The 1,153,433-nt window shown below is 37.7% G+C and overlaps 13 protein-coding genes and 1 non-coding gene across 41 annotated transcripts; 6 read left to right on the top strand and 8 right to left on the bottom strand.

The window, feature by feature from the left end:
* Positions 1-266,854: 266,854 nt before the first annotated feature.
* On the bottom strand, positions 266,855-814,933 carry CTNNA3 (catenin alpha 3). 2 transcript variants are annotated; one of them, XM_072870046.1, is made up of 17 exons: positions 814,827-814,933; positions 807,390-807,582; positions 796,169-796,335; positions 779,481-779,600; positions 698,595-698,858; positions 691,227-691,430; positions 507,042-507,122; positions 501,002-501,154; positions 472,992-473,084; positions 440,525-440,681; positions 410,829-411,029; positions 373,830-373,981; positions 342,899-342,991; positions 332,549-332,730; positions 289,613-289,718; positions 281,961-282,095; positions 266,855-267,142 (listed from the first exon to the last, which is right to left on the bottom strand). In XM_072870046.1, the coding sequence occupies exons 1-17, from the start codon at positions 814,926-814,928 to the stop codon at positions 266,855-266,857; spliced, it is 2,691 nt and encodes an 896-aa protein (XP_072726147.1). In that variant the 5' UTR covers positions 814,929-814,933. The 2 variants fall into 2 exon arrangements, with proteins under 2 accessions (XP_072726147.1, XP_072726148.1); XM_072870047.1 differs by lacking the exon at positions 281,961-282,095 and having other exon boundaries at positions 814,827-814,928.
* LRRTM3 (leucine rich repeat transmembrane neuronal 3) lies at positions 571,420-660,935 on the top strand. The gene is made up of 2 exons (XM_072870048.1): positions 571,420-573,000; positions 660,726-660,935. The coding sequence occupies exons 1-2, from the start codon at positions 571,420-571,422 to the stop codon at positions 660,933-660,935; spliced, it is 1,791 nt and encodes a 596-aa protein (XP_072726149.1).
* Positions 814,934-844,941: 30,008 nt separating the features above from the next.
* On the top strand, positions 844,942-845,023 carry TRNAS-UGA (transfer RNA serine (anticodon UGA)). Its single transcript has one exon. It is a non-coding gene; the product is annotated as a tRNA-Ser (tRNA).
* Positions 845,024-851,184: 6,161 nt separating this feature from the next.
* On the bottom strand, positions 851,185-866,657 carry DNAJC12 (DnaJ heat shock protein family (Hsp40) member C12). 3 transcript variants are annotated; one of them, XM_072869595.1, is made up of 6 exons: positions 865,594-866,654; positions 861,682-864,515; positions 858,511-858,589; positions 855,882-856,021; positions 854,427-854,628; positions 851,185-852,318 (listed from the first exon to the last, which is right to left on the bottom strand). In XM_072869595.1, exons 2-6 carry the CDS (start codon positions 861,757-861,759, stop codon positions 852,224-852,226), a joined length of 594 nt encoding a protein of 197 aa, XP_072725696.1. In that variant the 5' UTR covers positions 861,760-864,515; positions 865,594-866,654; the 3' UTR covers positions 851,185-852,223. The 3 variants fall into 3 exon arrangements, with proteins under 3 accessions (XP_072725696.1, XP_072725697.1, XP_072725695.1); XM_072869596.1 differs by having other exon boundaries at positions 854,427-854,529; positions 861,682-866,657; XM_072869594.1 differs by having other exon boundaries at positions 861,682-866,654.
* Positions 866,658-866,738: 81 nt separating this feature from the next.
* SIRT1 (sirtuin 1) lies at positions 866,739-887,418 on the top strand. The gene is made up of 9 exons (XM_072869593.1): positions 866,739-867,257; positions 869,955-870,071; positions 871,485-871,726; positions 873,060-873,212; positions 875,978-876,125; positions 879,406-879,485; positions 883,705-883,891; positions 885,280-885,837; positions 886,788-887,418. The coding sequence occupies exons 1-9, from the start codon at positions 866,777-866,779 to the stop codon at positions 887,108-887,110; spliced, it is 2,289 nt and encodes a 762-aa protein (XP_072725694.1). The 5' UTR covers positions 866,739-866,776; the 3' UTR covers positions 887,111-887,418.
* A 9,511-nt stretch (positions 887,419-896,929) lies between these two features.
* Positions 896,930-934,515, bottom strand: HERC4 (HECT and RLD domain containing E3 ubiquitin protein ligase 4). 4 transcript variants are annotated; one of them, XM_072869603.1, is made up of 26 exons: positions 934,372-934,515; positions 933,161-933,326; positions 931,620-931,911; positions 928,667-928,826; positions 927,182-927,258; positions 924,619-924,840; positions 923,030-923,121; positions 919,528-919,658; positions 918,338-918,498; positions 917,869-917,945; positions 915,607-915,731; positions 915,015-915,074; positions 914,374-914,485; positions 913,833-914,022; positions 912,556-912,728; positions 910,507-910,623; positions 907,839-907,862; positions 907,247-907,345; positions 905,139-905,306; positions 904,871-905,014; positions 903,779-903,945; positions 902,874-902,940; positions 902,552-902,634; positions 899,985-900,168; positions 899,295-899,397; positions 896,930-898,289 (listed from the first exon to the last, which is right to left on the bottom strand). In XM_072869603.1, the coding sequence occupies exons 3-26, from the start codon at positions 931,843-931,845 to the stop codon at positions 898,081-898,083; spliced, it is 3,171 nt and encodes a 1,056-aa protein (XP_072725704.1). In that variant the 5' UTR covers positions 931,846-931,911; positions 933,161-933,326; positions 934,372-934,515; the 3' UTR covers positions 896,930-898,080. The 4 variants fall into 4 exon arrangements, with proteins under 4 accessions (XP_072725704.1, XP_072725705.1, XP_072725707.1 ...); XM_072869604.1 differs by having other exon boundaries at positions 933,221-933,326; XM_072869606.1 differs by lacking the exon at positions 907,839-907,862.
* Positions 934,516-963,902: 29,387 nt separating this feature from the next.
* MYPN (myopalladin) lies at positions 963,903-1,013,873 on the top strand. Its single transcript, XM_072870370.1, has 19 exons — positions 963,903-964,840; positions 975,194-975,369; positions 976,935-976,986; positions 979,141-979,288; positions 980,839-980,910; positions 981,124-981,265; positions 982,223-982,246; positions 984,282-984,398; positions 985,141-985,510; positions 987,616-988,203; positions 990,639-990,786; positions 1,003,436-1,003,657; positions 1,004,200-1,004,349; positions 1,005,278-1,005,357; positions 1,005,878-1,006,004; positions 1,007,543-1,007,750; positions 1,008,451-1,008,616; positions 1,011,479-1,011,612; positions 1,013,704-1,013,873. The coding sequence occupies exons 1-19, from the start codon at positions 963,903-963,905 to the stop codon at positions 1,013,871-1,013,873; spliced, it is 4,032 nt and encodes a 1,343-aa protein (XP_072726471.1).
* A 10,808-nt stretch (positions 1,013,874-1,024,681) lies between these two features.
* ATOH7 (atonal bHLH transcription factor 7) lies at positions 1,024,682-1,025,137 on the bottom strand. The gene has a single exon (XM_072870392.1). It carries the CDS (start codon positions 1,025,135-1,025,137, stop codon positions 1,024,682-1,024,684), a length of 456 nt encoding a protein of 151 aa, XP_072726493.1.
* Positions 1,025,138-1,041,334: 16,197 nt separating this feature from the next.
* Positions 1,041,335-1,061,548, bottom strand: PBLD (phenazine biosynthesis like protein domain containing). The gene is made up of 9 exons (XM_072871644.1): positions 1,060,801-1,061,548; positions 1,058,348-1,058,447; positions 1,054,705-1,054,803; positions 1,054,048-1,054,157; positions 1,053,869-1,053,898; positions 1,053,253-1,053,341; positions 1,051,912-1,052,090; positions 1,050,049-1,050,111; positions 1,041,335-1,043,689 (listed from the first exon to the last, which is right to left on the bottom strand). The coding sequence occupies exons 1-9, from the start codon at positions 1,060,882-1,060,884 to the stop codon at positions 1,043,577-1,043,579; spliced, it is 867 nt and encodes a 288-aa protein (XP_072727745.1). The 5' UTR covers positions 1,060,885-1,061,548; the 3' UTR covers positions 1,041,335-1,043,576.
* Positions 1,061,549-1,061,723: 175 nt separating this feature from the next.
* On the top strand, positions 1,061,724-1,068,370 carry HNRNPH3 (heterogeneous nuclear ribonucleoprotein H3). 4 transcript variants are annotated; one of them, XM_072871641.1, is made up of 10 exons: positions 1,061,724-1,061,862; positions 1,063,187-1,063,323; positions 1,063,855-1,063,993; positions 1,064,544-1,064,686; positions 1,065,144-1,065,230; positions 1,065,574-1,065,692; positions 1,067,104-1,067,239; positions 1,067,499-1,067,579; positions 1,067,664-1,067,750; positions 1,068,066-1,068,370. In XM_072871641.1, the coding sequence occupies exons 2-10, from the start codon at positions 1,063,206-1,063,208 to the stop codon at positions 1,068,140-1,068,142; spliced, it is 987 nt and encodes a 328-aa protein (XP_072727742.1). In that variant the 5' UTR covers positions 1,061,724-1,061,862; positions 1,063,187-1,063,205; the 3' UTR covers positions 1,068,143-1,068,370. The 4 variants fall into 4 exon arrangements, with proteins under 4 accessions (XP_072727742.1, XP_072727741.1, XP_072727743.1 ...); XM_072871640.1 differs by having other exon boundaries at positions 1,064,544-1,064,731; XM_072871642.1 differs by having other exon boundaries at positions 1,064,544-1,064,731; positions 1,068,031-1,068,370.
* RUFY2 (RUN and FYVE domain containing 2) lies at positions 1,067,253-1,099,615 on the bottom strand. Of its 9 annotated transcripts, XR_012044017.1 has the most exons (20): positions 1,099,487-1,099,615; positions 1,096,439-1,096,612; positions 1,095,843-1,095,960; positions 1,094,230-1,094,331; positions 1,092,769-1,092,892; positions 1,090,449-1,090,510; positions 1,089,768-1,089,833; positions 1,087,844-1,087,913; positions 1,085,972-1,086,073; positions 1,085,081-1,085,197; positions 1,084,308-1,084,475; positions 1,082,739-1,082,836; positions 1,078,600-1,078,719; positions 1,076,666-1,076,795; positions 1,075,988-1,076,082; positions 1,074,863-1,074,911; positions 1,073,832-1,073,909; positions 1,072,585-1,072,826; positions 1,069,869-1,070,118; positions 1,067,253-1,067,843 (listed from the first exon to the last, which is right to left on the bottom strand). XR_012044017.1 is itself a non-coding variant. In XM_072871636.1 (18 exons), exons 1-18 carry the CDS (start codon positions 1,099,488-1,099,490, stop codon positions 1,072,683-1,072,685), a joined length of 1,821 nt encoding a protein of 606 aa, XP_072727737.1. In that variant the 5' UTR covers positions 1,099,491-1,099,615; the 3' UTR covers positions 1,070,976-1,072,682. The 9 variants fall into 9 exon arrangements, 3 of the variants coding, with proteins under 3 accessions (XP_072727737.1, XP_072727738.1, XP_072727739.1); XR_012044016.1 differs by lacking the exon at positions 1,067,253-1,067,843 and having other exon boundaries at positions 1,068,811-1,070,118; XR_012044015.1 differs by lacking the exons at positions 1,067,253-1,067,843; positions 1,069,869-1,070,118 and adding an exon at positions 1,070,975-1,071,691.
* Positions 1,099,616-1,101,303: 1,688 nt separating this feature from the next.
* Positions 1,101,304-1,123,771, bottom strand: DNA2 (DNA replication helicase/nuclease 2). 5 transcript variants are annotated; one of them, XM_072871289.1, is made up of 21 exons: positions 1,123,636-1,123,771; positions 1,122,522-1,122,701; positions 1,121,308-1,121,491; positions 1,119,743-1,119,888; positions 1,118,348-1,118,473; positions 1,117,256-1,117,475; positions 1,116,623-1,116,740; positions 1,116,157-1,116,322; positions 1,114,701-1,114,895; positions 1,113,472-1,113,702; positions 1,112,866-1,112,982; positions 1,112,657-1,112,766; positions 1,111,236-1,111,345; positions 1,110,006-1,110,230; positions 1,108,653-1,108,846; positions 1,108,464-1,108,553; positions 1,108,179-1,108,371; positions 1,104,271-1,104,360; positions 1,103,483-1,103,665; positions 1,103,204-1,103,350; positions 1,101,304-1,102,561 (listed from the first exon to the last, which is right to left on the bottom strand). In XM_072871289.1, the coding sequence occupies exons 1-21, from the start codon at positions 1,123,644-1,123,646 to the stop codon at positions 1,102,505-1,102,507; spliced, it is 3,093 nt and encodes a 1,030-aa protein (XP_072727390.1). In that variant the 5' UTR covers positions 1,123,647-1,123,771; the 3' UTR covers positions 1,101,304-1,102,504. The 5 variants fall into 5 exon arrangements, with proteins under 5 accessions (XP_072727390.1, XP_072727392.1, XP_072727391.1 ...); XM_072871291.1 differs by lacking the exon at positions 1,123,636-1,123,771 and adding an exon at positions 1,123,397-1,123,554 and having other exon boundaries at positions 1,121,308-1,121,477; XM_072871290.1 differs by lacking the exon at positions 1,123,636-1,123,771 and adding an exon at positions 1,123,430-1,123,552.
* Positions 1,123,772-1,123,983: 212 nt separating this feature from the next.
* Positions 1,123,984-1,131,791, top strand: LOC140655571 (uncharacterized). 2 transcript variants are annotated; one of them, XR_012043803.1, is made up of 3 exons: positions 1,123,984-1,124,423; positions 1,124,517-1,124,619; positions 1,130,764-1,131,791. XR_012043803.1 is itself a non-coding variant. In XM_072870282.1 (2 exons), the coding sequence occupies exons 1-2, from the start codon at positions 1,128,658-1,128,660 to the stop codon at positions 1,130,895-1,130,897; spliced, it is 948 nt and encodes a 315-aa protein (XP_072726383.1). In that variant the 5' UTR covers positions 1,128,652-1,128,657; the 3' UTR covers positions 1,130,898-1,131,791. The 2 variants fall into 2 exon arrangements, 1 of the variants encoding a protein (XP_072726383.1); XM_072870282.1 differs by lacking the exons at positions 1,123,984-1,124,423; positions 1,124,517-1,124,619 and adding an exon at positions 1,128,652-1,129,471.
* A 2,740-nt stretch (positions 1,131,792-1,134,531) lies between these two features.
* SLC25A16 (solute carrier family 25 member 16) lies at positions 1,134,532-1,153,134 on the bottom strand. Of its 6 annotated transcripts, none has more exons than XM_072870094.1 (11): positions 1,152,882-1,153,134; positions 1,152,298-1,152,329; positions 1,151,751-1,151,843; positions 1,149,960-1,150,069; positions 1,149,325-1,149,458; positions 1,147,564-1,147,627; positions 1,140,507-1,140,628; positions 1,139,914-1,139,980; positions 1,138,945-1,139,107; positions 1,137,977-1,138,045; positions 1,134,532-1,136,126 (listed from the first exon to the last, which is right to left on the bottom strand). In XM_072870094.1, exons 5-11 carry the CDS (start codon positions 1,149,385-1,149,387, stop codon positions 1,135,970-1,135,972), a joined length of 705 nt encoding a protein of 234 aa, XP_072726195.1. In that variant the 5' UTR covers positions 1,149,388-1,149,458; positions 1,149,960-1,150,069; positions 1,151,751-1,151,843; positions 1,152,298-1,152,329; positions 1,152,882-1,153,134; the 3' UTR covers positions 1,134,532-1,135,969. The 6 variants fall into 6 exon arrangements, 5 of the variants coding, with proteins under 5 accessions (XP_072726195.1, XP_072726192.1, XP_072726194.1 ...); XM_072870091.1 differs by lacking the exon at positions 1,149,960-1,150,069 and adding an exon at positions 1,149,669-1,149,779; XM_072870093.1 differs by lacking the exon at positions 1,149,960-1,150,069.
* Between the last annotated feature and the right edge of the window lie 299 nt (positions 1,153,135-1,153,433).

Raw genomic sequence — 1,153,433 nt, 5'->3', positions numbered from 1 at the left:
TGTATTCCTCTATTTGTTGTAAATAAATCAGATGTTGGCTACATGAGCATCTTGTTTCATTTCTGTTATTTACAGCCCAGGCTGACAATTAACCTTTTAAAAACTTTCAATTAAAACCCAGCTGCAGAAATCTTTGCTTTCACCAGACTCTGAAAACGTCCAATTGTTGGGGTTGGGTTTTTTTATTTTTTTGTTTGTTTTGTTATTGGGTTTTTTTGTTGTTTTTTTGTTTGGTTGGTTTTGGGTTTTGCATAATGTATTGTATACCTCCCTGTGGTCTTTAAAGTACCTGGTCATCAAAAAGGCATTTACATTCCTGTTGAAATAAGTGCACTCAGCGATGCCAAGAGGAAGTTATGCATAAGGATATAGTTTATGTATGCAGGTTGCAATCTAATAAAATATTGGTCACTTCACATTCCTAGGTTTGTGATATTTATCATCATAAGCAGGTAGCAGATAGAGGCTGGGGTGAGGAAATGAGAGGGTAGGGGAGGATATCATTATAACAAATAGAAGACAAACCTCCTAAGTGAAAGCAGATTCTTGCAAAATCCCAGGTAAAAGCTGTTGACAGTTTGTGTCTCTAAGTGGCACTGACCTAAAACAGCCCCATAAATTAAGCTGCTCAAGAACAGTACATAACAGAACGGACATTCTGCCAGCTCCTCACTAGTGCCCAGGAGGATGCCATCATTTTCTATAAAAGTAGCTGGGTGAGCTAATTGTGTGGCTAAGGAAGCATCAGCAGGTTGCAAGAAATCATTAGTCACCTCTGCAATATACACAGTAAATTATTAGTACATTTAAGGAAAGATGTCTCTGTCAGTACTGTGGTGTAGCCTACAGACAGGTTCAAGGCTCTGTACATAATCAACAGACATGTCTGCCATTAGAGAACAGCCATCTCTTCCAGTACTAAGTCAATGCAGAAGAGCTGCAGGAGTGGCTGGAAGCAGGCTGCGCTTCCATTATTTTACTAGGCACCCGCAACATAACACACCAAGCTGATCTGGTGTGCAGCACATGATCCAGTTCTTTCAAATCACCCACTGTGTGGTATATGAAGCCTAAATGGGTTTTAAGTTTTCATGTCAACTGTAGAGCGGCAAATTGTATTGGGTCAAACGTAATGATACAATGGCAAGGTTGGATGAGGCACTACCTGGGAGAAATTCTATGGTAGAAAGCTAACTCTTCCAGGGGAAAAAAAAAGGTTATTACATTTGAACCACAGCATGAATTTATATTGAATCAGTATTTTGACTTATGCAGTGCGTTGCATATTTTTTCACCTGATGTTAGGAGCTCTAAAGCTGGTTCATTTATAGTTTTGAGTCATTGCTTGGATAAAGTAGATTGAAAAAGTGCTGCTATGTCAAGTGGAAAGTCTTCTGAATTAGTCTTGACTATTGTATGCTAGATAAACCTTTAGCATTACTCTTTTCAGCTCCATAAACAATCAGATGAATCCCTACTGCGATAGAAATAACACTTTGGTCACCTTTGCTCACACTGAGCAGTGCCTGACTCCACATGGATTTCCCTGGAAATCTGAATCTGCCCAAAGGGTAAGGCAGTGATTTCTGGCAGGCTTGATCCAGTGTGAAGAAATCTGCTGATTAGCTTTGGACAGGCAGTAAAGGGATATATGCACTGTTCTGCTATTGATGTTCAAGCTGTGTCTCTGAAGGGCAGCCTCAGTGTATCTCACTGGCATGTTTCATGCTTAAAAAAAAAAAAATTGCAAACAATACTTTTTTCTATGTTGTGAGTTATCAAGATCTGACTGAAGCCTGACATCAGAGTTTTGATCTTGTCCTCCAATTGCTTGAAGAAGGAAAAGGGAATATGAAATGAATCATGAGAAGGGACCAGAGTGGATGATGTTAGTTCTGGTTTCCTCCTCATGCCCTTCACATGGTATGGTAGGAAAGGAGAATTCACCAAATGTGACATGCTGAGAGCAGTAGCACCCATCAACGGCCAGAAAAAGCATGTTGCTGTTTTCACAGATTCATGCTCTCAGAGACTCTTGTATATGTCATCTTAGGTACATGTTTATGTTGTCAGACAAGCATCTAGGAATAGCTGTTGATTTTCAGAGCAATTTTCAAGGCTTGTTACATCCTGTGGAATCTGTCTGGTCCATCAGTCAGGCTGTGGGCAAGAGAATAGCGTTATGGAAAACAAGCATATCAGTTGTTGTCTGTCTCAGTCCATCCGGTGAAGCACCAAGTGCATAGGAGCACTTGGTCCAGGTAGAGTAGTTGGGGCAACGTGCTGCGGAAATTTAGAAAATCTGGGTAGTAAGTGTACACTCTGCCCATTTGACTGCCTGGTGAAAGCAAATTTTTACCCATGACCAGACTGTGCACAAGTGCTGTTTTATGAGACCTCTTACTGTTTTCCATGCTGGGTGGTCTAACTTCCAGTGTGCCTCTGCATAACCTCCTGTGGCAGCTACTACTTTTCACAGCTTGGTAATAGCTCTCAATAACTCCAGCAGCTGGCAGTCCTCTCTAGAAATGCAATGTCATTTATACTGCTTTATTGCAGTTTTGCCAAAGTTGGAAGATATCAGATCAAACAAGCCTTGAAACTTGGTGGAGGCAGGCATTGGAATTTTCAAAGCTAAGAGGTTCCCTCAGTATTAAGATGTTTTTATGTGGAAGTCGTCTGCTCCCTTCTTGCTAAATACATACACTAGAAATGTAGCAAGCATTCAAGTCTTACAAATTTTTTTTACTGCCTTAACAAGAAAGTTATCAGCATTTCTAGTTTGTTATATGGAAGCTACATAACGGAAATACTGGCAGTTTTCTGCACTTGCACCTAGAATGCAAGTATTATATGAAGCAGGTTTTAAATAGTATTAAATATTTTCTTGTAGAATTTGTAGAATCCAAACTTAATTATTGGCATAATATTCTAAACAATCAACTTCCACTCTAATTATCCAGTAGTTCTTCTGCAGTCATGCAGCTATGGTGTCACAGCCAAAGAAATAATTGAATGAAATACAGTGGATGTTAAAATATATATATATACACACACACTGTAAGTTGACAAATGAAAAAAAGCAACAATGTAAAAAACACTTTAACAAATCTTGTTATTTAATGTTCAATTTAACAATTAAGTGGTCATATATACATTGGATGTGCTGCCACAGTAAATACTATTTAATTTTAGTTCTTTATTCCTTTGGCCTCTTACGCAACAGTTGGCATCACATCTGTTTATGGAAGTATTGCAATTTCTAAACTCCCATGGTGCCTCCTTCTGGGAGTGCTTGGGAGTGCAGCAAACGGGTGCAGGGAGTTGATTCTTACATGATGCCAGTTTTTTCTCTTAGCTATATGACGAAGATACAAGATAGCACTCAAGGAACAGGCTGGCTGCTTGGTGATGGTGACGTGCTGTGGGGTGGGGTGATGTTTTTAGAGAGTAGTGGGCTGGTGGGGAGCACAGGGCTGGACCCTACCTGTAATCAAGGTCCTGTGTATAAAGGAACATATGCTTTTATTTTGGGACCTTCAGTAGAAGTAACTTGGAGAGCACACTGGCTCCCAGTCTTCCTGAAGTACCCGGTTCTGTGCAGCCAGCATGACTCTGAAACAGCCTGCCAGTTGCTTTTGCTGCCTCTGCCAATTACGTCTAGAGTACAACATCAATTTGCAATTACTCTCTCTTCTGCTTCTCCCATGTCCTTCATTACAGAGCACAGGCCCTAGCTATAGAAGCATCCATGTGGGTCTCCAGTATACAAAAGCAGAATTAACATTTTCTCTTCCTTTACAGAGCAAGGAGGTTCTTTATAGAAGAATCAGCTTGATTAGCTCACTGGTTTTCATGCGCTTATGTGTTTGCATGGTATGAAGGCTTTTTCTATGAATGGGAGGAATGTTTAGCATCTGATTTTACTGAACTGAAAAGATTTCCTGTCTGTATAATTAGCCTTATTTATATGATTAGAGTTTATACACTAATTGCTTGGGGTTTTTTTAGTTTGCCTTCCCTGTATGTAGAATATTCATCAGACAGCTCACGTCGGAAAGTCAGAGATTGAACAAGATTGTTGTTTTTCTGTTTTTCATGTCTCTACAAGGAATGCATTTGCCACTGAAGCACTGAGTTGTTGAACGTTATCTAAACACCACTTAATGTCAGCATATTTTCCTGAGTGACATGATGATGAATTATGGAGGAAAAAATGTCTTAGTGAAATTTCATCAAATAAATAATCTAGTGCAAAGAAGTCCCATAATGAACTCAAGACTTAACAGCTGCCAAATATACCGCTTAGCATTAGCCACTCTTCTTGAGGTATCAAAATAGTATACAATGAACACTGCAAAAACTGTTTTCTCTAGCACTTAATGTATCTTTTCTAAACCTAATTAATTGTGTGCAAATGGCACTGTCTTTTATAATAGTAGCATGTATTCATGCTTAACATTGTTCTTGTCTGTCTCTCTAGCATGATACTGTGGTGCATCCCATACGTCTTAGAACTTAATCATTCAGTTACCCAGTAAAAATAAAAGTATGTAAACATGCTGGTGAGAGAGAGCAATCGGACTCAGTTACAAAAAAAGAGCGTACAAACTTGAATGTCATCTAGATAATTTAGCAGGCTCAAAATGTGAAGTATTTAATAATGAACTGTGTCTTCTTTATAGAGATTTTAAAGATTGTATAGATTATCTAAGAATAGCAATGTAATTATGATTATTAGAAATATCAGAGAAGAGTAATTTCTTCTTAATCCATAAGCAGTCCTGTCAAGCAAAAATATTCACAAGGTTAGCCCAGTGTCATCTATTAAGCCAGTGGTTGTGTTGCTTTCTGCTCTCAGAGAAACCAGTTGTCTAAGGCTTCACCATGTGCTAGCCTTCAACACTTATAATGCTTTGTTGTATACCCTACAAGACCTGCATTGGAGAGGACTAAATAATTCTGGAAAAGGAGACAAGCTGAAAAGGCTGCTAAGAGTGCAGTGCAGCAGTGTGGTATCTGTGTGTCTGATCCTCTTGCTTGTCTGCATGTGGACACATGCTCATTTTCCAAAAATGACCTGCCAGGGCAGCAGAAGGGAATACATCATCGACTTGCTGCCAGGAAATGGCACATTCCTTTCAAGTTTAGCTCAGCTGCATCCTGACCCTACAGGGCTGTTTGCCCAGATGGGTAGAGTATTAAACAGTGTTAGGAGGCTGAATTCAGTGTAGTAGGTTCCTGGCTTGTTAAATAACAATAAACAAATCACTTCTCTGTTCCTTCTACCTGTAAAATGGAAATTACAGAGGAGCATTAAGAACTTTGGGTGAAAAAGTTCTGCTCAGTGATGTTATTTGTGATGATATAACACAGTAGCAGAGGCAGGATTAATGGTCAGGTAATTTAAAGACTTACAGAATTTTCCTAACTGAGGAGTGATAGAAGTAGTTTAGATGCAGTAACTAAAAATCAGTTATTGATACGGCTGTATAGTAATGGTAATAAACACTGTTATTATAGAATGCATAAATCATATTGCTTCTGTGTTGTAATTTGATTTGCATAGCTATAAACTCCCTCCCTTATTGCTCAAATAAAAGCATACCTACTTTTGTACACATACCCCTCTTTTTGTTTAACATGATGTAACAGAATTGATCTATCAATATCCTGACTTGTTTTCTACTTAGGTGGATATGACTGCTACCATCCATTACCAGTTTTTAAACACCTCTAGATTTGGGTTTTCCACTACTTTTTATAGCATCATGTGACAGAAGGTATTTCCTCATATTCAATGTTTTCATTTTGGAAAAGCCCAGATTGCGGTGCTGTCCCAGTTGTCGTTCTTTCTTGCTAATACTTTAGAGAAATTTTTAAGCTTTAGTAAAGTCATCCAATAGGATATGGTTGGCAACAGAGAAATATTTGACAAAAATTCTGATATTTCAGGCAATCTCATCAAAACTGTCAGAACTGTCATTAAATCATAACTCCCTCTGGAGTGTGTCTCTATTTCTTTTAGGGCCTCTGAGATCAGCCTTTCTGTTCTACTAGACCGAAACTTTTCTTTTACAGCAGACAGCTCCCGAGTGGCGTATCTAGCTGCAGCAATGTGTTTTTCTTTGTTAATGCCAGTAGTGTTAACAGCATTGGATTGAATTAAGCTTTACTAAGAGTGTAGCAGCTAGGGAGGATCTTCAAATGCCTTTCTCCAAAGTACTTCCTTATAAGAGAATAATTTGAAAAATTAAAAAAAAAAAAAGCCTAATGCTTAAGAACTCACACGAAGAACTTCATTGCTGTCACTGAATTAACTATCCACACATAGCACACAGATCTACGAAATAAGAAGGCATCAGTTTTTCCTCCAAGCTCTTTGAAAGCACAGGTGCCTTGAATAGATGCTCCAGATTTGGACAAGCTTAAGAGATGGATTTAAAGTTCTACAACTGGGGCTCAGATTCAAGTGACATTGTGAATAGCTTAATTGTAATTACCCTCTCCAGTCAGACTGGATTGTCATATAAAATGTTTTAAATCAAATGCAACACAGTATTTCAGTGAGAAGCGATTGTCCTTACCACTCTATCACACTCAGTATAAGTAGTGCTGTGGATAGCAGATTGCAAGAAAAGACTTGTTTCCCCATGATAAAACAGCCTTGGAGGGGATTACAGCAGCCAGGCTTGTGACCAGCAGATATGCAGCTAGACATGTTATTTCAGGTACCTATTACAAGAATATATTGAAGAAAATGTATTGTGAGGCTGAAGCATAAGCTAATAGAGCAGAAGGAGCTGTTTCTATGGGTGTAGTAACTAGCTGAGTGGTAGTGTTGTCATCCTGTGCTGCTGTAACTAGAGGAGTGCTTTGAGTGGTTTTATCCTGTTGGAGAATTTACTGTCTGTATAAGTTGCATGTGAATTAAACCTATGGCCAGCTGCGATTTATGCAGACTTTTACCAGGCTGTAGAAATTCCACAGCAGGACAAACTCCACTCCAAACTCCAGTTTCCAAATGGGGTATCACAGAAATAAGGATTATTTGAAAACCAAAACAGTTCTAAAATCAGCGATGACTTGAGCACAAATGATGCTGAGTTAAAGCTTTTAAAAAGGTAGTGATGCAAGTACAGCTTCTATATACGGCACACACCCAGTTGCCTTAGAGCGTTATTAGAGCAAATTAGATTCTTATGCTTATCTTTCAGGTAACCAGCTGCCACAGTCAGTTAAGTCAGTGAAATCCTAGTAGGACCTTTCCTTCATCTCCTTTTCCAGGGCAGTGTCTGCTGTCTTTACAGTTTCTCATTGCTGTTTGTCAAAACTAGAGAATTCTTCATTTCTTCCTGGCAGACATATACTGAAGTGCTTCATCTTGCCTCTGCCCATCAATAATTTCCATGACTGTTAAGTGCACTGCTTAGGGTGCTAGAATAGCTTGTTAAAACAAAGCAACTCTCTCTTCCCATCACTGCTGTGTTCAGGATGCCTTGAATTCATTGGTTTATTGCCAACATACTGCTAGCTTTCTAGTAGTGAAGAGTATTGATTTACATACCCAAGTAAATATCTTGTAGACATTTTTCCTTTTTTAATCATTGTTCAATAAACACAGCTGGTTGCAAATAAATTGACGTCATAGTTAAGGCCTCCTAACAGCTCCACTCACATCTCCTGGGGCCTTTCTGTAGCCTCTAGGATTTTTATAAAGATTTGTTTCCCTTAAAAATAATTACATGATAATCTAATTATTTGTTATAATTATTCTCATAATTAACTTAATTCTCATAATTCTCATAATTAACTTAAAACTAAAAGAAAGAAATGAGATAGAGCATACCACTATATTAATCTGAGAAGCATATCTTGTATTTCTTAAAATTACTTCTGATTTTTATTTTATTTTATTAGTCTTGTTGATATGATCAGTAAACATCTTCTCAGCCACTGCCAAATTAAAATAATACTTATGTGATTTTTATTGTAAATCAATAAAAACATGGATGTTGGATGAATAGCAAGAAGGAGTAGACACGTGGTTTTATGCTATTTTAAATGTGGGTGTGTTACTTCTAATTTGCTACCGTGAAACAAATATTGATAGGTCTGAAGTGTTTAGTGGAAAAAATGTGTACTGTAAATTCAGTTTCCTGGTTTAGTTTGTAGACTAGATACTTCCTTATCTATTTCCCTTATACTAATACAGAAGTTCTTGATTTCTATTTTTCTTTTTTTAAATTTCATTGTCATTTCAGACAGATATAGAACTGTTTTGCACTGGCAGAACTGCATGAAAATCTCTTTGGAATAGGTGCAGTTGAATTTATTATTCATCAGTGTTTTCTGCGTAGTCTTAGAAAGCAAATTCCTCAATAACGGTTTGTGAGCACTTCTGTTTGTCTTTCTATATCTTTGTGCTTGATGAGTGGGATGGGTCAACTGATGGACTTACATGAGTAAAGTTTCAGACAAGCAAACTCCATAAGGTACATGAAATATTGACTAAAACACATCTGCTTTTAATTCTCAGAAAGCACATTTTTTTAAAATTAATAACGTTTTGAGGATCAAAGAACATTATAAAGATAAATGATCTGAATACTTAGGATACTGCTACAAATAGCAGTAGAGAGATCCCACTGTGCTGGTGCTCAGAATGTATGAAAATGTCTTTTTTTGTATTTTTTTCTCCCATATATAGAGTGTCTCAAGGAAAAGCCAGAGCTGAGTATATGTCTTTTTGATGTGGGGATGAATATACTTTTTGAAAGAGAATAGAACTCAGTTAATTTCAATATTCCATATTCAGTATTTCAAATCTTTTGACGTTTTTATATAAGCTTGAGGTTTCAGGGGTTTTCTCCTGTTATTTTCATAATAGAAAATCTGTTACCTTAACTGAGGAACCCACCCTATTGTTTCAGATAATTTCTCATGAAATTTCAATGGAAAAAGCAGCATTCTGTCCCAATTCTTCATGCCCTTCTCGAGTGTGGTGACTGTGCGTAGTAGGAACAGTTAAATACCTACTTGAGCTGGGGTAATACTGATCTGCAAGAGAAGGTGGAAGCAGTTATTCCTTTTACAGCAGTAGCACTGGGAAGCACACTCTCCTTTTAGGGCCCACTGTATTTGACCTGACAGCAACCTAAAAATTTTTCAGAAGAGGCAGCTTAAGACTTTTCAACAACAGGGATTAAATTGAATTTTGCCAGTTCAGGGGCGGGGAGGGAAAATATAGCCTCGTTCATTCCCAGTGCTGTCAGCTACAAAGTTCAGTTTTATAGCAGAGGAGAGCCCGTGGAATGACACCAACCGTTCCTCCGCTATCTGGCCCAGCCTAATTGCAACGTGTGGGTGGCAAAGGCCATCAGAGCGGGCAATGTCTACGTCCTCTACCCTTTCCTGCACCTACTCAGGTTTTGCTCTGAGCACTGCCAGGAGACTGAAGAAGAGTCTGTGTTGGTCCGGCAGTTGCAGGGTATCTAAAATCTGGAGATATGCAAAGCACCGTTTTGATAATGAAAGAAAGGCTAATTGGGGTGGAGAAGGGATATGCAGAGGGAATAAGAAGAATCAAAAAAGGCTGGTTTTCCCCACTTAAGCTAACTCCTCTAAAAGCTGGTGTGACTATTAGCTGTGGAAGAACTGAAAGGTCATTCAGGCCTAAATATAGAGCATCTCTTTGTGGATGGAGTGCCTCTCTTCTTGATTTTAATAAAAATGCATAGGATAAAATTAAGATCACAGGATAAAATTAAGATCACAGTTGAACTGAAAGATAAACCCACTCTTTCTTTAGTATTTCAGGTTCCTCAAATCAAATATTTTAAACAGAAAATACCTGGCCAATCTTCATGGCAGAAAAATATATTTCCGAAAGTTTTTTTTGTCACTAGTCATCAGGTTTTTCAATCTTTACCTTTTGACAAAAAAATTATTTGATAAACGCCAACTCCATATACTTATATTCTGCCTTTGGAGATGAAAGGGAGCTCTCTGTACGGACGTATCTGTTCCCTCCTGAGAGCGTGCCCTGTGCACTGGGCACTGGACAGCTAAGTACAGAGGTCAGTCTGCCTGGGACCCTGAGGGTGATAAAAGCGAACCATGTCACCTCTCTGTCTCCATTTCCCTGCTAATCTGTTTTGCCTATTAAATCTCATCTGCCACCTTCATCACCTCCTTGCACTTTAAAAATTTGCTTCTCTTTACTGCTTTTTAACCATTTACTTATCCATTTGAAGACTTTCTTATTCTATACCAGCTGTTTCTTTAAGATCTTTTGGCTAAGGACTTGTCAAATGCCTTTGAGTGTATAAATATAGCCTGGATTTCTGTTGTCAGTGTACCTACTGATACCTTTAGAAAATATTTTTTGACCATAAGGCATGACTTCCTTCACAAAATCTGTTTCTCCCATTGCCAATAAATATATTTGTCTATAAGGCCACTCATTCTATTCTTTAAAACAGTTTCTACTAATTTGCCTGGCTTTACGGGTCTGTGATTGCCCAGATCTCCTTTGGTATCAAAGCAAATTTAAGCTAGAGGTTGAATAGCACCATTGGTAGTTAAGTCTTGAGTTTCTTTATGCTATTGGCAGTTATCATGTGGTTCTGCTGGTTTGTTACTGCTCATTTGCTCATCAGAAAACCTTTTTCAATGTCTTCTGTCATTAATTTTGATTTGAGATAGGGTCTCTCATATACCACTGTAGAGAGAGATTCCAGCATAGGAGTCTTTCCAATCTCCTCCACCAAAAACACATGCAAGGAATGCATTTATTATTTTCTGCTGTGGCTTTACCTTCTCTAAGCACTTCTTTTGTATCTTCATTGGGTTTTGACCCTACAGATTCTCAGCAAGATTCTTTCTCCTGTGATTTTTATGCCTTTTTAAAGTTGTTCCTCAAACACTTTTTTGTGGTGTGTCATATACATTATACCTGCCACAGTTTATGATCCTCTCTGGTTTCTTCATCTGGACATGAAACCTCTTACTCTGCTGTTTAGCAGCATCAGGTTCTTTTGGTTTCTCTTTTAAGTTTTTAGTAGGCACAATTTATTTGTGAACAAAGTTGTCTTTGAATACTCTTCATACTGCCTTTAAGAATTTTACTTGTCATTTAAAAAATAGAAAAGAAAATAAAAAAGGAAAACCTGGTCCAGCGCACTGCTTCCAACTAAGCCAAGAGTTGCTTCATCCTCTCTGAGTTTCCTGACTGCCCATGAAATTATTCCTGGCAACGTGTCCCAGTACATTTACCACTCTCCACTGGGTATAAATGAAGTTTTCCTGTCACTATTGTCATTGTATAGTTGATCATATAATGCTAATAGTGTATTTCTCCTCTTTGCCCAGAATATCAGTTCTGTGGGATCACATCTTACTAACCTGGCTAGAGGGCTTGGCTGATTAGTTTTAATCTACTTTTTAACATATGATGCTGCTTGGCACAGCTTACTCCATCTTTTATATATGCTTTGACTTTCACATTACACTGGTTCTGATCGTTGTCTTTTTGCTAGGCGTCCTGTATGCTTATTATGCCCATATTTGATATTGGCAGTTAAAAGTGTGTGGGGAAGCTAGTCAGCTAGGCAGTCTAGTTCCCTTCATATTGACTAGATGGCTGCAGAAAAACATGTGAAAGTTCTTCTTATTTTGTTTTTCTGTAGAACTGTTTCTCTTATGTTGCTCTTATGTTTCTCTTATGTTTCTCTTTCTGTTGCTATTCTTTGTTATTTTGTATTTGATTATTTCTAGCTTCCATCCTATCCCTTATATAAATTCTTTTAACTTCCCCCAGTGAGCTTTTCTGCACCCATCAGCATTCTTCCACTTTTCAGTTTCAGCAACTTTACACAAACCTGGCTGTGTTCCTGGGAGGTGAATTACCCAACACTAGCCTGCAACTTGTAACTAAGGTTCATGACCCAAGAGTGTATTTACTTCTTGTGAGGAGGATTTCTCAAGAACATCGTTTCCAACTTGGGTTCAGGACCTGCCTTCTATGCAACGGGGGCTGCTAGCCTGTAAGTGTTCACTGCTAAGAAGGGTCTTCATTGTGTTGGCATACACACAAGACCCCCGAGGAGCCGCTGATTGCTACATCAGTTGTACAGTGCAGCATATTCTTTGCACCTTCAGATTTTTTAGCTTCCTAGCTGGATGGGCTGCCTTTCTCAATTCATCCCATCAATGATAGCTAGTTGGCTGCCCCTTGTTTCCTTATTGTAGCTCAGACTGACCATGACAGCAAAGTTTGGGTTTTTTTTCATTTCTAGCGGTTGTTTTGCGGGCTAAAAACATGTATCTGCTAGATTCAGTTTCCACAAAGCACTGCCAATTCTCATGGCAGAATCTGGGCTGAAGAATCCTAGGCAGACCTCTCCACAAACACTGACATGTTTGATATATTCTTGGCATTGATAGTGTCTCTGGTAATCTGCCTTTTACCTAGAAGGGCACCTCAGCAAGTGGCTTTCCTGTGTCTACTCTTAAGTATGTTGTGGTGCTGAACAACTTATTTCTGAAACCCTTCTGATTGCGTAAGCCATGTGGTTCTGGGTATAACTACCTGATGTGAGGGAAGAGAGGCTGGATGTGTTGAATAGTGGTTATTGCTTGCATTTGAGTACATTTGTATTGAGGGTCACTCTACTGGAAGCAAAGCAAGCATGGAAGAGGGATTAATTCCAGAGTCCCAAAGACATTGTCCATAATAGGAGGTTTGCAGCTATCAGACAGAAAACATCAACTTTCTATTTTGAGAAGAAGTTCCTTTGGTCTTGACGAGAAATAATAAGATCCTGCAGAACATAGTTCATTAACATGTAGTTCAGTCTGGGATCACTGGTCAGGCTTACCACCTGCGTGTCCTCTTGTTTGCTCAAGTGGATTGTAGGTCGTAGAAATATGTCAGGAGACAGCTTACAGGGGCACCTGTTTCAATATGCAAGCTTGAACATCTGCCTCTCTTAATCTGTTACTCTCCCATTAAAAAAACATTTCTGACACCCAGTCAACCAAAAATATGCTGAGAACAGCCTGGTGGTTGATTCAGTAGGAGCTTGTGAGTGGAAAGAAACCAGCCTGATTTACACAAAATACCATTCAGTGATAATGCCTCACTTCCGTTGGTGGCTGGAACAAGTACAGGCATGTTCCACCTTCTCATGTTTCACACTTTAATTTGGCATTAAGGAGTTCTTACAAACATGCCCTCTGTGTTTATACAATCTTCTTTTTCTCATTTCTACCTATCTGTCAAAGACTACATTTGGGGTTTTGTGTTTGCTTTTTTCTTCTTTTTAAACATTGAGCAGCTAGCTAGGGCACATACAGTTGCATATGCATTTCTAAAATAATAACTGCTAGATGAATGCCTAGAAGTAATACCTCTACTCGCCTCAGATATTTCAGGTGTTACAGTTTGGTTAGATATACAATTCAGTCTGGTTTCCTTTTTCTGTCCTTTTGAATTTAACTTATTTAGACTTTCTTTATGAGAAAAATGACTGCTCTCACAGACGTTATAACGTACAAACTAAATTGTGAATGTAGAATTCTTGTCTTATGAGAAATATTGAAAAGTGTTGACCATTGTCTACAAAAATGGCTGCAGCAGGACCCTGTAACATGTCCTATGAGTCTTTCTAGAGTTTTAGGTTTGCTTTTGACTGCAATAATTGCACAGTTGCAAACTGCAATACTTGATCTGTTTTAAACTGGTGTCCAAAATAGTTGCACTTTTCAGTATTGCAAAAATGGCTTTAAAATTTCAGTGGTTGCATTTCATTGTCTGTTTCCTGATAGTCACAAATCTTCAAACGTTTTAGAGTCAGATTTCAGGTATTATTTTTGCAAGCTAACAATGTTGTATATTGGAAATAGGCAGATTTTTGAGAGAATAAAAAATAATAATTAAAAAAACCCCACAAAACAAGAAAAACCCCACCACCAAAACTTAAAATGGGTTTGTTTTCTCCCTATTTGATTTTTTGTTGTTGTTCACAACCTTACAAGCCAACACTCCCTATTCAGTCACAGGTTGGGCACAGCATAAACCATAACAGAAAAAACCCTAAATTCTTAGGTCTCAGGATTTATCTAGTGCCACTTAATTACACAGATTAACTTACTGTGGCCTCAGTAGCCAGGAGTTCTCACTACAGTCAGCAGCAGCATATTGAGGAAAATTATCATGTTGTTGCAATAGAAGAAGAACAGATATCCTCGCATGTTGCATAGGCTAAGGTACGCTATTTCTGCCCCATGTATTGGAGTCTATCAGAGAGCTAGTCGAGGCAAAATGAACTCTGCTACTGAACCTCTTTAGTTACACTGGACAGCTCAGCATGTGTAAATTAGGTGGGATTGCAATTTAAAGGATGCTGCTGATAATCAGAGATGAATGCTGGCTAAAATGTATTAGAAAGCTTGAACCCAGCCTTCTGTCCTTTCACAATGAAATATTTGTAATCCACCTGTTCAATGAGAACAATTCCCTCAAAATAAAAGTCAAATGCAGCAATATGAATAAATCCAGCAAACAGCTTAAGAAAATGAATTCCAACTAGATGAGTAGACGGGCAGTGTTCATGCTTTATTTACTTCAATAGATTTGTGAAGCTAAGTCCTATGCAGCTGTTTGAAAATTTATAGAATTCATTTCTAAAACAAACCACTTGGATGATAGACACAGCTATGACTTCTGTTGTGTCTGTGCCAGGAAAGCCTTTGTTTTTGTACTGCAAACACTCTTTAATAACAAATCTTGTGTGTTTAGCCTTTTGGCTTCTGAAAACAAATTACTCCCTTTTTGATATCCAGCTAGTTGTGACGCAACCTCATGATTTAGCTTTAAGTTCATATTTGTTACTTGATATCCATTCCTTTCATAACTATGCAGCTAGACCTGGCAATGGTATTGTACAGCTGAACCATATATTGTTAATGCAGCATAATGCTCACCAACTGCACCTCTGCTGCATTATCCAATGCACCTTTATGATAATACTGTTGATTTTGATTGCTTCTTGTACACAGATGTCCTTTTAAAATGCGCTTGAAACTCCCGATAGATTTCCAAATATTTCCCATTGACCAGCCTCCTTACAAATACCTGTTTCAGGGAATGTGAGCCAACATTTCCATAATCATGTTCGGTTGTTCACATAGCCATCGCATTTGAATATAATGAAGAAAACCGATCGTGCTAAAGCACAAGCATTAATTGGAAACAAATGCCAAAAAGATGTTTTCATAATGAATGCATCAATATTTAAGTAGTTTCCCGGCATTTTAATATCAAAAATGTGTTGGGATCTGCCAACTCACTTGGTAATCTTGCATAATACCAGGGAAGCTGCACATATTCTATGGCTTTAAGTAGCGCCGTTACTCAGCACACTTCTTGGGATTCTGTGCATTTTAGAAGCAATTACTTGCTGCCTTTCACAACCTTGGCAACAAGTGTCAGAACTACTGCAATTTTTGCCAAGAGAAAGTGCTATCCTATAATTCCAAGGAACACCTGAGGACACCACCCATGATAACAGAATAAGGACCTGCAACATTTTACTGGGCCCTGACTATGGACCCATTTACAGACCAGCTCAATAAAATCTGCCTGCCCTGTAGGATTCCTGTATAGAGTAGGATGTGTATTCAGGGTGTTTTCAGCACTTACACAATTAAAAGCCAAATGTGGACTTTATCGCATGGGGCTTTCACTGGTTAGTTTGCAATCCCCTAGACACACATTGTGCCATGGCACAGCAGTGTCTGAAACACAAAATAAAGCAAAGCAGGGCTGTAAAATCCACTTCCATCTGCACATTACAGTTCTAAAGTGGTTAAAAATAAAACACTAGCTAGTTACAAAGCAGAGCTACTGAGAATCCATTCAAGATTCTTTAAGTAATACAGTTCATATCTCATGGCAAGTCATGTGCAGTTCAATCAATCAATGTTTCATTTTCCATTATACTGTTGGCATGACAAAGCAGGGAAGTGTTGCCAGAGTTAATACTCCAACTCTCTTATCTATGTCTAGAAACTGGTTCATATTGGCCATGGGAGTGTTTTAGATAGTATTTCCATCTTGTGTTATTGTCCATTCCTGATTCCTTGGCAGACTGCCATATCTTATATATTTTCTGCAGGTTTTTTGCTTTCTCCCAAGGCTGTGCACAGTTTATCTTCCTTGCTTTTTAAGTGGATAATACTTTGTTCTTCCAGAGAGCTTGAGGATATTTCTTTCTCACATTTTTCTGTATTATTGTGTAATTTTCCTTCCTTGTGAGAGGAGGTATTGCTTGGAGAGTTCCCAGAAGCTATGGCTACCGTTTAAATTATGTATTGTTGTCATTCCTGCTGTGGGAGGTTTTAAAGGGTATTTGTTGGGAGGGAGGGAAAAGAATGAAGGAAAACTGATCTTATTTGGGGAACGGTTTCTCTGCGAGCATTCAAGGAAATAAATTATTCTCTGTTCAAGCATCCCACCAGGTCTTAATTGACACTATAAGTAAATATATGTCATGCTAAGGAAGCTTAATCATGCTCCTCTTTGAAAAAAAAGTTTGTAACCCCTAACATTATTAAAGTACACTACAGATTATTTTTCAATAAAAATATCTGTAGGTGACCAAATATGTAGCTTTTTTCTATTTCTCTCTGCCTTGTGTAGATGTATCATGATACTATAGTGTTGTAGTTGATGAAAATTAGGTATAGTACCTCTTCCTTCCTTACAATACATCTTCAGTCAGTGTTATCAACCGTTAGCTTATACGTAAGTTTCATGTGTGATCATCTAAGAGAAAATCTGGTGGCTAAATGCACAAATAGTTAGAAAATGCCTTAAGGTATAGAATTGTATTTGGATTTCCAAAAAGTTTAAGTGACGTCTCTCACTGAAAGCTTTTAGAAGAACTAAAAAGTCAAAGGATAAAAAGAAAACATAACTTGTAGATTAGTAAAAGACATAAAACCCCAAAAAAGGAAGAAATAGTTAATTTTCACTGAGGAGGGAGACTACTAGCATGTCCCAGAGAAATCTCATCCCCTATTCATAAGTAGTCTCAGGAAAGGGTGACCGTAGAGAGAAAGCATTTGCTGAATATTACATTATTTGTGGTAGTAAAAATTAAAGTGGCTGTGAAGAGGTGTACTAGGATCTCAAAATAACAAGTGATTAAGGGATCAAATGATAAATGAAGCCCAGTGTTGATAAATGCAAAGCACTGTACATTGGAGAAAGCAGTCCTAATCTGTACATGTAACATGAAGGGCGCAGAACTAGTGGTTATTACTTCTGAGCTATTTTGCGTAATTCTGTGACCATATCAGTTTGGTGCTCAGTGTCTACATCTTGACTGTTAGATACAGTTCTGCCACCTCTCCCCTCTCAGAAAGGTACATGAGGAGCCCAACAAGGCTTATTGCATATTTGAAGCTGTTCCATACAAGGAGTGACAAAGTAGACAAGAAGCCTTCATCTTGGAGGAGAGATAACTGAAGTGGTATGAAATAGGGAGTCTGTAAAATAGTAAGTAGAAAACAGACAGAGTAGGGAAGGATTATTAAATGTTTCTCCCAGTGGGGAGAATATTTGGAAGTGGATTTAAAACCAAAAAGAAATAGTCTTTTTTCCACAGTCCCATAAGTAAGCTGTGTGACTCACTGCTCAAAAATGTTGTGGATACAAAAATTTAGCTGGATTAAATACAGTATTAAAAAGGCAGGTTCATGAAAGAAAATTCCAGAAGAGGCTGTAAAATATGAAGGTACAACATATGGCTCAGGTAGTTTGAAGGGTTTGCCAGAGGAAAGATGAAATAGACTTGCTGTGGTTTTATATTCTTTGCCTAAACCGTCATTGTCAGAGATAATGTGCTGTGCTGCATGGACCTTTGGTCTGACCAAGGACAGCAGAGTCATGTCATCAGTAAAACATCAATACATTACAGCAGTGGCTGAAAAAACCCAAACTTTACTACTGTATACAGATTAAAATAGGAATTGTACGTGTGGTGTAGCCATTCACATAACTGGAGTATTTGGCTGAGTAGATGACAACAGAAGCAGTGCTGTTCTGAATTGCCCTGATGGCCTTTTATGGCCATATTTCTTTTTTAATTTTAAGGTGTAAGATTATTGCATTCCCTTTCTCTGAAGACTAGTGGCCTGTGAACCTGGTTACAGTTCAGGTTCCCCTGGAGACCTGGATTTTTAAGGCCTTCTGTATAGAATAACTATACTCCTTTCTGTCTTGCATCTAGTGAGTATTCTAACTACGGAAAGCTACATGACCTGTACTTGGCAGTCTGCACAATGTGGCTAAACAGCTAATGCCCTCACTCAAGCTCCTCCACCTCTGTTTGGAACCGTGCTGCTCTAGCAGAGATATTTCTGTCTGTAATGGAAATGGAAAGATTGTCCTTCTCCATAGAGCACATTTTAGTTTTGTGGAAATACTGCAATGAGCTTCCTGCCATTGCTTACACTCTTTTCTTTCACAAACACTCTAGCACATTGCAATGCTCTAACTACTAGGACAGAGATATTGATTTCACTGGAAGGCAGTGAGGTATGCAAAAGTGATGAGTTTCCACAGCCCCTGTTAGTGAGCAGATGGGCTGCTGCTTCTCATACTAATTGGACTACTTCAGTCAGCTGTGGCTTCATTCCTAAGTATTAATCCATCGACTTTGAGGCTGGAATTCACAAAGCGATGGCTTACCATGAGCAGGTGGTCTAGGCAAGTGCAGCTATTGAGGTGTTGAGTGGATTTTTTGTTTGTATATATCTTCCTGTTTGGATATCCAGTAGCCTCAAAGACTCCAGCTGGTGTCCAAAACTCCAGCTCATCCTAATCATCTTGCAGGTGTCCTAGACAGATGGAGATGTCATGGAAGTGCTTTTGAAGCACTCCTCCCTATCTAACTACCATCATTTCTACCTTCTCAATGTTCTGATACAGTAGCTGGGCTCCTGCCAGCACAGCCAGCCAGAGAAGCCTTGGGAAAGACAGGAGAGAGCCTAGTCTGTAACGGAGAGGGAACAAACACCTAAGTTTTGAGTGAATGTTTTCTGTTTGCCTGGAAGTCTGCTATCATGCCCCTCCCACTCAATAAGGAAACAAATATTCCAATTTTGTAGCAAAATTTCTAAAAGACAAATGATTAAGCTATTGGCCAGGTATTGCTGCATATCAAACCATCACTATTAAACACTAATATATCTTGGAAGGAGTATGAGGAATTCTGTTACACTGCATACAAAAATATCTTAACTCTAATAAAAGAAGAGATTAGCTGATAGGCAAGGTGGGGCACTTCTACCTCTGCTTTAAAACACGTCTGTAATGCCTTCTGCATGTAATGTAGTGCCATTTTTTTTCCATGCCATCGGTCTATTAAACTTCAGAAATAATCTGAAGTAGATTGAGAATCTATTTTTAGCACAAAAAATATCCAACCTGTTGAAACTATATTTTTCACATTCAAGTATTTCTTCTTCAAGAGTTTGCAGGAGACAAAGCTTCTGACATGGAATTTAAGGGCAATGTGAGAGTTGGATGCAAATGACCTTTTCCTGCACTCCTTAAGAATAGAGGAGCTAGCTGATGTGAGAGCATCCTCCAAGGAAGCAGAGAATTAACATCTATCATCTCAATTAGACAGAAGAATGTCATTAGTCCTTGTCTCCCACATCCCAGCAGCTGCCGGAGTACTGCACCATTGGGTATTTACTCTTTGTTGTTGTGGCTTTTACACAAACACTGAAATCTTAATGGGAAACGAAAATGACACAGTTGTGTGCTAGTGGAGACATAGGAAAGTGGGAAAGCCACCTGTTCATATGTAACTACTAATACAATGTAAGACTGCACTAGCAGTCGGTGGCTGATACCTACTCTGGGATAAACAGTTATTTCACTATTAGGGAATCACACAACTGCAAAATGGAGAACTGGTTTCGTGGTTTAACCCCAGCCAGCAACTAAGCACCACACAGCTGCTCGCTCACTCCCTGCTGGTGGGATGGGGGAGAAAATCGGAAAAGTAAAAGTGAGAAAACTCATGGGTTGAGATAAAGACAGTTTAATAAGTAAGGCAAAAGCCGTGCACGCAAGCAAAGCAAAGCAAGGAATTCATTTGCTACTTCCCATGGGCAGGCAGGTGTTCAGCCATCTCCAGGAAAGCAGGGCTCCATCACACGTAACAGTTACTTGGGAAGACAAACGCCATCACTCCAAACATCCCCCCCTTCCTCCTTCTTTCCCTAGCTTTATATGCTGAGCATGATGCCATATGTTGTGGGGTCAGTTGGGGTCAGCTGTCCCAGCCGTGTCCCCTCCCAGCTTCTTGTGCACCCCCAGCCTACTCGCTGGTGGGGTGGGGTGAGAAGCAGAAAAGGCCTTGACTCTGTGTGAGCACTGCTCAGCAATAACAAAAACATCCCTGTGTTATCAACACTGTTTTCAGCACAAATCCAAAACATAGCCCCATACTAGCTACTATGAAGAAAATTAACTCTATCCCAGCCAAAACCAGCACAACTGGTGATGCTAGGACTTGAACTGATTCCACCTTCACCATGCAAAGTACTCAGCTGTTCACAGTTATGAGACTCTGCTGCATTTTTATATATACATCTTGATCTTATTGTCTTCTGGAATGAGACTTTAAAAAAATCTGTTTACTCTTTACAGGATAGGAAAAAAGCTCTAGCAATTGGTCTGCCTCACATGTTAAGTTGCAGTTATACTGAATTCCAAGGAAGAAATCAAATCATCAGTCTGTGTCTAAAATTCTGGTTCTACCTTGTATTGAGTATAGCTATTACAATATCCTTTCTTACTTCTCTCATACACGGCAGGAGCTTTTTACAGTCCATTTCACCACAGCATCCTGGAGAAAGCTGACCTCCTGACCTTATTTAAACTGTGTTGTAATACTCTACTCATTTCGTTGTTAGATGAAATAAGCAGCAAGCTCCATACACAACCCACATCCTTATGGAAGAATTAGGATTGTGCCATATCCATGCACAGTCCTGGCAACTTTAGCTGATAAATGTACAATGACAGGACCATTTTAGGAACCTTTATTTTATACATTCCTGAAAGAAGTTGCAGCCATAAGAATCTGATGAGGAATTCTGATAGAACTGCCTGTGATGTAAATAACTTTGGACAGCATCCTACCTGTCAGACCCCTGGTGATGTGCCACCAAAGGAAGTTGTGCAAACACAACACTACCAGCATTGCTGGAACAATTGCAATAAGTCATTTGACAAGAAATGCATTTTTGTCATTAAGTTCCATTAATATAAATTCACTTCTCTTTTCAAATAGATGAATGAAAGACAGAATATTGAATAAAATGTTTCTCTCAGAGAAATGGGTTAATGGTCTTGTAGTATGCAGGAATACAATGAGCTTTACTTGTCCTGAAATAATTTCTTTGGATCATGGCAGGAAGGCTGGATACTCCAGGGGACAGTGTGATTTTGGTTCAAATATGCAGGTAGTGATGAACATAAACATGGATGTTGCCTCATGGTTACAACAGGGTCTGATTTTTCTGTGCTTCCAACACTCCTAATACGTTTAGGAAGCTTTTTTTTTTTTCCCCCCAGACTCAAGAAAAAGTAAATATGCTACCCCTCTTTGCTTTTTTCCTTTTTCCTTCTTTTCTATTTTGTAATCTTCACTGCTATTTGAATTGTTTTTCTGCCCAGACAGAAAAATTAGAGTTTTTGTCTAGACAGGAGATCTTTACTCTTTCTGAAGACAGTTATTTAAAGCAGAGTGTTAGAACAACATTTATCAATGTTATTTGCACTACATACCCAGTCTAGGCACAATCAGAACTCTGTTGTTCCTCACCCTTCACTTAGGACCAGAGTAAAATATGGTCCCTATCCATGAGTGCTTACAGTCTGATTTAAAATGTTGTTCACAGTAATGTTATAAAATGCATCTTTCTCTATGCAGCCTTAGGCTGCTGCCACCGTGCATAGACATGTCTTCAAATGCTCCTGATTTAAATTCTCCCCAGTGTATGCCAGCTGAGAACTACTGCCTCGATGCATGGAAAACCTCACTAGTACTGTGAATGACATTCTGACTCTGAGCACTCTCTCATGGTTAACTCATGCCAGTACTTAAAACAGAACCATTGCAAAGTTATATTTTGGGACTGGTTTGTAAAATAGGCCTATTTTGGAACATGAGGTATATATGGATTATTTTGTTTGAAGGAACCTAAGTGAGATGGATGGATATAGCCTGATGACTCTCTCAGTTGAATTTTATAGTGTTGAATTTTTTTGTTTACTTGAAAACAAACAAACTGCTCTTAATTATTGTTTTCTTAATGAGGGTAATGCAAGCAAAGTGGTTTAGATGTACAGTCTATCAAAGCAGCTGTTGAGAAAGCTCTGATGTGTAATAGCATGAGAAGGCAGGATGGCAAACAAAGCTGTTAGTCTTTCAATAGCATTAAAATTATTGTAGCAATAAGGGGAAAGAAGTTGAGAAGGGCGTTGGGAAACAGTGAATTGCAGTATCACTGTAAAGAATAGAAAGGTGTATTTTCAGAGGAAAAAATGCTATGGAGCTAGAAGAACTGAACATCTCAGGAATATTCTTCAAGAAAAGACAGATACTATCAGAGGGAAAGAGTTACAGAGTTTAGTTAATGGGGAAAAGCCAGCTATATTGGCATGTAATGAGAAACTTGCTTGTGAGCTACGTTGTGGGTTGATTTACATCCTGTGCAACTTACTGAAGTCACTAGGATTTCGTGGGATTTAAATTAGACCAAATTCCATCTCCTGATGTTACTGAGACAAATTAGTTGGGTTAGAGATTTGAAGGCTTTTATTGTACTTGCTGAGAACAGCAATAGGAAAAAGGGGGCTGATACCCTAAAGTGAGGATAGAGATGCTTTGAAGGTGCAAAGGGATGTTGAGTTAGTAGGACATAAATACTACAGTAAAAAAAGCTCAGTGTTGAGAGCCTTTTCTAGTGGCCAGATGAAGGCAAATGAGGCAGTCCTAAAGTCAAGAGTCATTAGAGTAGTAGCCAGAAACATAAGAGGAGTTTGCAATTTGCTGATGGTTATTTGGAGTAATAAAGTGTCTACTGATAAACTAGAAAAGACTTTAGCTTTTTTTCGTAGGTGCGTGCTGAAGGCAAGTAGAAGGGTTAACACATTTAGGCCAATCCATCACCTGCTGTAGATTTAGTTGAGATCAGCAGAATGTCACTGCTTCCAAGTAAGTTGTGCAGATTTACGCCAGTGCAGGTTTGGGGCTCAGCCTTTTCTCTATATATTTTTCTCAAATAAATAGTACATAGTTAGACAATGGACTTGAAAGGATAGTCAGGAAAACACACCAGAATACTAATGCCCTTGTAAGAATGATTTGTATTTTGCCTCTCAGAGAAATTTTGGAGGAAAATGCAGCAAATCAAAAAAGTAAAGTAATTACTATATTAATAAAAAACCAACCACCACTTCAAAACCTGGAACTGGATACCTACTAAAGATCAAAGGGGTTGTGGAGCTGAATCTGAAGCACTGAAAACTATTATGTAAACATAGGTGTAAATCTTAGTGCCAGTATAGGATGACGGTTTAGTCAATATCAGGTGAAAAATCAAAATGAAAGTGCTGTGAGCATCACAGTGGGGAAAAATAATAATATATATTTATCTAGCACTTAACATTTCCAAATTGTATGACCATTAAATAATGCAGAAAGTTGCATTGATCTTAGATGTGTGGAATTCTTTCCATAAAGCACATGCTGTATTTCTAGAGACACTATAGCTATAAGCAAGCTGTTATTAGAGTGGAGGACTACATTAGAGAAGCACTTGGACTAAGGAATTGTGGGTAATTTAAAATAAGTAAGAGGGTATGAGTGCTTTCTATCTGGATTTAATAAAAAATATCATCTACATAGATGTTAGATTGAGCAGCCCTTGGAAAACAAAGTAATTGGTATTTGAAACTGAAATTAACTGAAGTGTTTAAGAGAATAGATTGGCATACAACAGATTATGTCTTTCTGAAGGAAAAATTAACTGTGCTATTAAAAATTGTTTTAAATCATGTAAGGAAATACATTGGTAAAGAGCAACCATCATTCTAAGGTACCCAGTGTGTGTTTGGATACCAGCCCCTTCGTGCCAGGGCCCCCGTGACAGCCCCAGCACCCTCCTGCTCCATGGGAGGGCAGGAGAGCCGTGCACCCCGGAGCAGGCCTGCCAGCAGGCACAGAGCAAGCAGGGATGGGTCAAAACTTAGGCTTATCCTCAGCATTTATGGAAAAGCAGCTGAAAGCCATGGGTCAAAAAGGCCACCTTCTGCAGACCATATTATGCCTCATGTACTCACATACTGACTTGGTGATGATCTGTCCAAGTAATTAGGGATGTGACTGATCTCCCTGGGGCTAATTCTTTATATAAAGTTAAATGCATGCCTAGAGGGTTTCCTGGATACAGTCAGAAAGTTCATTCACTCTCAAACTTAAGAAATAAATCAGGGTAAAATCATAGTAATTGACAGCTCTTAGGTCTGACTTACTTTCTGACATTGCCAGTTGACTTCATTACAGGAACAGGGACTAAGGCACGACCCAAATTCTCAGAGAAGGGACTGTATTTAGAGTGCTGGGTTTTGTGGTGAATTTACACGTTTGTAGCCTTAGACGAATTTATTTTTGTAGTTGCCATATGTGAGGGCTTTTCATAATTGCCATCTGTGGAATGAAAGGCAATTCAGGCAAAAATGTGCACAGTTGCAAATATTAGAAAATATGGCTATTATAAAAATTCATAAGAACTTTATGCAAATGTTCCATCTACAATGGCAGGGCCAGATTCTAATATCACGCATGATGCACAGTAACAGATTTTTCTTAGGTATGCCGGGATGCCCACACTGTGTCTGAGATTAGAATCTGTCCCCAAAATGGATTATTGGGATATGAAAGAGCCAATGATGAGGAAAATCAAATTTTTACTGAGCTGTTTTTTCTCACCCTTACTATGTGAGATTTGGCTTTCAGCGTAGTTCTTGATCTTTGTAACTTATTAGGAAAATTTGGAATAAAAATAATGACAAAAAGTGAAAAATCTTTTTCCTCCTTTAAGAAATTATCATCATCAAGTTAGGACAAAGAATTGATCTCTCTATGCTCAGTTGCTCTGAGCAACTAGCAAATTTTGACTACATGAAGCATTACCTGAAGTAAACAACAGTGATTACATTACCAGGAGGATTCCCCTGAGGTGGTGTTATCAGGTATTGGTAGCAGTATAGTTCTGGTGTTGTGGAGGTTGCGTGCAGGTTAATTTACTCTGCAAGTCCTATAACCAGCGGCAGTATCTTCATTGAGTCATCATCCCTGGAGGTATTTAAAAGACGTGTAGATGTGGTGCTTAGAGACATGGTTTAGTGGTGGACTTGGCAGTGCTAGGTTAACGGTTGGACTTAATGATCTTAAAGGTCTTTTCCAACCTGAACGATTCTATGATTCTATGATTTATTTAAATCCTGAACTTTATTCTCTTTATTTTCCCCCATACCCAGATACTGTCTTTTGTTCTTGTATCTTTGGGGAGGAGGTAAATGAGATTTGGATACGAGCCATAATTATTCTGGGAAAATCACCCTGCGGCATTGATTTATGTGCAAAATCTTGCCCTGCAGCAGCTTGACAGCTACACAAGGCTAGGAAGGCGAGGCCTACAGAGCTTCTCTCCTTCTTAAATTATATATTTATGGCCCTTGTCTCTTGTGTTTAATTCACAGTGACCCAGGTTTAGCAAGAGAAGTTGGTACAGCTATCCCATTCTCATCTCCAGAGTAACCCAGCACCAGCCAGGTAAGAAACTCCCCTAGGATAGGGGAGATTTGATTTTCTAACATCATGGGAAACTGAGGGGTGGAGTGAACCCAAGCTCCTGTGCACCACCCAGGGGCAGAGCTGAAGAAGCCCTGGCAACACTCCACAGTTAGAAAACCCCTTATGACTTTAGACTTCTTCAGTATTGAATAGCAGCTGGAGTAGGGTTTCCATTATTTTGGATTAAGAGAAGTTTCTTCGAATGCTATTTAGAGTTCAAAGGGGTGGCTGATATTTTGAAGTGCAGAGTGTTCCTAATGACTTTCATGGAAATCACAATATCAATTGGTTCTGAAAATGAGGCCCCTTGTCTAAATGGCCAGGTACAAAGGAAAGGACCAAACCCTTCGAAGAATGAGAGTGTTTTGCTGGATCATTGTTATATACCCATTTTGCTATGTCTGAGCTGAACAGTTTTTCATTCAACACACAGGATTCTTATGTTATTGCAAACAAAGGGCTACTAATGCAGACAAATTCTAATAGGAGATTCAGTGTTTTTAGTGAAGGCTAAAAACACAGAAATGGTCACTGCCATTGTTTTTCTAATCTACAGCTTCTCAGTTTTTTCTGAGAGCAATACCCTTGTGTTAGTGATGCTTCTGAGACCCACTGAGAGAAGCTATAAATCTTTATAACTCACAAGTGAAACAATAAAATTTCAATGGCAAAATGTTTCTGTCTTCTGGAAAATGTGAAAAATATGCCACTGTGCAGGGACAGAGAACTTTTGCAGGAAATGTTCATTAAGATTGTGAATATTCAATAAACACCTGAAAGTCCATGTAGTTTTAAGATGTTATCTTTAATCAAGATTTTGCTTTTCAAATATTGCTTTTACTAACCATCTATCTTCAAATATTCTGAAAATAGAAGGGTTTCATTTATCATGTATAAGCTATATAAATGCTAGCCATATGCTCTTGAATGAGCTACTTTTTTAGGCATGCATATTAAGGTATTCCTTTTCACAAAAATGTTTGAGTATAAAAATTACATATCTGCTCATCTTTATATAATAATGTAAATTCCAAAATATCTTTTTCTTTTAAAACCATAGTAGTTTTTATCAGAAATATCATGGAATGTGTCTGCAGTTGTAGATTTTTAAGCTGCAGTGCCAACAAACAAATCAAGTTATACAGAATACTGCATCAAATAAAACTTGAATGCTGTGCATCACCAAAAAGTATGTTTCACATCTCACTGCCTCCTTTCCAGTTGCGTTCTAGTTTCACACAGGGACACTAAGACCCTAAAATATCTTACACGTGCAGATAATTAATATGCTGCCTTGTAACAAATACTGAGGACACTAAGGGGTCAGTCTGTACTGATACTTTGTTTTCATTCTTTTGCTGAAAGACTAAAATTAGCTGAAAGGTTATCGGTGTCAAGTCTCCAGTTCAAAATCTTTTATTATCTAGGCAGTTTTAGTAAGGGTTTGAAACTGTATGATATTGTTGCAGATACAGCAAAAGATTAGAATGAAAGATCTTGTTTGTATGATATTATGAACAATAATTGGACTTTGATGGTGGACATGAGGATCCCTGTATTTTCTTTGGTTTTTTTGTGACTTCTCTGACCCTTATGTGCTCTGCAGTCACACAAATCTCCATGTGTACAAGATAAATAAATTCCTTCATTGTCATAAAAGAAAATAAGAACAGGGGATTGGAAAATACTGTGTCATTAATTACAGTCCCCGGCTTCATCAGGACACCATCATGCAGTCACTTTTATGGAATTTATTCTACACAACTGTAAATAAAAGTAAATTTCTTGTTCCACTATCTCAGTTGAAAATGTGCCCTAGGAATATAATGGTGGAATAGCTAAAAACATTTTTTTCTTATATAGCCTTAATGTATGCATGATCAGTTCACACACATTTGTCCTTGGAATTATTTGTTCTCTGGTTCTGAGACAGCAGTGCTTCTCCCTCCCTCATGCTTATCGTAGTGTATTTATGGGCAGCAATATTTTCCTCTCTTAACTTTGTAAGTCTTGTAAAACTGGTAATGCACAGTAGCTACACTCCTCTTCTATCACTGGCTTTCTCTTCCCCAGCTATTCTGTCTTCCACTACACATTAATGCTTAGATTTATTTACCTTGAATGTGAGGACCAGAACTTTGCATATTCTTGCAGAATGTAGTTGGCAATCTTAATTTTGGGCCTCCCAAAATTTTCATTTTCTCCCTCTTTGTTGCCCTCCCCCCCCCCTTTTTTTTAACCATTGAGTTAATCTAAGATTGACTTGACTTTGTTTATTTTCTATTAATGTATCATTTTGCTATGTATATTTTAGTCTAAAATTAGGGAAAACTTTTTAAGAAAAACTGACCTGTATTTAGTCAAAATTCTTATAGAAAACTGAGTATTCAGCATAAATTGAACATAGAACATGTTTTGGTTTTCAGGTTTTCATTAAATCAAAAAGTATAATTAATAAATACAATTTCACAGCAGTATTCATTTCTCTTACATAGCGAATGCGTAAGTGTTTTCTAAAAATAAAGGTAATACATGAAAGAAAAAGACATAGCCTCTTTGGAAGTTTTGGCAATTTTGAAAGACAGCTGTGTGGGGTTTTTCCCATTTTCTAATCTTCTCTTCTTTTCTACTTTTGTGTGTGTGTTTCATTGGTGTTGATATGCACAGAGCATAGCCTAGCTTTGTATAGAGCATGGTAGTTAGAAGCTGCAATTGCTGTGTAAAGTAGTAGAAGATGGTTGAGGTCTTCATGTTAGACTGAAGGGGAGAGAACGCTGAGTCATAAAGATCTGCCCATTGCCATTGAGAGCTTCACTGCACAAGTGGTCTGTTGTCCACTTCTGTCTTGCTCTGAAAGTGTGATACAGTACTAGCCACCTGATACACCAGTACTAGTACCTGATACAGTACTAGCCACCACATGTGGAAAATTGACTTGAATGAGAGCCAAATTAAATCTTCATGTTTTCTTTTATTTCTCTAAAAGATGTGTTAAATCATGCAAATGTTATTCTTCTGTCTGAGTTATCTCTTTAAAATGTCACAAGGTCCTGTAGAAGTGATTGTACTTCAGAGCTGCAGAAGCTGTTGTGGGGCCCTGTTCCAATGCACAACAATTTCTGCTTTCATATTGGAGCCACTTCAGAGAAACTTAAATGAAACTAAATCTTGAGCTTCCTCCATGGTGAGAGCAAAATAGATTTTCTTTCAACGCTAGTTTTGTGCCGAATGCTGCCTACCAAATTTGTGGTATGAAATCAAAGGGAAATTGGGAGGAAAAAGGTTGATGTCAGATGGTACTTTTCTTAAGTTTACCACAGATAGAAAACATTTATATAGGAAAATATTTGCATGGGATTTTTGTGTCTGACAGTGAAGCAACCACCCATACCTTTTCTCTCCTGACATTCTGCTTGTTGCAAAGTTAGCTGTATATGTAATTTAGTCAGTGGGCTACAGCTGGACTTCTGTCTCTTTCTTACTCATTCCAATACAAGCAACGGCTTTCACTGAGTCAGAATTTCGTCTTTATTTTCACCTCACTAATCTCACATTTTTACCTGGTCATCTGATTTCAAGCTAGGACCACAGTCTAAGAGTAAAGAACACTCCTTACCCCATCATCGTCCCTTCAGCCGGGGCTTTTGGTACCTAGAGAGCTTCAAACAGAGCTTCCTATGGCAATATGGAAAAATGTGATTGTTACTGAAGCAGCCTAAAGGTAAGGCCTTCCAGCCACTACTAAAGACAGAAACTGCTTTTCTGTGGAGGTAATGTTGCTACATAATTCTCCTGTCAATTTCCAAATGCTTTGCCTTCAGCATTTCTCTAATTTCCCATGCCATTCAACCCTGGTATGTTGTGAAAAATAACTCATATTTAGTTTTGCCTGTGCAAGGCTGGACCCACACTTCCTCTTAGGGCTGACTTGAGCTGAAAACAACCAAGCTTCCTCTGGCAGTAGACTCCTAAAGCAGCAATTAAGTAATCCTCCTGATGATGGCTTTGCCATTGTGAACATTTTTGAAGCCAGAGTGACAACTTCTGTAGTTGATGGGGGAATGAGGCTGGAGCAGTCACTACTTCACTCACCCCTTCCAATCACCAGCATCAGGATCTTTTCCAGGACTAAGTTCCTCTTCTGCTGCTTCTGCCTCTCTCTGTGGGCCTGGTTTGCCTCTAATATTCAGAGCAGCAGAGCCTGGTTTTCGATGCACCAGTGGGAAGCATCCAGCTGGCACTGCCTCCTCTCTCCATACCTCGGCTCCTTCAGTGGCGGCCCTAAGTGCTCCTGAGGGCATGCAACCTCTCAGGTTGTGTGTGTGGTGCTGGAGCTAGGGAGTCTCCTGATGTGAGGCAACATTCCCCATCAGGTCTTGTAGCTTGATGCTGAAGCATGTTCATGGCAGATGGAATCTGTAGGGAGTTTAGATAACAAATTTCTATTTAAAAAAAAAAAAAAGTTTGCAGCTTGGTTAAAAGCTTCTCTCAGATTTGAGTAACTCAAGTATCTGGCCTGCCGTGCTTCAAGCTTTTCTTCTAGATTACAGTGATATTTGAATGTCACATAATTACAGGAATTAGATTATTTTTAACAAGAAAAAAAATTTTGTCTTAATTTTATACTTCAAACTGACTAAAACTTTTTTAAAATCTTCCATTAAATTCAGGTGTGGGATGTACTTGTGGTAATAAATAGCTAGACACAAGAGTTTTTAACAGGAAGCATTAGACCAACCTTATTTTATCTAGGGAAAGAAGTATTCTTTTTCACTTTAAAAGAAAAAATAAAAAAACAAACCACAAAGTGAATCCTGAGGACACTAAGTCATTAGTCAGGAAAAAATCCTATTGAAATCAAACTCTTATGGATTGGCCAAACACCAAAGTGCATACTCATATCTGTAGAAAAATTATTTCAAGCTAACACAAATTTATTGAAAACATCTGCTCCTCTAATTAGCATACTGAGTACTTCTCATCTTTACTTGTTCAAAATGCCAGGCTGTTTCATTACAGCAGGAGGTATTGTGATGTAGAAATGTTCAACCAGGACTAAAAAGCAGCTATCGCTATTGATTTTTTAAAATAAAATGTTAAATATAAATATAATTTTTTGTGTTCTATTGTAACAATAAAAAACAGTAGTATTAGTAGGTCATATATGTCATGAACAACCTCTGCCAAAACATGAAGTACAAATCTACAACAAAATTTTCATCTAATAATAAAATTTCAAACTCTTTCCTAATTGTAAATGTGCAAAAAGTATCCATTAACCCCTCCAATTCCTCTTTTAAAGGGGTAGTTTGAAAATGTTTTGTTTCATCCTGACAACGTTTTCTACGCTGCCTGCAAGATACAAGTTCCAGAACCCAGTCTGTTAATCAGCAGAATCCGTTTACCATGAAATAATGCCACAGTAATCTCTGCTTGCAGATAAACACCTTCTCTTGGAGAATTATCATTATTAACATAGCAGGTTCAACTAACATTTGTGGCAGCCACAGCAAGAGTATAGCTGGCTCAATCCCTCTTTTTCTTGCACCTTCATATTATTCTTTGTAATTGCTTCAAGCCCTAGGCTCTGGTTTTTCAGTGTGTCCTGGTTTCAGCTGGGATAGAGTTAATTTTCCTCCTAGTAGCTGGTATAGTGCTGTGTTTTGGATTTAGGATGAGAATAATGTGATAACACACTGATGTTTTAGTTGTTGCTGAGCAGCGCTTATACTAGTCAAAGACTTTTTAGCTTCCCATGCTCTGCCGGGTGCACAAGAAGCTGGTAGGGGGCACAGCCAGGACAGCTGACCCAAACTGGCCAAAGGGCTATTCCATACCATATGGCATCATGCTCAGTATAGAAACTGGGGGGAGTTGGCTGGGGGGCAGTGATCGCTGCTCGGGAACTGGCTGGGCATCAGTCGGTGGGTGGTGAATGGTTGCATCACTTGTTTTTCCTGAGTTTTGTTTCTCTCGCTCTCTTGTTGTTTTCCTTTTCTTTATTATTATTATTATTAATAATAATAATTTCAATCATTAAACTGTACTTATCTCAGGCCATGAGAGTTTTCTTACTTTTACCCTTCCGATTCTCTCCCCCTTCCCACCAGGCGGCAGGGAGGATGAGGGAGCGGCTGTGTGGTGCTTGGTCGCTGACTGGGGTTAAACCACAACACAGTGTTTCAGCTATTTGCTGCTCTTAAACGTTACCAAACATTGGATACTTTTGACTGAAGTTGAAAGCAACATTGAAAACAGAGATATGACATTCTACTATTTAGGGAGGCACACCACTTTCTCACTTAGGACAAGGAGGAATGAAACAATGGCTACAGATAGAAGAAAAATGTGGCTCTGCTGAACCCAAACCTCTGCCAGTGTGCTCACAAAAACCTCACCATGGACAAAGTGGGCTGAGCTAGGGAGTTGCTGAGATCTGTATCATCTCCACTGAGGATTCATTTTATATCTGTAGGCAAGTCAGTTAACTGTCTCTGGATCAAATTCTCCTTTGTTGTAAATCCACGAAGCTTCGTGCATTTCATTGTGCATATATCACCTGAGGAATTTACCCAAATTCTTTCTCTGGAATATGTCAAGCTAGTGAATGGACTCAGCATTACCACTCTAACATTAAAGGTTCATAAGACATTTTGGGCTTTAAAAGTAAAAAAACAGTTACCAGGCTGATAAAAAATGATTCCTTGACTCCCACCCTACTGCTTTTAAGAATAACACCAATTTCATTTTGAGTAGGGGTATGTCAGCCTGACCCTAAATGAGTGAAAATGAAAAAAATGTTGTTACCAGGAAGCACAAAGATATGTTCTGCCATTGTTTAACAGAAAGACAAGGTTGTGCTACATTTATGACTGTTTCCTTTCATAGCTCTGTCAGTCAGGGATATAATTTCAGAAACTTCCCATATGCTAGATGTTCAGTTGGTTTTTTTCTTTGTCTCTAGGCTTGCATAGATTTTAGACTACTTCCCTTAAAAGAAAAAACTCTTCAAAGTGAAATATTCCATTAGATTCAGTCACGTCTATTCTAATAAGAAAATCTGCACTTAATAGCTCCTCTTGTTTAATATCAGTTCTTTCAGCACAATGTGAATTTTTTCTTGAATTTCTTCAGTAATTTTGTTTATTGTGAATTATGTTATTCTAAATTATTGTTCTGTCAGTCAGAGGGAAGGGCTAAAAATAACTGTCAGTAAGAGAGAGGTGGACTGTGGTTCTCAGGCATTATATTGGTGTTGCATATGCACCTTTGCTAGGGCTGTGGGTGACACCATACAACTCTGAATGTTCTTGAACTATTATTGCTGTTGTGGTAGGTAATAAGGGTAGATACAAGGCTCTTCTGGGGTGAGGGAAATCTATTTCATTGTCTTTCCCAAAAGTTACTGCTTTTGGAAGTGGAGCTTAGGGTATGGTGGAGCCAGAAGGTTGCTTTATTCTTTGGTGATAGTATCAATTTTTAAAAAAGTCACATCCAAGCATAAAAAAATGCTTTGTGGTCAGTATATTACTTTAGTTCTTGGACAGTGTAACTGGTAGTGGAAGCACATTGCTAGGACTCCTTCTCTAAAACATACCCTCTGTGACTTGCAGATAAATCCCATGGCATGGGAAAGCAGAAAACTGAAGAAAGTGTCAGACTGCATTTATTTTAATTTTTTCCTCCATGCAATTCATGTGAGCTAATGAAAGGAGTGACTTCCCCAGCATCCCCTTCCAACTGCAGATTTCTTACTCCCAAAGGTGTCTCTGGAACACGAGGGAACAATGCAGCAGGAGTTGCTAAAAGCCGCTAATTAGGACTGTAATTAACGGATAAGGATACGTGAGGAATCGTCTCCTCATGTGGGATTCAAATACAGTATTTTAGCTATAGTTTCTGTCAGCGTTAGGTCCAGCATTAGCCTCCTTGGATTTTGCCTAGTAGAACAAATGTTCTCTGTAGAATTAACAGTAAAGCATTTTATGTGCAGCTGCATGGGAGCTTTACGGCAATTGGCTGATCAGACTCACCTCTGTCTGCTGGAGCTGTTTCTGCTGTTGGAGGAAATGAAAGTTCAGGGATCATATGGTAGAGCTATGCAATGGAGAAGGGCTTTTGATGGCAGGGAATTTTACCCTTCAGGGAGAATAACATTTGTAACAGGAGGAGGGCCTGAGTGGAAGTTCAGGGAGAGAAATTCTGGGTGGTTTGACATCATTTAGGGGAGGTAGCCTGTTTCTTCAGCAGCTCCCAGGCCCTTGAACAGAGTTTTAAGGGAATGAAGGCACTGATTCCAGCCCAAAGGAACTGGTAGCAGGAGGGCTGCACACTTTGAGATGTGAGCAATACCTTGAAGAGGTGCAACCCCTAGCAAGATGCAATACCTGGATTTGAGTATTCCTCCCAATTCTGGGAGGAGGAGATTGTGACTCTTAACTGGATGGTAGAGAATTCACTGAGAAATTCAGATAAGAAATAATAACATGCTGCGGGGGCGGGGCGAGGAATAAAATAAATGAGGCCATATGCTGTATAAGTCTTAGCTAAAGTGCTTCCACTGTAGGAAGAGAAAATGGAAGTTTTAGTTAACTTAATCCGTTACTAAAATGTGTAATTCATATTTTCATACATTGCTTTCTTCTTCTCAACATCCCCAAAAATGCCAATATTGGCAAGTTTAAAAAGATGATGAAATATTCACACAATATCTGTATATTCCTAATACTTCAGAATATTCACCTGACTGATATACTAGTGAATTCAGTCAAGACAACGATCAGAGTTGAATAAATGCAGCAATTGTGTGGTGTTTGGGACAGTTTGGCTAAAAATTGCCTTGGGAATCAATAACGATACCTCCCCTTTGAGTACCAACAAGCCCAAAGGCTCTGCAGTGAACGTGCTTGTGGTGCTCAAAGCAAGACCGCAGCCTAACAGGGCTGGAGGAGGGAAATGCCAAAAAGATTAGTGGAATGGCAAAAAACCATTTCTGCTACTGTGGCAAAGATTGTGTTAACTGTCCTGTATGCTACTGATTTGCCTTGGTGAGGGCTTCTTGCAGCACCAGGCAGTGCTCCTGCAATTCAGCAAGCAGTGCACCAGGTGGGAGACTGTAACCAACACAGGGGAACTATCAGCTGAGATAAGCAATCAAGCCCAAAGTGCCTTATTTTTAGCAGTGAAAACCAATCCTAATGATGTCTATTCCAGAAATGCTGCTGCCTTGAATTTTCTATTTATTTATTTATTTATTTTATTTCAGTGGGAAGAAACCCTGGCTTTTGTAATAATTCCTAGTGATGGTTCAAATACACAGTAAATGCAGCAGTGGGTTGAGCCTAATTTGTTCCAGTTCACAGCTGCAGCCCCTCTAGATTCAGAGGGTAACTTTCTTCCTATTTTAAGACCTCTGATTGTAACATTACATCTTTCCTTACTGCTGTCTAAAGATTTGGATCACTGCTTTGCTGGCCATGTAACAGTATAATCTTTGCAGACTGTAGGGGAGGTTTTGTTCTGTTGCATAAGGTTTTTTTTATTTTGTTTGTTTTATGGAGGCATGGTGCTGCCAGTGCCTTGATAAACATTTGCAAATACTAGAGAATTGATAGGTTAAATATTGCAGTGCTAAGACCTCCTCACTGTTACAGTTTAAATGGTTACTTACTTGTATTGTAACCAAAGCTAAAATTTCCACAATCTAATACTGCTAAATTCGGTCTGCTTGAGTCTACTGAAGCAGCAGAGCTTCAGTTCAACTAAACAAAGGTATTTCTTAGACTAAACATACTGTGTTGAACATCAGGAAGTCAAGTTATATCAGCTTAATATTAAATTAATGTTCTTTCAGAGAATCATAGAATCGTTTAGGTTGGAAAAGACCTTGAAGATCATCAAGTCCAACTATTAACCTAGCACTGCCAAGTCCACCACTAAACCATGTCCCTAAGCACCACATCTACATGTTTTCTAAATACCTCCAGGGATGGTGACTCCACCACTTCCCTGGGCAGCCTTGTTCCAATGCTTGACAACCCTTTTGGTGAAGAAATTCTTCCTAATATCCAGTCTAAACCTCCCCTGGTGCAACTTGAGGCCATTTCCTTGTCCTATGTCTTGCTACTTGGGAGAAGAGACTGACACCCACCTCGCTACAACCTCCTTTCAGGTAGTTGTAGAGCGCGTTAAGGTCTTCCCTGAGCCTTCTTTTCTCCAGGCTAAACAACCCCAGTTCCCTCAGCCACTCCTCATAAGACTTCTGCTCTAGACCCATCACCAGCTTTGTTGCCCTTCTTTGGACATGCTCCAGCAACTCAATGTCTTTCTTGTAGTGAGGGGCCCAAAACTGAACACAGTATTCGAGGTGTGGCCTCACCAGTGCCCAGTACAGGGGGACAATCACTTCCCTAGTCCTGCTGGCCATACTGTTTCTGATACAAACCAGGATGCTATTGGCCTTCTTGGCCACCTGGGCACACTGCTGGCTCATATTCAGCCGGCTGTCAACCAGCACCCCCAAGTTCTTTTCTGCCAGACAGCTTTCCAGCTACTCTTCCCCAAGCCTGTAGCATTGCATGGGGTTGTTGTGGCCCAACTGCAGGACCTTGTACTTAACCTTGTTGAACCTCATACAATTGACCTTGGCCCATCTATTCAGCCTGTCCAGGTCCCTCTGTAAAGCCTTCCTACCCTCGAGCAGACCAACACTCCTGCCCAACTTGGTGTTGCCTGCAAACTTACGGAGGGTGCACTCGATCACCTCATCCAGATCACTGATAAAGTTAATAAACAGAACTGGCCCCAGTACTGAGCCCTGGGGAACACCGCTTGTGACCAGTTGCCAGCTGGATTTAACTCCATTCACCGCAACTCTTTGGGCCTGGCCATCCAGCCAGTTTTTTACCCAGCGAAGTGTATGCCAAGTACATCATCATCTCCTACCATAAGCTGTGCAGCTGTTCATAAAATCTGCACCCAGTCTACAGCTTGTGACATATCTTGAACAGATATTTTATCAAAAAATCCACCATGTCTAACCCTGTAGTCATCAATTTAGAATTTCTTACATTTACCTGTTAATAAATGTATACCTTCCTATATATATGTATTCCAGCAGGGTCACGTATATGTCTTAATTACCCACATTTAATGCTCCCTCATGACCTTTATGCATGTAAGGAGCAATGAAAGTGCTCTTGGGACTTGCACATGTCATGGTCAAGTTTAATCTTTCATGATTGAAAGAAGCTGAGCATGTAAGATAGAAAATAGTGCATTAATTGCTTCTTATTCTGGAAAATACTGTGCTGGAAATATCTTCATTTAGTCCGCTATAGAGGACTATCTTCAGCCACATCATTGGAGGTACTGAGGTTCTTCCATCAAAGGAAGATGACCACAGTCCTAGAATTAGTAGCAATCCTCCTTGGGTTCCTGTATGCCTCTGCTTTTTCCAAATTATATGTACACCATTTTTTAAAGTTAAAATGTTGTCCTTTTGGTAGATTATTGGATGCAGTTCTCTGATAATGGAATTACTCTTGGCTGAGAAGTGGAGAGAAAACGACTGACAAAGATCTGCTAAATTTCCTAAAAAACCCTAGACACATGATTTTAAGCTGCACAGTTGGTTCTATACTGAAAACAGTATCTTTGAAAGCTTAAATGAAGATTAGACATATTCAGGTGTGATATGTGAATATGTGATAGCCGTTTTTTCCTAGCATGCCAAATCCAACAGGTTTTGAAAATTATACTATTCTTTGCCTGAAGACTTGATTACTCTGAAAAGTATACTTAAAGGCTATTTGGAATTCTTCCTCACTGACTGTGAATAGTGGCATTTTCTACCAGTAGTCTCATGTTTTCATGTCTCCAAGAGCTCTAAGGAAAAAGAACGGCAACATTCATTTGGAGAAATTGTTGTTTCCCCCCTCTTTGTGAATTAACTTCACTAGTTAGAAATGAGTTAAGAGTTTATTATCTGAAGTTCCTTCACTATTCAAAAGGCTTGTTTCTTTTTGCTTTTGGCTTCATTTATAGTAGAAGAATAGCAGAATGGAAAGTTCATTTTTAGGGATTATACTTCCTTTTTCTCCCTGACATGTCATAATTGCATAAGGGTTGAGACAGATTTTCTTCTTTCTATTCTCTGAATGGGATCAGCAGCAATATAACTGAGAATGAAATGGCATTGACTCTGGCTCTGGCATTAGGAGGACCTTTCTTATGAGAAGAAATGGTCATTTATTCAGGGGATGAGCCAGTACCAACTGCAGTGATGTATTTTTCTACATAGACAAATGAACTGTGAAGTAAAGGTTCATTAAGCAAAGGATATCAGGTATGCAGAAAACTGTAAAAGTTATTGAATACAAAGTAGACTAGCAGGAACTGAAAGGAGCTTTAGAGAAGTGATGGCATCATAGAACTGATAGCTTTTCAGAAACAAATATTTGTCAGAGCTTTAAAATTTCTTTTTTTCTTTTTTTGCCTTTCTTAAGTCTCCAAATATTTCTTAGTAACCTCTTACCTATTATAAATGCTTAGTTGCAGTGAAATTGTTGCAAGGTTGGCAAGTTTTAAGTGTAGCATCAGCCTGGTTCCCAGAGTGAGGCAGACACCTTTATATTGTCGAGACTTGGGCATTTCAATGGGACCTGCGAGGAAGGGTAATAACAAGTGGGAATAAGGATGGTGGAATTTGGCCCTAAATTAATGCCTGTTGTAGCCTTGAGGGTTTGTTTATATTGCCAGCCTAAGCTATTGCTTCTAAGGGCCTGTTTTGTATATCGATTTTGCAAAGATTTATTTTAAACACATCTCCTCTGATAGCCACTGTACATCACTGCTTTAACTTGTAATTATTGTCTATGCAACTGGTTTTATGAATTATATTCAATGTCACAAGTATTTTATTTTTTTCTGAATTCCAAAAAGCCACTTTTAAATACAGGGTGTCTCAGGTTCACTTGATCTGAGAAATAAGAAATCTGAGAGGATATGAGATAATTTAGCTTATGTTTTAGTGAGAGGGTGTCAGAGAGAGACTAAAATAAGAGAATGAAATATTTCAAGTTATGTGTGGACTGACACATTGACTTCAGACCATGGGCCACAATTTTTTCTTAATGTAATTTTTAACTCGTTTTATTTCTTCTCTTCTCAAGGAACACATTTTTGCAGGCAAAAAAAAGGAATGCTGTAGTGCTTTTACTGTGTAATATTAATTTGGTTCAATTAATATGGATTTTGAGTATATAAATTTGTATATTAAGAAAGTGAAAAGGTTGGGTTTTACATGTTTTTTCCTTAAGTCATTTACATTCTCTTCTAGTTATTACAAACTAGCCTTTGTAGTTAAGGTTTAAAGGTTAGCTAAAGGCTTTTTTAGAAAGTGGGGATGGTTTTGGGTCTAACACAGACATTAATGAAAACACAGATAAATTGTTAAAGGTGCATTTTTATGATATAGTATACAATTTTTTTTTCTTTCTCTTTGCTTTTTAAAAATCGAGCTAGGCTCAGCTAATAGGAACTGTTAAAGTACAAAATTTAACATACAAGAAACATTCCTTCCTGGGATAAAAATGAGGATTATGATTTGTAGCTTTTAGCATACTATAATAGTATATTGAAACAATCTGCATTTGGAGAGTTATGTGAGATAACATTACAAGCATTCTGGAATCACACTCTATGACAGTCCAGTGAACACAAATGGTCATTGCACGCAAAAGCACAGGCTGAATGGAATGAATCAGTTTGTAGATTTGCTACACTTTATATTCAAAAGCTCTATGCACACCGTTGCATGCAAAATTTTGTTATGGGCAAATAGGGAACATACCTTATATGCATAACAAAGAATTTATTGTTAATCTGATGAAAGGATGATCACTAATTGAGATCTACTTATTATAGGAAAAGAATAAAGAAAATAAAAGAATGAAATTTCAGGAAAATGTCCTAATAATGAAACAGTTGCAACTGTTGCATGCTCCTTAGTACCCACCATCTTCTCTCCAGTGTGTTACGCTTGCCTTTCCACCGCTCCCATGAATCCCAAGACTGGATACTTGCCTTCCTTAAGAAGGGGGAAGGCATTACATGAGCCATCTGCAGCCCCTGGTTCTTCATTAAGAGGAGAATTTTGACTTTGGGGGTTTCCTCTACCTTGCTCCTGCATCCACTAATTTAACTAATATGGGGGTCATTTGCTTTTTCTTTCTTTGTGGGTTCCAAATTTCACCTTAGGCACAATTCTTTATATATGTGTATGTGCTCTTTGTTCACGTTATTATCCGTAAGCCAGTTCTGTGGTCACATTCCTTTCCTGACAGTAATTAACTATTGGTGATTATATCTCTGGGGCCTCTAGTATAATCCTCTGCCTTTATTTGAAGGCCTCTGCCATCATCTCATGACTGTCAATAATTTTGACAGCAGTTTTGGATATCTTATGAGTGACCTGGGGATACTTAATCATAGCTTGATGTTAAAATTAGGGCATGGCCATAGCATTTAGCATATGTTTTTTTCCTTTACAGTTTGGTACCAATCCTGCCTTCTAGAGGCCATTTCATTTTTAACTCTGTCTTTTCTCTACCGAAATGAAATAAGTAATCCTCTCACCTCCAAAACCAGCTGAAACAATAAATCTAAAACTAATGGTATAATACTTGAATCAAATAGTGCAGAACAGCTGCAAAATTCCCTTATAATTGGTCCTGGGGATTCTCTTTCCTGGAGATTACCTACTTCACACATACAACATGCATGCATGTATCTCCATTGCTACTGCAGGTTCTTGGCAAGTCTGTTTTTCTGTATATCAAATTAATGGTCTGAGATTTATTTTGTAACAGTTATTCCAGTAATTTCCTCTTATCTGTAATTTTCATTCCCAGTAATTTATTGAACCAATGTTCGTATTCAAAGCTGTGGATGCAATAGAAGCAAAATATTGAGCAGCTCATGTTACCTTCAGTTGAAGTCCATGTTTACTCAAAACAACTCAAGAGAAACTTAGAGTAGTTGTCAGTAATCAAAATTGTCTACAACACAATGAGATAATGTTTTAATAAAATGGAATCTTTCCTTACTTCAGGATAGAAAATCAATTCTTAATGTTTGTTTCTTCTAAGGTAATATGTTGGATTGTGGTGGACAATTTTTAACTGGTATCTTTCTTACACCATGGGGAAAAAGTTAGAGAGGAAACAGCAAATCTGAGAAAATACTTATAAACTTTCATATATAAAAGGAACTGTCATGTATAAAATGCCTCATGTTTTAATAAAATGAAATGTCTACTTGGAAAAGTAATAATTTAAGAAACAAAGTGGAGTATAAAAAAATCCTCTTAATATTGGGGGTTGGGTTTAGAAAACACTTGTGTGCCCATCACATGGCAGACACTATTACAGAGCTGTAGTCTCAGGATTCTCTGAACTGCTGAAAGAGAGAATCATACTCATTTTAAATCCAGCTTTAAAAAAGCTTACTTCAATAAGATATTGAATTATGTCAGGAACCAGTGAAACTTTAAAGGACATATACTGGAATGGTATGATATGGTCTAACCTCAAATCTGTCCCTGTAATTGTTATTTCTTGCATCTGTACGGAGGGGAGAAAATTGTTAGATGAATGGATCCCCTTTGCCCCTGCCTGGGTACATGGTTTTATTTTAAATGTGTTCCAAGATTTTTCAGTAACTGTAATCAAAGTCCCACATGACTTACACAAAACTTCTGAAATTAATGCCATGGAATCTTTTACATCTTTTGGCCCTTTTGGTCAGTATATTCTAGTGAGTATTGAATAGCTATTCGTTTGAATAAGGTAATCAAATTCATGCTGATTGTGATACGATCAGAGATATAATTTTCCAGATGAAAATGAAATATGTAATTCTGCATGGCTCTGAAATTAATCATATCTATTGATGTAATTATGTCTTGCATAAAAATACTCCTTATAAGTAGTGAACAGTTATAGTAGTGGTTTTACTAGAAGATAAAAGAATATAACAGGTACAGCAACACTTAGAAAATTGATGAGTTGTGTATAAATAAGAACATTTATCCCTGTTCCCAGTAATGCTTTCTGTTAAGAAACAAATCAAATACTGGAATTCCCCTTTCCAAGCCCCAGTTAACTTTGCATTTCTTTTGGTTGGGTCTCCCTAACTGTACAGTTTATACAGTGACAGGAAAGCTACTAGAATGGTTGGTTGTCTTCTCATCGGTTGGTGATACTGTTCTTCCTTTTCCTGAAAGGGCATTTTTAAATCCCTATGTATTCTTATTCTTCAAATCTGTGTTTCTGGCCTGCTGAATGGCAATCACAGTTAATAGCTCCCTTCAGCAAACCGTACCTCCCTCTTTAACTTTGCCTTTGGAACAAATAGTCAATTTCAGTTTGTAATAAATGTGAGTTTTGAATTGGATTGTACAGTACTCTCCTAATGTGAAAGCTATGACTTTATAGCGGTCTTTATAAAGCATACCTCCATAACTCATCACGTGTTCTTGTTTCTCTATGTTCTGGGTATATGTATTCTATAAATCACTTTACCTTTTATAGTCTCTATACATGTCAAAATAAATTGAAACCTAAAATTGAACTACAAAAGTAATTTATTCCTGAAAAATCCATTGGTGTTTATGTTAGCCACTTGGCACTTCCCCTTTCTTTCCAGAACTCACTGTTTACACTACTATTCTCCTTGGTCTATTCTTCTAACTTAATATTTATGTGTCATTATTAAAGAGAGCAGTCTTCTTTCAGATGCTTTCCATAGCACCATCTATGCTCAGAATCTGAAGGAAAACTTAAGGAGTATTACAGGTAGTATACCTACTGCTTACATGCAGTATCTTAAGTTCCACATATTAAGAAATTGTTCAGATTTTCTTCATACAATCAAGGTCACTAGAGATGCTTTACCTTCCACGTATCTCGGTTGGAGAGATTGGGTTGTGTGTTTTCATTATTTAGTATCAGATGGAAAGATACTTCATTTTGGTATTTGCACCGCTTCCAGGCTGGGTAAGGAGCTTGTCTCCAGTAATTGGAATTTTTCTGTTTAGAAGTCCACTGAAGAAGGGGCCACACTGCAACTGTAACTGTGTGTTGTGTTCTGCATTACTAAGTTAAACTCTTCTGGGTGGCAGCTGGCTGTTTTTATATGGTCTGCCTGTTATATGCTTCCCTCTATCCAGCTGAGAACAACAGTCTTCTGCAAGTGGTTAGTTGTGATCTGACAGACTTGGTCAAACAGCTGGATCCTCTCATGAGTCGTAATCATTGGTTACATTTTACGATTATCTCATTCTTAACATGGTCATGCCAATTTACCACAAGCAGCTTGTTTCCAAGAGTAGCAGATTTTTGCCAAAGGCTGCCTTTTGAGAATCAGGGTTAATGTTACATATATCATGACCAAAACCATGGAAAACTTGCATATCATAAAAAACCTGAGCATTTTGTGTCCTGTAAGAGTTCATACCAGCTTCAGATAATTCAAACTGATTTGCATACCAGCTGTATTTCTCATGGTCTGTTCGGGAGCATTTTGCTGCCCCACAAGATGCAAGGTCATTCTTTGTGTTTAGGAGATCAGTGTGTCAGTGAACATCAGGGGCCCCCATGCAGTGTGCACTTACTGCAGGACTGTTGGGCCCTGGGACTTCGTATTCCACACTCTCAAGATTGATGAGGAGGGTGTGGAGTGAGGTTGACGCTCCCTCGCTGCTGGTAGTTGCTGTTCTGCAGTACTCATTAGCTTGCTGTTGACTGGGGTTTCACCTCTTTGTAATTGCTTTTCAGCAGGGTTAGTCATCTGGAAAGCCCATAGTGTATCCTAGCCCAATGTTTTTCTGAAATCAGGCTCATCCTCAGGCACCGGTTGCAGAAGTCATCAGAAAACCTTTTTGCCAACCTTGGAGTTAAATGTGGTTAGCCTCAGGCACAGGATTTATTACAGTGTTTCTCTGTCTCTTCAGATAGCAGAATAGAAATTTTCTTTTTCTGCATTTTGAATCTTCCAAAGAAAAACAAAATTTTGGCTCAGGCAAGATATTTCTGAAGTCCTCATAATACATCTTGGGATATTATCATCAGAATCAACTTCCTCACTTGCTGGTGATCTTTATAGATATCGCTGCATAGCATATGCATACATCAGTCTGTTCAGATCACTGCTTGCTATACTAGGCCATGCTGACATGCCATCAACTTCCAGACTTACCTTCTTCAGCATCTGATCAAAGGCAGTCTGCCTTTTCCACTGTGATTACACCTTTATTGTTACCCTGGCTAAGGTAGGTTGTAGTTTTCTGGGTTTACATCACTTCCTTGGCTTCTAGTCCACTGTCCAGCCATATTTATTCCCTACTCCACAAGACTGTCCCCCTTTTCTGAAAGTATCAAGATGTATTTTTCTTTTAGTACAGCACCTTAGGTAGTCCTTCCCAGTGATCTCCCCTTTTAATCTGAATGTGTTTCTCAGTTTGGAGACTCCCAGGAATTTTCTGGTGCTGCAGGAGTCTTCTGTCAGCTACTTAATAGCTGCTGGTCCATCTCCATGTGCCTGGCTGAAAATGACCTCTTTCTTTTGGCTTTCTGCTTTGACTGATCAGCAGAGTAAGCCTTCTGCTGTCTGTGCTTCCTAGCTGCCCTCTTGCTCCCCAGTACCTAGTACAAATGAAAAAACCCATTTTCAAAGCTCACGTAATTTCCTGTTTCAGGGGATCATACTTACCTTTCTCCTCATATTTCTTTTTTACTTCAGGCTATTCCTGGACATTGATTCTGGGTGGACTTCTCAGCAGCTCAAGTAGAGTTGCTCAAATGAAGCTTGGATATTACAGATGACAAGTTTGTGTAAGATGAACTACAGATTGAAGGCTCTGGCACTGAAGTGCTGCAATTGCAGCTAGTCTAACAGGACAACACCTATTGTGGTTTTGTGGGTATGATAGAGGCTTTGAGGGTGTTTCTAGGTCTTTTGATTTGTGCTGAAATTTCATACTGTGTACTTGGAGAATATGGGATCCTGCAAATGGTACCATTCATGTGTCACATAGATTTCCAGTGCTGTACCTGAATTTGTCTAACTTTGTTCCAGATTTTTTATCAACCATTGGACATCTGAATTTCACCAGCTGCTCACCTTTAGCTGGAGATGAAGCAAATCTTTTTTCAGTAGTTTTCCCTTAGAGCCATGAATGCTAGTCACTAGTAAGTGAGGAGAACTGAAACAGATGCCAGAAAATTAAAATAAATTGATTTTATGCATAACAGTAACAAGGCATTTTATCTTGGTGACAAACAGTGCTATCTTAAGTAAGCATTCATTTGACCTAGTGGCTTTGATATCAGTTGCTATTAATATCCATGTAGCACTCATTAACAAGCCTGCAGCTTTCAGGGATTTAGCTGAATAGTAAGTAAAACTAGATGTGAAAATAAACTGACCTATAAGCAACAATTTTTTTTAGGGAAAAAAAAGGAAAATATATTAAAGCTAGTCCAACATAATACAGGAGATTAAGAACCGTAGTCGTTTAATGAGTACTATCTTATAAATGGAAAATAGATATGAATGATGAGGAGTTTCTAAAATTAGAATGTTTCTCAGGTGAGATATTTAGAATAATTTTATGGAAGTCATGTTATGTGGGCATAGGAACAAATGAAACAATAAATGGACGACCAGCATAAATGCATAATTAATGCTGTGTGCCAAAATAAACTGTACCAAAGCAGCTTTCATGTTCCCAGAAAACTGAAGGAAGCTCTCTAAAAGCAACTAATTTGCAATACAGAGCTGATGAAATAACATTTGCGAATGTTTGTACTGAGTTGGAAGGCTGAAAGGATACTTATCAATTCCCCTGGATTACAAAGGAGGAATTTAAATTATTTCAATGCCTTCCCCCATTTCATAGCTGCATACCTAACCTGACCTAAGCCCATAAGCTATCTTTTAAAAAAAGTTTTAAAAGTTACTGCAAAACTCTTGTTTGATAGGTCCATATATCATATTCACAGCTGTATCAGAAACCTGAGTCAGTATTTATTTACATAACAGGACAGTTCTTTCTTCTTCTTGCAATATCTCTAGTTTAGCCTATAATTTTTTTTCTTAAACTACAGTAAACTTCAATAACTGGATCATCACCAGTTTATGTCAGGTAAACCTACAGTTCAACAGGTTTCTTCATTTTCATTCTTTAGCTTATTGTGATGGTACTAGTTGGACATGGAAAGTTTTAATAATTGATGCTGTGATCAAATCTGATGGTGCCAGGAAAAGCTAGAGCTTTATTTCTGTTCTTTGTGGTGTTCTATATGCAAGTAACTCAGCTATCAGGTGAGGAATCTGCATTAGAGCTCATTGGAGATCTCTGCAAGTAAACAGAAGCATTGATTTTTTTTTTGTTTTGTTTGGTTGGTTGGGGTTTTTTTGAGGGAATAGCATTAGGGAGGTTGAGATCCAACTATTGATTCATAGGTTAATCCTTTTAATGTATTAACAGTTAGTCTATGGAAAACTTGAAATTAAATGGAGCCATTCACACTTTTATTTAATGAACAGTAAAACAATATTGCATAAAAAGAACTGTGATTAACCTGACAGCTATTAATGTTGATGGCATGGTCCCTTCAAAGTAAGTGGCAGACTCCCTTCGGTCTGACTAGGGCAGGATTTTTCTGTTTGAAACAGAAAAAAGATTCAATGTTTTTCCAACCAGATTTGATCCAGCTCCATCAAAAGTCAATGTTTTTCAAATTCTGTTTAATCCAATTCCTATTCTGTAGCCAGTATTACACTAAAATGGCCATTCTAGTGGTGGCTTATAGGATAACATGAGTGGTCATTGACGTCGGTGGACTGAGATTTCTCTGAGGTTTCTCACCAGATAGTAGCTCTCCGAACAAACTCTCTGTTATGATATGAAATATTAAACATCAGAGTGGCAGGATTGCTGACAGCACTGTAATATTGAAGACATTTGTCTGATTCATAAATATATTATATTTGGTTTCACAAAAGCCAGAGAATGTCAGATCGTACAAGAATCAATTTAGATTGGAGAAGTTCAGCACAGTTTTAACTCCAGGGCATCATTATTTACATCACTTGGTGACATAAACATGATCTCTGATCACATCTTTGCTTTGAAGAAGCTGCATATGTTGGTTCTTCTTTGCAGAGTACATCACCAGAGACATACAAACTGAACCCTGCAGAATTTGCTCAAATTATCAGTTCCTCTTTATGTTTAGATTATAATAATGCTCAGAGTATTTCTGTGGTCTCTGCTTACGTTTCTGTGGCATTCATGTATGCACGTCAGTTATAGTGGAGGTTTGCCAGTTTCAGACAGTTGAAAAATATCTGTATCTCTTTCCACACCTTAATCTGACAGGCGTTCCTGCCTTACTTCATTTGAAAGAAACAGCAGAAGCATAAGACAAATTAGTGTCTGTTTAACTCATTACTGAGTGTGCTGGGCTTCCTTGCAGAAACAACTGTGTAATAAATCCTTTTTAGACCTCATCTTTTGTAAAAGCAACGCTATTTTCCTCTTTAGTGGCCATCATAATCTCATTGTGTTGCATCTCATCATGCAACTATCTCAAAATAACAAAAAAATATTTTTATAGGCCTGCTGACTGACGGTAGTTTAAATACGTGGGTGGTATTTTATAGGCAGGGCTACATACTTGGAAAGCGATTGATTCTAGACAAATTTAGGTCTGTTTTTGTTTTACAGGACATGGTATTCAATTGTAGAGCTCATATACAATATATGACCAAAGATGATAGTTAAAGTGCAGAGTGTAGACATTTAAAAAAAAAATAATAATAATTGAAAAATTACTGGATAATTACAGGTCAGAATATTTCCAAAATATACTTTTTTGACAATCCTGACATGGGAATTGGTCATTTTTTCCTATTTTTCTGTGAACAGTGGAGAAAAGGAAGAAGGGGAAGAGGCAAGGACAATTCCTATATTATAGTGCAAAGATTTGGGCTCTTAACATAGCTTTCATGCCAAGTTACACTTCCACCACAAGGAAAAAAAACACAGAAACTACCTTTTCACAGAGAAATGGAGGCCTTCAGTCTGGGGTTTTGTTATCATTTCAGAGAAAGCTTTCTAAAAGCTCTTCCTAGTCAGGACAGAAGAATTTCAAAATTACCATAAAGTGGATCTGTCAGCCTTCAATCTGCTTTAGGAGTCAGTTTGAGAAAGTAAAGTACTCCAGGAGATTTGTTACCTTGCATTCTAGCAGATATCGTGAGAAAATCCATCTAAAAACAGGAGTTGGAGGAAAGATTGTGTAGCTAATTTGTAGCCAGTGTAAATATCCCCAGGTGAAACAATGCTCTGGTTTATGGAGACGACTGGTTGACAGTCCCTCTTTAGTAATCATTCACTAGCTGTGTAGCCACATTTCTTTTCAGTGGCTTACTTCCAACTTCCTTACTTCCAACTTCCTTACTTCCTGGAATTAGCTTCTCTTCCTCAGCAGTTTGTTGTTTAATGAGATATAAATACTGAAATGTTTTCACTATGATAACATTCTTTTAAATTGCATGATTTTTCATGATGTTTTACATTAGGCTTGTGTGTCCTGCAGAGCACTGGGGGTGAATCAATGTCATGTGATGAGAAAGACTGGTGTTATCACCACTCCTGCCTAGACTACTGCAGAATCTGCACAGTGAGCAGAAGAGGAATTTCAGGAAGATAGAAAGCATAGTTTCATGGTTAAGGCAGTAGAAAGCTACCCCAGAGAAATGGACTCTCCCTATATACCATATCAACCTATGCCACAGCATTCATGTGTAATCTAAACAAGTAATCTGAGCTGTAATTTTCAGATTTTCCTGACTGCATGCTATTGACGTCTCAGGTGGCCACCTTTAAAGTCAGGGTTACACTTTTGGGAAGCACCAAGCAGAGAATGCATCAGATGGACAGTGCACCGCAGATACTGTCTGGGGCCAGTGCTGTGAAATATCTTCATTTATGACCTGGATGATGAGACAGAATGCCCCTTGGCAAGGTTGTAGACAGTACAGAACTGGGAGGACTGGGTGTGCTGTCATTCTGGGGGACCACAACAGGGTGGAGAAATGGGTCAACAGAAACCTCATAAAGTTCCACAAAAGGAAATATATTTACAAACAAGTGAAATATTGTGAAGTTGAGGAAACAAATCAATAAAAGACAGCATGAAAAACACTGCCAGTAGTGGGCAAGCCGCTACCATTTCTTTCAGAAGGGAAAGTCACTGCAACACCGGTGATTCCTTGAGACCTGTCTGAAAGTTGCACTGCAGTATGTATCCTTGCTTTTGATTCCCCAGGTTTTAGATCTCACCTTAGCATCCAATACCTAGAGGCTTTTTGTCCTATCTTTTCAGGTACATGTATGAATAATGGTCTTCATTTGATTTTTTTTTTTTATATTTCATTAGTTATTATTTTTTCAAGATGGACTGGAAAGTTTGCCTTTTCAGATTTCCAGTACCAATGGCAATAATCACATGTGAAATACCTGAGAAGGGGTTGTAGTGATAACAAGAGGCCATTGCAGTTCACCTCTCTTATAAGACTCTTGAAATGTATAGTAGTGACCTCCAGAAGAGGCAGACCGCAGAGGGGTTGCAAGGACTTTTTCCACTGAGTAGTTTTAAAGAACTAATCAAAAAGAACTCCTTGGATATGAGCTTTTTGTAGATTGTTTTCATCTAGAAGTAAAACAGTAGTGAGTCAGCAAGAAAAAAAATCTTCTACATGATCTAAAATGTTTACAATATTTTTCATATCTGCTTCTGGGCAAATAGTCCCACTATACTGGAGGAAAATTAATAGAAAACGGCCTATTAGTGTCTTTATTTATAGTTCAAGACTCAACAACTCAGTGATTTATATTTTCAATTTAATCACACCAACTGATGTAAGAAATAACTGGAAATGCAGGTATGACCTTGCTCAAGCAGACTATATAAAATTCAATGTAGCAAAGCTTGTATATTGAAAATTGTGCGGTAATAAAATGTTTTTTGCATTGTGCAGCTTGCCAACTATGTCAATACAAGATAATGGTTCAGGCAAATTACACGACTAAAGAATTAGAAATGTAACTGGAAAAAGAAAACATAATATTGGGTTTGTGGCAAGAACTCATTTTATATTATAAAACTAATTTTTAATTTGATCTTTAAAGCAGAACACAAAAAGAGTACTGAAGCACTTGAAATGCAAGGTCTATTATAGAATAAAGGAAGTGTGAAGACAAAGAAATAGTCTGACAGCAGCCTAGGCAAGGGCAAAGGAACTCTTATTGGGCATAGCTAAACATTGTATTCTTAAGAAAATGATTTGGTTATTTGAAATAAGGAGCTGATGAAGTTCATGGGAGGGAGAACAAGAAATAGTTTAAGACTACAAATTTCAGTTTTAGAAATTTCATATAATTGACTGTATTTTTATCTTCACTTAAATCTTTCTTAATATATTCAGGCAAGAGAGGAAAGTTAGTGAACTAGTGGAATGACAGAAACTCAGCTTAGAAAATACAGTTCCTTATTAAAGAGTTTCCCAGGCTCTGTGTGCTTATGCTGAAAAGAGAAACAAAGGAGTGTGAGCGACTTCGTGCAGTAACACAAGTCAGGAATGTGGGCCCTGAGAATACCCTCTCTGGAACAAACTTCCTGTCTCATGTGGAACATGTGCATGATCTTTGGTAGGGAAATGAGGCTTTGTTCTGCCTGTGCCCTCCACCAGCTCTGAGTGGGAAGTCATGCAAGTGCTTTAGGTACAGCCTTCTGATAACCAAGGTTCAGAACAGGCTTACGTCCAGCTGGCTTGGAGCCCAGGCAGGTTGTTCTTGTTTGCAAAATGCTGCATGGACATACCCCTGCAGTGCAAGGATGTTAGGTGTTTCCATTGCAGTTTCCTTCGTTTCTCTTTTTCCCTTCACGCTTAGCCTCCAACAGTATTAAGCAGAATAGCTTGGAGTGATGTTGTAGCTCTTTCTAGTGATCGTGAAGACTGGAGAAGTAGGTGAGGAGTGGAGCAGTTTCTGATATACTAGTCTATTGAATTATGTTCTCTGTTGGTGAAAGTGTAGCTGCTTTTGAGACCCAGCTTGTTGGCCCAGGATGTCTATATGAGGCTTTTGTCTCTTTAACACTTGATGAAAGGACTGCTGGTGGGACATTAAGCATTTTCCATTGAGTACAACTGAGTAAAATCTGTCCATTCCCTGGAACGTGTGAGGTATATAGTCATATCCAAATAACTAACTGAAAGGAAATTCTCTGACTAACCAAATATTTCCACTGATGCTCAGTACTCCATTAGAAAATTACCTTAGGGATCAAAGAAAGGTTGATTGCAATGGTTTGAAGTATTTCTTACTAGCAAAAGCGATTTTTTTTTTCGATCTTCCTCTCATTTATACCTCCATGTTAGGAAGAAGAGGACCTAAGCCATTCAGTGCAAACATCTTCCATACAAATTAGATATATTTTTTTCAAAGGATAATTCCTCTCCTTGTAAAAATATAAATTCATTAATTTGTTAAAATACCCTAATGGCCTGGCACAAGTGCAGAGGGTGTGATTATTCCTGAGTTATTAAGGGAAGGATCATTTAGAGGCAGAAGTTCACATTACTTCATTGAAAGACTGTGTAAAATGATTGTTGAGATAGGTTTTTGGTCTATTAGGCTCCTCACTAATCTTTTGGGGGAACTCATTAACATGCTTGAGTGATAAAAGGCATAAGGATAGCTTTCATCAAGTGAAATTTAGTGGTGCATATCATGCATGAGATGCATTATAAGTTGTGTTTATGATCTGCGAAACCTTGTAAGAGCATCTGATGCACTGCATAAATCATTGCATTCTTGGGACATGATAAATGCAGAGAAATTTGATTCTGGGACAGTTCTTAAACACAAGAAATAAACGGATTGTATAAAATTCCTCCCTTGTACTATTTTTTAACCTGCTGCTTATAATGTATGAATGATGTACTCCCTCCCCTTTTCCCATACTCTATAGATCTTTAATAGATCAAGCCCTTTATAGGGCTTGAGTGAAGAGCAGCAACACTGAAATGCTTTGGCCTGTGTCCTTTGAGTCAGGTAGAAATAGTTAATCACATGTCAGAAGCAAGCTTTGGGCTATGATTAATCCCACATGTTGAGAATTATCTTTCAAGAAATTGTTTAAGAGAGGGCATGAGTCTTTTGGAAAGAAAATGAGACAGCTTGCCAGAGAAGAGTATTTTAAACATCCTGTTTGTTGAATAGATAGATACCTGGTGAGAGAACTCATCTGAATATGTTTGAAAGAATTATTATTCAGCAAATGAAACCCTTTCAGATGACTGTTACCCAGTTTGAAATCCGACAACGTATCTTGGAAACATGAAGACCACTTGGGAGTGTTAAAAGTGTCAGGGAATATAGGACATCACAAATTTCTGTTCAAGCATATTTTTCTATGTTTACCGTATTTCACTTCTGCTTTTATAATGAGCTGACAATTTTATCAGATTTTTGCTTGTCAGTATTTATTTAGAATTAAATTGCTAAGGAGAAACATCTAATAGCAGAGTTCTCAAATTACTTTTTTTTTTTTTGCAGGCAAGTACATCTACAAACCCAGGGCCTGCTCTTACAGCCTTTTTTTACAGTTCTTATCAATCTAATGAGTAGTCCATGTGTAAGCTCAGCCATGAAATGCTCAGCCATGAAATGTCTGTAGGAGACACGTAGGAAGAGATCTACACAAGCTGCAGGAAAAAAAAAAAAAATTAATGAAATACCTGAGTTTGATAAAACAGTGCAATGTGCTGGACTCACCTGCTTGGGCAGAAGTACTCCATGTGTTTATTCAAGGACTTGCAACTGCTGAAACCTCTTTCATCTCAAAGATAAAACTGCTATTAAGTTTTATTAGCAGCATTCCCTGCAATTGGATGTTCAACACATAATTCTCATCTGATCTGGTATGTTCATTGATACAGAGAGATTATGTTACATTGTGAATTTACGTTGCCAAGATTTAGAAAGCAAGAGGCAACATATAAATGGAAATGCTCTGCTGCTGAAATAAGTAGGGAATGCATGCTTTCTAAGTTAAGAGTCTGAAGGGAATTTTTGCCTTAAACACAAATTTCCCCTATGTTGGGAAGTTCCTTTTTTTTCATATGAACAATAATTTTGGTGACTATCGATAACACTGTTCTGAAGAATGATCAAATGAAAGCAGGAAGTTAGGTTTGTATTATCCATGTGGGGATGATCTTACAAACAGGCACAAAGGTCTTCATCCCTAGGGAAAAGGCCATAGAGCAAGTAGGATAGTCCAGGACGAAAGGAGTTTGGGCAAAGTTTCCAATGGTTTCAGTAGTTCTAAAGCTTTTTCTCACGGGAAAAGTTCACAGAGTAGTTTATTTGAAATTATTTGTTATGCTTACAGATTGTACTGTTCTGGTTAGCACACTTTCATCCCACTTTTTCCTCAAGACTGGGACAGTTTTGTTCATTGTTCCATTCATTGAAGGGGACAAGATGTTTCTTAATTGCTTGTGATGCAATCAACAGGCATCTTTTGCTTATGTCGTGGGTAAAACTAAAGAAATTAAAATTTACTTATTTTCTCAGTGTGGCAATTACTGAAATTGTTCTGTGCTTGTTTTATAAATGGTGCTGGTTTGATTTTTTTAAAATGACTTTACAACCTTTTTCATTTTTTTTCTTTATCCACTATTTCTGGCCCACCAGGGTGTTTGAAACCAGTGTGTAAATAAGGTACAGTAGTTAATAATGAAACTTATGAAACTTTTACTACTGATAGTATAAAGCTTGCACAGGAGAAACCTGAAGCAGATGTTGCCTTTCTCTTTTAGCAATGACAAGGTCAAAACTACACTATAGCCTTTGAACTCTTGAAGTCCATCAAACTGTTTATGGTTTTACATTCCCAAAATAGAAAAGAGGCAAGCAGCAGGGAAGTGCAAAAACGACCTCCATCTTCAGTTCAGCACAAATGTAATTTACGGTCTCCTTTAGCAACTATTTAAAAAATAGCAAACCACATATTTAATTTATGTCAAAACAAAGCCAAGTAGTCTTGGTTCAGCATTTCACTTTGTAGATGGAGAAGGACAGATACTGAAATACCATGTCTGAGAATATGAGAGCCTTAAGAGTCTATTTACAGTACCTTCTTTTGACAACTCTTACCACTTTTACCCTTGTTTATTGTACATTTGCTATATCAGCTCACATCACATTGCTGATTTTCCCTTTATCATGTTGCTCTAAAAGCTCCCTAGCTTTATATCTCTCAATAGTTTGAAACAGAAGAAGGAAACGTGCTAAACTGAGGACAATTCCAGATAACTTATTGAAGTTCAGAAATATGACAGTATTGCCCTAATTTCAAGCTCTTTGGTCTCTTTTATATTATTAACATTAACTCTCAGAAATATTTTAATAGCTAAGGGGACCAAGTCTTTTGATCTCAAATTCATAAAGCTCAATTTATTCCAAGAATGGCAAATAGAACAAGGAATAATGTAAATGGTCATATGACTGTTACAGAAGGTGAATTGCAAGTTCAAATCCATCAATAAAATAGAGCAAATTGATATGAACATTAAAAGAAATTATAGATATATTACTAACAACAGCTGCACTATTAAAATGAATTCATGAAATTCTAAAGACTGGTCCCTGCTTCATATTGATCACTGGATGCATTCCATTACAATGTACAAAACTAGGAGGATTTATAATCACCAGTGTAATAAGGTAAAGCCTTAACATCTGAGTGCAGTGAATAAATGCTTTAATTAAAATGAATAAGAAGCAAGTCTTTCTTTGGTATGTTGCATATTTTATATTGTCAGAGTTTCAGATGTACTTAAGATACTCAGATATTTGTTCAAAGAGAGACAGTCCTTGCCTGAAGAGCATATTTGACTGGATAGATGAGAAAAATAATGCTTTTGTTGTGTAATGTTACTGGTGAGAAGTATGTGCTAGTTCTGACAGAAGTGGTACATTTCAGAACCCTATAGCATTAGATGCTTTTTTTTTTAAATTTAAAATTTACACTAGGAGCCAGAAGAACGTAAATATTTTGAAACAAAGAACGCGAATGCTCAAAACAAAGCAAAATCTGTGTTATTGAAAATAAAGAAATTGTATTATTTTTATTAGTGTTGAATTCAATTTAATTTATATAAATTCATATATATTGTTATTTTTATATATATTTATTTCTAAATATATATAATATATATGTATATATATTATACAGTTATATATACATTTATACAGTAATATATAAATTTATATATATATATATATAATACAGTTGCTGGCTATAGCTGAAGAGTTTTTGACAGAGGAGCTGTAGCAAGGTAGTTTCTCAATCACTTCCAGTGTCCTGAAGGCTGATCTAAGTAGCTTGTATGTACTGGAAGTAGCACAGAAAGATTACAATTTAAGTGAGGTAATTTTTTTTCTTTAATCCTTTTTCTGTGTGCTCTGTATCTTTTGGGGGAATAAATAATGCTTTGCTATTTGCTGGGTTTGGGCTGCAGTGATCCAGAGTTGTGACAGGATCCTGGGGAAAAGCTCTGGTAAAATCAAGTGCCTCAGTGTTAACCATTGAAGATTTAGGGATGCAGAGTCCCTGTTGAAGAGTGATGAGAGCAAATAGTTCCAGGTAGAGAGAGAAGACAAATCTGTTTCCAAAAGGTTAGGTCTAAGAGAAAAAATGTATACAGCACTGATAGCAGAACATCAAAAAACGTAGCTGTAGATTTTATGTTCTATATCGTAACCAGTGGCATCAATGGCATTATTGTTTGGCTGGGACATATATAGTCAAACCCAGGAATTTTATAGGTTACTACAGGTTAGGAAAATGCAGAAGACTACAGAGTATCTCCTTTAATATAAATTGTAAAAGAGTGCTTAGATTTTCTGTGGAATATATGATGATGAAACGTGACGCATGTGACTGTGTTCTGAGAGGGGCCTCTCATGTTTTTAGAGCTCTGTGGGACAACAGCCATTTTGTTTTCTGAGTTTCTAAGGTGTTAATAGGACACAAATATTTTGTGCTACATCCCAATGATCCTGCCTTTGTTCTGGTTCCTTTAAGCTAAAAGAAATCACTGTAGACTAAAGATGGTTTCCCATTGCTTATGACAATCACAGCTTGAAGAGAAACTTCTTAATAATCCTGTTGTTGTTGTTAACATTACTGTTCACAGTACTGAGTGGGAAAAAGGAATATATACAAGAAAACAAATGTAACCTCAAAAGTGCCTGGAAAGATTTTCTATCTGGCTGTTTTTCTCTTGTCTGAATTTCAGGTGTGAGTCTGGTTGGCTGGAGTAAGGTTCCTGTATATTAGCTTTTCTTAACCTGTCACATTAGGAAGATCAAGCCTTGTTAGAACCAGACGCTTCCACTTGACTTGGATGTGTTTCAGCTGAGCTCTGAGAGGCATTTGGAGAAATCCAGGTTTGATCTGAAAAAGTTGCTTCTTCTAACCTTTGTAATAGAGCTGCATCTGACAAGCAGTGGCATCCATTGGGAACACTATAATTTTGATTTTATATCTGTCTTGACATAGGTATCTCCTGGTTTTGCCAGGGGAAATATATTTATTTCATGATTGATATCAAAGTTTCCTCATGTGTTATCTGCCTGAGGCTGGTATGGTATTGTTCTTGGGCAGAGGCCTACATGCTAAGGCTGTAGGACTACTCTCTGGAGTTTCTTGACTTAGTGCCTGAAAATTGATTTACCCTGTGGTATTAGATGCCTCTCGTAGCATGTCAGCTTTGTCTTAAAGAACAGAAAAGATCAGACCCAGGAGCAATAGCAGTAGTAAAAGCACTGTCTGTTACTGTTATCAAGGGGCAGCAGACAGAGGGTCAAGACAGGGTCCTGTAACTTTCTTACTGTAAGGAACTATTAAAAGCAGCTACTCATAAAGCTTTAATTAACTTTGCAAACTAAACAAACTAGTCCCAACCTTCAGTGATTCCAGGTAGATCCCTCTTAAAATCTGTTGGAGCTATTGAAGATCTTGTTAAATACCAAGTATTTGATGAAACAGCAAATAAAAACGCCTGTGAGGTTTGGGTAGTCACCTAGGAGCGGGACCCATGCAGTTTAGGTTGGGATTTTTGTCAATATTTGTTCATGTATTCACAGTGAGTAGAAGTCAACCCTTCTCTGGCAGACTGGAGCTGGCAAATCACTGGCCTATGGCAGCATTCATCTGTCTAAGACCTAACTTAGGTTCCAATTGGACAATTTTTCATATGCAGTTCTCACTATTTTACAAAGCTGGTCCAGCAGCCTAAGTACTTTCTTAACTTGTCTCTGAGCACACTGTTACCATCATGTTAACATGTGTCAGGCAAGCAGGTTTAATTTTTTATGTTTATGCATTTTGACTGTTCAAAAAAACCCCAATTTTAACTGTGCCCTTTAGTTGTAACTTAGTTGTCATCTTTCCCCTTCCTCCTGAAAGAGCAATTAAGCTAAGCCTAACTACTTTGGATTTGATGTGTCTAAGAGCAGACACATGGCCAGTTATTACAGCTCGCTTGACACAGTAACTTTTTGCAGCACCTATGCTGGCCATTATTTTGAGTTTTCCCTCCCAGTAGGACTGTTCTAGGTCTTATTGGTCACTGGGCAATGAACAGTTCAGAGGAAGAAGAAAAATCCACATTTGTGTTAAGCAGTGTCTGACTGCTTCCTCAAACACAAGCTCACACACGTTTTATAAGTGCGAGTGCAATCACTGAAATGTATAATTCATTTTTAATCTCTTACTCTTCTCCTGCAATGAGTTGTCCTGGTTAATTTTATGTTGAATTAAAATACCCTGTTAATCAGTTTTTAATGTATTTAAATGTAGCCTTGTGATTTCATTAACTGTATCTCCTTCTTTGCATTATGAGAGACCACCTGATCTACCCTGCCTATACACTTCATTGGTTTGGGTTCTTTTGGCATATCCTAAATTAGTTAATCACTAATGTGAACTGCGTCAGTCTTTTTAATTTTTGTTCACATGGAACACACTGTTTCCCTAACAATGTTCATTGTATTCCTTAGACTCCTGCTGTTTCTGCTCTTACAGTTTTGGAAGAATACTTCTGGGTTTATAACATCATTATCATTATCTCTGTATTCTGTTCTAGTCTCTAGCATTTGTCTGCATTCTGAATAGCTTGGCACATGCATCATTGTTTTTGTAAGATTCTGTTATATTAATACAGCACTGCAAGTAAACTATTTTGCTTCACTTTTGCAGGGCAGTGGGTGTAGATCTGAATGCTGTCACAACATCGGTGATTGATTTCTATATTTAGTCTGTGGTTTAATCTCAAGTTTCCATAGTTACTTCATACATTATTTCATTGACTGGAATGGAAACTGAACTGAGCCTTTTAATGGAATTATTAGTAAGGATAAAGTAGTTCATACAAACAGCCTTGTTGAATTCATATTGTCTTGATTTATGATTAATAATCTAGTTTCAGTCATTTAGATGGATGTTTAAAAATATTTGGAGTTATTGACAAAGTTCTGAAAAACAGTCCTCTACACTGATAGAGACTTCTGAAAATAATGAAATAGTAATTGGTTTAAAAATACATTTTTTTAAACTATTGAGCAAATAATAGTAAGAGGATCAGTAGAAATTGCAGCAAAGAATTCTGTATTTCTTTTTTTGTCTGTGGAGTGTGTGGTGGTTCAGGCCAAAATACTGCTATTATTTAAAGATTCATGAACTTTAAAAACCATTGACCGTATGATATTATATGATAAATTCAGTCTAAATTATCTAAATTCTGAATGTATTAGAATTATGACAGTCCTATGCCAATCTAATAAAAGACATGAAACAAACACAGTGAAAATTGATTTTTTTAAAAAAAATAAAATATGAAAATCTCTCCCACTGTGCTGAGGAGAATTGAGGAAGGCAGTATTTTGTTCTAATATGTAGATAAATATGCAATATGTTAAATATGTAAGTAATAGTAATTATTTTGCTGCTGGATACTGGTTTTTTTGATTGTTCGCTAAATTAACAAATTTTTGTTATAAGTCAGTTAATGAACATTTAGAATCAGTTTGTCACTGCTTAAAGGCTGAGTGACATGGTCATGCACAAAAGAGATGGTGCCATGGAGATCGAGGAGGGCATAGAATTCTGGTGTAGCTTTTGCTTGAACTCTTGACAGCTGAGAGAGAAACTCATTGCACTTCAGCCCAGTTGCCAAGTATTTGGTATGGAACTGTGGTATTTAACAGCATCGCTTGTGCACCACAACTGATTGATTTTCACTCTTTTGGAGGAGGACATCCTCACAGAGGAAGAACAGCTGCAGAGCATCTCTGTGTCACAGCCCAAACTACGCCATTGCAGTTGTTTGCGCATGTCTGCAGCCAGACACTATGCTGCAAAGTTTCATCTTTCTTTCACAGTGTTTATGGCAGCTAACACTAGTGTTGGGAAATGGGATGTCCTCTGTATAAACCCCTGGAACACACTGATGGGGATAACAGATTTAGGTCCCAGACTTCTTTACCAGATGCCCACTCAACTTTGCGATCCTGGTTTCATTTGACCCCAGTGGTTTTGTCTGCAATTGGAAACGCTATTAGAAGTTATACTCCAGTGACATTGTAGAAAATGGGCTTTACTTGCAGGTTACTGTTTCCAAAACTCTTTGACTGTTTTCCCCTTCTTGTTACCTATTTCTGTCTTTCCCTGACAGCACATATGTTTTTCAGACAATTTTTCTGCTTTTTTTTCAGTTATTAGTGTTAACTCTTGTTTTTCTCTTACAGTTTTTCTGCACCATGTTCTTTACCACTTCCCCAGCTGAATCTCTTGGACAGAGAAATAATATGTTCCTGTGCCCCCTATAACGTGGCCCCGGGCAGCAGAAAGGTTCATACATCCCACATGGAGCTTTATGACTTCAGGTGAGAAAGAAGTAATTGAAGCAGATGAATTTTAAGACAGAACTGTTTATATGCAAATGTATTAGTGGAAGTCTGTGATTGAAATGTCTGTGGGCTAAATTATGGAAAAGGTGTTTCTCAGTTAAAAATTCATCGTAAAGAACATAAAATGAACTTTAAAATACATAATGAAATAAGAACTGGTAATATAAACCTCAAACTAGTGTAAAAGAGTTTGAAATATAACACTATATATTTTTCCTTATTATTATTGTTTCTAATTTTAATTATTGATTGATTTATATTAAGAAATTTTTTTTGTCTTCAGGTCAGTTGTTTTTAGTATCTCCCTCTTTAGCTTTTGCACAAGCTCTTCTAAGGTGTTTTTTAAAAAAATATCATAGGGTATTGCCATGTTTAATTACCAGGAGTTTCTACTGGATTGGCAATGGATGCAGTGTTTTGACTGCTCTGGCAGAGAGGTTACTTTTCCAATTTCCTCGTCTGGTCAAACAATTCAGACTGGACATTATTGATAAACTGAGATTACTATATTGCTGTAACGACCTATGTGGGCTGACTATTGAATAAAGCCACCTTGAGCTTATTTTACACAGTGGATATAATAATAATGAAAGATATCTATGTATTTTTCAAAAAATAAAGTATTTTAAATTAATACATCCCAGCCAACGTGCTTGTCCACTCTTCTTAAAGACTTGCCTCTAAAGGAAAAGGTACTTAGCTAATGAGTTCCAGTAATGATTCCTGACCTCCCTAGTTTGTTTGGGGATTTTTTGGTTTGTTTTTGGTTTTATTTTTTTAACCATGGAGCTTCACATCTTGAATATTAGCGCTGGTATTTTCCACAGTGGTTTTGAAAATTAGGTTAAATCTTCAGCTGATTACGTTGCAAAGGGTTTTTTAGATTTGTTTTTATCACTGCTGGAGAATTATCACAAAAAATATTTTTAGACAACTTGACATCTTTGTTTTTTCTTTATATACTGTAACACTTGGAAATAGTATTGCACATGGGAAGAGATTGGAATAATAGCAAGAACATAGTGTAAAAAATTTTGATGGGCAGCTCTTAAGATTTTGGTGAATCAGCGTGGTGTAAAAATTACATCATTTCCAAAGTCGTTCTTGTTCTGGGCAGTCCGTGTTACCCTTCTCCAGAGGTCTTATCATTGGTTTCAAAAGATGGGAATCTATATCTGCTCCAGTATCTCTCCCTCTCTCTCTGTGTATGTGTATGTATATATCTGTGTTTACCTGCTTTAGTTCAGCCTGCACCATTTTGTTCTAACTATACACAAATCTGCTTCCCAGCTTTGCCCAAAGTCATGTCTGTGTAGACTAGCTGTAGAGTTGTTTCTTCCACATGTGCCAGTCAGAAAATTCCCCAGTACTGAGGAGCTCCCAGCTGATTTGTGGTTAGCAGATGTTTTGCAAAATGCACTTATTTCTTCAGCTGTTGTCTGTAAGCCTTTCTTTGTGGGAACATCATGAAACCATATGCTTTTTGGGGCAAAGACTGCACAAGGGAAGTTCTTGACTAGCATTCGACAAGACACTGTGATACAATGAAATGATAAGAGACTGCAATTTAAGAAAAGAAGCCTAAAATATATGTATCGTATTTGTAGATACCACAGCGGATTGCTTTTGGTCCGTTCTGAATTCTGATTCAGTTCAAATAAAACCTGGAAGATACACTGGAATGCTTATAAGAAAGCTGGAAATGGACAGAAATAGAGAGTAATGACTTTAAAGGATGATGCTAATAAATTGTTATTGCAAATGTAGAACATCGTTGAATACTCTTCTCAACTATAAAGCAGAAAGCATTCAAACTTACCTGGTTACTTTTCAGTAAAAGTCCAATTGGAACAATGAGTTCACTTGTTTAGTATTTACTGCTGACATTCAATGTTTCCAGGAACTAAAGCCCCAAAGAACAACTCACTGAAATCAATGAAAATGTATTCATTAACTTTGAGGTTACAGATCAGTCTCTGAAACAGTTTTAACATGATTTGTCACGTATGCTCTATCAGTTATTCAAGAGTTACAAACTTCTGCAAGTTTTTGTGGTGTGACATCTGCCTCTACTGTTCTAGATTCACCCTGTCAGTGCAGTAGTGGATGGTGACAACTGTCACAATATTTCTAGATCCTTTTTAGGAAATGATTGATGTAATCTCTTAGAGGAGATAATATACCCCCTTAAGCAGCCACCAATGTTTCAAAACTTATTAAAGCCTTTTCTCTACACTTACCAGAAAAGCACAAAATACAAGTTTATCAGTTAAATCTAAGAAAGAATGAGGTGTGCACAATCCCAACAGGTAAAGCGCAGTTCTATGTAGACTTCAAAGGTCACTCTCCAAATCTGTTCTCATTGTTAAATCAGCTTTCACTGTTCTAAAGCCCAAATCAGCCTGAGTAGTATCCAGTAAACTGAATGCAATGACTTAATTTGACTTTTCTTGTATACAGTCTGAGTAGCAGGATCATCAGTCAACTGCTGACTGGTGCTAGTTCCTGGCAAACCAGGAGAGCAGCTGAAACTGCAGACTGACTTACATGTGAGTGCATGCCCCTTCTGTGGCGCTTAGGGGAATAAATTGTGTGTAAGGAAATTATTTTAAAAATTGCTCCTGAAGTTACATCATTCCATAAGTCACTGATGGAATCTTAAGATCCAGAGCTGATATGTCACCGCTGAACTCTTGATAGGAGCATTTTTAGAAGTGTGACAAGAACTTCACATTTTATCTTGATTGTCATGTGTGCCGAGTGAGATGGCTTCATTTGGTTCTGTGGTGGTTCTATGCATTTCAGTTCTATTTAACCCTGTAGCCTGACCACAATTCAGTAGCTTATTTGCTGTGAGGCATCTCATGCTTAGGGCATGCGGGAACACAGTAAAGCCAACATCAGAAATGTGTTTTGTAGAGGAGCGGGACATTTTAAAAATGCCAAAATTCAGTTTCATGGCAGTTCAGCATAAAAACTTTGAAATTCGTCTGTGAAAGAGAGTGAGGCTTCAGCACAGTCTTTGCTGCAGCAAATGAAACTAAAGATATGAAAAAGAGAATGAGAGTGCTGGGAAGAAATCCCGGCAAGGTGGATTGTAGCTGGGAGATGCTTCTTTTCAGAGAATTAGGTTGTTAACCCTGTTAAGGTGTGGAGCCACAGTTCTGAAGGACTCCTAAGAAGGGGCAGTCCTAGGGCTGATAACATATGTGCTCTTCCCAGGGGGTAGGCTGATAAGAAGATAATTTATAAACTCTTCCCTAAAGGCACAGGGGTAGGGTGGTGATGGCAGCTTGTGAGCTGTTAGAAATCTCTAGAGGCCAAGAAATTCAGTTTTCTGTTTTGAACATTAGCTACCAGGTCATAGAGAGACTCTTAACAATTCGGTAAAGAGAAATCTCTAAGAAGCAGCATTTTCTTGATTTTGACTTTGCTCTGAAAGCAGCTTTTTATTTTATTTATTCCTTGCCCTTACGCTTGGGACTCTTCCATAGTTTCATTACGGAGAATCTGTTTTCCCTTGAGAAATAAAACCCATAGAGGGATACTCTTTTTCTTCTCCCTGAGCAAATCGCTGTTTATGACTGTCTCAATTGCTATAAAAAATTTTAAAGATCACCAACTCCAGTCATACTTTCTCATTGAACATCTAATTTTAAAAAAACAACATCCTGAAAAACAAAACTCTTATGTGCGTAATTCCATCATTAAAAATAATGAGTTAAGCCCCATAAATCAAAGACCTGTCTGAAAATGTAAAAATAATGAATGTTGGGTTCTTTATACAAGTCTTTTTCTGGTTCTGTAACACAAGGTTACAAATTCTTTTCTTAACAGGATTTGATAGGTAGTTTTAGCAAGATCATCTTGGATGGCAAGTGTGCATGAAATCCAGCCAGGTGACCAGGAGAAGAGCAAGAAATACAGCATTTTCCACAGGAATGTTGGCTAGATATATAATATACCTAGGAAATTGAGATCTTGACAAAATGTATGCTTAGTCTTGAGCCATTTCGGTACCTCTGCCTTACAGTATGGTTTGGATGGTGTTTTTCAAGCATCTTATTTCTTCCCTCTTTCTGTTTCTGCATTTTGAAAAATTATGTTCTCGCTCTTACCAGAATAGTCTTCAACAACTAGATCTCTAAGAAGCAGCATATGTATAATTAAGCTTGTGGCATTGAACACTGAGATTTTACTATTGTTACCTTAATACATGCATACAGGTATGATCTTTTGAAAGGTCAAGGCTAACAAGCATATTTACATACTTGTGGATGCTAAAATTTTACATACATTAAAAACAGTATATGGATAAGTTAATGGAAGAAAAATTCACTGAGAGCAGTTAAAAAAATATATTACCTTATCTCGGAAAGTCTCTAACTGAAATCCACCAGAGAAGTCAGAGACTGGTAGGTTTGCCAGTGCCAAAGCATCCATGCCATTCATAGCCCACATTCGCGCTGTACTGTCCCAGCGAGCCGTCTAGGCTTGCTTCTGTAAGTAAGAAGGACTGCATGCAAGTGCTGCCAGTCTCCTGCACCCTGCATGTACTGACCATTTCTGTCTTAGTTTACTGAGTGCTCAGTTACCAGTTCTGTGTTTTAAGCTGGTAACAGGCAGGCAGTCTGCCTACATTGTTTTTGGTTTTCACAATGAACTAGGTATTTGCTATGAAGCTATTTGGAGGAGAGAGTTCTTCAGTAGTAGCCATTAAAAACATCTAAACTTCAAAAACATATTGTAATTGCTACCATGAAAATAAATACTAAATTTCTTGTAAATCAAAATTTCATGCAACACTATGATCAAAAACCCATCAATGGATATTAGATATAAAATGTAATGCAAATGGTAAACAACTATGTATCTAAAAATCAAGATGAAAATGCACAGTTAATATAAACTGCAACGCATGAAGGAGAATGACTCTGAAGATTATTACACTAGCTCTGTTTCATATTTTGAAATAATAACCTCTTGGGTAGTACATTACTGCTGTTCATAAAACAAAGATAAGTCACAAAATTGTTAGCAACCCCCTACTTGGAAATAAAAAAACCATTCAAAATACATTTCAGAAAGAGCACGGTGTGTATCTCTGGTCAAATTCTATTAGCAAAGTAGCGTATGAATTTCTAGGCAGTTCGTGTTCATCATCATCCTGGATAAGCAGGATAAAAGTAGCAATCTTAGTGTCCCTGGCTTCCCTTGACTAGTGATGATGGATGTGTTTTCTGGATGGGAAACATAGTTCCACCAGCTGTCAGCATCCTTCTAGATTTCTTCCATTAAGTATTAAATTGTATGCTTAGCATTTGAGATTGTGAAAAGACATGGGCTGCTTTCTATTCCAAAAGAATAAGTTTGAGAAGAGGGCAAAGGCAACAGAATTCTATGGATGTGTTTTAATGAATGGGATGTTATTATAAATACCACAAACAGATACCCTATGGAAGAAAGAAGGAAAGGGAGGGGAAAGGGAAGGAACAGAAAACTGAAGTGATCAGGAAAACTGCAAATCCCCAGCCCTTGAAATCTAAACAGAACTGGAAAAGAATGGTATAAGGTCAGGATTTTTGAATGAGTAGAACTGTATGTATGGCAAGTTTTCATATTAAAATATATTATTTCATTTAAAACAAATAAAATTATTTAAAGTAAAAAGAAAAAAAAAGGGGGGGGGAAGGGTGGAGGAACATTAAGACCATTTACCTAACAAAGATTTTTGAACTTTTGGAAGGAAAACTGAGCTGATGCTTTAAAATTATAGTGCCCATAATTTTAGTGTAATAACTCTTTTTGTAACAAAACTGGCTGGTTTGTCTTGTTTCCTGGCAAGGAATTTAGAAGTAATTTTCTATGAATATACTGGAATATGCTGGAACACAACAGGCATCAAAACAAAAGGAGTTTTAAATTAAGACCATATTTAAAGATACTATATTCCTAATACACTATATTATTAATATAGCAATATATTACTATGGAGGATATTGAAAAGGGGGAAAAAAAGGCTGATTATTGAATACAGTGCAGTATTTCATATGATGTTCAAGTCATATAATATCTGCCATTAAGTTATGAACTTTTGATTTCATCATCCCCCTATTTCTGGATGAGAATTGGGGCTTACTATAGGAAATATTTCATGAATCAGCATTTAGAAAGATACCTTTATCCTTGTTTATTACTTATTTACACTTTTTCAGGAGCAAAAGAAATGAACTGGGAAGCCTGAGCTTAAAAACAATAACAAAAAATAAAAAGTGTAAGGATTGATTGATGGGATAGGAGAAGAAAGCTAAGCTGTTAGTTTAATCATTGAGAGATGGCTGGGGCTGGGTTACCAACAAGGTGGTTAAGCATGTTCTAAACACCTTAAGAAAGTGAATGAGACTTTTCCGCAAACCTAATCACTTGCCTGTCCTATTCTTTCCTCATCTACATACTTCCACAAATACAGTGTGTATTGGCCATTAATAAAAGTTTCCCTTACTAAGTCTTAACACTGTGTTGCAGCCTTCTCTTGCAAAAGGCAAAGCGATTCACCTTTCCCCTGGTACTGCTGAACCAGGAACCCAGCTGTTAACCCCTGCATTGTAAGCAGAGAGTTTCCTGGAGGAGCTAAAACCTTTCAGCTTTCCGATTACTCCCTTTTGCAATTGCACGCTTGAAAGCTCAGGTCTAAATGTGAATGTATGGCCTGGATTAAAGTAGTTGCTGACAAAAGTAATCAACTGAAAGACTTTTTTTGGTGCAAATCTCTTATATTCAGGTTTCTTGCTATTAAGAAAAGGCAAGTAGAGTCTACAGCTGTACCCAATTAGATGGATAGTTAAACAGCTTCCAGGGATACTGAGTGGTGATCTTGTGATGCACAGTGAAGGAAATATCAAGGACTTAAACTGAGTCTGTGAAATTACCAACGTTGGACATTGCCGGTATCAAAAGCACTGTCCTTGAGGCTGACTAGTTGCTAATTTAAAATTCTGTCAGTGCTTCCTAAACAAACTGTTGAATCTGTAGATGTTTGCAGCTACAAAAGCCTGAGAAAAATTAAAGCTCTATGTGTGTGTGCGCACATGCACGTTTGTATCTAAGTATGGTTATGTCTGTAACGTACGTTTTATTCTGATGTCTCTCAAGTAAAAGTGCTATAAAAATTTTAAGCAGCTGCCCTTTCTGATAGCTGCTACCTTGGGGCTCATTCCAATGCTCATTGAAAGTCAATGACAAAGATCCCATTACCTTTAATCATGCAGGATCAGGGCCTTATATAGAATCATTTAGAATCATAGAATCATTTAGGTTGGAAAAGACCTTTAAGATCATTGAGTCCAACCGTTAACCTAGCACTGCCAAGTCCACCACTAAACCAGGTCCCTAAGCACCACATCTATACGTCTTCTAAATACCTCCAGGGATGGTGATTCAACCAGTTCCCTGGGCAGCCTGTTCCAATGCTTGACAATGCTTTCAGTGAAGAAATTCTTTCTAATATCCAATCTAAACCTCCCCTGGTGCAACTTGAGGCCATTTCCTCTTGTCCTATCTATCGCTTGTTACTTGGGAAAAGAGACCGACACCTGCCACCACCACCCCCCATATGACATGGTTAATCTTGCTGAGAATTTTTTCAATGAATATTCACTTGAATTAGACCATGATTATGCTTTTGACTGCACTAACTCATTTCTGTATTAGCTCTTTGTAAATATTCTGGTTCAGGCATGTTGGTAACCAGGGATGTCCATGGAAAAGAAGCAGTTGAGTAAACATTGCGACAGAGTCTCGAAAACAGGTTTTTAATTTATAAGTATGACTGTTCATATAAAAAATCTGCTGCAGAGGTACTACCTAGCAAATCAAAACCCAGAAGGGGGTCATGCAATTCATGGCTTCAGTGATAACCAGAAAAGTCTGAAGTTTAAATCCCAAATACTTCCAAATAATGAACTGCTCGCATGCAGGCCACAGACAGGGAATGATCTATCGATATTTTGGAACAAAATTAATTCAGTCAGGCTATTTGCTTACTTGTACTGTCCTGCCCTTTACAACAAATGGAAAAACAATACCTTTCTAAAAGATAACATCTCTACTTTCTAACTGTGAACATGTTTTTTTGGGGTACAGCATTTGTCCATGGAGGTGGCAGTCATGCTTTGTCTTAGTAGAGCTTGCTACTTTTTACTGATTTTGATGTTACCCTTCTTAAAACAGCTGAATTTATTCAGACCAAAATGCCTCTACAAGAATTCTACATATGTCACACATATTATGTTATTTCAGGAGGGAATAGGAAAGAAAAGAAAATCCTCAGCAGAATGGCTGCAGAAAACAATTTTTGTTCTTGGCTTTGTTCTTTTATCTCCTCTACTTCATTGTAGCAGTAGAACTGAATGCAAATGAGAAAAACAGACCAATCCCAAACAGCAATTTGTGGGATTTAATTTAGGAATTGAAACTCCAGCTTGAATTTTTTCTAGGCAATTTGCAAGTCAGATTATTTTAAAAATTCAGACAGTCTAAATTTTTTTCTTAGGTAGAGAGGCATTTTAGCTTTTTCTCATCTTTATTTTTTTTGCAGAAGCTGGTGATAAAAGGCCTCTTGCTTTTGGATTGCTTGTGTGGATGTGACATTATCTCTTTTTCTGTCTCCTCTGTGCTGCTGTCTCTCTAGGTTCTAGCTAAGTGCTTTAGAGGTCCAGGGACATGTCCTCTGCTCTTTTGATAACGCAGGTTTTCTCTTGTTTTCCTTCTCTTCCTTCTCTACCTTGGAAGAATCTGGCATACAAATATGTCAGTGCACAGATGAAGGGCATCTTTGGAAATCTGTGCCAATATTTGTACCTTTTGTAATCAACTTAAGAAAATAATGCTTTCTTTTAGGAGAACGTTTTTTCACCCCTCATCACTAACATTTTACACTTTAATCAAAAACAACAAAACCTTTTATAGGGAATTATTTTATACCGTTACCAGTGTTAGATCATTTCTTCAAGGTGATTGTCTGCATGAGTGTGCATATGCAGCTGTTTCATCTGAAGGGCCCATTAAAATCTTTGCTCATTTTTCAGCTCTGGGACTGGGTGAATTTTTATTCAGGTCTGCTGAGCTGGGAAAGCTTGGAGGAAGGTGTTTGCATTTTAAGTAACTTTCACTGGTGAAGTTAACATAGCACTGAGCTCTGAAAGTATAGAAAACAGAGATTATCTTCATTTTGTCTAAGTCATCTCCATCATCCAAGTTGATAGCCACTTTTCTTTGTAGCTATTTCTTTGTACTGGAAACTAGTTCCTGGGGTGTGAAAAGCCAGGCTTTCTCATCTGCTGTTTGACAGTAGGCCTGTTCCCAATTCCCATAGCCCTGCTCTTAATTCCCCATGCATTCCTCATTTATTTCTCTAGTTTGGTGTAAGAGCATAACTTTTCCCTCCAGCAATAATATGGGAACTTCTGCTTGATCCACACTCACTAGTTTTTGTAATTTTGTTACAGCACCCTCCAGCCAATAATTCATGCAAACATATAACATGCAAATTGGATTGGTTTTCACAGAAGAAAAAAGAATTATACTCTCCATTAAGTGTGAGATTACGATTATTAGAAGGTTACATGCTAGGAAAAGGTGTTAAGTTTTTCAGCAGGGATGAACAAGCACTGAAATAATCTGCCTCGAGTTGGGTGGATCCCATGGAAGCCTGTAAGAACAGGAGAGACAAACCCCTCTCGGGAGCAGTTATTCCCACCTTCCTGCACAGGGATGGACTAAGTGACCTCTGAAGGTCCCTGACAGCTCTAGGCTCTGTTTATTTGATGATGACTGTATTTTCATTCATCAACTTGTGGTTTTGTTTATAGGTAAAAGCAACGCACACTGAGGTAACACAAGCCTAGATTTCAGAGTTTCCCCCTTTGAACCAGAGCTAAGAGAGGGGATAAACCTCCCTCCCTCATCCCTCTCAGGATGACCTTTCTTTTCCCCATCCACACCTACCACTTGCACTAGCTATGCTCAGGACAGGACACCCTCTTTCCCTGTTTCTTACACATTTCATTCTTCGTGGGCTACCCCTGTATGTGAGCTTGTCCAATTCTGCCCTAAGAGTAAACAGGTCACTGCTGCACCTGCCCTGCTTGTTCCAGCCTCCTTTGCAGCCCTCACCTGCTGAGGCTTTTAATCTACTTCAAAAGAGGGAGTGGGTTTTTTCTGGACTGATGCTTCACGTGTCTTGTGCGCTCCCCTCAGCTGGCTTATATATAAATCCCATATGAAAGGTTGCTTATTCCACCCAGAGTACCTTCAAGAAAACAACCTATGTCTTAATATAAAGACATAGGTTGGCAAGTATCCTAAAAATACAGATGGAGTATTAAACATTGTCTTCTTTAGTCACCAAATGTTGAAATGTGCCCTATGGTTTTTTATTATTTCCAAACTTTTTTTAGGGTTAAGCTCTCTGTGATCATCACTTAGACTTTCTTTGCACCTCCCAGTGCTACACAAAGACTCCTCCTTTGGTTATTAAAGAATTTAGGGCATGGAGGAATGTCAGTGGGAGTCCATGGAAATAATTTCATTGACTTCAATTGGATTAGTATCAGTTTCTTATGAAATAATTGTAGGAAAGGACTGTGTAGGAACCGCTGCTGAAATGCGTAACTCATAGAAATATCAGACTGAAAGGAATAAATATCAAGGCCAGTTCCTTCCTATCAGAGACAGACAAGTTAGATACCTTCCACAAACTAATCAGGAAATACATCTTTTTTTAATACATTCATAAGATGTTTCACATATGCAATGTTAATGAAATTGATGTTAATTTGGAGCTTAGCTGTACTGAATCAGGACTTGGTAAGTTTATTTGGATTACGCAGATCTGCTGTCACACAGAAAACCCATCTGTTATTGCATTTGAGGTAGGAATTCACGTAATAATTTGCAGAAACTTTATAGCATTATGAGAAACAGGATTTAACGATAGAGTATCAGATTGTTTCCAGATGCATGAGCAAATATACTCTGTTGAATCTCTGAGAAAATGGTATCCCTCATATTAATAGTCCATATCTAAGCATCTGTCAAATTACTTAATGCTTAGGTATTCTTTAAAATTTCCCTTCTTTTCAAAGAAAAAGTGATTGATCCAGATTAAAGTAATACTTTTCCTGAAAAAAAAAGGTATGGCAGGTTTTTGAGAGATGGTATAATGACTGAATTAAATCTGATTCCATTTTTTTGTTTTCCATGTTCTATATTTATATGAATTACATTTATCACCAAAGGATTAAATTATCAATTGTTTGTTTCAACTGACACATCAGCAAATGCTTATGTCATGTAATTCAATATATACTAGATTGATTTCTATTATTTTTTGATCTCTGGTAGAAATATATACAATATTCCACCACTAAAAGTGTTTCTTATCATCCTTATTTCCTCCCTACCCCCACTGAGCTTACAAATAGGCACTAGGCAGTCCTCAGCTGAGGAAAAGATTGATTTCTAATAGCCAGGAAATATTTTTTATTTTCAACGGAAGAATATAGAGGTAACCATTTTTCAGGGACATTGCTTAACATTTCCATATAATAGAGCTTGAAAAACATTTAAAATATCTCCTGTAATTTTGAAACACTATTGGGACGAGAAGAAAACTCATCTAGAACTTGTTATAGAAGATGAAATGAAGGCTCATCTGTAGCTTTCTTTAGTAGTATATTAACTATACAATTAGGTCAAAGCAGATATTCATTTTCCTTTCCACTTGTTTCTTGGCAGAAAGGAACCTTCTGAAGTTGATGATAGCATTATGCAAAAGAATACATATCAGAATTCAAACCATTTTAGTTTAATGCACGTTTTAAAATATATTTGCATTTTTAATGTATTTTCCAATATTCTTTATGCAGCTTCATTGCTATTTTGAAAGTCCTAATGAAGACGATGATCATTCTTCCTTCACATGAATGACAAAGAACAGCTATCAGAAACATTTTGGTATTTGAGGCAAAGCTGGTCACAGAGAAAAAATGCATGTTTTTCAGCCAGCTCTTTCTATTTTCTCAATGTAAAAAGGAGCTACTATATTGTTAGCATAATTTCAGACAGTGAGGTGGCTTGGGGGAGAGGAAGTAATCAAAAGTCCTGGGGAACAAGTCATCACATTTTTTTTCTCTCTGCCATTCCTCGATGTTTGCCTCCCTCTGGACAGGTTCTTCCATCTCCGCGTAGAATCTGGTGGAACAAGGCCTCCAAGGAGAGGACATTCCCCCAGTTTCACAGAACCAATGCCCTCATCCTACAATATCTTCACCAGCTCAGAGCAAATTGTGTCTGTATGCTGAAGCATCATTTCAGTTAGAATCCTTCCGTCCTTATGGTCTGCTGAACCAATATAGAAATTTTCAAGAGTTTCTTGTAAAGCTCCTGCTTGGAAATACCCAGACTTTTCAGAAGGATCTGTTTTCTCGGATGTCGCAAAGTGACGCCATGTGCCCAATACTTGCGGAATTTGTGCAGTGGCCCCCAGTATCAGCTACCCGTGTGGCAAGACTTTACTGATTGCATAGCTGTTAATGAACCTTGCACTACGTTTCCCTGTTTGGATTTTAAGCAGTAAATTTCAGGCACAAGTAGAGGCCTGGGGTAGTACAATTTTGTAACAAGGTAAGCAGCAAGCTGTGTGTGTGATTATTTCATGTGTGCAATTCAATGTTGGTTTAAAACAATAAAAAAGGAGAATAAGGTTTTTGGGTTTTTTTGAGGGTTATAGCTAAACTTCATTAAGAGGTCAGGTTTCTTCAAGCCAAGTTCTATACTAAAAGCAAAGTTTAATCAATAATATAGCTTTGCACAGGTCTGATTGATTGATTCAGCCTTTCATGTACTCATGAGATGGATGAACAAAATAAAAATTGTTCCTTGGAATAAGCAGTGGGTGGTCCTTTAACGTAAATGGCTGTTCTTTCTCCTTGGGGCTAAGCCCCAGGATGCTTATTCATATCATGGTTTATTATTCTGCTGCACACTATATTGTCTCATAAGACAGGCTCTCACTTCCCTACATCATCCTAGTGATCATTCACTTCATCTGTTCCAACCTCAATTCCTCTATATTGAATAGGAGAAATCCAAATGACACCTTCTATTTTTAAGTGAGTTTTCCTCCAAGTCGTGGACAATGACCTGATCTTTACAAACAAAATCTCAACAACAAAGTTTTGAAGAGTTTCTACGCAGCAAAACTCTTGAAACTTGGGCAGGTGAAGTATCAACCCAGCCCTGGATACTGCTTCCTGTATCAGATAGAAGTCTTCTAAGATTAGCTTGAATTTTTCTACATGAAACTGAATTTAACTATGCTTATGCACCAAATTTATGCTGAAATGTATAAGTAAACACAGTACAGGGGAAAATACAGTTTTGAAGGGCTTTTGAAGATATCTATAAATTGGTAAGGACACCCTGAAGATGATATACATGTTATATAAAGGCAAACTAGTCTTCATAACTTTGTAAAAAAAGAAATGTTGTTAATGGTTCTACAATAATTTATTTACAGTGTATTATATAATGCTGTTTGAATTCTGGTGACAAAGACTTTTGTAAGTCCCATATATGCGCTAGGATGCAACTCACTTTGGTTCTTTTAATATTTATTGGGATTTCAGTTCTGCTCTCCTCTGCCAATAGTTAATTAAACACTTTCATAAGTCAGCTACCAATAAAGTAATGTAGCTCAATGGATACGAGTTCCACTTCTACAAAAGTTGTGATTTTTTATTCAGAATGCTCCCTTTCCCTTTTTTTCCTCCATGTAATATTGGTGACTATATTTTTACCTCTGTCAGCCTTAAACTTTCTGAATTTTATTTGATACGATAAGAATATTGCAAGATATTAAAAAAAAAAAAATCAATGAAAAACCAAGGAAGTGTGGCTTGCATGTGGAATTTAAGATTGGCAAATACATTTTTATTTTCTCATTCTGGGTATTCTGTTCTTATTACTTTTCCGTTCTTTTGAATGACCTCTTTTTTTTAGTTTAATATGATATATTAGGTACATTCAGTGATGCATAAAGTATTTGAGAGGTTTCTGAACATACTTTGGATTTTAATTAACTGGTTAGCTTTTCTGCCAATGTCAATATGTTTCTATATTCCTGGAGCTAGGTAACTATCTCTGGTGACTAATTCACTAAGAAGATTTTGGTTTTAGCTTTAAAATACAGTTATTAGAAAATGGCATTGCAAATAGAAATAGGTGTCTGAAGTTAAATTCATTTTAGCTAGTCTACATTAAAAATGTCAACTATATAAATCAGCATATCTGCTTAATTGGGTTTTATTTCAAATGAGAGAGTAATGTTTAAACAAAAAAATCTTTCACCAGTGCAGACCATTGACAAAACGCTAGTCAGGTTAATCAGAGAGTATTCTCAGAAACAGCCCAAACCAGAAATAAGTTAACCATGAAAATGCTGTATTTCACAAAGCAAAACTGGGACTAATTTGACTCCTGTTCTGGATTTCCTTCTTGGATGTATAGAGTTCTGTGTCTTAGGAAGAGGAGATACAGCTTCTACATTTTGTTTATCTTAACTAGAGAAATACCCCATCTTTTTTTTCTAAAATGTCATGATTGTGCCTGTGCTTGGCCTTGTTTGCACAGCAGATAAGTCCTCTGATTTGCCAACACTTCCCTGACAATGGGGAAAATTCAATGCAATTCCCAAGTGCCAACAGAGAGTCATTATTTGCACTGCCTACACCAAAACAAATCACGTCTGGTTGTAGCAGGTTGGCATGGAGCCTTGGGCAGGCACAGATTTCTCCTAAAGAGATTAATAATATCCTCGAAGTAACACACTTATTTAAAAGTCTTCATGGGGGTAAGACAATAAGTTTCTCTCAGAAAGGTAAGTTTATTTGCTAAACATTTCCTGAGTTATCACTGCATACCAAACATCTCGTGTTAATTGACAAAGCTGCATTTGTATATGTGTCAGAGATACTCTGTTACAGGAGAACTTTGATTCATATTCTTAAGGTTCAAAGATCTGATCAAGGACAAAAGTTACTTAGTTGGTGTTATAAGCCCAGGGATGCTTTCTGTCATCTTGTTCCTGGTTATTCATAGAACCTGCAGACATTTTTTTCATATGCCAAAGTTATTCTTTAATAATTTTCTCCTGTATGATAGTTTTTTGCAATCTCAAATGTCAGCTACAGATCATCAGGTTCATTTCTAAATTGAATTTTAACATCTAACTGTTCCTTCTCTTTCTATTTATAGTCTACTATCTCCAGCACAGAGCCTACAGATACAAGGTATTATACGAGTCCTACTTTTAATCTGTTTGTGTTTATGTTCATAGCGTCCGATAACATTAGGATACTCTACATGAGTTTAAAAATATGCTTTACACAGTCACTAAATATACTAAATTGTTTCTGGGACATTCTTAAACCTTTGCTTTTTAGAAGCAAATTCTCAAAAGAATGTAGAGAGGTTGATTATTTCAAATCAAGTTATAGACAAGACTGTGTACATATGTATACATACAATCACACATACTTCTTCCTATTGGAGTATATTCAGAACCCTTTGTCAAAGGGTTTAATGTTTTCAAGAAGACATGAAATTTCAGAAGGTGTCGGTTTGCCATATTCATGAAAATATCTGCCCCAATATGGCCAAATTATATTTACAAAAAACAGAGCTTTGTGTGTGTGTCAGGGCAGATGGAAAGCTCTGAGGACTCTGCCTTCGCTGATCATGCTCCATCCCTCCAGCGTTTGCAGTGCTGGCCAGCTTGTGTGCACTTAACCCACCAAGCAGCACAGCAAGTGTTGTCTTCTCATAACTCCTGGGTCTGACTAGATGGCACATATGCCATCGCCATGGAGTAAATCAAACTTTTCTTGTAATTGCTGTCCCCAGCTGCTCTCAAGTATGTCTTATATGCTTTCAGCAACAGCCATACTGGTAATCAAGCTGAGTGGATCTGAAGATGACATGTCTAATTTGAATGTAGAATAGCCTGGAGCCAGACCAAGGACAAAGAAGGAATACTTTGGAGTAACATTGGTGATACTAGAACTGAGGAGCAGGCAGGAGGTAGAAGAAACAGTGACTAGTTTGGCAAGCGAATTTGGCAACTTTAAGCTGGGGTTACAGGAGTGGCAGGCAAGGAAGCAGAGCTTTTTGCATGTTAGAGGAGCTTGAGATGTGGTAAGCAGTGAGACCATGGCTAATGACAAAAATCTGGGAGCCAGCGACATGTAGTGGGAACGCACACATTGAACATGACAGTGAGAGGCAACTTTAACTTGGTAAGCAACTTGTAAAGGCTAGAGATTAAGGTAAACAGATTAATGCAGACATGAGCTTGAGAGAGAGACTGTGATAAGGAGTTATTAAAAAAACAAACTGGGAGAAGGAGCCAGAGTAGAAGGAATGAGGTTGGCATTTTACAGGACCCAAGAACGGGGAGTGGGGACAGGCAGCTTTCCTCTTCTTCTGCTCTTAGCAACTTCTGCAGCTCACCAGTATGGCAGCTGCCCTGCCATCTGTCTGGGAATAGGGCAAAGAAGTTCTTCACTCTTTAGCCAGCCAGTCTTAATGCTGCTCAATACTGTGGCTTTGAAGTGGGGTTTTTTGCTTTACTTTTTAAAAATTTTTTTTAAACTCCAGCTTGGAATGCTTGGGTTTAATGTTTTTAATATCACATTCTGAAGAACAGAAAGTCAGAATCAGTCCAAGAAAGAGGTGAATCTATTGAGTAAAAAACAGTGTCAGATATTTAATGTAATAACTGATATGTTTGGGTAGTAGTAAAAGATAGCCACTCAATGCAAAATAATTATTTTCCTGTTTGTGTTAGCACAGCCTTGTACTCTCACAGTTGTAATTAATGTCGCCATTGAGGTGGAATTGTGAGAAGGCTGTGCCAGCCAATTAAAAAGGTAATATGACTTCAAGATCTGTTTGTGATCATATTGATTTCTTTAATGGAAAGCTTCTCTGTGACCTTTTCAAAGCACATACTGTACTTTTTACACTTTTATAGATTAATCTTGTAAAACATTATTTTAAATTGTCACACAGTAGGCTTGTAGAATTTTATAAATTGCCTAAAAGATGATAAAAACTACTGTGATTTTGTGATAAAGAGCATTAGAGCACTGCCAGCAGATCACGAAAAGTGCCTCTGAAAGTCTACTGGGAATCCCCCATGGCAGAATGAAAATTGCAGTAGAGCAATTAGGAAAAGGAAGATGTCTTTTATTAAGACACGGGTATTTGTTGTGGTGGAAAACTTGTTTTAAAAATGTAGTATAGCTATCAAAGAAAATTTAGAATGGGAACAATTTATAGTTCATAAAGTATGAAAGTGTGAGTAAAAAGATCTTTTTGCGATTTGGAAGAAAGCAAACACTACGGCTGAATCTCTTAAATCATAAAACATCAGGCATGGACTTCATTCCTCAGATATTCAGATGTGAGAGATGAACCTAAAGCAAAATTTCAAACCGGGGTCCAATGCCTCTCAAGCTTTACAAATCTGAACCTTCAAATAGAAGATAACCTTCACATGAGTAAGGTGTAATGGGATTTGAATTTTATGGAGGGAGAATACTTGGGGAAGGGATTGTGTGAATGGATTTTAATTGTGATGAAAAAAGGCTATTAAATCTCATAAGGACAGGAAATTAACATGCTGCCAACTTTACTGAATTGTAAGAGATTCCTTGGCCATTAAAAATAATGGGAAAATGTTATATCATACTGGACAATGGTTGATGATATTTAGAAATTATGTTTAATTCAGCCTGTTTCAACAGATAGTTTCCAAACATGTTTGTGTTAGTCTCCATATTACATGCCAAAATACTTGTGTAGGGTTAGTGTTATGCTGAACCTTGTCAGCTTATTAAAATGAGGAGCAACCAAAAATGGGCATTTATCTCACCATTCATTATTAGGGGTGAGCACTGGATCATATAAAATTTCTCAACTTATTCAGTATGTTTAGACTCCATACCTTTATAATCTTTTTGTGATTTACTCAAAAATCTGTATTGCTGTTGTTTGGAACTCTGTTTATATATGTGTGGTGTAGCATGTAACTTACAAGTGAGGTCAGCGGTTTTGTTGTGGTATGCACCAGCCACTGAGACCCTTGTTACTGGCTCTGAGAGGCCAAAGGAAGCCTAGAAATGGTGCTAACTTCTGCTTACAGACATAGAAGAGGGGTAAAAGCAGATGCAATGCTTATTGACTGACTTGACCCAGCCCTGCCCCTTTTGCAGAAAAAAAGAGGAATGTGCACTAATTCCTTAAGTCTTTCTTGATAGGTGATGTGCTTTGCCTTATGCTACTTACATGGTATCTAGGTCTCTTGGCCTTTAGACTACCCACACTGCTATGCATGCTCTTTAACTGTGATTCTCAGTCAGATCCTCGATGGTCCTCGAGACCAAACCAAGGTCATATCTTCTCTTCAGAGCTCCCTTAGCAGCTGTTTCTTGAAGCAGTTTTTGCCAGTACCTAAACACTGAGTGTCTCCTTCCCATCCCAGTGTCATGATCAGTCATCCTATCCTGGGTGGCATATGGGTAATATAACCCAAAGCTAAATTGTTCTGATCGAGGCCTATGGGTTTATATGTGTTTTATATTACTCATTCACTAGGATGTTTGCTAACTTGATTAAATTCTAAACTTTCTTAACCATCGCAGCCTGCTCAGCCTTTCCTTTTTATTTTTTCTTTGCATTGCCTTGTCTCCCTGATTATCTTCTTATCATCAGACTTCTTTATGTGAAAGACATTGATACTGTATCAATTAGAGCTAGACCTTCCAGTTCCCCACCTTATTGATTTTTCTTATGCTTTGAGTGTTTCTTTCATGCTGGAAGTGTTGCGCCTGCATGCAGGGGAATAAATGGATACCTCACTGGGCAGTATCTACTGTGAGATTTGTTCACCCTAGTGTTTCTGCTGTAGATGCATGTTGCGTGCTCAGTGGATGGCGATGTGAGCTGTAAGGTAGCTGGTTGTTATTTGGAAATGTACTCTGTGCATTGCTATACCATCAGTTGGAGTGGCTATGGGAGACTGATGGTAACAGAGGTGGCTCTTCCCTCTGCAGTACAGTTTTCTGTCATGCCCGAGTTGCACAGACACCAGGCATGTTTTCATACACATTTCATTTGCAGCGAGGGTGACAAAAACCTGACCAGAAGGCCTAAACTTTGTCTTGTTCCCCATGGTGAGTGTTTTTCTGGGGAGACCTCATCAGAGGCGACTGTTTCCTGTACTTTCCTCTTCCCATGCCAGGCAGAGGCAGATGAAGAAGCTGTGGTAGATACCAGACTCCTTTACCCATCCTCTCTCCTAAACAGTACTACACCCATCTGGTGCAGCATGGCATTGTGGAGGCACATTTTCTGTGTGAATGCCTGAAAGGTACACTCTTTGAGCTTTATAAATCTCAGCTGGCACTGTCAGGCAGCCTGTGGTGGCCTGCAGAGGCCACTATGCTTCCAGCCTAGCTCCTAACAGATAGAGATGGGAGTACACTGGTCTTCTCTGGTCTTGCTTTAAGATCCTATGGGCCTGCGTCAGTGCAGTGTGGAAGGTCAATTTAATTTGCTTTTTGGCATTCTAGTCCATCATGTAAAATAATGAGCATGCTGCTGTGCATCAGCAAGAGTGGTCTTATAGCTTTGTCAAGGTATGTTTCACTTGCTGGTGCAGGAAGATGTGTGTGGACATACAGGAACGCAGGGATTATTGGGATAGTGTTGGAGAGCTGTTCGGCATGGCAGGCACAGAGGTTTATCGCTACCACCCCCACATAAACAAATTGCTCTGTGGGTTTTGTTACAGACGGGACTGCGGGGAGTGTGGACGATGATAAGACCAGAGCCTGAGAGCAAAGGACTCGATGATCTTAAAGGTCTTTTCCAACTTACACGATTCTGTGATTCTGTGAATTAGCCAATATGGTAGGTACATCCAAATTTTGAAAAATTTCAGAAATATTGGTTCAGTCCAATGTAGATAAATCCCTTTTAATTACATATTCTGCTGGGCTACAAATCTTGCATTTTATTTTAGCTTTAAGTCAGACTTTTTGCTGAGAAGTTCACGATTTCCTGGTTGTATCAATTTCCCACAATAAATTGTCTGATTTATGTACAACTGTGCTAAAATTCTGGGGTTTGCAACCTTCATCTATGTAAATCTTGGATCTGATGACTCTGCCCTATTAAAGGTAGTATTAGTGAGTCCTTTCAAAGATGCCCTCAGATCCACCACTGAAGACTTTCTGCTTCTACTGCTTTCCACCTTCTACTGATCGATTCTAACTGCTTAAACACATAGGTAACATGCAGTGGCAACAGACAGTGCTTAGACACCCTTGCTTTGCATCCACATGGAAAGCCTGGGGAAAGCTAATGAGCTGCACATTATTCTCTAGCAGCTCTCCACCTGTTTGTATGCCCTCTTTATAGTTCTTTCTACATCAGTGGTCATGAATGATGGCCAGTTTACAGCAGGAATGAAGTACTCCAGAGTATCCTGAGTGGACAACTGGTGCATTTCCTGCGGGAGGTGTGGTGTGGGGTTTTTGACTTGGTGACTCATCATTTCCAGAGGCATGAGCTGATGCTCAGCTCACCAGATCTATTTGAGGATATCTGAAAGAATCTCTATTTAGGTCCATGCTACTGTTTTCTTGTATATGCAACTCATCACTGAAATTTTATGGTAACTTTGTGTAGTAACTGAAGCACAAGTTGGCCAGTCACCAGTCTGGTGAGCCACTCTGTCAGTCAAGTAGAACTCCATTAAACTATCAGCTTCTGTTTTGAGTATTCATATATGAAAACAGATTTTCTCTCCAATATTCACAGGTTTGACAGAGAGCAAAATATTTCCATTTCCCCCAGCAAACAGCTTGTCCTCATGTAATGACATTTTTCCATCTGCAAGAACTGCCATTTTGATACTACAAACCACCTGAGGTGAAAATGTAACTGACTTGCTTTTCTGTAAATCTGCCAGAAGTAAAATTATTTTGCCTGTAGCAAGAATTGTTTTCATGCCAGTGTATTCTCCAACTTTGCTAAAAGTTACATACTTCTGATTTTATCAGAACAGAAGAATAGCTGTAGTGTATCTCTTGGCAAATTAACCTATTCTGTTGTGAATCAAGACAGCAGTTTTATTTGTGAGTTCAGGTTTCATATTCACTGAAGAAAGCTGTGGTGTGTCAAATTATGCCTTGTCAGAACCTAAATTTGAGCTTCTAAATCACAGGTATGTGCCTGACTGAAAAGCAGACCCATTTCTGGAAATAAAGGGAACTGCAAATATGCATTTTCATCTCCTTTTGAAGTCAAGGTATTTTTGGTTAGATTTATAAACATAGATTTAAGTGCCTAACTTTATGCATTCATTTTGAAAATATTTTGACGTGAAGAATCGTATACTAATTACAAATGTTTCAATTAGAGAGAGAGAGAGATTTCCAGAGGAGGGAAAGGTGACATGGGAGGAAAAAAAAAAAAAAAATTATTTCTTTAGAGAAAAAATAAATCTGCATTGTAATGTTTTGGCTGACATCATCTTCTGACAGGCTCTGAGGCCAATCTCAATTATAATTATTTATTTTAAAATAATACAGTTTCATAATGTAATTAAAATTGACTTCTAACAGTGACTTATTTTTTCCACACACTATGATTGTCCTTATATTGACAGATATTTAATAAAAAACATTACTTGCCCTGACCTTGCCAGCATCCCAAAGGATCTGACAAGTTGTATCATGTCTTTAATCTAGTGCAGCAGAATTCTGAATCCTAAAGAAGTTATTCATTGTGTGTCTATGCTAACTTTGGATAGCAAGGGGACTCGTGGACTAGAGTACAGGCCACAGAAACCTGCAAGCTCCTTCCTACTATGTAACCTAAACTGATGGCACTGCTAGAGAGTTTTTCTTCCCAACGACTTGCAGTTTTTGGAATACATTGCTGTTAGACATAGCTTCTTCCTTACTGTGCATCCTATCTATGCAAAAATCTTTCTGCCATGATTCCTTTATGCCAAACAACCTTGCCTTTTTGTCCTGTTACCCATGACAGCATCTCAAATGCTTCTGCTTAGTTATGTTATTCCCCAGGAAGGCTATTCCCCCTTGCAAGGCAAAGAGCAATGGTTTTACCCTTTCTGCTGCTGCAATCCTGTCTGTGCACTTCTTAAGCATACTGAATCCAACTTTGTTTATGATGGGGAAGGTGAGAAGCACATTCTGTAGTCCTGCCTTTTTGGGTAGTCCCCAACCTCCTTCATGATTACAGAGGCATCGATAGGAGGAATGGACTTCAAAGAATATTTTACCTAGTTCTTTACTGCTGGAAGGATGGAGATTTTTTTAATGAAGCTTTATGCAGTGTGAAATATAAAGTGAGAAAAAAATGAATACAAGATACCCAAGTATTCATCACAGTTGCTTCCTAGGAGAAAAATGTTTGTCCCTGTGAAATTGATATCCATAGCAGTGTCTCTGTTGATTTTTGCAGGGCTGGGAAAAATTTCAACATGAAATAATAAACCTTGGCTGCCTATTTTGCTGGTTCTATTTGCATTTCATCAAGTAATGGAGTATCAGCTACAGCACATTAGAAAAGCCAATCTATAGTCTGACCAGCTATGGAATCAGTGATTTGATAGCTCTTTAAGTCAACATTATTTTAAAGTATTTTTAATCACAACAACATGAAAAATAGTGTGGATTATTACTTCACTAGCAAATTAATGTAAGAATGTATAAAAGTGGGAGACAGTAAAAAAAAAAATCACTGCTGGAAGAGACTCTCTTTAACAATATGCAATAAAGCTTAACACTTTGACAGTCTAAAAATTGACAGTTGAATCATCTTAAAATAGTAGAGTAAGAGCTGTCCAAATATAGTCCATCAACAATGGTTTAATGCCAAGAGACCTGGAAAAAGCATTGCAATAACCGAAGTTATAACAGGCATTCAGAATGTCAAGATAAATCAGTGCAGTAGTGTTTACATGATAAACATGTAGACCAATGTTAAATCATGTCTTAACTTCTATTGAACCCATTAAAATGTTCTCAAAATTAAAATATTTACAAGAGGATATTGTTTCACAAGAAATTAATTTAAAGAGACATATTCTACATATTGATGTGTATTATGTACATAAATCATCTTGAAAGTATTTTGAGTGCCACATTGGATATAAGCAAAGAGACATCGCGTTTTCTGTGTGAAAGAATTATTAGGCTGCAGCTCCAGATTGGGGCTGTGAATTTTTTGATTCTGACAGTAAATCATTTAAATAGAGATGGAATACAAAATGTTTCAAGCCAAACCTTTAGGGAAATGTATAGGCACTGTCATCATATCCTTAAATAATCTAGGAAAAAAAAATGAAAATTAAAAAATGAAAAGGTTCATCATGAAAAGGATAATCTCAATCTAGAATTTCTGCTGGAAATAAAATCACTAAGGTACTACTACCAAATTATAAAGTTCATAAGGTTTCTTTATTGGAGCTGTAGGTCTAAATGACAGAACAACAATAATGCTGCATTTGCCTTGGAAGCCAGCAATACATAGGAGAAGTTAGATGAAATAAATTTAGCATGAGGATCCTTAAAAATTCAGTTGTTTTAAACCAAATTAATTGATGCAGTTCATATCTCAGTACACAGCACTTACATCAATTACACCAGTTGCTTCTCTGCTTGCTCATTGTTGCCTTACAAAGGGTATGCTTGTTCCAGAATCAGAATTCAGAGGAAGATCTGTGTAGCTATCCCTGAGTCAAGGGGTGTGTGTGTATTTTCATAATAGCCCATTAAGACAACACAATAAGCCCCTGCTCTTTAAAATAAAATTTTAGTTTGTAGTAAGGGCACTATCAAAGTGGCACCTGTTTAGCATCACAAAGTCAAGTTGTAATACTTAGGTAGCAACAGAAATTTAATGCATTTATCACAGTTCCATTCCAGTCAATTCTTAATAATAAAAATTCTTCACAAATTGTTATAACACACAGTTCCAAATACACATAGCGGATCTATTGAGTAGCTTTCCAGCAATACTCAGTCAGTTTCGGAAGTGCCTTGTAGAGATATTCTAATCTGTAAATCCCCCTTAAAGTGTCAGCACTGCAGTTGTATAGTGAAAGTCCACTTGCTCAGTCTGTTTTCATTTCAGGCAAAATTACAAACTCATCCCTTATCTCCCTCCCTCTGGAAGCAGAAAACAATATGGTTTAAGTATTCATAAATGCACACCCTTCTGGGGGACAATCCCCAGCCTCTAAGGAGAGCTCTGGAGGAAGTTAGTGTTTGGAACCACGGATCATGTTCACAGACTCACGGCATCTTTTGAAACTCTAAATCCTGTTGCTTTCTGCTTTACCATTCTCTATCCATATATGCTGTTGCAAATCCTTAATTTCTTCAGCCACAGATTACATCAATACAGACTTTGTAACTCTGAGGTTTACTTGCACATAATATCTGAAAATTACACAGCGTTTTTGCTTTCTTATTACTATTCTGCAATTTGCAGGGTAAAGTATCAAGGATCAGAATCACTGTTATTTTGTCATTAAGAACTTTCCTATTTCAATCCTTTTCTAACTACAAGAGGTAGATTAGAAATAACGAGATCTATGTACTCCTATATCTAAACCCAGACTTTACTGCAGGCAGCCTGTGCTTCACTCTCTAGGCTCCACAGATGCAACGTCAGTTGTATCATGCTAGTAAAAATCAATTTTATCTTCATAATGTTTTGTTCAGCAGGGGTACCCTGTCAGTGTCAATGACCTGAGAACTGAAGTCTGTTATGGGTACGTAATTTTCTTGAGTCATTTAAAATAAATCAATGCCATGTTAGCTCAGGGGGATCTTTTTTGATCATCAGCACATGATAATTTGTTTCACTCGACCTCACTTTTATGGCATATACCACAAACCTAAAGAAATTTTTAGTATTATCTCTCCAGGATTTTTCAGTCCAAAAATGGTACTAATTTTTCTGCCTTATTCTCCCTATCTGCCTCCCCATAATGTCTTAAAAGCCCTTTTTTACTATAGCTAAATAAAAACCAAATTGGAACTGAATGCTTTCTCCCAAACTATTGAAAAAAACCCTAGAAAATTGCTGTTAGAAATACCTTCTTCACGTTTTGCAGATCTCATTCTGCATTATAGTTCTGGCAGTCACAGTTTACACTTTCATTTGCAGCCAATGAATTTTAGCATTCATGCAAACTATTGCTGTCATTACTGACCATAGCACTAGAAGGTTACATATCCTTGAAAGGTTCCTTTCACAGGTAGCTTCGTTTTGTGCTTGCTTTTCCTAGTATCTCAAGACCAGGTTCCTTTGATTAACTTCTTTTTTTTTCTCAGAACTTTTGATTCAAATATCTTTCCAGTATATCCTTACATAGGCAAAGTTTTTGGACTTCGCGTTCGTAAAGCTGACCTGGATCTGTTTTCCTGGGAACTAATTCATTTTTCCCCTGTAAATAACAATCAAATTAATCTCTCTTGTCTTGGGGATCCATGTTTATTTTTTTAACTTTTTCTCAGTGTCCACATCTTTTATTCCATCGCCTCAAAAGCTTGTATTTTCTGGTGACAGATACTCTTTCTGCCAAGACAACCTGACCCCATGGTTCTGGTGCTGATGAGTTCCTTCTGGTACCTTTCTTTTGCAGCTTCTCCATTCCTATTTTTCTTAGCTTCCTGTGTCTTGCCATAATTACCGTTCTGGCTGTCTCTGGATGACTTCAGAGGTAATTGCTTTTATCCCTTCTTGCTGCCTCATCTTCTCTCCTCTTTCCCCTGACCTCCTCATACTCCATTTTAATGAACTTATTCCTCAGTTCTTTTCTCCTGCATTAGCTTGTCTCTTTTTCTATTTTGTCCTTGTGTCCACATGCACATTCTGGCACGGATTGTGTGCTTTTTCTCAACTCATTCATGTTCTGTATTTGAAGGTGATGAATCCAGAACTTAAATATATACAGGATGAATCTAGAATCAATATGTCTTGTAGTGGTTCATGGTCTGGTAGAAGAGATCGTGAGAAGCAAAAAGCATGGTGAAGTCAGAGATGAAGCCTGCTGCTTTCATATCCTTTTGCTAGAACCAAGCTTGCTGGTTGGGCTCAATGAGGGCAAACTTTTACTGACTTCCGCTAGTCAGGACATCTTTTAATTTGAATAAAGTTAGGAGAATCTGCCTTTCATCCAGAAGGAAAAGTTGTGGTATCTCATTTGTGCCATTACTAGCTGTTCATGCTAGTTTACGTTTCTTGTGGTAACTATTGCATTTGGCTAACAGTTAGCTTCTAGGCATGACATGCTGCCTTACTGACTGGTTGTATTGCTAATCACTGAAGGAAATTATTGCAATCAAACTAATGGATTAGAGTTAATGAGTGTATCTATCTGCTTAGAAGAGTGTTGAGTTTTGCTTGCTTATTTGTTTTCTGTGATAGAATGAATGTGGACAAATGTTCATTTTAGCAATATTAATAAGTTCACTATCATATAATCAGTCTAATAAATTCTGGTTTTAAAAGTTTAATCTTAAAGAGCTGCAAATAGAAGATAATTAGCTATGTGGGGCTACAGCAATCACTTCTTAGTGGTAATTGACTGATTGAAAAAGTGGAAGGAGTTTTCAGAAGCAGTTTCAAAATGTTTAAGCAGTTATTAGAGTGAAAGCCTATCAGTGGCCTAAGAAATGTATTAAAGGTTATCAGATGGCTTTTACTGTCTCATTCTCATGTCAATTCCAACTGGGGATTTTTGCAGATACTAGAGTAACATTTTAGTCTTGCTGTTTTTCTTGTAATTAGCAGGTTGGTGTGGGAAGATGTCATTGGGATATAGTGATGTTTCCTGATGTGCAGGAGGTAATGTTTCTGAGTGTAATCAGCAGCTTTTTAAAATGGATTTTGCAGCCATGAGGTGACAAGATATCAAAGTAAAGCACTTCAGTAATTTCATGTAGTTTATTTCATGTAGCTTTCACATACTATAGAAGGATTATCCATTAACTGGATAGTCATTACAAGGGTTTAAAACAAAACAAAACCTTGTACATATTCAACCAAGTATGTATTCTTTTTACTTAGCATTGAAGAGTAGGTAAAGATTTTCCTACAGGCAAGTCAGCTTAATATCCCAATAAGTAAATTAATTTTATCTTAGTGAGTATATATCTTATAATTTCTGTATTGGACAAACTGCAAATATGTGGGGCCATCTTCTCAAATGGTATAAAAAAGTAAAATTTTATACCATTTTTATTTTATTTTTGGCAGGGAATTCACATCCATTAATTAGTATGTCTTAGCTGACTATCTGCCCATTCTCCCAGAAATCTCAATATCCAGATAAAAATACTTTCAACAATGTCAATTTGTGTACGTAACAGGGGACTGTCAGAAATGGAGTAATCATCTGCAAAAAGGCTGCCTAAATGTTTCAGGGCCAGGTTGAAGAAGAAGAGTAATAGGGAGTGTGAGTTCTCAGGAACCCTAAATATGAGGATCTATTTTCATCCTAATAAAACTGAAGCTCCAGAAGAGGCAATTGGAGAAACCTAATTATTAAATTATGATCTAATAAGGAAGAGCCTTCAAAGAAGGAATTCCACCAGTGATGGAGTGGGATGTTGTAACCGTAAGTCTTCAGACATTCTACAAAAAGAGCCAAACTCTCTCTTACTTGCAAGGTCTCTTCACCTTGATCTGTAGGCAGACGCTCAAGCCTTGTATAGTAGTGTATCTACCACTGTAATACTCAGACATCTCCCAGGCAATTTCCATTGTATTCATGGGTAAATGAATTTATCCAATATCCAGAACTGAAGTGGAAACATAGAGTATACTTGAGCACTCAGTTCTCGCTAAAAAAGTAAAAAGAAAAGATGACAAAAGGAAGAAAGGGTTGAGGGAAGACATAGACAGTCTGCAACCTGTACCATCATTTCAGAACTTTTCATCCCACAGGCACAAACTGGAAGATGTCTGGAGTATTCAAAAACATATGGTGAGGCTGCTGAGAAGGACAACGAAGATGCTTTATGACTCTCCTACTACAAGAAACTGAACAAGATGTGAACGAATAAAAGCCCCAAGATAGAAAACTGTACCACTAACAAGAAGACTGGAACAGCAGCTGTCTCAGGCAAGACAAAAAATGAGGTGTTAGGAGCAATGGTGATGGCATTGTGAGCTGGAGATGTCCCCAGTCCAAAAACTAATGAGAACCAGGGGGTGTGGTCTTGAAGTAGAGCCAAAGCACTGCACCAAAGGAATTCAGTGGAAACGGAAGTAGCAGCTGTCATCAGGCAGTAAGGAGAGCTTGATTTGTACGCTAATGAAAAGTTCAGGGAACTTGTTAATTTGACTAAAAAACTTTAAAAATGCTGACTGAATTGGAACAGACCCTGTAGTTCTAAAGGACATTAAGGTGTTTTATGGGGACAGGAGTCTTGAATTCTGGGCAGAGATAGCTTGCGTGGAATTTAAGCTTAAACTTGTGAGCAAAGTATCCATTTGTAGCAGGGTGGCCCTTTGAGGGCCAGTCTGTTCCCACTGCACGTGCTGACTGCTGGATTGAAGACAAAGAAGCTATCTAGGTACTAGATAATCTCATCAGGGTGCTAGAGAATCTCACCTAGGCTGTCTTTCCCACAAGAGGTTGGACCAGAGGATCTTTCGAGGTCCCTTCCAACCTGGGCTGTTCTGTGATTCTAAGCTGCGTAGCTGAGGTCCATGGAGGTGGAAAGAGGACGGAGATGGGATAGTCTCCCAGAACAGGCAGCATGCTGCAGCAAGAGCTGCCTGCAAATGGGAGCACCTATCAGACGAACCAAATCCAAGGGATGGTTGGGGACTGTGGCAGCAAGAGGGGATATGGCTACAAGGCCTTGCCAGCAGAGAAATATGGGAAACTTTAGGAAAGCTGCCACACAAGAAGCAGTAGAGGACTAAGAAAAAATGGCCTCGTGAACCACAGGCACAGTCAAAATTCATAGGCATGACTATAGACCCTCATTCCTTTACTAACCCCCAAGAAGGATGTCCTAAGAAAGAGGCTGGTTGGTGCTACCCTGAGAGGGAAGATGCTGCTAAAAAGCCATTTCCTGAGCTGGGTTCAGTAACCAAATTAGCAAACAGGACCTAGAAGGCAGCTGCCAGCTGTTCCCTGTGTATGCCAGTACACATATTCATTTCCATATGATCCAACGGTATTTTTTCCCTCCATTTAACACCTCTATACCTTTAATGAACAGCAATACATTAATAGACTTGTTTTTTTAGGATAGGTAACAAGCCCCAAAAACATAGATTAAGTCATACTTGTTATCAGTTCAGAAGCAGAAGAACTGAGGTTCTTTCTATGTCCTACGTCTTACAGGAATTCCTCCTGATTTTTGGCAGTTCAAAAAACCACCTCTTTGGCATTTTAATGTGCATGCATGTATGTGCCCTGCAAAGGAATTGAGATAATAGAGAAAAAAGCTGTGCTGCAATTCACACGGGGTCTTCGATGTGCTTTCACCCTACTCTTACCGCAGGACTCAAAGGGACTTCAGGAATATTCAGAGTATGATCCCCAATGCTATGAGATCATTTATATTTTCTTCATTACTTTAAGTGAAAATGTTTTTCTATAATGGTAGGAGTGATATATTTATGACCATAACAGTTCACATTTCATGGTGAACATATTTGGGGTGATGGCAAGTTCTACTAAATACAGATTTCCTGTAAAAAGGTTCAGCCTTGACTCTAGTCTGTTAAAAGAGAAAAAAGCATGTTACAGGAACAGATGGTGTAGCTTTCCCCCCCCCCCCCTCCTCTTGTTGCTTGAGTGGAAGGTTTCAAAACTATTTCTTTTTTGAAGAACTGTACTTTTGCTGGGAGTGCTAGGTAAGCTTGTGCTCTGTGCTTTGTTTTTAATACATGACACAGTATTGAAAAAATGGAGCTATTAGGTAAAATATCAAGTCCTTCAGGAGTCTGTCTTTTTATCTCATTTTTTTACTCTTTTTCTACAAAAAGAATAAGAAACAACTACTTATGATTATTTTCCTAAATATTTAACTGTTTCTCTCAAGTATACTTAGTATGATTTAATATGAATGTCAACGTCCTGGCCTATTTTTAGTATAGGTTGAATTATTGCTTGCTGCTTACGTTTTCTGGAAGGTACGATGTCATGTTCTGTATTAAATCAATAATAGGTGCTGTTTGTAGGAACTGCAAGAATCTACATGAAGTACTAAAAATCCATGTTATCAGGAGAAATAGCAGTGTCTTCTAAGAGAAAATAAATTGTTCTTTTAAGAAATAAATATGAAACACCTTAAATGAATCTCTGTGTGAAACACTGGGTGCATGCTTCCCTGTAGGAGTCAACTTCAGAGAAAGAGAAGGGATAATGGGACCCCACTTGAGCTGAAATATGCAGTGAGCACATGTATGTTCCTGAATTAGCAGATCTGTATGAATATTTGAATACTGTCGCTGAGTTGCAGGGCTGACATTAAGCTATGTTCCTGTGCTATTTAACCTGCTTGTTGGTTAGACTCAGCATACAGTTTGAATTGCTGTGTGCTCCAGTTTAGGAATGTTTATTATGCATGTTTTAAATCAGTCCTTGTTTAGGAGGTTTAAATCCCGTTCATTTCAGTGAGAATGAAGTGTGTGGTTCAGTATTCTTAAAGCCTACAGTTGTAATTATTGGAAATGGTTATTAAAGAAGGTTGCATTCCTTATGTTAACATTATCTTGTGCTGAAATATAATTATAGTCAAGAATTATTAGGATAAATTATTACACTTTGGTACTACAAGTGAAAGACATGGTGATGAGGGGTGTATTAGCTGAAATTACATGAGAAAAATGGTAAGTGGAAACAGCAAAGTATTTTCATTTTGAAATAGAATTATTCATAACAAAGTGTGTTTCTCTTATACTTGTTAGCTACCTGCTAACAAGGTAGCGGGTGGGGGGTGGGGATATTTTTTTAAATGGTTTTGTAGAGACAGGTAAAGCAACTCATTTTTTCTTCCAAGATTAGCTAGATGGTGTTTTAAGTAGGAAAACTTGATTTCTATCTCAGTTTTCAAAATTTTCTGTTGAAATAAAACTGCTTCAGAATAAGGTATTATTCTAAGCTAAGAAGGAAAAGTTGTGTTTTTTTTTAAATTAGTATTAATAACATATAAAATACAAGTAAAATGAAATAGATAATATGTGATAATTTGCAAAATGCAGTATTCTGTAGTAATTTGGTTTTCTGGAAAAGTATTTGGATCTAAGAAGAAGTTTTCCATGGCAGAGGGGCAGGAAGACTATTGTGCTGTTTCCTATCATTAACTGAGCAGCAAGGTGCATTTAAACACATACAGAGTGCTATTATTTCTCATGTCTAGATATTAAATCCAATTGAAAATATGTATATTTTAAAAAATGCATGCATTGGAAAAGTTTTCTCCTATACACATGCATCCAGTTTTAGGTTCTACTTCTTTCTTTATTGCTTTTAGTGAGTGCTATTCCATGAAAGAAATTCCAGGCACATTATAATTCAGTTATAAATTCTTGTTTTGATTTCATGGCTCAAATGTTTCCATACATAGTATGATAGCTTTGTTCTTCTACCCTAACTGCATGTATTCCATGACAGCAAAGCAGTCCTCAGAATGGATGGTGTTACATTGCTATTTCAGTGGAAGAAGTACTTTATTGCAAACTGGGTGTAATGTGGTATTTTTTACTGAGGTTTCAGTTAAATGGTAAATACAGGATGTTTCATTTATTCTTAATTATACTGATTTGACCCCTGTGTGTGAATGTCATGTACACACATGCAGTACAGGTCCAGAATAGAAGTAGTGCTTTGTTTTTTTCCAACAGTCTTCAGCTTTAACTGCTAATGGAATATTTAAATGATGTCCCATAACTATACATACAAAAAGAGGGGAAACTGTCTTTGTATTTTTAATGGCATTTTGGACAAGGAAAGAAAATAAACAGTAGGAATGTTTTTCACAGTCCATCTATCTTTTGTGGACATCCTGGTATACATGAAAAGTGGCACTCTGTATTTGAGAAAAAAAAAATCCCTTCTCACATTACTTCCCATGCCTTTTAACACTTATTCTGCCCGTTACCACTGAAGGAACATTCAGCAACCTTTCATGGCAGGTAGTGAACTAAAACTAGGGTTTCACTGAAATTTGTGTGCATGCTTGATTTGGGTCCCTCTGTATTTACATATTATGGTGAAGTTTCCTCCTATTTTCCCCAGTTAAAGCACAATTCCAAATCAAAGCTTTTTTTGCTGTAAACAAGGTAAACAAGTCCATTATAGACTGAAAATTTCAAAATGGAAAAAAAATTGTTAATTAACATTTTTTGGACACTTGACCAGTTGTCTTGAAATTTTACAGGAAATTTGTCCTTATTATTCAAAGAGAAGCTAGGGCTTTACAAATACAAAACCAGTCTAAAGGTAATGGAGGGAGAAAAATTGGAAATTAAAAAGTCAGATGCACTTAGCAATCTCTCCATAAGGAGTCCATTCTCTGATTAAATTCTGAGCAGTCAAAGCTTTGTGTGTTCAACATGCTTTTAGGCCAGATTTATGACACTATGAGAAAAAGACCTGCTTAAGAGCCAAACCTAAGATAGTTTTGTTAGCTGTATTTTAATTAGTATTTCTTTCTTGAAAGCCCTAAGATACTGCTAAGTGCTTAAATATTCTCAAGCCACTCTATATCTGTAAAACCGAGACACTGAAGAGAAAAACTAGGAACCTTTAATGGTCTTTAAAACATTATCTAAATCACCAAGCTCTTAACTGAGTGTGAAATATATTTAAGATGCTTGAAGTCTGATGCTGATATTTTAATAACAAAAGTGAGTGGCAATAACTATTTCAAGAGAGCTCTGGAGCACTGAGCAATCTGCAGTCACTTTGGTGTATAGGGTTGACTGACCCACAGTGAAGTTAGGAAGTTCTCATTTTTCTTGATTGCTCAGTATTTACAACCTGATTTTGGTTTTCCCAGTGATCTTTAATGGTTGATTAAAGGATAAGAAATGTGAATCATGATGTTAAACCGGATACATCTGAATAAAGGCCTCTTTCATGAATGCCAGGTAAAATCTTGTTCTGTGGTGGCTCCTCAATCCCATTCACTTCATTAAAGTGAACAGTGGATATTGCATAAGTGACAGAACTTTGTCAAAAAAACCTAACAAGACTTAAAGTTGAGGAAAATCAGTAAGAATTTTTTTTCCATTTGATTTGTGAAAGAAAAGATGAATAGATTACATTCCTTTTGGGTTTTTTTAACTTCCATACCATTGAATTGTGGTTTTACTTTTGCTTAGTTTTTCTTGTATATGCACTGCAGTTAAATTCTTATATTTCTAGCTGTGAGAAGAAAAAACAAAACAGGCTTTCTAATGGTATTTTTTTCTACCTGTTCTGTAAAAAAAATATTTTTGCATGTATACATCTTTGCTATTTCCACAGTGCTGTACTTGTAAATAAATTATGATCACCAAAAGAATATTTCCATTGCTAATAAGATTAGAAACACCTTCACTGTCAGATATAAATTATTCATTGCTTTTCATGTCATCTGCTCTTGAGCAGAGAAACTGGTGTCTTTTTGATTCTTATAATAACTAACAAAACTCCCTACATGTGAATTCTTTTCCTGTGAAATGTTTTCATCCACTGTTTAATTTTTTACTTTTTCCAATTTTTGAACTCCAGTTATTTTGGGGTTTGGGGTGTTGTTGGGTTTTGGGAGGTTTTTTTTGTTTTGTTTTTTTTTAAAAAGCAGCTGAACTCAGTATACGGTATTATATGTGATACTGCATAGCATCTGATTTGCTACAATATGTGTAGTAAAGACTAGCTTTCCACTATATGCTTCTGCTGCCTAATCTAACAAGGCCCTGAGACATCCAGAGCCACAGACATGATGGCAATAAAGCATAATAATATTAATAATAAGTTCTAAGAGAAAAGTGACAGTGTATCAAATATAAAATTGACATAAAATCACTAGGCTTACATAACAATGCCTATTGCTCTAAAATACTGCTCAAAGCTTTTCTAAACACCCATTTACTGCATTTACTAAGCATATAAGAATAGAAACCCATTAATCCACTGAAAACCAGAGATGGAGTTGACAAAGGCAAATGGCAGGTTGCACCAGCCCCATAATGAAATTATACTCCTTCTGCAGATAGGAAGAAGCATGTAATCAGTAATGTAGTAAGCATGTAATATAACGTAGTATTAAAAAAGTCACAAAGATAGGGAATCTATTTTCAGCATCCAATGTTTGCCACAGTTCCTTGACATATATTTTTTACTACTACTCTCCTTCCCCATAAAGTACCTTTCCCTTTTTTCTCCTTTTTCATAGAGCTGATTTTCAGCATTTTCTTGATGATGTACTTTCTGATTTTCTTAGTGGGAACTTCCACATTCTTTGAAATGTTTCTCAGACTTGCAAGACTTGAGTTGTATTTAGTTTATTTTCTTTCCTTTGTGTTTCAAATACTTCTGTAAAGTACCTGGGTATCAGTTTCTCAGTAGTCTCTGGTTTACCGTCATCAGATAACTAATGACTGTTTTGGCAGAGCATTGGGATATTGCGGTTCTTTAAGCATAGACACCACCTATTCTCCAAATTAATGGCCACCTATGTAGGTGCAACTGTTGGACAAGTATTTAATGGAATTGTTTAGATTTTGGCTTTTCATTTCTTAAAAAAAAAAAGAAAGAAAAAGCTATTGACTGCACAGACAAGGACTAATCTTAAAAATCTTACTAGTTTTGATAAACTAATATTCTCTAAAGTCTGATTTCACAAGCCTTTAGTTTTAGTGATGTTAAAACTGAAACAGAGACTTACTGGCTTGATCCAAATCTCTTAGAATAGAGCATAAATACATTGTATAGCATTCTCCTGTGACTCAGGGTAGAACAAATCTTTTGTGGATTATAATCTAATTCCAAGACCTTTATTCCTATAACACGACTAGTAGGCTGAATTATGTTTGCTTCCTTATGTTGAAGCTTATGATTTATTTCAGTTTCAACTTTGTGGAATAATAGAATTTCTCACTGGTGCTGCTTGTGTATAAATCTTTACAATCCAAAAGTTGTAATGGATACAGCTAGTGTTCATATTCATTCATATTCATTTTTGCAAACAACAAGACGGTATCAGACAGCATGTGCTAAACTAGTACAGAGGAAGGGGATTAAGTGATTACTGGGCTTTGGAAAATTGGACATGTATGGTTTAAAAGATCACTAGTGTTTAGAGGAATGTGTTTTGACTGCAGAGTACTTTGCTTCCAACTCTTCCTGCTGAGCCTCCCGTAAAATTCAAATATAGGAGCAATAAAGTGTATTGCAATAAAAACACTTCATACTTTCCCCTTTCTGTACAGTGGACGTGGATCACATTGACTGGACAATTGATTGCAGTGAATAAAAGCTGATCTGTAAAGCCCAAGCAAATAATTCAAAAGAGTTATTCATGCTGTCTAGCAGTTCGAAACTTGATTTCAGTAATACTTACTATATGCAGCTGCTAATTAATATTCTGAGAATCAAAAGAGATAAGCTTGTAGCATGAAGACACCATAGGGGGTCCTTTAAATCAGTTTATTAGAATCTTCACATAAATGAACGTAAAACATTTTGGTGTGAAATATAGCTAAAACAATATCCTATTGAAGTAAACATTGGCCAAATCAGCCTTCTGTTGCAGCCATTTGATCACTGATATTAGAACTGATAGCCATAAAACAGGCTCTTGGAACACATCGGGATTTGCTGACTTGCACTTTTTTTTCTCTTTCCTCCCAGTTTCTCCCTTTCTCTGCTTCGTACACTGCTTCTGTCAAGTGTCTCCATTTATGGGACTTCCTAAATGACTGTTACAGCTATGCCTGTACTGGCTAGATCTTCCTGAAATACTCTTTGCAAGTGAATCTCCAAAGGTAGTCCTTTTGCCTGTAAGTCAATTGTTTGTAAACAGATTCTGAATGCTACAAAGTATCAGCTATTAACAAATATTTGCCAGATAGTTTGCACAACCAAAACTGAGGTTGAAGTACACTGTATAATATGCATCTTATGCCTCATTTGTGAGAAGTCATCTAAGTTACGTAAGATGTTGAAAAAGCTTTGCTATGACTTACCCAATTTTTTTACATGATACAAACAGAAACTCTTTTCTGCAGTTATTCATACTGATTAGTAAGACTGACAAACATGACTGAACAAAACACTTGCTTAGTGTCTGCTTACTACTTTACGCACAAATACAGATATTTAGATGGCAAATCAGATACTCAAAAGATAGAAACTTCCATAATTGCAATAACACTTAAATTTTAGCCCATTCTCCATTTGCAGTCTGATACTACACTCAACCTCATAATCATACATTATTTTTGCACAAGGCGTGTGCCTCACTCATTGCTCAGGGAGATCAGTGCACTTTTGTCCTCTCCCAGCGGATGCTGTGCTGCATCTGTCTCTATTGCACTGTTCAAATTCTGCTCTGAAGACAGATGATTAATTTCCTCATAGACTTCTATGGTACCCATAACTACATTTTCAAAATTCTTCTTTTGTTGTAACTTTTCAAAATGCTCCTGCAAGATGAATGGCTGTTAGCCATGTTTTATGACAGAAAATACTGCAGAGATTTCATGATATGTAATCCCCAATAAGTGTGTAATCTTACATTGACTATGCTATTGTAATATATAAGATACAGATTTTAAAGGCAGCCTTAGTCTTAACAGTTCCTATTGGTTTAGAGTTTTATGTTGTAACTTTAATAACCTTTTTTTAACATATTTGATGGGTTTCTTACAACTTTTTCAAGAACAAACTGAAAAAATAACACCACACCAGAGTCAAACTTTCAGACCTTCGGGGTCCCAGCAGTGCACAGTGAGAACCTTTGACTCTCCCTTACAGGCCTGTGCTATCTGCATTGCTGAGATGTTGCTGTTGGGGATTACTCTGTACCTGCAGCAATTCCAGGAGGACTGAGGACATTTTAGTTTCACAGATAATTGCTGGCACAGAGGGTGGAAGTTGGGTTAAATTACAAGCTGTGAAGGGAATTTGTACAATGAATAGAGAATGCTCTGCCTGTGTCCTTCAACCTTTAGATTCCTTCTGCACCATCTTTCCATCCTGCCTCACGATGAATCCTTTTTGGCAGACTCCTCATACTAGTCCCTTTTTCCTCACAAGGAGTATGCAAGCCAGCCTGCTAAGGATTTTTAATGACACCCCTACTCTTCCTGCCTTTTAAACTGTAGCCTTCAGATAGTCTTCTGAGCTTTTTGTCCAGTCTGTATATTTGCTCTTCATTTTGTCCTAACAGAGATATGTTGACACTGTCCTATTCAAGGAGATGGAAAAAAGATGGCTGTGACAGAAAGGACAAGCTTCTTTCAAGTCTTTGTTCAACAACGTAAGAATAAGAAGGCATTTCATATAAAGTCAGCTTTTTTTTTTATCTTTGGGATGTGGGGGTGGAGGCAACCATTAATTTCCTCAGCTATGTTATAAATGCCTGAGTAATTTTGCCTGAGTTTTTAAAAAGTCAGTCTGGGACAGAGTTATGACTTAGAAAGGCTTTATGCAAAATCCTTACATTTTTGAGAAATGTTGAATAGTTATAAATGGATTCTAAATAATATAAAAATTGAAGAATTTTAGCATTAAAGGATGCTGTTACCTGCCCTTGCTTACAATGCTTTTGTAAGAGCTGGAATTCAGCTTGATGGAATACTCTTATTTGCATATTCATCACCTTTTATAATATATGTCATTTAATGTGTTTAGTATTTGTTATGCTAAAATTAACACTAATTATACAATAGCACTAATGTAAAACTTGTTTCTGTGATGTTATGGAATTTCTTGTGATGTGCAGTTCTGTCAACAGCCCCTGCCCAGATTAAGTGTACTACAGTACTGCAGTCCTCAGGTGTATCTTCATTTCCAGCATGTGACACAGTCATGGTCTGTCACATGCTGGGAGGTATATATGATGTATCAAGGCACATGATGGGAAAGAGCCACAGCACTATGCCAAAGCTGGGACACATGCTGCCATGCACAGTCTGTTAGGAGGCAAAATCGCTAGTGGTGGCATGTTATCCTGGCTCCCATCTGGCCACATCCAAATGTAACTAGTTTGTCAATCACTGTGGTTATGTCGTGAATCCAGGTAAAAAACCCAGATTATTTGTAGTTAAAATAATAACAAAAGAAGTCTTCCTAGCAAAACAAACCCCTGAGCTATGAGCATTTATAGAAAATGAAGCTTTATAGGTATATTATAATTACTAGTATTTCATTTACTTGAAGGGACATAATTACATTATAGCATAGTTATTTTGAAAAATGTCTTACAGGCTTCTTTAGATACGCTTTCAGTTCTTACATACAGAGTTTAATTTACTAATAACATTTTTGGCTTTAGTCTAAAGTTATTTTACTTAAATACTTATATCCTTATATAGTGCCAAAAAATATTTTTTTCCTCAATGCTTAGGCAGAATTTTCAAATCTGAAGCTGTATGTTATCGTGTTAAAACCTGCAATGTAAAAAAAAAAAAAAGTTATTAGCATTGACAATTACAGGACAAAAAGTTGTGACAAAGAGAGAAATGCACCAGAGAAGGTCTAGGATAAGTAGCCTGCGACATAATTTCATATAATTTAATCTGTTTTCTTTGTCCATGATTAACTAGATAAGAAGCAATCAGCTTGAATTTCAGAAACAAAAAAATTCAAGTTATTTATTAGAAATTATTTATAGCAGAAAGCATGAAAACGGGTTGCCTGGAAAAGCTGTACAATCTCTAGTACTGGAGATATTTAACACATTAGACACAGATGTGTCAGAATTACTTAAATAAATTTAGGCAGCTGCCAAAGGGATAGAATAAATAAACCCTGGTTTTTGTGACTGGAAACTATGAAGGCACTGAAGAAGTAAAATGAAATTATAGGTAATATTTTTAGTTTCACGTACAGAAATACAGGCAAAGATTTACACAACAGGTGATTGGGAATTTCTGTGCAGTTCCAAGGAGATTTTTGCTGAGCTGATTCCTCAATAATACTACAAGTTTACAGATTAATTTAGGGGGGGCTCAGTAATGAACAAGAACCGAGATAAATGGAAAAAATGTTAATGAAATGTGGGCTTTTCCTTTTCAAAATCGAAATCCACTTTTTACTCACTTAACTCTGCTAAACTCCATTGAAAATCTTAGTTTCCACCACTGTTTCATAACGGGCTTGTGTAACCTGTCTGACTACAGGGAAAGAAAAAAATAATATTACAGAATGGGTTTTCTTTTCTACTATTATTCACTTTAAAGGGTAACTAATTTGTTAAGAAGGAGTTAGGGTGACTGGTGGACTTCCACTTTGGTTAGATACCGTCTTTGTGGTACCTGTCCTATAAGCATCTATCATCTGCTGAAATCACCGCCCTTGACTGCAGAAGTTTGAAAACTGGGGAAAGACAGAAACAAGCTGAGAATTATTAAAGACATAACTTTTTACAATTGAGAATTGCAAAAGTGCCTCAAGGGACCTAGGCATCCATTTCCTGTTCAAATACTGTCTATAGATATGAGTGCCTGACATCTTTTGGCAGGTACACCCCAGAGGTTTAGGACTGCTCAGTAGTGGAATGGAAAAGGAACGTGTCCTATTCTCATACAGTTGGTGTAAGTTTAAATATTCCAAAAGCAAGTTAAACTGTAGTTTTCTTTGCTGGACAGCATCACAGTGCAGTTCAGATTCACAGGCTGCCCTCAGTCAAACCTTCTTACCACCTTCCCTCTGACAATGCCTCATAATGCCTTAAAACATAAAGCTCCATCCCAACAGTTCTGAGAGATTAAAGTTTATTAAAAGCACATGCTCATAACTCTATATCGGAATACACTTTTCCCTTAGGGACAGAAATGAAAGGGCTGTGAAATAAATGTGAATGTAGCAATCCATTTTCTTACCTTACTGTCTTGCTAGGAACTCTTTGTGGTTTTGTCCCCAAAATGTGTGCTTTAAATAACTAAGAAAGCTATTTCAGTTTTAAAGACAAAGTGCTGCTGGTGTTGACCTAAGAAAAGTAGAATATCTAATGCATAGTATTTGAAATAGAAATATTACCATTTATCGATGCTCATGTCTCAAACCAATTAATATGGTGCTTCTGGTATGGGTTTCTTGAGAACAAGCTGCTACCAACTGGAAATGATCTTGTAGTTAATTTTTACCCTCTCAGAACTGGAACATTTTTCCATACCAAGTAATGTGGTAAAGAAATTACTATATAACTGAAATATATGGTGCTTGGAGACTGTTAATTACATTTCTACTGGCTGCAGCAACTTCAGAGGTTGCTGTTTTGATGTTCTGCTGAGATTATCATCAGCATTTCAGCTCTTTGAAGATAAATCCTTGGACAATACAGCCACATCCACAGCTTTTTATTCTTAAGTTTGTCTAAGGCCTTTATGACATTAGTGAAAGTGTTGTTTGTTCATGAAAATGTTTGTCAGGACCATTATGCTCCTGAGAACTTCAGGGACCTTCTTTACCTGGAAAGGAACTTCCCTTTCCTGCTCTGTACCTTCCTTTTGCATAATGTCCCTGAAGGACCTCTGGAGGCAATGTCACCTACTTAAGAGTGTGGTTCTATGGCAGTTTTGGCCTGTAGATTCACGTTAACTTTAAGACACCATTTTCTTTGTGCATTAGGCAACATTTGTGTCTATTGCAAAGGCAGCAGTAATGACATGACTATTAAGCAAGGCTAAATGAGCCTGCAATATGCAGTGGCTTTCATTACATGATCACATAGCTGGCGGTCAGAATTCAGATGTGGAACATTTTGATGGAAAGAAATGTGGTCTATCCAGAGGGATGTTTTTTCCACCGCCTGTATTGTTATTACAGACGAATGAAAGGCAGATTTTACTTCAATACAAATTAAATTAGTTGTTATCATATTGATTTCAACTGGGCTAGTAGCAACAAGCAATTATAATAAGTGGGAATTTAAAAGGTGTACTACAGGCCATTTTAATTCACAAATGGCCTGGTTAAGAATTTCTTACACAGGAAAAGCTCCTGTTAGGCTTCAGAGGAAACTGTTCCTGAGCACCAGCACTTCAGCATGTAGCCAGAAGTGATAAAGCTTGGCAAACATATTCATATCCTGTGTTTTGGAGAAATGACAAATCTAAATGGAGATGTTTTGGGTAGGAGGTCTGTTATATGGCACATCAATGCAATGTCTACAGATATTTTAAAAACATCGGCATTAAGCTGACAGCAGAAATTACAGGAAGTGATTTGAGGAGGTATAAGTAATAGTAATGGGAAGAAGTTAATCAAAATGTAGTAGACGCTTGAGGGGGGGGAGTTACTTGCATTGGGATTGGGACACAGCAATAGGTTTTTCAGCCTGGTGTTTAGCACACTTACTTCATGGTCATAGTGAACATTTAAATTCCTTTAAGCGAGGTCCAAAGCAGAAAAGAAAAAAGCATGTGATAAAGGTTCCTATAGAGTTCATGCCAGAACTTTTATACATCCCATCTTCCCCCTGTATTCCAGAGCCCTGTCACCTCCCTGTTTCTTGCAAGACCCAAATCTCACACCCAGTTTACCCGATCTACTGCCAGCTTACCCAGTCGTTCAATCAAGCTGATATTTCTGCGGTCAGTTAACCTGGATAAAACAGCAAGAGTTGGTTGTGAAAATATTAATGAGGTATGGTTTCTGGCTGCAAAGGAAAAAGCTTGAACTGCCAGCTTGGCGGCAAGGTAGGTACCATGCAGAGTTAGTTTGTATACATTTACAAAAAAGGAACATCTGGTATTTTAAGAAAAGAAAATACAGCAAAAAGGTGAGGAAAGAGTTCTACAATAGCGTCTCAACCGATGTAAATATATATATATATATATGTGTATATATATATATATATATATAGTTTTGTTGAAGTTAAAAGACATGTTAATTTATTCCAGCGAAGGATCTGACCCTGTGTCTGGAGCTGTTTCCTGACATCGGTGTCCATTTCATTTCAAGGGTGTAAAAATCTGGTTTAGATCTCTAGGAGAGATTCAGACCTATAAAGCAATAGTAAAGGATGAGTGAGAAATGACTAATAAGATAATCTGTAGATATGAGGGAGTTTCTAAATTACATTTATGCAAGTTATACTTGTGTAAGTGCTTCAGCATGTTGCAGGTTCTGGGTCTCCCTCCTCACATTGTTAACCAGGAGAACAGCATATGCTACAGCATAACACTGTAGCCAGAACTAGGCTAAAAAGCCTGCCTTTCTCATTTCTGTTCTCTGTGCTGGGGTGATGTTCCTGGGGCTGGGACTGAAGGATAAGCAGGCTACTTTGCACAGCAGCAAAACAGACTGCCTGTATTTGGGGATTTTGCAGAACTGCTTGTTTTCCAGGTTTTCTTTTCAGTGTGTTGAAAATTTAAATCACAAAAGGTTTGTGTAAGTTATAAATTGTAATGCAGTCTGTTTAGATGTATCTTGTAATTGATATCATGTAATCAGAGATGATGATTCACTGAGCACTTTTATAATATTCATTCTCACATTCTTTAGAAAGTATCCCAGGAATTCAGGAAGCTGTCACTGCTCAGTTCTGCTGAGGAGATAGCACATTGCCAAACAGGTTTTGGCACTTAAGCACATTATTAGTGTATGGCTTGGTTGTTTACTTAGTATTACAAAAATATTTTTCATTCTATAGAGGATACCTGGAAATTATATCCTCTTCCATCTCCCTGTAAACCACCCAAACATCTAAACTTTGTGAACAGCAGAGGTTGTTTCTCTAATAAGAGAAAGAGAACAGTACTTGGCATGTGTAAATGATTCCAAAGTGATCCTCAGCAGTTGGTTATTTTATACATTTTTAATAATATCTAACAGTTTATTTTGATATAAAATTTCAAGACAGGTCAATTTTTTTTTTTAATTACCCCACAATGGTTCTTTAATATAAACAATAAGCAAGAAATTGCAGTTGAAATAAGATTTACTTGTCTTTTGCATTGATTTTTCTTACAGGTATAAAATTGTATTATTCTGTTTATGTGCTTGAGTTTGTTCTAAAGTGCACTATAAATTAGTATTCAGAGACCAAGAGTTGAACGTACATAAAATCATTTAGTCTGAGTCTTCCAAAGTAACCTTCATTTGTGTTTGCATTACTTTCTGCTCTTAAGGAATTTTTCCATGTTTTTGTACCTGTGGTTAGAAAGGAAATTCTGTGATGTGTGGAGTAGATAGTATTTTTTCCTGAAACGATAAAGCCTCTGAAAAAGATATTTGCCTCCTTTAGTACAAGAGTTTTGCACAGGAAGATAGGGCAGATAGATTAGGCTTAATGAACCAATACAGAGAATAATAAAGTTACTAGTAAGTAACGATCTCAATTGACAAGGAAAAGACATGAAGCATTTTCCCCTTTAGTTGTTTAGACAGTACATTTCCACAAGATAATACCTCTTCAGAAATGAAAGGAAAAGGAAAATGGAACTGCATCCTAAAATCAAACTGTTATCCTACAAGCGTGGGTCATTTACCTGGTGTGTGAGACGCCAATATACACACAGGGCAGAGGTATTTTATTTAATGTCTGCACAGAGATGGGTGCCAGGTGGTTATTCCACAAAGCTAGCACACCATACTAAAGAACTACCGCATATTTATCTTGTTACATGATTAGTAAAAACCTGCCAATAAATTTATGTTTATTGGTTAGTAATTACTACTCCATTTGTCTTTGGTTAGTTCTATGTAAATTAGCACACATACTCCCTGCAGGCGTGGGGGGGCAAGTCTTTTCAGTCTTGTATTGAGTCGGTGGTCACGATGTCCTCCTGCTGCCTTTACCTTTTCCCTAATTACCGCAGTTTTTTCCTGACTTCATGTTTCTTTGGCACTCCCCCAGTCTTCGGCACCTTCTAGGGCAGGATGTTCCCCTTTCATCAGTCTTTTAGTTCCTCTTCAAGGGCACAGTCGTTACCAAGGCATGCGTTGTTTATACAAAAAGTATCTTGTTTCACAAGGCCTTTATGGCCTTTTTATGGCCCTTACATCATTTTCCCCCTTTGAGACTATGAGACTTCTCTTCATAGTCCTCATATGTCTCATTATTAGTTCTCATTAAGAGTATTAATTTCTGGCAGTAGCTTGTACAATTAGTCATCTAACACATATTAAGGCACAACTAACAACAACACAGATTATTATCATGATGACTATGATTACAATCATCGTTTGAAGTAATCTTGCCAACCACCCAATCAGGGAGAATCCTTCCTTCCATAGAGGCCTGAATATCTCTACTTGATTTTGCCACTTGTTTTATTTTGACTATTTGTTGGTCCAAATGTTCAGTTATATTAGGGATGTGGATGCAACAACCTTTGTTTTTCAGATTTAGGTACCCACATAGCCCGTGCTCATATAATAATATTAAATCTAAGGCTAGCCTATTTCTACAACACCATTTTTGAAGTTTCCTGTAATTGAGTGTTTAAATCTTGTAATCCTGCTCTAGTTGCATTCACTAATGGTTCCACTTGTCCTGTCAGATTGTACAACCATATTTGATTCTGAAAGGAGGTAATTTGGGGACTGAAGATAGCTTTGGTTTAAATCCAAAGTTAGAATTCCCCATTCGAGGGGATCGGCTGCAGATTTAGGCAATGGTAAACAGGCCATTACACTGCTGGCGTTACAGATTCTTCCAAAGGACTGGATAAGTTTTAAGACTAGATTTCCGTTACAAAAAGTAAATGCTACGTTAATCAATGTCACAGATATAATTTGCATTCTAACCATGCTAAATTAACAACACTTTCCAAGAGTGTCCTAGGGGTAACTTCAACAGTGGTTTTCTAAAAGAAAAAACCTTGATACGATTTATCGACAGTCCCTGGTTAGTCCGAGTCTCAGTTCTCCAGCTGGCATAGAGGTCCACTCGTCTTGGTCTGGCACCATCTTTACTCTAGTATAATCAATCTAAGAGTCAATCCCATTCACCTTTACCACTGTATAAGTTTTTAGTAGCACTGTATAAGGTCCTTTCCACTTTTCTTTCAAGACTTCATCTTTCCAAGTTCGTACATAGACCATGTCTTCTGGTTGGAATGGTGTACTGGAGTGTCCAAGGGAATGGGAGTCCTCTGGTTTAGGTACCTATGCAGGGAGGATAAACTCTGTGAGAGAGAGATCAAATACTCTTTAATTACAGCCTGTCCCTTTATATGCCTTTGGTCTCCCTTTGTGGTTAAATGATTGGTTGGATATGGTTTCCCATAAAGGATCTCAAATGGACTGACACCTTCCCTAGCTCTGGGTGTAATTTGTACTCTCATTAATGCTATGGGTAGAATATCTACCCATAGCATTAATATGCTATGCATTAGCATATGCATTATAGCAACCTCCTTCGGTTGAAGGGACTGCCTGTAAGAGCTTCATTATTTCTATTCCATATTTGATCAGAGTCCTGTATGAACTTAATAGTCCTCTTCCTTTCCAAATTGCCCCATGTGCATGCACTACTCCAAATGCATAGTTAGAATCTGTGTAAATATTGACTCTTTTTCCCTGACTAAGCTCTAAAGCTCATGTTAGTGCAACCAATTCTGCCTTTTGAGCAGATGTATTACTAGGCAAAGATTTAGCTTCTAAGGCCTGAGTAGGTGTTACACTGCATATGCAGCTTTTCGTCTTCCTTCCAACATAAAGCTGCTCCCATCAGTAAATAAGTCCAGTTCTGCATTTGGTAGGGGTTCATCTTGCAGACCAGGCCTACTAGAATACACTTGTTCGATGGTGGTTAACTGTCATGATGCAATTCACCGAAGTGGGGAATCGGGAGCAGGGTAGCAGCATTTAGAGCAGAGGTCAGGGAGATTACAACATCATCTTGTTCCAACAGCACAGCTTGATATTTAGCTAACCTGCTTGGGGACATCCAATGATGCCCTTTATTCTCAAGGAGAGAAAACACAGCATGAGGTATGAGCACAGTAATCAGTTCGCCTAACATCAATTTCCAAGATTCTTCGATCAAAGTAGCAGTAGCCGCTACTGCCCCCAAACAAGCAGGCCAACCTTTACTGACCTCATCTAATTGCTTGGAAAAGTATCCCACCGGTCTTTTCCAGCTCCCTAATCTTTGTGTCAAAACTCCTAATGCCACTTGCTGTTGTTCATGTACATATAATTGGAAGAGTTTCCTCAAATTCGGGAGTTCCAAAGCAGGAGCCTCCATGAGTTTCCTTTTAATTTCATCAAAACTTTTCCTACATTCAGGTGTCCATTCGAGAACCCCCTCAGGTCCTTTCACAGAAGCCTACAGTGGTTTGGCAATTAGTCCAAAATTGGGAATCCGTAAGTGGCACCATCCAGCCATTCCCAGAAATACTCTTAATTGCTTCTTTGATGTAGGTACAGTGATTCTACAAATTGCCTCTTTTCTCTCAGTACTTAATTCTCTCTGTCCTTTGGTGATTTAAAACCCCATATATTGGACCTTTTTTTTCCCTCCCAGTCTGAGCCTTTTTCTTACAAACCTGATACCCTGCCAAGCCCAGAACGTTAAGCAAGCTGATGGGGGCTTCCAGACATGCCTCATAATTGTCAGAACCAATCGGGAAATCATCAACATATTGCAACAATGTTACAGCATCATGATCATTTTGCCATTGTTCCAATTCTTTGGCTAGTATGTTACCAAACAAGGTAGTGCTGTTCTTGAATCCTTGGGGAAGGACAGTCCAGCAGGGTTGTGTCTTTCGTCCTGTAGTTAGATTCTCCCATTCAAAGGCGAAGATGGTCTGGCTCTGCTTGTCTACAGGTATACAGAAGAAGGCATCCTTTAAATCTAATACCGTTAGGGATTGTAGTAAGGAGGGTATATGGATTTGGAACCACAGGGTGGATATCTTCTGTCCTTGCATTGATTTCTCGTAAGTCCTGTACCAGTCTATATTCAGAAGAATGGTGCTTCTTTACAGGTAGGATGGGAGTATTAAATTCCGACTGACAGTCCCGTAACAATCCATGTTCTAAAAAGGAGCTTATTATAGGTTCTAATCCTTTTCAGGCCTCTGGCTTAATGGGGTATTGTTTCTTTCTTACTGTTTGAGCTCCTGGTTTCAGTTGAATCTTTACCAGAGTCGCATTCCTCACTCATCTGGGTATCTTTGATGCCCACACCAGAGGTATGACCGTATTCAGTATTTTCTCTGGAATATTCGTTTCTTCATTAGGATCTTTCTCAGTTAACAAACATATCTGGGCTTTCCAGGCAGTCTCTGGGGGAATATGCAACTAAACAGAGTCTTCAGAAAAAGTTAGTTGTGCATTCAGTTTACAAAGTAAATCCCATCCAAGCAATGGTAGGGGGAATTCTGGCATATAAAGGAATTAATGAGTTAATTTAGTATTTCCAATTGAACATTCCATAGGTTGTAAAAACGGCCTTAAAGTCTTTTTCCCTGTTGCACCAACAACACTTATTTTAGTTCTACTTAAGGGTCCCCTACAACTAGTTACTACAGAATGTATGGCTCCACTATCAATTAAAAAAAATCTATTATTTCATTCCCCAGCTTGACTGGAACCAGAGGATCGGATGGGGAAACTTTAATAGATTACTCCGGTCCCCTTCAGTCCAACCCAATCTCTGTCATGACCCCAACGGCTTCTTCTGTCCTGATTATTAGAAAGGCATTGGACAATCTTTTTTTCAAATGGCCCTCTTGCCCATATGCACGCTGATTCGTTCCCAAAGGAATGTCATGACAATTTCCACTATAATTTCTATGGCCCCTTCCTTGGCCCCAAAATCCACCTTGCGTACTTCCTCTCCCTTTTTCTTGTCCTTCTGTCAAGGCAGCCAACAAAGAAGCTTGCAGCCTTGCTCGTCCCCGCCTCTTCTTCTCTTCCATTTCCTCCCAATTATTATACACCTTATATGCGATTGACAATAACTGTGAGATTGTGATGCCATCCACACCCTCTACCTTTTGCAATTTCTTTCTTGTATCTGCTGCCGCTTGACCAATAAACAGCATGTTAAATAACTTCAAATTGCTATCATCTTCCGGATCCAGATCTGTCAATTTTCGAGCTACTTCACACAATCTCTCATAGAAGGCTGACGGGGTTTCCTTATCCCCCTGCCTTACTTCATATAGTTTAGATAAATTCTTAGGCTTTTGTGTACTCCATGTTGAATCCCATATAAAATTAACTTTTGATATTCCTTTACTCTTTGTAATCCTCCACTTGTGTTCGGATCCCACTCTGGATCCTCTTTTGGGAGGTACATATCGGCATTAGACACACACACACATACACCCCCTGTTGTTGGACGAGTCCCTCTTCTAGCCTTCTCTAAAATCCTTTTCTTTTCCTCAGTGGTAAACAAATATTCTAGGAGAGCCTGTACATCTCCCCAGTTGGGATTATGAGTCATCATTACAGTTTTAACAGTACTATACATTCCTCCTGGATTGTTCCGATTCAATAAAACAAGATTTTTCCTTTTTCTCTTTTAGCACATATATTCCAATCTGATGTTTAGAATCCACTAAGCCACATTTCTTCCTAATATCCGAATCATTTCTCAACGCAGAAAACATATCCACATAAGGTATTTCATCCCATTTTTCAGTTCTCCGACAAAACAACCTTAATTGAAATATAGTGTTATATTTCAAGGATCCATTCTCAGGCTATTTTTCACCATTTTCCAATTGATATTGTGGCCACCATTGATTACAGTATCATTTTATCATTTTATTTTTAGTCAAGGGATCCCCCCCAAATTTATTCCAATTCTTCAGGTTGCATCCTAGAGGAAGAGCAAAGGGGTGCCTCCTGCAAAGCTGCAGCACCTATATTGCTACCGAAAAAGAATTTCCTAACCCAACCTTGCATACAGTAAACAAAACGAAGGATGTGTCCCTTTGTTACCCAAAACAAAGCGTGTAGAAACAAAATTATGCTACTTCTGCGCATCTTTCCTGATACATATTATGCAGAGCCCAAAATGAAACAAATGTTACCAAACGCTGCCTGCTTCCCAAGAGATCTTCCCCTATCCCCCTTTTCTCATATTCAAATAAAAATACCTCTTTTCAGTAGTGTTGCACAGTTGTGTCACTTATCGCCCGACTGCAGGAGAGGAGCTGAAGGAGTCCCCGATCAACAAGTCGGTGCGTGCTGGAATCCACTCAGTTCTCCCCATCAGATGTGGCAAGATGAACTGGGCACGGCTGTCAGCGCGGTCCCATCTGGGTCACCAAAACTGTTATCCCACAAGTGTGGGGTCGTTTACCTGGTGTGTGAGACGCCAATATACACACAGGGCAGAGGTATTTTATTTCATGTCTGCACAGAGATGGGTGCCAGGTGGTTATTCCACAAAGCTAGCACACTATACTAAAGAACTACCACATATTTATCTTGCTACATGATTAGTAAAAACCTGCCCAAATTTATGTTTATTGGTTAGTAATTACTACTCCATTTGTCTTTGGTTAGTTCTATGTAAACTAGCATGCATGCTCCTTGCAGGCGTGGGAGGGCAAGTCTTTTCAGTCTTGTATTGAGTCGGTGGTCGCGATCTCCCCCTGCCACCTTTACCTTTTCCCTAATTACCGCAATTTTTTTCTGACTTCATGTTTCTTTGGCACTCCCCCAGTCTTCGGCATCTTCTAGGGCAGGATGTTCCCCTTTCATCAGTCTTTTAGTTCCTCTTCAAGGGCACAGTCTTTAGCAAGGCATGCGTTGTTTATACAAAAAGTATGTTGTTTCACAAGGCTTTTATGGCCTTTTTATGGCCCTTACATCAAAACTGGGGTACTGTGATGTCTAAATTTTAGGCTCCTAGTCCTTGGAATACAAAACTCAGGATCCATACCACGCATTTCGATTCTCTCTGAAGAGGAGTACAATCTAGAACCACTCAGGAGCTGCACAGAAAGCTGCATAGGGTGAGCAGGCTTAATACGGAGCCGCTTGGACCTAGCCAAAATGGAAGTAGCTGAGGCTCAGGTGGTTTTAACCCTCCCTGTTAAGTGCCATAGTTCAGCCCACAAAAATAGATGTGTCTGCGAATCTTCTAGCACGAAGATGTGCAAACAAAATGCCCTTCCCCACGCTTTTTAAAGAGTAGAACAGTGCAAATGATGAAGAATTAGTCGTTATTGAACTCCTTTTTATATAGCTATGTAAGTAGTAAATCATTCAGCAAGGCTGAAAACAGATCTGCGTTTCCTTTCTCTGTGGGACAGTATATCAAGCCATGTGCTGGGGGAAGTGTGAACCATTGAGATGGAAGCTGGTTTGGAGTAAGAAAAAGTTTCTACACACTTTGCTGGAGCCAAAGAAAGTATCTGTTTATTTAAGTTGGTTTTGGCTAGTGTAAAAGCCTGAGAGCATTCAGGATTGCTCGTTAGAGAAGAAAAAGAACAGGGGTCAGTTCCTTGCTACAGGGACTGCTAATGCATAAACCCTCTGACCTCTGTTATTCATCCATAAAAGCAATGGTGGAATGCTCAACTCTCAAGATGTCGAAACTTCTGAGCATGGGTGGGAGCAGAACTGCGTGGGGAGCTTTTAATGCACGTGCAAAACCTTTAAAGTAAGAAAGCAACATTTGAATTTAGGCACCCCGAAGTCATGAGGCTGCTCATTTGGATTCGAGGGGAGGGGCAGGGGAAGAGGCAGTTAATGATTTCCCCTTTTGATCAGAAGAACCTTTGTAGCCCTTAAATCCTTTCTAAATCCTTGTAGGGATCTGGCCCATTCTCTTTCAGTTTTATTATGTGCTTGGTGGCCATGAAATATTGGAAGGAAATTGGATGTGATAAGTTCATAAAGAGTCTATAAATAGCATTACAATCTTCATTATGATTCCAGTTGGTCTGTAATTACCTGTGCTCCATGTTGAGCAGAGCATGAGTCAGATGAACAAGCTGCTGGGAGAGGAATTCGGGCACAGGGACGATGCAATCAGTGGCTACCTAGCTACTGTGTAATGTGAAACAAGTGTATGGGGCATCCATACATCATCACCACAGATATTTGCCGGTGCATTTCCAGAGGTAGTCACCCAACTAAAGCCCCATCATGTAAAAATGCATGAGTGGTATTCCTCACTGCACATTAGTATTCCTAATTGCAAACAGGATGAGAGAGCTGCCAGTACTTCACGAGGGGAGACTGTGTCCTGTTGCAAGTCAGCAGATACTTGGCCTTTAAGTTTCAGTGAGGCCAGAATTTCATTGTGTATCTAGGTTGGCAGGGTAATTTAGGTCTTATATTGACTCTACTATCCTGCCCATTCAAGGATTTAGGCATTTTCTTTTTTTCCAGCTGGAAGAATTAAATTTCAGTCATCTTTTTCAGTCTTTTTCTTTCTCTGTTCTACAGATATTTGTACTTGCAAATCTTCAGCGACTAAAAATTCCACATTTTGTTTCTGATTGTATCATCCAATATTTGGTCAAAACCATTATCTTAGCTTACCATCTCAGTGTAATTAGACAATCTACACAGTAAGATAGATGCTGGAATTTTTCTGCTTGGTTCTCCTAAGGCGCAGAGACAGCCCTTGTTGCAAGCTGTATGTATAGACCGGCCACGCATTCTGTACATTATGTATAGCTACATATAATACCCAATAGCTCTGGCAGGAGCCTGAGGGTTTGGGAACTACAGAAAGGGTGAGAGGCACTACAGAGATCATAAGCTATTGAAATCCCAAATTCTTTGGGATTTTTTAGGCTAAAATTTCAAACAGGGTAGGTTAAAATTTCAAATGGGAAAGGGATAGGTTAGAAAAAACCTACAGCTGCTACAGATAGCATTCAAATAGCTGTCCAGTTTTATACCAATGCTTAAAGAATGTAAGTAACTACAGGTATATGTAAATGTGAATTCTTTTTAAATAGTGTTCTAGGTCTTGCAAACTCCACATATTTTGAATCTGGAAGGTCAGTTAATCTGTTTAACCCATACAATGGTCTTAATAGTTTAACTGCATATTAGTCTACACTTTAGTTATGTTTTAGCAGTCTATGCATAGGAAGCGCTGTATTAGATGCAATAAGAAACACAAGCCAGCAGCTGAAAGTGGTTATATCATTCCCATCATATATTAAAAAAAACTGAACAAAGACTATTGTTGCTTCTCCACTGGCTTGTTATCAGCCCAGCCTTTGAAGCTACAAAGGACGTGAAAAACACTGGTGATGGCTGTGTTCCACAGAGTTATCTGTGACACCTTCAAGCACGCAGATGCCACCTCCATTTTCAGTGTGTAAGTCTTGCCCTATTGCCCACGCAGGGTTCCTCCACCGCTGGTACTGTGAAGCACCCCTGAGCAGAAACATCTTCCTTAATAAAGGATAGTAAATTTCAATAAACCCACAGCCCCCCCCTGCTGTTAACTTCCCACAGACAGCCCCCTTTATCAGCAGAGGGTGTGACGCGTAACCCTGCCACAGCTGTAGCAGGTTGTGGTCAGACCCCGGGCTTCCACCCAACACCGCTGGAGACAGAGGCACGACTGAACAGTAGCACAGAGCGCGGGGGGCGCTTCCCGCGCGCCCCGAGGGCCCGGGTGGGCACGTGACCCACCTACCTCGCCTCCTCTTTACATGGATTGTGTCACATGGTACTCCTGAACAGAAATTGGACATTGTGGTTTAATTCGCATGATACCCTTCCATTTTTGTGTACCGTTTAAGCACTTCAGGCATTTATCTTGTTTTCCCCTACCTTAAAAGCTGGCTGTGTTATCAGCTGAATATAATATTGAAAAATTTGTGTAAAGGCTTCTCTGTTTCAGGGGATGTAAGCTGTTGTTATAAAACAAATAGGATCGGATTGCTTATATGAGCTCTTATGTTATACAATCATTGTATTAGGGTATTTTGAATTGTAAATGTGGGGAGAAGGTCTGTTTTGGGGAAACTTACTCATTTTTAAACTGTTATGCAGAAATGTTTTTGTGTGTTTTTGAGATCTTTTTGAATTAGAGAATATAAGGGCTTCATAATCAGGTTCCATTTGTACGTCTAAGAGACTCGATGTGGTTGTCTGTTAGTTTTCACACCAGGACCAGGTGCATGATTCTTGGCATTAATGACCTAGGGTATAAAAATTCTTCCTTTCATCGCTGTTGTCTCACAAGTCATGTTTAGGTAACGCTCTTCCCCTGTTGCCCAGTACCAGAAACTAAGGGTATATGTAAGGAAAAGACTTTTTCAAAACTGCATTTCTCCCAAGGAAGAGGCAATAATCTTGAGATAATCAGGATAATCAGAATGATAAGCAGTGATTGCTGTAGTTCGGGTCACGCGTCCTTAACATTAAGTGTGTTTTTATGGTGATAAGAATATATTCTCAAACAGAAAAACACTTCAAGACTGAGAGATAAAACAGCTTATTGCATCAATAGCTCTGGTACTAACAGTGTTTTACTGCTTTAGCAGTCCTGTTCAAGGTTTACTTAATGGAACTGCTATTGGAATACTTAAGACGTAATACTGATTAGCCTGGTTGTATTGTCTGCTATACGTCCTGTATTTTTTTTTAGTGCAATATTAGAAGAATCATTCTGTCATGCCTCCTTTTTCTGTGTAGGGGTTTGTCACTGTCTCAGTACATGGAGTCATTCTTAAATCTATATAAATGCCTTCAACCTTTGAAACAGGAGGTAGGAGCTGAGGAAAAAAAAATAAATTCCATACTTAGAATTTCTGATTAACTATGGGATGCCTATACCACTGAAATCTCTTGTTTTTAGGGAAGTGGTATGCTACCAATTAGATTTCTTTCCTTTACTTAAACTTACTATGTGCTTACTACTCAGTAAGCATAGTGATAGGCTCTCTGTTGCGCTATGTTGTATTATATTCAGAAAAGCATAACATTACTGCTATATCTGCAGAATCTAGGACTTTATTTAAGATTATTTATACTATCTTTAACAACAGTGGAACCTATTGGACAAGTACAATAGGAATAATATTGGTTTTGGTTTCTTAATATACTCTGAAACTTTGATTTCTCTTTAGTAGGCTATTTTATCCTAATAGATTAATATAAGTAACGTTCTTATGATTTTTTAAACTATTTCTTTCCCACAAAACTTCTATTTTAGAACAAAAGAAATATTTAAATTTATTCACGATGAAATGTTTCCTTATTTCTGCTTTCTTTTTTTCTCTGTCCTAAAGTATTTAAGCTTTCATTTTTCTCCCATCTGAAATAGGAGTCAGCTGAATTATTTCTGTGGCTGAATTAAAAAAAAAAAGTTATTGATGCTTGGAATGATTTGATACAACTGGCTTGATATGATGTGAGATAATTTTGTATCACACCTGGAGAAAAAATTAAATTAAAATTAAGTAATAGTTACAAGTTCATTGACTATACATAACAACTGCCCCTTTAATGATGGTGGGTTTTACATATTCTAGCTTCTTCATGAGTTCATAGTCACTAAAGGTAGTATGAAATTAGTATGAACTTATCTGAAGTTGTCCAGGAGATAGCCATATTGAGTCCTTTTTTTTTTTTTTTTTTTCCACAGCGTTCCATACCGAATGCCGTTTATGAACAAGGTGCTTCCACTGCCTTTGGGCACTCCAAAAGTATTACACCTTTGGTAGTATGGTTCAAAAAGTTCTGCATAAAACAAGTCAGGAAGAAGGTTTTAATAACCATGCTTTTGGCTTTGATTTTATAAAATGTTACTCTGCTATCCTCAGCTCCTCTTAGATGTTTCTTAAAGCACTGCATTCGCTACAATTAGTGTGACAACACCCAAAATAATAATTTAATGATTATTTTTGTCTCACTAGAATTCATAGTGCTCCAAAAGGGTAGTTTTGTCTGGAAGTTTTCTGACAGTGGCTTTAAAGAGTGTTTGGATATTTTCTGTATCAGATCATTTGCATTAATTATTTAAAATTATTTGGATTTAGATTCTGTTGAATATGTATATTGCTATGTGCAAAATGGTCATCATGGTTTGCTCAATTTTCTGAAAGAAGAAAATTGAGTAAATTCTGTAATGAATACAACACAGTTTAGAAGCATTAAATGTTCATGTTTCATGTGTCAGAAGTTCATAGGTACTACCATTTTTTTTCTTTTTGTTTTGAAGGCCATTGTTTGTAGGATGACATTTTCTTTGTCTCAAAAACTAAATCTATTGCCTATTGCATTTTCCTTCTTGCTTTTTGGAAGGTCTGTTTTATTGATGATCTCCTGCAGTTTTGGAAATGTGTACAGCTTTAATACTTGTAAATCAGATTCTCGTGTCATCCACTGTCATTTCCAACAAAACTGAGTGCGAATGCGTATGTGGCTTTATGTGATTTGTATATCTCTTGCTTGTCCTTATCCTTAGGCAGATTGGGCATATGTACTCTGGCCTCAAGACTGTTTTGAATTGTGCTCTACAACTTAGCAGAGCAGAAGAAAAGTCCTTTTTTGTGCCTACTATATAACAAATTACTCCATCACATAAATCAGAGGCAGACGTGACTCAAGATGTCTTATACTTCATCTGTCTGCCCCAGGAGTGTCACACTTGGATTAAAATGTCAGTGTTGCGTAATATTGTGTAAATTGCCACGCATATCTTCTGCAGGGAGCCCTATGGAAACTGCTCGGGCAGTCTAAGCATGGATATATTCTGCAAGTGCTAGGTCCTGTGATCATTTCTAAATCAGTATTGCTGGAAATGGCAAAGGAACTGAAGACCTTGTGACTATTTAACTCTCTCCTTCTAGAGGGCTCTTGAAAACAGGAGTGTCTTAAGTCTTGGGATGTAAGAGTCCTTGACAGTCTTAAAAGTGCCGTTACCTCTTCTCCCACTTCTTGAACATGCAAAAAATCCCGACTGCCAGCGGAGCTCTAGAAGAGGCTGGCAGAAACACATGCTGTCTGAAAGCAGGTGTGTTATCTGGATTAGGGTTGTTCAAATCTTCTTGTAAATGTCATTAACTTATTCTCAGTGATCAGTCTCAGCCGGATGAGTATTACAGAGTTCTGACACTTTTAGAAAACCTAAAACTGGCTATGCTGTCTCAATAACATTTTCAAAAGGAACCATCTGTAATAAAGCATACGGATATATTGGAATAATTTTAAGATAATGTTTATCCTAATTATGAATAGTAAGATCTCAGCAAAAAATATTGCAATACATGATTTGTATCTTTACAACTCAGCAGCCTCAATGAAACTTTTCTGTGTCAAGCACTAGAAGAATACAAGTTCATATGATGAATTTTAAGGAAATAGAATGAATGCAACTTTGGAGCTGTCCTAAAAATCTGCCTTAAACTGTAAAGAGACCTTTTAACATTCCTTAGTTGTTGTCTTAAGACAAGTTCTCACAGTAATGCTGTGGTTAAATGGTGCAAATTTGCTGAAGTACTTAACATAGAGCACAATCGTCTGCCATGCTTTAATTTTTGCCCAGGAAGGCCTTGGCATGTGCACATATTTACTAAATGAGAACCAGAGAAGAGATGCTTTATACAATTGGGGTTTTGTTTATCATTGTGAGAAGACTGTTTCAGGTGCATCAGAGAAACTACCTATGCACCTATTGTTGCAGACAAGGTTCTCGACACCCAGGTGCACCTAAGGAAGTGGTTTGTAGGAGAGTGATGTGTACAAGGATTGAAAAGAGAAAATGCAGTCTAATTCCAGCCTGCCATAGGGGTGAGGCCAAAATTTAATCTCATTTTGCACTAATAAGAAATTGCAGAATATCTTAGCAGAATTTGGCTAGGCAGTTCACAGACCTTCCATGCACTTTGCCCAGGATCCACCAGTAATTCTTGCAGGATGACTGTGATGAAATGCATGCTTTCTACTCAGGAGCAGCTGAAGAGGCTTAATGTGGAACCTCATTATCTCCTCCAGCTGTGGCAAAGCAGCCAGTTAGAAACAGCTGCTTTGAGAGACAGTGTGGGCAGCAGGTAGAGTAGTTGTGTGACACAGGTGAGAGAAGCTTCAAAAAGAGGAAATATGTAGAGGAAAAACATGGGCAAATGCCAAAGGAAGGAAAAAATGGTCCTTGGTTATTGAACAAGAACAGAGAGGAGAGTCCAGAATTAAAGGTCCATTTCTTCTCTCTCATATGGAAGGGGAAGTGAGAACTGGAGAGCTGAGGGTCCAAGGATTCCTGTGTCTAAGATTGCAGAGAGTCGCTATGCAGTGCATATGACCCCTCTTATCTTTGGATTATGATTTTAAATACAACTTTTTTGCCCTCTGCTTTCAGGCCCATTCCCTCTGGATGGGAAGACAGGTGATCAAGTGACAACTACAGCAGGTCTAGCAGTTCTCATACCAAGGATTCTGTTGTGCTTGGTGCCTTATCCTTTCTCCATGATGTAAATAGAGAGTACACCAAGAAGAACTTTATACGGGTAAGTGATTTTGAGAAGGTGAGTCAGCCAACAAAACTTCGACGAACATTTCTATTTGGACAGTTGTATGGGAAGGTTACTGAACTAAATAGGCAGTTAGTGTGACCAGCTACTTCGATCTTGGCATCTTGGAGGACAGCTGAGAAGAAGCTACTAAACTTGTGATTTTGCAAACCTCATTTACTTACTCCAGCAAATAGGAAGCATTTGACGCATACTTCCTAGAGTCTCTGTTTCCCTGTAACATTTACTCTTTCAGAAAGCTTTGTTAGGCATGGGCTTTACACTGTTAAAGGTTACTCTTTCTTGAAAAACAAATCTGTTATTCAAAACAAGATCTTGCTAATTTCTGAGGCTGCAGGTGCAATATCATAGGGAGCAAGACTGACAGCAAAGCTATGCAGACTATAACATCATAAAGTCATGACACTTTTATTAAAGACTGGGGAAAAAGAGAAGGCAGTTCCCTTTAATTTTTCTCCCAAACCTGCTGGTGTCTGGGAATGCAGCTAGTACTAAGTATGCTTTCTGAAAGGATAGATGTGCTGGATTCATCCTCCAGTTTGGAAGAAGTGGTGGCAGTTCCTGTGACTTCAGTAAACAACATGAAAGGGATGGTATCTAACTCATAGGAAAGATGTGTAAGAAACTACCATGCTAAAAGATTTGGTTTATGTTTATAGTCTGCTCAGCATTTTGCCACTTGCTTTATGGCTATATTAAGTGTCTTAGTTTAATGTCATACACACCATCTTTATAATCTATGTCTGGATTTCATGTGTTATCTCTGTGCTACGCAATAAGTATGCATAATCACCTAATCATTTTTATGTAAATGGTAAATCACAAGATAAATGGTTTTAACAGTTTGAAAGAAAATGAAAAATATATAATTTATAAAGGAGATTCTTCTTCTACAGGAGATTATGGAGAGGCATAATACAAAATAAAGTTTTATCATTTCTGGGTATGAGGTTTTTAAACAGCCCCTTCTACAATAACTAGATTTTCATGTTCAGTTAGGGCACTGTAGTGTGCTGGTACCTTACCTGCACTCACATTTCTTTCCACTCCATATCAGCAAAAGTGAGGGGAGGCATTTTTGAGGAAAGTACTCAGGACAAAAGGATCCTAAAGAGCTGACAGATTTATGTATGTTACCTTTGCCATCATAGACATGTTCTTTAAAGCCCCGAAGTACAAGTAGCTGAATGTGAGCAGACTGTTCAGCCTCTAGAGAATCCCATTGCCTTCAGGAGTAATCGGCTTGAGCACAGCAATATGACCCTAAAGTGAACTTCTGAGCACAGGCATGGAAATATCACCATCTTTATTCCATTGTTTTGGTTCTAAGTGATGACTGTGAGAATGAGAAAAGCCAGAGTAAATTAAAGCAATCTAAACAATCACACCAGTGAAGTTTCCATTTATTTAACAAACTATTCTTCCACTGTATATCAATTCCTTTTTTACTCTTCTTGTCTTACTAAACCTAAGCTGAAAGATCAGAGAAAAAAAAAGAGAAGGGAGGGATCAAGTAAGTTTTATCTCACTAAAAAGAATGACAGAACTCCCATTGACTTCAGTGGCCGTGTCTCCTTTTCTGCTTTACTTTGAATCAGGAGTGTACTTTTGAACCAAATTTGATCATCACCACTTACTGTGCTTTGATTTGCATCATAAAGTGATTGTAGAGTTACAAACTGAGTTCATTTTGAATTAGACTGAACTTAAGGACACATTCCAGAAGTACACCTAGTGTGCTTTAACCTCAAACGAACATTCAGACCATTGGATGAGAGAAGGGCTAATCTGAAATAAAAATGCTGTCAAATGGATGTAATGCAGATGAGAAGTTCTACGCACCACTGTTTCATTTTGTAAGTCTTCTCCTGCTAGGCTACATTATTTGCAAATATAGACGTGACGAGTGAATCCAGGATTGGTCTATGTGTTCTTCGTTTTGAAAGGCACTGTACTCTTTGGTGCTTTAATAGCTTCCTTAAAAAATGTTGACTGTTGTGATGGCTTACAGAAATGGGGAGTAATTCAGATGAGATTTAATTTGAAATTATGAGAAGGAAAAAAATAACTGAAATTAATTTGAGACTGTGATTCATCTTCTGAGTTTAAAAATACTGTGGATTATAATTTAGAAGGCTCTTGTGTGGAATTGTTATTACCAAGTACTGTCAATGTGCTTGACTAGTTTAAAACATAAATGTCTTAGAGAAGAAGACATTTTCAGGATGCATGTCTGCAAAACCAGCTGATCACCAAAAATTAAATGCTCTGCTTAGGGTTAAATAGCTAGGCTGTATTTGCATTCTTTCTAATCCTGTAATCATATCTTGTGAAACTTCATTATTTAGTTTTTGAGGGATTTTGTAAACAAAAATTTGAAAGGAAAAATTGGACAGCTCTTGTGACAGGGAACGGGAACAGATACATGGTATGTGGGTTTGTGCATTATAGTAACTTTGTGCAGGCTTACAGCATATGACTTTAATTGTGACCACTTTAAAAATATATTATTAGTGATCTGAATTAATTAGAGATAATGTAAAAATCAAGGGCATAAAAAGACATGTCACACAGCATGTGCTTGCTCATTAGTTATGACAGTAACTCTGCAGGGGAAATTAATATTGATGCGTATATTGAAACAGAAATACACTGCAGAGGAAGAGAGGCTGAGCACTTCTCTTTGCCAGCATTAATAATGGGAAAATAAAACAGAATTTAATATTGACTACAACTTCTCATACACTAAGCATGTTCTGTTGCTGAGTAGGTTCCTCCCAGTACCATTTGATTTCCCTGAGACAATATTCCAGTAATATTGCTATGCTTCAGGCAAGGAAGACTCCATAACTGAGTCATTTTTCCTAGCTACCAATAAACTACAAAATTTGTGTGAAAACTTGCTGCCTATGCTACAACCTACACAGGTTTTGCAGTGTACATGAAAGCAGGAGCAGTCAGTATACATATTAAGCATTACACAAATTTCTCTACTCAATTTTCTGGCTCTATTTGTAGGGTAAGCAGGTCTGTGTCACTGTTGCTATTTGCTCTCTCTGGTAGCAAGCCAGCAGTTCTTGTTTAGTGGGAGTAGGGCAGTGGGCTGTTGTGCCAAATGTATACTTTTTTTGTTGTTTAGTTTTTAACTTAATGAATTTAGAGCTGTAGCAAGATGTATATTTGTTGCATTTCAGAAGTATTTGCAAACATTTTGACAAGCAGAAGTTTGTCTTTTAGCACTGTAGTTGGGTAAAGCCCTTCGGGGTTTTTTTTATAAAAAAAAAAAATGTTCAGTAGTTAGTAGTTAAATAGTTAAGAACATGAAGCATGTCATAAATCAGTGATGTGATGCTAATGTTGTCTGGTTACTGCCTATAAGAAGTGCCTCATCTCCTTTGGGATTCTCCAGTAGGACAGTAAATGGGACACGGTGTGCTGGTACAGTTTCCTATCAGTCTCCTCAGTTTCTTTCCTTTGTTGCTACTTCTGTCTTTCTGAAATGTGGATCAGATATAAGGAACTCCCACTACAAAAGTTCCCATAGTAACATCACTGAGGAATTGTGAACAAACTGCATGCCATCAGCAGATTCCTAGTTTAGATGCAGCTGTGCTGACTAGTGCCTTTGCTTGCTTAGTTTATGGTAGCCGGGAATTTATGACCTTCTGCTAGCTATACCACAGAAAAGGTCTTACGTATGTAGTATCTCCAGCAGAAGGGCCTGTTGCTTTAGCTATGCTACAATCCCTGTTAGGGATTAAAACTTGATGAGTGCATGAAGTCTTTAGGATTTTAAGTGCCTTGAAGTAAGGAAGATTTTTTTTTTCCCCTTTGTGTTTATATAGCATCCCTTAGTACCATGGGGGATCTGGCTTCTGTGCTTTGTGGTGATTTTCCTAATACATGCTGGTTACATGCAAAAAATACTATTTTAGTAGTGAATAGAAAGATAACCTTCTGACCTTTCTCCCCTGACCTGAGACCCAAAACGTCAGGGCAGTTGATCAGAGCCACTACCATTAAAGCAACAGTTTCCTGGATATGAGGATCTGAACAAAAATTTGCAAATGTCTTTATTCTCTCAGTGTAGAAAAGTCATTCTGAGCCCCAAATTATTTGCCAACAGGCTTCTCCAATTTTGCCTTTCAGGTTTGTTCCAAAGGATTGGAGAGAAGCTTAATACTTTCTCTAATGTTCATTCTTGCATTCTTCGGGTTGTTGGGTTTTTTTTCTTTATTAAAAACAGAAGCTGTATTCTTTGCCAGCCACTAGCAAGCAGAGCGCCTTATTCATGCTAAGCATAGACAAGGTTATTTGAATGTTGAAATAAAATCTGATTTCTCTTAATATTCTGTTTGAGCTTCTGAATGTTATGGCCAGGATGTTTTTTATTTCTGTTCAAGGCAAGAAAGTGGAAATTAAGTGATCAGCTGAAAATTTCTACAGTGCATGTGAGATACTTTAGCAGCATAACCAACTCTGTTACCTGTATTCTCTTCCTAGCACATTTGAAGGGGCATGCCTAGTCTTAATAGCAAAACCAGGTGTCATAGCCACAGTCCAATTCAACAAGTTCCTAATTTGTTGTAACTTATGCTACTGGAATAATAATGGAGTATGGTTTGTTATGAGCAAAGGGGTGTAGATTGCTGAGCTGGCTCAAAATTAGTTTCACAGAAATAGCAGGAGTGCTTAGTGTGTGAAAATATCTAGCGTCCTTGTGGGGTGGAATAGTGACTCGCTGCAATTACTGGCTTACTAATGGTAAATTTGAGACCCCTCTGATAATGCAATTGAATACTGAGATTTTTAATTTTTTTACCAGGAGTTACTTTTGGGGCTTATGGGTAAAGTCATGTGATTACTCAAATTCATGAAATATCTGAAATTGCCCTGTAAGCTCAGAAGGGTCAGCAGGCTCCTTACGAGTGCTGTTTGAGGACAGGCTGTACATTTTTGTACACTTGGAGAGGGAGAAAATTATTCAGTGTTTGTCTTTCTTCCTATTCATGTCTTTTTACAAATAGCTCTAATGATCCAACTTACATGTCTATCAATATCCTAATAAACTGGAGGAGTTGAAACTTTGCAAAACAGACTCTGATATCCTTTTAACAGAGAATGGAGGGAAGTTAAGGTAAATTTTGTTGTTGCTTATACCAGCAACAGTAGTTTTCTGTTTTGAGGATTACCATTGCTGGCTCACATCCTCAGTATTTGCAGAAGACAAAACAGGTGGTTCTGTCATTCTCAAAAGAAGCTGGGAACTCTAGGTCACTGTGGTCATTCTGCTGGCAATGAGAGAAGAAGCTATTGCTCAGCTGTGGAGAGCTGGTTTGGATCTGAATAGAGGGAAAGGTGTAGAGCTTTTTAGATGTCATAAATGTTTGGGATGCTGAATGACAGAATACAATGTGTAATAGATCTGTACAAACTTCTCAGTGGTGATTACTATAAAGTAGCTAAAGCCTGTGAAAGCAATTAGAATCAAGGATTGTCATGACAAAAAGGGAGCTATAATAGGAAAAATGTGTGTATGTGTGTACGTACAAGTGAGTGTGCATGCTCTAGTTACCTGAAAAATACACTACTTATGTAGTGTAGGTACTCTGTCAGCTTTGGTATAGCTGCAAGGACTATTTATTTATTCTATTGATTGCCAGTGTAGAGAGGCCTATGTATCACTGCCAAAAGTTATTTCAAAGCAAGAAGTATGCACTCTGCTTAGATGCTAGTGACCACTCCTTTGCTAGTGTTTAACCTCTCCAGATAAGCCTGGAATTAACAGAATTGTAGAAAAGACATTTTTTGAGACAACTTGAATTCAGAAGCAAATATTGGTATACAGGTACTGACCTGGAAGACAAGGAAAATACTATATTATTAGTGGTGAATACTGAATGCAATGTCCACCTTTGCTAATGAATGAAACCATAAACATGGCTTTCTCCTTCCATGCAGGAGGATGAGGTATAAATCATTTTGGATAGTGTTCCTAAAGTGAACACAGGAGTCTGCAACATTTTATGGAGGTAGTAAAAATTAAGGAGGCATTATATGTGATGCATATCAATCCATCAGCATCTAGCTGTGATATGATTGTGTGCATTTGACAACAACCCTTCCTACTGGGTTGCACTGATCAAGAAAAGACAATGATTTGGAGTCCCACAGCAGAGGATACATTTGTGCTGTATGAACATTATATCAGTTATCCAGTTTATGTTGGGAATTTAATTGTAAAAGTGTAGACTTTCAGAAGATAATGCATATACAAATCTTTCTAACAAGGGAGAGAAATTGATTTTAGTTACCGTGCTGAAATTCTCTAATGTTAAAAGTTGGTAAATGCAAATTGAGCTCTGTATTTTTCATTTTATTCCAATGCATGCTTATTATTTAATAGAATTTTCTTTATAGGCATGCTGCATATTTTATTACTAGACAGCAGGAGCATATACTGCATTTTGCAGTTCAAGTATCACAGACACTTAATTTTAGAGTAAGCAAGTAAATCCAGAAGTAAATATGGTCATACTATTTTTGTTGTATGGCACTTTAGCAAACCATTTTTTCTTAACCCTGAAAAATGGTTTATGATTTGATATATTGGCCTGTGGTAACCAGTGCTATTCATTTCAAAGGAAACAATGGCAAATGGAGAGGAAAACATACGCCAACATGCTGCAGTGCAGTTGCTACCTAATGTGTGTTCATAGATGTGTATAGCACTAATGCAAGCAAATAAAAACTGTAAGATAGCTAAGAGCAGAAGGTGGACAATAGCTAAATGATAAAATTGAGCAAGAAAGTCATCTATCCAGGAAAGCAATATGTTCTTCAAAATAGTAGAGCAGTCAGATTGGGGGCCAGGGCAGGGAGACATCAGAGCAATAATGGAAACGGTCGGTTAAGAATCTTGATGAGAACTGTAATAATGGGGTTATGAAGTTTCCTATCTCCATTTAGGTGAAGTCCTGAGGATCTCATCCAATCATTATGCACAAAAAATCTTTTAGCCAAATATCAAAGTCTTAAGATAATTTTGCTTCCACTTCTGAGTGGAGGAGCTTATGCTTGGATACCAGTCATTTGCCCTTGCACCCTGAGGCTCTAGCTCTGCATCCTTGATCACTGTGGATTTCAAATGCACAAAAGCATGGTTGGATCTGCCTGGCTGGGTTTTGTTCATTTTCCATAATTTTATTCATTTTGGTAAAATACCAAAGAAAGAGCTAATTATGACAGAACAAATGTGAAAACATAGAAAACATATTTTGGTCTAATTTGAAACATCCTTTTAAAAAAAGGAAGGTGAGTAGTGAACTGACTACCTACAGGGTGAATCCTTCTAGGCACAAGGAAGCAATACCATCGCAGGTACAAGACTGCTTAGCATAGGTAAGACTTCAACTGGGAAGTATTTATTGCATAAGTATGGTAGTCTTGACTGTGGAAGGTGTGAAAGCCTGCACAGCAGTGGAATGCTGAAGGAAGGACTACTTTAAGTGTGCTGCATTCCCTCCAAATTTCCTCCTTCCTGATTACTGCCTGGAGCCCCTTGAATCAAAATGTACATCAAAGCAGCCTAAGGTTGCTTCAAGTTCCCATGTGACCCAAAGAGGCATTCAGACTGTACTGTAATATATGGATCCATGATTGCTTTCTACTTTGTTTCAGTCAAGCACAGCTCTCAAAAAATAAAGCACCTACAACACAGTAACTTGTAATGGAATTCTGCCTGGGGATTTACCTTATGCTTCAGCTCTCACTTATTCAGCTTGAGAAATGGGTACTGGCTGTATATGTTTATCTAACATGCTTTATAAAAGAAAAATCTCTGAAGAGGAATTATAAAGTATAAGTAGATGGCTACTGTGTTGGAAACAATTTTCTAGATTCCGCTCTGTACCAGCGGAGGGCCATCATGAAGTATAAAGTGGAGTGTTTTGTCTCCAAGATGTATGTCAAAGCAGAAGCTACCCTTTTGAAAATGTGCCAAAAGTACCCCTTAAAGCTGGATTTTTGAAAGCGCTTGACCTCAACTCAATCCTAATGCTATTTAAGTTCATGGGAACAGGACCAGGCTAACAGTGAACTCTTCTGAAGGGTTATTCACCTCCACATCCCAAGCTTCTAGCATTGTGCTACAAACAGTCCTAAGAGGAATGTTAGGCAGCTGTTAGTTCTGATATATCCTGAGTTCTTTTTAGAGCTTTAATAATAGATAACTATAATCCACTACGAACTCTGCTGTTGTTCATAAACCATTCTCATATAGTCATAGAATAGTTTGGGATGGAAGGGACCTTTAAAGGTCATCTAGCCCAGCCTTCTGTAATGAGCAGGGACATCTTCAACTAGATCAGGTTGCTCAGAGCTCTGTCCAGCCTGACCTTGAATGTTTCCAGGGAGGGGGCACCTACCACCTCTCTGGGCAACCTGCTCCAGTGCCTCACCACCCTCATCATGAAAAATTTCTTCCTTATACCTAGTCTGAATCTACCCTCTTTTAGTTTAAAACCATTATCCCTTGTGCTATTGCAACAAGCCCTGCTAAAAAGTCTGTCCCCATCTTTCTTATAAGCCCCCTTTAAGTAATGAAAGGCCGCAGTAAGGTGTCCCTAGAGCTGTCTCTTTTCCAGGCTGAACAACCCCAACTCTCTCACCCTGTCTTCATAGGAGAGGTGCTCCATCCCTCTGATCATTTTTGTGGCCCTCCTCTGGACCCGCTCCAACAGGTCCATGTCTTTCCTGTGCTGAGGATTCCACAGCTGGATGCAGTACTCCAGGTTGGGGTCTTACCAGAGCAGAGTAGAGGGACAGAATCACCTCCCTTGACCTGCTGGCCATGCTTCTTTTGACGCAGCCCAGGATACAGTTAGCATTCTGGGCTGCAAGCACACATTGCTGGCTCATGTCCAGCTTTTCATCCACCAGTACCCCCAAGTCTTTCTTAGCAGGGCTGCTCTCAATCGCCTCATTCCCCAGCCTGTATTGATACCAGGGGTTGCCCCGACCCAGGTGCAGGACCTTGCACTTGGCCCTGTTGAACCTCATGAGGTTCACATGGGCCCACTTCTCCAGCTTGTCCAGGTCCCTCTGGATGGCATTCTGTCCTTCAGGCGTGTCAACTGCACCACTCAGCTTGGTGTCATCTGCAAACTTGCTAAGGGTTTGCAGACAATCCCACTGTCTATGTCATTGATGAAGATATTAAACAGTACTGGTCCCAACATGGACCCCTGAGGGACACCACTTGTCACTGATCTCCATCTGGACATTGAGCTGTTGACCACTACCCTCTGGATGCAACCATCCAACCAATTCTTTATCCACCAAACAGTCCATCCATCACATCCGTATCTCTCCAATTTAGAGAGAAGGATGTCATTGGGGGACTGTGTCAAAGGCCTTACAGAAGTCCAGATAGACAAGATCCCTGGCTCTTTCCTTGTCCACTGATACAGGTACTCCAGCATAGACGGCCACTAGGTTGGTCAGGCAGGACTTGCTCTTGGTGAAGCCATGCTGGCTGTCTCAAATCACCTCCCTGTCCTCCATGTGCCTTAGCATAGGTTCTAGGAGGATTTGTTCCATGATCTCCCAGGCACAGAGGTGGGGCTGACAGGTCGGTAGTTCCCAGGGTCCTGCTTTCTACCCTTTGTAAAAATGGGTGCAATGTTTCCTTTTTTCCAGTCACCAGGGACCTCACCTGACTGCTGTGGCTTTTTGAATAACATGGGGAGTGGCTTGGCAACTACATCAGCCCATTCCCTCAGGACTTGGGGATGCATCTCATCAGGTCCCATAGACATATATGTTCAGGTTCCTCAGGTGGTCACAAACCAGATCTTCTCTTACAGTGGGAGGGACTTTGCTCGCCCAGTCCCCATCTTGTGGTCCGTCCACACGAGAGGTGTGGGAAGAGAGGTTGCCAGTGAAGGCTAAGGCAAAAAAGTTGTTGAGTACCTCAGCCTTCTCCTCATCCATTGTGACCAGTTTGCCAGTCGTGTTCATCAGAGAGGGGTACGCTTTCTTTGACCTTCCTTTTCTGGCTGACGTACCTGTAGAAGCCCTTCTTATTATTCTTTGCATCCCTTGCCAAGTTCAGCTCCAGCTGTGCCTTGGCCTTCCTGACCCCATCCCTACACAAGTGGGCAGTGTCCCTATACTCTTCACAGGATACCTGTCCCTGCTTCCACTGCCTATGCATTTCCTTCTTGCTCTTTAGTTTGACCAGCAGGTCTTGACTCAGACATGCTGGTCTCTTGCCTTCTTTTCCTGATTTCTTACACCTGGGGATTGAGAGCTCTTGTGCTCTGTTTAAGCTGTGTGCTAAGAGTTTATGCCATTTCTGAACTCATACAGTGAATTACTACCTTTCTTCAGTTTGCAAGGTGGCTGGTAGCTAGTTTTTTTAGTCTATTTCATGGAATTTTATATTTAATAGGGTTTAAGTGGGTTTCTTTTACTAACTGGGGGAAGAAAACCAGCCCAACCCAAACTTCCAGAAACTTTATTGTCATTTGAATCTCCTGTAATCACTGTATAAACTTTTTTTTTCTTTCTTGTGTCACATAAGTTGAAAGAGGGAACAAAGTACTGTGGCAGAAATATTTAATTCCTAAGAGGAGAAATCAAAGAAGGGTAAGAAGAGATAGTTTCTAAAACCTTATGACAGTCTGCAGATCTTACAAGTGAACAACCGAATACCTTTTCTTCTTGAAGGCCAACTGGCTCTTGGCTAATCTCTTGTGCTTTTATATGGTCCTGTAATGGGGTCCCTTGTAAGTGATGTAGGGTCCAGCTCTTACTGTTTTTTTGACCAGGTTCATATATTGTGGCTTCTTTTTGTTCCAGCAGCTTTAACTGATCAGCTACCAAAATGTAAAGTAGTGCTAAACAAGAAAATCTTTTTGTCACTGTGATCACTCCCTCCACCACTCAACCTACCTTAGTATACTATCTATAGGATGAAACTTTAGTCAGTGTTTAAGAAATTTCTCCCATATTTTTCCTGTGCTAGTGCTCACTCACTCGTGCTCTCACACCTGCTCTCTCCCTCTCTCTCTTTCTGAATCCCATCTCCCACAGTGCTGTATGAAATCATAAAGGCAGTGAGGAGAGTTTAGATACCTAATTAATATTCTCTTCCTTTGCACATTCATCTTCTAAAACTCACTGGTTTTTTTTCTCCTTTAGCCCAGGTACCATTTTTAAAATGGTCAAAGCTTCCCAGTGAGTTGGTGGAAATTTCCTTGTTTAAGGACTAGTTTCTTGTCTCTGTCTTTAAATAAATTTTAAATAAACAAGACTTTTAAATTTACAATATTGCCATTTGTTTTTAATATGTAATATAGTGTGCTTTGTGAAGGAGAAAACTGCAGCTTTTAATTACTTAGTATTTGTTTAATTTCCTAGTAATCACTATGGCAAATTCTGATGGATCATAGCATATTTACTTTCATTTTTTACCTTATTTCCTATGTTTGAGTTAGAAGTGTATTATTTTGCCTTTTGCACTGTCATTCTGGAGTTCTCATCCATGTGGTGATCTTGGCAGGATTTTTGAATAACGAGTATTGTCTCTTAAGGAAAATAGACTTGTATTGTGTTCTGAAGTGTTATCATCACTTCTTAGGAAATATGTAAAATAATGGCATGGAATAAAGTTCTTTGGCACGGCCCTGTTGCACAGCTGTTACAAACGTGATCAAATGTGAACAAATGTGAAATGAGGACCTGCTATGATCAGAGTATATGTAAACTCAGTGCAAAGAGCAGTCTGGGAGCCAGTTTAAAAAATTCACACTCGGTCACTGAGCATGTTTAAAATAATGAATTCAAGGAAAAGGCATAAAACTCTAAAATTAAAAAAAAAAAAAAAAAACCAAAACAAAAACCAAAAACAAAAAACCAAACAAATAAAAAAAACAAAACAAAAACCAGCAAAACCAGAATGTAACAAACAAACCATCCAGAAACTGGGTATTTTTCATTATCTACTGTCAGATCTTTATATAGGAAAGCTTTGCAAGCTTTCATATAGATCAGATTGTCATAGTCTCATTAAAGATGCTGTGAATGGTGCATTTCAAGGAGAGCCTCATTGGTGTTGCCTTAGCTGCTTACGGAGTGCCATGATGTAGTTAGAAATTGAGCTCCGGGAAGATGCATGACTCAAATTATGTGTACTCAAGATTTATGCAGTCAGGAAAACACCCTCAACCTACACAGCAAGGCTTGCAGGTTGTATTTAATAAATTTAGGAAGAATACTGTATAATTTTACATACTGGTAGAGAAGATAACCTTCTTCTTATTGTCACTCTTTAGCTGCAGTACAGAAGAGGCTGGCAAGTGTAGGGAGCTATCCTTTAAAAATACATTATCGGAGACAGTAATATGAAAGCCTGGAATGAAAAAACTTTTGCTGAAACTCAGTGAAGTTCATAGTACTGTGGTGAGTACTGAATAGAATGTTACCAATAGGGAGAATGAGGAGGTTAGTTGAGCGATGCTCTACAACTAAAGGGCTGTGAAATGAGATGAAATAACAAGACACAAAACATATTTTCAAAGACTATATCAGTACAGTCCTCATGCAATAGTATAATGAAGATGGTGACCAAATACAGGTGAGAAGCTCATTGCTTGAAGGCACACATTTTACACCAGTTGTTTAAATGGCACCATAGAGACAAGTCCAGGGCTCTACATCGTCTTCTGATTTGAATTGTTTTAAATACCTCTTTCTCCTCAGGTTGAATACATACAACAATGCCCAAGCTTATGGTTGAGACAGAGACTCTTCAGAAAGTGAGTTAAATCATGTTAGAACAATATAGCTAATTGAATTGGTGTTAAAAAAAATGGAGACTATTTAGGCCTGTTAAAATATAGAGAGTTGCAGTTGTTTTACACTGGTCACAAATAAAGAGTTATTTGAATAAATGTCATTAGGATTACTGAGAGAAATGTAGGGAAAAATAATTAAAAAGCTTACTTGGTCGTAGAGATAAAATTTGTTCAAGGAAAAAATCACCTTAGCAAAGCAAAACAGGACCATCATTTTCAAATAATGTAGTTGTTTTGGAAAATTAATCTGACTTCAGTGAGATTTTATGAGATCTTTACCGGAAGATGCTTCCATCAAGCAGCAATCATGTATGTCAAGTCAATATTTGTGAACTATGAGACAGGGAGGTCTGAAAATGGGATCTGTCAATATGCTCTCTAAAAATTCCATGGGATCAGACCAAAAATTGTAATTAGCACAAGTCAGAGGCCATCATTTTTAAAGATGACATCAAAAGGGAACCAGAGTACCTACCATGGCAGTAGCTGACATTATCAGAGGAACCTGCAATTGTTAGCAATATAAATATGTAAATAAGATGAAGAAAACAAATCAATATGATGTCCAGGGAATTGACATATTTTCAAGAAAATGATTTACTGTTTTCCCAGTGGATATTAGTGGCTGTAAATCACAGTGGTATTCTGAGAAGCTGCACTTGACTTATGTGATCCTAACATAACCTAGAGAAGAGGAAGTAACATTTATTCCAAACCATAGGAAGAAGGGAAAGTTGTCCTGAGGATGAGATACTGCCCAGAAAGGTCTTAGGCAATCCACAGTCATGTAGTATGTGAATCTTAGGGTGTATCATGATAAAGCAAAAAAGTCATAGACCATTAAAGAGTGATTTGTTTGGTAATGACTGCTTGGAGAAAGTAATTATATTTGGAGAGTAGAAAAGACATTATTGTTCTGAACTTCTATTTTATGTTATGAAGTTATCTTGAAAATTTACAATGCTTGGTATCTGATACTTGTTAAGTATCACAGAGCTTATTTGGGGATTTGGCAAGACAAAATCCGAGTTTTAAGAAGTTAACTTGCAAATCAGCATGGAACTGTTATCATTGTAATATAGGGGGATTGAGATACTGCAGCAATAGGTAACAGAGGTCTAAAAGTCCACTCTAATACTGTTAGAAAAAGAGATATCTGGATTTCTGGCTAACAGAAGAACACTTCAGAAGCCATTACAGAGAAAAATAGCTGTGTCTGATTACTTAGAATCGAAAAGGAATTATGGTGATTTGAAAATACTATTAATGATAATTAAATTGCATTCCAGTTTCTGAAATTAAAGATAATCTGAGTTGGAGAAAATTAAGTGATTATAGAAGCAACTTTAGAAGATCTAAATAATTATAGTTTTCAAAAGCATGAAAGGGGAAGGCTACTTTCTTTTACTTGTTGGCAAAATGATACTTGCAAATTGAGACTTAATAGCAAACAGGAACAGCTACCTTCTTTATTACTACCTATCCCTAATAATTCTTATTAGAATCAGATTGTTTTTAAATTAATATCATACTCTCAGATCTTAATAGCTGCCTCTCTAAATTTAGCTGAGATACATGAATATGGCTTAGAAATAACTACACTAGCATTTGCTGTTAATGTCTGTTCATTTACTGAGAACAGTCTCTTTCAAATCTATGGTTTTTATGCCCTTTTTAAATATTTCCTTATTTCTGAGGAGGCATCATATTTTCAAAAACTTATTGTTTCATTTAGTTTTCTAATTTGGAAAACTTAATCAAGGTACTTTTATGAAATAAAAGATGGTTGTGGTGGCAGGTATGATAAATGAAACAGCAGTTGTTGAAGTAACAAAGCTAGTTAGTCATTCATGCTGTATGTGCCTTAGCCCCTCACATAGAGCTATAAAGGGATAATACATAGCAAGTGCTGTTAAATATTTGAGGTATAGAGGACAGTAGCTATTGTAGTGACAATCCAAATTTCACAACTTTGGGCTTCCGCCACAGACACAAATGCTGATCTCATAAAAGTGTGTGATGATAGAACTGCTAATTTAGTTGTTTCAGTCTTAGATGATTATTACAATGGTGATTAAAATTACTTGTATTAAAAACATGTATTAAAAATAACCGGTAAATTTGATTATTACAACAGTGATAAAAAAAGTCTTTTATTGCACTCCATATGGACTGAATTTCGGAACATTGAGGTTTACTGGAAGAAAAAAATTAAATGCTCAGTTGAAGGTTTTATTTGCTATGAGGAATGAAACTACTTGGTAGAAACAGTGTTTTGGAAATCAAATCTCTGTTCCTTGAGGAAACAGGGCTAAAGCTAAAGCTGGTTTAAACTTTATTTTGGTCCTCCTTGATTGTGAGCTAAAAGGTGTCCAGCACACCTTATGTGCCAGTTACACCAGCTACGGTAACTGAAAGGCTCATGCCTTGAGGACTGCTTTGCAGGCTTGCACTTTACACTCAGTATGAAACTTGCAGTATGCAACTTGGAGTGGAATCTGAGCTTGATGTGAATTAAGTGAAGCCAAATAAAAGGTTTGAGAATAAAAAACTTAAGCTATAGAATTATTTTTTAAAGTAGTTTACATGAGGTCTTAATTATATAATTGGTTATTTATAAGTTACTCCTTTAATCCCTTTTACTTAAAGATCTATTTCTTTCATCTTGTTGGTGTTGACTCTGAAATTCATGTGCAAAAATACAGCTGTGTCTAATGCTCTGCTGATTTCTTGGAATTAATATGTGATTCTTGTTCTTGCATTTTTGCAGAGAAATAGGCTTAAGGCAACCTACTGCTTGGAGGGAATGAACAATTATGCTACACTTGTGAGTTCACAAGTTTCACGTCAGTAAGTGGCAGCTCATTCTTAAAGTGCAGTTTCATGTTAATGTTGAGAAAAGGGAGAAAGTGGGTTTTTTCATCATGCTTTCCCAAAGTCACTTGTTTCTTTTGTATTTCTAATCCAGTTGTGATAGTAGATGGCTAATCGTGCAGGTGCTTTATGTTCATATGAAATATCATATAAGCAATCAGGTCGAAGTGGATGCAGTGTAGAAATTGTGAACTGAGTGTTTACAGGAAGTAGCAACCAGAATGGATATGAAAATCTGGGATATCATACAGGATTAAACTGCTTATCTTTGTTTAAGAATTGCAGATTGCTAATTGAGCATAAAGACAGGATTCTAAAGTGTGGGTGATAAAGAGTACTGATTCCCTTTATTGTGAATAACTCAGTCTCCCTGAACTGCTTATGAGAAGAAACTTCCACATGTACTATTTTGAGTGGCTGGATAAAATAAAATAAAGTTTGCTCATTGAATTAGCATATTTTTCCCAGAAGAAAAAAAAAAAAGTCCTATTGTGTAATTTACTTTCCCCTAATTTTTTTTAGTGTTTCTGTATCTTTCCTGTCTGCAAGGATGAAACCGGATATAATTAGATCTGCTTGTTATATGCCCTGTGCCTTGAGCCCTGCCCTTTGCAGAAAATTGTCAGTTCAGAATGTTTATAGGTATTATGTTTATTTGTGGTGTAAAATCCTGCAGTTTTCTGTCACAGTCAGAGGTGTGCCATTTGTCCAGTCATTAGGTCAAACATTTTTATAAAACTGTTTGTATCAGTTTATCATGCACCTAAGCAAACAGTAATTAGGTATTTGACCACTTAGTGACACCAGTAGTTTTGAATCCACCTAAACTACTTAGTCATCTGCAATAAGATTTTCTCTTGCCCTCATCCCACTTAGGAGTTTAACAATGTTTGCTGTCATGGTCAGTCTACTTCAATTTGGTCAGAATACGTGAAGATGGTCAAGCTGAGAAAATCAGAGATCTATTAAAAGTAACAGGCTCAGATGCATAGGATTTGATGTGTATACCACAGTCCTGCTGAGCCAGTATAGTACACTTGATTTGCGTGTACTCAGCAAATTCATAATCTGAGCACGTCAAGGTTCATACATCACTTGCACTTTCCATCCAGTATGTCCAGGCACCTATTACAGTCACTGCTTGAATGTTCTTCCTGAGTTTTGATTGTTCCATTAAAAAGAAATAGTACAAAATGTGAAATCTGGATCCCAGTCAAATTTTTGACAGCATGCTACATCTGGAGCTTTTTGTATTTAGAATTTTTCTTACTGTAAATGTAGGGATTATGCTTGTTTCTGACTTTGATTTGGATTCTGAACTCCCCCCAAACCACAAGTCCTTGCACGTCGCTGTTCTAAAATTTAAAAAATTGTTTTAATTGTGATTTTAATTGAAGTGGTCTTTGCTTACAAGGGTGGGATATTTACTGGAAGGGGTGGGCAGGAAGTAAATCACTAGGTACTAGAAGCATTCATGTCCTGTGAAGGTTATGAAACTGTTGCTAATTAAGCTAGTAAAATCTTACAGTCTCTTCCCTCCCTCTGTCCTTTTAATCTGTGTCTGTTCTTCATAATGCTTACTCTGTAAATATCCAAAATGTTTATTGATCACCACTGGCAAACTATTCTAATTAACAGTGCAATTCATTAAATAAGCACATGGGAAACAACTCCATCTGGCTGTAGAAAATGAAATTAATATTTGGTAGTTTGTGAGTTTGTGATTGCAGTGTAAAACCCACATGAATATAAACTGTTTTTAGAAACATTCGAATCTCATTAGCAAAGTGTAACTTTTTTATGGATTAAGGTTATCAAAATTTGTCATAAGGAAAATGAATCTTAAAAGTACTTATTTAGTTTGTAAGGAAGGTTAACGTAACATTGTTCTATAATCACCAAAGAGCAAGTATATTAGCTAGTAGATACAGACCTAGAAAAGTGAAGGGACAGGAAAATGGAGAAGGAATGAAAAACCTTACAGATACTCTGATCCTTGCAGGATCACATCATGTACAGTGAAGAAATATATAGAGATAGCAGGGAGGCTGATTAGCATAGAGAAAGGGCAAAAATCTAGGAAAAGGAATGTTCTTAGAGTGGAGGCAGGGGATGGCTTTTGACAGAGAGGAACAAAAACTAGAGCCAATAGAATGGCAGAAAATAAATTTTTTCTTCAAAGTCCTAAAAATACTTCTTTTGATAATGTTATACTTCTATTAAAAGTTTATTACACTTCAGCCTTTAAAACTCCTTTTTTAGGAGGGGTCCTCTATTTCACAGTCTAGACATACTTAGAAATACGAACTTTGAAGGTAACAGTGTATCTGTACTTAGCAGAACCTGTGCTAGGTACACAATTCTAATTCTCAAATGGGTAGTTGGACATAATGCATTTTGTAATGCAAGTCGGTAGTCAGGATTATCTCTTGTGTTCATTTGTTTAGATTTAATTCAAGGGTTCAGTCATAACCTATATTGGGGAGAGAAAGAGATCTTGTATTCTCTGCATTGTGCCACATGTAGTTAAAAGATCTGTACAAGGCTTGGTACCTAGCATTCTGTGTTTCAATGCAACTTTCGGAATTCCAAGAAACTGAGAAAATCATGTCTAGACAAAATAGAAATACAACAGTTACTAACAGGCATGAAAAGGCTTAAATCCAATACAGTCAGTGATTGCCACAGAGCTTTTATCTGGTGTAAGTTTATGTAAATATTCCCATTTTTCTCTAAGTTGAATTTGGTTAGAAAATGGTGTGCCACAGTAAGTGAATAAAGCAGACTGTCAGTGGTTAGTTACTTTAATTTAAAATTGCGATTTTAACATACTTCAGTCTTGTTCCAACATAATCTAAATTTAGCAGTGTAAGATACACAAGTCAAATTAGCAGAAGGGAGAGAATTCCTTTAATCTGATAAAATGTTCATGATCTGAGAAGGCCTCTAGTCAAATGCAGCATGTTACAGAAATCCTACATAAAGAATGATAACAAGAGCTTAAAACAGGCAACAGTACAATGTTTGTAAGGTTTCTCTGGCAAGTTATTTTCTCTTTCTACAGTTCTCTTGATGTTTTTCTTTAACATAAGGGACTCCTGCTACTGGAAAGAGAGTGGTAAAGAAATATAGCTGAAATGGAAAATGCTTTTCCTTAAGAACAACGACTAAGAGGTAATTGAATGGAATTAAAGAGTTCTTGAGGAGTGAGCCATGTGCTACATTAGCTTGAGTATATATTTTTTGTTAGGATAGATTTTATATTTCAAAGCTGCAGTAACATTAGTCATTGAGTTAAAGGTTCGGGCATAGCCTGGCTGAGGCTAATACAGTGCTTTTAATTCTGCCCTTTGATTAGTTCAGTATCCAGAAGGGTTCTTCATTCTAAAGCAATGTTTCCATACAATCATTGTATGGAATGTTAATCCATAATCAATGTTAATAATTGTTGGGACAGCTCAGTTAATTGATACTAGCATTAGTTTCTTCTGTTCTTGACATGCTTACAAGTTTTGTCCTATTTAGTATTTCTTGTTTTGAGTTCTTAGTTCCAATATTAGTCTTTTTTTCCCCCCAGCATTGACTCATTCCTTTGTTTCGACTTTCTATGTTCTTCTAGTCTTTCTTCACTCTGTTAGTCATAATCATAACTCTTTTTCTCTGAATCCATAAATGGCTCCAAGGGACAGGCATTTCTAATAGAGGACATTTCAGAAGTTCAGATTAATGATTCATGAGTGTGCAGGTGAATGCCAAATTGCCAGGTTGCGGCTCCAGCAATTCACTGCTCTGGTGGAATATAGATTTCAAACACATGGGCCCAATACTTCCAGCAAGATGACTTCATATGGCCATTTTATTAGTTTATCCATTCCTATTTCTGTAAAGTGGCAAAAGCAATATTATTCTTTGAAATTATTTCTGATTTTTTTAAACTGAGTAATTATTACTTAATGATTATCAATTAGTTTAGAAATAATTGTTTTTGAGAAAGGTCTACTTGCACAGTATTGCTAGTAAATGCCATAAATCTATAATGAAATACAAACACTGCTGGGTACAAGAAGTTATTGGAAAAAACAGAACTCTCATGGATTTCGAACAAATGTCTGCTATCTGAGATTTATAGCATGGGTGTGTACAGATTCTATGCAATTCGTTCTGAAAACCATTAGAGCTGTGGTAACTCTTAGTCTGTCATGGCATTTGGTGATAGTGAGAAAGAACTGAAGATGGAGGCCTGTCTTTCCATAACTCGTTAGAGGTTTTTATTGAACGCTGCCACAGAACAACTGTTCCCATTTTCTCTCCCTTAGAACTTGAAATCTTTCTTTATGTTAGGAGAAAAAACACAGAGGAACTCACAAAAGATAACAGGAGTAAAAACCAGCATGTTACATACAGCATGTTCTTAAGCAATATTCAGAAGCATATCTTCAGCATTCTATCATGTTCACTAGATGAAAGAGTATTTAATTTTAAAATCACCATTTTCTTTTTTATTTATCTACATCTATCTGTCACAATAAAGCTTCTCTGCCTTTTAACAACCGAAGGGCAGATTCCCATCAGCAGAAACTGAGCTAGTGATGTGAATGCACAAAGGCAGAGGATGCTATCCCTTATAGTAATGTCTCACAATTTTTAAGGGTAATTATTCATCTGAAGTTGTAACCAAGTGCATTAAAAATCCTAGTAAGGCACCTAGCTATATATTTAGGCATCTAAATACCTTCAGCTGGTAGCAATAGTAGACAGTTATTCTATGTGCATCATCTGGAGACAAAGTGGATGGTAAACAATATACTGTAACAATACAGTAAATTGTACACAAATGCAGTTATCAAAACCATATTTTCCCCTCTTAAGGTTCTTCAGTAAATAGTAGGGCAAAGAAATTAGAATTTCATGCCTCATGAAGACAAATTTTGAGCCAAACTGGTCAAAAATAAAGCAATTTTTCTAATGCTGAATTTAGACCGACATACACCACGAGAAAGTAGCACCACCTGAACTCTGTTGTGATTTACTCACCAATCAAAAGCTTTGCAAATACTGCTCCTATTATAGGTATTGACTGTTCTATAACACGCTCTGAATTTACATCGAGAAAACCAAGTTTTAAACATTGTTGAGAGAATCCACTTAAAATTAATACAAATGGGCTTTTGTTCCTTGTAGAGAAAACTATAGATCAGAGGTTGGGAAAAGTTTTGCCATGTAGATTGGTAGACCTTCTGCTGAGTTACAAGGCTTTCAAAATTGCATGCAATTTAATTCTTGTCTATTTTCCACAAAGCTATCCCTCTCAAATTATAGTATGGGTCAGCAGTGACCTGACAACGCTGAAGATAATATTCTGTGATATCCTGATATGTGCATATACCTTGAACGTTTCTGTAGCTACTTCTTAATTCAGCTGTAATTTTTATGTTAAAGTTTTGTACAGGAATCATGCTTGTAAGATTAATTCTTTCACATCTTCATTCTTGAGGAAGAATTTGGCAATTAGATGGTCAGATAAATTTCTAATGTTGAATGGAAAGTTGTATAGCTTGTGATTTGAGGAATTTCAAACAGTATTATCATGCATATTTATAAGGTTGCAAGTCATTTTCAGTGGGGCATTTCCTTACCTGGGAATCGTTACCTGTGTTAATATTAGTTAAGCTCCAGTTTGCTGATATAGTAGGTCCTGAATTTTAAGATTGCATTTAAGTGCTTGTGTGAATAAGAACAGAATGGATGAAGGCTCTCTCTTATGTTTTTGAGATGAGATACATTTTCTTCAAACTCAAATCCCTTAAACAAGAAAGTATACTCCTGACTTTACATAGCTGACTAATAAATGAAGCTACTCAAATTGGTGGACTCTACATGTAAGAACAGGCTCACCTGAAACTGAAGTATTACTGTTGGTGGTCTGGAAGGGAAAAAAGGAATGTTAGCTGGCGTGCTACATTTCAATAGGATCTTAATTTCACGTGCAAACTTACGTTTTTCCTGCTTTGTATTTCACATGTTTTACATTTTCGTCTGATGGTGGACTTCTAAGATGAAAGGGAGTAACAGCAGAAATTTTAGTCACTTCATTTGTTAGACAAGTTTTGTTTTCTGGAAAACCTCCTCTCTTTTTCATATAAGATATTTTTGCCCCTTCACTATTTGCTGCTTCCTGTTAACTTTTGCGGACTGCCAACTGCCCTCAGTGTCTCATACCTGTAATTCTCAGAAATTTGTGGTTGAATTATATTTTGTTATTTTGTTGGATTAGGACCAACTCATGCAATATATTGCCTTATTGATACCTTTTTTATTTAAGCTATTTTCACCAGTCCTTTGTTGTCATTTATGTTGGTAGTTGAAGACTTCTCTCTCTCTGTTGAGGGTTGACCCCCAGCTAAGAAACCACCACAAGACCACCCAGACACAATTGCAACGACCAAATCTGCTTTGTGCACCCAGGCTTTCTTCACAGCTATCTCAGTCACTTGGCCTACTTAGCTGACTTAGCTGTTCCTGGTGCTGTCCCTGAGCTCCTGCACTGCCCTTGAGCATACATGCTCACACACATGCCCTTGATATAGACAGTACTTTGGAAGATTTCCCCTTTGCATAAAATGTTAATGAAACTGAGAAACGGAAATGTTTATTTTTGTCTTGATTGATAAAATGTCAATTGCTGTGCCCGTTCCATTGGAAGTTGTTGACAAATTTAATTGTCTAACCAAATTTCTAGAACTTGGATAACTTTTAAGTCTTTCCCCTCATGTGTGCAATACCATGGTGTATTTTGTTTTACTTGATCCCTTTTGTTAAAACATTGTGAAATAAAACTCTTCTGCTCTCCATAAATTTCTTCTTTCGGGAATATACATGCGCAGATGTCATTATTTAAGCTTCCCATCAGTCAATCCTTTTAAAACTGTTACTTAGCTGCATTTCTTTATTTGGCACTGACATGCATCTAACCACTGTCTGTTTTAGAAGGAGTCACTGGGTAACACTGTTGAGAAATTAGAAAATTCTTAAAAATCTTAGTCAATCTTAGTTGATTTATACTTTTTGACTTAGTTTGACAAGATGTCTGTTAAGAGTTAATAGGCATTTACTTACTGAATGAGGTTTCAAAGTCTTTGAAAGTAGAAACAAGCCTACATAGCCATGGCAGTTAGATCTCAAGCTCATTTCTTTAAGCAAAATAAGTTTGCATTCAGACCATACTCATTAAACTATGCACACAACACATTTTTTTATTTTGAAATAAATGTAGGGTTTCACTGATATGCACAGTGCTGTTTAAGCCCAGCTAATCAATGCTGTTTCCACCAAGGAGCAGATGTTTTTTCAGCAGTCATACTTTACTAGGTTGTCTTGGCCACTTCAAGTTAATAGTTTTGGAAACTTTTGAATAAACAATCCTAGGTTGCATCTTTCCTACTTATTTATTGTTGCACAATTGTTGTGTTAATTTATTTTGTTGTGTTAATTTATTTTGTTGTGTTAATTTATTTTGTTGTGTTAATTTATTTTGTTGTGTTAATTTATTTTGTTGTGTTAATTTATTTTGTTGTGTTAATTTATTTTGTTGTGTTAATTTATTTTAATATGGAATTATTATAACATTTTGGTTTTGGAGGCCACTGATGAGACAGAGAATGCTGGCGCTGTAGCATGTTTAAGAAGAGGCTGGAGATGAAGTTCCCGATCTCAAACTTCAAGTGAACTAGAGCTTGGGTGTTTTGTAAAGTATGAGAAATTGTGGCTTTAGAAAGTGGGTTAACTGGTCTGTATACACATATCTAAAACAATATCTCTCGACTAAAATAAGAACTTCTCCCATAAAAATCTAATTTCCCTGTTTTAAATGTCACCTTAAAGGAAAACATGTTACATGTCCCTGAAAGAGCATTTCATCTTTTTGAGGGTTCATAATCATTCTTGTCTGGAGGTTGATGCTTCATGTAATAATCAAGTGTTTTGCTATGAAATGTACTTTAAATTTTTTTCTCATTGCCTTTTGTTCTTCTGTTCTGATAGTCTATATATCCATGTAGACTAAGGAGGATGAGAAGAGAGGACAGCACTGAGTTATGCTTTGGTAAGCTGTTTTTGTAATGACTTGATTCAGTTTCTCATTCTGAAACAGCTCACTGTCATCAGTTTCAAAGTAATTTAATGGCTCTGCTAGATCTAAATCAAAGGTGATGTTCATATTCTTACTTGGTAGTTGTACAAGTCTTGAGTCAGCATTGGTTGTGGATGAATGGACACATTATATATAGTGGCTTGAACCCACCTAGGAAATGGTTAACTGCTTTCACTTATGACAAAGAACAGCAGCTTTATTTTCCTCTGCCTGCTAGAGGCCAGTGAGGTGTCAGCATTTAACTGCTAGTTTGATTTTAGAATTTAGTATAGCATTTTGTAATCAGTAAAAGCATTCAGTAAAGCATTAAACATGCGCCTCTGTCAAAATGTATGATACTATGTATGCTGTCTGTATTATTCAATGAAAACAGACTATGGTCAGTAACTTGGGAAAAAAGGGTAAGATTCTGAAAGGAGAAGGCAGTGATGTGAAAGGTGAGGAAGTAAATACGGAAAGAAGAAAGAGCAGGGTAGCAGCTAGAGTAGTAGGCAAGTAACTTGAGGAAGTTACACTTCAAGCAAGGAGGTGAGGACAGCAAAAATAATGAAATAAGTAAAGGTGGTGCAGTGTTATGAAAGAGCGAATGGAAAAGAAAATGTAAAGGAAAAGCTTGATCATCAGCAAAACCTGAAAGGACGAAATTGGAGCCAAATGCCTCACCAAACTAAGTGAAAACAGTTTTGTTCTGTATTATGTGAAAGGAGTGGTGGGCCTGTGCCAGCTGAGTGCCCCTTCTCTGCTGTAATTTATATTAAGATGCTTCTTGCACTGATTTGGTCTCAGAAGCTGATAGACAGAATACAGAAAACAGGCCATTAGCAAGAAAAGTAGTGGCTTTCTGTGTCTGGAGGCAAGTGGAGTTCCTACTCAGCACCTTCGGGGGAGTCAGGAATTTCTTTCTGCTGCTCCTTTTCCCCTATTTCTCTCCCCCCCTCTATAGTCTTTGGGTTTTTTGACCTCGTGTGGAGCACAATGATCTGTGAGGAATTGGGAGTTAATAGCTGTCTAGCTTCAGGTCAAATTGCAACCTGAATTCAGTTTATTGGCTGATCCTGGACCCCCCTCTTTCCTGTCTGATTTTGCTAGGTCCATGCATTACGTCTATTCTTAAACTTAAGTTTGCTGTGTGTTTTTGTTGTTTTGGTTTTTTTTCCCCCCCTACTCTTTCTCTTCCCCTCTTACAGAGGTGTTGAAGGTTTACCCTTCAGTCTCGTTTCTGACACTATGTGGAGTTTATCAAAGATCAGTGCTGAGGTGATCTTATGTTAAGAACATACAAGAATGAAAAAAAGAGCAAATTGTTTAGATTTGCACATAATGAAAACAGGAGGCGAAATGGGACCCACAGCTGTCCAGAGGCTGGGCAAGTAATTTTTATGACTTTGATGTTTGAAATGGGAAGTAATGAGTCTGGTAGAGAATAATTATCTTTTATTATTGCTTTGTAAGTATTCACAACTGCACCACTCTGCTCCAAGGCTGGATTATGGTGGATAATCTAATCCTAAATTAAAGCACACAGGATTAAATTAAATTAGAGCACATGAAGTGTTGCACAGATCAGGAGGACACTTAATAAAGTGCTGAGAAGACTACCCCCAGACTTCTATTACATTGTCCGTTGAGAAATAAGGGAATGGTCTAGAAAGGAGGAATAAAGTTGATAAATCCTAAGTCTATTTTATTAGAAAAACAAGTTATGGGTAAGAGAAAGGAAGAATATTTGTACTTCTATGAAGGTACAAATGTATTTAAATTTCATTTAAAATAGTCACAATGGGGACAGAATGGGAAAGAAGGTATACTTAAGGTGTTTGATGATTTTAATATACACATTACTGATTATTGTGCTGAATAGACCTTAGTGACACATGAGGTCCTCGAGATAATTATTGAATTATTGGTTCAATGACTGCCCTTGAGCAGCTGTTAAAACTTGGTTTTATCTTCAGTTCAGCTTAAAAGTACTATAATCCTAGACTGATCTTGCAGATCTCACTGGAACTCCCTGGAGAGAAAGGTAGAGGAGAGTTACAGTAAGAATAAAGAGTCAGGTCACCTAGGATTTCAATCTTTTACACGTGCTGCCTTCTTTATTTTCTTAATAATGTGAAACCACTTCTTTATCTTAGATTGATATTATGAGGAGTATTTATTAATACTGATAGGTTTTAAACCATTCCATAGATACTGTTACCAGGCAAAAGTAGAATACTTGGGCATTTTGCAATTACTTGAACAATATATTATATCACAGTTCAGGTTGTGTTTTACTTCAGTGAATTTTTTCTTAATTCATGTTTGTATTAATCCTTTTTAATATACAGTACTTTTCATCTTCATCACTTATCTCTTGAGAGTGTACTTCTACTCATCTTTTCACTTGTGAGCTCTCCAATAACATTTTTAGATTAGGTAATGCAACATAAATCACTTGAAAATGCAAACAGATTAGACAATTCATTAATAACTTGGAAGGTAAAGAAAGAGGAAAAAACATTTTTTTTCTGTGACATGGCATTTCATTTTGAGTAATATTTTACAGTACCTTCTTACTGACGTTTTGGAAAAAAATTGCTGAACCAAAGTCAAATAAGGTGTCTTATGTTTTCATGTGGTTACAGTGCCATGATCACTTGAAGTAAATATACAGTGGGATTGCTGCCAAACAGGACTGTCCTAGCCTTTTTGCTGCCTCTCTCGTGCTGACACTTTTGTGATTGTGCAGTCAAGACAGTTCAGGGGACTGATTTGGCTTTAAATCATCATGCACCACAGATCCAGCCAAACAAACCTCTAGAGCACAATCAGAGTGGGAAGCTGAGAATAGGACTGCCTCATTTGGCAGCAGCCCAAATTTATGTTGGCTTAACAATATCATGAATCAGCCATCTGAGTTAGTTATTTAAGCCTTCAAATAATGTTTCATATGCTTTACTTTAGGTATATTTATAATCCTATTAAAAGAGATGAGCTTGTTTACATCTTGAGTTTACACACATGTAAGCGTTTGCAGCATGGAGGCTTTATTTTGATACATTTGGGAATTTTAATAAAGCTTATTGTTTTTCAGTTCCATTCAAAACTAAATGGATATCAATATTTGAAAGGTAACACAGGTCACTCAGAAGATAAAATATTGCTTTGATCTTATTTGGTTGCTGATGTATAGGTGGTTGTGTGTGCCAAATGCAGTTTTCCACAACTGAAAGAAAGTGCTCTTTAGACAAAGCTTAGACCAGTTGAATGTACATTCTTTAAATAATTTTCTCTTATTATGTAGTCCCATGTAAGCTGTTGAAGTTTTCCCAGAAAATGCTTGTGCTGTTTGCACAGTAGAAATCATAAGGTGTAGATATGACCATCTTTATAACTAATAAGTTAAGTATGGACAAAGCAGAAGTCTAATAGTTTTTTTTTTACTGCCTACTATTTTTTCTTAGCAAGAATAAGACAAATGACATCATAAGGTCTGAAGCTGTAGAAGCAGCCTTTTTTCTTAAACAAATACACCCTCAGACATGACCCTTTCTGTCTTCAGATTGCCCAACTGACATACAGATTTATAAGCTTCACACATCTGCCAGGTACACAACAATATATGTGGAATATCTTATTTTATTCATTTTGCACCCGTACTTGCCTCCCTTCCTTTATATTATTTTGAATTTAGTAAGCCTTTGATGTAATCTGATTTTTTTCTTTCTCACAATGGTCTTGGAAAAACTGTTGCAGAATTTATGCCAACCTGGCTGGATGCTCTGTTCACAGAGAGTAGTTCTCAATGATCTGCTACTGAATTGGAATTAGTCAGGTTTTCCAGGGCGACTGTCCGGAGGTTTGTACAGCTTAGTATCTTAATTAGTGGTTCAAATAATGGAGTAGAAAGTAGTATACTTGACAGTAGCATGCAGCTGGGAAGAACAGAACAGGTTGGAAGGCAAGTTTGTAACCAAAAAAAAGTAATGACAAATGGAAGAAAGGATCTAAAAATCAAAGACATAGTTCAGTCAGAAGTGTGCATTGCAGTTGGAATTTATCAAGCACATAAAGGTGTAGGTGGGATTAAGTAGGAAATCAATTATTTTTTTTTTGAAAGGATCTGATAGTTGAGGCTCCCAGGCTGAAGAGGGGTCAAAAATAGTGTGCTACTGTGGAAAAAAAAAAAGCAAATGCAGTACTGAATTATATACATAGTAGTAGCATTTGTAAGACATGAGATATATATATATACATATAATAAAATAATTGTTCCAACTCAGCTTAGATGGAATCATATTCACAGTTCGAGGGGAAAAAAAATCAGGATTGATGCAAACCATTGGGAGAGGGGGTCTAGAGGAGAGCATAAGAATAGTTCTCTTTCCCTGCATTTTGTATTATTCTTCAAAGATAGTTAATGGAGTTTCTTCAGCCTAAAGAATAAAGATATGAGAAGGTGGAGGAAAGTGTAGGAGGAGAACTTAAGTATCTTCAAGTATGTAAAAGAGTGTTTCTAGCTGAAAAGGCACTACCTGTTCCCACATATCTGTAGTGCTTACGTCAAGAAGCATGAACTTAAATCTGAGGAGTGAAGATTCAGGACAGATGCAGATTAAAGCTTTATCATGAGACGGTACAGAAGTCCTCAAATGGATTCAGTGGGGAAGGCAGTAGAGTATCCATAATAGGAGAGTTTTAAACAGTGAAGACAATGTCTGTCAATAATGACCGGGAACTGCTAAACCTGCCTTGAGTTCAGGAGATGGCCTAGCTAATAGGGTTCCTTCCTGCTTTATGACCCATATAATTTTAATGTCAAAATAGTTACTGTTTTTCCAAACATCAACTTTGCAAGTTATCTAAAATACTCATCCTGTCTTCATGAGTATCTTTTAGAACCATTAGATACTGGATCATGTAAATATTTCAGACCAACAGATGAATAAGTTAGGGTGACTTGTCTTTCTAATGAAGTTTGGATGTTATCCCTGTGAATCATGGATTGATCTCAGTGTCCTGGGAAATTTTTCGGACAGTGCTTTGTCCTGTACTTTCACCTGAATGGGATTTTCTCTGTATCTTTTCAAACTGTGAACCTAGGAACAGACAGATGTTCATGCTGTACTAGAAGACTAATTGCTCTTGTTACTGTAGTAATAAAACCAATAAATCATTATTCTGTTACAGTCAATGTTCCATGCTTATTTTTGTTCCACATCCCAATCCTACTTCTGTAATGGATCCTAGCTATGTTTAGGTAGGCATCTTAAAAGTATAAATGCCCATCTGTTTGTATACATCCATAGCCTTTTCTGTTTAAAAGCCCCCATTTGAGTAATGAGCGTCAATATCACCCAGCAAATACTTTTTTTGCATAGGTTTCCACACAACATGGTCCAAGAACCTACTTTTCAACAGCATGTAATGTAAAGGAATCAAAAAGCCACAGCAGTGATGGTGTTTTATAGGAATAGGGCAAAAAAGATCAAGGGTACTGTCAATATGCTAGATCCTGTTATTCTAATAGGGAATATATGTTTTTACTGTCAGAGCAACAAACTGAATAAACTGGTTTATGCAAATACAAATTGTAACAAAAGATACTAAAAAAGCCTGCATAAGTCAGATGCTGTCAATTTGTTATGGAACACTTGGACATCAAATTTAGGGATGAAAATTCAGCATATGAAATGCAATTGTATGCTGTTAATAAATGCAGAGCTGCATAATCCCATCTCATTAGCTGTGAGAGCAGATTTATAGGGATGTCAGTTCAGGAAACTGCACTGCAGTACAGTAGATTAGTCCATTACTGTGCAGACAGGCTGCCTTCTCACAGCAAAAGCCCTCACGAACCTCTGTGCGTTAACCACCTGGAAATAAGTTGATTTCTCTGAGTTAAAAAGCCTCTGACTTGGGAAGGAATATACTTATTCATTCCCACAGAAAGTGTAACAAATAAAATATTTCCAGCAAAAGAGATAAATGACCATCCGAGGATCACTTTGTGCAGAATCTCAAGGGAATACTTTTCAGGAAGCCATTTTAAGTTCTTTTAAAAACAAAGCAAAACAAAAAAAGCCCACATTACCTAACCTCTTCCAAATATAAAATGTTTGAAAAAGCAAAGACAGTCCCCAAGTTAACCTGTGTAGAAAAATTTTGGCTGCTTGCTTGTTTTCATAAAATGTCTTTATAGATAAGTTAGTGAATTTGAAGATTGTGTTTATGTAATGAGAAGCCTTTAGATCACAATTCTTGATAACATGGATATACAGGATTATGTCAGGGTTTTTTTTAAGATGTTTGCACAAATGCTTAGTTTTAAATTCTTAGGTTGATTTCAGTGGAGTTAGTTAAGCATGTGTTTGCTTTCTTTCCTCTGTGGGAACTGCTTTACAAAATCAGAAGCGTAGGTATTATGCCACCGATGAAAGGCAAATGTGCTCTTAATAAGAAGCATAGAAAGCTACCTGTTTACAAAGCAAGTTCTGACAGGCAGAAAGAACAAGATTATTACTTTCAAATGCTGTTCTGAAATAACTTTCAACAAGGGTAAAGCAGGAAGTTGGTTTCCCAAGATGTACTCTGGAGGCGAACAGTTCTTTGCAAACCATTTGCTACACTAGTTTAGCCTTTTATTTTGTTTGCAAACTGTTTTACAACAGACTTCAAATTTTACAGTTTTGTTCTCCTGAGTTATTCGGCAAATGCTTAATGAGGACACACTTCATCTTGTGGATTGTTTACTAATTGTGTCTTCCATATGTTTATATGTTCAGCTTTTCTGTTGAGGGATTTCATCGCTTTCATCACATGCTTGAGGACTGTTTTTTCCGGAAATGATTATATGTAGCATAGTGCTGGAAAAAAATCTGGAAGCACTAAAAATCTTTACTTTCTCTGTGATGGAATCTTTGAGACCTTGCATGCTAAGGATTCTACAGAACTTTGTTTCATATATATTTTGAAAAATATGTCTGTTTGCAGCTCTTCACTCTAAAAACTGTTGTTATTAAAACCAGCCTGATGGTGGTGGTAGCAGCTTTCATCTGTATGTGGAGCTTATGCTTTCTCAGATAAAAGCATTCATTTTCAAAAAATGATAGCCAACTACTGTGTCCACACACCAGGTACTCTAGTTTATGTTTTGGGTTTGGAGCAGACTTAGAGTTTTCAGATAGTACATATATAATCTTTGCCCTTTTACCTCCTGAGTTCAGTTCTCTTCTGTTTCTTTTTTGCACACTCAGATTTGCAGTCTTTCTACTTCTCTACCGACTTATGTTCCCTGAGACCATCTCAGCTTTTTCCCCACCCTTCTTCCAGTATTCACATAGCCAGCCATGGGGGTGGCCTGCCAGGGTTCAAGTGTTGGGTTTTTTTCAAGCTCTCTGTGTTATATTGTTTGTTAATATATTAAATCACCTGCTCGCAAACTAGAAAAGCTCACCTCCAGTCACTACCTGTCTCTTGGAAAAGTAATTGTAGAGGCATGGATGATTAGACCAACTCAGCATTTCAAGTAGGCAAACATGTTGGTGAATATTATTTCTTCCTATAGCTCTGTTTGGGTTTTGAATATGCCTAGGGTATCTTCTAGGAGACAGAGAAAAGATTGAATTATGCCTATCATTGAAGTGAAATGGGAATTTGAGGCTATTAAGGGGTTTGGAAGCATTACAGTTTCTGCACTGATGAAATCCACAAGTTCTTTATGAAATCAGTCTTACAGGATGCGCCTAAGCACTGTGAATGTTTAAAGTGTAATTCTTACTGATTTCAAAACACAACATGACATACGTTGTCTGACTCCTACTCTGTATTTATTTCTTTGTAATTTGGGAAAAAAGAAGAGGAGAAACAGCAGAACAGGACATGAGTCTACCAGTCTGTCACATAACATGTGAGCTCTTCTTTCCCAAATGAAGTCACTCACAAAAATCCATTCTCTTCCATATGAACAGAAATCAGCCTTTGTGCAAAAGGATGTTAAGGGAGGTCTGTCTCAAAGGATCTCACCAAAATTTTAAACAGGGCATCTTTTAAGTATGGAGTGTACTTCTAAACCAGTATTGTCTGGTCCTCTCTTGTAGTACAAAGAACATTAAAACATATAGGAACAGTTTCAATTAATATTATAACAAGAACAACTATAGGAAATTATTTTTTTTTTCTAGCATGGAAAAAGTATGATTACTTGAACCTGTCAGGTTGCATGTACTCAAGCTTTTTCTGTTCCAAAAATCTGATAAGATGCTTTGAAACTTTAAGCTATGTAAGTTCCATATATGAGAGACGCTGAGTGTAAGATCCTCCATAGGGAAGCAGGATGACTGTGCTGAGCAATACTTGAGCCCTGTATAAAGACACACTTAAATAGCTGAGAGTGACACTAGTAAGAGCACTTCATGTCAGCCCAGAATCTTTCTGCACAGGTGGAACTAGAATTTATCTTGGATTTCTGCGCAGAAAATCTAAGAAAAACTAAGGTCTGAGAGAACTGACTTATTAAAAAACTCAGAAAAGAGGCTGGTTTGGACTATTATCAGTGCATGTCTATTCTTTCTCAGGTGAAACAGATAATATTACTTATGTAGCTGTGATACATATATGAAAATAAAGATCGGATATCACCCTGGTTTTAATCTAAGCCTAGGAAAAAGCCTCTTGCTTAGTTAAAGAACTAGCATCTGCTCAAAGTACCATCTAAATGTCTGCCCCAATTTGATCCATGTAAATCAACAGAACGCAGCAAAGCTTCTGTAAGGCCCATAATAGATCAAGGAGCCAAAGACTGACTATGTATCTTTTATTAGCATCCATTGGTGAAACGTCTGACAGAAATGGCAGCCTCTGGAGAGAAGTCATTGATTACATTGTGTCCTTTTCTTCCTCTTCTTAATGACAGCCACCCACGCTAAGCTTACAGGAGCTTGGTAAAATTATAAGAAAGCATTTTGGTTAGAAATGTTTAAAATCAGTTTATCAACTTGCAGAGTATTTCAAAATTGTTTGGGGTTTTTTGTCCCAGTTTTTAGCACATGGTATTTTTAACACATTGAGTGTTTTTCCAGGATGGTAAACTTGACTTTCAGCTCTTCTTCCTTGCCTTGGCCATGTATAATCCACATAATTCTTTTTTTATAAGTGGGCTTTTTCTTTGTATTTTCTGTTCTAAATGAAAACTCAGAACTATGCTCCTTAATCATGGATTTCTATAAGCAAGAGGTTAAAACTCTTACCAGAAACTGCTTATTTGCAGGACCCACATTCTCTATAGTCAGTAGATTTAAGACTGACTGACTTCTGTGGCAATGCAAATGCAATGAAAAGACATAGTGCAGCAAATTAATGTAAAAATGAAAGCAGAAGGATTTTTTTATTGACCTAAATTATGAAAATGAAGATACAAACAGAATATAATATTTACATAACTTGTTTCATTACTACATTCAGTTTAGTTTATGCTTCCTTAAATTTTTGATGTGCTTCAGAGTTTTTAGCTGACAGTTATTGCTTTCATATAGAGACTATCTAGTGAGATCTGAGGTTTGGGAATTCGGTGAAAGAATAGTTTTGAGATTCAGCAGCCCAGCTCTGAGAGCGCTTGGGATTGTTGGAAGATGCTGCTGAAGGTTAAATATTAAAACTATTACGTGTCTGAGTTCAGATGACAAGAAAGGAAGCTCTCCGTATGGATCTAAGTTGCTGTACAGTGCTTTATTCCTGTTCTGGAAGATGATGTAACAATAATTTACATGTAATCTATCTGTCAGAATGTTTTCAAACATTTCACTTCATTGGAAGACTTATAAATCTCTCCAAATTTTCTGTGGATTTCAGGTTTCATGTGTGTTTATAAAGATACATACATGCAAACAAAATATAAATGCACTCACATGTGGACTTTCATGTTGAACTTAATACTTATGCGGCAAATTCTGTGGTTAGAGAATCATAGACTAAATGGGCTTCTTATGTTTATGCAGCTAAATAGTTCCAAAGACCTGTGGGAGAGTCTAGTTTCAATGTCAATAGCAAGCATTCACAAATACAAATATTAGCTGCTGTATATCACTACTTCCTCTTCTTTCTTACATATTTATTTCTTTAAAAATCTCTATGCTATGCTAGTGCAGATCTTATGATGTCAGGATTACAGAGGACATCACTTTGGCACCAGAGTGCCAAAAGACATGGTTGTATTGTCATTTGGTGACTGGCCTAAGTAGAGGAATTTGTATTGGTTCAGCAAGATACCTAAAATAAGTTGTCATCATATTTTATGTAACTTAGCTCCTCTAAGTGCAGTAAATTGCATTGTGTCTCAGGTCCCAAGCAGTGGGTCAAATGAATCCGTTTTGTTCAGCTTGTAAGGGTTTTAGATCAGCACCTACTAGGTGTCATATGTTAGTGAGGAATTTAGCCATTGACTCTGTGGAAATACTGGATGTCTTGGCAATGAGGAAGTGGCGGTCATCCTCCTCATTGCTTATATTATGTTTGATGTGATTAAGAGATAATTAAAAAAACCCTAGACAAACAGAACTGATAGGCACAAACTTGCTTCTTGAAAACAGACCTGACAGTAATCTGTTTCCTGTTCAGGGATATTGGGGTTTTTTGCACCTTGAAGGGACTAAGCCCAGCAATACAATCAATCATTTGGTTAATAAAACATTAATGCAAGTCATAAAATTAGCCTGTTAATCATAGTTGTAACCCTTTTAAGATTAAAGGGCAAATAAAATGTTGTGCCCTCTGTGCTACTATACCGGACATTAATTAATTTCTCTATCACTTAAACGGTCATGACAGGTGATGATGTGCTGGTTGTAAGCAGTTACAACTAAGGTTATTTTTAGGGAAAATATGGCAAGGAAGTAAAGCAACAGAGTTTACAACTGGCAAAAGCTGAAAAAAAAGGTTGTCTAGCATTTATTCATGATTTGTCAGACATTAAATCAAGAGCTACCAAATCAAAAAATACTATGGCAAAAGGAGAGATTGAGACAACTAGCCTTAAAATTACATCAAATAAAAGCAAAACAAGCAGATAGGACATTTAAAAACATGGAGGATCCACAAAAAGCTGCAATAGAGCATCAGGTGGTAAGAAGACCCGAATATACAAAGGTAAGCTTACACTGATAGCAACAGCAGCTTGCTCACTTTGTGGGTCACACAATTACACTATAGCCAAATGAACACATAAACAGAGAAAGGAAGGAAATGTACAGTGAGAACTACTTCTCAGCATTTTTCCAAATACAGTCAACCTCAGAATTCAACTTCCGTCACCGTTGAGGGATGGCCATGCTAAAAAAGCCAATTTCAGTGGTTTCAGTTTAGATCATCAAATAGAAAAGAAGCGAGGTCTGTGCAATACAACACAGACTAATGGATTTTATCTTCACTGGAAGCTTTATTGTGGCTCAGATGAAACAGCTTGATAATATTAAGGAAAAACAGGCTAAGTATGTCAAGCCATGCTGAAGTGTAGCTTTTCAACTGGCATCATATGACTTAGACAAGTAAGAGAAACATGTGAGTGAATTATTTTGTACCTATTCTTCACAATCTAATCTAACAATGTCAGAAGTATGGAAGCTGAGGAGCTGACTTAACCCAGAGGCTTCAAGACTGAATGACAAAATGCCAACTATCAGACAAAAGAAAATAATGACATTTGTCTTCCAAGACATTATGTAAGAATGAAAAGATTCTTTTCAGGAATGATTTGCAGGAAGAACTCTCTATTAGAATTTATATAGAATATATGGAGGAAAATACTAGGTGATATCAATGGGAGGGAAAAAAAACCACACACACACAGCCCCCAAAATCCCCCCCCAAAACCAAACCACCAGACGTAACAAAGACAGCTTTGTGAATATGGAATAAGGAAAGTCACTATAATTGCCGTGGTGTTGCGTTAAGAGTTACTGTTGCGTAGGAGACTGAGGAGTGGCTGGGGAGGGGAACCCTCCTGTTGAGTCATGAGGTTCAGACAGGACCCCCTTGCTTTCTGAACTCCTTCTCAGAGAGGAGTCTAGGTGCCGCGAGGTCCAGTCTTAGTCTCAGATTTGGTCAACGGTTTATTTTCTAAGGACTGTGTGTATAGCCACTTATCAGAACCAGAGCCCTTTCAGGGCTTTTGCTAAGGCGACAGCATTAATTTACAACGTTATAAGTCCGGTCATGTCCAGCGTACTGAACTTCATGATTACGGATTCACTAATAACGCGCTACACCCCCAGTCTAGTCGTGTTGCATGAACTATCATGGCCACACATAAAGAGTCTGGTTGTGTTCAATGAGAACTACCACGGCTAGATCAATGAAGAGTGCAGTTTATTAGAGCAACAGACACACAGATTATTTGGATTACCGGTGATAAATTCACTGTCTGCAAAGCACGTGCAAATACCAAGAGTATGAGTAACGCTGCTGGCTATAAACGTGTTAAAAGATAATAAAGCAACTCTATAGAGATTTCTAAGTTTCCCGAGGAGGCACTTGGTATAACCAAGTGTTTGACTCTTACCCAAAGGCGTCCCGATGGGGGGGAAGAGAGGCTCAGCCTGTCGACTGATCCCAGAAGTTAGAGTGGTACATGATGGTGTCTTCCATAACATTCTCTCTCTCTTAAGCCATTTTATACTATCTTTCACCTTTCAGGTGGAGCTTGAGTGACTCTAGTCATACATACCTTTGTTTAGGATTGGTGTAAAGTTTTCTCGCTTCTCTTTTAAAGGTATAAGCTAGAAAAATTCAGAGTGCAAGCTCAGTGAGGGGTGGTCGCACCTTGGAGGCGGGTAGCTTTTGGGATGGAGGTGTGTTTTGGTATTATAATGATGTTATAATGAGCAAAGTTCACCAAAAGGACAGCATTTTGTCAAAAACGTGGCAGGCTGTTGGCCCAGGGTAGCAAATATGCAGCTTATCAGTTCCATGATACCTTCAAGTTCCCATATTATTACAGAGCCTGGCTGCGGTATCTCCACACCGCTCCACCCTCCGAGCAGCACCTCTTAGAGTCAGCACGCCAAGTTCCCCTTGCATTACCAACATCTAAGGTTACAGGCCTAGGGAACTTCCATGGAATGGGTTCCTTGCATGTCAGCCGCACTCCACCCGGGAAGCTTCTTCAATGCTGTGCCTTACCTAAAAGTGTGAATATAAGTTCTAATTTCTAAGTCACCTCAGCAATTATCCCACACATGGTAAACCATTCTTCACAAAAAACCCCCTGTGCTCATCAGAAGATACTTCCAGTATAATCACTCTGAGAGAAAATATTTACCATAATGTCTATGTTACTTGTGCTGATCTTCCTAATATGTTCCTTGCCTGTCTTGTGATTAAGCCATAGGTCAGGTTCAAATCTCAGGTCAAGGAGAGATTTCTGGAGGGATGGTGTTTCTGGGATTTTTTTGAAAACTGAAGACTAAAACAAGACATTTAATGAAAATTGTGTCTATTGTTTAGCTTCCTAAAATTTAGGATGTTTCCCTCATTTTTTCTGCATACATAAACATCAAGGGGGGAAAAAAAAGGTGGAATTTCTAGGAGGAACAAACCAAATATTCAGATCGTGTTCTCAAAAACAAATAACATGATTAGGGTATGCTATAAGCTATGAGTTATAAACTCAGCTTTATTCTTAGTCTGTATAGGATGGATAGCTTCATGAAACAAAGGTGTTCTTAAAATTCAGTGTCCCATTTTGGCTTTGGCAATGTCATCTTGCTGAAAAATCTGTAGCACTGGCAACTTTTATCAGACAGTGTTGTCTTTCATTTGACTGTGTTAGGAAGATAATTTGGTGAACCCATCCAGAAAGAAATGTTGAAATTTATAGAGGTTTTTTGGGGAAGTTCTGCCAGATTTACAGGAGCTCTAGTTTTGGATTGGCTTATTTTATTTTTTACTATTTTTGACAAACTGAAGAAAGTGGGCTGAGCACTGAACTAGATGGTCTTTTGAGGATTTAGACTTGTTTATAGTCAGGTCACTGATGGGGTTAGGGTCAGACAAGAACTGGAGCTAGTGCAAGAAATTCAGAAGAAGAATTAGATGTATTCCTGGACACATGGACTCATCTCAGAAGTTTTGCTGTACAACTTGCCAAAAAAGCATTCAGAGATGCAAGATCCAAGAACTCTTCAAGCAGTGATGTTTCATAGGCTTTCTGAGATAGCTGTGATCACAGACTCCTAGCTGCTCTTCTAAGTTCAGAAAATCTTTAATTACAATGTAGAACATATTTTCAAATGATGTTTCAATTTCTAAATGCTTTTTTACCTTTGAAGAACCTTACCACAGCTGATAGACTTTATAGAGCCCCACAAGCCTGCTAAGATTAAATAAGCAGAATTGCTTGTAAAAACTGTTGTAGATGGGGTAATTATTTTTGCCATCAGAGAAAAATGCTGGAGAGACTTCAAAGAAGGAAACAAAAGATAGAGAAAAGAGCGAGCAAGATGAACAGAGAAAGGGAATTGGGGGCAGAGGGAGGGAAGCAGGTGTGATATCGAACCATATGATAACTAATTGCAGACTAAATTGTCCAAAAGAGACAGAATACGTTTTCACTTTATGGGTGCAGATCTGATGGCAGGGTAGCATAGAGATGTCTCCCAGTGTCTGTAACTGAGGTCAGCCAGGTATTAATTGTCCAAGCAATTATCAGTATGTCCTCTGTATACCTTCAGTGGCAAACAGGAACAAAACCAGTGACTCCTGCTTTGTTTGTAGTGTTGCCATCACAAGATTACTTGATTTCCTACAGTAATTGCCCAGCCCTATTCCAATACCATTCCAGCACTGAAATGCGGTTTCCTCACATGTTACAGCATTGAAGTGTTTCTGTGCAGAAGAGCCAAGGCACATGGAAAATGGTCAAACTCTTTTCTCACTCAAAAAAGCAAGCTCAGCATGCACATGCCCTTCCGTAAAGAGTTATGCTTGCTCTGTACTGAAGATGACAAGGAAAAGACAGCCTCAAGGGTTCTTTAAAAAGTGTATTAGATCTTAATAATTTAATAATATCAGAGGATTCATAGCCAAATGTCTTAAAAGCAGAGACTGAATTCCTGGTATGAGGCTTTTTCTGCCTTCTGTTGTCTCTTCTAGAGGGCTTTATGGGTGTGTTGTGTTTTCAGTCTTTTTATTTTCATTATTTGGTCTTTAGGAAAGACATAGACTATAGCATTTGATCACAATTGCTTTTTCATCAGGCAGGATTTGGTCTTATCTGTGAATACTTAGAGCCATTGTCCAGGGTGTTTAATTAGCTCTAATTAACAACTCTAAACGTACAGAGATGTTTAGATCTCATAAACTCGTATACCATATATATTAATTAATTACCACAAATGTGATATTACACATTAATAAAATCTTATTATAATATTATAGAATTAGATGGGTTAGATCTGATAAACATCTCTAAACATTCAGAGAGATAATTGGCAGTTAGAATCTGTGTGAAGGAAAAACAAAGTCTATTTGCATTGACCCTAGCAACAGTGGTTTTCAATCTGTACATTCTCCACTTTCATATAGCAATTTCTACTAAAAGCTCATCATAATTCTTCAGTAGAGAACAAGTTTTAAGCCATTTTTAACTTCCCCTTACATGATGTTCCCTAAGTTTTCTGTTATAGTAAGTTGGTTCCTTTACTAAATAATATATGCATTTCCCTACTGAAAATAAGCTCTCTTACAGTTCCTCCTCAGAACCCTGTATTTTTACAATAATTTATTTAGTGGAAATTAATTAGCTTGTTAAAACAGAATTGTATGAGATCTCGCTGAAATGTAGTCTGTAAACTCTAAATCAGAGTCATGTATCTAGTTTCTGCCTCATTTAATTAGACTCTTTGAAATTGCATCAGGCATTACAAAAAAGTGCTACTGGATATTTCAGGTCCCTAGATAAATGTGGGTTGTGTGTCGAATCTGGTCAGGAATTCTGGATAACGGCCTTTATCAGAAATTGTGATTCATTAATCCTTAAGCATTGTGTAAGAATACAGCTGTTACAGATGAAAGGTTTCTCAGCTGTTAAGGAGAGAGATGGACTCAGAAGATGTGTTTTTGGTGCTCGCCTGCCTGCAAACCATTGTTCAAATTCTTGCTCTAATTATTATTCAGCTTACACACTGGAACAGCTCCAACAGGAAAAATTGGGATAAGCCTGTCTCAAACTCATTCATAGGCTGGTTGCGTGGTGGCATTTATTAACATTGTGGGAGAGCCAAATTTTAAATCCCTGTTCTGCCAATAAATTATGTGGCTATGGAATTGCTATGTGTTACTTCTTAGCAGTTAGCATTTTTCTCTCTATTCTCAAGAGCCAAGTTTAAGGATTACGTTAAAACATAGTGCAGATTGAATGATGTAATTTCCACAGTCAATAACCAGAAGAGAAAGAAAGAGCTCATCAAGAGAAAGCACCAGAAAAGCATAAGTTGAAAGGCAGAGGATGGCCTCTTCTTATACTCTCTCATGTACTGTCTCTATAATACTTTGCAGCTGCTTCAGGCCAGCTGTTCTGCCTGCTCTAAGAAATTCCTGCTCCACTTGCTTTGCAGTGCCACTCCTGATTGTGCTGAAAAAATCTGTTTGTGGGACCAGTACAGGTTACATGTGTCAGCGAAGTTAAAGATATATAGGTAAATATATAATATTTAATATATATTTGGTTTAGCCTTATCAGTCCTTGCTCGGCACTTAGGAATTGACAGGAATGAGCATACGGGGCTGAGAACACTTCATGCCAGCAGTGGATGGCCCTTGATATACAGTACAACTAAGGCAATCTTATAATGCAAATAGTGCTCATTTAGGCACTGTAACTTCATGGCCTCACCAAATTTTGCTCTGCATGGTCAGGGACCAGAGTATCATTGTCTTCTTAATTATGCAGTGCATTATATATATGATAGCCACTCTTGCTCTCAGCCAGATGGCAGTCCTCATCAATATTCAAAACTGATAAAGCTGTTTTAAGGAGCTGCAAACAGTTGAATGCTGAGGTAACTTTTGCATCTCAACTTTCTCATTTAACGTAACCACTACTTTATTCAGCATTTGGAAAAAAAATAGCTGTGCTGTGTCTTTCTGTCATTGAATTACATAGGAACAGAGAGAGCAGGAAAAGGATATCAAGCAAATGAGGAAATGAGTACTGTGTGAGGAGTATGGTTTCATAGCATTTTAAGCCTGGATCTTAATCTGGGTTTGAGTTATAAATACTCCCGTATTAACACTGTTAAATCCTTATCCTCAGCTATAGCAATCCCTAACCTACATTTTGAGATGCTTTCAGGTCCTCAGTCACCTTAGAGGTGACTCCCTCCTGCAGTTTGAACAGCAAGTGCATTGTTGCTGAGAAGTGATGCCCCTAACCAACTGTTTGTTGTTGCTAGAGGCAGGTACTCTGGTCTGGTGAAGGGGGGTGCCAGTAGCTGGCAGCAGTCAGCTACAGCTTACTTTCCAAAGAAGAGGGAGGATCTCCTCAGCCCAGCTATGGTCCCAACTGAGGAATAGTGATCTCTGAGCTGAGAGCAGTGGACAGAGTGACAATGGGTCAAAGCGCTCAGCAGGCCAAAGTCTAGGCCTAAAACCATATGGTAGGTATATAGCCTTTAATATGTATAGGCAAAGGTAGTTCAGATACGTTATCCATAGAGGGAAGACCGTCAAAGGATAAATGTCACTTCCCTAAATGTGAAGTGATTCCATGGCACCTAACAGGGAATTCAGTGATCACTGAAAGCTTTATGCAGTCATAAATGAGTAAAAAAACTGGCTTAAAACATGGGGGAGAATTGCCCACTGCTGGAAGAAATTTTTTCACTTTTTTTTTTTTTTTTTTTCATTTAAAGCACCCATTAGCACTGTTTTCTTCTCGTTAACTTTCTGTCATGGAGACATTTGGTTATTCAAAGTTTGCTTAAAAACAAGAGTAAAAAATATTTACCCTGAGTTTGACTGTTTCTGCTTTTGAATTACAGGTAATATCAGACGTTATCAGAACATGAAACAAAATCCTACAAGCATGCTTGCCTTTCACTCTTCTATATTGCTACATTTCAATTAAAGTTTATTAGGCAAGTGTTGTTTTAGTTTAAATATTAATTGTTAATAATTACTAAAATATTACCCACGTATTACAAACAGTACTGTCAGATTTAGAAAACAAACAGTACAAACAGATTTAGAAAACCGGGACTGATAGTGAGTGTTGGGAGTGCATGATGTGCGCCCTTCTGGAGAGTTCTTTCTTCCCCAGTTGTATTTGCTCTTTTCTTCTACCACAGACACCTCTTGCTTTGCCCCAGGCATATGCTTCAAGCAATTTATCTCAATGTAGTCATACATCTTAGCAAAGCAGAAGTCCCTGGAAAGTAAAAAAGTTTCCTTTTCTGACCAAGACTGACAATTGTTGTTCTCCCTTTCCTAGTTCCCTAGGAAGTTCCTCACTGAAGTCTCCCCCAACGCTTCTCCACTTCTCTCCCACTCCAACCTGTGCTATGAAGGTACAAACCAGAACAGAGCTTGTCTGTCGACATCCCTGTTGCATTGTCATTTACTGAACTAATAGATCAAGCTGCCTTGATAGATCAAAGCAGTTGATGCTGACAGAGATCAGTATGGATGACTGGAAAGAATATACTCAATTCCAGTAAGATAAACTGGTGTTAGAGCAGTCAGAATCCTAAAGCCTCTTTTTTTTTTTTTTTTTTTTTTTAATGCATTAAACTCCTGTAGTATTTTGGACTATATTGTAATTAATTCCAAAGTGGTGGCCTAGAAGAATGGCCAGTATCACACAGAGAATCCATGATGGCCTTTCATGTAAGTCTCTGTTTGGGACAGACTAACCTGCATGTGAACCTCTTAGCTCACTGTACATTTCTTAGTTCCTTTTGGTCTTACTATTCTGGGTTTTCTTGGGATTAATTTTCAGGACTCAAAGTTGAGCAAGAACAGAATTTTACAGACCTCTTCAGAAAGAATGCAGAGAAAGAATTACAGTGAATAAGACAAGAAGGTCTGAAGAAAGGAGAAATATTGCAGAGGAAAGCAGGAGAGGAGCTTGGCTCTGGGGGAAGGGGATGTATGGGATATGGAATATCCAACTTTATTCTATGGAAGCTAAGGGTAGAGACAATTTTGATACAAATCTGTCTGAACAGAGTGTTAGGATAATTTCAGTAAAGCAGACCGTTGGCATTAACTTTATTTCAGATTGCCTACTGGTACTGCTTATCTATCATCTGTGGTGTGGGAGCACAAGTTCTTTTCTGCTTCTTTTCCTTTTTAGCCTCACACACCTGTGTAGGACTGAAATCAGTCTTGGTATGACCTGGTACAATTCCCACTGAAAGCTTATGCCAGGGAGAAGTAATTGATGTTGCAGGCTTTCACTGATTTATAAAGAAAAAATTAACCTAAATATTGATTTCAGTCCTCCATTAACTGTTGGAGTAAGCATTTCTTTGTAGGGCACTGGCACTTCAAGTTGTTATAACAGTTTGAGAAAATCTGAAAGCTTGTTTCAGTTGATACGATTTTGTGTTTATCTACTGTAAACCTGTGTGAAATTCAATTTATCAGTGAATGGATAAAAGCTATAGTCAAAGCAAGATAAATCAGTTCTATCTTTGTGTTAAAATGTATAACCTATCCATGGGAAGATCATGGCACAAATTAAATGAAAGTTAAGTCAGATACTCAGTAAAAGCTATATACCTGTCTGCTTTGAAATTTCGTTGTGCTTTAAGTACTTTTTAATTCGGTAAATGGCCTAGCCCAATCATGAAAGTGTATGCTTTCAAGGATACATTTATGATATGCTTGTTAATAGCCAAATGATCCGGTTGGTCCTAGTTAATATTCTTCGTTTCGCATTCTTGTCTGAAAAGAAAAAAAAAGGAAAATTATGAGCATTCAAATAAGAATATGAGTGGCTAAAGATTTTCCTTTCCAGCTCTGACTGAGCCACTGATTTCTCATGTTCTTAACTATAGCAGGAGATTTTAATAGCAAAATAACCAAAAAGCAGTGGCTAGAACTGGAAGCATTAAGTGCGTTGGAACCTTTGTATTTAGGTTTGTAAATTAAATTACAAGAATTTCAGATGTGATGGTTCACACACAAGTACCACTTGTGTTAATAGGAATCTCAAGATGCTAGCAACTGTGGCATGTTGCTAACTTTTCGAGTTTCTATTTTATTGGCTTCTGTGAGGAGTTACTTGTATAAAATAAAAACTTTATTTGTCACAATTCATGGAAGAGAAAGGATGAACTAGATAGGAACTTGATAGATCAATGTTCAGACACACTTGTAGGACTCCAGAAAAGATGTTAAATTTTGCTGTGCTTGAGTTGCCTGAAGCATTCTTCTGATGTAGTGAGAGCTTGTACAAATGTGCAACCAGTGCCTTGGGCCCTAAAAGGCAGCTCCTCATTATCTATGTGGGCTTACATGCTAATTCATCCAACACCTATCATTGTGCTTGATAGTGGCTGTTTAGATCACAGGCACTAGTATTATTTTGTTCACAGTGGCCTCATTGTGAGCAAACGGCTTTCTAGGGCCATAGGCACAGCTGTCTGTCCTGAGACATTTACCATCTCAGAAGAGGTGGCCAGTGCTTCTTCACCAGTGAGAGATTTTTTCACGTTAAGGAATTCTATAAACAGGATGATAGGAGGAGGATGCTAAGAAGGATTACAAAGTACAATGATAAGGCCTTTGTGTAGCATTTGACGGCCCTCAAAGACTGTATGTATTCTACTGCATCTTCATGAGGCTTCACAAACTTGCATAATTTGACTTTTCTTTCTTTTTCAAAATAATTGGATAATTGTTAATAGAGTCATGCTTTGGTTTACCACCTTGCACTAGTTCAATTTATAAAGTGATTTACTCTCTGAAACTATGAGTTTTTATTAGAATGTGAGGTATAAAATAATGGGGGAAATCAGTTTCTCCAGAGGCAGCCTTTGTAAACAACAAAGAAGCTCAATCTAATTGTTAACTTAATCTCACAATTTTACATGTAGGGTTTTGTATACATCATTACAGCACTCAAATACATGAACAAAATATTACTAATTGATAACCTGAAGGTTGCTTTTTCTGATTACAACTTAGGTTAATTAAAACCTCGTCAGCTATCACCTGCAGAAGACGACACAATTTTTCAGTGTATCTGTAACCATAACTGTATCCATTAATGAGATGCAGCAGAGAAAGAGCAAATTCTGGCTAAATAGCAGGAAAGTCTGTCCAATAGTGATAGGTTTAGAACATTGCAGAACAGTCTCCCAGAAGAAATGGCTGAATCTCTTTAAATCTCTGTTGTAATAAAAAATATGTCAAAGGGAATTATTCTGCAGCGAAAGACACTGAATTTGATAATTAATACATATTCATGAGCTCTGGCTCTTAAAATGGTGACTTGTGACTTATGTTCATAATGTTTACGTTAGGAGCCCATACTTCAGCTTGTACAAATGTGGAAGAGCACTCTGAAGCCTAGGGAGCCCTACTTCAGGCTCTGACTTGTTTATGTACCAAACGAATAGTGTCCGTGGCATGAGAGTAGCCATTCTCCCCAGTTCTGTCTTTGGTATGGCTCTCATTAGTTTCAATGTTAAACTGTGTTTCTTATCTCCATGAACACTGCCGAGTTTCACTTTCTCATCAGTTATATCACTATAATTTTTCAGTACTGTCCTGGTCTAGGATAAGATGAGAAATCTCCAAAACCCACTGCCTCAGTGCCTTCACTGTGATGGATGCATTTGACGTCTTAACCAAACTAGGAGTAGTTTGGCACAGGCTCCAAAGGAGGTTAAGGCCTGAGACGTAGCTGGGCCAAGAACTCTGGTTCTGATCCATTCTCTGCGAACCCACAAAGGAGCCGAGTGGCATGGAGAGCATTGATGCATATGAGCTTGGAACACCAGTCATGCGATTGACACGTGAATAGCAGGTGGCTTTTCCAAGACTCATCTATCAAGGAACAAAGAAAGTTGTGGGTACAAGGAGCCTCATGCATACTGTTTCTATCACGTGTAATTTGACTATGAGCCAACCCTTTATCCCATAAATATGACAGCCTAAGTGAGCCTTCTTTGAGCTCTCCCTGCTAGGCAGTGTGGCTGCATGGTGGTGATCTCCCCTTGAGCTGGGACACCTCTCAAGGTTGCTGCTCGAGGCAGAGAGACCTTTTACCAATGGCAGATCTTTGGTAAGTGACTGATATCGTGCATAACCTTGTAGTACAGTAACTTTGATTTTGTCTTGGTATCTTTGATTGCTTGCTGAACTGATAAATTTTGCATATATAATCCCTTAGACATAAACCATTGTCCAAGTCTGAGACTAAGATTGGACCTAGCTGCACCTAAGCTCCATCAGGAGTTTAGAAAGCAAGGGGGTCTACTCTGAACCTCATGACTCAACGGGAGGAGCCTCCTTACCCTTTTGCATCCCTAGTCTCTCTGTGAATCATTCTAACTCAAGGGTAACTCAATTTTCCTTTGTATGTTTCTTCCATGCAGTAATTAATAGAGTGAACCTTGCCATCAAACTTTGTTAAGTAGCACTTTTGCAACATCATATTAAAACCACTTTTGCTAATACCTTTGGTGGTGATTGCTTAAGTGATCTAAATCACTTATTCGCAACATTCACACAGCTACAAGTGAGAGCAGTGCTGAATGCATTTGAGTGTGGGTGCCATGAACACTTAAGTAATGCTAACGTATTCAAGTTAAATACTGAGCTCTTTTACTAAAATGATTTTTTTCAGCATTTAATATTTACTACTTAGGGGCATAAGAGAACTTCTTAATCAGGAAATGAAAGGCAAGGAAACTTTAGGGTCATTGTGAATTTTAAAGGGCCTAACAACAGCTGACAATAGCAAGAAATAGAAGAACATCATCTGAGTAAAACAAGATTGCACCCAGTATTGCACTCTAACTGAACTCATTTTTGTACATTGGAAAAAAACACAGGTTTTTTTACCTGCCCCAAGCCTTTCTACATAAGTCTATCTTAACTTTTTTTCTGGACCTGAAATTTCATGAGGTATGATATTTAAATTAAGTGAAAAAAATCCCCATGTTAATTCAACATTACTTTTGTACATTGCAGTAACTTAAGTAGGGTAATCTGAAAGTTAAGGCTGAATGTACAACCTCATATATGCTTTTAATGTAAGTGTATATGCTCTTACTCATATACATTATAATCAAGCAGGCAGTTATGTGACTGCCTCCTGTTCCTGAAATGTAATATGTTATTTCTTCAACCTGTAAGCATTTTCCCATGTTTTTTCCTCCTAAAAGTAGTCCTTGCACTTGTAACTAGTCTTACCAGAGACAATGGGAACCAGGATGTGAATAAGGTTTGTTAGATTTGGTCATTAAGCAAGAATATTTAATGTTCTGCAATAGGGAGAACAATGCAACAGATTTTCCTGATGTTAGTGGGTGTATGGGAACCTTTTGCCAGAGAAAATTCATTAATTTTTGTAGAAGAGACTATGATGACTAGTAGCCTTTCCTAATATGAACTAATGTGTCATAGTTTGTCAAAGGTTTTTTGTCGTCTTTTCTGGTTTGCTAGGTTACTCTTTGTTTGCTTGTTTCTTTTCAGACTAATTTAATGTCTACTAATTTACCCTTTTCGATTCAGTACAGACTCATTTACCCTTTTTCCTCTGGCCTAGCAACTTCAGAAGCTAATCACTCCTTGTAGGATTATATTCTGCAGATCATTGGCCTGAGAATGACATATAAATTAGGTTCTCTCCTACCAGCAGGATGCTCTTGTAGAAGCCTACCTTTTCTCTACAGCTTAGCTAAAACATCTTCCAATTTTTTCCTGAGAACTAGATGGCTGCCAAGATCTCATATTGCTGTACCGACTGGGAGACAGTTGATCAGTTAGTTACCAGTGGAGTGTTAAGATTCAACCAAAAGGATTAAACTAAGTCTGGCTAGCCCAGCATCCTCTCTTCAAGGGCATTGACCATGAAGAGATCTTGAGAAACAGCTTTGCTAAAATGTATTTATAGTTGGATTAGAACCGAACATTGTTATCTAACATTCCAAAAGTGAAAAGACTGTTTTCTTCTGATCTAGATAGATGAGGTATTATGAGAACAGTTAGTTAGTATGACAAGATTATCAATTCTTAATGTGCTAGAAATGCTGTAAAATTGCCCAACCTTACATATAATCCAATTTGAATAAGAACAATTTGGGGAATGTAATTCTACGAGCACTGGTTTATTGAGTTTGTCCCCAAACTCAACATTCAAAATGTGTGGTAAACATTAAATTTTTGAACCATATGTGAACATCAACACTTGGGCTCCACATCTCTAATGTTAAACTAGTTTGTGAAGGGGTATGAAACTTCTTTGATGCAAAAGGCATTGAGATTTTTCAATTGCATTTAAAATAGAATGCTATTGTCCTAGCCAGATTCACATCTTTGGAAAGCTAACTACTAGACAAATTAAAATAATTTTAGGAAAGAAGAAAGCTACTGAAGTGGGAGATATAAATTTGCACTTTTAAAGTTTTCTTAACATTTAAAAATTGCTGCTCAGTTTAGGAAGAATTGATTTGTGAAAAAAACCCACTAATTATGATTCATTGTCATGAAATAGTGCAAATTGTGTTGTTTAAGTATATACTTAGCAAGGAAGTAAAAGTGAAAGCATTAATGAATCTTCACATTTTAGCCCATATTTCTGGTGTGGTTGGTTGGGGAGACTGCTTAACATTCTTGAATACGAGGAATAAATTATCTTGGGCAATTTGCAGTAGGAGTAAAGAACAGCCTCTTAACTTTTGATCCATATGTATATTAATTCACCAGAGAAAAGAATATGTCTCTAAGAGAATATTGCTATACTGTACTACTTAGTACAGTGAATTGAGATATTTTCAGTCCAACTGCTTTATATAGCCCAGGCTGCAGTTTTATAGATTCTTGTCCTGAAACCAACAGCTAGCTGTCACATATACACTTTTTATGCTTCACTTCGTTAAAAGAGGATAATACAGTTCATTAAGGAGATACAAGGCAATAAAAATTTCTGAAGCTTAAATTCAATCCTTAAAATCAATAGCTTCCTCTTACTATAGCTTTTGTTTCTCTTGTAGGTAGTAATTTTTTAGCATATGGTTTTGGCTGGGATAGAGTTAATTTTCTTCATAGTAGCTAGTATGGGGCCATGTTGTGGATTTGTTGTTGGAAAAAATGTTGATAATACAGAGATATTTTAGTTATTGCCGAGCAGTGCTTACACAGAGTCAAGGCCTTTTCTGCTTCTCACACCACCCCACCAGCGAGTAAGCTGGGGGTGCACAAGAAGTTGGGAGGGGACATGGCTGGGACAGCTGACCCCAACTGACCAAAGGGATATTCCATACCATATGACATCATGCTCAGCATATAAAGCTGTTGGAAGAAGAAGGAAGGGGGGGATGTTCAAAATGATGGCATTTGTCTTCCCAAGTAACCGTTACGTGTGATGGAGCCCTGCTTTCCTGGAGATGGTTGAACACCTGCCTGCCCATGGGAAGTAGTGAATGAATTCCTTGTTTTGCTTTGCTTGCGTGTGCAGCTTTTGCTTTACCTATTAAACTGTCTTTACCTCAACCCACGAGTATTCTTGCTTTTACTCTTCTGATTTTCTCCCCCATCCCACCGGAGAGGAGTAGGCGAGCAGCTGTGTGGTGCTCAGTTGCCGGATGGAGTTAAACCACAACACATAGTAAGAATAAGAAGTTACTCCTTTCTTTTCTGAGTTCCGATAATTCACTTTCCTACATGAAGATACAACTTTTATTTCCTCAAGAAGCCTACAGACTGGTGTGGATGTCTTTGTAGTATCTCTTGCTTTTTAAAACCTTTTTTAAAAAATTGCCTGCATGAAGACAATGTTTGGAGAGAGTTTGAAAAACAGACTTCTTCCCTTAGGTAAGTACCTTTTCCAAAACGTTGGCTAAACCTCCAGAAGTAAAAGTTCTGAAGTTTCATTAAAGGGAAAACCTGCTTCATTTTCTCCTATCTCTAACAGAATGTCCTTTTGCTCACTAATCTCTCTTCTCCCCTTTGACTGCATTCTGAAATGTGCAGGAACAGGGGAGTCAGCCTGATAGTCAGTGACTTGCATTTGGCAGGTATGACTTTGTTGCTTCACTGCCTTTTGTAATTTCAATGTGTAAAGGCAGCAGTACCAGATAGCAAAATTCATAAAGAACTGGCAAAAGAGGTTTCAGAATTGTTGGCAGTCATCTTTTGGGGACTCATTAAGAACATTGGGAGGTAAAGAAGAATGTAAGAGGGCATATGTACAACAGACCAGTTTGATGCTCTGTTGCATACATGCAGAACTGCAGTCACAACTGTGTACAGATCATAAAATAAGTGGTTAATAAGATGATCCAGTTTTTCAAGATGGGAAAAAAAAGGGAGACCTCATAAATTACTGATAAACTGGAAATAAAAATATATTTGAGGAAGTGCTATGTAGCATTTACACCCCTCAGTGTTTGAGTATATGCTGATTGTGATATAACTCACTTGATGAAGTCTGCTTTTGTGCACCCCTACTGATCTGAATGTTTTCACATAACAAATGTAGTGAAAATAGGAAATCTAATACATACAGATTTAGCCAGTTACATGACTTTCATGAGGTACTGAAGCAATGTGTGCATTAGTTAAAAAATTTGGCAAGAAGATTGTCATGAGAAAATAAAGCAAATGAAGGAAACAATGAAGATTGCACCAGTCATATTTGCTGACAAAAATTAATCTAGGAGGGCTTGCTAACATTTGCGAAGTTGGACATAAAAGACTGGAGGAAGTAGAGCAGTTAACAGAAAGGCAGATGTTAGCAGAGTAAAATGTAATCAAATGAATACAAAGAGGTTCTCACTCAGTGTAAAAAACAACAGTGAAAAACATAAAATGTGGGAATGCTGACTAAGAAACAGTATTAGAGAAGCGGGATCTTGGGAGTGCTAAATTGAATGTAAGCATGCGGTATGGTGCTTCCTCAAAAATGTAAATATGGGGATATAACAGAAAGGGGACTTTTATTTTCTCTTTTTTTTGGACTGAGAATGAATAATAGTTTTCTTAGAGAACATTCTCTGACTGAAGCAGTATCACCAGAATCGTTATGGAAACTTTTGTGCTGGCTTACCGTGTCAAACTGACCCTAACCAGTTCCATTAAATAACCTTAGCAGCGCTCACTCTTCCTCTCTTCAGAACTGACTTTTCAAAAGGATTGCATTTGTACTCACAACTCCTAATTTTTAGCCAAAATTCTAGCCTCATTACAATACTTCCCTATGCTTGGCATTGGAGAAATTGGCCCTGATAGCCTTTGTTTCTGTCTTTGTCCTGCTTGCAGAACATTTGATTTACGCTACTCCTCTTCTGCAACCTAACAATGAAAATTTCTACTGCGTTGTTTGTTCTGTATAACCTGTTTGTCATTGTATCTCTTCATTGAGTTTTCAACCTCCTCCTCTTTAAGAGCATTCAAGAACAAGTATTTCTTCGAACAGTTGTTTTTCCAATTTTTCCCTGTGCTGCTACCATCTTCATCTGACCTTTTGTGCACAGTCTCTGCTGCTGAGGACTAAATATGCTACAAAGAATAGAGATGAGAACATTTTTTAAGACAAAGGTATTTGTGCTCTTCTTAGGCTAATCATCAACTTTTCAATTACTATTAAGTTAAAATAAGGCCAGTTATGGAAAGCTGTGTAAATTGGAATTCAAAGGAGAAAGAAGTTGAATATTTCTGCTTCTATTACAGTGATTTCTACTTCCAACAACTTTCATCTGACTCATGCTTTCTAAATGGTCTCTTGCAGAGATCTTTCAGTGCCTTCTTTGCTTAATTTCCTTTTTAGCATTCTGTTGATTTATTTCCTCAGTTGCCATCTGAATCTTACTTTATATGGCTTTTGAAAGATGCTTCTGTTTTTAACTTGCTGCAAGCTATGGCTGTTAGTTTTGTGTTGTACCTTTGCTCTGGTATTCCATATTCTGGATTGCACTTTCATATTATTCCTTTTTAGTCTGATACTACAAAGACATACGTAATTTTAGCTTCAGTGTTATTAACTAGATGCATAAAGCTCTTCACACACATAAACAATTGCTCTATTTGAAGTAGCAGCTGTTCCTCCTGTAAAGCTGTCTGAATGATAGCATACCTTCTCATGCTTCCAGACTGAATACCATGTATTTCATTGAACACTCTTCTTACAACTTTTAATACAGGTGACATATGACTTTTATGATAGACTGATGTTGTTATTGTTCAAAAGAAACAAAATTATTCTTTTACTGTCAGGGCCTTTCTAATTATTTTTAAAATGACAGCTGTATGCAATGCCATATGCAATTTTACTTTAATGTTGTCTAGGCTCTAGTAAGGTAAGATTTGTTTAGTTACCTGAAAAAGAATTTGGAAGTTCTCAGATATTCTGAAGTAATGAAAAATAGGTGAGGTTGTTTTTTCTCTTCAAATCCCTCAGACCTATGTAAGCTCCTGGGATAACAGCTGAAGTTAGATATAACTGCTGAGGAAAAAAGGGAAGATAAATCAGAAGTAACTGCCCTTACTGATAATAGCTGTTGGTGATGGAAATTAAGAAAGCTTTTTCAGAATGCTGGACTTGGAGACAAGAGGACCAAGGAGTCTCTCAGTGACAACAGATCTTGAACAGCTGACAGAGACGGCAGCACTCCTGCCAGATCACAATTCAGATCAAATATATTTTCCATGAATTGTGCAAGTAAATTTCCTGCTGTGGTGCATCTAGTTCTTGATGCTTGAGTTGAGAAAGGAAAATGGACAAGAAACACTGATAGGTTTGCCAAAGGGATGGAACAAGATTTCTACTCATGTAACAATTTAATTTTTTTCTATAAGAAAGCTATAAGGAACTTATCTCATTGGTTTTTGCAAATCATGTAGGTGAGGTGTGTTACAAGAACAATTAATTTTGTTGTATAGTGATGCTTGTCATGTGGAAGCTTAGCTGTAAAGGGGTTGTAATGAACAAAAGGACCCTTTCCTTATGGCCTTGGCCATATGAGTTATGGGTAGAGCTGCCTCTTCCATTAAACTGTAGTTCAGGTAGTTTTAACATGGAATCACCAAGAAATAACAAAAGATCAAGAAAGATATGATTTGGAAGAAAAAAAATATATATTTGCAATAGAGGAATTACCTTAGTTTGTAACAACAGGAATATTTGGAGCTTTTCATTTAATGATGACTCAACACAGAAAAGTCTGTAATCACACAGAGGTCACACAAAACAAAATGATAAAGATGCTTAGGCATGAAGTACACTGCATGCAGTGGTGGACTTGCCAGTGACTTCAGGGGAATTCAAATCCACACTTCTTTAGTGAAACCTATGAGTAGACGTTACAGTAATGGTCATAGAATATTAAAAAGGGCCTTGTTTTATGCTTTGTTTTGGCAGTGATCTGGTCTAAGACATTGGAGAATTTACTTCATAAACTTTTTTTAACCTTCATTTCAGGTTTAGGCTGTAAAGTGCTTGGGGCAGGGCTGTCTCCTACTGCGTGTCCCTACAGGATCTTTAAAATGGAGCTTTGATCATATGTAAGGCCACAAGGAACCAACTCACATTGTTACTGAATGCAGGTACACTGGATAGAAATCAATGGTATCAGTGCCCTCCTATAGTGAATCATGATTGCCTCTTGCTCTCAGCAGTTGAAGAGCAGAAGAATACCTCACTTCCAAGGATTTTTTACAAAAATTCCTAAATTAACTGGATTTAATGATTTGTAGTTAGCCTATTCAGTTCATTATTCTTTAAGCATGTGTTTCTATACTTGCATATCTTAGCAAAACATCAGTTTGTCTAGAAAAAGCAATGTAATCATGCAAAGCAAAGATCATGCTGGCAATTAACAGTTATTTACAGCCTAAATTCTACCTGCAATATGCTTTTACTGGATTGTACTTAAAAATCATTTACTCAATAGTAATGCAAAAAATGTATGTATATCTTGCAGTCCGATGTCTTCTTTTGTTAGTTTTTTATTTTTTTAATCCATTCTAATGCAGAAGGCTCCAAAAGTCTTGGAGAAAGGAAAAATGTACATAATGTATAATCATCCTGTTCTGTAATCTTATAAATTGCCATACCATGTTATTTTAAAATAATATTATTGGGCAGGAGTCTTCATTAAAACTGAATCCTTAAGAAAGAGGCATCAGTGCTTGTTTAAGCGTTGCAAAAAAGGGCTAATGGGAAGATAACAGTGGTAGTTGATGGAATGTGATTCTAATAAATACTCCATTATAATAAATAATCGCATAATAAGTAACCACTCTAAAAAGTAAGAGCTGGACCAAATTTGAAGTGGGTTGATTTGGTGTAGTAGTATTTTTGAACATAAACTAGTAGAAAGAATGTAAGATTTAGGCCACAAATCAGAACTAAAAAAAAATGTCAAGGTTTCAACCATAATTTGAAAATTGAAACAGGGCAAGGGGTAATGAGGAATTACATGTGGAACATTACTTTGCAAGTTACCGTTATACTAGCATGGTCCAGATCTTAGCAACAAATACTCAGTTGTAGTAGGAAGTAACTTAAAAACTTGAATTTATCTGTTAGCCCTTTGATGACTTTGATTATTCTAACTGAAAATGCATTTTGGACTATGGTTTTGTGGTGTTGATTTGCATTTTTTAAAGTTCAAAATTTGCAAGTTATCCTTAAAATTTAAATTTGTGTGTGGAGATAGTATCTTGTATTAGACTAACAAATATAGCTGAGAAAAATGAGGCATGCTTTCAGGAACACAAGGTCTTCTTTGAATCTGGAGAACCTGTATGTTTATATTTAAGACATTGTTATCCTAGTTCACATTTTTATAAGTATAGTGAAACAGTTCTTTGAGTGTAGGAACTGTCTTGCTTGTTAATGAGAACAAGCATATTAAAAATGCTTGCCCAAAGAGCTCACAATTGTCTCATGTTTTCTTAAGATTAAATTGACACCATCTAGCAAGATTGGCACTATCAAGAGCTTTCCAGCTCATTGCATATCCTCATTGCATATCCTCATATGCTCATTGCATAATCCTCCTGTTGCATCCAGAAGAATTGCGTCTGCTTGTTTGGGCCCTCATTTTGAGCTATTCCTTTTCACTTTCTGTGCTGTGTAACTGTATTCTCCATTCTCCATCATTTATGTTGATCTGCTTTGTAATCTGCCTTCTTGCTCAGAAGCACTCTTTTCTGAAGTCTGTCCTTTGATCCATATGAAGTGTTAAGATCTCACCGAATAGCTGCCTGACTCTACCTTTTCTCTTCTAGATCTTTGTGTTTTCTCTCACCAAGACTTAATTTTTTTCTCTTTGATCTCTTCTGGGCTTGTTTTTACTCTCTCTGGTCTAAACAAACTGCCCTAAAGGCAATTTTTCCTTCCTGCTCTGCACGATACATTTCCTGACTTTGGCATGCCCTTCTTTTTTGCTTTTTTAGAGGTATTGCCCTGTTATCTTTCCAGCCATTTTATTTTTCTTCTATACCACGGGTTTAATATATTTGAAATTGAATTGTGTGTTATGGTATTTTTGAAAATAGCATGGTCCAAACCAGTCTGGAAAGCTTCCTTCTCAGCTGTGTCCTCTTTCTCCTTATGTGCCATGTGTTTTCACTGTTTCTAGGCCTATTACTGTCAGGGGGGAACACAACAAAAAGCAAAGCCCTTTTTCTTTTATGGCCTCACTGTGGTCTTACCTGTGGCATAGTAGCTTAACGTTAACACTGTGAAAGTAACAGTCCAAGTTTCAGGTAGTTGGTTAGAATTTCCTTACAATTAGCAAGGGAAACGGACATTTCAATTGGATAATTCAGTACGTCTTCAAATGCATACAGATAGTTCAAGCAGGAGAGATTAATCTCTCCCTCCAGGTGTCTGTGACTGATGACTGTAGAGGGACCCTAGCACACTGTGTCTACTTGTTATCGATAAACTAGGCATCTACATTAGTTACCAGAAATGAATCGTCCTCATAATCTGCAGCCTATGTATGTGCAGCATAACTCCCACCAGAAGCTGTAAGAGAAGGTGGTATTAAGGGCATCAGTATTTGGATATGGGTAGATTTTCTTTCTTGTGTCCCTTCATGGAGGTCTCATGGATGATTCTTAACTATGAATGTGATTATGATTTGTACTCTGAAATGATAACCTAGTCTCACTTGCCCTACTGAAATCCATCTGAAATTGATTGCCTGTTTCTTTGCTTGTTTTAAATTTGAGTAAAATATCTCAAAGAAGGCATAAGACTTGCAAAATAAAGAGCTCAGTTATCTCAGAGTCATGAACTAAACACCAAATTTCAGTAGGAATCCATCTTCATGTGAACAGTAAATGTCTCTTAATTTATCTATTCTTTTTTAAGGGAGGAGGAAAGCAAAATGAAGGGAGGTATAGGACATAATGCTAGTAAATTAAGGACGCTTCATATTGAAGAAAAATGCCCTTACAAGTTAAATGCACAGAAATATCCTTTTGTGGGCCATTTATGTGCTTAACATACCATAGGTGACTAGCAAAATACTATAACTTTTGTGAGGTAAAGTCTTCTGTAATTACCAATACTATGCAATTAGTATTTTTTTATAAAAAGTATTACCATAATCTCATGAATCATTTATTTATAGCTAGAAAATAACAGAAAAAGGGCAATCTCCCTTCTGCTAAGAAAAACACAATATATTAATAAAGCACAGTGTAACAGCTCTAGTTGCCACAAAATTCTTAGATTCTGGAAGAACTGTGATTTTTTTGAGCTTGTGGAGATCAAGTCAGGGAGGAGTGCTGGATGAATCTTAGCCTTGTGAAATGGAGAAGGGGGGTGGGAATTAAATTAGTAGGTTTCTTTGCTGCTTAATGCATTCTGGTGTTTGCTTGTAAAACATTATAGTCGTCTTAAAAGGAGCTGCTTTCACATCAAGTGCGGAGATGATGCAGTAGTTGTGTGTGCCTGCAAGACACAACACTTGACAGAATAACGGAGTTAGAGATTGCCAGGGGAGAAAGCAGCAGTGTGACACTCTCCTACTGAATTATCTTTTGAACAATCCTTTCCTATACCCAAGTGCATCATTGTAGAGACCCAAAACTAGGCCTGGGCAAAGTGTCAGCTATGTTTTATGGGAATATTGCATTTATTTCAGAACCTGCAAATGTGGTGAAACAGAATTTTTGTTGTGAAATTATTGAATTTCAAGTTCTTCTTTCAGTCTCCATTTCTGTGAATGCTCACCAACAGCAGGTTTTATATGTTTAGGGCTAAGCTCAGTGGTGCGTGAGCTGTGTATCTTGAATTTGACCATCAGTGAGGTGGCTGGGAGAAGAAGGAGGGTTTGAAGTTATATTTTTACCTGTGCACTAAATGAGGTGATGTTTTTTATGGAACAGAATTAATGTATATGATATATCCTTGTTGCCTAGTGTTTCCTATTAATCACCATCTGCTCTCCATGTAGAATGCATATATGCTTACACACACAAAGCATTTTAAATTTGTTATCACAACACTGAGTTACTGTTGCAACTGTCTGGCCAGAGGTGTGTCATTTAGCAGTTGGATTGATGAAGACATCATCAGGTTCAAAGCAAGACAGGACTGCACGTGTTGAAACACAGTGTGTGTGAACAGAAAACAATAGGTGTTAAGACCATTGTAAGCAGACCAGAAGCTCTACCACCAGAGATCTGTCTTTCTCTCCGTCAGCTGGGAAGGAACAAAGTAAAATTTAGCCAAAAGAATAAAAGAAAATCTTCCAGATTTCCAGAAAATCCATCCCATATGGATAATTTATTATTTTGACTTAATTTTCCTGACATAACCAGGGCCTCAGTAGCTCACACTACTCTGCATTGTTGCAACAGTTGAATAGACATATCCAAATAATGAGTTCTTAAATTTATATATTAAATATATACTTAATAGTAACTAGAAGAAATAATACCACATTCTCATTTCAGTGTCAAAATTTTCCAGTGCTTTTACTAGCAGCTAAATTCATGAGCAATCTGTAGACTGGTATAAGTTCACTGGAAACTTTACAAATCAGTGCGGTAGATTAACAAACACTTGTAAATGTGGGTCTGTTTATGGACAAATTTTGTACATGACATAGGACTAAAGATACTAAAAAATTGTGTATCATTATCCTTGTTCTACTTAGTATACTAAATAAAGTAGAATTTGTGCTTAGCAATATGTTGGTATCTCTTAATAGATTTTTAAAAAACAGACCGTATAAAATAATGTATTATATGTGTTCTGGCACATAGGTTTATCAAAGCATACTTGTTAGGTAAACTCATTGTTACTGTCCCTCAAATGTAGGCCTTTATTGTTACATAATATGCTGTATACTTTCAGGAAATTGAGCCCCTGAAAATTTGCATTTTAGGATTTGGTTACAAAGGTCTTGTCAAAGCAATGCAGTTTGAGGCAAATCATTGGAGCAGATTGTTCTTCAGAGTATGTGATGGGGTTTTTTCTTGTACCACTAAAACAGGTTTTGATACATAAGTATCACAGGGATTTTCAGATTGGAGCAAAATAGTCTATTGAATTATTCTGACAAATAGGTTTTTTCTTAATATTTCTTAATTACATAAAGCACCTTTTCTCTTAGAGGTCATGTATTATAACCTGCATGCATTGATGATTGTGATATCAAATAATGTATTTTTTTAAGTTGCCAAGATGCCGAATAATCAGCATAGAGTTTATTCCATCAAAAGCAATTAGCTGTCATCTACAGAGAATGCAGTACCTTGTCATTAACATTGATGTGATAACACATGCACACTCTTTGAGTGTTTAAATCAGAAAATAGAAGCAGTCTCTTATTTTCATTAACAATAATTAATGCATGCTTTTTTTTGGTTGTATAACTCAAGTCATGGAGCTGTTAGTAAAATATGCTGTTAAAAACTTCCATATTTGTAAATATTTTGGGGAAAGTGCAGTCGTTGGAACTACATGCTAGTTATGATATTGGAACTACAACAAATAACTACAAAAATCCATAACTGCAGTGTTTTTACCGCTGGTGGTGTGCAGTGCTGTGACTCATACAGGAGTGTAAGACAACTGAGCAGTCCAGATGCTGTAAGGGCATCAAATGCACCAAAAAGGCTGAACTGAACAGAGGATGCAGGGAAGCCTCCTTCTGCCGCTGTGAAAATACTGGGTTAGCACTAGACAAATACAGCCATCAGTCTGACTGCAGAAATAAAGCTTTAGAACAAATTGTGTAACTGAGCAACTGACCTGCAAATGGAAGTTGGAATTTGCATCCTCCTTATCTAGGAGATATTCACTATCTTTTTAATATGCCTCTTGCTTGAGCTTATTAGATTATGGCCAGTCCTTTTAAAGTCATATGAAAGGAGGGGGAGAGCAATGACCGAATGCTTTCCTGTGGCAAAGGTCAGACACAATTTCCATTCATCCTGTGAAGATACTGACGTGTGCTGAAATGTAAGCTCTGAATATCCTGGTGATTTCCATGGAACTGCTGGCATGGCTTATAATTGAGAGCTTATGTATGTCCTCAGCATTAAGCTTGATATGCAACTAGGATAGTGGTTCTAGCTGTCTTAGAGACTGAGACTGTAAGACTTTTGAAGTTTTACTCATAATTTATGTCAAATATCAGAAGAGAGATTATGAAACACCTATGTATCAAGGTGCTTCTGAGTGATGCATGCATGCTGGAACTTTTTTTGCAAATTGTGTTGCATGATCAGTTCCAAAACCATTATTGGATTTAGACTTTTGTTAGAACAAACAAACAAAACCCTGCAATACGGATGTGTTGGGGACAGTACTAGAGACAGACTGCAATGGGCAGCTGAATACTTTTGACTGAACTGAATAGTGTAATAAGCACTTTTGACAGAGGGTCCCTTTCTTACTTGCTTTCTAGTTATGTTTGTATCTGACTTCTGCTCACTCCAGTTGGTTATCAAGTCTTGTGTGTATAGTGTGTATTCTGGAACTGTATGTTGGCAAGTCTAAGTGCATATATGGGATCATAGGATACCTCAGATTGGAAAGGACCTCAAGAGTTCTCCAGGCCAACCTCCTGCTCAAAGCAGGGTCAGCTGTGGGGGCAGACCAGGTGGCTCAGGGCAATATCCAGTCATGTCTTGGAAACCTCCCAGAAGGGAGACTGCACAACTTCTCTGGGCAACCTGAGCCACTGCTGGGCTGTCCTCCTGGGGATAAATGTTTTCCTTGTAGCCAGGCTGAACCTCTCTTGTTCTAGCTTACCCCGTTGTCTCTCACCCTCCCACCATGTGCCACTGTGCAGAGCCTGCCACCATCTTCTTGACGACCTTGTATTGGAGGGGCTGCTGTTAGGTGCCCCTGAAGCCACCTCTTCTCCAGGCACAAGCCCACTTCCTTCAGCCTCTCCTCGCAGGGCAAGTGCTCCATGACTTGATGGCTCTCTGCTGAACTTGCTTCAGTTGATCAATCCTTTCCTGTATTGGGGGGCCCAAAACTGGATACGTTGTCTAGATGTGGTCTAATGAGAGCCAAGCCCAGGGGGATAATCACTTCCCTCAGTCTGCTGACTCTGCCATGGTTCATATGGCCCAGGATACTCTTGGCCTTCTTTGCTGCCAGAGCACACTGCAGGCTCGTGCCCAGCTTCCTGTCTGCCAAGAGCCCCAGGTTCTTTTCAGCAGAGCTGCTCCCCAGCCAGGCAGCCCCCAGTCTGTGTTGTTTGTTGCAATGGGTTCTCCCTTCCCAGCTGCCAGCCTTTGCATTCATCTTTTTTTTTTAATTTCATAAGGTTTCTTACTGTTCTTTGTCCAGTCACTGAATACTCCTTGCATAGACTTGATACCTTCAGGAAGGAAGAACTCTCTTTGATCTTCCTGATCGCCACCTAGAGTGGGCAATATTTTTCCCTTAGATAAATATGAGTGACACATAGTCTCTTCATTAGGGATGATGACATTCATTGCTTCTGTTTTGAAATTTTGGCTGGTCCATCTAAGTGCAGGTCTTACAAGGTCCATGTTGCAAGAAAGCTTTAGTTTTTCTACTTTCTGACTTGTGACATCTGAAGAATAGAATAGGTCCTTTCTTCCCACAGATACATTTCAAGTTAGGTAGGACATGTCACTGGAGTGTATCATACCCATAACAAAGCAATTTCACCAGGAATAATGAATCTGATGAGGAGCTGAATAGCCTTCATCTGCCACCTGAGCTGCCTTCTGCTGTATGGGGTTTTTTTGCTGCAGCTGTAAGCTGTCAGGTTGTATGTGAGTTGTGACCTCTCACCCAATGGACACTAAGCTCAAAGTCATTCAGAAGCTTATGCCCAAAGTGTATCTGTCAAGGACATGAGTCAAAGAACAGTATGTTGTGTTCATAAGCAAAACTTAGCTGTTTGCTGCACACATTACCTTAAAGTTGATATTCCAATGAATTCTGAGTACTTCAAGTGCCTACGATAATAGCCTTTATTTGGCATGCATGCAAAAACTTCACATTCATTAACTCAGTGCAGCTATGCTAATCAGTCCTTGAAAAGGTAGCCTTCTGTTTCTCTCACCCATTTGCCTATCCAGTGCCAAGACTTATTTTTTATTGATATGATCTTTCCTGGTTTATTCAAAACCACTGCTAGTGGAAGGAGACTTAATTTTAGCATAGTATCTAGCAATATCAACGTTCTTTTCTCCTTAATAAAATTATAACATTAAGATAATCAAATGGCGTGGTTACAGTGGCTGTCCTGTCTCAGGAAGAAAATTCTGATGCAATTTTGAGGGTTGAAGCCAACCTGACATAGAGCTGTTTGCTTCTTGAATCAACAACATCTATAGGTGTGGTGAACAGGTGTGGTTTACTCGAAATATTAAACTCGTAAAACTAGGCACAAGCTTAACAAATACAAACTGTTTTCCCAAGCATTCTTCAGACACCTCTGGTTTGTTGTTTCAGTTTATTAAATTGCATTAATTCACTCATATTGCAAAATTTAATTAAAAAGTACAAGTTTTTCAGTCATTATTCCAACTGAGTAGTATTTACTCTAAACTGTATAATAAAATTATAGAATACTAAATTACGACTGTAATGTGGAGTATTTCACTGTAACTATTGGAGTAAGTGCTAGTCAGCATGAATAGCAGTTATATGTTTGTGCTCTAATTATTCCACTGAAAATATTTTCTACAAGTAATTAGTTCATTTTAAAAAGTATGATTTTTTAATTTATTTAGGTAAATATCTATTTTTTCTCCGAACCAGATATTTCTCTTAATAAAAGTACACGAGCCAGTAACATATACTTGTTTTGAAAACTGTCTTTTTAAAATCCTGTTTCCAATTAAAAAGTGCCAATTTTATGCAAAGTAATGAACTGTTCTGCATGCTGTAATTTATTACATTGATTTGGAGGTAGGCTCTATAACATGAACTTTCTTGAGAGAAAGCTAAGTTGAAGTGGAAAAGAAGTTTTACTGGATTTGGTATTATTATCTCCTTGGAAAGTAATGAACATGAGAAAGGTATAAGGATAGTAGATAAGAAGCTGTATATGGTTTGAAATGAATTTTTAATTGTAGGCCAAATGACACTCAACTGTCTTTTTTCTTTCATGTAATAGCACTGGAATAGGGCGTAGAAGTAGAGGGTTGTTTGGAACATAAAGGGGCTCTTCTTCCATAGAAAGAAACCTTCAATTGCAAAACCAAAGAAAACTCAGAAGTTTTTAAATCTCAATGCTGAGTCATAGAAATCAAATATCATTATTCAGAGTCTAACTGGACATCTGTTATCAGATTAAATGTTCTGTGGGACTGCTGTTTTGCCATCACTGGCAGACGTGCTAGAATCACAGAATCACAGAATCTTATAGGTTGGAAAAGACCTTTAAGATCATCGAGTCCAACCGTAAACCTAACTAACACTACCAAGACCACCACTATACGATGTCCCTAAGCACCTCATCCAAACGTCTTTTAAATACTTCCAGGGATGGTGACTCAACCACTTCACTGGGCAGCCTGTTCCAATGCTTGATAACCCTTTCAGTGAAGTAAAATTTCCTAATATCCAGTCTAAACCTCCCCTGGCGCAACTTGAGGCCATTTCCTCTCGTCCTATCACTTGTTACCTGGGAGAAGAGACCGACACCCACCTCTCTACAACCTCCTTTCAGATAGTTATAGAGAGCAAGAAGGTCTCCCCTGAGCCTCCTTTTCTCCAGGCTAAACAACCCCAGTTCCCTCAGCCGCTCCTCATAAGACTTCTGCTCTAGACCCTTCACTAGCTTCGTTGCCCTTCTCTGGACACACTCCAGCACCTCAATGTCTCTCTTGTATTTGTCTTGGAGAACAGAAGTTGTATTCTGATAATAGATAAGATGTTTCCAAAATCAAAGGGTTGTCAGGAAGTTTATCTCATGTTTTGAAATATTAAATGCCATTGATCCATTCCTGAAATAATGGACAAAGACAGTGGCAGTTGGGCGATCAGTTATATTGAGGGGGTTTTTTAACTATACATTAGATTGGTAATAGAAAATGTATATGAGAGAGCAGAGATGAGAGATCCACTTGTCAAAAGATCAATTTCTACTACAGTAGTTCAAAATCTGAAAACATGGCAGGAGAATGTGTCAGGTATGTCCATTTTGTGCTTAAGAACTTCATATTTGGAAAAGCATGACTCTTGTTTTAAATAGCCTTTCGGTGAGAGAAAAAGGCGGGGGGAACAAGGGGAAAAAATAAGGAAGAAAAGCCATGCATATCTAGAGATTTCCTTTTCTAATCTTTGTAATTAAATGCAAAACCATCTAGATAAGCATAGCCAATCAACAGACTTAAATAAAAACCAAATATGCTAGATTTGGAAGGACTGTGGTTTTTTAAATGTGATAAATTAATTTTCATGGCTTACAAAACACTGAGCATATTAATAGAACTCCCTAGGGAAAGTGTTACAGAAAGTTTTAAATATGTTTATGTTTAGGCCTTAAAGCTATGTTTTTACACATTTCTCTGGCATAATCTAGAGACATCAAAATTTATAACATGTTTTTAATCTCTATTCGATTACGTTGTTGTATGCTAAAGAAGCAGCGCAATCTGTCACACAGGATTGACATTGTTGCCTATGGGAATAATGGGGTTTATTCACTCTGTCCGTGGTACCAGTTAATTGCATGAAATCTCACAGAAACAGAGAAAACTAGCTGTCATTAAGGAAGATCTGTGTTTGTCCTAACATGACATCTATGCCAAAACTTTCCTTTTAATGTTTTTTAAAATAAAAAATTGTGATCTTTGTTCTCACCAGCAAGCCAGCTCCTGAGCAAGACTTCTCTATTAACATTTACAAATTTGGTTCCCCATGGTTCTGAGTCACTGTTTCATTTAAGTTCAACTCAAATTATCTCAGTGAAGAAGGCAGTCATAGAATCTTTTTTTAAACTACAAGTTAAATAATTGTTATAGATAACAATACTTCATTTGCCCATCACATTTAGAAGAATGCTGGAATTAAACCTTTGGTTTAGCAGCCCATCTCCATTGGACAGGTATGTGGGGGTTAGTTCTGCTTCTGTAAAATTCAGTATCAAAATATACATTGACTTTTATGGTACAGGATCATGTGCTTGTGTATTGTTGATAAGAGTAGTTAATTTATATTTGTTGATCACAGTATACTTTGATATACATTTATTAAATTTCCGCTTCTGAGTGTATGCAAGATGGTATATTATTATATAGCATATTTGCATACTATTTTTCCATGGGTTTTATGCTTTTTCATTGAACAGTGTGGACCTGCTTAAACGGACGAATCAAGGTTGTGTACTACAAGGTGTTTGGTATAATCCAAGCCCTATTTGTTGCAGATATTGTAAATTTTATAGTAGATCAAAGAGGAGAGAAAAGAAGGAGGACAATCTCAGAGGCTGATTTGAGAGGTTGCCCTACTCAACTGGTTTTCAGTTTTGTCCATTCAACAGAGCATCTGCATTCTGCAAATTAAGTCATTTGGACTAGACAACAGGAGGGATTACTAATGGTGTGTACTTCAGTTTTGTTCACCGAACCTGAGATCTGATTTTCAGAAGTTCTGTCCAAATGAGGTTACTTACCTTTCAGTGCTAAGATGATTTTCTCTCTTTTAATTCTTCTGTAAATTAGGGATAATAATTCAGTATCATCTTAGAGGGGTACATTGCAGATTAATCCATTACTTTTTTGTGAAGTGCTGAAATAATACAAGGATGAGAGACATGGAAAAGTTCATCCAGCATTAATCATTCCATCTTTAAGGGTTGAATAGCATGCAATAAATATTCTGACATGTTAACACACCTTATAAAGAACAATAAGGATTAAACAAAATAGTACCTGCTGGGTGCTTAATTGACCAGCATTCACTCTGAGCAGTAACTGAGGCTGGAGTTCTTTGGGGAAAAACAGTTGTGATCATGTAATGAAAGATAATTACAACTCACACACAAGGGAATGGACTATCTTTGCAGAGATACCAAATGCCAGAACTAAGATTATTTTTGCACCCGTAGCATCTGGTCCTATGGGAAAGAAAATTAGACTAAATAGACCCTTGATCCTGTACAATGACTGACTTATATTCTTATGAAATATTTTTAATCGGCAGATGTGGAATTCTTCCTCCCATGTGAAGAGAGATAATTTTTACATGGAGCATCTGCCAGTCACTTAAGCATCCAGGCCCACAGAATGCACATGAAAAGAAAGTCTCAGGAAATTTGACTTCTAGGATTGTAATGATAGATCTTAGACCCATCCTTCAAGACATCTTCTCAAGATCAGGGTCATCCAGAAATGGATCTCTGGCTCAGACAGCAACAAAAAGTACCAAATCATTTAACGCCTAGGAAGATTTACATCAGGCTCACAATCAGACCTCTTCTTATCTTTGGGTCAAGGTAATTTACAAGTTGTCTCGCATCTGTCTGCAATTTTAGTGTTGCACATGATGAGGTAGTCTTCTTCAAAGTTGATTCCACTGCCCTCAGGCCAAAATACTGTTGGATTGAGACTTCTTCCATGTCACAAAAACTCATAGGACTCAGCTGCCTTTGCTCTTGGACTTATTTTCTCACACCAGAGGAATATGCAGACCCTTCTTATCCCAGCTCTGTGGGATGATTAACTGCACTGTAAACAAAGGATTTGCAACCAGGCATTATTTTCTATTCCATTTTAATGTGACTGTGTCCTTAGAGTATACAATTTAAGTTTTACTTAATTAACAGTAGCCATTGCAGTTAGATAATTCCATGAAGAAAAGGGAAAACAAATGGCTTGCAATTAATCTATGTTCCATTTCAGCACCCTGAAAATGAAGGGTTGCCAGGAGAGAGGGAGGGAGGAGGAGGGAGAAACACTGGTTGAATACACACCATTTTTTCCCCCAAATGTCAATAACAGCTTATTCAAATTTATTGTCTAGATTTCCAGGGCATTAAAAGCTTTTGCACCTGCAGACAGTACTGTGGTTGTTGGTGAAAGATTTGCCAGAAGAGGTTCATGTATATACAGCTAGATGTGGAAAATTATAATAGAAGGAGATGGAAGGTACAGGCTGCAATTATGTAGTAGAAAAACACTCAGTCCAGAAGCTTGTTGAAATCTCTCCTTTTTTCCCAGGAATAATATCATGGTGAAAGTCGTTTTGTAGCATTGATGTGGCACTGCTGTCTTACAAAACATGGTTTTATTTTTAGTACTTTCTGAGAGATTGAGAAGCAAACTGTGTGATACTCACTATACAAAGTTACAGATTTTTAAAAATTCCTTTCCATAAACACGCTATGAGAAATAACCTCCTGAAGTCAACTGGTATTGTATGTACTGACAAAGGAGTTTTAGCCAATACTTTCATAAAACTTTGTGATGGAAACTGCCTTTTCACAGCCTTTGTAAAGAAAGGCAGATACAAAATGAAGTAGACAACTGTAAGATTGCTGGAGGAAAAGGGAATTGGCCTAAACAGTTGAACTTTGGTAAAGGAGGAAGTCCACAAGACATCACTGATATGATGCTGGGGTCTGTTAGGGAAATAGACTTTCAGGTTTCCTATGAAAAATACTTTGGTTTATTTATATTGACTCACAGTCAGCCTACAAAAACAACTGCCTTTCTAAAACGCTCACTTCATTCCTACATAGCATACAAGTCCAGAGCTAAGTACAGAAACAGTGGGCCATGCAAGTCAATAGAACTTAAGACATGTTTGAAGTGAGATGCACTGATTAAAACATGATGTAGAATCTGCCAAGGTAATAGGATATTTTATTCACAGTCTGGTACTCTGAGCTCTTTCATTGTTAAATCTCAAAAAAAAAAAAAATCATGTTTTGTTTAGTTTTGGTATTTTTTTTTAAGGGAAAAGTAAAATTTTCTTTAGCAAACTGCAGGTCCCAAGGTTGGAAAATACCGTGGGATATGGTGAGTTTTACAAGCAATGAGTAGTGTAAACTAGAAAGAACGTGCTCCTATAGTAGAAACTAAAACATGCACTGTTGTGTCTGGTGTGGAACAGGACTTTGCCTCCAGTCGAACACAGAAAACTGTCCTTCAGCTCAAGTAAATTGGCATCATTCCTCCCAAGCTGAGTGTTTTGTTAAGAGATTTATCATCTTTGATCATTGTGCTAACAGACTTTGATGTTATTGAGCCTGAATAACTGGTTTTACAGTGCCATGACTCCATTGTTTTCAATAGAGCTACATGATTTAAAACTAATACTAATAAAGATCTGAGTTATCTGCTTTATTTTTCCATTCCTAATGATACAGGAGGCAGGCCTTTTATTCACTTCATTTGGTCATGTATTAATATATAAAATCCTTGGAATAAAAGATGTTCTGGAGGACTGGAATGATGATTTATATTTCTAGTCTGCTCTATCGAACAGCAGAAGTTAGAAAAAGTTTCTTCAGTCTCAATCATCTTTGTTAGCTCCTGGAGCTGAAGGAATTAGGACTCTTTCAACTCAGTAAAGGTTCACCTAGTGGCCTTCTCTGCCATGGTCTTGAGATGAGTTGAACCTCCCTATTTTCAAACCCCATGCTTTCAAAACATACTCTCCTCATTATCTACTTCCGCACAATATTTGAACCTTGCACTCTTTAAGTTCTCTAGGACCAGCCCTTGTGCTTCTAGGTACATTATTCCCTTTTTATTCTTTGTACAGATGATCACTATGACATTTGATAAAGAGATGGGAGAGTTTTCAGCTCATAAGACTGGTCCCCAAACCTTCTGAAGAGTTTCTCCACACTCGCCCAAACTTCCTTTACATAGAAAGTTGTGTCAAGTCCCTCGTAACACCCTGTATTTGAAGACAGACTCTGTACTTCACATCTACTGAGTCTGCAGGACTCTCTTCATTTCTCCACAGATATAGGCTCTTTAGGAAGTCCCTCAGGCACACAGGCTGCTTTCATTTTAACTGTACAAAGATACTGCAGCAAAATCATAGCTTTGAGAGCACTGCCATCTTATTCATGAAGAAAGGCCTAGTAGGAAGAAAAGAGAAATATAAGTAATTTGATGGCTATCTTATCCTACAGGGAGCTGAGGAGGCATACACACATGTTCTGACAAGAATGTGGATTTGCTAACAGGTACTGGTTCAGACTGATTTTTTTTTTTTTAGTGTTGCTGTTAATGGGGGTTGTGTTTTGTTTGATTGTTTTGTTTATATGGATTGAGATCAACTAGGAAAAAAATCAACAAAGAGAGGAGAGCTAGAGCTTCTTTTCCTTTAGAGTTGAGCTTGTTACCTATTAAGTATTATCGCCAGCTAGTGATGAGGCAGAGTGCTGGAACCAAGAGAACTAAAGATACACTGCAAGCCAGAACTTAACTTTCAGACTGAAAATGCTATTATTGGGACTGTGTGAATATGAAGAAGATCTTGCATGTCAATACTAATTATTAAAATATAAAGTACAGTGAAGAAACTGGTAATATCATTATTTCTTTCACTGCAACTTGGTGGTGTACTTTGTAATTACTTCTTAAGTTTTAATGTCAGTGATATTTGAGTGTTTTAGATTACTCTTAATAATTGACCTTAAGTGACTCCAATGAACTGCTCAATTTCTAATCTGAACTTATGAAGTATTTAATAATACTGTGCTGAAAAGTAGTGATGAAAAGAAAAAGAGCATATACTTCTGATCTTCTAATAAAACGTTTTTCTGCACAGAAAAACGATTTTTTGGTAAGATTCAGTTCTTAATTAAACAATAAAAGAGAGAAGAGGCATTTTATGGGCACTACATTTACACAGTTGTCTCACATTATTGTTTTTCCTTAAATTAGCCTTCTGTCACCACCCACTTACCAGTTCCAGTGGTATTTTTGAAGGGAGATTTTCTCTGCAATGTCTTAATTAAAATCCAAGAAAGATTAATGTGCTTTTTTTTTGGTTTATTGTTTTGGTTATTTTTTAGGTGTTTTAATAAACGATCTAGCTGCAGCAAGTAGGAAACATTGGACATGGGAACACAGGTGAAATTTAAGCCATCTGAAAATGCAAGTGATGAGAACATTTGTCCTGATTATGTAGAGTTCTTTGCTGGAATGTCTGGAAGTATTCATTTCTAATGGCTTAGAGTGCTGTTCAAAATTTGAGAGATACATTATGTGACCTGTAAGCATTAACTCTGAACTGCACTGATGTTCCATGCCTCAGTTCTCCATCATTAAAATAAGCATAATATCTCCTTCCTTTTGCCCTTTTGTTTCTTTTGGTATATAGCTTAAATTTGGGGGTCTGGGACTCTCTCAACTGTGTATGCTTGATCAGCAAGGTGGAATCCTTGAGTACTACTGTTATACTGATCATCATAACAAATAATATCTGTTACTTCATCAGCTATCACATTTTCTGTTCAATGTTAAGAACGTGATCCTCTTCAATGCATTTTTAATAAAACCCCATAGACATTTTTTCGTTAGTATTCTGCTCGTTCTGAAAATCTGTTTCCTATACCTACTGCTTTGGGGTTTTATTTGAGTTAAAGCTTACATTAGCTGACAAGAGTTAGTAATTTCTTATGTAAATCAACCTGCAATTACTCACCTAGGTTTATTTTCTTCTGAATTATTCTAACCCTTTCCCCTCCCCCAAAATAGAAAGAATAGTGTGTTTCTGCACTGGCAAATGTATTACACTTTCTCAGGGGAATATTTAATGGTGTCAATTTTCAGAACCATAGAAACAAAAGATGCTTAGAGCTCCCATCATAAAGAATATACAAAGATGGTTTGTCATCAGCATGCATGCAGTCCTTAGACTGTCAATTATGAAAGTTCAGACATAGACGGTAATTTCTGACCTAACTTACTACTCATTCCTGATTTCTAGAAGGCAAATAATCAGTAAAATATTTAAAGATACAGAAAGAGTACCTGCATAAAGAAATAAAATGAATGCTAGTAGTGTGAAGTGAAAATTATTTGTTTATGCTCTTTCACAGTAAAATAGGTTTTAATTTTTTCAGCTGCATTGCTGCAGTGATTTGAAAGCCAGATCATGTTTACCAGGGGCATTATTACAAAACTGGAATTAAAGCTCAGCCTACTCAATCTATCTGTATTATAAAGCAGTCAAAAAAGTGCTGATGACAGTTGAACTATTGATAGTTTATCAACTTTTATGAACTAATTGAACGTAGATCTTAGTTAGAACGTAGTACTTGTGTTAATAATAATTTCATAATACTGTTTTTAAACAAAGACATGGATTAAAGAATGTCTGTTAAAGAATATATCCAGTAGTTCTCTAGAAAATATTTCTTCTTTTTTTTTTTTTTTTTTTTTTTACATTGAATTCAGAAGCTCTAAGAAATGCAGTTTACTTATTGAGAAAGAATGTGTCAATAAATGAGAATAGATTAGATCTATTTCAGTCTGGTTTAAATTTCAGAGGTAAATGTTGAAGCTTTATGTCGTATTTTGAAAAGATCCAGTGGTCACAGTTTTCTAACTTGTTTTTTTCCTTTGCCACCTTTAAAACTATACTTGCAAGCAAACTGGAGACATTGGATGGTTTTCATGATAAGCTGATGTGACGCTGTCATCCTAGTGAAACAGACCCTCTATATTCCAGGGCAGATTGCTGTGCTTTCTGCACTATGTGGTGCTCAAAGGTGCTCTCTAGCTTTGGGGAAGCCAGTACATTAACAAAGAACCATGTGCGGAAGCCAAATCTTGGTCTGTGAGGCATGGATAACTTAAAAGATGTCATATTTTTCAGTGGCTCAAGTGGGAGATCTGCATTATAAATGTATCCTAAAAAGGTATGGCCATTTGGTGTAGTAAAAAGAAAAGTTCTGTCATAGCTGTCCTAACTACCTTCATGCAAGTGAAGCTGAATACTCTAGTTTTGTCAACCAACCTTTAGGACAGGTTCCCAGAGCGGCTATGGAATCACTCCCCGTGGGCAAAGCGTTGGCCTGGTCTGACCCCACAGCTGACCCTCCTCTGAGTAGAATGTTGGACTGGAGCCCTCCTTAGGTCCCTTCCAGCCTGAGTTATTCTGTATGATATAGGAGTTATTTTGGGCAAAAAAGCTCAAAACCCCACGTTTGTGGACATATCCATGCATTTCCATTGGGGCTGTCTTGACGTAGCTGTAGTAGACAGATAGGAAGCTCCTGCCCAGCTCCTCCCCATCACAGTAAATGCAAGGATGTCTGAGTGTTTTGTCAATTGGTTCTTGAAACGCTGAGCAGTTGTGACAAGGAGCACTGACAGCAAAGATTGAAATCCAACTCTTCCCTCTCCAAGGGAGTTCTGAAGACTGACAAGGTTTTAGTAATATGGGATACGTGGGATAAATTACTTAAAAGATTTCTTGAGGGCATGGTTAGGAAGCCAGGTCTCCATTGCTTCCCCATGCTGAACTGTGAGATTAGTCACCTTTATTCCTTTGTTCTCTTTCTGGCTTTACTAAATCTTGATAAGTCCATGCAAAATGAACAAGTTTCATTGGTGAGTTTGCCATCCACCTGAGAATTGTCTATAACATGAATATTCTCAGATAACAGATGGAATAGAACCTATGTTTATTCCACACCGTATAAGCTTAATTTATTAGAAAACGGTGATGCTGCTACTTCAGGGACTGTGTTTGAGTTGTTAGGCCTGTTCTGGTCATGTCTAACAGATCATGTAATAGTAGTCAGAGGACTGCCAGGTTTTTGGATCCTGACAGAACTGAGGACAAAAATGATCAGCAATATCATGTCAGGCAGGTTGGAGCCTACCTGAAAACCAAATTTCATTATTAAAACCTGGAGTATCTAGAATTTTCAGAAACCATCAGAACAGACCAAACATGAGACACATGTCTTAGTTGATATCTGAAGTGAGCAGTATGTAGGGCTGAATCATTGAAATCCTTTCTTCTGTCTGTCACCTTATGTCTGACAGCTCTGAGTAGAGCATTGTTTAACTACTTACAAGTATAGGCTTATTAATAGTTCATAATAATCTGTTATTGTAATTTTACTGACACAAGGGAATTTGTTAGAACTTTCAAATCTCACAGCCGCGGTTTCTGATATGGCTAGTACCCTTTTTTTTTTGGCTAGGGAGGAAATGGTTTGTCATTTGGGTAAACAAACTTTCAGTGACACATAATTAAAATAACCTTAACTACAAACATTTTGCACCATTTGTCATTTGTTTTCTTTCTTCACTGAAAAGCAGTTTTTCACTATCAAATTTTACTTTAAATTTCCTGTCTACATTTGAGTTAACTTTATTGTGAAGTTCTTAGTAGTATGTGATTTTTTTTTCTATTAATAATCCTTTATTAGTGGATGCAGCTTCCAAGCATGTTAACCATACACTTCAAGATTATATCTACCTTTGGTACTTTAGAGGAAATAATAATACTAATGAGAATATTAGTAGTGTCTAGTTAATGCATAAGCAGTCAAGCACACAGTTTTTATGATTTGGAAAGTCATTATCAGTTTGTATAGTCCTATACAGTGTTGGCATGGGCTAATTTTACTCCTGTAGTGAAACATGCATGCACCTTGGCATTGAGATAAAGTATTTTTATGCAGAAGTAGGCTTCTAAAATTAATCTGAATTTAATTTAAGGATAAGCATATAGTTCATCAAATCCTAGCATGTTTGTCATGGGCAAAGCTGGCTTGACTCAAGGAATTTTACTTAATTTATTGGCAATTAACACAAACTTAATTACTGATTCATATATTGAGAAAAAAAGAAAATACAAACAATTTAACCCTTAGGGAAATACCCTTCCTCCCCATTCCCCAGGCTCAGCTTCAGCCAAACACCTTCTTACCTCCATTCCTACCCTTGTTTCTACCATGTGTTACACCATCCCTCTGAATTGGAGGGGCTGCTGTTAGGCACTATTAGGCTGAAGCCACCTCTTCTCCAGGCAGAACAAGCCCAGTTCTCTCAGCCTCCTCTTACAGGGCAAGTGCTCCAGCTCCTGACCATCTTGACGGCCCTCTGCTGAACTTGCTTCAGTTTATCAGATGCTTGCAGTTGTGGAGCATAGTGAAGTATAATGCTTAAGCACATACCAGACCTGTCGAGTTCAACTTTGCTGTTTATTTAAGAACATAAAATTGTTTTCTTTACCATATTAGCAAATACCTCCAGTTTCTCATTAGCAAATATGATGGCATCTTCTCTCAGGTGTGACCTGATGTTTACTGTTGCTTGTAGTTAATCTTTTGAGGTCAGCCAGAGAGTGTTGCTAGGGTATAAAGAGCTTTGCATTCCATTCACTGTTCTAATTTCTGGTGCTGTAAGGATAGGAGTACAGTGGAAGCAAAAAGATGAGAAAGAAATATGTTTTAAGTGATATTAACTGTTATTGTACTGAAATAGCTGAGCGTTATGAAAATCACCCTGTCTGCTTCCCTGTGATAATGGATACATCTTCTCTCTATAACTTCACAAGCTGTGGAATAGCTTTTTTTTCAGTATTTTAAACCCTTGGAGAAAGATAAATAAAAGGGGTCAACTGTAGCTATAAATTACATAAATAACAGGCTATTAAAGTTATATTAAATGGCAGTATCAATCAAGGGAAGAGATCCCCTCTTCTCATAATGTATGCATTTTGGATGTTTACTTCATTCTACATTTGTGTTTAGATTCCTATTCATCATCTCCTGCATAAGTCACAGGTCTGAGAACTGGACCCACATGGCAGAAAATGTCTTAATATTTTTCTTTCTTTTGTGTTGCTCACAGCTAGAGGAAGGAAATGAGAAATCAAATAGAAAACTGAGGCAGCCACAAGTAACCAAAAGTCATGATCCTTCAAAGATAGATGTTTTTACTGACTTCAAAGGATGCCTTGTGAGACTGATGATCAGCATGAGACTGATAGGTGATAGGTGATATTCCCTAGAAGATTTCCTTGTGCAAATATCTGAAAACTAAGCCTGAACTTACTTATTTGATATTTTGTGATTAGTTTAACTTGAAGTAAGTGAAGAGTCAGTCCTGCAAAAGTCATTAAGTGCATAAGCCTATCACTGAGACCTCCAAACACCACATTTTGGTGATGCATAATCTAGGAAGTCTCTAACTTTCTCTCTACAAGCTCCCTGGACAGTTTGGTGCCTGATTGCTGTCAGACACAGAGGTGCTTAAATCAATATTGCCAGCTCAGTTGATACCTGCTGGGATATTTAAACTAGGTTTTTGTCCTTGACTTTTTTAGACCCAACAGTAACAATTCTCATGGAACAGTTGGCTGTAAGGTGGTTTACTACTTCTTTATAGCCATTCTGCTCTACCCAGTATGATAAACATTTGAGAAAAGCATCTGGGGAGAATAGAGGCTGCTACATGTAGGAAAGGGTGCGGATAGAAGATGAAGGGGTCATATAGGTTGCTGGAGGCGAGTCCAGATAGAGGGTTGTAAGGGGGTTGGAGTGTAGTATCTGGAAGACATTTTTCCTTTTTGTTTATGTTTTGAATTGGTCTTCCTAGGTTAAGAATATGTTCTCAACCTGTCTGCATATGAAACCTGCAAAGGTCTTGTTTGTTTTATTATCTGTAGAGTAAGAGTTGTAAGGACTGGTTGTGGAAAGGGCATTAGAAACCAGGAGGTGGATGAATTTTCTCAAAGTGTCCTAGATGTCTTTCTTGTGTTAAAGAAAGCTGACTATTAGAAATCCTCAGTGAAATTGCACAAATCAGAATGATACATTGATTGAGAAGAATCTGAGGATTTCTGTAACTTAAAGGAGTGCCTTGCAGACCTTACTGGGTTCTGGCAAGCAGGGCAATGCTGCCTATTTGGATTCTAAGTTGCACAGCTTGAGCTGCTTGCCTATAGTAGCTCAATAACATTCCCTAACCTTTTATTCTCACCTCAAGCATTGTGTATTTGTTTATATTACACAGTAAAGTGACTGCACAAGTTATTTTCTTAGAAGTTTAGCTTTTCCATTCTGTACTGTATTTTTATTCTTTTATAAGTTTTTTGCCTTTAGTGTGATCTATGGACATGAATCGATGAAATGTAGATAACTCAGGACTTTATATGACTTCTGAGTTAACAGAACATGCTTATGGTTTATTGATGTAATTCACATAAGATGCTGAAGATCAATTTCTTATGGATTTATTTATATTGGCTAAGTGTTTATCCAGCAGTTAATCCCAACAAGTTCAATTTTGCCTTCACACCTGCTTGATGATAGGTACTTGCTTAAGATACTTAGCAGTAAACCTCTGTTAAGCAGTAGCACTGTTAAGCTATAGCAGAACCCACAGTGGCAAGTACTATAGTTATGCCAGTACATTAGGAAAATTCTGTTTATAATTGTAGCCCAAGAGCCTGAGGTCTTTCTGAGGATGCAGGTGTGTTGATCAGGGAGAAACTAGAATAAAGTAAGTAAAGAAAAACAGGCAAAAAAGATTCGTGAAAGGAAGAAGAGTTCCAGAGAAGGAAAATAAGCTTTGATCTCCTATTCTTCAGGTTTTAAAAAAGTGTAGCTTTAACATTTACTGTTACTGGGAAGCTGGTATATTAAAGGTAACATTAAAAAATGTGAACCAAGGAAAAAAGATAGAATAAGATATGAAAAAAACAACCTAGAAGTGATGGGAGTGTATTTAATGGAAGTTAACTGATGTGGTATTTGTACATTGATTAAGGTATAACATCCCATGGATCAGGCATATCTCAGAAGTTATATGCATCAATGCAAAGGATTTGAGGGTCATTTTTCTAATATTAAGGAATGAGACCTGGAAGGCTTTAAAGAACAACAACAAAGTCCCTAACTACCTACTTAGATGAGCTGCAAAGTTAAAATGTCTGGCTTAGAGCCACTATTGGTGCAAAATTGGGTTTTGTTAACTGTTATCTGTCTGCACCTACTGTCACGCATATCATCTGATGAATAATTGTATCTATCTTTTCTGTCATGCTTGTGTTCATTCTTATTAAAATAATGATCATCATACAGGACCGGACAGAATGAAGTGCTTTCTCTACAGATACTTGTTGCTGGGAAAGGCGTATATGTTCAGAAGATGCTAAGATGTGCTATTGCTTCTTGTTCTAGTGGGGGAAAATCTGTTTTGAAAAATCTTTCCTTCGTTATAGATGCCTAAATGGGAGAGAATTCTTGAAAACTTGGCCATATGAATAATATGTCATAAAAATGGCAGCACCTGGAGTCAGTGCATCTTTCAGCATTTTGTTCTTAGTTGGTATTTAACTGTCTGTGATCAGACAAAATGTGCTGACTTGTTACTGTTTCTTATAGTCAAAATGCTGTTGGTAAACGAGGAAACATTTCCCATGCTTGGGTTTTGGTTAGTTTGGAGAAAGGCAGGTTGTGCTACTCTGGATAATTTCAGTCATTAACAATTAATAAATAAATCAGGAATTTCCAAATATCCCAGAAAATGAGCTTTGAATTTTGCAAGGCACAAGTGCCTTCTGAATGTCTTTATGTTTGTGGAGATGTTTCTTAGTGGGAGGAAATGCCTCAAGAATTTTAATTTCCTTTCATTGGTATTAATGCAAATATTCTCTTCCTCTCTCTCTGCTTTGGGTTGTAAAGTCTTATTAAGCAGTGAACTATGTTTTCTAAAGGTCTTGCTAGCGCCATGGGTGCCAAGAGAGTTTCTAGGCCATTATCTCATATATATTGTGATCAATATATTAATACTTTCTGGGGTCTTCCAAACATGTGTAACTGAAGTGAATTTATTCCAAATGCAGTCTGATTCATATCATTCATCTTTACTCAGGTGATTTGTTTCAAAGGTGAGGATGCAGGTAAAGAAGGGTTTGCAAGGTTGACTTTTTTTTTGTGTATCTTTTATTTCTGCAAAGAAAACATAATTCAGAATCTCCAGAGAAAATACAATAAAAATCCTTTAGAAAATAATTTAACTAAAGATGTTTGCTATTCAATTATAGCTGTTTAAAAATAAGTAGCAAATCAAAAAAGCTCACTTTGTAGTGGAAAAAAAGTGTATTTTTTAAAGTAGTAACATATCTCTTTTAGGCAATTAATTTGGCAAATATAGCAGGATGCTATTTTATTTCTCTCTTTGAATTTATTATATTAACCATTTATTAAATGTAATTAAAATGTAATCAAGCTTTCTTATAGAACTTTCACTTTTATAATTGCATGATGAGGATGCCAGTGTTTATTAACTTGACTACATTTTTAAGAGGAAAAGGAGTAGAAACCTTGCTTTCATTAGTGTAAAATGTAGGACCCCTACTGTTTAATTTCTAGTAAGGGTAAGTCTATCTAACTTATGAGTAGTTGTGTATGTAAGAAGAATCCATAATTTATTGACTTCCTGAATAAAAGTCCCCTCATCTTCTATATCATTAAATAACAGACTTGATCAGGTGAAGAACTTATTTCCCAGAGTTGGTTTGGTTGATTAACTTATTTTCACTGAGTATAGGCAAATGTGATGAAGAACATTGTAAATGTTGAACCATATAGAAAGCAGGAAGTTATATAGCAAGCGCATTTCTTGTTATAAGAGCTCAAAAGGAGAGAAAGGACTGTAATGGGACACCAGAGAATGAGAATCTGCTCTCATAATACCAATCTGTTTAGAAGTTCTCTGTCAGGTTCTGATTTTCTCTTTATCTATAATCCTATACTTAAGTGACTTACTTGATCACTTTTTCAGATGCATGGCTCCACAAACAGCGTCATTTTTCATTATTTTATCTAGTGGGACCTTTGGGTTTCATGTTTTGATACTATGGAAAAAGTGGTGCTAGCAGAAAACAGAGGTTTCTTCTATGTTTGTTCATTATAAGAAGCTGCTCATGGGAGGACAAGACAAAACAAGCTTACTTCTACTTTAATTCCTTCAAAGACATGGCAAAATTTCAGCCTTTGAAATTGCGAATTATTTCCTGGTATCTGTACTGTACTGTAATTTTACTGCTGAACTGTAAAATCCAGTTTGACCTAATGAGCATGAGCATGAAGATGTCTCTTGCTCTGTTCTTACTCAGACCAATTGAATTAACTAGTAAAGTTGTTTGCAACAAGCTGCACTGTCAAAGTAGTGTAATAACAGCACGATAGACTCTGTGCTTGGGAAATCTATGAGAGAGTTAGCACGTTACTTCAGGGTCAGTGAAGCCCTGCACTTAAAACTCTTTGTGATTTATAGTGTCTCTATTGATAATTCCTTTAATATTCAGAAAAGTTAACTGTATTTATCCAAATTTTCATATATTCAGAAGAATTTAGTAACAAGCCACAGTATTTTTTTAGAGTTTTTGGAAAAGTCAGTAAGTAAATTACATGCTTATGTCTTTTTTTTAGTGTCTCTCAGTTGTTTGGCACTTGAGAAATTAATGGCAGGAATAATGAAATCTGTATACAGGAAATGCAGAAGTAAAGCAGTAAGGAGCCCACTTTTTGGAATTAGTTGCTTCACTGTATCAGCTGACAACTGTTAGTGTGGAGGATGACAGGATTATACAATTACCAGGACTTGGTAAGACTGAAGGCTCACAGAAACAACAGGGGGACAATTCTTATAAAATTGCTCAAATGGTGCATGAGTTGTCAGAGTTGTCTTGCTGCATATAACAACATCAAATCTTCAACTCTAAAAACTAGGCAAAATAATTCGTAAGGAAGCTTCTCTATTTGTTATTTGTATGTAACTGTTGCTATCTGTTGCCAGTGCTCTGAGTTATGTATTACTTAAAAGAATTGCTTTAGAGACCAAGTAATTAAGATATTTTCATTCATATACTGTGAATGCTCACAGTTGTCTTACTAATTTGTTCATATATACTTGTTCAAACTTACAGTCTATGGCAGTAAAACTGTCTTTTGGTACTGTGAGCTTACGCAGTACTCAGAGCTTCTGTTTGTTCTGTTTGTAAGTATAATAAATGTTTATTAATAAATAAAATCACAACTTGTTTTTACTTGTAGATTTCAGATCATTAGATCTGAATCCATTAGGAATCCTAATGGAATCCTGGAAAGTATGGGGTTTTTTGTCCTTCTGTGGATAAGGAAAATAAGGCATAAAGAGGTAACTTGGACCTGTTCAGCATCACTGAGCAGGTCACTAGCACAGCTGGCAGTACTATTGAGTCCTTTTTATTATCCAGCCAGTAGGCCATCTAGATGAGTAAGTATTGCTGTCAGATGCCGCAAAGACATAGGGTATTGACATCTTGCTCTGTCCCAAAAGAGTAATTCTGCTTATAGAGCAGGACTTCAGTCTGTCAAAAGAATCCATTACAATTTTCCCATGATCTGGTGACCCATTGTCATGGTTTAGCTTCAGTTGGCAACTAAGCACCACACAGCCACTTGCTCGCACACACACCCCCCTTGCCCCATGGTGGAATGGGGGAGAGAATCTGAAGAACAAAAATAAGAAAACTCGTGGGCTGAGATCAGAACAGTTTAATAATTGAAATACAATAAAATAATAATAACAATAATAATAATAATAATAAATAGTAATGAAAAGGAAAACAATGAGAGAGAGAAAGAGAGAGGAACAAAACCCAAGGAAAAACAACAAAAAAACAAGTGCTAGAACTGCTCACCACCTGCTAACCGATGCCCAGCCAGTCCCTGAGCAGCGATCACTGCCTCCCAGCCAACTCCCCCCAGTTTATATACTGAGCATGATGTCATATGGTATGGAATAGTCTGTTGGCCAGTTTGGGTCAGCTGTCCTAGCTGTGCCCCCTCCCAACTTCTTGTGCACCTGGCAGAGCATGGGAAGCTGAAAAGTCCTTGACTAGTATAAGCACTACTTAGCAACAATTAAAACATCAGTGTGTTATCAACATTATTCTCATCCTAAATCCAAAACACAGCACTATACCAGCTACTAGGAAGAAAATTAACTCTATCCCAGCTGAAACCAGGACAGTATCCACCCCTTATTCTGTACCACCTACGGCACAACCAGATCCTACCCTTTCCAATACATTACATTTAATCACCACCGCTTTTCCTGTCGTTTGAAACATACACACAGATATCATGCCCTTAGTCTATAGGCCATCCCTCTAAAATGTCCATTGAGTTCATTTAGTCCATGACTTTGGGCTCAGAATCACAGTTGGAAAAGACCTTTAAGATAATCAAGTCCAACCGTAAACCTAACACTACCAAGACCACCACTACACCATGACCCTAAGCACCTCATCCAAACATCTTTTAAATACCTCCAGGGATGGCAACTCAACCACTTCCCTGGGCAGCCTCTTCCAATGCTTAATAACCCTTTCAGTGAAGTAAAATTTCCTAATATGCGATCTAAACCTCCCCTGGCGCAACTAGAAGCCATTTCCTCTCGTCCTATCACTTGTTACCTGGGAGAAGAGACCGACCCCCACCTCTCTACAGCCTCCTTTCAGGTAGTTGTAGAGAGCAAGAAGGTCTCCCCTGAGCCTCCTTTTCTCCAGGCTAAAACAACCCCAGTTCCCTCAGCCACTCCTCATAAGACTTCTGCTCTAGACCCATCACCAGCTTCGTTGTCCTTCTTTGTACATGCTCCAGGACCTCAATGTCTTTCTGGTAGTGAGGGGCCCAAAACTGAACACAGTATTTGAGGCGCGGCCTCACCAGTGCCCAGTACAGGGGGACAATCACTTCCCTAGTCCTGCTGGCCACACTATTTTTGATATAAGCCCGGATGCCATTGGCTTTCTTGGCCACCTGGGCACACTGCCGGCTCATATTCAGCTGGCTGTCAACCAGCACCCCCAGGTCCTTTTCTGCCAGGCAGCTTTCCAGCCACTCTTCCCCAAGCCTGTAGCATGGGGTTGTTGTGGCCCAAGTGCAGGACCTTGCACTTTAGCCTTGTTGAACCTCATACAATTGGCCTCAGCCCATTGATCCAGCCTGTCCAGATCCCTCTGTAGAGCCTTCCTACCCTCAAGCAGACCAACACTCCTGCACAACTTGGTGTCATCTGCAAACTTACTGAGGGTGCACTCGATCCCTTCGTCCAGATCATTGATAAAGATATTAAACAGAACTGGCCCCAACACAGAGCCCTGGGGGACATCACTTGTGACCGGCCGCCAACTGGATTTAACTCCATTCACCACCACCCTTTGGGCCCAGCCATCCAGCCAGTTCTTTATCCAGCGAAGCGTACACCCATCCAAGCCATGAGCAGCCAGTTTCTCCAGGAGAATGCTGTGGGAAACAGTGTCAAAGGCTTTACTGAAGTCTAGGTAGACAACATCCACAGCCTTTCCCTCATCCACTAGGCGGGGCGCCTTGTCATAGAAGGAGATCAGGTTGGTCAAGCAGGACCTGCCTTTCATGAACCCATGCTAGCTGGGCTTGATCCCTTGGTTATCCTCCACATGCCGTATGATGGCACTCAGGATGATCTGCTCCATCAGCTTCCCTGGTACCGAGGTCAGGCTGACAGGCCTGTAGTTCCCCGGGTCCTCCTTCCAGCCCTTCTTGTAGATGGGTGTCACATTCACTAACCTCCAGTCAACTGGGACCTCCCTGGTTAGCCAGGACTGCTTGTAAATGATGGAAACGGGCTTGGTGAGCACATCTGCCAGGTCCTTCAGTACTCTCAGGTGGATCTCATCAGGCCCCATAGACTTGTGAGTGTCTAAGTGGTGTAGCAGGTCACTAACCATTTCCCCCTGGATTATGGGGGCTCCATTCTGGTCCCCGTCCCTATCTTCCGACTCAGGGGGCTGGGTAACCAGGGAAGAATTGGCCCTGCTATTAAAGACTGAGGCAAAGAAGGCATTAAGTACCTCAGCCTTTTCCCCATCCTTGGTCACTGTGTTCCCTCCCCCATCTACTAGGGGCTGGAGATTCTCCTTAGCTCTCCTTTTGTTGCAAATTTATTATTTGAAGAAGTATTTTTTGTTGTCTTTTACAGCAGCAGCCAGATTGAGCTCTAGCTCAGCTTTGTCCCTTCTAATTTTCTCCCTGCACAACCTCGCTACACCTTTGTAGTCCTCTTGACTTGTCTGCCCCTTCTTCCAGAGGTCATAGACTCCTCTCTTTTTCCTGAGTTGTAGCCAAAGCTCTCTATTCAGCCAGGCTGGTCTTCTTCGCCCCCCGGCTCATCTTTTAAGACCTGGGGACAGCCTGCTCTTGTGCCTTTAGGACTTCATCCTTTAAAGTATGTCCAGCCTTCCTGGACTCCTTTGCCCTTTAGGGCTGCCTCCCAGGGGACTCTGTCGACCAGTCTCCTAAATAGGCCAAAGTGTCCCCTCCAGAAGTCTAAGTTCTGCTGACCCCCCTCATCACTTCTCCAAGAATCAAAAACTCTACCATTTCATGATCACTGTGCCCAAGACGGCCTCCAACCATCACATGGCTCACAAGTCCTTCTCTTTGTGAACAAGAGGTCCAGCGGGGCACCTTCCCTAGTTGGCTCACTCACCAGCTGTGTCAGGAAGTTATCATCTGCCACACACTCCAGGAACTTCCTAGACTGTTTCCTCTCTGCTGTATTTTATTTCCATCTGTCCCCCATCATACAGTTCTCTTACAGTACTTTTACCAGTAAGATTCTCACGACAGTAAAACACAGGAGAGCTAGAACTTTAGGGAAAAGAAAGGACTGTTTGAAAACAAATCACTGACATTCTTGGGGAAAAAGGATCCTGAGTTTACAACAACCTAGGACAGTAAATATAAACAAAATTAGGGAAAAGGAGAAGAGGATGATAGGTGAATGCTTACTTCTACACCTAATAGACCTTGAGAAACATGCCTAGCTGTTCTAGTATAGTAGAGAGAATTCATTCATCCAGCTTTTAGCTCTACAAGTTCCTTTAAGGTAACATGAATAGAAGTGATAGCCCAATTTTAATAGAATGGAAAAAAACAATAGGTGACATTTTTAGATAAAGACCAATGTTTATTAGATATTAATTTCATTTTACTGCAGGTTTGCGTGGTCAGTGCAGTAGTTTACCCACTATACTCCCTACACAGCATTCCTATTTCAACTTTAACTCTTCCTGGCGGAATGGAGTGTATTGATAGCAAGCTTCCAATGGTGTGAACAAATCACACAGAAACAGCATTTGTCACACATCCAGGAAATATGGTACATGGATTAGAACATAATTTAAAATATTATAATAATAACTGAAGACTGCCCATTGGAATTTACTTCAGAGGCTTAACGGAAGATAAATGTTTCATATCACAGAGATCTGGCTCCCATTTTGCTGTCAGTTTATGTATGCAGCAATTCAGCTATGGGTAAGGGTGAGTTTGTTGGCATGGAGAAGGGGAGAGTAATTTAAGTTCTAAAAAATATTTTATGTTACTTAAAATATTTTGTTAGAGCAAACTAATTTCAAATAGATTTACAATCTGAAAATAATCTCTCACAGTAGGAATCTAATTTCAGTAGTATGTTGGGGAATTTTTATTGTACTCCTTGAGGCAAATTAAACACACATTTGTGCTTAAATATTAAAAAAAAAAATCTAATGAGCAATGCATTGGACAGAGTCCTACCACCATAAGTGGTTCTACAAGGAGTCTGCAAAGATGCATCATGAGCCAAGTCCTTATATACGCTTGCACTGGTAAGTGTCAGCATGGGGTGCCTCAGCCCAGCATCGGGTCCATCCCCCAATGCCAGCTCTGCTGCCCAAAGGTGGCCCCTGAGCACTGGCATTCCAGGATTTCTACAAGACAATGCCGTGGCTATTCCTTATCTCATCAGCAAGGGAAACTTCACTCCCTTACAGGGAGTCTGTCTCCGGCATTCCTGCTTCCAGCCAGTTCAACCCTTCTGCAGTTGGGCCTTCTTGCCCTCCATGCCAGATCATTTCTTTGGTCACCCAAAGATAACCATCTAGCTCAAAGATAACTACCTAGCTCAGGATTTGGGGCTTATGGATGCATGCCCTTTCTATGCTTTCTATAATTGGTAATGTTCACACTTTTTAAATATTAATTTCATTTTTATTGTGATGTTTAAGTTCTATCTGGACACATGCATTCAGGGTGTCTTGGGGAGGAAGGAAATTTGTTCAATTTTACTTCTAGTGCCTTTCATCAGGCTGCTTTTATTTGAATCTGCCTTTGCTCTGCATTTTGTGCTTATAGCAAGACACTTGTGAATCTTCATGTTTCTAGGGAAGACCTTGTTTGCCTTTGCAGCTGTGGATTGTGACATATATATCTCATATATATCTCATATATATCATCATATTCGTAAGTCTTGTCTGCTGGAAGCCTGTTTGCAGAAGGTAGGTGTTACAGAGTTGTCATTCTGGGAAACTAATGGTGATACATATAGGATCTCCAAAGTCAGAATGACATCACTGATTATTCCTGAAAACTAGGTCAGTTTCCTAGAAATTGAGACAACAGGCAACAGGGGTCAATGAAAAGGAGAAATAAGGATTATCAGTTGCATATCTGAAAATTAAAACTTCTGTCTTCCTTGTGACTTATCCCCTCAGATCTTGGAAACTACTTGGGTATTTTTTCCTTTTCTTTCTGCTCATTTCCAACATAATGGATTTCCTTGAAATCAGCCACATCTTCTCTTCCTCTTCATGATTAACTGTGGCAGATTCAGTCATGGCCCCTGGAGCTGCTTTCAAATCAACATGGAGCTGACAGTAGCATCTGGAATACGAGGAGAAAAAAAAATGGCAGCACTAGTAAGTCCTCTGCCGTACCACCCTGTGTAACTCTGTATGAGGTACCAGTAGTGACAAAGAGTAAATTTTTGAGCTGCAAAATCAGTTGCAGCTTTTAAGAGCTAAATATTTAACTACTAATAGCAACACAAAACTGCAGGTTTCCATTCAGTAGTGTAAGATGCACAAAAGCATTGTGGCCAAAAGCTTGTACAAAGCTCCTTTGTCAGGAGGTTTAGAACTTGAAGACTGAAGTTTTCCAAGTGTCATGGGCTAACCCCCATAGGAAGCTAAACGCCACACAGCCACTCCCTCACTCACTCCCAGTGGGATGGGGGAGAAAATTGGAAGGGTAAAAGTGAAAACACATGTGGGTTGAGATAAAGACAATTTAATAGATAAAGCAAAAGTTGCACATGCAGACAAAGCAAAATAAGGAATTCACTCACTACTTCCCATCAGCAGGCATTCAGACATTTTCACAGACAGACATTTCACATTCACAGACATTTTCAGGAAAGCAGGACTTCATCACTCGTAACAATTACTTGGGAAGACAAACACCATAACTCTGAATGTCCCCCCCTTCCTTCTTTTTCCTCCAGCTTTTATTGCTGGGTATGGGATATCCCTTTGGTCAGATGAGGTCAGCTGTCCTGGCTGTGTCCCCTCCCAACTTCTTGTGCACCCCCAGCCTACTCACTGGCAGGGCAGTGTGAGCAGCAGAAGAGGCCTTGATGCTGTATAAGCACAGTTCAGCAATAATTAAAACATGTTTTTTTTACCAACACTGTTTTCATCACAGATCCAAAACATAGCACCATACAAGCTGCTATGAAGAAAATTAACTCTGAGCCAAAACCAGTACACAAGGAAAGAAGGGACAAGAGCCAGTCTGAGTTATCTATTCAGAGGAAACATGCAGCAGGAAATTTTACTCACCAAATCCATGAGTTTTGCTTTGGATCTGCTTGTATTGTACTGCTATTTTCAACATTCTCTACATGCAGCTCCCAAATCAGTGCAGAAGACAGATCTGAGATTGGCTTGAAACCACAAGTATTCTCATCTTTTCCTATATCTTCTTTCTCCTCATAAATCCCTCACTCCTCTTAAAAGGGCATTCCTTCAGACTGTATTGTTTTAGTACTGACACACCACATGCTGTCTTGGCTGCAAGAGGGTGTTGTCAGAAAAGTCTTCCTGTAATTATCAGAAAGATTAGCAATGTCAGAGGATGTCCTCTGAAATAATTTCATTTTTTAATGAACATTATGTATTACCAGCCTGTGCCTGCTTGCATGTTCCGATAAAACATGGCATCTTGAGACTCCGCCTGTTAAAGTTTTGATAGGAATTATTGCCTCTGAGGGTATACAGGTTTTTTCTTCAGCTGTCCTAACTTCTTTATTAGTGTCAGCTTTTGTCACAGAAAGAAGCCAAGCCCAGTAGACCTTCTATTTATATCTACCAGCTAAAACTCTTTACTGTCTCCTACCACTTCCCACTTCTTCATCACTAATGTTTATGTTGGTCACCAATTTTTTTTTTAACTACAGGGGACCCCTTCAAGCCACATTCCAGCAGGAATAAGAAAGGTCCCCAGCATCAGACAACTCCACATACAGACTTCATGGTTATTCTTCAAAATAGCTATGCCTCCAAAATCACAGCAAGATCCACAGCTCCTGCTTTGAGGGGATAATTTTATCTCAAATTTCAGGCCTCATTTCAGATGGAGTACTGCCCCCCTTGAGGGGGAGAATTTTGTTCCCAAGCATTTGAGGCACTGCACTCTGCAGAGCATCCTGTACCTGTATTAAGACCATTAGGAATATTCCAAGACACTCCCAGGGAAGAATCCTCCCTACAGCCTTGCTTTCTTGCAAACTATTCTGTTTCTCTGCCCTAGCCCTGTCTTAGCATATGCTCCAGAAATCTTCCAGCAGTAAATAATGGTCTGCTGTCATTGGTCCTCAGAAGTGAGACAGCTCTGCCAGAAAGCTGAAAGCTGGTAATCCTACACACAGAACCACCACCCATAATTCCAGTCAAATGTCTTTTCAAGGATAGACTGACAGATTTAAATCCTAATGGCAGTCTATAAATTCTGCAAGACAGGCTTTTAATGTCCTAGTCTATGGCTATACTTTCTAATTCTTGAGAATACTTCAGTCTACTTCTCCTTCCCCATCCCCTTTCTAAGACACCATCACAGGATCTTGAAATCCTATCATCATTTTATCCAGGTGCTATAAAATTGATCCCCTATACATTTTGATGAAAATGAGTTTTTCAGAAACTTCTCCCCAGTTAAAAGAATGAAGGCTAGAAAATGTTTTGAATTTTTTGATCAAAAACTTCTCATTTAGAATGGTGCTGCTGTGGGCAGTGATTCTGTTGAAGGAGGAAGTAATTTTCATTTCTCAGACTGTAGGACATATACTTCTATATCTGCATCAGATCATTGCGTTAGTTCTCAGCAGGTAACAATCTGTATCAATCAGTTCAAAGCCCTGCTTTTCATTTTTCCTGTAACTCATTTATGAAGATTTTGCTTCCTGTTGATGCACACCTTGGATATCAGGTCGCATAAGGACCTTCTTTATGTGGACAATTGCTTTATAACAAAGCATTGTTTCTGCATTAGTGATGAACTCAGTATAATGTTAGGTGAAGTAAGAGCATTGGGCCTCTATATAAATATGCTAAAATTATACTTACTCTTACCTTAGCATCTGTAATTTATAGGAGTATTCACCTCAGTGTCATTTCTAGACCTTCCCAAAACTCATCAGGTAATTTTACCACCAAGCACAAATTAAAACTTATGGATTTACTGGGAAGTAGCATTCAACACACATACTAGATACTAGAGGAGATGCTTACTAGCATCCCCAACTGATCTGCTGATAGAATACTCATATTTCAGGCATGTGTCCTGCATTACACCTTCAATGGTGAAAAATTCCAGACATTGTCTACAAAGGCTGTCTTTTCTTTTTCTTCTTCTATCCAAACTGAAATCTCAGAAATATTGTTTGTAGGATAGAACACATTGTGTGTAGACTAGAATACCTTGTGCAGAGCCCAGCTGCATCTTCTTGAAGACCTCCTCATAGGTTTTGGAAGGGCTGCTAAGTGCCTCTGCAGCCACCTTTTCTCTGGGCAAAACAAGCCCACTTCCCTCAGCCTTTTCTCACAGGACACGTGCTCCAGCCCCTAACCATCTTGGTGGGCATCCACCAAGTGAGCCATCCAGGTGAGCTAGTCTGTCATTTAGTGTGGAGCCCACAATTGGACACAGTATCGAGATGTGGTCTACTGGGTGCCAAATAAAGGGGGATAATTACAGTTTCCTGGATGTTCTTCCTTCCCAGCTGCAGGACTTTGCATATGTCCTTCTTGAATTGCATAAGGTTACTCTCAGCCTATTGCACTGTTTACTACAAATGTATGAGCCTCCTATAATTGCTATACAGTGAAAATATCTGACCTTTATTTAGTGAGTTCTGAAGAACTCAGACACACCTCAGGAGTGTTCCAGTATAAAATCTAAATACTATTTATTTTGTTGTCCCACCTTGCTACCCTAAAATATATAGTTGTAAAATAAAATAAAAGGAAGCAAAATAAAAATTATTCTAAAAATGAGAGGAAAATAATGAAATAATTCTAGAATTTGCATTTTATGAAATTAGAAATTTTTTTCCTTAATTTACTTTTCCTTCCCAAACATTTTCTTGTCTAGCAGCATTGCCAGTTTACCATTAAATTGCTATTTTTAGCATTTACTGTTGTTCAACCACATCTAATTCTGCTAAACATTGTGCATATTAATAACATTTAAAATGTAAAATTACCAAGAGAAAATGTGAGATTATATTAGTCCTGATGAATTTCATTACAAAAATTAAAAAAAAAAAAGGGTGTGGGGGGAAATGGACTTTCACTTTCACAATCATAACCCTAACCCAAGTGAAGGCTGAGCTTTAAGCAAGTGTATCCCCCCGTCCCTGTGCCCCCACCATCAGTACATGTGAAAAAGCTCTCAGCCAAGTTCTCTTTGCAGTCTACCCTTTCCTTTGACAGCTTCTTTCCATCACCATTCCAAATGGACCTCTAGGCTTTCTCTTAATTCCAAATCTGACCCTCATCCCAATCCTGAGTGTAGGCTCATCTTTTGACCCTTTGCTGTGTAAAGACAGAAGCTAGGCAAGAAACTATAGCTGAAAATCTTCCCATGAGTTTCGTCATTCATCACTATCTAGCAGTGCTCTGCCTCTTTGCTTGCTATTGCAACATCAGTACTGAATCTCAAACCATCAGTGTATTAATTTCCCTCACTGCAAGGTACTTCTGCACCAATGTCCTAACAAGCTTCTTGTGATGCAAAAAGTTACTAAGTTTGCCTCTGCACTGAAAAGTTACTTTCGAAGTGGTGTTCCCATGTTTATTACCACTCAGCAACTACACACCAAATGAGTTTTGATTAGAAGTATGGTTTTGGTTTTGTTTTTCCAATCGTGCCAGCACTGGAAACTAAGTCTGGGATCTGCATATCAGTCAATGTTCTTCTAAACACCTGCAAAAACTACAGTTAAGATATTTTGCTCTGGATGCTTCAAAATGAAAGATTCCTCAATAAAGATTATATCTCCAGAATTTGTATAAGATGGAAACACATGACATAGCCTGCCATGCTCACATCAGCCCTCACAGAAAAGCACCAATTTCCTCCTTCTGTCAAAACAGAGACATTAGTTAGAATTAGCTGTGTGAAAAGTCTTAGGGAGCAAAGTCTTGGGCAAATAATTAAATTTATTTCTGTGAATATGCATTTGGATTTTTAAACTAATTAATGTTGACTGCTTTGAAATAATTCTGTATTTACTATTCATGTCTATCTGGGGAACCAATTTCTCTCATGCGAATTCTCACAAGTAGCCTGAGCAGGATCCAACTGTGAACTACAAAATGTGTATATCAAAATTCCCACTGCTCTTGTTATCTAAACTATTCAGTAAGGAACAGAATACAATTTCATTTCACAAATGATTGTAAAGAATCTAGTTTTCAAGATAATTTCTGGATTTCTTAAGCAAATTAATCTTGATTAATAAATCTATTCACTATATGTGAATTTCATCACATTTATGAAATTGTTCCTTTAAAATTCTAACATTTCCAGTAAGAATTGTGAATATACCAAGAAAATCTTGCTGCTAAGGCCATGGACTAGAACTCAGACCTCAGTCTTCCCTGTGTAAAATTGGTCTTACCTCACTGCAAGTTATGTCACAGGCTTCAGGTCAGGGCCAGTCTTTTATTCTGCATTTGTAAAGTGCATAACACAATGCCTCTGTCTTCCACATAATTCTTGTTATAACTTAAGAAAAAAACATTAAACAACAAAATACTAAAAAATGAATAAACTATTTTTCCAGAACTGGTAAAAACAATGTAGTTTATAGTAGATGCTTTTCCAAAGCATCTTCACATTCAAGAATGACAAATCCTATTAAAAAGTCAATGGGAATTTATATTACCAAACCTCTCAAAGAATTAAAAAAAGGGAAGTGGGCTTGTTCTGCCTGGAGAAGAGGGGCTTTAGGGGCACCTAACAGCAGCCCCTCCAAAACAAGATCGTCAAGAAGATGGTGGCAGGATCTGCACAGTGGCATGTGGTGGGAGGGTGAGAGACAACAGGGGTAAGCTAGAACAAGAGAGGTTCGGCCTAGCTACAAGGAAAACATTTATCCCCAGGAGGACAGCCCAGCAGTGGCTCAGGTTGCCCAGAGAAGTTGTGCAGTCTCCCTTCTGGGAGGTTTCCAAGACATGACTGGATATTGCCCTGAGCCACCTGGTCTGCCCCCACAGCTGACCCTGCTTTGAGCAGGAGGTTGGCCTGGAGAACTCTTGAGGTCCTTTCCAACCTGAGATATTCTATGATCCTAAGTCATCAATAGTTTCTGAACTCAAGAGACTTGTCATGGTTTTGCTGAAGCCATGTAATTACTTTTCAAACTTCCAGTGCACCAGAATGTCTGTAAATGACTATGATGCTATTGATATCAGTGTCAAAACACAGATATATTTTTTAGAATATTTAGCTGAGAGTTCTTCCTTTTTCCTTCTATCCCCTTTTAAATGTCTCTTTTACATTTTTTACACAAACCTGTTTATTCCATAGTTTTACGCTATGGAGTTTAATACCTCTTTTACTTTACATCACCATCTAGAGATATATTTTTATGTGCAGAAGCTAGGATATGTAAAAAAAGAACAACAAAAACTAACCCTCCAAATGTATTCCATTCTTTTTCTGACTGGTTAAAAGCACAGCAGGAAGAGTTAGCTGGCTGATAAGAGCAGCACCTGGCAATCATTACAGAATTTTCTTTAAGATTTTCATAAAGTTAAAGGCTTTTTTTGGATTAGAGTTTTCACTTAGAGAAGTCTATAATTTACCTATTCAAAATCAAATCAAAATTCAAAGGGAAATAAACAAACAGTTAAAAACATGCTCTTAAAACCTGATTTTTAGAACTCCTAATTTTACTACTGGTGCATCTATAAATTGAAAAAAAATAATTTCAAAGGGCTGATGTTTAAATATAAGTAGAGTTGTGGAGGCAGTGTGATAAATAGGCTTCTTGTCTGCATGTCAGACTGCCTTATGTTGTGTACTGTAGAAACTGCCTCATACAGCCTTACTCTTTTTTGCTAGAACAGCTTTGTTTCTTTGTTGGGCTGTTTTGTGTGCTTATTTATATATGTGCTAGTACTTTTCTGTTTATCATAGACTTGTTATTTAGCTTTCCGTTTGGTAGTTGAATATTCATACAGCTCTTGGTATTTGGTGTTACAGATAGAGTCTTATGGTAATTGATAAGTATGCAATTTTGCTTGTACTCATTGCTTTTTTCAAAAAATATATACTTATTCAGCAAAATTCTAAATTTGAAGGTGTCTTAGCTAGATCTCATGTTAAGAGTTGTCACATATTTTACTATTTTTGAACTTGTTTTCTGGTGATAATTACTGTTCTCAGAATTCTGTGATACATAAATAGAGATCTAATGTTTTTAATAACTGTTATAATGCAGCCGTAATTCTTTAAATCGAGGGTATCCTGGAAAATTTTAGAAGCCATTTGCTGATTGTGTTTTTCAACCCAAACATAGCAATTCCAACTTGGTTCCATGGAATTTTGGTTGTTCACAAATATGATTTGTCCTGTTGGGACACGTTACACATCTACTCACCAACTCACTGTTTATATGGGTCTTGCATATGCTTTCTCTAGCTCTCCTGTTTGATTTGACTGTTGATTGTTTTGTGATTTTTGAAACAGTGATTTGACTGTTCCAAGGTGCTCTTTGTCTATTTGTTTCAGTATTTTCCTTATCATTATTACACCTACAATTTTCAAGAGCGCTGCCAAGATCCCTGAAACCTCATTTTTCTTAGAAATACGAGTAGAGAGCATTGATCTTTTCCCTCCATTTTATAGTGCCGTTAGTTTTCATATTTAGTCATTGTTGTCTTCAGATCACCACAGATGCTTAAAGCTATAGTGTGTGATGCTTTTAACAGGTTTGTGTACATTTATTACTTGTTTGAGGTTAGTGGACTTGAATACTGCAAGTTTGATAATATACCCTTGAGAATGTGCTTCCCATTACCAAATGGTAATCTACTTTATTCAATTTATAGCCCATATTGAGCAAAGAACTACAGAGGTAAATAATAGCATAGTATCCATCATCTAGGAAATATATTCCAAATTGATGTGACAAAAAGTGATTTGACCAAGGCTATAGAATGTTTATGGCAGAGCAAGGCTTGCATCTGCTTCATTGTCTTGGTGACAGCATTATCTTTTTTTCTCCCAACTGTATGTATGAGATTGTAATCTCAGATTCTTCATATCAACTGGACTTTTATTTCATGAATCCCATCTTTACTACCAACCAATTGTATGATGTAAATCAGAGGAGAGGATGAAGCACATTTAGGATAGAGGTGGATGGGTAGACTTGTGTATAAAGTGCTTTTTCATGTGTCTAAGCAAACACATAGGATTGTCCCATCTCTTCACCAAATGAAGCAAATACAAAGATAACATGATTAAACTGTTAAGCCCCAGGTACTCCTAATATGACCTGGAAACAGTATGGAATCATGTTTTGTGAGATACTTGCCTATGAAAAAGGTTAGAATTACTGTTTCTTTGTCAGTGTTTCTATTTAAGTGCTAGCTGCTTTTTGAAATACTTTCAGAACACATACTCATACCTGCCAGACAAAGACTGCTGTACAACATTTAGGATTATTTGCTCACATTGACTTGGAGGATTATAACTTTCCATTGCAAAAAAGCTACTCCATTTTTGCTTGTAACTTTTTAGAAGTGCTGTCAGCAATTGCATTTTCTTTAGCTCTGAGATACTGTTAATGTTATCTAATACTGTTAACAAGAAAAAAATAAATAATTCCTCTCCATTTTAAGTGATCACAAAAATACTGTTAAAAACTGTATTTGTAAATTTTCAAAGAAACAGACATTATGCTCAGTACCTTTCAGTCTCCTCCTCCTTCATTCCTGTTTACTAGCCATGAGCAAAAAGCAAAAGTCTTGCAGAAGAATCATAAGCATCTGCTCAACACAGCTAAAGAGTTTCCTGAGACAAGCGAAGTGAGAACAGACAGAAGTCAAAAATTATTTACGAAATTATCTTAGCATTGACTAAGAGGCTGAGCAGCTTGCCACTGGAAAAGATACTTGAGGGAGGTTTATACTACTGCAGGCTAGGAAGAATACAGAATGGTCATAACAGATGGATAAAGGTATTTTAAGTTTATTTTGAAGTAATCTGGATATTAAGTCAGTTACTTTATTTTTATATGATTATTTTTGATATTTCGAGTTTTCTTTATGCAGGAAGAAAAAAAGCAGCATGAAAGGGAAGCTGAAAATACATGTTCATAGCGTTACCTTTATAGGAATGGTGGAGATGCCACACAGAGTATGCTCTCTACCTTTCTGTGTAACACAAACTTATGGAGAACCAAACTACAGGTAAGACTAGTAGAAACACAGCTAAAGTTTGTATGGTACCCCAAAGCAGAAACTTTAAAAGTCTTTCAGGACTCCCCTAAGGTGGAGGGTGGAAGATCCTACACCTTTGAGTACCTTTCCAGTGAACTGCTGTGATCCATCAGGCCAAGTGGACCTTGGGGCTGCTTCCTCATGAGCAGTCCTGGTAAACTGGTGCTACTAAACCAGGCATTCTGTCATGGCTGTGTGTGGATATTTGTTAAGCATTGTATTAGGAGTTTCAAGTGGAATATTTTAGGTACTTGTGATAAGATACATGTCCTTGCCAAAGCTGAATTGGATGCTGGCAAGGAATATGGGAATGTTCTCCCACACAGATTAAGTACTAAACACACATACATTCCCATCTGTCACTCAGTATTCCAGTTTCCATTTCTTCAGCAGTCTCTGAGGATTTAGTATGTGAGGGTGTGTGGCTGGCAGATGGAGATATCAAAGTAGAGGATACAGAGAGGGATATGCGCTTCATGAGAGACAAACAAATGTATTTAAGAGCTATCCTTTGATCACAGAGGAGTTTGAGGGCTGCAGGAATAACCCGAGTTCAAGGGTCTAGATGAGTATTCATAGTGTTTTGCCTTAGGATTGTCTAACCCTATCATCTGTGGTGATTAAAGACAATAAAGGCAAGGGGGAAAAGATGTGACTGCTATTTGCAGGAGACAGTACTCAAGCTATGACTAGTATGATGTGGTATGGTCTCAGTGCTTCTATCCTAATAGAAAGCAAGTTTTATGTAGAATTAGCTACTTGTAAAAATTTGGAAACAGCATAGAGGACCCTATGGCCACTGAGCCAGCCAGACACCAATCCCATTTCTCCTCTAGGTAACTTCATGGGTCAGTTCTCATTTTGTGTGAGTCTAGGTTGTATCAGGTGCTGTTAAGTCTCAGGAGTGGAGGTGAAAGTCCTTAAAAGCTTTCTATTGTAAACAGGAGCGTTTTGGCTTAGGCATGTGTTAAGTGTCACTGAAGGTAAACTACCCTGAATTAACTACAGATACTGTGACACAACATATAGAAAGTTTGGTCTAAAGCCATTCCAGAGCATATTGGTTACTTAAATACCTAAAACTGTATTTTCTTGGTCAGACTGACACCAAAAAACATGCTGTGAGGAAATTATTACTAGAAAATGCACAGATAAGACATGTAAAATTTAAGTTTGCCTCCAGTGTTAATTACCAATAAAGAACTATATTTTTATTAGGACCATTTAGTAAATCATTAATGCTACATGTTGAAGATTATATTGGTAATTAATTTGATAAATAGGACATTTCTTCCCATTTGTTTGCAATGTTTTATCAGTAAGCTTAATAATCTTTGATTCCAAACCAACTGAAAATAATTTTCTGATCATATAAAACAGTAACTACTTAATTTTTCCAATCTTATTCTCTCTTTAATAATGACTTCTATGGAGGGATGCATTTCATCATCTGGCTAGTGGCTCTAAGTAAAATTTCCTTTTTTTCTTGAATTGGAATTAAAGCAAAAGGATGACAAAAATAAGTTTTTGTCTTCTTGTAAGCTTTTATGTCATGTGAATTTTTTGCAGCAATACATTAACCTTTTCTTCATCCAGAATGCGTATCCAATTTTTTTGCAGTCATGGCAATTTATCCAAACTTTGTTAGATCTGAACTCAGCAGTTAAAGATAGGTAACAACATATCTGAATACTTTAGGAATCTTTTACTCTTTCCTTATGTGCATTCTGTCCAAACTATTAATATTTCCTAAATGTAGAAAGAAGTGTATCTAAAAGTTTTTTCTTTCCATTTAAGTAGATATTCTTAGATCTCTCATGCAAAGTAAAATGGTCAATTATTGTAAAAAATGGAGGATAAAGAATAAGCAAGGATTATTTAATAAAATCTTCAATGTCAAATATTTAATAGCAATAAGAATTTTTAGTTACTGGGAATTCTCATTCTTTTCTGGTGTTGGTCAGTGTTTTTCAAGATCATGCATTGTCGTGGTTTAGCCCCAGCCAGCAACTGAGCACCACGCAGCCGCTCGCTCACTCCCCCCTGGTGGGATGGGGGAGAGAATTGGAAGAGCAAAAGTAAGAAAACTCGAGGGTTGAGATAAAGACAGTTTAATAGGGAAAGCAAAAGCCATGCACGCAAGCAAAGCAAAGCAAGGAATTCCTTCACTACTTCCCATGGGCAGGCAGGTGTTCAGCCATCTCCAGGAAAGCAGGGCTCCATCACACCTAACGGTTACTTGGGAAGACAAATGCCATCACTCCGAATGTCCCCCCCTTCCTTCTTCTTCCCCAGCTTTATATACTGAGCATGATGTCATGTGGTATGGAATAGCCCTTTGGTCAGTTTGGATCAACTATCCTGGCTGTGTCCCCTCCCAGTTTCTTGTGCACCTGGCAGAGCAGGGGAAGCTGAAAAGTCCTTGACTAGTGCAGCAACAACTAAAACATCTCTATTATCAACACTGTTTTCAGCACAAATCCAAAACATAGCCCCATACCAGCCACTATAAAGAAAATTAACTCTATCTTAGCTGAAACCAGGACATGCATATTTTACTTTAAAACAAACCCACTTGAATTTCAATTCTGTTTTCTTTTAGTATGGCTTGTCACCCTGCCTTAATTCATTAATATTTCCAGTGAAGCAAGCAGATTTCACATAGTAACTTCACGCATATAAAGAGCAATTTTAGTGAAGGTGATGCTAGGGAACATGCAAATTTGAATTTGGTTGTTTGAGACAAACAGGAATTTGATTTGATTGCACTGGCATTCAAGATCCCTGTGGTACACATGTAGAGAAGTTGGAGCTGACTATGTCAAGCTGGCATTGCACTACAGTTAATAAGCCCTCATGAGAGGCAGGAGTTGTGAGCACAGACACAGCACATCACTAACATGTTAACAATGTTCTGTGCAGATGTACTAGTCAGCACTAGCCTGACCTCTCTGCACTACCACGTGCACTGCAGACATACATTCAGATTTGATTTGCTTTCTCAAAGTGAATTCCTAGTGGCTTTGGGTTACAAAGAGACTTCAAGAAATTGTGACTGAGACAGAGACATCTAAATCTGGAATAACAGCTTGAAGAGCTGTGACCTGCTTGTCCTTTTCATTTCAGAGTGGTGCTAGCTTAGCTCCAGTGACAAAGTCACTACAATATAGTCTCATTCCTGACAAAAGAAAATAATGTATGAAAGAATCACATGCTTGCATGATACTTGATTCTGGAACAATAGAGGACTCACAATAGCCTTACTGCTGACCCAGCTCAGACAAATCCTGACTGTGAGGTAAGGTTAGATGGAAGAGAGCTAATTTGACACTTCCATTCAGTCTAGTATCAGTGATGCTCCTGTATCAAGATATATCACAAATATTTCACATCTAAAATGCTCTGTACAAGCATGCTGGAGAACTAACAAGACTGGAATCAGGGAGACTATGAGCAGCTATTATACAAGAAATTTTCCAGATAATACTCATAACTGTAGTAGTATAAATGCCTGATCTATGTAATAAAAGTTTGGCAGAAAAGGTGGTGGGTGTAACAGTGAGAGAAGTACTAACAATACAAGCAGGTTTTGGATGTCAAAGGTTAGAAGTGTGTGGATGGGACAGGAATTAGCAAGAATCCTTAGTCTTTGGTGATTAAGACAGCTTTCTCAAGAGATCCTTTCAGCTCCTCGAAATGACTTCCTCAAAGGGGGCAGAGGGTGTGTCTTATGAATTAGCTCAACCAGAAGTTAGTTTTGATGCAGCAATATTGAGTGAAATTCTGTAGATGACTTGTGAAAAAGCTCAGGCTAAATATCTAGCCATCCATTTTCTATGTGAAACTATTAATAGCTGTTAAGGTTTGGTTACACACTGGATCATATCCACTGAATTTTCAGTAAGCTAATTAGAGTATGGTTATAAACTGTGTTGTAGAACACATAGCAGTACAGTATGGCTTGGGACTGAGAATTGTAAAGCTTGATCACTGTAATATAGCTTCTTAATCATAAATACTGTGGGTTTTTTTATTGAGTTATTAGAAACAACAATATAAAGCCAAGCTGTTTTAATAGATACACATCATAGAAACTGCTGTGAAATTGAGATGTTATTACTTATATGCTATAGTTAGAATAAATCATGTTGTGATGCTTAGCAAACTGCTATACCTACAATTCTGCAATCTTGTCATAAGTGATGACTATGCAATATGATAGCATAGCTGGTAAAAGCAAAGCTCATAGTAAGAACACATCACTTAGAGTTCTTTAGATCCTAGCTGATAGATTTTTTCTAGGAAAAGTTGTTGGATTAAAGTTTCTCAGAGAGTTGCTGACTGTTTTCAATATTAATCCATAACTCAATGAGAGTTTTTAGTACATGAAAATGTGTTCCATCAAAGAGTTATCAATAAACAAACTCTGAACAGACAGTTAAAGACTTCTTCAGAGAATCCTGTGAGCCATGTCCTCTACCTGTAAAAATAGTCTGGCTCCACTGAAGTTGCTGCAGTTTACCTCAGCACCTGACTGTCTCAAGTCTCACTTGACTGCAAGGGAAGGGAAGTTACTCTTTCCAGACCGGATGCTAGCCCACCTGCAGTAAACAAGTTTCTCCACTTCATCTACAGACAAATAAGTGCCTTCTCAGTCATTTCATATCAAGTTTCTGAATGTTAGAAATTAATATTGAACAAAAAATCCAAGCCAACATTGTTATTTATTGTAGAACTGACTTTTTGAAAGCAAATGGCTACATCACAGTATTTGAGATATCGGTTATTTTTCTGCATATTGCAAAACCTGCAGCACCTGAGATACCATCATGGGTAGCAGCCAATCCCGAGATACCTGTGAAAGGACAGGCAGCCTCCCTCCCCCCAAAGCCTAATGTGGCCTCATCACCTCTTCCACCTGTGCCTGAGTAGCAAACAGGAACCAGCTGTGTAACATGCACAGCCCACACAGCAGCAGGTGAGAGGCTGTCCTTGGGAACTTTTAGGTAAATTGTGATAGAAACAAAGAATAATCAAAGCACGCTTGGCATAGAGGGCAGGAAGAAGTGCAGGGAAAGCACTGAAGTAGACTCTGCCTTTGAAAGGCTGGTAGAGACCAGGATGGAGAGCCATGAGCACAGTGCTTGAAACTGCTGTTTGGACTGCCTGTAGCAGAAGTCAGTCACAGTGAGGAAAAGGAAGTAGCAACCCCTGTTGCAAATACAGGTATTCTGGACTGGGATCTGGAAAAGCAGGTGTAAGCCTATGGAAAACAAGGTAAGATAACCAGAAATAACATGACACAAACATAGGAGCACAAGAACATGGAATAGCCCCAAATTTTTTTGAACTTCTGTGAGGGCATGTTTGAAAGTTCCAGTGAGATACATGGGAGATTCTCCTTTACAGGTGTAGGATTATTCCTGGTCAGAGAGAAACAAGTAAGATCAGTAGAAACAGTTTGGTCACTATAACTATTTACAGTAAGGATTTTTGCTGATACTACTATGGCAGGAACATATCATGCCTCATTACACACCTGACCTAACAGGGTTAGCAAAAACTTAAAATATTGTTTTAGCTTTAGTAACTGTTGCCACCTGGCAAAGGATGGCAAACAACCCTTCCCTCTTTTAGAGTAAGCTCATTGTGAGTCAAAATGTGGAAATCTCTCATTTCTGCTGCACTGAAAAGAAATACCCTACAACAAGGAGTCTGGAATGTTGTGTGTCTACAGAGGACATTTGTATTTTGAACCAAATGAATGTAGCCATAGTTACCTGTGTGTGGTTTCTTCCATCCCCTCCAGCTGAGGCTATTCATCTTATTCACCTCTTGAATGAGTCTGCCCTATGAGTGCTCCTAATGTTAGTGTAGCACCAGTCACTTCTGTACAGCTCTGCTGTACAGAAAATGTCCCCCTTAAACTGTCTTGCATTTGCTCCCTGAAAGCCATGTTCTGTTGGAGAACGATTGGGACATTTCTGAATACAGCTTTGATCACTGAAACTATGCCTCTATCAAGGGTTTCTCCTGGCACAAAGTGCACCTTTGTTACAGACTTTTGGCACTGCACGAAAATGCAAGTCTATATAAGGGAAGGAGTGGATGGAGCCAGAAAGTTATGTAACATACAGCAATACTAAATATCACCTCATGTTCTACTGTGTGCTTATGTCTATATGTCCAACACATACCACCTGCTTTTCCTTTCACATATGCAAGGCCTAGGCTTGCAGATGGCCACCTGAGAGACTCAGAAGAATGGGTAAAACTATGAAAACAGATTCATGGATTAGTAATTAGACTTCACAAGGTGTGTGGATTGAAATAGTAAGTCACAGACTTGCATTCAAGTAACACTACAATCAGAAGCATGTCTTTACTTTCAAATAACTGTTTCTGCTGTAAAAACTACTGCTGTGTCTTGTCAAACTTCAAGTTTTCTAGCATTTTCTTTGTCTCTTTTATGTTTTAGGTATAGGTAGTTTGAAATGTTTATGTTTCTAAAACTGCCACTTAATGTAGAGCTCAAAAGCTAACCAGAATTATCTTAGACTATATTATGGGCACAATACATTTCAAAGTAATTTTCATATAGGTTAGCTCAATAAAAATGACTCTTACACTTTAAAAAGAAATGCATGTTCCACAATAACTCCTTATTTCTGTCAGGATTTAGTTATATCAGCCAGGTAAGGTAAAGCATTACCTCAAACTTTTGGAGACAGAAGTTTATCATAGTTTATATGGCTTTGTTGCATATGACAACTACTAAAATTTCCCAGGCTCATAATTAATAATGCTGGCACTGAGAGAGAAGTGATCAGGAGAAGGTAGCATTTTACTACATTGAAACCAACTAAGATTGGTAAGGAGAAAGGCTACTTGAGGAAGAGTCATTAAAAATGTGAGGCAGCATGGAGGAGACATTTTCATATTTTTCTCAATAAAAATGAAACTAGATGACAACAGCTGAGAATTGACCCATTAGAGCTAAGAAAAAGACTTGTCCCAGGAATGACTGGGGGGGAGGAAAGGAGGGGTAAGAGTCTTAACATCTTAGAATCAGTAAGTTAATATTTTATACAAACTTTTTTTCATAGCCTCAATTGCATTACAGGATTAAATCAAGACTTCTTGCCACAAATAAAGTATTTTGTAATTTTATTTATGATACCCTTAGCCTTTGTCACCATCTATGAAAGATATATGAGAGGTTTTACCTGTTTGTCTAAATTTAAGAGACAACAGGACATTATCATTTTGTAACTTGGTAACAATGTGTATGGGGAGGGTCTTTTGTTGTAAAGAAAAGGATTATTGGCTTACACTTTTTTTAAAAGAAACATTTGTTTCATTAACAGGTTGCCTTCATAGACTTTGTATTCCATCCAACTTTCTAGAACAGTGTTGAGAACTCTTAGTTCTATTTTGATAGGATTTCTAAAACACTGATTACTAGTACAGGTATGCTAGATTTTCAGTTATATTTTATTCTTCAAGATAACAAAAGAGTTGTCTACAGCTGCTTCAATAGGGTAAAACAGAGCAAACATCTGAAATATTAACAGGATACCATTTGTCAGTGTGCTATATTACAGTTCTTTCTCACTTTCTTTTGTACATGGCAGGATTACTAGAAAGTTTCTTTTACTGTCTTTCATGACTAGGTTACCAAAATACAATAAAGAACATTTAGTCCCTATCTAGAAATACCCATATATAGGGGGAAGGCTGTATTTCTTTTTAAACTATTTTACTGTAGAGAAAAAGGTGCCCGTGATCAAACATAGGCTATATAGCAACAACAGAGCATGTTATTCCCTTTACTCCTTCTACTGCAATTAAATCCAAGAAGAAACCAAATTACAGAGTGAGGGGCTAAATTCATGTCAGGGTAATAAGCAAGGATGTATAATATCAAAGTAGAACAGAAGCTTCCCTGATTTTTCAGATTTTTGTTTGTCTTTGTTTTTCAGAAGTAGAATAGGAGCTGGAAGATACACCCTTCTCTTGTAGCATTTATACAAGTACTAAAATACTCCAGTTGGCTGCTGGTTCATAGAAAGAACTCCTTCAGCTTTAGTCAGCCCAACTTAGGAGTCAATAATGAGTAGGAAAGAGGGGGGGGGGGGGGGGGGCAAAATCTCTTTAAAGTATTATGTCAAAGTTACCTTGCCTTTGAACTCACTCTGTCAGGATGGGATGAGAAGCAGTAGATGCTAAGGCTGGAGCCTGCAAATGATGTTAACAGTAGCTAAGGAAGGAGAGTCAACATTCCAGTTAAATACTTTCTTCCTAATAGGCAAAAGTATTCAGCTGATGAATAGTACCAACCTTCACACTTCTACCAAATTACTAATTAAATCTCCACCACACCCATAATTAATACAAAATTGCAGTCCAGAATCAGATTGATTCTATTAGTGCCTTCTAAATTACATCTAACAAAGAAAATACCCAGTGTATTAAAACAGCATTTACTGTACCTACCACTCACTCGTCTCGGTCATTTGTCATTAAGTTTTATTCTCAGTCTTTTCTGCTCTCATCCATTTTCTTATGTATTCCTAAAATCTGGTTTGTTAAAGCTGAACTTTGAAAGCTGGGAAGTATTCATGGTATATTTGGTTTATTCCATAACTTCAGCCATATGGCAATTTTAATTTCAGCTCATAGTACTGAAGACAAGCAAATTATAATTTGAGGGAGCAAATGTTTTCAGTGGTGTTTCAGTTATTTTTAATCTGTCAGATTCAGGGACTTCCTCATGGTTCCTGAATTAGAGAAATTTGAAGATACTGGCCTGTCACTATGGTTCCTGCCAAAAAGGCAGATGGAAAACTCAAGAGTTGTAGTAGCTGCAGTGATGAGCAGAGACAGTTGAGAAAAGCAGGCAACCTTGGAATGAATTGTTTATGAAACGTTCATTTTTTAGACACCAGTACTTCTCTCTTGTTTATAGATAAAAATAATTGTGTCTGCTATGGTCATGTTTTCTCCTCAAAGGTTATAGTCGCTCTTGTCTGTATGTTTTATTGCTAAAGTGCGTAACAACAAACAAGCCACTGGAGTTATAAATGGAAGACAATTAATAGTCTCCTCTTGAAAAGTATAAGGCTAGCTGTTAATCATAGAATCATAGAATGGTTTGGGTTGGAAGGGACCTTTAAAGGTCATCTAGTCCAACCCCACTGCAAGAGCAGGGACATCTTCAACTAGATCAGGTTGCTCAGAGCCCCGTCCAACCTGACCTTGAATGTTTACAGAGATGCAGTATCTACCACCTCTCTGGGCAACCTGTTCCAGAGTTTCAGGTATCAATAACAGGCTGGGGGATGAAGGGATTGTGAGCAGCCATGCCGAGAAGGACTTGGGGGTACTGGTGGATGAAAAGCTGGACATGAGCCAGCAACGTGCACTTGCAGCCCAGGTGGCCAACCATATCCTTGGCTGCATCAAAAGAAGCATGGCCAGTAGGTTGAGGGAGGTGATTCTGCCGCTCTACTCCACTCTGGTGAGACCCTACCTGGAGGATTGCATCCAGCTCTGGAGTCCTCAGCATAGGAAAGACATGGACCTGTTGGAGCAGGTCCAGAGGAGGGCCACAAAAATGATCAGAGGGATGGAACACCTCTCCTATGAGGAATGGCTAAGAAAGTTGGGGTTGTTCAGCCTGGAGAAGAGAAGGCTCCAGGGAGATCTTGTTATGTGGGCAGTTATGTTTTTACCTGATTCTTTTACATGTCACACTAAAGTCAGTGCAGTTACTGATACAATTTTAGGAATAGTGTCTTTTTCTGTCACTTGAAATGTTTCTTCCTGTTTAATTTTGATTTTGAAAAGTGTATTTTTTATGTGTTTTGGAAAATGTGGAAGTAGAAGGTGTATTAGCTTCAGTAAGAGATACATAGAACACTTTATGTGGGGGTGGGTGTAACAACATGTAGATTATTTCTGTGGATACACAGCACACTTCAGGGAAGATTTTTTTTTTTGGCTCCCTATTAACACCAATTATTAAAATTACACTCTTTTATTATGAAATTTATTTGGCTTGCAAATGCTGAGGGTAGAAGTTTTTTTCTGAATAAGCAGTTAAGTGATTTGAAACCATTTATACGGTATAGATGAGTAAGAGGAAAAAGCTTATATATTTATTTGCAAGGCTGCTAGTTAACATGTAAAACTTATTTTCAGACCAGTCTGTTCTGATTTCATCAATTGTTTACTGGGGAATTAATTATATAGGAGAATATTTCAAATGGAAATACAATGCCAGTCTTTATTGAGGCCTTTTGAAATCTTTTTTGTAAATCTCTATTTTCAGTTAAGGGATGTGTTACTCTGTAAAACTGACAAATTCACTATCGTTGAAGCTTAACAGATATTTTAAACTTGGCTAGGAACAGTATCTTTTACTGATGTGCATTGTTAAAGAACTGCTTATTACACAGAATTCTGAATATCTCTGTGTAGCTCTGAACCAGAATTCATAATATCTCTGACATTATGAATTCAAGGAAGTTGCCCTTCCAGAAAAGCTTTTTCCACACCATCAGCACAGTCTCTGTGACACCCCATATTACAGATAGCTACTGACATAGATGAGTGCTTTGCCTTAAATAGCATAAAAAGCACAGTTTTCTGTTTCGTACTTGAGGAACTGGCTAGTATGCTCGTCTCATTTATGTTTTATAAAATTGCACCAAAAGATCAATGCAGTTTGTTATTTTGCATGAAGGTGGCTCAAAGTTTTTCCACTAAATGATAAAAGAAACACTGAAGGACTTGCATCCTGTGTTTGGTCTGAATCCCTCTCTAAATCAAAGCTCCCAAATACATTAAGGAATGCAAATAGGCAGCTAGATCAAATAAATCATTAACAACTGTATTATAATTAGAAAAAATGGGTGAATTCTGTGATAAGCAACTCGGGTTTATTCATATTTCATCTGTCAGAAAGAAATCTGAAAAACAAAATCACCAGAGTAATGGGTCAAAAGTTAGTTATAAATGCATCAAATAATCAGGGCTTCTAATGAAGGAAGGGTCACTCCAAAGGGCTGTGAAAACAATGACTGTGCTAGGCTTATAGCATGTGACCAGCGGTGGTCTGTGCTGGCACTGAAGACTGTGGGGTAATTTAAATCACTGACACAGTGGTGGCTCATTTCCTTGAAGTACTAGAAAGTGAATTGCATATTCCTTTCTTTGGCTTCCTGAGTTACATAGTCAAGGGGCATATACTAAGATAATTTAATGGTGATTTGATGGAGATGCATAAAACCAAATGGAGAGAGTAAACTGGGATCAGTTGTTCACACTCTTATTTCAGTACAAGAATGAGGTGGATCAAGTGAAGGTGGTAAGAGCCAGTTTCAAAACAAAGAGAAGGGCAGGGTTCCCTATACAAGTAATTTTGCTGTGGACCCCCCCAGCAAAGAAGTTGTGGATGTTAAAAGTTTGGATGAATTCAAGAAATGAGTTAATGGAAGAGATGTCTTTGAAGGGTTGCTAAATTTATAGAAACATCATCCAAGTCAGGAAGTCCCTAGGCCAAAAACAGTTGACAGTTAGAAGAATTCTACTTAAAAAGCTAGATGAGTTAGAAGAGTTTTAACTTAAAAGCGCTCATTGCCACTCTTGGAGGTAGGATTTGGCTCTCATGACCTTTGTCTTATATAGTACTGTCTTTCTGATGTTAAAATTTTATTTTCAGTTTGCAGCTTGTACTGTCAGAGGAGTTTGGGTCACTTCTGTATCCCAGATTATGTAAGATTTATTATAAAAGCAAGTCCCTTAGGGGCCCCAGGGCTTGAAATACTTACCTGCCTAAGAAGAAGGAGGGAACTCACTATGATGTTTTTTAAACAGATGTGTTCTGATCTGGCTTATTTTCTAACCATGATTTGTTGGCATCTTGCAGCCTCATCCACTCAACTGACCTGCTAAAATACATACCGAATTTCTGTCAAACTGTATGAACTTGGAATATTTTGTCAGCAGTTTTAGAATTTACAGCATCTTTACACAGTTAAGTGGAAATTAGAATCTGGTTGTGCACTTTTGTTTAGGTGTTGCTTTCATTGCTTTATTTCCTCCCCTCTCCCCTTTTTTTTTAAGAGAAAAAAATAATTTATGAGACCAGCAAGTTATTCATAGGTGCTGTGATACCCAACAGATCTGAGTTTTTTGTTTCAAGAGTCACCTTGTTTTGGTTTGTGTCTTAATAAAAACTAGCTTTAGAAGTTGGAAGGCTTTGGTGGCATAAGCATGCTCACTTTCCTGGTGCATATTTATTTTAGAGGGTAAGCATTCAGGTCAGGGGCTTTGTTTTATGTGCCTATACAGAGCATTTCCTGCTTTTACATTGGGGGTTGTATAAATATGTAAGAATATAGCTTGTTCTCTATACAGGATGTTGGAGTGCTTTATGTAAAGGTTAATGAAGTCCTTCTCCTTACACATCTGAGAGTTGACATTAGCACTATTTTAAAGTTCTGAACCAGAGGACATGTAGGTTAAACAGCTCGCACAAAGTCGCACATTAATTCTGTGGCTGATCTAGGAGGTTTTGGCTCCCAAGATGAGCCAAAACCTCCTAGATCAGCCACAGAATTAATGTGCGAGCAGCTTGTACATGACTGTTAGTGAACGCAGTTAATACCTACATAAAACCGTTTTGATTAAAAATAGTAGATTTCCCAGTTAAATACTCCAAATGAGCCTATAGGGATAAGGTTTCTTAAACTCCAGAATAAAAAAGATTCTTTTGTCTACCTATTTTTATTTTAAAATTAATGCCATGAAGGAGAAAACATAGATGCTTTCCATTCACTCTAGTTTACTATCACTGAACATTGTAGATATGGGGTGCTGAAGGGCTTGAAGTCCTATAAAGTTCAGTTGTTCATTGGCCTAGCAATCCTGAGAAACTAGGGCTTAGATTCTGCTTTTATTTGAAGAAGCAAATTTAACTTTTGGAACAAACTGTAACAGGTAAATTATTTACATAGGCTCCATGCCTCTTACAGGCAACTCTGCACATCTGGTTGAATGAGTCCAAGGTTTATGGTAATGTCTGGGTATCTAGACATAGGAAGAGAAAGGATAGAAAGTCTGCATTTTTCCATAATGGCTGCAATTGGTAAATACACATTGTGTATGCTTATGCATGTATGTGGGTGCATGGGTAAGTGGATGGGCATAGGTCGATTTCCTCACAGAGGAACAAATGCTCTCCTGCTTTTGGTTCCCATGGAAACCAGCAGGAACATATGGATTCATCCTATGCATACCCTACATTCAGGCTCAAAGAGCCACAGGATCCAGAGCACAGGAATAATATCTGCCTGCTATCCCCAGATGTTCAAAATCATAATCCCCTGGGCAAAAGAACGGATGTCTATAACTTTTCTTAGTAACTAGAAAATCACCTGAGTAAGAGAGGTCCAGCCTTTGGGAATCAAGCTTTGGTCATTTTGTTATTGTTGTTTACACTGCCAAAAAATGCCTGTGTGTGTAGAGATGGATTTATTTGCATGGGAATTCATTCTGATTTTGCAAAATGTGATCAGCTGGAAAAACTGAGATAAAAAAAATAAGAGTGCATTGGCTCATTCCAGGCCCACTGTTCCAGAATGCGGGATTCTGGTACCTGGAGAACCTGTACCAATGCAAACTTTTAAGGACTTTAGGCAGCAACACCATAAGTGGTAGCTGGGCAAGTGTTCTAGGGATTTACATTTTGCATTTAAGCACCAATTAAGATGTATTTGCATGCCAAAATTCTCTACCAGATGGACAATATATGTGATATGACTAAGGCTAGCTTAATATTGAGGAGAAGCAAAGAAAAATATTGAAGAAATTGACTCAATCCAAATGCAACCATAGAATAGATTATTTTGTGGAGATGTTTTAAACAACTGCTGAGAGTAAATTGAAAGCCCAAGCCATCAGAAATACTGAGCTGCCCCAGGTGGACGTGAGAAAGATGAACATTTTTGTGGGTAAGACTTGGAATTTTGCTGATATCTGATAAGTCAATAAAGGAGGAGATGCAGCTTCTGCTTGTGTCATCTGAAGACATGTTTGCTGACTTTCTTTACTGTTTTCTTAACAGCTACAGCTCTTTCAGAGTTCAGTGAAGCATTCCAGCCCTAATGGAATTGCAGCTTGGAGCTAAAATATCTCATGAGAAAGTCTTTGAGTCTCATGGTCCCCTTCCTCTTCCTCTATGGTGAGATGAAGAAGAGCCACCTTCTTTGGTGGCTGTTGACTCTGCTAGATGAGCTAGAGATTCAAGTCATAACAACTCACCTTCTTTATCTGTTCTTTTTCTAGTATCCCCAGTTCATTTTTCAAACTATCACTCAATTGAATTTAAGTCAAAAAACTCTTCAGCTCACTGTATGCCTCCCTAAACTTTATGCCGTCTGAGTTTCAAAAAAATCAGTTCCCATTTTATGTTTGGTGGTGCTTTCCATTTCCATCTCTATAGGATAAAGCCATTTTGGGAGAGGCTTAACCTTTGTTCCCATGGCAGAAAGGCCATTAAGTTAACTAGACTCAGAGGCTGTTGCACTGAATAGGAGGACTATATTAAGCCTTTTCTGCAAAGGTCAAGCTGCATCCATGACCTGAACATTCTTAAGAGAATACAGGCAACCTTAGAGAATCTCTGATGAACGTCTGTTCCCAAGACTTGTCTGAAGTTTTGTACACACCTTTGCTAAGTAGTATGCTTTGTGGAAACTACAAGGCCTGATACCGCTCTCTGAAAGGTGACTTTCTAGTTACTCTGTTCTGCTAGGAAATCTTCATATTTGTAATCTATGCAGGTTAGGTTTATACTGGTAACAGTCACCCAGATGTGCATGTGAACAATCACTGTGAAAAAAGAGATAGGTTACTTTGACTTACCCTGACATTTTTTGAGAATGCCTATGCATTTTTTTAGTCCAGGTGTCTTTCTGTTTTACCTTGGAGTTCTACCAGGGTATAATCCACGGTCTGGGATTGAGCTCCACTCATATGAGAGTGTCCTTGTGGTAATAAGATACGGACACTGTTCAGACACTGCTAGGGCTAAAATGTCTCTAGCTTGTTTTGCTTGTGTGTGAATGTATTGACAAACTATGCATCCCAAAGAATCTCTTGATATTTTTGATAGCTGTAAAACTCTCAGTTGGCATTTTTATTTTCATTCTAGCAACTGCCACTTAGAAGACATATCATATCTACTGTATCCTTGGGAGATTGTTGCATGGAAATATATAAATATGAAGATAAGGGTCATTGGTCTTGTTAGAATATTTTTTCTTTAAATATATAAAATTTCTGAATTCTCAGAAGCAGGGATGTTTTGGTAAGAGAGATGAAGGCAAATTTATTTTAGAAGAATAGGTAAAAAAATATAAACAGTTCATACAGATTGTTACTATGACACATTTTTCCCTCATTCATTCTAAAAATGTACTAAAATCATCCTTCTCTCTTTCCTCAGTTTTGTTGCTTTTTCATTTATAGAACTTTTTTTTATCCTCCTGATTTTTGCTCTTTTGTCTCACACCTGCCTTGTCACATTTGCTCATTTTAATGTTAGGGGATGAAGAAGCTCTTTTTATTGTCTGCTTTCTTATCAGATTAGCTTCTTAGATTGTTGCTGCAGGATGGTTAAGGAATGTGGCTTTCATCTGAAATAATTGGCAGATTACATCAATTCCTGGTTGAGGGAGAGAGGAAGTTGCACTTGCATATTGCACATAAATTGCTTGTCATGTAAAATGTCTTTGCCTGTATACTTCTTGTTTTAGATATTTCTGTGTTATTATTTTGATACAGCTGTACTTCCTCGAATGTAATCAGGATCCACTAAAGCTTCACTCCCCATCCATGATTTGCTCACGTCGTTGAATGTCTTGCATTCAGCAGATAATAAAAGCGTTCTCAAAAAGTGTTGCAATTTCATAACCCTCTCTGTGCTGACTTCTTCACTTATCTACTTGTCTCTGGTCCCAAATCAAGAATATGTTTAAAATTACTAGTATGAGAGGAGGCCCACAGAACTTAATGAGGCTATTAACAAACTTGAATCTAGGTAATTGCTTAAATACATTCCTGAATGCAGAACTAACAAAATAAAAGGACTGTATTAATAGATCATTAAGAAGCAATTAACTTGGGGGTTTTTTTTCTGACCTTGAGACCTGTGATCGTGATAGTATGTGTTATTAATTCCTTATAGCTTAGCTTGAGACTCTTCCTATATGTGCTCTTTCCATATGATTCCATTGAAACATGTTATTGAAGGTATGATGAAAAATGTTTCCATTATATACATACTATAATTCATAAGAAACTGTAATGCTAAGAGAGGTCAGTAACTTTGGCATAGTTTATGGGCAAATTCCTGGCATACATTCTACTTTGTTACACTGGTATATAAAAAAGGGTAACTAATTTTGCATCATTGGAGCTGTTCCAGATACTGATGGAAATGAGGTTAGAACTTATTTGCCCAGTTAGAAATAAATTGAATAGCTATTCTAAGTGCAAAGAATGGCTAAAACTCAGCCAAATTAGTACTGTAATAAAAAGTTGTCCATAAACATTAAGAATTCTTTCAATCTGTCCATAGTACAGTTGGGACTGTGCTTGCTCCAAACACCTGACACAATTCTGATACAGCTGAACGTAATGAAGGAAAAGCAACCCTGGAAGTACCTTGGAAGTACCACTTGTAATAGAGGAAATATGAACTGCTTTGGACCCACTTATGATCACTATAAAACACTATTGATTTAATTGAATTAAATGTTATTTAGGATTTTGGTGGGTAAGCCTAAGTTGTGGAAACGGATTTCCTATAATGCAGTAATAAATTTATATATATATTATATGTATAAATTTTAAATATATATGGATGCATATATATATTTGCATCCATATATATGCAAATATATAGAATTTATACATGCATTAATGAATCTTTTTATGTGGGATATATCCATAGTCAAAGATAAAACTACTCTGTTCTGTGGATTTGAAAGAAAACCTGTGCATTGCAATTTTTGGTTGGTTTCTTTTACAAAGACTTGCACTCTGACATGGTTAAACACACAAGCCTCTTTAACTTTGTTGTCTTCTATATTTATATTCATGTTGAAAGCACTTTTTTTGTTACATTGATATGTTTAAATTTAAGTGTGAGACAGAATGGCTGTCTAGTGCTGTAACTGGAAAGAATGAAACTTTAATTAAATTATTTAACTGAGCTTTACAGTTAAAGGCAAAGTATAGTATGTGGAACATAATAAAAGTAATCTTTCCAATGAAATCATAGTGTTCAGCTAATCATTCTTCCACAACTTGTGGGATACTTAAAAATTTAAAGGATCATAAAATGTTGAGATCTAAAAAGTCTAATGATATGTAGTCCTAGCTGTAAGAGCAAGATTGGTTGAAGCTGAGTGGCAGGCTTTAGGATTTAACTACTCTCAGAAAACTCCCAATATCATTAGGCTGTTTCATTGCATGTACTATTTTCTGTATTTTAAAACTGATATTTGTCGATGTAAAGCTTACCAATATGATGAAGAACTGACAGGGAAAAGCTAGCTAAAAGATAAAGCCAAAAGCAGTGTCTGTAAAAGAGCACATCAAGAGAAAATTGGCAGAGAATTTTCCTGTCTGCACTGGTTTACTGGGTCTGCCAAGAAGCAAACTGCATTAACCCAAATAGGCCTCCATGCTGGCATTGCTTTCCTGCTGGGAGTGTCCATGACAGCACAGATATCTCTGCACAGCATTGAAGCCATGTAATCAGGTCAACTGGATGACCAGGTTATGTTGGGTTTTATATCTGATTAAGAAGATTAAAGAAGAAAAGATACTTCTTATTTAAGACCTTAGAATTTTGTGAGGCATCTGTGGGCACTTCTGCTTGAGGAATTTTCTTATCCATATGAATTCTCCTTAGTTTTATGTCATGATAAACCAGTTGTTTCCACACTTGTTTCTGTTTGTCAGTCTTTTTGCTTGATTGATTTGCAGTTAAATACAACAGTCTATATCTTTTATCCGTGCTCTTCTTCATCTTCCTCTCTTCTTCCTCTTTTCAATATATTCTTGAATGGTTATCTTCTTTGGGCTGTTGCTTTTTTCCCTCCTGATCACATGACCATATGTTGTAATTTCCTCTGTTAATCATATTGACAGAGTCTTTTGTCATACCACTCCTTTTTTAACATCCAGTTAGAAGATGATTGCTGAAACTGTAGTTACAGCAGCTCTGAAATCTGGGGTGGTTGTATTTGATCTAACTGACATTACTACCACCTCCCGCCCCAAATCTGTCTCTTTGCTGTTTTTCTGTAAAACAAGCAACATTCAGAATGCAATCTCTGAAGCACCCCTTTTTCTCAACCTCCAACTCTCATAGGTATATGTTGCTTTTTAGCAAGCTATTGTCTTAAAAAAGAAAAGCATGGATTTCTGTTTTTCGTGCTGACCCCTATTTTTTTCCAGATTGTTGATACATTTGTCTTTTTTGGTTCTGTAGTACTTAATTTTCTTCAAGTATTATTTTCATGGGAATTTTCTTGGTCAGTACTTCAGCCTAGATATAAAAACTCTTAAACCCACTGATGTTCTTTCTCATCCATTAGAACCACAGAATGATTTCTCCTTTACTTAAAGAGATTAACCGAGAATCTACTGTCCTAGTGTATATACCATGTTGACATGTTCTGTGGGTCCTCGGACCAGCTGGTAATCAATGTTATACAGTCTGCATGCCTAAAGTCACAGATGTCCTCTCAAATTTTTTTAATTTCCTCTGTGCTATCTCTGCTACAATGCCGGATAGGATGATACAACTCACCTTTCCCTGTATACCTTTATTGTTTGAGAGCCACTCTTACATTATTCTCACTTCTCGTACAGCGAACTTATGATTGTGGTAAGTTTTACACAGTAGCTTGCCTAAGTGTGATAGAAAACTCATTTCAAGCATCATCAGCCATAACCAATCATTTCCCACTGAGTCAAATGCTTTAGTGAAGTCAAGAAACAAGAGAGATGATTACTGAAATGTTTGAACATGACTGATCATGATCTTGAGGTTTGTCCCTTGTGCCTCTTCCAAGTGTATGTCATACCAATTCACATTGATATTCTGAGTTGTTTTTTAAATCTTTGAATCCTTTCCAGGACCTTGCTTCCATGCAGTATCAATGAGATTGATTTGTAGTCGTATGTTTCTTCCAGTACTCTTTCTTAGGTCCTGGAATGTATATTGATCTTTTCCAAGAATCTGGCTGCCCTCCAGTTTCCCATAGCTTCATGAGTATAGAAAGCAACTTTTCTACCGCCGCTGTTCAAGAAGCTTTATTGGTGCATCCTCCTGTCTTTGAACTTTTCCATTCTTCATTCTTTTAGCAGCATGTGCTGCTTTAGACTATAACGGTGATGGTTCTGTTTTACCTGCTCAATCGATATCATTCATCTGTTCCTTATCCTTACATAGTTTCTGACAGTATTCTTTCTGTCTGCGATTACTTGCTTTTCTTCTACCCAGATTGTCACCTTTGACTGAGTACATGTGATGGGACCTTTAAGCAACACTGTAGTGACAGTGCTACAAATATCTTATTTAAGTCAACTGTTGTGCCATCTTCTGATTTTTTGGTACACCTTTTGATCTCCTCATTGCAGTTTTTTAAAATTATTATTGAATTTGTATAAATTATTCTCTGCTTTTTTTTTTTCTATCCTAAATAACCCTTAGTAGTTTATCTAGGAACCCTTTTTCTTAGTAATATTCTATTCTCATATATTTCAAGAACATTAGTAATATTTGTTTTACTAAAATTTGGTCTGTTACTTTATGTTTGGATCTTGCTCTTCTTTCAGTTTCAACAGTGCTTAAAAACAGGTTTTAGTATCTCCAGGATGTGTTCCGTTACATACACAAAGTTGAAACTCAACAAATCAAGGTCTTCTCTTCCTTTTACCTTCTAACTCTCAAGTACAGCTAATGAATCACAAACTGTACCAGAATAAATTCTTCTTTCGTGCTGTAGTGGTCTCCATCTGACTGACTATGTGCAAGTGTCGTCCTGATTTCCTGACTGTAGGTTTGGCAATGTTAGGGTATACACTTTTTGCTTGGACAGACTTTCAATACAGAATTCCACTAGCTACTAGCCCTTCCTTTTACTTTTCTTTTTTTCTTGCCTATTTTTTTTTCTTAATTTTTCACAACTTTGGCATTCATTATGATAAAATAGAAGTACCTCCCCCTTTGAAAATATAACCGTTTAACTCTTGTATTCATTCATAATGCAGAAGTAGCCATGTAGGTTATGATTCCCCCCAGTGGTATAAAATACCACTGTCTTCTTTACTAATGTGTTTAAATTATTTTGACCTAACTCATGGCCACAATTCCCAGCATATCTGCTGTCTGTAATTGTAATTCTTTTGCAATTGATGCAATTACTGCAGTTGATGTTTAGAAGTGCCACCCATTAATTTGTTTTCTTCAATTTGGTTGATTCTGATTCTTGCACTCGATAGCCACAACAGCTGGATTTGGCCAGGTAACATCATAAAAGTGCTTTCTCAAAGTCTAACCCTTCTCTTCCATCACCAACCTGCTGATTTCATACTTTAATGAGAGGAGAGGATTGAGGGGAATCTCAGTGATTTCTGCTGTGATTTGAGTCTATCAGGTAAAGTAGTTCAGTCTGTCCCAATGGGAAATTAATTTCCTTCACATTGATAAGCTTATTGGAAAAGGCTAAGAACCCGCTTCTGTTGTGAAATCAGAAATTATTTCTCCTATTCATAGGTCTGTTTACAGCGTGTATTTTATACACCTCTAAACAGGATTTCTCCTCCATTAAGAGGATGTACCCATCACTGTTGTACTCCAGAACAGGGATGTTTTTTCAGATTTTATGAGTAAGCTCTGTTGTAAATACTTAAAAAGTGCAATTCTATCCATGATACCATAAGTCAAGCTATGGGGCTAACGGTCTCAGCAAAACTTATTGCACGTTCAGCATGGTACTTCTTTCAGTATCTTCTAGCTCTTATTTTCTCAGTTTAAAGCCAGGATACTCTACATGTAGGTTACAGAAATTGAAGTTCTAAACAGTAGCTTTTTAATAGCAGCAATGACAATAAAATTATGCCCTGAGTATATGAAAACGGAAAATACATTCTAAATATCTCAGATGTCTAAAAACCAGCTAAATGAAATCTCAAACATTCTGAGAAGAAATATTTTGGTTTGGGACCGTGTATATGAAAGATTAAGTTCAAAAGAAAATATTTTCAGACCATCTTTATGCAGAAGAGATGATGGAAAATATTTTAAAGCAGTATTGATAGCTTTGCTGGAATTAGTATATGTATATAGACATTAGTATATAGGCATTGACTTAAAAATCTTTTCTAGGCATTCTGCAATCTTACAGTCATAGGTAGTCCTGTTTTTCTCAAAGAAAATATTATTCAATTAATATAATTATTTTCTCTTTAAACATATTTATTTATCCTTTGAATGTGAGGGATGAAAGGTTTTAAGTACCAGAAATCCGGTCTTATTTTCATAGGTTTTATATTTCTGAATTACCACTCCTCTACATTAGCATTTCTGTAGCCTTCTGAGCAATACACTAGTGTGTGAAGCAGAGAACCAACATATGATTTGGCTTTCTCCAGGCACATCAGGGACACAAATGAGGAGAACTGAAAGAGCACAGAAGAGCAGAACATCCCATATCACTGGGGTTAGCATCATGGATTACAGCAGGTCAAATGAAAAGTGAAATTGTATGTCCTCAATGAATAACTACCATCTGGCTGACTTTGGATCCAGATGTCACATTTCTTTTTAGCCTGAGAATGCAACAACTGTTTCAAGGTTTACTTGGGGGGAAATGCAGCCTGTATGGAGGAGGCAGATGTGAAGTAGACATAAAGATTTGGAGAGTAATTAGAAAAGATTGGATATTCTGTTTTATACTCTTCAGAGATTTGTTCCACCTGGTTTACTGTTATTACAAATGTTGGGAATATCCTTGAAATGTCAAATAAGACAAAAATGTTTATGCCTCTTTACTATGTGTGCAAAGTGTTTGGATAAAAGCTCTTGAATACTATATTTTTTTAAATGCAGCAGTCTTTCTATAGAACTGAAAAAGCAATAGTTACTAAACCACTTACTCCAACAGCATGCTTTAATTTTAAAGAGTATTTACAACATAAATGTTCACTGAACCATTGATATCAATATAATACTTAATGTGACCAGGACTTAAAACCACAACTGGTATTACTCAAAGTCACCAAGAAATATTTTTCCTGGTGGGGGAGGAAGCCTCTATGAAACCACGTGATCATGCTGAATTCATGGCCCATCAGAATGTACTCTGCCCACAACAGAAAATGCCACTACACTGATTTGAAGTGTGGTTTATACTAATTTTTTTCCCTGCTTGTGTGTAGGACAGGGAATAGTGTTGATGATGATATATAAATGGATAACACAGACTTTGAAAAATAACGCTATCTAGCATTATACCTTCTTCTCTTCCAAGTATACATACCATGTGGTATCTGTTCTCTCTTACACTGAGAGCTTTGTGCTAAAAAGGCTGGGGGCAGCAGCTGTCTGAAAGAAGGAAGACTTCCTTCAAAAGAAGGGCCACAGACTCTGAGACCTGCAGACTAGATCACTGGCTCCAGATAGAATTTAACTTGGAGGGTTTTGAAATTTGAACCCAAATCCAACTTCTGACTTCCTAAGTCAGCTTGAGTCCATATTCAATTAGAAAGATGAAGAAATCTAGTTAAATATTTGCGCATTGAATATTTAAGTATCACTAACTGATGCTTTTTATCTGCCCCATGGTTCTGCTTCTTTTAGAGGAATCAAATTGGTACAGGATTCATACCAGCTTTTAAAGTCCAGATTAAATTAATTTCAGCAGTAGAGGGATTGTAGTGGCAATTCTGTAGCAGCATTGCAGTCTAGAGGGAAAGGCATGTATTCTCCTTCAGTCAGCCTGGGGCTAAACCAGGAGGTATCCCACCATTGCTGTGATTGCTTTCATAAATTCTCTTTCAAGTTCTTGTTTGTATGTACATGATGCTTTGGGAACATCTATGCAAGAACTGTTGATTGCAGATTTTTTTTACTTCACCTGGATGCACAGCACTGCTTTCCAAGCCTCCTCCCCTGTGCACCGTTTGTTCATTAAATGGGCAGAAAACATCACACGCTTTCATTTCAGCTGCTGACTGAGCAAGAGGTTCTCTTTTTTTTGCTCATTGCAGTTGAGTCTAATTGCTGAATTTTGCTTTCAGCTTTTATTGGTTTTAAGTCTTCTTTCAGTACCTTCAAGAGCCTGTATTAGTGGGCTTTATTCCTGTATGGGCCTAGGCCTTGGTTTCGTTTAGCATGCGTGCTCTCATGTATGATGGTAACCTCTCCCACTAGTCCCAAGATCTGTGTCTTGAAAGTATCTGATGGGCAAACATCCTGCCTGTGCTCTCTAGAGGGAAACATTGTAGCTATGTGATTTATCTCTTTAGCCTTCAAACCTAGGGCACCTCAGCACTGTGACAAAATTTGGAGATAAATTCTAGAGCTAAAAAAAATACAACTCTAATTCTTATTTCTATTTGTTGCTGTTTACAAACACATGTATTTTCAGGAATAGGCTGCTAATTTTTTTTTAATTGGATTTGGCAGCCTATAGTTTCAAAAAACAATTGGATTTTGCACACTTACTCCATAACTTTTTATACTTCTTCTATTATTAAAAATATACTGCTCCCAGCCCTCCTTTCAACTGCCTCTGAGCCTTCCCTTCTCCCTTTTAGGGAATGCTGTTGTGAGAGTCTCCTATAGGAGGCCCAGTGCTAAAACATTAAAGCCCTAAAACACAAAAGGGGCTTTTAGAAGTTTTCTGCATTCTAGCAAGAACAGACGATGGACAGCAATTCTGACTGAAAAACGTTTGAGTCATTGTTATGTGAAAACTGAAGTTTGGGGTAGCAGCTTTTGTCCACAATCCCTTTTTTCAAAAGTGAGATTGATTTGTCTCTCTCAGCCTGTAGGATGTTTACAACTGCACCTTGATCATCTCTTTACATCAGAAAAATCATTATTTCTAGATAAATCAGGATCACTAATAATTCAGAGTCCTGCCTTTTGGTCTGTCCATTGCTTCAACTAGCTCCAGTTCTTATATGCCTAAGATGACAGGGCTTAAAGACTTTTCCTTATGTAACATAACCAGCTCCTATAAGATAAGAATTCCTATAATTCGTAACTCCTTATTCCTACAAGACCACGTTAAGGTTGTTGCACAGTCTGTCATATTAGCTGGTACAACTGATGTAATTGTTGAGAGAATAAGTGACATTCATGAGTTACAGCTGGTAAATAGTGTGCTGCCTTTTTAAGAAGGGGAAAATTTATCGTGAAGTATGGATTTTTGTTCAGTTTCGGGTGCTAATCGTATGTATGAAAAATCTCTTTGTTTGTTTTTAGTGATTGCTTCTTGGTTTTTTTTTATCATGTAGTTTTAAAAATCTAATTGGTTTGCCCTGTGTCTTCTGAAACTTACTATCCTAGCAAGTTATTTACCTTTGGCTACATATGAATCCCAGAGCCCTGGTTTTACTACTCCATACTGACCAGTGTAGCCTAAACTGTCAAAATACTAGCTTCCTACAAAGGCTGTCTTGAACTCAAGACTCAGTTATACAGTAGCAGCTCAGACTAAGACATCAGAAGGAATGCAAAGGCTAATCAGAAACAGCAGTGATAGCATAAATTTAACTACTCACAGATAATGCTGCTGTCCGAAGATATGCAATTACTTATTGGCATAACCCCAGCCCAAGTGCAATCCTGATCCCACAGCCAGTTTCTCTGGTGGGTGGGAAAGAGGTTTGCTTCAGAAAGTGGAGAGCTAGACTAATCCTTTGCTGGAGCCCCATCTCAGCCTGTGGGTGCCAAGTGCCTTACTGACAGAGTCCTGGTCTTTGAAGTAGTTATGTAATCTCTCTTGTCTTGATTTGTGGAAACTAATCCAGTGGTTCCTCTATCTCTCCAACCTTCCCGTCTAATCTGCTCTTCTTCCATGAAACTCCAGAAAGGAACATCTTTGGTATGGTTTCTCTTCCCTCGCTCTAGTCTTCCTTCCATTGAATCTTATGCTATTGCTTCCCTAGGGACTCAAGAGTTGCAATACACACTTTTCTAGAAACATCATGTTCTTACATACTGTCCTAAAATCTATATGTTGACTTACTTAAGGACATTTTTGGCCATATCTCTCAACAGTATCATACCTAGAAAATTTAAAAGTGACTGCAAGATGTTTATATGGAATTAGGCACTGCATATTTATTTAGAAAATAATACATAAACCAATCCTTGCAGTGAAGATGTACTTAATGAAAAATAAAAGCAACGTACGAGCTCTCTATTTGGCAACTTCGGATATATAACAGGTATTGTTACACATACCCATGTAATTGTTTGCTTACGTTAATTTTGTGCCTGATGAAGAGACCCAAGTAAAATTATTTGGAGCACTTGACATGCTGAAGCCAGCAGATGTACAAAACCAACTTGTTGGAAGATTACCATATGGTCTGAATGTCCTTTGGCATGTTTTGTAGAAAGTTCAAATCGAGATCACATCATCAAACTAATAAAATATAGATTTCAAATAAATGCTTTCCTATTTTATAAATACATGTTGCTTTGATAGAGCAGTCGATGAAATATGGATAGCTTTCTGTGTAGAACTGCTAGAAAGAAGGGTGTGTGTGTTTATAATTGCATTATTTTTAAACTGACCTAAACCCCACAAAAATCTAGCCTCCTTGATCTGCTTGACCAGTCACTTGTATTTCACTCCTCACTGTCCTGTATCTATCCACAGTTTTCCTTACTATTATCACTTCTACATGTGATTGTATATTAGACTTCAATTTTCAGTTTTAGCATTTATTGTGTATTAAGATCATGGAAACACATAATCATGTTTTTACTTTTCTTCCTGTAAAAGTCTTTCAAATCATTTTTGTCTTTTGGAACTTACCAATCATTGATCTATAGTATGGTAAGGACAGTCACCCATCTGTTGAGAGAACATTGAGCTAGGACAACCTCAATGACTAAGCTTCAGAATCCAGTTCTGTTTTGTGAGCCTTGAAGTGCTGTCTTGGAATCCACCAAAAAATTAGTGAGTTAGAATGGTATACTTAATGTAATGAACACAGTTAGAGATATCAGATGAAACAGAGTTGTTTCACAGCCTGTATTTACTACTGGGTGTTAATTCCAGTATTGCGCCTTCCCCCCCGCCCCCAGTATCTCTAATGTATTTTTATAAAGACAGACAAAGCCACAGGATCATACTTTTGGCTTGGCTGAGCCTCAGTGATCAGTTTGAACTTCTATAAAGTTAATGCTGAAGCTCCCACTTCCTCTTGGGGGAGGTGGGAAGGTAGCTAATTATTAAAATATTAGTCCATTGTTGGTGGTTTTGTTTACATGAAACCTACAGATAAGCAAGACACAATTCAAACAGTATTTTAGTGCTACAGAAAAGAAACTAATGGTGTTTATTCTGTTCACACAGCTGCCAACTTCATATCACTAGTGAGTACTGCTTTAATTATTTGGTTTTTTCTTCTTCACTTGATGTGACATAAAGCAAAATAGCTCCCATTACATAAATACATGGTTAGGGGATTTTTAAAAGGCTCATTATGTACCATACATATGCATATTTTGCTACAACTGAATGCAGTCATGCCTTCAAAGCAGTAAGTCAATCCTTTCATAATCTCATTGACGACTTTTTAATCCAAAAAGTCTTGAATATGTAGTCTGCAGATGAGCAATACACTATAAAACAGAATTACTTTTTTCTAACAATGATGGCCTACAATGAAAGTATTTATGGCCTAGGTGGACTTATCTTAGTCTCTGGATTTCCTTACTGCTGTGAATTTTTCTCCCAGAGTGTAAACCACTGGAAACATAACTCCAAACTGTAGCAGCACTATTACAATATAGACCGCTGTCACAAGATTATTCTTATGAATGTTTTAAGTATAGTGTAATATGATTAATACTAATGTTAAATATTTGGCTTTGTGTCCTGGTTTTGGCTGGGATAGAGTTAATTTTCTTCCTAGTAGCTGGTATAGTGCTGTGTTTTGGATTTAGGATGAGAATAATGTTGATAACACACTAATGTTTTAGTTGTTGCTAAGCAGTGTTTACACTAAGTCAAGGACTTCTCAGCTTCCCATGCTCTGCCAGGTGCACAAGAAGCTGGGAGGGAGCACAGCCAGGACAGCTGACCCAAACTGGCCAAAGGGCTATTCCATACCATGTGACATCAAGCTCAGTATATAAGCTGGGGGGAGTTGGCCAGGGGGCAGTGACCGCTGCTTGGGGACTGGCTGGGATCGGTCAGCAGCTGGTGAGCAATTGTATAATTCATTGCTTGCTTTGTGTATTCTATTATTATTATTATTTTACTTTATTATTTCGATTATTAAACAGTTCTTATCTCAACCCACAAGTTTTCTCACTTTTACTCTTCCAATTCTCTCCCCCATTCCACCCGGGGAGGTGAGTGAGCGGCTGTGTGGTGCTTAGTTGCTGGCTGGGGTCAAACCATGACACTTTGAAATACTGTGATACAAGGTCTAATCCTCATAGTTTGGACTGAACAGAGCTTTTAGTAAGCTAATTGAAAATGATATTTTATTTTTTTGGATTTTGCTTTAAAATGGCAGTGACTGAAATAAGTAATTCTTATGGATGTCTCTAGTGGCTAGAGGATCCAAGATGGAACTTGCACCTCAGTTTCCATAATTTGACCCATTAAAATATTGTGTTACTTTTTTTTTCTAGTTTAATTATTATTTTTGTGTCAGCAATCAAACACATACACAGTTTTAGAGAAATAGAAATCTACTGTCAGGACTTAGCAGTGAAAGAAAAAATGAAGTCGTTTGGTCTGTATTTTCCATGTTATTTTCATTTTGATAGTTTTTTCAACAAGTAGTTGAAACCAGGACAAACAAGCACATGAACTATCCACCCTCCTATGTGTGACTCTGCCAAACATAACTGTAGGAAAGAAAGAGACACTAATCAATCTACTTTGTCTGAAGACAGCTCAGAAGTACAGCAGCCAATCCATTCACTAAGAAATATTTCCTTTATAAGACTTGACTGTACCAAGTTCCATGGCTCTAGAGTAGCATTTTACCAGATTTCCCTGAAGCCCTTGGCATCATTGAGAGCAAGTTAAACTGTGACAGCAAAAAAATTCCCTTGTTGCCTTCTGGAGTAGTGTAAAATCTTAAGGGAAACTGGTAAACTTCATAATCTCTCGAAACACAGCTGCCTTAGGTGGAAGTAGTTGTGACATTAAGAAATTTTCTGCGTATTTGACCTGTGTCCCTGCTTCTGGAAAAAACTTTGATTGGAAAGCTCTGTGCCAGGAGAATATGTTCTGTAGCCGTAGTTCATGCTCCCAGGCAAGAAGCCTGTGAGAGGTCAGTGGTTCAGGAAGAAGTTTCATACTGTTTCCATTTCATAGCTATTTTATTTAACTTCTTTAAAAATATAAGCAGTAAGAGAGAGAGAGTCTAGCCTTTTTCTAGTCTTCAGCTTTACTGTATGAAAAGCTGAAGACTTTAGTACTAGTGCTCATATGCACATAGCCATGTGCATATGAGCACTAGTACTTGAATACAGGGGAAAAAAGGAAAAAGCTCCAATTGAGTATGCGTCATAAAAGTTATCATTAGGGTATGTCCTACCATTAAAAGTCACAAAGGTTATAAGGTTTTTGCGTTTTAGGGACTCCTTTTAATATCTTTTTTGCTCCTGCTGGGGGAGGAAGAATGTGGGGCCGGAGAGAAAAGACTTAATTACATGAAAGGAGTGGATTTTGACATTGTGACTTAGACTTTGGTTTCAGTTTTAAGATATTTAATAAGTTCCTAAGTTGAGTTATGACCAACACAAATGAAATTCTTTAGCTGGGTTTATAACCAACCAACAGGTTAGCTTATTGTCACCTTTAGTGTTTATAAAGATTGATTAGTCATAGTATTAATCTTTTGATCTAATTTATTTAATTTAATTCAACCAACATTGAAGCTAACCTATTGATGTATTAATTTGACCTCTATTTGATTTTGATTTAAATGTTAAATTGTGTTATTCTTCATTACAGTGTGTTAGTATTACTCAAGTGACTCTGGGTGATATATTTTCATTTGTTCAATTTTTTGTTTAAATTTAAAAAAACAAAAGCCAAACCCACCAACCTTCTGCTTTCTTTTATAAAGTTCAATGGCTCCAGACCCTTTGAAAACCTGGTTAGAAACGTACCTGCCTCCTGGTGATTAGCCTTTGGCTCTTACACAGGATAACTCAAAACTAGGAGAGAGAGCTGAGGAAGAAAAAGTGTTACTAACTTTCTCCATGCAGGAAAAAGTCTCGAGAGCAATGAGTTTTAAGAATAAACTTAAGACTTTTCTCTGAGGAGATTATTTATTAAGATTTTAAAAAACTCAGTATAATTAACATTTACATACATTGCATGTAATTGCTTTCATGTGCATTTGCCTAAGAATAACTATGGTAGGTACTGTGTATTACAATAAATCCCTCCCTTTCTCCTCCCCTAGGAAAAAACCAAGACAAAGGAATCTGTAAACTGCAAAGAAAGATGTCTATTATTTGACTAATTATTGAACATAATCTCACAGCTGCAGTTTTTGACAGCTTGCATTAGCCCTTACTGAAATCCTTGAGCAAGACAGTGTTATGCAGTGCCTCTGAAACGAGTTACCAGTTTCTGCTTTATATAGGTTCAATATGAAGGTAACTCTTCAGTGTCACTGAGAACAAAGCATAGGTAAATATGAATAGTTATGTTACTTTAAGAACATGAAACATTACTCTTGATTATCAGAACTTTTTCAGCTATTGCAATTCCCTGTATCTATGCCTCCTGCAAGGACGGCTTAGCCTTACTGTAGTTGCTGGATGTTACTGTTTAATCATAAAAACTTCCATATTTAGTCAGACATAGAGGGTCATCTGGCTCATAGCTTGTGAAACTGTGCAGTAGCAAATTCAAAGGGAATTTGTGTAGGAGCAGGACGTGTATAATGGGATTCTATGCTGGAAATTGGGAAGGTATCCCTGAAAGAACTTAATTCTGAACCAGGGATTTGCCCACACGTTATGTTAACATCTATGAGGCAACCCATTCTCCATTAATATTTCTCCTTTTTAACCCGTTTATATTTTTAGTTTCCACAACATTTTGTGGCAGTAAATTCCAACATCATATGCTGAATAAAACCCCCTTCCTTTTGTTTGTTTTGAACCTGTCACTTGGCAATAATAAAATATTATTATAAATATTGTATCATTTATAATATGTGCTATAATTGAAAATGCAAGTAGAGATTTTCAAATAGAGATGTCCAAAGTTAGGTATCTAAATTCATCTTTGAAACTACTTGCATACCGCCTTATCATTTCTTTCAGAAGTGCCTACATTTATTTTGAAAGTGGCAAGTCAAGTGTTCATTTCTGTTTCTAAAACTACGTGTAACAAAACAAATGTAATCAAGTTTTATTCAGTGGAAAATTCATTTTCACTTTCTTCCTCACCAAAACAAAATATTATTTTTGAAGTTGGGTATGATCATTTCCTATGCATTAATTTTGATAGAAAAAAAACAAATGAAGCATTTAATTTAAATGATGCTTCATCTGTTAATGGTATTTCTGCCAATTTTCAATAGCTAATGCTAGTGTTAATGTAACTTGATTTCTGAGCAATTAAGCAACACATTTCATACTGGCAAAATGATTAATTGGGATCTTTTGTCGGGAAGCCAAAATAATGGCTGACACTCTGTGTGTGTTTGTGTGTGTATGTAAAATTCAAATGAAATACTGTAGTTTTATTAAATTCTCAGGCTGGACTCTAAATAGCTCAGGCGATTGATAATGAAATACAGTGCCTTTCACCTTTGGGTGAAAGATGTCATCATAGTCAGCGCTAAAAGCAATAGTGATGGTGATCACTAGGGACAGAGCTCAAGAACCTTACTGGATGAGAAGGTGAATGAACAGTTGCCTCATCCAGCAGCGATGGTTGCAGGCAGAGCAGCAGCACACTAGAGAGGAGGAACACAGACACTTTTTTTCCTATTGTTTGTGATCAAGCAGACTCCAACATTTTAAGGAACATCGAATTCACCATGAAGTTGAATAGTAAAATTATTGTTCCCTTGAAACCCTGTGGCTCCTTTTTTGTGTTAAATAACATTGGCATACATAATCAGTCTCCCTTGAAGGCAGTAGTCCATCCGGTCTCAATGTGGTTAGAAAAATCAAGTCAAGTATGCTCAGAAACTGTTTGTCAAGGCCTTGTTTTATCTATGGTGAATGATTGTCACTATCTTAAGTATAAAGGAAAAAGAAAGATTGACCAGCTATTGACCTTGGAACTTACTAAAATATCCTGGATTTGAAGCTTGTAGAGTATGTAGTGGGGGTAACATTTGAAAACATTAGTTTCCAGGGTTGTCTCACTGGATGAGGAGCAAGAGAGAATCAAAACAGTCTGGGAAAATTCATCTGGGAAGGGAAAATGAGTCACATCTGAGAAATAGAAAGAAATACAGGAAACAAATAGCATGTTGCTAATTAGGGGTGGTTAGAAAGGGAAAGTAAAGCAAGCAAAAAGAAAAGGAGGGGGAAATGGCAAAACACAGAAGCATTTAAAGAAAAGGTGGCTATGGGTGAGATCTATATTATCAGCTGAAAGATGAGCATGGTACAAAGAACATTTCTCAAAAATTTCATCTGTCAGTATCCCTTATTGCAAATGTTCTTCGGGATGCTGCTTTTCAGCTGAAATCCTCTGCTCCATTGCATTGTTGCTAATACAACTCCATGTCCTGAGACAGCAGGAAAGGACAATCACTTTTCTGTGATTTTCACTTCCATCAAAGAAGGTAAATAAGAACAGTATCCAAAGATGCATATCAGTACCTGCCATCTACAGATATTCAGTCTTGGATCCAATGTACTAACATGGATTTAAAGAGACATTGGATTTTATTGGGGGTGGGGTGAGGGGAAGAAGCAGTGAGGCATGAGAGAGAGAGAGAGAGATGTAGTTCCATTACAGAGGTATTTTTTCATGTATATTGAGCCTACAAGCTGAAAATTTGAATCAGCAATCTGCTCAGGGTAAACACTTGACTAATTGTTCCTTCTTGTTCCAGATACAAGTATTTTATTTTACCTTTTCAATTCCTTATATTCTTCTTCTTTTAAAGTGCTACTTTCCCTAAATGGAATGAGAAGAAATGTAATTCTTTTCCTGAATTGTCTCCCTAATGTTCCTCCTCAGTTACTCACTTTCCTACTTCGGTCTTTAGTCAATGGCCCAGAAGTCTGTCTGTCTGTCTTCTTTCTTTCTTAAGTGAATGCCTAATCTTTTTTGTCCAGTTCCTTTCCACTGTTGTCTCACTGTGGCTTCATGACTTAATGTACTTCTGCATGCCTTCCTGGGCAGCTGACCAGCTATTCCCTCCAGAGCTTCCTTACATCATTAGGTGTAGTCTTGAGCTTGTTTTAGGTCTTGAGTTTGTTGGTTGGTTTTTTGGGTTTTGGGTTTTTTTTTTTTTTGGGGGGGGAGTGTTTGGGTTTTTGTTTGTTTGTTTGATTTCCTCATGTTTCCCTTTTATTACCAAGTCTCAACAGTATGTTAATCAAGTTAATCAATGTATGTCCAATATATGTTTCAATATAGATTTTATGTCTAGAAATGACCAAACATCCAGTAGATTTGCTCAGATACAATGTTACCTGTTCTGAGGTACTGCTAGCTAGCACCTACACTTAGGAACAATACAGGTCCTTCCTTGTCCCTCTTAGTGGTAAGAGAAAAGATTGCCATTTGAGGTGTATTAACTTCTCTTAACAGTACAGAGACAAACTTTCAGAGTTATGTACTGGCAGACTTCGTTGGGATTCAGTAAAGCCAGTGGAGCAATAACTAACCAGTGAAGTTATTAACCAATAGTTACTTAGGTTATTACAAATGAATGAAACACAGGCAGCCTTTCTGTGTGCACAAGCTGTTCTGGGGCAGAATTTTCTTTGTACATCTTCCACTGCCTTTTTCATCCCTACTGTGCTTCACAGATGCTTCAGTCAATGTCCTGTGCACACAGAAACCCATGCTGGATTCCATGCTCAAATGTAGTAAGTTTTGTGAGGACTCTTCACACATAGGTTGCTCTTGGGGTTATGTGAGTTGTGTTTTTCACCTCATACCTTTGATTTCCATTTTTATTTCCAGTTAAAGTGTTTGAGGTACAGTGGATGTACTATGTTTAGTGGGTGGTGCTACCAGAATCTATTGAACTTTTAAAATGCCCAGCAGTGCACATGTAATACAGACTTAATATGCATTATTTCTAGCTTTCTGGAAATACATTTCTACATTTCTGCTTTGCTCTGTGGAACCAATTATTTAATAGACCATGAAATGTTGCAGGAAAACCTGATGCAAGCATTCTGTGACTTCATTGCTAATGTATTCATTCTGAGATATATTAATCTATTCTTCTACAAGCACTACAAGATTTCAGAGGTAATTTGGCTTTTAGATTTTTTTAAGTTTAAACATTTAAAAAAGGAAGTTTTCCCAATTAAGCTGTTCTGAATATACAGTAAGAGGCTCTGATTTATGTACTGCTTTACTGCCTTAAAAGAAATTTAAGTTACACCCATGGTTATGAGATTTTATCCTTTACTAGGGATAATACTAAAAATTCAGCAAAATCTTGGATATCTGCTTTTATGTATTATAAAGAACCTAGAAATCTTTCTCGTTTTGATGTCATTAATTAGCTGTCCATTCCAATTTATAATTACATAGGGTCATGGTAGAACATCAACAGTGCTGAAATATTCCACTGTGAGTACTGGTGAAGAAGTTGCTCTGCTAAGACTTGCTTTATTAAATAAATAAGTAGTATATGTAAGGATCTATATTCATGGAAGTATATAACCAGAAGCAAATTACTTAAATTTCCATTCTTTAACGATAACTCAGTCAAAGAGATGAGGTTGAAACTTGGCATTTGACCTGCTGAATTTCTTTCAATTAAATTTAAAGGGTAATTGATCAGGAAGATATAAAAAATCTGGTTTTATTTGGGCTATTTTTGAAGAGATGCTGATGAGTTAGGAGTCAACTCAGCAAGCCGTCTTAAATACTCATGCACAGGGAACATGCAGGGCTAGATTAGGGTTATGTTTTCTACTGGGTGCCAGGATGCGTGAGAGTTATGCTTTTTTTTTTGCCAAATCTGAAGTTAACCTTCTTATATTGATCGCCTTCGATTTTGGCAAACTCCATTTGTGCTGCTATTTTCTATGTTCAGTCTTTATTTTGATTCAATAGATAGTATAAAGAAGTTTTGAGTAGGGCATGCTTTTTAGCAGAAGGGTAGTTATAGAATAGTAATACCTTTCTCCTTTGAAAATCTCCTAAGTGTAGTCCATTTATAAACATTGCAAAAATCACTATTTTATAATCCATGCAACTTATTCTTTCATTGTCTGAGCTTTCCATCTGTTATGCCTATCTGTTGAAGCTGTTCCACTTTCCAGAGTAAATGTATATATTCACTGGCTCACAGAGGAAAAGAATTTGAATAAGAGCACACCCCAGAGATCTAAAGAATCAAAGTCATGCCCCTGTTACAGTGTTCAGTTTTGTTTGTTTATTTTAACACAATATGGAACAGCTTTGAGAAAACATAGTGTGGCCATCGGTCCAAACCAAGCAGAAGAGAGAGCTATGCCCTGTATTTTGGAGCCATGTTTGAATTGGTTGTGCTGCTTAGCTCACTGTGTGACATTGTTTCTTTTCCTTTGCCCACCAAAACAAGTCTTGCAGCTGAAGGAACACAACAAACAAGCCCCACCACTACAGCAACAACAACAAACAAACAGAAAGTTTTGAATCATCTTAAGGCTGAAGTTTCTTATACTTTAATGCAGTCATGTCATAGTTGTCATAGTCACGACAACGCATTCCTCGGAGCACTTATTTAGTCCTCTAGGGAACCCCTACTAGTGGAAAATTAGGCTTTTAGGAAACTTATATGTCTGTACAGTAGAGGCAACAGCAACATGCAAGTTCAGAATATCTGAAGTATGAGATTGTTAGATGTGTCAAACCTTTTATGTGTCCAGCTCTAAACTATTTAGTACTTTCAGTAATATGCCTAATAAATAGCATGGGCTTCAGCAGAAATTGTTCTATTGCTTTGATAATAGGAGGGATGCTCTCACCATTGTGTAGGTTATGCTAGGTTGCAAAGAGCTTAAGTTTTTGTGTAGTCAAGGAGAGAGAACCATCCACAGGATGGTTCGTAGCCCCTGAGATGGGTGATTTTAGGTAGATGCTGTGAAGACTCCTAGTATTACAGCATTACCCGTGGTCAGTTCTTTGCTGGAAATAGGGAACTAGATAAATTCTGGAAAAGATCAGCCTGGTGTGATTCATACCCATCTCTTATAATTCACACTGAGGTAAAGAGAACAGATTATTCTTTTATGTAAGACCAATATGAACAGAATTTGTAGTGTTGATTTCTATACTTGTTTAGAGTATTGGTTTACATTAGATTTCTCATTAAAATTCTATGCTTATAAAGACAGTTTGGAGTTAATTGTCTTGCACACTTCAATGTGTGAAATAGTGTAAGAAAAAATTCTCTTTCCTGTTTCATAATAGTTCAAAACATGCATATAAAGTTGCAATAGTCTGTTTTCTTTAATCATAGCTTCAACATACAAATTGCCTTATTAAATATTTCTCATAGTCTTAAAGTTTTGAAGAAGGGTTCTCAGCTGCAACTACTACATCAGTGCATGACGGAATAAATAAATACAGAAATATTTATCCAAAAAAGTAACACTAGTCTTTTTGCAGAGTTAAAAATCTGCCTTCTGTACTTTCTCCATTTTCTCTCATATGCACCACCAAAATTCAGCTTGTTAGGATCTAAAGGCATATGAAAGTTTTCCTTTACAAGACTCCCTTTCAGTGTTTTCTCTCCATAGAGGAGACTGGTATTTGATGACCTTCTGAACCAGCAATTCTGTTTTCTGAAGCAGAAAATTAAGTTTTCTCTTCTTTACTGTGAAGAAGCCAATGTGTATCTCATATTCACGCTAGACTGTCCTGACATACAAGCAGCAGAAAATGTGAAAATAGCGTGTCCAAGCAGCTAGGACAGCAGAACGCGGTTTTCCAGCAGAATCTATATCAGAAATATCTCACAGGTTCTGTTTCTTATTCATACTAAGATACCTTTAAATTGCTTTGGGAGTGCTAAGAGCTTTCCCATGGATGAAAGTGTAATTTATACTCTTTGCACTGCCAAGAGACCATAGTGTAAATAAGATCAGATTCCATATCTCTTCTCCCAAAACAATATGGTATCCCGATTTCAGCAAGGCATCTGAATTTTCAAGTAAGAACAAAGAAATGTCTAAGATACTTCAAGTAAGAAAATTAAAATGAAATCCGATGCTGATCCTGGATATTATATGCACAGATGCTTTAGGAAAAGCAGAAAAGGGAGGCAGTGACAAATTTTGTCCCAAAATGTCAGGTTGTGTATGATCACTGAAGTTGGTGAACAGATGTCTTCACTTGCATGGAGTTCAGATGTTCACCAGGGCAGCAGCTTACAAAGGCATCCTGGCAGAAGCACCCAGCCCTTTGTACTGGGATTCCCACCACTCAGAGGAAATACTTCATCTTCAGAATCCTGACAATTGGGTGCTTCAGGTTATGCTGCTCTGGATGATCAGCCTAACATTTTGTCTTAGTGCTATTGTTAGTGCTTGTCTAGATCCTGAATCTGTATGGGTAGATTCAGGATCATTTATTAAAACAGGATAAAATACTGGATCAACCCACAGTGATGTTTGTGTGGAATAGTCTTTTCTGAGATCCTTCCTATAGCTGTACTGTAAACCTACCCAATAATGTAATTTATTTCTCCCGCTGAACGTTATTCAGCTCCTTCTGTAATTTAGATTGGAATAACAGGCAGATAATAGTGTATTGGGCCCTGGAATATAGGCTTGCCACGTGCAGGTAGTACACCAGCTGTGTGTCTCAAGTGAGAGACATAGGGTTACCCATAACATTTATTCAAATGCACTGTGTCCCAGTTTGCTTCTCAGTAGGTCGCACAACCTTTCTTGTGTCTTTCTTAGCTGAAGTAAATAAAATAGTTTATGCTTAGATTAGGCTGAATTTTGAAAGAATATATAAGTTTGTACTTGCAGAAAATAGGAAAGTGAAAATATTACCTTTTTCCCATCCTGAACAGATATGGAAGGACAGCTAATCAAATGAGTGGAAACGGCACAGAAGAGCACTACACTCATATTAGAGATGGATTGAATCTTGTTATTCATGCTCTGTTGTTGGCAGATGGCTTAATGTATTAAAACGGACAAGAGAGCATTACAGACAGCATGGCATCATAGCTGTACAAATGGAGACAGTTCAGGCAGTAGCTCATTGCAGTTTGGGGAGTGACTGAGAGAAGAAAATGACTCTGTCAAGCTTAATTAGAAAAGTAGCAGTACAATTCAGAGACAAAGCCCAGCGACAAGTACTGTCCCTGCAGATCAAGCATTAGACACCTTGTACAGTCCGTAACAGTCCCTTTCGGCTCCTTAGCTTACTGACTGTATAGGTGGTATGACTTTTTACTGATCTGACAGTCATAAAGAGAAAACAGCTCTTTAAGCAAGCAAAGATCAGTCAAAAGGAGAATACACTGAAACTGGATGATTCCCTTCACTTCCTTCCTTCTTAGATAAATATAGGTCTGACTGCTGCTCTCACCTCCTGGATTTCTGTTTCAGTGCTTAAATAAAGACAATTTCTTTATTTCTGTGCATAACTGAATAGCAGAGCACCCTCCTGAGTCCTTTCATCAAATTTTTGCTTATTTTCAGTGCAAGCAGCATTTTTGGAATCTTATAGCTGCTAGGAAAAACAAGGGACTTCTTTTTTTTCCCCTAACTTTCAGAAAACAATTTCTCCTTCTTGGCAGTAAGCTTTTATCATATTCAGCAGTGATTTCCTCCTCTTTAGAGTGCAAGTAAATTAATAGGTTTGAGATGTCAGGGGCATTCTTTCAGGTATCTAAGGTGCAGTGACTATATTAATGGATTTTCAGTGTGCTGTGATCAGTTTTTGGTTCACACTCAGCATGAAGTGGCTTTGGGCCAGCTAGTGATTCCCAGCAGACAAATTCCCTTGTGCTGGCATCATTGTTGCATACATAACACTAGTGAGCATGGCGTGGTCCCCCCCTGCACTGTTTGCCCAGCCATATGCCATTGCAGGCAGGTTCCCAGGTGCAGCCAAGGGCAGCATTAGGGCAAGACAGACAGGCAGAGCCAAGCTCTGCTGCAGTCACCAGCAGCTCCCTTCCCAGCAACGTGTGTGTGTTGAACACAGGGAGACAAGCCCCCCCAGGTCTAAGACCTCAGCTAGGTAGGCTGGCTACGTGGTTAATCTACCTAGGCCCGCTCTATGGTCAGTGGAAAGAGATGACAGTGCTGCCACAGAGTAATTCAAAGCATGCCACTGTTGCAGGTGCTCTGAATTGCCCACAGGAGTTTAATTGCAAGTGGAGATTTAGTTAGTTTGTGTAGTTAGCTAATTTAGTAATTGTTCCAACAATTATTGTTGTTGGTGAACAATGTGAATACTTCCAAAGCTTCCCTGTCCTCTCTGAGACTCACCGAATCTTGAGGGATCATTCGCAGATGTAATCTTGGTGACTGCTGGATTCTGTAAGCTGTTGCTTCCATTGGCCAACAGTGCTTATGGTGACAGCACAGTATGTTATGCTCAGCACTCTACCTAAAATGGAAGACTTCCAGGCTACATATTGTCCTCCTACAGCAGTGTGTCATGTATCCTGCAGCAAAGGGGCTACACAGGCATGAAACTTGGAGTTTTATCTTAAAGGCTTTATTGACTAACTAATTTTATATGATTTGAAAACTTTTGTAATCCTGGAAAGCTTTGACCACAAATACAGTTTATCTAAACTTCACAGAAATTCTCCTTTGTTCTTCAGAAGCAGATCAATGTTAATTGTCCATTCCCCCTCTGCCATTTGCCCAGTTTATTCCCGTTCAAGCGTTCTACCTGCTGCTCCAGTTCATGGTCTTCCAGGAGGCTCCAGGCAGGCTCTCTACTGTTTTATCATATAAATAAATATGAAGCAAAAAATATATTTGTCGATGTTGTTCTGTACAGCTGCCACCAAAGTAAAAAAGAGTTGCTTTAGGATTAACACAAAAGTCCTTGTTACTTTTTTACTTTTTCTATAATTTTTTTACCAAGTTTTATGAATGAGAATATGAAGGATCCAGAAGGAGGAGCCAGGCTTTAACTGGAAGACCTCTTCCAGAAGTATATTTCCAGTGTCACTCATTGTTTGGTCTCTTCAAGACCAAAGACACAGGACTTCCTCAACAAGTCCTTCCAAGTACTTGGACAAGCTCATAATCAGCAATGTTTTTCATGGGGCACAATAGCATTGAAAGCATTGGCACAATTATTTTTTCAAGGCAACTTTGAATTTGTCTGGTTTGTTTTCTGATTGTCATGCAGTATATCTACTTCATTCACAAAAATACCAAATGTTACACTACTGGCATGTAAACAAGATCTTAGATGCCCCTAGCATCCAAGATAACTGTTCTTCTTATCTTTACTGGCTTCACTTAACAGCCTTCACATACTGTCTTGTGTATTTTACCTTTCTTCTCACTGTAGAGAATCCAAGTGTTCCATTATATATAATCTTACACATTTTTTAATTACCATAGATAAATCATGTACTATTCCTGCACTTCATACTGCAGCAAAACTCCAGGGGCTTTCACTAGGAACTTAGCTTGAATGCAGCAAGTCACCAGTGGCCCAAAGACATTTAAGTTTGCAACCTTCTAGGGAAGTTTCTTATGTGCACTTACCTCTGTGCGACTTGCCAAATTTTTTTTTTTAAATTAATTTCTTTATGATATTAATAAAAGTGCTTTTTCTAATCTTAGTTCACTTTTTTCTATGTTGCAGTACCTTTTCTAGCTTTGGTGTTGCTAAATATTTTGTTAGCTAACTATAGTAGTGAAAGTATGGAATCTTTAACAAATAGACCATTTCCTCAGTATATTTAACAAACAAATTCAAATCTCCTTCTAGACTCTAATTACTTTGAATTCCTGCCATCTCCCTCTGCTTCTTCTCCATCCTCAAAACAGGCCAGGTTTTCATTTTTCTACTGCAGTCTATTCTTCTGTATTGCTCAGAATTTACGCTTCACTTTTAAGAGCATTTCACTTGTTCTCCAGTCATCAGTGAATCGTCAGAGTATGCAGGCCTTCCACATCACATTAAGCATGTCAGTCATTGTTTGAGTCTTACTTTCTGTCATCTGATGAGGGACTTTCATCTAAAGGTTTTGTTTTATATGTTGCTGTTCTTAAGCTGAAATAAGTTCTATGTGGCTTTCTTCTCTTCTGTTGTTTGTATGTGTGTGAAGCACTGTGTATTGAATAAAGTTCATTTAATTATGGGGAGAGCTGGAAAAATAAGCTTGGTGATAATATAATTTCATAGTGCTTAGTTACAGTAGTCAACAGTTAAGGCATCCCAGCAGTGGTGGGGTGAATACTAACTTTCATGGAGAACTAATGGAGAACAAAACAGTTTCCTAAATACAGGCAGAAAAAATTAAATTTACTTTTTAAGGTGCTGACATTTGGGGTAAAAATGTCCAGTAAAAACTGGTTGCAATGTCAAAATCAATTAGTATTCTGCTTTACACTTTACATTTGATTTGAATTGCTTTACAGAAGTTAATTACATACATTTTATAATTGTATCACTTGTGTTACTTTATAATAATTTTCAGAAAGGCCAAGTGACTTTCCTAAGGTCATATGTAAGAAACTGAGACAAGAGTCTCAAATTATATATTGTATTCTGGACAAAAAATAAGGAGCTTCAGTGCAAAACCTTGCTAAAGAATAAAATGTATCTAAAATGTGTGCATATTAAAAATTATCCATAAAACCTACCATAGGTCCAGTTATTCTTTGTACACCCATATTAACTTGAAAATATGTGGATGTGGACAGAACACACACACATACACAAAGACACATTCATTCATATCTCCCTCCTCCAACAGTATTAAACAGAGTAGGGTGAATAAAAATTGCAGTTTTGCTACTGTACTGCTATGCTAGCACAAAAATCAATTTCTTTTGCTTTGGAGATGCCAGGTGCTTTCTGAATATGGTACTTAGTGATCCTGCTAAAGATAGTGAAAAAAGTGAAAGAGATGTCAAGAGAAAATGCATCTTTAGAAGAAAAATCAATGTTTTTAATTCATTTCAATTTCTCATTTTACAAATTTAATTACATCCAATTCTATTATAAAAATCCACTCTCAGTATGGCAAATAATTGGAAGCAGAAAGTTCAACTGGTTTTAATAATTCATTTATCTGAGTCTTCAAATGTTTCCGTTTTCTTCAATAAAATATAACAAAATAATGGAAGATTATATTATCAGTCCAGATAAAGTCTTGTGCGCGAAAGATATATCCAAATAATTCATTCTTGTCTGTACTTTTTATAAAATCATACTAAACTAATTCATCACCACCAAAACACAGCAATTTAAATGTTTGCAGGAGTTTATACAGTTATACTTACAGTCTAGCTAGTCTGTTCCTAATCAGTTCCTCTGTTTGAATAATGGATGCTATGCTACAGAAAGTCATCACTGCTCAGGAAGCAAGACATGGCCTGCTGCTTAGGTGCCCCAGCAAAATATGAAGTAAAATTGTCTGGATTTTGAAATAGTACAGTACATAAATACTGGCTTTGTTTTGTTGCCATGCATTTAATATGAATCCTTGTTATGGTGTATATTTTACTCCTGTGCAATGAAATGTCCGCAGTTGTCCCATTCACATTCAATTATTCTATTCCTGGGAGATGATACAAAGTTATTTTGGAGTGCATGCTGCCCTGAAAGCTGGGGACTCAGCCCCCCAGGTGGCTGCCCCATGCTGGCTCATTCAGTGCCTTCCTGCTCCTGGAAATCAGACCATCAGTTGTGCAGATGTGGGAAGCAGGAGGGAAGCTCCCCTGTGCAAATTCTGCATCTCTGACACACGTTCAGTCATCTCTCTTCCTTCTCCTGCTCAGTTCAGGCAGTCAGTAACATTTTGAAAGCTCGTTTCAGATGAGATAATCTTCCTAAACATGTGTTAAAGAAACATGATAAGATTATAATGTATCTGAGTCTGCTAGAAGAACGGCTTTCCTCTCATAAAATAAACTGGGTCTGCTCACAGTAGGTTGCTTGGCACAAGAGATCTTGGGAAGATTGCCTACAACCTATCACGATTTTGATGGAGAGCAATAGGCAATGGCCCTTTTTTCCATGCCAGATGTTTCTTGGAATTGCCCTGCAGTGTTGCATATCTGTTACATTCCTCACCTACATGGCTAAGAGAGAAATAAAATGGCTCCCTCTGAGGTGCAGAAAGAATTAAAAAAAATAAAAATCTGATGGTCACTGTGCTTCTGGGAAGAGCCAGACTTCAGTGATCACAGAATATTGAAACAGCGTCCATAAAACTTGGAGACAGCTACAGGAGTAAGCAGTGACAGAGAGGTTCCTGAGGTCTCTTCGATACTTCATATTATCCCCTTTTTTAATGTAATTCTCAGGAGATAGCTGATTTATTTGAGACCCTGTTGGACTAGCTTATGTAACAAGGGATTGCAATGCAGTGGCTTCAGGAGTCCAATGAAGAATTCCTGTTTTTAAAGGAGAAAACTTGTTTTTTGTCTCTCTCCTGTCTAAAATTCTTGTTTTGTTTTATGAAATGTGGTTTGCCATCTGTTCCCAGAGCACACAAGTGTAAGGATGGGACTTTTTAAAAAATAAGGTAACCTTTTTCTAAACAAGGAAATACTATTGCTATTGACAGATCACATTGTGTTTTCAAAATCAGAGGGAGAAGCCTTTGGCCACTGCAATTAGTTTGTTGACTTTGCAAGTATAGTCTGTTCTGTTTGCAGTCTATGATTTTGAGTTTTTCTAAGTTCTTCTGTGGGTGCTGCATTAATTCTTTAGTATTTTGCTACTAGTCTCTCTTTTATCCTCCCTTTAGATATCAGAATCTTTGGGCATTTACAGTGATTAACACAGCTTGCTGCAACAGCTTGCCACTTCAGTAAAAAAAGACAGTTGAAGTCTTATTGCCAGGGTGGAAGTGTTGTGAATCATTACTATTAGGCTGAGGCTGTGGTAGAAGCTGGTCAATGGATCTTTTATTTATTTATGGAGATCTATCTGCAAGGGAAAAAACATGTGTTGAAAAAATATGGGGAATTTATATCTATCTGCTTCTGCCAGGTTAGAAAAAGGGGAGGGCATGAGCAGGGCAGGATCATATGGATTTGACACAAGGGAGAAAGACCTTTCACACCAGAGGCAGGGATAGGGTTCAGGCAAATATTGGACTTGTATAAATAATACCAGTATTAAAACCGCTGCAAAGTGATCTGACTGGTTTCCCAGCTTATCTGCTTCTGGCAGGTTGGCCCGGTAGGGTATTTGTTACCCAGTACTTACAGATGCGTCAAAGCGTCCTAATACTGCCTTTTTCCTCAGTGAACAAGCAGTGTGTCCCCTGAATCCCATCTTTAGAGAGCAATTCAATGAAAATGAAAAGTGAACTTGCTTAGGAAGGTGTTTGGTGGTTACTTTCAAAATCCTTACTATGTACTGACAATTGGTAGCAAAGTGCTGAGTATAAGGTAGGCATGTGTAGGAACTCCATACAAAGAAACTCCAGAGGCATTTCTGAAGAAAAATAGCACTTTTTTTCTGCCCCCTCAGGAAATGCTGACTTTACAATGGAATTCTAAACCAGAAGTTTTCCATGTTATGTAAATGTCACTTTCCCTCCTTTTTTTCCCTTAGCTCAGAAACAGGTAATGCGTTCTCTCATGCAAAAATATTCTCAGTGGTACCCAGCAGCAGTACAGAGAAGACTAGGGATTGCTATTGGCACCCACACATGGCTGCTGGGGGCTGTATGAACTTCCCTAAGTCCTAGACCATAGGCCGCACACTTCGAGTTAAGGCTGCTGAAGAGCTAGGTGACTCAGAAGAGGGAGCATGGCGAGCGGTGAAAACTCAAGGAGACAGTTGTGAGCAAAGTAGCAGGAGGGTGAAGGTGAGAGAAGGTGGCACACCAGCTGGAATTATTACAGGTACTTGAATGAGGGGGAGATTAGACTGTCGCCTTAAAGCTTTGCGTTCATTAGATACCAGGCTCCAAGGTATTATAACAGAGTCTGGTTTGTGACCAGATTTCCAAAAAATCAAACTTTTGTTTCGATCACAAACTGAACCCGTTATATTGTGAAATCTATATCTAGTAACATCCAGTGACAGACAGTCTTACACACAAGCTAAAAAAGCAAAATAGAATAGAGAAGAGTCTGGGACAAGAGGGGTGAACACAGAATAGTTTGCCAGTTTTGAGTCTCGAATGTCATTCCAATAACAGGGTTGCCTACACCCTATTTATTTTTAGCCAAGACTATGGGTTTAATTCACAATAACTGTTCCAGATGAGATCTCTCAGGTGGATACACTTGCTCAAATGTTAGTACCTTTGTACATGCTACATTCCTTCCAGAGCCCTGAGAACAAGAGGTTCTTCTGGAGGAAAATAAGGAAGAATAGTTAGAGGATAGGATGCTGGGGGAAGTGGAGCATCTTAGTCATTCTTGTTAACATAACACCTTGAAATTATATTGGCTTGTGTAACATTTGCAGCTAGACAAAGATTATTTCAGTGAAAACAGAGCTCATGGTTAGCCAAAAAGTTGTCTTGCTTCACTTTTTTATATTTTACCAAATATGAATATCATATTCAAACTCTTCTGAGGTTTGTAGACATTTTTATTCTGTGGTCTATTTTTAATTGCTGGGGTTTTAGGTTCCAGTTTACTTTCTGACTGACTAGATGCAGTTGCTATACTTTTGCCATAAGCTGCAGCTGATATATTTCTTTTGTCAGATTATTTCAAAAGCAGAAAATTGAGGCTGAATATGGCAATGCTGTACCTTACTAAGGTTAAAGATTCCCGTACTTCCGATAGTACTGGCTATGAGTTCTAAGAACTTTAGTTTATCAGTAGCTAAATATTATGTAATTATATAAATATATTTATATAATTATATATATATTTAAAAATATGTAAAATAATTGCATTTATTGTACATTAATATTTTATTAATGTATTATAGTAATCATTACTAATATGTATTGTACTATATATAAAATATATAATAAGTAAATTATATAATTATATAAATAGGTAAATAATAGAGAAAGAGAGTTATTTTTCTGTCAGGCCAGAGCAAAGATCAGCTAAGCATTAAGGCAACCAGATTAGGGGCAAATGGTTTGCAGTGGGTGCATGTGGTCTTCCTCTATTTGTGTTTACTTTATTTCTGTATGAAATCTGTGGCATGTGTATAGTCCATATGTAAAGTAGTGGAGCTTCCCTGTAAGATGAAATGTGCCATTGGAGCTGTTCGCCAGGAGTGAAATCTCAGTCGTAAGCTACCACTGTATTTTCACTTTCTGTAATAATCCATATAACTTTTGGGTAATAAACGTTTCTCTTAGTAACCATACCTTGATGATTCCTGAGATAGGTTGTTACCTAAATGTGCCAGCAGCATGGCTGTGATTCAGCAAAGTACTTACATACAATCCTAAGACCAGGCCTGCTAAATAGATCATTTAAGCATAGGCTTAATTATATTGTTTGCAATACTGGCAAATCCATGACAGTTCTTTTCAGTGGGAATAATTGCTTATGCACACTGTGATAAAATGTGATGAGGTATATCAGTATGTGTTGAAAGGTAAAGCACGTTGCCATTAATCTGACCAAATACTAGTAGCTGTCAATTCTGTGGCCATACCAAAAGCCACATTACTGTTTAAAAAAAAAAAAAAAAAGGTATTTCAGCCAAGGTTTCCCCACCCACACTCAGTTTTTTACCCAACGCTTGCATGTTACAAGGAACAGTACATCTGAAATGAGTAATTCTTTTTTCATTACAACAAACTACATGAATCTGTCAAAAAATATCAAACCAACAAAGAAGTGAGAAGTCTACTGGTATCTAATAACTTGTCATGATGCCTGATTTAAATAAGTCTGTATCCATTGTCCAGGTAGCATGTTGTATGTTCCTTTCCAGTTTTTGTTAAGTCTATTTATATAGAAGTCAAATACCAATGATGATAAGATTTAATTAGTTTTCAAAAGAAATACTAAATTGTAGTCTTTAAGTTTCTAGTAGCTTTTCCAGTCCTTCTGCATTGCAAATAAACTTCAAATACTTGGTGGCAAATTGCGTTCCAAGTGTGGGTCTCATAGCTAGATGTAGTTGAATAACCATTCTTCTTTAGATGATGCCTTGTTTGAGGAAAAGGAGATTGCAGTTATCAGGGTGCAAAGTTTCTGGATGAGGAATTAAGATTGGCCAGAAAAGGGGCTTTTAAAAAAATCTCTTCCAAATTATTCCATTTAAAATATGGCTGAACATGCTTTTGTTAACAAAAAAAAAGACAGACAGATATCTGATGAGTAGCCAGCCAAAATTAATTCACAGAAATCCCTTCCTAGAACGACACATATATCTTAATGCATAAGTCACTGGGGGGGGTGCATTCCATGTAATATATACCTTAAGCAAAAACACAGGAAGAGCTGCTCACTTTCTCTCCTTTGATACCTTGAAAAATCAAAGTACATTAATTTATTTTAGCACATTCAGACCCTCAGAATTCACTTAGTAGTGAAAAAGATAAATGCACAGCTGCTTGGGAGCTGAAATACAATGTTTCTGAAAAACCAAATTGTAAGGGCTCTTATACTTAGGAACAATTTTCTCTGTATTCCTTCTTTTACCACATATTTTCTGATCTGTTATATTCTGCTGTTAATATTTTATGAGGTGATGGGAAGGTTTGTTTGTGCTTGTATTTTGCTTACACTGGACTCATGCATTATTGGCTGTCAGCTTTGGTCCTCAGCTGTTGGCAATGCAGAAAATTAATGGAGTCTTCAGCCCAGGCATTATGATAATGGAGTGCTTGAGGATGTGCCATCACCACCCACATGACTCAATAGCTCATACTACCAATAAGCTCTTTGCCCTTTGGATTGCTGTATTAATAACCTTCATATTTTGTATTTGGTATTTTAACGTTGGCCCCGACATGCCTAAATAAAGACAAGTTGTTTGAAATGCAGCAAGAGGAAAGGGCAAGGAAGACATATTTTCTTTTGGGGAGCATATCTCTTTACTGGTGGCATGCTTTCTACCTGTTCAAAAGCAAACTTCAAGGTGACTAATTGGTCTTAGCCAGCCTGAATGAGGGATAACATTTTTAGAGAGCTGCTACAGAGGAAGGACTATGGTAAGGACTGTCAAGGGGATATTTTACCACTGAACTCAAAATAGCTGTGCTGATTTAGCCTGGCTGCTAAACTGGCCACACACCATTTCTCCTTGTTCTCCTGTTATAGTGTTTTGAGAAGAAGATGAAGTGAAACAGGATCTTGGGAATTGGGATTGAGGTGCTGAAAACCTGTATACTGTCTTTTTGTTTAAAGAAGTCACAGTGTCCAGGACAGAAGACAGGAAGCTAATGCTGAGGGAGAGCATAGATATCAAAATGATATGAAAATAGGATAGATGGAAATTAAAAGGTGGATCAGAAGGGAGTAAGACAGGTGGGTTACTTGGTCACTGCATACAAATAATGCTAGAAAGTTGTGGGGAAGGGATTCAGTGGTTCTTCTCCTCCTTTCTTGGCTAACCTTGCAGACAAGCAAACCAACCACATCTGCGGAGCCATTGAGGACCCACTCCCAATTAAATTCCTGAACATCAAATGAGCTGTTGCTCCTCTGAAGGACACAGAGTCTGCACAGTGTGGTTACGGTGTGTCAGATGATGGACAATAATACAAGGTGTTAGTCCAAGCAAGCCTATTCCCACACCTGACAGTAAAGGGCAAAATACAGAAAGCTGTGAAAGCAGCCACGTCGAAAACGTGCAGGACCTCAGCTGCTGGTGCTTAAATAGGTAGCCTGCCATGACAGCTTGAATCTTAATGTGTGACTAGGTACCATCTATGTACAACGTTACATCTATAGTGCTATTCCCTTTCCTCTGAAAGAGGGCTTAGTTATGACTGTGTAGCAGTCACTACTGAGCAGAGGAATATGGTACAAACCACACAACATTTTTGCACACAAAATATTTACACAGGTAGCAGTAGGAATGGTTTGCTGCCTATCCACGCTCTGCAAGACATCACTGAGGGTTTGGGCTTTGTGGCTTGCTGGGCGAGGTCCTTAGTATCTCAAATAAAAATAAGAAGTAATATGAAACAATTAATCAGTGCAACTTACTGTTAGGAAGGCTTCCAGTATGTGCATCAGTTGCTGTAAAATAACAGCTGGGTGAATAATGCAAAATTTATACTTAGATATTCTGCAATTAGGAAAGTTTAGGACAGAGAAAACAGAGGACTAGATTGGGTTCACAGAAGGAGTGGAAGGCATAGAAGACCCTCTTGCTGCTTTTTCCTTGATCCTTGTAAAGCCTTGACTCCAGGGAAATTCTGCTTTCCTGGAGAAATTCCTTTGAATGATGGTCTTTCTCCACCAGAGAAGCCAAAAAACCCACAAAAAAGTTACTTTTCTTCCTTTCTCCCATCCTCTCAGCCATGCTGACTGGTTGGGCAAACAGAGCATGGTGCTCTGTTCTGTATTTTGAAAGCATGGGAGCAATTTCCTATCGTGTTTCCATCTAATAAGGGAGCTCTGGGAACTAAGCAGAGAAAATACCTCCCAGCAGGCTTGCTGGAGCAGTTAGCACCAGCTCCCTTAACATCCTGCCCCCCTGCCTCCACGAAAGAGCAGGGCCAAAAAGCACAGTCTCCCCCACGGCTAATGAGTTACATGACTATTTTCAGCTGCTGTTAAATCATTTGCTGTCTTCTGTAAAAATAATTGAGAACTACAGCAGAAAAGTCAATGGCTCTAAAATGGCCAGGCTAATAGAAGACTGAGAGTCCAGCGGAAACATCATCCTGCATGACAAGGCATCTCTGTAGTCTCCGGTCTCCTTAAATGCAGTCATTTTCACCATCAGGAAATAGAAAATGCATATTTCCTATCCTGTAAAAAGCTCCTTAAAAATAAAATTGCTAGATCCATCTCTTGCACTGCAAGCTTTCATCTTAACTATTTCTTGCATGCTGGAATAAAAAATTAGCCCCTTAGCTTTCAGTTCCTTTGACCGTAGCAGCAAGTTTCTCCTGTTGATGGTAGACAACAGGGGCTTTGAAGCATTTTCCTGGTTTGTTTTTACATAACTCTTAAGCTTTCTGCTTTGGATATATTTTGCTTGTCTTTATCCCAAGAAAGTTTCCATAGAGTTGCAGTTTATTAATTGAACAGTGATATTTTTTATTGCAGCAATACCACTTTCAGTGTTCAACACAAAATCTGTAAGATTTTTTCATCAACAGTGCTAGTGCATTTTCTTCACTTTAAGAAGTAGTTCTGCAAAAAACTAAGCCGACTAGCCATCTTAGGAGAACGAGTAAGCCAGTTCCAATTATCTCCCAGGGAAAACAAAAATGAAGCGTATAGTGTCATCTGCTTATCTTTAATTATTATTTAATTACTAATATGCTTTTAAATTGCACTCTATTGGACAATTTCAGATGACTGCTTTTATTATGTGAACTTTTTCTTCCCAGCACCGCAGTGGTTTTAGTGCATTATTAGAGAGGAAGTGGGTTATTAACAGTTGTGTATAACCAGAGCTACCTCAGTGTTACAGGCAAAATTCAATGGGATGCAGGGGAGACTCTGTAGAGGAAGAAGGGAGGCGGGAGCCCAGAAGAGGGCTGGGGAGAGTCACTTGTGCCTCAAGTGACCACCAAGAGCTGCTGGCAAGGAGTGGGAGGATGAGGGAGGTGAATGGTGCTTTTCAAGGCTGGTGGGATTCAGGGGATTGCAAGGCTGTGAGGAGGAGAACAGGCACCATTCACTTGCTGAATCCATGAGGTGGAGAACAGGCACCATTCACTTGCTGAATCCAGAGTGCTGGTCTCAGGTACAAGATCAAGATGTCCAGCACCATTTTATCAAACCCTTCTACCTCTGGAGTTTCAACAACTTCCATGTCCTCTGCTAAAAGTACCACTCCTGCTTACCACCCTCACTTCTCCCCTCATTCCAGGGCCCAAGACTTCTTTCCTCTCCTGCACACACACGCATACCAGTCCCTCTCTGTCTTTTCCAATGCAGGGCATTTGTTTTGTTTTGTTTTGTTTTTAAATCCAACCTGAGGGAATAGGGTTTTATTTATCTCCTTATTTCCTGAGCCAAATATACAGGCAAGTCCCCAAAGTTTAACCAAGAGCAGTACACAAGGGATAAGTAGTACCTGGAAGCCAAAACAGCAGGTATGACCATATAGAATTTTACTGTCTACTACTAGTAAAGACTTACAAATATTTTCTTCAAAGATAAAACTTCTAAAAGCTCATTAAAGAACTTGCTGTATAAACACATTTTTCTTAAATGCTTCAATTGTGGATCCACAGAAAAGAAACAACACAAAATGCCTTTTCAAAAGAGCTGAAGACCTTTTAAAACCATCTGGAATATCAGACCTGCGTGATGTCGGGCTGCTTCGTCATTTTTCTCAGTAGAGATAGAGCTATAGAGCTTCCCAAGTGATACCAGGTTAAGTTCAGGGAAAAAGTATGTTAGTGTAAGTGCATAGAGGGTTACCACATCTGTTCCCCACCTTCCCCTCTCCCACTCCCCTCCACAAAAAAAGCCAATTAGTTACGTCAGAACAGTTTTTACCGTGCACAAGAGCAGGGCTCCAGGGGTGGGCAGAGGTAGAGTGACATGTGGTTTTACATTTTTCTGAGGGCTCACGAGATGAGAGGACTTTTGTTACTTACCAGGAATGGCTCACTAAGTCAAGGCAATAATGAAGTAATTGGGACAAACTGCAAACTATGCTCAGCACAATCTGCAGTGACAGAAACTGCTGTTTACAAATTAGAATCGCTAAATACCAAAGGAAACAACATCAGCAGTGAGAGCAGAGTGACACAGCCAAGCTGTCTATTAAAAAAAATAAAAATCAACAGCTTGGGGATTTATGGAAATGACTTGAATGTGTCCTCTCGTACTAATGTGCTTCAACAATGAAAAATACAATCTATCTCATTTTTTAGTGCTCCACTGAATTTTTTAAATAAAATTGCCTTCAATGTCCATCCTACTTTGCTCCATAATGCGGTAGTGGGGAGAGGACAAGGCAAGCTAATGAAATAATCTGAGCTGCTGAGGTGAGAAAGGCTTGCAAAGCTGCAGCTAAGAGCATAGTTTTCAAGGGACGTGCTGATACACTATGGACATCATGCAAACACAGAGGCAAGCAACAATGCAGTGAAAAATTATACTCTGAAAATTGGGGCTAGGAAGGAATGAGTAGATTGCAGGATGAATTGAGTAGCTGCTTTTGAATAAAACTTACTGAGCAGCACGTCCTCCTTCACCATTATTAAGAGTAGCATAGAACTGTTAGTTCCCTGCTTTGCAGACCTGCTGAGGGGGGTAATGAGCTAATACACCGGGCTTTTTGCATGTCCAGGACTTGTTTCTTATCCCTCTGCCTCCTTAGCCGGGAATAAACTTCACCTTGTTATGTTTTCACTTGGGTTTGAAATTTAGCCAAGAAAAAGAAGTCTAGGTGTAATTAACTCATCATTCTTTTGGCTCTTCTCAAAAACCAGCAGTGGGGTTTGATTTTCTTGTTAATTTAGAGGGTTGGGTTTTGCCTAATAAATTCCTATGTAATAGGAATAGTATTGGAAGTTGAGATCAAACTGGCTATCAAGTATGGCCAGGATAAGAGAGTAGTGAGTAGCATTGCAGGAAGGAGCATTAAAGGACCATTAATAACTAAGCAATAACTGTGCTTTAGTGATACTAATGCTAGAAAAACTCTCATTTAAACCAGACTAATAGAGCACACTTAGTGTGCCGGAAGGCTGGCACTCCTATAAGCAAACCTGGCTTTTGAACTAGGTGTCCCCTAGTGTTGGAGACCAATAAAGGAGACACATTAAAAAAAAAATTTAAAAAAATCCCACAACACTAAAAGAGTCTTCTCAGTGGTGTACATGCTTTTTATTAATAATGTGATAACAAGATATTAGTTACAAACATTTGAGGTAAAGGTGACCTATATCAAAGGTGTAACCCGGCAACATGAGGCTTTATTAAGAGAATAACACCCTCCCAAAACAAGGTTATGTCAAGTCACCTGTTGGCTTCTGGACCTGAACCTTGCTGGTGGAGTAGGTAGTCTAAGGGGGTGGGCCAGAACCTGAAATATTATATGGAGATTTTGGCTTTAAGGTGTGACAACAATGTACACTCTCCTGATCTCTATACCACACAGAATCTTTCTCTCAGCTCTGCTTAGTCTGCCAGCAGACCTACTGAAAGTATGTCATATGACCTGCTCTATATTACCTCTGCCCGCTCCACTTGACTCTTAGCTGCTTCCCAATCTGTAACCCTAAGAGGACTAGCAAAGATCTATACATGTTACTAAGATCTTGATGCAAACATGGTGGAGGGAATCTGAGTTGGAAAGAAGTAATTTTTCTTCCAAACTTCTCCTTTTGTTTCATTCAACAGATAAAAAAAAATCATGGAAGGTGGAAGTGATCTGTAAATTTTTAAACTTATGATCACTATAGGTTTCATGGGGTTTCTTAACCAACAGCCTAGAAATTATACTGTCCTGAGCTTAGAAACAGAGTGGCCCCCAAGAGGAAAAACACAGTTCATGGTTATTTTTGCTGCCCACATTGTGCTAGGCAGGTGCACTGCTGTGCAAAACATGACAATAAATTACATGGAGCCACAGCCCATATTCTGGAGCCGCCTCATAATGGCAGTCAATCATGAAGTTCTGGCATTTGACGGAGCCCTTTCACCTTAGCAAATACAAAAAACATACTAAAGGATCTACTTAATTGCCAAGCAAAGACGTCTTGAGTAACAAGTGGAGTCTGGGAAAACTTAGTGATGTGGCAGGGAAGACAAGTTAGGTTCTTTAAAAAAAAAAAATCAGTCCAAGTGGATTTTGGATTCAAACAGATTTAGAAACATTTTCTTTCACTAACTATCTTACAGAAGCCTAGTGGTGATCACAGAGTAACAGCACTTATCTTCATTACATACTTAGAGGTGCAGCCATTTAGGAAGTCACTTACAGGCACAGTCCTGCATTTAGGACTCTACTGTCATAAGTAATTTAAATCCCTACAGTTACCTCACAAAAATCTCATCGTTCCTAAGATTCAAGATATGTATGTGTATTTCACACACTCATCTCAGAATAATGACGTATTTCATATTTGTTCTTTTGTGCAGTGATTAGAAAAGTTTTTTATTGTTAATATCAGATTTATCTGAACTTCCAAATGTAAGTCAGCAGATTTATTAGGGCCCACAGAATACAGTAGGAAGCAGAACACAGATTAATGTTAATGTTTCAAAAGGCCTTTTAAAGACCTATTATTACTGCTATGTTGCAATGTTTTTTTTAATTACATTATTACATCCATGCTGTTATAACATTTTTTGTGTTCCATCAAACATTTTCAAACTTACATTTCCAAGGCTGGGCCTTAGACAAGGGGAGATCTTGAGATCTTTCAATCTAGATACAAGTTGAGGGCCCAGACTCTCATCTAGAATCAAGCAGTCCAGCTGATTTGATCACAGTGTAATGATGCTGATAAAGGATCTGACCCAATAGCATAATGTTTAAAAAGCTGTATGTCATGAAATACATGCAGTTCAGTACTGGCCACATTCATCCCTGGTGAAGGAGCGCCTAAGCCTAGTGAATGCAGTACGACTTTGGGCAGGTTGGCACATTGCATCCTCCTTTCCAACTACAGCACAGTCCCATAATGTATCACTCAAAGTGCTCTGCTGAAAACATGCCAGTATAAAGATATGATAGTTTGTCACTGCAAGAGAATGGATATTTTTTTCAGCTGTGTGCTGCTAATTAATTAATCCAGCATTTTCAAATGGTTTAAGCAAGTGTTATCCTACAGATTTAGAGAAAAGCAAAACATTAACATATATAATTATTAAATAAGTGTGGGAAAGATGAAAAATCATCAGAAATTCAAGATAGGAACACAAAAAGTGGCAGAATATTAGACTATCTCTCTGCCTCTAAATTCACTCATGACTTGAACGGGATGGATCCTCTTCTTTGCAGAACCTTTTCTGACAGCCGCATAGATTTCTTCTGGCTTCTCCCTTTTAATTAGGGGCTTCTTCTCTGGAGCCTTCATTCTCCACATCACAACAGGATGTCGTGGGCCAGTAGGACTCTGAATCTTGATAATCTTTGTGGATGCAATATAGGACATCTTCACCGTCTGCACCACAGCATTCATTAAATTTTTGGCAGCCTGAATTAGTGAAGTGACGCTATCCAACTGTAATAAGAAACAGAAACATTAGCCTAGGAAGCCAGTCTGCTTTTAATCACAATATGCTGAGGAATAAACAATGGTTAAAAAGTAAGACTAACATACCAAACCCTAACTTCTTTGTTCTCCCTTGGTGTGTTTGATCATTATATTCATGTTCCACTGCTCAGACTTAAAGTGATACACAGAAATTTGTGCTGGTGGAATATAAATGCTTATGTAGATAATGTTTGTTGTTTTCTTTTTTTAAATGTGAATTCATGATGCTTGTCTGCAGGGTCTCATTGCAATTACTACTGACAGGTAATGAAACCACCTCAAAGAAAAGCTACGAAAATGTGACCCGTTACTTCCTTTGTATCTGCAGCCTGCAAAGTCTGCAGCTGCTCTTGTCACATTCCAGGCTCCCACACATGCTCCTGAGCAATGCTGGGATACTGTGAAGTGGCTGGCTTTGTCAGAGCTGCTGAACCTAGTCTCATCAGCCAAGATTTTTAAGGGTAATTAAGAGCGGGATAGCACACAGAAATTGCAGTGACTGTGTGGCCACTCAAACTGTTTAAGGAGTGCCAACCTAAGAGGCAGAATGCATAACAAACTAATCCCTATCACCTACTGCCATCTTCAACAGCACACTACATAGGCATACAAGTGTTAAAGCAAAGGCATTTTCCATCAATACTCATGAAATAGGAAATAGTGCATTTAATTCGAACTGAAAATCTGCTAACTGGAACAAAAATGACAGCTTTAACAAGTGAGTTGGCTCTCCCATACTGTTCTGTAGTGTAATACAAGCAAACTCACAGATTGCACTGCTCCTTCATACATCTGAGGCCTGCAGGCTGCACAGTGTCTACAGGCTGAAAGCAGAGAGTGCTGGGGACACTTTGCTGTCTTAGTCACCTTCTCAGCCCCAATAACTTTGGCAGCCTAGCTAGAGGCTGACTTACCAATGTTGCACAGTTGCACTGTGAAAACAGCAAATACCATTTACTCATGTGTGTTGAGTAAAGGCATTTTATTCTGTGTTAACCCCCGCCCGTGAACCTTAATCTCAAACTCTAGGCACAAATCTGATCCAACATGCTCCAGAAAGAGATTTCAAGCAGGCTGTATGCAGAACAGAGTTACTACTCTGATGGGGAGAGCCTATCTTGGGGGCTGTGGCTTGACAAAACCAAGAACACAAGTATTTGACAAAAGGCCAACACTGGCAGAAGTACTGATGCCTGTAATTGGGCATCAGTATTACTTCAACCCTTGAAAATGAGAAAAAGCCTTTTTCTCGTTTTTTGTGTTCTCAAAACACAGACTGATAAGGCTCAAGCTCATCCTTTCAGAAGTAATAGGGACAACAAAACATACAGAAGGGGAGGAGCTGGGTGTGTGGTGGGATTGTGTGTGTATGGGGGTGTCCTTCCATGTCTTGCGGTCTTAAAATCCAAGAGCAGAGAATCGCTCTGTGTATGTTTGCTGCAGCTGTGTCTAATGTTAGGCATTGTACGCCACCCTGGGCACTTCAGAAGGTATAGCCACACATCCAGCGCACTGAAACAGGAAAAAATTATACCATTTTAGGTGAAATGTTTACAATTTTATTTATGGTCATATGGAAAAGTTTTTTTTGACAGGATAGGCTAACAGCTGAACAATGCCATATTTCATTTTGAGCACAGTGCTTTTTGTACCATTAAATTTCTTTTGAATTTATTTGCTTGAGGTAAAGGCCGTCTTCCCCTTCAACTTAAGGTACCTTTGCTGTTGTCATAGTTCACCGAAGAACTGCTAGGGACAAATATAGGGCGTAAATCATCTCAGTGACCTAAATGAGTAGCTTTTTATCTTCAAGGAAGACACCACACTCCTATTTAATTACAAGGCTGACAATTTAGATTTGGAAAGGAATTTCTAGTCTGAATACCTTTAAGAAAGCCTTGTTTTACAGATGTATTATTTATTTTAATATTATTTAGTATCTAATACTTAGAGTTATTATTTATTTAGAAATATTTGTTATTACAAATATTATTTAAATAAATACATTCTACCTGAGACACCTGCCATTTTATGACATCCTCCCCAAAACAGGTAAGAGGAGTGTTAAAAGTCAAATTTACACCAGTGTGCCAGGATGAGAACAGTATTGGTTTTAGGACCATATATAAACTTCAAATGCGAGATGGTCTACTTTCTAGAGAATATGTGTGTACACCCACACACACACTCTTACGTACTCAAAGCACATTGTTCAGGAATATTTGTCACTTGCATATATGCTAACACTGAGGAAGCCCACTATGGTTTGGATGTAAAAACAGTAGGATTACTCTATATAACTGGAGAGCCTACATTTCCACTTCTAAACATCCTCTTTGTTGAAACATTTGTCTTCTGTAAAAGAAAGGAAGTCAATTCTCTAAAAAGACCATTGGTTTTAGTGGGAGAATGACCTTCATCTTTGTCATCCAGCATAACCACAGTCTTTTGCAATATGCAGATTTGCAAACTGAGTTGTTAGGAAAGGGTCAAGGTCTTCTCCCCTTTGCCATGTCAAATGAATCGATCAGGTGAGAGGAGTGTGTTATTGTCTGTATTTATGTTGATTGTGTAACACTTTATACATATACACACAAATGCAAATAAGGCAAGAATAAAAATGCAGCCCAGGGGCTGGATTTAGTTGCATTTTTTGAAACACCTGTGAATTGGCAGAAACCCCCTGCAGTTAATATCACATTTACTGCTTCTCTCCGGAAGTGCCAAAAAAACCTTACCAATTCCCCCCTCCCCAAAGTTAAAATACTTAGAGGACTGGTTGAATGCACACATACGTGTGATAGCAAACCAAAATTATATTTATACACTAAGTGTAAAATTCACCAGATGGCCTCTAAGGTGCATTCTTTGCTGCAGCATGTAAGATTTTTAGAAAGGATTTCCAGTTTGTAATAGTATTGTAGTAGTCACTTTAGCATTAGTATCAAGGCTTGCTGAAGTCTTAGGCCCCAAGAACTTTCACCTAGAACCACCGACCATGCACTGAACTTTTACTTGGCTACATGAAGGAAGGCCCCCGAAACCGGTGCAAACCAGAAAGATAAGGAGGCTTCAACCTTAGCAGAAGCTGCAATCTTAGAGATAAGAGACGAATCGGCCTGCCTAGAGACAATGAAAGGGCCCAGTGAAGAACGGGAAGACCCCAGACCCTGACACTACTATTGGTCCGAACTGTCTCCTGAGGGGAGGGGAATTTAGATTGTAAGGGTATAATCGCCCAGGGATTTCTTCGTTCTGGGTCCCTCTCCAGAGGCACCCAGCTCAAGCTGTTTTCACCGCTGTGCCAATCAATAAATCTGTCTGGCGTACGTCGCATCGGAGACTCTGCTTTGGGAAAGCTAGGGTCGAGCCTAAGGGGAGAGAAAGCGCCCGAGAGTTGAGTGTGTGTGTGAGCGAGGAGTCGAAAAGGGGCACCCGTCAGCTCAGTGGAGCTGCCCGCTGCGAAGGGACTCAGGTCCGAGCAGTTAAAGTCTGGGGCGGTGCGTGTGCGACTCCCTGAACGGTGTGTGGATGCTCGGGCAGCGGCTTCTCCTTTAACAATAGTCATGTAATCTCTGCATGGCAGTATTTTAACATAAGATGGTAGGTATATTTGGGGCCTGTGGTTTATAAACAACTTTAGAGAAGCAGGCTGCCTAGCCACTCTGCTTGGTTTAGCAGTACAACATAGTTCTTGTGATACGATTTGAAGTGAAGTTCAAAACATGTGGTGACCTCCAAGCCTAAAGCTTATTTCAAATGCTGCTTTTAATTGAAACATTTTATAAACTTCCAGGCTGTCAGTAAGGTGTTCTGCTCAGAGGCCTTGTCGTTACACTCCTGATAGATCTTCAGTCCCCAGCATATCCCTTTTTCTAGGGAGGCTGGCTCGTGTTTGTAGCATTAGCTCACTGGCAGATGAACTGACATCGTGTCTAAATTTCGAACTGCTGAATACTCACTGTCACAATACAGATTATGTGGTTAGAAGGAATGAGAAGGGGAGAGAGAGACAAAGTTTCATATGAACTTTTTTCTTTCATGCTAACCAGAGGATTAATAATACAGAGCGACACGTGCGCACGCACACACACACAGTTTTAATTATCTGTTGTTCTCTAGAAGAGCTGACAAGGCCATGAGCCTGACAGCTTCTTAAGAGCTTTGAACAATCTTTTTTTTTTCCCCCAGTGGTCAATATTGCTGGCATAATACACACTCACTTTTCTAGCGTTAGCTCTGTAGTAACACCACTATGTAGCTGCGATGCACCAAAGGGGGCAAAAAAAAAATAGTTTTTTCTATGGCAGAAGGTGTATGGGCTTAAGGGGCAGGTTTTTTCCTGAAGTTTCTCAGTAACTTCAGTGTCTGTAATCCTTCCACTTTTTTAAAGTTGCCTGGAGTTGGAGCCATGCTAGGAGGATGGCAGGCTGGGCAGCAAGCTGGGCTGGGGTGTCAGTGGCAGGACTAGTGACTGCTGCTCCAGGAGTGGGGAGAAAATAAATCTGTTTGCATGGAAGGAAAAAAGCTTCTAGAAGAAATTGGTAGCATAGAATAGGCAGGATAGAAGGTGGTCCCAAAACTTCATCCAGTTTTTATTGTGACTCTAGTTTATACTGTGAAATATGGATAATGAAGTGGATCCTGGGGGGGCGGAGGTGGTGTATGTCAGGACAGACAGCAATTGCCATTAATTTTACTTTCCTCTTGGCATCTCTGCATAGGCAATGAAGTATAGGGAGACTTACTTAATGCTGCCCTTTAGGCTATCCATGTTATTTGCAGTGTCTTAGTGTCCACGTTCCCCCTCAGTTTTCTGTAGGGCATCTCACGCTACTCTTACTTCTATACAGAAAAAGGGGGGTGGGGGGGGAAGTACTTCTTAACTGCATTCAAAATTTTGGAGAAGCTTTTAGAAGATGTTCTTGGACAGGTACTACAGATGGTAAGAATCAGGCCATGCATTTTATCTTTTTTTTTTGTTTCTGGAGAGCAGCTTTTTTTATACTTCAATGCCAGTAATGTTATAGAGTTTGGTGTAAATCTATTGTTCTTCTATAAATGTAATGTACTCAAGGACTGTCTTCACTTGGATGCTTTTACCTCAGATATTCAGCAGGCTCTTCAAGGTCTCCTATCTAGGAAAACTGATGAAATTAAATTTAGCATAAATGAAAGATTGATAAAATATTCATTGAGCATTTAAGGTCATTTCGTTTAGAGAGATGTAGCTGCAAACTCTTCAATGTGTAGCAAGTGGTACATAAAGATTCACTAGCAAAACAAACAAACAAACGAACCCGAAACTAAAAGCTGTTTTATTTTTGTGTGACTCCTACTTTTGCTCTTTTGGCACTTTCTGTGGAGACACAACATTCCAGCCTCCACATTTCACAGGTCTGACTGTGTCGGTCAAGACAGTAATTCATTAAAGGATTTAGGAAAAGCATCCCTTACCATATCTGTCCTCATTTAAATATGTCGTCTGTCCTGTGAGCATTAGTATTTTGTTTCCATTGCAAAAGGAATACAGAATGGTTCTATAACCTCTGTAACTTCATATTGTGGTGAAACACAGAAGACACAGACCTGAAGATAGTAATTTTTTTTAAAAAAGAGATGATCACCTAAATCCCGCCACCAACAAAAATCACACTGGCAGCACTCATGCTGAAATCGACTCTCTCTCATCTCCAGCACTTGCATTCCTTTTCTGTAATGAGTCCTGTGTGCAAGTAAGCAAACTCTCCATTGAATAACAAAGCGGAGGAAAAGGGAGTTCAGAAAAAAACTGAATTTTGAAAATTTCTTTTCCGTTTGTTTACATGCATTATATTTTTCATATTTTTGTAAAATAATTGCATGTCTTGGCAGTAGTAGCAATCCATTACTATAACAAGTTTAACAATATAATAACTGACATGGTCAGTTATTTTATTTAATATTCAGAATGATTAAGAGAATCATGACTTAGAATTTGAAGAAGCTCCTTCTCTGTCAAAGTATTTTCTGTTCAGTGTACTAAGAAATCCTTGCCTTGTCGTGTGTCAATAGGAGTTGTTTCTGTAGCAGTTGAACAATTATTTCCTGATTTTCAAAGCATGTAAGTAAGTAAGTCAGCCTCCCGCTCACATTCTTTGCGCAGATTTGCAGATGCTGTCTCTTTGACATAAAGAAATGGCAGAAAATTGCCTTCTGGAATAAAGCTATAAGAGACTACGCAAAACAATACTCACAAAACATTTCTTGGTATGTAAAGTGCAAGTCTGCTAGAACCCCAGTTGTGATACTCTGGATTTGTCTGCTGTGAGCATTAAATTCTTGCAGGGAACTGAAAGGACAGATTTATCAATTGGCTGTTTACAATCTCCCAAGTCCTATTTACAGTTCAACTAGACTTTCATTTTTCATACAGGTGAAAACTAAGAGTTGACTATCAAATACATAGTTCTTTAATCAATGTTTGAAGTCTGAACTTAATTTTTTTTCAGAAACAAGGTCAGCTACTAAAAATTTATCTTAATTGAACCGCTAGGTTTAAATACATTCCTAGAAGCAAATTTTCTTTGTTACACTATACTGAGAGACTAAGACTGAATTTTTATTTCTTTGACAACTACTTCTGAAAATAACATGAATTCTACATTTCTATGAAGAGTAGTGAGCTTCTGAGTAGTGCTGCATTTAATGTAAGGAGTACTTACTACATTGTGCTTTTCATTTTCTTCCCACTTTTTTGCTTGTGTAACAATTTGCTGTTGTGAATTACTTTATGGCTCTTTCACTAAGGTTGATATATAAAATAAAGTGATTTAATCCCTTAAGATTAAAAGTAGCAAAACAATCCAAACAGGTAAATTATTAAGGATGAAATCCTGACTGTTGAAGACATCAGGGTTTTCCTTGGCCTGGGCCAGGATTTTAACACTAGTTACCTGCCTTGTTTTCTGAGCTGAGGATGTTTACATTTCGACAGTTTTTTCTCCACCCAGAATAGTGATAATTTCATTGTAATGAAAATGGAAAGCTAGTATAACAGTGACACCAGAAGATGGGTGTTCAAGAAAGCACAGGAAAAAGTTCAGGAGTTGGAAGCACTTAATTAACTGCCATGTTTCTTCATATAACTGCTAGATGATACCTAAAACCTATCATGGGTTCAATCCCAGTACAGGTTATATATAAAATAAACCACAGGAGGACTTGCCATTGCGATTCTTTTTTCCCATTACTGGAAACTGTTCCCTCTGCCTTTTGCCCACCTCTGCTTTGCCATGCTCTCCCTTTGGGATATCGGAGAATTTAATCCTGATTTGTGGAACTGGCCTCGGGAAATCTGCCTCACCGCTTGGGTGGATAATCTGTGGGTGTTTATTTTCAATGAGCTGTGTTTTCCCAAAAATGTGGCTATTCCAGTGGTTATCTATGTCTGTCTGTCTATCTAGCAATTACATTATACACCTCAAGGGTATTTGGGGTTTGTTCTGCGTTTTACCCATTTTTCAGGTGGGGATATTGCATCTAATGAACTAAATAACTAACCATTACCAGAATCAGCTTCAGGCTATGTAAGATTCAAAGAACTGGAATTGAGTCCTATAATTAGACTAGGCCTTGTGTCCAAGTTAAATGATAAACAACTTACATAACTACTGTAAAACTGTTTCCCTGAAACATCATAATGGAACATATGCTTAGACAGGTGGTTAACTCAGTCCCTCCCAAGTACTGCTGCTTTCACTTGCAGAAGGTTTTAAAAAAAGTAAACTATTTTTTAAAAAACAGGTCCTTGAGAAAAAGAGAATAATGGTTTAATATAAATCCTTTCCTTGCTGTTTCCATCACTTGCTTTAGTTTGAGAAGAAACAGAGTGCTTGTTGCAATAATCTGTTACATGCACGGAGGCTAAGGACTATAAAATACATCCTGATTTTGCTAATTAGCATAGTAATTATTATTAGGAAAAGTTAACTGTCTTGTAGTGCACATTACCAGTAATACTTCTTGCTGCTTTAAATTCGTTTTTCTTGGTAGATGCAGTTTAGAAAGCAATAGCAACTGAGCTGTCTGCAAGTAATTAAGAGGAAAAAACATATCCCTTGCTTTGCTTCCAAAGGCCAGGAGTTTTCTATACACACACCTACTGTCATACGCTAGGCAAAGGCAGTGAAAGATATAGTGTTAGTACGTTAAAAAAAAACAACTAGTGAAACATTTCTGTCAACTCTCAGTAAAAAAAAAAAATAAAAAAAATTAAAATAATATACCAACTCTTATGGGTTAACAACAACTTTTAGAAAATTAGCTTTTTTAAATTCTCAGAATCAAGTACCGATATAAGAAGTAATTTTACGCATAGTGTAAGGCCCTACAAGTATCCTTCCACTGTTAGTTCAAACAAACTGAACTACAAGTTCCCAATGACATGGAGAAATACCAGCAAGGAGAAATAAACTGTCTGAACAAGGAGCACTAGCTGTGCCTCTAGCGCATGCAGGCATCAGCTTTGTCAGAACAGCAGCTATGGACTTAAAGCAAGGCAAAAGAGAAATTTTTTCACTGAAGGTTGCACAGCAGTAAAAGTAGGACAGCGGTACTCAAGTCACTGGAACAAACTGTCTCCCTATAAAAAAATCAAGTGGGCTGTTACACTAGCCAATATTTCAATATGATTGCCAGCTTGCTGCTTAGCCCTCTGTTCCCATTCTTCAGTCCTACAGGAGCGGCAGCTGGGAAGCCGTTCTGCCCATCTCGACTTCTCTTTCAGGAGGAAAAAGCAACCCCAAACAAACCCTAAAAGGAACGGAAATGCACTGCTCCCCATCCCCTCCCCTGCCAACGGAGCAGCTCTTAGAGAGTTCAGCAAAATGCCAGCTCTTGCTGCGTGGCTCCTCTCTAGCAGTAACTGAAAACCTGCAACTGTAAGAAAGCGTTGAGCAGCCTGCCAGCTGCCACAGTCCTCGCATGTTGGCTGAGACACGATTTTCCTGGGATATGGTTATCCAAGGACTGGGACTGTGTCTGCCAAAGGCCTGGTGGGAGCTACAGATACCCTACCTTGTTTTTTCCTACATGCTAGCTTATAGCTTTGACTCCATGTGTTTTTACCTGTGGTATAGCCTTCAAAGCTGAAACATGTTCATAGCAGTATCGTGCAGGCAACTTTTGATTTAGCTAGCATGGGAACTCAGTGGTAACTCGATAAGTGAAATAGACATTTAAATCCAGCCTTGAAGTATGAAGTTAGAAGTAAAGCATCTACATTTGGCACAAAAGTGGACTTATGTCACTGTATAAGTAAGTCTGGTTCTTGAGATACCAACAAGAAGAGTCAAAGATAAACCAAATGAGACCTTTGCAGGAAAAACAGTGAAACAGCCTTCAGTACACAGGTAAGGCTGGCTAACCGGAGAGATCTTATCTATGCAATTTATCAAATTCTGTGATACTGTAACTCTGAGAACTCTCTCTTCCAGATTTCTGTTTCCTTTCTAAGGCCAAAAAGCTTTGTCTCCCTTGCCAAATACAATATAAAATGAAATATAAGAAGATAATGACTATAAATAGCACATAACAGAGCTGCCTGGCAGAAGTCAGAGAGCGCAATGCTCGCATATGTTACTTTTCTGCCCTGTGATACAATTCTCTTCATTTAAAGCCACTGTTGGAAAACAAGCAAGCTGTCAACGTGCAAGCCTATCATTGTGCAGTACTTGTAAATGAATTATCAGATTATCTACATAAATTAATGCAATTACTGTCAATCTGCATACCCCATTATTTTGTGCCTGAAGAGGCACAAATTAATTCTAATTAATAGAAGGAATTGTCCATTTCCTGTTTAATCACACCTAGTGAAGATTTACTGAATCACCATTTTGACTTGTGGAGCTTACAAATTGGCAATACTAGCTGCATTATTTAAAAATTTAAGTATTTTGTGGGAGCATGAAAGACTAAATACAGATCAAAGAATTTTTAATGAATGAAAAAAACAAAACTGCAGCGAATGAAGAATTAGAAGCTGATGATTCACACATCTCTTCCTCTCTTTTTCTGTACATGACCCTTTTATAACCAACATATCTGGGGCTCTGAGTATTACTGTGCCACTAACTAGAATGAAGCTAATGGAGTTCAGGGCAGGGCAGTGAGAAAGGCAGGTGTCCACATAACTGTAGTAGGAGACACAAGATTATATGGCCTGAAGTCAAAAAGCCACTAATTGAGGAGAGCAGTTATGAGAACTAGCAGCTGGATACACCCCGAAGCGTTGCAACTGCCCCAGGCAAATTGGCCTATTTAACCTACACTAATGATATGGCAGGGGTATTAATTTTAAGAAAGAAACATTCCAGGGAAGGTTGTCAGAGGAGTGTTACAGGGAAGACAAGGACAAGGGCACAGGGGACGTAAATGAAAAACAACTAAAGAAGATAATGTGATATAGAGAACGAATGAATATGAGCTGTGCTTGTGGATTACAACATACTTTTTCATATGCATAATGCTCTTTTTGTCATGGAAATAAGTCCCGAACTGAACTATGCTGACAGTCACCAGTACCTCCTTAGGTACCGTGCTTCTATAGATGAGAATCCATTTTCCTGTTGACAGAGGTGCCCTTATACCGTGGCATTGCTGACCACTGTTATACAGTAGTATATAAGGTTAATCTCTAATGCCATTTTATGTCTGCTTTACTTTCTCCTCCATAGCGTCATCCAGAAGAAGATACTGGTAAGACAGACGTTGTGACTTAGCTCTAGTTCAAGAAGACAGTTCTTTCTTTTACAGATCTACAAATATGTGATAGAATAAGACAACATCCTCTGCTCTTCATCCCTTTATTCTTTCCTCTGACTTGGTCTTTAGGCTTCAATAGAGGATTTTTTTTCGTGAACAGCTACTCTTCTTGTGGGAAAAACACTTTAACATTCCTTGAGGCCAATTTAAATCCCAGATCCTTGTGCACAGTTCTTATTGTTGGAGGAAGGGAAGGGTGGGGTGGATATAAGAGCCATCTCACATCCGTACAATAGTGCTTTATGCGTGGATTTGTGGTCTGTCACCGGCTTTTGCTCAATCATTCTCACTTTGTACAGCAAAGTTGACTTGCCAGTGTGGAAGTTGATATTGGAATATACTAAATGTGGAAATCTGTAATTTCTCACAAGAGAGGAGCTTTCCTCCTCAGCTCTTCTGTTTGCATACACCTATCACAGCTCATGAGGGAGACGGGAGATAACAGAAGGGAACTGTGAGGAGCCAGCAACAGACAGCTGAGGGATGACCAAGAATCAGGTAGTTCAATCTTGAGCATGCGTGTACATGGGTACAGAAGAGAGAAATCGCAGGGCAACAGTGAAAGCAAAAAATGGAGCAACCTGTAAGTATGTTTATTTCCTAATGCCCTTACTAATATACTTTTTCCTGTAGGAGATCTTAACTATCCAGAGGAAGGATACAGTTTCAGATATTTTGAGACTCATGATTTTTTTTTTTACTTAATACATAATGAAAACTTTACTATCTGCAAGGGCATGCCCTCTTTTTTTCTTAATCAAGCCTGATGTCTCTTTTTCTGATTCTCATTCTTTATTAGCATAAACAGAAAAATAACAGAAGGTCAGGACTGGGGAGAATATAATCCTATTCCAGCTACAGTTCTGACTCCTTGAAAAAAGAACTTTGCTATTGATTTTATATGAGCAAAATCTGAAGATTTAGTAGTATTGCACAGACCATTTAAAAAAAACCCTTTTGGCTAGAAGAGTGAAATTCAGCTGCCTGAGCAGATACTTGACAGATAATCAAGGCACAGATGTTCTGTCCGCATAGTTTCTATAGAGGTTTTTCCTTACTATGCTCCAAGATCTTCTCGGGGGGGGGGGGGGGGGGGGGGGGCAATAGAACCTCTGTGCTTTCTTATACAGAACTTTGTCACTTTTTCCAAGGGCAGCCAACCTACATGATCAAATCCTGTGCCCCCACATGGACTTTCAAAGCCAGAATTTGCTCCAGCTTTTAAAAAAAGCAATTTAATAGTCAGCCATTTCGTATCAGTAGTGAATTTCTCTCCCTCTCTGCTTATCACTTTATCCATATGACATATTTTTAATTCCTATATTCTCCTAAAATTGAAGCAAGTCAAACACAAATAGTTCATTTACATATAGATTAGGACAAGCCTTACAGGAAAGCCATCACGGTTTGGTTTGGTTGTATTTTCACATAACCACAATTTTAATTGAAAAGGGACAGTTGAGCACAGTCAATCACGAATGCCTTTCCTTCCCAATAACAGACAATTAGACCAGTGAGACCTTTTTTTTTAATTTTATAATTTTTTTTCCTCTTTTATAGGCCTAACCGTATCACCTGTACTTAAAAAAAAAATACAACCACTGTTGGAGCATTTTCCGAGATTGCTTTAACAGAGTAACAACCAGAATTTACAGCAACTCACCTTGACTCCACAAAACACTTCCAAAACTGTCCAGGACTCTAAGCATGTTCTTAATTGACAGGTTCAAAGCACCTGTTTAAGTGTGTTTATTGAACTGGGACTGAGTCAAGCATTTATTTGAACAAGCAATTGCTTTCCTGAACTGGAACTTCTGGATGCACACAATATATGTCCTCATCCTCCTTCCTTGAAACAGGATTAAGATCTGTAGTAATTCCTCTGGGGTTATGAATGAAGTTAAGTTTGGGTTTTCATTTTTAGAATTAAAATTTTTGCACCGGTATTATGTACTTCCCACTGTTGACATAAGGGTGATACAATAAAGTGGTAAAGAAAACATTGTGAGTATCATTACAGTGGGAGAAAAAAAGAGCAAGAGCCAAACTAGGCTTCCAAAATTTCTTGCAGTGAGTCCACCAATCAATTGTGCTCAGTAATGGAAACAGAACTAGGAAAATTACAGATTGTATGTATCAGGTGGTATGCAGATTTTTGTAGGTCAAGGATCCATATGAATCCAAATTTGCCAAAGTAGTGGACAATTCAAATCAGATATACATTATGATGTGCAAGAAGCTATATGTTTTAACTAGTTTTGTAAGCAAATAAAGTTTATCTATTTGTGTTGTGCATTTGTTCATTTGTCAGTCCTCCAGTAACTTTTTAACTTACTAGTTAGCTAATCTCAGATTTCCAAATTTCAGAGACACATGAATGCCAAAGATAAATAATAAATCTCTACCAGATCACAAAATCAGAGACTGTATAGAGAAAAAAAGAGTCACAAATGAGAGGTCCCAGAGAGGAAAAGACAGAGACAGCCCAATTCTTGTTGGCTCCAAAGTGGGTAGCCAGCAGCCTGTCGGCACGGACTGTGCAGTCAGTGTCTGCACCACTGCTGCTTGTTGCACAGCTGTAGTGGACTTTGGGGAAGGTTTATGGCAGATTCAAGGCTCTATCTATCTATGTATCTATCACAATCAGGGGGAGCATGTTAGAACCACAGAAATTGGGGTAAAAAGCACCAGTGCTCAAAGAAGATGTGAACAGTTTATGTGCAGGTGAGTGGGAGAATGAAGTACTGAAACAAGGCCTCTAAGTACAGAGGGCTACGTGGATTTCTGTTGTGTGGGACCATTGGAGGTAGGTTACAGACAACATGGGGAAGTTGAGCGCATTGATAGCAGAGGACACGTGCACAAAGGGCATGAAAGAATGAAATCTGGCTTTATTAGCCCACACTGCTCATGGAACTGCTTGTAAAAAGAAAGAAGATAATGATAAACCTGATTAACTTACAACCCAAGTGAAAACAAATATTTGCTTCAGAAAGTATATTCAGTTCAAAATTACTTATCTGTAGGTTCCAGAGGTTTAAATATGGTCTCTGAATTTTCATTTGAATAGCCAACAAAAATATCCTACAAAAATCAGTGTTTCAAATCTCTCATGAGCAAGAGGGTTCATTTCTGAGTAGTTTATAAACCGTATAAAATGTACTAATAGTTTTACTGAGATATATATATATTCCAGACTATGTGAATGGGAAGGTATCGTAAAAAGGAAAGTATTGAAATGGTAAGAATGTGGGGTGAGAAACTTTTGTTATCTGTTTTTTGTACCATTTAGCAGATTTTATGTCTTGAAATCATAATCCTACATGCTACAGGTAATAATACTAATAATCAAAGAATATGTGAACGTGAAGGCATTATATGAATGCCTGTGATCAAATTTGTGCTGAGGACAAGTGCATAAAAGTTCCGCAAAATCACAAACAGTATATTTTCCATGGCTAATGGTACTGAGCTCTAACAGAGCTAATGACCCTTAAATTAATGCAAAATCAAGAAATCCACTCAAAAATCAAGTCACCTTGCTCTTTATTTTCTTTATTTCTGTAGGGACATAGAACGTCCTTCATCTTTACCTTCTGAACTGGAAGTACATCTCTAGGGATTTCTTTTTATGTATAGATGCACATATGTGCATGCTCCATATATGTAAGTAAATGAACCACTATCTTAAAATGGCTTACAGTTCTCAAAACCAAATTACTCCAGAATAACAGTGAAGAATAATATGTTTTGAGAATTTAAATTTTAAAAAACCCCACAAGTGATTGCTATTCCTTTTAAGCCACCAGTCTTATGCTTCACTGTCTTAGATTCTCTGTGTTAAGTGAGGGTAAAAAACAGTGGGGACTAAAACAAGATTCAGGACTAGACTGGAACATCTCACAAGCACAGGAAAGCACAACTCAAATTTAAGATTTATTTTGATTAACAGAGCAATTTATACCATTCTTCTACTTACAGCAGACATGATGAGCTCTCCACCTAGGTTCTGGATTTCTGCTTTAACTTGACTGCAGATTTTGAGCTGATGGGAGTACAGCTTGATCTGTTCCAGGTAAGCCAACAAATCCTGTTTGCACGATTGGTCTGGACACTGAAGATTAAGAACAGAACAGTTAAGAAAGCATTTCAGCAGTTTGTCTCACATATCAGATTAATACTTCACTGATGAATCTTCAAATTGTATGTGAGTGTAGCCTTGCTTTTCACTGCAGCTGTATCCGGTTGCATAGTTCATTCCTCTTGTGAAGCTTTTTAAAAAAATAGTTGGAGAAACTCAGAATAATCCTAAACTTCCCCATATTCACTTTTTATTTAACACTGCTGGGCTTGCCTAAGCAGTATTTTGAAACAAATTCTTTAATGTATGGAACACTTTCCCTTCAATTCCTAAGAGCTTATGAATTCTTTTTAAGAAGATACCTACATTAACAGTAATACTTATGTGGGCAAATGTAGACATAAATGAAGAGCAATGTTAACATATATGTGAAATTATGCTTTATCTTATAATACAGTCTACGGGTTTTTGTGTTCCATCCAGAGCTTATTCAACTTGATCCACAGACCTTCTGTATCAGTGGGAACAAGAAAACAATAATGTCTTACAGAAAACTTACTGATTTCAATACTTTAAACAACACAGTATTTTTTATAAAAATAGCATATTTCTACCCTCGCTTCTGTGAACTCCTGAAATACTTGGAGTACTTGGAGGGGAAATATTGCTCTGTGAGTATCAGGCTAGACACCTATGGCCTGGTATGCATTTGTTCAAAAGCTGTTTTTCATTGCTCTGGCAGAATAAAGGGATCTTAAGGTAAATGGTGAGTCCCTATCATGCTACCACAGCTCTAAAAAGTGAGCATGATAAATAAGAAATAGATCCCTACAGTTTTTCAGAGACATGTTTTTAGCCATGTTTTTAGCTATACTTACATTATAAATATGGTCACTTTCTTTTGATAGGAAATTGTGTTCAGCTTTGTAAAAAGATACGTTCCCACCAACTGGAGTGGCAACAATGATCAAGTTTTGTACAGTTATTAAACCTTTGGTCTTATGGAATTGTGGTCAATGCAGTAGTGATTTAAATCCAAAACCTGCTACAAGTCAGAAAAAGCACCAGTTCTGCTTAATTCATGAAATACTTTACCCAAACTACTGGCTTTGCTGAAGAAACTTGGTACTTGTTTAACATTGGGGTGTGATGATTCTACTCTTCATGACTATGCAATACAATAGAAAAGTTTGGTTAAGCAAACAAGTTCACGTTTTAGACTTAGGGAAAGATAACAAGGAATAACGAAGAAATTAAAGTGAACAATTTCAAATTAATTAATATGATTTAAGTGTCAGTCCTTAAGTCGTGTTCTGCTAGATCCATTATTAAAATGTTTTCTGCACTTTGGCATAGTTTAGAAGAAAAACAGAAGAGTTTCTTGACATCCTCTCTTTCTGATGTGTGACATTTTCAAAGTGTTAGTGTATTACGGAAAACTATTCTAACATATGTCTCTGTTTATTCCTTACTCAACACTGCTTTAAGAATTGCAAAAATCAGTATTTAAATACTGGTATCTCAGTGACTGTTTAGAAAACTGGAATACTCATTGTTTATTTAATTTTAATTAATAAAAATCTGTCCTTCCAGTCAAATGCAACGGTAATCCCTTTAAGCATCAGAACCAATTACATCAAGACAGGGTGTATTTCTGGGAACGAGATGCTTGCTCCTCAATTTTTTCTTTTCCTCTTCTTAAATAGACTGTGATTTTTTTTTTCTCCACTGGAAAATCTCAAGAGATGGGCAGAAGGGGTGCCGATATAGTGTCTCATCCACTTCAAATAGTGACAATGCAAATTACAGAAGTTCAGAGACAAGAATATTTTAACCTTATATAGTACTCTTTTATATAATAATATTGGCAGGCCAGTCACATTTACTATGTTGCTTATATACCACTAGAGAAGAAATGTGTAACATTTTAGGAATGCTCAAGATGATATGCATCAAAGACCAGGAAATTGCCACTCAAGAACAAGACCTTGAGGTTAAAATAGTTCTATGAAAACACTCATTCAGTGCTCAGTAGCATTCAAAAAAAGAAAATGCTAGGCATTATTAGGAAAAGACTTCTGAAATGTAATTATGCAACTGTACAACTCTGTGGTATACCCACAGCTTTACTAACCCGTGTAGGTATGGTGCATCTTTCCCCTCTCTTGCCCATTACAAGGCACATCAGAAAACAGAAAAAGGACAACAAAGACCTTCATGAAAACAGGTATTCTTTCCTCCAATACAAAACCAAGAGGTCATTAAAAGTAACTAGCATGAGTTCGAAACAAAAGGAGATGGTTCTTAACACTGTGTTGTTAAGTCACAGAAATCTTTGTTGCAGAATGGTTATACTAAAAGCTTACGTGGGTTAAAAAAATTACTGGACAAATTAATGAAAAAATATCAAGGACTATTTAAAGTATCAAGTGTATCAAAAATATGTTTGGTTAAGTAAATTCTTGAATGGCTGTTGGAGGTTGGGAGACTATATTGTGGAAGTATCATGAAACACATGCTATTATCTCACTGAGTTCTGTATATACTCACTATTAACTATTGTCAGCAACAGGATTATTGGCCTAAATGAACATACGGTCTGACCAAGTGTGCTCATTTCTATGTACTTTACCCATAAAACTTTACCAGATTCTATGATCAAGGCGGGGACCAACACAATACAAAGAAGAGGCATTTACAGGGGTAAAGATAACATTCCACACTACTTTAAGCAGGATGAAGTACTACAAAAAAATTGAAGCCTCATGCCTTATGGCATATCCAAATCAACCATAAACAGATGTTAGAAAGAAATGTACTCTGTAGAGAGGATATTCCGTAAGGAATCCTCTACATATTGCTCAGAAGCATCTGGTACAAGCAACACTTGCTTACTAGTGAAACCAAACACTAGACTGCAACAGAAGGACAATTAATAAATTTTGAGTTTAATCATCCCACAGGCAATTGATGGTTACCAGTTTAATGCCTCACATTCTTAGCTAGAGATCCTGGCCAATTATGAGAGGTCCTTTCCCATACACATTGAAGGTAGTGGGGTGTTAACCAAGAGCTTTCCATAAGAACAGGATCAGAACCAACTTGCATCCAAAAGATGCAGTGGTCTTTTACCTAATAGAAATAATATCCACAGAAACCTCAAAGTGATTTGATAAATTATGCAATGATTAAAAACACAGTGAAACCAACATTCACAATCCAAGTGAAAAAGACACTGGGCACAGCAGTGGCACAAAAGATCAATACAAACAATTCTGCAGGAAATTCTGACTGTAAACAATATTGTTCTTGCTTTACTTTGATTTCATTCCTTTGCTAATGAAGTCAGTAGCATTCTCTGGAATCTGACTCTGTCTTCGTGGTGATTAATACTGGGTCACACACAGACCCACTATTATAAATATAATTGTATAATTTATTGCCACTATTTGTTAATTGTAAGCTTTTAGGTAAGATGATCCTGTAATCAGGAGATCTTTTTTGGCACATGTGCTTGGATCATATTTATCAGCTAATCATTTTAAAGGATGCCTTTTTAATTTTACTTTCAGGAAAACTTTTAAAAATCAGCTTCTAAGTCAGGAGACTACCTGGTTCTATAGAAAGAGATCATATTTCATATTGATCCCTATACTTCCAGAATTTAAAAGTAGTTAACATTTTATTGCATTGATGTATTGATCCTGACCGAGAGACCACTGTACATCGAGGAGTTACTGACCTACACGGCAGTTAACCTGAGTAGGGCCAGGCCTGTGCTGCGCTGCGCTATGCTGCACATACCGCTTGGCCTTCAGGCCGTGCTTTGGTGCACAAATCCCTTGGCCGCAGCATACACCTAGCTAACATACGGCAGCAGAGGAGCTTGTGGGCAGCTCCCACTTGGTACTGGTGATTAGGCCACCTGCATATCCCTGCCTTTATCTAGGACTGCAGAAAGAAGTTCTCATGTGAACATCCCGTTTGACAGTGGAAATGATTAATAAGAGTTGTTTCCTTGTAAGAAAATCCCGTAATAGCTCGAATGGCCAAAACGGGCGAATCTCTTCTATGGACAGGGTCTGCCCAGCGTGCTGTGGGCAGATCAGAGGCCCGGTCAATGCTACACCACATGCAGTTCCTACCACTGAAAGGGATGTAAGATTATCTACGCTATTCTTTCCTTACAGCGTTAGCTCTGACAAATAGCATTTTAAATGACACCTCACAGAGTCTGAGTGCCTTTCTTACTGGGATCATAATGGAACAGCACCTCCTGGTGCAAAACAGTTGGAATACTGAGGAGGCTTTTAATAAAGATCTTAATCTACAGCACATTCCATTAAAACCAGGATGTACGAACTGCCTTAATTATCTTAGGGCTTTCCGGTCACAAATTTGACAATGAATTTGGAACAATCTTATTTTAAACTAAATTTATTATCAAGGTACTTGTGATTAATTTCCCTAGGTTTATGTTGATGCTGTACTGTGGTTATTTTCACAGTTGTTACCTCTGAGTCATCTCAAAGTGCTGTGAGGATAGACTGAAATATAACTGAATTCTGCTAATTGTACCACACTGTGTCCCTTTCCTTCAAAGACAGGAAGAGGGATTTATGAAAATCTGAAATGAAGAACAACATATCAGAGAGGTGCTGTCGTGGCTGATGAGTTATAAAATACTTCAAATACAGTTTCAGGGTGGTTGGGTTTGGTTTTTTTTTCATCCTAACAGAAAAACTGTATGAACGATGTAATTCCACAGTTCTCAGTTTTGAATCTCTGAAATTACATGGAGTGTGAACCAAAATAATTCATTTGAAAATGTTTTATGAACAGGGAAAGGACAAAGATACGACAATGATTCTTCATTATGCAGTGATTGCTTATTTTGGGTTCTTGCTCAGGTCTGAAGCTAGATAGAGGAAATAGAGCGAGGTTTTTGCTTTTCTTCCTTGCATGTAGCTTTGAACACTGAAAATATTACCATATATTGCTGTGGTCTTGTTGACTGCAAAGGCAGAGTAATAGTTGAGTCATGGGGCAACTGTGAACAGTAAAGTGATGTGGCCTAATGAAATGACAGTATCAGAAGTGGTAACAAATACTTATAGGGTAGCCCAGGGGAGTGTAAAGTTGCTTTTATTTTAGGACCCCAAGAGAGCAAGGCATAGGAAATTTGGCAAAATAACAGCTGAGAAAAGGAATTATTAGTCTTTACAAATACCTTGGAGAGTAAAAAAAAAATGCAGTGAGAAAAGAGCTCTGAAAGTTAAAGAATTATTTGGCATGGGGAAAAAAGGTTACAGAAGTTAAAAGATTTCTAGCCATCTGAGGAATGAGAGGATCATATTAAGCATCTTTGTAATAGGAGGAGTAAAAGCAAGATTCTCTTTTTTACTAAGTTTGACATGTGTCTAGCAATGATTATAGTTGTGCTCACCACAGAGGTACTGGAAGGGCTGCTTTGGTTTGTTCTTTTTTTTTTTTTTTTTAAATTGTATATGCTCATTTGCTTCTAGTGCTTGTAACGTGAAATTACATCTAAAATACACCTATAACTGACTAGTGTATTTCAGATGCATACAAGGTGCCACAGGGAATAAATACCAGGGGTCAGGTGGCTCAAGGGTATCAACTGTGTGCAAGCTCTGAGCTAGGACAAATGGAAATAATTTGAGTGAATCCAGTAAAAAGGTTACAATAACTTGAATGATGTCGCATTTCCCAGCAGCTACGAGGGTACACACAAATTATGAGCACTAATGATTCACGGCTACTTTTTCCTCACACTAATTTGTTCATGTTTCTAGTCTGGAGTCACTGTAATAATACAGAAAAAGGAAAATTTTAGGAAAGAAATATTTCAGCAAGACTGGATTCTCTATTCTAAAAACAGCAAGAGATTATGACCCTTCCTTATCTTTGGCTTTGATACCACACCGTTTTCTGCAATAGATCAGTGACAAGTTACGGCTTTGAATTTTAATTCGTAATTGATAAAATCTTGAAAGGAGACATTCTCTAATGCTCTTGAAAAGAGAGTGTGCTGGAAGAATATCTGTCAAGATCAGAAATGGGGACTCAAGACATTTTACGTAGGTTTTCCACAAATCAGATCACAACTGTATAGACAGAGAATAGAAATTCTTTGTCGTCTTGTCTGGAATTCAGAGACATACGACAGAAAACACTAACAGATTGTTGCTGCTTCATAGATATTAGAAAAGCAAGCATTGTATATGAAAAGCAAAAGTGAGGGGAAGAGACACAGTATGTGAGGGTGTGGAAGACAGTGACTATATCATGCTACCCTGTGCCTTAAAGGTAGTCACAAAGACTAGGAAGATAAATGCTTTAGATTTGATACTTGCACACTGGCATTTCACTACACTGTTCTATTGGCACTGTCTGGCCCTAAAACAACCAACCTTACTTAGTAAAGAGGGCTGCATGTGACGAGTTGCTTGGTGTATTCATTTACTAAGCTGCTATGCAGTTGTCTTAGCCAGGAAAATGAGCATGCTTATCGATTTACGTAGATCCTAGTTTGGGTTATTTGATTTTTTTTTTTTTGAGCTATCGGATGCTTTAAAAATCCAACGGAAATAAAGTAGACCTTATAGTTCTAACCTTTTGCATTTGATGATGATGATACATATTTCTTTTAAATACTAAAAAAAAATAAAAAAAAAAAAATCACCTCGAGACTGCAGGTATGTAGAGGCAAAAACTGACTATCTAGAAGGGTATTTACATGGCAAACCATTTGACATTGATGCTCCAAAGAAACGGCCAGTGTTGGGGAGGGGAGAGATAGGAAAGATAACCTAGGTACAGCAAAAGCAGAGATTCTGTAACATATATAGAGCTTAGTGTGGAAAATAAATAATTTCAGAGACAGAGAAGAAGAAGTCAGTAACCTTACTAAGCATGGTGCTGAGGCCTAGCACCTGTCCAAAGCAGTAATCCTGCTCAGCAGAACTCTATTGCCAGTGCAGCAATCCTGTGTTCCCACATCTAAGCTGACTCACCTGAAACAACTCAAGTTTTTTCTGGGTAATTTACCCAAGGAAGTCAAGAATGGACTATACTATACATCTAAAATGTTGCATTCATAGCTTAAAGGAGCTATGAATATATATCTATATATTTATATATACATACATATATATTCATATATGCTATATCTCTAAAATGCTCATTCACAGCTTAAAGGAGCTCACAAATATACACATATGTACAAACACATATGTACATAAATATATGTACATATACATCTGTGATATAAGTACACATATATTTATGGGTGTAAGTGTATATAAACAGACACATTGATATGTGATACGAAGAAGAGAATCCACACATACAGTTAAGACAGGATCTATGTATCCATTGCTTCAGAAATTGAGAAGAAAAGGAAAATCAGACAGGTAGATCTACAAATGTCACAAGTGGTTTTGTAAGTGACCTTCTTAGGCGTTGGAGGTTCTGTGGACAGATTAGTCTGTGACAAAGTTCAATGCATTGCTGCATAAATAACCTACCTGATTGGCAATCAGCCGTGCTAGGACATCCATCCTTGATCCCGACTCTGAAATCATTTTTGCTGCATTAATTACATCAGATGTGTTCTTCAGTGGTCCTCTACCCCTTCAAATGAAACAAAGAACCCTATTACATTATTCAAAAACTGAGAATAAATCATATCCATGCAAATTAGGCACAGAAAAACTCAACTGAATAAAACAACTAATTCATACAGAAGCAACATTAATTAAATCCCCCCCCCCCCAACTGTTTTGTTTTCATGTCCCACAGATTTGTATTGTTTGGCATCAAATGGATGCAGAAGTACCAGAAAGATGTCATACAGTTTTTTCATACTGGAAGCAAAACCCATGCCAAATCCTGAGAATACGGAATTTAAGAGAGTACTTGTGCTCTTTGCTTTTCCTGTGGTTATATGATGTTTATGTTCCTTTCCCTTCCAGGAATTTTCCAGTAAATATGTTCAAAGAAAGTTCAGCACAGTGATGTATTCTGAGAGTCATTATGGGTATCTGGTCAGAAAAACTAGGGTTTTTTTTATTTAATTGGTGTACACAAGCATGAATGGAAATATATGAACAGGGCTGCAATTAAAACCAACAAATGCCACTCAAAATACAGATATGCCATATCTCAAAGCACTTTCCAAATAATTTCATAAATTATTCAAAGAACAATTTCCAGTTTAGGAAAACTGCAAATTTCTTGTGAACAGTTTGTCAAGAATCCAACTTCTTTTTTTGTACAAACACCCCCCCCAAAACCCAAAAAACTTCTTTAATTACATGAGAATGTTTCTAGAACCTACGAAGAAAAGTGTAATTACTTAAGGTAGGCAATATTGACAACCATTATCTTCACATTCTCTTGTGCTTCAGCTTCTTCAATACTGAAATACTTCAGCTAAACTAAAATCAACAATTATACTTCGCACATGTATAAAGTGAGCAACCCTGCTAAATTCAACTTTGCTTTGACAAGAATATTTTTAGTTTTATTATATAAACATTTAATTCCTGAAGGCCGCATATCAATTTACAAGTTCTGCAATGGACAAAGGAAGTAGAAAACATGGAAAAAAATTGACTATACTTCTTTGTTCAAATGAGAAGACTCTTTTCCTTGAAGTCAATATGGTTTCATGTATAAAGGCAGTAAATCATTCCAGTAAAATCTCAGCCTAAAAATATTATAATATGTAGTTATACAAGCATTTCATTCAGTAAGAAGACAACAAGTGATGACAACACAACATGGCAGGTAATGTTTAATCTCTTCTTTTCTTGATTAATTATATTGCTTAGCAAAGAACTAATTGTTGATCCTTGGGGAAAAAAAGCATACTTTACAAATTACAGTTCCTTATTCTCAGTTTTTGAAGCCCACATTTCGAACAACCTAGAATCGGGTATTTTACATGGTATTTTTCTACAGAAAGGTATCTTTTTGTTATGGAAAACCTATTTAGAAAATTGATTGAAGTTTATAGAAGAATAATAGTGTATGTGAGGAATTACTTTGCAAATGCAATCCCATGCCTCCAGGATTAAGTATGACTGCATATTGAACCTTCCCACCACTTCGGTCCACTGATTAGCTTTTCATTGCTATTTGCATTGTGGCATGTTCCAAAGCTATGTCAGTTGTTCATAGCAAGTCCTTTAGGTGCTGTACAAACTATAAGCAGGCTAATATTCTCCTGGAAATTTACAACCCAGTCTACCAGTCAAACAACAGAAAAGGTGAACATAACCCAGAATTAAAGAAGTGGGGAAAGGAGAGATGGCATAACAGTGCGAGTAATTTCTGCTTAGGTAATTCTTGTGAGTATCAGCCAGCAGCTTTTTTGACATCTGAAGATAAGCTGGCTGAGTATTTTGAAGGTGGAGCTGTTCCATTAAACTAGCAATTTTCTTGTACCTGTGCAAGTCCTTCAGAGGATCTGGTTAACAAGAAGGAAGCAATTGTACCCAAGAAAGGTATTTCAAGCAAATGAAAAGAAAGTATTTATTTCCACTGCAAATATGGCCACCATGAGAGTCATTAGAGGAACACTCAGCAATGAGGATTGACAAGACTTCTGCTCCACTTGCCACCTAATTGCACCAATGGTTCAAGTTCTTCTCTACTACATTCTCTAAGAAATGTGGGGCAGGATGCTTATGAGCTACAAACCACAGCTAAGTCTTGAAATAAAAGCTTAGAAATAGTGTTTAAGAATGCTTCAGGCTTATATTAAAAAGTGTTGAAAAACCACTGTGTTGTTACACATACAAAGAGGGCTCCTTTTCTACACAACCGAGAAGAACTATCTACGCTCCTTTTTTTTTACCTTCACGTAAAATCCAGACCCTTTTAAATAAAGTACAGATTTAATTGCCTTGGGATATGGTATAATGAGCCATTAGTCCCAGTTTATGATGTTTGGCAATTCTATCCACTAAATACTTTTAAAAGAATACTTGGGAGAGTACACCAAATCTGCTGAATCACCAGCCAAATGGAAGAAACAGACAGAAGAAAACCGGGATGAAATTTCTATGAGGAAAACTGCAAACTCTATATTTGGACACAAATAATCAACTGCATAGAAAGAGAGAGATATAGCCTATATAGCAGGTTTTAAAAAAGATACAGGAGTTATTACAGTGGGTCAGTCTGAACAAGAGTCCATGAGGCAGTGCTGTTATGAAAGTAGCAGATGCCACACCAAGGTACACAAATAGGCAGATATCCAAAACAAAGTTTAACTTCTGCTTTCTCAGTTTTGGTAAGACTGCAGCTGCAGTTCTGTGTGGGTTTCCATGAAGGAAGTTTTGACACAATTGGAGACCATGCAAATAGGATGATTAGACATGTTGAAGCCATGGCCAATAAGGAAAGATTGAAGAGTTTAAACCCTTCTTTGATCTAGAAATTTCAAAATTAAGACTGGGGCAAAGGAGGAAGCATAAGCAAGAGAGGCTGTAGGATACATATGGTAACAGTCTCCAAATGGGCTTCATGGCTGTAGTGGGTAGGGGAGGTAGTACTGAGCTTACATTCTAGAAAAGAAGCTTCAGGTGAGGTGCTGAGATCATGAGCTGAACAGAGCAGCCAGGAGGCTGTGGCATCTCCACCACTGGACAAGACTAGACAGACACCTGTTATGAATGATGGAATGTTTTAAGTCCTCTTCTGAGGTCTCTTCCAGTCTGATGATTTTCTTATTTTGAATTTAACAAAATAAGTTTCATGTTATTTGGTGAGTGACTATCAGTTTCAATGCATCTTGCCTTCTAATGTTATTGGTGCAGCTGTGCATTTTGTGAATTCCTAGTTTTCCTGATTTAGCACCAGATCAGGAGATTCAGAATGCCACTAGCTCAGTTTAACTCCCTGAATCCAGATGTTAGACACAAAAAGTCTATTAAATCATCTAGGTTGTTTTCCCCAGCCAGTAGACGGCTTCCTACCAGTTTTATATTTACTTGCATTTTTTCTGGCAAGTTTGAAGTATGAAAAAACATGTCATTTGAGAGGCTGTTTCCCTGAGCTATCCATCTCCCTGTCTGGAATTTTTTTTCAAACATTTCACTTAGTTGTCTCTCCATATCATTGTACCAACACCCCTTTCATTCTACAAATGTAGTCCATTATTTTCCTCCACCAGGTGCTGAAGCATCCCTGCCTAATCTTTGAGACTGTTGTGGTACTGGTCCAGTTGTTAAGAATAACCAAAGTACTATAGATAATATATATCTGCATGCAGAAACTTAAGAAGATTATCTTCGCTCATGCACCTATACAGCAGACGCTTAAAGACAGATAAAATCCTTCCTGCCATGTACTATCTGCTGGTCAACAGCATCACAAAATTTCTCCTTCACGGAGTTTTCCATCTTTTTCCCTCTTCTATGAGAGAAATTCTACTTTCTTTGCTATGGTGTCCATGTACTTCATGTACTTTTTTTTTTTTTTAAGTCAGTCAGCTTATCTTACTATTTTTAAACCTCGCTTCCAGTCTCTGTAATTTTCAAAGCTAAACTTCAACTCACACTTCAACTCAGTTACTGCATTTACTGAAATTCTTTCCCAATGATTTCATTGGGTTCACAGCCTACAGTGGACTCTGAATGCCTGATTTTGATTCATTGCATAGAAGATCTAATATATCTCTTTTCCTCACACTTCGCTATTTCCAAGCATAAAGCCTTACTAGCTAAGTTGATAAAACATTCAAGGCTATGAAAACAAAGATGAGACAGAAAGTACTATATTTATGAGCAATTATATGCCACCTGCTCTATTCAATGAGGAAACCAGGAATAGATCATAAATAATTTGAGAGAGACGTCCAGCTAAGTCTAACCAGAAGGAATGAAGTTAGATTGTGTACAACGAAATCAGTTTAGAATATTGCAACAAAGTTGTAGGAGAAAAAAAAGCTTCACAGAAATGTTTCTTGGAAGGTACAATCAGAAGAAGAAAAAAGCTGGACCATGTTAATTGGTATGACACCAGTGGGTTTGGGAAATTGTGAAAGAGAGACCTAAGCCTCTCAATCTAATCATTCTTGCTCCAAGCCACGATAAACAATGTATCTGCAGAGTAACTCCATCCCTGTCTGCCTAAACTTAACAACAATGATTAGCAGGCATCCGCATCAGGCATTATTTTCTTTTTTCCTTCACAGTGGAATTTCACTCTGAAAAGTAACGATCAAAAACATTCTCTTCATTCTTACATTAACAGAAACTTGTACTCTTACCTCAAATCCAAAAGGCCTTTGCCATCACATTTTCCAGGAATAGAGAGCCTTCTGTGTCTGAGCAAAGCTGAATAGCTTACCCCTACTCATGTACTCACCTCAGCAAATGTTTTGTACTTCCCCTGCATCAGGAACAACAATAGGGAGCTCTACTGACTAGTCAGTCTCAAAAAATAAACACCTACCTAACATACACCTAACACCATACGCTACTATCAAACATAAGCATTTCACAGCACTGCAAGCATTTCAAAGTGTGAACTTAACGCTTCGCAACTACTGTCATCTCCAAACCACAACCTGAGTGGTCTTTGTCACGTGAAATTCTTGAGCTTCAGACACTGACCACTACATTATCAGTCCTAATTTCTAGCTCAGCAGTTCCTGACAGCTCCCACTGTAATTCTAGGTTTGTGGGAACACTGCAGAAGGTGGCACTAACCCCAAATCACTACAGACCCAGCAATACATCTCTTTGGTCCTTGCTGTTCCAATAAAAGCTCAGCAATGGGTCCAGCCTGGCAATCCTGGCCAACCCCAGACCAATGTCCATCTGAGCAGCCCCAACTTGTATGATCAGTTAGGGTTCAGGCTTGGACTGGATGAGGCTGACTGTTGGCTAGGGCTCCTGGTTGATGGGAATAAACTGGAACATTTCTTGACTTTGTGAAGAAAGTCAGAGCACTCATCCAGGTGACTATCATGTTACTTAAGGTATGTGTCTACTCTTGGGGAAAGTGCATTAATTATATTGCTATCAGTTTATTTAGTTTTATAAGGTACATCCATTACCTTATCCACAGAGACTGAAAGATATTCCTAAACAAATTAATTACATTTTATATACACTACAGTATTTAGTTAATTCAGTTGTCGCTACATTCCATGGTTCCACTTGTACCTCCTGCAGTTCTTCCCCAACCAAATACATAGTGTGTTTCTAATTTCTTCTACCTTCCCACTGCTGCTCTGCAAAATGCTTCTAATACTGGTATGGTTAAGAAATCTGGATTCCCATCACACATTCTGGTGTCTACTCCATGAGCTGTTTCTTAAGTTTGTTTTTTCTTTTTCTTTTTTTTAACCTAGTGATTGTGTGAAGTCCTGGAAGCAGGGATAAGGAAGCAGGAGTCACCTCACCCATTACGAATGCTCTATTAACTTACTGAGTGAATCACTTTTTTCTCTTTTTTCTAGGAGAATTAATTTTGCAGTTCTGCAATCAATTCTTGCAGTAGCTTTGCTTCAGAAAAACAAAGTGGGCATGCAATCAGAATTTACAGGTATAACGCTCATGGCTAATGTGGATTTAACCTTCCAGGCTGAAAGGAAGTGAAACTCCCAGTTCCTGGGTAAATATCTGATCTAATCCATCTATCACTAGAATATACTACTCTCCTAGCAATATTTTTAAACAAATCTTTTATTGCAATTTTGCCTTTTTTTTTTTTTATTGTAAGGAATGACTGGAATTATACTTACCTACAGATTCCAATTGAAAAGGGGAGCCTAAACCCTACAGAAGGAGGGATGTAACCTCATGTTTAACATTTCTGTAGATTGTTTTGTCTGCCCCTCCCAGCTCAATGTGCACAGTTTTAGATGAAATTTGTGAAGTTCTTGGTGTTCAAGGATGGAAAATGATGCTTTTTCAAATCAGGGCTATTAAAAAACCCCCCTTTTATTACACCTGGCTGCATGCCTCTATCAGTTATACCTAGACAAACAGGAGGCAGCAGAGTTCCTCAGGAAATTCAGTTAGGGAGAATGTAATTGTAGATGGTACAGGTGGATCCCAGAGCTGACCTTTGCCATTTCGTTACAGCTGTGGACACAGGAGCAAGAAAGATTCTAGTTTCACTCACTTTCTATCCCACTCTGAGTTTACAGGTTTGGAAATTAGGAGAAAAAAAATTCTTAATGCTAGCAAAAATGCTAGCATAACTGACTAAAGGCCAAACCCACACTCAACATTTACAGATGCGATGGCTGAAGCAGTTCCACTCATTAACAAAATAAATGTAATATAAATAAAAGTGTAGCCAGATGAGAAAAGGACAGTGTGAAGAAAGGCTAAAAGGTATGAGGTAAATGACAGTAAACTCTCTGTATGAAATAGTATTTTGCAGCTATAAATACCTTTTGTGAGTAAAGGAATTTAAGACTTACAAAAATACATGGATTATATGGACCCAGGAATGGATCAGTGAAGTTCCAGGCAATGTGAACACAGCACACATATTAATAACTATTCCATAATTCTGGAAATGAAAGTGAGTTTAAGACAGAAGTTTCTCTTCCCTCTTCTTTTTTACCCTTTTGCACTGGCAATATATCATGTCTGCATCTCCCTCAAAGAGGAATAAGGGAGAGGAGGTCCAAAAGCATAGGCTTTTTTTACAGTAAGAGTGGGGTGATATATATGAAACAAATATACTTTGTAAATGAGTATTGCATGGGCTGATCTGGCTAAGACTGGTTTTTATTGGATTGGTACCTTTGAGCGTGCAGAAGTCAACCACAGACCCTGTAGGAGTTCTGAGTGCTGCCCTTCAAACTCTCTTGGTAGAAATGTTGGCAGAGCAATCAACCTCATTTTGTCTATCGGTTCCAAACCGTGTCTTCTGAACGCCAATAAATCCTATCAATTCATAATCAAACAAACAAGTTGGAAGCAGGTAGAATGTAACAGAGAGATGAGTAACAGCCAACATGATTTTTCAAGGATAAATACTGTCAGACCAATGTAAAATAAGCTTTTATGGCTTCTGGACAGATGAGAAGCTCTAAATACCATGTATCTTCAGATAGGCTTCTGAAACTGTATCCTTTTGTATTTTCATAAATTACCTAAAGAATACGTGGTCAAGACAAAATAATTGCAAGGGAGATGCAAAACTGTTGGAAGAGCATATTCCAAGACAGACTGGTTATCAAAGGGCCGCTGTCACAATAGAGGGAAAAAATAGAAGAAGGAACCTGGTTTTGCTGGGATCTGCCTTGGTTTCTGCGCTGCTCAGTTCTTTATTTATGACTCGAATGAAGGAAAAAAGAGAATGCTTAATGAACTTAAACTTGATACTGATGTGGAAGGGGAAGGAAATAGGCTGGGAGGCCAGACTTGGAATTAAGAATTATCTTGAGAAAAGTATGGAAGAAAAAGTAGATGCAATTATAAAAGGATATGTGCACTCAGGTGGGAAAACCAAATGCACAGTTACAAGTGGAGAGTCAGTCCCTACACAACAGGACAGGAAAAAGCAATCTGGAGTTTTGGTGGATCACAAATCCATCAGGAATCAGTACCAGCATGCTGCAGAAGAAAAGACAATAGGAAAATGGTAAACACAGAGAAGAAGTAACACTTCTGCTCTTTTTTTTACAGAAAGGAGGTCTCTGTAGGAGAATTCGTGGAAAGACGTAAGATTTAATTTAGAAAAGAGAAGACTGAGTGCCAGCAGAATGGCTTAGGTTTGGGTTTGCTTCCTAAAGCTTCAGCTTATTATGGTGGAGTAAGCAGTAAGGCTCTGTGAAAAATCTTGACATGGGAATTCCTCTTCAACTGCAGTCACTGGGTTATGTGGCACAAGAGGATTATATGGCACTTACATGGTCATATGGTTACACGGTCTATCAACAATGACATCTAACATCATGCATGTCTTATCTCAAAGGCATCTATTCTGTCAAAGCGGCCACCTTCTGTTCCAGGGAACAGTAGAAAGTGACACAGAATTTCAGGATGAACCTGCAATAATTAGTCCAATGAATTCTACAGCGCTAGCTTTGAAGAAACCAAAGAAGTGGGAAAAATACTAAACACAGAAACAGTTCAAAAGTCCAGACTTCTCGTTTGAGTTAAACTGGCAGGAAGCCAACTATACTTCCCCTCTTCTCCCAGACCTTTACAGAATGATAATGCAACTGTGGCTAAAGAAACATTGAAAATGAAGGCCAGTGTAATAATCCACAGAATGGTTAAATCCTTTACACCAGTGTGGTAGTTAAATGGTAATTGGAAAGTACTGTTATTTACAGCAATTTTTTTTACATCAATACAGGTTTCTATCAGTCCTGTGATTTCTTTCTTTTTCCACTCTGGGGCAGATCCTACTAACTAGATACTTCAGTGTTGATCTCATGTTGTTAATTTTCTTATCTAGGTCATCCTCCTCTCCCCACTTCCCTTATGCTTTCACCAACTTTACAAAATTAATAAAGCTATTATTTAGACAGCTTTGCTCTAAGAGGAATGCAGTCTATTTATTTTTGTTGCTCTTACTTCCTGTATTTTGCTACCCAAGCAATCAAAAATTTTCTCAGCACTTAGTAGACAATACAGAAGCAGATTTTTCAAAGGCCTTTAGTGTCTACCAATTTCAATTCTGATAGCGATGTCCAAAATTCTCAGATTTTTACTAAAATTGTGATCACTTGTGTGGTCTCTGAAGAAAATCTGAGTCTTCTGGTAATTTCACAAAACATCATGAAGAGTCTATAGTATATTTGTAGTTCATCTTTGGTGCCATGCCCATGCAACAGTGATTCTCATGCATGGGCCACCACTGCTGCTCAGGCACTGCGATGCAGAGCAACATGGCCCTGCCTCCCCCTTCCCCCCAGCTGCTTTCAAGTGGCATGGTCCCTGGCCATCAGTCTGCAAAAGCCCTTAGGTCCATCCTTGATAGTATCTGTTCCTGACCTCTTCATACTTTTCCCAAAGCAGGCCATTTCTGACCCTGTAAAATACAATGTGACTGCATCACAACAAACAAAACACCCTTCATTTGTATTACTATTTGGACAACTATTTGATAATATTAAAACACGGAAGAGACCTTTTCTTAATGATCCACTGTGTTTTCTTCCTCTCTCTGCTTTGATTAATGAAGTAGGAATACAGCTATTTAAACATGAAAAGGACAAAACACTCTTGTTTCTAAGCTCACATATCCTACTTGTCAGCTGTATAAACTTTGTTAGAAAAATCCAGACACTGAAAACTTGGCTGCAGGGTCAAGGTGAACATTGCAAAGTAACTGTCTTAGAAGTGCTATTTCTGGTCTCCAATTTTAAAAAGCATATGGCTTAACTGAGGAATTCTTGCTTCAGACTGTAGTCCTACGTAGCAGAGTGCTGCTCCATCACCCCAATCACAACACTTTTGAAACTGAGAAATCCTGAAATACTTAGTAGGGAAAAAATGCTGATATTACTTGAATAGTCACTGAACATTATGTTACCTGTCAAAGATGCTTCATAATTTGGAATGACATCTTAAAATAGTATGGAAGAGAAGAGAATGTGAGGCAGAAGTCAAGCGGGAACAGAAAAGAAGGCATGTCAGGAGCAGAGCTGTACGTGTAGCCTGGGAGGTGGAAGAGCAGCTGAAACCCTGACTACAAGTTCTTAAATCAGAAGTCTGACAAAACTAATCATAGCAACAACAGAATGTGGAAAGCAAAGTATCAAAGGGATATGTTTGTACATGTCTGACTGATGTGTATGTATATGCATTGAATATTTATATGTGCAACAACCAAACACAGAAGTGTCTGTATGTTTACTAGGTATAAGGAAGAAATTTTTCATGATGAGCGTGGTGAGGCACTGGAGCAGGTTGCCCAGAGAGGTGGTAGGTGCCCCATTCCTGTAAACATTCAAGGTCAGGCTGGATGGGGCTCTGAGCAACCTGATCTAGTTGAAGATGTCCCTGGTCATTGCAGGGGGGTTGGACTAGATGACCTTTAAAGGTCCCTTCCAACCCAAACTATTCTATGATTCTATGACTCTATGATTTTCATTAACACAGTTCATCAGGGTTGGCAAGAGAAGTCCAAATGTCTTTGAGAAGATTTGGACTTTGGGATTTATAGGTGAAGGAAAAGGGTATCTGTCTGTGTGCACAAGTGTAGTATGGAAAGACCTCACAATTCTTAGATTTTGAGCTCTGTAAGTGCATGTAAACATAGAAACACTTCTGTGTTTGGTAGTAGTTTATTAAAAAGAGAGATTAAATTGTAACAAAAGCAGTGGTTTGTACAATACAGCACAACTGAATAAATCTGATGATGCCACTACTGAGCAGATTGCCATCCAGGAAGCTCAGTGATTTGCATTTTGTTTAGTTACAGAGGAAACAATTTACAGATGTAGAAACTGGTTCCCCCAGTTAGCTATTCCATAGCCACTTTTTCCTGTGCCACCAGAAATCTCCCCCAATCTGCCTCTGATTTGTTTATCACATTCATACACAAACAGTATTGGTACAATATAAGAGAATACCATAACATCACAAGTGCGTGAGTTCTGGTATCGACACCAGGCATCAATTATTTGTTTCTCACCTCTTTTTCCTCTCATTATCTCTCAGATGTTTCTCCATCTCTTTCTGCTTCCAAATCCAGCTCTTCAAAGGACACTTTGATTTTTTAGTTGCTAAGAAGGTCAGCAGATCTTACCAGTCATGAGCTTTTATTTGGATGTCTATCATTTTTAACTGTTGTTTTGTTGATTACAGGAAAAGTCTCTGCTATTTGCCTCATCAATCTCCCTTCTCCTATTTTCCCTGTCATGAACAGAAATTATCCAGAGACTTTTAACATCTCTAATATAAGAAACTATCCAATAGCCTCACAGACTGTATGTTGCAGTAATTTTTAAATTCCAAGCCTTTCCATAAGTAGAAACTATTTTGTTATTAACAAATAACATTAAAATTGTATGCATACATGTTAATAAATGCACAGCTTCCTTGCAGTCTGACCTGGATTATGCAACAAAGTGAACAGTGCAAAAGGAGATGTCAAATCTTGTCCTTTACAAACAGGCCAGACACACTGTCTGTGATACTTCTGTAGGCACTGACAGCCTGTCTGCACAGGTTGTCTCCTGTGAGAGCCAAAAGAGCAAAGATGGAGGTGTTTGGCTATGTGGAGTATGTTTCAAACGTAACAGCACTGCAGCTCCTTATCTGTACTTTGTCAAAGCACAGAGGTGAATTACGGCTGAGTCAGAAAGTCAGCAGTATCTCTAAGGTCTCCCACTGCAGAGTGGCCCATCTGCTTCCCACTCTTGTGGACCACGTGTTGAATTTTTCAACAGCAGTTATAACATGGTCAAGAAAAAGCAAGTTGTAACAGCCTGGAAGCAGGAAAAAAGCCATCAGAGGGTTACTAATGAAACAAAATATGAATGCAAGCAGTACAATGCAAACATACAGCAATGCCACTTAAATAAGTCAATATTGTCTTATAAAATCCTCTTGCTATGCTTTAACGTTTAAAAAAATAAAAGAAACATTCCCTTTGTTCTTCAAAGTGTATCTTTTCAGTTCTCCAATAACAGAAAGCAAATGAATGGTTCTGAAAATCATTTGTTGCATCTGTTTTCTATTAACTTTTTTTCTTTAAAATAATCCAGCCACATATATATCCAGACTATTTCCTTACTGTTTCAGAACATGCCTTGAGCAAGGCCTGTTACAGCAATTAAAACTCAATGGATCCCAAAAGGTAGAGGTTAAAACTCAAATGGCAAATTTGAATTTGGTGATTTATGACGACTATGCTATGATGTTTTGAGGGTATTTATTCCTCATTTAATTGTGTCATTAAAAAAAAATAACTTAATGGCAGACCTTACCTTTTGAAATTTTACAGCAGTGCACAGACACTCATGAACCGAGTGTTAAAACTGAGTTACTGGGAACTTGGCACAGGGTAATGCTCTTGTGGGAAATCATCTCTCTAAAACAGGACAGTTGATCTCTCTCTGGAGTCTCTATTGCAAGTGTCCTCACAACAGCATCTTCAGCTGGATTGTGAGAGACTTCCCAAACCATTCTTCTGCTAAGTTTTTATCATTCAGCTGGCCTGTGGTTCTACACAACCACTCCAGCCTGTGCATAATCAATCCACTGCTATTCACTAACCAAACTACACACGTCCTCACAACTTCAGTGTCCTAAGTCACTATTTCTGCATCTGCAGCAACAGTTTCTACTGGCTATTTACAAGTATCTTCTGTGTAGAGTTCAATCAATTTTGCAGCAGGAACTGCCTGGGGAGTCTGGACAGGCCAGATTCTCTACCTCGGCTGTTTATCAACACAGCAGGAGCTGCCTGGGAAAACCTTAAGGACACTCTGGAACTCCCATCCGGAGAGCTCCTGCACCACTTGGTTACACCCTTCTTGATGAAGGTGGCTAGCAGTTCAGTCAGTCACCTTGTCTGCACTCAGGCCACTGTTCCAAGTCCATCCGTTGTCTCATGGATGCAAATTACTACATGGGGAGTGCCTGGACCATACACGCAATTAAATGAATTTACTAGCACATTCTGTGAAACATGAAATTGTCACATTTTTCTAACTTTTGAAGTCTCTTCCATGTTTTTAGAAGAAAGCAGGAATGGAGTGCACGGTAGGATCTGACCCCACATGTTTTTTAACACTTAGTAAAACGAATAGCATATATGAACAAGCAGAAACTACTTCCCCCCCTGGCCTCAAGCAGGTATGATCATTTCTGGATGTAGAAGATAAGCTAATACAGAATAAATCCATGCAATTTAAAAACACAAACTACTTGAAGAAAACCATTAGGAACTCTGGCAGATGCATAACTAAACACTTAAATTCAGAAGGGCTGAGTTAAAGGTTGAAGATGCCAACTACCCTCTGGACATGGAGTTATAGAGAAGCTTTTAATTACATCATCACAAACCCAGAGTAAAATATATGGTACACTTTACTTATCCCTAGGGAAAAAAATGGATGGTAGCAAAAGAAGATGTAGACACTGTAAAGAAGCATCTTCTAAAGGACTTTTAGATTTTCAAACAGGAAAGCAAACAAAAGAGATAGTAAAATCATTATCCAAAAATAAACATCGAAAAACCCAAACTTGGAGTTCACAGAGCTCTTTTTTTATGAATTATAGTGAGACAAAAAGACTGCCATGAACTAGAGTCACAGAATGAGACCTCTGATTCAGTAATACGGGATAGTAGTGCTAGCTGTACTATATACACAAATAGCTGTAATTATGCATTTATATGTACTATATGACCAACCTGTCATTCTTGAGCTTACACTTTTGATCTGTTTTTTTCCCTAATCCAACTGACTGCAATCCCACTAATCAGATGACAGTAGAAATTGCAAAGGAAGGTAGATTAATGATTTCAGTTTGCTCTCACATATGTCATAGTTCACATCATTAAACACCACATATATTTCGTGGCAAGACAATTAGATAACTTTTGGAGTAACTGCCGCTACATGGAGACTACCTTTCAAGTAAAGACAGTGTATCTAGATTTCAGTACCAGCCAAACAAACTGGACAGTCTGGGAAATCTGTCTCAAACACACACACACAAAGACTGACCTGCTTTCTTACCAAGTTTCTAGCTTGCATTACACCTCCCAGATTAACACAGCACATAGTACGTAAGTATATGAAACGTGGGATCCTTCTCCATTATCCACCACCTGACTTCCTTGGAAATATCTATGGCCAATGGATCAAATGTAGGTATTTTATGCAGCTGGTCAAGACAAATCATGCTAGTTCCACTCTGCCATAAACTCCAGCTATGAAACAGGGGTTAGGACAAGCAATGAGGGCTGGAAAATGTTCCCCATGCAATTCTCTGTATTCTAGCAGGCAAAGAGCTATTAACCTGCCACCAGCTCACCTGGCAACTCCCTTCAGCACTTCTCTAGACCTGCTAAACATCTGGGTGTTTTATTGACTGCATCTACTGCTGCATGCAGCCATCCTGATGCTAGGACTGCCTACGCACAATAGATATGCCCTGAATACACCACAGGCATTATGGTCTACTGCCATTTATGGCCTACTGCCATTTACACAAAGAATTCCACTTTGGGGCTTTCAGGTATTTAGAAAACATCACTCGTCAATGGATGATGGGAATAACTAAGCACCTTTACAAATTTAGGTGTCTGTACTTAAAAGGTCATGAGACTCATAAGATACTTGTTTCCTGCTGAGGGTATGTCAGAGACTACCTAAAGGTAGAAAAGAAAGCCAGAACTTAGCTGTGCAGTCCATGCAGGTGTGAACAGAGCTGCTGAGAGGTCTTTTAACACAATTAAGCTAAGAGCTGTATCAGTGACGTACAGTTTTAATTCTGAACCCTTCTTATCTCAAATTTTCTTACTCCCCTTGAGTATATCTTCAATTATAATAATTAAAAAACCTCATCCAGATCTCAAAAATCACAAGACTGGCCAAAAAGTATGCTGTTCAGATTATTTTGAGCTTGTTTTACTTCTAAAGCTCAAGGCTGCAGACTGGTCATGTCTTCAAGCTTTTGATCTCTAATCATGAAACACCAAACCATTTTACCTTTAAATAAAGGTTTAGGGTCTGTCCAACTCAAAACAAGCACATCCTTAGCATGGACAGCTATGATGAATGGCCACTCTTTACCAAGCCATCCTCTCCAGTGCCTCTACCGTGCTGGGCAGTAGCAACAGGAGACCTTGATTCACTGCAGCTCGGTGCCATGACTGTAGTCACTGTGGACACCTCTGCAAGAACAGAGGGGAGAGATGATTGCTGAAAGAACAAAAAATATCTTTGCATGCTAAGCAGAGGCCTGAGAGGCTCAGCTACCCACAGGTCTTCAGAAGCAGATACTTTAGGGAAAAAAACCCAAACAAACTCGTATTGCTAGATGCAGAAGAAAATTGGGAGAACTGGCAAAACTGAGTAACAGTAGTAATACCATGGGCTAGAAAGGAGACCATGCTACAATCAGGTCTGCCTTACGGCATTATTTTACTCTATGCAGTTAGCCTCTGTGAATCTTTTTCACCTTCCCTCTAACATTTTTTGAATTCTTTAAGTTGATTCACAGCACAATCATTTTACCTCTTTCTTACCAAAACATCCTACTGCAATATTCTTTACTGAAGAGTTTATCATTCCACTGAAACGTTGATTCCAAAATGAATCTTTCAGAATGCCTTTACTACATGTAACTTGCTAATCACCAGTCATGCCATTTTGATAGTTTACATGTGCTATCCTGCTTCTGGTGTTAACACATGCTATTAATAATCTCATTTTCAACACTTCTGCCCACAAGCTATCATTAATAGCTTTTAAAGCTACTTGAAAGAACAAGACCTCTCAGTGGTACAATTATAATTTCAACTACCCAATATGTCACAACAAAGGAATCAGTCTTCCAAAAAATCCCCAGAAAAATACAAATTAATATCAAAGTTTGATTCAAAAACTCACCTGGGCTATCAGTAACCTGCTAACATTTTTGCTCAAAAAGATGTATTTGACTAATGGTATATAAAAATACTGCAAAATTGTCTTTCAGAGTGCTCATCTAGTGTTTTGCAAAGAAAAAATTCACAATGATCAAAGATTTTGCAAATATGATAAATGGATTTCAAGTTGAATGAAGTTCAGGACACAGAACATGGGAACGAAATAAATTTTTGGAGTTAGTGACTCAGTTTCCTGGTACCTATACCTACACCTGGTACTACTATACCTTATAATTGTATTCATCAGGTTTTCAAGTTTCATCTTCAGAAAACATTGGCAATTTTTGCCTGATTGTGACATCTGACATTTAGAAAAGGGACTCATGAATTTGTACACTCTACTTGGCATGCATTATAAATTCAACAGCAATTGGAATTAAAGATGCTATTGAGCCTAGAGAGGTACCAAAATCAGGATTATCAGAACCAAAATGCTGCAACAAACCTGTAATGATAGGCTGTAGGTCGATAATGGAAGACAATAAAATTCACCTTTCAAAATTAGTTCATTCAATTAGCAGAGTCATATTTCAGAATTTATCAGAAAACTGTCCTCACAGATTTGTTTTTAAAAAAAAAAGCACTTTCAGTGTTGCAAAATGAAACAAATGGCATGATATATAATGTAATTAAAACCTTTTGTAGTAAAAAACAACGTACTCATCAAAAATTTACATTTTATGTTATATATGCACCTAGCACATCTGCTATGCCATTGTGACAGATGCTTATTAATATGGATATCTAATCATATTGCTAGATTGCTAATGGCTCAGTAATCCATCTTCTAAATACCACACAATTTCTGATTATACATTGAACCAATTATCAAAATATTTCCAAAGAATTACTTCTTTATCTCTGTGGTCTCTGAAAAGAACCATTAACTTGCAGTTTTGTTTCAACAACAATGTACAATTCTATCATAGCAATACTTACAACATGTTGTGTTTATAATATGTATGTTGTATGAAAGGCTTACTTTAAATACATTTCCTTTAATATGATAACTAGTATGAAAATCAGCTAAAATTAATAGAAATGTGTTTTGATATGAGAGATCTCTTGAAATAATATGTTCTATGGTAAGGGTGGTGACCATGAAACTCCTTTCAGTTATCTTCAGGAATGTATAGATCCCAAATACTACTTCCTCATGCATTAGCCCACCCTAAAATTTTTATGCCTTGCAACCTGCAACCTGTTTTTTCCTCTCAGTTTGGTTCTTATGTCCAGAGGAAAGGAGTAAACTTCCCCACATCAAAATAGGATACTGATTTTCAAATTTCTTTTTCTTGTTCAACTTCAAAATCTCCGAGTAGAAAATCTTGCATCTTCCTGCTGGAGTACTACAGATCGTGCACTTATTTGAAATGCTGGCATTTAGTTAGAGAGTTAATTAGTTAGATAATTAGACAATTCAGTTAATTATTGAAATATTTGGTTACAGCTGAACATCAGTGTTTTAAGATTCTTCAAACTGTGGAAATAATAATGATTTATTAAATTAAAGATCATAGTATCCTTTTCTAATATCCCATCCATTAACTACTGATGTCCACTACACATTTGTACTCAACTTTACTGTTGACATATTCTCTTACCAACTCTTCTCTTAATTTCTAAGCTCTTATGAATGTACAGATAAAGCTTACTTTATTACAAGTAAGTTCACAGAAGATTAACAAGCTGGACTTGTTGGGCTTGAATTTTTGAATTCCCTTGATTTTTCTGATACTACTTTAGCGGCATTTATTTTCTACTAGACACTGTCTAGCTCACTGACAAGTTGCTGTTTTATGTGGCACTGCCACAGAATCAGACTAAAAGGCAACAGAAGCTCTTGAAAGTGTTGCCTTGGACACTGGATATGATCAGAATCCTTCAGATACAACTCTTCAGAGCTAAAACACCACTTAGTGTCATCCTGTTTGTTGCATTTCAAGGGTTGGGGGTTTGGGGTTTGTTTGTGTTTTGGGGGGATTTTTGAGTAAAAACAGTAAATACATTTTTTACTTTTACTTCCTCCATATTACAATTGCCTAATGGGCATGACCAGAAAAAGCAATTTCAGTCCTACGTAGTCTTCATGACTGCACTACTTACTTGACTCTTACTGAAAAAGCACCTGGCTTCAATGTGCTATGCAAAGAAGAAACTAATTTCAGATTTTTAGAATAAAAAGATATACTTTGCATAATGAAAAAGAACAGTTTTAGAGACAGACTGTATTGTATTTTCTTTGTACTTTCTTTATCAATTTGATATTGCCTTGTTCAGGCTTTGAAAAAAAGTAAGTAAATAAATTCTCATTTATACTGGTGACAACTCACAGAGTTATGAACAGCTCTACAGCACCAAAGGAAAAGGATCATGATGTTCCTATCCTCCCAAATCTCCCACATTTTTCATGGTGGGCTCTCCTCATTGCTCTTAACTACTTATGTAAACACAGTGTAATATAGTGTGTGTGAATGAAATCTTTGTATTGTCAGCCTCAAGTATTCAAATGTCATGAGTCAGGCTTGAAAATATCACAGAACTGGAATAAATACCATGCGACTTGAAATAATAAATCTGTGGTTCTTCGTATTTACTTTCTGTTTTCCAAGCTTTCAGGGGTCACATCTTCAGGGTTTGCTCAACAGCCATGAAACGTACTTTAAAAGCTGGACATTAAGTTTCACTTACAATAACACATCTCAAGTGCCAAGACATGAAATAATATACACAGAAAGATTTCTAATAATCTTGTGAGTCATCAACACTGACTATATGAGTCTAAGAAAAGAGCAGTTAAAACATGGAAGGTCTTAATTCCTGTTCTGCTCATCAAACATCAGTAATAAAGCGCTCTCACAGCCACGTGGTGGTGAGAGATAAGTGGTAGTATGAGAGGAGGATGTGGTCACTGGCTGGAATCCATCACTGATGAGGGGGAGGGAAGAGCAAAGACGTGGGAAAAATTATTAACATTGGTGCTGTTTGCTAGAATATATACTCTCTGGCAGACAGTTATGTCAGCTTATAGCTCACTTTTTATTTTTTCCATCTTAAGAATAAGGAATTTGCTACTGACTGGCAATAGAGAGCATTCATCATTCCTGCTGCAGAATGCTGGGGGTGAGGAAGGGATTTCCTTCCCTGCAGTGATGCAAGAACTCACCTGCTGAAATGCTTGGCCGCAGGGACTGCAAGCTAGGTCTTACATAGATCATTCCTTACTGTTTTGAACTGCCTGGTGCAACCTCAGCAAGACAGGCCATTCCTGGTTATATTAATTATGTACTTCAAAGGTTTTCTTAACAACCAAGAAGGCTAGAAACTTTTCTTAATGAACACACAGTTTCTGCAGAAAATTATATTCAACACAATTAACACAATTCAATAGGGCAAGTTACTTGCCATCAGCAAGTGTCACTGTCACTTTGCTATATCAAGATGAAAGCATTGGAAAAATTGTTTGGCACAGGCTCTCTGGTGAATGAGACTTTTAAATTATATCACAGTAGTTGAAATTTCCTAGGACTGAAAGGGGAAAGTATCTTCCGAGAGTATTTCAGTTGAATACAACATGCCCAAAAAGTAACATGATAGGCCTGAATAAAAATGCCACTTTTTCTATTTTTTTCATCAGAATTAAACCGTACTTTATTCTAAGGCCTAAAACTATAGCTGCAGCTTGTTTCCTCAGCCTACAGGACTTAAATTTGAAGAGAAGTTCTGGAATAAGTTACTGCCTTGGCAGGCAATGCAGTACAGACAGCTACTTGTTCACTGAAATCCTGACAAAATCCTGAGGGTTTCTGCTCTGAGGCTTGTGCTCTGTCCCAGGCCATGAGAAGTTCTCTTTCTATATTAATAACCCTGCTTTATTGATGAGAAAAGCTGCTTTTATCACAGTTAAGCAACCCATTAAACAGCCATGTTTACTTACATGTTTATCTTTACATTTATAATGGTCCTCTCACTGCATGAGCAGAACCATGGGGCTGTATAGCTTTTTAGCATGGCTTGTCTTAGGATTGGTTGGAAAGACAACTCTTCCAAATTTTGTTAAAGTACTAGTAATATTCACTCAAACACTGCACAGCCTGACTCTGAAAAGGAAACACAAGATGTAGGTTCCACACTGCACCAAAGATGTACAGAAGAATTGCACTGTGATTGAGAAACTTAGCGGGGACTTCCCTCTACAATATTTCCATAATAATTATTCCTTCCACCCACCTTCTGTTTGCTTTGCCTATTGTCAGAAGCCAAGGTGAGACCTAATCTGAGTGGTTGTCACTTGGGACATGGGAGAGCAAGGAGGTGATGTGCATTCCCAATCCCAACAACTGGCTGTTCTTTAAACACGAGCCAGACGTCACATGAGGTCCACTGAGAGAACTTTATGATTCTGGTGGGGCCTCAGGGCCTGCCATATTGTAGACAAGAACTGCTCTTAGAAAGAATTTAGTGGACTACTCTGAAAGTGTCCTTTGAGGAAAAAACCCAAACAAATCCCACAGTCAGTTAAAAAAGGTATAATAGAAGAAGGGTAAGATTCTCCAAGTAACTCATTGACTCTACTATTAATCTAGATTGAACTGCAAGTCCCAAAAGCAAAACTATGGCTTGTGTAAAGGAAAGTTGCAAAAAAATCACATGTGAAAAACAGAACACTCTTGACATAGATCAGCTGCAATGATTAATCTGGATATTTTATATAACCTACACATTTATAGCCACTGAATATTTAGAAATGCAAAAAACCACATTTTAGATATAAAAGGAAAACCAGAGGAAATACTGAATGAACACTTGCAATACCCCTTCCAACAGCAGTAACTCCTTTGGCAGCAACTTTCTCCTGCCATATCCTCTGTTACCCACACCATGACAGCAAAACACTTGGTGTAGCACTGCACCAAGCTCTCACAGTTGCTAGTAACAAATGTCCATCATCTGGTGCCTGCAGCTCATGCATTCCTGTATAAGCACTGAGAACTCTAAGGAAATCACTTCTGGAATATTCATGTTATCCTCATCTGCTACCTCTGACTCGCTCACTTCAAAAGCAATATAGACAGAGACCAGACAGCATTAATGAAGACATTCAAGAGAGAGAAATGGAATCATGTATATTCCAGTATAGAAACCTTGAAGTGCTAAATTAACTGCGAACTGTGATGTGTTTATAATTATTTAGCCAAAAAAATGTTATTTAAGAGCAGAGCATTACAATATGTCTAGCAACTACCACAGGCCCATACATACAGAAGAGGCTTCTTGGCCATTACTCACTGAAGAATATGCCCCTCTGCATAGATGATTCAGCCAACAGGAGAAAGATGTTTAAACCAATGAACGAAACTCTGAAAATAAACAACTGCCTAATGCTAAATATAAATCAAAGTTGTTAGTGTAAATGGCCAAGTATTTTTGAAATTTTAGTCCTAGCTTATACAGTTTACCTTCAGCTCTAGGGAAAGAGAGACAGACCCACCTCAGGATAGCAAGAGATTGAGTCATCCAGGTGGAATTGGGAAGCTGACCTGCATAGTGAAAAGCAGAAACTACATTCCTCTGCTTCCTTTTTCTCTGACACAACACTAAGCAGAAGCACACTATCTCCAGAATACCACACGTTCCTGGGGGCAGGCATGTGGGAGCAAGTGTGCTTACAACCCTCCTGCCCTCCTCCTTTACAGCTCTGGTTGTATTTTATTTATTTTGCTCCTCAACATGTTGATGACACATGGCCTTTCCATAAATTTAAAGATGACCTCAATGACAATATCAGGTACTTCTTTTAGGGTAATAACAGACGTGCATATGTAGGGATGATCTCAGTGGTCTGTGAAACAAGTCTGACTACAGCAGATATCTTTAAACAATAGCTTTCCAATAAGTTTACCATGAAATGAAGATACCCTTCTGAACTCTGAGACTCCTTCCATTAACTCTCACCCACCCAGGGTATACTGAACAGTGTCACTCTTTCCCTCTGCACACGCAGAGCACACAGAACTAGTGGAATTGTTTGATCCACTACTTGCTGACAATAAGGATAGCTCTCGGATGACCTTAACAGTTGAGGATTGAGACAGATATGGGAAAATATTGTGAAAGAAAATCTTATGTTTGCAATCTGTGATACAGATCCCTCTACATTTCTACCTTTTGCCATCTTCTACCACCTCAGGTAACAGCTGTGATGCAATCTTTCAATAAAGGAATCATGATATTACTGCTTCTGGGCGTATGCTGTATTAAACTACATTTGCATGACGTGGATATTCCCAAATATCCATATCATGTTTACTCACATTAACGTCACAGACCCTCCATATCCCCAGATACTGACCTCCAAGTGGTCAACTGGCTGTGGTCCTTCTACAAATCAGCCTTGAAGCAGCAATAACTCCCCTGACCACCTGCTCTGTGGCAGACAGAAGGGCACCTACTCTGCCTGTACTTCAGTTTGGCTGATGAAAACAAGATGTGGTGCAGGGAGGCAGCACTGTGCTCTGAGCAGGTATTTCTGTGAACATGCCTCACTGCAATAATGGTCACTGGTGGCCATCTGGCTTACAGAAAATCTAGCGCTACAAGCCAGTCCATCCAAACACAAGCTGTGTCCATCATTTCTCATTTGACCTTCTTTCCAGGAAAACAGAGGTATGTCTCTACACTGAACACAGGCCACGACAAGGGAAATGCCACCTTTATACTAAGAAAGCTGAAATCTGCTCTCAGCTGGTGTCAGGGCAGTCAGGAGTTTGGGTCAGAGGCTCAGTACGGGCACACCTCTTTCTGCCCTACAGTATTATGCCTCAAAGGTATCAAGAATATAGTAGGATGGAGAGGCAAAACTATTTGCTAACCTTTATGAACAGTAGTACTATACCTCAGGTCTGAGGCATACTAAGAGAAGCTGAATGCCACTACCTGTGCCATTTTAAGGAGAAAGACAGAGTTTTAATTGCCAAGGGTACCAAAACAGCAGCCGCCAAAGGCACTGAATAAAAAATGTGTGTTAAAAACATGCTGTATAGTGTTGAAGAAAAAAGTGTGAAAACCATTGGTAGGCTGTGTGAACCCTGAAAGGTCCTGGTTTAATTAAAAAAAGGTTGAAACAGACTCCAGTCATATTTTTAGCAGAAAACACAGCAGTTCAGCACTGTTTCTGTTGTTCACCATGCTCCCAAGGTGAGCATTTGTGAATAGTTTTTCTAGAAGTATGCATATTCAAAAAAGTAAACTAAACTAAAAGGATACTAAATAAAATGAATTATATAAAAAACACAGTCAGGCTGCTTGTAGCCCTGCAGCTCCTGGGAACAATTATATTTTATTAGATGGCAACTCCATCCTAGCTTGACCCTTTGCCATAAAGAAACCAAAGGTTCAACTGAAATTATTTCCTGTGGATTGATCACTCAGACAGAAGAAAGTCAGACACTTGGTAGGGTGAACAAGGGGAGGAGAAACAATACAGGTGAATTGATTTTATGAAGATGAAGGCCTTACTTCTCTGAAATAACCACGGGTTCATCTGCACAGAGGAGGGTGACTATAGCAAGTGCTTTGGTGCTGTCAAGCAACTGGTCTGTAACCCAGTTTAGGGAAGAGGGGAAAATAATAGTAAAATAATACCTTAGGAAAGACTGAAGTCATATACTGAGAAGAAAATTCTAAGGATACTTTCTCTCCCCACCCTATAATGTACTTCTTATATACCAAATGACCAAAGCCAGGCACACAATTTGGAGAGCCTCTATCTGATTTGGATATGTCTGGGTACCCCCATAAAACCTGCTTTTTAGGGTGTGCTGTGCCTTCACCTCCTCTACATGTTAAAGAATATAGGATATGTCCAGAACACAAAGGGCCAAAGCCTAATTTTTCTCCAATGCTTATGGCTTACTGTACATGTGAATGTAAAATAAGATAATTTGAAGATAAAGTAACTGATTCTTATAAAAAGATTACAAAATCTCTTGTTTTGGAAAATATAACTTACAGCCTCAAATTGTTTTCACATTTTACATTCTGATAGAGAAGCCTTGAAATACAAAGTTGATAGCATTGCTTCTAAGGGTAAAGAAGAGGGAAGAAGATGGCAGATAAGTCCCTAACTACAAGCCTTCCTTATTCCCCTTTCTCCAGACTGCCCACTTGCCTCCTCACTAAGATCAGAGCAGCAGCGCAGAAAACAACACCTCTTTACTAGATTCATCTCATCCTGGTAATCATGAGCAAACCTCTGAAGAGTATCTGCAAATTGTGGTGACCAGGACTGCAAAGCCTACACAGCATCAAAAGCACTCCTTTTCGCTTTAGAAAATAACATCTCACTGATCTGTTTCCTTTCTATTTCACTATCTGCAATTACTATTTGCCTTCTTTCTTTTAACAGTTACTACTCATTTTTATGTACCCACATTGGGCACTATCTGTATTATCAAGTTCACAAACTCTGCCTTGACAATTAAACTCCAGTCTTCTATTTCGCAAACACCAGCCAGGTCAACAGTGCAGTAACTGCCATAAATCTGTTTTTTTCACCCTTGGACAACAGTCAAGAGAAATGCATCATACTCTGAATGTGACTGATCTCTTGTAGAAGTAAGCAAAACTTGCAGTTGAATCAGCATTAAATTAACAGAAAAAAAAAGTAACTAATATTTTATGTCAAATTTCTGGTCATAATTAATTCACTGATGTGCCTACACTTCCAGTGAAGGGGCTGATAACTGCAAAACTTTCCAGACTTTATTTCTTGGAAACCCTCCAAAGGTTTAAGCTTTTAATTTCTGCTAATTAATTCAGGAGGAACCTGAACATATGGTGTTATAGCAAAAAATATATAGCATGTACAAAATATAGCAAATAAATTCCATAAAAATAGGCCTACATTTTAAAGGGGAAAAAAGCTGGGAGAGGTGCTTTGCCTTTTTAATGACTACTTCTTTATTTCTCTAGGAGACATTGCTGGGCGTTCTTACTCAACAACAAAATAAGCAGAAAAATAAATGAGCAAAATAAACAGAAAAACAAGTCTTGCATCAAGACATTAAAGTTCAAAATGCAGGCTCAATGACATGCCAATTGGCGAATGCTACAAAAACTGTCACTTCCCTGAACATTATCATAAGAAGAGCAAATTGTAATATGCCACTGATGATGACCTCATATCCAGTTTGGATACTGTCTTCTTAGCTTCCCCTTCTGGGTGGGCCTGAGCCATCAGAATGGACTGAGAGAAGGGATAGAGGAGAAACAGCTCTCCTCTACTCCAGCTACCATGGGCCTGAGAGCACCAATAGGCCTTAATGGTCCTGACCAGTCTCACCTGAGGCCTCCTCCCATGGCCTCTGCCCATTGGCCCATGCGGGATAATTGCTGAGATGACTTAGAAATTAAACTTATATTCACACTTTCAGATAAGGCACAGCATTGAAGAAGCTCCCCAGGTGGAGTGCGGCTGACATGCAAGGAATCCATTCCATGGAAGTTCCCTACGCCTGCAACCTTAGATATTGGTAATGCCAGGGGAACTTGGCGTGCTGACTCTAAGAGGTGCTGCCCGGAGGGTGGAGCGGTGTGGAGATACCGCAGCCAGGCTCTGTAATAATATGGGAACTTGAAGGTATCATGGAACTGATAAGCTGCATATTTGCTACCCTGGGCCAACAGCCTGCCACGTTTTTGACAAAATGCTGTCCTTTTGGTGAACTTTGCTCATTATAACATCATTATAATACCAAAACACACCTCCATCCCAAAAGCTACCCGCCTCCAAGGTGCGACCACCCCTCACTGAGCTTGCACTCTGAATTTTTCTAGCTTATACCTTTAAAAGAGAAGCGAGAAAACTTTACACCAATCCTAAACAAAGGTATGTATGACTAGAGTCACTCAAGCTCCACCTGAAAGGTGAAAGATAGTATAAAATGGCTTAAGAGAGAGAGAATGTTATGGAAGACACCATCATGTACCACTCTAACTTCTGGGATCAGTCGACAGGCTGAGCCTCTCTTCCCCCCCATCGGGACGCCTTTGGGTAAGAGTCAAACACTTGGTTATACCAAGTGCCTCCTCGGGAAACTTAGAAATCTCTATAGAGTCGCTTTATTATCTTTTAACGCGTTTGTAGCCAGCAGTGTTACTCATATTCTTGGTATTTGCACGTGCTTTGCAGACAGTGAATTTATCACCGGTAATCCAAAGAATCTGTGTGTCTGTTGCTCTAATAAACTGCACTCTTCATTGATCTAGCCGTGGTAGTTCTCATTGAACACAACCAGACTCTTTATGTGTGGCCATGATAGTTCATGCAACATGACTAGACTGGGGGTGTAAGCACGTTATTAGTGGATCCATAATTGTGAAGTTCAGTACGCTGGACACGACCAGACTTATAATGTTGTAAATTAATGCTGTCGCCTTAGCGAAAGCCCTGAGAGGGCTCTGGTTCTGATAAGTGGCTATACACACAGTCCTTAGAAAATAAACCATTGACCAAGTCTGAGAGTAAGACTGGACCTAGGCGCACCTAAACTCCTCTCTGAGAAGGAGTTTAGAAAGCAAGGGGGTCCTGTCTGAACCTCATGACTCAACAGGAGGGTTCCCCCCCCAGCCACTCCTCAGACTCCTATTTGTATGCGACAGTAACTCTTAACGCAACAGCCCAAAAGCTCCATTAAAGTTCTGGCCTGCACCCCTCCTCAAGCCCTGACCTAAATCATGGGTATGCCTGTCCCAAACCCCACCCTCTGGATGAACTTTGGACCTACCCTGCCAGTAGCTTATCTCCTGGATGGACCCCCTCATGCACATGCTGGAGTTTGGTTTTGGCCCCTTCTGCTCCTGGATGGACCATACTGCTGCTTCGCGGCTTACCTTGTCTGGGACTGCTGATGGATCTTGTTACCAGCGCCCTGTGCTCCTTGCTACATTCAGATGCTGTTGGACTGACCTGTGCTCAGTGCAAGCTCTATCTGCACTGGGCTTACCCTTGGATCCTGGCTTGCCTCCCTTAGGGAGCAGTTGGCCCTTGCTGCTCCCTGACACTGGCCTGTATCCTCGCAGCCTCAGGATCTCACTCCTGCTGCCTCAAGGACAAGGAGGAAGATGACTATGGATGGAAACTGAGAAGCCCCAGTCAGAGTGGTGGTGCTGGCTGACCCTGCAGAAGCCTGCAACTGAGCAGGTAACTATTACCTCTGGGGTGCTCAGCTTCCCCTTGCTAGGGAGCTGACACCACCTCTGCCCATCCCTGCTAAGCGGTGAATGTCTACAGAGCACAACCTAAACTGCTGTGAGGTGGCACTGCGTCTGGCTTTATGCTGGGCCTAGTGCAGGTACAGTGTTTCCTTGGTCTGTCACACCCAAAGGAGACTGTCCTGCCACAGGCTTCCCAGTTGCCTATAAAAACTGTCCTGGAGGCTATTAAATTACTGCCTGAACCCCTCTTGCTTTACACTCCTTCTGTCTTTGTTGGCAGGAGCTAATACTTGGGAGTCCTGAACTCACTTTGTCCTCTGAGTATAGTAGTCCCTAAAGATGAAAGGCAAAAGATGGCTCTTTCTAGCACAAGAGATACAATCCTATTTTAATGACAAGTTGTATTTGCTGTAACATATGCTGTGACTTTGTACTTGATTTGCTTCTAGTCCTGGATGGATTTATGCCAATGGGTAGACAGATCACTTTATCTGCCTTATTCATGATTTTGCTATGTTTCAGTATGTCCCCATTTTATTAAGTTGTCTTTGGCTATGTACGTGAGGCATGGACGTTAGTTCCTCATTAACCTCCTTGCCCAACCAACAAACATCTCTTTATGCCTTCACTTTTTTGCCTCAACTTTTACAGTAAGGATTGTAGTACTGGTATCAAGAAGTCCTAAGTACCCTGAAATAAACTGTTAGACTATTTGTAAGATTGCTAAAAATACAAGGAATTCATTGAAATCTTGCAGAGGAGTAGAGGAAAAATAGTGAAGTAGCAACAACTGTTACTTATCTGATTTCTCGAGGACCCATTGTTTTCACGGAAATACTAGTTACCCTTAGAGATAATGAGACAGGGAGGTCTAAAAATATTTTTGTGTTCCTATTAGTATATTGTTTTGTCCTATATATACAACTTGTTTACCTATACATGAGGTATAACTAACATGTCAGCACAAACAAAGGATTTATACAGAAACAGTAGAATTAAGAGGCTTGCTGTTTAAAATGGAACACACTTTCTTGGTCTTAAATTTATAAAATTCTTTTAGGATGTGGAGCATGTAATTGCTCTAATCAGACGAATTAATCTTCACTGCTTCCACGACTATGAGGCGTTCTACAGCATGAAAGAAATTATTCAGAAGTGTCTTTCTACAGTCCAGCAGTAAGTCAACTAAAAACATCACAAAAACAAACCATCACCAGGATTTTTAAGTTAAGGAGTTTTACATAGACTTTTAACCAGATGACTAGTAAAATTCTCTTTGAGAGCATGTGTCTGAATTTCTTCCTGAATATATGAAATTTAAGAGTTATTTTTCTATTCTGGCAAGTGACTCTCTGTTTCCAGTCAATTAAAACATTCTTTTAAAAGAACTTCATGTCTACATGAAAAAGGCTCCACTTCTGACCCCTGTTACTTGTATCAATACCTGGTTTTCTTACGGGAAAAATAAGAAAGAAAAAAAAGGTTTGCAAGCATTGGCAATATAAAAGTTGAAATTAGGAAGGTCAAATGTGAAGCAAAAATTTTTTTGCCACTTTTCTGTCAAAAGTCTAAGTGTAACCATTAAGCTCTATAATAAAAAAGCATTATGTTCACTTTCAGTTTTGATCCAAATAAATGAAAGTTGCACAAACACAAAGTATCTTTTTAAAAAATAGTTGGTTTAAAGGACCAAACTGAATGCCTCACCCTTCTGAGGAAAGAGGCAATTAGAAAAACAGTGAAATAATTACACATGCTCATAGTGTAGAAAGATATCCACAATGTAGCAACTACATTGTCACTGAGAGAAGGAAAAAACAGAACATCCTTCTGTCCTGATCTTTTGCTGAAGACCTTGTGTTTTCCCAGTATGACTGCTCTCTCTCCGAACAATTTCAGGGACTTAGAAGTCTATCCTTCTCCCCATATAGGGGAGGAAACATCAGCTCGAACAGATCCAACAGTGATTCAGTAGTAGAATAGTTCCTGCAAATTTTGTGAAATTAGCTTACCCCAAACTAATCCTTTCCATTAAAGCCTTACTCTGAAGTCATAACTTAACTCACAGATCATTTTTCTTTCTTTCCAGAACTGGAAGCATAATACCTTGAAGAGAAGATCAGGACTCAGAAGACATAAGCACCTGCCTAAGCAGCACTTCAATAACCAAGAGTTACTAGGTAAATTATATGATATGTTAACTGAATTATTTGAAAGTTAGTAGCATTTATGGGGGGACCTTAAGTACCTGCTGTATTCTAGAAGCTTTTAGTTTTGAGTAACACATTTGTAACTTAAAACATTACAATGAACTTCAGAGACTGGAAAGGAACAGTGACAATAATGTGTGATTAAATGTTCAAAACAGCAGAAGATACTCAACAGATATCACAGTAATTACTAACATGAACTTGACACTGTCCTGAACCCACTAGAGTACATGCTAGGCACCTGCTGCCAAAGAACTTGCAAGCTAACATGGAAGAAACAACAGACAGCTCCAAGCTACTCTTCAAGTTCGTCTTCAAAAAGTTAAGGAGGATCTGCAGACCTACAGGCTAAGGCCTTACCTCAGTCCTGGGGAAAATTATGGAGCAAGTCCTCATGGAAGGCATTTTGAGGAAAGGAATATGATTAGGAAAGGCAAAAGGCAAACTGTGGGTCTACCAAACCAACAGCCTTCTGTGATGAAATGGCTAGTTCTGTGGATGTGGGGACAGCAGTGCATGTTGATTACCTTAACAAATCTTTTGAGTCTCCTACAGTATCCTTGCAGACAAACTGAAGAGACATAGCTAGATAGGTGGACTACAAAGTGGGTGAAAAGCTGGCTGGATTGGCTGGCTGGCAGTGTAATGGTCAGTGGTTCAAAGTTTAGCTGATGAATTGTTACAGGCTGTGTTCCTCAGTGGTTGATGGTGGGACAGAACACACCTTCAGAAGTTTGCAGACAATACCAACGGGAGGTAGTAGTTGATACTTGAATGGTTGGGCTGTAGTAGTTGATACTTGAATGGTTGGGCTGCCATTCAGAAGGACCTCAGCAAGCTGGAAGAATAAGCTGACAAATCTTTTGAAGTTCAACAAAATAAAACACATGTTCCTGTACCTGGAATGGAACAACTCCGTGTATCAGTACAGAGGCAGAACTAACCGGTTAGATAATAACTTTGCATAAAATGACCTATCATGAATCAGCAGTGTGCCCTTGCACAGTGAAGGCAAACCACATCATGGGCTGCATTACTAAAAGCATAGCTAAGAGGCTGATAGAAGTGATGGCCCTGTACATGGCCCTTGCAAGGTTGCATCTTGAGTCCTCTAATACTGGGCCCTCAGTGCTACAGAGACACTGAAAAACTGAAGAGAGTCGAGAGATTTGGGCTGGAGCATATGATGTATGGAGCAGAGGCTGAGGGAACAAAGCTTCAGGCTCAAGCAAAGAAAGCAAAGGAGGGGTCTAATCTGCATTCTTCCACTACCTGAAGGGGAGGATATAGAGGACACTGACTTTTTCATCAGAGGTGCACAGTAAAATAAAAAATAAGGTGCATAGGACACAAACTGCAGTATAAAAGTTCCTGTTAGATGAAGATGGAAAAATTCTTTACTGTGGGTAGTAAAACACTTACAGGTTGGACGTGGTGGAACCTCCACTCTTAGGAGTTTTCAAAGCTTTCCTGGACAAGCCCCTGAGCAAGTTGATCTAATGTCTGCAAGCTGTCTAATTAGTCTGCTTTGACGAGGCTGGACTAGATGACCTCCAAAGGTCCCTTCTAACCTCATTTTTTCTATGAGTTGGTAGCAACAAACTGCTAAGCAATGAGATGAGACTGGACTGCTGGACAGCAAGTGGCCCCAGCAAAGTAGCATGCCTACCAGTGTCCATTTCTCAACCTGGAGTGTTTCTGTGAAGTAAAAGAGAATAATGAGCTTCCACAGTACAGCACTGAAAGGACCCATTTAAAAAAGAAACCTAGTACATGTTAAAGGAATAGGGTGGTATTATGAATGTTATGAGCTGACTGGAGACAGAAACAGTAATGAGATATGAGAGAAGAGGTGTGCTTAAGGGTTTTGACAGCAAAGGCAGGTGGTTTGTTTGATGCAGCAGAGGTGAGAGTAGAAGTGTGTGTAAAAAGGTTGTGGTTAAAGGAATGACAGATGACATGAGAGAAACAGGAGGCTGCAAAAATGCAGATTCAAAACAAAGGCAATGCATATAGGCGTGCGTATGTACCTACCCTCTTCCTACTTTGATGCTGACATGGAGCTTTAGCTTATCCATTCCCTTTTAGTGTCTCTAGTCCAGTTGTGAGCAATAGCAAAAAATTTTTACTGAAGGTAGTTATACATGGTTTAGCTATGTTTTGTCAAAGTAATGTTGCAGAGGAAAGAAAGCAATGTTATGCTCATTATTTTGGTCATTAGCTGTTCACTGTATTGGTTTACGAGTATTTAACATGCTTTGTTAACCTGCAAAACAGCAAGCTTAACATTATATTTGTTATTCTTCTCACCTAACCTCCTCTTTAGCTGCATACTGTTTATCCATTTAGAACCCATTTGTGTCACAGTCTAAAAGTAAATTCTGACTTTTTAATTCCTAACAAATACTTAAGACAGACTATGCATCCATGATTTACCATGTTCGTTTAATAGTCCTATTGATATTAATTACGCATACTACAGGAAAAAAATCCATTCAACTTGTAGGCAAATTGGACATCTAAATTTGAGTAATACTCTGAGTAATAGAGCCAAACTATTTAATTTTTTTTTGCGTGAAACATTTCTCTTTTGGTTCTAAGACTTCATTCCACATGGTGATTATCACTTTGAAATATATGGTTGTATAAAATAATTAATATATTTGGATGTCTATTCTTTTTATAAATTTTACTATCAGAGGATGAATATTTAGCACTTACCTTTCGTAATTATATTGAGGCCACCAGAGTAGTGTTTGCCATTTCTGATTAAATATTTGCTGGTATGTCTTTAGGAATCAGCTGAAACTATTTTTACTATAAAAGTGGTAAAAGACCATCCACATGAGTATCATATGAACTATCCTGTTCTAAGTAAATATCATTAATAAAGACAAAGTAGTATCATGCATGAAATTCAGACTTGGTCAAAATCTTTTGAGATGGGCAGGAGGACAGATACACAATTTTTTTTCCTTCAAAATCCACACTTATTTGTGAAAGTTGAATTTGTATACATTTTAGAAGCTCTGTGACATTCAGGAAGAATGAGCAATATCAGCTGATTCTGTGTTACATGATATGATTTAACTTGACACATCTCAACGATTCATCACAAATTTGAGAGGCTATGTTTCTACTTGAGGGTAACAACTGCCTGAGGCTACCACATGTAGTTCTGGCAGGACAGTCAGTATCCTGCAAGTACTGCAAAATCTTAAATAACATTTACACTACTCTAGCTAATGCAATTCTGCCGCTCATTTTAACAGTAAAATTTATCTGCTTAATCTACTATGTTGTAACAAGTAAATCCTGGTGGTTCTGTTTATCAAAGCATATATGATAAAACATGCAAATATGCACACACAACTAAATTGTACTTGCTTTAGAAATTTATCTTAAAGAACATCTTTATATAATTAACTCTAGTGAAAGTTCTTCTCACAAGAGAACCCTAAGGAGGGTTCACCTACTCTGCCCAAAGTAATTTTGTCCAAAATAACTCTGTCCTTTCTGATGACTCAGCTGGGCAACATCACTGTTGACAAAACTTTTACAGCCTTCAATCTTTGGGTGATTTCTGATGAAATACTTAATTTTAAAGTGGAAGTTGTTTGTTCTCGTATGCATCTTATGATGCAAACATTGAGTAGCTATGGACTCTCAAAAGCATCCCAGATTGCTTAATGAAATAATGCTGACCTATGAATTCTCTGATATGAGCAATGAGGGGAGGGAAAGGGGAGATTTTTTGTAGGTGTCTGAAGTTGAACTGCAGATATAGTGGTGCTTAGTCAGTTCAGGGTGACAGACTGGATTGGTGACCAGGGAGAAGACTGAGTAGGAAAGCTGGGATATGTGATTTGCAGATGGGTGAGAAGAGCTGGATGGAACTGATAGAAATCTGAGGGCTAGGAGGGGACAGGAAAAGGCAAGGAAGTCAGTGAATTTTAGGGTGCAATGGAAAAGCTACATAGTATTTCAGAAGCATCTGGCTGCTGAAGGGAAACTAGCAGGATCATGGATAAGTCTGAAGTGGAAAGGGACACCAGGAAAGGTAAATAAAATAGTGAGTTATGGTGAGGAACTTCATGGATAAACTTGAATATGAACAGAATTCCTCTTCCATCATCATCTAAAAAGATCTAAAAACATCTAAAAAGTCCCATGGTCTCTTCAAATCCCATTAACTACAGAACTGCCATCTTGACTTGCCATCTTTTTAGATCCCCCTCTTGCTTTCCCAAGAAAAGACTAGAAGACCAGGGAGAGCAGATGAATTGAGACTGAAGACTGTGGCTGTTACCATGAGAGGAGACTTGCTAGATTGGGCAGCTGCGCTTGTGTCCTGGTTTTGCCTGGCATAGAGTCAATTTTCTTCCTAGTAGCTGGTAGAGTGCCGTGGTTTGGATTTAGGATGAGAATAATATTGATAGCACACTGATGTTTTAGTTGTTGATAAGTAATGCTTACACTAGTCAAGGACTTTTCAGCTTCCCATGCTCTGCCAGGTGCACAGGAAGCTGGGAGGGGGCACAGCCAGACATCATGCTCATATAGAAACTGGGGGGAGTTGGCTGGGGGGCAGTGGCTGCTGCTTGGTGACTTGCTGGGCATCGGTCAGTGGGTGGTGAGCAATTGCATTGTGCATCACTTGCTTTGTATATTCTTTTATTATTACTCTCTTCCTCTGCTGTCCTATTAAACTGTCTTTATCTCAACCCATGGGTTTTACTTTTTTTTTCCTGATTCTCTCCCCCAGACCACTGGGAAGAGAGGGAGAGTGAGCAAGCGGCTGTGTGGTGCTTAGTTGCTGACTGCAGTTAAACCATGACAACTTGGTCTTAACCAAGAGTACTACAGAGAGAAAATTTTAGGCTAAGCTGCAGTTCTTGGAAGTACCACAGGTATAAGCAGGATTATATTTAGGCTTACTACAAGGATAAAGGGGGACAGCTTTTGAGGAATGACTTTGCTTGATTTATTTTTCCAAGTGTTAATTTGTTTTTCTATTTTTACTGGTTTTTTAATATTAACTCTGATATTGATGCCATTTTAGAAACATATGTCAAATATCAAGAGCAAATATGAGACATTTTCAGAACAGTTTTCTAAGAGCTGTATCTTTAAAAAAAAGTGTTCATATGGCCCCATTTGGAATCTCAACAAACCTACAACATAGGTAGGGGAAAAGCCCAGTGATTCTCATTTACTGTTTATACCACAGAAAACTGAAAGGGATTGTTACAGAGGCTTCAACCAGGCACTGTGAATCCTGAATCCACGGACTGCATGCCATTAGGACATGCTGTGAAACAGCCTAGCAGAAGTCAGTTACAAGAGCTGGTCTCTCCCTGGCATATCTTTAAAATCACCTCAGACATGGCAGCAAGCTCTGCCTTGTATGTCCAAACCTCATCTGAGGACCTGGTAGTATCTATCCTATTAGCAAAGTGCTATGAAAAACTTGCAGTGAAGACATCCTGCAGTTCTCTTATTATGAAGGAACTTTCCTTGATGAGCAAGACTTGAACAGTAAGGCTGTCCACTAAAACTATTTTCAACAAGTTCATGACAGACTTCCCTTTCTGCTTAAACCATTGACCCTTCCTTGCTACTTTCTCAATATGAATTAAAACTTGCAGTGTTCTGATCCTAAGCGCTGCTTGGATTAGATATACATTCCTTTATATGAGCAAAAGGGGATTTGTGTCTGTTTATCTGTAAATATCCTCTTAATTATAAATCTGCTGTGGCAATGGAAAAAAATTCTTCTCCATTTACACATGAAGCTTGGGAGGTGGGGGCGGAACCCACAACTCCAGGATTTTTTCTTGTACACTTCTAGCCAATCAGCAGAGAAATTAGAATATTTTCACCAAAATATTATTAAAGCTATTATAGCAGATGAGGCAATTTCTTGCTATTTAGCTCTACAGAAGACACAGTGAAAGGACAGAACATTGATGTGTGATTGATCCATGTAATTAAATACATTTTTCCCATAAAATTAAAAGTTCTAACTTCTTTTTAAACTTAGACATTTTCAATCAGTGAATATTCATGCTTTTGCACCCAGACAATGTAATGTGACAGGACACAGGAATAAAAAAAATTCAAATTGTATAAGCACACATATATGTTTATACATACCAAAATCCCTATTCTTTCACCCTTCCATTCCTTTTACAGGTTAATTCTGCCTGTTGTACATTCCAAAGCACTGGTGGAGAATAGAGACTACTGTATAGCAGCATTGCTTCCTAAGGAGAACACACACACACGTGTGTGTATCTCCCTAACCCAGTACTGTCTTTGGGGTAATTTTGTCCATACTTTTTCATGTGTTTAAAAACACAATTCATGCCTGTATTTGAGATAAACATATAAATAAGCATTTATTTCAAAAGTCCTGCAAGGTTTCTTACCAATAATGTAATTTGAAAATGGTTAGAAAGCTTGGGGGGAAAAAAAGTATTTTCTTATTGAGAGGAAAAATGAAAGCATTTGGGACACTGAATCAATGATATATCTAAGCCTGTTTATTAGCTATTTGTTCAGCTTCTGTAAAACACAGCTTTGAAAAATAGTAACTCTAAAAGTCAGAGGAGAGCTTTGAATTAATTGCTTAAAAAATTGTAACCAGCTTTTAAGACAACTCTGAGTCATATATCCCAGTTGTACCCTAATGTAGTTGTTTATAAGTGCTTCAGAGTTCCCTGTTCCATGAAACTGTTTCCTTTGTTAAATCTTTGTAAATTCTCTTTTGTTTGGGGTGAACCAACTTGGTTCATGGGCCAAGATTTAAAACTAAAATACAGTGCACTCTACTTGCTTCTCAGATAGATCCTATGTCCCAAATACAAACTAGCCTCCTCTTACTCCCCTAAAAGTCTGCCTGTTCAGATGCCAGTGATGCCAGCCATCAATACAATGAAACAACATCACACATACTGAAGTCTAAGCAGCAAGTTAAATTAATTGGCTGCTCTATGTGCCTTACGTTTATACAGATTCTTTCCAGGAATTACGTTCACTTCAAAGCTCGACTTAAAGGAAGAAAACTCATTCATTGCTGGGACAGAAGCTATTCCTCTAAAATAGTATATTCCCATACAGCAGGACAGCTCTGTTGCTGCTGGAAAGGTGGAAGCTCAAAACCAGAATGAACTACTTCTATTTTGAAACCAGTAGGCATGAGTTTTGGACTGAGTTTTCAAGTCAGTAATGGTCCTTGTGAAGCTATGGCATTTCAGATGTTGGACACCTAAGACTACAAAGGGACTTAGGTGCAACTAAGTGAACATCACAGCACTTAAATCTTCAGCAATCATCACCTCACACACACACTGCACTGTTAGACAGCGGGACACCTTGTAAATGAGAGTTAAGTAGTTCAAAATGGGATCTACACAAAACAAAATGCTCATCATGAAGTCATTAAGATGGCCAAAGATGGCCAATAGGAAAAACTATCGACAATGGAATCCTTGTATCTCGTCGTCACCTAGGAAACAGAAGCCTTTCAAAAGCTGAACCAAGAACTGAAATCCTGCTTTCCCTTCTCCATAATATAACCGATCAACACTCACCACAGTGGCAGAATTTGGGCCAAGTCTGACTTCAGTACATAGAATTATAAATCTATGCCTATTGCCACCTCTCACTAAGAAATGTCATAATTGCTAGGCTACAGGGTACACCATGTGTGAGGACTACAGAAATGATGGCTTTCTGGAAAGGAGGAACCTAATATTCATCTTCCTGTCCCCAAACTATCCAATGAGTATTAACAGACAAATACATATGCAGCTTTTGGAACAGCAATTGGAATCCCTAAATACTAGCCAAGCAAACTCCTCTTCTGCACAGGGAAGTATCCACAGGATGGTGTTAAAGTATCTCCCACAATTGCCGACAATTTATAGCCTAATACTCTGGAAGGTGAAAAGTAAGTTTAAACCCCCTTTAGCCAAAGAAACCAAATGTCCTGCTATCTTGAGTGAATCTCTAAGGTATCAGAAAACCAAACAAACCCTATTCTGTACAGTTCTGCACAGCAGGCATTCAAAGGAGATGCAGATATGCACTTTGGATAGATCCTGACACAATAAGGTGCTCTGAAAACGCCTAGCCCTTTGAACAGAGAAGTGACAAAGCACCTCTCCTGCATATTCAGAGGAGGATGGTAAGTGACAGGCACAAGGGAACTGTCTCCCAGGCTTTGCTCATTTCTGCATAAGGCCAGAGGGAGAAGTATAGGTTTCTGGTCAACCACTGGGGATACTAGCAGAGCCAAGCCAAGATGGTATTCCATGAGAAAGACAAATGGGGCTGCAGCTACAGGCCGAAGACAGATAGAAAACATTAGCAGACCCACTGATACCTTGTTTGTTTCCCAGCTTCGCTGAATGCCTTTGCTGTTGAAGCCATGGCAATATAAGAACAATTTCACCCTCCTTGTTCTTTTGCCTTATTGACTGTAGCCCTCCTAAAGAAACTAAAACTACAATCCAGTTCATTTTGAGCAAAGTAAAATTCAGGAAAGAAACCTCTACCAAACTCTCTCATTTCTAGCAGCGACAACCTTCAGCAAACAGAATAAAATTGGCAGGAGCTTCATATGTTATCCCCCAACAAGTAACAAGTCTGGTGGAGTCCAAACAGGAATAGGGGACCACACTTTCAGCAGAGCAAATGCCTGTTATCCACTGCCTCCACCTCTGCCTGTCAGGGCCAAAGCTTACTACTGCAAATATGATGGTATTTTTACAGAATTTTTAACATATTCCAATAATCAATGTAACCAGTTTTGCTTAAACAGGCCTGATTATCATGTGCACACCACCGATTAGCAGCTGCTGCTAGCTGCTACATACTTCCAACAATGGATTTCTGCTCTTGCTCAATTACTTTTCCATCTGTCAAGTATCTTAAGTTTTCTATGACAATGATTTATAGGATGGTTCACTGCAGCAAGGTTCATCACCAAGTTTTAGTAAGCTCATGTCATGTAGCACATCAAAGTTTAAAGAAAGCTGGAAAAATAGGTGTTACATAAAATTACAGTAGCCTGGCCTAGTCTCTATCTGCACAGGACATGCTCATGAATGTTCAGGAGGATAAGAATTGTTTCAAATGAGGTTCTGCAGGTCCCTTCTGCCAAGACTCAAAAAAACCCAGAGGCATCTGCCTCTGTAATCAAATAAGGAAGCTAAGCCATAATAAGCTAATTAACATGGTTACTCTTTACCCCAGTCCTAACTTCCGCTGAGCAATCACTGATTATCACTGACCTTCACTGAAGTCATCCTCAAGTATTTTTGTTAAGGATCTGAAGCATACACATTGATACTTTATGCCATCATCACTGCTATTACCTTCTGTCTGAATAATGAGTTATTTTGATACCAATGTTAACTTGGTTTTAGTTGAATATATAACTGTTGCATAATGTTCAGGATAATACACACATACAAACACACTAAGATGCCAAGATGACCTTGAAAAACTAAAGCTTTGGAAAGCACTCATTGAGATTAAATAAAAATGAATGCAAAGTAATACATTTGAAGGAAAACAGAAATCAGCTTAGGTAACAAGTGACTCAAATACAGAAAATTACTATTTGCCTGAGTAGCTTCTGATGTAACAAACACAAAATGTCAGAATCTTTTATTTCTTCCATGTCCAAGAACTTGGAATTACAGACTGAAGAGATCAAACCCTAAGGTGAGCTGGTTCTTGCTGTGGCCTCTGCACTACTCATCCCCAGATTTTCATGGAGAAGGAAGTGAGAAAGCGTGCTGTGTTCCTCAGCACTTAACTGCCACCTTTGATACATCAACGATAAGAGGAAGGGGAAGACCCACAAGAGTTCACCTATTGTTTAGATAGATACAAACCTTCATTTTACAAGACTCTGTCTGGCATCATTGAAGAAGAAACAAAACTTGAAAACATATTACTGGACTTATTCAAAATGGACTTATTCAAAACCAGCTTTCTAAAGATGTGAGGTAAAGTTATGTAAGATACAAAAGCATCTTGTAAGACCATTATTGTATACACAGTATTATAGGGTGACCTTGGTTTCTGTTACTAACAGCCCTAGAAACTGAACAAAAGACTTGGTAGGATAGTCCTACCCCCAAGAAATTACAACATAAGCATCAAACACATAATACAGGAGTATATACTTGTATATACTTGCATATCTCAAATTATACTCTAAACAACTATGAAGAAAAAAGATTAATACATTTCCTAAAATTTGGAAGAGAATCATCAAAATCCATCTTCCAGTAATGTAGTTCCTACCATACTCTGAGGTGAAGACTAGGATTTCTGCTCTCTCTTCCCAATAGATTTTAATTTTACCTTCAAGTAAGTTATTAGAAGGAAAATATTGGCCCGCTGTTAAACAGGAGAGGTGAATTAGTCAACAACAATGCTGAAAAGGCAGAGGTTCTCAACACTTTCTTCACCTTTGTCTTTACCAGCACTGCTGGGCCTCAGGCCTTGGGAACAAAAATCCAGGCTGATGTAAACACAGACCCACTGTCAGTGAAGGAAGAGTTGGTATGTGAACTATTACAGGAGCTTGACCCCTACAAATTGATGGGCCCTGACATTATCCACCCGAGGGTGTTCAGAGAGTTGGCTGACATCGTTGCGATGCCACTCTCCATATTCTTCGAGAAGTCGTGGAGATTGGGGGACGTCCCAGAAGACTGGAAGAAGGCTAATGTCACCGCCACCTACAAGAAGGGCTTAAAGGAGGAGCCAGGAAATTATAGTCTTACTTCAGTCCCTGGGAAAGTAATGAAACAAATCCTCCTGGGGTCTATCACAAGTCAAATGAAGCATGTGATTGGGAAAGGCCAGCATGGATTCACCAAGGGCAAATCATCCTTGACCAACCTGATCACCTTCTACGACAAAGTAACCTGCTTGGTTGATGTAGGGTGAGCAGTGGACTTTGTCTACCTGGATTTCTCCAAGGCTTTCGATACAGTTTCCCACAGCCTCCTCCTAGAGAAACTGATGCATTACGGTCCAGACAAGTGGTCTGTGCGGTGCGTGGGGAACTGGCTGACAGGCCACACCCAGAGGGTGATGGTAAATAGCTCCTTTTCAAACTGGCAACCTGTCACATATTGGGTCCCCCAGGGATCGATACTGGGCCCAATGCTCTTTAATATCTTCATAAGTGATCTTGATGATGGGATCAAGTCTACCCTGATCAAGTTTGCTGATGATACCAAACTGAGTGAGGAAGTAGACACTTCGGAAGGGAGAGCCACCCTGCAGGAAGACCTGGATAGGCTGGAAGAGTGGGCTAAGAAGAACGTTATGAAGTTCAACAAGGACGAGTGTAAGGTCTTGCACCTGGGAAAACATAATCCAGGAGTGCAGCACAGGCTGGGATCTACCCAGCCAGGGAGCAGCTCTGTGGAAAGGGAGCTGAGGGTCCTGGTGGACCACAAGCTCAATATGAGCAGTGTGCTGCTGCGGCAAAGAAAGCCAACAGGATGCTGGGTTGCATCAACAAGGGCATCACCAGCAGCAATGAAGAAGTCATTATCCCACTCTACTCAGTGCTTGTCAGGTCACACCTGGAATACTGTGTTCAGTTTTGGTCCCTGCTATGCAAAAAAGATGTGAACAGGCTGGAGAGGGTCCAGAGAAGGGCCACAAAGACGACCAAAGGGCTGGGAAGCCTGCCATATGAGGAAAGGCTGAGAGAACTGGGTTTGCTCAGCCTTGAGAAAAGAAGGCTTAGGGGACACCTTATCACCATGTTTCAGTATTTAATGGGTGGCTACAAAGAAGATGGAGACTCCCTTTTTACAAGGAGTCACATGGAAAAGACGAGGGGTAATGGGTACCAGTTACTCCTGGGGAGATTCCAGTTGGACACAAGAGGAAAATTTTACACAATTAGAACAATCAGCCATTGGAATAATCTCCCCAGGGAAGTGGTGGATTCTCCAACATTGGACACTTTTAAATTCAGCTAGACAGGGTGCTGGGCCATCTTGTCTAGACCGTGCTTTTGCCAAGAAAGGTTGAACTAGATGAGTCTTGGGGTTCCTTCCAACCTGGTATTCTATGATTCTGTGATTCTATGATTACTGGAGTCATTTCAGAGTTCTCCATGGATTCGCTGGATATCAGCAACACTGGACAAGAACTGCTCTTTGACTCTAAACAGCAGATTATTCTGTGTTCAACTGAGAGTCACTGATGCAAAACTAAGACTATGAACTGGCCTTGTTAATCCTGATCACTCTAAAACTGATAATTTAAAGAATTTTGGTGAGGGAGGTAACTTTAATTGTAAAGACTGACTTTATGGCACAATATGTTCTTTTTCAAAGGTTTCAATACAAATCATACACTCTTAAAAAGAATAAAAGCATTGCAAAGTTCAACATGCAGGTCTTTAAATCTTTCTTACATTAAAGTGAATTTGGAAAGTGCTAGCATGATAAAATGCAACAACTGTCCTCCCCAGAACAGGCCTAAGCCAGACCCCAGCTTTGTTAGCTGGTTCAGCTTTATGCAACTCTGTTTAATTTACACGCCTGAAGAATTTGTCCAAGAGGCTTAGATTTTTCTTCATGTCTTGCATGAAAGGACTTATTTTATGAGATGTGAAGTGTCTTGCAAGAGTGGTTGTGTTTTAAGACTTCACTTACCTATCAGAAACTATTTTATTAGTAACCAGATGGAAAAAAAACCAAACACCAGTACCTCCCTTTGGTACAATTAATTTGATGAAATCTACTGAACATTTATTCAGTGCATGGCAGAAAAGGCTCCTGAACTTAAGAGTGTTTCCTGTAAACAAGTGTCATAGAACATATACTGGCAGCAGGGAGTAACACCAGCTTTGAAAGCTATCTGCTATAGGACACTTAATTCTTTAAAACTACGTATAGCAGCATGATATAGTTCTGATGAAAGCAACAGCAAGTAATGTGATATAAAACATGCATGAGTCTAAATGTGTACCGCCAGACATATGCTCTGCACAGTATGTTTTATGCTTGACAGCATGGTATGGTACAAGTAGAAAGAACAACAGATGAGACAGAGATACAGCTTGAAATCAAGATTATTTTGTTACTTTTTCCCTTTCATTAATAGCAGAAATAAAGCACTAAAAATGTGCAAAAACCCCAACCAACCAAATGAATAAAAGAGGACAAAGAAAAATAAATTAAGGACAAGCATAGTTTAAAATTTCAAACCTCCCTTCCAACATTTCTGTACTACTAGCTAGTATGGTAAAACTAACTACATTAGCTTAGCCACTCAATTTTGTAAAGATGCTGTCACTTGACATTATAAACTCAGTATTTCCTGCCATACCAATATGAATGGCTTCCAACATTTATATTGAAGACCCTTTTTTTGCATAATTACCTTGTGAAGTCAGTCATCTCCATCATGATTACACACATCCTCTTGGCCAAAACAATGATGTCATTGCTGGTATCATCCCATATTTCAATCTCTGCATCAAGCTTACTCTTGACTTTTTTGAAGTCAGCCACTTGCTCAGCTATCTTTTCCTTTTCAGCCTCTGGCAGTTGAGTCATCTTGGCCTGAAACATGAAATAATTTTATTTGCAAAACGTCTCTGTCAGAGTGTTTTTCTTTTTTTTTAAACAATATTACTGATATTATTAAATATAAAGTTTAAACACACTGTGGCCTGAGCCACCTGTTCCAGCCTGAGCACTTATGAATTTCAAAATCTGTATTCTATCATTGGGTTGGGCCAAATAAATTACCTCAGTGTAATGGGGACAGTGGTGTCCATGAAACCATTAATATTAACATAGTGAGAGAAAGAAGACTAAATTCTTCCAAAGAGCCTTTATGAAATATGACTGATAGATTTCCTTTTTCTTAGGGATGAAGGAGACTAACTGTTTTTAAGTATGCAAGTTACAAAATGCATTATTCTTTCAGGTAGGAAAGAATGAAGGAAAAGGTTTAATTGTCCCAAAACTTTCAGGTATGCTTGCCCCCTCTCCTGAGAAGGTTCTACAATATCATTTTAAGAACTGAGAAATATGTAATTGTTCAAATATGCATCTTCTGTCTTTGAAGAAATAAATAAATAGGTGAATATGTCAGAAATCAGTATGTGAATAAGGTTACCAAAAAAGTATCTTGAATGCCAATAGGCATTCAAGACACAGCCCTATACCTGGCTGCAGCTCCAGATTGGGCTATTTGCAAACATCTCCACTGTTTCAAATAAAGGTTTAGCATAGCTAGAAAAGTGGTGTGCTTTGTGCAAATTCAGACTATGGAATCAGAACATTCAATCTACACTGAATGCATGTATTCTTCCTCCATTTAAGCATTAGTGAAATATTTAATATATAAAGAGTGAAACAACTTCTGAAAATGCAGCATGGTGAGAGAAATATTTATGTAATATTCTTCTTCACGAGCAAGATTATCAGTCTGTTCCAGGCAAGAGTCAGATATACTTCCTGTGTCAGAAACAGGCCAGGTAGCGGACAGGGGCTAAGATATTATGTGGTCATATAGCAGTCCTGGCCCTTCATAATACCTTCTACCACAGGAAGCGAGGAAACCTTTTGGCCTGTTGGTCTTGATGGCTCTACTGCTATAGCGGTTTTCATCTATCACCTTCTCTGTGAAGTGGTCCAGCTTTTATACCGCAGGCCATCAGGAACTCACAGTTACAAACAGCAACTATTAACACACTGTAATTATGCTGCAATTAAACAATAAACATTTTGTGGCTTATTCTTGTTTATAAAACATCTAACATCCATAAAAGGGAAAGTTAAGGCAGTGGCTGAATTACATATAATTACTATAACAGGTAATCAGTTTAATATGTAATGAATATGTTTTTCAAGCCATGCCATTTCAGAGATTTTATTTATGCTTGAATCGCTCTGTCACAAGGTTAATTTTCCCATTTATATGAATTACTGGAAATTACAGGTCTCCCAAAGTATAACTATGTTGTAACTGCAGTCACAGAATTAGGAAGTGTAACTATTTTAAGGAATACTTTTTCTGTTTTGTTAAAAAACAAACAAACAAACAAAACTAAAACAGACCAGGGAAGACCAAGACACATGTTCCTCATGGCTTCCTCATGGTAGGACAAGCTTGCTGGGAAAGGTATGAAACACACAAAAATAAGAGTTGGGCTACAGAGTCAAGAGAATTGAAGTACCCCTTTTTATAATCTAATACATAGTTGCTGATTGGTGGACACTTATGGTATTTCCTAGCCCCCAGCTTCAATACTGTTTTGAGTTCAAGAACACAGGCCTAGATCTGGAAACCACAAGAAAGATGACATTTTAATGAGGGAACTATGACATACAGTATCCTGCTATGTGCCAGCAATAATGAGTTTCAGGTGGAATGAGACACATTATCCACTGGAACAAAGGGGCAAAGGAAAGTACAGTTCTGACCTTGATTTTTCTTTCATTTCCCTCACACTGCTTTAAAACCATGTATAGCAACAAAATAAAACAATTGTATACACAGCCTTTTAAGCACAGATGTGATTTTGTATCAAAATAGACAACATAATGGTGAATATGAAATAAAAATCTAAATTGAATGACTGCTATTACATGAGTGCAGGTTTATTTTGTCCACCAGGAGAAAATGATTTTTTCATTACTTCTAAGACAAAATGTTTTTTACTACAGTAGCAGATAACAGAGTTAAAACTAGGTGAGAGAAGAAGTTATATTTTTTATATTTTTCTTTCTTCTATTACAAAAACCCCAGTGTATTTTTTTTCTTTAATTTCCTTGAATTAACTCTTCAGAAGGATATTTATCCCTGGTAGCTGGGAGTCTCCAACACTGGGATTATTTGCAATGTCCCATTTGCAACTTGACTTACCATGTAAGACTGGCATTTCTTTTCATTTCAGCCCCTTCCAAGTTTCAGTCAATTCGCTATCACAGATACCGAAATTTTAAGGTCAGAAAATATTGTCCACACACTGATAAAAATAGAGGACACATGGGGAGCAAATACTTGGTGAAGATTTTGACTCTTCTCCCACTGGTGTATTACCCGCCAATGAGATCCCAACCCAAAGAACTGGCCTTTTGGCTACCTTTGACCCTGGCTACACTCTAAGGAATTGACTTTCATATAAACTTATGATTATTCTCTCCAAGTCTTAGACTGACACACATTTTTTCTTTCCTGATCCCCTAAAACAAATGACTGGCCAGATCCACACCACCAAAATTCTTACCACTTAGAAGGAGGAAGGAAGGAAAGAAAAGCCACAAGAAGCACAATACGTTCAAGCAATTGTTTGTGTTATCGAAAACTCCTTCTGTCTGAGACAGAGGTGAGCCAGATATCCTTTTCAAAGGGAAGAACTTCCCTTTGAAAATTACTTAACACTTCCTGCTTTGTAGGTTGCAGTGTGTCATGTAACTATAGAGAAGAAAGAGAGGAAAACTCTGTTTTTCTACAAATTTGTAGGTTACAAAGAAAACAAACCCCACTCTCCTGATGGAGCACATTAAAAACTTCTCAGAGCTTTTGCAAACAAGAATAAAAAAATAACATGCTCTTCACATATTGTAGTTATAAGACAATTGTATAGATTCAAAAAGACCTGATTCATGTCCCTGCTTTGCCTTAGTTGAGAGCTAAGCTCTTCATTCCATCACAGACTCAGCAGCGACAAGAAGCCATCTCACCTATGTTCTTGTTCCCCTGCTGCAGAGTCAGCTGAACAGTTGGTGGAAGTGAAAAAGATCTCGCCAAATCACTCAAAGGACAGGAATATATTTCAATCAAACTGTTTTAAAACAGTTACAATTGTGACGTTTAATTGTTTTTTCTTGAACAAACTTTATAGATCACCATCATAAGATATGTGCACATCAGCTGAGCCTATTTTATCATTAAGGTGAGCATAAGATAGGCACTTATAAAGACTATTGTACAGATGTGTTTTGGATGCCAATACAGAAGTACTTTTCTTGAATACGGCACAGAGATAAGACTGATTCTGTTAAAATGAGTAAAATGTGTCCAGTACCTTTTACAAAACGTCCTACTTTTTCTACTGAGTAATCGTTGAAGTTTGGATAAAGAAGCGAAAGAAATGGTGGATATTCAGCAACTCATGGCAAAGTGAATACACAGCATGTTCCCTAGAGATGAACTGTGTGGGTTGTGATACTGACAGTTGGGAGAAGCTGAATTTCTTTTGTCAAGTTTACTATCTGCTGTCACCAGTTGTCTTCTTCCAATTTTAAGAATTGTAGCATGCCTGCTGAAGTCCAGCATCCTCTGAACAAGTTCAGAGAGTGCCTCATTTGTGCTGCCATGTCAGTTCCTGTATATTTTTAGATACAATATAATTGGATAAAGAGGTAAAGCTATCAGAAGGTAATAACAAAAGAACAAACTGTTTAATGCCATTTTTGTATCAGCCTTCACTAAAAAGGTTGACTTAGATGAGGCAACTGTATCATATTAAATCTAATTTCTCTTTGTCCCAGGGTAACAGGCCTATAGAAGTAGAAGCAACATGTCATGAATCTGGGCTTCACTAGGGTTTTGTCACTGGTTCTCATGTCATCCTCATACAAAGTCTAGGGAAATATGATCTAGATGTAATTGCCATTGGATGGATGTGATACTGGTTAGAAAACTGCTCGCAGAATACTTATCAAGAACGCATGCCAAACCAGACGGAACTATCAGGCAAAATTCTGAAAGGACCTGCCCTGACTGGCATTATTCAGTATTTTCACTAATGGTGTGGATGACAGAACCAAGAGTACACATCACACATTTGCAGTTAAAAGGCCTGGTTTGACATGCAAGAGTCCTGGTTTACAATTCAAAGCAATCTTGAGAAACTTGAGAACTGACCTGAAAAAATAACAGGATGTATTTCAGCTGAGACACGTACAAGGTTTTACACCTAAGAAAAATCACCAGTACGCACACAGAACTGAGACACAACCGGTTATCAGCAGTTCTGTGGGTGAGGATTTGTAGTTGATCAAAATGTTGTACTCTTGGCAAAAGGGCAAACCTCATACAAAACTCATTCTAAAGTATGCATACAGAAGAAAATAGTGTAAACCTCACACTAGTGCTTGTTGTTGAGACCATAGCTGGCATAATGCATTTAACAAAATGAATAGTCTGGACACAAAATTCAAGAAGTCATTAACCAGCTGAAGACCATCCAGAGGAAAGAAAAACAGAGCAAAAGACATACAGAAAGCACTGTTTTAAAGGATAAATAAAGGGTATAGGAGTATTTAATCTGGAGTTTAGAAAACACAGAACAGGGAATAAAGATCTACAAGTAAAAAAAAAATATATATATACAGAAAGGAAAGCTTTGGGTCCACTGCAGATAAGACTAACATGCTTAATTGCAACATGTGAGGTATAAAGAAAAAACTTTCCAATAAACAATCAATTCCAGTAATGAGCTAAATAGAGACAGCAATGCACTTGCTCTCACATATGTACGTGTCAGGAAGAAGAATATTTATTCTACCTTGGGACAAATGGCTGGATTAGCCTACTTCCTGGGGTTCTTTCCAGTCCTACTTTGTAATAGTATGTAATATTATACTGCTACAACCTTGAGTCCTCTTCATCTCTTCCCCTTACTGAAACTGGGGTAACTTAAGAATTAGCAAGGAAATTAAATACTTTTTATGTATCATGACTCCTGACAGGGAATCTCTTGCCATGTATTAAGTGTCAAAATTATTAGTAGAACCTACTCAAAATTACAGTAGTTATCTGCATTATGCTTGAATTCTGATCATCAGGATTTCAAGCTTCTGTGTGGCTTTGATAAAAATTAAATTTACAAAATATTTTAAACTTGGCTTTTTATTAACAAAATAGCACATGCTTCCTGTTAACGTATGCCAGCATTTATATTAACATAGGAACTTAGACGTAAAGTTCTTGTTACTTGAGTAAGAATAGCTGATTCACTTGACGGCAAATTCACTTCCCTTCTAAGTATTGTTTTATGCAAGTATCAATAGGTGTTCTTGGTGTTTGCTTTTATATCTATTCTCTCTATTCTTAGACAGTTTGGTAAGATTTTTATATGGCCATCTTTTCAAGACTAAATACATTTTTAGACATATATGAATAATTGCTGTATTTAAGATGCAATACAAATAAAACAATACAGTAATTCAGCCTGAATTTTCTCATTCACAATATAATACACACCGAGTCAACTCTTCATCAGCCTTGAATTGTTGCACAAACATAGTACACAACAAATCTATATAAAAGAAGATCTTATTCTCAGATGTTTTTGTGTATGTATTCACAAAACAGTCTGCAGAACTCTGAGAAAAAAATGTGGGTGGGTGGTTGCCTAAAAGCATTTCTGCTCTTGTCATCTATAAGTGGATTGTGTATGAGCTAAAACATTTTGCCTCTTCTTCAATATGAACACCTAACCTGTAGCATAACTTTAAAATTCAGCTAAGCTGTTCTCTTCACTAATTTAGTAACTTTAAACACTTAAATTTTCTCCTATCATCAGAATGTACATTGTCTTCGAAGTCTGAAAATTAACTGGCTAAATACTTACTTGACCTTCTCTTCAATGAAAAATCATATGATAATAAGCCACTAACTACCTCAGTGGAATTACATTGATCATGATGGCATAAATTTCCTCAAGCAAAATTAGCATGTGATAAGCTTGCAGAGTAACTACACAAATTAGACACAACAACCAGAGGAAGATCTCACTTTCAGCTGATAAAAACTGTGTTAGTCCTTGGATCCACAAGCAGTACCTGTTTGTACAGTAGCTAAGGATTTGGTCCTAAGGATCTTCTTCAGGAATATAAAACCGGCCTAGAAATAACCAGTGTTGCTATCCAGTTTAATTACTGAGAGATGTCACAGCACATTGCCCAAGTTAACCTGCATCCCACGGTGTGGGACAGTCCCATAAGCACTATTACATTAATCTTAAAGATATCGAATTATCTGAGGGAAGGATCAATGAAGTAACATTTCCAAGATGGCCTATATACTTGCAGAGTCAGGAACATAAACATGAGGTCAAATCTCATCCTCTCATCTCACCACTAACCTATATTCTCTATATAGAAAGAGACAGATTCTGAAGAAGTTATAATTAGTAATATATTAATTTTTCCTACATAAGGAAAATAAAATTTGCTAGTTAAAATGTAGCCTTTGTTACAAGTGGCATATGCACATCGCATCTAGTTTTACATGCTGTGATATGTTTTTTATGTTGTGATAAAAAGAGAAAGAAAAAAGGTGCTTTCATAGGCACTAATCCCTTGTTGGAGCAGTGAGAGATGTGACATAGGAGAAAATATGACACTCTTGACAAAGCAAGAGGAATCAAGAGTGCTGTTATGCAGAATTAGTATCAAGACAAGCATGTATATGTCGTGGTTTAGCCCCAGCCAGCAACTAATCCCCACACAGCCGCTCATTCACTCCCCCCCGGTGGGACGGAGGAGAGAATCAGAAGGGTAAAAGTGAGAAAACTCGTGGGTTGAGTACAGACAGTTTAATAGGGAAAACAAAAGCCATGCACACAGGCAAAGCAAAGCAATGAATTCATTCACTACTTCCCATGGGCAGGCAGGTGTTCAGCCATATCCAGGAAAGCAGGGCTCCATCACATGTAACAGTTACTTGGGAAGACAAACATCATAACTCTGAATGTCCCCCCCTTCCTTCTTCTTCCCCCAGTTTTATATACTGAGCATGACGTCATATGGTATGGAATAGCCCTTTGGTCAGTTGGGATCAACTATCCTGGCTGTGCCCCGTCCCAGTTTCTTGTGCCCCTGGCAGAGCATGGGAAGCTGAGAAGTCCTTGACCAGTGTAAACACCACTTAGCAACAACCAAAACATCAGTGTGTTATCACTGTTATTCTCATACTAAAAGCCAAAACACAGCACTGTACCAGCTACTAGGAAGAAAGTTAACTCTATCCCAACCAAAACCAGCACAGTATAAATAGAATTGAATTACTGTAGTGGAAATGCCCAAGAGAAAGAACTCAAAGAGGAAAAAAAGTTACTCTGCAGTCTTGCCATACCACGTCTGGAACACAGTCATTCTTGGTGTTACCACTGCATGCAAAAGCCTCATAATAGCACAGGAAATCTGCTGCAGAGGACAAAACAAAAGACAATCCCTGTCTAAACCTTAAAATCTATCTTCCCTATACAGATTCTTCATATTGCTAAATAGGTTCTAGGTATAAATCTTCAAATACCAATATCAAATAGCAGTCCAAACAAAGAGGCCTTAAATCATTGTTCACGTTTGCTGCAGCAGCAAATAGATTTGTTCAAACATTTGTTTAAAAAAAAATGTACGTGAAGGTTTCTGTCAACATGTTGATTTAGGGTAAGAGGGTATGTATCTGATTTAGTCAAAGCTATAATTTTCTATTAATTTTTTGGGTAACGTGCCATTTATGGCCCTGAGATCATAATCTGAAAACTAGGAAAACTATTCCCAAGTGAAGATACAGAATCAGGCTTTAAGTAATGACTGCTATCTAGATCCCCCCCAAAAGAAACATTTACAGTAATTGTGTTATTTTGGGGAGAAATGGAAAAAAAAAATAGAAATGTACATCCTATACTGTTAAAATACTGGTTTTTTTCAGATGTATTAACCATAGTTTATCTATAAATAACTGTCCCTTCCACCTCTCCACCAAATTCACTGACAGTGTAGATTATATATTGTGTGTGTAGTACAAGGAAAAGCCTATCCCAGAGATATCTCTACACAGAAATAACCTATGCCTCTGATTCTTGATAGCCAGCTCACTACCTGCAACAGTCCTCAGCATTTACTTCTTGCTTTGTGCAGACATCTGGAAGTATGTGTTATTTATGGTTTTCTTTTCAAAGAACATTGCTTTTAAAGAACTATTCTGGTTTATCTGAGAAGTTGAAGACCATGGGTGAAAATGTGATCTTTTAAAGCTCTAGTGGATCTTTTGTTACTACATTAAGATAGTAAACATCTACAAACTACTACTACTGTTTTCCCAGTGAGAGAAAACTTTCCAGTGCATTCATTATGGGATATTTATGAAAATATGCAAGCACACCATCTGTACCTCTTCCAAACAAATTTATAGCATCTTATATGGATAACATTTTGAAGGAAAACCTTGCCTTTCTTAACTACAATAGATATTTTAGCCTATAAAGTGGGGAAAATGTGCTAACATTTACAAAGAGTAATTTTAATTGAAAAGGGCAGCTAGTATATTTTAATTGCCAATTATGTTTATTGAGTAATAAGATTGTATGAGGTGATCTTCCACATAGTTGTTACATTTCTCACAATGTTTTAAGAATCAACTGACAACTAACATGTAATTGATATGCACATATGCAACACAACTGAACAGCGTTCATTTGGGTTAGTAGTTTTTCATTAGTATTTAGGGTCTTAAAGAAAATATTTGTGTTTGGTAAATAAAAAAAAAGTGCTTGCTGAAAAACAGATGTGAATTAAAATGCCATTTTCTTGACATAATTCTTTTTATATTGAAAAGTTTTGCTTTTTCCCCCAACTAGTTCTATCATTTATAATTTCCATTATGGGAATAACAGTAGAATCAATCAAGTATGAGAGATCTGTTATTGCTCTGGGTATTGAGCAAACGAGTAATGAAATAGACATTTCTGGCCCTATGGATCTTTGCACTTCAGAAAGTTGTGAGTAGCGTACAGTTTTGCTGAAACATTATTTAAAATTGAAACATAAAGAAGATTAATGTTTGCTAAATACATCAATTTTGTACAAAAAAACCTTTTGCTATCTCAAAAATGTTTTCAGGCTCTTAAAAATGTTTGAATGTAAACAATAAACAATAACCAGTAATGTAGTGAAGTCCTCGGGTTAAATGATGATACAACAGGAAAACCAGATTCAGAACTTCCAGAAATACAGAAATTGTCAAATACTGTATTAAGTTTTTCATACTTCCTCATGAATTCACTAGTTAAGCAATAAATTGTAGAATAGGTTCACACATGAACACAGCAGAAAAAATCTGTAACTCATGCACTTCAGTGCCTAAGATTCCAGATACACCCCTTTCTCTTCTGTGCATGTGAACTTTCTCATATGTAAAGGTTATTTTTGGTTAATACGCATTGCAGGCTTCAGTAAGACCCAGATATAAAAATTCCTTATTAACCTAGCTTCTATTAGACCAAGCCACATTTATGATACTGTAATCTGTTAGAATTTCATTCAGTAAGCATAAGAATTTTTCTGTCTAATTTACATTGCTCACTAGAACCAGCTCCCCAGGGAAGTAGTCACGGCACCAAGCCTGTCAGAGTTCAAGGAGCATCTGGACAATGCTCTTAGTCATATGGCTTCATTTTAGGTAGTCCTGCGAGGAGCAGGGAGTTGGACTTGATGATCCTTATGGGTCCTTTCCAACTTGAGATATTCTATGATTCTATGATTCTACATCTTCACCAAGTATTTACAACTTAATTACATCTTTTTCTCTCTCAGGTCATACACATCATTTTATGCCCTCTGCACTTTTTCAGAAATCTATTAAGAGTTGAACAAGATTTTAATGATTCACTGCATTACTTTAAGTGGCTTAATAGGAACAGTAATACAGTAGTATTTTTCTCCTTGTCAAATTGTTTTTTAAATAAACTGGTGTAATACATACCCTGTCAGTTTTCCCTTCAGTCTGAATACTTGTACGACTACGTGCATCATGGTCTTCTTCAAGGTCAGATATATCTTCTAGCTCCTCAGGTGTCTGGGAAAAAAAATTTAGAAATGGGTTATTCTCTTTTATGGTTAGTAACTTTGGTATTAATGTCAAACATATATTATAATTTGGTCCAAGATAATGTCTGACAAACAAAGAACAGTCCTGTTCTAGCAGTGCACTGGTTAGTAAATGCTAACTAAAATCAAATTGTGTCAGACAGCTTTGAACTAGTTCAGAATAGCCATGCTTTAATTAAAGCACTGACTTTTAAAGCTAGTACTCAGAGAAGTTATTTTGTATTTAAATATTGTGTTATTGCTGCTAGAAAAGTTGTCTTACAAGAAACCTCTACATGACCAGAATGGATGCCTGAGTTTTTAGAACCAAAAGATTTTTCTATTTTTTTTACAAGTTTTTCTACCTCTTCCCTTCACTGTCCAGAAATACTCATATGCCCACTCTCCCATCTCCATGTTAGACACAGTAGATCTAGTAGGCCCTCAAAAGGGTCTAATATTTTGTCAGTGGGAGTAAGAGGCTTTGGAATCCTGCTGATTTTTGTTGCTACACTGACATCAAGGAGTGCTCCAAGTCAGCTATGCGCTCTGGGAGGGAAAGAACACCTCTTCCCCAGTTTTGAATGTGTCACTTCTCAATTCTATCAAGAAGCACAAGTTCCTGCACTACAGGAAAAATTAAGTGGCCCTAATTTACTACTTGTATACATGTCATTATTTCATATGCCACTGTCTGTTCCTCCTAGTCACCTCAACCGCCATTTATGCAACACCAGTTTATTACATGAAAATACACATTTGCATTATGATAATTTGCTATCCTTTTCTGCTGTTGTAATGTTTTCCTAGGGCTGTCTGGCTTTTGCCTGTAGGTGGATAGGAAGAAGTAGTTCTTACAGATATCAATTAATGATATCAAGCCATCATCTCAACAAAGGAAAGTTAATCCCAACAGCATTAGGTAAATACATTTTCACTTTATTCAGCATATAAGCCTTTTACAACCATTAAACTATTATCCTTCAAACAGTTATTATGTATGTTGGGAAAAAATGTAAATGCTATTTTTAGCCTCCTCTCTTAATATGCTGTCCGAATTCTCTTCTTCTCTCTTCCTCTCCATTGATTTTCTTTTTTTTTTATAAGCTCCAAAACATGAGTTATTTGGGCCAGTGTATGACTTTTACTGTGTATACTGTATGTACTGTAATGTACCCACAGCTAAACAAACCTGTTTTGGTAACATAGGTCTTGGTTACTAATTTCTTCAACAGTACATGAGCAACTCCATCAAAAAACATTGTTTAATTTACAACAAGAGCAATTTTCTATACAATCCAGGTCTTCACATTTAATTCCTCCTTCCCACTTAACAACATATTATAAAAAGAAAAATAGCCTTCATGCAGGAGTTCTGAATTTTATCATAAATAACTTAGTAAAAAAAGCATAATGAACATGGCTATATAAAGGACACTAAATAAAACATTAAAAGCAAGTTTACTCATGTTAACAAAACACTGCACAATGAAGCACCCAAAACTTTCAGGATTACGAACTATCAAAAAAATAATATTGGTTCTGCTGATGCAATAGGGCACTCAAAAAAATTTCCTTTATCAAGTAGATTCACATTTTAAAGAACCAAAAAATATATACAACCAGACTCAATACATAACTGGTGACAGATCTACTACTGAATGATCTACTACCAGCTTGACACCTAGAGTTCCAATTAGAGGGAAATCCTGATGTTCTTAGTATCTGAAAAGCCTGACATGCCAAGAGAAACATGACAGGAGGACTATCAGATAACCCTACAAAAAGACAGACAGAAAAAAACCTATTCATTACTTTTACCCAATTTTCAATCATGTCAAATGTAGTTTTTTTAAATCCAGAATTGCTATATGTTCTCACCTTCTTATTTTTCTGTCAAGTTATATATAAACAAGATCTGCTGAGAGGGACACTGTAGGGTTCTGTTATTTTATTTCTGGCTCCACAGCATGGTAATGGCACTACATTAAACTGAATAAATTCACCTGCATACATTCGTATCATTTGGGAAAGCGCCTCTGTGGCCAGAGAGTGGTATATAAACCACTAGATTTCAATGTAAGCCTTGAAACAAGGTTTAAATAGCACTCCATTGCTTCAAGAGCACACAAGTAAATTTCACTCACTAAACAAAATAACAATAATTTCTATGACATAACATTCTAAGGAATAAAGAACTCAAAGATGGTGCACAATCTGGTAGAAATGTAATGCTGGTGGTGAAAAATACACCTAGACTTCCTCAAGAAAACAGACAGGCAATCAATTTTTGGGGCAAAGATGAGCATAATGCTAGACGGGTAAAGCAAGGAAAAGGAACATTTTATTTTCAGGCAAAGACTAACAGTGTGATGAAATCTCTTAGCTTTAGTCCTAGAATTAGATGTAGTAGGAATTCCACAGTAGCTAAAAGCTGTTACCATGCAAAAGTTGTTTGAAAACCTGCAGTGTGGAAGGAAAAACAGATTTTGTTGTGGGTGGATATACACAAAATAAAAAAAAAACCTATCACAAAATCACTTTAATTGAAACACTTACAGACACTCTTATTAGAGGACCAATAACAGAAAGGGTATTAGAACAGAGTAACTTTAGCTTCTCAGGATTACACTGACCAGGGCCCTCAGGCAGGTAATGGCCTTGATTCAGTGAGAGGTTTATAGAAAGAAGAAATCACTTTCCTTTTAAAGCTACATGATACTTGGTTACTACATACAGAAATATATTGCAATTCTTAGGGTTTTCTAAATATTAGTTACAATTTTTTTCCCCCAATGATCATAAAATTGGATTCACAGTAGCAGGGCACCATTCCTTCCTGGGTGAACACATGCTTGGGAATGTTTGACAATCCCACATTTCCAATATCGTGGTTTTTTTCTTCTATAAAACATGGAATACAAGATGTTGTGACAGGGCAGAATGGTTAATAATTTTGAGACAGTCATATTTTTCATAAGTGAATTTTAGGCCATGTCAGTAAGAGCTTTCCATCCCACCCCACAACAAATTGCATATATTTACAAAAAGATTACTTTAGGAGGCATTGGGAGAATTTTATAGAATAGTATTGATATTATTTTTCTGTAAAGTCAAACTACATAAATATTACCAGCCTAAATGTAAAAAGCTTAAAGAGCAAAGAGGACAGGAAAATGACACTAGTGTAAGACATCTCTAAATTACAGTCTTAGGTAAGCTTTCCATAGACGAAAACATCAATCTATTAATCTGATATAGAACTTTCAAAACCACAAGTTGTAGAAGAGAGACCTCTTTCCAGCTGCACTGGCACAGGGATTCACTCTCCAATTCTTATTCATATGCAGAACATTGGGTGAGAGTCTTAAGTAAGTGCAAGCAGGCTTGTCTCTGAGCTCCTCTTGGTCCAAATATTGTCAGAAAAGTTTCTTTTTTTTTTAATAATGCATAAGCCCTTTTCAGGTTAGTAAAATTTATTTGTGGCTGGGATGAGAAGTTTCTTGTAGAAAGCCCATTTTCCTAGCCAGAAGAGTGCACTCCCATTGAGTTCTTCCCAAGTCATTTTCTACAAAGCTCAGATCTGCCAGGTTTTGAACTATTGGTACTACAGAATTCACAAAAAAACCCTATCCAGTTCTTAAAGACTATGGACGAAGTTTCAAGCAGAAAGAAGCTCTTGATTTATCAAACCTTAAATCACGAACCATAAACCATAGTCATTTTCAGACACAAAGCATCAAAAATTGAAGAAAAAACACCAAACCACCATAATAATAACAACAGAAATAGTTACTCAATTGTTTTCTCTCCTTGGAAGCTGTTTTATGTAATTCAATGCAAGATTCGTGATTTTTCATATTGCTTTCATGATCCACTATTAAATATCTGAGACACAGATGTATCTGCTTATATGAATATTCCATGTGTGAACACATGGATATTCCATATTGGGAAAACTGAAAATAATGCAGCTCTCTGCTGGTTTTGAATTCTACACTCACTTTGAATGCTACAGTAAGAAAATGTTACTGCATGTTTGAACTGGTATGGACTATCAGGGCTTGTAACACAAAATAGGGTGCTATCATCCATAAACAGAAATTTTGCACCGGAAGAACAGCAGAGCTTGAGGACTGCAATAAGGAGAATGGAAGGAATTTGAACGTATTGTTTAAGGTTGTTTAGGGCTCTGACATAAACTGTACATAACCTCTGACATAAACTGGTGTCTCAGCAACTGCAAGTGACAGAAGAGGAAGAGGGTTGGTTATACGTAGTCAGTGACAGGATGAATACAAGACATAAATGGCAAATGCACTATTAAGACATACAAAATATGGAATTTCCAGTAAACGTAAGGAAGAATGTTGAGGTAAAATACAGTCCTGTGCAAGACTCCAGCCAGCAACAACCTACAAACTCATGTGCGAAGCACAGTGGTAAAAAGAGTTTGGAAATAAATTTAAACAGAAAAATTTATAAAAAGGTTTCCAGCAGTCACAGAAGCAGAACTCTTGAATAGTCTCCCCTAGGGGTGCTGGAGGAGGGGAGGAGAAATCAATTATAAGATGAAGCCTGAGCAGCCTACAACTAAGGTTATGTAACAGCTGGCTGAAACAGCGGAGGCGTGAGACAGGACAGGACGCCTGCCCCAGCCTCCTGGCCCATGATTCTAGAGAGATTTCAGTCATTTGTGAAAAGCCTTCATTGACCCCAACAAAAATGCACTGAAGTATGTCCCTACACGTTTAAGACTATAATTACATTGCTACTGCTGACACGTTACACAAGTAGTATGTATTCCTTTCCACGTTTCAATGCTTGTAATAAATCTCCATTCTCCATGGTTTTGCTACTGAAGACTCAGCCTGAGGACTCGAAATCATATTTATAGCCAAGTCTAGTACTGATGAATTTTACACCTTCCTGGTATTCAACTTCAAGCTGCAATAGCAAGTCACTACTATTGCACATGGGTGATTTCAGGCTATGAATTACCTTTTCATCTATGAAATGAAAACCACTGTCTGATGATAAACCTTTTAATTTGCTTTTCTACTAGGATTTTAAAGAGAATAATTAATAAAACCAAGGCCTGGCCTTAGTCTTTAGATCTCTGCCAGTCTTTCCAAACTGGGTGCAAATGTGTTCTTTGGCTTATTTGCTTTTTAATCCAGGCTTTGTAGAACACTGTGTGTGACTAGGTTTCACAGCATTTTCTCCAACACAAAGTTTTTTATGCAAACCCTCCTCAGAAGTGATTATCCAAACAACTTTATCTAGATAATTCATTTTTAAAGGTCACATACACCCATGAAACCATCAATCCTGCAAATAAAGGGTCTTAGCTGTTAAAAAATAATGCAGAGCCAAGTCTAAAATCTCAAGATATACAATGTAAATGGACAAAGAAGCATCATGATGTGAAAGAAGGAAGCTATCCCCTCTTATCTAACATTCAATTAAATGCTCACCTTTAAAGTGTCATTATATGCTCTTATGCTTTATCTTATCTTGGTTTCAACACCCCCTATCAGTCATTCTTTTTCCCAAATGAATACTAAAATACAGTGCAGACTAACACCTTAACAGGAGCTAAGTTGATGAGTGATGTCTTTATTATACCACTGCAAATACAGAGTTATTTGTGGTATGTAAATACCACAGCAACAACAGAAATGCTTCTATGCACTCTAGGAGGACCAGAATTTGTCTATTATGTTCTTCACTGAGAATTGAATGGGTTTAAAGAGATTATCTATGCTACTCTGGACATTTGACTAATGCCCGTATTTCAAAAATTTCATCATGTCAAGCAGCATGTAATTCAGTGTAACAAACTGTGGTAAATGTGTCACAAATGGGCCCTCTGCAATTATTTAGCTAGTGTCTGATATTTCTGTGTATCAGTCACAATACCACCGTTATCCCACACTTAATTCTGCCAGATGACAGGCTGCCAGAGAAAGAGTTTTGACGCACTAGAGGGAGAACAAGAAATTGCAAGCATTATTTATTTTTCCTGACTAATTTAGTAAGAACCTCTTACTAAAGCAATAATCGCTTTTAGCAATAACTGTTGCTAACTATTCACTAAAAGCACTTTTCAGGTTTTTGCTAAAAGCAATTATTTTGAGTGTTATGTTGAAAACAATAAAAACCCACATTATAAAGGGCAAATTAAAATCCTATATTCTTAATCTGTCAGTATCGTGACATCTCAATGCTATGGCAAATAGCATCCCCCCTATTTATCATTAAAAATGATAATACGTCTATTCTTGAAATCTGTTCTTGGCACTTCCCTTAAAATGACATCTTTTGCATACCACATTATTTGGGATATTATGAATATAAAGCTAACAAATTATTAATTAAACCAGAGATCAGAATTCCGTCTTTGATAGCAGTATTGTCACCAACGGCTGGCAAGGAATTTGTCATCAGATAATAGTAAAACCATTACCCTGCCATAGCCTGTACACATTACAGATAGTTAATTTTCAAATGTAGGTGATAAACAGTTCTTGTTACTAACAGACAAAATTGTGAAAAAAAATTTTTATATACCTAAGCTGTAATTTAAAGTAAGATTAGTGGTCAGAACATAAACTTTGGTGAAGACCAAACAGTTTAATTAATGATGAGAATAAATTATGACTTTCAACACTCAAAGACGAAAGTATTTTCAATAAAAAAAAGATTCTGTTATATGGTAAAGAGTTGAGGTTTTAAAAATAATAAATGCCGTGAATTCATAGTATGGGGCAAAAGTCACCTTATTACTACTGGATGCTAGGAGGTTTTGTTTGTTTGTTTAACAATGAACCAATTTATAACATTCTGCTCCAGGAGATTAAGACAAAAAAGTTAAGATTAATCACCATTAGAAACAGGTAGACAGATCAATAGCCTTACTCCATGGGACAATTCCTGTGTTTTCAGTTCTCACTGAGCATACATTAGGATAACAGTCTTCTCAATAAAAAGCCTGGGAGATAGGAAGGATGTGAGCACAGGAGTGTAATTGAAAAGTTTAAAGTGATATTTTTGAGAACGGCCTTCTGAAAATCCTGTTAAAGTAAAAACTGTGAAGTTGTCACAGCTGAGTAAGCTGGCACAGAGAGTTTTAGCACCTATTTTCTACCCTAAGTTACACCTCTTTTGTTGGAAACCTGTGTTTCAGCCCTGTTTTCACTCCTTCCTTTCTTGAAGTTTGGTGGTACCTCTTGAAGCACTGATAGTACTTTGTAGGTATGCCACTCTTGCATAATATCTAAAACAATTTGACGAGAGTTCTACTCCTGAAAATACTGACCTAGTTATGCTGTTGTAAAAGCACTGAACACATATTTAAATCTAAAAAGTTGGGGGAAACTTCAAAGTTGCCTGAAAATCACAACTAGTAATGGTATTGTAACCATAAGGGTCAAAAGATACAATGAAGATAAGATTTATAGATGAGGTAGCAGTTTTTATAAAATGAAAGAGCGTGATCAGAAAAGAAGCTAAGATTTCAGGAGTACAAATTCTTCATCAGGTACCTGAGGACTCACTTGGAAACCTGAAAGCTTGTTTACTTTCTTCCAGTTATTTCATTTCAAGGAAGCACTTTTTTGGTGTGACATTTTTTAAAAGAATTTAAAATCCCAAATAACAACAACAGAAAACATGATCAAACATAGCTATTACAATCATACACCTCTGCTGTAATCAAAGTCCCTATCTTCACTCCATGAAAACCATGACAACTGATACACAGCTCCCTGCAAAATATATCCTCTGCTTATGCTTATTAAGTAAGAAACTGCACCACATGGCTTAGAAACTTCCATTTTAAACTCAGAAAATTAATAAATAACAAGAACAGAATAGTAGTTTTTAATACAAGTGGTTTGTTGTTCTGCTGATCTAAAATGTATTCCCTGTTTCCTCTGCTGGGTTGACATACATTTGATCCATCTAGTGGGAAGCTAATTAAGACATTTCATTTATAATGGAAATATTTAAGTTGTTTGAAAACAGATAGTGAAAAGCCAGTTGAGCTGTTGTTCTCACTTTTGCCAGTAATCTTTATAAAGTAAATTAGATATGGCCTACCAATTTTATAGTTGTGTTTGAAATAGACTTTATTTCTAACCATTACTCCATTTGAAAATGAAAAGAGAATAGAACTTTTCTCTATCACACCTGTATGTACTAAAAGTAGTCTAAAACGTCATTACTGTAGGACTGGCTAACTCCAAAGGCAACCAAAGAGATGCTCTGCATTTTGACTCTTCAAAAATTCATAATGGTTCCCATTTTCAAAAAAGAACAAAAGAACAAACTGGGAAAGTACAGGTTGCTCAGGCTCTCTTCAGTCCCTGGGAAAATCATGGACTGACTCCTCTTGGAACATGCTTCCAGGTACATGAAGGACACAGTGGCGATTACGAATAGTCAGCATGGATCTCCCAAGGGTAAATCATACCTCATCAACCAGACTACCTTCTCCCACATTTCTGGATGAGGGAAGAACAGTGGCTATCATTTAGAAAGGCTCTTCACACCATTTCCCAGTTTCTGTAACCAAGTTGGGACATTAGACTTTGGATGGCTGAACAACTAGATGGATAAAAACTGGTCAGATGATCAGGCTCAGAGAGCAATGGTTCATGAGTTGTACCCTACCTGGTGGCTGGGAACAAGAAGAGTACCACAGAAGTCTATCCTAAGACCAGTTCTGTATGACATCTTTACTAAGGGTCTGGAGGAGGTGATGGAGCGCACACTCAGCAAGTTTACGGATAACACCAGATTGGGGGACTGGTCAATATGCTTAAGGGCAGGGCTGCCATTCAGAGGGATTTATGCACACAGTAGGAATGGGCTGACGGGAATCTTATAAAATTCACCAAGGATAAATGCAAAGGCTGGCAGCTGGGAAGGGAGAACCCCTTGCTACAAACAAAACAAGCTGGGGCTGCCTGGCTGGGGAGCATATCAGCTGAAAAGGACCTGGGGGTCTCGGCACACAGCAAGCTGGGCACGAGCCAGCAGTATGCCCTGGCAGCGAGGAACGTCAACAGCATCCTGGGCTGTATGAACCACAGCAGAACAAGCAAATTGAGGGAAGTGACCATCTGCCTTTATTTGACTCTTACTTGCATCCAGTTTTCACCCCTACCCAATACACAGAAGACACTTTATTAACTGCAGCGAGGTCAGAAGAGGACCATCAAGACAGTTGGTGGCTAGAACAGTTGTCTTAAAAGGAGGGGCTGAGGGAACTGGGCTTGTTCTGCCTAGAGAGGAGGTGGCTTCAGGGCATCTAACAGCAGCCCGCCAAAACCTATGAGGAGATCATCAAAAAGATGGAGCTTAGACTCGACACACCGGTGCATCATGGGAGGATGAAAGGTAATAGGCATAAGTTGGAACAAGAGAGGTTCAGCTTAGCCATAAGGAAAACCTTCTTCCCCATGAGGATAGCCCAGCAGTGAAGCAGGCTGCCCAGAGAGGTTTCGTAGTCTCCATCCTGAGAGGTTTCCAAGACACAGCTGGTTAACACCCTGTGCATAGGACTAAGGAGTCCCATGGAAGGCAGGAAAACCCCTAAAGCAGAGGGGATGATTACAATGAAGATCCACTTAGCTAGATCCAGTCACAGGTTCCAGGTACTTTCAACAAAAGCCTTTGTTTCCTTCCTCATCTTTCATGCTTGTTTGCTTTTTTGTGGGGTTTTTTTAACATTTAGTTTGTATTTTAATCTCGCCTAACAGCGAACTTTCCACAATGCTTCTTCCTTGTGATAGGGAGTAGTGAGGTGTGGTAAGATAAATCCACTTCTGTGAACAAGAGATTTGAAATTATGCTTTGAAAACATGTGACACAGCCTGCCTTCCTGCAGAAACTCCCTTTCCTCCCTAGAAGACTCCATTTTTTGTGGAGAAGGAGAGTATATCCCAAAACCTCATTCCCAAAGCCAAAACAAAAAAATTCTTTCAAGGCAGACTGTCCTATGAAATGCAGGTAAGAAAACTGAAACTGCTTTTGGAAAACATCAATATGTTAAAGGTAAAACAGGTGCAGTGAATACCTCAAAGTTTGACTGTCTTAAAAAGACATTTCAGTGCTCAGAAAGGACAAGAAACAAGAGACAAAACAGACAGTTCAGAATTCATAAGAAATGTAGGTTTATCAGATGAATAAAGCCTGAACAACAGCAGCACCTGCATCAAAGATTTTTCTCTAACATGCCAAATCCATCTGTTTCTGTTAAATGAATTATGCTAAATGATCATACTAAAAAAAACCCATTCCCTTGGATAGATTATATATCCCTTAGCAAAAGACTGACAATGATAAGTACATTTCTCAGCCTGGAGTAGATGAAATTATTATCTACAACCTCAAGATTTGCTCAAGTCTCTTCAGTCTCAACCGACCCTCTCTACCATCTGACCTGCAAGTAAAATATATCATCTTAAAAGAAGGTACACAGAATAAGCCTGTCAATCAAAAACTTGTGCATAATTGTAAAAATACAGAATCTAAAGCATAGCCCACTTCTGAATGCACAGGTACCACTACCATCATCCTTCCCACACATTCCCACCTATGACTTATTGTTGAAATGTAAACTTCTCATTTTTAGCAGATCTCCTCCCAGACACTAAGACAGTGAAAATAGAACCACCCTAGCTGTGAATCCTATATCCATTACTTTCACTCCTGCTTTTAATTATCAAGAGGCTTCTGATGCCCAGAACATGCATCCACCCACATTTAGTCATTCAGCAACCAATAACTGTTCAACTGAGTGATCAGTGCCAGTTGATGTGGAACTAAATTACCCATTAAGCACATCATTGTGCAAACTACCCTTCATGTCACAAATCAGTAATTTGATTCTGCTTTAAGAGGCTGATAGCCTTTATTACTAAGTAGGTTCCCCAAGTGAAGTAGACTTAAACATGCACACACACCCCATGCAACCACCCCTCAAAACCTATTTCAGGTCTTGTTTCTGAACACATTATTTGTTATGTGATTTTGTTATAATTTTTATAGATGCTAAAGAGAATCATACAACAACAGCTTTTTAGTTATATGTACACTGTCTGTTATTACTAATGCATTTAACAGTCCATGGAAAATTCTTGGGTTTGTATGCGAAATGATTTCTTCAATTTGGGAAGGTTTCATGACAAAGTTAGGTGAAACAAGGCAGCAAGGAATATTCCCCTCTAACACATCAAATCAGAAATTTATTCAGATCAGTATTTTCCTTTTGCATATTTTTTTACAATATGCATCTTTGACAGCCTCTGCTGGCCAATGAAATGGAAGGGGAGATATTCAACGTAACTCTGTCATTTACAAACACAGATAAAAATGCCATAGATAAAAATGACACAAAGGCAGACACAAGATCCTTAATATCTATGAAAATTTAACAAAATCTTACTTAATGAAATTTAGTTTTCCTAATGTCTAAACAGAATCTTCCCCCATGTAGTCAGAGGTTATTCTCTTTTTATCCATTATGAACATGTAACACAGATTTTCTCCTTTCTTGTGCAACAACATTTTATATAATTGAAAATGGCTACCATATCTGCCCCTTCTCTGTCCCCTTCTGTTGCTCTGTTCACTAGGCTAACTAAGACTAACCCATTCAGCATTTTTCTCATAGGTCACATTTTCTAATACTCTGATTATTCTAGCTGCAATAAATCAGAGTGCTTAAACAACTAGGGAATTTTGGTGGTGCTCACTGCTCATCTTGGGACCACAAAACCCCACTTCCCTTATTTTTAACTAAGGTACATAAAAAGCAGAATAACTGCAGCCAGTTGTAACTCAATAAAATCTTGGTTGGTTGCATGGGGTGAAAATGGTCTTTCAGAGATCTCCAGTATTATCTGACTTGAACAGTAAGTGAACAGTAAGAACTAATGAATCTAAATACGAATTAACCACAACCAGCTTTAATTTAATCAGCAACTGGAGCTGATCAGCAATATTTTTATCCCATAGCAATGGATTTAAATAAGAAAAAAAAAAGTTTTTCTTACTAGAACAGAACAGAATACAAAGACTTTTTTCATGAAAAGAAAAAAACGCCTTTGATAAATACTTGTTAGAAAAGTCTTAATGAAATTTATTTGGTTTGTCATTGGTGCTGCCTACCCATAATTTTAGGTTTTTGTGGAAACTGCTCAGGCACATGAATAATTTCAGTAAAACCCTTTCACAGTCAGTTAGGTATTAGAACTAGGTCTGGTTTCAAATCTCATAAAGGAGTTTAATTTTCGCAATGAGAACAAACTTTCCTGATAAACTAATGCAGCTTTGGGCATTATATAATGTAGTTGATGTGATGGCCACGGTACCTCAACAGAGGAAGGGTTTGTAAGGCACACGAATTCCAACTTGTACACATGTGCATAATTGCACCAACTTCACTGAGGTCTTTCATTCTAAATTACTGGTCTGCAAAAGCTGTAGTGAGAATAGGGCCCTGGTGAGTATGTTCTCTTGTCTCCACAAACCAGAGCTGTGAGACAGCAAGGATGAAGCTATACTCCTTTCATGAATAAACTAAGCACTTCAAAATCTAACTCTTTGACATGAATAGTAGTTTGTTCATTTATATTAATCTGCAACTCACAAAATGTAAGGCAGCAGAACAACAGAGGTCTGCCCTGTGAACTGGATGAACCCATATTTTAAATTAGACAATATACAATATGAAGCAGAGCTCATGCTTCTATGAAATGGCAAAAGCCATACAGAGCAGCCTCTTCATCAGTGCTCATCTTTATACAGAGAGAACAGTGCTCATCTTTATACGGAGAGAATACACAATGTGCTTTAATGACACTTGCTGCTAAAAGAAAGGAAAACTTGAAAGGAAATAAGTTGAGTAACAGCAAAAATGGATTTACCAAGAATAAATCATGGCAAAACAATCAATCTTACTTCTTTGATGGGATAATGCCCTTTTGTGGATAGAGAAGCAGAAGTTTTGTACACTTTCACATGATGTCCTTTTAAGAAAGCTAGAGAAATAGGTTCTAGATGAACCTATGATAGTGTTTGTACATAACTGGTTAAAAAAATATGCTCCAAAATAGTTACCAAATTTTGTCTGTCAAAATGACAGGATTTATCAAGTAGAATTCAACAGGCATGTGCACTAAGGCCAATATTTTCATAAAAACTTGGTACAATGGAATAGAGTGGGCTTACTAAATCTGTAGGTAATACCGAATTCTTGAGAGACACTGTGATTATAAAGCCAATGTTAAAAATGTAACATAATAGTCACAAATGGACTGAGAAAGAATGGAACAAAGGCACAATAGGAACTAATGCAAAGTACTGAATTTAGGCAGGAAAAATCAACTGTACAAATAGGAGATGGGAACTAAGTGGCTAAGCAGGAGCTCTACAGAAAACCATTAAGAACTACAGAGGATCACAGGCTAAACAGAAGCAGCAATGTCACATTCTTGAAAATGAAGGCAACTAGATTGTTGTAAGTATCCGTAGGAGCAGTCAGCAAGCCATATGAAATAAGCCTTCTACTCAACTCAGAGTTGACGCCTCTACTGGAAGTACTCTATCTAGTGTTGGGCACTGCACTTCCAAAAGGAGGTAAACCAGCTGAACAAAAGGATTGCAACAAGCATGAGCATGATATCAAAAGAAACACTCTTAAAGTATACAAGAAACAAGAAGGAGGAGATAGCCTGTTCTCCACATCCTTGATGGACCAGACAAGAAGTCCTTTAAGCTGCTATAAGGAGACACGTGGGGTAGATTTTAGAGGAACTTTCTAAAAGTAATGAAGGAGTGGAATAGACTGCTTGAAGACACCAGGGAGTTTCCAGCTGTGGATGTTTCTAAGAGTAGGTCAGACAAATGAACATTGGGAATTATTTGAAGTTAATCCTGGTCTGCACAGGAAACAGTACTGATAGAGTACCACTATGCTTGAACTACTGAACTGTAACTGGACATGAAAGAAATAGAAGCAAATATTATACAAGATTTAAGTTTGTGAACACTGCTACCAAGCAATTTTTTCAAAAGCAAAGATACCTTGTTATGCACAGATTACACTATGGAATACCTGCTTCTAGAGTACAAGTAAGGTCTTTACAAGAATGATAAATTTAAATACAAATTGATATATACAGGAATGACACTTTAATTCTAATTAGTGCAAACCCTGAGAAATAGATGAAAAAACATCCAACGTCATTGCGCATATTTCTTCATTAATTCAGCACACTACTGTTAATTTGTGTAGGAGTTATTACCGCTTAATGTAATGTAAAAAACAGACTTACACAATTGAATAGATTTTGCACATAATTGGTCGTAGATCCTTGACTCATACAGAAAAATCACTTTTGAAAACAGTGATCACATAAATGATACTCTAATTCATTTATATAAATTTATTTGCCTCAATTTATATGTTGATCAGACACCCAGTAAACTATTCAGAACCATTTCAATCATCCAAACTCTAATTTTCTCTTACCCTAAATAAAAAACATAATCTACTCATTGATTTGGTTTAAACTTTTGTTTTCTTTTATGGAAATACTAACCTATTAGTATGCATACATATGCAGGCAGTGTGGATATTAAGGTGTACTTAATTAATGCAGTGCAAGAAGATTTACTGTTGTTAATTACTGAGATACCATGAACACCCCCCTTCCCCCCCTGCTTGCTAAATATACACTAGGGATCATATAATGACACATTATTCAGATATAGTGCATTAAGTTTGCAGAGAACCTCAACAGTGCTATTTACTAACTTTTCAGTGCTTGTTTCTAAAACATTCAGTTTTTTAGTGTAGTATTTTAATATAGATACAGGCAACATAAGAAACAGAGAAGGGAATGAAATCAGGTGCAAACATCCAGATGAGTCTGAGGGACTTTGAAATTTAAGATTTAAAAGAGAAGAGGCAGGAAGCTTACTTTTACAAATAAGAAATCCAATTCCAAATTGGGGGCGGGGGAAGGGTAAAAGATTACTTCAAAAAGTTAAAAGGCAGGAAATAATTAGTTATGAATGCTCAATGAACTGTGCCATACCACAGGACCACCTGAAGACTGGAAACAGGCTGAGTGAGATGGGTAAATGAGGTCTGCTGCTCACAACGGTGGAATGGCCTTTATTTCCCCTTTTTAATATTTTATAGACAAACTGCTATTTCTCTGTCATACAAAACAATAAGAGTTAGACCTTCAAGCAGAGTAACTGCCAATGTTTACTTATTTTAACATAGCTGCTAAATTTCTATAAGCAAGAAGATGTGGCCCATAACATCTACATATATCAGTTTGCAATGGCCACTGTTTAGCGGTGTGCTCTGCCAGAGGTTAAAAATACATTAAATTCCCTTGAGATTTCAATTTGCTTTCATGAATTTTTGGTAAAATACATTTTTTTCCAACTAACTAGTTGGTAATTATTCTATGTAATAGTACAGTAAAAAAAATACCACCCAATGGCTTGGTTGGTATATATTTTGCTCCGATTTTTTGGAGCATATGTAACAGAATAGAATAGACGGAATATTTTCAGTTGGAAGGGACGTACAACAATCATCTAGTCCAACTGCCTGAGCACTTCAGGGCTGACCAAAAGTTAAAGCATGTTATTAAGGGCATTGTCCAAATGCCTCTTAAACACTGACAGACTTGGGGCATCGACCACCTCTCTAGGAAGCCTCTTCCAGTGTTTGACCACACTCTTCATAAAGAAATGCTTCCTAAGGTCAAGTCTAAACCTCCCCTGGTGCAACTTTGAACCATTCCCATGTGTCCTGTTGCTGGATCCCAGGGAGAAGAGCTCAGCACCTCCCTCTCCACTTCCCCTCCTCAGGAAGCTGCAGAGAGCAATGAGGTTGCTCCTCAGCCTCCTGTTCTCCAGACTAGACAAGCCCAAAATCTTTAGCTGCTCCTCAGGACATTCCTTCCAGCCCTCTCACTGGCTTTGTTGCCCTCCTCTGGACGCATTCGAGTACCTTAACACCCTTCTGGGGCCCAGAACTGCACACAGTACTCAAGATGAGGCTGCATCAATGCTGAATACAGCAGGATAATCACCTCTTTTGACCAGCTGGTCATGCTGTGTTTGATGCACCCCAGGATGTGGTTTGCCCTCTTGGCTGCCAGGGCATGCTGCTGACTCATACTGAGCCTGCTGTTGACCAGCACCCCCAGATCCCTTTCTGCAGGGCTGCTCTCCAGCCACTCCTCTCCCAGTTTATACTTGTGCGCAGCATTACTCCATCCTAGGTGCAGAATCCGGCATTTCAACTTGTTACATTTCATCCCATTAATCATAGCCCAATGCTCCAATCTATGTAGATCCTCTTGCCCCAAGGCCTCTTGTCCCACAAGAGAGTCAACAGCACCTCCCAGTTTGGTATCATCAGCAAACTTGCTAATGGTGCATTCAACTCCTGCATCCAGATAGTTGATAAATGTATTGAACAGAAGTGGCCCTAGAATTAAGCCCTGAGGAACACTGCTGGTGACCAGTTGCCAGCCACATGTAGCCCCATTCACTGCAACCCTTTGATCCCTGCCGTTCAGCCAGTTCTTCACCCAGCACACCGTGAACCCGCTCACCCCAGAGTTGGACAACCGGTCCAGAAGGATGCTGTGAGGGACAGTATCTTTACTAAAATCCAGAAAAACTACATCCACTGCCTTTCCTTCATCCACTAGGGTGGGTGACCTTATCATAGACCAGGACTTTCCCTTTGTGAACCCATGTTGACTGTGCCTGATGATTGCATTGTTCTTTAAATGCCTTTCAATAGTATGCAGTATAATCTTCTCCATAATTTTTCCAGGAACTGAGGTTAGACTAAAAGGTCTGTAGTTCCCTGGGTCTTCCCTCATGCCCTTTTTGTAGATAGGAATAACATTGGCTAGCTTCCAGTCAGCAGGGATCTCCTCAGACTCCCAACACCTTTGGTAGATGATTGAGAGGGGTCCTGCCATAACATCTGCTAGTTCATTCAGTACTCTGGGATGAATCCCATCAGGCCCCATGGACTTGTGAACATTCAGCTGATACAGCTGGTCCCTTACAATTTCAGTGTTCACAAATGGGAAGTCACTGTTTCCACACTCGTGGTTCTCCAACTCAGGGGACCAGGCAGCCCAAAGTCTATCAGTATTGTTAAAAGTTTAACATGCTTTTAAAGTAAGCTTGCTTTGACCCTTCATGACTTCATGATAAGCACAGGAGGTGTAGGCTCAGAAAAAGGTGAGACAACTTTCCCCCACAGAGAAAGGTGAATCTCGCCAGGCCCCAGCAGGCTTGGTGTCACACAGATCCCATGATCAACACTGTCAATCAGGGAAATAAATTGAGAAACCCCACAACCATGGGTGCTCCAGGTATCTTATTATGACGAAATGGTGATTTCTTTTCTATCCACCATTTTATTTGCAGTGGGTTTGTTGGTTTTGGCTGGGTTTGTGGTTTTGGTTTGGTGGGGTTTTTTTGTTGGTTGGTTTCTAGAAAAAGCAATCATGGTTCAGTTTTTGAAAGACAAGGCTGAATGTTCCTTTTACGTAAGAAAGTCCCAGGCTACAGAACTGCCTTTAATCTTTGAAGCCTTTAGCAAGGTCACATGGCCCAGGAGAGAATGGAAACTAATAATCATGAGAAGGATAGTATTTTCACTAAAATGCCAACTGTTTTAAATTGCATTCCCAGCCAGTACTATGGTTGTTGTGGATCCTACCCTGGTTTGTCCAGCACTTCTCTTACCTTGTATGGGAAGGCATGGCAGAGTGGTAAATTTAACTCTGGAGATGAGACTGAGGTGGACTAAAGTAATGGTGCCACTTGTTTTATTTTTGTCTAGCTCAAATGACTTCCCTAGTGTGTAGAAACTACTAAGTACATAGACTGAGGTAGACTTCAGGGCATGTGAACATGGGTCCCTGGGCCTTAAACTTTAGATGGATTTAAACATCCATCTTCTAATCTACATCCATATGCCAAGGTACCTTTTAGAGTGTATGTCCCTCCTTCTAACAAGACTTTTTGAATTGGATTACTGTATTATACAATTTCTATACATAGTTTAGTATCTTTACATTTCATACTTTATTACAGTATTTATATTTAACCAAGATAAAAATCAGAATTCATGCACTAGTTACCAAAAGAGACTGGCACTAGTTACCCAAAGAGACATGCACTAGTTACCAAAGAGATTGGCACACTGTGGGAATTCCAGCTTTCATGCTTTACAAAAGACAATTCTAATACTACCTTAGTATCAGGCATGAGAAGTAGATCTGCATATAAAGAACATGAGACAAACTGTAAGGTAACAGGAGAAAAAATGGAAAAGGAATGAAAAAAAGGAGGGGAAGGTAAAGAAATGAAGAGGATACAACCAAACAATACTATGTGAGGTGGGACAATGCATAGCCTGTGATGCAGCCCATGATTCTTCAAAGAATACTATCTTATGTCTTCACGGTAAGCTATTCATGTCAGTTGTTGAATGGTCCCTGACATGAATTTCAATTGTTCTTTTACTTTCTCTTTGTGGAGGATGGTATTTTTTGGCAATTAATAATGCTCTCAACTTTTTTTTGTCTAGGCAGTAGATAAATCTCTGAGCTCATCAACATACCCAAGAATAAACAAAAAAGGAGCAGAGATGAATCACAGCCTAAAACCCAATTATGCCACGTAAAAGCTTCCTGCCAAACCTCTGAGCTATCTGGCAATCCTACAGACTGTGTAAGAGTGAATCATTCCATCTCTAAATATCCAGGCTGCGGGTAATACTTGCTATTGAGTTTTCTGGAATAGCAAATATCGAGAGAAAATGAATTTATTGATGAACTAAACACAGCCTAAAATTTCATCTGGATTTAACTCTACCAGCCAAGAAATGTCATAATTTTATAGGGAGAAAACAGTCCTATGAATTATAAAGCTAGTATATTCTACAAATGCATGGTACAATTTCATATACCAAAAAAATGCAAACACCCAAACAAAACCAACAATACAGCAGCAACACTATCAATAGGATGATCTTTTCATTCAGGAAAAAATAACTCCCTTCATGCAGATCCTTTCTGCAGTTAAAAGGCAACTAGGGTGAGTCATCTGCTTTCTGATCTGTGAGTTTCCTATAAACGGCAAGAGCAAATCAAGCAGTCAAGCCTGAGATGGTGGAAGCTGTAAGATGGAAGGCTTAAGGCTATATTAATGGAATGGAATGGAAAGCCTAAGTTTAGGCAGACACAATTTTAGGTTTCATCTCTGCTGTGGACTGGTGCCATTTCAGAAATAAGTGATTAGACCGCAAACCCCAACACTGGCAAATGAAGCCACAATTTGCGCTGGTGCTGCTCTGCTTAAAATCTGGGTAAGTTCTACTTCTGGCTTCGCTTACCGAGGTGACAAACTTGTTTTATTTGTGGGCCACTGACCAGTCAGACTGAGCTTCGTACTTACACAGATCCAGGGCACTGGTGAGATCTCACATCGCTTCAAGCATGTAACTGTGTGCGACAAGGGGTTTACCTTTGCTTGTTGTGGTTAGCTCTTCCTCACTGAAACAGCAAACAATTATTCAGCTCTGTTCTACACTTGCTGAATATTAATTAAGCCTCATACTTGTTTTTTTACACATTTGGAATCCAGCTTTCACAAATCCACAAACATTTTCAAAGCATATTTGACAGAACAACCCTGTGGGGTCAGCAAAACTAACAGACATAGCATGGCATGCCATGTTCAGGTGGGATGCCAGACTGGTTTCTCACTAAGGCAATGGGGACCGATTCCCATTCTCATAGCACATCAGCAAGAAATACAAAGAATGTAGAGTTGTCTGACATCTGCTTATCTGATTTCTTCAATAAGCAAATTACACACTGATTACGAAGAAGGTAAAGGGCAGGCAGTGGTATGATTAATACAATAAATATAGGTGGAAGAACAATGGATGTCAGTTATCCAGCTGGCTCTGACACCAATTACTGCGGTCAAGCAAGTGGCCCTCACTGCAAGACTACACAGTCAGCCAGTGAATTTCAGTGCCCCTGAAAGATTGATGATATTCCCCTACCTGTGCTGGCCATGATCCCAGTAGAGGAAACCTGATTACACTGTAGTAAGGGGATGAGCCATTGCTGGAATGGGTGCCATGCAGCTGGTCTGGCTGCAAGGGGGCTAACTGAGGCAGTCATCTGTTGACAAAGTCATTTTCAGGGACACGTAACTTACCTGTGTGCATCCCCAAGCTGCCACTGCCTCACTCTACATAGTTACTGGCAGCCCTTTATTCTCGGTACTTCACATGGATATGCTTTGCTGTATGATAACACGAAAGTTGTTACTATTTTTGTAGGTGAACTTAACACTGTAACAAATTTCAGGATATTTCAAAGGATAATCAAATTTGCACATATGATTTCCTAGAATCATTTTATGCAGACTACTTCATGGAGACCAGGAGAACAAGGCACTTGGAGTAACTAACTTAATGTTACTGCTCTAATTTCCTAATAACTAAAGTACTTGCTATAGTGAACAACAAGAGGGCCTCAAAAGCTAATAGCTAAGTTACATTGAAGCAATGGTGCTCTAAAACTGCAATTTCAACACAATCCATGCACTAGATGATGCACAGTACTCCCTTGCTGCAATACACTTCACTTTGGTATCAATATTCACTGACTTTGTTGATACTGAATATAATGAAGGTGCTCTTTGCTCTCTTTTTAAGAACAGGCTGTAAGTCCCAGAGGTTCTCAGGTAATTAGGTAGTATCTGGTTTGTCAACCTCTACAGAATCTTTTCAGGTAAGGAGTACTTAAAAATATCGTCTTCCATTTATCTAGCTCAGTGAAGGATTTTTTTTAAATTCTCCAAAGAATTTTCTTTCAAGGTTTCTGGTTTTTCTGAGTCAGTTTCCCTGTTATTACTATGCCTCCTTACTTGGTATGCCCACCTGCCTTCATCAACTCTGCATTCCAACTTTATGAGTACACTTCCAAGAAAATAATCTGCTGTGATACACGTTTGCAAGCAACATTTGGGGGAAAAAAAAAAAAAAAACCAAGGCAGGAAGGTATCATTAGCAGCAAAACCTGAATTCAAATATACCTATGGAATACTAAGGAATTATAAAAAAGTAAACCAAAAAAACTATTCAGGGTTAGATAAATAAATAAGCAAATTCCTCCCAAACCTTTTTGCCTGTCACACTGCTGCATCAGCAAGGACATGCATGACAACAGGACCAGATCTTATACTGTTACACCAATGTCAAAGCACAGAATGACACAGACCACAGCACTGCTACTCCATTCTTGTGCCAGCAAAACTGAGATCACAATCTCGCACGCAGATAATTACTACCATGTTTTTGAAGTCCGATTACGTATTGAATACATTTGTAATGTACCTCATTGCTTCTCTGCATCATGCTAAAAAGACTCCATCCTACCAGTTAAATGATTCCACAGTGAAAATAATGGCAATTGAGAAATTTCAACTAGGCCATGGACTGTACAGATGATTATGATCAGTAAAAGGGATCTATGGTCAGATTTACACTGAGCAATGAAGATCTCTGAGCCAGAACTGGCACTAGCATTGGCAGGGCTGATTTCAGAATCAGAACCACAGCATGAGCTATTAACACTATTCAGAGACTGCAGTCTCCATTTCCAGGCTTGCATTTCTCATACTCCAGTGAACCATGTAGCAGGATGCATATTTTAATAGAGTATCTGTGATTTGTAACACTTTTGCTGTGCCTCCCACTTTTAGTTCCAGAAATGCAGTCCTTCCCTTTTAACAGAATAACATTCATTCAATTTCTCTGGGAATATAATTTATATTAGACAGTAAGCACCAAATGGCAAGGAAGGAATACACATCGCTTTTCCTTGATATAAGAAAAAACCCTCAGCAAAGATTTTAATGTTCCAGAAAAAATACTGCCTTGTGCTTAAGTTTCCAATGAGCCACTAAACTAGAGCTACCAAATTATTCTGGAAAGTTCTGTTTTCCTGAAAGAGAGGGATAATTTTGTGAACAATTAAAAACATAAACATATATGACATAGTTGCAATATAATTTAATCCCTAAACTGGAAAAAACTGAAATTTAAAGTAGTATGTAAGTCAAAACTCTTCATGCCATCCATTTCTGTACAAAGCATATTGGCTTCTCTGTCTGAACCACTAACCCCAGCACTAAGAGACTTTGATGGTAAGCCATGTAGCAATTTGCTGCTGAGAAGTTCTTAATTCACAGCTTTGCATGATGCCTAAGGCTGTATAGCTTGGGCAGAAGAGAACGCAGATTTGCCAGGATGGATAATTGAACATTTCTATTGTAAAGGATACAGTATGCAGCTGACTTTTTCACCACTGGTCCCTGTATCGGCATTTCTGAAATCATACACTATTTTTGTGTATATATACCCTAAAAGCCTTTCTTTTTGCCTTTCTTTTTAAAAAACCAAAACAACACAACATCTTTCCCATTAGCTGACACTTTACAAACTGGAAACCTAAGGCAGATTTAAGAAAATTACGTTTTTAACTAGAAGAAGAATAAAAAAAAGAAGATTGGTCATACAGTCATATGGTGAATGTAAACAAGCAGGTGTAAACACAGCAAACAATGGTAGAAGTATTATAGTCTAGTAGTTGCATGCAATGTAGCAAGCAGCTTGCTTTTATAAATAAGATTTAGCACACAATATTGCTTTGTTTGCCCCATCAATTCTCCATTACTGTCTTAACACTAATATATAAAAGAAAAAAACAGACAGTAAAGTCAGACTTGGCTTGACAGGGCCTTGGATAACACTCTGCTTTCAACAGGAGGCTGGACCAGATGATCTCCCAAGGTCCCTTCCTTCTGTGATCCTCTGTGTATGTTTCTCTCCTCTCTTCCCCCTCACTGACAAAGAGTGTGAGACAAGTAAAATGTGTGACAGTGAAAAGTAAGGTTTGGTTCAAAAGATACTGCAGTATTTTTGGTTTAGAAAGAAGGCTCAGTTAACAATAATATTTTGTACAAAAAGAGTAATACTGAATAGTATTAAAAGAATTTCAAATAATGAAAAAAGGTAATAAATGTTAACATACAGTAACTACAGCCTTGGATGTGGTACTATCCAAGTGGTGAGTTCTTGGCACTCCTTTTAAGTACTTACTTCCATTTAGTCATATCTAGGATGGCACATGTGAGCTGCTGCTTTGGAGGGGAAGGAAAATCTTCACAGTCAGACCTGTACAGAAGATGTAGCCTGACAACATCAAGTGCTTTCTCATATGCTTTCTCATATGCTCTCATATGCAATTAGAGAGGAAGTCTACTCCTCCAAAATATATATAAAACAATATGAAAATTCTACATATTCTTGCTTGGAAGGGGGCATCTGCTTTTGACTCTCCTATACTGCAGGATGATTTCCCTGTATAGAAATAATATAGTACATGGATATAAAAGGACAATTTTGGAATTGCTCATATGGGGATGAAGGAGGCACTTATTTTCCTACCCACTATTCATTTTATATGTAAAAATTACCCAGAATCTAAAATCAGAAATCTCCCTGTAAAAACTGAGTGAATGGCTGGAGCATGGGAGCAGGAGCAGCAGCCAGAAGGATGTACAATGAACTGAAAAGTTAAAACTTGTTAGTCTGAAAATGCAGCAATATAGAAGCACAAAACCCAGGTAGTTTCTCTTATCTTTTGTTAAAAAAAAAAAAAAAAAAAAAAAAAGAAATCTATCATTCCCCAACTACCCTGCTGACTCTAATTCAATGGTTTAAGCAAAGGGGACCTGAAGATGTGGGAGGAGAAGGGCCATCCCTCTTTGGGTGAAATAATAATGTATCTGTGCTTTGGCTTCCACTCCCATGTCTGAGATTAAGAGGGTGAGCATCCACTTTTTCCTCTTCTGTCTCCCTCCTTCTACCTGAGATGGGAACACACCATCTGTTTTTAAAATCAATAAATTAATCTGTTTTTCTACTAACAAAGTTTTAAAATTTTTTGTGGAAACACCTCAACTCTTAAGAACAGATACTTGTTATGGTAATTGTGGCAACTCCAAACTCTAAAGATATTTCTTAGGGTAACAACCTGCCCACATGTTCAAGAACACAGGATGCAACTTTCAAGGAAAACGAGAGGGTGGGTTTTATTTACAGATATGCTGCTGAGCAGCTTTTTGCTCTCTAAAGCAACAAAACCAGCAACACTATTACAGAGAGAACCAGAACGGTCACCTGATTTGTGGAAGATACTAAAGGCCTTAAACTAATGAAATTGGCAGAAAATCAGACCTTTGAGAGTTTGTTATATGGTACATAAACATGAAATACAAGCAAAATGATATGTGTAGTTGTTTGCCAGAAAACAGAAATCGGCTTTATTTGGGAACACAAATTGACCTGGTACTAAATGGAGATTAGCGTTTAAAAAAATGTCAGTGTGTTAAATTGAAATGTATGCAGACTGTGTCCCAAAACTGTTGCAGTACAGAGCATTTTGATAAGACATCTGCAAGGTAGAGTCATAATAATAATGACTGAGTTTATGATGCTAATACAGATGTAAATATAAGCAAGTAAGTATTTCTACAATATGCAATTACTTCAAAGGTATACTGTGGGGTAAAGAACATAGACATTTTTGGGAAATATGTATGTAGATGAATTAAGATATGAAATGTAACCTATCTGGGATAGTGCTTTGAGTTAAGTTTTCCCCATAATGGTACCTCAAGGTTGGTGATCCTGACTCGAGATGTTAAAAAGCCAAGTAATATGGCAGGGACAAACATCTGCCAGAAGCTTTTACTTGCAAGTATATTTGATCATGGCACTAAACAGTTTCAATTCTCTGCATATTTGGTTTCTGCAGCACAAACATAACATTCCCCATTAACACTTTTTATGTGACTCAGGATAAAAACCTGAAAAAGGAATAGGTGTCCAACTATCCTTAATAGATGACAGGTGCTCTTCTAGGCTCTTTTTTAAATTACATCAAATATTACATCCTTTTTCAGCCACACTGCATCTAGCTGTATCAATCTTTGGATGACAGGACCGATAGAATCAGCAATGAAAGCATCATTTGAAGAAGGCAGGGCATGTAAACTTCCCTTTTTGGTAACAACCAGTATAGAGCATATTTTTTCCTAAATAACAAGGAAAGAAAATCCTCTCCTGGTTAAAAAAAGATGACAACATAACAAGTACTAACCATGTAATACCAGAAGCCTAGTGCATAAGGGAGCCAAGTGAAAATACACAAGAAAGCTCCTGCTTTCTGCCAGGGAAGTTGACAAGGAGCTGAGGGAAGGAAAGGTCAGCTCTGACCTTTTAGGTCAGAAATGGCAAGAAAGTGATGAGAGGTGCAGGTCCAACTGGCTTGCTAACTACTGCTGCAGAAGTTCTTCCTCTTGTGCAATTGGTGTAGGATAGAAAAATGAAGAAAAAGGTATTTAACAGACTTCCCAATATATATTTGTAATGAGTTAGCATCACTCATAAATTTCAGACCAACAACAACGAAGTTTACCAAGACTATATGAATTGTTCTTTGCCCTTTCTCCCCATGAGGTCTCAGGGCTCTCTTGGAAAAACAAACAATTATAAGACTGCAGTAAATGTCTTTTTTCTCAAACGCTTCCCTGCTTTGCTTTGTTTTCTCTAGCTTTTAAATAGAGGTTCAATTCATGTGTGCTATTGCTCGCATCTGACAGGATGTAAATCATTCCTACTACAGAAGTAAAAACATGTAGAAAACCCTGCATGTGTAGGATAATTCTATCATTATCAAAAGCAAAGGCAGAATTTAAACTAGACGTTTATTAACTGGCTGAAAGAGAAACAGGCCAATAGGAAAGTTTTCACCACTTGCTATTTTCCTTTCTGAGAAGTCCATGTTCTGAAAATTCCTGTGACTCTGCTGGATACAAGAGATCAAAGTCTGCTGTGATGTCTCTTATTGAGAGAAATTAAGTGTATTGAAGAGCTCACAAGTGCTGTTAAGGATGAACTCTTAAATTTCTTTATAACAGAATGAAAAAATACCCAGAATTTGCAACCAACAAAAGAAGAAAAAGGGAACCCATCCCAAGGGTATTCTGAGGCAGCCAAAACATTTTAAAAAGGATCATGCTGTAGACACCTGAAGGTGTAGCTACACTGAGTTTGCTTTTCCAAAGGAAATTAAAACCCACAGTAAAAGACTATTAGCTAAAGAAACAGGAAGATAAGGAATGGAATGGGGATGCATTGAGGATCTAGCTGAAACAAAAGTATCCAGGTATGACAGAAAACCAAAATGAATGCTTTGCCTTAGTTTTCTGGGGGGACCGGGGTGGAGATCATGTACAACACGGTGCAGAGAATGGCTGCTCAATGGTAATAGAGGCACAATCTGCAAAAGAAACACTCAAAAAGCTTAACACCATAAACTCTGAGGGAACCTATAGTTTCCATGCCAGAATTCTGAAAGAAACAGCACACAGAATATACATTCAGCAGAAAGGATTTTTAAGAAATGCATCAAAATGATGCATTGTATCAGATAAGAACTACAATCTCAATATACATTTTCCACCTCTCATAAAATTAGGAAACACAGGTTCCTCATTCACTGCTTCCATGAACATAAGAGTAGTAAAACCCTTTTAAATAGAGTAGATGAACATTTTGCCCTCTTCTCCCTCTCTGGAAAACTCATAGCAGTCCACTTGTTTATCCTCCAATAAAACCAAAGTATTCCATGAAAGTCTGACTTGGTGAATTCTTTTCCACTGTTCTTGGTGTATTTCTGTTAGGATGACTTTATTACTGCTTCAGCTATCAGTAGTTATTATTCATTTGAAGTCATTACCACTTTCCACTGTGTTTAATATCCTAATGGGGTATTATTAGCTGTTACTTCAATCCAGCTGTCTCATATTCTTCAACAACCTACACTTTCATATAGAAATGTTTTTTTTTTAAAGAAGTTCTAGCATCAGTCTTAACATTATGCAACATTCAATACGTATTGTTTCAAAAACTGTCAACCTGTTTCCTCTGACTTTTCCATGTATTTCACAGGGCAGAATTCTTGTATTTAATTCTACTATCTAGCCTAATCTATTTCCATAACAACAATATTCTGATTAAAACACTATCCAGATAATGCCCAAATGTTCCTGTGCAAAATCAAGCTCCCAAAGCCTCTACAATTTAACAAAAATCAGATGCTTCAAGAGTCAAAAAAGGACTGAGGAATGTGGACACTAATAAGCACATGCAGCTATATGCACTGGATCATATGTCTGATGATTTCAAATCAACAGGTACCACTGGATTAATTAATCCTTGAGAGTAAAATAATGAAAAGCATCTTAAGGGAAGCACCCTGCAGTTCCAGATGCATTTCTATTACAGCTCGTCAGTGCAGCACACCTTCCACTATTTAGGTGCTCTCAAGTGTTATTCACATTGTACCTGCAGGACTGGAATGAATATTTTATGTATCTATGGTTGAGCTTGGATGTTGAAAAGCATATCTGATAATTTGCATTAACAATAGTATTTGGCAGCATTTTACAGTTAGGAACTCTATTTTTAAAAACATTCCTCTGTGTAATTACATGCCTGAAATGCTTCCTGAGGAACTGATCTGGAGAGTTTCTGCTTTTATTTTGATGTTGAAAAATTGCCCCCTGTGACTCAGTGTCCTTGCTCATTTACACTTCTCAATTATATTTTGATCAACAATTTATTTCCCTGATTCAGTCCTGCAATCCCCTGTAATCAGCAACACATTGTTCTTTGGCACTGTATCAGTAAGCCCCTGTAAGTTGGCCTCAGAACACTTTTATTTCCTCACCTTGGCTTTTGTGGTAACAGCATACATCTGAATAACCATCAAATTTACTAAAGCTTCTTACAGGCAGACTGAAATGAAACTGGCATTGTTTGGAATGTATCTAATTAGGAATGCAAATACATCCTTACTCAAAGAATGAATGCCAGGGTTTCCTCAGTACTCTCTCTGTGCTGGCAGTCAGTGTCTCTAAGGGATGGTGGAGCAGCTGACTATCACTTCACCAAACCTCCAAAAAACCCTCTCATGACAGTGTCTGAATAATGGTATTCATTAAGTAGAAAGCTGCACATGTCCTTTTTAATGATTTTTTTTTTTTTAATCTCCTGAGCATTTGTCAGGACTCTGCAATTGCTGGGCTGTTGAATACATTCAAATACAATTGAATACACTTCAAGCCACATTGATTTCTAAGGCAAACACATACATTGTTTAGGCTAATGGGAGGTTCAGTACAGGTGGAGGCAGGCTCTTATCCCACTGGTCATAACTTCTTCAATTCCAAGGAGGAGGAGGAGGAGGAGGAGGAGAAGGAGCATCTGCTCTTTGCTACCCACAGTTCCAGGTACAGCCAACAAGGTAATTTCCGATACTTTGTTTTTTCTTGCCTTGTCAAATTTCACTTGCAAAGCAGAAGTGGAAGATGGTACTGATAGAAATCTTTATATTAACACCGTCTATTTGGGTGTTGTGCAATGACTTTAAATTTTACACATGCACTATGCACTTACATAGTACACATACCCTGTGCACTTACTATGCGTTACGCATATGTATAGTCTCTTCAGATGAAAGTGTTTTCCCCTCATGTTTCAGAAAGAAGTACAGGGAATATAATAGCCTTTTATTTTTTGAGTGACTGTCCATATACATAAACACATCACAGACGAGTGTGAGAATATACACTCGGAGTTTCCTGCAGAGAAGTGTCCGTGTCTTCTTAGAAACTGATTGAAGCTTTGTTACACTCCTCAGTGCATTTCCCACAAAGGAAAAACTCCATAAAGGAATAGTCAGTCATGATCATCTGGACTTCAAGCCCAAGAAGACTGGACATATAGAAGACTCAGATCTTACTGAGGAACAGATAGAAACAACTTTGTATTCTTAAAAAAAGAAGAGTCCCTGGGTCGCTAAGGGAAGGCGGGATGAGAAATGAAGGCATTAAAAGAAGCTTAACTGATCTAGAAAAAAAAAATTAGATGTCCTAACCAAAACTCTTAGCCTATGTTCACTGAAACAGGAACCGATCAGAAGACCTAAGAGAGGATCGGGCTAAATCGGGTTTGTTTTGCCAGATAAATCCAACTCACATAAACTCCTCCTGCTATGGGCAATGATGTTGTATGTTTCAGGATCTTTCTTTGGTATATAACCAATTTCACAATTGACAACTGCAATAAGGATGAGACATTTTAAAGATTTTGCACATTTGAATTCCTACTGAAACTGTTTAAATTATACACTGCAATATGTTAAGACTCACTAATATTTTCCATATTAGAATCAGAGAATCATAGAGTAGTTTGGGCTGGAAGGGACCTTTAAAGGTCATCTAGTCCAACCCCCCTGCAATGACCAGGGACATCTTCAACTAGATCAGGTTGCTTAGAGCCCCATCCAGCCTGACCTTGAATGTTTACAGGAATGGGGCACCTACCACCTCTCTGGGCAACCTGCTCCAGTGCCTCACCACCCTCATCATGAAAAACTTCCTTATATCTAGTCTGAATCTACCCTCTTTCCATTTAAAACCATTACCCCTTGTCCTATCGCAACAGGCCCTGCTAAAAAGTCTGTCCCCATCTTTCTTATAAGCCCCCTTTAAGTATTGAAAGGCTGCTATAAGGTCTCCCCAGAGCCTTCTCTTCTCCAGGCTGAACAACCCCAACTCTCTCAGCCTGTCTTCATAGGAGAGATGTCCCATCCCTCTGATCATTTTTGTGGCCCTCCTCTGGACCCGCTCCAACAGGTCCATGTCTTTCCTGTGCTGAGGGCTCCAGAGCTGAACACAGCTGGAGTACTCCAGGTGGGGTCTTACCAGAGCAGAGTAGAGGGGCAGAATCACCTCCCTTGACCTGCTGGCCACACTAGCCTGTAATATGTTTTTATATTTAAAAGAAAAGAGGAATCTGTTTCTTACTTTCTTCTCAACTGAAAAGACAATGCAGAAGACAAACTTCCTTTGAAAAACTTATCTACATTTTTATTAATGTTTAATTTTATTTAAAAACAAAACTGCTGAACATACAGATATTGCAGCTCAGCTGTATCATTTGAAATGAGATTTGTGGACTGAAGATATTTGGGGGAAATTCTGCATCTGACAAAATTCTGTTTCAAACTTTAAAAATAAGCTGTTCTGAAGCATTTTCTTGAACTTAGGAAAAACACTATGATAAGTGCTTTGATCGTGATTGTGTAAGATTGACAGAAATCAGGCTGTTAAGTCTTCTGGTGTGAAGCTGACAAAACTTCAACAAGAGATTATCAGGATCACCTTTAATATACTATCTGTTCCTACATTCCACTAAATAAGGTTAAGGTTGAAGAGCTACAAGCAGACTTGGGTTTGTAGCCACAAGTCAATAATTATCTAAGTGAATGAAGATCTTTATCAACCAAACATAAATAAATACTTTTAAAGAACAAAACACATTTTTGTGCAACATTCTGATCTGGTAATCAATGCAGTTCTAGTATTCCTAAGTTATAATCATGTGTGTTTCATTGTAATCCAAATTTCCCAGATCAGTTCAATGTGGATATGAGCTTAGGGGCATTGTTCACATACACAGCTCTAAATTCTCCTGAAAATGCCCTGATGTCCTGAACTATCTTAGAAATGAATCTTAAATGAACAAATAAAAAACTTACCCGAATCATCATGACTGAGCATCTGATGTTATGAATTGTATCATACACCTTCTTAGAAACGTCCACAAACTGGTTATCATCAAAAGGATGCACTGTGTTCTTGCTTAAGCTCTCCAATGCAATATTTACTTGACTAATAAACTCTGGAATCACTATTTAAAAAAGAAAACACAAACAAAATTCAGTGGGCATAAAAAGGATAAATAATGTAATTTTTTTCTGGCAAATTGCCTCATATTGATTAAAACTTTATTTTTAAAAAAAGCATTATAGTAATAACATGGTTAGTTTTAAGTGGGAACACATTTGTAATTTTAATCACAGTGATAAAAATTGGTGGGCACGTAAGCTGTGGATGGTTATACAGTAGAAAGTTTTAAAAGGGAAGTCAGGGAAGCAGTTGTAAAAACTTGCCAGTGATTTCTATAGTAATGTCACCCAAAGAATCAGGATGAATAACCTGGCTTAAACTTGGAACTGCTATTCAACAGACTCCTACTATTTCAGAATCTGCTTTCAGTCTGAATGGAGACAAAAATACCAAAAGATTGATGCTTATTCTCCAAATTAAAAAGTCCCACAATTGTAACCTGGACTTACCAAGGCAGTTTACCTTGTTTGATTGAATCAAACAAATTGTAAATTTTGAGTCAGTTTGATATTAACCTGCGCTTTACCCAGAATGTCCTGGGAATTTTCTTGTGGTGCTCCATGGTGTTATTTTGCATGGTGACCTGCTACCACTATGTCTCCCTTGATCCTTCACATCAATTCGAAGCAAAGGAAACCCAACACAAAGAATACAGAGTGAAGAGAGAATGCAGCCAGAAAATCCATCACACACAGAAGGACCTCAAACAAGTACAGATCAAACTCATTTGCAAGAAATTTCCTATCACTTAGAGACTGAAGCCACAGAAAAACTGGAAAGTAAATGGATAGAACTCAACTACTATAACATTCAATATGAATAACATATACCTTGTAGAAAAGAAGCTTTTTTCAGGCAATGTGTTGGTTTCAAATACAAGTATAACATGCATTCCATCCCTTCCTCCACAATTACACACTGTATAATTCATGAATTCATACCACACGAAAGCAACACTACCAATACCTTAAATATGAATCATTTCAGGCAATTTTTGAAATATGTAATAAATTTTTACGCAGACAAAGCTTCAGCTGAAGTCAACAGGACTTCTGAATTAGAAAACCTGGCAAAATATACTTTAAATATTAGGAACCCCTAACTTTACAGGCAGAAATCCATATAACCCTTGGAGACATTTAAATTCACTCTTAAATTACAGTAACTTCACGTCTTCGAGCTCAGCTGTTTCTCTCTAGAGTGCTAGAGTGCAGAACAGTTACTTCATGAGTCAGTTCTCAGAAATAACAAACTTCAGTTCACTCAGTGGTAGTGGGAAGGTTCATTTTCTTCTGTAAAATAGGTCTCCATAAGTGTGAGACAAGTAGATGCCATTTAAGTTAAAAAATAGGATACATAAAATCCTTTCTTCCCTCTTCAGATTACCACTTGAATTACCTTGCCTTCTGAAAAGGTCAGTGGGAAGAACAGATTTCTTAAATGGTATGGAAAAAAAGACAAGGTACATTTTTCATTAGCAACCAAGAGGAATAATTAGGGAGAGCAAATGCTTATTTATTTAGTGCTTTTTGAATTATTTTTTTTTTTTAAAGAAACACAAATATACAATTCCAGAACATGAAATCTTTTTTTTCTGTTAAACAAAGATCTTGGCCCCTAGACTATCAAAATAATTGCAAGTGTGGCAATTTTGAACTAGTCACCTCATAGGTTTACATAAAATTAAACGTTCAGCTCTTCACATTCTTTGTAAAAATGCTACAAAGGAGAATATAAGAAGTTTCCAGGAATTCAAGTTTTCCATTGGTATCATCAAAACCATGAGGTGTTTTCCAGAGCCTCCTACATCCTCACTTCTCAGTTCATTGTACTTCATATACTTTCACTTGCAGTATTGTAATGCACAGACTCCCTGCTTACCAGCAGCATTTTCAGTGGCTGCTAACCTCCGGCAGCCCTCTTCTTCTACAGGACAGGCTTTCTTCTCAGTTATCTATTCAGGCTCCATCCTGCACTCCATCCTTAATCCATATGCTTATTAATGGCCTTTTTACAGCTCCTTCTGAGGCCAAACTTATTATCACCATGTATTTGTCTGAATGAATACATCACTTATGAAAAAGGATTTTATGCAAATATGTACTCTATAGCTCATATGCTACTGGTGGAGTCAGTGCTAAACGACAGGCTGCACTTGATTATAGAAATATGATCTCAGTGGCTTCCCTTTGATAACATTTTTAATATGGCTGCTTTTCATCAATATCATTTTTACACAGAGACAATTAAAACACAACACTAAACTGTAATTCTAAAATATGTACATAACAATCTGCTAATGAAGTATAAAAATACACCTGGGCTATTATAAGGTTATCAAATAGTCCTTATGATTTGGTCATTTACCCTGTTTCTGATTGGATACTTCCCTCAAATCCAAGACTCCTTTCTTGACTGCATGTGATGTATTTAATTTTTGAGTTTCCAATCAAACGACTACTTAAAAAGAAGTTTTGGTGTATATATGAATTCTTATCCATGGATGACTGGCATCAAAAATACTTTACTTCATAGACCCTCAAATGGTTCAGGCATCGCTCTGAAACAGTGCCGTAAGTGGACTAGAATTACATTAATAATGTGCATCTCTGCTGTACTCTGCTTTATTTTTCTAGGCAGCCTAAATATAGACAAGAAGTGGATGCAGGTTAAAATAGGTTGGACAAGATTGATTTTTTAAATCTTTCAAAAGCAAAGAAAAATTAAATAAGTTGTAAGTAAAATGAAAAATTTCAAGTGTTATACAACTCAGAAATATTATTAGATTTTTGTGATTTTAATATTAAAACATTTTTGAAGAAAACTTACAATTTTTATTTGAATTTTTGCCCTTTTTATTTCCTCAACGAAAATTATGAGCAAATTTAAACACAAACATCTGTAATCCTGCCTTTCCTGAGGGAGAAGGTGTGGAAAGGAGGAGGATGTTTTGGAAAATACCACTACTACTCATAATCATAATGTTGAAAGTCCCCAAACTAATTTACAGATTTCACACCACCAAAAATATATTCTGCACTCTTCTTGAAATTAAGCTTATTTATTTTAAAATTCATCATATCTTCCCTAATTCTTCTCTTATTTTAAATAAACAATACTATTTGTCTTTCCTTGTAGGCCATGTCGTCTTAGACCACTAATAATTTTTGCTTGATTTTGTCATCTTCAACCAACACCAACTAATTAATCCTGTTTGTAGTTTAATAGCTGTCACGGCCTAGCTCTTAATTCAGAGACTACCACATCTATATGTCACAATCACATTAGGTAACACAGAAAAGTAAACTTCACTAATCGCTTTATTCCAATTAGCAACTCTGTGCCTGTTATTTTTATTAACAAAATCACCAGGACAACAGGTTTTCAACTTTGCAGGAGGCCAGTGACAACAAGTAAAAACATGAACCATTCTACTTGCACCTTTTAATGAGTTGTGTTAAGTGATTAACATCATCAGCGATCAAGATAACTTGATATTGAAAAAGCAACAGTCTCCACAGCTAAAATGTCCACATGTATGCAATACTCACCTAAAGAATGCCTTAACAAAGTGAACATAACAGACATGGACAGACATGACCTCCTAGAACTGATCAAAAAATCATAACTTTTTTTTTTTCAATTCCAAAGGATTGTGGTTTGAATTGGGAAAAAAAAAAAGAAAGAAAAAAAACCAATAAAACCCCTGTTTCATTTATTTGACAAAGGGGAAAAAAAAAAAAACAAAAAGCATCTTCATAAAAAATGAAACATGGATTACTTATTTTTTATCATTCTTATACTCAAGTACTGAAAATAAGACTGTTTGGTACTCTGCCATCTCTGCAGGACAATCCCCAGGTCCCATCCCTTGTGCTTATGTTGGAGTGATATAGCAGGATATGGTTCTCCCTGTCAGTTCCTCTCAACTTAGAATGCCACAGTTTCTCAAAGGATGTCAAGGGACAGCAAATATGGTGGATTACTGAATGCACATATACACAATTTATGTCAAGAAAAAGAATTTCTGGTAAATAACCAAACTTTGACCTTCAATGTTTATCTATATGTATAAACACTGTGAGCAACTTACTGTATGGTGTAAATAGACTGGAAAGAGGTTCAAGAGCTCCCACTAGAATGAAGACTGAAAAACTACTCTTTCAAAGGCAGCTTTGAAATGGAAATGAAAAACACTGTGCCCAGATGAATGAATGAAGCTCTCTGTGCCAGACCTACAGATCCCAGCTACAGGTATACAGGTAGACTCTGCAAGACTGCCACAGCTATTGCTTAAACTTAAGTTCAATGACCTTTCAACAAAGGAGAAGACTCTTTGTTGGGCAGTCAGCCATCCAGTGAGACATCTTCTATACTCAAATAAAAGAGCCACAGCACTGTTTGGTGGGAGATATGAAAACATGAGCAGCCTTCTAAAAACGTCTGTCTTATCAATATACAAAAATACAGAATACCCAGAGTGAATGAAAAGTTTCAACTAATGAAGCACTCAGAATAAAAATCACATGAAGGTTAGTACCTAAACTGAATCTCTAATATCAAAGTGAGTAAAGACTGCAGGAGAACTTAATGAGAATAGCATAAGGAGGATTTGTTGTAAGAATGGGAATCTGCATCTTCCACAGCTAGCTGAAGTAATTGCTATGAAAAAGACCATTAAAAAAAAAAATATGTGGGCAACACTGAGTGAAAAAATGGGTTTCCTCCTGCAGATAATAAAATCAGGGTCAGTGTCCTGGTTTTGGCTGAGATAGAGTTAATTTTCTTCCTAGTAGCTAATATAGTGCTGTGCTTTGGACTTAAGATGAGAATAATGTTGATAATACACTGATGTTTTAGTTGTTGCTAAGTAATGCTTACACTAGTCAAGGACTTTTCAGCTTCCCATGCTCTGCCAGGTGCACAAGAAGCTGGGAGAGGGCACAACCAAGATAGTTGATCCAAACTGGCCAAAGGAATATTCCATACCATATGACGACATGCTAAGTATAGAAACTGGGGGGAGTTGGCTGGGGGGCAGCAATCACTGCTCAGGGACTGGCTGGAATTGGTCAGTGGGTGGTGAGCAGTTGCATCACTTGGTTTATTTGGTTTTTTTCCTGGGTTTTGTTCCTTTCTCGCTCTCTTGTTGTTTTCCTTTTCATTACTTTTTTTTTTTCCCCCCAATTATTAAACTGTTCTTATCTCAATCCACAAGTTTTCTTACTTTTGCTCTTCCGATTCTCTCCCCCATCCCACCAGTGCGGGGGAGGGTGAGTGAGCGGATGTGTGGTGCTTAGCTGCTGACTGAAGCTGAACCATGACAGTCAGTTACTATTGATGAATTAGGATTCTAACAGGAGGAAAAAGCCCAATGAGAACTTCCAAAAGCCCACCAGAAGACAGATTCTAAAAAAGTAAGCAAAAGCCAAAAGCATGGTCATGTAAGGCCTAAAAAGATGCTGAATTAACCTAGTATGAAACTAGTATGATCACAGATCACAGAAATAAATCAGACTTGCAGGCAGGCAAGTTAAGAGAGATGAGTGCAACTGAGCCCTATGCCAAGCCACGTGTTTCAACCACTAAGCTTAATACCTTCTTTCAGCGCACTATGTCTTTCTCTTAATTAGTCTCCAAGCAGGAAAGAACAGCCACACTAAAATCTTGAAAACCATCCACCATTTAGGCAGTAAGATGGCAAAAAAAAGAGGCTCAGGTCTTGATAATGACCTCAGTTTGTTGCAAGAAGATCTGAAATCACAGGAAGAGCTACAGGTCTCCAAACCAAGAGACACAGCAAGTCCAGAGACCAAAACTGTCTGGGTAATGCTGTAGCTCAGGGCACCAAAAATGCACTGTCTTCTGTCATCCAGAAGACAACTCTTGACAAAGAAAAACTTGAATTAATACATTACCATTCCTAACCACAGGGCTAAGAGTACACCTGACAACAGTCCTTGGAAGATACTTCTTTCAGAGAAAAAAAGCTGTCATTTGTTGATACTCGAGGTTAAGAAATTGATCTCAGGGCACCCACAAATCCTGCAAAATAGTCTTCAGAGCATCATTGTGTATCTCCCCATTTCTGTACATCAGCCTGAAGGAACTTAAGTTACCTACAAGACCAGGAGAGCTCCTCAGAGCTAACCCAGTAATACGTGAATCCAAAGCTCTCAATCCAGAGAGAGAAAATGCTAGCCTCAAGCATAAGCAATCATTAGGAGCAGTATTTTTATGAAAAACTTCAGTGCTGCAGAGAAGACAAATCCCAGAATCCTACACTGTTAGTGCTTCTGGGGCAATTTTAAACCAAAGAAACTTCCAGAGTTACTCTAGAATAACATTTAAAGGTAAATTTAGCTGCCAAAGCTCTAAGAGGGAGCTGTAATCATAAGCAACATGAAAGGCAATAAGGCTTTCACTGCTGGCAAGACCAAACCACCTGAACAAGATGACTCTAAGCCTTCTAAAATGAAGAGTAGATAGATGAAGGACTTATTTAATCATAAAATTAGATGGACATTGAGTGGCATGTAGCATGAGAAGTCTGTGACGTAGCAGAATTAAAGAGCACTAAAGGCTGTCTGCCTTAACAGCCTTCAGGGCAATCAAAAGATGGTGAAGCCATGACAACAGGTTAATATCTCATAGCTAGGGTTTTCCTAAGAACAGAAGTATAGCTATAGTATATGAAGCCCAACTCACCTCACAAGATCTTGTAAGTCCATTGTTGACATTGAAGTATATGGATAGATTTCTACCTTCTTGTTCTACAAAGGCAGTAGTCTAGACTTACAGAAGGATCCCAAATACATGTTTTATACCCTTCCAGATGCACTTGCCCTATCTCTACAAGCAGGCTATGACTGTGTCAGGAGAAAAGAAGGCTGAGGGGAGACCTTATCATGCTCTACAACTGCCTGAAAGGAGGTTGTAACAAGGTGGGTGTCGGTCTCTTCTCCCAAGTAACAAGTGATAGGACAAGAAGAAGCAGCCTCCAGTTGCACCAGGGGATGTTTAGATTGGATATTAGGAAAAATTTCTTCACTGAAAGTGTTATCAAGCACAGGAAGAGGATGGACAAGAAGAAGCAGCCTCAAGTTGTGCCAGGGGAGGTTTAGATTGGATATTAGGAAAAATTTCTTCACTGAAAGTGTTATCAAGCACGGGAAGAGGCTTCCCAGGGAAGTGGTGGAGTCACCAACCCTCGAGGTATTTAAAAGATGTGTAGATGTGGCGCTTACGGACATGGTTTAGTGGTGGACTTGGCAGTGTTAGGTTTACAGTTGGACTTGATGATCTTAAGGGTCTTTTCCAACCTAAATGATTCTATGATTCTATATGTGATCCCTCATATTTTACCTTGAAAAAGAAGTAAAAAATTGAATAGACAACAGTGGAAGCAGTCCACAGAAATCTCCAAGTCTCCTACGTCAAAAATGAGCTCAAAATTATTCTAGGCACCAAGAGCTCATGAGAACTCACAAAAGTCAGAACCAATGATCTTGTATCTTACGTTACCAAGGAAACTACCCCTTGCAGATGTAGTTAATCACAAGGTATGGATATGAAGAATGCTGCTTGAAGTGATTTTCTCTTCTCTTCTGAGCGTCAAGGACCTAGAAGATCCAACCAACTCTGGAAAGCCTTTTCAGGTGGCAAGTTAAAAAATTACCTCATTTTCAGTAAGTATTCACATTATGTCTATTAAAACTGACTGACATTTAAAGGAGAAAAAGAATTCTGTTGACATTTTTAGTAGGCTTTAAATCCCCTGACCAGCATTACTTTCTGTGTTACTGCACAATTAAATTTGCACCGCTGTGTAACGCATGTATTTTAGTACAAGACAGGTAACACAAAAAGGACATGACACATACGAATACTAGATCACATTCAGAACACTGCACTCACACACTGCACACATACAAAATGAATCAGAACCCAAAGAATCACAGGAATTAGTGCCATTTGCTTTCTCCTATTAATAATCATGCATGGACATTTTTTTGTAAATGTCTCTGTCACATTCACCTCCAAAAATAGAGTGTTTATGTACTCTGTCCACTACTGTTTAAATATTAAAGAATATTTAAATGTACATCTTATGAGCTATGCTTATTGTACATATAAAAACACCTCTTTAGAGTGGAGGCCATTATTGACACATCAAGGTGCCACAGTTAAACAGTATGAAAGCACAGTGTGTGTAAGTCAAAGAGCACTTGTGAAACAAAAATAAAGCCACAAAAATATGAAAAAGCTTTTGGGGAAAAAAAATGGTGTTGACAAAAAACCAATAAAAATAACAACTAATATTAAAAACTGTTCAAAAATACAATCCCGCATTTATATTTAAAACTGTTGTACCATGTTCTTTATTTTGTTATTTTCTGTTTAAATTCTCTTCAACTGAACAATTTATATTTCTATCCAAAATGTTATCTGAAATAAAACAAGTTTTTCCCAAAAGAGCACTGAATTTTACTCAACTGCTAGACCACATGAGAATATTTTTTCATAGCCCATACAATAAATCCACTGATCATTGACGCTGATCCCATTTATAAAATATACCTTCTATATTATACTTTCTAAACACCACACCCTAATGATATGAAATACACTGGTTTTATATTAAATCAGTTATCTCAGAGCCAATTACCTAGTATCCTTCTGACATTTAGTCATGTTCTTGGCTCATCAGCTCCTTTCACAGTATAGGTATTTTTATCCTTATGAGGAAAACTCAAGGCATTTTGAACAATGGATGAAAGATGGAACTTCAAAAAAATTGTTTTATCACTTTATAAAATACCCTGAAAAAATGCACTACTCTGTCTTACAAAGCACCTACTGAACTTTGAGAACCTGATCTAAAATCTACCCGTAAAATCTTCCCATTGACCTCAGCAGGTCTGGGATCACACTGGAATGGATACTGGCCTTTGATTAGACCAGTATGTTGCAATATGTTAATGTACACTCTTTCCTAAATACAGGAACTATATTGTCCATCAAATCTGAAATTCCCCTCCTTTTCTAAGTAAAAACTTGACATTTCCATTCCAGAGAAATATAACATTGATGCTTTTAAGTTCTGTAGGTAAAAATTATCAGGAGTTGTTGATCAGGAAAAAGAAATCTATCCTTGTAACAGACAGTTAATAGATGAAAATTTTTAACACTCTCCTGACTTCCCTGTTTAAAGAAAGAAGCTTATAAAATCCTTACAAAGAAAAGAGTTGCCATGTACACTTAAGTCCTCACACCAGGTAAATGCTACAGGCAAGCAGCAAGGGTATGGGCATAATCCCTCAGGTTAACATTCCAAAAAAGCAACAATGGTAAGCAAAAAAAAAACAAGACGAAAGTGGAAAAAAAAGTAGAAACAAAAGTAAAATAAAAATGAAGAAGAAAAAAAAGTAGTAAAGCAGCAAAGCAACAGATACTCTTCTGTCAGGAAAAAATAAATCATTTTTTCTTGTCATGTGAGGTAATTCACTGTTTCTTCTCTGTAATGCCTTTTCATTTTCCTCCATGATCGTCAGCATAGCTTGAGTTTAATTTTTATTGCGTTCGCCTAATTTTGTTTAGCACTGAGAAAGCCACATAGTAAAAGGAATAAATGCTTGAACTCTACCCTCCTGAGGATGCTTTCTGATACTATATCCTGGCATTGTACACTATGTTAGATTGAACTAATCCAGAATTTATTCATGGGAATTAAAGATTTGCTTTAAGGATGTCCTTCATCTTTCAGCAAGAAGTTCAGATGAGTCCTCCTGTGGCAGCATAAGCAGAGTGTTGTGGCAAGCGGTGTATATCTCAAGTATTTTATTATCCCCCATAATCTGATCACCTAGCATGAAAGTCAGTGTGACGGGTATAGATAGTTGGCTTTCAGAGGATTAAAATAGTTTTCCAGTTGCAGGAATTCAACTAAAAAGTGAAGCATAAGCAAAGTATGGTTGAAAAGATTAAAAACACAGTTACCACTTAAATGCAGGGTAATACTAGAGTAAATAAGAAATCTAGTTAATAACTGTGCAGTCTTTAATCAGTACTACTTTATTTCATTTCACTCTTTGAGACCTAAGAATTGCACTTCTTGTGCTTTAAAAATAAGCATTTACAAATTTCTTCTGATGTGGTATCTAAGAATTTCAGGTAGGAAGAACATTGTATATTCCGGTAACCCAATTTTACTGCTAAGGATTATGTCTATGCTTAATGTCATTTCAATCCAAAACAGTATACAAAGAACTAATAAATACATCAAATAAAAACCATCTAAGCTAAGGCAACTGCGCTGGCCAATGCATACCATCTGAAATACGAGGGCTGCTCTGGCAGAAGCTTGAGTTACACCACCCAAGGCATGCTATTTAGAACGGAATAAACTGTTTAATGACTGATGGAGACATCTTCATTAGATGTATTCAAAAATACATTTAAATAATAATGAAATTACTGCAAAGAAAGATGATTCTGCACTCACTGCAAAAGGTTGAACTGAATAATATAAACAGTTTTTTGAAACTCCAATCATTTATGACTCTGTTACAAATCCACATAATACAATGCTAATATGAAGATCAAGCTGTTTCTAAATTTGTTTTCACTATGGTACAGACACTTAACTTCACACCTGTATTTCTGTGATACAATGTTAAATTGGTGACATTTAATTATAACACTGTATCAGATGACTTGCCAAGACATACATACAAATACATAGATACATATATGAAAGGAGTAGAAGAGCTTTACAACTGTGTGCATTTGATATATCCCTTCTATTTCTTCAAATATTACCATTCATATTTAATCACCTTTTTTTGGTAACAAGCTTATAGGTTATATGCAGGAAAAGGGATTAACATTTTTGGAACTTCTAACACATGAAACACTTAGCTCATGTTCCTCTGCCACGCTCAATCCCAGGCCAATATATGACAGAAAAGATCTCTGAATCACCCATTGTGCCCACCCCCCCCACTCCCCTAGACTATTTAGAGCATAAAGAACTATAAATGATCTTTGTGCTAAAGTTTTTGCAGACTGAAAGTGTAATACAACATGAAGTAGCCAAGGCAGGGGCCTGTTGCACGTAAAAAGAAGTTGTGTACTAAAAGCAAGATATAATCAGTATTTGCTTCTCTTTAACCCAGACTACTAGACTAGTGAAACCAGAAACTGTGGATAAGCATTTTGCAACACTGTATGTGCTTGCAAGGTTGTAAGACTACTGGCATAACCAACAAGCATTTAGTAACACAGCTAAGCATATATATAAATATATATAAAATAAATATTTAGAAAATTATATATTTCTATATAAATGCATAGAATAAATATTTATTTATGATATATGCATATTTTACATATATGTTTATATGTAAGCTATGCTGAATTTATGACAGCAGTTTTGTGGTATTACATCTTTACAGCTAATAAGAGAGAGATTTTTAAGAGTTAACTGTCCTAAATATGAGAAATTATTGATAATGAGTGACACCTAATTATTGGCAGTGTGTATTATTAATTAATGGCAATCCAGTAAATTGCTGCTTTTAAGTTTGAAAAGGCCCTAATTTATCCCTCTTTTAAACATACCCATGACAGTGATTTATATCCTACCTGGAAAACATATAATTATTTTCATTTGCACCAAGACAATTTAGATACATACAAAGTCACTGTTATTCTGTAAGACAGCAGACTGGACAGGTACAGGTATGAGTATGAGTAATTGCTTGTGACTGGAATCTGTGAGCCCCTGGACTTTCCCCTACTCAAGCTCTCTCTCCACAGACCTTGCACAGCCTGGCAAACACATGTAAAACTGCAGCTGGGAATTAAAGCAGTGCCTGCAATTAAATGTCATGGTTCAAGACTTCAGTGGTGACTTAAAGGGATCTTTTTCCCCTCACTGCCCAAATGTCCAGAAAAAACACAGAGAGAGGTGGTTTTGGTTTTGAGGGACTACATAGATTTCCCTGTATGAGGTATCAGAAGCAGGTCACAGGATCCGAAAGATCAGAAAGGTACTTTGAGATCATATAAATACTCTACCTTTTTTAAAGCTCTCTACCTACTGCATTTTGCTGCCATGCTCAAGGACAGACTGACCATGAGATCTCAGATGAGAAAGATGTTTTCCCCTAGGTCATACTGGCAAAGAATTTCAGATTTTTTTTTTTTTTTTTTTTTTCATTTCTTAGCAGACAGTGTGGACCATGTGGGCCTGTCTTATCTCATCAGTCCCCTGCTACTGCAGGGCCTTTATGTGCTGTGGAAATATCCACTCTTCCTGAACTCGGTTCACAGTACAGAACAGCATGACCTTCTTCAGTCGAACTGAAGTCACTGGGCTTAATTTAGAGGCATCTGCACTAAACAGGATGTCTTGTGATACACATAAGCTAGGACTAGTAAATACCCTAAGTCTGTATCTAAAAAAAAAAAAAAAAAGCACGATTACTTTTCATAAGTGAATTTCATGGGGCACACAGAGGCTTCAGTTTACCTTCAGTCCAACTGCGGACTACCTCCACATATATGTCCTCACTTCAAAACTGGTGATCATACAACAGCATGATGATGAAGTTCAATGAACTGAAGCAGTTGAAGACTTCGGGTTTTGGCTGCCAAGCTAGTTTTGAGGTGGTTCAGTATTCTAGTCCAACTTGCCACCAGGCCAGATAGTTGACATGCTTGTACTGGTACAAGGCAGGCAGTACGAAAAGGCAGATGGGGCAGGCAGGCACCGCTGCTGTCAATAAAAGCTGCATTTAGAGCTGTTTAAAATGACTGTGAATTGCAGCCTCCATTTCTATGACTAGAATGTGTTATGAAGTTTTTCTTCACTGGTTTTGTTATATCCAAGGCCAAAGCTCTGCCAGCAAGAGCAGGGAGCCGACTAACACATCAGGCAATTTCTAAAGGCTGCTGACCAAATACTCCCAAATTGGGATTGTTCAAATGTACTGAATAGGACAGAGGAAATGCCATACAAACCATTAAGAGGAAATGCAGGTCTTCCTACAGCAGAGTCCCTTCATTATATGTAAGTGAGACTATCTGAACAGAGAACAGCTTTTCAGTAATTTAGGTGGGAAAGAGAAATCCTGAGAGTTGAATTAAAAAAAGATAAAAAAATTAAAAAATCTCTGTGAAAGTTGGTTGTTTCTAGTGAATAAGCATTACGCTATATGTTGCTTAAGCTAGAGAATAGTGTTAATTAGCAAAAGACCTAAACCAGCAGACTTCCATGAGTATTATTACATGCTGTTTTCTGTTAATTTTATGTTTAGTATGATAATTCCAATGAAATTTGAAGTAATAACAATATGCTTAACAAAATATATAAAGGGATATTTTGGGGTAAGTAAGACTATTTTAGTCTTTAAAAAGACTGACCTTTGAAAAGGTCGTTTAGAAAATAAAGTAATTTAAGAGCACTCAAAAAGAATTACCTTTTTTGAACTAAAAGAGAAATCTTATTAAGGCTGATCTGGAGAGAAGTACTGAAAAGAAGACAGAATTCACTTCATGAACAAAATTCACCATTGTATTAGAGTCTACCTATTTGGGAAACAGACACCCTGGAACATGGAATATATTCTTACTCTGTATGCAATACAATCCCAGTTTTGGCTAAGGTTTTATACATTAACAATTGCCATGACTAAAGTGTGGGTTTCCTCACACTCACTTATGAATGCTGAGACTACCTGCAGACTGACAGTCTGCTTATTCCACGTTTACTGTTACATCCCAGAAATTACTGGTTAGCATTAACCTGGCCTATGCCCTGAGCTTGTAACTCTTTGTGCACCTTCTCCTTTCCTTGAAGGCAATCCAAGCATCTTCAGAAGATCCCCAAAGCATTCAGGCTTCATTCCAATAAGAAACAGTCTGTTGCTGGGTAAGGTGGATTTGTTTGTAAACATATCTATTGTAACATACCAGACACATTCCATATAGGCATTGTGTCTGTAAACACAATGATTTTTTAAAAAAGAAAAAAATACTGCAAAATTATTTTTTTGCCTTTTGCCTGATAGATTACAATTTTTGAGTCTTAGAAGACTGGCTTAATGTATTTTCTTAAGTATGACCGTAACACTTTCTCTACCATTTTAAACTCAGTCTCTGTAACTTTCTATTCAATGGCATAAACACTGTATGTACACACATACACACTCTCATATCTACTGAAGACCAAAAAAAAAAAAAAAAAAAGATTTAAGAGATACTAAAACTCTTTGTCTTATCGCTTGCAACTGGAAAAAAGAAAAATGAAACCTGTTCTAAATCAGTGGGAAGAGAATTAGCAGTCCACAAGAATGGAGGATAATCTGGAAGGATGTTAAGAACTCTAACTAACCTGTTTCTAGCACTTGATTATGTTATCAAACAACGTCAGTGCGATAGCAGGCTACTCTCACTGATTTTTTGCTAATTTTATGTCAGGATAGACAAAGCACTCTGATTTTTAATACCTAGTATCTGATTTCATTTCCAATTAAAAACTGTTATAGTGGGCAGGATGTGGCAAGTTACTGTTTTCATTTGGAGGACAAGGAAGATGGTTAATTTAATTTAAGCATGCAGAAGTACTGGGGAAAGCTAGCTATAACAATAAAATCAATGGACAAACACTAAGTATTTGTCACTAAATATCTCTAAGTATCTCTGAGCTCTGCTTAGCAAAAAGTCACAGAAAACCAACTGTATTTTTAAGTGCAAAGTTATAGTCTCATCCTATAATCTTCCCCAAAACACAGCTTATGCTGCATTAACATACTGACTTATCTGGAAAAATCCAGACACATTTTATTAAAATTAATTGATAATTGTTTTTTTACAAACACAGTTTTAAAAAATACAGAGACTTATCTGGAAAATCCAGACACGTTTTATGAAAATTAATTCATAATTGTTTTTAACAAACACAGTTTTGAAAAATACAGAAAGGGTAAGCAGGGAAAACCAATTAAGATGGGTCTTCAGGTAATGCAAATCTCAGACATTATGTCTATGAGACAGTGTTACATTCACTGAAGTGAATGGATATATGGCAATTCATTCTGGGAGAGGGACTTTGTAAAAGAAACAAAATTGCTGTAAGATAATTTCTGAATGTCAGATATATGTATTACACTTTTGTGTTTATACAGCAAAGTAGTGTTCATTGTAGATATAAGCACGTTCACCTATGAAGTCTTTCTATATGCTCTTCTTAAAACGGCACAGATCACTTTGTGCTAAAAGGCTCTGCCTTTTCCCTAAACTACAGTGCAAATAGCTAAATGCAACTACTACTCTTGAAAATTAGACCACTAACATTGTCTCTAAAAATGAAATTAAAATGTACAAAGAGCCAAGAGAAGCACATACTGGCATTTTTACATTGTCTGGTTGCCCCTCGCCCCAAAGGGGAGGTGGGGGGAAAGCATGCACGGAGAAAGACTCCCTGAGCACACACTGGTAACATTTGGACAGATGTAACGCTACACTGTTCAAATGCCTTAGCCTGTGAAAAGTGGGTGTCTCTAATCTGCTGCAGTGCTCTGAAAATGGTAATATAAGGGGAATGGCTGGTACATAAGACTAGAGAGAAGGAAAAAAAGCCACAGGGCAAGGGGCAAAGGCTTGCCATGGATTAAAAGCTGAAAGTAATGGGAAAGAAGTTTAAAGTGAAAGGCATCTCCCCTGAGCAGCGAGGAGTTAAGCATATGGTGCTTCAACAGCTCAGCAGTGAAGACTATTATTCATAGACACTTTCACATTCATATACCTTTAAGAGTTATCTAGGCATAATAAGTAGGTGGTATACTTCATTCCCTTAATGCCTTCAGCACAGATCAATGGACAAAAATACATCCCTCTGTTAACAGATACAGTAAGAGTCATGGAGTTTAAAATTAATACTGTAGCTAACATGGACATTTTTAAAGGGACTAAGTTAGACTCCTTCCTGTCATATTGAGTAATTAAATGTCTTGAAGACTGCAATAGTCTCCAGACATACTTAGACACCTAGGGAAAACCAGGCAGCGCAATTCAGGACAGGTTTTATTCCAGCTAAGTTTAATTAAGTTTAGGTAACACATAGTAACAAATATGGCTGCCTCCCAAATGGGAAAATGGGAAAGGAAACAGACCCTTACATTGGACTCAACAACAAGAATGGTGTAGGGCTAGCTGTTTTCTCTGTGTTGCCCTTGTTCTCGACACTCTCCCAATGTCTCCAGAAACATTCTAAATTTCTATAGCTGCATAAAGACAGAGCAGAAACCAGAATGTTTAGCGTTTGCTACCTTACATAAATGTAATAATCACTGATAGTACATCTTCTGAAATAGTTACCTTTAGTTCTACCTTTTACAGAAAATAGATAATAGGGCACAGCTTGAAAAGGTCCAGAAAAGGCTCTTAACGACTGCAAGAAACACAATGACTTGAACAGGGCCAAGCGCACGCAAAGCACAGGAGCATCTACTCTAAGGTAGCTGGTGTGATAATTTCCTTTTTGTATTGAGCAGTGCTTATTGCATAGGAGTCCTAGCAATAGAAATGAGTCATCGTCTTCACAATCAGGAAGCTTTTGTCACTTACAATGGCAAAGAATGCTTGTTTCTGCGTTTTGCCATAAATCTGTAGACACAGCATAAAAATAAATTGCATCATTTTGGAAAGACACAAGTCTGTGATGCTTGCATTAGACCTCTCTAGACTTTGCTTACTGATCGCCATAGAACTTCTAATGAATTCAAAAGCGCAATGATTTTGTTCTAGACCCCTTTATCTCAGGTTGGCATGTGTCAGTTGCTGCACTGAAGGAGCACACTACTTTCATAAGCTGCAAGGTTGATTACTTCTGCATTCTGGTCCCAACTACTGCACAACACCCTACTCACCAGAACACCAAGTGAATGCTTGAATCTAAGCATATTTGTTTTGCTATACAGGAGTGGTTTTAAAAAGGTATTCTTAAGGATTTCTTGAATCAGCATTTCAATTATAAAATTATCTAAAAAATTTAAAGATAATTCAACTAACCAAGGTCAGAAACTCTGACTGAGACATTTCTTCCTCTTTAAAGAAGTAATGTTTCCACTAAATAGACTTTTTGAGGGACAAAGAATGATCCAATTCAAATACAAACTGAGAAATCAAATTTCTCCAAAAATTTTTTTGGATAAATTTGTTTAAATGGAGAAATTTGTTTCAGTTAAAATGTTTAAATTCTATTCCAGACAAACAAGCAATATTGACTGATACAATGTTATCTCATTTTCTCCATCCTATTGTATTCTCTTCGGGATGTAACTATAGACACTTTTCAGGCCCTACTTTTATAGCAGGGCAAGGGACACCTCAGTTTAGAAAAAACTCACCAAACACAGAAATAGGAATAAACAAAATAGGAAGAAATTATCTAATCCTTCCTCACGACTCCAACAAGGATCTTCTCTGTCTAAAATGAGTAAGATGTTAGTTAAGTTTGTAATACACATAGACTGGCATGCATGTTTTCAGTAAAACACTAGAACTAAATATACAGTAGTTTGACTAGTGGTTCACGTCATTACCTGTCACATCTTATTTCAGTTTGACTTGCAATGTCAAACTGCCAATGCAATCCTTCAGTACTATATGCTTTCTACAGATAAAAAGGCAAAAACCCCATTTATTTTAAGAACAACAAGTCTAGGCCACAAATCCGCAAAGGAACCCTTTGTACCCTAACATATGCTCAGTTTGTATGATCCTTCTTAATATTTCTCATTATATAGCCACTTTTCTTTGCAGTTTTTACAACAGTTCAGGATCTTTTTGGTTCTTATTCTACATCTAAAGGACAAAAATTAAACATGGGGTTTTTTTTCCTTTGTATGCCACACTACACGTCATGCAATTCATAGGAGACGAAATACAGGAATGTAAAAGCAAGACCCTTTACCAAAAAAAAAAGCTATTTTTATTTCTAATTTTATTTTTGACAATTCATTTTGAGACACTGCACAGAACGCCTCTTTTGCAATGGCAAAAATAGTAAAATGTCAGAGTTTCATAAATAATGTTTCAGAGTAGAGACTGTGTTTTACCAAACATGGCAAGAATGAATTTGTCTACACAGAAGCATTAAGCAGTGGGTGTATACTGTCTTGAGTACCAAACATAATGGGCTCTCGAGCCAAATATATACCTGTAACAGAAGACCAGACTACATCCAACACTCTCAGTTACTGAAAAAAGGACCAGACCAGGCAGAACATGTGAGCAATAACTACAGTCTTTCCGCCCATCTCTTGCTAGAAGGTTAAAATTTAGAAAGGCACAGGGGCAAGTGTGTGTGAACAGGAATGAGAACACTGCAGACACCTCTGCTCAACACTGCTAGAAACGAGAAAACAAGACTGCTACATTTGTTGCCTTTGGCAGTAAAAATATATCCCTATGAAATCAGCTGCATCTGTGACGTGAATGATTTATTTCCCAACTGCAGGTTAAATTATTTCATACCTATAAAATAAACTTAAAGAATCAAAACAAATTTGAATGTTACTGTTGTTAGAGTCGGCTACAAGGCATAGCTATTTAAACTGGTATTAAATGAAGCAATCATTTTATAGGAACAGAAAGAATTGGTTTCCAAGAGGTGAGAAAGGGTTTCCCATTTAAAAAAAGGGGAATGCTCACAAGCAAAGGTGGACTGAATCTGCAGGTATAGAGAAAGAACTGCAGCAACAACATTCTTCAAATTTCTCCCTCTATTTACCACCCTAACTAGAGAAAACAAATGGTGCACCAGAAATGAAAACTAATGGCTATGACTACAGCATTCTGAAAGAAAGCCTTCACAGAAGTCACAAGATATGCTCTGTCTCCTCTTTGGATCTTGCTTGCTTGCAGACAACCTGCAGCGTATTAAATTACTATACCTAAGTTTTGGGGGCTAGAACATGCTCCAGTAGTACTTGAGAACATGCTTCTAAGGATGTGGGGTCCAAGAGCAGTGAGTTGTATCTTGAGAAATGGCTGTTTCACTATATAATTAAAAAGTATTTTACGGTGCACATGCAAACACTCTGTTCATACAGCTGAGGAACCCCAGTCTCATTAAAAGCTCCAAATTACACACAAAGGTCAATTTGCAAAGCTCGTATTTTGTTTTTAAAAAAGATTCCAGATCTGAAACATCTTGAGGAAATAGTTCCATTCAGATACCTCCAGAGATCTGTGCACACGTTACAGATCTGCTGCTTATGAAGTACTTATTCCTGCTGTGCTAATAATGACCTAGAATTCATTATTTAAGTGCTGTTCCTAATACTAAGACGAAAGAACATTAGTCCAGAATATTTTAAGCATGATACTGAAAGGTTAGATACAATTCAGTTCTCTTGCCTAATTAATTGGTTACCTTAATACAAATCTCATCCAAAACAGATCACTCATTAGAAAACAACCAACAAGAAAAACAGAAACCCACCCAAAACCTCAAGGACAAGAATTACAGAACTACAGGGAGAACTTCCATAATGTCTTAATTATTCCATAATGTCTAATGTCTTCCATAATTCAATAATTAAATTCCAAGTGACATAAAACTTCAAAGTCCTATCAACAAAACTTAGGATACAAACAAAACAAGAATAAAACTTCCATGAGGCTGATGAGCAACAGATTTAGTGAAGTATCAGGAAAACAGAATGCCTAAATCTGAGTTAACGCCAGTCATCCTATACGGCAGAGAAGTAGGAAAGAACATCCCTGAGCCCAGCAGTTACTAACACACAAACCTCTGTATTATCCCCAGTGAGTCCTTCAGAGATGGGGGAAGGCAGAATACTGGTGTTGAAGTGGTTATTACGTGATTGGTACAGGGAGGTTTTCATGTACTATGGTGATGTTATGTTAGGAGGCACCAGTGTAGTTTCAGAAGCTCAGAACGTAACTGGGCCAAATTTTCCCGATATTATAACCATGCTCATGATAAGTTGGTCTTCAAAACATTACCAGCACACAAGAATCTAAACATTTCCTTTTGAAATGCAGCCATTTAGTTTGGTAGATTACTAGAAATATTGCCTTTTTAGAAGTCTGGTTCCCAGTGGGTGTAGTATCAACTTAAAAAACCTGAAAGTAATCGAATTAGCCAGAAGGGATACTCCTGCACAAGATTCCCAGCTTTCTTTGGCCCAAAGAAAAAGAAAATTGCATATCCCACTGGGAAAAATCAGAAATGAGCACTGGGTTTTTTTAGGCAGAATTAGGTACTTTATTTTTGACATATATGTTAGCAAATGACAAAAACATGAAGACAAAATTGCCTTTGGCAAAACGTATTTGGGAAAAGGGTCACACTACTTTCTAGTACTATGCCTACTACAATAGTAACTTGGACTTAAATAATTTAATCAAGAAGAATTATATTTAATGGAATATTGCTGACATTTAAAAAGCAAGCATGAGAAAAATACAGCTTGGTACCCAAAATCCTTAAGTTCTTAATTACAGTCAAATACCAATCAACCTCAGAAAAGATATTTTTCTGAATGGTGCCAGAAAAATACTGACTCTAAATTTAGTATTAATACCTAGCCTCAAAATGATTCAGAAAACACTGCCTCATGACAAAGACAAACTTTGTGCGTCTACTTCCTGTCTTTGCTGTAACACTTTAGCGTACTGTGCACTGGTACCCTACCTGTTCTTTACTGTTCAATACAATAATGAACAATGGTAAAACTCAGTAGATAAGAACTGGAACATATGGGGTTTGAGACATAATCAGCAGTTAGTGGCAATCATTTCAGTGGTTTCAGTGGATCTGAAACTAGGTCCTAAATGCTGAAGCCCATGTATAAGCAACCACACAGAAACCTTCATTTACTAGAACATGGTATTACTGAAATGGCTTTAAAAGAAAAGTGATAAAGGAATGTTGGTATATTTAAGAAGTATGTTCAATTATAGTATGTAATCATTTGAAACCAATAAGCCTGCGAGTTGCAGAAAGTGAAATACCATTGGGTAGCTTGTCTGTCGCCAAGGTGACAAAAACTCAAGGTTCTCTCTAAACTTTAAGCTAAATTTTATTACCAGATGTGGCCCTTTTGTTATGTTCTTCATGGGCATTTTACCCTTTTGAATTATTGTGTGACTACCTTTTCATTTAAAAAATGTAAATTTCTTCTAAAATACCTTAAGTCACCATATTGCAACTATGACTCACAGCCAGCCTTCACAATGCTGCCTTCTGGACAACCATTTCTACTCCAGGAAGGTAAAAAATAACTGTTCAGGCAGCAAATGCTGTCCTAGTAACATTCTTCCCACACCTGTGCCTACTACAGAGCTTTGAGGCCAAACCACATTCACGTCCACGCTGGAAGACAAAGATGAGCTGGAAGTATAGTTCCCAGCTTGAGATAGAACGTGGAATAGCTGCTACCATATTGACACAACCTGTAGGAGGGTCCCCAATTTGGATGGCTTTGGGATTCTCCTATTACATTCCTGAATACTTTGAAAGCATACATCATTCTCAAACTTACAGACACTTAGAACATTGCATTTTAATATGTAAGGTTGCTACCTGTTAAGATCAACTATAAGAAGATGAACATGAGTAAACCTTACCCAATGTGTTTTATCTTTGTGGTCCTACTTGTAGTGGAGAATAATTTTCAGATTGGCGAGCAAAATAACTGCAATTAGCAGATCTTTAAGCAAACCAAACTGTTTGTACATACGAACACACTAAGCACATTTATGACATAATCAAGCATATAGCTATGTTGTAAATACAACCATAAATCCAAATTAGCAATCCAATCTCCAGACTCACAGATCTCTCTGTTTTTATTGCAGCTCAGCTTTTAAAGACTTCCTGTCAAAAGTGTTGAAGGATGAGCTCACCATCTGACTGATCTGAAAAAAGAGGCTGAGGAGGAAGACTTTATAACAAAGGAATCCAGGGCAGAAATTTCTGGAATTCTGGGTATAATGAGAGATAGAAATTATCATATCCTTCTCTTGCTGCAAGCAGTAGAGTAGCCCTCTGGACACCTGGCTTCCCTGAAGGCGAAGACGTATCTGAAGAGAAGTTTTCAGTCTTGAGACACTCAACCATTTTGCCCACACTTCTCTAAAGAAAATAATGGCAATTAGAAAGTTAGAAGAAAACACAGAACACCTTTCTCTTGTAGAGAAAAATGCTGCTGTGCTTGAGCACCTTCTTTCACAAAAAAAGCTTAGGTCTGGATGAGGAAATTAAGGAACCCACGTCTACTGGCTCCTGCTTGCTATGGGTTTGAGAAGGCTCAGGTTCCCCAAATCTGCCCTAAACCACTCAGCAATATGAAATTAATAAAACCAGTCAAGAGGGAGCAGTTTCAGCCAACTGAAACAAGTGTCAGGAGGTAAAAAGTTAATTTCCTCTAAGCAGATGACTGCAAAAGCATAAGCATAGAAGTATGCATCAAAGGAGGGGCATCTCCAGGTGCTCTGCAAAAAATCCTACATACAGACAATGCTCAAGGGTAAAAATAAACCAGCCCAAACCAGGAACTCAAGAAGTCATCTAGCTCGCCATCTGCTCAAAGTGGTACAAGTTGTGCCAGACTTTGTCCAACCAGGGCTTTGACCAGAACCTCTCTGGGCAACCATTCAAAAGTGGTCACACACATTTGGATAGAACCTGTAGATCTTTTTATGTTATCAAAACTGATTTAACTATATCTACCACGAGGAATGCAAATATTTTACAACTGTTTTTGTATATTGTGCTGGTTTTGGCTGGGATAAAGTTATTTTTCTTCATAGTAGCTAGTATGGGGCTATGTTTTGGATTTGTGCTGGAAACAGTCTTGATAACACAGGGATGTTTTCGTTATTGCTCAGCAGTGCTTACACAGAGTCAAGGCCTTTTCTGCTTCTCGCACCACCCCACCAGCGAGTAGGCTGGGGGTGCAGAAGAAGCTGGGAGGGGACACAGCTGGGACAGCTGACCCCAACTGACCAAAGGGATATCCCATACCATATGACGTCATGCTCAGCATATAAAGCTGGGGGAAGAATAAGGAAAGGGGGGACATTCAGAGGGATGGCATTTGTCTTCCCAAGTAACCATTACATGTGATGGAGCCCTGCTTTCCTGGAGACGGCTGAACACCTGCCTGCCCATGGGAAGTAGTGAATGAATTCCTTGTTTTGCTTTGCTTGCATGCACGGCTTTTGCTTTACCTATTAAACTGTCTTTACCTCAACCCACGAGTTTTCTTGCTTTTACTCTTCTGATTCTCTCCCCCATCCCACTGCGGGGGAGGGAGTGAGCGGCTGGGTAGTGCGTAGTTGCTGGCTGGGGTTAAACCACGACATATATCTAATTAAAAACTAAAACTGAATGGGAAAATGATTCTGAAAATTGTTTCAAGTGGAATTTGACGATAACTGGAAGCTCAAAAGATCAAGCACAGACACAACAGAGTGAGCAGATGATCAGATACACAACAGCCCCCAAATCAGACAGGATGGATGTGAAGAATGAAACTATCCACACAACAAAATTGCTTGTATCTTTCTTACTTTTATACTAAAAGATGAAGAGACAGAGAATACGATGCTCTCATGTACCAGTTCTCTGTTGAAAACAGCAGGATGGACTACCATACAGAAAAGGAAAAAAAAGAATGGTAGAATATTGAAATAATTCCAGTCATCCTATTAAACTTGCTCCTTCCCTTCTTACCCCAGACGTAAAAAAGCATTCAAAGCAACAAACTGAATGGGCTGTTTACACTCATTATACTGACAATAATTGCATCTTGCAGTACATATTTTGCCCCATAACAGAAACCTTGCCTTAACCAACCAGCTACTAATAACATTAAAAAGAACATTCTTCAGTATTTACCTGAAACTTCTTAATCAACTAGTGACTAATTAAATTAGCAGCATTTACGGATATTAGTGCTAATGCTAGTATTATCAGAAGAAAGAAGTTCTTTAGGTCAAGAAAGTTCTGTACAAGAATCTAGAGAAACAGTGAGAATGATTAATTATAATGGGTACTGACTGTTCTGCACATACAGTCAGGGTGAACTCCAACTGCAACAGACTGCTGACAGACAAGAAAGCGATTGTCAATTAGATTTCCTGCTACTTTCAATTCTATGTAGAGAGTATGGAAAGGCTGAAAAAGTTCCAGAAGATTTTTTTGTTCTTTACTTGCAGTTTAGAGTTTACAAAGGCTGACTACAAGAATACTTTCTCCTAACCTGCAATGCAGAAAAGAATAACTTTTCTCCAAGACTCAGAATAGCAGGCTTTAATAAAGATTCAAGAATGTCAGTTATCAACTCTAAGTATGTCAACTCATGAACAATGATTAGAAACTGAACAAAACTATATGAATAAAACTAACATTGCTTCTAACACTATTAAGATGTGATTTCTGAAGGTGTTCTTACGCACAGGTACTTATTTGCCTTATTTGTCTCACAGAATAATATATAAGCAAGACAAGCGAAGAAATTGAGTAAACAGAAGATGACTATGTTGTTACTTAGAAGAAATCTGGAGCACTGATGAAAATCTTCCTATTAGCTCTCGGGGTGGGGGGGTGGGGGGTGTGAAATCAACATAGTTTTAAAAGAGCATACTACAGAGCAAACAAACACTTTGAAAAATAGAGTACCAATAGTCTTTAAATGTTTATCTGCCTATCTGGAAATGGATCTGATCAAATCATGTAGATTGATTGCATCCATTTGCTATGCTTCACCTCCATTTAATATGTGATGCTTCATATAAGAAACCTGCATTAGCATTCTGGAGAAATTAGTAGATTCAGAATGAGGTATCTGCAACCCTTTGACACTAAAAATCCATCTCAAATACCAACACTACATATTTTTAACAGCAAGCAAGCCACTAAGGAAAAGAAGGAACTCTTCCCTGGGAATTTGAGATTGCTACTGCAGAGTATGAATGCACACGTTAAAACATTTAATTGCCCAGAAAAGATTACTCTTATATGAATGCAGCTGGTGTCTAACATGAGGGAAAAAAATCATAAACACATTGTTTGAAAAGGACTTCCGTATATCATTTGGATCAGTCTCCTCCTTAAAAACAAGACCAACACTATGTCAGGACAGTCATAGTTTTGTCTAGCTAAGTCTTGAAAACCTCCAAGGACAGAAATTTCATAGCATCTCTGTTCTAGTGTTGCACTGAACTTTTAATAAATCCCGCCCCGCCCCTATGTCCTATCTGAACTTCTCATGCTGCAACTTGTGGCTATTGCCCTTTGTTGTGCTATCTGTCTCTCCCGAGATGAGTCTGACACCATTGCCTCTGTAACCATCTCTCAAGAAGCTGCAGGCTTCTATTCAATTGCCCCTTGGACAGCACCTCCCCAGGTTAAACAAACCCTCAATCTCTCCCTCTCTTCACAGGTGACCTGCTCTAGGCTCCTGGCCATCCTGAGAGCCCTCCATTTTCCAGAAATCTTTTCCCCAGCATTTCTGAATTTAGCAAGGCCTATTTTGGAAAGTGTACAGTGAGTACCTTCCTCTTTCCAAAAGATACATTCTCAGATTTTTCCCCACCTTCTTTTTGGCATTCTTGTTATAATCAATACATCATCTTTCTTTAATGTTTGGCATACTACCATTGAATATTATTTATTTTACCATGAATGTTTCCTCAGAGATCTCCTTCACAGTATTTCCTGGAATCTATCCTCCCCTTCCTTAAAAACAAGCATATCGAAAAAAAAGGGCTCCAGGAAATCTAAGAACAATAAAAATAGGTCTATTACTTGTAGACATCTTCTAGAATAGATCACTAAACACTTCTGACTTCAAACCTAGGAATCAGTTTCAGGAAATTATTTTAAGCCTCCCTCAACACCAAGAATAAAGTTACTGGGAAAACACTAATATTCTGACACAAGAAATGCTAACTTGCAGCTTCAGTTCAGGAAGTAAGTTATGAGATTGCTTCAGATAAAAACAAACCAAACCAACCAAACAAACAAAAACAAAAAACCCCAAGCTGTTGAAACATCTATGGCTTCTCCCAAATGTTTCTGTTGATTAGGAGAGGCGTCAAACTCTTTACTGCCTAACCTAGCTGTCAAGCTCTGAGTATTCCATGAGAGAAGCATGGCTGCTGCTTTATATTGCTTTGGAAGGGTGAAGGTTCCTGCAATGAATTTTTTGTATAATGCCCAAGGCACACACCTTCTAATCTGCTGACTGAAGCTGTCTATCTTTTAATTTTTAATTCTTGACAGCAATCATAAAGGAGCATGAGTGACGGATAGTTGCTTATTCCTGCATGAAACTCCATGACAAATGCTCTAAAATTGATGGATGTATTACTACACTTTGTCTGCTATCTACTGAATTATTACAAAACTACTCTAGCTGCAACTGTTTAATAGCACTGGGTAAACTGATGAGATGGTCTGGTGTTCTCATCAACTTCAAGTCAAAGCAAAGCCCGCAACAGACAAAACTGCCTTCAGAGATGAACTTGTACAGTGCTGGCAGTGGTGGGATTCTAGCAGAAAACAGAATCTGGTCCCCAGAAAGTAAGGAGAAGCCCTATTTACAGAAATATTTATTTGGCATGTAATGCATTCAATGCCACTTCTCCAAATATGGCCATGAATGGCAGTGCTGAGAGACTTACTGAGATCTGAGGTGAACAAAATGACCACAAGTGTATCACTTACGATTTCAGCAAGACTCAATGTTACTATGTTAACAGATTTATAATCCATAGGTATACACATGCATACCTAAGTCCTACTGAATTATGCATACACTCCCTCCATCAAGATCTGTTGCATCATTTCCAAATCTAACGCTGCATAGCTACTAAGGAGGGAACTAAGAAGAGCCAAGGGCATGTTTGCCAGAAAGGAATCTGGGTCAGACACTATGAAAATCTTAAGCAGAGTAGACTTTGGAATGGTTAGCTGTATATAGTTGGAAATATTATTGGGGGAGGAGGGTAGACCATATAATTTTATGATTATGATATAGCATGTTATAACAATTATAAATTTTGTTATAAAACATTAAAAAAGTATTCCATGCAAAAATGAAAACTGTGGAAGATGCTTTTTGTAAATTCAGGTTAGAAAACAAGAACAAATGATAGCTATGAAGAACTGAGAGTGATCTAGAACTGAAGAACAAGAAGTTACTGCAATTTTTCAGGTCTACAGAAATCCTTAATGAGACTGGATTCAAGCTGAAGTCTTAAAACAAAAAAGACTCATAGACTATGGAATTCAGAATTAACTCTTAAGCACTAATGATCTGTGAAATAAAGTTACTCAGTCCACAGTTCTGCTTAGAGTGGTAAATCCCAAAGAATTCAAAACATTTTGGTCTATAGGAAAAAAAACACTAGGTATGTCTGACCAACTGACTCCAGGAAGCACCAGAAAAAGCCAAAGCTGCTAGGTTAAGAACTAAAATGTACCTATTACAAAGAATTTCTAAAATAGACAAAAACTTAGCCTGCTGTAAGGCAGATGTCATCTCCAATGTATTATGCTGTTCTACAAGACAACGGGACAAAAGGATTCTTTGAATGTTGAATGGTGAAATAAATAATTGTTAAACTGGTGTCTGAGACATAGAAAGTTAATCATGGACAAATGCAACAGATACAGCATGCTTATAATTCCCAAAAGAATGCAGAAGAACAATAGTACCAGGGTTTGTAGATGGCAAGACCATGAGAAAAACATTATGACAACAGTAATGGAAAAACATTGCCACAGAGGCTCTGGAAAATACATTCAAAATAACCACCCGAAAGGTTACGGAGCTGGAAGTGAAACACAGACTACAGAATTGCAAATGAAAGGTCCTTAACATTACAGAGGTTAAGGCATTTAAGACCCTGTGCAAGAAAGTCACAGCTGAAATGAAGGTAATGGTTTTGATATGGGCACACAGATAAAAACTGTCCAAGTTAGAGTCTACTTCAGTTAAAAATACCTAGGTACAAAGAGCAGTAGTAGTTCCCTGATCTTGTTATCAGCTTAAGGAAGATCTGTCATTATGAATGGACTCTACTGAACGGGACCAGGACAGTGATTCTTAAGATCTAGAAGAGAAAATATATTAAAAGGGATAGATACAGGTTATATACACACTGGAAAGTCATGAGTCATTTCTTAAAGTAGCCTCAAGTGAAGAGAAGCAGTGAAGATTTATCATGAACTGTCACATATGATGAACACAGAAGGGCAATTCAACTGGAAAAAAAACCAAACCAAAACAAAAAACCAACCAAACAAACAAAAAAACCAAACCCACCCAACAAAAATTGTCTCCTGGAACACACATAGATGTAGATTTATTATACTGACTGGAAAAAAAACCAGACTTACTGTACATTATTATACTAACATCCTCACTTCCCCTACAGGAATAAAAAGACTGATTTTACTAAGGGCTTGTGGAAATTAAAGAAACAAAGACAACAGTGATGTTCCTACTTTAAGGAAGGCTTACGCAAGTGCCTTCTGCTCCAGAAGCAGACTGCAACTAAACCTGGTTTCACCAGGGTACATGGCAAATTCATTATCATGGGAGCAAGATTTAGAATTCACAAGAAATCCTCCCTTTTCCAGTTTCATCTGCAAATTCTGCTTAAACCGAGACACCCCTCCCTCGTCTCCCTCGCCTCTTCCCATGTAACTAGCTGCAGCAAGACCATGGTATGTCAAATCCGTGCTGGTAACAGAAATGTATTTACTATCCTAATTCAGGGAAGTGATCTAACAACCAAAAAAATATAAAAAATAAATTGAAAACTGTAAAAATAAAGTTCTTAGCTTATTCATAAACATAAATTTATTTTATATTAATGTTGTGTTTTAAATGCTATTCTCACTAACTTTTACCTTGAGAAGGAGGAAAGTTTTTGGAGACTGTGTGTTTAAGGACTAGTGCCCTACACAGTGAGTTTGCACTGGACACTCTGAAGCTTTTACTGAACAAGGCCTGTTGGAACAGTGCACTGAAGAGGACTTTCTTCTCAGTACCTTGGATGATCACTAAGTGCGACAGCATTTTAAAGCAAGCAAATGTGTAGTTAAAGGCATCTTAACTCCCACACAGTGTTTATAATCGACATGGACATTACTGTTATTAGCAGTGAAGAAAAGCTGTTTTTGAGCTACAGGAAATGAAAAGAAGATTGGCAAAAAGAAATGGCAGCATGTTTAGGGTCATTTTTTTATTATCTGGAACACAAAAAAAATGTTGATGACATTTCTTCCTACTTTTCAGAACACTCTTCACATCTGAAGCAAATCTGTTTTTGAACTCAACATTTTTAATGTAGTTTCACAGAAGGATTAGAATGGAGCCTTACAGAAAAAAAATCTAGCTGCAGACTTAACCGAATGGAGGTTATTGACTTTGTAATAGAGTCACAAGAATGGAGGGTTATTGCTTAAGTTACAGTCTTACAATCATCATGTAATTATACACAGAAAATATTTTAGGTTAAGTCATGCAAACATCCTCAGCATTTTTCTTAGTTAATGCTTTTTTCCCTCTTAGTTCTTACAATAATTCTCTGATGAAGTTTCTTATAAGCTGTTCCTTGTCCGAGTTGTACACCAATTTCACAAGTTCACCAATTCCATAAGCTTGCATACTCAAGCCTCGCTCCAGTTTTTCTATCAAATGTTTTGGGGATTTTTAAAAATGTTTTACAGTGAAAAGACTCAGTCCTCTTTAGCAGTCTTTGGGCTTCACAAGCAAGGTAAAAGGCTTCACAAGGTAAAAACCTTTGAATACTAAACAGACTTGAATATCAAATATTATCTTTAAATCTCATTCTGAGGGTGATGAATGAGCATTAGAAAATATTTTTCATTAAAAATACTTGTCTTATTAAATTAATGAAAACTTTTGATTTTGCATGCACCACAGAATGAGTGAGATTCACCCACCTCATTTTAGCTACCCTCAAATAAATCACCTAGAATGAAGTTGGTCACCTAGAATAAAATTGGTATCTTTTACCAATTTACCAATTTACTTTTTTACCAAATTTACTTTTATCAATTTACCAATTTACAAAAAAATCACCTAGAATAAAATCAGTCTCTTTTATACTACATGAAGAGGTAAGGAGCTTCAACAGCTGATTTATCCTATCTAATCTGAAGATGTATCTTAGGAAAAGTCAATGAAGTCTCTGGAGGTGCTTCTTTCTCCCCGTTTTGGCTTAGATGGCATGCCAAAAGAGGATAACATAAGTACCGAATGTCAGAGTGGGCAGGAGAAAACAGACTGCAAAGCATTCTTATGTTTCCTCCTTGGCGGGTGTTTTTTGGGTGAGAGAGAGTGTAACATTCTTGAACTGGAGAAAACAGACAAACCCTACTGCAAAAGACTCAGGCAGTGGACAAAGGAAACTGTCAGTCATTTCACATAAGCTGTTGCGACAAGCTTGCAAACTGTATTTGAAAAAGGCAAGTGAAGCATCTAGGAAAATACAAAGTCATTAGCTTGCGCGCATAAGCATGCAAGACATGGAGGTAAATAGAAAAGCTAAATAAAAAGCAGATGGAAGGAAGCTCATATCAGGTAACACTACTATCTTTTATTGCCAAGATGAATTACCTTTTCCCAGAGAAAAGCAATGCAGTAGATTTAATCTGCCCTGCAGAATCATTTAATAAAGTATCATACAGGAAAGCTCTGTTTCTGGTGGAGTAGATCAGTATTAGTATGGAGGCTTATACAACTGATCACACTGAAAGGGCTATGAAGTGAGAGGAGACCCTGGAAGGTGGCCAAAATAACAATCTTGGGACCAAGAAATAAACAAATAAATAAATTCATTAGTGACACTGGCAAATAGTGTGATGTTAAAACATGCTGCCAATACAGAAGACGGCTGGGTCAGGAAGAATAGAATGACTTTTAGGATGAAATCATAGGAAAGGACTTTAAAAAAAAGTAACTGAAACTTGTGAAGGTTTTAAAGAAAATCACTGAACACAAACCCAACCTCTCCAGAACAGGTCTAAAAGTTTAATGTGGTTGGCCCACTGGGGCCAAGTGTTTTTAATCCAGGTGGAGGCAGAAGAATTGTTCACACTGACACAAGAACAAAATGTACAAACTGGCCATACATAAATACTAGAAATTTGAGGAAAATCTTTATTTAGAAGTGATAGTTCTACACAGCTCTCAAGGAGATAATGGGGCCACAAATTGTCCTTGGTATCCCCCTGCTATATCAAAGAATTATGATTATGCACTACTCAACATAAAGGTCCTTGTGCTTCCTGAATAAGTCATGGGGACTGTTTGGATATGAGGTTTTTGCCTCATTCTGAAATGTCTAAAAACTTGGACTTACCCAGATGATGACACTTAATAAAAAACACCTCTTACGTATTTTGCCCTTCAATCCCCAATTACAAGTAACATTGCTGGTATCACATCAGAAGAGCAGTAATCTCTAAAACTGCTAGATTCCAGTCAATTCAATTACTACCTCATAGTTTATGGGCACAAATATCACATGAATAACAGTTTTAATGACTTTCAATGAGACTTAGACAATTTAGGCATATGGGTGTTTGTAAAAAATCTGACCTACATCCCTCTCATACTGAGAAAGTATTTGCAATTCACAGTTATGAACACAGGATTATAAACATTTGCTGAGGCAGGAAGAAATTTCAAATCCATGTTCAACTTTACATTTGATATCACCATTCCTTCTCAGAGATTAAACTCTGTCTTAATCCATACTTCAAAGGGAGTGAGAACAGTACTGTGTGTCATACCAGTATCTGTCTCAGAACAATGCCTACCGCTGACGTTTAATTTGAGAACTGTTTAAATTGTTTTTCATTCCAAATACAACTTCATTACTATTCCTAAACTTAAAGTTAAGCCCTATCCTTATGTGAATTACAAGGTATTTCATAGTTCTGGTTCTAAGAAGCTGTGGACAATGGTTTGCTTTAATTCCATCAGCACTACTGGAATAAAAAAACATGGACTCAAAACTCCAGTGATTCAGAGAAAGATACACCTACTAGTTCCTTATGACAGTTAAAATACTTATCATCTTTGTCTCCACCCTTTTCCTTGTTTTTTACAAGATCCTTAGATCTAAATAACTAGAGGATTTATATATGTGTATACATACATATACACATATATAGTATATGATTATACTTTGACATGAAAGCAAAATTGTAGACAAAATTTACAATAAATACAGGCTTTTTACTATATCAACAGATAATATAAATTGTTTACTTAAATGTAACTGCTGCAGATTCTGGCAGGCAGTAAAATAATAGAGTAGACTTTGATATTTAAAAATATAGTACAAGGTTACTCTTCCAGTTCTGAAGTGGAAATACCTTAGGTTTTTATAAACAGTGTTTCTGAAGGTTTCATTTTGCTTTCATGTAACAGTACACAAACCTTAGCAAAATGCAAGGACCTGCGTATTTCAATCTAATCAACAGTGCTAGACATCAGGAGTGACAGAGAGGTACCACTACTAACATTTTCACAGTCTTAACCATACCAGAATACAGCGTGAACCTCTACCACCTTTGTACTTGTAAAATAAAGATAGGAAATGCTCATTTAAACAATTGCCTGCACAGAGTATACAGACCACAGGATTGAACACTCTTTTCTCCAGTGGTCCATAAAGGTTTCACACAGACCCTGGCACACACATTTCCAGGGCATGATTCTCAATGCTGACTTCCAATCATCTAGAGCAGGGAGTTGGCTGGAATGCTTTGCAGCTGTATTTCCTACCCACATGTAAATATCCTTCCCACTGAAACCTGAGAACAAGAGAGGACAGAGTATGTCCCTATCTCATTGTGATGTAGAACAAGGATGAAGTCTCACTCAAACCAGGAGGTGGGAAGCATTCCTGCATGTCACAATTAGCTGAAGCCTCATAAACTTACAGTTATCACACAAGAACTCTGTACAGACAGTGGCAGTCCAAATAAACTATCCTCACTATCAGATCATATATTCTCTTCCTGCACTCTTCTGCCTCATTACTTTCCAAACTGATCCTACGGACACCTGCCTCCTCTAATATGTGACCCTAGCCTTTGTCTAAAGCAGGTTCATCCATTGACCTGAATTAAGCAGCTGTTTTGTAACATAACTGTATATGATCACATAATCACAATATCATAATACATACACACACAGAGTGCAAATCAAGGTTGCAAAGACAACTTTGGTTCTGCTATTACCTAACCTCTAAGACCTCGACTCCACAATGTAAATGGTGCTCTTACAGGGCCTCGTTGTTAGTTTGCTTGGGGTTTTTCTTCTTGGTGGAGGAAAGGGAAGGGGCAAAATGGAGGAATGGCATAACATAAGCCTCAGAAAGCAAACACTCCATTGTATGATGCTGTAGAGATCCATTCAGCTGTCAACAACTTGTATATAAACAGGACTACACAACTTGAGCTAAGAAATTAAGCACCAGCTTTTAATACGCATTGTAAGGCAGTATTATGGTATTATTGTTGAATAGCTCACTTTACCATCTCAGGTATGTCTGATGTCTTCCAGCTGAAGAGACAGATTCAGCAATCTTATGCTTTTTTCTTGAATGTACTGTAATGCAGAGAATTTAACCTCTTTTTTTTCTTATAAATTACCTCAACGTATGCACTACAATTTAACCTCAGTCTTTGTTTTAACAAACAGTAAATGTACCTGTTCCTCTTTATGCACAATTTCTCTGTCCTGTTACCTCCAATTTGCATCCTTCCCATGTCTGGCTCCTGTTCTCTCTTTCATTTGTGTTTTTATTTCTCTGCAATTTCTGTGTACGCTATTATTCTATAATTCTATTTTCACTAACTCTATACTCTGCCTGCAATAATTTCTCTTCAGTAACACATTACCTTTTCACTGGGCATAAAGGATGCACTTCACTGCCCTAGGTTACTCATGGAAGCTAACTTCGGAGCTAATCACAGCATAAATACACAGTTCTCTCCTAGTGAAGCATCGCCTTGTAATCAGCTGGCTCCTGAAAGACCCAGCAGTAATAGAATGTTTTGGGTTACACCTGAGGGCTGCAGCCTACCTGCATTTTCCCTGTAAGCTGAAACAGTTAAACAAAACACAAGAAAATCATCAAGCAATCAAAAAACCCTGCACAATTTGATGTCTGTTCATTGCAGATCATATAAATACAGGTAAGAATGAAAAGTATATGCTTCTTTTTTCCACTCCTATTGACTAATGTAAAGATAGTGAATTCTTAGGTTTGAAGTACTGCAAAGACATTTGAGCAGATGACACCATGCTTGATGTCCCTTGACACAGGCAAACATTCCAACCAAAACCAGTTTTATGTCTTCCTGTCTTTTGTAAATACACGGATTTAGGTACATTATATATTACTGTCAAAGCAAGGCAAGAGAACAGAAATCAGTGTCAACTCCTAATGTGTTTAAACACTACCAGGTTCAAGAAAGAAGGGCTCAGCTTTTACATGGGAATCAAAATTATGCTTTCCTATAATTGCTGCTTCCCTTGGTATTTGTCACAGTACTTTCAGAAGTCATGAAAAAAAAATGTCATGTTGAAAGTTCTCAGATTTTCTCATCAAAATGTCAGAAAAGGAGGCAAGTCTATTTCAAACTCTTCTCATTATTTTGTCCCTTTTGCCACTTCATTGCGATGTCAGTTCACTCCTGTTTCACATGAAGACAGTACTATCCTGGACCTATTTGAACTGATTAAGAAAGAGCTCAAACAAAATTCCTCTCTTTTCTTGTGGTAAAATAAAGTAAGTGTCAGTCAAGTGCAAGATACTAGAAATTTGTTTAGACTGAGACAGCTATGATTTGGACCTTTGAGTTCATGAAGCTAAATCCTCTATTCCAGAGATGTACAGACTTGCCAGAAAACTTCTTAATGGCAATTTTTTAACTGCCCAACTATTAGACTTGCAGCCACTGAAACCATGGAAGTCCTGGGAGGTCCACAGATGATTTTTTAATTTATTTTTTATTAAACACTACAAAAGGCCAGAGATTCATTTAAATTAAGAACAACAACTGTTTATACAAACAACAGAAACCATTTATAAAATAGTGCAGTTACACCCCTGCTGCCAGTACAGGGATATTCCAGTATAGGATACCCTTTTATTCAGTATCATGAAAAAGGAAATGGATACTACTAACCCTTTTAGGAAGTTCCAAATTTGCATAGAAAAACTGAAGATATTTGGCTGCCTCATCAGTTACAAGTCCCCAAACATTTTTACTTGCATTTATTTAAAAACTCCGGTAAAAGTCTTCCATAACTTAAAAAACCTTGCATAAATGATGTAATTCAAATAAAATTTTAAAAATTACTTTTGAACTGCATGGTATCATCATAAATGTATAGCATGCTGAAAGGCTGTAAGAGACCATATAGTGAATCATTAGTGCATAATTACACAGAATTACAGAATCGTATAGGTTGGAAAAGATCTTTAAGATCATCAAGTCCAACCATAAACCTAACACTACCAAGTCCACCACTACACCGTGTCCCTAAGCACCTCATCCAAACGTCTTTTAAATACCTCCAGGGATGGTGACTCAACCACTTCCCTGGGCAGCCTGTTCCAATGCTTGATAACGCTTTCAGTGAAGTAAAATTTCCTAATATCCAGTCTAAACCTCCCCTGGCGCAACTTGAGGCCATTTCCTCTTGTCCTATCACTTGTTACCTGGGAGAAGAGACCGACACCCACCTCTCTACAACCTCCTTTCAGGTAGTTGTAGAGAGCAAGAAGGTCTCCCCTCAGCCTCCTTTTCTCCAGGCTAAACAACCCCAGTTCCCTCAGCCGCTCCTCATAAGGCTTCTGCTCTAGACCCTTCACCAGCTTCGTTGCCCTTCTTTGGACATGCTCCAGGACCTCAATGTCTTTCTTGTAGTGAAGGGCCCAAAACTGAACACAGTATTCGAGGTGCAGCCTCACCAGTGCTGAGTACAGGGGGACAATCACTTCCCTAGTCCTGCTGGCCACACTATTTTTGATACAAGCCAGGATGCCATTGGCCTTCTTGGCTACCTGGGCACACTGCCGGCTCATGTTCAGCTGGCTGTCAACCAACACTCCCAGGTCCTTTTCGGCCAGGCAGCTTTCCAGCCACTCTTCCCCAAGCCTGTAGCATTGCATGGGGTTGCTGTGGCCCAAGCGCAGGACCTTGCACTTAGCCTTGTTGAACCTCATACAATTGGCCTCAGCCAATTGATCCAGCCTGTCCAGATCCCTCTGTAGAGCCTTCCTACCCTCAAGCAGACCAACACTCCTGCCCAACTTGGTGTTGCAAACTTATCGAGGGTGCACTCAATCCCTTTGTCCAAATCCTTGATAAAGATATTGAACAGAACTGGCCCCAACACAGAGCCCCGGGGGACACCACTTGTGACCAGCCACCAACTGGATTTAAGTCCATTCACCACCACTCTTTGGGCCCAGCCATCCAGTCAGTTCTTTACCCAGCAAAGAGTACACCTGTCCAAGCCATGAGCAGCCAGTTTCTTCAGGAGACTGCTGTGGGAAACAGTGTCAAAGGCTTTATTAAAGTCTAGGCAGACAACATCAACAGCCTTTCCCTCATCCGCTAAATAATAATTAGTGCATTAGATCAGAAAATCACAGGATTTACTTTAACTATGGCATATAAAGGGAAGTTTATACCGCTAAAGAAACTGAGAACATAGCTTAGATATCAGACTTACCATTCTTGGTCAAATATTGAACATTCGTCATCACTCCTTCAGTGTAAGCCCCTGGCTCATAATTGTCCATCTCACCCGAAACAATATGAGCTACTCTTGAAGCACGTCCTCGGATTGCACCAGCTGCACGATCTAAATTGTCCGCATTTTGCTCTCTCAGTGCAATGATACACTTGTTTACATCCTCAAGAATATGGCTTTCTGCAAATAAAACAACATTTCTTTTATGATGGCACCTCTTAAACAATCAGACATATTTCAGACATGGAGTTGACTGCATTTTTTTCTTCCCTGTTGAAAAGCATTGTCCAACACAGGCTTAGATAAAAAACTTACAATATGAAATCTACACTGAACTATCCTTGCAATCCTTAAAATAATTTATTGATTCCTGGAATTCAAAGGTACAGTAATACTCTCCTATAAGCAACAGCAACAATAAAATATGGAGTCAGAAAGTGTTAGAAAAATATGAAAACCACAAAATCTTACATACGTAGTGAATATTTGCAGAATGAAGGAAAATTTAAAGGGATTAAAGCTGTAACTTATCATAGAAACATTCATAAGCCACTGCGACAAAAGGTTCCATAATGAGATTAATCTGTCGAGAAACAATTGCCCCAACAACTAAATTAACTACTTTTACATCAATGTGTTAGGATGTTCATGCTAAATCAAATTCCTCTATGAATAGAAAGAGCAGTATTTTTGCCTGGTACTAAAATTACACTATTACTTATTAAATTATTGCAATATGTGTCATTATTACAAAATGTATAGGGATTATGTATTTTTCATACAATTTACATTTCTTCTTATAGTAATATATTTACTGTATTACTATGTATATTATTGGTTTATAAACTATTGGTGACGTTTAAATAAGTATGTGCAAACAGATATCTCTATACACATACATACAGTATCACTTATCAATATATAACACAATTACACAGCACTGGCTTTCCTGCTACAGCTACTTTCATTGTGCCTTCTTGCCACACAATACTTGCCCCCTTCAGCTATCTCAGTCATCTCCTAATGACAGGATATGTCTTTTCTATCAACATGCTTTCATTCCTACAATATTTTTTTCCTTATTAGAATTTCTCTCTTTAGAATTCTTCATCACCTCACAAATTCAAAGCCACATTGAGGCAATGAAGAAATTCTAGTTTTCTTCATCTTTCTGCAGTATGGCAACTGGTTTATTGTCAACGCTAGTTAAATGATTTGCCAGAACATATCCAAAGCCTACCCATTTTTACTTTACTTTTTAAAACATATACACGTTATAGTCACCTTCTGCCTGTCCAAATACACACACATTCAAAATTTTACACTTCTGGCACAAAACAGGACATGAAGTTTGGGAATAGGCAAAGAAATGTTGTTAATCTATGTGAAACACGTAATGACACAGAACCTCTGAAAGACAAAAAGTCTCTTAGACACTAGTTCTTGGATGAGAGATTAAATGGGTTAAAGATTATCCTCCTAGTAAAAAGCTTTAAGGAAAAAATAACCATGCGCAAAATCATCCCATTACTAAAGGGCTGAAAGATGCAATAAAACAGGACTATTCTTCAATTTTTTTTAAAAAAAAAACAACCCCAAACCCAAAATAAAACCAAAACAAACACAACAGTATATATCACAGTAATTTCTATCTTCTGAATATAGACAATATTTAACATTCAGAGGGCTTCTTCGATATGTGATAAAGTAATCTAAAGAAACACCTGGGAGCCGAAGAAGTGTGTGTTAGATGGTTAACCAAAGAGGTACTCAGTGGTGTCTTTGCTAAACATGGGAGTTGAAATAAGATGACTCTATCTTCCTTACAGATCAAACATGTTGGTATCTGGCAGTCACCTCCAATGCAGGCAGAACTGCAAAGTTGCTTTTGTTGTTTCCTCTTTGACAGACTTTTTTTTTTTTTAAGGGAGGCAGTTGCCCTATGCCAAGACAAATTCAGCTGCTTGACACACTTCCACATTAAAAGGCACCAAATACTCGGGACAGAAGAGACACTTAACTTATCTTGAACCTTTCTTTGCTGTTTCACTCAGCTCTGTGTGACTTAATAACCTGACTGAAGGGAGTTTGATGTCAATTTGTGTCTAAGAGAGCCAGAAAAGAAAAATTATTATAACACACATAAACACAACATGAGCATGGCACATGAGCATTTCCAAGTCACCCATGCATAACGTCAACAGTTAAAGAACAAATATTTGGCTAGAGGAAACCACAAGGAGAAAATGGTTCCTTAAAGACTGACGGAAGCAACTGTTGGGTTGACATGGTCAGAAATGAAAATGCAGACAAATGCAGAAGGGTGCCAAGCAAAGAAGAATTATACAATTCTTCTTATAAATTACTACCTTTCTGTCTTTCTGAACATTCATTTTATCAACATTTTTCAAATGGCAATAGTAAATCTGTATTCGTGCTTAACAAAGTATTTTTTGATAATCAAATCAAAAGAACATCAGCAGGAAGGAGGATGGAGACAAAGGAGAAAATGCTGGTACTAAAGTAAGACTGGTCATAAAACCGAAGGGTAACAGACCTGAGTAAGAATTCAGATCAAGCTAGAAGACAGTTATCAGTAATGTCAAGATTTAGAGAGAACAGGTATGTGGTATGCTAGGATTCCCATCTGTAGCACTAATACTGAAGGGCATATTCCATTTTTTCAGGCAAAGTAATGTAAATATAAAATTTAACTTATGATATAGAGGGTAATACCGTAAAATATAATTAAAAAGAGAATATGTTTATGGCTTTAAAACTTAAACACATCTTAAAAACATCCATATTAGTTTTGTTATTGAAATTCGTTTCTTACACAGACCTGAAAACTTCTGTCTCTCAGAGAATGTAACACAAGAACATTAGAAATGCAAGATGTGAAGGTAACAGATTTGCTCTCTCTTCAGAAGTACCATTGTGAAACTTCTCTTGCACTAAGCCATGAATTAATTCAGAGCTTACATGTTTCTTCTTAACTCACATGACTGCCATTCAGTATGTCAGTATTAAATTACATTTCACGTTATACAATAAATTGGACAGCCATGGTAACTCAGACAGACAAAACAGACCATTAGGTAATCCTGAATTACTAATTGCATCTGGCATGAGCATCCTGGGATTCTACCTATGCAAAAATTATGAGTCCTGGTTCAGTTTATGAAACTGCTACATCACTGAATGCCTCTGCAAATATGGAGTGTCCATATCCTTTCAGGTACATGTCACCAATCTCCAAGGTCAGCAGAAAAAAAAGAAGTTTAATAGTGGTGACTTTGTTAGTACTGTTTGTTCAGTCTGTGCATATTCTGTAACTACACCCATGGACTACCAATTACACAGAAGTAGGGCAATGAGAGGACTGGCAACTATTTCAGTTCCACCTATGCCAAACACAACTCATGAAACTGAAGGAAAGGGGCAAACGACAAGATGCACAAAGACGTTTCAGGGACTACCCTGTGCTGTACAGGTTAATATCTCCTCTCTTTTTTCAGCCATCTCTCCCTGTGTGCTTTCCACAGTGGGAGGCTTCCAAACAAACCAGTTTGTGAATGTGCGCAAGGTTGAAAAAAGCTGAAGCACTGAAGGAAAGAGAGGGCTGACGTGCACAAAATGCAGGAGAAAGGACTAACAAAACCCCACTTCTGCTGCTGTAGTTATGTCTAAAATGAAGTAGTGTAGGTCACCATTGCTTTAGGTTTAATATTGTCCAAGTGTTAACAGAGATAATTACAGAAGTGGATAGCGCAACCTCCACTTTAAGGGCCTTTGTGTGAAGAATACACTGCCTTTTAACTGTTCAGCAAAGACAACAACTAACGGGCTTAGTCCTGTATAAATAGAAAGGTAGGGCTCTTCTGACATCTACCAAGTGAAATCTCCATAATGGAAAAACATAGTTAAGTGGTTATCTTGTGTGACATGAATCTCAAGTAAATTAAAAAAAAAAAAATCTGCATGTGGCCTAATGGAAATACTGTATGAATGGAACACAGGATGGAAGGTTTCCTGTTTCCAAAACCTTCTAAGAGGTGTCAAAACCAACGCTTTCATGGAGGAAGAAAAAGCAAACTTGAAGGCAGACGCTCAACGGAAATGCAATTAGACCTGTATGTTGTGGCCTGAGATCCCAATTAGCTGCTTCCTTCTAAATTGGTAAGACTTTTAAGTCATTTTAGAATCTAACTATCAAAGCCCATAATAATATCAGGGAATATAAATTAGAATGTGATACATCCTCCCAGATACTGTGTTTCAAAGAAGACAGATGGATGCAGATTTTATTAACTGTATATTGTCCATCTACCTTGTACTAGAAAAGATGTGCAACATCTTTTCTTGCTACATCCATACATTGTCACATGTAAGGAGTCAGTTGAGAACTTGACAAATGCCATACTTATGTCAAAAACTCACAAGCTCTTGTCAGAGTGACAGAATGCACAGACAATACGCGCACTCAATCAGCATAAATGACGTTGTCCCCACACACTAGTACTATACAGCGGTAGCCTTTCTGAATATCCATAGCCAACACACAGTATCTCACAATGTTCTGAAGCTCCTCCCAGATGAGGTACTTCACAATCAATAAAACATTGCTTAACTTAATTTTCCCAAGGCACAAACAAGCTTCTACATTTGCCTTAGCACATCTAATGGAAAAGGAAAGAAATCAGCACTGATCACAGTCCAGTTGAGATTGTTTTAACTTGTATCTTTATTACACAGGCTTCCTCCTCCTATACAAAATGCATTAGATCAACTTTTGATTTGCATCCAAGTGTCCTACTTTCATCCTGTCCTACTTACATCCAGAAAAGGAAGATTAGGATGATGTACCATCTCTTTGTCATGAGTCAGAGTGTCTAGTGTAAGAGTTAATTGTAACAGTGGATTGATAGATGTTTAAAGAAATTGTCAGATTGCCACCGTCACCACAGCAATTATCACAAGTGGTGCACTGTACCTTCTGATTTTCCTTTGGTATCTTGGTGTTAGTCATACTGGCCAAAAATCATATCTCAGCTGAGCTAACCACTGGATAATAAAGCTGTCTTTGACAAAGCCATGACTCAGACAGTCTCTGGGACAAAATCAATAGCTCTTCTTTTGCATGTCATCTGAAGAAAAAGACAGGTGATGCCCTTCCACTCCACTTGGCACTGATAAAGCCTCAGTTGAAGCACTTTTTATTAAAGTTTCTCCACTCAGTTCAAGAAAATTGTGGACCAAATGGAGACATTACAGAAAAAAGAAAAAGAATTATTAGAGGTTTAAGAAATACAGTATATGAAGAAGCATTAGAATACTCAATTTGTTTGGTCTCCTGAAGACAAGATGGAAAATAATAATACTTTCCTGCAAGCCCTAAACCATAAAATTAAATGTAGACATGTATGCAGTGATAGTTTAGCCTGACCAAAATGACTTCTATCTTTTACCATCTGTTGGCATGATAAAATGGGAAGCAAAGAAACTTTGTACAAGAAGTAAACTTCCTTTCAGACCACTCCTGTTCCCTTGACATACCACCTTATAGTGCTACTCAGAAAAGGATTCCAAGTTTTACAATAATGGCACTACCTAGTATGGCAAAAGATGTGTTTCTGCAGACTCATAATGCTTTGGTGAACCCCAAAAAGGTATTTGAAAGCAAATAATTATTAGTAATATCTACACTTAGATTCAGCAATTTCTGTTGCTAAAGTTAAGAGGAGACCACTAAGTGGAAGGTGCAAGTCCTAGTATACAATTCCCTGTTATCACTCCTCCTGTATTCAGACAAAAAAAGAAGTTGTATTTAATTCCCACTTTTCTCCTACATACTGAAGTTCAGAGAATACTCAAGGCTAAATCTCCATGAGCAATCTTATGAAATAGATTTTCTTGGCACTTGGGGCTCTTTTAATATAGTATCTACATTATACAAGCAAGACAGTGTCTTAGTCACTATTCAAAAAAGAAATCACTGGTAATCACTTAATGTTCAAAGTCCCTGGAAATTTCAATAGAAGAATTTTTAAATGAATAAAGTGGAGATAAAGAATTACTCAGAACAAAGAAAATAAATATCCTTTCTTCTCTGACTGTATTAACTAAATATATTTTATCTGCCAAAACTAAGAAACTAGGTGATAATTTCTAATATTATTTCTTGCTAATACACCTGACAACACTGTCATTTTGTCTCAGACCAAGAGTGGTATTCAGAGGCAGGGTTTACAATGGTCTGATATTTACTCAAATGCATGCACGGTGCTTCCAAAACACTCGGTTTTTAGACACATACAGCTATAATATAAAATGCACGTAAATGTCTATTGTTATGTCCATCTTAAAAAAGGGAAGGAGGAGGATCCAGAAAGCTATGGGCTAAGGCTTCACCTCAGTTCCTGGAAAAATTATGGAACAAGACCTCACGGAAGGCATTTCCAGGCACATGAAGGACAGGAAGATGATTAGGAACAACAGCATTGATTTACCAAGGGCAAATCAAGCATGGCCAAACTGATTGCTTTCAGTGATGAAGGACTGGCTCTGTGGATGAAGGGAGTGCATTGGTTATTGCTTACTTCAAGAATATTTTTTACATAGTCTCCCACAGCCTTCTTACAGAAAAACTAGAGTGATAGCATCTGGGTGGGTGAACAACAAGGTAGATGAAGCAGCGGTCAGACTATCAGTCTTACAGAGGAGTGGTCAGTAGTTCAAAGTCATAACTGGAGGCTAGTTAGGACAGCTGCTCTTCAGAAGAGTTGATGCTGAGGCTGATACCATTTAACTTCTTCATTAACACCTTGGGCAATGCCACAGAACGCATCCATAGCAAGTCTGGAGGTGATATCGACTTGGCAGACTGACTGGCTGGTACTCTAGAGGACAGGGCTGCCATTCAGAGCAATCCTGGCAAGCTGGACAAATGCGCCAACAGGCAATTGGTCAGAAGTTGAAGCAAAGGAAACTTAGGACTTGATGTAAGGGGCGGGGGGCGTGTGGATAATTCTTCATTATGAGCATGGTGAAACACTTGAACAAATTGCCTGTGGAGACCAAAAATGAACGGATGCAGAGAAACGGGTGCAAATGCTTTTGTTTTCAGGTGCTAAATAAAATAAATTATTATTCTTTTTAAACAACACTAGGAAAGTCTGCCACAGCTACATTCTCTTCCTGAAAGGGGAACTGTGTTGCCAAGAGAGATCAAATTCGGAAAAGCACATACATGAAAAGCCTCCTGAGTTAATAGGTATGCCTCATGTTAATGGGTACTAGACTGCAAGGACAAATCTACCTGAAAGAGGAACATGCCTAGGAAGTGTGCCAGAGAGTTCCAGGAAAGAGTGAGCTAACTTGGAGAAAGGTAAAATCTGAGAGTGTCCAGTATCATTGGACATAGCCACCATATTTTTGTGCTTATCTCAAACAGTGAGCTGGAGGCTGCAAGACAAAAACTACAAGACAACAGGAGAATAGGGATGGAAAATGAAGATGAATGTGGGCAGAGAAAAGAGGGGATGGCATAAAGTCACACCCCTAGGCAAGGTACTGAAAGTTCTTCAGGATCTACCACTATCTGTGCAAGTCCCTACAGATGACTTTTGAAGGAGAAGGGAAGCAACACTTTAAATTGTATAATAAATTTCTTGTTTATGTTTTTAGAAACTTCAACCTGAAGTCTGAAATATTAACTTCAGTTCTGTTCACAGAAAATACTGACTGAAGTGTGCATTACTTTCAGATTTTACCTTAGGGTGAACAAAGGATTGATTGAGTTGGCAGCCTCTCCTTAAGGTTCATTTTCATTCACATATGCACGAATAATTCCAAGATGTTAGCATTTAAACTCAAGAAAGCTAAAAAGAAAAAAAATAAACAAAACAAACCCCAAAATCCCCCACCACATCACCACCTAAAAAGAATCTCTGAAAATAAGTATGTTTCTTAAAGTGTCTATTAATTACAGAGTTGGCAGCCCAAAACGATCCGTTTAATTGGTTAATGAAGGTTTCAGATTACAGAAAATTTCTCTCCCTGCATGAGTGAGAACCTTATAGCAATATTAATCCTTTCCAGAGTTATATTTCTTTCCCTCATTCATTTTAACATGATTACAATAAGATTTGGTTGGTTTCAGTTGCTAACTGCTTGTGCTTCAATCCTTGCCCTCAATTTCTTGGGCACAAAATTTAGCCCACAGACAGGTTCCTGGATTGTCAGCTTCTCCATTCATCATCCAGATGTATTCCAGGATCTTGAGGAAATGAGGGAAACAGAGTCTTAAATTCTCAGTGTGTTTAAGTTTCTCTTCTTTCCTAGAGCTTTACATGAGCCAGGCTCTGAGATGTCTGAAAACAAGGAAGTACACTGTAAAAGCATAGAGGCCATCTTGATGTCTAGATAAGGATCTGGAGAAAGGAAAGGCAGAAAAAAAAGTAGACCAGAAGCATGGACACCTGGATGGGCAACAGATAAAGAGAAGCCAGAAAAAGCAGAAACGTAAGCATACCCAGCTGGGTAGGGGTCACTTCTCTATCTACATACTCCAATTCTCTCCTGGGCTACAAGCCTAAGGAAACACTGTCCTCCAGAAACATACAGGGGTGACATGCACTCACACAACTTGCCCCTAGCCTCTTCATTTGGCCTAGTCATCTTAAGCACACCCTTCTTAGATCAACTGAGAGAAATTATACAATTTAGGGACAAACCACCTCATCCTTTACGTACACATCTAAATGTGTTCAATTGACTTAGGCCTTTCTAAGGTGCCCATTTCTCTCCTCTGGCTATAAAAAGCTGAGAATGCTTAGCTCAGTTTTTATTCTAAAAATTACAGGAGATGGTTCATACTCCCATTATCCATGATAATGTACAGGGCAACAAAGAATTTTTTATGTATTAATACTCTGCAATATGATGCTGACTTTGTAGGACAAGAAGGGAAAAATACAGAAAAATACATGTCCTGCTACCTCAATTGGTAGCAGGACATGAGAGAGGAGACAATGAGGAAGAAGAAATAGAGCATTCTTGTTTAATCCTTGGAAATCATCATAACCACACATCATGTCTGCAATATGCCCCCCCTTCCCAACTGCTACTAACTTCCAGAATGTACATAGCAAATTTTACTCAGATTAGCCATGTCGCAGCTATGAACCTAGGTAACTATAATTATTCTCTACTAAAAGAGTATTCTCTTCACCAAAGTAGCTATAACCAACATACAGTAAATTTTTTCAAAGAGTGTAATTTATCTTCCTAAAAATCAAATTCAACAACTTCTGCTTCCTGAAGTACAATAAACCCCTTCAACTTTAATATGCCCATGGTAACTCCTGATAACACTGACTAAAAGACCATTTGGACTAGATTAGGAGACTAGGCAGCACTGGACTAGAAGACCTTTTTTTGTCTCAACTACTGCAGATAGACTGATACTTCAATATTATGTTATTTATATTAGAATTCTCACGGTACATGTACATCTCTTACATCTGACCACAAATGTGGGGACTGGCAAACAGCCCCCCCTTCCTCTTCCATAGCAACTAGTACTTCAATGGACCTGCACTACACACTCAGCTTTGCTGAAGTGCTCCAAAAAGTACCTCCACCATTTAAATACATTGACACCTAATACAGTAAATGCTTCTAGACAGATCCAAGAAGATATGAGCTTATCAGCATACATCCCTCATCTCCTATACCACTTTTTAGAAATTTAAGTTTTAGTGAACACAGCATGCTGGAAGAATATTGCCAGGTAACCTTAACTCTGCATTAATAGGTTAATTGACTCTGGTCTTTCACTTCTTCACTGAGGTGTGAGGCTGGTGTATGAGACCTAACAGTCAAAATGAAACAGGTGAGGATCTGAAGCAGGGGAGGGGAAGGCTGTCACTGCAAGGATAATGAGGTTCACCAGAATGATGAACAGTTGCTCAGAGAGGTTGTGATATCTCTGTTCTTAGTCTGAATTCGGTGTGGGCCCAGCTGTGAGCAGGAGGATGGACTAGACCCTTGAGGTCCCTTCCAACCAGAATGATTTTATGACTCTGATATAGAGGGAAAAAATGGTAAGAACTGCCAGCCAAAAAGAGCATGGGCTAAGGCTGACATATCCAGGCTCCACAAATTACTGAAACACACCTTCTCTGCATCAGCAAGTCCTTTTACAGATTTGGTCATAAAATTCTTCAGAACATTTGCCACCAACTGTCAGCCTTAACTTGGACTTTTCTTCTCAGTTTGTTACCTTAGACGTAGTAAGTACTTTTCACTCTTCCCTTTAGCTACTGGATAATGGAGAATTGTTTGCAAAATCATGTCATATTTTCCTTAGTAGGTGGCATCCAGTTCATAAAAGACATAGGAAAACCATTTTCTTTATACTCCGTCTGGGCCTGTTCCCTTCATTTACACAGCAATGCACAACAAAAGCACTTGTTATTCTCCTCAGAACATTCCCTCTCAAAAAATACAGGAGACAGTTCCCCTTTCTGTCACCTTTATAAACCTCAGGTACAAATTCTCAGAGGCTTCTTTTTTCAGTAGATGAAATACAAAAGGGGAGAGACTTTTCTTTGGGATTCTTTTTTTTCATTTGTTTCTTCATTTCCATCAGCTTTTCAGCAGTCTGCTAAACTGTCTGGGGGAGAATTCTTAACTACAAGAGAGGTTTCTCCTTTAGCATATGAGCAGAAGAGACTGTCTCACACACAGAATGCTCCACAAGCTTTTGTTTGGTCTTTTGTGCCCCACCTGCCCCTTTTGAAGGCAGAGTTGCTTACACAGCTGATGAATTAAAGTAGATAGAGGGTACAAAAAAAAAAAAAAAAGGAGTGTATTCTCAGTGCTATGAAAATAAAGATTCAATTTTCCATATCATTTGCTCTGCCAAAAGAGAAGAGCTGAAGTCTGCAGTTTTATTGCCTTAGGTGAAATATGAGTTGGCCCTAAACAGGGCATAAATAAATCTGTTTTCTGCCCTTCTATGGCTGGGAAATGGAAAATTTATTGTGGCTTTCTAAATTCTGCATTCGAAATTCAAATCTAGCTAAAATATTATCTAACTTCATGAAAATATCTCTTAAAAAGTCATAAAGGCCTTGATAAATCATAAATCCTTAAGTCTAAGATGGCAAAAGCAATGTTTTCTGAATAACAGATTATCTAAAGGAATTACTTTATGCCAGGAATTACACAGAATTTTTCATTGAGCTCCAGTCCTATCTCATTGGAAATGAAAGTCTTTTGAACAGTGAAATAACTAGCCAGATTACAGGGAAACAGTTCACAGCACGCATCTTAAAAATCAATGCGTAGCTGATATCCTAGTTAATAATTTCAGGGCAGATGCTATACAATGAAGAGCTGGCAATCTTCCTAGTTTGGACGAAACAGCATAAAAGAAATTTGCAATTACTAGGGAATACTCAATGTCTGTCTTTGGATCAGCTGGAGGATTTGGTTAATTTATCACCTTCAAAAGATTTAAATTTCCTCGGGGGGGGTGGGGGGGGGAATTAACAAACATGAAAATTTATCATCTATTGCCTCCTGCTAGATTAGTGGTGTATAATTGGAGACATTTTGCGTTACCTGTTTTACAATGTGTGCAACAAAGCAGACCATATTATGTTAAATGGTAGCTATTTCATTTATGTCTATAAAATATTGTCAAAAGATAATAGCCATCTGTCACTCTTAGATAATTGTTCAGGTGAAACCACTAACTTTATGATAATATTCTCTTGTAACAGCTTTGTATCTGCTATACTGAACATCTGATGAACACCTAATAATTCTGTTTAACACAATAGCCGACCCACAGATAGGGCAAATGTTAACAGATGGAAAACGTTTAATTGACAAGAGATAATTTGTGGTAGGAAACTCCAAAGTCTCCCTACAAAAATGATAAAATTCTAAGCTGTGATAAATTTGTGAATTTTCCTGGCGGAAGCATTATACTCATCTGCAAATTGCGCTGTTTACTGTTGAAAACAGTAACCTCTCAAAGTATCAAACTTGCAGAAAGAAAAGCTGCCTTTTCATTAGATCAGTTTTTCCACTGAAGTGTAAGCTGGTATCATTTTTGTTGGGGGGAGGGGGTATTGTTGTTTTGCTTTGGGCGGTTTTGGGGGTTTGGAGGGGTTAAGGTTTGGGGGTTTGTTTAAGTTTTTTTACGCTACCACGCACCACACTTCTGGGACCAAATTTAAAGTATCTGCTAAACTTACTGGCAACCAAAGTTTGGCCACGTAAGTCAGCCTTTGTGCAACCCCCAAATTCAATTAGGCATGTTCCTTGATTTTGCAATTCCCCCCCAGCTAACTATCAGTAGTAAAAGCACACACCAGAAGTTTCAGAACTGGAACACAACTGGAACTTCCTCTCCCAGATAAAAGATTTTGTATCATATCCTAGAAACAGAAAGTCTGGCGTTGTGCACCATAGTAGCATCGTCACTTTAAACTCTTAGCGTCACTGATCAAAAATCTTCCCTTATCATTTGTTTGTGCTTATTTATATACCATTTGTTAGAACACTTGTGTATGTTTCCAGTAGGCCTCATTACAAAAAGCAAGCAAATCAATTCCTGCAAAGCTGCACAAAGCCATTAAAAGCTACTGCCACAGCTGCAGCTGGAAAGCTATCAGCGACCAAGCTGTTAGGAAATAAACACACAAAAAATTAATCCCAATCTGCATTAAACCCATGCATTTTAGACCATGCTCCAAAGGCTGCCAAATCTGAACTCAGTCAGATCAAATACAACGTGAATTCCAAATGCATCAGCCTTCAAAATTCTGGAAGAGGATGCCAGTAGTTTGCAAAGCTTGTGATGAGAAACAAATGTTGCAGATAAGTAGATCTCAGCAACAACTTATTAAAATTCAGTAAAAAGTGAGCAGGAATTCAATATTTCAGTTTGTGGATGGAAACTCTGAATAATCCAAATGACTAAGTCCACTGCTGAACTGCACCACCTAGCTCCTTAGTCCTGCCTACCTACTGAATGACTTCACCCATCTGATTTGCTCTTATCCTCTACAGCTCTGCAAGAAGTTCACTACTAAAACATTCCCATAACCTTAGTAACAGGTACAGAAATTGAATTAGAAAATGCTAATTTGAAATAGCAGGTTTTTATGGGACAACAGTTGCCAAAATCGTTTCCCAAAATCAGCATGTGATACGTGGTCCAATTTGGTGGCTAGGATACGGCATGCCTAAACAAGCAGTCCCTAAGAAGGCATCAATTATCTAAGAAGTATAACACCATTATAATGTCTGCCTTTGAGCCTAAGCAATCAGTGTTACAAGAGTAATTTGCATTTAGATCGGTGTATCAGGGACTGTCTGCTACTTTTGGGGCAAGGATATGGATAGCAAAGGGAGGTAGGAGGCAACACTAGATTTTCAGTTAAAACAAAATGGATACAGTGAGCATCAACAAATTTCCCGGAGCAAGACATTCCTCTAAAGGAATCTGAAAACAAATTGTTTAACTACTAGTTGTGACATGTAACATATCAAGTTCTATTAATCTTGACAACAGAGTAAGAAAAATTGATTACTATGGCCATAACTTTTAAGGTGTTTGGCAGGAATCAGGGGAAACAGAAACCTATATATAATATTTCTGTTGGGCAAACTGGTAGGAACTTTTTTATAAAATAGAACAGAGAGAGATCCAAATATGATGTAATTAAGAAGAGTCAAAATAGCTTTGTAGAGTAGAAAGCTGTGTATCACAAACTGGAGATTTTTAAAGGCACCAGCAAACAGTGGGATAAGTGATTCATTTCATAACTATAGATCAATTTCCAAAAGGCTTTTGAAATGGTCTTGCAGTTACTATTCCTGGACAACTCTGAGATGGCCTGGGATGACAGGTTTTCCTAGGTGTTATTTACTTCTGACAACACAGAAAACAAGGGATAGAAATAAGCAGACAGTTTTCACAATTACATAAGCCAGCAGTTCCACAGGGATCGGCTCTGAAATGGTGTGATTCAATACTTTCAGAAATAACATTAAAAGAGAGTATTGCAGTAACAAAGGAGGAATTTTTTTGTCTTTTCTCATTTAGGATAGTCAAAGTTGACAATGAAGAACTGAAGATGGCTATCACAGTACCAAGTGATCAGTCAATAAAACACACTACTTTCAATGTCAATAAACTCAAATTAATGTGTATAGTGAAAAACCAGCCCCAAATCAATATAAAATACTGAGCTATAAATTAATTACTACTATTAAGTATAGATATTCCTGAAGTCAATTAAGAAAATTCTAGAAGCACACTAGCTCAATGATGATTAAAGGTAAACATAGTAAAACCCTTTTTTCTTTACTGTCAGGTCTGCCCTTTCCCAAGGAAGACCTGAGAGTAAAGAAAAAAGGGTTTTACTATGCCAGCATAATCCACGATATGCCTACATCTTAAATGCTGTGAACAGTTCTTGTCCTTAACTTCCATCTAAAAACATCTATTTCAGTAAGTAGCAGGACTAAAACCAAAAAACCCTACTTCTTCACAAAATACATCTCTAAATTGTTGAAATAACAGTCATATAATGTCACGGAAGACAAATACGTTAAAAGAAAGAGTAGGAGACAGTAGAGGATGTGCCCAGCAAGGGCGAAGTCGTATGATGGCTTTGGCAGAACTTTCAGCTGGGTCATTAAACTGATGACTGATGAAAGCTATACCAGCAGAAGCAAACTTTGCATGCTCAGTGACACACACATCAAGCTTTTAGTCTTGATCAAAAAGGGAAAAACTCAAAGCCATTTTCTTATACTCCAGGTGAGAACCATGAAGAGGGAGATTGACTGTTTCAGCTTAGTGAATTCATATTTATCCTGAAGCACATTATAGTCAGGCCAAACAAACTTGAGATAAATGGTATCGAAAAACCCACTGTGTAATCTACCTTCCTGTTTGAATACCGTTTCACCATAAATAAGTGCATACATCTCTACTTAGATTCTTATGTTTATTCTCTTTCAAAAAACATGGCATGGTTATTTCGCTACTGCAAGTGCCAAAAGGCAGCATGAAAACATTAAATTTAATCTTAAGTTTCTGAATAGCATCTTGGTTTTTTCCCTGTCTCCATAGCTATGCTAAGAGTGAATCTATAATTGGCAATTTTTGCAATGCATTCATCTGTAAACATGCTACATAGACTGGAAAAATAGTAATAAACTGAAACAGAACTTTGAACCATTGATGGAAAACTAATTATATCAAGGGAGATAAGCAAGCCAGAAATCTGAATCGTTCTCTTGTTCCTTGCCCAAGTATTTACAGTATATTTTGCCATTTACTTTGAGTGACTTCAGCTGTCCAGATTGCCATCCTAATGATTGTTACTGTCCAAAGTAATTTGAAACATGAGACTGATCAAAATCTAAAATTTAATGCTATAAATACTTACAGACTGAGGCCTGGCCTTATGATTCATTGTATCTGAGTGCTATTCATCAAGTGTGTTTTTTTAACATAATAGAAGATGTAGCAATGTTACAAGGTTAAAAGAAGGGTGATCTCAGCTTTCCAAACAAGCACCACAGAGCATCTTAGTTCTCTCAATCCCAGAGTCCCGACTGAGTAAGAGCTTTTCAGTATCCATGAAGAAGAAATGGATGGTATTAGTAAATGGGCATTATAATGTTTTTCTTTGAAAGCAGTAAAAAGAACATTCTCCCACCCATAAATAACGTTTGGTTGTTGGGGTTTTTGTTTTGTTTTTTTTGTTGTTGTTGTTTGTGTTTTTTAAACTAAAAGCATTTCATAAGAAACTTCAGACTCTCTTTTGCATTCTAGAACATGAAAAATGTTCTAGTTTGATTGCAGTTTACACAACAGTTCAACAGGAACCAGAAACAAGGGCTTCCCCTTCCTCCAGAAAAAAAACAAACCTATCTACTATGATGCAAATCACATTCACAAAGAAACACGCAGGAGGCACAGGACAACAAATTCCACTGCTTACCCATTAAATGGGCACTAAAACCAGGAGCTATGAGGCAGCACTGACACTCAGGATTCATTCAGGAAGAGGCCCTTGTGCACAGGCTTAAAGGCCTCCCACATTGCCCAGCAGTAGAAACCATCAGGGACAAGGAACAAGGTAGATTTTCCATGGCAACAGAATCAACAGGCCCAAGATTCTGTGACTTGTGCTTATGTGTGCACTTATGAAAACAAAGCAGGATGTCCTTGTGCAGGTAAGTGGCATATAAATATAGCTACAAGTTGTGCAATATTTTTAAATAAAACCTGCATGTGGAATTTAAGGGAAGTACACACATGTTCCAACAGTGCAATGGTCTCTGCTGGCTTTGGCAAAGGAAAGAAATTTTAGGTGACCGCTAAATCTAGACCTCTGATGGTCACAGGCCATCTCCATAGATGGACTTCATTCTACTATGCCAGATAACAGAGTACTTTAAGCTAAAGACAAACATATTCACTTATTAAATTTGATATGGCATGAACTTATTTTATGCTTTTTATTATCTCATTTTTAAAAAACTGGTATTTACTATCAACAGCCTAGTTTTGTTTTCCTTTAGGGGTTAATAAAAAAGCAACTGTCATTAATAGAAACAATCTCACCGAAGCCGAGTCCTGGGTTCATATAATACCCATCTGCTCAATTACAACAGTCATAGGTAAAGTGCAACTACCATAAATTGAGAGTAATTAAAATTAGAGATGAGAGCTTTACCCACAGTAATTCAATCACACACTTACAAATGCACAAACATGCAATCAGTCCTGTAATTGCAGTGATGCATGACTTGAAGAGAACAGCTTGGACGGTATTATTCAAGGTTTTGATGAGTTCATAGTACTTTGTTACAGTATTACAATAGCAAAGTTATTGCAAATATCTGAAATAGCAAAGTCTGAGATGTTTCAACAGTCCTCACTCTCCCTACAATATACCTAACTATTTGCTAGCAGATACAGGTAGGAAATAAGTAACTTCTTCAATGATGCTCCTTAAAAGCTACTGGGTGGTCTCTATGCAAGCTGTTCTGCACTGAAAGAAAGATTTCACTCCTTAGACTTACTCCTGTAAGACAACAGTTGTCGCTCACAGACAACTTTTTAAAATGAAGAAAAAAAAAAAAAAAAGCCTAAGAGAAAGACATAACTCCAGAGGCAAAAGGCAAAACATCCAAGACAACGAAATAACATACTAATCCGATTAGTTCAAATTACATCCAACACCTTGCATGTGGCTTAAGCACAACTCTGTATTTTGGCAAAGAACAAGTGAATAGTAAAGCATAAAAAGTTCTGCCTGGAGAAGTACCTGAACTGCAATAACCTCAGACTAGCACCTTCCTTAATGCAGGCTTAGTGTAGGTGTTCAGAAAGATGAAAGCTAACATAATCACTGAATAAAACCACAAAAGAATAAAATGCATCTGAAAAAAATGCAGAGATGTCATACACTGTTTCTGTTTGCAAGTGGTTCCACTAAATTAGCAGACAAAGCATTAAAGTTTTACAGCCTTACCCGCAATGTACTAGAACGTTGTGGAAGTTTGGTTTTTTTAAATGAGAATGGGAGTGTAGGGAGGAAGGAGATTCTAGAAGTTTTAGAAGATAAACTTCAAAGGAAATAAATTAGAAGGTTTTGGAGTGGGAGAGGAAGGAAATGGGAAATTTTCAGTGGAAATGCACAGTACTAGAGAACTGAGGAGATTTAGGAATAAAATGAGAAATCACATATAAAATGGTTTCTAACCTTTGAAATGCTACAACATTGGCTATAACCTTTCAGAATTTTTAACTGAGTTTCAGTAGTTGGCATTAAATAAATTTCCCAGCATATCTAAAGCTTCAAGTGGAATATGAGAAGAATTAGTAAGAATGAACAGGATTTTACAGAGTTGGAGTAGTATTTCTCAAAAGGCATCTAGATGTAGGGATTCTCTTCCCTTCCCTAATGTAGGGATTCTCTTCCACTAAACTTTCAAAACAGTTTCAACACTTCTGAATGTTCTGCCATTTGCCTCTATCTATGTATTTACAATGACCTTAATTATAAATGGCACCTCTACAAAGAGCTCTTGCCATGTCTAGGCTTATACCAGTAGCAATTTTTTACATGTAAAAATCCCAGATGATCATCAAAGCAGAGATCAGAACGAAGAATTCAATAAATAGGTCATTGATTTCAAAAATTTTTGGCAAGGTTAGTATCACAATTCAATAACACTGACGTCATCAGTATATTGGAATAACTAATTCTAGAAGTTAAGAGTTTGCAGAGGATAAAAATACTAGGTGTAAAACGTATGATGCATTCTCTAGTAATGGCGCAAAGAACACAAAAATACAGTCTGTTTCCAGACACTGATTTAGTGCAGTGAAGGACAGATCATGCCATGAGAATTAGAACCTGTATTTTGGCAGGAAGGCATGATATACAAAGAGCTGAAAACCTATCATATCTATCTCCATTCTCCTTCCAGTTGTCTCCAGAATTTGTCACTCAATTCAAACCAGTGGGGCAGCAAACAGTTCTTTTTACCATTCAAAACTTCTGGCAATTAACCTGGGGAAAATAACATCAGTTATTACATAAAAGAAAATGAACATGCCTCAGTCACTCCAGATAAAAGAAGCAAGCACAAGACAATTTAAGAACTTGCAAATTAATACACATCAGAAATGAACATTGTGAACAGGTAAGTTGTTTTCCCCTATATTAACTAACTCATACAATCTTTCTCTACTGCATGACCAACTTACTTATGGAACTCCGTTATTTAACAATTCCTGCAATTACGAAATAACCTATTGTGCTGGTTTTGGCTGGTATAGAGTTAATTTTCTTCATAGTAGTAAGGGGAGGAGTTCATTGCAATGTTAAATTCTATAACCTGGCCCAAAGAGACCAGGGGTGGAGATTGTAATGGAAATACCTTTAAATTGTTGTAACCCAGGATTTGGGTTACACGTTATAGGAATTACTATAGCAGGAACCACCCGAACCAGTGGAGGACAAGCCTTACAAGAAGCAGTGCAAGTGCAGCAGTGACCCGACCTGAGCTGGCTTTGATGCCCAATAACTCCACACGACACACCACCTCTCCTGTCCTGAGTGACCACCATAACAGATGGAGCCCAAAGTCATGGACTAAACAAACTCAGTGGACATTTTGTGGACATCTTATGGGCATCTTATGGACATTTTACAGGCATGGTCCATAGACTAAGGAAACGATATCTCTGTATTATATCAAAGCATGGGAAGGAGGGGAGTGGTGGTTAATGAGGATGTATTGGATAGTGTGGGAACGGAGCATGACGTAAATGGTATGGAATAAAGGGTGGAGAATGTGCTGGTTTTGGCTGGGTTGGAGTTAATTTTCTTCATAGTAGCTAGTATGGGGCTATGTTTTGGATTTGTGCTGGAAACAGTCTTGATAACACAGGGATGTTTTCGTTATTGCTCAGCAGTGCTTACACAGTCAAGGCCTTTTCTGCCTCTCACCCCGCCCCACCAGCGAGTAGGCTGGGGGTGCAGAAGAAGCTGGGAGTGGACACAGCTGGGACAGCTGACCCCAACTGACCAAAGGGATATCCCGCAACATATGACGTCATGCTCAGCATATAAAGCTGGGGGAAGAAGGAAGGAAGGGGGGGATGCTTGGAGTGATGACGCTTGTCTTCCCAAGTAACCATTACGCATAATGGAGCCCTGCTTTCCTGGAGATGGCTGAACACCTGCCTGCCCATGGGAAGTAGTGAATGAATTCCTTGTTTTGCTTTGCTTTGGTTCCGTGAGCAGCTTTTGTTTTACCTATTAAACTGTCTTTATCTCAACCCACAAGTTTTCTTGCTTTTACTCTTCCGATTCTCTCCCTCATGCCATTGCGGGGGAGTGAGCGAGTGGCTGTGTGGTGCTTAGTTGCCAGCTGGGGTTAAACCACGACACTGATATATATCAAAAAATGAAGAAATAATTCAGTTGATTCCAGCACAACATGACTCCAACACAAAGAATAATCTACTATGTTTTAACACCTCCTTCCCTCTCACCCCTCAATCCATCAGCAGAAGAGTGCCTGAAGCTGGAACAATGACTGCCATTTTAGTTAGTTTGGATGCCAATTTCAGTGCTGATCTGTGACGATCAGTGTGAGTTATCACACAGATCCTAAAAGAACCATGACCTCTGGTTAGCAGACAGAATGCACAGAGCAGGACAGGGTGAATTACGCTAATTACCTCTGGTGCTCAGCATCCTTCTCTCTCAAAATGTCATCAATTAACGTAAGTTAAATCCTAAGTTATTTTTACCTTGAAGTTTGATGCTTCTGTTTCAAACAAGAAAAAAGGGTTTTATACTAAAAAAACAAAGCTTTCTCTTCCCTTCATATGTAAAAAAGATATTAACACCCCCTTCACATCTTGGCCTGGTTCCATCCTCAGACTGTAATGGCAAGTATAAATTATTGTTTCAGATTTTTGAGGTCCCAGAAAAAAAAAGAAAAAAGCAGCACTGGGTAGACTATGACACAATCCTGGATAAATGGATATGATGAGATTAAAAGGACAGGCAGCATAAAGAAAGTTATTTCTGAAGAATACCTTTATACAGAATGTGACACTGGATAATGAAGTACAAGGGTTCAACAGCAGAGTAACTACTACAGGGCAGAGATAATGAAGAATGTGTGATATTCAGAGAATATTACAAAAATTGGAAATGTAGTTGCATATAATTGTATGTTAGGGATGTGAAAAGTCAGAGGAACTAAAAGGGTAGCATGATTTTTTTAAAAAAATATGACTGATTCAAAGTCATTTTGGAGAAGTATAGGAAAGACCTGCTTTTAGTGTATGAGATTGGATAATGCTAGGGATCTGCTACAGATTTGAAAAAACAATCTTCAAAAGTTATTAGAAACCTAGCTACCAACCGGAAATACATCAGACTGGAAGATCAAGGGGAGAATTCATGAAATTTTATGTTAGTCCAATCTCAACAACCTTTTTCTGTATTCAGAAGAGAAAGACTGAATCATCCAGAAGAACAAGTGACACTCTCCCAAATATCTCTAAATGAGCACATATCTGTCCACTGAGTACAGAAGAAAAAAAAAGGGAGGTTAAATTAAGCTTAGGAAATGCATTCAGCTGTAGATTGAAGAATAAATGCTCATCAGGTTTTGTCAAAAAATTCACCTATTTAAGAACTGCTTTTGTTAAGAACAGAGGTTATGATTCATAACAAACACTGGCTTGATTTTAATTCAGAGATAACTATATGGAAATAACATGACTCCATAACTTAAGTTCTCTTAAAGGTAAACTGTGGTAACATTAACAGAACTGCTTAGTGAAATCAATTGTACTCATGAGTCTAGGGGAATAAGAGAGGAAAGAACTGTACCAAACTTAAATCAACAAACTTCTGCAAGCAATCATACAACAGAAATTAACAGAAAGCCTACAAGGAACACAAACAAAGCAGGCAGAGATAGAGTTGAGACACAAAAGTCCATCTCACACAGCTCCTCCAAAGGATGTAAAAACCAAAAAATAGCACTTACAAACTTATAACAAAAATAGCACTTACAAATAGCTTAGAGAAGAAAATTACCAAATAGAAATTGAGCTGCTGTGAAATTCAGTCAACGATGAGTCTAACAATCCAAGAGGTTTATGCCAGGGACCTCTTCCAAAAAGTTTTCAACAAGTCTGTTTCAGTACTACAGAAATAATAAAGCACTGGGTTTCCTCCCCTCCCCCCTCAGTGCTTCAGCAATACCAGTCTGAAACCCAAGGAGGGGAAGGATAATTACATGGGCATTTCAGACCTTTCAAAATTACATGCATTTCAGTAAAAACAGGTGACTACATTCTTAAATAAGGCGGCGGCCTACTTTTTCTGAAGCAAACTCTCAAACATCAATATATGGTCGAAATATTTTGAAATATGTTGTTACATAAATAAAAAAGTTCTTGCTTTCCACCTACTTAACTGTTTATTTAATGTACTGAAATACTTGAAAACAAAAAAAGCTTTACAATAATGGTAATTGCAGTTATTTTTGTATCAAATAATGGTGTGCTCTTGTAACTTTCAGTCGCTCTGTTTAGTAAATAATTTTAAGCAAACAGTTACAAATGAAATGCTTATGTAAAGCCTTTTCTATTATAAGAAAGGGTGTGTTTTCGTTTTCTGACTTACATAAATTATAGACTTCACCACAACACAACTACTGCATTACCACAGGGCACCCGCCCAGGAAGTCCTCGCTCCAGTCAGTATCATCAGCTTAGAAAAGCCACACAATAATTCACAGAGCTCAAATATATATAGTTATGTATAAGAGTGTGTGTGTGTGTGTATATACACACAGGAACATAGATATGGATGCACACATATGTCGTGGTTTAACTCCAGCCAGCAACTAAGCACCACCCAACTGCGCGCTCACTCCCCCGCAGTGGGATGGGGAAGAGAATCAGAAGAGTAAAAGCAAGAAAACTTGTGGGTTGAGATAAAGACAGTTTAATAGGTAAAGCAAAAGCCACGCACACAAGCAAAGCAAAACAAGGAATTCATTCACTACTTCCCATGGGCAGGCAGGTGTTCAGCCATCTCCAGGAAAGCAGGACCCCATCACGCGTAACTGTTACTTGGGAAGACAAGTGCCATCACTCCAAATGTCCCCCCTTTCCTTATTCTTCCCCAGCTTTATATACTGAGCATGACATCATATGGTATGGGATATCCCTTTGGTCAGTCAGGGTCAGCTGTCCCAGCTGTTCCCCCCCAACTTCTTGTGCACCTGGCAGAGCATGGGAAGTCCTTGATTTAGTATAAGCACTACTTAGCAACAACTAAAACATCTCTGTATTATCAACACTGTTCTCAGCACAAATCCAAAACATAGCCCCATACTAGCTACTAGAAAGAAAATTAACTCTATCCCAGCCAAAACCAGCACAATACACATACACTTTTCCTGATTCATTTTAGTAGTGTGTTATTTCAGATTTTTAAAAGGCACTGAGCTCCCCTTTCTGCTTCTCAAAGAATGTGTATACAACTGAAAAATTAAACATGAAAAAGTCATTTTTAAAGACCTATGCAATTTAGTAATTGCTTTCAGTTTTTATAAGCAGCATATTATCAGTATTTTTCCATGTCTATGAAATTATATGTAAATAAAATAAATCTCTTTTCAAGGTACAGATAGCATACTTTATTATTATTTTGAACTTTTTCATCTTTTATATAATCCTAAAAACTTATGAAAATATATTTACATTAATCTACTTTTAGTTGCTCTGACTCAGATCAATTGCGTTCTTCTTTCAGTGATGCAACTGCGACAAGGGATTAGTCAAGTAGACTTTTTTTATATATTATTGCAGTAGGTGAATACTAAAGTGTTGCATTGCTTAAGCTTTGCTGTACGTTAATAGTTAAGACCAAAGAAAAAACAAGATTTGGATCACTAATAACCAAAGAAGTTTCAAATGAAATTTCTGTAGAAATTAGAAGTTTGTCCTGCTCTGCACAAGATGCTTTAATGATAATCTCCAGAGTTCTCTTCTAATGTCTTTTATTCTTTGATTCTATTCTCTTATTTTGCCATTTTGTACATGCTACACTATGTGTTAATAAAGTTCACCTGACACCCTGCTTCCTAATCAACTACTAAAGATCTCTTCCAACTGTAGAAACTGCAGTAGCAGCAGGGGCTTCAGATCTGAAGCTATAATGTTAGGAAACGGGAAGCTGCATATTTGCTCCCTCTGTGTTATCAGTAAATTACTTCCTCAGAACTGCGCCTTTGGAAAAAAGACATGTTAGTTTCTTTTTGACTGTTTATTTTTGCTAGTGTTAAACTGAGGAAGCTTCACTGAAATCAAATAAAAGCTACAAAGAAAAGCAGCAAGAGATGTCGTCCCTTAGCTCTTGTTTTTGTTGGGGCCATAAGACCATTTGCACTCACAAAAACTGCTTTCTCCAACAGCTTTACGATAAAATCCTATCTTTTGCTGCTTTCCATTAATTAAAAGTAGTTTCTTATGGCACAGGTTTACATTAAAAGGCAACTTCTGTTCTAACACTGTGGTATCTCACTGTTTCCCATTACGCTTGGAAAGACTTAACATATTCTTAGATTCCAAGGGAAGGATTAAGAGACTGGAAATAAATTTCTAGCCTGCATGATTTCAAATTTTTAAAGAATTCCTTGCAGACTCCACATTTGGAGTGTGCTCTTCTCAACTCCATGCAGAGGGAGAGCCATGCAACATTTCCCTCAATCTCCTCTGAAAGTCCATACGTGACACTGGGACAAGAGTATAATAGGAAGGTGAACTATGACTCTTCTCCCTCTTGCCAGCAGTAACTGATTTCAGCCAATTCTTCAGTTAAAAAAAGTATCCCCTTTTGCCTACTCAAGTCAGTTTGAATGATCTTTAGTTGTATCCCAGAGCTTCCTGAGCAGTCTCTGAAGTCTTTATCTATCTATTCAAGACACTTCAGTCCAATTTCTGTAAAGAGTTGAATTGTGGGGCACCTCTGTATATATTATAGCATATTTTTCTGTTCACAATATTAAAAATGGCATCTTCTCCAGATTCTACTGCAGATAGATCTGCAGATGTCCATGTTTTCCGCTATCAATTTATCAGTGGAAACCGCACAGGGGAGTTATACAAACCATTACCTGAGGCAAACATTTAAGTCATTCCACTCACTATCACTCCATTAGGTAAATGGCAAGTAACAGAATTTCTGGTAGAGAAACAACAAACTGGACATCAGACAAAACCATCTCAAAGTCTAATGACTTATTACCCATTATTTGGAACGTACTTACCTTTAAAAAAAAATTAATTCAATTTAAAGTGTCACTGAGATTACAAGAGTCAAAATGCACTTTGGACAAATTGTATTTTAGGGAGCTATTTGAAAGGGCAGAGAGCAGAGACATCACTATACTGAGAACACAACAGGAAAGGGTCTATGTTATTTGCATACAGTACATGAAGAGGAGGAGGATTTATTCATACATGAGGAGGGATGAGGAAAGAGATGAACAAGGAAATGTTTTTATGAAAACACAAAACTTCAATTTTGGCAAAAGAAGAGCTAATATAAGGATTTAACCATAGCCATGTTACAAATATGACAGACCAAAACTCAGACAGTATGGAAGGCTGGAGAGAAGGTTCATTAGATGAAATAATCATAGTTTGGGCAAGGACACTGAGAGTAGGACAAAAAAGCAGCACAGGGGTCTGCCATTCCAGCTCTTCAAGTAGACAACAAAAAGGAAAAATCACAGATCCTGAGAATTTTGTACATATAAAAAGTTTTGATGCTTTTCTTACCTATATAGTTCTTGCAGAAGTTGAGTTAACTCTTGGACTAAAAGATCTAACTCTTCTCTTACTGGTTTTCTAACATGTAAAAATACTTAACAATTGCAATTAACATGTCATTGCAATTACATACCATCACTGGGAGAGGAAAACTTACATAAAAAGGAAGGAAATACTGACATTTCAGGTTTTCCATCTATATCCAAAAGCTTTATTAATGTAATTTTGAATAAAGGGTATTAAAATAACACAGAAGAATCAACATTAGAAAATGAACATCACAAACTATGTTTTCAGCCTAATTGTAGCAGCAAAGAGACGCTGAAGAGTCAGTTTATGAGAGCAGAGTTGAGGACAGAACTTGAGATTTACGAACATAAACAAAATTACAAGCATATCAAAACTAGTTTCCTGGAAATTCATGCATCAAATGCAATAGCACATTTCAATTTACTTATATAAAAACTTCAACATCATGATGATAAATGGATGACAGTATTTTTTAAACTTACTGTCTGTGGGTTATAAAGATTAATACCCACATTCTTCCTTTCATAAATTAACTATCCAAAACTGATAGGCTGAAACTGATTCTTTTTCTTAGGAGGTATAACAAATCTATGAACAATGGTATCATCATTTATAATGTTTTGTAATTGCAATGACATTTTTTATACAATTCATTAACTCTTGCTTTCCTTTAGAAGGAATAGACCACCATTTAAACTATTTGCAATCAGACCTCTTTTTCACTTGTAAAGACCTGATTTAATCTCTCTTTTGTCTTCTGTAGTGCTAGTTTTCCTTTGAACACAGTATCACATACAAATAAATAGAAAGAATAAAACACAATTGAAACAAACAAACAAAAAATCCAATTTCATGAGGATAGCTAAATCTGAAAAGGAGAGACCAATACACTTCAAAAAATAAGAATAGCATTATTAGCACATACACCAAATGTCATATTAGCACTTTAAAAAAAAAAACCCAAACCTACACTAAACAAAAACACAACAACAAAAAAAACCCCCAACCTTTCAAATCCTCACAATTCACCCTTTTTCATCTGCCACAGAATTCTCCTTCCCCAAGCACTACATCAGAGAAGTACATGTATCACAACAGGAGAGACACAATTTTCCTGTATGCATACATTTTGTTTCAGCAACCACACAAGGGGCTTTCAAAGAGTCACATGGAGATATTTTCACAGGGAGCTCAGTTCCTTACCATCCTCTCAGCTATAGCTCCCTCATTCACCTTATTTTAACAGAAACATAACATTCTGGATTCAAGAAACATGGGGACTAATCTACTTGTTAGTGAGCTCTGCGCAAAATTTTTGCAGTGACGTTAATGGGAGTTGCATTGTACCTTAAAAATGTCCATAGCAGAAGAGCAGCTGGAAGTACTGAATTTACCCTCCAAATCATCAGTAACCCACAATAACTCACATTAATAACATCATTTTATAGAATGACTTGTCATCAAAGGCTCAAGTGACACCATGTCAAAAGGACATACATAATGTAAACCACAAAATAGATATTCCCAACTCTTAACAGGTTTGGGAAGTACATTTTGTATTTGGTAGAAAAATCTGACGTATCAATCAATCAGAGATGCAATTTAAAATATTTTTTTAAGTAGGCAATTCTGTTGTATGATTTAGAATTCTGTATCACCAGAATTACTAGGGAAGGTGTGTTTACCATATTTACAAAAAAGCGTACTATATTTTTGAATGTGATTTTAACACTACAGGACTAATCACTTCCCTCACCAACCTGGAAGATGCAGTCAGGGATGCAAACTCAGCCATTCAACTCAAACGTTAATATCTGACACTCTGAAACAGCACAGTATGAACTTTGAATGAAGTATGTTATTTAAAAAACATTTTTCCCCCAATATGCCCTTGTTGGCATGTGCTGTAGAATACTATTTTCTGTACAAAAACACAGATCCATTATAAATCTATTCTCGTATTCCTTTCATCTCAAACATGACACAATGCACATTATCTTTCCTAATTACCAAGTAATTTCTGAAAAAGCTAGATACCATCTTCTATTACACATTTACCTTCTCTATTTAGAGAAATATATGAATGTTTTACTCCCTCAGAACACAGTAATGGTGCTAATACACTGAGGAGTAGACGGAGAGTGGCTTGCACCATTCCTTATAATTAGTCTTAATAATTACTTCTTTGCACATGAGCTAATTAAAAAAAAAAATAAATCCCAAAGCAAGTAGGTGACAATGCCATAGGGAAACATCTACTCAGCAGATCACTTAAGAACAAGCATGACACTTGAAGTTAAACAAATGAAATTAACATGTGCCAAAAGCTTCCACCAAAGCTTACAGAAGATGTTCTACACATGGTTTAGAGCAAATATATGAATGTTTTCTTTTTTGAACCTCATGATATGTAGGCCTACACATCACTGCTACTTAAGTTACAGTTTCTGCCTTTACTTACTGTGAAATATTGTCAATCATTCAGCTGTGCTCAACCAAAGAATATAAAATACATCAAAAAGCCAGGAGTCTACTCTGAAAAGAGTAGCTGCCCAATGACAGATTTTTTTTTCCCCAATTGTTATTGGAATATCAACTCTAGTCTTCAAGACAAGGAAATTTTGAAAAAATATCTGAAAAGTGCCATTTAAATGAATCACAGTTGTATAGTTAAAAAGAAACGTTTAGCTCAATGAATTTGAAAGAAGAATTTTAAAACTCAAGAGATTTCATAGTAGGTTAAAGAGATTCATGTATATAATTCATTAGCAATTAACTTGTTTCTTCCCTTTTATAACAGCTCTAGCAATACCTACAGAAATTTCTGTTTCAGTCCAACAGGAAAGATTTGCACCCTCTCAGACCCTATAAGCAATATGAAGGTTCATAATCGGCTTCCATTAAAGTCTAGCTTACACAGGGAAAAAAAATACTCCTCTGGTTATGTTTTTCTGTACTAAGATGCTGAGATACACATAGGAGAGGAGTTCAATGAATAACCAACTCGCACTATTTGCAGTAAATTCTTCTACATTCAGACCCAAATCAATTGCTAGGTATACCAACTGACCACAATAGAGCAAGGAGAACTTGCATGGTCTGAGGAAGTCTGTACCTAGCATCAGCAGACCCAGAAAGGGCCTGAACAGTCATCTCTGCTTACAGTTTTTGCACTGTAACACCCACATCCCAATCACAAGAAAAAAACACCACTCAGTTATGGGGACTCCAGTCCAGCAGCTTCCAGTTACCACAGTAAAGGTAGTATTTCCGAAGATATACAAGTAAGCTTTAGAGCAATGAATATCCAAGCGAAGTCCCCTTTTAGACAAGAGTCCACCCTCATGTTTAAAGAGCAAAGAATAATTTGGGAAAATGAACTTAGTTCTGACTTCACTTACAATGGTTTCAAACTACTCACCTCTGCAGAACTATCCATGTTCTACATTGCTGCATAAACCAAATAATCCTAACAAATCCTAACAAATCCTTAAGCCCAATGGACATGCCCAGAGAAAAACGGGCAAGCGCAGGGGCCCACTGGCCATAAGGAAATACAAAAGTTAAACCACATTTAATGAAGGTGAGACAAGTTTTTCCTTCCTGTCCGTGTTACGCTAACTTAAGAGAAGTCAAAAACTTAGAATTGGGATCTTTAAACCACAACAAGTAAAACTGTTTTCTATCTTCCGTTTAAATGTTGAAGACACTCACTGCTTCAGTAAATACAGTTTACTGCTATCAAAGGTCTCTTCAGTGAAGAGATTTCTACATACATTTGTTTGACAAATATTTGTAGCTCTGAAAATTCTGGAAATACTACAGTGCATTCCACAGTAATTGGAACACGGGATATTGTGAGAATCTCCTGTTTTATGTATATGCATGCTGATATGCACTTCCTTTTCTAGAAGGAGACTTCTCACAGCTGCAGAGAGGATTTTGAAGCTTAGAGCTAAATGAACCTGTGAGGATGGATAAATGTACCCACTGTAACATACCCATTCTGCTTCATGCACCTAGTTTGTTCAGGTAACTTCTACCCAGCTCTACACTGTGCAGAATAGAAATCTCTACTGTGCAGGGACATTTTAAACAGAAGCAACAGTTTCACGAAACCTTACACAATCTAATCTTCCATTGGTTTCCTGTTTAAATGTTATTAAAAGTTTTCAAAGCATATAAAAAAATAATCAGATTCTGAAAATCATCATACCTGATACAGCAAGAAAATCATCAATACTTGTTATATCATCCACAGCTTCAGTAAGGACCTGGATGTGATTCTCCCATGTACTCCTATACATTTCCATGTTGTTTTTCACAACTTGACTTTTTGGTCTGGCAGCAAGAGCTAAAGCAGCATTAATAACCTGTACCAAAAATAAACACAAAACCCAATATCTAAATAATTATGTCTTCAGAAATAAAATTTTGTTTTACTTAAAATTTCAGAGCAGCATTTCTGTTCTCTAAGCAAAAGCGTTGCTCAGCTTTTGTTTCTGTTCTCAGCAGGAATATCGGTCACATGTTGCTTAGGCTAACTGCATTTTAGCTTCATAAATTAAGAAGCTACTGGAATAGGATAGTAAAAATCCCAACATTTTATTTTTAGTTGGAGAATTCATACTATTCTAGTTTGCAAGATATTAACACAAGGAAGTTTTTACTTACACATACTTAAGGCACGCACATATCGGTACAGCATACATCACTTCAGTTTTGAGTTTAAACTCTTTAACAACTGTTATCACAGAGCTTATTATGGAGTACCTTCACTGAAAGAGATATTATCAGCCTCTGTCATGTAAAAGTGGAAGGTTTTACCAGGACAACAGATGCCTTTTTTAGGATCCATGGCATGGGACATAACACATACAACATCTATATAAAAGCAGCAGACTGATATTTCTAAATCAGTTAGGCCTAAAAATAGTAACTATGTTCACGTGAAGAGGGTAGATTCCATCTCTCCTAGGAAAAACTAATTGAACATGGAAATATTGGATCGTAAAGTGATTACTTCTATACATACCTCTTCGATCAGTTAATTAGCTAGAGGGGTTTTTTTCCTAATATGGCTGTTTGTTGATGTTATATCTATAAAAATAACTTAAACTAATACATATCCCAGCTAGAAGCTGAACGTTAACCATACACTAATCTTTTTTCCCCATCCCAATATTACTTATTTATCAAAGGGAGAATGGTTTTAAGAAGACAAAACACCATGTAAAGCAAAAAATGGTAAGAATAAAAACAATATACCATACTAATCCCCAGTGCACATTCATGAAACATTCTTGTATATCATGCCACTGTAATCAAGTCATTGCACCAAAGAATAAGAACTAGGAAATTCCTCATCCTAAGCCCATCTGATGTGTCTTTACAATAATATCAATCCCCTCGACCCTGTTCTGGATCATAAGCTAAATTTGTAATCAGTTTTGTTTGGCTGGTATTTTTACATATCACATGAACTTACACAGCTGGTGAAATCTAAATAATGACAATTTTTGTGCTCTCATGCTTGCTAATATTTGTGCTCTCATAATGAAGGAACATATATAATTAGGCTTTCACAAGAATACTGCTGGGATTGAGTCTTTTTACTAATGATTTTGATAAGGAAGAAAAGACCACGTGCTTATACTTTACCAGGCAGGTGGAAAAGGAGGAGAGTATGCAACTACAATGAAGAAAAGGGTAAGATTTCATCAGCTCCACAAGTGATCTAAAAACATAGATCTACTTTTGCATACCCTACCGATTTTGGGGCACCATACTTCTAGAAAGACACAAAGAGTTTCTCTCCCACTGAAGACAGAACAGCATCAATATCATAATCATAGATCTAAAAAACATAAAACTGTGAGACAATACTGAAAAAAAATGAAGTCAGCCTAGAGAAGGAGAGAGCCTGAAGAGAAACACAGAGTAGCTGCAGAGATGAAATGAATAAACTATTGTATGTGCACCATGGAAAGAAGAATCTTGAAACTGCAGGAAGGGAAAAATTCAAAAAAGAACACAACAACAAAAAAAACCCAAATCAACCAAAAAAACCCCACTAACTCAACTTCTTGCAGGCAAAAAGCTCTCCATTTACCTTTCAGCAGTTTGCCTATGAAACAATTTTTTTAAAATGTCCAGCTCACAAGTCATACAGCACACACATAATGAAGTCTAAAGGCTCACTTAAAAGAAGTCTGATTTCATGCAGTATCCTTAAAACAAAGCCACTGACTTTTAAAATAGTAGACATTAGAAGTGGGTGACAGAACACTGCTCTAGCCAGGCCCAGTAAGGACTTAGAACTGACTACTCTTTTTCCTTTTCTGTTTATAATTTGGTTTGTGCTAAACACAGAGTTTTCCCCATAGTTTTCAGACATCCTTTCAATATAGCCCCTTCGTTATGTGTTATACAATTTTATTTTATCCATACTCCAGATGTACAAAATCTGCAGCAAAAGCATTTATCAGCTGTATCACCTGGCAGCAGATCTGTCTTGATGGTGTATGATCCTACCCCTAAAAGCAGGCACACCATTTATGTCTCTCATGAAAAACACGACCCAAATTCCTCAGTCTCATTTATTGGGTTTTTTAAAGCAATTGCCAGGAAACATATACGGTTAAAATACTGAATGTGCAGAAGGTGCCTTATATTTTAGTTTGTAAATAACATTCTCTCCTCCAATAAAAGTGCAGGAGAGAATCATAGTAACTTCCAGGGAGATTAGAAGAGAAGCTCTCCCAAATTAATGTTGGAGCTCAATTAAAGCTTGGAGCGCTGCTAAAATCACGCATCATTTCGAACATCTGAAAAACAGTAATAGCACAGCAATGCTGACATAGATGAAAAGGTCATTTATACCTCATCAGAATGTAGACATTAAAAACGAGTCACCAGGGACTTTGAAGCCCTATTCAAAGACAGCAACAAAGGTGCCTATCTCCTAGGCATAAGCAAACTACCGTAATAAACCCTCTGCCTACATTCCCACAGGCACTATTCATTTGCAGCACTACTTTGGAAACATAGGGTCTCTTTCTGCAGGCGTTTATTTATGCTTGGACAGCCAATTGCTTCTGGCTTCTCAAATAAGTCAACAGACCACTCAAGCTGCTGAAGGTTTAAATTTCCATTTACGTACATTGCCTCTACTGAAGCCTCCACAAGTATGGATTTTTTTTTTCCCCAAAGACTTAAAGCAGGTAATTCAAGAGCTTATTAGGGTTCATTTTTATAAAGATAAGTGTTCAGCATTTTCCTCTGTTATAGTACTACCTTTGGCACTAAACAGACACTTTGAATAAATACTTCAAAGTACGCAATAACACACTATGCTAAAGCCAGTCTCAACTGACTTCCAATTTCACCAGGAATACAAACTACATCCTTTGTTTATTAAAACAAATGCTTATAATTCAAAAGATGCAACTGTAAGCAGTTTATGAACTAGGCTTCAGGTCATCTTTTCAATTTTGTTACCATGTTTCTCAGGATCTGTGGTGATGGAGTCCATTACTTAAGGTTTCTATTGGATTGAAGGTGCTTCAGCAACAGGATAAAATGGAAGTTTTTATTTGCTAAGACAACTTTATTTCTAATCTGCAAGGAACCGCAGACCGTGGCTATTCCAAGTGACTTGGTAAAACTAATAAAAAAATCCCACACATGCACAAATGAACAGACAAACTAAAGTAGGAAAGGGTCTGCACTAATATCCTTTCCCTTTCCTTTATCCCCTTTAAAACAGACTGAGCTTTCAGTTTCTCAACACTATTCTCCCAGGTGTAGACTAGAGGCACAAGGCCTTCTTGCCAATGCCTAATTTTAACTCCCAGACATGGAAAATGAGGAAGAAAACATGGTGACTCAAGACTTTCACACAGACCATGTTTTTAAAATTATTCTGCATTTGGTACTCCAGGAGTACCACTTTTGGTGACAGTACATATCACATCCTTCAGCTCCTCACAAAACCTTCTGTGGAATAAAAGCAACCCTACCAAGCTTCAGCTCAGCACCCAAACCTCTTTGGTTGAGAGACAATGCTGCCTGTGATGCTCTTTCTACATGAAGGGTAAAATACACAAACAGAAAACTCAGTGTAGTAATAGTGTACTTCCATATATTTTTAAAAATAATATCAGTAGTTTAACCGTTTTAGGAATTAGTGATTTTAGGAATCAGTAGAAAACTGTTTCCTTTGTCCTTGAGACAAGACTCATTGGTTATTTTTTAAAATAATATCAGTAGTTTAACCATTTTAGGAATTAGTGATTTTAGGAATCAGTAGAAAACTGTTTCCTTTGTCCTTGAGTCAAGACTCATTGGTTATTTTTCAAAGGTGCAAGCCATACCGATAAGCACTTACACTTATATAATTCATCCCACTCTACCTTAAGCTTTGCTTTCATCAGCCAGAACACAGTATGTCACGAGAAAAAGAAGAAAAATTTCGGTAAACATGCAGAACAATAATTTATGAAGCAAGCAACATATTAATGTTGGGTGCTTATAACTATTCCAAAATCATACCCAGAAAACATACAATGTAACAACAGGACAATGTCCATGTACGCAAACAAATGGGAGAGAATTAAAAAGCAGAGGAGGAGAAGCAGAAGAGGAGAATAAAACCAACATCCCCAATAAAATATATTCAGGTTATCTTCTGCTTTCTAAAAAAGGAAAAAAACAGTTCACATTGCACATCGGTCCTGGAAAAAGCCATAAAAAGTCTTTGCAAGATACCTTTGTAAGACCAGTATATGCTGGTACAGTAGCAATGTGAAAGCAACCTTCACCATTTTGGTCAGCCTAGGAATTACTGGGGATTACAAAGGATTACTAGGAATGCTTTATGTCACAGATTTGTTATAAGACAGACTGTGACAGAAAGGACTAGTAGTACTGGTAGCATATGTAAACTGCAATATACAAGTGAGGGGATATATGACAATTTTCAAATTCACAAAAGGTAGCTGCTAATTAGGAGAAATAAAACTGCAACCTCTGCCACCAGGAATAGGTCAGGAAGTACTGGACAGAACTGCAGCAAGAAAGAATATTGTTTATTTTTTTGTGTTGGTTTTTTATTGCTTGTTTTTTTCTTAAATCTAATGCCTAACTGAAGGGACAGTTAATATGCACAAAACCAGACTGCCTGGATAGACTCTAAACTCTCCATCACCAGAGGTACTTAAGAGCAGATAGTTAAAACATCTGCCGGGAATATTTTAAATCTCTAAACCATGGAAGAGTTGATCCTATACTGGTGGAAGAAAGAGGAGAGGGAAAATGGACTACACATGACATCAATATGACATCAAAATAGAGCTAAAATGAAATGGTTTCCTGACCTGATAACAAATGTTTGTTATAGTACAGGAGAGGAGCAGAAGTTCTAATAATGCCAGGAAGAAAAAGCATCAAGGCTAGCATCAAACAGGCATCATCTACCTACCGTGGGACATTTTTAAAAGAGTTGGGATGATTAATTTGTAATTAGTATTTTTTTCAACACTAACTGTAAACATTTGAAAATGTTATAAAGTAAATAAATACTTGCCATTACTAGTTCAGCCTCAAAATTGAGTACTTTTTGGAACATGTTTCAAGCAATCGGCACATACTTCTATACAATTCATGGCATTTTTTTAAGATGCAAAACACACCCAAAAACCAATTCACTGCCTCTACATGCCTGGGATTTTACAACAAAGATTTTGAGCTTCTGCCAGGTGGAGACCCAGCCCAAATTTTGTTTCTAGGATGTCGACTGCACAGATCTGCAGCAGGCAGGAAGAAATACTACTCAGCTAACACAGAAGGAGCAGATCCATTCTGCCTTTGTTCCTCTGACCTCAGAACTGCTTCCTAAACCATACTGTGAGACGGGCAAACTTGCAAACAGCTTTCAGAAAGAGTGTAACTGGGGTGCTTTCTCTCATACTGCTGGTGAGAAACATGCACAGGAGTCAACATCAATACCAAAGATACAAGAACTTTCCACATACAGTGTAATACATAAAAGCCCATTTCTGTTTGGCTCTACAGCAGCTCCCTCAACACTCTCTTAAAGGTAAGAAATTTGCAGGAGTTGAAACTTCACTGTTTTCATTCCTATCATGCCTGATCTAATTTCACAGCATCAGTTTTCTGAACTAGGGGTTCAAAATTTCACCTCAATAATTCTTAGGTCACATTGGTCCTGTTTCCATTCACCACACTAACTAAACAGTTTAGGTTTTAAAATGTGTCCATCAAGACTGAAATACCACACAAGTAATTTCTAACTTTTCTGCTCAAGTCTCCAATAAGATAGTATCTGAAAGTTAAACCCTATTTCTGGTTGAATACAATAAAGTCTTTTTCCTCCTGTATTTTCTTCTTTGTTTTGGTAGATTTACCAGGGGATTGGCTCTGCCAAAAATAACAATGAGACTACATAAAAAGCTGTTTCGGTATCAGAAGAATCGTAAAATTTTTATATTGCCCAATGCAGTGAAGAGTCCCACTGCTTGGCAAGATCACCAAAACTGTTACAGAATGTAGTCAACCTTATTAAATGGGTGAATTCAGAAATCCAGACAACTCCAGATATCTCTGGAAATAAAGTCCTGAAACCTTCACTAAATGCAAAAACTACAGCACAGGCAGACAGGCATCCTCATCTAACAGTACAGACATTGCACTGACACACAGACTGACAGACTCTAAGGCTACACAAGATCTGCAAATCATCTAATCTGACCACCTAAATAACACAAATCATAGAATTTACCTAAGGCTTCCCTCAGGAAGTTTACAGCTAGAGGTTAAATCAGTTACATTCTACATAAAGGCAGTTAACCCCGAATTAAATATTTCAGGTGACTATGTTCCTTATGGTTCTCAAGGTAAATTGTTCTAATGCTTAATATCCTATTGAGAAAAGACTTAATTCCACTTTGCATAAATGTGGCTTCCACAAGTATGATGATACCTAGATTCCATAAAACAATTCAGATTGATATTAATGAAATTAAAATCCTGTCATAGCTAAGTTGCAGAGCAGGGTATAGATCACGTGTCTTTGTTTTGCCTGGGAAACATGACAAGGTGACAGACCTAAGGGTTAAGCAAGGTTGCTAAAACTTGGCTAAGCACAGGTATACTATTACCTTTGTTCTATCTGGAACTGCCCTGATAGCCAAGATTCATTAAATTAGGGGCAGCAACCCTGAAAGGCTCCTTTGTATAGACTTACAAGTAGTTCCAAACCTGTAGTCATTAGAGTCTTTGTTGGACATTTCCAGTATGACTGAAAAAGGGGGCATTCGCTATTCTGGTGTTCATGTTGTAGAAGCCTATCCACCTCAGATCCAATAGGAACAAAAACAGCAAGCAAGAGGCAACTGCCACTTTTGCTCACCCAAACAGTGCGATACAATGCTGTTCATTAAGATCAGTCTCACGTTCTTTTTTTGAATCATATTACCTGATTTTTTTAAATTGATTTTAGAAAAATCAAACTTAGCAAGAAGCTTTATCTGTTTTTTATTAAGAAATGACATGATGTATGTGTTTAAAATCCTTTGAAATACTTGAACTAATATTTTGATGTTCAAACAAAATGTAACTAGAAATTCCAAAAAAAAATGTGAAGCCACCAGTGGCACTCACATACAAAAAAACCAAAATCCACAACGTGTATGATTTAGACTGGGGTATTCTCAATATGGTCTAAAAAACTTGAAGAGACACATTACCACACAAGTAAAATGGAGTTTTAAACCCTCTTTTCCTATAAAAAGAAGAAAAATCAAAACAGAAAAACCACATATTTCATACCAGGGTGCTCACATTCTTACCAACAAGAGACCAAGCTGAAAATGTTTTAGCCTATATCTTAGGCTTCACGGAGCTTAGCTTTTCTACCTCACTCCAATTATCATTTACTGCATAAATTTATCATTATCTGAATTGACCGCAAGCAACAATGAGAACAAAACTAATCTGAAATCACTGTTTCATCACTGCTTCCTGATCTAACACAGCGTTATAATTTGTTGCTGGCCAAGAAAATATAGCCTTACTCTATCTTATTACAGCATATTTAGGCTGTTCTAATTCCATCATTACCTATCATTAATTTTTCCCCAAATGTTGTATTTCTGCACTACAAATCTCACAGTTCAGGTAAAGATTACTAGGAAGTTGTTATTCCTCCTGCTCTACTGCTTGGGCATATTGCCAGGAGCTAAATTAACAGTTTTCAAATATCTCCTTGCACTTCTGAGCACAAGTTAGTTGAGGACAGCATTTATTATTACCACTTGTACTACAGTAACATACATATGTCCTCATCAAGTACACGATAAACCATACTCTACACACCCCATTAAATGAAAGCCAGTCTCAAGAAGTTAACAGAACAATAACAGATTATTACAGAAGTTGAGGAAAGCCTGAGGATAGAGCGAAACGATGACAATGATAAGATAATACTACATACCTTCCACTAACTAGCTTCTGAACAGCTGATGACTACCTAAAAATACAGATAAGCTAAAATGAGATTTGAGGCATACACAGTAGATGTAGCTCTCAGGGAGCTACTCCTGTGCATAATGGGTTAAAATGGAAAAAAAAAACCAAACCCAAAACAAAACAAAAAAACCCCCACCACCTGGACAGCATTCATTGGTGTCATGGTTTAGCCACAGTCAGCAACCAAGCACCACACAGCCGCTCGCTCACCATCCCTCCTCCCAGTGAGATGGGGGAGAGAATTGGAGGAGCAAAAGTGAGAAAACTCATGGGTTGACATAAGAACAGTTTACTAATTTAAATAAAATAATAAAATAAGAATAATAATAGTAATAAAAACTGTAATGAAAGAAAAACGATGGGGGGGGGGCTGGAGAGAGAGGAACAAAACCCAGGAAAAACAAATTATGCAACTGCTCACCGCCCACTGACCGATCCCAGCCAGTCCCCAAGCAGTGGTCACTGCCCCCCAGCCAACTCCCCCCAGTTTATATACTGAGCATGACGTCATATGGTATGGAATATACCTTTGGCCAGTTTGGGGCAGCTGTCCTGGCTGTGCTCCCTCCCAGCTTCTTGTGCACCTGGCAGAGCATGGGAAGCTGAAAAGTCCTTGACTAGTGTAAGCATTACTTAGCAACAACTAAAACATCATAATAATGTTGTTAAAAATAATGTGTGTTATCACATTATTCTCATACTAAATCCAAAATGCAGCACTATACCAGCTACTGGAAAGACAATTAACTCTATCCCAGCCGAAACCAGGACAATGGGGTAGCCTTAGACTATGGGACAGTTACTCCTTTATTTTAGAAATAACAAATTGGAGGCCAAGACACATCTACCCTGTCACAGAAGGGAGGGAAGCAATGTTCAGTGAAATGGTGCCTTAAGGTCAGGCAAAAGGAGACAACAGAAGAGTAAGAATTGCATAGCAGGGTTGGAGTAACATTACAAGAGAATACTTTTATCAGTGTTATAATTAAATAAAACAAGGAAAGAAGCAAGGGCAAAGGTCTGATATGGCAGTGACTACAGCAGAAGAAAACTAGAAATTTCTTAGAAATAAAATATAAGGATATGGTGAATACTGAAAAATGTTAGTCTAACCAAATCAAGAACAAGCCTTAATTAATTGCTTGGGTTTTGTTTGGTGATTATCTTTTTTTTGCAGTTGAATAGGAGCTGGCCACCCAGCTTTACCTTCATCTGCACCTCCAGCAGATGAATTTCCAACAACATTAAGTGGGCAGATCCATCAACTTGACACAGTAACAGCAGAGCCAAATTCAGTCAAATATTTCTCAAATATGCTAGAGAAATTTACCTCCAAGAAAAGAAGGGTCAGTTCTGCCCTAGTGTAAGCTAATACAGTGAAGTTGAAAGAGCTTACCCCAGGATAACATGGTTTAGCAATCTAATCAAAGCAGGAACACGTATAGCTTTAGGAATAAATATTCTCAAACCATTTTATTCATCTGGGAGATTAGTAATACCTTAAAATTCTACATGTAATTACAGTCTAAGTGTAACTGTGTATGATTTCAGATGATGGAGGAGAGAGTATTTAAGCCCTCTCTCATTTATAACTGAATTCTCAGGCATCCATTTCATTTATCTCACTTTTGTCAACATCTGTAACCAGCCTTTTGATCACCTACACATTTCTATGCCACTGATATTCTTATAATCCTGCCTCTATAGGAGGTTGCTACAAAGGTGAATGTGTCACAGTTCATCTGATGTACTAACAAACAAAAGTTGATAGTCATTATCATACTGCCCTTAAGAATTATCCTACCAGAATTAATTCACTATGTTTTCTTTATGCAGTATCTTCTCCAATTACATGCAATGACATCTCAAAAGCAGCTATCACATCAAAACCAAGAACTTCAGAAACTTGTTTCTGAAATTATGTTATTTTCTGTTTAGAACTCAATTCACACTTTTCAAAACAAGATGTTAAGACTGGAGTCCCCATAAAAAGAGGCTTCTGACACTGAATTTACATTTCTGGTGTTTTGCATTCTGTCCCTCATTTTCTTTTCTCCACTGGTCATGCTATGCCACCTTTACCCACACAGAGCAGTAAACAAAGCTACAGTGTTCACAGTGACTAATATTTAAAACAGATGAGCATGAAAAGCACAAACTCTAACCAAAGCATGGGCAACTTTGCTCTTCAGACTTTACTGTCAAGTGATTGACTATTTCATCCTAGCCTGTAGAATGATGACATGCTTTATTTGCTGTGCATGGCTGGGGTGTTCGTCTCTAAGGGAAAGGCATGGATAACTACACAGAAAAGTAAGACCTATCTATTCAATACTATGTATACGGAAAATGGATTACACTCAAACCCAGTTCAGCACAGCTCTCATGGACTCAGCCAAAAGGGACTTTTAGACGCACGTACCAAAAGTGTAGTGCTGGTGCATAGGCTACAAAGATTTAGTACCCATCTCCATTGCAGAAATGTAAAAAACACACTCACAAGGCAAAGTCCAGATAGCGACTCTGCTTGTTGCCTTCTCTAGTCTCACCAAATTTGATCAGAACTGATCATGTTCATGGAAGATGTAAAAGGCCACAAAGTTTTCTTAATTTGCATGCAGAGCTAATGTCTCCAAAATCTGATACCTGATTGAGAACCCTGGCCCCAAACATTAAATTAACTCATGTTTCTTAGTATTAAAACTGTGCATCTATCATATATACACTAATATAATCTCTTATAAGAAATAATTATTTTGTGCCTTAATGTTATAGGATAATTAAATGTACTTGAAAACTGGTAGGTTTAACTGCCATCCTGCTCCCTGAAATACAGTAATAGATCCATACTTGCTCTAGAGCAAAAGCTCCCATAAATTTCATGTTCTAGCTGGGGTAAAAAGTTTTGAGCTGAATGTAGGCTGGAATTCCTTTGGAGCCAAAAGTAAAGCAATGGTCTCCATTCAGTTCTTCCTGTGTATAGGACAGTGCGCTCTACATTCACGTAAATAAATAGAAACTGAATTCAAAGCATCTGATTTGACCATAGAGTTTTGTTACTGGAAGATGGAACTTTGTAGTTCTGTATTTTTATAGCCAAAGAAAGTATAATGGGATGGTCATATTCAAGGTAAACAGCACATCAAATGTATCATTTGATTCTGTCACTTCTAGAGATTAGAATGCATGTCTTTGTTTAAAATCAAAACTATTTTGTGCATCTTATACTAATCCCAATTCATTTATGTAATATGAACAGTTTCTAAGCAAAACTCACAAGATTCATCGAGGTATGTGCATGAATAACACACCAAAATAACACAGAAAACTCTTTTCTGAGCTTTTAGAAGGTGGATTTTTTCCAAGTTATTACTGAACTAATCATCTCATTCTACTTCACAAAAGGAATTGCACTGCTTGGGACAGTATCAGTAAGGAATAAAACTCACATCCAACTATTTTTGATCTAAGAGAACCTAAGGTTTTTCTTCCTCCTTTCAAAAATTATCAACTGAATGTCTAAAAAACAGTCTTGCAGCTGGGATGGAATAACTACTTGTCATGATACCATCTGGGAACCGACTAGCTGGGGAGCAGTTCTGCTGGAAAAGGACCTGACACCCTGCTGGACACCACTTTAGAATGCATGTCAGCAGCATGCCCCAGCAACAATGAAAGCTAACAGCATAGTGGGGTGAAAGGGCAGGAGCATGGCTAGTAGAATGAGAAAGGTGACACTTACTAGATCACGTCTAGAAAACTGTGTCCAGGTGTCCAGTTTTGGGCCCTCTGATACAAGCCAGATATCAATAAAGTAGAGCAAATTCAGCAGAAGGCCACCAAGATGGTTAGGGGCTGGAACTCTTACCCTGCAAGGAGGAAGAGAGAACTGAGCTTGTTCAGCCTGGGAAAAAGGTGGCTTCAGAGGGACCTAACAGCAGCCCCTCAATACGTATGAGGAGATTACAAAGATGAGAGAGACAGGCTCTTCACAGCCATCTATGGTGGGAGGACATTCTGAAAGTGGTCAGAAGTTGAGGGAGGTTCTGACAAGAGAGGGCACAGACATGCACAAGAGCGCTTTTCACACCAAGGTCAGTCAAGCAGTAGAACAGGTTGCCTGAAGAGTTTGTGCAGTTTCTGTCCTTGGAAATTTTCAAGGCCTGACCAGTCAAAGTTTAGAGAAAGCCAGTTTGAAGTTCAGCATTGAACTTGCTTTGAGCAGCAGGTTGGGCTGTAGACAATCCTAAGGTCCCTTCCAACATAGTCTATAATTCTGTTCTGTAATGCACAGTTACAGAATAATTATATGATACATACTTAGTTACTAACATTGACTCCTTCTGGGGCAGGAGTGACTCACTTCTCAGGGATACTCTAAGACAGGTAATAGAAATTTAAACAGATAATTATCAATAGATAATGCAGCAACATCATGAAATAGTATTTCCTGACAAAAGGATTACTACTAAAAAAACCACAGAAGCATATTGGCAATCTTCTATTTTTGTTCTTTTAACAGAAAATTGTGCAGAACTATTTCTGTCAAGCCGTGCCTTGTATTTCTCTCAAGCAATGCAGTGGGGGAGCTTAAATATCAAGACATCCCCAAGCTCTGTCAGAAGGCATCTGTATTGACTACTAACCCAAAAAACAAACTTGCAAGCAAAAAAACCACACTATAATGATAAAAAGGCTCAGGGATATATGATACTGTTGCTTTGGCATCTGCAATAAAAAACCATTAAAATAACGAAGATAGGAAAAACCCCTAACAATTTAAAAGCTTTGAAAGCTGAGTATCTTGTATATAAAATATTTAATGATAAAATGTATTTCAGTCAAAATAATTAAATAAAAGTGAGATCATGTTGATAACACAGCTCTAGACAATAGACAAATTCTACCCAAGGGATAAGCACATTCCAAGAGCAAATAAATTACTTGCTATATATATTAATAAAATCAACTTTAATTGTTCAGTGAATTTAAAAGGTGAAATCTACCCCCACTGAAAATAGCTAAAAGGGCATGCAAAGTTAGGGAAGATCATTTAATCATTATATCAGAAGTGACACATCAGTGACAAAGCAAGACTGTACTTCCACAAGAAACTTCCCTCCTCTCCTGAAAGCAGGAAAAGTTCCATCCACAGCACACTGCTCTCTCTCACAGGATCCTGAAAAACTTCTATCTCAGCAGCATTATCAAGTACTGATAGTTATGAGGAGTTAGTTGTACACGTGGTATGATGGCATGAACACTTGACCATAAGTTTTTACATTATATTCAGAAAAAATTAAGACAACTATTGCTTCAGACAGAGACTCAAAAATTCCAGCAAGAAATAATGATGCAATAATAAGAACACAGCAATCCCTAAAATACTGAATGCAATGGTTAAAATACTTAGGACAAATTATGGTCCAACATAAAATTTCAAAGTCCTATTTACAATCTCTATTTTGACAGAACTAGCATTTAAATAACATACTGTATGATTCTGTTTCTTCCTCCTTTCCAATCATCTAAAGCAGGAAGAATGGATAGCACTGGATGCACTTGGTTTGACAGTGACATAGTTGACGATGTTTGGTAATAAGTTTTAGAAGTTAAGTACGGATTTACTTATTCTGAGATTACTAGGTAATTTTAACTAAGCTTTGAGAAAAGGTCACTGAACAAAGTTGGTATATATTAACCCACTGTTCAAATCTTGCAAAGGCCTTCTTGATACCAACCATTAAGGGCAGATTTAATTTCTACATTGTTCAATTACAAGCTACTGGCCAAGAATCTTGTGAATAAATTACGAGCACACAGGTAAAGCAACCCCTCAAGAACAAACAGAATTGTGGGGTAGGGGGTAAGCAACAATACTATAAACATTATTGATCTGATACTCCAGGCTAGAAATTAAATACAATCCTGCATAGCTTTCTCTCCTGATGTCTGGGCAGTGGTTGCTAGTGATACACAGAAATATGTTTTTATTGCATTGGGATAAAGCTTTGTACTTTATTCAAACAACTTGTGTAACTTCACTCAGAAGCATACCTCCCAACATAGTCTAGCACTGCTGAGAGGCATGGTGCATTCTTGAGAAAGAAAACAAAAACAAAACGAAACAAAAAAACCCTACCAAACAAAAAAACCCCCACCCTACCAAACAAAAAACACACACACCAAACACAGTCCTCTAAAGCTCCCCCCTACTCTCGTACACAACTAATGTCTTTGTTTTTTATAGGGACTATGTGCACATTTCTGAATGCATTTGGAAACCTTCTACAGGAAAGGCCCACAAAGTTATCTTTAACACTTCAGGGACTAAGCAGAGACTCTAATAAAATATTCTGAGACACGAAAATAAAAATAAAGCTTAAAAAAGAGACATTCCCATTATTTTAGTTGAAAATGTTATGAAAGTGCAAAAGAACTGAAAATGCAGTAAAGTATTCAGTATTCACATTTGGGTGGATAGTTTGGTTTTTGGAGACAGAGCACTTAAAGACTAATTTTTAAATCCATTTGACAGCATCTCCCTTCCAGAGCTAATTCACTTGACCTGACAAGTGAAGCAGACAGCAGATCACAAAATACATTAGGGTTTTTTTTCCTGCAAGTCAGATTGCAGGTGCCTGATTTGCATGAAATTAGTAATTTCAGTTATTAATTACTTTCACTTTCTCTATTATGCAATACTGAAACTGAAGTAACCAGAATAAACAAACATTTCTGTTTCTGCCTTATTGAACACAGTGTCTGTAAATGACCCAGGGAATGTTTTGGATATGATATTCAAAGGTACGGGGGGGTGGATTGCACAAATCCCCTAGGTTTATTTCAAGAATCAAAAGTGCATTTTTCCACTCAACCAAAAAACACTGTTCCTCAAACTGGTTTTTTTTGTATTAGATAACACACCCAGTATCCAGTATCTCACTTAGGATCAAGCAAATCATAACAGTGGTCAATTACTTCAAACGATTTTAGCTACAGTTTCAATTTTCTAACTAAGTCATTACTGTCTTGTGTCCATGGTTTGTGTATGTGGGGGACAACTAGATTCTGCTCAGAAAGCACAGAAGACTTCACAAAATTTTATCAAGCCTTGAGCAATGCATTCTCAAATGCAAATTTTAATTTCAAGAGAAGCAAATCCTTGAAATGGAAGGCTAAAATAATCCTCAATATTTACTGATATATGAAAGAGGAAATAAAAAAATATTCAAAACAGAGTTCTGTTTATAATGTTTCATTTGTTATTTTACACTCAAAACCATGGAGGAAGTCGTATCTTCAACAGTGCTCCATCCAGAACTGGAGCTCCACTATCTGCAGTTCAGTATAAACATATTAAATTGAGAACAAAGCCTCTTGATATAGCAATGCTTTTTAGACATGTAAGCTTTTTCTGCATTTTCTTAGGCTGTGTAAATGCTCTATCACAGTATACCAACTATACTGGTATTAAAATTATCAGCACTGGTGATAGCTGAGTTTGCTGATCAAACTGGGATAAGCCATACTGTCAACAGCACAAGTTATACTCCAATAGCTACAGTAAAGCTTTCCGGAGTATGCAGGCATAAAGGAAACTCTCTCCATGGGAGTTTACAGTCTTGGGACTTGATCTTGAAAGGCACTCAGCATTAAAATCCCCTGTGTCTGAATACAACACCCATAAGTATCAATTAAGTTAGTTGCATACTGAAATGACAATATAAAAATGAAACTTATGTAATTATCCTTCTGTTTATTGGATTTCATATCCAAGTAAATCTTTAGTCCAATTTATACTGTACTGCATATAAAACAGAAAGGTCCTTATGGACTATTCATTCATGTAGCGAACTTTACAGAAATCAAATACAACTGCAATGGAACTAGAACAATTGCAGTCTAACTACACTACAATTATAGTCTTTGAGTATTTGGTAACATGAACACAGATATGGATTAAATCTATGCACTGAGTATAAAAAAAGAACAAAAAAGAAAAGCAAAAACCAAAGACACCAGTAAAGCTCAACACGTATGCCACAACTGTTGCTTCATGTACATTTTGAAGTATATTATGCAAAACCCCAGCCAAAACAGCAACAACAACAAAAACCAACCTACTAAAAAATGTATTAAATCCACCTAATTAGTTCCTCATTCCCTCTTGGGATTTCTAACAAAACTGTCACCATTACAGACAACCTTTGTCTAAATGCCATTGCCCTACATTTCCTATAATATCTATGAACTATGGTATGGTCTGAGCAAAAGAAATCAAGAGCTGAAGACAACAGTGAGCTTTCAACTTGACACAAAAATGACTTACTGTATAGACAGACAAGCAGAGAGCTTTAGGAGAGTAATACAGAGATGGGGACATGGAGGTTGAAAATCCCTAAAGTGCCTCTGGAAAGAATAGGTAGAAACAATCTGGTGAACAAGTGGGACTGACAGACATGCTCAAATATATTCCATGTCACTCATGCAGACAGAAGAGCCCAGCTTCAACTTCTCACCTGTTGCTGCCACAGTCAAAGATCTAAGCTGCAGCAAGCACTACCCTGCCCCTTCTGGTCCCTGGAAGTTTTTTCTGTCTTCCTGAGGCCTCACCGCACACTACTGGCCCCTCCCTGCAGGCTCCAAGGACCTTGCTAGGCTTTCTCTCTCTGCTGCGATGTACGAACACCCAAATCTTCTTTTCCTAATCCTCTCACCCAGTTAATTTTTAAGGACCTATAACAACACAGCTGTGAACAGAAGAAAAAGCCAAAAAGCCCACACCTATTGTTTTCTTTCTTCTTCTAGCAGGATTGCTTCCAGAACAACACTTCAGGTGAGGCACTTGTCTTCAATAATAGCAGGACCAGCAACGGAGGGAGGCTGCTTGCAGTTAAGTAAGAAGACTCATACTTGAAAGAAATAGTTACATTCTAATAGCCTGTTAATTCATTGAACCTGTATCACTAAAGCTTCAGCTATGGTTGGTTTCACACATGAATGCAGTCACATGTTTTTGTACTGATGTTCTTATTTTAGTCATGTAGTTAGAACATTCTCTATAGTATATCCTCTTACTGTTAGAGGTTAATTAGGGTAAACATCCTTGACAAGGAAAACCACTATCATCCTGTCATCCAGGCCTAATTTGAATTAGTGGGTATCAGAAGTTACGTGGATTAATGGCTCAATATTTGAGGAAGTTAACTGAAAGGGACAGTTAATATTCAGAGTGAATAAGGTAATTTAAGACTGATGTCTATTTAATATCCTCGCAGGAAGAGATGTGGACAATATTTTTTGGGGAAAAAAAAAAAGTGAAAGCCAGCAATGCTAAGGTTTTCATATAGCTCTTAACAAACCCAAAATGTTCTACAAGTACACATCAAGTTGTCTGTGTAGTCTAGCAAATCCTAAGAATAGTCTTGACAGCACTACAATCCCACAATGTGCATATAATGGTATCACCTCATCTGAAACCGTGAAATTTAATTCTCATCAATTCATCCTGTAAAGGTATACAGGAGGAAAAATAGACTTGAGAAACAACAATTAAAACACTGAGAACAGTTGAAAGACACAGTACGATCTGGGAGCTAACAGATTAAGACAGCATCATGAGCATTGTGCAAATGCATCATGACAAATCAGATATATTCTATATATTCAGGAACAAGGGAGGACTCTAAAATAAGAGAATTCTTTCCAGTAATATATTTTATATGAATGGAATTAGCCCATACGAATCAGCATCATATGATTTGATCACAACAGTGTAGTAAGATTTCAGTTACATTCCTGATATAAGGGCCATAAAGGCCTTGTGAAACAAGATACATTTTGTATGAACGCATGACTTGGTAACAACTATCCCCTTGAAGAGGAACTAAAAGACTGATGAAAGGGGAACATCCTGCCCTAGAAGGTGCCGAAGACTGGGGGAGTGCCAAAGAAACACGAAGTCAGGAAAAAACTCTGGTAAGTAGGGAAAAGGTAAAGGCAGCAGGGGGAGATCACAACCACCAACTCAATACAAGACTGAAAAGACTTGCCCCCCCCACACCTGCAAGGAGCATGTGTGCTAATTTACATAGAACTAAGCAATGACAAACGGAGTAGTAATTACTAACTAATAAATATAAATTTGGGCAGGTTTTTACTAATCACGTAACAAGATAAATATGCGGTAGTTCTTTAGTATAGTGTGCTAGCTTTGTGGAATAACCATCTAGCACCCATCTCTGTGCAGACATGAAATAAAATACCTCTGCCCTGTGTGTATATTGGTGTTTCACACAGTGGGTAAATGACCCCACACTTCTGGGATAACACTCCTATACATAAAGTGGAATACTGTACCTTAAAGAGAATAACCGTTTACTCAGGGACATACATTTCCATATATAAGCATAAAACTATCACTAATACCTTGAAGATTTTACAGGTTCCTCCAAAACAAATGTTATGTCATGCTCCCAGATGTGTTACACTGAAGTAGCTGCAAAATGAAGCCAATATAACAAAACAGTTTCTTTGTCCCCTTGGTAAACAGATGTAGTCCCAAAGATCCTCGCTATTTCACTTTGAGGGGTTTGTGTTGGTGGGGCTGGAATTTTTTCCCCAGTGAAGTATCTCCCACCAAGAGAGTTTCAAAACACTTTTTTCCAGAATTCTCTCAAGCAAAATCCCCTGCAGCCAAAAAAACCCAAACCAAAACAAACAAAAAACCCCCACCCCACACAAACAAATTAAAAAAAACCAAAAACCCCCAAACCAAAAAGAATTAGGAAAATGGTACAAAATGAAAACAATATATTGTCAGGATCTTAGCAGGTATGCACGACATTAAGGTATAGTAAGTGTTTCCACATTTCCTCCTAGTTTTCATTTTCTGTCCTGCATTTCACATACACAGTCTGTACACCCTATGAGCTGAAAGAAGTGCAAAAAACAACACAAAACCCTTGTTGCCTTCCAGACAGTGAGGACAGTTCAGGACAGGTAATAAGAAATTCAAATAAAGAAAATATTTCCTCCCCCTGCCCCGCTCCCCCACTGGAAGGAATCTTTATTCCTTTGTTATTGCTAAGAATCCTTTCTGAAGGCCAAGTGAAGAGACTCATAATCATTAAATTAGTTCCCTACATATCATTCACATTATCATCCTGTAAAAGAGGAACCCAACACTACCTAAATTGTATGCCACCCACCATCAAATTACTACTTTTTTTCCCGTCTTTGATACTATTTTTCTAATGTCTTTAGTCCATTTTCCACATGCAGAAACTCCAGCAGAACAGACTTAAAATAGGATCAAGAAAGAGTCAAGCTATTGCCTTTAATAGAAAGACATACTGTTAAGAAAATGAGAAATGGGGTGATTTCTGAAGCATCACTAATTATTTATACATGCCATGATTTCGGTATGGGTAAAACAAACGTTGGAAGGACGCAGTGCACTATTCTGAAAAAAATTCCTTATGAGAACATCTTTCCCAGAAAACTATGCATGTATGGGTAATAATTCTGCCTTGGAAATACAGATCAAGCATCAACAGCAAGAGTCTGCATTCTTCAAGAATTTCAGTGATGCTATAGTAGAACACAAAGTTAGTGTGACTGCAGTTACTAATCTAAAATTCATTTTGCATTTTCCCAGAAAAAGTGGAAAGGAGACAGAAGAAGTGGTATAATGAGAAACACACATACCTTATCCCTATTTTATGCATAAATGTAAACATGAGTTCACATCTAGCTAGCATGTCACATCACAAAGCAAGTTCCAAAGAAATCAGAAAGAAAACTTTGCTTGAAATTATTCTGTTTAAAATAGTAGTGACAGCTTTAGGATGGTAAACGAAGCTTTTTCTAACTCAGAACAGCAAATTAGCCCAGACTCTGCATCAATATCAGCAGTAATGCACAATCATCTAAGACATACAGAAATCAAACAAACTGGTGCTGTACTTGCTACTTTTACTACTGCTTCCGATGCTGCTCTTACTGATATATTTTCTAATGACTTTTAATTTGGAAGTTAGTAAAGCAGATAGTCAAATTGCCAAATATACTTTGCATTTATCATTCCACAAATATAACACAGAAAATCCACTTGCAGATCATGTTACCTCTCTTTCCCTTCTTTAATGCATTTTAGCATTTTAGTTTCCAGGAAGAAATCATGAGAACGCAAGAAGAGTAGTCATCTGCTGCCTTGAGTTTGATGCTACTTCTGTGGAAACCATTTAAAAGCTCAATTTAAAAAACTGGAAGCTCATCAGAGACATGAATCAGCCAAAATTCATAAGATACACCTCTTCACACTTCTCCAGGTCAGACACTTCCCTGAGAGATGTACTAGAATTTCCCCAACTCACTGAAGTCTGACTGTGCATCAGTGACAGAGGGAGAAGGTGGGCATGCAGGGAAAAAAAGAAAAAGAAAAAAAAAACTTGTGCCTTTGCTTTACAAGCTTGTGCAGAAGACACTAAAAATTGCCAAAAATCTTGTTCCTTAGCTGCACCTCATAGGACATATATGCACATACAAGAATGTGGACCATGCAGCCCCACCCTGTCGATGCTGCAACTACATCGAACTTCTGTCTACCTCATTCATTTTCCTTGATGCTTGCCAGACTAAGCACTTGAGTCTGTTCACCACCACCTACATCACCAGCTGCCTCCAGGGTGCTGAAGCACCCATGAGGATCCCCATCACACTTCCAATATTCCAGTTGAAAAGCATCTCAAAATTAGGTAAAGAGCTGATAATAGTGATATGCCCAATGCCATAGAACAAAGTTATGTCAGATGGAACCACGTATCAATAGTGTGATTTTAGCTTCTTGCTTCAACAAGAGGAATATGTTCCCTTGTCAACCTATGCTATTTACACCTCTCTATTACTGCATGCTATAGCTGTTTATATTCTCTGCTCTTTATTGCTGTCCACCCCTCTCTTCCAAAAAACACGCAAAACTACATCTCTTAACAGTGGTATTATTTTGCTGTCTTGTACTACTCTAACCTTTCCTACTGTATGACCACCTTCCTCCCCAGACTCAGTAGGTTTTTTTATCACAACAGGTCTCTAATAATGATGTTTTATTGCTTTTCTTTCCTTCCCTGGCATTCTGCTGGAGGACTGTCACCAACAAAATGTGTCATCTCAGGAAAACTTATAAATTTAGAAAAAAGGATGAAGTTGAAAACATAAAAAAGAAATACCTTTCCAGGAAGGATACTTTCAAGCTTTAAAGGCACAGGGAAAAATAAATTGTTTATAAAACATTCATAGCACTTTTGTGCAGTATGAATCTACAGCAAATGCCCTCCAGCAGCTTTAAGAAACTCAATCATTCTCATGTCTTATGTCCACTAACTGCAGGTGGTGCAAGCAGAAGAGGATAAAACAGAACAGCTTCTGTATTGCTACAGAAGTTGAGGCCACTCAGGGTTGGTATTATTTAATATTACAAACTGAGGATTTATTGAGGATTCTATTCTAGCACAACAGATGCCGGAAAATGAAAGTTAAGACTGAAAACCTCAGGGCATTTTGTATATTCTCTCTCCAAGCACTATCACAAAACAGCCAAGCAGCCACAGACAACACGAGACTTTCAGGGGAATATAAGAGTCATAGTATTATTTTTTTTCCCCCTTCAAACTCTGTTTACTGGAAAAGTTCAAGCCAAAGCAAATATCCAGCTAAGTCTATTTGTGTAAGAGTGCAAAGCGTTAGGCCTTCCAATACATTTTGGTGGCCCACAGCTTTAAGATTCCATAGTACCCCAACCAGCTAAAAATACCACATGCTTTATCATCTCTTTAAAACAACAAACCTCAATTTTCACAAACAGAAAAACATAACATCTTACAATTACTAATGTCAGTAAATTATGCTAGAGGATATGACAAAAGTTTTCTTCTTTGTATCATTTTCAGTCCTTGTCAGATAGCCAGATTGGAAACTGAAGCACGGCTGGTTTTGTACATGTTCCTTTTCTGCAGATTGCCCATCACGTTAAGACTGCAGTGTTCTGATGGCACAAAGGATCATCCATTCAAATAGGATCACATATTATTATTGTACTTGAGGACTAGACTAACAACTTTTTCCATGCAATGTCTCCTGGTAGCTGGTACCAACAGCTATCTACTAATACTGAAAACAAACATCAACTTCTAACACCAAAGCTGTGCCACTGCCAGATCAACCTGGCATTAGTCTGCACTGCCACCAAAAGCAGTGGCTTGCTCCTCCCTTAGACTCCTTTTTCCACATTCCTTCCCTTGAACCAGGAAGCAGTGTTCATACATCCGTACAGCAAACTACATCAGGCAACTGACTTGAATGAAAACTAACCTTCTTACTTGCTTCCCAGGTTAATTCTCAGCTGCATCAGCTTCCTGATCCAGATCGCTGAATAGCTGTATGATTGTTATTGTTAGTCACAAGGGAAGGAGGCAGAAATAACAGCTTGAGAGTAGGGAGGGAGATCAAGTCTCTAGCAGCACTGATGATGTATGCCAGATTAAACTGGCTGTGTAACAAAGGTGTAAGAGAAGGAATTAAACATGGGAATGTTCAAGCAGACTACCATAGCTATCAAGGTTAATGACAATTTCTTCATCAACTTCAGCAGCATTGTGTGTGGACTTTTCTAACATGGTGAAAACCTACATGAAACATGTATCACTTCACCCAAATATCTTTCCTTTAGTTTTAGAAATATTATTATTAAGGCATAATATGTACGTTTAATTAATCTCTCAATTGAAAGGCTGGAGATGGTACTTAAGATGTCTGATATTGTTAGAGATACTAACATCTGTTTTATCTCTTTTAAAGCAGATGGTAGAGAACTCACTGATTTACCATGTTCTCCCCCATTACTTCTGCCCTTGCACAAGATTGCTGTATTTGAAGGAAATGGTATTAAGACAGATAAAAGGAGATGCCGCACAAACAGTTCAACCAAGGAGATGAAACAATCGTGGTTATTAAAGTGATATTGGTGAAGAGTTTTTATGAGGCTAATAAAAAACTTCTTCAGTGTCCCCCACCATTTAATGTACCAGAGCAAATAACGAAATGGATGATTGATTTTCTCTGATGAAAAAGTAAATATATAGGAAGTGTAAAGTGCTAGCTTCAAAAATCCACAGCATCATAAAATATATAATTAAACTCCAATACCTGAAAAATGTAACACATCAAAAGATGCTGCCCACTTATTAGCTATCAAGTCTCATTTTTGTGAACGAGAATTTTCAGGTTTGTTCAATACAGTACCTACTTTCTAGAAAATAACACAGAAGCAAATAATATCCACCTAGCTGTATCAGCCCAAAAGGGCTAAACAATTTAAGTATAAATTGAAATATAGCTCAAAGAAAAGACTAAATTCCCCTGTTCTTTTTTATAAGGGAAAAACACACTGATAAAATGCTTAATTTTGAGAAAAAAATTTACAGGACATTCACATTTAAAGCTTGAGCAAAACATATAGGAAGCATAACAGTTATGATCATAGCTTTAAGAAAGAATGCAGAGAACAGGCAAGCCCTGCTTGGAAATTAGAGCTTCTCAGTTGAATATTCGTATGTGTGGGGCACACTGCTGTCACCGTCAGGCTGCTGAAGGCTTCCATGCTACTTTGCACCAAATTGTAGGTTTAATCAGTGTACTCTGGAAGAGGACAGAATACAAGTGGCTTGTGGACTGGACTGGAGATGCTTTGTCTGGCTCTCTTTAACAGACAAACATACACACACACACTCACCAAAAAACACCTCAGTTCCTCAACTCTTGGTTCCACAGTATTTCCAAATTTACTGATAAACACAGACCATTTCACATGATCCTAAAAACACACAAGAGGCTTAATATTGTCTGAGAGAGAGATAGGAAAGAAAGCATCACTAAACAGTGCTGAAATTACTAAAATTCAAAGAAAGGAAGGCTGCAGGGTCTGGTTTCTTGCAAGGAGTCTTGGCGTTTTTTGCCATTCTCCTCACTGCAGGTAAATGTGTCAATAGAGAAGCAGATCTGTAATACCAAAATACAGCAGTCAGTTCCAGACAGCCATGTTGGCATTGAAAAAACAGATGAATTATGCTGGAAAAGCCAAATACAAAATGTTAAAGACAGATGTCAGATCAGTATTTGAATGGCCTGGAAATATGACGTGTATAAATACATTCCCACTGATTAGCTCAGCATCTTGCTTACCCTAATACCCCTCCATGTTACTTGAACTACCACACTGATTTATTTACAAATTCACACAGCCAAAAATTCAGCTTCTATCTTTAGCGGTATATCACATACCAAGAAATATTAAAAATAACTAACAGCATATTAAGTTCCAAGCAGCAAGAAAAGATGACAGTGAGAATTAGAGCTGTATGTTTCACACATGAGCCAAGTGTTATGCTCTTTCCATTAGTATAGTTTTTTTAAAAAGTATCATAGGAGGGGAAAGAACAGCAAATATAAAAATAAAAACGAACTGCAACAATGAACTCAAGATACCATACGCTAAGTATGTCAGAGATCACTGCTCAGGTAACACAGGTCAATACATACCATGCATTGTCTGTTCCAGTCTATGACAGCAGGGTTCTAGAATAGCGGTGGCTGTTTTCAGAGGCAGTTATCAGCAGGACTTTTGACTGTTGGCCCTGTCTAAATTCCATTTTGGGAGTCAGATGTTTTATTAAGAATTTACTAACAGTAGATTTTGCAGTGTGATTTTACTGAATGGTATAAATAACATAATCCAAACAATTACTTAAAAGATGACAGATTGTCATGATTTAACTCCAGCCGGCAACCAAGCACCACACAGCCCCTTGCTCACTCTCCCTCGGTGGCATGGGGGAGAGAATTGGAAAAGCAAAAGTAAGAAAACTCGTGGGTTGAGATAAGAACAGTTTAATAATTGAAATAAATAACAATAATAATAAAAAATTGTAATGAAAAGGAAAACAACAAGAGAGGGAGAGAGAGAGAGGAACAAAACCCAGGAAAAAACAAGTGATGCAACCACCACCACCCGCTGACCGACCCCCAGCCAGTCCCCGAGCAGCGATTGCTGCCCCCCAGCCAACTCCCCCCAGTTTCTATACTGAGTATGACATCATATGGTATGGAGTAGCCCTTTGGCCAGTTTGGGTCAGCTGTCCTGGCTATGCTCCCTACCAGCTTCTTGTGCACCTCCTCGCTGGCAGAGTATGGGAAGCTGAAAAGGCCTTGACTTAGTGTAAACACTGCTCAGCAACAACTGAAACATCAGTGTGTCATCAACATTATTCTCATACTAAATCCAAAACACAGCACTATATCAGCTACTAGGAAGAAAATTAACTCTTCCAGCCAAAACCAGGACACAGATACACCTGCCTAGAAATAAATATATTTTTTTTGATTGTGAAAGTGCTGAAAACTGCACTGAGACAGGATGCTTACCAGATGCTTTTGCATACATTAAACATTCTCAGTCAAACATTCTTTCTGTGGGAAAGGTGAGAGCCCCCATCTAAAAAGTAGTAATTCTGTGTTTTATGTAATTTCTGCATTGAATTCTATATTGAAAGAAAAATTACATCTTAGCAAAACAAACCAAGCAAAGCCAGATACCCAAAACAGGTCCTAACGCACTGCAAACCAAAATAATAATCAGCCTGATTTGCAGCAGAATACTAACAGGGCTGTTTTCAGGAAAGAAGCAAAAAGAAATATGACCAGAACATTCACCTTTTGTCCCTGAGCATTTTTAGAGTGAGGGAAGATGAGTTTATACATACATTTTTGTGCTCTGAAATTTAAACGGAAGCGCTGGAAATTTCTGAGACATCCTTCAAGAGTGGGAACACACCAAAATGCCTTGTGTCGTTTCTAACCTATCACAAAGACTGATAAGGGTCTCTCTCCCACATCCCCCATGAACTTGTGCACGAGTTCATGAGTGAAATCACATGATTTGAGCTCCCCTGTAAACAGCATTGAGAACAACAGAAGTATTAAGCAGTTTCTTACATTTTGGTCAGTGAATTTAGGAGCCTAAATAGAAGATGGACTCTTCTAACAGAATTTGGATGAAGAAGAGCAAATTAACTTCTTGCATAGTATTTTTCTAAGGTGTATGAAGAACTGTAGGTGCAGATGTACAAAGTGAACGAGGGTGGGAGAGGAAGGGAAGTATGGACACTAAATGAACTACAGAAGACATTTCTGCTGAAGGAGAAATTAGGATAAGGGAGAAGCCAAACACACTTAGATATCCATTTGCTGAACATTACAAACGCAGTAAACCAACATGAATAGGTAAGAGTAAAGCCTCTGACATGAAGCTTACTGACAATAAACATTTTATTCTTTGTCAGTAAAAAGTTCTGAACAAGCAGTGGAGGGCAGAAATGCTATCACAGGTACCAAACCCTGCCTACATTTGGGCACTCCACTGTAGAACAATTTTAAGATTAGAGGCATCAAGGTATTATAGACATCAAGAGAACTATCAACTACAACTACAAAACAAGTAAATCAAAACCATACCAAATCTCAAATATTTGTTTCCAAACTGAGACACTCCACATACACCAGTGGTGAAACTGAAAGTCAAGACATGTTAGAAGCATGTAATTTGTTTTAAAAATAACATCTTCCCATTCATACTTTACCTCAATAACTAGTCATCAAGGCAAAACACTAGCCTCTACTGATGTTACACCAGCATGTGAGAGAATACAGAACCAAATGTTCCATAGTCCTCAGAAGAAACATGCTCTTAGACTGAGTGCCAAGGTCTAAGAGGAAGCCAGCTTCCATCTAAGCAACAATAAATATTTCACTAGACAATTTCTACCATATTAGGATACAAGTCTTGGTCCTCAGCCTCCTCATATAACGGGCGCAGCATGACATGTGGTTTTATTGGACAGCCTAGTCTTGTACTGCAAGTTGTTCTTTTTCGGAGCAAGCTGTAAGGTGCCCTTGGCATCATATCCTGCCAGAGGAGTCAACCACACCAGTCCACTTGGATGCCTCAGAGCCATGAGGTCTTACAGTGGCTGTGGAGCTGATGCTCTGTCATTAAAGGTCCACTCACCCACCTCCCCTATTTCCAAATGGTTCCTTCAGAATGGTGTAGGGCTGTGGTAGACAAAAAATAGTTTAAATTGTAAACACTTATAGGCAGTAGACAACTGGGGCAGGGGAAGAAGAATGTCTGCATTCTTGAGCTCAAGCCTGGTACTAACTAGATGCAACTGGTATGTGCTGGTTTTAAATTCTGTTAACATCGCAACAAAACAAAGCTGACATATCCTGAGTCATCCAATTAATAGAGACACAAAACAGAGCCACCAGTTAGGAGGTAGGTCACACTTCATGCTTCTGCACACACACTTAGATTGGGAAAAATCAATGGTTTAGGGGCCCAAAAAGAGCCTGATGAAGATTCTGGCTGGAGAAACAGTCCTGGAAGTGAGGCAAGATCCTGGAGGTCAGGAAAATATGTGGAGACAAATACTGGGAGACACCCAGGGACCTTTGACAGTAATGCCCAAGACAGCTGACTGCAAGCAGATGTACAGGCCAAAACCATCATAACTTTCTGTCCAGCCTTCCTGGACTAGCAGCAATTTCCCCGCTGGGAAGGAAAGTCGAGACCTAGTGAAAATAACACTGTGGGGAAAACAAACATGTGAGCATGTGGTATCATCAATCAGGGTAAAAATTTATCTCCCTGGTTCTTAAATAAACTCTAGTATCCACATCTACTATGGGTTGTAACTCCGTCTTGCTTGTGACAAAGTTTTTGGCCTACCACAAGGCACTCACTCTTCATCATATGTACTCAGTAAATGATGTGTAATGGGCACTACTTTTTAGCCAATAGCTCCAATAGCTTAAATACAAAGATAAGACTCAGGCAGACAGCATTCTCGGAGCCAGTATCACTAAGCATGTACGCTTCACATCAGAAGTGACCACGAATTTAACTGGCTCAGTGTGCATTTTATATCCATTGAATCAATGTCTTCCACGTAATAAATTTTGCATCAACAATAGCTAGCTATAAAGGACACTTATGTCTTTGCAAACTTCTTTCAGCAGCTTAGGAACTAGTTCTGAAATATGCTGTAATATCTGCTTTAGGTTCTGATATATTCCTGGTTAGGTGCAAGTTAAGAAGAGAAATGAGGTGACAACTTCATATACATTTAAAATATCTCAAGATGCACGCTCTCTCTTTTTTTTAAGGCTATTTTCCCTCATCTCCATTTTTATTTTTATTTTTTTAAACACAAAGAGCAACTCAACCTCTAATGGATTTCTTGTTACATAGATTTCTTTCTCACCTAATAGCTTTATAAATAGATGGTTTCTATTTCTATGGAGAAAAACAGAATTCACTAAAAATACTAAGATTTGAGGTTCTGGTTATACTAGTGTATACCTTGTCTTTTTTAAAATATCTGATAAAAATATTGCATGGGATTGAATGATTTTTAAAAAATTTATTTATCACCAAATAAAAGATTAAGCTAAACCATGAACATTCATGTGTTTTTTCCTGCATTTTGCTTCCTTGCATGACATACCAGAATGGATGTGGCTCACTGCAGAACTAATCACCCTGCGCCATTTCGGTAACTAGTAGCAAGCTCTAGCAAGATCTCATCTTCAAAGGAAGTGAGCCTAAAATTCGCTTTTTCAGATATGGTTCTTCCAAAACAAGCCCAAACCTCCTGCTCCTTAAAACTGTCCAGGGATCTCTATGCTAATAAAAAGGCTCTAGCCAGAGCCCTTTGACATGCTGAAGCTGTTCCCAGCTGCTGCCTTGAGACTAGCCACTTCTCATCTCCCCTTTGAAACATCTGTTCCAGCTTTAGGCTCAAGGTCATTCTTCTCCTCAAAAATATCAGCTCAGGATCTGTTTTCATTAATGCTCTTGGCACTCCCTGGCTTCCATTCCCTCAGGTAGGAAAATGTCATTATCTCTCATTATGTGTATCACAGCACCTCCACTATGTGCGTTTCTGACAAACCTGAGTTTCAGAGAGAACAAGCACACCTTCACCTACCTCGGCTACTGTTCAGTCTTCCTTCTCTGCTCTCCCCCAACACCGTATCCTTATCCCAGGTTAAGTCACATATCTAAGGCCTTCAACTCCATCCAAGATCTGATCAATGGGTTCCTTCTCACCTCCTCCCTCCTTCAGAGCCTGTTGCAGAAGGCATCCTTACTCTTCAAGCCTATCCCTCAGAAGAGCTCCCCAACCCAGCAAAAACAGAGGCCTACCTTAAGGGAGGTGAGGAAACAGGACCCAGTACTAACACAGAAGCCAGGTCAAATAACAGGCTAGATCCTCCTTATACACAAGCACACAGGTTTTTCTGGGGCTTTTCTCCCTTGTTCCTCCTCTTGTCGGCCTGGTGTGCTGGACATACTTGTTGAAGCACCTGAAAGCTGATTAGCCTGTAAAAATGTAAAAACCTATCAAGAATTTAGATAGAGAAGCCAGATCCTTGTCTGCTAATCTTCGGTTTCCTACATTTGGGATATTTTTCCATCTCTATATTAACAGGTTTACCCTCTATCAGGTATCTTTGCCTGTTCCAGAGGACTAACTATTAAAGGAACCAGAGACTTCTTCGAACATGCCACTGAACTGAAGCATAAGGGTAACAAACCCAAGACCTCTATTAGCAAAACAGCTCTACAAATCTCTATCCTTGCTGTTCAAAAACACAAGTTTTTTTGCTTTTGTGGGCTCTTTTCCTTTCCTTTCCTTTCCTTTCCTTTCCTTTCCTTTCCTTTCCTTCTCATGCATTTCATGAGGTCATGATTTTGTTTGCACACCAGGAAAGTAACATGGCCTTCTACATAAAACAAGTGATACTGTAGACTTTACCTACCTGACAACACTCAAGAAAATTCTCCCAACCAAAAGCTAGTAACATGAACAGAAATAACTCTTCCTTCATCAAAACATATGCTAGGAGCTCTTTATTTTTTTATTCTATTAATTATTATTAACATTAAATATTCTTAAGATTAATTTTTCATGAAGTATTCATGAAATTTCAGGAACAACAGGCATTATGTGTTTTGTACCGGCTCTAACATACACGCCTAGCTTATTTCATTGATTGAACAGTCAAAATATTTGCTAAGAATCTCACTTGAGAAAAAAAATATGGTCAGAGTTCAGAATCAATCCTCTACTTTTTAACTACAGTACAGTATAATTAATATAACATGTCTATGAATTCTAATAAGCATGTCTATGAATTCTAACAATTGAAAAGCTTTCCTCCAGGGTTTGCCAATTCTGTATCTGCCTTTTCCCCAGTGCTACATGGGAAATTTTGCTGGTCAAATCTGCAGAACTCCCAAGACTCCAAGGTGGTTTTTGTAGGTGTTGATTTCATTGCTGTTTTTCTGGTTGGTGTGTTTGGGGGGTTTGGGGTGTGGGTTGTTGGGTTTTTTTTCCTTTTAATTCAACCATTTCAGATTTCAATCTAAACCACGTGGTACCCTTCAAGAAATATATTTTTCAGAGCACGTAGAATCCCATTTTTTATTCTAAAGATTTAAGAACATTGGGGAGTTCTGCATGCAAATTTCCCCATTCCAAGCTCTAATTGATATGCCCTGCAGGGATCTTAAGAGATAATTATTTTCCCTGTGGAGGATTTTTAAATGATATGGCATAATCTGATTTACTGAAAAATGCAGGAGCCTTATTCTGCTATTTCTTACTAAGGCAAAATGCCAATTGCTTTCACAGGGAATGGTCCTTATCTAAGAAAGCAGCAAATCCTGCACAACGAACACACCATTAATAGTAATATAATCTTATCACTTGCATACCACATTCTCTGTTTAGACAGACCTATAATCAACTAATTCACCCCTAGTTTACACCTCAAAGTTAAAAAAAAAAGAGGAAAAAAAACCAAACAAGAAAATTCCATTTTACTATAGGAAATTAAAGCCCTAGCAACTTAAAGGGCTTTGGAGAAAATCAATATTTTAGTCAAAATTAGATTTGGGGAGTTTCTGGTATCAGGTGCAATACTGAAAGTGTAGGTTTTCAACTAAAAAGCTACATCTGGATGCATAATAATGTATTACAAAGATGCACTTGTACCCCTGGAGAAACAATGAAGCTGGAAGAACCTATTCATGAATTCTTCTTACAAGCCAGCAATCTTCTTACAAAACCAGTAACATATTAAATCAAATAGAGTGAGATGTGAAACACAGAGCTGTAAAAGTTATGAAAATAGACATTGAAACTGAATGATTCAAGAGAAAACACTAATCTGTGGTATTTTCAGAATATCACATTTCCCTGATAGAAGTTTCTTTTTCTCAAAGTCTTGCATTTACTCAGCAGGCATAAAGTGGACTTCTCAAGCTTGTAATTGAACATATTATTAATATTTGGCCTTCCCCTTCTATTTCAACTACATTTAGCATTCAAACACACAAAAGGGTAAGAATATTTGTGCCACTGCATAAACTATAGTGTTCTTCAAAGAACTAAGGATCTTGAAATTATGCAGCCTCAAGGCTGAAACACTCAGATTCACAGAAATCAGTAAAATCTTTGCTCGAAACAGATGTAACTGCAGAAGTTTTTATATCTCTATAATTCTGAACGTGACAAATACAGAGTAAATACACTTTTTATAAGATATTAAGTACAAAAAATTTAGCTGTAGCTGTGCTGTTTTTCATTCATTTGCTTAAGACAAAAGCTCAAGCTACCGATTTGCCTATCATGTTACTCTGTTGATTCAATCAGGTTTCATTTCAGAAGCAGAGCAGCATGTTTCTTCAATTGCAATTTTTACAGCTTTTTAAAACTTCACATCAATACAGACTATGAACAATTCCTATGTTAACCACTAAGAAAAAATAAACAAATTAACTGAGTATTTGCCTTGATTTATCATTTGGTCTCCATTTACTACACTAAGCTGTGTGAATGGAATGTGAATTCAGATTGAAGGAGCATGACTAAACATCTATGGTGTGTGACAAAAATACAGTGTATGGTCAGTGCATATAACATAATGGGAATTAACTGAAAAAGTCATACCTGTGGGCACAAGGTCTCTATGTGATTAGCTGCCATTTGGACAATTTTCATTCCATCTTCATTTGTTGACAGTGAACAAGCAAGATTAGCAACCTTAAACAAACAAACAAACAAAGTTTTGTAAGCAAGTATTCATCCCCTGACTCTCAAACTTGCCAAAAACCATCTCTCCTAGAAAGCCTTCATGGTTTGGGGAAATTAATTTGTCAAAGAACATATATGAACAAGGAAACATAGGAAAAGAAAAAAGACGCTATGGAAAGGAGTGACAGTAACAAGAAATCTCATGACCTCTCCACAGTTTAGGTTCAGCACATAATAGCTGCACAGTGGTGTTTAGACAACATCAGGAAATTTCAGAGTAAGACCCTAAGGCTTCAGCTGGACTGCTTGTGATCATGCCTATTAATTTTTCAGAGCCCTTCAAACCATGTCCAGCTTTTAAATTTTTTTTTAAACTTACTTTTTAAGACCTTAAAGATCAAATAACATTTTCCTTGATTTGTTGTAATGAAATGCAAAACTATTTATGCCCTGAGCTATCCACAGATCATTATTTGAATTAGTGGTATGATTCTCTACTGAAATAGTTGTATCAGTGCAACTTACACTGAAAATGTATAAGGAAACTTGAAATCTGTGAAAGAACAAGTCTATCTTCTGTTTTATTTTACTATACACCATAGAGATACAGCTTCCTTCAAAGGAAAAAAGCTCTTCCATGATGTTCCACAGTTCAACAAGTCTGGTCTGATTGAAACCAGCTCCAACAGAACTTAAAAAAAAAAAGCCATCAGAAATTTTTCAACTGTTTTTTTTTTCTTTACCATGTGAAAAAGCATATTTGTTCAACTTGTACCACTCAATGCAACGTGTCTATTCATAATCATTCTCTCCAAACATTTCCAAGATACTACGAAAGCAGTGACAGAGCTCTTCCTTGAAAACATGCAGAACAGCGAACAAACCATCCATTATGAGTTTCAGCAACATCAATTAATACCATAATTAAGGTGCAGTGGGAAGAAGACGACTTTGAACTGAGCAGCTAAGTGCAGCGCTGACAATAGATAAAACACTCCATTAGCCTGATGGATTTTTAGATTATGAAGGCACCAAAGACTGGTTATTTGATGCCCATCACCGGTACACAAAACATATGACAATGCACATTTCTTTTATATTCCTGAAGTTATTAAACAAGCTTCTCACAGGCACTTTAACTTGTTAACTTGTGTTTTTATTTTTACTGTTGACTGAGGGTTTGCCTTTCTTTATTGGGGAAGGGGGTTCCTCTCTTTAGAATCTGGTGAGCCACCACCTTTTCAGGCTAGAAATTATGGAAGAATAAGACCTGTGTATACTAGATGCAATCAGTTTAAAAAAATTAACTAATCATATTCCTCTCACTGACTTACACATTACATGGAGCATACACGTATACCTAGGAGAGAGCACAACTGGAAAAGTTTTATCTGAAAATGTGTGCATGAACTTTTTCAGTTTCAACTCTTTACCCAATAATTGAAAGGAAAAGGAAGAAGTATTTAGAGGCTGTTTGAGATACATTATACATGAACAAGTTCGCACTGTTGTCAAAAATTCTTTGAGATGGAAGGCTTTTTACCTTGACTATGCTCACACAAGTGCACTCACACTGTGTATCCTGATGTTCTCTCCCCAAATGGAAGATACATGCTTTAAGAAGTCCTCAGCTTCCTTCAACCTCCTATTTCCAAATGCTTTCCACTGGAGATTACAAGGCAAAAAGGAAAATACATATAGGCAAAACACCTTGGGAGATCCACTAATTACTTCCAGTGGATCTCCAGAAAGGTGTGACAAGAAAGATTCTTCAGAAAAGTGTGATAATTTGCAACAGCTGATGCCCTAAAGCGATATATGGAGGTAAAGAAGATAATGTAATATCCTTCCTGTAGACAAAAGAAAAGCATTCCCAATCCGTTCGGAGCTTCAGGACAAGTAGAAGTTCACATGCAATTCAAGACTGCCTCTTCACTGTGAGAGGACCAAGAGGTCTTACCATGTTGATTCTGCTGAAAAGAAAGAGGACAGCATGATCATGTTGATAAGAGTCCTTGGAAGAGACATTGCAACCGTGACTCAAGGATGGATGATAGTGGTTTAAGAATGAACCGTGGTTCAGAGTTAACTCCAAGGTGAGAACACATATGCAAAGCCAAATGCAAAAGTGAGATTTCTAAGTAGCAAAAGAGTAAAGAAATCACTGTATGCCTCACCACCTGTTTCATTCTCAGTTGAGAATAGCTTTACTATTCAATTGTCCACACTGCGAACTAAGGATTAAAAGCACCCCCAAGGATTTTTTTCAGTCAAATTCACAGCATTAAATCCCCAAAATGAGTATTTTATTGGGAATAGTCAGTCTGCCAACTAGCTAAATTCCTCTTACATAAGTTGTACTAAATGAAGCAACATGTTCCTCAGATGTGATCCCCCTCGCTCCACCGGTAAGAGCTCAGTTTCTTCTCATTACTTTATCCAGACTCCTAACTCACTTATACTGTCAATCATTAAGGATGACTAAGTTGTTAATTCCAAGAAAACTTGTGTTTCCTTTTCTTGGTGAAGACTTACTATTCTTCACAGTAAATACTTCCTGTCAAGAAATTCTTTCCACTGAGGAAAGGCCTTCCAAAGCTCTGCCCAACCTGAAGTTAACAAGGTAAACTGAGGACCTTGTTTTGACAAAAGTTTCACAAAAGGCAAAGCCTCAAAGACCTTCTGATCCATCAAGGTTTATCTTTGTAGCCGCCAAAGAGATGGGCACCAAATACAAACAAAAGAATTGGAGGGTAGGGGGATGGAGACTGGGTGAGGGATGGGACACTACAACACAAAAAGGAAGCCTACAGAGGGTGAAAGCAAGGACAGGTAGCCTGGGAGGAATACAGAGAAATTGTCCAAGCAGCCAGGGATCAGGTTAGGAAAGCTAAAGCCCTGATAGAATTAAATCTGGCCAGGGACATCAAGGGCAACAAGAAAAGCTTCTATAGGTACGTCAGTGATAAAGGCAAGACTAGGGAAAACGTGGGCCCTCTCCGCAAGGAAACGGGAGACCTGGTTACCCGGAATATGGAGAAGGCTGAGGTACTCGATGACCTTTTTGCCTTAGTCTTCACCAACAAGTGCTCAAGCCACACCACCCAAGTCACAGAAGGCAAAGCAGGGACTGAGAGAATGAAGAACCGCCCACTGTAGGAGAAGATCAGGTTCGAGACCATCTAAGGAACCTGAAGGTACACAAGTTCATGGGACCTGATGAGATGCATCTGTGGGTCCTGAGGGACCTGGCGGATGAAGTTGCTAAGCCACTATCCATCATATTTAAGAAGTCGTGGCAGTCCGGTGAAGTTCCCACTGACTGGAAAAGGGGAAACATAACCCCCATTTTTTAAAAGGGAAAAAAGGAAGACCCGAGGAACTACAGGCCAGTCAGTCTCACCTCTGTGCCTGGCAAGATCATGGAGCAGATCCTCCTGGAAACTTAGCTAAGGCACATGGAAAATAAGGAGGTGACTGGTGACAGCCAACATGGCTTCAATAAAGCCAAATTGTGCCTGACAAATTTGGTGGCCTTCTACAATGGGGTTACAGCATTGGTGGATAAGGGCAACTGATGTCATCTACCTGGACTTGTGCAAAGCATTTGACACTGTTCTGCACGACATCCTTGTCTCTAAATTGGAGAGACATGGATTTGATGGATGGACCACTCGATGGATAAGGAATTGGCTGGATGGTTACACTCAAAGAGTTGCGGTCAATGGCTCTATGTCCAAGAGGAGACCAGTGACGAGTGGCATTCCTCAGGGGTTGGTATTGGGACCAGCACTGTTTAACATCTTTTTCAATGACATGGACAGTGGGGTTGAGTGCACCCTCAGCAAGTTTGCCAATGACACCAAGCTGCGTGGTGCAGTCGACACGCTGGAGGGAAGGGATGCCATCCAGAGGGACCCTGACAGGCTTGAGAGGTGGGCCCGTGCAAACCTCATGAAGTTCAACAAGGCCAAGTGCAAGGCACTGCACATGGGTCGGGGGAATCCCAAGCACAAATACAGGCTGCATGGGAATGGACTGAGAGCAGCCCTGAGGAGAAGAACTTGGGGGTGTTGGTTGATGAGAAGCTCAACATGACCCAACAATGTATGCTTGCAGCCCAGAAAGCCAATTGTATCCTGGGTTGCATCAAAAGAAGTGTGGCCAGCACGTTGAGGGAAGTGATTCTGCCCCCCTACTCCGCTCTCGTGAGACCCCACCTGTAATGGCTTTAAACTGAAAGAGGGTAGATTGAGATTACATATAAGGAAGAAATTCTTCACTATGAGGGTGGTGAGGCACTGGAACAGGTTGCCGAGAGAAGTTGTGGATGCCTCATCCCTGGAAGTGTTCAAAGCCAGGTTGGATGGGGCTTTGAGCAACCTGGTCTAGTGGAAGGTGTCCCTGACCATGGCAGCGGGGTTGGAACTAGGTGATCTTTAAGGTCCCTTCCAACCCAAACCATTCTATGATTCTGTGACACAAATGGACACAAATACAATAAAGCAATCCATTGAGGTAGAGATTAATCCTGAGTAATCACAGTTCAGAAGATATTTCATTTGTAGGAGTTGAGAGCAACTGAATACTGAACTGGGGAATAACATTTGAATTTCAGCATTAGAGCAGTCAACATGGCTTTTGATATAAATTAGATACGCTACATAAATTGATTTTAACTGTTAGTCTGCTCTCTTCCAACCATAAATGAAAAAAGGTACTTACATATTCTTTGCTTCGAATTTTGTGGTATACTGAACTATCTTCTACAAGTTTATTACGTGTTCTTAGCTTCTACCACTAGCTTTATTCGTGAAGCCTTAAAAAGTCTTTTGAGGAAAATGACTGTTCATACAAAGAAATGTCATGGAAAAACTAGGGAGGTCAACAATAAATAATGACTCTATATTTTTTTAAGGAAAAGGCTACATTGATGTATGTATGTCTTCTAGTCGTTGCTGCATTTTTGTATGCATTTATGATTACTATGTGCATTTTTATGAGCTTAATAAAACTTACATAGACTAACATATTCATTTAGAATGAAAAAACATATTCCTGTGGACTGAAAACTTACCTCCAGCGGGCAATAAAGTAATATCACAATGTTGCTTGTTTTCCAACCCATTTTCTACCGTAAAACTTAATTTCTTTCCAGATCAAGTCAAATAGTAATACTGAGCTATTTATAAGCTACTGCCAGAGTTTATATGTTATTTTTCCATTGTTTATAAAATGCTTTAGGATACTTCAGGTCAAAAGTTACACTATTACTTTAATTTTTATTAGTTTTTACTTTTGTGGGAATAGTTAGAAACTATACTCAGAAATACATGTATTATGTTGTTTTCCCTGTCTCTTTTAGCCTTTCACCTTCCGCTCTTCCAGAAAGATTCTTGAATCTGCTAATTTAACTACTGTGGGGCACTACTATCTGAAAGCCTCTTCACTCATCTTTTGGTTCCTTTTGCATATCTCTCTCTCTTCCATTTTCTGCAGAACTGAATTACATAGTACTCCATTAATGCCATAATCACTACTGATTCAACAAAATTAGCTCTACCTTGCACACCAGAGGCTTATCGCTGCCCCTGTTCAACTGTAACCAACTACCTTGTTAACATGAAGAAACTCCTCAGAGTATTATGTAACTTTAAATGTTTCCTGTAATGTTATTTGTCAAGCATGCTAAAGATTCTATTTCCGTAATTAATTAATAAAGGGTATTTGAATATCAATGGACTAGACTGTTCTCTTTTTTTTTTTTAACCAACATAAATCTAGAACAACCCACTGCAACCAGTTTATTTCAAGTTCCATGTGCTCAGACAAGTCTTATCTCATACAAGTTCATTTAGGAGATTATTTTGCTAAACTAGGCCTCAACCAAAATAAAAATGGAAAATAAACTGAACAAACACAATACTCTGAGGCAAAGATCATACATGTGTAAGGGAAAATTCTGCACAGTAACACTTCAGAAATAATTTCCTTTTCAATAAAGATGTCAGGGCTGATGCAGAGCCCCACTTAAGCTTTCTCTCACTGCTTTGGGTCATGGTAAAGACAGCTGAAGAACTAAGTTAAGGATTTCCTCTCTAGACCTCAGTGTGCAGAGCCCCGGTTACAACCAAAGAAAAGAGATTGTATTTGGATTACTTTCGTGCTCTGGCAACCCAAGGTAGCTGAAGAGTCCACTAAGTAGAAACTGTCTATAGGTGTGACTTGTGTCTCACTGACAGTTTTTCAAAAAATGTACCATCCACACCAGCAGCAGACTTAATCTACTGCAATAACCACAAAGTGGCCTTTGATATCTGAAGAAAGGTCCTTCCATGGGCCCAAACATAACAGCAGGTGAAAGATCCAAATGTAAACTACTTTATGAAACCTCTCCCTTAGCACTATTTGCTGAAATGTTAGCAACAGAGGGCTTTCCAGCAGTACCACACAAGTACAGAAATAGAAAGAAACCTACCTGAAAAGGAGAACAGAACAAGCAAAGAACTGACTAAAACCCAACTGTTTTACTGCCTTGTGCCTACCTCTTTCTTCATGCACATAGAAGAAAATACCAGTATAAAGACAAAAATTTCTTTTAGCAGTAGACAGAGGTGTTGTATGTTATATTAAACCAGAAGAAAGCATGGTTTTCAAAAGGAGAAAGTGACTATCCAATTCTATAATCATGTAACCAATAACCAACCTTCTGATTTTCCTTACCTCAGCCTGACAACAAACATGGCAAATAAGATAGCAGTTAACCATGAAGCAAGAGAAAGAGGCCATCAGTCATGCACAGAATTAGCCAATTCCTTAAAATATCTAAGAGGAGGAGTGATCAAAACTCACTGCCAGAATATATAATCCTTGAGGGAACTGGGCACCACATTCACTGAAGTGCTTTTGAACAGATTAGTGAGCTGGGCTCGACTGTCTGACATTAGCAGGATTTGATAAACATCTATCACCAGTGAAAGCCAGTAAGGACCAACCAGTTCTCAAAACAAATACAACATCTCAAATTCCAAATATCCCATATATTTTCCAGTTTTTAAATAAAATACCATCTTTTGAGAGGCGATATTTTACCTGTTTCCCTCCCATCAACTAATCTTTTTGTATCTTCCTAGGTGTTTCAGTGTAAAATTTCCAAATATCTCTCTCCTTCTGCACAAACATTTCTTTTTTCCTTTCCTCCTTGCATGAAACCCTCTATCTCCTGCACCTAAATAGTAAAGAGGCAAATACAACACATATAATAAACTGGCATTAGACTACTCAAGATTTCAGGCCCTTTTCCTCTATAAAACAAAGGTAAGATCCAAACATACATATGAACAGATCCTCATTTATTTTCTTATTACTCATTATTATAATACTCTATGAAACAATATCCATTACCCTCGTTTTAAGGATTTTTCTCTTAGACTAAATAACATATGGCTTTGTCATACAAATACCCAAACGTACTCGGGTGACCTTTGTTTCCCCCAGCCGCAAAATCTTAGACTCCTCCTGTTGTGAGAATCAAAATCTTCACCTCTTTGCCTCTGACTGGTTAACTGAGATGGAAATCGATCCCAGGAGATGCAGTGTATTTCCTCCGAGATGTATGCACCCTCTGTTATTTAAATCAGCACGAGATAAAAAGACTCAGTATGCTAAAAAAATGAAACCGCACAGCTCTCAGTTAGCACTTAATAAATATTAGTGGAGCAGGATAGGAAACAGGCTTCTTTCCAGCAGTGTAATCACTTAGTTACAATGCCAGAAATTCTTGCATTTCAATGTAAATGTTTTCAGTTCCTTGAAGAAGTAGGACACCTGACAAATAAAACATTTTATGATTGTAGTTCATGTAACGGTTCTTAAAAGAGCTCAAAATAAAGCAGTCCCCTACAAAACTTAGGTATTTATCCTTTTACAAAAACAGCTATGCTTTAAGCACATTTTTCTGGTGCAACACCTGGATTGGTTATACATGCTACAGATTTACATTTTTATAAATAAAAAGTCAATCATACTAAGCATAAATTAATTAATTTGACAATACATGAAAAACAGAATTCACGTCTGGAAAGTTACAAAGAACAACCACTCAGAAACGTAATAAATACTGTATCATAAATACTTACCAAAAAAATTATGACATAAGAGGGGTTGGAAAAACCCACCAACAAATCCACAGATAATCAAAGAAAATGAGAGATCAGTGCAACAAAATATAACTTCAGAATTTAGTCCATCTCAGGATCAGCCCTTCACAGAACTTTTGCCTCCACAGAAAGTATGGCTATTCATTTTATAGCTAACATTAATATCGACCACCTGCTTCAGCAATATAGAAAGTATATAGCAGTACAGGTTTCGGGAATATGTATTTTTTGCACTAAGAAGCAGTTAATGTACATTCTAGTTCATTCCCAACTATCATTATTATTAACTACTGGTACAGAATTATAGATGTGTGTGGTGCTTGAACACTTACCATCAAATCTAGAATGAGAATAATAGGAGAGTCAACAATAACACACTGAGGGTTAGCTACAGCTGAATGAAGTTTGACATGCAGAATGTTAATGCACATTACCTAGAAGCATAAATGAACCCTTCAACAAAAGAACACTTTATTCTGCATAGTTGAAAGGAAACAATAAGAGAGATTCAAGCATACACTTACTTAATAATACAAATTCAATTTACAGTATTACCAGAAATAAAGTAGCTCACATCAGCTACACAAACTTTGATATTAATTTTCACACATCCACCATTAAAATAGTACCTACTTTATTTTCTGCAGGACCCAGTACTGTGTTACAAATTGCACGTGACAAATTCAAAAACAGTGAAACTGTTTATCCTTTAAAAATTACTACAGAATTCAGCACACCCAATTTCTTTTAAAAAGTAATCTCTTCTTGAGACAACAAAATTTCATGATGATGGGTTGTCCTTTTGTTCACAGGGCTAAGAGCAAGAAGACTACCTTAGATCCTTAATCCTGAAATCAGTGCAGCAACTTTGTATTTCCCTGCAAACTACTGAACAGAAGTTCAATGATACTAGCAATAACCAAAGGAGTACTAAAACATACCAATGCATAGGACAAGATTTAATTCACTTTACTTGTGAAAATCCCAAATATTATGGCTGACTTTGGTTAAGGTTTGCACCAAAAGGTGTCACTGACTTTCCAGAAATACACCGTTTTCCTCCCTAGATATTTAATTGAACCAAATCAGTACTGCAAAATAAATGCACAAAACCATTCAACCATGTATACCAGTATGCATCGTTAGTAAACTGGGACAACACAGTGTCAATGAAGGCAGTATTTGCTAACTTATTATTCATGGTACAAATTGGTTAGTACTATAGTGAAAATCCGAATTAAAACACAGAGGAAATGAATATATAACAAAAATGGGAAACGGTATAAAGCTGCATATCTGTTCGTACTGCATGACAAACAAGGATTACCCTGACACTTTAGGCATTCTTATTGTCAATCCTGAAAAGAATTCTCCTCAAAAGGGAAAAAAATGCTTTATCATAGAAGTAATTTTCCTGATATCCATGCAAAAGTGTAGTTGGGAGGTCGTCCCGCCTTCCGGGGGTGAGGGGGGGGAAGGGGGGAGTGGGAGCGAAGTGTCATCCAACTTTTTCAGGATTCAGCTTGTGGCAATATCAGAATTCTAGCACTTTGAAAGCCTTCCCAGAGCAAGTACAAGGCCCATCTCCCAACTTAGAAGAGGATGACATGTACTGAAGAAAGCAGGTCAGAGCCTAAGGCACCTTATGTGATGCACAACCACCAGCTCCTCCTACCTCACACAAACTGTATTCATTTCACAGAGTTACACAGGATACAATATACCTTAATGTTTTCAGTGTTATTATAAAGACCTTTAGTCTATTGTTGTCCTGCTTCCACTGAACAGGACTTGAAAAAATAATATCCAGAGGAGAACTACTACTTTAGCACTCCATCACCAAACAGCGTTAAGCATAAGGATAATGCATAATAATTAAGTACAAATACTAACCAAAATACTAAACAGTACTGTATATCCCTCACTTCCACTGGTGAGCAGCTGCTCAGACAAGTACTCCCAAAAGCTTATTATTGCTTAAGTGCAGTCCTTCATCTCAAAAAAAGCCAAACATCCTGACTCAAAGAACTGAAACTGAAAATTTGGCAACCTAGGAAAAAAGGTACTTCTTAATATATTGTTTTCTATTGTTGCCTCATGGACTGATATTTTAGATTTTATGCTGCACAAAATTAGGCCTTAAAATGACAAGGCCATTAAGCTTACTGCTTGCAAAAGGAAAACACCACCTCTTAACACTGACGACTTGATAAGGAAGAAAAAACACAGATATTACTAGTTTTTAGCGGCCTGAATTGCCCTGCATGCTCTGGGCCGCACTCTGCCTGCCCACGCAGTTTTCCGCTCAGCACCTCACAGCGCAGCACTCAGAAAAGCCTCGGCCAGGAACGGCGGAATCCTCCTTCCAGAAGACAAAAACGCGTGTTTGGCAATATATGTTAAAAGCTTGACAGAGGAACGTGCAACCAAACCCCCCCACTCCCACTGGGCAGGACCCCCCGTTGCTCACTCAGACGCCGCTGAGCGCACCACCACGCCAGAACCGCAGGGTGGCCACGGAACCTTCCAGAAGGATCGGGGCGGGGAGCTGCCAGGAGGCAGAGGCATAAACTGGCAGCTGCAAAGGCCACATCCGGCCTAGCAGGAGGGGAGCGGTGCACTCTCTGCCCTATTACACACAGCCACTCCCCGGCTTGCTCTGTACCAGGGTGATCCAGTGACCGTGTCCTAAGCGCGTCCTAGGACTGCAGCGCTGAAGTAGGACTGAGTTTAAGGGATGGGCTCCTGGGCCTCGACAGCCAGTGTGCCCCACCCAGGCCGTGGCAGCAGGGACGTGCCGAGGGGGGGCAGCCCCGCGTGTGACTGAGGGTGGAGGCAGGTGCTCCCCTGCTGTGAAGTGAGGGGTTGCGGTACAGAGCGCGGCAATGGCTGGCCCGGCCTGGCTCTCACAACACCGACAGCCAGGGCAGAAGGACCTGTGCCTGGAAAGCTTAAAAGACCCTTTCATTGAAGGAGTAGCTTCCTGAAAAGACACTTTAAACACCGTGATTTCCTGCTGCCAATGGTTTTGTTTTCTTCTGTCAACTAACCATACAGGACAGGCATGAGGTCTGGGTATGTGCTAACTCTATTCAAAAAACTTCCCATACTGAAGTGAATCAAAATTTTAAATTGAAATTTAAAGCTGTAAACATACTTAGGAAGCTTTTTATGAAATGCTCAAGCCAATTGTATTTGCAGTGGCTATAAAAAAATCTGTAATTCACTCATAATGAAGTACATACACGTATGCATACTAGGTAACAAAGTTGTCTGTAAAGCAAAATAAATGTTACGCTGCTCCAGTGGTAAAAATCTAATCTGTGCCACAGGCACATAGTATCTTCTTACACTTTACATGATGTCATTACCGCATTACAGTATATTCTTATGCATTCACTATGGGCTACATTTCAAATGTCTTGTAAATATATAATTAATCCTCTCATTCATTTTTACCCCACCTTTATCCCTTAAATGAATATCTAAGTAATTTTTCTCAGGTTTATTAGTTTCTCTTCTCCTCTTTGTGAATGGTGTCATGAGCTGCCTTCCTGCAGCTACTGTGAAAGCCATCCATAGACAGCAAATTCCAGTTGCAGTGGAGCTGGAGGTAGTCTCCTAGCTACTGTAGTTTATATGGAATAAATGTTGTACTACCATAAAATGTTTCTGTGTCAATGGAAGTCTTTATTTCATGTTAATTGAGTTTAAAGGTTCATAAAACATTTTATAAGAAATCCTTGGCTCATTTTTGCAATGTGATCTCTGGTCTAGGAAAGGTAAAATTGCTCACAAAGGAAAACACTTAAAACTGTTTATAAAGTCTTGCAACCAAAACTTACATATAAAACCATCCAGATTTCCAAACTGCAGATTGCAGTGCAGTCTGAGGCATCATGTGGGCTTACTCTTAATCATGCGGATAGAATTTGAAGTGTAGGATTGTGATCCTCCTAAATTCACTGACAAAACTCCTATGGAGACTGTATCTTGTTTACAGTACACTGGCCTTGAAAAAGGGCAAATGAATTCACTGTTAATCACTGTAAAGTGATGCACAGATGAGAAACAAGCCTAACGCACAGTAGACATCTGTCCAACAACAACAGAGTAAAAGATGTGGGAGTTACTAATATGTTTCAAAGGAAACAAATCTCTGTGCAAGGAACTCTAGAATTACAACCTATAAATGATTCCTAATAAAGGGCTGACAGGGTAAATGTTAATTAAGCTAAAACTCAGAATGGTGATCTGAACTTCCCATCACAAAAGTACATAGGATATGGCTACTACCATCTGTCTGTCCCTTTACTGGACTGGTTGGGTAAAAGAGAGCTGATAGTGTTGTGACTGAGGACAGTTCATTAAGAGAAAACATGCCTAGATACTTTAATTCTGTCGTACTGAGTCTAGCAAGGAGGTTCCTTGCGTCTAGCAAGACCAGTCAGTGTTTTTCAGAAGAAAGTTTTAGAAATTTGTCATGAACTCGCTATTTTGAATACTAGGCTAACCATTATTAAAAAGCAATTTAATATAATGATGTTAAAATGTGAGCAATGCGATCGCCTTGGAAGTAACTATGTTGACATTATTGCATATTGCTTGAGTTTGTTGTTCAGTTTCTATTAAAGAGCTTCTGCAGACGATGAATTAACTAAAGGGAAATACCTAACAGTATGTGCCTTTTGTCTCAGCCAAGTTGTCAAAAACAAAACCACCCAACGTCCCTGTTAAAGAAAGACCACTTGCCTTCCTTGTGATTGGAAATTCTAGTCCATGACTTCCCACAGTATGTTTTCTTGATAATTTCCTTGGGTTTTTTTAAGGGGAGTTCAGCCACTATTCTTTTAATTTTATTTATGCTGTTACATCTGTATTATGAAAGGATTTGTCCCATTTTTTGTTTTCTTGCCTCAAATACAAGATACTAGATAGCTTCTTGGTAAGTATTGTGCACAAATTGCATTTCAGAACAAGAACATTTCTCAGTTATTTCAATGTATTCAAGAATTCATGTTATTAAGTACAGTCTTGTAAAAAGCATCACCCTGGCAATGGGGGGAAAAAATACTAGTTCAAAAGCCATTTGGCAGTGGTAAAATACCCAGAAAGATTCCTAGAGAAGTGATTAAATTGAGCAAACAAACATGTTGCCTGATCCTCTAGAAAATACTCTTAAAAATCGTAGAATGCTTTGGGTTGGAAGGGATCATCTAGTTCCAACTCCAATGCCATGGTCAGGGGTTGGCAATTTTGCTCAAAGCCCCCAGCCTGGCCTTGAAAACTTCCAGGGATGGGGCATCCACAACTTCTCTGGACAACCTGTTCCAGTGCCTCACCACCCTCATAGTGAAGTATTTCTTCCTTATATCTAATCTCAATCTACCGTCTTTCAGTTTAAAACCATTACACCTTGTCCTATTACTATAGGCCCTGGTTAAAAAAAATCTCTCCATCTTTCTTATAAGTCTCCTTCAGCTACTGGAAGGCTACTATAAGGTCTCCCCGGAGCCTTCTCTTCTCCAGGCTGAACAACCCCAACTCTCTCAGCCTGTCTTCATAGGAGAGGTGTTCTACCCCTCTGATCATCTTCATGGCCCTCCTCTGGACCCACTCCAACAGGTCCACGTCTTTCTTGTTCTGGGGGCCCCAGAGCTGGACACAATACTCCAGGTGGGGTCCTATGAGAGTGGATTAGAGGGGGAGAATGACCTCCCTCGACCTGCTGGCCACGCTTCTTTTTATGCAACCCAGGATACAATTGACTTTCTGGGCTGCAAGTGCACATTGCAGGCTCATATCTAATTTTTCATCTACCAATATCCCCAAGTCCTTTTCCATAGGATTGCTCCCAATCAATTAATCCTCCAGTCTGTAATGGTACTGGTGATTGCCCCAACCCAGGTGCAGGATCTTGCCCTTGGCCTTGTTGAACTTCATGAGGTTCACATGGGCGCACTCCTCAAGACTGTCAAGGTCCCTCTGGGCGGCATTCCTTCCCTCAAGCATATCAACCGCACCAGCTTGGTGTCATCCACAGACTTGCTGAGGGTGCACGCAATCCCACTGTCAATGTCATTAATAAAAATATTGAACAGTATCAGTCCCAATACAGACCCCTGAAGGACACCACTTGCTACTGATTTCCATTTGGACACTAAGCTGTTGACTGCAGCTCTTTGGATGCAGCCATCCAGCCAATTCCTTATCCATCAAATAGTCCATCCATCAAACTCTTATCTCTCCAATGTAGCAACAAGGATGTTGTATGGGACTGTGTCAAAGGCCTTACAGAAGTCAAGACAGACGACATCTGTTGCCCTTCCCTTATTCACCAAGAGTGACTCCATCATAGAAGGCCACCAGATCAGTCAGGCATGATTTGCCCTTCGTGAAGCCATATTGGGTGTCCCTAATCACCTCCCTGTCATCCATATGCCTCTTGAGTTCTCTTAGCCTGTGGAATAACAACTTACAGCAAAACCTCATGTTTTAGGCTAGAAATCTGTTTTCCAAAAGAGGTGAAATTAATGCAAACCTATTCTCTATGCATACATGCATATATATATATATATATATATATATATACACACACACATTATACATATAGATAAGTTTCTTTGTCCTCAAGAATTTGAGATCCCATTGGCCAATTTGACCCAATAGGGGCCAGATCATTTGACAGACGGAGAACAGCCTCTCATAGATGCACTTCTGACAATTTGCATAGAGGGTCATGTAGAACAAAGAATATTCAGCATCTCCACCGACAGGAATAAACCACCTTCTTCACCAGATATCACAGCATCCATCTTCCAAAGGGAAAAAAATCCACCAAACCAATAAACCCTAACAAGTACACACACTCACAGAGATATTTGGTATTTAAGAAGCATAAGCTTTAGTAAACTGACATTAACGTTTTGATGACATGTGACTTTTTTAGCACCTTCAGAATTATTCTGTTATAGGTGACTGGCTCATTACAGATCAGTACTATCAAAACTATAAGACTTTTGGGGATGTAAGATGGAATCACAATTACCACAATTTCTAATATTCTGAGGAATTTCTAAATCTGTTTTCTGCAGTAATACAATAAAAAAGTCACTGCCACTGCACTTGCATCAGCTGTCTTTACACTATCAGCAAAAATGTTAACCGGGTGTATTAAGATGAGGAGTCCATGTCGAACCAAGACAATTTCCCTTTTGGAGCTCACATAACTTATAGTACACCCTGCCTCACCGTACTAGGTGGCTGACATTTCTAGCTGTTGAAATATGCCCCTCAGACATAGCAAGTCTGATAAATCTTTGGGTTGTTTATCTTTTTTCCCTTGCTTCACACTTATGCAATAAAGGCTGCGATTAAGAGGATTAATGAAAATGTCACCATTTATCACCTGAAGCTCAATCAGGAAATAGAAAGTTGGGCCTTATTTGATTAATTAAATAAAGGTGCAAAAATTCTCACATTATGAATTCAGGACTTGCTGCAAGGTGCTGGAACTCTGTGAGACCCAAAATAGCAAGGTTCAAAGTCTTAAAGTTTACATATGCTTAGAAGTACATGCTTGACTTTAAGCTAATTTTATTTAATCAATTTTCATAATTCACTATTTTGACCACATTAGCTCTCCATTAAGCATCCATTTACCAGCTCCAATACATCAAGAACAAGTTATCTGTCTTCAAAGGCCTCCTTCCATCTGCCTGCCACCTCTCAATTACTATTGCCAGGCTTCTTCTATTAGAATTTAAAGCATTTTTGCATTTAAAGCATTTGTGCATTTTTCCTGTGCTACCTTTCATTTTAGAAATAATTCCACACACCTCCCACAAATGCCATTACCATCTTAGGCTTCCCTTTTGCATGCTATTTGGAAACAACCAACCAACCAGAGCAACACCTGACAACAGTAGGCTGTAACCAGTAAACTGTCTATGCTGTTTATTGACAGCTGTCACATCATCTTGACAAGCAGGTCAGTTTGCTGAAGGACTCTCGGAGCCTTCAGCACAGAAACAACAAATTCTAGTTGAAATGGGAAAGCAGGGGTTTAGACCTAACTCTTGGACTTAGTGGCATTAAATTTGTGTTTCAGACATTAAAAGTTTGATTTTTTTAAAAGTTGCAGAAAAAAATTACCTGTAAGCAAAATGAGGAAGTGTATTTTTTGGTTTTGTAGTTAGATTGGTATTGCTTGCTACAGACCTATCTAATCACAGATTTGCTAAAATTAGCGAAGTCAGCAGTTGGATTGCTAAAATGGATCCACTAAGATCTTTGGATTTAACTGAACTGCAGCAATGAAGAACCTACAAGAAAGGAAACTCCGCTGCCCAGATCTCACGGATGTGCCATTAACTAATCCCTGCCTGAACAGGCAGGCTGCACACTGGTCTCTCTTGAAAGTGAAAAAGTCGGACAAAAACAGGGGAGTTTGTGTGATTCTGAATCTATGCAATCTATGCAAACTGAGGATGCATAGAAATTAGCAAACTGAAGGTGGTTTTCCTCTCAAAAATAAAACATTGTGTTAACTAGCTAAATAAGAGTTTAAAAAAAGTGTGTGATAAGAGAGGAGAGTTAATTTGTTAAGGATAGACTGATTCTAGAAATTAGTATGGTAATGTAATGAAAATCCACTTCCCATTCATAAATATTGATCATGCTTAAAAGCACTCATCTTATTTACAAAAAACATCCTCCTAGTCTGCTTACATGTACATTTTATTCCCAAAATGCTGACCAATATTCTGCATGCATATCTCTATATGCTAACAGCTTCATGTCTCATACTTAGACGTATGCTCTTTCAAGCAGAAAACCACACTTAAGTTCTGTGCCCACAGATTGTATTGTACAACAGGACCCTGCATCCTAGTGGCAGCTGCTATGTTTATGCACATGACTAACGGAAGTTAAACTGTAATGCAAAAATAGGGATGATGATATATTCTTAAACTTAGGGTCTTTAATTGCTATTTTGATGCAGATGTGATTATATGATGATACCACTGAAAGTATATAATGGGTTAAAAAATAATAGTAACAACAAAAGTGCCAGCAAAAAAATGACAAGCCCTAGACTTGGATCTTAGGTCTGGGGATGAAATTCCTCAGCATTGAACTGACTAAAAACTTCTACGTAACAGGATTTGTGTTTCTTGTCTTCTGATTATGCTCGTAAGAAGAATGATAAAAGATTCTGCTCTCTTCTGACATCCTGAAAGTTAATAAAGATGTTTGACCTCTATACATGCAGTTGTTGTGGATTTTTGCCACTGTCAGAAGTAGTATTGTTTTTTAATAGATCAGTAAAATCAGTACTAAAGAACTAGTAATAAGGCATTAAAATATTATTTTTATTTAGCGTTTACCAGTCCAGGATGAAAACCCATAGAAATGGGTGGAGTGCTGAGAATACTCAATTCCCTATTGTCTTTGAAGGTGGTAGAAAGAAATCAGAATCTTCCGGTTGTCAGTACTTTGTATATGCAGTACTTTAATATGTAAAGCAAAATTCATTAATGGATTGTTAAATTCCATTTTAGATTAAGTTGCTATCTGCCAGGAAACTATGTAAGTGTTACTTTGGATGGCAAATCTGGGGGGTTTTGTTGGTTTTCAGAATTCAAGTAGTTTTCTTCCCATGATCCTCAGCTCTGAGTAAAAGAGAAGTAATGTGAAGGAAAGTAGTCCTTATGTACTGGATGTTCAGAGGTTGAAACAATAGCTGTCACAGGCTGCTTGAAGGTTGGCTGTTGTAGACTAGACTCAGGAAAGCACAAGAGTGAAATGATTTTTTTAGGGATTTTTTGCCTGCATCTTTCAGAGCAATGGTGAGTTGCTCTCAGAACCTAATTTTCTGGGTCAGTATATTTAAAATTTGACATAGAAAGATGTAGCAAATTACATACAAAATCAGACAAAGTGGCAAATAAGAGCTATCATCTTTTTATATATGTCAATAAAACAGATTGAGAATTTTCCCATTGTGAGAATGGGAGAATTTTCCCATAGTGAGAATTTTCCCATTGCACTTGAAGAGAAATATTTACTGTTTGTATAGAAAATGAAAAGCAACTTATCACAATTAAGTTGCAGATTCCATGTTGACACTGACTTTTGGCACAGCTATTTTCCACAAGAGGCATGATGAGAAAGCTTTAGTAGAAAGCTTTAGTTCAAGAGCCAGTGGCCCTGTGTTTTGCTTGAGAGAAAGGAAGAGTTTTCTTGTAGCATGTTTATTAAGTTATTGTCAATATAGATTCATTTTGATTACCAAATACTTACTATTATTTCCACTGTCCTGGGTTTTGCAAATATTTTTATTAATATGTTTAACCCTGAAAACATTTCATTTGTACCCTATGTAAGTTCTTCCATATTGTTTGCCAAAATGGCATTGTAACAGGACTGAATGAAAAATAATTCTTATATCTATCTCAGACCTCAATTTCTTTATAGAAATTGCACCAATTAATGGTTTTCTAAATAGAAGGAGTTCATTCAGATAAACCCTTACATGGACATTCTTAACTGAGTTTAATGGTGACTGACTTTGAGTTCGCTAAACTCACTTATCTCTGTTTTATTCCAGGCTCCATCGTTGATCCACATGACAGATTCATTCTCCCTTTCTGTCTCCTTCTACAGCTTATCTGTCTCGTCTGTTTTCCCAAATCTAGGGACCCAGATATTTCTTGGAGTCTCCAGAGTGCTACTGAAACACAAATGAAATAAATGCTACCTTTGAAGAACTTGGTTTCTGTGAAGGATGAGCAATACCATGAGTTTGGCTCACATTAGTTCAAACACACTTTCTGGGTCTAGCTCTTAGGTAAATAGGAAAGGCTCTAAACCAACAAACTAAAGAAATATTTATACTTAAATTTAAAATAATAAAGGTGCCAATCCCAGACTGCAGTCATTCCACACACAATAGTTTCATCATGTTAAAGTGGCACAAAGCTATGAACTCTCCAGTGAAGGTGGTTTAAATGAATTTCCCTTATCCTTATTGTTGTGCTCTGCTATCCAGAGACAGAGACAACCTCCCCAGGTAACAGACCAGGAACCCTATATTAAGCAAGGAGTGCCTGGACCCAAATTATAAGCTGTGAAGCAAAGTTCTCCCAACACATTCAGGACATCAGTCTCACCTTTTTAAAAGCTAGTTTTAGAAGCAGCTGAAGTAACAAGAGCCAGCAAGTTATTTTATTCAAGATCTTAATAATTCTTTTTCATAAAGTAAATTTAAGATTCTGTCAGTGTTGTATAGTTTGTTCCTAAGCATCTTGTATCTTGCTCAACTAGAAAATGACAAAACAATTTATTTCTCTCTATATATTTTTATAACTCAAGATTTTTTCTCCTTTTCATCTTTTAACTTCATTTTAAAAGAATGATTTCTTAAGGCAAATTCACCTTCAATAGATGTGCTGGATTTCCTGCACTGGAAATCTTTATATTAACTGTCAAACTTGTTTTTTAACAACGCTATGTCCTGCATGCCTTTGCTGTTCTATATCAACACATTACAACACTGATGCACTTGAATCTATGTGCTGTCTGTTACTGTCCATTGTTCGTAACAGATTCAACCTTAGAAATCGTAATTCCTAGAAGTCAGCATTGTCATATTGGAATACAGTCAAAACTGAAAAACACAAGGCCAAGAATTAGGCAATGGGCTAAACGCTCAAGTTTATGTATCAGAGTAGTAGATCTGAAGTCAGTGTTATTAGATCAAACTACAGAGAATATGATATATTCATGTACTGAGAGAAGTGATGAAGAACACAAAGTTCACTTCATCATCGCCTCCACTTCTCCTGTTTAATCTCTCAGCCTCTTTTTGGTACAGCTGACCTTTAAACACTGCAGTGGGAGATTTGCATCTATGCCAAAAGAAAAGATAATCAGAGGATTCTTCCCTGCTCCCATCAAATTCCTATTTTAATCTCAAGTTCACCCAGCCTATCACTCCTCCTCTCAGAAAGCATTACATCTCTATGATAGATCAGCTCAGGAGAACAGCCTGTCAGCTTTCCCAAACAAGAAATTTCTAGTTACAGAGAATCTGCTTTTTTCCTAGTGTAGACGTGACGTTTCAGTCTTCCTTTTTACCTATCTTCTGTTCAGTTTTACGTACTTGTTCTCTCAATATCAGAATTTGTTTTAGCTTTTGGTAGAAGTGAACCACAGGCCAGAACACTGTATTCACTGAAAATAGGCATATCTTACAAGGGACTATAAAGTACAACCAAGTCCCCTAAGGCTTTTCATTATTATTTTGTCATAATTTTCATAATTTTAAATAGTGTTTATATTCAGAGCTAATTTTGAAATTTTCTAGAAGACAAGACTGTTCAAAAATGTTTCCATAAAATCAAATATTTCAATTAGATTTGCAATTTAATTGTAACATTTTAAATGAAAAGGCATTTCAAAACAAAACCTAAATTTGTGAAATCTCAAAGCAATTAATCTTCATTTGTTGAAATATTTTTATCAAAATTGCTGCATTATAATAAGGAATTCCAATTAATAGCAAGCATTTTCTAACAGAAACATATCTTTTGGGAATTTATTTTAGCCAAGGCTCACAGACAAACACACAGAGTACAGACAGAATCTTAACCCAATCTGTTTGCTTTTTTCATTCTGCAATATATCCTAGTTTTTCCATGTCACAAAATCAATATTCAGACTTATTAATATTTGATGCAGTATATGAGCAATACAAGGCATTATAGCCTAGAATAACCTTCATCTGAAGAATATTTAATGTGACCTTTGGTACTCATGAAAATACTTCAGCTGCTGAGTGTCCATTTCATATGTTCAATATAATAGCCAAAGTGGGCATTTTCATGTTTTTTTCTTTTTACTGTGTAACTAGGACTATTTCACTTCCTCCATATACATCCGAAGATACTATTCACATTTACAACTAAGAGATTCTGTTTTGTGCAATTATTGTGCAGCTATAATAGTGCAAAGATACTAACCAAGGTATCTCAAATACTTTGCCACTGTTTGAGCTTTTTGAATACTAGCACTGGCCACAAAGCACCAGCTAATATTCCTGGTAAGTGTGGCTAACATTCCAAGTGTATGCATTTTTTAACAGAAGCTAGAACCTCTAGGGTAAGAGCACAGAGTAGTTCATAAACTTGGGAGAGAGAAAATGTAAGAAAACAAGGAAGAAGATATTACCTGTAGTTGCTACTACCTTTGGAAACATCATCGCCCCAGATCTGGTGTGGTGTTCAGCCTTTCCATTTCACTGATGTTTTGTACTTCACTGAATTTATATACATACTTCTGAACTGTATTATATTTTTATCTCTTAAATCAATATTTAAAGGAAAGACTGTAACTTCCAAATGCTAATTCAGAAGAGAGATATTTGCAAGAGATATTAATCCTCAAGCTGATTTACAAAGGTCACTGGCCTATGAGGATACTGTTTGTTTCTTAAATTACAATATGAGCAGTGAGTCAGTATAGCGGGCAATTTAGCTTAGCTGAATTAGCATTTCATATTCATAGAGGGAAAAAAAGTACATTCTTTCTCAAGTCCTATTGTTTCTATTTGAGAAGTTTTCATTTTCAGATTAAAATAGAAACCTCAGAAAATCTCTCTTGATATTTAAAGTAGTACTTCTAATTTCTATTTCAAATTCATTGTTGGAGAAACCTTTGTGAGATGAACTTTTGTTTTTATAATGTCCAACTCAGTCTATCGTATTTATACACAAAGCAATATCATAACCTACTATTCAAACATCCTTGATCTTTCAAAAACAGATGCAAAAAATGCACTGAAAAACACGATACACCTGATTAAAAACTACTATACGGAGCACAAGAAAATGCAACATAATGTATGTCTCAAAATAGACCAAAACTCATCTCTCAAGGTACAATTAATCTCACTTTATTTCAGCTATCTAGAAATTAGACATCCAGACTAAACTAGTCATTTATTCAAAGGAGAGACAGGCACTTAGTATAAGCAAGATAAATCTTCTTTGGGAAATCTTTATCTTGACTTAAGAGTAAACGGGGTAAATAAGGTTTTAAATTGAAAAAAACACAACACAATCAAATCTCAGAATTCCTACCTGACTTTTTCAACTTCGAAAGAAGACAAAACGAGCAAAACGACAAGTGAAGTGATACTGGTGGGTACAGGGGGCAGCAGGGCAGTATTGTTAGTACATGTTTTAATTTGAGTGGACAAGTAAATGCTTAAACTGGAAATAACACAATCAATGGCTTATTTTACTTAAAAATGTACTTACATCCTAATCCTGTAACATCAAAATCATTGCATTATCTATCACTGTTGGACTTGCTGGCTGCAATACTAAAATTGTTTTTTGTGTGACTGGAGATCTGACTACCACAAATATACAGGTCTTTGTGGACCAGATGCAGAAATTTTTTTTGCAAATTTCTGCAATCAAGTGAAGTATCATGGAAGGAAAATTAAACACTGATGGTTTTATCAATATGGCAACAACAGCATCATTTACAACTGACAGAGTCACAGAATACCGGTGTATATTAACATTTACAAAGGACATATTAGAGTAGGTAGTAAAACTACGCTGATTCAAATTATGGCTCACTGATTATTTTGAGAATGCAATATCATCTCTTTATTACAATATGCTGTCCTGTCTCCATTTTTAAATTGATATTTTCAAATTCATCATTGGTGCAACACTAACATCATCACCCCAGCTCAAGGATGTTGCTCTGAAGCCTCGTAGGTGTGTGGAACATATTCACCTGGAACAGTGTGTTTGACAGGACAGAGCTGAGACACTGCTTTTTAAAGAGAAGCCTTACTGAAGTTGAACTCATGACTGGATTCAGGAAAAGCTACATTTTTTAAAAATACTGTTTCCTTAATTTGGAGACAGTTAAACTTCAGGAGACAGTACATACAGCTGATTTCACAGTACATATCTTCAAGTGCAAAAAGTTACCTTTATATGATGAAAAGGAAATAGTCATAAAGCTTTCTTATGCCATAAGTATCTTTTAGAAGAGCAATGTTAAAATTAAGCAGAAATGGACAGACCTGTTTCCATACATGGAGGCAATGGAAGAATACCCTCCCTGAGGTTGCCAAGAACTAGACTAGACTATTAATTGTACTGTGTATGCAGTACTGAGATCCAGGCATGTAGATCCTATGACTCCTCTAAGAACTGGGGTGGCTGAGTAACCAGTAATTCTCAGCTGATACAGATAGATTAGCATCACTTTTTTCAATCTCAGGAACCAATGAGCAGGAAACTGGGAGAAAGCAGTGAGCCAGAAATTTCCTTGTGGTCACAGGGTCTACGTTAACATTTTATTAATTTTTTTACACATCTTTTACAAAGTTATTCGGAGTAGTAAATAAAAGAACTAATGAAGATTTGCAAAAGGACCTTATGGTACTAGATGACTAGATGATAACACAGAAGATGAAATTCAATCTAGAGAGATGCAAAGTGAGTCATTTTGGAAAAAAAAATATAATCCAGTATTACAGATATATAATGGACCTCAGCAGACTACTACTAATCAGGAATAAAATTTTGGGATTATCATATAAATCTTCTGTGAAAGTTGCAGATTAGTGTTCATGAGCTGTCTGAGAAGAAACACTGTTAGGAATTAAATAGATGTGGAAACAGAGAATATAATGAAATATCTTGAATATCTTGAATGGCATGTACAGTTCTGACCTACCACCTTATGAGCTGGAAGGTGCTGGAAAAGGTACAGGGAAGGTAGCAAGGTGATCCTTTTATGGCTTCCAAACAAGAAAAATTTAAAAAGACCAGAAATACTCAAATTGGAAAACAGACAATTGAAGGAGGATATGACAGAGGTCTGTAAGTGGCACGGAGAAGAAAAATAGGGATTGGTGCTCATGTTCTCTTCTGATACAACAATTCAGGGACAGCAAATGAAATGATCATGTGGGGGTTTCACAGATACTTCTCTATACAACACACAGTCAAGCTGTGAAATTCTTTACCACAGGATATTATGGATGTCAAAGGTTTACAACGGGCTCAGATCCACACCTAGGGTGTTGTACATTCAGAAAAAAGGGCAGTCAGAATGTAAATTGTTTTTTTCTTAGCTTTTGTACTCCAAGACGAAAACTAGGGATTGCCAGCTTCTGAGCTGGTTTTCACATCTCAGTGCTTGCAAGCAGCTTCACTATGTCCTATGTTCCATAAAGGCTATCTGCAGCTGACAAAAGAAAAAACCTTTTTCTTCTGATAAATAAGGTATTATGTATTTAACAATATGGGCAGTCTTGCTTGCATCACTGGCCTTTGCTGTATCATTTGGTGCCCACAATCCATCCAACTCCTTGGATGTCACAACTACATGTAGATGGTAAAACTGCCTTCATAGTTATATTACAATTGTCTGATGTCTCATCTACCTCACCTACCAGCCTTCTCTAGTACATTTACTGTCGTATGCCAATTTTTGTACCAATTTTTTCTTAGCTGTTTAGCTTTTAAAATATTTTACCTTCAACTATTGTCTCTGTTAGTATTCCATAGCCAGGTATATGCCACCCATGATCCTGCACTTCAATACTGGACTTAAGTTATTCTCAGTTGCAGAGATCAAACCCAATTCTGCAATAGCATACATGACTAGCTTTCCAGATTTATAACCTGATTTCATAACCTGAAAGTTGTAAGGGGATTTGTTTGTTGGCTTTTATAACAGTGAAGGAAATAAATAACAAAGGAACGAATGTGTTATACATTAGAAGTTTCACCAAGAAAAAGTAAATTCTTTGATAAATAGATGGATAATAGAAGTAGCAACGATTCAAAGCCAACTCATCTCCTTTCTATCTGTCCTGTCCTTCTTGCAGAATCAGGCCCCCTGGTTTTGGTAGCACTTTTAGCATTACCTGATTTCTATGGAATATCCATTACCCATGGCACCATGTTCAGTTGGCAACCAAGCTCCATACATATTTACCACTTCTCAGTTTCTGAAGTATGTGTGTATTTCTGAAGTACATACACTTGTGAAAACTAAGATTAGTAAGATCTAAGTCTATCTATCTGTTATATTCTTTGACAAATTAAAGCAACAGTGCAGTGCTCGACTACTGTCAATTTAAAAATATATATATATTCTCAGCTTAACAGGTTTTAGGCCACTAAAAAACAAAATATGGTTCCAATTTACAGCATTAATGTATTTAAATGCTATTCCATTTATAGAAATTGAATTGGTATTACACTTTCCACAAAACAGCTGCCATAAATATTTTTCTTTGATGATGCTATTGGAAATGACTGATTTTTTCTTAAAAATCAGATAAATCTGTTTATATGTACAAAGCCCCTTTGTGGCCACTTGCTTAGCTGTTAATATTTTTTCTTTTTTGTTTTGTTTTACATCTGATAGGCTAGCAGTTTTTCTCAAAAAGCCATCGATCAAGCTCACACTTAGAGATACTGGTAAGTGCATTAAACCAATATAAGCAACTTTTCAATAAGATACTTCAGTTCTAGTAGGTATCCAGAAGATAACTTCAATTTTATTTTATGTTAATTTTCAATAGCAGCATACGATATAAGCACCAGTAAAACGACAATTTGGAACAACTAATTCAACAATAGGAGGTGGCACTGTGTTCAGTCTTTCTGAAAGCCAGTTACTTAAAACATTTTTAAAAGTATGTTTTCTTCACTGTAGGCAGCATATTAAGTCACAGCATAAATATAAATATGTACACACACACCGTATATTTACACATACAGTAAGATCAGTCTACCATGTAATAGAACCCCTTTTACACAACAGTCATGAGACTCTTGCTTTTATCCCCTCACATGATTTGTTTATGATTTACTAATTTGCTTGTAAAATAAATTTGTCTGATGTCCTCAGAATAATCTGGATAAATGAATCTCGACTAGTATTTACATTCATGAACTATACGCATACTTTCCCTCTTAGACTGCTCTGCTTAATAGCAGTTAAGTAATAAGTTTAGGTAAAATCAGAGGGTTCTCAAGTTAATCATTCAGTGAGGTGAACAAAGGCAATCTCTGTAAGTTTTTGAGGCATCACTGTCTAGTCTGGTTATCATTTTGCAGAAGGGACACTGCGAAATGGACTAGTAAGGTCTATGCTGAAAAAGGACATTTTACTGTTTTGGGGGTTTTTTTCCCCCCTCCTTTCTAGGTAGTAACTATGCTGGAATTGCAAAACTTTGCTATAGTTTTTCCTACATCACTAAGGATAGCTATCTTCTGGGCAGTCTTATGTTCACAGGAAGCTGCCTTATGTCCCTGTAGATTTTTTGGGCAGTGTATCTGTGCAGCCATAAGCCTCTTTAATCACAAACCTACCCTGATGGCCAGCTATTTCTTACATTTGGGATACAAATTCAAACCCATGAAAGGAAATGAATATTGGATTTTTAAGTTCATATCATCTAAATGAAGTAATGATTTGGGTATTTCAGCTGACCTAGACTTAATTCCAAATCCAGTAAAGTTATCTGATCTTCAGAGATCACCTGTCCTTTTGAAAAATCAAGCCACTTCAGGCTGGTTTAGCTTCAGTATTAAAAATCTGAAAAACTTCTAAAAATTTAGGTTTGTGTTTTAGCTTTCATTTGATTTTGCAGCATGGTCACTTGTAAATTGGAGAATAACTAGTCTTATTCTGTAACTACACAACCATGATGAGAAACATAAATGCAATACCCTACTTTTACCTTAGCTGTTTACCTATTTGTCTTTCATTATCTGTAGATCACCCAAGATTAATGAATTCATTCTGAGACAAATAGTTTTCCTAAGTAAATTTTCAGCCACAGAGTGAATTCATTGATTTTTCCCATTTTTGCATTACTGCACACAAAAGCACTAAAAGCTTAAAAAGCCCCACAAAAATTAGCAACGCATTCCTTACAAGCGCTTGAGATAATATTCCTGCAAAATCCATGACTTCAGTATTCCAGCAGCGTTTCAAGCTCCGATTTGAATGAGTTTAAGTCAGTGACTATTTAGTCACATTTGCAGGACTGATTGTCCAACAAACAAAAATCTCCCTGCAATTCAATTTCCAAATTTCTAAGTGACAAAGAAGTATAATTTATAAGTAATAAAGAAGTATATCCTTTAGAAATGAATAGTCAGTATAGAATGTATGCGAGTGAATTTATTCAGCATATACGCCAACATGCTTTCAGTCTGCTAGAGGGTTCGTGGCTCTAAACTGTGTGTCAGAACACCATTTCCTCTTCAGCATATCATTACACAGGCTATAAGCTTTCAAAGTGAGAAAGCTGGCAAACAACTAATACTAATACCGTGTCTCACATAGTTTGGGTAGCAGTATTCTGAACACTTTGAGCTAATACTCCTTAGAATCACACACTTGATCAAGTTCCCACTGAATATCTTTGTGGAAAGGCTTACACTAATTTATCAAATTAGAATTCCCCACCACCTAATTTCTGTGCAATGAAATACTATATAAATGCCAATATGACAAAACCCACTATCTTACTGCATACCATTATATACAAGAATTGAGTATGTTTACTATTACCCTAGGCCATTAATGTATTCTTTCTGAAATGCCAAGCTTAATTGTTTTACGATATCTGCCAGCAAACGAAATGTGCAGTGGCAAGCCACTTATACCACATATTCAAAAAAAGTGCAACTCCATCAAACATACCTCCACAAGCCTGCTGGTATGTTCTTGAAATATAGCAGCATATTCCTTTATTTCTTTATCTCTTCCATTTTTAGCAGCTTCAATGAGAACTAAAAGTGGAACAGTGGTATCTAAGAAGGAGTCTGAGATGTGATCTATAATGGCTTTACGGAGCTGCAAAAGAAAGCATTACATTAGTACCTGCTAATTGGACTATTTATTAAAGTCTACTGTAATTATTGTCCATTAGTATTTTATAACATAAACACGTACACACTGTATTCCTGCACTATTTGCAGGATTATGTGTCCGAAACGTACTGCAGCTGCAATTTATCTATTACACAGAAAACTCTCTTTAATTTTAGGGACAATTTTAATATACCACTATGTAAATACACATGTTTGTATGTGTGAGTGTATGTGTGTGCGAGTACAGATACATAAAACACTTAAAAAATGTACTAGTTATGTTGAAATCAAGGGAGACAAACAAATATCCATGTTCTTCGATGAACAGAATAGACTACTTAAACAATTCCACACATGAAAAATTACTGTTAGACCAAACCTAATATCTCCTGGGTATTCTCTCTTAAAGTTCAGATGCCAAGGGAGAAGACTATTTCATTTTACAAAGAAAATATTAATTTAATTATGTTTGCACTCACAATATAGTCTACATCACATGTTGTCGTGGTTTAACCCCAGTTGGTAACTAAGCACCATGCAGCCGCTCACTCACTCTCCCCCCTCCTGGTGGGATGGGGGAGAGAATCGGAAAAGCACAAGTAAGAAAACCCGTGGGCTGAGATAAGCACAGTTTAATAATGGAAATATTATAATAATAATAATAATAATAATAATGAAAAGGAAAATAATGAGAGAGAAAGGAACAAAACCCAGAGAAAAAAAAAAAAACAAAAAAAACAAGTGATGCAACTGCTCACCACCCACTGACCGATCCCAGTCAGTCCCTGAGCAGCAATTGCTGTCCCCCAGCCAACTTCCCCCAGTTTCTATACTGAGCATGACATCATATGGTATGGAATAGCCCTCTGGCCAGTTTGGATCAACTATCTTGGCTGTGCCCCCTCCCAGCTTCTTGTGCACCTGGCAGAGCATGGGAAGCTGAAAAGTCCTTGACCAGTGTAAACATTACTTAGCAACAACTAAAACATCAGTGTGTTATCAACATTATTCTAATCCTAAATCCAAAACACAGCACTATACCAGCTACTAGGAAGAAAATTAACTCTATCCCAGCCAAAACCAGGACACATGTTTTCATAATTGCAAAATTACCCAAATATTTTCTACCTTGTTGGAAAACCCAGTGATACAGTTTGATTAGCAAAATGGTGGCCTTCATGGTAATTATATCAATGAGATTACTGATTATGCCATTTGATAATAGAATAATAGAGCAAGAAGAACTATAAATGAGTCTGAAGTTCAATTTTCTCTATTTAAATTACTTGTTCTTTAACTTTTTACTTAAATTATTAAAGAAGTGTAACATTCGGCTAGAGATTATCTCTCTCAAATTAGGTTTCATGTAAGCTTATAACTGATCATTGGGACATTACTTCACTTAAGAGGTTATTTTCCATGTTATAAACCTACACATGGCAATTGTTCATTTTAATCACAGAACACTACAAGAAATATACCAATCGTAACAATACATGCAATGCAACTAAATTATCAAGTTCACTCAATTTCCTACTGCAAAAAATTATTTTTACAATATATATAAAAGATATTGATTGGAACAGAAAGAACACAAAAAGCTTTTAAGGTCTTACATGCTGACAGGTTTGTTGCCAAAGGACATGTTTTCATTTAGCATTTTGCTCCGAAGTATCTATGTGAAAACTCAGTAGAAGAAGTAAAGACTCCTACAGCTAGAAAAATGCAAAAAACCACAATCTTTTTGATGCTACTGTCCTTGTAGGTAGTGCAGTGAACATGCACAGCAGAAATAATAGTAGAGAAATCTGTTAATTATCAAGACAAGATTTGGATATGAATTCCACCACTAGCTTTTGGATAGCCTCACCATCTAAAGCCAGCTCTCATTGACTCACCAGGCACATGGGACAGACAAATCTTCCAAAAAAATACAGGTAACTTTATGTTTGGAATGTTTTTTTCCTTCTAACTTACTGTAGCTTATCACATTAGGATATACTACCTGGATAAATAGCATGTTCTCAAAAGTAATTGACAAAGGCTATGGGATTCCAATACAAAATTGGATTTTTACTATCATGTTCACATTCCCAGCTTTCCAGGCTGGAATTTAAAAAAATAAAAAGAAAGAGATAATAAAAAGTTTCACTACCAGGAACAAAATACATTGAACCTCCAGTTCTGTCAAGTTACCTGTTAAAATTTCTGTGTTGGAAAAGTCCAACTGAAGAAGACAGACATACTTGCCTGCTTAAAATAAAGCATGTGAATGTGACATTGAGGAATCACATTTTAAACATTAAGATTTCAATTTACAATTATCAGCAACACAAAGCTGTGGAACCATATCCATGGCTGACGATTCATTACCTCCAAGAGAAATATTTTTGCGTTCTCCATATCCCAGATTGTAGGACTTTCGCAGCCTTAATGTATTATTTGAGGACCAGTGACTGCAGTGACCTTAGTCACATTTGTGGTGAGCTTCAGGCATCCAATTTTCAAACCAGCAGCCTAATTTTATCTCTCATCACATAATTCTTTGCTGTAGCTTTTTACTGGTTTGCTTGGTTTAATTAACCTTTCACATATAAATTATCATTATTATTTTGTTCTAAGAAATCCTCTATCCTGCAATTAAACAGTGAAATGCATCATCTTCTTCAAAAAAAGATAATGCTGTGTCTTTGCTGAATACAAACAAGTTTGAAATTATGTTCCTGTTTCATCTATGCGAAGGAATATACGAAGCTGAGATTTTTAAAAGACGGCTTGTATAGCATTAAAGAACGAAGAAATACAATGTAGAACAAAGAAAGGAAAAAGACAAAAGAAAAAAGGAATATCTGAAGCAATATCTATTTCTCTTCGTCCTAATCATAACAATCATTTTTTCCACAACTCAGTAGTGGAAAACAAGTCTGTTTCTGACTCTGGCCACCTCTAGAGCAAAATGCTAAAAGCTAAGTAGCCATACAGGGAGACATATAAACAGACAAAGAACAGCACCAGTAGGCTAGGGAAGTTATTGTGCTATAGTTACATTTTTTTCTCATATTTTTAAGTGAAAGAGACACTATCAGAAGAGGGAAAGCAGAGGGAGGATGATGTCTGACAATTTGTTTTGTTTTTAAGGTGCAAGGTCTTATTCTTACCCTTTGAGCAGACTGTTCCAGAAGTAGAGGCATACAGGGTTTTTGTTTTGATATCAAAGTGCATTAAAAAATAACATAGAAACATGTTGTTTATAAAACATGGAGCATAAGGTTGTCAAAAACAAACAGTGTAGGGTAGAGAAGAAGATCTCAGCAGCTATTTGCAACACTATTAAACATCAGTATCCTGATGAGTACAGAAAATTGTGTTTGCCTCTATTTGCCTATTGCCTCACAAGACTACACTGGCAAAAGTCCTGGAAGAACTAAAGATCAGTTATTATTGAGGGATTTCTCTTTCCTGTTTCGAAGGGATGCCAGGAAGGCAATCTTCTTTGTGTTCAGAAAAAGCTATCCATGATGAAGCAGCAACATAGAAATACAAGAAAATAATCAGGAATAACATTTATTTAAAAAAAACAAAAAACAAAAAACCAAACAAACCACCAAACAAAAAAACCCAAACCAAATCAAACCAAAAAAACCCAACCAACCAAAACTGCAGAACAACCATATGAGAAACATCTGTGCAGTCCATTCATGGTACGCTGGGAAACAACTGGGAGGTAAGAACTGAGTATGGTAATTTCTCAGAATTAGAAACTGGACTGAATAGGCAATTCCTTCCTAAATATTCATACAGCTCTACTAGGCAGGGAAGCAGTGATCTAGGTAAAACTGGACACAAACAAATGAGATGCACATCTTTGGCACAATACAAGTAAAAATCAAAACAAAACAGAATAGTTTAAAATCCCTACAAGTACTGGCCAAGTTCCTGAAGTGAATACAAATTCTTCCATTTGAAAAGCTAGAGATTTTTACAAGTTCCAGAATACACTGTTCTTGAGATAGCTACTTTTGCCTTCAAGTCTTGCCAGATACAAGCCTTCCTTCACTTTACTTACTGTGGTCTACAAAGATGTTCCATAGCGGCCCATGGCATAACCCAAAATCAGGTGGTGATTGTGACTGGGCCAGCACTTATATGATGGTTTTGTTTATTGTGCACTACACTGAAGAGATTTCAAAAATACAACTTTATAAGGTTTCATCTTCAACCCCAATTTTGCAGAGGCAATCTCAGTAATTGACTGAAAGCAGAGTACATTGTGCACACCCACAGCCCCGAATCTACTACGAGTGCCTAATGTAATACCAGCTATGGTACATATTATCATTCAAAAAAATTTTCAGTGTTATAAAAGCTGTAAGAGTAGCCCAAATAACAATTTTCATGTTTCTAGTAAAAAAGCTGGGAGACAGAATAATGAATGTTCATAAGTGAAAGCAAATAAGACTGTACTGCAATATCTGCAGGCACAGAACTCACAATTTCATGTTTCCCAGATCAGGAATTAGACATGCAGTAAGCACTCTTCCTAAAACAATTCTTACGCAATTCACATGTATGAACACAGAATTGGAATAAGTAGACGAAATATGTCTCATAAATACCTTCCAGTGGAAAATGTCAAGAAGCCATCGAGCTGCTCTGGTTAGAGAAAACTCCTGATTCTAGATTGACTATAAATTAGGCATGATTACATTCAGCTTGGACATTTTACAAAGGTTTAAAGAAACATACAAATTGAATTAGTTAACAGATTTTAAACACTGTAGCAGAGTCAGTAAAGTGTTACAAGCTAGGGTTTAATTAACTCATGGAAGAGACTGTAGGACAGAATGGGAGAGTTCCTAGCCACACTGAGCTTGTGGTGCAAGTCACCGGGTGTCTGAGCTGAACATATTTTTGATGAAATGTGAGCAGAAATTGGATAGCTAGTTAGTTGTAAACACTATATTTATATTGTATTCATCTCATCTTTCAAGGCTTCCCCTGGTTGATTATGGGAGACAGGAAGGAATTTATTCATCATCTTGAAGCATAGGCTGGCTTGTAAGACTGTACACAACGTTGGGAGGGATATTCTTCCACCAGAGAGTTGATAAATAGCCACAGCTAAAGACAGGATGAAAGCAGCATGTGCTCACGTTCTGTGTAGCCATAAATTTTCATATAGTTGGTTGTGGCAGCCTGGCTGAAAGAACTACTGGCTTTCTAGCTCTCTCTTTTCTAAACTGGCATGTTATATACTTTCAACAGAATTTGCAATTTTTCTCAGAGATGTTCCTTGCAGAGAAAGGATGTAAACACAGCTGATGTCTACTGTTCACCTTCTGCAGTACACTGAAGCTGTGGATTTTGGTCCATGTCTTACATTAGTTTTAGGATACTGAGATGCAAAATGGGTGGGTGGACCATGGACCAGGTATTCCAAGGACCCTCTTCTGTTGTATGAGTTCTCACAACTGTAAAGAACTAGACATAGTGACCCAGTGGTCTCTTCAAGATATCTGTTCCAACAACTAATAATAATTCAAGCTTATTTAAAATAAAACAAATCTTGCTGTCCAAAGTACATTACTGATGTATTTCTATAGCAAATACATATTTAGACACGTACACATGCAGAGTTTTGCCTATGTACGTACATATATTCAGCCAGTATCATTTGGTAGGCTTTTTTCCCAGTTTTGAGAATTTGTATGTATATATTCTGTGGAATAGTGTAACTACCTTCAGTATTTTTTTAGTATAGAAGAAATCTTTATTTTCAAAATGCAGTGCTACAAAAACTGAAAATAGCAATTTGGAAAAGCATCCTTCAAGTCTCCTTTCCTACCTTTTCAGTTCCCCAGGTTCCTTACCTGTCTGCGAAGGTCTCTTGTCTTCTTGCACATACTATCTATTGCAACATTCAAGGCATTACTTCTCTCTTTCTTGTCAGTCTGTAATAAATATGATAGAAAACACAACAATGGTTATTTGTGATCTCTTAGCAAGCATGTTCTTTGTGTCCTCAGTTCATCAGAGCATTTGGTAAATCATACATGCTTAAGAATTTTTTTGAATTTTAATACGTTTCAGGAGCCAGTACCACAATATTCACAGAATGCCAATTTGTGATGTTAAGCATAATCCACTGATTCAAAACATATGCTTTACTAGCAGTATATAGGAACGAAATTAAACACTTTTTATCTTCTGAATTGCTGCAATACTCTTTTTATAGTCCAGGCTTACTTATGGAACAACATTAATATAATTATTATTATTGATGCTAATCCATTATCACCATATTCATATGAAAAATTATGTTATCTTTCTACAAGCAATTTATAAAAATTCAGATGCCCACAATGCAGTTTGGTAGCTCTTTAGTCTGCAGCATTCATTATTTTACTCCTGTAAAACAGAATGGGTGAGTTTCAAAATGTCCAAGATGTTGCAATGCAAACACTGTCAATGAAAATGGACGATCTCTTAATTTAACAGCACATTCATTCTCAGCATCAATAGAAGATTGAGCTCTTGAGATATCTGAGAGGTCTTAAGAGAATCAGTTATATACTTTCCAAATAATCTTAACTTCTTATTTCTATCTATAAGCAAAGTGCTTATATCATTATTAGCTGTTTGAAAAGTGTAGTTAACACTTTTATTGTACTGTCCAGCATTTTTTCTATACAATATTACCATAGTAGTTTTGTGTCTACTAGCTGTTTTGAATAGTCTTTTTTTTCATGTTAGTGTAGAAACTATATGAAAATCCAAAATGTCTGATGAACTTTGTTTCTCTAAAGCAATCATTTATTACTCACTACCTTGGACTGCCCTGGTCCAAAGGAAAGAGACCACAAACAGTGAAAGTGTCTTTACACAAAGTCTCAAGTCAGTACACATTACATTTCCAGGGAAAGGACCAGATTCTCATAAATGTTAAAGAAATAGCTATGTATACCGACCACAATATTTGGGCTTCAGTTACAGTACACTAGGAAGTCTATATTACGAACACGACTGTCTCATTTTGGAAATCATACTAAAATAAATACTAGTGAAAACAAAAGTAGTAATATCTTTGTAGGCACCTAGGTGTATAACCTTGTTATATACAATATATCATACTTCAGTCAGAGTTATTTCCTTGCTAAAAAAAAAATAATAGTCTGTGAACAGAGCAATATGCTTAATATTAAAGCAAAGACTAGAGATGATCAGGAAAGAACTTTTACATTAAAAGTGAATGCATAATGTAATAAATGCCTTGAAATGATTAATACATTCTCTATCAACTGAAAGGAACAATTACTTTAAAAAATTGAGCTTAAATATTCAGGGTAACTTAGAAATTTTCCTACTACTTTCTGTTTCTGAAATTGCTTACAGTCTTCGCAGGGAACAGATGATCAAACACAGGTCTTGGAGAGAGGTCTGAACTTCACCTTGAGACCTTCAAGGAATCCCTAAAGGTAGATACTGACTTTCTATTTCATAGTAATGTGACCATTTCTTATACCAATGCTTGCATAGGAACCGAAGTAAATAATGATTCTTCTGCTATGTTTTGCAAGCTATTGTCAGCCTTGACAACAACATTGATCCCTTCTAAACTGCTACGTAAACAGGACCAGTAAAAGCGTTGTGGATACAACTCAGCTAATGCCTATGTGTTTTCAGATGGCAAAGATGCAGTTCCACATTGGCACATCCTTTAAAAGCTTTATATTTAGAGCCTATTTTTCTAAGAAGACAGAATCAATGTAAAATATTGGGATTTTTTTAAAGTTCTCTAGTAAGCTGTAACTTCAAAGGTGGCAACTAATGATACAACTGGCTCTAAGCAAATCTCAATCTTTGAGACAGCTAATACAAAATAACCTCACTCAGCAAGTGGCATAAAAATATTGAACAGTGAACAAGGAAAAAAATACTTTATTTGAAAATTCCTAACATAATTGTCAATAGTCTAGAAAGCAAACCTAACTGTAATTGAAGTTATTCTTCACCTCGTGTTTTCCCCAAGAATTAAATACATTGTAAAATGCAGCTTCAGACTGTAGAAAGGGGACAAGCCCAGAATGTGGGTAAGCCCATAACTGCAGACTCTCGTTCTTCCTTAAAGAAATTTAAAACTCAAAAAAACACATTACTGTTTAGATAAATCCTTCATATAAAGATGTAAGTATTTCAAAATTGTGTACAGTCTGTTAAAGTCAGGGGGACACCTTACTACAAAGTCTACTGTGGGAGTAGCCTTAAACATCAGTGGCCTCGCACCGTGTTGTCCAGCTTCTGTAAGGTATTGTCCATTGGTCCGAAGTACCTTTGAAAGCTGAATTACTCCTTTAAGTTAAGTTTATATTCCTCTACAGACTTCGATCTCAAATATGTGCGTGACGGTAACAGTTCAAGATCTACACTAGATGATTACGCTGTTTAATAGCTGAAAAATACCAGATTTAATTTTTTAAAAGTGTATATTAAAACAATGGCATAGTGAAACTAAATATGATCTGAACATCTCTACACTATGTTCCACTCTCCAGTGATATAGCTAACATGTCTGTCTGCAATATTCTCCATCTGCTTGTCAATTAACATTCTTCTCATGACTGCTGTACTTAAAAACAAACAAGTCTATCCTCAAATAGTTAATTCTTGTACAGGGTGACTTAATTAAGAAAAAGGCTAGGAAAATTATGTACATTATTCTAGGCTCTGGATTTCAAAAATCATGCAGTTGAGCTCACTCCTTTCTCTCAGTTTTCCTGCACTCAGCTACAGTTTTATTCTGTAAAATCTACGTAGTAACGGCTATATGGCTCCCTTGTTGAGGATATTACAAGCAATATCCAGCTCTTATTTCAATGCATTTTTAACATATGAAACATTTTACAAGCACTAAGTCACATTGTTATTAATACTCCACTAAGTGAAATCAAGTATTTTTAATTAACACTGCATAGCCTGAAGATAAATGCTGAGTATTGCCAATAATACAGGCCTATCTGTTTCACACACTGGCAAACAACATTAGTTGAATGACTCAAAAACCACATGTGCAGAAAATCTTTCCTGTCCGATTTTCATTTAAAACAGTATGTATCTAAGGGCAGATTCTCAGTTGAAACAAGTCACCATATCTCCACTGTTTTTAATGGAGTTAATTTATATCAGCAGGGGATCATGACCTTCACAGGCATTACAGATCCTTCTGCACTCCAAGGTATACAGATGCAAACTAATACGTTTGCATTAACTACCCGACCTCGAAGGACTCAAGAACGTGTCTCCAGTGGAGTCTTTGGTGGGTACATGCCAACAGTTAACAGTATTAACAAAGACAGCAGTAATTCTACAACCTTCATACTTTGTTGAGTTGAAGAGATAGCTTAACAAAGGAATATAGTTATTCTGATAAGGTTTTTAGTTTCACTTTGTTTATACTTCTGAGGTGCTAAAAATGTTTACCTAATAGTTGCACTGTGTCTCCCATCTGAAAACTGATCAGTAGATTATAAAGAAGATTTGGGCAGAACTACTTAAGTGATCATTTAATCTCTTCAAGTACTGAGGCTAACAGACATGGGCTAAATTTAAAAAAAATATATAAAAAAAGGATATATAAAAGGATACAATCAGACATAGGTATTAAAACAGTAAATACTATTAGTATTCATTATGTGAATCAAAGAACACCCCCCCTTTAGCCATAATCAAGAATTCAGTTACAACACAGAACTGAAGTACTCTCATTAGCAGGACTAAAATAAACAAGATCTGGCCAAGTGAAATGGAGCCAGTTTATTTGGGTACGTGCTGGTGATAAAGTACTCACAAGGATTTACTTAAATCTTGCAAGGCTGCAAACCCTGAAGTCCCCTTATAGTCATCAGAGAAAGTAATCACTTTTGCATCACCTCTGAAGGTCCTGAGCCTCTACTCACTATAGATGGTGGTGAGAGAGACCTAGTTTGGTAGGTTGAAGTTTTGTCTTGTGAATAGTCCCCCAAAATACTCATTTTATATTTAAAAAACCACAAACTTTTAAAAGTAAATTGTAATAGGCCTTCATGAAGCACCCTGGATATTTTGGACATATCCACCTGAAATAGGTACCAAGATTTCACATATAGTCGTTGTTTTTCAAAAGTAGCCATACATGTTCAAAAACACATCTGTAGACTAGTTTTTCAATGTTGTGGAGCTAAAGGGAGCAATATTAACTTATCACATCAATAGTGAGATCAGATGTCTTCTGAATTCCGTATTCCGGAACAGCTGGAGTCTTAGCTATAAACTTAAAAACTATTTTACTTTAGTCCTAAAGGATTCCTTCAAGTATTTGTATGGCAACAACAGAGTCAGGAGATTCTATCCATGCCATTATGCAGGGCCTCAAGATACAACAGCTGAATTAGGATCTAGACTGCAAAGAGAAGAAGTGGTCAGGATCTATCTGAGTCCCCTATACAGAAAAAGTGATGTTGGAGTAGTGAATGCAAAACCTGGAGCTTGAGCCTCACTCTGAATTTTTAAGAGCTGTACTCCTCGGCCAAGCTGTCTGTAAAGGAATAAATATATGCAAGTACTGGGCAGTATAAGGTTATAAACAGACTACATCAATATAAGCAGAGTTATATCATACACATCTGCGTGTGCCATTGACTACAGAAACTACAAAGCAGTAAGTAATTTATCTTGATAGGCATCCTGACTTTCTTCCCTTAAACAGCACTATAAAGAGTTATTTGTAAACACATAAAACAGACTTGAGATTCAGGGCATTCCTGATGTTTGAGCATATCCAGATGCAAGTTCATGTTGCATTCCTGGGCTTACATATTAGTTTAAAATAACAGAAGTTAAAAGAAAGGAATGATACTTCCCTGGAATGTTTAAAATTACATACATGATTAAAACCAACTTTATAACCTTAATCCATATTGTACTCAAAGTCTCTCCTGAAAATAGATTTCCATACTTAAAGGCGTATGGTCAGAAACTGAGCACATGTTTTGTTTCCTGGGATGTGTCTGTTCCCAAACACTCATTGTACAATCTTGGGAGGACTGAAGAGAGAAAAAATCCAACCCATTAGCATGATTTTCATTGCTTATCTCCAGCAGCTGTACCATGACTCTGTGATAAACATCTTTTGATTTAGTTCAATGTATCCAAGGACAATTTTATTTTTAAAAAGACTAGCACATTTATTGAAATCAGTTCTCTATGGAAATATTCAAAAAATGTCAAGCTAAAAGGTAAACACCAATCAATACTGTGGTAAGTTAATAAATGTCAGAGCTCTAATTAAATGACTGATCATTTCAGGCTATGTGTTGACTGACAATAATCCTATACTCAATAATTATAGGGTCCTGTACATTCTACCTTAATAAAAAAAACAAACCCTCACCCAACCTAAATAAAATACTAAAACAAAGTCACAGTCCCTATAGAGATACCAGGCATTTTATGTCTGTTGATACAATTTAGCATTTAACATTTTTTGGTATATGGTGCTTATAAATGTTTCCTCTTTTGAATTATAAAGTCATTTTGAATTCTAGACAAAACCATAACAGTGATGAAAAAAAAAATTGTATAAAAAGTAGTTTCACAATTTTTTGAGTGTGTTGAAACAATGTTGCCATTACTTGGGAAAATTCCATGCATGGATTTGTTGTGCAAAGAAAAAATAAGAATTTTTTCACACCCAGCTCATAGAAACCCTGATCTTTCAAATCCTGTTGTGCAATTCAACAAAGTAAAGACAACTGCAAGCATCTGTCTCAAAAAAAAACCCAAACCATGAGCCTTTATAAGGGAAGATCCAGTTCAATCCTGTTGCAGTCTTCATTTAAGTTAAAACATATGAACTAATAGAGAAGGGCCAAGAAGTTTGTCAACTTGATTACAGTGGGTTTGCTTCTGCCAAAATTAGTTAACACAGTGTTTCAGCCATCAATAAGTATATAAAACTAATTTCACTGCTTACATTCTTTGTGGGGAGAAGGCAAAGGACTTGTCACCTTGAAGGTCACATGAAGAGTGAAGAAATCCAAGATGAGTGCTTGGCTGTGAAACACCTGTGAGAAGTGCCAAGCCTGGGGCAGCCACACCACAAGAACGATAACAGGGCCCCAGAAACATCCTGATGATGGGAACAACATAATACAGCATGGAAGGTCCAAATCAGCAGTGTCTGAATAACTTCTGTCTTTTTCACAGTTCTTGCCAAAGTGAGGCCTCGGGGCAGCTATTTCCGTATGGATACCCGCCCTCCCTCTGACACCTCCTCTTGAGGAACAAGTAACTAGAACCCACCAGTGGGTTCTCCCACCAGTGGGCCTTACTCTAGTCAACCTGCTTGCCACCAGGCTGCTGTGTGAGCCTCCTCCCTGCCCCTTGCTCCCTGCACTGCCTGTGCTAGCTGCAGAATCTGCACTGCACAGCAACAGAAACTTCTCTGGCATTAGGCTCCCTGGAGTCCCTGTTTATCTTGGGGCACCGTAATTATACTATTGCCAGAACATGAAAATCAAGCCTCAACCGGCTTCTCATCAAACAGCTCTTTGTACCCAAATGCATCTGGCTTCGTAGTTCAATCTAAAATAAACAGACCTCTCAAGTAAGTTTTCTTTCTTACTGCCTTTTTGTCTCATTTTAGACTGATAAATCCTTCAGTCCCATTACTGTTCAGTCCCAATCCTACAGTTCCCAGCACAGCAGGAACAAAAACTCTTGTAACCAATAGGCAAAATCAAATAAATTTAAATGCTGTTAAGTACCTCTTTGTACTTTCTTGTATCACTAGGCCCTGGGAATATTTGCCCCTTACATGCAGAATTAATGGAAAAAATATTTTACCCTTCAAATTTTCAACTTGCTCCTCAAAGTACAACTTCCAAGTGAAAAACAAGATCCCTTGTTGAAGGTCATGTGTCTAGTTAAATAAACCAAAACTATGATCTTCCCCAAAGCTATAGATCTCAATGGACAAGTTTGTGTCAGATTTGAACACAAAAGGAAGCCAGTTGTTCACAATTCTAGTTTTCAAGTATGTCTCATGCTTTTAAACAAACTTTTTAAAAGACCTCTTTGTTCCCCATCCTGGAAGTGGATAGGAATAACTTTTTGAGTGCAAATAACCTCATTGAAACAATGGGACTATTTAGATGCATGAACAATTATATGCATGTTTTTCTATTTTTTTTTTTCTCCAAAATCTTTAAGGATTCACAGCAGTGCCACCTTATTAACTGCTGCCTGAGAAATCTCTTAAATGAACATTTTAGAAGGAATCCTCTGACAAGACAGTAAAGGCAGAACGTGACATTTCTGACATTTTAAAGAAGAAAAATTCCTTTGGAAAGGCAAAAACTCCCAGGCCTTTTCATAAAGCATTTCAAAGCATATTTTTAATGTACATCAAAAACCTGCAAAAGGAAATTAATTTACAAGTATATTTATTACCTTCCTTTGTTAATATAGCAAAAACAAAGAATGAATAACCCATGAGTATTTTAAGTTGAAAATCACTATATTTACTCGGTAACACAGATTCCCTACTCTAATAAACCAAGTCTAGTGCACTTTTTTTTAAGACACCTCACTCAAGAAAACCTATTTCTGTGAAAAACAAGTAAGTATATTTAAAAAGGGGGAGGGGGGGAAGCCAAGGAAAAAAAAAAAACAAGGGCACGGAAAATCATATGCAACTGGGCAAATAAGGAATCTTTCATGTGGAACTGTTTCTCATTATAGATATTTTTTTCTCAACAGCTTCAATATGAGATTTTCATTTTTTTCCTCTTCAAGCCATCATGGACAGCTCCCTATGGATCTAATCCTGTGAGATGTGAAGCACCTCCTAAGAAATGAATTACTTCAACCTCTATCAATACCAATTGGAGTACTGAGGGCTCTCCTCACTGTGTGAATTACCCTTTCTCAATCGATATGCAGGAAAAGTCTTGAATTTAAAGCCTCTCAGCATAAATTCTTTTTTAGAATTCAGTTATATCTAGTTCCTAATACTGGAAACCAAATTTAGTTCTAAATGAGCATGCATAAAACAGCCTAAAAAAAAAAAAAAAAAGAAAAAAATATTTAGAATGTATAATCCTTTAATTAAAAAGAAAAAGCAGAAATTTTCAGATCCTAATTAATCTTATTTCTCAGAAAGAATTATGTTGCTGGAATATGCACAATATTGCCCGTTCTAATCCACAATCTGAAACATCGGCGTCAGGCAACTGAAGTTGGGGAGGGTAGCCACGGTGTCTCAAAGGACAGAGCTGGATCCCTGGCTTCTGGTAAGAGAATAGGGACCTTAAATTCTTAATTTTAAATTCTCTTGAAAGCGACTGTAAGCAAGCCAAAGGAGGGAAGGAGGAACCTAGGTTCTTTTCAATTTTTATTGTTTCTTTCTGATATATAAGGCAAATATCTCATTATATCCGTTTTTCTCTTACTTTTTCACATTGGCAATATTAGAAAAATTCAGCATGATTCCAAGGTGATCCTAAAAAAACCCCATGTTTTTCTGCTACTTATTTGGGGAAAAGAGTCACAGGAAGTGAATGCATCATAACAGGTCTGTTGCAAAGCTAATATAATCATCACTTACTATTTCTAATGCAAAATCAAAAGACACAGTACTTAATACTTGAATTATGACAGTCTTTACACTTCATAGAGAAATCATAAAGGCCAATGGTACTTTATTTTGGTTTGTATTTCAACTTTAAAACTATTGGAGAAGTCAGCAGGGAGTAAAAAAGAAGTTAAATTTCTTTTCATCAGATATTACTGTCATTCACTGATGATGCAGGAAGGAAAGGCAAACATAACTAGAAATAGAGCAATATCCATACTATCGAACTGACAACAAGAAGCATACTCAAGGTTAATCTGCTTTTTACTAAGAAGCAATTTTCTAAGTTCCTAGTACAGAAGTTTTTAATTGAATATCCATCTACCATTCACCAAAGTGTTCTGGCAGTTTTACAGCAGGAAAATAGGAAATTAGTTGGAGAAAAGCTCATCCTACAGCAGCAGCATAAGATTTTCCTATGATGAACTATCATATAAATTGCTTGGAGATTATATGCTGTTATGAGAGGGATGAAGGGGATGGAGGGGGAAGAAAATTCAAAATAAAATATAGTACAGTTGCTGAGACAGTCCTCATCATCCAGATTGTTTAAAGGTCTTATCTGTACTCTAAATCAAAAAGTTATAGTCTTAAACAGGAGTCATATACAGGAAGAAATGTCCAGCACTAAGCTACTTGAATTCTTCCATACCGAGGGATAGATTGAGTTAGTACAAATTCCAAAGAGGTATTTCTGCAGCAAAGCAAAGGCACATCCTGCATTTTTCAAGACAACAAAACCAATCTTACTGTGGTTTTAGATGTGGTATTTTAATGCACTATGTACTACATAAATAGATTCTTATAGACTTAAGAGGAGTGTAACAGCATTCAAATCAATCAGCATTATATACATATGTACACACAAACACACACTTTTTTTTTTAAATATATATAGTGATTACAAATATATTTCTGAAAAAAAGATCTCTTTCAAGTCCTCATAGCCACTCCATACCATCCAATAACATCACAGTTTCTCCTTATATTTCCATTATATCAGAGAGTAACATCAAGAGGTAAGGAAGGTAGAACGGTAAAACTAAGAAGGTAATTTCTTTTTTTCCTTTATGGAGTTTGCTATGTTGACATATTTATTACTCTGAGATAATCTCTATGATCCTATTCATGATCACTTATAGAACAGACATGCCATGATATTTCTTTTAATGCAAAAACCAGCATACTCCTGTATCACCATAGATGGGTAATTAAGATTAATTTCCCTGATTCCCTTGACCTGAGATTTCAGCTATGCACATGTCCATAAACAAAGGAAATTCCATTTGTAATTATTCTAAAAAAAAAATTTAGTTTCACTCACACGTATCCCATACTCTGTAACATTTCTGTGGAATGATTTGAAGGAAGCTGAGACAAACATGGGTGGAACCATGACAGAACTTGGTCTACAGACACAAACCTTATGAAAATAGCTACTTGTCAAACGCTTCAGCTCTAAACCAGGCAAAGTTTGGTCATTTCAGCTAACATGCAGGTTATGGATTTGGTTTTGTTCATAACTGTACTTTTAAATAAAAATTAAAGGCTGAAACCCCAAACAGACAAAACCTGTAATTCCATGTAATTATATATTAAATGTATTAGTTAATCCCTTTCTAATCCAGAGCAATTAATTTAATTTAACACGATACTATCATGTAATATGTGAATCTAGGAGGCTAGGAATCACTTAGGAATGTGCAGTGAATGAAAATCCAGCTTTTAGGGAGAGGAATAAGGCAAGTGGTTTAAACATTTAGCTCTCAAATTTACAAATATTTCAGCTAAACACTCATCAGCATCCTGTACATATAATGAATCCAGATTGTATGAATTCCTTTATACATGTCTTGTCTATACAGAGGACTACAAGATAAGAGGTAGCAACATAAGATGCTTTGGGGATTGTCAGAGCAAATAATAGTTGATGCAATCACTTCACCAGGTGAATTCAGTACTATCAGTCACTCCTGAATAAAACATACCATTATTTATAGCAACACAATGAAATGACTCCAAGGTGTTATTCCCAGAAGCTCATGACTTAAATGTTTTCAATACTCAAATGTTATTTAAAAAAATCACTACTGTTAACTTGAGAAAATCTATTCTACTTCAGGTAGTTTCTGCTGTTAGCACTTATGGGGGAAAGAACATGAAAGAGATTGATAAAAGAGTACTTGAATGATCCTTTTACACTGACAACTGGCAGGAAAGAGGCCATTGCATAGCCATTTATTTAGCAGATTGATTTGGACAGTGAGAAACTGGAGCATTACTGTGGCTGTTAGATTATACTCTCAGTACAAGTTTGAAGATCCTGGGTTTCTGTGCTACAAGAAAGAAAAAAAAGCAATTTGTTAAATGTAGCAGCTAACAAGCGGAGCAAGGGAGGCTGTATGTGATGGCATGCAGGGAAGACAACTGAAAATTAGAGTCTCCTACAGGGCAGGGATTTGCAGAATCCTGCATGAGATCAAGAAAGTCTGCTATTCAGGCCATATTCCTCTGCAGTTCTATGCAGAAATTCTCTGCTGTTTTTTCCCCGATTTATTTCTACACAGAAAAAAAACGGTGGAAAAATTCAAACTCAGCATGCAACATTTTTGACATTCTAATGAAGTGATCATACTTTATGTTGGAAGTTCTTTTTCTGCAGAACTTTTAGTTTAAACATTGTAGAGAATTTTTGTCTAAATTAAGATTTCTGAGTTTCATGTTTCTTTTTCTTAACCATTTACATCCTTAAATAGCCAAAGAATTCATGTACTATAAATTAACCTAAATTTGCTACAAATGTCATCAGCTCTATGAAAGAGTATAGCAAAAAAGGAAAAGAAATACAAGTATCTGACTAGAACAGAATCAGTAGAAAAGTATCTAGGAATTATGTTGGGTAAAGCTAGGAGCAGAAGAAAGATTCATTAAAGGTTTAAGAGAGATGTGTGTAAGTTGAAATCCTGTGCTGATGCATCATTAATTGTACAGAGTAAGCTTTTAACTGACAGGCAGCAGTGAAGATCAAGTAAACGGTAATGAAAAGTCCTTGATATTAGCAGAAAGCTCAAGGAGATCTATTAATACATAGGTAGAAGAAAAGATACAGGAAGCATGGTGACTTGTGGCTACAGAAGGTAAGAGTAATGCAGACTGATGAAGTTCAGAGGTCAAGAGGAACATGGCATGTAGAGGTATGGCCTATTGATTTTAACAGTAGTGTTCACACTTCTAGGTAGCCACACATAATGAAGCAATGGGTAACACAAATGCTCTGTAAAAGAGAAATCAGTGGTTGGCAACCTGGTGACAGCATTTTGTAATGATACCAGTTGTCTCAGTTGAAGTAGAACCAGGCAAGGTGTGTGAATACCCAATGACATGCGATAGTTTCATGGACTATCACTGCTGAACGTACATATCATATCAGAAGCAAAAAAACCTAACAGATTTAAATTAGGTTTTTAGTGCAGGATAACATATTTTTAAAGTATGCTACTTATTGTCTTATCAAGAGATCAATAAAAATTACAAACCCAGGGTCTAGCAAATGCTGTGTTGAAGGTAGGCAAGCATTCTGCTTCTTTAAGACACCGCACCCACTTGGTATACCTTTATTGGCATAATACCAGAGATATGGTTGTACACTGCCACCATACAATAGAAAAAAATGTGAGAAAAGGAGCTTTAAAAAAATAAAAATCAGAAAAATGCAATAAAGTGAGTTTTTCACCAATGCAGTAATATCACAGAGCTCAAAGAACATTTTTTCCTTTAAGATTTATACTCATTCCTTCACTTTCAATGAAATAAATTAATACATGGCTGAAACCTAATGAGTAACCTCCTCTTTCTATAAATGTGTGTTACTGAATTATATGTGAAGTTTAAAGAACATTAAAAATACACAAAGTCAGAAGATTAAAAGCAAAAGGTTAAGTAGGATCGTTGTCAATATTGTTCGCTAGCTGTAATGTACATGTAAATCCAGACAGATGCATTTATACTGAAGAAATATTCAGGTTGTGTTATAATGACCTGTAACCAGGGTCTTAAAAGATATGCAGTCTGTTTGCGTACTCTAAAAGTGGGCACATTCATGCACCACTATATAAGATTTGAAATTTTTCCTTATAATATCTACAGAGTGTTTACTCTCAGACCTCCCTTATTGCTCCTCAAGATGGTGTACATAGGTCAGAGTAACTGCCACTAGTTCAGTTAACTCTCAACCACACGACTGGAGCATAAAGAAGAATAAGAAAAGACAGGTGGAAGTCGAATGTCCACACAGGCTGCAAACTTCAAGGAACAGTTTATTGGTAAGGAAGTCTTCTTTATTCTTTGCAAGTCCTTGTATATATTCTAACAACAGGTGCAGTCAGTTACCATTTTCATTTATTAGCTGGCAGATAGTTTTGAAGTTTCTCATGCAATTACTGATGGTAGTGCCACCCTGCCAAAAGGCACATCATCTCCTGATTCTTCAAAGATCCTGTAGCATTTAATAAAAGTGACAATGGAGCTCCAGGTGGCAACACAGCAGCCATCTTGAGGTACAATCTCAGCCCAGCCACAGAAGTTTTTGACGACTCTTACAACATGCTCTGACTATTGTAGGATGGCTCCTTTCAGCAGTTTACTAGCAGGCCCACATACAGCTTGCCACTCACTTAGATAGTCCTCTTGGAAACAGTTGGACACAAAGATCTCCCAACAGTAAGCATTAGTAAATTGAAAAATTTCAGAAGGCGACTGCTCATTGACTCTGTGTGGTGTATGAAACATCATTCATGTGGAGAAAACATAGTATTCAAGCACGCATTTAAAGATTGTGCTAGTATGTGTCCTGCTGATAGGACATGATAGGTGTGAAGAAGAACCTTAATTCCACCATCTCCATTCTGCTTCAAGTTTTGTTACGATTAACTATATATCTATGCATTTGATGATACACATAGACATATTATTCAAACGCACTGCAATACTCACACATACATATGTAAATATAAATACAGATAACAATATGTCAGATTGTAACTGGTTTACTTTCTAAACACTCATTGGACTGAAAGAACTGCCAATACTGCTTGCTGATCTGTTGGAAATCTGAAAACAGCAAGTGCACAAAACTGGGTGACTAACCTGACAACTTACCGTATTTGAAAGCCGCCTGTTCAAGCATTGCAAATCGAAGAAAACCAAATTTTCTATTAATTTGAAACATAAATACTCGCAGTTACCATGGAAACTACTGTTAATAAATGCCATGGAAAGAGAGTTTAGCATATAGTAAAATTGTGAATGAGATTCTGAGAATGAAGATAATATTGATACTTATTAGATATATTTCTCTTCAGGCTTTCATGAATAAAATACTTGCAATCGTACTACGAACAGTATGGCAGAAAGTAAGCTTTCTTCTCTAATCCCTCCCACTCCACTCTTGTTGCACCACAAGATATGCCTACATCCCTATTCTAAAATCACAAGGAAAATTATATGCCTATTTGTGGGGGAAAAAAAAAGTGGAATCAATTCAAATATCAACTGTTTATGAAAGTATAAAAATATTATAAAACTCAGTGCTGAAAGTATAACTTCAGTTTGGCATCATCTTTTGTATGTAAATAAATATATTTCAAAATACACTTGTTATATCATATATACTGAAGTGTATTTACACCCTAAAAACAAACGTTTGTGGATATCTCCTTTATCAAACTACTTAAATTTATCACACTGAAGGTACACATTTAAATGTCTGTCTTTTAGGGATATTAAAGGGTGCGTACGTTCATTTTTAACTGGAGTATGTGTTCCAATGTAGACGAAATACCTCTACAATCACATGACACTATTATATACTAAAAACAACTAAAATAATAATTGAACAAAACCGCATTAATGGGATCCAAGAAAATATGAGAGCAATTGTACATGAAAAGGCTTTATGTCAGATTGTGCTGATAGCATAAGAGAAAATGGATGCTATCATAAGCCATATTACATAAAGAGCAAATCTGATGTGACAGTGTATGTGCAAAGAATGTTAGTAAGAACAAAATCAAAATCATAAAAAAAGAGAATGGGAAAGCTAAGCAGAAAAGGCAAAGTAAATATTCCAGGCAAGGTTTGTTCTGTAATTATGAAAGAGAAATTAAATGATAAATTATGGAAGAGTTGTTGTTTCCTACTCACAAGGCATGAGTGAGAAGGGTACTTGGAACTGAAAGGAGTTTGCAGAACCAGCACTTGGTTTTGCTTGTTTAAAACTATCAAACTCAGGCTTGTGATTTTTATTTTTTTTAAGATTACTGATACACTTCTTTTATACTCATCCATAACAACAGCAAATTAAATATACAGGACATTTTTGCTACACTCAGGAAACCTCAAATGGGAATTAACACGTAACTGCTACTACAGACATACACTGACATATCTTAAACTCAAAGGTACTGAGATGAAAAAAAAAAACAAAAAAAAAACAAAAAAACCACACTCAAACATGAAAGTGACAAACTTGAAGGCTCTTCTTATGAAGGACTTCAATGTTGGTGCTTTGTTAAGCTATGCCGAGTGCAGGAAATTGAGTGAGAAGAGCCAAAATGCTTCCAGATTATCTTTCTGCTAATCCAGGTTCAGAAATACCTGGATCCTCACACACCATCTAATGAAACTATGGCAGTTAAAGAAAGCCATAAAGAACCATGCCACTATCTGAACTCAGAAGATGGCAATAAATGACATGCCATGATCCCTGCACACTACTTGTTGCCTAAAGACATTAAGCCTATGTTAGCAGAGAAGGTGCCAACTAAAAGATTCTCCTGCTTTGGGGGAATCCCATTAACCTTCTCAGGGCACCTGCTTGTGCTCGCTGAGTGATCAAGAGAGGAGAACAGAAGACAGAGCTACATGGCAGAGAAGCTATGTCTGATTTGCACTACCCAGAGGAGACAATCCAAACCCGTCCTAAGAAAAAGGAAAAAGTAACTTTGTGTTGTAAATTACATAATCAAGCAGGATCACTTCACGTAATCCATACTGACCAAGTCCAAACCCAAAAGCTGAGAGATGTCCAACATAACAGTGATTTCATTAAATCATCATTATTTATCAGTGGTAATCCCATGGCACTTTCAAGCATCTAAAAAACAGCATTCCCTTTCTTAAATTAGTGACATTTGAAGAAAAACAGGTAGATAGAGGCTATAGATACTGGGACAAAATCGAGCTTTTAAAACATGTCAGTGAAATCCACCATAAGCAGCACAACAGCAGTGTGCTCTGAAAAGTCCCTAACACTATATGGACAATGGAGCCTCTGGGTATTTTTATCCATGTTTCAAAAAGTTTTGAGAGGGAAGGAAGTTGTAGTACTTGCAAAAATATTAAGAAGTGCAGTTTTGTTTAGTATACCTAAGTACATATGTAGTCTACAAAACCTAAAAAAATGATGCTTATAGCTATGTTAGCTTTGTTACTGTTTTTGCAGTAAGCAGTATCACCACTCAAGTGATAGCACAAATTATGTGCATAGGGTAGATCAAACAGGCTAAATGAAATACAGTGACTAATATCCACTTATTTATCATACAATAAAGAGATAAATATCCCATGATATGCAAAATATCTTTAACCACTTATCACCCTATATATTAGTTATGTCATTTACTGAAAATGTTGCACTTTTAATTTAACATCATTAACTGTTTTAATATTAGTTTGTTAGCAATCACAATGTGTGATATGCAACATACAAAAAAGTGCTATACTTTTAACAAATTTCATCCACTAAAAAGTGATCCTACCTAATGGCACCCAATATCATTTTGAAAGATAAATACACTTAAATTTTACCTGTAACCTGAGCCTAAATAAAAACAAGACAACAAAACTGAAAGATTCAATGCATTAGTTGAAAGAGCTGGTAAACCTAAATATACCGTACACAACTTTGTTTATAAAGCTAAAAAAGAAAATAAGAACAAGCTGCTAAGAAGCACAAACAACATTTTGCTTTCATTTTCATATATAATTGAAATGCCAAAGAGTAGTATACTCAGAGGTTCTAAATTATATATGATGGAAATCAGTGAAGAAAGAAAAAACAAGCAACTGGAATCCAGCATCAACCCTACAGAACATTCAACATAGGGCAGAGAATGACAGGAGTTGCCAGTTCTTGCTAACTTTAAATTTCTGAGGTTGTTCCATGCAACACTGCCATGCCTGAATTTATGAAGTACTAATTGGAATTAAAAAACACATAATCACTTAGAAGCTAGTTCCTCATCCATTTCAACTGTGATAGGAAGAGACATTGCCACAAAATGAAGGCATCAACCGATTCTGGAGACTGAGGCAGAAAATGAACAGCTTCCCACTTAGGGAGTAAGTTTACTAATGGAAAAAAGTTGAGCATGAACAAGCCAGGTGACAGAATGGCACCTTGGGAAGGCTAACACAAGCAGGTCTGAAAACAATATCTGTAATTTTCAACAGGTTTACTGTTGACTTATTAGTCAGCAATGTGGAATTGCAAAGCAGGGCTTTATCAATCAGTTTTTTCCAATCTTTTGAAAGAGAAACTGAAGTTCAAGAAACAAAATCTTTGGTCCAAATATGTCTCTACTATTACAGAAGCAGTTCAATTAGTGTCCTCTGACTCTCACTGACTACAACACACCTTTCACAAAATATGGGTCATACTCCTTGCTGCATAATGATATGCACTGTTAAAACAGTTAAATTGTTATAAAAAAAGACTGATCCAATTTTTAATCCGTATTTAAGTGAGACAAAAGTCTGATTCAACGCACTGATTAATAAGCCAGCAAATACCATAAATTTTATGTGTGCACAAGATGCACTTGTTTAGAGCACAGACAACATTGGTACCACTCTTGGAATTTATATTTAAATGAACTTTAGAAGTTGCTAAACTGCTTTTAAATTAATTCCCTTCATTAGCACATGTACTGCAAAGTGACAGAAGCCAGCACAGAAGACTCAGACTGAAACTCTAAAAGCTGGTGGTTCATACAAAGGATGCTAGGTACTATCTGTGACCTCATGAAGAATTTAACTTCCACAGGTTTTTGGACCATTCAGCATGGTTCTAACAACACATTCCAAAAGTATCTTCAGTTTTTTGGACATGTGCCAGAACAAAATTAAAGCCTTTCTTACTCAGTTTTGCTAACTGCAGAAACTCATTCACCTAAGGCTCAATGATGACAAATTGATTCAACTGCAAATCAAGATCAGTAAGTTTCCTGTCTTATATGAAAATACACTTTATATGAGCATTATTATACATTATTACATTATTATATGAAAATACATTTTATATGAACATTATTATACATTATTACATGAAAATACATTTCCTTTCTGCAGACTGCAAAATGCTATGCTAAAAAAATAAAGTTCTCTTTTTCAACCTTTGAAATATCTAAGCCCCACTTGTAGTTTAATAATAAAAACTGTAAACATTTTCAGATTCTACTACAAGAGTCTGTTTAGATTCTGTCCTTCTTATTCTTTATATCTTAAATAAAACTTGGGTAGGTCAAAAGCTTTTGAAAGCTACACCTTGTCATTAAGTAATTACTCAGACTCTCTAAAATATATCTCATATGACATGGCCCTAGAAGTACAGCAATGTTTGTTATCTGTGTCATGTTAGCTAATTTCTTGCCAGATCCACACAGAGTTTAAGGTAACTTTCTCAATAAAGAGAATGCCGAAGAACAGCTACCCCTAGTGACCAGAGAAATGGGAGATGAAGTTCAAAGTCTATCTCTGTTTACAGTCATTTCTCATTTTTCTCAACAAGCTTGTAGCCAGACACAGAACAAACAGTGAACAAAGACAATACCTCTGTGTGTATGCACATATTTGGCAAAATCACTGCAAATAATTTTACCAGAAACAGCTTTCTGAATAGGTTTGTGTCACATTGTTACACCCAGGTCAGAACTCCAGCTGCAAATGCTAATGTACCTCCATCTAAAGAGTTAAAGCCCAATTTAAATTTCTCTGGTCTGACTCCCTGAAACACAGAATAGCAAACAGATCCTTCTCTGGGCCTTCATGCAATACGAATGCACTTGAATGGGCTAACTTAAGATTAGTCTTTTTTAAGTGCCCTGATCACTAAGCAAAGATTGCTTATGTGGAGAGTCACACATGGGAGCGGTACCAATGGCAGATGAAGAGCAAAAGGTAAGAATGTAGACTGGGCACCTGGGGGCAGAAGTCCTAAGTCCGGTAACAGGAATACCCCAAGCAAAACGGTGTAAGGAAGACATCAATGTGTTTATACTGTGCCTAGCAGAGTCCCAGTTCACAACAAGAAAATCCAGATGCTACCACAGGAGACATATAAATGGAAAAAACTTAACATGAATGTTCTTTAGTGCAAGCATGTTATTCATCAGAAAATTAGGAGAGTCCATAGCAAGTAGCAATCTTCCTGATTTTTCTTCCATGAGTGAATACACAGTGTACAATCAAACTGGTTAAACACTGTCCATGAGAACGCACTCCTGATGGATAACTTAGTACAAGCAATACAGATTATTTGGAGATGTTATTACCTGGAGCTTTCTGAGCACTGTATGGGCTCTTTACTTAAGTTACACAATTGTATTATACAAGTGGGAGTTCTGTCTGTGTTCATAAATATTATACAGTTACTTTAAAATATGCGTATTACACTCTTTATAGACTCAAAAGATGGATACAGGACTAGGAAAATTTTTACAAGGAAGCAAAGAAAAAAATTAGCATAAAGAATATTCATGTGGCAGGAATTTAAAGCACACAAGCTGCAACAGCAAGAAGAGATAAGAGTGAGGAAGAAATCAAAATCTCAGTGAAGGGAAACAAAACGGAGAGAAACTAGAAACACCATTATTTTCCATAAAGTAGAAGGCAAAATCACTACAGTCCTTGCTTGGAACAGTGCAGCTTGCTATAAGCTTCACTGATGTTCTATACACATATCAAATCCTTTTCTGAATTGTATTTGCTTCAGGATAGTCCTGCTTAAGCATCTTCCTTACAGCTTCTCTCTATACACACACTGACTTCAGTCCTCTTTTATCTCATAATAACCAAAGATGCTATACCAGCCTCCTCCATTATCCAGCTTTTCTCAGACTGATAGTCTCTGGTTATTGCTACTTGTCTACCTTTGCATTCATCATTCACTGATTTACAGAACTTTCATGTGGTAGATTCTGTGTAGGATCTTTGAAGAGATTATTTAAATCATGTCTTCTCCTGCACATAACTTGCAGCATTAGCTTTCTGTGTAACCAAGAGAGAAGCTGAGTGAAAGGGGGGGGAGAGAGAGAGAGAGAGAATATGTATGTGTGCAAGCATTTTGTTCTATATAACTTTCACCTCTTTTTAAAAATTGTTGTCACTTTATACTCTTTCTTTATGCCCCACAGTGAAATAAGCCAAAAAGAGCAGGTTACACTACTGATGCATGCTTTTCCACAGGTGCTCATTTCAGAATGAAAACACTCCTCTAAAAATAGCAGAAATTAATAACATAGCATAATGGCTTTAAAATAAATATTCTAATCCAGAATTAGCAAAAAATACTTCTCTCATTAACATTTCTCATTAACCATCAACTCTCAGTTTATCTGAAATAAGGGAGAAAGATGTTTGAGAGGACAAGTAGAGGAAAAAAAGTCAATTATACAGAACATATTTAAATTATAAGAGCAGTCAAAAATAAGGGGGGGGGGGGGGGAGAGGCAAAGGTCATTATGTAACTTTAGACCATGTGTCCTCCACTGACCTAAGTGTCACATCCAGATGACCATAACAATTCTCCATTTAGATCTCCACAGAGGAAAGCCAGAAGGCAGGTAACTGCTCCCAAAGTCCTAGAAGCAGCATGGAGCCGGCTCCAGTGGGGCCGTGGTATTTTTGACAGGGCAAAGCTTGGTGCGCTGAACCAGCCAGCAGCCTCCACACCTGACACACAGTTAATCTGCAGCCTGGACAACCCGCCTGTGAGTGACAGGGAGTTATCTGATGGTGTTAAGCATGGACTATGATTCTGTGATTCTATGACTAAACTGAGAAATCACTGAAAAATTTATGGAACGCCTGTCCCTTTTAAAATAACTATTTTCGCAAATTATTTTCTATTAGAGTAAAACGCTATTTCCATTCTGAAATGGAAAAGAGATAAAGTGTGTTGGCCTGTTACAAAACAGGGAGGCATATTTTCATCTTTATTGCTCAACAGAAAATAAGGAATACATTTCAAGCACGGTCTGTGATACCTGTTCACCAGCAAGTATTAACTGGGCATATCTTAACATGAAAAAGACAATATATGGATGAAGCCAGACTCTCACAAATTCATTTTGGGTGGGAAACAGCTGAAATCAAGGAATATTACTTCTAGTGCCAGGGAAACACATCTGCCAGGAAATAAAAGCAAGGCCAAGCCACTGATACAATCTAAAAAAAAAAACAAAACCAATTCAAATGCAACACTGGAGGTAATTTGGAAGCTGGCACAGGTAAACACAGAACAGACAAGCTGGAAGACAACAGCAAACTGCCAAAGAGTGGACAGTACTAGCCACTCTAATCAATGTGTTATTACAGGGCATACCACTGAGGTGTGTGCACATCTGGCCTCTGAAAGGGCCACCTCATATATGAGTGGAATTATCATCCTGCTATGGTCTGCAGGACCACAGTGTTTTCTTTCCGAAGATTCAGTGCTACTGTGGCAAGAAAATTCGACTGATGAGTATTATCAAGCCTGATGGACAAAGCGTAGTTGCAGTTTATGTAACGAAGAGCCAATACTGTATTATTAGGACAGGATCAGCTGTCATATTAATCATGCTATTGTCCTGTTTTTCTAGCATTCGTCTGTATATATTATAAACTCTGAAAATCCTTCCCATTTGTTTAGACACAATCAAATACAATGAGGCCCCTGCTGGAAACAAGTAACTGCAATGAAGGTAATAATAATTAGCAGTAATGGAGTACTGGTATAAAACTTCTCATCAACTTTTATTGCACAGTAGTTAATGCTGTGAGATTTTCATGAAATGCTCATCTTTAGTCTATTGTAAAATATGAGTTATAATAGTGATCTGGAAATAATGAAGACTAGGCAAGAAAACAGTACATCTACAAGTTGCAACATCTTCGAAAAGCACTTCTTAACTGATATACCAAATATGTTATAATAATATAATGAATAAGACTGTACCCTAAGTACTAGGTTTACTTCAAAATATTTATGCTTCAACATCACAGGTATTTCTTCATAACTGTACATTAAAAGGTTTCACAGGCTACGTTACAAGTGTTTTTATGTTAACTGACAGGAAAGAGCGTTTACATATTCAAGCTGTATTTAGCAGGCTCTTTAAGTTCCTTGAAAACTTGACTGGGTAATATCGGACTTTAGCAGACAGGCTGCCAAAACCCAGTGGGCTAGACTGTTGAACCCAGGACAAAAATGTGACAATTATAAAAATAGCCTACACAATAATAATAATAATAGCTTCCTATGACAGCAGATGAGGTTGTGATACAACTATAATTGCATGAATAGATTTGGTCTCAACATTTTGGTTACACAGGAGTCTCTGAGGGCAAGAGCAAATAAGGATTTGATTTGAAACCACACCACATGAAAAAAGTCAAACTGTGTAGTCATATCAAACATTATGCAGTAGATTTAGCTTACCTGTTTAGTGCCTTACCTCCATGTTTACCAGCAAACAAGAGTTTCACTAAAACTCTTCAGATAAACATCTCTACTGCCTTGGTGCTATTTATCATATGGCACTACAAGTTTACATGAAAGATGTTGTAGAAACAGAGACAGCAGTAGCAGTACTCTAGTAGAGAGGCACTTTTTAGCATGGTTACACACCACAGCCAGTAGTTTGGCAATTACCTTTAGTAGAAGGACGAATACAGGGTTTTGAAGATTTATTGCTATTCATTCTGACAGTTTTTCTGTGATTTCTTTTCCCAGTGCTTCATGAGGAAGACCTTTGATGTCCACTGTAAAGGTAGGAGTAAGAATCCTACCAACCACTTTCATAATGAACGGAGAGGAATTTGAACTCACTGAGCACTCTTGAAATTCCTGGCTTATCTTACAGACTCTCTTAAGACTTGCTGGACCTGACCTATTTGAAAGAGGGTTCTCCTTCATGCAATTCTTGCAAGCTTTTCTGCATGCTCTTAGTTTAAAGTCACTGTGATTTAACTTTATTTTGTTTGTATTTACATTCACATTATTGTCCAGCCATTTTAGCTTTCTGCGGCTGTTTCACAGTTTTCTCTGATAGGTACTATGTATTTGCGCTGGGCCTCTAATATGGTATATTCAAACAGTCTCCACATAACTTTTAAAGAGTTCACTCATAACTGATCTTTTTAGTTTCTTTCTCTTGTTTACTTTAATTCCTCTGCTCCAAATCAAGCACTAGCATATCAGATGTTTTTACTTTTGCTGCTTCTGCAAAGCTGTTAAATCTACACGCATTACAAAGTAGCTCTTAAAAAGGAACATTTTGAACTAAGTTCAGTGTGTCATTCCAGAGTAACTGAGGAGTTTCTTCTTATTTTACACTAAAAAATAACTGGGAGAAGGGCAAGCAATGAAGTAGGTGAACAGTGAAAGAGATGCAGGCTGCAATTCAGGAAATACACCAGCCAGTTCTTGTACTCCATAAAGGAAAAACAGGTATAAGGGAGGGAGGAATTTGTGATATATCCTCAGGACTGAGTTATGCTGCATAAGCCTAATTTGCTGCGTCAGACATATGTAATTGGGAGACTCCATATTCACATAAGAAACCTCTTTATAACTGAACACGGGTTCATTTATGGCTTCTCAAGAGAAGGTGGAATAGTATAGAAACCTGCCTGGATGGCAACATCCCTGCATTCTTTTTTTAGCCTAAACTGAAAGGAGGAATAATAACAACAACGTCATTTCAGACAACAGATAATGTTATATCTATATCTTACTGTGAAGTGCTGTCCACTTTTGGTATTATTAATGCAGTGGTTGTGAAAAGCGTTGTGCTTTTACTGTGCATGCTGAAGTTGAAATTGGCTGTGTTCTCTTCCCATTCCTTTTTTTTTTTTTTTTTTTTTTTTAAATAAGTGTTCCCAGGACTCAGTCATACTGTAGTGCTTCTACATCAAAGACCTGCTAAATTTGTATGGTTTGTTAAAGAACTATGTTAAAGGAAGCCAATGGAAGTTGATGGTGAAGGAGTAATTCAATTTCTGCTCATACTCATTTATTATTTGGCTTGTTTGTTGAAACTGTCAATCAGTGTGTGATTTAAAAGTTTTCTAATATGGGCACTGTTGCTGATTTCTGATCATTAAACATTTGGTTAACAACAACAAAAAATTACATACACAGAAGACTCCAGTTTTGACATGGGCAGCATGATCATATAAGGGCAAAACCTGAGTTTGCTGATAGCTACATTTCATATATGGAATCTAACTGTGGTTCTTTTTGTTCCTGCCTAGCGTATTTCTTCTCATCTGATGTGAATTCATTTAAGAGGTACTACTCCCACTTCTGCCTTTGCTTCACTATTTTATATACCATGATTTAACTTTAATTTTTTAATGAGAATTAAAGCAGGTAGATAATGATGCCAAAAGAATGATGCTGTATCATAGTGCTTTTTATCCTAGCTAAAACTTCAGAATACAATGATGTCTAACCTTGAAGGTCTTAAGAAATTTTTTAAAAAACAGTCTTCTACATATCTAACTAAAACATAAATCTACCCAGACAATATGAAGCAAGAACTTGGCCAGACTGGAACTATTTTTCACTATAGCTCTAACTATGAACTTTATTCAGTGGAGAGGTTTTATCATATGAATAATTCCAACTTTTTCACTGAAGCATGAAAAAACTAGCCTTTAAAATGAGCATATGCTTTAAGAGCCTGAAACAAAGTCCACTTTGTTTGTCCACTTTGTGAAACAAAGTCCACAAAGAGTCCTCAGGCTCTTAAATATGATCCACTTCCATGGACTTCAATGGATAGATAGTAGAAAAGAACTAAAAAAGCCCAATGAAAAGAGGCAAGATTGCCCATGTTAAGCACGTATGTATAAGGTGCTGCTGAATCAGCATGAATGCCATTACGATTCTTTACTCTGATGCTTTTTACTTTCAGTAAAGTTTATCTCTTTATACATCCATGTAGGTGAGCACATGTGTATACATAATGGTATCTCCCCTATAAAATGCTTTCCTTAATATATACTTAATGCTAAAAAAATTCATTAGTTTGCTGGAAAACACACCCCAAATCACCTAAAACCACAGGAAGTGAATTCATAACTGAATTTCTGTGTGAATTCCTCGCATTTTCTAAAGCAATTGCTAATCCCATTTTAAAGATGTCAATGCTTTTTCAAGTATTTCTGTTATAGACAACTTTGTATCATTAGTTTAAAAGAAAGATATTTTAAAAGGCAAAAAGACAAAAATCTGGGTACTTTGATATTCAGAGGCAATTCTATGAACTGCCTGATTTTGACTAGGCCATTCTTTACAATGAGAAAACAATTTAAACGTGTTTGTGGCATGTTATTACTCAAAGAGAAACTGCTCTTGGAGATAAAAATCCACACAACATAAGCTTGTTCAGAGAAAACAAAAAATACAGATACCAGCTGCTACATAACTGCCCTAGGTGTAACGGGCATGAAAGCTGAAAATTTAAGGCAGCTTAGTCTAATATAAAGGCAGACCACTTTAGCTATGAAGTTTACAATCAAAAGAGTAAGCTCAGTTGTACAGCAAGCCATCTCAGTAATACAGGAGGGAGACGCACATACAATTTTAACACTGCTGTTAAAACCCACTCTAGTTAATGTAAACACAGAAAAGATTAAAATCTTATTATCTGCCTTGCTCCTACTTCTCTCGTAACCTCCAAAGCAAATAATCAACCTGAGCATAATCACAGTAACTAGATGCTCAGCAGCATGAGATCAACAGTAGCTTTTCTCCAACTATATCTTCTGATGCTTTTAAGCACAGAAATCAGACAATTTTAAGCACTCATCATCTGACAGACCTAATAAGCAGTGCCCTGGACTTCTCAGTGAAGCTGGAATAGAAAGCTACCAGCCCACAGTCTACAAAATGCATACAGAGACACTCCTGAGAGACACTTCCAGCTCAGCCACTGATACACCACTTTGTTGCTTTATTTTACTCTTCCTGAAAAGAATCAGATCTATAGCCAAAAGGTCTTCTGTGACTTGGGGGACACACATTGATTCATCAGTATTGATACTTTGTTATTATGTCAATACAATCAGTCTCATGTAATATATCATTCATATTGTAATGAGTACCACTGCAGAACTGTAAAATGCAATAGCAATAATTAACTCTAACACTGAGCTTTTCTCTAAGTGTTTTGTAAAGAAAGCAAGTACTCTTCCCTTATTTTCCCATAAGAAAATTGAGGCATAGAACAGTGAATTTACTTGGCCATTGCCACCTTCAGGCCAATAGCAAAGCCAGGGATAGAAAATAAAGTTAAAAAAAGCAATCTTTAACTCAAAGGGGTCACACTTGAAAGCATGACTGAATACATATATGGGGTAACCAACAGTGCAGACAATGGGACAATCTTTGTTTCCTGCCACAAGATTCCCAATGCAGGTCAGGATTTTACCATACAAACTCAGTATCCACTGACACCAGTTGTTACTGCAACTTATTGCTGTGAAGAAAATGAAATACAGTATCAAATAAAAGTCTGCCATTATCCAGCTAACAATCTTAAACTGAAGAGGCATACACGGGAAACTGAATAGACAGCCTCAATTCACCAAAAGTGGAATCATTTCACCTTTGAATCTCCCTGCTTTTGTGCTTACAAAGTTATGTCTTAATCTTATAACCATTTTCCCCCCTTCATAAAAGCAGAAGAGTCTAACTTCTACTTTTGCCAGTCTGACTTGCTGAGTAATGGAAAAGTACCTTCCATCACCTCCAGACAAGGTTAACAAGAAGGTAATCCCAACCTCCTTGGGTTTGTTCAGTAAAAAGTCCATCTAGGGCAATAATCAGCATAAACCTTTCATATTTCCTGGGAGCAATAAAAAGTTTCAAAGAAAAAAAATAAAACAGAGTTGTAGAGATCTCTTTTTACAGCTTATGGAAATCAGGCAACTGGAAAGTAAGAGCAGGATAACCGTGGTAGGAATGAACTCACTGCTGGAGAACAAAATAATTTGCAGGTCATGCAAACTAGAAAAATTAAAATGCATTTATTCTGCTTAACCTGGATCTTACTCTGTATGGCATTAGAAGAATGAAATAATTGTTTCATTACTCATCCTAACAAGGACCCATAAATTAGGTATATTTTCCTGAACTAACCCCTATAAATTCCAGAAACGTATTCTGCAGATGTTATGGAATTGGGGCTACAGAAAGAATCTGAGTTGGCTGGAGTACTGCTGCACATTACAAACTAAGACACAAATTAAAGATTACAGCAAAAGCTTAAATTTATCACTTCCAAGATGAATGAGTCTCTGCAAGTTGTTTCAATGTCTTTGGAATGGTGTACATCACATAACCTTATGAGCAGTGCCATCCCTGTCTGTCTTGGTCATCATTAAACAAGCAGTAGTGAAAATCACTTTCTGTTATTGTTTTGTTCCGTGGATTTGGGGATGGATAAATCTTATGTAAGTTCTCTAAAGTGACAGTTCAGAGTGTTTTGGATGAACAGTTCTTTGTTTAGCTATGAAACTACAGTCAAAAGGCAGGTCAGTGCACAGCAAGCTATCATTCATGATTTCTTCTTCTCTCACATTAGGGAATAACTCTCAGAATGAAATTAATTCATTTTACACATCCACACAGTCCTTAGCTTTGGGGTTAAGATAATAAACAAGGATGCCAGTAAATAAAAGTAAGCACTACCCTTCTGGCTGCAGTTGATATATCCTTTTTTCAGCAGACCAAACACAGCTGCATGCTTTGAAGTTTAAGTTTTCCTCCTATTTTCTAAGGTCACACAACTTAACCCCAGAAGCTCTTTTCCTTACTGCTTACATTCTCAGGTGCTGCCATTCCAGCGCTTCTACAGAGCAGTGGTGAATCTCCATCGTCAAAATGCACATGCATGCTGAGATCTGTCTCTCCAAAGAGAAAGGATGCACGTGCTTCCCAGAGCACAGCAAAAGACAAACTGTCTCGCTGTCCTTGCAACCTCTTCCTACACAGTGGCAATGGCACAGAGGAGGTCTGTTAGCCATTATGGGGCAATTCCCCATGGGCCTGTACCCAGAAGACTTCCCTAGCACCACCCTCCAGCCTGCAGGGAACAAGCTGGACCACTGCACATAACACTCACAGATAACAAACATATGCTTGGAGGGGAATGTGCGGAGGTCTCCCATTAGTCTACTGGGAAAAAGAGAGCAATGTAATGAAGCTTTAAAGCTCTTCAGCTCTTGTAGGGTTTAGGAACAAAGGTACCCCTGAAATATACTATCAATACAAAAGCTGTCTGAGGACAGAAAGAGAATAGTGAAGTACTTTGTGTCTTAGAGTGACTGATAAGAAGTATTAACGGAGGATGCATTAAGTATAAAATCATATGAAGTCCAAAAGATGACAGGATGGAAGAGCCAGAAACATCCAGCCTAGGACTGAGGTGGCAGCCACTCGTGCATATCTATTAGCTACGACAACAGCTATTCCATCCAGATCTTGATAGATTTATGAATCAATCTTTCGAATAGTCCAAACTGATCATTGCTGTACATGGACCAATGTCAAGCCTTCACAGAGTAGGCATTTTTTGGTCACTAACAACCTGAGGGATTCAAGCTACATCTACAAAAAAGCTGAGCAGTAAAAAAATAAATAAATAAATAAATAAATAAATAAATAAATAAATAAAATCTATTAACTGTATTGTCAAGTCAATACCTCCCCTAATGGAAAACATTTCATCAGGTGGGATATTCAGTACAATGACATCTCCTCTCCCACTACAGATCACCTGGCTGAAAAAAAAGTGCAAATCCATTATGCCAAGACCAAAACTGGGGTTTGCAACTCCAGTGTATTGTGGCTTACTAAATGTCAGAAGTCATAAGGGGCCATGCGGATCCAGAAATGGAGCCAAAAGACTGTCATGTCTTCATTTTCCAGTGAAGAAGCTAAATATTGAGGCTGTATAACCTGCTGTCACATCAAGACTGTAGAAGAAATACCCGCAGCTGCTTTACAGGCCTGACAACAGGGATGCCTTTCCTCCTACATGCCTCTCTGGATTCACTATTCCACAGAGTAGCTTTGCCAAATAGGAGTTCAATCATGGAGATAATAAGCCAACTTTTAATGCATTTAGTCATGAGAAATATTCTGGACTAAAAGGCTGCTAGTATTATCCAGTTTGCAAAGTGTACTTTGCAGTTGTGAAATGTTTATGACCAGCCAAGCCTTTGTTAATAACTCAGCAGGACAATCCTATAATGTAGCATCTCATATAATGTGAAAGGCACAGTCTTGATGCTATTCGTACTTTGCTTCTGTATTCTTTTTATGAGACATGCACATGAAATACTGTTTATCGCCATTACAGGAACACAATTATTTGCTAAGTACAGAGAAATATCTCTGGACAAGATTTTGACTGGCTTCAGCATGAAAAAAAAAGATTCTCAGACACCTAGAATCAATTACTTCAGAAGCAATAGCTATACAAATAAAATACAAAAACAAGCACCTTCAAGCTGTTCAGATTGCCAGGAAATACAGGGCCTAATTTAGTATTGATATACGCCTAATGGGAATTTACTGGTGTGCATGTCAAATAGATTTGCCTAAAGTAAGTAATTATTAAGAATAAGGAATATTTGTATTGTTTACTTGCAATGTCACATGGGATAGGTTTTTCTAAAAAATCCTTTTTAAGGTCTTTTTTATTGTTCCTACAAAATGGACTTAACATTACAATTGCGTTACACTTTACTATGATACAGTACCTTTATTACAGCCAAATTCCCTTTAATTTTCTCAGCCTTTAGGCCACAAATCTTATAGTGCTACACGGTGGTTATTTATTTCTTTTATTTGTTCTGTTTCTAACCTGGTATTCATTTTCCTCCACAAAGTATTTTGATTAGGTTCATAGTCATTCCAATTTGGATTAAGGAAAAAAAATAAGCTTTCACAATTTTGCACTTGACCACCACAAAACTTAAATTTACTTGTTTTCTTTTTACTTTAAAATGATTTGTGTAGTGTTTGGGATTTACGCCCAAATGGGCCTAGCTGACTGGTATAGTCATAGATCTTAGAAATACCAATTCCCTTTGAATGGCTTAAAAGCTGCATAGAATGTAAAATAGAAGTGGAATAAATGCTGGCTAGACTTCTAGCATCACATTCAGAACTGCAAATTCATCTTTCTAAAACAACCTATCTTGTTTAGGATAGTCTTAAACAACTCACACCTACTTACCAGCTAGTTTATGTGATCTCAGAATTTACTGTTTGCATTATGTTGATAATATAGCATTTGACATCTGGTGGGGTAGACAGAGGAATTGTATGTATAGCAATTTATGCTTCTGATCTTAAAGGTTAGTTATCTTCTGAATTCTATTCCAACCTCTTATATTTTGATGAAGCTCGTTGATCTTTAACAGTATAAATTAACGGATTAAATTAAAAGTACTGATCTATTTTCTAGTTATTGTTAGTCAATATTTGAAAGACCCTAGTGTATTGAAAGTTTGCTACTTCAAATTTCAAGTCATCTGTTTTTAATATCTGGGTCTATTGATTCATCAACACGTGGCAACACAACAATGAGAAAAGTCACACATTGCAATACAGAAAAATCACCTTTCCTACTCAGTTCAAATCATCTGAGTTTTGGTATCTACAGTATTGATATCTACACCTGAATGAGTTGCTTTGAACTCTTACTGTGCCAGTGGAGATAGACTTAACACAGACAATGGAATTAAACTCAGCCTAAATTTGGCATTTATATTTGGTCAGACTGTAGACTCCACTGACTGTACTGACTCAGCCTCCCAGCACTGTGATGTGAACCTAGACAGCTAGGTTATGTGTAGATCACTACAATGGAGATACTGAAAATTCAGCAACATGGGTTCCACTCTCAGTGTTCAAAAAGAAGAGGTCCCTTTATTTTTACATGGGTTTGATGATGTCATTATAAAAACTTATTTCACTGCATAATTGTAAATTAAAGGCTTCAGTATTTTCTGTATTTCCTTTTTGCAAAGAAACATAAAAGGCATGCCCCCTGAGTCAAGCAAACTTTTTACAACTTCCCTAGGCTCTAAATTAAAATATCTGAAATTGTTTAGCTATCAGCAAACCTGGATGAAAATCGTATAGAACATACAAAAATTATTTCAAAGATTCGATAGAAAATAGTAGAAGACGTGATGCTACATCCACTGAAGGCAGCAGGAACCCTACCACTTGTTTAAATGGAAGCAGAACTGAATATGAACATTTTTTCACAAGAAAGTTTTGAACTATTTTGAAACTAAAACATCTATTTCCAAAATATATATATCTTTTTAGAAATATACATTCAATTTAGATTACTTTTTTTTTCTGAGTTTTTTTTCATTTCAAAAACTCCAAAGTACTTCTAACGTAAAAACAAAATGAAAACTGGGATTTCCTGCTTGAATGATTTTCAAACGAAAAGGGCAGTCTTAGAGAAATGTTACTGAAAAATCCAGATTTTCCCTATGTAAAAGTCATACCAACGTATTGTCTTTCAGCAGTTCAAGCCAAATGGAAAGATTTCATTGTACTACAGTGATATGGGGGGTTTCGTTTGAAGTTAGCACACAAAAAAGCGTAACATTTTATTTTCTTTCCAGTGCATTTAATAACTGGAACTATAGCTAGGATTCCATAGAAGACCTATGCATGTCCCCCACAATAATAAAACCACATGAGAAAATGTGTACACTGCATGAGAGAGAGCTGGCTATCTACAGATATGTAAACAGGTGACTGTTGAGCCAAAGCAGCTGATGCCTCCCTCCTTCCACACTATTGCCTCAGCCTGGCTCTCTATCAGGTCAGTTATGCAAGGTGAAATACACTCTTTTAATTTCAAAAGGTAAAAAGCTTTCTATTCCAACCAGAAACGTTACAAGAAAATGTCCGTGTTTCCATAGTCTTAGTCAACATTTTCTTACCTCAAAGTCCGTTTTCAGAGCAAGAATACCAATTTAAAGTTGGAGTTTTTCGGAAGATTGAAATTGCAATTTCAAACCAAAATGTTTTGTTTGATATGTTCTACAGGAAAATAAACATTACTACTGGGAATGCCATTTAAAAGTGTACCGGAGGCCTGTGCCCAGGTGCTAGAAGCAGGGCTGAGAGGTCTCTGTGAGAGGAGGCTGAGGCTGCCTCTCCAGGAGGTTCCAGCAGGTGCTGGAAGGTTCTGGAGCACTGCAGCCAGATTCAGCTGAGCCCCTCAGCCACACTGGTGGCGCCCTGGGGAAATTGATTTAATAAAGGGCAAAAACACCAGAAAGGAGAGGAATAAGGAAAAACAGTGTGAGGAACAGCCCAGCAAGCACCTAGGGGTGTGTGGGCGGGGAAGGTGGTGGTGCTCCAGGAACCAGGGCAGAGACTTTTGGGTTTTTTTAATGTTGGTTTCCAAGACAGATTTCTGCACAAAAAACCCTTCCCAGATTTACAGATAAAACCTTCACTTGTGGCTGTATATTTGTTGACAGATACAGCATATTATGAAAGTTAGATATACTATAATTAAACTACAGGTACAATCTGTAACACCAGCCAAGAAAGAATACGGCAACTGAAAGCAAATACTAACTCAGTGAAAGCAGCAAATAATGTTTACCTGATAAAAAGCCAAAGATGAGTAAACAGGACAGAGGTTGATGCTTTGTACAGCTCTTAAAGTCTGCTCACAAACCTAATTCTATTTTTATTTTCTATCATAAATCCATTCGCTTTAAATCTCCTTTACTTCCTGTCATTAGTTTAAAGAAACAAGCATTTTTTTAGCCAAAGAAAAGCCTGTGTTATGCACTAGACCAAGTCTAAACTAGAAATTTTAGCAATATACAGGTATCAATTAGATGTGTAAATTTTAATAATATTTTGCTGTTATACTTCCAAAAAACTGGGGTAAGTTTGGTGTAACTTAATTCAGAGGACTAATTTAATGCTCATTCTTTTTTTGTTGTTATAGCTAAATTCTCTACAATATATCTTATACTATTTCCTGTAGACATTACCCTGATTAGTGTAGCTTAATGTAGAGCAGCTGGCCTAGATGGTTACATTTAACCAATCCAAAGGATGAAAGAGAGAAACTGTGTCGCTGTGTATGCAAATACATTGATATTTTCATCTCCTTGGTTTTCATTGCTCCTTCTGTTATTTTTTCCAGCAGAATATGCTACAGAGCTTGCACTTTAATTACAGTTAAAAATGTGGAATGAAAATATATGATAAAATTATGGCAAATTATTTACCCTACTCCTCAGAATTAGCCTGATACTATCTTCTGGTTTTTAAAGATGAAATTCCTGGTTTAAAATTGTTCTTCACCTGCCCTAAGTTTGGCTCTTGGGCTGTTTCAGATATGAAGTCTTTGAGACAGAAGAAGGTCCTGGCTGTCCTAGTGATGGACTAATCTTCTCACAGAGAACACCTCCAATTGCGTCTCCAACATTAGCTGTGAGAATACAGGTGGGCAAAAGCCATTTCCTCAGAGCTGAACGGAGGATGCTTGAAGACAGATAGCTCAGTGCTCAGGGGGTGGCAGAAAACGGCACTAGCCAATCCTCAGCACATACGTTTCTGTTTGTATCCAACAAGATACAACAGTACATTTCCCTTAAGACCTGAGCTACTTCATTCTACACCAACATAAATAATGTGTTTTTCTACACAATTAAGTTAATTTTGCTTATTATTCAGAGCAAGAGCCCGGTGACTCCACAAGTCACTCACGTACAGCCCCTCAACTGAACAATCTGAAGGAGGGTGTACATATTTATGCAGAGAGACTATAAAAATGGGGAGAAGTATAACATGATAGCATGCACAGCCTTTGTTTGCAATACATTTTACATTGATGGATTTCAAATAAACTAGCTATCGCTTCACCACTCACAGGAATAAAACAAAATGGCACATTACAGAGAAATGCTATCTCAAAACAACAGCTGTATGCATACTTTGGCTATGAATGTAACTGGCACACAGTCCCAGCAGCGTTGCCTATTCTGTCATCCCCCACAGGGAATCAATGCCTGATTACATTTAGCATGGCCTCTCTTTTGCTACCTTCATTTCATCTGCTATGAAATCACGATTCTCTGTTTTCATTTCCTCCCCAAGCTTTCTTTGTCCCTGAATTCCTCTGATTACTAATTCCCTGTTCACAGTCTTTGTATATCTTTTAAGAGCCAGAGCCCACATTGGAGGTCTTTTATGTAGGGTTTACCCCTCCAGAAGTGAACCTGCATCCCTTCGTCACAGAGACTGCAAAAAATCTCACTGCACCTAGTTTGGGGCCATTCCACTGCCTTAAGGCAGTTACATGTGAATAAAGACAATCAAAGTTTACTGTCCTGCCTTCACCCCTCATCTGGGAGACATGCAATGACCATGACAGTAGCCCCAGCCCCTGCATATACTCCGTGAAGAAGCCGACTGAGCCCTCCAAATTTGGTGATGCTGATCCTGTTGGGTGATTTCAGGGAGAACCCAGCAGAAGTTTACTGCCACCCAAAATGCTTCTTGAGGGCATCTGATGAACTCTGCCCCTTTGAAGTCATTCTAGATGCATCATTGTAATTTTTGCATACTGCAAAGGGTCTCCAATTCACCTCTATAGTGCCATTAGAGGTGAGAATTAAGTAGGATATCAGGTTTTAGAAGTCCTGCATCCATGAAAGCCACTAAAGTTAGGTAACACTGCAAAGAGTATGCTGAATACACTCTCTCCCTCTCCTTCTCCCTGCCGCCCCCCCAAGCAAAAAGCTGTGCCCTGCATCAAAGAACTTACCCAGTTGGTGTAAGGAACATGGCCAAGCCTCACAATAGTACTTACATGTTGCTGAGGTGGAGTGGGGGTGGGAGGGTGTCTGTTGCTTACTCACTTTCTTTATTTAAGGTAATATGGGAAGATTCATAGTATGTGAAAGAAGCACACTCCTCCAGGCTAAGTGTGCTCTCAAATCAATATTCTTACCTTTGAGATTATAACATAGCTGACTGGTGTACTAAGAACATATTGACATTGCTACAGTTACTGTACAAGGACTTCTTGTTTACTGAAGACAAACTAATTCATCATAACAATAGCAATGCTGAATACCTTGCAGAGTAAATGGATTTTGTGAAGTTTCTAGAATGTCCTCCAGACTTATTTATTAATCCTCCATTAACACCCATTAGTATCTTGAGAATTACACTAATGTTTCTCACAAATTATTTTCAGATTTTTTTTCTTATTATAGCATATATTCAACACATTAGTAAGACATGAGTCTTACAACAGAGTAAGGCATGAATAAGCCCACAGGAGATAACGTAATGCAATGTGAAATTCAAAACCTATTGAGAGTAAAACCAACTCATATTTAGGACACTTCATCTTGGCTCTTCTTAGAAGGACATATATGACTATACAGGCTTTTGAAAAATGAGCAGAACATCCATGAAGTGTGATTTCCAATGGATTTGTACCATAAACGTAACAGCCTGTCCCATTCTGTCAGCTGCCCCTCCCACGTGCCCTGTTCATTTAACAGGCCATGTGGCAGCACACAGTATGGGAAGCCTGGTGTAAGGTACATCCTGATTCACCAATCCAACTATGCTGACTGGCCAACAGGCCAATGACTCCCCCCCTATGGCTAATGTGTAGTTACAAATGCTTTATGCTCCACGGAAGCTTTATGTGGACCTCTCCTCCAACCAACAATTGATTTTTTAATTTTTTTTAATCTTTATCATAGTGACTTCAACACTCAGACAGATTTGGCTGAAATCAGCCTAAAGTTCAAAAATTATCCAAGGGGAACCCACAGTCGGCAATGTAATCACTTAAACCTCATTTTCCTAAGAAACCAATCTAAATAGTGATTATTTTATAAAAGTCCCAAGCCAGGAAAACGCATTAAATAAGTTTCCAATTTTAAGTATGAAGAAGTCCAATCAAATAAGCAGTAGCATAGCAGAGGGGTTTTGAGTGCAGTAAAACTGCACACCAACAAATAAGAGAGCATTCATACTGGTCCCACCTTCCCCCACCAGCAAGTGAAACCAGCACTGGAAACCAATGGGACAGGCTTAATTTAAGCAGACACTACTGAGGTCATGTCAGTTCCTGCTCTGATGATGTAAATAAGACTTTTCCCTTTGTTTTTAGAAGGTTTTCCTTGTTTTTATTTTTGCATATAGATTCTTTATAACCAAAACAATGTGTACAGTATTGTTTTAGCATTCACTCTATATACATTTTTAATCTGAAGCTCAAACAATATTTCAAGATGGGGAAGAATTGTTTTTGAGAGATTTCTTACTGATGATAAAACCAGTAAAATATGGCTTTACATTGCTCAATAATAGTAGCTAGAGTTGTATTAATGACATTGCCTGCAAGAGTATACTATAAAATGTAAATAGCAGCATATAAAAAATACTTTATGCAGTAACCAATTATTTATAATACATATGAATAGATAAACAATTTTAATGTACCATTAAAATGACACTGTATTTTTACTATCTTTCACCCCCCTTTTCCCTCTCAATTTTAAACAACAATAGAAAATCTAATGCCATGCAAAGAAGTTTACCATTTCTGTATAGGACATACACTGCATTTATAACGGAGTGCAAGAATAGCCTGGTGAGAGGAAGCCTTTAACAAGGAGAAGGAAGAATAAATATGAAAGGAAAGACTCAAATGAATAGATGTCAAATCTTTAGTATGTTGTTGTTACTAAGTTTCTTTCATCCCATTCAGCTGCTCCAAACTACACTGAAGAATCATTAAAAAATACAAAATATTTTTATTACTTCCTGTTTCCCAGACTTCCAATTCACTGAATTTTCATATGACTTTCTCTCTCTTTAAGAGTACAGTATAGGCCCAATAAGAACCATTCACTTAGTTTACAATGGTAAAGTGGACAAAAATAATCTTTGCCATAGTTGAGCAGAACGATCTACCTAGTACAAAAGCAACCCGTAAAAATGACCCCATGTATAATGTTTGTGGTCATGTGCAAAGCTTTTTCAGATGGTCCCCAAAAGATTAGTCCCAGTTAATTTAGTGTTACGTTAAACCCAACCACATCAAAAAAGGTATATACACAAGTGTTTGGGATTTCATCACCGCACTGCTCAGTATCCTGTCTCTGACAGCGATCAGCCAGGAATGGTTAGGAAAAGTATGTAGGACAGAAAAAATACACACTGATACTTTCTAAATTATGTGCTCCCACCTATTATTGGCAATATGCCGCATAACTTCTTGAGCTTCGGACTTCTTGAGCCAGAGGTGGTATCCACCTCTTAGTACAAATCCACAGCTGCAGTGAATAAAAATGTGTCTTTCTGCTAGCTACACATAATTCATTACTCTTTAGTACACTGAATCTAAAAGTAGAAACAATACTCTGTGACCTAGGTGACCAACTGCTCATGATGAACAATACATTGAAAATAATTCAAGCAAACAGTTTATTCCCATGGACTAACATCTGTTCACAAAATATTTCAACATTTATGAATAATATATAAGTGAAGAGGCATAAGTGAAGAGTTCATGAACAATTCACAGACAAAACAAATGCTACTTTAGCCAGATAATCCTTTTGTGACAGAGTTTGGCCAACTCCCATGCTCAAAGAACTGCTAATTTTTGGTAATCTGCCCTTCTCTTCACCCCTCCAGGTCTCATCGGGGGGAATGCCAAAGATTGAGGGATGGGGACTACTAAATTGCCTGAAGTCTATCTCATCATTCTGATTCCTTTACTTCCCCCAGCATGAGGCAAACAGAAATCAGCCAGGACCAAAGCTCCACAGCTAATGTTTTCTACGTACTGTAGCTATTTCAAAGATGCCTCTGTTCTCCTCTTTCCCTTCCCTTCAATTCAAGATGATACCTAACATGAGAAGCAAAAAGTCCAGACAATGACATGTATATGTCCTGGAATTTCTAACCATGTCTCAATGCTACTATCTGAGAGAAAAGCAGACTAATAGAAACTATCTGCTGAAAAAACATGCTGCCTACTGCTGACACTGATGTTCACTATGTACCAAACAGTGAAAGCCCCTTCTAAATGTTTGTCCCAAATTCCATGTATATCTTGTTAATCCTCTTCAATTTTCAGCATTTTCAAACTAGTTTTCAAAACAGCTAGAGGGTTTAAATGAGGAATTTCTACTGAGTGGAGGCACAACTGAAGTCACCCTTAGGTGCAGTATCCCTTTCTCTATCACAGACTGGAAATTTCAGGCTGGATCCAGACACCAATGTGAATTTCTCCAAGTAACTTCAATGCACAAAATTAGATGCCATCTAGCGATAGCACTCCACATTCCCTACATAATCAACAGGGAGAGACAGCTGGTTCCCAGAGGGCAATTCAGAAACATGATACACAAAAAGGTAGCTAGTAGAAAGTAACAAACATAGAGTGCATCCAATTCCTCTCCTCACTCCAGAGATTAGATACATCTCAGGATATCACACAACTCAGCCTGATACAGTTTCAGCCCATACCTCTCGCTTCCAGGCCCGACTACCAGACTACAGAATAGGTTAGGTAGGGCAGTGTTTCGTCCCTGGCACTGAAGGAGGGTAACAATGCAAGTGCCACGGGGCCAGAGCACACTACTGACAGACTTCAGGGCAGACCACCTGGTCCCTGCTCACAGGACTGTTTCACCAGTCTTGAGTTGAAAAGCCAAAAATTCATTAAGATGGAACCAGAACTCAGATGTCTCCTTCCTAAGTGAGTGTCCACAGATTCACACTCCTGCGGTCACTCCTCTGTGTGGTGCACCTACCTCACTCACTTAACACTGCTTACAGATTCATTCTCCATGCATAGGGGAACTGTATGCTTTGGAGATTGGATTCACAATGGCTTTATACTTCCAACATTTATCTAGATCTCTGATTTAACTACAAGCTTCAGTCAAGTCAAGAGCCATCCCTCTTTTAAACACAGCATACAGCTGTTCCAAAAGAGAACTTTCCATTACTAAGCACTGGTGTGGCTTCCAGCCCCTCCTGGAACACTGCTGTTTTGTGATGGTCCAATCTGGCGGGGGGGGGGGGAATAACAACGTCTGGGCTTATTTTCAGATTTTGCACTTAATTTCTAATCAACTAGATTTTATTTTCACTAGATCACTCAGTATTTTTTTTGTCTTTTGTTTTTTAGATGTTAACAGGAGAAGGATGGACTCTGTCCCCAAGTTCTCTTTTTATGTATTCACATCGCTGCAGCATTCATTTGGGATCTCATTCTGTTTTGCAGTGATCATGAAAACCAAACCCCCTGCTTATTCCATTAATACTGACAGATTATTTAATTGTACTGTTACTTGGTAGGTTTCCATTTTCTTACCTGTTTGTACAAGTCCAAAATAAAATCAAAGCATGTCCACTTCTAGAAAGGGGATACCAAGTCAAAGTAAGACTGGACTTACAATACTGCAAGCTAGAAACTCCTTTTTGTTGGTTTTGTTTGTTTGTTTGCAGTATCACGTACATTGTTAGATGATTAAAATACAAGAAGAGGGGGGATTGATCCCATACTATTCAAGTTAGCCAAATAAACTCCAGGATGATAACAAGCCTTAGCTACTAGATTTGTCATCACACTCCATAAGTTGTTTTTCTAAATCACCTGCACTGCTTTGAAAATTTCTTACTGAAATATCAACAATTCCTACAAGTCTTCTCCTCTGTTATGAAGGACTAAACAATAACATAGTACACTAACTAAAATATACATTAAAAAAATAGCTCATAGTAAACCAAGCCAGACAAACAGAGTACTTCCAACAAGTCTGCCAGTTACTGAAAAAATTATACATATATTCTTATTCTTACTAATCTTGTTCACCAAAATAAACTTAGTAGGTTACTCTCTTTGTTTTGGTTCACAGTTCATAAAATGTGTATGCCATTATAATAGTATTCACTGTACATACCACTACCATTTTCAATCTTTCCACATGAATTCTTATAAAATATGAGTGTCAGCACAAAGCACGTGTGTTTCTAGATACCACTTAAAATGAAGTATGTCTTAGTCCAGTAACAAATATACTCTCTCACACATCAGAATTTCTCACTGTTTTGAACAGCAACAAAGACAAAATACACCAGTGATAATGATTTTGTCATCAGACCAACCATATTATGCCATGCACTCTGAAAATGACATTTTCCTTGGCCTTCCGGTCAGTGTAAATACAAAATGTGTGTGAAACACACCTCAAAAATGTGATTTTTTTCATGAGGAAATAGCCCAAATACTTAACTATGAATCTAAATGTTTCTGAAAACACAAACTTGGGTCATGTGCATATGAACAGATATGCATGTAGGTTTACATGCCTGCTTAATGCATTTCCTGATAAAGCAAAGTCCTTAACATAGCTAATATTTGCCTTAACAGATATTTACACTATAATCAAAATTGAGATGTGGGAATTGTGAGAGGGTGGAAAATAGCCCTGGGAGGGCTATGAACAGCAAGGGAAGGACATACCCAGCAGTCCTGAGCTGCAGAGAACAGAGGAGGAAGGATAGACACCCAGCTGTCCCATGGGGTATTCAGCAGTCATCTTCAAGTGTCCGCCTTTCCAAATGCGAAGTAAATGTTGTCCCCAAGTAATCCTTATATTTCCCACTCTGTCTCCCAATCCAACCTGCCCTACATCCTTCACTTCTCAGTTCTCCTCCCTCAGAGTTTGGAACCCTCATGTTTGTGCTTTCACCGCTCTGTGGTTCCCAGCTCACAAATCCACAAGCCCAGATGCTGTCTTTTCACTCCAAAACACTTCACTCTCAATTTTGAGACAGTGTCACATGCCTGCTGGGGGCATCTAGAGGTATAAATGCTTTTGCTTTTGTTGCTGCCTCTCATAACTGGTATTCCAAGGATCTGACTTCACTTGAAAACGTGTTCATTTCTATAAAATTAATTTTCATCATTACATGCATACATAGTCTCACACTTATGTCTGATTGTGCAAAAAAAATAAAATCAAATAATTGCTAAGTATAACTATTTTTGAAATGCAGAAACCTAAGCCTCCTTACAAAGAACATTTTGTACTTTTACAGCCTATTTCTGAAGTTCAGCATCTCAGCTCAAACTACTGGTAACATTCCTGCAACTTACATTTCAAGTTTTGACCCTGGGATGACAATTCTGCAGAGTTGCAACATTTGTGTGTTTATTTGCCCATCAAACCTAATGCTAAACACTGAAGCTAATATTTTCATACTTTACACACTGCAATTACAAATTTATTTCTATAAAATATAGTTCAGTTGCTAGAGATATCTCATAAACCCTGTTTTTTTCCTATCATTTCATTTCCAGTCCCCATGGTGAGAATCAGGCATTCAAAAAAATTATCGTTACTTTAAAACAGTTTCCAAACAACACAAGGATAGAGTTGGATACAGTTAAAGCATCTACAAAAATGACTGAGGAAGAGAGATTTTAAATCTGGCATCCTAAACCTGATTAATCTGATTACAGTGCACAGAACTGCAACTATTTCTACTAAAAATTGAATTTGTCCCTGAGTGTGAAATAAGCATTTGAGAGCTGCTGTGGGATGGCTAACCGAAGGATCACAATTAATGCCCTCTGGCCCACACTTGGATTTAAGGAAAGCAGCTCACTGAAGTGACACAGATTTCTCAGATCATCTGAGCTTATACGGAAGATATAAAATACAAAGTTCTATTTCTCTGGCTTTCAGTGGAAATCATATGGGTTAGTTATTTAATCAATGGTAATTTGACAAACCAGCAAACCAAAATGCATTTCTACCAAAGCACAAAAAAAATAAATATTTTAATTTAATTTACAGCCTATCTAAAGACAAAGGCATATACCCAGTATTAATTTAACAGAGAACTCTGCTCCACACAAACCATATAGTTCTGCCTGCACTGATATTGATCAGTTGTTGGAGGAGCTGGGATTTTAAAACAGTGGAAGCATGAAGCTCGGCATACCTCCTTCCCCTAATTAGCTTTTTAAATACTCTGAAAATGCAGTATACCTTCAGGTAATGACTATTTGTCCAGCCCCATAGGCACACTGTGGATTAAAAATTGTACCTCATCACTGATTTCAGTATGTCACCTCAGCAGCAGCCACAAGCATGCCAGAGGTGATGGCTGCCAGTTATAGTCAGGTCAACCAACCTTAAAAATTTTGCTAGCACTGGTGGCATTTAAAGCTATAAATTTTTATCATCAGTAAATTAATATGATTTATATTTATACCATCTTCCTTGAAAGAAAAAAAACCTCTCAGTAAAGACCCTTTTCTAAAGCACCCTCACTTCAGCATCGAACCATTTGGCTGTCATTAACTGAGTCACATTTATGCAGATGAGGAATTTACCAATAAAATCTACGAACATGGTTATCTTGTTCCTCATCTCTGATTTTCAGAATCTAAACAAAACAATAAAACTGCTGATTTCTTTTATTGTTATCAGCCCGTCATATTTTGCAATAATGTTAAACTGCTTGCAATTTTGGGGAATGTATGCATTCAAACATTATACATTCTAAAATTCAATGTCAGTTAAAAGCGCTAATGCAATGAGTATAATAAATTAAGACTATTCTGTATATGCATTAGTTTTTATTAATTCCATGTTTATTAGGTGTTAGTTAAATCCAGTTTGCCAACTGATTTTAAAGCAAATACCTTTCTATAGTCCTGAGGAATGAATTGCCTTTTGCTGCAAAACTCTGTGAGTAACATGTTTCTAACAGAACTTTTCTAATTATTTCAATTCAAATAGCTTCCACTGTGGGAGACAATTTGGCTGCAGTCTGAGAGTTGCATCACCACAAGCATCCAAAGAAATCACTTTAATACACACTCAGAAATGAACAAATGCTGTTTCTACAAGGTGTCATTCCCACTGAGACCAGACTGGCAGGCAAGGCTCTATGTTCCTATAATGCCATTCTTCCTCAGGGAACAATTTTTGCCATAAAAGTTTTATTCCCATTGAATAATTTTAACTTCCCTTAAAGAGAGAGACTTTTTATTGCTGCAGAACAAACAGAATTTTAAAGATTCAGGACTCAAGTTTAACTCGTTTCATGCAGTGTCCAATACCTCCAGCCTGACTACGTTACACTCCAACCAGACAATGTATCCTGATGGAGTCCTGTATCCTGATGGAGTCTCTTCCTCCTCTCTTTTCATTATGTTTAATTGCTCTATACAGAAAGATTCACCATGCCTTTCCATCTCTCAAGTTGTCTTTTCACATAAGCCTAACTAGTGGGGAAGAAAACAAATGTGATATTGGGTAGGACAACTATGGGAGACCTTCTAGAGTTGGGTATTCCATACCCAACACAAGAAATAGGTTAACATCCTCACATATTATCATTAAGTAAAACAGTGAGGATGGAGAGAGAAATGTGTATTTCATTCCATAAACGTGTTTATAACTCTGAAAAGAGAAGCAGTAATAACAACACTACTAAATATTTAGCTAATCCAAAGAAATCTCTCAAAAATCTTTCATCACAGAATGTGGACAACAATAGTTTGTGTTAAAGACTTAAGTACACTAAGACTGAAATCCAAAGTACAGTCAGGTTTTCCTCTTTCTCTGTCTAATTGTCTGTCTATTGTCTAATATACTTTTCCTATATGTGCTAAGGTCCACCCTTCAGGTAAAGCTGGTAGACTACCCTGATTTATCAGTGTATAAAACGCTATGAAACTGAAGCACTATGATTCCAACAGCAGTGAGGCTACTGTATATACTTTTTGTCTGTTGTGATAACTTCATAGCATCAATTAAATAATGGCAGCAATTACTCTCAACTTTCCAATGAAGTCAATATGGGGCACTGATGTCAAACCATCAATCTGTACAGAAAGTTGGTCCATGCACAGTTCTGAAAAGAACTATCATATCTTCCACTCTTCCAGTCTTTTGAAAACACTTGTCATGTCTTTTACTCAGTGTGATTATAAACTCCTAAGGCTGGGATTAACCCTTTCTGTATACCGTCCACTGTCGCTGCTCCAGCCAATAATTTATGCATCAAAGACCTACAGAGAAATTGTACTTTAATTCAAAATTATGCTAGCAAGTGTTGAAGATTGATAAATCTAGAACCATTTCATCCCTGAACACTCTCCATTCAGTGGTCCTAAATGCAGAGAGCCAGCTACTCTTGCCTAAAACAGCATTTCATTCTCTATTTTGCGATCCTGATCCATGATGAGCAGCCAAGCCTAATACTTAATACCTAGCTGAGCAGAGCATTAAACCAGAGACTTTGAGATCAAGCATTATACTTGACCTTTTGAATTTTGTTCCAATCAATATCTCAGAAATTGATTTTTCTTTTATTCAGTATACCCAAATGGTTTCATTAAACTGAAAGATTACGTGACCTCCCAACAAGGAAAGGCCATCAGAACCTATTCTGTAGTCTGTTTTATATAAAAGCCCTAATTAGCAACCAGTGAGTATTCGAGAATATCAAACACATCCACCTCAGTTATTATATGACAATCATACTAGCAGTGGTGTTCAGAAGAAATTATGTACAGAATATTAAATTATCAAATTTTTGGATTGGGTTAAACGTCTGGCAGCAGAACACACAGCTGTATTTGGACTGCATGAAAGTACAACTTCAGCCATTACCACTTTGTTGTAGCGAGTATGTCAGAAAGTTTCCTAATCTAAATGCATTCAAGGACTTTGATACACCAACAAGTTACTCCCTATCAGGTGACAACTTCCCTCAATTGCACTTTTAACCTAGAATAAATGAGGTAATCACATTACTGTTACTATTAGTCCCAATCAGCTTGTAAATGGTTTACTCCTGTAGAGGTGGTGAGGCCCAAAGGATAAAGGTGATGTCAAGGGTAGCCAACAGGGACAAATGAGCAAAAGCTACCTGGTACTACCTGGACCCTGGCAATGGTATAATAAATTGAAAGTCCTCCTATTAAAATATCAGAGATCCTGTGGGTATATGTAAAACAAAAAGAAAATTAGGGAGTCCCTTGAGCTTTTAAGGAAGCGTGCAAGCAGCCTTGTGTTAGTGTCGCCACCTGAAAAACAGGGTCTTAGTTAAAGATGACCAGACTATATTTTCTGCAATCTATCTCTCATCCCAAACCCACTTTTATTCTACAAACTCTTGCTTTCCTGTTCTAATATCCAAGAAGTCTCCAACCCTATTCAATACCACAACCTTCTCCACAGCTCTCAACCCCTCCTGCCTGGTTACTGATAACTGGTAACTCCAGAGTTATCACAACTCTAATCCTTTCAAGAACTTTCCCCTCCCCTCCCACCCCAAATCCTGTCTGACAGAGTCCTTTCTATTCCTTCTGCCCTAAACTTCCTCAGTTTCTCATTTACAAGAACTGGGCTTTCTCATTAAAGCTGATTACAATTAAAGCAATCATGACCTTTTTGTGCTAAAGGAGAGGATTATATATATACATTTGTGTTTTTACTATCAGAGGTCTTGCTCTTCCTTGTTTCCCAAAATTCCCTCTAGATCCAGTGGTCTCCTTTCTCTTTCCTTTCTCCTATCCTCCTGCTACACCATGCTGTCATCTCAAACCTTCCTGCCCTCACAGTATCTGGATTTGTGTTCTTCTACCCCAATCCCACAATGACTATAATCCAGCACTCCATTTATGCTAGCCACCCTCCTTTGGTCCCTATTTCAGTACAGCTGTTTTGAGTCCACCATATGCCTGTTTTTCACCTCAGTTAAGCAAATTAAGGTTTGTAGGGTGGAGTTGTTTGGATGCAGACATGGCGAAGAAAGGGAATGAAAGAGCAACTTTAAAAAACTCCACCCAAGACAGCAATTATCAAAAAAGTCTTTCCTGATGAGAGCACAGGGACAAGAAAATGCTTTGGAACTAAGTGGAACATTGCATGATAATTTCCCCCAGTATTCATCCAAGCTCAATAGCAAATACATCCCTTTGTCTGTTCACTACGGAAAAAAAAAAAGGTCACTTTGCAAGATTGTTTAAATTTGTATTTCTTTAAATAATATTAATCCTAGAAAACGTGAGTTAAGGTTAGCCTGGTGGAAAAATGTGTGGACTTTTTCAAGCAGCCCTTAGAATATCAACCACAGAAAAATAATAAACAGAAATTTTAGAAGTGCAGTTTAACAAATGCTTAATCTCAATGAATCACCAGAAAAAGGAGGGAAAAAAACAACAAAACAAAATTTACTGCATGGCAACACTGAAGTGGTGAGAGTTTTATCTGGCAGAGAAGAAATAAGGGAAGGAGTATGAACCATTCTGTGCCTTAAATCAAAGCCGTTCTTCCCCCCCCCCCCCATTCAAAACATGTTTGTCTGATTATAAAGCTCTGGAAGATCCCAGATATGAAAACAGGCATATAATAACGTTCTGAGTTTGACCTGCTATTGCCTTTTTAAATAAAGTTATGGCAATTACACAAAAATTCTTTGGCCATAGACACTCAGATTTAATCTGAAGAGGACATAATATTAGCATAGATAAGACAAACCCTTCTCTGGACTGGACCAGGGGAAATATTCAAATTTTTTCCCAAACAACGAGTACCACTTGCCCTATCCTCACTCTGTCAGTACTGTTTAGATCAAGCTCAAAATGGAGAGCTCTAATCTTTCCCTAATCCTAACCCCACCTACCTCCATATAGCTTCAGTAAATAATGAAATGTCCATAAATGATGAAATGCCTCCTCCGTAAGAGCAGTGATCTTCTTTGCGCCAACTCTACTACAGCCCTGCTTCTGAGCTTTCTTAACACAAGAATCTGTAACTTTAATCCTCAGCACAACCCTGCATTTGGCACATCCAGTCTGGGCCCAAGCATGACAGCCTGAGAAAATCCCAACCTCAGCTATAACTCTAAAAAATATTTTATTGAAAATAACTGCAAGGAGTCCTTATGCTTCCATAGAATCAGTCAAATAATGGCCGCAGGACCATTTATCTGGATAAAAGGCAAGCATATGTCAGTGTCACACAAAAAAACAAGACATGCGAAACTGGTCAGAAATTAGATCATATTGTTAAAGTAGTAACGGTTGTTGCGTTGTGGAGGCTTGTATACGTACAGGAGGGAAAAGCAAGGAGAAACATCACAGAAAATGAGCCACAAAATAATTTAAAAGGTCTAATCTCATCAGATCCTGGGACTGTAGTACCCTGAAAAACTAACGGAGTATGTTTTTTGGGCTATGGCCCAGCTGAGAGAGATTTGAAACAGTACTGACAAGGCTTAACTCAACTGCTATTTGATTCTTGCTGCATACAGGGGAACTGGAGTTAACAAAGAAGATAATCTTTGCCTCCAACATTTACCCTTCCTCCTAAGCAAAGCTATTGGCAGAACTGTAACATTTGTCTACCTCTCACATCAAAAGAGATACCAATACAGACATATGCCCAAACACACCTAGAGCTGTGACTTTTCTCTGAGGAAACAGATTCTTAACTTTACTTCCCAGTCCCTATAGTTTCAAGAATATGTCTCGTAGATTTTTATTATGTATAAAGGGAACAGCTAATTTGAAAAATGACCAGTAAAAAAAACCTAAAAAATTCAACTTTCCAACTTTCTGACCCAAGATAAAAAATAAATTACAATAAATTACAATAAATGACACACACACCTAAACAATTTCTAGAAGTCAATCTCTAAAGACATTAATCTATTTAAATTGCCAAAGCAAACAGCCCACCTACCAAATTTGCACAAACTGCAATGTTATCTATGAAAACTAGTTTTCATGTTGGCCTCTATTTACCGACCTCTTTTTAGATCAGTTTTGTGTATCTAAAAACTCAGTTCTACATATATATGCACAATATCATTAAACTAGTAGATTAATTTTTTAATGAACCAGATTTGGATTAAGATGCTGATTAGCTTAATCTGAAATGACTTGTGGGAAAACATCAGTCTGTATTTTTCATTGATAAAATGTGTTGGAAGCTTTGACTCTTTTTACAAGAATCCAGAACCAAATCAGGCCTGTGGGTGAAAATGAAAACCATTTCAAATTCAAAGAAATTCAACAACTATTTTAAGCACATTATTAATAATAAAATTCCAATTTCTCTACATTCATATATATTTAATTTAAATGAAACTTTTCTAAATTATCAGCATAAAGTACTTCAAATAAGCTGATTTTGTACAATTTTGTACTCATCTTGAAAATCATCACCTCTTTAAATAAACCCTGAAACGTTGATTTTCAACACAATTTGTGACTTTAAAAAAAAAACCAAAACAACCTTGAAAACTGGTAAACAGTAGGGGTAACTTTCCTTGCCAATTGCTAATATATACAACATAAAATCTGATGTCAATTTACTAAAACAGCAGCTCCTAGAAAAAAAAAAAAACATTTAATTTCTATATGAACACACAATACCATCTAGGCAGTCCAGAAGCATGTAAAGAGGGTCACAGCTGGCACTCCTCTGGGTGAAAAGATCAAAATAAAAAAGCTAGATGTGGAAGAAGACATTAATAAATGTAAGGAATGGAATTCTTCTTCAGAGAGAAGTGTTTCTTGGTGATAAGCCCTCATTTCACAGGTATTCTTGTTGATTTACTTCTTTGACAATAACAAATGTTAGTGTTGAAACTCTGGCTCATTTGCACAAGTCCAGGATGATGGGTAAGATAGCACCTCAGCCTCAGAGAGAGGAGACAATGCAAAGATGCTGTAACAGACCTCTGGGACAACAAGAAGTCCTGATGTCCGGGGAGGGGGGGGGGGGCGGAATCTCAGTTTCAAAATTCAGTGACTCCCTCTTTCCTTCAGCCACTAAAGAAAGCACTGAAGAACTGCTACATGACTATTGTCTTCAAACATCGAAAGTCTGAAGTAGAAGGAGGAAAAAACCCAAACCTTTACAAGGCTAAAAATGTAAGGACTGGAAACACAGGTTTATACTTACTTATTAAGTATGTTATCCTTATTTATAATAAGGATTTTCAAGACTTTAGAGATGAGACATTTCAGGATTTTGAGAGAGAGAATTACATATGCAGAGAAATTCTAATAATTTTAAATTAGCAAAATGTATTGCCTGTCCAGAGAGAGAAAGAGGAAAAAAAAAGCTATATTATAGATCTAGAGAAGCTGTTCCCAGTTTAAAGGCGGTAACAGTAAGGTAGGCTGACATACAACAGTGACCATCTGGACCGCAAAATAAGGTACTGTCTTATGGAAAGAAAGTTGAAAGTATACCTTCACCTCATGAAGGTGTGGTCAGCAGCCAACTAGAAAATCAGGTGGGTTTGTTTGTTTGTTTTTAATGGATGAAATGAGAATAGCAAAGTTCCTCATGGTTATTAAAGGTTTGAAACAACTAATAAAACTGAAACCTTTTTATCTAGCTGCTGTATTTGCTTGCTGGGATTCAAGCATATTTTAATTTCCATTTGCATTTCCTGAACAAGAAATGGATCCCAAAGAGACTGCAAGAATGCCCAAGAACAACCTTTTTAGCAAGCTGGAATTCACGATTATTTTTTTTTTTTTTTTTTTTTAATCTGACCTCTTAAACTCAACAGGTTAAAAATTAGACATTAAAAATAGAAATTTTGGTAACAACTTCTTCTGAATTTCTTATTAAGTATCCTATGGAACTGGTAAGAATAATTATATACCATAGATTGAGATAAAGCCATTAAATATGGCAGTAAATATAATGCTTTGCTTTGTTTTATGTAATAATCCTTATTTGGCTCAACAGAAAGAAGAGGTCTGAGTCACAGGAAATGCATTACAGAGAAAAGTGCACTCAATTTTCATGAATGTTATGTTATCTTGAAAAACTCTCTACGTTAATTTTCTGAACCATGATGCATGTCTCTACAATAACTTTAGTTCCTTTCCAGCTGTGTGCATAGGAGCTTTGCACTTTTGAACAGCTCAGGAATAGCAGCGAAATTTACTTGAAAGTCGCACAAAACTGTTTATCTATACAGTGTTTGAACCAATTGAAGAAATGCTGTAAGCACAGATAGACTGACAGTCTTTGGAAGCATTCATTATTGTTTCAGCTATGATAAAATGGGAATGACAAGTATCTTGATAACAGGATTATCGCATTTCCTTTGTAATCTTTTTCCAGAGCAATAACATTTTGCAACAGTATTCAGGAAAATCAAAACACATCCCTTGTCTGCTATAGCAAAATTCCGATATATAAATATCAAATGGATGTTTATTTACTTCTTCGTCCATTAGAAAGTGATTTAACTTAGATTTATATATCAATTAAAGGGAGTAGCAGGAAGAAAGAAAACACCTCAAATCACAGAACACCACCACTGTCACCAAGCTGTGATGAACCTGAAGGCTGATGCCTTACAAACTGGTACCAATGCACTTGGATATACACACAGACTCACAGAAGCTACTCACTTCAGTGTAATGTGGATGAATATGCATGACTTAAACTGACCTTTAATTGTAGATCTAAGAAGGAGCTGAGAACAGTAAAACATGACATCCTGTATTCTCATACTACTTAGCAGAAATGAACCTTGCAAACAAGACTTTTAACCAGTACCTGAGGGACTTTTCACAAGGTGGTGAGAATCTCATTATCTCAGCCTCTTTCCCCGTGGAATACTAATCCTGAATAACTGGACACAAAAGCTCCCCTTTAGAATGTCAAATAAGTTATCTGCTTCAGTTCAAAGTTAATGAAGATGCAAAGTGAAGACACAATGCTATAGCATAGCTCCCTAACCCTAAATGAAGACATTTAATAGTACAAGGGACAGCTACTTATAACAGAAGAACATTTTTCATGCCAGTATGTTTAGAGTAAATGGTATTATATACCTCATCGTAACCAGAGCTAAGCAAATTTTAACTCTATGGTGTTTACCTGTCTCTTGACTTATGAAGGCAGTCTCCATTTAACAGACAGATTCATACTGTGTTTTCTTCACATAAAATAATTCCCTTTCTTGGGGAAATAAAGACAATGGGAGGCCAGAACAGCTGACTGATGAATGCCAAAACTTATTCCATTAAATAAAGGTAATGACAAAACTCAGGAGAGGCAGCAGCACTTTATAGTGAGTTCCCATTTATTCATTTTGTCTCAAACCCAGCAACAACTCCTATAGATTGTCTTGAACTCCAAGACAACAGAATATTTCCATTTTGGATTTTATCAGTCTTCTAAAAACATCACCTACAGTACACACAAGCATGTCTAACACATACTCACAAGTTCTGTAAGAGTTATTAATGCTTAAATTAAAAATGCATAAATGGAACCTTAGTGTAAAATATGATAGATGAATCACGTTGAATATCAGGAGTAAAACTATCCAAACAGTGACTCTACATAAAGTATTTACCTCTGACCTTTGTTCTAATTATGTAGAGTACAAATTAGAGACAAATATGAGACAGTCATTAATTCCATAGGGAGCAGAAATCAGCAAAACATACTCCCAGTAATTGTTATGTTAAATCATGAAACCCATCACTAAGTTCCTAATAATGACTTCTGACAGACATATCAAAAATATGTGCTGCAGGTTACTGTTGTTCTGTTTGTACTGTTTGTTAAGGTTGTACTGTTGACTCACTGATATGCCTATTCACTAGCACTCCTGGGAAGTGTTTAAATAGTATATCACTCTATATAATGATGAGTAAAACTCTCCACAATTTTTAATTCTTTCTTGTTTGAGAACATGAGAAACTCCCTAATGATTTCATACATGGTTTCATAAGTGGTTTCTACCTTTCTTGAATGGCAACAATGGAAAAAATGGGAACTGAAACAAAGCAGATTCCTTTTCTGCTGCTGACTGCTTTTGCATTAAACCGTGGCAAGTAAAATAAGCTGTTACTGACACACATGACACTTCCAGCTAGCCTCTGACAAGGAAGTAGCATACGATACCAAGCAAATTGTGCAGAAAGCAAAAGACAAATACTAGCAAAGGGTGGCAGAGGCTGCACACTTGTAAAGCACTGAAAAAATTTACTCTTTTTGAAATATATTCTAGGCACAGTGGGACATACAGGATTTCATACATTTTTGCTGCAAGTGGCCTAAAGTAAAAAATACCAGGTAAGTGGCAATGTAAGCAAAGAATACAAATGTACTAGATAAACACTTTAAAATAAAAGGACATAAAATAGCCATCAAGTACTTCCAGTAGCTGTGAAAAAGAACAGCAACAGAAGAAATGTCACTAGCGTATCTATTAAATTATATGCTGAACATTTAAGAGGCTAATTTTACCAGACTGAAAAGGATCAGCAAGCCCTCCCCCCCTTAATCTTTTGGATGCAACTTGTTGTATTAGTTGATGATACAATATAGGATTAAATATTCAAAAAGAGGAAGAGAGAGAAAAATATACCAATGAAGAATCCTCTCCCACTGTGAAATTCTGCAAATGAACCACATTCATTACGTGGTAATTAATACTGTTATCAGTTAAGACATTTGACTGTAAAAAACTACGCTACAAAGAGTAGGAATTCTCTCTTTCTCGGTGTCCCTGACCTAATTTACAACAGCCTTTTTTAAGTAGAAGATCCAAGCTGGAAGTTTATCAGTACTGTGCTAGTTCCCAACATGTCAGAAAACGGTAATGACAGAAGCAGGTTTCCACAGTTCTCACTAAAGGTACAATAACTGTCACAAGCAGATTTGGACTTTGTGCACAAACATGAATAACCAGAGTAGTCACTGTTACTGGAAACCTCTTCTAAATCTGGCTTTGGATAAAACTTTTTTTTAACAAAATTAAGGAGCTTTGCAAAATCAAGTCTTGCAGTTCAACTGTTACAGAGCCTGGCGTATTCACTCCTGTGTTCCTCTCACGTTTCTGTGTGTACGAAAGGGTGGAATGGTAAACCCTGGTCTTTACCTGAACATAGGAATTATCAACTTCTTTAAAATGTTAATCTTTTGATCAGCAAGTATCTGATACAGAATTCCAAATACCATGGTATTTATGTAAGGAGCAAATATATTCAAGGACATTTATAGTCTTCTTTTTGGAGATTCTCTCATACAGTGGTGGTCTGATATGACTCCAAGACTTTTATCCATTTACAGATATCTCTATTCTAACAGCATATTTCTACTTGACTTTAAATCACACACAGAGAGAAGAACATTGAAATTGCTATGTCAGATAAGAATGCTGGATCTCTTCCAGCTTTCTGTCTCAGAGTGGCAAGTACTAGGTATTTTAAAGGAAACTACAAAAATCTTCATAGCAGACAGCTCTTATTGAGTAACATGGCCATACAGTACCTTTTTTTTTTTTTTTTTTGTCTTTTCCTAACATCCATTAGTTACTTTCTGGCTTTTACATTGAAACATGAGAATTTTATGTCTTAGTTTTTACTACCCTATGTGAATTCTTTGTGCATGCAAACAGCACCAAGGCACATCACCTTACAAGGAATCCCATAGAGATTGTATTGTGGAGTTCAATTATCATAGTATAAACTAAACTATACAGCTGAAATGATGCATATTGATGAAGTAAAAAAAAAAAAAAAATAAATCAAAGGTATATTTAGCTTCCCCTGAAAAGTCCTTCTTTTCTATTTTCCTATGAATTTCAAACTAAACAACATTTTGACATCATTCTATTTATGATTGTTCTGTGTATTAGATTTGTACATAGTTATCTTAAGATTAGGAACCTTTTTAGTCTTACTTTGATAGAATGAAGTACATCACTTTCCTAGGGCCTTACAGTCTTACAAAGGAACACAGGAAACTACTCAACACACAGCAGTAGAAACCTCCACAGGAAGTATTTTTGTTGGGTTAATTATATTGGTACATGTCTATTCATGCTCTGGATTTAAATCAGTTCAGTTTGTCCAAATGACAAATAAATGAGGACACAAACATATGCTGTAAGATCAAATCAGCAAGCCACATGGTTTCCCTGTTACACAGACAGAAGATTTTTCTGTCATATATCTGTGACCAAAGAGGAACCTTATAAGAACAAGTGGATAGAGATGCGTCTGTTTCCTGTGTGTCTGGAGGCAAAATGTCTGCTTTTGAAACTGAGTTCATGCTTACAAGTCCTTACTATTTTCTCCCAATTCCTGTTACCATTTAGGGACACAGAAATGGAGCCGTTGACTCACTCAGGTTGAGCTTTCCTGTGCCTCCACTACGTAGGCTGGCCAGAGTCTCTGCTTGGTTATCAATTGGCAGCATTTATTGCTTTCTAACCTTTGTTGTATGCAACTAAGCTGCAAGAGAGCAAGGTGTTTTTAAGCTTCTTACCTACTTAGGAGATACAGAATACTGCATAGAAGGATTTACAAAATGCAAAAACTACAACATGCCTATCCCACTATTGTTGCAAGAAAGAGAAGAAAGGGTGAAAACTCTCGTTCTTCTCTTCATGTCAGCTTCCTCTCTTCCTCCCTGTGCCTGCAGCACTCTTCAACATTTTGGCCAATCAGAAATTAACATTTTGCAGATATTTATTGTTTTACACTGTGACGCAGCAGGCGAAGGCCATGTATAATATTTGAGTCCCTTTGAGTTGGTTTTGTCATTTGTTTGCTGTCCTGTGTACTGGATAAAAGACACTTAGTTTTCATAAACAGTTGAGTATACTGTCACAGAAACCAAAATAAATCTGCAGTAACCAAGATTTTTGTTTTGAAATTAATTATATGGGAGTCTGTTGCACTTTTGTAATTCACTTAAATATGCTGGGGTTTGGTTGTATATTTATTTATTTAATTAATCACATTTAATTTAAGGGAATTTTCTTGGGTAGACATGGCCTGAAAAGATGAGCTAATAAGTCATTTAAATCACATATGGTTTCTTCAGAGCTCTGTTTGCCAGACACACCAATGGGAAAAGAACAAGAAGGATGGCAAATACTGAATGGAATAGTCAAAACATACCTGCAACAATTCAACTTTTCTATTTTTTTTTTTTTTCACACCAGAAAGTTCTAGTCCATCATTACTGGGCACAGATGAGTGACCTCTGTGACTAAGTGGAAGCAGATTACAGGCTGGTTAACTAACCAAGATTGTCAGTATAATTAAGATTCTGAGCTTTCTCAGGAACACCAGGTACCAAAGCTGGAATATCTAAAAACTGCTGTAGCTTGCTTAATTGAAAAAGACTTGACTGAATTATTAAAAGCTACAAAAATCTGAAACTTTTGATGAAAAAGAGAACAAACATTTTTTGCAGGAAAATGCCAGAAAACAGAATTAGGCTGAAGCCAGGAAAGGAAGTGACTAAGCATGCAACTGTAACCATTTGGAATAAATCATTTTTATGCTAGTCACAGTGTGAATGAACATAATTATATGGTTCTTAACTTTGTGCATGTTTTTCTCTTTCAGTTGCAAATCTGCTCAACTGTCATGTTTAGTTTTCTCTTCAAAATGTTACTAATGCTGTATAGTAACACATCACTCTGACTGTCTTTGGATTTGAAATCACAATCTCAGAATACCACACTTGAGTCCAAGCATGAGTCCTAATAGAAGCTAGAATGCTTTTTTCTCTGTAGTTTTTCATGCATAAGCAAGTGAAAGGAGAAACTGGAAATTATTTTAGAATATTTGAACAGGTCAAATGAAATCAAGGTATTCTGCACTCTTTAATTGCTTACACCTTGTATGCCTGTTTACACTGAAGAGCAATAAGACTAGGAAGTAGCTCTACCTACAAGAATAGTCTTACCTACTAATCTAGGTCTGATCCTAAGAAATGCTACGTATACTCATCTTTCGTTTCAAGTAGCTGAAAAATGTTAGCCACCCATCACAATTTTAATATAGAAAATTAAATGTAATATTCAGCAGATTTTTAAATAGTTTTCAAAATGCTACTCTTGTAACATCAAAAAAGGTCCTACAGTGAACAGAAGTTGACAAGCCTATTAACCAAAGATTTGGGATAATTTTGCATTTTAAAAAGAAGCCTGTTTTCCTGTAGTTGACAACTATGTTGTCCTCACATGGAATTTTGCCATTTGGTCATTCTATCTCAAAAAAATGCATCAAAATAAATGATACCCATAGCAAGTAATGAAAATGACAACAGATATGGAATAACTTGTGTTGGAAGTCCAAAAAGGACTGGATGGCTTAACTGATGGAAAAGACATATGTTTGAAAATAACTAGTGTCAGACAAAAAGTGAAGTCAGTCATCTATTATGCTGATCACCTTATAGGATAATTAAATGTTACTATCCCTCTCTCATAAGTGGAGATACTGAGATGCAAAGAAAACTAAGGTAAAAGCTGAAGTTTGGAAAGCAAGTTATAATATTTTTAATGGCTTTTGATATGATGTGGACGTCATGGTTTTCCTATAACAAAAGTTTGTCAGCTGCCTCCCTCCAGCAGTCAAGGAGCCACCGCAGCCAACAGATAGTCCCATGCTGACCTGGCAGAATAACTAACTCTACAACTTCAGCATATAGTGAGATAGCAAGGCAGTTTCATTTGGAGAGACAAGGAGCAACTAGTTAAATGCGTAACAGGGAACATGTCCAAAATTCCTAACAACATGTGTCAAGATGCGTTGTATATATATGCTCTATGCTGAGCAACTGACAAATATTCATTCCTCAGAAAAGTATACATAGGGTCGGAGTTAAGGAGAAGCTATAGGCAAAGGCATGAAGGTAGAGGGAACAGCCGAGGACAAAAGGCTAGCCCTGAGGTTTTTAACTACACATCAGCATTGAAGACTGAAAAGGTCTAGGGTTTGGTGGAAAATAAACACTGTCAAAATGGCCACGTTACTGACACTAACATCACCTCATTGGTCCTTAGTCAAATGTTACCGTTCCTGTTCTTACCAATGACAGGACATGCTCAGAGCTCCCTCCTTTCCCTCTGGCCAGAATTGAACACTGTCAGGACTATTTTTTTTCCCCCCAACAAAGTGTCTTTCTGTCAGAAAACATTTATTTGTATAAATCTTCTATTGAAATATACCCATTTAAAGGAAAACTTCATCAGAGGATGCCTCCAGTTGTCCAATTCATTCTCCAAAGAAGAAAAAGTATTTATGTGCATGCATACGCTCCACCAACCCATACTTAAATTGCTCATCGCACTAGTTCTAGGTAGACTATCAGACAGAGCCACACATTCCAATATCCTGAATGGCCCCATAGTTTTCTCCTCAGTCTTACTGAGACACCAAGACCTACACTCCTTCCTTTTGCTACTCACCAACCATGACCATCATTGGCAAGTCATGTACTCTTCAGCCAATGAGAGCTTGGAGCAGCCTATGATATCAAACAGAGCCTCAAGGGCCACACAGGTACATGTTCTGAAACCAGCTGCTATGGGACCAGGCTCCAACTCTGTTTGAATTAAGTTACGCAATGCCTCCAGCCTGATGTCCCAGCCATTATAGAGTTCTCCATGAACAGAACTTCTCTGCAAGATCTCCACATTAATCTGGCTCCTCAGGAAGTAAGTTCATTACCTTTGCCACCTATCATAGTCTGCCACTGATGCATATGCAGAATTGTTATAGCAAGGCAGAAGTCAGACACCCCTAGGAGAACAAATCATACTTCATAGGCAAGCATATTTCATGGTGACACCTAAGGGTTTCTGAATATTTTAGTCTACATAAACCCCATACATGCTGCCTGGAAAATAAGACAGTAGGCACTCTTCCAGCAACGGCATCCTGGCCCATAAAAGACTGGGAAGCATTTGCAACAAGCCTGGGTTTATTCTAACCTAACCTCCCTGGCATCTTCATAGAGACTACAGGCAGAATCACAAGCAGAGGCCACTAAGACTGCTTTTCACTTTGCACCCACACATCGCCAGGGCACTTACAGCATGTATCATTCATCTCTGCAAGTTGAAGCTAGCACTATGTGTACCATGTAATTAATTTCTTTTCCTTCAGTGATGATCATTTGCCTTCTGCTGCTTCTACTCATATTCCCCTTTCACCAAGATGCTGGAGCACAAGCCTGAATGAATCAACACTAAACCACTGAAACAGAAGTGGCACCTACCAATTTCAGAGAGTAAGTAAAATGATAGCTTTGCATCTCACGTAGTCGTGTCTCCAGAGGATGAGACTGAAGCACAGGCTGCTTGCCTTCAAACAGCTTCAAAATCATAGGACAAAAAGTCAATTGGGGAACAGTTGTGTGTCCAATGCCTCATTAAGGATACAGGAGTTATGACAGGATCCAGAAAACCTAGCCACCAGATGCCATGAACAAAGGTTGTAGGCTTTGTATGCAGCATTATCTACCCTGGGACAGCTCAGAGGCCCCTGTGACCTATCCACAATGCACAGATTTAAACAAAACAGTACAGCTGGAAAAGTTTCATTATTCAACAGTGTGTAACTGTGCATGAGGAAAGCAATAGCCTGTGTTGCCCTGTGAACCACGGCACTGAGGAGATCCTCGGGGTATACACAAAGTGACAGATGTGTCCCTGATGTCCTCTACAAGCAATCAGATGTTACAGAGGTTACTGTATCCTAGGAAGGGGGCATGGCTCCTATTCAGCTTCAGATGCTCCTTCAGCTTATCACCGAATTTATAACACGGGATCCTTTCACCCTCACAGAGGCCAGGGGAGGCCTTCCAAAGCTAATTATTCCTAGCAGGAGAGAAAGGGGATATTTTAATTTATCCACCTCTCCCATCTACCACTTACCACCACGGTCCTTTAGGTCAGTACTGACAAACTACTGGGATAAGACCCTCCCTACTCTCAGTCCTCTTTTGCTCTTTCTTCAGAGCATTTTCTGTTGCCTCAATTTCCCTTGCCTGCATGTTCCTCGAACCTGGCTTTCCCACACTTCCCTTTCCTTACCTCTGCCTTTGGCAAATCCTGCATCCTGAGTTTCCCCTCTGTCTTCCCACGCTCTGATATTTACACTGGGAGTTATACTCCCCCAGCTCTAATCTGATCCTCATGGAACAGCAGGTTCATTTAATCACTGGCTCAAAAATTGCAAACACATTTTATTAGACTTATCTGCTCTTAATGATACAGTGATAGCACACTACAGTACCATTTAGAAAAGCTAGTATTCCTAACCCAGCTGACTCCTAGTTTCTTTATAGTGAAATAAAGTCAAGGGAAAGACATACATTGTCACTTCATAAACCCAAAAAGAACACAGTGCAGCACTTGTTAACTACAGTTCCCCAAAGGGACATGTGATTACATACATAAAGGCAATCCTAGACCCAGGAGCTCTATCTGTGAACAGAAAAATGCTGTACCCAGAAGTCTAAATTCTGAAGTTTGTGCATTAAGAACATAATGCACTGTGGCTAGAAAGGATCATCTTGCTTTTCTGAATGGATTTCTTACGAGAGTAACAGAAATGGAAACTTTAAAAAAAATATTTCTTTTTTTGTAACAACATCATGAAACAAGAACTGCATTTTAAAGAGTAAGCATGAAATGTCCTGAAGAAAGCTGAAGAGAAGCAAGTGACTGAATGGGAAGGCTTTTGACTGCTGATTTATGTAGAATCCCACTAGCACCTGGTAACTGCTGGTTCCTTATGCTTTGGGAAATACACGTCTTCCCTGCACCCTTCATCCCCATTCTACTGGAGCCTGATAATTCTGTCATCCCTCCTTTTCAAATGTACTTAGCAAACAGATGTACCTGGTCATTACAGGTACCTTCTCTGAAAAATGCAAGATTTGCCATTTCCTCTTTCCTCTGCAAAATGTTTCAATTCCAAACCAGCTCTGTGGAGGAACAGGCTTTCACAGTGAATGTCATCTTTTGATTCACCCTTTAATATTCTGGCTGCAGTTCATGTTAAGCTTTCCATAGGGAACTTGCAGCTAGATACAGAGCCCACAGCCAGAGTAAATGGAAAAAGAAAATACAGTAGAATTTAACTACATAAGCAAGAACAAAACCAAATATGAAATTAAATTAAAGCAAATTACTGCAAAATCAGATAGTAGTGAAATCTATCTAGAACAATTTCCAGCCAGAAAACCTATTGAAAGTTTAGTACCAAGAGAAAAATCTGGGCCATCACTACCTTGGGATAGTGCATCGTTTCCAAAAAACTTTTAATTTAATTTGTCGTGCTGATGAAGAAAACAATGTGTTCATCACAGGCTCCCCCCAACACATCACTTTTCATCTGTATGAATGTTAAGACATATTTAGCAACACATTTGTCAATGTATTTTCTGATGTAATTTTCCCCCTCAGAAAAAGCCCAGAAAAACAAATCGTAGTGATCACGGAGGCATACAGTTCAAAACTAATAAGCTTCCCAGGTTCTGTGGCATCTCAATTTATGTCTAAGGCTGAAATCCCAAAACACAGACTGCGTGCGAAACTACACAAATAAATTAAATATTTCTCTTAAGAGTATTTGTCTTTGCAGAATTGCAAAAAATGATGTCCTCATAGGCAGAAAAGAAGGAATAACATTGTTTCTGAGCGCTAATATTCAGTCAGCGTGAAGTCATTGAGACTTCTGTTACTCGCAGATTTTAACTCCTGTTCCTGACTGGGAACTGCTGTTCCAGGACAGGAGGTAGGGCTGCCTAGCAATGGCGCAGAGGTGAACTTAAACTGCCCTATGACTACAGCAACTATCCTTCAGAATGAATACACACAAACTCACACGGAGTACCAGTTAAATTCACACCAAGCTTTCAACAAACTCCTGGATTTTAGGCACTCAGGAGTTGTGATATTAGTTCTAATGAAAACTAGCTTATCCATAAGAGAAGTTACCCAGTTTGGCCTTGAGTTCTTTTTTTCTGGTTACATGAGTTAAATGGTAATGCAACAGGGTTGCACAGATATATAAGGTGTCGTTGATACAAGGCAAAGGTTAAACCATTTACAAAAGGTATCTTCTTATCTAAAATGCAGCTTTAACTTAATTCTCTGTTTTTCATAGTTTATAATATGGGCAGACTGGTCTGAAATTTTGTATGAAATGTTTCATACTGGGAGCAGCTTTAGTTCCACAATTTGAAAAGAACCCATTCAGCTGTATGAAGATACAGAAATGTAATTTTAAAAAACTGTTTATCAGACACTGGCACTTTTCCTGCTGGTGTAATTCAAAAAAGATCTCAGTAAAGAAAATTGAATTTGGCAATCCATTAACATAGATTTGATGCTCTCTCTGTTCATCTCTTGATGTCTCACCCCTTTCAGAAAAATGAAGATAACTCATGGTAAAAGCGTGGCTGTTCCCTCTTATTTGTCCAGTATATTGGCAATTATTAAAACCCTGGAAAAGCTACTGAAGCTGTGCTGACTCATGGTGGCAGAGAAGTTACTTGTTAACTCCACAATGAAGAAGGAGCAGAGAGAGAAGACAAAAGGGGAAAAGCCAGAGAATAGGCAAAGTTTGTTGAGAAGGCTCAGACTGAGCTGGTATACTAAGTAGCATCAACTCTTCAGGAGAAAGAATTTGTATGTTATCTGAAGCTTTACATGCTGTGTTTGAACCAGGTGATTTACACCTAATTTCATGCCATCTAAGTTTAGGAACCTAACTGAGCCATTTCAATAAAGAGTCTACTTGTCACAGGCATCCTCTACTGTCAACAGAGGAAGAGTGGCAGTTCCAAGAGGCAAATTGGCTTACCAAAGGTCTGAATTGTCTTCTGAAGCTGCCAATCCTGCTCCATCAAGTACAGAGAGCCCCCAAGGCAGTGATGGAAAACCTAGAACAGGCACACCAGGACTGGCATGTGACACTCCTGTCAGCAGAACAGCTCCCCAGACTATCACAGTTCCCAGTGCAGTCTGCAGTTTGTCACTGGCTCCTCAACCCTACAGATCAAAGAGCCAGAAACAAGCTGTAGTAGAGAATGGGAGATGGTGACAGTGACAGAGATTAATGGAGGAACTAATCCTTTCCCTCTCCACAAATCTGACCCAAAGGGGAGAATTTTCACAGGATATGCCTTGATGCAGGTATGTATTTCTGACTCCTGACATGAAAGATGTTCATAGTTGTTAGCCAGGGGCGACTGTGCTCCTAATTTAGGCACTATAGATAGGTGCGTTAATACTAGTGGGATTACTCTAAGCCTGAAGTCATTCACAGACTAAGTACTAGGCAATGTTGGCATTTTAATGCGTGGAAAATTCCAGGTTTCACCTCATTTTAAGTTCTTCTGTGCTCACAGCAGTGAATAATAAGGGAAAAGTCAAAGTACATTATTCCAAGGGGTAAGGATTCTGCCTCAGAAAGGAAAAGCAGTTCTCAGAGCTGTCTGGTTGCGTTTGAGGGACTGTAATCTGTACTCCTCTTTTAACGAGCAGCACACTTCTCTTCAGGCTCTAGCCTATTCTTGCACGACAAAGAGCCATGATTTTACACTTTCCCACCATCATCTCTGATCACATATTTCTTGGTGAAGGAAGACTGCCAGCATGGTGCATTTGCTGTAATGCCATCTTACCTTTGCTCTGCCCAGATAAGAGGATGTGTCCTTTCTCTACAGCATGCAGGAAAGAAGGGAAGAATAAGGAAAGAGAAAAAAGCTCTTTATGTGATATATAAGGACTGCCCAGAGTCACACATCTAAAAAATCCTCTGCATATTATACCTTCACATAAAATCCTGCCCATGTCATAAGTTACAGTAAAAACAATTCACCTGATTAAGGTACTACACCAAGCCCCTTAGTCCCAATATTGTAAGGGTTATGGAAGCCTGTGTTTGAAGTGCTAGTGTTGTGGAACGAAGTGACAGCAAGTTGGGAAATAAATGAGCACAATACTCTCTTCTAACCTCCTGGCACGGTGCCTTTTAACAGAGAAGAAAAAAGCAAAAAGGCAAAATGTCAGCTCCAAAACATTTTTCATGTTGTAAAATATAGTGTCCCCACTGAAAAGCTTGATAAGAGACACACTGAGGGGGCTGATACTTCACTAAAAAATAGTGAGTTATTGCAAAAAGGTCATGTGAACACATGTCTAATGCAGTAAGAAAAAAAAACCCCTAGGACTGAAAATTTGTATCTATGTCCTACAAATGTCATGTTAGCCCTTCAGACAAAAGTCTCAGCAGTGCATGCTGAGCTATTAAGTTCAAGGATGCAAACCAGCTTTCACAAATAGCAAAAAAGACTAAGAGGATTTGGCTATTTCAGCACACCTCGCTAGTTTACATCGAAGCTGACCATTCTGCTCCTATTAGTCACTCAGAACAATCACTCTTTTCCCAGCAGAGCTTACTCATTTGCAAGATAAAAGGAAGACATTTCTGCACATGCCCATAATATTCTTCACCACTGGGGGCAGCTTTACATAAGACTGCATTCGCCGAAACCAAAGCAACAGTCGGACGGAGCTTTCAGAATGACAGTATGCAGAAGTGAGCAGAGCTCGTTCATTGTACAGGCTTATTCTACCTTCTATGCTACAAAGCAGCTTCCTAGCCGGACCGGGTACTAAGTAAGGGAACTGCTGTGCTATGGAATACAGATGTGTGAATTCAGATAGCTAAATAGTGCTTGGAGGAATCTAACATGCTTTCCTATAAAGAGAAATTTTAAAAGCCAGGTTCCTAGCTATAAAGATGCAAAAACGTAACATCCATGAAGATCCTATTACCTAGGAAGAATTTGACATTTTGCTGCGAATGCTGTGTTGGGATTGATTTATTCTTGGAGTGTTCTGCATGGCTGGCAAAGAATAATGTTCCAAAATCGGTCCATCTCCCAAGGGGTCCAATTTTTCTTCCTGGGTGTCAGCGAGCCCTGACTCACTACAGTGCAGCTGACAGGGGCTGCCATGCTTGTGGCACACTAAGCAAAAAACAAAAGACCTAAGGACGACCTTTGAACAACACAAAGAATGGGTATGTTTTTCATGTTATTTTTTTAATGTCTAGTTCATAGCCACTGCATAGCCCGTGCTTTAATTACTCCATAGACTTACCTTGATGTGATTTATTATTACAGTTAAATTGCTTAGGGATTACACCTTTTACCCAACTGTTTTTCAGTGTTTATATAAAGGCATTTTTAAAAAAAATCTGAGTAAAGAAAACAATGTGAAAAGTAGTTGAGTCAAACTAGGGATTTTTAAATGATTGTTGAAATAAAAGATTTTAGCATGATTGAAAGAAATGACTGATGTGTGGGGGGATAACTTTTCTAAGTTGTTTTTATTTCCAGGTTTCAATGTAATTAGGCTACTGAGCGGATCAGCTGTAGCTCTGGTAATAGCCCCTACTGTATTACTGACAATGCTTTCTTCTGCTGAACGAGGATGCCCTAAGGGCTGTAGGTGTGAAGGCAAAATGGTATATTGTGAATCTCAGAAATTGCAGGAGATTCCCTCAAGTATATCTGCTGGTTGTTTAGGTTTGTCCCTTCGATATAACAGCCTCCAAAAACTAAAATACAATCAATTTAAAGGTCTTAATCAACTCACCTGGCTCTATTTAGACCATAACCACATCAGCAATATTGATGAAAATGCTTTCAATGGAATACGCAGACTAAAAGAGTTGATCTTGAGTTCCAACAGAATCTCCTATTTTCTTAATAATACCTTCAGACCTGTGACAAATCTCCGGAATTTGGATCTGTCATACAATCAGCTGCAGTCTCTGGGATCTGAACAGTTCAGGGGCTTAAGGAAGCTGCTGAGTTTACATTTGCGGTCCAATTCCCTAAGAACCATCCCTGTTCGAATATTTCAAGATTGTAGGAACCTTGAACTGTTGGACCTGGGTTATAATCGCATCCGAAGTTTAGCAAGGAATGTCTTTGCAGGCATGATCAGACTGAAAGAGCTTCATCTGGAGCACAATCAATTTTCTAAGCTCAACCTGGCACTTTTTCCAAGGCTAGTCAGCCTTCAAAACCTTTATTTACAGTGGAATAAAATCAGTGTGATAGGACAAACTATGTCCTGGACCTGGAGCTCATTACAAAGACTTGATTTATCTGGCAATGAAATAGAAGCTTTCAGTGGACCTAGTGTTTTTCAGTGTGTGCCCAATTTACAGCGCCTCAACCTGGATTCAAACAAGCTCACATTTATTGGTCAAGAAATTTTGGATTCTTGGATATCCCTCAATGACATCAGCCTTGCCGGGAATATATGGGAATGCAGCAGAAACATTTGCTCTCTGGTAAACTGGCTTAAAAGTTTTAAAGGGCTGAGGGAAAATACGATTATTTGTGCCAGCCCCAAAGAGCTGCAAGGGGTGAATGTTATTGATGCAGTGAAAAACTACAGCATCTGTAGCAAAAGTACCACGGAAAGGTTTGAATTAGCACGAGCTCTTCCAAAGCCAACGTTTAAACCAAAACTCACCAGGCCTAAACATGACAGCAAGCCCCCTCTGCCCCCAACTATTGGAGCCACTGAATCGAGCTCCGAACCTGAGCACGACACAGAACACATCTCCTTCCATAAAATCATAGCAGGCAGCGTGGCCCTTTTCTTGTCTGTGCTTGTGATCCTGCTGGTAATCTATGTGTCATGGAAGCGTTACCCAGCCAGCATGAAGCAGCTGCAGCAGCGCTCTCTCATGCGAAGGCACAGGAAAAAGAAAAGACAGTCACTGAAGCAAATGACTCCAAGCACACAGGAATTTTATGTAGATTACAAACCTACCAACACTGAAACCAGTGAGATGCTGCTGAATGGAACAGGACCCTGCACGTATAACAAATCAGGCTCCAGGGAATGTGAGGTATGAACCATTGTGATAAAAGAGCTTTTAAAAGCTGGGAAATAGTGGTGCTTTATTGAACTCTAGGGACTATAAAGGGAACGTTTTTCTCACTTTTCTGGCACAGCTCTTCCATGTCACTTTTTTGTACATTCATAATACTGGTCATTTTACTCCCATACATAATCAACTCATTGAAATTTAAATACCACAATCAATGTGAAGCCTGAGCTTTGGTTTAATACAATACCTATTGTACAAACCCTCTACTGATTTCATTAAAGTCTCTCTGTTTTTAAATAGAAAACTTCTTTCATAAGTAATCCACTGCACCTGCAGCAACTGTGCCTCTGTTTAGGGAGAAAAATGACAACAATAAAAAAAAAATAAACACAGCTTCCCCCCTCACCCCCCCCCAACCTAACCCCAGCCCTTGCTCTGAAACTCACTTTTTGAACCAAGAACAAGCTAAAGACCCAGGTACTGTAGCATCATATGAATTCTGAGTTGTCTGAGGAGAGAGATGGTGCAGGAACAGCTGTGAAAGAATACCTGATTTCTCCCCGACACAAGATATAATATAAAGCCTGTGGGGAGTTAAAGCACTGTCTTAGGACATGAGGCATCACACCAAAAGCAAAGCAGAAGGAAATTTAGGCTTAATAAACATTTTAAAATAAAAATGTACAATGGGATTTACTCTACTGCATTATAATACAGTGTTTCTAGGGCTGATAACTATTAATTGAAACCTGTTTATGTGAATTCATACAAAAGGTGCCAGTGTTTATCCCTTACATCCAGTTGCCTTTCAGAAAGTAGTCAAAAGGCATTCATTACATGAGGAGCAGAAATTCCTTATTGATGCAATTAGAGGAACTCAAATGTGCAGCAGCAAAAGCAAGACCACTTCCTGCAAACATTTGTCTCAGCGCTCATTAGAAATTCTCTTTTCAAGACTGTCAAAGACATTAATGTAGCTGAGGAAACCATTAAATCTGTCATTTTCTTCTATTTCTTTTTATTTGCTGGGCTGGGCTTCTTAGGGTTTTGTGATCTGTTTTGCACACTGTCCCTCTAATAACTAAATAAAGCTTCATTACTTACAAAGCCAAACAGTGTACATTTTAGAAATACTGCAACTGTAAAGAGCTTTCAGAGAAAATTGGTTACTCACTGATCTGAAAGGACTGCATCCAAAAATCCTTAAAGAAATCAGCGACAAATTATTTTTCTCTCTTAGCAAAACCCTAATAACATTACAAGAATTCACAGATATTCATTTGTAATGTGTAGTCATTCATCAGTGGTCCTGGACAAAATACAGATTTGTAACCCAGCTACTCCTTGTCCTCCCTCTCCCGAAGTCATGTATTTTTGTTGGTTGCAGAAGAATATAACATCCCCTATGTTTCCAAGTAAATCATACTTCCTATTCTGATTATCAGGAAGGGGGCGGGGGGGGGGGGGGGGTCATTCTTGAAATAATACAGCAGCACCTATATAGAAGCAAGTCAGTAATTTAATTATCTCTACACTGTAACTTGATTTGGCTTAGTAAACTGCACGTCTTCAATCACTTGGGACGGAATGTTTCTACAAAGCAGTTTCACTGCAGCACATTAGAAAAAGCAAAACCTTAGCAGAATGTTCTCCTGAATTTTTACTGGAAAAAACCTAATCACAGCCAATCACCTTGAAATATGCTAGATACAATGAAAACAAAGCTAGAAAGCATCTCTTAAAAAGAACTAATACACACTTGAAGGGGTTTTGTTTTGTTTTGTTTTTTTCATATAATGAAACCATTCTCATTTTCAAGGACTGTAGTGAGGAAATATCTGAGAGCAGAAGCTTGAGACTATACTGAACCCCGCAACACTGAGACCCCATTTTACTGAGTACAAAGAGGATCCCACACAATTAATAATGCAAGTGCTTGAGATGCGTTAGCAGCACAGAGCAGACTGTGTTTTTTAACCTGAGCTGTACCTTGAAAGTTGCTATTAAAAAGTCAATACACACTGAATTATCTTAGCTATTATGGGATTCAGTTTTCTGTCAGCAGGTCTTGGTTATCTCTGTACTGAAGGATTAGAGTTTGCTGTAAACTTTGTGTGAAGAACCATCTCTGTACTTCGACAGACTTTAATGTCTGCAGCGGTGACTAGTATTAGGCACAGCCAAAACACGAAAGATTTGGCCCAAAACATACATATGTTCATATATACATATATACACACACACGTATGTACGTTTGTGTGTATAATATATATATAATATCTATAAAAATAAAAGAAAATTTTTCTATTTAGTTTTGGGAGTGCTAACTGCAATCAGAAAATAATTTCATACTATTAATTTAGAATTTTTGCTATTTGAAAATATTTAATACATCTTCTAAAACTTCTTAAGGGACTGTGATTGTCAATGAGTTGTATATAACTGAGTTTGACTTTATATGCTTCCTTTGATGTTTCTTTAATGCCTTGCTCTAACCATAACAATACTCAGAAAGAGCCAATCCATAACCTCCTACAGAAAGGAATACCTGTAAAATTATCACTAGCTCCCTTTGAAAAATATTTCATTATGGGCGTGAAAAAGAAAATAAGGCCAGTATGTCATTAATCATAGATGGATAACAAAAATAATAATGAAAATCCAGCATGTCTATATTCAAGCACAGACATGCTCAGATCAACTAATTCATTTATTGCCTGAAAAACTACAGATTCACTTTTCATGAATTTCCAAACACATACCAAACACAGATGAACGTGTAATTGCTGCTATAGTCATTGATAATGAAATCATTGCCTGATTACACAAAATAAGATGCCCGGTGTAACTCTTTGAACCTTCTTGCACAGCCTGAGACCTGCAAGCTGAGTTGTTAAATCCCACTCTAGTGGCTACGGCTTAGATAACATTTTAAACCAGCTTCACAGCATGTTAAAACACATTACAAAACCCATTATTTCATCTGTGCAAAGACTGTATGAACTAAGCTAAACTTAGTCTCACCACTGTCAAATTAAACACTATAGAAGTGACTTGTGTTGGGTGGCAAGGCCACCAGAGTCACAAATTCTAATAATCTCGTAGGAAATGACCTGGTATTAGCTGAGCAACTTTCAGTCCCTGTGAAAGGCTGCCCCTTTCCTGAATACAAATGAACTGTTAAAGCCTCAAAGATTCCAGAGAAGAAATTTCTCCTTTGCTCCTCTCTAGTTTGGGCAGCAGGTATCTAAAATTCTGATCCCACTTTGTCTTGGGTTTTAAATATTTTGGTGCCAATCTCTCACAAAACTGTTAAAACCTTTCTGGGGTGATACCAAGGAATCCTCAGAGGATGTGCAACAGCCATGATGGCTGTTACAAACCCCTAAGCTTCATACAAGTATTTTAAGCACCAACTTGAGGAAGGAGATATGATTGAGTGCCTCTAATGACCTGGCTATCCCTTAATGGATCTGATGCTGCCTACATATTCCAAGTTTAGGAGAGCAACAATGCATTTTGAAGGTGTCTGGGTTTTGTTTTGTTGTGGTTTTTTGGGTTTTTTTAATCAACTTCTCTTCCTTTTCCTGAGTCATATATGGTGTTCTGGGGCTACCACTCGAAGACCAGGGCTTTTCAAGCCACAGACAAAGTGCAGCACTCTTCCATGCTTGTTTTCATTTTCATTGGTTTTGCAGTCTACATATATTAAAACAATGTTGAGACAAATGTTAGGTGGAATCACCAAACAAGACTGTTTCATTTTATTGTAGCACCCCAAAAATCTTAAAAGTAGTCGGGACTTCCTCTGCTAGCTACTGTACAAACACCTTCCAACAATCTCTTACATTAAATGTTTACAAGGGATGTTGAGAAGACAGACAGAAGATGGCAAATAAACATGACAGATTTGAGGTAATTTGCTCGAGATCAAATACCAGTTGAGTACTGGGAATATAATCCAGTCTCCTCACACCAAGACATCCTCCTAGCCAGTGGACTACTTGACCTCTCAACTAAACGACCTAGCTCCTGGAATATTGAAGTGGTATTTCAGAATAATAAACCACACAGAATGCACAACTTTGGAAAAAGAAAATAACTAATGTACTAAGCAAATTCAAGGAGACTGGTAATGTTCATTCACTGTGTTGAGATTACCTCCAGCAATTGCAGAGTAAGAGAATAATAATGAGAACAAGTGGCTCGAGTATAATGAATGCAAGCTTCTCTACTGGCTGGAAGGTTTTCATTACTCACTATCTGCACTTAAACAGTCATCACAGCTTAAGGTTTGGCAATGCTCTTTTTTTTATTATTATGAAATAGTGAACCTTGATATAAAATTCAATTGCAAAATGAACATAAATGTACAATATTCCTGCAAACACAATTAGACATTTTCAGTTTGCTGCAAGCTAAAGGTCTTTGCTGTCAGCCACCCAACTCTAGATAAATAATCTCTTAGATGAATTTCTGTGGAACAATAGTGACATCCAGCGGGTAGTTAGCTTAATCACAGCTATCTATTGTCTATATCAATTCACATATAGATGTGTTTGCCTTTTTATTTTGTATTCTTCTGTATCACATGATGATAGCATCAAATCCTTTCAGTGTACTAAATATTCAACTGTATTTTAACTTCATCTCTGTGTATAGGAGTCATAACCTGAATGTAGTGAATGAGTGGACAAAATAAGAGTAGATGAATGCTAACAAGAAATGGTCTATCCAGTGTGTAAGTCACTACTGTCAGTAAAAGGCAAGAATCATATAATAAGCAAGCAAGGACAGGAGCTGTAACAAATTTGTGGCCACTGATTTAGAACTTATTACTTATAAAACACCACTAAGTGACTTTAAGATACTATAAAATGAACTCAGACTACAAACAACTCATTCAACTTCCAAACAGAAGATTTAAAAAAAAAATAAAATAAAAATTTTGAGTTTATTTTTACAGTAACTAGAGAAAGATATTATTAGACATCAAAAGAAAGGGCACTCACCACCTGGGAACAAGTTAAAGTAACAGCTTCATCTCAGAAAAACACAATGTACAAAAGGGACAAGAAGCAAATGATGAAAGATCAAATTCACAAGCAATAATAAAGCCAAACAATGGGAAACTCACCAGTGACATGAACATGCAGCATATTTGTTTGGGCAGAGGTTGCTCGCAGCAACCTCTGGTATGTTTTGCAGTAACTACTTCAGGTCTCAAAGTAACTCTATGCCAATGGTACTGGCAGTAATTTTAAACCACCATGAATGACATAAGCCAATGAAATCAGGATTATAGCTCTACTGATAACAGACGTTTCGTTTCCCTTAAGAAGATGCACAAGAACTCATTTCACTCCACACTGAATGAAATACAGTCATATTTCTACTTTTTATGTACTTAGGTGTATTTGGAGGCCACCTATCAGTCCATGACATGTAGCCTTGATTTTTATTCCTAGCTAGGCTTTCTAGAATGGGTGTTATCACAGTGGTACAGTATAGGATTTTGATGTGATCCTCAGGGTTATAGCCAAACTATTTCTTGGCATAACAGTGAATGGAACACAGTAGGGCGCAAAAGTAGTAAAAAGTTACTGTGTTCAACAGCTATGAACAGATCACCAAGGAGGTTGTAAAGTAATAAAAAGGAGTTTATTCAAGACACTCTGGGATGTCTAGCTGTGAGTTGATGGCCAACATTTTACCTACCAGAGAAACTGCAAATCTCATTTAGAACAAGAACAAACATTGTAAAAGCAATAATGAAAAAAGATTTGCAAGTAGTAGGCAGTATCCTTTATTTGACCAACCCATCATAGAAATCACATCTCCTTACAATTCTTGTCTTGCTCGTATTGTTAGACTATCATGACCATAGCATTAGCATTCTAATGTAAGAATGAGCACTGCTTACTGAAAAGAGACAAAAGGGCAGCTAATCCCTATTCATTAACTTTTTCTTTCTAATCAGCTTAATGAAACTTACTGAAATTATTACAGGAAATATTTTATATTCATGTGAAAAATCACAAGTTTAGGATTCTTCATTACTGAAATCAACCAAACTCTTTAACAAAACAAAATATTTCATTCTTTACTTACAGTTTCTTACTGTTTCTCACAAACTCTTTCGCTTGCCAAGAAGAAACTGAACAACTGGAGATGTAAACTTGAAAAAGAGTTCTCTAAAAAGCCCTCAAACATGTCTTCTTAACCACTAAAACCATTCCCTTCCTATGTTCCTGTGCAATTAATACACTGACTACATGTCACAGCTTACACTCTTGACTGAATGTTAAATTTCTATGACTTCAACATTAGCAGTAGCACTGAGATCATGTAGGACTTCATAATTACAGTTCAACCTTGCAAATTCTCAAAGCGTTTTGTGGCAGCACAGCCAGGCTTTATTAATACATCATAAGGACATATGAAAATAAAACATCTTAATTACTCATCTACTTACACTCCAAACAAGGACAAATGCATTACAAGGTTTATTGCTTCACTACACCTTTGAGAAAATCATCTGCCCAGTCTGTGTGCAAATCCTTTTCTTCTTCAATCTAAAAAAACCATTTAACTAGCTAGGTCTCTCAGGAACCTAACTGATTAATGCTGAAAGAAAAAAACCCTAAACATGTTGATAGTGGCAGCAGCCTGCAGAAGTTGTCATCGTGAACTCAGCCTTTATTGGTTATTCCCACTTGAAATCCAGCAGTACCTCCTATACTTGTCACGTATTATACCTACACTATATCCCATAGTGTGATGTACTAACTATATGAAAACTTTGCATTTTTATGGGCACTTCTGTTCATGTGCATAATTATACAGAGAGATGGAAAACAGAAAAGACTCAGGAAAAGGACTGCATATGGCTTACAGTGCTAGTAAAAAGTTAGGGAAGATCACTCAGTTTTTCCACAAGTTAAACAACTGGTTTTAAAAGAGCTAAAATCACATTCTAAAGCAAAACTGGAATGTTAAATAAATGTTTGTGCATTTCTTGAAAGTATTTTAAGCATCTATTTTTTAAAAATTGCTACTCTGGTTCTGGGCATTTTTAAACATCTAACAAAAAACTTCTATTTCACACCTAACTTAATGAGAGGGAGAAAATACCTTCTTATAACATAAGACACCTTTTTATGAAGCTGTGCGACTGAGCTGATATGGGAATAATCAAAATATATTTCATCTTACGATTTTGTTGTTTCTTGTATAATTATTTTCAACATCTGCAGGAATATGATACTGCTAACTGGCAACATGTACATTACTCTAGCTGAGTACATTCTCCTGGCATTTATTTTGTGCTTCATGTCAAAACATGGGGTTTGTTATTAGGTCTTGCACATGCCCTTTATGGTCAGGAACAACTTACTGAATGTTTGAATACCAGTTCTTCAACTAGTGTCTACAATAATTGGTGCTGTAGAACTCATGGTTCTGATTTTAAATCAGGCACTTATATTTTCCACTTCCTTAAAGGCTGCAAAACTCACAAATCAACTTCAAAAATAATGTAATGCGATTACCATCCCCTTCCTGTTCAGCTGTAACTCAGGGGAGAAAACGTGCACAAAATGTTCAAAGGTACAAAACAAGATCTCCAATGGAAGCTGGGCATCCTAATTGCCTTTGTAATTCTTCCCTTCATTGCCCTCAAGATTAAAAGTAGGTGTAGATGAAGGAAATGTGAAGACTGAACATGTGTTTTGCTAGAGTGTAGGTAATAAGCAATAATAATACATTAGTCATACAATCTCTGAGCCACTGAAAATACAACAGTCATAAACGGATTCCTTACTCCAAAATACAGACTTTATAATGTATATTCTAGCATACACATTTTTTCTTGTTTGTTTTTCTTTTTCTTTTTCTTTTTTTTTCTAAACACACATGATGCAGAAGCATCTATTTGGCTTGTGGTAAGTTGTGCAAAAGCCGCAGATGATAAAAGTATAAAAAAGGGAATACAGTTTACAAAATGCAAACTGGAGTCAAACAGAAAAACGCTTTAGACTTCATCTTAATTAGTGTTTTGTTACTAATTTTTCAGTTTCCTATAGATTATCCTGTTTATTTTAAAACAGACTATAGGAAAGATTTTCAAAGCTGCAAAAGGGAATTTAAACACCCAGATCCCACCCACTTCTTGCAATAGTTGAGCACTTAACCTTTGTGACAGAACATTATCTCCTTTCCCCTTCTCCCCAGAATTTGAAATTTGAACAAGACTGTTTGTAAGGTCTATGAAGTGCTCGAACCAGCTTCATGAAGCTAGTCTAAAAAATTACCTTCCCAGAGACTTTGGCAAGTTTTCTTGCCAGTGGAAGGAAGCAGTTGTACCTCAATGATGTGCAGATGGTGGCAGATGTATCTCATTGACATTGAGTGGGATGCGTACTGAAAAAGGGTATATACTGGGAAGTGGCCTCCTGACCTACTACAAAAGGGACTGCCACTAATTCCTGGCACACAGTTAAAATTAACTGACCTCAGGAAAAATAATCACCTATTTAAAAAACAGCTACAGATTCTGTAGTTTGTTTTTTAACCAGATGAGTTTATTCCTCACATTCCTCACTAATAACAATCATAGTAATCTTATACAAAAATATTTAGCCCAAGTTTGAGAAAAGGATCATCTTCTACTCTTCAAAAAATAACAACATCAAATAATCATTCCAGCACATCAGAGTTTTGTTAGCAGTGCACTATTACTTGTAATATAACACTTTTCTATCACAGTATTAGCCTTCCAGCCATCTGTAATATGAGTCATATCCCCAGAACAGTGCAGGCTTCAATATACATTACTTCATACCAGCCAGCTTCTCCTGAATCACACTGTACTATCCAGAATACATACGCATTGCACATAATAGCAATTTCCAATTAAAAAATGAATTTCATGTGATGTTACATCTGTGACTCACAGTGTAATATATTTATTATCCACCTTACAACAAAGGATCACAACAGACGGGGATAGAAACCATTCAGTGAGAACTTTTCCTAAGGCTAATTGTACCTATCATGAACAGTCTCTGTACTTTTGGGACTAAATGTTTAGTTTTCCCTACTTTCATTTATCCTTAACAACAGTTTCCAGGCTACGCTACTGATGCAAAATGTGGGCCTGCAGCAAAAACTAGCAGTATTATTATATGAGCTCAGAAGCTCCAATTACTAGACAGTAACTTGTCCTTCATTAAAAAAACTATTTATTTCAAACATACATGATGCTGGACAGCATATTTCTATTCATCCCTAGTGACGCTGGCAAGACAAAAATAATTTTTCATTTTTCTTAGTGAATAAGTCACAATCACAGGGAATATGGAAAGAAACTTCTAACATTCTAAATGAGAATCCTGTATATTGAATCATAGAATCATTTCAGTTTGAAAAGACCTTTAAGATCTTCAAGTCCAACCATATGCTTTGCTGCAAATGGCATTTTGATACTGATCACCAGTCTTCCATTCTTTTGGGGAAGAGAGCTGTAGGATGTGAGCACATGTCATGGGAATCTTTATACCTTCAATATTTTGCATAAGTGGCTTCCTATTTTTAAAATATGTATGTCAAAAATAAACTGTTTGCCACAGGGGAAGCAATAAACTTTGTGAGGCAGTCTGCACATAATTGCCAGTAACCAAGTTCTTTTCACTGAGAGTTTGAACTTATATCCAGTGTTTATTTTACAGCTTAAGGAAGCCTACAGTACACAGCTATAGTGTCTCAACATTCTCTTACTTTTTTATTCATTTTTGCATATGACCTTTCTTAGGACAAACCTCGAAATATTTTAAAGTCAGAAGTTATTGCCTCTCAGGCCGAGCAGAAGAAGTAACATTGTAGCGGAAAAAGTGACTGTGAGTGGTATGCAGTTGCCCTCAGTTTGCATGTACTAAAGTCCAGCAGTAGTCATGGAGGTTTGTTTTTATGAAAGCTTAATAAAACACGGTAACTTAAACAATTATGCACAATTCCTTGCTATCCAAAGGATACAGGTTTGTCTGTAGCCATAGCACAAAATGGTAAGTTCTGACATGTAAGAAATCTCTTGTAGCAGTACAAAATAACTTGAAATCATAACATAATAGATTGCATTCTCAAATCTGAAAGCATGCTGTATTTGGACTGTAACAGTATCCTAAATTAAAAGTGCCTACATATCAGTAATAATAATAAAATGCATTTTTCCAAAGCCACAGAACTACTGATATGTATGCTTTCACTTCATGTATAAACTGACATGGCAAATTCTAAATTTAACAAAGCCAATTTCTTTTAAAGCCTCATCACACTAATTACATCCATCAAGTGTGTAAAATACATTTTGTCAGCTAAGAACAGAGGACTTCAATTAAATGTAAATCCTTATTCAGCACTCTAAGCTGTTAATGGTTCAAACTCATTAATGAGAAGATGAAAAGAAAATGCTCCTACATACAGACTCTGTAGTGAGAATTTATTACAAGTACTCAATATTTCCACCTAGTTCATATACTTAAGAAAGTGTCCCACGTTTATGTCAACACTCCAGTATCAACAGAAAAAGATATCAAAATAATCTTGTTTGTGAACGTGCATGTGTAAATATTTGGGGCTTGACAGTCATTTCTAAGAGAGATGACCTTCTTCCCTAACCTAGAAGGCTCCCAGAATAGCCAGTGTGACACTCTAACCAGCTGTGACCGGCTGTTGATTCATACTTCAAGACATCTTCTGCACAGAGGTTGCTATAGCTGTTTGATAACTTTTTTGCACAGTCCCAGCAGCTCATTTGAAAACATATTCCATATTCCCAAACCTTTCCTCAGCCATCCAGCAGCATGGCTATCCAAAACTGATAACAAAGTTCACCTGGTACCAAAATTCTGCCTCAAAATCAAAATAGAAGAGCCTGTCTTTTAAGTTGAATGGGTGATAAGGCCTTAGGTAGGGGAGAGGAAACTGTCAAAATGGTATTTTAGGCTAACTGTCCAGCATTTTAATTTTTCAAATAAGTAATATGAACACTAATGGCAGACTGCACAGCATGCCTGGGCTTATCATTTTTATAATGATTTTGGATAGAGCCTCTATTTGAATTAATTCAGAAGAGCAATGGAAAGAGGTTTACAGAACTACAGGTGAACTACTACAGTGGGACAGGGGGAGACATGAAGTCAGAGGAACATATCCCTGTTCTCCGAAACTTGCAAATTTAATTTCAATTTAGCAACATCAGGATTCATGAATTTTCACCCTTGTTGTAGATTGCAGGATTTTCTGTATGTGCTTATCACGTTAAGGAAGGTTATTATGGGGATTTCCCAATTGCAAGACTCCCCTATATCAGGCTCACTTCTCATAGAAAGGAAAAGTATCATTATTTTGATTTTTTTCAGATTTGTCTCTCCCATTCCACTCCCTTTCTTTCCTCCAGTCTGTGCTCTTCTCTTTTGGTTATCTATTTCCCAGAAATAAAAAGAGAATCCAAGGCCTTATATAAGTGTACCAGATGCCCTTGAATTTCTACCAAGTCTACCAAGTTCTGCCCCTGCGAAGCCTTTTTTACAAACAACCTCAGCTCCAACAGCAAGCAAGCTTTCAGCAACAAAGAAATGTTAGACACATTTTCACAATAGTTTTGAATTACTTCCCCCAGCAGAGAAGACTCATTGATCAAACAACAAGTAAAATGAGATATAGTGAAGTGATTTAAGCTCAAATAAAGCAGTTTTGAATACTTGTACCTCCTGCAGGAACGCTACCCTATCAATTTTAAGTGAAAATTAACATAATGTTCAAAAATTGTTATGCACGAGAAAACAAAAGTTATCGCAAATTATAGGCCTTGCCATAACAGCATGCTGATTAGTTACAAAGAATTGAATTTTTTTGTGTCAATGCTTTATTGGGGCACTATATGGATATGACAGACAGGACATGTCCCTACACTGCAAAAAGGAAGCAGATTTGCCTAAGGTTAATTCCACACTAGCTTAATTATTAATTAATCTCTCCCAAATGCATTTTTTTAATGTACTTAGAAAGGCCTTTACAAATAGAAGTCCTCTTTTATCGATAGGATAGTTTTCAAGGCGGACAGCTATGCTGCAGTATATAGACAACATTTCTTCAGCTGATCTGGTTAATTAAAATGCATGGTTATAACAGGCTCTCTTAGAACTGCAGCTGAATAACCCATGATCCCTTTTTTCTCCACAGAACACTTTGAGTCTATTTAATAGGGCTGTTTCAGGATTTAATCAAAGATTTCCAATCTACGCTCTGGAACAAGGAGTCTTTCCCTTTTTAAAAGGTTTCAAATAAAACACTCATTTTCATAGAGATCCCTTCTGAATATCTGTAGCCTCTGCCCCTTACCTGTGCCTTCATTCAATTTAATGCTTGTTTTATACCATTTAATACTTCCTCTTCCATTTCTCTGCATCCCCAACACAAAGAAAAAATAAACAACACTATTGCATGTTCTTTCCAGCATAAATCTAAGTCCAATTTTGTTGAATGAATTCAGAAGAACACATTAACAGCTTTGAAGGGGGAGGGTAACTGGGAGAACTGCAAAAGCGGATAGAAAACCTGTGCCAGGCAGAGGATGGAGCAGGATTGAAAGTGGAAATCCACCTGCTATGTAGCGTTTGCTAACACACTGCAGTGGTGCTGCATGCTAATGTAAGTAAGATAAAGAAGAAGGGGATTTGCAAAGGAATACTAACTTTGAAGATGTATAGGCATTAAGCTGTTTGGAAAATGGCCTGGAATAAAAGAATGCCTCCCAGTCAACCACTCAAAACTAGCGGACACTTGAAAACACAGCCCCTCCCCTATTTCTGTTTATACATTGTAAAAATCACTGTGATAATTACAAGGCTCATTTACTCAATAATGGTAAAACATGTGGATACCTGAAAATGAAACCTCTTCAGTTCGATTTCAGGTCTGACTGTATCTGACTCAGTTCCTTCACATGTTGGACCTTCACCCAGAGCTAATGTGGATCATTTGTGACAGTACTCTAAAATGATCCTCTAATTCAAACCTCTAACTCAAGACCTCTAGTCAAATACCTTGACTGGATTGACCTATGTATCTTTTTCAAGGAGTATGGGAAATCTTCAGTAAGTTGATGAACTTCTGTATCCTTCAGAGAAAGACTATATGTTAGGTCTCATCTGCTTTATATTCAGCTGTCCAATGAGCCTACAAAAAATGACTGAAAAGAAGCTGTTCTCTAAGCCATATTTTCCTTTCTAATGGGCGAATTCAAGTAGACCTCCATGGTGCAGCCTGCAAAAGGACCCCTTATTGGAAAAACCATACTGAATGGGTGTTCAGGGCCGTCCAGTAACCTTTGCAAATACCTTTACATTCTTTTTATGCCACTGAAGCAACATAGATCAGTGAAGAATCACTGCACATCCCTCTTCCGCTGGTTTCATTCTGTTTAAGAGTTTGTTTAATGGACAAAACAGTGCACTTTCCAGGGTCTTCAACAGTAGCATTAGCTTTCTCAGGTTAACTGTCAGCTCAGGTGTGTTATTTTTTAGGAAGTACTGTTTTACGTGATAGTAGTAACACTGACTATAAGAAGAACAATAAGTAACAGCAATAGCCTTATGCTTTCCTATTTTATTAACATTCCAGAAATCAAAGCTTGCAGAGCCTGTGGGAAAGAAGCCAGTGACCATTAACCTTCACTTCATTTTAAGCTTTTATAATTTTAGGAATTTTATTGCAGGCTTGCAGCCTTCAGGCTGCAGAGTTGAGACTGAAGTAAAATACAGCAAAGAAGCAAATGCGTGGCACGAGTTAAAAAAGCTCTTTTCCTGAGACCCCTGGTCATCTCCCCCAGCCCTAATGCAAAATTTATTTCAAGGCATTTAACATATTTTTACCTACTTGGAATAAATGTGACAGAGTTTTGATTTCAAATAAATGAGGGAGAGAGATTTTCAAATCTTCACTAAGAATCCTGTGAAATTTCCATTAACTTTGCACCATAGGTGCTATCTGCTTTTGTAACAAAGAAATGCCTCCTGGTTTGATCATGGCCAGGACAGTAAGTCCCCAGACCTCCCCAAGAAGACATGTTGAGTAGGCAATACCAGACTATCTTTCAAACCCTCAATTTCTTGTCAGTGGACTGGATGAATTGGGGCTGGAGGGATGGCTAGGACAGTATACTCATCTCTTCATTTTTGCCATCCATCTGAATCCAGCAGAAAACTCTACTGCTATTAAAAAGCAGGAAATCACTCTTGTACCCTCATTCTCTCCTTGTGTTCAACTCAGATTGGTCCACTGGAACTCAAGACCGGTTAAGAGTTTTCCAAAGGACAAGCGTCCCACAAAACTCAAAGGAAGACAGAGCTTATTAAGAATGGCAGGAGGACTTTGTGGGTATGGTTACCATAAAGCCACAAGGGTGTTTCAGAAAGTTTAATCTTCATAACTAATTCATATATCAAAGCATTCCAAAAGGTTAGCTGAATTTTACAGAAGACTGTCATATGCTGGAGTTTGTAAATCAGCAGTATGAAAGTAGGACAGTGGTATCATGCTGACAAGAGGCCTTAGCATTTAACAATTTCCTCACTAAATAAGCATGACTTGTGATGGCTGCAACAAATCCACTCTTCTCAGTATCAGCTTTTCAGCACAGCCATTGAGAGAGGGAAGGGGACAGGGAAAAGAAGCCTAACATGCCACCTTCCACTCTCAACACAACGTATAGCAGTTGAAGTGTGCCTTTCCATAGCATCCATGCATTTCTGTACAGCATGAGGATCGGGCTGGAGAAGCTGAAACATTATGCTACTGTTGTTGAGGGACAGACTCAGAAACTACAAATGGCCTACACTCTACATAGCTCTTCACAGACATGCGTTACGCTAAAGTGACATGCAATGTTATTCCTGTTGAAATGATGGTCCCTTATTAAATGTACAGAATCATTTGGTCTAAGATTTAGAAAATTCATTATGACTGTAGAAGGTGCGAGGGAAGCCAGTGTTACAGAGAAAGGATGATTTCATCATAACAGCCCTTTTTGCATTCTATTTTTCAAAGGCTTGATTGATTAAACAATACTCACTAGCTCCTATTACACACAAAAGCTGTAGAAGAGGGCAAGCAGGCCAATCTGTTCAGTGGAAAGAAAGATCGCACCATTGATTCTTCATGTCTCCTAGAAATCAGGTTCAGGGGGTTCAGGCCATCTTGACCTGTAGGTGAAAAACAGCTGACAATACCCTTTATGTCATGTCCCAAATCCTCCACAGGGAGAGGAATCTAGTGCCCACACACACTGTAGAAAGGGTTGGGTTTTTGTTTCTGAGTTTTACAGGCTGATGGCTTTCAGTAATGGATTCTGTAAATCTTTTATATCACTGTCTTTCCTGTGTTTAATACTCCAGGTGGGAAGGTCTGGCAACAGACACAGGCAATGTTCTGACACGCTGCAGTGTGCCACTGCAGAGGAGTCAGGCTACTGCCCACCGGCCCCCAATTCCTCCGAAACCAAAGGAGGCCACAAAACATCAAATTATTTTTACTTTTCCAAGTCAAGTCAGTCCCCTAGTAAGGCAAATATGTGTTGTGATGTTTGTCTGCTCACCTTCACATTTGTTTATGTTTTGGGAAGGCAGTAGATAAGGACATAAAGACCAAGATTTCCGCTAAACTATACCCTCAACAAGAACAAAGTAAAAGAGAACTACATCTCTCTTGTTTTGTTTCTTTGCTTGGTGCATGCAGAAATAAAACTCATCAATCTGGTAAATAATTATTATTCTTACTAGAGTTTTAGTATCAAATGTAAAAAAACTCCACTTAATTTTCCAGGAATTTCTAACTGAAAATAAACAGCTCATCAAGTCAGGTATCTATTAATTAATAAATTAAAGATTATAACATTCAACTGCTTCATAATAGAATTAATTAGTTGTAATTAGAAATAAATGTCACTCCTTAAAGTAATCTTAACAACAAAAATATTGAAGCACCTTTCATTAGAGAGTCTTGAAACACTTTACAAGACATTATTAATGCCATTTATACAGAAAAGACACCTGATCTGGTTTCCTTACAGACTATGGCAGCATTGGGAGCAGATGCTCAGCCTCCCACTGCCAGTCCCCAAGCTCTGACCAAGATCTGTATGACTGCCTATTTCACCCAACTCAGCACAACTTTTTTTAATCAAGCCAGAGTGGATTTTCATTTCTGTTTATACCTTAAAACTGGTATTCACATAAATGTTGTACATTATCAGTACTTGGGAAAAGGGCTACTCCTCACTGCATTTTAAGAACTTTTTCAAACAGTGACCTCTTTGTGAGATGAGTGGGAAGAACACCCATCACACACAGTGATGGGTGCCTCACAACCATCAGAGCAACTTTATAGGTTTTTCCCAAGGGCAGGTATGCTGTAATTCTCAGATGTGCCAAACAGCTTTAAATGTGCAAGGGAGTCTGGCTCTCCTAAACTATGTAGCTCTTAGCTGCAGTTCAGGAAAGCCTAATGGGAACTACCTTCACCCCAACATACATGGTAAAATTTACATCTTCATCTTAGCTACTGTCTAGCCCCTACTTCAGCAGCAGTGCTGATCACATTTTTGCTTGTCAGATTAACATAATCTCATTTTATACAGCGAAAATTATATATTATTCCTTCTATATCCTTACTCCATTTTTTAAAGTTTATTCATTAATATTACTTTATTGTTTTTTCTTACTCACAAAGAAAGTGGGAATTGGGTAGGAAACATGAGTCAGATGAAGTGAGAACGAAGGCTTATGTATCAAGGAGAGCAAGGGGGCAACCCCAGACACTACCATCTGAATTTAGAAAGGTACAGAATTTTAGTTAAGATATAACCTTAATCCCATAATAGTGCACTTTCAGAAGTGTTGCTTGAAGATCTATAGCCTGTCAGAGCATAAAATAAAATTACTCAGAGCTTATAATCACCACAGAAATCACGTAGGCCTGTTGTGGTTTGGCAGGCTTTCCCCCTACATTGACAAATATAAACCAGATGATAGCGGCCTACAGAACTTTAGGGAAACATAATGCTTGACAGCAGAACAACGCTGCATTGAAAACTACTGTATATCTTCCAATAAAATAAACAAACTAAAACTCTCACAATATCCATTGCAGCAATTACGACCACCATAATAAATGCAGAGTTTGAGTTTTTTAGTTTTAAAAGACTCATTCCACTTTGTGAATTATGGCTATTCCTTCTAAAGTGGCTCATGATCTGATGTGAATACACGATTGCTTAGAGATTCATGTACAGTCAGGTTATTGTAAAATTATTACTGCGAATGCCTATTCAGATGAATACTTTCTATAAATTGAGAAAATTACTAAAATCAGATTTTGTATTTAGCATCTAAACAGCTGAAATAATAACTTTGTATTTATAGTGCCAGACAAAATTCAGTTTCATTGCTAATCCTTATGTATTGATTCCTACTATTTGTCCTACCCAACATGACTTAGCAAGAGCATGCTGATGTTGTGGTTATCATTTCCAAAAGATCCAAGTTTACTGTTCAAAAGCAACCCATTTTGATCCTAGTATTTATATTAGTACCAACAAGTAGCATTGAAACACACCTGTCTATGATAAACTAATGAAATCCAGCTTAAATAAAGACAAGCAGTAATCTATCCTGGCAATGACCACACATCAGTATTATTCTTCACCACTAATAATACATACAGAAATGAAAGATGTGACATCCAAAAACCAGATGACTTGAAAGAAATAGTAAAAAGTTGGGGGTTTTTTACTATAAGAAATATTATAATAAAGTGACACATGCTGAGCACAGAGAGCCAGGCTTGCCCATGCAGAAAGAACAGGGGATTATCAAGAAGGAACCAGACTACACCAAGGAACGTGCTACCCTACCCTCTGCATGAAGAAACCACATCCTCTACAGTAGAAGTAGCTCAGGAGAGTTCTACATTCCTAAATGGGGACCAGCTACAAAATGCCAAATGCTGCTTTTCTCCATCTCTCCCTGCAAAACATGATGGCAGGTGAGAGGGGGTATAAGTGGTGTTCAACAAGTTGAAAATTCTGTTCCAACTTCCATCGACCACATTAGCATTACAAAGGAGTTGGAATACTAATGAGATTATGGCTCTAGAGAAACTCAAACTGAAACAAACATCATCATGAATATTATTTTCTTTAATCCCACTGTGACTCTGTTTAAAAAGCTCAGATCATGATGATACATGATACAATAATCTACCTTAAATTCAGGGATGCATTTGCAGAAGCACAGACAATTGCAATACCTCATAAACTGAAGGAATATATATACAGGGCATTTAACTATTTGTGCTTTGTCCTGAGCTAAGGATATCACAATCACACTAGGAAATGTCATACTAGACCTGCCTATCAGGCTTTCTAGCTGTGAGTAGCCAGTGTCTAACACCACGTAGAAGTGCATATTTAAAAAAAATAATAATAAAAGGCAGGCTACAATAGTTAGAGAAAAAGATGCTACTGTCTTAGCCCTTAACATATTATCCCTTTAGGCATGTGGATCACGTATCATACTTTTCATTTTAAACAACATACTTGTAAGTGTTCTCACTATACATTTAGAAATGAAATCTTTTTATACAGAAATTCTACTGAAACCTTAACATTACTGAGTTCTGGCAGCAAGTTGTACAGATGAATTATGGCCTGTGAATAAAAAAATTTGAATAGGCCATTTTAAAATCAATTCCCTATCCCTTGAATCAAATGCTCCTAAACATTTTGCTCAGCAAGCTCCAAACCATTTTTGTTTCAACTAATCTTCCTTGATATTACATAATTAGAATTGAACATAGACTCAGGAGAACAGATGAAATATTTATACAGAGGCATTTATTAATTTTCAGTGTATTTTCTAGTCTATCACATGTAAGTCCATTTATGTCATCGCTGTACTCTGAACAAGCCTTTTGAACACAGTGTCCAGAAGGACACCACATACTTTTTTCACTGCTAACACTTTGCTTAAATACTAACAGCAGATGTTTATAGTTCAAATTATTCCTACCATTGCCAACAGGCATTACTTTACATTTGTCAATTAATTTTGCCTGGTATGGTACTGCTCATTCACCCAGCTTTGCTGAGGTCTGGAAGGTCCTGGTGGTTGCATTTCCTAGGTTTGACAGACCTAAACATATGTATATTATCTGCACATTTTGCCATTTTCCCTTTCACAGAGACTTCAGATTGTACCGCATGAATCTAACCTGAATACCTGAGGTCTCCCTGCTGTTAACCTTTTGCCATGTGGAAAACTGACACTTCATTCCTTCTCTTCGTTTTCTGTCTCCAACCATTCCCCACACCAGAAGAGTAGTTCCCCTTTCACCTCAGGACTATTTAGCTTCCTACACAGGCTCTTATGAGGAACCCTAGCAAAGTCTTTCTGAGAGTCCAAATAAATTCTGTCAATGTGCTCTTCTTTACCATGTCAGACAGTACTGATTAGCTATTGTGGTAAAGCTGTTCTAGAAAAAAAAATTATTTTCTGGGTTGGTGCTACTTTTAAGCACCTAAGACAGTAGCACTTAGCCCCCGTTTACCACATCTACTTGACATGACATTTAGGAGACTGATAAAAAGCAGCTATCTGCAATATTTCAAGTATCTACCACACTAGCTCCCAGGAAACGCGTAAGAAGGACCTTCCAGCGGTGGTTCTGAATTCTCCTCTTTGGTGAGTTCAGGTCAACCACATAATGTTATCTTTAATTTATTTGTTCTCCGATTTAATTATGCTTAGTGCTAGTTTCCAACAGGATGTGCTTATATTAGGCTAGACATACTACAAAGCACTAAGGCTTAACAGAGTGTAAAGATACAGCTGTTATCTTCATTCATATGCACTGGATTAAATCTAGAAAAGTTTATTACAAAGCTATCACTCTGTAGGGAGAATTCAGTTCTTCCACTTTCCCTTTGGAAATCAGTGAGATGAATATGAAAATCAAGACTTACTATGTTAAAAACTGCCATTCAGTAATGGGTGTAGAATTAAATTTTATTAGAGTCTTATTGACGTACAACACAAAAGCATGTAAATGACAAAAATTAAAATCTATTTATTTTACGGTTGGCAAATAGAAGTGTATGTAATACTAGACACAGATAGCATGCAAGTTTACAAGCATAGCCAATATTCAGATAAAGGCGTATTTACTTCAAGTAATATCTGTTATTCTAACAATCCATGCATGAATGCCTCCATACTAGAGTAAAAAGAGAAGAAAAATAACATTATATAAATTATTTGTTTATAAAACACATATATGAGATCAGTCACATTTTTTGCTATCCTATTAAAATGCCATCTTACAAAAACTGATACTGTCTATTCTGAGCTATTTTTCACTAAAAAGATAATTTGCCCTCTTTATGCCACAGAGACACCATAGATTAACACATTCTAAGTAAACATATTTTTATACATCTTACATATATGAAAATAGGAGCCACTGCTTATTAATTACAATAGTTAAATACCATTAAGTGATATCTCCAGATATCTTCATGGCACTATAATCTAAACAGAACTTCTTTTGAATGCTAATCCACATAAAAAAATACAAGCAGGTGAGGTGTGCTTATAGCTACCAAATCCGAACACGAGCACCTTAACTTCTATTCCAGAGGGATATTACTGGCATGAGGTATGTGGGAGAGGAAAGGACAGGCAACAACACCTAACTTCACAGGAGCAAACTCGATCCCTCAATTATGAATGAAGTCTCTTATCATCCATCCATCTAAATTAGACACAGTAAAATCTTAGTAGTATGAATAGTCCTGCTTAATTCCATCAAATTGAATGAGGTGATGGATGTTCTTAAAATAACATTTGGATGACTACTTTAATAGGGGGTTTTTTTAAGATTCAGGTCTCCACAGGCAATTTCTCTTTAGGTGGCTAAAACAGGGGTTTAAAAGTTTAGCTCTGGTTTGAACATTGTTCATATATATTTTCCCTTCACAGTTCTGTATAGTGTTTGTTCTTAACGTACTTCAACTATTTGTAGATACGTATCTAGAAAAGGCATACCTTTTCAAAATACAAAGCCATTATAACACACCTGTTGAGAGAGAAGCTTCAGAAAACTAGCTGTCTTGTGCAAAAGTAAAAATACTGCAATTTTCATAGTCAATAAAATGCAGACCTTTATTTACAAAAAAACAGAGAAATATGTGTCTTGCAGGTGCCAACAGAGCAGGGTTTATTTTTTCTTTTTTGTAATCAATTTAAGCAAACAAAATTTAAATGAAAAACCATTTGCAACTAGGTTACAGAAATTTCCATGTAATACAGAATGTTGTTAGTTCATCTGCCTGCTATTATCAGATCAAGATTAGATGTATTTGTGCTAATGTTGTCCTTACAGTCCCCTAGAAGGTTAAATATTCTCTCACTTTTGTAATAAATCAGCTGTTCTCTGCTTGCATGTAAAATGTTATGTACTTGTAAAACAGCACCTGGTGGTGAGAGAAAGGAGGGAACACGATTGCCATATGAGTCCAAAATTTGCTGTGGTTCAAAATCCTATTTCATTATATAGCTTTATGCATCTCACTGCAAAAATAAGACTAAAGATTGTCTTGCCTTATTCTCTCTGGGATATGTTATTGGCAATAATTTTAAGATTATGTTAGGAAATTATTCGGTCAAATTTCTAGAGCAAAGCAATATGGAAAAACATTTAACTCTAATTGTTTGGGAGCTTATTCTTCACTAGTCAGTGTGCATAATGACACAAACATTCTCTTTTCTCACTAAAAATACTGCTCCCACTTGTCCTTGTATCACCTGTCTTGTATTTCTAAAGTTAAACTGGAATAGTATCAAAAAAATAATCTAATGCTATCAACAAGCAGCATGCCTCACAATGTCCCATGGCCTTCTGCAGATTTCAGGGCAAGTCTTCAGCCTCAGCATCTGCAACTATGCTCAAAATCAGTCATGACAAACATATTAACTAAGGCTGACTCAGGAATGGATTTAAGCAACTGGCTGAAATTTCATTAATTTGAGTCACCTGCCCCCATAAACATAAATCCATAATAGAACACAGACACTCATCAGTCTACCTGCAAAATTCATCTGAGTATTGACACTTTGTAAAAGCAGCAAAGGATCCCCAGAGAAAGATACATGTATGGTGAGACTTCATGTCTCCTCTCCCCCGACTGTCCACAGGCACAAGTGTAGAAAAGACATCAGCCAAAGTCAAACATGAAACAGTGAGGACATTTCCCAAAAGAGGCAGAAGAAAACCAAACCAAATGTGCCTGTGTTTCTATACAAATGCTGAGAAGGTTAAAAAGGAGATGGATAAACTAGAACACCTACTTCTAAGTGAGTATGTTTTGAAGCATGTCAAACACTTGGAGGAAAGAGATCAATTATTGGTACATTAGTACCTGGGCATAAAGGATAAAGAAAAGATGTAATAACTCATGTCAATAGAGAAATCGTGTTAAGAAATCGTATTACAAATAGTTTAGAATCAAATCAGAGCTTGGTGAAATGTAGCAATAAATAACATAGAACCTCTACAAAATTGAAAGTCTGTGTCCAAATATAGGAAAAATATATTATTAAGGACAATCCTATCTGTGTCATTTGGCAACAGCAAACCTTTCATGCTCAGAGAAATTAGAATAATTGCTAGCACAGGAAAACCAGCAATACTGGTAGGGTTTCGTTATTTCAGACAAGCTGTGGTGCCGAATCTAATCTGTAGATTGTACTTCATGGAGTGGCTAGACAGGGAACCCACTAAAAGAAAACCAACTTGTGACACAGTCATCAGCACTGTTGAGGACCTCATCAAGAATACTACTACCAAGAAGACAGTCTGTAAGAGGGACCCTGATATATTTAGATTCAACATCTCTACAGTAGACAAAAGCCCCCAAAAATCCACTTGATTTTTAAAAGGTGAGCTAAATAAAAATGAAAGCTTATTAAAAGAAAACAAAATATCAGAAGGTAAGTATTGGCAAGTAGCATGAAGGTTATGTAAGCATAGCACAGTAGAAGGTGAGAGCAAGCATATACCACCCACCTCAAAAAAACTGCTGAAAGACAAACAGCAAAAAAAGCCATTGTGTTTAAACAGCAGGTTAAGAGAGGGTATAAGAAACAACAGTGTCAAAAAAGATCATAGCATATGCATATCAGTATAACAGAAAGGAATATAAATCATGGCAGGTTAGTTGTAAAAGACACAGTATGACAGACCACAAAAGAGTTTAAGGAGCAAGTTGCAACAATACAGTAAGCTATAACACATCTTCTTTATCCTTTCATCAAGAGCAGGGAGGCTGTCAAAGTCTGTGAGATCATCAAGGTGGACTATCCACAAAAGACACAGTGATTGCAGAAAAACTACATGAGTCTTTTTGCACATTTAGTGCAGAAAACCTTTGGGAGGCTTCCATAATGCAGCTCAAAATCTGACCAAAAAAGAAATGACATTTCATTGCAGAATAAACTGAAAAAGTAAACGGTAAAAACGCATCAGCACCGGCCAGAATTCACCCCCAGATTCAAAAGAAATTCAAGGATAAAATAAGTAAACTAACCACTGTGGCATGCCATCTCATGCTTTGAAATCACACCTGTATCAGAAGATCAGGAGTGACAAGAACCATGTGACACAGGTTCTTATTAATCAGCCTTGAACACAAGGAACTGGGGACCAGTACACACAATATCCATCTAACGTGAAATGGTAGGAGCAATAATAAAGAACCAAAGTAACAGGCAAATGGACAAATACAGAGTCTTGACAAAGGGTTAAGGAGACTTTTGTAAAGCAAAGTCACACCTCATAAAGCTATTGAAACTTTACGTAGGACTCCAGTAACAGCTGGGAGAGCTTTACAACTAGTTCTTAATTAAAAGTCTAGAAACCTCTTAAAATTATATCCATTGTGGAGAGATTGACTTGTAAAATATAAAATCAAAATTCTCACACACACAGAATAAAAATCAGCTTTCTAGACTCTCAATCCCATATCTCTCAGCTAGGATTTTCAAAGGTTAACAGAATTGGGCATCAATAGGTACTTCTTTAAATACTGGAATTTAACATTTTTTGATGTGGTTCTGTGACAAAGCTAGCTCCAGCCATTCCACTAACAACTTCCTCCAACTCACTTCTGTTATTTCAAGGTAAAATTAATTCCTGGAGTGGTGTTATTCTGCTGCTTGAACACCATAATTATACAAATCCCAAGTTGCTAGTTTAAAATAGACACATTGTTTTTCTTTCACCATCACCGTTCCCCTACCTTCAAAATTCTCCCAGCCCTTTATTCATCACACTCCAATAGGTATTTGATAGCTGACAACATGGCAGACACCTAACACAAATATACTTTTAAAGTTTTTGATGAGAAAGCCAGTTTCCAGGCAGTGAAGATCTATGAACTCACTCTTTTCCTAAGCAAAGGGAAGGCTGTATGTAAGTGTAATTCCAAGGAAGACTGAAGTAAGAGCTCCCCGAAGGAGGTGGGCAGGGGGACACCCTGTTAAAAAGCCCCCCCAGGAAGCTCTGCTTCTATCTGTTACTGTCCCTCTCCCCCAAAAGCCAAGCTGCCTGTGCCTGATTCAGAAGGCAGCTCTTTTCCTTGTCTCCTTCAAGCTTCCCTGTCGACCCACACATGGGGCCCAAGGTCCGTGACCTCAAAGCAAGCTTCTGGTTTTGTACAGCACATCCCTATTGATGAGCTTCTAAAGTAGAAATGAAAGAAAGAGTAAAGTTAAGAGAGTAGGGAGAGGGGGGGAGTAAGAAGGAAAGTAGGGTAATGAAGAGGAGAATCCAAGCACTTTTGGAGACACAAAGGGATTAAAAGAAAAAAAACAGATTACTCTAGTTCTGTAGTTTAACATAGCAGTGTTAAATATTGCACTGAAACGCAGGTATGGTGGCTGTTTTCTGCTTGTACCTTGTAGCCATTTCTTCTTTGGAAGGGCACTGCGTTAATCAACATCAGGCACAAAAGCCGTAGAGATTCACTAAAGCACTGCAGTTTTATAAATCTAAACAAAAGTTGTGCATAGTGTGTCACACGTACACTTCAAATGAAAAAAAACATACAAATGGATCTTTAAATCTGTTCTAAAAAACAAGAGTGAAGAAAACAAGGGATACACTCATTCTTTCCAAAACCAACCCTTCACAGCCACCATCTTCACTTTAATCACTATTTCCTTGAACAGAGCCTTCGGGGGAATGAAACAAACTGATTTAGGCTAGTTTTAAAGCTACACCCTAAATATCTGAAAGTTGTACAGCATGCTCAGATTTGGAGAAATTCTGCATGTCCATCGGTGCCAGTGACCCGAGTCCTCTCTCTCAGCCTGTGCACTTTCTGCTGCAGTCTGCATCTCTTCCTGCTAGTATTTAGTGTAGACCATTTTGCCTGGCCAGATGGCTTAACTATGCTGCCCACGGTCTCAGGAGTCCATGAGATGGAGACCTTCAACCCTCCTCCTAGACATGCCTGCCCACTCTTCAGCCTTAAACACAGTGCTGGGAGAAATAATATCCCCCTGTTTTGAAGCTGTTCAGGACATCGAAGGAACTGAAGGGCATTCATTTCCTGCCCAGGCATGTTAGACAGCTCATAATTAAACCTTCTGCTGCAAAGCTTTTAAATATTTTTCTATTAACTTCTACAAGACATTTTTTGAGCAGCTCTACTTATATAGTACCATTGTGACTTCTAGAAGAAACATTAATTTAATATGCTATGCTAGTATTTCTTCTCTTACAACAGTAAGAGCAAAGGAAAAGCTTTATAATACAGAAGAGATTTGGATTTAGCAATTAAACCTTAATTTGTATTTCATTTAGCAATATGAGAATTCTGCCAACATCTTCAGAAGACTTTTAATATATCTGCATTAATGCATAGCCCATAACCCACCAGTGCTTTCATTTAGTAAGTGCTCTAATGTAGCTATAGTTGCCAGATCAACTGGTGCATGGGAAAAAAATTTCTTTGGTTTGACTAGGTTCTCCAGTCAGCTTCAGTGAAATAAAACAGAAGTAGCTCCAAACTTCAACTTCCAAAAAGCACTAATACATTACACTTCATGTCAATCAGAAGCATATGGTCTTTCAAATAACATACAGCCTTCAGTGACTCAACATTACTGTTCAAAGAAGCAAGGGTAGTATGTTAAGCAATTCTTATGTCAAAACAAGAGTCTTTCAAAATGCAGGAATGACTCTTTCTAATTTATCTATTTTTCATGCTTTAAAAATTATTTGCAGTTTAAAAATACAAAAAAGGAATGATGCAGTGTTCCCTTTAAAGCAGAAAGGCAGCACGACAGTTCCTATCAGCCAACTACACAAAGGGGCCCCGTGTTCCGGGTCTCTGAGCAAGCCAAACATTTAAGTAAAAATAGCTGAGAGAGAATTTTGCTCAGAAAGATATTCTCATGAGGTTTACATTGCATCATTATACTAACATAATTTCAAGGAGGTGCATAATTTAAAGATCAGCTCAAAGTATGTGTGCCCTGTCAATGGTGCAATGGGAATTCATCCTGCTTGCAGTGATCCTTGAACAAATCTGCTGTATGGAAGCTCTGCACATAGATGCAATCTGCATTTCATTGTAATAACTAGGACTGCCCAAATCATGCAGATTTTCCAGAACAGTCTTTTAAAATTGATTCCTTATTACCAATCTAACAAGCCTTCTTCTGTCTACTTCCCATACATTTATGAGTGATTATGCTTTCCCAGCCTGAGTCACAAACAACTTCTTTGAAAACATTTTATATCTGTATGCAAGCCAAAAATGGCTACCTACTTGAGCAGTCAGGAAAGTCGAGTTCTCCCACATGACTCATCCATCTAATACTAATAAAACAACAGCCCTCATTTTTTTATTTTCATAATCAAACATCAAGAGAGAAAAATTACATTACTGATCAACAATACTGAAAAAAATAATATAAATGAAAATTTTATTAATATGGCATTAGGATCCACACCCCAGCATTCCAAGACTAAAAATAAAGTCTAGAGAAAATTATTTGTTGTGAAGGATTTGCCCAGGTCTAGAATTAAGCAGGGCTAATGTCTCCTTTAAATGTGTTACAAGGTGTTATAAAGAAGAAAAAACAAAGCTTAAGAGCCAGATAGTGATCCCCTTACTTATATTGGCTAATGTTAATCAATGGTGTTTCCATAAACTCATATGAGTAACCTGTCTCCACAGGAGCTAAGGACATCACTATGTAGGTCTGAAAACACAGAAGACTGGGAATATAACAGAAAAAAAAAATGTTTAAAATAAGCAAAGCTCCCACAAATTCAAGACTCTTCCTCCTGCCAGGAGAACACACGATAACAAACAGTATTCCATGCAAGAGAACCAACATGCATTGGCCAGCAGGCTACTGTGCTGAAAAAATAGAAACCCCCAAAAGATTTACAATGACTTGGCACTTTAAAATGGTTCCCTTAGGTAACCGCTGTGAGGTCTATCACTTACCAGAGAGTACTGCTAATGATTCCCTTCTCCAGAGGGAATTTGTATTTAGATACGACAGAACACTGGCGAGGCTTTGACGCCATTTTTGTTCTAGGGAAGGATGAAGACAGAATATTTAGGTATTTTCCCTGTGCCTGGGACACTGTTCAATGTTTCTTAGAAAATCAACACTTAAGTCCTGAGCTCTGCCTCAGACAGGGAACTAGAGAGAGAGAGACTGTTGGGTGGCTTTGGTTGGGTTTTTTTATTAAACCTATTATTTTCAAATTAGGCAGAGCTGGGATTTAAAGTTTATCACCACTGTCCCAAATCAGTCTCTGAACTACCCAGTTACCCAAGTCTCTTTTAAATCATTTGTTTGATTCGATTCATCCAGCTGATGAAAAGTTTCAATTTCAGCACGACAAAAAATAAACACATTTCTCCCTGATTTTGGTTTAGTTTGCTTGTTTGTTCTTAACTACCTCAGCTTCCAAAAGCAACTGCAGATGCAAAGCTACTCTCCAAGCTCCCTGACAACAGTAATACTTCCAGCTGCAATCTATAGTAGCAGTGAGATGCAGGAATAAACCCTAAGGAGCAATAGGGTAGCTGATAGGAGTCAAGAAGTGAGGAGAAAAGTGCTAATGAGCAGTACCAGGAGGCTTGGAGCATCCGAGGGAAGTTCCAGGGTGCTGCAGGCAGGCAAGGATGGGGGAAAGAGGACGGAGCCTTCAGCATGCCTTCACACCACAAGCTAGACTCTGCTGCTGACCAAGACAATCAAAAGTTGGGAAGACAATCTATTGTCTGCAAGGCCTTCAGGAAAATTAGCAGACTAGATAATGAGAGAGAAACGCTTATCAAGGAGGAGAATTTGCTGATCTTTTGCACCCCGGGCTGCAGCTTCACAGTTACTTTAAACTGACCTAATTACAGACTGTTGCAAAAGATGATGGGAAAGACAGTCGGGATTTTCTCTCCCTCTCTTGCGCTGGCACTAGACCTGGTGCTGGGCACACTGAGCAGAATTTGGGGTTTCACACAGGGCACTGATTCAACTGAAAACTAATTTTTCTGCTGTTTTTAAATTTGTATCAAGTTACTTCTGGCTAGATCAGTTCCCTCCTTTGGCTCAGCTCAAGCACCTCAAGGGCACACTTAGATTAAACGGGGCATGAAACCACAACTGAAGGCCCCAGCTCCACCTAGAAAGACAAAATACCCATGGTCCTGGGCAACTCTCCTACCTTTATAGCATCTCCCCGCAGTTCTTAAGAAGTCCCATCCACCGCTACTTTACGAACATTTCCATCCTGCTCAAATCACTAAGGTTTTTTATTCACAGCAGCAGGCTACAAGACAGAAAGCCTCTGTGTGCCTAACAGACTGCAAACAAGCAGTTACAACGTATGCAATGTGTAGTGGAGACAGATTTTTAGACTTCCAGTAACATGACACAGTTTAGCAAGGCATCGGGGAAGAACATTTGGCTATGAGTTTTCCATAAATAGCCAATTTGCAAAAAAGCTGTTCAAGTTCTAGAAATCTGTCGCTTTTCTATTTTCAGTTCTTTATCTCATTATTTTATATAAATGTTCGGAACAGACTTCATACTTCTGAGATTTAAAGTTGATGTCTTTGTGGGTTTTGGCTAGAAGACCACATGCTTCACAGATACAAATGGACAGAAATTAATTCCTGTGACAAACTAAAAGAGGGATCAAATGGCAGCAGCTCCAGTTCTGCAAATCGTGCAGTAATCATTCAAAAATGAAATAAGATCTCTTTATAAGCAGAATTGCCATTTATATTTGTCTGTAAATAAGCTATTTATTTATTTTCAGAACCTGCTCAGACAAACCATCTTTGAAGCTCTTCTTTGATGTTTCTCAATGACACTAAGTAGATGCAAGCATTGCCTTTTGGCAATTGTCTAGGCCCTTGTCCTTGTTCAGCTGCTTAAAAGTCACGCCTTCAGCTCATCTTTGGCTCCATACCTGACAAAGTTTTCTTCTAGGGTTTTTTGTTAGGTTTTATTCCACACCCCCCGGTTTCTCGTTCTAAACTGAAAAAGCACAGAGGTACCAAGACAATAATTTAGGGGTCCTGCTGAAACAACTTGGCTTCAGACACACACAATTCATCTGTAGGACCTTTTAGGAAGTGGATCACAGTTCAATTCATCTGGAATAAGGAGAGAGGAGTAGGGTGAAAGGAAGCAGAGAGATATATCAAGGGCTCTTGGAACTGAGACTGCAGAAGTAATTACAAGTCAAAGACAAATCCAGAAATAAAGTCACTACTGCCAAAAATTAGCATGAAATGTTCTTTATGGAAGCTACCACTTAGCATATGGGTCTAACTGTAAAATTCTTCCATTAGGGTGCATCAGAAATATTAATGAAATCTGAAGGGAACAGGACTACTGAAACAGACAAAGCAAGACCCATGGAAGTCAGGAGCAAGCATATAGCAACTGACAAATACCATCTTTGATAGATCTATCCTTAAAACTCTTGTGTCTGCCTTTACTTTCACATTAACAGTCTTTAGAAAACTCTTGGTTGAAATTAAATATGAAATTGAGTATGTTCACTGCCAATCCATACCTACGCTAAAATGGCTGTGGATGTGCAGGTGACTACTGAGAGCCCACCCTTGCAGACAAGGGTTTAGGAACTCACTTAAGACCAATTTTGCACAGATTGCCTATTAATTTCCTAAGCCATAAGTCTATGAAAAATATTACCTTACTGGTATTTCCCAAGAACACCAAAATAACTGAAAATATTTCACCATTTTCTTGGATCACGGTTGCCCTGTATGCCATACCATTCAGGTTCACTCAAACCTAGTTTAGGCTTCTCAGTATTCTCACGGTGTATTTGAAAGCAAGAGAAAGTACTTTATGCTGTGGGCATAGAATACTTCATATACAAAACCTTTATGAAAGATGATTTTCCACTTTATGAATTCCAGCAGAATTTGGTGTAGCATGGTGAATAATAAAAGTAATTATAGCACATGTCTTAATCTCATCAAAACCAGCTTCTTGGGCTTCACGGAGAACAAACAAGAAAGTTATGAAAAATCATTTAATGAAATGATTTTTTGAGAGTTGACAAAATACAGTCCCTAAGATAGCTGATTTACTGGAAAGGGGAATCAGATTACTCTTATAAGAACAGAAGAGAAACTAATATTTTCCCACATTTCTTAACCACCAAGAATTATTCTTCCCCTTTCCATTTCACATTAAAATAAAGGTCAAGTTAGCGACTCAAAGAAAACTAATGCTGTAAATATTGACCTTCATAGGTCTGAAATGATGGCTGGTATCACTGAATCCTTGAAACATGGTTGGAAGAAGTAAGTGGAAAAGTTTTGTAAACTACTGTAGAATTTTCTAGGGCTGTGTGCACCTTGTGAAGTCTTAAATATCTGCCAGAGAGTATAGACAGAAGTGATTTACAACAAACAAGTTCTGTTCAAAGCTAGCTAGCACTGAAGAGCTGACTGATCTTCATTTAACATGATTACATAACCATGAATTAAAATAAGAACCCTCTGCCTTTTCAATGTGAAACTCAATTTGTCATAGAGTGTCTCTTTCACGCTTGATGACAAATGACAAGATCATTTCTTTCTGGTTTTTTATGTAATGCAACCACAGTTAACAGATATTTACTGCAACATTTCATTACCCAGGTTAACATGCATCGTGGAATATCCTAGTGGTATGTTCATAGAATACAACTTTTTAAATGTCACTGAGTTGAAAGAGATAATTGGAATAGGATGAGTGAAAAATTCATTTGTTCCTTCTCCCTGAGGGCAAAGATTTTTTTTGTCAGTGGAAAATGAAGAGGAAAGTGGGGAAACAGCTTTCTGAGGAACGGCTTTGCACATAAACAGGTGTAGAGGCCTAATTTACAAAAATGCAAAACATTTAATTCCATTGACCTCTGGCAAAAAGCAGCTTAGGTAAGATCCTTACAAAGTTTCAGCTTTGCAGAAACTCAGAGCTTCTAATAAGGCTGGATGAGAAACCCTAGACTGTTCGTGAAACAATATATTCCCCAGTGGAGCTCTTAGCAGACTAAATGCACCCCTGGGGAGGCTGTAATTGATTATGCTGCTGCCAGTGGCTGAATAAACAAACAAAGGAGCAGACATGGTCACAGTTTCATTTATCATGCTTTAAAACTCTATGTTGTCATATTTGCTCAATTAGTAAGTAAATGAGTTCACAGCGTAATCCTTCCCATTTAAAGATGAAAGAAAAGGAGTGGTATCTATTTGTATTGGAAGTCAGGGACACGCTTATTCTGCTGCCCAAAGTTCACACACACAATTCTTACACCGCCACAAGAGAAAGACAAGCAAAATGAACCTTATAAACACGTTTGAAAAGTGTTTTGAATTTATGATGCAAGCAAGCCTTTTGTTCATACAAAAACAAGTATGACTGTTTAATTTTAAAATACTACTAATTTTAAGTAGTACAAAACAGCATAGCATTAAGAGGTATTTATTGATAACACACAGATTAACTGTCAAACAGAAAAAATCCCCAAGCCCATAATACACTAACAATAAATGTAATTGACTTCAGTGGGAATCTTGGATAAAAACAAATACAGGATCAAACCCAAATACAGTTCAAGCTGCAAGTCTAGAGAAATAATCCTACTGCTATTTAACAGAGAAAACTGGTCTACTCTGAAATAACTTTCATGAAAGTTAATGAAAGACTTGCTAGTGTTTTATCATGGGAATTGGATGGTGCCTTAGCTTTGTTTCAGTGTCAGAGACCATTAATCCTCTCTCTTTGTGATTTCTAATGGGCCAGGAAAGGGCTGTGGGGAATGGAAGAGATACTAATTCTGATTGGCCAAAGAAAATAACTATCTGAAAAGCTGATTCCCATAACAAATATTTCTGAAATTCTATGATTCCCACTAATAATTCACCCAGAAGAATTTTAAAACATCTGAAATACAGGTCAGAATAAGGGTTAGTGACATCAAAACTACCTAATCCATGGTGCGTAAGTACTGTGGATATGGGTCACTAAAATTTTTATGCATAAGGCACTGTAACATTTTTTACTTAATTACATTTCAGGAGAACCAGGGATGAACGGGAACATCTTTTTTAAAATTCTGCCCCACAGTTCTAATTAGCCTAGCACACTTAAATTTAGGGGAAAAAAGATTTTCAAGAAAAGCTGACAATAGCGCTGATGGGAAATCTGGATGAGATAGTACTCAAGAAGAATGACTATATAAAAAATTGAATTGGAGGGAGGAAAGAACGGATACCAGAGTTACCTTCAAATAGGGTAAGCAATTAATGTTGGCTCCAGGATATTTTATATAAAGCACAGCAAATCTAGCAGAATTATTTCACTCCAACTGTCCTGAGCTGATACACCGCATCCAGCTGCAGATACTGCATTTTAAGGAAACTAAAGAAAAAGGTAAAATAATCTAGAGAACAAAAAGAAAATTAGAAGAAATATTGTTAGAATTACCTATGATGTGTTGAATTAGTTCAATTTGGAAAAGATTGAGGGAAACGAGAGAACAAGCCCCCACCTGATAAAAAAATTGTAGCAAAAGGAGTAATAATCAACATTATCAATAACAAATGGAAAAAAAAAACCACCAAGAAAAAATCCAGTAATTTGCAATAAGGACTGAGGGTGAGTAACAGAAAGCACTTCTTCAAATTCCAAGGGCAGTTTTCTCTTCATCCTTCTCTCACAGCAATAGTATTTACTGCCTCTGTCCTACCTAGGGAAGAAAGCCTGATCTGTAGAAAGACCACTGTGTAAAAGCACACTGTTAGGCACTGAAGCAAACACAATCCGTAGCTAAGAGCAACTTTCATTCGGTTTCATCCATGCTTCTGGGTTGCCAGATGTTGGCAAAGAATACATAAGCTTCTTATAAGCCACAAATAAAAAACACAATTTATCTGAGGTTCTATGCAACTTTAATACTTCCTATATTAGGCTATCAAAAATATGAAATGGTCTTAGGTTAAAGCAATGTAATGGATTACAATTTTTTCAGTGTAAGTAGAAAACTATGCTTTGAAAAGAAACACCCATTTGCACATGACAAAACATAAACAGCTAGATGTATAAACGATACAGAGAAAGATGGGTGATTGTCAATAAGCTAGCAAAAGAGGTGAACAATGAGGTTCCAGGACCAAATAATGACAAGATGTCCTAAAAGTTTCTCTCCCCTGGATCAAAGAGTAAAATCAGCGTGTATTCCAGTAAAGAGAGACTCTAAACCACTAAATATAGAAGCCGCGCCAATAAACTACAAATCACATATTCAGCACAATGAGTAATAATGATGCCTCGGAAATATAGGAAAAGCAGAAGTAGCCAGATATGATGTCATCAAGCTCATTTAAAATCTACCTAAAGCTAATTATAACAGGCCAAGCCCATTCCACCTTTCAGGATGAATCAAGTCTATGCGCTAACTGCAAGATGAAGAAACATGATGAAGGGATAATGTAGACTCTTACTTCCTTGCATCTCCCTGAAACTGGGTATAAACTCAGTTTTTCAAGGCACATCCTTCTCTACAGAAATGGCAATATTCAGTAGCATATTTCAAGGCATCTCAGTTAGGAGGCTGCTAATACGGCGTGGAATTTGGCAGCGATATGAGTGAACACAGTAGCAAGTGTTTTAAGCATGCAAAGTTGTTCAGAGACGACTATGACCTTTTATTGTGTGTAAATACATATGGCTGGAAGGTATTTAGCTTCTGGCAGATACAAAAGGATAATATTTAGGACAACTGATGTGTATGGCACTTAGTTGTGGAGTTCTGTTTGATAGCCCATATGTTACAAACAGTTCTCAGAAAAAAAAAAAAAAAGCCAAACATAAAAAACTGGTTAACACATCAGGGAGTTCTGAGGTGCAACTAAAACTTTGCATGAAGGGACTAAAATTTATAATAATTCTACCTTTTTTTCCATGTCCCGCCCCAAATCCCTAAAGCAAATGGAATCAGACTTGCCTCCCATCTCCCCAGTATATAGCACAGGCTCCGATCATAATGGGCAGATTTTAAACCTGACCATTACATTGAAAAATAAAGTTAAAGCTTGCCATTTAACCAAACCTTTCTGATGTTCACACCTTCCCTTCACCTGCTGCCAGTCAGTGAAATTAATTCAGCAAGCAGATTGTGTGAAGGCAACAGATTATACCAGTTTAGTTTTCCTCACTTGTGCCGCATACTATTAACAGCTGATTTGACATGCCACCTAGGGGTCTTGGTGAAATCATGAAACTTGCCAATACTTTGGAGCTGAAAAACTGCAGAATATGAATATAAAATATTATTAGAAATACCAAAACTGTGAAAGAAAATATAGATGGATTTTTCAAAACAAGGGATTTTAACCAGTATATTTGGTTAAATGAAATGTGAATAGACAGCATTCGTCTGAAATAAATGGATGGCTCAGCAGCACATTGACAGGACAGCCCACCTCATACAGGGGAGCATGATGGTTCTCAGGTCTTACAGAGTGTTCCATGCTGCTCTTCCACAGCCCAAAAGTCTTAGAAATCCTCTGAGGAGAATAGTTTTTGTTGTCATGCATGTATGTAAATTCTGCAATGCCTAAAGGCTGTCCTTTGCCTGAACAATTATGCAAATAGGGCTAGTAATTTTTTTTTTCTGTATCAAGAGAAAACTCCAGCTCCCCACTTCCTTATACCATCTACTGCAGCTAGAACTGCTACAACTGTCTTGTTTTTCAATGTTTGAATAGTTTCTCTTTTTGATCCTTACCTAAAATTCTCACTTCACAAGCCAACAGCCACAGGTCTTGCTATAACCCAACTCTGCTTTATGTAATGCAGGAGAAAATGCATTTCAGTAGAAAATTGGCCTTCATCAGTCCTGTAAGTCTCCCTCCTGTACCTAAACCAGAAGAAAAGGGTAGGCTTGGCTAATTCCAGCTCAGCTGCTACTGAGGCTCTGCCAAACGTTATAGGAGAAACTGTCACTTGAAAGTACACCTCCTACGGAGCAGTATTGTGTCTGTGCAGGCTTCCTACCAAGAACAAAAGTCAATACGACAGCTAGGCTTGTCTAATGCTACATCTGAATAAAATATTTCACAAAAAAGCAGCAGCAGCAAATGTAAATACAAGCCAGAGATGCTCTTGAATCAAAATCCTAGACCTGATCAGCATCCCAAACTATGGAAAGTCCCAATACTGGACAGCAAGCAGTCCTCCTAAGAAATATGTCTACAAACTTTGTGACCGCTCTTTACTTAGAAGCCTGCTAGGATGTAAGCTGAGAAAAAGTAACTTATCCCCATTTGAAGGTGAAGCCATCTTTATTATGACTGATTTTGTTAGCAGAACTGGATGAAATAAGTATGTGCCAGTATGCTGAAGGGGACTAACAAATTAGGCATTTACACAGCATAGTAAGTACAAAGATTTTCTGCAAGAGACAAAGTATCTGCAGCTTTTCTCTTCACATTTGTTTCCATATTTGTGGTTTTGTGGTCTTTTCCCACCAGGTGAGATAGATAGATACACGTCATTACATAGTCTGTCTTGCAGCACTGAGACATTATTAGCCAATTTGTGAGCAGCTCTAAACTAAAAAATGATGGTACGGATTTTACATGCCAAAATTTAGCGCTAATAAAAACAGGCAATATCAGTCAGGTGTGTTCCATGTGCATGAAACATATGCAGAAACCAACCATGAGGCCAGAGGACACTGAAACACACAATCTCCTGAGAACCTCTCCTCTATGTTTGACATGTCCTAGTACCTTCAACCACTGAAAGCCCAAAAGAAAGCTTCTCTAAAGCCCCCAAAGGTGTTCTTTTTCTCCTAATGCAATTTTAAAATATATCAAAACTATCTCATTCTTGTGATAGGCATATTTATCCAGAGACTTAATAGCATCACTTTCCACCGCACCACATTCAGATAAATGAGACCAGTTCTCAAATATCTTCGTAAGAGTTACGCCACTCTCATCTGACCACTAGGAAATGGATTCAAACCAAACTTCCTTCTCAGAGGCAATCACACAGCAGATGGTAACAGCATTATCAGTTGCCACCTTTGCCTAAATGTCCATTGGCACAGACTACACATCTAGTTACTAACTTTCAAGACACCCTGTTCTCAAGGACCAGGTTTGCTTTCCTTTCCTAACTATGCCACATAAAACCCAATTTAGGAAATGTACTAATTTCCCTACTATATTACAGGTAACCACTATCCCCTTGGTGTTTCTTATATAAGTCATTGCTTTTGACTTGAAAATAAACACATGCATTAAAATTGTCTTTTCTTATAATTACACAGTACTCTTCCCTGTAACTTTATCAGACATTTATCACATATTCAGCTGCAAGTTTCTTAGGGAAGGCTTTATTCTGCTGCCATTATTATTGCCAAGTAGTTCAATCAAATTTAACGGCATCATTTGTCTAGCAAGATACTACCCAACGTGAGAAAGAATGCATGAATGCAGCTCCTAGTAAGGTATCGGCCTCATTTCAGCTAGAATTATGCTTCTGCTAACCACATACACATTACATGGTCATTTTCCCCCAACTTTCCCCTGTGCTAGCTTTTCAAGTGGTTCTTAATTAAGCCTGTTTTATTTATGAAAGCATGTTTTGCTAGACTTGCCCCAAGAGCCTTAGTAAACAGCTATATTAAGCTTGTCTCTACTTATCACATCTCCCGTAATGCCCTCAGAAAGGAGGGGAGAAGGGGAGAATGTTTAGAGGGGCAGAACTGTGTTTGGGGTGTGAAGGTTTCTGCTACTTTTAGCCTATGTCTTAAGACTGATTTCCTTGGGAAATCATAATGTTTTTCCATGCTTGCATATGTGCTTGGCACATATGTGCATATGTGCCAATTTGTCTCCTTTCTTATTAATTTTTAGCTAACTAGCCTATTTTGGCCTAATTTAGCAGAGGGCAGAGCTCTTAAAAATATAAAGTTCTTACAAATTCTGTGAATATTGGCAGCAGAATATAAGAGAGAGACTGTATGAATATTCCCATTAAAGGCAAGATGCAGTGGACTATTCAGCTCATTAGATGCAACAGAATTGAAAATAAATAACTTTTCCCTCCAAGGCAGTAAAAGCTTCCATCAACACTGAACATCCACCAACACTGAACATCTGGTAATGCTGTTTTCCACACATACTTCAGTGGTAGTTGCTAAGGTTGCAAAAAAGAATGGCTGTTAATTGTCTTGAAAGGATGCCCATCACTCTAAAGAAAGGTAGGAAAGTGTTTCGCTGGTACTGAAAAAACGAGCACTCTCAGCCGGGTAAGAGAGTTGAAGCATTCTGCACCTCACTTTGGCGTGTTAGGGCCCAGTTTGCTGGACTGTACCGATCACATTTAAAAAGCACAAGGAATGTCAATAAATATATTCACCTTGCAAATCATGTGTTAGTGAAATGCACTGTTAATGATAAATGATAATCATTGTCTGAAGCAAAAAATTACATACTGTTTTAATCCAGAGCTCACATGCAGATTTGGGACTGTAAAATGAAAAGTGAATGTGCACTCATTTACTTCTCAAGCTAAACAAATCTTGCAGATTTCTGAGTTTTAAACTTTTTGGTGTATATGGATCTGAGAACTGATGGTCCATCTAAAGTACAGTCCACCAAAAATAACTACAGTATCTTTCCATAAAGTGGAGGAAGAAACAGAATTAAGCCAGAGAAAATTTTGCTCTAGATATGTCTGAGTGAGGAGATGTGGTTCCATATCAGTATGTGTCCATTTGTCTCCTTACCTGTCAGGTTTTAACCAGCTAGCCTGTTCTGGCCCAGTTTGACCTCTATCTTTTTTTAAGACAGAGGTGATTTTTATTTTGGAAAGATAGAAGGCGGCACAATTTCTGTCATTAGAAATGTCAGTTCTACAGGAGAGTCAAATTAAAATGAAGCTTAAAAACTTTGAGTTTTTACAATGCTTGCCATTAAAGCACTTAGAAATTAAATGAAACTAAATTGCTAAAAAAATTGAACTGTGAAAATATTTTCACTATTTTTTAAATCCCTGAAAATTCCAGAAACGGAGTAAAAGTAGGCTGAAAGAGTGAAAAAATCTAAAATGTTTCAATATATTCAAATTTTTAAAAAGTCTTATTACAAATTATTTTTTGCATTGAACAAAGTTATTAATGAATGAAAAACTTTTTTAAAAATATGCTGACTAAAAATTAAACATTAGCTTTCACATCAGTACAAAAAGCTACTTTTCAAACTCAAATTATCATTATCTTGTTTTACCAGAATAAAAAAAATTATATTTAACTCCAAAATAGCCAACCTTCCACCATGGTGTGACAATGAATTAGAAGTTACTAGATCCATTCTTAAAACATAAAACAAACACCCCCCCACCCCCCCCCCCCGAAGAAAACAACAACAAAAAACTAGCAGAAAGACAAGAGGACTCAAATGCTCCTAATGACCAAAAGAACGGAGGGAAAGAATAAACATTCAGGTATTTTGAGTCTATGCTCACCACACTAGCACTAAAGTGAAAGAAGAAAGTGTTAAGCAAGGTTATTACTTTTAAATTCTAAAGATGGATGCACAAATATGGCTATCACCACAAGCACACAAGTAGTTTAGCTAAATGCGTATTTTTCTAAACATGAAACCTCACTCAGAAATTTAGTTCTAAAAATATTCAGAATCAAGAAATATTAAGAAACCATTCTAATCCTTTTGGGTTTGAATCAAAAAGCCTTTTTATTTTGTTTTCTATTCTCTTTCCTGCCTATGTTTTTTCCCTTTTTCTCTCATTTGTGGACAGTTAAGGTTGTATATTTGCTTTACAGCCCTTCTCTCCATCTGTGCTAGCACACCAAACACAATCTAAATGCCTTGGCCTCCCATCATCCCACGAACCACATACAGAACTTTTGCATTAACTGCCACTATAATGAGGGCATTACAAAGGAATGCCAGTCTACAAAACTCATTTTAAAAAACATTCACCTTATCAAAGCTAGTTGAATTAATTCAGCATAGATTAATCTCTCTTCATTTTAGGGATCCAGGTCTGTGAAATAAAGTTTGAAACTTGGGACTCAAAACCCATTAGTAAAGCTAGCTTAGGAAAGGAGGTGATAGCTGACTATATACCAATTCTGTCTTTAACAACCACTGAATTCATACAGATAAAATACGTTTAGTTTGCTAATTTTTTCACCTTAAGTGTAATCTTTTCATCAGGTATATAAGAAATCATACCCTTCAACTGTATGTGCATTTGGCTTGGCAAGTGAATAGACTCAAATGTATAAAAGTTCCAGACAGGACTCAAACCAAGTAGGAAAATGTAGCTCTTGCAAAAAGAACATTTAATTGCTGTTATCTACACATCAGAAACTATTATATTTTGCTTTTTGTAAATTCCTGAACAGTCCCTTCAATACTACATACATTTCTGTACCATAATGACCATCACGTAAAACACACAGTACAAAATATAGCTTTTAGATCTGCATATATTAAAAAATAGTGTCCTTTGATTTGATCTGGCATGTCTATCCAACTGTGCCAATGTTCTGCTTAAGAGAATGGAGTAAATAAGCTTTCTCTTATTTTTTGACCTTTTATGAATTGTCTTATATTAATAAAACACATTTCTGATAGACCCCAGGGTTTTGTAAGCAAATATCAATGTTTTCCACTTTTGTCTCCCTGGCAGACTCCCCATTGCTTCAAAAGAAACCTTCTGTATCTGCAGCCTTCACTTGAATTTTTGTTTCATGCTGTAGAAAAGTTAAAAGCAATGTCAGACACAGACAAAAATTATATATATAAAAAATCTGCAAGTGCTACCTCACAAGATTTCCATTTAAGTTCACTGAAGTGAATGGAAAAAAGCCAACACTGAACTGAGTAGGATTTCAACCAAGTGGTTACATTGCTTCATTCTTGTGGCTGAAGGGTTTTTGAAGACTTTTTCATGTTCCCAGTGAGCTAATCACCTGATTTAAATCTCTCATGCTTATGTTAAATACTGTTTGGGAACATTTTTCAAAAGTTTTCAAATTTTTATGAGATTCTAAAAAATGTCCAAGAGCAATTATTTACTTATTCTAATTGTCAGCACAACCTCCGACACTGCATAGTGTCCAATACTGATACAGTCCTTTAGACTAGAAAACAGTGGGATAAATACGGAAGCATCTGAGGAAAAGAAGGGATACATAGTCTACGCAGAGGATTGAAAATTACTCCCATGACTCTTTCCAAAGTCTTGGGAAAGTTATCTAATTTCTTTCCTTCAATTTCCCCCTCTATAAAATGGAAATATTAATACTTAACAACTTTGAAGGATATGATTAACATTAAGTCATATTCGTAAACTGCCTTGAAGGCAAAAACCACTATATGAAGGCTAAGTATCATCCCCATCATCAGAAATTCATGGTGTATCCTTTCCTCCTCCATATATATGAAGGCAGGAAATTATCTTACCAAGGAGATTGATGGCACCTGGAAATTGTAGGCAGCCACCCTCTAAATTACTGTGCATGAGTCACTTTAAAGTATTATAGTTCTTTACTCAGTGAGACTGTATTGACTCTAGCATATATTGTCAGAAACGTATTACAGACATGTTTGCAAGAGGAGAATTGTTACTGAAGACTACCTGTAACTGGTACATAAAGCAGGTAGGGTGAACTTCTCAATGATGGAAGAGATGTTGGCTGTATTTCAGTATCCCCATCCCAAAATATGTATTTCAGGATCATGTCAGAGAGAAGCTGTGCTGATGCATAACACCACCACCCCCAGCGAAGCTGGATCCAGACCTAAATTCAGCCCTGTTACATTATGCTGCATACATCTCTCCATTACTTTCCCTCCCCACTCACATCAGTACCAGTGCCTGCCCTTGGGGGGGGGGGGGGGGGAGCACCATGAAATGCAACTTATGTTCAAGGTACCCCAACACATCAGATAAAGGAACTGCACTGACAAAAGATATTTTAATCAAAAGCAAATTTAGAATAAGAACTATTTTTCTGGCTCTTTCAAACGATTCACAGCCATATCCTCAGCAAGTTTAAATTAAGATAGTTTCCTTGATATTAGTGGACCTCTGCTGCTTAACAGGGGATGAAGATAGGTTATTCAAATTCTAAGAAATAACTAAAGCACCACTTGAGGTATTTGAAGATGAATCTCCATTGAAATTTCATTCTTTATAGCTTCATCTTCTGATGGTCTGCATCTGTTAGTCTTTGCAGGAAGCAGCTTCACTCTGTTAATTCTATGACAGCCATAGTATAAGGACATGAGCTGTTTGGGTTTGATCTTGTGTAAATGAAATAATATTGAGTGACGTTCTATGTGGCAGTGACAGCATACACACTGAAGAAAGTTTAGAAAACTAAATCAAAGTACTCAGGCTACTTTGACACCCATCCTGTCTCACCAAACTCTCAGTCATTATTTTGGAATCCAACATGAGATAATCAAGGGTTCACCGAAAGACCAAGGGTTCACCAAAGACAATCAAGGGTTCACCCAAAGACCAAGGACATTTAGTTAAAAATATTTATCATTCACAAGCTCTAAATGTGGTCTTGTGTATCTCAGAAACAGAATACTAAAATGGAAACAATCAAATCTGTAATTTTTTTCTTATCTCACCTGCATAAGGCTGTAAAGTGCCTCATATCTTAGTTTTAGCCTTCAAGTCCGGCACTTTGACTTCAAGGGTTAAATTTAAACTGCTGGAACATACCTTCTTCTGAAGGCATTGAGCAAGTTCAACAGTATTTTATGTATTGAAAAACTGCTTCGTCACTTTTCATCTTCTTGTTTCTAGACTTAGCAAGCCCAGCTCTTTCAATCTTTCCTCATAGGTATTCTTTTCGAAGCCTCTTATCATTCCTATTTCTCCAGCTTGTCTACATCCTAAGAGCGATGCCCAAACCTAACACAATATACTTCCTTTTCCTACCTAAGTAGTATCCAAACTGCACTTATCCTAAGCATGAGTATTGTAAATGTTTCAGCAATATCTGTTGTCTTTGTAAAAATATAACAGTCTCCCACCTCTTGAGATTTCGCTATGTGTGTATTTTCCCAGCATACAATGGTGAGAAACGTGAATTATATGTTACTAAAAAAAAAAAAAAAAATAATAATTCAAGTCTTGCTGTCTTGGCTGTGAGGAAAAGACTGAAAATATGAAATAAGTCAACAGTAGAGATTCCAAAGTTGAGGAGAAAAATAAAAATAACCTTTAAATACATTCATTCCTCATCTCCTTTTTCCAAACCTTATATTGTGATTTTGGACAGTCCAGTTGATGACTTTTGAACACTGCCCACTTTTAAAAAATTGCCAGTGTTTCATATAAGAAACAAAGCAAAAGACAGCCCTGAAAATTCTTTCCTCTGCTACATTTAGGATAACAAGATATCTACTGACTTACTGTTCTCTCAGCACTTTATTATTTATTATCACTATTATTTAATGGAAATAATAAGTAATTCAGTCCATACTATGAATTTTATAACTTGATTCTTAACATGACTTTGCATTTCCTGTTTCCAAAGGAAAATTAATATTGTCACTCACAGCTCATTAAAAAGTGTTCTAGACCAGTTTTGCAGCCTTACACATCATGATTGATGTTGGGAAGAATACTCTGGAAAAACTGAAGCTGAAAATCTCATTTGGATTAAGTTCTTTCACATGATCTCTAAGAATGAAAAATGGCTTAAGGTCAGAGAAAGCAATTTCCACATGTATTTTCACTGTGCACAAAAGACATGTGAAGTTCTGTCTTCTTCAATTTAATATTGATTTTGACTCGATAATTTTAGGGGTGACATGAGAAAAGTAACGTAAGAAAGTAGAACACACATGGAATCATGCCAGTAGAAGTTAAAGGCTCAAAACACTTCTGAAGAGCATGAGGTTAAGAAAACCTTTCTATTCATCTTATTTAACACTGTATAAAGAGAAGTGCAAACTTATTCCTAGCAAGTTTTTTTCTTCAGTTATGCTTGTTTCCATGGGTGATAAAAATCAAATATATTTTAAGCCAATAGACAATTCAGCATAAAAAGACTGCAAAAAAGGTGAAGAACCACTTAATTCTCAAGCTATCACAGACAAGCATAAATTTAATTTCTATCAGGAAAAAAAAAAAACCAAAACATTGTTGAAGGAACTGTAAAGTACCCATTCACCTTTTATTTTCACAAGCATATCCAGTGCAAGCCCTCAAAACCCTTTACAGGGAGTCTTAAGTTGTCAGGCACTTCTTCCCATGCAGCCAAGGCTTGTTTTGCTATGAGAGACTTTTTTATTTTTCATATGAAGACTAACATAACTCTGATGCTGGAGTTCTGAATAACCTGACATGTCAGTGTGTTCTCTGTGTTGCAAAATAAACAGCATAACTCAAATACTCAAGGCATTAAACTAGGCCATCAAGAGTGTGAGTCAAAGCATCACTCTTCTACATCACATCAGAGGTACATGTACTTCCACTTGCAGTATTTTTTTCTAAATTCTAATTGTTCTGATGGCAGCTGCCTCTTTATTTTATTGGAGCAGGACAACCACCACAGCATATCCTGCATTTCTGTAGTGCTGCTTTCACAAGAACATTCCCATTTCGTTCACAGCCCTTCCTGTTGTGCTGTACACATTAACTCTTGGGTCTGATACTTCAGTGCATTATTTCTCATGCCATAATACATCAGCCCTAAATCTGCAGTTATTACTTATCTCCAAAACAGTTTTATAAAGATGCGGATAGGCATGAGTAGATAATGACTAATAACAACATCCAGTTCATCAGTAAATTGAAAAGCACTGTCTAAAGGTCAGCGTTAAAATCTATAATTGAGAGATGAGGGAACTGAGTTTCAGAAAGGGAAGTCCAAAAGATGACCAGGCCATTGGCAGAGGCAGGTGAAAGAAGCCAGGTTTCCTGCACCTCATACCCTCTGCACTGGACTGACACAACTCAGAAATGCCACCACAGTTTACTGACCCTTTGTAAACCCAGGCAATGGTGTTGAAAAGGAAACATGTCATCTCACATAAACAAATTGTTTAACTATTCAGGATAATGTAACTAATATAAACAGTCATCAGAACTTCCTCTTTCTTTGATTAGACAAGATTTTATAGCTAAAGTTTCAGGATTATATGGGCGTAGCATACTATATCATATCAACCATTAAACACAAAAACAGCTGATTTGCAGTAATTCCACCTTTAAACTGAGAGTTTGAAAGACTCCGTACTAGAAGCGTATTGCTAGTAGAAGCACAGCTTTGGTGCATAGTAAATGTGGATATAAAACACAGTCTTTATGAAACTGAAGCATTGATACTAATGAACAAGGCCAGGAAGGTCTTGTTCATACATTTCCATAGAGCTCTGTGAATACTCGTGAGTCCTAACCTCCGATGTTGTGGCATGTCTTTTCCAAGACTGCTTCTCCAGTGGATCTTAAATGTTTCACTCTTCATGAATAAAAAAGTAACAAAATTATTACTATTCATGACATTTCTTAAGACTGCTGTTGATCAAGAAAAGTTAAGAGGGAAAAAAATTCAGAAAATACAATTTCAGAACCTGTAGTGTTGCCAGACTTTTGTTAGCTGCCTTTATGTTCATTAAATAATAGGGCCAGCAGGAGGATGGGCAAGTCCCCTATACAGGAGCATTAACTCTGATTAAATCCTCCCTGTCCATTTAGGCAAGAAAGTACAACCTGGCAATAGTGCTTTTTCTCCCTCACAAACAGCCCCTGAACATGAGGACTTTTCATTAGCTGAAGCTTCCTTTAGACTAGCAGACTCATTAAAGGGAAGAATCCACTGGTCTTAGCTCTCAGTCTGTGCCTTTGTTTGCCGTAAAAGCAACCACTGCCTTGCTGATAATCACAGTTTTAAAAGGTGTTAGACTTATGAATTCAGCAAAAGAAGAGACAGATAGAAAAGTGTCATTGTCTGTATCAACCAGATAATTCTATAATCCAGCTCCCTAGTAAACCATTTATGACCACTACCAAGCAAGTCATTGAAGCAAACTAAAATAAACAGTGGTCATAAAATAAAATACAGCTTCCGTAATGCCTTTTGTTTCTTCCAAAAACACTTACCAGCATTTAGCCTTATTCTTTTCTCAACCACTGCAAAACAAGCACAATGTAACTCCACTGCATGTAATGGAAGTATTCAAGACTAACACCAATGCAATTGAGCTGAAAATATGAGGCAGAAATGCTGGAAGTTCAGGACAAAAGTCTTTGCTGCCTAAAGAAAATATCAGGTAAAACACATTACTTTCTAGCCTGTATGCAGAATTAGTACCATTTTCAAAGTAATAATTTTATCAACCGTGCCACAAATTTTAGCACTGCTTTATTTCAGATCTTTATGAAGCTGTCTTAATTAGGGCAGTAGTCCATTAGTACTTTATGCTACCACTGGTCTTTCTTCTTCGTGGTCTGATAACAGCATTAAAAGACATTGAGAGCCTTGGTGAGTACTACCTATTTCAGATTACAGACTGGATTTTACCAGTCAGTTCTCTGTCATCTTACCCAATACAGCCATCTCTCACAGTAGCAATCACCAGTTTTCACTGACTTTAAAATAATTCTGAGATTGAGTAGGTATCTTACAGTTATTTTCTTACAATAAAAAGCTGTAATTGGGTGTCACAGTCTCCCAAATAAATTATAGTGCCAATACAAGAAATTAAATCCTAAGGAACTAGCTAATAATGGGCCAAATCTTTAGATGCTGTAAATGTCATCAGTGGGATTTTTACACTGGCAGAAAATTTGGCCCTACAGATTTAATAATGTATCAGCAGACACATTTCAGAATTTTTGTGGAGGCACAAATTGGAACTCATCAGGTTTCTGCCTAATGGAAGCAGCTGACAGCCAAGAAACTCATCTGGAGTATTTGAAAATTAATTTTACTAATCCACTCCATGCACTCAGTATGCTGCCTTCTCCTCCAGCTGTTAGAAGTCATGCTTTTTGTAGGAGACACAGAAACTAGGGGAACAAGGGCATAGCTAAAGCCAGCAACAATAGGATGCATTTAGGACTATGACTGTGTTAAAATCTCAGCCTTATGTCACATTTTTCTCCAATGTTTCAATGGTTAAGTATTTTTATACAGGAAAGGTAGTTTTCCTATGTCAAAATGTTATACTGCTTGCTCGTGTTCTCACTAAAGTTCACTTAAAGTGAACTTCTAGTAGGATAAATTATAATATTTCCAATTTTCTTTCAGATTCTTACTATCCTATTCACATCAGAAGTGCGTTGTCTCTATTAAATAAATGTCATCAGATTTACAGCTTCTTCCACTCATTTTTATAATGAATGTTATAAAATAAGCTCAAACTTCCCATATGGAAGTTTCTTACTAACTGTGTAAGGAATAGGAGGAGCAGAAGACAAAAAGAAGAAGGTATAGTTCATGCCCACTTGGTGTAATCTCACTGAGGACTGCAATGAGCTACCAGACTAAGACAACTTCAGGAATAAAAAGTTGCATCATTTCTTGATGCTATGTTAATAGGTAGATAAAACAGCCCAGTGGCCTGATGTTAAGACCATTACATCAGATATATCATGAAGATGGGACAAGTAAGGGAGGATCATAAATTTCGACACTAATATCTAAACATGTAAATGCTCATCTGGACCAAACCTGAAAGTTATGGATGCTGAGTCATTGTAAAATTACCATCTGATTTTTAGCTTATAATACCGACTTCTGAAATTAATGGGAAAAGCCACAAAACAGCATGCTAATTCCATATTTTAGTCATACTTCTCAAGTAAATCCAGCCTCCTGTATTCTACATGCATGCAAACACAAATACAAGGTTCCTTCATAAGAGTTCTTGAAAGGTTTCTGTGTTTAAAAAGTATTACTTCCTCAGAAAGGTGACATAATAGCAGCACTTCAAACACAAAGCCCACCAGAATTCTTCCAGTTAAGATTCTGTGCATTCATGTTCATCAAATGTCCACTAGTTTCCTTGTCTCAGGAGATGCCTGCTGAAAATTATTCTTTACTGCTACTCTCTCTTGCTCTGCAGAGACCACCTCCAGATTAGTGAAAGAAACTCATGCCCATTAAGTTGTTAGACTCTGATGAAATTGGCACAGTGGTGCCCACCGGGGTGATTTTAAAAGAGTGAGAAGGGGAACTGCATGAAGGCTTCCAGCTGGAAGTATATTTTTAGGTGCTATTTACGATTCACTGCAAGCAAGAGTAGCTCTTAAAACTGCAAAGCAGCTCTGGAAGCTGTGGGAGCCCCTAACAGCTGTGACATTTGCTGGGGGTGGAGAAACCTTTTCAACTAATGCAGTCACACTTCTTTGGAGGGGAAAAAAAAACCCAAACAGAAATCAAAGAAATAATGACACAAAACATTTTCAAAACAGGTGCCTGACATTAGATTCCTTAGACATGGCCTCTAACAATAAGGATCTCACCCATGGGATGTAAAACAGGTTCTTATGCAGTTAGATTTTACAAGCTTTCCAAGATACACAGTTTCATAAATTCGAACAGCCTTCTGACAGCTTTCTTCCCCCAGATTATCCCCTGACATTTATCTTTGTCAGGATGCCTATATACACATTATAATGTGACCATGACCTTGTGCTTCCCTTAATTGACTGATAATCCAACTACTTCTAATTACTTAAATAGATTATAAACTCAGAGAATAAGAGTCAACATTTTCACACTGTATCTAGTTATAGCATTTAGACCTGCTTAAATGATAAAACATCAAAAACAAGAGAAATAAGTAAATCACTCATTAGCAATTAATTTGTTGCATTTTTCAAGAAAAGAAGCAGATTCTGATTCCTGAATTCTGCCACTCCAGGACAAACAGTTTAGTTTCAGTCCAATTTCCTACAACATGAGATATCAGTTAAGGGTAAAGGATTTAACAAAGTACCAATTGCAAAAGGAGTAGTCATAACCAAACTTTATCAGCTAGTCTAAAGATGCAATGCTGGCTCCTGAATCAAAGAAAACAGAAATCAATTTCATGTGAAAAGTACTTTCACTGTGTGTCAGCCTCCTGATCAAACCACTGAAGTTTGCCGATTAACTTTTCAAGGGACTGTATTACTCCCCTCGCCCCAAACACGTAACATATGCATCTATAATTTAATCTAAAATGTTACCTGAGTCTATCAAACTGACCATGTTATCAACTCTCTCTGACTCTAATGACACCTTTGCCTTGCCATGTTCCAGAATTAACATCTTATTTTTTGACCCCCATTCCTGTGTAAGGCTTTTACTCGCCAATTCTACATTTTAGCTCTGAAACTTCTTCCCCTCAAAGATACTACTTCTCTGTGCCACAGCTCCCATTTGGACTTTGACAAAACATCTGATATATTGCCTGGAAAAGCTATTTGTTTTGATTAAAAGATGAAGATTAGCAATGAGAATTCTGTGGTGGATAAGGAGCTAGTTAAAAGAGAAGCAAAAATTCAGTGTTTGAAGAGAAAGTAAAGAGAGAGATTATAAACAGGTTGTCTCAGTATTTTCATTAATGGTCTTAGCACAAAAAAGTAAAATTATGCTAATGAAATCTGCTGATACACAAATTTATGAAGACATCAATAGAGGGGGATTGGAGTTTTACATTGAAAGAGAGAGATGTCAGAGAAGACTGCAGTAGTAGGAAAAAGATTTAAATTGATGGGAAATAGTACAAAGTCATGCATTAAGAGATTTATTTTTTTTTTCTGCAAACAATGGGCTTATCAACTGGAAATAACAGCAGGAAAAAGATTTTAATGTATTAATCAATTCCAACATTTATGAAGGAGTAATGCAATATGGCTGTGAAAAAGGTAACGCTGATCCTAAACATGTCAATTGAGGAATTTTCAGCAAAGAAAGGGAGGTGTTAACTTTATTATAAAAGGTACAAGTAAGAGTTTCTCTTGGATGACACATAATTCTGTTCAGCTATATTTGAGAAAGAGATCCAAGGTGAATCTCTGATGGCGAGAAGAACCTGTATGACAATCGCTAGGATGGATGAAAGGAAATTAACAGCTTAGATTTTTAGTATACAAAAATTAAGGACAAAGAAAATTAGGTATATATCAGTAAATAAACCCCAGAGAAAAAGAGGGTTATTTTAAACTGAAAGGTAGTGAAACATGTTTATATTGATCCTATAACACTGTAATCAGAAATTAAAGAATTTCTAACTTCAGGAAAATGAGGTCCAAGAGCAAAATTAGTAAAAGAAAAGGAAGGAAAATTATGGGTTTCAACGATGAGCTTATGCAGCAAAAAAGGAACCTCCAGATTTATGTTCTATTTATCCCAAACCATTGTGTTATACAGAACCCTTCCTGAGACTCCTCTCTTGTTGCTCTGTGTCAACACAGCCTCAATGGGATTGCACGGAGGCCTGGGGGTTTATGACAAGAATGCAGACTGTCTTCTGTTAGCAACTTCTACATGTTTGAGTGTACAGGGAATGAAGGAATATCAGGAAATGAAAGAGGAGGACATCTCAGAAATACTTAATTCATTCCAACACACTGCTATTTTGAAGTAACCTCTTTTAAAATTATCAGTGTAGGTTCTGAGTTGCTAGGAAGTAGTTCTAGAGCCCTTTGTATGGGAATTAAAAACTGGTTTCAGCAAAGTGACATTCCACAAGCCTTTGCCCTTAGATAAGGTATCTTTTTCCCCAGGTTACGTTTGATAGTATCTTGCAATCGGATTAATCACATTGGATTTAGACTAACCTACTTCCCTAGGTTTGCTTGACTAATTCATATTCATACAAAACAGCATCTCTGGTTATATGCTGTGAATTATGGGAAACCTCAAACCTCTGACAGATGCTGTACCAAATTTAGTTTTGATAAATACAAGAAACACTTACTGAGCTATTTTTAAGGCATCTGTCATAAGATTTTGGAAGCAGAATTCTTTGGCCATCACAAGATTTAATCAAACTACCACCAACAGGTAGATACACAGACCTTTTTCTTGTCCCTAAAAGATCCCCTTCTAACATGAAAAAAAGGTTACTAATAAAAGGAACAGAGCTAACTAGAGAGCCTAGCAATCTTGTTATAGTCCTCCAGCGAGACACTACCTTTTGACACACATTTGTTATACATTCCCTTTTGGACACAGAATGCTTAAGGTCATAGTTATGGTTTCTACAGTGAATCCTCGATTATGACAGAAGAGTCAGACTACATTTTTATGGCACTAGTCTATTCATTTACTAAACTCCTTAATAAAGGTGCAACGTGGCCCAGCTGCTTTCTTGACTGTGTTGTTTCAGAAATTATGTTAGTATAAAATGTATTTTTATTCTCAGGGATTTTAAGAGATGAATGACAAGCCTTAATCATTAAAATATTCCTGAGGCAATGCAGATGCCAAATATCACACCCTGTAACGCTGTAACACTTCTCCAGAGAACTTTAAGATTATATACAAGCCTGAAAGCAGGGGAACTGATGACTTTTCTGAATTCAGTGACTTTTAAACTCTCTTGTTTACGGAAGGTGGTGTAGCTTTCAGATAGATCATAGGAAATACTTAAGACACTTAAGGTACTCCCATTTGAAAAGAACAATGACAATCCAGGAGGTATGGGAATCATGAAACTTATCTGTTACCAGCAGTATAGCTATTTTGTATTATTTGTAGTACCTACCACCCTTTATCTGTGCTGACCCTATGCCTATTGAGAGGTTGCCATCCCTATCTCCATTTAACTGTAGCTGTAGACTGCCATACTGGTTGAGGAAAAATAATTTTAGTACGTCTGACAAAATCCACAGTTTAAAACGGTGGGGAATTTCCACCTTACCCATTTGAATGTACACGTCTGTCAGTGTGTTTAGACAAGCACTTCAGGAACTTATCACATTTTGGCTGGCATTGCGTAGTGGTCTCAAACCTAGCAAACTGCACTCCTTTTGCATGGAACTAAATCAGAGGAGTGCTCCAGGATAGATCAGGAATGTTTCAACTGCTTGTGAGTGCTCCCTCCACAAGATCAGACATGGTCTGAAAGAAAACACACACAGTGCAGACTCTGGGTCCTCTTCACCAACTGTTCCACTCTATGCATCTACCTCTACTGCAACTCACTAATCTAGATGTAAGCCAGTGGTTTTTCTGGAAGCTCCTCTAACAAAAGCAATACTGGCTTGAAACTTTGCCCATTAGCCCTAACAGTTCTTGGAACAGTGGAAGCTGAGTGAAGTCAATAACTAGCCATAACTTTTTTTTTTTTGCCTAATGAAAGATAAAAGTAATAATAATTTAATCTGGTACCATATTGCAAAGCTTCTGTAAAGCAGAAGAGACCCTAGAACAAGGTTAAAGAGTACAAAGAAAATGAGGTTGCCTTCTCCCAGAGGTACCCATCCTGATAGGCAGAAGCCACTCTCCTCACAAAACAGGTCTAAACTTTCAAGCTATCATGTGTGTGCTAGGCCATTTTATATAAGCAACATGCATATTTTCAATTCTTTTCCCTCTTCCACAGCAGGTGTGATGAGTACAAAGTATGAGAAGCTATGAAATCAGGCCACATTAATATTTCAAGTAAAATTTGACATTTGAATCAACTACATTAAATGATTGAGTCTTAACATCAGCGAAGGTACATAAATATCACCTAATCACAATTTCCAAAATTTTCATTTGGCAAATTAAGGAATGCTTTCTGTTTCATTTCACATCAATTTCAGACTTTTTTTATAACAAAATCAAATATGCATCAACATGCATGGTTAGATAATACAGATGCATAGAAAAGCTACTAGTATTTTTTTAAAAATTACAAGAAGAATTATTTTACTGGTAATTTTCTTTGCAAAACATTGCCTCTGCAGTAAAAGAAAACTTTTCAGATGTTCTTGACAAAAATCCCTCTGCAATGTTACTCATCAAAATAGTTTCAGGCTGGTATTAATGGAAGCCATTGGTAGTACTGTTACATCATCACACTGTTGCATAAGGTAATGAAAATCCAGAGGGAGTGCTGTATTATGGCAAAATTATGTCACTGCCAGTCTGAGATGACTTCAGAGTAGTCACTGGCCATAAGAGTCTTTGGGAATGGCACCATGACGAGAACACCACATTGCAGTTCTAGTATAGCCATAATACTTTGAAAATTTAATTTGATTGTTTGGCATCTAAATAAATTACTCACACAGGACCAGCTGGAAACTAATCAAGCATTGACTCAGTAGCACTTACTCACCAGTGCCATAAAATGATAAATAACGACTTTCAAAGGAAATGAGGTATGAGAAGAAGGGAAAGGTAACAAGCAAATTATTTTGTATGCAACTGCTGTGAGAGAGCTCCCTAACAAACAAATTCTGCATCCATCATAATTACAAGCAGGTATAACCCAAAAATGTATTTATTTTGCTGGCATTTGAATTCTGAGCTCATTTGTAGATCCCAAGCACTGTTTCTAAAATGTTACAATACAAATAATGTCTCCCAGAACTCTGAGACATAAGATATTAAGATCTGGATGCAAATTTTGCAATTCAAGTCTATTGCTACTAATCTTAAATAAATCTTCAATCAAATGTCCTGAAACCACAATTTCCAAGTACCTGTCTTACGGGGGGGGGGGGGAGGGGAAGTAAGAAAGAAATAAAAAAAAAAAAAGGAGGTAACTCAATCAAGTAGCAACCATATTTACCTACTATAATGCTACTAATACAAAGCTCTTCAAGCCAGGATTTACCTTGTTCTTATCTATACAATGCACAAATTTTGTTTTCCAACCCTTCTGGTGATAGTAATATGAAGTTAAATTTGGTACAGTTGTGAAATTAAGAAGAACACTACACCACCAAGATATTCATTAAGTGCCGAACAGGATTACATAAACACAGAACTTGGGCAGAGGAGAAATCTCCTGATCCCTGTCTGGTTGATACTTCAGATTATAAAGCTATTACAGAAGATCCTATAGGAGGTATGGACACCTTTCTGTTTTGTCATTTCACCTTTCTCAGTATGCTTCGCATCCTTGTTTGAGATTAATTGCCAACGGCAATAGACTAGATAAAAAGGATTTTGGTGTGATGCATTATCCATGAATGTGTGATAAATGATATTGCTGGTGCCTTTCAAACTCACTTTCTCCTCAGAAAGCATATCCTGTTTCCCTCCTAAAAGCTCATTTGGTAATTATTTGAAATTATTTTTTCCAGCCTTTGTCATTGCTTTATTTTTGTGTTAGACTTTACAGGCTTGATTCTTGCCTCCATTAAAACACAGAAATGCAAAAACCAAAAAATGCTCTGTGTTTATATGTGCACACACTCATAACAAATTTATAGCAATGACTTTACAGCTCTAGTTTTATGAAAAATGTGTGACAAAAATTATGGCTTTATTAGATGAGAGGAAAAAAAAAAACATTTTTAGGCATAAAAAGAAGACCTCAGAATCATAAGGACAATTCTTACAACATAAGGAACAATTATACTATGTATATACATATACTATCATGGCAGGTATGCTTGTCTCTAACTGTTCTTCACTTAAAACTCCTTCTGCCTCACATGTGTCTCTACCTGCAAATACAGATGAGAGGTCAGGTTTGAGAGCATTGCATTTGGCCTGTAACACTTCAGAAGCTAAAATGGGTAAAGAGAGGTTCCTTTGGTGGGTATGATAATTTAAATCAGAGCAGAAGATGGGGCAAACCCTTTCTCTGAGCAACCAGCACACCAAAAGGCAAGCAGGGGAAAGAAACCCCAACTCTCCCACACACAGCACAGATGCACACAAGCCTGTTCGTCTCCCAGGACAAGGACAAGCAGTCTCCACACAGATACTCTGCAGAACTCAAAGCCTCTTGAAAAAGAGAGAACTATTTCCAAACTATGTGGCTGAATTCAATTCTCTCAATTTTGCTGCAATAAAAATTGCAGTAAAATTAAGATTTGCTGGGCCTCCCACTCCTGTATTCAGATGTGCCCACTTTTAACATCAAACTCCAAACAACACGACTTCTTTTATATGGGTTCTAGATCACTGATGAGATTTTAACTCAAAATCTACAGGTATAAAAAGCAATCACAGGTTTATTTTCTACAGTGTGTTTAAACTAATGACCTGAAAAGCCCCACTCCCCACCTCATGTGAACCTTGATTTTAACACTGAAAAACCCACATAAAATTGTAAAAATACCATGCAGAAGGTAAAATTATGGAGGTCCCTATGGCTTTCAAATGAAATCTGTGGCTATAGCTTTGACCAAACACTTTATCAACTCTTTTTTTTTTTTTAACAGTCACTTCAATCCTACCTCAGTATCTGAAAAAAATGTGATTTTTTCAAATACGTATTGCACATTCTCCAAGTAATACACATTAAACAACTGGAAAAAATGTTGCATGGTTTAAAAGAAAACAAAACTTTGTTATGCCTAAATGGTACCAATTTGAGAATAAGTAAAATATTAAAAAAGGACAACAATAAATCCCTTAACTTGAGGCACTCTTATTAGGTTAGCTTTACTCTGAATAAATGTAGTCTTAATGAAAACTGTCACTGCAAAAATGGAATGCAATCATTAGATAAACTATTGAATTATGAATTACACCCACATGTGAATGGGTACATAGGGGTTTCACAATATTATAAGAGTACATTTCTGCACCACAATTACGAAGGAGCAGAGCTGCTTGAATTTTCCTTCCAAACATTTTATTCACCACAAAAGGCAATGAAGAGATTTCCTAAAACTATTTGACAAATGTAGGTCAAATGTACCAAATTGTTTTGGCCAAAACACTAAAAAAATAGGGGAATATCAAGGATACTAATGTAACTCAAAACTTTTTTCCTTTATCTAGATTTTTCAACTCTTCCCATAGCTAGCTAGAATTGTTGAGAAAAGGTTGTGGTGAAATTTCAGTAAATATAGTAAAAAAAAAGTACTGACAGGTAGCAATTTTTTTTTTTAATACATTTACAATCTTTTCATACATCAGACAGGTTTTCTAATTAACACCAATGAAAAACAACTCCTACAATGGGCAAAAAATGTCAAGACCCATACTTAATAAGTATCAGCAGCCTTGAAGTTGATTATACTATCACCTGTGCTTATTTCTTTGCAAAATTCCATTGCAAAATTCTGTTCAGGGTAGTTTTACTCCATGATGTAATGACCAGTCTAATTTCTTTCTGGATGCTTCAGACCGAATAGGAGAGCAAATATTAACTATTCAAAATTGCAAACTTAGATTTTTTTTTTAGTAAATACATGAGACTTCAACCTTCTTGTCCTGAATGACTTAAGGTATATCCTATTTCTATTTTAGTTCAAATATAAAACATCTGCTTATGAAGATATTGGCGAGCCTTCTATTCACATTTAATTTACTGTATTGCTGTAACTCTCATAAACACAGCCATGCATGAGATTAAATGCAGTTTGTGAAATAAGAACGTCACTTGTTTAATTTGTTTCAAGTAATTCACCCCTAGTGCATTTAACAACATAATTAAGTTAACACCAGTGCTGTTCCCTACTGCACTGTGTCAAGAAGTGCTGCACTTAAACCTGCATCGAGGTCACCTTCCCCCATAACTCTCATAATCCCAAATCACCACGCAATAAAAAAACCTGCTGTCAGTGGCTGAACAGATATATATTATTTTTAACACCCTAATAGAATGAAAGAGTTGTGCCACCTGGAATAGAGGCCAGATTTTAAGTTACTAGCCATGTAGGAATATTAGACACACACTTGAAATGAGCTACAACACTTCCCACATTCCATAAAAGTCAGCTTCCTCGGTGGCTCTTACAGGCCTTTAGAACTGCACAAAAACTTGCTGGGAAAGGAGGAGAAATTGTTCATTATACTAAAACTACCTCACCTAAATATATTTTCTTTGGCCTGTTTTAAATATTGTCAAAGGGTATTTATGAGGCGCTGAAATGATACGAATACCATCACAGTACAAAGCAAAACAACAATATGCATAAAATATGGCAGGTTCTAATACTGCAATTAGCTTCACACTGGTAGATTAGCAGGCCTGCAAAGAGACCTCTTTCAGTCAATTGAGCTCCAAAATAGCCTTGTGTCAAGCAGATAAAAATTCATTAAATAGGACATTTTATAATTTCCTTGTTTGCATTTCCACTGTATATGGAATATATGGAAATACATACATGGAAAACTTTTGTACTTATTTCCCTAAGCTGGCTTTTATTAGACTTTAAAAGACTGGAAAATTGTCAGCATCACAGAACAGTATTTGCTATGTGAAAGGTTACAGTCCCACGGATTTTCTCTGTCCTCATCAATCTTCATCCAACCCTGTCCCCTCATAGAGCACAAATTATACTTTCAAGCCCTGCTTCCTTAAATTAAGGCTTCCAGAAACTACAGATTCTAAGAATGGTACCAGGGCATTTGTCACTACCCAGATTTTTCAGTCTAGCTAATTAAAAAGCATCTATTCCTGCTAATTGAAATGCATACCTCCTAAAGAACCCATATTCTGTGTATTCTTGGATACTTAGATCTTATCCTGCAAACGTTCTGTATTGCTACTGACCTCTTCCTGATGTAAAGCACTGCTAGCAGAATCATCCAGAATTTCTTCAAGTAGTAGGCCCCCCATTTCACAGAAACAAAATAATAAATCACAACACAAAATAAGTACACTTTTACAGATCACACTGCATTTTTGTATTTCATTCTCCAAGTTTGTCATAAAGGTAAATTCAAGCAGAGGCAAGTAATATTTTTACTGACTTAGCATTTCTGTACCTTGTATTTCAGGACAGCAGCCCCCATGAACTGCTAACTTGAATACATCACAAAGAACATAATCTTTTCACTATAGAAGTTCATTTTTTTCACTGTGTGATTAGTATAGAAAGGCTGGAAGATAAATCCTTTGATCCAGGAGGATAATGCTTTAGAGAAGACCAAATGGTGTTTTTCTAAATTCCATCACTGGGCAAGAAAGATTGACTTAATCAGTCTGGATTTCTGGAACTACTCCATTTCTACTTTTCTTTTGATCAAGCTATATGTGTTAAGATGCAATAACTCCAGGCAGGCCAAATTTATGCACAAGCTTCTTTGAACTTCAAACAAGCTTGCTGGACCCTTTAAATTAAATTTTATCTGTAACTCAAATTACAGAGAAGTTGTTCTCTCTCCTCCCCCCCATTTGCATCATCTCATAATTTCATATAACCTCCTGTGGAATCCTATTTCCTTTGTCAAATGTGATCAGCTTCCCTAGGAAAGTTATAGACTGGAGTTAGCAAAGTATTTATTCACAAAGCTTTCTGTAGTCTATGCCTCAGTAAATATGATTTCAACATTTAAAATAATTCCATTATTGTCATATGAAAAACCAGAAACATACCTCATAAGTTTTGTACTACAATCAGTTTTGTTCTCACTGAGATCTCGTACGAAAATCACCTGCTTTAGCAAGAAAATGGCTTATTATAAGTGGTTATATGCTAGAGATGTGTGGGCAGCCAATCTTGGGAGGAAACTACTTGCGACAAAAACCAACTGCTATCGTTTAGCTATGTCTAAAAGCAGATGTAGTACCTGCAGTGAATACCCGAGTACAACACAGGAAAGAACTGCAAAGCAAACTCGGTAGATACCAATGCTGCACAGATATCGTAGCACACAGAACTCGAGCACAGTGGGAAACTGCTGTTCCAATGTGGCATTATGTCAAACAAAATACTGAGTTGTCTTCTGACATATCTGTAACTCTAATATAAAAACCAGTTTGTTTCTACTGTAGGTCAAGATGGCAAAAATCTCCTTTTACTGTAGCACATGCTCTGTTGTCAAGAAGCCACCTAGTGCACCCTCAGCCCCAGGACACAATCAACTTTTTCTAGATCATTCTGACAGATATCTAGAAGATGCCCCCATGACAGAATCCACACCTTCCCTACACAAACTGCTCCAGTGTTTTGCTATCGTTAGTATTAAAACAAATGAAGCCTGTTGCTTCTTGTCCTATCAATCTCAGTCCAGGAGAGCAAGCCCCTTTCCCCAAAGCAGCTTTTAAGCCCCCTGTGCGGTATCCACCAAGATTGCTATCAGATTACTATCAGTTCAGTTAATAATGTTGTTAATACAGAAATAGAGATGGAAACATCACACATCTTTGTGCTTGGAGAGGCAACTCAAGATAACTGTACTGCACACAGGCTCTACCTACACATTTATTCTTTCGCACACCACATTATGCCATTTAGCCACACTGGTGAGGCCAAAACCGTGAATCTGCTTTATTTAATTATCTGAATTACAAAATACCAACAAATCTTTTCCAATAAAACTTCACTATCTTTGCCAATAACTTAGCACTCTAAAAGCTTGGGCAAAACTGTTGTAGAAAGATGAAGACAAATCTTGAGGCCAATTAACAACACCTGAACTCCAAGCTGATTTTCTGCAATTGTATGGACCTGTGCTCTCAGAAAAAGTATGTGGAATAGACAGCAATTACAGATACCCCCCACTGCTTTACATGCAATTACAGATACCCTCCTAGCAATTGAATGATTTTCTTTACAAATAGATCTGACAGTGAGAACTTTCTAATCCTTTTTGAATTTGTTCTTAAGCAAGTAGCCTATGCCAACTCCACACTGCTTCAACACTCATTCTGCTACAGTACTGCAGCATATTCAGCTCATTGCCATGCACAATACGAAAACAGGGCCAGGCCAGAACGCGTTGCTGGTTAAGGTTTCTGAAAGAAGCATTAGCAAAAAGATGGCTAGCTTCCAAGCAAAAACTGAGTAGCATAGGATATATACATTTAATTCTGCAAATTAGCCAGGAGTTATTTTGACAAGTGTGGTGAATTTATTAAGCCTCAATGAAACATATCAGCAGATTAACCCCCTGTTTTCCTTTTACATCTACTGTGTTATCAGCATAAACCCAGTCAAATCAGTCCTGATTTATGATGCTTTAAGTGGGAGACTAATTAAATCTATTATCCCGCTCTCCCAGAAACAAACTATGATATACACCATTCTAAGCGGCTTGATGAGGGGAAAAATATTCCATCTGGCCCAAATCTTTTGTAATTCAAACACGAAAGGCTCCATGCTGTCCATCCTACAGGGCTGTCTCTCCCAATTACTGCTACCACTTTTACCAAGGTCTCTTTCTTCAGGATAGGGGAAGAGATTAGAACTTCTATAGAGAACAGAAAGAAATGGCAGCCATCTATTTTCAGCAAAATATTACCTCAGCAAAACCAGTTCAAGATAAAATAGAAATAATCTCTTCTCCTAGGAGCACCTTTCTCAAGGGGAAATATTCTCTTGTATCTCCATTGAGCCACCAACAATCAACACAAAGAAATATTCCTCAGACCTACGGGCCACCCACAAGGGTGCTCCGATAAGATGCAAATGCAGAGTTTCCAATGTTTTAAGCCTCCTGTAGGTGCTACCCTTCAGTCACTCAGCCTCTAAATACATTCCCAGGCTACAGGCTACCCAGGTTTTCCTTATGACAGAGCTATGCCATATGCTATAAGCTACACGTTTATGACAGAGGATTCAGTCCTCAGTTTTCAGGCATATCTTTTCCCATAATTTCAATTAAGGTGCAATTTTCCTATTTCACAGTTTAACTCTTTAAGAGGAACATCACAGGTGTGATTAACACATACACTAACATAGACAGACTTTTTGCAAAGAGTCCTGAATAAAGGGTTTCTCAGTCAGTCACAGAAATCTTGCCATCTATGTCCAGAATAGCATAATCATTCCTTTACCTGCTCCCCATTTGTTAAAGACAGCTTTTTAAGCTTTCCTGGATCAGACCACTCCTTAATCAGGTGACATTACTATCAATGAAACCTCTCTCTGAAAACTCAGTCATTATTTGTGATACCTGCATTTGGAAAGACAACCAGCACGACTTCAGGACTTAACTTCAGTCAGTCAGTTATGTCTCCATTTAGAGTGCTAGCACAACAGAGAGGTGAAAAGAAAACAGAGCTGAATAAAAGCTGAACAGATGGGACTTTGGCAAGAATGTCTCTGATCCCACACAAAACACAGCTCTCTCCAAATTCTCTTTTAACCTACTTGTTGGCTCTATTTTTCTACCTAACAAGGACTATCCTCACTCAAAAGTATATTTCTTTGATGCATACTTTCTAATTCTGGAAACAGTCAACAGCTTTTACTTATCTAGGAACTTTTCAAGGCTAAAAAGGGGTTTGTTCTCTTTTTTTTTGGGGGGGAGAATGTTGTTCCATTTGTTGTAGTTCCAACTACAACAACAAATAGTCTTCTAGCTTCTACCTAGAAGCTTACTGTGAAAATGTTTACATCAAAGCAGCCTTTGGAAACACAGTAAGGGGCACTTTTTGGTTCAGATTCAAAGCATCTTTAAAAACTTACATTTTAGAATAAGGCTGGAAGGACCTGGGGAGATCACCTTGTCCATCACTTGCCCTAGCAGGAACGGCCATGATGCTGTCATCCTTGACAAAAGTCTGGCTAATCTATTTCTAACTTCCTTCCTGTGAAGTACACGTCACTATTTCCTCCTGCAACCTATTACAGTACTTAATTATTCCTAACATGAGACATTTAATCCAATTTAATCTTATTTAAGACCTGCTTCTTGTTTTACCCACCACTATGATGGAGAACAGATCTTCCCTTCTTTGCAGCAGCATTTTATATATCTGAAGGGTTTCATCACATCTTACTTCATCTTCTCTTAACTAAAGACTCCAAATCATTCCCCTAAGTCATCATTTCTAGATTCTGATTTCTCCTGATGCTGTCCTTCAGACAGTCTCTGATTATCTTGTACCTTTCTTCAACCACACTGCTCAATACTGGACAATATTCCTCTCCAGCCAATGCCTCATCAGTGCTGGACAGAGTAAAAGAATTATTACACATGCCTTGGCAATGTGTAATAGTTCACTTGGCAGTGAACTACCTCATATCCTGTGCCTTTTTCATAATAGCATGATAATGCTGACTCACATGCCCTGTGCCATGCACAGACACTTTCTTGCTGAATTGCCACTTACCCAGTGGTTTCTCACCTTATGGGGACACAGATGACTAGTCCCACGTGAGCACAGAACCAGGCACGCTGTCTTTTCAAACCGCCTCTCCTATTTGCCAGTGAATCTAAGTTCTAGTTCTGTTCTCCAACATACCCGTAGTCTCCTCCTACAAATTTAATACTCAACTCCATTAAGAAGCTGCCTTATGACCAACATATCTAGGGGAGACTTCTGCAGGACTTTTTTTGCTATATTCTTCCAACCTGAGAGTGAAACTGTACAGCTAACTTGTTAGAATGCTTCTCCTATTCCGTCACCTGCATTTCAGCACACAACGAATAAGTTCACATTCCCTAACATGCTCTCTTTCCCTTTCAAGTTTTTCCTATAGCGTCATAGTCAAATTAACATACACTAACAGATCTACTTAAAGTACTCATTTTACCACTGTTTTCTCAATTTAATAACATTCATGCTATGTGTAAATAACTAGAAAGACAGCCTATGCTACAAATACATTAAAAATATACTTTCTAAACACACTATTAAAACATATATAATATGCAAAATAGACATTCAGATTTCTTTTTCAGTGTTTGTAGTTCATATGGCTACCAGGTAGAAAACTCTGATCATGACACCATGTACCATGAGTGCCACAAGGAGTCTGAAACACATCGGATATTTTGGTGTTATGGCACGTGCCCTAAGCAGATTTCCTGAGTCAGGCATGTCTACTGTCTCTGTTCAGTACATCCTGGACCTGATGAGCCAAATATGCTAGGCAGATCAATTGCACGCATTCAATAAATGGAGGTATGCCAGCTCTACTGTTCATGTGTGCAGCTCAGGAGCAGAGAGTGACCTCCTAGGAAATATTCATGCATACAGCTTTGAAATCCTCTCTCCCCAATTTTAATATACATAAATTTGAGAATTCACACAAGAACATGCAGAAATCAAATAGAAAAGAGAAGCAACTGTGAGTATAATAAAAACTAATTCACTTACTATGCATTTGTCTATAGCTACCATGAAAATTGCTTTACCCAGTCGTAGCTGTAGGCTGAGAATGAAATACACTCTTTTTAAAGCTTACCAGAAGAAATAGGCATTAATGAAACACTTTGATTTTAAAAGTAAAGATAAGAAAATTGGAAATTAAAGTTCCCAAAGCAACTGGAACTCTGTCGTATTTTATGTATGTATTGAAGTGAAAAATGAAAATATACATATGCACAAATGGAGAGAATTATAAAAACTGCCATGAAATAGTATAACAGCACAGGATTTCCTCAAGGGTAGGATTCATCAGATTTCTGTTTCACTTCCCTCCTGGAAATGCAGCATACCCCAAGAGAACTGAGAGCTGGATCCCGGAACACAAAGGATTTCCTTGAAAAATTGAGACAGTATAAAGACCTTTCATCTGGACAGGTCTGAAATCAGGATTAGTACTGTTATACTAGCCAAATGGACCATGATTGTACACAGAGGAAAAATTCTTCACAATTGGACCAGTTCTGATATTAATTAATGCCCTATTCATCTTAAAAGTGCCGATCTTGACGAAAAGTGGCATCAATTATGACAGGAGCAGATGTTCTTTTACCTACCTAAAAGACATTATCATAACCAATTAACAAACACTTCAAAGCCAGGCTATTATACACACCAAACTAAAATGTTACTCAACATACTCATTTTGAAAAGGTGTAACTTGCAACTAGTAGACAAATGCAATTACGCAGGGTGGACACATGGGAGATTTTAACATGGGATGTTAGAAATAAAGCCAGTTTACAATCTGACTACAGCTTTTAAAAATTCACTTACAATAAACAGATGCTCAGTGCCATGTATAAAATTGAGATTTTGTACGTGATAACCCACTATCATGTATTAAGCCCTGATGTCACAATTAACTAGGAGATTTCTGAAAGGACACCAAAGGATACTGAATACTCTTTCAATACCCCAAAATCTTGATTTAGTAAATTCTCTCATTCTGATTTCTAATAAATGAGTGATTTCAACCTGGCCAGACTGGGATACAAAGCCTGGATTTGCGAGATTATTCAAGGACTAATAATATATTTGTCAATGAGAGTGAATATATCTGTCTGTCTCTCACTGCTAATTCAGTAGTCAGTTGAAAATATTATTTGATCAAAGCATCCATAATGCTTTAAAGGACAGTAAGAGATCAGATACAATACCAAGATGATACATCAATCTTCAATTCTTATAATTTATTTGAACACAGAGATATACTACTATATCAGATGTAAGTCGATGCAAAAAAATGTGACATATCTATGAAATTGGTAAGACACACTGACAATTAAAAGAGAAAAGGAATATTTAATGGTGATGTTTAAAGATCCCCATCCTATACTTCAAGGAAGATAATTTGGCAATAAGCACTCAGTAACATTAGGAATAAATACGTATATAGTTCTCTTGCTGTTTAAACAAAACTAGTCTAAACAGCCTTTTCAATCTGAAGTATAGAGCTTTAACTTACTGCATATTCTACAGACACCACAAGCAACTGTTTAAACTTCAGTCAAAAAAAAAAAAGGCAAAAAATGGAGTAGGAAAGTTTTATGCTGAAATCTTTCTGCACAAAGACTTTCACTAAAAAAAAAAAAAAGTATGTAAATTACATGCAATTTCTGTTATTTCGGTGCAGATTTACGTGTAAACAAGCTGCCGGATCCTTAGTTCAGACTGCAAAGGCTGAACTGTATTGGAGGCCCCAGTTCCCCCTTTGGTGGCAATAAACTTTGGATTTGTTCTGAACAAAGGATTTTTGGATCCTGTTTCAGACATCTGGTAAAAAACTCTTTGCATACACTATTAACTTGTACATGAGAAAAGCACTTTACCCAAAAAAACAGAGGGATAATATTTTATAATGTAACAATATCAGACTTTTATATTTGGCATGTCTACATAAATAGTATGGTAATAGTAGTACTGCATCTTTTCTAAGTAGGTCACCATAAATACTTGGAACTATATTGCATTTGTCAAATCTGAAAATTAGGATTGCAGCTGGTAACGATCTGACTTTGCCAATTATGCATCTTGATAAAACCATCCACCTTATATTTATAGCAAATACTTCTACAAATAAATAAGAGAGCCAAAACTACAGATTTCAACATAAAATACAGACCAGTTGATTTAAAGACCCTGTAATGCCCTATAGTTACAATGTTTATATGATTAACAATGATACCAGTATATAGTATTATAATATGGGCAATGGAGCAGTCTGCCCACTTAGGTGACGGAGGAGTCCATTTGTTTGACTGGAAAGTAATGCTGACTCTGTCATCCAGGAAGTTAATAATGGCTTATATGTTAAAAACCTCCTAAAAATTAGCTACCAGGTTGGCTGGTTTGTTTTGACAACTACTCGCCAAGAGTAAGTATCCTAGAGGTTTTGAATATGTCCTCAAATTACTGAGAAAAAAACAAATGGACATTATATGCTGTTGTGGCTTAACCCCAGTCGGCAAATAAGCACCACACAGCTGCTCGCTCACCCTCCCACCCCCCCCGCAGTGGGATGGGGGAGAGAATGAGGAAAAAAAAGTAAAACCTGTGGGTTGAGATAAAGACAGTTTAATAGGACAGCAAAGCAAGAGAAAATAATAATAATAAAAGAATATACAAAACAAGTGATATACAATGCAATTGCTCACCACCTGCTGACCGATGCCCAGACAGTCCCTGAGCAGCGGTCACCGATCCCAGGCCAACTCTCCCCCAGTTTCTATACTGAGCATGACGTCTTATGGTATGGAATAGCCCTTTGGCCCGTTTGGGTCAGCTGTCCTGGCTGTGTCGCCTCCCAGCTTCTCAATGGCAGAGCATGAGAAGCTGAAAAGTCCTTGACTAGTGTAAGCACTACTTAGCAACAACTAAAACATCAGTGTGTTATCAATATTATTCTCATCCTAAACCCAAAACACAGCACTATACCAGCTACTAGGAAGAAAATTAACTCTGTCCCAGCCAAAACCAGGACATACGTGCACTTGACCTCTTGCCCACGTGGATAACCGTTTCCCTTCCCTGTCAGCCACAGCCTCTGAATAAGAATAAGGAGGGCCAGCCTTTGAGGCAGTCAGGACATTAGGTAAGGAGGAGAACATAAAGAGTCTCTCTCTTTCTGCCCCAGTGTCAGTGGCTATTCACTTGCTGTTTCAGTAACAGGCAATACAAACGTTCACTTCATGCCCTGGCTCTGGAGTCCCTGAGTGACAGCATTTTGCAATGTAAAGGTGGAACCATGTGCTTGGGTTGGGGACTTTTCCCCTAAAAACAACAAGAAGAGATTGCTATCTTCAAAAGAAAGGTAGAAATAAAAAGAAATACTTTCTCATGAGACATGGAAAGAAGGTCCCATCCAGTCTTATGGCACCAGTTTTATGTATCACAATACATATGAGAAACATTTGGGTGATTTGGATGAGACAGGGTTAACATTGGAGATGTTCTTTATTTTATTGTTGCACATTCTGTCTGAAATGGTGGTGCAATGCTGAGCAAGGGAAAAGATGTCTGGCAGGAGCAGTATGAGCCTTTTAATTATAAGGTGGTATATCCTGGCTGCAGCTTTATGTTAAATAATTTGCTGGTTAAGCAACCACCTGTTCCATCAAGTTAGACTTGGCCCTGATTGAAGAAAAACATTTAGAGAGGCAGCTGGGAAGTGTTACTAATCCTTCAACACTGAAAAAAATAAAAATAAAAAAGGGACATACCCATCAAAGCAGAAGATTCAAAAAAATTCAGTAAAAACCACTCTTGTTGCATATATTTTAGATGTTAGAACAATCCACCAAACAGGCATATTCCTGATTACAAAATAAAATTAAGACAGATAAAAAGCTCTGCCAGTCCTCATGTTACCATGTCCATATAATGGAGCTCTTCCAAGCAAGCGAGGTGCTGTGCCACACACGTGCAAAGGGACACCCAGTGACAGAGTCACTAACAAACAAAACTACATAGGAAGTAATGCTATGTTACCTCAGGTAAAGGAGAAAAGGATATGTAAAAGCATCTATCTGAATAGCTACCATGGTGTTGCACAGAACTCAATATATTATGATCACAGCACAACAGGGAGATTAAAAAGGACCCCTGACCATGGAGAACAACACTGGAGAGATATCAATAAATTATACTATGCTTTAAAAAAAACCAAAAATAAAACCACAATACTTCTCAGGAAAATTGTTTCATTAATGGAGAGTTTTTCTCTAAAATGGTGTTTTCAACAAAGAAATTAACAAAGATACATAGCTTGACAATGACAAAGATTCCCATAATTCTGAAAAACTAGCATTAAGGCTCTCAAATGCTACTGCTCTCACTGCATTAGTTTTTCCCAATCAGACAGCTAGACAACCTTAGCTTTTTATAGCCACCTTCTTATGATACGTGCATTTGTGTTGCTTTTTAGTGGAGATCCTGTCCCAGCAATATCACCATGCTTCTCATATGTTGTCTAAGTTGTAATTTCCTTACCTTCCTTTATTTATCTGAACAAGCTGCAAGAGTTAATGATGTCCTTGTACTAGCCATGAGATTTCTGCACAGCTCTCACTGGCTTTATTTCTAGGCTGAGAGCATCAGATCAATGTCATTCAGACCTTGGCGGCAGCAGAGCAATATCAGTGAAAGAAGTACAGTAAATGCAGCAAGAATAACAATCTGGTTTCTCACATGCAACAAAAATGTTATGGTCTAGAGAGTATGTGTTTGCTTCAGGGAAGCAAAGAGGTGATATAAAGCAGTAACACATGTTGCTCAAACATCTCCAGGGGCAGAAGGGAATAGAAAGGACAGGTATATAAAGGATAGAGACTAGAATGCTTTAAGGATATTTTTTTTGTTTGTGTCTTCATTTTCTTTTAGTCAAACAACATGTGTGAAAGCACCACATATGAATCAAATAAAAACACAACATAAGGAATCTCAGAAACTGAAAATCCCATTAGGTTGTAGGTATTGTTCTTATGGATTAAAACAGACCATCTTATGAAGAAGAAATGAACCTATCAACAATTTAATGCAAATCATCAGCCCAGCAATACAGTAACTTCTCTGAATGGCAAATAACAATTTTTACCCTTCTCATTTTTTGCTCATTAAAGCTTTTCTTTCTGAACAAAAAAGATAATGTGTGTCATTTATTCAAAGTGCATAACTAATCTTCAGAATATGAATTCATAGAGTGTTTTGAAAGCTCTACTGTGATTTTTACATTTTCTCCATAAACTGAACAATGGAGTGTACTGAAAAAGCTCAATATCTAGGATGCTGAGTGGTATATCTTACAGATACAACCGGAGTTTAAAATTAATTGTTCCTCCTTTCCTTGTTGCACTCTTTCCAAGTTGCCGCCTTATCTCTGGAGTAGGTTGCAACAGAATTTTTCCATCCCTTCTCTCAGTAACATCCAGACAACAGTAACACTGAATACAGTGTTCTTTATAATTTTGCTTTCTTCCTTTCAAACCACAAGTTATTATTTCTATATAAGCCAATTTTAAGCTATCACTGTTACAAGATTTAAAAGACATTGCATGTAAATCTGCACTGTAGAACACAGAGCAATGAAGAAAGGAAGTAATCCAACCCCGACTAAGCTTGCTTATAAACAAAAGGCAATGGGGCTGGCAGGGTTACTAAGACACACAGACCTAATATGACTATATTGTTTCTGGGATTTGAGTTAGGAGCTCTGTACTACAGTGTGTAATGCAGAAACTCCCTTAAGAGCATTGTCATTGGACTGTAGGCAAAGAGATTTACTTCCTTGAGTACCTTTGCTCAGTATTTTCAGATATCCAGAAGTCTAATCAGTGCATTTCACTGTACTGCCAAGGATGCCATCTTCAGATATGACATGTCTTTGATACCTTAGGGAATGGTGAAAACATTACTAGAGAAAATGCAAGGTACTGTTTTAACTACCTTTAACTACCAAGGATTATCTTGTGTTGACAGTAAAGCAAATCCATTGCTAGAAAACAAACGTGACCCATTTCATTTAACTTCACTGGCTTCAAGGTAAAAAGTCTTTCATAAGGAATTTTCCAATACAGATTTGAGAGACTGGCAGATTTCTGTACTAGCCATCTGCGTCTTTGGTTAGCTCAGCTGAATAGTTCTCTGTTCATCTATTTTTAATGTGTGAAGCACATTACCAAAAGGAACAAAATGATAAATAGCAAACTATTCTTTAAAAAGACAGAAAACATCTCTGTCATTTGAAGTGATATAAAATATTTATCTTTTATTCTAAAATCACCCTAAAGAAATTCTGCTCAAATATTTAAAATTTTGTTTTGTACATGTAATTAGATGTTACCTGTGACAGCTGATTGTGAAATTTGGTCAGATTTTCAGCCCATCTGGTGTGCATATTAAAGCATGCATATCCAGATTTTGAAAAAGTTGTACTAGAAATTAATTATGTTTTGGTCATTCTCATGCAAATTCTTGTAATGAAAGTTTTACACAAAGGTTTTCAAAGACGATGGATTTAGAGGGGGTTTTATAAGAGGTAAAGTTAGCCAAGACAATCCTCTGTGGAACTGCACAGTGGTCTCCCAAAAGATAGAGGCTCATCAAGCACCTATACCGGCCCTTCTTCAGGTCTGTTCAGATTCTTTGGATGAAATGTAGTGCTGTCAGCACATGTAACCAGTGCTGAAAGCAAACATCTATCTTCCATTCCTGCAGTGTTCAGCACCACTTTATCCAGCTTCCAGATCCAAACACCACTTAGCACAGCTGATGGATTCCCTGGTGGTCAAATTAGGATGATTCTGAGTCCATAAATAACACTGAACTGCAGCACGCCAGGAACTTACAGGTCAAAAAACTAAGGAAGACAACTTGGGGTTGCTGTCTCTGGTTTAGGTGCATTATCATCCACTTAAATGTCATTTAAGCTCATACATCCTTCTGTCAATGAGGCCTTGCATCTGCTGCATGACTTCTAAAATCAGACCCATAAACATTACTTTGAACATGCAGTACTTTCACAGGGAACAGTCCAAATGCATGCCAGCATCCTCTAATTCAAAAGCAGTTTTTCAGAAGTGATCTTGTATTGCCTAGGATTGTAGAACCACAAGAGCACTCCATGGTGACTAACCAAATGGAGGAAAATCCTATTCTTCCCTCACTGACAAAACGCTACTTGAGCTGTGAATCAAAGTCAAGCAAATGCAAGTAAGCTGTTACCACTCTATCGTCAGCAATCCCATGCAAGAGACCAACACTCCAAAGAAGTGACACATACTAACTGACCTTTTTGTTTCTTTATGGCTAATAAATATTAAAACAGAAATTTATGATTACATAAAGCCACATTACTCGTAACATCTTTTGCCTTAAAACTCCTAATACTATACAGAATAGGTGGCATCAGAGCCCTTCATATAAGACAAGTCAAAGTCTGCACCTGTTTTTTATCGCTATAGTCCAAAAGAGAGAACCCTGAAATCCCTAAGGAAATTGAAAGGAAGAAAGAGGGGATCCATGCCACATACTGGTGCATAATATATACCAGACAATGGTTTGCTCAAGCAGCCAGATGATAAAGAAGAACTGACATAGTGATTATCTATATTCTTTCATGACAACTTAATTAAGTCTTTTAATTAGTAACAGCCACTAAGCATTGTATTACTACTTCTAGTAACTCAATCTATTGTTGCCACATTGCCTCTTGTGTCTGAATCTGATGTCTCAGATGAGATGTGACAGTACTTTGGAAACACCATCATGCTAATGGCATGATCTGGCCTCAGCAAAGGAACCAGTCCTTGGAATTATTCTCAAGCTACTCAGAATTGGTCAAAACCACCTGGATGGATTTTTCCATCAGAAAATTCCAATTAATGAAATGCAGAAAGGAAAATCTATCCACAATATTTCACTAAAAATTCTGGAACATTTGGATTAGACCAAAATGTTCTCATTATGATTTTAATACACTGTTGCCACTTTTAAACTCTAATTAACTTTTCAAAAATCAATATTGATAATTCATATCATTGCAACTTTAATTATTAATACAGCATGCAACAAAAACAGTTAGAACAAAATATTCTAATTCAAAATGAAAATGTTTCAGTGCCATGAAAAACTTCTAAAGTCCTAAATTATTTCTGATTCTAATTCACTGTGTATCCAAAATCTGTCTGTGTTTTGAATTTCCATCTAAGTGGAAGTTCACATTCTATCATCAGGAGCTGCCTAGAGCTAGTGCAGGTAGAGCACGCAGGCTTCAGAATGTACATTTCTCAACATTTTGAAAAGCAGCACTATTTTATTATCTTCAACATGCACGCATCCATTAATATGGATGGCTCACACATCACCTTCATATTTCTCAGATACAGAGGGTAAATTCCTTTATTACCAGCACAGTCTTCCCCCTCTTGCCCCTGCTATCATTACCACCTGCAGATAGTAAATACTGACACTAGGCCAAGCAGGGTGATGAACATCTAGCATACCTGTATTTAATTTTTCCTTGCACACAGCTGGGCTGGTTTACTCTGCCTAGCTCTTAAGCCCTCTAAATTTGTCTTGTTTTCCACAGAGTTCTCTCACTTGTTCTAACAGCAAATAAGCTATCTGAACAGAAACACATCTTCTTTTGTAAATTCTATGGAAGTTTCCATATAGAATTACATAAATTGAATGTATTTATTACATTTTCTGTAATATTTTCACTTGTTTCAAAAATATTCAGGCTCCATTCTTTTTCCCCAGGCCAGACCTGTTAGAAGTGCTGGCAGTGCTGCTCATCACCCCTTTTGTGTGTTCCTTTAAACTCATGCTGGGCTCCTGCTATATATGTGGGCTTTTTTAATAGTGTTTAATATCTCAGGTTGCATGTTCTGAAGAGAACCATCCTCTGCCTACCCACAAACCAAAAATAGTACAAGCTGCTTCTTTTATCACAGCAACATGACTCCATTTTGACCTAAAGAAAACATGCTAACCAAAATAGCTATGCAGTAAGTACATATTGATGTCTCTTTCCACAGTTAATATAAGACAGTAAACATATTTGCATGACTGGGTACTAGAAAAGATCAAAGTAACTGGGTTTAACTGGCTGGCTCTAGATAAATTTCCTAAACAGTTTTCATTTTCCTCACTACTTGAGGATTTCTTTAAAGGGGAAATGCACTTTACCTGTACAAGTCTGAAGGGAATACCACTGGTATCAACAGGAGGATGGGGTTTTAAGGTCCACTTGACAAAAAAGCCATGAAGGGGAATAATAACCCAGATACAGACAGAGAAAGGCTCTTTTTTATATTAGTCCTATTCAAGTTCCTGTACCACGAGGGCTATAAAGGAGTCAGCTGTACAGAGATCCTAATGGCTTTTGGTAACTATCACACTGGGCTAAGCAGATGAGTCACCTGGATATCTAAAACTCTGAATTCCAGTCCCAATTCTATGAACCATGCAAACCAGCAATTAAGGTCATCTTTAATGAACCAAAAAGGTCTACAGCAACTTTTCCAGTGTTCCAAACTACTCAGCTTTGGTCCCTTGCCCGCACACCTCTAACTCTGTCACAGTGTATTGTCTATGCTCCCTTGCCTACCATAATTTTCCTGAAAATCTGCCACAGTAACTAACTAGTGCAGCATTTAAGAGTGAAGAGGATGATGAACAGCCTGGCTATCAATAAACTGCCACTTTATGCTTTGAATGTTTGGCCTGGATTTTAAAAGAATTAATATTAAATTGGCCAAATAATGCTTTCCTGCCCTGAAAAATTTGTAGTCCTACATTGAAGAATTGTTTAATTATGGACAGATATACAAACAACCAGCCTGAGTGCCACACAAATATCTTAGGAGGAGTGCAACTGATGCACGTGATATAAATATTTTAACAAGTGCAAATATTAATACTTCTTATCAATAGAAATAATCTAGCATATACTGCTTGGGAACGTAACAGAGCTTTTTGTCTCTAGTGGTATAATATGAAGGCCACTTAAACACACTCACAGAGGGAAAGAAGTTTAAAAAAAGAAAATTATTTCATTAGCACAAATGTTAAACAATATATGTAGAGGATGTCTTCGTTAAGGAAAAGAAATGCTATATCATTACTACTGTCACATCAGAAAATAACAATTTTATATTTGTCAGGTAAACACAGTGAACTTATTAAGAACCTTTCCTGAGAACTGAAAGAACTGTATATCCCATGCTCCCCATTCATGAGATAGATAAATTATATTAACCCCTGCTCTTGTTTTTCAAGCTGCATCTGGTATTAGCCTTCTGTTATAATATAATTCAATTTTTAACATAGATCTTTCTGTTATAATATAATTCAATTTTTAACATAGATCTTTCTTTAATTTACTTAAATAATTACACAGAGCTTATTCACTAATGTAATCGGAAATACTTCACTCGGATGAGTTTTATGAAATTACACTACTTTGTAGAAATAAACAAAACAGCTTATTGCATGGTAAATTCTAAGAACTGAGTCTGTTAAAGCAATATTTTATTTGAACATTAAATGTAAATTTCCCTTTTTTTCTTTTAGATATATTAATCTCTATTAATTTTATAAGTTTGCAGTTAGAAATTTGACTTTTGGTTGAAATTCTTCTGTGTTTTGAGTTGTTTCTCCCAACGTCCTTTAGGAAGTCTCTTCTCTCTGGGTGAACATGTCAATTCTCCTACCACTAACACAGAAAGAGGACTTCATTCCAGGATAACCTCTGCCAAAACTGCACTAGCATTTGGCATCATTCAAAAGGGGTTTTTAAGATACATGAAAATGCCTTTGTTCAAATAATTAGAAAAGAGCAATACGCTAGTTATTTAACTAAAGTGTAGTTGTAGCTATATGGAGAATTGATATTTTGCCTATTTTAATTATTCTTTGAATAGACAGATGAGGATTCAATTCTTTCCACTCCTCACTTGTACCCTTTGAGCAACACAAACCCACCTCGCAGAACAAGGACTCCTACTCCCTAACTGTTGTTTTGTGACTGTGTACACCCAAGTTAACCTCCCTCAACCTGTCTGCCTCCACCTTCCATTCCGTGATGTCCTGGCATTGCCTGAGTTTCAGCATAACACTCACTGTAACACACAGCTGCAAATTACCACTAATAACACCAACTTGCCTGTAGCCAAGCCAGGAGCTCCCAGCTCTTGCTTCTTCAGCAAAGTGTACTTCAGAGCAACAACAATAGAAACAAAACCTAGCCTTTTATCAGCTTGAAGGGGACAGGGAACAAGAAAGGAAGGGAGAAGAATACCTGGAATTCTGTGGAGGATGTACTAAGTTTTTCAATGAGAACAGATGCATTATACAGTGCAAAACAGATTTTAAAAATAAAACACTTCCTACAATAAAAACAAACATTTAAGCTTTAACAAATGATTGAATCCCAAGGGAATCTGTCTTTGTCTTCCAACTAATTTAAAGATCTCCATGCAAAACTCAGCATGTGGAGCACATTTGGATTTCAGTCAGGTACTTCAAGGAACTTTGGGACCATAAAAATCAGCAAATGAATTCAAGCATTCTCACTATAGGTTCTCCATCTCTGACAGGTATGTCTGGATTAGTCATTGAAATAATATTACTCATATCATAAGCTGATGCAAGCTATGAATGTAAGTTAGATTTTTAAATTTTATTTATTAATTTGTTTGACAACACTGCACAAGAGGACACCACTCCATGGAAACTGGTTGTTTAAAATGTAAAAATAGGAATTTATATTGCAACACACTTGAGAATGAAATAAAAAACACACGTTTAACATTCTCATTCTTCATAAGTAGTTTCCTACATCCAGAGAGACATTTTCATGATATGCCTTTTAAATGAATCCACACACACCATATATATCTAGGTATGCTTTGGCCAACCTCAAGTACTGATCAGCATTGCCTCACAAAGTAATGCAGCAGTACAAAGAGGTATCAGAGAAGGGTAAGGTGAGGTTGAGGTGGGGGGACTTTATTGATTTTTTTTTTTTAACCTTTCTTACACACTTCCTGAGGCTCCTGGGACTTGAGATTTCATTACACAGGAATATTTCTGATATCATAACATATCACTGACCATCGAATGCCTCAATATTACTGAAAGTCAGGTGAGAGAGCTGTAATAGCAATCACATTCACCAGAACAATCTAACAGCAGACCTCCTGCACCAGCTGGAGAACATCCTGACCAATACAAGCTAAGCTAATAGCATTAAGCATGGCTGCATCTGCATGAAGGGTTTTCCCAGCACACCTATGTTGCTGAGAGCACGTGATGACTTTTCAGTTACAAGAACACTGTGGACAGGATTCTGTGAGCTATAGATGTGACTGGAAAACCTCTTGTCCAGAAATGTCAGGAGAAGAGGACTGAAAGCATCAGGTTTTGGTTGTTGTTTTTTGTGGTTTTTAAATTGGTACCCCAGTTTAATCTCAAGCTATCAGTAACGTAGAATTCAAATGAAATACATCAAGTTTGTCTTCAACTCAGTTTTCTACACACAAAATTTTGAGAGAGAAAAATCAAAATAGCGGAGTAAATAAGGCTTCCTCCTTGCTCTCAGAGGTAGCACAAGTTCTTTTCCCTTCAGATATAGAAATCTTTTGGCCCTGGCATCTGTTGGCCCATACAACTCCGATTTATACAAACACTCGATTAACTACGTGGATGTCTCACCAGCTCATGCTAGTAGGCTAGTCACAGCTGCATGCAACAGTTGGCAGGATCAGACTTTGGACACTATGGAACCCACAATCACAGTCCATTCAGCAGGAGAACTGTTTAAATGTCAAGGGCTAAAAGCTAATGCTCAGAATTTAAAACTGCAGCAGGTGGTTTCACTGTGAGTTTGTCTCAGCACCACCAGGCTTTCCTGTCTCCTTTCCTAGAGCCAAGAAAGCATATTTTGGGATATGACAGTTAAGGAAAGAGAGCATTAGGGCACCTTACTGAAAAGCAGCCAAAGAGATACAGTAGAATACAAAGAAAAGCAAAGGTGAATGAGATAATGTCAGCCAACACAATATAAGTGGAAGATGGAGAGGTTACAGAAATTATTAATATGGTAAATAAGAAGGATGCCTCCTCTTAAAGACAGAAATTGAGGGAAAACAATAAAACGAGAAGAAAGAAGAGGTTAACTGTTGGGAGATAACAGAGAAAGAAAGGGTAAAGTGGAAAAAGGAAGCCATCTATATCGTCAGCATTATCAAGTTTCCTGATATTTCCTAAAGCCCCTACTACTGGAGCTTGAAGAACTTCAGTTTTCACTAAAGTTAGAACCTAGTCTTCATAATTAGATACACAAGCTATATAATATTCCCCAACTGCTCACACACCAAAAAGTAAACAAGAAGCTAAAGATTATATTAACAAAAACACCCTCCTTTTCTTAAGGTAGGCTCATGACTTCTTTGGAGTCTGACTCGTGGTTCTGAATACTCAGAGTAGGTAATACTTCAACTTCTGGTTTATTCAGTGTTATTTATTTTGCTGCTATTTTATTTCTCTATAAACAAGCCTGATGAAAAGTAATGAGATTGCCTGTTATAGCACTTAGGGGATATTAAAATTTCTTGTTACATTAAAATAATTAGAGAAGGATAAAGAAAATAAGATCATATTAATCACACTCTACACAAGCCTATCCAATATATGAAAATCTAACCTTTGAGGAATACAGTCCTCAAAAAAACCTACTTATAGCCCTATGATGGGCCAAAAAGTTCAACTATCAACCAAAACAATCACACTTCATGAAAATTTGTAAAAATAACTGCAGTTTGTGCCGTAACTGATTAGATATTGGATATAGCCACCCTTCAGCGATTTTTGCTCATTAAGAGGAATACCACAGAATACCATGCTGTGCTGGTTTTGGCTGGGATAGAGTTAATTTTCTTCATAGTAGCTAGTATGGGACTATGTTTTGGATTTGTGCTGGAAAAAATGTTGATAATACAGAGATGTTTTGGTTATTGCTGAGCAGCGCTTACACAGCGTCAAGGCCTTTTCTGCTTCTCACCCCACCCCACCAGCGAGTAGGCTGGGGGTGCACAAGAAGCTGGGAGGGGACATGGCTGGGACAGCCGACCCCAACTGACCAAAGGGATATCCCACATCATATGACGTCATGGTCAGCATATAAAGCTGGGGGAAGAAGGAAGGGGGGAACATTCAGAGTGATGGCGTTTGTCTTCCCGAGTAACTGTCACACGTGATGGAGCCCTGCTTTCCTGCAGATGGCTGAACACCTGCCTGCCCATGGGAAGTAGTGAATGAATTCCTTGTTTTGCTTTGCTTCTGTGCATGGCTTTTGCTTTACCTATTAAACGGTCTTTATCTCAGCCCACGAGTTTTCTCACTTTTACTCTTCTGATTTTCTCCCTCATCCCATTGCGGGGGAGTGAGCGAGCGGCTGTGTGGGGCTTAGTTGCTGGCTGGGGTTAAACCACGACACACGCACAGACCTTACTCTCCACAGAGCTCTCCTAAACAAAAAGTCTTCCCATTGGTTTCTGCAAGACATCCTGCATGACCAGGCCCTAGGGTATTTAACTAAACAAGGCACTCTAACGTTTAACTAAGCCTGGCTTGGACAAGTTTTTCTAAACTTAACTGTAATAAGTTGTTTCTTCAACTTTATGATACAATAGGGGTTTTTTTAAGGGAGATAGACCTCCCCTAAATATGAAACGAATCTATAATATAAATCAAACTAATCTAATTGGTTTCTTTCATTCAGCTCCCTTTCCTTCTACACATACCAATAAAGTCTAGTTTCCTTTTTAGTATTCTAAAACTTTCAGAGGAGAAGGAAAGGAGCTGCACTGACCTCTTTTAGGGTTTGTCCACAAGACTTATAAGTGTATGCGTACAATATATACACATCTACCTACATATGTGTGGCTTACAAATGTATTCTCTTTGAGACATCTCTACAAACACATTATTTACTTTTCAAAGGTGTATTTTTTCATATCCTTTTTATTCATGCAAATTCTTCATATTTTGAGATTATCTACTGATTGCTAAATAATGAATTATAACTAAGATACAGTATGATGGTCAGGTTCTCCAAGCTGCAACAAACTTTACTAAGACAAAAATAGCTAGCTTTTCCTATATGTAACAAATGCTTGCTATCTAATACTTTGAACTGAATCCATCATTTATCCAGCATCTAAAGTAAAAGCTTTATCTGTGTTGATTTACTTTTAATCCCACGAAGTTCAGAGGTGTCTTTTTTAAAAGATACTTCAGTAATTATGCCTTCACAGCCTATCAATAAACACCAAGTTTTGTATACAAATGAGAAACGTAAAAAGATTAGTGCTCAAGAGATACGGATCGAATTGTAATAACATTTTCAGAAATACTTTAGAGCAATATACACTTCATTATTAAATATCATGAAGCATATTTCAAACAATGCATCAACTGAAAGGATAACTTTTTACTCATAATCATACACTCTCATACCTACTTCGCTAATTCAATTTACTACATTAGAACTTGAAGGACTGTTATTTTTAAAAAAAAAAAAATCCAAAACTGCAGGCTGTTAAAGTAAAAACCAAACAAACAAACAAACCCCAACCAAAAAAAAAACCAACCCAAACCAAAAGAACCCACACACACAAACAAATTAAAAAAAAAATCAAAAAGGCAGGGCAGATATTTGCCTTGCCAGGCAGAACAGTATTTATAACTTGTTCATTTTTTAACATTAATAGCTAACATGAATGTCTAACTAAAATAAAATGTAATACATACTGCTTTCAAAGCCAAGCAAGCAATTAAAGCTAATCAAGTCACAAGTTGTTCTCATCCCACGAATGTCACATTCTTTTCAGGAAGGAAAGATGTTAAGCAAATGTCACCCTGTTCAAATTTTGAGAAAACTAACAACATGCAAGACAAAATGTCCAGCAACTAGGAAACCACAGCTCACTATTTCTTAGTCTGAACCCCAATGAACTGAATCAGAATGAAAAATAAAACCTTTTTAGTTCTGCTTCCTCCTCTTCCTTATCTTCTACTTCCTAAAAATAAAAAGAAAGGGGTGATATTCTGTAGCAGCTGTTAGCAGCTGTTCACTTTGGCATTTCAAAAACTGGTAAAGGCCATTGTCAAAACTAGTATATTCAACTTGCTGAAATATTTTTGCCAATTCCTTCTACTTTAAAATTAAGATAACAAATCTACATTGATATAACTAGAAAAAACATGCATGTTTTTTTCATGGAACCCAATAGTGGTTGAATGTTCTTGGTATCCTCTCCCATCCCTCAGAAAAAAATCAGCTTACTGTTTACACCTCCAACATGCAACACAAAGGTTCTGAAGTACTGGCCTTTGTTTTTAAATGTGATTTTTACTTTTTAACACCATCGTTCTCTCCCAGGGAATATGCTGCATCATAAATTACTTAAAACTCATGTTAAATATTGAACAGATAAGAATACTATTACTGACAGACTATAATTATAATCACGCACTTAGTAAAGCATTTTCTTTTTTGGTATCAATATAAACACAGGGCATTCAGCCACTAGAACAAGTAAAGTCTAGAAGAAGCAGCAGCTACTCAATAGGAGCTTTGAAATAATATGTTTCTTATATTGCCATGGAGGCAACTGGTCCTCATGTTCAGTGTGACTGAACAGATGGTTTAAAAAGCTTAAAATACAGATGTGATGCAGACCTCTCATCTATCCTTTGCTTCCTCACTCTTGTCTTTCTCTGATAAGAATGTACAGTTAGGACACATGTTTAGTCTAACATGGCAGTGAAGACCGGGCACAAAGCAGATGCATAGTAATACATGTTTGGTTTTGGTTGCATTATTTCTCACAGTGTGGGACCCCAATTTAGGTAACCAGAGATTAACTTGTTGGAATAGAAAAATTACCAAACGCAAGCAGAGCACATGGAAACATATCACTACTATACTTTATTGCCCAGATTTACTGCAGAGAAGGAAAATCATAGCAGAAGAAAAGCAAGTGCTCTTGAGCAACAGAAAAGAAATTATCCTGTTGAAATCCCGTACAATATATGGACAGATGAGCCTTTGAACAGCAAACACAATTGTCCCTCACCAAGAGGCCATTAACTCAACATTTGTGTGAAGAAAAATTTTGCTATTGGACAAAAGCTATTGTTACTGCTTACACTTTTGGTAGGTTTTTAACTACAGCCTGAACTGAGTAGAAATTAATTTTGAGAGAAACAGAAAAAGCTTGAAAACATCCTTCCCTTCGCATTCCTTCACTTGCACAACTCCTCCCTGCCATTCACAAGTAAAGCTGGGTGAGTTAATGCCAATGCCTTGTGACATTTCATGCCAAAGTTCTCACCAGCTGATCTAACAAGATATTGCCCTTTCCCAGGCCTTTAGCATTTGGACTTTGAAAGGTTGAAATATGGAGACACAAGTTTTAAAGAACAACCACCTAAGAATTTAGAAGTTTAAAGAAAAACTAAGATCTTTAAAAGTGACTAGCAATTTTTGCAGTCATGCATTTTCAGCACTTCATAGGGACCACAATTTAATCTGCAGTACTGATTGCCTTACAGTGAGGCCTCCTCACAGTATATGCAAATACCACCACCACCAAAAAGTAACTTCCAGTAACCTTACCCCCATGGCTGAGTTACATTTTGGAGAGGAGCTAGGAGGATCTGAACTGTAAATCCATGACTGTCGCAAATTGGCTATAACAGGTTTATCTATTCCTTTAACAGAAGCTTGAGGTTAATTATCTCCCTTGTTTCATGGCATAGCACTTTTAAGTAAATACATGCTTGAGGAAGCAGACAATGAAAGAAATGGGATGAGATCATAATCAGATAGGTACTTTCTTTTCATAACTATACCTCCACCAGACACTTCCAGGGCTTTCACAGAAACCCATTGGACATGCTACTTAAGAGAGAAGATAAGGGACTTGTTACATGCAAGACCTGCCTAAATCACAGAAAGGATTTAAACGCAGGGGTGCAGGGGCAGGAGATGTAGGCGAAGGTACAGAACAAGCTTGCTCCAGTCCTGTCCTAAGGCTCCATAAGGAACAGGGACTCAGCTTCAAGGAGAAGCTAGTTAAGAAGCTTGAATGAATGTTCAGGTAATTCTTGTGCAACTTTATCAATAAACCAGAACCCCGCAAAATACTTCAAATATTCCAAGACCTACCTAGGTTATTGGAAGAAAACGGTAACCATTAAGGAGCAGAGTATCTGCAAGGCTACTACACTATGCCTGGGGTGTATATTCAGCTGTTTTTCCTCCATTCAGAACAAGAAGTAGTTTCTAACATGGGTCCAAAAATTCACAGAACTGCTATAGTCCAGCAGCACTGGAACAAGACTTTTTGGATTACACTCTTACATAGCATTTTCTCTGCATCTTAGAGCAACAGAAGAAAAAGAAACAACCAAGTTAATATAGCCCTCTTAGGGAAGTAACAGTGTTAGATAGCAATGGAAAAGGATTTGGGGAAAATCAGTTCCTCTTGAGAGAAAACCAGGACACAGAACACAGGATAAAATGTTCTCAAAGGTCTATGGTAAAACCTGGGATAGGCATTACAGTGCCCTGCAATGTAGCATACGAAAACAAAAGGGCACCTATGGAGGACAGCATGGAAAAGAGGCAGAGGGGAAAAACTGAGAAACTGTGCCTATAGCTTCCATTATGCAAGGTAGTTCTGGCTACAAGAAACAGCTCTCAGAGAGGGCAGGATAAGATGCATTTCAGTGGAATGAGCTTGGGGTAGGCCAGAGGACAGAACCAGTGGGTTAGCAGAGGGATGGAGTCACTGGAGAGCAAAAGGCAGATGCAGAAGTCACCAGGCATTGTGTGAAGCAAAGACTTAGAGAAATGGAAGGGAAAAGCAGGGGACAAGATAGGAAACATGCAGATAAGAAATATGGGAAAATAGGATAGAGGGTGACAGAGGAAAACAGGTAAAGGTGTCTGACCGTGCTAAAGAGAACAGCATAATGAAGTTTGGAGTAGGCAAGCTGTGAAGTTGAGAAGGCGCTGAGAAAACAGAGGTAGCAAAAACAAAGCACAATTTGACAAGTGATTTGCAAATAAGAAAGCTTGTGGGAAACAGGGGTATTCAGAGAAGATCCAAGGTATCCTGGAAATATTGGCTAGTGAATACGAGTAAAATGGGTTCAGTGATGCTTTGCTGAGAACAACATTCAGCAGTGAGGTTCACAGGTATAGGAAACAGGAGCGAAACTAGGAATTCAGGGGGTTCCCAAATGAAGACAGAAACTGCCTTGACTTGTAATTCAAAGTCTGAAATCAGGTTAGGATTCATGAAAGAGACAATTTAGATAAGATTTCTTAAATACATTAATTATAATTTATTCTAATGTATTCTCTAGCTAATAAACCCAAGGTATTTTAGTCCTTCCAAGCCTTTTTCTGTTTTACATGCATAAGGATTCAAAAATAGTACTAGTCAAAATTTAACCTCCAATAAATTTAAATAATACGGCAAATACATCACAAAGACAAACTAATGGATGGTGAAGTATCAGGTTTGTTTTGAGGTTCATTTGAAATAACAGGATTCTTCACAGTGGTCATGAATACAGCATTTAATTTTGATTCATGTCAATAAAACCTTTATGGTTCCCTGGTATATATTACAAGGGCTTGTTCCTTTTCTTTTTACTGAAGCCAACAGCAAAATTCCACTGACTTCTATATGAAATAGATTTAATTCTCATATGTTGACCATATGCTGATATATTATATTCCCATGCCTATGTTGTAATGGCATTCCTATATTCTGTATATTTTCAGAATGATATATCACGGCTCCATCACTTCTATTGCTTCCATCCTTCAGCTCATTTTATTCTCCTATTTCAGTGTACAACTTGGTTTACTTATTTTCATCCCTCCTGTTCATGATCTTCTGTTTTTCAGCTCCTTCTCTCTGCTATCTCCATCAATAATATTCCTTTGCCCTATCATATTTTCCCATGCCTACATTCTTAAGCCACTCCAGATCTTTGGCTATGACCTTATGCCTTTAGTTTCCAAGCTTTCATTTCCAGGATTCTACAGCTGAGTCTTGAAATCCCCCCAGGAGGTTTGAACACCCTATGTCCATTAAATTTAACAAAATGTCAAAATCCTTAGGCTGAAAATATTACCTCTAATTCTAAATACAATAAATTCAGAAAAAAATGCAATTCTGTTTCTTATGAAACCCAAGCCAAGGTCAAGCAATCAGATAATAACACAGCCACAACACCAGAAGCTTAATAAATGCTGTACAGCTTTGCTAGAACCTTTCCCATCTTTGCTGACTGCCAAGATATTCATCTGTGCTAGAAGCATTCCCCCCCAACCAGTTCACATCTGTTCAGTAGTGAATATACTTCTGCAGTCTGGATAAAATAACCTACTTCCTGCAGATCTCTGTAATCACTAGAGAGAAGCCAGAACCAAATTATCAGTCTCATTTAAAAAAAAAAAAAAAAAAAAAAAAAAACAAACCAAACCACAACAACAACTTTCTTTTTAATCTGTGGTAACATCAACATCCCAAACACTGGATTAAATTCTTGTCAGGACTGAACAGAATTATTTTTTTTTTAATTCTGGTTTGCTATACAAATACAAATTCTGGTTTTGTAAACGCAACCTTTTAGCTACATGTAAAACAAGTCTGGAGTTTTAGATTTCCTTACTGAAAAGACACAGGGCTGCTGGAACTTTTCCCACACACCCTGCACAGAAATTTAATACTATGCAATGAACTTCAGCTTGCAGGACAGATGCTTCCTTGAATAGTAATTGCAATTTTAAGGCTTCTGAACTGTAAATCTGAGATAAGCCGAGGCTTTTTGGATGCTCACCTGAACCTGAACTCCCAACAATATGAAGTTCACACATCACTAGTAATTAAACAATGCAGTGTTTTTTACTCCAGAATTGCTGTCAAAGAGATGAGACCTATCATTACAAACGCTGTGGTACTACTTAATTGAATTTAAAGAAAAGTTCAAAGAACAGGAGGTTTATAGAGACAGAACTTTTACTGAGACACATACCACTATCAGAAGGAAAACAGGAAGGAAAAATGCAAAGGAGGAAATACAAACAAGGATGTTCCTTGTTTAATTACCATGCCATGAGGGTTGACATCTCTGTTCCAGGACTGTAACCTGAGAAGCCCAAAGTGATCCAGCACACCTGGACAGCAATAAAGCAGCAGTTGGTAGCGGCTTCACCGGATGGTTACAAATGAGCTGCAGTATGAACTGGAGTGACCAGGAAGTCTCCTTCCTCAAACACTTACACTAAGAAGAAACATGGCAGGTGGTCAGATCCTGACCCTTCTAGGAAATAGAGACAGAAGGGGACACACTTAAGGAGGGAAAAAAAGATGCAGCAAGAGAGAAGGAGTAGGTCAGAAGAAACTCTGGAAGATTTTATAACAGGTCTGAATATCACTGATTTTCTAAAAGGTGCAGATTTTGCATTCTACAGGAATGACCTGGTTACAAGAGAACCAGTGCAGATTCTTCTGAAGACTGCCATCATTCCTGGTTCATATTTGCCCAGAATAAGGTAGAATTGCCAACACAATTTCATACATCACTTCAGAAAACAGCAATGGAGAACCACACAAGCTAATGTTTTTCAGAAAGGAAACTTTACCAGACTAAGGAAAATGTCATTAATGCAAAAGTTGTTGCGTTTCTCTAATCTTAGCTAGGCCTTGGATATCCTCCTATGTGGCTTCCCACTCAGGCCTGTATGTGCATGCATGTAAGAATGCACGTATGCAATTGTCTCCATTTCAATGGCAATTGCACGTATAGTTTGCTTAGTCCACCTTACAATGCTGATCAACTTCCTGTAGAGTTGCTTTATTGCAAGGCCATCATGTCAGCATCAGAAAGAAATTAGAACAAGCCCATAACCATAATCAGCTTGTTTCTGACTATAGGTCTGAAGCAGTTAAAGTGCTCCTTTCCTCCCTTCTGCTTGCTTTCTATACTGATGTTGCCGAAAACAGAATATGATCAAATGTCAGCAATTTAGATACATTACATGAAAAATACATGGAAAAAAGGCACTTGAGAACATCACCAGGTATTAAGATCATAACACACACACACTTTTTCCAGTCCAACATACATACAACAAACCTTTTTCAAAAATGTATGCAAGCCTCAGCTCTCATTCCAAACACACAGAGACAGATTTTAAATTTTATGAAGCATGTCAACCCATATCTTCTATTTTGATAGATGTGGCACTAAATATCTCTTCATTGACCATTCCAACCAAAATATGGGCAACAGCACATTTGAAGCCAGATTGTAGAACATTCTGTCTGGTTGTCTGGTTTCCATGGAAGTGTGGATAGGCATTAGTGATTCAAGGCCATACACTACCTTTTGCTCCTGTAAAAAAGGGGCAATGCAAGTATGACTAAATTAGCTGAGTGGGCAGAGAAAAAGTAAGTACCAGCACATCTATATGATTCCCTGTAGAGCCAGAGCCTTTATGCCATTTTTCCCTTTTGTACACTCTTTGGAACATCTCATGCCTTCTAGCCTCACTGTTTACTAAGGTGGTTAATTCTGCAAGAAATTCTGTATCTCTCTCAGGCACTTATGTCTGGTCAACAGAACATGGATGGAGATGGAAGTGGTTTTGCTTACATCCCATCTCCAGAATTTATGGCAGCCTTTAGGTTAGGTACAAAGAGGACCAGAGATGGTTTTACCCTACAGTACCATGGGAACTGAAGGCACAATCAACCTGCGATGGAGGGGGTCAGTCCTGGTTACAGTAGGGCTTAAGAATTGTGTTGGTTGTATTGAAATTGCTACTTGAGGACATCCCTCAGGGGCCAGGGTTCTGGATGTGATCACAGTAATGATGGGGACATAGTGTAATACTGTAGCCTTTCTTCCATCATGAGAGCAAAGCTGCAGGAGACAGTACATGTTCATTGCATTGCAGCCCCCAAAAGTAATCCATGCCCACAGTGACACCATCCAATATTGTGCTGTATTCATGAAATTAGGTTAGGAAATACATTTTGAGCTGTAAAAGGAAATGTCCAATAGTTTAAGAAAAGATAACTGTTAGTGTTTATGAAGGGGGAAAAACGTAGAGCATTTCTTCTTATTGCATGTATTTAAAATGCCAGAGTTCTTCCCCAGGTAAAGTCTTTTCGTTATTTTAAGAAAGCCTGAGGTGTTCATCCAGTGTTTCATCATGAGGGGAGAAAAAAAAACAAAAACAAAACACCCAAGGTGGCTACATGAAATGCTGAGAGAGCTCATGAATTTTTGTGAGTGAAGAGATACAGATCACCAGTCACCTATGATACAGCACGGTGTCTTTAAGCTTAAAGCTTTCAAATACCAGAGTCAGGATAGAAAAAGATACATTCCACTGGTTTTCTGATTCTATCCTATGAAGATACAGTTTTGTCACAGGTTTAACTGATATTCTTCCGATTCAGACTGTGTGATCCACGTGAGATGCTACATACATCCATCTTCTAAGCTGAATGTTATTTAGCTCTTCATGAGCTATAGATATCTCATATTTAGGTAGAAAAGTTATCCATTTGCTTATATTTTTCAGTCTATCTCCATGTTTTGCATAGCATATGAGCAGTGTTTCTAATGGGACTTCCAACATGCTGTCATGAGCGTGCAGAGGTACAGGTGGGACATCCAAATGCATCAACCAGTTGCGCTAATGAGAAACAGTTTTGTTTTGTATTATTTCATATTTGAAATTAAAATACTTTTAAATATTACCTGTCTTCATATTTAGTTTTATTACATTTCAGTCAGTCTTCAAAATAACAAGAGAATAATAAAAGTCACAAATAAAAGTTGTTCCCTTTAGTTTTACAACAGACTGGAAATCTGATTTTAAATACTTTAATGCATGACTCAGCAATTACAATATAGTGACCTTTTTCATCCTTCCATTCTCTTAATATATATAAAAATAAATCTAATAGTACAAATAAATACAATTCAAAGTCTGTGTTAATTTCATCTCTCATTCTACAGCGTATTGTAAGTAATTCTATGCTGAAGTGTGTTCAAAATCCCCAAGAAAATAGTAAAAAATATTTAATAACTTTTCAGCCTAAAGCATTTGAGTTAAACCTGCAATAGTGAAGCTTCCAGAGCTACCATAGCATAACAGTGGATGAAGCTATCATCTACCATGGTCCAATATTTACTGAAAGCTGCTAGATTCGAATCGATGCTTATGCTATAAGTAGTAGGAAACGTGCCATCTGTGAGTATTTCCCAGCAGACCAAAGGTCTCACACTCACTGATATATTCAAGCAAGATCCACTAACCACTCTTAAACTTGAAAAGCCATTTAAATTCCATCAAGTATTCTATATATCCTCAATTGAGTCACGCCTCTTTCTCCTCCCTGATAGATTTGATTTTAGCAGAGGCTAATTACATTCTAAAGATAATTTGAGTTCAATCACATCTTAATCCTCAAAAACACATTCAGGCACACACCTAGCCCTGGGCCACAAGATCAAAGGTGGTAGTGGTTAGACTTAAAACACCCTAGTAAAGACCAGGGTTTGGGTGGAGTGGAGGGGGTAGAGGGACAGAGAGAAGGAGGAGATTTTTTACATGCAGCATTATATTTGGCATTAGCCAATGTTTTTAGACAGTCCATTTCTTCAACATCAAATTCAGGCAACTACAATTTGAGTATGTCTTTTGGTAACTGGCTGTTGTTTTTTTTTCCCCTAGATACCATTGTCCATGAATGTGTCAACATTTCTTGCCTATGATCAACCCACGATAAGTTACTGTGGAGTACATCACGAACTGCTTGCTCACAAGCCCTATGACTCGAATAACCAGGAAGAAACAGTGGAAACACACCTAGAAACTGATCTGGATCTGAGCACAATAACAACAACAGCACGAATCAAGGAACACAGTCAGCAGCTGGCTTAACTGTTTTTTTTGTTGTTGTCATATTTTTTCCTGTAGCAGAGGCTGCAACCAAATTCTATGTAACATTATGGACAGAAGTGAGAAGACATAATATTATGGATTCTAGGATCCCTGTTCAAATTAAAAATGAATCACAAAGATTAATTGTTTCAAGTCTACAATTTGTAATTAGTTAAGTTGTGCAGTATTTTTTTGACTTCAGAGTATGACCCTTAAAGTGAATCTTTTTCAAAACTCATCCTACCTACCTGTATAAACTGTACAAATGTAATGTATTTTTCATATTGTAAAGTTTCAATTACCAAGAACAGCTGGTATGTACAGTACCATAATTTAATTACATCTTACTTTACAAGTTTCAGTTTCTAAAGTTTCAAATTAACAAAAGTTATTTCTTGTGTTATTAAGTTACTCTGTTTTGTAGGGATCATTTTGTTACTGCTTTTGTGCCCAGAAAACTTTAATCTAAAATTCTGTCCTTTGCAGAATATGCACCGTTTTTACCGTGTTTAATGTGTAGAATTTTGTCTACTGGTTCCAGAAGTAATGCATTAACCAAAAAGAGGGTTTAACTATTCAGATTTCTAAGAAATTCTTGAAATACATAGCCAAGTTTTCTTATAAATGAAAAAAAAAAATTAACAATTCTCCTCAAACTTACCTGTTGCCTTGAAATACAGCCTGATTTCTAAATCAGAAAAAAGTAATGATAAACAGATATATTTTAACAACAAAGTTTATGTATGCAACTGTTAGGTGATGCTGATGATGTTTGGTAAAGTCTCACTGTTCTGCAAGACAATATGGACAGGAAACTTCAATAGGCAGCTGTCTTTACAAAATCTGCTGTGAAAGTATAGCCTGCCAAATCAGGCATTTGTATTTCTACTTAAAGACAAGTGGGCCCAAAACCTACTTCTGTCAAAGATAGCTGCTGACAGAAGTGGCAACAGAAACAAGCCCTTAGAGTTATACTACTCCTAGAATGTAAAATGTTACTTAAAAGTAAGAAACCTCTACTTTGCTGAAAAGTATAGTAATTCAGACCAAATGGTAAAGGTTAATAGTCCTTTAACATTATGATACATCAAGCTAAGAAAAAAAACCCAAAACCTTTAAATAAAAAAAAAATGTAGTATTAAGTCTTTAACAATTACTACATTGCTTATTTGCCTACCATTTAATATCTGGATTGAAGCATTCTTATATCCCATTCTTTGGTTTTAAATCTTCAAGACTTCTCAATACTGTATGAGAATAACTTTTATAATATGACCCTCATGTTGTAATCATAAAAGATTACAGAAAGTAGAAACACATTATATCATGCCAACTTGGTGAAATATAAAAGGGAACACAAGCCTTCCAAAATATAGGAGAAAAAAGTTTCATATGGTGAAGCAACTTTTTTATAATAAAGAGAAATTATATAACCACAAATCTATTTTTCTGAATGTTTATCCCACCATATTTTCGTGTAGCTTCAAAGCAGAAGACTTAAATTTAAAATTACAGTTCAACTGTTTGTACAAAATATAAAGCAAATATAACGAAAAATAGCTTCAAAATATTGTTAACATGAATCTGCATTCACTATCTTTTAAGTGGAAACAAAGTGTCAAAACAGAATACATTGTATTGGTTATTTATTTAGCATCTTAGATTTTGTAACATATTTTGCATAAATTATTTGCTACTCAAAGCATTACTTGTCTTTTTAAGACTCATCTTAAACCTCCACACTTCAGTTTCTTGTTTCTTTACTACATGGGTTCTTGAATTTCTGGTCATCTTCTACAGTGCTGGAATTTTACTATGCACAGTTTGAAAATACATTTTGCTAATTATAAAATGAAACCAAAAATGCAGGTGTCTTTCTGGAGTCAAGTGACTTTTGTACTGCAGGAAGAAGTTAACTGCTTCATTTCAAATTTGTTTTTAAGGTTTAATGTTTAGGCATTCTGATCATAATAGAAGGCCTGAGCCATTAGGATCAAATACCATTCTCCCAAAAGATTATTTCAGTTATTCTTACTCTATCCTTCCTGTTCTTTACCTTGACTCACTGCCCTCAAATATTTATGGTGCGTGAACGTGGTTGTGGCACTGATGCAGTTACTCAAAATGCACAAATGTTCAAAGGCTCCATGTACTTCTAATTTATGGAGAACTGTACGACATGAATATTTTCAATGTTAGACACTCTAATGAACTTAGACTAAGAAACATGATAAAATATTTTCTTATGCCAAGAGACACAAAATCTTTTTGACATATCCGGTTAAACCAGCACAACTGGGTGTATACTCACGTACACACAAAAGTTTCTCCTTCTCTTTCTTTGCCTCAATAATGAAGCACACATTAATGAATCTGGTTTGTCTTGGACCTCTCCTGAAAGACTTGTAGTTTCAGACCAACATATCGATAGACAAATGGTAGAATAGCAGGGTCACAGAAGTAGCAGCGATTCTGCACCTCACAGGTCTGCTATACTATCACAATCATCTTCCTGGGCATTTGTAGTGCTAGGCTCTCTGTAACCCCCAACGGGCCCACTCCAGTGCTCTGAAAGACAGATACAACATCCCAGGGCCCAAAGCAGCAGTGGAATACATGCCCACTCCAAATCTAGAATGTTAAAACATACATTTCCATACATGTAACTGGATACCATTTCTTTAATGGACTACATGAAGCCAAAATCTGCTATTCTCAATAAGATGGATGTCTTCAAGAAAACTAGATGGCAGGTAGGTACCTTCCCTAAAAAACCCATATCATGAAAAAAATCTAGGTTAAGCTAACCCAAACAAGGACACACTCCTAAGGTCCTATGTTGGTGTGTGTACACCTGCTTTCCAAGAGATTATTGCCAGCTATAAACTGACTCTGAGTGCACAGAAATAGGAAATGCTCTAGTCATGTGGACAAAACAAAAAAGTATCACCTAATAAAGCCCCAGTCTTCTAAGCCACAAGTTAGCAAGAAGAAAGTAGGCTGAGCCTATGGGTTCAAATATTTATTTACAGAGGGTCACTTTCATATATTATTTCCCTTTGCAATAAGATCCATAAACCAGAAACAGAGGTAGCCAACAGCATCAATCTCAGTCTTACGGTTAAGTGACACCACCATACCCGGGTAGATCATTTTATCAAGAAAAAGCTGGGTGAATTCATTATGCTTGCAAAATACAAACTGAGAGTAAAACCTCTATCAATAAAAAAAAAAAACCAGACAATTTTAAAACTAAATCTAGGTACAAGCAACAATTTACACCATCCATCAGTGGATCATGCTTGTACAGCAATTTACAGGGTTGAAACACCCATTAGGAAATTGAGCACAAGTATCTCAATGGAGGTCCTATCTAAAGAAGAAGGTACATAGGAAGATTAATGATTAATCTGACAAATTACTACGTATGTCTCAAGATAGTATATAAAAAAAACAGATGCCAAAATAACATCTATACAAGAAAGCAAATGACTGTTTCAATTAAAAAGTGATCAAAATTTGCAGTATAAGGCATTGTACAAACTATTCACAAGGGATCTGAGAGCTACCACTAACAAAAAAAATATATATAGATACACAGTTTTCAGAGATACATCACAAATACCAGACTTCTTTTGGCAACATATAATGAACAGAAAATGTACCAGCCTCAGAAGTTGTGTACTAGCTTGCTCTACTGAGAGCCACTCAATTTCTCCCCTTCTCTCTCAAGGCATTTTTAATCTCTTACTGTTATTTCCAATCCTCAGATTGGACAACAGAACAGAAATTGTGCAAAAACCATGACATGAATGGTAAAAAAACCCAGATCGAAACTGCAAGGGCAATATCACTGACTAGAAAAATAAAGCCAGGATTCCAGTATCAACAGAACTGTAATAAATTCTGGAAATTGCTTTATTAGCAATGTAGGTACTCAAAGATGGTTAATGTAAACAAATTACATGATCATGTATAGTGTCAAACACAAGCAGCTGTATTTAGTACCCAGCTGGTCTAGCAGAAATAGTCTGTTGAACAGGTGAGAAAGAACAGTTCAACTCAGTTCCCTAGCCTGATCCTCCTCTCTTGAGGGAAAGATCTTTTTGCTCCAGACTTTTGCAGGGGTCTCAGGGACCTGGGCTTCCTGAAGACAAATCTTACTAGTAAAGGCATAAATATCTGTAAATGAATATAATAATGGTTTTACTTGGTCAGATTAAAAGTACATCTAGGCTTGATAACCTGTCTCAAACAGCAGCTGAAAGATGAAACCCAAAGAAGAACTGAAGAATGGGGCAAGCACACAGCAGTACTTCCCCAGAATGCCCCTACAGTCCCCAACAATTTGTAGGTCAGGGACTTACTGAGACAAATGTGGTGTTTTAATAGTCCCTCTTTGAATGTGTACACAGCTTCTTTGAAGCCATATAAATCTGTAACATTCACAAGTCTTGCAGAAAGTAAATTTACTTTGACAAGAAAAGCTGCCTCTTTTCTTTGTTCTAGTAGAAATAAATCATAGAGTAGTGTAATAACACTTTTCACTTCCATTTTTGACACAGAAATATGATTATCACTTAATTAATAATGACAGACTGACGACTTCCAGGTAGCTTGAATAACATCCATCCAGTCATCTAAAGTACAGACATTATCTGAAACCCTGTAGATTTAATTATCAGATTTCCCTTGGGGGGGGGTGGGGGTGGGGGGGCAGGTGTCTTAAAATCAAGGTTCAGCTCACCAGGAAGCAGAATATTTTTTAAGCTTTCTCAAGTACATCACAATGGTAAACAAAAAATAAGCCTGTTTCTCACAAAGTATTGCAAAATACTTTTCAACATAGAAGGACACAAATGAACCTCTTATTAGATTCAAGTTTGACTGTATGATCCATATTTAAAAGCAGATGTTCATTAAATTCCTCAAAAAAATTCTAACATTTAAGTGAATTAATAGTTCTATTATAAAGTAACAAGGCCAAATTCCATTTTCCTGCTCTACCTAATTATAGAATCTGATTAATTTTAATTATAAAGTTTCAGAATAAATCAACATGAACATCATCAGAGTTCATGATTAATGTTATTTTAATGAACACCTAAGGAATTAACATTTTGCCGCTAGAACCTTGCGAAGAATTTTTATGTAAGCTGAAGTGCAGCGTGTACAGCTGTGAAAATCCCACATGGCATGGAGCTTATATTCTACTTTATCAACACCAATTTTGTAGGTAAATAATCCATTCTTAAAACTGTCTCTTTAGATGGTTAACTACAAAGGAGCACCTGCTTTCTAATAGCAAATGAGCCTGCAACATGGAATTCATTATACCCAGTCCTGTTACATTAAAGCTCTAATACATTCATAACAGTGGACACTTCAAAGTGTCACCACTATAAACATGACACATATAATGATGATAATATGCAAGTAAGCATTAATTAATGTTGCATTAGTATGGAATTTCTTTGGATTAACAGTAATGTTTGATGATTGCCTTAGGTCAACTGACGTAAACAGGATGGATGTTATTGTAATAAACACAAAAGGAATTAAAAATGTTCAGTTATATAAGAATATGGTTTTTCCAGCTTTCATAGAGAGTACCTTCCACTTTGTATTCCATAAGAAATAGACTTTTACAGTGGATGCAATTCAGCAATAGTTCTATCTACAATCTAATCATAAAGTGATTGCACCAATGAAACATATTTCAAAGTCAAATAATTTAAACATTGTATATACTAATTCTGTGCTTATGAGAGAACAAAAAACTCATCAACTAGGGATGAGAATACTCATTAAAAGAAAACAACGTGTCCCTCCAGCACTGTGCACTTCAATAATTTCAGTAGTTTTATACAAGAGTGTGTCATAAATGAGGCATGGAAAGCCATTAACTGAACCATTCATATTGAATACATTTTGTTGTCATTTATTCTTTCAAAAGAAATCATGAAACTATTTATTTTTCTAGTAATGAAGATGCACCTCCCTTTTACGTCTTGCTGTTGGTAACTTTATTTTGAAAGAACCTATAAACTCACACAATTAGTCCAGATTTCACTATCCAAAAGCCTTATTCTCATTTTAAGGAAAGGAAAAGATGCAGCTATCAATGGTATATCTGAATACGCAAATCAGATTAATGAAGAAGATGTTTTTTCTTGTCTTCTGCTTTAGCATTATCTACACAGTTCATATTTCTTCTCCTTACACTTCAGCAACTTGCCTCTTTCTCCAAGTTCTAACTGTCACAATTGAGAATGCCAGAAATTTAAAAAAAACTATTTAGGCTGAGTTACTGGAGGGAAAAAAAACAGTGTTAAATGCCTTTCAGGTATCCATCTCCAGAGCTGAACAGGTTTGCTGTCTACCGAGCACACACTAAAACTTGTCTGACACAAGTGCCTTTGACTTCACCACTAGATCTTGCAAATATAAACTCATAAGTATGTTAATGCTATAACATGCTAATAAAAATCAACCTTTTTTTGTTCTATCACTACACAAGGTGGTGTTGGTTTTTGGTTTTCGGGTTTTTTTATTTCTTTGCACCCTAAAGCCTTGAATACATGCAATTAATAGATGTGAGTATAAACTGTCCTAATTCCACTTCCATCAAGTGATTACAACACAAACTTTAAAAGTGGAACTGGAAGGGGTGAACACGATGACCTTCCCATATCAAAGCAAAATCAACTTTACTATGATAGATGCTTCTCTAACTTCTTCAAAAACCTTCAGTCTCTGGGAAACATAGTATCTACATCAATCTGTATCCGTGCTTAACTATTCTCGCTATTACAATATTTTTCCTTATGCCTAGCCTAATTGCTAGTTGTAGATGTTGGAGGTCTACACCCATATATGCCATGGCCACTTTGAAAAAGGCCATACAGGTTACTAGTGACTGAAAGTCTCATGATGTTTTAAGAGAAGAAAGTAAGATATTTTCCAAAATTTGGGCTTTCAGAAAAACAGATGCGGTGCTTGTGAAGATGACCAGTACTTTTTTTTTTTTTTAAGATATTTTTAAATTATATGCTTAAATAGGAATGGAGTTAGTGAACCTGATTGGGAATAAGCATTATTGATTACATTTCTATTTCCATTTTTAAGACATAAATTATAAGATTTGTAATCCTGTCTACTGTCTGGCTTAAATATAGCCATTTCTATGCTACTTTTTTCCTGAAGCTTTCTTCCATTTCTTTATTTCTTTGAATAACTCCTTGAATCTACAAAGAATCTTGCTGAAGATACCTGGATCCCAAACAGGCATAAAGATCTGCCTCGGTTCTGCACTGCAGGATCAATCTCGTGGTTTAAATTTAAAATGACAACTCAAATGTAAATTGCTGCCAGTCCCTTCTCCCATATTCACAAGCTTTGGTGCTTGTTCATTCTTTTTTTCCCTACCTGTATGCATTTTGCCTCAGGATTTTTGAAATTCCACCTTTTCTTCAGCAAAGAAATTGAGAAACCCATTGAAATTAAGAACTGATTTCAGATCATTTATATTGCTAAATTATATTCCAAGATTCCTTCATGTAATATTCAAGTATCTTACTAAGAAACAAAGTTATTCTTAGGAAAGGAATAAATTAATTTGTGCTTCCAGAAATAAGCATTAATGACCTATTGTAAGACTTTGTGTTTAAGTTTTTCTTTTACAAAATTCAGAGGAGGTGGGGAAATTTATCCAGGGGCATTGCTAATACCACAAAAATACAATAGTTACTGAAATAAAACACTCACATTGCTAGCTAAAACCTGAAGTGATTTAAATGCAGAGATAATTCAGTGTTACTCCTGAGAGAGGATGTAAAGAAAGGGATATAAACTTAGACGCAACTAAGTTATGCTGCAGGAACAAAAAAAATATATTCTCAAAAACTATATGGAGCTGGAATAGAAGATATTTAAGGCTGGTTTTTAAAAGGATGTACAGGCTAATAAGGCACTAAATAAAATAGGAGATGAGGAGAATTAAATTTAAGTCTGGACTGAATACACACAGGCAAACAACTTGATAATGAAAAAGGCTTCTGCCTTCCTCCCAAATGAAAAACATTTTATTTCCATTTCCTGTAGTACTAAATATCTTGTGTATAACTGACTAATCAGTAAGTATCCAAGTGTAAATCATTAAGAGGGATAAAAAAAGCTGGCCTTACATACATGAACTAAAAAGAGTAACTGACCACAGGGAAAAAGAAGACAAGGCCCACATATGCAAACATTTAAATCTCAATTCTCTAATTGCTCTGGAAGGCAAATAAATAACTCTACATGAAAGCCTCAATCAAGTGCTTTTATGTTAAAAATAACTTATTGCTAATGACCTGTTTCACCTAAGAGGACTTTAGGGAAACCAAGCAAAGTGGAAAAGTAAATCAAAGACAGAACTATTAATAAATAAATAAATAAACAATAATATACATAAGGACACCAAAATATTGTTCATATGAAAATTTATTCAATTACATGGGGCAATGAGTATATACAATGCTGCCTATCAAAAGCAGAGGTCTGCTATGCTTTAGTGGTATATTTTTCCATTAACACCACAGTTTTCAAGACTCTCAGTTATAAAGGTAAACTTGGAAAATAATTAAAAGACTAAGCAAGTGTTATAAAAGGAAAATCTTTAACATATATATTTTAGCATCAACAGGTCAACTAAGCTGAAACAGTATGAGTTGCTTTATAAGTTTACTGTCTGACTGAAGAGATAAATAAGCAAAACAGCAATTAAGAATGAGGGTGAAATGTGCTAACTACCAATAACAGTTCTTGAGACCCTCACAGTTATTTCTGACGCAAAGCCAGTATCTCCATTAAAGTTGTCCAAAAATGAATCAGCATTTCGCTGAAAAACCATCTTCTCCTATGCCACAAACTTTAGGAAATACATCCAGCTAGGAAAAAAATTAATTTTATCTATACAGGAGGAGGGGTAGATGTGTAAAATGGAGAAAGAAAGGAGAGAAAACAGTAAGAGAAGCAGACGTAAAAGGAAGACCAAAATGATTCAACTATGAAGGACTTGACAGAACTGTGTAACTGGTCATTATGGTAGCAGATTAAGATAAGCAAGTAAACAGGAAGTAATGAAAATGGGAAGGCACAAATTAAGCTGCTCATTCATATTGATTGGTCCCAAATCAGAGTTAATCCTCTGGGGAAGGGGAGTGAGCACAACGACATCTAGATTCAACAAGCTGTCTACCTCATCTGCCATGGCAGTAAAAATAGGTGATTAAGATGTTCTGTTACGTCAGAAGGATAGGATAGTAACACAGTATATATATTAAGACAATACTATCTGAATTGATGTTATCTTTTCAGCTTGAATACTTCAGTCTGTTTCGACATCTCTAGGTAGATCCATTATTTTTCTTCTGACAAAAAGGGCTTTTACTTTGCAGCAATAACTCTCAAAAGAATTAATTTTAAAAAATACATTTTTCACCTTTAGTAAAAGCACATCAAAAACCGTAAAATACTGTGCTCCCAAAATTCTTATAAAAATAAGAGCTTTGCAATTAGATATACTTGATTTAAGGATAATGAAGCAGATTTTGTGGGCTGCAGAATCTTATAAATCTTTTCTGATTTCTTTTGGGGTAGAGGAAAAAGGGGAATTGTTGAAGGAAAAGATGATAGATTACATTTGCCTGGGGGTAATAAGGCTTCCTACAAGAAGAAACAGCATACTCTGAATAATTACATACACTTTGAGGCCAAGAGAGACATACAGAGTATAGTCCTGGTCAGAAATTTCAGCTGCCACAAAATACTGATTAAAAATGCGTGAGGAAAACAGGATGAATTCACACTATTTTTCAACATTTTTTCTTTTAGTAATTTGTTTAGCTTAAACACTAGATCAAACCGCAATTTCTTCCTTCTGCTTTGCAGAAATTCTTCCGTCTTGCATCACGAATGTCAATAGAAGAAGAAAGTAATAGCCAGACTGCACAGAGAGAATGTTAAAACATCAAAAACACAGCACAACTCCAATAAAAAGAGATATATAACCAGGACTGTATTTTAACAAAAATATTGAGTGTATTTTTCAAAGAATGTTTATAAGACACTACAATAAACATGGGTGTTTGGCAATATAGGCAACAACAAAAAGCACAGCATGAAATATTCAACACAGACCACACTTTTTAAAAAATTAGTAAGACCCCTTTCCCTCCCCACCCCTTCTAATTTTTACCAGATGCTACACAGTTGTCCTTTTATACCCACAGAGCTGAGCGTAACTCCTTGAAACAAGATGATATTCTGGCTCCATTAAAGTCAGTTGAAGTTCCACCATTGGCTTTAGAGGATTTGACCTTTTAAAGCAGTGGGATGTTTGCACTTCTACAGATGATAGTCAGGAGTCAACAACATAAAACACATGTTTTATGTTGCACGGTTTGATGTAGGCAACAGCCACAACACACTAGCTAATCTCATAATTAAATACTCACCTGCAGCCTTCTGAGATATTTCCTATACCCAAAAGAATATTTGATGAGAGGGTAACTCCCTCCTTCTCACACTGAAAAAACCAACTCATCCATATACTGATTTAAGAATTTAAATTTTATGTGTCACTGAGAAGCAGCTATTAGAAGACTCCCAGAGACCGCCCCCCTCTTGACCAGAACCTCCTCTACCTTCTCCTTAAGAGAATAAAAAAGACACTGAATCAAAGCTATGCTTCACTGCAACACAATTCTGAAAGAGCAAAAAAGCTGTCCTGCTAGATAAAAGAAACTAAAAATCCAAGTGTTAGTCAGCCAATCCCTCCCTCCCTTGCTCATCACGTACCCTTCCTTTCCTACAAGCTTGTTCTCAGGCTAAGAATTCTCAGTGGGGGTTTTTTTGAGATGCAATAACTGTATAAAACTCCCTTAGGATCTGCAGAAATATTACCTTCTTTCTCTGAAGTCTCCTCCAAGAGATACCAGTCCCTAGCTTAGGAAACTCCAGAAATTTCTCTCAGCTGAGCAGGCTCAGCTGTTCTCAAAGGAAGTGCATTCTCTCTTCCTTCTGGAAAGCTCCACCTGAACAAGGGCTACAGGGGCCAACAAGGAAAATAAGCAACCTTTCTCCCTGCCTCTGAGCCAAAATATACAGTAACATTCAGTAAAGAGTAAACAATTGAATAACAAAAATTAGCAATCACATCATTTGAGAACATCAAAAGTCACAGCTTATATCACAGTTCACAGCTCAAAAGCATCAGAATAACCTAAATTTTTCTTCTTTGTTGTTTTAGGAACTTCAGGCTATTTTCTAGGTTGCCTTATGTATTACTTCAGCACAAGCTAACAAGATATTGAGTGAGAATTCATTAGCAGCTGGTCAAGTGTAAACAGTCCATCAATCACTTTTATTTCCTTACTGCCAGCAATTCTAATTTCAACTCTGGAAAAAATTTGTCTTTTAAGCTGTGAAATATATCACATAAAATAGTGACATTTGATAGTATGTTTTTAGATTCTCAAGCTTATTATGAAAAAGTCAGTTCAACACATAATTAAGTCATTCTTCTTTATAACCACCAAACCCAATTATGGGGGGGAAGGCAAAAAAAAAAAAAGCTGCTTCAACTAGAGCAGATTAACAAACCACAGTCTATTCCAGAATAGATGCATCAGTTTGTACCTGAAGCTCCAGTAAAAATTCTGGAAGAATTGCAAAGCTCTCTCGTGCCTTATATTTACATGATTTCTGCCCAACAACAAGCAAATACATATTCTGGGTTGTTCCTATATTCCAGTCAGTGAAACATCAACCAGTTACTATAAAAGGACCTTTCAGTTGACAGCAGGAGTCACATCTTCAACATACCCAACACAGTGCCCTGCTCCATTTTTCATGGCACTGTTTTTGCAGCCATGCTTTCATGAACAGCTTTTCTACAAGAAATCTACCAGACATTTGGCCGAAGTTCATGAAGAGGGTAGCACTGCAATTAGTCACACAAAATTGCATCATCACCCTCACAAATTTTCTGCTCATTTAGCATACCAGATTTCAGAAAAAGGCACAGTGTGACAGGGTCCTGGGGTGGAACAGGACTGGCTTTTTCTTTCATGTGATTGTAGCAGAAGCACACACAATCTCTAAAGCTATGTTTACTATAGCTTTCTGTTTATTAGAACAGAAAGATTATAAAGTTGAACACAGTAACTATCTGAGAAAGACAGCTCAGAAGGCCAAGTGACTCAAAGCATAACAAAAATGGTTACCTCCCCCTCATCTGTATCCTGACACATTGGGTAGCTTACTCATTTCTTGCTTCCTAGTCCAACATCTTCCAGCAGCTTCCAGGCTTGCAGCAATAATAGCAAGCCTCCTCTAGAACCCTGGGAACATTTCCTCCCTCCAAATTTCAGGTGAGGCTTGGCTGGAGGTCCACTCCCTATGGACGTGCAGGCCTGGGGCAGCCTCCTGCCTCCCAGCTGTACCCCCCGGCCCACTCGGCGCTCCAGGCAGTTTCCTCACTTGTGCACACCCCAAAGGCAGGAGCAGCCTCCAGGACCTTGCAGAGCTCCCTCAAATCCAAAGTGCAGCAACCAGAACAGGTAGGCCAATGCATCCTGGTTTTAAAATAGCATGGTATGAAATGCATACAGAATACACTGAGAGCGTAAGCATTTAACAACACAATCGCATATGGCCTGTCAAGCTGACTGTTTCCCTGCTAACAGGTTAGGCAAAGTTTCATCTGCCTGACAAAACGTTAGGTAAATCACTCCTCCAACCAGAGTCAAAAGAAAGCAAAGTGATATTCCCTCTTACATAAAAGCACTAAGAACAGTGATATTGACATTTCTTAAATTATTAAATAATTATTAAAACAATTAATATTAAAAGTAACAGTAAGTACAAAGAGTAATGTTAAATATTAAATATTTTTTATTAGATTTTATATTACACTGGGAAATTATTGTGGATTTCTGCCATACAACCAAATTCTAGACAGATTTGGGGTTTTTGCTGGTTGGTTGTTTTTTTTACAGTGCATATCAACTTTCTTCAGAGAAAAATGTTAATATGAGAGAACAGATCACATATCACATTACACAAATGCAATTTGGTTGCTAAAGTTTTAATCTTGAACAGCAAAATTCCAATTTTCTATTTCTTGTACTCGAGTTCTAGTTCATTAACAGATTATAGGATGTAAAATTTTTAGGTAGATTCTAAAATACTAAATTTAGATAAATCTTTCTAATGTAGTTATAAATTTGGCAGGGTAAAAGGAAATCCTGCTGATATGATAAGCTGAATCACTGTTAAATGTACTACTTCCATGCAAACAGCTCATGAGGAAATAGACTCTTAGTATGCATACAACTATTAATAGCTCCTTTTGTATATCCAGCCTTCCCCAGATACTGAAGGCAAAATTGTAGAAGGGACAGATTATTATCTGTAGATAACCTGGAGTCTAAAAGCCCCACCAAATTTCAGTCCAGTTTTGATCACTGCATATGAAAAGCATTCACCATTACAATTCTACACTAATCTGGGAAAAAAAAAATTGTAGTAAGAAAATGCCCAATGAAGACTGGCAATATTACTTTAATAAAAACGTAAGACAATAATCAGTGGGGCTAGAAGGAACCTCATGGTCACTTTTTGCATCCTGACCACTCTGAAACAGCATAGATGTTCCTAGAGCTGCTGATACAGATGTTTGTCTAACCAGTCTTTAATTGTGTCCATAGACAAATCTCTACGACCTCCTAAGATAACCTGTTCCAGTGTTTACTCATCTATATGGTTGATTTTTTTAACGTAACATTGCACAAATTTCACCTTTTGCCAATTACATTTGTCTGTCTTTTAACAGATACGGAGAATAACTTAATAACATACACCTTATGAAAACCGCTTCCATATTTGAAAACATCATCATGTTCCTCTTCTCCTCCATCTTTTCCTTTCTAAACTACACAAACTCAGTTAAGTCAACTTCTTCTTACTTCTTATATGTTCTAAAATCCTTGCTTCATTTCATTCCTCTTATCAGCCCACGCTATTCTTAAACTGTGATGCCCAAAAGTACATACTGAGCTGAGCCCTACTGATGGTTCATTTCATCTGTAATTCTCTACAGCTCCCAATGCCTTATGAACAGTACCACTGCTAAGCCAGAAATCCTGCATTTTTATTTATACAGCTGACTTTGTCCCAAGGGTAATCATTTGCACTTGTCATTTCAACTTGCAGATTTCAGACCATTTCTCCAAATTAAGAAAAAAAAAGGGGGGGGGGCAGCGACGGACACGACACAGGACAGGAGGGTGCTTTTACTGTCCTATAAAATACTTAGAACTCTCACCAGGGTAGCATCATTCAAACTCTTAAGTCAAACACAGTAAGTCCACTCTTCATTCCCTCAGCCACCTTATTAATGAAAACATGTAATATACATGGACCCAGGCCAGTCCTTGCAGCATCACACTTTATTAAACTATCCCAAGTTGACCTGCAATAGTATAAATAACAATTCACTAGGAACGTTATTTTTCCACGAACTGTATGTTCCCTTAATACTGTTAACTATGCTTATCAAGTTTGCTTATGAAAATGTCCTCTTCTCAGTGTGAAACGCCATGTGCAAAGTTACATCGTTTACTACTTCCCTTTTAACCACTAGCCAGCTATTCTGTTAAAGAACTAGATGTATTTGACAAAACATATTTTGAAAATTCATGCTCGTTGTTTATCACCACCTTCTTATCCTGAAGATTTTTAGGAAATGAACATTTAAGGATTTCCTGCAGCTTCTTCCTGGTTATCCAAGTTACAGGGACTGATCTGTACATTCCCTAGTTTTAAGATAAGTTTTGCTTTTCTATTACTTGCAAATACTCATTCTCACTGTTTTTTACAGACAAGGCCAATGGTTCAGCAACTCCTTTCTTAAATATTCTTTAACCTCTTTCTGGCATGTATTTCACTTTGTCTTATTAACTACATTAAGCACTTATTCCCAGCTAACTATTTACATGAAACCTGAAGCAGGTAGAAAAATCGTAGTATTTTTGAGTTACTGTCCCCCATTTAGAAATGTCTTTACTTTCCTTCTTAGTTCCTCTTATTAATAATGGATTAGTAGAAACTTCTCTTCTTGCCTTATGCAACTTCTACTGGTTTTAACACATTCTGTGCCACAGCTTTTTTGGCTGTGTCTACAATCAATTCTTGTCTTTTTATTTACACTGCATCTCTATTTTATTTTCCAGTCACTAAAACACTCCTGATGCAGGCAAGTTGGTCTGTTTCTATGCTTTGCACTTTTCCAGAAGTTTGCTCTTGTGCTTTAAAATAGCTTCTACCCTCTACCTTCTTTTGAATCCTGTCTTTACTGCAATCTTTTTTAATGAATGACTTTGCTGTTTCACTTGTAATCTTTAGAATCATGTTTCTTATATTCTCATAGTATTTTTGACTAAATTACTTCCAGTGCTCAGATTTCCACCATCTTCTTCACTATTAAAATTCACTAGTTACTTCTTTCTTTTAACAGAGCAAAAAAGTCTTTGACGCTATACAAAAACTTGTTGGAGTGTGCCTTGCTGTATTATTGTTGCAATAGAATGTTTGTTTTTTAGACAAAGGAGCAAACAGCCATTCTGACCTAGAAACCACATACCAAAATCTTCATCTAGCCAACAGCCAGGCCTTACAGAACTGAGGGGAAGGTACTACTTTCATAGACAGTGATGGTTTCCCAGTACTCCCACAGGAGCATTATAATGGTACAAGGTTGTCCTAAGCATGGAGCTAGATCTCACAGCAATCCCATGACACTGTTTTCAAACTCCTCCTCATTTACTTCCTCCTGTCACTGAAGATTCACTCTCACCACCAGCCAGAGGGAATACCAAGGACAGGATCATATTCTGGCTGTTTGCAAGCAATGCATGATTCCAGATTTATAGGTTGGCCTGTAGATGTGTATCATAGGTACACACAGACTCTCTACTACAATAATAAACTAGAGAATATAAAAAGTAAAACTTCCACCCTGAATTAGTGGTCAAAACAAAAAATCTAAAAACACTCCTTCTGGTTATTTTTTCAACCTCCCTATATTAATGAAGTTGTAATAACCATTTGGGTTTGTAGTAGTATTCCACTGGAGCTATATCTAAATAAATGCCAGGCAAATAATTTGAATATCTGACCTTTGCCAAACATTACTTTTGCTCCAGACGTGGAAAAGCCAAGCTCTCTGGCAATGTCTATGAATATACAGAAGCCTGAATTACATCACCCAGTTCACCTCTGTCCTCACCAGTGCTAAGAGTAGGATCGCCTCCTCCCCATGTTGCAAATGATACCCCTACTAATAAAATTTACCTTTCCTTTTCTTTTTTTTTTTAATTTATGTTCAAGGGAATGTCATCTGCCTCCTTCTTTAACCTCATCCTTGGAAACTGCCATCATGTAGCTCATACACAACCCACATGCCATTCAGTTACAGCATGTTTCTGAAAAAAAAACCAGTCTCCCCAACCTGGCTAATTACATTTTTATTTTTTGTCTCAACCAAAAGCCAATTATAATCTACAGATACATGCAGAACATATAGACCAGCATAAAACACATTTCATACTGAAGCAAATCAGTGAGGCACAAAAACAGGTATAAGGAGGCAGGAGGCCTCTGCTGTTTCTGAGAAGAAGAGCTGTTAATCTAAAAAGAAATGTTGGTATATCCAAGAAAGTGAAACAGGCTCACGTTTCTTCATTAAAATAACCATTATTCTTCTATGGAAGTGAAAACCAGAAAAAATTCAGGGAGGAAAAACTCTAAGCTTTCTAAGGAGGAATTAGCTGCAAGAACTAACAGGTGTTAGGAAGGAAGTTCTCTAATGAGAACCTCTCTGTGGGTGCAACCTGAGGCTTAAGACATGCATTAAGAATGAATCCATAACACACACCTTGCCAGGAAAGGATGACAAGTCAGACAGATAAGGGAGAAAGTGCGGGCCTCCTTCTGACTTCCCAGGGTGGACTGAGTTAACAGCTCACAGCCCACAAAAGGGACAGTTACGCTCAGCTCGCCCACTTCTGCACTCTCAGTTAATCATTCCTGTTTCCCTGGGGATGTAGATAGAGCTTGTGTGCCCTTGACTCAGCTCAGTAAAAGTGAAAGAGAATTAATCCAGCAAGAACAAGTGAATAGTCAGTTTGGCAAACTGACCTGGCTGACGGACAGGGTAACCTACGTATCAGAGCTAGCACAAGGAAGGGAACAGACCTGAGTGGCTGACAGTACAAATGTGCGAAGTACACAATGGGACTACCTATTGCAGCTGAATTGAGCACTTAGATGAACGCAAGGGGAAAAGGGAAACTCTGATGAGATAGGGGGGAAAAAACTGCTTCACAATGAGGATGATAAAACACTGGAATAGGCACCCAGAGAGTCAGTGGAATCTGCATCCTTAAAAATCTCACCTGACTGAACGTGGCCCTGAGCAACCTGATCTAACTTTGTAGTGGGCCCTTCTTTGAGCAGGGAGTATCACCAGATGTCAGATGTCCCTGATAACCTAATATAGTATACGATTGTATTTTAACTAACAGTTTCAACGATTAAGTTCATATTGATGAAAGCTACAGAGACAAAATTAAGTAGTCAGAGGGCTTGCTACTTGCTTACAATACTATCAAATATTTAAAAAGGCATTGTCAATGCTACAGACTAACCAGAAAACAAACATAAGAATCAAAGCACAACATCAGAAATCAAGGATACAGCTGACTGGAAATTCTCCAGAGGAATCTTTCTTCTGTTACATTTTGCCAGTTTATCAAAAGCAGAATATTCCATGGAAATAGAGCAAGCACAACAGATCTTCTGACAAAACACAGGCATAGGCCCTGCCAGCTGTGCGAGATGGCCTTGGAACCAAAATCTGAAAGTTTCAGATCCACTGCTCCCAGTCTGTTCTGGGAAGAACTTGGAGGTACCAGTCCCTGAGTAGTCTTGCTCTACAAAAATTCTGTTCTTACACCTCAGAGAGGCAGGTGTTCCGAGGATCACAATAACTAAGGAGCCAAACAGCCTAAGAACCTGGCAGCCTTACCTAGGGCTTATTCAGATTTTGCATGCTCACTCATATGCAACAGCACTCTGGTTTCCCATTGGGATCTAGAATAATACTTCATCTCTCATCTAAACAATCTGGTCAGTTGGTCCACAGCTGTTCAGGAGTGGACAGGTATAAAACTGATAATAATCTTGGCAACATCAGTCAGCATCACCTAAGACATCCCAGTGTATTTCATTTCAAAATCTTGCTTTAATGTGTGCACAGGTGAACACAGGAGGTGGCTGGCAGAATCCAGGAGATTATTAGGCCTCTTTTTTTCAAATTAGAAACAAAAAGTTTTCCAATAACTTGAAAGCCAAGAAATAAAAGCTCCGTTTCCTAGCCAATTGTAGCAAGGATCAAAAACGTCATTATGCACTTACCTCCTTAAAAAATGGCTACAAGCATTTCATGATTCCTTTACATAGTCATTGCTTGGTTTCATTCAGTTCACACTTCCTACTGGAACTCTGCAAAGTTTTCATCTATTTCTCTTCCTTATTATTCCCAACAGTAGACTGGAAACATCATTACCAAAACAAAACCCTTCCTGCTTGTGTGTGTATGCTCTCTCACGTATACATTGTCCATTTCTGTATGTGTACAGTTAGTAGACACGTTAATAATACAGGGCTCTTTTGCTGTATCAAGAAAAAAACAAAGCACTAATCAAGTTTCCAGAGAAGACATTTACTTTGGGCTCCAGTTTTGTTTTCCATTAACTGCTTCCAGGGTGTATGTAATTATTATATTTCTTATTTCCTCCTATTTATGCGGAATTCAAATTTATTATTATTCTTCATTTCTCCTGCAAAGAGCTAAATATATTCAGTAAGAGAATAGAGGGAGGGATTCCTTTACCAGTTATCTCCTTTTACAGACTGATGATTCCTCCTATACAATATTAAGGTTTTAAAAAAATTAGAAACATCGCTACTTGATAGAAAAGATAATCCTAGATTATTCCTGAGTACAGCCCCTAGTTAAGTAGCTGGCTTATCCTTTCTTTCCATCTTTGTGTAACTTTTCTTTAATTTTTGCTACTGATAATGAAACAATGGTTAAAAATAATTAGAATAACCTAAGATAGCAAGGATTTTCCAGTAAATAGAGTAATTGGAATAATTTACTTTATTTAATGTATTCAACTAAGCATTGCAGCTGTCTGATTTGAGACATTTATTTTCTTCACATACTCAGAAAGAAAATGTGCCAATTGGCAACACAGGCTTAGAAAACAACCGCGAGAAGTGGTTCTTGAGAAAAGCTGACCGTGAAGGGCTTTTTTTTTTTTTTTTTTTTAATTAATACGATGGTGGGGGTTGGTTTGATTGTTTACTTTTCCAGCCTTCTGATCATACACATTGGTCACAAATGCAATGATGCAAAAGAATATTCTTCCTTTTTATTTTTAGTTAATTAAGAAAGAGTAGCACATCAGACAGAGAAACGACAACTGGAAATGAATCCACTGAAATGAAAGTTAAAATTTTTAAAAGTGCCAATAAATGCTGTTTATGACCACACACAAAGATCTGGTTTTGTTCTTTAAGCCATGTTTTGATTTTCTTTTCAGAAAGAAAATGGAAATGTGGAATTTGGATTTAGATCCTCAGGTCCCCAGTCTCTTTTAAATCACTGTTTTAAGATCTGGCTGAACAGTAAAGACGAAGCATTAGAATTTTTTATGCAACAGTCTAATGATACAGTACTGATTTCATCAAAAGTGATCATAAGCTATTTCACATAAAACTCCACTGTCCATTCCTCATAAAAAAATATCAATAGAAGTTAGGCAAGAAATTAAGTTGAAAAACCAGCTGAGAACTATGCAGATATCTCAATTTTCTATCAAAGAGAAGTCACCTCTGGTTCTATAAATTAAGAACTGCAGCATCTCATGGGTTGCTGGGTTACAAATACCTTAAATCTGAGTAACTACAAGAAAAAGCATTTGTTTTTAGCCACACAGTAGACCTCAACACTCTAGCTGATGACATTCATAGGGAGAGCCTTTAATCAACCACTTCCCAAATGATTTCTACAAGGAATTCAAGGTGTCATTCTAACCTTTGTTTTATATAGAGGATTAATTAGCACAGAATTTAGTAACTAATCTCCCTTTCACCACCTCAAGATTGCCAGAGATTATTCAAATTAAAGAAAAACTTTCTTTTTACTACTTTATGTAATTTCTTGTCCTGCCTTCATTACCAGATTATCTTTTTATCTTCCATTAGTAAATAATGCTTTATATTAAAAGAAGCTGGCAGGGAGATCCAGGAAGTTGCACAGACTTTGGAATTTATTAAAAAGTTTAGAATCACAGACTCCACATATTGAAGTCAGCAGACTTCAGGTCTGGAATGATCTATGATCTCTCACATCTGGAGATCATACAGTCCAACCCAATGCTCAAAGCATGGTCAACTACACCCATGTTCGTTTGGGTTTTGGATGGGAACTCCACAACCTCTCTGGAAAACCTGTTCCAGTTTCCAACCACCTTCACAGAAAAAAAAGTTTCTTCTTGTTTAAATGCAATTTCCGGTATTTCAGTTTGTGCCCATTGCCTCTTGTTCTGTCACTAGGAACCCCTCAGACATGTCCAGCTTTGTGTTCTTTACTCTCTCCCATCAGATATTTGTACACACTGATAAGATCCCCCTGGAGCCTTCTCTTCTCCAGGCTGAACAAATCCCAGCTCTCTCAGCCTTTCCTTGTATGGTCACTGCTCCAAATCCTTAACCAGTTTCACAGCCCTGCACTGGACTCTATCCAGTATAGCCATGTTTCCTTTGTACTGGAGAGCCCAGCACTGGACACAGCATTCCAGATGTGTTTCACCTGAGCTCAGTAAAGGCGAAGGATCACCCCCTTGACCTGCTGGCTATGCTCTTCCTAATGGAGCCCAGGAGGCTGTTGGCCTTTGCTGCAAGAGCACAATGTTGGCTCATAGCCAAGTTGGTGTAGGGCTTGGCCTTTCCCTATGTTGAATTTCATGAGCTTCCTTGTCAGCCCTTTCCTCCTGCCTGTTGAGGTCCCTCTAATGGGCAGCACAACCATCTGGTGCATCAGCCATTCCTCCCAGTTCTCTATTATCTGCAAGCTTGCCAACAGTGCACTCTCCCATCATCGAGGGCATTAATGAATTAAACAGTACTGGACCCACTATTGACCCCAGGGGTATACCACTAGCTACTGGCCTTCAACTGGACTCTGTGCTGCTAATCCCAACCCTTTGAGCACAGCACTTTAGCCAGTTTTCAGCCCACCTCACTGTCAGCTTATCTAGTCCATACTTCCTCAGTTTGTGTTATGGGAGACACTGTCAGAAGTGTGACTAAAGTCACATTAACATCCAGCATGCTATCACACTGAACACATGTTTAAAGATTGCACAGAGATATTTGGGGTAGTGTAGGTTACATACTTAGCAATTAAGAGTTTTTTAAGAGAAGAATTTAAGGCATTTTGGATTTGTTTAGAAAAAATAATTCTTTCATTAAAAAGTTGGATTTGGTCTTAATTTGTCTGCAGTATCAATATTCTATTAAGAGTTCCCTAAACTATCAATGACTTATCTTTTTAATAAGAATTGTTGCATAAACAATAAGTTAAATACCTTTTAATCTGAAACAGAATACAGTTTAGAAACATATTTGGACAACAAAAATCATCTGTCCTATACAGAGGATAAAAAACAACATAAATGCATTCTGAAACACCAGATTTCAGTAGTGTTCCTAGAAATGGCATACTAACATTTAGAAAAATCAGTCTTTAACATCCTCCAGAAAACAGGAAATTGGTCAAGAAAAACCTCACATAATGACAACCATTTCCTATAAACTGTAAAAAAACCAAAAAATCTTGTCCATTAAACAGGTAGGTAGATGTTGAGTTAACAAATACTTTAATATTTATTTGTAATGCTTGTTTATTACCATAATATCAAGGATTTATTTCATCTTGGAGAGAGAAAATGCTACTTTATTGAAGGTTCCCTGAATAAAAATTAGTCTTCAGCAACCAAATGTATTTCCAGTCCTGTCAGGTATACCAAATACAAATTACTGACTATTGTACTGAATCATCCTCTACAGAGCCATGAATCGCTCATCACGCTACATTACTTCAATGCAAGCCTTAAGTTAAGATCCAATTAATCCTGAAATAGCTTGGCTCAGAACCATTAAATGAAAAACAGGGCTTAAGAATAGAAAATCTTTCATTATCTTTCTCTAGCTCACGTGCATAGATCCCAGTTTATTGCAAATTCTGTAAGACAGTCTATAATCAGGTAAAACTGCAGCTTATTTTTCAACTGTAAATCTATTTGGGGAATTCACTAAACTACTTTTGTCTTTTAAGCACACTAAAAATCTTCTTCCTGAACAGGTCATATCTAATTTCCCTATCAAACTAAATGTTTGACAAAAGTTAACATTTAGAAAAATAATTTTCAATTATACATACTGCATATAAAATGTAAGAAAACCCACTGTAGGTGTGTTCAAAATCAACTGAACTAAGTACTCGGCCAATGTCAACAGCAGAATTATGGAAACTAGATGTTTTCCTGCATAAATGCCAGCATAATATGCCATATGGGCATACCAATTTTACTGGAATAAATCTCTTTTCTGAAAACATAATACTCGATAAAGTCATTAAAAAAACTCTGAATAAAAAAAATCTGAGTGACACTTTCCACCCACACATCACACATTGAAACTTTTATAGTTTACATTTTGCTATACCTGACTTCCAAACTTCTCTGGAACAGTGGTTTTTTCAAATGTTTGAATATAAAGAGGACAGTATTTAAGAACATTTGAATCCATTCTTTTTACAAAAAGATGTGAATACAAGCTCTGTTTGTTCTTGTTCCTATATAGAAATACAGAAAAAAGGATTTCAGGAAGTCAGTTAGTTCAATCACTTGCATGAATAACCAACAGCTATTCTGTTCTTGAAGACTTTAACAAGGAATTTCTTCAAACTCCCTGGTTAGTCTAGTCTGCCAAGTTTGGGCTCAGTTCTTCAACCAGAGAGCAATTACACAGAACTTTTCAAGATACGTATTAGTGAAAGAAAGTGGAAGTAACCAAGAAGGACAAGTCAAACAGTCCCCTATTCTTAGCTTCCTAGGCGTCACTGGCAACAATTTGGAGCATCCAATACTCAAGTATATTATTGAACAAATAACATATTTAACATAACTCTAAACAGTTGCTGTAATCTTCAGCTGTGTCATATGTGATTGTTTGGAATAATTTTCATTATATGGATAAAGTTAGAGACACATCAAGCTAAACAGATAAAGGTAAAAAGCTGTATATGAAAATGCATTTCTTCAGTCATAGCTCTTAGATTCTTTAATTAATGAGCTGAATTATCAATTTTACAGATTCACAATATCATGCAGCCACACAGACAGTTTCACTGGAAGCTACAATCAAACCACGTTTTGGAGCTCTGTAAAAAGATGTACATGCCTTAGCAGAACTGGTAATGTCCTTCCACCAGTTTCACCATCAAAAACAACAACAAAAAAGGACAAACAATGTGAAAATGGTAAAATACACATATTTAGACATGTATCAATATACGATCTGTGGACTGGTTGTAATACTTTTGATATCTGACAAGAAGATCTCTTATGACAAAATTTTAACACACGTCTCCATAGCAGTTTTCTATAGAAGAGCAAAGAGTAGCTGGCAGGTACTGAGATGAGAAGGTTTAAGTTTTTCAGTCATGAAAAATGTATTCATGAAGGAAATTATACATTCCAAATAAATTTTCAGCATACTATTAAAAAAATATTCATATTAGACTGCTCTCTATAGCCCCACTCCAAAACATAAATGCAAATTAGCCCCAAATTAATTAAACTTAAAAAGTGGCAAACACTGTTTTCTGAAATAGCCTGTGTTCTCTGAAGCCCGTCTGACAGAACAGGTTAGGTGAACCCTTATGTGAATGGAGAACATAAGCTCTACCATAAAGAGCTGTAGGAGATATGAAAAGTGTCTGGAGCTTTTTCACAAGTTCGGTTATTTGATTCATGCAATGTGAATTTTCTCTGGCAAGAGATACCATTTTGTGCCCAAATTTCTTATTTATGGAGTACCAGTCTTTTCATATATCTATTATTAACCATCAGTAATCCACTTTTCTGTAGCTATATCACACGGATAATTAAGGTAAAATAGCCCCAAGAGATGCAAATATCTAACAAAGATGACCAGTCAATTCTTTAAATTAAAAATATGAAACATTCCCTTTTTAAGCAGAACAAAATGTCTTCTTGGATCTGAAAGAACTCTTTTGGAAGAATTCTTGCAATTTCCAGAACTACCAAAAATGTTCCCCCTGAGCACTGAAATTAAAAATCCACTGCTCAGAGCAAGATTAAGTAGCTTAAATGCAAGATACACTACACCACTGTGATGATAAACCAGTGTCTTGTCTTCCCTCTATCCAGGGAAGCATTACAAGTCTTCATCAGGAAACCACGCAGTACAAGTAACATGAACTTTGAGGTATCTGTATGCTTGAGGTATCTATAAGTCCTTCCACTCTTTTAGAGTAAGAATGGCAATAAAATACTACACAAAACGTTATCAATCACAGGCAGTCTCTACATAGAGACAGTGCGTCAGACCTTAAGCTGTTGTTGAAGAGTACTCAATACAGGGGTAAAGCACGGCATTAGCACTCCACAGCACTCAAATTTATGCGTTGAGACAAAGGGCAAGGCCCAGAACCATGCCATCAATAAATAAAGACTCCTGGTTTTCCATCCATTTTCTGGTTCTGAATTTCCAGTGCTCAGGTTCCAGTAAGTGAACAACAATTACAATTTGAAATCTATAGACAGACACAACTGCACAAGTCCCAACTATCCACTGTATCATCTTTCCCACAGTTGGACCTTCCCCATGGCTACAGAGGGCTACTGCATACCTTTTCCTTACAGGGCTCAGCACAGTCCAGCTCACTCCCTGTCTCAGGTGTGACCCTACTTTCAGGGATCCTAGCTCCTAGTCTCATCCTCACAGCATTTCAGTTTACGTGCCCAGATTCAAATATGCCTCAAATCCAAATGTGTCTCATATCCAGAAGCTGTGGACACAAACCTGTGGTGAACCAACAGAGAACCAGCAACAGAGAACAGCTTCACAGAACCTTCAGGGAACCCAAAGAGATAAAGCTCCAGCAGCTGCATTTCCAGTGAGATTCAAGTATGTCCTACATGCAATACAGATGCTTCACTATCTGCCACCAATGACTTCATCTCCCTTGCAGCATCGTTCCTGGAGTGGTCCGATGCTGTCTGCCACAAAGCAGATGACATTTATAGTCAGCCTCAGCTTGGCCTGCCCTTAGGCTACATGGATGGTCAGGGCTTGTTTATCAGTACCCTAGATATGTAATATAAATATGTACAATGTGGTCAACTTCAGTCCACTTCCTGATCTGGCCTCAAGGTAAAATGTATCATTAGTCTCCCCCCATTTTCTTAAATGTCTCATTAAGAGACTGAAACCACTGCTGGTGTGAGAAGGGATGGCTTGGCTCTGCTCCCTGCCACACTCAGTATAGCAGTGCCATACACATGGTGTAGCTGTGGTACAGCAAGCAGCAGCAGCCACCACCACCTGTGGCACAAGAAGCACAGGGACATCCAGAACTGCAGACTAAATTACTGAGTTCTAGTTTGCACAGTCACACATTTCTGTGAATTGTGTGTGAAATATTCTATGAAATATTTTTAAGAAGAAATTATTCTGTGGCATTGATGCATTTTTCATATCTGTATGAAGTTGGCTAATGTATTTAAAAAGAACAAAATAATATTGTTTTTATAAACATATATTCAGATCTCAATGTTTCAATTTTGCTTTGAAACTATTTTTAAAGATAGAAGTCTTGAAAACATGCAAAAACTTTGACAATGAAAATGCAAACTATTTTACTGACATTATTTGACCTAAAAACTTAGGTAATTTTAACATAAAAACCCAGTTAAGAAACAGAAGGTTTTGAAATACGCAACAAGAAAGAATAAAATCACAACCTATCAGAAAAGGCATAAAGTATACTGGCCCAGCATGTGTAACAGTGTGTGTGTATATATACATACACATCCAACCAATATCCAGAATAAGCTGAGAAACTAATAAAGATCAAATATCATTAAACAACATTCCAAAAGTAAGGAAACTTTAATTCAAGAAAGCAGCTATCATACCATCAGTATATCTGACCTTTCTTTACCAACCTTTTTTCAGCCTTGTCTGAGAGATCTAGCCAGTGATCTTTATGCAAACCCACAGGTGGGTGCAGAATAATTATTCAGACATACCCTCCCTGTTTAATGAAGGCAGAGAAAGCAGTGCCTGCAATCATCCTAACTGCTGCTCACAACAGCCACTTTAACCCACACTCAATCACAACTCTATTATCCCTTTTGATCACCCAGATAAGTGCATATGCCTATTGTGACTGGGAGTAAAAGCAGACAGAGAACTCGAGAAACATGTTAGTTTCTAACATGTTTTAGTATTGAGTTAGTATTGCTGCTCTCCAATGTATTCAATAACTTTTCATTTTAAAGGATGAGCAGAGACAAGACAAGAGCTTGCCATTAGGAAAATGCAAGTGCTTAATACTAGAACAAAATTATTGCTCCTATGGATACATTATTATCCACACACCATAGTATGATTCTTCCATTGATAAGCTATCCAAATTCACAGTAGTAATTCCTGTTATTTCACGTCCTGAAACGCGAATATATGCCTTAACGATATATGTCTATGAGTAAGAATCAGAGAGGATAGTACAGGACAATAATACACAAATAATTCGAAATACCAGAACAAAAATTGCTGCCTTCCAGAAGAATTATAAATATATTTGCAATTTACTATATGTCTGAATTACTTTGTGAACAGAAAAACTTAAAGCTTCTTGAAGACAGAGTGGGTCTTTTTTAGTGTAGAGAACATTTTGCTTAACTTTCCATTGCATCACCTAACTGTGATACAGCCTCTGTGAAAAACAGCCACTTATGTAAAAGGCAGTATCTGGTGAAAAGATGTTTCTCCCGGCTTGCAGTAAAAACTCTAAATTTTATCACTGACAGCAATAGGCCCTTGATTTCACTTGATATCCTTAAGGCTTATTAGGGACTTGGAATAATTGAGGGGAAAAAAAAAAAGAAAACAACACAAATTTAGGAACCACAAAAGCTATATTTCTTATAGTGTTTCAAATAGTTAGGGCAATCGTAAGCTCCTGTACATTTGTTTAGGCACTGAGGGCTAGTTTCAAAAAAACAGACGATGCAGAATGTACACAGAAATTAGTCACTCAAGTCCTTGGCAATGATCCTGTTAAAGCTAAACACTTATGAAGCAGGCCACATGCGCCATCAGCACCAGACCCAGGGGCTTTAGAAATACATGGGATGTTACCAGTGTCAGTGCAGCTCATACAGCTTCCTGGCAAACCAGCTGCTAGAGAAGGATTTACAAAGGTGGCACTTACCATGTGTGGTGTCTCTGAAGCAATGCAGCTCCCACTAGCAAAACTCAGATAGAAAGAAGCCTTACAAAAAGTAATCAAACCAATATACTAGCAAGAAATGACAGACACATACCCAGAAAAAAATCTTCCAAGCAGTTGACTACTACAACTCATGAGAGTGATTGAAAAGAACTGAAATGACAGTGGGTAGGCTATGTTTTGTGAACCGTACATCATCAGGATGAAGACAGGAGCAAAAGCATGCCCTTTGTGGATGGTGGGCAGGGAAAACTTTCCACTCTCATGTACAACCCGTGGTACAGAGCCTCTGTGCCTCACCCTGGGCATAGGGCACAAATACACCATGAGACCATACACATAGACTCACATGAAGTATTACATAGCCAGTGAGATTGCGTGTGGAGTACAACAGTGTGCCTAAGTAGAGGAAGGGAATCACAACCTAGTTCTTAAATTGTACTATGTTAACAAATGGCTGGCATAATTTTTATAACTCATTCAATTCACAGTCCTAGCTTACTGAAATTATTAATAGCAGTGCCCAGAAGACAGTTATAAATCAGCACGGTCTCCTGGACCTATCAACTATTCTTCAGTGAGTCAGAGTTGTGAAATAGACTAACTGACACCTGATAATCTTCTCATTGAAAAACTCATTTAATCCAGCCTCAGTTATAGCCATAAACTATTCTTGGTGAGAGTTTTTCCATTGAGATCAATATTAATTGTATAAGCCGATCAAGAGCACTAAAAGAAACTAAAAAATTTAAATTCATTCCTATCATTTAACCCTAGTGTAACACCTCATACCTTTAAATCTCTTGTATTTCTTCCTTTCTGCTTCCCTCCTCGTCTTTGCCACCTTGTGCAGACACTGTGTTCTGCAGCAAATTATATGACACTTTCCCTTTTTGCCATATTTAAATAGCTGCTTCCTGACTTTCTCAAGTCAGTGGAGTGGGTTATATATTCTTCTTTTCCCCTTAGTCTGCATTATGTAACCCTAAAACCATGATTATTCCTGAAATAGAAAACATAATCACAATTTTGCTTCAAGAGTCCAAGAATTTACGACCATTTGACTTACAATCATGCAGTTTTACTCCTGCAAGACACAGAATTCCCCTAAAGCTTTCTTGCAACAAGTGATCTTTTGGACTTATATGGGTTGCTATACACCACATCTGCATCCTCCCACGTGCTCTGACTACTACAGGTTGATGCCTTCCCTTATTAAACTTTCAGCCATTTAACAACAAACCTGATCCACCCTAGAACAGATATTGCAACAGACATCTACGACAAGAAGGTATCAAAGACTAACATTCCAAGCTAACCAGAGAAAGAAATCTCACATAGCTAATCCATGTGTAAAGTACCACCAGAGAGGTTCAAGAATTGCACTGCATTCAACAGAAGCTGCAGCTAAATTTTGAGTAAAAATATGAAAGCCTCTTTGTCTGGTATAGGGACTGAAAGAGCAACTTGAATTCACAGAAAATTAAATAAATCAGCTGTAAATTCCACCTGCCCCTCCCATAAATAAAAAGAAAATATCAAGTACAATACCTGTGAAATGAAAAAACATCTGACATGCATAGATTATCTTAGTCCCTACACTTAACTATCCTAATTACAAAAGGATAAGACAAAGAAAACAGTCTCATTAGAACAGCTTTGGACTGGGTTAACTAGTATGACTTACAGAATAGAAAGGAATTTCAGCTTCCAAAAAAAGAAACAAATAGCTGTATCATACAATTATCTTCTCAATGTGCTTGACGAATCATCTTGAAGTATCTTTAGATAAGAACAGTATGCCTACAGAAAATGTTTCCAGAGGAAAAGCATGATATTAACACTGTGTACCCATATTAATAGTGTCCGAGCCTCCACTGTTTTATCATTTCACTGCCACACATAAGAAGTGCCAAATCCATTCTTTAAATCTATTAGTTATTTTTAAAACACAAACAAACTATATTCCTTTTCAAAAATTCACAGATGAATTGGCCTAGAAGCATGCCAGACAATCAGATTTCTGGATTTACCAAACAGTCCTAGCTTTCTAATTTAGCAATTAAGTAATTTCTATACTTGTAACTTGGTGCTTTTACATAGATCAAAAGTAGTGGTGAAAAGACTCTAAAAGAATACTAACAGATTACTTATATTTTAACAAATTATTATTTAAATTGTTGCATTCTACAGGAACAGAGATTACATTTTAAAACTCTGGTCTAGGAAGTGAAATTACGAAGAAACTCTTGTTGCTAGCATATGAAGGATTATGTCTGTTCTGTGCTAGTGACAGTTCACGATAAGCATAAACATGTGTACGTTGTATCTGTAATATAGCATTTTCCACAAACTATATGATATAATATGATTCTTACTATTTCTGGAGATCCATATTTAGCTTTTGCATAGATTTGTGTAGAAAAATGTTCCTTTCAACCTTTTAAAGAGCATGTTGAGAAATACAGGTTAAACTCTAGTTTACACTAATTATAGGTTAAATTCTAATATACACTAAAATAGGCTTTGAGACAGACATTAAAAAAAAGCAAAAAAGTCTGGTTACCTACATTGTTTATGTATTCAGAAAGTAGGTCTTGGAGAGCTTGGCGGATAGCATTGCATTCAGCAATGATGCGTTCTCGATGAAGATCGCGCGTGCAGGAAGAATCAGCTAGCAAAGCTGCTCCACTGATAATAGCTTCCAGGCGTTTCTCTAGTGATGGCCTTATTTTCTTTTCATTCACTGCAAGAGGATCCAGGATAATTAAATTCTGGAAAACATTAGGAGTACAGGTAAGAAAAGTCAGGCCAATTAAGTTGCTGTTTTATTTTTTACTTGCATGAACCAGAGGGACGTTATGCTTCCTAGACTTGCAACTAGTCCTTTCCCCTTGAAGTAGCCAAAATAACCTTTTGACCATGGCAGACTCTGTTTTCCCTAATGGGGCTATGCATACAGGTCATTTGCAGACAAAGCCAAGTTCTCTCTGTCATTCAGATCTCACTAGTTCTAAGCCAACATCCATGTTATCAGATCCTACTGGCCTGGACCCAGTACTAAGACAGCAACAGAGCTTTCCAGCTGGAGCTAGTTCACACCTAAGCAGTTCACAGAACAAGTAGAACAAGGTCACATCTACCTGCAGGCCATATTGACATCTTCTGACTACAACTGCCTTGTCTCTGAGTGCTTCCTCTGTTTCCTACTTTTGCTGGGTGAGATTCAAGATTTTCATCCTTGGCTTCAGTCTGTCCTACACCTCTATCTGGCATTTCTTCTTCTACAAGGCATTTCACTTCTCCTGAAACAGAAACGCTATTTGTCTACCTTTACAAATATGCATGCATTCTTATCACTGCCATATCTATTTGGTCTATCAATCTTCACAACATGCTACTCTACAATGAAAAACTATCAACCCCATTTTATAAGCAAAGAACTGAGGCCCAGACTGCCAGGTTCATGGCCATACAGAAGGTATGTCTTAAAACAGGCAACTGCATGCCACCTTTCCATGTTCTCAGCCAGCATTGTTTCTCCTCTTCAAGTTTTGTCACTGCCATTGTAAAAAAAGTATTTCTTCTTTCAAACTCTTTCCTGTGTCTGTCTACACTTCTTGAGGGTCATCTGTCTTCCTTATCCTCCCATACAGTGGGCCTGTCTTGTATACTTACCTTGTAAATTCTTAAAAAGAAGATACATATCTTATACTAAGCTTGTAATGTCCATGTACAATTATGACACCATGTATGAGGTTACTACTCAGTAATATTGCATGTTTTATCTAAGTATCTCAGACCAGAGTCTCAGCTTTGTTTGAAAGAGGGGTTAAATACCTCCAAAATTTAGACTTTTAGAGATCAGGAGGACCTTGGGATTTAACACAAAAACAGCAGTGCTAGCTCACAGCTGAAAATGTTAGATTACATGAGCAGTCTAGTTCTGCTGATTTTTCGTCTAGGGCAGTCCCACACTGTGGCAGAAAGTCTCTGCTCCTGCCTTTAACAGGCTGAATATGGGCAAAGATCAAAATAGTAGCTTTTGTTCAACAATTGGTTTTTCAAAGGATGTAGATATAAGTGTCCCCTTGCTTTTCACTAGCTAAGGTAAACAAAAGCAGACAACTGTTTTGGCATGATAAAATTAATTTAATTTGTGTGTCAAGCAAATATTCTAAAGGGAAAGAAAAGGAGAGGTGATATTTTCATGAAATGTGAAAGTAAGTATATTTCAGCTTCAGCATTTAAAAAAATTCAAACTAGCAGCTTTTAATCTAACTGAACATCTGAAACAGTGTCATTATGATCCAGATCACCAAGTCTATATTCCACATAAATCCATTCACCTGTTACATCCATATGTGGTTCCAAGCTTTCAGAAGAAATATTAAACAAGAAAACTATGCCAAATACCCTTAAGTGGAATTTAGGTCAGGTAGATCAGAACTTATCTGTGCTTATCCAGTATGTGCCAGACTACATTTAAGCTCAAGAATTTTAATTATTTTTTCAATTTAGTTTTAATATCACAATTTGAGGTACTGTCTAGCTTAGGCAATTCTAAAAGTAGTGAAAGTGTTCTATTGGAACATCATAAGATAAAAGCTTAAACAGCTTGGAAAGGGGACTTCAGTCACCTTGAAATTTTCTTCTTGGTTATTAACATTCTCTTACACATTAGGTATGATTTAGGGAAAGGAAGACTTTGTTACATGTTCAATCCCCCCATCTTTTCTGAAATATACAAGAATTGTTTTGAGACAGCTGGGACATTCTCCAGCAAAACTAGAGAAAAATCAGACTTCATAATCTGAGTATTTCCAAAGGAAACCAGTGCAGGTTCTTTCTGCATTACTGTGTTGTACAAATGGAAGCTTGTATTTCCCAACTTGCAGGACCAGTGTAGGTTTCTAAACATTCCACCTCCACTACTGTTGCATTGCCCTGAAGTCTTCCATCTCATTTAAAAGCATTCTAGTTATTTACATACTCTCAGCACTTCAGCCCCATACATACTACCTATTAACATACATAAAATCAGTGGACAATGAACCTTCTTAAACAACCTCTGTAAGTCCTTCTGGGGCCTAAAGTTCTAGGATTATGTTATGCTTTGTACCAGAAAATGGGACTACATGAACTGTAGTCCTCAGATTTCCACAGACAATGACTACAAAGAAAAGGTACTAGTGAATTTCTGTCTGTCTCCACATTTTCTGTGCTGAATTTTTGGATTTTCATACCACTGCAGAGTATCACAAAAAATCAGGCCACTGCTACTGCTAGTGCAATTTTCTGTTGTCTATTCTGAGAGACTATAAAAAGTCTAAAACTAAGTTTATGGACTTGTTTCAGCAAGTGACAGGATAGACCATTAAAATAGTTTATGAGTCTATGTCGGGTGTTTATGTGCATCCAGCAGATGCAACCTTAGATTAAGTTAAAGTATTAACTATGTATTTCCAAGTTCCTGGATTTTCTCAAACCAATGTTCACCTATCCAGATACACATAATATACTGAAAAGGAGTTTATGTGCAAGCAGGAGGGAAAAGGCTTAAGTATTCTGAAGACGAAAAACACAGCTATTTGTATATCCCTAAAAGCAACATATTAACCCTATTTGTATCTCTTATTTCCTAATTGAAAGATGTAAAAAATATGTTGATCATGGAAACATTAAATCTCACATGCAGCTTAGGAACCAAAGCCAAACTGGGATGGAACCATAATTTGCCCACTAGCAAAGATAGAGCAAAGGAAACAGGCAGTCCACTGCTTTTGTCCTCTTTTGCAGAAGTAGAGAAGTTGGAGCCAGTTAAGAACTACTCAGTAGTTACAAAACATCTGACTTCTGCCCTCTCTGAGAGAGAAGAAAAGTTGAAATTTTGCAGGGCCTGGCAGACCCTGCCATGAAGGCTAAAACCTACAAAAAAAGAAAGAGGGCTTGGACAGAATGAAGATGGCTTGCTCTTCTACTGTGAAATACCTCCATATACCATGACCTCTTGCTGGCAGCAGATGGAGCCAGACTGGCTCTCCCAGGCAAAAGCATAGGAAGTCATTTTGCTTTTGCAGGTAGCTCCTTAATTGCCAATGCCTAGAGCTGGGCATGATAGAAGCAGTAATCCAGCTCTTAATGTTTTTATCAGAAGCCTTCCTATTGCAATTAAAACATTAAGACTCTTGTGTCCTTTTCTATAATAGCTACTTCCACAGAAGGAAGGAAATGTACCTGAAGACACTTTTCTTGTGAAGGCAGTAAGATACCACTTGTTCACAAGGATAACTTAGAGACACATTAAGAGTATTAGTATAGGGCATCCTTTTTTTCCTCATTTCTTCTCTTTGCTGACTTTCCTTACAATAATGAGATTATGACTGAATGCAAAGGAAAACTGCACCCAATTTACCTGGAGGCAAGCTAAGTTACTACATGTCTCAAACACAATATGCATTGCAGGAAATTAGGGAAATGCAGTACCGGAAATTGTAAATAAGTGGTAAGAAGTGCCATCAAGGACTCTGAAATGCAGGGGACATTAACCCAATTCAGCTGCCACCTCTCTAAGTATAGAGAATGTATAACTTCAAAAGCAGAATCAAAACAGTTCTCAGCAGTAGGAACTGTATTTTCCTGCATAACAAGTGTTTAATGATTGCATTATCTAGGTCTTCATTACTTTGGCTATATTCAAAGACACAGCAAAATTTAAAAAGAAAAAGCTTTCACTTTAATAACTAGCATATTAATACAGATTTAGAAAACTGCATAAAACTAGTCATCAATGTTTAAATATTCACATTTAAAATATATATATATATAATTAACTTACACCCAAGAGATCTTATCTTATACATGAAAGACTCATCCACAATGATCTAAGAATGACAAGGGAAGGCATTCTAAGACAGCCAGTATCCAGAGGTCATGACATTCATTTCTGACATGGAAGACAGGTTTATTTGTGTTAGAGGTTTGAAACTCTGTCTCCCTCATCCACGTTACGGTCCTTAATACCAAAGTGTTCTGTGGTACCTCACCTCTGCTACAGTTGTACCACCTGGTCACTATTCACTGGAGCAGCAACTTCACTGTTGCACTCCTATATCTCAAGTAAGCACCCTTGACACTAGGCTATACATACAATGGCCATCATAATGTAAAACACACCTGCCAAGTAGAATATTTAAGTGTCACTACAGAAAGAAACAGCTTCATTGATTGTGGAAGACTAAGACACACCTGAAGGCTACGGCCAATTAGCCATTTAGCTAGCAAAATGACTGCCTTCAAATCTCAGATGAAACAGGAGTAGCAATGTCTTCCTTTAGGAGACAGTTTGTAGAAAGTTCATGCAAAGGTGGACAAATAGCACTGGCAAAAAAAACTACTACAGTTCAGCTCTAAATAAAAAAAAATCTAGGCAATAATAACCAGGAAAATATGACTTAAGATTCTGCCGACAGATTAAATTCTTCAAGCAATTTCATCAAATATTTATGATCAGTACCTCTGCGCAGAAAAGACAATCCTATTTCCAACCAATCAGAAGACACCAGATATGCAACAAGCAGTTTTGCGGTTTTGCTTTAAGAGGGCTAACCAGTGGTTAGCTGAGTTATTAAACATAAGCAAGCATTTAAAACAGAATTATTAGATCGCTATTTTCTCCTTCATCGGTCTTCTGATCCGTGAAAAAGAGGGATCATGGGTATCCAGAAACATGGTTATATTTCCTGACATTTTGGACTGATTTACGGTATTTTGACATCTCATATGTAATTGCTCTGCTAGATAGCCATGGTCATTAAAGGACCACGTATCAGATGAATATGCTGACAGAGAGTCAGGCATGCAAGATCTGTATCATTTTGTGAGAAATCTCTTTACATTCAGAAGATGCAAGACCAGTGAAAGGCATTAGATAACCTGCACCCACACACTCTTTTAACACAGACCTTAATATGCAATTAAATTTGTAACGTTACAATTTTGTGTTTATTTATGAATGACATGGTAGTTATATGGAGCCTTTAAGAAGAATTCTGGACAATCCACTGATTTAAGAGTTAGCTGCTCTAATTTTACTGGTGGTTTCCTCACCTATAAATCTGTAATAACTTTCACACTGCCAGCACTGGCAAAGGAAGAATGACATTGCAAAACACGTAGATACTAGATTGTTGGGTAAGCTCCATGATACGTTTCCACACTATAAACATTTAACCAGATTTGTTCCCAACAGACTTTTTACTACATCAATCTATTTCATGGCACTGTATTTGCAACAGGAAGATAGAGCAAAGGTTATTTCAGGTCCTTACCCAATAGAACTTTCTGTAAAGAAAGAAAAGTGCAACCATCTAATTCATAAAATCATTTTAAGAAGTTAAATGCTCTATAAATTGTGCTTTATCTAACTCACACAGCTTCAATTCCCATTTGTGTTACCTAGGTAAAACTACATTTAAAACTCCATAAACAAATGGCTTTTTACAACAGTCAGACTTCTATGTTCTTATGTGTCCAAATAAAAATAAATTCAATCAAAAAGAGAATTTTTTCTCTAAATTTTAAAACAATAATACATTTAATTACATTTTTAAAAAAAAGTCATTAAAATGGTACTGCTCACATACAGTCAAGATGAATTCATCGACAGTGAGAAGATGCAATCCTTGTGCCACATTTTGTTTAAAAAATTTGTAAGTAAAACAGGTAAATAATAGCTCTCATTTAAAGTATATCAGTTGTCATTCAGAGTTTCATTGTAACAAATCATGTGTTACTCTTAAATGTTTCTTTTTTCTTCCATTTATTAAGAAAATAGATTAGAAACTATAATTTTAAAACCCAGTGTGAGAAGCAAGGAAGGATGACGTAATGTGCAATTGTAGCCTATTCCTTTGGGGGGGGAAAACCTGTCAGATTCAACTTTGAGCATGACTGAGAGCTCTGTTTTGATCAGTAAACTGCCACTACAAGATGTGTGTCGTATATGGATTTCAATGTATTTCTCTAACCTTTCATTGAAAATTTTAGACAAAATCTATTACCGTCAGTCATAATATCAATTCTCCTGAAAACTTATCAACAATAATGCAGTTCCGAGGCTGAGATCTGATAAGTCCAAGAATTTACAACCAAAGAGACTCGTATTTGCAAATGTGTTTAGAAACTTTCATTTTGTTGATCTGGGCCTGTATCGGTTACACCAGATGAGGAGCATGATCTGTAATCTCATCTACAGGAGGTCTTTTACCATTTTTGGCAGGACAATGGAAAATAACACTTGTAAGAGCCAGAGCAACCATGAGAAAAAGGGAAAGCCCCATACAAAAGCTTAGGATCAGGTCAGGAGTAGAGAAAAAACTGACTTTCTCCAAGTATTTGGTTAAATAATGGAAGTAGAAATGCACAATTTGTGAAAAAATATTGATTATGTCACTTTATTTAATTGATAAGCAGAACACATAATTAGGTTTCTAAAGCCTTCAGTAATGATCCCAATGCCAAGTTTTGGAGTAAAGGATTTCAACTGGCATTGAACTAGTTCAAATGCAGTCAAGGTAGCAGTGATCACCATCATCTGATATTCAGTTGTTTGGAAACTAAACTCATGGGTTCTGCCCACTTATTCAAGTGTCTGTCTCCACCATTAGTGACATACTTGGAACTAATTCTTGCCTGCTGTTCGAAGGAAGTCTATTGAACATACATGAAGACTTAATTCCAAAGTCTTTTGAAGGAAGTGATCCCTCCCAACAAAATAATTTAGAGTGATACCATTTAGACTAGGACTGAGCAGAGCATCAGTTTCTAATGCCTTTAGGTCTGTCACTTATGATAGCAATAGTTAATTTTTTAAAAAAAATGAAATAAACCATTTTTCCAAAAATGTTGCATTCTCACAGGTTTATGGGTTTACATACCTCAAGCTCATCAAGTGCACTTCCAAGAGTAGCTGTGTGAGATGTAGGTTGTCCCATTTTATTTCCAACTCCTTGGGAAGCATTAGAAATTACATCAAGAGCATTCTGTATTTCATTGCAAATTGAATCCTTGCTGTCTGTAAGGGATGCAACATCTGAATGTTCCAAACAAGCTGAACATATTGAATGTAGGAAAGAGGAATTTTCCTTCAGGGATGCACGTGCTGCAGCAATTTCATCTCGCTGATTGCTAGATTTCAAATCCTGTCAGCAAAAGAACATGCTGTTTATTTCCAAAAGCACTTCAAAACTGACAAGTAATGTATAAACTTTTTTTCTATCTCTACTCTGTTTAAGGAAACATCAAGTTAAATTAATCGAAGATTGTGAAAATGGGCTACAACAGTCCTTACAATTGAATCATCTTTATCTCACGAGAAATGAACAAAGTCTGTGTAAAACAACCCCAATTTTTATTGTGTCTTATAACCAGCACCATGAACTGTCCACATTTTGCTCGGTTTCAAGCACGGTTTTCCTATGAGAAAACTGGTCTGGAAATTAGCTGTCTTTCCTCCCAGACATGTCTTGCTTCATAAGTAATAGAGGAGGACAGAGGTGCATACAGGATTAAGCAAGGAATTCTGTGATTGTTACATCTAAACAAATTTCCTGTGTTTGCTTCTCTGCCCCACCAGCATATGTCCGGAGCACACTGCAGAAAGGAACAGCAGGTCAGGGATCAGAATTCTGTACTCCTGGGAAATGGGAAGCATGGAAGGTTTGGAAATAAAAAAGGTGCTTGTGAGAAGCCATCTCTGTGAATTGCCACTGCCTGTTTCTCCTCTCTTAAAGCACTCAGGGATCTTACCACACTCATCTTGTTCCTCCCTTCTCCACCCATATCTTCTCGAAACCCTACTGCCTCCTGGCAGTCCAGACAACAAGGAACACACAGCTCGACAGAGCTACCAAGTCAGATGTAAGTGTTTCTAGGAATTAAGCTCAGGAGCTGTTATTTGGACAGCTGAAAGTCATGGACTTTAGTGCAATCATACAGTCAACATCAGGATTGTAAGGAACCTCCTGTCGCATCCTGTTTTACTCTAGACATTCTCCCCACTCTCCTGCATCTTCTCCCTTTGAAAAAAACCTAGTAGATATTTGCAAAATGGCTTGGGTTAAGGAGACAGTTAAATTCAGGGGAAAAACAAAAAAGGAAGGGAAAAGAGCACATCAGAACAATAAAAGCCTATGGCACCAGCCTCAAACGATGAGAAGAGGCACAATGAAGAATGAACAACAAAATGCATACAAAGCTGCTCGCAGCCTGCTCTAAAGCAAGCTGAAGTCTTTCTAATTATTTTCCTTTTCATTGCATCAGGCTCTATATGCATTATTTACAAAAGCATCACAGTATCTACTTCTCACTGCATAAAGTTTATATGTTAATGGCTGAAGAAAAGAACATTCAATATTAAATGAACCAGTCCTATGCTTTTAAAATCTTATTTACTGCAAGATATGCATTGGACATAGGATTGCATCCTACTTCCTCAGGCTAACTCAGAAATCTCAGGGATACAGTAAAAAACAAATAAACCAACCCACCAACCTCCACAAATGGGGTAGGCGGGGGAAGAGACAGAGGTGGGGCCTTAAACAGAAGCAGACAATTGTTTCACCACCTGATCATCTGAATTAAAAAAACAAGTTATTTTCTTGGGCATATTAATACTTAACATATTTTTACATTTTCAATAAACCAATATATAAATAAATCACCACTGTGCAGGAATGGCTTCCTTGCCCAGTGTGCGCAAATCCAAATACTACTGCACCTCCAACCTTGGTAAAGCATCTCCAATTTATCCAGTGCACTCTCAGCAAAAAGTGTTATTTAAACACAGATTCTTGTTCTAATTAGTGAATCTACATTTCCTACAAATAAATGAAAAGACAACAGAATGCCCTCTTTTCTCCTGTGCTTCAAGGAAGCTACAGACCTAGAGGTACAATGGTAAGTCAATACACTTCGGTCTACCTGGCTTCTATTCTTAACCATTTCTTACTTTGTTGCATCATACGCAAACAATCAAACTCAAAAGTCCTTCCAAATGACTTTTTCCTTCTAAAACAGTACTGTCTAACCAGGAACAAGGGTTCATAAGAAATCCAAAACTGGCAAGCCAGTAGCACAAAGCCAGTAACAGCAAGTCAATAACATGGCATCCGGAAACATGTCCAGAAACAGTCCAAGAAAATCAATGTGATAATGTTTTTAAAACAGAATGTTTTGTTTCACACAATATTGTGTAGAGTTTCAGAATCATGGTATTGGTACATTCACCTATGAAGAGCCCCACTTCTGTTCAATAACAATTTAAAAGAAAAAAAATTAATGCTTAGACCCATTAAATTCATCACTACTTTGTTGTTCAGTTGTGAGCCTTGGACAGCCCCAAAAGAAGCTGTAGGGCCATTGTTCTTTTCCACCTTCATGAAGAATTAATTCCTCAAGATTTTTCATGTGAACAGGAAGGGACAACTGATAATCTTAGTCTGATCTTCTGCACAAACAGGACAAAAAACCCTACAATTGAGTGATTATCAAATCTTTGCATCTGTGAATTATCAGAATAATGTAACTAGTTCTCTGAAGAAGGAATTTAGTCTCTACAAATGGATTGTTAACCCATAGTCCGTAAACTTTTTCCACTGGAGAGAAAAAATACAGAAACAGTCTAAGTCCTTTTTTACTTGTCAAAGAGAATATACCACTAGGAAACACAAGAAAGCAACACTGAGAAAGTATACAGTTTCTTTTAAGTTATCCTTTGATAGAACATATCACTTAAGAACTACAAGCCGAGTGTTAACATTCTCCTATGATCTACCAAACCATGACAGTTCTAAACAAGTTGATGGGCACTGTGCTAAATTTGAATGACTTGCACACTTTTAGACAAGTTTCCAAACTCAGACCATAGACTTCTAAAGGTCTGACAATTCAGTGTGTCAAGTCTGTCTGCACTGAAAGTTGGACTCAAATAGGTACTCTCTATGTACTACTGACCCTTTCCCAAATATACTACACTAACTTTGGCACAGAATGCAACAAGACAACATGTTACTCAAGCGTGCAAAAGAATCATACAGGGAAAAGTATGTACATATAGGATTGAAATATCTGTAGAACATGGCACCAGAACAAAAGGAACAGGAGAACACATACTATGAGCATACTTTTTGTTACTCAGGGATTGTTGTAAGTATGGATGGATCATCTTCCATCTCCACAGAGGCTGAAGACAAGTCGAACTACAGAGAAGAAATTTTCCAAACCAGTTCTTCCTACCATCATACCTACCTACCATCTTCCTACCTACTCTTCGTACCATCATATCTGAGCACATCTGGATATCTGTAGTTCATCCAGCAACATTATTGAGCTTTAGCCTGTTTTTCTTCACAGCTTACCACTTTCCTCTTATTCCAACTTCTTTTTAGACTAGTGGACTATTTCCACTGGTCTGGGATGTGTTCTTCCATACTAAGTCAGCAACTGAGAGCTAGATATGTCATATGAGACCAGTTTATATCAAAGATAACCCTGTCTCCAACCACTGCCAATCTAAGAGGCCCACTTCTCCAGGCTGCTGTCCCAGCCCCCCTGGGACATACTATTATGTCTTCCTCATACCTGGTTGTCCCTGATAAGAATGGAAAATGAATGGATAGTCACAGATGCCCAGCTGTGGATTGTTCCAGCCCAACACGGTCAGTGGACAAGACGATGTTGAATGGAAAACCTGAAAACTACCTTCACAACCTTCGGTTGCACTACTTCAATAAGAAGAAAAAAAAAAGAAAAAAAAAACCCAACTGTTCTTTATCACACTTAATACATTTAAAGTTTGACAGCACAATGCACCAGGAAGCCAGCTCTTGTTCACCGAGTATTCGTATCAGCACAACTCATGGGATCCAGGCATCACTGTGGGCATAAATCACACTGCCATATTTTGCAGCAGCTGCAGTCAACACGAGGTTCACAAAGGCAGCTTCAAATAAAGTGCACTGCAGTCCCCTAGCTCACTCTTTGCAGAGACAGATGTCATTGAACTGAGTTCTATATCCAGGAAAAACACAGACATACAAACCCCTTCAATTTCATACTACTACAGGGCTGGGGGACAAAAGCATTACTTTTTATCACAGCTTAAACTTGGGCTTTAGTGTTCAGCTTTCAGTCAAAAGTGACTGCCAAATTGTGTGTATTTGGTGAATCAAAGACAAGAACAAAGCTCAAACTCTTCAAGTGCACTCATGCACTCTTTATCTGGGTAAGGCTCCAGTTTACATACTTCATAAGTACTGTGTAGTCTTATTCAGTGGAAGGAAAATATCTTACAGACAAGAAAGTGAAAAAGATCTGGGGTTGATACTGGCTGCCATGTTGCTCTTCAGCTGTGTCAGTTCTTCCAAGATAATACTACTTTCACACAGGTTTTAAAGTCTTATACCTGTCAGGGCCCTGAGAGCACTACTAGGCCTCAAAGGCCCTGCCCAACCTCAGCTAGGGGCTCCATCCACCCCTCACCCTTGGGCCCTGGAGCCCAGTTCAGCTCACTCTGGGACCTTCAGTCCCTGTCTGAGCTATGTCGTAGAAGTGCCAGTCTCCAGCTCAGCCACAGCTGCCCTCCTACCAGGCCACAGGCCCCCCAATCCAAACCTCAGCCCACAGACTGGCCTCCTGAGCTCAGTCCTGCTCTGTCACCATGGTGCTTCTGAGCAATCACTGGGCTGTCTCTCACCTGGTTACCCTCACCAGGCCTGACCCTCAACCTGATCCATGGACTGACTTCCCAGCTTATCCTCTGACCTGCCTCGTCACTACAAACTTTCCTGATGATCTGGACTCTTGGTTGAACCTGGTTACCATCACCTGGCATGCTTGGCTCACCTTGATGCAGGGCAGTGGTTCAGGGCCCTGGCTGGTGAAGCTCTCACCTCAGAGAGCAGCCAGCCCTCGCTGCATACCCACAATACCTTTTTCTAAACAGGTAAGCATTTACCATCAGCAGGGATCACATGCTGTTATAAACTCTATCATAAAGCTGACCCTGCCTACTCTACAAAATGCTAAGTTTACAGAAGTTGAACAGCATGACCTAATGGCCCCTTTCCTCCACATCAGGCTTTTAACTATACCTCTGAACTGACTACCTACACAAGCGACTGTAACTGTACAAAAGACAGACACAAACACACGTTGGGAAAAACGCCTGACTTAGGATAATGGCTTTGTTAGCACAAACGAAACATCACTAGATCATAGAGCTGTACTACACTGACCATAAAAGATCACCTTACATGCATTCACAGCAAGTTAAACACCTCTGAGAAGGTATGCCAGTAAATTCAGAACAGCACTGAATCAAAAGAATTTGTTTAAACACATCTTTGTGCATTTCTCACTAACTGAATCAAAATCCTGCCATTACCTTCACCAGTCACTGTTAGATTTAAGTACTCTAGAAAGCAAATGATTAAATCTTCCAGTGTCATAGAGGTGACTGGAACTCACTGGAAACTCTTCTTAAAAATCTCACCTGCTCCTTCATAGAGAAAGCACGTATTCCCAAAGCCAGTTTGTTCACATTTCGCGGTTGTTTTTTTTTAAATACATAGGTTTCCAGAGATTACTCCAGTCCAAACAGGTAGATGAAATAAATTAACACTGTTACACTCCAGAAACGTAAAAATTTTTCCTTTCTCATTTCTCTTCTCCGATAGACAGACAATGCTGAAACACTGACAATCCCCAAAACAACAGTGTTTGCAGGCACCACAGAAGTAAGTCATTTTAAAAGATGTATCTTATAGATTGACTAGGTCTGGAGACAAAAATAGGAACCTATCTTTACAAAGCAGCAACACAGTATGTGTTTGATTGTCAGGAATTCCAAGCTAACTTTCTACTAAAAACATCTTAACCGGCCTCTAGATTTATTTTTCCTGACTTCAGAAGTCATCAGCAGTTCTTAGTGTCTCACGCTAAACTATACTACAGTGCATATAGAGAGCATGTATACACCATATATACACACACACACACACAGAGTATACATATTCTGTATGGCTAGAAACTGTAGGCAGAGTTTGTTTGCATCAGACCTATGAATGAATACACAAAATGTGAAGTGTTACAGTGAAGTGTTACAGTAAAACCATGTCAATATTATCATAGAACTAACTAAGCCTTAAGTAATACCCTCTGCCTCTAAGAAGACTCTGCACTGCCTTTATAAAAACCATAACTTTCAGTCAACTTAGAGCAAGCAGGAAACAGATTTACAGGACTGAGGCTCCCACTAGGAGTGAAGCCTCCAATTTTCTCTCTGTATCTATACCTATTTACTATTAATCATACTCAAACTGATACATAAAACCACAGAAAAGCAAAACTATCTTATCAAAAACTGCCCATGACTGGTTAATATCCCAGATTTTTTAATTTACTGATGTTTTTCAGGAATTTGGTGTTCAGCTAGGGAAGATAGTTTCTTTTGATGACTTTGTTGCATCAGATTGCAACTACTGCACAATATTCTGTGTCTCATGCTTCAGCAACTTCTAGCCCAGTTACAGATGATAGAGCAACACCTTGCTGTCACTTCTCTATCTATTATTTCAGGATTTGATCCCCACACTTCTCATACCCTGCTCTGTTAACTATCAGTCTCCTAGATGAAGTAGCTGATTTTGAAAGGTAGTAAAGCAATTTTTCCCTGTAAGAATTAATGTAAGAATTTTTCTTTAAGTCCAGCAATCCTTTTTCTGCAAACATATACCAATAATATATTAGCTCACAAAGGTTTTCTCCTAGTCCAGTTATGGTCACATTTGTCATCAATGAGCTTGCCTGGAACTAGAGCAGGAAACATTAATCAGGGAGAGGGCTCTGAAGTCAGGAACCTCCAGAAGTTCTTATCACATCTTGAAGAGAAGGAGATGGCTAATGAAGATGTGAAGGAGAGGAAGCGAGGAAAAAGAGAGGGAGGAAATACAGCAGAAATATAAATTAATTTAAAGAGAGGAAAACAGGAAAGGGGGGAGATACAACACAAAAGAGTGAGAGTGGAAAAGTATAAGATTAAGATGAAGAAATAACGGATGGGAAGGAGTCAGTGATATACCAACCTCACTTGATTCCAAGCACCTGAAAATAGGATAGCCAGTATAGAAGCACCCAAAAGTAGGGTAGCAGAAGCCTACAGTCCTCTTACATAATTTAATGAGTAAAGCAGCAATCTTTTCTTTGCAAAGAAAAAAAAAATCAGTAAAGCAGCAAATTTTTTCTTTGTTAACATTTCTATCTAAGGAATATCTTCTCTTTATGCTGCTGTCAAATACAGTTTAAAATTTTCAGAAGTCCAGTGTTTTCATGGCATAATTTTCTTTTCCTATCTAAACTTGCTTTGTTTTCAGTGCTTAGTTCTTAATGTGACTTGGAGATCTCTTTCCAGAAAGCTAAAGAGCTGGTAGGTGTAACCATTTGTTTCAGAAGTGTGTTGCATCAGTTAGTGTTAGTTTGACCTATGTTGTTTAAAATTCCATCTTGCACTTTCAGCTAAATAATCTGCTGGTTAACATCCAGCCCTGAGAGAAAAGAGCTCAGAGATTGACACATATTTCTGGCAGTCAAGATTATATATAATTTAATGTAAAGCTTAATATTAAAGCAACCTTTCACAGTTTTCAATAGACAAGGAATTTGTGCATACGTGTCTAACTAAGTAATACAAGGCAAACAGTGCAGAACATGGAGCTTGCAGAAGAAGTTCAGAAGATATGCCAAAGCAGGACCTAACTTCTTTCATAGGCATAAAGACATCTGAAAACTGGCATTTGTGAGAAATGACAGGTTAAAACTATTCTGTAAACTTTCATACAAAAAAATCAAAGTAAAACACATTGAACGAGACTCAATACAAGATCTTTCATACTGTAGTTATTTCAAAGGTATGGAAAATATGAAGTACCAACATTCATATGTAGTACAATGCACAGAATACAGCTGTTAAAGCTTTCAGGAAATATTTTGGCCTGGAATTTTTTCCATGGAAGATGACTCATTGAAAAATGTGGCAGAATGACATTTATCCACAATTACTTATTTCTGCAATTTTATTAAATTCTCATAATACCATATGTGATTAATTTTTACTTGCTTCTTTTTTGGCATTTTAAAATTAGAAGGGATTTTGGGATATTTATTAGATTAAAAACTGGTTTCATTCTCTGCCTTAGTGGTATTAGGCTACTTAGAAACAACTTAAGTAAAACTATTAGTAGTGGAAGATCATGTTATACATGGTCCACCAGCATTTTCACTGATACACAGTTTAACAGATACCAAACAGACAGATCTTTCACATTTAGCCTGTTGTGTTTTAACTTTCTTTTTATACATATAATCATGTCTAAAAGTTTTCCATCTGCCACAAGAGTTCAACAAATCCAACAAATCAGCTCAAGTTCCCCTAGGTACAAGTTTCTCCTGGTCTTGAACAAAGTACAGTTCAATTTTCCTAGATTTAATATCTCAGTATGAAAGATGTGAAATCATCAACAATAAACAGGTACACGACTCATATCAGCCTACTATTTTCTCACAGATTATATATGCAACAAATATCCATGGCCCTTGCCCCTATTCTCCTGTCAAACTCCAGTCACGGTTTTTAACTATTTTTAAACATTCATTATAAATACTTCCCAAATATTTAAAATAAGCTATTTTCCTTTTTTCTAATTAAAAAATCCAAAACTAAAACAAGCTAAATCAAGTATATCAATGACATAGCCTCACACACTCTCTTAAGGTACACATAATTCAAACACTGCAGGGAATATTAAGTTTCTGTAACATGAAGACACGTACAATCGACAAGCATAAAGAGTGGCACTCAAGCAAATAGAACTGAAGTGCTAATCCATCAAAACAAGTTTATTAGCATTACCAATTTCAGAAATGTTAACAGCAGGTTTTGTTTTTGCTGTTCAGCTTAAACTGCAAAATGAGTTGGTTTCAAGTATTTATCATGGACACTTTTTTTTCCTTGTATATCAGTTGAAGTTTTTTAATGTTGTTTTCTGCATACCTTGCAAACACTTATAGGACAGCAACTCAGAGCAAAAAAGAAAAAGCCATAAGCCCTTGAGCTCTGTACTGAATGTTAATGCATTTGTATATGATAGATTTAATACAGAACTGAGAATAAATGACTTCTAGCAGCTGCACTCTGGACCTATAAATCGCTGTGAGTACTACAAAATCCATACAGAGGAAGAACAGCTGTATAATTTACAGCATCAGTATCTGTCAAGAAATGCTGCAAATACAGAACTTGATTTCTTCGTTTTAACATTCCTATAAAAATTAGAAATTACCCTTACATAGATTCTATTTAGATCAGAGCTTTTATTCATATTCCCTGATGGCACTTAAATGCAGAATGCCATTTAATTCTCACCAGTGTTAAATGAAATTCAAAAAGCATAAACGCCAAAAGAGTTTTATAAAAAAAAAAAGTAAGAAATGTGTAAAAAGCTAATGATTAGCATGTTATGTTTTGCATGGAATATGCTTTGAGAAAAATCAGAAAAGTATAGTACTCTGATCACATGATTTATACTATACAACAGACATGTGCTATACAAATCCACAAGAAGCAAATGTCAGGGGCAAAGGTTTAAACAGTTGGATTTTTCTCAAGGTGCATCCTTACCAACAGTACTGACAGCCACCATATCACACACTCCTATTTTTCTTTATGCTTGAGAGAATCTTGCATCACCTTCACAGCATAGTGTGACCAGCCCAAGAATATGAACCAATACACTACAAAAATATGTAGTATAACACAGTGGCTATAACAATGGTATACACTGTAACCAATATATAAAAACTGCAGAATTTCATTAATTTTAGGGAAGAAATCCAAAGTTTTGGGTCCCAAAGTCACATGACCATTCAACAGTTATACATGATTGCTTATTTGTGAACACCAGGCAATGGATTTTTAAGGGATGAACAAGATCTGAATTTTTTACTAAAGAGGAAGTACAACTTATCAGCCTGTGTTTTTGATTCAGAAAGTTAGAAAAACTTCTGAAATTTTTTTTTTCAGACAACAGACATTTTAACAGTTGTATTTATAAAAAACATTCTGTAATAACATCTTTATTAACACAAGTAATTTCAAAATCCATGGAACCAAAAGGATTTTGTTTTGTTGAAGGCATTACAAATAGTTCCTTCAAGAATGAGATCAGTATGGATCTGCGTTGCCTAGTATGTCTATTACTTTAAGAGACTACTGTCTGTTAACAGTAGTTTAAACCCTCGTTTTAATTTATATGTCAGCTTCCAACTTTTATAATTGAAATGACCCAACTTTTATAGTTGAAATGACTCAGTAGGAGACATCTTCCTGGTCTCATAGCAAGTGACAGCTAACCCCATAGTGCATTTCTGACATAGTAATAAGGTTGGTAAATGCAGTTTTCTTGATCTCTAAATATATAAGAAATAAGGTGTTCAACTCCCATGAAAAAAATCCAGCTGAGATAAGCTGATCTGAAATAAGACATTTCATTATGATTTTTGTTGCAGAAAATCAGAAAAGCTCCAATACATAATTTCCATTTTTCTAAACTGAATTCTCTATAAGAAGTTCAGCCATGTGAAAGCCCTTCAAACTGGTCAGAATTCAGCTTTATCCCTGTATCAGACATATAATACTACAAAAGAAAACAGCAAGCCTGTTTGTAAGTATTATCTCATATGACACTAGCTTTTATGATTCAGTGGTTCCAACACAATTCTTAACCTTAACACAAGGGGTACCACAGGCAACACACTCTAAGACAGCTGTGTTCAGTAGAAACATCATCCAAAATATAATGATCCTCATAAATACAAGAAAAAGCAGTGGAAAGCAGTCACAGTTTAAAGTTCATTAGGGAAAATTTGATGAGGACCCTATGGACACTGTGAAACACTGAAATTTTTACCTTCACCAAATTGTCCTTTAATATATTAGTTACAGAGTTGCACTGTATATCCTAAAGAATAAAATATGAATCCACAGCTGATCACAGTCACCATCAGAAAGAAACAAATCTGCTTCACCTTGTTATCATCATCTCCTTACCTCAGGAGAGACCAAAATATCCTATAATGGTCTTTCCCTGGAAGAGAGGAAATGGTGAAGAACTTCCAGCTTCACGCAGCAGTGGCAGCAGTTTTGTGAAAATGTCCTCCATCTGTTCATATGCTGACTTCCCTATTTTTTTGACTCATCTAAGAGAGAGAAACCTATAGGTACCTTTCCTTACATTCATAATTTTTCCTTATTAATTCAATATTTTCCTTAGAGGTGGAAAATTTCTGTAAATGGCTAAAAATTGTTATCAGAATTAGTTGGGTTTGGTTTTCCTTTTTGGGTTTGTTGGGGTTTTTTTTCTTTTTTTTTTTATGATAGTGTCAACACTGTGGAAGAACACTGGTGAATTATAACATCCAGAGATTCATCTAATTAAACTGCTTGCGAAGTTTTTGAGTTCAGGGATTTTGTTTAAGTACAGATATTCTCTGTAGTATCAAATTCTTGCTTTGGAGCAACTTATTATTTTTCTTATAAACCCCTCAGCATAATAAGGCTTAATAGAATACACTCATTTCTATGACCAGCAGATTTGCACAAATGATAATAAGGTCAGTTTTTCCATTGAGGAAAGGTCACTGTCAAAGAAAATGTCCTCTTCAGTAGCATTTCTAGTTAGAAACTACAATACTGTAAGGACCTCAGACAATTTAGGGAGTCTAGGACAGCCTTCTTGGTTGAGAAATATTTACATTGCTCAGACTTAAGTGTTTCTAAACAAGCCATTCTTTCCCCTGTTGAATCAAAAGACACCTCATTAGTATTAGTTAAAAGCCAGAACCTTATAAATTGTAAAATAAATGATACAATCTTCAGTAAAAATTTCAGGTGCTCATGGTAAAAATCTGGAAAAAACCAAATTATTTTATTTAAGAAAGAAAATTGAAGAGGCTGAAAATAACATCAACCTTTCTCTGCTTCCCTTGATCATAATAAAGGAGCAAAAACAAATGTTATGACATGATTCTGTGCAGATAAATTTAGAAAATTTTAGAAAGACAGGTATATTTTATAGAATCACAGAACGGTTTGGGTTGGAATGGACCTTAAAGATCACCTAGTTCCAACCCCACTGCCATGGGCAGGGACACCTTCCACTAAAGCAGGTTGCTCAAAGCCCCATCCAACCTGGCCTTGAACACTTCCAGGGAGGGGGCATGTACCACCTCTCTGGGCAACCTGTTCCAGTGCCTCACCACCCTCATAGTGAAGAATTTCTTCCTTATATCTAATCTAAATCTCCCCTCTTTCACTTTAAAGCCATTACCTCTTGTCCTGTCACTACATGCCCTTGTAAACAGTCCCTCTCCAGCTTTCTTGTAGGCCCCCTTCAGGTACTGGAAGGCTGCTGTAAGGTCTCCTTGGAGCCTTCTCTTCTCCAGGCTGAACAACCCCAACTCTCTCAGCCTGTCTTCATAGGAGAAGTGCTCCAGCCCCCTGATTGTCTTTGTGGCCCTCCTCTGGACTCGGTCCATGTCCTTCTTATGTTGGGGGCCACACAGCTGGACACAGTACTACAGGTGGGGTCTCATGATAGCAGAGTAGAGGGGGAGAATCACCTCCCTCAACCTGCTGGGCACGCTTCTTTTGATGCAGCCCAGGATATGGTTGGCTTTCTGGGCTGCAAGCGTATATTGCTGGGTCATGTTGAGCTTCTCATCAACCAACACCACCAAGTCCTTCTCCTCAGGGCTGCTCTCAATCCATTCTCCGCCCAGCCTGTATTTGTGCTTGGGATTCCTCCGATCCATGTGCAGGACCTTGCACTTGGCCTTGTTGACCTTCATGAGGTTCGCACGGGCCCACCTCTCAAGCCTGTCAAGGTCCCTCTGGATGGCATCCCTTCCCTCCAGTGTGTCAACTGCACCACACAGCTTGGTGTCATCGGCAAACTTGCTGAGGGCAAGGTATCAATCCCACTGTCTGTGTCACCGACAAAGATGTTAAACAGCGCCAGTGCCAATACCAACCCCTGAGGAATGCCACTCGTCACTGGTCTCCACTTGGACATGGAGCCATTGACCGCAACTCTTTGAGTGCGACCATCCAGCCAATTCCTTATCCATCGAGTGGTCCATCCATCAAATCCATCTCTCCAATTTAGAGACACGGATGTCGTGCAGGACGGTGTCAAACCCTTTGCACAAATCCAGGTAGAGAACGTTATACTTCCTCAAAAATAAATCACAAGCTTTCAGGTTTGTCAAATTTTCAAGAGTTCAGTGGAAGGCAGCTAAGATTGTTAGCTGTGCTGGAGCATATAGCATGAGGCTGCAGGAACTAGGTTTACTCAGGCTTGAAAACAGAAGGTCGCACAAAGTGAGGGATCCCATTTATAGCCTTGCATTACAAAAAGGGCTGTTGTAGAGAAGATGAAGCCAGACTCTTCTCAGAGACCCACAGCTAAAGGATGAGAGGAAAGCAAATTGCCATCAAGACTTAAAAGGAGGAAAAAAGTTCACCACAAGTGGGTGATGCACTGCAACAGGGACCCAGAGAGGCTATGAAATTTTCAATCCTTAAAGATATTCAGAAGTTGACCGGACAGGATCTGAGTAATCTAATCTAACTTAGAACTTAGCCCTGCTTTGAGCAAAACATTGAACTAGATCTCTGGAGGTCCCTTTCAGCTAAAATATTATACTAACTTTCATTATTCAAGGGCTGAAAGTGAATATACTGTGGCTTTATGGAAAGTCAGGAATCTTCCTTTTCAGGGAATTATATAATAACCAAGTCCTGCTTGAATGGTCCCCATCAGGGTAAAGGATAAGCAATTTATTGTTATGGAAGATTCAAAAACACCTACATGTAAATCACTAACCTCAAAGTACTCCGAGGCCCTGGTTCTGCATCTCTGATGAAGAAAGCTCCTACTATTCAGCATATGCAAAACTTGTTATGATGAAAGGCTAACTACCCCATATTCCACAAATCTGACAGGCTGGGAAGAGGAAATATTTTAGTAGATTTCTCTCCCCCTCCATGTAGAACTTCAAATTCCAGTTAAGTCTGGAGAACTTTAATGAAGAAAAAATAAACCACAAAGTGCAGGTGAGATATAAAGTGTGCAAAAAAAGTGGCTTACTTTGCATTGGCTTGTGTAACATTTCCATTATCAAAAAAACTGCTTTCAGCTGTTCATAATTTTGACAAATATGTAGGTTGGGCTAAAACTGACCACATCAGATATCTGGAGGGGATTGTTTGGTTTTTTTATTTCATTTGATGTTTGTTTACAGAAAAGATGGGTTCAGGCACTTTCAACTTAAAGGCTAAGGAAAGCATTCTCCGCATGTTAATACAGGCTGAGCAGTATTTTCTTGAGAAAATATAGTATTTTCATTTTTTGAAGAACTGACTTAAAATTTGCTTCCCTTAGTATCACGTAAAGTTGCAGTTGCAACAATAAAGATCAAGTACAAAATACTCTACAGCATAATGGTTAGGGCACTTTTCAGAGAGAAGAAAACTCAGAATCCATCATCCTGGGAGACTGCTCTGACAAAGAAGCCACATCGTGTAAGTGCGCCAGGGTAGACAAGGTAAAGGAGCAGAAAGACAGTATCTCTATCTCTTCCTTATTTGTTTTGTCACACTGAAAATACTTTTTTAACTTTAAGCCTACATCACAAACTCAATGTGAAAAAACAATTTTATCTAAATTGGTTTTAAAAACTGTTCTTTGAGCAAATAAGTTATTTCTCCGTACTAGTTATAAGACATCGTATTGAAGTAATCACACACTATTCTTCCAGTTAGTTGCTCAGTGCATAGTTTGGCTACTTCTCACAAAACAAAAGCAAAACTCTACAGAATTAAAGCAATTATAGATAATTGCCATGTTAGCCTTTGGAGGCCTAATGGTCTGCTGTCTGTAGGCTCTCTTATTTTTTCTATCTTTATCCCACCAAAGCCTAATCATCATCAGAAGGTATACTTCTTCTGTATTACCTCATGCTTGCCACATACATTTCTCACCACAACATTGGCCAGTGTTTTGGTCTGCTCTATCAGCTTCCTGCAGAGACAGCCCCTTTGTTACTCACAGTTGCGGCCATGAGTGAGATTTGTGCACAGAAGTCCACCTTCCCCCACCTCTAGTGAGAAAAGACCCCACAATAATATGGCATATCACACAGCAGAACTTTGTCAATTATGACCAGTCAATATATAAATAAGTGATTTCCTCCAGTCCTCACATATTCTCCCCACGCTCTTAAGAATGAGAGAGACTGTGGTTGGGATATAGGCTCTGACATACATTACAGGAAGCAAAAATGAGGGGAAAAATGAAGGAAAGATTATGTAGATAAGTGGATAAGGAGGAAGAAAATATGGAAGAAAAATAAGTTAAAAAGCAGGAATGCTAAATTAAGGAAAGAGGTAGGGGAAAACTTCAAGGCAACAAGCAGAATAACAGATATAGCAGACTAATACACATGGCCATCAGACCTCAATATTATGTGTCTTGTGAGGCCAAACATCTTTTCAGGGCATGTGATTTGATAGGTAAACACAGCAGTCCCTCCTGATAAAGGGGAAAAGATGGATTCCAACATCCCAAGTGTCACAGAACATGGAGAGAAACCTCAGTTTGTCTGTCCCCTGGTTTCCTCTGCAACAGACTCCTTTTTTCTCTCTAGCTGTGTGTCAAGGAAGGAAATAACATATGGTAAATGGGAAGAGAGGCTCAGCAACCATCACTGAAGCTACTACCATAGACATAACATTGTATTTTGGATTTCATTTCGTAAAGACTCATTAGTAAAATGAGGCCAGGCAAGGCAGTCTAAGCAGCACTGTATTTCACATGACCAAATCATATTCCAGACAGAAACCATCTCGACACCTGTAACATTTAAAAACTTCTTTTTTCCATATTTCATGCAGAAATTCAGTTTCATGTCCTCAGCAAGTGCTGAATACTTCAGCTTTAGGACTTTGTGCCACTGTATACTTCTTGCTAGCAGTCACTCCTCTGAGATGAATACCATGTTACTAATGAGCCTATAATTTTCCATTATTCATTAAAATTGGACTAAACACAGATTTGATCCAAAATCCCCTCAAGCCAAGGGGAAACTGCTATGTAAGTCTTCGCAAAAAATTGTGAATACCATAACATAAACAACAATAGAGTCTTCTTTTATATTTCTGGATTATCTGTTTTTTAAAAAGTTGACTTAGTCATTTCTTTCATTGACTAGATAAGTTCTGCCCAATTAATTTAAATTTAATTACTTTCATCTCATTACAGTATCAGTCTTTGGTTTGCAGCACACTCACAAATTCTAAGATTTACAAGTATCCAGAGCGCTTTTCATTTATAATTCTGGATGAGTGGTGTAACTTCTTGGGTTGCTGAGACTAGAACACAGTAAATTATATTCTCTCTGGATCCACCCTAAGCCACACTACAATCAACATAATGTCTTATAATTTCAGGACCATGAATTGCATTTGTATAAAAACTGCAGTAGAGGAGTTTTTGTCTTGGAAAGCTTGAAAATAAGCTTTCTGAAATGTTTCCTTTCTTCTAGATTATTCTGGTGATATATTAATTCAGCATTAAAACTTTTTTCATAAGACAATACCTCACTGTTAAAATGATAAATCACACTCAATGACTATCTAATCAATTTACTTTTTAGATTATTATTAGAACATCATTTCTGAAAAGTGAACAGAATTTTAAGAAAGTGTAATCCTTCAGAGACCTCATCTTCAAAGCTAAGAAGCATAACTGCCTTCTAAAGGGGAACAAATCTTTTGTATTTTATTATAATAGTCAATTTTTACACAATATTGGAAAAGTTATTCTTGCTCATGAAAAAAGCTCCAACATTTCTAATATAAACTTCTTTCAGCACGAATGTGAGATGCAGTTGTGTATATTTCAAAAGTGAGTTTCCCCCCCCCAATAGATTTCAAATTTGTGAACCATATTCTGATTCTGCAATATTAGCTCTTTAAGTAAGATGTGAATGATCTCCATTCCTCTGCTGGCACAATTTGCTGTAGGATTGCAGAATAGCAGCTGGGATCAGAGCCTCAGCTTACAGGCACTGCATAAACCTAACATGAGGGACACTCTGCTCCTGATACAAAATAACACAAACAGGTCATGCTATAAATAGATATGAGAAACTACATGGAAAGGAGAAAATAAACATGTGAGCAGAGGGATACACATTCTGGTTTTTGTTCTCTTAAGCACAACCAGGCTAGGGAGGAAAGGAATGGCATAGGAGGAGGCAGAAAGCATTCGTAATTATACGGGACTGTAGCAATCTTAGGAAAGCTTGTTAAATGTATGTGACATTCTCAGTATCTCAATAATAGTAACAGTAAAAAAGAAATCTGAGTCCTTTTAAAGATTACAGAAATTGAAAGAATAGTACCTGGCACAGGAGTCATCTAACAGAGAACAAAAGAATAGTGGTCCCAAAGAGGAACAAAAGCCATCTGGACTACTGCAAGCCCACAGCCTGTTTTGAGGCTCTGAGCAGGCCAGCTGTACTGTGTGCTCACTCCACAGCTTGTGATATGGAGCAAAGAAGAAGGTTCTGCACATGGAGTCCCACAGCACCTTGGCAATCATATTCTTCCACAGCTAAACAATGCTTCACTTCAAGCATTATTCATGCTAATCAAATATCAGTAAAAACTACTCCTATCTCAGGTATCTCAGTCTAAGAAGCCATATATTTCCCAGTTCGGGGGATTCTTTTTGTGTTGGAGTTTTTTTGGTGGGATTTTTGCTTTGTTTGGGGTTTTTTGTTGTTTCATTTTTTGGGGTTTTTTTTGGGGGGGGGGTTTGCTTTGTTTTTTGGTGGGGTTTTTTTTGTTTTTTTTTTTTGTTAGGAACCATCCACTGAAACCAAAGAAATCTGTTTAAAAATTGCCCAAGTCTCCAACATAATTTCAATGTTCTTCATCCCACATTTTCTCTACAGGATTGTGACCAAACTGAAAACTGTGTTAGGAAATTGCAGCATGGAAAATATTATTCTGTTAAAGTGCTACTCATACACTGACAACAACAACAACAACAAAAGCCACCCGAAAACTTAACAAACGCATAGACCTGCATTCTGTATACTTACTCAACTTACAACACCCACACAGCTGCTCTGGAATGTCTGTTATTACCTATTTTTCCTGCTTTTTAGACACTCTTCTTCTAACTTAGACAAAAATAATTTTTCCTTGTTAAGCAGTCACAGAATGCCAATTTCTAGATTTAAAATCAGTCTCATCAATCACTTCAGCACAGAAAAATGTCCCAAATGCAAAACATTTGAAATTCTTTTGAGCACTGTATTAAAAACTCAGGTTTGTGAAAGTCAGTGATATATGAAATAGGTCCTCTGCTGATTCAGCCTGTTAATGCCACAGTAAGAATAGGAAGCTGCCAAAAATCCAACCATATAATAACAATTCCCACTGGAAAACAATTTTGATAATTACAGTCTCTTCAGATAATCAAGAAAAAAAAATGTCATATCTCTATAAGAACATTTTTTTTTCTATCATAACAAAATTTTTCAATAGCATTCATATGTTGCATTCAATAGCTGCTATACTGCAAGGAAACTTTCTGATGGCTCTGGACCAGTGCCATGTATGTTGTCAGACAACTTCGTACATCCGGCAACTCTCCTTACAAGGCACTGCTTGTGGACTTGGGCCTAGTCATCTGCAAGGAGGTTTGTGTGTCGATTAGTGAGAATCCTTCAAAATAGAGAATGATATGTGTAGCTGACTGCCGATAAGCACATAAACTATGTATTGAGAATTCCTGTGATTATAATCATGACAGTGTACAGTAATTAGAGAGTAACTAGCAAAACCAAAATACATGTTCTATCAGACCTGGCTAAACTTGCAGTTTCAGTAAATGGCAAAAAGTGGTATAAACAGATATACATGCCAGATAAAAAACAATCAGTGTGAGAAAACTACATAGCCAACTAGCATATATTATAAGATAAGGGGAGCAAAAGTTCATTATCTGTGCAATTAAAGTATCTAGGCACCGTTTCCCCCAGTGGTTGCTGCATGGCCAGTACTGCTGCAGGAGCATGGTGCTTCGCAGACTGCCTGAATAAAAGGATACCCCTCCCAAGTGAAAATTCTGGGTCAAACTGGTTGTGCAAGAGAGGTTAGGATCTGTGGCTTGTTGTCAGCTTGGAGGAAATGCAACACTCCTTTCTCCCCTCTGGAAATAACGGGATAAATAGCATTGCTTCCAAATGAGGCTGCTTAACTCCTCCAACAGAGATGGTAGATTTCCTCCTCCTTCCCTGAGACCTTGTACCTGAAGAGTACCGTAGCGTGCAAAACCTTGTTAACATTACTACTCAGAACTTAAGTGAAACCTGCAGGGACTAATTAGTAGCTTTTGGAAAGCTTTGCAAAGGTGCAGCTCAAAGCAGCCTTATATTCTGTCTAAAGTGCTCCTTTCTGTTGTCCCCCCTCTCATGAAAAAACACATGTAGAATGGAAACTCACTGAGCTCCAGCTTGCTCTGAGTGGGACATGGATGAGGTTAACACAGAACAGAATGCTGGAGAACCAGCAAGAGCTGTGACCTCCAACAACTGAACACATTTCTTCTCTGATTAGAAGAGGGGTCTAGAGTGAAGGAACCATACAGAACCCTTCTGTGCATCTGGAAGCCCAGACAGAAACAACGACTACCTGAGTCCATGTTTCCCTAAGCTTTCACTTCCCAATGAAAACAGGTCTGTTCTTCCCTGCTATAAAACAGAAAAGAAAAAAAAAAAAACAAAACCAAAAACCATCAGAAGATAAATCAGTAAAATAAGTTTTAGCTACTTTTGACATGCAAAGAAAAATTGCTTCCAAAATGTAGCAGTTTGCTTCTTAAAGATAACAAAACCAAAAAATGAATGTTACTAGTATCTTGCTCTTTAAAAAGGCTCCTTATCAATATACAGACCAAAGTACTGGCCTATTGGTCCCTGTCAAGCTCAGACTCTGTTTCTACACACAGGGCACCAATCCAGGAGAAGTTGAAGAGGATGACTAAGCTTTTAATCATTGAGCTTGAAACAGTACCAGTCACAGCATGACCTTCAAACGACGAATAATTTATTTTCAAATAATTGACCCAAACTTTATTGTTAGGTTAAGTAATAATTTATTCTGCAGTTTCTCTCCAAGGAGAGGTACAGAATTTTCCAACAGACTATCTATCCATTAACACTGGGAAAAAACACTCCAAAGTCATTAAAACTCATTCTTTTTCTGCAAGGAACATTTTTTAGAAATAACTTTAAGATAACAAAGGGACCTGATTCATGAGACACTTAGTGCCTACTCTCTGCTGAAGTCATTCTCTTACTCAGGTTCTGATTCAGCAAAGGACAACATAAATCTAACTGAAAACACAAGTTATGTCACCAACCTCCATGGGACTAGAGACATACTTTCTGCTTAATTTAAAATAATTACGATGTGGGCATTGGTAGACTAATAAATGGACAGAGATGATTGCCAGTAAGACAGAGAGCAGCTGTTACATGTCATCTCTAATCATCAGAAAAAAATTCAGATTTGAACCTCTGGTCTTCAAATGAAGGCCCCATATACTGGTATCAAATCCGTGGACCAAACAGTTCATCAAATACCATGTGTCAAAAATCAAGGACTCTAATCAAGTCTTCCTAATCAGTAATGAATCCTAGAAGAAAAATCATTCTATCACTTACATAGAATACATTTCTCAGAATTTGCCAGATTCTTTTATTTTAGAAAAGATTAAAGATTTAGCTTTTAAAAGGAATCTAAGGCTTCAAATTGATAGTTGGTACAAACCACAAAGCAAGACTGCCCATTAGAAAAACTACAGGTAATGAGTTTATCATTTTTCTGTTGTCCAGTCAAGAAAGAAAAACACTTTCACTCTGGAATCAATAGAAGGCATTCAGTTTTTCATGAATAGACAATTCACGATGGTAGTTATCAGAAAGCCAAGAGGCATATGCTCACAATATGGTGTAGTTAACATAGCCAAGAGATCAAGGCAGCCTGTCTTGTATATCAAAATCCAGAAATATTCAACATAAAATTCCCATATTTTCCACTTTCCACATTAGTGCACAGGATCTCCAGTTTTTACAGGTATAGATACCTTTTTTGTCAGGATTATGGTTCTATATACTAGCACAAATAGATTAACTTCTGTAGGACTCAATACTCCCCTTTTAAATGCTGCAAACCTTTTTGAAACCTCTTTGCTTGCAGTTCCTTGGTAAAGCTTTCAGTTGAGGGAGGATAAGAGTGATTAGAATAATAGCTGTACAGAACTACTTCTCTATAAGTCATCTGCAGTTCTCTAAATCATGTGGATTTGCTTTGAAGATTATACTTTTGCATTTGCAGCTTACTGTCACACTAAAGATCAAATGGATAGGCTACAGCAACTAAATTACATTATGCTACTGCTTCATTAGGAAGCCTTATGCACAGTCATGTTGCAATGCACTACTCACAATACTTAAATCATTAAAGGAAAAAAACCTTATGATATTCAGAAGTACTTCAATGGGTAACAAGTTGAAAAAACAGATCCCAGTAACTCATTTTAACTTCATTTTAATTCAGAAAATTTCTGAAGAGTTCAGTTTTCTTAGATTAATTATCAAAAGTATTTGTTCAGGACAGTCAGCAAAAATATTTCATTTGTTGCAGCAGCTTCAGTGCCAAGCAAAAACACGTATGAATGAATAAACAAGTACGTCCACAGAGGAGGAGTGCCATTAGAAATAAGGCTACTAAGCTCAAATAAAGAAGTTACAACATCCAGGAGACACCAACACTTAGTTATACGAAGACATACAACTCTTCCATGCTGCTATTGGTGTACAATGATTGGGATTACATGGAAAAACAGAAGTCGTTTAGTGAGCAGCAGAGCTAGAGCATAGATACCAGACCTGCACCACTCACGACTCAACCTTCAAAAAAAGCACCCAAGTCCTGTTTGTTTTCACTGTAATCTGTGATGTCCTTCCACAGTTACTAACAAGGAGCTGGAGTTCTCAATGAACTAATTCTCTAGTGGATGCGTGCCACCTGTTACCATTTAGACAAAGAAAGAGCTGAGTGTGCTGCACCTTGGAGCCATTTTATCTCCACTAGCCAATCCCACTAGAAATGCTTCAGGGATACTGCACTTCAGCACAAGTTTTACAGGTCAGATATCCTTATGTTTTTTCCAAATAAATTACAGTACAGTTCTTAATTTGTTCCTGCACTGCTCATCTTTCTTCAACAGATCAAGGCAAGTCACAGGTCTAGTCTCTGCATTCCCAAGGATTACAAACTTTCCTTCTCATACTAGTGACCACCAATTATTCTGCAATCTAATTCTACTCTAGTAATTGCCACATCAGAGCAAAAAGCCCACAGGTTACAGCCTGTTGCTGCTTTCTGCATCTAGGTTACACTGTCATATGCATGCAGGATGCCATTTGACTCATGCATTTTACTCTGTCATGATACAGTTTTGGTTACTTTTTTCCTTTAGCAAAATAAAAAGAAAGGACTTCAAGAAAGATGACTTTGACAAACACACAATGACCTATGACAAACAGTCACAATGTGGGAAATGTAGAGAAAAAGACCAAATGGGTTAATCCCCAAATATTTCTTTACCTTCTCAGAAGGATAAAGGCAGCCTATCCAAAATAGAAACTAGGTCAGATTACTACAGTCAAATTTAAAAGAATAACACAAACACATAAACAACAAGAATTAATACTAGCAAGACACAAAATGAGCTTGAGTTAGCCAGGGACACCAAACACAGCAAGAAAAGGTTCTGGAAATGTTGAACTAGTAGGAAGATGATGAAGTAAGTACTGGAGCACTAGAGGGAAATCTCCAGAGACAGATTATGTGTGAAAGACAAAATGTTCACTGGGGTTTTTTTTTGCTTCAGACTTGACTTGAAAGATCAGTTGCAATCATTAATTAAAATCAGAAAAAAAATAGTAAGATTTCAGATTAATATTTGAAAAGAACACATTAAAGAATACTTAGGATAACCTGGCAGCATTCCAATTGCCTAAACCTGTTTAGTTTCATCCCATCATACCCTGATCAAGCCTGAGAGTCATAAGTGATTCAACTGAGACCCTGTTGGATATTGATGAGGTAATTAGAGAACTAGGAAAAAGAATATATCCTTGAATGTGGGGATCCTTTAAAAAGAGGAAAACAGGGAAGAGTAAGGGAATAGAAATGTAACTGTAATTCTGAAAAAAAAAATACTATTTGTAAGCACAAAAAAGAAAAGTGGTAAGTTAATTAAGCTAATTTGGGTTGGCTCAAACAATCTCATTTCTTTCTATAACAGGGCCATGAGGGTGTGACTACAAGAAGTAAACAATAACATATGCTATTTCTCTAGCATGGTTTTTAACCCCATCACAAACAAGGTTCTTCAAAGCAAGTTCAGAAAACATGCTCTAAATGAAAGTAGGGTAAGGACTGTACAAAAACATAGTCAGTGGAAACATCTTGGAATAGATAACAATGGACCACTATCAAATGGAAATACGTATCAAATAAGGCTCTTCAGAAATGTTTTCTGCATCTGGAAAAACTAAATATTCTCAACCACGGTTATGAAAAAGAGAGAAAGCTGAAGGAGAACACAAAGATGAAAAAGGGCAAGATTAAAACTGAAATAGTCTTGATAACTTGCAGAAACAGACCTAAACGTAAAAACAATTTTAAAAGCACACATTTCAACATGCATGAATGTCTCTACTCAAACTGGAAAAAAATAAACTGCTGGCTATATTACAGTCCTGCAAAAAAGAGTCACAATAGTGAATTCACAAGCTTAGTAGAAGGGAAATGCGCTGTCCTGTTGTAAATCCCTCTCCAGTCCTGCCCGAAACAGCAAATACAAAAGTGAAGTGAATTAATAGATTGTAGCCTTTAAAAACATCTGGTTACCTTTCAGCATCTTTAACAATGATAAATCCAGAGCTGAAGTGCTGTGAATAGTTGTGGGCATTATAATCCCTGCCCCCCCTCCAAAAACCTCTCTTCAAAACAATAGAGAGCACTGACCATGCACAACAGTCCTAAAAAAACCACTTTCATTTAGAGTAATAACTGAGGAGACTGAGGCTGCAAAGAAAAAAGTTACAGGAATTATGGATCTTTTTCAAATATATAAAAAGGAAATTAATCATCTGTTCTCCGTGACCACTGTGGACAACAGATAAGAAAAAAAACAGATTTAAATGACAGCAAGGAAAACAATTAAATAAAAGGGGACACATTTTAACAGTAAGGATAGTGAAATACTGGGGCAGATTGTACAGAGAGGCTGTAGCACAGATAGGGATAGATGTTAAAGAAAAAAAAATTGTTGGAATTGCTCACTTATATTTAGTTCTGGTTTGGGATGCACGGATACTGGATGACTTCCTGCGTTCCTTTCAGACTTACTTTTCTGATTCTATGAACACATATTTTCAAATAGATAACAAATATCACAACTCTCCACCAGACTATGCAAAGAGAGATTTCACATCCAATACAGAAGGAAATGTGTCTGACTAACAGAAGAGAGTTACAAAGGCATAAAGAGGTTTTCATTATGGGTCAGTAAACTGGATCTGTTTCTCTGGTCATCACCAAAATAACTGTCTTTTACAGACTTATGTAAAAATATCCGGCATGTTGTCAGAACAAGCCAGAAGTACACAGGGTCCATGCTTCTGCTCTACTGGCCTTGTGGCTAAACAGACTCATGCATGTGAATTTTGCTCAATGCAGCAGCTTGCACAGCCCCTAAATTAAATGCTACAAAACACACAGCAATTATAACTACAGTCTAATGCGTAAGCTGCATGTGAAGTACAGAAATCTAAAAAGAAGACATTAAAAACAACTACTTACTACACATATATGTTGTTCTGATTCACTATGTCTGAGCAAGTTCCTAAATTACAGAATGACCTAACATGGAATGTAATGCTTGTGTTTTGGTCCCAGATTTTAAGTATCCTCAGTTCAGTAGTGTTGGCATCTCAAAATTGTTTATCAAGTAGGTTTGAAATTATTCCAGAGACCATCAGACTGCACCTGAAAGTGTTACTTAAAAAGTCTGAACACTAATCCTGTGCAGCAAAGCATGGTGCAGAGATCCCCACACTAGCACTGACCCAGGGTAATACATCTCCACAGCACAGAGACACAGAGAGATAACAGCCTCAATCCAGAATAAACTTCAACATGTTAGTATAGTGCTGTGCCAGGTATAGTGCAATGCCACGGCATAATTTTACTGTCCCAGAATAACCCCTCCAGATACAGAGGATTAATATTTGGGGGCTGTCTTACAATGATCAGTGTAGCACAGTGAAAGGAAATCCAAGTTTATTAGCCTTATGCAAAGTTGTGCTGATGCAGCTGGACAACTTCAGGATTCTTGACCATCTCTGTACAGTTGTACACAGACATGACAGTTTGAATCAGCACTCATTCAGGTGTGTGTGCCTACCATATTCCTTTGCTTCTCTGTTTCCTTGCTACATGTGAAATCCACTCTATACACTTTGTGTCTCTGCTATATGAACCTCAGAAATGTTACCAAACACCCATACAGCACTGTTTGCTGAGAGATATAATTTTTTTCATAGAACCTGTGGAAAATAATTAATGAATCATATTAATATTCATTTAATGATTAATAGTAATAATTTAGTGAGGTATCTTCCAAACTTTCACATAATCTTTTAGAAAGCTATTACTTATATTCTGGAATCCATATTATTACAACAATTCTCAAGCTTAGCTCCAAACACACTCTTGGGCCTAAAAACTTCTCACAGACTCTTGAACACATCTCAAACTTCTAACTGAAAAAAATCTCTTGGAAAACACTGCTTAGAACAGTTCCATGAATCAGCCTCTTACCCTGGCACACCACAGCTTTGCAGACCAGTAATCTAGAGGATCTTTATGCATCTCAAGAGTGCTGTAATAAGTGCCATACAGACTGAAAAGTAGTGGAGAGAGCTGATTAAACATAAGCAGAGAACTTATTTAATTAATATTAAAGGTTTCGTAGAATTCAACAGGCACCCCATCAAGTGGTGGTTTTTTCCCCCCCCACTGATTAAAATTATGTGCCTCTGATGTGCCTCTGCTATCATCTTCTTCCCCTCCTCTTCAATTTCCTCATCGAAGAGCCTTTTGTTTATTTGCTTTATTGGTCTTGCGAGTGAGGCAGGCAAATTATAGACATTGCATTAATCTGTTCTAAGGGCAATGGAGGTTTCAAAGTCTTGTTATTCTCTCCATGCAAGTATGTGACAAATAATGTTTACAAACATCTGTTATTATTGGTTTAGACCACCCTGGGTCTTTTTTAACTACACCAAACCAGTAATCACCCTAAATATCTCCTCTCACAGCATGTTTAGATCACACCCATGACAGTTTTGCATTTAGTCATTGTGAGATCTCTCACTCTCTTACAAACAATGTCATACAACAGGGTTGTAGTGTCAGGAACAGGTTTACTGAAACATGAGCCTTCAAAAATCAGCTAGTTGGTAATCAGTAGTGATGACCAGGACCTGCCTTGAAAAAGCATGTGATCTCAGAAGGTCTGTCCTTTCAGGCCAGTCATATGCTTTGATGGGGTCATCCACAAAGAAGTCCAGCAGGAAGTACTCATGGCTAAGGAACAGAAAGAGCTTCCTATAACTTCCTTCCCCCAAAAGCAATGCACTGGATCAGCTCTTTCTATTCACAATCCAGCACACAAGGACAATTGAGAATCATGCTTTGTTTTACAAAACATCTTAACTTAGTCTACACCAGCTCTATTTTAAAACATTTTTTGTGGATCCCCAGTCATAATTCATGACACTTTATAATACTCAAAAAGAACATTTTTCAAGTATCTTCCAGCTCTCCGAATTTTGTATCGACCATAAAGCTGTATTAAGCCACCTATCTCACATGTTACATCACTGCAACATTTTGAAAGAAGACAAAGGGTAGGAAAGTTAAATCAATTAACATATATTTCTTCACTATGTGTTTGAATAAATCAGCATGAGAATATAAAAATTACTACTTTTTCAAAAGTACATCTGGATGGATAGATGGCTAAGACTCATAGCATTTAATACATTTTGTTTTCGATTCCATGCTTACAGTGAATGAGTCATTTTTCATTTTCATTTCTTGGAAACTCTGGGTAGATTAGTAAATTAATGAAAATTTTGACTTTTTTTGCACTAAGATCTGACTAGTTGTTATACTCTTTTTCTCTTAATTTGGTTGTATATCAATTGATTTTGTGAATCATACGCTAAATGTGAAAACCTATCTTTTTCATTCGAACACAGACATCACTGAACTGAACAAATTTTCAAATAGTTTTTCACAGTTCAAGAGTCAACTCTCCAACCTGATTTTCATGACATAGCCTCTATCTATTAATCTGAAGACTGTCTTCTCAGTTTATTATTCCCAGTCCAGTACAACAGATATATAATGTGTTCATATATGAAACGTGATCAGTGGCTGACCATGGTGAGACACTGGTCATGTTTTATTGCAAGCGTTCAAGTTTATTTGCTTCACTTCAGCACATACAAAATATGGTGAGACAGTTGTGTAGATTAAAACATCAAATCCAGCCTTGGCAAACATACAAGTCTTCAATACCCCAGCCTTGCCTTTCACACAGAAATTACGGTTCACATAATCCCCCTGAAGTTATCCTTACTCTGACATGCAAGTCACAGCCTACCAGAAGCAGGAAAGAACTCTTCTGACAAGGCAGAGTCTGGTTGCAGTGTTAAAAACATTTTCACTTATATTTGTGTTTTGTATTCACTGTCCTTAGTGACCTCAAGATTGAGAGCTGAAAATCCTAAAATCGAAGCTTCAGTGAAGTTACTTTTATAACTCTGGAAATTCTGATACAACTCACAAGCTTAGAAAGAACAAGCTACCTTGACACATCTCTATACGTTTCATAAACAACAGTCACTGCTCAGCAGTCTGTCAGTCATTTTGCACTTAATGAACTTCCTAAACACCGCGGCACAGAGCTAAGGAACACCTTTAAAATATTTGGGCTGGCATCCTGGCCCCATCAGACCTTTAGCACTGACTTTAATAAAGAAAAAAAAAGGAAAAAAAAAAAAAGGAAACAAAAAGGAAACAAAAATACATTTTAAGTGTCTTAAGTCATTTATAAAGCAAAATACTTGCTGGTCTCAAGGACATTTTACACAAGAAAAGAAAAAGGCCAAGATTACTTTGTTCTACCCGACCATAAAAAAGAAAATCTAATATTTGAGAAGTCTGTCCATTTAAACAGAAAGCAGTAATATCTGCAGCACTATTGAGCAGACATTTCAATTAGAAAATTACTTCTACAAATACTAAAAAATCAAAAGAAGGTCTAGAAAATAGAGAATTATTCCAATAGATCAGTTAACCCACACACAACTTCAGTCCAACCTTTAACAACTCTGACACCACACGTTTTTAAATCCCACAGAAGGCCTTAGTTTGGTAATACAGTGGAGCTACCACTGGCTCAAGCTAAAAATGGTATGTAACAGCAGCAGAATTGATTAAATGTTATATTCCTTCACAAGTGCTAAAAAGAATCAAGAATTAGGAAAATACATAGAAAAATTTTGACATTTCTTTGGAAATTTTTCAGTAAATAATGGAAAATATCTCTACTGATTAGTTTACTGAATGTCAGATTGCTTGGAAACTGAGTAAATACCATAAAAATGTACATTCAGTAAGGTAACCAAAAATGCCTATTTAATCAGTGCACGTTCTTTGACAAGCTGTAAAGCTAAGCAATTTTTGAACATTTTAAAACTATTAGTATTAAAAATATGTATTATTGAATATGCAGGCAACCAAATATTTATGAAATCAAATGAGTGATAGGTAATAAACATTGTATAAGGGCATTTGTCCTAAAGTACTATGTCAGAAACACACCCTATCAATGTATAATATGTACATACATTAATAAAGAGTTGAAAGGTTTAACAAGGAGTACAGACTCCAACTCTGCAATCTATAAACATCTTAATTCAGCCACGTAAAAATTCTCCATGGAATCCATTCTTCCACAGATCTGAAAGCCACTTCTTATCACACCTAGCAGTTTCTTCATGGTGCAGTGTAACTACTCTATTTCACTTGCAGCCCTATTCTCTCCTCTTCTATGTCAACGGACCATTCAGCAACTCTGAGGAAAAAAAGAAAAGGGAGGCAGCTCTCTTTTTGAGTAGTAGATGGGGAGATTCACCTAGAAGGAACAAAGAAAAATCCCTGTAGTCCCAATCATGACAGCTAGGAAACTATCAGGGGTTCCTTAGCAACCACACACTAATGATAACTGAGCTTTATTTCCCTACGGTTGCCAAGGGTATCCTATAATATTTCCTAGCTACTGCACCAAGGATTAAAGAAGGGGTGGGCATTACAGGGGAGACAAACTGTCTTCTATTTCTATCTTGTTTAGACTTCTATAAGAAGAAGAAAAGTTTTACGTATCTCCTCTTGTTCTGCTGGAGGGAGGAAGTCAACTCCCCAGCCTGCAAAGAGGCAGGAGGCAGTGGCTTCAGCACCCTCTGGCCACCTAACGCTCCCTAAGATCACTATGCCAACCAAAAGACAAAACAGGGAGGATGCCTGTATGAGCAGCTGTGTAAACAGCCAGGGCTCTTGTCCAGTTGGAAGAAATAATTAGATATTTAAGATTCAGACACTAAAATGTATTGATATAAAACAAACCCTAGGAAAAGCACAGTTATGTCATTTTTTCTGAATAAGCCATTCATACAAAAAGGACAAAAAAGATTTTATCAATGTGTATCATCTTTTATGGTCATACCAATTTAACAAGAAAACTGGAAGCATATATAGCAATACATTAAAAAGAGCTTCAGTTGTTTCACAAAGTCAAGGAAAAACCTGAGAGGTTATTCACGAGAATTTAAATCCATGTTTCCAATAGATCCATAAAATCATCTATGATATTGAAAATACTTTTGAGACTGCAAAAATATGTGACTCAAAAAGAGATCTATAAATAAGCACTACAAATGCTAAGTTACATAATAAAGTTAGAACAAAAATTTTAAGCATGTTCTTTTCTTCCAACGTTTATGCTTTTCTTGATCCTGCAGGTCAAAGATGCTAACAGTCAGAATACCACTGCTCATCATACTTTTTATTTTCAGTGTGTTAAAACAACCTGGTATAATGTTGTCTCACTAGCTTTTTGTTCCAAAATCCTGTAACCTTACATCCCTAATGGTTGCTGTGATAAATCATGTGAAAATTATTGCAGCAAATGTTGAAATTGGAAAAAAATAAGATTAATTCAGGTTGTACTAGAAGGGATATGTAAAGCACATCACACTACTCAGTTTTAAATAGGTCATGAGCTAGAAGGGAAATGAACACCTCTCATGTACCAGGGAGCTGTGTAATGTTAAAAATCTTACATTTTCTCTGACACTCTAGGATGAACAGAAATCTACTGCATTCTGTATTACTGTAGTAATACTGAAGCAGTTTCATTTTGATAAAATTTATTCATTAAAAAATTAAAGACTGTGGAAGCCAAAATAATTTCTTCTAACAAAATGGAAGATAGCCATATTCCATAGTACACAGGAACAGTTAGACTTCTCTTCCCATAGAACCAGAGACTGTGCTGTTCAACTCTAAGATTTTTTCACACTGGATTTCATCTGCAGCCCTGAAAGATTTATACCCTCTGCACATCATGTATTGACTGAATGGCTCTCATTTATTTTTTGAGAATGTTTTGGAAAGAATGGGTTATGTTCCAACTCTTCTTTTCACAAGCTTCTGAAATGCTGTCCGTGAGGATTTAGGCCAGTACTAACAGAAATGCTGGCAACTTCCTGTTAAATCCAGTTTGATCCAAAGCCCAACAGACAGACTTTCTCTGATAGCAACAAATTCTACATTAGTCCAATGGTTATATAGCTGTCCCTATTTTTATATTTTTCAAGCACTTAATGTTGCAGTCATTTAACAGTAAATAGGTTTTTCAAAGAATGTCGAAGATCCTAATATTTACAAATCTCCAAAATCTTTTCTCTTTTTAGAAGATTGCAATGTAACTATATAATTTGGCATCATACTGAGGTCTGTCTTCACTGATTGCTGAACTCTTGCCAGGATAAGCTGCATGCCATTCCCTTCATTTTTCATTACCCCATGACTACCATAAGCTTTAAAAGCAGTTCTTAAAAAGAGTAAGTGTGGTTATAATTTTTCATCACAGATGCCTGCTCTCTTCGGCACTTCTTCTATACTCTGTTATTCCAAACAGGTTTAGCTTTTTTAATGGGTTCTAGGCACTACTGCAGTTCCCGAGTAAACTCCTTTGAAGGTCTGAAATATTTTCATTACAAAGATTGCTTCCAGTTTCTTTTTCAAAGTTGTTGTCAAGTATTGCCTGACAAGCCAGCACCTCTCACAAACAAACAAAATAGTTAGTGTTAATACTAAACAGAATTTGTGTCCCGATACCTAGGATCTTATTTCCGTCTGACCCCAGCTGCCACATCTGTTTTAAATGCAGACACATCTCTCTACATGCAAATAGGGTGTCTGTCCCCCTTGAACTGCACATGACTTAAAAGCAGTTTAAATGCCCCTCCCATGTTGCTGATCACATGAGTAATCTCCACCTAGGGGAGCAGGAATGCAAGGGAGGATATTAAATAAACAGAAGCCCTGGCTCTTCAAGGAAGTAGGCCACCGTCACCAAATCACCCCAGGGTTCAGCTGTGTCCTGAGTGATCACAGGGACCCCTGCTTGTGCACTTAAAGTCAGTTCTCCCTCCCTTGGGCTTTCCAAGGTATTATGCTATGTCTCTCGTGGCTATTGGACGTACAAAGGTTAGGGTACGCAGTCAGAAGGCCGGGAACTTTGGCCACCTGTGGTACACTGCATTTCTTCATATTCTTAGTACTGTTGCAAAATGGGTATAGTATTTCACTTACCAGTTCTTTTGTTTATTAAAAATGCAAGACAAAGATGAAAACTTACACAAAAGATTATATTTTCCACCAGCAACCACTTCTTTGTACCAAGGATTATTAGCTGAGGGGAAATGTTGCAAAAACAATGAATAGAATTTATGCAGATTTAGAAATATATTTATATCAAATATTACTAAAAAGTAATGTTGTTCTGATTCTTGGTCTAAACTACTTTCCTAAATAAAACACTTTGAGTGCAAAAGTAAAGTGAAAGTATTATTACCTAAACTCTCCTATCTATTTTATCTAGAGGAAAGTCAGCAAAAGCTTTCTGCCCTCATGCCGTCAACCAAGATCACTGACATAAGAAGAAAATTAAGGCTTCAATGACAGGCATGTACACCCCACCAAGAACACAGCGGAGCTGGAGCAAAACCCTATGCCAATTCTTAAAACAGTGAGAGATTAGGCAAACACCTAATATAGTTGCTGGGTTGGCTGAAATATCTCTGCCTTAAACACAGACCCAGAAAGCCAGAATTGCTGCACGGAAGCACAAGACCTGGATGTCTCAAGGTCACACGTAAGCAGTGGCTCTAAAATTTGTTCCAGTATTACTAGTTTATCACAGCCCTGGAGGGCTACTAACCAAAACCACAGTGAATTTCATATATATTCTTTTCTGGCTACTGGTTGAGGAAACCATCCATGGAGAAGCATAACAGCTTATATGTGTGCAATAAGAGACAATGGCAAGAAATCATAAATAAATTATAGTTACAGAAGTTACCAAACACATTCAGTTTTACCTAACTAAAAATTACAAAGTAAACAAAATATTTATACATATGTTTCAAACACACTTATAGAGAACATCTCTGGATTATTTCTTACATTTAATGTGCTGTTCCAAAAGCTTTGCGTTGCAATACCTGAAAGAATCCTTATGTTTGATTTTGTTGATAGAATGTACTAGGTGAGTACTTACAGCACAGAGTTGTATTATTTTTGCTTGATTGTCTATTCTTTAATTCAGAGTGATTAAGTTGAATCTGCAGCAGTTTGCCTGCTCTACCATGTCTGTCATTACCTATTTTCAAGCATGAAGTGACTCTATATAGATAGTACACAATCTTATGCAAGAGATTATTCAAAAATTCCTTTTAATTTGTATGTGAGCACTCATTTTGTCTCCACACCAGTCCTGTGAGAAAAGCATAATGGCTGAAAGGTCTGGAGCAGTGCAACCCAGAAGCAACACTGACAGGAAAAAGCTCAAGTTTGATCCTTCTGTGCAGATTTAGAAGTGGCTGCATTAAAATTTTGGCAGATGGACAATGGCACAACTACTCAGTGATGTCTTCTCTTCCCTGATCATAGTCAAAAAGTGGTTTTGGTGTGAGAAGCATTAACAGATCTTTGAGTAACAGGTCAAAATTAAGCAACAGTCATCAGCATAGTGTATGATGCAGTATTTAAAAGAATTGCTACAATATCTCAGATGGCAGGAAATACCCAGGTAACTGAAGAAGTAGGACCGGGGGAGGGTGGGAGTATCTCAGCTTACTGCTTCTCCACATTGCTAGTCCCAACTTGGCAAAGCTACATGGCAATAGACTTGTAGAATACTATCTTTTCAGTGCCACGCTGTGCTAAAGTTAAAATTTGGATCATGTTTTTTTACCTAAACCAGAAAGGTCTTGGTCAATGCTTTGATTTTGTTCTACAGCAGGAAATGACCCCTTATATCCAAAATATAAATTCAGTTCACAAATATCACCATCAGTCAAAACACACTGCATCTTGTTGCAGCTTAACATTGCTAATAGTCTCTACCGATTTCACTAACAAGCCAGAAACTAAAGAATCATGTAAAATCAAAGCTATCCTGCAGGCTGTTTTAAATTTACATCTACGTTGGAACATTCAGATTTCCTGCCATAATTTTTTAATAATTACAACTAGATGAGCACATCAAAAGCAGGTATGCTGACCATATACATAACATGTACACGTCAGGATATAGCACTACCACTCAGCATAAGAAAGGGTTGCAGAAAAGGTCCATGAGTAAGAAGAATCATCTTATCATTGCAAAGTTGTGCAGCAGTGTTACAATTAGCACCATGGTATAGAAAAACTCCTTATAACATTAGGACCACAGTATAGACAAACTCCCTATAACACACAGTTATCTCCATGCAGATGTCACTCATCCCTGCTTTTTAAAATCCACTTTAAAAAAAAAATCCCATCTTCCTGTAATGCAGCTGGTTTGGAATTTTCAGCACTTGCTGCCTGAACATAAAAATACATAGTGGTTTTTGTAGCAATTTTATGGACTCTTCTGCTGCCAATGTTCTCAACAGGCATTATTTTTTTCAGGTGTGGTCAGCCAGTTAGCCATTGAGGTCTTAAGTCAGTGAGATATATTTTTGAGAAGCATTAGGCATGTAACACCAACCATTCAGTGAGAAAAAAGGTGTAGCTAGAAATTCAGAAAACCAAGCTACTGCATTTGAAAACACTGATCTGTCCGCATGATACAAGGACCATAGCTGAAAATGCATAATCCCACATCAAGACGTAGGCAACCTGAATTGTTCAGCAAGTTTATCAAGTGCAGTATGAAGATATTTGCAGAGAGAAGTTAGAAAGAGAGCAAAAAGGAAGATTTTCTAGATTGGGGTAGAGAGAGGAAAAAAAATCTGTAGAAGGGAACCAAGAAAAGCCAACCTGCTTTGAGAATATGCCCAGTTTCTTCTCTCCAAGGAACTTACTACAAAGGTTCTAAAGTCCCATCTTCAAATGCACACAACATACTGCCTGGAATTCATTACCTAGGTGGAAAGCCAGCTCCGGGTGTCTTTAGATAGGTAGTTAACAGTTTCAGAGAAAAAAATATTTAGGGCATGAAGTTTTGCCAGCATAACCCAAGAGCCACATTCTACTCTTGGAAATTTCAGTCTCATTAATATTTTTCTACCAAATGCTCTCCTTTTGCTACTGCTTTTTGCTCATTACTTCATCATCATTTCCCACCCTTTCAGATCTGTGGAAAGGGAAAAAAAAAAAAAGAAAAAAAGGTAAACAAGGGGAAAAAGGGGGAGGAAAAGGGGGGGGAAAGGGGGGGGGAGGAAAAATAATGTTTTATGTTCCCTCTGCACTTTATGCCCTCTATTCTTTTGATTTGCACAGACATGTTGCAAATATTTGTCTACAAGAGCAAAGCTTTGAAGGACATGATTAGGAATCAGGTGGAATTCTTGCCTATTTGTGGTTAAAAAGGTACTCAGATGCTTGGCTGCTTCAGGACCCCAGTAGTTTCAAAGAACAAACAAACACTAACAACAGTCTCAATATTTTACAGGTTGTATAGATAAATAATTACTTCCTTTTTGGCTTTGGGGGAATTTATTTAAAAGAGAAACTGTATTTGCCCGCCTGCAGAAGCTGCTGATTAAAACATTAGGATTATATGAGTCAGTAAGGAGGGAAAACTGAAACAGACAACTCTTTAGAAGTTATCTTAAAATTATGTCCAAATGTGGATGTTATGGTTCCTTAAGAATTCAGGGATTGTTTAGAATTGTATCAGAAAGAGTAATACAGAATCTCAAGGTATATATTGTCTGCCATTTTAAAAGGAAATTTTAATCTTAAAAACACCAAAGCACATATCATGACTCTATACTAAGCATACAACATACTAAACATAAAGCTAGCTTTCAAGGCTCTTCCAGAGTAGATTAAAATTCTGTGTCTTCCCCATAACTTTATGAGTAAAGGGACTAAACGGTGTTTTCTCCTGCATTCAGAAATAAGTTCACCTCTAAGAAAAGGTCATCCATGAAAAATTTCAGCCTTAAGGATGACTATTTGGAAAGCTCTGAGCATATAAAACAATGCCAAAAGAAAAATATTATTGCAACTCAAACGACAGACTGGCATTTCGAACCGGCAAATTTTGAAGGAGAAATATATTCTACTGCTACTGCAAATTTTTATTTCCTCACCAAAAATAGTGGCCAAAGGAATTTATTTTCCTTGAAGAGTCACTCATTTTGGAAAATGAAAAAATTTTTTAAATAATTTTATCAAAGATATATGAAATCCCTTCTTCTAGATAAACTGTATGTAATAAAGAAAAATTTATGTAAAGTTATGGGAGAGCACATTTTTAACTGTATTTATAATACTGATAAGAATAAGGAATTCATGCACAAACTATAATCGTGGGTAACAACCTGATTGGATTTATTTCTAGAACTAATATTAATAGTCTGTAGGTAGACTTTTCTTTCCCATAGACAATTCTAATGAGTTACAGCCTTGTCTATTTTGCAGTTTCTTTTAATAACACACACTAGAGACCATGAAGTCTCTCTCTCAGTCATTCCATTCCAAAGATTATAGCCTGAAAGTTCACTCTGTATTGGAAAGTATACTGGAAAACCTATATCGAGTATAATTTTATTTATTTATCTATTTACTTAAAAACTTTTTATACCATTTCAGGTTTACTATCTCCCATTCCAATGCTGCAATTAAATGAAACAAAATCTTCCAAACCTAGACTAATCAAAGTTGTAGTTTCTCAGCTAAACAGCAAGTATACACAGATATCTATGTACATTTTCCTGTATTTCCATTATATATAAAATATATTTTCAATTTCACTACTGGTGGTAAATAAACCACAAGTACCTTATATACATTAAAAACAGAAACATGGTTGAAAACTCTTTCTGCTCAGGCATTTTCAGGGTGATCTGTAGAAGCAAGAGCACATCAAAAAAAGGTCAAATATTTTGCATTTCAGTGTGCTCTTTAAATAATCCATTTGCTCCATTATTTGCACTGAGAAGTGCTAACTCACTTTGTTCTCATGAAAATTTATATGCCATTAAATGCACTGCATACAGTTTACCAAACATGGATCTTTATTGTATATTATACCTTCAAGAATTGTTTCAGACATTTAAATGAGCCCCTATCTATCCCACATTCCAGCCACGTTTGACATGACTTTGTGATTTCACTGGCTTGTGTGTACCCTGAAGCACAGAAGACTAAAATACAGCTCTGCTAACATTTAGATTTAAAGATTCAGTCAGGACTATAATGGAGAGCAAAATAAAACTATACATTGTTAATGTCTATTGGAAAGACTATAAATAACTGCAAATTAAAAGAACTGTGAGAAGCAGCATTATTTTTTTTATCCATCAAAAGTAAATAAAAAAGCAGGAATGACAGAAAGAAGATGACTTCAGAAGTGTCGGGGGCTCAAATTAATTTTGAATATACCTTGATAAGCTGTCTCCAAAGTGTTTCACATTCATACATGTTTTGATTAGGAACAGGAAAACCACCCCAAATACACGAAGGACAAATTCATCAGCAGTCAAGGCTCACATTGCTTTCATATGAACTATTAACATTTGTTGCCTAGAAGGACATGCATGTGCAAGCCAGCAATGCCATTACATTACACCTGCTCCTCCAAAGGAGATCCTCACAAGCAGCATTCTGAACTACAGAATCTGCTTCTTCTGGTTAAGTTACATAAATTCATATACTTGGCCCTGAAGCTGGAAGTCCCTGATTCAGTCTCTATTACTGGCCAACGTGGAGATTAGCACAAATACACATTGGATCAGCTTGATGATATTTTTCTGAAACATGCAGGCAGCCACTCCCACTAAAAGAATGATAACCATTAATGGTCAAAATAAATAAATAATCTGTTGTGTTTGTTGAAGATGGGTGATTATATTTGCTACTGATAGATAACAGGAGTTTTGCACCTTTTCCATCAGGTGAGCATACAAAAAGATAAGAGAGTGGCAGCGCTTTGGTAAAGCTGTGATTTAACACTGTGCAAAACAGCAACTTAGAACAAGGAGACATCTTCAAAAAGAGGGGAGAAAGAAAGTGAAAAGAAAAAAACAAACAAAACCCAGAGCTGTGCTAGGAGAGAGCTCCTATATGAGATCTGAGAACCTGACAGCTCTCTGGCCACACTGTCCCAGAGGCTCAGGTCATTGCTTCCTGTCCCACTCTACCCCATCATTACTGGTCCCTCAGGAAAGCATCCTTCATCACCTCACCTCTGTTCTTTTCAGGTGCCACTCAGTCCACACTGAGGCCATACCTGCTGTACCCCATTATCTATCCTGCTGTACCCTGAACCCTAGAAGTCACATGCAGAGCCTAGCATGGTCTGTGTCTTCTGAGAAGAACCAGCTGCCTCCTCTCTCCAGTAGAGTTTCCTCCCTGCTTTGTGGTGAAAGCATTTTTAACAGACTTCAACACACACATAAGTTCTACTGGCTACCTCATACTGGTTCAACAAGTAGGCAGAAACGGAGATCCTTAGTAGATTCTTTAGGCTGCAAAAATTCAGCTGCAAATTGGAGCAAAATGGGCAAGAGCACACCTGACAGTAGTCCACACAATTCATTCACAGCAGATCTTGAAAAACATCTCTTGGATTCAAAACATTCCACAATTCATGGCCTTCTAGGCATAGCAATGGGAGGAAAGATGGGTTATTATCTTTTTACATAAGCCACTGCTAAACTGTAAATGCAGGAATAATACGATTCCATCTTGTTAATAGCAGTCCTTCAGACTTATAATATCCTATGGCTATCGTGAAATGTCACATAACTGAGCTTTGGAAGATTAAATTATATTTTGATAAAAAAGCAAATTAACTTTCAATGTGGTAAATTTTTTAGGTCCACTGCCTTTCAACCAAGCATTTCCACACACTGTAAAAAAATATTAGCTATTTGTATACCAATTAAGACCCCACTAGAAATATTTGAACATGCTCCTTCAGCATATTAAGCAATCAGCCAAAATGAGATTGCTTTACTATCAGTCTTACCTTGAGTACAATACTCTCCAAGTTTACAGAAACCTTTTCATGCACAGATCAGTAGTACAATACAATACTCTGCATTGATCAGCTCTTCTTCCTCAAGCGTAATTCCCAGTGAAACCAAGGGAAACTTTGCTCAAAACAGGACTGCTGAAGAGACCCAAAAGTAGTGATGCCTCCAGTTCAGGACTATTTCTGCCAGCCAACAGGCTGTGATCAGGCATGAAATCCTTGCTCCACTGAAATGAGAAGGATCCTTCCACTGGGGGTCTAGATTTCACCTTTTCTGCTTGGTGTGTTTATGCACCGAAAGTGCTACAACATTGCTCTTTGGAAGAGGGATAGCAAACTGGCAGGGCAGAGACCATGTCTGCCAGTCATGGTCGACACGTCATGGTCAACTTGTCTTTCTTGTTTCCATGTATACTGCGTATTATTAAGGTCACAGTTCTGTGCATGTCATCATAGCAGGAACAGAGAAGCAAAAGCAGTTTAGTCTATCTGAGAGTTTTAGGTTGGCTACAGGGCCATCCCAACATGACAGGCCCTAGGGGTCTGGCTTCACCAAAATATGTAAATGAAGATCGCTTAGAAGGCGGTTAACCCTGTTTCCAATATGCTGCATGCATGGTGTTAATAGGAGTCCATGAACAGACATGTGGATCAATTAAAGTGCTTTGATGGAAATTCACAGAAGGAAAGAATATGGATGCTTGTGTCCAAAACAGTAGACATTGTAGAGATGGTTAACAAACTACTCAGTTATCCAATAAAACGGGTAAAAATAGATCTGATCATACTAGCAGTTATGAGTGCGTGTACACATGAAATTCAATTTCCTTTCCAGCCTTGCAACGCAGCTATCTAGAAATGATGTTTCTGAAGTGCTTTTGTATTTCAAATATTACAGAGTATCATGTATATTATATAGGTCAAATATATGTCTAAAACAACAAGAATAACCGTAAATATGTTTTCACAGTATTCTCAATTATTCTTAGCTTATTCATACCTATACAGGCTGTACTCTGGTTTATTAAGTCCCTCTACTTCACATGCAAGAAGAGACTCTTCACCATAAAGCCTTGTAATAAGAAAGACTGCAGAATTGCAGTTGTTGTGGTTTAGCCCCAGTCAGCAATTAAGGACCACACTCGCTCACCCTCCCCCCCCTGCTGGGATGGAGGAGAGAATCGGAAGAGCAAAAGTAAGAAAACTTGTGGGTTGGGATAAGAACAGTTTAATAATTGGAACAAAATAATAATAATAAATTGTAATGAGAAGGAAAGCAACAAGAGAGCGAGAGAGGAACAAAACCCAGAGGAAAAAAAAAAACACTGATGCCACCACTCACCACCCACCGACTGACACCCAGCCAGTCCCTGAGCAGCGGTCACTGCCCCCTGGCCAACTCCCCCCAGCTGATATACCGAGCATGACGTCATATGGTATGGAGTAGCCCTTTGGCCAGTTTGCATCAATTATCCTGGCTGTGCCCCCTCCCAATTTCTTGTGCACCTGGCAGAGCATGGGAAGCTGAGAAGTCCTTGACCAGTGTAAACACCACTTAGCAACAACCAAAACATCAGTGTGTTATCAACATTATTCTCATACTAAATCCAAAACACAGCACTGTACCAGGTACTAGGAAGAAAATTAAGTCTATCCCAGCCAAAACCAGGACAGCAGTTGACGATGCGTCAAGTTAAGACTGTTTTACAAAAACGAAGTGCCATAAATCTGACATAGAATAGAACTGTGAACTGCACAGTACTGAAGACCTTGAGATTCACCTAACCAAAGTCACTGCTATTGCAGTAAGAAAATAACCAAAATAAAATTATAACAGTTCTCTCTTGCTGGACAAACTATACTGTTTAAGTCCTACGATCAAGTGCCTAAAGAACCAGAACCATACTGAGCTACTGAATGTTCAAAAGGAATCCAGAGCTCCTCTGCATTCAAATTTTTTTTTGTTTGGCTGGTTTGTTTGTGGTTTTTTTTAACAAGACTAGGGAGATTAGGTTTTGTATGAACCATCTTTTTTATTCATACATGAAATACTCTGAAGACTGACCATGGATGAGAGATTAACACTAAGCATCGACACTGTTTAAGGAAGCACTCAATAGATGCACAAGGAAATTACAGACCTGTAAGTCTAAGATGAGTGTGAGAAAAAGAATCTGCTGGAGTTCTTTGAAGATGTAACTGTTGACTGGTTGTCAGAGCTTGTGTTTTGCTGTCTACAAACAGTACAGTAACCCTTCAAACTTCTATAGAAATCTCACTGTCAATTACTGAAGTTTAAAACTCTTGAATTTAAAAGGGAGGAAGGTTAGGTAGTGAAGCTTCAGTTTGTTATCTGGCAAGAGAGGGCTCAAGGTGCCTCTGTGTTACATACAGAGTTGTAATCAGTTCAAAAAACATAATAAAAAGATCCAACTCCAGCACAGCTGAAGGCAGTAGTATAATGGGATACAGCATTATGGTTAACATATTTAAAAGCAAGGAACAGGGAAGGCGCAGCTGCCTTTGATAACTTGCACCCAATATGCTTGGTCAAGTCTTGAGGCCCTGACAGTTCTTTTAGTAGAAGAAAACCACACTATAGAGCTGACCAACAGCCTTTGCTGCAGCCACCATGCCCTGGCTGGAGGGGAACACCTGTATTTCTAAAAAACACCTTTCCCTGATTACTCTTCTTGCAAGCCATTCTGTCAGAGACAGTCTTGGATTTCACAGAGCTGGAGTTGTTGCCAATCACCAGAATTATGCCTTCCAGAATTACTTTGAACCCAATGAACACTGTCCCAAAAGGCTTTTCAGAGCCCTTTGTAGGGGAGGGGGAAACAAAAGACAAAGAACCCACAACTCTGTGCAAGCTGTTCTACTTGGATAGCATATTAATGGGATTAGCTGCAGGTACCAAATCAAAACCAATCTGATTTTTGGGATACAAGTTTGTAGGGGTTTTGTTACTTATTCACTCATTATTAATTGGATTTATAATTATATATCATTCACAGATTGAAACTCACCTGTCGCACTGTGGTGCATTTTTACTACTGTAGTAACAGCTAAAGGACCAAGTTCCAACCAAATGCCAGTTTTAAGACTGGAGATTATTTTGGTGAATTTTCTATTTTTGTGGTAAGGATATTCAATACAGAAGTCAGAGACAAATGTACAGCTGTACTGTTCCATTGTTACTAACTCATTTTTCAGAGAAGAAACACACACTATGATTTAGCTCCTTTCCAATGTAGCTTTACAGATCAGAACAAAGAAGCTAGCAACCTGTGATAAACCCCCACAAACATGCTGAAGAACAGCAGCAGGTACTTGTCACAGTTTATGAACTTTTCTTTAAAAAAAAACTACAAGCACTACACACTACAAACTAGTGCTACAATAAATTGCTTTAATTTTAGCAATAAAAAATGCCAACAATACCACTGAATTTCTGTCACTTACAATCTTACATCCTTTCACTTGTTAGAAGCAAGTCTAGCAAATCTAATGGCTGTCGTAACCTCTATTTACTCAATCTAACCATCAACCCAGGGTTTTGTTTGTTTGAGTAAATACAGAATAGCATAATATTTCCCTGTTTCCTAATAATTACAGTTTAAAGATTATTAGTTAACAAAGAATTTTCTCAGAGTCGTCACTCTTTGCTTGCCTGTGTACTTGCATGTGTAAACATTACCGTTTACCTACTTAACTCCTTACTAAACTTACAGAAGTTCTTTAAGACAATATAATTGAGATATTTGGACAGGTCTTTAGAGGTAGGGTCACTGGAAAGACTGAGCAGCAGGGTTCGAATATCAAGGTGACAGGTGTACAGGAACATATAAGAGGCAGAGTATTTTGTTTATTTTTTTCACTTGCCAGACACCAATAGAGGAGGAAAATATTTTTAGCGTGGCACATACAAGCCAGGATATGTAAGGATATCTTATGTGTCACTATTACTTGTTGCCAGAAGTACTATGGATGATGAAATGTCATTTTGCAATGCATTTCAAGAAACTCTTTCCTGCCTTACCCCTAGAAATAATCTTGAAAATCTTCTGTTTTCTTCTATTCTTAATCTTTATATAAAGAATTAAGATGCTTTAAACAAAAAAAATCTGTTGAAAATGAAAGATCAAAGTAGTATATTCCAAAATGCTTTGATATGGACTTTAATTCATATTCTAGCAGATTAGGTCTAGAATCTCAAGCTACGTTGTGAACGTCACTTCTATAAAATGTTGCTAACTATGGAAGAATTAGCTAGACTTGTTTTAATCTACAGGCTAATAATATTTTTGATCAGTCAACATGTTTGTTAGCATTTACTTTTTATTACTGTGAATTTATTATTTATCATATAGTTAAGTACTGCAATCTACATTCTTTCTGTTACCCTTTGTTTAAAAGCAGATGTATCAAGAAAGATCATGAAGTGACCCAAATAATCCATAGGTCCACATAAGGTGGTATCTGCTGTTCAATGGATGACATAATGAAAAATTTAGAGCATGAATGAAAAATAGAAAGCTGATCATTTTAAGTTTACAGCACCCCTTTGAATGCTAGGAAGGACTTAGTGAGGTGTATTTTTTTGAACGGTTGACTGTGGTCTCATTCAGTAAGTGACTGAGCTGTGCTGAACTGAACTTCCAAACCTGCTATAGTTGATTAACATTACCTTGAAAACAAATGTCACAATATAGCAATTCTATCTGGTCAAAACTCTTTCCCCTGCCCCCTCTTTTTTTTCCTGTTTTTTAAATTTTCTCAGAAAGGAAATGTTGACAATATTAAAATAATTTTGTGTAAGCTAGTTTCAATTGAAACACACTTTCAAAAACAAATTTTCCAATTTTTTCAAGGTAAACACAAATTGTAAACTTTTAGAGACCTGACTGGTTCCTGGAAGCAATTCTGCAATATATAAATGTATTCTTGCTTATGTTTATGCCACCACTCCATGCATGTGAATCTACTTACCGTTTAAACAGCCTTAACAGCTTTATTGGATTATGGCCATGAAGACTGATGCTTTAAGTCTCTGTACATAGAAGTTTCATTCAACTCAACAGGATTTTTATCCACTAAAAAATGGCAGAACCAAAGCCATATGGCCTTTTGGCTTGGATTATAGTATCATATGAATATTGACTTTTTACTCTCCTAAGGGTGAATTAACATAGTCATAGAATATGCAGTACCCTAAGGAAATATTTGTGCCCAAAAGCCTCTTTAAAATCACAAGGCCTGTTCTTTCACAAATGTTTCTAAAGTAAAGCATTGGACTTCAGTCAGTGACTGTTAAAACATTTACAATGCAAATATATAATGTACTTTTACTGTTTTGTTTTCTTTACCTCTACACCAACAAATTTAGACATATACATGAAAATAATTTCATCTTTTAAAGTAACCAGTTTAGAGGTTGGCTGTTCCATTATGCTAAGGTGGCTAATACAGGACTCCAGTAAAATTACTCATGTGAGTAATGCTTTAATGAACAAACCATCAACATCCTCCAGACGTCCACAGATATATAGGAAAATAAATTACAGTCCATATTTCTAAATGGTTGGTCTTATTTCTGTCATAAATAAGTGTATATCATTTATATCCCCACAAATATTCAACTTTACAAAAAACCCCACAGTTTATTTCTATACCAGTCTTCCTCAATGCACTGTAACTCAGTGGTAACCAATGACTTCCCTATTATAAAGATGTTAATGTAGTTCTTTCAGTTTTTGTTACTGGATTTTTCAGAATGAAGATGAATGTTGACTTGTGTAAACCTCCTGCTGCTCTGTACACCTGCAGACTGCCTTATGCAGCCCTCCTATGTTCCAGCACATCTGTTCATATTTTACCTTCAAAATATACTACTTCTTCACATTTTGATTTCCCCTACAACTCCTTATTAAAATCTTTGTAGAGTCAAATGGTGATAAGTTGTAAGCCTAGCAAAGTGACATTCCATTTTTTTCAATGGCAGATTTTGTAGTACCTCAAAAACTGCTCCACTTCATCCCCTTGAAATACTGTTTTTTGTTTATTAATACTGTGTTTAAGGCAATTAGGGGAGACTGAAACAACTTGTTTCCCAGATGAAGAGAGTACATAACCTGAAAATACTGAATGCTTGGCATATAAATTTATTCTGCCACTGTCTTTTAATTCCTTCCTGAATTTCTTACAGTAGCACCATCCATATAATTAAGTTCCCAAGAATGTATAAGCCATTAAAAATATGAATACAAGATATTTATAACATGCTAAATATTCACACTAGATGCTGTTGAGTTTTACCAGTATTATGAAAAAATACAAATCATAAGAAGGTCACCTGAACAAAGGTTATCTTATTCAAATTATTCCAGACAAAAAAATATGGTTTTCCCAGATAGAAATACTTCTGTAACTGCATGCTATCTTCAATCACGGGATAAAGCTAACATCTGGTTTAGTGGTTTGCTATGAAAATAAAGTATTTTCTAACCATTCACAATGGAGAAACACTGTAATCTTAAGGAAAAATCCCTACAGCCAAAAAGCTAAAAAACTGTGTGCAACAAATCAAATATAATATGAAAAATTCAAGGAACAGTGTATATTTGTTTAGCATTTATGCGATATAATTAAACCCAATAATGAAGACGCGCAGTATTTGACAATAAGTTAACATCATACAATGCTTTTGTAGGGTTGGGGACGGGGGAGAGGTAGGTGTTGGTTTTCAACAGAGACACCCAATATATCATACAAGCTTTCAAAGACCAGGCTCTCCAGGAAATTTAAAATGGCTCACTGTTCCTTAATGCACATCTAGACCTTATGCTTGTCAGTAACATTACTAACAGCAGACTGAGGCTACTAAAATTTAACAGCAAGGAAAGTTTCCTAAATCAACACATATGATAGCAAAATGGTAGTCCTCCTAGCTTGGTCTAGCAGGCTTCCTTAGTCATTCTGAAAAGCGAGCCTACAGGTCATGGTACAACGTATCAGTATTTACACATACAAACTACCACTCAAATCAAACCATAAGGCTTCACTTACACATATAGCCCCCACCTCATCATTGAGACTATTCATATCAACAGAATCAGACATGTGAAAGCAAATACAAAAATGACAGTTTCATAATAATGAGACTGTCAGAGACAGGTAATTGCTTCCATAAGCTGTCTGATTGAAAGTATGAAGCAGTTTTTTGTATTTTGCTCACAGAAGCAAGCCAATGCTAGACGGGAATCCTTAGATCTCAATCCCACTCTGACCCATGAACGTTTGAGTCCCAATTTAAAATAAGAAAAGGGTAGGGTAGGGAGATGAGAAAGAAACTAGATTTTTTTAAAAATAAGATTTGTGTTTCTGTTTAAAAAAATAGCATCTTTGGACAAGAGGAAACATTTATTTTAGATTTTTCTCAGAAGGCAAAAGAAAAGAAAAAAGCAGTCATACAAACAATGGGATTCTTTATGGGCCAATAATGTATTTTACTAGAACAATTCATGGATCTGGAGAAAAAAGTAGGCATGCTTTTGTTCAAAAGCATTGCCTATTAGCCTAATAAAAGTATTATCTCTCCTACAACCTGGACAAGTTTTTATCTTCAGAATGCTACAACTACAACACAATCACTGGCTTTAAACTTTCATGCTAGGATATAACTTGTGCTACAAAGTTTTGTACTTCATGTAGGTTTAATTTACCCAAAGAACAAGACTGCATATGGTAAAAGTTTTTGTGTCCTGGGTACACAAATTGGTATTTTGGAAGAATCCTTTATAAAAGACAAGTAGGCAGGAAGAGCTGACAAGTTTCAGAAGCTAACATCAAAAAAAACCCCACCAAATATCAAATCATTATCTCATATTCTGATTTACATGCAAGAACATTTCAAGGAATACACCTTGTATTCAGTGCTTCATCTGTTAAAAGAAGTTAACAGGTACAAAAACAAACTTTATGCTGACTTAACTAGATGACTGGGAAGGCAAACAGAAAAAGACCAGTGAGGGAAACACAAACAGGTATCTGTGAAAGAACATTCTGTTTAGTAAGACATTATCTGCTCTAAAATTATTAGGTTTTGACTGGAGAACCTAAATTATAATCACAGCCAAAGATTAATGGGCTAAAATAAAATAATTTCTTAAGTAAAATATTTGAAAGACTGCTTTTAAGAGCATATAAAAGAGAAATGAAAGAGAAAAAAAAGTCTTCATTTGGTCCAGTTACATGTCTTTTGGGGTTTTTTTATTATTATTGTTTGGAAGGGACCTCTCTACGGGATCAGAATTAATCAACACTACAGAAATAAATCTAATAATGTACATGACAGGTAGTGTCAGACATGAAACAGGAAAAGTACACATCTCTTTGCATTGTCTCTATGTTTACATTTAGAATTGATAGTATGTGCATATACACACCATCCATCTGCCTCTGTTATATATAATCACAGAAAGATATAATTATAAAAATGTATTCAACAATATAATTCTAATAAGCCACTGTTCAGCTCATGGAGTAAAAAGCTTATGGGAAACAGGTGTGATGACTACTAGAGCTGTCCCAAAGTCCTGTTTATAAAGTATTTATACCTAAAATTTCTGATTTGTTCCTCTTTAAAAATGGTATTTTAAAAAAGGAACAGTAAATGATTCTCTGTAGCAGACACATATTGCCATTCACTCTTCTGTTGCTAGTGCAGCAGCCGCATTTGTCTCTTCCTGTCATGACAGGATTACACTGAATGGACGTGATATGAAAATACAATTTTATATTTTCTATTATGAAAATAACTTTTCCTCTGTGCCACATAGAAATTCTCATCAATGTCATAATGAATTACAATGTACAGATAAAACCTGTCAATTCACAAACTTCTGTAAGTCTCTCCCCATATCTATGGAAAGATTTACCAGTGGAGGTAGCAGAAATTCTGTCTTATGAAAACTCCATTATTTTCACTATTTATTAGTACACTATGAATAGGTCTACAACCACACAGCTATGAGTTCTACAATTCTTCCAAGCAAACATCTACACAGATAATTTTTTCAGCAAAGGAGTACAGGTATCAAACTAGAACACCTGGTAAAAATTTTACTAGCAGTAATTCTTCTGGATAAAGGGGCTGACACAATGTTTGAATGCCTATCAGAACCCATAGAAAGTGCAAACTCTCCCTAGGCTGCCCCTCTGCTGAGGTGGAGGCACAATGCTTCCAAGGAGCTAACATGAAAATAAAAACAGCAGTGAGGAGAAAGTATTAAAACTAAAGTTTCAGAAAGGAGCATAAAAATAGATGACCCCTGGTCATCTTGATTTGGATTTCTTTTGGATTTCTTTGGATTGATTTGGATTTCTTTCCAACCAAGCTAGTATTTGTTTCCTTTGGTTTTGAGACAGGTTTCCTATACTCAAAAAAACTATGGATTAAACATATTGGAGAAGAATTAATCTTCTAAGACAACTGCAAAACAATTGTTAAATAAGATTAAAGCCTCTTCCACTCAAGACAACCATATGTTGGACTGGCCACTGATTCTACCAACCTACTGAATTTTAAGTCATTTGGTCTGCCACTGCTGCAAGTTACAAAAGGAAGCGGTGTACAAGGCTGTAGGAAGAAGTTTCTTAATGTGTAAAGGAATACAGAAAACATCTTTATGATACTGCCTTTAACAACACCTGAACCATAAACAGATATACCATTCTATTTATAGAACAGAATTTCTAAAGTCTATGCACTATATTCTATTTAAATGCATCTTCCACAGAAAAGGGATTTGCTATATTATTTACACACACAATATAGTTATAAGGCCACAACCCTTCAAACACATACTTTACTGACACTAGTCATGCCAACGACGATATGAGCTTGCAGGTATAGTGCCAAAGTGATTCTCTGGGAAGATGCTTAAGGAATTGAGGGATCAAAAGCATCTTGGGCTGTATTAACAGAATCATAGCCAGGAGGTCAAGGGAAGTGAGTATTCCCCTTTACTTGGGGCTTGTTAGACCACATCTAGAAAACTGTGTCTAGTTTTGGGCCCTCTGATACAGGAAAGACATTGGTAAGCTGCAGTGATGTAAGTGGAGGGCCACCAGATTGCCAGGGGCCTGGAGCACTTTCCTGTAAGGAGTGACTGAGAGAATGGGGCTTGCTCAGCCTGGGGAAGACACAGCTTTGGGTGCACCTAACAGCAGCCCCTCCAGTACCTACAAGGTGATCATCAGTAAGACAGAGTCAAGGTCTGCACAGCGGTGCATGGTAGGAGGATGAGAGACAACAGTCGTAAGTTCAAAAAAGAAAGATCCAGACTATATTTAAGCAAAATATTTTTCCCCAGGAGGACACCCCACCCCAACAGTGGAGCAGGTTGCCCAGAGAGGTTGTGCAGTCTCTGTCCTCAGAGATTTCCAAGATGCAACTGGATAAAGCCCTGAAAAACCTCATCCGACCCCCAAGCAGACCCTGCTTTGAGCAGGAAGTTGTATTAGGACCCTTATGAGGTCTTTTCCAATCTGAATTATTCTGTGATTCTTATAAGGAGAAACTAGAGGAGCTGGTAGTCATAAATAAATCATTGTGACATTTTTGTGACATATAAAATAATATTGCAGCAAAATTATTATACAAGAGTATAAAATCTTTATACAAAAGTTCACAAAACATTCTTATAGTATGTATGAACATAGTAAAAATTATATGCATGGTAAAATGTCTAATTTAAAACTTTTATAAGATTTAACTAGTTACATTTTATTAACATTACTTCCTTCCAAAAAAGAGGATTAAGTATTACAATTAAGTACATCTTGCTAAAAGGCAAGTATGCATTTTAATATTTAAGTAATGGACATGCTTCAGCTTTTAACTTTGATTTTCTAACTAAATAAATCTTGTCTGTGCCAGAAAATTTTACAGAACAATTCCCACGAGTGCTAGCGCTGCCTCTACTGAACTCACACTAACGATACCAAAGGAAGCTCTAATTCAAACTAGATTCTTTGATTAGGACCACTCTCTTCATTTTGTCCCCTAAGTCTATCTTTCCAACTTAACTACCAGAACAGCAAATGTGCTGCAATAACCTGGAACCTTGTTTACATTATGGCTAACATCAATGCCCCTGAACCCACCAGAAGAGGGGTGTTTTGTTGTGTTTTGTTTTGTTTTTTTAACAGTGTGAAACGTGCCTTAATGTTTCTATACCTGACTACACAAAACATGGTTCAGTTCCATCCCCAAAGCAGCTTTTAGACAGCATGCAGTCATGTTTGTACATGTATTTCCTACATCTGTCAAACTCTGTATCAGAGAAGGCTGGAAAAAACAAGATCTTGGCAGAGCACTTCGCTTTCAGAGGACATATGCACAAAGCAATATCCATAAAGGAAAAAAAGAATAACCTATATGGATCAGACTAAATGTATATTTAGTCAAGCATCCCGTCTCTGACATCTGAATAGGACTAGGTCAATCACAGCTGCCTCAAAGAATATCAAAGAATGCACCAGGGTCTGACTTCTCTGGTTGGGGTTTTAGAGTATTTGCTATAGAACTTGGAAAATTAGAAATATTGGTGTGTGTAGCTCACAGCATGCCTCACACATAGCTTCATAAACTTCTGATTTGGTTTAGGAATAAGCACCACAAAAAGCCCTTTGTCCCAAGTCACATGAACAATGGTGATTGTAAATGAATGGCAGGAAAGAGAACAAGTACTTAACCCAGTTAAACACATTTTCCTTTCCTGGCTGTCAAGTACATTGTTGCCCAACTAAAAAATACTGCTTTCTAGCTTTAATTTTTTTTTTTTTAATAGATAAGCAGGTTGATCTCTATACTAGTCAGCTGAGTAGCTGAAGACTAACTAGACACTACTTCTTTTTTCTTGCCTAGTTCCCACGCCACTCGGATATGCATGAATACTACTGACAGCCCTCATCCCACACTGGGGGGTTTGCCCTGGGCAAAGATTCATAAACTGTGGGACCATGAGAGTAAGAGCAATATAGACTAGCAGGGACAGATGTATGAACAGTAGCCTTGCAGGTCACTGGTACAATTGCACCTATGGCAGACTTGCTTACCAGCAACCCACAGATTGCTAAGATATGTGGGTGCTTGGTATCCTCAGTTCTGCTTCCTCTGTGAGTACTGGTTCCTAGAGGGAAGGGTACCAGCGCTCAGTGGATAGGTGACAGCTCCCTGCATAAATACTTGAAGGTGTCATCTCTAATAACAATTTTTTAAATGTCATTCCTAGTAACACTCCATGCAAGACTCCTGTAAGGTGGGTTAAGGTTTATCTCTACTTACAAAGACAAAGATTTTAAGAGTTGTCTTACTGAGACTACTAAAAGCAGTGAATAAAGGAGCTACTAAAAGCAGTGAAGAAAAGAGCTACTAAAAGCAGTGAGGAAAGGATAGAGAGAGAATACGTTGAAATTAATTTGAATCTTCTTAAAATATTTCTCTTCTGCACCTTCTTTTGAGGTCTCCAATAGTGCTCAAATCTTTTTTACATTATTTCTGTTCATATTTTATTTTCAGAATTGCCTTCTTTGCTCCCTCCCCTGACAACTGTTTTAATTTCACAACTACGTCAGAAGCATCTGTCATTTCTTCCCTAAACTATTAAAGACACTTGGAAAGGGAGTACATTGCCTTTCCAGACTATCCTTACTGCTGACAATAGTGGTGGAAAAAGATTAGGCAAGATTCATGCAGTGTGCAGGCAGAGATACACATACTTCTTTAAATCAATCTTAATTTGTTCTAACCTTTTCAAGATTCTTAAGAGCTTCTCAGCTAGCTCTTTGCAATTCTAATGAATCATTTTGCAGGGCAACATAAAAACCTTCCCATTTCATTTCCAATAAGCCAAGAAAGTAGCCAAGGCCAGGATCAAGAACTCTTTAGCATGCTTTCAATTATCTTTCTCACTAACTTCTTTCCCTGACCTCCTAGGTTCAACTCTATACATACCATAGTAATGAATCTATCCACCCTTCCTGTGATAAAATGCAGTCCACTTCTCTGACACTTCCCACTGACTTCAGAGGACATACGCTCAAGTGTATCAGGACACTTTACTATCATTTTACTTGTGTTTAAAAACGATAACCTACCTGTAAAATGAGAAGGGGGGGGGGGAGGATAGAAGAAAATAAAGAGATAAAATTACTTCTTATATTTTTCTCTGTACCTATACTCTCTATCTATCAATTTAGCAAAGAAACATAATCAGCACCTCCAAAGTTTTGGTCTGCAATCAAATTTTAGTTGCATGGATTTTGGCCCCTCCATTTAGGTTCAGATCCTTGACATACAAAGTACTGCTCTAAGAACGCTGGCTATTAGTATTAGTGAAAACATAACCTTTGCCAGGAATCTCACCCAGAGACATATGGTGAGCAGCTCATTTCTGGCACATCTGTTATTTGTCTATAAACTAATAATCAGCAAGGAACTTAAATGTAATGTGGCACACTGTTCAGATCCTGAAACAATTTATTGGCCTCTTGTAACTTAGCAGAAGAGGAGAAATACTGCAGTATTTTCTCAAGACGCTCAAGCAAAGACTAACTTAACATTAGCTTACTCATCTGAATGTATGAAGAAACGTATAATACTTCTATCTAGTGTCTGTCCTTGCTAGAAGCATAGTATAATATCTGTATCAGTTAGTAAAAAGAATCAATAACTAACCAAAACAGCAAGCTATTACTCAAAATATGTATCAAAGTTACTGACACCATCAGCTCCAAGGACTTCTGCCTTATACTTTGCCTTTGCCACTTCCTGCAGTGGTCTGTGAGTATGCGAACAGTTCAGAGAACGCAACTAGTATTTCTGAGTACAACTAGGTACTGGGCTGGAGCACAACGAGGTTTCTGCATACAAGAAATTCAGCAGCAAGCTTGCTTAGTTACAGAAGAGACTGGAGAATATCGGTGATATCTACCAACAAACATAGCTATGACACTCATTTATATCTCTAATGATTGTAAAAGTTAATTTAAGCCATGCCATACAGCTGTAATATCACTAAAATACAGGTACAGAGAATATACTGTGGATGGAGTCTGACAGTGAAATGGCTGTTGTGTAAATAGAATTGCTTTCTCTTTCTCAACACTATATGGTTAGCATTTCCTCAATACAGCAGCACACAGAAAGATCTGGAAGATAGCAACAAGGCTCTGCCTTCTCCTAGCTTTTTAAAGGCTTTTCAGTCCCTGATTAGAAATCATACACTAAAACTGAATCATGAATATGCCTCAAACACCTGATTTCTCCATGCTTTTAGCTCCCATTCATCCAGCACTTGCAATAGCTGCTTTATTCTCAAATCTTTTCTGAACTGACTGTGCCTAAACTGACTGTTCCAAGCTAAATTTAGTATTGATTGTACAATCTGAAGTACTTTCCTGATAATATGTTTGAATCGTAACTTTTTATTTATTCAGTCTATGCTCACTCACTGCACATTCTAGACCATGTCAAGATCATGTAAGACCAACCAGTGGTCTGCTAATCAGAACTTTTGAATCCATAACAGCAATTCTTCTAGGTCTTGTTCTCCATTTCTGGGCCATGTTCTAAGTGCAAATTAAAGATATCTCTTTAGTACAGTAACTCTGCACTTCTGTGCATACCATCTGCAGGAACTGCTCAGAGACATCTTTCCCAGGTCCCAAAAATGAAATAGGAAATCATCATTAGGAGATCTTAGCCTCCAGTTCTCGTTTCCCTGAAGGGCATTTAACTGCACTCTGTGACCATGTGGTCTGTTAATCTCTTTTACACTTTAGTGAATCCAGTGCTGAATTTCTTGAGTGCAGATAACATAACTTGGTAAGTTTATACAATAAAATGCGCCTTTTTTTTTTTTGGCAACCCTTTGTGATCTAGCTAAAATAAACAACTACACAAAATTGTCCTGCAGTACAGTTTGTACTTCTCTGCTACAAATCAAAGAGGATGCTTATCTTTCTCCCAGTCCTAACCAACCAAGTTACAGCTAAAATTAATATAATTCTTGTTGCATATGTAAAGCTTGACTGAAGTAAGACTTTATTACATATTATCTCTTGCTCTTACAATGTAAAGTTAGATCCATGGTTAAATTCATGCAGAAAAAAAAAAATCTTTCTTACTCAAGGAAATAAACCTAGATTTAAACTGGACATAGGAAAGCGTTCACTGTTCCATTGCCAGCAGAATTTATTATCATTAGTTATAAAAGCACTGTTACAAGTATCAAAATCTTACCTACAGAGAAAGTTTTGTTCCATAATGACCATCTATAAAGCCACAGTTTTCCTAACTGACATGAAGGCAGACTTCAAGGTAGATCAAGTAATAAGGTCTATACTGAAAAGGAACCAGCTGTAGCACTCTTAAAACATGAAGATCTTACAATACAGACTCATGTTTTAACAAAAGCTAGGTAACAAATAAAGGAAAATATTAGAGCCTGGTGAGCCCCATCAAGCAAGGGGAAGGTCTAACTGTGCTCTCCCAAGTCCTTGATGAGAAAAAGAGTCAGTGATGACAGGCCTATGTATCGCAGACAATCGGATGCATTTCAGCTGGGTTGAGACAAGGATCTGGAGTTCTAGAGGGACAGGAAGGATTAATTCAGACATGACAGTCAAAACTAGGTTGGGGCAGTGACCTCTGTCATGACCCATCCTTTGCCCTCCTTCCTCCGTGCACAAAATCACTGCGACCTGTCAGTCCACACATACACATGCTCCAACTCTTAACGGTAATCCTTCAGACCCTACAAAAAACCCTACATACACACCCAACAGTACTGTATCTTTTGTGCATGGACAGAAGAGAATAAAGGGAAATGGTATATGTGTGGGTGGAATTGCTATGTTTGTTTGAATCTAATGCGATAAACATCTTTCTGTGAGCAAAATGAATGAGTAAATACCTTTAGAATGAACAAATAGAAATGAGGTGTGGATGACAGATGACAGAAAGGCTTGGAGGAGGAAGGAGACAGATTGAACAAAAATTGATGCAGAGTGACTAGATAAGAAATTTAAGTGCTGAATGACTAGAGTGAGTTTTAGACAGAAACTGCACATGGATAACATTATGCAAATGCAAAATATAGAATGCAACTTTATGCAGAGTATGTGCTGGGGAAGGGGTGGGTGGGTGTGTTGGGGAGACAATACAAAAAGAAGGACTAAGAGCCCAACTCAATAATGTCACAAAGTAAAAATATTGTCTTGGATACAAGACAAGACTAACAAGTAATTCGTTAGTGTATGCAACATTGATTTCTATCTTTACAGTTTTGTTTCAGCCCTGTGTGGCATTGTTCCAGCTTACCAGTATCCTCAAGCAGCTGGAATCCAAAGGCCTTATGGGTACCTACTATTCAAGTGACAGAAACCTCATTAATAGGGCTTATGAGTTCTTCCCTCAAAACAAAGTTGTTAGCCGGGGTGAGTTATGAAGATCACCTGTTACGTAATCCTAACTGGTTACAGAACTTGAGTTTCATAGGAGACAGAGATCCCTACCTCTACCTCCTAACCTGTGGCCAGGAAGTTAGGGATATCCACATGAGAAAAAAAATCTACATCCTGCATTAACTCTCAGGTTCAGGGAGTGCACTAAATCCAAGTTTTCTATTTCCTATGTGAATGTTCTATCTACTAAAGCACAGAAGTATGGGCAAGTAGTATGGGCATAGTAACTGCAACACAAGCTCAGCCTTAGAAAAATACAGCAAGAAGACACAACTGCTCCTGGCAGTCTGCGTTCGCTGTTGTGTGCTAAGGGTTCCTGGAGCAAACACTTCAGGAACAGTGTTCCTGCAGGATTTGTCCATCGTTCCCAAGCATTATGTTCTCAAACCATTTTCCACTCACAGCTCAGTCATTCTGCAAAGCTTTGAATTTCATCTAACCTGACTTTTATGAAGTGCCAAGGTAGAGAAATATTTTATAAGAGAATTTATTTTTCTGTGAGAAACTAGTATATGTCTGTCAGGCTTGGATCAATACAATATAACATTCCCTTCAGATACTCTTTTACCAACTAATATTAATGTCATTTTCACCATGACATCGCATCATTCATTATACAGTCTTTCCTAATCAGGGCTCTACATTCCAAACTGTTATTCTACTTCCCATTTGCATTATTTCAGCATCTGAACAACAGGTTTTTCTCATATTTAAAAAAAAAAAAAACCCAAACAAAAAAAAACCCAAACAAACAAAAAAACTCACCACAAACACAAAAATAGTGGCTCAGACTACATGTTTTATGCTGCCTCTGACCCTGTAAAACTGTGTCAGTTGTGCTCAGACTGAACTTTGCTGAACTGCTTCACTCAGGTGAGACAAGTGAAAGCAAATTCTTAATATGAAGATCTCAAGGCCAGACTGGCCTCATATAGGGGACAACCTCCTGTCTTCTCATCCTATGCTGACAGGATTTATCTAGTCTGACATAAATCTGTCATAGTCTGACAAAAGGAACTTCAAATATCCACAGAATTTTACTGGCAAGTCCTTATACACCTATAGATTTTTAATTCTTGGATGGAGGCATTTAGTGATGTCCTCCAGTAGGTCTGGTACTAAGAGGCTTGCTCAAGGTCACACAAGCAAGCTGTGAGAAAGCAAATTCAAACATGTTTACAAGATATCTATATACATATCATGCTCTTCTCTTTCTTTTTCTTCACTTTTCAGTACGGAAAATCTTATTCTAACCACCACTCCCTACTGCTCCAGACTGGTTTACTTAAGAAAAGAAGGTCAAATCAAAACAGCACATGAATCACCTTTGATAGTGTTCAACAAATGAAGCATCCTCTATAATTCTTGCTTCTTCTGTAGAATATTCAGATATGTTACTTCCCAGAAAGTTAGGGAATGTATTTTCTCCTTCAATTATGGCTAAGAATCATGCATCACTTTACTAGGCGATGATTTCAGCCAATAAAAACATACTGAGCGGTAGATCTATAAGACAGGGACAAAGAATTTGGCACAGTCCTTGAAAATAGCAACCCTTAAGCATTTCAGCTTCCAAGCCAAATTTTTATTATTTCCAGAGATAGAAAGTCAGCACTTAGACCTAGTCCAAATATAAATATTGATTCTCAAGCACAAATATGAAAGTGTTATGTTTTATAATATTTTTGATAAAAAGCTTTGTCAAAGTTCCTTAGAGTGTAACACTTTACAGATCATAATGTTGCATAAGCTTTTACACAAGGCTTATATAATATAGGAATCTTGACAGGTGTGTGAATGAGGACACTAAAACCCAGCAGTCCCGTGTCCCAGCAAGACCTGCAAGCAAGCTGCTGCAAACAGGAGTTCTCAAGAGTGAACCAGCAGGGGAGAGGAAGATCTGTACACCAAACCATACCGAGAACATTACATAAGGGAAATTTTTCTGTATACAGCTGGTAGAAGCATCCAATGTGCAGGACCTACAACACAGGCTTTGAGGAAGGGAATATAGTAGCATAGAAAATGTTCAGCAAGATCTTGAAATGCATTAGTGTTTGGTAAGGAAGGTGGAGCAAGTGGTGAGAGGGAAACTCTCTTAGATTTGATTTTAACCAATGTGGGGAAACTATGTGAAGTTCTGAAAGCCACTTTAGTTTGATGATGGCACTCATTACTCTTGAAAAGGCATGATGAAAACCTGCAAAATAAACAGCAGTGTGTTCTATTAAGGCAGTTCGGTTGAATGAACGTCATCCTATGACAACAGAGGACTCACCAATTGATGACAAAGCTATCAATGCTCCTTGCTACCAATGTTCCCCTGTGAGAGAGCGTGGAGACCTGCATGACAATGGAAGACTGAAAGGGGGCAAACTTGACTAGTCCTTTTTCAAAGAAAGAAACCAAGGAATTAGACCAGTCAGTTACACTTAAATTCCAGGGGAAAAGAATTAGAACAAATAATGAAGTACACTATTTAGTTATCTGCAAATAAACACAGGGATAAGTAATAGCTACCACGGGTTTGTCCAGAGCAAGTCTTGCCAAATCAGTCTAATTTCCTTCTTCCTCTGTTCTTGTAGTCACAGGATTAGTAGTAAATGTCTCATAATATTACTAGACTTTTGACAGTCTCATGTGACTTTCTCATAAATAAATGGGAAAAAAAATAGATGAAATTACTCTGGAATCTATGGAGATTTCTTAAGAGCAGTTACCAATGATTCATTGCCACTACAGAAGAGTGCATTACATGATTTTCTGCAAGGGTCTGTTTTGGGTGCCTCACTATGCAACATAACTTGGATAGGAAAACAGAAAAGGATTTGTTGGTGGGAAGACAAGGGACCCTTAGTGCACTGGAAGGCAGCATTTGAACTCAAAGTAATGTTTATAAATAGGTGTGATGCTCTCAGATAGGATACAATTCAGTAAGGATGAGTACAACTCATCACATGGAGGCAGGAAGTCAGCTGCACAACGTACGATTAGAAACAACTGATTAGACAACACTTCACAGGAAATTGTTCAAGGATCATAAAGATGATTGTGCTTACAAGAAAAGTCAAATCACATACATGTAAATAGAAGACACCAGAAGAAATCCTTCTGGTTCTACTTATCAACAGCATCCTTTTATAGAGGGGTAGAACTGTTTGAGCCCCAGGATATAACAGGTGTCAAAAGCATGACCTAGGAGGAAAGACCAAATTATTTGTGGCTAGTTGTTTTAAAGCAGAGAAGCCTGAGAGAAGGCATGATAATATACACAAGACTGCAGCAAAGCAAAGAGAAATAATCTTCTTCTCATGTCCATAGTAGAAAGTACAAGATGCAAGGATCTTAAATGTATTAAGGAGGATTCAGATTAGACATTAGGAAAGGGAACTTTCAGTGAAACATAAGGACAGCCAAGGGATATTGTGGAATCTGTCACTGAAGGTTTTAACAAAATTTTAGATAAAGACAACTGTCAGAGTAGGTCACAGTCTGACATTATTGATATCGTTTACCTAATTCTGCAGTGGAAAACCAAAATAACATTCTTTTGATGTACCTTTTAGTTTATGTTAAAAAACCAAACAAAAAAAAAAACACCAAAAAACAAAAACACAAATAGATTTGTGTTTAGATTTTCTTTAGATTTTTTCCATACTTGTAGTAACTCCCAAAGCAATCTGACACAAAGAATACAAAGGCTTTATCAATGCATTCATACCAATAAAATTCTGTCCAGAAAAGGTATCATAAATCACCAAATAAACTCTCCTTCTTGGTATAAACTGTACCTAGATGGAGAACTTCACTTGTGTGGTTATGTTTGGAAATTTTTTTTTTTTTTTTAATGCTCTTAATATGAGAGGGAAAGAAAAATTTGGAGTGGCCTGTCCCCAGTGATATAGAGATTCTGCAGTCAAATTCAGACACCACCATACTTCCTTTCCACAAAATTCAGAGCATTTTATGAAGCAAATTATGTATCATTGGCCTTTTCACTGTTCTGCATATTGCAATCTTTTATTGTAAGAAAACTAACCTGAGTTCTCAAAATTCTGAATTTCATGGAGAAACTGAAATGTGACTCAACTTTTTTGTGCTAAAGACGTTACCAATAAAACTTCAACTCTGTATATATCACAGCTTTATAGAGCCATTATCCCTCTGTGATTCCATCTAATGCATGAGCTTATTTCTTGTTAGAGAGATTAGCTATGCTGTGGGAAGATCTACCTGGAATGAAATTTATGATGTCATTGCAAACGAGAAGATGCTTCCATGTGAGACAGTCTAGATAGTAGAAACAGGGAAAATTTACTCAAACAGCAACTGTTTGAGCGTCAACCCTGCCACCTCAACCCTTCAAAGATGATTAAAAAAAGGTTCCTGACTTTTGTGAGAAAGCACATGCTTGTTACCCTGGCACATTAAAAAAAAGGTTATTTTTTATTTACTGCCTAGACAGAGCAGGAAACTTTAAAAAAAAAAAAAAAAACAACTTGATATTCCTTTACCAAGAATAAACAGAAGATTGACAAACCAGTCTTGCAAAAAATCTTTTCTTCTTTTTTTTTTAATTATTTTTTTCTGAAAAAAAAACCTCTAGTTTAATCTCTGAGCACTGGCTCTCCCGCTGAAATCTAAGCTGCTTGTAGACATCCTGCTGGGTTAATTGACAGGGTAACAAGGACCATCAGTCAATAAACTTACTGCTTCCTTAAGCCTCACAGGGCTTGCACATAACTCTGCAACATATAAAAACGTAACAGAGTTAGGTTGTCTTCAGTAGGGATAGCTGCAATCGTCTCCATGTTCATAAAAACTCCATATACACATTTCATGATTGCCAAATACAAAAAGAAATGCATATGCACAAATCACAGAGTAAGGAAATCAAATATACCACACCTGAACATGCAGATTACTTCTGAAAATACTCAGCCATTCAGTTCCAGGACACAGACATACTTCAGTCTCAACAAACGTTGAGGTAAATATGGAAAAATAAAAGTCACAAATGGTTTAGCATCTGACAACCAAATTTAGTATCAAGAAGCAGCATCACTACAACCTTCAAGTTTCTCATAGTTCTCAGAAAAATGAGGACACAATCACTTTCTTACAAGCAAGTAGATGACTCTAGTGAAAGATTAATCTTTCACTTATGAAACACTCCACTCCCTTATGATACTTTATATTCACACAAATCTACTTGTTTTGCTATCTCCACTGCATGAACAATGCAGTCTAAAAACATACAAGCATACACTCTTTCTTCCAAATTGCTCACCTGCACAAATCAAACATTTGCCCCCAGTTACAAACCATTCACATTTAAATAGGAATATTAATTTGGAAAAATCCAAGAGTACTTTCTACATTATATCAAGGGCAATCAGAACACTTCATTCAATAAATTTAAGTTTCACTGCAAGTAGCTATGAAGTAAGTCTACATGGACACAGATTTCTGCAGATCACAGAATGGGCAAGCAAACCCAAGGATGTTTTTAATCATTTTAACTCAACAGGAACATAGAAAACCAAACCAAAACCTTGTAACTTGTCATGGTTTAACCCGGCAGGCAGCTAAACACCACATAGCCGTTCACTCACTCCCCCGCAGTGGGATGGGGGAGAGAATTGGGGGAAAAAAAGTAAAACTCATGGGTTGAGATAAAGACAGTTTAATAGGACAGAAAAGGAAGGCAAAATAATAATAATGATAAACGAATATACAAAGCAAGTGATGCACAATGCAATTGCTCACCACCCACTGACTGATGCCCAGCCAGTTCCCAAGCAGCACCCTGCCCCAACACCAACCTCCCCAGTTTTTTGTTCAGCATGATGTCATATGGTGTGGGATATCCCTTTGGCCAGCTGGGGTCAGCTGTCCCAGCTGTGTCCCCTCCCAGCTTCTTGTGCACCTCCAGCGTCCTCACTGGGAGGGCAGTATGAGAAGCTGAAAAGTCCTTGACTAGTGTAAACATTACTTAGCAACAACTAAAACATCAGTGTGTTATCAACATTATTCTCATCCTAAATCCAAAACACAGCACTCTACCAGCTACTAAGAAGAAAATAAACTCTATCCCAGCTGAAACCAGGGCATAACTAAATACAATATGCAAGTTGCATAGAAAAATAAAGGTGTTTTTCTCTATATTCTCCTAAACAAGGATCCCATAACGTCCATCTGGAAGAAACTGTAACAAGCACGCATACTACTTTATCACAATGATCTGCTGTGCAGCATTCATACTCTGAAAATGTCAGAGGCCTGTACAAAAATAATTACTCTGTCCCATAAAAAACCAAACCACAAATGCACTGATCGTATTACTAAAGCATTCCAGGACAAGCACTCCCCAGCCCTTGTGGCAGAATGGCATTACCACACGCCAGCACAGGAAAACCAAACACGCACTAGTGGAGTGGGTGGTACAAATGGCTGTTAGATACTTAAAGGACTAAGGGGTGCAGCTGAAGTTGATAAACCACAGAAGAAATAACTGGAACCAGAGAGAGAGCTGGAAGTGTTTCCAGAGCACAAACATCTCTGGTTTGCTACATTAGTAGGCAATCACCTCTTTTTACCCCTGTACATATATTAAGGTTACAAACCAAAGGCTGTACAAATGTCATTAACTACCTAGAGAGTGCATTGTTGTGAACAAACTGCATCCTAAATGCTGCAAAACATTTGGATCTCAGTACTCTTGTAACATTTATTTGAAGAAGTAGTTTCAAGTTTGTGTACAAGCTCTGTCTTTAATTCATGCTGTAAACACACTGGCCTAAACCAAGTTAGCTGGGGGGAATTTGACAGTGACAGTAAAATCTTCATCCAAAATATATTATGTTCTTATTCACAATACACTTCTAGATTTTTTTCTCTTCAGCTGGTCTAGTCTTCTAACTTAAGGCTGCTGCTTTCCTCTCTCTTTTGTCTAATTGTAATGTGGATTGTTGCCCTACTCAAGGTGTTAATTACTGTATGCTCCATGACGTGGAAAAACAAACTAAAAAAATCCCTGTTTTTATTTTGCATTCACCTCTTCTTGAAACAATACTCATTCCTCAACACCAATTTATAGGATTAATATATATTTTGACTCCCTTACTTGATAATTTACAGAAGTCTCATATATAGTCTTAGAAAGTATTTGGAGCACTTCCAGAGAGGAAGATGACAACTAGAAGATACTAAATACACTTCATCTGCATTAAAGAAAAACAGTAGTCTAACATTAATGGACCAACACGCGGTCACGAATGACACCTGCATGCAAAATAAAGGTAAAATGCAATTCCTCACGAACAAATGCACTTAGCTACATTTAGAGCATTGAGCAACCTGCCTTAAGACAACATATCTGCATGAACTCCAAAGGACCAGATCTTTGCCATGTGTAGGAATGAGAGAGATTTGAGTCTCAGCAACAGTGTGTCATGAATATTTTTCCAGGAGTACTACTATAAACAGAATGTTCTTACGAATTTAAGAAGCTATCAAGGCCCACTACTTTCTTTAGACTACTTGATATCAGTAAGAAAAGTCTAACATTTGATATAAATCTAACTTGCTTAATGCAATTTTTAGTAAATGCTTCATTGACCCCTCATTTCTGACTTTGTGCATGTTCTGAATACAGTCTACTCCTTTTTTCCCCTCCTCATATTACACCTTTAGCTGTACTGAATTCAGCTGAATGCCACAGTTTAAGACATAAAGTATCCGTGTCTTAATAGCTTGAATTTAGTCAATCTGATGCCCTTGAAATGCAATTTCGCAAGAAAAAGAACCTCTTAATTTAAGGATGGAACATTTTTCTCCTATCAGATTTCTCCAACATGAAATACCTGGCCAATTCTATAACTAATAATACATATATACAAGAAAAATGGGTTTTCATTAGTGGAAAAAGTGTTGGCTTATTTTGGGGTTATTAGATCACCAGGGATTTATATGTTCATGTATTAATTCTCAGAAGATGGCAGATGTTTCAGATGTACATTCCACAATGTAATGTATTTCTATTTTATCTTCAGAGACATCTAGGCTTGTGATTGTTTTTCTCATTCAGCAGTGAGAACATCCATTTTAGCACGACCACATTCATACAAGAAATAAGATGGAACCTTGATGTATTTCATTTTCTTACAGCCTTCACTGCAGTGATTTACTGAGAGGAGAGAGTAACATGTAATAGCTGGTTCTTACAGTGGCAGCAGGAAGACTCATGCTGGTTGGTATCTTTTTTCTTTTGTATATTTTCCTCTCCCTCACCTGTACGTGTATGTTATGGGTAGCTCAACAGCAACAAAAATCAGATTTGCTTTGACATGTTACTGGCAAGGCTAAGCAGCTTGCTGAGCAACAGACTGGTAAATGGAAGAAAAAAAATTAAAAATAAAAAAAAAGATATCACCAGTATCACCAGCAGTCTGTCTGTGCTTGAGCTCTAAGTTGCATTCATCAAAACTGTATTCACAGAGAGAATCTGGAAATTATTTTTTAAGTGGTGAAAAACAGAGGAAAAGTCATGGTAACAAACTTCACATATGATATACAAACCTTATAGAAAATAACTAGCGTTCTTTGTTAAGTCATCCTTGTGCTCCATTTTCATTGCAAGTACATATAGTGTGTGCCTGTAACAGGAAATCACTTTGAAGCTATAAACTGACCTGCCAGATTTTAAAGATTTTTAAGTTGTCTTTTGTAACTGATGAAGTTCATTTTTTCAGTGCTTTGTTGCTGCTGATCTCCTGCTCTCAGGCAGTTTCAATTAACTCTGTTCATGTATTTATCTTCAGCCCCCCTCACTGTTAAGAGCCAAAAAGTAGCATTTTGGATTTTACTCCCACCATTGCTACATGGAGTAAAAGACATGAAAAAGAAATGAGTTTGAAAACTAGAAAAACTACTTTTTTTTGGTGACAACTACTAGAATAAGTAGAATAACAGAAAATTATCAACCAACTATCTAGCACATGAGATCTCTGTTGTTTTCTATGAGTAAATTTTGTGTTCTGTAGCCTACAAACACTTGTTTTTTTTCCTGCCAGACTTCTACATTTCTCTGTAGAACTGTTGCACGCAAGAAAACCCTAATAGGCCTGCTTCAGGTGAAAATCATTAGTCCTAAATGCTCTCAGCAGTGCAGACAAGTAATTTTGGTAAGCCTATTTTGTCCTCCTCATTGGAGAGCCAAGATCAGGTCCTCAGCACAGTGGGTCCTAAGGAAATGAAGCTGGCAGGGAGCCATAGCATTTCAGGTAGTTGTGGATGGATGAAGGCACTGGAAGGAATCAGTCAATTATTGGGGATCCTGTGAGCAAAAGTTTCCCCAAAGCATATTCAATCCATTCTCAAAAGAGACTTATCACTTGCCTCTTTCAGATTTCACAGGGCTGTATTGGATGTGTTGTGCAAAGCCTAAGGACAGGGAGGCCAGGGGCAGGTAGACACGTTCTGTGTCACAAAGAACACTGAAGGACCCCCCTTCCACCCGCTCTCAGAAAGTTATAGAGTATATCTGCTACCCCACCCCTCTTCCTCATACCCAGCTACATAAAATACTACAGAGTGCATAGTACATCTTTAGCATCACTGAACTTCCCCACATTAAATAGATCCATTCAGATCTGCACAGTTGCCCAGCATCAGGATGCAGAAAAAAGTACAGTGCTGGCCCTTTTTGGTGAGCTGTGGGAGAACAGAGAGAGAAGGAAGGCGAAAGGCCAAGACACAACTGCATGCTGCAGCGTTCCACGGGATCTTGGGGGATTCAATAAAAACAGAGTCTGGCACATGGAAATAACCCAGCCTCACAGGGGATGCAAGAGGAGCTCTGCTCTTACACCTGATTGCAACCTGAAGCACAGGCAGAGAGGATGCGAGTACTACAACCCTTCATTCAGCCAATCTCAGCAATTGCTTATGGTGACCTATGCCTGAGCTCGGCTCTGAAAACCTGGTCAACTAATAGTTGAGATACCAGGGGCTATAACTGCACATTTAAGGATAGAACTGAATAAAATCTATGCAAAGCAAGGTAAAGTACTGGTGCTTTACTTTGAGTCAGTGTATACTGTCCCTGAGCAAGCCACATTCTGTAACACATCCTGCTGCTCTTCACATCCATCTCTGATTTCTGCAACTAAGTTTAACACCTTGTTAGCAGAGTTCTCCATGTGTAGTGGCTTAGTTACATTCTTTTTTACATAATTTTAGTTTTAATATTCTCCTTCTTCCTTATACACCAATCACGTAGGAACATAAAGATGTAAGGGAGAGTTGGGAGGGTGATACATGGGGTGGGGAAAAAAAAGGTGCGTCAAGAAAAAATAATCACCATCTGCTTTTTAATGGGAAACAGAAGGAAGTACCCCAAAATCAAGACAGCTAAGACTTTTCTCCCTTAAAAAAAGAGCACAGTGTGAAAAACCATTCTCCAAGGCTAGAGCAAGCACAGGAAAACCCAGACAATTGGCAGGTCCACAGCCTCTTGACATTCAGAGTCCAGAACATTATGATGAAGGTTTTGAAGAGTTAGATTATTTTAAACACTGGATGCTTTTGGCATTGTGCAATGCATATGGTATGTCAGGATCTTTACCCCAAGGTTCTTATCTAAACATATGATAAAAGAGGATACAGTTTCCAAAGAGAAGGCAGAAAGCTTCTGACTGCAGGGACCTTGTCTACTGGCAGAGCTCCAGGTTCAAAATTGTCTGGCATAAATACAGTAGGACTAGGTCTATGGAGAAGAGCGTAGCACTTTTATTTGCTGGAAGTGATTCCTGATGAGTTCCTGATCCATTTCCAGTATCCAGAATCTTATAAACACCACAGCATATCAACTGGGGGGGCAGACTAGAATGGAAGTCAGGAAGACCACAATCCCATTGATGCATGCAACACCATTGTTGTCTAAAAACTAAAACAGCAGACACAATGAAGAAAGCAAACAAAAACAGAAAAGAAAAATACTATTTGCATGATAGAGACAGGTGTTGTGATAAATGTACCACACCTGTCAAAACACTCATCTTTCCTGCAAAAAGGTTTTGCATGTAGTTTCTCTGTTAATTTAATCACATATACTTGTGATATACTTAATGTCTTTAATTTTTTTTTTTAGTACTTTCTCTTGTTTTTTTATTTTAAAACAACACTTATCAGAACTGGAAAGAACAGGTTTTGTTTCTGTACACAGAACAGATTGCCACAATTACAGAAACTTCTATTATCAAATAATTGACCCTGTTATTTTCAGCCTAATTTAATTTTTAAGATTGCCCTGGGATAGTTTAGCTATATCTTAACATGAACAGTAAGACATTCCTTCTAAAGTGTGCTGACTGCTTAAAACAAACTACATGTTGGTTCTCATATATATCATGTAAAATCTCTTTTGATAAAATACTTTTATCAGGCAAAATCAGAGCCATAAAAGATGAACATGCTCCCCAAGACGCACTCCTTGACGAGGTGCTTAGGAACATGGTATAGTGGTGGACTTGGCAGTGTTAGTTAGGTTAACAGTTGGACTCAATGATCTTAAGGGTCTTTTCCAACCTAAATTATTCTATGATCCCTTCAAATACCTCTCAGATAGTTCTCTCTCCATTCTAAGATATGTTAATGATAACTTCCTGAGGTGTAGTTTGAACCACAGGAAACCTAATTCATGCTTAATCTGACTGATGGCTTTTTGAACATGGAAGGGTTTGACCTTCCTTGCCTGGTTCTGAGACAAGTTATACAGCACTCAACTCACAACTAGAAGTTCTATTTCTCCAATAAGAACAGCCAGCAGAATATATTTTGCTCTCCAGGTATAATGCCACAGTTTAGCACAAAGGGAAAAATACTAACAGATACTGAACACTGTATAATTTACTCTTTTATAGAAGTGGAAAAGGTATTCAAAAAAACAGGAGGGAGAAGAAAATACTCCCAACCTTCCTATGCACAGCAGAAGAAGTACTTAAGACCTGCATAGCCCACAACCGCAGGCCTTCCATGGTTCTGAGGCACAAGGGCATCAGGCACAGCCTTAGTTTCCAAGAGGATGTCCCCTACTGAGCAGTAGACTTGAAAGCTCATGTGTTCTCTGGTGACATTTACACTTATCTTTTGACTTTTCTAATGTTTTAGACTTTTCTAATGCAAGTGGCTCTTACTGACAACCAAAGAAAACCCATACAAACTTCCATATCCACAGGCACATTTTGAGTTGCCCCAAAATAACACTTAAAAGAAATTCCTCTGGTTCTCTCTCATCCATCTTCCCTCCCCATATTACTGCTGCTCCTTTTCCCTCCCTAATGTTCTCCATCTTAACAGGAGTTTTGCAAAACAGGAAAGATATATATCCAAATGTCTCCAACAAGCAATCCCATTAATTTTCATGTAGCTTCACACGCACATGAAACAAATATTATCTGATCCTGTTAAAAGATCAGATCAAATTTCTTGGCCAGAATAACTAGAAGGAAAAACAATCACAAACAAGGATTGTGATCAAGTTTGAGGCTGTACTTTGTCTTCTCTTTGTACTTTCAATTCTGTTTACTCTCTCTTCCCATGTCTTGTGGATTCTGATGCTACTATTCAGTTCCCTTATATCCATGAGCAGTTCACAACAATTCAAAGTACTACATTTCTTCCTCTATGACCATATAGAGATTTTTTTTTTCTTTTAACATCTGTATCAGTGCCTTTCTATTGCAAAATTCTTGCAGGTTTCAAAAATTTACTTTGCCTGTCTATCTGGAAACAGGAAAAGATCAACAGAACAAACACAGCAACAAAGACTCACCTATTAAGTCCATTTTTTTCCCCGGTTGCTAAGCCCACTCTTAATCACTCCTGAACACACAGAGTATTTTATTCTCTTCTCTAGTAGGTTATTACCTATTCCAAAAGCCCAGGATATAATTAATGAAGTTCATACTGATTTGCAAAGGAGAGAGATGTGTGGTGCTCACAGCTGTGTATTGGTTAAATTTACATTAGTCCATGCAAAGCTTACTGCTGATAAATTCTTCCCCAGCAATAGAACTAAATATAATTAATGGAAATCACCACAAGAGATTTCAGGAGGAACATTATTTCTGAACAAGGAAGACTAAATGAAATAAACGAGAACAAAAAAACAATTGCTTGATATCTCCTGGAACACTTCAAAGAATTTTTGTTTTAGCTGGAAGTGTTAAAACATGGGGAATTGTTATAGATCCCTCTTGATTCTATTATTCTTTGCACTCTTCTAAAAGGTAGAATGCTTTGTGTCTCTCCTGAACACAAAACTATTCAGGAAGGAAATAAAATTACAATTACAGATACTCCGAAAAAAAAAAAAAAACCCACACACACACACAACCACACACCATCTTGGTACTCTCTGCATAGAAATATCTGTGGAAGAAGTCTACCTATGCCACCAAAGTAAGACAATTTTTAAAAGTTTTTCCATTACCTCAAAGTGAATTATACAGTAATAGTAATACTGCTGTGTCTTCTTAATGTTCATTCTGAGTACAATTCACATGAATTGTGTGCTGGTAGCAAACAAAGCCAGGCCTCAAAGTAAGAGGCAAGCAATTTAGTTTTAAAACATTTTAATTTACTGAAATTGCTCTTGTCCAATTAGAATAGATTCTGACCTTAGCTATATTGGTATAAGTTTATAACACTATTATCTTCCTGAAACTACTTCAGATTTAAACCACTATAAATAAAGTCAGGTCAGAATATAGAAACTAAGTTTTGAAGTCAATAAAATAAAATGGAAGGCAGAAGACCTAAGATGGTAATTCTCAAAACAGTCTCCATAGACCACCTGGGTTATATAGATCTATTGATACTGATTATAACAGAGACATTGGTCAAAATGAAGTATTACTTGGAAGCAGGCAGGACAGTATAAAAGAAGTCCCCTGCAAAGTGGATCATTTATGATCCTTGATTATTTCCTCAATACAGAAATTTACTAAAAAGTAATCCTCTATTCAGAGGAGCTTCCATTAATCAGAAAATATGTCATATAAACTTGAAGTATGCCCTGCTCAGATACGTTTCTCAAACCATTGGTCTCTTACCATTTCCAGTTATTCTCAAAAACTTTGTATACCTCAAAGCCATTTGGCTAACATGGGGATTATCTTATTAGGCACCATAAACTCATCCAGGGTTTTTTCTTAAAATTTATGACTTGTTCTCTGTATGGAGAGAGTTCACGAATAAGAAGCTAATCATGTACAGAATGAATATGATGACAAAATTTGCATTGATTACAGTTCAGATGTGGATCATAAAGTGGACAAGACAAGACACACAGAAACGCAGCTTCTGTGTCTCATTCTGTGTGTATCCTGGACGTGCATAAGGGGCTCAGAGGAGCCCAGTAAATCAGCCCGGAGGCAAACCACTGTCAATCATCTGATGCACTGTACTCCCAGAGAAGCAAGATGCCTCTCACTGCAACAAGATCAGCACAATTTTGTGTCTGTAAGGAGATCATACTTCAATTACCCCTGTGTTCTGAACTAAGCAGGAGCCTGCAGCCACTGCACTGTGTTGTCTCATCTTTCTCCAGGAAAGGTGGTGTCTTCAGCTACAGAAACTCCCAAGGAACCCCATGTGATATCCCAGAATGCAGACTCACACTTGACTGCCCAGGAACTTCCAGGTGAACTTAGAGTGCCATGACTATTATCAGAAGAAAGCAAACCTAGACAACTTTCCAGAAAGATAGTGGAGTGGTTTGCAATTCTTTGTGGTCTTATAAAATATTAGAGCATGCTGAAACAGTTTAAATGTGTTGATTTCCAAAGTCCACAGCAAAAGGTGTCTGATATCAGCACTTGGAAGTATGAAAGTATTCCTTTTATAACTTTAAGGTTAAAGAATGGAATTTCTCTTGGTGGCTGGCTGAATTCTACCGAAGTGATTACTTCAGTGCTGTTAGGATTTTAGATATTACAACTAACAAGAACCTTGTCTTTAGTTGTTTTCAATCCAATTTTTAAAAAAACATCTGTTTAAAGTAATTAACATAATTTGGATCACTAGGCACAATTTTAGTGCAGCAACACATTGATTTTTCCTGTATTTGTTCATCAGAAGTGCTGGTGACCACTTATAATTCTAAAATCATCCCAGAGATTTCAAGATTTTTCCCATTTTGCAGTGGACCAGAAAGTGAAGCACTCTGAAAAACCTTTGTCAAGAGAAGAGACACATTACCCAGAATTACAAATATCAAACTCACTAGACCATGTTGGTTTAAGCCTCACGAATCAAATAGAACAGGAACTTTAACTGAATTTGGAGCAAATACTAATTTTGGGTAGAAGTCAGTCTGTCTGTCTCATGCTCTTAAAAAAAATATATATACCCAAACATGACTTTTAAATAAAAGAATTCAACCAACTCCAGCAGTTATGTGTACCAGAAATGTCACAGCTAATGACTGCCATTTCAGAGAGTCTAGGCTCTGTAGCACAGACTTATTCCTTTGTGCATTTTAATACATAGATTCATTATTTCACCTTTGCTCTCAACTAAATCATATAATCTACTTTAGAGCACTGTATCTGTCCCACCCATAGTTATTCCTCCATATTAGATGCTCTTTATTTCTGTCTTCCTTGCAAGTGTGAGGAACTGTAATTATTTAGGCCAGAAAAATTATCATTGAAATAAGGGCAAGTAGTCACTTTGTTGAACCACTCTAATCCTAGATTCTCAACATATGCACCTGAGTCTAGTTAATGTCACTGCATCTTCAGCAGCTCAGAGAATACCTTCTTCTTTAAAAATCCTAATTGTTAAGATAGAGAGCCTGATCTTACAGTCTCTGCTCAAGAAAATCCAATACCACTTAAAGTTAGCAATAGGTTTGCCTTAGGAAAGGCTGAAGGAATAAAGCTCACAGACTTAATCAAATTAACTCTAAATCACTTTGCTTCTCTTTCAAGCACTGAATGTTTCCACTTTGAATCTCTGCATTATCCTAAATTTGCACTGTATTTTCTTGATATAAACCAAAGAGAAATCAGTCCAAATACTGGCCTGTATGGGAGTGGTTCTCCAGTAGTCTCTCATCTGACCGTTATTCCGTCATTAAAATTCTACTCTGCTATGCAACATCCTGCTTTACTCATCACATTGCCTAACCCACAATATGCTTACTGACATTGCAGGCAGTTACAACAGCCATGCCCTGAACCATTGGTGGGTACAAATTAAGCTGTAGTAAAAAGGTTTAGCAAGGACACCCCTGTTTGTAGAGCAGATTGTATCTGAAAGAAATTATCTTCTGCTTTCCCACATCTTTGATTAGGGCTAAATAATTAAAACATACACTGCTCTGGGTTATACCTGAAGACCAATCAAAAGCTACTATTACTGCAAAAGATAGTACACCATCTGCAAAATGACATTTTTCACTATTTGTACTTAGCTGCCCAGTGAAGTGTTAAGGAGTGAAGAGCAGTTAAGGAGTTAAGTGAAGAGCAGGAGCAGCAGAGTGAAATTAAAGGTGTCCACTTTAACCTGTCACCTGGAACCTTGCCTGGTTCATCACTGAAAATCTGCCTCTCCCTTTTTCACAATACTTTCTTCCACCTTACTCCTTACTTCCTCGGTTGCGATTAGAGCAGTAGATCTGCGCTTTCTTAAAACTGCACTCTACAAGGTCCTGGCTAGGGAACAGCCAATCCTTTTGGTCAACATTTGCAAATAGACAGGAAGCAGCAAGGAGAGACTAGTGTCTCCACTAACCATAGCATTGAGAGATTGTGGGACAGGAATTTATTAGGATGACATGGGTGATTAGCAGCTGATCAAATCAGGTCAGGGTAATCAGTCACTGTTTTTTAAAAGTTGCCAGGGGAGCTCAGCATGCAGCACAGCTTCACCTAGCATTAACGTGAAACAGTTATACTACTTAACTCTGCTTTACCAGTGATGTCAACTGTTAAAATACACTTGACAAATACTTTGCACTTTTTTTTTAAATAAACTCTCTTGAGAAATCAAAAAGTATTAACCCCAAATGATTTATTCCTTTTAAGGCTCACCTCACTCCTGGTGTATAAAAACACAGTTTTGTTAGCTCCTTGAGAGGACATTGCTGCCTAACAGAATACTGTAATTGTCATATTATCAGTCATTGTTGCATCAGTAAGTACCATTCTCTTTAGACTCTGACGCCATTTACATTCCACAAATTCTGTTTTTGTCCCACATTAGAATAAACATACCATCTGAAGTATCAGTATATTTTATTTGGGGAAAAAACAAAAATCAGTTTCTAGTCTACTGAAAGAAAAGGGTTCTAATCTGAGCCACGAGATACCACGGAAATAACATACCCACACATCAAAATTCATATAGGACACATACATGGCACCTTACCAAATGTTCAGGTACAAAGTCAGTGGTGTTTGCAAGTCCCCCATGGCACGCACTCAAAATTCTTTATCAGCTTTTTAAGGCATGCACTTTTAGCGTTACTTACTTAGTTGTTACTGTAATTTAATTCCTAGCTGAAGATCTCATTTTCTTCCCACTGTTATACTTAATTTTGTATGGTTTGTTTGTTTTTAAATTACCTGGGCACTCCGTGGTTAAACTTAAATCATCATTCATCCTTGGCTCCCAAGACATTTTAGATACATTTATCAGAGACAAGACTAGACTGGAATCTTTTACTCAAACTGAGGATGTTTTGGGTGCAGGTAAACAGTAACTCAGTTTCACAGAAACAGCAACAGACTGAGCTTTGGAAAGACTGGGGAGGGGGAAGCCTCTTTAACCCTCTGCTCAAGTCCCAGGCTCCCTACAGGTCCCCTTCTGTTTTCTTAAGAAAGTGAGAAGCAGGTTTAAATAAACCCCACACATCTATCTCAACCTCTTTACAGCACCACTGCTTTTACTCCTGAAAAATATGTAACTGTTTCAGAACATCCATTTTTTATTTTATTTCCCTTGTAATATCAAAGTTTTAAAGGGCTTTTTGCCATGGGCACTTCAGATAATAGTTCAGCTCTTCATATCTTGGAGGCTGAAGGCTTTACATACTAACTACTTATATCCTCCACAGACTATATGAAAGGGGGAAAGAGATTCTTTCTCATAATTCTCATTCTGGATGCAAGATAAACCAGAATTCTGTCCATTTCCCCCAAATTCCTAAACACTTACACTAGCTCACATGAGAATATTTCAAAGACATGCAAGACAGTTATGCTTTTACCTTCATGACTGGATTTTCACCAAGATTTGAGTGACTACTTCTCTCCTTTTACATTTGGAAGACAAAAATATACCTCCCTGTTTCTTTAAATTTCATCCATTTATCACAGCTGTGGAAAAAGCATTTAAGTGCAAATGGCTCCTCTTTGAGTTTTGGATACACCTTTATTGGTCCAAAAGAGGAATCCCACCCACTCTTCAGTTTGTCGGTGTTCATACTTTCAGCAGAATTTCAATACCTTTTTAAAATTAGAGTACCCCTTTATAATGAAACTTTTAATTACTTACTAAAAATCAACTTCTTGTTATTCCCTCATCACATTGACTAACATCAGGCTGGATTCTGAAGCCATCAGTATCAGGCAGCTTTGGCATTAACCACAGAAAAAGTATCAGGCACTTAGATGCAAAGGTGACCAACTATGCAACTATACTTCCTGGTTTCCCCCCTAAGGTTTCTTGTTTATTTTACCTAATTTTGATGCTCAGATTTCTACAAGGAAAAACTGTACCTATGAGAAGACCATCAAAACCTTCCTCCTGCTCCTTGTGCAGCTGCGCAGTGAGCACACCAGATCGTATCATGAGCCACACACAAAAAAAAAAAAACCCAGAAGCTGCCAAACAGTAGGCTTTTTAAAGAAATTCTCTACCATGTCTCATTTTCTTTTCCTTGTCATTTGATTTCTCCTTCCTTCACATGGAAGAGGCATGACTTTTTCTCAGAGGTCTGGCTTCCATGCTCGGATGGAAAAATTGCACACATGGAGATATGAACTGCTTGCAGCTAGCTTAAAATCATGCAAGACTAGCACTACAGACAGACAAATCCAATTGAAGAGCTGAGCTGTAAAACTATGGTGCATGCAGTGGCAAATTTGATGGGGGATACAAAATGTTTCCACCCCACCACCCTGAATACATAATAAAAATTTGTAAACAGGGGAATATCAGCACTTTCTGGTGGGCAGGGGAAAGGAAAACCTCCTCACCCATTAAGAAACCATATAGACACACAGAAGCAATGGCTAAATGACAGAGCTATAATCATGGAACCACCAAGAAATGTCAGGTGGCAGAAAACAGAATTGTCATAATTTTACACTCTCTTAGCTACTGAGACTGATTTGGTGTTTGCTTTTCTTAAATGAATGCATAAATCAATCATTTTAATTACACAACAACATGATAGATAGTTGTTATTATGTCAAGAGGAGATAATAAGCTAGAATACTGGAAATACAGCCTATACTCCCATTTTATAATTTATATTGTGTGACTAAATATTGAAGAAGGAAAGGAAAGAAGGCATTTTCAGAAAAGCCTGTGGGAATCAAATGCCTACATGTCCTTAAAATTACTCTGAAGTGAAGTGCTTGTTTGAAAATTCCTAAGCAAGAATTCTTTACACATGAAGAAGAATAGACAGAAGTGTAAGAATAGAAGTGCAGAAGAACAGACAGTGGCAGAGTGGTAAATACAAAAGTAAATAAACTCACCCATTTATTAATCCAGGATGGCAATTCAAAAGACATAATTCTGCCTTTACCTTCAAACACACAACCAAAAGTACTGTCATTCTTAAGTGTAGGAAAAAAAAAATATGAATTCTCATTCAAATTCATTGAATAGCACAAGCCTTAAAAATTTCCATAATAATTCCTGCCCTTTGATTTGCATCTCAGTTCCTGCACATCTTTTAGAAAGGCATGGATTATGGCTATAAAGGCTACAAGCAGTGATTAATGTACTGCACGTCTTAACTAAGCCATCTCAGCAGTTAATTGTCAAAAACATTCATTTGATTTCTGGTTTGAACTTTTCTGACTTCCATCCATTGGATCTTGTCATACTTCTGTGTACTAGAATAAAGATTTAGTTAAGTACCTCTATTTGTGATATTTCTAAGCCATAACCTTTTCCAGATAAGCTACAATGACAGACCTCCTTAAGTTTTTCATCATAATGCTTGTTTTCTTGACAACAAATAATTCACCTCTACCCTGAACTCCCTCCAATTTTCAGCATACTTTTTAAAGTGTCTGTCACACAATAAACCTGCCAGTTCATAGGTGATAATCTCGTTTGAAAACTTGGCTCCAGTTTCTGGAGTAGAGCACTTCGGTAAACAAATTTCATGCTCAACACAATGCCACCTTAAAAAGCAAAGTGAACAATCAAAGGTAGAGAATAAAAGTGCACTTATTCCATTTTAACAAAGAGAAATACCATTTGACTGTAGAAACAAGTCTTCATTCCAAAATTAAGAATTTTTAAATGTCAGTTTGGCCTGTATGATCATGAAGACAACTGCAGTGCTGATAACAATGAACTGCTCTGAAGTAAAACAGGATAAGGGCTCTACTCCATCTCCTGGAAGCACTATTTCCCATAAGCAAAGTAAATTACTGTGTACCCTATAAACATATCTGATACAGCCCTTAACTTCTCCAGTTTCTAACGCAACTTCTTAAAACATTTCTAAATACAACAATCATCAGGAAGCAATCCTAAAAAGATTTTTAAATGGAATAATCAAAATGGTTTCACATCGATTCAGTCCTTTAACACACAATTACCTTAAGGGCATACAATCGAAATGGAGTAAGTAAACCTTAAATTAGCATAACTTTGCAATAGGATACTGCTTTTTTGTGCGTTCACATACTAAAGTTCTGTTGCCAACTGTTAGATTACCACATCGCTGGACACTTCTAGGCAAAAACTGTCTTTGAATTACAGCCAGCACTGCTACAGGCGTCCTAAAGGCACTGTTAACACTAAGAACAGCAGCAGCAGCAATAATTTTTCAGTTTGACAGGTGCTAAATACCACTGAATTTGATTAGAATTCCATTTTTATTGTAGCTATTGCCCAAGACTCCTGAAATGACCTTACAGGAAGATCATTATAATGAATGGCCTTAAACCAGTACTGTTCCAGTTGAACAACATATGGACAACTTCCCTTCAATAGGAACAAGGTCCCATATAAGAAAAAAGGAAGTGTGTACATACTACAGTATCCCAAGAAAAGTGTTGGGATCTATCACTAAGTCCCCTCTTATCCCAGAGTGCTTCACCATTTTGTCTTATCTCATTTTCCCTGTAAATATTCATATTGCAGATGTGTTAATATTTAGGTTCATACAATGCTCAATGTAAAGCTTACTTAACTCTTATTGGAAACATTCCAGTAAGTCACAGAGCGAGACAATAGTTTTACTACTCATTGTGGCATGGAGCTATGCTTTTTTAGTCAAATTTCAGAGATGACAAGCAGTATCAAGGACATTAAAAGCTTGTTTTAATTCAAAGGAATTGCCAGACTATCTCCTGGACAAGAAAGAAAAACTACATTTCTGGGAGACCGGTATCTCTTGGAAGGCTTCAAAATGGCAGACTGGCTATAAACTGATATTCTCAATCCAAACAAATTTCTCTAGTGGATGCAACCCAACCCTAGAAGCATGCAGAAAGATTAGATCACCACAAGTTAGACGGATGAAGAGACATCCATCTGGATGGGGCAGAGAGAATGCTAAGCGAGCAACTAACAAAATAATGAGATCACTGAAAAGCAAGTAATTTTAAGTCAGTTTAGCACACTGAAGCATCTCTATGTAGGGTCACGCAAATGCCAGAATGAGAAGAATGAAAGGCATGGGAACATGAAGCCCATGCCAGGGCTGTGGGTGGGTCTGCAGTAGCCAGCACTTAGCTTGGCCAACCAAGTGACCACAACCTGAGTGTGAGCAGATCCTGTGCATTTCTTCACCTGCATCATTTATCAACATTTACAAGGGGTCAGCGTACATTCCACTGTTGAGTATGTATGTTTTGTTTGTATTTTATCTTCATCTGGCCTAAGTTAAACATATTGTCAACTAACTTGGCTAATAAGCCATCTCTCTTGGAAAAGTATGGCAAGTCTGTAGAGATGGAGATGTGTGTTCCACTAACCAACAATAAGAAGGAAAGCTCTGATGCACAGCAATATATTTGGGAGCAACTTGAATATGGTGGGAGTTCATCACAGACAGCAACAGTACAGCAAAAGTAACTAGACTTGGCATATAGATGCGATTCAATACTTCATATTGTGTTTGGGACACAGAAGAATGGTAAAGAGCATCGTTCAGGCTTCTTGACTGCAATACTAGATGTCATCCACATAGTTCAGCTTTGCAACATTAAAGTCTCCAACTCCAAGAACTTCCCATCTTCCTCCTCTGTAATTACCAAAGAATTTAGCTGCCCTGACCAGTTCCATGCCACCTCATACATACACTCAGCCTATTTGCAAAATTAGAATCTGAAAGCTCGGAGAAGTTTGCCCAACATATGCTAACAACTTTGGGGGTTTTGTAGAAAGAAAGCCAGAATTGAATTCTTGACCTCACTGCCCATTTTAAAGAGACATTTCTGTCAGGAATCTGCTGGCTATCTGAAAACTCAAGATCTTCTACCCCATTCTGAAAACTGCCAGTTAAAAACGACTTAATATAAACCATCATCCCAAACACGTTTGCCTCTTGTATACTTCTACCACTCATAGAAGTTTGGTCTATATTTATTAACCAGAGTCAACGTGGGTCATTTTAAACATCCTTTAAAAAGCACAGTTTCTATTTCCCATCTGTCCTGTAAACTTCAACACTTAAGAATTACATTGCTATATTGCACTTTATGTCTCATATCTAAAAAATAAGGACAGAAGCAGATAACCATATTTCATTCAAAAGCAATATTCATTACTTTGAGTACATAAAACACTTACTTTACCATGAATGGATTCATATTCATGTTGTATACAATTGTTTGTCTCCAAACAAGATGGTAGTGACTCAACATTTTGCCAGTGAGGCTATGAATATACCCTTAATCTAATAAGAGAGCATATAAGTCGTTATCAATTAAATGCGTGCACTCCCCAAGCACAGATACAAATGTCACAAACTCAGAACAGCTTCAGTCCCAATCCAAGTCTGTGCTTTTTGCGCAGTAATCAAACCAAATCTTAATCTTTTCAGAGAAAGATCACTTTCTTTCCAAAGCAGGACACAATTCAAAGCATGTTCTATAATAAATAGATATGGCAGCTTTTCAAATCCTTCACTGCAGATTCTCCAGCAAGTTCTACTGAGATTAAAATCTCAGTATCAAAACCAGGTAAAATACTACTCAAGAAAACCATAGAACTACTGATCAGGTATACAATGCAAATTAACTAAGACACAGAGAACATCTCTAGCCTCCCTCATTTGTTTTCGGTTTGGGGGTTGTTTTTTTTTTTAATAATTTCAGCCTTTGCCTAGTTTATTTTCTTAATAGCATTGTATAACATTTTAGAAAGATTCAATCACAGAACAGAAGATAGAACAGCCTATCTTCTGTTCTGTGATTGAACGCAGGAAGTGATTTCACACCTAATACACCTTTAGCACCTCCAAATGGAAAAGCTTCTGCCAACACAGTTAAATATAGAGCAGAAACAGCATGGGGCATGCCTGATATTAAACAAGGATGTTGAGATTCTCCAAATGACTTGAAAGTGCAAAGTATTGAGATGGGAAGGGTAGCAAAGATCTGAAAACAGGAGAAAAGATGTCCTGCTCAAGGTGAAATGAACTATGTTATTGAAGCATATTCAGGGTTTTCTAGAGAACCAGACATATATCACTTCAAATAACAAGGAATTATTTCGCAAAGTTGAGAGTGAGAATTCAGACTAGAGAAAGCTACTCCCAATAAAAGTGTGATGATAGCCTGAGAAGTAATTACAGAATTTACACTTCCCTGGCTCAGAAACGCTCTCCAAGCTCTTGCAGTTGTGACATTTATTATGTTTGACGTAATTATGGGATCAGATAACATAAACCCACATTAGTTGCCAGTTAAAACATTGGGTTTTGGTTGCTGGCACCCCCATGTCAAAGGGCACAAAACTATGCTATAGTGCTACCAGAATAACAGCTCCCACCACACTGAAACTCACCCAAGCCAATTACTCCCTGACCTCCCTGTCTCAAGAATCAAATATTCATGTGTTCAGATACCATTTGTCCCTGACTCCTTTCCTAATTTTTAACTATCTAATCAATTACCTGATACAAACAACTGTAAAGTGGTCTGCCCCCAAGCAAATGAACTGTTTGACAATACTGACACCAAGCGACAGAGTTCTGAAAAATGTAAACCAAAACAACCCCCACGTAGAAATGTTAGAGCATTTCATTGGTATGCTCTGAAAGAGGCAACGTCTTATTTTACCAAGAACACAAAAAAGAAGTTAAGACATTTTCACAGAAACCATGCATAAGTGACAGAAAGTATGTCCAACATTAAATACATGTTAACAATTTGATTTAACCTTGATCTTGCAAGCACAAGTCAAAGACCGCGTACACTTCCAAGTTTTATGCAATCTAGCCTTGTAAATTCATTTCTAAAGAAGAAAAAATTAGTGGTTTGCATGAACAGTCAATATTTGATTCCATTAACTTATGTGGATTTAGTTCATTTTTCAAGTAAAAAAACCCCAACAATCCTTTTATGCCCTTTACTTAAAAAAAATTTTTGTTATGTGTTAATGAAAAGTTTAATAGTCTGCTAAGTCTCACTCGCTTGCTTTACCTATCCTTCTCTCTGCTGAGAAATCAAAAACCATGCAGTCCAACATCATATGCATTAAATAGAATTGTCACCGCTCCTACTGGCTTACCTGATGACATTACACAAAGCACAAAACCCTAGTGACAGAACAATAACTCTATCAAACGCATCAGTTTTACCACCCACCATGTTTATGCCCAGTATTCTATGTCTTCCTACCAAGCTTCCATGTTCTTACCTGCTGACGTTTGTATGCCAAATAATCAAGATTTTCCAGATCTTTTCGAAACTTCTGGTAGGTTTTCTGTAGATCAGATTTACTGGATACATTTCTTAAAGATTCGAACGTTCTTTGAAACTGTGATGGTAAAAAAACAAATACCATCATTCACACGGTGTATTTTTCGCTGTATTAGGATTTTATTCTACTAAATGCTAATGTTATGGAGCTGTGTCACCTCTTGAGTATACCACTTTCTAGACATTCCTACAATTTTGTTTTAAAATCAATCCCAGAATTCAAAGCACAGTACATATGCCCCGTTAAATTAAATTAAATCCTCTGACTTCATAGGTCAGACTTGCATAAGACAAAACACTAGTAATCAAGACAATCTCTAGAGGTTAGTTCTTTTTCTATGCCATGTTACAGGATGGAATATATTCGTTTAGATTTTTTTTTTTTTTTAACTAACAAAAGCATATGCAACTTTACATAGGCCACAAACTCCTCATTTTATCAAGCATAACAGTAGATCTTATATATAACAGGGTACTCCTTATCTCCTAAAAGTTATTTAATTAGGAGTAATTTGCATGACCGGATACTCACTTCAGGCGATGCGCTCACATTCTGTACGAAAGCTGTGACAACATTAATTATACTTCGTTACAGATCTTACTTTTAAATTTAAAACTTCTTTCATGCATACACTATTATTAAAAATAGTACTGGTATTTTTCAAAGAGATGAACAATACCAACCCAGCTGTAGGAAACTGTAACAGAAAGGCTAAGATTTGTGTGAAAGGAGAATGGGAGCTACAGCTTCCTTGTACCTTCAGGAAATCATGAACCTTCTCTGACTTTCTCTGTTTCCCCATCTGTAAATATTCTTCTTCACTTCACAAGCATGTGACAGCTGTTAAGCTGTAAGTAGTTTAGGAATATTTTGTTATCACAGTGATTACCACCAGAAGCAAGTCTATAAACATTTATTTACACTGATATAATCAGGAAGAACTGCATGTCTTCTAAATCTATAGACTTAGCTTACTATAGTTACAGGCCCTGTAGATGAAGTACCTACTGTAAGCTTGGATGTGGTACTGATGTCCAGGGAATGAGGCAAAAGACATGGACCCCTTTCCAGTCAGTTCTGGAAAACCAAGCACTTCAGTAGTAACTACAGTGCACATTTCCTATACCTTTGCTAAAACTACAGTCATTAAATTGGAGAAATGAACCATATGAGTAGAAGAAAAAAAAACCTCCACTCATCTTCAGTCCCTCTTTAAAAAGCTGACAACAGAATTGACAGCTAGTGCTGACTGTTGATGTAGACTGCTCCACAGTGTGACTCCTTCTGTGGGCATTTGACTGAGATCAAGCCCAAGTTGTATACGCTGCTGAACAGCCATTAGGTAATTCCTCTTTGGGGGTAATAAGCAGGTGCAGCGGGTTTCAGCTGACAATTTACAGCAGACAGATACATCCTGGAATCTTCAGGCAAGTTAGCGCTTCTCATTTGCCACGTTGCAGCCTTGATTTCAGTCTCACTGCTCTCAAAACCAAGAAGCAAGTTAAGGCAGTGTTTATATCTATTTGTAATTTACCTTACTATACCTCATTCAGCACCACTAAAGGTTAACTGAAGACTTTCTAGTAGCATTTGAAATGTTTCCTACCAAAAAATAACAGAAAGCTTTCTCAACCAAAGTATACTTCACTGAATTCTGTAACAATATGGGTGACAGAACATAAATGCTAAGACAAAACCACAAGACTCTATTCTTTTCTGTTTGACGTCATTATCTTTCACCTTTTGTAGGATCTGTTGTTTTCAGATTTTGTCTCTGCTCCAGAATTGCTCTGAAAGCCTTGAATTTGCAATGCTTGCTTTCACCAATTCCCACTCCCAGGTATCTCTGTTAGGTGGAAGCAATTTAACTACAACAACTGCAAGCCAGACCTGCAAGTACAGTTTAAGCTGATCAAAAGCTATCCATAGTGCTCCCTCTTTATACGTGTGTAAGAAACTGCTCATAATATATCGGTACAAGTTCATCATACATCCTCAGCTCCAAACCATGACACACTTCTCCAGAAATTACCCCAAAGCTGCTGCACCCTGTTATGGGGTTGAGTAATACAGGGAAAAGGTCTCTAATGATTCCTAAACTCACTAAGTGGACATAAGGTACAGTCTTTTTTTGAGCTTTTTTTTTTTTTTATCATCAACATGTTAGACTACAATACAGTTGTACACTTGTAGAATCATCATCATCCTCCTCCTCTTAAGGATGTACTTAATCCCATAGCTTCAGTTCTTCCTTTGGCAGGAACTCTACTAGCAAGCTCACTCACTTCCTTATGTCCTGAAGCAACCCAAACATTAACAATGCATTTGGCTCTCTGGAAAAAGATATAAGAACCAGCATGTGAGGATAACTAAATACAAACTAAATGTGTAACGATAAGGGTAATATACTTCAATAAAATAGATGGGTAATGGCCAGGAAATCCACTTAGAACTCTGTCTTTGGATGCAAGGGAAGAACACTTTTTTAAAATTTAACTCAAATGTTAACAAAAAACAAACAAACAATTTTAAGAAAACATATATATGCTCTTTTCACTGCCATCAACAGGAAATCAGAACAATCTGCCTTGGACATACAAAGGTTATCAGAACATGTTTTAAACTTAAAACCACATCTGGATCTTTCTGTATCATTCTGCTATCAGTGTGAACCACCATTTTTGGGTGAATGGCAAGAAAACCTCTCTCACTGACACATTTACTGTCTAGAGGTGAAAAGAAAGACTAGTACTCCAGAACTTTTTTTTTTTTCTCTCTCACCAATAATGAAATGTAAATAAACATAAAAGATCCACAGAAGCTCTTTTTTGCCTGTCACTTTTTCAAAGTACTTTGAACATAGTTTCTGGAAGTTGAGAAGTAGCATTCCTTTACTAATTTTGCTCTCTGTAGCACTACTGGGTAACTACCTGGACTGATTTTTCCTCTGAGAAAAGCTGGACCACAAGTAGAGAGGAAATTCTAGAACAGAAGATCATCAAGTCCAACCGTTAACCTAGCACTACCAAGTCCACCACTACACCATGTCCCTAAGCACCACATCTGCATGTCTTCTAAATACCTCCGGGGATGGTGACTCAACCACTTCCCTGGGCAGCCTGTTCCAACCTTTGGCAACCCTTTCAGTGAAGAAATTTTTCCTAATATCCAATCTAAACCTCCCCTGATGCAACTTGAGGCCATTTCCTCTTGTCCTATGTCTTGCTACTTACACCCACATCGCTACAACCTCCTTTCAGGTAGTTGTAGAGTGTGATAAGGTCTCCCCTGAGCCTCCTTTTCTCCAGGCTAAACAACCCCAGTTCCCTCAGCCGCTCCTCATAAGACTTCTGCTCTAGACCCTTCACCAGCTTTGTTACCCTTCTTTGGACATATTCCAGCACCTCAATGTCTTTCTTGTAGTGAGGGGCCCAAAACTGAACACAGTATTCAAGGTGTGGCCTCACCAGTGCCCAGTACAGGGGGACAATCACTTCCCTAGTCCTGCTGGCCACACTATTTCTGATACAAACCAGGATGCCATTGGCCTTCTTGGCCACCATATGCTGGCTCATATTCAGCTGCTGTCGACCAACACCCCCAGGTCCTTTTCCACCAGGCAAGCTTTCCAGCCACTCTTCCCCAAGCCTGTAGCATTGCATGGGGTTGTTGTGACCCCAGTGGAGGACCTGGCACTTCGCCCTGTTGAACCTCATACAATTGGCCTTGGCCCATTGATCCAGCCTGTCCAGATCCCTCTGTAGAGCCTTCCTACCCTCAAGCAGATCAACACTCCCGCCCAACTTGGTGTCGCCTGCAAACTTACAGAGGGTGCACTCGATCCCCTCATCCAGATCACTGATAAAGTTAATAAACAGAACTGGCCCCAGTACTGAGCCCTGCGGAACACCACTTGTGACCAGATGCCAACTGGAGTAAACTCCATTCGTCACAACTCTTTGGGCCTGGCCATCCAGCCAGTTTTTTACCCAGTGAAGAGTATGCCCGTCCAAGCCACGAGCAGGCAGTTTCTCCAGGAGAATGTTGTGGGAAACGGTGTCGAAGGCTTTACTGAAGTCTAGGTAGACAACATCCACAGCCTTTCCCTCATCCACTAAGCGGGTCGCCTTGTCATAGAAGGAGATCAGGTTAGTCAAGCAGGACCTGCCTTTCATAAACCCATGCTGACTGGGCCTGATCACCTCGTTGTCCCATACATGCCATGTGATGGCACTCAAGATGATCTACTCCATAACCCTCCCCAGCACCGAGGTCAGACTGACAGACCTGTAGTTCCCTGGATCCTGCTCCTGGCCCTTCTTGTAGATGGGCATCACATTTGCTAACCTCCAGTCAACTGGGACCTCCCTGGTTAGCCAGGACTGCTGATAAAGGATTGAAAGTGGCTTGGTGAGCACTTCTGCCAGCTCCATCAGTACCCTTGGGTGGATCCCATCCAGCCCCATAGACTTGTGTGTGTCTGAGTGGTGTAGCAGGTCACTAACCATTTCCCCTTGGATTAAGGGGGCTTCATTCTGCTCCCTGTCCCTGTCTTCCAGCTCAGGGGGCTGGGTACCTGGAGAACAACTGGTCTTACTATTAAGACTGAGGCAAAGAAGGCATTAAGTACCTCAGCCTTTTCCTCATCCTTTGTCACTATGTTTTCCCCCACCTCCAATAAAGGATGGAGATTCTCCTTAGCCCTCCTTTTGTTGCTAATGTATTTATAGCAACATTTTTTATTGTCTTTTATGGGAGTAGCCAGGTTAAGTTCTAGTTGGGCTTTGGCCCTTTTAATTTTCTCCCTGCATAACCTCATGACATCCTTGTAGTCCTCCTGAGTTGCCTGCCCCTTCTTCCAAAGGTCATCAACTCTCCTTTTTTTCCTGAGTGCCAGACAAAGCTCTCTATTCAGCCAGGCTGGTAGTCTTCCCCACCAGCTCGTCTTTTGGCACACAGGGACGGCCTGCTCCTGCACCTTTAAGATTTGCTTTTTGAAGAATGTCCAGCCTTCCTGGACTCCTTTGCCCTTCAGGACTGCCTCCCAAGGGACTCTGTCAACCACCAACTCTGTCAACTCTGACCAACTGTCAAAAAAGGCCAAAGTTTGCCCTCTGGAAGTCCAAGGTAGCAGTTCTGATGATTCCCCCTCCTTACTTCTCCAAGAATCAAAAACTCTATCATTTTGTGATCGCTATGCCCAGAACAGCCTCCAACCATCACATCACCCACAAGTCCTTCTCTTTTCACAAACAACAGGTTCACAAACAACAGGTCCAGAGGGGTGCCTTCCCTAGTTGGCTCACTCACCAGCTGTGTCAGGAAGTTATCTTCCATAGACTCCAGGAACCTCCTAGACTGTTTCCTCTCTGCTGTATTGTATTTCCAGCAGACATCTGGTGAGTTGAAGTCCCCCACAAGAACAAGGGCTAGCAATCGTGAGACTTCTCCCAGCTGCTTATAGAATATTTCATCTGCCTCTTCATCCTGGTTGGGTGGTCTATAACAGACTCCCACCATGATATCTGCTTTGTTGGCCTTCCCCCTGATTCTTACTCATAAACACTCAACCCTATCGTCACCATCATTAAGCTTTAGATAATCAAAACACTCCCTAACATACAGGGCTACCCCACCACCTCTCCTGCCTTGACAATCCCTTCTGAAGAGTTTATAGCCATCCATTGCAGCACTCTAGTTGTGCAAGTCATCCCACCATGTTTCCATGATGGCAACTATATCACAGTTTTCCTGCTGCACAATGGCTTCCAGCTCCTCCTGTTTGTTGCCCGTGTTGCATGCATTGGTGTAGATGCACCTCAGTTGGGCTACTGATCCTGCCACCTTTTTGGGGGTTCTCCCCATTCTCAGGCACTTCTGTGGTTTCTAACACATCAATAACCCTTGCATCTTTGCTACTGTATGGATCTCCATCCCCTACCTCCACTGAGATAGCAGACCAAAGGACCTCACTAGCACACTGTCCCTCAAACATTGGTGTGCTGCCCCCAGGCTTATCTCTAGTGAGCCTGGTTTTATCCCTTTCCCTCTTCAAATCTAGTTTAAAGCTCTTTCAATGAGCCTTACTAACCCCTGTGCAAAGATCCTTTTCCCCCTTCAAGACAGGTGTACCCCATCTGTCGCCAGCAGGCCTGGTGTAGACCGACCCATGATCAAAAAACCCAAAATTCTGCCGGTGACACCAGAGTCCGAGCCAGGTATTGATCTTCTGGCTCCTCCTGTTTCTTTCCTCATCATTCCCTACAACTGGAAGGATAGAGGAGAACACTACTTGTGCTCCTGATCCCTTAACCAGTCATCCCAAGGCCCTGAAGCCTCTCTTGATTGCCCTCAGACTTCTTGTTGCAATTTCATCACTGCCTACCTAAAAAATCAATAATGGATAATAATCCGAGGGCTGTACCACGGTAGGAAGCTTTCTCTTCACATCTTTAACCCAGGCCCCAGGGAGGCAGCAGACTTCTCTAAGAAGTGGGTCTGGTCTGCATATTGGGCCTTCTGTTCCCTTCAGAAGGGAGTCTCCTATGACAATGACCCATCTTTTTTTCTTTATGGAAGCAGTTTTGACACAGGGCATAGGCAGACTTAACCTCAGTGACACCTCCAAGCTAGATGAACCATTGTCCTCGTTATTGTTTGGTTCCACTTGCAGAGCCTCATACCTACTATGCAAGGGCACCTGGGAAGGTGGCGTAGTCACAGAGGAGATGCGCCTGCTATGCCAGGCAGGAACTCATCACCATTTCCCCCTATCCCTTAAGTCACTGTGTTGAGCCAGGCAGAGAGAGGATAGGGAATCCTCCATATCACGCATCCTGTCTGCCTGTTGGGCCTGTCTCAGGGAAGGTAGGGTGTGATTCCAGTAGTCTATCTCTCTCTTGTACTCCCTGATACTCCTCAACCGATTCACCTCCTCCCAGAGCTCTGTCACTAAGCGGAGGAGTTCCTCTACCTGGGCACACATCCCACGGGTGTGCTCACTGCTGCCGTCCGATACTGGTATAAAAGCAGGGCACATCCTGCAGCCTGACACCTGGGTGACAGCGTGTTCCCACCAGAGCTCTGTCTGGGAAGCTGTGTCAGTCATGGTGGGTGCAGAGCTTAGAGGCCATGGCTTTCTGCCGGGTGGATACCATTGCTCCCTGCTTGAGCTGGCAGAGCTTCCACGCCCTTCCTGTGCACCCTTCCACGCAAATTGCTGTGCAAACTGCTGCACCATGCCCCCTTTGCCTGGCCTATTGGGGGTGCTCCTGGTCACTAGCACTCCCCAGGGGCTTTTTTTATACTGGGGGCGGGGGGTGGCCACCATTGCTCCTGGCCCCACCCAGGTGTCTCGTCAGCTGTGTCACGCGAGCTGTGGGCTCCTGGGGGCTCTCTCGGCTCCCTCTGAGGTTCCCCTGGTTCAGGAAACCCCCCTGTGCACCACACTGGAGCGCTCTGCTGTGGATCGTGCTGGCACAGGAGCTGCTCGCCTCAGTATTTCAACAATTCTGAAGAGCTGCTTCTGTTTGTCAAGTTATTGTAGATAACTCCTTAGCACAGATACTGCATAGACAACTTTATAACTTTTCAAAACACAAGAATGCTACATTACATTCATGAACTTTACAACATTCCTTTCACAATTAAAAAACCCAAAATCAACAACTGTAGAACTAGAGCCAAGCACCCTGGCACTAAAACACCGAAGGTGGATAACACACCAGACACTATGTCCCGAACATGCACTGTCAAGACATTGCTGAATGAAGGTTGCGTGCTGATCCGACTGGAAACCACCACACAATGGATGTCTTAAACTAAGTGGAGCAGCTCTCACAGTCCCATTTTAGGTATCTTGAAGCAACAAATACCATTAAAACTCTGAAAGTGATGAAGATCCCAAATGTGGATGGACCAGAAGAGTGTTATTAATATGGCCTCTTCATAAGTATGATGCCCCTGATTAGTATGGTAAAGTCCTGCAACCTCCTCTCAGACAATGATCACGGTTCTATGTAATTAGTAAGTATAACTGTAACCATAAGGACTAAATTTCCTATAGTCTCACAGCTTGTTCATTGTAATGTCAAAGAAGAGATGTGAGCTCTGACTGAAGTTTCTCCTGCAGTAAAGCTGTTTATAAGGGCTGAGAATCCTCTCATGTCTTTGTAAGTTCCTGATGTAGCCTTTTTGGTGTTTTTCTCCACTATCCATCTACCTATTTGCAGGAACCTTGGAACTTCTGCTCTTCTGTCATATGTAATGGAAATGAGGCAATGAGTTCAAAGAGAAGAGGCTGAGGCATAAACAGAGTGGTGGCATAATGTTTCAACAGGAAATCATACTAAAATTTTGATATTACTTAAGATTTACTATGTTTGATCTTCATTCAAATTAATTTATCCAATTTAATAAAGACTTAAAAGTCTCTTTATGTTGTAGCTTAGCTCTGCATCTTTCTGTAAAAGGTTAAGGTCACTGTTCACTGTTGCTACCATGTTTAGCTGTTGCAAGCAAACTGATTCATAATATGAGTATTTGTGGAGTAAGTAATGATATTAAAGGAAGTTGCTATGTGATTTTTAAAGTCTAGTTTAATTATTACATTTCAATAACATAACTTTGCAGTTGCCCTTCATAGCATCCTTTACAGAATCCCAAGGAAATAGTTTCTGCACTAGACAAGTTTGAGCTTGTTTGGCCTGAGGTAGACAAAATTCTCTCCAAGTTTAATGGGATTCCCTTGACAAGCCTGGGAACCTCAATATGGGCCATGAAAATTAATGGCTTGTCAGCTAAACAGGAGGCCAGGCCACAAAAATATGAGATTATAAATATGCAGTGCAAAGTACTTCATTGCTTAAAATTCAGATGTATGGGAGGAGACATTATTAAATATGGAGTACAAAGTCTTATTCCTGGTAATAACCTTACAATCTCCATATAAACAAAAAGAGTTATGGGAGGCAGCAGCTATTGCTTCTTCAGTTTGTGAATGAAGCTATTTGACAAACCACATACCTTTAATGTCATTTGCCTGGGAGTCTAGCTAAGTTATAATGGTGATGTAATCAAACGGCCTGCTGCACATCCTTTACTTGGTCTCCTTCTACATACTTGGTTCAGATTTAGGGCCAAAGCTGCAAAAAGCCAGTCTGTTATTCAAGAATAAGGAGAAATGGCTCTTTTCTGGTTTGTCTAGAGCTGCAGAAGTGAAAGAGTATTTGTCTTTCAGAATATCAATATTATCATCTTCCACTGTGCAGGGCAGCAAAATAGCACTGAACTCTTTTATCCCTTTGTGAAATATTTATCTTTATTTTCATATGGATTAACAGGAGTTGAATTAAGGACAAGAAGCAAATTTTATTTCCATTCTGACATAAGAAAGCCATTCGTTAAAAAATACCTTCCTGTTTTAATAACATACTGCTTCTTTAAAAGACTAAATTATACTAAATGTACTATTTTAAATCACCAGGAGATATGGTTGAAAAAAAAAATTCAAAACCTCTCAAATTCCAATTACTGAACACACATACTTATGAGAAAATAGTTGCTCTCTCAGTATTTTGCTGTAATGGAATGGGCAATGTGCCTCTTTGAAGAGGTATATGGAGAGTAGGTCACACAGCTTTTTCCATTCAGAAAATATCAGATGATTTTGCTCTCATTTTAAGAAGGTCTGAAGACATGCATTTTTTTGGTGATAAAGCAGATACTGTTTGTTTTGCACGCATTTCCTCATTTTTGCCTCCCAGCACAAGTGAGTTATAAAATAAATTTCTCTAGATCAGAATGTTCTGTGCATACTTCAGATACAAATAATTGTTGATCAGACAAGCCACTCTACATTACACTGACTTCATTACTATACTACCAATAAATAATCTGCCAAGAGAAACTGATTTTCCAAGGTTATTTTACTAGCCTAGAATTTGCCTTCCAAGATTAGTGCTCATAGAAGGAAATTTCAGAGCGTCACTCCCATATTATTCTCTTATAAGCACTGCACTTCAGTGTTAGGTAAGTGTTGCTACAGAACCAAAACACAGCAATAACCACTCAGAAACAATTTTGTAATGCTCTTTTTTTCCTGATAGGTTCAAAGAGAGTCTACTGCAATAGAGTCCTAGTCACTGGTTGGAGCATGTGGGCATTTACATAGTCCAAATAATAATTTAAAATAGGTGTCTGCTTTTCTAATATCCCACCTTCCAACTTTCCCAAAATAATTTTCAAACTTCGTCACCAGACATAATACAGATTTCTCAAACTCAGTTGTATTTCTGGCAACTTCATGCATTCCGTGTTAAGCTATGCTACAAACCACCTTTGTATCATAGATCTCCCCAAGCTTTATGCTTACAACTTACTTCATTTGGAAATTATCTCACAACTTTACAATTATTTATATACTAATTTTTCATAAAAATAAATATCTTTCATACTATGTTAAGCCAAACGAGAAAAATTCCATCGTACTTAAAGAAAGCCTTATCCATTCAAAATAAGCCCTACTTCTTTCACTCCCCCTCCCCTTATTCCTGGATTGTGCAAACAGTTTGTATAAAGCTTAGGACCAAGTGAGTCCAGATAAATTTGCTTTCATCACTATTTTCTCCTGGTTTGTGTAACTGATAGGTTGCTGCTTATATTCTCTCTCATCATCTCTGGGATACAAACAGATACCACTGTTGTCTAAGGCAGCTTTTCCCAGCTTTAGGAATTTTTTCCTTAACTCTTTTTTCTTAATTCATAATAAAAAAAGTTTATATCCTCCCTTCCCAGGTCTGTCTACCCACCCCTACATGCATAGTTTTCAAGAGATGTCAAAACTCACTCACTCCCAGGCAGGAGTTTTAAGAGGGCAACCTATCAACCTATTCTTTCCTGTTGCTTTCCCTCTCTTCTCCCCCCCCCCCCCCCCCGAGTGCAGTAGATGGGCATGATTTTCCTTTGCTATTGTGACCCATGACTCTAGTAAAAAGGCAGTGGCTGAGCAGTAGGGAGGAAGGCTGTGTATTTATCTGCCCTGCCACCACTAAGGGTGAGGGTCTGCTCCTACTGTACTCTAAATCATGCAGACACTCTGGAAAAAATGGAAATGATCCTCTCTCAAATCTACCAAGCATGCTTTGCTCATGGAGACCCTTCTAGGACATTAGGTAGGACAGGAAACAGTGAAAGACAGCAGACAGGGTGCCCGCAGCAGAAGCAAAACTAGGAAATTTCTGAGAAGTAGAAATTCCTGAGGGAGCTGACCCACACCTAAGTCTTAGATGTGACAGCAAAGAAAAGGTTTTAATACACATAAAGACGACACTGAAGAGTCTACTGCGGACACAAATCTGCTGAGAGGTACTGAACTAGAAATAAGACTGAAGGGAAGGCTCTACACTGCAGAGAAGCAAGGATTGGATTTGTTTTCAAACCTTTTCATTTAAGTGTGTTTTCAACCCAGCAATTGTGTTTTTCTCTTGGAAATACAGCCACTATATTCCATTTGGTTTTCTTGTGCTTTGGTAAAACAGGTTCAGGAGCCTTCAGGCTTGCTTACTTCAGAGAAATTCTGGAACCTGAAGCTGGCCAATTAGGGTCCCTTCAAAGCCATGTTTCTGACTGGCAAGAAAAGGATAATGCTCTTTTTTTCAGTGATTCCCATGCTAAGACCAAAAACAGATATCATATAAACAGAACTGCAGTGACTGGGGAGTCTGTTCCTTAGCAACAGTTTGCTAGAAGAGAGTCATTAAGAATATGGCTGTTGCAAGGGAAGCCCTAGCCACAAGTCATTAAGGAGTTACAAAGCAGCAGTCAAGAGGCCACTATACCAAGAACAGAAGTGGATCCAGGCTCCTGTTGCACTCAAAAAGATGTTCACTTTGAAAAGCCCAAGTCTTATAAGTAATTATTTAGGAGCTGCTTTTCCTTTGTCATTTATTGCACACTACAGACTGCCACAGAATTTGCAGAGTGCAATGATAAACCCTGTAGCCCTGATTACAAACAACTGCATCCCATGTGGCAAATACTGACCTCAGATTGGTAGCAAGAATCCATTTCTGCTGGTTGATGAGAAAATAAATATGAGTATGACCCCAAGGAGAAGCCAAATCCTTTCCCAAAGTTTCCTGTCATCTTCTTAACACCCCTTATTTTCAGAGATTTCTCTTGCCATGGGAGTGATCCATGCCCACCAAAGGGAAGGTGGGAAGATTCTGATCATTTTCAGTTTCACAACCTGGCCCTGTACCCCCAGGGTAGCCTACGTTCTTTTTTGCCCTTTTTCCATTTTTTTAATGTCTTACTGCATGATACCACAATACCAAAACAGTCAGAAGGTCATGCGGGGAGCAAGTCAAATTCTAGTTTAAGCAGAGTTATGTGAGTTGAACGAAATACCTAAATCTGAAGCGTAGGTAAGCCTGAGATGACTTACCTCTCTTCTTTTATGTAACCATACTGTTTTTCTCCTGCTCAAAACATTTTTAATGCTAATGAATACTCTGCAGGGAAGGGAGGAACAGACAGCAGTATGCCCACAGGGCCCAAGTTCACAAGTTGCTTCTTATCTGTAGCCATTCTTTTTTTTTTTCCTGGCAGGAGTTTTAAATAACTCTAAGCAAGCATTTTATAAAGATCACACTGTCTGAGACGTTCATGAAAAATATGAAGACTTAAACAGTAAATCTACAAGCATGACAAGAAGGGAAAAAAGGCAGATAAAACATGTTGGCTCAGCATGATCTGAAATAGATTAGAGAAAGACAGACTGCCAATGCGCTTTGAATAAAATTCTCAGAATGTGTTACCTTCTTGCTGTTCTCCTCTGATGAATAAATTCAAGCAATTCCATTAGTCTGTTAATTCACTTAATTAAATAATATCGAGCATTACTAACCATAATGAATGAGGCTAGTAATACAGCTCTGAATCAAAGAGTGCAATACATGATATAGCCCTTCATCTAACTACATTTTTCACAACTCAGTTTTTTGATTAGAGACTTCAAACTCTACAATAAGTATGGAAACTCAGATACAGACAGCTATTTATTTAAACTCCTGTTTAGAAAATTTTAAGTTGCTTAAAGAAGCAAAACCTTTCTTATTAGTGTGATGTACTTTATTTTCTCAGTCAAGTCTAAAATGAGATTGCTGTTTGCACCACACCATCATACTCTTATAAGGCTGTAAATTCCACAAATGCCTAGAAGTGTACTGTGCCAGAATATGATCAGTCACTGAGAATTTGTACTGGCTTCTAATATGCATTATTCAATACACACTTTGGTGGGTGAAGATTCTATAGAATCCATAAAACAACCAAAATTCTCTCCACTTTATTAGTGAAATTTCAAATAAGCTAATCTCATGTTCACAAAGGTATGTTTTTGGACATTTGGGGTGACATTCCTGCCAGAATTCCTGCCAGAATTCCTATCAAATTCTTCCAAATAGACTGACCTGTTATTTCTAGTTTAAAAGTTGCATTTCAATATTTTTGTGACAAAAATATTTGGTATTTCCAGCATTATACTCTGGTTTATATAAAGATTTTATTACATAGAAGTCAAAAACACTCCAATGTCTAAGTAAAATGTACACAAAACAATACTCTTATAGACTACATAAACTGGAAGGAGGTAGCTGAAGTTGATCTTTTTTCCTAGATATACTTAGAATGGCAGATGTGACAGGTAACACTAGACAAGGCTTTATATGACAGCTAGTCACATTGTCATTGTTTCTTTTCTATTTTTATTCACAGATTACAGAGGAAATTAAAGTTTAATGATCCAGACTGCATTCTGTCAGTAGAAGCAAGTATAGTTTCAAATGTTTTGAATGTCAGTGTTGGAATTAACCAGCTTTACTGAGTGAGCAATACTAAAAACTTTCAGCACTCTTTGATAAATGGGTTTGAAAAATATTAGATACATAAATAGATAATTCCCCATGAAATACTTCCATATTGAATAAGATCTGATTAATACTCTACAGAGTTCTTTGATGATGCTGGACCACTTTCATTTTATACATACAAACAAAAAAACTTCCTTGGTTAGAATTTTCATTTCATTTATTCTACTATTATTACTTTTTTTTTCCTCATTTTAAAAATTATTTTTGGCTCAGTCCTTTAAATTTCTTCATTTTATTCTATGACAACTGTAGAGCTCAGAGTTATGGAAATAAAGGCCAATGAAATTTCTCATCTCTTAAATGATTAATAACAGCTGTAACATCCATGTCTGTGAAGAGGAGGATAAAATGGTAGAAGTATTAAAATTTTAGAACAAGTTCAAAGTAAAAAAACTGCTAATGACTTTTAAAGAGAGTTGATTTTCAAGTCCATGCAAACATCGACAATATTAAAGCTGATACAGCAAAGACAAGGTCTACTTTCTATGCTGCAGCCCCTGTGTGAATACAATGTCTTTTTGTTGGAGCAAGACCACATTGAAGAAAAACTGAATTCCTAAGGAAATTTAAATTATATTAAAAGTTAAGGACTTTGAAAAGAGCAAAGTTGAGACTCATTAAAATATTTAATTGCATTTAAATCTGGCTTACGTTAGTCATGACCACAAGTTGTTATAATTTGAAGGTTGTTCAGTAGCATATGTTGAAATTATCTTCTAAGTCAATTTCCTAATTAATGTCAACATAAAAAGATACCATTACAGATAATACCACTGTTGGCAAGTTCAACAGCCAGGCAGAGACTAAATAAATTTGGAAAATGTACCACCTTCCTCTAAGGACTAGGGAGAGTCTTTTTACATGTGCATTTTGGAAAGTGTTATGCCGCACTCATTTATTCTAAGAGTTAATTGAAGAATTCAGTTCTCACTCCTATTAAGAGAACTAAATTAAAGTATGGAAGAAGAAGAAAACTTAATTACACTCTTTGCAGTGTTGGAGTTTTTCCTGAATGATTCTTTGAGTTCTTTTTTTATTTTCAGTTACTGTTTGTTTTCATTTTCAAATGGAAATCATGAAGTGAATTATACACTTGTTTACAAATACTGAAACTCTAGGAAAGAAAACTACCCAATTTTAGTTCTCTCATGTAAAACATACTGAAAACATTTTAGAAGGGTGCATCTAGGATTATGAAAATACATATGCAAGAATTTAATAGACTACCAATGAAAATTATCATAATTTAAGAAAATTTTCCACAAACAGTGCAAAAGACATAGGCCACTCCTCTTACAGCTGACAAATTTCATACATATATAACAACATAGAAGCTTCTGCAACTCAGTGTTCATTTAGCCTGTACTGCATCTCCAACAATTGTCAACGTTGGATGTTTCAAACACAGCACTGAAACCAACACAACATTGTTTTATTATGAAATACTGTTCCTACTCTGATTGGGAGGTAAAATTTTCATTCCCCTGTCCTCACCAAACTGAACTTGCTTCACAATGGTCCCCTTTAAGTCAGTGGGTCCTCTTGTGGCATGAGGCATTATTAGAGGTGGCACTGATTATTCACCTCTGCCCTGAAACATTAAGAAGTCAACAGAACTTTGAATTTTTATCAGTCTGTCACACATTACTGAAGAGATTAGGAAAAAAAAGGAAACAAAAATTGAACAATTCCTTGTTCTTCCCAGCGAAGACACACCCCAGATTGAATGGAGTAAGTAGCCAGAGAAGAAACTCAGCAAACACATTTTTGTGGTCAGACACATGACTCTGGGAAGATTAAACTCACACTATGCAAAAAAGGACGGAAGCCTGCTCACGTAGGACACTATGGCTGACACTAAAGGAACTCAAGTTTATGTAGAGAGGAAAGTATTTTGATGTTGAACAACAGAAGTGTGGACATTTTGCCTAATTCAGCAACAGTGGTACAGCCACTGGTTAGTTTTATATGGGAACAGAAAAATGAGGCCATCCCTTCTGTATAAAGAGGGTCAAGTGGAAAAAAAGATGACTCAAAACATTTGAGCACTATTATCATACGTACTTCCAAAACACATTATTCCCTTGAGTGAAAAAATTAAGTGGCTTTTAGAGAATATTTTCTACTGCACAATTTTTAAAACTTTGCAAACATTAGGACTTTCTCGTCTTCTGTCTGCAGTGTACAAATATATAGCTGGAGCTGGGGAGTTGCCAGAGGCCTCCCTCACACACCTCCTCCCTTTCCTTTCAGCTGATCTCTCTCACAAACCAACTTGAATACAGAGATAGACTCTTACCTACTCAGTTCTTTCTCTCCATAAATATCCACATAAAATTCCACCTTTAAGATTCTCTACAGATAAATTATTCCCTACTACTGCTGCAAATATCAAGAAAGTTTCATGCATAAGAAGCTATACAAGTACAACAATTGAAGTAAGAAAACAGGAAATAAGAAATATAACTTACAGATAACCACCTGCTTCCCCAGATCAAATATGTTGAGTTAGAAGACTTTTTTTGATACGTTCTACAAATCTCATCTAGAATCTACACTTTTACCAATTGCCAAGGTGTTATGTGCAAGAGATCTGCAATTTCCAAGTACAAAAAGAATTTTCAAGGCAGAAAGAACCATCAGCAGACATTTCTCTGGCTAAAGGGAGTCTGAGTTAAGTCAAATTCTACTCACCACAGTTAAATGTTCCAGTAAGTATGCCACATCGACCATGTCCGCCAGAACTAGAAGCCTTGTGACAGCTGTAAGCAGAGATCGTGCTGCTTGGACAACAGCCTGCCTCTTAGGCAGATAGCAGGGATCACTGGTAAATGCCTCTGCTGATACCTTTAAGGCTTCACCTGCAAAATGGAGACATCAATTCCCTTAGGCTATATTGCAACAACCAGGAAAAAAAAAGTTAAAACTCGATCAGTTATTTGGCAAGTCACAAGTATTGCCAATAAATTTGGCATCTCTTTTATGCCCTAATGCCTTGAAATTAAGGTTAATTATTACAGATCATGCAGAACATTCCACATTTTGAACGATATTCCCTTTCTGCTCTTCTGAATCATTTAATTCTGAAATAATTCCCTTGGCAATCAGACCATTACCCTTAGCTGTACACAACAAGGCCAGGGGCTCTATGTTAAACTTTTCCAGTCACTGCTTTTCATATTACTATGTACTTTGCTGTCCTTGCTATTAAATAATTTCTGGTCACAGAAGGGAATCAAATATTGTTCTTCTCATGATAAATATAAGTTAATGGAATGAAAATCTCATACACTTGAACATCTGACTCTGACATAAAATATGTGAAATCTATGCAATGGAGCTAGTAACTGTGCCAGTAGACAATAATATACTGCTCTCCAACATGAAGTTTTGCAAATGAAATTTAACAATAAGAACAACAATGACAAACACCCAAGTTTACTTTCAGCAGTCTGTCACCTAGACTTACTCTGAGAAAAAAAATGCCATTAAACTCATTTCTAAAAGCATTTCAAAGTCTATTATCACCTGAGGAGCTTTGCTAGTGATGGCACAACATTGAGAGAACTCGCTCTACACAGAACAGCACTGGAAAACTCTTGTCACACAAGCACAAACTGCTAAAATAAACATTTGACCCATTAAACTCTGTATCAGCTTGGAAACCAAAGATGGATCAAAAGTTACAAAAATGAATCGTTTTGGCTGTGCTAAAATTAGGAAACAACATTAGTAAATGTAGCTATTAGAAGACTACATATTCATGAAGTCAGCCCTTTGTTGACAACTGCCTTAAGCATGTCCTGGATTTTGGATGCAACAGTAAAGAAAAATATGGCATTCAAAAAATTTGATATTGCTCCAGAGTTAAATTCTTTATTATGTAATATTCTTTCCACTTATATCTAAATTACCTAAGTCTTGGTATAAGAATGGGGTACATTTCTCCAACCAGTCATTTGTATCATAGAGGTTTTCTACATAGAAAGAAGAGAGTCCAGGAACATGCAATTTTTATTTAATTTTGTTCTACAAATTCTTACCAAAAGTATGGAGAGAATATTACCTTCTGAAATTAAATTCACAGTACCCTTAGCACTGTATAGCTTCACTCAAAGGCAAGTCTGAACAGGCCGCATGCAGGAATGCTATTGGCATGTCTACTTCAGAGTATCTGGTAGTAAAGTCAAAGCTAAAGTCATGCAAAGAGTTTTGCTACCTGAACCAAGTATCTGGTTTTATAAGCTTTGAAGTCCTCAAATCAAAAAATAGGCAACAAGGTTTGTACAAAATACATACAGTCAGTAATTAATGCATATTCATAGAAATACATACAAACATAAGGGATTTCCTGTAATTACACAGATACAGACTTTTATGTGCTCCTTCAATCTGAATTGAGCGAGAACTATTCAACTGCACCAGTTTGCCAGACTGGTTCTATATGCGACTTCATTTCTCAAGATTCAGAGAAAAAACAAGTTTTACTGCTCTTACTACAAACTGCATTTGAGAAAAATATTGAGCAAAGGCTACAGAAGTAAACCTACCAATTACTACAAAGTCCCCATACCAGCACCTGAGATAGTATTGGCTTGATTCTCAGAACACTGAATACTTCCAACATGCTGAAACTCATCAGTTTTCCAGGAACACCCATCTTGAATAATGCTCTCTGGTTTTCTCTTGGATTTGTTAAAGTATTGGTGCAAATCATGTATCTTAAGTACATGCTTAGAAAACTCCATAAATAAATAAAAATCACACTAATTTGAGATCTGGTTCTAGCACCTGCTACATCACAAAACAGTGAAAGTAAAAAAATATCAGTTTCTTGTGCTCAGAACAGCAAATTAGAACTTCTCTCCAGTAGCTGGTGAAATAATGCACCATGGCTGACCACATCACAGCAAATAAAACTACAGGAAATAAAAATCAAATATTAATCAGAACCACCGATTTTTAAGGTTTATTATTTCCCCATCTGCAATGGACAGAAACACCTCTCCAGATGAGTTCTGTTTTCAGTAGTGGAAGAAGTTTCACAGCACTGATTTGAGCCCAGTAATCCTGGATGGGGGGGGAGAAGTAAATGGAGAGAGAAAATCCTACTTACGTGCATACATATCTTTAGATGTATTTTTGAAGGTGACTACTACAAATGTTAATAAATTAATAACAATTTGGGAAGTTTTAGTAGGAATTTAAGATACTAACTCTGGAAATTCATTGTGCTTTAACAAGGACATGGGAAATACAGTGCATACACACTATCATAAAACTAAAATCCTTGCCCTTTCATTTCTCTTACGACTTCAAACAGAAAGAAAACTTCCCAAATTTCTGAGAACAAGTAATGTCAATTAATAACCTGACACACTGTCTCCATTTTATTTCCATAGTATTTAACTACCAACTGTTTTTTCTGCCAATTATTGGGTTTGAATATCTTAAATTTGATGTGTTATCTTTCAGGCTGTAAAAGTACAAGTTAACATCACATGTTTTTTATGTATTTGGAATGTGTACACTGTAGTATTAATTCAGACCATTATAACTGTCAGATTCTTAAAAACATTTGCACACAAACAGGAAGCTGACACACGCAATGTCTTAATAAGACAAGAAAGCATGAAACAATGGAATTTTTTCTGCAATTAAGATGTATGAGTGTAGAGCTGTCCACCTTGGTCCCTCAGGATTCACTTTAACAAATCCTGACTAAAGCATCAGGGAGATGCTGTTTCCCAAGACAATAAAATTAACATCATAACTGTTTGACTGGCCACCTGGTAACTTTTGGACTTTCTGACCAACTTCAATCAAATTTTTACACAGGGGAAGATATTCAAAGTTAGCTAACTACTTTTCCATGAAAATAGGAAATTGGGAAAGAGACCAAGTTAAAGCCCTCATTGATGGCAAGCTGGGGCTGGCAGTAAAAACTCACCTACTACTAAGCTTCAAAGAATCTACAGAAGTGTTGAGATGCAAATTTGAAGGAAGATAGGCACTCCTTGTTCCACCATTTATGGACTGACTCTTTTTTTTTTTTTTTTTTTGACACATACAGAACATCTGAAGCGTTTATAAGGAGAGGAAGAAAACAGCACACAGTATTCTACCACCTGTTATTTATTAGCATTTACTTACAAGGTAAGCAAACAGACCAGATTCACTACTATTTTTGCAGTGTCTCGTGCCATACAAGCAAAGGCAAAGCAGCTATTAACTTATTTTAACTCAACACTTTAAGCCAGAATTGCAAATAGGTTTGTCACCCAAGATAAACGTGGTCCGTCAACCTCACATACTTCCCAAGATAAAAGGATAAGTAGCAAGTCAACTTGGTGACCTTTGGGGAACTTAAACCTTCTTAGGCACAGAATCAGCTGCAGTTCAGGAGAACTTCTGTTGAAAACTAGTTAAGTCTGGAGAAACTGAGAAGAGAATTAATGAAGGGAAGGCAATAAGACAAGAAAATAGAACTGGTTACTTTGAGAGGAAAAGGGGGGGGGGGCGGGGACACAACCAACCAGAGGAAGACTATGTGGAATCCTCAGTCCTGTGGTTCAGCTCTCTGTGATCCAAGGCCTAGTTTGGTGTAGTACAACTGCATGACCTTAGCTGAGAAAATTTTTGGTAAGGTGCAAGAAAGTATGTTAGCTAACATCACACAAGATAAGTAAAAACACAGACAGAAGTGGAGTTGCAGAGATAGTAGTAATTAGCAGACAAAGAATCTAAGAGGAAAAGATACTGACATGAGAAGTTATAAATCTTGGGCAGAAAGACCCAGGAACTTGCAAGATAACAACCCTGCAAAACTGAGCCACAGTTCCAAAGAAGCAAGAGAGGCCAACATTTTCCCACATGACTGACAACTGGCCAACTGCCTGGCCAGCATTACTGGGGTAATAAATACATTAACACTTTGCTCAGTCAGTCATTAGCCTTAGCTATCTATTGTATGTGTTAGCCACTAACCAACTACTTTTTAATTTCTGTATATCCTGCTAGTAGAGTCTCTTTGTGCACAGTAAAAGTTGTCCAAACAAAACTGACCAGGAAAGCAGAGCTATAGATTAGAAAGGAACCAGTTGGTTAGGAAGGAGTGAAAGTACTCAGTTGTGAGAAGCCCAGACAGGAGTGAATAGTGAGCCCATGAGTTAGTAACTGAATGGATCAGGAGAGAAGTGAGATATAGCTTAGCTGAGGATAGGAGACAGTGCTGTTACTGGGAATATATAATAAAAGTTGGGAACAAAAAAGATAATCTTCTGACAGCACAGCAGCTTCTCAGAAACCTCTAATGTAATGTTTCCTCCATCCAGAAGCACAAGGCTGAACTGTATGTTCACAGGCCCCACGTGATTATTTGCCCAGGTCTCTGCTCTTGTGCCTTCCAGAAGAGAATGGCTCTTGGATTTGCATGTCCTTCAAGCACCTCAGACACTTCAAAACCTCAAATAGTCCTAAAATCTAAGAATAGTACCATTTCAACACTGATATCTTCTGGGTACTTGAGCCACAAAGATGATTAAGGGACTAGAGCACCTCTCATGTGATGAAAGGCCGAGAGAGCTGAGACTGTTCAGGCTAGAGAAGAGAAAGCTCAGGGGGATCTTACCAGTATTTATAAACACCTGAAGGGAGGGTGCAAAGAAGATGGAGCCAGACTCTTTTTAGTGGTGCCCAGTGACAGGCCCAGAGGCAATGGGCACAAACTGACACACAGGAGGTTCCATTAAACATCAGAAAACATTTTTCTCACTGTGAGAGTGACTTAGCAGTGCCACAGGCTGACCAGGAAGGTTGTGGAGTCTCCATCCTTGGAGATATTCAAAAGCTGACTGGACATGGTCCTGGGCAGACTGGTGGACCTGCCTGAGCTGTGGGATTGGACCAGATGACCTCCAGAGGTTCCTTCCAACCTCAACCCTCCTGTGATTCTGTGAGTGAGTGTGTGAGCAAAGACAAGCCAGAAGGGTCTGAATATGACCAACCCCTTAGAAATGAGTTGGACATAAGCTGGGATGGCCAGATGAACAAGTATAAAATCATGATCCTACAACAGAGCTATGAGATGCAGCCTGGGCAGATAGGAGTGATGAGTACAAGCAGCAGAAAATGACAGCTCCAACAACAACATGATGTTAGAACTTTCTTAAAATGCAGTAGACAGCATGACAGTTCAATGCAATTTCATCCATTTTATTGTAATTCCCATCAAGTGGGTATTCTTCCATAATGACATTTGTCACAAACAATGAAAGACAGTGCCCTTTTAGTGGCACAAATAGGGAAGCAGAAAGATGGGAGTATTCAGAGTATTTCAATTATTTTAGACATTCAAATGAGCAATTCAAAGAACCAAATTCAGGATATACAATAACTACATAATTATTGGAAGGCAGATACTTCCAAGACTCTATTCAGCACATACAGATAGATGACTCCCAAAGTAAATGGTGTTACTACCATTACCTGATCAGCTACTGACTGCTATTGTCAAATGACCGCTATTTATGCATGTGCTTACAAAAATCTATGCTTGGGCATAGGGAGAGGTAAAAACACAGTCCGGCCACAGGTAATTTTTTAAAAAGTTAAAGGATCCATGCTCTTTATCCAGCACCAAAAATATCAAAAAACTTACATGAAAATTCCTTTAAAAACAAGTCAACTGTAAGCCTGTTGGCAAATTTGCTGTTGGCAAATAGCTGACAAAAGGTACACACTTCTCCTGGGCTGCTAGCTGATGGCAGGCAGTCTGTCTATACAGATACTTGCAGGAATACCACTAACTGTGGTCCATGAGCACCCCTCAGAGACAGTGTTCAAGATCACACTCAGGCACCAGCTAAATGTTCTTTATTGTATTAGGCAAGACCATCAGAATTATGCTTTCTTCTTTTATTTCTCTGAATAGATTTTCTTTCTCCTACTAAATCCTATCTAAGCATCACATTTCTCTCTCTTCTGTTTGTTTTTACATCTGGCTTTCTCTGCTTGTTTATTAACTGCAGCAGTGTAAAATCCACATGGAATGTAGTGAATTTTATGCCATTCTTGAGTCCTCCCATAAGGACATATTGTTGCCAAGAAAGTCCTGTCACCCACTCCTGTGAACTGCACCCTTAGAGGCTGATGGATTTACAGTTCCAGAGAAACACAGTTGTGAAAGGGAGCCCGTTGACTAAGGGTGGGAGGAAGGTACCAGAATCAGTAAAAAGAGGATTTCCAATGTCCTAGTCTCAAACTTGAGAGAAAAAAATCAACAGTTTATACTAATAACAGGAAACTTATAAACTGATTTACACTAGTATTTGCAACCTCAAGTTCCACAGGCATGAACCTAACACATAAGCAGGATCAGTACCAGAGAAGGTTGGGAGTCGATGTCACATCAGAGCACAAAACAACCTACCCTTTCTAAAAACAAGAGATTAAACAATACTAGTCACTAGTATAATCACCTGTTCTGCTCCCATAAATACCATCTCCATCTGCTACAGCAAATAAAGGAATCTGCTTCAGCCAGCCAGCTGGAAGTGACACTATCAGTGTCAGGACAAAGCCGATTGATACCTCCTGCATGTTCGTAATATTCAACACTCTGATAACTCAGATTCTCACAATAGCTTTCTGTAGATGTTACAGGACATTTTTCTCCTGCCACACAGGCTCTTACCCCACTCAGATACCACTGTATTCTGTTGCATTGCAATTATTTCACCACTGCCTACCAGGAAGTTCCACTTCCACATCTCTTACAGTTCTTCCTAACATGTAATCAGAGCCACCACACACTCCCTTTGTGCCTTACACCCGTCTCTTCATTCCTCCTTTCCCACTCAGGGACACCTGATCCAGTGATGGTGATGTCAGAAGATTTTCTACAAGGGATCTGTTCTTGGTTTGATGAAAAGGGTGTTCAGCACAGATTATTTTAAGCCACTTGGATATCTAAATTCTGTCTCCCAGAATGAAAGTCCCTTAGATGCAGAGCATACACATGTACCTCTCAATGTGGAATGAGAAGGCTAAGCTCATTTTTAAGCTGGGGGGGGGACACACACCAAATAAGAACATAGTATAATACAAGAGATCACTATCCCCTTCCTTTAGTACATATCCTTACAGTACACACCCCATTTCTTGCCAGTGAATGGTAGTTTCTTCCATACCATTAAAGTCTTGCCTCCCCTGTTTAATGTCAAAAGACAATAAATGTGGACATTCAAAATATCAAATTATTTTTTCTAATTTCCTTTTAAAGAGTAACTGAAGGCTCAAAATTCCAGCAAGTAACTTGCTTTCAATTCACTGTTATGTGTGATGAAAGGCTTATCTAGGAACACACTTGAGCTTGATAACAGCTAAACACATGAAACACTGACACTGCAATAGATAGAAACAACACAGACAACAACTGTTGTGTTTCTGACCATATATAGTCAGTAAGCAATGGCAATAAATACCAAACATTTTAGCTATGCCTGTACCACTGTTTGAAACTATAAGCAATCACACCTTGACATAAATGCAAAAAATCATTATCCTAAGCAGAATGCTAGACTTTAATGCAAATTCCTAAGGTAACGTTTCCCCACATAAACTACATCACTGTTTTGTCTTTAAATTGATTAAATATCAGAATCAGGACATTAAATATAGTCTGATGTTTAGTGTCAGAAGCGTTTATGGTTCAACAATGCTTCTTATTCCTTTGTACAGGAGTCAGTTATTTTACTGCAAATTCACAGCACATTATGAGTCAGAAGGCAATTTTTTGAAATGCTTTATACATGAAATCTGGCAGTGAGACTTTTTCAAAATACTTATATTTGGGTTTATTACACTATTTTAGAATAAAAATGTGTAAACGAGTGCCCTTTAACTAAGCTTCACCAAACCAGATCAACAGGAAAACATGACAGTTCTTCAGTTACTAGGCTAGTGGATTTCTGTCACAGGCCTGCCTGGTGACTCATTTAGTAGAGTTCCAGAAGAAGGTGAATCAAGATGTGGCTAAAGATAGGCCTTAAAAAGTACTTTCTTGAGAGAAAACTCAAAGAAAAATGCAGAGGACCTCTGTATTAAAATTATCAGTTCCAAGACTATAAATCTTCAGTAAAACTTCGCAGATGTCAAAGGAAGCAGAAACTAGATTTATCCAGGGAATTTGCCTGCCATCTATTATAGCAACACTTTCTTTCCGATGTCACTAACAGAACTCAATTGAATTTGAGAGACCAAAATCTCATCTACTGACAGTGTTTGTCAAGACCAAACTGTAGTCAGCGAAGCTATACACATGTCCCCAATTTCTGAAGACATTAGATGAGTCACTAATGCATCACATGAATTAAATACAACAAATGTTCTATTTATCATATCTCCACTGTTCACTTTTATCCTACTAATTTGCCCCTTTATTCCCCAAAACATTATTATGAACATGATTATCAGCAGCAGCTTGAAAAAAGTCTATCACTCCTCTAAAAGGAACCCCTATTAATGAGCTCCAAAAGTAACAAAGCAGCATTTTCACACTGGCGATTGACATTCAAAAGAAATAAGCATTTAATTCTCATGTCACAGTCTTCAACTTCAACAAGCTCCACATGTGACGCAAGCTAAAATGAGAGAAGAGCTAGGAGAGTATTTGTTCTTTCCAGATGTTGGTTTGCAACTCTGGGACTGATAGTTTGGTTGACATCTGAGTGAAATCATCTAGAGCATTGTTTCAAAATTCCACTATACAGTAAATACAAGCTGTAGCCACATGCAAAAATTCATAATTTAAGAGCATATTAATAAAAATACCTGCCAGTCACCACAGAAAAAAAAAGCCCACAGAAAATTAAATACTATATGTGGTGACATGCATGGCATGCACTGTTTACCAGAATTTATGACCCACATCCTTTCAAAGAGCTTGAAGTAAATAACATGAGACTTTTAACAGCAGCAGAATGTGACTTGAATAACAGGCAATAAAGTTACATATGATGTGGCATACCACAAATTAAAAATAATATGTAGCTTCAAGGGACTAAAAATATCTGCAAAATTAACAAACTGCTATCTGTTTTACAATTGTTCACCATCTTCTTAAAATTAACTCATGCAGTTTGGCAAATCCTTGGAGGAAGATCGGCTGTGAAGACTCAATTTGTCATTGCATAACGACAGGTGATAACATGGAATTAACTTTCTTTTAAAATGTATGAGGTGTATATAATCTACTTTATGTATTATTTATTTTTGTAGTTATCTCTGGTCTAGGCTGAGAATCAATAAATAAATTGAAGATGTGAAATATTTTTATATTATCTGTGTATAAAAATCAATATAGAACTATATATTTTATTCTTGTCTTGTGTTATCGGCCTGGAATAGATGGGCTAACATTTTTTAAGAGTACTCCAAAGTGAATTATTTTTTTAAGAGCCTCAGCTGATCAGTCTGACAGATAACAATGATATTTGCTGGTCATAACACTTTTAATGACAAAGGACCTTAAGGTATCTCAGACACCATGTGCATATATCAAACTCTAAAATGCAGCCATCTCTGAATCCAGAGGAAGCCAACAGCTAGTGATCACTACCCTGAAGAACAGCAGAGACTCAGAAACCATCCCAGCTGCACGTGGAGGAAGACAAAATAAAAACAAACAAACAAACAAAAAATCCTGATTAAGTTGCAATTTTAGTAAGAGCAGGGTGATATAAAGAACTGATGTAAATGGCTAACACGCAGTCCTTCAGGCACAAGTTGTCACATGGCATAAGAACATACACCACACTGCTCAGTAGTGAAAAGGCAACTGAAGCCCACTTTGCCCCTTGATAAAACCAAGCCTGGTTGCTAGCTCATTCAATAACATGGCCTGACAATAACTTTATGGTACAGACCATTGTTTCTTTGCTTGTCTGCTCCTACTTGTTTGGGAAGGCTTTCATCAGCCTCTTAATCTGATTCCAGGCAACCCTTGGGAAACATTTGTTTACAAAATTCACGGAGCACTGATGAAAGGACGTAATTCTCAAATGACCAGGCACTAAAAGCATTACTCTTCTGTCCCCTTTTTCCTCTGAAACCTTCTCCTGAATCAGTTTTCAAGGCTGATTTCTGCAGGAACATATTTTGGATGTCTGTCATCCAGCTTATTACTATTTGAGCCTGGCCTTCATATTCACCCAATAGGCCCTGATTATTTATGGGGAGAGTAAAAATCAACAAAGCAACTAAGAGCCTGAAAGAAAGTGGCTAATACAGCCTTCTCAGCAGATCATAAAACCTAGTCCTATCCCGGGAGTCTGGTTGGAAATGGGGAGATAGGTCATGAGGAAATGGAATATGGCAAAACTCAAATATGAGCTGCTCTATCATGAGGGGATGACTCTTACAGCAGGGTAAAGCATCCATCTTCCTCCTACTAAAGTCTCAAAACATACCTCCAAATGGGACTATTACACCTTCCAAATTAAGTCCTTACTACTGCACAAAAGAGGGAAGATTTCTGGTTTTAAATTTTTAACTAAAAGGCCTTAATCCCAGATTCAGGTAAACAGTTCTTTTCAAGAAGAGCACTAAAGCATGCATTAACTTAAACTTGTGCTTAACAGCCACTAAAATTAACAAGGGGCATGCTGTCTTCATTGGAAAAAAAAAAAACCAATGAAACTTCCACTGACATAAGTGTTTTTCCACAACAGGGCCCAGCTTGCACACTTTACCTCCTTATAAGTGGTATCTGAGCACATACAATTAGACAATCCAAAGTTCAGACATTTGCACATCAAAATATACTTCTCATGGATAGCCTAGCTTCATTTTGATACCAGTGTTACATGGTTAAACTAATTCCTTTTGGTGCCTAAATTATTTGTCACGTACTTACTCTCTTTCCGGACATCAGCAAGTGCTGCATGAAGTTCTTCTTTAAACACAATTGCTTCCTTGGCAATTTTTTCCCCCTTGTCCAACAGATTCCAAGTGGCATCTTCCACAGAAGCTAGTAAGACACGAGCTCGTTTGGAACGACCCTTTTTCTTACTAGAAGGATTCTGTGGACAGTTCACTAGTGTTGTAACCTACATTTAAAAGAAAAAAAAAGACAATAGTGGTGTAAGTTCTATAATAAGCAAATTTATATTGTTCTCAATTAAAAAATAAAAACCATAAAATTATTATAGTTGAGAATAAGCAATGAGATTCCCCCTGCTTTAGACAGAGACAGGCAACCTCAGCATACATACTGAGAATGGGCAAAACTATTGAATCAAATTTGACAGATAATTTTACTTAATATGCCTCATCTTTGTATTCTTCTTTCTCTATGATCAAAGCAAAGTCAACAGAAATCTCACTGTTACATTAACCCTGATGCAAACTCCTGACACTGCTTGTTTTAAAATTTCCTCATAATAAAAAAAAAAATTACTAATCCTATCCAAGGAGGCTTCAGCCAAGGCAGGAATTCTAATCACTGCTGAATCTTCCCATACTTCCATCTTAAATCTCCCAAGTTATCTCGTAGGTTTACTGCAGCTTTGTCCAAATTATGTTGTTTAACAACGCACTTCAACAAAAGAACTTATTTTTATATAGCATCCCACTCCACATTCCTCATCATCTGAGCACAGCCTCCACACTCCAACAGAATGTTTCTAACAGACTATTCTCTAAGGCATTGCTTGAGCTGTCACACTAAGGAAAGACTTATAAAAGATTTTAAAAGAAAAGTGTTATATAGATATTTTAGAACACACTTTATTTTCATTAATTTTACTGATGTTTTTTAATCCTCCTTCTATTCTGTTCTCTGTGCCAGAACATAGACAACATAATATTAAGTACAGATCTAGTCTTGGTGCTCAATGAACACATTTTATATGTATAAAATTGCTTCATTTTATTAAATGGCATTCCAATCATCAACAATATTGTAAAAGCAAAGCAAAGCTGTGTATGAATGTCTCAGTCCAGCAGGCAAACTTAGCTAATGGCTGCAGTACAAGCTTGTGGTTTGAGCTGGTCTATGGAAAAGGGCTCCATTCACAGGTATATAATGAGAAGTGTGCTAGCTGTGCCCTAGCTCACCTTTAAATCTTGTTCACGAATTCACACACTTTTGTGCTTTTCATAAATCAGTACTTCTAAAAGTAACTGACAAACATCATCTGGGAAGCATTTCTATAAACATATCTTTGAAAGAAAAAAAGCACTGACCCCTACACCATTCATGTGGAATTTGGGGTGAAAAAGGAAGACCAGCCACTTGACATCAACTGCTTTGGCATGTCACAAGGGAGACAGCAACATAAATCTCTGGCTCAGATTGTTAAAGAGGGCTTGGGTATTTTTCTGACTGTGGCTCAAAGAAAGTAAATGAAATTATTCATTGCACATAAATCAGCCAGCTGGTAGAGAATGCACTGGGAATAAGAATCTTATTTTTACAAACCCTATAACATTATTTCTAGAGCATTTAATGCAGTTTCAATGATCATATTTTTAAGAGTTAAAGATATTATAGTCTGATACTTCCAACAAGAAAGGCATAAAACATTGTAAAAAATTTGAAGCTGCCCCAAAAACCTGTCAAGTAAAAGACATTTTTAAAATGTCTTAACTATTTAATCACCATTCCCAGAAAGTAATATATTCTATTTCTCAGATTTTTACTGTAGTCTCCTTTTTAGGTAAAATACTGTTCTATGTACTGTTCATTCAAATGTTTTGGAGGAGGAGGAAAGGACACAAAACAAATGGAAAAATACGAAAAAAATAATCATTACTGCAAGTGAAAACTCTTGACTGTAAGACCCTTCATCTTCAGCATCGCTGTCAGGAAATATCAGAGGCAGCTTCTGATCTCAAATACAAGTTAAAATTTGATAGGTAGTTCTTGGCTCATGGAGATTAAGGAATACAGAAAAACTATTCTGAATTCTCTAACATAGTATCCCAATGTTGAATGCAAAAAGTTCATGCAGATCCTACACAGAAATAATTGAACTACACAGTAGCTAATATAGTGTGCCCTTTTGATACATTGTGAACACAGCTTATACTGTAGTGGCAGAATACACAGTCAAAATGATATCATTATAAGAAAAAAGACAGACATATCCCCATTAATCCTGCTCATACCTGGTTGCCTTTCCCAGTTATTAACACCACCTTATTGCCATATACAGCATATCTCCCAGCATTCAATGGAAATCATTGTCAAGAGGTTATTTTGTATCTCTGGGAGGAGCAATAGCATTGTGCTAGAGGCACAAGGTTTTTTTAAGTGAGATTTTCAAGCCCATATGCCACCACAGCTGCAAAGCTGAATCATGTTGTTGTTGCCTGTTACTGCCATTATTTATTAGGCTGAAAGGGTGGGATTTTTTGTCATGGTTATCCCAAATACTGAATTCTAAAGGAACTGTATAGCAGTTCTTCCAATGCTATATTCAGTTCCTGCCAGCCTTTACAGACAATCTTTTAATATTGCAGTAGTTAAGGAAACAATGTCTTTGTACCTTGAGTATCAAAATATTTGGTTCATCTTTGATATTAATATAAAAGTATTTTAAAGCATCAATCACAAAACATGCTTTTTTGTTTAAAATTTAGGTCAGTGTAACTGCAATCCCTAGGCATTTGAAAAAGCAAGACATGAACTCAGTGATCTAATGACAACAGCAGAACTCCCTGCTCACTGTTTCAAATCCGAGTCAGATGTTTGAGGATTAACAAAGTATTGCCCAAACAAACAAATACTGGTTAATCACCTTCAGTGTGCAAAACCACCAGTGTATGTTTTCTGTGTAAGCAAAGTTTTGTCAGTGTGGATGACAGGTGAGAATAACTGCCTTTCAACTTGCCTATTTTTCGTCAGTGATGCAAGGGACTCTAAAATACATGGATGTTTCTACATATTCTGTAAAACTTACCTACGTCTTGCAGCCATAAACTTTCCTTAGCTCCTATGTATGTATAAAATATAAAGAGATGGAAGATGAGGTTTGGCAAGGAAAAGCTCTTACCAATATTTGCTTATGTATACATACACACACATAACATATATTAAGGGTGTGTGTGTGTATACACAAATATAGAGAGCTTTAGATACAATATCCAAAATGTAGCAAATTTACAGCTTATAAAACTTGCAATGATTGCAGAGCAAAGGCAGTTATGAAGTGTTTCCTGCATTAATTAATGAAGCTAGATGAATCTCATCAAGTCATATCTTTCAAAACTTTTACTTGTACATAAATTCAAAAGGAAAAAAGTCTTATAATAGTTTACTACAGAAGCAAATTTATACCTAGCCATAGCTGTAATCATTACATAGTATAGCAAAGAGATTAAACAGACTTCAGTCTCTGAGGATGAGATAAAACAAGAGGATATTTTCCATTATATTAATTGTTATATTTTGCACAAGCATGACAAATATTAGACATCAGCTATGCGACTGAAAATGCTTTATGACCTACTGATTGCTTCACACTAATTGCTCCACGACAGAGTGCATCTCTAATAAAAACCCAGAATTAAAGAAAGATTGTTTGTCTGAGCATGTACCCAATTTACATCAAGGCAGCTGTCAGCTGAATGATGTCAATTTTGACAACTATCATTTTTAACATGCCAGATGCATTGATAGAGAACTTCACCTAAAAGCCTTCCTTTCAAAACTAATGTCCTCAAAGCACCTGGAATAAAATCAAATAAAGGCCACAGACAGAGACCTCCTTCTGGTGAGGGGACAATTGGATAGGATTAAAGAAACTTTTCTGCAATACATAGAAAACAGAATGCAGCTAGTAGTACATCCCCATGGGAGTAGAGTTTATAAGGTTGGACACAGAGTCACACTAATGCAGTTATGCCACTTCCAACATAGGAGTTTCTATCTCTGCAGAGCCCTGCACAGCAGTATTTGAATTTACCACCCTGAGTCAGGCCACTGTTCGGGATGCAAAGAGGGAAATGCAGTGAGACTGCTGCCCCTGCAATCCCCCAAACATTGTAATTTAGGGTCATTGCTTTATTCCAAGGATGGAGAACTTGCCAAGTCGGAGAGGGTTTTATAGAAAACAATGTGTCATACTGTTTTCACAGTTTCAAAGTGATCACTGCTGCCAGTTGCAGATTGCAGGGAAGAGCAAGAATCTAGCAGTCATTTGCAAAGTTACTTCTACACAGGCTGATTTTGCCTTCATTTTGTCCCATATTTATGCTGTTAACCTAATGATTGCTCTAACAGCATAACTGGCTAGGACAGACTTCAGAGAAGCTCAAAAACTTCCACTGCCTCTTTCCTACCAGAGCATTACAAGACTATTAAATAAATAAATTAGAACATAAATCTCAAAATAAACTATGTTCAAGGCAGCAGCTGCTAAGTGAATTGGGCCAGAGCATAATACGATTCAATTTTTTCTGTGACGGGTCTGATTGTCTTTCTAATCGTAGATCAGTTTTCATTTATTGCCTTTCCAGCATCTCAATCATCCTTCATTGACTATTAGTTTTAATCCCTGCTTTTGCATTTCAACATTTTTTCTGCCTCCTTCCCACTCAGAATGCAAGTTTCCCTTCCACAGTTCTGTTATGAAACAAACAAAGCATTAAGGTTGAGAGGGGGAAAAGACAGCCAAAATTGTATTCTCTTTGAACCAAAGCGTTTACATTTTTAACAGACATCGAGCTTTTTAAAGATGCTTGAGAAGAGCTTTAAAAAAAAATAATAATTAGATAGTTTCTTTGTTTTGTTCTGGACCTGTATTTCTTTGTTTTGTCAGGTTTCTTTGATACTGCAAAACTCGGGCCAAAATTTACATTTCTTCATCTCTTCTAAAAATACCCACAGTGTTGCAGCTGCCTGAGCACAGTCTGACCTGCAGGTATACAAGAGAAGGTATTAAAATGCAGTCTATCAAGACATCTGTTCCTACTACTCTGAAACTAATTTTATAATCCATCCACATATGATGCTTCAGCTTGACGACTTCTCACAAACCACTGAACTGTTAACTGAGGTTTTATACACCGTCAATCACACCCAGGCAAAAATAAATAAATAAAGGCAGACAAAATGAGTGATAGGCAGCTCAGTTAATAACAGCTGGAAATGAAGTAATGATAAAAAGAAAAGGTTACTTTCTGAAGAAAAGAATCTTCCAGAAGGGACAAATGAGTAAGGGAGGAAAATATAAAGTCAAAAATAAGAGAAGAAATTTCAAAGATGATAATGAAAAATAAATAAAAGAAACTGGATGAGTTAGGGAGAGGCAAAAGTTTCAAATGGGGAAAATACAATTTTATTTGTTAAAGAGAAACTTATTTCAATGAATGAACTGATTTTTAAAAGCAACTTTTCCTAGAACTGTTATAAAACATGATCAGCACCTCTTTGCTTTTCCTAACTTTTAGAGCACATACAGCACTTCCGGAATAAATAAAGGACTTTTCCACCATGAAAGTCCAAATAAACATAATAACCATCACACCAAACATACTCATCATTTTACTGTCCTCATTTTTCCTCTCTGTATTCTTCTTCCTTCCAATCATTATGTGCTGCCTCTTTAATTATAATCTGACTGTTCCCCTATATCTGGTCACCACCCTTTGGCAAGCCCAGGAAAACAGCATGCAAAGGACTGGTTCCCAGGACAAAGAAGGAAAGATGTCATCAGAGCAGTGTGTGTGAAAAGAAGTGCATTCCTGGAATAACAAAATTTACCATGTATCTAAGCGGCTGAGTGCAGTCAAATGAAGCCCATGAGTTGTACATGAAAAAATATTTTTTCCTTTACTATCTGTCCAAGTACAATAATAATTGTTTCAGTCTTATTTAAAACTATTTTATTTATCTCTTTTTTAAAAATATAAAATTTGCAAATAGAAAAAATGGAAAAAATATAAAACTTGGTAGATATGTCCTTACCTCTTTTTAATAAGCTGTACACCCCCAATTCTTACATGTATATAAACAGAGTAACAGCCAGAGTACAGTATTCGGTCTGGCTTTGCTCTGTTTACCAAAGGTCATCGTCCCAGTATCAGTTTTGTTTGTTGATTGTTAACACAACCTATTTAACAAAAAGTTATTGTCTTGTAAGAGGCATTACTCAAAGAGCTTGGAAAGATCTTAATCATGCAACTGCTGAAACTACTTCATAGCCATTATACCTGACCATCTTCACAACCTGAAAAACAACAAAGTATCCTTTGTCCATTAGCAAGTGAAAGAAAATTCTTAATTAAGTCACACCTTTCTGTACCTACACAAACTGCAGCCAGAGCAGTGACTGCCACATAAACATAACCTCAGGCACCAGGAAAAGAATACTAAATAAGCAGTGTACAGCTGTGACAAGTAGTTTGATCTACATCATCTTGGCAATGCTGAAGGACAGTGGCATCTCTGTGCTATGTGTAATTGACTAATTAAATGCAGGTACTCCAACATCTTTGTTCTAAGTACAATGAAGAGAAAATTCAAAATAGCTTGAGTTTCAAAATAGAAGATGTCCTTTGTGTTCTTTACCCTGTAACATATTGCTACAGAGGTCTTTTAACACTTTCTTAGTTATACACATTATTTGCAAATGAGGCCAGATCTTTAAGTAGGTCCTTTCCATTGTATTAAAAAAGACATTTCTAATCCATGCCAAATATAGACATAATGAGAGAATCTTTAACACACTAAGCACTGTATATTTAACCAGTGAATACTTGAAATAGAACTGGAATATGCAGTAAAATTGCTGCTTCTAAAAAGAAAGTTTTATCAACAAACCTGAAAGCGTTTTTTAAAATCCCTGAGTCCAAGTTTTCTTTAGTTGGAAGGAAAAGTACTAAAATAGGTTTATCCAATATGCAACAATTGCACTGTTCTTAGGGTGTCTCTTCTAAAATGCAACAGAATGCAATTCTTTTCAAAATTCAGATAAAGAAACTCACCTACAGATTTCAAGGCTCTTCTTTTCCACTCTGTCCACTACTTACAATATGAAACTTTTCATGTGTTGGAAATTCGTTTGCAATTAAACATCCACTAAATAATACTGTACAAGAGACTAGCTAGAACATGCAACACTTGCTATGATATACTGTGTGGCATTTGCAAAAATGGAAGTGATTAGATGAATAACCAAATCTGGAAGAAGACAGATCCCCCTGGACAGTTTCTGAGCCAGAGTAAACTACAAGTACAGAAGAGCTGTGGGTATGCCTTTCATAATAGTGTCCTTAGCCAAAGTTCTTCAGCCTTATTCCCTTCCCTCTATGGTTATCCAATTTATTTTCTGTAATACTAAAATACCTGAATTATCAATGGTTCCAATAATTTCTCCACTGTAAATGTCTGGATGTGCAGATCCCAAGGATCAACTTTCAGTTTAATGCTTGGCACTGTTGTTGACATTTCACCTAGGTACAAAACAAAAAAAAAATCAATAAGCAATTATTAGCCATGACTGCAAGTCTCATTGCCCTCTATCAGAGCCCAGAGACTGCCTATGGGAGTACAGACTTGGTTCCGTAACAGGCTTAGGATTTCAAGAGATAAAATGAATTTTTCTGATTCTTCATTTCTAAATTGTGAAAAAAATATGCAGCTACTTGCATAAACTGTAAAATAATAGATTTAAAGTACATATAATTCCTTGTCTTCTCTTCCAGATTTCTAAATTGACCATATATTAAAATATACACAATGATTATTGCACTGGAAGACCTTTGAATATAAGCTCTCTAGTAGTCAATAAAAGGGAGCTTTAAAGCAAAAATATGTATTACATTATTGAATTTATCACAAAACAAAAACATTAATGCTATGTGCACAATACCTGTATCTTATTTCATGTGCCAAATTACAGTGGTCATAATAAACACTTTAAGAACAAAAATATATACAGCAGCCCTTACAAGTCCTGGCAATTAATTGCAGGAGAAAGTGAAATATTTAGTTATTTTAGACCCTGTAATAACAAATATATTCTAAGTGTCAAGACAGATTAAGTCAAGACAGCCTATTACTGAAGTCAATAAGATGGAAGTAAAGCTAAGTAAGGTCTTTAAAGTGAATAAATCATTCATTAGGACCTTGATCCAAAGTCCACTGATGTTAATTTAAGGGTTTTCACTGAGTTCACTGGGCAGTGGTTCAGGCCTTTAGCCACAGTGAAATGTGTGTGTGCCAACAAAGAATTATAACTGTGCTTTAGTAGGAATGCAACTGATTACTGTCCCAAAATAAAAGACATTTTAAATTTTCCAGGAACTTAACTTCCCATAAAACATAGCTCAGCAAAGCCTTTTCAGCCAATAAAGACTTCAAACACACAAATAATGGATATCTATCCTTTTTAAACAGGACTTATTACAACCATTGCTGCTGTATAATAAAGTAATAAGGTACTGCAATTGTGCAGGCTAAAGAGATATATTGTCACCTTCCAGTGAACCTAGCATTGATTTAATACAACACAGTAGGTTTAGGGTTTCTATAGCAAGTTGTGTAGAAATGGATCCGAATTGTTTATCACAGAATAGTTATCCACATTTCACTTGCAAGCAAAGATAATATGAATTATAATTAAATAATTAATGTTAAAGGTAATTTAGGGTTTTGCCATTCTTAGTAAAGGTTATACAAGTGCCAAGTCCATTCTTTAATTACAAGCTATACTAGTCACAGCCCTAAGTTCCCACAGACTCAGCTGCATACAGTCAGGCGATAGCATATGTAAAGAACTGATTTTTCAGTTTTAATTCCAAGCCAAAAGATAAAGAGAACAAAAACTTGAGATCAGACTGACCAGAATTACACTTTTCCTTCCATGTAAATTAATAATAGAAAGATAACTCTAGAAATGTCAATGCAAATTATTTGGCCATATTTTACACATTTAACTTTTAGATACTTGTAACAAACCCCAAGGAAATAAAATTTGAGACTCCCAAAATTGCCAGTGCCAGCGGTTCTCTTTCTGTCCAATGAAGCAGTAGGTAGGATACTCTCACAGTTTTGAAATACTCCAGTTTAACTTATCCCTCTGTTTGAAGGGAACTGAGCCCTGTCATCACTCACTGCTTCAGAAACAAGTGGTGGCTCCTAGTCAGGAAAAGGACTGCAGCCCTTCTGCTAGCTCAAACTGTTATGTATCCTCCCTCACGTGATGAAGTTGTAGCTATGCAAGTGTACAGAACACACCTCTTACTCACAAAGCCTCACTGCAGCTGTCACAAAGTGCTTTGAGGTGGATGACTCAGTATCTTCTGCTGGTTCTGTTCTACTCAATGTAAAATACTTATTTACCCACTGAGCTCAGAACAAAACAAGCTGAAAACACAGCATAGCTGTAGAGGCTGGTGGTTAGGGCATGCTCCCAGAAGGCAACATATTTTGTTTCTAAACTTTGCTTAACTAATGTTTTCAGAATTTCAGACCAAGGACAACCACAAGAGACAGAAGACATCAAAAGTCAATGAACTCAAAATATCTGGAAGCATATTCAACATAATAAATGTCCTACTGAATCAGGTCAACAGTCCATCTAGCCCCATATGTTTGTTATGGTCAGACTATCAATTCTTGATAATACACTGTATATGCAACAAAGCTAGAAATAAGGCAAGTTCTTTCCATCTGCTGTTTAGTGGAGGAATCACTAAGAGACAGATTCACAACCACCCAGAGGGCTTCATACTACTACAACTTAGGTCACCATGAAAGTGCAACACCTCCTGGTTTCTTTATATTGTGTACATATCCTTGGTGAGCTGAGCTCTGCAACAAGAGCTTATTCTTACAAGCTCAGGCCAAAGACATGCGCACTCTGTACTCACACAAGCAGGGGTTTTTTTACTTTTTATTTTCTCTATAGTGATTCTTACTGTTAATAACCATTGATTCTTTCTGTATGGAAACTAAAAACAAAAATGAAACCAATTTCTCAACCATATAATTCTTTGGAAATACACTAAATATATAATGTTGTAAGTAAAGTCTGCAAACCTCAAGAGTGAGAGAGCTAGTACAAAATGCAATCTCAAAGGGCCAACACCTATTAACTGCATCATTTTATTGAACAATGAATATTCAGAAAGGTTCTGTGTCTGCAAAGTACGTTAAAATTCAAGCTTTCTTATAGCTCAACTATATAGTTTTTTCCAGCAACATTTGCTATACTACCAAGGGAGCTATCATGGAAGCCAGGTTCCCACCGATATTCAGACCTCCACACAATCTCTTGAATTAAAGATAGCAAATATTAACGGGAGATCCTTTTTAATCTGTTACAGTAAGCTTTCCTACAGTACTAATAGCTTGCTCTGAAAGCCACAAATGTCTGTCATTCACATCCCTGCTCTTCTCAGTTAGCTTCAAATCCAAACTGTATTGCAATTTAATACTTAATTCTTAAACTGCCTCTCCCATAATAAAACAGTAGTGCATGCACCCTTGGTTGATTCTGCAGTGTTGGCAAATAGTGTGTCATGCCTGTGCCTGTCAGCATGTTGGTGCAGCCTATGAACATACAGCAGAGAAGCACTCATGCTGCTGAAAAGCTGTTTCTGCTGTGTCCACCCCTGAATCAAAAAGCCTTTTAATTCAAGAACATATTCTCCTCCAGCTTCACTGGGATTGCATCAAGCCACATCATTTGACACTCTTGAAAAGACAGATTTCAGACAGACTTCTCTGCAATTCACTGGTTCTCTAAATTTTTGGCCAACACTTCACTGAATCTGCCTTTTATTCATATTAAAAAAAAAAATCTTTATGATATTGCTGGTTCACAACCCTTATCTTTGACATTTTAACAAGCCTCCCAGTATACGGGTACTTCTTGAAATCCATCACAGCAGTTGCAAATAGATGGTATCGATTGTGCTGTGAATTTTTTTCTGGTCAAGATATACATCAGTTGCAAGGGGACAGGTAAGAACTGGATGGAGATAGCAATTCATGCTTCTACTGAGATTTGAAGAAATCACTAGATGATTTTCAGGCTATTTTTTCTGCAGATACACTCATGCTTTAATTCGCAGTGGCTTCCCCTCAGATCCTTGATAGAAGCATGTTAGCAACTGCTTTACTCAAAATTCAGAAATAAAACCTTTGCTGCTTGCAGCAAGAGCTGCTCACCATTCTCACAGCACAACTTCCTATACTACAGGTCATCTACAATAATCAGATCTTTCCTAAAATTTGGCAGATAAAAATGTAGTTGTAATTATAGTCACTTCCTCTTACTAGAGATCACTGCTCCAGAATCCTACCACTGAGCAGTCTCAAACTTGTGAACTGTTACAAATCCAATCCCATTTTTGCAGATCAGAAAAATGTGAATCCATGTGCTGTGACTTTCCCTTTTCTGGGTTTTTGGGTTGCTTTGGGGTTTTTTGGGTTTTGTTTTTTTAACCTTAGCATATTGTCTAACATAAGCATTTTTATTCTTTGCTTGAGCCCTGGCTCAACTGGCTTTTGAACTCAACAATAGCTTTTTAGCCTTGGTCAGGCCCATAACTTATCATTAACTGAAAGTCAGTTGCAAAAATTATTGTTTCTGAAAATTTCAATTATATTCTAAGGTATAAATAACCTACTTAAGGGCTCACTTGCTGATTCTTGTCTTTTTTTAAAAAAAAAAAAAAAGTAAAATTCTAATGCTTTCTGAAACTTCCTTAAAGCAGCCAAAATATGAAAACAAGCTTGCAAGCCAATGCAGTGAAAACTACAAAATCTTAAATTATTTTGATACCCTGACTACATATTTTTATCTTACCAGCTACTCCTTACAATTATTTACCTTATTAGCCAACCAATATTTAAATAGGATTTTTTTTTAATCAAGGCAAAGGTAATAGGTGATAGAAAGAAAAATATGCAGCCAGTAAAGATCATTCTGGGTTTTTTTCTGATATTTCCACTTAGAAAGTGAACTTCTGTCCTTCCAGATCATCTTCATTAAGATGACAAGTTTTGTTGCTTGCCTCAGGAAAAAATGAGAATCACAGTCCATCTCCTATTTTTTTAAAATGCCTATGTCTACTCCAGTATAATATGCCCAGTAATTACAGTAGGGATCTTGACTGCGAGATATTTTGGTAAAAGGCTGCTATAACCTCACACTCGGTTATATTAACCTTTACAGTAGGCAATTTCAGCACTGTAGACCAGCAGCTCTTACAACACTTAGGATGTTAAGCATGTGTCACAAGATACAGTTGCACCTCAGAACAGCCAGAAAAGCAACCACCTGCACACTCCTACCAAGTGCTACAAACTTTAAGATAATGAGAATTTTGTCTTTTCAGCAGACGTGTCCAAACTGAAACTGCTGAGTCTTTTGGTGTAAGAAAAAAAGACACCAGAAAAACAGTCGAAGTCTGTATCCATCTGCAATACAATGTGAACATAGTACCTGCAGCTTTTAAACAATCTATAAGTACGCTGTATACAGACATAGATAAACTAATTAGTGTCAGAAAGCAGAGCCAAAGATATTCTGCATAAATTAGAAAACAATAACTTTAGAATCCATTTTCTGCTAGATCATTAGAAAGCCAATAGCACATCACTCACCTATCCTAGAATATATATGGTCCATATTCAGCACTAAAGCAACTGTCTATGTAATTTCCTTGTGTTAGGAACTTCAGTGCAACTGCTATGGCTCACTATTTGGCTTCTGAGGCATCTGCAAGGGACTGCCCTGACAAGCTCTCCAGTGTATTTCAGGATGACTGACAGGACACAGTGGCTGCTGGAGGGGTGGCAGGGGGATGGGCATCCTTAAAGCTATATACTAGAGCACAAATATGTCAAAAAAATTTAAAGTTAAAAAGCTTTTGAACAATTAGATGACATGAAACATGTAATTACTAATACCTCTGGTGCTTATTCTCATAATTTTCAGCACAACTACTGTTTTTCCATACATTCTGATTGTATGCCAACTTCTGTCTCGAGGCAATGACTCAGTCTCAGACTTTTGAGCTGGACAGCAAAGGGATTCATAAGGCTCTCACCCAGTATCTTGGCACCAAATTTGTTTTCTTTGGGGTTTTTTTCTGTTGTATGTTACCCTATACTGACAAACAATGTATTATCCTATCAATGTCATAAAATGCACAGGCCTATTGCCTTTTAGAAAACAGGTAAGAGGAGAAAAAAAATATTAAAGTAGTCTGGATTAGTATTTTTAAACAAGATACGTATGGACAGGACACCTGAGGACTTCCACGACGTGAAACATTGCTGAGAATATGTAATAGAATATGTTTTATTATTTGTTCTTAATTTCAATATTTATTATACAGCTTCATCAATTGGTGCCAACACCACTCTGGGAATAAAATTTGTTAGTCCTTTTGCTACAGAGTCAGTACAGCAGGTGCAAATCAGGTTTTATAGAAGCCACAAAAACAGTCGCTGCGTTTTTCTTTAATCCTGTAGCTGATACATGAAATAAGATATTCAGAATGCTAAAATGTACGAGTTCTGTTTGCAATACAACAGTATGGACTTTTTTTGCTTGAAGGCCTGCTGTACTTTGGGGGACAGACCATGCCTTGGAATGGAGCAATACCTCTGACACCTGGGAAGAATCTGGCCCATTTAACACCAGGGAAAACCTATAATGTACCTGCCAAATTATTTAAATTTCCATACAAAGCTGTCAGGTTACACTCTAACCACCTCAGATTTTATCACTTCTTATCACTAGTAACAGGAAACATGTCTGTTAATGCAAAGACATCACAAAGAAAGAAGAGCTGGAGAACTGAAGAAGGTGGCAAGATTCAGATCAGTTAACATTTATTCACTGAAAGCTACTTTATTTAAACAGGCTTTGCATTTAGGTGTAGATTTGCAGTGAAGTAATTGGAAGATAATTTTTAATGTTGAGAGAAAACAAAAAAAAACTCCACGTGATTTTTTTACATTCCCTTTCACTTCCCTCTGTGTCTACTCGATGATCTTAAAGGTCTTTTCCAACCTATACGATTCTGTGATTCTGTGATACTTTCTCCCTAGAGCAATTTTTTAATCCATTGGCCAACTTCAAACACATCTGAAAAGCAGCTGAAATTCCCAAGGACACAAGATTTCCACCAAGTTCTCCAACATAGTTACCAGCATAAATAGTGTCAATACATCATCCCTTATAATGAATCTACCAAGGAAAAGAACACAGCATAAGCCTCGTTCTTACTGGATACCAGAGAATCCACATGGCAAGGAACAGGTTATGATTGACCTAACTGCATGAAAAGCTTTAATTAAAGTTTATGGAAAAAAACGTTTGAGATGGGGGAAAGCATTACACCTCAATGAGCTTGTCTCATGCAGACTTTCTGATGTTCAGTGAGATAACAAATGAGGATTTTTCCCAGAGTTATAACATTCAGAACATGCTCTCTTTTCCTTGTTTAATAGTCATGCCTACTTTTTCTACAGTGCATGCCATCAAAGCACTTTTTCAAGCAGAGGTCACCTTCCAATATCACATAATGAAATAGAACCACAGAGGAAAAATTATTTACTCAAGATCACACAGAATGTCAGTGGCAAAATCAGGGATGAAGGGCTGGGATACAACCACCTAGTCACTAGAGCACCTTACTCGCACTTCCTTTAACTGAGGCCAATAAACAGGCTAAGAAGAGTAAAATGTATTAAAATTTATACTATAAATCTAAATAATATAATCTCATTTTCCATACTCATGTCGAAGTTACCCAGATACTAGTATTTCTTATTCTTAGTAAGGTCAGCTAATACATTCTTCTCCCTTAAACATACTATCAAAATTACTGCCTTAGTTGAATGCACGCAATTCCAGCCAGTTGCGACACACTGACGAATTCTAGGAGACGTTCCAGCAGAGGTGTGAATCGTACAGCCTGACCAGCTACATTTTGGCTTTGCACTAGCATGCCAGACTCTGCTTTTCAACCAACAGCTATCCAAATAGGTATGCTATGGTCCTGATCCTATAGCCACAGCAAGAAAAAGCTTCTCCACTGAAGTGTAACCATGGAAACTTGTGAACCTGACAATGCTCTCACTATATGAGCAGTAAACTAAATAATTCTGCTGATAATCAATGAAACTCTAGTAGATATACATCATTATGGGTGACAGCAGAATCAAAACAATCCTAGTTGGTTTAGAAATGCTTTACCAATCTTATCTTCATAACACTTCTTCCAGGTACATTTTTGCAGGTACTGGAGTTTTTGGTCTCAGAACTGCAGTTGTAATATTTAAGATATTGAAAAAGCATTTACTTCAAAAAAGACAAAAAAAGAATGTGGTGTGACATCAGATGGCAGCATTTAATTCAAAAAGAAAAGATTTTCATTAATACTCTTTGGACCCATTTCAAATTCTTAAAGAAAAAAAAAGGCTTTTCACATGAGCCTCTGTGCTATTTTCACTGCATGCACTTTGAGCATGGAACAAGGATCCCTCTCTGTTTAAGTGGCATACGGTTCCTACACGGATGGCTATCCTGTGCTGGTAATGATAGGTTAAGAAGGTCTGGCTCCAAGCCCTCCCTTTTGTTATCACTTTTAAAGTGTTCCTATCTCTGTTCAGAACCAGAGACTGTTTAAATAAAGTTCAAGTTGACCTTCCACTAAAAATAGGATATTGTTCAACTCATTAAAAAAAATAGACAACAAAAAAATTCCATGATGTGCTACTAAAAGGTTTTTAAATTTTATTTTTGTTAAATGCAATCCCCTAATTTCCCCTTTTTGTTATTTGCTGAGGGTTATCTATTGCAACATTATACTAGACTGTTTTGCTTCACAAATGTTTCTCTCTTACTCAGTTGCAATGGGGTAAAAAACATGATTTTCTCTTCTCTTTGTAGAGCTGCTACTCTTGCCGACTGATTTTGTTGTTTCATACCTATGCTTTACCCCAGGATGCTTCACCATCACGTACCATTTTAAATAACTATTTTCAAATTGATATAAAGGTTTGCATTATTTGTTTTGTCCAGGGACCCAAATAGTATAATTCTTCTTCCCTGTTGTCTACAGACACACACAAAACAACCTCAAAATTAAGGGCAGCATATGTGATTGGTACTTCTTAAGTATATATTAATTTTGAGATATGCATGAAAGTAAAAGAGAAATGGTTCTCAGAAACTGCATAATTTTGGATGTTGTCAAGCAGCTAGTTAGCTAGCACCTACAAAAGCACAATCTTAAAAACAGGGAACAGAAAAACAGTATTTAAGCAAAACCATAACCCCACCATGCCATGCCTGTATACATGGACAGACCTCTGACATGCAGATTAATTCTTCCAGTGGGGTTCCTGGTGCTGCACGGCACCCTATTTCCTCTATCAATTCAGACAACCAGTTTCAAATCAAAACATGGCTCAGAAGAAAAACCCTACTTAGTTGATACATCATTTCTGGTAAAACAGCTTCAGAAATAAAGACTAAAGACATTCTTGACCATTTTGACCTCTGCTCTCATTCCGCCTCAAAAGGATTTGGCTAAAGAGCAACCATAAAAAAAAGTTAAAAAAAAAAAACCAAAACAAACCAAAACCAACACCAACCAAACTTTGTTTCAAGGTGGATTAGTTTCGTAACATTGACCAACTGATTAGGAATAGGAGAGAACAGCAACAATTCTTTATGCATTTTTTCTAAATGCCTGTCACCAGGCCTAATTCTTTGCTGTTGGATGTCTTTTGGGCTTCACTAGCTCTGAACATAGCTCTTGTCTTTAATAAGAGGAATCCAAATGGATTTTACATAACAGAAAATTGTCTTAGTGTACATAAAGTTTTTGAAATATGCCAAGTGTTATACTGAATGTAACAGCCCTCCATTACCCCTCACAAGTGCCTTTTATATTTTAAAATCAAAAATAATTGTATAAAAATGCCTTGTACTGTAATTCAGTATTTTCAACACTGAGGTGATAAACATACATTTACATAAACCTTCCTTGCATTAGATGCAAAATCCAGCGAAGTACCAGGAGGTAAGTTAAACTTTTAAAATAACAGCATCCATGTAACATTTTATCCTTCCTTTTCCAATATTCCAGTATGTTTTTTCATATTTGGAAAATACGCAAACACATTGTACAACTTTGGCTACTGGCTTCAAGTGACAAGACCATGATGGTTTAAAATATCCAGAACATTTAAAAAAACATGTTTAAAAGTTTTTTTCTGGAAAGTTGGTTAAGAAAACTAGCTTTTTAACTCAAACTTTTGAGGTCATTATTAAGGATCTATTATTAAGCGTCTATCTATTATTAAGCAACTATAGTTCCATTCACAGCTTCATGTACTTTCACTAAGTGGAAAATTCCCTTCATTCCTCTTCAATCTTACCTTTTGAATCAAGAATCTAACAAGAGATCCTAGAAACAGCTCTGTGAAGAACTCCTCTTGATGCAGCTTGACTCCAGAGGCACTGACAGTGAGACAGCAAATGGTTGCCTGTCATTCCTAGTCCATGAGAAACAAAACAGGAGGGGAAGAGAGTCAAAATGGAGAGGGCAGTACCCATTTGGGACCTCCTCCTACACTGTTAGTTCCTGACTTCACTGACAACTTGCTACTGAAAATACCACTTAAAGAAACCCCAAGCTCATTCCTAGTCTTGCAAACATAGTTTGGCACTGAGCTTTTAGACCCTAAATCAGACACCATTGAAGTCAATGGCAAAGCCCCCTTAGAAATCAGTGAGGTTTAGGTTGAACATGAGAGGAGAAAGGGGAAGAAGGAAAGCAAAGGCCATTATTGTAAAATCCAGATCAAATATAGTTGCAATGTACCTATCACAAAAGTTCATACAAACCATACTGTACATGACAATCTTCTTCATTTACCTTCACAAAATACTTAAAACATAATTCCAGGTCGATAATCCCACATTCATAAGATTTTCCACCAAGGCAGCCATTTAAGAAATGGACATGAGTGAAGTTTTGCTGGTTTGTTATTATAGCAAATTTGAGTACCCTGAAGTGTCATATGCAATAGCGCTCATGTAAACAAACTCTGGAAACTCCAAAAAGGCAGAGGTTGCTCAATACTTATATCAATTCTGCTAAAGACTCTCTGTTCTGCCGCTTAAGATCTTAATGGTCTTAAACCATTCAGTCTGAAAATTTGTGTGAGGTCCATGTGTCAGGCTGCATTTTCTTTTCAGACAATTTTAACCACAGCAGTTTGGCTATTTTGCTTTAGAGGCAAAAAGGGCACAGACAGCCTGAAGGTTGAAGTAACTTGACACCAGCTAACAGCATTGGAGAGGCTCAACTAGAAGTTAAAAAAAAAACCAAACCTATACCTGACAAATGAGTACATATTGTGACTACTCACAGGCGAGGAAAAAAAACAAGACTTGGACAGACATAAGAGATAGTACTGAAATAGTTGGAGGGAATGGGGGGGAATCAATCGCATTTCGGCCCTGTCGTGCAATGGCCAACCGATTTCAGTAGCATCATATGCACTTAAAGCTGCATAGAAGGAAAAGATTTCAAAGTCAGATAAAAGGTGCATAGAGAACATCTTACAGAAGATTTTATTCCCCTGCAAAAGCATCAAATATTATTCATAGAAACTAAGCAGGCTTTCCTAGATGATATAATAATTTATTATGGCAAAATGTACCTGGTATTGCTATGTTAAACTCACAATTTTATTCATAATTCATTCCTCTCAGAATTTTTTCAAGGTTCAACCTTGAAAGATAATCCTTTCTTCGCTCACCTTCAACTCATGAATTTAGAAGGCATGAACAACGATAGTCAGAGAAGAAAGCTGCTGGACTAAGACAGACTTAATTTTCTGAGCACTATATTAAAAACTATGTGATGCAATCCAAGTCTAAATCTTACCAACTGCAGTTAGTATTTCCCAGCGTTTCTTAGCTCTCTTATTTACTTCATGAATGTTATTTAGAAGTTAAGAACAAACAGAAATGCAATTCACTTAACTTCAAGATTCAATATAGACAAGTGGAGTTCTGTAGATGATCCCTATTACACTTTTTTTAATCATTAGATCTTTGTTAACTACATCAGTGCTTCTTTTATGAAGCAAAGTACTACAGTGGTGAACAGAGATCGTTCTTATTTGAATAGGTACACTAAGGAGAGGTGTGGAAAATGCTATTTCAAGTTCTTTGTCCTGTCATCTGTGTTATCAAATGAGGAATGGGATTCAGTTGCTTAAGCTAAGCAGCTAGTGTCATTTTAGATAGGGTAGGGAAGGTATCTATCATACAAGCCTCTAGGGTACCGCAGGTCTCCCATAGACTTCAACCATATATGCCAGGGCTGGATATGTGGATACTTTGTGAGGCCAAAAGCATCTAAGATGGCTCTAGACACCTATACTCAGGCACCTGAATAATTCCCAAGCTGTCTTTATCTTAACAAATCCTCCTATTAATTTGTTGCTATAAAGCTTTTCCACTCAAACTTGGGTGTGATAGGTCACCTGTGAAACACTTAAAGTGGTAGGCACATCATTACAAGTAAGCATTGCAAATTTTGAAGTTATGCAGTACCTACTGCAAATGCCACTGCAGCACCAATTCTTAAGTACCATTAAAATATTGCACACAAAATATCTAAAAATATGTTAATTGTACAGATTACTGTAAACTACTATATACTATACTTTTCTACCTTGGCTGTCTTCCAGATTTCTTTAACAGTCTTCTTGTAGCTTTGTCCAAGCCTCTTTAACATTTGCTCTCTATTAACTAGCCGTAACTCCTTATCTCATAACTTTACATCTTGCTAAATTTAATACTCTGACTTTTATACCTAGCCCATCTTTCACTAACTTCACTGAGCAGTTTTAATCTGTTGTTGTGCAATGTTTTCCTGGTCAATCCAGTCCGATGGCATCCACACAGAAAAATGAGTTCTCACCACAGAAATACCAGTCATTTTACTGTGAAAATTACATTAAAGAAATCACAAAATAAAACTTGTTGGAGTTTTTCCTCAATTCCCTTGTTCTATGTCTACAGTTATTAAAAAAAAAAAAAAAAGGTGTATTTTTAGATAGATGAAGTTATTCCTTTGTTCAAAAATTTCTGTCCTTTTCTGTTACATTTAATAAACTTACCAAATAGGTGATCACTCATTCAGGCACTTACAGAATTTGGTAGCTTCTTATAGGCCAGCAGTTTGGCAATTCCTCTGACAAATTACAAGAACTCTATATGCTGGAGTGTCCTGGTTTCGGCTGAGATAGAGTTAATTTTCTTCCTAGAAGCTGGTAGAGTGCTGTGTTTTGGATTTTAGTATGAGAATAATATTGATAACACACTGATGTTTTGGTTGTTGCTAAGTAATGTTTACGCCAGTCAAGGACTTTTCAGCTTCCCATGCTCTGCCGAGTGCACAAAAAGCTGGGAGGGGGCACAGCCAGAATAGTTGATCCAAACTGGCCAAAGTGCTACTCCATACCATATGACGTCATGCTCAGTATAGAAACTGGGGGGAGTTGGCCAGGGGGCAGCAATCACTGCTCAGGGACTGGCTGGATGTTGGTCGGCAGGTGGTGAGCAGTTGTATCACTGGGTTTTTTTCCCTTGGGTTTTGTTCCTCTCTCGCTTTCTTGTTGTTTTCCTTCTCATTACAATATTATTATTGTTGTTGTTGTTGTTGTTGTTGTTATTATTTCCAATTATTAAACTGTTCTTATCTCAACCCACAAGTTTTCTTACTTTTGCTCTTCTGATTCTCTCCCCCATCCCACCAGGGGGGGGATGGTGAGCGAGCGGCTGTGCGGTACTTAATTGTCAACTGGGGCTAAACCTCAACAGTCCTTTTTGGTGCCCAACATGGGGCTCGAAGGGTTTGAGATAATAATAGATTAACCAGAGCGTATTAAGAAATTTAGATCTGTTAGTAGTTGCAGGCCATGATATTGATTCATCTGTTCTCGATATTGGTTTACCTGATCTGCACCATGCTCAATTTTTTGCTGTACATCTTAAAGATCCGTGTTGGTTTTTGTAGTTTGCTGTGCTCTGCTATGATTGGTGATGTTTTGCCTGTGAGATTTGTTATTAAAACAGTGACCTTGTGTTTATTTTGGTATCTAAGTGCCATACTGAAACCATTAACATATGTTGGGTACCACCTTATGGAGACAATTAGCAATTATACCTCTTCCTCCGAGAGGTTTTTTATGGAGGAAATGCAGAATGGCACCTTCACTACTTTCTTCTACAGTGTTTCCTCCTTTGTTACAATAACTTTTCAGTATCTTGAACATCCTTGGGTAGTTAAGATACATCCATTGGTATTGCTTGGGAATACTGTTTCGGTTTTGTCTAAGATTAGTAAGCAATTTAAGGATGTCATCCAGAGATCTGCCCCAAGGCTGGATAGTTATGAGCGGCAGGGTGTGTGGGATAGCATGGGCAAATGCCTAAGTTATTGGGCACCTCCAGTGTTTTGGAACTTCACCCCTGAACAAGTGCAGAATCCTGAAAAATTAGTAGAATATTTGGGAAAAGTATGTTGTCACCCTGACAATTCTAAGGAGATACAAATCACTGCAATGTGCTGGGGCCTGGCCCATGCCTACTGAGCCCTGTTCAACACTATTCAGAACCCTTAAGGATCTGGTGACAAAACAACAGACACTGTGGCTGCTCCGGCCCACCCTGTGACAGGCACTGCAGCTCCTCCGGCCCCCCCTTGTGACAGGCACTGAGGCTACTCCAACACCCCCTGTGACAGGCACTTCGACTATTCCAGCCCCCCCTGTGATAGGCACTGTGGTCACTCCAGCCCCCCTGTGCCAGATAACATGGTTCAACCAGGGAACCAACCCGTGTCAGTATCAGTCGCCCCTATACGCAAGAAGAAATCCTGGAAGCAAAAGTCAGCTTGTTTAGAAAGGGAAGATGAAAGAGCAGGGCCATCACAAGGAGAGGAAGAGGAAGAACTTGTGGATGAGATGGAAACTACCCGATCCTTATCCCTGAGTGAGCTGTGAGATATGCGAAAAGATTTCAGCCGTCATCCAGGTGAGCACATTGTCACCTGGCTGCTCCGATGCTGGGATAGCGGGGCCAGTAGCCTGGAATTAGAGGGTAACGAAGCCAAGCAGCTGGGATCCCTTTCTAGGGAAGGGAGCATTCACAAAGCAATTGGAAAAGGGGCACCAGCCCTCAGCCTCTGGAGGCGACTCCTGTCAGCTATGAAGGAAAGATATCCCTTTAAGGAAGATGTTGTATATCACCCTGGGAAATGGACCACCATGGAGAGAGGTATCCAGTACCTGAGGGAATTAGCCATGTTGGAGGTGATTTATGGTGACCTGGATGACGAGCGGTTACCCAAAGATCCAGATGAGGTCCAGTGCACACGACCCATGTGGCAGAAGTTGGTACGGAATGCACCATCGACATGTGCCAACGTATTGGCAATAGTGAACTGGAAAGACAGAGAGGGTCCAACAGTGGATGAAGCGGCTAGCCAGCTCTGGGAATACAAAGAAAGTATCTCTTCCTCCCTTGTCTCAGCTGTGGAGAAACTGTCCCGGAAGGTCCAGCGACTCAAAGAAGATAGGTCCTACTTTCCACCTGTACAGACCAGTATCTCAGCTATTAGGAGTCAGCATTCCTCTGCTCAAGAGAGAGGGTATAGAGGGTATGCACCACAGGGCACTCTATGGTTTTACCTGCATGACCACAGAGGAGACATGAGGAAGTGGGATGGAAAACCTACCTCAACCCTAAAGGCATGGGTACGTGAGTTGCAAAGAAAAACAATCACACAAGGGGGTTCTTCAAGGAAAATTGCTGCTCCGGTTTCCAGTGGACAGTTCCCCAGACAGAGTAAAAGGGCTGATCTTACTCCTGATTTTAATGAAGGAGCTCCTGACTTGTATATACAAGAAATGGGTAATGAATATTATGTCCAGGACTAGGGGGGCCCTGCCTCCAGCCAGGTGGAAGAAAGGGGCAACCGGGTTTACTGGACTGTGTGGATTCGATGACCTGGCACATCAGACCCACAGGAGTATAAGGCTCTAGTAGACACTGGTGCACAGTGTACCTTAATGCCATCAAGCTATAAAGGGGCAGAATCGATCTGTATTTCTGGAGTGACAGGGGTATCCCAACAGCTGACTGTATGGGAAGCCAAAGTGAGCCTAACCGGGAATTAATGGCAAAAGTACTTGATTGTGACTGGCCCAGAGGCTCCATGCATCCTTGGCATAGACTACCTCAGGGGAGGGTATTTCAAGGACCCAAAAGGATACCAGTGGGCTTTTGGTATAGCTGCCTTGGAGACAGAGGAAATTAAACAGCTGTCTACCTTGCCTGGTCTCTCAGAGGACCCTTCTGTTGTGGGGTTGCTGAGAGTCGAAGAACAAGTGCTGATTACTACTACAACGGTGCACCAGCGGCAGTATCATACCAACCAAGACTCCCTGGTTCCCATACCTAAGCTGATTCATCGACTGGAGAGCCAAGGAGTGATCAGGTAAGACTCATTCACCTTTTAACAGTCTTATATGGCCAGTGCAAAAGTCTAGTGGAGAGTGGAGACTAACAGTAGTCTACGGTGGCCTGAATGAAGTCACGCCACCGCTGAGTCCTGCCGTGCCGGACATGCTGGAACTGCAATAAACTGGAGTCAAAAGCAGCCAAATGGTATGCCACAACTGATATCGCTAATGCGTTTTTCTCAATCCCTTTGGCACCAGAGTGCAGGCCACAGTTTGCTTTCACTTGGAGGGGTGTTCAGTACTCTTGGAATCGACTGCCCCAGGGGTAGAAACACAGCCCTACCATTTGCCATGGACTGATCCACATGGCACTGGAACAGGGTGAAGCTCCAGAACATCTGCAATACATTGATGACATTATCATGTGGGGCAATACAGCAGAAGAAGTTTTTGAGAATGGGAAGAAAATAGTCCAAATCCTCCTGAAAGCCAGTTTTGCCATAAAACAAAGTAAGGTCAAGGGACCTGCACAGAAGACCCAGTTTTTAGGAATAAAATGGCAAGATGGACATCGTCAGATCCCGATGCATGTGATCAACAAAATAACAGCCATGTCTCCACCAACTAGCAAAAAGGAAACACAAGCTTTCTTAGGCGTTGTGGGTTTTTGGAGAATGCATATTCCAAATTACAGTCTGATTGTAAGTCCCCTCTATCAAGTGACCTGGAAGAAGAACAATTTCAAATGGGGCCCTGAGCAATGAAAAGCCTTTGAACAAATTAAACGGGAGATAGTTCATGCAGTAGCCCTTGGGCCAGTCCGGGCAGGGCAAGATGTAAAAAATCTGCTCTGCACTGCAGCCAGGGAGAATGGCCCTACCTGGAGCCTCTGGCAGAAAGCACCAGGGGAGACTCGAGGTCGACCCCCAGAGTTTTGGAGTCGGGGATACAGAGGATCCGAGGCCTGCTATACTCCAACTGAAAAAGACATATTGGCAGCATATGAAGGGGTTCGAGCTCTTTCAGAAGTGGTTGGTACGGAAGCACAGCTACTCCTGGCACCCCCGCTGCCAGTACTGGGCTGGATGTTCAAAGGGAGGGTCCCCTCTACAGATCATGCAACTAATGCTATGTGGAGTAAGCAGGTCACACTGATCACACAACAGGCTTGGACAGGAAACCCCAGTTGCCCAGGAATCTTGAAGTAATTTTGGACTGGCCAGAAGGCAAAGATTTCGGAATATCACCAGAAGAGGAGGTGACGCGTGCTGAGGAGGCCCCACTGTACAATAAACTACCAGAAAATGAGAAGCAGTATGCACTGTTCACTGATGGGTCCTGTCATATTGTGGGAAAGCATCGGAGATGGAAAGCTGCTGTATGGAGTCCTATACGACAAGTTGTAGAAACTGCTGAAGGAGAAGGTGAATCGAGCCAATTTGCAGAAGTAAAGGCCATCCAGTTGGCTTTAGACATTGCTGAACGAGAAAAGTGGCCAGTGCTCTATCTCTGTTCTGACTCGTGGGTGGTGGCAAATGTCCTGTGGGGGTGGTTACAGCAATGGAAGCAGAACAATTGGCAGCACAGAGGTAAACCCATCTGGGCTGCAGCATTGTGGCAAGATATTGCTGCCCGGGTAGAGAACCTGGTTGTAAAAGTATGTCACGTAGATGCATGTGTACCCAAGAGTCGGGCCACTGACGAACATCAAAACAACCAGCAGGTGGATCAGGCCACTAAGATTGAAGTGGCTCAGGTGGACCTGGACTGGCAACATAAGGGTGAGTTAGTTATAGCTCAGTGGGCCCATGACACCTCAGGCCATCAAGGAAGAAATGCAACATATACATGGGCTCGTGATCGAGGGGTGGACTTGACCATGGACACTATTGCACAGGTTGTCCATGAACGTGAAATATGCACTGCAATTACACAAGCCAAGCAGTTAAAGCCTCTGTGGTATGGACGGCGATGGCTGAAATATAAATATGGGGAGGCCTGGCAGATCGATTATATCACACTCCCACAAACCCGCCAAGGCAAGCGCTATGTGCTTACAATGGTGGAAGCAACCACCGGATGGCTGGAAACATATACTGTACCCCATGCCACTGCCCAGAACACTATCCTGGGCCTTGAAAAGCAAGTCTTATGGTGACATGGAACCCCAGAAAGAATTGAGTCAGACAACAGGACTCATTTTCGAAACAACCTCATAGACACCTGAGCCAAAGAGCATGGCATTGAGTAGGTATATCACATCCCCTATCATGCACCAGCCTCGGGAAAAATCGAACAATACAATGGACTGTTAAAGACTACACTGCAAGCAATGGGTAGTGGGACATTCAAACACTGGATACACATTTAGCAAAGGCCACCTGGTTAGTTAACACTAGAGGATCTGTCAATCAAGCTGGCCCTGCCCAGTCAAAACTTTTACACACTGTCAAAGGAGATACAGTCCCTGTAGTGCACATAAAAAACATTCTGGGGAAGACGGTCTGGGTTACTCCTGCCTCAGGCAAAGGCAAGCCCATTCGTGGGGAGCCCATTTTGCTCAAGAACCTGGGTGCACTTGGTGGGTAATGCAAAAGGATGGGGAAGTCCGCTGTGTACCTCAAGGGGATTTGATTTTGGGTGAGAATAGCCAATGAACTGAATGGTATGATGTTAATTGCTATATAATATTATATGTCATCACTTTTATGGTTACTATACACCATATCAATGGTATTTCAGTAAGAATCACCCAGATTAATGAAGAATGAGCTTTGATGAAACCAAGTGAAGTGCAGCAGTGATGGAACCAGAACTGACTTCAGCATGCAACAATCCAACACCACACACCATCTCTCCTGCCCTGAAAGACTGTTACGACAGATGGAGCCCAAAGTCATGGACTAAATGAACTCAACGGACATCTTAGAAGAATGGCCCATAGACCAAGGCAATGATATCTGTGTGTATATATCAAAAGACAGGAAAAGTGGTGGTGATTAATTGGAATGTATTAGAAAGGGTAGAACCTGGGCATGACGTAGGTGGTATAGAATAAGGGGTGGATACTGTCCTGGTTTCGGCTGGGATAGAGTTAATTTTCTTCCTAGAAGCTGGTATAGTGCTGTGTTTTGGATTTTAATATGAGAATAATATTGATAACACACTGATGTTTTGGTTGTTGCTAAGTAATGTTTACACTAGTCAAGGACTTTTCAGCTTCCCAAGCTCTGCCAGGTGCACAAGAAGCTGGGAAGGGGCACAGCCAGGATAGTTGATCGAAACTGACCAAAGGGCTACTCCATACCATATGACATCATGCTCAGTATAGAAACTGGGGGGAGTTGGCCAGGGGGTAGCAATCACTGCTCAGGGACTGGCTGGGCATTGGTCGGCAGGTGGTGAGCAGTTGTATCACTGGTTTTTTTCCCTTGGGTTTTGTTCCTCTCTCGCTCTCTTGTTGTTTTCCTTCTCATTACAATTTATTATTATTATTATTATTAGCTCCAATTATTAAACTGTTCCTATCTCAACCCACAAGTTTTCTTACTCTTGCTCTTCTGATTCTCTTCACCATCCCACCGGGGGGGGCGGGAGGGTTAGCAAGCGGCTGTGCGGTACTTAATTGCCGACTGGGGCTAAACCACAACATGGAGTCATTTCTTTGTCTCATACCAAGGGAGTTTATTCTTCAGTTTTTTAAAACAAAATGAACCAACCAAGCAGCATACCCACTAAGCAATATCAAAAGGTTTAACCCAACAGAGAAAAAGAAGCCAACGGCAAAAGGACACAAACCCCTACTCCAGACCCTTCTTTCCCTCCATTTCTCTCTCCAATTCATGGTGCTTGGTCAGAGGGATTACTTCAAAAGCTCTGGTAACTTCAGGGCTGCAGTCAGAATTGGCAGGTTTTGAACAGAGGTCTTGCCATCCCAAACCAATAAAAATAAGCACCTTATTACAAAAGGCCCTGAAAGCACTTTCAAATTTTGCCGAGGCAGTTGCTGGTAAAGGTTGAGAGGAGCGTTTGCACTAATATGCCAGAAACAGGGCAGCAGAGGTGAGTGCATGCATTTCCCTGGCAAGCGGGCTGGCAAGATGAATGAAAGCAGAAGATGCTACACTAAAAGACATCTGTCAAAACCCCTATATTAAATATATTTTTTCCCTACTTACATGCCCATACCATTCATGCCACAGAAGTCAGTTTAAAATCCCAAAACAACTCTGAGCAAAAAGCAACCAGGTCCATGATACACCAGAGTATTACCATTGTATCTAGAAATGCCTCTCTGAGCCACATTCTCTCTTCAGTAAGAGCAGACATTCATATACCTCTTCTTTGCCCCTGAGAGTCTTCCCAGTTTCTACAATGAGGGGGCTGTCTGTCTCAACAGCCTGTTGAAGACACATGCTCCTGTTACAGCCTGCATTCCAACATGCCCAGCTCCCTGTTTCCACCTCTCTCCCCCCCCTTCTCCTCCTCCACAGGAGGACACAGGTGCTCTTGCCCCATTACTTGAGGCAGGCACAAAAACCCACGCACCTAGGGCGGACCCGAGGTGGGGGGAGCGCACCCCCTGCTGCTCTCTGCTCCTCACCCCGCTCTGGCCCTAGCTCGCACCCGAATGGGAGCAGAACGACAACACGGCCCGTATTAACCGCTGACAGGACAGGCGGAGAGATGATGCTGCCACCTCGCCCCGCCACGATGCTCAACGGCTCTGCGCGCGCCGCAGCCCCAGCCGCCGGGGGCCCGCCCCAACGGCCGCCGCCCCGCGCGCCCTTGACAGGCACGGGGTGCGCTGAGGAGACGTTTCCCTTCACTCTCCGTTTGTACCGTGACAAGTAATTTATAGAGGGAATCTCACGTTTTTAATTCACCCACTGCCCACCAAACTGCTGTTTTATCGACAAAGTTTCTTCTTTTACACCGTGCGATAAACAGCTCTTGTTCCGGGATTTGTTTGCAAACAGCGCCTACCAAGAAAGCTGTTTCCTAAACAAACTTGTGAGAAGACCTGCCACCACAATGCCACTTCGGCTCCCAGGGAGTAGAAAATGAAATTTCCACAAACATATCCCGCTATTGGCAAATGTTCCTGTCAGATCCACTTCCTAGAGGTAGTTGTGAGAATTGAACATACCAATGTGCACTAAGCCTATTTGTTTGGGGCTTTTTTAAGTTAAATCACTTTATGTCAGTGTTCATGTATCAATCCTTCTGACATATGCTATTTTTTCAGGTAGTAGGTTTTCCTATTTGTTTTACTAACTGTCATGATTTTTTTTCCTTTGGTTCACAAGGCAAGGTTCTGCTTTTGTACGTTTTGCTATAGGACTCTGGATAGAATTTCACAGCTTTGAATGAGAGCTAGACCTAGTCAGACCCAGCACTTCTGGCAAAGCATGTTGGAACTTTAATAAATCAAGTTTCAAAACCAACAAGGTATCCATAACTGCACTGGGGGGACACAATCTGTAGTGCATCCCAGCCTTGGTCTGTGATCATCCAGGTAAGGAACCTGGCTGATTAAAGGTTTCATGCATCTCATGTACCTGGATTTCATTCCCACAGAAGGCAAGTCAAAAATTCGTAACTGGTGAGTGGCTGAATCTAGTCCCAACATGGCATCAGGGCATGGACAGAATGTGTGACCAGACCCAGGACTTTAGACTTACCCCTGTGTCCACCAGTATAGGTGTCATCATGTTTGCTTAAATAATTTAGACTACACTAGGCCAAAGGAAATTTTAAAATCAAATTCTTTAACAAAATTTCACACTGCTGCAGTAACTACTGATGTTAGCTGTCACTTGATTCACTTTGGAAATAAAAGATTTTTTTTTTCTTTCACAGCACATTCCAATATTCTGACTGTCCATCTGCCTTCAACTATTATCTGTAAGTAAATTCAGTAATTAGCAATTTCTATTTTCAGTTGCTTTACTAATTTATTTACTTTTAATGGAAGTACTGAGCAGAGTTAATATATTTCACATTTGTACATTATTATTTAATCAAACTTGTCAGAAGTGTAATTGAATCCATAAGCTATAATTTTATACAAACAATAGATGATATTATTTAAAGAGACAAATCTTTAAAAACCAGCCTTCTTACAAGGCACTACTTCCCACTACTGCTGAGAAGCCATGCAGTATGAAATTAGCAGTATGGAAGCTTAAATTGCAAAATTAATCATGTCGCCATGAGTGTCAGAAATGAAACAACAGTGCCTGCAGTTCCTGAACCCATGTTTAGGTCTTCTCAGGATCCACACTAAGAGAAAACACAAATCTCAAGAATTCCATTGCTTGAGGTTTATTTCTTCAAACTATCTTTTGGAATTTTCACCAGGAATATTTTTCTTAAGTAGGAAATGTAGGCTATGAAGTTGAGAATAACCAAAGATCAAAAAAGATTAGAATATTCATGAAAATCACAAGGTTCTCAGACAATTCAACAAAAGCATCTTACCACTGTGTTTCTCCACATGCAGCTCACCAGTGACAGAAATAGTCAACAATATAGACCTATAAAAATCAAACTTTTAACCATAAGTGCTAATATTGTATACCATAGATTTCTGCACAAACAAAATGCTAACAGTAGATGTGTAATTAGTAGATCTCCTAATATTGTATAACAATGTGTATGTAGAAGCTTAGTTTGAAACAAAGAGGGTATTGAGCTGAAAGACCCATGGTAAATTGACTTTAAAGGATAATAAAAGTTGCGTCTATTCTATCTGAGTTTTAGCTTTCCAACATTCAAGGTCTTATAATTCAAAATATACAAAGATTTGATTTTACATGTATAAAGAATTGCAAAGGCTTATTGCTACAATCTATCACTGAGGCTTAATAGGAATTAAATTTAGCGTGGTCATTTACCCAGGATAATTGCAACCTGTCAATAGTACAAACAGATTTTATGTTTAAGCACAAATGTGTGTTGCAGGGTTAAGCCAACCACTGATCAACAGGGAGATTAAGGGATTTTTTCATAGTTGCCCACTATCTCATTTAAACTTTCTTCTAAAGCATCTGCTAATATGGAGGTACTAACAGTAGATGTACCTACTGGTTTTACCCAGTATCATAATTCCTCTGTGTAATGACAATGAGAAAAATAGCCTGTAAAACTCAGCAAAATCACAGTTTCTAATTACAACTATTAAATAGACTCTGTGTATTTTATTTTTATGGGAAAAAAATGTATCAAACTGGAAAAATATGAAATGAAAAATGTAAAAAAAAGGTCTTGTATTTTAAGATTTGAATCATAAAAAAAGGAACAACTCTTTGAAGTAAATCAGGGTCTCCATACCTACATAGGGATTTGTGCTCAGAATGGGGACAGAAGTCAAGCATTACAGAATGGGAGCCAGAAGCATATTTTATTTGAAACTATTGCATTTGTAAAGCTGATAGAGATCAATTAAGTAAAAGGCCACAGAGCAAATGCATGGGAAGGGATGGAATAGGCATTGCCAAATGAACATTGCACTTGAGGTCAAAAAAGGCAAGAAAACTGAAGTGTTGAAGTGCTTGGGGCTCAGTCCTCTATTTCTAAAGAAGACAGTAATAATATAGAGATGATTTAATGCTGAAGAATACATTTGCATGCTGATTATCACTTGTGCATTTTTCCTACTGGTTGGTTAAACTGTCCATATTCCTATTAAAGATTTAGCAGTATCTGTCCTCTTTACTTACAGAAGTTAAAGACATGAAAAACATATGGGCAAACCTATCCTAGTACCATTATTTTATATAACAGTCCTAAACCAGATTTTTCTCTCTCCGTTATCTATTCCACTATCCAGCTCTTGCTAGTTTTAAGTGACTACGAAATAAAACTTTTTAGAGTCCTTTGGGAGATAAATTTACTTTCCAAAATACACTTATTCATTGGGAAATTTTATCTGTTAGCCTATGTTTCTTTTTGGACCAGTTAAATCTTCATTAAAAGCTCATGAGATATACTAAAGCTTTTTTTAGTGTTGACTTCACATTTAGTACTGCCATGAAGAAAAATTCTAAGCACTGATAGTTTTCATTTCATTTGCGTTTCCAAAGCAAGTATATTATAATTGCATTTTCAGTTTACAAAAACTTTTTAAATACCACAATCCTTCCTGAAGGCTGTCAGCTGTAATTTTTATTCCCATTTAAAAACAGGTGCCATAGGTTAAAAAATTCTAAAAGTATAGAACAATACATTCATAAAGCAATGTTATATGCATGAATTCTGATAATGAACTAATTCTTTGACAATATCATTGTACGCAAATTAACCATATATATGCATAAACATTGCTAACTTTAGCCTATGACATACCAAATGCTTCAGTTAGGCTTTTAGTCTCATATCTAGTCACCTTCAGGGCCGCTCAGTGGCTACTGGAAAGTATTTCTGAAGAATTGCTCATACCATTCTGAAATAAGTGAGCTTACTTGCCCACTGGGGACAAGGATCTCCCTCTCTGATGTCTGTAAAAGATGACCCGAGCAGCTGGCTGAGGCATCTCAAAGCCAAGTGCCTACTTGAATGCTGGGGAAGCTCTGTCCTACTCAAACTGCCCAAGACCAGTTTTCATTTGAGCTTTCTCCCCTTACATTGCCTCAGCCTCTTAAAGGTAGCCAAATATCTCAGACTTTAAGGTCTTTAAAATAAGATTATGTACAGTAGGTAGCATGCTTTATTAATTAAACACCTGTACGTGCAGAAGCTCTCCAGCACTTAGCAACAGACCTTATTACATTTCAGGAATTTCAGAGTTTTACTTCAGGCTTGTACCTCAAGTTTTTATTGACTTTTTTAGATATTGTTGAGTTTCCCTATCTCAGTATCTAGGACTTAACATCGCAATGCTATTTTAGTTGAGGCTTTCTTTAGAATATTTTTAGTGATTTGTGTCGTAGTGAGATCTCCTTCTATCTTGGGAACACAATAGCTTCACAACAGTGCTAGAATTCAAATAGAACTCTACAAATGATAGCATTCTTCCCTAATCCCTTTTTGATCACTGCTCATCTTCAAAGATTATTATATGAAAGTGTTTAAACCTGTTCCTTCTGCATGTGATACCTGCTACACATCCTATCTGCTCTTTTACTTGCAGCTTGCACGAAGAACACTGGAGGTCACTCTAGCATTGCTCAAGTAACAGTTTTCTCTACAGAGAGACAGACAACGAGTTTTTCAAGATTCAAGGGAATGTAGCTAGTTAAATATAACACTTTGTGTGTCATTTACACCAGTCAGCCAGCTCTCATGATTTATTATGTTATTCTGAAAATGCACATTTAAGTCAAGTCCTAGATTCGTGTGAACACAAAATAAAGGCAACTATAATTTAAAGAAAAAAAATTCTTCTTAGTCCTGCTAGGAAATAAAGGCTCCTAAATTCAAAATATAGAAGTTAGACATTGCAAATTGTGAGACAAAAGGAACACTGAGTCTATTTCCAGGTTTCAATGGCTCAGGATACTGCAGGTATGTTTTAGATATCTCTTTACAAGTCTGTGTTCATTGCAACCTGGCAAAAGCCTATGGGCCTGGAATGGTTAGGCTACAGGGTTTCACCTTCAAAGGAAAGCCTGACAGGGAACAGCTGAACTCAAGTATTCTCTCAAGCTCCAGATCCAAACCCTCAAACCTCAGTGGTCTTAGAAAGGCATTGGCTATTCCTACATAGCTGTCAGCCACCCAAGGGTTTCCAGGTGGACAATTCATAAGCGGTCCATGTGTCTTTGTGTCACCACACAAAACTATGCTCAAGTATACAGTGCTCCAAAGGACGTGGTCTTACCATTCGTGAGCCCAGACTGGTGACCTTGTTTTTGGCATCAAATAAGTTTGGTTTAAAGAAGCAGCTTGGATTTGCGAATAGGTAGTGGGAGCATTTCCATTGAATCCAAAGGCTGGGTATAGTCTGAGCTCTGTATTCAGTCAATGTCTATAACCACCCCTCTCTTTCATCCAAGTAAATAAGTTCTTTTGTTACTGAGACCACACTGTAATTTTTTTTTTGCTGTGTCTTGTTTGGGTTTTCTGCATTTTGCATGGCTTCAGAATATAATTGTCTTTCCAGCATAATTTTCAGTAGATTTAAAACATGTCTTGACAAGAAGTTCAAATACAAACTCCAAAACATGATTCCATAATTTAGTATTCATACTAATTAACTTCATTCCTGAGATATAGGAATTGTGCTAGTATAATTTGGGGCAGCTATTAGAACAGAGGTCAAATAGCATGAGACCTCTGGTGATGTGAGTATTTGCATCATACAGACATTAATGATACCATTCACATTGATTTTGCTTGCTGTCAAACCTATGTAAAATAGTAACAAACATACCAATTCTTCATTTTCTCTTGAACATTTTCCTTATGCAGCTCAAAACCTCTCTGTAGATAAGTAACAATTTCCCTATTTTCTCAGCTTACAGAAGCATTATCCTAATTTTAAAAAAGAGCTATCAAAAATTCTTAACTAAAGAATTGTATTTAACATTTCAGTCAAGACAAGTATTTAAAAAAGACCCTCCTTCAATAAAGTACAGGAAAAAGTTGTCTAGAGTTCTCTGAAACCACAGTACTAAGTACTACTTAGTACTACTTCAGTAGAATTAAATGCAAGAATTGTTTCTGTAGTCTAAAAACAAGACCATTTTGATTTAGACTTTAAGAACATTTTAAATGTATGACTCCCAGTAATATAATGGAATTTTTTTGCATGTTTCTTCAATGAGAATAACAGAACAAGGCATCTGGAAAAGCAGGAAAGGCATATTTTATATTGCATATAGATAAGGGGAATTTTTCCCTCTTACAAACTGTCCTTAATAAGTGGGCAAAATTCAAAATGTAGAGCATTTAAAAGTTTTGTTAATGTTTTCTAGGTAAAATAACTTTGTGCAAATAACATAAAAGACTCAGGTGGTAATGTGTCATTTATTGCATGGATCTCTAGGTCATTAAACAACCTTAAGTGGCAAAAGGCCTTCATGCCTGACCAGAATATATGTCTAAGTTACTGCCCTTTACTCATCCTGGAAATGTCATCTATTCAGAAGGTGAAGATTTTGTGTAATCATCCAGGATTTCTTAATATCCAACAGTTCACTCAAACCTTCAAATTGCCAGCTGGATGACTGGAAATCTCAGTCCTATCCATCATGCATGTGCTGCGAGGCAAATATGTGTAAAAAGCACATGAAGACCAATACGTAGTACATATGCATAAACTTCTGTCCAAGGTGGGAGGAGAAACAACCAAAAAACAACAGCTGTGGTTCAATCCCTTCAGGAACAGTTAGAACAAATACCCTTACTTGAAGGGGTATTACCAAATCTGAACTTTGATGTGTTGTTATAATTTGGTTTCCTTTGGCTTTGAATAGTAAAAATGTTCTTGCATTTCATAAGATCTTCCTAAAACAAATTACTTGTATGGATTTCAACTAGTCTGTTTTCTGTAAAGAAAATAAATCTGCAGCAGATCCATTAGTGTAGAAGTAAACAGCTCTGCTCCTTGTCCTCAAATCAATTAAAAAAAAAAAAAAAAAAAGCTCTGTACTAAAAGCCCCAACAAGTCCTTTCTAGCATTTACACCTGAGAAATACTTGTTTCTCCACCAGCAAACATGATCTCTGTCTTCACCTCTATGTCTATTCTTTAAGAAGTTCCCCTTGGTTATAATGTGGTATACTGAAGGCACTACTTTTCCTCAGCCTGCTCTTCACACATTTGCTATTTACATAATCATAAAAGTTTGGTATAATCATGCTTTTTGTCTTCATATATATGAAACCAGGTACACTATGGGATAAAGACAGCATCTTATCAGGCATAATGCAGCTTCTGACAGCCTTACCCAAACACACAAAACTACATGGACATCAGCAAAACAGTCCAAATCACTTTGCATATAAGCACATTAAACAACCAACAATTTAAACAAAGATTATTATGATACTAAACTACTGAGTTGGATAGGGGGATACAAAGTAGGATAATAAGGACCATTTTATATGTTAATGTTTTTCAAATGTTCCTTTTCATCTAAAACACAGCAAACAGCACAAGCATAAACTCTAAATTAAGTTTGATTTTTTTTTATGTATCTACAATAACACAATAAGATATACAGGAGAGAAAGAAGAAATACACAGATAATATCAACAGTAGCATTGAACCCTATGCAGTTAAGTGCAAGTAAAAAAAAAATCTCATATAGTAGCAAATTTTCTGTATCAATCCAGCCTTTTACTGTCTACTTTAAAGGGATGATTAAAGGTCTGTTAGCACAACAGGCCTGCATGCAGCTAAGGGACCATCCCTATTTCTACAAGTGGTCCATAAACACTGTTGTTCTTATCGTTTCCCATTGAAACTAATGACAAATTCTCTATTGGTTTTCGTAACACAGAACTGAGCAGTCACAGCTGTCTGACAATGACCACAAACTAACCTAACTCCCACTTGCTAATGAGCAATTAAAGATAAGGATTCAAAATCTTTTTTAAAGCTGTATTAACTTAAACGGTAAAGAGAATTTAATAACTATTGCAGTACAATTAAATAACTGAGTTCTTTTAAAATTATAGAAACAACCTCGTGCTTTCTAGTGTGTCTGTCCTCTACATTCCCCAGGTCAGGCTCCAGAGAAAAGTCCTAAAAGACTAATTTCATGAGCCTATTTTAAGATCTTTGTTTATCCAGCAGTATTTTTGGTACTGAGGAAAGTTAAAGAATCATTAAGAGTGTTTCTTGATCAGTAACTCATACCAAAAAGCCTGGGGGTGGAAGCACAATCATCAACACCACTCCAGCTATTTAAAAACAAACAAACAAACAAAAGTGTTAAAAGCTGTGACTATAGGAGGGAAAATAGGGTAAAATTCCTAGCATAAACATACCCTGCAAAAAGGATGAAAAGGAAAATTATTATTTTTATCCTTTTCAGCATACGTATAAAGTCAAGTTAGATTTAATTTCCATTATACTACTGCTGATGCAATTAACTATTGCTAGGGTAAAAAAAAATACCTACAGTGAATGAAATTACATATAAAAGTCATATGATAGAGAACTTTTGTAATAGTTGAGAGAACAGAATTAGTAAAAACAGGAAAAAAATTAAGATAACACCACTGTAAAAATTAATGCAATGCCTAATAGTTACTCTGTTTTGTAGTAGTTACTGGCTGTACCTTCACTAGCAAATTCAAGCATGCCTGCAAACACTCACAGGCACATTTAATTTACAGTAGACACAGCCTTTATGTTTCAGGTTGAAAAACCCAGAAGCATATAAATTGACATTTATTTTTCCTGAGCGGAATAGCTGTATGGGAAATTTATTCGATTTACTACCTACATTAGAAAGAGTACAGTGATCTGCACCAGCTATCAACAGCGAGAACGGCTGTTCATAGCAGTGAAAAATCACTGTATGAAAGGTGGCGCTTATTTTAACTGCCTCAAGCCTCACACTACTCAGCACCTTTGCATTGACTCGAGCAACTGAATAAAACGGAATTCTTTTAACTGGGGAGAAAGAAAAAAGGAAATAAAACAGGCGATAGCGGTAACTACCACGTCTGCGTCTCCACGCACAAATAGTATTTTTAAAAGAGAAATCCGCCAGCACCCAGTTCCGCAGTACCCTCCGGCCAGGCAGGGCGGTGCTGCGTGCCGGGGGAGGACTGAGGTGCGGCGCGTTGCCGCTCTCAGCAGGGCGGCCATTACAGCGGGGCGGCCGGCCGGCACCGCAGCGCCTCTTCTCGGTCCTGGTGCGGGGCGGGACGCGGCGGTGAGACGCGATAGCGCCCGTTGGCCTCTCGCACGGTTCAGGGCGGGAACTTCGGCCGCCGGAAGACTCGATAAGGATTTCGGCTGGGGCGGGTGATTACCAGCAGCAGCGATGGCCGAGTGGTTAAGGCGTTGGACTTGAAATCCAATGGGGTCTCCCCGCGCAGGTTCGAACCCTGCTCGCTGCGGCCCGGTGAGGGTTTCTCTTTTCTTGTCGTCTTCTATTGCTTGTAACCTGCAGGGTTTATTCCGTGTGTCCTCTCTCACTGTTAAGCGTGCCTCTGCAGCAACAAGAGGGATTTCTAGTATTTATCCTATTGCAACTCGTTAGGCCGTGCCTACACACTCGTCCCCTGCTTCTGTCAATAAGTCAAAGTAGTACCGAAGCAGCAATAGGTCATAGAGCAAGTTTCCAGCATTGCATCTAAAATGCACGTGATAAAACAGCACTTGGTGGAGGGGGGAGAAGGGCATGTTGGGATCAGTGTTCGTTCCACAGCTCACCTTCTAGGTCCTTTGTAGGCAGGACAGGCACTGTCCAAGTGCAAAGCTCAGGATTAATCCAATGCATTACACACAGACAGTGTCCTGATTTACCCTAAGGGCTAATGTCCTGCCCCCATGTCCTACAGCTGATACAAAAGGAATAAAATCTTGTCAGCAGCAGGCTACTCTATACTTAATGCATTTGCTCTGTCAAACCTTCCCTTTCATGAAGGAAGCTGCTCTGATTACTCCTAGATCTCTAGTGAGGGAGTCCTACCTCATCTTTTCTTGTCCTTTATGGCCTTCTGCACAGGCATGAAGCACACACACACAATCTGGCAATGAGGGGAAAAAAACTCACAGAAGTTATTATGCAACTAATAACCAAGAAAAACATAAGAACAAGGCACTTCCCCCTACATACACACACATACCCGCTTGTTCTGACTGGCTTAAACTGACCTTTCACCACTCCAATGTGTCAATCTCCTCCTATGTGTGACCCCAGCATTAGTGAAGAGCCGAAAAATTTGCAGTCAGGTAAGAGAAGGCTGGAAATGAGAAAAAGGCCATTTCCACAGAGGCCAAAATAGGCTAGAGTAGGAACAACCACTTTTCACTCCTATCTGTCTTAAAGACAAGACAAAAACCCAACACAAATACACATACAAACCTATTCTTTCTAGTATCATGTTTTGTTAGTGCAACTTCATTTAATCAGAAAATGGAGGCAGGGGAAGACGAGGCAACATTGAAATATCCCTGCTCAGAACAAAATAAAAGAAAGAGGGGACAAACAATCAATTGTTTAAGCTGACAGCAAAATGAAGATTTCAAAGTGCTCCCTAACAAGGCTTCCAGGGACATCAGATTTGGGTGTTTGTTTCTGTTAGGGCACATGCAAGTGTTAGAGGTTACACTGTAGAGGGAATCTTAAACTGGTAAATAACTGACAATGGTACTGTGTAATATGTGACCATAACGTTAGGCATTTCCCTTAAGTTCTCACACGTGAAGGTACGTGTCAAGGGATACTGGAATCAGACATCTTAACTCAGATGTTGCAGAAGAGACAGTTTTTAAATTCAAGAGTACCGACTTAAGCATCCTTTGCTAAGGTGCAATACATGTGCTACTTTCACTTTAGCATATTTGTATTCTAACAGCAGCTTAAAATTGTGTGCTTAGAGCAGTAAAACATGTTAGTCACTGCAAAATATCAAAATTTTTAGTGAGTGTGCACATTTCAGATAAATTTAAAAAATATAACTAATTTTCCACATATAAGGGTTGATTTTGTTTAATCAGTCAGGAATTTAAACTCTTTTTTGTTCTTTTATAACTTGAAGATCCCACCCACCCTGTAATCTGGAACAGCTGAGAAAAACTCTATTTTGTGTAATGCAGTTTTGGGTAGCATTCCAAATTAATAACAAGACAGTATTAAAAGAGTCAAAATACTAAACACAGTGGGCAAGCTTTGCACTAAGTCTTTCTTTTCCACTGCATCACTGAAGAAGTTGCCAGTTTTTTTACTGACCACTTTAAGTGTCTTATTTCCAAAATACATGTTTTGTTGCTTTAATAGATCTGAAGACAAAGCACCAACCCAATAAATATTTATTAGGAAGTTTTCAACTTCAAGATGTCCTTTTCACTGGGACCTTGCTGGGGATGGAAATATCAAATGATCGACACTGAAGAACATTGTTATTTAAATTTTATATTGAAAAATAAGAGGCCAGTCTGTCAGAAAAGCAACAAAAAATCTCCTCTGTCTAAGGAAGTATTTGCATTCGGTGAACCTTTTCTCCTTGAAACTGATTTTCCCTAAAATTTGCAGTTGAAAAATAAAAGAGCAGCAGCGAACACCCAAGTTATTTCCCACCCTCACCCTTCAGCAAGATTTATGAAAATATTCCCATCAGGGCACTAAAGGGGAAGAATCATATGGTTTTAATTGCAGTTATTTTTTTGTAATTACAGAAGAAAGTAAGTAAGGACTGCCAAACAGCCTACTAAAGCTATATACACATCAGCAGCACTAGTGTTCTGGGTTCAGTGCTCTCCTCTTGACTCCCATCACTTTTCATCTCCATTTTGTAGCAAAGAGTTAAACTGCTACTGTTCTGATCTGCTTCCCTTCTTAAACCTCAGCATTAAGAGTGAGAAAGAGCAAGGCAGTAATGAATCTGGTGCTGGAGTCCAGACCCCAAAAGGTACATATGGGTTCAACATGGTACTGCTCCATATCTCTGCCACTTGGTGCAATTTTCCTCCCCAAACCTGGCTCAGGCCCACTGCGCAGTGCCTTCAGGGATCAAGGTGCTTCCAGCCAGCTAAGCGAAGAGATGCTTAAGATGTCCAGGCTCCTTTGTATCATCAGCTATCCACACTGAAGCAAGCAGTCTAGACCTTTGGCAGGGGCAGGCCAAGGATGGACATGGGAATCCTGGGAAAGACTCAGATCCTTTGAAAGTGAGGACCACGAGTAGCAGAAAGCACCAAAGGCACCCAGGCCCCACCAGCTGGAACAGTCTCTTACTCCTCTGGACCTTTCTGCTCATTCTCCTGCCCCTCCCTCTCTTCCCATCCATATCATTCACACAAAGTTTTTTATGAAAAAGAGGAGAAGCTGACAGTCCTCTACCCAGCATAAATTTGGGGGTCCATGGAAATTAGCTGCTAGTAAAGGACCAGCTCTGACAATCCTGACAGAAAATGTAGTTTCTGTAAGGATTGATACCTGAGAGTCAAACTGCATCTCCTTAAAAAAGCTGTCTGCGTTTCATGCCGAGTCCTTTGATATTTTCAGAGAAGCACTTTTGACAAAGCAGCAAGCACATCATTTTGTCCAAAGCACTGAGAACCACATCGCACATCAAGACTGGAAACCTTCCGAACATTGGCAGCAAATTTAATTTTCTAGAAGCAACCCCTATCCCTTACTGCCCCACCAGAAGAAGGGAGCAAGAGCAAACCACTGGGAAGATGGAATAGAGAGGAAAGAAAATTCATTTTCTGCAGCATCCATCACCTGTGGCAGGTTTTTATATCCATCAGATACCTAAAATGTGTAAAAGTTCCCAGTCTATGTTGTGCACCACTGTAATGACTCAGACACAAGCCTTTCAAAGCTGGAGCAAACAGAGCACATGAAGAGTCTCATCTTCATTAACATGGGAGGGAAAAGAGACTAATATAGTGAAGGTGAAAGAACAAACATACACAGCGCCTACCATCGGGGGGGGGCGGGGCTTGGCAATTCTTATAACAGCAGGATGAGCATGTACACTGGCCTGCAATAAAAATACCCAGCATAAACTAAGTGATAAATATCACCCCATCTGACAGTGACAGAGGCTGACGGCTTACTGAGTTGCTTTATCTTCTGCTGTGTAATTTCATCAACTTTACAACAGCTTCACTGCTTACCTTCCCAGCAGTCTTGTTGCTCATTTCAGGATATGAAAGTGTAAGATAGCAATGTTCATGCTCAGGAAATTAAAGCTACCCAGTATCTGTTTTAATCATCAGGATACTTGCTTCTATTATAGAACATATAAACTGTCTTTTTCTTTTTTTTTTTTTCCCCCTGTCTCATTCAAAGATGAAAACAAGCATTCAGGAAATGATCTTACCTATCATTCAGCATTACTCAGCCTGAGATTTTAAGTCATATACTATCTGTATTTATCATCTAAACTTTAACTCTTACATCGCCACTTGGGAAATGTTGGCAAAACAACTTGGCAAATACTGGCAAAACAAAAAGTTTGTGAAGAGCTAGAACATTCTCAATCTTACATATTCAGCGATTGCACAAGAACAGGCATGACAGCAGTAATTAAAGACATATTAATTTTATATAATTCAAGAACCCCCCCAGAGCTGTTCAGTTTCATTGTAAACAGCTGGCTAAACAGTTGCTTAATTTCTGATATTACAAAACTGATTGCTACAGTTTCAGAGACCTAGAAACACAATATTAAACAACATGCCCTATTCTCTGTATTTTATTATCATCATCATCATCCACCTGCACCCTCATCTGCTATCTCATAACTTCCAGCTGAAATCTCATCAGCCCGAACCTCACAAGTCCAGGAATGGCCAAGTTTAATCAAGAGTTTTGACTAGACTCCAGAGGATCTAGGCTCACTTCATAGGTCTGTTTATTTTCATACCAAGCTAAGCTAAGTTATTTAAAGCTATAGCTAACAAAGCGCTCAAGCACAGTAATGCTCAATCACTGTGTAGTGGAAGCACGCACCGAGTCAGACCCCTCAGTTACTCAGAAGGTTCAGGACCCTTTGTTACCTACCTAAAGAACTCACAGGAAGTGCTAAAGAAGAAAATGGGACCTTACCATCCCTTGCATGTAGCTGCCCTCTCCCTCAACTTGAGATTCATAGACCCTAAGTCTAATATATATTATCTGGGTTTGTTGCTGTTGTTCCCCACCCCCATAACTGTCCTTTTGCAGCTGTTTCCACTTTGCAAAGAAAGTTAAATTCTCGTGAAAAACCATGTATACTTGACACTATTGCCTCTTAATCACATCTTTGCAGAGCTTGAAAGATCCACCTTACAACCCCTGCTCCAATTAATATTTAAGCATATTAAGTATGTTATGTGCTTACCAGTGCAGAGGCCAAGGCACCACATTATTGTGGGTAATGTCATGTGGGACATTTGTTGTTGTGACATGTATTGACATTTGGAAGACAAGAGTCTTCCAAACATCTGCAATTATTCATCCAGAACAAATATCTAAAAGTGCTTTGGCAAAACAAACTCTGTAATAATCGGCTAATAATGACATCAGTTTTGATGACATGAAAAATGAGTTTGCTGTTCAAAGGTCTATTGTATACTCACTTCTTAAGGGAAACCATCTCATTAGGTACTAAATCATCCATCCAACTACCGCCTTTTACCTTTATGACCAAATGAAATGGGGAGAGGAGAATCTGAGCTGCCATCGGGTTCAAAGTACTCCAGCTAGTTGCATTTCCATATTTTTGTTAAAGAGAGAAAAATTGTACCCTATTACTTTGTATCCTTCTCATGAACTAGAGTTTCTTCTGTTATTACTGTTTGACATTCTTTACAGTCCTTCCTTACAAAATGGATTGCAAGTCTTTCTTGAGCAAATACCTTTATATAAAGGAAAGCAGTATAAGCACCAGAAGGATATTTGTAATTACATTTAGCAGATATTACAGAGAATTATTAATCTCATCTCTATAATGTTTTCAGCTGCAAAATATGCAAGGGAAAAGCATGTAGAATAAAATAATATTTTGGATAAGTAGGATGATGTGCTGTAAAAATAGCTATTGCTACTGATGCCATCAAATCTAGGATCAATGTAGCTATATCAGCAGAACACCGGTACTTTGAGCTTTTATAAACTGCACACACACAACCAGCATTAACACTGGTATCAGCCCCTGTAAAGAAAACTGGCACCAGAATAAATATACTAATGAGGTTAATAAGATATACATCTTATCAGGGTTCCATTGGCAGGCACTTGTGTTACAATTTATAGCAAATGGACACCAAACAGGAGAAGCACAGTAGGTCAGTCAGCACATCATACCCCTGCACAGTAAAGCCAAACATGTCACTCCGGGGAGAGACAGACATTGTAATATTGTTTCCATGTTGGGAGAAGACTGTATTTTTCAGATTAGACTTTCCATGGAGATGCCCAAGATTCATAACTGGACTCCGTTAAGCTTTTACCCACTGAGGAGACAAATAACAAGAAATTCAAAAGGGATCTCTGTGGTGGGTGGGTAGAGGATTTCAATTTAAAAAATGAAAACAAACCCTTTCTGTATGCATGCAGTTTTATTTGTTGCTGATGGAATTACTTGCCTGCACAAAAACACAATGTCAATACTTGACATATTAGCCAGGTTTACAAAGAAGAAAGCAAATACAAAATAAACACAGTGTAGAATTTGAAAAGTTGCCCAAAATATCAAAAAGTTTTCATGCAAGATTTTGTACATGTTAATGCTGACTGGCCTGATTCTTCATTCCTCATCATACAAAACCTTGATAAGATCCCATCTACCAGGCCAGAGCAGGGAGGGAAATTACTATTAAGCCATAAGACAATGCTGGCACACATACAAAGGGTATCAGTTGTCCACCAATAAATTTAAAGAAAGTTGCTAACTGGAGAAGTGAAGTTCTGGAACTGCCTTCCAAAATAAATAGCTGGTGCAAAAAGTGTACTTGTTAAGATAGAAAGCAAGCAATTTTTAAGACTGCTTGATCTATCACAGTGACCTTCTTTGAAATAAGAACCTTCTTATTATCCTCAATATCATAAGATCACAATTCTCCAACAAGTTTGTAATAGTATTGTGCATGCGTGCATTATAAATCACTACAGTAAGTAAATGCAATGGGGAAGTGAACCAGAATACATAGTTTAGAAATAAGCACAGTTTTGTTTAAAGTTCACTGGCATATAGCTTTTGGAAGATCACCACTGAATAGGATGATATGCTGGAGTCTAACATTGACTTTTGGTTCTACCGAGAGTACATTCTTTATAACATCACAGTATTGAGAAAAATATTATTCACTACACAATATTTAAGAATACAAGAAACAATACATAAGATGTTAGATAACTTCACTAAATCACTTTGTTAATACTGAAAAGGGCTTTGCTTATTAAATTTGCTTTTTCTTTAATAAGACCTCCATCTGTAATGCTTGTAGCATGTGTGTTAACAAATCAGTATTAAGACATTTATTCAAACAACGTTCACATCACAATGAATGAATACAAAATACAAATAACTTATAACTGCTGACAAAAAAAATACTGAATTGTTGAACAGGTGATCTCACACTCTTGCGTATTTTGCATTTTAGATCTCATAGTTTCTGAATTTCCTCAGAAGCTCTGATGGAGCATCCCCTGACCAGCGGAAACGCAAGTGCCAGTAATTTGCCTCTGAAAATCCTGAGAAAAAAAGAGAAAGGCAAGTAAATTATTGTAAACATGTATAAAACTAAGTTGTCTGAAATAATACTTTTTTGGGGGAAGATTATCAAGTAAAAAAAATTGGTCACTTCTAGTGGTCTTGACTAGCAGGAACAACCTCTGTATTCTGGGCACCATTTGAACAAGAACTCAAGCAAACACCAAACTTCAAGATATGTATCAGCTGGGAAGAGTCCAAAGGAGAACAGCAAGAATGATGGCAGTCCAGAAAAGAGGACTTACAAAGAAAAACTGAACAAATTGCATTTGCTTAATCTAACGAAGAAGAAGAAGAGATAGAGGGTGACATGATACAACTCCAAGTATGTGAAAGGCAGCAGTGTGGAGGGAAGGTACAGATGGCCCTTTCCACATACAAGGGAGTAAAGGAGTTCTTCAGACCCTGGGCTATGTTTTTATGGTCTATGGGCTATAAATACTAAAATGTGATCTTCCTATATCAGGAAGCTGAAACCTATTACCAGACTCAGTGTTAAAATCTCTTATTCAGGCTGAAATAGCTATGTGGAGTTGTGGTCCATAATTCTTACAGACCAGCAGAGAGGAACTGAAAATATCCCAGTTTGAAAGTGGAATCCAATATAATAAATTTTCCTGGACCAAAACAAAAGCATTATCAACATCCTAACATCAAGTATGAACACTGAAGTGCATACAGGCCCTGTCAAATAAATATATTCTAATACTAACATTTATTAATATAAATATATGCCCACTGGATGAATTAAGTAGGCATTTGATGGGTTTGATATTTTTCCCATTCAAATCTATGGAAATTAAATTAAAACTTTAAAAAATTATGAGAAAGAAAACGACTGCAAAGAAAGTTCACCTTTAGACATTAGACTAGATATAGGAAGAAATTTTTTACTATGAGGGTAGTGAAACACTGGAACAGGTTGCCCAGAGAGGTGGTAGGTGGCCCATTCCTGTAAACATTCAAGGTCAGGCTGGATGGGGCTCTGAGCAACCCGATCTAGTTGAAGATGTCCCTGCCTATTGCAGGGGGGTTGGACTAGATGACCTTTAAAGGTCCCTTCCAACCCAAACTATTCTCTGATTCTATGATTACAAGGAACAAGATTATGTTTTCTTTACTGTGAAATTTTACTGTTTTACAAAGGATATAGTGATGATTTAATTACCAAAAATAGCCAACAGTATAATTTTATAGAGCAGAATTTTATAGAGCATAATTTTTAAATATAACATTTTCAGTTATGCCCCACATACATTGGTTTGTAGAATTTTCTTATCTATTTTCTGCATGCCACAAATGTTTGGGATTAAATTAGGTTTTTCTACCCTCACAGTTCAACTTTATTTCCTGTTTGATCAAGCTGGGAAGAAATGACAGGACTTTAACAATAGTTCCCTGAAAACATAAGCCTAAGATTATGAAACTCCTGAAGGATCAAGCAGAACAGAGGGTGGCTGTTGTGGTAAGTAAACTTTGATTCAGGCGTACTAACCTAAACAACAGACAGGAAATACTAACTGGCCACATGACAGCTTTTGAAATACACACTTATTCTGGTGCATGCACTATTTTTTAAAAAACCTGTTCAAATACAAAAGCAGCCTTCAAGGCTCAATTTTTAGTCCTCATTAACTCATCAGGTGCAAACTGTGCATAAGTACTGAATGCTGGATAAAGAAAAAAAAAATAATATAATACCTAAATGTTTCATTTAACATTTTAAAAGTTATTTTTTAAAAAAACCCACTGAAAATAATTGCCTTTTTAAAATTTATTTTGGTATAGCAGCAGAACTGAACTTTCCATTTTGGTTTTAGAATTTTTTTTTCTTCTTCTCCTGTTTTTGGTTTTACTAGCAAACAAGCAAGCAAACATGGGGTAGGGAGGAAGAAAGCTCTGAAAGCTTCAAAATTAAATAAATAATAAACAACATAAAACCCAAAACAAAAGCCCAACCCAGAACCACATTAAAAAAAGCTACCAGTTAAACATATTATTCTGGAGAAGAATTTCTCATTACTAAAAGCCTCTGTTTCAGGCCAGTCCCTGGATACTGCAATTTTCTGTAACTGCTGGTTTCACTTACTTGGAGAGTCTGGATTCTTTGAAGACTGTGGTTTCACATCAGGAATTGCAACATCTTCTTGCTCCCTGTTCCCATCTGACAATCCGTCTTCATTGCTTTCAGTCTGTTGGGTCCAAATCTCATTAGTTATGTTGTTGCTATTATTCAAGTCAGGAGCTTCCAGCATTTGGTCCTTCTTACTTTGGACAGCCCAGTGCATTGACTAAAGAAATGCAAAAATAACAAATAAAGAACTAATTCCTATGCCTTAAAAGATTTTTAATTAATTTCTCTTTTCTTTCTTACGTTGTTTTAATAAATGGTTAAATAAAGCACATATAAGAGAGAAGCTTGCAGGTCAATAGGATAGGGGAAAGCATGGTTACATATTGTAAATAGCATTTGAGAGGATAGGTTATGTCAGGTGGGGATGAAGAACAAAATGTACAAATGCATCAAATAATTCTAAGGGTCTTTTGTCCAGTTTCTTCTGTCATGACTTCTGACACTTTTTTAAGAGGGCTTGAGTGACTTAGAAAATGTCCGTTTTCAAAGCTGTCTTTGGCTTCAAGGTGCCCTTTGAAAACAAGGCAATTTGGAAAGCTTTGCTATTAAAGTCTGTGGAATGACTTCTGTCTGGAACTGAACTAAGCTTGATGGGATACTTCCAGCAAACATTTAAGCTCAGGCATAATGCTTTAGTTGAAGAGGCTCTCAAACTTCTCTCATAAGCAGAATTGAGGCAGGCAGAATTGGCAAGGGAAACATTTATTCACCTGCCTTAAAATCTGACCATGTAGACCTGTAACTATCATTCACCCTAATAAGGCAGGGGAAAAAAAAAAAAAAAAGGTCAAATATTATGGAATTAGGATCTACTAGGAACACACTATCACATTATCTCACTAGCAAAATTAGGAGGGAAAACAACCTTGAGAACATCAGTCTCTGTCACAAATCACCCCACTAGCCTAGCAGGGCCCCTCCAAAAGACCTGTGTGAAGCCCAGGGTTCCAAGGAACCTACCTTCTAGATTTTTCAATCAGGTCTTTATTTAAGCAGATAGCATGAAAACCTATCTGATAAGCAATATACCAAAAGGAGAATAGATTATACAAAGGTCCTAGCTTTGAAAATAAATAAAAGGTTACTACAAAAGCAAGTGTGCTGACGCATTTGAAAACAGCCCTTAAGTTACTTAAACTTCATATAATACACATAAAAGCAGCAACTTGATAAATTCGCTCTAAAACTACTAGCCTAAAACCCTTCTGTGAATGGGCTTCTATAGCCTTCCAATTTTTCCTGAATTTCCTTAACTTCCTCAGTACAGGAATCACTCTGCAGTATTCCCACCCCCAAAACCCACCACTGCAGCAGAACTGTTGTAACTTACTCCTCACTCACTGCAACATTTTCTCCGGACCAGCCCTACCTCCCCCTCCTCCTGAAGGCCCAAACTTAGACAACACCAACCGTTTTCACAGAATTGCTCAGGGCCTCCCACTGCTGGAATGGAATGGTAATTTTGCTTCGTCGCCAGTAATCATAACGCGCTCGACTCTCTTCATTAGTAAGAATCTCCTTAGCTTGCTGCAGCTTCTGGAAATTCTCCACTAGAACACAAACCAAAAAGATACTAAAGCCAATGTTTGTTTTCAAAGAAATTAATTCAGATGTGAAAAGGGAGCTGCCAACAATGGCTTAGAGCAAACAGAAGAGGAGACAGAAGGAGAGCTGAGTAAGAAAAGTATGTGGTTGTTCTGCTTACAGCTTTGCAAAGTTCTAGCTGGCTTTAGGAACATGGCACCTTTGGTGGACCACTGATATCCTTTTCAGATGAGAACTAAAATGCTCATTTGTCTACCGGCTTGAAAATCTAAATTTAAGTTCAGAGAAACTTACAGAGTACAGCAGGCAAAAGGCTCAAGTCGCCCCATGCAGACAACCTTAAAAAGGGAAATTGAACTAGAGTAATAATGCTTAGAAGGAACACACATCCGCAGCAGCAAGGAAGTCAGAGCAAAGCGTAACACCAAGAAAACCTGAGCAGGAAAAAAAAAAATGACAAGCAAAAATTGCAAGCAAGAAGAGGAATCTAAATATAGTTCAAATTAAGTGGTCGCTGCTCGGGGACTGGCTGGGCGTCGGTCGGTGGGTGGTGAGCGGTTGTATCACTGTTTTTTTTTCCTTGGGTTTTGTTCCTCTCTCTCGTTGTTTTCCTTCTCATTACAATTTATTATTATTATTTTGTTCCAATTATTAAACTGTTCTTATCTCACCCCATGAGTTTTCTTACTTTTGCTCTTCCAATTCTCTCCCCCATCCCACGGCGGGGGGGTGGGGGGGGGTGTGAGCGAGTGGCTGTGTGGTACTTAATTGCCAACTGGGGCTAAACCACAACAGTCCTCTTTGGCATTTGGGCATTTGTGCATTTTATTAGGTATGTTTTCTACATATGCTAAAACATTATCTTGAATACCAGACTGCATAAATGAGAGCTCTTATTTTTCCCTACAGGGTAATTTTTCATGAAATGGTTACTAAGGATGCAGCTGCATGTTACTATTTGTAGAAGGGTTATAAAGATTTAGATTTTATCTATGAGTCACCTATGTTACAGTGATCTATTATTATTATTCATTTATTCCAGTTTACAAGTTACAGAGATTTCTTTTGAAATACACTAAGCCCAAATGCTAATCAAAATTGGTAACTATAAATCAAACAACAGACAACAGGTTGAGGGGGCAGTTCTATTAGTTTTCCTTTTTCTAGTGTTACTAGTTTTCAACAAATAAAAGGTCTACTTTAACTACTCTTTATTGAGCTTTAAGCTGATGAAATAAAAAATATAAACTTTCACCAGTACTGTAAAAAGGTATTTACAGTAAATACAGCATGTTCAGGAAATGGAGCATAAAATATTTCTTCTTGACAAACAAAGCTGCTCCAACATTTGGCCTCCCTGTTTGAGTTACTTAGTTTCAATTAATTGGGGATGGGGGACACAGGACGAGACTGGGGGATGGTACAGATGGAACACGTGCACTGGAATAGTCTCATTTGCCTGCTGCAAAAGCCACAGTTTTCTGCAGACAAAGTTGATTCCATTGGTTTCATTGGTACTTGTGCTATCATTTAGAATAAATTAAATATTAGTGATCAGGTTATTGTTAATAGGTGGTAGATTGTCTCTCAAACACCAAATCTCAGGGGGTTCCTTGTCAGGGAATCTCAAAGTGAAATATCCCACCTATTTCACCTTTTAACACAACCCCCCTTGTCAACTCTCTGATTCTAGGCTAGGAGGGCACATCAGTGAGGAAAGCCAAGCCCTGCTGAGAGCTCTGCTTGAGGCAGTGGAGTGCAAGTCTCATTTAACATCTGCTATACTCCCAGCTCTGCTATCTCAGGGGAGGGCGTGGATGAGGTCAAACTGGCATAAGGAGGTAGGCTATGGTGTTTAGACATCGGTGAGCACTGATTAGAGCTATCTTGTGGTTATGAATGGGTAAGATTGTCTCCAAATAACTCAGGTGCTGCTTAGCCGTCACAGCTATGATGACCTGCATGCCTTCATAAATGCAAATGCTAGCTGCTGTTCTGCAAACAGACAACTACTCATGTGGTGCTGGCTTCTCTTTATTTCCAGTCATTAAATTACATTAAAAGAAACTAAAGTACATCTAATGTGTTCCCAATGGACTTGCTCATGGAAGCAAATTAACTAGTTGATGCAAGTTTAGCACTTGAATGCCACTGAAGATGGAAGAAGGCCAACTTCATAGGTCTAGAAAGGGATTTAATCCAGAAATAATTTCTGGATTAAAAGATGTTCTACCATAGAGAGAAAAAAAACCTGAAAGTCCTAGGGGAAAAAAAAATCCAGAAAGTATCTTCCTGCTTTATCACCTAGGAGTGTGCACGTGTTAGAAAAGAATATTAAAGCTTGCTATTTAAAGACAATATGCTCAATACATATGACAATTAAAATACATGGGGAGGAAAGAATATTAAATAAAGTTTTAAGGCTGAATTTAACATCTTAGGCATATAAATATAAGAAAAAATAGATTGTTTTTATACAGGGAAGAATACATACCTGCTTTGGGGTTTCCAGGATGTTTGTCAGGATGACATTCAAGGGCTTTAATCTTAAATTCTGCAAGAATTTGTTCAACCTAAACAGAATGTCAAGACAAAGTGAGTAAATACATACATACAGAAAATATTTTCAAATTTGCTTTTTGAAAGGGGTTGGGAGGAACAACGAAGAATGCTGAAAGATTTTTTCCTATTCATTTTTACAAGCTTTAGTACAAGCAAAATAGGTAACAACCACCATCTGTCAGTAACACTGCTTATTTAATTTCATTTTCCATGCACTCATCCTTATTCTTGTTTTTGTGAAGCTCAGTCATCCATTATGGCAAGCTGACTAAGAAAAATGTGTAAAAATCATGTGTGTGAAACTCTTTCCTCACATTTGACCACGTAGGCAAAATGCATCACTTCAGTTGCTCTTCACTTTGTTTAAGCAACTCTTAACTTTTAACTAAGTCTCATTGCAGGAAGCAAAGACCTTCTGTATTGCTGAAGATCAGTTTGTGGGATTGGGTGGCTTTCTCCATATCCTCTTCATAGGAAATTTAGCCAGTACCACATGACTTTTCCATCTTGGGTACCCCAAAGCTAGATAACTAGCAGTTCACATTCCTGTCAAGTTAATTTTCTGTGCAAAAAGATTGGCTTGGAATAGAATAGATTTATAATCAATATTAGAATATTGGCATGTATTAGTTTATTAGTTAATTACAAGTTTCCACACAGTTTATAGTACCATAAAGTACTACAACCACTGGAAAAACAAAGACATATTAACAGCCAACAAAATACAGGAAACTACTGGAGTGGGCATCAGCTTAGATTTTCAAATTTTCACATTTTTCAAAGTATCTTGCTTCTTATTATAATCCAAAACTTCTTTATATCATTCCAGTACAGCTTAAGTTTTCACAACAATTTGCCCTAAGATATCAATTAGCTACTATTCTTTCCCATGCTAGAAAGGCTGTTTATATAAATTCCTCATCCTTCAAACCCTGATATCCATATACAATTTAAATGATTTATTTCAAAATTAAGGCTCATAACATTTTTCTTTAGAATAAAATTACAGTTCACTCAACTACCTGACCAAATTTTGTTGTCATATGCTGGGAAAAATGTGGTCTACAGTGGTATTTTAAGAATTCTACACTTTTCACTCTTCTCAGTAACTTCTTCCAGAGGAACAGATATAAGGTGGTATATTTCCAGTCAGTCAGACACTTAAAAATATATACATTGTACAGAGAACTTGTTGAAACTGGTTACTATATAGCTAGCTACCACCTCTAAAACTTAGTTATATAAAGGGGAACTTTAAAGTTAAAAGATGTACAGTAGCAGAGGGGTAGCATGGAAGTCTTCAGTTTAAAAAAAATCAGTAGAAAGAAAAGTTTATAGGAAGTTTATACAAAATATATGAAATTTATATAAAATATTCAGTAAGATGTTTTACCACAAAAGGTATCCAATACCCACTACATATGAATAACACTGTTCTTGGAGGAAGAAAGTAGAGTAAATCTCCCCTCTTCCTCTCAAGTCTGAAGATGAACTAGGTGTCCATGAGTTCAATTCTACAAGAAGCCAAGAATGAACGTGGGTATTTGCTTGAATACAGGCAAAATCTGTAGAAATTGAGACCATCTGTGCTTAAATTTAACCAGATCAGATCAACACCAGAATATTCAGCAGCTTAGATGAAAGTACTGCAGCTGGGAATGTGCTGTATATGCCTAAAGAAGCCTGTGCTACTATGAATACTTGACTGCACATACAAAGTAATGTGATTGCAAAATACCTGTAATGCTTCAAATTTCTGTTAAACGCTAGAAGTAGTGTGCACCTCCCTGAGGGAAGGCAATCATGGTACTCAGTCAACTTGTGATCTCAGTTCCTACTCCCATGTCAAAAATAATCTAGTAACATCTGCCGCTTCTTCTCAACAAATAATACTTGACAGATTATTCTTCAGGACCCACTAGCATTTATGCCATCTTTTTAATTTCCTTTTTAAGCAATTTGAAAAATCATTATCATATGTACTTGAACTATTCATTAATTGCTAAGCCCTTAAGGAATTAGTGTGAGGCAGAAAATGAGAAATAGCATCTGCGAAACAAGGCTACATAGAAACTTTAACACCGCCCTCTGCTGGGATGACTTTTTAGGAGTTATCTCAGGAAAAGCTTTAAATTGCGTTCTGTAACAGACCGAAGATGCTTACTAGTATGCTTTCAGTGACAGAAAAGACAGAGGTATTTTTCCAGAGTTTGACCACTAGGACAGATTAGAGCATCTGATTAAATTTACTAAGCAAAATATAGCTTTTATCCACACTGAATACATCCTTAAATACAGCAGAGTCACCAGAACTTTTCCAAAATCAAAACACAATTTCAGTTCATATAACAACTAGATTTAAAAATATTAGCATACCACTAACTCAGAATATCCAAAAAATGTTATATGGACACCTTTAGGAAGAACACTTGTTTTACCTACAAATAGTTCAACAATTGCTTAGCTAGATCTCATTATAAAGTATTTATCTGCTACCAAAACCAATTAATAAAACTAGTATTTGAATGTAATTAAAATTAGCATTTAAAAATCATTAATATGACGAAAAGACATATTATTTTTGTTTTTCCTCCCAACCAATGAATAGTTTTTTAAAAATTCCCCAAAAAAAGTATAAAACCTGAGAATCTCAATAGGATTATTAGTGACCTACAGCTATGAACATTCATTGTATTAGTTGCATATAAATAGCTTTTTTCTTCTTTGAAAACCGAAAATATATTCCAAAATATTATTTGGATGTTGTCAAATTTATGCAGTTGGCTCATGATTCATAACCATATCACATGTTGAACTAAACTAATGAATAAACCATTATTTCAGCTATATCTGTAATACAATCCTGTTCGATAAGACACTTTTAATATAAGCCTTATTCTAGGATCTTAACATCAGTATACAGAGCAAAAAATTGAGCTTTACAAAGGGAGATACTAAAAGATAAAAGTGGCAAGAAAGAAGGTTCACAATGCATTTCAAATACTCCTGCCTGTAGAGATAAACAACTTCAAATCCCCCCTGTAGATAGACAAGCACATTCAAAATGTGATTAACCTGGAGGGGAGGTGGAGAAGGCTCTTACCGTAGATAGTTCGTCGCATCCTAGCAAGTTGTAGTAATCTTCCAAGTCATCCGGTCTGCAGTTCAGAATTGCATCCATCTGGACTAGTCCAGCGGGCTTTTTCAAGCCGAGGCACAGAGGGTGTAAAATATACTATCAATACAAAGCTCACACAAGGGTTTAAAAGTAGCCCAGGGAAAGAGGCAATTTCCACTCAGGTCGACAGCTCTCTCCAGTGCTTTTTCATACTGGCAGCTGACACACATGAATTTTCTTGAATTCTCTGCCTGCCATTGGTCCCTGCAGGATGCCAATCCGGTTGCACAAACCTGCTAATGGCAATGCTCCCTGGGATTTGTAGTTGCCAACGTCACTTCAGCATTAAACTGTGGGTCTCCTCCAGACTGAAAAGAGTTCTGGGTACTAACTAAAATCTAGCTGTATTTGAGATTTAGGTCACGCCATCACATGTATAGCCACTTAAAATCAGGCATATACTTAAAGGCTTTCCTGCACCTGAGCCTACATATACTAAAATATGTTTTCTGCTTAATTTTTCATTGCAACTTTTGCCACAGTGTTTGACAAGGGGATTATATGCGTAATTATAGAGAAGAGTAAGGATTACTTCCAAAATAACGATTACAGGGCTGCAAACTTTTGACAATGAAGTACCGACCTTGCCAAAGCCTCTCAGAGTTCCATCAGTCACTTCAACAGAAAAGGGTGAACTTTACTCTTTGAAGGCTACCTAGGGTACGTACATACTACTCTTCAAAAACAAAAAGCTCTTGTACATCAGTTGCAGTCTGACAAAATTAAGACTATGAAAGTGCAATATGAAATACTTACTGCCTACTATCAAATTAAATAGAGACTCTTTCTCATGCTAAATTACTTTCAAATTGTGTCTTGAAGGTTTGTATTGTGTGCAAAACACGTTCCTTGTAAAACTCATTTTACATTGAAGTGAAATATCTTCAATTTTGAACTGTGGTTAATGATCGAGGTCTCAGTCCAACAAAGACTACAGACATGTTTAACTGTAGTGTCTCCTATGATCTATTGATTTAAAAAGATTATTTCCTAGGTGTAATACTAACCACTTGCTGAAGTCTTTCCTCTAGAGCGTAAGGAGCTCTATTTTCACATTTCCCATCCCTGCAAGAGCTTTGTAATCCAAGATGTTTCATGTCATTAAATATTTCTGATTCTTTAAACTAACACTTACAAATAGATGCCTTGAATAGTTATACAATTCCAGATGCAGTGACCTAGTAGGAGAGTCTACGCAGAGCAGATACACAGGGAGTGACCAAGGCTGGAACAGGTGTGTGTTCATCAATGAAGGACCTAGTGACCATTCAGAACTGTTTCTAAAATACTGAATATATAATTCCTGCATTTACAAGTGCTTTATTTTATTATCTATATTATTAATCTTCTGAAATTATCTACATGTAATATTAGTCTTCCACTACTTTCTCTTCAAGGTTGTACTGTCTGAAATTTCCTATTTTTACTGTATGTTCAGATAGCCTATTAAGATTATAAAATATATAAATGACATGAAAAGAAGAAGCAATAATATTAAACAGCAAAGCACAAGCCTCAGTGAAACCATTTAAATCTGTTAGAAAACACTACTACCATATTTCTCTGAGTAAATAAAACAATAGATCCACTTTTTCAACAAAGTGGAAGAACTAGCAATTACAAATCTGTCCCTCTCCCCCATTAATAACTTAATAATAAACCAGAAAAGCATAGGAAAGAAAGCCTTTTAGCAAGAGATCATGTAAATATTTAAATAGATTGTACTTTGGGGGAGGATAAAAAACAAACAGCTGTCCCTTTTCCCAACAGCACTCCTAACATACCGTTCTTGTCCAAGTATTTCTTGCATATTTGCGTAAGGTGAAAGGGAAGGCTTTTTAACCCTTTTCCCCTCCAGCTTTCAATAGCTATTTCTGTGCTGCAAGGTGAACTGCAGGTCCAAGAGCTGGATTCAGACGACAAAACCCTGAGACTTGCAAGCTGCTTGTTCACAGGGAATTTGCTCGCTGAAGCCTTGTTCCCATCTATACTCATCTGTTCAGACCAAATAAACAAGGACTTTGATGCAAACTGCAGCAGCAACCATACTTGTGCCCCCCTCAAGACTTCCAGTGCTTGGGGCACAAAGGGTCCCACAGCACAGTCTGAAGGTTTGCGTGTGGAGGACACAAAATCCTGATCCTGAATAATAACTCAGTCTTTTACTGCTCCTACTGACTTCAGTGGGACAATTCAGAGCAAACCATCACCAAACAAACAAGAGCAAGAGAACCCATATGTAATACGCAGGAAAAAAAAAAAAGATTGCCTTCCAGACATAAACTTTATTTGAAAGAGAATCACAGCGCAGGAGATGGCACAGCTTATGTGTCTACACATGTTTTGGTTAGTGCTGCTCAGAACGTACAAACAGAACTGAAAGTTAGGAAATCTTTATTTGTTCTCTCTACTCAATCACGAACAAAACATTTCTATTTATTCCTAACACATTATCAATAATTTTGCCTGTTTAGAGCCACAAGTGAAACTAAATTCTGGTTCAGTGTAACAGGAGGTTTACCTTCAACTTGTAAAAGTCATAAATGGCCCTTTAAATAAAACACCAAGATCTGGAAATCTCTATTTGAATTTATTCCCATAAAATACATCAAATCTTCCAGTACCAATTCTTCTCAACTGACTTCAGTTGTTTTGCTTCCTGAGGGCAGAGTACACATTTTCAAGAAGCTCAAGGCACAACATAACTCAAATGAGTTTTGTGTTCCATGCTCCATCCTTTTCCCCACACATACTCAGAGCTGCAGAAATAGAAGAGGACCTGAGCACTACCAAACTGACTTCCTGATTTAGGGGTAACTACTGCAACAACATCATTAACATGTATAAATGCTTGCAATATTAGAGTCAGCTTTAGGATCCTTGAATCATTTCCTCACCAATACCTTCACAGAAAGCTTTAGCTCATACAACTATATAACATACACATTTTCTTCCTTAGAATGCAGTCTTCACATAAATAAGCACCAAAACAACAATATTAAAGTCACACCTCTCCTTTATATGCTGACAAAGGCATCTTGAACATGCTTTTTAAGAAATCTGAATCTTGCCTCAGCTTCAATAAGGAAAAAGAATGCTTGCATACAAATTTGCACAGAATACTAAAAATGTTGATTCACATCTGGTTACCTTGTAGCTTGTTTTTGAGAAACAGGTAGTGTGAGAAATGGTGTGTACATCTTTTTTGGGGTTGTTAATACCTGAAAGAACCAGAACACACACCCCCCGCCCCCAAATACATATACCACCTATAAAGTCAGTTATCTACAAAATAATCCCTTTTGAAGCCAAAATCCACCTATCAACAATTTTAACCCAAAGTTTTTTAAAAGCTGTTGTTATCAAGGACTGCAAGGGAGAAATTCTACCTGTCTAATCTTGGTCTTGCCACTAAACTGAGGGATTCAGTTGTGTTAAAGTCACTACAACTATTCTGCAAATAGTTTGTGATGTTAAGCAGTAACATTAAACAAAATATTTAAATTTATACCCACAAAGTTTAGACCAAAATTCTATGTCGGCAGAAGTCTCGGGAAAGTGGCCGAGTTCTATCCAGACAAGACTTCCAGGTAGAAAGAGACACTACGTCTAAGAAAGCCCATGCGTGGTACCTCTATATTTACTACAGAGTGATTGTACACAATTCAGCATCGAGGTCAGCCACTAAGGATTGTCTCTACAATTTACATAAGAGATCGCTGGAAAACCACAGGTCACTACAACTACTAGCTGTGCACATCCCACCAGGGAATGCTGATGTGAAAAAGAATGAATTTGTGAATGTCATTACAGCAAATCTCAACTCTTGCAATTTACCATCAGGTCTCTTGTACGCTATGCAGACTCCATTCTTAAAACAGCTGTTGTTCAGATGGGTGCTGAACCCCTCCGCCCCCAGAATCTTCCTGTAGTTCAGGAGTTCAAGTACCATGGTAATACATTTAAGCATCCCTACCAAAAGCTCAACCTGCAGGTGCAAAACCCTTCCCAGGCAGTCAGGAGGCACACCAACATCCCCGGCAAAAGCTGTAACCCTGTAAATATTTCTCTTCTTACCCTCAGCTCTGTTCTATGTTTACAGAAAACGAAGAGCTCCTACGAACCCCTCGGTAACGCTACCTGACTGGCAAACGAGCTCACAGGGAAACTCGTACAAGCTTTCCCTGGCGGGTTTCACCTCGCCGGGTGCTGCATAGCTCCATGGCGGCCCAACAAAGTGCATTTGCAACGTGAAGCCTGTGCCAGGAAGCACCGTTTGCTCCTCAGGAAGATGCATTCTCTATCTGATATTCTGAACACCATTGCGGAGATGCCCAAGGGTTTCTCAAAGGGCTTGTGACGAGAGGAATACCGAGACCCGCGAAGCCACGCCGGAGCCGCCATTTGCCAAGAGCGTCCCAGGGGAGGAGCGCGCTGCGAGGTGAGCGCGGAGGGCGGGGGGGGATGGACGGACGGACAAGCTCCACAGGGACGGGGTTCCCCCTTCCCGCCGTGGGCGGTCACCCCTCCGCGGCAGGCGGCAACCGCCCCTTCTGTGAACAACACACCGCAATGACGCAAAGGCCGCGGCGGTGCGCGGGGCTAGCCGGGCCCGGGCCGGGCGGGAAGGCTCCCCTCAGCGGCGACCGCGCCGCTCCCTGCCCCCTCCTGGGCGAGGCTCGCGCGGGGACACGCAGCCACGTGACGAGAAACTGCCATGGCGCGAGGGGCGTGCGCGTAGAGGGAGGGGGGGCGGGAGAGGGGAAAAGCGCCCTGCCGCGCGAGGGTTGAGCCGGCACGAGCGTCACGTGACGGCGGCAGCGCTCCCGCCCCCTCCACCTCCCCCTCACGTGACCCAGTTTGTTGTTGTTGCGGCCTCCGCGGGGCGGATGCCCGCGTGGGCGGCGGCGCAGTCACGTGCCGCGTTTAAATCGCTCCCTGGGGTGGGGGAGGGGGCTGTGGCGGAGGCGCTGCTGCGCGCTGCGCCGGGCGGGAGGGGGGCGGCGGTTGCTACTCCAAGATGGCGGACGAGGAGACTCCGCTCCTCCGCCCGCGCGACGGCGGCCCCGGCGGCGCGGCCGAGAGCGCCGAGCCCGCTCTGAAGCGCCAGCGCCTGGACTCGGAAGACGGCGGCTGCGGGCGGGGCGCGGCGCCCGCCCAACGCCCGGACCGGGGCGCGGGGCCGCCGCCCGCCGCCCCTGTGGCGGCGGAGCTGCCGGGCGAGGCGGCGGCCGTGACCGCCGATGGCGGCGGCCGGGCAGAGGAGGAGGAGGACGACGACGACGACGAAGAGGCGGCGGCGGCGGCGGTCTGGAGCGGCGCGGACAATAGGGCCGGGCTGCGGGGCCTGCCCCGGGCGGAGCCGCCTCCGCAGCCGCGGCAGCGGGGTCGGGGGGAGGGGGCGGAGGCGGCGCCCGGCGAAGACGCGGCGGAGGCGGCCATTGGCTGCAGGCGGGCGCAGTGTTCAAACGGGGCGGCCGAGGCGCCGGCCCTGCATCCCGGTGAGGACCCCATCCCTCCCCTCCTCCGCTCGGCCCGGCGGACAGGCCGCGGGCCGCCCCTCGCAGCCGGGAGGGGGCGGCCCGGCCCGGCCGCGCAGCCCGCAGCGGGAGAGGCGGCGGCCGCGGCGGGTTCTCTCCTCCCTGCGCGGGGCCGGCTCCCCCCGCGGGCGCCTCGCCGCGGCAGCCGCCCGGGCTCTCCCGCCTAGCGATAGCCCCGCGGGCCGCGTGGCTCGCGGGGAGGCTCGGTGTTCGCCTGCTGCAGCCCGGGGCCAGCGCTGGTCTGTGCCGGTCCTGGGGAGAGCGAGCGCCGCAACTGGCGGGTGCTCCGTGCGGGGGTGATGACTGAACACAGGCTGTGCTCCTTTCATCTCCTTAACCGTACATTGAATGCAAACTCGAGCAAGCTGCTGCATCCATTTTTCTAAACCTAATCCTAATCAGTCCTTGTCAAAGCCTGTTGTTTCTTGGTGCTGGGCTTCGTAGAGGGAGATCGACTGGGCTCTAATTTCTGAAAACGTTTATTCTGCTGTGTTGCTGGCAACAAGTTATTAAAGATGAAGAATTATAAGCCCTGTTTCCTTTTCACAATATCTGCTGTGATAATTATTTTATTTCTGTTTCTTGGAAACTTGCACAAAAAGCACAGGAGCAGCAGTCTTGAACAACTCTAAATAACTTCAAGTTTACAGTCTTGGCTGAGATTTCAATGACTGCAGCACAAAACTAAACTATAATCTTCTAAAAAGTTTCTTTGCAGATCATGTTTGAAGCGTAGTGTTTGGGCAGTATCAGTATGAAAGTACCTTGCATTGCATTATTGAAACAGATCGGTTTTGAGGGGGTTTTTTTTGTCCATTTTGATTTTTAAGGTAGTGCTTTGGAAAGACTTCTTAAAAGGTATAAGATACTGTATTCTGCCAGTAAAGTCTTTACATTTTATCCTGGAATGCAGTTAAAGATATTGGACCTTTAACTCCATAGTAAAACTACAGAAAATTTCTGCCTCTGCAAAAGCAATCCAAAAGGGAACAGAGCTGTATGATAAGCTTGGAACAGCCTTGGTATTTAAAAACTTCATTGGAACAGCACGAGAGTAAAGCTAATGATCTCTTACCGGTGCTTTATATGAAGCCTTTTTGCTCAAGTTACTGAGATCCTCAGGCATGTTTTGCTGTGGATTGCTTAGTTCTGGCAAGCATTCCCTTTAGTCCTTTGAGGAATCCAATGAATACACAGGGAGTGTTGCAGTTTAAACTGTTACTTTAGCCTGCTTGTATCTATCACAGTGTTTCTTAAACACAAGACAACGTAACCTGTATAGGATGAGTCTTTAACAACGTAAGCTTTGATTCTTTATACAGTAGACATAAAGGTTGTTTTAGTAAAACTTGCACTTCACACTTAGTTGATTAGTACACATCAGTTTCTTCTTCTTCATAATACCTTTTGCATATGTTCACTGACTTCATGCATAATGAGATGGAAGTGAAATGCTGTAAATACATAGATTAGTAATAAGAAATAGCAGTTTCAGTGAGCACCTGTGGTCTCAGAAGAACAAGACAGCAAGTACAAAAAGCAAATTTCTGTCTTCTACCTCTTCCCATTCTAATCAGAATAAAGTATTTATGCCAACAAGGGAAAGAACAGGACAACACAATCTCTGAATAAAAAATGATGGTGTTTTGTGGTGTTCTTTATTTAAGAGTAAAGTGCAGTAACCTAGCTAAAATATTGTAGGGGTTTATTCAAATAGAGATTGAAAACTTATAGTGATTCTTTACTTTAGAGAGCATGACTGAAACTTGTTCGCCTTTGTTCAGAGTCTTAGATTTTCAACAAATTAAGCTACAGTTGCTGTGGCCATTTCTAACAAAGCCAATAAAAGAGTTTAGTAGTCTAAATTCTAATAAGCTGCTCAGGTTAAAATTTAGATTTCCCCTTAAATGTTAGCTTAGTAATGCATGCTGTAAGATAAGTATCTCGTTATTCTTTGGCCTCCTTCATCTAGATACATGATGAAGTTAGATTGAGTTACTCTGGCTTAAGGCCACAGTAAGCCAAACCCAGCTGCAGGGTAAAATGGATGAGATAAACTTAGTGAATGTGGTTCAAGGTAGCACATTTTCTGTCATAACTGAAATATCATAAAAGTGTGTATGTGGTTGCCTGTTGCAGCTCAGCTGCAAGATAACAGCCTAACAAAATTCTGTAACTTAGTTGTATCCAAATGTGTATTTGTGGGTTTCCTTTAAAATGCTGTGCTCTTAAAATCTAGTCAAAGATTCGTCTATAAATGGTGACACATTTTCATTTTACCCAGTTTCTCAGCTGAACAAAGAATTGTAAGAAGAAATTTTTAATTGTACTTTTAAAACATTTGCATTTTTTTTTAAGATAAAAAGTCCTTAATGCCCAACACTTTCTAGAATGAAAATTTCACTAAGGTCCACATCCAGCCCACTGAAGCCCAGTATTAAGATAGCAAATCCTGCAGTAAATTACTGAAGGCTTGAAAGCATATCTGCACACTCAAAAAAAGTTGAAATTTTCTGTGTCTAAGTGACAAAACTGCCTACTTGTAATTCATTGCAATCAAATTTAAAAGCATACAATTTTAGGTTTTGTGATATATTTAAATATATATCTGTGCCATTTGGCTCAAGTGTAACTCGTCATTGTTGTGCTGTCTTGCAGATAACTTCCTTTTTAGTGATGAAATCATAGCCAATGGTTTTCACTCCTGTGATAGTGATGAAGATGACAGAGCCTCACATGCAAGCTCTAGTGATTGGACCCCAAGACCACGTATAGGTAGAAGCCTATATAATGTTCTTAGATGCTGCTTGCCTTTGAACAGTTACTTAATTCTTCCCAGTCTTCAAATGATTTCTTCTGTTGCAAAAAAATTGGCAATTACTGCTTTTGAGCAGCTTAGAGTTGTTGACTGTATTCTGTATGTTATTTAAGGAGTTTAATGAACCTCTTTAAACTTGCTGTATTTTGATTAAAATTGTCAATGTCTTTTTTGTGTAGAAATCCTGCCATGATCCGTATTAAAAGCATACGCACAGACTCACTAAATTGAACAGGTTTATGGCATATTTCTAGCCTATTAACTTAGTATTAATTCTTTAAGGAACAAGAAGATGATTCTTGTATGATTTTAGCCAGTCTGTAGGGCTCACTGTCCTAAGTGTTACATCAGTTTGGGAATTATTAGTCTGCATATATATTGCATATTAGCAACAGATAAGTTAAGCATGGCAGTCAGGAACTCAGTAGAAAGTTCTCGCCTCACACAGAGGTAAGATAACTGCTAAGGTCACTGGTGATTTGTGTGGGACAGTGGCTTCCAGGGTGCAGTGGGGCTGGGACTTGAGGTCTTTTGTCTTACACAGGCACGGTAATACCACAGCATTCATTGTGCCGATATTGATAAGAATAGCAGCAGGAAAACACATTATGATAACACAATATTACACTGAAAGTCTGCCCATATATTGTCTTTGTGGATCGCTTGTTACGGGATCACTGTTGGTACCTTTTGGGTAAACATGTAAAACAATTGTTTTCTTTATATGTATTGTAACCAGCCTTAGTGATAGCTATTTGGGTCTTCTTAGTCAGTTTAGCTTCTTAAGATTTACCTATTTTTCTTCTACCGCTCTGATCTCGAGTGTTTCTGGAAAGATTGTTTTGATGCCTTTAGGAGGTCATGTCTGAAATCATTAGTGTTAGATGACTAAAAGAACAGCAAAAATCCATGGATTGGTGGGCCCTATTTGTCCTTTTAGAGTGATGTTTTATAATATGACTAGAAAGTATATGTATGTTTGTTGTCTCTTCAACTTATTACTGTAAATACCTTACAAAATGTTGGAAAAATACAAATGAAGCCATAAAATGGAGATACATTGTGAAAATGTTGTTGCTAAATAAGTGCACCTCTAAGAGCCATCAAGTTTGCTATAAACTGGGATTTCTACCTCAACTAACTTTCTATGAAATCCTTCATGGGTTAACATAAAATAATAATAAGTAAAAACACTAGCTATACTATCACTTCAGAATTTAGACCAAAATATACAGGGGTTTTGATGAACGAAGCATTAAATTGGATTAATAAAATTGTAGTAGCAAGCATTAATAAATTGGACTATGATCATAATCATCTGAAATACTTGACTCAATTTTAAATATTTATATATTTTTTAATTTTCTTAGGTCCCTACACATTTGTTCAGCAGCATCTCATGTTAGGTACAGACCCACGGACAATTCTGAAAGATCTGCTACCAGAAACAATCCCTCCACCTGAACTGGATGATATGACACTGTGGCAAATTGTTATAAACATTCTTTCAGAACCACCAAAAAGAAAAAAACGAAAAGATATTAACACTATTGATGATGCTGTGAAACTTTTACAAGAATGCAAAAAAATAATGGTCTTGACTGGAGCTGGGGTACGTATTGCTGCAATGACAATGAGAGAATATGTAGACAGTTGGTTAAATACTTATCCAGTGCTTTACAGCATGCAGGTGATGTGACCCTTGCAGCATTTGTAATCAAATGATTGTGCTAGATGGGAAGAGGAGGCACAGCTGTCCACTAGAACGATACACACTGCAAAACGGGAGCTTAAGTTGGAAATTACAAGATCTCTCTTCTTATAAGAAAATATTCTTAAACATTTAAAAGAGTTGCTTCCATGCAAAATAGTTATGGAATAAGATCACACCTACCTGTTCCAGAACATTTTCTATCCTAGTCATTTTTTCATTTGAAACAAAGGTAATGATTTTTTAAACGAAATGTCAGTGGATCTCTTAAAATACCTGATAAAGCTAGCGGGACTAGAAGAATAGGACTCGAAAAGAAAAAAAAGGAAAGAGTGTATGTGGGGGGGAGGATTATAAGGCGAGTTTGATTAGATTTCAGTAGACTGAATTTTACTTGTAACGTGCTGTTCTGTGACGGTAATAAGATTACTCACTGTTTCACTGAAGAACGTTTTAAAACTGTTGTACATTTGCAGCTTTATACCTATGTACCAGCTCATGATACAAAAGTCGATCATTTTTTGCTGCTGTTGTTCATACACAGAGGGTGTGACACCATTCAGAAAAGACGAGTAATTCAAATCAGCTTGTTAGAAAAGCACTGCTGCTTCTATTACCCAATCTTGCTGTTTCTATAATTGCTGTCAGACACCTGCTTCTCCTCCTCTTCCCATAGTATTTTGGGGTAGTCTGAGACAAATTTTAGTCTTTATTGACTACCACAATGCTTTGCTAAACAATGTTCATTTATTAAAAGGGGTTTATTCATCAAAAGTAAGAATCTATTCTGTTACTGTGTTTGCATGTAAAAAAAAATCCAAGCCTAAGTTGGGAGGTCAATGAACACTTACTAATCAAATTTAATGGAATGGTATTTTAAATTTGTGTTCACTTCTTGCAAAACTTCCAGTAGTAAAAGTAAGTTCTGATGTCCCTATTACTGCCTGTACGGATTGTACTAAAGGGGTTTTTTGTCCAGTTGTCAAACTTTGTTTCTATGCTGTTTCTCCTGCTTGTGATTTGGGAATTGTTATATTGGTCCAAAAAAAAAGGAAAAAAAAGGAAAAAAAAAAAGGAAAAATAAATACAGAGAACCCAGACTGGTTTTGTTCTTAATGTCTCTGAGCACTGTGAGCATACAGAAATGTGGTTTCCCAAATAGTTTGTATCATAGCAACTCTTTATAGCTGAATATGTAGTTTTGCTTATTTCAGATTGCAAAAATATATTTCAGGTGTCTGTGTCTTGTGGAATACCTGACTTTAGATCAAGAGATGGCATCTATGCACGCCTTGCTGTAGACTTCCCAGACCTTCCAGATCCACAAGCAATGTTTGATATAGAATACTTCAGAAAGGATCCCAGGCCATTTTTTAAGTTTGCAAAGGTATGGTTTTCCAACAGTTCTTACCTTGGTCAGTAAAGACAGATAACAATATTAAAATGCATAAATCAGATATAAAACTATTCTGTTAACAAAATGGTATCTTTGTCTTTTTTTATAAATAAGATAGAAAAATATGTTAATATATTTAATTTACTTTAATGAGAGACCTCATTCAGTGCCATAATAACTCTCTCCTTGGGCAGGTCTTTGCAATGTATCAATTTTATATTCTCAGTGTTACTTCATTCATTGTATGCAACTACATATTAGCCTTATTAGAAATATTTAGCAACATTCTCTCTTTTTTTAAAAGCTTATTTTTACTGTTCCTGTTATACGTTCTTACATATATAAACATTCTAGACAGTGTCTCTAATTTCAGGGAGGATAAATAAAAACTTGTAGTTATTTGATCAAACCTCAATAATCTTAGCTGCTGTTACTTTCTCTGAAAAATGAAAGAATATGAGAACTTTTGGCCAGCACATGAGTAATGTGGAAAGCTACATTTGAATTTGATATGCTGTGGCATGCTCTTCAATGTCATACGATACAATCCATTTTATCACTGTATTTACAGTAAAGAAGACTAAAGCAGTTTCATGCACTAATAAGTTTGCTCTTGTTTCAGGTTTTGATAGAGCTGTCACAAGGATCTGTTCATCTTAGACAATTAAAGCCTTTTTGCAGGGACTGTGTTTGCTTAAAAGGGAGAACGCAGCAGTTTTTGGAAAGATGTTAGTGATATTAAACAGTTTAAAAAGCAGGGAGTACATCTCTGAGACAAGAAGGAATGTAGAAGCTGTACACATATGTAGAAACAAAAAAATAATTGCATTTAGTCTGGAATTTCCTTGGGACAAAAAAATCAAAAACAAAATCTTACAAGAATTACTACAGGACCAGTAAGGACTTGTGAAAATCAATCACTACTAGTTGTGCTCACTCTTTCTTCCCTTCGCTCACAATTTATACTACTGCTCTATTATGTTGTAAAGATTGGAAAAGAAAAATCAACACATTCTTCAGCTGCTTGTCTTTCTCTGAAAGCCTCCTATCCAGATACTAACATATTTTGATGCTCATTAGTATACTAAGTTCGTTGGTTTTTCAATATTTAAAAAAACAACCAACCAACCAACCAAAAAACCCCACAGCAAACAAAAGCCTGACTTACTTCTGAAGCGTGTCTATACACAGGTTTTACCAGAATAGTCCAAATCCAATTTGGCTGATACTTTTTGACTAAAATAACTTCTCCTCCTTCTCCTTTTCTCTCCATCAGCTCAGGTAGATATTAATTTCTTATTCCGTGAAACCTTAAGTTCCTTTAATTCTAGGGGCAAAGAACAGCCAAATAAATTTGCAGAGCTCAGTGGCAGAACATGTCTTGCTTCTTCAGACTAAGATATAAGAGTTGTTAGGACCACATGAATATCTGATTATAATTGTGTAATACCCTAGTCATAATCTAGGTAATAGCACTATGAGCAATCGTTGGTCATTGCTGCAGTTTTAACTCCAAAGACCCATGTAGCTTCAGAATTATGAGTAACTTGAAATACTTTGGGTAGAAACAAATGCTTTCAAAAAGCCTTTTTTGTTTGTTAATAGTTAGGCTATATGGTAGCTGAAGGCAGAGCTGTCACAAAGATTAATTTAACAGTTCACTGTTGTGCTAGAACTTTTGGTTCAGCTTTAAGTATCTACTGGTAAAGGTAGGCAGCAGCCGCCTTCTTGCTAACTTTCTTTTGGCCAGTGACTCTTGTGCTTTTTCTCTAAAAAGGCCTCACTTTCCCCAGTGAGACTCCAGCCCAGTTGCTGTTCAGTGGTGAGAGAGTGACTGGAGAGCAGAGGGTCTGGAATTCAAGTTCCTTCCCTAAATAAGTGCTCCTGAGCAACAGAGTGGTGCTGCTGCTGCTGCTGATGTCCTCCTTGTTGCACAGCAACAAGATGTACCACCTGGGGTGGTCAACTCCAGACAGAGGTTCCTAGTGTGAAGCTTTCAGCTGGGTGCCCACATTTAATTTTTCCTTTTGGCAGGCTCCTTGTTCACTGTGAGCAAACATCAAATCATTCTACAAAATTGCCTACATTTTTTTTACATATGCTCTATAGATACACCTACTTCCTCTACCTGTTTGATCTAATGGAAGGGCTAAGCATCTATCAGGCACAGTGAAATTGCTCTGCTAAGCCATATGGTTTTAACTTGATGACTATTCTAATTAGCAAAATAGGCAAAGCTGGTCAGAATACCACCTGTTCTCCCCTTTATATCCAATGCCATTCTGCTTTCTGGGCTTCCATCTTCCAGGAGTGGCTGCTAATAATGCTGAGGAGTAAAAACTGCTTATCCCAAACCAAAAGACCAGAATCCAAACTCCTCATTAAATTTTTGTCGGACTGCAGTTAAGCCATGTATGTTTCTAATAACAAATATTGAGGTTACTTGACACTTACAAAGGAAAAAAAGCTTTCCTATTTCATAATTCTCAAAACCAAAAAATATCTAAACCTTGCTTTTATGCTTCCTGAAGAACAAAATACCAGCTTGCATAGAGCAATTCATCCTGACGTGATCAGAAGCTCAGCTGTTGAAAGAAGAGTTGGATCAGACAGATGGCAAAATGCAAAGGGAGTGACAACATTAACTGCTGACATAATCATTATTGATAATATTTAGCTCTGTGTGAATTGCTGCAGTCGGAATAAAGACATTGTGTATCCATTTACACTTTCTAATGTACTTTTGAATTCCCTAGGAAATCTATCCAGGACAATTCCAGCCATCTCTCTGTCACAAGTTCATAGCTTTGATGGATAAAGAAGGAAAACTACTTCGCAACTATACTCAGAACATAGACACATTGGAACAGGTTGCAGGAATCCAAAGGATAATACAGTGTCATGGTTAGTGGTTTTAGTTTCACTTTTCTTATTTTATGCGTAGGAATTATTTTTACTGGTGCATGTGACAAGGTAATCATTATTGGAATTAAATTCTTTTTTTCTTGAATTGGTATCTCTTGGCAACAAATATTCTGCTTTTAAAATGTTGATTATTTTTTTTTTTTAGGTAGCTTAAATATTTAGATCAGAGGTGTTTCAAGTGGAAATACTTCTTTCAGAAATTATGCTTGATAAACAGTGGTCTTTGTGTATCAGTGAAGATCCACACCCTGTTGGCACAAGCTTAGACCTTAACTTTTAAAATGTAGCTGGTGCTTCTTTAGCTTCATGTATGAGAACATAGTGTGGAAATCAGACTTTTTATACGTCACTCTCACTGTCTATCAATGAAATGGAGTTTGGCTGTTATCTGATTCTTTATTTAGGTTATATTCCATTGAAATCTTAAAATATCCTGACACTTCAGTGACTTTACCTCATGTATAAAATATTGTGGATTAATCACCAGTTCAGTTGAACTGAAGATGATCTTGTTACACCTTCAGTGTCATACACATTCTGTAATTATGATACCAAATTAAGTGGAATCTCTTAATTACTTGCTTGATATGCTTTCCATTTCCAAGGACTGGCAAATGTCAAGCTAAAAGTCCAAGGATTCGTTTTTAAGGAAAGGACGCAGAAAATTAGTTCTTAAAGTGCACATTTGGATGATTTAGTAGACTTCTGGCAAATAAACTGTTTAAAAGCAGTGTTGGCATGTTTGTAAGACCTGTCTGTCCAATTCCACCTTTTCCGGGGACCAAACTCACTTGGTTTCCTTATCTACAAAGCTTAGCTTAGTGCCAGATTCATCAATGTTCTTTTTTCAGACAGAGCAAACATGGTGCTCTGTCATGACCAAACAGCACACAGTAGAATCCTACCTGTTGAATAACCCAAATCTAGTGCTAGTTTCTATTTGTGCTTAGTGTGTCATGCATTGTCTTTTGGTTGTCATTCCGTATGAGGTATTTATCATGAACTTACATGGTTGTGTTTTTGCACATCACTGCCACGCTCAAGCTTCCCATTTTTTCAGTTGCACACTACAGTAATGAGATTTCAGACAATCTTTAGTGTATGTCCTGTATAAGTTGATTTTAAATTAAAAAGATTCTTTAAAAATATGCTATGGACTTTGAGATTTTGAGGCCTTTGGAAATTAGCAAAGGTTGTTTTGACCATATCGAGCTTTATCTGACATACAGTTACGCAGCTCTTTAACAAATGCTAGTTGACACTGGTAGTGGCTAAAGAGAAACTGAAACTGTTATGTAAGGGTTCATCCTGCTATATGTATTCTATCTCTTTTGTCTAGCTGTGGCAATGGCAAGTTAATCATGAGTGTGCCAAACGACAAGGAACCTTGTAATGATTTGGGGAGTTCATATATGAACCTCTGAGCCCATTTCACACTGCAGACCTACAGTAAAGTTGCTATGTGAAAACTGTATCTTGGATGCATTTTCTGAATTTAAAATGGCATTTGCATTTAACCAACATGTCTGGAATTAGATCATATTCCTTGACATTGCTGTAGCTGCGTGATCGGAGGCAGTGTCCTGCTGGCTACACATGACTCGTGCATGGGGCAGCATAACTTCTTGATCAAGTCCTTTTGACGGTGAAAAATAACTTGCATAATAGAGTTGCAAGCAGGTAGCAACAGATGCCTCGGACAGGGTTAGGTCTGCTAGGCTGACACACTGTATAAAGGACTAAATTATTACTATAAACAAATTATAATGAGCAAATAATAACTGTCATACTTCCTGTAGTCTCTGGAATCCCTCAAGTTCTGGGAGTTGCAGTGCTGAGCAGGCATTTCAGAAGCCGTGCACTTTCCACGCCAGCAGTGATTAGCAGACCTGAACCACCAGTTGTTCATAAATTATCTGCTCCAAGTTTTTCTGTGCTTTCATTCTGTTTTACCCAGATACAATATCCCCAAAGCATATTTTGATATTGTACTTAGTTCCAGAATCCCTTCATTTAGCAGTGTAAGTGTTGGTTGGCTGCTGTGTGTGGGTTATGAGCAGAAAATATCTTTGGTTTGAGTGGCTTAAAATAATACTCCAGATAAAGTTTTGGTACCAGAGGTTTTTTAGCTGTTCCTAGCTTCTGCAAAGCCTTCAACATCTTAATGGTAAGTTACCTTTCTAAAAGTTTCCTTTTGAAGAGAGACTTTTGTACGCCCCTGTACATTACTGAGTCACAGGGCTTTCTTACTGCCCTCATATCACCATTAGAGATTAGAGAGCTCCAGACCTTTACTGTATGACTGGCACATTCCAGTGCAGGGTCAAAAAGATCTCCAAATTATTTTTTTTTTTTTTTAAGCCTTGTTTCATGGTTAGGAGAAAATCTGTCAATTTTTCACTTGATTCTTCCGCATTCTGTCAACTTCCAGCATTATTCCTTCCACAGATAAAAGGCCTTGTAGGCCTATTTCTTCTGGACATGTGCACACCAAAAGGCCACTCTAGTTTGCCACAATGACTTCACACTGTGTATTTTCATGTGTGTCTCAACCACCTGATAAGCTTTTCTTTGAGACAGAGAGAGACACGAATACTCTACCAGATACTTGGGCACCATCTTCAGCTGCTTCAGGAACAGGCCAGTTAGAGCTACCAAGTGACTGGATGGAGCAACCAACTTAACACAGTCTTGCCAAATAATGAACATGGTAGCTAAGCTGGATACCAAGTTCAGAGTAGTATTTCAATTTGAATAATATAGCTGTAACTTCTCACTTCTGATGAAAGATACAGTACTGCTATTTAGTTGCCTAGAGTGAAGTCTTTACTAATGCATTTTCTCAGTTATTTTGCCCTTTGATAACTACAGTTTCTTGAGTTCACATGGGTTCATGTCCTGCCACTGCTGTTTGCAGAGCTGTCAGCACTACTGTTCATTGTGTGAAGAGGAAAAGGGAAGGTTTGTTCTCCCATGCTTGTATATTCTTGCACAGGTTGGGGGAATGAGAGGACGCTATAATTTTTGTTGACGTGCATGTGGTATATCCTACTCCTAAAACAAGATTTCTGCTGACTAACATCTAGAAGAACTACTTTTAGTACTACAAGTATCTTATGTTAATTTTAGATTACTTCTTACTGACTGATTTTTATAGCACTGCAATGTAACAGCCTTTGTGTCAAAACAGCTTGGGCAAAAAGACCAAATCTGAATGACTGAAAATCCTTATTTCTACCATACGGGTTTTTCCCCTCAGGTTCCTTTGCAACAGCTTCCTGCCTGATCTGTAAATACAAAGTTGATTGTGAAGTTGTTCGAGGAGATATTTTCAATCAGGTAAAAATTTACTTTAACTCACTGCAGCTTTTTAATAAGTAACTCTCAAAAAAAACCCCAAAATACGACCCTTGGATTGCTTAAAAGATCTGCTTTTAAAAGGCTACATATCTTTGTATGTATTTCATAAAAGTGCCTATCGGTATTTTAGCATTTCCTCTAGTATTTAAAAGTATACTCAAATACTATACTGCAAAAATTAGGTAATGGGAAAAAGCAGAAAAAACCCATAACAGTCCATTTTTAATGGCACCTCCAAGAAAAGTAGAGGTTAAAATGGTAAGTAGAAAGTTGGATTTATACCTGTTTTAAGTTAATCTGAACTCACAGTCACACTGAGAAAGCATTGTTAGCTATTTATAACATCAGTTGCTCTTTGAGCATTTACCTACGTTAAAAATATGTTTAAACAGTAGATGGTGCATGGAGAAGTTGCTAACTACAGAGCAGCCTCTGAGCAAGGAAGAGGATCAAACGAGATGTCTGACGTGTCCTTTCTAGGAATTCTGAACTATTCCATATTCCGAACTCCCCACACCTGGGTGTGAAGGGCCCCAGGGCCAAAGCAGTAGTTAGTTCTGCTCTGTCAGAGCAGATGAACCTTTGGCTTGGCAAGACCCTCTTTGCTCTTCTTCCCCTTCTTTTGAAAGAACAGAGATGATGAGTCTCTGCTCAAAAAGATCTGATTTATACAAGTGGAAGGGGACTCTTTGTCTGCAGGCTCATGTATTTTTGCTAAATACTTAGAGTCCACAGTTGCAACTTTAGATGAGAAACATGGAAGGGATGTAAATCTTTCAAGTGTTACATTTGAAATGAAACGTGATGAAAGCCTTTCAGAAGAGATGTTTGAGTTAAAGCTTTAAGAAATGTGAACCTCATAAGCCTGAAGCTTTGTAACACTGAAATATTGAATGTGAACTCTGGTTTACTTTGCTATTAAGAATATTCTTTTTGAGAACTTTTTATCTTACAGATGTTTGCTGCTCCTTTACCTTCAAAGCCAGCTGGTTGGAGTTTAGGTTTTTTTCGTTCTAAGCAACCATTCCTAAACATTCTGTAATTTTCTGGTTTGATTGTTAGTGGTCAGGACTCCTTTTCCTAACAACACTTTAATCACTGTACATATATATGCTGAACCAAACTTCTGCCCCGATGGCCTGTCCCTGCTGGTGGTCAGTAATGGAAGCATGGGGAAGTGGAGGGCAATACTGTAGCAATTACTGTAGCATAATGAGAACAAAGAGGAGTCTTACTCCCGAGATGAGACTGAACGAGCTTTTTACACTCAATCTCTCAGCCCTAATCTTACAGTACTGTTGCCAGGCATATCTTTCCAGGGCAGGCCCTAGCTGCAATACTGAATTATTTTCATAACACAAAATAAATATGGTTATTGCCAAATACAATTTCACACAGCAAGAAATAGCGCTATTGAAAGAAAACATACTCTTTCTCCTTTATGCCTGAAAAAAAAATTGTTCTATTTGCCATCATTATCTTTATTCCGTAGCCTGCATTTCCCAAACCACTGCTATGCAGTTTCTTTTTCTGTTGCCTCTCTAGAATACAGGATTTGGTTCCTTAGATATCAAAAGAAACCTTTTCTGTACTTACAAAACAAAACACTGTCCATTTCAACAGCTTTGTTCTCTAACAAGTCTCCCTTCACAAAAATGTTTTTGGCACCTGGGTCCCAATAGATAATCCAGTTTCTAGTCTCTGCTGTCCTCCAGTACTTGAAAGTTCAGTTATACGTGGCCCCGGGTCCTTAGTTTTCCCTAAAAATACTACCTTTCCTTTGCTCTAGTCCATCCTCTGATGGTCCTTAGTGCTTCAGCATCTTTCTGCCAGGATTTCCTTTCAACATATTGTAGACTGAGAATTGCTTGAGATCATCTGTTTAGAAAACTACCAGTTTCTTGTTGCTGCTCTTCATTCTTTTGCCACTTCCAAGATAAGGTGCTAGTTCCCTGTAGCATGATTCTTTCTCTTGGTTGCTGTACACAGCCATCCTTCTGGATGAGAAGCAGCAGCAGTTATAAATCACACAGATAGAACTTCTGAGTAAAACAATTTTCAGTCACTTCCAAAAATATCACTTTTGCTTTGCTTTTGACTATTTTAGGCACCTTCAAGAAATAGTGAAAGGGTTTCAGATTGAGGAAGAAAAGGCCCAAGAAATGGAAAACATGCACCAGTTCTTGGATATTCTTAAACCAATGTAATCCTTACTAATCTTGTTTTGATATATAGATAACATCAATAGTCAAAAAGAAATTCCTTTTCTCTTTTATTAGAGAAATGCATCAGCAGAAGTGGTGGGGTTTTGGGGGAGTGCTACTTCTGGAGGGAGAGAGGACCCTAGGCAATTGAGTGGCCAATTATCTAGCTTTAACTTCTTGGTATCAATTTCAGCTCTTGGAATAGATCTTCCCCCTTACTGGTGACCTTTCTGAGGATTAGGTAGAGAAGCTGGTGAGTAGTGTAGAGTTGAAATGCATTTATGGGCCCATTACAGTGACTCAAGATGATTTGGATAGGGACATCAGTTGCTCTACAGAGATCCATTAAGTCACACGTCATTGGACTTCTGTGAGAAATGATGGAAACAGAGTTAATATTACTTGGTCTCTTTAAATCAAAAGTTAGAGGTCTTCATTTCATCCTCCTCCTAATACAGAGCAAATTATTTTCCCTCCTTAAGCTTCCAACTGAAAGTGCAAAGGCATCACTAACATCAACAGAAGAGACAGCAGGGTAAAAAGCTTCAGAAAAGTTTAAGCTGTTTATGTGTTATGAGCTCTCTTTCTAATATGTAAAGATCTGAGGAAAAAGATCAAGATCAATTCTACCCATCTGCTCCTTTTTGGGGAATTTAGTTGGTTTCCCTTTAGCATGGGGTTACTAGATGCTCTTTAGCTTGGGTATGCGGTGAAGGTTTCCTCTACACCAATTCCTAGTTCTTGTGCCATATTGCTTCTTATGCATCCCTCCTACAAGGTTTTCTTCAAAGAAGGATTGGATTCTTTGTTCGAAGACTTAGATTTTTGGGAAAGGTCCTTTGAGACTAGAGGAAGGCCTTTTACTTGTGATGTTTTCTTATATGGAGAGCATTGTCTTTTGTCCTACTGCAGACATCCATAAACTAGTTCTTTGATTTAAACTTTCTAAGTTCTGTATTATTTTTTCTGCATATATTTTGTGTACAAGAGGGAGTTGTTATGCATTTAAATGTCAGTTTTCATATATTTTCCTATTACAATAAGTAATATACATCTCTTTACACCTTTACATAGCACTAATTTGCTTGTGATAACTGCTGTAGGATTGCAGCTACATTTAGCTCCTTAGATTTATTCTGGGGTATCGTATTTTAACACTACAGCTGAGAAGACTCAAACTGTTTGAAAGAAACATTGCTCAGTAGTAATTGAAGTATTGTCTGTACGTACTCACATTGCTCATCTTCTTGTTTTTCTTCTCTCTGAAGAAGTCTTAAGACAGGAAAGAGTTGAAGGATCAGAAAGCCTCTAGTTTCAGGAGGAAAGGGAATCTACTTCTCTGCAAATGTAACTCGTCCACTTTTTTTAGTGAACAAGGATTCTGCTCTGTTTTTGGAGGAATTGGAAAAGTTTAAAAGGGAGACCAAACAAAAGTTCTTTCCTGTGTTCTTGTCCTGTATGCTTTTTGCTAGCCACCTGCTACAGTGCCATCTTGCTTTATGTGTATAACACATACCCTTTTGGAGGAGAGGAGAAAGTAGAGAGGTAAAGCTCTACAGTATACTCTTTGATTAGGAAGGGGTTTCTATCAGATCCTACAATGGAAACTGACAGTGAAATCTAAGTTTTTGCTCGGATTAAACCAAGAAAAATATATTCCTATCAAATAGGAGGTAATTACTCATTGGCGCTAAGCATGACTTCTGGACTTTGGCTTAGTTGTCAGATAAGATCTGTGGTGTAGATGCATGGTTTCTCCCTTTTGACTTAAGAGGACTCCCTCTTTATTCCTGCTGCAGTTTTATTTCTGTGTGCAGTTGCTGCAGGCTAGAGTAAGAAATGTACTTGCCTGTACATCCACAGAAAAATGAAATGAGGAAATATCACTGAAACTTCCCTGTCTTTTGCCAAAATAAGTCACTGTGAATTGCTAAAATCTGAGGTTTTCAAGGGTGCAGCCTTGAATTGTAGTAACAGAAGCTATTCTAATGCAGGTTGTACCTAGATGTCCCAGATGTCCACCTGATGAACCGCTCGCGATCATGAAGCCAGACATAGTGTTCTTCGGAGAGAACTTACCTGAGCAGTTCCATCGTGCCATGAAGTATGACAAAAATGAAGTTGATCTCCTTATTGTTATTGGCTCTTCACTGAAAGTAAGACCAGTAGCATTGATTCCAAGTAAGTGACTATCTCTGGTAATATTTTCTTCCAAAAATTTGGATCAAAAGTGAAATTCTCAGTTAAGAGCTCTAAGAAATGCTTTCGGCTTGATTCAGTGAAGAAACTAGATTAAGCATCTAGTTTTCTAAGATGAAAACCGATTGCCTATGTAAAGCTGAAATGCAAAATACAGAAAGTAACAATTTCTAAGTGCTTTTTCTACACTCCAGGCAGATCTCAAGGTAGTGAAACGATAATCTGAAAAACTACTCTCCTAAAATCTGACTTTGTTCTGAGATTCAATTCATTTCTCCCCCTGCTTGCAATATGCTTTCAGAATTACTTGAAAGATTTAGAAAGGAATCATCTTTAAAAAGATAAATGTAGTATCAAAAAATCAGGTCAAGTACATCAGGTGTCTGAGTTGTAGCTTATTTTAAAGTCAATACTTACTTAATACTAAATGATACATAGTGGGCATTATATAGTGTGTCACCATTTGGATCCTTAACTTTTAAGAGTGATATGGAAAAACATCTCTGGTAATATATGTTATAGAAAAATGCCCTTCAGGAAGGCTGAGAAAATACCCTGAGAGGCGATTTATTTGCCTATTGAGTGCAAGACTTACTGGTACTACAGAAATTCTCTTCACACGTAAGCCTGAGAAGGACATGGGCTTAGCATCTGATTAACTGGGAACAGTATCGGACCCATGGCCTTTGTAATAACATCCTCTCCTCTGTACAAGAGGCAGCACCTAGTGTTTAGGCTGATGGGAAATGCATAAGGACGGGAAAGTTAGGATCCACTACACACACCGTTGCTCTTTCCATGTCCTAGAACTGGATTTCATGAGTTGGTTACCTGAGGAATCAATGCTAGGTTACCAAATTGGTGGATTTTGGAAGCCTAAGTGTCAGAAATGGGTTGAGCAACCCTGTACAGTGTGGATTGTACCTGGAAATATTTTGACCTAATTAATGGGATGTCATTTACCAGCAGTATATTCTGCATGTGCGCTTAAGGACATAAAATGAATGCACAAAATCAACACAGATCTTCTAAGATATTATAGTACTAATTTTAATAATCTTTTTAACACTTGACCAAACATTGCTGTCATCAGTATTTCTGTGCATGTTTTTCTCAGTGATGGAGTAGAGGAACACTTTTTACTGGGAAAAAAAATGGGGGAAAAAATCTGGATAGGCTACAGTAGGCATAGGACCTCAAACTGCTATTGTTAAATTTGAGATTTGCTTGTCTTCTTCCTGATCTGTCTGTTTTGGTCTTGTTGCAAGTGAATGTATGAAGAGAAGTCTGAGGAATTAAACTTTCTAGGTAGACCTCTACTGAAAGTGAAACTCAAGTGACTACCTTTAAATTCTCTTCTCTATATATAGGTTCCATCCCCCATGAAGTGCCTCAGATCTTAATTAATAGGGAACCTTTGCCTCATCTACACTTTGACGTGGAGCTTCTTGGAGACTGTGATGTTATTATTAATGAATTATGTCAAAGGCTAGCTAGCGAATATACAAAACTTTGCTACAATTCAGTAAAACTTTCAGAAATAACAGAAAAGCCTCCACGAACGCACAAGGAGCTTGAAATACACTCAGCCGAGCTACCGCCTACCCCTTTAAACATTTCAGAAGACTCTAGCTCACCAGAAAGGATGACTCCACCAGACACTTCAGTGGTGTCTTCAGAACACCCATCTGAATGTAAGGTAGAAAACTGTGATCCTGCCTCAGAAACTAAAGGGACCTGCACAGAGGAAAAGCTTCAGGACACACAGACATCGTCAGAAAACCCGGAAAATCCTACTAGTGAATTAATGAACTCTGAAACAATGAAGGAAAATGGATCTAACGGAGAAAATAAAGAAAAAAATGAAATATTGAAGAAGTGCTGGGTAAACAGATCTGCAAAAGAACAGATTAGCAAAAGGCTGGATGGTAAGTGTTAACTCATTTCAGTATTTTGCATTTTTTGGCAGAGATGTTTACTCTAGACTTACTTTAAAGCAATAAGTAAGTTACCCTTGAGGGAATCAGTGGGTTTTGGTGATTACTTTTGTTTAGACAAGTACCTGCATAACTCATCATTGTAGCATTTATTTCTTTTGGAGAAGCTGATAGGAATTTTTTTTGTAATTCATAATAGGTTTTATAATCAGTGATTACATACTCCCTAAAAAGATCAAAGTTTAGGAGGTTGAAGGTAAGTATCCAAAAATAAATCAGTTTCTAACATTTTCAAATGCATTTTCAGAAAAATTAGTTTGATCCTCAGGTGTTAAGAAGCTGGTCACACTAGGTCGTAATTTGGTATGGCAGTAGAACTGAAAGATGAAGTCATGATAGGAGTTGAAAAGCAAATCTCACAGCCGGAGCCAGGCACATTTTGAAGGAGACTTCAGACTTTCCAAGGAAGCCTTCCAGTCTGCAGTCTCTTAACTGACGTAAGGAGTTACCACACTAGAAAAATCAGTGTGGACGAAGAACCAGGTATTAAATTGCAACTTTCCCAAGCAAAGGCTGTTTTTAAACTTTGTCAAGTAGTCTGTGCAGTGGGTTCCAGTTCTGTTACAAATAATGGAAATCTAGCTGTGAATACGTATACCAATGAAAAAAAGCTGCTAAACATTAAAGTGTAAATGCTCTTTTGTGTCAAAGGGAGGGGGGAGAAGGAATGCTGAGCTTTCCAGTGAAGCATTTGTTATGTGCTTCATAATAAATACATATACATTGAAATAAATGCGTTTCTAACATTATCTGATTTGTCAGTTAAGTTTCACTGTTGAAAATACATATATGCAGGTAGGTACCTTCTAACCAGAAGTCTGCAAGACCTTGTATGAATAATTTATTTTAGTCTTTTATTGACTTTTAAAATTCTGTTTCAGGTACTCAGTATCTATTTTTACCGCCAAATCGCTATATTTTCCACGGTGCTGAGGTTTACTCAGATTCTGAAGACGATGTCATATCTTCTAGCTCTTGTGGGAGTAGTAGCGAAAGTGGTTCATGCCGTAGTCAGAGCTTAGATGCGGAGGATGAGAGCGAGATTGAAGAGTTTTACAATGGCATAGAGGATGAGGATGCTCCTGAAAGGGAAGAGGAACCTGGATTCGGGGAGGACGGAGTTGAACAAGATGAATCGGCAGCTGATGAATCAGCTTATACAAATGAAGCTGCAGGGACTGATCATCCAAGCAACAAGTTGTAAAGTGATCACTGACTGGTTACAGGAACTTTCCACCAGCATTAGGAGCTTTGGCATGTCAGAACGAATGTTTACGTCTGAATTTAGAGCAACAAAACCATAAGGATGTAGTGTTTATAAACAACTAAAACAGATTTTCATGCTTAGTTTTTTACCTTTTTCAATAAAATTCTATTACTGCGCACTCAACACTAACTCATCTTTTTTTTTAAGGTACTAGGAATATCTAAATAATTGTCACTATGTTCACTTTTAAGTTCATCTGTCTGATCAGGCATCCATGTATATAATACATATTTTTGCTTAATGAATTTCAGCTTATATTATTTTTAAACAGTTTTGAAAAAGCCATCGGAATGTTAAACTAATATAAAGGGAACAGCTAATTTAGACCAAAGAATGGTATTTTCACACCTCTTGCTTTGTAACAGTTTGGTTTATTTAAAACCTTCTTCTGCTTCTGCTAAACCTTTCATTCTCGCCTAGTCTGTCATTAAACACTGGCATTTTCTAAGACCTACTGTGGCAGCTAATTTTTTGCTTTAACAGTTACTTTGTATGTTTGAGACATTCTTAAATGTGAGTAGATAGTTAAATGGAAACAAGGCAGCGAGCGCTTGAGAAATCCTATGCTTTTTAGACTGATCAAGAAGTGCTGTGAAAATGCTTAGGTTACCGAGTTTAATACTTCCTGTGGACATGAAGTGATGTTGACATTGGCTCCTTAGCAATTACAGTACTGGCATTTTAAACAAAATGGATCCCCCACGGCGTAAGTTTTTCACATTGTACACAAAAGTCAAATATAGCGCAGCTTGCATTAAAAATAGCATTTGATAAATTGCCAAGGCTCTAATGTGGAAGCTAGGCTGAGTTCAGAATAGTGTTTCTACCAGCATGTGAGAAGGCACAAAAAAATAAGCTCTTCCTTTATACTTACTGATGCAACAAAACCAGGAGAAACTATCTCAAATACCAAGAGCCTCTGCTTACACTGCTGAGTGGATAACACACAGATTAATAGCCTAACCGGGCAGCACGCTGTTCTGAGGTCTTGTGTCGGGTTGGGAAAATAATCTTCCACCTGCTAGCTCCACCCCGCATATTAAAAGCAAAGCAGCCACTCAAATTATTACATTGTATATTCAAGTGCTAGGCTGCCTTAACGCTGGATGTTGCAGATTTTCAAGTGCGGATTGTTTCCAAGTCTTTAGAATGATTTTGTAAAATTGCACAGTGCAGTAGTAAGTGAAACAGCATTTTTCTATAAACCACTTTTTCAACATCAGCCCAAATGAACTCTACGATGTAGATTATTCATATACTTTGCTTTAATATTTATTACATTTTGGAAGATGTATAGTAGCTGTTCTTTGAGCATAAGATACATCAGTTAATAAATATTTAAGAACAGCCTCCTGTAGTCATCAGAAAATGTTGGCATGTTGTCTCATTGTCCAAATTTAATACAGCTCTTATTTGGCTATACTAAAGAATGCAATATGTTTAGTTTTCACTTGCATGTCACAATGTATTAGTTTGTGCTATAGGAGATATTTTAAATTGAAATACTTTGTTTTAAATTATTTTTACAGTGAGGATTGTTTTCTGCTCTTTTATATTGTATATAGTGTCTTTTATGTAATCTACTGGCATATGTTTTGTAGAAGACTGTTTAAAATGACTGGCTATCTTCCTGCAACTTTTGAAATACAAAACCAGTGTTTTATACTCGTACACTCTGTTCTAAAGTCTATTAAAATTGTCATTTGATTTCTGGTTTCTGTTAATTTCTAGTTAGATTTTTAAAACTTAGGAATAGATGCCCTATAATGTCAAGGTATACCCTAGCTAATGTAAGGCATTATACAGTAAATGGCTTTTTTTCATCTGCCCCCTTGGGGAAAAAAAAAAAAAAGCCTGAATGAAGCTACTCTGCACCATCTTTGGTAAAATGACCCAAATCACAACGCAGTGTTCTCCTTCAGAAAAGTATTTTTCTCCTTCCAAACCCTACGTTAACTTTAGATGTATTTGCTGAACAAGAGTGTTTATTTCTGCTGGTATTCCAGTACCTTGCAGCTCTGCCACCCTTTCTCTGCCCAGCCTGAAGCTTCCTTGATGTTTGGCACTTGCTGCTTCCACCCCAACCCTGAACAGCCACGTCCAGGAGAATCTTCCTGTAAGGAACTTGCACCACACAGGAGGTCCGGGGCACGTATTGGCATCACATACACAAATATTGCACTTGTGTTTTTGTCTTCACGCAGGTAATGCCGACAGGTAAAGCCTGTGTTTGTCTGGGTGGTGTTCTCAGCTGCCCGGCACAGCCACAGGTGAAGGCCAACTGCAGAGAGCCCTAGGTGGGTCGGTCCTTGGTCTGTCCCATGGCTTCCTGGGGGCTGGAGCGGTACTGACCCCACACACCCTGCAGAGATCCACTCCTGTGTGCCTTCAAGGGCAAGGGCCCAGTTTCACTGGTTTTCAACTATGTAACACCTTACTATTGTGATGATTCCACTGTACTTCTGAACCAAAATCCCTCAAATATAAATTACATTTGTATCAGGCAAAAAATATTTTTTATAAAACTCGCATACTTGAGACATGAAATAAAGTATTAAAAACACTAAGAATTTTTTACACAGATAATGTTTCCCTATCAACTGCTTATTACTCTGAAAGGACTTGAAAACATTTTTCCTCTAGAATGAAACAGCTGTACCTTTTTCTACATCTAGATGAAGTTCTGCTTTTTGTTCTTTCTTGTATTTTTGCCAACATTACCTGAACAGAAGAGGAACCCCAAACTATAATGTGTCACCTTATTCTTCCATTTCATACCCTATCCTTTCCTTGTAGTGAAGATGTCATCTTTAAATATTAAAACAATCATAAGGCAAATGATGGGGATGAGGAAACATTTGCTATCACAGCTCTTTGTTATCCCTAAGTATTCAGCATCTTAACATGAAATTTGTCTGGAAGCATGGAAGAGTGTGCTCAGTTCCAGCTGTAATTTGTACAGTCTCAGAAAGGGAGATTACTTATTTTTCTCATAATTTGCATTACTACCCTGTGAAAGCACCTTAACGCTCTTAGCATTTATATTAAATAGACACACTGAAAAATGCAAAATACAAGCATTTGTTTAAGACAGTGCCATTCCCCAGCCCCCTTTCAGCCTATTTTGATGCATTAGACACAATAATGACCTTGCAAAAGTATTTCAAGTGATGTAAAAGAAGTCCATATTTAAAAATCTTGTTATAATTTTTTCTTAATAGCCATGTATTCTCTATGGGTCTATCCTGAATCCAGTACATTTTTAATTATGTGGGTTTGATTATGGAAAATACATAATGGTTTTAAATGCATGACAGCAAAGTGTTGAACAACATCAAATTGCGAGGGGCTATAAGAGTACAAAATTTGAATGAAACCAGCATTCAGAATCAATCTGAAAATTTGAAAAAAGTCTGAGAAAAAGGAAGATGCAGTTCAGTACCTCAAGTTCAATATCTATGCTTAAATACCAAATCAGAATGGTCAAATCTAAAGGCAGTTGCAATTATTTGCATAATATACTTATCTACAGAGTGACTGGAGAATAAAATCCAGTTCAAAATGCAGAATTTCAGGCTAAAACAACTGGCTGCATCTATGTAACAATGGGTTCTAAACCAGCTATAACTAATGAAGAGAAGTCATGGAGTCATAACAGTACCCTTAGTATAGTCACTCTTTGCTCAGCAGTTTTGAAAAGACACACAGGCTGCTAAGACTTAGTAGGAAAAGTAATAATAATATTAATAACGGTGCACGAAGGGAAAAGAGTTGCTATTTGCTCTCCCAACGTGAGGCCCAAGGACCATTCAGCTGCAGAAAAGCAGAGGCAATGAAGCAAACCATCACACTGGAACACTGGAACTCACTGGCGCAGGATGCTGCGGGAGCTCAAAGTGGCTCAAAAACAAATTGGGCAAATTCAGGTGGGACAGGACTACCAAAGCTCCTTGAGGAGAATGCCAAGGAAAAGAGTATTTTCCTCTCCCTACGCTCTCCTGTAAGGACCTGGACTAGCTCCAGGTGGAGACAGTTTGTACCTCAGATTAACCTAGTACAGAAGTTCTCAAGTGAAACACAGAAACAGAGTGCTTCCGAGAGCTGTGCTACAACTATTTACACTGGACCTTTTAAACAACAGACCAAGCAAACACTTGTAAGGCACAGCCTAAGCATATATTCATCCTGCCTTGGTGATGGTGGAAGCAGATACGTGACCACAGGTCTCTAAAGGACTAAGTTTCTTAAGAGACACAAACCCGAGTGCTCTGTGACTACAGGGACTGTTGTTTTGACTCTCACAGAGCAAGAGATACTCTGCCATCCCTGCAAACCCCACTTCCCCACAGCCCAGCCCCTGCACCAGTATCACCTGTGAAGGAGCTGCTGACAAAGCAACTACTGCGAACTACAAATTAAGTTATAGATTTTATATATTGCTAGTAAGTGAGTAAGTTTTTGAAAGCCACAAAGAAACACAATTCCAAAGTCCTTAAAAACAACACACAAACACATTTCAGTGGGCTTTTGTTATTCGGTTGTGGTGGGTTTTTTACTCTGTCCAATTATTATTCCTAATACTGCCAAACAGCAAAGCACTGCTTCCGAGCACAAGCCCCAGCTGGAGGAAACCCTCTCTCCAACAGCAGGTGGATGGCTTACGCGCAGCGCCGGGCGTCTCGGACAACTGGACCGCACTCACCGCCGAGCTGGCGACCAGCACTCGCACACCGCCACGGACGACCGCACCGGCAGCCCCACTTACCGCCCCCGCGGCAGCGTCAGGAACCGGCGGGAGAGGACGAGCTGCGGCGCCGGGACCCCGCGCCCCGGGCCGGGCCGGGCCGGCCGCCGCGGTGCCGCCGGCCGGGAGCGCCCCGCCGCCGCGCAGGGCTCGGCCGGGCCGGGGTCCGGCGCTCCCGCAGGGGAGGGGCTGGGCGCCCCTCCTGAAACGAACCCCGGCTGGTGCCGCAGCCCGCTCCTCGCGTGGTTTTCCATGCGCTCTCCCGACAGGTAACTCGGGGAAATGAGGGTGCTCCGCCAGCCAGGGAGAGCGGTTTAAGGCTGCACCGCACCCGCCGGGGTGCAGACGCAGTGACTGCGCGGCCCGAGCTCCTGCCGGCTGCGCGGGTCGGTCCGCTTTAAGATGGGACGTTGCAATACAAGCTAACCTGCGCACAGGCGAGCTGCAGCTGCCGGGAGCCCAGCTCAGCTCCCTCCCCTGCTGCTCGGGGCTCCGGCAGCACCATGCAAAGCAGCCCTTAGAGGCACTGACACCAGCTCGGCCTCTTCCTGCTCTGCAGCAGGTCTACAGAAGCTGCTACGCATCCCCGCGCTGGGCTCCACGCAGCAACTAGCCCAGAAATACCGTATGCTGAAGAGGATTACCCTTAGTCCTTACAGTGGGGTATCACCCCCTTCTTACCTTTAAAACTTCTCTAGGCATTCACTACTGGCTACCGACAGAGAGGAGGCTACAGAAATCTCCCAACACCCCGCAGGGCACCAGGCTACCCTGACCTCTGCATTAACACACTCTGCTGCAGAGCTGCAGCCAGAACATGGCCAGCGTGTGGGCAGCAGAGAACTCCTCCGAACTGCTGTAGGTCTATTCCAACTACTCCCTCATCTAAAGATACTACGGATTTCCCTTATCTCCTCAGTTACCCTCCCTTTTTTTATTGACAATTTAATCTTGGCACCTTAGAGTGCGTTAGGATATTCGTACCTTGCCCGTGGATAGCCTCAGGCTTGTCGAGATGCTGTACATAGCTCCCAGAGTACTCAAGCACTGATGCTAGCAGGTGCACCCACATAGCCTCTGCGCAGAATTAAGCCACAAATAATTAAATTAGTTTCACCTTTAAAATTTTTCAAAGACATGGCAAATACAATTTCTATAGGAAGTTGGCTTTTAGCTACAGTCTGCCAGCTCTGTTCCTTCTAATGGAAAAGCTGGTGTATTTGCTCAAAAAAGGGAAGGAAACTTAAGTTTTGCAGTCAGACCTGAAGTCTTCACACAAGATTAATCTTTCCTTTCCTCACTGAAATTCCTCACATAATCAGGCATGTGGGGGAAAGCAGCGAATACCTGTAGACATTCACAGCCCCCCAGGCACGGCACAGGGTAGGATTCATGTGCTCTGGGCGTGACCCGTTGATAAGACTAGCCTGGAGCCTTGGTAAGATCAGGATTCGCGCTAGCACCATACACACTAACTATGCTGAACATAATAGCTCTGTAGTTCATACATGGAGCAAGATTCATAAACCTCATTTTTCTTTCTAATAATCTGGGACTGATGCATGTGCCTTTGGCTGGAGAAAAAAAAATAATGCTGACTGCTACCCTAGCCCATGCAAGTTCTTTGATCACACTCCTGGCATCAGCAACACATTATTTTGTTGTTTTGTAAAGGGTCAATGCAGTATGTTCAAACCCAAGGGATATGCAGGAACTCAGACTGTTCAGTCTACTGGTAATAAGAAGCCAGTAGGTCTGTATATACGATACTTTTGCACAGTTGTAGTACGCCTATGGTATTGCCACAGTTGGTTTTAGCTTTTTTTTTTCCCTAGTTGTCTTGCAGTCAGAAGATAAGAGACAACTTTTTCATTCAACAGCTGGGCATCAGTGCAGAAAGCAGGAGGCAAAGTTTTGCAGTTAGAAAGTTTTAGTATACCCCACTTGCAGAAAATAAGTCAGTGTAACAGGTAGCACAGAGTGAAATAATGTGAACAGGCTCCTTTCCTCGAGAAAAAATTGAGGACTCAGTCAAATGGTCAGGGAACTCAAGCGTATAGAAACTACGGCTAAGTGGTATTAGTTTATTGGATTGTGTACACATTCCAGGAAATGGTCAAGCTACATCTTAGGGCTCTAAGGTGCAGTATTAAATCTGGCTATAGCAGGTGATAGAGGATGCCCTAAGCCTTTCAAGGTCTAGGTAAGGTTTTTAAAGTTGCTGCTCCAAACCTGTTCAACAAAACCTGAACAGCACCTTGAAAGACACAACAAATAGTAGCTTGATGATTAGTTCACCCAAACCCCACCTATTAGACCCACTGACATATCAATTAAGAAATACCCACTTGGTAAGCAATGGGAACTGTCACTTATCAGAAGAAACAAGTATTTTGTTCTTCCTCCTTTTTTCCCCCCCTCAACAACTGAGTAAGACAGTTGTATACGGTACACACAAGTACATAGTTCTGGTTGCGAAATGGAGAAATTCAACACGGCCATTTTTATGGTGCTCACTATATACCAGTCTATCATGCTGAAAACTGTATTATTAAAAGAAAGCTTTTATTCTGTATTTATCTTAACTGCAGAGCCTCATGTGCCTTTAAATAAAGAGCTCTCTTTTATAGTGGTTTATATTTGATTACATTAAGCTTCATTTATTCCTGATAAATCAAGTTTATTGCAGCAGAGAGCAGTGCAATGAATTAAAATCCTTTTTAAAGTAGTGTATAAACCTTCTTGAAGGGAATACCGCGGCTTGATGCTCTACATTAGTAACAACCTTATTAGTAGTAACTCCCATAAAGTGCCAAAGGAGACAAGTCATTATGCTTAAGCAGGGCTCACTGCTTTAATAGTTCTACACTCACGCAGGGCAACAGCGTTCTTAGATTTTCCCTGGAAAATGAGAGACAAACTTCTGCTACAGATGTAGTTGAAACAGCCTGGGTAGTTCTGTCATGCAAGTTCAATCTTCAGCCCTGTCCTAACGTGACAGGTGCAATAAATCCAGTACATGACTGCACTGCTGTGACAAGCCCGCCTTTAGCAACCATGATGGAGATGGATACAAGGTTGACATGCAACTAGCATTCTCCAGTGATAATTCTTAATCTTTATCAAAATGCTAATCTAATTATCAAATTAAAATATTTTCTTTAAAGATTTTTAATTATTGTAAAATGCTCTCACTGCAGCCCAAACTACTACTACCCCCCAGCTGCTTGCATTATCCTTTTAAAAAAGTGGTATACAAGCTTTCCTGACTAATTGGAGATTTGATAAGGAGGAAGGCCCTAGGCTTTCTTCATTAGCACCATAGTCATGGTGTTATTTTAGCTAAGCATAGAAGCATAAAATGCTAAGCATTTTAGCTAAGCATAGAATGGAAGGGATTTTTTTTTCCCCCTTTGTCACATGGTGCACAGCATCAAAAATTGTATGCGAAATCATACTTGATCCAAGAAAGAGAAAGCACTTCCTGCTGCCCACCTTCTTCCAGCCAGAGGAAACACTTAAGTGTACAACTTTTGTAGAGATCCTTCACAGGGCTGTTATGACTGTTAACAGAACTAACGGCAACAGAATTTGCAGAAAGTATTAAAGTCCTTGACAGAAGTAATACAGCAACTATTAATTGTTCTAGCACTACATAAAAGTCTATTACCTTCTTACGTAGATAATATCTGTTTTGCAGCAGGGCGCCTGTCTCACTGCAGACTAAGCTAACACCTGTAAGATAATCAGGAGCTTTTAGCAAATATGGTCACGCTCTGTAGGACCCAACTCCACTTCTTGCAGAGGTGGATAAAACCAAGGCCAAAATTGGATAAAGAAGTCTCAGGTGAATGCTGTCCTGAGGAAAGTGACTCTAGCCCTGCTCTGCCAGTGGGTTCTTAACGTGACATTTAACCAACCATTCAACACCCCCCACCCTCCCAACACTTACTAATGTCCACTAATGTTCCAAGAGTGTAAGAAATATGTCTTGCTGGAGAACCTTTTGCAGCAACATGAAGTAATTGCCACAGCAGTTTTAGTCAACAACAACTGCACTTCAAAGATAAAGGACATCTAAGATCTCTAGCACAACCTAAATTGGACACCAAAAATTGGCAAGTGTTCAGTAACTATGGCTTGGATTCTGTCTCAGACCCCCTCATCTACAGAATAAGGCTATTACTCATCTTTCAGATTAATATTGACATTGATGAAAAAGCCAATGCAGCAAAAATCAGAGCAAGTCCTATAGGGAAATTAAATACATATGTATAGTGCTGGGTTTCAATGATACACACTAAATTAGACTTGGACCTGCACAACTGAACATAAAAACCCCTATTATTCAGTAAACACCATCAACTGTGCACACTGAAAGAAGCAAGAGTCCCACAGAAAAAAAACAGCACTTGACCACATAATACACAAGGGAAAAAGGAAGATGACAACTTTACATTAGGCGCTTCCTAATTTTTGAATATTTGCCTTTGCAATCTTGGTGTTTCATAATTTAAAAACTGTTTTAATATTACCTGGTAAAATGAAGGCATAATACTTTTTCTTTTTTTTTTTTTTTTCTTTCCTCCTTTTCTTTCTTCCATGTATAATAAGATTAAGCTGCTTTAGTATTTGTTGGTTTCTTGTTTTCATAAGAGGGAGAATTTCCCAGCCAGGTAACAAATGTTGGAAAAGATAGAATATGGGCTGCATACAAAGAAATTACTAGAGGTTACAGTGCATGAGAAAGCTGTAAAAACACAGTGTTAAGGAAAAAAGAATGATCTTAACTGTACTGACTGCTTTGTGTTATATCCACATCTACTGCCAGCACAGAAACTGCATGTCATAGAATTTATTACAATGAATGAATTAATTTCCCTGCTTTTCAAGTGTGATCTTTGTATCCTAGCTGTACTCTCAATTTAACACATGCAAAAGTTGCCCTCCAATTGAAGAAATATACATGATGCAAGCATCCGTACACATCAACCAACAAAGGTTTTCATTCAAGTCTTTTATTATAGCTTGAATTTTTTCACTGCATTTAAAAATCTAAAAAAAATAAATATTTGTTTCACAGCTGCAAGTCACATATGCATTAACACCACAAAATCTGGAATTTAACCAGAGAAGGAAAGTCAAATCCAAAAGTGTCCAGCTAAGCACAATTGTCTCAGGGCAATTATACTAAAAATAAAATCTTAAGAAAAGGGGAGAGGGGTGTTAAAGAGTTATTTCAAATGCATTTATCTGGAAAAAAGTGAAAATTCTATTAGAAACCATAAACTACACTTTCAGCATTTAAAAATAAACGTTTAACCTCTTGACACCAATAATTGTCTGGTGCATCTTTTTCTTTTAAGCTGTATTCTTGACACATGGCTGCAGAGGTTTCAAATTATAAATTAACCTCTTTTATAACTGTGTCCACTTAATTACAGAATCAGTCCTTAAAAATAAAACAGTGTATTAAGTCAGTTTGTCCATCCACGTATTAAAAATGTCATTGTATGCAGTTTTGTATTGGCACTAAGTGACTGCTTCATGGATTGTACATTGTGAAGATGAATGTCTCAAACAATCACTTTCATTATTAAGGTTCTTAAAACAAACCAGAAAAATATATCTTCAGAAATCAGAGTAGTCACTTTTTTGTTAAAAGCCATAAAATAAGCTCATATTCAATTACAAGCAATAGAAACCATACTGCTATTGGAACATAATTATTTTATCACAAAAATTTTGTTATTTACAAAATGAAATTTACCAAGTGAATTTATCAGGGAAAAAGTTAAATGTTCTTACTAAGCGATTTGAAAAACTTAAGCAAGTTTCTCATGCACTCACACGCCCTATTGTGTGCATCAGGTGAAATGTTAATTCATGTTAGTGAAACTTGACTCCCATTCACAATACTCTAATTTTTATTGTAAGATGGCAAAATCCACATGGTTCTGTACAAGAAGGTATGTATTAAGACGGTTCCTCATTTTTGTAAATGTTTTTTGGCTCCCATGAATATCCGTACCACTGAACGTTTTTGCAAATAATCAGTTATATTATCAACTCCATCATTTAATCCACTGAATTTACCACCACAAGAAAGACACAATAAGTTAGTTTAATGATCCCACATTACACAGAACTCTCATTTCTGAAGTTATACTAAACTGAAACCTTCATAGTGATCTATAGCCTGGATCAACTTAGATTTTAGGGTTTCTTTATCTGTGTATTTTGGAAGATCAAGAAGATTAAAGCAAGTGTGAGCTACCGGAAGATAACCTTCTCCACCTCCTGTTGGTTGGATGACTAGTTTAAGACACTTCATTCCAAGAATTGGAATACGATCACTCCCTGTCAGAAACACTGCCAAGAAAAAACAGACAAACAAAGTCTTGAAAGTAGTTTAAGACTAACATTGTATGTGTCATATATGCATTTTTAATTACTCCAACAGTGGTTAGCTTTTCACACTGAAGCTGTTCTGGTAAATTTGAGAAACAGGGAATAATGACTTAACCCAATCTCCAGCTTACAAATATGAACTCATAACTGTAACATAACAAGTGTATGTTAAAGGAAAACATTTCATTTTAGCATATGAAACCAAACAGTCCTAACAAAAGAAAAAAAAGAGTAGGAAGTTCTTAATGCATGAGAATTTGTTATTTAAAATCCACTGGCTATACCTTTACTGAACATTTGCAAGCATCTTGTAAACAAACAGAATTAGTTTGTTCAAGACGAAATTTATCTGAATTGGAAACTAATCTATGATCTATTCTCAACAAAAGCTCGTTCACAGGAAGCTTCCATAACTTTGTTTTTTCCCCTGTACATTTCCACTCATATCAGTACCTTGAGGTATTTACAATCACTTATAATTCCAAAATATATATCCAAAATTCCATATATATATTAAATATATATATATACACACACACAAATCGGATATATATATGTATCCAAAATTCCATCTATGTGCAATGAAAAAACTGGAGGATGTGAAGCTTATGTCAAAACACAGAAAAAAATTCCTAGTCATCAGATAAATGACACTAGCAGTTTAGGTTGTTGGGTTTTTTGGATTTGAGTTTTCTTTTTTTTTTTTCCCCAGTTTTATTTTTTCAATGCTGCTCTGGTCTAATGTGATCTTGTAACTGCCCACCACCCAGAACTATTCAGGACAACCCCAGCAAAATCAGAGACAAGCTCATAATCAATTTATTCTACTATGATTTTTTTCTTCCAAATAAAGTTAGTCTCACCATTATAGACAAATACTTATGTCTGCCCTCTTATAGCAAGAGCCTGACATAACAGTGATCCTGTTCAGTTACCAACTTCTGCAAAGTAGTTTCAAATACTTACGCAAAAACTGTTTTTTCTTCTCCAAAGACAACTCATGAAAAACCTCCCAGAATATTTTAATTGTAGGATGGTCTGCCCAGTATTCTCCTTTGTATTCTGTATTCTAAAATGAGCAGGAAATGAGGTTATTGTTTGCACATAGAACTAGTAGGATAATCTGACGTTAAAGCAGAATGAATATAGTTTGTGTAAAGGGATACTGCAAGTGACATATTACTGTTTTCCTTGGTCAATTTTCTTCAGCTGTTCAGTCTGACTTCACCTATGTGAACAGATGCATGTACTCCAAAGCATTTTCAATCCCAATAAAGTAGTGACAAAGTCTCACAGCAAGTTTTGGCAATCAAGAATATTTGCATTTATTAACTGTGTGCATTTTGTTCACTTTCCCCCTTCTAACATAACACATTGTATACAGCTGCCTTTTGGGTGTGTGGATTTTTCTTCCTCTCCTTCTAAGTCTGATTTCCTTCAGAAATTAGATAGAAAACCTTTAAGCAGGAAGGTAAATAATATTTTAGTGGCTTCACTCACTGATATTTTTTAAAAAGTTCCTGACTCATGCAGTCAATCCAACCAAGGCTGGAAGTCACATTAATTAAAACAGAGCTCAAAAGGACACTTCAAGATTTTGCTTTTGCATCTTGAAATTAAAAATATATGAAACAAATAGCTAACCATGGTTCTCACCTTCTCCAATTCTTTCCAATCATAATTTGTGTTCCCAATCACCATTGCCTGCAGCTCGCTGGGCTGGAAGAGCTGAAGAACTTTACCTCCACATACTTTGTGGAAGCCTGCATGGAATGCACTGAATAAGGAAGCCACAGATTTATTGAAGATGTAATCCACATATGCATCTACAAAATCTTGCCTGTACAAAGAAGAAAAAAAGAATTATGTTGACAGGCGGAAAAAAAAAGCACGTCACCCTTCCAGCAATAAAACAGTAGCCATTTCTGTATAGAACACAGCATTGAAAGTTAAGCAAAAAGGATCCTAATACATTATATTCTCTGCTTCATGTTACAACCACAGTGAAGATAACCTCAATGAAAATGGAACATAAACGTATTTCCCCTCCACGCCCGCCCAAGACAGAGTCTGTAATGCGCAAAAGAAAAACAGTAACATTTAGTATTATTTACTTCAGGCACTATAAACATTTATCTTATTTGTATGCATTGCAGAGAATTGGACTGAATGGCAACAAGCTTAAAGTCTTGAGTTACATGCAGTGTCCCGAAACCGACTAGTCAAACTCGCTGTTGTATTTTTTAATTTAAAAGATTGCCATATCTGCACTGAAAATTCAAATCTACTTCAAACAGACATTTGAGGCTTATCCAGTAGAAAGATCAGTGCAAAGGAGCTAGGATACTGAAAAACAGACTGCCTGTTATCTGTGCTTTGGTAAAGGAGTTCTCATATCTTGTTGGAAACATCTTCCGCAGCATTTAGGGGGAGAACTAAAATTCCTTGATGTGATACAGTATTTACGGTTATGATTTTTTTTTTTTTTAATTACCATGTTAATCAATCCTAGTTGACACTGTTCATTTCTACATTGGCAGAGTAACTTCAGTTATAGATTACAGTTATCCTACCAACATACATTCTCTGTGGAAACCTACAGTATTTGAACGGCATCCACAGTATTTGAGTAACATCACCAATAATTTAAAGAATCATCTAAACACATTTTGACACAATTTTGACAGAATTTCATTTATTGAAGTTGTTGAACTGAAAATACTGGAGATGAGCAAAGTGGTGAATAATGCTCCTCCTCTTCCAGCAGTCTATGAGATATCCATTTTATGCACTATGTAATTAGCAGAGAAGCAGATAACTTGTGTAATACTAACAGTGGAAGGAAAGGCTGCTCCAGAGAAAATTCATAGTAATAAACTAATTAGCATTATTAGACTCTATGTTAATATTTTTAAAACTGAATTAAAGCATCATGGAATATTTGGATCTTGAGAAACAGGAATTCTTCATTGCTGCAAGACAACAGGTGACGACAGTGCAGCATACATTCCATGGGCACCTTGAAACTTTTCTCTTAATTCAACTCCAATTTTACTGTCACTTTATGACAGAACACCAAACCACCACCAGAGAACTTCAAAGCTATTATGTTTAAGATAAAGTATCACAAATCCTCAGCTATGAGCCAAGGAATTAAAAAAAAAAAAAAAAGTGCAACAGGGATAGGTGGTGATTGCAGTTCTTAATGGTAGGATAAGTCAGGAGGATAAAAATCACTCCACTATGGGAGGTACTGTCACTGTACACGGCTATGTGCAGGTTTACGATACCCTCAGAATCTTCTATCATCACTCTTTCCTCTACAACAGGTAGTTACAGAAAATGTTGATCTAGGTAGTTACAGAAAATGTTGCCCAAAACAATTGCCCTCTAGGAACATGCCTAGAGGTACATTTTCTCCCTCGTTTGTACCATGCACAGCCTAGGTGCATTCTGTTCTTACAGAGTATGTTCTTTCGATTCTCCCTTTACTCTGGGAGAAGTAAAAGCACAGAGAATTCACAAAGATTAAAGAACAGACAGGAATACATGAGAGGAATGGACAGAGAGAGATAGGAAAATGGTAGTATTCTACAAAAATGGACAAAAGCACCACCAGATATATTCTGCCTATTCTCCAGGAGCAGAAAGGTAACAAAGGGTGGGAGAGGCTGCTTTTATAAATAGAAGTAGCAGAATCCTTGACCAAAGGAAAAAACCCCACCCCTCACACACTCTTCTGACAATAACACTAGATAACATTAGATTAATTTATCCGCTTTACAAAGGGAAGACTTCTCTGAAATAATATTTCATATACAAACAGTTGCACATAATGGCATCTAGGTTGAAGTTTTCATCATTACTCACTAAATTCCAATTATATATAAATTTCCTGCAGAACCACAGCCATTTTTGATCTTATAAAATGAAGACCGTGTAGTCAAAATGGGCCCTAAAGAGCTTCAAAATACCTCTAAGTTCAAAGTAAAAAAGAAGTATTACACATTCTGAGTAAAATTAGATTAGCTCTCCACAGCTGGCAAATCCTTAAATACAATACCTATTTTAACAATACACATGAGAACAGCTTGGAAAAACCAGCAAAGTAGTCTTGCCTCCAACATCAGTGTAACAGCTTGGCAAAGGATATTTATAGCAGCCAAGTTACATTCCCAAGGCGAATAGCAACACTGAACTACCCTGTAACCCATAAAACTCACCTATTTTGTTTGACTACAGGAATGTCAGCACCATTAGGAACAAGCTCTTTAATTTCTGTTGTACCAAAATTTTCCACAGTGATCTATTTAAAACAAACAAAAATAGTAAAATCTTATTTACTGTGTAGGGTACTTCTTCCCACCACTTAGCTAACAGCAACATGAACGACAGACACAGATGCTAAAATTCATGGGAATCAGCAGCTAATGCTTTTGCTCAAACACTCCAAAGGCAGTTATAAGAGATGGTATAAGCTTGATAAGAAATACTATATAAACACTTACAGTATATACACTTACATAAACACTATATAAAACTTACAGTAAAATTAAGACAAAATGCTTCTTCTATGTCATCCTCTGGATAGTCCAGTAACTGTTGCATTCCCCTACAAAATAAGTAACAAAGTACTTGTACCAGTGGAAAGAAAGATGAACTTACTTTCCTGAAGCATTCTTTATGCTTTGATAATTCCAGTTTAAAAAAAAAAACAAAAACAAACCCTTTCTACTATTATTTCATTTATTAGTGCATTGACTTGCACCTTGTGCAGTGTTAGGAAATCTCAAGCAATTGTTTTGCTACTATTGTAGTGTTATTTCCTTTTGGTTATCTCCAGGTGTGAAGAGAGAAGATTCATATCCTAGTCTTCAGCTAAGGGATTCCCAAACCAGAGGCAGTAAGTACTCAATAATCATTGATGGGCTCTTCCATTAACTTGTTTGATTTCTGCTTGAACCTATGAAAACTTTAGCATTCACAACACTGAGGCAATCAAACATCCACTTCCGCTCATTTGAACCTCCTACATGTTAGTGCTATTCAAATCCGTACTCAAGGGCAGATATTTAGCATGTACTTGTTCCTGAAATAAGCAAAAACGTTTCCTTGATGGACTAAATAAGCTATTCAGAACTAAAACTATGTTCACGCTTAGGCTTATAAAATTAATGGCTAAAACTCAAAGGTTTTGAATTTCAAATATTATTTTCCCCTAAAATTCTTGTAGGATAATAAAACAGAAGACGCAAATACTAAAACCAAGCATTTAGAAGTAGGTGTTTAACAACAGCATATATCCTTTCTCAAATGACATGATGGCTGCAAGTTACTCTGAGCTGTTTATCCTGTTAGTGTGAAAATAACACATTTTCTTTATGTTCTTAAAGGAAAATGTTGAATTAAAAATTAATTCCTAGTAACACTCATTTTTCTTTCTTGCTTACCTGCCAACATCTGGCATCAACTCTTTTAAGTCATCCAGGGATGGTTTCTTATTCAATAGCTTTTTGTACAAAGCCAAAGGGAAATGAAGGTCTACAATAGTAAAATTATATATTGCTAGCCCACAGACAACACCAATCAAATGAAACAAGTCACTGTCTTCAAAGGTCTAAGAACAGAAAACAGACAAGATGGTTTAAAATAAAGAAGTTATTTTAATCTTGCAGAGCCCAGAAAAAATACTGTACAGTGAAGTATAATCTGAGTGAGTTTCATTTATATTTTCTTTAAATACGTATGTATCCATAAGTACTGAGAAAAACAGGATACAGTTTTAACCAGAGAGAGACTGAAATCCAAGGAAACAGAACTCTTTCTACTCAAAAAAAAAAAAAAAGGAGGGGGCTGAGATACAACATATTTCGTGTTACAAGTGATGCATACTGCTGAAAGTACTGCAATAAGATTTTGTTTTTGTGACTTACCCTTGCACTATTGAGCGCTTAAATATATATTATATGTCATTTTTTAAAAAAAAATAATTTTGGGAGGAGGAGGGAAGAGCTCACTATTGAGTCCCTTGGAGTTAATAGCCAAGGCTTAAAACACAACTGTGGAAATGTTAACATTCAGGTATTTGTGATACAGCCACCCTAGTCAGTGTTTTTCTCTGAAAGAGGACTAAAAAGTCAGTGATCAAAACTTTCAAGAAAGTATGACCAGATGACTACCTATGAAATGGACCCATAAATGTGACTGAACACAGAAAGACCTGTTCAACATGCCACTTCCAAGAATTTTTCTCTGCCACCTTGATTTACCGATTCTGCTCTTGGAATCAGTTTACTCTGCCAGGTACTTCTTCCTAGTAAGCTTGTCTGGGTTGGGGACAACTGGTAAGGAGTAAGTGAGGAATCGGGGAAAACAGAAGGGGAAAGTTTTGATCTAATAATGACAAAAATAAACATTTTTTGAGAATACTTATTTCAGCTTCTCCTCTCAAAATAAAACTACTACAAACTGCTATGTTCATACATTATTAATATAAATATTGTAAGTTAAAAGAAAATTAACGACTACAGATCGCACCCTACCTTATCAGAGAACCAGATCAGCCTGGATTCTTCATAATACCTGAACATTCCATATTTGGGATCTAGCAACTCCCTCATGATGAGCAAAAAAAATTCTTTGCGAACACCTCCAGCATCAACAGCTTCTTCTCCTACAAAAATAACCTGAAACACACAATTCAGGTAGCACTGAATGAAAAACGGATTGTGACACTAGATTTGTCCAAAAATATTCCCAATTACTTGCATGTCAGTGAAAGACACTTTGAGCAGTATGTACTGATAATACCTTGAGTGGCTTCTTGTAGTCTACATTCTTTGTTTTCCTTAGGACTTCCACAGCATCTCCTACAATATTGTCTCTCCGTACCATTAATATCAGGCATGGGTTGACAGATTCAAATACTGGTAGAAAGAGAGAAGACAAATTCTGCCTGTGAGCCTGATCAACAGCCATCTGGAAAAAAAACAAAGTGAAAGTGTCAATAGGTAACAATATTGCTGTCAACATTAAATGTTCACCAGTCTTGTCTTGAAAAATGCAGAAGACATTCTGCATGGGAATGGGAATAGCTATTATGAGAGCTACTGAATTTGCCCAAGTTTTCTTCATATTCCTTTTATCTCAGGAAATATTTTTCCTTTACCCATTAGTCTCATCAATGCTAATGTTCAGGGAAGTCTTAGAATACAGTTTTTGACATTCCAGTCAAAATAATTTCAATAACAAAAGGAAGCAAAAAACCACTGTACTTCATCTAATGAAGAGTAAGCTGTTTAATACAAATCTGGCATGAAAACATCAATTAAAAACTAATTCACAGAATTAAAAGCGATTTGTTCATCTATTTCATTTGTATTATAATTTTTGTATTACAGTTGTTCAAAAACTAAATACTGTTGCAAATGTTCTGAATATGGCATAGAACTCTTGAAAGTTCATGTGTTTTAATACCATTTAATATTGTTAATAGAAACATTCAATGTGAACATTTCCCTGAATTCATCAAATGTTGGTATTGACTGTGTACATACATTTTTAAAGGCATAAGAAACTATGTTTATTATGAACTACTAAAGCAAGCTAGTATTTTTCTACACGAGCCCATTACTTGAGCATGACTTCTCTCTTCCATTTAATGTCAGACTCAGAAAAATAACTTTTATTATGTTAAACATTATAAACATGGGGGAGGGCTGGTGCTCCTACTGCTGTTACTTTTGCTGTAGTGTCCATTCTTCCTTTCCTTTTTTAAGAATATGATTTATTATATCTTTACAGAAACCGAACAGGTATGGATTTATAAAAAAAAAAAAAATATTCCAAACATTGAACAAAAGTACAGCTCACCACATCACACTGGTTTCAGTTCTACCTAGAGAAACATGAAAATACACAAAATCCTCTCAGTTACTTTAGGGTTGTCTAGTGTATCTATCTCTAGACAAGCGATATGGATCAAGATATAGAATTGTTTGTATCGAATATCTAATTTCTAGGAAAGTCTCTAGTTAAAACATAAGTGAACAAATTAGGAGTAACATATAATCACATTTAACAGGAAAAGAGCCAAAAGCAACTGCAAACTGCAAGATCAGGAAATCTACTCCCACTATCCCAAGTAGATGCTAGATTTTCAAGATAAGCTTCTTTTCTACTGCCTTGCAGAAACTTATCAGACTTCAGAGTTTAGCAGCATTTTGAAGGTGGCATAACAAATGAAATGAGAAATTAGGTGTGTACTAGATGTTCACGTGGTTCCAACATGTTGCCTCTCTGATACTACCAATCTTAAGAAAAGCACTAGCTCCTAAGTCCCACCAAGATAAAAAATTAAAAGTAACTGTAACTGGCTACTGCCTCTAACAAGATAGATTGACTTCCAGCTCCAGGCTCTACACATACATCATCATTTAAAGTCTGCTCATATGGGAGGTGGGGTTGTTTTTTGGTTGGGGGTGGTGGCTGGTGTTTTTGTTTGTTTGGGTTTTGGTTTGGGTTTTTTTTTGTTGTTTTTTTTTTGGTTGGTTGGTTGGTTTGTTTTTGTTTTTAAACCTGTACTATGGGTTGTTAACACCCCAAAAAAGACACCTCATTAATGAAAGGAAAAGAACTTCCTTAGAAAATTTATGCAATTATTAAACAATCTAATTTCAATGAGATCCCAAACCCACAAAACCACTAGTTTCTATCATGTATATACTCTGAAATTAAAACTAGATCCCTCATTCTTATGGAGAAGAGATTACACAGAGTTAAAACAAAAACAAAAAACACACAAAACCACCACCGAACAAAAAACCCACAAAAAACCCACCACCAACAGCAACCCCCCAAGCCCCCCCAACTAAAAAAATTAAAATAAAATTCATAACATTAAAAACTGAGACTCTTACCTGCATCTGTATGACTGCATCTGTTTGTAGGAGAGTTGTCTTTGCCTGGGCATCAAATACAAATGGGTATGTGCAAATTGTAACAGGAATATCTGTTAACTAGAATGAAAAGAAGCATGTCATACCTCTGCTTATTTAAAAACCACAATCATGGTTAAAGAAGCCATTGCAATAGTACGCATTTAATACATCTATTTTACTGAAAAGATAAAGAAATCTTTACTCATTGTCAATGCAAGACCAAAGCATCTTAGGAAAATTAAGTAGATTTTCAATTGTTTAGTACTTCAGAAAAAACAACAACAACAAAAAAACCCCACACCAAAACACACACAAACACCACTCTTAGTACATTTTAATTTCAGACCTTTTATTACGGCTAGTAGATATCAAAGTAGTCCTTGTTTTCAAATGCTGCTCTGAATTTGCAATACAAAAATTTACATATTTTTGCCCCACAAAAACCTTTTCAGATTACACCCATGCTAACTTAAAGTTTTACTCCCAATAGAACACATCAGACAATCCTTGACATTCATATTTCTGATTTCCTTACATTCTGCAAAAGAAATCAGATTGCAACCAATCTTACCTCAGTTAATCCATGGTTGACATCCTATGACAGCATTTGCACAAAGGTAGCAATAATTAAGATGAAAAAGCAGCATTAGTGTCTGCATTAATTATTCATCTCTGATGTAGAATTAAAAATATTTATCTACAGCTTCTCCCCCCAAAAGAATGTTTACTGAGAAATAAATATCAACCATAAACATTCTAATTAATCTACCAAACACCACCTTGCCTTTCAACACCCTATATATTAGTCTTTAAAAAAAGGACCATTAAAGTATCACATTTTCTTGGATGCAAAAAATTCAACATTTTAAGTGTTTATTTCCATACACTAATAAATGACATTTGCTTTTACGTATGTATTTTCATTCTGAAATGACTGTAGCGTGTCAAACTAAATGCAAAACATTTTTCATGAAAAAAATTAAAAAATACAAAAGAACCCCACCACTTTATCATAAAGTCTCAAGAATCATTTGGGTCTATGATAAGATATGATATGAAAAGAGCAACTGACTCCTGAAACTTGAGACAGACCAACACATATGGCTGGGACTGCATGGAGACTTCCACAACAAGCTAGATCAACTGTGCTAAGAAACTAAGTTATCAATCTGGTGCCATGTTACCCTCCTTATCCTGTGCTGAAAGCTAAGTTTGTTTCCACCCAGCAGGAAGAAAACAGAGAAAGAAAAAAAGGTAATGACAAACTAACACATTTTAAATTCGACTACATATATGAGACTCAGAAGTCAAATATGTAGACATCCATGGCTCACAGAAAGTGATGGCCAGAATACTTTGCTTTCTATCTCTATCCCTAATTCCTACAGGAAACATCAGATTTGAGTACCCCATTCGTCACAGATAGACTTATGCAATTTTGTGCTCCTACTGTATCCTTATTCCCAATTCAAACGTTTTTTCCCTACTCCTCTAAGCTGTATCTCAAGCACATCTCTTCAACTTAATAGTTCATTATTCAGTATCTTCAGTTTTTCCCCACTCATTTTTCTGTTGTTGAAAGAATAAAAGTTTTTTCTTCCAAGTTGCTCTCTGAGAATACTCTGAATACTTCTGAGATTCTCTTTTCTCCTATATTTTCCCCTCCACGTTTTAAGGAACTGAGCGAACAGTTTTGCCTCAAGTTATGACAATAAAAATTAGATAAGCAAAAGAAATTTTGATTCGTTATTACTGGTTCAATAGGCAAGTAGGGCTTCTTATCATTTTAAAAGCAAGAACACAGGAAACTAGTGGACATGAAGGCAGGAAAATGCCATCAAAATGATTTACAAAGGAGATCTGACTAAGGCCATGGAATTTCTTTCAGTCCTATAATAAATATAACTTTTAACAAAATAACTTTTTCTGCTGAACTTGAAACTGCACAAATGCATGACAAAATAATGATTAAGAGAAATTCAGTGTCTAGTATTTTCTCAGTAACGTCAAGCTACTGCTCAATCTTCCGATTTAACTAACAAATGGAGCTTAAGACTTCCACTCCAAAGCAATTTTCCAGCTCTCATTTTCCCATATTCAGTAATTTCTTATACATTACATACATGTAGATCATGACATACACAACTTGGGTTTGTTTACACCCATTTAAAGCATAGTTGCAAAGGTCATAATCTTCTAAATTCCATCACTTCTGTACCCTTCACTGGCATACCCTTCTCTGTTCCAAATATACAACCTGTCTCTAATTCCAAGGTCCTGCAATGCTTATCCCTAGCTTCTACATCTCATTTAGTATACCACCCCTCTTAGCTACCAACACCAGCCTACATCGCACACCCGTTATTTTTTCAGAGAAGCTTGGCTGAAACAAATGTCTGTCATGACTGCCAATATTGACTCATTATTTCTTCACGCTCCCCAATCTCCCTGTTGTTGTTATGTTACATTGCAATTTTAATTCTTTGGTAGACAGCATCACTTGCTTTCTATTCATAAAATACAGCAAAAGTAGGTCTCCCATGTTCAGGACCTTCCAGGTACTGCTGCAAAAAAATTAAATTTAGGTGGCTATAGAAAGCATATTAACTTACTCAATATTCTTTCAAAGCATAATTCAAAGAACTGTGTGGCAAAATCCTACCCAACTCACTAATTCTCTGCATAGTCATTAATTTATTCCCACTTAGCACTCTTCTGTTTACAGATCCAGGAATTAATTACCTCGGTTCTGGTTGCTATACTCAAAGTAGAAAACTATGTTAATTATCTGTCCCCTGTAACTCCCTATAATGCTTCTAGACTTAGTTTTCCAAGACAGTTACAGCTTCCTCATTGACTGAACCTATCTTATATAGCAATTCAGGTTATTCTGGATGTTTTCCTATCATGAATTATCACTTTCCTAACTTTTTTTGACATGGCAAGTCTCAAGTGACAGCATTTAAAATCACTTTTTAATTGACGGATTAAAACATTGAACAGTGTCAGTCCTAAGAATGCTACCCTGCAAGAAGCACACCTATTTAACAATTCTTCCTTAGCTAGTACCTGACATCAGATGAGTCTGTTCAGCATCAGTGATCTGTGAAGATATTTTTATGAAAAGAAAGTGCCCACATTTAGAGAATCTACAGGCTTCTCTAAAGGGACAAAACCAAAACAAAACATGGCAGGGAGGAACCACAAAAAAAAACCAAACAAAAACCAACACAACTTACCATTCCAAATACCTGCTGCTGGACCCAGTTGACATAGTCATTTCTGATATCTATCAAATCTTGTATCTCATGAATGTAAAATCTGTCATACTGTATAACTTGTCCTCTTTCATTTACCTAAAGAAGTGCAATTTATTTTTTTTATTAGCACTTTGTACAACAGTTTTCAAAAGGACATTTTCCATATTTTTCAAGCATTTGATATGTCAGCCACAGATACCCAGCTACTAAAAAAATTTCTAGAAAAACAACAATGCCTACAAAAATGCAAAAAAAACCCCAGCATTAAAGACATGGATCATTCACAATCTCATCGAAGATGCAAAGAAAAATAAGACTAACTGAGCATACAGTATTGCACAATACAGTGCTGCCACTTTGAAACATCATATGATCTCACAGGAACAGTGATGAATATACATATTCATGTATAAAATGCAACAAATACTTGTTCCTGTATTTGTTGAAGTTTAAGAACTATGATTCAAGAACTCTGTTCTTAATTACAGTATGAATACTATCGCTATTACCCGTGACGAAAGGAACAGTTTCTATTTGAAAACATTAATTTAAAACAAGAAGAGAGATGTGGAAAAATAACTTTATATAAACACTTGTCTCTATAGTATAATTTTAAACCAGAAGCATCCACACTTTCCTAACACACACTTCTTTTCCCAAGGACTGTTAAGCACCATTAACTGCCAAAACAGCAAGATCCCCAATTCTGTCTTTATAATCAGGTAATCTAAGCCTGCTTTTCTCAAACATCTCCCCCTCCACCACCACCGCCCCCAACCACCAGATACTAAACCCATGAAATACCCTAGATATGTTGCCCCATTTTCTTCCTCTTACTTTAATCCATACCAGCTAATTATTAAGACTATACCAATATAAATAGTTGGGCAGCAGGGTAGGTACAAATGTAACTATTTCTACAATGTAGCTACATATTAGTCAAAGCTGGGTTTCAAAACAAATAGGAACTTAGAGGAGACCCACCTTACAATTCTACAATTACCCATGAGGCTTTAAGATTTTAAGATTAACTTCAGCTGTTAAGATTTACAGCTACTGCAAGCCTGAGCAGTGACAGAAATTCTACAAGCAGCAAAATAATCATTTATTATATACCAACAGCTTTCCATATGGGAATCTGTCATGGACATCTTGCACTTCTAATACAAGATAGTTACTAAGCAGTCTTACTCAGCCTTCATTTGATGGTCTCCATAAAGAATAAAGAAAAGCTGAGCAAACCATAGCATACAAATTCCAACTTCCAAAGCAGAAACCTTTTCCATTCTTTCTGACAGGAAAAGGAGCTTGGGGAGGAGGGCTGTTACATATAGCCCACAAAGGTCCAATTTAGACACCTGTGCCCATTTTGCTAGATTGTACAAATACAGTACTTGACCAGCACCTTAAGGAGTGCCTAAAATGCTCTTTTTAGCATATAAACACAAAATGCCATAGGACCAGAATAAACTACAGAGGGAAAAAAATAGGGGGTGGGAGGGGAAACCTTGGCGGCAATTAGATAATACACTGTGATGTGCACAGTCTGGTTACGCTAAATGATTTAGGCTATTTCTGGTCAAAGTTCATAAATTCATTAGTTTCCATGAATTAAGTTACAATACTAACAAACAGAATAAACAAATCAGAAAATAAATGTTTGTCTTGGTAAAACTGTGCAGATCTTTCTTGCTCAAAATACAGCTTGCTCTTATCTTCCATTTGTGATCTTATTTGCTATCATTTCAAGCTTAAGAGGCAACTCTTTCCAACATACCCTCACAGATGCAATTGACTGGGTCAGTCTGTGTTTCCAAGAAAATAGGTAATTCCATCACCATGTCCGATTGGAATCCAGAATTCCAATGGTTCATAGGTCCAGATGGAACAACTACAGATATCTCTGTAGATGCAAGCCTAAGTATTTAAAACTCTTTAGTAACTTAATTTCTTTTAACAACTACACAGCACACAGATGCTGACAAAAACAAATAGATAAGTAACTGGTTAAAATGGACATAAACATACTCTGTGCAGTATTTCCAGAACTCTGAAAGCCGTGTGTAGAAAATTGGTAAGTATTCTTCTTTCAGAAGCCGGAATGCCAATCTTGCACAACTTCAAGAGGTGGACTACAACATCCTTGTAGAGTTCCACTATCTTGAGGAACAATGGAGGTTCAAGTACAGACCACCAATTTTCTGTCAACAAATGGTGAACAAACTTAGTACTTGCCACTACACAACATGATGTTATGCTACCCTTTTAACTAAAAAACATGTTTTGCTAGAAAGCATACTTGTCAGTTACCAAAGACTCCCCCCACCTCAAAAAAAAAAAAGTTTAACACAGCAAGAGCGGTGCAGACTTTTAAACAATCTAGTCTTTGTATGAATAATGAAACCTCTGTTCAAATGCTCTATTGTTACACACCAACTCTTAAAACTGTCTGTTCATCCAGAGTACACAACAGTATCATGAAGTAACTTTTGACATAAAAACTGATGGTTCAAACCCTGAAACCTTGACTTAACCAAACAGTCCTGAGGGCAATGGAAAGTGAAGCAACATAAAAAAGGATATATAGTTCAAAGAAATTATCAGTTTGCTTTTCTTTACAGCAGACAAGCTCTTTGCTCTCACCAAAAACTACTGAAAAACACAAGAGATGGGTTACAAGGCAAAAAAAAATTGAGGAAAAAGAAAGCACCCTCTCAAAAACATACCAATTAAAAAGGAAATATTCTGAAACTTCAACTCTTTAAGCTGAATTTCAGGTGACAGGAGTCACAATAAGAAGGTGTAAGGAAGTAGAGTTAAAAAAATAGAGCTATTCTCAGCTGCATATTTGAAGACCGCATCTTAGGATCAGTGAGAAAACATGAACCACTCAGAAGAAACAAAGCAGGTGCTATAGTCAAAACAAAGACAATTTAACATCTGCTCTGCAACACTTCTGTAAATTGCTTAGAGTTTGTTAGCTGTCTGACCACATAATTTTCACTTTAAAGTGAGAAGACACATATCAAATACACTGAACTACATGGTTTAATTCCTCCCAAATGGAATCAGTCCAAAAATTACTATACCAGATGAATTCATATGGATGGCCAGTTAACTCACCCAGAAGCAACAGAATAGGTGTTTTCTTACACAATGTTAACCTTTAAGTTTCTCAGTGGGGAATTGTATAGAACTGTAAACACACAGCAGGTGTTGCTGAGACCATGTCTTCACTGATGGAATTTCTACACATTTTCATCTAGAGATCCTTAGTTTTAACAGTAAAGAATTCAGTTTCTTACCAAGAACTTTCAGAGGAGCTTTTTCTAGGTTCAGAATAGCTGTTCCAAAAGGAATAGCTAACGTTGTGAAATTGTTTGCATCACTCATCAGTGGGCATTCTGGTAGAGTGAGATACAGCCTCAAAGCTTCAACATCTGGTAAGGAGCTGGTCAATTTGGGAATAAGGTTCTTTTCCAAACTAGCTGCCACCTACAGCACATCATAAAATTCAGTTTATTCTAATGCAATTGTGAATTCAAACAAATTCCCATCTAGATAAAAAATAATCTAGAAAACAATCATCAGGATTTTAAATTAAGCTGTTATACATTTAGGAAAAAAACCAGTATATTAAATATTGAAATACAGACACATACAATATGCTGATGTGTTACCTAATTGACATGACACAACACAACACAGTTCTACATATTTGCAGTTGATACATTATTGAGTAAAGAAAGTTATTAAAAGGGTCAGAGCAAGCATAACAATAGTATTTCTGGATAGGTATAATGTAGAAAGATAATCCCAAACATAAGGAAAATATGCAGCACAAACCTGTTGTGATATATGAGCGTGGTCAGGCTGTATAAGTTTGTGAAATAGTAGTCTAGCAGCATTCATATCAACCCCTGAGAATCTAGTGCTGGTTTTGTAATGATCATCATTGCTGCAGCAAGAAAAAAATACACAGAGAAAAAGACTGAATCCTGTATTCTTAGCAACTCAAGAATGTTTTCCACCTTGAATTTTTAGCCCTACTTACTAAGGAATTAAAAACATGAGAGATCACAGTATCAGAATTCCATTTCTTATGTGACCTTTGAAGCAACTGAAAAAAAATCTTCTCTAACTGCAAGAAAATCGTGTGAAAACACTAGGATCTAAACCAGCCTGTGCAATATATTCCCCTTGAATTATATACAACCTGTGGCTGAGAAGTAATGAGTTTTGCTGGCTTACATGGTAGCAGCCAGGTGGCACACAATTCCAAAGACTAGCAGAAGACATGCTGCATTTGGGCCAGCTGACAAACCATATGGCAGTAAAGGAGCTAGAAGTTTAAACTGTGGGTATCAGAATAACAGTAAAACAAGGAAATAGTGGGAAGGTGTTAGAGTTGAAACAAGAGACACTAGGAAGGTAGCCACCATTAATTCTGTTCACAGCAATACTTGTTCAAAAGCCTGACCACTTACCTCAAAGCCAAAAAGCTCCCATTCAGGCACCCAGCTGAGGAGAATGTTCCATCAATTTCACTGAAATTGTTCATATGAAATAAGTTACATTTATTTTGTTTTCTTTTTACAAATTAGCATTTGCAATAAAAACCTATATTTAATCCCTAATAAATTACATTGTACATAGGATGGAACTCTGACTTTAACATGACTGAACACTAGATAAAACCTCCGTTCAAGACTCAATGCTTAAGACAGCTCAAATCAAAGCAAGTTTTGCAATTTGTTTTAATTTCTTTGCATCCTCCTTTACTAAAGTAGAAGCAATAATCTTTGGGTTGTTCTCATATTCCTTTACATGTACTATTATTTTTCAATGTGCAACTAGATACTTCATTTAATCTTGTATAGTCATCTAACCTGTGAGAGAGATGACACACTAAAGGATCTAAACTACTTGACAAGCATGACAATGAAAGCATAGAAAAAGCTCTGCACATAATAAAATCAGTAATTAAAAATAGCTTTGCTATGTATGTACAAAACTCGATTAATGCCCAATTCATAAGTAAAATTATGAAAGACAACATCTTTCCTCAACATCACTTACTTAGCTATCTCTACAGGAAGTCTTCCAGATGGGAAAGCCAGCAATCTTTGAATAAAAGTTTCATTCACAGTCCAGATCTGCTTCAAAAAGTCAGGATACCTGAAATCATCTGGTGGCACCATGTTCTGAATTTTAAAGAAAGAGTAAAGAATCAGGCACACAAAATTGATTTCCAGAAAAATCAGTCCTGTGGTTGAGCTCTTTATCTCTTCATTGACTGACAATTCGCCTACCCAGACTATTACTGTGAAATAAGCCCAAGGATAAATTTACTACATTCTAGCAGTTCTGCATTCACTATGAAAGCAGAGCATACACTAAAAACATCTAGATTAGTGTGTTAATTCACAGCACAGTTTACTTCATGATAAACTCCCTAAACATACAAGTACTTCTCTAGAAGATGGACACTAACCAAGCTTTACAGCAGAGTAGCAAGCACCTCTTCTCCCTAGCCACTACAAGCCAGTTAGCTTACTGCCAGGCTGTGAGTATACAGAAAGAGAGCAATTCAATTTTTTGGACAGCTGCTCTCCCACCCCACTTCCATCAGACTCCTCTGAGAATGAATCATGTTTCTCTGAACATTGCTGCATCATCAGATGAGCTGCATTTTGATGTGCTGCTCATACTGAATGAATTCCAGTAAGATTTCTAATAGTAAAGAGGAACAGAACCAAGACCACCATTTTGAGTAGGAGCACTGGTTCAAAAAGAGATGGCAAACAGCACCAAAAGTAAGGTTAAACTAGTAAAAAGAAAGATATATCTCCTGAGGGTGCAGTCTGACAACATAGCTGACTCAGTATAACGATGACTAGCTGTTGCCAAAAATCAGTACTTCTGATCCCATCCGACAGGATCAGGATGAGAAGCCTTCTTGCTGTTTCCCTTGTGTCCAGCAGAAGTGTCATTTAAACCCACAATGAAACAACTCAGGGAACTGAGCTGCCCAAAAACTAACTTGAGAAAACAAACAGATTTTGGCTGAAAACTCTTAACTGCAAGGCTAGGACACACAAGTCCCAGGAGTACAGTACTCATGTAACTTTGAAAGAATTAAATACAAATTACCAAACTAAGGAGTACTAAAAGGGATACTTTTGCAGCAGAGTTCATCTATTGCTAATACTTTTTTGCCATAAGCTTTTTTCCTGAGCAAACAAGCCACTAACTGCATTCATACAGTCTCCAGTTCACTTCAATTAGTTAGTCAGAATCTACTTCAGTGATTAGACAATTGCACATAGGAAAGTTTTTAGGAAGGGACTTTTAATAGAGAAGTTCTCAGCCTGTATTATCAGTAATTTTTCCAGTCTACACCTGCTAAACAAGTTTCTCTCAAATACAGCAATAGTTACCACAACCCAATCAGAATGAAGAAAAAAAAAAAACAAAACTAGAAAAATTGTTGATTCTGTACAACCAGAAGAGGCTGTGGGAGCAAAGGGTTGCTGCAAGCCTGACCTATACTCAGCTTTTCTTGACAACAAACATGTTTCCCACTAAAATCTGTTTTCCTTCGTGTCCAAATTAGTTTGTACCCCACATACTCAACTCTTGATGCTTCATTAATCCCTATGGTCTAATATCTGCTGGGCTATATTGAAAATAGTCCCTATACAAATCCAGTCATTTATCTTCATCTTGTTTTTTCCTCCCAACTCGTCCTCTAATAGCATTTCCTTTCCATCATACTCCCACATTGCCATTTTTGCTGTAAAGCCATTATAGACTTTTTTGCCCATACTAGAATTTAAACACATCAATTCTTGTCTTTTTAAAACTTAAGTTTTAATACTAGCATAAAACTCTATCACACAACAGACTATGTCACCACCTATCATTTTTATCAGAAAGCTCCATTTGTTTCCTCATCATTGTGGTATGCTTAAATGACTACAGAGCAGAAGACAGCATAGCTGCAGTCAGGAGTTACTGCAGAGGGCTGGGCAGGGGTGAAGAGCTCAAATATTGCATCACCTTTTCCTTTATGAAAGGAAAAGAAGGGCATGAATCTATCGCTCAGGAAAAAAGCTTATGCCAAAAAGCCTCAAGAGCTTACTGAGAGCTAACACTCAATAACTGGATCCAAGCCCTTAAATTGCTAAATTGACTTAGTGTCTTGTGCTTCCACACTGCTGTAAAAAACTTTACAATGTAGTCACGCACCTTCGATATAAAAATCTTTTAAAATGCATCAGAAAAAACTAAAATTTAACTTTGACAGACTTTGGAACCAAAGTATATTTAATTTGTTACCTGTGAATAAAAGTAGTGTGCAAAACTTTGGTCCCCACCAGAGAAAATTCTCTTTACACAATAACACTCCTCACTGTCTGCAATAGGAATAAAAACCAGACAACTGTGAAAGTGTGAATTTGAGAAATTATTAAGACATGGCAATCAACACTCAATTAGAAAAAGGTTCCTTCGTTACATAACCTCAATGAAGCAGATCTTTGCAATACAATAGTTAGGACTACCTTTAACTGAGGTAAACACTAACAGCTCTAAGTTTTAGCTCTAGTGCTAACAAGGGACCTAATCCAACAGCACAGGTAAGCATGTATTTCCTACAGCAGAAATGGACTTTAGGGAATAGAGCACAGTGAAAACAAACTGTTTGGAAGAAAGTGATTACAGCCCATATTTAGTTTAAATCTCAAGATTTGTAAAACACTATAAAGGAACACAAATCCAAGAAGTAAATGTGCCAGGTGTTGCTTACCTGAGATTATCAGGCATTGAGTACTATAAGGAAGCCAGTTTCCTTTTACTGTGAAGGGACTTTTCCTATTACTGGTTGTTCCTGTACCTAATTGCCCATTACCTCCGAGTCCAAAAGAATAGATTCTTCCAGATGAAGGAACAAACGCAGTAGTGTGCTGCCTAGGGCAAACAAAATTCAGTAACAAAAACCTAAGCATTATGACATGCTTTGCGCAGGCCAGCCTAAGAATGGTGTTAAACAGTATGTTAAAGGTCCCATAGTATCAAACACTCCACTTCTCTATTGGCAAAGCACGGCCACTGGCAATAATCCATTTATACTCCAATAGGCAATATTCCATTTTAATGGAAAAGTTCACAGAACAGATGCCAGGTTCTGCCTTGAACCCCTGCTTAGCCACAGTCTGACCTTTAGAGCATATCTCCAGACATTCAGAAATTTGAAGTTTCTACCAGGTTGGTTGCATCTCTTTTCCCCTCCCATCCCCTCAACTCTAGATGCCATCTCTCCCACCATGAGCCTGGGAAGAACCAGTACTGAATTTATGTAAACTATTAAAAGGGAATGGGTCCACTCAACGTCAACCAAACTGCTAGAAAGATATGTTTATATTTACATATTCTTTAACCCAAATAACAAAGTGTGCCCATCTCTTAAAAAAATTACGTTGCCTCCCTCATTTGTCTTCTTAGAATGCAATTCTTTGGACAAGAGCATTTTCATGTGTGCTTGGAATTTTTCCAATTTCTTGGTGCTGTTATAATACGTACAATAAAAACCCATTAGGAACTGAAGTACTGTCCAGTATGACAGGTATTTCACAAAACAAATTATGTTTCCAAATTTTACACTTATCCACTTATCCTACACTTATCCAAACACACTTGTTCTTTAATAGGAAATGATAAAGTGACAGCAATAAACACCACCTTTACACTTCACACTGATTATTCACACTTTCCATTTAGAAAATCAGACCGTCTCAAACAGTATAACTTCCTTTAGTTCTTCTATTGAATGTTTTTAAAATCCCAGTAAGGTCTCTACATATCTTTTGTTAGAGACTGTCTTGTCTCCCCTAACCATAAAGGGTAAGAAAAAAACCCACTTCATATTGCAATATATATTAAGTTTTACAACACAAGTTATTTATAAGATTCATAGTGCTAGCACAGAATAGACCTTACCTGCCACAGGTGATTTGCGTCACAACACTTCCCATAAGTTCAAAAACTTTCCTTGGGTTTATCTCGTGGCTGGTAGAGTTATGACCCAACTGACCATAGCCTCCAGCTCCAAATGTAAAAACCCCACCTTCCTAAACAAATAAATTATTTGCATTAAAATGATAGTATATCTCAGAACAAGAAACTTAACAGAAATAGGGGTTTAATAAATCTCCTTGTCTGATGATTTCGGAATTGTGGAGAAAGGAGAGAAAATATACATGCACAAGAGGGCCCTGAGATACAGAAGGGTCACAAGTTAATTGCAGCTATGAAAATGTGGCACAGCTATCAAGTATTACCTTATTCGTGTTAAATCGCGTTCTTGTAATTCCCATATTATTATACAATAGTCCTCTCATTAACTTGTGTCATTAATAGATACTAATCCTCATTTTTCCTCTTTTCCAGTTGTCCTGATGAACTACAACAGTATATAAACTCACATGATTAAAAAAGTATACTTTTAAATTCTGAATATAAGTTTTAAAGCAATTACCAAATAGGAAGCTGCCCTCCTCAGGCAGATGATGCAGAGTATGACTGAAATAGTCAGCTTCATTATTTGGAAGCATAAGAAACCAGAAAATTTCAACATCGTTGTAAGGCAAGTCATTTTTTAAAAGTGTTTTTGATTAATTTAATCAAGAAATTAACCAAAAACTTTCATTAAAGAATGTTAAATCAGAAACATTTTCAGAAATTATACAACTTACCTTATAACAGCTTTGAAACTTTCCATTTTCAAATGCTTTGAAATTGTAAAGCTGTTTCTTTCAATTCTACTCTGCATCAGACTGGACCTCTGCTGGAAATCATCATTAAAATGGCAGCATCCACTGAGAAAAACCAACAGCCTCATTCACTGAATCAGGATAACAAACAGTGACAGGTTTTTCTGAATTTCAGAAGGACTTGGAAGAATGTTTGCACATATACACAGTACTGTCTACAAAAGATACGTCAAGACCACTTGTTCTGCAAGGCCTATCATGCAAGGGAAAATGGAGATATACAAATGGGAGACATAAATAATTTATAGAAACATTTGCAGTAAATTCAGTATCTTAACTGAGTCCATCAGCTTTAAAGCAAGTCTGAAGCTAACTTCTATACATTAAAAAGGGAAAAACATTTAGAATCCAAGTTACAGATTGCTGTTTTCTTTATGTTCTGTATGTTCTGTATGTTCTTTCTTTATGTTCTCTTTCTTTACATTCGCATAATACATCAATATCAATTTCAGGATTGCAAAGTTGTGACATCTTTTTCAGTCAAAGTGAGAGAATATTTTGGGACAAAAAGCAATTGTTTGTGACAATCTTTTCCTTTCACTGTAGAAAATTAAGTCTATATAAACAACAAAATATGGCCTCATTTAGGCAGATCATAATCTTCAAAACAACTTTTCCCTTGTTGCAGCGCAAAAATTCAAACAAATTAAGAAAACCCATACATTTTCCAAAAGTAAGTAAACACAGATTATTTTTTTTCTTCAGAAATAAAACATTAAAAATAGTTACTTTCAAAATTCTAATGCCTTCTACAACAATATTCTGAATTCAACAGATTCAGACATGAAATGGATATTTAGTCACTTGCCCAAATCTTGATCAGCCAGAAATGTTTTCTACTACTATCACTAGTAAGCTCAAAATATTCTGTTTATAAATTGATATATTTTATTGAGAGTGATGAACAACAGAAAACATCAAAATGTTAATACATACTGCTTTATACCTAAATGTTGAAGTCTAATCCAACTATCAAAACACAGAAAGAAAAGTACAAGAGTCAATCATTTAAAGTAAGATATGTATGTATCGTTTTACCCACCACAAAATAAAGGTACTTATCACTTGCTGCTTGAAAAATACACTATTCGTCACTAAAATGAATGTAAGAAAGAGTACTAGCATTATACACTCTATGTTGCTGCTATAAGTTTCCAAATAACTTTAGAAGTTTAAAAATAAGACTCAAAATGAGGCATTTAGCCAACAGCTATGTATAAGGCAATTTGACACATTTCAGCTCTCTATTTTAATCAGTTCCTACATCTCTGTACGAACATGCCACACTGACACAGCATACATACTTTTTTCCCAAATCAGCCTTGAAATAAATGACCAACTTTTTACAGAACCTCACACTATATACTCACTAGTGGATTATGTAAATCTTCAATTTTGTCTATTTGTTTGCCAATAGTACGTAAATAGCTGCTGCGCTACAGCAGCCAGAAGAGAGAGGAGTGAGAATATGTGAGAGAAACAACTCTACAGACACCAAGGTCAGTGAAGAAGGAGGGGGAGAAGGTGCTCCAGGCACTGGAGCAGACATTCCCCTGCAGCCCATGGTGAAGACCATGGTGAGGCAGGCTGTCCCCCTACAGCCCATGGAGGTTAACGGTGGAGCACATATCCACCTGCAGCCCCTGGAGGACCCCACGCTGGAGCAGGTGGACATGCCCAAAGGAGGCTGTGACCCTGTGGAGAGCCCACGCTGGAGCAGGTTTGCTGGCAAGACTTGTGACCCCGTGGGGGACCCACGCTGGAGCAGTCCATTCCTGAAGGACTGCACCCCATGGAAAGGGCCCACGCTGGAGCAGGGGAAGAGAACGAGCAGGAAGGAGCAGCAGAGACAATGTGTGATGAACTGACTGCAACCCCCATTCCCCATCCCCCTGCGCTGCTGGCAGGGAGGAGGTAGAGAAGCCAGGGGTGAAGTTGAGCACGGGAAGAAGGGAGGAGCGGGGGGAAGGTGTTTTATGATTTGGTTTTATTTCTCATTACCCTACTCTGATTTGATTGGTACTAAATTAAGTTTATTTCCCCAAGTTGAGTCTGGTTTGCCCGTGACGGTAATTGGTGAGTGATCTCTCCCTGTCCTTATCTCAACCCACGAACCTTTCATTGTATTTTCTCTCCCCTGTCCAGCTGAGGAGGGGGAGTGATAGAGCGGCTTGGTCAGCACCTGGTGTCCAGCCCAGGTCAACCCACCACAACAGCAAATAGCAATTCACTAAGAAAACTTTAAACAACCACACACCAATCCCCCCAGCATTTAATTTAAATTCAAAATTAACTCGGTCTGATTAGTGATAACAGCAATGCTAGAGGCATTATAGTCAGAAAATAGCTAATCTCTTTAGGATACACTAATGTAAATTTCAATATCTGCACAATTTTAATAATGTAACATGCACTGTCATATCAAAAATGCTATATTTTGTATGCTCAATTTCACCAAATCTGACAAAAATTTAAAACTACAGAAAGATTTATTGTATCTGGTAAGTTTTTTCAAATATTCAACCGTTCTTCCAGTGTTTCCTCAACTTCATCCAATAAACTTTGAAGAAATTTTACAAGGAATTTTGTTTATTATTTCCTATTCAGGTAGCATCTTCTCCTGAAAGCATTCAAAAATCAAAGCCTAAACATATCTTTAAATATTGTACCTTTGTAAGGGCAGCAGTATGATCTTCTCCACAACATATATGAACAATCTTCTGAGTTCTCAGTGACTTTAGCAGTGTAGGAACATACCTGTCTGAAAGGTTTAATACAGCAGATCGCTTATGTTGAAAATTAAAATCAGGAAACAAATAGTTTTGCTTATTTATTCGAATTCAGTTCCAGTCAAACAAGCACTTTAAATCTGTTAGCATAATGCAATCATTGTGACTGAGTTTATTTATCTTTGAGACAGAAAAAGAGACACTACTATACTGAAATACTTTGTAGCAAATAGTCTCATTTTCACTAGCACAGGATCATATGTCAATACCTAAATCATGAAATATGGAACAGTACGTTAGACCTGCCATTGACGATGAGAAAAGAAAACAAATGATAGTTGTTTTGAGTTGTTTATGTGCTTCATGTTTTTAAAGTGTTCCTATAAGTTGGTATCAGTTGGTCATAGTTCAATATTACTAAACGTATAATAGAATGGAACACTGAATAATTAGGAAGCACAACTAACTTCCCTCCATCACCAGAACAAAACAACTTTGTCATCCAGTTGCACAAAGGCAGTTTTTTTAAATGGTAATGCTAATGTCTTAAAATTTGTCAGGTACACCAAGATGCCTGGTAGAAGCCCTATCAAGGCATAAAAAAGGGATTTTACTGAGAAGTGACACTATATAAAAAACTGGGGTCATACATATTCCAAAGAATATGTAGAACAACTGAAGTCTCCCATGAAAATGTGACTTCTGAAAAGTATGTGTAATTTTCTTATTACATGAGTGTGACCAGATTTAAAGTGTTAATTCAGATATGCATTTTAACTCCCACACATTTTTCTTATTTTAAGAAAATAAGAACCAGTGAGAAAAATCTGAATTCATGAAACTAGCTATAGATTATTCTATACTAAACTGTGTATTACAGGAACCTGATAGCATATACTCCCATCTTGGAGCCCTGTGTGTGGATAGTGTGCATGTAACATAATACAACTAACAAAGAAACAATTTTTTGTCTAACCTTGCTACTTGCTTAAAATTGTTAATGAGTATCAACACCCTAGTAGAGGAAATTTTGGAAATGGTTAGCTGAAACTTGTGAATGATCATCAAAAGTGGCCTGAGAAAGGCAGATACGCACATGGCAGTAAAACAATGAAGATGCCTTAAATGTGTCTACTAAGGACAACCAAATAGTTTTGATAGACTACTGGTTTTGTCAAGCAATTTCATCTACCTAAAATTCAGTTTAAACTGTAACTACTGCACAGTATCTTAATTCAATCCCATTTAGAAAGTTTAAGTCACAGAAAAATCTAAAACAGCAAAAGAAAACAAGTCAAGCAGGCTAGAATTTCAACATAACACTGTCAGAATTTTCACTGCAAAACAGCTGAGGAAAAAAACTCCCTTTTTTGATGTCTTCCTTATGCAATCTCACATGACATCAGCACACTCTGACAATATTCAACAAAGGTTTGTTCTGTCTGCTCCTTTTCTAGGAATACCGCTGTCTTTAGATTCACAAACCAAGACCTTCACCATGAAATTTTACAGAAGTAATGTTTACTTACCATTATCATCATTAAGACCCAGCTGCCCAAATTTGTTGCGTCCCCATCCAAAAATGGCTCCAGAAAGAGTTAGGACAAAACTATGAGCTCCTCCTGCTGCAATCTGTGCAAAAGGGATTCCCAGCAGAGATTTAATCACATGCGGTGAGTGTTGTTTTTTATACTCATAACCTAAGCCCAGCTGTCCATATTTATTTTGTCCCCAGGAAAACACTTCACTTCCTGTTTAAAGGGGGGGGGGAAAAAACAAACACCAAGAAATACAATCAATATAGTTTAATTATATAAAGTTTATTTACTGTAAGAAAACCTAAAAGTTAGACAGTTACTCTTCAAATATTTTTTAGTTTGAAAATGCATACAAATTACTGATTTTTGAAGCTAAGCATTCTCATGTAATTTGCAGACATTCAACTCAAATATTTAATCAGACTGAAAGTATTTAAGTCCCGTTCAAAACTCTCAAAACTGCCCTTAACATTCCTGTTTCAAAGCGTTAGATAAGTTGAGTTTGGTTATTACTAAGCAAGATGCTGTTCTATTGGGAGTTCCACTACTGCATATATTTTTATGCAGAGATCTTGCTGAGGTTGCATACTGGACATGCAAAACTTTCCAATTTCCAATCACAAGCCTCATTTAAGCTTTTATACAGTAACATACTTAATTTTCACATACAATTTAAGTGGCATATATTTTAAATTCTAAAATATTGTATCAATGATATGATCAATGAAGCACAAAGTTTATAATGTAATTTGATGCCTTATAAAGAAAAAAAAACATTTTTCACAAATCAGAGAGCTATTTATGTTAAGATTGCCTCCAAAAGAAAATGTTCCACTGAACAACCAACATTTTGCCAAGGTATTTACTATCCTAAAGATCAACACCTAATCACAAAGATATTTTGCTTTTACTGATGCGATACATTTCAAACAGTAATGTTACCTTCAAACAGTAATGCTTCCTATGTGTCTCCTACCTCCACCTTTCCAGTAACAGTTTTATCAAGATGGAAAACAATGAAACCCATCCCCTGGGGTACAGGTCTCTCAGATTTTATTTGAACAACAACCAAAAAACCAAACCAAAACCAACCAGACAAAAAACACACCACCCCAAACCACCACTTTTATACAAAACAATCTTCCTAACACCAAAGAAATCCTATGCCAATCATTTACAATCACATTAACTAATCCACCTCATCAATATCCCATATATAGATCTAAAAATACTATGAAGTCTCCTCTCAAAATGCCCGATTCAAGTAAGTTCATCCCATTTTCCTCCCTGTGTGGGTCTATTTTTAAGGCCATAACCTTGCTACATTGCAAGTATTTCTGCAGGTTCTCTTACAACCAGGAAAAAAAAAAAAAAAAAAACAACCAACACCTTACAATGCACATGAAGAACAGAAACATAGAACTGCAAATCCATGAACTGGCAATAGGATAGCGATGCTGTACTTGAAGCTTATAACTATTTAAAACACTGAGTGAATTTTAAATTACAAACTCCTATTATATTCTTGCACCTTTGACCAATAGAATGCTTAACAGCACAGTTCTGACACTCCCCACATTCTACTGCTGATCTTAACCCAGGCAAAGAGTTATTTGTAAATCTCTGTCTGCCTGTCCTGAAAACAAAGGAATCTCACTAGGTTATAACGCCTGGGAATACATAATGGCACAGAAAACACTCAATATGGGCCCATGAAACATCACATACAAAATCAAGGCACATATAGTCAGTATAAACTATTACATTTAAAGAAAAAAAAAAAAATCATTCAGCATACAATTAACACCTCCCTCCCCACAGCTTATTTAGCTTATATTTTAACCATACAGTGTTAAGAAACACTGTCAAACTTTACAATCTTTCTGGAATTTTTGTTTTGAGTTTCTAAGTTTCCATTAACCCTGTCCAGCAGCCACTTCTTCCAAATAGACGTTTTGGCCCCAACTCTCCTTTGCCATGATGAAACAAACAAGCCTCAAATTTAAATTCATATTAATTTCTGGATAGCTATACTAACTAGCCCCAGCAAAATTTTGAAGACAGATGTTTAAACTTTTCAAAAGGTGGGTTATAATGTGACATTACATTTTAACTAGAGAAGCACCAACAAAACAGAGGCTTTGCAATAGAAAAGCAGACAAGGAAGTCGTTGCCTGCAAGCCTCAGTAACTTGAAGTTACAGGTTAAAATAGGCTAGTGACAAAGCAGCATGCTAGCAGGATGAAAAAGAAATGGGACCAAAAAAAGCACAGAAACAATAATGAATTTTAAAAGGAAATTACATGAAAGCAAGATGATAAAAAGCAAAAAAGCATTGAAAAAGCAGAACAACACAACATTTGTTTGTACATTTATTTTTTAAATTCAAGCTTCCATCATTAAATTACACTTCTACCAACCTGAAATCCCACCTGCATTAAGTGGTAGTATGTTTAAAAAAAATTTTCTTTTTAAAAAAAGACAAAATAAATGTTGAAACCTTTAGAATTACCTGGTAAGAAATTACACAAAACTTCAGAAGAATTTGGCTTACCTTTTGAGAGTGCTAATGAGTGATAATAACCACAAGCAACTTGAACAATTTGGATCTCTGATAAGCTTTTAATATTTCTATTGGGGTAAGAAAACAGAGAAAGAATTAAGCTATTAGGTCATGGTACGAAATATAAAGTCATGCCAAAGGGTAATATACAAAAAGTATTGTATATTTCACTGAAGTATATGTGAAACTTTTCACTGAAGTATATGTGAAACTAATTTAAATATCCTAACTTTAATTAGAAGTTATTTACTAAAGTCTTAAGTCAAACCTGCTTCTTTGCTAACACCTTCAAGGACAGGTTGTCTTATTTTCAAATTAATAAAGTCAGTAAAAGACCATAATGAAGAATTGGGGAGGTTCATGTGCTAGGAAGGAGATGTCGCACAGCTGAATGGAGGAAATTAATACTGGATGCAAGAAGAAAATTATTCTTACTTTCTAATTTCCAAAAGAAAAAAGGTTTTACCATCTTCTTCATATCAATATTAGATATAAAGACTGAATTACTTTCTGTTAAAATTTGAACACTCAATTTTTCATCTCTACCAACATTAACTTCAATCAAAACTTCAGTTTACAGAGCTACTAAGTATTGCACAATATTATAAAGAAGTTGCAAATACCTACAAATGTGCATTAAATCTAGTATGCTTTCAACTTTTGATGAGAAAAACAGGAGTTTCTAAAAGGTCTGTGGGCTTTTAAATTTGATACAGAAATAAATAACCTTTATATTAGTTATTTATACCTTTCATATTTCTACATGTCACAGATAGCCATGATAAAGTTATAAATTACTAATGTTCCAAGGAATTGTTACTTTTCTGTGTCTTTTTCCTATGTAAAAAAAGAAAATTAGAAAAGAAAACCTCCAGCTTGCAAACATATAAACTTACTGCTACAGACAGTTCCACTGATTTCAGTGAACCTATTCATCACAGTAAAAATGTGGACTTCAGCTAGCTGGAATGCTTACAGCATTCTGAAAACAAGGAAGTGAATCTGGCTAGCATTAATTTTTATAACTAGAAGGCGTTATTATTTCATCACAGCTAAAAATCCTTGGGGTGAAAACTGAAGTACGAAGATCAGATAGCAAACATACCTTCTTCAAATGTACTCCCACAACTGGTTTTGAAAGTTTAACATTCTACTTCTCTTTAACTTCTCTTAAATGGCAGTTATCAATCCCCATTTACATTCTTAAAATACCCATCCTACTTTTCCAACATAACTCTCATTCTTAGTAGATGACTATTAAAAAAAAAGGAAAAAAAAACCAAACAAAACCAAGCAAATCCATGACACTTCTCACATAAGCTGACTTTTTGAGAAAGGGAACTGTCTACACCATGCAAGTGCCATCACTAAAATACACTTTCTAATGTGTGTTTTTAATTACAACAGCAAGAATATCTTAACCAATGTGATTTAAACACTTTTAAAAAAAATTATTATATACTAATTATTTTTAACCTGGGCACTCTGATGCATTCCTCTGTTCCCGGCAAGCCAAGCTGTCCGTCAGTAGCCAGACCCCAAGCATATACCTGACCCTTGTCATTTAGTGCAAGAGTATGGGCTTCTCCACATGATACAGCTACAATATTTTGGGCATCCAGTGCACCAACATGCTCTTAAAAAAAAAAAAAAAGAAGTTAGTTGTTAAAAAAAAAGCTACTAACAAGCTAGTGTTGTTCAAGACAGTTATACTCAGTACTAAGATATCAACTGAAATGACACAGAAGTAAGCGCAGAAGTCTGCCAAAACATCCTTTATTTAAAATTATAAGCATGCTATTCTAGGAGAAGTAAGTTAAATTTGACACCCCAAAGTAACCAAACAACAACTGTATCTGGAGCAATATACAGAAGTGCACAAAAACTGCAGCTTGATCATAATGGCTCCTTCTAATCTTGCCATCTGAAAATAAGTGCAGAAACTCAATTAACATTAAGGTCAAATAGATTACTGTCAAATGACTACACGTGTAGACATTATGTAAGAGGAAAACATTCCACCACAGCAAATTAAATTCACCTATTCATTATTAACAAAAAAGCCTGCAAAACAAGGCAGGGCAAATTAAAGACTAAAGCTACTGATTTTGCAATGAGCTACACAATGTCCTTTTTATAATGCAAAATACTGTAGAAACAGATCCTAAAGAGTAATTTTTCTAGATATACAGTGCACGCCTCTGAAAAGCAAACACTAAAATATCTGTGATTTTTCTTCCAGTAGGCTGCATCAATACCTTTAAATACATTTGGAAAAACTCGAAGTTTGTTTTTGTGCTTATGACTTGTGATCAGAAGTCTAACCTGTTCATTTCACCAACAGCAAAGTGGAGAAATATCATCAGGGTCTGTCATTAAGGCTGGAATTTTCAACAGTCCCCTTAAATAAGAGCCTGTTTGGACATTTTATGCCAGTTTTCAAACACATAAATTCTATTCCTGCCTAAGAACAGCACACTACTGAAAAAGCCTGCATATCATCAATGTAACATGCACTGTGAACACAGCCTAGCATAGTCTAAGTCAATTTCAAAACAGTAGCTAACAGCATCTGCAACATGACAGGCGCTCAGTTTCCAAAATAAAGTAACACAGGCAGCACATGTAAGTTCATTTTTTTAAACAGCTGGTCTGATTAAAGAGGTTACCACCCCAATTCAGCCCATTACAGCCTCCACAGCTCTGCCCATGGAAGAGGTCATGTAAGCACTCTCCAGTTCAGGCAACAGCATGTAGATCAGACTATCTTCATCAGCTGCTAAACTAGCCGGGCTGACTGCCTAATATGGATTAAGGAACATTCACACAATCCCTATGGCAAGCAGAGCTCTGTGGGGAGGAAAGAGGGAAGGCACAGCTAAGTAGCGCCACTGGTGACACTGAGGTGGCAAAGACATGCAGTCAGCGACAAAATTATCTTCAGTTAGCAGAAATACATTCGAAAGAGAGCATCTACCCATCTGTAAAAATACTGAGTCTCTTTAGATTGCGCAAGTAAAGTTATCCCAATGCACCGATTTCACATTAGAAGATTCAACTGTATTGTCAGTAACCTCTAGATGAAAGAAAAATTAGGGAGGAGGACATCACAATCCTCATGACTGCTTTGTCTGAGCATGTTAAAAAAAAAAAAAAGATTTATAGTAGGTTTTTGTCCATTACATATGAAAGCTCATACAAGGCTGTTTTAAAAAACAAAAAAATTAAGTGTCAGATATTTTTATTGCAACTTTCAGATTTAAAAGACAATTCAGCATAATTTTCAATGTGGGTAACAAGTATTCAGAGTAAGTTTGACAAGCTGAGTTTCTATTCATGTTCATGAAGCAGATGTTTGCACAGGATCAAAGTTTGTCAGTTTTAATATCCATTTACTGTTTCCCAACAGAAGTCCAAATTAGTTTTAAAAGTTACATATCAACTACACAAAACATCTTTACTTGGCATCAAATTTGAAACTCTGAATAAAGGAGAACTACTAAAACACTGCATAATGCCTTATTTCCATTTGAAATATTTGCATCAATTATTGTAACTTGTAAAATTGCTACAGCAGTGATTAGAATAAACTCTTACTAAGCCTTTTCAGTTTGCTTACGTTATGCTATAAGTACTGTCAGAAGCACTGTTCCATATCTCTCAGCAGCACGCAGATATGACTCACACACACAGCTCTGAAGGGAGCCCATGTGCACGCTCCTCTGCAGTCCCTGCAAGATGTTTACCCACTTCTACAGAACTGCACTAGCAGGAAGCAGAAACATGTATATAACATAGATAGGAAGAAAAAAGCCCAAAGAAGTTTTACATTGCATCCTTTAGGATTCTCCTGTAGCACTGCATATGCTGAAAAGTCTTTTATCAAAAGTTTTATTTTTAGTTCTTAAGAAAATAAAATCAAGAACATTGCTTTAATCAGACCTGCTCTACATCACATATTAGATGACTAAAAACACACAGCATGTTTCTCAACTACGGTATGCCAAATATTTGTTTCTACCATATTCCAGTAGCCAAACCTATACATATAGTACAATACTAATCCATGTTATTGAAGCAGGTCACCTCCCGTTGAGATTAAAACCAGCCACTGAGTCTCCCACGCCCTTAGGTAAACTGATTCCATGCTGGAAATAAAAAATAGGGGCACTGTCCAGCTGCACGGCAGGCAAAAATATGGAGGGATGGCCATGTTTCACAGTTGGTTGCTTCCAACTGTCACAAGATGCAATCCAAGCAAAGGAATGCTTTTCAAGTTAAAAATATGCTCATTCTTGGAAGAACTACTGTGCATACAATTCAGCACATGCACAGACACTAGCAGTCTCAGGTTTGACGTAGCATAATGAAAAAAGAAATACATGCACAACCACACATACTCTCTGCAATTCATTACTTCTAAACTTACCTGGTCTTTTCCTGGCTTTTTCATGCCCTAGTTGTCCCAGATCATTGCATCCACATGTATAAACAGTCCCATCATCCAGGACAAAAACAGTATGTCTCAGTCCACATCCTACATCTCTGACCCTTTTATTTAAGAAAAAGTCACTTTTTCTGGGTTCTAAAACAATCTCTTCATCAATTCCACCCAATCCAAGCTGTCCAAAAGATGCATTTCCCCAGCACAACATGTTTATGCTTCTCTTTATCACAGAGATCTTCCAACTTCACTTTTCTGGAATATCCCTTCTGCGTAGCTGTTCAAAAAAAAGTAAAATGTACGGTTTTTCAGTATTGTCCCTAACATTTATGTTATCTTCTATATAGCATGTAATCCACAAGTTCACTTTCTATATACCAATATATTGAAACACTGAACAATTTTAAGAGTGTGATTTACTTTCTTGGATAGTATATGCATTAACTCTGCAGTAAAATGCTTTCCTTTCCATTTCAGATACAACTTTTAAGATGCACAGGTCCTCGGTTTTATAAAACTTTGTTTCAAAAATTTAAAATATCATTCTTTGTAAAACCTCCCTAATCCAGAACTATACAAATGGCAGTCACAATCAATTCTAGACAGTGGAAATTACCTCAAACATCTTTTAAGGAGACAGTACAGGCTAGTGTCTTTACACAGGGAGCTGCATGACTCCTGAATGCACTGTGTAAGGCCTCAAGATCATCCCCAAAAACAACACTTGACTCATAGCTTGGAAAAAATTGGTCAGCTCTGATTAGTTACGCAACACAAAGAATAATATGATGTGTCAATCATTACATTTAAACAACTATGAGTCAACTGAACTTGCAATTTAAAAGAAAATAAATAGCTGAAATTCAAGTCCCCAATCTTGCACTGCAATCAACAAAGGCTACAGCTTCACAGTTACTCTGCAGTAACAGGAGGCCACATATACAAACTCCCCCATGCAAACCCCCATCCCTAATGCCTAAATTGCAATTACCGGTATACATGCTGACAGACTCTGTACCTGTTTGGAAAGGATACAAAGCTACACTTCTCTTTCATTTTCAGTATTGCACATGATGAAGAATTTATGACAATGTTTTCACTATTACTTACACTACACTTCCATGACAGTAAGTTTCCCCATATTTTCAGAGCAATTTGAAAATCAATGCAATACAGTGTAAAATTGCTATAAATTTTCATCTGTGACCATTATTTGGAAGACAGCATGAATAACGGAATGTGGAATACAATGCACTACAAATGCATTCAGTGTCACATTCTGCAGGGTCATAACATGTATAAACCGCCTAAATATAAAACGGCTCAGAGAAGCATGCCATCAGTTAGCACCTAAGCATTACATAAACCAAAGAAGAGCAGAATTCTTGCCAACACAACAGCATAACTATTTTTCTCTGCAAAAGTCAAAATGCAATAAACAAGATGCTTATTTTTGTGATCTCATAACAACAACAAAACCAAAAAACAACAGCCAAACAGCTTAAAATATATTGCATTCTGTTTACCTATCTCAGGAGATGATGCATGATCAAATATTTCCCTAGCTATCACTAGCTATATCCTACCACATTCAGAAGGGGACATCAAAATGAAGATGTCTTCGGTTAAGACATAGCTATGCAACAGCAAATTTCACACATCTGTAGCAGTGACTGCAATGCAAGCTTCAACCTGCAACACAAGAAGTTAGGAAAGATGTATGATTATAGTGCTTCAAGACTTCTGTAATCAAGATTTATCTCCATCTCCAGGGCGGCAAAAATAATATTTTCCTTTCTATTAAAACAGATATGTATTTCCATAGAATGTGGGGGTTTTGTTATGTTTTTTTCTTTTAAGAGTCAGTAGCCAAAGACGTTTTGTACTTTGATCTCAAATCACGGTAGTATTTTATCCCTGTATGTACTCATGAAAGCCAGCTCACGTCGTCAGCTGCTCGATACTACCATGCGTGACATCAAAAGCAGTCCAACGCCGACACCAAATACAGAACGCGAGGGAAACCACCCAACTCATTTTCTACTAGCAGAAAGCGAGTAACGGTGCTACAGGAAGAGTCTGGATGTTTCCCGCAGGCTGGAACGGGCTGTGCAATCTCACCGTGCACGGGCACTGACGCGCTCTTAAAGCGCCCCAGCCGCGCGCTGCGCGCCCGGCGATCCCGAGGGCTCTACCACAGGCTCCTGCCCGCCCCGGCTGCCCCGTGGAGCGCGACACCGCCCGCGTTCGCCGACACACTGCCAAATGCAGTCAGCCTGCGGCACGGGCTTAACGGCTCCCCTCCCTGCAGCGCAGCTCCCCCGGGCGCCGCCGCCGCGCAGGGGTCCGGAGAGAGCGGCCGCGCCGCGGGCGGGGCCAGGGCGGCCCCGGTGGAGGAGCGCAGGTCGGCGGCCGGAGTGGGGCCTCCGCCCGTCCCGAGGGGGCGGCGCCAGGCGCCGAGCTCCCCTCAGCGCGCCCCGCAGCTGCTAAGCGGCGTCGCCCGTAACGGTCCTAGCCGCCCCGGCCCACCGTCCGCCCCGCACCTACCCCCCCACGCTGCAGGCACTGCTGCTCGTCCCGCCCCGCTCCCACAGCCGCCGTCCCACCGGCCCCACGGTGGGGCCCCGCGGCCCGAGCGCGGCCCCGTCCACTTTCCCGTCCGCCCCGCAGGGCCGAAGGGTGGCAGCGCCCGGGTCCGCAGAGATCCAGCGGCGCGTCACGGCCCGGCGGAACTCACCGGCGACGAGACGAGACGAGGCGAGGCGAGGCGAGGCGCTCCGCTCCCCCCGGCGCCGCGAAACCGAGACCGCGCCCAAGGCCGGCCCGCCCGCCGCAGGCACCCACCGACCACCGCGAGGGCGTGAGCGGCCCCAACACGGAGCGCTGACAGGGCCCGGCCGCCGCTCCTGCGCAGGCGCGAACTCAGCGGGCGGGTCCGCAGCGCTCCCGCTTCACCGCCTGTCTCCCTCCCCAGCCCCGTGGTCAGGGGCGGTGACGCGGCGGCGGCGCGGCGTGACGTTAGCCTGGACCTCGGCGGGGCTCGGCAGCGGGGGCCACCGCCCGCCCAGCGGGGCGAGAGGCCCGGGGCAGCGGTGTGTGCCCCGCGGCGGTGCTGGCGGCGGCAGCGGTGTGTGCCCCGGGGCGGCGCTGGTGGGGCGGAGGCGGTGCCGGTGCCGTCGGGCGCCGTGTTGGAGCCGCGCCGGGGCGGGTCCCGCCGACCGCCGGGGAGCGGGGGGGCTCCGGGGCGGGGGCGCTACGCGGTCCCCGAGCGCGGTTCGGAGGGAGGTTACGGTCGGAGTTGCCGCGTGGCTTCGGTGCCCGCTGTTGGGCTGTGAAGAGGCCGAGCGAGAAGTTGACAACAAAAAAGAAATTTAGGAGAATGACCGTGAAGTGACGAATGCTGGAGTGATGCCTTCGTCCTCCCCGTGCGCCTGGAGGGCGGCACTGGAGAAGAGCGGAGCTGGGTGCGGGAGGATGCTGTTAGCTCAGGTGCTCGCTCCGGGGTGGTGGCGGCAGCTGTGCGTATTCTTGGCTTGGGAACAAGTGAGCGCAAACAATGACAGCAGCTTTACATCACTATTTTTAAATCAAGAATAATTAAAAAAAAAAAAGAGTATGTTCTGGGGCAAATCACTCCCTCTGTTTACTGAGAAGAGGTCTTCGTGATGGCGTATTTATCCTTCCTTGCAGAGTGGTTAAGAGACTTGGCTGCATGTTGCTATTCCTTACCGTGATCTACAGAGATCTGCAGAAGCCTCTGCTTGATCTCTGAGGGCACGAAAAGAATGAGATCAGTGAGCGGGAAGGAACTGGATCTGCCCGGGAGAAGCACAAACTGTTCTTCATACTCCAGTTACCTGTCATTAACTTCTGACACAACGGACTTCTTCCCCGAGGGTGACCCAGCCGGTGCTGCTGCAGGGTGAGGCAGCAGTGTGAACACCAGCCCTGCCGCTGGCCCTTCTGGCTCAGGGAGAGGGCTGGGTTGAGGGTGTTTGCTGTATCTCTCCGGCAGAAATTAATTCTGAATTCTGCATTCCAGTTACAAGCTTTTCTCAGTGTCAGACCATACACAAGGTGGGCATGTTGAAACGTTTTTTTCACTAGTTGACCAACTAAAGATAAGTTTAAACGCTGGACACGTTTTTTAGCTTTTTTTTTCCTAGGATTTTGCTTAGTACTGGGAGGAAAACCCATTGCAATTTATTTAAGTGGACTCTGTTGGGAATCCAAGTGCAGTTTTGTTATTTAGCAGCCTCTCCTGTGATCCACCTTTATGCAGGTCAGGACATAAAAAAGGCCAGGACGAGGCATACTTCACAGCAAGTGATTTTGCAAACTGTGGGTAAGAAAGGTTCTGTGTTTGGTGTCATTTTGCCCTGTAATGGAAAGCATTTAAAAAAACCCCAATAAATGGGATGTCTTGGTCCAGCCATTAAACACTCCTTTGTATATCTAAAGAGGTAAGGTACTACCGGACTTCTCAGGATTTGTGGTTGTAAATTTATCAGTAAAGATCCAAACCAGAAATATTAAATTCATACACAGAGAAAATGAGATAGCTGACAAAGGCTAAACAATGCAGCACTTTTCAGGATAGCAAATACACAGGTTTGTTATTTAAATGAGAGATGTGAACGATTTGCCTTTTTCCAATCTGCATGTAAGAATGGAGGGTTAGCAGTAGCTGGTACACGTAGCAAATAGAGGAAAACATTTCATTCATTATCTTCTAAACTTCCTTTTCCTTTTATTTATGAGACCACCAGAGTAGTAACTGTGAATAAATACACTGTGAAGTAGATTTTAAATACTGTCATTCATTGTGCAATGTGTCCTCTGACCAGCATGTGGGGATATGTCCATGTACTTGAAGATAACATTATGTGCCCACTACAGTTTTTATATAGAAAAGTATTTTGGTATAACTGGCCTAACACATTAAATAAGAAATTAAATATAAAGCATGAAACAACGTACAATGTTGCACAAATCTCAGCTTCCTTGTCTAATAGACATAGCTGTTTTATTTAAAATAATTATTTTAGTTCTAAAATCAGCTTACTGTAAGTTAAATAATTCAAATGTGTCTTCAAATAAAGTATAAGCCATATTTTTATTCCACTTACTACCTATCTTAGCAAATTTTCTTTTCTGTGCCAGAGAAGCTATATCCTGCCTGTCTTAATGCCTTGAGAAAGCCCCTTCCATCGTAGGGCTAAAGATACACAGGTGGTGGGGGGAAGGGAGTACCTACCCTGATGCCACATCACTGCTTGGACTCCCGGCCACTCAGTACAACCAGTTCTGCATCCACTGGCATCAAATCTGCCCAAATGTGGTTCTGTAGTTGCAGTGGTCAAGAGAACTGTGGGTAAGCATACTTGCACCTCAAAATTCCCAATGTCCATTCTAGTACTTGCAAAAAAACCCAGTATTTTGCAGTGATGCAAAATCCAGTGAAAACAAGAAATGTAAATCTGGTTAACTTCAGGGAAGGGATTTATTCCTTCTAAATGCCTTAGCACAGAGGGTTTCTTGTTACAATTGCACAGCCGCCTTATTGATGGTCACAACAAGCAGGAAACTATTTTCAGTTGCCCTGCCATTATTAAAATAGCAATGCTTGGCTACTGCCTGGTGATTGCTGTCAGCACAATTGTGTTTTTTTAAATTGTACCCCACTTAATCACTCATTCAGATAATACAAAAATGTAAAAAATCATATGCAGTGTTAACTAACATACTATATGCTTTATTACTGGAAAACATCTTTCAGTTTATATACATGTTTTTGAAGGCTACAGTGTTATGGCACAAAACTTTCTGTATAGCTAACAACAGGGATGGACTCTGCTCTCTGCCTCCATTTTCTCCTGGCAACAGTCAGTACATACTTTATAAACATTAATTCCTTATTTCAAACCCTTTTGTTTTATACTTTGATGTGTCACAGACCATGGAAAATAGAAATGGGTGTCCAGAACAGATGATAATATGAAATTAGAGTTGTCAGCATTTTGCTGTGAGAAATTACTAACCTTTGTATGAAGCCTTTGTGTAGAATATTCTTGATTAAGACAAAGGAAAGGCTTTAGAATGCAAATAGCCCTACAAACAAGGTACGGTCAGACCCTTTTAAGCCATTTCAGTTTTACGTTTTATCCTTCTGTTCTTCACAGTATCAATATTTGGATGTTAGTGATTAATGAAAGTGCCTATGTAGACAGACAGACATAACTCACACATACACAGAGTATGTGTTTTATATGCTCTGCTACTTTACAGCTGAGCATGTTTTAGTTCTCTGCCCACCCTGCTCACTGTAATGATTCTGGCTAGCTCAAACACAAATGTGCTTACCAGTAAGACCAAGTAATTATTAACTGATGGTGATATGGTGAAAAAAAATGAACAGTTTTTGACCTGTTTGTGAACGTAAATCACTGTATAAATACTAAATCTAGAATATTGCAAGTTCTGTGTCTAACTCAAGGCACCTAATTAAGGGATCTGTTTAAGGATAAGCTGAGAAGTCTATACCTTCAAGTAAGAAAAGCAAGAAGAAAACCCTGCAACACCCCATATCCCTCATCCTCTCAGGACACAAAATATAGCTGAAATAGCCAAAAGAATGCAATTCATAGGATGACAGATGTAAAGAAAATGGAAAAGCAGCGAAGGACAACAATGAATCCTGGACAAGAAGACTACAATAAAGGAAATAAGCTGACCTTTGTATTAGGTATGAAGCTCTTGTTCTCACAAACTCCTGTGTGGATCCAATATCCCCAAGCCCACACAAATTGCAGCCGGCACTTGGAGTGACTACCCCATATCCTGGCAGTATGGCAGAAGCTGCATAAGTGCCCAGGCACCTTCAGGTTGGGGCTGAAGACACTGAACATTTTCAAGCACCCCACACAGAGGGCTGAGAGTGCAGCCCCTTCGCACATGTGGCACGTTCTCTTCCTATTGCAATGATGTTTCGCGCTATTACATGAATTCTTCTGCTATATATATATCAGCAGGCCAGGTGCTAACTGAACATCAGGAAATTCCCATGTAATCTTTTGGGGTTTTTGGCTTAAGTGTTGGATGCTGAGAAACCAGTTCCCATGTCATTAAACTGGACTTTTGGTCAGGCTGAAACTGATCTTTGATTTTTAAGACGCAATCCTACAGGAACACAAGATCAATAATTGAGCCACTTCTGCCCTGCAGAGACCAATTTGAGAACACCCTGAACCTCAGCTTACAAAATAGCAGCTCCAAGTGGTGCCACATGCTGCTGATTCTGACATGACACTGTGTCTTTGCATGGCAGGATGATGAAGCACCCTAAAATTAGCCTTCTTACTATTTCGTAAAGAGCAGACAGAAAGGTAGCAGACTGCACTGAGGAGAACAAAGAGGCACAGGAGAGGACCAGAACTGAGGCTCACACACAGGCTGGTCACAACACTTCATGGTGAGCACTCTTGGCTTCTTTGCAAATTTCCATGTTGGATTATTTAGTGTCATTTCTTATCCCAAGCACAGTGACCTGATTGTGAAAGAAAGGCGCTCGTGCAAACAGAGGTGGGGTGGAGGGATCTGTTCTCTCAGTGGGCTTGGGAGACAGCACAGGGGAAAACTAACTGTGAAAATGACATGGATGGTCTCTTTTCTTAGAGGTGTGGTGGGAGCTGGCATTTCATTCACAGAATTAAGTGTGTTGTTAATGGAACAGAACTGGGAATGGAAGAAAAAAAAGTGCTGCTATGGAAATCAGAAATATCATGATAAAGCCTCCTCTCTGTTGAGCCAGAATTAATTTTTCCTGATATTCAGCTCTTTCTCCACCCCATTTCTTGGGTGAGAAAGTCCTTGGCTTTACAAGGAATAAGATTTGAGAGAAAAAAACTTCCAGGCAGTAGGAAGATAGGCATGGATGTGTTTGGGTATGGGAACAGAAATAGTGAAGGAAAAGTCCTAGACCAGAATAACAATTGCAGATGAGGAGAAGAAAGAAACTGTAAGAAAACATTTGAATATCAGAGGGCACAATAGGCATGACATGAAATGGATGTTAGGTCTGATTGCTAGGAGAGAAGAAGACACAGCATGCGTCTCTAGGAAGCAGAGGACTCTGCCAACAGCTAGGTGTAATAGCCTGTGGCCCTGTGCCTAACCAATTGCCAGGACATGGTGTTTTCTTTATTCCTACGGTAGGACTCCGCAAAGAGTAGCTGGGAAGAAAATAGTAACTCTGAGACATAAACTGTGGCCAGTATGTTTAAACTACATCCAACTGTTTCTGCTATTAGTTATCGCTCAAAAATAGGGACTATTTTGCAACAAAGATATTTCTATTTAATAAAGTTGGTTGGACAGTACTCTACAGCTTTTGTTATTTAATTCAGGAAAAGACTCATGATTTCACATGTATTACTGAAACCCAGAGGGGCATGATACCGTGAGATCTATTTTGGTGCAGTTAGCAACTGATAGATATTTGGTATAGCACAGACTGAAATGTGGTGTCAAAGTGGTAAGGAATCTGTGCCATTTGTATCAACTAGAGTACAGGACATCTCTGTTCACAAAGTGGATTAAATATTCACTGTGGATGAAGACTCTTGGACAGATGGAAAATTAGATTTCTCTTGCAGAGGTTGTTAAGGGGCTCCACAGAAATTATATGTGAGCAGTCAGAGCTCGGAGTCCTTGGAGGACTGTAACTCTGAATTTCCTATGATGTATGTCTTGACCGTAGCATTAGAATAAAAGATTTTTAAAAAATTTTGTTTGATTTTGGAGACAGAAGGGAAGTAAGCTATATGAGATGAGCAATCAAATCCTCATAACTGTGTGAAAAATGGAATCACTGCTGCTACCCACTGCACAATTCGTATGTAGACAAACCTATTGACTCCTCATGTTCCCAAAGATCTCCTATGCCAATACTTACTAAGCTCCCATTTAGGAAAGAAAAACTGCCACAAACTTGTAATCTTTCATTTCTGTTTACTGACACTGGCGTTGTACAAAATGCTGACAATCTTGTTGTTGATTTTTTAATATGAGTGATTTAGAGGCTCTTCCTCCTCTCCAGAAAATCTTGGGACAATGTTTTTGGGATAATGTCTCTTTGTTTATTTAGTCTACCAGCACACAAAAAACTGTTTTGATTTAAAACTTCAAGCTTGTAAAGGGGAGACCAAAGCAACTATATATCATTTGGAAGCAGAAACAGTAGAGCAGCCACCTGTGCCAAACCTCCATTTTTTCTTGGATAGGGAGGGAGGTAGCAGTGATTCATCACTCATGTCTGATTGATGAAGGCTTTCTTGTCATTAATGTCAGCAAGCCACTAGGATACCACTAAATATGATCACTGATCCCAATCAGAAATGATCATTTGAGGGGCACTGGATAGTCCCCACTTACCACACATATATTTACTTTCATAAAAGAACAATAAAGGGCTATTTCCAGCTTCTGGGCAGGGTTCTAGAGCAGCAAAATTACTCTTAAACATACATAGACATAAATTTGAGAGAAGTCCTAAGCCTTGGATCCCTGGAGATTCAAGAGACATTGTTCCCAAGACTGTCCCAGGAAAACACACAGCATTTCCACAGTATCCAACTGAGACATAGCAGCTTCTGTTCATCCCATGACCGAGTGGAGATATCCAAAACCAGGAAAGTCAGCTTGAAACTCCAATTTCATCAGAAAACACTTCCACAACATTTTTTAGCCAATAGGCTTGTAAAAAAATGTTGTGCCCAATGTGATAAAACTTTAGCAAATACAAACAATTCAATACAGACAATATTGTATGCTTATAAGCTTGTAGCAAACTCAGACAGGCAAACTGGCTCTTTAACAGACAGTATAAATATTACAAATTAAATTCCTTTGAGTATAACTTTTTTTATTAATAAAATGAATGAAAATAATGCTTATTTGGCCTTATGGCCAAGTGGTTGCTTTGTAATAAACAGCACTAGGATTAAAAATCACTTTTCCTGAGAGGCAAATGACAAGTGGTCTTTATAATTTTTCCTGACCTCTTGTTCAAGTTTGAGCCTCTAAATAGCTCATCACCATTATAAACCTGTTTGGGTTATCTTCTGAGTTTATAATAATGATAAGCATTAAAATAGTCTGTTCATAACTAATGTTAATCCTTACTGGCTTCCCTGCAGAATTATAATAGACATGAACCTAGAAGCATTTTGTTTAAAACCATTACAGATAGTCATAATTTCCAGTGAGTTATATCAGCAATGATGTCTTAAGGATCTAGCATTTGGGATTACAGCGTCTGCACATTTTCAAGCCAAATTTATGAAAATTGTTATATTTTGGCTAAGATACAGTTTAGAATAGTTAATAGCAATACATACAATTTTAAAATTTTCACTTTAAAAGTTCCTACACCATTAGTTTTACAACTAATTTTGACTGGGTACAGAACTCACTATTTGCCCAAGTAACAACAAAACAGATACTGTTATTATACCAATTTTCCTAGTGTTTTCTAACAAAAGCAAGTTAAAAGAAATTACCATTTGACAAGTGGAATTAAAACATTTTTTAAAATATAATTTAAATTTACATATTTTGAAGTGAGATTTAAAAGCTCAGCAATTACCAAATAAATTTACATTTACAGCTATATTTCTGGAAACTTATAATTTTTAAAATATTTGAGAAATTAAAGATTTAAATACCATGCTTGCCTCTGCCATAATTTCTTTGAACATATAGTGATCAACATAAAAAGAATAAAACCGGAAACTAATAATATATTAATCGTCATATATTTTCTGATGTAAACATTTGGCTGCATCAAATCCTGCATCTCAGTATCTAGACCAGAGAGGTCTTCACATCTCTGCAAAAGAATCACAGGTTTTCTCTTGCTCCAAATAGAGAGCAAGTATTTCAGGATTAGGAAGCATACAGTATGTAAAGAGTTTCTTTCCTAAGTTTTTCAAAACCAGGAAAGGAAACAATACTGCTTGGAGCACTGTTATCCCTCCTTCCTAGTTTCAATAACACAATCAAAAGGAGCCCATGAGACAGCACAGAATGTAGCTATATCTGCAAGGTGGAGACTGTTATTAGAGGCCTCATTCTTGGGAATCAAATTATTCACTGGTTCTTGGATTTTAAACTTTATTATCTTGACTAAAGCTGGGAAAACTCTGGAATTTTTTCCCACTGAATTCTTTCTCTTGGCCCTCCCTGGCCAATAAGTCAAAGCCGTCATTTTCCCTGCTTCCCTTTCCTCTAGGTCAAACGCTCAGATGGGTAAATTGTTTCTCAATGGAAGTCAATGGAACTAATGCCAACTTAAACTAATTGAGTCTTGATGGGTTTATATCACAGCTCAAAACCCCACAACTGAGTATGTCAAGTATGACAAAATACATGTTTGTACTCCTTTTGTGCAGTGCAGTCAGCAAATTGAAATGCATTTCACATAAACTCTATCCATCACAGCATGGTAACAGCAGTTCTGGCTCCCCTTCCTCCACCAGCTCCCACTTAAACTTCTCTATTCACTCAAACACCTTAAATCCTATTCAACAGCTCAATACACAACAAAACAAATCTGCTGTATACAGGAGGAACAGTTTTCATATACGATACCCATGGGTTACAAACATTATGGTTGAGACTTTCTAAAGTATGTCTCTTCAAAATATGTATTTTGATTTTCAAAAAATGGTGAGTAAAGACTTACGTGACTGCCTCTAGTTACTCAAATGTCAAAATCTTGGCCAATATGAAGTTATATAAACACCCCAAAAGAGAATATACAACTGGATCTACACAGCCAATCCCTTAGCTTTTCAACAAATATGTAAGAAAATTGAAAGTATACCTTTTTAAATATTTAATGAAAACATAGGCTTGGTCTTTGTATCCTGTCTTTGAATTTCCAAACTAGTAAATATTTCTTCATAAAATAGATGTTTTCTTGATTTACTATATTGTCTTGCTTTAACATTAAGCATATACTTTAAGAGTATTATGTTTAAAATTTAGTTCAAATATCGAGTTTCCACAGCCCCACACCACCAATTAAGCATGCCAAAAAGGTTTTGTTGTGCTTTAAGAGGCCTTTACTAATTAGATTAAATGAAAAACACTTACCATAATATTTGCATTTTCTTTCTAAGTGTCACAGTTTGGAGTCTTCCAATATTCTTCCTTTTCTAAAGCAAAAAGAAGTGAGACTATTAAAAAAGCATTTTCAAAGGCACCCTAGTCAGAAAGAAAATTCCTTTTTATAACTTGTGTGATAGCACATGGCATTACTATATGTCACTGATGTACCAGTTGGTCTAAACTTGGCTTGTAATATGTGTGGTTTATCAGATCAGAATGTATTTTAAATCCTGTGATATATCTTTTGACTGCTTCCATTGAGTAAATTGATATTTTGACTGTTTGGAAATTAGATGGTTCTGGAGACTGATAACTGCATAAGCAGAACCACTGCTTTAAATCTGGACTGGGAAAGTAGTCATAAACATTTTTGATTACTAGGTAATTTATTTGAAATGAATGAGAGGTCTTATTTAGTTTCCTATTAGAAAAGGTATATCCTCCTCTCTCTTTCTTTCTCTCACTCTTTCTCTGTCTTATATACTTATGAAAAAGTCACATTTGGCATAGTTAAAAATTTTCATAGCTAGTCAGAATGGCCAGTACCTCCTGCTGTTGTTGCTCTGAGGTAATTTTCTGCGTCATGATCCTTACTTCGATATGTGAGCTTACATTATCTGAATATAACTTGTTCTTTAGCTGGACAGAGTGATTCTGATACTTGTGGTGTTTAATAAACTGGTACTATCAAATTACTTTAATTCTCATCTCTGTCCCTCCTGAAAGTTTGCTTGTGTTTTGACAAAAAAGACCCTTATTTTAAAATTAATTCTGTCAGTAAAGTTGTATCCTAAAAAAACCAGGTTTTTTGAAGCTTCATCAGGTACCTATAGATACAATTTTTGCAGGGCATCTTCATATAAATTTTTACAAATTATGTTATAATGCAAGTCAGTTTAAAATTACAACCAAAAAAAAGCAACATTTAAAGTGGGAAGGTGACTCAGTGGCCTGAGGGAAGGCGTTCCAGACAGATGAGGTGGCATAAGGGAAAGAGTGCCAGAATCATCGGGAGGGGCTGGTAAACTGATCTCAAGTGTGCATAATAAAGTGACACACTAAAGTGCTGGTAAAATAGTAACTATTTCTCAAATCAGTCACCTAATGAGATTCAGAGTTTGGGAATGATAACCTAGTTATGTTTTCATTACAAAATGGCACTGTTTTAATACAAAGGAGGACAATTTTAGAAGCCATTGAACTTCTGCAGAAGTTGTTTTTTTCCCTTGTCTGTACAATCAGAGAGCTGGGCAGAGTCAATGCTTTCTGAACACTATGCACAAGGGGTCAAATCATAGCAGCTAGCACTCATTCTCCTAGCAATAACCAGACAACACGATTCCCCTAACCCCACAGGCCATTACTGCATTTTATTTGTTGGCACAAAGACTGCCATGCTTTTCTGCTGCCACCATGTGTCGAGATGACAGGTTCCATGTAAGTATGGATATAATCTCTCTTCCCCAGCTGTGGCCCTTCAGACTGACCATTTCTCAGTTCATCCTGTTGCACCACTGTAATACACTATACACAGTCTCTCTTTCCATGGAGTTTGCTTCTGTCATACTTCAGCAAACTGTTATCAAACTATGCTCTCCTGCTAACTAATCTATGCATGTCAAGCTCTCATCTTTAGTTAGTTCCTCTAGTCACCTCACTGAACAATCATGTTGCTGTCCTCCAAACTGTTTATCCCAGGCCTACCTAGCTGAGGTGATCGAATGACCACAAGTTCAGAGATGAGCTGACTGCCATGCACACTGCTGATAAACCACTGAAAGCATTATCTGAGTGTGCTTGGAAAGCAAGAGGTCTCAAGAAATTATTTTTAAAATGTAGACTATCCATGAATGCCCTCTCCCTATTCTCTTCTAGCAACAATCCTTTAAGACATTCTAATTAGGGGAGTATCTCATGAAGTATCATTTTGGCAACTAAGTTATTGAATGTTTTGTCTTATTAAACATCTGACTAGAGCTGATTTTCTCTACAGTTCTAGTTGTCTATAACAGGCACCAAAGCCTCTGATGATCAAAACACCAGCCATTCATTCTGATTTTGATTACTCTAAAATCCTAAAGGTCCTGATCTATGCTACCATTAGGCTGAGGTGCCTCAGGCTCCTGCCAGCTGCCTGGCCTTTTGTATTTAATTTGCTGTAGGCCTCAGGGCCTCTAATATAGAACAAAGAAATACACTGGAAAGCCACTATACCTAAGTAGAAAAAAGATACTGAAGATACCTGTATTTTATATAAATGGTATATATGTTCTTAGTTCAGACAGAAGACAAGAACCCCTGCATATAGTTTCCTCATTACTGTGCAACTCACATTAATCGGGTTTCCACAAATAATAGCCACACTTATTTTGTTCTTTTATGTTAAAAGCACTTACAGGTGGACTCTCAGTGAAGTCTCTCAGTTCTTTAAGGCTTTTGGAATTTCTTTGTAAGTAGCCTGGATTAAATTCTGCTCTCTGTTCTAGATGTGCAATGCCATTTAAGTGATAAGAATAAGGACTGCACTGTAAATCTCTGTTTGACAAATGTATAATTGGAAATAGAGACTGTGTGGTTACAAAATATGCCTCACTAGACTGACTCTTAATCCACTTTTCAAAATACAATCCATAATGTGTTGTTGTGTTAATCTCAACCCCACGTCAAAAGCATTCACGTATATGACCCTGTCTCTGGACAACAGTAAGCAGTTAACAAAGGCAGACACTGCAGATGTCAGGTCTGCTTAATATCAACCATAAAAATAGCTACTATGAGAAAAAAAAATTAAACTTTTATTACAATACAAATAAAAGGATAAAAAGTTCAAATAATAAAAATATAAAGTATATAATATGGCTTTCACTTCAGTAACATTCCTGTATTTCCTTTTCCTTTAGATTTAGGTAACAAGATACCTCCACTCTTTGTACCAGTCCCTCTGACAATCTGTTCAGTTGGTATTAGAATGGTAAAGAAGCCAACTGAAATGGATAGATCTGTAGCTGCTAGGGTCTAATCCTGTTTTATCTGAAGAACAAATTAGACATGCCACAAAAAAGGGGAGAGCAAAACCCAGAAAAGAATGGCAAAAGTACAAACACAGTGTTTGCCTTAGTGCCCTCTCTTACATATAATCTGAGGAAAACAAGTCCATCGTTGTATCAGCTACAGCAAGATCTGGCAAACCTGTACCAGCATTGGACTGAGAAGGTGCCAACCGGTGCTCTCTTAGTTGGACACCTGAAACAACATAGCAAAATTAGTCTTGTCTGCTAAGCCAGGTTCTTATTAAAAACAAGAGAAGGAAAGACACGAAAGACAAGAAATAAAGTGAGGATATAAAAGAAGAAAGGGAAGGAGAGGGTCATAGTAGGAATGCAAATCTCACATATCACGGAGTGTCCCAAATTAGGTAAAGACACCAGAACTGGCATTATCAGATTCCCTTTTATGGTCTGTTTTGGACTAGTCATGCCTCGCAACCAGGACAGTGAAATCCTCTAGTGTCAGAATGGATCCTGTAGTCTCTGACAATGCTGGGAGTAGTAACCCTGACTGTAAATCTCACACCTTTCAATGAAGATGGTTTTTTGGCATCAATGTCAAATCAAGTTTCCTCCTGCTTCATTTGCCCAAAGAAAGTCATGAATGGAACAGCACATCCCCTTGATATTTTGTTCAGTAATTAAACCCAGTTTCTGGGTTATTAATTTTAATCCATTGATTTCTGATCTTGTGTTTCTGTTGATTACCAGACATAGTCTCCACCAAGTCACTGGGTTTTACAGATAGGAGTCCTCATTAGCATTATCTCCATTTTTTCTGTATTTGATTTTTTAATGACTTTTAAAAACAATCTTATATAACAGGCTGCATTAAACTTTTGCTTCTTTGGGCAACCGTCAGTCTCTATTATCAATATTTGCTGTGTGCTCTATAAATCATTGAAGTCTGGTACTGCTGACCCCAGAAAGAAGGCTGATGTGAGCCAAACCCTGCACCCAGAGATGGTGGTAACTTCAAGGAGATCCTACTCAGCCACGTGAGCATTTCCAGGTAGAGCTCATGCACTTTATATTTGAACCATAAAGGGAAACTATCCACTTTAAAATTTGAATGCTAGCAAATTAAAGAACCCAGCTGCTTGTAGAATGTTGTTTAGATATCCTAACTTAAAAAAAAGAATGTCCCTTACAAAAGGAAGAATGTAGGAGAACCTAATAAAATATTAACTATACAGGGAACAGTAAATTGGTTGTGAACAGACACTTTTTGCTAACTTTTGTATTACAGGCATCTTTGCAAGTTGACCAAGCTCTTTGAAAGGCTAATATTATACAAGATAGTATTGTACAATGGATAATACTGCACAATTTAAAAAAAATCATAATTTAAAATAAGGACACAGTGTCCTCCATGTTTTTTGAGGCAGGGAATCCACCTTAAAGAATCTAACACTTCTACAGGTGAGTAAAAGTTTTTTACAAAAAAGGGATTTTACAAATCCCCTTTTACAATTGCCACCCATATTATCAATTATTTCATGTTCTGGGGATTATCTCTGTGTTTTATAGAAATCTTTATAACATTTTTCAGCTGTACCACTTATACTGCAACAAAGCAAAATACTGGTATATTTTTACCTATTGATTCATTTTGAAAAGCAAATAGATGGAACATTGGATGAAACTGGATGAGGATAGTACAAGGGATTGTGGCTCTGTGTGAATGACTGTAAGACCGCTTTCATTACTGTGGTTATAACTAACTTTTTGGAAAAGTCTGACTCCTCTCCTATTGATGTTAGTGACAGAACAATAACTGATTTCATTGGAAACAGCATCAGGCCCCATAAATCACTAGTACATTTCATCTAAATAATTAACGAGACTGAAAAATTCTGTAGTAACACTCAGGCAATCCTCACATGAGCGTTGTCATGTTAAATGATAAAGCCTGTTTTGGGCTGGGTGAAAAAGAAATAGGCACTGAAGGAATGTTTCAACATTATTATTTGTGACTTCTACAGAAAAGAGCTACCATTTCTTTCATCCTTCTGATATGTCTCCACTTCTAAAATTAGAATCTGAGTTAGAAACACACAATACCTTGCAGGCTCATGCTAATTATGCACTGCATAATGATATGAATAGAAAATATCCAACTCATATTATTTTACACAAGGTTTGCAAATCACTATTGAACTAGCTTTACCGGAAACATCCAGAAAATTGCTATTAACACTTTTCTCACCAGGAAAATAATGGCCTTAAGATAATTCATTAAAGTCTATAATCTAAAAGAGAAATAAGGCTTGCCACTGCTGTTCAAATTACTGGACCTTTAAATGTAGTACCTCAAGCAGCAGCTAGTCACTGATGCTTCAGGAAAAGACATCATTGCTATCGTCCAAAGCTGCACAGGTAGGGAGCAATTCACTGCCCTTGGAATAAGCTAGTATAACTAGGCTAGTATAACAAAAGGCAAAATGGGTACTTTATGAGTCAACATTCATATTCGACCAGCAAAATGGTTACAGGTCTGCTAAGCCTCTCTTCTGAAGTTACTCCTTCAGCCCATTAGAGCAAACTTGTCAAACTCACTGTCTATTTTATACTTCACATTAGAAAGAAATGACTTCAGCCTTGGTATGAGCAAGACCAGTGGCCGGTGGGATGCAAATCAAAGTGGGTGGTAACCCTGCGCTCCACAGGGCTCCGGAGAGATCTGCAAAATCACTACCTCACTAGAACTTGACTGCAAAGAACCTTAAGGAAGCTTTCAAAGAAATGGAATATTTAGTATTTTGGTTCCAGAATTTCCAATGGAAATTTTAAAAAATCACAATCTAAAACCCTATCAGAAACCTAGGACCAATTACAAAGACAATATTAATATTTTTGACAGTAATTTGGAATTGGATTACAATCATGGGCAAAAACCTGGTCTTGTAGAAAATCTTGCTTAGACATGGTGAGATTTTTTTCCTCCTTTTCTAGTTTTCCCCATCTCTCTACATTTTCTGTTTGTGAGATAGCTATATAAACACCATCTTCCTGCTCTGTATAACTGAAGGTCACATGTGGTAGACACAAGAACACAATTATTATTGCTGCAATTGCACATATTTATGGGCAATAACAGAGTCTACTGTTGTATTGTATATTGGGTGTTTCCCAATCATTGCTCAGAAAAAATCCAATAAAACTGGTATGCAAAAGGTGGGGTTTGTGTCTTTTCTCAAAACTTTTTCTTATGTATGAAAATTGAAGACACAAGTGTAATTATATTATATCACTGTTTCTTTTGAATGTCTTTTATTTTGTAGACTGGGCTTTAATAAAGTCCATGTGAAACCTGTAATTGTATCTTATAGGCAGTAAGTATTTGGTTTTCAAAAGCATGCACTGTGTTCCTCTAAATCAAGAGCAAATTTCTATTGCGTTGTATAGCACCTTCATCAGCTTAATGGCAAGGATCACATACACTTTCATGAACCAATTTGTGACAGCATGGTAAGAACTTATCATGACATATCTGATACCAGCTTTTCTTGCTATCACTTGGAGCCTTTTGGATGTGAACCCCTTTGTCAGTCTTGGAGAGACAGTGGGACATGGGTTTGCTGACAATCCAAACACTGATTTGTCATTTCTGCCATTTGTGTTCCTGGTCTCCACACAAAGCTCCTGGAGGATCTTCCTTTGTACATTCCCAACTGTAATTCTTGGAATATGCAGGCCTTCTTCACAATAATATATGGTCTAGTTGAACTTAGGTGTCCTTTTAGAGCAAGGATATTGCCCATTGTTGCGTGAATGACAGCTGTCATGGTTTAACCCCAGCTGGCAACTAAGCACCACACAGCCACTCACACACTCCCCCCGGTGGGATGGGGGAGAAAATCAGAAGAGTAAAAGTGAGAAAACTCATGGGCTGAGATAAAGACAGTTTAATAGGTAAAGCAAAAGCCGCACACGCAAGCAAAGCAAAACAAGGAATTCATTCACTACTTCCCATGGGCAGGCAGGTGTTCAGCCGTCTCCAGGAAAGCAGGGCTCCATCACACCTAACGGTTACTTGGGAAGACGAGTGCCATAACTCTGAATGTCCCTCTCGTCCTTCTTCTTCTCCCAGCTTTATATGCTGAGCATGACATCATATGGTGTGGGATATCCCTTTGGTCAGTTGGGGGTCAGCTGTCCCGGCTGTGTCCCCTCCCAGCTTCTTCTGCACCCCCAGCCTACTTGCTGGTGGGGTGGGGTGAGAAGCAGAAAAGGCCTTGACTCTGTGTAAGCGCTGCTCAGCAATAATGAAAACATCCCTGTGTTATCAACACTGTTTCCAGCACAAATCCAAAACATAGCTCCATACTAGCTACTATGAAGAAAATTAACTCTGCCCCAGCCAAAACCAGCACAACAGTCTACTTGCTTTTTGCAATGTAGAAGCAGTGCTGGACCATCATTTTATTTTTTTGTTAACAAACAAAAATTTTTTTGCCAATGTGATATATTGAATATATCAACTCTCTCTGGATCTACCTCAGCACTCTTGCCTGTCCCTTGCAGAGGCAGAAGTGGCAACAGCAATCTGTATTTGCCCATCAGCCAACACTTTTAGTACAGAATCACAACCTGTGACATGCACATCATTGCCCATATCTTTAATCATACTGCAAACTCCTTTTATTGGTTTAAAAATTAAGCTAAGAGATTGATTGATGAGCTGTAAAACAGAAAATTTTTTCTCCTGTAGATGCTGGTTGCACTTTCTAACACCCCAGAATAAACACATTGAGCGCTGTTATGTTCTTCTGAAATGATGACAGAACAAAGGCAAGAGGACATTAGAATGAGCTTTCATTACCAGAGACACTGCCATGTGAGGGAGTATCGCAAGCTACTCTTGTAGGCAGACACCTGAATATATCCAGCCCCTTTCAGATGATAGATGCTTATCTGAAACATAGGACAGGCTGATTCACAAGCTATTCTGACAGTGATATTTTACAAAAATGAGAGAGAAACAAAAGAAAACTACCTCCAATGCATCAGGAAATTTTTCATAAAAGAATTGCCTTTACCTCTGATTTTTCATAGTTATGCCTCATAAAACCTCTTTCTGAAGAATTACATCCCACAGTAGAACCTCTTTCTAGCAAAGGCGCTCACTTGATAACATTTTGAGAGAATTGGGAGAAGGTCAAAGGCCAGCTAATTACATCATTAGCTGTAGAAAAGGCTATATATCCATTCCCCATAATAAATGCATAACATTTTAATAATCTTTTAAAACTGGAATTGTGATGAGCATTTTTAATAATATATCAACAATCAAGCAGCATTTTTTGTAAGGTGAACTGTTTAGAATTACAGATTTTTTTCTGTTGCTGATGTCTAGGATGAGTAGAAAAGAAAACCTAGTCTCTACATTTTCCAGGTGATGTGGTAGGTTTTAGTCACTCAAGGTTTTAACCAGTAGCTCAGTTTTACAAAATGAAATTCTATATAGTAACAGGGTTTCTCTGTGTACTGCTTCAAATATTTTTAAATTATTCCACCTACGCATATATCTCAGTTTTATTTACAGCTAAGTTTCACTTGCCTCTTTTAATTGCTTTTCCCCCAACCGTTTATATCTGTGCATTTAATAACAAGTTTAAAAGTTCTCGCTTTTTGAGGATTTGTAATTACAGGCCATCCTTAAGGATTTCTGCATTGTTGCACTGTGTTTATTAAGTCAAACACTTCAAAGAAGTCAGGAATATTTTACTATTAAATCACACGCGTTTGCTGAGTTTGCCTTTGGAGTTGCAAAACTTTTACATTGTTACCAGCTGATGCGTTTCCCAGTGACTGTAATCTTCGAGTTCTGATCAAAACATAAAGACAATAGCAATAACTAGTAATTTTAAAAGGCTGAAGTCTAAACCAGCTGACAAGAGTAATACAATGCCACTACAGTGCCTCTTGGATGAATCAGCAAAACCTGCATAAGCATCTATAGGGGACGTTTCATGAGTGAGGAGAAGGCACTCGGTGCCCATAGGTGCTGTCAGAGCAGTGGATTCCCTGTCCAATGAGGTGGAATGCTCTGCAGGCACATGGTTTACGCTGCTCAAAATAACTTGGGACCTGCAAACTGACAAATGCTATTGCTCCGGTGGTGACAGGTTGTCCAGCTTCTTACAGCCATCCTCATAATAACGAAGGTTAACCTCCTTCACTGTATGGACTCCTAGCTGTGTCTGTTCCCGAGGACTCGAAGAATTCCCTCGCTCCCTTAACTTTAATCTCACACTTCTGGATAATTGTCATCGCTACTAACTGCCAGGGTTGGGCAGCAACATCTGGAGGAATTAAAAAAGGTAATCTCTCAACTTTAGATCGGTCTACGTTTTGATTTTGCAGCACAGGTGCAGAAGGGTTTGATGAGCATGTATGTTTGAATGCTAATTATTGTTGATAAGACATATACAAGGAACAAATAATTTTTAAACTGACTGACTGAAATTATGCTGAGGCATGTGTATTGCAGTGAAAGAGAAACAATGTTCTGCAGCAATATAAAAGGCTTGAATAGCATTGGTGGGCTTCTCAAAACCCCTCCGAGCCAGTCTGACTCCTCCAAAGAATCAACAGAAGATTGTAACGACCTGAAAAGTTCCTTGCCGGGACTGTATTCTTCTTCCTGCTTATTTTCCCTCCACGTTCTGAAATATTTACAATCTGGTATTCACCCTTAAACCAAGATGCCATAATTTGTATTTCCTTCTTAAGCAAAATCAAACCGAATTTAACGTGACCCCATAGTTAAATACTTTCTATTTATTTATTTATTTATTTTGTCGTGTAAAATGACCCCACTGGCTATATTTAGTGCTGGGAGATCTGCTCTCTGGATTAATGTACACAACAGCTGCAGAAACAGTCCTGCTAGAAGGGCATAGCTCTCCCCCTTGAGCTCTCACTATCTCCCTTGCTCTCTTTCTCTCTCTCAGAAAAGTATTTGACTGTCAGTAGCAAATGTTTGGCCCAATATATTGCAACATTAAGCAGTAATCAGAAGCCCATCTTAACTTTTACAAAATAGTATGTCAACAATTGACAAGAGAACAGAGTAGCTCTTGAGTTTAAGTCAATAGAACATTATACAAATTATGCTAAAGACACTGATTACTTTATCAGTAGTTTTGTTTTGGTCATGAGGTTTACATTTGTGAAGATGCCCTAGAGTTTAGGAGTGGAAACAAAATCAGCAAATGCTAATGGAACAATTTAATAAACTTCAACACTGCTCTTCTCCTTCTTCTACACCTCCTGAAGGTTCCTAAGGTCAGGATATTTCTTTCTGTCTGTCTTTTTTCTTTCAGAAAGGGCTAACAAAATTAAACAGCAATAGGAAGCGTGTTAGTTCCTGTTGCTGGGCAGAATGATATTTACATATCAGAAATCATTTCTAGTCAATTCAGGAATTAGCTAGGTTAGACTATCAAAGACAAAGGAGAACTGTGTGCTCTGTGCTGGTTTGCTATTCCTGCGCATTCTTTAGAGATTTTACAGCAGGTCTTGCTGTCGTACTGAAGGAATGTTTCTTAACAACAGCTGCTAAGAATTAGCAGTCTAGGTATATTTGCACATAAATACAACATTAAGATGGTTTGTTAATAATTTCCACAATACCATAACAGCAATTGGACAATGCAGTCTAAATCATAATCTAAATCACTGGCAAAAAAAAAAAAAATCAGTTTACTTTTCTGTTTAAAACTTAACTGGTTTAGTACTTGTTCTCATAAATAGTAATATTCTACAAGGACAGGCAAATGAATTCCACCTAATATAAATCTCATTTAAACATCATAGTTTGAAAATATGATTCAAATTTGAAGGTTTTTGTGTTACAATTTTCTCAGGGAAGACTGATGAAAAAGCATAAAAAAGACAGAACAGCAGACAAAAAGAAATAAATACAGTAAGAGTGTGAAAAAAGAAAGGCACAATTGGAAAAACCTTGGGGGGAAAAATGCAAGCAAGATTTTTTTTGTGTCTCATTTAAGGCTTGAGTTCCCTTTTTCGCTAGGAACCAGTATTTGTATGAAAACTGAATCTCATTTTAAAAACAAAGCAGCCCACAGATTTGAAATTACCAGACAAAAAAGATGTGCAAATGCCATCTAGTTTGCATACCCCTGGTTTTCAGGGCTTTTCTTTGTCCAGTTTCTGCTTGTTCAGTCTGGCTACACAAGCAGTCAGTTGTCCGGTCTTCAGATACATGTGCACAGTTCCCTTGACATCAGTGCCACTTACATACACAGGCAGAATAGAGACATTTGCTCAGCGTTTTAAATTGTGCAAGTTCTCATTACAGTACTTTATGCAGTGCTGTAATTTGTCAGTCTAGGCTGAGCCCATGCAATACATAAATCACTTTTTAACACTGAGAGCTAAGCTGTAGCTTCAGTCCCAAACTAAAACTTTACAGTAGTCTTCAACCGCATGCATTTATGGATTTCTACACTGCTCACGCATACTGTTAGCAGGACTAATAGAAATTACCTAGTTCAAATCATTTGGGTCACAGTCCATGAAAATGGATTTGAAGTTTTAACCATGAAAGGCTTGCAGAGTTGTGTGCCTGTGTTTGGACCAGGATAAATGAATATTATTGCCTGTTAGTTATATTTTCCATTGAGGACTTTTGCATGTACATTCAGCACCAAATTGTGGACCTCTGCTGTATCTTTTCGGGCCTTTCATATAAACTCTTTCTCATGTGGGAAATCCTTGAAGGAAACTGGACTGCATACATTACTTGAGTTAATAGAAACTTGTCCTAATAAAAACTTGTCCTAATAAAATTTATAAAAATTTTAAAAATTAAAAACTTGTCCTAATAAAAACTTGTCCTATACATTATGAGCACTTGAAGTACTACACTCGGAGCTTGCCCCAACTTCTGAAGCCCAGCCTTCACAGGTCAATGGGAGAGGAGAATGAAGAAGCATCCCAGGCAGGCCTCAAAGACAGCCGTCACCTGTTTTCCCTTTTGACCTTCTAATTTAAACATCAGATTAAATTTATTTCAGTTTCAATTTGACTTAATATGGAGCTTCTTGAAGATACTGTTTACCTTGCAATTCAAGGAGATTCACTAAGGAGGCAAAGAGAACTCGAGACATGGGTAAGAAATGGTCTCAGTTCTCATTTTGAGAACTACTAAGAGACAACATTAATTATGAAAAAATAAAGACTTTTTGTGATCAGAGTAAAAAAAAGCTCTTTTCTTTACATGATAGTACAAAGGAAATGTTGAAAAAGTTAAAGAGCTTTGAATGTGCTTTTTCCTTGAAGAAGAGTTGAGTAGTTTATGCTGCTTTATGCTGTCAGCAGGAAAGGAAAGAGACATTAGGGATGAAATACAGTGGTAATGAAGAACGCATTTCACCTCTCACATTTCTAGCACCAGAAGGACAAATATCACTATTTGCTTGCAAAACAGGTGCTCTTAAGGCTAATCAAAAGTTTCTTAAAGCAGAATAGGCGCTCTTAAGGCTTTAACATTTGTACATTTTGAGTTGCATTCAAATGCCTGTGGGTGAAATGGTGAACACCTCCAGACAAGAGGAAAAGAGCTATGTTAGAGGAGACCAATATCACTACAAAAAGCAGTCTAGATAGATCCTCTGCTACAGAAATCTAAACTCTTAAATATTCCCAGCTTCAAATCACTTGCTTGTGGTTTGATATTATTTACCTAATGTTCATAAAATATTCACATGTTAAATTATACCTCTGTAAATTCAAATGATTTATTACTCCAGCATAATATGTTTAACTAAATATAGATTATATATAACTGTATATAGATAATTGAATTCCATAATCCCTTTCTAATGAAAATCCAGATAGCAATTTCGGTTTAAAAGGAATTTAGAATTAGTTTCACCAGTTAAGGCCCCAATCCACTATCACAAGTATTCAAAGGATGAGGCATTGTTCAGCTCCCAAGGCATTACAGAATTATTAAAAATAATGAAATTTCCCCAAAAAACTAAATATTGCATGTTCTATATTTACCTTTTTTTTCCTTCTTTCTCCCCTTTTCCTTTCCTTTCTTTCCTTCCTTCCTCTCTTTTCCCTTCCTTTTAGAAAAATTTGTATACGTAACACTTTTCAAGGTTTAAGATTCAAGTTTGTAGAGGAAAACTTTGCATTTTACCTGAAAACTACTTAAAAAATTTAACTGTGTGGCATTTACAAATAGATGGGCTGTGAGGTGGGAATTAGTAATTCTGTTCACAGCTACTTCAAGTAAATCCTGGGCAGTTTAAGTGAAATTGCTCCAGATCTATACTGCAATGTACCTAAGGGCAGAAGCTGCACTATTAGAGGTTTTATTTACAGAAGAGGGCCTGATTCTACTTATTTTTCTGAACAGAAGCAGTAGTAGCCATACATCAGTTATAACAGCAATTAAAAAATCCCTTGAACAGCAGACATTTACATTAAAGCAAAGAGCAGCAGTATGCGAAGATATTTAAAACACCGCCACCACCAGTCTTTTCACTGTTTACAAAATGATGTAACAGCAAGCAAGAAACAGGTACCAGCCTCTTGCAATCAAATGAGAGTTTTAAGGTCTAGAATTTATAAAATGGATTAGAGACAGAAGAAAATGCAAAATATGCTTAGAACATTAAAAAGATTATATTGAAATATATACATAAAGAAGTAGGATGTTTCCTAAACATGGACATAACCTTTAGCCTACTTGTTCTTAAAGGGATTTTGTTTCCATCAGAAGCTGTTACACTCCTGGGCTTGGAGGATCTCTCCTTATTTTCCCTTATTTAATTACATTGCTTGGAAATGGGAGTTTAGTTATCTGAATTTCTTGATTCATTACAAGGAATAGAATTCACAGCTACTAATGTGTCTAAAACAGAAAAGTAAAGTACCTTCTTGTACATAGCTTTCTAAATACAATTATTAAAAATATCTTACATTCATACCCCCAAACACACACAAGATGGCTAGCCTTAGTTCTCTGCTCCAGCCTAACCTTTCCTATGCCTGGAGTCTCAAAGTCCGTCTTGCAGCAGCTACAGCTTGTCAACAGGCAGTAACGGAAACGGCGACAATGGCAACTGTTAAGTGAGAATTCCTGCAAGGACGTAAGAATGTGATTGTGATCATTAAACGTCTGCAAGACAGATCACTTGTGTCATCTCTTAGCTTGTCTTTCACAGCTGTAATCATACACTTGAAACACCCATGTAACTGTTAGTGTTCAATAGCATATGGGTAAATGCAATTTATGTCCAATTAAATTAAATTGAAAAGGATATAGCCTCTAATATCTGCTAAACTTTCCAGATTCCAAACAGAGGTGCTGGGCATACAGGTCCAGAGCCTTGCTGTGTAAAGGCCACAAAGGTGCCACTATGCAGAGAAAGAAGCAGCAGTTTGCTAGCTGTCCTGGTACTGGGGTTTCATACAAAAGCAGTGTCAATTAAAGTAAAGGTAGCTTGAAAAGCGAGACAGGAACAACATGTACTGACTAAAATTACTCATTTTTAACTACAACTGAAGGCCAAAGAAGATGTTCAAATGCTTTTTGCATTAAATCTGCTATTTGCAGATAACCTCTTTTTTATGATAAAGAGAAGGAGCGTTTGAAAAAAACTATTTTAGGGCATCAAGCATTCAAAGCTGTCTCTCACCAAATAAAACAGAGGATCTGGCATTCTCTTCAGTTTTGCTGACATACCACTACTGCTGTTTTCTTAGGAAAAGCTCAGATTCTTTCAGTGATGATTCAGCAATGACTCTAACAAGCCTCAAACAAGAGGAAATGAAAGGGTTGGGTGTCACACTGCGCAAGCTTCCTGCAGTGTGATTTTCCTGCCTTCCATGTAAGGATTTTCAGGTCAAGTCACTGCCAAAACAAACTGGAAACTAATTCTACCTTTGTGAATATTTTATCCTGCAGATCACTTGACTAATAAGAAAATATTGCCATAAATATAGGCTCTCGGAAACTTAGAAAGCTTGTGCAATGAGTTGGCTACTGGAAACTGAATTAGTAGACTGAAGAAGTTCATGCAGTTGGTTTTGTTCATGGCTTGCTCTGATGCTTCTCAAGATAATAGGTGCCCAAGGTCTCTGCTGTTAGTGTCCCAGGAAAGCAAAAAATGTTGCCCTCAATGCACTTGTTTGATGATGTAGGTAATGAATCAGTCAAGAGTAGGGAACTGCTGACTGCTGGGGTCAGGCATCCCATTTTCAGTCCTAAATAACACCAGTTTAGGGCTATTATTTGTAACTAGCATTGCAATTCCTCCCCTTGATACTGGTTCATTATGAGACAGATTTTTATAGTCTGCAAAATTATTGGTGTTTTCATTGACACCACAGATTGCTGCCTACTGTGTTTTTACTAGAGTTTGTCCTTCTTACTGCTTACTCAACAGAGTTATCTGCAAAGTTATCTGCAGTTATCTGCTCAACAGAGATATCTGCAATTACTGTATACAGTTTGCTAGCCCCATGATATGGCAGCAGTGTGCCATGCACTGCCACTCAGTGCCAGTGTTCTGTGCTGCTGCACACTGGGGGACTGTGGGATGGTTTCTGTGCAGCCACAAAGACACTTTTGTTCCAAAGTCCCAATCAGGAAAAATTAAAGGGAAGGCTCAAGGCATATCAAGGCCAATTCCACATCTCAGTCTAAACAATCCAGAAGGTCAGGCAAAGAGAAAGACTGAATTCAAAACTAGATCTTAATTTTGGAGCTTAGATTCCAATTTTGGCTATAGAAAGGCTAAATTATTATTAATTATCATTAATCAAACCTGTAATAGCATAGTTGTTCCTCTGGTGGTATCTTTTCGCTCACTAGAAAGATGGTTTTATAGATATTTTAGAAAATATATCGAATTCAGCCTTATTTCTATCTAGCCCAGAGACCTCATCAGGCTTTATGCTTGGTCTCATTTGAACCAAAGCTGTTCTCCCCTGACTGTGAAATATGAATGGCTCAGCCTACCCAGTGCTTCCCTCAATCATCAGCCCTCTGTAGTCCTTGGAGAGTATAACTCCTTGTAGAAAAAAAACCAACAATAAACGGGACATCTCTCAAGGCATAAGCAAGGCATAATTAATAATTGTAACGGGATTGTCTGGTAGCCTCACAGCAACATTTGCTGAAACTCAACATTTTCGATTTAATTAGAAATATCATATAATTCAAAACATCTTAAAACTTCAGTAGCCAAGCACTGCCTCAGAGTGCTACATTTGACTAGTACCCAACTTCCTCCTTACTAAAAATAGAATTAAAAGTTATCTTCTACACAAGCTGAAAATAGAGAAGAGTTAGATATAATCTTCTGACCCTGGGTGAGCTCTAAAGAAAAGTGACAGCTCTCTAAGGATTAAGAATTTGGCATCACGTTCATTCTCATCAATATCTTGCTTCCCAACACCAGAAGGAGCACTCTGCTCCCTTCTACCCCTTCTGCTCCGATAGGCAGAAGGAAGGAAGTTGTTCCAGCTCCTTTGCTGGGGAACTGTTTGTTTTCTCCCACTCACACCTGCTCAACTGCCCTCAGAGAGGCAGAGACAGAGTTGAACCAGTGATTTGTCCGTTTGCTTCCTACGTGTTCACTCAGGACTGTGACAGAGAAGTGGGTCTTCCATGTACGGCTGTGCTGTCTAGCCTGGTCATCTGAAAGGAAGATGCTTTATATAACTGCAATACAGCTAGCCAAAATGAACCATCAGTACAAGGAAGTTTTGATTTGACTACTTTAATTTCCTCTATCATTTTATATTTTCACCAGGTATAGGCACTCCTGGTTTTGTTGTTTTGCAGTAATTTGCATGTAATTTTGCTCCTTTTGCTATCAGACAGTGGGTTCTTCATCATACTTTTTTGCAAACTAGAATTATAAAGCTATTTTGCCAATCTAAACACATCTTCTTTGAGAGCATCTCCTCATATTGCAGTAATACTCCTTAAGGGAATTAGCAAAAATTATTTCTCACATTAGCAGAAATTATTTATTTCATGTTTCAATGCATTGTTCAAAAGATGAATAGAAGATATGCAAGACCCAGCAAATAACCACACTGAACAAACAGTTGCTCTACTATGGTTATCTGCAGGAAAGCTGCACTGTGATTAACAACCTCTGTTGAAACAGACATAGCACTTAAATGAGAAAATCAAGCAATAGCTATACAACAGAGGAAAATGAAACCCTGAATAGTCACAGGCAGATGATTTTCATATACCCTCTCAACAAAACTATTGCAGGAGTTCTTTAACTTCATTTGACTTCGGCAGGTTTTGATCACACAGTATTATTTCCCTATTTGCATTTCATCCTTAGAGTGTCCAATGTTCTCTAAAGAACTGCATCGTCTTTTTTAAGCTCCGATGACATTTACAGACATTGAGATGAAATGAAGATGTACCATTCTGAAATGTTTCAGAAAGAGTTGCCAAGAAATGTAGCAAGCTAAATTTTGCAACCATGTAAAATACCTCTCCAACCATATAAAATACAGCCTTCCACTGTAGCATCTAAAGCTACACAAAGATACATACAGCTGGATGTTATAATTTAGCCATAGCCACATGTAAGCCACATGTTAGCGGGGAGCTGCATCCCTCCAAAGCCATTCTGAGAAACTGTAACTTCTATGACATCCCACTAAAAGCACACACTGCTCTCTTCTTGCAGGCTAAGCCAGCTGCACAGTGCAGAGAAAACAGCTGACTATGGCTCTGCTTCTTCCCTTCTGTTTTTAAGTACATCCAAGGTGGCACATGGGGAGGAGGTCTAAAGCAAACTTGCCCTATGTTACAGCTATATTCTAGGTCTGCAGTTCATTCATGTGCGAGGTTTGTCTTCCAGGCTGTAAAGTCCTCATGTTAGAATGTATTCAAACTCTTCAGAGTTGAAACTGTAGCTTTAACTGTGACCTTTACAGCACATAGTATGCTATCAGCACATAAACAAGATAATGTAACCCCTTAAACAGGTTCCGCTTCAGTAAGGTTGCACAACTGTTTAAGAAGTAAAAGCTGAGCAAGCAAAAGTAGTATCCATAGAGTGGGAACTTTAAGCCTCATGGAGACCTCTTTGTTGTCTTAAGAAGTTAAATTACATACTCTGTCCAGTCATGAAACAGCTTACAACATTACGTCATGTGGGCTCCCCAAACCAATGTTCTCTTATGTGCCACAGCTTCACTGAAACACTGTGCCAGATAATTTAATGCCAAGTGTTCAATTAGTATTCCAGACCCTGGCTCAGTTGCAGGGACTAGATTGGGTGCTTAGAAGCATATAATGTATATGGTATTTTATTTGTCATTTTTTATACATGCACAAACTTACCAATATTTTGGTTGGGTGCCTTTGTTGTCTTACTGATTTTGCTTGTTTCATATTACCAAAATAAAACAATAAAATCAATAAATCTAAAATGCCAAATATTTACGTAAGAAAAAGAACTTAAATACAACAAATTGTCCCTTAGGCAGAGGGATTAAGGTCTCAAAATGCACATCAGAATATGATAGCCTTATGTTCATTCATTGAAGAAGAATATAAACAGTTTAAACGGAAGCCTTCCTTTTTGTAAATAAGAAAGAAGAGGTGTCACTCACATTCCAGGAAGAAATACTGCAGCAGTATGAGATATTACCACCTCATTTGCTTTTTACCAGCTCTTTTCCAGGGACAACTGTCCCACTAGCAGAGGAGAAAGCCTTTCACAGCAGAGATACCTTTTTTACTTTTCTTCTCTTTCTCTGGCAACTTAAGCAGTTACATAAGGCTATGAATGGAAATTGCTGAGGCAAGGGCATGCATGTTCCCTTCTCTTGATACCACGACAAGAACAGAACCTTCTGCAGTGCGACAAATCAGACACCTTGGGGTAGGAATATTTGCAACCATCACAGCAAGACTTGCCAGGCCATAAATGAAGTAGGAGAGAGGTACTCTGCACTGCATATTCTGAGAGACAGATCCAGTAAATAGTCATGCACCTGTTTCAGTATCTGTGAGGTATCAGCTCCTTGAAAGGTTGTGAAGAGTATTTGTCTTGTCTTCATATTTAAGCCACCTTAAGATGAGTGTGTTAATAGAATGTCTGAATCCCTCTACCTTCATAATGGCTCTTGTGTAAAGAAAAGGGAGAATATTATTCAGAAGTACTTTCTTAAGTATCAAAAGGGATACTTTAGCTTTGCTTATCAGGCGTGCAGGTTAAGTATGGGCTTTCTGATGCTATCTTCTCATCTGTGATATATTTTTTCAGAATCAGGATGACCTAAGATAATGATTTTGAAAGGCTTGTAGTACAAATGATGTTCTTATCGAATAATGACATAATTCTCTACTTACTTTAAATAGTTTATTAGACATAATGCTTAATTTAAGAAGGTATAGTATATTTAGCACCATTATTGTTTCCTATAATGCAATATCTTTAAGAATTTTAAATGAAAAATTGTCATTATAGAATATTTTTGTTCTTCTCTCCCCTTCTCCTTCCTCCTCTCATCCCTCAAATGCTTTTTGAGGGTTCATTTACCTACTACTTCAGTGTCTTTCAAGCTAAATTTACTTAATTTAAAAGTACTGTTATTCTCTCACAAATTTCATTCCTTGAAATATCAAGCATTTAATCTGTCTGATGAGGTTGTTTTTTAGCTAAGAAACACACATCAGCAATGATAAAGACTTGACATTGAAACTCAGTTAATAGCTCTGTAGTTAAGTTTTGCCTGGAACAAAGTATAAATTACCACACTTGCAGTTGCTTTAGCTATGTAAGGCTACCAACAGTAGAAAGTGATAAAAAATTGATTTTACTGGGTAAAGGCAATACTATCTGGCAGTATGTACAGAAGCAGGCCTTTAAAACAAGGCTATATGTACAAGTTAATATCAGCACACAGATGCACCTTGAAAATGTTGTGTTCTGCTTTTCAGAAGCCTGTAATTGTGTGCAATCAAAAAATTTGCTATTGATAAGGTGTGGTCCTATTTGTCCTTTTTGTTGGCAGCATGCAAGACGACAGTTTAGAATCCTCAACTTCAATATCTCAACTTCTGAGAGAAAGTTATTTAGCTGAAACTAAACATCAAGGGAAGAGTGAAAGAAGCAGATCAGAACCAGCTTCGCACAATTTCCATTACTGCAACGCTTCTGGTGATTCAGATGAGGTAGCCACCCAAGATGACCTTCCAGATCTCTCTGCCTTTTTGAGCCAAGAAGAGTTACATGAAAGTGTAAACTTGGCAAGACAAGCTATTGATCAGAATCCACTGGAAACTAAACAGGATGAGCTTCAGGTACATTCACAGCATCCCCCAGATCAGCTGAAAAACACAGGAAAACACAAACAAATGGCCCAGTCTACAGCTTTGAAAACATCAGACAATGGCCTGCACTCAAACTTTTGTCAGGACCATGTCAGAAATACAAAGGGCTCCAAAGGGAGCTCTCAAGACCTAAAGAAACAACACCTTCCTTCTGAATCAGAATCAAAAAAGGAATTCCTAAACAAGGCAGCAGATTTTATTGAGGAGCTCTCATCACTTTTCAAAGCTCACAATTCTGAAAGAGTAAGACCCCGTACATGCAAAAACTACAGGAGCAAAATTGATTCTAAGAATAAGTCTGCTCAAAAAGGTAGCTCTAGCCTATCTAGCACGTCAGAAAGCAGAGAAAGGCTTTCCATTCCAGTACCTCAAGACCTGGAAAACAAAGCAGAGAAAACATTTGAACAAACAGATGATCAACAGGCGGCAAACTTGGAATCTCTCAATCAATTAACAAGTGCAGAGCTAAAACCAGAGTCAGAATCTGCATCTGTATATTCTGATGAGCCTATTGGACAACCACCACGCTTTACTCAAAAACTGAAGAGCAGGGAAGTTCCTGAAGGAACCAAAGTGCAATTGGACTGCATTGTGGTAGGAATCCCAGCACCTGAAGTCAGGTAAACATATTCTGCACTTGCCATTTTGTATTTCTGTAACAGTAGGTGTATGCCTTACTCTTTCCAGATATTTTGATGTGTATGTTTCAGTAATCTGTAGCAAAAGTCCCTTAATCTTGGTTATTAAAATTTATTAAGAAAAAAAATTGCTTTCTTTAAGTCATGAAAAGGTTGCTTATATTTTAAGACAACATATTTTGGGACACATTATTTTCTTTGAATTTGAGAGAACTGTTTTTAAATACTGAACTTCCATAATTAAAAGAAAGTGCTAACTCCTTAGCAAGAAATGTTTAGTTACCTTTATGGAAATCAAGACTGATTGTGTAAACTGGCTAAAAACACCAATGGCTGTGAAACCTCAGGCTGATGTCTGAAGGTATTTGAGATGAGTAAACATAGGTTCCTATAAACCAAAACCATCCATACATGAACAGAGAGGAAAGGACTTCATTTAAGTTATTATACAAATAACCAGGAACAGCTCAGTTCTAATTCAGATTCTGACAACAATTCTGCTGTGACCTTAGAAAAAAAGCTTCCATTTTATCAGTGTAAGACACCCTTATTAATTTATACTTATTCATGTTGTGTGACTAGCACACTAATTCTGATGCTTCAGTCTTCACCTATGGATATCTATGAGGATTTTGAAACTTAAATAAGTAACATTTGCAAAGATCACTGGAGATGAATGGAAATGTGAAAAAGCTATGCTTTATTTGTCAAAGACAGTGGAATGAGAAACAAGTTATTCTAACTTTTAAATTAATCTCGAAAATTCTTAGATCTCATCAGCATTTCTAAATCTCAATTTGTTCATATAGAGCTCATTAGCCAAATTTACTTCTCAATTACAGTGGTGGAATTATATTTCCTTTGCTGGGACTGTACCAATTCAATAGAAAGGAAAATTCTATCCATCTTTTAGAGATGTACTATACATATTTGCATCCTAATATCTGCAATATCATAAACAGATACCCTTAGTCTAGATGGTTGCCTATCCTTTTATAGGCATTTTAGAAATCTGTGTTGCTTTTCTAAATATTGTAAAGAACTGCTTGCATCTTCAGCATCTAATTAAAGGACTCTGAGCTTCACATATGGTCCACTTTTTCCAGTTGTCAGCTCATTGTCTTCCTTATATACCTAGACAATGCTGGGTACAGCACTACTACCACTTCTACTGCAGTCAACACCTTTTATCATCCTTCTCATTGAACTAATAGGCACTATCATCAAATGAAAACTATCTCAACGTCCAAAGACAGAAGCTCCAAAGATTTTTGTGGTAAAGAATCTTTGTCTTCCACTCCCTTGGATTTCTGGCACATCAGCTGCTAATTTTTCAGAAGGAAGAAGCTTTTACAACACAATATTAAGTACATAGGAACAAGGATCTACAAATGAATCCTCTTGTTTTGGCCTGTCTGCAGTTATGGACAACCTTGTCAGGAAGACAAGAAGTTACTCAGTTCATAGGATCCCTGAACTGTGTGTGAGTGCCAGACCATTTTGCCCTACTTAGTGCCTTTAGTAGCAACATGTAGGTTCTCAGTCCCTAACAAGACCTTGATCCATGGTGCCACAAAGGGTGTTTTGTCCATGACAGGAATGTGAACGTCCAAAGGACTAAATGGTTTGTTTACAGAAGATGAATCTGTTCTAAAGCTGGGGGAAATACCTTGTTTGAGAAGAATATGCTTTCTACTATGCTTCATGTCTAAACTCACTGCTTTAATTAACAATTTTGAGGCATTCCCTTGATGGATCTTATGCCATTATAAATGTATTGTGTTCAGCCCTTAAATTCATAGAGGACTCTGATCAAAAGAGAAAACAGTGCCAGAAATTTGGGGGTTTTGACAGAAAACAGACAGGAAATATCATCATCCCCTAGATACTAGCACCACTCTCTGAAGACTTCTCTTGCTTATAAAGACTTCGAGACTTATTTCTCCAGGCACTTGCCTTGATAAATCTTTTGATATTAAAAATGTCAGTAGGATTCCTGGACATGAGAAATAATTTTTTTCTTCTCTCATCATTCATAGTTTATAATACAAAGAAAACAACTGAAATAGTCTTCTCTTATGTGTATCTGCACACAAACTCAATCTGGCTTTCTTTGTATTCAGAAAAGGTGAACACTGAATTGCTTGTTTATAGACATGTACTCCAGTGCACAATGTTAATTTTATGTATTCCTCCAGAAGGCCACAACACCATCCTTATAACAGGACATCATGCCCATGCCGTTGACACATACATAAAACTGACAAGGTATTCATGCCATCTAAGTTTAGGCGTTTAACAACTATCTGAATTAGAAGCTGACACTATAAAGTCACTGAAGCCTCACAAGGGCAGATCGGAGAACCCAGGAACAATGACTCATCCCATGGAGTATCCAGGGATGGCCAGAATGCCTATGCACCCAATTCAGGGACTGCTTGATTCCACAGAATTGGATGATGGGTATCTTTGTAACCTGGGTCTATTTTTGTCCCAACAAAACTGAAGCTTTTCCATTGAAACTTCTATCTCAACATTTGAATTCGTTTACTGTAAATAATAAAATAAGCTACTTATGTGAATGACAATCAATACAGGAGCTGTTACACTTTTATAGAATAAGCATTCATCAGACTTTTCCAACGATAATACACTGCTTCAAACAGAAATGCACACTTGGTTTACTGTCTCACGCTTGTAGCCAGATCAGAGTCTTAGAGGAGCTAACACAGAAGTCCAGAACTCACACGCTGATGCCCCAAGGCCAAGGGAAGTAGGGACAGGGAGAAAGAAGTCCCATAGGGAAAATCAGTCCCAAGCAGTCAAGCTGAAGAAAAAGATCAGGGTCAGCTTCAGTTTCACTATTTAAACTAACAAATAAAAGATAAATCACAAGGGGGTAAGTTTGAACTCTCTCTCCCCCTGTGGTTTTGTGTGTGTGTGTATGTACTGCTGTACTAAGGAGAAAGCTGGGAACATTAGCTGTTGAACAGAGTTTCCTGGTCATAATTGTTTGTTAACAAAACTTTTGTCCTGTTCATCCAAGATTCTTTCAAATCCACCAATGTGTAGGACTAACACTAAGAAAGGGTGTAAAAAAATTCACTTGCCTAAGTGATAAATATTCACGTGCTTCCAGTGATCATGGCCTTTTTAGTCACTGCTATAGCAAGAGGAAACCAGAAAATATAATGTACTTTGGGGTATGTGTTCCATTAACCATGGGGACCACGAGAATGCAGGTTTTTTCACTAAAAATAGTGCGTGTCTTTGATCTGCCATGCAAAGCTTCCAAAATAGTGAAGGAAGCATCTTGTTGGCCATAGTTGTGGAACTTTGTCCAGAACTGGGCTCAGAACTGGCAACTGTCTTGCTTTGAGGGTAACAGTTCTCTGAGGGTTGTGGTGCGTTAGTTCAGTATCTGTGGAGTTGGACAAGGAGAGAAGAATTCTAATAGATAAGGAAGAGAGATACAAAAATCAGTAGTCCCAGGAAAGGACTAACTGGTAAGGTGGCAACTGATGAAAGAAAGCTTAATGCTGACTGGCTTTAAGGCATGATTTCTTCTTCCTTCAACTTAGCTGAATGACCATGCTCAGTAAACAAGCATCCTTTGGACACACATGTGCTAATGCATGCTTGCCTGTGCCCTTTGACTTAAAATGGACTTCCTAATCACAGAAAGGAATCCCAAGTTACTTATAATGCTTATAATATATACACTTACAATGTTGAAGTGGTACTGTGGGAACCCAGAGCATTGTGAAACAAGAACAAGATTCCACAAGCTCTGTAATATAGTTTCTCAGTCAACACTAGGAGCAATCAGATGGTTAAACTGATGTAATAGGGATTATGAGAGAGAAATTAGAGACAGGAGATTTAGAAAGAAGCTGATCACAGGAATGGAAAGGACTGGAAAATATGATGGACAGATACCACGTTTGAAAGTAAGACAGTACAAAACAAATTTGATGAAGTAAAAAATGGTGTAAATGACATTCATGATGGATCAGGGTCAAAATATCATTGGCAATGATAAAGCAGTATAATTTACAGGCTTGGTAGGTAACTATCTGGTGTATACGAGGGCTCAGTGAGGGACAGAAAATTGGATGGTGGAGCAAGAGAAGAAACTGGGAACTGATTTGAAGTATCAGTATATGGAAAGCTAAATCCTGCTTGGCTGAATACAGATAGACCTGTCCAACTGCTTTTTAAGATAACTCAGCCTTAAAGTAACAGGCCCACATGTCAGAGGAAGCTTATTAAACCTACCTATCTAGAAAGAAGTTTCAGTAAAACATTACCCATTTTTGCTGAATGCAGTGACATAGAAGAGACAAAGAAAGATTGATACTACAGTATACGGGCCTCTAGCTAGCTCAAACATTAGCTCACAATTAAAGAGCACTACTACAATTATTGATTGATTACTTTACTCTGACTAAACTGCAGGCTAGAAATAAGCATTTAAGAGAAGTGTGTAGCATTATTTCCAAAGTGTTAAAGGTTTTGATGACCTCCTTCTCCTGCTTCCTTCTACAGCTCTGTTTCTGTATGAGTAATGATAGGTGTGACATTTACTCCTCTCCGTGAGGAGAGCACTCCTTATTCCCTCAAGTTCAGAGGTGCCTACATTTTTCCAAACTGTTTGGCACATCACTCCTAGGTTAATTTTACTTATGAATCACATTGCATGCTTTGGCATACACAGCTATCCTGGAAGTGTCATGAGGATTTGATGTTCTAAAAACAGGCTGTATGTCATAAGGTTTCCATGAAAACATTCTTTAACATAGGCACACAAAGCTTAAAAAGTGCATTTTAGTGCTGCTTTGTTTAAGGAGACTAGATCTGCAACTAATCACAGATTTTTAGAAACTGAAATCATTTAAGATTTATTAAGATTTTTTTTTCCTCGCTGCCAAAAGAAAACATTTATCTGTTTTAGTGCTCAAAGCCTAGAGAGCCAAACTTCTCTTACGTGCAACTCTGATCAAGTCAATGGATTAAGACCTAGGATGTATTTGGCACAGTGGACAACACTGCTTGTGCTTAATGTGAACCTGCCTTGTATGATGAAGCTATCATTACAATTCACGGCAGGAATGAAATGTCGGTGACAGAGAGTATTGCCACTTCAGTCATGCCACGTATCTCAATGTCAGAACTCCCCTTGGAACTGACATTTCATTGCTACCATGTACAACATTTTGATGGTAAGAATAAAATAAAATGTTAATAAGCAAGGAGTAGATATGGCCATACCAAAGGTTTACATAAAGCTTAATTTCACAAGAGAGAATTGGTTTTCATTTATATGCATTGTGAAGAGATAACATACATGTAGCATGCTCTTTTTCTTGGCTTAATCTCAAAATACTTTAACATTATGGTTCAAATAGTGACTAAAGAACATACTGCATAGGAGAACTAAATACAGGTTTGAAACAGAAGTTTATTCCTGAAGTTTTAAATCACTTAAGTTGCAAATTTTGAACTAGTCAAAGGAAAAAATAACTGCAAAGAAAATAATTAACTCAATCCTGCTTCATTGTCTGTTTGAGTCTACTAAAGGAATATACTACTCACATACTACTAAAATAACTGGAAGAAATAGCTTACATGATGTATTTAATTTTGCTTATAAGCAATTAGAATTGTGCCTCACAAAGGCATGCAATACAGACTTATCTCTGCACAAACACAATAGGTTAATTGGAAAAGCTGATTAGCAGAAACACAAAGAGATCTTATATCTTACTGGTTATTATATCACAGCATTTTGTGTAATGTGTTTTGCTTTATGTGTCACATCAAGCAGTGAGGAGCCACATTTGAGTGGACACAAAAACATAATATCACTGTACTACATAAGTTATTTTAATGTTCTGAAAAGATGCTGCTGAAAATGAGATCAAATTCTAGAACATGGGTATTCTCTTTAATAGTTTTTCGTATCTGCTAAAGCTAACATGCTAAAACAAGTCTACATTATAAGGAAGAGAACATGAGGTAGGTATATAAAAAGACATGAGTAAGTGCCATGACTCAACTCCAAAAGCACACAGTTGCCTACATGAATTACACACCTAAAAGGTGACTTGTACATTCATATACCCAATTTGTGCTTGTAGTCACACAACCGTGCATGAATCTTAGGGCTTCTCTCCTGAAAATGGGACCATTGTCCATTATCACCAATTGCAAATCTTGAAAACAACAGAAGAATAAACTATATTGTACATAGAATAAAAAAAAAATCCTCCTTTGAGATCACAGGAATCCTATAGAATTTCCTGGTCTGGAACTTAACAATGGCACTAATCAATTTCAAAGGACCTTGTCAATCAACCCTGTAATGCACATTACCATACTTTTCCCTTGGGACTGCTAAATATTTCTTCTACTTACTCATGGTAGAGTTGTTTCTTTATCCCAGGCACTAGATGTTTGTGTTCTGGATACCAAGGACCCCACTACTAGCTATGGTGTCTGTATCTACATGTTTATAAGGACATCACTGAACAGAAAAGCAAATGTAACATGCCCTTCTGGGGAGCCAGTCAAAAAAAACCCACTGTATCTAATTATTAGTGGGGAAAATACCAGATTTGGGCAAGTCATTATGGGCAAAGTCTAAAATAGATGTAGCTTTTCCTTCTGTTTGAAGAGGTTTGTATTAGAGGATCTGAAGGTTCCTGACTGGACTATGATGGAATATGAACACTACAGCTGAATCAAAAGAAGCTAGAAAGATCATTATTTTTAAAGGAAGTGTACTTTGAATGGAAGTGTAAACCAATTCTTTCAAAATAAAGATGACACAAATAAAAAGCAGGATTTGCAAACTAAATGTTAGTAAAGAACCATACAATCTAATCTACCAAAAAATAATGGTAATAGTACTGTGATAGTGAAATCCTTTAAAAGAGAGGTAGTTTGTAAATAATCATTTTAAGACCAGTGATTTCGCCTTTTTAAAATTATTTTTAAGTGCTGCTTCACACTTTCTAAAAAAAGTAAAGAGGATGGTAGATGAAAGATAAAGATAAATGATAAAGATAAAAAGATTAAAAAATTAAAGAGAATTATTAGATACTCTGGAGAAATATGTGAACATACATACCTATATATGTATATGCTCGCTTTGTTCTCATACTCTTCTGTAAGCATCTGCTTTTGGCCACTGTCAAGACAGCATGCTGGGTTAGGTGGACTTGTAGCCTGAGCCAGAACACCCATAAGTTCTTCTTTATCTTTTTATATGTGCTAGTTCACCTGGCAACCTAGGATATGTGCTGATGTTATTACTCCCTTTTCTATGATGACAACTGTCTCTTAAATTTCCAAAGGTGCTGCACGTTGTATGGGTTTCATTAATATCCAGAACACTGTTTACATTGTATTGTGAAGCATCTTAAACAAGTTCCATTGCGGTTCAGGAAGTAGCATGCTGAAAGCTATCCTGGAGTAAAGTGTTGTCCTAGGCAGATTGTCCACTGACAGAAAGTACCTTGGAGCATCTCATTTTGCCCACTAGATTGGCAGAGAACCTAGCAAATGAACTATGTCGAACTTCAGAGGGACGGACAGAGGAATACTCCCTTAACGTTGTGGCCCACATTGAGTTCAAGCAAACACCTGTGGCAATTTAAGATGCAGCTGTAGCCTCCTGACTGCCCAGTCCCTTCTTTTGTGGTTACTACTTTTACCAAAAGTGATATATAGGAGAATTTGTATGGTTCAGTTATCCTAGATCCACATGTCTAGTGTCCTGGCGCAAACCCATTTTCATTAGAACAGAACTGGGGCAGCTGGGCCTGGGAACACATTTGAACCTGCCATCCTTGCTTCAGAGTGAGAAACCTCCAGCAAAGAAGTCGGCATCAGGATTTTAACATTTTAAAGTACTGCTGCCAGATCTTCAAGAGTTTGTCTATCAGAGCCCTAAGGCTCAAATGGAAGAGAAATGAGTAATTTTGGTTAAAGTTCTCTGCATAAAGCAGTGCCAGTTTCTCATTGGTAAAATCCTACAAGAAGGATGTGGATGTATTTTAGTGAAGCAAAGCTGTACTTCAACTGTGAAATGTCAGGGAAGAGAGCTGGGACATTTTACACCCTTTTAACATGATGGTATTTACTGCATGACTGTCCATTGCCATCGGAAACATTAAATTCATAAAAGTAATTTTCTTAGACCCATTTTCAATTCTTGTTACAATGGGGGCTTGTAAAAGAGGATAAGCAAGCAGATGTAGACACGAACCAAGACTTTTAAGTTCTAGCCCTCTAGCTACAAAGGTTTGCCTTTCTAAAAGGGGAAATTGTGTTAAGCAGTATGATTCATTCTACAGTGCAGGAACTTCCCTTCATAACAGGCAGACCTGTACGCTTTCCAAGCTGTACATTCAAGTCAGTTGACTGTACGGCTACAGATTACACTAACGTGCAACTTGAAGTGGACTGGGGAATACCCTGTCTACTTTAAGAAAGCCATGTTGGACGGCTAGGACTGATGGTGCACAAATAGTGCATGGTTTACTTCTTAGCTATGTAATCAGCATTTAAGTTTCAGATCTGTACTCCTTCATACCTCATAGTCACTTTAAGGCTCCTTTTTCAATTCTACATTATAGTTCTATTAAATTCTGGTTTTCCATTGGTATGGACTGTCTTATAGGGTTTTTTTCCCCAAGATATTTATTTGGGGTTTTCTTTATGGTCAATTTGTAGCACAATCTTGTAAAAAGTTGTGCTTCCAAGAGGTGAATACAATTGAATGGTTAAACAAATTTATTGATTAATGTTTTTCTAAATTATCTGAGATGGAAATGTATCAAAGTACCTTATAGTATGAGCCAGGAAATATGAATTATTACAATTTATTACTCAAAAACCTATCCTTATCCTTTTCACAATTAATCTTACGCTGTAATATATAATAGTAAATACATTTGCCATTGCTTTGATAGCATTTGTATGCACTCAAAAGCTAGCAAGTACTTTCACCGAGTTACCATATAAAGATGGATGAAACAATTATTCATTTTAAAAAATCAATTGAATAAAAAATGTTATTAGTATGACAGCCCCCACCCACACATGCACAAGATGCATTAATCAACCATACCTAGTTAAGAAAGCAGCAGTAAACAGAAAAGACAAATATTTCTGTGGAGTTTTTTATCTATCTATATTTATGAGATAAGTTACAGTGAAAATGAATGCACCTTAGTTTGGCTTTTCAAATTTAGCTAGTTATCTAAAAACAGAGGTATTTCTGAGTATTATCCCAAACATTTAACTCTGGATCCTATACATAGTACTACACCTTCTCTAGAAAACCTAGATTGTGTTATTAAATTTGAATCTGGTTCTGCAAACCCACCTGCTTTTTCTCTTTCTGTTCTGTCTTTTCCATATTAACAAGCAACAGCAATCAGGCCTGCTCTCCTCTCCTACTAGCTCTCAGGTTGAGCTGATGGTTACTGTAATTAGCACATCCTATGGAGCTGTCTTTTCAGGTGCTGCTTTTACTTTTGCTTGGATTCCTGCATTTTCTACTGAAACAACCCTTCTGAACACTGAGGGACTTAGGAGTGCCTTAGATGAGAGTATGAAGTCTCTAAAGAGCCCAATATATTCTTGGATGTGTAGCTGGGTTTAAAAGAGAAACACAGCAATATGATGCAGAAAAGAATTCAAGGTCCAGCTGTCTCACTGGCCATGTCCCTGTAAGGAAGTGCCTCTATATTGTAAGAGATCACTTCTCTTTCCTTGTGATACACTTATGCCATCTTTTATAAAAGCAGATTGTCTTAAATATATGATGAAACAAAGAGTAACATTATAGTAAATTTCAGTCACATTCTGAATCAACGTGAGAACTTTGGAATCACAAGTTTGAGGGAAATTTGTTTACTTAGGGGTTTGGGTTTTTTTGGCTACAGCTTAAGCCACAACACAGATCTGAATGTACCTCAAGAGAAATTCAGAGCTGGATTGATAGCGTTCCAGATTCAGAGCTCTTCTACTCTGCTGTTGAAATCTGTGTATCAAGAAAAATATGTGCTAGAGTCACTTACATAAACTAGTTTGTTAGTATGTTTAAATACTGCAAAGAAAGGAGCTCTATTATTTGCTGTAATTGAATATTATGAAAATCATAAATATTTTATTCCTGTGACTGTTGATTCAACACTTCCTTGCAGTACTCTGTCAGAATCTTCAGGCTAAAACCCACCTGTTTTATCATCAGAAAGACTTCTAACATTGTCACTCTAGTTGTCAAGTCGTTTTCATTGATAAACAATATTTTTTGCCTTGCAGGTGGTACTGTGAAGGGAAGGAGCTTGAAAACTCACCAGACATTCAAATTATCCAGACAGGTGATCAACACTCATTGGTTATTGTTGAAGCTTTTGAGGAGGATACAGGACGTTACTCGTGCTTTGCTTCAAACATCTATGGAACAGACTCCACTTCTGCAGAGATTTACATAGAAGGTAATGTTAGAATTATTGTGGAAATTGGTTGTTGAAATTGGTCATACAGGATTAAGATACAATTATGTATTTTGTATGTTAACTGTGTAATAGATTTTTCACAAAAAATTCATAGCAGGGAGTCAACATTTTTCATCATTATTAACTTATTTATTATTTCTCTGTAAAATTCCCTTCAGTCAAGTGACTGCCCTTTACATACAATTTTATTGTGTTGCTTCCCAGAGATTTTATGTATCTCGCTACAAGACTGAAGTCTAGAAATATTCAGATTCTGATGCCACCTTATATTTTTTTTCTGTGGTTACTCTACAGAAATATAAGAACCTAAACTTTGTGTCTAATTTTTATTAATCCCTTTTCTCTACAGTCATTATTACAAACTGAATATAGGATAGCTTCATCCTAACCCATTATTGGGACCTTGTAACCAAAATAAATATGCCAGCAATTTCATATTTTATTTGTACAACAAATGCTGTAAATAAAACAGAATATATATCTGCAGATTTAGGTCTCTTTTCTTTCTCCTTATGCTTTTTAATATATCCTACTTGGCTTAAGGGATGTCTATTTATTATATTTCTTTTTAACACTTTTTTGGGTAAGGTTTTGGATTGCATCCATCATTGTGCTAGCAGGATTACAAATTTAAAATAAACACCTTTTTTTTTTTTCCTTTTGTGTTTTTCACATTTTTCAGGCAAAGAAATATACCATGAGTACCATCATTGACAACAGTGGGACCATTCATAAATTAAAGCACCTACCCTACTTAATAAAAGGTTAATTTTGCTCTACTGTTATTCTTCTTTCACATCTCTAATCTGACAGTGAAAGGACGAACCCTTTTTTAGTATCTGCACTGCCCCTGACATTAATGGGAGATGTCTGTGCTTGGCAGAGATTTACTAGTTCTCGAGACTGGAGCCAAGGCCTGCTTTTACCTAACTCAGTGGATGTTGGGTGGAAGCCATGGCTGATGGAGATGCTCACTGGCAGGAACTGCAGAGAAAATGCAAATTCCAAATGCAGTGAAGGCTGAATCAGAAGTGTAAAATGTCTCAGTAAGACAGCTGTTAGTAAACTGAGCTAGTGTCTTCTCCAAACTGTGCTACAAGGCACTAGTTTAAGAATAATACCTATGATTCCAGGTCTCTCTCTTTTTTTTCCTTTTTTTTTTTTTCAAACTGGTAGTATCAGGTATCTGAGAAAAAAAGCTCTTACTTGATTCACAACAGCAATTACAGACTAAATCATACTAGTGGCATTTTACAGAGAACCTGATGAAGACCCACGTATACATTTGCTCTTGGATGCTGTTTTCCTCATTTCAATCACACCTCATCCCAAATCTGCCTTATGTCAATAGCAGTTCCGCATCTTGCACAGTATGCAACGTTGGTTCATTTCCACTGCAATGTGATCTTTTGTTTTGGCATAGCTTTATAATATGTATCCTTATTCAAATTTCCTCTAGAGCATTCTAAAGGTTTGTATCATTCATAGATAAACTTCTCCAAAAACCCCTCTGCTAAGTGATTCTTTTTTTTCTTTTATCATAGGAGTCTCTTCTTCTGACTCTGAAGGTGAAATCATCAAAGACGAAATGGATCAGTAAGTTTAAAATCAATTACATCTTCCATATTTCTTACAGTTAAAAAACCCCACAAGTGTAGACATTTCAGTTTCCATTAATATTTTGCAACTTCCAACACATTAGGCTTTTGTTTGGAATTTGTTTGGATTGTTTGGGTTGGGTTTTGTTTGTGTGGTTTTTGTTTGCTTTACAAATAGTATGGAACAAATACACATTTGCTTGTGTGTCTTCAACTTTAGCTTAAGGATTGAAACTTTAATATTAAATATAAACATAGGAAGAAATATGCTACCTTAAACATTAAACTACTAAAATTAATTTACTAAAACAGTTGCCATTTGACTAGACCCAACTTAAATGCTGACTTAAGCATCTGACTTGGAAAAACAGTGTAGTAAAACTTCTTACATGAAAATATGAAGTTTTTGGCAGAAGATGGCTATACATGGATTATTTAGATTTAAGATAAGGAAATTAATACATATGAACTGGAGTAAACTGAAATTATGGGTAAAAAAGAGTACTTAATTATAAAAAGAAAGAAAAGGTGTCAGACGTAATCTAAAACCTGGGAAATAATGTTATTTTTCCTAAATGAAATCCACTCCTTGTGCATTTAGAACCTGATCCAATGCTGTTAAAATCTATAGTCTCAGAATCAAAGTCTTTCTGTTAACTGGAAAGGGAGTCAGACTAGTTGAAAACTAAAATAATCGATCTTTTATTTTGAACTCCGTTGTATGCATTAATTCAATCCCAAAAGCAACCAGTGCTTTATGAAGAGGAAATCTTCATCAGATTGACTTATGCGCCCTTGGTTTTTTCCATTATTTATCAATGGGGGTTATACTCATTACAAATGTCATTTTCTTTTAAAATGCAAATACAAAACACTGCAGTGTGTTTGACTGAAGACCTCAGGCTGACAGCAAATCCTGTTTTAGGTGATTTTTACTTCAAAGTCATAAAATACTACAGATTGGACTGGTTTATAGACTTTGACAAATGTAAGGGTTTACTATAAAACTTAAGATCAAGAAGATCTCAAAGGTTTTGGGACAAATTGCTACGTTTTTTGTAGTTCTAGCTCTGATTTTTCCAAATGTCTCAGGCATAATATTTTTTCTTATTCATCTCATTAGGTGTTAATGTAGTGTTGACCATGATCCTGATCACTTGATGGCATCTCTAAGTTGCTTACCTCATTAAATTGTGAAGTAATGTATTGCATTTTGTGTTTCTTAGAAAAAAAAAGAATGCCGCTCTGACATTGTAGCAGGATGTCCTCAAATGATAGAATTATGAAAGATCAGGTTTAGGTATAATCAGAGTGTCTTTATTTTTGCTTAGCTTCCAGCTGTCGTCACATGAATCTGAACACCTGTAATTAAAGGGAATTAATATGAGAACAGGTGCAAAAAAAGGTTCACAATTTCAAAAGATAAATCAGTGATCGCAACAACTGTATGTTCACTCTGAGTAAGGCTTCCCCTGGTTTGAAGGCTGGCTTTCCTGGGGGAAACTGTGGTACATTCCAGAGCAGCCAGTGCATACCTCAAACTGAATAGAAAGACCATCTCTTCATTGTCTGCATTATTTTACTTAACAATAAAAATAAATAGGGTCAACTCTTTTACTTCCATATAGAAACAACCTAGAAGAAGTGAAGAGGTGCCAACCTGTACACTACCAAAACTGCATGATATGTTGGTCAGAAAGCATACCTCTCTTCTTTATTTTTCAGCAGTAAATTATTGAATTTGTAACCAAGCAGACCATGGTATTTTCATTACCTTGTAGGCCCAAATCTTCATACAAGCTCAGGGAGCAGTGCAAGAGAAACTAGCATTTTCCTCTGAGAAACTAGCATCACTCTCTCATGCTGCTCAGAGCTGGTAACAGCAGCTTTCAAGCCACAGTTGGGTTAATCCAGGCCATTTATTACATTTGGTGTAACTGAACTAAGTATGAGAGATTAGAGTGGCAAGATATGCAGCCTGATTCTTATAAAATGCAGTTTACCTAGGAGTATGTATCAGTTTAGATCAATTGGAATTCAGTCCCAGAAGTGAGGCTGGGGTTGACAAGTAACTGGGACAGACATATCTAAGGGACACACACGTGGCTCTAGGGTCCAATTAGAGAATTTGTTTTTGGTTACTATTTCACAGCAAACCAAGGCCAGCTGAATCCTCCTTGAAGGCAGCATCTCCTGCTGTTAGAACTGCAACCAAGCATCAAGAAACCTCCAAGGCACCGTCTGCCATGCTTCAGCCAGTGTCTGTACCTGTCCAGCCTGTGTCAACACCAGTTAATCAGGTAGGGGAGACAATACGGTGAATTTCAAGGACCAAAAGCAAGCTCTTAAAAAGGTGTTTCTTCTACAGTTTGTGACTCAGAACTGCCAAATTTTCTAGTTTTTGCTTTGCTATTGAACTTCAGCTTTGAACCTCACAGCCATACAGTAGTTGCATACATGGAAGAGATGTCCTGCCTAGTAGCTAACCTTTAGCACCTGGCAAAGCGAAGGGAACCTTTCATCCCCAGGTTACAGGCATCTCTGCGGCAGTGAGCAGAAGGAGCAGCTGCCGCTAGCTCAGCCAGTGGCGGGAATCTGTGTGCACTCCAGCAGGGCAGAGACTGCATGCCGTGCAGGGCACTTGGATGTGTAAGTCAACTCATTGGCCTCTTCACATTGCAGACTGACTCATTCACTTTCAATAGCGGCAGCCTATAGCTTTTTCCTCTCCCTTTCTACAGAACTCACTTGAAATCATTTTCTTTCAATGAAATTTATTTTAAGCTAAATCGTTTCCCTACTATGTTTACTTTATATGTAGATATGCTTATTTACCACATAGCATTTTAATATCCATATCAAAGAGTTTCTAATTAAAGTTAGCATGCATTTCAAATCCTTTTTGTTCCAAACTATCAGAATATTCACAACTGTGAGTTCATACCTAATAGGAAAGAAAAGCCATATTTACTTAAAAATAAAACTGAGAAGTTAATGAGAAACTCACTTTACACTGTCTTTTCAATGTTTACATCCTAGAATTAGTTGGTAACCAATAAACAGATACTGAATAGGTGAAGTAATGCATGTTTACTTTTGACTACAAAGAGAATAGAACTAAGCCTTTGTGACATTTTGCCATTTTGACAGAGGTTGCCTAAGTCAAGAGTGATAGTTATCTCAAAAATTACCACTTTTAATCTTATTGGCTTATAAAACACCATCTATAAAATTTGGCTATGTTTCCTGAGATACTGAATCACTAACTCTGCTGTTCTGGGGCAGCTTCTATTTCCCTAAAATGAAAAACTCTATTAATCAAGTTATATAAGGAAGTTTTCCAGGAGGAGAATAATTTTATTCTGATTTCACTAAGTAGGGTCAATAGGGTGATATTCCACCTCTGTAAATTGTTTGGTTTTGGCAAAGGAGAAGAATTACAGTAGCAGTCACACACATTACCTGACTTAACTTTTCCTTATTAACATCCATAAATATTTTGTAAGTAAGAATTTTTAAAAGGAGACTACCACCAAGCAGCCTACATAGATTTGCCTTAGTGAAGTATTAATGACAGATGTTACAATACCCTGCAGTGAAGTTTTCTTTGCCACGATTAACTCAATAAGGCAATAACAGCATTTTTGTTACTCAGGCAGTAACCCATCCAGGAAGATCGCTATCAGTTGTCTACAACAGAGCAACTTTTGTTCATTGCATTAAATATTTTGCTTTGGACTTCACCCACCAAAATCTCTTCTGTGTCATTCCAAGAGCATGTTTCTCCTGTATATGGAAAAATATCCTCTGTACACCTAAACATCATCATGTGATATTTTGCAATCTACAGGCTCAAAGCCCCACTAACTATTTGCAAGGACTGGATGGAAGACCTATAATTGCTGCTCCTGTATTTACAAAGGTAATTTGTTCTATGACGTATTTGAAAACTGAAGAAGTCAACTAATTGTATGGAGAGATAATTGAATTTTTTAGCTATCAAAAATAAAAAAAGGAATTATGCATTTCTGAAGCCATTCAAGGATTCAAGTGGCTGCATGAAATCTTACTGAAATCAGTATTACTTCCAGACCAATAAGACATTTACTGACTGTCTATTCATTTTCTCTATTAGATGTTACAGGATATTTCAGCTTCTGAGGGGCAGCTTGTTGTCTTTGAATGTCGGGTGAAAGGAGCTCCTTCCCCAAAGGTTGAATGGTATAGAGAAGGAACACTGATAGAAGATTCTCCAGATTTTAGGATATTACAGAAAAGTATGTTTCTTGTGTGGAAATATTGTGTCTAATAAAATATAGGCAAGCAATTGCTAACATAGCAACACTTTGAATTTCTTATTACAACGGTAAGAACTATATAAGCCATATTTATGGCAATAAATCTGGGTTCCAGAAGCCAAAACTGTGGATGAATTGAACAGCATACTCACAGGTAGTATTTGGCTGAGATTCCCAAAAATATTGAATTGTTTTGCCTTCTGCTTTGATCCCTTTGCCACTTCAATGTCCTTTTCTAATTTAGCCTTACTTCTGCCGTTTGTTTTTGGGTTTGCACCATTTATGTAGAGTCCCATTGCCCATAAATCCCCCATCTTTTAGTTAAGTGCTATTCTAATAGTGCTCATGGGCAGTGGATTGATTATTTATCCACAAAAGTAACCTGATGTACATGATAGCATGCTTACACATACATGTGTGTGCACATCATACATGTTAGGTTGTAAACATATACTTCTACTTTAATTTTCAAATGCAGTCTAAACTTCTGCAGTTTCCTCATAAGTCACTGGAATGCTAAAATTGCTAAAACTCAATAGAAATTCCTTAAATACCACACTAAATCAAACCTAAATGAAACAATGTTTTATCATAACTTGATTTCATGTGTGTAATAGTTTCAGAAGTTGTCTTCAAGGCACAATAAAGTAATACTAAGTTTTCAAAAAAATACTCCTTGCAGAATTTATTTCTTATTCATAAGTTCTCAAGTGTTCATTCTCACTTGTTCATAAATGTTCATATTGTTCAGTGGATTTGACATACCATTGAGTACAAGGCCTGGCTGTCTCCACCACTCCTTAAACATAAAATTGGATCAAAAGGAGTATTCCGTCATATTGAGAAGAGCAAGCTTCATATTTAGTGCTTAAGAAAAAAAATTATTGGCAAAAGTAAGTATATTCAATCTACTAATTCTGCTCTTCTTCCCTTTAGAACCACGATCTATGGCTGAACCAGGTGAGGATCATCAAAAGGCTCATACTTTTTTGATTATAAAAATGTGGTGATTTAACCTCACAAAATATTAATTATTTAAACTCCATAATTTAATTAACATAATTTCTTCTTTTCCCCATGTTCCATAGCTACTAGTGAGATGCATTTCACTGTAGACTGTTCCAGAAACATACAATTTGAATTAATTCTATCATTTTTGAAGAAAATAATGTTTCCATTCTGCTTTGACTCAGTTCTAACTTGGGACCTAAATGTTACCACCTTACGAGATAAAGATTTACAAAATTAATGTATGAGGGTACCCTGTATATCTGAGGTTCAGAATTACACCAGATGATGTAGGACTGAGCTATTTTTATCTAGTTTACCAGTTAGGGAACATTGCATCAGATGTTTAGCCATGTCAGCCATTCCCTTTGCTCCCTACCAGCGTAATATGAGAGTATCACATCAGGTGTTCCACCCCTGATATCAGCAAATCCTATAAAAGTGGCTGGATTTGCTAATTTCAAGGGTCAGAGCAGAATGTAGGCTACTGCGAATGATTTGAGCAAAGGAACCTTATAGATTTTGTTTACTTCTCCATGAGACAATCACTCTCCCCGTTATGCTTTTCACTATTAAAAATATAAAGCTGCCCCTCTTAAGACAGAAAATTACCAAAGGAGTATTAATTCTTATGGAACATAAACTTCTGTAACTCTTCTCCTTGCCCTATTAAAGTTTTTTACCCCAAAAAGTATCTTGAAAGAGTGTCCCTCTCTCTGCAATGTCTCTTGCTGAGACTTAGGAATGAATAAATGGAGCTTCTACCAGAACCCACCGATGCCATTCCTTTACTGTCCAGTGGCATCACTGCTGAGTAATGTGAAGCAGTTTTTAGAGGGTAATCAGTTGGGTGCAGTTGTCACTGCCTCATCACCTGCTGCTCATTCAGAAGGAATCTGGATTTCCATGCATGCAGTGGTTGGCAAATCCAAGTACTATAAACTAGATACTATAATGCCTTAAACTAGTTCTATAATCCTAGTACTATAATACACTATTATTCTCCTATAGTTGTTAGCAAATAATCTCTTTGTTGCTACTACATTTTCCTCAGTGATGACATGAAACAATCAAGTTTAAGTGTGGTATGGTGTTCTACACAAATACCCATCAAATATTAATCCTGTAGGGTTTTAGGAAAGTTTCTTGCAAAATGGTGGCAAAATAGTCACTGACTAGTTGAAGAAATGCTATCAGTCCACATTTCAATACACTTTAGATGTTACTCTCCCTCCCCATGCCAGCTACTCGGCCAAACAAAAGATTTAAAATCCCATCACCATAGGTATTTTTTAGCTGGTACTACTGCCCGGACAAGTCAGATACTGGTCATACAGGAATGTCATAACCCCAGATTGACATTTCAAGATGGAATTTAATTTTTGCTAATACAATTTTGCTAGCACATGTTTGGTACCCATTAGTCTTCTTCACAAAGAAGTGAAAAGGCAACTTTCTATAAGCACAATTAGCACAACCCCCTCTATCTGCAAATCTGCACTGGTACTTTGAAAAATGCCAGCCTATATGTATGTGTTTTGTATTTCTTCACCTTACACTTGAATAGTTCCCAGTTAATTATAACTAATCTTTCAATCTGCAGAGAGATAAAAATACATATATTTTCGTGAGTTGTCAGTATAGAGTATGCTATATTTCTCCAAATTAAATTTTAAGTTCTTCAGAGAGAAAGTCTGTCCTTCATGTGACTAGGAAAACATTTTCTAATGTTTTCCAAACACTGCTGACACCTGTTCTTCACTTTCGTTGGGCATGCTGGAGCACAGAGGGTACCAGTTGCTGTAGACAATGCTGGTAACAGCTGCTGCACACAAAGGCTGCCAAAACTGATAATACTGACGAAACTAAAATCAAACAGAGCAAGGTGGAAAACCTTAAGGAAATGTCCCCGAGGGTAGTCAAGGCTTTGTGTGTTTTTTAAATGCATGTTCACTTCAAGTAATAATACTGCTTTGATGCTTTGCAGAGGAAATTTGTACTCTCGTTATTGCTGAAGTATTTTCAGAAGATTCTGGCAGTTTCACCTGTACTGCAAGCAATAAATATGGCACAGTATCTAGTATAGCTCATCTAACTGTCAAAGGTAAGAGTTTGTTTTAGTCCTTTGCTTGCTAGTAAATACAAGCAGAGCAGGCTGGTGCACTGTACAGTCCAAGCTGCTTATCGAACATACAGATTGCTATGTCTTTTCAAAGTGTCATTCCCCAATTAGAAATGTGAAGGAACAAGGAACATGAGGGAATAAATCCCACACAGCCCTTCCAAAAACACAGCTCTTGCTGACCTCAAGATTTGGGCAATAGCCATTTTTGGAATCTCTATGGACTGTCTAGTTTGCTGTTTCAATAACCCTTCGGTGCAGAGCCCAAAGGAGGAAACCTCAAAACAGATTCTTTCATACCGTCTACACGATTTATGCTGCCAAGGCACTAAGCAGTTAGGTGAGCAAAGTACAGTAAATAAAAGCATAGTGCACTGTTGACTCCAATTCAGCTCAAGTTCTGGCAGTGTTCTTCATAATTAAAAAGGTAGAGAATTCTCCAAAAAGAAAGTTTGTATTTCAAAGATGCTGGTGGAATTCATGGGGGACATGGCTGAAGACCACTGCTGGATCTTCCAAACTAGAACTGTGTCTCTTTTCCCCTTGCCTTTACAATATTCCTTTGTCAAGGAAATTTGTTGTTAAACAAATTAGGTCAAACAACTCAGTCCAACAGCTGGGAGGACATCAGACTGAGTTTTTCCAACTGTAACTTTTGTGATTTCATTTCACTATAATTTATGGTATTTACATATCACCAAAAGTTTGGTATTTGCTATTTCAGCATCTGAAGACAGTAGTAATGCTGCTACCCTTCACACAATGAGCTCAATCAACGTAATTGCTGCTGAACATCAACCTCCCCTATGTACTTCTTCCCATCGTGTAGTAAATCAAACCCCCAAACCTAAACTTGAAGGTGTTCTTGTGAACCACAATGAACCCAGATCAAGTTCCAAGATAGGTCTCCGTGTGCACTTCAAGCTGCCTGAAGATGATAAAGGAAGTGAATCGTCACCAGATGATGGACCTGGTGCTACAAACCAAATCAGAGCCAACTATTTCCAAGAGAGGATAAATGGACAGCCAATGAAAATACCAGAGCCAACGTCGCCATCCAAGGAACCCCCCCCAGTACTGGCTAAACCAAAGCTGTAAGTAAAAGGGATTCTAAGTCTCAGGAGCATCACTGATATTATTTAGTATTCATAGACCAGGACACTATTGCACTAGAGCAAAAAACTCAAACACAGAACAAAAAGACAGTCAGTATCACATGGTGCTGGCCTGATTAACCATACTCTTAGAAAACATATTCTACAGAGCTAGATATTTTTTCTGTATATCCCTCTTGGGAAAAACGTTCTCCAAATTTAAAAGGAAAATGTTTTCCCTTTGAAATTTTATTTAATTTCACAATGGTTTCTACTGCAGACAAAAGGTGAACAACACTGCTTTTACGCAGGCAAAATAAAAGCAGGTTCTTCAAATATATCTCACTCAATTCTGAGTATGCAATTTTGCCAATCCCAGACATATTCAGTCTTATACATAGTATGGGCTAGCAACTAGCTAGCAAGTGTAGTCCCAAAGGCCACACCTCATGACTTTCATGTCTCACAAACATAATCTCCTCCTAAAACAGATAAAATACTTGAAAATGTTTGATTATGTGAAACTTCTTTAACTAAAAAGCACCTGCATAATTAGTGTACTGTGAGCTCAAGGGGAAATTTTAAGAAGTAGTGTAGTTTTCTTAGAGGACGATTTATGGAATTCTCACTGCAGTTTATTATGAAATATCTTTTCAGCATTTTTGAAACCTCCCAAATCTAGTTTAACAAAAAGCATGCAGAGTCCTTAATTTCGTTTCTTAAATAGGCAGAAGCTTTAACTAAAGACTCAGGAAGGATTTTGTAAAGTAATTCATTGGTACTCTTAAGCAGGGATGTAATTTCATAGCATAAACATTAGAAGTGAGAAGACAGAACTTGCATACCATGTAGCAGAGGAAGAACTTGGAGCAGTGTTTTTTTAATTTGTTAAGCCCATATTCACAGACCTATTTACTTTCAGACCTATAGTGTGTTTAAGGGGGGAGCAGAAGCAGTATTTAAGTTGCACAATGCTTGCATAAAGCAGAATTTCTCTCAACCCCCACCCCCCAAAAAAAACCTGTGACAAAGGAGTCCATTATTATGCAGATTACATATGAAGGACACAAAATCAGGATTGCACAACTTCTAACTCTCTAACATTCTACTTTTAGAAAACTTGAAACTGCTATCTTTATCTACATTTAATGTGACTTTTGTTTAGCACATTATAGAAACAATAATTCTTTTAAATGAAAAGACGTTCTGTTGACTTCATGTATTTGGTTTGTCAGTACCAGTTGTCGTTGGTCTCTACTTCTACATTTTTCACTTTTTAACAATAGTTATTTAATACTCGACAATTTATTACATGATCATTTGCCGTATCCTCTATGTCCTTTTTGTTTTTGGAAGGGGAAAAGTTAGCCTGTTTTCCATATGCTGTATTTCCATGTACATAATAACTAAATAAATCACTTCACAAGGCAAAATAATTTTCCTTAATTGCAAAGTAAAAAAGCCCTGAAGACATACACAGTAGATAGCATCTAGGAAACAACAATTGCATGAAATGCAAGCCCTCTCTGAATGATGCACTCCTGCCTGTCACCGAATGTCAACACTACCTAAACTACGTTGGTAATATCTCTTTTGGTGGATTACTACAAAGCTTTATTAGCCAAAATGCTGGTTTCAGAACCCATTTTAACAGGAGCTAAATAACTGCAATCTGGCTTACAAACGCTCATTTAAAATCCAATAAGCTAAATCCTATTCTTAGTTACACAAGCAGAGAGGTACTAAGGTGTCATAGAGCAGAATTTGACAATGCTATCCCTTAAATATCTTCAAGTAAGATTTATATTTATATTTATATTTCATGTGTTAAAATGTAAGAATCATCTTTAGTCAAACGATTTTCAGACAGAAAGCTTTTGTGCCTCTGGCAAAGAAGGGGAGAGGAAGGAAAAGTTTACTTTAGTAGCAAACTAATATTATGCTTTTCTCATAATGTTAGAGTATATGCCAGGTAACAGTTTCCTCTACCTCTTACTGTATCACAGGACATAGAATTTTTATCTTGCAATTCACATATGGAAATGTAGTCAGCCAGCATGTTCAGGGCTCATGACCAATTTTGCTCATCTTTGTTTTATGTGCAGTGATCAGACCCAATTAAAACAGCTCCACAACCAGGTCTTGTTTGAACAACAGCAGGTGCATCAGACGTCTACAAAAGAGTTGTCATTCAACACAGCTTTATTGAATTCTGCTACTTCACTCCATCAACAGTCCACCTCAACTATGTACAAACAAAGCAAAGCCTCTTCTTCACAAGCATTCAGCTATACCCGACCTAAGCAGTTCCTACCATCACAGACCACACTGCCTGCCAGCTCCTCTTCTAGCTCCTCAGTTACAACATTCAGCAACGTCCCTCAAGGAACTCAAAGAACAAATAACAAGGAAAATTTCACAGGAAATCCTCCACCTGCCCAATCAAGGTCTTCAGGAGGGTTTACAAGCAAAAATGAACAGTCTCTACCAAGCCCTAAAGAATCCATGGTGCCTCCATTAACACTTTCTACATCTAGTGTAAAACAGTTTCAGCCACAGAGTGTGACTCCTGCTCCTATCTCCCCAACTGGCCGGATTCAGAATCCAGTAGCTTTCCTTAGTGCTGTTCTTCCTTCACTTCCTACTGTGCCATCAACCAATGCTATGGGACTCCCCAGAAGTACACCAGCCATGTAAGTAGCATAAACCATATGTGCAGAAGCAGGGGCAAGAAATACTCATAAAGGAAACTCAGATGTATTTCTGTTCAAGGGTTCAGTGGGGAGTTGACTGAAATGCAAGTCATTCATAAAACAGAAAAGCAAGTTACTCATATATTCTGGTCATTCCATCTAACCTCACATTCAGTTAAGAAAGGAAGGGATAGTAGCTTCTATAATAAGATACATCAAGGGTAAGATAAATTCAAGATAGAGAAATGGGAGTTTATAAACACATATATACAAGAATTTGGGGGCTCAGAGATTCATAACACTGTACTAATGGGAGAAAAGAGATTTCATGAGCTTGCAGGATAAGTCACTCTAAGAACATTTGCCTATATGAGCTATAAAAACATTCTTACATATTGTAAGCAACAAGTAAAGTTTTAAAAGGTACCTCATAATGTAAGTTATTTCTTAGTCCAGGTAAATCTAAGAAATAACTTATGTAAAGGTGTTTTTCTGGTTGCAATATTTTCTGTATTTAAATTCCCCCAGAAATTCTCAGGAGAGTTAATGTTTTGCACATAAATATTTTAATTGACATCCAGCATGATTTCTGTGACAAAATGGCTACCACCGTACAAGCAAATAAGAACGATGATGTACTGGAAAGGTTGTGGCCTTAAGAGTTCCTTCTTTACTAGTAGAGTTCAAGTTAATATTCCTTTTGTGGACTATGTGAACCCTATGTTAGCACAGCTAGCACCAGTAGATTGATTCAACATTTTATCCATAGAACTCTAAATTCTGCACAAAGTAAGAAATATTTCCCCTTTTTACCAATGGTACGCTTCAAGGTAGTGATAGCCATCAGTAAGTCACAATCTCCTAACTATTTTGCTGATACTACACCAACCAATCTGTAATTATAACAGAAAAAAAGTGTCCCTGTATACATAACATTCACCACCCTGCGTGCCAAGAAATCCTGCCTTCAAACCATTATTGCACTCCTACTGCCAGATTTCCTAGTTCCCCAGCACAGCCACATAATCTCCATCACCCTGTGGCACACGCCTGCAGGCCTTCATGGCCCTGGTATCATGGGCAGGCATACATAATAAAGCTATAAGGTTCACAGTGAAGGTTTTAACTATACCGAACTCAAGTCTTCGGCCTGGTTTCACAACATTGCAACAGCAAGCAAAAATCAACTGCAACGACTCATCCATTCCCCTTTCTCTCCCTCAGAGCTGGTGCACAAGTGCTCAAGCACTATTCTGTTTGCATTAATGACACTTAACCCTTGCAAAGTGCTCTACTTATTCTAACTGTTGTACAGGATTTACCAAATAAATCCTTACAATATGCCTACCAGGTAGAGTAGTTAAATATTGTTTTCTTCATTTCACCTTTCCTGGGTCCCAGCTCGGAGCTGAATTCCCACATAACTGGAGCTCATCATGCTGAGATTCAAATCTAGACCTCTACATGGGAGAGAGTCAAAGTGAGGGCACAAAAGATCAGGAAGGAACCTGAACAATATCTGTGCTAATCTGTGAATATCTATTGAAGTTTCAGCTTCCTTTTTTGGCATTATCAATTATAATAATTCTGGTTACAAAAGCAGTGAGAGGTCACCATGTCTGCAGAACAACAAAAGGGACATATCTTGCACAGCAATCATTAGTTACGCCTTTTACAGAATCACAGAATCACAGAATCATATAGATTGGAAAAGACCTTTAAGATCACCAAGTCCAACCGTAAAACCTTTACCTAGACCCCCTGTTATTAAGATGCCAACTCCTAGTAAATTACTAGAACATAGCACACTCTCTAGTAGTGTGTGGCTGCTGTGCTTCAGCAGTGCACTCTCACAGTCTCCCAACAGTCTTATTTAAGAATTTAACTATTTTCAAACCTTACTAGAATAAAACAGACTACATAAAATAAAAATAAAAAGAACTGTTGATGTTAGGTGTCATAAAAGGGTGAGAGAAATTAAAGAAGTAAAAGTTCATGGAAAGAGTAAATGATCAATGAAGATGTGAGATAAAGATCAATGAGAAATTGTATTAACTTTTAAATTATTGCCTGATACAGTAAAATGTATAAATTGTATACCTATGGTAACACCTATACGCATTTCTTTAGCATTCATTGTGACATCATTATTCCAGGATAAATATAAATGGAGCTTAGATAACTTAGATGCTTATTATAGTGTTATAATGTTTATTGTCTTTAAGATGTGTGTCCTTAATTCCTACTGGCATGGGAATGGGATGCACCATTAAAATAGTACCAAAAAAATCAAATCTCATATGGTGCTTTGGCTTCTCCATAAATAAATAATAGGTTCCTCCAGACAACTGAAGCGTAACATATCATATCACACAGGTGACAAAAAAAATATATACTGGTTGCTGCATGTTAGTATCAGAATTTTCTTTTAATAGCTCGACCCAGGGATTAACAAAGAAAAATCTGAAGCCTCTGTCGTTAGCAACAGATGATTCTATTCGGGAAAATAAAGCTGCACTTGTAAAGGACCTGGAAAGAAAACTGCATTTCAGAGAGGATGTTAATCAACAAAGTAGTCAGCAGGTAAGAAAATCGAGTGTTATTAAAATAAATTTCACTCATTAACAAGATATATATTATGACTTGTGAAAGAAAAGGTGTTTGTGTGGTTGAGCTGCTACACTACTTCGCAGAGTAAAGTTTTGTGGTAAGTACTGGTTTGGAATAGCAAACTGGAGCTTTAAATAGGAAGTATGAAGGGATGCAGTTGTAGAGGGCTTACTTTGTCACTGAGTAGCATTTTTAATTTCTGCTCATCTCTATTAGAAACCTGTAGGAATGTAAAACTTTTCATGGAAGCTTCTGTACATTGGATTTAATTGTTTCACTTTACAAGTTGCTCAACTCATTGCACACATACACATTCATACACTGTATATTTTTAACACAAATTAAGGAGTAAAGTAATCAAACTGTTTAAGAAATTGTTTCTGTTTTTACTTTGGCTGAATTAAAATGTGGTATTCAATTTTTAGCATTAAACCTATTTTTCCAAATCTCCTGACTTATATGAATTGACAGGGACTTGTTAGGAACTTAACAAGGTTTTTGGTAGCTGTTACTGGCATACACTGAACTTTAGGCCTAGCATTATTAGAGTTTAGCATAATAACAAGCCTTTTACACAGTTCAAGGAACTAAATATCAGTTCATTCTTAACTGGAATCAATCAATTCACCAGATCTGGGCAGTGTCTAAGAAATTAAAGAAGAAATAAAAAATTAAGTAATATTTTGGGGTTGAAATCACTGTAAATCATGTTCAACCACCCTCAAATAACAGTAGGACACACTAAGGACTGCTAGATAGCTTTCTATCTGTAGGCAGTTATGCTACTCTCACCTTGGCCATGGAGCCCTCCATAGCTGTCCCGCCAGCTCAGGCTTAACACAGCAAATAATGGTTTACCCTGATCTGTCATCAACAAGGGAACTTTTCATAAGGTCTGTTAGCCCTTCTGACAGAGAACATGCAAAGATAAGCAAAAAGCCATGGAGTCTCTGGAGTAAATTACCCTCTGTGGACAACTGCAGTGTAATCCCTGTTTTCTTAATTTTGCTGTTGACCTTTCTTTCTGACAGATCATGCTGCCAAAGCATTTTGAGTAAAACAACTGGCAAGCGGTATGTTTTGCAGATGAATCACAAGTGTTACAATTTGTACTCGCTATGGTAGTAAGATAAATTATTTAGAGAGCTACTGTGAAATACCAATCAGTCTTTCAAGTTAACTGCATGATAAGCCCTTTAGAAACAATGATCACTACTAGTGTCAAAGTTATCCGCTGACAGCAAAAGTTATTTATACACTTATTAGCTATTCTGTATGAGACCAAACCAAAATCTTGATTCCCAAATCCCCCAAACACTGAAAAACTTCAAAGCTGGCACTTCTCTAATTGTTATGGCAATTAGAATGCCAACGGTAATGAACTAGAAAACAATTTTAGGATTGCTCAATGAAAGTTCCTTCATTTTCCCCTCAGTTCCCACCTTTAATCACTTCTGATTTTATTCTTCCACATCCAGGAAAGCCACTGCTCAGACTGACTCCAGCAAATTCAAGTCTGAGTTTTCTCCTCAGTGAAAGCAGTGATTATGTAAAGAGATGACAGGACGCATAGTATTTTCCAAAATTCCTATTGCTTTGCCATATATAGAACAATCAACATCACGAGAATAATATGTTGGAGTGCTGGATTCACACCCATAGATTTTGTCCCATTTTTCCCTCTTGCAGTTAACACAGAATTAAAAAGGAGACATTTTCATCCTATATATAGCATATCTGCATTAAATTGATTATTATAATGGTAGGGAAGGGCTTCTTATTCACTTTCTCATAAATATGAATGCAACTCTCCTCTGTATGAGAGACCACTGCATAATGAATGGAGTACAGCATCCAATAAGAATCTCAAAGTGTTGGCTTCCTTGTATTTTCTACATGTTATGTTAAAAATTCCTTCTCATAAAATGTGTCCTATAGTGTATTTTTATTTACAGAATTGTATTGCAACCCCGTATTTCCATAGCAGCATTTGGTCTCATTTACAATATCTGCAGAGCAGATATTTACAAGATATTTACAAGATATTTACAAGATCATCCAGAATGAAAGCTGCAGATGACAAATCTGTGTCTTAAAGTACTAGTATTGTCTTATATTACTATATAAAGTCCAGTAATGAACATGAGTGATTTACATCCTGGTGCTCTATTTATTATCTATCATTGAGTTCCATATGAAAACTGTTTAGCTTACAAGTCAAGATTTTCCTAAGTGTCAGCATTATGCACTCAGTGCGATATCTACTAATCCAGATGTACTCCTTCTGTTTCATCCAGTACATCATTCATCACCAACAATAAAGAAATCCAGAATCAGAATGTAGTTGGTAATTTTGCTGATGTTGCATGAGACAGAACAGATTAGTCTTCTACAGCTATGATAATCATGCAGTGCTGACAGAAATACAATGATTTTGCTAAGATTCTAGCTGCAACTTTGACCAAGTACATGCACTAACAAGCTGTCATTTTTACCAGAAAAAAACACCATACCTGTCATTTATGCAGATGGTAGTATGTTATATTGCCAGGTGAAATTTCATCACAATTAGGAGTGTTGAAAAAAAGAGGTTCAGTTATACCAAACACCTTCAGTCAGATTTGCTCAGTTCTTTCAAACAGAAGATACACTAAATGAGGATTAGCTTTAGGCAATTGCAGGAAGAGGTTAGGACAAATCCCAGGATATAGGAGACTTAACTCAGTGTCTTCCTTGGCCAGTTGAATTCATAACTCTTAACTCCCATAAGGACAGCCTAACTCCTTGCCAGTGGGTATGTGTACTGTTGGCGCTGCCCCAGGTTGCACAAATAGTTAAGCATTCTTTATCAGCATGATAAAAACTTGGAAATTACACCTTTCAGAACAGCTCCCTCAGCAGGAGACCTGAGCACTTCTCTCACCTTCTCCAGCTCAGTGAATAAAACTTAAGACTTTCAGGCAGAGTGGAACAGGCCCTCCTTCAGCAGGACATTTCAGAGAGCATTTCAGCTTAATGGTTAGGGTTGTTTGAGGAAGCTGCTAGAATCCTTTCTTCCAGTTTGTGTTGGAGAAAAGAAACAGAGACAGACTGAGAGAGACAGAGAGAGAGAAACAATCACTCTCCTGCCTCGGAACTAGGATAAACACCTGGATTCTTGTCTTCGCTGTAGTGGATGTTTCAGTATTTCTGCAAAGTGAAAGAGGACAAGAAGGACAAAGAACTTCCCTGACCACTCACCTCCACCCTCATAATGTTTTGTTGGCATGGAGCTCAGAGCTTCCTCTTGCAGACTGAGGTTGAAATCCTGTGAGACAAAGAATACAAGCCTCATAACCTCAGTGAATATCTGGGCTACTGCACTATTTGATGAAAGGAGAGCACAGCCAGTGTTCTCTCCACTTCCCAAAATCTGTTAATCCAGTCCATTGGGCCTTTTATCTTCCTTACAAGTAAAATATCTTGGTAACATTCAGTTAGAATACGTCATGTAGAAACAAAAAGACATGTGGGGGAGAAAAGGGCAGACAGAGTATTTGGGAGGATTTTGGCAAATGGAAAAAAATATAAATGTGTAATGCAAACTGATTCTTTTACCCTGGTATTTGAAAACATTTACAGGCTTCACCAATGGGACTATAAATAGAGGAAATTCAGCTTTACAGGCAAAACCTAGAAATTAATGATATTATCTCCTCAAAACTTTGCTATACAAATAATAATATATAATAGAAAAATGAGGCAATTAAACCTCAAAATCCTGTACAGTAATAAAAATAAAGGAATTAACTGTGCAATAATAAAGGAAAGGAGAGTTAAGTACCTGGGCCTGGTTTACACCTTTTGGTTATAAGAATTACAAACTGTGCTCACATATCTGTGTCATTTACTATGAAGAATATCATGTGGCAATGCTGGTTGGTTGTGCCTTATGTAAGACCCAGACAGCAGCATGGTCACTGCCTTATTTTTAGGACAAAGGGTAAAGCTACAGCTGTTTAGAAAATTATGTACAGCCCTCACATGAATATTCTTTACTTTTGCTAGGGAATGCTTTATAAGAAATTTCAGAGCAGAAGAGATGCAGGGTTTGTCCAAAAGCTTTTAGATCACTAAAAACCACAGCCCTTAAAGCCATATGCAGAACCCAACTCATCACACAGGCCACATCACCACTAACACCTCAACACTGATCAAACAGAATCATCTCCTCACAGTTCCCTACTAAGCAGTCAACCTCAGAAAGGTTGCAAGAATCACCAAGAGCTCTGTTCCCCAGGGCCCAAGAATTACACTTATTTCAATCACTCCAAAAATCTTGCTCAAAAACAAGCTTCACATTATCTCCCAAAGGTCAGCAAATGCAGGCAATTTTGGACTAAGGATGAGAATTAAACCCCAAGGAGTCCTCATGGAAGCTTATTTACTCTGTACTAGAATGAGAAAAGATTTAAGAACCTGACCAAGACAAATTACCAGATCTTGACATTCATAGATATAAACTCCCAATAATCATGGGAATGCATAGTTGAACAACCACTTGTAGCTGTCTTCTCAACATCTAGATCTAATCAACAACAAAGTACAGACAGGTTTTCCTGGTAAGGATGCTGGCTTGCAGAACTCATCATCTAGAAAAGGAAACCTGTGCTCCTCATGCTTTCACACACACTCCTAAGCCACTCACTCCAGCTGATTAAGTCTGTGGGAGTTGGAGACAGAAACCTCACTTGCTTTCTCTTCTGTTTTCCTCTTGCTCTATCACTTTGAGATGAACTGTATTTTGAATTTTGTCTAGCTGTGTACCACAGATGACTTGCTAGACTCTTCAAGCGTTTGTGTTTACATTTGGATAGCATGATATTCATGCCTTGTGCCATGTAAGGAGGCCCAACTGCAAGAAATAAGTCGCTTCAGTGATACCTCTCCATGGGACATGATAAGTGAAGAAAAGCATGCACATTGGATCTGTTGTTTTTTGATTCCCACCGCTGAAGGAGAGAGGGAGAAGGGGAGAGAGAGAATCCAAACTAAACAGAAGATTTCAGTCAGAGTAGCCTAGATTAGACATTGAAGCCAAGGAAGTGTTACAGCTTGGAAACAGACAGTGAGATACAATATATGCCAGTTTCTTAGATAAAGTGTTAACTGGATTTAGAATAACTCTGCCAAAAAGCCAGTCTAATAAAAGTTTCAAAACTGGGATTAAATTGGGAAATTTGTCTGGAGTTGGCAATGAGTGGCAAACAGAATTATGTTTTTATACAGTATATGGGAATCAACATTCAAATAAAGCTCTTAGAGCCTTTCTATTTGTGGTAATTTCCATGGGTTACTATGCTAACGTCAGAATATTTTGACACTACAAGCTTCTATTAACTGTAAGCATGTATTTTCACTAAGATCTGAATCCTGCTAAAGTCAACAGCAAGATGGGTTTTAACTTCAATAGATCCAGAACTTTAGAACTCATATTCACACACAAAGGTGCTTAAAAACTTACAGGAGTTACTACAGTCTATGCAATTCCCCTGTTTCCCAAAAAGGTTCACAGGTAGCAGAATGGCCCAGGAGCTAGATTACTTGACTCAAGATCTCGAAGAACATGATCCAACTACCTGCTCTGTCACAGACTTTCTATGTTACTTTAACAGGTCTCTTAGCTTCTTTAGGCCTCAATTTCTCATATGTAAAATGCAGGTAATAGTCCTGCCCTGAAGGGTGCCTTCTGTCAGATGCTCAAAAAATGATGGTGATGGGGCCAAATAGATCGATCACAGAGACAAAATGATGTGAATCTGTACCTTCAACAATTCTTGCATTGAGAGAAGGTTTTGTTTGCCATACCAGTCAAATTACAACCATCCAGGAGCACCCTACAACAATATTGCCAAGGCAGTGCAAAGGCTAGCAACTCCCCAGAAGAGAAGTTGCATTTCACTTCTTCACCTGCCCCAAATTCCCACTAGCACTTGTCTGACTTTTTTTTTCCTTTTGAGTTAACTTTCTTCTAGCTCGTTCCTGCAGAACAGCTCACTGTGGGATCGGATGGCCGCCAGTGATGGCAGGAGGGACGTGTGGGAGCATATGAATATGAGCAGGGAGGGAAGCAAGGGAATGCTGCTGCTAGCACAAGCTGGCAACTAAACTGGTTCAGCTACGTTGTCAGTATATACTGAATACACTACACGTCTCTGTGGCAATAATGCCGCACAGCTCACTTACAAGGTCCTACTAGTGATTAGAGAAAAATGGTACAGAACTGCTTAACACATTCAGCAGCACATTTCCTGGCTTTGCTCTGGCCAGTTTTAACAGTCTTTTACCCTTCTGCCTTATACCCTGACAACATTAATGCAACCACCACTGCCTACTCCCCTTATGCTAATGCATGTAAGTGAAATATCCAGGTTTCAAAAGTTGCAGTCTACTCAGCATATATAGATATAGATAATTAGATACAATGATAATATATATGTAATATATATATTCTAATTTGTACAGAACATGTACACCTCTAGATAGGAGCTTGAATTTTATAGTTTTCTAGCTGGGAGATAGCACAATTTCAAACATCTGGCTACTATATTAAACTAGTGTGTGAATTCCTGTCTGTAAAAATTTCATGTTCCAGGAAAGTTGCCAAAAAGCAGCTGGAAACCCACATTTTTGACCCAAAACCAGAGCTTGAATCTTTGCACTCTTTCCCTTAGTCTCCTCAGTATGCTGAACTACAGCCTAGTTTTAACATTGTACCCAGTGATCACATTGACTTGTTCTTTGTGTGACACTTTATGAAATACTTGTCTGAACCACAACCACAAACACTTTGCCCTGCTCCATTTATGTAATCACATTCAGAAATAGCTTTATGGCTTATGTGATAAAAACAGTTCTTCAGAAAGCCATATGAACAACTATTTTCTGTTCTTGCTAATTCTAGAAGAAAATCTACCAAACAAGCAAAAAACTCCAAGATTATATTCTCTATACAACTGTGTATTTCCACTTATTTCAGAGATTCCTGTTCTTTATAGGAAGTTTAGTATAACACCTTCAGTCTATGTATGATGGCGTTAACATTTTCACAGCAATGTTAACTTAGTCTTGTTGGTTTGTGTGTAAATTTATATAAGCATATATATGCACACTAAACAACACATTTAGAAAGACAAAGACTGAAGTATGAGCACAACATACAGGCAACACTTTGGGGCTGTGGGAACCCTAACTTCAATATTTTCTAATTTAAAACGTATTTTTGAATATAACTCCTTAAAATGACCAATCCAAACACATGCAGTCAGCCTGCACGTTTCCTAGCCAGAGACTGTTGCATTAGCATGGAAACACAATGACTCTTGTGGCTTCCGTGGGCAGAGAAGCAGCTGTCAGTAATGATAGCTCAGTCTTGATACTGCAGCAATATGCAAAAAACTGTTCCTTTTATTTTATACCTTTTTCTGTGTGTGCATATACATCCAGAGTCACATGCACTCAAGAAATGTCAAAGAAAACCTGTCCATGACTAACTTCAAAGTGGCCCCATGAAATGCATTCCTATCATATTTTGTACTGCAAGCTGAAAAGGAAGAACTGCCCATATTTCTTAATGAAGTAAATTTTGTAAGAAGTTAGTATCTTCGGCACATCAGTCAGGAAAAAAAATGATACGCTGTGTTCACAGAAAACTTTTTCAGATCTAAAACACAGGCAAGAAACATTAGGTTAATTACAGTTAGAAAATAATTGCTCTAAGTTTAATTTCTGTTAGTTGGTTAGAAAACTTAAGACAAACCTGTACCTTTGGAGTAGAGGTAATAAAAGATGTTAACTGTCTCTATCAGCATTGTTTGGTTTCATCTGTAAGCTATCATGGCTACAGCACCCTATATTATTAATTTCTTATTACATACCACAACTTCTTTTGGACAGTAAAGAATCTGAAAAACAAATCAGTATGAAAAATTGCTGACTAAACTCAACTCTCTATAAACAATACTAGACTCACCCATTAGCTTGCAGTATTCATTGCCTCTTAACTCCACTCTGTAGCATTTTGTTCTGGAGTCAATACCTTACTCATTAAAGTCATGCCTTGAAAGTTTAATGGTAATGTCTTCCTAGCCCCATTACTTCCCTCTGCTAGAGAACACCATATGATGAAAAACTCACTTCAGGGACCAAGCAATGATTCCCCAATCTTCGATTATACAGTTGAGGATGTATTAAAAGTATAAAAGTACAATACTGCCTTTTTAATTTAAGACATTATTCTTGCCATTAGCAATTTTCATTTCCAAAACCTGCTTTTGACACAGTCACCAGAAAATTGAACTAAAGAAAAATTTGATCTAGGGATTAGTTACATCATTCTGAAAAAAGTCATCACATTCACGCTTTGTAGGTCTAATGAGACATGCATGCAGCTTAATAAAGTTGAAGACTGTATACAACTAAGATAGTCCAGGGGCAGATTTATGTACTGCCATAAACGAATTATGTTAACTGTTGGTAAGGTTCACAGGGCAGTAAATAACTGATCTGCTGACTTCCAGATTACGCAGATTGAATGGTTTTGCATGTGGGAGCAGATGCAGGCCCCTTATTTTTTCTTCCCTTGTTCTTTATTATGTTGCACTTAACAAATAAAAGATGTTGGCTCTTCCAAAAGCTCTCTTCCAATTTTTAGTCTAGACTACTGCTTTCAGTTGCTATCTGACTCTAAGAAGTCTTAACACTTTTCATCCCCACTCATTTTATTCTAATCCGAGTTCAGAGTTGCCCTCTCAGAGTAAAAATTCTTCACAGACTTACTGTGTCTAGCTTTTGAGATAACCAATTTGTAAGTCACTTCGCCTACTCTGTCCATCAACCCTGTTGCCCTCTAAACATACATAACACTTGAAAAATGGCTTATCTTTATAAAGGGAATAAGAGAGCTCAAAAGTGCTCAAATATGATAAATGAGAAACATGTATGCAAAACAATGTATTTAGCTTCATAATTATGCTGTCATATAATCAATATCCAGAAATAATTACATAATTTTTGAGAGGGTCATTACACAATAAACAGTAACACGTTTAAACAGGCAGAAATTAGGCTCTCTGTACCATACTTGCTATATTGCCCTGGCCTTCATTCATGTGACAAATCATTAGATGATAGAAAGGGAAGGAGGGAAAGACATGACCCCTAGCTTAATTAATCCTTAATTAGCTTCCACATTTCCAAACGCCACACAGCACATGAAATCCCTGAAAACAATTTCATTCTTAGAAGAATTATGTATAGTATCTTCAGGTCCTACTGGAAAATTCAGAGACTCAAGGTAATACTTTCTCACTAGGTGCAATTTTTTTGCCACAGCTTTTGCTCTCTGCTGTCAAGAACTACCTAAACAACATGAAGGAAACTCTTAAAGCTCTCAAAGAAATGGAAGAAAAGCAAAACTTCAAATATGTTCTTCAGTACATTGCTGGCAACAAAGTATTTAGATATGAATTCCTTAATTTACGGGAGACTTTAGGACCAAGATATGACTGCAGGCCATTCTGGTGACATGGCTGCTGCTCAAAACATAGTAGTCACTCCCTGATTTTTACTTGATTCTTCATTCCTAAAAATACACAGGCTTTTTGTCAGTATCAAGGGTAAAAGACTGATTGCTTAACTTTCCCTTAGAACACTATAATCAGCTCTCGCCATTCGAAGGGAAAAATAATAGCTTTAGTTGGTCAGAAATCAGAGAATTTCCAGTTTTAAACTGGCTTAACTGAGATTCGAATTTGATCTACTAAAGTGATTTGTTGAGACATGCTGTGTGAAAGAAAAAAAGCTCAACAAGATGAAACTTTATAAGGCTGTTTGCTGATCACCAGCTGTTGGCCAGCCGACAGAGCAAACAAAGCCAGCTAAGAAAGTGGATGATACCATCTAGTGGCTGGCTCCCACCCTTTGGCGCATGTCTCACACACTTCTACAGACCTGCAAGCTCAAAAACTCCTGCTTGGCAAAGCTGTACTCGCAGTGGTACATTTGAAGAAAGTATCAGAGAGCAGGCTGTACCTGTCAGAGTGGAGGAAAAGTGTTAAAGGTACGGAAGGTATCCTGAACGGGGGACTCAGCAATCTAAGCTCCCTGTGAACACTCCTGTTACCTTGTAATTATCAGCACTGCTCCAAAGCTCTGTGGAAGGAACAGCCCTGCAGCATCAGGGAAGAAGGGAGGAGTGGAAGGACGACTCCGTTTCCAGTAAAGAGAGTTCATTCATCGAAGTCCTTTCCTCCCTACTCTGAGCTATCTGCCTTTTCCTACCACAGCTAATCTTTACTAGAGCTGATCTTACAGCAACCCCCCAAAAAAAGATTTTAGATGAAGAGACCAATATACAACAGCTACCATTACAGTATCAAAATCAGATATTACCAGGGCATTTATTCCACCATGGCCATTTCCAACTTTTTCTACTTTGTGGCTGCCACGTTTTCCTCCTCTCACCCCCAAGTCTCGCAGATCCCTGTCTCCTCAAAACTCCCCTGTAACCTCTCAACCTTTGGCTGATTCTGTCTCCTTGGTCTCCTGAAGAAATCAGAAGACTTTGTCAGCTAAAATTTTGTGCTTCCTTCCCATCTTTGCTCCTTACTATTTGGGAGCTACTGGTCAAGAGCATAATCAGCAGTATGATGGAATGGCTAAATGATCAGAGATGTAAGTCCCAGTGATTTGGGATCTTTGCTGGTTCTTTAATTAACTTTCTAGAAGATTTCAGACAAGATGCATTTTCTGAACCTTGTTTTTTCAGCAAATGGAATATATCTAAGGATAGGCTACGTCCTTATTTACTATTCACCAGTTTCTAAAATTCTATTTTTAAAATGAGAATTGCACTTTTGGAATTGCTCAAGTATTTCTCTTCCAAGCCACAGGTCATTTCCTTCCTATAACAAATCATAGAATCATAGAATCATTAAGGTTGGAAAAGACCTCTAAGATTACCTAGTCCAACCGTCAACCCAATACCTCCCTGCCTACTAAACCATGTCCCAAAGTTCCACATCTACACATTTTCTGAATTCCTCCGGGGATGGTGACTCCATCACCTCTATGGGCAGCCTGTTCCAATGCTTGACCACCCTTTCAGTAAAGCAATTTTTCCTAATATCCAGTCTAAACCTCTCCTGATGCAACTTGAAGCCATTTCCTCTCGTCCTATTGCTAGTTACTTGGGAGAAGAGACCGACCCCCACCTCACTACAACCTCCTTTCAAGTAGTTGTAGAAAGCAATAAGGTCTCCCCTCAGCTTCCGCTTCTCCAGACTAAACAATCCCAGTTCCCTCAAGCCGCCCTCATAAGACTTGTGCTCTAGATCCTTCACCAGCTTCGCTGCCCTTCTCTGGACATGCTCCAGCAACTCAATGTCCTTCTTGCACTGAGGAGCCCAAAGCTTGAGGGGCCCGTCTTGTACTGAGGGGCCCAAAGCAACAAAACCCATTGTAATAGCACTATCTGACAGATTAAAGCGAGATTCTGAAGATCCAGGCTTGCCACAGAAGTAGAATAAAACATGAGCCTGCTCTCTGAGATGTCAGTGCCCTTCAATAGAAGCAGGAATGCAAGCTCTGGACTTACAAACTGTATATATCCAGGCCTGAGCAAACTGATTCAGTTACTGCTGTAGGCCTGCATACGGTAATACAAGCTTCCCCACAAGATAGTTCATAATGGCTTAAGCAAGATATTCTTGCAGCTATGTTAGTGTAGCTAGGCAGCATCTGCGACCAGAAAAGTCCATTCAGGTGTATCTGTAGTGCTCTACCATGCCCAGGATAAACATTGGTTTGGTGTCAAAAACTGGAGCTGGCTGTTAGTCTGAAGCTTCACGTGTCACAGCAAGAGGCATTTGGTCAAATGCGTCTTGGTCTAGACAAGAGACATCCTCATGCAAAACAGCTAAGTAACGAGATATTTCTAATTGACTTCAGGGGATTAGGAGGAGGCTCTTAATCACATCAAACTATCTGGAAATGGTCATTTATGTAGGAATACACTCGTTTTCTTGCATCATTTGTTTAATCTTCTAAGGATTTAAATGTGATGTTTTGCTTTCTCAGTTACACCAGCTAGAAATCTGGTCAAGTTTTAACTTGAAGGTAAATTACTCTGAAAAGATTTCACTTTCTTCCTAGCTTTGCCTTTTAGTAGGTACAGTTTTCCTTATTTAATTGTGAATTGAAATACATAGCAATATTCATTTCTACAATTAGCAGGAGACTAATATTTGAACACAAAATCCTCAAATATTTGGTATATTTTAATGATCTTTTTTGATCAACAGTGTGCAGGAGTACAGTTTTTTCATAGGGACTTAGAGGAATTACATGTTTGATTTTTTAGCTACCTTTGAAAAAACTCAGTTTCATTAGTTACATTCTGCAAACTTAAGATGCAGTGAGAATCTGTGTCTGCAGAGCTAATTCAGACTGTTTCAATATGTCCTAGTTTATGTAGGCTTTTTTATTTTCACTCATTTTAGAATTAGTCTAAAAGCACAAATGACTGCAAATACCACAGAACACGACTCGTCTTGTTCAGAATCATGGCTCTCTCACTCTGCAGGAATACAGGATTTCAAGCTTTGAGCAGAGGCTGATGAACGAAATAGAATTTCGCCTTGAACGTACTCCAGTGGATGAATCAGACGATGAAGTCCAACACGAGGAAATCCCTACAGGCAAATACATAGCACCAATCTTTGATAAGAGACTCAAGCATTTTCGGGTAATGGAAGGATCTCCTATTACATTCACTTGCAAAATAGTTGGAATACCTGTTCCTAAGGTAGGTCATTCTCACTGTTAGTGGTAAAGGAATAAAAATAAACTACCCGCTATTTTCCATACACCCTTCTGCAAAGTCTCACTCCTAAGAACATGCCTTTGTGGAGAGAGCTCTAAAACAAATTATTTCCCCCCCACTTTCTAAAATACGAATATCTGCTCCTGAGCATGTATCAGGCCTTGATGTACTGTATGGACTGCCTCACAAACACTTGACTCCAAGAGAAACAGAACTTCATAAACCCCCCAAAAATTAACTTCTCAGAAAGATGAGAACTGATCTGAGATAACCAGTAATGTGTCTACAGCCAAGAAAAGATAACTTGACAGGCCCAGCTATGTAAAGGAGATATGCAGCGCTCTGAGTTCAACCTGAAATCATTCTATTTCACTCTGTAACTGACCTGCAAATTTTATTATATTCTAAAATTTTTACTAGTGATTGGTCAACTTATGTCATGTTCTTATCTACATTTTTTCTAGTCACTATTCCACTACAGAGCAAGTGTTAAGTCACTGGGGGGGGGGGTCTGATCACTACAGGTATACTGGTTCAAGGATGGCAAGCAAATTTCAAAGAAAAACTCGCATTTCAAAATGAACAGAGAAGGAGATGGAACATGTTCTTTACATATTGAAGCTTCTACTAATGATGATGATGGCAACTATACGATTATGGCTGCAAACCCACAAGTAAGGTGTTTTATTTTCCTCTACAAAAATCCTTGTTTCATCTTTTTCTAATATATGTTAATAGGAACACAGATTGGGCCACCTAGTCTGACATTGAGTGGTTACTGTACCAAAAATCAGATGCTTCAGAGGATAGGAGAGGAAACTGATTAAACTATTCCCCTATTCTTACACATCCCAGTCACAATCATTAAGGACATTTTTTCAGATTAGTAACTCCTGCCCTATCTTCTGACACCCCCCCTCTGTTGCTGATAGATACCTTTTGAGACGTGGTGACAAGACAGACATGATATTTCAGGTAGAAAGAATAGAGCAAGGGAAAACAAAAAGCTACATCAAATTTGGAAGTGTTACCAAACACAATTATTCTTTATCTAGGATGCAAAGATATGGATCTGCAAATAGTCTCATCCCCTAATACCATTCTCCTTCACCCTATGTGCTAGCTTAGCTGTTTATTTAGCAGTACACTCAAGTAGATCAGGCAACATTTTCCAGTTTAAATTTTTCCTTTTTACTGAATTATATTTCAGCCCAACTACTTTTCAGTTTCTGTGTGGCTACATAAACAAGTATGCTAGTACAAAGGTACTAGCAGACAGTACATGTGGAGACACAGTGGCAGGAATGAACAAGCAGGGACAGACACTGCTTAAACTGGTTTACATAGCACCAGTGCTAAATGCATTGCCACAGCCTTGAAGAGTCTGAGAAACACGCTCCTCTAGACACACAAAGAAAGTGCTGCCTCAACTGCACTCCACCGCATGCTAATAGCATTTGCTTTGAAAAAGTAATATTTACACTATAGTTCAGTTGCTTTATAAAAATAAATACTAATGCATTGTAAATGTTAAATATTTATACTTTAAAATGAAATGAACTATTAACCAACTATTAATTCTGTTCCCATTGTGATTTGCAGGGGAGAATCAGTTGTTCAGGCCACCTGATGGTTCAGAGTATCCCTGTTCGGGGCCGAGTATCAACAATTCAGCCTCACAGGTAAAAGGAAAGACAAGTCCTTCAGACCCTCTTTATGCTTCTTACTGAAGGCATTCAAAATAACTAGCTACCGTACTTCGATGTGCTCTGTACTTCAGTTCTCAACCATAAAATGGAAATAAGAGCAGCAGTTCCCTCCCAGCAGGTTACTTCTAGAATGTAATATTTTTGAAGGTCATATTCAAATACAGGGAAGTTTAAGTGTAAAGTATTATTTCATTTACCTGTTGCAGTGGAGTTAAAGGCAAGGGATGAATTAGCAAGATGAAATTCAGCCAAAAAAGCAAAAAGAAGTGAGGGACAGCTTGGGAATCCAACAATACTACACAATATAGTTAATTTGATAATCTTTATAAATGGAAAATATGCAAGTATTAAATTACAATCAGTCCATTTCTTTCTGCCCTTTTATTTAACTCAAGCTATCTGTTCATCCTTTTGCACAATTTCTTCCTTTTATTAAGCATTAGGGAAAAAAAGTTTGACTTCTAAACATATACATGCAATTTTTGTGTTGCAGAACACGACCTCGGGTGCCAGAAGGAGACAAAGAGACAGTTCAAGAACGCTTTTTCAGGCCATACTTTCTACAGGCTCCAGGTGACATGGTAGCACACGAAGGGCGACTTTGTAGGTTGGATTGCAAGGTATTAACTGTTTCCTCTGTTCATTCTCACTTTCCCTACCTCTGTATATATATTACTAGGTGTTTTCATGTTCTTTATTGCATGCATGAACACTTTCTGTTAAAGTTTTAATGCTTCATTTAAAAAATTATTTCTTATTGCCATTGTCTCTGAGCTGATTCAGGGGATTTCTTTTCAACACATGCCACATGGAATGAACACCACAGAAAACACACTCCCAGAAACAAAAGGCTCACTTACAAGGTTGTTTAAATTACTACATATGTTCACTGTGTCCTTTACCAGTCCAAACTCCAGAAGTTCATCTGGGAATGACAGGTCCTTCTGCTCCATTATCAGATTCTTGAACATAATCCAGAATAGCACAAAACCGTGAGAAAGAGAGGATTCAGCATGTTGTATTCTGTTCAAATAAATGTTCCCATTGTATTGGACTGAATTACTGAAGATTAATACTCCCTGAAAAGAGGGAACAGAGCCCAGTTCATTTTATGCCTCCCCAGCATGCACAAATGCAGAAACATCCCCATTTACAGATTCAAATCCCCACATGAGAGAGTTGTCAGAGGTTAGAGTACACACAGTGAACATCCTGTTATTGAATAGCTTTAAGAAACTCATCTGCTCCAACATATTTTGGTAGTCCTGCTATGTCCCAGTAGCACAGCAAAGGTGGTAGTGCTGAGACTGACTTCTTCCATGCTCCAGAACGTCTCCTACCCTGAAGAGGGTAGAAGCTCTGAAGCAGAAGTTAATGCCCTGAAGATGAACGAGATTCATTACTACCTAATTTACGATGTAAAGTTTACTAGGGAGCATGCCAGAGAATTTGGTTATTCTTAGCTCTGCTATCCTGGCAGAGCTTGTGAAGCCTTAAAGCATGTCTGGCATTGCACAAACCTGGAAGACAGCAGTCCTCGTTCAGGCAAGTTCCACTTTCCTCTTTCTCTGATTTGTAGAATATTGTTTGGAAAGCAATATTTTAGACATGAGTAAGTACTTCAATCTATTGGAAAGATCTTTAAGACTATAATACAGTCTAATAATATTTCTAAAAATAATCTATAGTTTCTAAAGCATATCATTTTAACAGCTACAAAGAACTATATCATTCTTCATCAAATTTTATGAAATACAAAGTCATTTGTATAGAACTCTTTTTCATCTCTATTAAACTCTGTAGAGGTTTAGATCCAAGGTTTTGAGTTATACTCAGCACTAAAAAAAAAGAAAACTAGCAGACTACTAGGAGTTTTTTGTGAATCTGATATATAACCAAGTTTCTTCCCTTCTGACTAAGAAAAATGTAGACATTTCATGTATTTGTTTCTCTTGGGATTTTGTTGCTTGTTTGTTTTCTGTTTTTCTCCCTTTTGGAACTAATCAGCAGAAAAACAGAAGCTGAGAAGTTAAAAAAAAATCTTTCTGTTCTAGACTGACATCATTCAGATGAAGGCTGAAAAAAGGCTTACCTATTAATTTACTAAAATCTATTTGTCAGTTTGACATTTGTCTCTAGCTGTTTCGCTGTCTGTTAGGTGAGCGGGTTACCAACTCCAGACCTGACGTGGCTTCTGAATGGCAAACCTGTGCTACCAGATGGCAGCCACAAGATGCTGGTCAGAGAGACTGGAGTTCACTCTCTGCTTATTGATCCTCTCTCACAAAATGATGCTGGAACTTATACTTGCCTTGCCACTAATAAAACAGGACAAAATTCGTTTAGTCTGGAGCTCACTGTTGTAGGTAAGAATCACCGAAAAACTAGTCACAATGTTGAAGTTATTTGTACGCACTTCTTCAAGCTTACCTTAGTTTCCCTACAGACAAGTATAAATAAATAGTTAATCCACTGATAGTAGGAGAGCTCAACAGCTATAAAACTCATCTGATGGAGGGAAAGGGACCTGGTGCTCAGTCGATAGGTGCACTCTTGTTATTAACAGAGGGCTGTAAGAATTCTGTCTCATCATCACTTTACCTCTCTTGTCTTGGCAAAATGACATTCTTAATTTTCTCCCCAGAAAATACTTAGGGTTTGAATTCATAATATGTTAAGGTATCCTAGATTTCAGGCCCAATTTTATTAGTTTAAAAATGTTTTTAAACAGAAAAATACAAATCTGAATACTGTTCTTTAATAAAGCCTTAGTAGATGTGACATATTGAAATTCATAGATCTGGCATTAATTTTCTGCAATGGTAGCATGTTTAGACCCATTAGATATGCACACAACCTTATATGAACATCAGTTCTGCCTATTATTTTCTTTATGTTCCCTTACAGAGGCTATGTCATGGCATTTCACTTTCCTTCCAATACCCCATTAAAAATTCACAACCTATTTTGATATCACAAGAATAATTTTTGGTCATGTTCTTCCATACTGGTCAAAGCAAAACAAAGAATAAAACACCTGTTCAATAATTCTTTTTCTTTTTCCAGCAAAGGAAGTAAAAAAAGCCCCCATGTTTTTGGAGAAGCTTCAGAACTGTGGTGTTCCTGAAGGGTACCCCGTCAGATTGGAGTGCAGAGTTGTGGGAATGCCACCCCCCATATTTTACTGGAAGAAGGATAATGAGACCATCCCATCAAACAGAGAGAGGATGAGGTACTGTACCATCGTATCCATGCTTGGAGTTTCTCATGGCTGGACCAATTGCTTCCATGAAAACCTGGGTGATAAGTACAGGTGGTGTTCTTCTTAAAACAACTTATTTCACCCACATAAAGTTTTAAAAAGCTGGCTTCACTGTGAGGTGAACAATAGGTATTTCCTTGGTTCAGAATAAAGGCATGGAGCATAACATGCCACTGCTTCAGAGAGTGGTGATAGAACTTTCAGTCCATAGGCCTGATACAGCATATGCATCTTCTTATCAAAGATACTATGATATGGTATTTTAATGCATTTTAGCACCTTACTCTCTCTCTAAACTATTTTTTCCTCAGTTTAGTTCTAACTATGGATGAATTCAAACTCAGGACAGTTACAACATGGTTTTGAACGCCCCACAGCACAGGATAATAGAGTTTAGCATATCATATACAGAGGCTGATGACAAAGTTTGGTCACAAACATAGGCAAAGACTTTGATCCATGCCTACAAAATACAACAGTGTTCAGGTTCAGCTCTTCCATTCAAATGCATCCCTACCTTTTAGGTTTTGCAGAAGAAAATCTGATGAAATAATGTGCCTGGCTATAATTAATGAGAAATTAATTGCTTTCATTATTTTTTAAAGGTTTCTACTTCAGCATAAATCTGATTTTTAATATTTTATTTCACTTGGCTCCAACTAATGATTTGATGCAGTTGTTGCATCTCTGAGATCAACTTCAAGAAGTACTACATTTTCACATGCATACTCTGCAGGCTATCTGTAAAGAAAACTGGCTTCGCAGCAGCACTTGTTATGTATGCACACCTATCATGAGGGAAAGCTTACTTGAAAAAATCTTTCAGTGGTCTCCTTGTCCCCACTCAGAGACTGCTGTCCCCCTCCAAAAAGGCCACCTTACTCTGATCTTCTATAGCCTGTAGTCTTTATTCCTCTGCCTCTAGGCAGATTACTCAAGGATTTATTTCAAGTACTGGTACTTTCATAGGAAATATGGTTATACACATGCAAACACTCTAGTTAATGTAAAATGAACAACTGTCCTAAAATGCCTCATTTCCAGTTGTTTCACAGAAGCTTAGAAAACAAGTTTTTTCTTCAGCTCAGTGGAAGAATGAGTAAGGGAAAACTCTCACACCTCACAATGCCAGGAGCTAACATCAGGCTTGTAACACCTCTGCTATATCAGCCAGTCATGACCAGACTGCCTGCCCCCAAGGCTTTGAATGGTTCTGCACAGATCCACATGAGCAATGGGCAGCATTATCCTTGTTTGTTCCTATCTTGCCTTGCTATTGTCTTCCTGCCTGAAGCCGAGAGACCTTTTTTGTATCATGATATGGACATGCATGAGCTTCTACACTACTATGCCCTCAGCATAAGGCAAATTATGCAGCGCAGGCAGCAAAGGGTGAATGTTTCCTTTTTTATTACAGCTGTCGGAAGCACAGAATGTCCTCTTGACCTGAAATTCTGTGGTTTGATGTTTCATTCCAGTTCATAAGGAAACAAAATCTCAAATTTCAGAACTTCCTGCAACTTCAAGTATTCTGATGTGCTCATTTCCCACCTCTTCCTTTATAATGAGGGAAACACTTGGGTTGATAAAAAGGACCAACCAAAGCCTAGAGAGCAGAGGAGCCTCAGTTCTCCAGTATACTACTGAATAGTTTTTCCTGGAAGTTGCAGCCAGAAAGTCTTGGAGCACTGAAGAGCAAAGGAAGAGGAGGGAATAACAAAGCAGGTTTCTTCTAGAGTGTTGGCCAAATGAATCTAAGATTTTGCCACTGAGGCATTTTCTCACAGAAAAGGGTGTCATAAGAAAGTCTCTGACTTGCTCTGGTTACTGTTGTGAAAAATATCACAACTTTGGACAAATGTTCTTGGGATTTTGTTGTATTATGCTTCCAGGTTCTGAAGTAGGAAAAAATACAATATGACCGTGCAGCAGCTTTGCATGGGTTTAGTTCACTGGAATTCAATAAACAATACCAATATTAACACATGCAGAGCAACAATTCAGGACACAGTGTCACACCATGGCTTTGCACAGAGAGGAGCAAGAACAGCTTTCAGCTACTCTGATTATTGGTTGAGGCCATACTGAAAGCAAATCTATTGACTATTGTCCTGGTTTCAGCTGGGATGGAGTTAATTTTCTTCCTCGTAGCTAATATAGTGCTGTGTTTTGGATTTAGGATGAGAATAATGTTGATAACACACTGATGTTTTAGTTGTTGCTAAGTAATGCTTACACCAGTCAAGGACTTTTCAGCTTCCCATGCTCTGCCAGGTGCACAAGAAGCTGGGAGGGGGCACAGCCAGGACAGCTGACCCCAACTGACCAAAGGAATATTCCATACCATATGACGTCATGCTCAGTATATAAACTGGGGGGAGTTGGCCGGGGGCCAGCAATCGCTGCTCAGGGACTGGCTGGGCATTGGTCAGCGGGTGGTGAGCGGTTGCATCACTTGTTTTTTTTGTTGTTTTTCTTTGGGTTTTGTTCCTCTCTCTCTCTCATTGTTTTCCTTTTCATTACAATATTATTATTATTATTATTATATTTTATTTCAATTATTAAACTGTTCTTATCTCAGCCCATGAATTTTCTTACTTTTGCTCTTCAGATTCTCTCCCTCATCCCACTGAGGGGGAGGGTGAGTGAGTGGCTGTGTGGTGCCCAGTTGCCAACAGAAGCTAAACCACGACAACTATAAATGTCTTGGACTGCTACCTCTTTGAGAATAGAAGTTATAACTTACCTATTTCATATTTAATGTACATGTTGTAAAATCTCGAAGTTAATATGCTCTTGAGAAATACTAATTCCAAAACATTTGTTTCCCAGCATGCATCAAGATACAACAGGGTACGTCTGCCTCCTGATTCAACCTGCCAAGAAAGCAGATGCTGGCTGGTATACTTTGTCTGCAAAAAATGAAGCTGGTATTGTCTCTTGTACTGCTAGACTTGACATATATGGTAGGTATTGGCTAATAAATAAAACAAATCAGAATTTATTTCCTTTGACTGGTCCCAGGCCTTCCCTAGTTCTTAGTCCATAAATTGCTGGTTTTGACGTGGATGAGAAATCAGTGTCACAGCATGGCCACAGCTTAATATGGCCACCAGGAGGAGGTATAACGATACAGTTAAATGGCCAAATTAGCTCTCCTGCATCACTTTAAAGGCAGGTAAAGAGAAAAAACAGGAGGAGTTTTGCACAGTATTCTCTACTCCCGTTTTCCACCTTTCAAATTCCCTAGACACATAAGCATATAATAAACATGTATTCAAGTTGAAACTTAGCTCTGTTCCCTCTGACACATGCCTGTGCTACAGCCCTGACCTGAGATGGAACAATAAATTGCACACAAGAAAGTAGACCCCTTCTTCTATGGAGCATGTATGATGCAAACTATGCCTAATTAATGGAGGCTAGTTTGCATCTAATATGTTTGTCTAGCACTTGGAAGGCCCCAGCCCAGTTCAAGAACTACAGCACATCATTTAAGTACTCTGTATCTATGCAAGATGTAATAGTTAAGACAATTTATCTAGAGCAAGAGAGTACTTTGATCACTTAAGCAGCATAATAAAACAGAAAAAAAAAATTCCACAAACTATTGGATTATAGCCATACCCCCAAAGGAAGAAAAACACGTTTTCAACCTTATATTTCTCATTTTTAAAAAAAACCCACTTAAGCATCGGGGGTAACCACAAGGCACCAGTGCATCTCTGTCAGTTTTCCGCCACCTTGTGGGGATATAGACAATAGTAATGCAATGTTCAAGAGAGGGCTGGTGAGAGTCTGATTCAAAAAACGTCACATAAAATGAAAAATAATTCCTTAGGTATCTAAATGTTGCAAGACATAAATTAAATTTTCATATAAAGGATTCAAGGTACAAACAGGAAAAAGATGGAAAGTAAGAAACACTTCCTGATTCCAACCATATTTTCTAAAGACTCTGTAAGTCTTACACACCAAAGGGAGTGTCAGAAACCATTTTTCTTTGTGCTATTTTGAATGGATGGGGTTGGGGGATTGAAAGTGTGGTCTGATGTTTGCAATTCCATGTGTAAAGAAAGAAGCACAGTAAATAATGACTGTATTGTTCAAATAGAAACAAATGGGGGCTGCAAGAAAAAAGGAGGCTCTTTTTCAAATATTTCCAGATAGACAGGGTCAAAATTCAGCATGGAAAGATAATGACCATTTCCTATCAATGCTTACCATGTAGGTTGTAGGTCTCCCACACTAAGATGTTCTCAGAGTATTGTAGACAGAACTTCTACCCTTTCATTTTAATTGCTGACAGATATGTTTGTTCAGTTTGGGTGCAGACTTGGATGTTTTGTATAGATAAATACCAGGAAAGATAATATCAATTTCCCCTTTCTGAAGTGTTTTAAGAATTACAACTGTTAAGTATTATATAATAGCTAAATATTCTTACAAAATTGTAATGGTATTTGTTCATGTGGGAACATGTTGAATGTTACTTTTAAATTACTGAATAAGTGTCTTTGGATTACATTTCTTTCAGTATCTTTAAAGAAATCTAGGAAACATGCATTACTAGTTGTAAGTAGTAGAGGGAAATAAAAATTGTAATCAATTCTTTAAAAAAATTCCCTATATTATTACTTTGAAATTAAGTACCACCAAAAAAAATCAGAAAGAAAAGTAGTACAAAATCAGAGCCATGTCCAGTTCGTTCATCTCTGTTCATGCTATGGTATGTTAGTAGTTTTGATTGCAAGAGCTTTGGAGAAGGCTCCGAAGATTAAATGATTAAATTCTGAACTACGTGAAATCCATGTAAACGTTGCCATTGAATTGAACAGGGATGGAATTCCACCTGTAGACTTCAATAAAAATACTCAACATAGAAACTACATACATGATAATATTTGAAGGAACAGACCCTAAACCAGGGAACAACAATGCTCTGCTCTCTTCAAGCATGTCAGAAGCAACTTTTCACTTGTGTGCATTGATTTCTGTTGTTTCATTGCTAACTTAATTAGAGGTTTATACAGCCTATTCTGTTTCTGTTGCCTCAGCTCAGTGGCACCGTCAAATTCCACAACCAATAAAGCTTCGACCCGGTGGCAGCCGGTATGCAAACCTTACCGGTCAAGGACTCGACATTTTTTCTGCCTTCCCAACTACTGAAAGCCCTATGCTGTTTTCATCCCCAACCCAAAAGGTGGTGGAGAGTGAAGAACTTTGAAAAATAAACAAACAATTGTTCCAGTTACACCTGCAGAGATACTAGAACTGTGGGGGGGGGGGGGAAAGAGGTACAAGTCAAGATGCTCAAGGTTTACAGGCAACTTGTTTGTAATTAAGTGTACTGCTGCTGCAAATGTTGCAAGTAACATATCATACAAGACTTTTGCATATTATTTTATTGCAGGATAATTGTGGTATGGAGTGTTGTGCAATAAATTCAGTACTGTGTAGTTTGCTAAGAATTACATAGTAAACATAGGTTTCAGCACTTAAAAGCCAATACCACTTTTACTGCTTGAATTAAAGCTACTGTACTGTAGCAAGCCATGTTAAGGATTGATGATGTTTAGCTGGAATACTGCTAGTGAAAACATTGACATTACAATAACAACAATCCTGAATGAGGGTAAACAACATGACTTTGAATGTAATTCTAAAGAAACATGCCAGATAATCACAAAGCACAAGTTAAAGGGAAAAGATGTAACTCATTTTTATATTATTATGCCAGATAATCTTAGAATTTTTGAACTCAAGAGTAGATAAATATAGCATTTCATGTAGGTACAGTTGTATACCCTATATATTTATATTTGTGTGTGTGTGTACTCCATGAACTGTGTACTCATGGTGTAAGGATTCATAAAGTAAGGTACAGAGCACGTGCATAGGACACTGACATAGGAAACCAAAATTCCTGTTGTCTGAAGCATGTTCTCTAGAGCCCATAGCTGAAACTATTTTCCAGATGTGCTTCATATTTTTTTCTTTACAATGATAGTCATTCTCTGCCTTTAAACACAGATGATATCAAGCTTGTAACTTCACCATTTTTAAATATCAGTCTCTTTTTCCTAATTTTTAATGTGACTAAAAGAAAAGTGCATCTACCATCTAGCTCATTTTCAAACTAACTGAAAAAGAACTATGATCTGGTGGAATTTAAATTTTCACCATCATTTAGGAAATAATAACAAGTGTGGTATCTACTATAAAGACAGAGAAAATTCTGTTAATATACAAAAGTTATGAAGTTAAGCAACAGTTAGGTGCAAAGAGCTAAAAAACCTACTGTAACTAATAGTAGTAATAAATAAAGCAATTTAATGAAAGTGCGACAGAAGGTGTTAAGTGACAACACTTAATGATCGATTTGAATATATTTAGCATCTATATAGTTGTGTTAATACCTCCCAGCACTTAGAATCTGCAAATACCTAAGATGATTTCCTGCATCTTTAAATTATTGCTATCCCTCTTCTTTGGACATAATTTTCAAGCAGTTCTTACTTACTGCTTTCAACATGGCTGGAGAATGCAACAAAGTCCCAATGAAAGTCACAGAGATAAAAAGAAAAATTAACAGATACTTTCATTTTAGACCTTATTTGGATTTTTTCAAAGTTAAAAATGTAACTTAAAACAATTACATATGCAAAGAAAACAGTGAGGAGTTATCTTAAGAGCAAAAGGATAGTGGATATAGCCAGAGACTGAGAAAGAGATAGCCTTTCATTGGGTTTCCTGCAAATACAGTTGTCTCTAACTGTTGGTTCCCTAAGGGTTTAGAGGAAGTTAATTTCTTGTATTGTTCTACTTCCCACCTGAGTGAAGACCATAAAACAAAACCATCATTATAACTTTCATGTTTTTGTTAGAAATCTCAGGCGATTCACCCCAGACTGAACAGACCAGGAAGCTAAAATACCTTCTTATCCTGAGAGACAAAAGAAGGTGCAGGTGTTTCAGTGGGAAAGCAGAAATACCAGTTGTTGCCCATGTTGTACCTCCTCCCTGGCAAACAAAATAAAACTAATAGCTATTAAAAGTGATGCATTGATTCAAGTGACTTCAGTTATGGGGTGCCTAACTTAAGACACATTGTGGGTCTGATTTTCCAGGATAGAGAACCTACTGCTCCTCTTATCTTCACTTGTTTTTAGGATGGCTTAGGGATTCCAAAACTAAACCTAGACTGAGTCAGAGTTGGGCAACCCAAAATCTAAAGTTTCCCATATTAGTAACTACTCTTGGGAAAATAATCCAAGGAAAGTTATTGTATTTTGCTTATTTAATCCAGTGCTGTTGGGAAGAGGGAAAAGAGGAAATTAAGACACAAAAGATCAAATTCTGCTCCCATCTACAGACCTGGTCTTCCCATTACTTCATGCCAAAACTGAATAGTAGATTTTGATCCAAAGTATTCCAAGTTGTATATCGTCCATCAGGCTTTATACCTAGCACAGGCTTAGATTGTCTGCTTAGAACTCCCCTGTGGCCCCCTTGCCTGGCTTTGAGTGAGGGGTTGGACCAGATGACCTCCTGAGGTTCCTTCAGACCTAAATCACTCTATACTTCCTAAATTATTTTAATTTCCACTGCCTGCCTGAATACCCTATGTGGATTAAGTTACCTATTGACTGAGTAGAAACTAAGAATTCAAGCAAGCACAAACTTTTCCTTTTTAGCTGGGATATATCCTATTAGGCAATTCTAACTACAAGAGTGATCACTTTAATCAGAGTTCTTTACATAGTTTAGAAGAAAGGAATACTAGTACTTACTATTAGCAAATATCTGGTTACCAGTGCTGGAATCATACTTGTTAGTATTACTGACAGTAGTAGTGGTTCTCACATTTTACAACATCAGACAACACACACAAAAACTCAGTACAAATTAAAATACAAACTGCACAGAGAAAATACGTAAACCATATCTCTTCAACCTGTTCTCTATGATTTCAGTGGAATGTCTCCAAACTTACATCATTATAAACTGAACTGACAAGCTGAGGATTATGTGGTACAATGTTTTTTAAAATGTACATTCAGTTCTTTGGAAGTGGGAGGACAAGAAGCTACTGCTGAAAGACTTTTCCCAAAAATCTGTGTAAGAAGGATTAATCCTTAGTCATTCAAGAAGGGGTCCCAGAAGTCTCACTGAGAGGTAGGCTACAGAGAGTGGATCACCAAAATCTGTCAGCTGAACTATAACATTCTCTCCTTGATAGTATTTATTAGCAAAAGGATCAAAACTTTACTCATCACATCTCCCTACACAATGCAGAAGTCAGTAATTTCAATTACTTTCAGTGCATCTGATACAAACAAAATCAGAATCTGATCCTAAACAGTCATTAATTTTTGCTCGTTAACTGCTACAAGACATTTCTCCTCTGCGTATACTGAGCCCATAAAATGAGCATGTAAAGGAAGCTTATGTGAATGGATGTAAATGCCGTTAATTAGTAGTATTGATGTGCTCATCACAAAGAAGACTTGCTAGAAAAAGACACAAAAATTATGTTTGTGTTGTTAACTGATGAAAAAGCCAAGGGAAATAGGCTTTGTGTAAGCAGCAGAGACAACACCGAGTTGCCACAAACCACATGATGCTGTTTGAGTTCATGTCCTGTGAAGGATGGCACTATCTAATCATACTGTGTCAAGATGCACTACAGACTATGCAACTGTGCTCCCTTCCTGAACAGCTTGGCTGTTCATTGTTTTTGTTTAATTGAATAACTGATTTGACTTCACGCTAATATGATATTTCATTCTCTTGTTCAGGGCAGGCTACTGCAACAACAAAAATCAATGTTAGAGCTTCCACTGAAGTCAGTGTTAGCTATTGTTTTCCAAAAGGTCATTAAATCACCACAATGTTGAGCATAACATTGTATCAGTGAGATACAGAAATGCTCAGTTTTGTAACCTCTCAATGTTTTCTGATTCTGAATCTTGTAGGTTTATTTAGTTTCCTGTTTCCTTTTAGTCCTGGCTTTGTATACAATCAAACAGAGGCACAGTATATTTCAAAGAAGAGCAGAAATGACAACTGTTGTACTGCAATTCTAGAAAGCAAAAGCATTATCTTTGCTTTAAAATTTTGGTCCAGCTTGGTGCAAACCCAGTCCGCAGCAGCATCACATAGCAGTTTGCATTGATACTGTTGGACTTCTTGCCTTAAACAGCTGGATTGAGTTCCTTTGCTGCCATATGGAAGGTGGAGCATACCTTCTGAATGCCTCACATCTGCTAATGTGAGGAGAAGATGAGAGCACACACTTCAAAATATGAAAAGTCAAGTCTGCACTCTTTATCTTAATATGTAAACAATCATCAATTCTAACTGTTTACAGTAATCATTGGTACTTCAAAGCAACAAATCTGGAATAAGAATTCCTTTAAGAACTGTGTTCTTAATGCTACCAGGTTTAAAAGCATTCATTTCTGGAAAATGTCTTCATACAGAATGATTAGCAAGACCTAATGAAATATTTTAACTGTTAAATATTGGAGAAGTGGTTCATTGTTAATTGCCTTACTATTTCCAATACAAAGATGTTCACTTTGAGCCTTAAAATTCTATTTTATAATTTTTTCTTGATTAAAGTTGATATTTTTTATTTTTTGATCCAAAGCCATTGTCACTGGGAAGAAGAATGTTAATGTCAGTTTTAAAGTGTATTTTAAGTGCAAATGAAAGGAAAAACCAAACACTTGCCTGTTCAGTAATGTATTTCCCTTCGTCTCACCTAAACTTAAATAAATGCTTCAGAGTTGCATACAAGAGCGTGTCCTTCATGTGTTCAAGTAATTGTGAAAGTGTGCAACAAGACCAGAGGTTTCCTCAGAACTCTGCTGTGACAGCTGATTAATGGAATCAGACCTCACGTTATTTAGAAGAAAATCATAAAATACTCTCAAGTTATATGCTAGCCATGCTTCTAGCATGCAGTTGTGAAAGACAGTTGTTGCTTTTTTAAACAATTCTTAATATCAATTTGCTTTGGTTTTAAATCATGCTTTCTTTTTCTGATAACCTCAGCCCCTTCATCCAAGTTTGAAAGAATAAGTTTTCTCAGGAGTACCAGAGCAGAAGCCAAGGAGTCTTTAGGGCAATTTGCATGTTTTAAAGGTGAATAGATTTGCCAAATTCTCAGTATCTTGGAGAATTAGTCTCCAAAGCCTATGCTTGAAGCATATACTTCTACCTACAGACTGTCGTAGGTGAACTGCATCATGTCTCAAAAATTCATTCAGAATCTGTCTACTACATTGGTCACCTAGCCCACAGACCCCCTGAAATACCTGTTTACTGGGTCTAGACCACTGCTGCTAGAAGTCTCTCTGTGCAGTAGGGCACTGGAGACCTGCTACAGAGGACTTATTTTTTCAACCCTTAGTTGGGTATCCAGGACTTGAACAAGTGAAAATTGAATGAGGGCCAATCAAACACACGAACCACACTGAATTTCACTCTTCCCTATACAGGTCTTCAACTTGAATGATTTACCATATTCTTTGTATAAGGGTCCATTAGTAGACTTTGGAATGAATTTTAAATAAGCAGCAGATGCAAAACCAGCACTTGAAGGAGGCTAGATCTTATAGCTCAGATACAGAAGAGAACAGGGGAAAAAAAAAGGATGCACCCCATTACGTTTGCTGGTACTGATTTTGCTTTCGCATGTAACCATAACCATGTTTCCATTTCTACCTGGCTTGATTTCCATGTACTTCTGTGCCTGCTAGGGCAGAGACAATGTTCTTAAGACCATTTTAGCTCAGCTACAGTTCCATGAGCTAAAGCAGCTCCTACACATTTTATGATTTCCTTTGAGTAACACAAGCTGCTTTTATTAATGCCTTTATGCTTCAAATCCACTATAGATATAAAGAACCATTTATTGCACAATATAAAGAATCTTGGGCCATATGTGCTGTGAATTTAAGTGGAATTCTCCATTTATATCTGTGGGAAACTCTGTTTAGAAACTGACCATCCTTTAGGATCATACAATCCGCTTGTAGCGGGCAACATGGTTTTGTAAAGAAATGGAAAAATACTGAAGACATTCTGAAATTGTAAAGAAAAAAACCCAACCCAAAACTATGCACCCCAGGCTGCAGGAAGCCATTCAAAAATGAACTTTTTTTTCCTTGGAGTTAGCTATGCAGACATTTTAAGCAAATTCTGTGTAAGATATATTTTGCACGCTAATTTCCATACAAATGAAAACTGAATTACAAATAAGAAAAAAAATCAGTAGACAATATTAAAATGTACTCTTTGGTAGAAAATATATTTAAATATTATACATGGGGTTGCTTTGGGTTTTTTTAAGCCATGTTTTCTTGAAATGTAATTAAAGTTAAAAACATAAAGCATTTTTTTAAAAGTGCCCAAGTACCAGGTGAAATCAATGTTTGCTAGTGTAGAGGCAACACTGGACTGCTTCTTCAATGAATAAACATGTCTTTATTCTCAGTGCATTTGTTTTTTCCCTGGATATTTTATAGAGATAGAACAGCTGAACATATGTAGGGCAAAAAGAAGCTGGTCTGTAAATTCTTATTGAATTTTTAAAATCTAGATAAATTTCACTCCTAAATTACAGAAAACTGCATCCATATTGCTTAGCCCAAATAGCTGGAAACTAGCTAGAAGTGTAAGGATACCCATCTTAAGGCAAAAGATTATTTTGGAAAATCAAAAATTTGACTGGAAATAGTATTTTTTTAAATTTGTGCCTAGTGAATCACATCACAGTAGGGACTTCCAGAAAAATTTCACCAGGGAAGTTCTACTTAACATGGTATAGGAAACTTAGCTAAATATTTTAAAAAATCTAATGATACTCATGCTTCCCCACATGAAGAAGTTGGAATGTCACTGACTTTACAAGACTAACTAAGGTTAGCAACACTTTTACTTTTCAGAATTTGTACTGCAGCACCATTTAGGAATTCCAGTCAAGAACTGAGCTTTGCCCTGTATGTGTGTATAGTACAAGATGGACTGTATCCTAAATACCATATAAATGGTGAGATGGAAAATAGAAGCCTAAAAAATTGGAACGAATTAAAGTTGTAAGACATGTTAATACATATCCACTGACGACCTCAGTACTTAGACAGGAAGAAACCACTGACTTTTTGTTACTAACACACATTTTAGGAATGTGCTACTCTAGTTCTGCTTTCAGCCACTGAAAAGTCACTGCAGTTAAAAATGTCACTCCAGTTCCAAGTTCAAAAATAACTCTGGTCACCTTGTCAAAACAGGGTGACATGATTCAAAGAATCATAGAAGCAGAGCATCTATAGCTACTTCAAATAGAAAACCCTGCAGTCTGAACCTTTTAGAAGAATAAAGGTTAATTTCCCACAAATAGTTCCTTGGAATTTCACACTCAATTTCAATAGTGAAACATGTATGTGTGCAGCATGCAACAAATATTTAATGAAGCAAGCATTTCTCATCCCCGATGTTTTCACAGTAATGTGGTTCTATAATTACAATGTACTGATACTACAAATAGAAGTATTTCAGGTTTGCACTGTTGTTCAGTGTGACAAAAATTTATGAGCAGACAAAACTCAGTCACTAAGAACAAACCAAGCTCTGAGCTTAAAAAAAAGGCTTTTGCTTCATTGGGAGGCCCACTGGAAGCAATAATTATTTAAGGGGAGGGGGCTTCAAATGCCCACACCAGTAAAGTCTAGTACACAAGAAAGGTCACAGCCATTATCTGAAAAGCATCAAACAGCCAGTGGGGAACAAATGTTTGGGAGCAATAATCAAAGCCAAGTTAAATGGTCAAGTTTACATTTCACAAAGTGTCACTAAAGTATTTGTAAAGGAAAGCTATGAAAAGAAACCAATGACTTCCTGAATAGTTGTTGAGTTTGAGAAGTCCAAACCAGCATGGATAAGATCTTCTTTTAAGACTGCCTTCAGAAAGCATTTTTAATGATTAAACTTCCCCCTCACCCCAATTCACTCCCCAAAAAGCTTTGAGAGATCATCAACAGACAGAAAGCTGTCTATACATGGCAAAGAACTCACCCTGCTGCCTTCTGTGCTATAGTAAATTGGAAATCCCAACTTCCAGCTCAACACTGCACCCTCCCAAGAAACAAAAATACTACAGCATTATATAAAATAACAATTTTTCCTCTACTAATATTACTAATTATTATCAACAGATAAAGAGATCAATAGAACATTCACCTTCCACTAGCACAACCATACCTAAGAGAATGGGGATTATAATCTTATCATATTGTTCAACAGCAGAGATTGATGCAATGACCTGATTTACAAAGTGTTCACAAGCTATGTACTGCACTGAAGTGCTTTTTAGGACTTCAGTTTCAATTCTCAATAATTTTTGGTAACATGACCATGGGTATTTTATGTTTTGTGTTAGTTTGTTCCTCTTTATGTGAGCTTACTATCATTTAATCATTCGCTACATACTAATCCATTATTTTTATAATTACATCTATCATAATATGCAGTAGATGGTAAATTACAATGCTGCATGGAAGAAACAAAATTGGAAGAGAAATGGATGTTAAGTACTTTTGTACTGTTAAATTACATATAAACTGCAATGTGATGTCCCACAAAATCAAATTATATGCCAGTAATGCAGAAACACATCAGTACTGTTCTTGCACACTACTCTGGTATTTATACTTATGTATTGTATTACCCTTCCCACCTAAGGTTTAGAAGGCTATCTTTCACAAAGCCAAGTGTTCCACGTTATATAATTGCATTATTTATTTGCATCATATTCCTGTTTCAGGATGGAAAATGCACTAACGTGCTAGCAGTGCAGGTGAGACAATGTCTGCCTAAAGTTTACAGCTAATAAATCAGTGTAAGATAGCACATCATTTAATTATTTAAGGATTGTATTGATTGTTACTACATACATAAACTTGCCACTTAATGATTAGTAATATTCAAACAGTATTAATTTGGCTATATGATGGACAACAATTAATTCTATTTTCTCTATATAAACTTCTGCAAAGAAATCAGTGAGTAACATGACTTCATATTCCCAGAAGGCTGAATCCACTTTCCGTTTGCTGATAAATATCTAGTGTAATTCATAAGAAGCAAAAGACCACATTTTAATAATTAACACTATTCATTACCTTTAGAGAGGCTAAAATATACATTAAAAAACATTCCTGAATGCCAGCGTTTAAAGGAGAGAGTTGCTCAGAATATTCAGTGCCTCTTCTATATGTGTTTAACCTAGCCTGAAAGTCTGTCCCAGCAGCTTTCACTCCAGGAACAGTCCAACTCCTGCCTCAGGAAATGTACTAGTCTGCATGACAGCGACCAAGGGCAAAACGTCAATAAGGGTTCTGAGAGAAGACAGACAGTAAGGTCAGGTCTTTGTATGTAACTGTTCCTGCAGCAGAGCCCTTCTCCCCCAAAACAGGGCTTAGTTCCTATTGATGCTTTTGTTTTTCACTGAAAGCTGCTTAACTGTTGAAAATAACTCCTATCAAAGCTATTCATTTGTCATTTGAAAGAATTCTAAAATATAAGATAGGGCAGCAGTCAGCAGGGAACCCGCCAGCCTTCCCTGCTGGAAACCCACCAACAGCTGTTCTGGGACAGCAGCTCCTTTTCTCCTTCTCCCTCATGGCTAACACTAGCAAGGGCTTGTTTCTGGAAACAAGCACCAGCAGAAGTACCCTTCAGCTTCACAGTCTGCTGCCATCACAACAGACATCGGCAGTCGAACTTTTGTGGACTCTACATCCTGCTACAAACACATCTGCTTCTCCAGCTGTCCTGCTCCTACTCATTTTTTGACCTTCCCAACCTCCTTTCCTCTTCTGCCCTTTCTACCCAGATCACTCTATTCTCCACAAGTGAAAAACGCAAACAAACAAAGGCGATTCAGGGCATCACCAGGGCTGAAATGAACTCAACTGCTTTGGAAGAATGCTCTATAACTTTTTACCAAACTCTTATCTTTAAAGGCTGCTTTTCAGAGGGTACGTAAAACACACTTCCTACTCTAACTGGGAAGCAAGCATCATTTGCTAGTTGATTCTTCTGCACATTACACTGCCAGGACTGTGATGGAAGTAGTGTAACATTCGGGGTGGGAAAGCCACTAGTAAGTAATTCCTAGAGTAGGAATTTCAGGTAGTTGGTGAGGACATATCATAGAAAACACTTTATTTATGATTTACAAAATCTGTTATTGTTTCCAGATAACATAAAATGGAAAAAAAAATTCAAACATTTAAAGTCTACAGAAATCTAGAAGTTTAGATTATTTTCATGTGAGCATTCTCATTTATGGTATATAGTCACATGTGCTTTTACAGCCATTGAAAATAAAAAACATTCCTTCCACGACTTGAAACTAGCTCTTTTCTGAGCATACAAAAGACACTATATATTGCATTAAAGCAAACCTACACAACCTTGGAACCCATACGTCAAACTTACAAAGTTTAAGAAAGTTAGTTCTCTGAGGACTAGAACTCCAATACATTATAAAACTTTTTCCATGGGAGCCATTTATGTGAAAACAAACCAAAGAATAACTTTAAAGCCGACATAAAAATAAAAACATGGAATGAAGTTAATTTCTGGTGTTACTCGATTCAGTTATACCACGGGTCAATTTGGCCCGTGATCTGTAGAATCTGTCATGATTCTTCACAGTAAAAAAAAATACCAAAAACTTATTTAATAAAAGAATCAAATGAATTAGATGAACTAGGAAGAAATTGTGAGAAAGATTTCAAATTAAAACTATGCTTTCCACCAGCATTAAATAAATTCAATCTTCTTAAATGCATATTGATTTAAAGCTCTCAAAGCAAATTTATTTTGTCAAATTAGTATAAGCTGCAGACAAGAATGAGCTATTATAATGCCAATATTACCTTATTCAAGCAGATTAACTCTTGCTAATCATTAAATTACACATCTGGCCTGCCGCATATTCTTAGTTTGTAAAAAGTTCTAATTAGCTATTTGAAAGTGTTCAGGGTGATAGCTGAATATTCGCTGTGCGTAAGGATCACTGTCCGTTGCCATTTTTTGTCCCGTGTAATGGTGGTAGCTCTCCGGATGAAAGTGTTCACAGTGAACGCTAATCCATTCTTTTTCAGTACTGTATCTTTCTGCTTCGGCAAGTATTCTAGTGAGAGCCATGATATAACTCAAAGCCATCTGAAGGGTCTCATACTTGGACAGCTTCTTATCTTGACCCCACTGTGGAACCACCTTTCTCAAACGATCAAAGGCTGTGTTCAGTCCTTGCATCCGTCTTCTCTCCCTGGCATTGGCAGCCAGTCTTCTCTTTGCAGCATTCTCCATTCTTTCTGAACTGCACTTCACCACACAGCCTGGTCCACTTCTGCACTGGATGTCTGATTCTATGCCTGAATCCAAATGACTGGATTTACAGGTTTTCATATTTGATGCAACTTCCGTTTCACACACACAAAGATTACTTTTTAAAAATTAGGTGTCTAAAAAGTGGTAGGGAAAGCACTCATGTGAGTAGCCTGCGTAACTCTTGAATCTGTTTCCAGATATCAATGATGGGATATTTTTCTTAGCATCTAAAAAAAAAAAAATAAAATGAAAGGTCTTCTGGTTCTTCTGGAAATGTCTGGAAATCACTTCTTATTATTTAAAGAAAGAATAAAGAGTTTTTAATGTCTTACGCTTTCATTCTTTTAATTTCTTTAAACTCAAAGAGAGAGAAAACAATGAAATCTCCATTCTCCAAATGTACGTTACTGAAGAAAATGGTCCATTTAATCCAAAAAGGATCTTAATGGATTAAAAACACATCAATTCCAAATGACCATTTCAAATGAAATAAGTTCTGATTCAGTTTAGGAGAGTATTTTGAAAGGATGAACTCTTGCGATCCAAAGACATAACTTCGTAACAGAAATCTCTTCTTTCTTGACTCCTGCCGGCAAGCAATGATTGTGTCTTACAGACAAGATGAGGCTTTATAGAAACTGCAAAAGCTAAACAGGTGGTAGCAGGTGGGCGGGCGGCACTCTGCTTCCATCCCAGTACCTTCCCACCCTGGGAACTACAGGGGTAAAAAAAAACAAAACAGTAAAATCCGAACATTACAGCCTTCATCTGTTGAGAAGTCTTCCAAAGCCATTCTGTCCAGCCCTAACAACTTGCCATCTGGAGTAGTGTCTGGCTGGCCCCACAAGAGTCTGGGCAGTTAAGCAAAAGATCCTTTCAATGGATAATCTGTTGCAACTCAGGAAAAAAAAATCTCTGTGCATTGTAGTATTTGTACATTAAAACGTGAAAATTCTGGTTAGATAGTATTAAGAGTAGAAGAAATAACTGTTCTAATGAAACAGAGGAAAATTAGCTTAATGGTATATGGCCACGAATACTACTGTTTTGCACTATATGGTACCAAAATAAGTAGACTCAAATTATTAGAAACCCTTCAGGACTCACAATTTTAATATTGTATAAAGTACACAACATTGCAGAGAGAGTAGTACCCTGAGAAAAATGGGAATTATGTATTCGCCTGTCAGCAAATCCAATGTCATTAAATAATCTGAAATATATTTGAACAGTTAAAATGTAGCTATGGATTTATCTAATAAAAATTGTAAAAATATTTGATAGGTTGGGACACAGACATACACAAAAACATGTAAATATACAAATAGTCTGAAAACCGCCCTTTTTATTACACCATATTAAAGTATATGTGTGGTTTATGTGAATTTTTTAAAAAATTTGTCTTTTTAGTAATATTCCTAAATAGATAAAGAGAATAAAGGAGGATGTGAAAAAAATAAATCTGCTTGCTGGCAGTAAGGAATCATTTTTGCTACCAATTGTAATTATAGAGAAGCCACCATACACACATTCACACCCCATAATCAAAACATCTTTGTTTTACTGTACTTGTATTACTAAAACCATTATCTACATAAACTTACACGGAAATATCATATGATCATTTTATGACATACACAAAAGGTAAAAAAAAAAACTGCCACACAATGATTTATTATCTGTATTGATTTCAAACTTAATTAAATTGTTACCAGCATTCATAAATTACTAACTTTTTTCATTAGAGACTGAATACTGTATATTTATTTAGAACTATAGCTCAATTGTTTTCATTATGACTCCAAAACTTGGTGTGGTTGTAAACAGCTGATTAATCCCTAGCAGAAGCAATGACAATGAAATGAGGTTGAATAATCCAAAAACAATAGGATGCAATTGAACACTAATGGACTCCAGCATGACAGATGTTGAACGTAGGCTGTTACGCCCAGTTGCTCTGCTCTTAATATTCTGAATCCTAATGGTCTTGAACAGAGATGATAGTTGGGGTAGGGAGTCTCCATTATTCCATTATCAAAATGTATGCCACATCTTCAATTTTTAAAGACGTACAACTGCATCACGTTTCATTTTAAATGTTCAACATTCCTACCTGTGTGCATTGACCTATTCTCCCAAACATAAAGAACTACTACCATGCATTAAAATGCTACTTTCTGAATGACAATTTCTGATTACTTGTGTGTGTGAGAGAGTTGAGAACAGCACCTTTCAGAAAAACCACATAACCATATGTCTTTCACAGAAGGATCAGCAATTAGAACTTGTGAGATATTTCTTTTTCTGAAGACGCTTCACGGGAAGTATTGCATGTGCAGCAGAAAAAAAAATACACCTCTGATCTTCATGCTATTGCTAGAGCATATTTTAGTGCTACAGCCTTCTATGCCCAAATAAGTTTGTTAGTTAAATCCTTTGTCTCTTAAAACAAATCTCAAGGGATTTTTTAATGTAAAAGAACACAATAAAATTAAGGTGTTTTGTAGGTTAATAAATATTGTGCATTCTCATGAGATAGGTATTACTCAATTCAGATAATTAATCACTCAGTGTTAACAGTGCTGTTAACTTCATATCAGAAATATGAAAAGCACCCCCATAAAATATCATATGGTAAAATACCATATTTTCTCATTTGTCAGTAGTTTTCCTATTTTTAACTTAATATGTCCTGCCAGTATGAATTACAATGAAGACTTCAAATATATTGAAAATCACAGTTCTTAAAAATTTTGTATTTTACTCCACTAATACATAGTAACATAGTACACAACAGTGCTGCTAATTTTCCCCTTCCTAATTGATTCACCACCATTCTCATGCTTTGACTAATAATACATTGATAAAATCTCAGGAGAGAAGCTGTGATTTATCTCTCTTACTGAACAAATTGTAACTTTACCTTAAATGATTTACTACCAAATCACAGGACAAGGGCCCAAATCCATCTGGAATAAAAAAGAAACCCTAACAGGATTTTATAGCTTATAGGCAAGGCTAAAAACTGTTCCTTGGCAGAACAAAATGCCTGCTTTTCCTCATTTACATTTTTTTAAGTTTCTGCTTTATGAAAGAGAAATAAGAAAAGTAAGTATTAAGATCTTGTCCACACCAATTAATTTAGTTCATTTGCATAGCCCATGAGCCATATGAAAATACGTTATCTCAAGCTAGAAAATGAACTGCTTTATTGCTCAGTCAATAATAGAAAGATTATCAGTGAAATTTTCCCAGGTTTCCTTCACCTGATTTGATTTCCTCTATATTTCAGCTTGTCTCAGTTATTGCTTATGTAATTCTATTCCCTCCTCCATTTATTTTTAATAATTTCTCAGAGATCTTATTCTTCGAAATAATTTTTCAAATGATTCTCAAGATTTTTATGATATAAGTTTTCAAAAAGCTATTAATATATTCTGATGTGATATACTGCTGTGGTGCTAAAAACCTTCCTAGATCCCAACTTATATTAGTCCCATCTTTATTGTACGTCAATCACTTCTCAAGAATTTCTATTTTACTCTTATTTTATTGTCATAACATAATCTTAAGCCAGAAGAAAATTCGAATCACCAGAAAGAAGTTCTATGTCTACTCAATTACTCAGATTTCAATCTTTGAATCTCTAACTATGCAGGTACAAATTTAGTGCTATTCCATGACCCTAGCACCATTATTCTTGATTCATATTTTAATTCTAAACCAGTATATTTAATCAAAATATTATGTTTTTCTCAGAGAAAAACAAGAAAGACAGGTAAGAATGCTATTTCAGTCATAAACCAAATCATTATGTCATCTTTAAGTAACTACTGATATTAGGAAAATAAGGGATAGTTTCAGGCCATTAAAGAAATTAACTAGTTTCAGGATTTATGACTACATACAGAAATACATCAAAAATTGTCTGCTAGATATCCAAGTTAATAACTCAGATGCGATTATCACAGCACCCACTAAGAAGAGCTGGATATCTTCCATGTGTACTACTATGGAAAACACAATCTAATTACTTTTGTTGTGGAATGACTGTGGCCAAACACTAATTTTTAATCAGAAATGTTACTTTCACTTCCTTTTAAGTCTAATTCCTCGATACTTTCTCTTCTCTAGTTGTACTAAAAATAACATATACAAGCAATATATCAAAGCAAGAATCTTACCTTGTCCTTCTAGCCAGAACTCACTATTCCATCTCAGGTAGATCCTTTCTAAAAGCCTCATCAAGACTTCTTACCACTGTAGTTTATACTGAGCAAAGCTGAAAGACTGGCATGCCGTATGCTGCTTAATTAAGAGCAGGTGGGTAACTACCAAAATATGACCATCCTTAAGGGCCCTATTTCTAGTAATATTTGACTCAGCTCATGAGACAGGCTAGAAATCCATGGTGTGCAGAATAATGTATTTTCCGTCCTTGGTTATTTACATTGTTTTCCCTATCACGGCTATAGGACAATCAGAAAACAGAACAATTCACAAGTGAATGTTGTTTCCTGAACTGAAAGGAAATTTATACACTAACTCATACTGGGTAGTTGAATAGCAATCTACAGCAGTTAAGATGAGTTTACAATCATTTCACCTAGTGCTTCCCAACCTCATACTGGACACCCTTTTCTACAGAGTGCTTAGAACATTTCATTTTCCGCTTAAGTCTCCCTGGGGTGAGCTTTTCCTTCTAATAGTTGAATAAGTAAGTCTCCCAACCACACTTAAGGCTCTACTTGCCATACTATACTCCAGCTATCATTTTTTCTCAATTTACCCATTTCTCTTTGCCAGTTATCCTTTTCTGTTCCACATTATCCTTCTTAAGTAGCTTTCCCTCAGGTAAGGCTCAAAAAGCATAGCTTTCCCCAGTGATCCTGCACAGAACACCCTTTCAACAGAACTTTGTTTTAAAGCATGCTTCTACAACAGGAGATCTAAAACCTCCTAAAAAAAAAAAGATGAGAAAGGGTTCATTTTATCATGGTACTAGAGGAACATCTTTTGAACCTTTAACTATCTAAAATATTTCTCACCTATATTATGTATTGAATATGATTACTGTTGCATACATATATATACACACATACGTATACATGACAGCTCATGAAAAGAAAGAAGTTTCCACTTAGAATGATATTGCAACCCATTGCACCACTAAAGCAGCAAAAAAAGCTTTGACATATCATTACAAAGCTAGCAAATTTTCTGAGTTCTTGATGTCATATAGGTTCTCGTGTGCTTAAAAATATAGTTATCTACCAATGTCAATTCCACCTGTGCATGCTCAGAGATCTGCAAAAGCTCGCCTGAAGTTTTTCACAAAGGGACCTATAGGCAACACACACAGGGGACACACAGTTACCTGGCATAATGTTCACCATGCAGCTAGCATTATGCAAGGAAGCTTGGATAATGAAGTAGTACAGCTGTGTAAATTTTGCTCTACAGCTGAACTAACTAGCCTGGGCAAAACACTGATCCTCTGTTCCTGCTTCAACCATGAATTAACTTGTTCAGCACTAGCTTCAGTAGCACTGGGCAGTACAACTATGCCCACAGCAACCACTTCAAAAAAATTAAAATTACTGGTTTGGCATTACATAGGTATTCTGGCACAGGCAAGAGCAGAATCCATCTATTTAAGACGTAATTCAGTTTCTTTAACCATCTTTTCTTTTCCTATATACCCAATTTCAATGAGGCAAGAGTTTCCAGAGAAGACCTTCCTTTACTATATAGCTTGAGACTTACCAAAAGCACTATCTATGCTATGCACCAATAAACAGATGAAGGAAGGGATCTAGTTTACCCTCCTGACTCCAGACAGGAATTACTGGTTTTATGATCTCTGACAGATGTTTTTCTAACCTGTTCTGAAAAACCTCTAACAGGGTAACTAGCAGCATAAGTGATAAATTATTATCTTTTAATATACCAGGTAGCTCAGGATTAGGAAGACGAAGTAGGTGGTTGCAACATGTTTCCTCAGCTGATTTGACCATATTTCCTCACAGCAGAAGGAAGTGTAAACTCAGGACTCTTGGGTTCAACTCCAGATTCTGGAGGGAGCAGTACTCCAGGGGTTATTTATCTCTTGGTCCTGACTTCTGTCTGCTGTGGCCCCTACACTCTCTAACTTTTTCAGGTGTCTCTCATCTAGTTGTCATCCTGCCCATTCCTCACTCCTGTGCACCACAATCACCTCTGTAAATATAAGGGGATCTTTGAGATTACAGGGAGATAAACTCCCATGTTTCACCTCCTGTGCCCAGTGCCCTCCAAATACAATGAGATGCTCCTTTTAACCTCAAACCTAGATGTTTGTTCCAAATGGATTCTGCAGAGATGGTAACAGCCAAAGCCCAACAATTTATGAACCAGCATATGTGAACTAGGATTCATGCACTTATTTTCAAAAGTTTATAAATGTAACTAATTTTAATGAGATCCCTGGCACTGAAGCAACACCAGTGCTACAAACAAAACAAAATCAAAGAATCCTAAGCTTTTTACAAAGAATGGATGAACTACAGCTTCTTAATAGGAAAATCAGCTCAGTGTTCTTCCTTAATCAAAAGATATGGTCAATCTCAAGCAACAAAGGTAATGCAGTTTTGGATGTCATCTCATCTTAGCAGAGGGTGTGATTTGTTATTACATCTTATCTGCTAAAACTTCAGGCTTTTGCTGAAACAGGTGGTCTTACTCCTTTCCTGGCCCTAGGTGCTTGCTTCCTCCCAAACACTGGCAAGGTAGGCAATAATGCAGCCATAGGGTGAGTCAGTTCCCCAACCTGACTTTGTGAAAAAACATTCTTTTGTACACTGTAGTAACTAACTCTTAAATTATCTATTTGCTATGCCATCTGAAGCATAAGAAACACATTAATGTTATTGCAAACAATCACTGTTTAAAAAAAAAAAAACAACATAATTTTAGTTGTCCTATGTTTTAAAAAACTATTTATTTTTTTAATTAGACAAAAAAATACCAAGATCATTCACAAGTTAGCCTTCAAAATTCATTTTTTCTTTGGAATTCAGAATGAAAACCACAAAAATTTCTAAACACAGAAACTGAACAGGTAACTATGCTGAGACACAGTTTGGAATTTCATCCTGGAATGAAATTACTTCCCTAGAAGTATCTATATTTTTTTTTCAGTGCAAGCATCACATTTACCAAAATTCCTCCTAAAAATATGTCTAATCCTATACCTAAAATGGCAAATACTGTAATTTCCAATTCATTTATGCCTGTATTCAACCTACTTGCTAATCAGTAACTATGTATTCTACTTGGGCTTTGTTGAGAGCAGCGGTTTCCAGCTTTCACAAAACCATGGGCAACAATGCTAACTATATGTTGCAGACATTGTAGCAGGTTCTTGCAGCTGTGGGGTGTTAGGGCTCTCCCCAGCCAGCTGTTAAATGTAATTGATGTGTGAAAAGACAACTCTTTTTTATTTTCTCACAAACCTTTTTCTCTTAATATGTGGGGATTGTCTTGCTGATACACAGGTGAAAACTAAAGCTGTTCATACAATAGTAGAGACTCTTTGTATTGGCAATGAACTTATTTTATCACAGCCTAGGGAAGAGACAGCTGTTACACTAGTGGAGTTTTCTGTTTACTATTAAGGGGAGAAAGAGGAGTAGAGAAAGGGAGATATAAAAGGTGCTTCATGGTATCAAAGGAGAGGAATGTAAGAATGTGCTCCCACTGAGTTTCCCAGATACATCATCAGAAAAAGTCTTATTTAAAAATGAACAAACAAACAAGCAAACAATCTGCTTGCACATACAGATTTTGGTCAAGCAAGTAGCTTGACATACTTCAAAAGCAGAACAAAAAAAGAAAAATTGCAGCATTTTACCTATTGTATTAAAACTTTTCTGTATAATTTGTAACTGTCAAAAAAATTGCACTCTGTGAGTAGAAGCACTGTTTCTCTCCCTGGACACCAACAGCTAGTCCACTTCACTTCTAGTGAGTTCTTTTTCCTCATATGTCAACCTTCCATGGGACAGGACCAATAATGGACTCTACAAACATTCAGGCTTCTACTCCTTCCACCAAAGCACTGGAACATTCATTTTCTCCATTTCTTCCTACAGTGAAAAGTCACTGTCTATAGTCTATTCTTTTCTCTATCAAGAGGCATGAAGACCGTCAGGCTGAAGCTGACATCTTCCTAGCACCACAGAAAACTAAGGAGACATGTAAGTGGGTGCTTCAAGATAATCAATCTATGAAACGCTATTACCTGTGTGTAATTTCTATACCATAAAGACTTTGCAGTCTGCAACCTACAGCTGCTTCATTCGAAGTACAAAAAGAATTAATGTGCAGGAAAATACAAGGTAGTTTAAGTATGAAAATGAGTGTTGAAATTGTTGTAAATAGAAATACTTCTTGACAAGCAGACAAAACCCAAAACCCATAGAGAATGGTCCCTGTTTTGAGAAGCAGAAAAATGCACAAGAAAGAAGTTCTGTAAGGGATAAAATACAGTGTCTAATGCCATGAACCTGTAAAGACTTGAGTGTGTTTAATATTAAGACCTGAGTAATCCCACTGAATTCAATGGCAGCCTGCTTATAATATTTAAGATAAACACCAGCACTTGGAATTTCAGGGAAAAGAGGAAAAGCAAAGACAGACAATGGGGAAAAACAAGGACCACAAGATGAGATATAAGCAGAGATACAGGCAGGAACAGAAAGTGAAAATAAGAGGAAGATGAAAAACAAGGAAAGGTTTCAAGTGGGCTGAGCTGCAACAGTTTACAGGGGCTGGAGTCTATAATATTAAGAACTGTCTTTTTTTTTCCTTCTCAAACCCTTTGACTCCTTGTTATAACATGAAGAAGAGAATGTAATGCACTTTGGAAATTAATTACAGTTATACATCTGGTTCCTAACCAATTAGGAAGAAGACTCTCAAAACTCCTCATCTCCCAAAACATAATTAATGCTACAATTAAGGTTGCTTGCCCAAAACAAAACCGTGTATAGGTTGTGCCATATAGTTTATTGACTGAAATAAAAATATATGAAGAAACAATGGAGAGGGTGATGCCAAAGGATGCTGTAAGCTTTTTATAAAATAATTTTTCAGTTCACAAGGAGTTATTTTCTTGTGCAAACAGGCATAAAATTACTACCCACTGCCCTGCTTCTCATTGATTTCTACTTGGCACAGTTTGCCAGATGCTGTTCGGTCTAAGTGTTGCCTTGACCTCCACTGGTGACGCTGGCCCCTTTTTGCTTTGTTGCGCAGTATTTTCCCAGCAGGGAGGTCCCACCCTCTAATAGTTCAGTTGCAACTTTTGCTAAAGGCTTATAGGTTACCCATATGTTGTACTGGAGGAGCCAGCCTGACTGGAATTAACTCAGAAGTGGCGTCCAGCATTGTGGCTGGAGCTGGCCCAGAGGAGATTATAAATGCCCCCAAACTAATTAAATATTTTGTCTCCTGCTGGTAAACAAAAGCGAATGAGGGCAAAAATAAGAAATGCCTGATTTAACTAGGATCTGTAAGTAGCTTGACAACAGCAACCCTGAAGTCAGTGATGCATGATTTAAAAGCCCCTAATGGGTCAAAGCTGTTACACAAATGAGACTTTTGTCGATTATCCTTCACTTTATATACCTGCAAAACTGTTACATAAATGTACTTACTATCAGTTTTCAGAGTATTTCACAACAGCATTTCTGGGGTATGAACCCTACAGTCCACATATTTATTTGGAAGCATTCTTAACTTTCACTTTTGCACTGAAAAAATACAGAAGATAAATATGACCACCCAGAGAAATATGCACAAATAGGAAGTGACAGTATTTTCAGTAACATTTTCAAGGATCTGAACTGTCAAATGGTGCTTCATAAAAATTAGATACAATAAATCTCTTATGTAATAACATATTTAGTAACTTTTAAAAAAATTGTTAGCTAAGTGCCTTTTTCAAGGCACTTCTATTTAAAGAAATATATATAGAATACATATAGAAGAATATATATAAAGAAATCAGTTAAATTATTTAAGTATGGAATAATATATATTTAAAGAAATCAGCTAAATTATTTAAATAATGGATCAAATGCTTTTGATATATATCATTCAGATTTAGTGTATTCAGTTTTGTGAATTAAAAATCCTCTCTCATAGCATTTTAAATATTGTATGTCCATAAGGGTATGCTGTATTTCAAAATACACTACTGCAGACTTAACTTATTTTGGTTTAGTAATGTATAATAGTTATCACATCAATATTCCATGAATATGTTTTAGAATGTTAAGTGAAGAAATGTCCTACAAAAATCCTGTTAGTAAAGAAAATGAGAATTCTAATCAGATGTTCTATATACTAAATTTACATACATGCTTAACTTCACACGTTTATGTTCTCCTACTGTAGTTAATGGGACTAATCAAGTGTCCAAAGTTAAAAACAGGTGTAAGTTTTGGTTGTCCAGGACCTCAGTTCATAATGCTGTTAGTGTGAACTAGAAAGTGACTTGTTTAATGAAAGCATAGCGTTCATCTTTTCTGGGAGGGCATGCGTTAAATCTTTATGTTTTCCATAAGCAGATTTTAAAAAAAAACTTACTTTTTAAAAAAAAACCTTTACAATAAGGTTATCTTTACTTGCTGAAATTTGAAACGTACTGAAAAATGGCAAGCATCAAATACATGGGTAAAAGAAAAGGAAACCTTAAAACCAATTGATAGATACATATATATACATACATATATATACAAAAAAGGTATATACATCTCATTTTTTATAGTACTTTACCATTAGATTTTTACTTTATAATTAAACTGTTATGCAAATTAAGGAATCCACAATCAATTTAAGTAAAAGTTTACACTACTAACTGTAAGGGCTGATGTTGTAATTAATGCTTTCCAAATTAACTAGGAACTTTTGTAGCTATATTGGTTTGCATCCTGCCATAGACAGATGAGCGCACATGCACACATGCATATAACACATCTGCTCTTTTGTCCAAATGGACAGCAGGACGCCACAGAGGTTTTTCCATCAAAAGAAATGCAATCCTAAAAGATTAAGATGTTCTAGTTAGGCACATGCTAACGTTTGATGTTTCAGATTTTCAAATCTCCCAAGTGTCACATTTCCAAACTATAATGAATTAGATGTGATGGGTATATTCTAAAAGCTACTACTAAAGCTGGTTGTGAATAAAGAAACACTTAAAGTAGTGATTGCTAATATATAATGCTGGATTTAGAATGCACAAAGGACAATGTTTCCCATTAGGTACATGAGAATAAAAAGTGATAAACCATGACTAGAATAGCAAAAAACTCACTTCTTCCAATGTATATAGAAAAAGGACTGAATATTTGGTATCAAAAAGCTTGTTTGTTTTTTCTCCAAACTTGAGGATGGGGACTTTTTCTCAGACTTAATATCACAGTGGAAATTTCAAAACCAGGTTTCCTTTTAGATATACAAAATAAATGACACAATCTTGCTTATTTAATTGTATACTTTGCCGGTTATGTCATCAGCTACTCACAGACCTTAATTCCCAATGCAGAAAATGCAGTAAGGAAGCTATATTTCTGTTGCGGGTGGTCTTCTTCATATATGATTGAGAAGCAAAAAGGTATGTATTACTTTGTTTTTCCTTACGGCTTAAAAAAAAGTGTCTGAGCATAGTAATAACTATATTTTTGTAATTCAGACTGACTGAAAAATGTGCATTGAATAAAAATGCTATCAGTTTAAATTAGGGATGCTTTTAGAGTGAAACACCAGGAAAATTTCCTACCCAAGTTCTACAGCATCAAAAAGTCAAGAACGCAAGCTTTACAGCAAGGGCTATTTAATCTAACAGACAAACCCATAAGAAGATGCAATAGCTGGAGGACAACATTTGAAAACCATGAACTGGAAACACAGGATATATTTTCAACAGAAAATTCCTAGATATTTTACCAAGGAATATGATAGATTCTTCATAAGCTTACATCTCTATATTAAATTTGCATGTCTTTCTACTATACCTAAATCACAAAGTATTGGCTTCAGTGCACAGATTGCTTTGTGGACTATTACTGTCTGCGATACGTGTTCAGGTCATCAGATTAGATGATGGCCTTATATATATATGCATCTATGAAACGCAGAAAAGACTACCAAAGTTACCTAATAATCCAAGAGAGCAATCCAGTAAGAGTCTGAAACTACAAAGAATTTTGGCAAACTGCATGCATATTAATTTCCCTTACCCTCTAAATCTTTTTCTTTAGGGAAAGCATGTATCTTCTTTAAGGTGACTGGAAGCCATTTAATGTATCTTAGGCATTCTGAGAATAAAGAAGCTGTAAAATTAAAAGTCCTCAATGAAGAGGAAACAAACCCAAATATTTTACTGGTATCACAGAAGCCCAAAATGTATCACCATATCACTCTGTCTTCCTCTGAATTTTGAAGAATATGTGTGACAAAATAGGAACATGTAAGAATGGACAGGGAACACAAGCTTGTATCTATTTTTTTCAGAAGGGTTGTTTTCTAGAAAGGGTGTTTATTCTTCCACAAAGCAACAGGATGTATTGATTAGACTGGTCTCAATACATTGTACATGGCCTTTGCATAGGTACACACTGGAAGAAGCACATGAGAAAATTTGTCCTAGTTAAGAAAAGACCAGCATAATCAGTCTCAGGTCTCAATAAGAGAAGTAAGATGCCTGAAAACAGCTGAGGAGGGAAAATTAACATACAGAACTTATCTCTCTTTGACTTTTTCTTGGCTGGCAGAGAAGACTAACTGAAGTGATTAATTCATATTGTACCATTTTAAGGATCAAGATTCCACCTTCTTTTTGTCCATCTCAAAATCCTAGGGCATAGCACAACTTAATCCACATTCCCAGTCAGCAGGGAAATCTAGCAAAGATTACACCTCCTGAAGTACAATTCCCTTCGGAGCTTTCCTAGAACTGTCTGACTGTAGCACCTTTTAGTCAGTGCTAGTGCTTGATGAGACAATTGAATCCTTTGTTAAGAACTTCCAAAATGAAACAAAAGTACCACTTAAGTGGTACTCTGACCGGGACTAATTCAAAGGTGTCTTCCAGTACCTTGGGATATGGTGTGTTCCACTTTGGAGAGAATCAATCAGTCAGAGATTGATGAAGGGGTGGTGAGGTCAGGTTTGCAAACACAGAACCATCTGCAGAGTCTCCTGGGTTGCTACCTGCAGCATAGTAATTTACAGGAGCAGGTGTTGCCTTTTAATCTACTTTTTTTTTTCTGCTGAAATTGTAACTTTATTGAGAAAGTGCCTGCAGTTTGTTATTAAGAGGATACTTTGTTTATTGTTCCTATTAACTGCTGAAAGGTTTCTGAAAGTTGTAGTAACCATACTCCTTAAAAACACAGGTTAAGAACAGACACTGTGATGTTAAATATGTAATTCAATCAGACACATCTTCAGAAAGCTGCTACGCATAAACATATTAAAGTCAAAAAAGTTGTTTCTAGAACAGAATTATTTTGTTCAGAAAGGAGCCATTTCTTTCTGAATATGGGTGACTGAAATTACCACAGTCATTAAGATTATAATTGATTTCTGTTTACAGCCATAAATATTTATGGAGAAAGGAGGCTTTCTGAAACAAAAGAAAAATTCAAGAATTCCAGCTGGAATTTCCCACTTGAATTCATCTTCACCAAGCTGGATGGGCACTCTGGTAAGTGCCCTTTGGTTTGGATCCAAAGCATAGCAAAAGGTCAGCAGAGAATACATTTGGATTCAAATTCAGGTTCCTGGCTTTGCTGCACCTCATACACTGTACCAGCTCTACTATAATCTACTTAATCTCTCCTCTAGCCTAATATCTCTCAACCTGACTTTCAGTTCATACAAACCATCTTTGCATCATTAACTTCAACTAGTGGCAAAAACTGAGGACATGCCCTTAAGTGTTTTAACTATGCTCACATATTACAGTCTCTACACAGGCATCACACCTCCTTCTCCTCTTCCTGCTTGTCACAAACCTACTTCATCTCCTTCAAACTCCTTCCTCTTCACAATTCTAGAAATGTTCTTGAGAATTTTTCTTGGGTTTGCTTAATGTATCTTATCTACCCTGTAATTCTTAACAGGACAAAAATTACATATGGGAAAGTGGTTTTTAGCTTTGGGTGTATCACCAAAAAAAAGTCACAGAACACTGCAAAGTGGATAAAACTTAGGCTTATATGATTCATGACATTAAAAACCAGGGAATGTCCTCCTTTGCCAATCAGTGAGGCTAAAACACAAGTTAAAGTGAACCTCTCGCTAAAGAAACCAACAGAGTTAGAAATGTTTATTTTTCCACATTCTGCTTTAGACCTTAAGCCTAAAGGTCTTAATCTAAAACTGACCTGTAGTAAAAAAATTTTCACACTTTTCAACTATCTGGTAATATATTGGGTTTTGTTATTCCACTTTCCCATTTCTTTGAAATTTTTTAATTATGGTTTGTAGTAAATTTTAGGAAATAAAAAGAGGACAGTGACTCAGCAATTGAGAAAAATCCCTTGTTCTGTCTTTTTAAGTCTGGTACCTACTTTAAAGACAGATCTACTCCTCTGGAAAAAAAAACAAAAACAAAACCAAACCCATTTAGAAGTCAGAATCAAACTGCTTAATTGGCAGATTTTTCAGTTTTTAATTGAACTAATTTAATTTTTACCTGATCTGGCATCACCCTTAATTTTCATTTAGTTTCCTTTTTTAACTTCTGGGAATGTTCCCTCTGTTCCTGGCATGTTTCCCTGTCACTCTGATGAATACTGAGACAAAGAAATCTTTCCTTCCCAGAAATAACTGCCTCATCTGTTGCTAATTTCCCTTCCTATCCCTTATAGAACACATGGCTCCTTTCTATGACCTCTTGCTGTGTACACATTTGTGAGATCTTTTATTCTCACCTTTTACAAAATTTTCCAATTTTGGTAACAACTTTTCAATATATGTTTTCTGTCTATCCTCATCTAGGTAACACAAAAGAAATGTGAAGTATTTTCATGAATCGTTTAAGCAAAACTGTTAAATGGCTTATTGAATAAAAAAATGGCTTCCCATTTTCCTTTCATCCCTTTTAGCTGTATGTTCATTTCCATAGCAACAAACTTATATGGTTTCTGTTGCTCAATTTTTTTTTTCTTATTTTGCTTCCTTCCTCGTGCTTATGTGCTTTCTTCCTGGCCCCTACATGAGCTATGCCTCTGCACAGGCACACACCAAATAAGTAAAATGAGCAAACGTGCATTTAAAGTTTCATGTTTTAGCTGTTGGATCTAGCCAGGGATTTACTCAAAACTTAGAGTGGCCTGTAACTTAATGACCTTCTGTTGGACACTCTCATGATAAATAACTCTCAAGCGCACAGGAATTTTTGGAATTGTATTTTCCCTTCACATAATTTGCTCTTGGTTCAACACATCCCTATGCTACAGTCTTAATTAAGAAAGCAGCACAAAACAGTTCTGCAAATCCTCTGCACCAGAAACACTAAACAAAGAGTCAGTGCATTTTTCTAACCTTCCACTTAGTATCTTCACTTAATTTAACTTTTGATTCAACATTTTAATTTAATCAAAACAATGCAAGTTAACTATTTTTTCTTAGAGAAACACTAAATTCCAAACTTCTATGTTAATAATTGTAATATCATACAGGCAGTTCCAGAAAATTATCTCTTAAGCAAACTTTTATTTAATTAATGAGGAAGGCCTAGCAACTTGCATGAAAAAAGAGTCCATGGAAAGTCCACGGTGATGAAGTCTGCGTGAAATTCTATAGCACTCAAAGACTGTATTTAGCATTAAAAGAACCTAAAAATTGTGCTGCATAGGTTGAAGATCACATGGCACTAATGTTTATTTAAATTATAGTAGTCTCTTCACAGAAATCTACCCTTAAGTAGTGCTTCCTTTCCACATTTTCCATGCTAACTGGCTTTTAGAAATTAACTTAGCTAAACATCACTGTGTTTCTCTTTTTCTTGATCTGAAACTCATGTGATTTTGAGTCTGAATTCTCACTTCAAATGTAATCAGACATTTCATTTGGTGCTAACATAACTTAGCATTCAGGATCCTGCTCAAACTTAAGATAGTTAAGTTAGACCAACTATGTACAGCTAATAAAACCAACAGGTAAATCCTTTGCATAAAAATGTGAAACAAGGCCACACAAGTTCTAAATAATTTTATTTGAAGTTCGCACAACCTATTTTTTTGCACTAGAAAAGATGGACAAAATTTGTCACAACAATTAATTTCCTTTACCATGACTGAAAATAAAAGACACATTTTAGTACATGTGCAATGTATTAAAATAAGTCTTAGTGAGTAATTAGGATCACCAGGTCAACTACACAATATTTAATGAGAATAAAGTTGCTACCCAGAAAATGAGTGCTCTTTTTCTTGCCACTCTCAGCAGCCTTGCTTGTTTTGCATATGGTTGCATGTTTAATTAGCAATCCTTCTGTAAGTGTCTGCAATTAGCACAATGATGATTAATAAAATAACTCCTTTAAAGCTCCATTTATGCAGCAGAACTGCACAATCAGGTATAATTAATTCATCTAATAAATCATAGCTGATTAACTAATCTGTTGATTACAAACACATTACTGCATAGTCTCCCACCTGAGCTCTGGTGATTTTTCTATCCTGAAGAGAAATAGAGACAAAGTAGTAGTAGTAAACCATAAAAAAAATGCATTAAGCAGCAAAGATATTGGTTCAGTCAGGAAATTTAGATAGCAAGTATATTTAAAGTTTACTGGGTTTTGTTCATTATTAGTCCCCTTGAGTGAAAAAAAATAATGGTACTGTCTATTTGTTAAATGTGGACAGGTGAACAATAATTGCTTCTTTAGTTCATTTATATTCTTAAGGAGGGTTGTTTTTTTACAAAGCATCTCAGATTATGGGTCAGATTCACTCTTTGTATAAGCCAGCAGATAGCAGCAAATGCAGCAAAACAAGCTCGCAGTATTGCTCCTCAAGAAGATCCAGGTCACTAGCCAGAAAGTGATCAGTTTGCATTGTGAGACGGCAAGGTCAAGGTGGCTGCTAAATATGCCATTGCAACATTGCTGTTAAGCTGCCTCAATAGCTATGTCTTGCATCTGATGATGAGTCCATGTTTATAGACCACTTTTCAGGTCCATGAACTTCAGAAAGATGGAATACAGAAGAACATGCGTTTCCATTTGGCAGTTACTTTTGCTTGCCACCTAGCTCTTGAGCTTTGTAGTGCATTTAAATCATATTTTCAGTGTGTTCTGTGTAACGGCAGGAGCTAGAAACTTTTATTTCAAATGAATCCTAGGATTCTCACACTGTTACTTGCCTTCAGCTACTCAGGCTTAAGTAAGATGTAAGTTAAAAGTTATGATAAAATTCAAAATAACTGGAAATAGGGGAACGTGGCACAACTAAGTTCCTCAGCATTTATAAAGGGCCAACATCCAGCTGTTCCCACAGTATGAAAATGCCTTTGAGTTTGAAATACTTTATCCTGAAATATTGCAAAGGCAAAGAACTAAAGCAAAGCTTAGGACAAAAGTGATTTGAAAGGGAAAACAGAGTTTTAGCTAGAGTAACTGAAACAGTTCAATATTCCTAATAAATCCAGAGAAAGATAAGAACACTAAAGGGAAAAGTGACAAAATCTGAAGCAGTACATTTCATGAAGAAAATTACAGAAGAAACTTTTAATTTAGGAGCAAATCTTCAGTCTTTGAAAAGTAAATGATATTGCTGTAACCAATAAAGTTTTCTTTCAGATTTTAACCAGTTTTCTGTGCATCACTGTCAATATCTTAAATCTTTCTGATAAAACCTTAATTTAAAATATTGACCAAGCATCAGTACTACGAGCCACTGCAATACCATTCATCTTTGAAAAATGCTGTTCATAAAAGGGAACCATAAAGCACATTTCTAAACTATTTTTTTCATATTTTAATTCAAGTAAATTAATGAACATACGAGCATCATTTCAATATGTGGCAGAGAAGATTTTTTAAATTTTTTTTAAAGGATTGTAGTAGGATTTCATGGAGAATGACTGAGTATGGAAAAATTTTGATTATTTTATCAATCAGAAAAGTTTACAATTCAATCCAGGAAGCAGGAATTGCTTTTAACATGGAATTTGGAAATAAAGAAAAGAATCATTTAAAAGCAGAAAAACAAGATAGCTGTCCTTGGGCATTTTCTGAGGTGAGTGCACATATGAAGTAGCAAGACGAAAGTGAACAAAACAATACCAAGGATCTTGAAGATTAGAAGTGAGTATTTTCAAGCAATTTTAAAAATGGACAATAAGTGTTCAAAGACTTTTGAGGACAGTGGTGATCCACTGCCTAGAGCTAAGATATAATCAGCATAATATGAATAATTGGAAGGTGTGGGAGATGAAATTATTAGTGTAAATTTCTTCAGAAATTCAGGTTTCCTTCTAATACAATAGCAATTTGCCCTGCAATGTCAACTCTTCCATCATTACGCAGTGAAATCTTCAACTCTCCTCCACGGTGGGAACATTGAAAAGCTAAATGGAAACAAGAATCCAGAGTTAAAAAACTAGTACCTGTCACAAATTATTTAAAAATTTAAAAAAAAAAGATTAAAAATAATTTCCTCAGGGAAATGAGGCCTCTGTCTCCAGAAAGCAAGCAACACCAGGGCAAGACTGTACCAGGGACACCCTGGATGAATTGTCTTTACAGATTAAGATTAGCTGAGAGTATATCTCAGACTAGAACTTGTCTATTGAGTCTGACAGATGCTAGTTAATACAAGCAGTGAAGGACAGTTTGCTGTGATGTAGCCAACCAAGCTTCCTTTGTATATCTACAGAAGTCTTGAATTCTCCCATTCATGGGATAGACAGTTTCTGTAGGTAAGAAGGAAGAACACCGAGTGTTATCTGCATAAGAATGAATAATACTTTACCGGTATTGAACATCTGAGGTAGATACTAGGTTCAAAGAATGTGTTTAGCTAATGGATAAATAAAACTCAAACAGCCAGTGGAAAAAGTCTACAAAGAAGCAAAGATGCTGCTTCAGCTGTCACAAACTGAGACCAAATTCTTACACAGACAGGAACAGATACTGATTTATATAATCCTGAATATATCATTTAATACAGCTGGATAAAGTTTAAGTAGAAATAGCCTTCCACTTGTAAATAATTACAAAACTAAACTTTTGCTTAAACTGTTTAGTCATATACAGGTGGGACGATAATGCTCACTTAGCATACTGAGTGTGTAGACTTGTTCAGTAGTCCAATTTTAGCTGCACAACTACTTGATCAGAAAATGGTCTGGTTGAGATGGCATTTAGCAAAGGTTTGAGTTTCATATAGTGTTGTTTTTGTAAAAGGCTGTAAATGGATGATGAGGCATTAATGTTCACCATCTCCTTACTCAATGAATTTCCAACTACTACAAAAGTTGTTCAAAGCCAAAGGGCATGTTTTTCCTCACAAACCCACAATTTGTAAATTGGGTAGAGATTGTATTCAGATCCCCACAGAGCATAGGATCTCTAACAGATGGCATGCATACTGTACACTTTAAAACAATTTCTCAGCCACACCTGACAAACCTCTTCCTTATAACAGGATATCAGATTCTCAGACAAAGCAAACACTCCAAAACAGTGGAAACAGGAGCTACAGAAAGATTGATATTGATACTTTCTGTTCTTTTCCATTTATAGAACTACCAGTTACTGTTTTTAACTTAGATATTGTTTAACTTAGAGATTAGAGATTAACTTAGAGATTTTAACTAAGGTATTGTTCAGAACAACATCTATGTATGAGGTAATGCCTTCAATGGGAATATTTTGGACACTTAAAGATCCAGACCTAAATTTGATCAATTATTATTGCCAAGTGGGGATACACAGCTAAACTCTCCCACTCCTTCATGATAGCAGATTTAAATAAAAGAGATTAATTATTTCAAATCTTCAGAGGTTGGTTGGGGTTTTTTTTTCTTTCTTTAGATGTGGAACCAGTGCTGTCTGTTTCATGGCAGGATTACTGAGACTGTTTTGATACTGGTCCATTTTATTTTATTTTTAAAGAAACCTTCAAAGTAGAGGAAAAGAAGAAAAAAAAATAAAACACAGAAGAAAATTTTACCCAAGCTTATATGAAAATACTTCATCTTTTCTTTCTCTCACACAGAAGCATTGATATTTCACACTATTTAACAGCAGTGTCTCCAGAGACATTCAAGCACCTCTGATGTGCACTCACCTTTTGGATCAGAGTTGTTGCACATCCATTCCATGTCTGTATTTATTAGGAATATCTCATACTATATATATATTTTATACATGTTTTGTATAAAAACAAAGATGTACATTCTGATCCGTAGAAATAATACATAACAGCTGAATTCACAGTGCCTTGAATTCCTCTGTGATTAATGTGAGACAGAGGAAAGTTTAAGAGTAGGTACAAGAACCATGAGATTGAGCATGCTGATATCGCAGAATCATGCACCACTGCATTCACAAGGCAGCCAGTGGCCTTGTACTAATATTATCCTGTTGTTCTGAGGAGCTTCTTATCAGCCTAAATGTATCTAAATGACCACTGCTTACAGAATTTGAGGAGTAATGGATTTTCTTCACTACATCATCATAATGACATTAACTCAGGAACAAGTGCCACTCTTGTACAAATCTCTATTTTTAGAAATCACCATTATTTTGGTTGAATTTCTAAACCCTATAAAAGGACTGATGAAAGAAGCACTTGTTCCTTAACCTAAGTGAAGTTAAGATCTCCTAAGAAGATAAAAAAGTATCTTAAGATAACCTAAGAAGTTAAGATTTTTTTTAATTCTAAGAAAGAAGGTGGATAAATCTGATGATTGATGGAGGGAAACACCCCTCCTTTGGCAGAAATGTTACACTTGTGTATAAATCTGATGTGGTCAATCTATATGTTGAGATTACCTGGGAAAGATGAAAGCTGCAATTACAACTCTGCAAAACTCTTCACTGCATGAGAATTCAAATTAGCAAAAACTTAAATACAGGTAGATATATTCTACCTGAATAAAGCAACTTCTTCACAAAAAACCCAACCAAACAAACAAAAAAACCCACCAAAGTGAGGAGACTGAAAAGTTAGAAGATGGGACAGACTTTGTGTTGAAAGAAATCCTGGCAAAATTTGTGAAAGTATAATCTTACAGTTATCAAAGTAAAGTTTGGGGTTTGGTTGGGTTTTGATGCCCCACCCGCAAAAAAAAAAAACCCAAACCCAACAACTCAAATGCTATAAGCCTGTTCTGTACTGGGAAGGAATCAGAGAAGTTAAAGGTAGTAACAAGAACCAAAATTTCCCCACAAATTAATACAGTTGTCTGAAGTAAACGGGTACAGAAAGATTCCTCTAGCTTCACCTGAGATGAAAAATTGTCCTGGATAAAGCTCCTTCTCTTCACAATAATTTGGAAAGTCCTCTATGATCTGTTTGGTTATATCCAATTCCTTATGCAGGTTTATAAATGTTATATTAGAAATGTGAAAACTACATGAAGGGCTGGATACAGAGAGAGTTGCTAAATATTGCATTCATTAGCAATTATGAAAGTCTATACTTCTGATATGAGAGATTATGTTTTTTTAAATATTGCAGAGACTCTTCCAATAAAAAAAAAAGGCAAGGACTGATACTGAACTCTGATTTTACACTCAAATTCAAGGACATGCATATAGTTTCAAGAAAAATCATAAAGTATTTCACCTTGTAAAAAGACTGGAAAATTCTCTTTGTAGTTGATAGAGGTGGTTGTTGTTTGACAATTTGGTCTAATAAAAGCACGGAGAACCCAAACACAGGAAATTATGTCTGATACTTCAGCAGAGATGCAGCTGACCTCCTCCTAGAGGTCACAATACCCAGAGAGATCTGACAATAGATTTAACGTTCCTCATTTTTATATTATTTCATATGTGACCTATTTTGGAACTAACAGATCTTTCATTTTATGGAAGAAAATCTTCCTGTATTCTTGCAATAAAAGGTGCTGGATATTACAAAAGCTACCTGTGCTGGTTTTGGCTGGGGTGGAGTTAATTTTCTTCATAGTAGCTAGTATGGGGCTATGGTTTGGATTTGTGCTGGAAACAGTGTTGATAACACAGGGATGTTTTCGTTATTGCTCAGCAGCGCTTACACAGAGTCAAGGCCTTTTCTGCTTCTCACACCACCCCACCAGCGAGTAGGCTGGGGGTGCAGAAGAAACTGGGAGGGGACACAGCTGGGACAGCTGACCCCAACTGACCAAAGGGATATCCCACACCATATGATGTCATGCTCAGCATATAAAGCTGGGGGAAGAAGAAGGACGAGAGGGACATTCAGAGTTATGGCACTCGTCTTCCCAAGTAACCGTTACATGTGATGGAGCCCTGCTTTCCTGGAGACGGCTGAACACCTGCCTGCCCATGGGAAGTAGTGAATGAATTCCTTGTTTTGCTTTGCTTGCATGCACAGCTTTTGCTTTACCTATTAAACTGTCTTTATCTCAGCCCACGAGTTTTCTCACTTTTACTCTTCCAACTCTCTCTCCCATCCCACTGTGGGGCAGTGAGCAAGTGGCTGTGTGGTGCTTAGTTGCTGGCTGGGGTTAAACCATGACAGTACCACACAGGTTTCTAAAAAGTCAAAAGATGCTCTTATTTATTAATCTTTGGTGATATGGAATCTTCCCGATTGCCAACCATCTTTTCCAAATAATCTCATTAGTAATAGAATTTGCCCCAGTACTACCTGATACCCTTCAGTCACATGCATGTAAGGAAAAGTTATTTCTCATAAAAACTTGTAGAGACCACACATTAAAACATGTAGAGACCACATGTTGATCAGACGTCAAATGAACGTGTTCTCTTTAAATCTGTTTTGTATGATTTCTACCACAAAAGAAGTTTGAGGACATATACGCATGAAATATGAAAAAAAAAATCTTGTGGGAAGATAGGACTTTTTTTTGTGCTAAACACATTAGAGAAGCTGATTACAGTATCAACTGTCTTTGCTGCTTGAGGTAGTTTCTCTAAAAGAGGAAATGGCACAGTACATACAAAATACATGAAAATGCAAAACAGGTTAAAAGTACCATCTAAAAATACAGACAGAATTCCTGTCTGTTTGATTACTTAAAGAAGCAGTGTCTATAGATGGCATGGAAGAGTTTTAAATTCCACATTAACATCTGAAAATGTCAAAATCTTGTGAGAAACAGCCAACCCATAAGGATGCCATTACCAAAGACAGTTTCTCCTCTTCAGAAAATGTTAGGATTTTTCCCCCCAAAATTACAGAAACTATTACAGTGTGATGTAAATGCAAACATGAGATCTTTGGAACAGAATGTTAAACCCTTCCTTCAATTCACGATGGAGAAGGTCTCAGTCATTGTGGATTACCATACTGAGCTATGGAGTGCAAACAGATCCTTTAAAGAGCTTATCATTTTCAAGAAAATCCATTTTGAGATTCATTTGACCAAATATAGGAAGGCTTATATTCAAGGTAGCTGTTTGTTTGGAAAAGTGTTTACTTTTATGGACAAGGAACCTTATTAGATCAAGGATGCAACCTCTGTTCTAAACTAAATGTTACCAAAGACTTAATTGTTGTCAGGTGCACAAAAGAATTGTAATCCCTGCCCCCTCTTAGGGAACCAGATAGGGACTAGTGTATTTTGTATTGCTTCTGTTGCTCTTCCATACTCTGGCAAAGCACTAGAAACATGAGAAGCAGACACCCAATGCCTCTTTATCTAGGGTCGTCATGTATTAACAGTTTCTCTCGTTTTTTTCCACCAAGTTCTTCAGTTTCTTGCTTAACAACAAGTATGTAATCTAATAAGCATATTTCATTGATTGGAAGAATACCAATAAATCTATTCTTTGATTTCAGAGGTCCAGTCATCTCAAATTCCTTTAAGGTTTAATCATTTAAAAGTAAGACTGCAAATAAAATCACAAACAAAAGAAATTTGCCCATGCTCATGTATCTTGTCCCCATTCTCATACATTTAACATCACTCAAGTTCTTTCTGTTCCTGTAACGTAATTGACTATTCTTTCTTATATCCTTCCTTGCTACCATGTAAAAGATCATCATCCTGAGGAAAACTGATCTTCATACCTAAATACACAGACATATCAGAAACCAGAAAAAAAATCTGCACCATAAAGCACATTCTGTAAGTAGAATCCTAATGTTAAAAATACATCATCTCTTCTTATCTAGCGATAACACCACTAGCTATTCTAAACCCTAAGTTTCCTGAAGAAGTCACTGAAGGGATTAGTCTGGAGTAATTCTCAAGAAAATTCCAAAATCAGGCAGAAACTGTATGACTTTTTCAATCTCATCTTGATATACATGAAGGGAAAGGAAAACACTGTCCAAATTCTACTGAAAAGTACACAGTGAATGAAAATACCAATACCTGTTCCAAATGCCCAAAGTGCAAGCCATAAAGACCAAGAAGTAAAGTAAAATTCAATCAAAACACAAAAACAACATCATCTGAAGTTCACTAAGCTTCAGTTATTATGAAAGGTCATGAGAACTAAAATCCAAAAGCTGAGATCAAAAATTAACTGCAGAGTTATGATTCAGAAACTGAGACTTCAAACTCCCTGCAGGCATGATGTGTCATGTTGGTGGGAAGGAAAGCAAGCAATTTCTTAAAGATTACCTCACACACAAAATATTACATGATATTCTATTCATATTGAGGAAATGGATAGGGAGTTATTGCTACAGCTTGGATTGTAGTAATAATATAACTTTTTCTTTTTTAGTGAGTAGCTTTTACATAAATGGGCAGCTTTGCAAGAAAACAGTTTCTCTTACCAAGCATTTCTTTCTTCCCCAGCTGCTCTGACCAGTAGCTGCTTAAAACAGCATGGGCAGATCCTTAAAAGAAATTGGAAAACAAAGTACAGAATTAAATTAGAATCACTACTTTATAGAGCTAGCACATTCAAAATGTAAATGCCATAAACAAATCAAGTGCCACATGTGTGTCTAGGGCAAAAACACCTAAGAGTCTGCACAGCAGACAGAACTTAAGATTTTAACATTTCATTTATTTACAATAAAGCATTATTACTTCCTCATCCTCTGGCTTCAATGGAAATTTTGCCTAGGTGAGGGCTTCATGATTAGCCACAATTGGTAGGAATAACAAATAGTACTGATTAAAATACTTGAGCCGAAGTACTCATTTGTTCACCAAAAGTGAAGTTTACTAATAATAGGATCTCAAAATACTAAATTCAAAATATTATTAATCTAAACATGATGTTATTCAATGGAACATGAACAGCTACCCATCAAAAATCTGAACAGGCTTTTGGATATTTTTTAATAATAGGAACAGGTGGATTGAAGTCACTGTGTAAAAACAAAAGCATTTCCTCTCTTAACAGTTTTCACAACAAAACCTCACAGTTTTTTTCAGTGTTGAATGCTGGTAAGTATCAGGATGTAACTCAGGGAGATCTTTACGGTCTCACCACAGCTTCTGAAAACTAAAAGACGAATTTCTTGTTTCCTGACCAATAGATGGCTTAAAAACTTAGGATGACTTCTCAGATTCATAGCTAGAAATGCTGCTTCAGTCTACATTAGCAGCTAGGGGCAAAGACACTCTCTGCTGGAAACCCTACTGTGAAGTAACTGTAATTATCAGGGCTCAAGGACACCAGGACATGTAGCATTATTAAGAAATCATTACAAAAGAAATATAATACAAAGCCATAACAGTGTTAAAAGTATACTTCAGCAATACAATAAAAAGATTTATTTCTATAAAAGAAAGGACGCTTAAAGATGGAAGACAAGCAACAGCGAGCTATAACAAGCCTAGAAAAATCTCAAAGATTCAGGAAACTTCTAGCTTTTCCTACATAGCAATACTAGTCTTCCCAGAAATCCTACGGAATGAGCTCTGGGATAAGTCTACCAAACTCTACCCTCAGCTTTATCAGGAAAGCAGGACTGAAAGCTTAAAAAAAATAACGGAATACATGGCTTATATTTCTTTGTAAACCTTTATTTCTGCTAGGAGTGCTGAATAAGCATTATTCCAACAAAGAACGTTGTGTCTTCATTTAGCAAAATATTTAATGAACATTTTTGTCTCAGTTCTCAGCTGACTAATAATTAACCTGTGATTAACTGGTACCTAAGTAAATAACATCATTCTGCAGCAATCATCATCACACCTACTGAGTGGAACATCAAAGGAACAGGCAGAGAACTAGTCTTCCTGCCCCTAAATATACAACTAGCTGAGCTCATATTACTCATAGGCCTGAGAATATCCACAGTAAGTGTCATGAAACTAGAGATCTCAGCTGAAGTGCAAAAAAAATACAGAACGCCACCAGAAGTGGATATGAACTTCTACTGCAATACTCATTCAACATCAGACTAGTCTCTCACTTTACTCTAATTGGAATACTTCAGGGAAAAGATCTGAAAAAGACGCAAGAATATCTGGCCTGATGACAGCAAGAAGCTGATTTTTTCTGAATGAGTTGGCATCGGTCATTAAAGTTTTCAGTTTAATGAGCACACTCCCGCTGTCCACACAAAACAGTAATTTTGAAGAGAGACTCCAAAGTACAAAACCAGATTCATGAAGTTTGACAAGAACCTTTTAATTGAACTGAAAGAAGAGTAAGAGTTGCTTATCACACAAACACATACCTGTAACAGGGTCTTCCAGAACTCCATACCAAGGTGCAAAATATCTGGAGTAAAAATCATGGCCTTTATGTTTTCCACTGGAATTTCCCTTAAGAGTGAGTATGATTCCTTTCACCTTTCCCGTCTTTTCAGCTGACAAAAAGCGTTGTGCACTCACTTGCAGTTCTTCCAACACAGACCTTGAATATAATTATAGAATTTTAATAGTCCATATTCTTCATTTTACATTCATTTAAGTATTGAAAAGAAAACTACAAGACCGTCTTCTCTACAATCCCAAAACAGCCATGGTAAAATGTCAGAGGAGACAAAATTCCTAGCATTGTCCTCCCAATGTCATTTGACAGAAGACTACCCTGAATATAATACAATCCAAGTGAGCAGAGAAAAAAGTTCAAGCCATGCATTTCCTATTTATTTCTGAAAACAGAGCATCCTGGAATATTAGCTACAAAAATGCACACTTTTGTTTCATCATTTTAATCATTGAAAGAAATACTTCATCACTACAGAATGCAAAGAGTAAGCACTCCACCTCCTTTCAGAGTAAGCAAACAACTAACACCATTCAGATCTTCACGGGATTCTAAAGCACTCTACAACGGTCTCAAGTCTGTGAAGTTGCAGATACCTCCCTACAAAATAAAGTCTGAAAGAGTAAAAATAATAAGTACTCAGCCAAGAATATTTCCATCTCCCCACTAGCCCAATCCTTAAACATCAGCTAGGCCAAACTTCAAGTGAAAATAATAGTAATTTGGCCCGATTAATGAATTTGTTTCGGCAATATATATCCAAATCATACCTGACTTAACAATGAAATTCAGCTCTCTGAGATTAACAAATGCTTTGAAATCATTTGAATTGGAATTTCCTCTATAAAGCTACTTATGATGCTGTTAAGTATGCGTAAACAGATTACAGTCAAATGGGAATAAGAATCCATGGCATACTGTCAGTGTGCCCTGTCTCACTAAGCAGACCTCTATAGCTATGCAACTATTACTTCTTAATTTGAGAAGCAAGACTCCTAATTTCCTGCTAGGTTACTGGATCATTTTTTACTCAGATGGATGGGGAAAATACTCCATTGTTAAAACTGTTTCCTACACCTCCTTTTCTTGGAGACAGATTTCAGATTGATCTTACTCAGCTTTGCAGGTTCAATAAGCTCACATGAGAAGATAAAATAACTATTTGACAAAGAAGTTTAAATTAAAGTTTTTAATATCTACCTGTTGTAAAAGTAGATAAAAGAGCCTAGTATGTAAGGAATAGAGGTTAAACAAGCAGACTCAATTTCTGCACTCTTGATTATTTAAAAAAAAAAGTATAAGACACCTTTCATAGGCATCACTGAGGCGGACTAAGAGTTTCTTTGTGTCAGGAGAATAACGGACATCTTGAACAATCATGTCACCAACAGCTGCCTGGTGGAAAAGTTAAAGGAGAAAAATAAAAACATCGTCACTGGAATATGAAATATTATTTCCTTAACATTTTCGCTGAACAAATCCCCTGCTAGAACAGGGCTTACACAAAGTCTTTCATGCAGCCCTCAATACATGCAAGCAAGAAAAGTACATGCACTAAGTGCATGAATGGATATGGGTAGGTGCTAAGAGCTCTGTATATGTCAACGTGGAAAGAAATTCAGGGATCTAGAAGAGGGCAAGGACACCAGATTGCCCTCACATGCATACAGTAGGCTGGAAATGCCACTGAAATAAATACTGACACACCAGTCAATGGTAGTGGGAGACGAAAGTTAAACTGCAGCATTTTGGAGAATTCCATTTCCTGAGCTGCATGACTTGGACCTTTAAAGTTCAGTGTTTCAAGTTCAGGAGTACATCAAGCAATGCCATGTTGCCACTTTTCAGCCACTTCAATATATAAAAATAAGTATAGCTATTATAAACATGCTTCTAAGACCACATATAGCTTCTTTTTTTACCTTTATTAACTCTTCTACTTCCTGAACTACCTGAAGAAAAAAAAAAAACCACACTGTAAAAAATAGAACATATATATGTATGTATTTATCGAAATATAGACAGATATACTTACATACCCATACAAACATAAACACATACTTTTCCTTGAAAGCCTTTAATGAATAAAATTTTGACTGACCTGTGGGTAGGTTAAGTAAAGTGGTAAGTCCAGGACAATATGATCTTCCACTTGTCTGGCTTTTAATTCCCCACTCAGCGTCATAAATGTGAGAACTGAATTTGTGTTTTCTAGAGAGAGAACATTGCAACATTATCAAACATAAGAATTTGAATCTAAATTGTTATAGCTCTTAGAGTAGCTCAGTACATTCAGAAAAAGTTAGTTATGCAGCTAAAATATAATAACTACAGTAAACCTGTACTGTGAGACAAAACTCCCAACTAACTCAATAAATAATGTGCTGAGGCTAATAAACACAGCAATTGCCAGTGAATCTTTCCTGCATGTTCCTAGAATGAATGGGAATTTTCTTTTAACAGAAAGAGCAATATTCCCTATTAATCAAATTCTACTGTACCTCTCCCAGATTACATTTTCATATTTAGCACTTTTCTTAAACAAGAGTAATAGTAGGGCATCAGAATCCAAGTGTAGGCATCTGACTACAACCTTATAATTACAGAGCAGTTGTGAAAGACAATACCTAAGGTATCTCCGTATGTCTTCTCTAAATATTCCGAATATTTAATTGCCTTTGTTGTAGAAAATAGAGATCTTCTTAATTAGAGGTAAATTTTCTAACAAGTTATAGTAATAAATAGCTTGTAAACATACTTTGTATGTGAAACAACACAGCAGCTGCTGCAAGCGTAGCATGACCACAGAGAGGAACTTCATTGGCTGGGGTGAACCATCTGAGTCCAAAGCAGGAACCTTGAAAATAAAGTTTATTTAGCGTTATTAAGTGGCAGAAGTCTATTTCTTCAATTTATTACAAACCTTTATACAGAGTGATGACATTTCAGTTAATCAAAATGTATGTTATAATCAGTCTTGGTCTTAAACACATGTTTAAGAACCTATTTTGTACTGATTTTTGGAATAGCTATTGCTTTTGAGTCAGGTCAACAACAGGAGTCTACTATTAACAGAGGAAAGCTACTTTGTTATAAGAGCAAAGGAGCTGCAGAGTAGAAATGCCTGCCGGCCTGGTAGCTAGGCCTGTGAACCAGAAACATCCCTGAGAAGCACAGGTGGCACCTTCAAGGTGCTGCTGTGCAGCTAGAAATGGGAGACATGCTGAGATACCATTGATAAGCACAAAACCAACAAACTGTAACAGCAACTTATCACCTGTAAAGGTGAAAAATAGTCTGGAAGAAGGGGAAAACATCCTGAGAAAGTAAGAACCTGTAACTGCCACTGGCTGCTCTAACTGAAAGAACAGAAAAACAGTCTGAAAAAATAAAAATTGGTCTGAGAGAATAGAAAACATCATCAACTATTTATTGCTTCCTCCAGGTGAAAAATAGAAATTAACAGTATCTATTGGCTTCTTGAAGTGGTGGTGTCCTACATTCTCTTATGTCTCTATGATATAAAAATTACTTAATTTTTATCTAAAATGGAGCTTCTCTCTCCGAGAACTTTCTGTGCTGTGTATATTTTTCCCTTTCTTAAACAGGTCTCCATGAACTTTCTACAAGATCATGGACCCTTGCCAGGGACACACGGCTGACTCCAAACTCCATGACACAGATCACGTTTGAAGTGGGACTCTGCTATTTTACTGGTCTCCCTCTGGGCCCACTTCTGGGCTCGGTTTGGTTTGCCCTCCCACTTCTGGGATGGCTGGGTCCCCTTCTGGCATCTGTTTGTCCTCCCCCCTGGAATCTGTTTAATGTGCTTGGTACCATATATATACATATACGTAATCTATCATAAGTATATCTACTGTTATATTATTGATAAGTTTGATTATTGACTAGTGATAAGTTTGTCATAACCTGTAATATTATATATATATACTTCTTGCTGCTATTATTGATTCCTGCTATACTGTTGATCACTGATAATAATTTGTAGTAGTTTTTGAGAGAGATATGAGTTCACTTTATTAATCATAGGTATACTTGCTAGTGGTGAGTTTTGTGGTATTTGTGGTAATCTGTAATACAGTAGAGAATTTAGAAGGTAAAGCCTCCATGTCCTTGTGCATTAGGGAATCCTATGAAGTTACAGTTGTGATTGCTATACACCTGCAGGCTGGGTTACCCTTTAGGGGTTAAAGATAGTTTTGTTGGTATAATGGAACCTGTATCGGAGCTAGGTCAGTTATGAATTATTTTGCTTAAACCACCAGTCAAGTCTGGTAAAAGCCTCTAATGTATACTAACCCTTCATTTCACTAGAAATCATATTTCTATTTGTTGTTTAAAAAAATTGAAACCCAAGTGCACTATACTTGGTTTTCTGTAGCTTTTGCATAGTTCTTACACCACAGCATTTAAGATAATGTTTATGAAAACATATTTCAAGGGAATAATTACCATACAAACACAACTAAAAGGTGCAAATGAAACGAATTAAAGAAAACCCAAACAATTCTTCTCATTGCCCCTGTGAAAAATTAGTGCATTAAAGTCAGTCCCCTGTCTAATGAAAACAAATAGAATCCCAACAAAACCTAGTGGATGAAACTAATGGACATGGCAGAGAAGCGCTCTGAGACAGGGCAGACAAGAACCCAGCTCTGAGCCTGCCCTGTGGTGTTAATGCACTCCCCCAAGTGGAAATCGTGGCTGAAAGCAGGAGGAAATGGAGTCAGCCATGACTGACAAGAGACGGACAAGCTCTGTGACTCAGAACACCTGCCTGGATGCTCGAGACATACAGCTGTACTCAGACTGAGAAGACATTTTGTACTCTTATAAATTAATGTATCCCTAAAATAATTTAGATTTTTAAAAATTAAAATTAAGTTAAATGCACTGATCACAAACTCACACTCCTGCAAAAACATACTCTTTGTCCAGGAGCCCTTATTACACCAATTAACGTGTAGAAGCAGATGATAGTCTCACAAATGACATTCTGATGTTCCTGATCTCCTCTCGCTCCCACCACCCCTCAATACACACATTTTCAGGTATAGCGCAGTGACTAAATTCCTTTGAAAAAACTGTGCACCTCTTCAGCAGCTGTGTGGATCTGATGTCACAAACTCTACTCCTATTAATATCAAAAGCACTTTAATGAGAAAGAAGCTGGGATCTTATATGCTGTTGGATATGGATGACTTGAAAATAAATAAATGTATTAAACATATTGGCAAGGTGTTAACATGAAAAATGTTAACGTGAAAAATGAAAAGTATTATCACTTCTTGATTGAAGCAATTAGTCAAAGCCTAAAACAAATTCCAGTTTATTAAAAATAGGAGTAAGCAATGATAGTTATTACTTTAAGAAAATTCTCTTTAAGTACAGAGACCATACAAAATCCATCTCCCTGAACAAACAATCAAATTATAAAGAACAGTTTCTTTGCATACTGTTCTAGGGCCTCTTTCAGACAGCTGATAACCCCAAAGCTGTTTATCTCTGCCACTATGTTGTACCAAAGCAAGAGCATGCCAACTTGATACCTTAACCTGAAATATAACTCCAGGCTAGTGGTGTTCCAGCCCCTTGTCTCATGCCACCACACAACTGCAAAGTGAGCAGATTCAGCAAACTGATTCAGCTGAAAACTAATCCAAAGTGATTTTGACCGGACTCTGTATTTGTCTGATATTTTCTATCTCGTCTACTGTCTCTCCATTTCTTCTCCCATCATATATACGTGCCCTATCAAAGAACACCAGTGAAGTGCCTCCACTCAAACCAATCAAATGAGCAGCCTAATTCAGGCAACTTCAGATTTCCCAGTTTTGTTGGAAACCTGTATTTTCCAGTATTGGCTGCAGAGACAGCTTACAAGATTTTGCGACAAACTCAAATAGTAGCTTACAGTTACCCCAGTGATGATTTCCTGAACAGCCAAGCCAGATTCTACTCACTTCGCAGTCTGGTGCATATGGAATAAGCACATGCTGTCTCTGCTCATATAATAAGAAATTGTCTCAAGATATTATTAGTAGTAATGGAAGTATTAATTGAAGGATCTTTGCATAGCATTTTTAGGACATTTTCTATATACAACTTGCTTATTTAGTAAAAGGCACTAAAATAAATGGTCTAATTTATGAATAATAAATGTTTGTGTACTGTAAAATGAATTTGATATGCAGCACAAATACTTTAAAGAATCCACACACAAAAGGCTTATTATTATTGTTATCTTAAGTAAGATACATCACAACTCCCAAGATTTTGCTTTGGCTGTCTTACAAATTAGCACGATTCCTTATAAATCCACCCACCATGTCTTCCTATTCCCTTGTAAGAGATTTTGGTGGGTAAACAGAACCACTCACCTTTGGTAAAGTCATCTCCAGGGTGCAGTTTTCTGATGAAAGCAGTTTCTGAAAGGTTCATTTCTGTTGCAATTTTTTGGTGCAAATCTTCATCCAAGTCCTAATGATGAAAAAACAAATCCAATTAAAAGCAGGCCAAAAAACACAGAATCAAACCTTCTGTCAAATAAATACAGTCATTTCATTTTCTATTGTAATAAAACATAGATTCACTTTTAGTTCAAAATACTTTCTGAGAGTAAAAAAAACTTTAAGCATAAAATGGGAAAACTAGTTCAATCATTGTGATACATGGGCATTTCTAATATCTGTCCTATGAGTTTACAAATTCTTGGAATACATGGAAAATAAAAGCACCAAAAAAACTAAACTCAGTCTTTCCATGAACATAAATATTTTTAAAAAGTCATGATTAAAGTCACACTGAGAAGTCATTATTAATATAAGCTAAAAAGACCTACAACTCTCTTTTTATAATTCTGAAAAATCCATGCCAGCAAGAGGTATGTACTAGGCATCTTGGCTAGGGCAGTGGCCAAGATGGTTGATCAGCGCTTATGGCTGTACCCTTGATGCTACTCTTTGAACAATGGGAAAAATACGCTAAGTCAGTAGAAGCTGAGGGGAGATAAACCGAAAAACAAAAATGCTGGAGCTCGCTACATTCTGCTCTAACTGCCTGAAGATTTAAACCAGTGAACATTGATCCCAGGATACATAAGTTGTAGTGATTGTGTAAAATTCTACTTCACCCTTGTTCCATTGCTCTTTCCCCACAATTATGCTGACTGGCCAGGTTTGAGAATTTGGTCTTTAAAATACTGAAATACAAATGAAACAAAGTACTGAGTGGACTTTGTCAGGTTCAGCCTCAGAGAGATAAAAATTTGCCCTGCTCACTTTACTTATTTCCCTTAATAACTTCAATCCTTTTCAGCCAATGATCCCATACTACAGATATGAAACAATTACTGATGTGTATCATAGACCTGTATTCACAGAGTGAATTCTATACAATGAAACAACATTCTAACTTTTTACAGTAACAAGCATCTCTCCTCAGGAAAATAGTTCTGACTGACAAGTAGATACTAAACCAGAACAAAGACCAACCAAAGCGTTACTAAAAATAATAGAACTTTATTGAAATACTGCCATCCTGTGGCACTTTGAAATACAGAAAAAGCTTGTTTTGCCATTCTTGCATTACTCCCAACGGTTTTTGTAAAGCATCTGCTGCGACTCTGAAGGGAACAGAGAACAGAAACACTGCTGCTAGCTGAACCATACTTTCTTAGAGCTTAGAATAAAATTATGAATTAGAATCTCAGCTTTAACTGAATCTCAGCTTTGACACTAAAGCCTCTAGCCCCAGGTACTGTAGAAAAAAACTTTAAAATCTCAACACTCCAAAGGCAATATGCAAATAAGTTGCCCTTGCAATATATTAATGTAATAAAGTAAAATTAATATTAAAATGCAATTAGAAGCTCATAGTTTTAAAGCAGGTTTATTCTGAAAGGGAGTATTTAGATTTTAGGGGGCCAAAAATACCTCTGAAATAAGATGTTCTCAGACATAACTTTAGCTGATCTGGTAAGTAGGCTATATTGTATGAGATCTAGATAGGCTTAGAAATATCTAGAAAGGATTCATATTGTCAGTACAAGCTATTGCCATTGACTGCTCTACATATATTTTCATACTTTAAATTTTCATCAAGTGTTACTACACAAATAATATAAGGCCTATAAATTTCTAATCCAGCTTAATAATTAATTTTTGGTAGAAATTGTCAACAGTGTACCAATTAGTATCAACTGTTCAGAACACCTTGATGAGGAGGATGACTACTCTCAGTTGCACTAAAACTACCATGCAACTTTGAAGCAATAAAAACTGGCTGTTTAAACTTGACTAAAGCTAAACCTGACACACTAAAGGTGAAAGACTCAGATCCAGGTCTATACTCCCCCTCTTTCCTTCCATAGAAAGAGAAAAAATTTAAAGAGAGAAAAAAGGGGGCAAAAAAACCCACATAAAAGACTGACACCAAAACCAAAACCCACATTTTAACATGTAATTAAAAAACTATTCAGTACTGATTCTATGTTATTGCATTTCCTTTCAGAGATGTCATTCTGAATCCATTGGTTTAAGAAATTAAGCCGTTTCTTTCTGACTTAACTCAGTTAGAATAAAACTAGTACTTAAAAAAAAAAATTAAAAACCACAAAAAATACAAAATGTGTCTTGTTGGAATAGTTCTGATGGAAAAAAAGAGTACCCCTGTGCTAATTTCTCTGTATTCTGGAGCAACAACAAACAACGCTTGCAAGCAGAACTCCTGAGTAAAGGAAGCAAAGTCTAGTACAGTGCCGAGTGCTCAGGTCAAGTACGGAATGGTAAATGCCACTGCAGTGCCTCATAAAATAGTTATTTTTTTAACTTACATTTTCAAGCAGACAAACTGCCGCAGGATTTCCAGAAAATGGCCGGTTTGTAAACGCATCAACCATAAAAATGGGAATTTGCATTGTCGTTTGTGCCTATTTAGTCGTAAGCTGTTTTCTGCAAGGTACTTTCTAACCTGTTTTATCCCCAAATGATAGCAGAACTCCAAGTTAATATTTCCCTAACGGCAGGAGCCAGCAGCGCCCCTTCCCGTCACTTCCGAGCACGTACAAGGACTCAAGCCTCCTTCCACACCCCCAGCGCTGAGCACCGATTGTTTACAATTCTTTAAAACAGATTTTAACCTCCCTCTTGCATCGCTCGCTACCAGCTCCACAACGCTCTAACGTGCCCTTCCACCACAGCGCCCGGCCCAGCCTGGCCCGCGGTGAAGCATTTACAAAGGCAGGAGCCGTGCGAGGTTCCCCCTGGGTCCGGCCTGCCGCGGGCTTCCCGCAGCTGCGAAGCCGAGGAGGCGCGGGCAGCCACATTGCGTGCGCCCATAGCGGACAACCTTCCCCATCCTCCCTCCCAAGCCAAGGGAGCGGAACACCCTGAGCGACACACGCTCGAGGGCACGACCGCCGCCGCCTGTGTGAGCCGACCCCCGGGCAGCCCTCACGGGCAACGGCCGCGCGCACGCGCCACGGCCAGCACCCGCTGCAGCGCTCGCGCAACCCGCCGCGACCGCGCGCGAGCTCTCAGCTCAGAGCCCGCTTGGCGCCAAGCGAACACAGGGCCCGCGTGACCGCAGGCCTAGGGCGCATGCGCCCCGGCGCCCCGCAGCCGGAGTTGTGAAAGGAATAGGCGGGAGCTCCCCATCCGCCCCGTCGCGCATGCGCCGTCGCTGCTTCTCCCTGGAGGCGCGCATGTGCAGGTGCCGCCCAGCCGGGGCTGAGGAGCGCGGCGTGGCTATCGCGATACTTGCGCGGCCGGGACGCCATCCTGCCCATCTTCGTTGCGTAGGTTTCGAGCCCGCCGGCCGGTTGGAAGTGAGGAGGAGCTTCCTTCCCGGCAGAAGCTCCTGCCGGGGCACGTCTAGGGGTGTGCGAGGTCTCCTGGTGAGTGGTGAGGGAGAGTGGGCTCAGCAAGCTCCGGCTGGGCCCGCTCGAGGTGCCTGCAAGGCAGGGTAGCGATAGCAGTGGGAGCTCGGGCCCTGAGGCGGGCGGGCCTTTCCGTCCCTCGGCATGGCGTCGGGGCCGGCGCCCGCCTGCGGGAGCCGTGGGCAGCGGCGCTCCCGGAGGAGGGCGTGGGGGAGGGGACGGCGCGGCGCCTCTCCGCGGAGCCTCGTTCCTGAGCGCGGCCGCCATTTTGAGTGGTGGAGTTGAGGGCGGCGACGGCCCCAGGAGAGCGACGTGCGGCGGCGAGGGGCTCCCGGGGGGCTGAGGTTGCGCGGGCGGAGGCCGGGTAGCACTTCCGAGGCGGAGAGGTGGCAGCGGGCCGCGGCGGGGAGCTGGGCGGGAGTGGGGGAGGTGAGAGGGGGGCGGCCCTGGGGAGGCGCGGTAAATGGCGCCGGGGAGCGGGCGGTGGGTCAGGGCCGCGATTTCGGCGGCAGTCGGCGCCGCGGGTGGGCAGGGCGGGGAAGGAGGGGGTCGCTGCGCGCCAGGCGAGGGCGGCGATCGCTGTTCCCTCGCTGTTGCGGCTCGGCGGCCGCGCGGCCCATTGTGGGGCGCTCCCCGTACCCCCCCTCACGGGCACACCGGCGGAGGGCGGCGCGCGCGCACCTGCCGCCGCGCGGGAACCGGGGCGCCGGCGCGAGCCGCTCTCGCCGCGCGGGTCCGACCTCCCCTTCCCCGTCGGGGTCTCCGTGTGCGGCGCCCGCCTTGCTTCCCGGCCAGCACCGACCCCGCTGCCCCTCAAGGTGATCCTGCGGCTCCCTGGCTTGTCCCGGGGCTTTGTAATTTGAGGTAACGCATCGCCGGTGTTTCCGGAAGGGGAAGAAAAACCCAAACAAAAACCAACAGGGAGCGTGGCCCGTGGCTCTTTGTTTGCAGACAAAGGAAGGCCTTGTGTTTCCACGCAGGAACCGTTGCGTGGTTCCTACCCCTTCTTCAACTGTCGTGCTTAAAAAAAAACCCAACCAAAAAACCCCACAAAACCTTATAGGACGGATGTTCGATGTACTCTGAGTAAATAACGAGCTTTATGTGCTGTGCCTACCCACGTGCTGCCCTCCCTACGTGCTGTGTTCCCTAATCAGAGTTTGGGGTGGTTTTAGATGTGTGTGTACTGTAGGTGTGATAAAGTAGAACTTTAAATATATAACAGAAATAAAGCTCGTTATCCATAATACTAGTTATCTGAAGAAAAACTGCCAGATTTCTTTTGAGGGAAGGGACTTAGGCATATATGGAATTTCAAAATTTTTCCTTTTTTTTTTTTTAGGGGTTGATTTAAATAAAACATGGACTGGAGTGGAAAACATAATGGGCCAAATGATACAACTAATGATGGAACAGTGGTACGACTTCGAGGCCTGCCATTTGGTTGCAGCAAAGAAGAGATTGTTCAGTTTTTCCAAGGTACCTCTAGTATAGTCGAAGTGTAGTGACTGAGTTTTCTTGTATCTTTTACGCAATGTTTTGCACATTTTAATTTGTAATAGCTGTTAATGGGGTGGATGGGAGGGATTGTGTTAAATTAGTTTATCTTAAGTAAGAATTATGCCCTGTAAATGAAGTACAAATAACCATAGATGTAGTAAAACACAGTATGTATCTAATTTTGTCGAGGTGGTAAACATATTATACATATTGGGATAAGCTGAATGTTAGCATTTGGATCAGTTAAATTGCTTGATCGGTAGCTATATTTTCTTCATGTAACTTAGGTGGTTGTATTTTTGTATAGTTTAAACAGAAAAGAAGTATGGCTAAATCCATAAATGTGTAATGAAAGATCATTGGCTTGTATTGTTGGGTGATGGGGGAAACAAGGTGGTTTTCTTTTTCGTTGTTGTTGTTTAGATATGCTTTAAGTATTTGCTACAGATGGGAATGTTTCAGCCTTTAACACTGTTCCCCTTGATGGGGTTATTTGTCCTTGGGTTAAAGGGTTGGAAATCGTGCCAAATGGGATAACATTGACGCTGGACTACCAGGGGAGAAGCACAGGGGAGGCCTTCGTGCAGTTTGCTTCAAAGGAGATAGCAGAAAATGCTCTGGGGAAACACAAGGAAAGAATAGGGCACAGGTGGGGATGGAGAGTTTGGGATGGTGTTAAATCTTTATTTTTGGGGGTTGTGGGTCAGTAATGCTTTTGGGGGGGTTGGGGACCATTATATGGAACTGGCTGTTTTTAAGAATTTTTATAACTGATCCTAAGTTAACTTGGGAAATATGGTAGATTTGGGGGGTGGGGGAGACAGTATTGCTCTGGGTAGTTTGCTATACCTAGAGAATTGTTTCAATCGTTCTTGTGTAGGGTAATTTGTGATAAATACTACTATAGCTAGACATTGTTTTTCAACAGTATGTTTCTCATACTTGAAAGACATGTTTTATGCTTAATTTGTACAGCTAGAATTTTCACCTAGTAATTTTTGCTACTGTAAAGTGCTTTGGTTTTTTTTATACACTTAAGATTCTTACGGTTTTGAGGAGAAACTTAAGTTGTATGGTATCTCTAGTCACTTCTATTGGATTGTACATTTAGTTTTAGAAAACGTAGTATGGCCTTTTATAATATTCAGACAGCTTATGCATGTATTCTTATCGGTACTTTGAAAATCCTCTTTTATTAGATATATTGAAATCTTCAAAAGTAGTAAGAGCGAAATCCGAGGATTCTGTGACATGCCAAGAAGAATGATGGGACAACAACGACCTGGACCATATGATAGACCATTAGGAGGAAGAGGGGGTTATTATGGAGCTGGGCGTGGAAGTATGTATGACAGAATGCGTCGAGGAGGTGGTGGATATGACGGTGGTATGTTTATCTAATGAACGGAGGTTCTGTTGTCAGTTTCATGTTTCTGACATCTTTGTCAAGAAATAAAGAAATGGCAGTAGCTTGCAGTACCCATTAGGTTTGACACACTTCTCAAAAAATTTTTACTTGGAATGTATCAAAAAATGTGGCTTAGTATTTAAGATTAATGGAAGTAATAAGAAAACTGTATTTTCAGCAGAATTTGATCTCTTACTTGCATATTTCAGTCTTCTTACTATATAAAAGGAATTTTACATTTGCACTCTGTTCAGAAATCCAGGTTCACCAGTCTGTAGAGGCTGTTCACAAACTTCTGGGTGCCCAAAGACTGAAAAATTGACTCTTGTGCATCACTTGGTGAATTTGCAGTAATAATCTAATCGTTCCTTCCTTTCTCTCCATTGCACAGGATATGGTGGCTTTGATGATTATGGTGGCTATAATAATTATGGCTATGGAAATGATGGCTATGATGACAGAATGAGAGATGGGAGAGGTAAAAAAGTTTTTTTTAATGGTTTGTTTAGAAAGATTTTTATATTATTTGAGTTGTAAGGCATAGTATTCCCAAGACAGAAATAATCACTTTCTTCATTAGATTATTTTGTAAAGAAAGAAGGTTGTTTAAAAAAGGGGAGGAATTGGGGAACCTCAGGAAAATGTAAACATATTGCTTAGGGTATCTTCTGGTTAAGTGTTTGGGTTGATAGACAGGAAGTGTAAACATCTTGCATTCAGTGGCATAAAGTGAGTGCTTTCAGAAAAACAGCAGTAATGACTTTTCTGGCTTTTCATGATGATCTTAGAGGTGTGTGGGTTTGTTTTGGGTTTTTTAATAGGCATGGGAGGACATGGCTATGGTGGAGCTGGAGATGCAGGGTCGGGTTTCCATGGTGGCGGTCATTTTGTTCACATGAGAGGACTGCCTTTTCGAGCAACAGAAAATGACATTGCTAATGTAAGTACAATGGGAAAAAGGGCTTTCTAATGCCAAGAGTTTGCATGGTTTTGTCTTTCCTATTCCAAACTCGGTTGAAGTTCTCAAACAAGTGATTGATGGCTCTAATACATCTGCTTACTAAAGTCACGGCCCTTTATGTGAGTTTTACAAAGCTTAGTAGTACTAAGTGAGCTTTTATAAAGGTACTGTCTGAGGTAAGATTACTGAAGAAGGCAGCCAAACTATATTTAACATTAATCTCTGTACTCTTTGCTCTTTCATTTCCATAAAAGGTGTATTGGAGAGAGACCAGTTGTTGCAATCAGTAGCCTCATTTTAAGGCTTTCAGAAGTTTGTTTAAGCTTAACTGAAGATGCATAATTTTGTAAAAGAGGGATAGCAGATGTGAAACTTTTTGATTGTAGTTTGTATATTTATTTGTTGACCTGAGACTTGTTTTAGGAGGGACAGGATGGGAAGACTGTAGGGAGCTGCGTTCAGCTGGAGGGGACAGGATCCCACTACTCATACGAGATTAGGGTGGCAGATAAAAGCACACCTGCAAGGTTTTGGGAATACATTCTTGTGTCAGTATAGATGTGTTGTTTGTAGGGGAGGAATTTTTCCTGGGATATAAGGCCTGGTTTAAACATGGCCTCTCTACTGGGGAGGGGGCTCCATCTTTATTAGTTGCACCTATATATTATATACACAGAACTCCATTCTTAAGCTTGTGCTTGTTTTCTCTTTTGGTGTTTTGTTCGTTATTTTTTAAATTGAGCTATATTTTCTTTATCAGTTAGATTGTTTTCTTTAGTTTAAAGACTCTCCGAGAACAAGGGCCAAACTTCTTCAGGCTTTGATTCAGAGCATGTTATTGCAAGTTGATGAGTAGTACTTCAGTACTATACCAAAGGTTTGGTTGCACATACTGTTTGTTAAAAAGGCTGTTAGTCAGAAATACCACTGTATCTCTTTGAGTTCTGTAGCAAGGAAGAGCAGCCTGATTGACAGTCAGCTTTTTTTGAATTCCGTAACTGTGTCCTTGCTTTGAGAAGTGTATTTGGCTCTGCTTCTTCAAAAACAAAGTGATTACTGTCCTTTTCCAGGATGGCATCATAGTAGAACTTGTTGCTTAAATCAGTGTGTGTGGGCAGGAATTTTTGTTTGTGTCTTTGCTTTTTAAGAAAGCTCCTCAAGCTCTGTAGCTGGAGCTCTTCAAGCTGTGTAGTAATAATAGATTGTAAGTGTAGATTGACCTAATGAAGGTCTGCTATCACTAAGTAATACTTTGGAAATTAGTAATCAAATTTTTGTGGTAGGATGAGATGAAATTAATGCAGTGCTCCACTAACCACTGGGATGGAAAAAAAGTACCTGGCTTGAATTCTGCATTAATGTGATTTTGTTTGTTTGTTTTTATTCTTAGTTTTTCTCACCATTGAATCCTATAAGAGTACACATTGATATTGGGGCAGATGGAAGAGCCACAGGAGAGGCAGATGTGGAATTTGTCACACATGAGGATGCAGTAGCTGCCATGTCCAAGGATAAAAATCACATGCGTGAGTGTTGTGTTCACCTGAAGCTTTCATTGGCCAGGCTTAAGCAGCATAAACTGAATATAAGGGTTTAAACTGCATTTAACTTCAGTTGCAGTGCAGTACATACACAAATTGTAAGATTTTTTTGCCATTTACCATATTTCAGACTCACTTTTTGTGGGCTTCTAACTGTTACTTGTAAGGTGGGGGTTTTTTTGCTTTGTGTCTCTGTGCTTCTGGTTTCTGAAACAAAATACAAAGGCTTTTTTGTTTCCTACAGAGCATCGATATATTGAACTGTTCCTGAATTCAACTGCTGGAGGTGGTTCTGGAATGGGAGGCTATGGCAGAGATGGAATGGGTATGCATCAATTCCGGATTTAACTGACACTTTGCCGAGTCTGATGAGTCCCAAGCTTGTAACGATGCACTTCCTGCTTTTCAGATCAAGGTTATGGCTCTGTTGGTAGAATGGGAATGGGTAGCAATTACAGTGGTGGATACGGAACTCCTGATGGCTTGGGCGGATACAGTAAGTAAAAGTTCTGTTTTAAATGTATTTCGTGAAAATGCTGCTACGTCCGTCTTCCAGTGGACGATGGGGAAGGGTGGTGGGCTTTGTGTGCTGGGAGAAAGGAAAGGAGGGTGGTGGTTTAATTTAAATTGTAAATCACTTGGGGTTTTACGCATTTTGCTACTGCAGCAAATGCTTGTGTAGAAAAATAGTGCTGAAGTATTGTTATTTTAGTATAAGTTAAGTCATCTTCAACCAACTGTTGTGTATTACCCATCACATTTTTTCTTTTTTTAAGGTATGTATGCGTGACCTTGTGTCAATTGTTTGCAGGTCGTGGCAGTGGAAATAGTGGAGGATACTATGGGCAAGGCAGTATGGGTGGAGGAGGATGGCGTGGCATGTATTGAAGGATAGCCTTGCTTCTACAAAACATCCTGGAAGAAACAGTCTCTGGTCTACTAGACTTTCTTACAAAATTTAATTTCTTTTGTATTTTAAGAACTTTATAATGACTGAAGGAATGTGTTTTCACAATATTATTTGGTAAGCTACAGATTGTGATGGGAAAATCTGTTTTCTGTAGGTTTTATTTGTTGCATACTCTGACTTTAAATAAATTTTTATATTCAAACCACTGATGTTGATACTTTTTATACTAGTTACTCCTAAGGATGTATTACATATTCAAGACTACAGTCGGTTTAAGATGTTGTACTATGGTTCAATAAAGGTGGTTGTACTGTTAACTCCTATGAACACTGATTCAGTTCTATGTAATCTTGGTGTAGTGAATGAGTTTGGAAAAATCACTTGTTTAAGGGGAAAAAAGTAGTTGAATAGATGAGTTTATTTGGTAGCAACCTTTCCTAAACCCTTTTGATAAGTTGTATGTAATAATTTCTCAACATGGCGTAAAGCTGTGGAGGCTAAAATGCCATCGTTCTGGCTTTCTTCCTTGTACTACTGAATCTACCATCTTCAAAGGCACAGCTGCATAGATGAGTAGTGCCTGAGGCTTGTGCCTCCACAAAAGCAGGCAACAACGTTTATTTCCGTGCTTTGCTGCAGAACCCTAGGTACTGCAGTTCACACATCTAATGTGCAAAGCAAACTAGAACACTAGCACAGCTTTTGGCTAACATGAAATGGGTCAACTATGAGTTAATTTGAAGGCAGCTATGTAGTTTGGGTTTTTTTGTTTTTTTTTTTTCACAAACACTGCTCTTGGGAAGAGTGGGGGATTTGGAAGCAAGTTAGACTTTTTCTTTCATGAAATTGTATTTAAACATGGTTCACCCTTTTTTTGCTGCACAGAGCTGATTTGTCTGTATTTGTTCAGAACTTGACAAGCCATTACATGGATGAACTTATTAGAAGCAAAGTATCTCCAAAATAACTATAAGCCCAATACTTGTTAACTAACACACAACCCAAACACTTTGGTAAAACTTTCTGTGCATTTGTGACATGTAAGATATGTAAGAAACTATTGTTCGAAGACACTTAACATACCTAATGTGTAATGAAAAAAGGTATTTATTCTGAGCCAGTGTGATCTCCCAAATTAATTGCTTTGTCCTCAATGCCTCCCTTCAAATGTCAAATGTGATCTTGGGTATTGGAAGTCTGTCACCTGTTTTGCTAGTACTGTGTTATTTATGTAATAAATGTCTTGCTGTGGGAGAGGAGAATGGAGTTTATTTCACTAGAGAGCATGTTCTTGTGTCAGTGGCTGGAAATAATAGCTGGAAGGGTAATGGGCATAGGAAGCTGTCCAAGTACTGGAATATTTTTGGCTAGGAAGGGGAGGGAAGATGAGATCTTAACACAAAGCCCTGTAAGATCATTGGTGTTAACTCATGCTCTTAAAAAAACCTGGGTTCTTGGTCTGTTGCTGAAAAAGCCTGTGTTTCATAAAACTAAGACAGCAAAAGTCAGGACAAGAGTTAATCCAGTTGCAGGAAAAAATACCTCACAGTAAGGTAGAGGTCATTACACCTAATGGGAGCATGTTTTTTCTATCAGCAGAGCAGGTGCCTCTGCAACATCGTCAGCTCTGCACTATTTCCTCACTTGGGTATACTTTGCATTCCATTTTATGAGAAGGAACCCTAACACCTGTTTAAGACTTACCTTTTGAGAGCAGGTTGGGAATTACGCTTCAAGCTATTTTGCGTAACCAAGCAATCTGCCAAAAGCACACTGAGCTTGAGTCTCTGTGGATGAAATTCCACTGTACTGGACAGTGAATGTCTTCAGACTGTCCTGTCCCTTCCACAGTGGCACTTCACCTTGTAACAAGAGCAGCATTCAGGGTTGAACCTTTCAAGTCACTTAAGCAGCGTTTAAACTGCTTTTGAGGAATTGTTTTTGAGAAGAAAACCTATGAAAAAAAGATTGCTCAGTCAGTGAGAAAGTTACAGATCTAATCACTGCACAAAGAGGTATTTTAGCCTGTGCTGTGAAGAGTACAAGGAGGTGAAGCGCTTGTTTGCCTACTGAGAGCTGCTGACACAAGCAGTCCAGCGATGAATGCTAGGAATCAGCGGGGTTTTCCCCTTTGCTTTCAGAGAAGCAGGTGCAAATACGGTAAGTGAACCACCTTTGCAAGAAGGTGGGTACAGCTCATATGATCCCTGTGTGGGGAGGAGGAGCAGCATATTTTTCTCTGTTTACTTGCTAATGCTCCCGGTTCATTAAGTCAGAAGTCATTTCCCAAGAAGAATACAAACTAGGCTGCCCTGATACTGTGTGACCAGTTAGTTTCTTTTGATTAATGGAGTAGGTACCCCCCAGATCTTCCTATGCTCATTGTGAGGATGATTTAGAATCACAACCTGTGCAAGAACAGGGTTTTATAGAAAGACAAAGATACAGGACTAATAATAGTGTGCTCCAAAAAACTGCTAAAAGCAGGCCAGGTATGTAGTTTGATGCTCAGGGAAATAAAGCCACATAGAACATAGGGTATGCACCGTGTTGTTCAAGGCAGAAGTTTTACTTAGAGTAAGTAAAAGCAATCTGAATAATTACATGCTACTTCAGTGAAATTTTCCCATGCAAAAAGGGCAGCACAGAGGAGAGGAAAAGCATGCAGTTTGGTAGCAGAAATGTAATTTACTGCATGTTACAGAAATGCACTGTATTCTTATTTTAAAAGATTGCCTATTTTAACATTAATTTCATTTAGTTGCAGACTTTTCAAAAAGTTACTTATTAAAGCAGTACAGATTAGCATCATCTATATCCTCGATCAAACCCTGCTGCCTCTATACCTGCCCCACATAAAGCCCACCAGAAAACACTCTCAGAATACTTTCAAGGAGGCAGGTGAGCAGCACTTGGTTGGTTATGTCATTAGCGGGGTAGCTCCCCACTCTCCAGCATCTGCAAAGACTTTCTAAGCAACTTGAACACGTCATAATAAAATACTCAAAACAGTCTGAATTACAAATTTAAGTAAAGTGACATTATTCCCATAGTTAAGTTGCAGATCAATTAAATTTATTTTTTTTCCAAAAGCTATTTACAGATTTACAAGTGTTTGGTTTGTATTTTACAAAAAGTTACATCAGGTAATTTTAAAAACATTTTTCTTTTCAAAAACTACATAAGCAACTACATTGAGGTGTTAAAAAGAACAGCTGTATTAGCTTTTAGAATATTAACTAAATCCTATCCTCAAAAGACAAAGCTAAGCTAAACAAAGTGCAAGAACAATTAAAAGATCTGTTTTCAAAGCCTCCCTTTTCCTGTTAGTGAGAATATTCCAAGCCCATGACTGAAGGAACTACCGGGCCGATAATTCTGCTGACGGCTCATCAGTGCTGACCAGAGCGTGGAGATTCCATGGCTGGACCCCATCGCATGGGTGGCTAGAGGGAAGAGGGTGGATTGGTTCTAGTGCAGTGACGTGGAAGTGAGGACAATTTATCAAAGGATGTATTTGTAGTTGCCTATGGGAAGAATAAGGATTTACATCCAGCAGAAGTTACCATCAGTGTGAAGAGTGGTGAGACCTAGACATACTGAAAAGCACTCGGGAAGAAAATGGAATTTAGGAACAAACTCTGAAAGTTTGAGAAAGATGATGACAAAATACGGAAGAACCTTCCTGTCCAACACAGAAAGGACATGGTCCCCAGTATTTAACCCTAGTCTTTCTTGGTGGCAGATTCACTCTGCTTCTAGAGCTATACACTGACTACATGTACAAGCTTGAAAGCATGACTTACATGAACATAATGCAAAGGTATTTGTTCAAGGTTACAGACAATGTCAGGCAAAAATTTTGAATGCACCTTCCTTCATCAAGTGCCTAGAGGCACTCTTTGTTACCTGACAAAATCTCTCCTTACACCTGTGACTACAAGAACAGAGTTGTCAGTGCAATATTCTTGGATGTATCAAATCTTGATAATTGAGGGGAAGTAAACAAATACAGTATTTTGCAATAACTTATCGGACCACTGCATTAATTGCATTACTTTTTTAAAATACAATTTAAATCTAGCTACCACACAGTTTTGCTTCATAACAGCATATCACAGGCACATTCTGCAGCAGAACTAGCTGCAGACTAGCCTGTAAAAGCAGGTAAGTGTATCACCTTTTTCAAGATCATAACAACTAAGATATTCATCAAATCCATGTTAACAGGGTCTCCTCTATAAACTGCCCTGCTTCCTCCAAAAGAGCTTCTGAGCCATTTGTTAGACTAACATTGTCATCTGTATTTTTAACACGTGCATTTTCTACGTTTGGGTCCCATTTTCTCTATTTGTTTCAACAGGAAGCAGAAAAGTAACTCCTCCACAGTACCTTGAAAATGCAACTCTAAACTGCTTACCTGAAATTCTGGAAATACTGCTGTACATTCTTCAGTTTTTTGGTTTTTTACAGGATTAGCTAAATACCAAAAGGTAATACATATCTTGTAAAATAATCTTATGGCACGTTAGAAGAGCATCTCTGTATAAGTATTGCATGGCAGGAATCACAGACCCGAACAGGCTTTGGTGAAGAAGGCAGAGGCAGTTCATTGTCAGAACAGGCATTACAGAAGATCTCACCACAGTTTCTACAATGGTGCTAAATAACAGGAAGAAGATTAAAAATTAAAATTTACAATGGAAATATACTTGGTAATTGGATACCAATAAACAATATACACAGAGCAATCCAAAATTCTTCACTGTGAGGGTGGTGAGGCACTGGAACAGGTTGCCCAGAGAAGTTGTGGATGCCCCATCCCTGGAAGTGTTCAAGGCCAGGCTGGATGGGGCTTTGAGCAACTTGGTCTAGTGGAAGGTGTCCCTGCCCACAGCAGCAGGGTTGGAACTAGGTGATCTTTAAGGTCCCTTCCAACCCAAACCATTCTATGATTCTATGTGATTCCTTCCACTTCTTTGGTCTGAGCATGGAATCCTTTTTCAAAAGATAATTCATCTAAATCCCCATCTATGATGCAATCAAACCATGGTCTGTCTAGGATTGCACCATGGATAGATAGGCAGATGGTCTGTCTAGGACCATATATGTATATTTATATGCTTTGCAGATTTTATTCAATCCCTGGGTTAAGAACATACTCTGCTATATGAAAATATAATATAAGCAATGATATTCAAGACAGTGGATGATTCCATCAGGTAGCTAACTGAGATTTAACATAAAAAGGTAAAATAAAAATCACCACTCACATTAATAAAGCATGGAAATTAACATCACATTTTACTTTAAAACAGCAAGAAACTCATAATTTTTTAGTCTATTGTATAAAAAATGCCATAAAAAGACTTCCACACATGTCAAATTGTAACAGTGCTATAGCTGACAAGTGTTTGAGAAGATGATTCCACAAAGTAGGTTGAATAATTTTTAACTATGTTCCTTTGTGACACTTCACCAAAAGGCAGTGTTTCTTTTGAAATTAGGGCCCAGCTGCATTGTACGTATCAAAGAACTAGAAAGACATCTCAAAAATAACTACGCATTCATCTGAGCATTGGCGTTTCATGCCACACCTCTAAGATAATTAATGTTTTTCTCATAATACATGTAAAAAATTTGGAATAAATTTTGTTAAAGTTTTACCTTCCTTTTGGAAAGAGAAAATTCCTTTTCACATAACTTGCAATGTGTAGCCTCTTTGTCCTTCAACCAAACCTGGCCCTGGAGAAAAAATTACCATAACTATATGTATCTGATGAAGTTAAACTTTGAGTTACAGGGGACAAGACAAATCAATAGCAGTACATTTACTGCCTGAATTGCTTAATGCCCCGCGACTAGTATAACATCACAAAGACACTCCAAAGCAGTACAAGACTGCTCCAAAACACTGCAAAACCTTATGAGACAAGACAGAGCGGGCATAAGTGCAGAGAGAACATGCTTGAGGTAGTAATGCTGGTCAGTGGCTGAGCTGGGAAAAGCAGAAAGGTATCCAAGTCTCAGAGCTGAAGCCTATTTCCCTGCCCATCACATAGGAACAGTCCCCAAGATGCACTGAAGCAAAAAAAACAGGACAGTGTCAAGAACTGTTAATTTCCTTCTGTCTAAACCAATTAATAAAAACAGGAATCTGCTCAACAAAACCATTTCAGACACCTTTACTTGGACTGAAATAATATGCAAGGTGACATACCACGTGATAGAATGTGTGCAGGCAAAATTTCTGCTCTCAAGTGCTCCCTGCATATCTTTAAGAAAGTTCCAAACCTCTTGGCATTACAGATAATATTTTATCAGCTTTGGTGCTACAAGTTTACTTAATTCCTAGGATGATTAAATATTTATTGATCATTGAGAAGTAGTACCTAATTTAAGCTCAGTTGGCTACGTATTCTGTCCCAGATACACTTTGTAAAATATAGAAGGGTGTCCATTGCAAGAAAAGTGTCAAAATGCATAGCTGTACATCAAACAAGAAAAATCAAAAGCAACCGAGTATAGTTTTTGCATGAGGTTACAGGGAGTCTGTGGTTCTCTCCCACTGGAGGAAGTCATACAATGAGTCTCTTCTGAATAGTTGCTGTTGGAGAGAAGTCTTCTCATGCTTACAAAATATTTCAAAGGGAATAGTGAAAAAAAAAAAGTTTCTCTTTCCTTCAAACACTACTAACCTGCAATGCTTTGTTCGCTTCTTTTATATCTTCTATTTTCAGCTTTGATCTAAAGAATAAGATAATGCTATTTCAAACCTCTATATTGTCAGTTATGGTCTAACAACTTTAAAAGTTGTCTGTACTTAAAAAATTATAAGCAAAGTAGTCTGAACTTTTAGTTAGTATTTTATATTACAGCAGCATCCAGGAGATGCAATCAATATTACGCCCTGCTGTGCTAAGCACTACACAAAGACAAGCTCTCTCCAAAGAGCTCAGAATCCTTTGAAGGGCTGTAAACTCGCCTGGGGTTATGTGGATAAGAGAAATTTGTACCAGCATAGCTCTGTGCAAATACCTAAAGCTACCACACAGCATTGGTACAAAACCAAAATTTAAACTTCTGGACTTGTACAAGACCACATTATGTCATTATGGAGAAACTCAGAAACCATCTGAGTGCGTATGGCAGCCATCCAGTGCCAACCTACTCAGAATTGACTGAGTCACAGCATATATACTAGGTTATTCTATAGGGCATGGAAGTCTACACTAGTCACAGCAAAACTACTTAGGAGACAGAGATCATTAAATGAAACTTTAACAACACATAACAATAACGAGAGCTGCGCTCAGAGCTTACTGCTCACTATAGTCTGAAGGGGTTTTGATAAGGTAATGCCTTACATCCTCCGCAGACTTAGAAACAATGGCCTATGATTGTCATACAGAGAATCTTCATCTCTTCAACAAAAGGAATCCATGAGCTTGCATCCTCACAAAAAGATAAGCACTGTCCTGCAGGAGCCAGAGCTGTTATCTTCTACTTGGGTTCTTCTTTGTGAATGCCACAACATGCAAACTAGCCAACTGTTTTCAATGCAAAATAACTCCTAATGCCCCCAGGCCCTTTTAAACTAGGTTTTTCTGTTCAGAGCACTATAATTACCCATGAGTTCACAGCTAGCCCACCAGCCAAAACCAAAAATAAACAGACCCGACCTAACTAGACATATTTCTTTTCAATAACTGGCTAGGTAATATTGTCATATACAGCCTAATTCACATGACCACCATCCTATTATTTTTCTTAATTCAAGTTTATATGACAAAAATAATCATTATCATGAATAACAAAATTACTCGCTCAGCTTGGATGCCAGTTCTTGGAGAGCAGCTTCTTGGTCTTGACATATCCTTTTCAGTTGCTTGTTCTTTTCCTGAAGTTTAAGGAACTCCTTAAAACAAAACACAAAACAAACAAACAAAACCCAAAAAAACCCAATTATTCTCAAAATTGTATTTGTCTACTGCCTATAAAATTGCTACTACCCAAAGCTGATCTTACTGAGAAAGCCAAGTGAATGACACTCTATTAAGATTCCCAAATCCAACTTGAACAGCCACAACTCAAGATTAAACACTCTTAGACCCCAAGAGATGAAGCGGTTTTGCTTCTGCAGTCCTCTCCAGGAAAAAAATAAAAACAATTGATTGCAGAGATCAACACCACTATATAGCCATGTATACCGAGCCAGAGAGAAGTTGAAGCACTTTCTGGCCTACAATGAGAAGACAAAGCCTTCAATACAACTGAGAAAGGAAAACGAGGATTTCATTTTTCCTTATTCAAAGCACCGAGTTCTGATCTGAGGACTAAATGGGGAGTAAAAAACCCATTTTTTTTCTTAATCTATTTGTGAGAATACATTAATCTTTCTTATCTACTTGCAGAAATACTTAAAAATACCATGTCTAAGTCCATAATGAACTTTGCCGTCAATTTCTAAATTACTAGTCAAGTTTTACTGCAGAATTTACTTTTTTAAGGTTAATTATTTCTTGGGTCTCTATTCTCAGATGAGATACAGTTTCCTTTTCCTTTTGAAGATCATCCTCTAAGGTTTGCCGCCACTCTTTTTCTATCTTCAAATCTGTTTCCAGCTGAAGCCTAGAATATGCAAAACAAAAAAACCCAATCACTGTGCACAACAGGATCATTTTTAAAAAATAAAAATTACTTCATTCCTGGGTGCAATATACTATTATCATAATAAACAAATGATCAACTTACGTGTTTTCTGAAACAGAAATAATGTATCAATATCATATTTTACACATCAGTGTAATACATAAAACAAAACATTGTCACTTAGAGAATGCTTTTAAAAAGAAATGCATTTAAAGGACCAAGAATATGGCATTGTTTTGAAGAGCTGACCTTTGTAATAAACGAGCAAGAGCAGATTAACCACAAAATTCTAAAGTATTTTTAAAACATGCATAAGAGAAAGCCCCCTTAACCTTACCTAGCTTGTTTCTAAAATAAAACAAACCAACCAACCAACCACACTGCCATTGCTGATGCAGACAATGATTGCATATAGCTCTGGTGCTCATAAAAGTTACTTAATATTACACCCTTAAATGTGAATCTTCTATTTTAGACTAAGGCTTATGGCATTTTGAACAGAACTGAAAATAAAGGAGGAAGGACTTTAAATTACTATTTTTATTGAGCTTCCTACATAGCTGAGGTTCAACATAAAGAAGGATCTAAATTCTATTAGTTTAACTGGAGTCCATTTAAAGGAATTAGGGCTACTCTGATGGAAGATCCACTCTGGCTTGAATTTCACTATCAGTTTCATGGAAGAGCTGGTGTTTAGAATGTTACGGAGAAACCAAAGGATGGAAGCACCATGCTCAACCTTCTAGATCTAAATTGTGCCAACACAATAAAAGAGGAAAAAATCTGAGAGTAGTCATGCAAGGTTTTTTGATGGAAAACCTGTATCCACATTAATTTTCCTGTTTTAAAACCAAAACCATTTTTAAAGGAAAGACTTACATTTTGGGACACTACCTCAGCATCTGGCTGGAAAAGATCAGAAGTGAACATGACCTTGAGGTTTCAGAATTGCAGAATTCTAAGGCTGGGGTCTGAACTGTTCTTTTGCCAAAATCTGCAAAGATGACTGTGGTAGTAAAGTGAACATTTGTCATGACAGGTAAACAAGTTTATTAACATTCAGAGTTGTAAGAGAGACAGGGTGGGCTAATAATTGGATTGGAAATCACTAATTTTTAAGCCCCAGTCCTTGTTGTGCTACAGATTTGCACTGCCTTAAATAATTTACTTGTTATCTTTCCAAACAGGGAAAACACCTGCCCTTACAGGGAGCTTTTTACATTACATATTTATTTAAATCAGTACTGAAGGATTTAAGAGGAGAAAGGGTAGAGGGTTGGCTTTTATATTACTTTTTAATATTTATGATTCCAGTGGATTTTCATTTTTTATTTCCTGCACAGTGGTAAGTTAAACCACTTCTACCTTATCTATAAGCCTGATCAACTAAACTATTCTTATGCCATTTCTGTTTAAGTTTATGCTACCACATACTGGTAGGTTTTGTTAAAAGTGTGTATTACTACTGCTACTACACTATGTATTTTCCCCCATTTATGAGAACTTCCTCATGAATTAAGCTGGCACTTTTAGACAAAAAATAATGCTGTTCTTCCCTGTCCTTTCAAGCTGCACACCATTTTAGAGGCACCCAAAGGTAGCTTGACTTTCTCAGAATCGCATATTTTCTTCCACCTTGCCAGTACCTAACATGAAGATCTTCAGCATTTACATTCTGTTCAAAACCATTTATCAACAACCAGCCTGTATTAAGACACAGGGCATACTGCAATGTAGAATGTTTACTGCTGTATATATTTCCAAACAGGAAAGATATACTTACAGCTGTCTCTCCTTCTGGGAGAATTCTTTCTGTAGACTTTCAGATTTATTCACATATTCCTGTTTAAGTTTCTCATCCTCGGCCTCAGCCTCCATTTGAGCCTTCTCTGCTTGCTGCAATCTGGTGTAATTCAAATCAACTTTGGGTAAAACTGAAGCTAGAACTAGGGTGTAGAGGGTGAAGAAGACAAATAAAAGAAAAATGGGGAAATAGAAACATTTCTAAATAAAAACAAAGTTTGGGGGAAACTCACAAACTCAAACGAGAAATCCATACAATGCCTAGAGAACTAGCTCCTGTTTTTTTCATGCAGTAAGAGAGCAATCACTGTAAGTAATTACTGTTTTATTTTATGCTCATGAATAACAGATGCCAAAGCATGATGATACATATTTTAGAATTGAAACATATACCTTAATGCTTTTTTTTTTTTTTTTTTTTTTCCATTTAGCATATGTTCATGTGTTATTTTTGGAAAGGTTTTTTTGGGTTTTTTTTTTTTTTTTTTTTTTTTTTTTAAATAAATCCTTTAAAAGTACTTGGCCTGTACTAATCACCCATTAAGACAGGGCAGAGCACATGTTGTGCAAAAGCAGCTCAAAACAATTCGGGCATAAGGCTGAATACAGAGCACTGCAAACAGACAGCAAAGAAATTTAACTAGCCTAAGACAACAAGACCACCCTGACAGGTCCCACTACATTTATAGAACTACATCAACTACCATCATATTATGAAATTAATTTAAATAATCGGTATTAAAAATAATACATTCTCACACTGGTTAAAATAGCTCCATACTATAGACAAAATAAATTAAACTGATTAATCAAGAAGTGAGGGATTTTTTTTTTAAATTTAATCTTTCCTTTCTGAATTCCAGGGGTTTGTTTCTGCTTCAGCTAGCACTCCCCATGGAATCCATGAGTTCCCTGTGGTTCCTCTCTGCTTGGTCACGTCTTCAGTCCAAAAAAGATGGATGTAATGTAATGTAAGTAAAAATACTAAAATGGAACTTGTGCTGTATCACGGCTACACCTGTCTTGATGAAAAGGCAGGAGAGTAAAAGGGCCTGTAAAATACCACTGAATGTCCCCAGCTGCTGCATCTTGTTTAACAAAACTGTTTCAAGGGCCTCTCAGGTAAGTGATGGGAGAAATCAGTGATACCCTCTGTGCTTGATTTCTCACTTCCCAGCAGCTAGCTGAATGCAGAGTAACCCACAACTCCCAATGTCAGCTAAAAAGAAATTAAGTCAGCAATATATCTACATTTGTGCTTCTACTGATGAAGTTGCACCAGCAGGACTTTCCAAACGCCGCCAGTAAACAAGTGAAAAAAGACTGGAATTAAACTACCTTAATAAAGTGTGTACTATCTCATTCAACTATACCAGTTGTTTTAAGAATGTTCCCAGTCACATTTGCAATGGTAGTACACAGAGGGCCAGAACACGTACAGAAAGGAGAATACTGGGAAAAAGCAGGGTCAATTCACTGGGCAAAAGAAGCTGAATGAAGCCACACAACACAGTAACACCAAAAGCAAGTTAAAACCCTCCCTAAATCACAAATTAAACTGCAGTGTAGTTTCCACAACCAAGGTAGAAAGGGAGCTTGCTACCCAAGAAACATGCTAGCCAACCCAGGCTACAGCACCATCCTCTAGACTAGCACCAAGGCTAATCGCACCACTGTAATTCAGACAAATGCTGAGCTGGACCGAGTTCGCAGCAGGATTTGCGATTCAGATGATACTGAGGCAGATACTTGTTTGCATAGACGACCGTGAGATGGTTAACACTCCCATTTCTGCTATGGTCTACTTGTTGTTTTATTCAGTGTTTCTGGTTTGGGTTTTCTTTGAGGATAGGAGATATTTATTCTTCTTTTTTAGCAGCCAACCCATGTTAAAGGCTCTTTCTGATTCCAAACCAAGGAATACAGTAATATATAATCATGGAATAGAAACCCTTTCTGTATTATTGCGTCCTGCCCCCGCTTTTGCAAATACATCCCCTTCTGCTGAAAGACCCTAAGATTCTTTTCCCAGTCAACTTCCCGTCCACACTCCAGAGCAAATGGTGGGAAGCGCATCAAGGGCAGTCACAGCAGCTAAAACTCTCTTCTGCAGTGCAGGCAAGCAGCAACTCAAAGCAGAAATATGAGTTGTACAGACTGCCTAATGATGGAGGGAAGGGCAAAAGGGTTGGGCAAAGCCACAGGTTATGATTACAGTATGGACAAAGCCACAGACAGGCAAGATCCTTAGCCAAACAAGTTAGACAAGTTCAGGATCCAGGCCCTGAATGTAAATCCTATTTATTACTACAGCTTCCACTGTAGCTATCATGATGCAGCTGTTCTAGGCAGGAGTCACAGCTACAAAATTTGCGAGAGCGCACTGCCCTCCCTGCCTGGAGCCCCATCCAAGTCCAGGCTCCAAACACATTTTAACTCCATTAAAATATTTTACCCCACGTCACACCAGCAAAATGGAATTAGACTCTAGCTGTTTTATCTCCAAACCCTGTAATTCTTCCACTGTACATACTGAACATGTATGTTGACATCACCCTCTTTTTTTAAATATATTGTTCTGATATAGCACCCAATTCCCCTTCCCCCAAACTCCTGTCATGCTGTTTAAGAAAACAGTGCCAGTTACAACAAAAAAAAACCAACAGAGAGCATGCTTTGGGGATAAATACAGCCTAACAGTGAAATAAATAAGCAGGGGAGAAGGGAAATACTAGTCAGAAGGGCTACTTTTTAAATCTGTTCATACCATAAAGAATAGGAAAAATCACTAGATTAGAAACAAATGTCATAAAAATGCACAGTCAAAGTAAAGATAGCTAACCTTTTAAAATAAACTTAGTTTGACAATTAAGAAGTTATTAAATAGCATTAGAAAACTAGCTTACATTTGCTTAATAATAGTGCAATAATTTACTTTTTTTTTCTTTTTTTTTTTTTTAAGAGGGTAAAGTGAGATCGGAGATGATGTTCTTTCAGAAAACAAAATAGAACTCAGCTACTATCAGTTACAGTGCAGGATTTCTAATACCACTTCATATTTAAAACTGTAACTTTAAAATTTTTAAGGGGTATCTTATCAGTAATTATTTAAATACAACAGATCTGGAGGAGCTTTCAGAATGATATATCTTTGACAAGTTTATACTGGTGCTGAGCTTCATTGCTGGCACATTTGACGAATGACATTGCAATAGTCCTAGTTTGAGTTAACAGATCTTTGTCACTTCATGAATGCAGTGGACAAAAATCAAAGACAGATGAAGGCAGCAAAATAGTAAAAACAAAAATTGGGATAAAGGATAAAAAGAAAAAGAAAAAAGAGGAAAAAAGGATGTCAATAAAAGAATATTCATGTCACTATTTTTTTAAATACATAACCATGTTTTTCATAATCAGATTTAAATGAAAAAAAAAAAAGACGTCAAACACCAACATGACAGGGCTTATGGATATGCCATATTTTACAATTAAAAATATCAATGTTGCATATAGGCCACTAAATTAAAACATATTAATCACATTTTAATATGTAATACATGCAGTCTAACCATAATGTAAATTCATGTATTGGAATTTTAGTCTTTCACTTTTCAACCTTTCAGTGTAAAAACTCGTTATGTCACTGAAAATAATGGTACTTCCAAAGCAACAGACAATTTTAAGAGCTTCAGAAAATACAGCAGTGATCCATGAAGGCAATAAATGTTTATATTAAGCACATGCTTAAGTATAAGCAAGATTAATGCTTTGGTTTCTATTGCATCTCATTCAGGTGGGGAAAAAAAAAAAAAAGAGGTAATAATGAATCAGAATTTTGAAACAGCTGAAAGAACAACTTTTGATATCAGCACAAAAACATAGGACCAGAAGAAAGATGGTGGAGGAAGAAAAATGAAAGATTAAGTTTGTATTTAAAATAAATGTATTTGTTAAAAAGAAAAAAAAAACCCAAACACTAAAGCACTAGTTAAAGTTTCAGAAAGGTTCTTTTTTACATTTTCTAGTTGAAAGTTACATTTCAGTGGCAACTGTGTAGGAATGCAGTAAAACGTAAGGGGATGGAGAAATGAATGAAGAAAAACAAAGATGGGCCTGTACCTTTGTTCTAGTTGTTTCATAGTTGCATTAATTTGATTGGTCTTATCCTCTAATCGACCAATTATTTCATTCTTTTCTTTCATAGCATCTTCCGAAACCTGTGTTACAAAAAAGGTTAAAATTGAAGTAGGTATACATTACACTTACCTCATGGGGTTTTTTTCTTCAATATCTGAAGGGAAAAATGTTAAAATGGCTTCAGGTTTTGATTCTTTTTAAACACTGTCATCTAAAAAATGTAGTTGACAGTACTCAAAATTTTATGCCTAGCAAATTCGTAGTTTTGTACTTTGCAAGTGTAGATGCTACTTAATAAGAATACATTTTTCATTTTGGTTTCCTTTCTTAGTTAAACATTTTGCAAGTCAACTTAAATTCACTGGTCATCTTTTTAAGTAGCCCATCAGAAGCTTACCAACAAAGAGCTAAGATGCTTAGTCCTGGAAATCCCTAAGGTTCTCCAACTCTTATCAAACTACTATATGTGCCTAAAAATCTGTTAAGAATTTTACTAACACATTTTACAATTTTGATTGCTTGCAGAGCTGTTACAATCGCAGCTTGAAGATCTAAATAAAAGGTAGAGCATTATCCTTGCTATGCAGATCAACACTATCAACTAGTCGCTAAACAGCAGAGATTGGGCATGACTAAACATTTTTACCCTGCCCAGGAAGCAGGTCTTAATGTCATTAAGTGCAATCAGTGTTACCCACAGTCCCCAGAAGCACAGCTTTAAAAGAAAAACAAAACCCTACAGATCCTAACGTACTGAAGAACATTCTCTTCTTATTTTTCTTTCCAGCTCTATTTATATTTCCTCTGGTCCAGTTTCTTCACAGTTGCAGGTGGAAAAGTAGCATCCTTTGTCCATCATCTCAATTACCACTCTGCAGCATCCTAATTTTTTCCACTCATTCTGCCACAGATTTGACTGGTTTCTTGTGCTGTTTTTGATAATTTATTCCATAAATCAAATTTACATTCTGCATAAATTATTAACTGTTAAACTTCCCTCATGTTTGGTCATTTGTTAACTGCATGTTGGGTCTCTCAGATCCATATTCTCCCAAAAAAGCATTGCATTGTTACAGATTTTCTTAATTTGTTAACAGATTAAAAACAAAACCCCTGTAATTAGCTCTTTTCATTTAACACAGCCTTGTTTTTCAAAATGCCTTTCCTCCCTTTGAAACTTCAGATCTCTTCTTTAACTGCTCACTCCGTGCCTGCATTCTCTTGGGTTTTTATACAACACAGGCCAAAAAGTGTAATTATGACTAGATATACTATTACTCTCTCTATTCCACACAGCATGTTATTAGGCCATGATCTTATTCTCATGCTCTTTTCTTCTATAAACCCACTAACATTAAGTGACCGCCTTAAGAACTGCTTTGTGTGAAATCATGCTTGCATCAGTAATGTTCCAAAATGACAAGCTGACCTAAGAAGTGGAAAGAAACCAAAAATTAAGGAAACAGCAGTATTTAACTAAACAAAATGGTAACGCATCTCTCACTCCAATCGAAGTCGTTTCATCAGTTTAACAGCAAACTGTTCCTTTACCTGCAGCTTTTGGTACATTTCCATGTTAATTGCTTTAACTTCATCAAGCTGCTGTCGAAGGCCTATGAGGGTATCCTGCTTCTCATGGATGTCCTTCTCCAGCAACTTCATGGCAAGTTCTATCTCATGTTTCATACTAACTTGAACCACTAGCTCATTCTCCATATCCTATAAAACACAAACACAATACAACACAGAACCTTTAAATAATTATGCAACATTTTATCTCTGCTTTGACAAAGACAAAAGCTAACTCTAACACAGCTGCAGCACCACCTATTTCACCACTTCAGAAATTCTGCCCGTCTTTGACTTTGCAAATTATCCACTACATAAATATTACACTCTCATGTACTTAGTGACTGATGCTTTTTTTTTTTTTTAACTCTGGGAGAAGACAACTCACATTATAAGAAATTACCCTGCCAGTGTTGCATAAAGAGTTGCCTAAGTATTAATTACAAAAATAGAACTAAAGCATTTCTATTTTCACAAGAAAAATTTAGCATACATATGGAGCATACAGTATTGCTAACAACTTACCTAAAAATTTCTCAGATAAAATGTATTTTCTTTACTATGCTTTAGCAGCATTGTTACAGAAATATTGATGCATTGATTACTCCGTTAAAAAACCCTTTTTATTACAGGCAGTTAGAGAAAAGGCGATTCAAGTTAATTAAAGGCAGCATCTAAGCTCAGCAAAAGCTTAGACTCTTCTCAAGCGTAATCTTTTCTAGAAGTGCTGCATAATTCTAGAAAAGAATACTTACTTGTCGAAGTTGTGATTCTTCTCGAAGCTGTCTACGTGCTTCATTGTACATTTCATCTAAACCCTGCCTGGAGTGTTTGTATGTCTGAAGTTCTGCTTCAACATCCACTTTTGTTGCCTACAAAGACACAGAGAATCTATCTATCTTCATCACAAGTTTAGCAGTTAATAGCATAAATTTAACACTGTGGGGAAAAACAAAAAAGCTTAAAAATACATTCTCCAAGCACAGTACAAACAGGGAAAGAGCTGTTTCTGCTATGTGGTCATCGGTTTTATAATGAGAATTGAGTAAATCTAGCAAAATAAACATCTGTACTGCAGTACAGTCCTCCTTCAGTAAGTCACTAATACACAACTGTTTCAGTACTGAGCAATGCAAACATCTGCTTAACCTGTGCTTTTACCAATTATCCTGTAAAACACATACAGGAAGTTACATAAGGAGCTACAAATCACAGCTTAAAAAAAAAGTTCAGCACTTGTATACACAATTACTCCAAATGACATTTCATATAATGAGACAGGTCAGAATAGACGGTTTGCCAACTAAAACACGCGCTACTTTGACAAAGTTTTCAGAAAATATTGCCTTAAATGCTCTTAGATATAGCTTACAGTTTAAAGAAAAAGGAAGAAGGGAAGAAAAATAGAAATAATACCAGGAAAAATGCTACAAAATTTGCATGTGGTTATAAAACAACCTAGTGTCCTATAATTTCGATATATTTATGCCATTATAAAGCTTCCCAGATCTAATAGGTCCTTTCCCTAATAAAAGTTGTTTTAGATCTGGCCCAGCTACTGCTCACTTCAAGTTGCAATGTAAGAACATTCAAATGACAATGAACCACACAATGTTACTATGTTAAATACAGTAAAACTAACATACCTCTAGATGATGCTGTGTTTTCATTAAAATAAGTGTATTTTCACTCCTTAATTGATGGTTTTCTTCCTGAAGTTTAATTATATTGTTTTTGGCTATTGCTAACTGGAAAAAAAAAAAAAAGAAAAAAAAAGAAAAGAAAAAAAGGAAAAGCAGTGTGACCACTTTTGTGAATGGAAATAAAGAAAAAATGTTGTGATGAATGCAAGGCCAAGACATTCTCTGCTCTGTTCTCGCAGTCGACCAAACAGAGGTTTAATTATTTTTAAAGAAAACACAAAGCTCCTGGTTTTAGTAACAAGTCACTTTAATTACACAACAGCATGCATACTCAAAATATTTCATTATTTCATGTCTGGTAAAGAATACGCTTTCTTTTCATTGCTTCATTATGACTTAAAGACCCTCAATTCCCTTTCCTCATCCTAAATTTTTTCTTCCCATTTGGATTCAAATATATCCAGTTTTGTTCTTTTTTGGACATCTTAATATATCATATGGAGCAATTTACATAAGAAAACCTCTCCCAGATGAAAATAAAACATATTTACAAAAGAGAAAAAATTATAGCTGGCCCCTACAGTACATACCTTCATGTCAGAATTATAAGCCAGCTGATCAAAATAGGTGGACAGCTGGGCTGAGGGCTTGTAAAGGAACCAGAATACTCTGAGAATTAACACTTTTAAAAAAATGTTTCCCCTCTATCTGGATACATTAATACCCAGAGTGAGCTAGGTATCCCTTCAACAGCTGAATTTGCACATTTTAATTTTCCATTTCATTAACTATTTCTCAAGCAGCTCAATTTAAAAAAAAAGTGTGCTTTCTCTTATAAAGCTAAATATATTGGAATCTAGTCAAGCATCAAAGATCACCAAAAATATAGGATATAAATACAAAACCAGAGCTAGACAAGTCTAAAAACTGTATATAAGCACATGGCAAATAAGCAAGAAACAATCCTTTGGCTAAAGCTGAGAACAGTAACAAAAACTGCTTGCTGAACTACTTTCTGTCTCGGTAGTAACTGGTGTCATCCATTATGGACTAGTCATCTGCACAAAATCAGACTGACAGCTAGCATTAAGAAAGGCTTCTCTTCTGGTTTTGTCCGAAGTGGGAAATTGCGATTGTCATGGTTTAACTCGGCAGGCAGCTAAACACCACACAGCCATTCGCTCACTCCCCTCCAGTGGGATGGGGGAGAGAATCAGGAAAAAAAAAGGTAAAACGCATGGGTTGAGATAAAGACAATTTAATAGGCCAGAAAAGAAAGGGGAAATAATAATAATGATGATAAGAGAACATACAAAACAAGTGGTGCACAATGCAACTGCTCACCACCCGCTGACCGATGACCAGTTCCTGAGCAGCAGACTCCCGGCCAGCTTCTCCCCTAGTTTATATACTGAGCGTGATGTCACATGGTATGGAATATCTCTTTGGTCAGTTGGGGTCAGCTGTCCTAGCTGTATCCCCTCCCAACTTCTTGTGCACCCCCAGCCTACTCGCTGGTGGGGTGGTGTGAGACGTAGAAAAGGCCTTGACTTAGTGTAAACACTGCTCAGCAAGAACTAAAATATCAGTGTGTTATCAACATTATTCTCATCCTAAATCCAAAACACCGTGCTGTACCAGCTACTAGAAAGAAAATTAACTCTATCCCAGCCAAAACCAGGACAACAATGTTCTATAGGATTCATTTACTGATGCTGCATGCTACCTAGGCAAGCTGACTTCAAATCCCTTGCAGCTAATAAAGGTATCTGAACATGTTACACAGACCTTATGTAAATTAGAATAATTTAAGTACATTTATGAAAATAGCTTTTGAGAGTAAGTATCTATTATACATTACTAAAAAAAAAATACCTCTTCGATCAGTTTAGTGTTCGATTTCTCTAGTGAATCAACTCTTGCATGTAGACTGCTAACTGTGCTACTGAAAGAGAAAAAGAAAAGAAATTATTCAAAATTACATCAAAACTCATTCAGCCAAGCTCAAAAGCTTCAATGTGAGGTACAACGATTAATGGTTAAGTCCTAAAAGGTCTGCTCCCATTATTTGAGGTTTTCCTAAATATAAGAAAATTAGTCTCCTTTATTGAATGTTTATATATTTCTTTCCAACTTCCAATGTTATCCCTGTCACTTAAACTCCTGGCCGGGTGTGACCTTACATTTCTCCCTTTCCTTTATCCTCACAACTATATTGTACTCAAATGTTTTATGAGTTCCCTTAAAAAAGAGTTTGCAATCTTCTTGCCCTGCACCACCCCACCCCCACCCCCCCCCTCCCCAATAAAAATCATTCTCCAGGTTCTCTTCCTCCAAAATCCATTTATTTTATAAAATTATTTGCTTCTCTGCATTTTTTGAGATTTAACCTCAGGTTACCTCTTTCTTGATGCTTCTTGACTTCATTTGTAAGTCTCATCAGAATTTTATTCCCTTTTATTACTCTGTGGTTTTTTATCACATCAAACAACATCCAGGCCTTCTCCATTACCTGATTGCCCATTTCTGCCCTGATTGCCCATTTCTGCCATAAGCACATTTTTTTAGGCTGCACTTTACACACAGAAAAAAAACCCTGTTCTGTAACACCATTTACTTTTCCACATATTTCTACCATAGTGTCCTCAGAAGTTACCAGTTAATTAAGAATGGCAAAGTAGAGGAGATTATTGCATTTTATGATGATGTGTGGAAATGAACAGCTGACCTGAAATAAAATAGAGCTGTTGAATCACTGGTCTGCAAGGAATTCCATCCATAAACCAGTGCACAAGAACATACTCAATACACAGGGGCTCACCTGAATAATGACAGCTATCATCACAAAAACACCACTATTCTTAATTGTGATAGTTCCTTTCTCCTCTTTAACTTACTTTCATTTTGTTCATATTTGACACACACAGTTATTCTGTCCTGATTAAGGTTTCTGCTCAGGGACTGACACAATTTCAAATCAGAATTTCTCTACCCCAACAGCAGTCATGTAGTAACTAATGATCAAGATTACCAGCATTAAAAAGGAAAAAGTATGATTACATTTCAAAAAGAGATCAAGAAGATCAGCTATACTACCGATTCTACAGCAGTTCTTTGTGGGCTTGTCAGGTTTGGTTTTTTCTTCTTTTTTAGCTCCTCGCACCGTTTAATTTTGTACAATACTCCTCAGAGAATTACAAGCACCGTTCCTTTATTTGTACAGTAACAAACACAGTGGTGGACTAAGTTTGTTCCATCCAGCAAAGTAAGGGGAAAAGGCTGCTTTCCTGAAAACTGTTTCTAGAGGAACCACAACCTACAATGTACAAGTAGTTTCCAGCAAGCAATGAACCTATTCAGTTTTGATCCTAGGCATTAAAGCTACAAACTAAAATATTATGAAAGGCAAAGAAACAAAAACATGTGTATTCACCCAGAACACCCAATAATACTTTTTGAAAACTGTTAAACAGAATGGAGTTAAGATCCAGATCAAGCTTTTCATTCCTGTGAAGTTAAAAATCCTGAGGACCTTGATCAGTTTTGGCCTGCTGTTTTTCATTTCTTTGAAGAATAAAGGTTCTGACTGTCAAAAACAAAAAGCATGAAAACTGAGACTTCCTGAGTCTCTCCAGAAGAGTGCATCCTTTCCAACTTCACTACATCCTCAGTCTAAACATAAAGAATTTGCACCCCTTTCTCTGAAGTTCTCTCTCACAAAGCTGTGGTACAAAAGGAATTAGAGGTGTCTTTCACCTGTAAGCCTGGACTGACATGCATACTTCAAAGTAATACTTACTTCAGTTGTCTGTTTAGTTCTTCAACATAATTCTTTTGGTCCAAAATTGCAGCAATCTGTACATTTCTAAAGCAAGCACATTAGAAAGTTAGCTTTAACAAAATGATGTAGTGAACTATGTACTGAAAATATATACATATCTATCCATCATATGCAAATGTCCATCTTAATTGTGCTTTTTAAAAGAAAGGAAGCAACTTCATCTCACAATCATGAAGTCAGTAACTTACATGTTGTGACATCAGTGAGAGACAAAAAACCCCAATGCCCTAACTGCAAACAATTTCTCTACATGAAACATAAGAATCTTTTGAGACATACAGTCTCAAAAGAAAAAGGATGTTTATTTACTCTGCCTAACTCTGGTTCTTTGAAACACTGACTAAATCCCAACCTGAGGGCTTAAAGGTTAGCAGGTTCCTTTTCATTGCCACCTTGCAATCCTCCAATACTGTCCATCAGGTAAAGGAAGTAGGTGATGTTGCTGAGGCTTGCTTCAGAGTGCAAATATTCTTCCAGCTAACTAGTAATACAGAACAATATAGCGTGCCATTTTTCTCAAGACAGTGAGATCAGAAGAATTCATCTTTAGGGAACTGACTTATTTCTACAAAGAACAGGGCACCAGTCAAGAAATCATTTGTTAACATGCAAAATCTGAGGTATTTGGTGAGGACATACCTTTCCTTACCCCCAATGTCATCATCACTCTTTAAATACATAGAGAAATCGATCACCCCAACCTAGGGGAAAGCAAATGCACACGGTTTCATATTATACAAGTAACTGTTGTTGATATTCACTGTCTTGTATCTACGTAATTACTAAAACCTCAGTTACATCAGCTTTTTTAAGATTGGCCCAGTTTCAGCCAGAAGCTCAAAAAAACTGAACCGTAACATTTTAAACAAGATTTTTTTAAAGTGTAGTCTCACATATTTGTTAAGAATTATGTTACCTTGGAACAAAATTAACAATGTGCCATGTACCAAATCCCAAAGAAAAGATGACTTCTTACCTCTGACTGAGCTTAGCCAAGAATTTACAGGAAGACTTTCATTTGGGGAATTATCAGATACTACTCAACCCTATCACTGATTGAGCAGACTTGTGATAATTTGTCTGTAGTGTTTCACATGATTTCCTGTCACACCACATCTCCCAAACTGATGTTTCCCCCATGTTTAGCTTTTCAATATTCCTTGCCAAATAATGCTACCTCTCCACACTTGTTCATTTCCAGGTGTGCCAACTCAACCGCATTCATTTTTTTAAACCTTCTAAATCTGAATCTAATTAATGTATTTTCTATTCAATTGTAATTTAATCGCATATACTATAAATAACATTACCATGAGTTCTGCTTCCAACTCTATTCATGAATCTCTAACAAAAGTATTTAACCACGTTTGCTTTACCAAAACCCTTCCCTTTTGGTCTCTACCAGCCTCTTCACAAAAGTATTTCAATTTATCTGACCTACTGCTTCCTTCTTGAGCTCCCTTTAGCTTTTGAATACAAGTAACTTGCGAAGTCTAACATTTCCTTGGTTTGTACAATGCTCTCCTATCAGTTTCCTATGATGGTCTTCTACTTGTTCTTTCCATATCTTTTCTAAAAAGTCTCTCCTCCAAAAGCTTTTTTAAAAATGTATTTTTCTTATTAAAGCAAAATACTATTTCTATAAAAAAGTAAAATGTTATCTCTATAAAAGTTACTTTGTTTTAATTTTCCATGTCTGCATCCACACATTTCACCACTGAATAGCATTCTTCTAACATACCAAAACTATGCTCCCGGATGCGACTTCCATCATCCCTCAGAAGTTTCTCTTTCTGCTCAATACAACTCGCTGCTTCTGGCTTCTCTGAGAAGGTGCCTTATTTACACTAATCTTCACAAACAGAATTACTCTAAAATAACATCTGGACAGCCACTACTACCTTCTCAAATCAAGTTTTATCTCCCCTCATACAGCAAAGCCACCAAGTGACCTAGATAACAAAGGTGTAGCTAGCAACAGATTTTGTGATTTATAATACACACGTATAATTCTCAATACTAAGAAGAGCACATTGATAAGTTTTCTATAATTACAGGCCTTTCAATATTATGTCTTCTGGTACACAAGATCAGTGCCTAAAACATTAGATAGTAACTGGAATGAAGAATTGAAGACAAGTTAACCCTATGATTCAACAGCACACATACCCAATTAGCTATAACTTTTCTTTGCCATAAAAATTGCTTTTTCATCAAATATATGCTGAAATACAGTAATAACCACTTAGAATCATAGAATCATTTAAGTTGGAAAAGACCTTTAATATCATCAAGTACAACCATTAACCTAACACTGACAAACTATTATGATTTTTTCCACAAAGAAGCTGGACAAAAACAATCAGGACTGAACACAGCCTACATTTATTTATAAATACTTGTGCATCTGCCTTTAAAAAGAATCCGTCAAGATTTTCTTGGAAAGGATCAGAGTTCAAAGTCAAAGCAGTTTGCAAAGGAGGAAGAATTCTAAGTCTTGTTTTGCAGATTGAAAGCAGTCACCCTCTTGTAAGGTCTTTTATTACACTATGCGAAGCAAGTTTTTCTTTCAGGTCCTTGAAACATTCCTATTATGCTCCAGAACAACAATAAATGAACCAAATGTGATAAACTGATCATGGAACTATACTTCTCCCGCAAAGGAAAAGGACGAGTTATGCAATTAAGACGGAAAGAATTCTGCATTGCTACTATTGCATCCATTTGATGACAAAGCATAAAACTTTATCCTTGCACTCTGACAATTATCACCATCTAAAGGTCTGACTCAACTGATACCGAGGTTAATGCAACAGCCCCCACTGATCCAGAAGCTGGATCACACCCTAAACAGTCTCTAGTAAGATTTCTAACAAGTCACAACTCCACAGTAACAAAATTCACTGTACATAAAAATCTTCTGGATTGCATGTACATTACTTTACCTGTATTGACTTACTTGTGAATCTAGGTCTTCTCCCTTCACACACAGGTTAGCATCTATCACATTTAACCCAACTAATAGCCCAACAATAACTGCTCCTTCTTCCTCCATCATTAGTGCATGATACTCATAAAATTCACTGTTAAAGAAGAAAATTGCATCTTATTGGTACATTCAGTATATGTATATGCAATAAATTAATAATAAGTGACATCTAAATCTGAATTGTTTCTCTTACTTTAACCTTACTCCAACATCCTTAAAGATTAACTGGGTCTGCCCATACTTTCATCTCATAAGTATTTAAAAATTGAAAGTGCATGGTTTGTTTCAAAGGCTATTACAAACAAAAATACTATCTTTGGCTCCAGAAATCTGAGCCACAAGCTGCTGAAGGGCTTGGAAATCTGGGGGCAAGACTTATTTTAAAAAAAAAAAAAAAAAACAACAACAAACCCAACAACAAAAACAAAAAAAAGGCTCTTCCCTATATACACTTGCTATTAGCTACTTTTGAATAGGATACCGCAACAGATTGATGTTGGGCCACACTGAGTCAGACAATTCCTGTGTTGTTAAGAAACACTAGAGAATGCAAAAGAAGAATGGTAAAAAGTTTACCTTGTGTGAAAAAAGGTCTGGACTTTAATGAATACATGCTTGAAATTAAAGAAGCCAAGTAAGAGATTAAATGGCTAAGAGAAGAGAAACGGAAAGGGCTGAAATACTAAAAAGGTTTTTAAAAGAAAAACATTCCACTAAACAACAGAATACCAACATTTACTTCCTCCTCCTTGCATTTTTTTAACAAAGTTTTAGACTCTATGGAACAAACTGTACTTTCAATGGAAAAGACCATAGCTGTTGAACACCAATATCATCCTGACATACCAGCATTATCTAGGCATACAAGAAAAGTCTTAAAAACATATACATTATAGAACTGAAATTAAGATGACAAGATTTTTTTTCCCTTTGTGCTTCAACTGCCCCATCTGAAAGGAGAAGTTATAGTAGAAGAGAGCAATGCCAGTTTTAGAACTGTGAAAGGAAAGTTCAAGGTAATAGTCCTCCATGCAATCGCAGCACAGTAGGAAACCATATATATGGCAAGGGTGAATTCATCTCCTCTCCAGAGGCTTCTAGTCCGTAATCTGCATGGCAGAGGAATGCAGCAGAAGCCCTTCCCCATTAACCTCATCTATGAAAGAACAGTCAGGCACACTGCAGAAGGCCCACCTACATGATGGGGAGGAAATATCTCTTCACCCATCAGCTGGCCCTCAATCTTGATGAGGCAGAGGTGTTTGGTCCCTCTACCCTTAGGACTGGAAGAAATCAGCCCACAGGCCAGAAGCTACACATTCCTACAGTAAGGATACATTTAAAAGTAGCAAATAGAAAACAATAATTTTTTTTTTCAGGAGACTAAACCTCTAAAAATAAATTATAAACAAAATCTACTTAATTGTTTACCTGAGAAGATCTCTCTGAATGATTAAACAGCGAAGATAGTCCGCCATTTTCTTCTGCATTAGTGCTAACCGTAACCAGGCCCGGGCACGGCCCAGTGGTGTTCTGAAAAAAAGAGCATGAAGACAAACAGTCCCAAATCAACAATATATTGATTAACTCACTGTCTTAAACATCTTATCAGTCTATTGGTAGAGCAATTGGTATTTCTGAAAGGGTATTTTAAACTATTAGTTGAGCAATACAGTCTGGAAAGCCACAATATCTAGGCTTTGACTCCAAGCTTTGGGATAATATCAGAAAAATTTTCATAAACTTAGCTGGGCTTGGGAGCAGACCCTGGAAAGAACAGGAACAGAGAAACCACAAGAGCCTGACAGCAAAATTAACTGTTTTGCTCAAAGAGTGAAAACATGCAACTTTCTACACACTGTTGTATTTGAATGTGCTTTGTTCACACACAGGACATGGCTAGCCACAAGCAAAGAATTTTTAAGAGTGGTGCTGTTTTCCTGTAAGTACCTTCTTAACCTGACAGTGCCTGTAAAGATAATCGCAAAAGTCCTGTTTCTAGCTGAAGTAAAACACCTGCAACAATTCAGTCTCCTTTCTGCAACTTGCTTATAAAGTCTTCAGGGGAATTGTGAGAAAAATAACCAAATGTCCATTACAACTCATCACGCAAGCTTGCCTTCCCAATCCTGTTCTCTGGGTCTACACAACACGTACTGAATTCTAGCTTTAATTCATACTTGTTTACAATGTTTCAGTGGTATCGTAGAAAGACAATTCAAAAAAGATGAAAATTCATGTAACTGGCAAACATTAATATCCAACAAATTAAACCTGGACCTTTAGATCATCGTCTTCTAGTGCTTGCACACTCAAGAAGTGGTAAGCACATAAATGCAAAAAACCAAACCAAAACAAAAAAACCAAAACCCACATGCCATTATCAGGATAGGAAAAGTGTAACACACTTGGCAAAGGGTATTATTTCATCTGGCCTGCTACAAGAATAAATAATAATTTATATACCTATGTGCTGTAGATAAGGTCTAAAGCTATAAATAATAACCCTTATGCTGCCATATACCAATCACAATGTAACCAAACCCTTTTGGAATTTAATGTATGGCCAATTATAAAGCTAAATACAAAAGCAGAGTGTGGAGGAATGGGAGGAGATTTTAGTTCACAGCATGAATTTACATTTGAGAAGGACCCAACACACAAGAATCTGAAAAGCTGCCTAATACTTTCCTCTTCAATATGTTACCTTTTATTTTTATACAGCCTTTGCTGACTAGACTCACGTGTTTGCTGCCATTCTAGGCTGCAGATTGTTTGATAAAAAACCTGTTCCATTTTGCATCATTTTCATCCACCATTCAGAAAACCTCTCCCCCAGGAATATCAGAAAAGAACATAAAAATCCTACTTTTTTAGCTGGTTTTTTTAGAACATGGAAATCTAGCAAGATGCACCTGTGCTCTCCTCAATATCATGTGCTAGCTGATCAAAGGCTTGATTAATGCCAAATGAAATCATGAGACATCTGTAGATTCTCAGTCAGGTCTTGTATTTTCTTGCTGTATTTTACCAATACTACTTACTTAAGGCCAGGCAAATCTCTGACACTTGCTGCTATTTCCTCAGCTTCTGGATATAATTTCTCCACAAGTTCCAGAGGACCCCAGATGGTTTTATTGTAACTTAGAAAGGATTTTCTTACTAGGAAAAGAAAAATTAAGTAACTGAATTCATTTAAATTACTGGAGTAGCTTCCTTCAAAATAGCTGGTGTGACGAAAGGGTTAACTGCTGAGCCTAGACTTCCAGATAACACTGGTCATTTCACTAGTATCCAAAGCCGTTTTCCAAATTACTTTGCTGTGAACATAAAACTGCTGTGCTAGAACAAAATAATATAAAAAGGATGACTAGATAAAAATATAAGCTACATACATGCAGTTGTGGTAATCCCTGGATCACTTACAACAAATGGTATACAAAAGAAAAAGTCAGCAAATGTGGAAATATGTTGTGAAGTATTAATAATGACACTATTAATTATAAAAGGTGACAATTTACATATTTTCTTCACTTCTTAAAGCAACATAACACACTTTGATTTTATCTCATTCAAGAAAGAAAGGAAGAAAAATGGCATGTTTGGGATGAGAAATATGCAGCTAGAGCAATTACCACACCTTTAAGGCCATGTTTCAGGCAGTGCTCCATGACAACAAAGAACTGCTGCAAAGGTGGGTAGTCAGAATCCAGAGTGCGGCCAAAGCTCAAAGCTGATTCAATGAGTCCTTTGATACTCAATTTAGCCATGTTCAGTAAATTTGCTCTTTCTACAGCTGTAGGGTCCTTTACAGCTAAGACAATAAAGGGAAAAAAAAAGTTATGATTCAAGTTTTAGAAGAGACACAAAATAATAAAATGCTTCATGGCCACCTTGCAAAGAAAAACATATCTTAATCTAGATAAACTCAAAGGAATAATTTAGTAAGTGCTATAAACCACGATGTTATAGAAAAGCATCCACTCCAACAAACACCCTTACAGATCTTACATTGTTTTAATAGGTGAATGAAAAAACGAGGCTGGAAATGTCAGTTCTCAGGTACTGTATTGACTCAGCACATCTTGGAAGCAGTCAGTAACTGCAAGTTAACACAGGCATCAATGCTGCACTCAAAAGCTCTGCTGCATAACAGCAATGAGTGCCCTTACCATGATATCAAAGCAGCATTCCTACTAATGTAAGTATCTATTTGGTGTATTACAATCTACCTACAGAAACAGATGTAATACTTCTTATATATAATCACTTTCCGCTGTAGTCTTAATTTCACAGTGGCATAAGCACATGCTTTCCTTCTTAGGCTGTACATAGTCTCAGCCAGTAAACCAGGAGCAGTTTCAGGAAAATACTACATATTACATACTGAAATTTCAGTTTCTCATATAGCTACAAAATATTTTATACACAGGAAAGGTTAAGAACTAAAGGGTTTGCTTTAACTTAATAATGTTTTTGGTAAACTTTACAAAATGTACATTACAAAAATACATTTGGGGATTAAATCTAGTCAGTAAAAAACCCATAGCTTTTTAAAATCATCTTAATTTGACAGAATGGACCAGGTTCCTCTTCTTAGAGCTCCTGCTACCGAAACCAGAGAGTTCAGGAGATTCTTAGTTTATTTTCATTTGTAGTGAAGCAGTTCAAACATTCAGGCCACCCTCTATTTTGCCAAACCGAAACAGAGAAAAAACAACCCTCTATTTATTAACCATGATCAAAGTAATTTAGAAAGAAGCAAAAAAGTTGATGATTTACTGTTTTCTGCTATTTGCAATTATATCTAAGAAATGAAGTAAAAAACAAATGAACAACACAGATCATCTTTTTTAAGACACTGAGACACAGATATCGAAATATCTATACAGGTTTGTGTCTGAGAAAAACGTGAGCCTCTTCCTCTGCAAATCTGAGTATTGGTATATGGCCTTATCTCTTTGCACATCCAAAAGCATAAAGAACTGTATACATTAAAGCCAAAAACAAAAAAACCCAAATTCTTGTTACAGATGGATGCTTCTTGGTTCCTTAAACAGCAATGAAATGACTTGTCTCATTTCTTGCATACCAGAGCTTTACGTATTTAGGTATTAGATATTAGAAACTTAGAAAATTACTTTCTAATTTTCTGTATTCCTAACTGCCTGTCAAATATCAAATTACCCTATTACCATACAACATAACCTATCTCAGCTTTCTAGGGGAAAAAAAAAAAAAGTGACTGAGATGATGTACCCGAGATAACCTTAAAAACTACTTTTATAGTCTCTCAATTTGCCATTTTTAACAGAAAACACTAAAAGATGTCAGCAGACACAGCAGACAGTTAGTGACAGTGCTCTGGCAAAAATTTACCCAGTTAGCAGACACAGCTCCCTAGTTTGTCTCTTGACTTCCTGCCTGCTCAGCCAAGGGGGACTGAACCAACCCTATCAAGAGCAGCACCAGTACACTCCTGTCTGGAACAGATGAAGGCTTGCAACAACAGGAGCGTTTCTGTTGGTACAGCTCATATCAGACTTCCTGCTTTTTTATTAGGCTTGCTTTTGACAGTACTAAATATGAATGTTATCATAAAAAAAGCCTTGGCCGATTCAGACTTCAGGTGGATAGCTCTCCCTCACTAGGTATTCAAGTCTATTTCCCCAAAGGCATCTTACAAATTCCTTTTTCAGGTGACCTCATTTTGACTTTGGGAGCTGATCCTCCCCCACAGACAGACTTCCACATCTACTGTCCTTTTAACTGTCAGCCCTCTTGCCTGGTCTTTCTGAGGCAGAAACACATTTTAGGTCTGTTTTAAAGCGTGGTCTACCTGCATATAGCTATTTTTCTTGACTTGCTTCTTAAAAAAAGATCAAGATTTAGAATTTCACATGGCATGTTTTCTTGTAACTGCTGGTCAGGGATTATATGGGGCAGACTGTACACACATGGAGCAAAATGAGCTATGAAGGGCCCTGAAGGGTTCTTCTCACCCCAAAGCAGCAGCCCCCAAAGGGAATATTTGGAGGTAGCACTTGATGTCGCCAGCCTCACCAGAGTCTGACTAGCAAGGCTTGGCCCAAGAGACAATATTCCTCTTCTAGTTTGGATGAGCAGCCAAACCCTTACCGCAAACAGTATTTATACAAAAAAAACCCAAAACAACAACAAAAAAAACCCCACACCAAACCAAGCGTGTACTCGCTACGGCTACAGGCTGAACAAGATCTCCCTGTGTCACCCGACAGCTAGCAGAAAACAAGCGTTTTCCTCCACCAAAGCGTGCTCGCCGGCACGTTCAGCCTTCCCAAAGCCCGGTCCCCCGGCACACCACCTGGTTTCCATGAGCGCCGGCCGCACCTCCCAGCCACTGGGAGGGAGAGGAGACCCGCCAGTGCCCGAGGCCCCGCACCGGCTGACTGACCGCGGGGCCGGAGGCCACCCCCGACGCCGGGCCAGCACCGCCACCGCCCCCGAGGCCGCGGGCCGTCCCCAGCCCCGCTCCCGCCGCAGCGGACATTTTCCGCCTGTGCGGGCGCCGCCGCAACGCGGCTCGCAGCCGTTACCCCCGGCGGCTGAGGGGCGGCGGCCGCCGTAGGCCCCCTTCTCCCCCTCCGCTGGCCCCGGCGCCCCCCGTTCAGTCCGGCCCCGCTCCCCGGGCGCCGCAGCCGCCGCTCACCCATGGCTGAAGAGGAGCCGCCGCCTCAGCCGCTCCCTGCGGCTTCTCCCGCCCCGCCGCTGCGTGGGCCCGAGCCCTCCGCCCGCGCCCAACGGCGCCCCCGGCGGCGGGAGGACCCGCCCGGGGGCTGCAGCCTGTCCAGGATGGGCGGCGGCAGCGCCGTGGTTTCCTTCCTGTCGCGATAACCTGCATGGCGACAGCCGGGATTTACTTACAGGGCTGTTACTACTGCAGTGTTCACATATCCCTTTCCCTCAGAGTGGAGGGCATCAAGCTGTCCGCCTTGGAGAGGGCGGTAGCAAAGAGGGTAGTTGTACTGCCAAAAGGAGACGGCCAGGAGTGCTAGGGCAGTTGTAACATTTCTCCAATCTTAGCCACATGACTTTTATTCCAAGTCATAATTCTCTAAAGCTAGATAATGTGTCAGAACAAATACTACTATTCTTAAACACCTAGAAAAAGCTCATGATAATTAAAAAATAGTGTGCTGGGAATAAAAGTATTTAAAAATAAATAAAAAATAAAAAGTATCTAAAGTTATCTAATAAAAAATAGATAATTAAAAAATAATTAAATGTGAATCTTACCAGAAAATCAAAAACTACTGTAGCCTCAGAAGGCTGAGGTGTTCAACACCAGGCATTTTTGTCATAGAGAGGTGGGATCTCAGGTTATACTTACTGCACCCTAAGCAATTTGCTTTGCTTTAGTAATTATTCTAAATAATCTTCTCTCCTCTTCCCTTCTTAAGAAAGGCTAATCAGCAAGCTGCAGAACAAAAACACGTGCTTCACCTCACCCAATTTCAGAGACTACACAAAAAACAGCATGGAGAAAAAGGATAATCATTGCCTTGGCCTGCAAGGAAGGAGGACAGAAGGACAGGGGCAGCACAGGGATAGAACACAGCCCATGGTGACAGGGCTGCTTCTTACATCCATGATTCCCACCTCCTAAAAGAAAAAAGGAACCTGTACATGTAAACATTGAACAGTCCTAATTGTCAGGCTCTGATTCTACTAGTCTGGCATAAAACAACTTTCTTTTTGGTTTTTGTGGGTTTTTTTAAGAATCCCAGCAACACATAATGCACTAAGGCAGTGCTCAACCTGTGTCTGCATGTTTTCCAGCAGCATCAATGACTGTTTCTGCATTAGAAAGCTGTTTTAAAGGCAAACAGAAAATGTGATTCTTTTTACTTTTAGAAGATATTTCTTTGAGATATATATATATTCATTAGAATGCAAGAGTGTTTGAGAGAATCACATCTCCATTTTGTTTGAGACTACCAGATCAAAACATTTTAATCTGTAGATCTCTGCTCAATCCAATTTTTACTATGCAACAAGAAAGGGCATGTTTTAGAAGTAGATAAGGAAATACAGGATTGTTCTTGTGCCTGTTTCTCATGCAACTTTGTGGAGGGATGGCAATACCTCTGTTTATTTATTAACTTTTTAACAGCATGCAGATCATTTCCTGGATAAGTATAATTTGGTGTAAGAAAAATAGCTAAACTAAATCTTAAGAGACTTTTGTACACATAGATCCTAAACATAGAAAGAAAAACCTTTCTATACATGCTATGTTATTCTGAAATCACTACTGTAGTAGGCATACATTTTACCCTAATGTTTTATCTTTTGAGAGACCCAGAGCACATACACAGTTGAAGCAGCATGTATTTCCACCTGAAAAGGGGATATCCTGTCAACTATTCAAATTATTTTTATACTGTTCAAAATACTTGTATGATATAAAGCAAAGTATTAACGAAGTATAAACAACTATAACAAAACCAACATCAAATTTTTATTATTTCAAACATTACAAAAGTTAGGGAGCAGTTTAGAAAAAAAGAGTGAAAATGCCCACATTGAACAGCTAGAAGTTTTTCTGCAACTATATACACACAACTTCTTGGCATTGATCCAAGAGAAAACAAATACCAATGATTTTGAAGAATCAAAAAAATTGATGTTTCCACCAACGATCTTGGAAAGAAACTTCTCAGTAATAGTCTAGAGTATGAGGTAGTATAAAGAAACTAAGACAGATCTGTCAAGTAAAGGATATTTTGTATATACATATGCTATCATCTTTACAAAAAAATAGAACCTGCGCATGTAAACTTCTTAGTCATCGAGCTGCAGCTCTAGTTTTGTTTCTTGGGAATTTTTTTTAAGAGAAGACTACACATCAGATAGTAAAACTGGTTTCAGTTTATGATCTTTAACTAGGCAGCATTTCACTTCAACAGATTTATCACATGAAGTGATAACAGCATATCACTTCAACAGCTAAATACGTTAGTTCATAAGAGGGAATTAAGTGATTCAACATCACATTTCTCTCAGATGTATGCAAAATCAAGGGATTAAAAAAGTCATCAAGAGATCTTCATATGAGAGATTAATTACATTATGTATATAAATATAAAAGACTTCAGTATTTATAAAAGCAGAAGTACACTTTAAAGAAGAATGTGAGGCTTTGAAGAAGAGAAAGAAGTTTTTCCTAATTTTTTTTCCCAAACAGCACAACACACCATCTTAATTAGGAATTCTAATAAATGGAATTACTGTATGTAAACTACATTTTAAAGTCTTTAAAACCAAACTGAGCCCAGTAAACTATGACTCAATGCAGCATTGCCTTAGTCCCCACCTCCGCCTCAAGTGTTTCCCCATTCACTTATAGAGATAACTGCTTATCAAGATAAAAGTGACTACTGAAGAAGCTATCCAGTATCCAAAGGAACATAACACTTCTTATTTCTGGTTTGTTACAAGTACACCAGTACTGAAACAACCAGCTTAACAATCAGCTTAAAGAAAGGAATGTGTATTGTTATTTTACTGAAAGGGAACCGTTAAAATCATTGAATGCGATTTCTGGTTTGCCTTCAGTCAGATTAACCAGTGCACATCAGCACTCATACCCCACTAACCAGTTATTTACATTCAGCAGCACCAGAAGAAAATACACAAGTGCCTGTAAAACTCTCCATCTTCACAATCATAAAACGTTACACTTGTGGATACTTTCATGAGCCCCTGCTGGAAGACTGAAGATGTTTAGCAAGTTAAGGAAGTAGCTCTCAAGTATTTTGATAACATATCACTTCCACAAAAATACAAAACCTGTTTGAATATGTATTGGTGTTTGCAAAAAAAGCAGCCAGCAAGGCCTTTCCTATTTAAATAGGAGGTGGAAACAGTCATAACTAGATCAAACTCTGTACAATGCCAGAGAGAAAGAAAAAATTAACAAGTCATCTGAAAGTTACACCATTTTCCATTCTAGCAACATTATTCATGAACAGTTCTCTCACCAGATGTGTTTAAATGCATGGTACTTCTGAGAAGAACAATCACACTGACATTAAGATGCCAAGAAACTAGGATGATCACAGAAAAAAATGCAAAAGCATTAAACATTAAAAATTCAGGCCTCAAAATTAAAAAATTATGTCAAAGCTGACTTGCAAATCAGCATGGACTTTTTCTACTTTTGAAGACACTGAAGGTTCTAAATCCATCTATTAGCTTGATCTCAAGTATATTTTTGGCATATTTAATTAGCACATGTTGTACTGTGTTGCCAGTGTTAAAAGTATAACCTAAATAATCAAAGATCTTCCCACCCTTATCTCAATTCTCAAGAAGTCAATCTTACCCTTCCCCTTTCACAAAACAGCGTGGAGAGAAAGGATATCATTGCCTCAGACTGCAAATGGCAGAGTAGCTTCTCTAAAGGAGGATAGCGGCACAGGGATGGAACACAGCCCACCATGATCAGTTTGTGCTTGGCTCTTGTGATAGCAACATTAAGACGTCGCCAGTCCTTCAGGAGGGCACCAAGCTGTTAAATAAATGTAACTTGCTTTTATTTTTCCTACTTAAATTTCAGAATTTAATGTAGATAGATGCATTTTGAAAATTAGTGTTTTAACTATTAAAATTGACTGAAACAAATTTAATATGACCAACTTACATTTTCATCATTACTGTTCCGAACAAAAGATACAATTATGATACTTTTGTCTCTTCCTTGGTATTTGTCTACTGTGTTGACTTCCACTCTGTTCTCCTTCAATTTTGCCATCAAATCAGTGATTGTTTTTAATTGATGTCTGTATGGTGATATAATGCCAATGTCTGAAGGCTTACAGCCAGCCTGAATGAAGAAGAAACAGAAGAAAAAAAAAATTGTCACTGCAGTTCAGTTAGCTTGGGATACGCATTACTGTCAGAAGACCCTCAAGGATTTTTTTTTTTTTTTTAAAACAGTGCTGCAAGATATTGTATCTAGTCTAAGTCATCAATGGAACTCTACGTATAACTGGTATTAACTAAAGAAAATAGAAAATATTAGTTACTGCAAGCTCCCAAGCTTTGTCTTAACCTAGCATAAAGACAGATATCCTTGAAATCCTCATTTTTCTTTCTTCCTCAAACTGTGAGGTGAACATTTAGAACTCCTGGTCTGTACTACTCCTGAAGTTGATTGGATGAAATAAGGAATAAAGGAAAACCCTCTCCCCTCCCTCTCAAGAAAGTCCTCATCTCTTAAAAGAATTTGGCATCCAGCTTTTTTTGCATCCAAAATCCAACCAGGCAAGGGACAGGGAACTGAATGCAGACCTCAAGCTCCTCACTATTCTGATATGTAGCCAACCCTCAAAGAATAACCCAATACATATAGTTGTCATTACTATAGCAATATAAAAATTATTAAATATAAAGCTGTCCCTCCGAACAATGTAATAAAGTAAAAGATACCTTAATAAATAAGGATGTGAGGAAGAGTACTAGTTTAGCTTCTGTCACATTACTTATACCACCTTTTTCTGCATGTTCTGGTGCTGGAACCTTTAAAAATATAAACGGACAATAGTGACTTTTGCTGTCTACAGTGGCATACTATATTCTGATCCCTAACTCACCGTATCATACGTGTTTTTGTAGTAACAGTTTTCATTAAAAAAATAAGGCTAAATGCTGAATTTTATAGAGTATAAGGGCCTATACTGTGAAGTAACGTCAGAATACTGCATTTGCAAAACAAGTTGAAACAACCTGCTGAAATTAGTTTCTAGTACTAGCAAGTCACCTTAAGAAACTGCCAAAGCTTGATCATCTGACCTTTACAGTTCACACAATATATATCACATGAAAAAAAAGGACATTTCCCAGCCTGACAAGGTAAGAGAGCAAACTATATTTTACATGAGACTTTTGTTTTAAGGCTTTCCATACAATGATGTTTACAGTGAATTTTCCCCATTTCCATGGCAGAAAGGATTTTTTTATTTTTAAATGTTTGAAACCTTACATTTAAAACTGTAGGAAGAACTATACAAAATGGTAGTATTAAATTTAACTTCCAAATTTAAAAATAAAAACCTATTCACTGAATTTACCATTGCTTAACTATTCACTCCCTTTCCCTGCATCCTGTGTGAATGAGACCAGAAAGCCAGGACCAAGCTTAGAATGTAAACTCTTGTCATTTTGGTACCACGGTTTTATAATTTATTCTCTTTGGTTAGCTCTTGCCTTCTCTAAAGTTTAAGTAGTATCATTAGCAATGAATGTGTCCCTGATTATATCCTTCTAGTAAACGGGCATGCAGCTAAACATCTGGGGTCAAGTAACAAACCTCTTTATTTAAAAAGTCTAAAACTGAGCATACACTGAACTGGTTTCCAGCTCTGAATTCCATTTACTACCTTACTAATTTACTGCCATTTACTACTTTATCCATTCCACTATTTGCCTCTGATTCTAGTGACATACATCAACTTTGTTTTCTTAGATGCCACTTTGTTCAGTTTTCCTTCTAAATTTTTATGACAGCATCCACTTAAAATGGGAGGTGGTATAGTCTGACTTAAAGAAACACTCTCAGAATCTTATTACAACTAGTTTTACTTCTCCAAACAATCACCCCAATATCATCTGAATGGCTAAATTTGGAGATCCCTATAATGTTTAACATGTGGGTGAAGTAATACATAGTTAACATTTGTAAGAGTATTCCAGGTAAGTGGTATCTGCTTGGTAGACTAGTACCAATGCATGTGTACAGAATCTGACACTGTACAATATGCATCAAAAGCTTCACAAATCCAGGAATTCAACTGACTGGGTAGCCCATTAAGTGTAATCTATGTTCAATGCCTAGCACACTAAAGCACTGCAAATGAACAAAAAAATAATCTAAAGAGACTGACAAATCCATAGGCGACACTGCTGCAACTCTATATAGCAGTCTTCTCAAGGCAGCACATATATATTAACAGTAGGCTACTGCATCCACAAGTTTATTTTAGGATTCCAGCCACATGCAAAAAAAGTAGTCTGTATTGTGTTGCTTAAGTAGGGTACTACATACTTCAGCAAGAATCCTGGTTTTCTGCAACATGTCCTCCAAGCTTCTTTTACATGACATAGTATGTTTTCAGTATGTTGCATAGATTATAGAAGCAGAAAATATTTTCCTTCGTATTATTATATGAAGGAAAATATTTACCTTCATATTCCACTGCCTTTTCCAAAACAGCAGTTTCTCCATAGCTTGTGTCTCAACAGCTACACAGCTTCATACTTACTGTAAGCTAACTTGTTTTTACACTGCCATCGTGCGCTCAGTCTATTGTTATGACCTGTCATATCACAACTGAATTAAGAGCTATACTGTTATAGCTGTGCTGTTTGTTTTTTTTTTTAATTCACTATTCTGAAAACATCACACCTAAGAAGCCTCCAAACTTGTATGCGCTCAAGTTTTCTTCAAGCAGAAAAGCACTGTTTTAATGAACAGTTGGTTTCTATCCACACTAGCATTAATACAGCCAAAAACTATACAAAAACTATTTTAGGGGAAGAAGTTCTAAAAGCTAGGTCATGCTTATGATAATAAATATAAATGTAAGCATGTGTTATGTTAGCATAGTACACCAAAAAAAAAAACCCCAACAAAAACGACTTTAGCCTAGAATTACTCCCAAGAGTGGCATTAAATCAAGGATATAATTTTTCAACATTCAGACCTAAGCTGTCAGAGGAAGTGCAGACTGACACAGGTTTGGCAGAAAAGGAACAAATAGATTTACAATTACTGTCACAAATATGCCACATGATTAAACAGAAAACAATAAACAGAAATCTTTTTTTAAAAAGTAAGCATAATAAAAGCAAGCTTCCTGGTGGTATCATATATTTTTTCCTCTCCTTTCTCCCCTTTTGTATCCCCCCCAAGTATGTTTCTGCAGAAGCTTTTCTTGGTTACACTATGAACAACAGTATACAGGGAAAAAACACTATAAAGTCAAAGTAAAAATAAATGCTGGTTTTGTTCTGTTTCGTGTTTGGTGGGTGTTTTTGGGTTGGTTGTCCCCCCTTTTTTCCCCCCACTATGACTACCACAATATATGGAGTTTTGACAAGAAGGCAAGAGAGAGATACGTCATTATAGCCTAATGTCTCAAAAAAACCAACAATATTTTGGAAAGTGAAACTTTCCTGCTGGTTCTACAAACAGAACAGCTGTCCTATACTCAAGATGGGCTATCTAGGGAAGAAAAAAATTACAATGGAACAGAAACACTAGCTTTCACGTTACCAATTTTGGTCTGATTAATTGATGAACAGTGTGTCAGCCAGTTTCCTATTGGAACAAACCTCTTCCCTGGGACCAGTTGTCTGCTTTTCTGTGAAAGGGACAGCAGCTATTGAGGCGTTCCTGGAAAAGGTCCCCCTGTTTCGTTTAGGCATTTTTAGAAGTTTCTCTAAGTCACTAAAGTAAACACTGTGTTTCTTTTTTTAGATCATTGAAGAGATTCTATCAGAATTGTTATTAAAAAAAAATGAATCCTGTAGAATGTCCTGGAGAGCACAGAAAGACTGGGGAGTTCTTTCCGGGGTCAGCATAGAAGATCATCAGTTGATACAATTATTGGCAAAACACAGTATTAATAGGAAGCAACATAAACCTGTTAGAGAGGAAAAGAGACTCAAATCTTCATAATCCAGTCACTAACTACAGTGACAGCAAGTACTACAGACCACAAATATGTACTAATTTGTTAATATTTTTGCACATGCATTTACACTCTTCTTCATTTTACCTAGAAGACAGTTTCTTTGCATAATTCTTATCCATTCTAGAGTTTTATTTTTCTGGCAAAAATTTGAGTCTCTATGAAAGGACACACCTAAACCAACTTACTCCTCCCTCACACTTCAGTGTATAGAATATCTGCAAAATTCAATGAAGAATTACAATTATTCCTACCACTGGCACACAGCTTAGACACCACTGACCCTCAGCCACTGGAAAGGAGGTCATTCTATGGTTGCAAGGGCATCCAATATGGCTACACACTTTGAGCTACATTCTGTACATGAGCACAAAGTTTATAATATGTTCAATATTTTCTGAAATATTATCGGAATTAAACTTTTCAGCTGCTCTTAGATGCAATGTTCCCCACAGTAGCTGTACCACCCCAATTGATCAGCTATACTAACAATATTTTTGCATGCTGCATATTTTACATAACTAGAAAACCATTTTTTAAAGTTCATATTTTACCTACCTAAGCTGTATGAAGTTTTACATGTTGACTGTATTGAGAACTTGCACCAAAAATACAATTTTGAAAGGAGAACATAACGAACTTTACCTTCTCTGTGTTCAGAAAACATACAGGTGTGTCTGGATCAAGTACTTCTTTCAACCATGTTTTTGAAGCATCTGCAAGCTCCAGTTTCAATTTTTTTAGGTTGGGCAAGTTAACGGTGGCATTTGACACCTTCTCTGAGCCACATTCCAGTTTGCCTTCATACACTAACATGTTACTCAGTGACATAATTTTACTAAAGATTTAAAAAACAAGAAAAGGTGTCAAATCTTGTGGGTTCAATCCCACATTAAAACCTTCAATGTAATAAGTAAAACTTTAAGATACCTATTCATTCTGTATTGCACAGTTAATTGGACAACAGCATTTTGGTTTTGTTCCAGCCTTTTAAACAAGCTTTCACTCATGCCAAGATCTCTGTTACAAAACAAACAAAAAAGCGTGTCAGGCAAAATATTGCAAGAGCTTTCCCAGGATTCACATTACTAATAATGGTCGAGCAGCATTTTATCTTACCTTGCTTCTGCATTCAGTACAAGTGGAGGCAGCTGCTGATGATCCCCTACCAGCACAAACCTTTTGGAGCACAATAGCGGGCCCAGACATATGAGCTGGCTTATTTGGGAAGCTTCATCAACTATACAGAAATCAAATTGCTTCTGAACAAAGATAGGGTGATTTACTCCCATGCAAGACGTTGCTACCACTGGCTGAAAATTGAGACATGCTTTAAGGTAAGATACATCTTATATCATTTAGCACTACATTTTCCAGGTTAAGAGAAAAAATAATATTTCCCATTAAATTAAACTAAAATGTAAGATAAAATAAATCAAATTATTAATCCTTGAAATCAGACCAGCACACCTCGCATACATATTGCCCTGACATATTCTTGCATTGATTGCAAATGACAAACAAAAAACAGCTTTAGAACAGACTGTAGTAAATAACATGCTTCTGCCACGTGTTCAGAGTGATATCGGGTTCTATGCATATACAATTCATGGAGTGTGCCGAAATGACTACCTTAGAAAATTACATGTTTTGGTTTTGGCATTTTTAGTTCCCAAAAGATAAAACAGCAGTAGCACAGTTCTTCCCACCTCTGTGCTTCCACTGCAATCTGAATATTAGTGCAATATGAAATGTTAAGTCACTTCCCTTATGACTTCAATCATTTCCCTGCAATGCCCATCAACAAAAAAGTAAACAGTGACTTGTGCAATGTTGGCATTTACTCCAGCTACCATGAAGCTTCATTCTTTCAACAAATTTAATTTAAAGCTGCTACTGACTCAGTTTACGCAGCTCCTATTACGGTCCTTTGCATTAACATTCACACAGGCAGCACTAATCTTTCAATCAAAAATTAGTGTTTGACCAGATCAGCTCCACAGCACCTCTGATTTGTACAAATGGCACAACTAGCATAAGTGGGAGGGAAAAAGGGACAGACAGGAAAAATATGTGAACAAAGATAGAGGAGGTTGCAGCAGTTAATCACCACTCCCTTAATGGATAAATTTGTCAAGGAAGCACGCTTTAGGAGAGGATATCTATATAAACAGTCCAACACAAGATGTCAGATAAAAGCACTGGAGTCTTTGGGAATTATTACTTATAAGGATTAGTTATTTCATGTAGACATAAAAAATTATTTTCAACTTTCAGACTGTTAATATTGGTCATTACTGGCTATAAAGAAATTGAAGTGATGCAGAAATTGAGTATCTTTTTCAGCTCAGATTTCTCACACCAGTAACACACCCCTGGGACACGCTCCTTCTCTACAGCATCTGAACAATCAGAATACTAATTGTAATTATCCTTAATATTTTGCAGGGCTAGCAAAAACACTTTTCTCACCTGACTGTTATAGACCTCTTCCAAATCCGTTACAGATTTAATTGATTTGGACCTGCAAATTTCCTCTTCTGTAAATTTCCGTATATCTGGATGAACTTTCTGAGCTCGCCCCAAGCGCAAGAAACCAACTTTGAATTTGGCTAGCTTTAGCAGGATATTGTCTACAGCAGTGTGTGTAAAACTAGTCAGAAGAACACTGAAGCCACAAGCAGAAAGAATTCTTACCTAATGAGTGGCAAAAGGAAAGAAAAAAAAGATATTAGTTTACATACAAGAATCAGCAATGTCCTGTTTGACTGGGTAAAAAAAAAAACCCAACAAGTTTCAGAGGAAGCCAATAACAAGTATGACTTCATTTATATCAGTCTTTCTGGACAGATCTGCCAGTTAGCTATTGTCAAAGCAATATGGGCAACAGACCTGATGGTTCTCATAAACAGCAGGCTTACTATGCATACTGCAAACAGCAAGAGCTAAGAACATCCATGCACACTCGCAAACTGCACTGAAAAAAAGGAACCGCACTCTAAAGATCCCCACTGTAAGAACAAGTCATGCAGCCCATTCCCACAAATGCTGTTCTCTGCGACAATTTAGCCACAACAGATTCAGTAGAATGAGCTGATCTGATAATAGCAGCAGCTGCCAGCTCTCCGGCCTCCTCTTTCCCCATGAGCTGATGACAACTGAAAGTGAGATGACACTGCTATTTCAAGAAAAACTCATTCAGCCCACAACCTTAATCCACTATGCTTCTACAGTCCATTCCTGGGGAAAGAGAACCACCAACTAGAAGAGATGGTTACCAGGCTGCACACAGCTTCAGCACGATGGGTTTATACAATTTACAATGGACAAGTTACTGGCTTCCCCAAGGAGTCCTTTTTTTAAGCTGTAACTCAGGATTTGAGGACTTGCTAACATTTGGGCCCAAAGAATTTTAACATTAAAGTGTCACAGAAATTATTAAATATCACACTTCAGTCTCCTCCCTCCCACATATATTCCTACACAAGCAAAAGAGAATCCTACTCCACAACACACATTTTAGTTCTACCAAATATAAGTTCTTATGTAAAAAGAAATGTTTTCTTCTTTGAAATTATGCAGATACCAGCAGATTAAGTCATGATAATTAATTTTGGACAGTATGCTTTATACACAGTTTGTTTAATGCTCTCCTCCAAATCTCACAAAAAAAAAATTAAACATCAAGGTACGTGATCTTACTAGAGCACATATTGTAGTAGTTTTTCCTGTTCCAGGCATACCCACAATAAGTGTGTAGTCTTTTGAAAGTAGTACTTGTTTCATTGCCTGTTTCTGAGGCTTATTCAGACCTTTAAAGAAGAAAAATAAAAATTAGATGTCTATACTTCATAATCATTGTAATAATTACTAAAGTTAATGGAAGAAAACTATAGTTTCCTCCTCCACTAAAGCCCTTAAAGAAAAGAATTGAGCAGAGTAAGTCTGTAGGTTCTAATGAAGTAATGATATTAAACATAATACACAGACAAGTAGTACAGGGTCTGTACTACAGTCCTAGAAATAAAACACTGAAGACATCTTTATTGTTAGACCTTTTGTGACTTTTTTCTAATATCCTAAATCACCACCTCCATATGATATTTTGTATGGGTATTTCTATTTTATCATACCCGCTCTCATGTTCAAACACATGGCTCACAGCAAAGGGAAATGAACTGCACATACAGCATCATCTTGATTAGAAGAAACATTACATGAGAGCTGGCTTCCCCCAATCTGATGCAAATAGGTAGCGCATTCCAGCTATTTGGACTAGGCAAAGCTCAAGCAAAAAATAAGAAACATCTAGGTTTATCAGCGCCTTTCTGTAAACAAAATATATGGCTTGCAAGTACAGGAAGACACTGTTCTCCCTGTCTTCCAGTACTTCTATAATCAGTCATTCTTGAGTTTCAGAATAACTGCCTTCCTCTCATTTTCTATGCTTTCAGCAGTTTTCCAGGAAGCTGGACAAAATTCTTATTTGAAGTAGTCCTCAAAGCAACAAGGCACATCTTTCAGTCTTCAGACTAAGTTTTTATAAAAAGTTCTGTTTGCTCTAAGAATTGTGTTAAATTTCTGTTTTCACAGACAACTCTGTCAGAGAACAATGAAGTATTTTCACCGAATGAGACACTGCCAAATACCTAAACAAATTTTGTTTGGGGAAAATAAAAAAAACTCGCCACAAAGCATCACACACTACAGAGTAGCCAAGTCAGCAAAAATGATTATACAAGTGAATGCTTACACCACAGGCCATCTCCTTCCACTCCCTCAAAGTCTGCTTCCTCTATCCCAAGAGCCTTCCCTGCTCCCTATTCCTTCCTTTTGTAAAGGTTAGAAAAGTAGTCATATTGCGCTTTGTTTGAAACTGCAAACTGCACCAACTCATAAAAGTAAAATAAAGTTCTAATCAAATATCTGGTCATGTCTTCCAACTAGTTTATGACTAATTTAATCACAGGAAGACATGCAAAGTAAGAACTTGTTTTTAATTTTTAAGCCAAAAACTATCACTAGACCCCAAAGTCAGAAAATACCCTTATATTTAGTGTGATAAATGCTTTGGCTATAGACGTACTACTAAACAGAGGATTTGGGGGAAAACCACTTTGTACCCTTTAAAATATTTGCAACAGTTTCCTTTGCTTCTGGAGGAAGGACAGAGCTCAAATGCTGAATAAAACGTGGTTTCTGGAAGTCAATTATCAAGTTGCGGAGCCTTTCACTGTGAATAAAAAAAAAAAAAACCAAGAATCAAGAGTTACCAGTTGAGAAACTTTATCTGAAAATATTGAAAGTGTGAAATTAATTTGACTTTTCATACCTGACTGGGGAATCTTTCATCAATTTAGAAAGGTTTTCAAAGGGGACTCCTATACTAAAATCTCCTTCTTCATGATCCAACCTAAATGTGGTATTCTTCGGGAGCTTTGACAAATTCCTGAAGGACGACAGTAACATGGACAAAATAATTCTGTTTACAAGCAGCACGTTGATGATTAAAGACTTAGTAATAAGTGTTAAGTGATACCTCCTAGAGGTCCCAGAGTGAAGCGATAGCTTGAAGAAACACACTAACTAATCTAAATAAAACATGACCAGAGCCCAATTTAAAGGCAATATAGTCTGAATAATGAACGTTACTTTTAACATAGTAATCACAGCGTCCATATAGTCTTATGTTAGAGACATAAGTATATGGAGTTTGCAAGCATACTTTTATTCAAACAACCTAGTTAAACAGAGAGACATATACACTGACCAAGTATGGACATTTTCAATCAAGATACAAGAATTTCCAAAGGGTAATTCCCCAAGCCCAGCAAGAAGAGTCAGACCATGTCAGAGCTTTTTGGACACCTAGAAGTACCCTTCCTGAAGCCAGTATCATAATGTCTTCAAACAGATATTTTTCCTTGTGTTCTATTACCTGCCCAACAAACAGGAGACTTTTGTCACACTGACTTCTCTAACATAGCCAGTAGCCAAACCAAGTAAACCATTTTCCTCTCCACTCACAACCACTCTATCACCAACCAATAGGTTTGTTCCAGGTATGGCACCATTTTTACGTTGGAAACAATGTAGATACTGTCCCTCGGAAATTTCCTGCACTTGATCAATTCTGATCATGTTTCCAACACAATCTCCAGCCTTCTCTCTGTGAAGAGATTAGAAAAAGAAATATATTTTAATATTAAGATCCTCTCAGTAAGAGAAATATTTTTAAAAAACCTCACAAGTAAAAAAAAAAAAAAAAAACCGCACCACCCACAACCAACCACCAAAACCAAAACACACTAACAAAAAAAAAATCCCCAAAACAACAAAAACAATAACAACGCAAACACACACAACAAGAACCAGGAAGATTAAACAGTCACTTTCCAATAGCCACTTTGCGCAGAAAAGGATTGTAAAAATACGTAGAACCCTTGTACTTGCTCCAAGAACAGACTCTGATATTTAGGCTGAAGTTATCTATAATTTCCTGATAAAAAACGAATATTGAAATGTATGGATCTGCTTCACTAAAGATTTTCCATATTAGCTTATGGAGTTGCTTGTTTCACTTACAACAACTCAGCTACATTTCACTTCCACAGATGCATTAAATGGGCCTACAAACTGCCAATTATTTTTTCCACAGTTGCTGGACTAGGTGATGCATAACAACATGCTACTTCAGCCAACAAGAGCCCTTAGTCTGCTTTTATACACGTTCATAGCCACACCTAAGAGTATGGTCCAAAACACATCACTGTTTGTCAAGTAAACCCTCAGGAAACCAGCATAATGAGCTGGGCTCATAGTCAGCACCCAGCCTCAGCCCACAGACACAAACGAAACAGGATTATACCACTTTTGCTTCTGAAGCCCAAGGCTGCAGTTTGCTGCTTCCTACATGTGACTTAACAACAAGAAAAAAATAAATATCATCTTGCAAATACAAAACCAATAAATCTAGTAGGCTAATGTCTCCATTAGGTCACATCTAAAAACCTCAAAAAACCTACCTTGCAAGAAGCATATTTGACTATTTCTACAAGCACTAGAAAAGATCTAGTTTTCCTTGTATTGAAAACACAAGTTGGCAATGCCTCATTTCCAGTTACTGAAGGGAGCATCATTTGCACCAGGTTAAAAATTGCATCTTACCTTTCCAAAGAAGGTATCATCCATATATTTTTATATCCCTTTTTACCCTCTCCACTTTGCAGCTCCAAGGTTAACATTAGATACCACAGGCTGAAATACTCTAAGTGGGAGGGTTTGAGGTGCTGGGTCTCTCTTTCAATAATGGGTACCACAGCAGGAGGAAGAGACACGCTGGCCATCTTTTGTTCTACAGCTCTAGGAATAGAACCAAACACAGGAAAGAGTCAACTTGTATCTTTTTTTCTTGCAAGTCTATATGTATATAATGCCAATATAAATATATACTGTAACATAGTAGATAATCTATCATCACTGAAATAAAGTTGAATCTGCATCCTTTGTTCATATGAACAACCTCATATTAGTAACTTTACATCATCTCTATGTTTTCAAATTATTAAGGACAATAAGTTGGTCAAAGACCAATTAAAGACATTTCAAGGATAGTACTGTATACATTTGGATAGTTGATCTTTTATTCCTTTTTTGTAACATATGACTACTATATTGAGATTTAGCTAAGCAAAGGGGATTTAATAGTTAATACACAAGCAGACTTCAAGTCAATTTAACTCAAAACTGAATATCAATAGACATTATACCTAATCACGTATACAAAATGCAACCAAAGAGAAAAAAGTTACTTCAGAAGTGAATAGCTACCCAGTTACTAATAATCCCGCTGCTGTAACAAAGTAATATTTCACAAAAACTAGTTTACAAAAACATATCATGTATGCCCACAAAGCTAGTTCCCTCAACATACACTTTTACTCCTACAATTTTAAAAACAATCAGGAATTATATTTACACAAGCTGACCCCAAAAGCTCTCCTGTTCTAACATATCTCATTTGATCTCTTCAGTATACAATTTTGTTTTTTACACAGCATAAAGGCAAGACTAAAACTTATAAGTTTTGAAAACAATTCAATAACTTTGTGAAAATTTATCAAATATTTGCTCATGACTTCTCTTTAACAGGAGATGCACTAACACTTCAGCAGAGTAATATCAATGTGTCATTACTTGTGTGAGACCCTACAGGGAAAAAAAATCTTCTGCAGAGCCAAAGTGAAAGAGTTGTTGTCCAGCCATAATTCAGCCTCAAAAGACTGCCCATTTCAAAGAGCTGCAATAATATAGCTTTTTAAAATCGTAATTATTAACTTAGAGATAATAGAAATTATTATTGTCATCAAGTATTTTGTTAAGACTTATCTCAGATTTTGTCTTGCTCAGGTACACTTTCTGCAAACACATTAAGTCTCTGCAAGATCAGGGACTTGCACTATAAAAGTTGCAGTGGGGTCTTACGGAACATTCTTTTGGGGTGCAAGAGTCCTCAATAAAGAAATAAAAAACTGTCAACCACAAAAATGAAATCACAATATCAAAATCTACAGTTATTCAAGCTTATTTAAAAACACAAGTCAAACTTTTTTTTTTTTTTTACCTGCTGTACAGAAAGCAATTGTGTATTTGGGAGCAATATTTACAGGCTTGACTGTCATCAGTTACAGGAGGCAAAGCAGCAAGCTGTGATTGCTGTCTTCCCACGGCAGATTTGTATGTACTGTGCATTAAGTAGAAGGCCACATGATTTCTTAACTTCATTAATTCTGTCAATAAAAGAACAAACTAAGCTGATGTTCTGGCGTTTGTCTGTAGTAATTTCTAACTCAAAAGTAACTAGCCATCGACTTTTTAGCCAGCTAAGAAGTGAGTATGCATATAGCAAAGTCCTAGTGGAGTATTAATAAAGCAATTAAGTTTTTAACATAAGCTTATTGGAATTAGTAACATTGTAACAAGTGATACATAGCTAAGTACAGATATGTTCATGAGATTAAACCTTATAACTATACTGTTTCATTTTAATTAAGATAATTATGGTTTCTGGGGAAGGGGAACAACTTTACCTCTTCGGTCCATGCGAGCTCCAGAAACAGGGTACATAGTACCAGTTTTAAGATAAAGAAGAAATCCAGCTTCAGGATCTATCCTCCGTTCTAAATTCAACAATGTATACAAAATAACCTGCAAACATTGTATATAAACTTATTACAATGTATTACAAATAAAATACATTTTAAGCTGTATTTAGTTTTTCCATAATTTATATGGTTAAGCAGCCATTACTATCACAAGTAATCTAGAAGCCGTAAGTACTAAGCACCTAACCAAGGATTTCAGTTAAAAGGCATCTTCCTTAACAAAAGCTTATACAAAGCTACTACCTGTAGACCAGACCAGCTATCTGGAAAGATGTACAACACTAATTCCTGAAGCAGTTTGCCTCAACCTAATAATTGAATGTAGTAAGAAGAGACTAAAGAACAGCTATTTCAGGATAAAAAACACTTCTCACTCCTCAGTTCACTTCCATTTTATATCAGCAGCTTTGGGCATGCCAGGATCAGCCATCCATAAATCTACATTATACCACATACAAACAAAGCGTTTCACATGCGTTAAGACAAAACAGGTCACCTAATAAAATTACAAAATATACATAGCCACTAATAGTGAAATTAGACATTTGTTTTTTGTACCTGACTTCTGTGCTCTATGGAGTTAGATTCCTTGCCAGACTTGAGCTCTAACGGCATTATCCTAGACTGTACTCCAGACTGGCGATGGATTTTCACCCTGGCTGTAACATCAATCTTTCCCTTCAACCCAAACCTGGGAGACCAGATATTCTCTTCAATGTCTAAGATATCTACAATCTCTATCTTAGAAGGGAAATCTTCTGTTTTTTCACCACTTGACCTAGGAAGAAAATTAAGTCAGAAGTTACAATTTCCCTTAATTCTTAATATTAAAAATATTAAAATGTTTTGTAATTAAATATTCAATACTTTTGCATTATAGGCACTCTTTAGGCACTAACTTTAGAAACAAAGTCTCACTCAAACTATCTTCCCATTACCAGAGGAAGCATATCAGAAAGTTACTTTAAATTGCACATTGGCATGTAGTTTTGCTATTCACCTAAATTTCAAAGTTAAGAAAGAATCTTAAACTGTTTTTAATAGTTATTGGTCTTTGCTGAATAACCACACTGTAAAACATTTTGTTTCTTCAAAAAGTTTAATGATATACACTGGAAAGTAACATACAGATTTTACTCAGACATGCCATTTCACTGAAACTTTAACACCCTATGGCTATTACCATTGACAGCAAGAAGCCATAGACAAGAGCAGCTCAGCAGCAGTTTAGTAAAATCACCATTTCACTGATGAACTGTTATCTTAGTGAAGAATTACATTTGATTAATAGTTTCACATTCTGATTTGTAGTCTTGCACATATTTACAGTAACTTCTTGCTTAGTCAGTGGATCAGACATGCTTGCTTTTCTAATTACTAAAATTTCTACTTTGAACCACACTGTTTACAAGGATTTTAAGACCAATAAGATTTTTATGTCAGTTCACCCTCAGTCTTAATGTCTTCCCCAGTACTAACAACGGTGCAGAACATGCAGCTCTCCAGATTAGCTATTTTGGCAGCGAGGCCATGAATTAGCTCCATATCCCTGAACAGACTTGCAGAAAAAGTGCTGTTCTAAAAATTAAAAGTGAACCAAACAAGATATACAACTTAGAATGATTTTAACTTTTAATTCTAGCTTCTTACAGTTTTAGTTGCATTTTATTTTGGTTAGATGGATTGTACATGAAGTCTTCCGCCCATTTAAAAAATGATGGCAAATATTCTTCCACTTCCTGCATTATTTCTGTTTGTTTCAGATTTAAGTGATACCTAAAAAATAAAGCCATGCACATTAAGGAGACAGAAATGCATTTTGAAATTGCTATTCCTATGCTTTATGCAAAATTGAAAATATTAAAAAAATTTTAAAAGGCCATTTGCTTTTTGTCTGAATACACTGATCTGCTACCTGTTCTTCATACACATTTTGACAGGCTTCAGACCATTTTATAATTGGAAAGGAATCATGATCCTCTTCAGTTGCTACAGTTACAAATACACAAGAAAGCAGAAGTCTCATTAAACAGAACCTAATCGTGTGGCATTAGATAATTCAGTGCTGGCACTCACTGGAAATAATGTCATTATTCTACAGCAACAGAGAAATACAAGTGGGTTTTACACAAAAAGGTTCATACAAGTGCAAATGACCACAGCCAGCAGACTTATGTACTTATTTTTCAATCCCAACAAGTAGTAGCCTACATATGCAAAGAGGAATCACAAATCAACAGTTTCAAACACAGAGGCCTAGAATGACACAAAAGCTAAGATTTAAGTAATCCTAGCACTCACAGTTTAAAATATCCACCTTCAAAACAGAACTAGAGTAATAAATCTTGTTACAATTTTAACTTCCAGCTCATCTGGAGCTAACAGATACTAACACTGCACAACACACAACTTATAATACTCTAGATATAATAGGTTTTTTACATGACTTGAATTTTATTTTAATCAAGTCTGCAGTAAAATCTTAAAACTGACAGCCATTCACCTTGCCATTTTCTGATGGAAATATGAATAACATTTATTATGCTAGCATTTCTATCACCTTTGCAGAGAAAATAAGCTAAAAGTTCTCCAACAACTGAGCCGTTAAGTAACCTGATAAAGAGTATAAAAATATCGGACATCTCAGTGCTTGCTCAGTCACAAGTTTCTAGTTCATCTCCTGAGGATCAAAATGAATTATGCTCATCACATTTAACTCAGCTTTGGGAGATGCCTGGAAATCTAATGTTACAGGCACAAACACTCCAACCTGCTTGGCCTGAAAGAAAAACACCCACAGCTAGTTACTCCAGAAGCATAATTCAGATCTATATAAGTACCTCAGCAGGGCAGACAAATTAAAATTACCTTATGAAACAGGGAAATATTTTACTAAAAGATACCCAAGCTTCATTAAGCAAGGTCATTTGGCAGAATATTCTCTCGATATCGGTGCTACATTTTTTAAAGTAGAAATTTATCTGCTAGTTCAAATGTTCCTACCCTGTCTGCCAAACATAAAAAGATACTTGCAATGCTACTTACATTTCTTTGAGATACTTTTGTCCATATACAATTTTATTTGCTAGTTCTTCAACTTCTTCTTGTGCCAAGTTATTTGTTACCGATTGTTGGAAAATTTCATGAAGAATTGTACCAATGAGTGTTTGGCATGAACCAGACTCGGAGCCCTGCAACAGACGTTATATAACATATATATACATGAAGATTTATACCCCCTTCATGCAAACTTTTCTATAAAATTTCTGGCTTTTATTTGCTGCACATGATGGACTGCACTTATTTAATTGCAAGATCATTAGAGTTTTCACCTCACTAATTAATACTTATTCAAACCTGACTGTGAAAAGAGCCAAATTGAAACGTGTCTCTCCTGTTGCTTTATCTCTCATTTTTATCCCAACCCTGATAATGTTGGGATACAATCCCTATGAGATTGACAGGTGAGAAACAAAGGCACAGATTAAAATGAATTGTGAGAAAGTTTTGCCTGTCAGCAGTATTAATAGCAGTATTTCCTAATGCAAATAGTTACCTTTACAATCTTACAGATGCTTTTTTTTGCATGAAGCAGTTTCCTGTGTTTTACCAACTCACACAAAATTATTCTAAGTATCACCAGAATGGCTCAGAAACCCATCTAACCATCACCAAGACTGGGCTCTGTAGACTCATAAGAATTGAAAGTGGTAGTAAGTTATGACCTCTGCATAAGCCAGCACCAAACAACTGGAAATCTAATCAGTATGGTTTTTAAGTGCTTATTGATATCTTTTACAGACCTGGCACTTGTGGGTTCCACTCACAACTGGAGGGTGGTGTTATCCTGGACTTGGGACTCCCAAATGATTAGTTTATTCCTATTACTCCTTTAATGAAGGCCTGACAGCACCTCACCCTGTACTTAAATTTCTTGTTACAGTCACAGGCTCCCAGTGGCTGTTTACCACTCCCTTCCAGTTCCCTTGGCCATTTGGATTTATACTGCCACCATGTCTGGAAGTTTTCCTCAGCTGAATCCACATATCAGCAAGGACACTACCACAAGAAATCTTTCCTCTTTCCAAGTTCCAACAGCTAGATTCAGATGCCAGAGTTAGCACACACAAACCCTGATTACACTACACATATATTCCAGCTTGATCTTGAGCTAAAGCCTACTTCTCATAGGGTATTAAGAGTCTTAACTGAATGGGCTGCTTTTTCAGAGGCTTTTAACTTGACCAAGTGTGGTTATGTTTTCATATGTCCGACAAGAGGCACACCCGTCAGGATTCATATCCACACAAAATATGGCAAGAGATTATCAAAGAAGTTGCCAGAATTTTAAGTGGGAAGATCATTTCTTTGTCCCATTAATTATATTAAGAATATAGGATTATTTTAGCTGAAATTCTCAAAAAACACAAGAAGCTCAGCCAGAATCAGACAGTTTCCATCCTAAATTATTCTATGTTGTAAACATCATGAATAGCTAATAACAACATTTTGCCATACAGCATTGCAGCCAATTTTAATAGAGCTAAACCACTAGTCTCAGTGAAACAGTAACCCATTGATATGCTTAATGCTCTAGAATTAACACTTACCCTAAACCTTTCACTCAGCACTGCTCGTCTCATACATCGAATACTATTTGATATCGTAGTGCCAGAAAGCAGCAGATCTGGGTAAAGAACTAGGTATCCAGACTGTTCATTTATTATCCAGGTACCGGAGCTACACTCCCCTTCTAAGTGAATGATGTCTCCTGGAACAACTGGAACAGACTCCCTATAATGTAATACATTTGAACAACCGTTTGCAAGCTAAAGACACCACATATTAGAAATTATACATTAATATATTAGATTCAACATACTTCAAAACAGGAGGTTATTGTGATTCTTTTTTAAGTTGATCTAAATAAATTTTGAAAATTAATAAAGAAATTTTTACTGACAAAACTTCAATAATTTTGAGTATTGGATCATGCGTCAGGACAGCCTGTATGAAGGGAAATTCTGTTGACTTCAAGTCATTCCAGATACATGTATTAAGCCATTTAGTATCGTTATGTTTTATACTGGCATGCTACACTTTTTCACTACATGAGATCTACCTTTTAACTTAACAATTCTACTTGTTTCAGAAACTCAGAAAAATCTAAAAATATTTTTAGAAGTTTCAGGGTTCAAGATCTTTTATACTTGCTCCTCACAGAAATGGAGTCTTAGACTTCTTTTCTCCCATCTTCCAGGCTTGCATGGAAAATGAAAAGCAGTGCCAAATAGCATGCACATGCCTGTTATGTTTCAAAAGACTAAGCTAGTCTTCTGTAACATACCACGCAATGCACAAACATCTAAATTAGAATCCTCACTGATTCACACTTGAAAAAACTTTTGCAGCAGAGCTCAGGCTAAGGTGATTTTAAGAGACTGTATAAAACCTCATGTTTTACAGGCACAGCTTTGTACATTTATATGTACAATGAGGGTACATCATTTAGAAGAACACTTCTAATCGTTGCAAGACAACACTTAAACAAAATACCCTGTCTTGCTGTTTGTTATTACAAAGACAAATTAAAACTTTAAGGTAGCAATATCCACTCAACACACGTTACACAACACAAGTTCTCTCAAGATGAATATCCATTACACTAATATACTGACAACATTACATTAGATAAAGGTTGTTTCAGGATTTCTTATCACTTTTAAGAGAGTAAAACTCATCTCAAAGGCAACACGGAGAAAAGTGACTTAATCATCCAATATTTCCTCCTCCTTCCAGACATCTACATTTCTGTATGGATTACCAGCCATTCCTAAGAATGCACAGTTCTGTATCTTCCAGTGACTGAGATGCTGTAATTTTCAAGTGTTTCTCAGGGTCACTTCCATTTCTCTGTATTATACTGGCTTCCAACACGCGGTATCTGTTGTTCAACCCATTCTTAAGTATTGTGTCAGGGGGGTCAGTCACTTTCTTCTGAAAGCTGAAGTAACAATTCATTACAAAGACATAGCACTATTTGAAACTAAAACAGCCAACCCACATGCAAGAACAGGGAAAGCTTCAAGTATAAACCCAACTTTAACCCTCTTCAATTTGTATCTACATTTAGTGTGGTTTTTTAGTTCTATACAGGTAGACTGTAGGAAATCTCTCTGGTAATGTTTCCACATTGTCTCTCTGAATGACAGGGATGAAAAACAAGCATTTGGACATATGAGACATAAGGAAGGAGGCATAAATACTAAATAAGTTGCTATTTATTGCAGCTAGTGCTTCCTTTTGGTGTCCATATACTTGTATTCATCTAGAAGTTAATTATAACTGTACTGCAACCCTGTGCTTGTGAGAAAGCTTGTATCTCTTTGAACACTGTTAAAGCATGTAAGAATTCCCACAATTACTCAAGTACATCAAACACAGAGAACTAACTTTTTCGCTCTTAACCTCAACATAATTAGAAAACTGATATTTAAGGTTGTTTTCATCTGGCCAATGGCCAAAATTTCAGATAGAACAGTCAGGCCAGCCACTCTCCTAACACCGAATGATGCCTGCTAGAGCTCCAGGGCGCCGGCAAGGACAGAGCTCACACCAGGGGCCTGCACCCCGCCCCGTAGTCTACCCTGTCCAGCGCAAATACCAGTTACTCGCTAAGCAGCGGCGGGTTCCTCTCACCGATTATTCCAGGCAGTCCCGAGCGCTTCCTACCTCTCCCCCATCCCCGATGAAGCCCTGTACCACCCTGTCCCCGCTCCGGCGGCCCTCAAGACTCCTTTTCGCCTTCCCGCGCACGGAGCCGGACGGGCCGAGAGAGGCAGAGAGGGATGCGAGGCGCGCGCCCCGCTTTAAATTTCAAACCCCCCGCGCTCGCGGCCGTCTCCGCCCACTTGTTCTTCCCTCCACTCGGCCGCTACCTCTCCGCCATGAGCAGGTCCTCTACCGCACACGGCTCCGTCCCGCCTCAGCTCTACGGCTCAGCCCGCAACCCAGCCCCGACGCGAACAGACAGTTAAACGCGGATCCCCTCAGCCCCGCGCCACACGAGACCCCTCCAACCCGCCAGGGCGCAGGCGCAGTACAGGCGCATTCCCCGCCCGCCGCCGGAGAAGCCCCTCCCCTCGTCCCTCCTAGCTCGGCCACTGGCGGGGAGAGTGCTAGCGCAGCCAATGGGAGGTGCCGGGAGGGCGGTTCTCCGCCGGGGCGGGGTGGGGGACGCGCTTCCCGCGCGCGGGTAGAGGGGTTGAAGGCGCGAAGTGGCGCGTGGCTGCTCCAGCCGCTGCTGTGGGGGCGGGGCCGGCGCCGTGAGGGAGCCTAACGGTCTGCTGGGGCCTGTGGCGGTTGCGTCTGTGCTGGAGAGGGTTGTTCTCAGTCCTACCTGTCGTTTATTTCCACAGCGTCAAGTGCTGTTACAACCATGACCCCTCTTCTGATACCAGTGCAGTAGTGTGAGGTAAAATTAGGTGCGCCTTTTGCTCCCAACTGCTTAGGGATGAATCTCAGCCTGAGAGTCAAACTTTTTCTCTGATAAGAACTTGTTACATTCAGCACTGTTCACTGACAGACAGAGGTTTTCTGAGGTAATAAGAGAAGTTTCAGGTACACAGATTTCCTTTCTTCGCTGTTTTTTGGCCACAAACCCACTACTTCAGCAAAGCATTTTGGATCTCAGACCATCACTTCTAGCAAAGATTGAAGGACACAGGTATTAAATCTATTCTTAATACATCAGTATGACTGTTCTGTAGTTTAAATGTCAGGGAAATGATGTATTAAGAGTTGTATCTCTTTAATGTAGCCAAACATTGGGAAACAGTATGAGGCTCTAGTCCTGCAAAGAAGACAGTTTTGGCCAACAGTTAGACATCCCAACAGAAGGATCAAAGATTGAATTTTAAAAGGTGAGAGCATACTTAAATTAGCCCCTTTACTTTTCTTTGGGATAGTCCTGAAATACATGCAGTAAACTACATTTATGTTGCTTTCCATTGCAGAACCTCCACTATAAGCTTACTTGTAATTTAATAGTTATGTGTTTGTCCTGGTTTCAGCTGGGATAGAGTTGATTTCCTTCCTAGTGGCTGGTGTAGTACTGTATTTTGGGGTTTAGTATGAGAATAATATTGACAACACACTGATATTTTGGCTGTTGCTGAGCGGTATTTACACTGGTCAAGGACTTTTTTCAGCTCCCCATGCTCTGCCAGGTGCACAAGAAGCTGGGAGGGGACACAGCCAGGATTGTTGATCCAAACTGACCAAAGGGCTATTCCATACCATATGACGTCATGCTCAGTATATAAAGCTGGGGAAGAAGAAGGAAGGGGGGGACACTTGGAGTGATGGCGTTTGTCTTCCCAAGCAACCATTACGCGTGAGGGAGCCCTGCTTTCCTGGAGGTGGCTGAACACCTGCCTGCCCATGGGAAGTAGTGAATGAATTCCTTGCTTCGCTTTGCTCGCGCGCGCGGCTTTTGCTTTCCCTATTAAATTGTCCTTATCTCAACCCACGAGTGTTCTCACTTTTACTCTTCTGATTCTCTTCCCCATCCCACCACGAGGGTGGGGGGATGGAGTGAGTGAGCGGCTGCGTGGTGCTTAGTTGCCGTCTGGGGCTAAACCACAACAGTTCTTTTTGGCGCCCAACATGGGGCACGAAGGGTTTGAGATAACGGCAGATTTGATTGGAATGTGCTAGATGATAGAATTTATAGCTGTTATTGCTGTTTAGCTATTAATCAGCAGGCTTCTGTGCTTGTCATAAGGCTTGCTTTCCTTACTGTATATTAGAGTCTAGGGCTCGTTAGTGGCTGCTTTTTGCTTTCGCTGCTTGCCGTGCTGCTGTGCTGCTTATCACCTTATTCTGCTGTGCCTGGGAACATTTTGATAACAGCAATGGCCATGCGCCTGGGCTGGCAGATGGCCAGGACATTGCTGCTGTTTCTGTGCTCTGCTTTAATTGGTGATGTTTTGCCTGTGAAATTTGTTATTAAAACAGTGATCTTGGATTTATTTTGGTATCATCTAAGTGCTGTACTGAAACCGTTATTGTATGTCGGGTATTACCTTATGGAGGAAATGCAGAATTGTACCTTCACTACTTTATTCTACAATGCTTCCTCCTTCATTGCAATAACTTTTCAGTATCTTGAACATCTTTGGGTAGTTAAGATACTTCTATTGGTATTGCTTGGGAATATTGTTTCAATCTTGTCCAAGATTAGTAAGCAATTTAAGAATATCATCCAGAGATCTGCCCCAAGGCCAGATAGTTATGAGTGGCAGGGTGTGTGGGATAGCATGGGCAAATGCCTAGGACGGTGGGCACCTCCAGTGTTTTGGAACTTCACCCCTGAACAAGTGCAGAATCCTGAAAAATTAGTAGAATATTTGGAAAAAGTATGTCGTCACCCTGCCAATTCTAGGGAGACACAAATCACTGCAATGTGCTGGGGTCTGGCCCATGCCTACCGAGCCCTGTTCAACACTATTCAGAACCCTCAAGGATCTGGTGACAAAGTGACAGGCACTGCGGCTGCTCCAACTACCCCTGCGACAGGCACTGCGGCTGTTCCGATTACCCCTGCGACAGGCACTGCGGCTGCTCCAGCCCCCCCTGTGTCAGGAACTGCAGCTGCAGCTGCTCCGGACAACTCTGTTACAAGCACTGCGGTTCAGACAGAGAACCAACCTGTGTCAGTATCAGTCGCCCCTATACATAAAAATAAATCCTGGAAGCGAAAGTCAGCTCGTTTAGAAAGGGAAGATGAAGGAGCAGGGCCATCACAGAGAGAGGAAGAGGAAGACGAAGAACTCGTAAATGAGACGGAAACCACCCGATCCCTATCCCTGAGTGAGCTGCGAGATATGCGAAAAGATTTCAGCCGTCGTCCAGGGGAGCACATTGTCACCTGGCTGCTCCGATGCTGGGATAGCAGGGCCAGTAGCCTGGAACTAGAGGGTAAGGAAGCCAAGCAGCTGGGATCCCTTTCTAGGGAAGGGGGCATTGACAAAGCGATTGGAAAAGGGAAACCAGCCCACAGCCTCTGGAGGCGACTCCTGTCAGCTATAAAGGAAAGGTATCCCTTCAAGGAAGATGTTGTATACCGCCCCGGGAAATGGACCACCATAGAGAGAGGTATCCAGTACCTGAGGGAATTAGCTGTGCTGGAAGTGATTTATGGTGATCTGGACAATGTGCGGTCACCCACAGATCCAGATTAGGTCCAGTGCACAAGACCTACGTGGCGGAAGTTGGTACGGAACGCACCACCGTCGTGTGCCAACTCCTTGGCAATACTGACCTGGAGAGACGGAGATGGTCCAACGGTGAATGAAGCTGCTAGTAACCTCCGGGAATACAAAGAAAGTATCTCTTCCTCCCTTGTCTCAGCTGTGGAGAAACTGTCCCGGAAGGTCCAGCGACTTGAAGAAGGTATGTCCTACTCCCCACCTATACGGACCAGTGTCTCAACTATTAGGAGTCAGCGTTCCTCTGCTCAAGGGAGAGGATATAGAGGGTACACACCACGGGGCACCCTATGGTTTTACTTGCGTGACCACGGAGAGGACATGAGGAAGTGGGATGGAAAACCTACCTCAACCCTAGAGGCACGGGTACGTGAGTTGCAAGGAAAAACAATCACACAAGGGGGTTCTTCAAGGAAAATTGCTGCTCCAGTTTCCAATGGACAGTTCCCCAGACAGAGTAAAAGGGCTGATCTTACTCTTGATTATAATGAAGAAACTCCTGACTCGTATATACAAGAAATGGGTAATGAATATTGTGACCAGGACTAGGGGGGCCCTGCCTCCAGCCAGGTGGAAGAAAGGGACAACCGGGTTTACTGGACTGTATGGATTCAATGGCCTGGCACATCAGACCCACAGGAGTATAAAGCTCTTGTAGACACCGGTGCACAGTGTACCCTAATGCCATCAAGCTATATAGGAGCAGAACCCATCCGTATTTCTGGGGTGACAGGGGGATCCCAACAGCTGACTGTATTGGAGGCCGAAGTAAGCCTAACTGGGAATGAGTGGCAAAAGCACCCCATTGTGACTGGCCCAGAGGCTCCGTGCATCCTTGGCATAGACTACCTCAAGAGAGGGTACTTCAAGGACCCAAAAGGGTACCGGTGGGCTTTTGGTATAGCTGCCTTGGAGACAGAGGAAATTAAACAGTTGTCCACCTTGCCTGGTCTCTCAGAGGACCCTTCTGTTGTGGGGTTGCTGAGGGTCAAAGAACAACAGGTGCCAATTGCTACCACAACAGTGCACCGGAGGCAATATCGCACCAACCGAGACTCCCTGATTCCCATCCATAAACTGATTCGTCGACTGGAGAGCCAAGGAGCAATCAGTAAGACTCGTTCACCTTTTAACAGTCCCATATGGCCAGTGCAAAAGTCTAATGGAGAGTGGAGACTAACAGTAGACTATGGTGGCCTGAATGAAGTCACGCCGCCACTGAGTGCTGCCGTGCCGGACATGCTGGAACTGCAATACGAACTGGAGTCAAAAGCAGCCAAATGGTATGCTACAATTGATATCGCTAATGCGTTCTTCTCAATCCCTTTGGCACCAGAGTGCAGGCCACAGTTTGCTTTCACTTGGAGGGGCGTTCAGTACACTTGGAATCGACTGCCCCAGGGGTGGAAACACAGCCCTACCATTTGCCATGGACTGATTCAGACTGCACTGGAACAGGGTGAAGCTCCAGAACATCTGCAATACATTGATGACATCATCATGTGGGGCAATACAGCAGAGGAAGTTTTTGAGAAAGGGAAAAAAATAGTCCAGATCCTCCTGAAAGCCGGCTTTGCCATAAAACAAAGTAAGGTCAAGGGACCTGCACAGGAGATCCAGTTTTTAGGAATAAAATGGCAAGATGGACATCATCAGATCCCAATGCATGTGATCAACAAAATAACAGCCATGTCTCCACCAACTAGCAAAAAGGAAACACAAGCTTTCTTAGGCATTGTGGGTTTTTGGAGAATGCATATCCCAAATTACAGTTTGATCGTAAGCCCTCTCTATCAAGTGACCCGGAAGAAGAACGATTTCAAATGGGGCCCTGAGCAACGACAAGCCTTTGAACAAATTAAACAGGAGATAGTTCATGCAGTAGCCCTTGGGCCAGTCCGAGCAGGGCAAGACGTAAAAAATGTGCTCTACACCGCAGCCGGGGAGAATGGCCCTACCTGGAGCCTCTGGCAGAAAGCACCAGGGGAGACTCGAGGTCGACCCCTTGGGTTTTGGAGTCGGGGATACAGAGGATCTGAGGCCCGCTATACTGCAACTGAAAAGGAGATATTGGCAGCATATGAAGGAGTTCGAGCTGCTTCGGAAGTGGTTGGCACTGAAGCACAACTCCTCTTGGCACCTCGACTGCCGGTGCTGGGCTGGATGTTCAAAGGAAGGGTCCCCTCCACACATCATGCAACTGATGCTACATGGAGTAAGTGGGTTGCACTGATCACACAACGGGCTCGGATAGGAAATCCCAATCGCCCAGGAATCTTGGAAGTAATTATGGACTGGCCAGAAGGCAAAGATTTTGGAATATGGCCAGAGGAGGAGGTGACGCGTGCTGAGGAGGCCCCACTGTACAATAAACTACCAGAAAATGAGAAGCAATATGCACTGTTCACTGATGGGTCCTGTTGTATTGTAGGAAAACATTGGAGATGGAAAGCTGCTGTATGGAGTCCTATACTACAAGTGGTAGAAACTGCTGAAGGAGAAGGTGAATCGAGCCAATTTACAGAAGTAAAAGCCATTCAGTTGGCTTTAGACATTGCTGAACGAGAAAAGTGGCCAGTGCTCTATCTCTATACTGACTCATGGATGGTGGCAAATGCCCTGTGGGGGTGGTTACAGCAATGGAAGCAGAACAATTGGCAGCGCAGAGGCAAACCCATCTGGGCTGCAGCACTGTGGCAAGATATTGCTGCCCGGGTAGAGAACCTGGTTGTAAAAGTACGTCACGTAGATGCTCACATACCCAAGACTCGGGCCACTGAGGAGCATCAAAACAACCAGCAGGTGGATCAGGCTGCTAAGATTGAAGTGGCTCAGGTGGATCTGGACTGGCAACATAAGGGTGAATTATTTATAGCTCGGTGGGCCCATGATACCTCAGGTCATCAAGGAAGAGATGCAACATATACATGGGCTCATGATCGAGGGGTGGACTTAACCATGGACACTATTGCACAGGTTATCCATGAATGTGAAACATGCGCTGCAATTAAACAAGCCAAGCGGTTAAAGCCTCTGTGGTATGGAGGGCGATGGCTGAAATATAAATATGGGGAGGCCTGGCAGATCGATTATATCACGCTCCCACAAACCCACCAAGGCAAGCGCTATGTGCTTACAAATGGTGGAAGCAACGACCGGATGGCTGGAAACATATCCTGTGCCCCATGCCACTGCCCGGAACACTATCCTGGGCCTTGAAAAGCGAGTCCTGTGGCGACATGGCACCCCAGAAAGAATTGAGTCAGACAACAGGACTCATTTTCGAAACAACCTCATAGACACCTGGGCCAAAGAGCATGGCATTGAGTGGGTATATCACATCCCCTATCATGCACCAGCCTCTGGGAAAATTGAGCAATACAATGGACTGTTAAAGACTACACTGCGAGCAATGGGTGGTGGGACGTTCAAACATTGGGACACACAATTAGCAAAGGCTACCTGGTTAGTTAACATTAGGGAATCTGTCAATTGAGCTGGCCCTGCCCAATCAAAACTTTTACGCACTGTAGAAGGGGATAAGGTCCCTGTAGTACACATAAAAAACATGCTGGGGAAGACGGTCTGGGTTACTCCTGCCTCAGGCAAAGGCAAGCCCATTGGTGGGATTGCTTTTGCTCAAGGACCCGGGTGTACTTGGTGAGTAATGCGAGAGGATGGGGAAGTCCGATGTGTACCTCAAGGGGATTTGATTTTGGGTGAGAATAGCCAATGAACTAAATGGTATGATGTCAATTCCTATATAATACTGTGTGTCATCACTTTTTCAATAAGGATCACCCAGATTAATGCAGAATGAACTTCAACGAAAGCAAGCAAAGTGCAGTGGTGATGGAACCAGAACTGGCTTCAACATGCAACAGTCCAACACCACAGACCATCTCTTCTGCCCTGAAGGACTATTATGACGGATGGAGCCCAAAGCCACGGACTAAATGAACTTAATTGTATTAGAAGGGGTAGAACCTGGGCATGACGTAAATGGTATAGAATACGGGGTGGATGCTGTCCTGGTTTTGGTTGGGATAGAGTTGATTTCCTTCCTAGTGGCTGGTGTAGTACTGTGTTTTGGGTTTTAGTATGAGAATAATATTGATAACACACTGATGTTTTGGCTGTTGCTGAGCGGTATTTACACTGGTCAAGGACTTTTTTCAGCTCCCCATGCTCTGCCAGGTGCACAAGAAGCTGGGAGGGGACACAGCCAGGATTGTTGATCCAAACTGACCAAAGGGCTATTCCATACCATATGACGTCATGCTCAGTATATAAAGCTGGGGAAGAAGAAGGAAGGGGGGGACACTTGGAGTGATGGCATTTGTCTTCCCAAGCAACCATTACGCGTGAGGGAGCCCTGCTTTCCTGGAGGTGACTGAACACCTGCCTGCCCATGGGAAGTAGTGAATGAATTCCTTGCTTCGCTTTGCTCGCGCGCGCGGCTTTTGCTTTCCCTATTAAATTGTCCTTATCTCAACCCACGAGTGTTCTCACTTTTACTCTTCTGATTCTCTTCCCCATCCCACCACGAGGGTGGGGGAGTGGAGTGAGTGAGCGGCTACGTGGTGCTTAGTTGCCGTCTGGGGCTAAACCACGACAGTTGATACTATTAAATGCAGTCACATAATTTGGTATGGTATTAAAAGAGATTACATAAATACTTTTACTTTGTACACTTGATAACCTTGTGTTCTGTAGTCTCATGTTGCCTATACATCTCTCATACACTAAAAAACAAGTATCTTAACCATATATGGTTATAAAAGTATAAAATATGCTTTAAATATTTTTTTGAATTTAGCTAAAATCCAAGCAGTCTAGGGAATCTCTACGGAGAGTCTGTGAAATCCAGAAAAATACCAAACCTTACTTTAGTACCAAAAGTTGCACTAAAGTGTTCAGACTGTGGCTCTTTTAATAATTTCTGGCATCAGTGGTTAAAAAAAATGTTCTTACAATTTTAAGATACATCAGCATTCTCCAGGTTTGAACTGTGTAAATTCAGGAATTTATTATCAAAAATTTGTTATCACAAGATAATGAATTTTGTTCCTTCCAGTCCTGTGACAAACAGGGAGCTAGCTGTCTATACTTACAAACAGCTAACATGCTTTACATCCCCTAATTTTTTAGGCCACAGATTGAATCATGGAAATCTATGAGGAGAACCTACAGCTGTGTCTTCCCCAGCAACTGTCTCAGTAATATATATTTGCCTGCTGCCACCCCAGGTAGCAAGTTTATTCCTAAAGCTAAATCAGAGATTAAATTTACTGTGCATCAGATCTAGCAAGTGTGCAGCCACAGTGTGAGCTGGTTCAGTAAGGTGATGCCAATAAAATCCATTCATTTCTTTTGGTGGGTTAACCTTTCATCAGATCAGTGGAAGTACCACGGTATCTAGTCCATCTACCCAGGATGAGGCAACATGTCAAACAGCACCCAAAACTGCAGTTAAACAGCAGAATAAAACAGTATAAATCAGCTGCAAGGAAAGCCGTCAGCTTTCTGTACTGACTTACTATGCAACCGTGCTAGCGCATTGGTAAGAGAACAGGTCAGATCCTGCCAACAGGAGCAGAAAAGAGAGTGAGAGTACAGGAAACCTAACTCAGACCAGCCTGAAGCATCCCGGGATCCACTCTGAGGATGCTCCGGGGGCAGTCTGTCACTCACATCATTGAAGCAGAGATCTCTGAGCTGAACAGACTCACTCACATTAATTGCACAGAATAAAAACACAGTTAAGGACCAAGCACAGAGATATTTTGTTTTATACCTCTCTGAATTGAACAAATATGGTTGTTTTGAGTTGCAAACATAAAAGAAGGCTTATAACAAGTGCCTTGCATGCTCCTTTTTCAGGGAAGCAGGGAAGGAATTTGAAGAGTATCAACAGAATTTGTCCACCTTGAGGTCTCAGCTCATTTAAATGAGCAACAAAAACCATCTGGAGAATATTAGTAATGAAATAAATAAAAAGAGACATTGGAATTAATCAGTGTAAAAAACAGTTCAAATACATGAAACTTCTGTGTAATGACTGCAAACTGCAAGATTGGTCATACATAAATGCCTTAGTTACAGCAGGCAAAATTTTCAATTGTAAGAATGTGGAGATGAAGCATGGGGTTTATTTTAAAGACACAATGCTTAATCACTGGAAACAAAGTCCCTGAGACTGAGATTTTCAAGACATATCATGGATAAGCCTGTATGAGACTGTCTCACCTGAAGGAGTCCTAAAATGGTGAGGCTTTCATTTCTACTCTTACGTCAAAGAGTATTGGAAATAGGTGGGTTTAACAGAGTTTAAAAATATTATCCAAGGCTACTTAACCAGTTCTTCATAAAAATAATTACTTCACTGGACATAACTATTAGTTATGAGATTATTACGATATGATTTTTTAGGAAATAAAGACAAAAACAGATATTCAGGCCCCTTCCATTTGCTGAAAAAGTAAAGAGGAAAAAATAATGAGAAAGTCTGTGATTAAGGCATAGAAATGAGCTTGGCTGGAGCCTAATTTCGTACTTTTTACTGGCTAAAATTAGATGTTGCTTATTCAGTACACTGAAAATACTGAAGACATAGGCAAGAAAAAACAAGGGAATAAATCCCTCAGTAGTTCAAAAAGAAAATAAACAGTTTTCATAGGGCTGTCACTGGAGAAAGAAAGAGGATTTACAATTAAGTCCCATGTTTCCATTGTGGTAGTCAGATACTCTAAATAAATTCTATGTTCTAACTGAATAAGAAATACCTGAATAAGCTTCCCAGAGAGTTAGAAATAGCTACTAAAAAAAAATTAGAAACTCCAGTTTCCTCCCATCTAGCCCCAGGACAAAAGTATTTTTCTTTCATAGACCTTGCTCAAAAGTCTTAAAATACTTCCAAATTTAAAATTATTCATACACTTTTAAATTTTGAAAAACTAATCCTGAAACTACAGCACAGTTTCATCCAGTAGGTCTATTTTTCACATTCAATATCCTACTCAATTACTTAGGGGACACTTTTTACTGCTCTCTTCCTCTCAAGAGAGAATATGCTGGATTCTGCTTTATTCTGCGTAAGAACTGCTTAACTTTTCATAACACAGCTCAAACCTAATTGCGTTCCTCAAATATATCACTTTTAGTAAAATTAAGATGTAAAACTCTAAATGTAAACATCCTTAATAGTATTAACATGGCAAAGAACTGGCACCTGAGAAGAAGTTTATTTGCTCACACAGTAAAACAATACAAGAAATGGCACACCTCTCTTCTCTTTCTTTTCTTTTTTTTTTTTTAATACAGTGGATTTAGCTCTCCTGCAAGGACTTTTAAAGATAAAGATTCACTGTGATATTGGTTAGTTTTCCTTTAAGTGAAACTAAAAATCAGACAAAAAAATCTTACTTGTTGTCTCAATTAAGAATGACAATGTTATGCAGATTTACCTACAAGGGCAAACATACAGGTAATCCCAGAAACACGCAATCTTTCTGGCTGCAACACATACACATGACACAAAGATATTAGTTCAAAATTTTTAATAAAATAAATTCAAATACATCTCATTCTCTGTCCATTACTACATTGTTAAATATCAAAGAAATACATACTTTTAAGAAACTGGGGAAAAAAAATTGAGCCACAAAAGTTGGTATTGAATATATAACTCAAAATCCAGTTTGTCAAGTTTGTCAAAATTAAGCAAATCGATCTTACTATCCACCACTTAACATAACCATTACCAATTCTTAAAAGACACTGCTAAAATATTTACAATAAATAAATAACTTACATCATTTAAAGTAAATGCTTTACAGTTTCCTGAATCAAGTTAGTAAAATCAAGAGTACCAATGCAAATCATGTATAAACAAATCTGGAACATAATTCCCTCTACAAAAGGAATTATAGTAGGAGGAAAACATGTAATAGTCTATTGCATACCATACTTTAGAAACAGTACATATACACGTCTAAAGACTCCAGTACAATCTTCATTGTCTTTTCTTGCGCGAGAGGTTGAATATGGTCCATATGCCTAAATAAGTAAATGCAGCAGCATGCAGTCTTGTTTGTCACCATGTTTTAAGGTAGGGACAAACCTGTTTACACGAGCTAGTACTGGAAAGTACATAAAATACTCAGCCTTCAATAAACTGAACCAAGAACATTCAGCATCACAGAAAAGGTACAGAAATGCCTTGTAAGATCAGGCCCATACTAACTGCCTTAAGGAGATCTTTTCTAGCACTTGTCACTGTACAAGTTCCCCCTAGTTTTATTTGTGTAGATACAGCATTTTTTAGAATAGAATGTATGCCAAGAAACTTGTTTCCAAATTGCAAGATTTCTAATAATGTTAAATACATCTTGTCATTATTTATTGAAATGGTTGAAGAGACTTTCATATGTACCATCTGAAAAATACATGCATTGTTCTTGCATCCTGAAAACTTGTACAAAAAAAAGAAAAAAAAAAAGAAAATAAAAGATGCTTAAGTTGTGGTCTGCTGAGTTCAGCTTCTACAGAGCTGGCAAGTATTTGAATATGAAAATCATTGCATTTTGTTCAAATCGGTTTATTCAATTTCATTTTTAAAGAAGAAAAGATGTCTAACTACTAGCTTAAAAGGCAATATAACCATGTGTGTAACTCCTGGAATGGTGATAAAGCTAAATAACTAACAGCTTGAAACCCATACAAAATGTGGGTATAATTTTAAAACTGTGTAATTCTTAACATTAATCTAATGAAGCCTAGAAGATCAAGTGCAAAAAAAATGTTTATAGCTAACTAATGTTTATTTTGATCTGTCTCCTGGTTTGACTCCAGGAAATTAACCACATTTTGGCAAATAAAAACGTCAGACAACAGCAGTTCCACAGTAACAGATAGCTTTTTTTTAAACTTCAAGTAATTTACTCACCAATATAATTTGAGGACTGACAGTGTAGTTTTACAGGAAAGTCTTAAAAAAAATTTAGTTGAGGTGCAAGAATTGTTTCATAAGTTCGTATGTGGTAAAAGCCACAGCCTGGGAAGGAATACAACGAATGTAATTTAGAGATAAACCACGGTATAATCCTCTTCGTATTCCATGTTGTTGATACACATATTTCAGTGTCTGCACCATTGTACTGGAAAAATAAAAACTCAAATCATTATTGGATACACATATTCAATAGTCAAAATCACTTTCTGCAAATACAAGACACTTGTTTTACTTGGTTCTTAAGAGATCTATGGAGAAAAACCCATGGGACTCCATGTAGCAAAGCATTATAGTCTTTTTATAGACTACAGACTTGTTATAGACTCAGAAGACAGTCTGAGCTTCTGCAAGAAATTTGGGCACAAGGGCTGGGAAATGGAAAAAGGACAGTGCAATCCCATTTAAAGAAGTTTCAGTCTGAAATTACCTGCCCTAAAAGACACAATAAGACATTTTACACCAGAATGGCTATGCATATTGTGTTGCCTATCTGGCAGGAAGGAGTTGAGAAGCATCAATTCTTCTTATAAATGTAATACAGAGTAACAGGAACATAATTTGCCCAATGTAGCACACACTTCTTGCATGAAAGATCAGTATTTAGGGCTTGTATCCCATTCTCTTTCTTTGAGCACAGGATCATACCCATCCTTCTAAAGCTCTGCATATAAAATTTATGTTTAGCTCTGTATTCTACATCTTGCATGTGCATAGCTCCCTCCACCATGACACAGGCCTAGTGTTTTCTCTCAAAAGAGAAATGCTAGGATTTGTGTAAGTATATAATATTTGACCTTATTAAAAGCAGAATTTGCAGTGTATATGCAAGGAGAATTATTTTCCTCACGTAGTAAATCTGTGAGGAAATTTTACTCCCTTGAGTAAAAATCTGTAAAGTGCTCAATATTTCCAAGCTATTGAAGACATTGCTCTTTGAGAATGTCTTCCATATGCCTCAAAGCTTCAAGATTTCCTACTTTTTTATCCTCTCATCCTCTAAAGACATATATATCTACTCTCCTTCAAAGCACAGCTCTCTCCAAACACGGTCACAACAATATTATTAAATTGGGAAGCCTAAAGTCTGTAAAGGTAGTTCTCACAAATGCAGGAAGTAAAACCCAAAGCACAATTAACACATTTTTAATTTAAAAGTACCTGGAGTGGAAAATAGCCAAGCAAAAAATACCTTAGGCTGCTAAGGAAAACAGAGCAGCAACTTTCACAGTAAGCAACATCTATGTGGTTTACAAAAGTCACTAAGACAGACTACTGTTAGTAAGATCCAATTTGCCATGCAGGAGGTTCACACTGCACCACACTGGATTCAGACATACACAATTCCACAAGGTTGAAAGTAACCAAGACAAAACTGTCCTGGAATTGAATTTGGTTGAGACAATTTGAAATTCAGAAAGTTTTTCAAGATGAGAGCTGATTTAATACTATGATTTTAAGGATATTATGGTACTTCTGCTTCTACTGGTCTGAATCATATGACTAAAAAAACTAGAGGAACCCCAACTACACGTGGGGTGTGGGACATTACTGTAGCTTTTACAGTAATGTAAAAGAAAGGTCAAATAAAACAGTATTATGTAAAACCATCTTATGGAACAGATTCTGCACCATTAAAAAACATTTTGAAACATTTCGTTTCAGTAGAAGCATGCAGTCTCTCTTGGGGATTCTGCTGATATTAAAGACAGACATCGCAAGTTGAGTTAAAATACCAAAAAACTATGTTACTAATACAAACAGAGTATTAGTAAAAAAAGTGCCATTGTGATTTCAGTTATTTTTTTAACCCCGGAGTGATAATGGCAGCTTTTGTCTGTGTGGGAACTTACTCATTAAAGGAATGAAGAAATCAACAACATAGTAGCCTCATAGTAGCCTTAGTAGCCTTTTTTTTTTTTTTTTAAACTTTAAAACTAAGAATTTAACTTAGCTCAGACATCTAAGAATTCAGTTACGACAGATGAAAATACTTACAGGCACTTTTCAGAGTCTGGGAGAACCGCTCCTAACTGCATCCTCCTACGAGTTACATCAAGGGGATATCTACGGAGGAGATATTTGAACAGCAGTTCAACCAGATGTGTGATGACTATATGAATATTGTTTAAAAAAATACAAAGAAGTCCATGTGTAACCTCCAAGCTCCCTTTTCAGTGAGTCAGGAATCCAGCTCAGATTCTCAACACAGCTGAAAGTTCTCCAAAAAGGGAGACTTCCCCTATACAACCAAAACCAGCAAATCAGATCTCTTAATATATTCCATTTGGCACGAGTAAGGAAGACACATGAAGATCAGATGAGAGTATAAAACAGTCTGTAAAACGCTGGAGGGAGAAGACACCTGAATCGAAAATAAAATTAACAGTTTAAGGATTAATAGAAAATGACATTTGTAATGCAGTGATTCAGTGAAAAATTGATGCCATTTAAGTCCATTAAATTAATTTATTTTATGGACAAAATAAAGTATGATAAGGACAGCAAGAGAATGGAGAAAGCAGGCAAAGTAATAAAAAAAACCTAATGCCAAATACAATATCCAAGATTTTTTTTTCTTTTTTGTTGTTGGTTGTTTTTTTTTTTTTTAAATTCTATGGCTTCACAGATGACATTGTTTTGAAAATAAATTGGAATAATAAAATTCTGCATATTATGTTCATGGTCGAAATTTCATAGCTTACCAAACGAGATTCCAACTGATTTTAGGAGATTTGTCTGAATTTGTTTAATTGACTCAATGCATCTATCTTTAAAGACCCTGAAGATTAAATAGATATTTAGTAAATGAAACAATAGGAAATAACTGAATTCCAGTGTCTGATTAACCTGATATAAAAACCTTACTAATAACTAGACTTACATAAAATCATATTCTCAGATAAAAGTTTCTTTAGAATGAACAGCTATATAGAAAAAAAACCCCAAACAACACCCAAACTTACGATATCGTCTGAGCTATTGCTCCAGCTATGCCACCACACAGCAGATTTACATGTGTTTTCAAAACTAAGACATCAGGGTTATCTAATGAAGGCCGTCCAAGCAAGTTAGGTGCTTGAGCAAGTCCAATGCTCTTTAAGGTACCAAAGGTAAAAAATGAAAAACCTAAAAGGAAATTTAATTTTATGTACTTTCATAAAAAAGCAAACTATTTGTTGATGCATCATCATCATAAACAAAAAGCTGCAATTACAAAATGAAGCTATTTTCCAATTCCTTTAGAAGTTTTTCTTAAGCAGAAAGAAATAGACAAATAATATTTTTAACTTCTACAGTAACTTCCGTCCAAATGAATTAGTGTTTCTAATTAACATTAAAAGAATGTTTTAGATAAGATAGACTGTGGGGTTTAAATTACTGGATTGCTGTTAAGAGTAACGCCTAAAATCTTTTTAACTGAAGAACAGCTCTCGTCTTTTAAATATGAATGTAGTTTAGCTGGGCAGTTCTGATGTTCCTCCATCCCACGTCACCCACTGCTTTAGCTTGTTTAAGTATTTACATAAAAGTCACCAGGAGATGGAGCCAATACAGAGGCTCTAAGCCTCAATCTAGAGAGTGCTCTGCTCTCTCATGGATCTACCTGTTTGAGAGAAATATCCTACATGTTTTCTTCTGGGAAAACTGGGAAGCAGAAGAGAAAGAACCACTATTCTATCTCTCTCCCTCTCGACTCCAAGTTTCAGAAAAGCTAGGCTTTGCCTATTGAAGATGCTTTAACACACATCGATCCATTTTAGATTAAGATTGAAGAGTCGCAAATGCGTCTAACTGGCCTCCCCTCTCCATTCAGTAAAAAACAGAATCCTTGATTTTAACAGAAGCTAATTAACTACGTGTGCAAATATATTCTGTAAATTTAGTAGTGCACATAACTGCTGAAGGGCTGCCACGTTCTGTTTTCAACTTACCCGCATATGGCGCCATTCCTACAACAGTTGGCATCAGCCCTCTGTAGAACCCACTAAAACCACCTTCCTTTGAAAGAAAAATACAAGTACATTTGTGGCAAGAAATACAACAAATGTCTTAACAAGCTATACGACTGTTCATACAGATTCACATGACAGCAATCTGACTAGCATCATCTAGCATCAAAGAGGTAACATCAAGTTCCATTTCTTGTGCCTGAAGAATTGAGGGGACAACTGCCTGGCTCCATAGGAAATAAAGAAGTGAAAATAGAGGAGAAAAATCTACATCCAACATCATAATCTAGGAGACATTTCTGCATTATACGTATCCCTCCTCCCCAGTCATTACTACCTGTTCGTGAAAAGCAACTTCTTTCTGCTGTTTTTGACCTCCCACTTAAATGAGTCTTAGCTACATCTTAGCAGCCAAGTGGAAGGAAGCATCCAGATAATTTTTTACATTAAAAAATTCAACGTGCTCGCAATGAAGTCATGTTACTTTCCACCAAGCTACTATTTTCAATGCAGTGCAGCATTCTTTAAAGAGCATACTTTGCTTTGACAGGACTGAAGATTAAAAGAAAAAATACCTTTGTGTAAATCATCTTGAATGCATGGATAATTCCCATGTACTTGTGTTCCCCTTTTACTTGGAACGCCAGACGAACTCTAACCATATCAAGAGGGTAAGTACAAATCACTGCTGTAATACCTTTATTAAAAACAAAAACAAAACAAGCAAACAAAACTCACCTACACCTTATCTGATTCTAGGATTATTTTGAAAATTAGAATTTCCTTTTGTGGCAGTGAATATAATAGCATATACAAATTATTTTGTTAAAGAAACACTTAAAGTCACTTATAATCAGCAAATAGGAACACTAACTTCAGCAACACACTAAGGATTTATGTTTATACTTGGTGTTCACTGAAGCTGCACACCTAGGCCTTGATTTTCCAAAGATTTATGGGCCTAACTGTATTCACATGAGCAATCGTATGTAAGTGCATGGCTCATAAGCATCAGGCTAGTCAAGTGCATCAGCTTTACTGGATTGCAACCATGAAACCTAAGCCTAACATATCTTTTTAAAAAAAAAAAATCAAACCACCAAATTTACATGTTTATTTTCAAAAAGGTGTTAGAATTTGAAGTGATTACTGGATATAGATACACCTATCTATCTACTGCATCTGCAAATACTAAATATATTCTAATGACATTTAAAATAAAGTCGGGATTGTACTGATGAAGAGTACTTAACTGCGTTGCATTACTGCATTTTAACAGTTCATGTTACACCAGCACTTCTGTTTTAAAACTTTGACCAAAAAAGCTATTTCTAGACTTAAGATGCCAAAAAAATCAAATCTTAGGACTCATCCAGTTATGAACTGCTTCAAAACTGATTAGATATTGACCAACTTGTAATTCTGGAAACAGAACTCCAGTACAGAGAACAACTCCTCTAACAGTTACCTGAATAACAAATTCTTTCCTACTGCTAGTTTTTGAGGTAAACCACTCAATTGCTGACAAATTATTTGGAGGGAATAGTTAAAACTGTTTACTAAAAACAGAGGTCATTTTCTGGTGGTATACCACTGTCACTAAAAAAACAAAAATACATTGGGAAAAGGAGAAAAAGAAAGCAAAAACCTTTGTGATTGATAGTGTTTTCTAGCAGCCGCTTCGATTTAGCTAAACATCACCCCTAAAAATTGGTCATAGAGAAGATAAGCACACTTTTTATGCTGGCAGGAAATTGCCACTTCCTCTTAAGTTTTAATAGTCTCTTAATGATATCTCTTTTTGTAGGTGTATCATTTCCCCTCCATTCCACAAGGTCAAGAGAAAACACAACAGGGAGGGTAAAAAACCCAAACCAACAACAAAACCCAAACACAACACAACTCCAGCAAACAAATTCTTCATAACTTTTATGTCTGGAGAGAAAAAAAAAACAACTTTAGTAAGCTGAATGATCTGACAGAAGATATCAGGATTAGATGAGGAGGAAAAAAAAACGAATTAACAACATAAGTGAGCTATCCAAACAGCTGACACTGGTCAACTGTCAACTGAGAGTAAAGTTTGTGACCTTCTGGAGTATCCTACCCATAATTTATTTTAGAAGACAAAACCATCTCTTTCAGAGGTTTCGGACAATTCCTCTGAACAAAAAGCAGACATCTGCAGTTGATTTCTGATGTTGTCTCACCCATAGGGTTCAAAAGTTGGAAGCTGCAAAACACCAAAACAACTTTAGGACTGTTTCCACTGACCTACATTATTAAATGCAATCCCTCAGACTACAGACTTTTCCTAATGGATTGCCTGAGATGTCCAGAAATACTGTAAAATGGATGAATTCAAGCAGTTTAAAAAAATAAAATAAAAAAAGAGGAAAAAAGCTTTTACAGAGCTTAAGAGTTCACAAGAAAGTCATCCCACTTCAGCAAACAGACAACTTTATCCCCCTTCTCTTTCCAACCTGCACTGATATGTATCCAGGAATATTCTCTGAACAAAGACTAGCAAACAGACCAACCAAGAGTTTGGTGAATGCACTAACTAGTGAACACAGTCCAAAAATAGTACAATTGAAAAAAAAAAAAATCAGATGGAACTGAAAGAAACCATATGTAGTAAGGATTTAAATAGGAAATTTTTTATTTTTTTTTTTTACTTAAAATCCTCTAGCCATGAATTCTGAAAAAAATGGGATTTCTAACATCAGCCACAAAATATGCTTTCTTGAAGCAATTGGGAGAGGCATGTTACTGCTTACTGTTCATATAAGCAGAATGTACATACAAGGGATCAAGATTTCCTTTGGGGCTCAGAAGAGACGCTATCCTTTCTGGGAGGAATGGCAGCCAGCTTTGGGACACAAAGTCATTGTGGTGAAGTCTACAAAATTACTAATCTCATCTCTACTCCCTAAATATTATGCGTTATCAGAAGTCAGACCACAGCATCTTAAGGCTGATTCCCTATCTTGAGGAAGCAAAATCTATGCCAAATAATTAGAGTTGAGCCAAAAATCTCTTCCATGGTTGGTTAAACAGTGCAGAATATCTCAACAGTTAAGAAATACATACTGCAATTCCCAGTGTCTGATCTGAAATAATCATAATAGGGCAATGTAGCTCCTCCCTCCTTTAAGGAAAAACTTCAAAAACAGCAGACTTTTTCATTGCCAATGCTGACTCAGAAGTCAAGGAAGTCAGGGGAAGACCATTCTTCACTTACCATATTGTCCTCAAGCACCTTTGACCACTCCTGGGGACAAGATACTAGGTTACACAGACCTTTACTGAGTCTTAGCGTCAATGAAGCACAACAGGAATTAGACTGTCCTTGATTTGCTTCCCAGGCTTTGAGAGTTAACAATGAGATTAGCTGTATAGGGATTTATCTCTGTCTCCCAATTTCCCTACTATTCCTCCATTCTTAGTAAGTTTCTTTCTTTGAAAATAAAAATTAAAAAATCATCTGGAGCAAGAAAAAAACCAAAACAAGTGAAATACATTTATAAAGATCAGGTACTGCAAACATATCTGATACGCAAGTTTTTATTATTTCTGTGTCATGCTCTCTGTACTTTATCAATAATTACGTAGGTCAAATTAAGTACTACCAGGTAGTAGTACCAGAAGTATACAGTAGTATGCCGAAGTACCAGTAGTGCCAGAAGTATACAGTTCAAAAAGTGATAAGCACAAGTCACAGCCTTGAACTGCAGAAGATATGCTCCTTAACTAGTATAAAGTAGATTAATTTATCAAGGAGGCATCTTCTGAACAAAACAAAGTTTCAGGAACTATACATACAGACAAATAGCTGATGACAAAGAATATTTATCAGACAGGTTGAAGAACTGCCTGATTTACAAGTCCTAATATTTCTAGACCTCCAATATAGAATTCTGTTTCCTTCTGAATTGCAGCTGAAGAAATAAACAGCACAGATTCTTTTAAAATGTTGACTCAAATAGGTAACTGTTAATTACATACTATTTAAAATTTGAGACAGCAGTATCCTCCTAGATCAGTACTATTTTCCAATCGCTTTTAGTAAAAGTAAAAAGATAAAAGCATACTTTCTGTATCAGTTTCATGGAACTTGAGTTTATTCTAGATTAAAAAAGCCAAAAAAGACTAGATGTTATTTTGAAGTTAATCAAGTACAGGGGAGGAAATACACATTTCTGTGTTTTAATTCAGATTTTTCAATTAGAAAACTAAAAAAATATTTAGATTTGCAAAATCATCCTGTGATACAGGTGTTATTTGATCATTTTGTTTCCTAAACCCCACTAACCTCTATGATTTCTCTATCTTCTCCCCAGCTCTGTCTTTCCTTAAAAGAAGTTATACACCATTTATCTGTTAATGAGGTGTTACAGCTGAAATTTGAATCACACAAGGCTCAGGAAATTCAGAGTTAAAGTTTCCACAGTAACTTTAACTTGGCCTCCTTAAATATATGCATTACAATAGGTTTTTCTTTTCTCTCACTCCACTGCCCCCATCCTCATTGCCTTGTTTTTCCCTGTGGATATGCTTTTGATCCTGTTTATCAGTTACAGAAGATACTCAAATGTTTCCCACCACTTTGAAGCAGGTCTGTTGACTGCTAGTAATGTTGGAAACACTGACATAAGCAAGATTTAAGTATGAGTAGTGTACACAGAAGTGAAAGCAGACAGCTGTGTGGCTTGATGGTGTAGAGGGGACAAAAAGGGAAGGGAAACAAGAGCTATCCATTTTCAACTGCATAATATTGGATTCCAAGAAACTGTGAAGACCCCAACACTCCACCAACAGTGTCTCCACCAACACTGGGGTGCATGCAACACACTGTCTCCTTTAGTCATTTAAACTTGGAAGAAACAATATCCCATATTGGAGCCAGCAAGAGACTAAGCCACAGGAGTTAAAGCAAGAAATATTACCAATTGCTTTTAAAAGTCTTTTCTTACTTTGTTTGCAAGTCTAGAGAACTTAGAATCATAGAATGGTTTGGGTTGGAAGGGATCTTAAAGATCACCTAGTTCCAACCCCACTGCCATGGGCAGGGACACCTTCCACTAGACCAGGTTGCTCAAAGCCCCATCCAACCTGGCCTTGAACACTTCCAGGAAGGGGGCATCCACAACCTGTTCCAGTACCTCACCACCCTCACAGTGAAAAATTTCTTCCTTATATCTAAACTAAATCTACCGTCTTTCACTTTAAAGCCATTACCCCTTGTCCTATCACTACATGCCCTTGTAAACAGTCCCTCTCCAGCTTTCTTCTAGGCGCCCTTCAGGTACTGGAAGGCTGCTTAAGGTGTCCACAGAGCCTTCTCTTCTCCAGGCTGAACAACCCCAGCTCTCTCAGCCTGTCTTCACAGAAGTGCTCCAGCCCCCTGACCATCTTCATGGCCCTCCTCTGGACTCACTCAAACAGGTCCACGTCCTTCTTACACTGGGGGCCCCAGAGCTGAACACAGTACTCCAGGTGGGGTCTCACAATAGCAGAGGAGAGGGGGAGAATCACCTCAACCTGCTGGTCACACTTCTTTTGATGCAGCCCAGGATATGGTTGGCTTCCTGGGCTGCAAGCAGACATTGCCAGGTCATGTTGAGCTTCTCATCAACCAACACCCCCAAGTCCTTCTCCTCAGGGCTGCTCTCAATCCATTCTCCGCCCAGCCTGTATTTGTGCTTGGGATTGCCCCAAACCATATGCAGGACCTTGCACTTGGCCTTGTTGAACTTCATGAGGTTCACATGGGCCCACCTCTCAAGCCTGTCAAGGTCCCTCTGGATGGCACCCCTTCCCTCCAGTGTGTCGACCGCACTACACAGCTGGGCATCATTGGCAAACTTGCTGAGGGTGCACTCAATCCCGCTGTCCATGTCACTGACAAAGGTGTTAAACAGCACCGGTCCCAATACCAACCCCTGAGGAATGCCACTCATCACTGGTCTCCACTTGGACATCGAGCCGTTGACCACAACTCTTTGAGTGCGACCATCCAGCTAATTCCTTATCCACCGAGTGAACTTCTGTATCAGATTTCAAACTCAACGCTCTTCTTAGCACCTCATTCCTCCCATATATCTTCTCGGCATACTCAACATAAACCCTCCCCTCTTATTTATCTAATGAATATCCCAAAATGCAGTTAATGCCACCTAGTAAACAAATAGTAGGACACTCACATGTGATACTCTTACTATACCTGACTGCTGTATTCATTTCACTGCACACCTAAGTCTGGCTCATCTATTCAGTTCTGGGGTTCTTAATACCAGACTACTGAATATATTGTACTTAAATGCACCACACAAAGCATTTAATTTGATCAGGGTTTCCAGATGGTACTGTATATTAATTTTATTTCTGTTACTCTAACCACACAAAACAGATTTAACCAGTAAGGTGCTTAAAATTATGCCGGATGCTATTAGTTTATCTACGCAAAGAATTCCAGCATGTCCAACACTGACAGAGTTAAGCTGATTATTCAATGTTTTCACAGTGCCTCACAAGTCAGGTTCCATGTCTCTGACAGGGCTCCAGAAAAAGCTAATAATAAGCTTTTGGAAAAAAAAAACCCATAAAAAACCTAAAGTGTTCTTTAGTACAGTTAAAGTCAGGGGGAAAGAAAGAAAAAAAGGGGGGAGGGGAAATATTTTTTCCCACTTCTTTCAGATAGAAGGCCAGCCAAGCTCTGGAACATATCTTGCCAAATGGGTTTTGCTAATTTTTAGGATCTTTGAATTGTTTCATTTCATTGTCTGATGGCATGCAAAGCCAAAATACTTTCATGAGATCTTGCTAGTTTAACTAAAGGCAGTATGAGCAAACCCCAGTATTTTGATTCCAGAAGAAGCTAAATATTAATACTCCTGTGTAAGTATTTAAGGACTGTCACTAGACAGTATTGAGCCTGTTTTACAAAGTAAAAGCCCATGAAGAACCACCTTAATTAAAAATCAGTTCACTATTACTTACCTTCCCCTGTTTTTTCTTAGCTACGTTTGGCTGAATGACTAGCAAGAGGAAATAAGAAATGTATAATCATACTATATACTGACAGTTACAAGTGGATTTTTCTACTGCTATTGCACTAATTGATAAATGATGTTTTTTAATGTTCACACATATGCTCTAAAGAGTATCATGACAATCCTGCATTGGATGTTGAAAAGTACAGACATTTCTGGCAAATCCAAAGAATCCACCCATTTAAGGAGCTGCACTTCTCTCTATTTCTATGGGCTTATATTGAACCCAGTAGCAATGGCAGACAGGCTGATGAGCCAATTCTACTAAACCCTGCATCTTTATACTTCATCTTGTTGACACTCGATTTCTTATTTTTTAAAAGCCATAATAAATGCTGTAAAAACTGTGCTTTACAACACAGCACAGAATTCAGTGCTTGAACAAATATATTTTAAAGAATACTCTTAGACGAACAGTTTTCAATTAGGCAACTATTTGTTACATTAACCATTTACTAGTATTTTTGCTTAATACAAATTTGCAACAGTTTGACCTGAAAACACATCAAATCATCCTCTAAACAAATATTAACTTTTCAGCAAACGGGATGTCTGAAATCCAAGTACAAAACCATACCTGCCATGGATCCAGCCATTAATCGATGCACATGCCCTGAAATCCCAAGTTGCTTCTTTATTACCTACAAAATACAGAACATTTACAATAGTCATATATCAGAAAATACAGGGAAGTACGTCACACAGTTTATTAGCACATTAGTGCAAACTCTGTAGCTGTTTCCAAGAAGTTTACAACACTACAAATTCAAACCAGAGCACTTAATTACTGTTAAAAGAATTTTCTGAACATTGCTGCTGTTACCAATTTCTTATTAAAAACATGAAAGTGCTAAAATTCTACTAACAAGGCAGAACAATTAGTTGAAAGTATTTGTACTGTTTACTTCAGAAACTAGATTGTTTATTTAGTTATCTTTAATGTGTGTCAAACAAGGCAAACTGAATGCTATCCTTGTTGCATGATAGAGAGCAAAGGACGCTGAGCAAAGTTGAAAAGTGACACATTTGAGAAGAGTAAATTAGTAAATTTTTCTCCTATGCTCAGCATGTGAAACATACTCCTATAAAGATATTTTTGAGACTTTGTTTAACTGGATTTTTTTTAAAAAAAAAAAAAGGAGAAGAGAGAGAAATCGGACAAGCATTTGAGAGCAAGAACTTCCTAAGTTACATTACGTCCTGGAAGGAAGTTCGAAATTAGTTTCCAGGCTTTTATCAAATAAGTGAGACTATTTAAGAAACAGTTTCTGCTATAAAGAAGATCATTTCATATCTTCCTTCTTTAAGAATTGGGTTTTTTTTCCTTTTACACATTCCTGCAGAACATCTTGAATGTTTGTTGTCAATTAATAGATGAAAAAAACCTGTGATGCTAAACGGCTTCTCAAAATTTGCAGATTCATAAATCATTTCATTATAAAGCATGGCATGCAGTCTTGTATTCAACACAACATAAAACAAGCATGGATCAACAGCACTTACAATTATACCACAAAAAAAGAACATATGAAACTCATTACAGTTACTTCTTTGTATCAGCCTTCTGAAATTTGCTCTTTTGGGAAGGGATCACAATTTCAATCTCACTGTCTTCAATTTACTTCACTGGATACTAAATCTGACCTTTCAAACACAGAATTCCTCATGGCTAACAGTAAAATTGTATTTTTCACCACATATAAGCAATGTTTAAAAACATGTTCATGCTAACACCTGACCTCCAAAAGATGTTGCAGGGATTCATTACGTATTTATTGTGAAAGAGTAAATGCACAAGAGCAGAAAGGAATCCACAAATCCTGCAGGATCCTGAAATGAGCATTTTCTCTTCCAGGTAATTTTTATCTAGAGCCTGACATAGTCATTTGTCAGGTCGAATATAACAGTCATATCCAGACAGACTTTCAAGTTTAAATTATTCCATCCATCAAGTACCAAGAATCCCAACACAATATAATAAAGAGGTTCCATTTTACATTTTGTTCCTACATTATTCACAAAGGGCTACCTTACAGCAATACAAATACCAGCAGACTTTAGATTACCTTTTTCTTTCATTAAAAAAAAGTATTATTCTCAACAATACAAAGGTACAAAAATCGGTGGGAATTTTTTTCCTTAAGCAACACTGCAAACAGTTTCACTGTTGCCCTGACATTTTTAATGGGTAGATTCAGATAAAATTAAGCAACTTTAGAAAAGACATGCAGCTAATTAATAAGACACAAAAGTTTCACTGTTAGTTTTGATCACTTAAAGAATCTGTATTCATTGTAGGCAGAAAAAAAGAAAAGGAAAACAAAATAAATTCAACTACCTTTTTATATTGGTCAAATGCCATAAACTGAATTGCACCATATGGAAAGATTCTAATCATCATTGCCCCGTTTCCTTTATACAGCCCAAGGTAACCTTCCTTTTTGGGGACAGCACACAATGTAGAAAACACTCCTGCCAGCAATACAAAAAGAGGTATTTAACAATTACACTGGGGGGAGGAAAAAAACCAAACCAAGCAAATATTACTGACAATAAGAAAGTATGCATAGAAGTAAGGCTGGATCATGTTGCTCTTGTAACTATGGAGAGTGGAAAATCCACTTTCAATGCCCAAACACGGCCAGGAGGAGGTTTAAGGTTAAGTTTTATCAGCTTTCTCACCTCCCAGACTCAGTGGACCTCTTTCTGAGTTCATGCATTCAGGCCCCATGACTCGCCTGGACTGCAAGCAATCCTATTGCAGATGATACTGTCCACTCACAGAAACTAATACTAGCAACAGAAAGAAGGAAACTGGTTGACTTGCAATTCAGTCAATCCAAAATAAATAAATAAATACTTAAAAATCTAAAGCCATGGGAAAACAATCTAATATTGCTACACACTAAATTACAGATTAAATGCTGTCACTGAGGAAATGAAGTGAACAAGTTTAAGACTCTCATTACTTACAACTTAAACATCTCACACTTCCTGTCCCAGAGTTGTTGCAACAAGAAGCAATCCTATTCCCTTTTAATAGGTGGGAAAGAATGCAAGATCACACAAAGTTTGGGCAAAACCTACAGTTTTATTATAAACATATTGTTAGTTATGCACAACTGCTATCAAATTGACTTTTTTTTTTTAAAGGAATAAACTAACAGTTAAACAGTTTTCATTCATATGCAACTACTTAATAATATAAGAGCTGAACATGAAAAAGGCTTACACATTTATCTTACTTTCAGGTAGAAAAAAAAAAGAGTAGATAAAAAGAGCAGTTGACAAACTTTAATCTGAAGTTTAAATAAAACAAGTATTAATTAGTTTCTGGGGTTCTAAGAATACAATATTAAATGTATTTTTAAGACATCACACTTATTACATGCCTCTGAAAATACTTATGCCATGAGTAGAATTTCTTTCTACCCTGCAATGATGAATTACTGTTCTTATTTCTTAAAACACATGCTCTGAGATCCATGTGACACGAACTCCACAGAGCAAGGGCAGTAAAAACATTTAGTGAGGACTTTGATGAACTAATCCATCATGTCTCTGCACTTAGAGGTATCCCATCCACATAATTTTCTTTTTTGCCTACATGTAACAAGGACATGCATTCAAGTCAGACACATTTCTAATAATCAGAATCATATCTAACACTCTAAAAAGGGAATGATATAAGATTTTACTTGCCAGTTATGGCACAGTACAAAGCAAACAGAAAATAAGGATTTAAAATACCAGTCAAACCAATTATTTCAGCCTTCAATTCTTAGACTGCAGATTTGAGTGCATACTTATGTGACCGTGTTACCAAAATGCCACATTACTTGTGTTTCCCTTTTTGGTACAGTGAAGTGAATACATAGCCCTTGAACTTTGTTTCAAGATTTATTTTTCCAGCTTTTAAAAAAAAATTACCTTTAGTCTCTAAGTTAAAAATTCCAAGTTTCATTACATGTAAACTTAACCAACTCAAAATTATTATTTTTTTCTTGATGACTGTAACACACTTAAATTTTGGAACATAAGTTATGAAATATTTCAAGAACATATGACTTAGAATACCTCAAATACTATGCACAAGAGGGCACTGTTACAGCCCCACAGAGAATGATTCTGAACATGCTGACAACTGTGAATTTACGCTCTCACCATGATGCAACACAGATGCCGAATACAGATCGCCTGCACCTTACGCCAAGCACAAACCCACTTCTATCTTCAATTCATACCCACCATGCTGCTGTCTGCAAGCATAAGCGCACATGAGTCCTGCAGGATCCGGCGGTCACTGTCTTGTAATCACTAGCCCCCATGAGGGCTACCAAGCTCTGAAAATCACGATTCCCATAGCCCCTGGAAACCGGCCGTCACTGTCACCGTAGCAGACTGCAGCAGTTACCAGCAGTGACGGTTTTTACATAAACGATCCAAGCTTTGAACCTGCGATTAGCAGTCTCCTGCTGGCTTCAGTGAGAGGAAGATCAAGCCTAGCTCTTATATGCCTTATTGAGGATTATTCTGACATCTCAATCTCTAACACATCAACCAATACCACAACTTACTCGCACAGGGCTTTGTTTTTTCTTTTTAAACACCAACAAAACGTGGCACAGAGACTGACCAGATGAATATAACCTTATGTCTGATTAGCTCCTTTTTTTATCAGCCACATTGCTGAATAAATCAACATACCCAAGCCATACACATTGCATTTAAAACCAAAAATTAGACACACAGCAGCCATCTTACCTAGATGTTTGTAATGGTGGTTATGAGCTTGCAGCAAAATCTTTACTCGATCCAGTGGTGCAGTAGTTGTTTTGGCACAACATCCTGCAACACCTTTCCAAGAGGGGGAAAAAGAAAAGTGATGGGATGCAAAAGTTCTTTATGTCAGCAGATAAATAAGGGATTTTTCTAATGTATCTTTAAATGGAATAGGGGAGGAGAAACTCAGGAACTGGAAAAAGCCCCAATGACAAGTAAACAGCCTCTATTAGAAGTATGTTACAAAACCCTTAAAAGCCTTAATGAAATGTATAAGCTACTTTTGCTGATTACAAAAACCCAGGCCACCATCTCTCCCAGCCGCTGAAGTCACAGCAGAAGCTTTCAGAGAAAGTTACTCAAGAGTTTTCCACCCTGCTTCCTCCTTCCCTTCTGCAGAGGACAGGTAGCTGCTCTCCCAGAGGAGCAGGCTATGTGTCCGCTGCGTACCCTGCGCTACCTCAGAGCGAGATCCAACAGTGAGCGCAGCCTGATGTGAAAACTTTAAATAAACAAAACATCTTCCTACCCCTTGGCAAACCGGACAGCTGGGACAACACCCTGTAGGAAGAATAAATAGGCTTTTTCTCCAAGAGGTTAATAACGTGGGGTTGTGTTTGCTAGGCCGCCCCCCTTCACACCACCTTAATCTTCAAAACAGCAGCCGCGACCGTCCCGGGGCACGGATAACCCGCCTTCCCCGAGGACCCCGACGAGGGATTGGGCTCTTTGAACGTTTAACTGGCGACTACTCGGGGCTCCTCGCTGGGTCTGACACGCGCGCGAGCCACTTGCGTGTACCGAGTCACCTGCACTCGCACATCAGGGGAATACAGGGGAAAAAAGTAGAAGAGAGCCCCTGCCTCCCCAGGAGACGATACCCTCGACACAGTTTTGCCGGGGATATTGACACGGAAGTGACCTCCGCCCGCCGCGCCGCCCCCGGACCCCGGCCACCGGACGGGCGCCTCGCAGGGCGGCGCGGCCTCGCAGGAGGCCGTCCCGGCGCGGCTCCCCTGCTCTCCCCCGGCAAAGCCCGGCCTTCCGCCCCTGGCGGCCCGCAGAGACCGGGCACCGCACGCCGCCGGGCAGGGGCCCGCCCGGGGCACCCACCTCCGGCGATGAAGGAGCGCAGCCAGTAGAAGTCGCGGCGGGCTGCGCCTGGGGGCAGCGCGGCGCCGGGCCCCGCCGCCGCCGGGGAAGCCATGGGGCAGGGCAGGGCTGGGCGCGGGACGCGGGCGGCGGCGGCTCCCTCAGGCGGCCAGCGGGCAGCGCGTGGTGCCGCGCGGCGCCCCCGCCGCGGCGCAGGGGCGGAGCTCGGGGCGGCCCCCGCCGTCACTGCGGTCCCGGCCGCGCCGAGCCGCGGCCGCCGGGCCGCGCCGCGCCGCGGCGCCTGCGGATCGCGTCAGAGGCGGCGGTTGCAGGGCGGCCCGCCCCGGTGTCGCCTCCCCTCGGGCGGCGGCGGCCCGAGGAGGCCGAGGGTCGCCCGGGTAAGGCCCGAGGTAACCCGCCCGCAGCCGCCGCAGCGGCCGATTCTCACCGTTTACTTGGTCCAGAGCAGACCGGCCCGTACGATGCAGCGGAGAGGTGGCTGAGAAGGGACCCGGCTTCTCAGCTGGCGGTGGAAATTGTTAGTACCCCCGGGGATCGCCTGCTGCTGCTTAG

Source organism: Ciconia boyciana, chromosome 8 (assembly GCF_034638445.1).
Source record: "Ciconia boyciana chromosome 8, ASM3463844v1, whole genome shotgun sequence".
Lineage (NCBI taxonomy): Eukaryota > Metazoa > Chordata > Aves > Ciconiiformes > Ciconiidae > Ciconia > Ciconia boyciana.
Note: the sequence above shows the minus strand (reverse complement) of the source record. Positions and strands in the feature narration are given on the sequence as shown.

Bases quoted from the DNA above. Each gene is read 5' to 3' on its own strand.
- SLC25A16 (XM_072870090.1), bottom strand. From the start codon at position 1,152,975: ATGGCTTCCCCGGCGGCGGCGGGGCCCGGCGCCGCGCTGCCCCCAGGC. The intron at 1,147,628-1,149,324 runs GTAGTTGAATTT...TGTATTTTGTAG, and splicing joins CATTTGACCAATATAAAAAG to GTAATAAAGAAGCAACTTGG. The intron at 1,139,108-1,139,913 runs GTAAGTTGAAAA...ATTTCCTTTTAG, and splicing joins AGGAATGGCGCCATATGCGG to GTTTTTCATTTTTTACCTTT.
- PBLD (XM_072871644.1), bottom strand. From the start codon at position 1,060,884: ATGCAAATTCCCATTTTTATGGTTGATGCGTTTACAAACCGGCCATTT. The intron at 1,053,342-1,053,868 runs GTAAAAAAAGAA...CTTTTCCACCAG, and splicing joins AAGTAGAAGAGTTAATAAAG to GCAGCTGTTGGTGACATGAT. The intron at 1,050,112-1,051,911 runs GTATGTGTTTGT...ATTTCTTTTAAG, and splicing joins TCTGGAAGACCCTGTTACAG to GATCTGCCCATGCTGTTTTA.
- DNAJC12 (XM_072869594.1), bottom strand. From the start codon at position 861,759: ATGGATGCAATTCTGAACTGCAGACCGGATGACTTGGAAGATTACTAC. The intron at 856,022-858,510 runs GTATGTATTCTT...TTTGTGTTCTAG, and splicing joins TCCTGGAAACCCCAAAGCAG to TGGAGAATTTCCAGAAGCTG. The intron at 854,629-855,881 runs GTTGGTGTTGTC...GCATTTCTTTAG, and splicing joins TGAGCAATTCTGTGAAAACG to TCAATGCACTGGGCTGTCCA.
- RUFY2 (XM_072871636.1), bottom strand. The intron at 1,076,796-1,078,599 runs GTAAGTATATCT...TGCATATTCTAG, and splicing joins TCCCAGAAGGAGAGACAGCT to GCTTCAGCTGGAAACAGATT. The intron at 1,076,083-1,076,665 runs GTAAATTCTGCA...TTTTGTTTTAAG, and splicing joins AAATAATTAACCTTAAAAAA to GAGTTCCTTAAACTTCAGGA.
- ATOH7 (XM_072870392.1), bottom strand. From the start codon at position 1,025,137: ATGAAAACCTGTAAATCCAGTCATTTGGATTCAGGCATAGAATCAGAC.
- LRRTM3 (XM_072870048.1), top strand. From the start codon at position 571,420: ATGACTGATGTGTGGGGGGATAACTTTTCTAAGTTGTTTTTATTTCCA. The intron at 573,001-660,725 runs GTATGAACCATT...TTTTTCCCCTAG, and splicing joins CAGGCTCCAGGGAATGTGAG to ATACCATTGTCCATGAATGT.
- HNRNPH3 (XM_072871640.1), top strand. From the start codon at position 1,063,206: ATGGACTGGAGTGGAAAACATAATGGGCCAAATGATACAACTAATGAT. The intron at 1,063,994-1,064,543 runs GTGGGGATGGAG...CTCTTTTATTAG, and splicing joins AAGGAAAGAATAGGGCACAG to ATATATTGAAATCTTCAAAA. The intron at 1,065,231-1,065,573 runs GTAAAAAAGTTT...GTTTTTTAATAG, and splicing joins CAGAATGAGAGATGGGAGAG to GCATGGGAGGACATGGCTAT.
- DNA2 (XM_072871289.1), bottom strand. The intron at 1,119,889-1,121,307 runs GTAAGTGTTAAT...CGTCTGTTGCAG, and splicing joins TGCTGAGTGAAAGGTTTAGG to GGCTCCGAGTCTGGTTCATG. The intron at 1,118,474-1,119,742 runs GTAAGTAGCATT...TTTATTTTTTAG, and splicing joins CAAAAGTATCTCAAAGAAAT to GTATCACTTAAATCTGAAAC.
- MYPN (XM_072870370.1), top strand. From the start codon at position 963,903: ATGCAAGACGACAGTTTAGAATCCTCAACTTCAATATCTCAACTTCTG. The intron at 985,511-987,615 runs GTAAGTAAAAGG...TTTTATGTGCAG, and splicing joins GTACTGGCTAAACCAAAGCT to TGATCAGACCCAATTAAAAC. The intron at 1,005,358-1,005,877 runs GTAAAAGGAAAG...TTTGTGTTGCAG, and splicing joins TCAACAATTCAGCCTCACAG to AACACGACCTCGGGTGCCAG.
- LOC140655571 (XM_072870282.1), top strand. From the start codon at position 1,128,658: ATGTCTCCACCAACTAGCAAAAAGGAAACACAAGCTTTCTTAGGCATT. The intron at 1,129,472-1,130,763 runs GTGAATCGAGCC...TTTTTCAATAAG, and splicing joins AGAAACTGCTGAAGGAGAAG to GATCACCCAGATTAATGCAG.
- HERC4 (XM_072869603.1), bottom strand. From the start codon at position 931,845: ATGTTGTGCTGGGGAAATGCATCTTTTGGACAGCTTGGATTGGGTGGA. The intron at 903,946-904,870 runs GTAGGGTGCGAT...TTCTGTTCTTAG, and splicing joins TGATCTGGTTCTCTGATAAG to ACCTTTGAAGACAGTGACTT. The intron at 902,941-903,778 runs GTAAGCAAGAAA...CTTATTTTGTAG, and splicing joins TTGATGCCAGATGTTGGCAG to GGGAATGCAACAGTTACTGG.
- SIRT1 (XM_072869593.1), top strand. From the start codon at position 866,777: ATGGCGGACGAGGAGACTCCGCTCCTCCGCCCGCGCGACGGCGGCCCC. The intron at 876,126-879,405 runs GTTAGTGGTTTT...TTTTCCCCTCAG, and splicing joins AAGGATAATACAGTGTCATG to GTTCCTTTGCAACAGCTTCC. The intron at 885,838-886,787 runs GTAAGTGTTAAC...ATTCTGTTTCAG, and splicing joins GATTAGCAAAAGGCTGGATG to GTACTCAGTATCTATTTTTA.
- CTNNA3 (XM_072870046.1), bottom strand. From the start codon at position 814,928: ATGTCAACAACAGTGCCAAGCATTAAACTGAAAGTTGATCCTTGGGAT. The intron at 779,601-796,168 runs GTGAGTAGAATT...TTACCATCACAG, and splicing joins TACTGGAACATTTAACTGTG to TTTCAAAGAACGTTCGAATC. The intron at 342,992-373,829 runs GTAAGTTTTTTA...TTTTTTTCCCAG, and splicing joins GCTCAGTCATGATGATTCGG to ACACCTGAGGAGCTAGAAGA.